Source organism: Balaenoptera borealis (assembly GCF_965194805.1).
Source record: "Balaenoptera borealis genome assembly, chromosome: 11".
NCBI classification, from domain to species: Eukaryota; Metazoa; Chordata; class Mammalia; order Artiodactyla; family Balaenopteridae; genus Balaenoptera; species Balaenoptera borealis.
The window spans coordinates 94,060,856-95,077,974 of record NC_138868.1 but is presented as its reverse complement, the minus strand read 5'-3'; the positions used below and the strand labels follow the sequence as shown (position 1 = coordinate 95,077,974).

The 1,017,119-nt window shown below is 43.8% G+C and overlaps 8 protein-coding genes, 2 long non-coding RNA genes and 5 pseudogenes across 19 annotated transcripts; 7 read left to right on the top strand and 8 right to left on the bottom strand.

The window, feature by feature from the left end:
- Nucleotides 1-409,995: 409,995 nt before the first annotated feature.
- On the bottom strand, nucleotides 409,996-426,694 carry LOC309604821. The gene is made up of 2 exons (XR_014231085.1): nucleotides 415,807-426,694; nucleotides 409,996-411,585 (listed from the first exon to the last, which is right to left on the bottom strand). It is a non-coding gene; the product is annotated as an uncharacterized lncRNA (long non-coding RNA).
- A 13,119-nt stretch (nucleotides 426,695-439,813) lies between these two features.
- NXPE2 (neurexophilin and PC-esterase domain family member 2) lies at nucleotides 439,814-534,513 on the bottom strand. The gene is given in 8 exon segments (XM_082339790.1): nucleotides 439,814-448,472; nucleotides 448,474-448,559; nucleotides 448,940-449,147; nucleotides 450,820-450,889; nucleotides 456,234-456,550; nucleotides 456,554-456,940; nucleotides 478,160-478,265; nucleotides 534,457-534,513. Coding segments are annotated over 8 exon segments (1,662 nt in total). The 5' UTR covers nucleotides 534,495-534,513; the 3' UTR covers nucleotides 439,814-448,022.
- Nucleotides 513,236-884,676, top strand: LOC309604812 (NXPE family member 4-like). Its single transcript, XM_082339791.1, is given in 11 exon segments — nucleotides 513,236-515,307; nucleotides 515,678-522,707; nucleotides 528,301-528,495; nucleotides 528,498-529,012; nucleotides 529,802-529,863; nucleotides 532,094-532,303; nucleotides 534,733-534,761; nucleotides 534,765-534,957; nucleotides 534,960-551,225; nucleotides 879,647-882,029; nucleotides 884,478-884,676. Coding segments are annotated over 8 exon segments (1,608 nt in total). The 5' UTR covers nucleotides 513,236-515,307; nucleotides 515,678-522,611; the 3' UTR covers nucleotides 535,268-551,225; nucleotides 879,647-882,029; nucleotides 884,478-884,676.
- Nucleotides 530,942-532,100, top strand: LOC309605866 (large ribosomal subunit protein P1 pseudogene; annotated as a pseudogene). Its single transcript has 2 exons — nucleotides 530,942-531,009; nucleotides 531,240-532,100. The product of its transcript is annotated as a large ribosomal subunit protein P1 pseudogene (transcript).
- On the top strand, nucleotides 554,602-559,616 carry LOC309604807 (NXPE family member 1-like). Its single transcript, XM_082339786.1, is given in 3 exon segments — nucleotides 554,602-555,139; nucleotides 555,142-555,175; nucleotides 555,177-559,616. Coding segments are annotated over 3 exon segments (597 nt in total). The 5' UTR covers nucleotides 554,602-554,676; the 3' UTR covers nucleotides 555,277-559,616.
- Nucleotides 555,347-564,733, top strand: LOC309606650 (NXPE family member 1 pseudogene; annotated as a pseudogene). The gene is made up of 2 exons: nucleotides 555,347-555,382; nucleotides 562,174-564,733. The product of its transcript is annotated as an NXPE family member 1 pseudogene (transcript).
- LOC309606649 (NXPE family member 2 pseudogene) lies at nucleotides 569,938-572,010 on the top strand (annotated as a pseudogene). The gene is made up of 2 exons: nucleotides 569,938-570,778; nucleotides 571,877-572,010. The product of its transcript is annotated as an NXPE family member 2 pseudogene (transcript).
- REXO2 (RNA exonuclease 2) lies at nucleotides 617,432-627,869 on the bottom strand. Its single transcript, XM_082339783.1, has 7 exons — nucleotides 627,659-627,869; nucleotides 626,612-626,695; nucleotides 623,155-623,232; nucleotides 622,525-622,636; nucleotides 621,081-621,189; nucleotides 619,799-619,852; nucleotides 617,432-617,872 (listed from the first exon to the last, which is right to left on the bottom strand). Exons 1-7 carry the CDS (start codon nucleotides 627,803-627,805, stop codon nucleotides 617,743-617,745), a joined length of 714 nt encoding a protein of 237 aa, XP_082195909.1. The 5' UTR covers nucleotides 627,806-627,869; the 3' UTR covers nucleotides 617,432-617,742.
- On the top strand, nucleotides 649,608-652,569 carry LOC309606063 (nucleus accumbens-associated protein 1 pseudogene; annotated as a pseudogene). The gene has a single exon. The product of its transcript is annotated as a nucleus accumbens-associated protein 1 pseudogene (transcript).
- Nucleotides 653,836-663,885, bottom strand: RBM7 (RNA binding motif protein 7). Of its 2 annotated transcripts, XM_082342584.1 has the most exons (6): nucleotides 663,740-663,885; nucleotides 663,022-663,145; nucleotides 662,679-662,841; nucleotides 661,955-662,042; nucleotides 659,103-659,193; nucleotides 653,836-656,959 (listed from the first exon to the last, which is right to left on the bottom strand). In XM_082342584.1, exons 3-6 carry the CDS (start codon nucleotides 662,737-662,739, stop codon nucleotides 656,597-656,599), a joined length of 603 nt encoding a protein of 200 aa, XP_082198710.1. In that variant the 5' UTR covers nucleotides 662,740-662,841; nucleotides 663,022-663,145; nucleotides 663,740-663,885; the 3' UTR covers nucleotides 653,836-656,596. The 2 variants fall into 2 exon arrangements, with proteins under 2 accessions (XP_082198710.1, XP_082198709.1); XM_082342583.1 differs by lacking the exon at nucleotides 663,022-663,145 and having other exon boundaries at nucleotides 663,740-663,873.
- LOC309606065 (uncharacterized protein C11orf71 homolog) lies at nucleotides 664,170-668,569 on the top strand (the record flags this gene model as incomplete). The annotated part of the gene is made up of 1 exon (XM_082342585.1): nucleotides 664,170-668,569. One exon carries the CDS (start codon nucleotides 664,170-664,172, stop codon nucleotides 664,563-664,565), a length of 396 nt encoding a protein of 131 aa, XP_082198711.1. The 3' UTR covers nucleotides 664,566-668,569.
- LOC309604802 (nicotinamide N-methyltransferase) lies at nucleotides 729,442-747,012 on the bottom strand. Its single transcript, XM_082339782.1, has 3 exons — nucleotides 746,729-747,012; nucleotides 745,526-745,733; nucleotides 729,442-731,736 (listed from the first exon to the last, which is right to left on the bottom strand). Exons 1-3 carry the CDS (start codon nucleotides 746,880-746,882, stop codon nucleotides 731,304-731,306), a joined length of 795 nt encoding a protein of 264 aa, XP_082195908.1. The 5' UTR covers nucleotides 746,883-747,012; the 3' UTR covers nucleotides 729,442-731,303.
- On the bottom strand, nucleotides 760,585-770,538 carry LOC309604813 (nicotinamide N-methyltransferase-like; annotated as a pseudogene). Its single transcript, XR_014249652.1, has 3 exons — nucleotides 770,058-770,538; nucleotides 768,205-768,665; nucleotides 760,585-760,720 (listed from the first exon to the last, which is right to left on the bottom strand). The product of XR_014249652.1 is annotated as a nicotinamide N-methyltransferase-like (transcript).
- Nucleotides 788,373-985,858, bottom strand: ZBTB16 (zinc finger and BTB domain containing 16). 4 transcript variants are annotated; one of them, XM_082339764.1, is made up of 7 exons: nucleotides 985,567-985,857; nucleotides 981,135-982,492; nucleotides 891,421-891,518; nucleotides 854,413-854,499; nucleotides 800,970-801,140; nucleotides 795,966-796,133; nucleotides 788,373-793,934 (listed from the first exon to the last, which is right to left on the bottom strand). In XM_082339764.1, the coding sequence occupies exons 2-7, from the start codon at nucleotides 982,400-982,402 to the stop codon at nucleotides 793,705-793,707; spliced, it is 2,022 nt and encodes a 673-aa protein (XP_082195890.1). In that variant the 5' UTR covers nucleotides 982,403-982,492; nucleotides 985,567-985,857; the 3' UTR covers nucleotides 788,373-793,704. The 4 variants fall into 4 exon arrangements, with proteins under 4 accessions (XP_082195890.1, XP_082195891.1, XP_082195892.1 ...); XM_082339765.1 differs by having other exon boundaries at nucleotides 985,622-985,857; XM_082339766.1 differs by lacking the exon at nucleotides 985,567-985,857 and adding an exon at nucleotides 985,202-985,316.
- On the bottom strand, nucleotides 900,692-913,248 carry LOC309605303. The gene is made up of 2 exons (XR_014231331.1): nucleotides 911,973-913,248; nucleotides 900,692-911,632 (listed from the first exon to the last, which is right to left on the bottom strand). It is a non-coding gene; the product is annotated as an uncharacterized lncRNA (long non-coding RNA).
- Nucleotides 985,859-1,017,119: the final 31,261 nt, after the last annotated feature.

Here is a 1,017,119-nt window from a genome sequence, read left to right as displayed (position 1 = left end):
GTTAAGGGGCCCAGAGAGTACCGTGGAAATTTCTTGGAGAACGGAAATCAGTGAAGCCTGGAGAGTCAAGACAGCTTCCTGGAGGAGCTGGGATTCCAGCTAGACCTTAAAGGATGGCTAGTGGAGAGCAAAGTGAGTCGGAGGTATAGACGGCAATAAGCCCAGCCAGCCCGCTGATTCGCATGGGAAGAAGAAAGCAAAATCAGGCGAGGTGTGGAGCGTGGGATCCGTCTTCTGGCTGTTCTCAAAGTCCAGACAGGAGTCAAGACTTCAGGGGCCTCTCCCAGCCTCTGCCCCAGGGCAGGGAGCAGTGGGGAGCCCTGGTTCATCATAGCTCTGTAAAAAGACCTATAGGTGATAGAGGCTAGAGATCAAGAGTACGTGATAAGAGACAGCCTGACTTCGGACCCCCACTCCACCACTTGTTAGCTGTGAAACCTCAGGCGAGTTCCCCAACCTGCCCGGCCTTAGTCTCCTGCTCTGTAAGGGAGGGATCACAGTGTTAGGAGAGAGAAGTGAGATTGGCAGTAAGTGCTGAGTGACTAATATGCCAGATGCAGAGTAAGCATGTTACATGTTAATCATAATACAGGATAGAGGCAAATGGTGGTTAAAGAGACAGAGGTTACCCAAGGCTACCAAGAAGCGGTCACGACTCAAGTGAAGGGAGCCATCTGGGTTCCTCTGGACACCTCATGCCCTTGTGAAGTTTGCCTTAGCATGTTTAAGGACCCCTTTGTCCTCACCACTCACTAGGGTAGTTATTCCAGGCCACGTGGCACGTGGTATGTTTAGTGTCACCAGCCCTCTCCCTTTGTCTGTAGCATGAGGCTCCAGATTCAGCTGCGACCTGCAGAGAAGGGGGACCCAGGATGTTCAGTGAACAGAGGCAGATGTGAGGTGGCGGCTTGCTGCACTTCTGCCGCTTGAGTCCCACAGGGTATGCAAGGAGAAGTTGCCAGAAGCAGTCCACATCAGCAGGAGCTTGATAAGTTGCCCGGTCCTCCCTTTGGTGTGGGAGTGAAAATGGTCCTCATTTCCTCCAGAGAGTTTTCACGAATGTTTTGGCCTGCTTGCCTTCTCCAAATACATCAACTGGAACCCCGAGGTGCTATGCGGATGTTAATTGGCGCGATCTTTCACTGTCCTCCGTCTACTGGCAATGTAATCCTTGTACTGCTGTGGACTTAGTCCACAGAGAAGTGTTCCTTTGACTCTGTCATCCAGAGCTTTAAAGCAATCGGGCAGTCACCATGCTACAGGTGGAAGGACCCTGCTTAAGTGAAGGCATTTTGTTTCATTATAAAATTACGCCCAAGACCCTTTTTATACTCACACCTTTTTGCCAGGATGCCGAGTACATGGCCCTTAGTCATGAAGAGCTGGCTGCCAAATTCCTTCAGAGTGAAATTTCTATCCACAGCCGCACATGTGTGGTTTGGAAATATTTCCAGAATGAGGTACTTGGATGTCCTGACACACTGTGCAGGAGAAGGGGAGGGGACTCTTGGCCGTCATCCAAAAGACTCTGGGCAATACACTGAAGTCAGTCGTAGGCACGTAGTAGGCACTTAGCAAGTAGTAGATCACTACAGGGAGACAGCCCAAGCATCTGGTTGCCCGAATCTCACTTTATACTTAGTCTGAACAGGTCACCAATTCTGTATTTCAACCTTGACATTTAGAAGTTCATCCTCAATATAGGTAGCTTTCGGGTTGGCCTTGAACAAGTTAGCCAGCCAGCCCTGAGTTTAATGCTATTAGTCCCATCGTTCTCAGGGACCCGCTGGGACAGAATATCTGTTCTTCCCTACAGAGAATGACATTTTTGCTAATGGCTAAGCGAAGCCTCACCATTGCCACATACATTGTGAGGGGCCTTCAGAATGAGGTATGGCATGTTGCAAAAATTCAAACCATATTCCTTGCCTTGTGTTCATCTCAAAATTGTGAAATGTGCCTCCATAAGAGCCACGTGTCATCCCCACACCACATCGTTACACGTGCCAGCAAGAGGGTATTAGGCACAAGGATAATGTCAGCACCCCAAAACTGAGACTTGAAAGCCAGAATCTTCTGTTTTCAAGTCTTCTAGTCCTCAGCTTCCAGGCTCTTTTGTACACAGGAGATGTTATCTGGTTTGTTTTTTGTGTTTTTATTTTTCCTCCCAAAGCAAACATGTCTACTGCCCCTGGTGGTCAGTGCAGGAAATGCAACTCGGACCTTCCATATTTAAATACAGAATTAATTACAGCAAGGAATGGGACTTAAAGTCTACTGCTTTTTGTCTTCACACACACGCATACCCACCCTCAACTCCCACTTTACTCCCTCCTAATCCTTGGAGGTGTTGAGCTGTGGGTGGTGATTCTGGGGAAAATGAAGACTACCACTGAGGGTCAAATCGACGCAGGACTCCAGCTGCCCTCCAAACGTGCACTGCTCACAATCATATTGCAGACATGATCGCCTTAAAACTTCCGTAAGTGCTATCTTCTCAGGTTAATTAATCACCAAGCTTAAACTTGCTGTTACCAGCAGGAAGTCCATCCTAAAGTCAGCAATGTTACGATTGCATCTTCTAATACTGTTTATCCTGCATTAGTGTTTACTTAGGGGGAAAATTGATCCGTAATTGATATTTCAGTCTTCCAGAGCTGGTGTTGGAAGAGTGTAATGCAAGCCTTTAATAGCAAGCAAATATTTAAATCCCTTAATGGTTACCGAATATTGAAATCTGTGACTTTATTACTCTTTTTGGTTTGTTTTCTCTGTGGTTGTGTATTTCATCATTTAAACTTGCAACGGATGCTGGCAGGCTCGAGTCTAGCTAATCCACAAAAGCTGTTTGCCCAGACACAGCAGCCCTGATTAAAAAGTATTGCTATGGAAGGGAGCCTTCTGTACTAATCAGTCTCTGTTAGCTAGTGACGAAATTACTATCCATCTCTCTCTCTCTCTCTCTCTCTCTCTCTCTCTTTCTCTCCCTCTCTCTAGGCCTGTTTTCTCTAACCTCCTCTCCCAGAATAAAGTGATGGGGAAAGCTATAGTGTTGCAATTAGGAGCATGAATCTTTTATCGTTTGGACAAGGAAGGGAAAATGCCATTACTGTCAACCGAAATGTCCTACTTGGGTTTTTTTGCTCCTACTTCCCTGCCAAAGCCCATTGCTGCTGCTGAAAGTGTATAACATTCACAGCTGTTCTTGATGGCTTGATTCTTAACACAGCCAGAAATGTAGCCCGGGAGATGCTTAAGACAGTTTATGGAAAATAATAGATTTCCTTGCAGAGACACCAACGCATCAAGAAGGGTTTTGAGTCACGCTAGACCCAGCCAAGATCACCAAGTTTCTCCCTCTCTGGCTTCAGTAACAGAGGCTATTGCTTAAAAAAAAAAAAATCAGGCCCTCTTGAATCCTCTGTGTTTTCCCGGTTGGTTTCTATCAGCACCCTCAAGTCTCTGGCTACGGCGGCCTTTGTCTCACCACTCATCTCCAGCAGCCGTGAGATCTGACCAGAAGCAGCGCCTACAGAAGTGGAAAGGAAGGGATGCTGCAGAGAGGAGAAGAAGAACTCCCGCGAGAGCCAGCCACTGAGAGCTGAGACTAGGTCCACCAGCCGGGCTCCAGAGACAGAGGTGGCCATGTTGAAGGTCACCGCTACCGTCCTAGCACAAAGGTGGGGTCCTTCCCTGTGTGGCATCCCCACGTGGCCATCAGGAATGCCAAGAAGTGGTGTAGGTAGTTCCGCTGAGTTTCAGCCAGCCAGCCCCATCACCATGCTGCCTCCCAGACCCAGCCCTTAGTTAGGAACCTCTGGGAAGGAAACACTCTCCCTTTGGCAGGTCAAGAGGGAGTAGCTTCTCAGACACAAGTGTTTGGAAGGCTGCAAGGAGGAAACAGCAAGCAGTGCATCACAAGGTTGCAGCTTTCAGACTGTTCCTGCAAATGCATGTCAAAAGCCATGTGTTTCTTCGCCCCAGAGTGCCTCCCCAGTCGTGCCAGAAGGAAAGGTAGAGGCCACCAGGGGCCAGATCTCCCTCGCCCTTCTGCCCAAGGTGCAACCACAAACACCCCCAGCCGAGTTGCCACCACTCCCCCACTGTTTTCATTCTCAGCTTCTCCTAAATGGAAACCATTAATCATACTAAACTGTGCAATGATTCCGTGATAAGGAGAACGCTGACGGCAAAAATCATTCTCCTTTGTTGTGCCAGGCAGGCAAAAGGCAGACGTATTAGCTTGTTGCCCTGCCTGGCTCCTTGCAAATGCTGACCGTGTGTTTGCCCACGCAGCTGCCTCTATGCACACAGCTTATTTTAGCACCAGTCTAAGGCATCCAACTGTTGACAGAATACGAGGCGCCCAGCCACCTCTTCCTTATTCCGAGGACCGCCAGTAAACTTGTAACTGTGGGCGCTCCCTGAAGTCTTTCCCATCTCAAGGGCCCCAGAGCTGGGGGAGAAATGCCATGGGACCCAGGGGAGAGATGCTGTGGGACTCGTGGAAGACCCAAGGTGGCCTCAGACAGGGTGAGCTGGTGGGGTAAGCTACGCCGCCAACCACACGTTTCTGCCAGCTGAATTTTGGGAAGAAGCCAGGTGTGGGTACCAAGGAGGATTTTGGCCTTTCAGAATTTGATGTCTGCTTTGCTTTCAACAAGGCTCTTTGTAAGCCACCCCTTCTGAATTAGAATCATTTTCCAAAAGCTCTTAAGCTATGATTAATGCCAGGGCTGTTTTTAACAATCATCTTGCCAGTCTTAAGCTGTAGTCATTTTCAATAATTTGGAGCACTCAAAGGCAAGCCAGGAGTTTGCTGACAACAAAACCCATAAGAGCACAGCCAGACAACCACAAAAGATGGAAAAGCCAAGGGACCCTTTGGGCTTAGCTGGCTTTCTGCTCCCAGAGTTTCACCACTAAAAGTTTGATTGAATGCTCACAATGCATTAAGGATCCAACTGTGAACATGGCTTGGCGAGAGGGCTGCCAGCCTAGCTTTTGTGTGAACAAATGAGCGTGTTTGGAGGGCTCCTGGTTTATCTATGGACGCGTGTGGTTCATTCACGCCGTCTCCAAACCAGAGAACCCTCATTTGTCTTCCCTTTGCCAACATCAAAAACCGGGAAAGAAAAGTAGTTGCTTTGCTCTGGGGCTGTTTTCTTCCTATGAAGGCTGAGCAAGTCCTGAGTCAGGATTTGGGAACCCAGCTCCATGGATGGCCCCGGCCATTTCCCCAGCCATGTGTATTAAACTAATGTTCTCTTTTTAATCTTGGCAATTTCATGCTAGAGTATCCATCTGTTTGAAAGCCCAAACTGAAGCTATGGCTTGAAATGTCCATGATCACAGATTTACTTAGACTCGGCTTCAGATGGCACTTATTTCTAGCTCATTACTTCCTCCAGTAGGAAAGGGTCAGCTCTGGGTGATGGAGTTTAACACAATGAATTTGGTATGATTGATAGATGTCTGTGTCTCAATCCAGCACTAGCTGTTACATAGGTTCTGTTGCTAGCCAGGAAGAATACAGATTTCTGTGTGTAGCTCGGAGCTTTCATGAGCTAACTTCCAATAAACTCCCTTCAACCATGAATCACAACTGGAGCCCCAGTCCAGCGTCCAACATGGCCCTAGAGGTGCCTGTCATGTTCCCTCTTGGTCCCTACTGATTTCAAGCCCCTTTCTTCTGCAGCCAAATGGACAGATTTCTAGGGTTTGGTCTCTGGGTCATGCTTCTGTTTTGGCCAAAGAGAAACACATAGTCTACCAGTGACTCTCCACATCCCTGCTCTCCCCACCTCTTAAAGAGTTTTGCTGGTTTTTCCTGGCCTTTTTTCAAGGGACCCATTGGGACATAGCACCTTCCTTAGGATCACAAGGCTTTGGGGAAATGAAAAGTGTCCCCCAAACCTGCTTCTTCTCTTATATCCCCTTTCTCAATGAATAACCATCATCATTCAGTTGAACCAGAAACCTGAGAGTCATTCTTGATTCCTCCGTTGCCCTCATCTCCCACTTCCAACTGGTTCCCGAACCCTGCCCGCTGCCCCCTAAACACTTCTCCAAGGTGACCCAGCCTCATCATTTCCATGTCATGCGCCTGGTCCAGGCCTTTTACCTTCAATGGCAGGAATGCAATGGCCTCTTCTCTGGTTCCCCAGTGCCTCGGCCCCTAGCTCCATCATCAGCCCTAACTGGAGTGAATGGGGTCCCTCCCCTGCTTGGAAACCATTCTTGGTTAATCTTAGACTGCAGAATATAATAAGTGCCCTACATATGAACCTTCAAGTTGCAAACTTTCAAAGATGTGAAAGTGCATTTGCGTGTCCAATCATGTAAGTTAGTTCACGTGTCTGGCATACATTGTCATGCGTGTGCATCCTCTACAAGTGGTTGTGCTTTTATGTACTTTACTGTACAGTACTGTATAGAGTACAGTAGTGCAGTATCTTTATTTCAAGCCCAAGATGTCCGGAAGCAAGTGTAAAAGCAGCGGTGACGTAGCTGGTACTACTGTACTGTAAGATGAAAAATGCCTTCTTTATTTTTTGTGTTTGTTTGTTTTTTATGTATTATTTGTGTGAAAAGTATTATAAACCTATTACAGTACAGTACTATATAGACGATTATGTTAGTTGGCTACCTAGGCTAACTTTGTTGGACTTACGAACAAATTGGACTTACAAATGCACTCTCAGAACGTAACTGGTTCGTATATAGGGGACTTACTGTAAATCCAAATGCTCACAATCTGCTATCAATTTAGTTTGGCCTTTCAGTCCCACCCTGTGACCCTCCACCTCCACTCACACCCCCTGCCCCCCAACCCCTACCTGACTTCCCCTCAAGTTTCATTTCATCACTGGTCACACCTCTGTGCCTTTGAACATTCCGGGAGCATCTCCTCCCTTAGGTTACTGCTCTGTGCTTTCCCAACCTCTCATGCTTACTGCAATTCATGTCCTTATCACATATCTGAACTGCTTGTTTACCTTTCTGTCTCCCTCAATAAAACAGTAAATTCCTTGGGAATAGAGACTGTGTCTCATCCAGCTCTGTATCTGGAGCTGGAAGCCAAGCACAATATCTGGCCCTGTGCTCAATAAATTATTGAATAATCAGAGAGAGTTTTTTTTCACCTGTGGTTGGATTGGTCTTTCATCTCTTCGTCTTTTTTTCCTGGAAATATCCTGGTAAGGGCTGCTTCCTTTCTTCTTTCTAACCAGCAATTCTATAGTTTCGAGAACTCCCTCTGTCTGCTTTGTAAATGTTTGCCTCAGTGTGGTTTTGATTTTGTTTCTTGCTGTCCTAGTCAGCATTCTTTCTTTCCCATCTCTCCCTTCTTCTAGCCCTCTGGGCTGTTTTAAGGTCAATATGTATAGTACCTATGTCTTATAAACATTTCAAGAGCCTGGAAAGAAAAAAATATGAGCTCCAAAAGACAGAGAAGGAAAGTGTAAAATCAAAATTATTAAATGTTTAAATATCTACAAAACCATAACATTGTCAACCAGCAAACTGCAACCAAACTGAACTGGTAAATAATCAGGTATAAACTCTCTTCAGTGTGGGATTGTAATGTATTTGATACACTGCGGGCACAGCTTCCTGACAAAGAGGTCCTGGGGCCTGCAAAGGTTTAAAACAAGCCCACCTCTCTCTGTTTTCCTTTTTCCTTTCTTTCCTTTTCCTCTCTCTTTTTTTCTTTTTTCTTTTCCTCTCTCTCTCTTTCACCCTTTCTCATTCTCTTTCTCCTCTCCTTCTCTGAATCTCTCACCCCAACCCTGGGTACATAGACCAGGTTCTGGAGAGAACCAACCAGAGAAAGGCCCAGACCTGCCAGGTGGGCTGAGCACAGCTGTGGTGCAAGCCATCAAGCCCTCCTGGAAGGCTGACACTTTGAAGAATCTGACGAGCATACTCAGAAGCTCAGGATGGAAAGCCAGGCTGACCCAAATAAGCATAGAACCCTATACGTTTTCACTAGCAACTACTTCTCCTGGTTTCAGCAACTGCAGTCTGTGAAGACCTCTGACCTGCACACCCAGCTTCCATTCTGTAGAGCAAATTGTCAGCGTGGACATGTTGGGCTTTGGAGGGCAGGTGACTTCTCTGCCCTGCTGCTATCTCCTGACTTTGGGGGTTTGTTTTCGTGTGTGTGGGAGGGGGTAGGCTGGTGGTGGTGAGCTCCAACTCTAGGAACCAGTATTCATGAGTACTGTTTCCAGCCGTGCCTCTGATTCAGCCCGTGACCTTGGGCAAATCGCTTCCACTGTGGGCCCTGCTCTCCAGCTATAAAGAGCCTCCACCCCAAAATGTTTCCAGTTACTTGTTTGTGAAGTACTTTGACATCTAAGGTCTGAAGCACGGTAAAGTACTGCTGTTGGTATAGTGCGTTTAAAACCCCAAATAAAATGTGTTGTCAGCTCTTGAGTTGAAAATTAAAAAGGTGTTGTAATTGACAATGAATTCCGCTGTTGCTTTATGGTATCCTTGCCATGCTGAAATCATCCCGTTTTTGCCATTTTTCTTGAAAAATAAATAAAGGCTCCTTTGTGAAGAATGGATGTCATGTAGTAAATAATTTTGACTTGTGTAATTACTTCTGTGACTTTTCTGAACAACTTGGCTTAGCCGAAGAAAGCCTCATCCCCGCCACCGTCTTCCGTCCCTGGCGCTCCATAAAGTAATTGTGTGATTAAGAAGAAGTGGCTGGAGCATCAGGTTTCTCTATATTTTAAGTTGGGAGTCTGACTTTGACTCTCCGCTTGCCGGAGTGGGTGAGCCAGCCGGTTATTAAAAAAACAATTATGCTGTTAAAAAATCAGGAGCTCCACAAGTAAAGAGCATCGATTGAAGAGAGCTGGTCAGTTATCACCTGTGTTGTCCTGACAACACACTAATAGGTTTTTCTGAAGATCCAATCAAATTTTCTAGGCAGAGGCTTGAGGTGTTCCACATGGGATAATGCTTGTCCTGGCCAGTATTGATTTCAGTGTGGCTCTCCCCTCTTTCCCCTCTTGCTGGCACGCACTCTTCAGCTGCTGCTACCTTTTTCTTTTCTTTTCTTTTTTCTAATAAAGACTTGAGCATTGCATCGCGTGTTAACAGTTTGATGGGGGGAGGGGGCTCCTCGAAAGCCTTGTCTGCCCTTGATGGTGCCTCTCCACCCTATCTCCTTTGTTACTCCAGCCTTAAAGTCAGATATAGCATCGCTGCTTTCTGCTCTGCTTCTCCCTGACCTTGTGGATTTTATTCTCAGGGCAGCTCCTAGCCCAGCCAACAGCCCCTCTTAGAAGAGATTCGGTTAGAAAGACCGCGGGAAAAGAGGGATGAAGCACTTCAAGTCACACAGGTTTCCAGTCTCCCCCCCGCCCCTGGGAAAGTGAATTCCCTGGGCAAGGAGAGGGTGTCGGGTCCACGTGTGAGTGTGTGTGTGTGTGCACGTGCGCATGTGTAGTGGGAGGGAAGCAAGTCTCCCAGATACAGTTGTATAGATCGTTCACTTGACCACAGTATCAGATCAGGCGGGTGTGGGGGTCAGAGATCCAGCCCAGCCTCTGCTAGCGAAACTTGGGAACTTGATGCCCAGTTGCATCTGCTTGGAGGAAGGCGCGCCTTTTTTCCAATCCTCACAAAGATGCTGTTTAAGAGAAGCGGCCTGGAGAGAAGCGGTGGAAACCCAGAGGCTCCAGGATCCTGAGTACCTCAGCTACTGCGTGCACTGCTCCGTCTGGGCCCCGGCCCCTCCCCATGGACATCCCTGGACAACAGAGTTAGCAACACAGAACACTTCTTGCAGCCATTCCACGATCCTGAGCTTCCCATCATACTCAGGGACCCCAGGGAGGCTTTGGGGGTCTACCAAGTCAGCGTACACCTCACCCACCCAGCCTACTCAGGACCCCCTCACTTGCACAATCGCTCTGGCTCCCCGGCCCAGTGTTTCAAAGAACGTGGGCTTTGTTATCAGTAGAGCCGGGTTCAACTACCAACTTCTTCGCTTCATAAAAGTTGACTATGGGCAAGACTCTGAGTCTCTTTCTTCATCCTTAAAATCCCCACCTACCTCCAGGCTGTGGGGACCACGGAGGTAAATGCCATGCTGCCTCACAAATGGTAGTTATAGGTTATCGTCAAAATTCTAGGCCCCTCCCTGGGGCTTCCCAAACCCTGCCTGGAGCCCCTCAACAGACTCGCGCCAATTAGCACCTGGTTATACGCTGACACATTTTCCTCCCCTGGCTTCAAGCATGTGTCTTGTCGCCACAGCAGGCTGTTGGTGCCTCGCACAGTGGGGTCACATCCCACACTCGTCCTGGATTCCCCAGAGCCCCAGGGTACGCCGAGCACACAGTGACTCCCCCAGAACTCCTTGACTTCCCTGGGCGTTTATTGTTACACAATTTTCCATCTGTAGCGCTGCCCACCTAGGAAGAGACTTAAATGGACTCTGCAGCTCTGGTTGAGTTCATCCAATCACGGAATGCAGAGTGTCAGATCTGCAGAACACCTCAGAGCTCGCGGCCCGACCCCCTGGTTTTATACGCGTGGATTGCAGGCAGCCTCACAGACAAGGACCAACTACCAGCCACCCAGGGCCTGTGTTGCCAGTCCCCACCTCCCCCAGCCAGGACCCCCTGAGCCAAGTTCATGAGGGAAGGGCGCCTGCCCCTCACCACCCCCAGCCAGGACTCCTGAGCCAAGTTCATGAGGGAAGGGCGCCTGCCCCTCACCACCAGGCAGCACACTGCAGGCCAGAGGGTCTCCAATGGTGGGAACAGACCCTACAGCAGGGTGTCACCTGGAGCTCATTAAAAATGCATATTCTCAGGCCCCGCCCATATCTATTGAATTGAAAACTGGGAATGGGGCCTAGTCCTCTGTATGTCAGGGAGTCCTCCAGGCAATTCTGATTCCTGCTCTAGTATGAGAGCCCCTGGCTGCTATAGGGGAAAGGGCGCTGGTCTTAAAGCCAGCAAACCCGCATTTAAATCCAGGTCCTACTCACTATGGAGCGTTAGTAGCTTCATTGGGAAAGTAGGAAGCAGGGCTCACCTCCCCAAGGCTTTCCTGCACACTAGCCGAGGTGACACGCCTGGTACATAGCAGGCACTTAGGAAACGTTCGCTGAATTTGAACTGCCACTTGTGTTGGGTGAGTGGCTGAATGGCTAATTGCAAAGCTGATTGGAGGACATGCAACTTTCATCACTTTCATCGGGAAAAACAAATCTATTAGGGCCTAAATGCATGATATTCTGTTCTCTATATTCTGAGAAAAGAAGCACGCCAAAAACCTGGGAAGACGCGGTACAGTGCACAGGCCAAAGGTTTTGAACCTGGGAGGATCATGGTCCAAAGCCAGCTCCTCCACAGTGCACTCACTGGGAGACTCTCGACCTAAACCCAATGACACGCTCATTCATTCAGCAGATATTTGGGTGGGGGGCTGCTACTATGTGCCAAGTAATGTGCTAGGCATGGAAAACACACAAGCGAACAAGCTGGACCAGGTCCCTGTGGCAGAGCAAATATTTCACTTGTTCCCCTATACATCCCAGCCTCCTAGCAGCTGGGCAGACAATGTGAAATGGAGCAGAAGGGATGCCCATCATCTGGGGCTGAGCTCACGATTTTCCTGCTCACACCTGATTCTCCAGTCTTTCTCTTCCCCTACTGCAGCCTCCAAGGAGCCTTGGTGTTCCAGATGGTGCAGCCACAAGGCGCTGAAGCCTCCAATGACCTGGATCCCTGAGTGACCAGGTGGAGTAGAGGATTTTGCTGTCCTACATGGGGCATGTAGCAGGAGAGACAAATGTGAGATTTGGAATTTATGTTTCCACTGCTTAGCCCAGTCTCTCCTGACTAACACAGACTCTGTCTATGAGTCTTGCACTCTAATAAGACAGAAAACACACACACAGTTGAGTGTTTAGTCACAGTTGTAAGAGATTTAATGAAGGAGACACAGGGGTTGTTATCAAAGCATACATTACTGGAGCCTTACCAAGTCTGGGGGACTCCAGGAAGGCTTCTCTTTAGAAGTGCAGGTTGAGACCTGAGCGATGAATAGAAACTATTTGGGCAAAAAGGGAAGGGGAGGTCAAGCCCAGGCAGAAGAAACAGCATGTGCAAAGGCCCTGAAGCAGGAGGATGCATGACATGGACAAAGAACAGGTTGGCGAGGTGATAGGACCAGGCGTGAGCAAAGGGTGAACGAGGAGGTGTGTGAACAAGACTGTGGAGGATTTTATAAGCCATTCAAGAATTTGGGGATTTATTATAAAACAAAAGGTTAACTGAAAGTTTTAAACAAGGCAGCAACAAGAAATCTGCTTTTTAAAATTCGTTGAGCCTCACCTCTTCATCTGTACAATGGGCATAATAATATACATGCTTCAAGATCTGTGAGGATAGAATGAAATAAGCTCTGTAAAACGTGCTGCCCAGTGCACTGTTAACCTAAAAGGATCCAGCCTTTTCTCTTTGTCTGGCTCCCTCCTGCCTGGAGTTTACTTCTAGCACAAGCACTCTGCATGTTCTTTGTGGGGGATGCTGAGATCTGAGGAAGAGACTCAAAATACCTTTGCAGTAACATAACAGCTAAAGTTTGTTGAGCACTTACTGTATGCCAGGTATTGTTCTAAATATTAACTCACCACCATCCTCTGAGATAGGTTATTATTATTATACCCATTTTACAGATGGAGAAACCTGGACACAGAGTGATTAAACTATGTACTCAGGATCACACCTGGTCAATAATGGAGCAGGATTTAAATCCAGACACTCCAATGCCAGATCCTCACTCTTAATTACAACATTTCACTGCCTCTTTGAAAGACATAGGATTTTAGGGACACAAAGTGATCACAAGGAACAGCTCTGGCCAGAAGCATAGGGGTGAGAGGAAGAGACAGACCCAGCCTTGATGCTGAACAGACAGCCTGTGAGAACCGTGGGTGCGTCGCTCCCTGTTACAGACCGTCTGCCCTGCAAGGCAGAGGCAGACCTTCAGATGACCAGGGCGTTGCCTGGACCCCACAGCACCCTGGGCTATTCTCTAAGTCAGCTCCATCAGCCTTGCCCACCCCTTCTAGAGATGATCCCCGCCAGCATAGCCCCAGTGCACACGGGTCCCTGCTGGGTGAGAACCTGGGAGCCACAGGAGGCATTGGTGGGGGTGTGTCCCCTTAGAAGAGGAGGCTGGCGGGCTTGGCACGGCCTGGGGGAAGGTGCCCGAGGCACATGGCGTGGGCAGAGTCCTCCATGGGCTTTGAGGCCGGCTGGCACGATGGCCGCCTCACTCCTGCCACTCTCTGCAGTCAACCAGAGAGTCAGAAAACGTGTTCGGCGACCAGCGAAGCAGATGGTTGAGAATATCATGTGTCTACAATATTTATGAAATGTGAGCCGAGCAGAGCTGTGGCTGAGACTCCCGTCCCAGGCAGAGTAATTCAGCCCTGTGTGATGAACAAGATTGTAATTGGGGTAGTTCCAATTTACTAACCATTTGCAAAAGATTACATACCTCTCACATATTATCCTCTCCTAATCTTACTTTAATGAACACTACTCTATCTGGATGTATAATTTCAGGCCGGGGGAGGCCGGAAAACAATTTCTAGCCTAGAAGGCAAAGCTGTAGCTAATACATTAACATCCAAATTAGAGAGAGGGAGAGTAATTGTGAGATCTATAGCTGAAGTCATTTAAAGTCTCTCTCCCCTTCCTCGCATTAATAGACAGATGTACAGTTCCTGTGACAACCAACCATGTGGATATGGGGCTTGAGGACCTTCCCTCCACGATGGCAGCCTCACCTGAAACCGTTCTCTTCACCTAAAGAGGGGCCCCCCATGAATGTGCTCCTCAGCTGGTCTTCACTGCTGGCAATGGGCCCTCCTTCAATTAGGAGGGAAGCAAGTCAGACTAGCAGAAGAACTTCCCAGGAGTACTGAGTTGGTAAGCACGCCTTCCCTAAAAGCCCAAGGCTAGGAGGGATCTTGAGTTAATTAACCCAACTCTACCTCAGTTTCATCATCTGTGAAATGGGAGTGGGGTGGAATGATAATGCTGCTAATTTATTCCTCCACCCAACAATTTTTATTGAGACCTACTATGTGCCCGGCACTCTTCTAGGTGTTGGGGAGACAGAAGTTAAGAAAAAAATGAAGTTCCTGCTCTCATGAAACTTACATTTTCTTGGGGAAAGATATACAAACATCCAATATATTAGATGATAGGACAAGGACAGGCCCCTGCCTCTAGAGGACCCGTGATGGGCTTGCACCCCTTCAAAACCGAGGGTGACACAGCTGACTTCACGGCCCTTGGACCTGGGAAAGGCCTTCGAGCCAGCATCCTGCCTGCGGCAGGAATGGGGGTGGTGCAGCCCTGAGGCGTCCCCACCCTTCCACCGGTTCCCTTTGTGAAGGGTGGTTTGCATTTGAAGTTTGAGTGACATCCCAGACTTTGGGGGAGGCAGCAGCCGCCCAGCTTCCGCTGCAGAGAGCAGAGGAGCCCGTGCCCAGCGCCCTCTCCTGCCCAGAGCTCTGTCCCTGGCCAATGGAGGTAAGAAGCCTCCTTCCACTGGCCCAGCCATTCACCGTGGCAGCTTGTACAAGGGGCCAAGGACCTAGGAGGAGGTCAGGGAATGCAGGCAGCAGAAGACAACACTTGAAATCCTGGAAACAACCCTCCAGAACACCTTCTCTGGCTGTCAATGGCAAGGCAGGGCAAGACCGCAGGGGAGAGGCGCTCAGCCTTACGTTGGTTCTCATCTGAGGCTGCACAGAAATGCCCTCAGAGCCTTCGCTACCCACCTTCTCTGCTGCTTCTTTCTAGCAAGAGAGGACGCGGGCCTTGGGGGGAGAGAGACCTTTGAAACCAGTCAGACTCGGGTTCAGATTCAACTCCCATGTCTGGCCAGCGGTGACCCTGGCAAGGCCACCAAACTTCTGAGTGCTTATTTTAGGATAAAGCACCCACCTGCTAGGTCTGAATGGAGGGATACTGAAACAGTATCCCAAGAGTGTCCGGAGGTGGGCCCAGCCCGTAGAGGAACTTCACAGATAGATTCATCGCCACCTCCGAAGAGGCACATTCAGAATCTAGCCCACTCTGCGATTCTAGAAAATTCTACAACAAAGGAAGTTTTGAAACTTCCTGTAGTATCCAGTTTCATGCTTGTTTGTTTGTTTTTTTAATTAATTAATTAATTAATTTTATTTTTGGCTGTGTTGGGTCTTCGTTTCTGTGCGAGGGCTTTCTCCAGTTGCAGCGAGTGGGGGCCACTCTTCATCGCGGTGCGCAGGCCTCTCATTATCGCGGCCTCTCTTGTTGCGGAGCACAGGCTCCAGACGCGCAGGCTCAGTAGCTGTGGCTCACGGGCCTAGTTGCTCCGCGGCATGTGGGATCTTCCCAGACCAGGGCTCGAACCCGTGTCCCCTGCATAGGCAGGCAGATTCTCAACCACTGCGCCACCAGGGAAGCCCCAGTTTCATGTTTTAACAACTCCCCTCTATTGGTAATTCTTTTTTCAGGTCTAGCCTGAGTCCCTCAAGCTGCAAGTCAAGTTAATTTTCTTAAGTCTCCTTTTCAGAAGAGATTGAGAACCACCCAGTCTCCTTCTGATATTTCTTCGGGAGTATAAAGACGTTTTCCCTCCAGCTGTGACGCATAGAACAGCGATGCTCACTTGATCCTCCACCTGCTTCTGAGGAGCAGGCCATGGGTCCAGAGGGGCACTTGCCCCAGATGCATGAAGGTGCACCTGTGGCAGGTGCAGGGACCAGAACCCAGGCCCTCTGACTCCCTGAATCTGGCTCCCATGATCCGGCCTGCTGTAATCCCAAGCGCTCTGCCTTCTCCGAATTCTCTGCATTATAGACCATGCTTTGCTCCATTTTTTGGATTAAAAGAAGGGTGGGTATGAACTGGAGGAAAAAAAGAACTTTCCAAGAAGCCTAAACGTGTCCCCATTCAAGGAAGAGACACGAGACCCCCCCCCGCTGCAGTTCAGTCAGGGCAGGAGCGCTGGGACCCGCGAGCTCGCCGAGATACACGATCGGGCCGCCCAGCATCCCCGCCCCGAGCATCCCCCGCCCTGCGCATCCTGGGCCGGCCCGCGCCGCTCCTCATCTGTAAGCGCCGGCTGCACTTCCAGCCACTTGCTGTCCCGTAATCAGCACCATTATCTCTGGATAATTTTCCCTTCTCTCGGCAATTCGGCCTGTGAAAAGAGCCCGAGGAAGGCCCGGTGTTTCTGAAACTACGAGAAGGGGGGACGTGGCCTTGATTGCAAATGAAAAATTAAGCCCGCGTGTCTGGCGTTCATGCCGGCGTGATTGCGCGCCCCCCGCCGGCCCACCCCGGCTGCCTGAAGGGTAGCAATGATCTGTCTACCTTTTCTTTCGCTCGCCTCGCGTTTAGCAAATCTATAATGCATTTAATCTCCGAAAGCCACAGCGCTTGGCTCTAAATGCCTGATTTGCTGTCGAGAGCTCCTGCAATTCTCTCTCAGCTGCCGTCCCTGTCGTCGAACCCCAGGCTTTTGTTTGTCCCATGGGCGGGGCGCCCCTCAGGGTGGAGCGCACTGAATTGTGCCTTTGATCCTCCTCTAGAGGGGGAGGAAGAAAACAACGCTGGCTCCTGGGCTGACTCCCCCAGCTCACCCCACAAGCAGGCTGCCCAGGGAGGCGGGGGGCATCCCCTCCCACACACAAAACCCGCCTGCCTACCCAGATGACAAGGAACCAGCTCCTTCCTTAAGGGACTCGCAGGCTGTTGCGGGGAGACAAACCGACACACGAGTAACTACCGCACAATGGAATCAATGTCTTAATAGAGGTGTGTGCCCGATGCCGGGAGAGCGCAGAGGAGGAAGTGACTCAGGTTCTCTCGGAAAGCTGATGAAAGCTTCTGCAGCCTGGCGGGGTGAGCAGAAGTTCATCGGGTGGGCAGGCTGAGACCGGGCGCTTCCAGCTGGGGACAGTTGTGCCACGAGGGTGACCCGTCTGGGAGATGGCCACGAGTGGGGTGACGGTGAAGCTGTGCAAGGAGAGTGCTGGAGTGGTGGAAACTGAGAAGGAAAGGAGAGCCCCCAATTCTGGGATTAAGATCCTGTGCTGTGACCATGGAGAAGCAATGGAGGTTTCATGCAAGAGTACACATACATATGCAGAGAGAGATAGAGTCCTAGATGTATGGATACAGATACACACATATACACATGTATACGCATCTATATTTAAAAGTATATATCTATTTTCCTATTTATATAGCTATTATGTGATTTACTTTATACATTGTATTAGTTTGCTAAGGCTGCTATAACAAAATATTATAGACTGGGGGTGGAGGGTTGCAGAGGAGGAGGGGGCTTGGCTGGAAGTCCAAGATCAAGGTGTCTGCAGGGTCTGTTTCTTCTGAGGCCTCTCTCCTTTGTTTGTAGATAGCTGCCTTCTTCTGTGTCCTAACATGGTTTTCCTGTGTGTGTATGTGTGTGTGTGTGTCCTAATCCCCTTTTCTCCTAAGGACATCAGTCATATTGGACTAGGGCCCACCCATATGACCTCATTTTACCATAAAAATCTCTTTAAAGGCCCTAAATCCAAATGCAGTCAGATTCTGAGGTATTGAGGGTTAGGACTTCAATAAATGGAATGGTGGGGTGGGAGGGGCACAATGAATTTACATTGATTTATACATTTATGAATTTTAATTTTCCTTCCAGAAGTGTTCCCCAGTCCTTAGACGTTCCCAGCAGTGGCTTGATGGGAGAGGAGGGCACTGCTGCAGACGCACTGCCACCCCCTTCCCCAGGGCAGCAATGACATGTCTCACCATCTGCTCTTACCACCAACTCTTGGGCTTTTGTACCATTTAGCCCAGTTGTTCCACTGGCCCCAGAAGCAGCCTTGATTATCAGGTAAAGCCCAGGCACCCCTCAGTTCAGAGGATCAGGGATCCCCAGAAATGCCAGGCAGATTGTGGTCTTTTCTAGAACGGAAGTGCCTCACCTCCAACCAGGATGGGGGCTGAAGCCAGATAATTGGGCTTCTTGACTCCTGTAACTGCTTTTTCTTGGTCAATTAGGACTCTTCAGGTTGTAAGTGATAGACCGCAAGACTCCAATAGGCTTAAAATCAAGAGAGGATTTTATTGGCATATGTAACTGCAAATTCCAGTGGATAGACCTAGATTTTCAGGAGAAGCTGGCTATGGGGGTGTATGACATTTCCATCCACTAGCTCTGCTCTCTTTTTTTATGTCAGCTTCTTTCTCAGGCAGGGCTGAGGTTGTAGCAATATGACTGGCCTCAATTCTAAGCCCACGTCCAGCCAGGCCAAGTCCAATGTCACACACGGAGAGAAAAGAGTTCTCAACAGGCTCATTAAAAAAAAATTACATTTGAATGTCTTGTGTCTCATTGGATCTGTCCAGGTCACAGGAACATCTCCAAAACCATCACTGTGGCCAGGGAAATGACTGACCATTCCAGGGTTACCTGACACACCCACCCCATTGAGCCAACTACATCCAAGGCAGGGGTAGGAGTGATTCCCCAGAGAGAAAGTGGATTTCTTTTCCCCCAAAGAAAGCCTTCTGAACGGCCGCTGGTTAGTAAAAGCAAAAAGCATCCACTATAGAATCTGAGAGAAGAGCTTTTGGAACAAAATCTTAGCAAACAATCATGTATGAGACGGTCCTGGTTGAATGGTAGCATTGAATGCAATTATATTACAAGTTTGCTGCTTCTTACCTAAACTAATTTCATTTCTGTGAAGTGGAATATTGTTTTGAAAAGAAAAAAATAATAAATACTTTTCGTAAGCTGTTTGAAAAAGTACAGTAGGCGGTTAAGCAAGACCTAAAACTCTCAAGCCCCACTCGGCCCTTTGACAGTCATTTGATGTTGTCAGTGACTTAACCTCTCTGTACCTGTTTTCTACTTACTCACTAGGGTTAATAAAAGCTGCTTCTCATTACGAGCCTTCAGTGAGAGGATGGGCACAAAGCACTTAGCACACAGAGCCGGTAAATGTGAGCTGTTATTTTTAAGAGATTTCAAGACACCACGGACTCACTGCATTGGACCTGAAAGGCTGTTTCATCTACATTTTCCAGTTGAGAACGCTGAGCAAAAAGTGGGTAAGCAGCTACTGCAAGGTCGCGCAGCTCACTAGGCACAGAGGTGGTTTGGAATCCAGGACCCCTAATTCCCGGGGGAGCCAGCTGCACCATGTTTTCGCCAATCTCCTGCAGCAAGTCCAGGACGATGACCCCATGCCTGGGACATGCAGTCCCCAACCCGAGTCTCTTTGAGCATCTGCCTGGGAGGTGAGCTGCATCTTTGCCTTTGTAGAGTCTCCTGCATGGTGAGGGGTGAGCTCTTGTCCCTGAGCTCTAGAGACCTGGTGTGTGTGTGTGTGTGTGTGTGTGTGCACGTGTGCGTACTTGCACGTGTGCTCTGGCCCCACCTGGCCATAATCATGGAGCAGGAGGCAACCTCCAACCTGACCCTGAACCTGTGTCATCTCCACTGCCTGAGAGACATCACTTTGCCAGAGTGGCCCTATGCACCCCATGGTTTCAGGCCCCAAAAACACAAGCAGAGAATCTTGTTAAAGGCTAAAGATCCTGACAAGAGCCCACTCTCCTCTGAACAAGGCAAGAGCTGAATGCTCCTGTGATTGGTGTCTTCTTGAGAGAAGATGTAAGATCTTACTCTGGTTATTTAGGGGTAGATGCCAACCTCCAACCCTGATAAACCCAGCGTCTTTGGCCGGCAGAGTGCTGGTGCCCTGAGCCCAGCTCACTGAATGCCTACAAATGTCTTTGGAGAGGACACAGCATTTAAAGTGAGGCCTCCTTCTGCCTCATCCATACCAGTCATGTGCCTGGGGCAAGTCCCTTGTCCTTTCTGAACCTGTTTCCTGCCCCATGAAATGGAGATAAGCCAGCTGCCTCAGAGTGGCTGTCTTAGACTGTTTGGGCTGATTTAACAAAATACCACAGACTGGGTAGTTTATAAACAACAGAAATGTATTTCTCCCAATTCTGGAGGCTGGAAGTCTTCCAGATCAAGGTGCCGGCAGATTCCTTGTGGTGAGGGCCCACTTCCAGATTCATAGATGGAGTCCTTTGGCTGTGTCCTCACATGGCAGGAGGGGTCTGGGAGCTCCTGAGGCCTCTTTTTATAAAAGGGCACTAATCCCGTTCCTGAGGGCTTGACCTTCATGACCTAATCACTTCCCAAATCCCCCACCTCTAATACCATCACATTTGGTGTTGGGACTTCAAAAGATGAATTTGGGGGTGGGGCACATTCAGTCTGTAGCAGATGCCATAAAGAGGAAATGAAATGATGCATGTGCAAACTACTTTGCAAACCATAAAGTGCTCTATGATGCTATGACTGGGATTAAGTTTTAAAAATTGGTAACAGGGAAGTGACTGGTCATGCTCCAGAGGGAGACAATCATCAAGTCTTGGGCAGGTGATCAAACTGGGGCTAAAAAGTGACAATGAATCATGTCAGGGAGGCCAGGGTGCCCCACAGCGATGGGAGACAACCTTGTGTCAGTTTCCTGCTCCATCCCTTGTGGTTGATATCCTCCCCCTGATATACACACTACACACACACACACACACACACACACACACACGCACACACCCCTTTCCCCAGCAATGGCAGCTTCAGTTAGAAGCCACTGTGGAAAAGATCTAGAAGGCTAATCAAGGTGTCATAGTACCTCCACCTTAACCAAGTGTTATCCCAGAGAAGGAGGCACTAAGGCAGCTGAGGCAGCACCCCTAAATGGGGGGCTCTTAGGGGAAGAAGGCCTCCAAATCCTGTCATATGGTCCACTGGTTCTCAAACCTGCCTGCACATCAGAGTCATTTTAGGAGTTTCGAAAAAAAGCACACACAGCTCCACAGGCCCTAACCAGGCTCCTCTGAATCCAGATATCTGAAACTGGGTGCTAGGAATCTATAATTCTATAGAGCATCCCAAATTATTCTGATGCACAGCAAGTTGGAAATCCCTAAGAGAGTGACTGCTGACTCGTAAAGCCAGTCCTCAGAAGCAGCCCCTCTTTCTCCTGAGTTTCCCAGCCCTTAGCTACAAACCGTCCCTCCTAGGCCCCTGTGTCAATTGCTTCTGAAAACAGAAATGAACCTTCTTTAAAGATTTATGTGGCTGCTGGCAGACGGGGCTGCCAAGTCCCTGGAAAGGCTGGTGTGGGAGCCGGCAGCTCCCACCCCTGCTGGACAGCTGGGTGGGCCGGGTTTCTGAAGCAGGCGTGCCTGCCGGGGCTGGGTCTCCTGCCTGCAGATGCCCGTGTTTACCCAGGGCGAGCTGGAGGGACCTGGATGCGGAGCCCAGTTCTTGGGAATTTGGACAGCTGTCCCTGGACAGCCACCAAGACTCTGCCTCCCAGACCAAGATGGAGAGCCGAGCATGTGGCAGCTACAGGTAAGTAGCTTGGTCTTCCTGGTGTTTTCTGCCAGACTGGCATCTGTCACCTTACATTATTGTCATCTTCCATTTAGGTCCCTGCGTTGTGATTCTTTTTTAAATAATATTAAAAAAAAAAAAAAAAAAGGCAAGGGAAGCGGTCTGTGGCAGGGCTCCAAGCTTCTCTTAATTGCAAATTCCGTTAAGTACCACTTCCCTGGAGCTACGGGCCCTGTCTGCTAGTCAGGACTGCTTGAGCCTGGCTGATTTTTAATAGGCATGCAGTAATTTTCAGCCTCTTCTAACTTTCCCTTTTGTTCATCTGCAAATCCTGGCATGTCCTCATCCTGTGCAAGGGATCTCAAATTATTGGAAGGAATCCTCCTATTTCTTTCGTCTTTATATTTATTTATTTTAAAATAAAATTTTTTAATTTATTTATCTATGGCTGCGTTGGGTCTTCGTTGCTGCGCACGGGCTTTCTCTAGTTGCGGCGAACAGGGGCTACTCTTCGTTGCGGTGCACGGGCTTCTCATTGCGGTGGCTTCTCTTGCTGCGGAGCATGGGCTCTAGGCACGCGGGTTCAGTAGTTGTGGCACGTGGGCTCAGTAGTTGTGGCTCGTGGGCTCTAGAGCGTAGGCTCAGTAGTTGTGGCGCATGGGCTTAGTTGCTCCACGGCATGTGGGATCTTCCCGGACCAGGGCTCGAACCCGTGTCCCCTGCATTGGCAGGCGGGTTCATAACCACTGCGCCACCAGGGAAGTCCCTTTTGTCTTTATATTTAAAGGAAAGAAAGAGAAAGGGTGGATGAAAGGAGGGGAGAGAGAAGGAGAGGGAGAGAGGGTGGGGAAGGCGTGTTTGAAATTGAATGCTGGAGTATTAGTGTTCACAGGTGGGGCTGATACTGCAGCAGTAGGACTGTGGGAGTTGATCAAATATTGAAATACGTACAGACTCACTGCCCTGAGGTCCTCGCCCACTTCTCTTGCTCTGGTCTCTGTCTTAAAACCTCATGGGGTTGGGCTTCCCTGGTGGCGCAGTGGTTGAGAATCTGCCTGCCAATGCAGGGGACACGGGTTCGAGCCCTGGTCTGGGAAGATCCCACATGCCGCAGAGCAACTGGGCCTGTGAGCCACAACTACTGAGCCTGCGTGTCTGGAGCCTGTGCTCCGCAATGAGAGAGGCCGCGACAGTGAGAGGCCCACGCACTGCGATGAAGAGTGGCCCCCGCTCGCTGCAACTGGAGAAGGCCCCCGCTCGCTGCAACTGGAGAGGGCCCTCACACAGAAACGAAGACCCAACACAGCTAAAAAAATAAATACACAAAAAAATAAATTAAAACAAACAAACAAACAAAAAACCCATGGGCCTTGAAAGGGTACACACTAAGGGTCTTTTTTTTTCCTTTTTAATTTTATCGTACTGAGGTATAGCCGATATACCATATGATATTAATTTCAGTTGTAGACACTAAAGGGTTAACCTGGCACAACAGGGGGCTTTCAAGACCATGCTGGGCCCTAAGGCATTTGTTCTTCGTGTTTGGTGCCCTAGCCTTAGAGGATGCTAAATATTTTGAATATCACCTTAGGCCAAAGCATGGAGAAAAATGGGGGTAGTTTTGCTTTTTCGCTTAGGGGAGATGGAAAGAAGAATGGGGGAATGAAAACCAAAAGCAGACGTGGAAATCAGTAGGCAGCATACCAATGGGGCCGGTCAAGTATGCTTTGTGCCACTCAGCTTCTGCCTTTGTAAAATGGGCCCAATCATATCTGCTGTCACAGTGCTTGGAAGTAATGCAAGTATATCATCAAAGGTCCCAGCCAGCCATAAGAGCCACGAGGCCTTGCTCTAAGAGAGTCCGGCTTGGAGTGGGTCTGTCTTCCAGGGAAGCAGGGCTGGCCCCAGCTGGCGCCCGCTGCTGACCCTTGCAGCCAAGAGAGGTGATGTCCATGCAGGAGAGGCAGCCCCGAGAAAGCCCTGGGAGAGTTAATATCAGAAATTGCTGGACTGATGCAAAATACACTTGCTAAATTGCCCTGGTGCCCGAGGAAACAGTTGCACAGTAACATGGAGGGCGTGAAGGCCAGGAAATGGGAATTGTTCTGGACACTTCATTCTTCCCTGACTCAATAGGCCTTCTCTCCTGTGATTGCCAGGCCAGTAACCTGGCCTGCCCGAGCCCTGCAGGGCCACCAGGGACCCAAGAGCGGGCTCTTGGCTCTCTGAAGGCAGCAGGCAGCCGTCCAACCCAGGGGCGACCGGTGGGGGTGGGGAGGCATGGCCTGTGTTGTGGGTGGAGCCAAGGAGCCAAAAAACTGGGCTTACAGTCCCGCAGCCCGGTGACTACTCAGGACAGCAAGGGCCCTGGAAGCTGGCTGGACTGTTGCCATTGCTTGAAAAAGAGGATGAGGGGAGCTGATTCCCCACTTTTGTCCCCCGCATACAAACCCATTTAAGGCTCAGTTTCTTTGTTTTTTTTTTTTAATATTTATTTATTTATTTTTGGCTGTGTCGGGTCTTAGTTGCGGCACACGGGCTTCTCTCTAGTTGCGGCGCGTGGGCTCTCTAGTTGTGGCGCGTGGGCTTAGTTGCCCTGCAGCATGTGAGATCTTAGTCCCCTGACCAGAGATCGAACCCGAGTCCCCTGTATTGAAAGGCAGATTCTTAACCACTGGACCACCAGGGAAGTCCCAAGGCTCAGTTTCTATAGCTCAAACCAAGTGGGAAACTCCACCTAAAACTCAGTGACACTTAATATATCTCCTCATTCCCTTAAGGCTGTCTACAAATCATCCCTGTTAGAAAGAGAATGGAATCTGGAGCCAGACACAGTTGGGACTTCTGCTTTGAAACTGCACACTCTAGACTTCACTGAGTCCCAGTTGCCTAATCTGTAAAAATGGGGTCAGTGGTCCCCACAGCCAGGTTGTCAGGAGTCACTGAACTAGATAAAGAATCCACGCAGTGAGAGCTCAGGCAGCGAGCTGCCCCCTTCTCTCTGCACCTCACCTCGTGGTCATCCATCCCCACAGCCTCGGCCCCCTTTCCGTAAGGTGTCGACGCAGATGCCCATCTCCCAGGGCTGTCAGGAGGAGGAAGTGGACATGGGTGTAAAGGGCCTGGCCCTGTAGGCGCCAGGCAGATTGAGGCTGCCTCTCTCCGCTTATTCCATCTCCCTGCTTGTTCCCTTCCAGCTTTGATCTAGAGAATCACAACCTTTGATTCTAGAGATGGAATTCTGGTAATTTGGGATTTCTGGATGTGCAATCACTCTGCACATGTTTCTGACCAGAAACCACATTCTGCCCCAGGCTCAAGGAACACTGGCTCCATCTGCTGTCATCTGGCTTCTCTCCTGGCTCCTCCTTCTGTCTCGGCAATGCTTGACCTTGCTCTTCCCCAGTACCTCTCCTCTCTGGGGCCTCAGAGCCCCATCCCCGCCAGTAATCCTGGCTCTTGGCTGCCCCATGCCCAAGGCAGATGGTGTTGAGTAATGGGGCTTCTCCCTTCGTTGGATGGGCCAGCGTCAGCAGAACTGACTTCAGCATCATGCTGGCAAGCAGCTTTTGGAGCTTAGCACTTTCTCTTCTTCACGATCTGGGTGAGGAAGGGGGAGGGAAGCGGGATGACTGTCTTGGAATCTTTCCTGCAGCTGGGGTATTTGTGGGCAGATTGCATTCTGAGCCTCCAACTTCCCTGCCACTGAACTTTCCTGAAGACATCTCTCTTTGTTTGCCTGTATTTCACTCTGTCGGTGTCTAAAAGGCTTCTTCCATGTGCTTTTATATATTCATTTGAAATGACTCCTCCAATATTTAATCTTTATCAGAACCTGGAAGCCTGGTATTTATTTTGCAGGTCAGTTGCTCATCCATTTTCCTTGAGGCCTCTGGCAGGAGGCTGGAGAGCCCGATGCCCCCAGGGGGTGCTGCCATCAACATTAGTCCTGGTGACAGGAGGACAAATCAAAGCACTGCAGGCTACCAGGAAGAAGATAAATCTGGCAAAAGGCTAATGAGTAAACTTGGCTGCGACAAGAGAGGGCCTTCAAGATTGCGGGGTGTGGGTCATCTTCCGGCGGGCTGGAGTGAGCAGGCATGTGGTTGACATGAGTTGGGCTTTTCTAGAACGAGGCGCTGGGTGCCAGAGTTTAAACTTCTGGGCAGTGGCAAAGGGCAGTGAGCAAGGATATCATCTGTCAAACCATCTGACTTTATCTCCCATGGGAGAGAAGCCCAGGAATATACTTATACGGCAGCATGAAGGATTTGGGTTAGACATACGAAAGAATTTTTAGAGGGTTAAGCCTTGACCAGATACTTACAGAAAGTTGTGGAATAGATTTCTTTTGTAGGTCCAGGGGTGGTTTAGAGTGCACACTCACGTCTAGGTAGGGGAACGGTCATCTATTTCATCTTCAAATATGTATGGAACACCTATTTTATATGGGACATACTACCAGGTTCTTAGCATATAAAGGTAGTGTCTGATTGCAAGGAACTTACAGGGGGAAACCAGAGAACCAGCATGGCAAATGTTTTTTGTTTTTTTTTTTTAACTCTCCTACTTAATTCCATTTGATTAGAAGTGGCTGCTTGGAGCCTCATGTTGAGAAAAATTGGAACTCTTCGTCTAGGTTTAGGAAGAAAGCACGTAGAAATCATTTAGCAATGCCTGCATTGGTACAGCACAGGTAGTGGTATCTGCTGGCCAACCCTGCCAAGGGAAAGGAGCATATCTAATTCAGCAAAGATGTTTCAAACAGCTACTGTGTGCCCATTCCTGTGCTAGGAACTTGGAGCGGGGGAGGGCAAGTGTAAGTCTTCATGCAGACTCCAGTCCAGTTGGGAAAATACAGGAAATAGTGATGAAACACTGTTATCAGGACTGTCTAAAGTCCTCAAAGATGGGAGCTGGAGGAACTCATGGAAAAGAGCATGGCCTGGAATTCTCGGGAAGGTTTCTTGGAGCAGTGAGGGAGAAGAGGAACCCAGCACAGGACCCAGCGAAGCCACCTGGAATATCAGTATTCCGCCATCAAAAGCTGTTCTTGGGCTTCCCTGGTGGTGCAGTGGTTGAGAATCTGCCTGCCAATGCAGGGGACAAGGGTTCGAGCCCTGGTCTGGGAAGATCCCACATGCCGCGGAGCAACTGGGCCCGTGAGCCACAGTTACTGAAGCCTGCGCGTCTGGAGCCTGTGCTCCGCAACAAAGAGGCCGCGATAGTGAGAGGCCCGCGCACCGCGATGAAGAGCGGCCCCCACTTGCCGAAACTAGAGAAAGCCCTCGCACAGAAATGAAGACCCAACACAGCCATAAATAAATAAATTTAAAAAAAAAAAAAAAAAAAAAAAAAGCTGTTCTTGAAGAGCAGGTGAGAAAGGAGGGACCAAGGAGGACAGGAAAACCCAAGTGAGCCAGTTTGTTCTTCCTTCCTTTTAACTTTCTCTGCCCCCTTCTCTCAGAAGCCTCTCTGGCCACCCCCAGCCTGCCTGGGCTGGTGCATTTCAAAGCGCTGCCTGGGTGGAGGGAGCTGTCCCTGGGGAAGGAGTGCTGACCCTGCTCTTGCAGGCGTGTGATGAATATTTCAGAGCCCAGATGTAATCCTGGCCACAATTGTCTCTCCTTCCCCTCGCCAGCACCCCTCTCCTCATGGCCCTTCACCCCCACCCCAGCCCCAGTCCCCAACCGCTCCTAAGTCAGGAAAATCAGTCCAAACATTTATCAGGAATCGGTATGAACCAGCCAAGCGCTGTGAAGAGCTAATCTGTACAGAGCTAATGAGAATGAACAAAGTCACCACAGACTTCACCATGGGCATTGCTGATAAGGATTTGTCAGAAGAATGGCAGGTAAGATCAGAACAGCCCCGGGGAAGTGGAATGCAAATGCCTCCCTTCCCATGGCTCTGCTGACGTCCCCTCTGCACAGACTGGAGGCTCCAGAACAGTCAGAGAGTGGGGCAGGCAGGGAAGAGGGCCAGACACGGGTCTTGCAGAAACGTGGAGCAAAATCAGCTGAGCCAGGCGGAGGGTGCACATGGACAAGGGGTGGGGACCACAGGGTGGGAAGTGGGAGGAGTGGGACCAGAAGAGCTCCCTTTCTCTACTCGTTAGCAGAGGGACATGGTATGCAGGCTAATGATGGGGGATTAGATACAGATACATTAGATACAGAAGATAACATCCCAAACAACTGGAAGGCGCTGAAGACCCGAAGAGGGTTTCAGAATTGCCCACCTGGAAACCAGATGCTCTAGAGTGGCGGCCAGAGCTAGGGCCGTGGAGTCACACAGACATGGCTGTGAATCCCAATTCTAACGGTTTCTAGCTGTTGAAACCTTGAGAAAGTTGCTTTACTTCCCTGAGCCTCAGCTTTCTCATCTATCCGAACAACTAGTATTACCTACTTCACAGGACCACTCGTGAGAATTTAAATAGGGTAACATTCCTATGGGCATGGCACCATGCACGGCACAGAATAAAGTTCAAAAAATATTAGCTGTTGTCCTGTAATTAGCTTTATGGGCAGTTTTGCCTAAAGACAACCTATAACCTAATGGTGTCATCCAGGCGTCAGCAAACTTTTTCTGTAAAGGCCAAAAAATACATATTTTAGACTTTCAGGCCATACGATCTCAGTTGCAATTACTGAACTCTCCTATTAGAGCACCAAAGTAGTCATAGGTGAAACCAGCGTGGCTGTGATCCAATAAAGCTTTATTATAAGAACAGGAAGCCAGCTAGACTGGGTCTGGGGGCTGTAGTTTCCCACCCCTAGTGTAATTGGTCTGCAAACTGTTTCAGCCTGAATATCTTATAGGGACCTCAAAGGGAGACCAAGGGCCAAGCTGCCTTTGAGCCAACAGGCTCCCTGCAGAGGCTGGAGGTTAGCTGGAAGGGTGAGACCCCATAGTTTTCAGAGGCTGTGCACAGGGCATGGGTGGGAGGCAAATTTCCCTATAAATGAGACATTACTGCACTGACTACACTATGTCTCCCCTCTATGCATCTTCACTGCAGAGTTCATTGTGGGGCTGACGCGTTTTTACTGCGTCTCCTAAAAGTAAACACATTTTCATCTTCTTCTTGAAATACATATCGTTAAATCTCTCTACCAATTCCTTCTGGCTTATTGGACTCGGGAGCAAGCTGTGAGGAATGCTTTGTTTTCAGGCCACAAGGCCACTCCCAAGACAGGCCTCTATCACATCCCTGGAGCCACAGGAGAGAGTCGAGGTAGGGAGAGTGGGAGGCTTTGGTGTGGGGTGTAAATGAGGTTTTGGAATAACATTGGTTTCCTATTCCCTCACAAGTTTTAAAATCTGATAGTTTCATCAGGTGCTGAACTTGCCACTCTCCCAGTGCAATAATATTGTCTTGCATTTGTGTGGAGCTTTACAGGTCAGAAAATGCTTTCAATATATATATATTACCTCTCAGTCCTCACCACCACTCTGTGAAGAAGCCAGCAGATCCACAAAATCGTTCCTGTACCCCAGAGGGATAAGCAAGACTCAGAGAGTCTGATCTAGGACATTTGGACACTCGTTCAAGATCAGAAGAGATGGTGGTGGGCGGTGCAGGAGGTGAATAGTGACCCCCAAAGATATCAGGTCCTAATCGTGGAAGACTGTGAATGGGTCCTTATTTGAAAAAAGGGTCTTTTTGCAGATGTGATTAAGATAAGGATTTTGAGATGGGGACATAATCCTGGATTTTCCCCCCGTGGAAAATGCCCTGGAGAAAGACCCCTGCCCCAGAAGGAGGGTCAGGTGGGTGGGGATGATGCTGAGCTCAGCCAATCAGCTGATATGAACTGAGCCCTCACCGTGATGCTTGGAACTTCGCAGAGAATTGGAAGCTGTGGTCCATACCCTCAAGATGTTCACAGGCTGGCTCGGGAAGCAGGAGGCACAGGCATGAAACAATTAGCAAGGCCAACGGCATAGTGCTTGATGAAGTGCCTGCCCATGAAATATGCACCTTAATTCCTGAGTTTGTCAAGCTTCTAGCACAGGCTGGAAAACGCCCTGGCTCCTCTGCGGAGGGTCCAGGAAGAGGATCGAGCACTGCCCAGATCGTGTGTTCCCCAAGAGATTCTGAGACCCTTTGCTTTAAGAATACTATTGGTGTAAAGTTAAACACACTCTACCAGGCAGGCGCTTTCCTTCTGTTGTGAGAATGGAGGTGACCATGTCCAGGCAGGACCAGTGACCAAGACCAAGTGACAGATGTCCAGGCTCTGCCCAGTGGAGGGGATGGTGAGGGTGACATTAGATGTGATCTCGAGGAGGCGGTGGGGACAATAAAGAGAAGAGTGAAAATAAATTAAAACAGAACTGATTTTTTTGTGTCTAAGAGGTTTTCTTTGTGTCTTTTAATTTTTTTTCTGAAACAGCATTTGGCATAGGTAATAAGACACTGTCTGAAGCCACTACAAGGAGTTGGAACCAAACTGAAAAAAATGTGATGGGGGGACTCAGCTTCATGTGAATTTCCCCCAGCCTTCCAGTGTCCCAGGAAGGGGCTCATTCTCAGCTATCCTAAGACCACCCTGCCGTCCAATCTCTTGACAGCTCAGTTAGGAGGGCTCTACCCTCCGGCCCACCTCTGGGAAAGTGGGCCTAACTTTAGGTTGAACCCAAAATGTAAATATCCTAATTGGCATCTTATTAGTACAAGAGGAAAAGCCCATTGTCATGGAAGAGAAATCTCCCAATCCCCCACCGATTAATCTTTGACTACAGGAGGCTTGTGCTCACGGTATCAGTGGGGGCCCGGGGCTCTGGAGTGAGCTGGGGAAGGGGGAACAGTGACAGCAGCAGATGTGCCTGCAGGATCTCTGAGCCGGAGAATCCCGTCCTCCAGGGGTCCAGGCTCTGGCCACCCTCCCCAGGGAGTGTCCCCACCTCGAGTGCAGGGAAGATGCCTGCCATTGGGCCGGCCCGTGGGCAGCGCAGAGGGAGACTGCTGTGGAGGAGAGGATGGGTGGTGCACGGTTGTGACGGACACCTGTCATTTCTTTTTCTTTTTTGCGGGGGAGGGATCAGAGGCATCTGAATACTTTGCTGGTAGGATGGGGAGTCCCCACCATCTGAGTCTTGGTGAGAGGCAGATCATGCTCTTCTAAAAAAAAAAAGGGACAATTCCAGCTACTTGCTTTCTGAGCAGGGCAGGCACATGTCCCCGGCTGGGCCAATCTGGTCCTCCAAACTTAGGCTGATCCACCCAGCGGCAAAGACACAGGACAAGGGAGATCCGGGCCATGGAGGCTGGTGGTGCTGGTGGTGATGCTGGCGCCATCCGAGGAGGGCCAGGCGTCTCCTCAGCTTCATTTTGCCGGTGCCCTTGGCCGCATACTCACCCGTTTCCAAGCCTGGTTTTCCTGATGACCTTCCTGATAACTGGGAACTATTGGACATCTTTTATTAAATAAATTCATTTTCTGCCAAATCTGCCAGAGTCCGTTCTATTGCTTGGAACTAACATATCTGACTACAACTATGCATTTCACCGGACAGAACAGGAGGCAAGGAGGGAAATTCAGATTTCTGGAGAGTCTGGCATAGGCTAGGCTCGAGAATTGTTCCATTTGATCCTCACAAAACCTTTTGAAGTACCTAATGAATTACTTCCTTCACTTTCCAGTTGAGGAAGCTGTGGGCTCGGCCCTAAGTGGTAGAGCCAAGTTGGAAGCCGGGTTGCTTCCTTGGGCATCCCGGTTTTTGCTCCATGCCACGCCCCTCCAGGTCCCACGCCCCTCCAGGTCCTCTGCCCCAAGGGGAGTAGGCGTCACGCTTTTGGACTGCCCCCCCTGTCTGGACCATCCCCACTCATCTCTTAAGGGTTGACGTACACTCTTCCTGGGAAGTTCCCCAAGATCCTGCACCCCAGGCCAGATTTTACACCCCTCTTCTCTGCTCCCACAGGGTCTGAGGCAGAGTCCTGTCCTAGCACCTACCCTGCTCCTCCATAATGCTGCCTGCTCACCTTTTCTAGAGACCGTAAGTTCCTTAAGCCCAAGAATGAGGCCTTTGACTCACCAGGTCTCCTAATGTTAGCATCTAGCACAATGCCTCACACTTCTTTTGAAGCTCAATAAATGCTTATCAAATGAAATTAATAATGATCCAAGTCTGGACAATACAGATAAAACCAAATATCTAAATTTTTTGCTACAAAAGGCACATCTGACCCAATAGAGGGAAATCTCCTTTGTGTTTTCATGGTAGAACCGAGAGGCGGGAATGGCCTGGGTTATGTAGAGGCCTTTGTCCTAATGAGGACGATTCAAGGATGAATTCAAGGCTGGGGGTCTAATATATACGCCCTTCATTTGGCCTCAGGGCTGGGCATTAGCGAAGACTTGTCATGGGACTGAGGGCTGCGACTGCCCCTGTCTGCGTGCTGCCCAATCATTGGCCTCGTGGGGGGTTCAAACGCTTCCTCTGCGCGATTGTAGATGCCCAGTAGTATACTTCACATCTCCAGTTTTCCGCTGGTACCTCCTGAGAATGGCCCAGCTCCAGGCACTTTTCTGGAAAATGAATTTTAAGCTACTAGGGCAAAGGAAAGCAGCCTGAGGGATGGCAAAGGTGATCGGGGTTGTTCTCACTCAGCCTGGCTCCTGACTCCCTTGCTGGGCTGTACTAAAACTCCGGCTGCAAGAGACATCTTGCCTGTAGGCGGTGCTGCCGCCGCCAGTCGGCTTCGAGAGGCCATGCTTGCTTTCAGAACAACTTTGATCAGGGCGGCGCTCTATAAACATGACTCAAAAGACCACCTCGGCCACCTGTTCTGCATCCAGAGGTGGCCTTGGGAGGCAGCTCTTGTCTGAGAGAACTTCCCTCCATTTCATTATAAAACTCCACTTTCCGTGGCCCAATGTCCCCACCTGCCTGGAACTCAGCTGAATGAGGGGAGAGAAGACTGTCCTTGGCTTGTTTGCACCACTAAATAATCTCCAGGCAGCTACGCGGGAGCCTCAGAACCATGCAAAGTGTTGTCTGGAGAAATCTTGCCCAGACAGAACATTGAGACAACATTTAAAACCTCATTTAAGTGAACACAAAGAGAGGGCTCCTGGGTAAAGAGACTTAATTAATCTCGTTTCTGTGTAGATACTTTTAATTAAATGTAAGTCCACGTTCTTTCCAAATAGATTGGAAGGGCCGGGCAGTCTTGCTACTGGGTGAGGCTGAGTTGGGGGAGGCTGGCAGGTGGGCACAGGTAATCAGAGGTGCTGGGAAGTGTGCTGCCAGCCCAGGGCTAGAAACCTGGGATGTGGCCCTGCTTCCTCCCTCTCTCCATCTCCGAAACCAGATGTGCCTCCAAGCATAGGATCAGCCTTCCCGGTCATCCCCTAAATGCCTCCTCTCTCTTCATCCCCCAAGCTCAGCTCCAGCGAAGGCCCTTGACATCCCTCTCCTAGATGATAGCAGTCATCTCCTAATTTCTTCCTCTCCCCAATCTCGATCCCTTTCAGTCCATTCTAATTCATCCAGCTAAATGACTCTTCTTTTTTAAAAAAATTTTATTGGAGTATAATTGATTTACAATGTTGTGTTAGTTTCAGGTGTACAGAAAAGTGATTCAGTTATACATATACATATATCCACTCTTTTTTTGATTCTTTTCCCATATAGGCCATTACAGAGTATTGAGTAGAGTTCCCTGTGCTATACAGTAGGTCTTTATTAGTTATCTATTTTTTTAAAATTAATTAATTTATTTATTTATTTTTGGCTGTGTTGGGTCTTCGTTTCTGTGCAAGCGCTTTCGCCATGCGGCGAGCAGGGGCCACTCTTCATCACGGTGCGTGGGCCTCTCACTGTCGCGGCCTCTCCCGTTGCAGAGCACAGGCTCCAGATGCGCAGGCTCAGTAGTTGTGGCTCATGGGCCTAGCTGCTCCGCGGCATGTGGGATCTTCCCAGACTGGGGCACGAACCCGTGTCCCCTGCATTGGCAGGCGGATTCCTAACCACTGTGCCACCAGGGAAGCCCCTAGTTATCTATTTTATTAATAGTAGTGTGTATATGTCAATCCCAATCTCCCAATTTATCCCTCCCTACCCCCTTACCCCCTGGAAACCATAAGTTTGTTTTCTGCATCTGTAACTCTATTTCTGTTTTGTAGATAAGTTCATTTGTACCCTTTTTTAGATTCCACATATAAGCGATACCATATGATATTTGTCTTTCTCTGTCTGACTTACTTCACTCAGGGTGACAATCTCTAGGTCCATCCCCGTCACTGCAAATGACATTATTTCCTTCTTTTTATGGCTGAGTAATATTCCATTGCACATAAATGACTCTTCTTAAAGTCTTACTCTCATTGTAATGTTACAGCCCTGGTCAATAACTCAAAATAGCTTCCAATTTTCGGGTTAAATGCAAGCTTTTCCTCTCGGCATGGCCAGAGTACCGTATCTCGGAAGACCGGTCAAGTTGAGGAGCGGTTGTAGTGCCTGGAGAAGGAAGTGAGATGGGGTGGATCCAAGAAGAAATCTCCTGGGAGAGACTAACCAGAGTCAGGCAGGCCGTACAGCAAGTCTAGGCGTGGCAGGGATTTGGACCTGAGGCAGCAGGAACAGGCATCTAGAAGAGAGGCAGAAATCCAATTGCAGGTGAAAGCTAGAGAAATTTTATGAGCCCGTGAGAAGTTAACCACAGGGAATTTTTACAGGGTAATCTCTGCCTTGGACGGGGAGGAGAAACCAATCTGATATGGACAGAGTTACACTATAGCTGTGGCAAAGATTGGTTGCTTACTAACACCCATGTTTCTCCTTTTAGTCCTGGAATGGTTCAACAACCTTTTCTACCCTCCCTCGACTCACCTGCAGATGAATGGGGCCAATGAAATGTGGGTGGAAGTGATGCATGCCACTTCCAGAGCCAGCCACTAAAATCTCCTCTGAGGTCTTCTACACTGTGTGCTTTGCTCAACATCTGGCTGGATGAAGTGGATCCAGGAGAGGACTCCAAGGCTCTAGAGAATGACAAAGACATTAGATAGATGGATCCTGAGTCTCTGAATGACTTTGTGAAGCGGAGCTTCTCCCAACGCTACCACCATATTGGATTGTGACATGATCGAGAAATAAACATGCACTGTGTCAAGCCACTGAGATTTGGGGATAGTTTGAGATAGCACTTAACTGTCCTGACTGATAAATTAGGTATCCTGCCATTAGGGAGACATAGGAGAAAAAGAAACAGATAGAACTGGACCACATTCAGCCTCTACAGTGAGGGCTTGGGAAGGTTGCTCTACAAGGGTAAGGCCACCTCTCAGCCTCATCAGTGTCTCTCGGCCCTTCTTCCCTGTTTTTAGACTAGGGTGGCAGCCCTGCTTCAGGCCGAGGTGCTCAGATTTGCTCCACCTGTCTCTAATTCTGGGACCGCAGCCTCATGGCAGATGGCGGAGGCCCACGCCACCAAGCTAAACCACTCAGGCACACTTCAGCTCCTTCTCATGGTGCATCCACTCATGTCCCATCCATCAAAGCAAGTCACGAGCCCAGAGTTGATAGGGTGGAGATGTTTACTCTGCAGACTGTGAGACACGGTGGAGTCTGAAAGGAGGAAGGATTGTGGACACATCGTATAATGTACCACGAGGACCATCTTTAATAAGGCATTAACCTGCCTAAAATCCAATGTTCCTGGGCCTGTAGGACTGTGTTTGAGTGAGTGATGTCAGAGGCTTCAGAGAGCTGCAAGGATTGGCCAGGCTGTTTTGGGTTATAGGGAAGGGAAATTGGAGTGAAAAGCCTTAGTTTCATAGAAAACAAACCTATCGTTACCAAAAGGGAAAGGGGGGGAAGGGCGAAATTAGGAGTTTGGGATTAGCAGATATACACTACTATATATAAAATAGATAAACAACAAGATCCTACTGTATAACACAGGGAACTATATTCAATACCTTGTAATAAACTATAATGAAAAAGCATCTGAAAAAGAATATATATCTATATCTATATATATATCTGAATCACTTTGCTGTACACCTGAAACTAACACAACATTGTCAATCAACTCTACTTCAATTAAAAAAACAGCCTTAATTTCTTGTCCTGCTGCCGAGTGACCATGGACCTTTGGCAAGTCATTTCTCTCTGGGCCTCAGTGTAACTATCTGGGACATGAGAGAGGTGGGCAGGGTGATTTCTAATGTGCTTTCAACCTCATATTGTTGAAGACTCTACGAAACCTAACTCTGTCATCCTAAGCCCTGACTTCTGAGATCCTATTGTCTTCAAGCCAGAGGTGTGTGCTCTGCCCCAGCAGAGAGTCTAGGAGGAGATGCTTTTTGCAGAGCCCTCCCCAGAGGGACAGTGGGGAGGAGAGAGGAGGTTGAAAGAGGACTCAAGTATATTTCCCTGTGCGCTTCTAAAAGCCCTTAGATCAGACTGCTCAGGGCCTGATAATTCTTCCATTAAGAGGAAATAATTTTCTAGGTCTGTTTCGGTTGTATTTATCCGCAGTTGACAGCATCAGCCGCTGCAGCTGTGACGCGCCCCCCGTCCCCACCCCAGATCGGGCATGTATTTGTTGGGGGGAAAGAAGGGGCCAGAGGTCTCCACATCTCCCAGCCCGGATGAAGGGACCAGACAGCTACCGCATGACCTTGGTATCTGTCTCATCTGACCCAGCTGTGACCTCAGGTACCTCCCACTCCATTTTCTAGCCTAAAAAAAGAAATGTAAACAATAGCCCAACCAAGAAACCCCCCCCCACGCTGTGCTGTCTCCGCCCCGGGCCCCCCCCCCCACCTCCTGCCTATTGCTTCTTCTAAGCTGGCTTGACAATAACCATTCATCATGAAAAAGAAAACAAAGTACGGAGAAACAAAAACCAATCTAAGGCCGCAAATTGACGTCAAACTTTGAAAAATGGACTGCGAAATGGTGGTGCGGTGAGCTCCTTCTGCCTTCCAGAACAGATGGGCCTGGGCAGCTCCTGTCACAAGCCGACATGGCCCCAAGTTCAGCTTGGAGGTGACTACAGTCCAGGGAGCAGATCTGACTTTCAGAGGTGACATTGGGCAGAGGAAGGGAAGAAGAGTCCTCCAGGCATTGTGGCAAAGGAAAGTCACCTCTGGTGCCGGGAGGAGGCTTGCCCTGGGCGAAGGTCTTGAATGGGCCTGGCCCGTAAGAGGGTGATTCTGGCTCCATGCCATCCTTCTGGATTCTGTTCCCTCTGGAGCTGCGGTATGAATGAGATCCTGGCAGATCTGGCTTTAGGAGAGGCTGGGAAGGGAAGAATTCACAGATTTTGATTCCTCACACATGTACGTGTAAAGGGCTTTACCAAGTTCAAAGCATTTTCATAGGCACCGTCTCACTCCGGGCGAGCCTGGGGACTCAGCAGAGTAGCTTGTCCTGTTCCACTGCTGAGAGTGAGGTGCGAAGGTATTATATGACTCATCCAGAGTCACTCAGCTTATAAGCAACAGGGTTGGACTTGAACCTAGGTCTTTCTGGCTCCAGAGCTGATGATCGATCTTCTTTCTCTACAGGATGTTTTGAACTGGTGGGAGTCTGAGGCATCATCACAGTATCACTAGATGCCTATGTTTTTCAGAAGGGGAATCTCAAGACCAAAGAGAGGAGAGCTGACTTAGCTGAGGTTCCAAATTCCTCAGGGTCCAGAGTGTGGGTCTCCTGAGCCCCAAACTAGTGGAAAGTGCCATGTCTGCAAAATCCCAGTGAAAGCTAGGAATCCTACAGTGAGATTCCCCTGGGAAGCACCTGGGACGGTGATTGGTGGGGGCCAGATGGAATGTTTTGCTCCTTGGCTTTGTCTAGGGATGTGGTAGCCTTTTGACTCTTAGACCAGACCCAAGGCAGCCAAAAGATGGCAGAAAGCTGGGAGGGATGGCCATATCACACAATGATATGTGAAGAAGTGTTGTTCTGTCTCCTCGGGAAACCATTTTCTTCCCTCACGTCTCCTCCTCTTGGAATCACATACCTACTCTCTAGCCTGGTCACCTGTGCCCTTGGCCTGTCCCCAGATGCTCAGGAATCCCTGAGGCCCTGGTCCAGATCTTATCTCCTCAAGGAGCACCAGAAACTGTGAGCGTCCCCCACCCCGCCTCTGCCCACGGACAGACTTCCCTCTCTCCTGATCCATTTCCTCGGGACCTGCACTTTAAGAGGATCCAGCTAATCTGACAGGCTTAGTGGAGGCGGACTCTCCAGGTTCAAATCCGGGTTCTACCACGTATTAGCCCTGTATCCCTGGGCAAGTTAATTAACCTCGTTTAGCTGCAGTTTCCTTATCTGAGAAATGAGGGTACCCATACTTACTTCATAGGGTTATTGGGAATTTAAATGAATTTATGTAAAGAACTTAGCACCATGCCTGAAGTATAATAAACATTCAATAAATGTTAGTTATTTTTAGCTTTTAAAACTGTTCATGCTCCTATCTGGGTGGAGGCTAATGATTTACTCCAAAGTTAAAATGGACATGTTTTTCCAGAGATGTAATTGAGGAGAGGCCTTACCAGAAAGGGATGGAGATTTTAGTCCCAAGTCATTCCTCTGGGACAGATCCCCTTTGAGTCGTTGGGGTCTTCCAGCTAACCTCAGAGCACATCACAGGTTCCAGATGTGAATCACCAGGTGAAGTTTGGACCTGCCTGCCAAGGTCCTGAGTTGAACTAGAACTCACATTCCTCAGCTGAAGCATGGAGCAAGAGGCTTTAGAACCACAGCTAGGTGACAAAGGGGGTGCAGGTGGAAAAGTGAAATGAGACAGGGCAACAGGTCCCCTATGGGCTGGGTACCATCTCAGCAGGGCAGGGTAGAACAAATATGGGATTTGCAACCAATGACCTAGATTCCAGGATTGCCTCGCACCCCCATCTATTAATGGTGTATTTTTGGACAAGGTATTTCATTTCTCTGAACTTCTATTTCCTCTTTGGGACAGGCTGAAATAGATAATATAGCACTTTGTAAAATGACATAAAAGCACTTTGATAAAAGCACTTTGTAAATGACATACTAAGATATTATCTTTTTCTTTGCCTAGCTTTCACTTGAAGTCAAGTAATTTTAGATTCGGTAAATACTCAAATATTCATGAACTCTGGTGGCCTTGTTGTTCGTGACAGATCTGTTGGTTATAAGGGGCAGAGATCCCTAAAAGGACTCAAGTGGTATGGAGGGGAGAGGAGAGGTGATTGAGGAAACAGGCATCTCATAGGTGTCTGAGGGCAGGGGCTGCAGTACTGCAAGGCTGCATGGGGGATGAAGGTGAAGATGAGTCTGGGTTCACAGTGGCCCTTGGGAACTGTTTCTCTGTCTCCCTTGGCAGCCTGGCTTTTCCTTCTCAGCATTTTGGCCTTTCTCTGTGCATCTGCTCTGTTCCTTCTCCATTCGGTCAGCTTACACAGCTCACTCATGATTTCTCCTCACTTATCATTTCAACTGATTTGTGCCCATGGCCTCCCCAGCCCTGTCTTTGCACAAACTTTCTGCTGTACCACCCACTACCACCAACAGCAGTTTTCCTCTGAGAGTCTTTGCTCAAACCCCAGAAAGAACCTGATCTTTCTTAGCCTCCTAGACCATAGATCACTAGCCACTGTAAACATCAGTTTTTCTTAGGTCCCGTGCTCACCTCTCATGGAGTTATATCAGGCTGGAAGAGTGTGGTCACGTGCTACTTAGGTGATGGGAGTTTAAGGTGGGGCAGTTTCCCTTAGGATGAGCTATAGATGGGTTAGGAAGTGATGAGCAACCCTTGGACATGTAGGCAAGTCACAATGTCTCAATATCAAACTCTCTAAATTCTCATCTATAGATGATGTCCATTATTATGTAGATTAAATGAGTCAGTTAGTGAAAGTACCCACCATAGATCAGGCCCCTCCTCCCCATCCCCACAGCCACTTTCTTTCCTTCTTTCTTTTTTTTTAAATTTTATTGGAGTATAGTTGATTTACAACATGGTGTTAGTTTCAGGTGTACAGCAAAGTGATTCAGTTATACGTATACATATATTCATTCTTTTTCAGATTCTTTTCTCATATAGGTTATCACAGAATATTGAGTAGAGTTCCCTGTGCTATACAGGAGGTCCTTGTTGGTTATCTATCTTATGTAGAGTAGTGTGTGTATATTAATCCCAAGCTCCTGATTTATCCCTCTCCCTCATGTTTCCTCTTTGGTAACCATAAGTTTGTTTTCGATATCTGTAAGTCTGTTTCTGTTTTGTAAATAAGTTCATTTGTGTCATTTTTTAAAAAGAATTAGATTTCATGTATGAGTGATATCATATGATATTTGTCTGTCTTTGACTTACTTCACTTAGTATGATAATCTCTAGGGCCATCCACGTTGCTGCAAATGGCATTATTTCATTCTTTTTTTATGGCTGAGTAGTATTCCATTGTATATATGTACCACATCTTCCTTATCCATTCCTCTGTCAATGGACATTTAGGTTGTTTCCATGTCTTGGCTATTGTAAATAGTGCCCATGGTGACTTTCTTAATTCAGGCCTTTACCATCTTTCACCTGGACTAATTCAATAGTCCTCCAACTGGACTCTTGGCCTGCAGTTTTGCCCCTCTCCCCATTGAATCAGATCTATTTTGAACAGAATTGCCATAGTGAGTTTTCTAAAATGTTCATCTGAAAAGCTATAAGATCAAGGGCTGATCAAGGATGTGATAAAACAGGGATCCTTAATTTTACTGATAGGACCGTATATTGCTACAATTTTAGGAAAAGTAAGCTAGCAATATCTATTAAAATTAAAAATACTGTAACCTTTGATTCTGCATTCCCACTTGACAATCTATCCTATGGGAGTAAAAGCACCCGTACGTACTACTACATAGGTAAGGCTATTTATTGTAGCGTTATTGTAGGTGTCAAAATAATTGTAAATGACCTGAATGTCCAACAGTAAATGGTTGAATAAATTTACTACATTCATGAACTGGAGAGTTAAACAGATATTTAAAAAAATGAGTTATTTCTCTATCTGTCGACTAGAAGGTGTGTTGCCATATGAGTTAGCAGATTTCTTAGTAAAGGGTATGATGCATTTTTGAAAAAAAATCAGTGCAAAAAATGGCATTATATTGTGTAAATGTTCATATTTGCTTGATGAACACAGAAACAGGTGTGGAAAATTGCTGGGTGTGGGGCAAGGGTTCTCAACCTTTGTAAGCATCAGAATCACCTGAAGGGCTGGTAGTTCTTGCATTTATTCTGTGGTTTCTTTGGTTTTTTTTTTCAATTTTTCTGAGGAATAATTGACATATAACATTATATTAGTTTCGAGTACAACATAATGATTCGATATTTGTATATATTGTGAAATGATCACCACAATAGGTCTAGTTAACACCTGCCACCACACAGTTACAATTTTTTTCTTGTGATGAGAGCTTTTATGATTTACTTTCTTAGCAACTTTCATGTGTATAAGACAGTATTATTAATTACAGTCAGATTGCATTTCTAACAAGCTCCTGGGTGGAATACTATTCTTTTGGGGAATACACAATCACTGGTGTAGAGGGGTAATAGAAGTGGAGTGAGAGAAACTGTGGACGTTTTCTTCACATAGCATTTCATTCTTTCACCAGTTTTAGTACACTTAGGTAACTGTTACCAATTTTCAAGAGGAATATAGTAAAAGAGAAAGAGAGGGGAAAGATACTTTAAAAAAAAAAAATCAGAAAGGAAATCTGCTTAGTCCTGTCACTTCCTTTCCTAACATCCTTTAGTGGTTCCCATTGCACACAGGATGGAATCTAAACTCATCAGTGTGGCACGAAGGGCTCTTGGGATGGGTCCCTGCCTCTGACCTCTTCATCCCCATTGGCTTGGCCCATCTACTCTGTCCAATCAGAGCAGCTGACCATTCCTGAATGTGTTCACTGTATCAGACAGCCTGGTCCTGCTTCTGTAATTGCCCTTGTGAGCTCCTCAAAGGCAGGGATGACTTGCTTGTCTTTGGATTCCCAGCAGGAAGTGCATGTCTCTTGGGATATAGTAGGTGCTTGGTAAATTTTGTTGAATGGAAGGATGAATGAATGAAGAGCAGACACCCAAAGAAAGCTGCTGAATCTGAGCCTCCCATCCAGAGTTAGCCATGCTCTGCCAAGCACTTTCTCCAACGGGGTAGGCTGTTTCTTTGGTTTCCACATGCCTCTTAGTCAAGGAAATGCAAACAAATCCAAACACTGGGGCAGAACGTGCAGGTGTGGGTTGAGCAGTCTGTGCTCCAGACCCACCTGCTTCTCCCTGAAGCTCTTCAGCCCCTCCTCAATCTTCCTGAACCCACTCAGTCTAAGTGCGTAATGGACCAGGGAGGACGGAGGGCACAGGGAGGTTCCAGCATGTGATTTCACAAGGGGCCACAGCATAATGTTAATTTCTGTTTGGAGCAAGAGTGTGTGCATTTGAGTGAACGGCTGCCTGTGGATGTGGGTGTGTGGGCATGTGTGTGCTCATCTATAATTAATGAAAAAGCCTCACATTTGCGTGGTATTTTACAGTTTATAAAGTGTTTGACATCCATTATGCCATTAAGTCCCCATGAAACCCTGTGACTTTTGCAGAGTGAGTCTTATCACTTCCATTTTTCTGATGAAGAAAATAAGACTTAGAGCATTTAAGTGACTTTTTAAGAATTACACGTTGAGGACGCCCAACCAATGTAGAGAACAAGGGCATCTCCTGGTTCTGTTTCCAGGGACCCTGCCTTCCTCCTGGCATTCTCAGCAGTGACTGAGATGAGGGGAGGGCTGAGCTCGACTCCCAGCATCTCCCGGATCCACAGGTCCTCCTTCCTGGGACCCAATCACCACTTCTTCTGATGGTGCTTCTCTAGCATCCTCATGCCCTATTAGCTCGTCACTCATCAGATGTTTGTTGAATATGGTGACATGATAAGAAATATATCTTTAGTCTTTGATCCTGGTTCCTGACACAGAGCTCCTAAATCCCTCAGACTTTCCTGGGTGATAAGAGGGTCTTTTGTATGCTAATGAATGACTGGTGACTGGGGACCCATGGAGAGCTTCAGGATGGGGACTGGTTGTCAGAAAGACCAAGGTGTGATTAGAAGGTTGGAACTTTCAGCCCCACCCCCTGACCTCTGGGGATGGGGGAGGAGTTGGAGATTGAGTGAACAATTGATCGTGCCGATATGATGAAGCCTCCATAAACATTCCTAGAGCGTGGGGTTTGGAGAACTTCTGGATTGGTGAACACATTCACATATGTTGGGAGGATGGAGTACCTTCGCTCCAAGGGAACAGAAGTTCCTGGGCTCAGAACTCTTCTGGACCTCTACTCTCTATACCTGTTCATCTGGCTGTTCATCTGTATTCTTTATCCTATCCTTTATAATAAAGGCAAATGTAAGTGTTTCTCCAAGTTTTGTGAGCCATTACAGCAAATTATTGAACCTGAGGAGAGAGTCATGGGAATGCCTGATTTCTAGCCTGTTGGTCAGGTGACAACCTGGACTTGCATTCTGACTTCCCAGCTGGAAGGAAGGGCTTGGGGCTGATCCCTTAACCTGTGGGGTCTGGACTGACTCAGATAGTTAGTGCCCTAACTGCATTGAGTGAACGGACACCCAGTTCCACTGAAGAGTTGAATTGGTTGGTGTGGGAAAAACCTCCACACATTGGTGTCGAAAGTATCCTGTGGGTAGAAAAGAACAGTGTGTTTCTTTTTGAAATACCTACTCTATGTCCAGTCACCGCGGGGGGCACAGAGCTGCTTGTAGGAGGAAGGGTGCTGTAACGGACAAGACTGAACTCTTTGGAGTCAGGCAGGCCTGGGTTCAGATGCTGTTTCTGACTCTCTTACTGGCGTGGGCTTTGGGGCAGATTATTTAACCTCTCTACCCCTCCATCGCTGTATCCTCACAGGGTTGCTGTGAGTATTAAAGGAGGAAGTGTATGTAAGATGCTCTGCCGAATGTCTGGTACAGAGTAAGCCTTAAACAACAGCACAGTAACAATAATAATTATTCCAGGTGATGCGGTCAAGGAAGGCTTCACCGAAGAGGTGCCTCTTTAACTGGGTCTCACTGGGTCCAACTGAGCCTCAGAGGCCCCAGGAGCTCCTTCAGATGTTAGGAGATGGGCACCAGGGTGTCTGGGTGGACCAGTCCAGTCTGTTTTTCTTTGTGAATTAGCTCCAGGTCTGTGGGCCTCCCTAGGACCGTGAGCACGTGGAGAGTAGGAGGAGACTCTGAGAAGAGGGCAGGCCTCCCAGGGGCACTGGGACAGCAAGTGGGAGGAGGCCGGGGGATGAGCTCAGAGCGGATACGGTGCAGAGTGACACACACAGGTAGACAGTGCAGGACTCAGCCTGCACCTGCTGTAAAAGGAGAGGGTGGGTGGGCGTCAGCTGCCCCCGTGAAGGCTGGAGGGTAGGACCCATCATACATGTACCGCCCTCACATCTACTCTACAATCTTTCTTACTCTGACACTTTCTTTTAGCATCTGTGTTACTATCTGCTATGATCTGAATGTCTGTGCCCCCCTCAAAGTTCATATGTTGCATCCTAACCCCCAGGGGGATGGTATTAGGAGGTGGGTCTTTGGGAGGTGATTAGCTCATGAATGGGATTAGTGCCCTTATAAAAGCAGCCCAAGAAAACTCCCCCACCCCTCCCATCCTCGTGTGAGAATGCAGCAAAAAGTCACCATCTATGAACCAGGAAGAGGATCCTCACTGATACTGAATCTGCCGGTGCCTTGATGCTGAATTTCCCAGCCTCCGAGCACTTTGAGAAATTAATGTCGGTTGTTAATATGCCAGCCAGTCTGTGGTATTTTATCAGAGCTGCCAAATGGACTAAAACACTATCATTTATCTTTTTCTCTTTCAGTCGCTGCCTCTTCAGAAGGGGCAATGGAAAAACAAGGGTTCTGGAGCCAGGTAATCTGGTTGGACCCTGCCTTCCCTACTTTCTAGCTGTGTGATCTTAGATTAGTCCCTTAGCTTCTCTGAGCCTCATTTTCCTCTTCCATGAAATGTGGTTGATGGTAATAGTACCAAACACACAAATTTATTGCGGGAATTAAGCGGAATACTTCCCGAGCCTGGCACATAGAGGCCATGTGATGAACTTGAGTCCCCTTCCCCTACTGATCACGGCTCTCCTTTCTCTCCCCTTCACCAGATAGCAGAACAGCCATCCACCATGGAAAGCTGAAGTGAATATGCATTTTTATTTTCTTTTAAAAATGTGTAGGGAACTAAATATTGATAGGAGCAGAACATTCCCAAGGGCAAGAATTTGGCCGTGGTGGCAGGACGAGGCAGCCTTCGGGATGTGAGGAGAACGGTTGGTGGAAGTCAGGACGGCAGAAGGGGAGGCTCCCCCAGCAGCCGTATCAGCTCCCTCCCATCTACCTTCAACACCCAGCCAAGAGATATGGAGAACAGTATGGAGGTTCCTTAAAAAACTAAAAATAGAACTACTATTCCACCCAGCAATCCCACTACTGGGCATATACCCTGAGAAAACCATAATTCAAAAAGAGTCATGTACCAAAATGTTCATTGCAGCTCTATTTACAATAGCCAGGACATGGAAGCAACCTAAGTGTCCATCACTGGATGAATGGATAAAGAAGATGTGGCACATATATACAATGGAATATTACTCAGCCATAAAAAGAAATGAAATGGAGGTATTTGTAATGAGGTGGATGGAGTTAGAGTCTGTCATACAGAGTGAAGTAAGTCAGAAAGAGAAAAACAAATACAGTATGCTAACACACATATATGGAATCTAAGGAAAAAAAAAAAAGTCATGAAGAACCTAGTGGTAAGACGGGAATAAAGACACAGACCTACTAGAGAATGGACTTGAGGACACGGGGAGGGGGAAGGGTAAGCTGGGACAAAGTGAGAGAGTGGCATGGACATATATACACTACCAAACGTAAAATAGATAGCTAGTGGGAAGCAACCGCACAGCACAGGGAGATCAGCTTGGTGCTTTGTGACCACCTAGAGGGGTGGGATAGGGAGGGTGGGAGGGAGGGAGATGCAAGAGGGAAGAGATATGGGAACATATGTATACGTATAACTGATTCACTTTGTTATAAAGCAGAAACTAACACACCATTGTAAAGCAATTATACTCCAATAAAGATGTTTAAAAAAAAAGAGAGATCCTTCTAGAACCTTCAGAATCATCTTTGACTCCTTTCTCCCCATTCATCCAGATTTAGTTTGTTATTCTTTCTACAAATATTTTTCAAGTGCCTACTGTTAGCTAAACACTCGTTTGCACCCTTCACTTTTATATCAAACACATCCTTCTTATGATTTTGCCTGAAGGTGAACCGTCATTTTTTGAACGCCTAACGTGAGCTAGAACCACCCTGTTGGGTGGCTGATAATATTCTCTCAGTGAATCCTCACCACAACCACAAAGGCGGTATTATCTATATCCCCATTTTACAGACAGGGCTCCTGGGGATCAGTGAGGCTCCCTCCCTGATGAGAGCTAGGGTGGGAGCCAGCATTAGCGTTTCTTGAGCTCAGTTAAAGTCACACTGTTAGAGTTATCTCCTTACACACTCCCTGCCTGGGTCTGCTTTCTGGGCACTGTTCTCTGTGAGACCCATGCCCACCTATGCCCCCTCCAAACCTCCCCTAGCTCTCTTTCCTTCAGGAGCTGTTGACCGAGAGTGTAGTCTTGACAGGACCATCACCTTACTCTGTGACGGTAGCGGGACTCTGGCCTGTCTGAGTCCCTGTGGCCCTGTCACCCCCATCCCTTCCAGCCCCTCATCATTCAGAGGAGGGCTTTGTGCCTCTGGGAGGGCTACGGGCCTCCCCTGGGACTCACTGGATCCTCCTGGACTGGGTGAGGATGGGGAGGTCACGTTCACTGAGAACTTCTCCTGGGCGTTATAAACACCATACAACTGACCCCACAAACCCCTAGGGGGTCCCACTATCACCCTCACCTCCCTGAGAAGGAAACTGAGCTGGGAGGGGGTGTCCCGGTCATCAGAGAGCAAAAGTCTAAAGAAATGCTACAAAGTAACTTATATACAAAACAGAAATAGACTCATAGACATAGAAAACAAATTTATGGTTACCAAAGGGGAAGGCGGGGGAGGGATAAATTAGAAATTTGGGATTAACAGTTACACACTATTATATATAAAATAGATAAACAGCAAAGACCTACGGTATAGCACAGGGAACTCTACTCAATATCTTGTAATAACCTATTATGGAAAAGAATCTGAAGAAGAATAGATGTACATATATATGTATAACTGAGTCACTTTGCTGTACACCTGAAACATTGTAAATCAACTATACTTCAAAAAATAATAACATCGAAAAAAAGAAAGAGAATATTAAACTTTTAATGAATACATTGGTGTTTTATGAAAAAGTCTTTAGGAAACATTGCAGGACAATAGGTTCTGGTGTCATCTGCATAAAAAATTCAAAATTGAGATATATATTATTATTAAAATTGTGTTAAGAAATAGAACCCTTCTACACATATTTAAATGGAATTGCAGTTTCCCAATTTTGATAAATATGTCAATAAAAATTAAAAAAGGAAGTGAGGGAATTCCCTGGCAGTCCAGTGGTTAGGACTCAGCGCTTTCACAGCCATGGGGTGGCGTTCAATCCCTGGTCGGGGAACTAAGATCCGCAAGCCATGTGACGTGGCCAAAAATATTGTTTTAAAAATAATAAATAAATAAAAGGAAGTGAAATTACTATTGTTGGAAATGAAAGAGATTCTAAAAAATAAAAAAGTTGAGGTAGGATTGGAATCCCTTTCTGAGGGAAGGCCGAGGGCATCACATCTCTTGGGTATCAGAAATGACTTGACTTATTATGATGGTGAAGGCTGCTAGGATTCCTGAGTCTGGCCTGCAGCCGGTGCAGGAGGAAGCTCCCCGAGTCTCACCCAGCCCTCTCGGGGCTGCCCTGTTCAGTCCGCTCTTCCTAGCTGGCTGCCCATTGAGTGGTTTTGCCTCCCCATCCCGTTTCTCCTCCTGCCCTCCCTCCCCCAATCCGTCCCCAGCTCCTTTCCAGTGGTGGGTGATGAAGGCTCTCCTGACCAAACTTGAGTCGGGCTTCTCTGATCCTGTTCCTCTTCTAGGTCTCACTCGGGCTTCCGAGTCCGTCCCTGGCAGAGTCCAGTTTGAGCAAGGATGCTACTAAACCAGCTTCCAGAGAATCCCCCGACTCTTTTTTTTTTTTTTTTTTTTTAATTTTATTTATTTATTATTTATGGCTGTGTTGGGTCTTCGGTTCTGTTTGAGGGCTTTCTCTAGTTGCGGCAAGAGGGGGCCACTCTTCATCGCGATGCGCGGGCCTCTCACTATCGCGGCCTCTCTTGTTGTGGAGCCCAGGCTCTAGAGTGGAGGCTCAGTAGTTGTGGCTCACGGGCCTAGTTGCTCCGCGGCATGTGGGATCTTCCCAGACCAGGGCTCGAACCCGTGTCCCCTGCATTGGCAGGCAGATTCTCAACCACTGCGCCACCAGGGAAGCCCCAATCCCCCGACTCTTGATCTCTGATCTCGCTGGCCTGCCTTCAGCAAGAATCCCCTGCCCTGGGGAATTCCCTGGCCGTCCAGCGGGTTAGGATTGGGTTCGATCCCTGGTAGGGGAGCTAAGATCCCGCAAGCCGCGCGTGGCGGCCCCTAGCCTGGATGTCTCCTCTCTCTCGGTGACTTTCCATGCACTCTGATCCTTGGCTCTAAAACCGCACTGGTTCTTGCTGTATTCCCGATTGAGCCCCATCTCTCTCGCCTATCGCAGCAGTCCTGAATAAAGTCTTCCTTGCTGTTTTAACGAATGTCAGATTAATTTTTTCCTGCCCCAACCTCCTGAGCACGGGCAAAGACAAGCAAAAGCAAGTGAGTCACTCTCACACCTTCCCACCGCTGTCTGTCTTTGGTCCTGCCTGGCACCGTGAGTGGGAGCTGCTGCAGGCATCCGGGTGGGGCTGGGAGCCTCAGGACTCCAGGAAGGAGCCGGGCAGGGCAAGAATGATTAGCCCGCTGAAGATCAGGCTGCCTGGGGGTGGTGTCTCCCTGGTTACCGGAGCTGCCTGCCTGTGTAGTGAGTCTGGATTTTACCACGCACTCCAGTGTACAAGGACTGTCGCGCTTCTGCTCTATTGACTTTTTAAATTAAATGAGATCTGACGCTGGGTCCCATCCACCAGGTTGGCAAAGACTCTCCCCGACCCTTTCCCTTGGGCCAGGGTTCAGGCACTGAGGAAGCTGTGGGAAGGTCCTTCCGCCCTTGGTCCCCACTGGTCCCCACTGATGTAGCCGTTTCCAGGTCTGCATGAACCTGGAGGGTAGGTGATTCTGTTGCTTTCATATCAGATCTGGGACGCATGCCGAGGCTCTCGGCGACACCAACGAGCCCTTCCCTCGAAGACCCTCTCCCCTGCCTGGCCTTGGAAATTCCTCGACTTCCCCTGTACACACCCAGCCCTCTTTCTTCCCTCTCTGGGAAGGCCTGGCAAAATCCATCCAAGAAACCAAGGGTGGAAGTTGTCTTCCTGTATCTTCTGCTTTAGGAAATGCCTGCTGCCTTCTGAAGAGGGAGAGGAATGACCTTCCGGGTAAAGCACATATGAATATCTCACTGAGTCATGCTGCCTGGGCCTCTTTTCACCAGGATGAGGTGAACGTGTGTGATCTCTTGCCAGGCTGGGTGGAGTGGCAAGGGGATGGCAAGGAGCAGGCCCTGGAGTAGAGTGGAGAGTTTTCAAAAAAGGAGAACCGCCAGTAGTTTCCCCTCCTAGTCCTGAACTACCAACTGTGAAGGCCTCCTGGAAGGGGGATGGGCTATTTTCCCCTGAGAGCTTGGCTGAGTTAAACGGGGCACTGTATTTATCAAATTTGAAACGGGGAAAGGGTTCAGAGGAAAGGGTGAAAAATAATAAAAGTACGACTGAAAACACCCACTGGGGCCAAGCCGAGGTCTGGGTCCATCTGCTTGCCTTGGGATCTAGGTGTGCACTGGGGGTCTCCCCGCAGGGGAGTGAGTCCTGCAATGACCTCTAGACCAAGTCCATTTCTCTCTCTCTCTGTGTGTGTGTGTGTGTGTGTGTGTGTGTGTGAGTTTGGGTGGTGCTGGGTGCTGAGAGACCAGAGGGAGTGGCTGTGTGCCCACCCACCTTGAACGCACGATGTTAATGAATGAGGCGTTACAATGCCAGTCCCCAGGGTCCCAGCTCCGCTCACATCTCCATTAATACGCTCCCGGTGTTCATTGTGATTGGCATCGCCACAGTAAACAGTAAATGAGTGAATAGTAATTGGCTATCTATTTGAAAGTGTTACTGAGGTTGCCATGGCAATCACACCTTTTATTAAGCTTTATTAAGCTGCAGCTGCAGGGAGTGAGGTGGTGGGAGACCAGGATCCCTGGGCCCCCAAAGAGGGGCTGACCTGCTGGGTGACCTTTCCCAGGAGCTCTGGAGACACAGGGGCCAGAAGGGGCACTGCTTTTTTTTTTTTTTTTAAACAATTCACCTGCTTTGGGGCCTTTAGGAGGAGTCATTGAATCCTCAACTAGAAAAAAAAAAAATTTCTTTCCTGCCTTTTTTCTTTCCTCAAATACTTGAAGGATGGGAATGGGGGACAATGTTGTTTTATTTTTGCCCTGAGCATGTTTCCCCCTGAACAATGGTAAACATGAAAATCAGAAACATTTTGGAAAATAAAATTCATTTCAGGGACAAAAATTATATTCATTTTATTTTAGAATGATGACTACAATCTTTCAGATAAGGTGCGATTATCCTGTCTTTATTATTCCTCTGCTTCCCTACCCTCCACCAATGAATTCTAAATCCCTCAATGCAAGGGAAAGATTTTAATGGGAAACTACCTAGAATATCAGATCATTGTAATTCTTGGCCACCAGGAACAAGCAGTGCAGTATCATTCTCACAGGCAAGAGTAAAAGACACATTTCTGCATCCAGGGGCGAGACCATTACACACACACACACACACACACACACACACACACACACACACACACACACAACAGGAGATTCAGGAAATTCTTTCTCTGTTTGTGGGTCTGCTCTTGCTGTATTTTGATCCCAATGTCAATGGATGTGTTCCTAGGCATCGAGGATTGAAAGGAAGGACCACGGAGAGAGTCAGGAAAATTCCTTCATTTCTGTGCATTTTAAAACAAGTAGCAAATTGTTACACCTGCTCAGAACTGTCTGCCTTCTGCAGCAGGAGAAGAGTCAGGCTTGGAAATGTTCACAATCAAATCAGGGAAACATTAACTTATAACATTTTTTTCCTACCAAAGGTATATGTTACACTGTCTGTAGTTCATTTCAAAACATTTTTGGCACTGTATCGAGTATGAGCAGAGTTGCCAAATTTAGCCAATAAAAATACAGAACGCAGAGTTCAATGTGAATTTCAGATAAATACCAAACAATTTCTTAGTGTAAGTATGTCCCAAATATTATATATATTTTATCTGGCAAACCCTGACTGTGAGATATCCTTTTGATCCACATTCTAGGGGGCAATTAGTTAACATGGGAAGAATCCTAATCAGGAATACAGACTTCAGGGCTGGTTAGTTAACATTTGAAAGACTCCAAGCAGAAACCACACTCTCTGGGCAGCTACTCCAAGACTTTCAGCTATTTTTATCTCCTGTCAACAATAGAGGCTTTGCTCATTAGCATAATGGATGTTAGAAATGGTTCTCTTCGGAGAAACAAGTAGGCTCTGACATGTGCAAACTGGCCAGAAGTATCATACAGGAGCTCTCCCCACCGTGCGTGGGAAAGGTCTATAAATTTACCAAGGCCAATGGTAACGTGTGCTCTTTGGAACGGCGCCCTAAGATTTAAAACCAGTTCTATTTATTTATTTATTTTATTTATTTATTTTCAGCTGCGTTGGGTCTTCGTTGCTGCGCGGGCGCTTTTTCCAGTTGCGGCGAGCGGGGGCTACTCTTCGTTGTGGTGCGCGGGCTTCTCATTGCAGTGGCTTCTCGTTGCGGAGCACGGGCTCTAAGCGCGCGGGCTTCAGTAGTTGTGGCACAGGGGCTTAGTTGCTCCGCGGCATGTGGGATCTTCCTGGAACAGGGCTCGAGCCCGTGTCCCCTGCATTGGCAGGCGGATTCTTAACCACTGCGCCACCAGGGAAGTCCCAAAACCAGTTCTACTTACAGCCACAAATCAGAGAATTTGAAAGCCTGCCTCCTAACCCATCCCTAGAATTTTGCCACACCTTTGTTCAGGATACTCTCACATGGCCTCAAAGGTCAGAAGGCTGGGGCTTCACTGAGTTTGTTGGATAGGCTGTTTGTTTGAGGCCAGCTTGCCAATAAATCTGTGTCTGCGTGGGAGAAGCCAGCCTGAAACTTGTTTTTATTGTAACATACCACCTGCAAATGAGAGCATGGCCCTCAACTATCTACAAAAAGGACCAAATTGGTTTAGGTTGGTTTGTAATGGAAGAGAATCTTACAGTAACCAAGGCAAAGCTTTCGTTCTCAAGAAGTGTGTAAATGGGAAGGAATGGGGGATTTGGAAGCAGCAGAAAGTGCTGAAAAGACTAGCTGAGCAAATAAAGTGGCTTCCTTGGGGGCAAAAATTATGTTCAGGACATATTCTTTTTTTTTTTTTTTAATTGGAGTAAAATTGTTTTACAATGCTGTGTTAGTTTCTGCTGTACAGTGAAGTGAATCAGCTACATGCATACCTATATCCCCTCCCTCTTAGACCTATACCTCCCCTCCAATCCTCCCATCTAGGTCATCACAGAGCACCGAGCTGAGCTCCCTGTGCTATACAGCAGGTTCCCTTAGCTAACTATTTTACACATGGTAGTGTATTTATGTCAAACCTAATCTTCCAATTCATCCCACCCTCCCCTTCCCCCACTGTGTCCACATGTCCGTTCTCTACGTCTACGTCTCTATTCCTGCCCTACAAATAGGTTCATCTGTACCATTTTTCTAGATTCCACATATATGTGTTAAAATTTGCAAATGAAGCAACGGTCAAAGGATTAATCTCCAAAATATACAAACAGCTCATGAAGCTCAATATCAAAAGAACAAACAACCCAATTAAAAAATGGGCAGAAGACCTAAATAGACATTTCACCAAAGAAGACATACAGATGGCCAAGAGGCACATGAAAAGATGCTCAACATCACTAATTATTAGAGGGCATATCCTTTTAAGTTACCATTTTAACCATTTCAAAATGTATAGTTCAGTGGCATTAAGCACATTTACAATGTGCCAACCATCTCCACTGTCCATCTGCAGAACATTTTTATCACCCCAAACTGAAACCCTGCACCCATTCAACAAAAACTCCCCACTCCTCCCTCCCCCCAGCACCCGGCAACCACCATTCTACTTTCAGTGTCTATGAATTTGCCTATTCTAGATAGCTGATGTAATTGGACACCTGCAATATTTGTCCTTTTCTGCTGGCTTATTTCACTGAGCATCGTGCGTTCAGGTTTCATCCATGTTATAGCAGGTATTAGAATTTTAAGGCTGTATGATATTTCATTGTATGTATATACCACGTTTTGTCAATCCAGTTGTCTGTTGAGGACATTTTATCCGGGAATCTTTTCTAACGGTGAGTGAGCCTGGGCTCTGGGGTCAGAAGACAAATCTAAGCTCTGCCATTCCTGTGTGACCTTGGGCAAGTCACTCAGCTTCTCTGAGTTCCATTTTCCTTATCTTAAAATACACAGCCCTTTCTTTTTCTGCTTAGACTCCTGTTGTGAAAATCAAATAAGGTAATGTATATAAAGGAGCCTTATAAAGTAAGGCACTGTGTCGTGTATTGTTTGGTTTCTTGTCCTTCTGGGCACTAGAAAATGCCAGAAAACAAACCCTTTTTCTCATTTTACTCTGATGCTAGTGATTTCTTCTCTTCTCCAGGTTTTGCCTATTTCTCAGACACCATTGAATACAAATACCTTGAGGCTTAGTATCTTGTAGCTCAATTTATTAAAAAACTTTGAAATATTTAAAGATAAATTCAATTAGTAAAAGTGTAATTACTGCCTGAATAAACTATACTTTAAATTTTAATATGCCAAAGAGGATCACTTTATGAGCAGAACCAGCTTTATGTTATACATTTTTAATGCTCCTAAACTAACAAGTGACATGCCATCTATAAAAGACACTAAAAAAATTATCTCATTCATTTTCACATTCCCCCCCAAATCTCCACCCTGCCCTCAGCCAGAACAAACAAACCCATTTTATTCAATAGCTTCAATGGTTCCAGACGTTTTGCATGTTTAATCACTCCCATTTTTTTCTGGGTTAACTAGTCCAACTTGGTTAACTACAATAAAGGAGCTACAAGGGATTAGGCCTCACACTTCAAAAGAGAAGAGAGAAAAAGACATTTGCAAAGAAGTTGCACATTTTTTTTTAACATCTTTATTGGAGTATAATTGGTTTATAATGGTGTGTTAGTTTCTGCTTTATAACAAAGTGAATCAGCTATACGTATACATATATCCCCATATCCCCTCCCTCTTGCGTCTCCCTCCCACCCTCCCTATCCCACCCCTCTAGGTGGTCACAAAGCACCGAGCTGGTCTCCCTGTGCTATGCGGCTGCTTCCCACTATCTATTTTACATTTGGCAGTGTATATATGTCCATGCCAGTCTCTTCGTCCCAGCTTACCCTTCCCCCTCCCCGTGTCCTCAAGTCCATTCTCTATGTCTGTGTCTTTATTCCTGTCCTGCCCCTAGGTTCTTCAGAACCATTTTCTTTTTTTTAGGTTCCATATATATGTGTTAGCATACAGTATTTGTTTTTCTCTTTCTGAGTTACTTCACTCTGTATGACAGACTCTAGGTCCGTCCACCTCACTACAAATAAGTCAGTTTCGTTCCTTTTTATGGCTGAGTAATATTCCATTGTATATATATGCCACATCTTCTTTATCCAGTCATCTGTCGGTGGATGAGAAGCTGCACTTTGACACCAAGTCGCTAGCCTGCAGCGACATGATTGCATCAGCCTCTGCGGGCAGGTGGGGCGCAGCTGGGCCTGTCCCAGTCTTGGTTCTGGGGTGGGAGTCCTGTAAGCAGTTGCCCCCATCAGAGAGTGCAGGAGCTCAGCTTTGTGGGACGGAGCAGGTTGAGTGGACGGAGCAGGTAGGCTGGGGCTGAGTCTGGTCTTCAAAGATGCCAGGAAAATCTGCAGCAGCCTCGATCTCCCAGCCAAAACCCAGGCCTCTGGCACTTGCTGACAGCCTTGAACCTGTGCCAGAAGGAGAGGGAAAGGAAAAAAGAGGCAAGAAAAGATGAAATGCGTGTTCACAAAGCAGCCTCACCCTCGCCCATCCACATTGTCTAATTTTCAGCTGGGCCTCCAGCTCACGAGAGACGCGTGAGGCCTCGAGTTGGCCAAGTTCTCTCACCTGCAGTTTCCCAGACACTTGGAGGGCCAGTAATTACCCAGTAATTACCCTGTTTATTGCCTCATTATGGGTGACCACCTCTTGGCAGGCACTTCCCTGGGAGGTCTCCTCCCGGCTCAGGCTTCTCAGCAGTGGGAAGGGAGCAGGCAGGCCTGCTGGGTTCTGGTGCTGCAGCCGAGCTGAACTGAGCTCCCCACGATCACCCGCAGGCCACCCGAGCTTGCCCCCCTCCTGACCCTGCACCAAGCCCTCCACCTCTGCTTTCACTAATGATTAGCTGCGTCGGGTACTACACACCAGGACCACTTCCTCCCCTTTGACAGCGGCCCATCTCCTGATTCCCGGCTCCATCACAATGGCAAAGACCCCACCAGGAGTCTCTTTAGCATCTGATCCACCCCCCCCCCCCAGACCTTCCCTGATTCAGGAGCTTAGTTCAAAGGGCTCCTCTCGGGTGCTGTAGATTCCAGACACCTTGACACCTGGTTCCGACAGCTTCTCACTCTCACCCTGGCTCTGGGGCAGCTACTCTGAATACATCTCTTACTCTGATTAGCAGCATTGGCTGGTGATGGTGCAGGTTGGGGAGGGGGCAGTGGCGATGGGGAGCTGGATATGCCAGTGCTTGTATCTTCCAAGCAAGTTACATGTAAATTCAAGTTGGAGCTGGAAAAAGGAACTTGGGATGCTTTAAAAAAAAAAAAAAAAAAAATACAAATGAGTAATCTTCAGTGGGGGGATCGTGGAGCGGGTACTGGCATGGATTCATGGCCAGTAGCTCTAGAGGGACCTAGATCTTGTCCATCCCCTTATTTTACAAAGGAAAGAACGCTTCCTGGATCAAAGTGGTGACACAGCCACAGCTGATCATCGCCAGAATCCCTGTCCCTTCACTCCCAGCCCAGAGCTATCCCTTCTGGGTGCGGGCATTTTATTTGGCACATTCCAGTCTGTTGATGCTGTTTCTGCGTTCCCTGCCATAACAAGCCTCAGGCACCTTCATCCTGAGATCATCTTGTCTGTTTAACTGTGGCTTGTGTAAGATCCTGGATCCTCCTCTGACCACCAGCCCGGACCTCACATCATGGCTGAAATAGGGTTTTGGGGGGGATGCTTCCATACTACCCCCGCCTTCAGCTTTTTCCCCCTGTTGAGTCCGGGGTACCAAAGGCCTCCCATCCTCTCACAGTTCCCCTGAGCTGGCGGGACATCCCATAGAGCATCCTGTCCCTTCACCTCCGCAAGCGTATCCCTGGGGCCAAGACGGCTCCTAGAAGCAGTGTCAAGGCTTGAAGGGACTCAGGGGCAGAGGTGCAGGCTCCTGTTTGCACATACCCTGTTCTCAAGTACGGGGTGGGATCAGGCGCCTGATCGTATCGTCTGCAGCTTTATCTCTACAGAAGCCCTCGTTGCTAAGTTACCGCAGCCCCTTCCATGCAGCCGTTAGAGCTGAGGAAGGGGAGATGCACAGATGGCATCGGGGACCTGTGTAAGCAGTACTCAAGGCCTCGGGCCAGAAGCCTTTGTTTAGGAGGAGGATTCTATCTCATCCATCCATCCGTCCATCCACCCACCCATCCACCCATCCATCCATCAAATAATTATTGAACACTTCCTACATGCCAGGCTCCGTGGCAGGTCGTGAGGATACAGGAGTGAGTCTGCCTCTCTAGTCTTACCTGGCAGCTCACTCTACTTTTTGTTAATTAAGCTGCAGTACTTCCATCAACATGGCACACTTCACAGTGATTGCTGTGAGCCAGGCACTCTTCTAAGAAGAACTTAACAGATATCTACTCCTTTGATCCTCACAACTATCCCGTGATGTGATGGTCCCATGATTATCCCCGTTTTACTGAGGAAACCGAGGCACAGAGATGGTGCCAACAATTTACTAGCCAACAACTAGAGAATGGCAGAGTCATGATTAAATCCAGTGCATCTGGTTCCTGAGTTTGTCCTTTTAACCAAAAGATTCTACTGTTGAGATTTGTCTTTATCCAGAGCAACGGGAATGCAATAGAGGATTTTAAGCGGGATGTTAACATGATCAGAAGGTTTTTAAAAAAATCAAGCTGACTATTGCCTGGAAAGGGAATTGGACCAGGGCAACAGTGGATGAAGATGGATCTGTAGGGAGGCTTTGGCAGGAATCCCCCCTGAGAGATGATGGGGATTAAATCACAGTGGGGGGAGTGGGGTCACAAAGAATCGGACCCATTTAAAAAATCATGTAAATGTTAATGGACTTGGTTTAAATTTCTTATTTTGCAGTGTCTGTTTCCAACTATGCTTCTTTCCTTCCCCTTGACACCTTGGAAAAAAGCCTTTAGTTTTATGGTGACCTTTGGCTTTGGAAAAAGACACACTCCAGTCAAGTTTAAAATTCAGATCCCAAATCAGACTCAAACTTCATCTGTTCCACTTCCCTCATTTCTAACCAGGCTTTGGATTTGGAGCAGAAATGATATATGGCCTTGTCTTTCTTACTCTTCCTGCTTCAGCACCTCTTTTGGAGCGGAGGTGGTGAGCTTGGTCTGGCGAGGGGGTAGGCACTTCCTCCTCTTCCCTCTTCTGCATCTATTTCATCAGTGTTAAGACCAGGGGAGGAGATAGAGCCACTGTGACACCAGAAGGTACCTTTCTGAGAATAGTCCTTTACCCAGAGGAAGCACTTGATAAATATGTGCAGAATGAATGAATGAAACATGAATAAAAAAATGAATGAATGAATTTATGATCCTGTTGGTAAGGCGGCGATGTCTGCTCTAAAATAGAAGCTCATGAAAGGCAGGTACTCTGTGTGTGTGTGTGTGTGTGTGTGTGTGTGTATTGAGAGAGAGAGTGGGAGAGAGAGAGAGAGAGCAGACAGACAGACACATACGTTTATCTGTGCTTTGTTCCATTTGGTATCCAACACAGTGGTGGACTTTGGTGGTGATTTTTGGCAGTGATGATTCTGGCATTCAGTGTTCCATGGTCCAACCCATCTCACCAAATTTAACTCCCCAGCACAGTTTTTCTGCCTCAGTAAAACTCATTGCTTCCTAATATGTTTGGTGTCTTTTTTTTGGATGTTGCCTGCATGTGGGGGCTGAAATGAGGTCTCCCCAAGAATCTGTAGATAAGGGAACTAGGATTATCTGCCAAGAATTAAACTTTAAGATCTGTACAGAGCAGAGATATGCAAAGTCACCTTCGGGAGACAGAATAGTTCCCTGGGAGGTAAGACTTGACAGTAACCTGATTGAATGTATTAACACACCTACAGGAAACATGTGTTAATCAGAAGTGACACTGCTCAGCCCTAATGCATAAAGAAAAGACAGTCACCAAGGCAATGACCATACAAAGAGGACAGAGTTTGGGCCAAGAGCCCCACCATGGTGATGGAGGCAGGCATCACCATTATATTTCAAGTATTTTTGTCTCACTGGCCAGGCCATCCACGTTGGGGAGATGGACACGTCAGTTCGTCTTAGTGTGATGCCATTGTATATTAAATTTATCTAACTCCCTTTTGTTTTGTTACTTACCTAATGCTTCAAGCATGCACTACAGGGCAAGAACTCAACAAATATGAGCTGTTATTATTATTCTGATTATGAGCTGGCTTTCTGCATATGGAGAGGATGTACTAGTCAAATAAACAGAACTACTGTGTTTCAAGGCAATATGATTCTAATATGCTAAGCGTTTGCATTAGATCACCTCTGAAATAGGACTCTTTTCTTGGTGAGCTGAGAAAATCCAGTACTACAGCCTGCAAGACTGACAATCAAACCCTGGATGGGGTAAATTCATGAAGAGCATGGATGCCACCTTGAGCAGCCTCTTGGAGACTGCCAATTCGGAGCAAGATCAGTCAGTGCCCTACCCCTGGCCTCCCCAACTTTTTTCTTCATCTAAAACCGGTCCTTCTGGAAGGCTCGGCTTAGCCATGTGCAACGGTGAAGCCAGCAATGTGTATTTCTTCATGTAAATTCCCTAGTACCTGCTCTCTGCACCTGGAGCGTGGTGAGGTGGGGCAAGTGAACTACGGAGTTATGCTTATGAGCTTATGAGTCATGGGCTCTTGTCTTGGACTAGCTGTGGAATGTTGGGCAAGCTACTTGAGCTCTCTGTGCTTCGGTTTTCTTCTCTGGGAAATGGCTATAATAATAGTGTTGACCTTATAGGGGCATTGCAAAGCTTCATGAACTAATGCACTCGAAGCCCTTGGTGCTGTGCCTATTACATAGTAAGTGCTCAATAAACGTTAGTCATTGTTGTGAGTGGCTACGTAGTAGGTGCTCAATAAATGTTAGGTATCAGTTGTGAGTGGCTGCTTATCTTTCTAAGCACGTCCTGCCTCTGCAACTCATCTCTAAATCTCTTACAGTGGAGACCGTGTCCATGAATTCCTCCATTTATAAAACAAGAATAATAATAACTGTGCTGTAGGTTTATTGGGGGAATAAGTTAGAGAATAAGCATAAAGAGACCAGGCGGTACCTATACATATTAGGTGTTCAATAACTCCTTTCGTTGTTATTATTGTTTAGTATTGTTATATGTATTTGTAGGTTCCATACTTGGCATGGGCCTTAAACATGGTTGGTTTTAGATGTATATGTGATTGTGTGGTGATGACAAGGGTCTTTCACACAGTGATAGAATGATGCGGTTACCCTTCTTGAGGTGATTAGAGCTCATGCACGTGGGATAATTACTTGATTCCCATGAACTTTGACATTGACTATTGGGAAATGGTTCATGCTATCCAGTGACATGGGTCAAGGACTTGTACATCTTTGTGCCTTTGCACAAGCTGCTCCTCCCTCTGAGATGCCCTCCCCTTCTCATCCTTTAAGGCCCAATCCAATGTTATTTTCTTGGCTCTTTCTGACTTTCTCCCTCCATTGCAAATCCCCTTACCTCTAACTGTTCCTTCCTCAAGCTATTTATGCATGTATCAAATGGCATGAATCATACTTTAGCATTCATTCATTCATTCATACTATACATATATATATATATACACATGGATACATATACTCTATATGATATATCTATATCTCTAGATCTGTAGTAATGAGCAAAGACTATGCCTTTTTCATAATTTAGTCGTCAGCATCTATTGATGCTCTATTGATGTTATACATGAGGATAAAATGGCTTAAATGCTTGGTGGCACATGTGCCTTAAGCTTCTTTTTCCAATGCCGGAAAACCACCTGTATTCTTGCTCTAGGTCCCTGCTGTGACCAGTTGACCCCCTGGGAATACGTGTGTAGCTTTGGAGCCAAGAAAGATCAAAATAACCTAGACCCTTCATACAGAGCCTGGCACAGACACGTGGCAGATCTTACTATTGTGCGCATGTGCAGAGTGGCGAGTGCCCACAGAGCCCAGGACAGCAGGAGCAGAGGTGGTCTGTGTCCAGTTGTCACTGCAGATTGCCTCTGGGAGATGAAGCTTCGTGTCCTTATTTTCTGGAAACCCTAGAGAAGACGTGGGGCTGTTTTTGTTTTTCCCTTTGGTGCCGGCTGGGAGGGAGGGGTGCATGGCCTTGATCTGCTGGACCCTCAGGACTGCAGACATTATGAGTGATCAGGGACGAGGTGGAGGTTTTAGGACTACAGGGACAAACATGCGTTCAAGAATCTTAAGAACAGGATCATTACCAATAAATAAACACAGGCACTGTTCTAAAGCAGAATTTGTGTTTTTCTCTCAAGGGCCCCAGGAAATCAGCAAGCAGCCCCCGCAGCTGGGAGCAGTCAGGCAACCCCTCCTGACCTCAGATTACTGCTAATGATAAAGAGCTGGAAGCCCAGTTCCATGCACGTGAGGGAGGGCCGCTCGACCCCCTGAGGCTAGAGATGCGCTCCATCTTTTGGGACTTTCCACAATAGATTTATTTTTAGCAAGAAAAGATTTAAAATCCCAGCAACTCAGTACAACCTGTTTGCTTAAAGCAAGTTTCTCTTCAGGAGAGAGTTGGCCATAGGAGGTAATATCACTTTTGTAGAAGTCACCCAAGAGTCCTGGTGCCCAGCAGGTAAGCCTCTGGGGACCCCTCTGAAAGATGAGAAATGTTCTGCTCCTATGAGCCCTTCAACCACTCATTATGTCTTTATTCCTTCCAGTTTTATTGAGATATAATTGACACACAGCACTGTATAAGTCTAAGGAGGAAAGTGTTATGACTTGGCATACATATATTGCAAAATAATTACAGTAAGTTTAGTTGACATCTATCAGCTCACAGAGTTACACATTTTTTTCCCTTGTGACGAGAACCTTTAGGACCTGTTCTCTTAGCAACTTTCAAATATACCATTAAACAGCATTAACTATAGTCATCATGTTATACATTATATCCCCAGTACTTACTTATCTTAAAACTGGAAGTTTATACTTTTTGAACACCTTCACCCAATTCCCCCTCCCCCTCTGGCAGCCACTAATCTGATCTCTTTTTCTATGAGTTTGGCTTTTTAGATTTCACATGTAAGTGAGTTCATACAGTATGTGTCTTTCTCTGACTTATTTCACTTAGCATAATGTCCTCAAGATCCAGCCATATCATTGCCCCTTTTCTAAACTGAGATAGTCTAGATCTTTGCTTCTCAAAGAGTTTCCATGGGTCAACAGTCCCAGAAGTTGTGGTTCCTGGAGAAAATACTATGTAGTCAGGGGGTCTGGCAAACACTGCCCACTCTACTCCCTTTGGTTCATTCTAGCCAAACTGGCTCCTTTGTTCTTTGTCAGATACGCCAGGCACACACTGTCTCAGGACTTTCGCACTTGCTGTTACTTCTGGTTGGTATGTTCTCCTTCCAGATATCTGCATGGCCAACTCCTTCTTCAAGTCTTTACTCAAAATTACCTTTGCAGTGGGGTCTTCACTAGACACTTTTATATCCCCCTTCTCTGCTTTTTTTCTTAGCACTCAGCGTGAACTTCAATAAATCAGGTCACTTTCTGCTCTATTTCAGTTAGGATTACTGAGTTCCATCTTGAGGGTCACCAAGGCTGGGGGAAATAGACATGCAAATTTTTCCTTGGCTTTTAAAGCTTCCACAGAAAGTAACATGCATCACTTGGGCTCATATTTCACGGGACCAAACAAGTTCATGTGGCTACATCTAACTTCAAAAGGAAGAGGAAAATACATTGCTAACTTGAGCCAAAAAGGAGAGCTGTCAATAGTTCCAATGATTACCATGCCTGTTTAATAGTCTCCAGTGGTTCTCCATGGCTCATGGGATTAAGTCCAAATTCCTTTACAGAACTAAAAATCTCTGCAGGATCTGGCTCCTCACAACTCAGCTTAGAGGTCATTTCTTCCAAGAAGCCCTCCCTGATCCTTCTGACTGGATGAGGGGCTTCTCATCCCATGTGCTTCCATAAACCTGGAACTTCTTAGCACGTTACTACTTACTTGGCTGTATCTCCTACGAGAAGTTTTTCTGGTGATCCATCAGTTAAAGTCAATCCAATTGTTCATGATTAGTATTTTAAACACTGAAACAGAATCTAATAGGACACAATATAGTATCATATGTAGTAAGGATTAGTAAAGGTCTGTGAAACTGGTTTTAGTATGTGTGTGTGGATTGGTCCTGAGTATTAGGTTGACTTGTGAAATGTACCTCTTAATCTGGCCTGTGGTCTTTTGAAGAGACAGCCCTACCAGGTCCGTAAAATCCATGTGGCCTGGGCCTAGGTCGGTCTCATTTATTCTGAGCCACCGGTACCTAACACAGTGCCTTGCACAAAGGGCCTTCAAAAAAATTAGTTCATGAATGAATTCTCAGTGATCTGAGCTACAAACGACTTTAAGTAGAAGCAGTGTAGATGGCTTGAGCTGCCTGTCAGTCACATCTCCCTTGATGAGTAGATGCCAGCTGAGATTTCCAACGCCAAGGCTGCCCTCACTTCCTGAGCCAGGTTGAATGGACCTGGACAGCACTGTACCATCTCAGCAGCCCTCTGGGCCTGGGCTTGGAAGCTGGAAGAGCCATTTCTTTTAATCAAGTCCCTCTTGGCCTCCTTAAACCCAGTATCATCCTTACGCATAGGGGCAGTAGGATACTATTATGCTACCAGAATTACTGTCAGGGTCAGAAAAAAAGCGAGTTCAAATCCCATTTTATTACTTACTGGTTGCATGACTCTTGGCAAGGTACCTCTCTGAACCTCAGTTTCTTCCTCTGTAAAATAGAGGTAATATTATCTTCCTTCCAGAGTTGATGTAAGGATTAGAGATAATGTTTTTTTATCCATGTCTGGCAATATAGGCATTCAATAAACCATGGCTATTTATTATCATTGTTATTATCCTGACTTTCTAAAGGTCTTGAAGTCCTGCTAGTAGTAACTCACTTCTTTGCGTTAAGGCACTGTTTACAACAAAAATGCTCTAGTTTCCCTGGAAGGGGTAAAGATGTGAAGTCATTATCAACATCTTTAGTGTCTTTTTGTATCTTTATAGTATGCCTAACTACATCTTTTTTTTCGGTGTAGGGTCAGCTAAGATCTGGCTTTGATAGAGGAGGAGAGGAGAAATAGAATTAGAGACAAGAAGCCTGGGGTGAAGGGGTGTGGCCAGAGTCCATGGGGGTGTGTAGAATAAAGTGGTTTATCCCTCACAATGTGCCACTTCTGCTGCAAGGGGCTAGTGGGACGGTGCTACATCTCTGTGTCTCAGTCTCCCCCTGAAACAAGGTCAGTGACATAATTTCCAGGGATGAGTGAGAAATGAAAATTGTGGGGCTTCTTGTTCAAAAGCTTTTTCCTTGCTCTGGGCGGCTGGCTCATGGTGTTTTTATTTGCTGTTGAGTACGTGCTCATTCGGGCAGGTGATACCTGTGGGCAAATACAGACCTTCATAGGCATCTGGGGCCCGGGCCTGTGACTTGGCATGTGGGGCAGGCTCTCTGGACAGTCCCACACCTGCATCCTCAGGGGACTTGGCTGCTGAGAACCAGTCCTGGGTAGGTGGGAGGTGGGAGAGTTGGGACCACACGCCAGCTGATGCTCCAAGCCCCAGCGCATGCTCCGTGGTCCAGTTGGACTTTCTCACAAAACCCAGATTCAAAGATAAAACTATTAAGCATTTCAAAATGACAGCTACAGAGCATGAAAGCCCAGGCATGGGGCTCCCTTCAGAGCACGGGTCCCTGGGAAGCCACTGTAGAGCCAGCCCTGTTTTTAGCTCTGCTGGGCGCTGCTTCCACAATCGCACTGTCCCTGGTCTGGCCTTCGTCTTCCTCCTCCAGCCACTTCTGGGTCTTGGGCAGAATCCCTGGGGGCTGACCTACTGCTGGCCCCTGCCTCTGCCCAATTCTGCCTAAGGGGTCGCTAATGCGGTGACTGTCTGTCTCTACCTGTGCAGTCTTATCATGGGTGCAGCTGGGAACCGGGGCCAAAAGAGAGCAGAATATTCTCCTGCCCAGTGTGTCTGCATCTCCCGTTCCCAGTGCTTGTCAAGAGGTCTCCCAGCGTGAGAAAGTATTTATGCACATTATCCATCACCCTACCCTTTCATAGGAAAATGACTGTAACCTTCCTATCCTGGCGGCAGCAGAACCCTGCCTTGGCTGGAAGCGACTTGGAGGTTTCAGATGCCAGCCAGGGCCCAGGAATGTCTGCAAACAGCGGGCCTGGCTGCCCCAGGTTCTCCTTGCTTTCTTTTTCCGCCTGGAAAAGCTCTTTGACAGGGAACAGAGCAGGTTGGGTAACAAGAGTCAGGGCATGGAGGTCTCAAACAGAGGCTCACCCACTGTCGGAAAAAAAGCATGGATCGAAGACACCAGAGGAAATAGGGTCAAAGCTTGGGATCTGGAATTCTCCAAGCTGGGTTCAAGTCTTGGCTCAGACATCTGCAAACTGTGTGACACTGAGACTTTGCTTTCTTATCTGCAGCATGTGTATCAAACTCACTCCTGCTTCATACCCTTGATGTGAGGAGCAAATGAGCTAATGTGCAAAGTGCTTCTCCAGAAGCTATAACATTTGCCAGCCTCACTGGAGGTAATACAGAAAAAGAACATAATTCATGACGGCAATCCTGGTTTGGGGTATTCCAGCATTATGGGTACTATACTATTTTTAAGTACAAAAGTACTGGTATTTTTGTTGGTGCAAAATACTGTTATTTTTATAATAGTAAAATCATAGGATTTAACTATTATAATTTATATAATCCTATACTATTATATACTAGTAAAATGTTTATATACTATAAATAAAATTTAAAGGCGATTATTATTGTATTCTAATAAATACTGAATACTGTTATATCAAAAGTTTGAAAAATATGAAATCGGAATTATTCACATCCTGAGACATCCTGGGAGGGATTTGCTGCATTAAAACTCCTAATCAAAGAAGTATTATTTAGAGAGCATTTTGACTATATCCTTCCTCCCTTTAAAACCTTCCAAAGCATCTTATTTTCATTTTTAGTCCCATTTCCTAGTATTACCAGTGGGCATTCCTGCTTATGGTTATTAATGATTTGTATTTTCTCCAGAGCCAGTTTGGATCTCCATCCGCTGCCAGAGGTTCCTGAAGGAGTTTTCTTAGAATCAGGGAGTGACAGAGGATTTTAGGAAAAGCTGGAGCAGGAAGAGAGGTATTAAGCAGGGTGGGGAAGAAGAGGGGGAGAGGGTCTCCTCCTTCCTTCTTAAACTTGACTGCCCTCCTGTCCTCCATACTCCTGAGCTGGATTTCCTCTGCTCCCCTTCCCTTTAATCCACCAGGTCTAAAGTATCCTCTTAGGGACTAGGACAAAGGACCGTCAGTCCTGGAAGTGGTTTTCTTTCAGCTGGAACAGCCTCTCAGAATAAACCTCGGAAGAACTGCAATTCAATCTCTCATCGTCATAAAATTCAAGTATTCAATATTAGGAGAATTAACTGTGCTATTTTGCTGTGATATTTCCATCATGTGGATAAAATATGGAAATTTGGTGTCTACCATATCTGTGACCTTAGCAAATCACGTCACCTTTCTGAGCCTCAATTTCTTTATCTTTAAAATGGGAATCATATTAAATTGACTTGTTGCCAGAAGTAAATGTGATCATCCCTGAAGGGCTTTGCATGGTACCTGGTACATGGTAGGAGCTCAGTGAAGATGGGTCTTCTTCTTAACTATTATTAGACTTCCCTATCTCACCCTAGTCCAAGAATCATCTAATTAAATGAATCCCATTACTCTCCCCCCTTTCAACCCCAGACAACGTTTAGTGGCTCAGTCTAACATCTCAATTACACAACGTTTGTGGCAACATCTGTGGCAGTGAATTCAATTCTCTGATTAACTGAGTGTTACTGAGAAAACCCCTTTTGTCTTCACCTGGGAAGCCACACATCTTTGTAAAACAGAGTATAATCAATTTCGCACCTTAGCAAGTAGGGCTGGAAACAAAATAGCCTATCTGTCTCTTTGATGACCTAGTGCCCCTCGCTAAACACTGCACAGTCCTGAAGAGAAAGAGTAGAAGATTCTGAGCTGAGCATATCCTGACCAGGAAGATGGATTCCAGAATAAAACCTACACCCACTTGTTAGCTTGCCAGCCTCTTCTGTCTTGAGAAAATTGAGAATCAAAGGTATATGAATGTATGTGGGGTGAATGGAAATAGCTGTGGTCAAGCTGAATTCATAAACGAATTAAGTGTTTCTGGTTCACAGTGGTTGGTTTTGGGTTTTGCAGAATATCTTTTAGTGTAGGGGACACTTTGAGAAGTCCTACAGCCAGGCCAACCTTTGGAAAGTGCATTTTGTTGGGGACAGAGGGGGCAGGAAAGGCTGGGAGCTTTTGGAAGTTCCCTTTGACGCACACATTCCAACAACTAGAGAGTCACTCGGTGCAGTGAACGAACATCTGTAGTTGTGCTGCCATTTCACATGCATGATTGTCCTATTTCTTCTCCCCAAACAACCTCTATTTTATAGGAGAAGAATTTGAGGTTCAGAGAAGTCAAATGACTTGTCCAAGGTGACCCAGCTGGAGTTGGGCTGATTTGGGGGTGTGTAAACTCCAAGGCATTTTGGTCTTCAAGGCTGTATCTCATTTACATAGTAAATGTATCATGCTTAAATGAGTTTTATCCTAACTTCTAGGTGATAGCCACTAAACAAACTGTGTGTCGATGGGAGTATGGGAGGAGATGCAGGGCAGTTCACAGAGAGGGGAGAACAGCAGAAGAGAGGGGAACCCCAGCACCACCACATGCCAGGTTATCCCGTTTGACCCCTGCAACCTGTTAACTTGGATAATATCATCCCCATTTTACAGATGACAAAACTGAGGCTCAGAGAGATGAAGCAGTTTTCCTGAGGTCATAGAGCTGGGAAACAGTAAGGACAGGCTAAACGTTTTGTCTCTCAAAGCTTAAACTTTTCCTCTCCACTTTGCTGCTTTCTAGGACATTGGACACCTGATGAATATATTAAAAGGATTATTTAGAATCCCAGAGTAATTTGGGGCAGGGGGTCATCTAGATTCAAGTCTTGTTTTAGTTGTCCAAGGCCTTGGTGGCCATGGGAAAACCCACAGTTCGCAAGGATATTACTGCAACCTGTGTGGATGAGGAAGCTTGTTATGGAAATTTTGGGTGTGACAGAAACAATGAAAACAGCAGCGGCAAAGCACAACAACCATGCCCAATCTTGAACCTTGGAAGAGGCCACCTGCAAGAAGCTCAGAGGCTGTGTTTGAAATCTGTAGCATTTCCTGAGCTGAGAGGCAGGGCTGGCACTTCCCAAGTGCAGGTGGCACCATTGTCCCAGCAGTGACGCAAAGGAACCCAGGCATGGGCTCCAAATCCCCTGCTGTTACTAATGTGCTCTGCACAGACAGTGAACAGGCTGTGGTTCTGGGTCAGGGCAGATGTCCTCCCAACACTCCTCATCCCGGAGCCTTTCAGTAGCAAACTTTGTGGGACACCTGAAGCACCAGGTACTGACTGTCCCCAGATGACTAATTTCAGTCCCACAAATGCCTGTGGGGTGTCTCGCCCCATGTCTTATTCTTACACGTGTTATTTCACTTTTACAACCCCAGAGGTATTAGGAAGAGGTCCGTTTTACAGATGGGGAAACTGAGGCCTAGGGAAGGTAACTTCCCAAAGGGCACATAGCTAATGAGTGGTAGGTGCAAAATTTGAACCCAGGTCTTTGAGACTCCTCAATCCATCCTCTTACAAGAAATCCAAAGTCCCCCACCTTCTGACTTACACAACGGTGTTCGTTGTTTACATCAGAATCACCTGGGATTCTGTTCCTATATACAGTTCCTATTGCTGGGCCCACCTTGGCGATTCAGGTTAAGCGGTTTTGGAACGGGGTCCCCAGCTGCGTTTTTAACAAGCTCCTCAACTCCAGCCCCCGGAAGAGCAAATAACCCTAAATACCCGCGTTCCTTCAGTTGTCTCCAGCTGCCCGTGGTGCCCTCTAGTTGGCAGCCCACCATCCCACACAGACCCCTGGCCAAATCCCAAGATAAAGATTAATTGTTAACTTTGGGATTTGTTCCTTACCTCCGTGCCTCGCTCTACCCGTTTCTCCTCTGGGAACAGCATCCATGATAGTTTTTTTGCGTCCACTTGGCGAGGCTACAGTACCCAGTGATTTAATCGAATGCTAATCTAGGTGTTGCTGTGAAGGTATTTTGTCGATGGGGGTCAACATCTGCAATCAGTTGGATTTAAGGAGAAGAGATGACCTTTGATAATGTGGGTGGGCCTTATCCAGTCAGTAGAAGGCATTACAAACAAAAACTGAGGTTTCTCCAAAAAGAGGAAATTCTGCATTAACTGCTGCCTGAGCTTCCAGTCTGCCAGCCTACCGTACGGATTTTGAAATTGCCAGCCCCTTCAATTGCTTAAACAAAAACTTAAAATAAATCCCTTACTATATGTATACATGTATGTATGATGCTATTGGCTTTGTTTCTCTGGAGAGCCCATCTTCCTATCCTTCCCTTCTTCCTTCCTCCCTCCCTCCCTCCCTCCCTCCCTCCCTTCCTTCCTTCCTCCCCTTCCCTTCTTTCTATGATTCAACAATGCCTGTTGCATGTCAGACACTCTGCTGAGCAAAGATCATACAATTAATGAATAAGATGTTTCTTGTGCCCTCAAGGAGCTCACAATCCACTAGTTATACATAAAATCAATAAGGGATTTACAAGTTATACATCACTTTTGCTTATACTCTCTCCTATAAATCTGGACACAACCCCTTGAATTTAAAAGTACAGCCATTATTCTCGTGCTAGACATGGGAAGGTGCAGAGACACCTTGTCATTTGTCCTGATGACAGACAGTGCAAGAGGAGACCTGGATCTCCTGGCTCCACCCACTGTGTCCCCACCTCCACTCTTTCCCTGTGCTATGCTCCACCCCCCAGTCTCCTGGTTGGATCTCACCACTCCGTTCTCAGCATGTCTATTCGCCCATTTGTACTTGTTTATATTTTTCTTCTGACACATATCATATCTGCATCTCCATTATTTGTTTACATAAATGTTTCCTTTCTGTATTGTAAGCTTCTCTGGGGCAAGATACAATGCTTTATTCAACAAACATTTATTTAGCACTTGCAATGATATGGGCACATGGTTCCTCTGTAGTGAGTCAGAGGGCTGACTCTGGACCCAGGCTGTCAGTGACATGATTTCCTCAATGTGTGACCTTGGGCAAGTGACTTAACCTTGTGGTACCCTCCCTCCGTCATCTGTAAAATGGAGAGCAGAGCAGTATTTACCCCTGAGGGTTACCGTCAGGGAGAAATGATTTCATGTACATTAAGTACTTAGAAAGGTTGTCAGGCACTCAAGAATATTAGCTATTGATAATGATAATTATTGTCCTCAGCATCTCAGCAAAGAGTAAATATTTGCTAACACAATGACTGAATGAATAAATGTAGGATTCATATAACCTCGGAATCATCCCATGTAATGTCTGCTAAAAAGTCAGAGTGCCCGAGATGACAGTTAAGCAAAAATACACTTTGAACCGACTTGGGTTCAAATCCCAGTTCTGCTTCTAACTGGACATACGCGTTTGGGCAAATCATTATTTACGCTTCCAGTTGCTAATTTGCAAAGAAAGTATATCGAAGTAGATGGTCTAAAAGTCTGACCTCAATCCTCACGCCGGCCTGCAGGTGTGGTCCAGAAGCTTGCAGGACAGAGCACCCGACCCAGATCTGAAGGGTGGATGTTCATAGCTCTGGACTTGCTGGCTTCGGTTATTAGCAGTGAGGATCCTGATATCAGATTTATAAAGTCAGCATTTGCTGAGTGGTCTATTGTGATCGGCTCAAAATAGCCTTCCGCCTCTGTGAGGGTATCAGGACTTCTAATACCCAGTAACTTCATACTCAAAACATCAGCCAGCTATTGTGTAACTCCAATGACAGCAGGTTCTTGCTACAAATCCTGAAAGCTGTCTCTTGGATACCCTTAACGTATTCATAACATTGGTATTTATGTATTTATCTCTGAAAACCATAACCTTGGAAAAAAGCATTTAGGGGAAAGAAGGCTGTAGTGATTAAAGAAAGCTCTGTTCATTTGAACAACATTAAATACAACTGGCATAATGACAACTGTGAGATCTGATAGAATATAGAGAAGGCTGCAAATAAAGGGCTTGTATTTTTCCCTGATGTAACATAATGGTCACATTTTTCTTTCACAATGGTTTTGCCGAGATAAAGAACAAATTATACTGATTTGATTGCTACTTAGAAATACTTAAAATTGAAAAAGACAGCAGGTGGGCCTGGTTAGAAAGGATGGTTATTTTAGCATAACAGATGCATGCATAAAACATCGCCTAGCCAATTTTTTAATCATAACACCCCCCAAACTTTTTCTCTACTACTTTTCCTTCGGATGTGAGCAAGTGGGGGAAATAAGGAGGTGCTGCTTGAAGGTACCCTCTGGGTCCAAAGAGCCAGCCAGCCCCAGAGCAGCCTCTGTGAGGAGGGCATTCTGGGGGGAAAGTAATCCCCAGGACTGGTAGATTACAGATGGGGAGGCGAGGCTGACCCCACGGCTAGCAGGAAGCCCCCCGAGTCAGGGGCTAAGCACACAGGCATCTAAGGTCACAGGAAACTAAGTTCTGCCCTTTTACAATTTCACTTTTTGATTTCTGAGCAAGGGATGTGTTCAGCTTCCCAGCGTTTCATTCATTACTGGATCCCCTTTTCCTCGAATCTCTCCCGGCCTCAGTGTCACCCGAGTTCCAGGATGGCAGAAGCCAGGGACTCCCATCCATCCTCTTTGGCTTCTGGTTTTTCTGCTTCCAGGAAACATGAGTTGGCGACTGAAACGCAGATATGCCCTGTGCCACTCCAAATGACGCCTTGTGGACCTTGCTCCCGCTCCTGGTCTATACCACCGTCTTCTCTGCTGGAAGGTGCCTGAGCCATCGACTTGCTCGCTATTTGTTAAAAATGAAAGAACGACTTCGTTCCACGTGAGTGAGTCCTGGAGTTCAGACTATGGAACATAACACAGGTTTTCAAATGGCTGGTGTGCGACAGAGTTTCAGAGTGTGGCTATGTCTTGCTTAACACAGAGCCTCTGATCTTCACGCCAGCTTTCCTCACAACCAGGCAGACGATCTCTTTCAGATCTGGAGGACAGAGTAAGCTGGAGCATTTCCGGCAGGGACCAGGCAAAACCCCAGGTTCAGGATGAAACTAGCTCTCCCCAAAGCGCCCCGCTTCTCCTTGCCTATTGCTTTGTTCTTCTTGGTCTGCCAATGTTAGAAATCCATCCAATTTGTTTTTCTCTGAGCATCTGGCCTCAGTCAATTTCCACAAAGTGCTCCCACAGGTCAAATCCTCTCCTGTTTCTTCTTTAGACTTCTTTTTTTAGATAGTTTTTATTGTAGAATAGTTTTAGGTTTCCAGAAAAATTGGAAGAGAATTCAGAGAGTTCCCATATACCCCATCCCAATTTCCCCTATTGTTAATATCTTACATTAGGGTGATACGTTTGTCATAAGTAACAAACCAGTGGAAGCCTTATGATGAACTGAAGTTGGTATTTTCTTCAGATTTCCTTATTTTTCACCCATGTCTTTTTTCTGTTCCAGGATCCCACCCAGGACACCGCATGACATTTAGTTGTCATGTCTCCTTAAGCTCCTCTTGGCTGTAACAGGTTTCTCAGACTTTCCTTAGTTTTGATGACTTGGATAGTTTCGAGGAGCACTGGCCAGGTCTTTTGTAGAATGTGTCTCAATTAGGAATTTTCGGATGTTTTCCTCATGGTTAGATTGCGATTATGGGGTTTAGGAGGAAGACTACAGAGGTAAAGGATGCTTCTCATCATGTTATATCAAGGGTACATACTATCACTGTGACTTATCACTGTTGATATTGACCTTAATCACCTGGCTGAGGTCTTGTTTGTCAGGTCTCTTCACTGTAAAGTTCTTTTTTTTCTCCCCACACTACACTCTTCGCAACACACACTTAAGGAGGGAGGAGTTCTGCTCACCCTCTCACTGAGGGCGAAGTATCTACATAAATTATTTGGAATTCTTTTGCCCAGGAGATTTGTCTCTCCTTCCCCATTTACTTATTTATTCAATCCTTTATTTATATCAGTATGGACTCATGGATATTCATTTTATATTTTGGATTATAATAACATGGTACATTATTTATTCGGTTGCTCAATTTTTTTTTCAGTTTTGGCCAATGGGAGTTCATTTGGGTTGGCTCCTGTATCCCTTTGATCTGCTTATCCTTTTATTTTTATTTATTTTTTAACATTTATTTATTTATTTATGGCTGTGTTGGGTCTTCGTTTCTGTGCGAGGGCTTTCTCTAGTTGCGGCGAGCGGGGGCCACTCTTCATCGCGGTGCGCGGGCCTCTCACTATCGCGGCCTCTCTTGTTGTGGAGCACAGGCTCCAGACACGCAGGCTCAGTAATTGTGGCTCACGGGCCCAGTTGCTCCGCGGCATGTGGGATCTTCCCAGACCAGGGCTCGAACCCGTGTCCCCTGCATTAGCAGGCAGATTCTCAACCACTGTGCCACCAGGGAAGCCCTATCCTTTTATTTTTTGAGCTTTTCCTTATTTTCTGGTACTATAAGATGCTCTGGGCTCATCTTGTGTATTTCCAGCTCCAGCCCTAGAATCAGCCATTTCTCCAAGGAGCCTTAATTCCTTTTACTTCAGAGTGGTATTAAAAATCAAGTCTTGGGTGCTAGGTGCTCCTTAGACCTTTTGAAAGCTCAGCTCTTCAGGATCCTCTTTGTCTCACACAAATCTCCTCTCTTTAGCATTTCCAAGGTAACTTTTCCATCCTTTCACAGTGGCCTGTCATCAACTGGAGGTTGCCTCATAACGCAGGATTTTCCAAAGTCCCCATATAAACTACACATACGCACAACAAGCCTGACGTACAGCTGGTGAAGGAGTGAGCTATACCACGGTGAAGCTATTTTTACAAAGGACAGTAGTCATCCCAGACTGCTCTGTCCTTCCAGCTCTGTATTACAAGTCTCTTCAATGAGGACCATAGCTCTCCATGCTGAAAAGGAGAATATAGGTTCCAAGTGGACAAGGATGGAAGGACTGTCTCATACAGACCAGGCCACTGAGGAAGAGAAAAGAATTTCTTTGGAAGGACCGAAGACTGACCCACATGGTCTGAGTGAGGGCCATCCACACTTTCATAAAATATGGTCCAGGGAAGGCTCTAAGCTGGACCCATCTGCTGTCACTTGGGAAACTTTATGGCTGATCAGACTTTCTACTTGACCTGCTCATGCCTTGATTCTCCATGCCTTCTCTGTTTAGTCTTCTTCAACACTGACCATGCTCAGATACATGGTTAGAATACAAAAGCTCTAACACAGTCTTATAATATCAGAGGAAGAAGGACCCTTGAGAATTATCTGGGTCAGTGCCACATTCAGTGCCCAAGTCTGCTTTTCGATGTCCCTTTCCAGTGGTTGCCCAGCCATGGTTTGAATTCCTTCTATATGGGGGAGATCATTACTTATCCAGGAAATCTTTTACAACTTTGGACAACTATAACCATTAGAAAAATTGTAGTTGCTCCCCAAAATGTTTCTAGGTAGCTTTCTCTTACTGGTGTTACTTCTGTCTCTCCCCAAAGAGCCACTGAGAATAAGCTAACTCCCTCTTCACTTATATATTTGAAAGTGGCTTTCTTTTCTTTCTTTTAAGAAAACCTAATTCTATATTGTGTACATTTTCCCGTGTCTTTACATATTCTTAGAAAACATGATCTTTAAATCTTCCTATTATTCCATTGTAGTTATGCACTGTAATTTATTTAACCATTTTTTTATTGCTGACATTGAGATGGTTCCCGGTTTTTGGTTGTTCTATAAAATGTGCAGTGAACATCACATAAATCTGTGTCTGTATTTCAATTATTTCCTCAGGGTAGATTATTAGAAGTGGTATTACTGAGTCAAAGGGTGACTTTTAGCTTGTTTTTTTTTTTTTAATATCTTTATTGGAGTACAATTGCTTTACAATGGTGTGTTAGTTTCTGCTGTATAACAAAGTGAATCAGCTATACATATACATATATCCCCATATCTCCTCCCTCTTGCGTCTTCCTCCCACCCTCCTTATCCCACCCCTCTCGGTGGTCACAAAGCACCGAGCTGATCTCCCTGTTTAGCTTGTATTTTGATAGAGAGTAGAGTCATTATTATATGAACCGATCTGGGTATCACTCAGTGCCGTGAATCTAGAATGCTGAGATGAAATTTTTGAGTGGTTTGGGGAAGATGAGGATCCTCACTGAAATAGAGTAGATTACTCTGTCTTTGAAGAAGTAGCTTAGGTGACCAGAAGTGTGTGTTGTCCTGTGTTGACATGAAAGTACATGGCTGATGTTTGAGCAAAAGTTTCAAGTCCCATTATGGATGAGGGCAAATAAATCTGCAGGTGAGACCCTTGGCAAGTTAAGAGTGGCATAGGCAGATGGAACCATGCCAGAGTCAGTTTGTGCGAAGGCACCCACATTTTGGAGACCAAAGTCAAGCTGTCTACAGTGATACATGGAGCAGCTGTCCGATGGCCCGATGGAAATATTGAAAAGGTCAGAGATTTCGCACATTCAGAAAGAAGGATGGCTGAAGAGTTAAAATTAGATAAAGGGACAGATTCTTTCTAGAAGGAAATCTGAACTGGAGCAAAGTTTTTATACTACTATGTAGTTGGAAGGATGAAAAGAAACAAAGTCTTGGCATTTATTTCTGCTTTTCTTTTTTTTTTTTTTTTTAAAGAAGACAGATGAAACAATACATGTTGAGATAAAATGTTCACTTGGGATGCTGTGTGCTATTGAAGAAGAGTATCAACATTAGCATCAGAGGGAGCTAGGATTAACTCTGGTTTCTTCCACAACCAATCAGGTAACCATGGATAAGTTAATTTCCCTCTTGAGCCTTGGTTTCCTCCTCTAGAAAACGGGGATTAGTATTCTAACTTCACAGGCCCGCTGGGAGGGTTACATAAGATTAGATGCAAATAATAGTTTAGTACCTGCCATAGAGTAGGTGCCTTGTTAGTGTTCGCTGTTGCTGCCATTTCTACTGTGAGCTGGAAGCTAAGAGCCCATGCACGCCATGGAGAATTTCAGGATCACTCAGACCATAGAAAGTGTGAGCCAAGACCAAAAGTAAAGATAATGTTGATTTATTTTATTGACATCAATAACATTATTCACACAGAATTAATTCCAGAAGGTCAAACACTCAACCAGACTTGTAATGTAGAAATTCTGAAGCATTCGAGAGAGCTTGTGCTACACAAAAGGAGTCAAATCTGACCCCTCGCTCGGGCCAGTCTTTTAGGAAGAGGAAGAAGAAGTACCAGTGTTTCTGTAGTGCCTTCAATGTGGCGATGTTGGACAAGACCTTTCCATGCGCCATCTTGTTACAGCCTTAGAACAATGCTGTGCGCTGGGTATTTGTATCATTATTTGATAGATATAGAAAATGACAGAACCGTTGTCTGAACTTGAAGGCTGGGCTTGTCACTCAACCACACCAACTCTAAGAGCAGACTTGTGTGATCTTGGACAAAAATTTACTCTTTCTGAACCTCAGAGTTTTTATTGTTGGAAATGGCAACTGTTACCCAAAAAAGTGGTTATTGACCAAAGTGTGATATTACCCACCATGGTCACCCACTTTATTCACTGTGATTGCCTCTAGCAGACCTTAGACTCTTTGCGAGTCTCAAAGAATGCTCAAAGAATGGAGATTGGACTCCACGGCAAGCATGCATGTACCCTTAAGTTCGCAGGGCACATCAGCACCGAGTGGAAGGGCATAGGTGGCCATAAAGGATTACTGATCTTTCCTCTCAGCTCTCACAGCTTCTCAGAACCTTCCCTTCTGTTCCCTACTGTTCCCTGCTGTATTGAGTTGTGGTCTTCTCCTGGGGACCATGTAAGTCTTCTTTTAAAGGTAAAGGGGCCAGTCTCCCTTCTCTCCAGCCTCTTGGCATCTGCAGTTGCCATCTCAACTGTGGCTTTTGATCAGATGGCCCTACTCCACCTTATTTTGGGGTCTGGTGCCTCTCCACAAGAGAATGTTATTTCTGTTTTCTCTTCTGTTTCCTGAACAGTCCTCAACTCCAACAGTAACGTATCACCCCCTTCCTCAGCTCCCTACCCCATCCCCAGGACTAATGGTTCAATGACAACTCTAATACTCCTTGTTCTAAAACTTTCAGAATCTGTGCATGGCTCCTTTAAGAATGAGAGGGGGGCTTCCTTGGTGGCGCAGTGGTTGAGAGTCTGCCTGCCAATGTGGGGGACACGAGTTCGAGCCCTGGTCTGGGAGGATCCCACGTGCCGCGGAGCAACTGGGCCCGTGAGCCACAATTGCTGAGCCTGCGCATCTGGAGCCTGTGCTCCGCAACAAGAGAGGCCGCGATAGTGAGAGGCCCGCGCACCGCGATGAAGAGTGGCCCCCACTTGCCGCAACTGGAGAAAGCCCTCCCTCGCACAGAAACGAAGACCCAACGCAGCCAAAAATAAATAAATAAATAAAATTAAAAAAAAAAAAAAAGAGTCAATTTGTATTTAAAAAAAAAAAAAAAAAGAATGAGAGGAAGAAAGCAAAGTGGCAATGTGGTCAAAGGGCCATCGTCTGGACCATCTCATTCCACTGCGTCTGGTCTGAGCTCCGCTCTTCCTGTGGGGCCTGCCTCTCTCTCTCTGAGGAGTTCCTGACCTCAGACCCACGTTTAGGTTCTAGGTTTTCCCTGAGCTCATCCTTGGTCTCTGCTCTGTTGCCTTGCCTCCCTCTGATCACAAACACACGCAGGCCTCTGTCCTGGTCCACCTTTTATCCAATCCTGATCTGGACAATTATTGCCCCAAGACCCTCTCCACCCCTCCTGCCCAAGCCTGGCTCCACTGTGTCCCCTGCTTCTCTCGGAGCCAGTGCTTGTTCATAGGTCTTTCATGTGGCTCCTTCTTTCATATTTTATGGCTCCCCTTTCCTGAACTTGGCACCAAGTCCCTCTGGAACCGTGCTGGGAGATAACACAAATGTCACTGCTAAGGGCAGTAATTGGCCCTCTTCTTCAACGATCTAGCATTGATCCCTGAACTGAACTCCATCTGTCCACTGGGAGAAGTCAATGGAGGTCACTGCCCAAGACATTAAGGTTCAGTCTTTGTCTGCCTTCTGGACGGCTCCAAAGTCTCATATTTCTCATGATATCTATTGAAGTCTTATGAGAAGAAAAACTCTAGTGGTTTAAACCAGCATGCCTGGATTCTTCTGGAACAGCAGAAAGCCCCTTTGGGGGCTGTTTGTTATTTATTAAGTTGATGACAGTGCATTCCAGGAGAGACATTCCCCCAAAATGCTGGAGCAATGGTAGCCCAGCAGGGAGAAGGGCGAGAACATAGAACATGGAACCAGCAGACCCAAGTTCGGACGGGCAGAGCCAGCTCTTCACTTGCCACCTGCACAACCTGGCAAGTCATCAAACCTCTCGAGCCTTCGCTGCTTCATCCGTAGAGTGAGGATGAAAGGAAGACCTAACTGATGGTGCTGGTTTGAAGATGAAATACAATAATAAATGTGAAAACGTATTGTGAAATGTCAGGTGCTTTTAAATGTTAGCTATTAATAGTAATATGTATTACTATTAGCCTGTGGTTCCACAGGACACTCTAGCAAACAAAGAACAGAAAAAAACGGACTCAGACTGGCTTAACAACAGGGAAATTTATTATCTCCTATAATAGGAGATTCAAAGGTAGATCAGGCTTCAGGGTAGGTGGGCTCAAGGTCTCAGTGGTGTCTTCAGCACCTGCCTTCTTTTTTTTTTTCTGCCATCCTGGGTATCAGCTTTATCTGCAGCATGGCCTAAAATGGCTTAACTGATGCAGGCATCACCTGCAGACACAGTGCTATTCTGAGAAAGGAGAGAGATTGTCTCTCCCTGTGACTCTCTCTTGGGAGAGAGAGAGGAAGCTTCTCCTGGGCCCCCTAGAACCTTCCTCTCACATTTCTATAGAAATTGGTTCATAGACCCATTCCTAGGACAATCAAAGGCAGGGGACCCTTGGGCCAATCAGGCTCATGGGTTTGCAGGAGGGATGGTTCAGGACCACATGGGGGCTCTAGCAGGAAGAAAGATGGGATGATGGATGCTGAGTAGAGACCGTAGCATCTGGTACTGACTGTAATATTGTCATTATTATCATTAGACTGTCTGCTCTGAAGGTAAGGACTATTTCTCTGTGGCTTCATATATCCCCAGTGCCTTCTACAGTACCTGGGACATTGCATATGCTCCAAACATATTTGTTGAATGAAATAACTGACAGGCAAAGTGAGATTTGACGGGCTACCACCACTTAGGTGAACATGCTTGGGTGTAACTCACCATGTAACAGACACCCCTGGCTGAGAATTGGGGCTGTGTTCTCACTTGCTCTCACGCTCCCAGCTCATGCTCCCATCTACATAATAAACGCTCCACAAAAATGTAAGTGAGTGGACTGCACTTATTTTATGGAAGACGTTATTATTTAATAATAATAGTGCTGCTTCTATTCCAAGTGTTGGGATAAGGAAGCACTTTATATGTATTAATTCCTACAATTCTCATGACAACCCTGTGAGTCAGGTACTATAATAATTCCCACTTTACAGCTGGGACAACTGAGGCACAGAGACCTTGGTCTGGATATGTAGGTGGTTCACATCTGGGACTGGGATTTGGACCAGCTTGGGGGGTCTCAGAGTATCTGTTCCTAACGTGGTGTGCAGCAAAGCTGCTCCTTCAGACAGGCCTTCTGGTAGACCCGGTCAGAACGGCGTCTCACTTGGTGGATGGAGGAGACCGTGGCGGGAGAGGGAAAGTATAGCGTGGGTCAGGAGCCTCCTGTGACAACTCTCCTTCTGATCACAGACTCGGGTCACTCCCACATCCTCCTCCCTCCCCCGGCAGCATTGTTTGGCTGGAGAAGCCTACATCACTGTTTATCAGCAAGCACCCCCATCGGGCCGTCCCTCCTGTTTGTCAGGAAGGGGGACTACTTATGAGGCTGCCACTCTGCAGAGCTAGGAGGGAGTCAGGCTGCGTTAGCCGTGGTATTGCTGCTGTCGCTGGCTGGGCCAGGTGGGGCGGACTTGTCCATTCATTGGCAGGGCCTTGTTCCTCAGGGAGGCAAGTGGTGAGGGGAACTGGCCTTGTGAGCTTTGGGTTCCACGTCCCTGACTTGGTCACAATGTTAAAAAGGGTGTCTATGCAGGAATAAAGATGCAGGCATAGAGAATGGACTTGAAGACAAGGGGAGGGGGAAGGGTAAGCCGGGACGAAGTGAGAGAGTGGCATGGACATATATACACTACCAAATGTAAAATAGGTAGCTAGTGGGAAGCAGCCACATAGCACAGGGAGATCAGCTCGGTGCTTTGTGACCACCTAGAGGGGTGGGATAGGGAGGGTGGGAGGGAGACTCAAGAGAGAGGGGATATGGGGATATATGTATATGTATAGCTGATTCACTTTGTTATACAGCAGAAACTAGCACCACGTTGTAAAGAAATTATACTCCAATAAGGATGTTAAAAAAAAGGGTGTCAATGAAATAATAATAGTAGTAATATTAATGACCACTTATTGAACATTTATTATGCACCAGACACTATTCTACTATTCTAAGTACTTTGCTTGTATTAAATTGTTTACTTCTCAGAACAATAACGTCCTTTGCTGTCCACCATGCAGATGAGGAAACTGAGGCCTGGAGTAGTTGGGATACTGGTAAGTGGCCAGGTTGGGCTTCAAACCCATTGTCAGTGCTTCCTGAGTCCTTGCTGCGTGCCAGGCCGCTCCTCAGGGCCTTACCTGCTCTCTCTTGTTGATTCTTCCCAGCAGCTCTCAAAGATAGGGACAATTATTATGCAAGGAAACCAAGGTTGAGGGGTTAGGTAACTTGCCCAAGGTCACAAAGCAGCAAGATGAGCAGGGATTCCAATCCAGGCAGCCCGCCTGGGTCCTTAACCAGCTGGCTCTAAGCTTCTGATACTCTTTTGCAAGAAATAAGGACGAGTTATACAGCAGAAACTAACACACCGTTGTAGAGCAATTATACTCCAATAAAGATGTTAAAAAAAAAAAAAAGAAAGAAAGAAGGATCGTTCATCAGCAGAAACGGTTCAGTCCAGCTTGTTTCTTATATTAACTCCCTGCCATCCTTCCAGTTCTTTCCTTTGGGAAGCTCTTCCTCAGGTCCAGGAATCCGGAATATGGCTTAAGGATAGAAGGGCCTTGGCCCTGGATCCTCTAAGCCCGTGTTTCATAAAACCTCAGGTCCCTGTGGCTAGAAGGGGCCCCCTGAGGTCACCGTGCTGTCTTCCGGCCCCAGGCAGAGCTGCTCCAACACAGCCCTTCTGTCCTGATGATGGTATTCTTCCTGACTGTTTCCAGGGAGGAATGAGTGTCCCCGACGTGAAGATACAAAGGTCCGGCCTGGACCTTCGCTCAGAGGGATCTTGCTCCAACAGTGACCTGAGTTCATGGAAGGGCAGGTGACAAAGAGGTGCTGTCTGGGGGGCGCCGGCCAAAATAACCTACAGAATACTGCCAGCCCTGCCCCTGCCCGCCTTTGTGACAGCCTGAAAACAATTTGTCCGGCCGGTGAGTAATGTCTAGTGACTAAATGCTAATTAATTTGCTGTTGCGTTTGAGTTAATTTATGGGTTGTTCGCTTCACCAAGTAAATTTTAATTAAGAAGAGGAAAACAAATGACAAAGTAATTTCCAAAAAAATTAATTTTCAAGTAAACACAAGCCATTGTTTTTCTTTGTATCAGTCATAAAAGTTAAAATGAAGCCTCCCCACGTCCGCTCCCCCATCTCTCCTGCTTCTAAAGATGATGTCTGAGCTTAAGCCAGGCTATAGGGGGAGGGCAAATTAGCAGTTAGGCAGGACCAAAGGAACTGGGCAAAGAGCCTGGGAGAGAGAGGGTAACAGGCCTCCAAGAAACACACCAATTGCTACTTCTCTGGTGTTGACTGTGTAGAATTTTCATCCAACGCTGCACCTTTTAGGCGCTCAGAAGGGAAAAGGGCACTGTATGTGCTTCTGGTAGAAAAACAAAATGAGGAAGCAAGAGGTGGAGGCGTTTTATTATTATTTTTTAATTCATCAAATTGCATAGCCAAATACGAAAAGGAGAAAGGAAGTTGGAAAGCCTCTACTTGCAGACTTGCCCAGACACTGCACCGGGAAACATTACAGAGCTTCTCTCAGCTCGTTTGTCTAACAGTTCTCAGAGGAGGGTCTCATATTAGAGGCGAGGAAACTGAGGCCTTTAAGGCCACATGAGCAGTGGGTCAGATCTGAAACCCACTTTGCAGCCTCCAAGCTTTCCACATCATCATGCTGTCTCTTTGATTACGTGTGTCACAAAATGATTTTTGAACTCAATTTGCAAGGCTGTGCTGGGTCTACCGCTCTGAGTTTGATGTTGCTGCCATTCTGAATTGGGGTGGTGATGGTGGACCTCTGTGGCTGGTGGGGTAGATCTGGGGAAGGCCATCCGAGACCCACCCCAGAGGGGCCTCGGGGGATCAGAGTGGCTCTGAGTGAAGTGCAGGGTCGAGGTGGGGACAGACTGAGCGGGAACTCAGAGGGGTGGGTTTCTCCCAAGCTGTCCTCTGCCCACCCCACCCCTCCAGCTCCCCTCCAGCCTCCCGGTGCTAAATCAATGCTGCATCGAGCAGGGTGAGCTGAGCCTCCTCGCCGGAGAGAGTGAAAGTGTCAAATCCAATCTCGGGGCAGCTGGGCAGAGGTGAGGGGTGCCAGCCTGGGGAGGAGAGTCCCTGCCGTGGTCACCCGAGGAAGAAGCTAACTTTAGGGTCTCTGGTTTTCGAGAATCCTGTTTGTCCTGCCACAGTCACTGGGGGCTCCTGTGAAAGTATGGATTTGTCTGGGTTTCTCTGTTTAATCCCAAATCTGTCAGGCCTTGTTAAATTTGATGGGGCCTGAAAGGTCTGGTGTTAAGCAAATACTCAGTGACCAGAGTCTTTGATGAGAATCAAACTGCAGCTTAATCCTGAGGTAATGGCTTTGCCCGTAATCCCAGGAGGCTGGGGATAAGTGAGGCAGATGCAGGATCCAAGAGGCTGCCTGAAGCAGAGCTCAGAGTGAGTGGGGAACAGGAGAAGGAAGGGAGGAGGGGTCGGCTGCTCCTTGCAGCTGGGAGTCCCCGATGGCCCCAGCGTCCTACCCCTCGGAGGTGGAGGCCATCCAAAGAGCGAGTCACCTGGGGCACGCGTCCTGCCAGAATGGGGGTGAGGTGGGGAGAGGTCCCTGTTTATGCAGATGGCTTTGGGCAAAAAGAAAGAAAGCTGAAGGGAGGCCGGGAAAAGGGGATTAATAAGCCACTTCAAGATCCTCGAGGGGGCAAGCCCAGGGTTTCCTTTGCCTGGTCTGGGCTCTGAGAGGCAGAATTGTCCAAGCAGGGGTTTTGCCTGGGGCTGCCTGGGGGACCCCCACCTCCTCCCTGCAGGAGGCTAAGCTCTGCAGGCAGCAGACTGGGGGAGAGTGTGAACCCCCATCGCCTCCAGACTGGGACGTAAGGTTCAACGTGGCCGCACCTCAGTCCTCCTGCCGGCTGGGGAGCTGGGCGCCCTGGGCTCGGCACGGTGAGGTGGGAGACCCGGAGGCATGGGCTGGGGACAGTGAGGCAGTGAGTGTGGGGCGATGGCCACCCTCCGCCACCGTCCATAAAAGCCAGGGCTGATCACGCCGCCTCCAGCTGCTCTCTGGAGAGGGCTGCTGTGCATCTCGTCAAGGTACTGATTAAACATTCATGGGGAAAAAAATAAAATAAACATTTTGCAAAGAGATGCTTAAGCAATCAGGCCTTCAGGGGGTGGGTTCCCACAGTGCTATAACCACAAGCCCTGGGGGTAATCGGCATTTAATATCTCCAGCAGCTCCTGGGTTCCACACTGAGGGGTTGATGCCACGGCTTCCCTCCCCAGAGGCCCTGGCCCACCTGGGGAGGCTGGGATCTCAGGGCCATTTACGCTCAGCTGTTTATTCATTTCTCTTTCTCCTTCTCACTTTGCTTTATTGCATCAAATAAACCTGTACGGGAGGGAAGAGACGGCTCTCCCAGGGAGGGGAGGTGGGGACGGAGAGTCACGCTGAGGGATAAGTCAGACTCTACTGCAAGCTGTGGGCTTCCAGAAGCCTGTCTGGTCTCTGATATGGAGGCACAGGCTACCCAGTCCTTCCTTTTGTCACTGAGCAGGTGTTTATGGAGCTATGAGAAAGGTGTGTGTGTGTGTCCTGCCTTCTCAGAACTGGCAAGTTCCCAGAGGGGTATTAATAAGGAAGCAGAAAATGAGGATGGTGGTGATGGTAGGCACTTACCATGTGACAGATGCTGTTCCAGATGCTTTAGTGCATTTTCTCATTTAACTTTCATAACAACTCGATGAGGAAGATGCTGCTAGCCCATTTGACAGATGGGAACAGTCAGGCACTGAGAAGTGACTTGCCTGAAGTTATACAGAGCAGGGATCTGAACCCAGATACTTAGACTCCAGGTTTGTGTTTCACCACTAGCTGCCTCTAGATAACTTACAATAGAAAATAATGTGTTGGGTTCCTTACAAAGCTTAGGCACTCAGGGGAGGACTTCCAGAAGAGGTGGCACCTTAGCTGAGTCCCCAGAAGCAAGGGATTTGTCCAGCTCCATAGCAAAGGGGGGTACGCTCACAGAGGAATGCACAGAATTTAAATTCCAGGCGTCTTCCTGTTCCCAGACTGTCCCAGGACTCACTTCCTCTCCTAACCCCACTGCCCACAGAAATAAACACACAGTGACTGCAGCCAGGGGCTCTTCCTTCTCTGGTGCTGCTTGGGCACCACAGGAAGAGGGACGCTGGCACCCAGGCAGCTGTGCGGATGTTAGACGAATACGGCCATTAAAGAAGTGAGTCAAATATCCTGAGCCTCCCTCCTGCACCGAGCTCCCCTGAATTGCAGGGGCTCATCTGCTCGAGGTTTCCATCTCTCTGGCAGCAAAAGCAAGCTCTACAGACCCAGAAGAGTTTTCTTGGCAAATTACAGTAATTCACTGTGAATCTTCAGTCAAATACACACCCACACCCTCTTATTAATATGGTCTCTGGGGCTTCCCTGGGTGGCGCAGTGGTTGAGAATCTGCCTGCCAATGCAGAGGACACGGGTTTGAGCCCTGGTCTGGGAGGATCCCACATGCCGCGGAGCAACTGGGCCCGTGAGCCACAGCTACTGAGCCTGCGCGTCTGGAGCTTGTGCTCCGCAACATGAGAGGCCGCGATAGTGAGAGGCCCGCGCACCGCGATGAAGAGTGGCCCCCGCTTGCCGCAACTGGAGAAAGCCCTCGCACAGAAACGAAGACCCCACACACCCAATAAATAAAGAAAGAAAGAAATTTGTAAAAAATAAAACCATGAAAGTGCTTTAAAAAAAAAAAAAAATATGGTCTCTGCTTTAATTGGCTTTCTCCATAGCTAATTACCTGTCAGATAAAGGGTTACTCATTGTACGGAGGGCATCTATCCATCAGGGCATGGGCAAAGCCAGGGTCACAACTCTGCAGGAAAACCATCATTCAAGTGTGGACCATAGGGCCAGGTGGGGTCCTGAAGTGGACCCTGGAGGGTGGTCCCCTTGGGGTAGACCAGGAAATAATGGAGGGAGCGGACCAAAAAGCCAAAGACGTGCATTCATTTCCTCATCCCTCCATCCAGCCAACCTTTCCGTAACACCCTTTCTGAGCCAGTCACTTTGCCAGGAGCTAGATTTATCACCGTTCAGGATGGTGGCTGTGTGACATGTCCCAAGATGGGACTGGTGGAATCTGAAGGCCTCAGATCTCCAGCTGTCAGGGAGAAGCTAGACTTTTCTAGTCATCCCTGACCGCCCCTTTGCATTCCATGCAGGACACCGGGAAATGAACTTCTCTGGTAGAGACTGTGGGTATAGACTCTTACAGTTCAGAGTCCAGCCCCTTGATTTTCCAGAGGAGGGAAGAGAAGGCCAGAGAGGGCAACTAGACTACTTGACAGCACACAGCAAAGTTGGGACTTGCACCCAGCTCTCTAGATTCTAAGTGCATGGCTTTTGTTCACACCACCTTGCCCGTTATGGGGCTGTGTGCACCCTTCATGACAGACAGGAGAAGGTTTTTCAGCAGCTGGCCTAGGAAGGGGTGCGTTTTCTTCTGGACAATGTTCTCGACCACCCTCTTTTTTGCATTAAGAAACGTTTTCTTTAGGAAGTGGGAATCTTGGGGCAGGGTAGGGCTTGCTGTGGACTTCACTTTCTCTATCCGTCCGGCAGAGTCCATCGAGAGAGACAGGCCTCTCGGAGGTGAGTGAAGAGTGTTGCCCTGCTGTCAGGGAGGATGAGGGCTGAGCTGCTGATTGATGGCTTCTGCAGGTGACATCCTGGTGAGGCGGCTAGCGGGTGCTGGGGCTTGAAGTCACGTGGGGTGGAGGTTCTCTGTCTGGCCCACACACGTGCACACGCATTAGAGGAAGGGACACTGCACTAGGGACAGTGGCCATGATCTGCAGCTTCTCTGCAAGGAGTGATACTTTATGTTTTGCTAAGGATTTCCCAGCCTCCTCTGGCATTTGGTACCAGCTCCTATCCTGAGAGTTTTGTCCCCAAGGAGAACCCCCTCTACCTCTTGGGGTGAGTTTAGTAAGAGCCCTCAGAGGTGCTTTCAGTGGTACATCTCAGGGTTTAGTGGAAAGTTTATGGATGGGTTCAAATCCCAGGTGTGCCTCTTACTAGTCATGTGACCTTAGTATCTCTGAGCCTCAGATTTCCCATCTGTATAACGGGATTGTTGTCGGTGATCCCATGACAGAGACCATAACAAGGTATTCACTAAATGGTGGGCCCCCTATTCCTAAGCTAGTTTCATATTAGCCTGGAGCCCTCCCAACAAAGGCCCCATATGAGCATTTTCAAAGAAAACAAGGTAATAGGCTAAAAAATATGTGTTAACTCTAAATCATCATTCATAAGTTTGTAGTAGTATTTACTAATGTGACAAAAAGGAGGATTGCCATAGACGATGGATGTTTGCTAAGCACAAACCCTTATCTATGCAACACAGCTTTAATGTTAGATCCTGAGCAAGGAGCTATTTCCACTTTGGGGTGAAGAATCGAAGTAACCAGAATCCTCGGCTTCTTCCCCAACCCGATCGGGCATTTTGGACATCAGAGATGCCCTTAATTCAAGTTGGACATAATGGATGCCGTGGTTTCACTAGCTGTGAAACCTTGTGAAAGTTACCTAAACGGTCTGTGCCTCAAGTTTTCTCATCTGTAAAATGAGATGAGACAATACAATCCCTATATCCTAGGCCAGAACTAACTGGGTTAATGCATGGGAGACATTGGAACCCACTCTGCACACGTTGGGCACTCACGAAATGTTAGCAGCTATTACTATTACTTGGCTTTGGTATTAGACACAACTAAGTTTATAAGTCCCAGCTGTGTCGCTAATTAGATGTGGTAAATTGGGTTGTGGCTCTGTCTCCCTAAGCCTCAGTTTCTCATCCGTTGAATGGGGGATACTCATGGGACTGTCTTACAGGGCTGGTAGGAGGATTAAATGAGATCATGGACTTGAAGTGTGTGGTACAGTGTCTGGAACATGGCATGCGTTCAACAAAATTTCTATGTTATGTTACATTATGTGGGCCCTGCACTGCCCGCTGTGGTCCTCTGCATGGCCCATGGCCTCCTGGTATCCACTCGCAGACCCAGTGGTACACGCCTGGGAGAGTGAGATCAGTGAAATCTCCAGAACCTGGGGATCTCCCATTCTGTTCTTTTAAATTTATTTTATTGAAGTATAGTTGGTTTCCAATTTCTGCTGTATAGCAAAGTGATTCAGTTATACATATACATAATTTTTCATATTCTCTTCCATTATGATTTATAACAGGATATTTCTCTTAAAGAAAGTCAAGGGCTTCCCTGGTGGCGCAGTGGTTGAGAATCTGCCTGCCAATGCAGGGGACACGGGTTCGAGCCCTGGTCTGGGAAGATCCCACATGCCACGGAGCAACTGGGCCCGTGAGCCACAATTACTGAGCCTGCGCGTCTGGAGCCTGTGCTCCGCAACAAGAGAGGCTGCGATGGTGAGAGGCCCGCGCACCGCGATGAAGAGTGGTCCCCACTTGCCGCAACTAGAGAAAGCCCTCACACAGAAACGAAGACTCAACACAGTCATAAATAAATAGATAAATAAATAAATAAATAAATAAATGAACGTGAATTTCTTAAAAAAAAAAAAAAAGTCAATTAATTTTTAAAGCATATTTTTTATTATTTAAAAAATTTTTTGGCCGCATGGCATATGGGATTAATTCCCTGACCAGGGACCGAACCCGCGCCCCCTGCATTGGAAGCGTGAAATCCTAACCCCTGGACCACCGGGGAAGTCCCTATCACAGGATATTGAATATAGATCCCTGTGCTATACAGTGGGACTTTGTTGTCTATCTATTCTATATATAATAGTCTGCATCTGCTAACCCCAAACTCCCAATTCATCCCTCCCCCACCCCTCTCCCCAGATCTCCCATTCTGATTTGCAATCCTGCTTTAAGTGACACCACTGCCTCACAGGTATGGAGCTCTTTCTATTTTTCACAGTGATTTCCTGTCTTGAACCTTGGTTGGTCCTCACAACAATTCTAGGAGATAGGGTGTATATTATGAATCTTGTTTTATAGATAAGGAAACAGAGGCTCAGAGAGGTTAAGTGATTTATACGAAGTCATTCAACAAGTTAACTACATGCTCCGGTCCAAAATTCATGGTTCTGCAAGAATAATAAACATTTATTGATTGTTTTACAGCTAAGAAAGACTTTCTCATACACTATCTCATCTGATTGTCACAGCAATGCTGTCGGGATAGGTATTCTTATCATACCCATTGCAGAGACCCAGAAAGGTTATATGACCTGCTCACAATCACCCAGCAAATAAATGATAAATGTGAGGTTTAAATTCATATTTTCTAACTTCATCTGTATGTTCTTTCTACATGTCATTTTTCAGTCCTCCCTTCAAAAGCCAGCTTTACCTGAAGCCAAAAAAGGGCAAAAACAAAAACAAACCAAAAAAAACCCAAATAATACACCAGCTAAAGAGAAGCAGCTCCCCCTACACAGACAGGTCACACAGAAACTTTCTGACAATAGCATGGAGCAAGGTACACGACAGAAAACGTGGAACTCTCCCAGCCAGCCTTCCACCAAAGGGTGTAATTAGGGAGCTGACAGGCTATACACGCGATGGATGTTGCTAATGGGTCCACCTGTGAGAGGGACCTGGCAAGCCCAGGTAATTTGGACAGAGTGGTGCACTCAAAGGAGACCTGGGCTTCAGGTGCCCATCTGACCACACACACCCCCCAAGCCAGAAGCCTCCCCAGGACACAGGAGGAAGGGCTCGGCCTGGACCCCGCCTGCGACACAGAGCTATTTGCTGTGGTGCTCGCTGAACATTATGCTGAACGTGTGACAGATTTTAGAGGCAGTCTGGGTGGCAACCATGGAAACAGGTTAGGGAAGAGAAGAAGCTGATTGCTGTTGTCGTGTTCGGGAGAGAAGGGTGAGCCGGAAGGATGTGCCCTCCCTCCTCCACCATCCTTGGCCGCAGCTCCCGGTCCCGACCCCACTCCCCGCCCTGGCCGTCTGTAAGGAGCGTCCCTCCCAAGCACACAGCCAAACTGGGGAAGGGAGGTGTGAGGTAGTGAAGGGCAAGGACAGATTGTGTTTCTCTGCAAGTCTGCTCCTCTGGGCTCTTACATAGGCCCCCGTCATAATAATAAGTTCCCACATGCTGAATACCCACCAGGTGCCAGGCATGGTGTGGGATGCTTCGCCTAGAGTATCTCCAACACTCTCAGCAACTCTACAAGTTGGCATCATTACCCTCATCCCGTGTAGGAGCAATCTGGGGGCCGAGAGACCAAGCATCTTGCCCTAAGTCACATGACTATGAACGGATGAAGAATTTGCATCTGGAATGATCCGACCCCAAAGGCTGTGCTCCATCCTTTATACCATGTCCGCCTCCAAGACAACAGCGTCCCTCTAGGAACATTTACAAGACAAGTGTTCAGACGAATCATTTAGGAAAGAAAAAGAGTCAGTGAACTCCCCTTTCAATTTGTATGAGGTCACTGGGATTTTCCACAGGATGGTTCTGTCTTCAGAAAAGGATCGAGATAGGATCGTTTCACTTTCTGCTGATGGGGCTTTTCGGTGCACCCAGACAGCAGGCATTGATGCACCATCCTGTAAGATTTCTTTCTCTGTGAGCCCTCACCAGCTGCCCTCTTTTCCTGTGCCTTAGCAATGGCCATCACCATGGTTCCCAGACTCTTGAGCAGAGAATCCATTTTCTCTTCTAGTCAAGAGGAGGAAAACGGCTCTGGATGAAAAGGCTCTTGAAGAGGAGCCCGGGTCAAACGGGGGTGTGGATGTGGGACAGAGAGGCTGACGGTTCAGCCTACACGGCAGAGCCTGAGAGGAGCCGCGGCTTCTGGCTATAGATCCAGCTCCCAATTCAGAGAGCTGTTTGTGAGACTGAAGGCGGAGGAGCCAGAACCCATCCCAGGAGGACAGCGCCCAGCTCTGAGATGTCACGACAGGTGTTTTCAGCACCCAGAAGCTTCTGGTCTCTGAGAGCCTTGAGCTTTGCTTTCAAGTGACTGAGATCAGAAACTCACACCAAGGGGAACTGGTTCCATGCAGAGAGTAGGGTGGGGGAGGTCATGGGGAGAATACCCCAGTGGGGAGAGAGGGACAGAGACCTTTGGACAGGTGTTTTCTGATTGGCTGGGGAGGATGTGCCCTGGGTTCCGTGCCACAGTGGATGGAGAACCAGGGCTGTCTAGGGGAGGGACACTTTTTACTCTTCTCTGCGAGCAAGGTTGAAAAAGTCCACAAATAACTCCTTATTTGTAAATTCAAGTTGAAAACAGTACCCCCATGACAGGGCAGATAAGATGCCAGCGTAGGTGTTGTGGACACCTAATTGTTGTGTGCAGTATCTGCTTCTCTCTGTTCTGGAAGAGACATGTTCTTCTGTTCTGGGCAAAACCTTTTGTCTGTTTTTATGATCTCATTCCTCTGGAAACCTGGCCCAGTGTTATCACCCCAACCTGCGTGACCTTGTAACTCCAGTCTCTACCTGCCACTGCTGCCTCCCCTAAGTCTTTAGAAAGTCTTTTCCTCTTAAGACCCTTCTAAATCCCGCATTCCTTTTCCCTTCTGTACTATCTCTTGCCTTTCATCATGCATTTTCTTGAAAGAGTGATCAACATTTGTTACCCCGGTTTTTTTCCATTTGGTCTCTGGTCCATGAAAATGAGTTTCTGCTCCCACTGTTCATGCCTGCTTCATTGATTGAGCATGTGCTACACACACACACACACACAGACACACACACACACCAGGTACTGGGGATACAGCCAAATAGTCCCTTCCTTTCAGGACCTTAGTCTCGCCTCTTAGGGCAGGCAGACATTAACATAGATGGCATAGACAAATACCAGATGACAATGGTAATAAGTGTTAAGAAGGCAGGAGATGTGGGGCTACAAGAGCAACTAATTGGTAGACATGACCTAGGTATAGGACCAGGGACAGGGTCCAGCGGCCACCTGATTGCCAAATCCAATAGACACTTTACAGTTGTGATATTACTATGAGCTTTCCCTTGAGAGAGACATCGAGGAGTGCTCAGAGGGCAGAGAAGAGCCGTAACAGAATGGTACACCTGAAGCCATGGGGGGAGAGAGTTTTAGGAGCAGCGTCCTTGGGTTCTATCTGCCCAGAGCCCCTTCTTTCCTTTCTGTGATTGGCCACCATCTATTATTTATTTGAGAAAATGCACTTGGACCTTTTTTTGGTGAAGCCTTCCCAAATCCCTCCGCCCCCATTCTACCTGATCTACTCTATACTCTGTGCTAAATAGCACTTTGTACCTACGCTAACTCTCAGCACATTGGGCTGGGGTATATTTTTCATGTCTATAGGCCTTCCCCTCTCAGGAGTGAGGGGCACAGGGAACTGGGCGGGACGTGGTTTGAGTCATCTTCTTACACTCCTGCCCCCCATTATCCATGCATACACGCAGCCTTGACTTGCAGAAGGGAGGGAGGAATGGGTAAATGGATGGGTGGGTGGATGGATGGATGAAGGGGTGCCTCTGAACATGGGCAGATGCATGAAGAGGCAACAAGGCGTCATGGAAAGAACAGTGAGATAAGGACTCAGAAGACCTGGGTTTGAGGCCTGGCTGAGTCACTAAGAGTTGTGTCATTGTTTGCAATTTTCTTTGTCCTCAGTTTTCCAATGAATGAAGTGAGAAAATTCAATGATTTGATTTCGAAGGCTCCTTTGCACTCTAAACTTCTATTTGTTCTCTATCTCATCAAGGGAGATAAGACCATCTCTTGGGCAGAAACGATGTTTTCTGTCAGATCAACAAGTCTTTAATGGCTGCCCAATGTGAGGCCAGCAACTGTTTGATGGTGTACAGTTTTATGAAGATAAGAGGATGTCCTCCTTGCCTTCAGTGAAATGACTGTGTAGTTGGAGAGATAAGTTTGGGCAACTGTCCAGGTCAGGAAAGATGAAAAGGAACCACTGCTTTCCCTGGTCTGTTTTGCTCTCAGAAGCCAAGATAAATGCCATCCTGAGCTATCCCATTTTCTTAGGAAAGGATTTGGCTTCTTCCATCTCAGTGCCTCTGTACAGAAGATTCTGCTCTGCAGGTCTAAGGACCTGCCCTGGTTGCATAGACTATAATCTAAACTGACAACAGACTTTCTGTTTTTTTAAGAACAAAAAGTCCTATCATTTTCTTCCTCTCTGTTCAGCTTCTTCCCTCCTCGCTCCCTCCCCCAGCTCCATCACCCCCCTTCCTAAGTTGATAGTGAGTCTTATTAAGTGGTGCTGTGTCATAAACCGTTGAGTTATGTCAGCTGGAAATGGAGCATCATTAAGTATATAAAGGAGCCCCAGCCTTACCTGCCATAACATTATACAACAGAAGCCTTGGCAATGTGTGAACATCTTTTCTTTCTCTCTTTCCTTCCTGGTGAGTGGTGAGACCCACCTCTCACCCTGGGGGTGCTGCTGCTAGGTCCTTGGCTCAAGTTGGCTAGGTGTGGAGGAAGAAGAGGGTGTGGGGAGGGTCACGGAGAGCGGTGGCAGGGGGTGATGCTTTGGGGGTAGAATAAAACCATGCTTGGTTAGTCATGCTGGTATCATAAAAGCTTTCTTACAGAGACTGACTATAGTTCAGATGGATCCATGCCTGCAGCGCTTCTTTCTTTGTCCTTTTTGCCCCCAAAACATGTCATCAAGCCTGGAAAAGTGGAAGGAATTTGGATAGTGTGCTCTTGAGAGGGGCCTGGGGTCAGGCAGAGATGCCAAAGGTGAGTGGGTGCCCAGCATCCTTGGTCAGCGTTCTCTTCTCCTCCCCTCCCGTGCGGACACCACAGAAGCACACGCTGCTTTCTTCCCTATTCCCTCTGAAAGTGCACCAACTCCCACAAAGCTTTCAGGGCCGATCATACCATGCCTACCTTGTCCCCGCCAGCTGTCCCTGTCAGTAGGAAGGTGCTAAAGAGTCAGAGGAAAGATATGACCAAGCCCTTATCTGGGACCCAGGCAGGATATCTGCTGGTGGCAGGTCTGAGCATCTTGAGTGTAAGGCAGGGCCCAGGAACTGAGACCTCTCTTTGGTCCAGCTGCCCTCGAGCTGGCAGAATGTGGCAGAAATTGCTGAGGAGTCAGTGCATGGTCCAGGTTAAGCACGAGGCTGGAGACTTTCTTGATAAACCTGTAGACAGACATAGGAGAGCCCAGGACATCTTGCAGCAGGAAGCTGAATATCCCATGATTCATCTGCCTGCCTATTTCTGATTTGGTACCTTTCTGTCTGATTGCCTTGAACACATCTGACAGAACAGATGTCCATGTTGTGGGGAATCCGGGGCCCTCTAACCACATCACCCCAATTCTGGTGTTCCTCCTGGCCCCAGACACTCCACTCTGCATCTAGACTTTTAAGGGGCCTTACTTCTGAGTTCGATATACCTCAATATACCTCCTCTGTGTCTTATAACTTTATAGACGAAGCTGAGGCCCTGACAAGGCAGTTGACACAATGACCTATGTGTTTCCCAACTTCTTTTTCTCTTTCATTTCACAGCAATCTCTGCTTTGTTTTGGAGCTACGAGTTTTGACCCACAGCAAAGGATCACTGGAGCCCATGAATCTGGGAACCATGGCTGTCCTCCAGGACATAGGATAGTCCTGCCCCTCTGTGACCTTGAGCAGAGGTTGTGGCACCCGTGAGGCCCCAAACTCCCCCTGAGTCCTAGACCCTTATTTCCAAAATGCCTGCTGGATATCTCTGCTTCAGATTCATTCTCGAAGTCTCCCTTTCCTTTATTGCTCACATTCAATCAACACCTAGTGTTATAGATATTGTCTAAATACCTCTTAAATCAATCACCATCTGATCACCTCTCCAGCCACAGCCTTTGCTCAGACCCTCGTGGTTTCTTTCCAGGATTATTGCCTCTTCTCCTCCTACCTTTTCTCTCTGCCTTCATCCCACCCCCTTCAATCTACCGCATCGCCGCCAGAGCTCTCTTTCTCAGACACACACCTCATTATGTCACTGCCCTGCTGAAAAACTCTCAGTGATTCTCCATCATCCTTTGCGTGGTGTCTGTCTGAGGGCCTTCACAATTTGGCTTCAGTCTGTCTTTCTCATCTTCTGCCCCTCTCACTTTCCCGTCCTGCACTCTGGCCTTGCTGATCTATTAACCATCCCCTGACATGCCGTTTCTATTCACATCGTAGTGCCTTTTGTATACCCTCTGTCCATGTGGGAGGCCCACCCCTGCCTCCCTCTGTCCATCTCCCCTACGCCACTGACACTTATCCCACCCTCGAGACGAGGTTGCCCAAACCTTCTCCCTGAAGCCTCTGCTGACCGCCCTGGGGAGTTAGGGCATCTTCCTCTGTGCTCTTATAGCATCTTGTTCACATGGATTAATAATTATTTGTACATGTATATAATTTCCCTCACTAAATAAAAGGCTTCTTGGGTGCAGGAACTCAACTCCTAGCATGATGCTTCGCATAGACTGTAGGTGCTCAGCAAACAGTACTGAATAACTGCAGAAAGTTTGCAAGATTCCAGTGGAGGGTGTATGGGGGAGGGTCCACGGGGAGCTGAGAGGAGGCTGGGAGAGGCAGCCTTTGTCTCCTTGCAACGTCCCCGATGGTCACCTGTCATTGATTTTTAGGGACTCCCTTAAGGTATTTAGTCCTAAGGTATTTAGTCCTCTCCTAAGGTATTTAGGCCTGTTTTCTTCTTACGTACATGCATTCACAAGTCAGATCAAGTCCTTTGCCTGTGTGCGTTTCTATTTCTGCTTTAGATAACATCATCATTGTAACCAATAGGTGACTTGAGCCTGTGCAAAGTGGCCCCATTCCTCCTCCCTGGTGCCTTCTTGCTCACAAATTTCTGACACTCCTCGCCTCTGTTTCATTTCATAGAGGTCTGTGCGTGTCCAGTGTGTTGGGACTTCGGGTATGAGTGAGTCTAGGCTTGAAAATATGATGAGAGAGGGCAGAACCTGTCGGTTTCCTCGCTGGCCCATCAGTTGTGAGAGGCTGCTGTGTTTTGGTTGCTGGAGCAGCAGAGAGAAAAATCCATGTGTGGTTCATGAACGCAGGAGGTCGCTTCAGCCGCCCTTGGGAATGTGGCATTTAGCTAGCTTTTATTTGCCTTGCAATGTTTTGTCCAATTCTAATACACGGCTTTATGTGTTTAGCTTGTGTACAAAGTTTACTCTCATAAATGGCTTATATTCTGTCCAGAGGGACCGTGAGTCCTGGGCTAGAGTCTGCAAGCAGAGTGTAATATAATTCTTGTGTTTTATTAGCCATAATAACCAGAAGTCTCCAGCCGCTAATCTATCTGCATAAAGGGTTTTTTTCAGAATTTCCAATTATTTTAGCCTTCAATATAAACTGGACAGAAAATTCATTTCACTGCAGTTGGGCTTTTGATTCTTTCTAAGCTGCGAGTAAGTCATCTGCAATGTGAACCGTAAGTCCAAGGACAGCATGAGGCTGTCATCATGGACTCTTCCCTTCACCAGGAGTGCTCTTGGGAGGAAAAGATTTGGAGGAGTTACTCTCCCATTTACCTGCCACTTCCCTGTGAAACTAACACCCTCAGCACCCCACTTTGGCCCTATGAAAACTGCCAGAAAATATCTGAGAGATTTACACTCCCCCACCTCTTCCTGCCCCCCAACCAAAATATATATCTGTTAGGCCAAGTGGTTGCTGGTTCTTTAAATTTTTTTTTTTTTTTTTAATTTTCTGTCTGTCCCTTTAATGGGTGATACAATTGATTGAATCTCTGGCTGTAGATGACTTCAGAATATTAGTCGGGGTGGTATTGATTTTTTTTTTTTCTCTTTATAAAGCTTTTCTATAAAGTAAGCACCTGATGACTTTAAGTTCCAAACTTTGAGTTAAATTATGAACCTTTTAGCTTTGCATTAGAAGTGGTATCTGGAACCTGATTTGCTAGATCAAACCACATTAGTTGTGTTATGTTATTTTCTAAAAACACATTTCAGAGAAATAACTCCAATCTGTGTTGCATTTTACAGAGCAAAATAATTGAATGGCGGCTGTTTGTAATTTTAGCAATCTCTTAACCTTAATCATATTTAATGGCTTTTCTCTTCAGGCTAACAGGAGAGAGGAAAAAAAAGGTTCCAGCTCCGTTATATAACGGCACTACAGTAATGCACCCCGGTCCTTGGCAGCCCTGGAAATTCTTCCTCTCTGAATTGTTGGTTCGGGACAATCATTCAGCAGGGAATTACTTTCTCATCTATGAAATAAATGAGATGTTAAACTAGTTTTCTGCTTCCTGTGGTACAAATGTATCAGTGTGCAACCTCGCGCAGTGAGAAAACAAATGCCCAGGGCCTCTGACGAGGGCAGCCAGAAGCTCAAGAGGGCTCAGGGCTCTGGGATCCGTGAGTGAGAGTGCGGCCTGGGGAAGGCAGATGTAATGAAATGAGATGTAAAGGAGCAAGAGGGACAGCGCTCTGAATGTGCTGGAGATGCAAAGCCCTGGATGCAGCAGAGTGAGGGAAGCATCTCACCGCTGCAGGTGAGGGGTGGTGGTGGGGGGGGGGGGTTGCCTCCATTCCTGAGGGTCTCAGTGCTGCCATCTGTTTCCACGGAGAAAAAAAGACTTATGGGTTGCAGGTGACACTCCTTGGGATTTCTTCTTTAGAGCGTAAAACACATTTCTACCCAGGATCTCATTGGCTTTTACAATCTGCATAGGACGTTGGACAAAACTGGGGAGGATTCTTTCCATTTTAGAGATGGGGAAGCTGAGAACCTGGGAAGGGGGTGGAGGTAAAGGCCACTGAGTTAGGGGTGAAGTTGGGATTAAAACTCATGTCTCCCAAGGGAATGCGGTCAGAGGATCCAAGACCCCCAGTTATAGGTGGTGGCCGTCCGCTGCTCCTGCAAAGCCAGGGGCGCCCAGCCCTGCAGCCTGAGTATAGGAAGCACTGTCCTCTCTCCTGGCCTGGGTCTTCCTTCTCACAATGCTCACCTCCGTTCCAGGCTTGGAAGGCCTGGTGGGATTTGATTCATTTACAAGGTGGGCTCCTTAATGACGTGCCCGCCCCACCCCCTGCACCTGTTTGCTCATCCTGTCAGGTCCTGCAGATTCTCTTTAGAAACAGGGCCCAGCTCTCTTGGCCGGGTCCCTGAGACCCTGCTTAGATAACTTGTCCAGCCCCCTTTGGGAGGAGGGATAGAAGATTGAGCTGTGCTCCCTGTACATCCCATCAGCCACGGGTTGGGAAGCCTCCTGAAACCACAACAAGAGGTATTTTTATTGAGCACCTATTAAGTGCCTTAAATGGTGCCAGGCACCCTAAGTACATTATCTTAATAGATCCTTATAGTAAACCTGTGAGTGGTTATTATGGACCCATTTTATAGGTGAAGATACTGAGACCCAGAGAGTAAGACTAACTTGCCAAAAGGTATACCTAAAATAAATGATATGGTTGGAATTCAGATCCACCTCAGTATACTTAAGCATCGCTTCCTTTGAGAAAATTTTCTCTACCTTTCAGATTGGCTAGGATCCTTGTCATAGCCCTTTTTGCTACTCCTTAGTTACTCAATTATTTGAGTGATAATGTCTGAATTTTCCAGTAAACCATAAGCTCCCAGAAGGCAAGAATTACGTCTTTCCGGTCCATACCCTTGGCAAGTCTTCAATAAATGTTGAATGGATGAATATATTATACTGCCTACTAAGCCCCTGTGGCTCCCAGCCCTGGCTGTAAGAGAAAGGGTCTTGGTGGAGGGGAAGATTCACTTCTTTGTCTGCTGCTACTCCATTCCAAACCAAGGCCCGAGGGTTTGCAGAAGCCTGTCTTGGTCCAGGGAGGCATCTGGTACCTCATTCTCGGGCTTAGATTAGCTCAAGACCAGTGCTGCTGAGAACTGCTTTCAGATTGCCAAGGCTTTGCGTGTCGTTACTAATTAGAAAATTGCCTTTGGAATTGAAATATGTTTCACAGATGAATTTACTGAACTCCTTGCCGAGGTGTGATTCTCTCATGCTTGTTGTGAGACAATCCCACTCTGAGGCGGCATATGGAGATATCAACATTTCTGCAAATTACAAGATCATCAGCGTTCAAAATACTCCCAGCATCTTGGGGGCCCACAGTAGTGGGGCTGACCACTGGGGAGATCTGGGGTCTGGATCTGTCCCTGGGAGGGCTCCCATTGGTTAGTTTAGTACCCTCTGCTGTGAGTTCTCTGCTCCTGGCCCAGGGCTCCGAGAGAGGCCTTCTAGAAATAAATCTAGAAGCATGGTCTGTGGCTCACTCATATGCCAAGTGAGACCTGAGTTAAAAATGCATTGGTGTTTATTTAAAATTGTACCATTCTTCCCTTTAGCTGGGATAATATTTCTGGCATTATCAGAGAATAATCCATTAATGTGCATCATGTACCTGGTATCTTTGGGTACCTTTTAAAAAAAAATTCCCAGTAAATGGCAAATGTAGGTAGATGGGCCAAGAGGTCTCACTAAGTTGTGATCAGAAAGACTTTGAGAACCATGGTGTGTGGCACAGACCCTGGGGAAGGTATAAGTTCAGAAGATCTTTGTAGCCGATGAGTTCCCATCTGTGAAGAAAGCATAGGTACAGCAGAGATCCTACGGTGTAGCATTATTACTATCACAATGGCTACATTTTATGTATCATTTTACTTACTCTTCTCAACAGCCCCCCATCTAGAGGCAAGAAAACAATCTCCAACAGACCAAGTAATTACCCAAGATTACACAGCTTGTATGTAGTTGAACCGGGTTCTTTCCATGGGGTGGTAGACCCCAGGGAACAGCCTGCAGTCACAAAGCATGAGGAGGAGGCCGGGGGGAAGTGTGGTGCATTGAAGCAGTGGCATTTCACAGCTTTCGTGTCTGCTGACCCCGGTTACTCAATTCTTTCTGGGCTTTTCCGTCCACTCCTAGCTCACTTCCTGGCACGCTCCCCTCAATAAATGTCTGAGTGAATGAATACGTGTAGGAACAAAGTGGGTTAACATGAATACTGTCTTCAGAGGCCTCCCCATGGGCAGGTAAGAATAAGCATAGGTGCTGGGCAGGATAGACAAAGCTCGCTGCTCCCTGGAAACTCGGGGGGGGGGGGCGGGGGCAGGGGGAGACATTCAATGGGGGTTCAGACGCCTGTTACAAGAGAGGAGCTCCATGCTGAGACTGGCAAGAGGTCCTTCTCACTTCCCTCCCTCCAGCCACCATAGCTCAGAACCCCCCGGGGTTTTGGCTCACACCTGGCATTAACCAAGGACATAGGCAGGGACCTGTCACCAGTGTCACCTGGCTCCTTTAGAGGCAGCCCCCCAAGGCATTCTCTTGGTTTCAGGGGCCACTTCGGGAAGGCAGGTGCCATGCTTCTCCGCGTGGGCCCCGCACAGGGAGGGCTTTCTCAGTGCCGTGGGCTCATCCAAACCCCAAACCCAGTTCTTACTGGTTCTGATCCTCCCTCTTTGCGCCCCCTCAGCCTGCTGGGCATGGCAGGGTGTCAGAGGCTTTGCCAAAGAGATATCTGCTGTTTCTCCAGCTCTCTTCATTGGCAGTGCCTCCTAAAGCATTAAAATTGCATTTGTCTCGTCATCCGGGAATGCTGCTTGTGTGTGTGTATATGTGCGTGTGTGCGTGCACGCACGCGTGTCCAGAGCTCCCATCTGATATTGAAGGGGAAATATTAAAGAAACCAATCATCTCCCTCTTCCCCATCAAAAGTACAAATAACTTAGTTATCTGGTGAGCATAATGGCCTCCCTTCCCCATCCCCCTACCTAACGAGCTCTTTCGGAGCTGCCCCACCACGATCCTAATTGGTTTTAAATGTCTGTGCTAACCACTTCATACCGAGACCATCAATCTGCATGTGGGTAACTGAGAACCACGCTGCCACTTCGCATGACACATTTCTGCAGTAATTAAAAACATGCTTAAGGAGGTACAACCCCTCTGCTTCTCAGACGTGACCAGCAAGGGTGAGGGCAGAGCTTCTGGCCTCTGCTTTGGCCGCTGAGCGCAAGCCCTCCCCAGGCGGGGGGAGGAGTCTGCCCGCCTAAATAGGCGGTGCTCAGGGCTGCTGCCCACAGGGTCTTGCTTCTGAAAACAGTGTGTTAGCCCCTCCAGGGCAGGAACACTTCTGTCCACTTGGTACTACTCCCCCACTCCTCGATGCCTGGTGTGAGAGCTTTGGGGGCAGCACTCAATCCTCATGGCCTGCCTGACAGCCCCAGGTCAAACCGCTTACTAGCTGCCATTCATGGGCTGGCCATGGACAGCCTGTGCATTTGAAACTGGGCAAGAGGCAGAAGGAAGAGCTGGGATGAATGAATAATTTTAGTGTCTCCTTTTGCTTCTCTGAGTTCCTGGAATCTTGGGCAGGGGAAGACGTGGTTCTCGATACGTTTTCTGTAAGCAGATATTTATGTTGCTGTATCATCAGGGAGCCGGCATCTGTAGGACGGAAGGATGGGGAAAGCATGGAGTTGGGTCGGGATGGAGTGGGAAGCACAGTGAGCCAGTACCCACGGTCCAGCTTCAGAGTACTTTTTGCATCTGTGTAAGTTTTAATAACTGTTTGCCAGGATGGCTGGGAGAAAAATAAAAGCTCTCCTGGGAAAGACAGGAGCGGGACGACAGAAACGTTATAAAGTTCTTGAAGGCTTATTAGGTAGATGATGGTGTAACAACACTAGGACTGGCAGAAACGGGCTGAGGGTGAAGTGGGGTGAGATTTAGGATGATGGAAGTGATTATAAATCCTGAAATCAACACCCATCTTCATCCATACACATTCTAAGCCCACAGGGCTGGGCTGAGGCTGGGGCCGGCTGAGGGCTGGGAGTGAAAAACTTCAGTCAGAGGATCTCATGCTTCTGGCTAGAAGGAGCTAGAACAGCCTCCGGAGTGACAGTGTCTGCTGGAGGAGAAGTTGGTGCGGGTATATCCTGTTGCTCCCACCAGGAGCAAGGCCCCTGACACGCTGCAGGGCCTGCGCGCTGACCCCAACGTCAGCTCCCACCCCACCAGCTGTTCCAGCTGCTGCAACATCTGCTGCGGCCAGGCAAACAGAAAGCCGGACCTGCTTGGAGGAGTTCCCTCCTCTCTGGACTCCAAGCTCAGAAAATTCCTTTCAGCCACACTGCACACCCTCCCCGCTTCCCTGCCAGATATGAAGGGGTTGTGTGTGTGTGTGTGTGTTGTATGCACAAGAGTACAGAAAAACATAGATAAGGTCTTACAAATACATTTAGCCCACCAAACCCTAACTCGCCACGGAATTCATTTATGCACCAGCTTCCAACCAAACTTGAACCTTGGTACTCGTTTAAACTTAAGCTGCATGAAAACAGTGCATTCCTCCCAGGTCTCAGGCAAAAAAACCAACCAACCAACCAGTAAATAAATAAATAAGAAATGAAATTCACAAAGAGTAGAGCTCTGAGGTTGATCCGCTGCTGGCAGGAATTCTACTCCGATGCCCCCTCTGTCTGCACAGGGAGGTGACGCTCATGCAGAGAGATGCAAATCCAGCTCAACACCCAAGCTGTTTTCCTTTAACCAGCTCATTATGCATTAACCTGTAAGACAATATGTTTTAAAGAGAACCACATTCATCACCTCAGAAAAGTCATATTAACATAATTTCTGGGAAAGAACAATCGGGGGAGAAATGTTAGTCATTGTTGATGGAACAGGTAAGTTTCAGTAGCATGATCTGTTGAATATTCATACGATATTGTTTTTGACATTTAAGAACTCAATTATCCGATGACTAATCAGTCTTTTACAGCATGTTATTTTTGTGACTAGAGCTGAAATACTGATAAGCCCCAAGAGAGTACAGTGCTCAGATGGATTTATTAGTGTTTTTCAACCCTGGCTTTCTCGGGCATGCATGTCCAGGGGAATTTAGTACCTGTGACAGTGAGGTGGCCCAGGGCCTGGCTGGACTCATCCGGTGTATGGAGACCAGATGCTGTGCGGATTGATTTTGCTCCGGTGATATTTGCCATTAGTGAGGGGCAGCCAGGATTGTGACGTGCCCTAAAGCTCTGGGCTCAGAATCAGCGCAGCTCCTCCAGCGATCACATGCCCTGTAGGTCAGGGGTGAGGCTGCCTGGCCAGGCTTCACCCAAATCCTTACCCGTGAACATCGAACTATCTGTATAGCGAGGCAGTTTGACGCTGTGACAGTTGAAGGAAACCTATTTTTGGAAAATGTCATTGATAACTTTCTCTAGAACCCAGGTCCCTGTGTGGATTAAAGATTACTGCAAATTCTCTTCTACCTTCCCTTTGAGAGGTGTGGTCTAATTTTCCTCCTCTTGAATCTGGGTTGGCCTTTGTGACTTCCTCAGTCAAGAGAAGACAGAGGAAATTACTTTCCGGAACTTCCAAGACTAGGTCAGAAGAAACCAAGTGGGACTTTTAGACATTTGTTCTTGGAACCTGGCCACCATGTTGAGAGGAAGCCCAAGTCATTCCAATGGAGAAGTCCACGTGAACAGGAATCCTGACCCCTGGATGACAGCCCTAGCTCAGCTCCCAGGTGACAGCATCTTAGAAGTGAATTCTCTCACCCCAATCAAACTATTCCTGCTGAAGCCACATAGATCAGAGACCAGCCATTCCCACCAAGCCCTGCCCAAACTACAGGCTTTGGCACAAAATCAATCCTCGTTTTTGTTTTAACACACTGTGTTTTTGGGGTGGCTTGTTATGTACCAGTAGATGACCAGGACTGTCCCCAACCAGTCAGTAACAACTGTTCATTGGACTTGGAAACAGAAAACCAGGTTCCAATGCTAGCTGTGTTGCATAGTTCTTTTCTTGAGGCAGCCTGGTACGATGGAAAGAACCTATGCTTCAGGGCCAAAGAAATCCAAGTTCAAATCCTTGTTCTGGCACTTACTCATACGACTTAGGACAGTCCATTTAGCCTTTTCCAGGCTCTGTTTTCTTGTGTGTTAGGTGGGGACAGTAATTCTCACTTGCAGTGTTATTCTAAGAATTGGCTCATGGTAAGTGTGTGGTAGCCCCTGTGTCCTCATCAGTAAAGTGAAGATGCTGGAGTTTGGGGGGACAGCAGGGAATTGTGGGAAGTACTCAGACTCTGGAGATGGACTAAGCAGGCTCCCAACTCAGGCTGCTACCACCCCACAGGGCACCTTTGTCTGACAGGGAGAAGGCAGATGCAGCCTGATGGATGATGGCATGGCAAGCAGACGGTGCCCTTGTGAAACTGGGAACAGGTGTCCCTTCCTTCAGGTGGCTGCAGCCCCGGGCCAGGTGCTTATCTGGGTGAGCAGACCACAGGTTGGATTCTGGCCCCTCAGCTGTATGCCTTTGGCCACTGGTTGTCCTGCACAACTGTGTGAGCTGGGTCTGCCCAGAGCAGGCTTTCTATGTAACTTAGTAACTAACTTCAAACGAGTATTTTATACCCTAAGGGTCCATATCTGTGGGATGGGTAAAGCAACGCTTGTCTGTCCTAGAGAGCCGCTGTGAGAATGAAGCCAGCAAGTGTGAAATGCCCCCGGGATGCCTGGCACAAAGTAGGCACACAGTAAGTGGTAGTTTCCGTCTTCTTCCCACACAAAATAATATTGGAGACTTTTTTTTTCTTTAAACATCTTGCCTACCCCAGGAGGGGGTAAAGGAAGAGAGAGGAGTCGGCAGCAGCACCTTGTGCTACAGAAGGGCAAGGGAAGAGTGGAAAGAAGGGGTAAACAACTGTCTGGAATGGTCTGCTCTGTAGGTTTTGGCAAACTGTATTTGAATGTCTACAGTTCTAGAACCTGTTAGTTAATCTTGGACCTCAACGGAGCCAATGATTTCCACAGTCAGGCCTGGGTGCTGGCTACCTGAACCAGATCAAGGATTCATGCACAGGTAGAGTCAGATGGTCAGAGGTGGGTACCCGTTTCAGGACCTTCACATCCACTTTGCATTTCCTATTGTCCTGACCTAGATTTATGCAATTATCTGCTGAATTGGCCCCTCCCCCGACCCCAGACCAGGAATTCTTGGAGCGCCGTGCTTATGTCTTTTCATCTTCATAATCCCCAGCACCCAGCACAATGGCTGGCACACCGTTGGGCCCAGTGAATGCTTTCTTTCATGACTGAATGAACATAGGGACAAAGGAGCTAGCATTTATTCGGCAACATAAATACGAAAGGAATGTTATCTAAGTTATCCATTGACTCTTGACGGACATCTCTGTGTGTGGGAAAGTGGAGAAAGGAATAATAATTGCTGAACCTGACCTTTGCTCCAGGAATTCTACTAGGGACTTTACGTACATAATTTAATCTTTTTTTTTAATATATAAATTTATTTACTTATTTTTGGCTGCGTTGGATCTTCGTTGCACGCGGGCTTTCCCTAGTTGTGGTGAGCGGGGGCTACTCTTTGTTGCGGTGCACGAGCTTCTCATTGTGGAGGCTTCTCTTGTTGTGGAGCACGGGCTTTAGGTGCGTGGGCTTCAGTAGTTGTGGCATGCAGGCTCAGTAGTTGTGGCTTGCAGTCTCTAGAGCGCAGTCTCAGTAGCTGTGGTACACAGGCTTCGTTGCCCCGGGGCATGTGGGATCTTCCCAGACCAGGGCTCGAACCTGTGTGCCCTGCATTGGCAGGTGGATTCTATAACTTAATCTTTGAAACAAGTTAAGCTCAGGTAAAAAATTAATCAACTTAGCCAGATCTACATAACTTAGAGGTGGTAGAGTTGAGACTTAAATCTAGATCTGTCTGCCTGTAAAGTCCTGAACTTTCCACTGTGCATAACACTTTCTTTCAGGGGAAAGCCAGAGACTGGGTGTTCCAGATATGGGAACACAAGAACCTGTGTTCAAAGGCTGGGAGAAACCAGGAGATTAGAGAAAGAGACAGGCAGTACATTCAGCCAGTAAATATTTGTTGAGACCTCCTTTGTGCAAGGCAATATTCTTGTATCCTAGTCATGTGGTATATAAGAATAAATGCATTGAACAAAAATTTGCCTTTGTTGAGTTTATCATCTATGGAGTGGTACCAGCCAAGAGCAAAGCTGAATGTTAGATCCAGGGTGTCTATTTAAACTCCTGGCTGACAATCTGCAGAGGTTCCCATGGCAGAACTGGAGGTGGCAGGCTACAGGCATGCAGAAGATTGCTGTTGGGGCCCTGGCTCAGATAGGAGAACATCACTGCAGTTGGATTATCAGGTAGGAAACTGGCCTCAGGAACTGCTCCACATGGGTGAGACAATAACCCATGACATCTAGAGACAAAGAGCTGATACAAGATAGGGAGAGACCAACTCATTACTGAGATATAAGTAGGCCAGTCTTCCCTTGTTTACAGTTACGATTGATCTTCTGAGATTGGGGCAGAATGGAGCCTGCAGATGGACTTATGCAAATTTAAAGGAGTTTGGTAAATTACTTCATTCAGAGGCTTCCAAAACATGAGACCTCTCCCCTGCTTAAAGGGAGCCCTTAGTAGCTGCAATTGTCACACCCACTTACCATCCCTATCTTGAGTGACCATAAGCCTTTTGGGAGATGAGCAGTAGATTCTCTTTGGGATCAGGTTGAGGATCTTTGCTTTAGAATCTAGAACAAGCAAGCCATCTCGAAGTATAATCAGTTCTTGACTATCTGCATGAATTTAGGTTATCTTTCCCATCTGTCCTGGGCATAGGTAGCCTAAAATAATGGAAAATCTAAAAACCATTTACATTTGGCCTTGGGATGCATTATATGACTTTTTCCCCAGCAGGTTTACTTTCATAATGATGTTTGACTTAGGATGACATTAAAATTTGTTAGCTTTCCCTGAGCATACATCTGCTGGGGAGTGGGCGGAAGGAAATAGAGAGCGGTGGCTCAGAGATGCTGGGAGGAAGTGGTACGCGACCCTAGATTTGTAGCAGATAATACCAGTTGCTGGCTGTGCCCCATTCAGAGGTATGGGGTCATTTCTCTGTGGGGCTTGGTGAGGTCAATGCTTGATCCCTCAGATTCAGATTCAACAAGATTTATTGATGTGTCAGGCACGGTGATAAGCACTTTAACGTCTCTATTTCGTTTAATCTGCCCAATGGCCTCGTAATGGAGGTATTATTATCCCCAAATTACCAAAGAGGAAATTGGACCTATGCTTCAAAGTTACATAGCTCGCAAATCACAGAGCCAAGATTTGACCCCAGGTTTTCTTGTTAAAAGCCCACAGTTCTTTCCACATCTGGCTCAAATGTGCAACACCATCCATCCAAGCAGTGTTCAGTGAACGCCTGGATGTGTCACCTGAGATATGGAGATGAATAAGGCTTTGCTTCAGGATGCCGGGTGAGGCACCAAAGCTTGCCTCCCTTCTAAAAATCAGATGAAAGCAAGATAAATGCCATGAATTAATCAGAGAATTTTAAACAAGTCCCTCGGCGGCTTATATCCGGAGGTTGTACCTGCTTCAGGGAAGGGAGGTGGGAGGTGGTGTACGTGGCTGACAAATTCAGGTGTGTCGTTGTGTGTTGTCACCATTGTTCAGGCAAGTGTGGATCCTGTGGCCTCCCTACCCCAGATAGTTCAAACTGGTCCTGTGTCCATTTTTTATTTATAGATCCCAGAATAGGCAGTTTCTCTGCTTCCATCAAAGTAGCTGAGAAGACAGATAGGAGAGGCTGGACCACGCTCTCTGGCCTCCTCATAATGGACAGACTGCTTTTCATTTTGCTCTGGAATCTCTCCCACCGGCCCTGCTGACTTCATTATCGTCCTTCCAGCCCACAGAGTGGGGGAAGCGGGCCGATGTTCCCCAGCCCAAGGATGGCTCATCTCTCTCTCTAGGGCACCTTCTACTTTCTGAAGAGAAACAAGTGGTGGTTTGGGTCTCTCTGTTGAAGCCACTCTGTCTTGGATAAAATTTCCTGGGGCTCTGGAAGTCAACGGCGACAGTAGCATTCATAGTAACTGCCAAGCTTAATAGCATCTTGTGATGAAGTTTTACTGTAAACAGCAGAGAGGGTGGAGGGCAGCGAGTGGGGCCTCCCTCATCCTGGCAGCGTGGAGTGCTTTGTCCCCACTCAGAAATAACACTTCTCGTGCGCTTCTTTACCAGCTCTTTACATTGTTCCATGTGCCAGAGTCCTGGGATTGATAGCAATGTCACCTGCTGATTTGATTGTGCTTCTTACCATTTTTCTTTTTCTTTTTCTTTTTTTTTTTTTTGAGAGGAGTTGGGGAAGAGGAGGAGGGACTTGTGAAGGCCTTTTATGGTAAGCTGGCCCTGGCCACGGAGAATGCATTCCAGAATGTTCTCATTCTCGTTCCAAGCAGGCCCTGCCTTCCTCTGCCCTGGGCCTCCCAGTTTCTGGTAGACGGGAGGGAATGCCAATGGCCATTGGAGACAAAGCCAGTCCAGATCTCAATCCTGAGATTCCAGGGCCACCTGGGACACCCCCGCCCCCATCCCAAAGGCCTCACCTTCTGGACCATTCCACTAGCCAGTGAGTCATCTGGGAATGTCTGGACTTGGGACTGGCATGGTGCCTCAGCTGCTGGGATGTGCAGAAGGATTACCAGGAAAGGAGGAAAGGGCTGGGCTGCAAACAGCTGGCCACCCAGGATGGCTCTCAGGGCCACCGGCGGCTGGGCAGTGTCCTTTCTCAGAGCCCTGCTGAGGTGGGGGGATGGAAAAGGCAGGCCTGTCACTCAATTCCCAACACCGTGGCTTGCGTTTGGATCGTGGCTGTGTCCTGTGGGTTCCCTGTGTGCGCTCCACCACCCCCTGCCCCCACCCTCATTTATCTCACATCATTGGAGGGAGAGAAGCAAGGGCATGCCCTCCCTGCTGGCATGGGACCAAGGCCCGGCAGGGATGGGGGTGGGAAGGTGCAAGAGTGACTCACTCTGCTTTCTTGCTGGCTCTCCCACTGACTACTGTTTGTGTTGCTGGAAGCTGGGTGGTGCAGGAAAACTGGGGAAGGCGGGGGTTCTGTGTGTGCAGATGGCTGTAGAAGCAAGCAGCAGGCCATCAGACCTCCACTGGGACATACCTGTGGGTCTGCTGCAGGAGCAATAGCCAGAATACAGGGTGGAGTCTCAGGGTGAGACCGCTGTGCATCACTTGTGTAGCATCAGAGCCGGAAGATGACGATGACGATGAGGATACCGACGACAGAAGCCATCTTGAATTGCTGAGGCATTTTTCCTCCCTGGCTCTTCCTTATCTTTGCTTCTTTTCAAACTCTCACCATACCTGGAAGATGGGAAGCATCTCTCATCATTATTTACGAGTGGAAAACCCAGGACCAAGGTCATACTGTATATCAGCAGTAGCAAGATATCAATAAGCATGACAGATATTTTATTGAATGCCTACTCTGTGCTGTTACTTAATTGTATTTTTTACTACAAGTCTATGATAAGGGAACAATTATCATCCCGTTTGACAGATGAGGATCCTTGGGCATAGAAAGGAAAATTAACCTCCCATGGGCCCAGCTCATTAATTCAAAGCTCATATCCTTAACCGTTAGGCAACACCATCCTTGAATCCAGTGTGTAGCATTTGTCCTCCACACCAATTTGTGGTGGTTAACTGGAGTCAGAATGACTTCTCCTCCTCTCCAGGAAGACACCGAGGTGCCCAGAGGCAGAGAGACAAGGCAGGTGTATTAGTCAGCTAGGGCTGCCATACAGAATCTCACAGACTGGGGGGCCTCAACAACAGATATTTATTTCTCACAGTTCTGTAGGCTGGAAGCCCAAGATCAAGGTGCCTGCAGGGCTGGTGTCCTGTGAGGACTCTCTCCTTGGCTTGCAGTCAGCTACCTTACCACCGTGTTCTCACCTGGCCTTCCCTCCGCGCACATGCACTCCTGGTATCTCTTCTTCTTATAAAGAAACCAGTTATTTTGGAGTAGAGCCCTGTCTTTATGACCCGTCTTAACCTTAATTACCTCCCTAAAGGCCCTATCTCTATAAGGTCATATTGGAGTTAGGGCTCCATTTGATAGTTGGGGTGGGGAGATGACAAAATTCAGCCCACAACAGTAGAGAGTGAAGAGCTGGACTGACAGGAGTAGTTGAAAATGCAAAGGGGAAAGAAGGAAGGACCCCCAAAACAAAGGTACCACCAACCTCCCTCTCCAAAGGGAGCCCCGGACCTTGCTGTATCATAGGGCAGGGCCTCTTCAGAGAACCCGGCTCTTCCAGGGGGCTGGAGCCTAGGGACTGTGGGGCAGGTTCCATCCAAAGAGGACAGTGTGAGCCCCACGTTTCCTCCTGTTTCTCTTGCTCTACCGGGCATCTGAGATTTACCCCAAGGCTTGCCTGGGGCCCTTGTCAGATGAGCCCTGGGAGGACAGACACCCTACAGAGAGCTTGTGAGGGTGGCACAGGTCCCTAAAGCCCCTCTCAGGCCTTCATGGCCTTCCACTAGCGTCCAGAGCTTTCTGTTTGAGAAGAGGAGTGAGTGACATAGACCTGGCAGGTGAGGCGGGACGAAGCTATGTGCCATCTCTCCTGGGATGCCTGGTAACCCTCCGGTCAAGGGCACAACAGTGAGGGGACCTTGTGCTCCTACCTGCTGCCTTTGCCCTCGGAAGTTCTCCCAGGTGAGGAGGGGGCTGATATGTCTTATTGAAGGAAAAGCCTCCAGCAGGGCTCTACCCCCTTGACATGTTTGCTACTGGAGCCCTTTCTTGAGGGTTCTGGGGCACCTTTGTGAAAGGCAATAGAGAGGACCACGCTCCAGCCACTGTCTGAGGGCCCAGAGCGGAAAGGAGTGTCACCAGCTTGGGCAGAACTTGTCCCCGAGGAGCCCCCCTGCCTGAGCCCCAGCTCCAGAGTCCAGTTTTCTGCAGAACATCCAGACCTTACGTTCTCTTCCCTTCTCCCTTCAGCTCCTGCCATGTTCGGATCCTTCCCAGGAGTCGGAGACATGAAGCCCAGACAAAGGTGGCTTTTCTTTGGAGTGAGTCTGGGCCAGGAAAGAGGTCAAGGCTGCCCATGGAAGCCAGGTTTGGGGATGACGTGTGCATTTCAAATACCCATGCTTTTGCCTGAGGCGAAGGGAGGCAAGTTTGTTCCTGCTTTTGCATTTACCAGGGTGACAATCCTTCCCCGGGACAATTACTTACCCCCGCCTGCGTGGCTGCAGGAAAAGATGTCTGAAGAGAGAGCTGTGACGGCCAGACTCGGGAAAGTCCCTGTTGGTTGGTTTTAATCCATAGTAGAAGACCTCCACATTCTTCTGCCATCCGGGGATGTGACGGGTATTAATAACCCTATTAGCTGCAAGCCCGTCCGGTGCTATTTACAGAGGCCGTGTCGACGTCGCAGCAGCCGCTGTTGCTAGGTCCTGCGCACGTTCAAAGCTAACGAGGCTCTGGCTCCTGTTTTTCTCCTCTGAACCGAGGGTGTTGACAAATTAGGTTTTTGCAAGGAGATTCCCCATCCCCACATGCCAACGCTGCCTATGGCCCAGTGCCAAAGAGCTTTCAGCAGCGCTAAGGTGGTTCTGGAACTTTGAGGAAGGCGTACGCGCCTGTTCTCCCGTCGCTTCCCCTGCCTGAAGGGCTTCACCTTCCCCAGCCTCCCTTTCTCTGCATCTGCAAAGCCTTTCCATCCTTCAAGATCGAGTTCAAAGTCACCTCTTCCTTGAAAGCTCCCCTGAGAGCCTCAGCTAAAAGTAACCTTCTCTCCTGAACGCTGATGGCCCTTCATCTGGAGCTCATTGGAGAGGCTGACATTTCTGCTGGGCTGTCTTGCCTCTCCTCCCAGGCGATGAGAGGAGCTGGGCAGTCATTTTGCCTACTGGGCATCTGCACCCTGTTTGGCTCATAGAACGTGGCTGACCTTGGCTTCTGGGGCTCAGAAGCGGGCTAATGCAGCAGGGAGTCAACACAGGGCAGCCCACGGTCTGCTCAGCACGGGGACAGTGTTACTGGATGAATCGGGCCCTGCTGCTCGCCGCTTACAAAACTAAACTCATAAACGTTGGTAGAGGGGAAAGTTGTCCTTAATCAGAAAGCCGGCAACGTGGGGAGATGGTGGACTCAGTGTCCCAAAAGAACCACCTCCGAAGATTCTGTTTGGCCAGGAAAGTTTGAAAGGAAAGGAGGGAAGTCATCTCAGTTAATCATTGAGACAGGTCACCATCCCCCACTGAGTGCAGGCTCGTGGACTCCTTGTGACCTTCCTCTAGATGTTATCTTGTTCACGCAGTTTGGTCACACTGTTTGTTCGTGAAATTCCTGAAACGGAAGCTGGGGGAGAGATCTGGTCATCTGTTAATTACTTATTCTTCATTCCTACTTCTTTGATCTACGGAAAGAACCAAGTTAGGCAAGGTATTGTGAGATTAAAAGATTTTTTTTTTTTTTTTTAGCATATAGTTGAGTTTTTTCTTTTTTTTTTTTTTTTATTTTTGGCTGTGTTGGGTCTTCGTTTCTGTGCGAGGGCTTTCTCTAGTTGCGGCGAGCGGGGGGGCCACTCTTCATCACGGTGCGCGGGCCTCTCACTGTCGTGGCCTCTCCCGTTGTGGAGCACAGGCTCCAGATGCGCAGGCTCAGTAGTTGTGGCTCACGGGCCTAGTTGCTCCGTGGCATGTGGGATCTTCCCAGACCAGGGCTCGAACCCGTGTCCCCTGCACTGGCAGGCGGATTCTCAACCACTGCACCACCAGAGAAGCCCAGATTAAAAGATTTGCTGGAGGGAAATGAGTAGAGCAGGGGGATGCCTAGTTACAAGTTAGTTACAATATAGCTTTGCTAAAGTGACAAGGAAAGGGGCTTCCTGCTGACAGCGGTTTCCTGCAAAGAGCTGCTTACAACAGCCCTGCCACGCTGCGGGACCGTGGCTGCTGGAGACTCACCAGCCAGACCCTTCATCCAACTGTGCAGAGGAAGAAAGAGAAAGCAAAGCCTGGGGCTGGCCAGGGCAGGGGATGGTCACAGGAATATTACCAAACCCAACTTGAGTCCGCTCACCCATGCACAGCAAAGCCAATCTACTGACACCGGCTTGTGGTGAAGGAAAGTGCCGAGTTTACTGCAGGGCAGCTAGTGCTCAAAACACCTGGGGATGCATTTTTAACGGCCAGGTGAGGGAGGGGAGTTGGGGTGGGGTGGGGGAATCAGCTCATGCACAGTTCTCTGATTGGTTGATGGTGAGGTAACAGGGTGCTGTCACAGGGGTTAATCAATCCTTAGGCTCCAGTAGGTCTGGAGGCTAAGTGCTCATGATCATCAAGTAGTTAATTTCTTCCATCTGCTGGTGGTTTTAGCATCTGTAAAACAACTCAGGAAGTGTGCATCAGAGAGTGTTATCTAGGTACTTCAGAGAGGAGCTACGGCAGAGGATATGGGGGAGGGGTCTGTCCCAGGAAGGCCCCAGAGGGTCCTGCTCAGTTACAGAAAGAGCTTTAGAAGGACAGGTGGTAGGAGAGTCTAGAGTGTCAGCAAGAATGAGGCTGAGAAGGCTGGATTTCAGGCTGATATGAGGAGGCCAAGGAAAGCTAAGAGGAGGCTTTTAGACTGGGAGGACTGGGAGAATGGAGAAGAGAGGTGGGGAATGGACAGCCCGGATTTTTACAGGAACTGCCACTAACCCACACGGAGCCTTTGAGTGAGTCAGAAAAGAGAGTCTTTTACTCAGGGGGCACGGCTTCAGGGGCAGGCTGCACAGTAGGGCGCAGGCTGGATTTTCACCCCTCAGCTGGACACATCTGTATCGGTTAGTTATTGCCACCAAATGCCATATAACGGGCCACACCAAAACTCTGTGGCGGAAAGTGGCAGTCTTACATTCTCGTGAATCTGGTGGTTAATCAGGGGTTGGCTGAGCTCCTGAGAGGCTCATTTGCATGGTTGGAGTGGTCACGGGTTGGGTGATTAGGCAAGGCTCAGCTGGGCAGTTCACCCTGTTCCGTAGGTACCTCATCCCCCTCCTGGGACTAACAGGCTAGTCCGTGCCTAGTATTCCCCTGACAATGTCCAAGTGCTGAAAGCAGGCCCAAGTGCTTTGAAGCCCTTGACCCTTATGTTGGCTAACATTCCACTGGCCAGAATGAGTCACATGGCCAAATCCAAAGTCAAGGAGTAGGGAACTATAATTGGACTGTTTGGTGAGAGGAACTATAGAGTCACAAGGTACAGAGTGAAGAAGTGGTACCATTAATGCAAGAAGGCACCACGTACAGGACACAACATGTCTGGCCAGATGCTGCAGCCCTGCCTGGCTCAGAGGTTTTTCTGAGCGCTGATCTCTTGGCCCAACCTGAATTTGTGTCTCATTCTGTGTCTGCCTCAAACTCGCTGCATTTACCACTTAGGATGTGATACAAACTCCTGTCTTACTGCTGGTGATTTTTGTCTTTTCAGACCAATATCCTGTCTTTCTCTCATGGCAAATCATCCTCTGACCACTTCTTTTTTAAATTAAGTTTTATTGGAGTGTAGTTGATTTACAGTGTTGTATTAGTTTCTGCTGTACAGCAAAGTGAATCAGTTATACATGTACCTATATCCACTCTTTTTTAGATTCTTTTCCCATGTATGTCATTACAGAATATTGAGTAGAGTTTCCTGTGCTATACAGTAGGTGCTTATTAGTTATCTGTTTTACATATAGTAGTGTGTATATGTCAGTCCCAATCTCCCAATCTATCCCCCTGCTTTTCCCCGTTGGTAACCATAATTTTGTTTTCCTCATCTGTGACTCTATTTCTGTTTTGTAAATAGGTTCATTTGTACCTTTTTTTTTTTTTTAAGATTCCACATATAAGCAATATCGTATGATATTTGTCTGTCTTTGTCTGACTTACTTCACTCAGTATGACAAACTCTAGGTCCATCCATGTCGCTGCAAAAGGCATTATTTCATTCTTTTTTACGGCAGTGTAATATTCCATTGTATGTATGGAATCTTTATGCATTCCTCTGTTGATGGACTCCTCTGACCACTTTAGGAGGCATCCCCATCACTCAACCCCTACAAGCATTCTTCCCACCTGGCAAGGTGATGCCAGGACATGACGTGATCCAAAGGTATGTTGAGGAGTCAGGAACTAGAAAAAGGGGAAATCATAAGGAACTGAGAGAAGAAAGTCTTTTCCAGAATCCATGGAGTTGATGATCTAGCTAGTCCATTCCACCAGTCTGACGCTGGCAGATATTTGAACTGACTTACAAAGGTCACCTTGGATCCATCTTCAAAATACCTGTTGGCTGTATGTCTCAGGGGTTCAGACACAGGATGTCTGGAGGTTCTCCCCAGTATCTAACTCCAACGCCCACTGCCTTTGAAGTCTATTCTGATTTTGCTCAGCATTATTGCTTGTTTTTTGGCCAGGTGCTTTTTTATGTTTAAACCAGCCATTTTTCTTTTTATACTGAAAAAGACACACACTTGCTGTGTGTGTGTGTGTGTGTGTGTGTGTATTATCCCAATTAAGGAAAGAAACAGCACCCCATTCTTCCTGCAAATGCTTCTATTGTGAAGCAAAGTATCCAAACATTTAATCTTTGACATCTGGACCCCACTTGAAGCAGACCCTTATTTTGTGCACTTACCTTCTCTCAATACACACAATTCCTTCTTGATGGAAACACTTGTCTGTTTTCTCAGTGGACACTTTGGGGAATCACGCCCTTCACGCTGCTTTTTGGGTTATTACACTGTCACATTTTACCACTTTGCAGAGAGAAAGTATTAAGCAAAATAGAGTTCTCAGGAGCAGGGATTGCTATTGTTAGAGAAACAATACTTGGGAAATAATTCCCCCCCAATTTCATCTTCATCTTTTCTCTGCTGTGCAAAGAGAGGAACAATTTATTAACAGAAGGCAGAAAATGTTACTACTGCTTATGGGCAATGGAGGTTTATGGGGTCTGCAATATATGTAGTTTCAGTGGTTTAGAAGGCAAGATACTTTAGGAGCTGGAAAAAAAGAATGAATTCCCACTGGGAGAGGGTTGCTAAGGAAAAGAGCCTCATTTGAATTTCACAAAGGTTTTGGAAATCGTGGCGGTGGTGCCCTACTGTCTGTATCGCAGACCCTCATTGTTTCAAGGGCTGTCTGCGTGGGGGAAGGGAATCTGGGGAAGAGAAGGGGCAGCCTCGTGACTCTGTGCGGGTAAGCCAGGATCCCGCCCTGTGCCCGCAAGCCAGGACAAGAAGCCATGTTTATAGCATAGAGCTTAGAATCCATTGCCTTTACGGCTGCCCTTGATCTTGGATAGTTTGGCTCCTGGCTTTGGTTTTGCCTTATTTCCAAGTTCGAGCTTGTCCTTAGACCTAGTGCTGGATTGTGGTTTCCTGTTTTGACAGTGACCACTGTCCCCTGAGTACGGACGGCGCTCACATCCGTGGTTCACCATGCTTTCGGCTGCTGCGGCTCGCCCTCAGCCTAACAAACTCTGGTCCTAGGATCCCCTTCTTAGCTGTGGCTCATGTGGTCGTTGTTGGCATGATTCACCCCTGCCTCATCCTGGCGGGTGATTACTGTCTGGTTAACATGTGTAGGGGAGGTTACTTCCCAGGGTCCCAGTGGGTCAGTGACATGCCTCGTAGACTGTAAATAACCATCAGGCTGAAAGTGAACTAGGCCACAGGTATGAGTTTTAGGAGGTAATACAGATTCCTAAAACTGCATAGGGTTTCCTAAGATCTGCACTGCCTTGAATCGGCACTGGAATCATCTTGTTAAAGCTAAACCAGCCCTATGGAAAGCATTTTCATGTTACCTTGGGTCAAACTGGAGATCCTGGGCTAGCAGAGTTCAGGAAAATGTGCACCTGGGGTCTGCCTGTAGCTTGAGGCTCAAAATACAGCCCTGCACAAACGCAGGCACAAGCAGGCATGTAGGCAGGAGCCTTACTCAGCTCGATAGGCGGGGCCTGTGTGACTCTATTAATGAAGCAAAAGATATTGGAATCCAATTGTTGCTGGATCATCACATGCCGAGAAAACTCTCAGCTGCATTGACTGGGCAAGCAGCGGGTGTCGTTTTGAACTTCTGGAGTTAATGAACTATGACCTGAAATTTACAACCGGGTCGTGTTATGGATTTAACTCCAGAGCAGAACACTGGGGAGCTGGCACTCTCCTCTGGTCTCTGTGCAGCCCAGAGGCCCTCCAGGATTTGGCTTCTGTAGTCTCCCGTTTCTCTGCAGCCCATTACAGGGACCCCCAAGAAGCCTGCTGCTGCCCATGGGCCCCCTTGCTGTTTGCTGGTTGCAACTATTGTAGCACAGGACAGACAACAAAAAAGATGGACTGGAGCTGCCGTTCTAGTTGTTTCTGTTGCCTTGAAAGAATTTAGAAAATCAGTTAGTACCTGTGTAGGGTAGGTGAAGATTGGGTACTCTTTCAAGCCACTACTTTTTAGAACACAGCATTTTTTTTTCCATCTGGACATATCATTTACTTATGGATTCAGTCCACAAAGAGATTTTGAGTCCTAAGAGGGAAAAGAAAATGAGAGTTTATAAAGGTTACCCACCAATCTTGTTGGGAAGCCAGTTATATACACATATACCCAAACTACGCATATTCTTAAAAAAACAAAACAAAACAAAACTCTTCTAATATAAAACGAGAAAGAGAGGGAGAGGGAGAGAGTTTCTACATGTAAAAACAGTACATAAGTAGTGATCAGTAAATGTATTAAATATATGATTAGTAAATTATAGCAGTGCTTCCCTTGAAAACAATGTGAAAAGTCATAGTGAAGACTGGCTTTGTGTGAAGTGAGAAGAGTTCTATTTTGACAGCTTTCCTCTTTCATTTGTTTCCATTTGCTTTCACTGCTTAATGTCAAACATAGTCAATAGTTGCTGCTTCCTCTTCCTAATTTGCCATTTCTCCTTGGCTTAGTTTGGTCTTGGCTTCCTGCCTACCTTGTTATGAAATTTGCTTTTTTGAGAGTAACGGGTGCTCTTTTGCTTGCCAGATCCAGGGGTCACACCTGGACCCCAATCTGGTCCCTCTCTTGTTAATGTTCAGTGCTGTTTCTCACCCCCACTTCTTAAAGTTTTTTTCCCCCTGGTTTTTATGACTTTTTTTTTTTTTTTTTTACTATCTCAAGTCTCATCTAGCCTTGGTGGCCTCATTTGTTGATTCTTATTCTACTTCTACTTCTATTTGTTGATTCTTCTACTTCTACTTCTTCTTATAGATGTCAAGAAAAAATAAAAATTCAGACCTTAATTTCTTTTTACATTCTAGTTTCTTTCTCTCTATTCTGTTTCTCACTTTTAAAACTTTGTGTCATTTCTTAAAAAATAACTGCTAAGTCTGTGCATGATGTCTCTCCCAGGGTCTAGCTTCATTCATCTGACAGACATTTACTGAGCACCTAAGAAATGCCAGGCACTTTCCCTGGTACTGGTAACAGAGCAATGAACAAAACACACAACACTGAAGACAGTATGGAGGTTTCTCAAAAAACTAAAGATAGAACTACCATATGACTCAGCAATTCTGCTCCTGAGTATATACCCGAAAAAACCAAAAACACTAATTTGAAAAGATACCTCAGTGTTCATAGCATTATTTACAATTGCCAAGACATGGAAACAACCTAAGTGTCCATCAACAGATGAATGGATAAAGAAGGTATGGTACATCTATAATGGAGTACTACTCAGCCATAAAAAAGCATGAAATTTTGCTATTTGCAGCAACATGGATGGACTTGGAGGGCATTATGCTAAGTGAAATAAGTCAGAGAGAGAAAGATAAATACGATATGATACCACTTATATGTGGAATCTAAAGAATATGACAAACTAGTGAATAAAACACAAAAGAAGCAGACTCACAGATATAGAGAACAAACTAGTGGTTACCAGTGGGGAGAGGGAAGGTAGGAGGGGCATGATAGGGGTAGGGGAAAAAAAGAGTTATTGTGGGATTATATGAAATCATGTATGTGAAACTTTTGAAAATTGTAGAGCACTATAGAATTTAAAGAATCTTTCATTCAGTTAAAATACCACACACGACACTGCCTTTTATATGGAAATTTGCATTCTAGTGGAAAAGACACATAATAAGCCAAATTAATAGTAGCTAATGCTTATAGAGTGCTTACTTTATGCCAGGCATTGCTCTAGATGCTTTATATATGTTACCTCATTTAATCATCCCAACAACCTCATTTTAAAGATGAAGAAGTGGAGGCACAGAAAGGCTAAGTAACTTGCCAAAGATCACACAGCTCTTAAGGGGTGGAGCTGTGACTCAGCCTAGGTAATTTGGCTCTAGATTTCATGAACTTGATCAGTAAGCTCTATCTTGTCTCCCTATAGAATGTTGCATGGTGTTAAGTGCTACTCAGAGAAAATAAAGCAGAGCAGAAGGGTAGGGTGTCTGTGTGTGTGTTGGGGGGCTTGTGATTTTAGACAGAGTGGTCAGGGACGAGCCTATGAGGTGATATTTAAGATCTAAAGGCGGTAAGAGAGAGCCTTCAGGAATCTAGGGAAGAGGGAAGAGAAAACAGTTTGACGTGAGGGCATGCCTACCTGTCTCAAGGAAGGGCAGGAGGTGAATGGCCGGGAAGGGCTGAGGGTCAGAGGGGACCTATAACCTATAGGGCAGGTCATCTGGAGCTTGGTAGGTCACGGTAAAGGCTTTGGCTTCTGCTATGAGTGAAATGAGAAGATGAGTCATATTTTGGCAGGATCACTCTGGGTGCTGCTTTGGAAACAGATGGATGGGGCTGGGGACTGGGAAAGATAAAACCTGTTAGGAAGCTACTGCAAGAATCCAGGTGTCCTTGAGTTGGGTGACAGGAATAAAGTGGTGACAAGTGGTCAACTTCTGGGTCTATTTTGAAGGTAGAGCCAAAGGATTTCCTGATGGATCGGATGTGGGGTGTGAGAGAAGCAGATTTAAAGGAGATTTAAAGTTTTTGGCCTAAGTGGAAGAGTGGGGTTTCCATTTGTCTGAAATGAGGAAGAAGACTGTAGGAAGGAAATATTTGGATGGTAATATAAGGAGTTCAGTTCGGGACATGTTTGAGGTGTCTATTAGATATAGAAGTGAAAGTAACACATAGGTGGTTAGATATACAAGGCTGGAGTTCAGGAAAGAGTCCTGGCTTAGAGATAGAAATTATTTTCAACACACATGCACATAAATGTTCTATGGACACCTAGAAGAATATTCTGATTCTCCCTCCTCCCTCTCCTCATCTTCCTTAACATTTGAGTGTTTATAATATGCCAGGCTCTTTCTCATGTGTTTCAAGTTTCAATTCATATGATCCTCACAACGACCTTGTGATGTAGGGACTATTGTATTCCCCATTTTACAGATGAGGAAACTGAGGTCCACCTACTCCAGACTACTATCAGACATCCAAAAAGAAAGTGAGGTGGCTTATAATAAAATACATGGATAAAAAGTTCATAAAGCTATTAATATAAGAGCACAAGGATAACATATATTTAAGGTCAAATAATAAAGGGGGTATAATTGTACCAGAATATTTAGACTGAATATAACAAGTCTTCTAAAGAAAAAAAACATAGCCTTGAGTTTCTTGGCAGCAGAAATAAAAAGGGAAACAGCATGAACATCAGTTCATCAGGAGGGATGAATTTTTCTTAAGTACGTGGTTATTTAGTTTTTAAAATAACTTCTCCTGGGGGAGTAAAGTATATTCTTGGAGAGATTCTCAGGAGGCAAAATAACTTATAGAAAAGACTGAAATTGGTTAGATTAATTTCTTTTTTTCTCTTCACCATGTTAATCAGTAATCATTTATTAAGCAATTAGAGATGTAAGACACTGTGAAAAATAATAATAAATAATAAGAATGCTGTGAGAAATACAAAGATGCATCAAACACGGTCTTGGCCTTCAAATATCTTATGATTTAATTAAAGATGAAACACAGACACCAAAAATGACCAACAATGAATAATCAGCAACACATAATAAATGGATGAGGGCTTGTTGTCATAGAAAGAATTTTATTCTGATACTTCTGGGACCTGAATTGTAAAGCCAGACTTCCACGCTTCAATCAGGCATCACTACTTGCTAGTACACAAAGTTACTTTACCTCTCTGCCAGTTTCTACATCTAAACTATACAGATGATAGTAAGAGAACTTGCTTCAAAGGGCTGTTGTGGGGATCGAGTGGGTTAATAATACCTGTTAAGTGTATAGTGCAATGCAAGGCACATAGTAAGCACTACAGAAGTACTTGCATCATTAAGAGAGTACTTACATCATTCAGAGGAGAGATCCAGGCTTTATGACTGGTTGATATCACCAAGGTCTCCACCTCTATCACCAAAATGACTATCATCCAACTTTTCCAGCCGTGTCTTCTGGTAGCAGCTTCTGGAAGGTGATGGGGTGCAGAAGTGACCTTGTTAAACGCAGCTTAGTTAAGGAAGGCATCATATTAGGTCTGAATCATTTTTCGAGGACTTGGGAACATCTGAAGTTAACCAGATGACAACAGAAAGAAGAGTTAGCTGCTCTTTCCAAACCAGCTACAAACCGATCCTTTTCATGTCTAGACTATGGTCAATGGGGAGACTCACAGCCAGAGTAATTATGTGCACACAATAGCTGTCCAGAGCTCCAGAGTGCCATTGCTTCCAGGGCCTGGGTTCTCAGGCCTTAAGAGGATTGTTGTCATTCTATCATGAAGGGCTTTAGCCTCTGACCTCAGTGAGACCAAGAGCCATGTACACATCTTCTGAAAAGCAGAGCCACAGTCAAGTCGAACCAGTTATTTTGTTCAGACTCAGGGTGAACCTTCAAGAGGCAAAGATGAGGAGAGGGGATGCTGTCACGTGAGGTGAGAATAAAGCAGAGGGCCGGAGAGTAAAGCCACGTAAGGGGGTGGGGAAGTAAGGGGGGTGTGAGGGCAAGTGGGTCTGTAATAGCATTTTCTGGAGTCCCTGAACATTACTGAGAGAGTCAGTTTTGTCCTTTGTCATTAAATAAACATGAAAACTGTATTAAGAGTGTCTGGAAATGGTGCCTTTGTCATTTTGGAGGTTAGCTGGTAAGGTCCCTCCAGCATGGGGCAGGGCCCCTGCCAAGTGGCCCCTTGCTTTCTCCCAGGCCCCCAGGGCTCACAGCACCCAGGCCCCGTCCTGGTGCTGGATGTTGCTCTTAGGAATGCCCTGCTCAGCTTGGATTCTCTGGAGCAGAAATCTTGTCTGCGGCTCATTGGAGACAGCTGCTCAGGCGGGTCTAGGAAATGGGAAACATACGGGCGGCAGCGACAGACGGAGGTGTTTTTCTGAACAGGGGACCACCTTCTGGAGTCAAGAGCTGCAGCTGCAAATACAATTAGGGACTAACATGGCCTTGCAAATAAGCACTGAGGACATATCAGACCTCCAAAGAACCGGGTCACCCTAACCCTGTAGGAACCACGAAAGGGAGCCAAGAATAGGCAAGTGAAATTTTTCAACTCTTTTTTTCCTGGAAAGAAATCTCCCTTTTCCTTCCTGACCCCTTGTAGGTGGGCATGACACCCTTGGGGATGACCAGCCTGATGGGTTTTGCAAGGGACAGTTTGAGGAAGATGGCCCTACCCTATTGCCCACTTGTACAAAAAGTTTCAACTTAAGGACAAAGCAGACTGGGCTTGAGCTGGGGTTGGAGCTCAGGAAGACCAGGCCTCGGTGTTTTGTGGTCTCAAGTAGAATGGGCTGGCAGGATGGGGAGGGGAACACATAGAAACCAAAGGCCTTAAGAAGAGACAAGTATCGGAATTAGTGAGAACAAATACCAAGAGGGACCTCAAAGGGCAGGGTAAGAATCATAACACAGAATGGAGCCGAGTCAGGAGCTGGTTGGAAGCAGCACCTGGACAGGGTCCACCTGGGATGATGCCGGGACGAACAAAGGAGGTACCTGAGGCTGACTTCACTCCCGGAAATCAGAAGGTGGATGCGGCTGGCTGAAAGGCATGGTGATGGGCAGCTGTTGACAACCGTAAAGCGCCCCATTGAAATGTACATGCCGTGCCTTGAATGGGTCACATCTGGCCACTAAGAATCAAGGCTGTGGAAGCCCAGCCAGCTCCCGGCAGCCCCCTCCCACCCTCCTTCTGTGCCGAGAGTCAATACCAGTTTTAATTTTATTCATGGGGCTGCACTTGTTCCACGCTGCATCTCCTCCATGAATACTAATGGAACTCCAGATTGTTTTAAGTGAAGATCTGAGCAAGACACTTCCTTTCATCTTGTCAAGAGCTGTCATTTCTGACAGAGGTTTTTTTTGAGTTTCCTTTCTACCGGATTCAATGCAAACTCCTCTCTACACAGAGCTGCATATGTATTGCTGGCACTGGGCAATTGCAAAGTAGTCCTCACGGAAACGAAATCCTCCTTGGCCTCCTGCCCCCTCCGTGGTCACTGTCAATGGACAATCCTCCTGCAGGAGGACAGAAGGAGTGAAGAAGGAAACCGGCAAGGAGGCAGTTCAGAGGGCATCTTTTAGACGGTGGTGGAAGCCGGGGTTCTCTTTCCTTTGCAAGGCTGTTTTGATCATTTTAAATGTCATTTCCATGATTTTCATAGACATGAGGTTTTTAAGGTTTAGAAGAATGGCTTCATGACCATTTGAACTGCTTCCTTAATTCCCATCTTTTCTTGCTCCTGTTCATTCTGCATACAAATGTTATACATACACAGTCGTTAGACAAAAACTATTTTAAATCATGACTCTGCCCTACTCAAAAGTCTTCAGTGGCTCTGATAGCATCTCAGGTAACCTTCACTGACTAACCCTCTAAGACTTCCTTCTCCCTCCCCGACCATTTCAATGCCTCCCATCCATTGCTTCTGCCTGCCTGCCCTTACCTTGCCCAGCTGCAGGGGCTGAAGGCCAACTTCTTGCATGCTCAGTCTGGCATGTTTCCTAAGTCAATGAGACTCAGGCATGCAGTTAATGGATTTGCTATTCCATGAGTGAGGACAGTCTGGACTCATCCTTTACCCTAAGTCCACCTGGGCTATCACCAAACCAGTGCCTTTCTACCCTAACCCCAACCATGTATACTTAACTTCATTGTCCTCAACCCCAAATGGTTTGGAAAGACCACAGCCCAAAGTAAACATAAGCTTTTTGATTGACCTAGAGTGTCTAGCTCAAAACCTAGCCTCTAATTGTTTGGAAGGTAGTAGAGTGTAATATCCAAGAACCAGGGACAAATGGGTCAATCCTGGCACTCAGGCTTTATCATCTTGGGCCAGTTATTTAACCCAAGTCTCACTGCCTCATCTATAAAATTAGGGTGATCACAGCACTTACTTCATAAGTTTGTGATGATTAGCTGAGATGATAGATACGAAGAATCAGCATGGAGCATGGTATACAATTCAGTATCCAACAAATCTTAGCTATTATGACTATTTCTCAACTAGTGTTGATTGAGTCTATACATGAAATTAGCAAGGCTTAATGTGTGCCTAGATGGATAATAATTTGTTGTGATTTGACAGTCCCTTTTCTTCCTCAGTCACCCCACCCCAAACAAAAATCAAGCAAACCCCACAAACCATCATGTTTTCTTTTCTGACCTACCATTATGCAAGAAGTGTTCATTTAGGTAAAGGCACTGCCTCTCAGGCATCCTGCTGGCCTGCCGGATGGTCCTGATCTATCCAGTAAGAGACACCCTCCCCTTGCCCATTGGTGATGGTGGGGAGGGAGGTGTAACATCTGCTGAAGCCCAGCTCTCCAGGGGCGAGCCAGCTGCCCCTGCAGCAGAGGCAATGTTCTGCTGTAATGGCCCACGACATGACAGCTCCCAGGGGCCTCTGGCAGGGGAGCAGGCCAGGGCTGAGTGGGCTGAGAACACTCCAGGGCAGTACTGGGTGGCTGTTGGCCAGAGTGGTCCATCTGTGAGGCTGGCCAGAGGGCAGGAGGCAGACATCATGCAGCTTATTCCTAGGAAGGTACTTTCCTTCCTTTAGAAAAAACCCAACCCACAGAGTGATGCAAACCTAAATTCTGGGGATGGGATGGGTGGGGGGGCTTTGCTGTTACATTCAGCCAGGAGGGGATGATTTGGGGTTCCATCAAAGATGCAGTGTGTGGACCAGTCTCTCTGCAGAAGTACCGTGCCTCTATAGAGCCCTGAAGTTTCATGTTTGCATTCAGGATTGAAAGTCCTCTCCCAGGACTCTGGAGGACTCCAATCTTCATTTTCCAATCTCCACTGAACCCTCTTGCTTTTTCCCCTTCTCTGTCTCCTATTCCAATTTACAGTTAGATAAGGGGCTGCCTCAGATTAGCTATTAATTTGATACTTCTTCCAAATGTCATTCTTTTGCCCATATGTATCTTTTTGTCTAATTTCTCAAATTATACATGAGTGCATTTTCTTTGAGACCAAAAACAATACTGAAGTAAATGGAGCAAAACATGAGTCATCCACCTCCTCCTCACCCCCCCTCCTGCCCACGCCCACATCTCACTCCCTTCACTAAGAGGAAAGGAACCGCTCTCTGTGGTTGGCACACACACCTCTTGATCTATGTACATCTATATGTCTATATATGCATATGTGATTTGTGGTGGGCTTTGCTTATGTTTAATCTAGTTTTTATTTTTATCACAGTCTTACATGCATATAGTTTAGAGAATCAGTTATTTCTCCAGGCTTATTATGAAAAACTAAAATCCTCCCCCATGCCCACCCCTCCATTTCCCTCTTTCCAGAAACAATCAATCTGTCGCCTCTTAGCCGATTCTTCGGGTATTTATCTCCATATCGCCAAATACATTTCTTATATTACTGCTTCCTGAGTTTCTTGTTTCAGGCATAATCCCTTGACTCCCCATATGGAAAATAAGGGTTTGGTTGTCGTCTTCCCTGGTCCCTGATGACACGCTCACATTGATGTTCTGTGCTTATGTTATTATGACTGTTATAGGCCACGGGGTACACTGTGTGCCAACTTTTCCTCTTCTGTCAAACATGTTGTTCCCTGGAGTTAATAATTGTCTTGCTTGTTTGTTTTTCCCTGTTACTGTCAATAATTCAACATCAAATACTTCCTCGGTTGCATAAATTTCCTTTTGATATATTCCACCATCTTAGTTATTGAGTCAGTTTCATCTTCTTGAAATCTCTCGGGAGCCTTGTAAGTTGCTCCAGTCTGGACCTGTCAGCCTCCCGCCTGTTGCACAGCTGTTGGGCTTTTCTTTCCTCATCATCCTGGATAGGCCCTTTGAGTCTCTCTTATACATGATCCATGGATTTTGAACTCCATGTCTTCCTATCATTTGATTTAGCCCTTGTTTGGGGGTGCCCATGCTTCAGTTGCTTCTTAGAAGAAAACACATAGAATTAAGCCATACATTAGTTCATTCAACTTCATTGAGCTCTTATGAAGAATTCTAGGAAGGAATTGTGTTTTAAGTCTTGGGCACTGTTCTAGGTATTTGAGACTCCTCAGTGAATAATATTCCAAGATTCCTGCCTTTGACGATCTTACATTCTAGCAGAGAAAGTCTAATGACAAAAATAAACATAATGAATATGTCAATTATATAGTATTTTAGAAAGTGGTAAGTGCCAAGGAGAAAGAAAAAATAGAGAAGGACAAGGGGATCAGCCCTGCCCCTAACATCTGTGGAGCCTGAAGCAAGAGATCAGGTAAGGACCCATTTAATTAGCATCACACTTGACTTGTGTTTTATCTAGACCTAGATATATACAACTTTAAGAGCAACGTGGATCATTTCATATTGCAAAATATTCTTCAGCTGCCATGTGCAACTGCTGTGGGTATCTCTTGATTTTGTGAGTACCTGAGAACCACAAACTGGAATTCAAAGAAAAGTAATAAAATGATGTGCTAGAAAATGTACTTTCTAGCACTTTCTTACTTTCTTATGTAAGAATCTACTGCATTCACGCTATCTGAGAGAACAGATTTGACAAGTTAATTAGTCTCTTGTTTAAGTGTTTCTGCAGCTCAAATTCTACCTGAACTCCAAAGCAGTGCCCCTCTTTGATGTTGGCAATGACCCAATCCACAAAACTTTATGTTTTCAGATATAGTTTCCTTTTATTTCAAGGACAGAAAGAAAGAGATGGAGAGATACATTTTCCTGGGGCCTGAATGGCATTAGTATTGAGAGTGGACATTCACAGTTAGAGAGAGTGCTGGGCCAGCTTGGAGGACCAGATTCCAATTGACAGAGGTATGCATATATTTTTTAATAATGTGTGTGTGTGTGTGTGTGTGTGTGTGTGTGTGTGTGTGATGCAATGGGCCCTACAAAACCTAGACCCAGGTCAGCGGCCCTCTTGTCTGGATCTTAGGGGAGTATTGGGGTCAGGGACACTAGGACAGAGTTAGAGGAACTCTTGTTGAGAAGCTGACATGTGAGAAAAGACTTAAAGGAGGTGTAGCAGTTAACTGTAATGTTATTTGGAGGAAGAATATTTCATGAAGAGGGATTAACTGGTACAAAGGCCTTAAGGCATGTTTGTAAGTGTCTTTAGTGTACATTTACATTTAATTGACATTTTGGGTATAGATTTCTAGAAAGGATTTTTTTTTTAAAGGAATTTTGAAGAAATTACTCCATTGCAGTTACCTTCTGTTATTACTGTTGAAAGATTGATGCCATTCTGATTCTCCATCCTTTATCAATGACCTATTTTTTGCAAGTTGTAGGGTCTTTTTTTCCCCTTCCTCCTTACCATATTCTTGGTATAGATCTATTTCCATCCATTGTGCTGTGCACTCAGTGAGCAGTCATTTATTCAATCATTCATTCCCCAAATATTTATCGAGTGCTCCCTAAGCTCCATGCATTGTTCTCTATGCTGGTGACACAACAGGGAATAAAACAGTGAAAACTCCCAGCCCTCAGGGAGCTTCCATTCTGCTAAAAGGGAAAGATCATAAACAAACACAGTAAAACAGCTGGTGTGTTACATGATGCCAAAGACTACGGAGAAAAATAAAATGGGGAGGAGGGAAAAGGAATTCTGGGGGGTAGAGAGTTGGGATAGTTGCAGTTTTAAGTAAGGTGATCAAGGAGAGCCCCACCAAGGTGACATTTGAGTTAAGTCCTGAAAGAGCTAAGGGGACAAGCTGTACTGATATCTGGAAGAAGAACATATTGACATGACACAAGGGTGAAGGCTGTCAGGATAGAGCATGTCTGGTGGACCCAAGGGACCACAGAAGACTAGTGTCACTGGAGCAGAGTTAGCAGAGGGGCTAGCAGAGGAGATAAGAGGAGAAAGGTAAGAGGAGTCAGATCACCTAGGGCCTTATGCGCCATTAAACATGCTTTGGTTTTCACTCAGAATGAAATGGGAAACATTTGGCCAAACTCTGGTTCTCTTTGAAGTTGGGACCAGCAAGATTTTGGGGTGGTATGGATGTGGGCTTATGTGAGAGAGAAAAGAATCAGAATTGATGACAGTTTCTTTTTCTGAGCAACAGGAAAGAGGAAGGTGTCATCAGAAGAGTCGGGCAAGATCTGAGGAGTCGCAGATGTGGAGGGGTGGTAAAGGATAGTTGGCCATGGACTTCTTAAATTATTATTGTTATTATCTTAATGATTTCCTCCCCTTCGTTGTCTTTGCTTTTTCTTTGAAACTGCATTTTCTGAATGCTGGATTAGTTCTCAAATTTTCTTATATTTTTCTTCTCCTATTTTCTATTTGTGTTTTTGTTCTAATTACTGGGCCTTTTTCCTCAATTGTATCTTTTACTTCTATTGAGTTTTAAAATGGTCTGTATGTTCCATTCTTACAGCATTCTATTCTTGTTTCATTGATACAATATGGTCGCTGTTTCTGAGGATTTTAAGGATAGTTTTTTAATTAAGGTTTGTTGTCTTGAATTGTTTCTGTTTCCTTAGTTATCCCCTCCACCATCCCCTTGTTCTTTTGATCTCCTTTTTTCACATTAAATATTTTCTCAAATGTTCATGATCCTTGCTTGTTTATATCTACGCCTGGGGCACTTTGGTTATGTGGTGGAACTTGTCAACTGTGGCTCTCCTGTTAGTGTGATCTGTCTGGGCTGTAGAATGGGGGAACCCCCTGTGTCACTATCTTTAAGTCTGTTTGGGGGCTGGTCACTTTAGCCTGGACTTCGAATTTCCTGTTTGGTTGTTAGATGCCTGGCTCCCAGCTTACCGGAAGACAAGTGGAAAAAGAAGTTTGGAGGCCAGTTCTCAGTAGTCTGATGTAAACTTTTATTTAATCTCTCTATTTTCATTATGGTACTCTTACCCTCAATATGCCTGTTTTATGCTTTCCAGAGAATAAACCTCCAGTTTATGGGGAAGGGACAGGCTTATGGCTACTAAGAGTGCAAAAGAGATACAGCTTTTTAAAATAAACGTGTAGCCAGTCCTTCTCTTTTTAAGCCACCTTCACCCCCCACTTCCCAAAATACCTTGTGTTGCCTACTTCTGAACCTCTTTTATGGCTTCTGCAATGTAAATTGAGTTGCTTTGTGGTTTTCCCCATCACAAATGTTTAGGACGCAGTGACTTCTCAACTGCTGAGTTAGGCACTACCTGCCCATCCATTTTTTAGCTTTCAGAATTTTGTTACTGTAGTTTCCTCTCCAGTCTAAGTCCTCATGCGCTCATTTGAAAAGCTAAAATAAAATAAATCTGGAATCCGGAGGAGAGCAGAGCTAAATGCATATGTTAAATCCTCTGTCTTGAACTAAAAGCGCAAAATGATAGTGTTTACATTTTTCAATGTTTTATTAGTGAAGACGTGAGAAGATTGAATTTTCTTTATTAAAATTATACACTTTTTCTTAATACCCCAAATCACATAACATTTTATTATTTTTTCTTTTTACATTTTATAGTTTTATCATCCTTCTTAGCTGTAACTTGGCTACTCAGTTATTTACAAGAGAAGTAATTTATTTACATGGTTATAGTTACAAATCATGCTACAATATATTTCAATTTCCCATTTTCACTCATTTACAAGTCTACAAACTATTTCTAACTTTTGTATATTTTTTCAAGTTTTTATTTTGAAAAATTTCAAATCTAGAGAAAAATTGCAATAAACATCAATATATACTCACATTTAATTTATCAATTGCTGATATTTTGCCATATTTGTACTTGCTTTCTCTCTCTCTCTCACTCTTGCTTTAGCTCTCTCTGTGTCTTTCACTGTATGCACATATATTTTTATTTCTCAATCACTGGCAGGTAAGTTGCAGACATCCTGACATTTCATCCCTAAACTACCAGCATGATTCTTCTAAGAATAAGACTATTTTCCTACATGACCACAACACCATTATTATACCCCAAAGATTTAATGTTAATACAATAATACTATTTAATGTATAGCCCATTTTCAATTTACCCTAATTGATCCAAACATTTCCATTAAAGTTGTTTGCCCCTCCCCGAGTCCCAAATCCTATCAAGGATCAAGTATTGAATGAGGTTATCATTTATCCTTAGTCTTTTTTCATCTAGAACACTCCCTCACCTTAGTGAGGGAGACCCTCATCTCTTCATTTTAAAGAATTTAAGCTAGCTTTTTGGTAGAGTGCCTCAATCTGGATTTTGTATGATTTCTTCTTCATGCTTAGACTTGGGGTCAGTATATATATATATAGTACTGAATATAGATATTTAGCAAGAATATATGTATATATATGCATATATATATTCAATATATATTTAGCAAGAATACTACATCGTTGATGTTGTATACTTGTCATGCATTGAGTAAGGAGGCATATAACATCAGGTAGTTTTATTGTTGATGTTGTTAAATTTGATCACTTGGGTAAGGTGGTGTATTCCAGATCTTTCTATTTTAAAGGTAGCTCATTATCTTTATATGTAAGAAGTAAACTGGGGTGTGAGGGTGGGGGATAAGGGTGGGTGAGACTTTGAAATCTTAGGTACTGTGCCCCAACAATCTTTAATCCAATCCAATTTAGCATCCATTGAGGATCCTTGCTGGAAGCAACGATTATATTGATGACTGCAAAATCATGATTTTTCTTATTCTCATCCTTTCTGTCTTTCTTAGATGGCAAGCTCCCATAAAGAACTTTATTCTTCATCCCCCCTCAACTTTTCTATCTCTCTTTGAGTATGACTATGAATTTATGGATTTTTAAATTCAATATATTATGGCCTATTACCTTCACTAGTAATTTTGATGTTCAAATTATCCAACATTTTTCTAATCAGAGCCCTTTCAAGCTAGCTCCTATGTCCTTTGTTTATATCCTCTTCAGTCTTTGAGTCTCCCTTGCTTTCTAGCACAAAACATGTTCTAAGCTTACTTTGTAATTTCTACACCTCAGATATGGAATCAGTCATTTTTTAAGGAGACTTCTTTTAGTGAGGACTGGTATTTAGAAATCAAGTGCTGGGCATGAAGTTTCATTATATGCCACCTTCTGTGTAAGAAAGGAGAAATGAGAATGTTTTGTATACTTATGTGTGTTTTTGCTTATTTTGCAAAAAGAAACTAAATAAGGATAAATCAGAAACAAAAGGAAATTGTCACCTACGGGAAGTGGCTGGGAATGGAGTGGAGAACTAGGCATGGAAATGAAGCTTCTCTGAGGATATCATTTAATATGCTGGGGGTCATTTCCTTTAGGCCCTTTCAGTGGACAGAACTAGGGAACATTACAAAATTGTGAGTTTGTAATTGATATCTGCAGATGAAATCGAACACCACCCACCTTCACCCATTCCATATTTGATTCTCCCCTGTCCACGGTGAGAACCCCATTCCCCAAAACATAGCTATATTTATTCATTTATACATTTACTATGTACAATAAAGAGTTTCAGATTTACCAATACCACCTTTAATAGCAAACTTATGAAGTAATGTTCAGATAGTTTTGCTTCTTTAAAAATCTTAGAATATATGCCACGAGTGTATACAACCAGAGTGCTATATTCCAGAGCTACTTTGAAAGTTCTTTTTCTGTGTGTGATTGTGTTACTGCTAAATAGTACCGTATAGTACTATACTGTGAGACAATAAATCACACAATCTTTTATGGACAGGCATTTAGGTTGCTTCCAATATTTTGTTAGGTTCATTTATTTCTGTTTGCATTCACTTTTTGGATCTGCTTTTTTCATCCTTTTTTGATGTAATTTTACTTTTGAATATGCAAAAGGGTTACATGGCTCAATAGTCAAAATCATGCAAAAGTTGCATTTAGGGAAGTCTCACTTCCATCCCCATCTTTTCCTCCCCATTTTCACTCACCCACTAAGATAACAATTTTTATTGACTTCTAATTCATCTTTCTTGTGTTTCTTTTTGCAAAAATAAGCCCATCTTTCTCACCAAAAAAAAAAACATAGTATTCTAATATCTATATCTATTTATATATCTATACATCTATGAATAATATATCATGTAATATGTAAAGATACAAATAATATGTTTATGTTTTGTACTTTTAAAGAAAATCTAAATGATGTTTTAATTAAAATATAACAATATATCCCAGAAATCTCTCCATGTCAGCTAATGGAGATTTTCTCCATTCTTTCTTACTGCTATATAGTACTGTGCTGTCAGGGGATAAATCATAGTTTATTTATTCAGTCTTTCATAGATAGACATTTTGATTGTTTCCAATATTTTGCTGCTACAAATAGTGCTTCACTGAGTGGCCGTGTGCATATGTTGTTTTGTGTTTGTGGAGGTGTATGTCTTCTGTTCCTTTCTCTGTTTCTTCTCCTTCTGTCATTCTCATCATGCATATGCTATATCTTTTATAATTGTCTCCCCATAGTTCTTGGCTATTCTGTTTTTTTTTTTTTCTCTTTAATTCTTTGTCTTTCAGTTAGGGAAGTTTCTAGTGAGATATATTCAAGCTCACTGATTCTTTCCTCAGCTGTGTCCACTCTACTGAGGAGTCCATCAAAGGCATTCTTCATTTCTGTTACTGTGATTTTTATTTCTAGCATATCCTTTTGATTCTTTATTAGAGTTTCCATCTCTCTGCTTACACAGCCCATCTATTCTTTTTTTTTTTTTTTAATTATTTATTTATTTATTTATTTTTGGCTGTGTTGGGTCTTCGTTTCTGTGCAAGGGCTTTCCTTAGTTGCGGCAAGCGGGGGCCACTCTTCATCGCGGTGCACGGGCCTCTCACCATCGCGGCCTCTCTTGTTGCGGAGCACAGGCTCCAGACGCACAAGCTCAGCAATTGTGGCTCACAGGCCTAGTCGCTCCGCGGCATGTGGGATCCTCCCAGACCAGGGCTCAAACCCGTGTTCCCTGCATTGGCAGGCAGATTCTCAACCACTGCGCCACCAGGGAAGCCCAGCCCATATGTTCTTGCATGTGGTCCACTTTTTCCTTTAGAGCTCTTAGCACATTAATCATAGTTATTTTAAATTCCTGGTCTGATAATTCCAAAATCTACCATATCTAAGTCTGGTTCTGATGCTTCCTCTGTCTTTTCAGACTCTATGTTTTGCCTTCTAGCATTTTTTTTTTTTTTTGGATGAAAATTGGGCGTACTCTGCCAAATAAAAGAAACTGAGATAAACAGGCCATTAGTATGAGGTTTTATGTTTATCTGGCTAGGAGTTAGGCTGTGTTTACTGTTTGCTGTGACTGCAGGTGTCAGAAGCTAAAATTTTCCCCCGGTATCCTTCTATTTTTGTCTCCTCTGCTGTCTTTGGGTTTCCCTAGAGACTTCTTCTTAAACAATATCTGAGACTTGCAGTTCTTCCAGTTATATTACCCTGATATTATATGGGAGCCCTATTTTTGGAGTGGCGAGGGGGTGGGAGGGAGAGAGGGGAAATATTCTATAATCCTATGATCAGGTCTCAGTCTTTTAGAGAGTCTTTGCCCAAGGCTGTGACCTTCACAAGTGCTTCTCAGTTTGTTCCCCACCTCCTACCTTTAGGAGAGGTAGGCCAGGAAGGTGGGACAGGAAGGCCAGAGGAGGCTGAATTTGGGCACTTCCCTTCCCTCATGTCAATTAGGCCCTGACAAAATGTTTTTCCTGAGGGCAGACCTTTGCTAACGAAAAAGGAAAACTTTGGGTGTATTTTAAATAGTTAATCTCCCCCTCCCCCTCCCCCTCCAGCTCCTGGAAATACAAGGGGATTATTCTCAGTTCTTTAGAACCAAAGAACTCAGAACCAATAAGCCTCCTGGAGATAAAACTCAGGAAACTGTAGGCCCCCTTATGGATGGTCTCCAAGACTTTTTCTCAAACTAGTGCACATTCAGTCCCCAGCAATTAGTCAATTACCTTTGTTTTCCTACTGATTTCCTACCAGTTGCTGGCTCCAACACTGGTTTCTGCTCCCTGAGGCTGTGGTTCTCTATGTTTTCCTGTTCAATTTTCAGGCCAGTGGTTTCCCCTTTGACCTCAGTTCTCTGATGGACCTAAGAAGAGTTGTTGATTTTCAGTTTGTTCAGCATTTTTTTCTCATCATGGGGGTGAAAGTGATCATTTCCAAGCTTTTTACATGTCAAAGTGGGAACCAGAAGTTCATATAAATCCTGGAGGTGTATGTTTTCCAGTTTTATTGAGATCTAATTGACATATGGTATCACATTAAGGTATACAGCATAATGATTTGATAGATGAATATTTTTTGAAATGATTACCACAGTAAGTTTAGCTAACATCCATCACCTCACATAGTGATTCTTAAGGTGTATCTTAAGAGTAAAACACTGGAAGTGGTATTACAAAGTCAAAGGGTTAAGATGTATGCAATTTTGTTTGATATTGTGAGTTCCTCCTCCACTGGGTTGTACTGTTTTGCACTTCCACCAGCTACGTGTGAGATTGTTGGTTTCCCAACAGCTTTGCTAACAGAATGTTGTCAAGCTTTTGACTTCTTGGCAATCTGATGGTGAGAAAGGATGTCTTGATATAGTTTTATTTTGCATTTCTCTTATTATGAGTGAAGCTGAGCATTTTTTTCATATTTAAAGGACATTTGTATATCTTTTCTGGTGAACTATCTGCTCATGCTTTTTGCTCCATCTCCTACATTTTAAAAAATAGAGTTTTTACATGTTAGGAAGATTAGTCCTTTATACATGATATATTTTGCAGTTGTTTTTAATAGTTGATAATTTGTTTGTATTGATTTTTCTTTTTCATCTTGGTCATGCAAAATTTTTTTATGTAGCAGTTGAATTTATCCTTATTTTATATGGATTCTGAGTTTTAGTTTAGAAAGTCTTTCTCCACTTTTAGATTATAAAGGAATTCACCCATATTTTCTTTTAGCTCTTCAATAGTTTAATTTTAGATCTTTGATCCATTTAGAGTTTATTTTGGTATATGATTTCAGGAATGAATGCTAGTTGTCCCATTACCATCTATTAAAAAATCATTTTTATCCCAGTCGTATGAGATGCAATCTTTTTTATACAGTTAGTTTCCAGATGGACTTGGGTCTGTTTCTTGATTTGCTATTTATTTCCACTGGTCTGTCTACTACGTGATCATTTCCATAATGTTTTCATTACCATGGCTTTGTAGTATGTTCTAGTTTCTGGTATGGCTGGCCTCTTCTCAGTTCTCTTGTTTTCAGAGTTTTTCACATATATATGAAGTGAACAAGTTGGATGCAAGTTCTCTAATTCCAGAAAATAAAAATTTAATGATATTTTTATTGGGATCATCTTAAATATATGCTAATGTGGGAGAACTGGTATTTCTAATGCTGTTGAGTCATTAAATCTTTATTAGTTTTCTTATGACTGCTGTAACAGATTATCACAAATTAAGTGACTTAAAACAATACAAATTTATCATCCTACAATTCTGCATGTCAGAAGTTCAAGGTCAGTCTCACTGGGCTAAAATCAAGATGTCAGTAGTGTTGTGTTAGTTCTGGAGACTTAGGGGAGAATCTGTTTCTTTGCTTTTCTATCTTCTTTGGCTTGTGGCCTTCCTCCATCCTCAAAGCCAGCAGTATGGTAGCTTTAAATCCCACCCCCCTCTACCTTTATGTTCAAATTGTCTTCTCTGACTCTGATCCCCCTACTTCCCTCTTAGAAGGACGCTTGTGATTATGTTGGACCCACCCAGATAATCCAGGATAATCTCCCCATCTCTATATCTTTAATGTAATTGTACCTGCAAAGTCCCTTTTGCCATATAAGGTAACATATCATGAGCTCTGGGAATTAGGACATGGACATCTTTGGGGGACAATTATTCTATCTACCACACTATCCAAGGAAAAGTGATGTCTCCATTGTTCAAGTCTATTTTTGTGATTTCAGGACTCTTTTCAAGTTTTCTTTATACAGGTTTTGCACACTTTGTGTTAAGCCTAGTTCCTGATTTTTTCCATTGCTTGTGTAAACTGAGTATTCTCCTTCATTATATATTTGAATTAATTATTGATTGGAAACATGAACGCTATTGATTTGTTTGTTAATTCAATATCCTGGTATCTTACTGAAGTATTTTATTTTTTTGTATTGATTGTCCTTTGACATACACTTTCAGGTAATTATCAAATGAATATAGATAGATACACTTCTTTTCTAATTCACAGATGTCAAAAGATTTTCTCTTATCTGATTGCATTGCCTAATGCCTCCAATACATAGTGGGCTACATTGCCTTCATCCTGACTTTTGAAGGAATACCTCTGATGTTTCCACACTGAGTAAAAATCTAGTTTCAGGACTGAGATACGCATTTTTTATTTTGCTAAGAAAGTATTCATCAATCCTTACCAGGATTATGTTTGGGATTTTTATCTAAGGCATTTGCAGGTTCTTTAGAGAAAATAATATTCATTTTCTATTTGCCTCTATTAATATGTTAAATTATATAGATTTCTTAATATTGATCTATCCTTGCCTTACTGGAATAAATTCTCTTTAGTCATAATATATTCTCTCTATTTTTAATGTGAACTTTAATTCTGTTTGCTTTTATTTAAGCTTTGTTACATCAATATTTATAAGCGACATTGGTTTGTAATTTTGTGGGGGCACCATTTTTACCAGGTTTTGGTAGAAATGTTATATTTGCTTTATAAAAAGAATTTGGGTGTTGCCTTAGTTCATTCAGGCTGATATAACAAGATACCATAGACTGAATGGACGGCTTATAAAAAACAGAAATTTTTTCTCACAGTTCTGGAGGCTTGGAAGATCAAGATGAGGTGTTGGCAGATTCGTTGTCTGGTGAAGGCCTGCTTCCTCGTTCACAGATGGCCATCTTCTTACTACATCCTCACATGGCAGAAAAGGGGAAAAGGGAGCTCTCTGCAGTCTCTTTTATAAGGGCACTAATCCCATTTGTGAGGGTTCCACCCTCATGACTTAATCACCTCCCAGTAGCCCCACCTCCTAATACCATCACTTACAGGTTAGGATTTCAACATATGAATTTTGGGAAGACACAAACATTCAGTTTATGCAGATGTTCTTTCTTTTTCTGTGCTCTGAAACAGTTTAGGTAGCATTCAGGTTTTCTGATCTTTGGAGGCTTGGTAGAGTTCACCTGTAAAATCATCTGGGCCTGACCTTTCTTTTGTAGTATAGTTCTAGGACAGCTTTCTTTGTTTCTTTATAGAAAGTGGTTTATGTAAGCTTTCTATTTTCACTGAGGTCAAATTTTGTACATTGCATTGTCCTGCAAATTTATCCATTTCACTTTTTAGTTTATTTGTAATTATGCTAAGTAGTGTCTCATTTTTACTTCCTCTATTTCAATGGTTATTTCCACATTTTAATCATTAATTTTTATACTTATGCTTTATTCCTTTTTATTGATTAGATTAGGTAGTAGCTTGTGCATTACATTGCTTTTTTTTTTCAAGCAAGAAACATTTTCATTTATTTATTACTTTCTCTGTTTTCTGTTTTCTACCTCAATAATTTCTGGTTTTATTATTACCATTTCCATCCTTCTGCATTATTTTTGTTTAATTTTCTGTTCTTTTTCTTGCCATTTGAGTTGGAAATTTCATTCATTTATTTTCAGTCTTGATTTTTTTAAAAATTAATTGAATTAGGACACATATAAAGTAGACAACTTTTACATGACTGAATTTTAAAAGTGGAAAAACCCTGGTAACCACTACCTAGATCAAGATCTAGGTTATTACTAGCACTCCAGAAGCATCCAGCATATTGTTTGGTAGCCAATATCTCTCCAATTCTGCTTCTATCTCTATACATTAGTTTTGTTTACTTTTGAACTTCACATAAATGGACTGATATAGTTTGTACTCTTTTATGTCTGGCATTTTTGCTCAAAATTTATGTCTCAGAGATGACTGCTTTTAGCTATGCATTGTGACTGTAATATATTACCTTTCATGAATACACTACCCTTTATTTGGGTATTCTACAGTTGATAGATATTTATATTGCTTCCAGTTTCAGTCTATTGTAAGTAAAGCTACTATAAATATGCTTGTTCATGTCAATGTGTGTACATATGCATACATTTCTGTTGGGTACATACATATCAGGAGCCTAATTTCTAGGTCAGGTTTAGTAGATACTGATTACAGTACATAATTTTTCAAAGTAGTTGTACAATTTACACACCCATCTTCAGTGTACACAATTTTAATTTACTGCCCAGTCTCTCCAACATTTCATACTGTTAGTTTTTAAATTTTAGTCATTCTGAAGCATTTATATAGGTAGTTTATTGCTGTTGTGCCTCTCTTCATATGCATATTGGTCATTTGGATATTTTATTGTTTTTTTTGCAAATGTTTGTTAAGACTTTTGTCCATTAAAAAAAATAGATTGTTATGTAATTTTCTCATTGATTTAACATTTTTCTCTATGTGATATTTTTTCTTTCTTTTTTTTTTTTTTGTAACTCTTTTGGTATTTAAGAAGTCTCATTTTATTTGTTCTAGAACTTACCTTTATACCGATAACTTTTAATGCCTGAAGTTCCCTTTTTTCTTACACAGGCTACTACTGCTGAGTTTATAAGACTTAAATAATATCCTCTGTCTCCTACTTACTGTCTGTATGTCAATCAATGAGTTTATTCTGTTTCCCTCATTTTCTTTTCCCTCTCTCCCCATTTTAGTTGTTTGGTTTCTTCTTTTTCAGAATCTATAACATTTACATACTGTTCTTCCACTCTTGTCTTCATCATCATTTTAGCCTTAGTTCTATGCTTAAATATATTCAATGTTCATCATCAGTCATTTTGCTCAAGATTCTCCAGTCATCTATTTGTTGGATGAAGATTGTCCTGAGTAGACTTCTCACAAGGCTTATGAGTATAATATTCTTTGTTCCTTGTAGGCTTAAGATAGTTTTTCCAATGCTATTAATAGCATATATCTCAGAGTTGATTGTTATAGGTCAGTATTCCCAGGTACATGTTCTTAGATATTATTTCTTCAAATATTTCTTTTTCTCTCTTTTACCCTTCCTTTCCTTCTGATAGTCCATTTACACATGTTAGACTACTGACATTGCTCCACTGATCTCAAATGCCTTTTTGTTTTTCTCCCCTCCACTCTTTTTTCTTTTTTCTTTTTGTCTTTATATTTCAATTTGGATAGTTTCTTTTAACTTGTCTTCTAGTTCACCAATCCTTTCCTTGTTTGTGTTCATTCTTCTGTTAAGCCCATTTAATCAACTCATTTTTTTATATTGTTTTTCATTTCTAGCATTTTAATTTCATTCTATTTTATAGTTTCCATGCTTCTACTGAAATGTTCCATCTTTTCATCCACCTTCTCCATCTTTTACACTAGATTTGTTAGCATTTTTAACAGAGTTATTTTAAAGTCCCTCTCTGTCCTCTGGGTCATCTCTGTGTCTGCTTCCATGACTACTATTTACTCTCTTAACCATGGGTATCCTTTTCATTTTTTCTTTTTGTGAGTTTTTAAATTTTTTCTGGACATTTTGCATGAAAGCAAAGTAGAGACTGACAAATAATGTTTGACTTCAGGGAGTGGCATGCCCTGTTTTATGTCAGGCCACCAGATCTGTAGTTGAACTGGGTCTGGTCTTTGTTGTGGTTTTAGTTTGATTCAATTTATCACTGACTGCAAATATTTTGAGGATGAAATTAGGACATATTCTTCAGTAGTCCCTGAGCCCTGAGAACTAATAAAAGCTTTCTGAACTATGCAAGATCTCTCCTTGGTTTACAGCCCAGTGATCTGTCTTTTGGGTCTCTGAGGTGTTCTCTTTCCTCCTGAGTCTAGCCCTCCTTTTTCTGAGCCTGGGGATATCAGTCCTGTTGTTCTACCCCTGGGTCTTCTTAGGGCAGCATCACAGCCCTCTGCAAAGACCTGGAATGAATGAAGGGATTTCTTTCAGAAATTCTGCCTCTCGCCTAGTCTTTGGCAGTTGAAAACCTTAAGTGCCTTGGGCTTTTTTTTTTTTTTTTGGTCTTTTCTCCTCTGTTCCAATCTCCCTTAGGTTAAAGTCTGGAGTACCTAAGATGCTGATGGTTTCAGCTCTTCTCTTTGCTGTCAGCCTGAGAGCCTAGAATGTTTTTGTTGCATTTCTCTCAGCTCTTTTATTCTATCCCTCCCTCTGATTTCAAATGGCATATGCCTTGCATTTGGTGATGGTCTCATCTGTCTTATGGTGGATCGCACTCAGCTCTCCTTTGCCCCCTTCTTTTTGGCATACTATCCACAAATGCTTTGCAAAAACCCATAAAAATTGGAGTTGGGGTGGGGGGGTGCTCTGTGGCTACGGTTCTTCAGGACTCCACTCTATCATGCCTGTCCACACATGGCCTTAACAAGTTCTTTAGACTTTCCTTCTAAGTTCTCCTTACCCCACCACTGTGGATTTCTCTGTCTCCTGAAGTTTCACCAGGGATGAGAGTAACAGCAAGTCTCTTCTTTTCTATAAAGGATTCCTAATATTCTGGAGTTTATTTCATTTGGGTTTCTCTGTGTTCTCCTCTGATGGACTTTTTAAATCTATGGTTTCGTATATTACCTGGGTTGTTTTGGTGGTTAGGCTGAAAGGGAGGCTCCTGCAAAATTGTATATCCAAACCAGAAGTGGAATTAAATTTTTAAAAATTTTTTTTGGTTTCTAGTTTAAGAAAATTATTTTCAAATATTCAAGCCAGAAAACTTCTTGGGAGACATATTAAAGTGATTTAAATTTAAATAAAATATAGATTCTAGGATGTAGAGTGAACACATCTATTCTAATCTTCTAATCTAAATTTTAAATGATCTAAAACCAAATTTAAAATGATTCTGAGGGAATAAAACAATGCATAATCACCCCCCCACACACAACTAGCAGCATCACACACATGAAAGAATAAAACAGAGAGCTGGAGATGAGCCATTAACCAGAGAAAGAGCTCAACAAACTTCTGGAAGATGGAAAGCCGCCCCCCCCAACCCTGCCCCCAACAAGTCATGACTGAGAAGCAGTGGAGGGGAGATGAGCTGAGAAAAATCTACCCAAGTGACTGCTTTTGAGAAGGGAGTGTGTCTGCCATTCAGTGCCCCAGAGTCTTAGGACTGAGCCTAGGCAAGCAGCAGGAGAGTTGAGGTGTGTATATGGAATAGTTTACGCATCTTGTCCCATCCTTCCTTCGCCTTCACCTGCCCAAAGAGAAGACTGCAGCAGGCCAAGAAAAAAAATCATACGGTTCTTTTCTAACGAACACTCCATAAAGAACTAAGGAAACTTGTGTAGGTTTTGGTGCTCTAGAGCTAAGCTCTCCGCCTTGCAGTATTGAAGGTCTCAAAGATAAGTTTCCATCAATATCTTTAGGTTGAAGGCCACCAGCCCAATAAGCCCAGCCCAGATGCTTCCAGTCTTCCTCTTGCCACAGTTTAAATATGAATGAGAAACCAATTGTCCTGGCGATCTATTGCTGCCTGAAGAACCACTCCAGAATTCAATGGCTTAAAATAACAATTTATTATTATCTCTCATGGTTCTCTAGGTTGTCTGAGCTCACCTAGGTGGTTCTCCCTTGGAATCTCTCATACAGTTAGAATCAGGTGGCCGTTGGGCAGCGAGTCATCTAATGCTCCATTAAGCTGAGTGTCTGAGATGGCTTCCTACTTACATGCCTGGTGCTTTACTTCTCCTTGGCCTTTCTGTGTGTGTGTGTGTGTGTGTGTGTGTGTGGCTTGGCCTTCTCACAGCATGGCAGTCTCAGGGTATCACACTTTTTACCTGGAGGCTGGTTTCCAAGAGAAAGAAAGCAGAAGGTACTGAGCCAGTTAAGGGCATACTCAGAACTGTCACAGAGCACTTCAGCCTTACTCTATTGGTCAAAGCAATCACAGAGTCTTCCCAGATCCAGATTGATGGGGGAGTGGATTATGTTGTAGAAAAGCATGTGGGGTGTAATATATTATTGCATCCATCTTTTGAAAATACAATCTACCACATTAATTATTATAAGCCCTTGAGAAAAACCTGCAACTTATGGAAGATGAAGAAAAATAAGTAGAAAATTAAAGATCTTGGAGAACATAAAGATTCTTCAAAAGGTGGGAAAGTCTCTATGAAACAAAACAAAATGATCAGAGCTTCAAAACTTATTAGTGCCGCTCAGAGAAAGTCAAGACAATATTACATCCATAGAAAAAGGAATTGGGTGTTATGAGACAGGATGATCAGAAAATAGGAAAGAGCTCTTGAAATGCAAAAAGTGAGTGCTGAAATTAAAAGAAAAATTAAAAGAAATTAAAAGAAAAAGAATGGTTGACCTGGGCTGCATTTGACTGTATGCATTGAAAAACAGACAGATAAACAAACAACCATATCTCAAGAGAGGTGTGTAGAAACAGAGCTTTCTTTATTTCTTCTTGATGAGTTTGTCTACACTTGTGAGAGAGGAGCGAGGAACAAAGGTACATTTTGGTGTGTATGTCAGGATTTTGGTATAAAAAACCTGAGTTAAATGACCCTGTATTTCCAGCCAGTTCACGTTACGTTTTAAGGGCCCTTCTTGACTGGAGTTCTGGGCAGCTGGTGGCTTGGTTGGCCCAGGCCTTATTTGATGCCACTCCCATTCCTTCCATCCCCAGAGCCTGTTGAATTAGGGAAACCCTCCTCAATGGTCTCCTCCATCCCCTCCCAAAATCTGTATGCATATGAAACCAGACCAACATAAACGGCAACAGCTAACCGCCCTGAACAGGGTTAAGTCATAAGATAGCCGTGCATAGCCTTTGAGGTTTCAATAAAGGGTGAAGGGCAGTCTAACACCTGGACCTTGCTGGCAACAAGGAGGGCAGCTTTAGGCTGAGTATAAAATGGACACTCTGATGGAGGCATCACCGCATTCTCCCTTCTGACATTTTCCCAGGTATTACTCAGGCACCTACGGAGAATGTTATTAGTTTCCTGAAGCTTTTGTCACAAATTAGCACACATTTGGTGGTTTAAAACAACAGAAATTATTCTCTCACAGTTCTGGAGGCCAGAAGACAGAAAACAAGTGTTGACAGGGCCTCATTTCCTCTGGGGGCTCGAGGGGAGAATCCTTCCTTGGCTCTAACAGTTTCTCGTAGCAGTCGGCATTCCTTAGCTTGTGGCTGCATCTCCCCAATCTCTGCCTTCATCTTCCCATCACCTTCTCCTCTGTGTCTTCTCTTCTCTTGTCTGCATCCTGTCTCCTTCTGCCTTTCTCTTCTAAGGACACTTGTCATTGGATTTAGGACCCATTTGGATCATCCTGGATGGTTTCCTCATCTCAAGATCTTTAGCTTAAATTACATCTGCAAAGACCCCTTTCCAAATAAGGTAACATTCAACCTTTTAACCTGTAAGATAATATCCACAGGTTCCAGTGATTAGGACATGGACATATCTTTTTCAAGTTACTATTTAACTCATTACGGAGAAGTTCCTTGAAGCATGGGGACTGAAATATTCACACCAATTCCTTACACAATTCCTGCTGATCGTGTCCTGCTGGGCTTATTTGATTGTAACTGCCTGGGCTTCCCATATGCAATCTTGTGCCTCCATCTTGTGAGCTCTTCTTAGAATTTAGAGTACCAAGGAGGGAGAGCTAGTGAGGGGTTTAAATGCCCCAGATCAGGCCAGAGGGCAAAATTTTGACATCACAAAATGAGCAGTCCTCTCCAAAGGACTGTGTCCCCTCATTATGCCAGTACAAAATCGCTAAAGTTTGGCTCCCAAGGCACTCCTTAGCAGGCTGAATCTCAGATGAGAACTACTCCACTTAGCAAAGAGGATTAATGCTTCCTAACAGAAGGTAATTTATTCAATTGTATGCAAAAGAGGTGGTAGGAATGGCATGTATAAAGCATGCTTATTTTTGTCTATTGTATCATATGTTTAATTCCTATAAAAACACCAGTAACTCTGTTGAGTACCTTTCGGAGAACTTGACCACTTCCAGAATGAATTGGATTGTGTTAATTAAATACACTTGACTTTGATGAAACCGAAACCTGATAGGCTTTCAAGGAAATGAGGCTTAGCAAGCTTTAGTGAATTTTAATAGATAGTGGATAGGATTAAATACAAGATCAGGCAGCTCTGGTTTTCATCAATTGGAATGGCAAGAAGACACCAGTCACTCCTGCCCATCTGGAATTTACCTTTTAAGGGCTTATATGGCTAGGCAGAGAGTATGTCTACGGCACCCTAAAAGTTCTGTCCATCATCCTAGCCAAGAAAATTTGATTCTTCCATATTTAGAACTGATAACTAATATTAAAGATCAAAGAATCAGATTTTTATATCTTAACACGATGGGCCATGAGGGTAACAAAGTGAGATGAAACTGAACAGGAAAAACTATAAAGTCTTTAATTCAAAAAGTGTATTGCACAATTGTGGGGTTGGGGATACCTGGCTCTGCAGAATTCATGTGAAAACTGGAGATTCAGAATAAATACAATCTCAATTTAGCCAAGAATAATGGAGTTGCCTAAAATATTGACTTTGCCTTAGGTTGTATTAACAGAAGAATTTGCACCCAGAGTGTGGGCCAGTCACTAATAAGACCAAGTTGGAGGCACCTTACTTATTAGGTCTACATATTTCAGGATGATCACAGGCAACTGGAAAATACCCCAAGTAGAGTAACCAGCATAGGGAGGGGCCTGGAAACCATGGAATATTAGGACTAGTTGAAAGAACTGGAATATTTTTCTTGGAAAAAATTATATACTTTAGGAATGATGTAATACTAATTTTCAAATATCTAAAGAAGTGTCATGGGGAACAAGGACTAAATGTATTCTCTCTTACTTCAGAAATTAGATATAAGAAATCACAGTGTATTCCTTATATCTTCTTTTGATGCAGATAAAAGAAAGCCAGTTTGAATTAGTTTAGGCAAAATGGGGAATTTGTTGTCTCACATAATGACGGCATCAGGAATGCCCAAACCTAATAACTTAAATCCCTAAAGATCTTTCTCACTCCATTTATCATTTCTACTTCTTCTGTGTCATCTTTTCTTTCTAATCACTAACAGCATTTTCCTTGAGGATGTGGCCACCTGCAATTTCTAAGATCCCATCATCCTAGATTTACCACCGTAGAGGAAGGAAGTTCTTCTCCCAGTTCTTGTGTGAAAAACAATTCCAAGGAAGAGCTCTGATTGGCCTGTCTTAGACCACGTGTCCACCTCCTGAGGAGTCACTCTGGTCTGGGGCTGACACAGGGGCTTAGCTAGACCCAGAATCCACTCTCTGTGGGCTCATTTCAAGAGATGCCCCCCCCCCCATTCAGGCCCCAGGTCATAGGAGGAGGGGGATGCAACTGACCAGAAGAAAAAAGGGAGGGGTGCTGGGAGAGTAATAGTTCTCCACTACTTAGAAAATTGGTCTGTGTAAGATATGGGGAAGACTATTTTAAGAGTTAGAAGTTTCCAGATATTTAGCCCAGGGCAGTCCTTAAAGTAGCCACTCATGATTCTACAAAAGAGCCAGTAACAGAGCACCAGGGACCCTGAAGGAAGACGCCCAACACCATCCATTTATCTGCCCCTTTGTCTCACCATCTCAATCATCCTCTTGAATCTCAACAGTTACAACCCAGTGCCTCTAGACCGTGACTCTGCCTCAAGGTTCTGGTAACATTCACAGATTACCTTGTTGAATAGCCTTTCAGGTGAGACCAAGTCACCAGCCCTTGTCCTCATCCCTCCTTAAACTCCTCACCACCCCTGCAAGTCTTCAGCTTAGTGGAAGGGCATTGGGTTGTTTCTCCACATGCATGTTCTGGTCAGTGCTCAGTGGTAGACTGGAAGGGGACCCCTACAGATGTCTGGGGGGCTCTCTGTGCCACTGTCTCCTCTCTGCTACTCTGCCTTTGAACTCTAGCTGCCTTGGCCTCCCCAGACTCTAAGCTCTACCTCCTCAACTCAGGAGGGCCTCTGGGATCCCCTTGGGATGTCTCTCATCCCCCCCCCCCGCGCCCCCCCCCCCCCGCCCACCATGCTATGGGCTACATCTCAGGCAGGAAGCTGGGGCAACCCTAAGACTCACCTGATTTGTTTCCCAACTCTAAGGGATCACTGTCCTTCCTTGTCTGATGTCTATTTTCTGGAAAACTGTTGTTTCATATATTTCGTTGTTTTAAATATTTGTTTCAGGTGGGAGGGTAAATCCAATCCTGTTACATCATCTTAGCCAGAGTGAAATTCCATAACCAAAGGTTTACTATGTTTAAAAATATTGTTGAAATGGGTTAGGTCTTCCCACAGTCTCCTGCAGCTCTTGAGCTCTCTGTTAAAAGTCAGAAGAAATTAGGATTTGTTTTGCCCTTCAGTACAAGTTAGTAGAAGCCATGGGATTGTATTTTCTCCAAATAAATGAAAGTTTCCATTCAACTGACCACTTTATCTTTTCCTTACTCCTGCTTCTCTCATTCCAAATCAGTGCTTTTAAATGAGCAGTGTTTACATATATTCATTACCTACTTTATTCATTAAACTCTAGCTCAAAGGGTGAGCAATAAATTGTTTCTCAAAAAAGCCTAGAGTTATAAGAAAATGTCAGTTTTTATCAGAATAAAAATAAAATGTGTTTAGAGCCTCAAACGGTGGAGAAATGGTCGTTATTTACTAAGAAAATTGTAATTGTGAGGACCAGAGTTCCTTTACCGGCAAAGAAAAAATGACATCAGCAGTGGGAGGGACCCTGGAGGGAAGAACTGTGTCCTTTATTGCATTCTTTGCTTCCTCCTTTATTCCACATGTACTTGAACAGGGCTTGGCTAAAACTTTCACTTGAATATGGCCAATACTTGAATATACAAGATAACTATGTTAAAAATTGGTAATACATTGCTATCACCTTATAATCATATCAATTTCTTAATATCATCTAATAAACTAAGTTTTTAAACAACTTTTATACTTTCAATAATTTGAACTATACTTTGAATCAGGGGCCTGCTTTCCTCCTGTGTAGATAAGAAACTTTTGTAATTAGCACATCCATTATTTGTATGTAAATGACTAGTTCTAAAGTAACAGTAAATGGTTCATTAACTTAAATAGTCCCCTCATAAATTTGTTTGAACCTCCCTGTTACTTTTTATAAAGATAGCCCTTATAAAAGTAAATTTCAGCTTAGGCCACTGATGAATTATCATAAATTCTAAGTGAGTAAGGTGCAAGTTAATGAGGCTTTACTATAAATTCATACAGGGCCATAGTAGCTGACTGTCCCGAGAGAGAGCAGATGTGTGGTTGACAGGCGGACCCCTGAGAAATTGTACTTATTGAGGGCTTATATGTGCCAGGCACTTAGCTAAGTGCTTTACATGCATGATCTCATTTAATGCTCCCAACAACACAGTGATTTAGGTGATGCTACCCATTTCAGATGATAACACAAAGACTCAAAACAATTTGATAATCCAACCAAGCCACGCTTGTAAGAGGTAGCCACACAGAGTGCAGCTCAGATCTGCCTGGGGGCGAAGTTCCTGCTCTTCACCACAGGGCATGGGCCATGTCTGGGGGTACCCAGGGCTGCCCTCCATGCTTCTCCACATGCGCTGGCGATGCTTTCTGTTCTCTCTGCCTTCCCCCACTTCTTGGCAGCCCTCCCACACTCCCCATCCATCCCTCAGCCTTTTGAGTCTTAGTCTCTTGGGGCTTATTCAAGCCCATTGCCAAAATGGAGAGTCTAAATCAGCCGAGGTTATTGGCTGTCGAAGGCCATGGAAAGTGTTATGTCTTTTGTGAAAATGGCAGTTAAGTTTCTAACTAACAGCAATGGAGGATATTGGAGATGGTTTAAAAAGGGGTTTTGTTGGCTGATTTATAACCAACTTTTGAAATGAAATTTAATAAACCTAGGAAGATGTATGAGCCTTCCAGGGCTTGTTATATGAATTGTTTGTAACCATTTTTCCCCACAGAGCCTCATATCAATTTCTTTTATATATTTCATGTATTCTTAGAAAATGAGCTCTAGGAATCAGAGTTCCTGTCTAACCTCTTTTGTCTCTTGTTTTTGGACAAATGCTGATCATGTCATGTTAAGGAGGATTCCTTCCTGTAGAAGGAGAGGAACGTGATGGCGCTCAGGAGACTTGGATTCTGGCCCACCTGCCTTTCCTGCCTTGATGAGTGGCTATGAACATAACACATCCTTCTTTGAAATGTAACCATAATCTGCGACCCTCTCCCCCATCCCACTCACCTCCCACCCTTATCAACACACTTCAGAGAGGGTGACATTTATGATAAAAACTCTCCAGAAAGTGGGCATAGAGGGAAACTACCTCAACATAATAAAGGCCATATATGACAAACCCACAGCAAACATCAATCTCAATGGTGAAAAACTGAAAGCATTTCCTCTAAGATCAGGAACAAGACATGGATGTCCACTCTGGCCACTGTTATTCAACATAGTTTTGGAAGTCCTAGCCATGGCAATCAGAGAAGAAAAAGAAATAAAAGGAATACAAATTGGAGAAGAATAAGTAAAAGTGTCACTGTTTGCAAATGACATGATACTATACATAGAAAATCCTAAAGATGCCACCAGAAAACTACTAGAGCTAAGCAATGAATCTGGTAAAGCTGCAGGGTACAAAATTAATGCACAGATATCACTTGCATTCCTATACACTAACAACAAAAGATCAGAAAGAGAAATTAAGGAAACAATCCCATTCACCACAGCAACAAAAAGAATAAAATACCTAGGAATAAATCTACCTAAGGAGGTAAAAGACCTGTACTCAGAAAACTATAAGACACTGATGAAAGAAATCAAAGATGACACAAAGAGATGGAGAGATATACCATACCATGTTCTTGGATTGGAAGAATCAATACCGTGAAAATGACAATACTACCCAAAGCAACCTACAGATTCAATGCAATCTCTATCAAATTACCAATGGCATTTTTTTACAGACTAGAACAAAAAATCTTAAAATTTGTATGGAGACACAAAAGACCCCAAATAGCCAAAGCGATCTTGAGGGAAAAAAACGGAGCTGGAGGAATCAGGCTCCCTGACTTCAGACTATACTACAAAGCTACAGTAATCAAGACAGTATGGTACTGGCACAAAAGCAGAAATATAGATCAATGGAACAGGATAGAAAGCCCAGAGATAAACCCACGTACCTATGGTCAACTAATTTTTGACAAAGGAGGCAAGGATATACAATGGAGAAAAGACAGTCTCTTCAATAAGTGGTGCTGGGAAAACTGGACAGCTACATGTAAAAGAATGTAATTAGAACACTCTCTAACACCATACACAAAAGTAAACTCAAAATGGATTAAAGACCTAAATGTAAGACCGGACACTATAAAACTCTTAGAGGAAAACATAGGAGGAATACTCTTTGACATAAATCACAGCAAGATCTTTTTTGACCCACCTCGTAGAGTAATGAAAATAAAACAAAAATAAACAAATGGGACCTAATGAAACTTAAAACCTTTTGCACAGCAAAGGAAACCATAAACAGGACTGAAAGACAACACTCAGAATGCAAGAAAATGTTTGCAAATGAAGCAATGGACAAAGGATTAATCTCCAAAATATACAAACAGCTCATGGAGCTCAATATCAAAAAGAACAAACAAGCCAATTAAAAAATGGGCAGGAGACCTAAATAGACATTTCAACAAAGAAGACATACAGATGGCCAAGAGGCACATGAAAAGCTGCTCAACATCACTAATTATTAGAGAAATGCAAATCAAAACTACAATGAGGTATCGTCTCACACCGGTTAGAATGGGCATCATCAGAAAATCTACAAACAACAAATGCTGGAGAGGGTGTGGAGAAAAGGGAACCCTCTTGCACTGTTGGTGGGAATGTAAATTGATACAGCCACTATGGAGAACAGGATGGAGGTTCCTTAAAAAAGTAAAACTAGAACTACCATATGACCCAGCAATCCCACTACTGGGCATATACCCAGAGAAAACCATAATTCAAAAAGAGTCATGTACCACAATGTTCATTGCAGCACTATTTACAATAGCCAGGTCATGGAAGCAACCTAAATGCCCATTGACAGACGAATGGATAAAGAAGATATGGCACATATATACAATGGAATATTACTCAGCCATAAAGAGGAATGAAATTGGGTCATTTGTAGAGACGTGGATGGACCTAGAGACTGTCATACAGAGTGAAGTAAGTCAGAAAGAGAAAAACAAATATCGTATATCAACGCATATATGTGGAATCTAGATTCGCATATATGTGAATCTTTGACTCCACACAGCCAATAACCTCTCACAGAATCTGTCCTGCGTCAGTTACTCTTTCACTCTGCAGAGGTTTATTGAGCGACTGCTAAGTGTCAGGCACTGTCATAGCAGTGAACAAGGCAAAATAAAGGTCCTGCCCTAAAGAAGCTTTTACTACACTGGGGAAAAAAATTTCAATAAAGGAGAGATACCATAAAGAAAACAAGAAGAGTATACAGTGATGGGGTAATTGGGAGGGTATGATTTTATATGGAATGGTCAGGAAAAGTCTAACTTTCTGTGGGGAGGACCCATGTGATACGGAGGATAACTAGTGCAAAGGTCCTGAGGTAGAAATCAAGTTGGCACCAAAAGAAGGCCATTGTAGCTATAATATAGTGAAAAGCTGTCCTTTTTAGGTAGGGTTTGTATGCTATCATTAAGATATCAAATTTTATTCTAAATGCAGTGGATATTTTAGATACTATTTTAAAAGAGTACTCTCACTGTCTGGTGAATAATAGACAGTCAAAATGACAGTGCTCTTGCTTTAGGTGAGAAATGACAGTGGCTGGGATTAGAGGAAAACAGATCCATGGTAAGAATTGGTCAGATTCAGGAAATATTTTCGAGTTATTGTTGATAGTTCTTACTGGTGGATGAGGTGGGAGGGGTAAGGAAAAGAGAAGAATCACCTGTGATTCTCCATGAAGATACCTAGGCACACAAACAGACAAACCCCCCCAAAATGCTGCAGAAAACTAAGACCTAGACCAAATCTCAACAAACTCTAGGTCAGTCTCTCCTTTCCCTTCCTACCCATACTCAGATTTTTCTTTAATCCATCAATCCCTTCCCCAGGGGACCACATCTTCACCGCTAGGGATCCGGGGACCATCCCCATTTCACAGTGATTGTTTTAAGAGGCCTAAGCCAGTCCGTGCATGCATTTCCTCAGACACAGTGGTTAACCAATCAGAGTGGTTAACCAAAGGCGGCCAATCAGAGTGAAGCTTAGGACTTCCCCCCCCCCCCCCCGATAATTGTAAGAGGTGGTGCTCTTTTTTTTTTTTTTTTAATAAATGTATTTATTTATTTTTGGCTATATTGGGTCTTCGTTTCTGTGCGAGGGCTTTCTCTAGTTGCGGCGAGCGGGGGCCACTCTTCATCGCGGTGCGCGGGCCTCTCACTATCGCGGCCTCTCTTGCTGTGGAGCACAGGCTCCAGACGCGCTAGTTCAGTAGTTGTGGCTCACGGGCCCAGTTGCTCCGCGGCATGTGGGATCTTCCCAGACCAGGGCTCGAACCCGTGTCCCCTGCATTGGCAGGCAGATTCTCAACCACTGCGCCACCAGGGAAGCCCCTGTACTCTTTTTTTATGTGGATGGATTGTGCCTGCTTCGCATCTCGGAAAGCCAGCCCGGTGAAGAAATTGACATGTGGAGGAGGGCAGAACAAGAAAAGCACTGAGGCCTGGAGCTGAGCTCTGTCCAAAATGTCCCTGAAATGCTTTGCTGCAGTGTAAATTGGTTTTGTATTATTTGCAACCTAAAGCATCCCAAGCGCTACAAGCTACTTACTTGCTGTTTTCATTGGGATGTAAGGACACGGTCTCCTTGAAATAGGACCTGAAAGCCACTGGAAAAGAGCGAGTTTGGGTGAGAGGATTAAATAAGGTTATGGACCAAGAAGAAAACAGGCTGAGTTAGGGGTGGATTCCAAGGATACTAGAATTGCAATAGAAGAATTAAAATCCCATTGGAAGCAATGAAGAGCAGATCTGACTTTGTGGAAAATTAAAACAGCGATGCTTACTACACACACACAAAAACTCTTGTCTATTGCAGAGAAAGCTTGAAGAGAATAGAATAGATGTGGAAGAGAGAGAACAGAACTCTGCCGGTGTCTTCAAGGTACAGTCAACGTCAAGTGTAGCAAACTCAACAAACAAGGCAGAATGGAAGAAACCTTTCCAGAAATGAAGAACACTCTGCATATGCAGATCACAAGGGCTCACTTTGTTCCAGGAGGCCATCATGGAAAGTGCACCATGCTGCCACCATAAGCGGCATTGCAGGAAAACAGAACAAAACAGGCCACCACCACTGAGGACAACAACAAGACAGCCGGCTGCCAAGGGACAAAAATCCTGCTGACCTTTGACTTCCTCTCAGCAACACTAAATATGAAAATCAATAGAGAAATTTGTATTTGGATTGCCTGTGTCGAGAATGTGGCTGACTCAAGAATTATACACCCTGGTCTGTTGTTGTTTATGTTCTCAGATGTTCAAGGTCTTGTAAATTGCACAAAGTGGGGACGATAGTACTATTAAGTGCCTTATATAGAACTGCAATATCATGTAGAGTTATTTTGAATCTTCAAAGATATAATCCACATAAAGCATTTAGAAGACTGTCTTGCACACCTATCAGCTCTAAAAATGTTAGCTCTTATTGTTGGTAATAATAATAATAATATTCTTCATTGGGAAAACTACTTGAGGATGTACTTCATCTGATTAAGATGGAATAAAAGTGTGAATTCAGGAATAAAGAATTCATTATGCAAAAGAACCTTATGAGTATCAAAACTACTTAGACATATAATTAAAAGCTATAGGCTAAATAACTCAAATTCATGAAGAAAATTAAAACTATCAATTTTTATAATTATGTCAGAATAACATATATAAACATTTCAAGTTTTCAAGAAGTCTTGGCCAATGGATTGTTTTCTCAGAAATAAAGATTCTCAATCCAGGGACTTTGACCAGTGGATAGTTTCAGCTTTCAAGAAACATATAACCTTTGTGTTATATGAACTGTCCCAGAACATCAAAATAGATCGATCTCTCTACCTAATTCAGTTTATGAGGCTATTGAGGGACAGCTGTCACAATGTGTGTGGCAGTGTCTTTAGGCTTCACGGGTAGAAATTGAATTGCAGGACCAAATTTTCGTCCTCTCAAGTTTTCTGCCAACCCGCAATTTCATCTGCTCAAAACAAAATAACTGTGAATAACCACATATTTAATCATTTTTCTTTTCTTTTCTTTTTTGTGTTCCTAGCTAATTTCTTTAGAATACTTGTAACTTTTCAAATCCTTCCCATAGAAAACTCAGATCCAGGTTTATATAAACTTTAAATAAGTTGGGGTCTTCAGAGGGCATAAACAAGCTCTACACATCAAAGAATGGATCCTATACATGAGACAGGAGGGCATGTTTCATATCTGGTGGGAGGGAGCGCACGGTGTTGGAAAGACACTAAGAAGCTACCGGAATAGTCATGCTTAAAAATCATTGCTAGTTTGATCTTTCTGGGTCCAACCTGGGCTCAGTTTGCTACCCAACCAAACTTGGGTCCACTCGCACCCGTGCAGCAAAGCCAATCTACTGACACCGGCTTGTGGTGAAGGGAAGTGCAGAGTTTACTGCAGGGCAGCTAGTGCTCAAAACACTGGAATTCTCTGATGGATTTTGGGGAAGTATTTTGAAAGGTGAGTCGCAGGGTATGTGATCAGCTCCTGCACAATTCTCTGATTGGTTGATGGTAGAATAACAGGGCATGTCACAGGGGTTAACATTATCAATCCTTAGGCACCAGTAGGTCTGGGGGCCATGTGCTCACGGTCATCAAGTAGTTAACGTCTTCCATTTGGTGGAGGTTTTTGCATCTGTAAAACAACTAGGGAAATGTGCATCAGATAGTGTTATCTAGGTACTTCAGAGAGGAGCTAAAGTAGAGGATGTGCAGGGTCCTACTGGGTTACAGAAAGAGCTTTAGAAGGACAGATTGTAGGAGAGACTAGAGTGTTAGCAAGAATGAAGCTGAAAAGGCTGAGTGTGGATTTCAGGCTGATATGAGGAGGCCAAGGAAAGCTAGGGTCTGTCCCGGGAAGGCCCCATAGGATCCTGCCCAGTTACAAGTTGGTACTCAATTTTCATGGCATGGTGAATGTCTCATGATCAATTAAATTTTCTAAGACTCATACAGCTAGTTCTCACTATTGTTATGTTTTTGTTTGTTTGTTTTTTAACATTTATTTATTTATGGCTGTGTTGGGTCTTCGTTTCTGTGCGCGGGCCTTCTCCAGTTGCGGCAAGCGGGGGCCACTCTTCATCGCGGTGCACGGGCCTCTCACTATCGCGGCCTCTCTTGTTGCGGAGCACAGGCTCCAGACGCGCAGGCTCAGCAATTGTGGCTCACGGGCCCAGTTGCTCCGCGGCATGTGGGATCTTCCCAGACCAGGGCTCGAACCCGTGTCCCCTGCACGGGCAGGCGGACTCTCAACCACTGCGCCACCAGGGAAGCCCCCTATTGTTCTGTTTTAGTGCAACATCTCAAGGGCTAACGCTACTGGAGGAATGGATCCTCACTGTCGTAACAGCCCAACTAACATGGTGAAGGCAGCAGAGGAGGAAGTAAAACATGCTGGTTTCTAGATGACAACAGGGAACTACAGCTGTATTGTTCCAGACATACAAGTGACTTATTACTAATTCCTTTCTTTCTCCAGCACAATAAACTACAGTTATCAAAATAGCCTGAATATTGTTTTTAAACTCTGACAGAGACTAACAAATGCCAAAGATTACTTTCTGCCAGTGTAATACCTTGCCCTAGAGAAACGTTTCATCAATAGCAATAGAATTGCTATTGGAAAAGATGTTCTTGCGGTTTCTTCAACAAAGGTACTGACATTTTCAGTGTTATGCCATTTTTAATGGACTAAACTTGGTTATTTTGTTTTTGCTTACATGTTTTTTTCTTTCAAAATGTCCAAAAAATTTTAATGTTCAGAAAATAAAACTAACATCAGTGTACCCACTATCCAGAATTTTAAAATGCTAATACTTTGTATATTTTGCTTCACATTTTTAAATAAAATAAATAGAACAGTACAGATAAAACTAAAGTTTCCTTTTTTCTCATCTCCCTTCCATTCCTCACCCTCCCTTTCAGAGAAAACACCCATCATGAATTTTCTCTGTATCCTTCTGGTCCATGTTTTTATGCTTTTTCTACTTAAAAGTAAATCTATAAAAAGTAAATGTAGTATTGTTTTGGGTTTTTAACATCTGTATACATCTTTTATATTGTGTGTATCTATTTTATGCTTTTTAGATATTTTCACGTCGATACACAGATCCAGCTCATTCTTTTTAGCTATTGTACTGTATTCCACTGTGTGTGACTATATCACAATTTATCCATTCCTCTATTGATGAACACTTTGTTTTTAAAAAAATTTTTCACTATTACAAGCACTGGTGCGATGACATCCTTGTATGTGTGTGCGACAGTGTCTTTAGGGTTTATGGGCAGAAAATCAATTGCTGGATGATAGAGTGTGTGTTTTCTGCTTTACTAGATATTGTCAAATTGTTTTCCAAAGTGGTTGTATCAATAAACGCTATCAGCAGCAGTAATCTCAAGACTTCTCCCTGCCTTTGTCTCCTCTGCTCCTCTGTCCCCAATGGCTTCTGTTGGCTTGGGGCTTCTACTCTCATGGGCTCTGACTAAACTGCTTTCTCTACTGCTTCATCTTACCTTAAATGACGCTCTTTTGGAAAAACCAGCCCGACTGGGTCCACTTGTGTTCTAAAAATGCTTACCACATTTGTAACTCATAAATCATTGTGTGTTTATTTAGTGTTTGCCTTCCCATTAGGCCCAAAGCTATATGAGAGCAAGAGCCTTTCTGCCTTATTTATTTCTCTACTCCCAACATCTACCATGGTACTTGCTAAATAGTTATTAAAGAAATGAATGCATTCAATGCCCCCTCTCCCAAGAAAGACTCCGACTGTCTTGTCCAGGCGTCACTCAATACGAGGTGCCTCTGTTTAGAGTACAGTGTTGGATTAAGCACAGGAGTTTGAGAGCCAAGGAGACTTGGGTTTGAGTCATGGCTCAGCAGCTAATTAAATGCATATGACATTGGGAGAGTTATTAAAGCTTTCTAACTCACAGTTTCGGTCTTGATAAAAGGGAGTTAATAATATTACTTGCTTCACAGGGTTGTTATGAGAATTAAATGATATAGAAAATATAAAGCACTTAAATGGTACCAAACATATATTACCCACCAAAAAAATGTCAGCTGTAAAGATACAAATAGGCAATATAGAGAGAAAAACCCTAAAGAGGAATAAGCATATGGAGAGATGCTGAAATTAATTAGTGATCAAAGAAAGAGAAATTATAACCTAGTAGAATGGCAAAATGAGGATAATGCCAAGTTTTGGTGGGAAGGGGTGCAGAGCCTTTGTGCCTGGCTAGAGGACTATTGAGTGGTGCAACGGTGTTGACACACTTAAGCAAATTACAATCTAGCAAACTCTGTGTCCAGCACTTGTGGAATATAACTGAGACAGATTCTTACACAGATCCATAAGAATGAGTCAGGTTGGGACCTGGCACCTGGGACCCTTTGCTGCAGTGCTTGCACCTAGACAAACGTCTCCTCAAGCAACAGAATACAAAGAAACTATAGGGACTAAAATAACTGGGTACATGCACAGTTGGGGCAAATTATGAACAAGATACAAAAAGACCAAAACCCAACTGCCCTTCCAAGGTGCCGAGGTGCCGGGAGCAAAAGCTGGGTACTGTGCATGATCTCTGCACACAGCACCACCAAGGGGGTGGGCAGACCACCTCAGCCACCCCTCCAACCCAACCCACCCATCTGCCCCTACGCTCACCGCATTTCAGGAAATAGCCCACAGTCCTCGGAAAGTGGGCAAGGGCACCTCTTTCTTGTTCTCGCTCCCTCGTGCTGCAGCACGAGTCCCAGTAAAGCCTTGCCTGAATTTCTCATCTGACCTCTTATCAATTTCTCCTGATTAAAGCGTCCAAGGGCTCAGGTCGGTAATCCGTTGCAACGTTATTCGTGGCGAGGGAGCTGAAGGCAATCTAGTGTCCGTTGCTGGGAGTGTGGGCAGATGCGATGGGGTGGGAGCACATACTAGAGTACCAGCAGCACCAAAGAGCGGCAAACTGGATATATTCATGGTTAGATCCTAAAAACTGTGCTAAGGGGAAAAAAAAGAAAGAAGAAAAAGAAGTTGATATATAATGCAATACACATTTTACATGACAAAAAGGACAAAAAGTACTTAGTAAACACAGTAGTCTGGCTGCCTGTGAGGTTGGAACAAGAATGGGAGTGAGGAATTGGAATTAAAAGAGATAAAAATTTAAAAATATATCACAATAGAGGGGCCCTGCACATAGTATGGTGGTTCACTGAGGACTATGAAGAGCTCAACTCTCTATACCTGAAGCATAAAAAAAATTAGCAAAGGGAATAGCCTGGCGCATCCTGTGATAAAAGCAGGGTGATCTATGTGGATTATCAGTTTCACTTCTGGCATGACACTGCGAGGAGATCCAAGGAGCTGTCCCCTTGCAAAACTGGTGAAAATCATTTAAAAAAAAAAAAAGTTAAGTTCTCTGGAAATGGTCCTGAGAGCATACAGAAAATAAAGAAACATTTATTTAAGAAGATTTACTAAACTCTAAGAAAAGCAAAAGTCTTGGGGTTTAAACCAAAACCTGCTCCCTCCTCCCAGCCCAGGGAGACAGAAACTCCACTCCAGGCTGGGGCAGTCAGCTCCCAGAGGGCTAGCTTCTCATGAGGGGCTGGTCACCAGCATTTCTCATCCTGCCCCCAGCCAGCTGTGGCTGAGGCTAACTTCTGTCCACATGGTTCTTAGTTTAAAGAATAAAAGGAATAAGGAATATCTTTTTTTATTGAAGTATAATTGATTTAGAATGTTGTGTCAACTACTGCTGTACAGCAAAGTGATTCAGTTGTAAATATATTCAGTTATACATAAATATATATATATACATATATATATTCTTTTTTTATATTCTTTTCCATTATGGTTTATCATAGGATAACGAATATAGTTCTCTGTGCTATACAGTGGGACCTTGCCGTTTATCCATTCTCTCTCTCTCTCTCTCTCTCTCTATATATATATATATACATAATAGCTTACATCTGCTTACCCCAACTCCCACCTCCTCTCCCACAACCCCCTCCCCCTTGGCAACCATCAATCTGTTCTCTATGTCTGTGATTCTGTTTCTGTTTCATAGATAGGTTCATTTGTGTCGTATTTTAGATTCCACGTATAAGTGATATCATATGATATTTGCCTTTCTCTGTCTGACTTACTGCACTTAGTGTGATAATCTCTAGGTCCATCCAGGTTGCTGCAAATGCATTATTCCATTCCTTTTTATGGCTGAGTAGTATTCCATTGTATATCTATGGACTACATCTTCTTTAGGAATAAGGAATATTCTTTTTTTTTTTTAACATCTTTATTGGAGTATAATTGCTTTACAATGGTGTGTTAGTTTCTGCTGTATAACAAAGTGAAACAGCTATACATATACATGCAACCCCATATCCCCTCCCTCTTGCATCTCCCTCCCACCCTCCCTATCCCACCCCTCTAGGTGGTCACAAAGCACCGAGCTGATCTCCCAGTGCTATGCAGCTGCTTCCCACTAGCTATCTATTTTACATTTGGTATTGTATATATTCCATGTCACTCTCTCACTTTGTCCCAGCTTACCCTTCCCCCTTCCCCTTGTCCTCAAGTCCATTCTCTACATCTGCATCTTTAGGAATAAGGAATATTCTTGATGCCTCTGTTATTCAAGCACTATTCTAGGTGCTGGAGATTAGCAGGAGGAGAAAGGGGCAAAGTGCCTATTTTTGTACAGCTTACATTTTTGTGAGGAGAGACATACAGTAAACAGAGAAATAAATACATAGATAATATAATATCAGGCAGTGATAAATTCTATAAAGACAGGAAAGCAATCTAAGGGACAGAGATTGATGGAGGGGGTGGGTGCTATTTTGGATAGGATGGTCAGGGAAAGCCTCTCTGACAAGGGGCATTTTGAGCAGACACCTAAGTGAAGGGAGGGAGGGAAATGTGAGTATCTGGGGGAAGAACATTGCAGGCATCAGGAGCCTCATGGTCAAGGGCTCTAAGGCAGGAGTGTGCTTGGCAGGTTGCAGGACCAGCAAGGAGGCAGTGTGACTGGAGCAAAGTGGGAGATGGGCAAAGAGGTCACAGGTGAAACAACAGAGGTAGCCAGGGAACAGATTCTAGTATATGGTGTCCTTGCAGTTGTCCCAGGAAGGGATAACTGGCTTGGACAAAGGTAGGAGCAAAAGAAAGTGGGAAAGTAATTAATTTCTGGCCTCATTCTTAAAGCAGAGTTGACAGGCTTTGCTAACAGATTAGATGGGGAGTCAACAAGAGAGAGTCAAGAATGGAAAAGAGAGAGGGAGGGAAAAAAAGAGGATTGAAGAATGACTCCAAGGGTTTTGGGCCTGAGCAACTAGGCGAATGGAGGAACCACTTGTTAGGATGGTCCTGCCTCGGGGAAGAGTACTCAGTGTTTATGTGGTCACGTCCACCTAAGGGCAGCCTAGTTTCCCCTCTTACCACAAGTCTAGCATTGTCAGAAATTTGATTTTGGTTGTGTTAACTTTAAAATGCTTATTAGTCATCCAACTGGAGATGTGGAATAGGCAGTTGGAAATATGAAAATATAAGTCTGGAGTTCAGGAAAGAGGTCAGACCTACCAAAATGAAATGAGAAGTGATCAGTTTATGGATGGTAACTAAAGCCATTGGACTGGATGAGATTAGAAGGGGTCTGTGGCCTGAGGCCAAGGGCACATGATCACTTAGAGGTCAAAGAAATGAGGAAGAACCAGCCAAGAGACTGAAAAGGAGCAGCCTGTGCAGCAGGAAGAAATTAAAAGAGAGGAGTGTCCCCCAAACCAAGTGAAGACAATGTCTGCAGTTGGAGGTGTTAATCCACCGTGCTGACTTACTGCTGAGATTTCAGGTGACAGGAGGAGTGAGAATTGACTCTTGGATTTGGAAAAGTGGAGGTTGTTGCCACCTTGCAAAGAGGATTTTCATGATATCATGGAAATGAAAGCCTAGTGGAATGATGCTCAAGAAAGAATGGGAAGAGAGGAGACTTGGAGAATAGACACCCAGCAAGTAAGGGGTTTTGTTATAAAGCAACAGAGGAAAATGGCTGGAGAATGCTATGAAGTCAGTGTACTTTTGCGTTTTGTTGTTTTTTTGAAGTATGAGAGAAAGTGAAGCTTTTTTTAAAAAAATATTTATTTATTTATTTATGGCTGTGCTGGGTCTTCGTTTCTGTGAGAGGGCTTTCTCTAGTTGCGGCAAGTGGGGGCCACTCTTCATCGCGGTGCGTGGGCCTATCACTATCGCGACCTCTCCTGTTGCGGAGCACAGGCTCCAGACGCGCAGGCTCAGTAATTGTGGCTCACGGGCCTAGTCGCTCCGCGGCATGTGGGATCCTCCCAGACCAGGGCTCGAACCTGTGTCCCCTGCGTTGGCAGGCACATTCTCAACCACTGCGCCACCAGGGAAGCCCCAAAAGTGAAGCTTTTTAAATGTTATTTGGAGTGATCCTTTATAATGGGAAATGCTGATAATGCGAGAGAGGAAAAACTGAAGGAACGAAATCCTTGAGTAGATGAGAGGGAGGCTCCATTGCACCAGTGGAGGAACAGGAACAGTTGGGCTGGTCCAGTATCAAGAAAGGATGGCACCCAGAGAAAACCGTAATTCAAAAAGACACATGCACCCGAATGTTCATTGCAGCACTATTTACAATAGCCAGGTCATGAAAGCAACCTAAATGCCCACCAACAGACGAATGGATAAAGAAGTTGTGGTACATATATACAATGGAATATTACTCAGCCATAAAAAGGAACGAAATTGAGTCATTTGTTGAGACGTGGATGGATCTAGAGACTGTCATACAGAGTGAAGTAAGTCAGAAAGAGAAAAACAAATATCGTATATTAATGCATGTATGTGGAACCTAGAAAAATGGTACAGATGAGCCAGTTTGCAGGGCAGAAGTTGAGACACAGATGTAGAGAATGGACATATGGACACCAAGGGGGGAAAACTGCGGTGAGGTGGGGATGGTGGTGTGCTGAATTGGGCGATTGGGATTGACATGTATACACTGATGTGTATAAAATTGATGCAAAAAAAAAAAAAAAAAAAAAGAAAGGATGGCAGAGGATGTACATACAGATGCAGGTAGGTTGATAGGTTTCGTGGTGGGCAGATGTGGAAATTCCTTTATGATTGCATCTATTTTTTTGGCAAAATAAGAAGCAAGATTATCAACTGAGAGTAAGAGTAAGAAGGGGGTGTTAGACGTTAAGGAGAGAGTATGTATGGGTTAAGGCAGCGGTCCCCGATCTTTTTGGCACCAGGGACCGGTTTCGTGGAAGACAGTTTTTCCACGGAGCCGGGGGAGTGGGGGGGGGCGTTGGGGATGGTTCAGGCAGTATTGTGAGTGACCAGGAGGGACGGTTCAGGTGATAATGCAAGCGATGGAGAGCAGCAGATGAAGCTTTGCTCGCTCGCCCGCCACTCACCTCCTGGTGCGTGGCCCAGTTCCTCACAGGCCACGGACTGCTATCGGTCCGCGGCCTGGGGGTTGGGGACCCCTGGGTTAAGGTATTATTCTTCTATGAGTAGCAGAAGCTCAAAATAACAGTGGCTTACATAAGTTAGAAATTTGTAAGTAGGCTACCCAGTGCTGATGTGGGAGACCTCCTCCGTGGGGTCTAGGGGTCTTCCAGCTTTCTATTCCACCATTCTTGGGACATGACCCTCATCCTCATAGTCTGAAATGAAGGTCCAGCTGTCAAATACATGTTTCAAGTGCAAAATAAAGAAGAGAGAAGAGGTAAACTGATTGGGCATCTGCAGTCTTTTAAAGGAAGTTTTCGAAAGTTGCCACATGAAGATTCCACTGGGCACAATTGGGCTACAGTCCCACACATGGAAGATGGGGAAATGTAGTCTTCTGGGCAACCATATATCCAACTCAAGATTTGATTACTAAGGATATTACAGATATTGTGGGATGACTACCTGTTGGTACCACAATATGAAATAGTTATTTTGGAGAATGGGATAAGGAATGAAGGAAACGTAGTAAAATTTTTGAGTAGCTATATCCTACTTCTTCAGTGTGAGTGAGTAGGGAGAGCTGGGGTTTTGCCAGATGCACTTAACAGAGGAAAAGAGCAAGGGAGTTGAGGATATACTCAAGGGAAAGATTATAGTGATGTGATTTGGAATCCAAGCTGAGTAACAAGGAGGAGAGGGCAAGAGACAATGGAGAGAAGTTTCAGAGAGCAAAAAAAACGAAGAGAAGTCAATGCGTAGAAGTTAGTGATGGGATTCAAATAATTTTGGAGGAGAGGTGCTGACATGAGCGAGAGAAGGAGATTAGCTGGGAGTCAGAGTGGGAAGGCAGAGCGGTTACTGGGAGTGACAAAGTCTAGGGCATGAGTGAAGTTGGAGGACAACGCCTCACTTCGTTGGAATTGAAGGCTTCAAAGACGTGAAAAGGTCAGGTGTTGTGTGAATCATCCATGTAGATGATGAAGTGGCTAAGGCCGATGACAGGAAGAGATGAAGGGAATCATTCCAGCGAGGATGGCTAACAGGTAACTGCAACGGGGGCTAACGGGTAACAGGTGCTTCAACGGAGCTGGTGATTTAGAGGAAGGGTGGAAGACAGATGGCCTGGAAGCAGCAAGGAAGGAAAGGGGAACCCTTGGCGCACTCCAGACCGCAGTAGGTGGGTTGTGGCTGCACCAGCATCCACCATTTGGAGGGGTTCCTGGGAAGCGATGCTTCGGGGCACAGTCAGGATTGACTGAGCAAGAAGGTGATGAGCCAGGATTCACTGAGCAAGTCGAGTAGAGCTCGAGCATCCCCTAAGGGGATGTTGCCAGTGATAGATACCGTGGGTTCCAGAGGTACAGGGAAAGGTCTTGTGGGTCTGAAGAGGTGGGAAACTGAGTAGCATTTGTATTGGAACATTTTTGTGTGGGGATATGAGTAGAGTGGGAAAGGAGGTAAACAGTGTTGTAGGGCCTGATGAGATTAGCCCTGAAAGTCTTTAGGGGAAGATGTATCATCGGTTCTACATGTAACCTCCTTTGGGGATTGGTGTGCCAGGAAATGTCTTCACAACAGGGGTGGGGTGTCTTACCAGGGACAGATGGAGCCCTAGGGGCTTCCCTTAAATCTTCTGAGGACCATGTCACAGCCACAGGTGGGCTGTTCATCTGTGAGCAGGCTGAGCTTTGATAGCCTGGAATTCTGGAGGCACTCTTGATAGAGTTCAGGGCGTGGGTTTGCAGCAGGGGGTCAGTCAAACCAGGATAATCCTCCTTGGGATTATCTCAAAAGATGCTGAATGAAAACGCATTTGACAAAATGCAATTCCTGTTCCTGATTTAAATTCAGAAGAGAGGGATGTTTTCTTCATGTAGAATTAAAGCCAACATCATGCTTAAAAGTTAAAACAGCATTTCTGTTAACGTCAGGAATAAGAAAAGGATGCCCACTGTCATCACAATTATTCAACATTATTTTGGAGACAATGGTGTACATACTGGAAAAAGTAATACATTTTGAAAAGGAAGTTGAAAAATAACCATTTTAAGATATGAGTGTAAGTCTGGAAAAACTAAGAGCTGCACTTTAAAAAGTATTAACAGCTAAGAAAGAATTTAGCAAAATGGCTGGTTAAAAAATTCAGAATGTGAAAATAAATGGCTGTCTTTTATTTTATTTTATTAACATTAACTAGCTAGAAAATATTACCTCGTTTAGCCTCACAATGATATACTCACGAAAAGAGTGTTACTCCATTTTTTTAAATAGATAAAGAAATTGGAGCTCAGAGTAGTTAATTTACTTGTCCAAAATCACACAGCTGGTAAGTGGACGAATTGAAATTTGATCTCAGGTTTTAAGCTGGATATCTTCTGTTTGCTCACCTGGATCCTCTCTTCACCTTCCTCACCCTGATTTGTTCCCTGGAGAATCAGACTCAGGAATTTTGTCAATGTTCTCCCTTCCCTTCGGCTTCCTATTGTGTTTTGCCAATGGGAGGCTCTGGCAGTTTACTGACTGGGGGGGAGTGAGGTCAGGATATTTATCTCCCACCTCCCTCCCCACTGGTGCCTCTTCGGAAAGCCACAGTGCAGGTCTGCTGATTTCCTTTTCACATCTTCTGCAGGCTTCCCTTCTTTATCCCTTCTGACCTAGGGGTGGTAAGGCTCCCTGCTGCTGCTGGCCCGTCTCTTCATCACCCCTTGTTGGTTTCCCTAAGGCTGCCCACACTTATGTAGACAGTGCCTATATTGAGTTCCCCATCAATTACCTTGTTTTCAGTGCACCCTGCTCCCTGCTGGGGCCCCACTGATACAAATCTGATTCTAAAACCTAGGCTCTTTCTTAGCAGGGATCACATGTAAGCACGGGGTGGGAATGAGTCAGAGGCTGGTGTGTGGTCTGATGGAGGGGGGCTTGGATAGGCAAATGGCAGGAGAAAGATATTCTGGAATCAGACAAGGAGAGTGTTAACTGCACCGTTGAGAACTTTCAAGACTTTCCAAGTTTTCAAGCAACCAAAACCAGCGATTCATTGGCAAGGCTGGCAGATTCCCGAGGACCACACCGGCCTGGGGGGGATGAATCAAACACATGTGTGAGTGTGTTTTGGGGTGGGGTGGGTGGGAGTTAGAAGGCATGGCTGGGATGGGAGAGGATGGGTATAGGAAATGCATCTAACAACTCTGGTTTGATGGTGCTTCCTTTCTCTTCTCCTGCATTTCCTGGGCAAGGTCTTTTGGCCCCCGCCCCCCAGGCTTCTGCTACCTTTTCTCTCTGGCTGTAGCATTCCAGAAAAATCTCAGCTCAAGATTGATGGCTTCATAACCTGCCTGGAGTCCTTGTGCTACTGCGGCTAAGTCATGAATCATCAATGCCTGATCACCACACTCCCACCAAAGAAGACCCGAAGGACACTCCTGAGCGTGGGCAGGCGCTGGAACTGCTCCTCCTTGCCGGACACTGGAGCCGTGGCTGTGAGGAGGGGGTGCGGTGAGGCGCTGCAGGCAGGTGAAACTGCTTTCTGGGTGCCAGGACCCAGCAGCTTTGAATCCGAGAGCTACAGCAAGATCTCTCTGAAGTGCTCACATCTGCCTATCTTTTCGGCATCTTTCTTTGGTATTCATTTAATAGTTATTACAATCACAACAACAGGAATTAGCAGTCTCGATTGAATCGGGTGCTTATGTCAAATTGGACTTTTACATACATTTTCTAGTCTGATTTTCTTGGCAGAAATGCGAGCTCAGTCTTCTATCCCATTTTACAGAGGGAGAAACTGAAGCACGGTGAGTGGGAAAACAGAGTCAAACATGGCTCTGATCCAAAGCCTGAGCTCTTTTGACTACGGCTTTGGGGCCACAAAACAGATTGGAGAGACATCTCTTCTGCATCCTTTCTGTGATGGCTTCCATTGTCCCCTCTGTCTCAGGAATGACCTGGTTAGGCTCTCTACTGTTTTCTAGGGTGGCTGTAACAAAGTACCCCAAACTGCATGGCTTAAACAACAGAAATTCCTTGTCTCACAGTTTTGGAGGCTAGAAGTCCAAGATCAAGGTGTCAGCCGGGCCCTGCTCCTCTGAAGGCGCTAGAGGATGATCTGTTCTGGGCCTCTCTCTTACCTTCTGGCAGTTTCTTGGCTGTGGCAGCGTAGCTCCAATCTTCCTATGGTGTTCTCTTTGTGTGCAGGTCTCTGTCGAAATTTCCTATGAGGACATTTTTTTCGTCAAGGACCCCAGTCCTATTGGATTCAGGCTCACCCAAATGATCTCATGTTAACTTGATAATCAGAAAAGGCCTTATTTCTGAAGGTCATATTGACAGGTACTAGGGGTTAGGACTGCAACATCCTTCTGGGGGGGCACAACTGAACCCATAATATGTTCCCTTCCATACATCCTGCCTGCCCTGCTTGCTGTGCTCCGCGGCCTTCTTGACAAGATATCCAGGCATCCTGTTAAGTCTCCAGCCTCAAGAACATCAAGAGGAGGCTAGGAACATGGGCCTCCTTTTGGAAGGTGGGGGTAGGGAATGAAGCCAAGGGAGGGAAAGCAGCAAATCCATCTGCCCTTTGCTGCCCTTGAGGAGAGTTAGTACTGTAAGAGGATTTGTGGCCTTGCTAACTCCCCAGCATCTCCATTTTGTGAAATGAGGGTTTGAGGCCGACGCTCATCCAAGCGCACAGATTACTATTAGCGATAGCACGTCACAAGCACTGTACCTATTGTCCCGGCTGGCTCTCCAAATGCCAGACAGCCCTCCCGCGGGGGAATCTCTCAGCTAAGAGGGCCCGGCTGCACCAGCAGGCTCAGTATCTCTCCCTGCCTGACAGCCCTGCCACTCAATATCCTGGAAGATAGAGAATCAATCCCAGCGCACCAGAGAGGAAACCGATCAGTCCAGGAAGAGAGGGCCTCGCGCAGAGATTAGCAGATCTTGGGGGAAAAAAAAGAGTAACAGCAGCTAATTCAGTCACACTTAATTTAAAGTCTTCCCAATAAGAGGTTTAATCTAGATTGAATAAAGTAGGATCTGTGCATTTGCCAGTAACTGGAAAACTCTTGATGAAATTTTGCAGGAGTTGTTGATCACCCAGTTTTCTTATTTCCTGCATATCTCCAGTCCTGTGGATGATTATTGCTGAAGTGCCAGACTCTGTAAAAGGTTTTGCACTTGATAACAACATCGAATAAGATGGGAGGCATCATATTTGAATACAAATGACAGATTGAAGTACACATACCACTTATTTATTCTTCATTCACTGTTCATTCAGCAAACGTTTAATAAGCATCTGTTATGTGCTGGGTGTTGTGGTGGGCAGGTGTGGAGGTCACAGTTATGAATACAGTATGTTTTCTTTCCTTCAAGTGGTCTTGGTCTAGAAAACAGAATTGTAAATGATGAAACCATCACTCAGAGTGATAAGTACTCTGGCAGATATTTGAGCAATGTGATTTGGGAAATGAAGAAGAGGGACAATTAATTCAGGGAGGGGGACAAGATGCTGGTTGGGAAAGGAGTCACAGAGGGAGTGATATTTGAGCTACGTTTTGAAGGATGAGTAGAATTTTCCAGGAAGACACAACTTATTTTCAATCTCCTTTTTGCAACAGAGGGGCAACAGTGTCAAGTAACGTTTCCAAAGGTCCAGGCTGAGAATGGCAGAGCCACCCTTGAACCCTAGGTGTCTGACCTCAGAGGCAACATTCTTTCTGTGGCTCCATTCTTGCCATTTTTCCCCCCTTTGAGCCTGGGATTTGGGGGAGCTGGAGGCAGAAGCACCCAGAGAAGGCCCCGTGATGCCAAGAGAGGCTTGAAGCTCAGGATGGTTGGGGGCAGTGGTGCCACCTCGGCAGCCCTTCTGGCATGTGGTGGTGATGAACGCCATCCTCCCAGCACAAACCCGGCTGCATTTCTTCCTTCAACAACTGAACTGATTAGAAGGAAACTTCGACTTGATTAGCGATTATTGTCTCCGTGCAGCCGTGGCTGTAAGCCTGCTCATTTTGGGGAGGGGAGGGATGTTGTGCAAAAACACGAGCAAGCATCTTGTCTGTTGCCTGAGTGACAGGCAGGCTTCTTTCAGCCCCTCCCCACATCTGGTCTTTCTCTGCTTTGCTTCCAAACTGGTGTCAGCCTTTCCTGGGAGAGGGCTGGGCGGGCAGGGCAGAGCGGAATCCTTCCCTGAACCACCGCTCCGTGCAGAGAGGCTCTGGAGTCACGTGCATCTGGGATTGTGTGCCCATCTCTGAATCCAGAGTCACAGAAGCTACACTTGAGCTGTGTGAAGTCTTCAGGCATCAGACATCTGCTCAGTCTGTAGTCAGACCCGCCTGGGTTCAACCACATGGGACCTGGGGAAAGTTGCTTGACTTCTCTGTGCCTCAGTTTCCTCATCTGTAAAATGAGGATAATAATAGTATCTGTCTCATAAGTTTGTTGAGAGACCCAAATGAGATAATGTCAATAGTGCTATATGTTCACCATTATTATTAGTGTTGTTGTTGTTAAATATGGAAATCCCGGCTTGGCTTCTTAGGATCTGTGTGGCTTTGGGCAAACTCCTCCCATCTCTGGACCTCAGTTCTCTCATTGATAAGAGAGAGATTACCTCTTGGGATTTGGGGGAAGATTAAACGGGACAATAAGTGTGACATGTCCTACACAGGCAGGATGTGGAACAGGACAGGGACTCCATATACATTAGATGGATCCGACATCAAGTTGTGTTGGACACAGTCATTCAGCCCAAACGCCCCCAGGACCAGGGTCCTGGAGGGGGATGTACTGTGGAGGTTTAAAGGGAATGGGAGGTGCCGTCTCTATGCTGGGGAAGTTCAACCAAAGGGACAGAAATACAACACAAAGACTTGAGGATCTCTAAACCCCTGCACATGGGCAAGGCTGAGCCTCGTGCTTAAGGCTGAAGCATCGTAGAGGGAAGGCATGATCAGCGTGGGAAGGGGCTGAGGACAGGGGTGGGGGGAGGATTAAAGACACAGGAAAGGGCACTCCTCAAGTAGATGTGGGAGGAGGGAGCGGGCATTTACTGGATGCCACGAGTCAGATGTCTGCTCCGGGTCTCTCATCTATCACCTCACAAGTCTTTGAAGGGACAGCATCAGCCCAATGTGACAACTGAAGAACCTCAGAGAGGTTCCGGAATGGCTCAAGTTCACACCATCAGCAGCGCGGCTCTGGGCTTCACTCTGCCTCCCAAACTCACGTTCTTGCCACTGCATTTGCTATTTGGAGTCCGGTCCTAACTGAGCTCCCTTTTTCAGGCTGTGAAGCTGTGGCCCTGAGCTAATCCGAAGACTCCAGGCCCATCGTGGTACCTCACCATGCTTGTCTGTATCAGCGTCCCGTTCCCGCACTCAGCAGTTCTAGGCGCCGAGTAGGTGCTTACTCAATATGTCTGTGCTGCACAGGGACAAACATCCGATGCCCTTTGTTGGGCCCCTCCGAGAAGAGGGCACTTGTGGCATTTTAAGAGCACGTAGAGGCAGTGTCCCTGGTGTCCCACTCCATCGTACACGTTCCAAGCATGGGCGGCCCCTGGCCCAGTGCTGCAGAGTCACTCCTCCGGCCGTGTCGGGCCCCAGCTTCCCACCTCCTGGGCCTCCTGGGCACCCTCCCCCGCTCTCTTTTCCTCATCTCTCATTCTCCTGCCCACGGCTCTTGCCCTTTGATGTTCCCTTTCTCTTCTTCCAACTCTTCCCGCTTCCTTTAGTCTCCTTACCTTTTTCCTCGCCGTCTTTCCGTTTTGGGGGCCTGTCCCCTGCAGGCCTGAGCCTGATCCAGGGTCTGAGGGAGCTCACTCTTGCTTTGGGGGCCGTAGGTGGTGCGTCAGCCTGGCTTGCAGCCCAGGTAGAAGAAGTACCGGATGGGGCGTTCCTCAGCCCAGCTGCGCACCAGCCTTCAGACCCCAGGCAGGCACTTCAGCTCTGAGTCACATTTTCCTTTTTGTTCCATCTTTTCAGGGAACTGTGGTGGGAGTCAAACATGGTCAATGCAGACCCTGTGACGTGAGTGACAGAGCACTGGAGTCGTGACATCTTGATTCAAGCTCTGCCTCTGCCGTGTGGCTTCGGCCAAGGCACCATCCTTGAACCTCAGTTTCCCTATCTGCAAAACTAAATACCTTGCCAGGTCGCGGTGAGGATTCTGGGTGGCGACTATAGGAAAGTGCCTTGTAGATGCTAAAGCTTGGGTCTCAGCTGCAGTTTTGTGGACAGAGGCCCAAGCCATCCTCCATCCACAGCTTCCCCCTGGGAAAGGGCTGGCCATTCTCTCACGGCTGCCTCTGAAGATGCCCTTCCCCCGCCCTCCCAATGGGACTCTGTTCTGCCTCTCCCCACCGCCAGCCGCCTTCTCTGCCAGCTTGGCCACGTCACCCGAGGGGTGCCCCTCCCAGCAGGCCCCGTGTCCGAGAGTCGAGAGTCTGGCCATGTTGGGTTTGTCCGCAAACTCCTGGCAGCCAGGCCGCTGATTTATCTCCCAATGCACTCTTTGCCATCTGTTTTTATATTGCTTTCAGCACAAGATAAGTGGCTCCCATACAGCGCTGAGCTTCAGAGATTGCAAAGTTCATGAGTTTGCAGAATTTATGATAAGGCAGAGAATTGTCTTAGCGCATCATTCATGTGCGCAAGGTCCAGAACCGAATGCTGCTGCTTCCAGAGGTTTCTTTCTTCCCTCCAGTCTCCTCCTCAGGAGCATCCCCACCACTCGTGCCTGGACCTCGTGGGTGCTCAGTGCCTTACTAGCTTCTGCAGTGACACAGTAGGGAGCACCTCTCCACAGGAAGGGGGAGGAGGGGGAAGAAAACAGGCAGGAGGTGGCTGGTCACCATACCCTGTGTCCCCCAAGGGTGGTCGCTGACAGCCGAGGTGCTAGGCAGGTGTTCCGTGAGCAGAGCGACAGTGAAAACCACTGTTCAGTGTTTTATTTCTCTTTGAGTTTTGGTTCTGTAAAATATTTCACCAGCAAGAGTGATGATATATATCATAAATTATCAATAGGCAATAAAAAGACCACAAATGATTGTTCAAAGAGTCTACTTCTCTACATCACTGCTCTACCCTTTGAACCTGATCGTGTCATTCATTCATTCCTTCATTGGTCCTTGCATGGCAGGGTTACGTGCCCAGGCTTCGGGGTGAGATGACTCCAGGTTGGAATCTCCACCCCCTCACACAGTTGGTTTTACCAGGACAAGTTATTTAATGCCTAGACGCCTCAAGTGCTGAAAAACAGAGCTAATGACAGTGTCCACTTCATAGGTGATGGAGGATTAGGCGATCCTCCTTGGAAACAGGGCAAGCACTCACTACATATTTGCTCTTCTTAACTATTTTTTCTGTGGCAGGCACATAAGTGGCCCTGCTCTCAGAGTTTTGGGTTAGAGGTTTCAGCACAAAGAGCAGAGATACGGCCAAGGGGCTGACGAGGGGCCTTAGACTCTGCAGAGGGGGAAGCCCCGCGTTTCAGGTGGAGGGTTAGGGAAGGCTCTGGAGGACATGGCTTGGGGGCTGATTGGTGGGTGTCGGAGCCCGTCAGGTGAAGACGGTGGGAGAGAGCATCCTAAGAAAGAGAGGTGGTTTGTGCAAAGTCTCGGTGGCAGCAGGGCACGTGGCTGGCTCTGGAACTATGTGTGGTTGAGTATGGATGGAGGGAAGAGGATCTGTGGAGAGTGTGAAAGATGAGATGGAGGGGATGCAGGATCAGCTTGCTCAGGGCCTTGTGGGCCAGGCTAGGGATTTTGCACTCCATCCGTCATCAGCCACTGGAGGTGTTCACGTGTTGTTTAAATTAAGCTACCATGGATGGAGTGCTTGCTACATGCTAGGTACTGAATGCACTTTACATACTCTCCTTTATATTTCCTGGCAACTCTGTAAGATAGATCTTATTACACCCATTTCACAGAGGAGAAAATTAAGATGAAAGCACTTGATTAACATTGTACAAGTGGTAGAGCTGGGATTTCTATTTGGGTCTTTCTGACACTAAAGCCTTTCATTGGTAGTCTATGCTACCTCCTAGCTGGATCAGTCTAACCCTTCCAAACGGTAAGCATCCGAATATCATGACTCAGGATTAGGTGGGCATGGCCTGTGAATTAGAGCAAGGCTGGCGAAGCCATGAGCTGGAAGGATTGGGAGGCATAGGCACTGGCTTCAGGATGGCCACCTATGATGATTTAGCCGCCACGGCCCCCCGAGTGGCTGGCAGTGATGGGGACAAGTCCAAGTTGAAATGGCAGGTGTTTTCAGTACATGGGCAGGAGTGTTTGCAAGGCATTTGAGGTGTTTGCAAACGCTGGCAAACAAACAAGGAGGCTTTGGGCACTCCCACCCCCAAGATCCTACGTGGGCCTCGATGGAAAGGATTGTTCTGAAACCAACACCTCATTTGCGCACTTAGCTTCCGGGACTGCCTGACCCATTCATGGGTCATTCCCTTGTTTCTCTTGACAGCCCCAGACTTCTGCTCACACCTCTCCTTATGTCATTAGGCCTTTCACTGGTCTTCGTGACTCAAAGCAGTATGCTCTTTTTTATGGACTTTTCCTCTTGACTATGGCTTTTTCCATTCACCCCAGAAATCCACCCCTGGCCCTTGGGTAACACCCAACATGTAGACCTCGGCCCCCAGGGCTCTTCTACTTGTGCTTACCTCCACACATGGCCTCTCACACAACTTGCCTTTGCCTCATTGGTGGGACAAGACAAAGTCAAGTGACAGACTGTATGTGACATAGTAACAGAAACAAGTCCTAGGCCCTGGAGAGGCAGCTTGTAGAAGGCAAATAATTAGAAGAGGCATTAGTGGATGGACCAGCGGGAGAGTCCACTTCTCGGACTGGGTCTGATGGGAGCCAGCACACCGAGGGCCAGCCTGCTGTACCCCACAGCCCAGGAGCAGGGGCCCAGGCAGGGGTAGAAGAGGGGTACAGAGGCTGAGACCAAGTTCCAAGGGAGAGGCAGAGTCATAATGGACCTCAAAATCATCGGACCAGTACTGTCACTGAAACAACCTTTATAACCATGATGCAATTTTTGGGGACCCCCTTCATGCCTCATGTTCTAGGAACATTGACTCTCAACAAATCCTTGTGAGAGTCAATCAAGCAGGGCCCCAATAATGGTGACTCATCTGGGCAAAAACCTTAAAGGGGTTTCTATGCAATAGAGGAGGGGTAGGGAGAGGGACACACAGTGACACAGAGGTCGATGGAAAAGGAGGTGAGCTGACACTTTTTGAGCCCCTGTCCTGGCACTGTAAGCCTTCTCTCGCTCGATCCTAATGTCTCCTTATCTCGCAGATAAGGAAACTGGGCTCAGCCATGTTAAAGGACTCAGCCCAGGTCACAGGAATTGTAAGAGGCAGAGTCATGATTGGAACTCAGGTCTGTCCAGCTCCGGGATTCACATCTTTAACCACCGAAGGTATTTCTGAGTGTCGCCGCTAGCCTAAGATGCAACATTGGCCCAGCTTCAGCATCAGTTGATATTTCCCAGAAGTATTTACATTTTAATGACGAGCTGTTGAAAAGAGAAAATTCATCGTAACTCAAATAGCGGAAGTTTGACTTCATAATAGGATTTTCAGAGAGGGTTTTTTTTCTTAGATCTGCTAGATCTGTGTTGCCTGATATGGTAGCCATTGGCCACACATGGCTTTTGAATATTTGCAATGTGCAGTCCAAAATGAGAGTGCTCTAATCCCACTACTGGGCATATACCCTGAGAAAACCATAATTCAAAAAGAGTCATGTACCACAATGTTCATTGCAGCTCTATTTACAATAGCCAGGACATGGAAGCAACCTAAGTGTCCATCAACAGATGAATGGATAAAGAAGATGTGGCACATGTATACAATGGACTATTACTCAGCCATAAAAAGGAACGAAACTGAGTTATTTGTATTGAGGTGGATGGACCTAGAGTCTGTCATACAGAGTGAAGCAAGTCAGAAAGAGAAAAACAAATACCGTATGCTAACACGTATATATGGAATCTAAAAAAAAAAAAAAAGTGGTTCTGAAGAACCTAGAGGCAGGGCAGGAATAAAGACGCAGACATAGAGAATGGACTTGAGGACATGGGGAGGGGGAAGGGTAAGCTGGGACGAAGTGAGAGAGTGGCATGGACATATATATATATTACCAAATGTAAAATAGATAGCTAGTGGGAAGCAGCTGCATGGCACAGGGAGAGCAGCTCTGTGCTTTGTGACCACCTAGAGGGGTGGGATAGGGAAGGTGGGAGGGACACACAAGAGGGAGGGGATATAGGGATATATGTATATGTATAGCTGATTCACTTTGTTATACAGCAGAAACTAACACACCATTGTAAAGCAATTATACTCCAATAAAGATGTTAAAAAACAAAACAAAGTGAGAGTGCTCTAAGTATAAAATACAAGCCAGATTTTGAAGACTTACTATAAAGAAATAAAGTAAAATATCTTATTGAGATTTTTATATTGATTCCGTGTTGAGATAACAAAATTTTGGATATATTGGGTTAAATAAAGTATCTTATTAAAGTTAATTTTATTTTGTTTTGCCTTTATTAGAAAAATTTAAATAACATGTATGGCTTGCATTGTATTTCCATTGGATATACTACTCTGGATGACAAATTCTTTACTTCTTTCATTCAAAACATTTATGAATTGTGACCACTTTTTATTGGAGCTATATTACGTTCCAGGAATCTACATAATTAATATATAATTATTATATATACATATATAATTTTTGAGTATTATTATCCCCATTTTACAGATGAAGAAGGTGAGAATCAGGTTAATTAAACCCAAGGTCCATCAACCAGTAATGCACAGCCCAGCACCTGGTTACAGGTGTGGACTCAGGACCAGCTGGCTTGGGTTCAAATCTCACTTCTGTCCCTTACAGCACTCACCCTCTCTGTGTCTCTGTTTCCTGTTCTGCACTTGGAGACAGAACTTACCTAGACTAGTCAGGGAAATTCAGTAACTTCGTACATGTTAAGCACTTTTAACAGTGCCTGACACACATAAAAATAAATGATGATTAGCTATTATTGTCTTCAAGTGACAAGAGCTGGAATCTAAACCTGCTTTGCCCAATATTCTTTCCACAAGACAGCCTAGGAAACATCTTGCATGTGCCAAGTACACCACTTTGATGCTATGGGGTATGTGATATTAACAAGAAACAGGTCTTGCCCTTAGGGGGCTCACTGTCTAGTAGAAAAGATAAGACATGTAAAAACTACCACACAGGGTAGAAAAAGGTAAATGGTGACCCCAAAATGATGACATGAGGATATAGAGATAAAGTCCTGCAAGAGCTTAAGTTACGACAAGATCACTTTGACTTGGAGGCAATCAGAGGAGGCTTCTTGGAGGAGGTGGTATTAGAGCAGGACCTTAAAAATGCATATGGTAATGTTAGGCAAAGATATGGTTAGGGCATTACAGCTAAAAAGAACAGTAGCAGCAAAAGTATAAATAAACGTGAGGATGTGAATGCAGGCTTGGAGAATGGTTAGGACTTGCCTTCTGCTGGAGGGTGGGTTTGTGGCTAGAGGTATGAGAGATTGAGATGGACAGTCAGAGTGGGGCTGGCTCATAGAGGGCCAGGAATGCCAGGCTAAGGAGTTTGTTTATCAAAGGCTGGTTTTCATGGCTGCTGCATATGGCTGGGCAGATGGTACTCTGAACAAGTGTGCCCAGCCAGGGGGTCAAGTGGAGGCCGACTGCATCCCTCCTCCCCCTTTCCATCAAGCCATGCATCCTTCACTAGTAGGACAATGCCTTTTTCTAATTCAAAGGCGCCTGAGCCCTGCCAGCTTTGTCACCAGTTTGCCCCTTTACCAGACTTGCTGACCACTGGCACACCTCGGTGTCACCTTCCCCATCCTTAGCAGCTGCAGCAGTTAAAAGGCTCCCCCCCGCCCCATCCAGGTACAGAGTCTCCTCAGGAATAGGCGCTGTCCCTCCCCGCTGTAACCATAAATGACAGCTCTGTCCCCTGCTGCTCAGGATCATTTCCATACAGGTTGGCATTGCTGACGAGCCCTAGGATGTCTCAGGGTCATGGCAGGAGGAGCTGCAGGGTTACTTCCCAGAGGCCCTCGTTCGTGTTTATTCAGGTAAAAGTGCCCAATACCAGTCTCTGCTGTGACCCCAACAGCAACCCGGTCCCCATGGGGCCAAACAGAAAAATGGTACTTCTGCTGTCGTTTCCCCGGGAGCTTGGCTCTCTCAAATTGAGTTACTCACTGCTCCTAACTTTGCCGTCATCATTTCTTTCTGCAGCCCTATTAAAACTCCATCCCTGACTAATGTAGCTGAACACATTCTCCCACTCTGTTCTGCTGCCAGCAGCATCTGTACAAAAAAAAAAAAACAAACTCAGCTTTGTCAGGCGGACTCTTCTTTCCCTCTCACTTCCTCTCCTCTCCAAGAGTCCACCCAGCAATTTGTCCTCCCCAAATATTCCAGAAAGCTCCCCATGTCCTTGAGCCGTCCTCAGCCTGGATTCCGCAACTCTGGGGCAGGCTTCTCGTCTCTCGGCCTGGCAGGCGGCAAGGTCCTCACCCAGCTGTCACCTCCACCAGCCCATATGGGCTCACAATATACTTTCTATAGAAGCCCTCATAGCTCCACCCAGCGCAGGGCACCCGATTTCCAGCCCTGCCTGACAGGGTTTACGCGGAAGACAGGAACAAATGAGACAGTTTGTTGACACGTTCGGCACATGTGGGTTGGCACTGGTTCAGGGTGAATATGTTTGGATGTGTGTTAAGTATGTTTGCAATTTGCAGCTTTGGTTTCATGCCTGTACGTGTCTCACACACACACATTGATATTACAAAGCCATATAAACACAAAGCCACAACATTTCAAAGTCAGCAGGCAGCAGGCTTCTTTGTAGATGCTGCCTCTTCCAATGATTGCCTGTTTTCTTTGATTTTCATGGAATTCTGTGCTAGTGAATTCTGGGGATATTGGCCACAGACCCTGAGAAAAAGATAAGAGGCATGTCAGTCTTGACCCAGGTTGGATGGGATGCAGGCATTTTGCACATGTCAGAGAGTAGAAGGCGTGAAAATATTTCTTCCATCTGAAGAGCATTTTTCTCTCTCTCTTTTTTTAAATATGCCTCATCTAAAGATAGAGGCTGACTAATGTCCACAGCAGGAAATAAGAACAAGCAAATCTGTCTATTAGAATCTTGTTTGCACTGCTGTTGCCCATGTCAATCATTTCACTAATTAGTTAATTCATTCATTCATTGATTTATTCACTTATTCATTCATTCCACATCAATTTATTTTTTAAAAATAACATTTTTTTCTGATTATAATAGCAATACATATTCATCGCAGAAATTTGGGAAATCCATTAAAGTACCAAGAGGAAATGAAAATCACCTTTTTCTCTCTTAACCCAAAGCTAATGTTTGCTTACTATTTTGGTGCATTTTCTTTCATAAAGATCTCTTAGGCACGCCGGGCCCTCTGGTACCCTTGTGTCTTGCCCCTGAGCAAGAGTCACGCGGTGGACATCTCCTTTCAAAGTAAATCTACCTTCACATAGTAGAAGAGAAAAACGGAGATTTTGCCAAAGTTTTCAGGGAAAGGCAAAGGAGAAGGACGCAATACATACTGTACAGCAACATGGAATAAGAAGTCTCCACCCTACATCTGAGTTCTCTGTCATCAACTGCCAACTGCCTCAGTTCCTTGCTTGTCCTAAGTCTTGCCACAGAGAGCCTGCCTGGTCCCCAGCCCCAGACTCACCTCTCTCCACATCTTCACATGTATCTCTCCTCTCTGTAGACGAAGTATCCCCCATCTTTATAAGCCAGAAGGGGCTTGAAAGAAACATGTGATTTTTTCCCTTGTAACAGATCATTTTTTTTTTCTGTTTTGTTCAGATACATATGCATGCATGTAGGTATGTGTGTGTGTGAATATATATGTGTACATTTATATCTGAATTTTATTAAAATGAGATTTTATTGTACCTACTAGTTTTTTAACTGCTTTTTCTCCCACATAGTATATTTCATTTTCCCTTACAATCAAATGTTCTTTGAACACATGGTTTTTCATAATTGCATAACATTTCATTATATGATATGCTATTATGTATTTGACTAGTACTCTGTTGTCGGATATTTTAGTTGTTAATATTTTTGCTATTACATATAGGACTGAGGTAAACATCATATATATCTCCAATTATTATCTTTGTGAACATCTCCAATTATTTTCTTAGGATGGATTTCTAAAATGGGAATTTCAGGGTCAAGTTGATGAGCATTTTGAAATTTGATATAACATGTTAGCATGAAACATTTATTGAGAACTTACTGGGTACTTAGCTAGCTGCTGGAGATCCAAAAATATTAAAGATGTGTTCTCTGTTATTAAGGAGCTTGTGGTTGAGTATTTGCTTTAACTTAACGGTAGACCCCTGCTCCCCTTCTAAAATATCTGTTTGAAGTTGCACTTAATGATGTGATTGAGAAGGTGCTGGATATGACCTTAAATTATTTTTAATATGTCTATGACATACAGAGAAAACCTAATTCTTAAAGCCAACCAAAATCTTCTGTATACAGTATTTGCCAGTTTATAGAATACATTGGCATACAAAATGCTTCTAATTTTACAAAAAAAAAAATCACGTGCTTTGAAGAAAAGGTAAATATTCCTTATTTATGGATTGAAATTTATTTCATTTGGTCATAAAGAGGAAACCATTGTGTTCTGCATATAGCTATTATATACTGAAATATTGCAGGAGATCTGACATTCTGGCTCTGCAGGATTAGTAGGATTTGAAATTTGTGTCTTTGCGAGGATATTTCCTGCCACATGACTCCATCACAAGCATCATCTGTTGTCTCTAAGTGCACTTCCTATGTAGATCATATATAAGTATTTCTTAGCATTCTTACAGTAATGGAAATAATGTCAGCAATGAACTTGACTTATACATGTCATGGTAGGTTGCATTTTTACCACCAGATATTTGCAGGGATTTCACAACCTTGACTCAGTGATGCCCATCTTGGCCATGTGATCAACTTTGGCCAATGAACTGTGACATTAGCTACTTTCAAACATAAGCTTTAAGAGCCATGACTCGGTTCTGCCATCTCTTACTTCCCTCTGCCTCCAGACCAACATGATAGGAGCTGCTGCTTCAGCCTGGCCCAGGGAATAGAGGTGAACCAAACACCCACATAACATGAGTGAGAAATGAATCCCTGGTGTGGAAACCACTAAGATTTGGGGATCATTTACTACCACAGCATGATGTAGCCTAAGATGATTGTCATATATGCTGAGAAGAAGATGTAGTGAATAAGACAGGATCCTTGTTCCGTTCTTAACTCAATTCATTCATTTATACCTGCAGCATGCAGTTTTCCATTCATAATGTTGGTACATTGGACTGAGTAGAATTTTTGGACTATCTTTTTGAAGGGTGAAGGAGGGGAAATGCATTTTAGATACCAGCCGATTAATTATCTCGTTAGAAGTACTGAGACTATATTTTACACTGATACTCAAAATTTCCAGCTCTTATCTCCAGCATCAGGTGATTACCTGAGTTGACTTCAAGCTAAAATGCAAGGATAAATTTCAATTTTGATTCAATCAACTGCACATAAAAAATTAAAATCTACCAAATCCCTATCATGTGTAGTAAGTACCCATGCCATCTATTTATCAGCTTTATGTGACGTCTTCTACAAATTCCCCAGGCAGGGCTGATTGTGCTTACCTCTGCATTTCCATACCATTTGGACTATGCTTCTCACAGAAGAAATAACTGTGTTACAATTATGAGTTTATATTCTACTGAGTGGTTCATCCCTGGAGAGCAAGGACTGTGTCTTATCCAACTTTTTGTGCATATTAAAGTTGCATTCATTTTCCAAACATTCACTCATTCCACAAATATTTATTGAGCAATTACTATGTACCAATGTTCTCCGTGTTGGGAATCCAGTGGCTAAAAAAACTGATATGGTCTCTACCCTCATTGAGAAGACAGGCAATAAACAAACAAGGAATGAATCCAGAAAGCAGTTAAATACCATGAGGGAAAGGTAATAAAATGGTGGGTAAGCAAGTACAAACCTACCTAAGAATGTCAGGAAGCCTTCTAAGAGGAGGTCAAATTTATGTTGAGACATGAAGGTCAAAGAAGAACAATCTTGGGAACCTCCCTGGTGGCGCAGTGGTTAAGAATCTGCCTGCCAATGCAGGGGGCACGGGTTCAAGCCCTGGTCCAGGAAGATCCCACATGCCGCAGAGCAGCTAAGTCCGTGCACCACAACTACTGAGCCTGAGCTCTAGAGCCCGTGCTCCACAACAAGAGAAGCCACAACAATGAGATGCATGTGCACCACAACGAAGAGTAGCCCCTGCTCGAAGCAACTAGAGAAAGCCCGCGTGCAGCAACGAAGACCCAACGCAGCCAAAAATAAATAAATAAATTTATTTTTAAAAAAAAGGAACAATCTTGGGAAAAGTATCACGGTCAGAGGAAAAAGGAAGCATAAAGTCTCCAGGATGAGAAAGAGCTTGGCTTGTTCCTTACGTGAAGAACTTGAAGAAGTCCGATGATTACAGATAGACCTGAGGGCATGAGGGCACTTCGGAGAGACAACGTGCTTATAGGACATGAGAAGGAATTTGGAGTTTATTCTCAGAGAAATGGGAGGCCACTGATAGGTTTGAAATAGGAGAATGACATGATCCTGTTTACGGTTTTAAAATTGTTTTCTTGTCCAGGGTACAGATGAGTTTGGAGGGAAGTGAGTATAGAGCAAAAGACCCCAACGAGGCCATTGGAATCGTCCATGGAAAGGGTGATTATAGCCTAGACCATGGGAGTGGCAGTGAAAGTGGGGAGAAAACATGGATTCTGGATATATTTTAGAACAAGAAATCATGAGATTTGCTACTAAGCTGAATTATGTGGATGAGGAAGAGGAAGGAATTAAGGGGATGTTCATGTTTTAGGCTTAAGTAAATGCATGGTTGGAGGTGCCATTTACTAATATGGGTTCAAATGGAAAAGGGACAGTCATGGTGGAGAGAGGTAAGAATTCTGTTTTGGATACATTAAGTTTGAGGTGCCTGTGAGGTAAGTCACAGGAGGAGAGGTTGAGTAGGCAGTAGGGCATCTGAGTCTGTAGCTGAGAGGAGAGATATAAATTTTGGAGTCATCAGCATATAGATGTTATTTAGAGCCAAGGGAATGAATGAGATTACATGGGGGAAAGACCCCATCAATGTTTACTGAGCAACTCAATGGATGCTGGGAGAGGGCTGGAGGCTGGTGATTCCCTAACTGAATGAAGAGTCGGCTGGGCAGTGGGGATGGAGGGGACAATGACCATGGTTTGGACTGGTGAGTTGGAGGTGCCGGGTCCTCACTCAGTCAGAGATTTCCAGCAGGTGTTCACACATGCGTGCGTGTGCTTTGGGGAGAATCACAGCTAAAGAGAAACACGTAGGATTCATGGGCGCCTTGGGAAGTTGTGCTGTTGGAGTGAATAGGATGGCTGGGAAGGTCGTATAGAGCAGGAAGAGAGGAGCATTTATTCCCTTTATTCCCTGGCCCAGGGAATTGGATGGGATGCAGGCCACCAGTGGCCACAGCGTTCAAGGTGGGAAGAGGAGAAGGGAGCCTTTGAGGAGGAATGGCCAGAGATGGGGGGGTGGAGCAGCTGTGACAGCATTGGGTAGACCCAGGTCAGAAAGAGTTCACTGTCAACAGCACCAATGGCTACAGAGTGGGGCTAAGGTCACTGGATTGGGCAAATTCAAGTTGACCTTTCAGAGAGCAGTCTCAGAAGAATGGAGGCAGCATCTTCCTGAACAGTGAATGAGAGATGGGCTGGAGGAAAAGGTGGCTTATTCCTAGAGACAGGTAAAGATCATTTGAGGGAAAGGTGGTCTCAGAAAAGATCTTCTTTAGTATGAAGGAGTAAAGAGCTACTAACCTCTATTGACTGAGGATCCGTGTAAGGAAGAACGTAATTGTTGCACTAACAGCTGGCACCAGACTTCCTCACAGGGAAAGGACTGACTTTATTCAGGAAAGTTCTTTGACAGGGTGTTTTGGATGAGAAAGATAAAGTTCCAAGCACTGGTATGGAAAGATAAAGCAAAATAAGGACATAAGCAAACTGCTCTGTGTAAGGAAATGAACACAAATTTGGTGTCTGGGATGGGCAGAAACAGGGAAGAAGGAGGGTGATGAAAGGGAAAAGGAGGGAGGGGAGAGCCGAGATGGCAGAGGCTGAAGTGTGCAGAGAGCTGGCCAGTGAGGAAACTTTGGAGCAACACTTGGGGAGGGTTGAAGGACATTTAAAAATAGGAGTGGTATCATAATCACTTAAAATTGTTTGGGGTACCACCATGCAAACGCTCTCTGCTCCTTCACATTTCAGTCAAAACCCACTGCACCCACAGACTCAGAGTAAGAGAATTTGGGGGAATGAAGGAATCAGGGTGGTGTCCAATATGAGTTTGCTTGGAGTGGAAGGGGATACTTATCTTTAGATGATAAAATGAGTCCCAAACTGAACAATCTCAGAGGTGACCGGGAGAAGCGTAAATGCCTCCTCCAAGCATCTTTGGAAAGACTGGGATTTCTCCTACAAGTGGGACTGGGGGTGCAGGCCAATTTCATTTGAATCTCGGAGGACAGGGCTGACTCCCATTGACATCAGTGTATGCATACTCTGGGCAAGACACGGTCTGCTAAAGACTTTCATAGTTATTTATTTTTCAGACCGACCCTGAAAGGTAAATATTAGAGTATTAGCTCCTATTTTCACATGAGCAAAGTGTGACTCAAAGAGGTTAAGTAAAAAAAAAAAAAAAAAAAAAGAGGTTAAGTAAATTGTCCAAGGTCACACAGACTTTATTAGTGAAGGGATGATTCCAATTCAGATCTGACTCTGATGCTCTTTTTATGTCACCAAATGGACTGTACCTGTGCCCTGGGCTGATGGGAGGCAGGTAGAAAGACTGAAAACATTAATAGGTTGAACAGGGCTTCCCTGGTGGCGCAGTGGTTGAGAATCTGCCTGCTAATGCGGGGGACACGAGTTCGAGCCCTGGTCTGGGAAGATCCCACATGCCGCGGAGCAACTACGCCCGTGAGCCACAACTACTGAGCTTGCGCATCTGGAGCTTGTGCTCCGCAACAAGAGAGGCCGCGACAGTGAGAGGCCCGCGCACCGCGATGAAGAGTGGCCCCCGCTCGCCACAACTAGAGAAAGCCCTCGCACAGAAACGAAGACCCAACACAGCCAAAAATAAATAAATTAATAAATAATAATTTAAAAAAAAATAGGTTGAACAAAAGGAGAAAGAGAGAAAGAGGGGGGAGCTCTATGAGGGTGGGAGGAGTTGGCTGATGAAGTGAAGTGATTCCCCTATCCCCCTGTACCCCTACCTTCCTTCCATCTGCTCAGGAGATTCTGAGACTGGCACCACGCTGCTGGGCAAAAAATGAGAGCAATTAGAGGCCTTCCTCCCCTGTTTAATTTTGGATGCTTAGCCCCTTTATAGAGTAGTTACTTTCTATTTGGCTGAGGAGATATGAGCAATGTTAATTCTCTAATTGGGCCGACCACCCTGGGTGCCTGATAAGCATTTGGTGCCAAACAGCGTTGTTCCAACTGAAATAGCCTCTCCTTAAAGCTATCCGTGCCCATGCGTAGGCCCTTAGGCCTTTACACGCTTCAAATAAGCTTAAACTGCGCACTTAATATTTCTCAGCAGGAACCCAGGCTCCCTTAGCACTTTGTTTTTGCCGAGGATTACTCTAGGTTATGCTCTGGCTTACTTATGTTAAATGATAATTCCCCCGTGCCCGGACGTGAAAACATGGCCTCGATTCATCAATCTGCTGCTTCTTGGTCTCCGCTACCGTCCATAGGCCCTTAGTAATCATCGATGTGATGTTTGCTTTGCTTGTGAGTGTTTGGGAAATGGCAACGCATGTGTGTGCTGGAGAGAACTCTGGGTTGTGAGTTGGAAAACCTGGCTGGTAGTCCAGATTTCCACTAAAGAGCCAGTCAAGGCATCTGCTTTCTTAGTCCTCAGTTTTCTCATATTCAGTGAGGGGTTTGGGCTAGATGGGGAGAGCAAACATGTCACCTCCTCGTCCTAAGCCCATGGCAGACAAGACTAATTGATCTCCTGCCTCAGGAGCCAAGCTCATCACAGGGCTCTAGACAGCCATTATTAGTAGATTAGATGTAACACCATGGGTCATCATCATTTTTTCCATTCAAAGAAGAAACGGCCCACTCTGAGGATTGGGAGTTGTTCCCAGGCTCAAGGAAGGGCTGCATCTAACCTGTCCCAGACATAAAGGACTCTGTCAGGATCTTAATTTCATCCAGGATCCTATCATTTTCTTTAATAACCTTTATGGCCTGTTAGTAGCCCTTCCTGTTGGATATTTCTTTGGCTTCAGTCTTTACACTCTCCTGTTAAAATGTTAGCCTGTGTCTCCATTTTTTGTTCTTTAGTAGGATAGAAGAATACTAGGTTTTATCATTTCAAATCACCAACTGATGGCTGTTAAGAAGAGCCAACATTTATTGAGGGCTATGTACCTGTCACTGTGTCGGGTGCCTTATATACCTTAGCTCCTTTATATGCACGTGGTCACGGCTGGGCCACCAGTGACCTTGGGGTTGATGGTCTCTATACCAATATGACCCCAATAGGGTCATATACCCTATTCGGCTGGCAAACTCCCTTGCCTCAATAATTGAATTGCTGAGAATTCCAAGGGGAAATCCCATACCAGTGTCAATCTTAGCTCTGTACTGCAGCTACATTTTGGCCAATTATTTTGTCATTGGGCAGCTTTCATTCTTACCCCTCCCCACTCTCATCCTCTTCTCTCTTCTCAAGAATCCTTCAAGTCTTCTTCCTTCACACTCTAAGCAGATGTTTTCATCATGATTTCATTTTAAAAGTTAGAAAATTGAAGTGATAGAGCATTATCTCTCAGATGTCCTCACTTCAGCTTTATGCTCTAGGATCTTTCTTCTTGTACAAGGCTAACTCCCTACCATCTCTTGAACCCATTCTCCTCCATCAACCTGGGACCTCATTCCCTTGTTCTTTCTCTCTCCACCAACTTCCTTCTCCTTGCCCTTCTCTTCATCCTTTAAAGAGACTCAGATTTCTCAAGTCCTAAACAACTCTCCCTTGATCCCGGGTCCTTTGTATTTTTTTTTTCCTATCTAGACAACTTGCTTGCAAGAACAACCTACTACACCTGTTTTCATACCTTGTATTCACTCCATTCATTGGGACCTGACTTAACTTCTCTCCCTCTCCCTATCCCGTGACCTCACTGGTCTGTCAAAGGTCAGTGAGGGACTACATATTACTAAACCAGACGACGTTTTCAGTCCTTTTGCTGGACTTTTCTGTATCGTTAAATGTAATAACCACTCTCTCCTTCCTGAAACTCTCTGCTCCCTTATTTTTCTTTTTTTAAAAACATCTTTATTGGAGTATAATTGCTTTACAATGGTGTATTAGTTTCTGCTTTATAACAAAGTGAATCAGTTATACATATACATATGTCCCCATATCTCTTCCCTCTTGCGTCTCCCTCCCTCCCACCCTCCCTATCCCACCCTCTAGGTGGTCACAAAGCACCGAGCTAATCTCCCTGTGCTATGTGGCTGCTTCCCACTAACTATCTATTTTATGTTTGGTAGTGTATATATGTCCATGCCACTCTCTCACTTCGTCCCAGCTTACCCTTCCCCATCCCTGTATCCTCAAGTCCATTCTCTAGTTGGTCTGCCTCTTTATTCCCATCTTGCCCCTAGGTTCTTCATGACCATTTTTTTTTTTTTTTTTTTAGATTCCATATATATGTGTTAGCATACGGTATTTGTTTTTCTCTTTCTGACTTACTTCACTCTGTATGACAGACTATGTCCATCCACCTCACTACAAATAACGCAATTTCATTTCTTTTTATGGCTGAGTAATATTCCATTGTATATATGTGCCACATCTTCTTTATCCATTCATCTGTTGATGGACACGTAGGTTGCTTCCATGTCCTGGTTATTGTAAATAGAGCTGAACTGAACATTTTGGGACATGACTGTTTTTGAATTATGGTTTTCTCAGGGTATATGCCCAGTAGTGGGATTGCTGGGTCATATGGTAGTTCTATTTTTAGTTTTTTAAGGAAGCACCATACTGTTCTCCATAGTGGCTGTATCAGTTTACATTCCCACCAAAAGTGCAAGAGGGTTCCCTTTTCTCCACACGCTCTCCAGCATTTATTGTTTGTAGATTTTTTGATGATGGCCATTCTGACCAGTGTGAGATGACATCTCATTGTAGTTTTGATTTGAATTTCTTTAATGATTAAGGATGTTGAGCATTCTTTCATGTGCTTGTTGGCAATCTGTATATCTTCTTTGGAGAAATGTCTATTGAGGTCTTCTGCCCGTTTTTGGATTGGGTTGTTTGTTTTTTTGATATTGAGCTGCATAAGCTGCTTGTAAATTTTGGAGATTAATCCTTTGTCAGTTTCCTCATTTGCAAATACTTTCTCCCATTCCAAGGGTTGTCTTTTCATCTTGTTTATGGTTTCCTTTGCTGTGCAAAAGCTTTTAAGTTTCATTAGGTCCCATTTGTTTATTTTTGTTTTTATTTCCATTTCTCTAGGAGGTGGGTCAAAAAGGATCTTGCTGTGATTTATGTCATAGAGTGTTCTGCCTATGTTTTCCTCTAAGAGTTTGATAGTCTCTGGCCTTACATTTAGGTCTCTAATCCATTTTGAGTTTATTTTTGTGTATGGTGTTAGGGAGTGTTCTTTTACATGTAGCTGTCCAGTTTTCCCAGCACCACTTATTGAAGAAGCTCTCTTTTCTCCACTGTATATTCTTGCCTCCTTTATTGAAAATAAGGTGACCATATGTGCATGGGTTTATCTCTGGGCTTTCTATCCTGTTCCATTGATCTATATTTCTGTTTTTGTGCCAGTACCATACTGTCTTGATTACTGTAGCTTTGTTGTATAGTCTGAAGTCAGGGAGCCTGATTCCTCCAGCTCTCTTTTTCTTTCTCAAGATTGCTTTGGCTATTCGGGGTCTTTTGTGTTTCCACACAAATTGTGAAATTTTTTGTTCTTGCTCTGTGAAAAATGCCAGTGGTAGTTTGATAGGGATTGCTTTGAATCTTTAGATTGCTTTGGGTAGTATACTCATTTTCACAATGTTGATTCTTCCAATCCAAGAACATGGTATATCTCTCCATCTATTTGTATCATCTTTAATTTATTTCATCGGTGTGTTATAATTTTCTGCATACAGGTCTTTTGTCTCCTTAGGTAGGTTTATTCCTACATATTTTATTATTTCTGTTGCAATGGTAAATGGGAGTGTTTTCTTAATTTCACTTTCAGATGTTTCATCGTTAGTGCATAGGAATGCAAGAGATTTCTGTGCATTAATTTTGTATCCTGCTACTTTACCAAATTCATTGATTAGCACTAGTAGTTTTCTGGTAACATCTTTAGGATTCTCTATGTATAGTATCATGTCATCTGCAAAAATGACAGCTTTACTTCTTCTTTTCCGATTTGGATTCTTTTTATTTCTTTTTCTTCTCTAATTGCTGTGGCTAAAACTTCCAAAACTATGTTGAATAATAGTGGTGAGGGTGGGCAACCTTGTCTTGTTCCTGATCTTAGTAGAAATGGTTTCAGTTTTTCACCATTGAGGATGATGTTGGCTGTGGGTTTGTCATATATGGCCTTTATTATGTTGAGGGAAGTTCCCTCTATGCCTACTTTCTGGAGGGTTTTTATCATAAATGGGTGTTGAATTTTGTCTAGAGCTTTCTCTGCATCTATTGAGATGATCGTATGGTTTTTCTCCTTCAGTTTGTTAATATGGTGTATCACATTGATTGTTTTGCGTATCTTGAAGAATCCTTGCATTCCTGGGGTAAACCCCACTTGATCATGGTGTATGATACTTATAATGTGCTGTTGGATTCTGTTTGCTAGTATTTTGTTGAGGATTTTTGCATCTATGTTCATCAGTGATATTGGCCTGTAGTTTTCTCTCTTGTGACATCTTTGTCTTGTTTTGGTATCAGGGTGAAGGTGGCCTCGTAGAATGAGTTTGGGAGTGTCCCTCCCTCTGCTATATTTTGGCAGAGTTTGAGAAGGTTAGGTGTAAGCTCTTCTCTAAATGTCTGATAGAATTCACCTGTGAAGCCATCTGGTCCTGGGCTTCTGTTTGTTGGAAGATTTTAAATCACAATTTCAATTTCAGTGCTTGTGATTGGTCTGTTCATATTTTCTGTTTCTTCCTGGTTCAGTCTCGGAAGGTTGTGCATTTCTAAGAATTTGTCCATTTCTTCCAGGTTGTCCATTTTATTGGCATATAGTTGCTTATAGTAATCTCTCATGATCCTTTGTATTTCTGCAGTGTCAGTTGTTATTCTCCTTTTTCATTTCTAATTCTACTGATTTGAGTCTTCTCCCTTTTTTTCTTGATAAGTCTGGCTAATGGTTTATTAATTTTGTTTATCTTCTCAAAGAACCAGCTTTTAGTTTTATTGATCTTTGCTATGGTTTCCTTCATTTCTTTTTCATTTATTTCTAATCTGATCTTTATGATTTCTTTCCTTCTGCTAACTTTGGGGTTTTTTGCTCTTCACTCTCTAATTGCTTTAGGTGTAAGGTTAGGTTGTTTATTTTAGATGTTTCTTGTTTCTTAAGGTAGGATTGTATTGCTATAAAATTCCCTCTTAGAACTGCTTTTTCTGCATCCCATAGGTTTTGGGTCGTCGTGTTTTCATTGTCATTTGTTTCAAGGTATTTTTAGATTTCCTCTTTGATTTCTTCAGTGATCTCTTGGTTATTAAGTAGTGGATTGTTTAGTCTCCGTGTGTTTGTATTTTTTACAGATTTTTTCCTGTGACTGATATCTAGTGTCATAGCGTTGTGGGTGGAAAAGATGCTGATACAATTTCAATTTTCTTAAATTTACAAAGGCTTGATTTGGGACCCAAGATTTGATCTATCCTGGAGAATGTTCCATGAGCACTTGAGAAGAATGTGTATTCTGTTGTTTTTGGATGGAATGTCCTGTAAATATCAATTAAGTCCGTCTTTTTTAATGTATCATTTAAAATTTGTGTTTCCTTATTTATTTTCATTTTGGATGATCTGTCCATTGGTGAGAGTGGGGTGTTAAAGTCCCCTACTATGATTATGTTACTGTCAATTTCCCCTTTTATGGCTGTTAGTATTTGCCTTATGTATTGAGGTGCTCCTATGTTGGGTGCATAAATATTTACAATTGTTATATCTTCTTGGATTGATCCCTTGATCATTATGTAATGTCCTTCTTTGTCTCTTGTAACAGTCTTTGTTTTAAAGTCTATTTTGTCTGATATGAGACTTGCTACTCCAGCTTTGTTTTGATTTCCATTTGCATGGAATATCTTTTTCCATCCCCTCACTTTCAGTTTGTATGTGTCCCTAGGTCTGAAGTGGGTCTCTTGTAGACAGCATATATACGGGTCTTGTTTTTGTATCCATTCAGCCAGTCTATGTCTTTTGGTTGGAGCATTTAATCCATTTACATTTAAGGTAATTATCGAGATGTATGTTCCTGTTACCATTTTCTTAATTGTTTTGGGTTTGTTATTGTAGGTCTCTTCCTTCTCTTGTGTTTCTTGCCTAGAGAAGTTCCTTTAGCATTTGTTGTAAAGCTGGTTTGGTGGTGCTGAATTATCTTAGCTTTTGCTTGTCTGTAAAGGTTTTAATTTCTCCGTCAAATCCGAATGAGATCCTTGCTGGGTAGAGTAGTCTTGGTTGTAGGTTTTTCTCCTTCATCACTTTAAATATGTCCTGCCACTCCCTTCTGGCTTGCAGAGTTTCTGCTGAAAGATCAGCCGTTAACCTTATGGGGATTCCCTTTTGTGTTATTTGTTGTTTTTCCCTTGCTGCTTTTAATATGTTTTCTTTGTATTTAATTTTTGATAGTTTGAGTAACATGTGTCTTGGCGTGTTTCTCCTTCGATTTATCCTGTATGGGACTCTCTGTGCTTCCTGGACTTGATTGACTATTTCTTTTCCCATATTAGGGAAGTTTTCAACTATAATCTCTTCAAATATTTTCTCAGTTCCTTTCTTTTTCTCTTTTTCTTCTGGGACCCCTATAATTCGAATGTTGATGCATTTAATGTTGTCCAACAGTTCTCTGAGACTGTCCTCAATTCTTTTCATTCTTTTTTCTTTCTTCTGCTCTGCAGTAGTTATTTACACTATTTTATCTTCCAGGTCACTTATCCGTTCTTCTGCCTCAGTTATTCTGCTATTGATCCCTTGTAGAGAATTTTTAATTTCATTTATTGTGTTGTTCATCACTGTTTGTTTGCTCTTTAGTTCTTCTAGGTCCTTGTTAAACGCTTCTTGTATTTTCTTCATTCTATTTCCAAGATTTTGGATCATCTTTACTATCTTTATTCTGAATTCTTTTTCAGGTAAACTGCCTATTTCTTCTTCATTTGTTAGATCTGGTGGGGTTTTGCCTTGCTCCTTCATCTGCTGTGTGTTTCTCTGTCTTCTCATTTTGCTTAACTTACTGTGTTTGTGGTCTCCTTTTCGCAGGCGGCACGTTAGTAGTTCCTGTTGCTTTTGGTGTCTGTCCCTAGTGGCTAAGGTTGGTTCAGTGGGTTGTGTAGGCTTCCTGGTGGAGGGGACTAGTGCCCGTGTTCTGGTGGATGAGGCTGGATCTTGTCTTTCTGGTGGGCAGGTTCACGTCTGGTGGTGTGTTTTGGGGTGTCTGTGGCCTTATTATGATTTTAGGCAGCCTCTCTGCTAATGGATGGGGTTGTGTTCCTGACTTGCTAGTTGTTTGGCATAGGGTGTCCAGCACTGTAGCTTGCTGGTCATTGAGTGGAGCTGGGTCTTGGCGTTGAGATGGAGATCTCTGGGAGATTTTCGCCATTTGATATTACGTGGAGCTGGGAGGGCTCTTGTGGACCAGTGTCCTGAACTTGGCTCTCCCACCTCAGAGGCACAGCCCTGACACCTGGCTGGAGCACCAAGAGCGTGTCATCCACATAGCTCAGAATAAAAGGGACGAAAGAAAGAAAGAAAGAAAGAAGAAGATAAAATAAAATAAAGTAAAATAAAATAAAATAAAGTTATTAAAATAAATAATAATTACTAAAAAAATATTTTTAAAGTAATTAAAAAAAAGAAAGAAAGAAAGAAGAGAGCCACCAAGCCAAAAAACAAATCCACCAATGATAACAAGTGCTAAAAACTATACTATAAAAGAAAAAAAAAAAAGGACAGACAGAACCCCAAGACAAATGGTAAAAGCAGAGCTATACAGAGAAAATCACACACAGAAGCATACACATACACACTCACATAAAGAGAAAAAGGGAAAAAAATATATATATCCTTCTTCCCAAAGTCCACCTCCTGAATTCAGGATGATTTGTTGTCTATTCAGGTATTCCACAGATGCAGGTACATCAAGTTGATTGTGGAGCTTTAATCCGCTGCTTCTGAGGCTGCTGGGAGAAATTTCCATTTCTCTTCTTTGTTGGCACAACTCCTTGGTTTCAGCTTTGGATTTGGCCCCGCCTCTGCGTGTAGGTCGCCTGAGGGCGTCTGTTCCCCGCCCAGACAGGACGGGGTTAAAGGAGCAGCTGCTTCGGGGGCTCTGGCTCACTCAGGCCGGGGGGAGGGAGGGGTACGGATGCGGGGCGAGCCTGCAGCGGCAGAGGCCGGCGTGACGTTGCACCAGCCTGAGGTGCGCAGTGCGTTCTCCCGGGGAAGTTGTCCCCAGATCACGGGAGCCTGGCCGTGGTGGGCTGCACCAGCTCCCGGGAGGGGCGGTGTGGATAGTGACCTGTGCTCGCACACAGGCTTCTTGGTGACGGCAGCAGCAGCCTTAGCGTCTCACGCCCATCTCTGGGGTCCGCGTTCATAGCCGCGGCTCGCGCCCGTCTCTGGAGCTCGTTTAGGCGGCGCTCTGAATCCCCTCTCCTCGCGCACCAGGAAACAAAGAGGTAAGAAAAAGTCTCTTGCCTCTTCGGCAGCTGCAGACTGTTTCCTGGACACCCTTCCGGCTAGCTGTGGTGCACTAGCCCCTTCAGGCTGTGTTCACGCCGCCAACCCCAGTGCTCTCCCTGCATCCGACCGAAGCCTGAGCCTCAGCTCCCAGGCCCCGCCCGCCCCGGTGGCTGAGCAGACAAGCCTCTCGGGCTGGTGAGTGCTGGTCGGTGCCAGCCTCCATGCGGGAATCTCTCCGCTTTGCCCTCCGCACCCCTGTGGCTGCGCTCTCCTCCATGGCTCCGAAGCTTCCCCCCTCCGCCACCTGCAGTCTCCACCCACAAAGGGGCTCCTAGTGTGTGGACACCTTTCCTCCTTCATGGCTCCCTCCCACTCGTGCAGGTCCCGTCCCTATTCTTTTGTCTCTGTTTTTTCTTTTTTCTTTTGCCCTACCCAGGTACGTGGGGAGTTTCTTGCCTTTTGGGAGGTCTGAGGTCTTCTGCCAGCGTTCAGTAGGTGTTCTGTAGGAGTTGTTCCACGTGTAGATGTATTTCTGATGTATTTGTGGGGAGGAAGGTGATCTCCACATCTTACTCTTCCGCCATCTTGAAGCTCCTCCCCCCTTTATTTTTTTATGGTTCCATTTTTTTCTGGATTCTTCTCCTACCTCTTAGATACTTTTTATGGGCAACTTTCCAGCTTCTCCTTCCTGTTTGCCCTTCAAATATAGGTGTTCTCTCCATCTGCCCTTTCTGGGGAGCCTCATCACCTCCCATGGTTTTAATTACTAACTTTGTGTGGATGATACTCCAGCTCTAACATCTTAGCTCAGCTTCTGGGTCTTCTACCCACGTGACTTCCTCTCATCTCCACTTGGATGCCCCACAGCCCTTTACATCAGCAGGCAGGTCTAAAGCTTGAGGAGCGCCTCTCTCTCCACATCTCCCTTCACCTTCTGATGCCTACGCCTACCCTGCCTCCAGTATTTTCTAGATGGTTAATGGCGCTTCCACCCACACTGGCCATAAATCTAGGAATCATCTTAGATGCCTTCTTATGCACCCTTCACTTTCAGTCGCTAATACAGGTCCAGTTTTTATCTCAAACATTTCTCAAGTTTGACCCTTCCTTCTCATCCCCAGCCCCCCCTTTAGGCCCTTATATTCTCTCACCTGGAACTTGTAACCCTCCTAATTTATCACCTCACCCCCAGCATTACCACCCTCCAATCCTTTCCCACCTAGCATTGATTGGCCATTAAAACACAAATCTGACTATGTCCCTTTCCTGCTTAAAATCCTTCAGTGCCTATAATTGTTTATAGGATAAAGAACTGTGGCTGGCTGGAGATCAGAGGCTAAGAGCGTGAAGCTGGAGCTCGACTCTCTTCCTCGGTTTAAATTCCAACTTCATCACCTGTGACTTTGGGAAAGTTCCTTAATCTGAGTGTGACTTGGTTCTAATTCATAAAATGGGGAGAAGTTAGATTTCTCATTAAGATTAAATGCAATAATCCATACAAAGCACTTTATACTTGGCCAGATATGCATGGTAGTAGAGCCATTACCACTGCTTCTACTACTGTGATTACTATGTCTTTGTTCGTGCAATTACTTCTCTAGAATACCATCCCCCACCACTAGCCCCCCAACACATCCTCCACCCCGATTTTCACTCTCTCTCCCCCCCTCACACACAATCAACTAACTCAGAGCTTAGAGAGCCTCATCAACCTCCAGAAACCTGCTTCAAACCTTGAAACTGGCCAAGAAGCCCTTTCTCTCCATTCTCATCACACCCTGTGCTTCAGTCTATTGTGGCATTATCATTCAGTAATCAACTCACCAGTTTATTTATGCCACCCATTGAACTGTGAGTAACCAGAGGAAAGAAACTAGCACGGATCCTGGTATAGGGATGTTGTCCAATAGATGTTAAATAAATAAATAGGTGAATGCATTGCAAACTGTGTCTATACTTCCTCAATATTGGGAGAGCTCTTTCTTTTCTCTGCACTTACTCTTGATGTAGAGCCCTATCTCCATCACGGTCCCCTAGGCCTCAGCTCTAGATCACCAAATGCCTGTGGCATCTCTTTTGGCAGCTGGAGGATGAAGAGTGGAAACCGAGATACTTTGCTTTCTCTAAATCCCTGAGGTCCCCTATAGCCTCTTGGATGTGAATGTGAACAAACCCCAAAGTTTTCCCATGACTGAGGGGTCCCGTTAACTCTGAGTACAAGTTGGATACTGTCGGGTTAACTACTATTCCAAAGAAGAACAGGCTCAGTGATAAAGAAAAAAATGTAAAGGGCCCTTCAAAGTGTTTTTGTATTTGCTACTAATCATTCAAAAATATTAACCTATCCCTGCCACCCCAACCAATCCTCTTCTTTCTTCATTAAACGTACAAGGCCAGCATCCACGTAAGAATCGGTCTTTGGTTTTAGAAGAAAAGGGTAGATTCAGAGGCTGAGAGGAGCTAATTGTTTTTGATTAGTTAGTTTCAGACTTCATTGAGTTTTGTTTGGTAGGTTATCTGAATCTTTATTAAGGGAGCTGGAATTGGCAGCAACAACTCCAGGAGCAGTAACGTTTGCGTGAGGGTGCGTTTGTGCAGTGGTCGCCCCATGTGCATGTAGATGGTTCATGGCTGCCTGTGCACATCTGCGGTCCATCGGGCGTCTGGGCGGGAGATACGGCGTGGGCCTGTGACGTGTGCCTGTGTGGGAAAGAGAAATGAAATTTTCCAAGGTACAGGCTCTCCCGGAAGACCAGGGGCATCTTCTCTGTCTCTTTTCTTCTAGCCCAGCTCCTGTGAGGCTTGCCTGCCTGGAGGTAATTTTATTTTATCTCTGCAGTCTTCTGGGATAGACCTAAGTAAACAAGGATCAAGCCACTCACAACCTTAATTAGGCTACACATAAAGAATGGATTTCCTGATTAGCTGAGAACATACAGGAGGGTTGTGAAAGCAATAAAACCAACTTTCCTTAAGTGGTCCCTTCCTTCAAGGAGCTGCTATTTCTTCACACAGATGTCTGTATCAGGTGCCATGGAGACATTCTGGCAGTTCATTTCTCATTCATTTATTCATTTGTTTGTTTATTCATTCATCACACAAATTTTTACCGAAACTTCTGAAAGCAAGATGTGAGGTTAGATGGTGTGGGGAAGATACAGTTGAATCCAACAAGAGCTCTTTCTCAGTTGCTCACAGTTACAAGATGAGCTGATCATTGTAAGTGAAGATTGACAAAAGGATTTCCTGGTAGGACATTATGGCAGATTGTCTTTCCCAAGAATGATCACAACAAAATTTCCCATTCCACATTCTTTTCTTACAATATGACCTTGACACTTCTCCCATCCAGTGGTGAAGTCTATGAACCTGACAGTCTATTGACCTTGAGCAGACCTTTGTGGCTGTCTTAACCAACAAAGTGCAGTGGAAGAGATAGTATGTGACTTCCAAGGCTAGGTAGAAAGGCCATGCACCTCTCTCTTGGAACCCAACCACCATGTTGTGAGGAAGCCCAAACCAGCCCAGACCACAAGGCCTGGTCCACAGTTCAGCTGAGGTCTAGATTGATAGCCAGCAGTAACCACCAGAGGAAGGAATGAAGGTACCTCCAGATGATTTCTGCCCCAGCTGTCAAGTCATTCCAGCCTCCAAGTCTTCCTAGCTGAGGCCCTAGACGTTGTGAAGTGCCAAGCCATCCCTGCTTTACCCCTCTCCACTCCTAATTACAGAATCTGTGAGCTTAATAAAATAGTCGTTTGGAGTTGCTAAGTTAGGAGATCATTTGTTACCTAGCAACAATGACTGCAACATGCACTTGGAGAAAACTTGGAGTCTGGGACTCTTCTTTCTCCCACTCAATGACCCATAGTTAGCGAGTCTAGTCAATTCCATATAGAAAACTTCCCTTGTATCTGTTCTCTCCTCTTCATTTCTATAACTGTTGCTCTTCTTAGCCAATGCCACTTCTTATCTGGTCTTCCTCCCTCTGGCCTCATCCACCTCCCATCCACCTCCTTAACTTGGTGTGGGAGTACACCATGAGGAACTTGCTAAGAGAAAGCACAAGATGAACAGGCAAGTCCTTGTTTTACTCACTGGAAAGTGATTGCAAATATTATTTTTATATTAAAAGAGACATAGATAAGTTATAGCATAAAACCAAAATTGGCAACAATTTAAAAAATATATATATTTATTTTTGGCTGCGTTGGGTCTTCATTGTTGTGCGCGGGCTTTCTCTAGTCGTGGCGAGCGGGGGCTTCTCTGCGTTGCGGTGTGTGGGCTTCTCATTGCAGTGGCTTCTCTTGTTGTGGAGCACAGGCTCTAGGTGCATGGGCTTCAGTAGTTGTGGCATGCGGACTCAGGAGTTGTGGCTCGCGGGCTTATTTGCTCCACGGCATGTGGGATCTTCCCGGACCAGGGCGCGAACCCGTGTCCCCTGCATTGGCAGGTGGATTCTTAACTACCGTGCCACCAGGGAAGTCCCAAAATTGGCAAGAATTTTATAAAGATGAAACCAAGACTTCAAGGGCACTTCTTTTGCAGCAAGGACTTCCTAAAACTGCTAGTCGTATGGTTTCACCCACTCCCCTCTGATCTTTGCAACATGCCTGTGGGAGAAGTTCGAGAGGAGTTGCTTTTAACTGTGTCTTAGCAGTGGCTTGAGATGAAGCTCCCAGACTTCACACAGTATTCTAGGCCTGCCACAGTCTACCTCTAGCCCACAGTTTCAGGCCGGCTTCTTACTAGTAAGCTTCCTACTCAGAGCAGCTGGTGGATGTCCTTGGTACATGCACAGACATCTACCTGGAGAAAGGAGAGACTCTTGGAAGATATCTTAAGGAAGATATTGCTCATCAGTCAAATTATTATTATTATTATTACTATTATCTTTGTAGTTCCCAGCCTACCATACCCTTTAAGCCTCTATGTTTTCGTACTTACTCCTTTCTATCTCTGGAAAGACTTTGCTCATTTCCTTCCTCTCGTTCATCCTTCAGTATAAAGTTCCAATGTGTCTTTGAAGCTTCTCCTGGCATCCCTGTGGAATGAGGTGCCCCCTTTCTGGGCTCCCATGGCACTCTGTTCATGTCATATATAACGTGGGGTGTTATGGTGTGCTGTAGATGTGGTCATCTTGGCCGCTAGACTTTGAGTTCCTTAAGGACAGTAGTACAATTTTACTTTTTTTTTCAAAACTGCCCTCGCCACTCTTTGCTCCTCACCTGACTTTCCACTCAGTGCCTCTTAAAAAGTTGGATCTCAATCATTATTTGAGGAAGTAAGTTACTCTGTTTACTTTTATTTGGAGTTATATGAATAAATATCTCCAAAGAAGTTGGTCCTTGGGCCAGGTTTGCCCCGCCACCACCCCGGCCCCTCATCTAGATGGGCTTACACATTCTCAAGGGAGGTGGTCCGTCACTGGCTCCAGAACTCACTTTTTTCCTCATTAGGACATGTTTCAGGTCTAACCCAGGTCCTTCTCATTGTAACGGAAGGGAACGGTAGAATGGGGCACGGATAGTCACTTTCTTTAGTGAGTGAGAAGCAGTTCAAGTTTCTCCAAAGTTCCACAGGTGGGCCACATGTCGGTGTGAGGAGTGGATTGAGAAGATAATGTCCCGGTGTGTCTCCCCTAGCCACAAAAGAGCTCTCCCATCATCTATCCTAATTTTTGAAATTCTACCATTAGAGATTCATTCCTTGACATCGAAGGTTTTAAACGTGAAGATTTCCCTGTCAAAACGCAGATGCTCCTGGGAAGGGGAAGAACTTGAGTCTTTTTTAAACTACCACCTCTGTGAAGATTCAATGATAGCTGGGCTGAGAGCAGCAGCCCTTAAAGAATTGGGACAAAAGGTAGGAACGATTCCATTGAAGAGAAAGTAAGAAAGAAGTTATGTTCCCCAAATTGTGTCAGTGCATCAAAAAGCCCTCTGGTTGCATTGTGTGTGTTTGAGGCTGGCTGCTATGCAACATAATGGGGGTTAATTTCAGGGCTTAGAGCACCGCCTGGGAATTGGAAGCTTCTATTAGGAAAGAGAAACAGGGTGATGGTGGGTTTGATTCTCTTGTGTAATGTCCTTTTTTCCCTGGAAGACGGAGACTTCCCTCTCTCAGGATTCCAGACCCAAGAAAACATGAAAAGGGGGTTAAAAGATGTCTTTTGTCTTTGTAGAAAATAAGATCTTTTGTAAAATTTCAAAAATTGTCAAATACCGTATCTCAGCATCAGAGGGCAGAGAAACACACTTGCGGAAGGGAGTAGAGGGTTGCATTAATATGAGGATGATTTTCCACTCCAGCTGCTCACTTTATCAGTTTAAAAAATTGCTTTAATATCTATATGTTTAGTTAAGAGAAGCCCAACTCATAATTGGAACTCTTAAAACCAGATGGCTCCTTGGAGATGAACTGATTTAACCCTCACTCAGAGAGGTGAAGAGAGGTGTCCCAGATCACACAGCAAGGTTGTGGTCCAGACTGACACAAGCACCCCCTCCCTCCATCTCCCAGCTCCCTCTCCTGGGTTCCACTGAGGAGGTGCTGGGCTTACTCTGGTCTCCCTCTGTTGGAGTGGAGATACAGGTAGCTTCCTTTTCTCTTAGCGGCTTGAATGCTATGGCGATGGTGGTCCTTCAACCAGGAATCTGGATTTGCTGACCCATGATATGGTCAGGCAGAACCCAAGGGAGCTTGAAAAAGGCTGAAGCTCTGTGCTCTTTATTGGCTGTTTTTATGTTACAGACCCAAGAATTAAGGTCCTGCGTACCCTAGACCTCTGTTTCTGGGGATTGGCCAAGAACCAACTACAGACACTTTCTGGGCAGGCAGAGCACGGTCTGGAGGCAGCAAGCCTTGTGGTCTTTGGGGAGAGTCCCCATCCCCAGTTCACCATTGCCCAGGATCCAGTCTGCTGCTCTGCCCTCAAGGGGCTCAGTGAGACCCCCCACCCAGTCTCTGTGTGATCCCAGGGCTGGGCTGAGTCACATATAATTCTTTCAGTGGTGGCAGTTTGCCCTGGTTCAGCAGCCCGTGTGGTCACGATCGATCGGCAAGTGTCCCTCTCCTAATGATGCGAGAGCTGTGAGAAGTTGAGCTCTTTACACAAGGTCACTTTATTAACAGGGAAATCGCTCTTATGATGAATGAACGTTCTCATGCAGCTGTCCTCTCTCTCCCTCTCTCTCCCTGTCTGTCTCTCTCTCACACACACACATTCTCTCTCCTTTCTGCTCCAAGCTGTGGACCCACAGCTTCTCTCTCCTCAGCTGATCCACCCCTTAGGTGTCAGGAGACTCAGCCCTCCCTTGGAGCCCAATCACATGAGGCCCATGTCCCAGCAAAGGGGAGGGTAATTATGAGCCTTTTCACGCAGCTTCCTCCAGAGAGTTTGGCAGCAGCTCCCAGAGAACCACATCCTTGTTATGGACCAATAGGCAGAATTCCAGAGCAATGATGGTCATTTCTTGAATTTGCATAGCACTTTACAGTTTATAAATTGTTTTCCCGTTCTTTACAGTAAACCATTTTGTTGAAACTCTCTGAGTAAGGGTTCAGAGAGAGGTATTATTGTTTATATCCCCATTTTAAGGATGAGAAAAGAAGAATTCAGATACAGAGTTTAAATTAAAGGCTTGTTGAGTCTTTTGACCTAAAATCTAGGGGCATTGGAATTTAAAACCAGAAAAAGTCTAGGTTTAAATCTTGGCTGCCCACTTTCTGAAAGTTATTTTTTGTTTGTTTGTTTTGAATAATAGACTTTATTTTTTAGAGCAGTTTTAAGTTTACAGAAATACTGAGCAGAAAGTAGAGTGTTCCCATATACCCTTGTCCCCTGCCTCACACACACACCTTTCCTATTAATAACATCTAACAGTGTTAGTGTGGTACACCTATTAAAATTGATAAACCAATATTGATACATTAATACTAACTAAATTCCAGAGTTTACATTATAGGTTCACTCCTTGTGTTGTACATTCTATGGGTTTTGACAAACGTATAATGCCATGTATCCACCATTACAGTATCTTAGATTAGTTTCGCTGCCCTCCAAATCCCCTGTGCTCCTCCTCTTCATCCCTCCCTCCTTCCTTCCTTCCTTCCCTCCTTCCTTCCTTCCTTCCTTCTTCAGCTCCCAGCAAACACTGACCATTTTACTGTATCCATAGTTTTGCCTTTTCCAGAATGTCATGTAGTTGGAATCATATAGTAGCCTTTTCAGATGGGCTTCTTTCACTTAGTCATATGCATTTACGATTCCTCCATGTCTTTTCATGGCTCGAGAGCTCATTTCTTTCTATTTTAATTTGAAAGATTACAAAGTTTTTATTTAACTTTAAAATTTTTTCATTTTTCTTCTCTTTTGTTAGGGATTTTTAAAATAGGCTTTCTTTTTTAGAGCAGTTTTAGATTCACAGGAAATTGAGCTGAAAGTCCAGAGAGCTCCCACGTATCCCTGCTCCCACACACAGCCTCCCCCATTATCAACCTCCCGCACCAGAGTGGTACGTTGCTTACAACTGATGAACCTACACTGAGGCGTCTTTATCACTGAAAGCCCATAGTTTACATTGGGGTTTACTCTTGGTGTTGTACAGCCTAAGGATTTTGACAAATGTGTAATGACATGTAGCCAACATTACAGTATCATACAGAGTAGTTTCACTGCCCTAAAGGTCCTCTGGGCTCCACCTATTCCTCCCTTCCTTCCTCCCTCCCTCCCTCCCTTCCTTCCTTCTCCAGCCCCTGGCAACCACTGGTCATTTCCTGTCTCCATGGTTTTGCTTTTTCCAGTATGTAATATAGTTGGAATCCTACAGTATGTAGTCCTTTTAGATTGGCTTCTTTCACTTAGCAATATGCATTTAAAGTTCTTCCATGTCTTTTCATGGCTCGTTTCTTTTTAGTGCTAAATAATATTCCATTGTCTGGATGTACTGCAGGAGAATTAATTTTTTGTCTTCATTTTTTTCAACTGTAAAAGGGGAATAATAGGGTTGTTATTCCCTCAGGTTTGTTGTAGGGATTAAATGAACAAATACATAGAGAGTATCAAACATAGTGCCTGACACAGAGCACGTGCCTCGTATTATTATTGTTGTTGTTACTTCTGTTACTAACATTATTACTAAACATTGACTCCCAGGACTGCTTGTTCAGGGCTTGGATGGGGAGGGTTCACAGTATATTGGAGAGAATGAGACCAGTGTCCCAGGCTCAGGCCTTGGGACTAATTCCATCTGGTGTAAGTTCAAGCCACTTTAACTCTGTGGGTCTCCACCAAATGATCTGGAAAAGGAAGGGTAAACCTAGGTGATGTACAAGCGCATCTCAAAAGACCTTTGTCAGGATGGCGTGTCTGCCTAATGCCTCTACTACTGGTGAGCCCCGTAACCTGGAGTGTTCTTGGGGTCCTCTTCTGATTTCTCCAGGCAGAGAAGGGCTAGCTTTGTCTATGGGGGATCAGCTGGGACAGAGGATCAGTCTCAATATGGTTCTTCAGGACAAATGGAGTAACCAGAGATCAGCTGAGCGGAAGGGTGATTGATATACTTTACCTGCTTGACCTGAAGGAGTCCAGAGATCCCAAGGACTCACTAAATGTCTGAACCAAAGGGCTATTGTGAAGTGGTGAGAAAAACCACAAGACCTAGGCAATATGGCGGTACAGGCAGGTGGACATATTTTCTCATAGTAAATGTCCTGACTTGCTTTCCTCCTAGCACTATCACAGGATCAGATGAGATGTTTTTAAAAATGCCTTGTAAACAGATACCAAGTGAAAGTATTATTTTCTAAATACCTATAATGCAATACTTAGCCATCTTAGACAAATTGTTTAACTTCTTAAGCCTCAGTTTCCTTATCTTCAGAATGACAAGCACAACAGTACCAAGTTCATGGGGTTGCAATGAGAGTTGGTGAGATAATCCACCTAAAGTGCAAACCCAGTGTCTGGTGTCTGGTGTGTGTGAGTGTGTGTGTACATAGTAAACACACAATCGGTTCCCACTGTGATTTGATTACTACCTTCACCTCATTTAAAATTCTCTAAACTCTGTTTGGCTAGCTATTATTATTATCTCCCCATTTTATGGATGAGAAGAGTGTGGTTTCAAGAGATTAAACAACTTGCTCAAGAATCCCCAGCTAGTAAGAGGAAGAGTTGGGATTTGAACACATGCATTTTTGTACCCCATCCCAAAACTGATCCCTGCCAAACCCCCAGCTTTAAAGGGCTACACATGTGTAAGATTGTATTTCTATTGAAAAAATACCATACAGCCTGTTTCCAACTGAGGCTGATTTAGTTTTCTCATCCTCAGAGGTGAAGAATAGTGAAGTTTTGGTAATAATGGTAAGAGAAATGGCTCCAGCAAGGCTGATTCCAGTTGGAGCTCTGCTTTTGTGCCTGGGAGAATGTGTGTGTGTGTGTGTGTGTGTGTGTGTGTGTGTGTGTGTGTGTGCAGCCAAGGGGCACCATCTATATTGAAGAGGGAAAGTCACATTGGTTAGGAAAGAGAATGACTTCGGAGGAGCTGCCAAGACACTGGAACTCAACCTAGTGCTGATGTATGATAACCAGGGCACGTTACTGAAAGGCATAAAATAATACAGAAAGTTATTTTTCAGCCAATATGCTGACACAGCACCATTTTGGGTCCCTAACTGAAAATGATATATGAATTATCTCAACCTAAATTCGGAAGTATAAATTATAGAATATATCTTTCACTGTTTTATTTGGGCTGTAAAGCAACACCTTATTATTTCTCCCTCCTGGGATTCCTTTAATGAATCGGAATTTGAAAGTGAAATATGTATTATATTGCAGGGGAGAGATTACATCGTGCTTCAGAAAGGAGGGAGGAAGGGGTCTGGAAATCAGGTGGCATCTTGGAAACTGGTCTCTTTCTTGTTGATGAGAAATGGCCGATGCAGGTGTTTTCCCTGAGTTGTGAGAAGCTTACTGAAGAGGACCCCTCTGGTGCGCAAACACAGGGACAGGGGCTGCCGAGTCAGGGATCCAAGGCCCCAGCCTGCTTGCATCCATAAACCCTCCTCATCCGATTGGGAACGTCCAGTGGATGTTTTCATGAGGGGAGATGGAGTATCATGAGCCCTCTTGTTAAAGCTGGCTGGGGTGGAGGGAAAAGAGGGAGGAAGGGGGGAGGAAATGTCTTCATCTCCATTGGTTGTTGGATGTTGGTAATGGCGATTGATTATTCAAACCACAGTAAGAGGGCAGTTACTGTGACTCAGCACTGGCTTAATGGATATATTTCCTCTACTAGCTCCCAAATCAGTCCTGATGGATGATGATGGGAGTTTAGGATGTCATATAACTGCTCAGGGCCAGGCAACCAGATTGTCTCACTGTTCAGGGTGAGAGCAATTGTTTCTAGGATGCTAGAGGATTCCTGGTGTCCCCACTACAGATAATGGGAGAACAAATGGGTTAAAAGTTTGGACCCATATCGTAAGGCAAGGTTACCAAGCAGCGACACTACATTTCTTGTGACTGTGACCATAGCTCAGGGATGAGAATCTGTGCACAGCTTCAGTGTTTACTCCTCATTCATTCATTCATCCATTTATTCATTTATTCCATAAATAGTCATGAGCACTTCTGTGTGCCATGCACTGTGTTAAGCGCCGTGGAAAAGTAAGAAGTAATATCCAGCCCCCGTGCTCAGTGACCTATGGGCTACCGGGAAAGACAAACCATAAACGGGAATCAAACAGGTGTGTCAAGTTACGCCATCAGGGTATGTAAGGATACAGTGCTGGCACAAAAAAGGAGATGATTGACTTTGCTCGAAGGGAGAGGATGGGTGGAAGGCTTCAAGTCCTCCACAAGGTGATTTATAGACAAATCCACATCGAATGGATCCCTTCATCATTAATGAGGAGATAATATTTTAAAGCAACAGAAGGGCATTCTAGAGAAAGTGCAAAGGCACTTTACATCCTGTAAACAGGATGGCTGGAACAGAGTGTTGGAGACAGGATGGCCAAGCTCTCAGGGTGGAACGTTTGTTATGGAACTCCGTTTTGTGGGTACAAACCCTCTATTCCCACGATGAATTCTCTTTTCACGATGATCACCTCATCGTGATTATGATCACCTCATCGTGATTATTTTGATCTTTATGTTGTCTCACCTTACTCCAAAACTGAAATTTGCTCCTTGATCCCCTAGCTTATACACGCCATAATCAAGGCTGGCAAACAGGGAGGTGAACACTTTCCTGTCCAGCTCAAGAAATACGGTGGGAAGGACAGTGTCCACTGTCCCCAACCCACACCTTTCTTGCCTCTAACACTCAGACCCAAGCCTTTCAGTGCCCGTTCTCTGGTTGGTGGCATTCACGGATGGGTCACTACATAAGCTGTTCACGGGATGGGGTGGGCATCTGTCTCCAGAAACCAAGAGCCCTGAGCATTTTAGCCCAAGTAGCTGGAGACTGCTTTGCAAGCAGGAGGTATGTGAAATAGATTTGACTGGCACTCTGAGCCTGAGGGGCTGGAGGGGCTGAACTCCATTTGTCAGGGCAGTGTTTTTGTGTTGAATACGGCTAGCGCCGCGCCGGGAAGCAGCACGTGGTTTGGGAGACTGGTGCACCAGTGGAATGGCAGCAGCCCCTGTGGGGTCGGGCGTAGGGGGCCTCGCACAGGGATCTGCATCTTTCTTGTATTAGCAATTCAGATGGCACTGGCAGCAACGTGAAACTCTCCCTTGACAGCCAGCTCCTGGGAGCTACGAGTTAAGCTAAGGACCTGCCAATTGTAAAATTCCCCGTGTTCTCTGAACAACGGAGGCGGTGGCGGCAGCCCAGGTGAGGAGGCCATGGCACTTCTTCCTGACAGCAATGGCATAACCCAGTGATTGCAATGTATCTCATCTCCTTGTCATGGTAGTGCATACATATTGTTCATAGAAACACAGCTGGATGAGACTTAGACAAAACCCAGTCCCACCTCTTCGTCCTTTGCCTGCAGATATTGCGACAAGATGAAGGTTACAGGGTGGTCAAGTTCAGACTTGAACCCAGGTTTCCTGACCTTCCCTCCTCTGTCCTTTTCCTGCATCTTCAAATGTTCGTGGCTGGGGGTGGGGCAGGATCATAGGGGAAAAGCAATGGAAACAAACAAAATAGTGACAGATTCAAGGTGCATCTAATATCTGGTGGTCAATTTTTAAATTGTTTCCAAACAAGTTTGCCCTCTAACTTTTGCTAAGTTTTAAAAAGAAGATTCCTAGTCAATGACTGTATTTATCACTACGTTTTACTGGTAGCGAAATGCATGTTTCTCCCTTGCCTCAGCACATATGAATTTATATAGCAGTTGGTGAAATTCAAGAAAATAACATTCAGGTGCTGAAACTCACCACCAAGAGTAGCAGAGGCTGGATCAACGTTGGCTGGGGCTGAGTTTGGTGGAGGCCGTCTACCAACAAGGGGAGGGGTATGGTCTTTCCTTCCTGGGATGAGATCATTTCAAGCATCTGCTGACACCCATGCAGAGCTTGTTTAGGTGGACACATTCAGGAGCTGTGGGCTACCAGAATTGATTGGTCTTGGGGAAACCAGAGTATGAAGAAGGTCCTCAATATTTAAGTACATGCCATGAATGGAAAAGGAAAGGAGTGTCTTCAGATGTGGGTAGGTGGTGTGTGTGTGTGTCCGTGTGTGTGTGTGTGTGTGTGTGTGTGTGTGTGTGTGTTGGGAGGGACTGCAAAGTGGCATGGCAATGTAGTAAGGAAGGTAGTCTTTCCTTCACACTGTCTCCTCCAGAACCCCACCAATCTCCCTTCAATTTCAATCCCTTCTAGAAAAAAATCAGGGACTCCCTTTCCTATCATGAGCTTAGGTTTATGGCTCTGTGATAATGAAACCAAATTTTTAAAAACAAACACTCCAGAACTTTTACATACAAAAGGATGCATTTCTGCTTCCCTTAATTATCTTGAGAGACTTTGTCCACCCTCTATCCATAAGGAGGGCTGCCCTTGCTCGTACCATCCTTGGAACTCTCCTGGGGATCTTCAGCATGGTCATGAAAAATCTTTTCATTAGCTATACATCTTCATTTGTAACTTTGGGATTCAGTCAAGGTCATGCAGAGCCATGTCTGAATTCAAGGAGGGAGATTTGCCAGGGATAGGGTTGGTTTGGATCACAAACCAAGTACGGCTGTATGGTGGCTCATTAGACTGTCTCTCTTCTCATCTTTGTCTGTCAACTTGTTATTGTTTTCTGTAATGGGAACATGCCTCCCCCCCGAGTTGTGTAATTGTTTAACTCCATTGTTTAACTCTGAATAATCACCATCACCACCACAACACAACCCTTGTGATATTAACTATCAGTATGAGTAGACTGACATTCCCTCCTCTCCATCATCTTCATCCTGTTAGCCTGGAAAGAGCCCTAAGTGGTCTTCAGAAGCCTGGGCTTGAATTCTGGTTCTGTTATCCACCAGCTGTGGAAACTCGAGCATGTCCCTAGCCCTCTGTGAATTTCAGTTCTCTGAACTACGGAAAGTAAATAGAAATGTTTACCTTGAAAACTTATGAAGATTAAATGAACAAATGTGAGAAAGTTTCCAGTGCCCAAGAAATGTTTAATAAATGTTTATGTCTCATTTTCAATAAGGTAACAGCTTAGGATGCTTTCTCTTTCTATTCTCTTTTTACTCTCTATTCTACTTCTCTGTTTAGCCCTGCCTTCTTACTTGATACTCATCATCATGCCTTGTGATATCTCTGGCTTCTCCCTGTTTTACCAAGAAGTTATTGGGAGATAGAGAAGGTGCAGTGTAGGGTAATGAAAGGGAATAAATAGAGAGAGTTGGTCATGACTCCACACCCAGCTCAGGGATGACACTAGACCTCAGACCATGGATCTCACTGAGCTGGAAAATGCCCTCACAAGCCACTAGGCTCATGAGGCTGGGTCTTAGCTGGACAGGAGGGCTGAGGTCCTCTCCTCTGGGTTCCACGTTAAGAAATGGGGATGCACTGGTGAAGAAGACACAATTCTGCCCTGAGAGGACTTACTGTGACCTATTCTCTGAAAATTGTTGTTGAAGGAGGAGAAGGTATATAGTAGGAACCTCTAAAGTGGCCCCAAATAATCCCTGAGCCCAGAAATTCATATGCTTTTGTAAGCTCCTCCCCTTGACTGTGGGTTGGACCTAGTGACTTCTTTCCAACAATTAAAATATAGCAAAAGTGGTGGGATGTCCCAAACTCCAGATAATACTACAAAGCTACAATAATCAAAACAGTGTGGTTTTGGTACAAAAACAGACATATGGATCAATGGAACAGAATAGAGAGTCCAGAAATAAACCCACACACCTACTGTCAATTAATCTTCAACAAAAGAGGCAAGAATATACATATAATGGAGAAAAGACAGTCTCTTCAGCAAGTGGTGTTGGGAAAGCTGGACAGTTACATGTAAATCAATGAAATTAGAACACTCCCTCATACCACACACAAAAAATAAATTCAAAATGGTTTAAAGACTTAAATATAAGACATGACACCATAAAACTCCTAGAAGAGAACATAAGCAAAATATTCTCTGCCATAAATTGTAGCAATGTTTTCTTAGGTCAGTCTCCCAAGGCAAAAGAAATAAAAGCAAAATAAACAAATGAGACCTAATCAAATTTATAAGCTTTTGAAGAGCAAAGGAAACCATAAACCAAAAGGAAAGACAACCTATGATCTGCGAGAAAATATTTGCAAATAATGCAACTGACAGGGCCTAATTTCCAAAATATACAAGCAGCTCATTAGCTCAATATGAGCTAAAAAACAAACAACCAAATCAAAAAATGGGCAGAAGACCTAAATAGACATTTCTCCAAAGAAGATATACAAATGGTTAACAGCAAATGAAAAGATGCTCAATATCACTAATTATTAGAGAAATGTAAATCAAAACTACAATGAGGTATCACCTCACACCAGTCAGAATGGCCATCATAAAACCATCTACAAATAATAAATGCTGAGGAGGGTGTGGAGAAAAGGGAACACTCCTATGCTATTGGTGGGAATGTAAATTGATGTAGTCACTATGGAAAACAGTATGGAGGTTCCTTAACAAACTAAAAATAGAGTTAATATATTATCCAGCAATCCCACTCCTAGGCATATATTTGGAAAAGACGAAAGCTCTAATTTGAAAAGATACATGCAACCCCATGTTCATAGCAGCACTATTTACAATAGCCAAGACATGAAAACAACCTAAGTGTCCATCAACAGATGAATGGATAAAGAAGATGTGGTATATATATATATATATTTATATATAAATAAAATGGAATGCTACTCAGCCATAAAAAAGAATGAAATAATGCCATTTGCAACAACAAGGATGGGCCTAGAGATTATCATACTAAGTGAAGTAAGTCAGACAGAGAAAGACAAATACCATATGATATCACTTATATGTGGAATCTAAAAAAAATGATACAAATGAACTTATTTACAAAACAGAAATAGACTCACAGACATAGAAAACAAACTAATGGTTACCAAAGGGGAAAGGGGTGAGGGAGGGATAAATTAGGAGCTTGGGATTAACAGATACACACTACTATACATAAAATAGATAAACAACAAGGTCCTACTGTGTAGCACAGGGAACTATATTCAATATCTTGTAATAACCTATAATGGAAAAGAATCTGAAAAAGAATACATATATATATCTGAATCACTTTGCTGTACACCTGAAATTAATACGACATTGTAAATCAACTATACTTCAATAACAAAGAAAGTGGTGAGATGTCACTTCTGAGATTAGGTTACCAATAGACTCACCCTGAAGGGAGTCATCTGGCATATTCTGAGCTGCTTTACAGAGAGGCCAATGTAGTAAGGAGCCCAGGGAGGCCCCCAGACAATGCCAGCCAGGAGGTGAGGCCCTCAGTCAAAAAGCCTGCAATGAACTGAGTCTTCCCAGTGAGAAGATGTGGAAAGAGATCCTTACCCAGTTGAGCCTTGATACGAGACAGCAACCCAACCAACACCACAACTGCAGCCTTTTGAGAGAACTTGAGGTGGAGGCATCCCACTAAGGTGTGCCTGGATGCCTGATCCCCAGAAAATGTGAGCAAATAAAAGTGTGTTATTTTAAGTCACCAAGTCTTGGGGTCTCTGTTATACAACAATAGATAACTAATAAGAGGGGTTGGAGAAAGGGTGATTTTTCCTTACTGTATTTAAAAATTTTTTTTCCAGCTTTATGGAGAGATCATTGACATATAACATTGTGTGAGTTTAAGGTATACAACATAATAATTTGAAATGAAATTCAAATATATTGTGAAATGAGAATGACTGCCAGAGCCTGGTACACAGGAGGTGCTCAGTAAGTGTCCGATGAAGGAGCCATCCCCAGAACATGAGATAGTCTCCGAGGCTTCACTCAGTGATGTGTCACACTGTGGACCCCCAAATAAATCATAGGACTCGCAGTCAGATTTTGAGTTTTAGGTCAAAGAGGAATCATCTGTGGGATAAGTATGTCCCATCCAGTGCCTCGGAGATACTTATACTAAAAAAAAATATTTGTTTGCTGTTGTTGCTAAATCTGGTGACCCTAAGCCCAGGAAGGGGCAGGAGCAGAGTGGACCTGGGAGAGACAGGACAGCAAGTGTACACAGTAAGGTTAGCTAACACATCCATCACCCGACATAGTTACCATTTTTGTGTGTGTGGTGAAAACGTTTAATCTACTCTCTTTGCAACTTTCAAATATACAGCACAGTATTGTTAACTATAGTCAACATGCTGTACGTGACATCCCCAGAAAACTCATGTATTCTTTTAAAAGCAGAATGTCTAGCCTCCTAAAAAGGAAGAAGAAGGGCAGTCTCCTTCTGGAGAAGCTACCTATTAGAGCTGTTGTTTTTAACTCTGAGTCTCACGCACACAGGTGATGGAGCTGCTGGCCTGCTGATTCTTCATTCTCCTGGCCAGATTCTCCAGGAGAGGTACCTCCTTCTCTCTCATTAGCCTTTTTTCTCAAGTCCTTTTCTACACCTCCCACTTTCCACTTCTGATGTCCCCTTGCCCCATACCAGTCTGCTGCTATAGCTCCAGCTTGCAACTGAGGAAGAGGCAATTTTATCAGGATCCCCAGGGGCGATCGGGGGCTCTGAGTCCAAGATGTCCTGGCCCTGGTTACCTCCTCAACATCTCCAAACACAATATTAAGTCTCAAGGAGCAGAGGGGCCCCACTGAGCCTGATGTATTACTTTGCACCTGTTGCCTGGCAATGAGATGTAAGGCTGCCAGAACACAGGGGAGGAGCCTGGGAGAGCTCTCATTTTTCCTGCCATTCTTCACTTGGGGAACGGGAATTCAAAGTTCCAGAATCTTCCACCTGTGGAGATAGCAGAGCCTGGTCTATCTCTATTCAAGGGTATATTTCTTTATCCACTACTGTCTCCATAGCTGGTCAAGATGGCTTCCTGCCCATCCCTCAGAGGCTACTCTCCCAAACCTCCAAAAGCACAATTATTCTCCTCATCTTAACCTGCCCCTGTCAGCACAGTCCAACCCATGCTGGATTATGCCTGCCCCCTGAGTGCACGCACGCACACACTCCACCCCCCTTCTTCTCAATATCAAGACTCTAAATCTTTTTTGAAAATGAAATCTATTATTCACTCAAATAATCATCTCACCACCCCCTTCCCCCAAGATGATTAGCATCTGTGAGCATTATTTAAAGTGCTGCTTGGTTCCCATTTTGAAAAGCTGTTTTCTCCCCTCCCTCTCTTGCTGAATCCTCAGCGTAGGCTCAATGCAGACAGAAGCCCGGCACGGCAAGAGAGGTCGGCTCTCATTAATACAGATCCCATTTATTTAAAAATAGCAATATTATGCCACTTTCAAATAGCCGGAGTGAGCTAAACCATTAAAGGATTGTGCATCGCTGACTTCGGACCTATTGTGAAGGCTTAATATTTCACAGCACAGTGACATACAGCACATAACACACGGAGCAGCGCTATTGGTTTGGCTGTTCGGAAATGATGAGTAGGGAAATAATTGAAGAGAATGCTTTATGGCCTAACACAGAGGAAGGAAGAGAGCTGGGGCTTGGAGAAGGCTGTGAAGGCCTCCTGAAGCTAAGGGTGGGGACTGAGGCACAGATGGAGTGGGTACATCAGTGATGCACTGATAGGTAATCAGGGGTTAAAAGCGTGGATGGATGGATACTCCACCTCCTGGGTCCTCTTCACAACGTTGTCATTTTCCAGAATCAATGTTCCTAACACAGCTAGCGGACTGGACTTCTACGCATTTCCACTCAGATCCCAGAAAACGGCCAGATTACGTGATGCTTGGAATAAAGTCACATACGGAGGTTGGCGGCGGGGGGGATGAATTTGGGTGTGATGGGGCAATGGCTAAGGAACCATGAGCATTAGCTTTGGAATTAAGGCATATTTCAGTTCCAATCTGGATTCCACCTTTCACTAGGTGACCTAGAGTAAATGCTTAGCTTCTGGAATCTCAGTTTTCTAATCTCTACAATGGGAATGATAAAAGCTATGTTCTGAGGTTGTCATGAGGGCTGAGCATATGACAACCCTCAGTTAATGGTGGTTTCTTCCCTTTTTGTATCTCTAGTGCACTTTCCTTCTAGTCCTCTGTCCTTCTCCCCTTTCCCTCCCTCCTCCTGACACACAGCGCTCTCTTCCCCATCACTGCGTTCTCCCCGAAGCCTTGGGCCCAGCCTGGGCTGTGGTCTTGCTGCACGTGCACCTTGCTCCCTGGAAATGATTCCCTCTAGCCCTCAGCCTCATTCTCTGTCTGCAGTTGTGGGCCTCCCAAGATTGCTTTATTATTATTATTATTATTTTTTATATTTATTTATTTTTGGCTGTGTTGGGTCTTCGTTTCTGTGCGAGGGCTTTCTCTAGTTGTGGCGAGCGGGGGCCACTCTTCATCGCGGTGCGCGGGCCTCTCACTGTCGCAGCCTCTCTTGTTGCAGAGCACAGGCTCCAGACGCGCAGGCTCTGTAGTTGTGGCTCACGGGCCCAGCTGCTCCGCGGCATGTGGGATCTTCCCAGACCAGGGCTCGAACCCATGTCCCCTGCATTGGCAGGCAGACTCTCAACCACTGCGCCACCAGGGAAGCCTCCCAAGATTGCTTTGTTTACACGTGTTCTACCCAAAGAGGCCAGGCTGGTGACTCTCAGAAGAGTTGGGGCTTCAAAGACCCAGTTGTCTGAAGTATAGATTCTGAGATTCTGGAAAAGCCTGAGTAGATGCAAGCTCTAATGCCCCCCCAGTCTTCCATGGCCTCTGCTCAAGGCTCTGGGTCCTACTGGGTGTGGCTCAGGCCTGGGCATCTTCCTCCCAGCAGGCTGGTTGAACTCTCCTGAATGAGGGAGTGAGAACAGCATGTGCGCGGATGGACCTCTGCGGCCCCTTCACTGAGCGCGGTCCGCCCCGCTGCATCAGCTCAGATTTATTTGCAAGAGGCGAGGAGACGAGTCTCTCTGTTCAGCCCCATCACCCATGGAGTCTGCCTGCTCTAGCCGGAGGAGTGGACGTTTTCACAAGCAGTAGAGACAAAATAGGGACGAAACCTCCCGCCCACCCATTTCCCTCGTCTCTTGCAGCCTGCTGCCTGCTTGCCTTTTTATTTTCAGATTCTCCTTCCTCCACTGACCCGGTCCTCCGCCCGTGGGTAATCACCCTCCTCTTCCTTAGTCTGTAGTTGTTTCTTAAAACAAAAATTTTTTAAATGGTTTTTCAAATCAAAAGTAGCACAAACGGCACCTTCTGTTTTGTTAGTCTCTTGAAAAAAAAAAATCCTTTGATAGCCTCCTCCTTTAACCGACGGGGGCCTCTTGCCCTTTGCCGTAGGTTCTGAGCATGAAGAGCTCAGTTGCAGCTCCACAGACATTTAATTAGACTGTGTGTGGGGAGCGGTGCGGGGTGGGAGAGCGAGTGTGCTCGTCCTGTAGCCACGGAGCCAAAGCTGCCTGTTGAGCTGAGGGTGCAGAACGTGTGGGACTGCGGAGGAGCGCCAGGTTTTCTGCCTATGGGGGAGGGGTGAAGAGCGTGAAGGTGGGGAGGAGGCCCAGCTATGCTGCGTTCCCCTTCCTCAAATCCTGCTGAGTGGAAGACTGTCTCCCTCAGGAAGATCGTTTCAAATCTGATGGGGTCTTCCAGAAATGAAATCATGCTCCATGGCATTGCAATGACCTTGAGAGGTCATCCAACGTAGCCCCCGCATGGCAGGGGATGGGGGTCTGGTGCTGGTCCTGACATCAAGGCCTGAAGCTGGAAGGCAGCAGAACCCTAGTTCTTGTAGTAGTAGATTTAATTTAGGTATTTTCTTTGTTACCGGGTATACATGATTCAAGATTCCCTTAACCTCTTTTCCTCCACCTTTCCCTTCCTCCCTCCCTCCCTCCCTCCCTTCCTTCCTTTCCTTTCTTTTCTTTCTTTCCTTCTTCTTCTCTTTGAATTCCCCTTCAAAAATCTAAACCAGCCACCTTAAGATGGAGGATGCAAAGTAGGGGAGTATATTCAAAGGTATTGTGAGGTTACCATTTCTGTTCTTTTTTCTCCTGCCTTAAGCCCTGCTTCACAGAACAAGCAGACCTGTAAATGAGATGTAGCTCATTCATGAATTGCTTGTGTATTATTTGGAAATACATTTTCCCATCAAAAATGATTGATGATTAGGTTCCCTTACTGGCCCACAGATGACCATTTAACCAAATGGTGGCCTTGAAATTTGAGTCTCCTCAAATTTCCTGAGCATTCTATGAGCAAAGAGTCCTCAGCAGCCTAAACGTGGTCCCCAGACTGAATTTTTGAGCCTCTAGGAGCGCTTAGCGCCTGACTCAGCCTCGCTCCCTCTGAGGTGGAGCTGGGGGTGGAGGGGCAATTGCTAAGGAACCATTCACATTAGCTTTGAAATTAGGACAGACTTTGGTTCTGATCTTGATTCCAGAAACTCCAGAGGAGAAGTGGGTAGTGGTGGACAACAGGGTTCTAATCCTTGGCTTCACGACTTTTTACTTCTGCTTTATTGAGTGAGTCATTTAGTGTCTCTGGCCCTCCTTTTCCTTAAAGGGAATACAGACAAACATGAAGAAACACACATAAAGAGACCTAAAGCCTATCCAGAAATAAACACTAATCTATAAAAATATTCAGATGAGAGCAGGCATGTTGGTAGAATGTGATTAGAACTCATTGGTGGTGGCCTGGAAAGACTACAAAGAGGGGAAGAGGAAATAATATGGACCAAACACTTACTAGGAATCAGGTACCATCTTGAGTGGTTTGCATAGAAAGAACAAGTTGGAAAATATATGATATAAATATATCATACCAGCATTCGTCTGAGGGAAGAAATTGTTTTTCTTTAGAAAATACCTTCGATAAGCTACTTTGTGTGTGGATGGTGAGGGTGTCTTTTGGGAAGAGGCACAGATACCAAGAGAATGCCAAACTGTTCTACACAAGAAATGAATAGAATTTCTGGTTCAAATGACCTCCCCATTAAGATGATGCTAAAGGAATGCAAAAATGAATAAACCCATAATAATATCAAAGGAATAAAGAGCGAGGTCAAAATCACCAGCAGATGAGAGATTTCAACAAACCCTTGGAAAATTAAAACTAGATGAAAGTGGGTTGATAAATGAAATGGACATGGAGCCAAAGCCCAGAATACATTCAGGTGGTGACTGCAGAGGAGATGGAAGCCACTCTTCTTGGCAAAAATAGGAGGCTCTGGGCTAAGAGTCAACAGGTGTGGAAAAGGAGAAGGAGGAGTGATATCCTTTCACTGCCTTCTACCCTTGGCACAGGGCTCCTATCTTAACGAAAGGGAGGCAATCTAGGGCTTCTAGTGTGGGTACCAGAACCCCACGGGCCTCCTCATTCTGGCCCCAGCCTTACAGATGATTTTTATTTTTTATTTTTTATTGAAGTATAGTTGATTTCTAATGTTGTGTTAATTTCCGGTGTACAGCAAAGTGATTCAGTTATACATATATATATTTTCTTTTCATATTCTTTTCCATTATGGTTTATCACAGGATATTGAATATAGTACCCTGTGTCATACAGTAGAACCTTGTTTATCCATCCTATATATAACAGTTTGCATCTGCTAATCCCAAGCTCCCAATCCATCCTCTCCCACTCCCCCCTCCCCCTTGGCAACCACAAGTCTGTTCTCTATGTCTGTGAGTCTGTTTCTGTTTCATAGATATGTTCATTTGTGTCATATTTTAGATTCTACATATAAGTGATATTATATGGTACTCGTCTTTCTCTTTCTAACTTTCTTCACTTAGTTTGATCACCCCTAGGTTCATCCATGGTGCTGCAAATGACATTATTTCATTCTTTTTTTATGGCTGAGTAGTATTGCATTGTATATATGTACCACATCTTCTTTATCCACTCATCTTTGGATGGAATTTTAGGTTGTTTCTGTGTCTTGGCTATTGTAAATAGTGCTGCTATGAACATAAGGGTGTATGTATCTTTTTGAATTATAGTTTTGTCTGGATACATGACCAGGAGTGGGATAGCTGGATCATATGGCAACTCTATTTTTAGTTTTTTTAGGAACCTCTGTACTGTTTTCTATTGTGGTTACACCAATTTGCATTCCCACCAACAGTGTCAGAGGGTTCCCTTTACAGATGACTTTCCAACCTGAATCCTAAAGCAAAGCCTGATACTCAAAAGCTCTGACCTATAGCCTTGTTCTCATTTGAAGAAGCCCACCAGGGAAAGAGACTTACATATACAATATCCAGTTGGATAGTCAACCAGATCCATATTTTTAAATCCTAGTGTCCAACCAGATTGCCAAGTATACCAGGAAAATCATCAGCGAAATATAAGGACGAAGGTAAACAAACAGAACAACAGAGCTAACTCAAGAAGTAGGAGAAAACTTTCTAAACATGAACTAATAACCCCAGAGAACTTCAAAATAATATATATATCCATCATCATCACCACCACTATCATCATCACCCCTGTCATCACCATAACTGACACTTCCTTAGCACTTCTCTGGGACAGGCCCTCTTTTAAACATGTGTTTACTCATTTAATCCTCATAATACCATAGGAGGTACCCATTAAAATCATTCTTCATGTTGGAGATGAGGAAACTGGTCATAGGTGTGTTAAGTGACTTGCCCAAGTTCACACAACCAGTAGGTGGCAGGGTTGAGATCTGAACTCAGCCGGTTTGATTTCTGAGTTTGTGCTTTTTCTTTTTTCCCCCGAATTTTATTTATTTATTTATTTATTTATTTAGAATTTTATTTAATTTATTTTTTTATACAGCAGGTTCTTATTAGTTATCTATTTTATACATATTAGTGTATACATGTCAATCCCAATCTCCCAATTCATCACACCACCACCCCCCCACTGCCACTTTCCCCCCTTGGTGTCCATATGTTTGTTCTCTACATCTGTGTCTCTATGAATTTGTGCTTTTAACCATTACATTAAACTTTCTCTCATTAAAACTAAAATTAAAAAAAAATTAAAATACAAAAAAAACTCAAACCAAACAACTGGACTATGAAGTAAAAATAACCAGAGAACAGGAAAAATCGTTGTGGTAATTCAAAATATATGACTGCCAAAATAAAAAATTTACTGGAAGAGCTGGACGATAAGGTCAAACATATCTCCCAGAGTATAGAGGCGAGAGGGGAGAGGGAGAGCAAGAGAGAGAGGAAGAGAAAGAGAGAGAGAGATGGGGGAAGAAAATTATCAAAGAAATTATCCAAGCATATTTCCCAGAACCAAAGAATATCATGAGTCCTTAGGCTAAAAGGGCATACTAAGTGTCTAACACAATGAATGAAAATGGTCCACACCAAGACTCACACTGATGACATTTGAGAACAATAAAGATAGAGAAAAAGCATGCAACCCTACTGACTGGCCTCACTCTAAAATGATCATCACCAGCCTCAAGTGGTCTCATAGACCATGTCTGTTGGCAATGAATTCTTTTAGTTTTCCTTCATCTGAAAAACTATTTTACTTTAATTCCTGAAGGATATTTTCACTGGAAATAGAATTCTGGGTTGACAGTTCTTCTCTTTCAGCATTTAAAAAATATTATTCCACTTCCTTCAGGCTTTCATGGTTTCTGATGAAAAATCTGTGGTAATTGGAATCATTGTCTGATAAGTAGTGCATCTTTTAGTTCTGGCTGCTTTTAAGTCTTTTTGTTTGTTTGTTGGGTTTTGTCTTTCATTTTCAGCAGTTTGATTACAATGTCTGTGGGAGTGGATTTTCTTGGGTGTATCTTCTTCGGGGTTTGCTGACCTTCTTTAATATATAGGTTTATGTCTTTCACCAATTATTTCTTCAAATAATTTTCCAGCGCTGTATGCTTTTTCTCTTCTTCTGGGACTCTGATGGTATGTACGGTTGCATTTTTTTATTGTCTCACAGGTACCTTAGGCTCCATTCATTTTTTCCCACAGTCTTTTCTCCGCATAATTTCTAACGATCAATTTTGAAGTTCACTGAGTCTTTCCTCTGTCATTTCATTCCACTATTGAGCCCACCCAGTGATTTTTTTTAAATTAATTAATTTATTTATGGCTGTGCTGGGTCTTCGTTTCTGTGCAAGTGCTTTCTCTAGTTGTGGCAAGCGGGGGCCACTCTTCATCGCGGTGCGTGGGCCTCTCACTATCGCAGCCTCTCTTGTTGCAGAGCACAGGCTCCAGATGCACAGGCTCAGTAATTGTGGCTCATGGGCCCAGTTGTTCCGTGGCACGTGGGATCTTCCCAGACCAGGACTCGAACCCGTGTCCCCTGCATTGGCAGGCAGATTCTCAACCACTGTGCCATCAGGGAAGCCCCCAGTGATTTTTAAATGTTTGTTCTTGTACATTTTAATTCTAGAAGTTCCACTTGATTCTTTATATCTTATATTTCTTTGTTAATACCATCTATCTTTCAAAAGTGTTTTCTTTTTTTATTGGAATGTTTTTATAATAGATGCTTCAATGCCTTTTCAAGATAATTCCAACATTTGTGTTTCCTTGGGGCTGGTGGCTATTAATTGTCTTTTCCCGTGGAAGCATGGAAGTTGAGATTTTCTTCATCAACATATGCTAAGTAATTTAGACTGTGTCCTGGGCATTTTGAATATTATGTTTGGAGCTTCTGGCTCTTGTTTAAGTCCTATGGAAAATCTTAATATTTTTGTTTTAACAAGCAGTTAACTTGGTTGGGTTCAGGCTGTAAATTCCAACTGGTGTTTGGTGAGTTGTGGTTTCAATGCCAGGTTTATTTCAGAGTCTTTGTAGAGCCATTTGGATCTGCTCTGTGTGCACTACCCAGTGGCCAGCATGGGGACCTTGGTGTGGTGAAGTGCTCTGTAGTTCAGTTCTCAAAGTTTTGGGTATGCTGTTTAGGATCAGATCCACACATGCACAGCTAAGGGAGATCCCAGCAGTCGGTATACAATGTTTTGGAGTTGCTTTCTTGAGATCCTTCTTTCTTACAGTCTCTGGTACTTTCCAGGTCCCTGGGCCTTCTCTCTTTGTTCTTCTGGCCAGGAAGATGGGCACTAGTTTCTCCACTCTGTCTTACACTTTTTGCAACTGTGACCACTTCTGGGGTCAAGCAGCAGGAGGACAGAGAGGAAAAGGAACCCATGGGGGTTTGCCACACTCTCTTCTCTGACTGGAAAGGAAGGTTCTGCTCCCTCAGAGTTTTAAGCACCTTTGACTCCTGCTGCCACTGCTGATGCCACAGGATGGAATCTGAGACACTCAGAAGAGAAAAAGAAAAAGAAAAAAATGAGAATTCACTCTCTCTGAATGTTAAGAATTCCCTTTCCCACTCTTGATCCAGAACTACATGGCATCTCCTGGAGCTCTCTGCCCAGGCCTGTGGATATCAGAGGAAAAGTGGGAACCATATTGCTGACTTGGTGGTACATCTAATTCTGGTCTGCTTTCCCAATCTGCCCACTACTGTTTACTTTTCAGAGTCCTCAAGTATCTGCACCATTCATTCTCTATGGGTTTCGTAACTATAGTCAGTGTGAGAGGCAGAGCAGTGATAATTACTCCATCAACCCTTATAAAATATGCTTTCAAAGCTTGAAGAAAAGTAAATTTGAACCTGGAGCCATTATTAATTAAGTATGATGGGTAAATAACATCATTTTCAGAAATCCAAAGACTTAGAATGTTTGCCGCCTAAACATTCTTCCTAAGAAAGTTACTTGAGGATGTACACTTATAAAAGAAAGATGAAATAAGAAAGAGTAGTATATCACACATTAGAAATTGTAGAACTAATCTAGGAGAGGAGTGAATATCCAAGATAATAGCTATGTGATACACCTAAAAGGCAACTGGTCCAAATTAGAGCAGATGGTCCAATACATCTGGAATTTCTGTGAAGAAAATGCATTCCATGTAATAAGCAACTGAGGGGCTAATGGTTTCAGGTTATATTGAAGACACATTATTCTTTTCTCTAAAAAGAAAGAAAGAAAAATACAAAAATTTACACCAGAAATTAATGGTCTATATTTGAAGCAAAATGAAGTTTGTCATGTTTTTAAATATAGTATTGAGTGTGGAAAAAAAATACATTTGACCTAGGTCATGGCAAGAATATCTTTCAAGTAGCAAAGGAATTATGACATTGGATCCATTGAGAAAGAAGCATAATTCTAACTCACTTCTTGATTATGCAGTGAATAATTTTTCTATAGAAATATTTATTTAACTACCAGATGAGTAATGATGGATTAAGTTATGCTGAGGTAGCAACTCTAAATGTCATTGATTTAACACATAAAAGTTTATTTCTTGGTCATCCTACATGACCCAAGCAAGTCAGCATGGGACTCTGTTCCCCCTAGTCACTCAGGAACCCGGGTGGGGGAGGCTCTGCCACCTTGGAGCTGCACTGTATAGAATATTTAGCTTCAGCTACAGCAGCAGGAAAAGAGAGAGCAGCAAATCTCATTGGGGTTTTCACTAGCTCAACCGGAAAGCCACTCAGAAGATTTCTCACATTTTACTGGCTAAACCAGTCATAGTTCTCTCTCCACTGGACAGGGAGACAGATGGAAGGTGTAAGAGAGGAGATAGAGTATTTGGTGGCATCCTGCTTACCATCACTCTTCACTGACACTCAACTTTTAGAATAACTTACACAAGAGGTTATAAACTGGTCACCTAGAGTAAACACCCACTGCAGATGAGCCTGGTTTGAGTATACAGATTTTTCTTTTTAAACTTGAAGGTCTTTTGAGTTGGACATTTTGTTTCTAGTTCACTATGGTCTTCAATGATCCCTCTGCTATGACTTAAGGCCTGGTTGACTCATAGATATGGGCAGCCTATTCCCTGAAGGCCCTTGTGATGCTCAAAACATAATGCAGGGTAGACCTAGGGATGCACAGAACAATGCAAAATGTATCAGTCTGGATAATGAAAAAGTAAAGGTGCAGCTGTGGAAGTGTGGAGCATGGTGGAGAGTGGAAAAGGTGACAGAGGAGTTGAAGGAAAAATAGATGCCCATGTATTCCTTTTGTAGAGTAGGAAGGCAAGAAATACTATCTGATGTAGAGGAAACAAGACACATATATTTACATGTATTATTTAAAATGATGAATGTAATTTTAGAACTTAAGTATCAATATAATAAGTATAAAAGTTGAGGGGTGAAAAGGAAAGGACACTGAATGTGGTGTGAATACAAATCTTTATATTTTGTAGTGGGTAATCAATAGACGATATCTGTGGTCAATAAATCAAGAAATGGAGGCACAAACATACCATTTAGTGTAGGGAGGAAACCAGCAGGAGCCCTCAAAACAGAAATGGTTTGAAGTGGTTTCCTCTGGGGAGTGGGATTCGAGGTGGGCAGGGGTAGGAGAGGAGACCCTTGATTTCATTGTAATAATATCTGTACTATTTGATTTTAAAAAATATTAATGCCTTCCTCTGATTAAAATATTTTAAAATTATTTTTAAAAAGACGTGAACAGGAGTTTGAGTATGGGGTCGGGGGGAAGCAGGAGAGATTTGAGAGGAGAGGAGGAGGGAAAGGGTACAGGTAACTTGGTGGCAAGTTGGAGCCCACGGAGGAATCCGAAGGTGAGAAGTGCTCCACTGAGCGGCTCAAGGCCTTTCAAGTATACAAAACCTAATACTCAATTTTAGGTTGTTGGGATATAAACCTTTATCATTGCCACAAATTTTCTAAGCATCTGTTGTAAACAAAGCTGGCTTATATGTTTAACTGGGAGGGAAACAAGAGAAAGAGACTGGGTACTGAATACAGTGCACTGATAAGTGAAAAGAATGACAGTGAGATAGGAATGAGACAGAGTAGAAGCAAGCATCCAGAGACTGAAGGGCTCACGAGGATCTAAGCACTCTGATGTTCACGGAATCCTGGGAAGACATTCATTTCCTGTGGAATGTGAGATAGGAAGCTTGTCAATTCTATTTAAACTCAGAGGACAGAGTGACCTTATCTGACATCTGGAGTATTTAAGTTATCTTACTTAATCCTCAAAGCAACCTTATGAGTTATTATTCATTAATTCAACAAACATTTATTAAATATTTACCTATAGTACTGTTCATTATGTCTTTATCACTATTCTCAAGGCCCTTATGGTCTAATGAGGGAGATATTACAGCATCAGGTGATAAATACAGGTATGTGTCCCCTGAAAACATGGAGAAGAAGCAGTCAAACTACCCTGGGGCTGGGAGAGGGTAAGAAGCTCCATGAGAAGGTAACTCAGGCTGAATTTTGAAAAATAAAAAGGAGTTGACTTGGCAGGAAAAAGGGGTAGGGGTAAGGGTGTTCCAGGAAGGGGGAACTGTGTACGTACGGTAAAGCACTGAAGCAAGAAAGCCTGTGACTCATTAGTTACCTCTCGATGCTGTGTGTCAAGCAGGGTGGGAGACAGACCAAGGGGGATTATGTGCTAGGCAGGGCTTCCCATGGGGCAAATGGGGGCCCCGTCTATGTCAACAGTTTTGGTCAACCCAAGTCAGCCTGTCAACACCCAATCTCCTGCCATTCCACAAAAGAAACACTGTGCTGCTCAGCGGGAAAGATCTGTGAACCAGGCCACCTTCCTGGAACCAGCCCCAGGCCATGGCACCCCAAGACAACCCCTACTGGTGGTCCTGAGCTTCTGTGGGCATCTGATTTAATGCATGTTTGGGGGAGAGTGTCAGGAAGAAAATGGAACCAGGACCCATGTGAGTCCTTGTTTAGATCCCAAGCACCAAGAAATACCTCAGTGACTCATTGGAGCTCCAGATGTATTCTTTTCTGTTCCTATTGTATAGCAGCAACTCTGGCTCCTTGTAATAATCAAGATCAGGGTTACTTGCCCATGATCTACCAGCAAGAACTGTATAAAATGACCGGGCAATATTCAGGACTTTGGATTTGGTGGAACCCTCACTGTTCCTTGGCTGGAAACCAGGAACTCCAGTGCCATAGAACCTGGATTTGTAGGGACTCAAAGTACACATTGCAAGTAGGTCACTAGGAGTGATGATGAGAGGACCACAGCAACTTCTACTCCTGAGGTCCTGAACCCGTATATTCCAGCTATTGAAGACACAGAGCTACATATCAGCTATTGGCTTAGAGTATATACTGTACCCTGTAGAATAGCACTCCAACCCCATAGGGTGCTGCCTCTCAGCTGGGGCTTTAGATGGTCCAGTAATGGCTGCTGCATTGTTCTGACTTGCTGCTTCAATGTGATGTGGTATACGGTTGCATCAGGGGGTCCCATAGTCATGAGCCCGTTCTCACACTTTCTTTGCTGTAAAATGGCTTCCTTGCTCTGAGACAATTGTTACATGGCGTCCTGTGTCAGAAAATCTGTATTTCCTCAACCTTCAGAGAGTGGTGCTGACAGAGGTACCTTAGGTGATGAAGACAAACCCATATCCAGAGTAGGTGTCAGTTCCAGAAAGGACAAATCACTTCCCCTTCCAGGGTAGAAGAGATCTAACATAATCCACCTGCCGCAAGTGGTCGATTTGTCTCCTGAATATATGGGACCAAGCTGAGATTGCAGCAACAGTTTCTGCTCCTGATGTTCAGTGATAGCAACAGCTGGATCAGCCCTGGGGATTAGGAACCCATGTAGTTGGGCCCATGCAAAGTCTCCATCCCTGGGGCACTGGAGAAGCCCCAGGACAGAAGCAAAAGATGTGCAGAGAATGATGTCAGCATGAGGTGAGCCAAAGGCTACAGAGAGCTGCCTACTGCAGCCAGGGTTGAAATTACAAGTGAGGTAAGAGGATACAACACAGAAGCATCGGATCCCATGGACTTCTTTATGATAAGGAAAAAAATATCCTACTTTTGAAAATTAGAAAAAAAAAATGGCCACGTGAACATGTTGCCAGACACTGGAAAGGCCTTTGGGAGTGAGAGGTGCTGGTGAGGAGGCTGGGATGAGCACAGGGGGCAGTTGGTGGAGGGTTTCGGATCCTGATTTGGGTGCTTATCAGTCATCAGGGAATCCCATCCGGAAAAGCCTTCAGAAGAAGCTGTGGGAACTTGGCGAGAAACCAGCGTTGCTTGTTGATTTGGGGTTTGCTAATGCTTTCCAGGCTTAGCAGCGAGGCTGTCAGAGGTGGGCAGGACTATAGCGATGTCCTGGTCTCATCTCCATCGTACAGATGAAGAACTTAAGACCTGTCATTTGAGAGGGAAACCTAAGGTCACTCAGGCAATTATTGGCCAAGATGGACGAGAACACCCTGGCTTAAGGTTAAAGTTGGGGATCTTAAGCAAACGTTTCTTGGTAGATCCCCTTATGTCTTTTAATTAGAATATAAGCAGTTTCTCAGGAAAAGCCTGAGCCCGTCTTTTCTCAGCATAAAGAAGGGGTGTACAGGAACGCTTAGCCAGACTTCATGCTAGCAGTCGCGTGCCCCTCTTCATCATCTCTCTAACCCAGTGCCCTAGGGAAATCTTCTAACTGGATTGTGCCTTTGCCGTGCATCTATTGCTTCAACTCGTCTTATAAAAATTGCTTATGGTGATTTTTGTTTTTGCTTAGGATGATTTTTTGATTCTTTGCATGCTGTGGAATTACAAAATCATCTTTTCTTTTCTCCTACCTTCTGCCTTCGCTTTTAAAATCCTAGATGTTAACCTACCATCCATCTATCTAAGATAGATTGATCTATCTAGCCAGCTGTCCATCTGCCATCCACCCATCCACTCACTCATCTAGCTATCTATCATCTATCTATCTCTGTCACCTCTGTGAAACATTTGTAAAAGAGTGTGGCTGAAGGGGAGGGACCCTTCAATTACCTGGAACAGGCAAATGTTCTCTAATAAGGATGTGCTCAGAGATGTATTCTGTTCCCTGGCAAGGTGTAAGGAATGAGACCGTTCTTCGACCTTCACTTATCTTGCTAGACTGAGCGACTCCCTTCATCCCTCTGGGACACTCCTTTCTCCCAGCCCCTAATCATGTGTGCTGACTATAACGTGGCAGAGTCCAACACACTGTTGTTCTAATTTTGGCTAGTCCAAGCTGGTGGAGCAGGAGCCAAGTGACTCTAGAGATAAAGGACACCAGGATAGAAGAACCAGGGATTATTTGGGTGGTATTTTGTTTTGTTTTTGTTTTTAACACGAAGCAAAAACCATGAGTAATATAGTAAAAAAAAAAAAAAAACAGCCTGCAATTTTCTGCTCCTTCTACAGACAAATCTGACTTCATCTCAAGTCTGGGTACCCTGTAGAGGGTCTCATTGCATCCTGTACTTCTCCTTTGTAATTATGATGCTAGTAATTATCTGTTTAAGGTCAGTGTGGTTTTAGCCTCACACAGTACGTGTGTATTATGTTGACTGCCCGATTAATTGAATGAATGAATAAGCTCCATTCAAGGGCCAGATCTTAGCCCAAGACCCTCCCTCTCTTCCTTCCGCCCCATCTTCACTCTCTTAGAAGTTGTGAAGACGCCATCTTTGGGAAGGAAGCTTCAGGAAGATATAATTCAGCCAGCATCGGCAGCCTGTCGTCTTCCCCGTTCCCCTCCTCTCCAGGATTCACTCTCACTCCTGCTCCTCCTCCCTTCCCCTTCAGCTGCCTGTTTCCCTACCTCTCTCCCTCCAGAGGCCCCAGATTCAAACTGCTGGGAAGTCTCTTCAAACAGGATTGAAATTGCTTTAAATATTAGAGGATTAGGGGAAGACAAACAGACCTGGGGAAGGTCTGCGTTTGGGGGATTGGGATTAGATCTCCTCTGCTGTCCAAGCACTAGCAGAAGCTGTGCTGCCTGCCTTCATCTCTGTCTCTGGGTTAGGCTTCCAGGGCAACCCATATCCTTGGGCTGATCTCTCTGCAGTGTTCTATATTGGGAACTTTTAGATTATGCCCCAGACGTGCAGCCTCTGCTATTTTCACCCTTAGTCCTGCCCTCCAGGCAACCACCACCCATTGAATTAGCCTGAAATAAACCCTATTTTCCACCACTGCCTATAAACTTAGCCAATGGCACCAACTGACCATGCACAGACTGGGTACTCTGCCGTAAACTAGGTGTAGGTAATGAAGCCCAGGCAATAAAAGGGAAGATACAATATAAGACAGGAGTGTGGGGTACATGCATTCATGTCTGTTTATCTGAATTAGCACTCAAGTGTATCATGACTTAACTTATGGCATGGCTGAAGCCCTCTACTGGTTATAACTGAACATTTATCAAAGTAGATTTTATTACTAATTAGAGTCTTAGAATCATAGAGTTTGAATAGACCATAAAGGCAGACCTCCCCTGTAGCACCCCTAGTGTGTTCTCACCCACTCTCTTCCGGAACCTCCTAGGTGACAGGAAGGAAGATGGCCCATTTCATGGCTGTCCAGTCTGAAATGTTAGAAAATCTTCTGCACATCGAAAATGTGCTTCCTCATAGCAGCAGATACATTGGTCTCAATTCTACTCCTAGAGCTAAATATATATAAATATATAAATCTGAACTTGGAATTTGAAGTGTGTACAAAAGAATTTCTTAAACAAGACACAAAAAAGGATTAATCACAATAAAAAGATTTATACATTTGACAATATTAAAATTATGAATCTGTTCATCCAAAGACTCCATTAAGATGTAGAATGCAAGCCACATACTAGGGTAAGAGAATGGATGCATAAACATCTGACAAAGGACTGCAATTCATGATATGTCAGGAATTCCTCCAAACAATGAGAATCAAAAAAGACAACCCAATGAAAAAATGGGCAAAATATTGGACCAGTCCTACCAATGGCCAATGAACATGTGAAAAGGTGCTCAACCTCATTAATAATCAGGTCTATGCAAATTAAAACCACATTGGAATGTCACTACACACTTACCACACTGACAGGAAATATGAAGATAAGACAGTAGCAAGTAGGCAAAATGATGAGATGCAAAGTTTATCATTGCTAGTGGGATAGAAAGGAACCATCAGTTTGAAAACCAGTATTTAGTGTCATCTGATGGAGTCAAAGTGTTGCAAACTCTATGACCCAGAAATTCCCCTCCTGGGTGTATACCCCATGGATGCACCTGAGGGCGAGGAAACACAGATAAAGCTGTTTGTAGCAGCAGCATCAACTTAACTGCCCCAGAATGGAAAGAGCCCAAATATTCACTAACATTAGGTTGCATTAACAAGTTATGATATATTAATACAAGGGAATACGATACACTCACAAAGTGGACAAATCACAATTACAAGCAACAATATGGATGAATCTTAAAAAAACAACAACAACAGGGGCTTCCCTGGTGGCGCAGTGGTTGAGAATCTGCCTGCCAATGCAGGGGACACGGGTTCGAGCCCTGGTCTGGGAAGATCCCACATGCCACGGAGCAACTGGGCCCGTGAGCCACAGCTACTGAGCCTGCACGTCTGGAGCTTGTGCTCCACAACAAGAGAGGCCACGATAGTGAGAGGCCTGCGCACCGCGATGAAGAGTGGCCCCTGCTCGCCGCAACTAGAGAAAGCCCTCGCACAGAAAAGAAGACCCAACACAGCCATAAATAAATAAATAAATAAATAAACCCAAAAGTTAAAAAAAAAAACAAACAACACAATGTTAAGCAAACGAAGTTAGTACCCTGTACATCTCCATTTGTATAAGGTTCAAAAAACAGGCAAAAATGTGTTCTGTTGTTTGGGCTGCATATTTAGGTGATAAGCTATAAACAAAGTTTTTAAAAAACAAATTGCCATAGGAGGCAAATGTGAGGATTGTGGTGACCTTTGAGGGCAGGGGGCAGGGAATGACTGGGAAGAGGCCAGTGGCAGAAGGGGGCTGGCATGTTACAGATCTCAACCAGGATGTGGTTATAAGATTTTTTTAAAATGATGAGCTATATATTTATTTTTTATATTATTCTGCATGAGTATTTGCATCATAATTTTTAAAAATAGTTTTAAAAAGATAATTCTAATCTTGACAGCTATCATGTTCCACTTAAACTTTCTCTTTTCCAAGCCAGTCATCATTAGTTCCTTCAATAAATGTGATTTCCAAAGCTTTTGCTACCCTGGAGACCCTTTTCTTCCTTCCTCCCTCCCTCCCTCCCTCCCTCCCTCCCTCCCTCCCTCCCTTCCTTCCTTCCTTCCTTCCATCTATCTATTATCTCTCTACCTAGGTGTAAAATATTATCCATGTATTTAAACAATGACTGCTACTTTCATTAGGGGCAATAGAAAATGAAAGACAGCAGAGATGGAGAAAACCCAAATAAGAGTAAGTACGAGTCCAATTTGTGCTTTGTAAGGTTCAAATGAGGACAGATGTCATCAGTAAAATAAACAAACCATTTAATAATAAACAAACCATTAAATACACAAACCATTAGTATGAGAACAGAAGTGTCTACACATTCATAATTTCTTAACTCCTTATCCTTGAGGATAATTAGTCCATTGACAGACATCAGTTGGCGTAAGCTACAAACAGGTGCCAACATATGCAAAATCAACTGCAGAGATTCAGTCTGCTGACAGAGGCTGCCCAGGGCTGGAGGAAGAGTGCCATCTCATCATCTCAGCAGATGTGGCCGCTGTCTTCCTCAGAGGCTTCTGCTCTGCAGACTGGGGGGCTGAGGTCTAGCCCCGACCTCTCCTTGCTGAGGTGTCTGGCTGGGCCAGGATGGGGCAGACCTCCGGTCTCAACACAAGAGGCAGCTCCAGAGACTTCCCAGCCAGGATTTATTTAGGGGCAACCAATCATATGTTCTCCTCCCTTCCATCCAGATACCCCAGGGAAGGGACGAAGCTTGGGGAAATTGAGGTCTTGCTTGGTCACTTGCAAATGTTAATTAGCATGTTCTCCCTGGCAGCCCAAAGTCCTTCAGATCGCCCTGGTAGTGAGAGGAATACAAACTGCACAGATGAGGCCCCGCAGCTGACAGCCCCTGGGAGTGGAGCTGAAATGCAATTCTTGCATCACCCACCATCTCTCAGGCACTGGAGACAGAGGTACCTGTGTCTAGTCAATCAAAACATCTGTCTACCTGAAGCTTCGCTTCAGGTCTTTATTTACCATTATTATGAGATCAGACTATCCCGCTTTCACTACGCAGCGTAGCCCGCCTGGGCCAGGGTTTACACCGTGAGTGTACCTGCAGTCTGATCAAGGAAAAAATCTATTTGTCCGCTCTCCTGGGGGTGGGGGAGGGGCGGTGCTAAACCCCTTGACATTGGCTGCGGGCCTGCTGAGGCTCTGCTTTCTGAATCACACTGACCGAAGTGTAAATGGATCTAGGCAGGTTGGGAAATTTAATTCTGCTTTTCAATGAAACATACAGAGCTTGTTGATGCATATTTTCAATTGAGAAGATGCATCTCAAGTGGGAAAAAGAAGGTGTCTCCTGGGATTACTGCATCATCTTAAAACATCTTATAAAGCAGATTAATCAGTATGGGCACAGAGATGCAAATAGAGACCCACCAAAACTTGTCTGGCAACCTCCTTTCTCCAGACTGTGCCCCATCCCCACCCTGCCCTTCCTCCTCCTCCCTCTGCCCTCCCTCACAGAAGTGCTCTTGGAGACAGGTGTTATGGCAACATGAGAGGTCTTGGGAGATAGGTGGGTTGTTTCGAGAGTGGTGTGGGGTAGGGTAGATGTCTGCCTACTCCACTGGGGGCTGGGAGTCTGTGCTGTATGATGGGGCTGAGCTCAACAAGCCAGAGACTCAGGAATCACCATTAGAGGCTGTATTTGTTTGTTCAACCAAAGTAGATTGAGTACTTACTATGGGTCAGAAGTTGCATCTGAATTCCTCAGACTTTATGCATTTTGTTGCCTTCTGATAACTTCCAGGTTTCCCTCTCATGGAACTGTGGGATTTCTAGAGTGGGAAAGGGCCTGATAAACTCACCATCATCTCTTCACTGAGAGTCATCAGGGAATGGTGTTTTGCTTTAGATGACTCAACTGGTCCTTAGCAAATGAGGACTTGAACCCTGATTTCTTGACTCCAGATTTGGTATTCTTTCCATCATACCCGGGCTGAGCAGACATCTTTGTGTATCCTTGGGAATACACAATTACAAAATCTCAAGCATTTGGCAGAAATGGACACCGAAACAGGTAAAATGACTTGCTCAATCAAGGTCACTCTGCAACGTAGGGCAAAGAAGATTAGAGCCTTAATCTAGGGGTTCCCAGGTCAACCCCATTTCCATTCAGCCTGTGGTTTTCCTGGGCTGGAATTTTCCTTTTGTTCCCTTTGTCACTGTCTCCTTTTTGGATTTTGCCTTAACCTTCTCTTCTCACACAGGAGGTTCCAAGTCACATAATGGAAATAACCACCCATCCAAGAGAAGGGCACTCTCGTCCCCCATCCACCCACCCGGGGCTGCTGGCATCATGGCCAGGAAAAACGTCTGCTTTGGAGATGGGATCTGGAGATGAGGAATAATAATCAACTGAGAGTTGAACAGGATTGAGCATTGCACACACCTCCCCATCTGCTCTGGTACAGGCAAGGATTTGCCTGAGATTAGGTCTCTGTTTCTGATCTGACAACAGATGCCCAAGCCATAAATAACTGTGTTTTTCCCTTGAACTTTCGCTGCCATCTCCCGATGTCTTGTGTCACATTGCATTCTGGGGAGAGGTGCGGTGGAGCACGCCACTCCCTCCTCGTCCTCGCTCTGTCCCTCTTCTCTGAGCACCGCCACCCCAGTGGGTCCTACAGTGGGCGCTGCAGATTGAAGGGCTACAGGCACTGGGGGGTGGTGGTGTTCCTGTGGAAGCCGGCGATTAGGGACCCAGGAGTCCCGCCCGCCTCCCCGCACTCAGCTCAACCTGGCTTCTCTCAGGGAGACTGAAAGTTGTTGTTTTGTTTGCATGGGCAGGGATCATCTGTGTGAGGTCCTGGTAAAGCCAGGTCTCCGACTCTGCATTTGGCAGAAACAAAGGAGGTAGAGGAGAAATTTGCAGGCAGCCAGGCCAGCCCCGGAACCCCCAGGGCAACAGATGCCCTAATGTGGCACGGAGCTTCCTGTCCCCGAGAAGTGACGCTAGTGACGCTAATATGTAAGGAAGTGCCTCCTTCAGCCCAGCGGGGCATTACTAAATGACTCTATTTTCCACCCTTAGTGGTGCGGTAAGCATCTTCCCTGCCCCCAACCCCCTTCCCTCACTCTCTTTCTCTAACTGCATGGGGTTCATTTAGAAATCCAGAGGAGTTACCCTTGGTACAGATCAGAATGGAACATTCCATCATCAACAAAACCTGAAGCTTAGCTCTTTCAGCTTGTCTTAGTGACAGATGAAAAACTGATAGCAGAATAGCAAGTTTAGATGTTGGCAAAGGTTCAAAATTAGGACCCATTCCATTTTCTCCTGCTCCAATTCCATGCTGTCTATCTCCTTGCCCTGGCTCTTTTCTCGTTCCTCTCCCTCAACCTCCTTTTCTCGCACTATCCTCTCAATTGCACAACATCTCTCTCAGTTTCTCTCCCAATCTCCCAATCAGTATTGTCGCTTTCCCTTCCTTATCAGCCTCTCTGCCATCTCCCTCTGTTCTGCTCTTTTCTGTCTTGGCTTGGTACTATTTCTTTCTCTCTCTCTCTCTCTTTCTCTCTCTCAGCACTTGCCTTTGTTTCTCTCTCTCTGTTCCCTTTCACTGCATCCTCATTTCCTCCATCTCATGGGGTTTCTTACAGGAGATGCTCATGAAACCTCCAAGCCCTAGTCACACCATGTCAGCACCTGGCTACCTCCCCATCCCAGGTAACGAGGGAGTTCCAGGCAGAGGACACGGTGCATTGCTCTTCCAGCTGCTTGGCTGCAGGTGGTTCCCCTGGCAATGGTCTCAACAGAGGATCATCATGTGTCTCTGGGCAGACCAGGCTAAACCATCCTCCCCTCACTCATCCCAGACATTGATTTGTGCACCTTTTTGAACGTTTACACTTCTTGTCCTTCTCCTCCTAGTTTTCTCTCTAGCCCCCCATCTCTCTCTCCCTCTCTGGCTCTTGACCTTGCTCTGGCTTCTCCTTGGCACCTCTCCTTCTCCCAAGTGCTTTTTCCTCTCCTTCTCTTTGTCCTGTCTCATGACCCAGCTCCCTCCCTCTGTTCTCTCACTTTCCTTTTTCTTTCTCATTATTTTTTTCTCATACTCTCCCTATTGTGCCCTTATCCACTCCCACAGCCCGGCTTCCTCTTTCCCCCAGAGGAACCCCAGACCCTCTCCCTGCTGAGTAACCGTACTTTCCAACCGTGGGCACTCAGGCTCCTTCTGGGTCTTCCTGCGGCATCAAGTGTCTGCTTGGGTGTGGCGTCTGCATTCTCTTAGGCAGAGCATCTAGGAGTCTCCACCGTCTCTACAGACCTGGGCAGACAGAGTAGAACATGTTATACCACTTAATAACAAGATGTGAAAAGTCAAAAACGACCATCTAGAGGACAGCAATGAGAGACACTGTCGTGGAAGATGTGGGGATTAATTAGAGTCTAGGAGAGGAGATAAGGTGAGACAGAGTAGCGTCTGTAAGTAGTTGAAGGGATGGGGTGTGGGGTGAGGCAGCACAGATGTTTCTCATCTCTGCTATGTACAGAAAAACAAAGAATGAAGGATTAGTTGAAGCCATGGGGCTCTGACTAGGACATCCATGAGCTGCTGGAGTACATCAGCCCAGGAGGTTGAGGGGCTTCTTTGAGATAGTTTGGGAGAAGGGTCAACATATCCTGATGGAGTGGTTTGGGTGCTTTCTGGCCCCATGGCAGATGATGGAAAAGGTGACCTCCAGTTCCCTTTGTGTTTTTAGCTCAGGCTCCTTGCTTCCTCCTCCGCCACAACATTCAGACTCTGAACGTGTGACTGCAGATGCCTCATTAGCTCCTGTAAATAGCGATGTAGACTTGCTATATGAACCATCCCAGGCATGATTCATCATCCCAGTGCACTGAATTGACACAGCCCACTCCTGTCTTGATGCCATTCCCTCCTGAGATGCCTCCCTCCCTCCCTCCCTCCACCTACCCCAGGGTACCAGCTCCATCCTAGTTCCCATATTCCTTCCCTGAGACCTGGCTGGATGACTTGGAAGTCCTCAGGCACTTGGGGGTTTCAGGCCTAGGTCCCACTTCCTCAAGTCAGTCAAGTGGTTCCAATTCCACCTCCTCCTTGGACAGTTCCCACCTTCCTGCTCTGTGCTGCTTCAGCATAATCTGGGCAGTGAGCGTGTTACAAAGCAAGGCAGTGCAGCTGGCCGGCCAAGACCATTCTGTGTTCCCAAGCTTTGAGACAGAGTCGTCAAGGTCTGAAGACTGCCAAAGGGCATCTTATTGAGTGATACATGCATTTTTAATAAACCATATTTGACTTCCATAATGGGCAAGTTATTAAGTCGTTTGACAGCCAATGGCATGAGGAAATGAAAGAATACCTTGAAAGTAGACATTTCTTGGCAGATAAGGGAGAAATTCAGTGAGCTGGAGGCAATAGAAAAAGAAATGCAAATAAAGATATGATGATTTTACCTATCTGCATATAGTGGAGAAGCCATTAATATAACAGTGAATAGTGGGATTTTTATCACTCCTTGACTTGAATGTCTTGAAAAACTGGCTCAGCCTTGAAAGGATCAGTCTTTGTAGCTCTGGACCAAGCCCCTGTCCTTTGTCTCTGTGCCGAGAAGATGAATTTGTTTTCTGATGTGTTTTCCTTCTGCCTCCCCCTTTCCAAATCCTTCTGCAATGAGCTTTGACTTGATTTTCCATCACCCCCTGATTTAGAATTATTAAATAGTGATAAGGAGCAAATGGTTCTTTCTCAGCCAGAGGCACACTACTGAACTGATAGATGCAAATCCACCCAGGAGACCTCCCTGTCCATTGCCCAAGGTGATCGAGTAAATGCTTCTCATTCTCGGGGACCCCCTTGAGGCCCACCTTCTCCATGAGACTTTCCTGGCCACCCTGGATGTCCAGTGCACTTCCTGTTTCTCTAAACCCCTACAGACTGACTGTCAATTTGACCCATGTGTTGGGCTCCATCTTTCAGTGCCCAGAATTGGTAGCTTTCTCTGCAAGTGCCTGTGGCTTGTAATTCTTTTGTAAGCTCTTCTAGATTTGTGGCTTTCTTTTTCAACCTTTGTCCTCAAGACCTGGGGTAGAACTTGAGATGACCACACTCCCTTCCCTAACCTGGGAATGAGAGACCACCCACCTTGGGGCATTCAGGAAAACAGATTAGTGAGAACAGCATATACCCCTTAATAGCAGAATTTTTCGTATCAAGTCAGTGCTGGCATGACCTTGAGAAGCCCAGGCTTTGTGTCCTGGAAGAAGTGGATACTTGAGATTGTTTGGAGTCCTCATTCAGGGGCTTTTTCCTTATGTTGTTCCGCCATCACTGTCCCAGGGATTGTAAAGAAACCAACTGCCTTAAAGCATCTTCCTTATCCATGATCCTGTGGGGCTCACAGATTTCCTCTCACCGCATCACTTACATTGATGCCCAAACTCCAAAGCCTTCCATGGAGCACTATGGAAATGTGCCCCATCTTTGATAAAATCCCCTGAATCTTCAATCTCATGTCTGAGCAGCTCCATCACCTTCTTGCTCTAACTGAAACTAACTCTTCCCTGAGGGTTTTGTCTCCCCGTGAAATCCACTCAGTGGTGGCTCTTTTTGTTCCCATTCGTCCCTACCCTCTTGGGGCTGGGGTATGTGTTCTCCTTGGTACTCAGTGCTGTATCCAGAGTTGTTCTTCCTCCTCCCTAAAATCACCCAAATTTTTGAAGTCATTAGACCACAACCCCTTGACCCACTCAATATTACCTCTTGAATGCCTAATAGGAATTTCCCAAATCAAACTCTGCTTTTACCAACTCCACCCCAAAAGCTGTTTCTCCCCACAGTCCTCGGATCTCAGTAAGTGTCCCCACCATTCACTCAGTTGCTTTGGCTAAAAACCATGTCGTTTTCTTTGATTTTTATCTTTCTCCCATTCTTTTTTATAAATTTATTTATTTATTTATTTATTTATTTATTTATTTATTTATTTATTTATTTATTAATTTATAGCTGTGTTGGGTCTTCGTTTCTGTGCGAGGGCTTTCTCTAGTTGAGGCGAGTGGGGGCCACTCTTCATTGTGGTGTGCGGGCCTCTCACTATCGCCGCCTCTCTTGTTGCGGAGCACAGGCTCCAGACGCGCAGGCTCAGTAGTTGTGGCTCACAGGCCTAGTTGCTCCGTGGCATGTGGGATCTTCCCAGACCAGGGCTCGAACCCTTGTCCCCTGCATTGGCAGGCAGATTCTCAACCACTGTGCCACCAGGGAAGCCCCTCTCCCATTCTTTACATGCAATCCTTTAAATAAGTCTCATTGACTCTTCCACCAAACCATGTTCTGTGTCCACTCGTCACCACCTTCCATACTAACTCTCAAGTCCAAGTCACCACCATCTCGTGCTCGGTCTACTACACCAGCCTCCTAACCAATCTCCTCTTTTGCTTCTCTTCCATCTATTCTGAAAAAAGCAGCTAGCATGACAGTATGAAGACATCCATTACGGCATGTTCCTCCACTGCTCAAAGCCCTCCAAAACATCTCCCCTCAATTAGCACAAAATCCAAAGTCCTTACACAGTCTAAAAGACCTAAATGACCTTGTCCCAGTGACCTCACTACTGACCACTCTTTCCCTTCCTTACTCCACTGCAGCCACACTCTCTTCCTTTCTGTTCATCAGGGATCCCGAGGATAGTCCCACTTTCCATCTTGGTGGCTTGGGATACCTTTCACCAGACATTCACATTCCCTGCCCCATTGTTCCATTCTCTTCTCTGCTCTCATATCAGCTCCTCAGAGAGGCATCCCTGACCTCACAACCCCCTGCCCAGCATTCTGAATACCCTCCTACTATACTGTTTTCTTCCTAAGAACCTACGACTGCCTGACAATATATTAATATCTTTATTGGCTTAATTATTTACTGTCTAACTCTCCCACTGGACTGTAAAGTCCATAAGGGCAAGGCCTTATTTTGTTTTTTTCACTGTTGTCTTCCTAGCTCCCAGACCAGGCATATGGTTGGTGTTCAATAAATATGTGTTGAGTGAACAAAAGAATGGTGGAGAAGCATTAGCTCTAGGCCACAAAGGAGGTTGGAGAAGTTTTGTCCATGGTTCCTGATGCTAAGACCACAGAGAGAGAAAGGGAAAGAAAAGCATCAATTTGGGGGCTTCCAGAGAGGGATCAATTCAAACTTGCAAACATGCATGCATGCGCACAACAACTTCCTTCCAAGCATAGAAGAGACATAGGATAATATGGAACTCTGAGAAAAATGAGTGAGAACTCCCCCTGTCACTCAGGAAGCCACACTTCATCAGAAACAGTAAGACATGGTTCTTTCCCTCCAGAAACTTCGGTCACTGTCCAGGTCATTTGCCTTACAGATACATGGCAGGAGAGGCTCAAATCCTCAAAAGAGAAAGCGCTGCATTTTTATCCCAAATATGACTTCCCCAACAAGAGAACTGTGAACACATGCATATGTTGATGGAAAGGAGACACAGTGGGTCCACAGACCCTTCCCCATTTTACAAATGCCTATTAATTACTAATTCTTCAAGAACTAACCTAAATACCATTTCCTTTTCCTAGTTGTCTCAGGCAGAATTATGTGTCCTTTGTACATACCTTTGAAATAGGACTCTTCCCAATGGGTGATTGGTTGTTGTACACACATCCACTTCCCCTGCTGGATTGTGTAGGTAATGCCATGTCTTATTTGTCTTTGCACACTGCACATGGTGTATTCAATAAACATTGACTGAATTAGGAGCCAGCTCTATCTAACCCACGGAGTTAAAAGAAGGGGCTCTTATCAACGTTTCTTTCTCTCTGAGGAGGACTTAAAAGTCTGGCTTATAATGCAGAACTGCTTCTTTGTTACTCACCTAAAGCCTGCATTTGTTGCTGCCTGTCTGCATAGAGCCCATTTATACCTGTGACCCTTAGTTCTGGCTCAAAAAACCTTTTGCTGCAAAGAAGAACCCCTGTCCCCCTGACATATACCTCCACCACTTCCACCTTCTGCATGCCATTCTGTAAACTGGCTCTCAGTTTATTTAACTTTGTCCAAGCTACTCAGCCAACATTCAGGACCCTCTATGATCCGTCCTGGACTACTCCAGATGGCCAGCGTGGGGAGCTAGAGAAAAAGGGGGTTGAGACAATAGTTCCTTACTTACTCGGAAGTAGATGTTCATCACTAAGCTCTGCAAATAAACTTACTTAATAAGGTGCATTGGTCAAAAGAGGACACTGGGGTAGAGCTGCCCATCTCCCCTCATCTCCTATTCTTGGTCTCAAGGCAAGATACTCTAGCTGGGTGCCCTTTCCTGGCACAGATGTGGCTGCAACACATATGACTGTCAAGGGAGAAGTGGAGAAGAGATGGTGGCGCTTAGGCATCATGTGAACATGTGGGATGGGTTTTGGAGCAGCCCCAGACTGTGACCAGATTCAGTCTTCTCATGTTTTCCATTTCTCCCTATGTCAACTTGAGACCTGATTCTCAGAGTTCATTTCCTCTAAGACGACTAGTTCAAAATTGGAGCTTACTTCTCAATGACTTGTTTGCACACACTTTAGGTTCAGGGGCCTAAGTGGTTAGTGAAAATCAATTTTAATAATATAAGAAATTAAATAATTTCTGGTCTGAGGACTATAGTTATCAAAGTGCTTACTCCAATTAAAATTTGACTCTTGTCTACCTTTCCTCACCTTCCGATAATCACAAACAGAACTTTGAGAAATCTCCTGTCCACAAGTCTACTTTTCCAACTTCACTTCCTGCTCTACATAACACAAGCTCTGCCCCCTGCAGAGGACCAGGCAAAAAGACCATGCTCCTTCCCACAGACATGTCTTTGCCTGTGCAGTTCACCCCACCTAGGTGTCCTTCCTTCTTCCTCTACCCTTATGCAGCCTCTCCAGTTGAACTGATCTGTGAAAGGAGACACAACGTCACCCCTCTCTCCACTTACAGGAACTAGTGTTGTATATTTGCAGAGTTGATGATTGTGGCTCAAAGTAGATTCCTCCTCACCTCCTGGGTAAATCCAGTAAAAGTATAAGAGCATCTTCTCCACTGACATAAAATCATGTGTATTGCTTCTTTCTCCCACCAATATTCTTTAGTTAAAGACCACTGAACACAGCTATAGCTGCATCCTTTTCAGATCTCCCATAGCACAGCTTATCCATAGCTTTGGTAGAACGCCTCCTCCATAATACCCATTGCAATTAGTAACAAGAATAATGAGAGTTTACTCTGTGTAGGCATTGTTCCAAGGGCTTTACAGTCCTTATCTCATTTCATCCTCACAACAACACTGAAAGCATTACCACTATCCCCACTTCATAGAGGAGAAGGCTGAGGCTTAAGGAAGTTAGAGGCTTTGGCCTGCTCATGAGACCATAAGATTTCCAGGACAGAGACCAGAATACAATTTTGCATCTTCCCTGGTACATAGGGACACTCTGTAAATTATGACAAGGAGATTTTTAAAGGAACCATCAAACCAATCAGTGCTTGACCATAATAGGAAAAGGCAGCAGGGTCTAAAGAAAATTAATTTAAGTCCAACCTTCTGAGCCCTGGGGAAAGAGGAGGCATGGGGTGATAGGCAGGGTGTGTGTGTGTATGTGTGTGTGTGCGCGTGCATGCATGTTTGCAAGTGTGTGTATGTGCATGTTCACCCTTGGACCCAGATTTGAAGAGCTGGGGAAAGAACTGCAGGAAATACGATCAGGCCAAGGATGTTATTTTGAATTTATCCATGAGGCAGTGGTAAATTCTGTGAGGTTGTAAAGGCTGTCACTTAGCAGAGAGGCTATGAGGGTCTGAATAACAACCAGTGGTCAGAGCAGCCTGGTATATGTCAGGGCTTAGACTCCCATTTCACAGATGAGGATATTGATGCTCAGAGAGACTGCAGACTGGCTACAGTGCTGGGAGTGGCAGACCAGGGCTGAGATACCTATTTTCTGAAAGGTGGTTCCTATATGCTTTCCCATGACCATGATCGCTTCCTTGGCTGATGAATTAAGCTGGTAAACTGACTTGAGGATGACAAGCTGCAGAGGGGGCTGAGCTCACCTCATTCTTTCTTGTTCAGTGGGGCTGCTATACTTCAATCAAGCAAGGAGAGTTCTAATCCTGAGCAGTTAAAAGTCTCTGACAGGGTTATTTACAGCCAATTGAACACATTAGGATTTACTGAGTTTGCAGGAGCCTTGGATCTTGTGCTCTCTGTGTGTTGACATCTATTTGTGTGGGTTTCTTTTTGAAAGCATCTTCTACAAGGAATATTAACATCCCAAGTATATATTTGTGTGTGTATATATATATATAGTTGAAAGGTCTGTTCCTTGGTTTCCTAATCTGTAAATTGGGGATAATAACACCTGTCCTGATTGTTTCATGGGATAGTAATGAGAATCTGATGTAGTAATGCGTACATGGGAAAGACTGTGTAAACATAAAGTGCTATACAAACCATAGCTGGTATGAATTAATTGAACTTAGAATAGTGATTTTATAGCTAGGGCTCAAAATAGTCTTTCTATATGACAAAAATAAAAATGAAATTAAAACATGATCTCTGCAAGGTTTTACAAACCTTGTCGCCTGCTTTTTCAGGACAGTGGGATAAAGGGAACTCTGATGCTGGATCAGCTACTGACTAGTTGGGGACAAGAGTATATGTAGGGCACGTGGGTATGTCTTGAGTGGATGAGCAGAGCAGAGAGGGAGATTAGTTGGTACCACTGGTCAATAGATTCAAAACTTGGATATCACGTTGCCTCCCCTTCTCTCAACAACTCTTGTCCAGTTACTACTGGTAGAAAAGTAAGTAGAATAATGTGTTCCTCATTCCTAGCATAGCTTGTGTCTCACTACCGATGAAGAGCAGGTGATTCTTTCAGAGACTGATCTAAGATTGAGGTCTGAGCTCCTTAGCCTACCATCTCCCTACCCAGACTGTGAGCCTCTGGGTTTGGGCACGCTGGACCCAGTTCTGGAGCCTGACCCACTCTCTGATGTTCTCATGCTCTCCGTCCACTGCACTCATTGTCCTGAGCACATGGGGAAAGTGTAGGTTCCCTCTTAGCCATCTCCTCCTTCTCCAAAGAAGCCCTCCTCTCTCCCCTCCCTCCAGCCAGAGATTACTGCATTTATCTCAATGTCATTTCTTCGAGATGTGAGCTGGAACAAATCTGGAGCAGCTGCTTCATTTCTAAGTGTCCTTTAGGGACCCTCTCAGCAGACATTTTGTGGAGTATAATGATGACATTCTAACGAGCATTAATGTACATGTTGCCATTTTTCTATATTTACTCTTCCCACAGGAGGCATAGCTCTGAGAAGGGATCACAAAAAGCAGGGAGACAAGGAGAAAGTTTTGTGGTCAGACCTCACTGCCAATCCATTGGCTGAGAAGAGAAAAGCTTGGAGAGTGAGGGTGGGGGAGATGGAACATTTTGGAAGTCAAGAGGATGGGAAAAGGGAGCTGGAGCGGGGATATGCTTGGAAGAAGTAGGAGGCAGATTTGGGAGGAGATAAAGTTTCTAAAATTGATTTAGGACTCAAGACTATCTTTCTAGGTCAAGAATATTATGTACATTTTCTTCTGTTCACGACCCTGACCACTGTGTATTGCATTCATCCATTCATTCATTTATCCATCCATCCATTTGACAAGAACTGATTCAGTTCTTCCAACATGGCAGACATTGTCTTAAGCACCAAGAGTGCGAGGGTATATTAGAAGGATGAGGACCTCTCTTAGAATTTAATTCACTGATGGTGGATTGCTGAAGCCTGTAAAGGGTTACATCACATATACCACTGACCTCTCACAACAACCCCATGAGGTTCGTGCTAGTTTCCTCATTTTATAGATGAGGAATTAAGGTTAGGGTTAGGGTTAAGGTTAAAGCTCAGAAAAGTTGAGTAAATTCACGTAGATTTCAGCGTGTGCACAGCCAAGATTTCAACCCAATTCTGTCCAGTGTTCAAAGATCCTTCACCTTTATCATTTTAGGAAACATGAGCAGGGTGAGGTGGAGACTAAATCCCAGTTCTGTAGATCCTGGGAGCTCTAGAGATCTCTGGGAATATCTGTTAGGGACTGTAAGCCAACATGCGCTGAGCAACAGAGTGCAGGGGTATCCTTTTGACTAAAGCTAGTCTGGGGTATCTATCACCTGTGGTTGGAGACAGACATACAGGAAGCCCCATTGGCTACTCCCAGCCTGACCTCTCTCTAGGTTTTCCTTCTGAGTGGGTTCTGCAAATATCTCATGACGTGTTTTCACTAATTAATGAATTGATTCATGATAATTATACACTTACATGTCTTTGCTGTTTGCAAATCTTTCATATTCATTATCATCGTAACGGCTCTATGAGCTGTTACCCCAGTGGACAAATCAAGAAATAGGGGTTCAGCGATGTCAACTTGCCAAAGATCATCCAGCCAGGAAGCAGCAAAGCCAGAACTCCTGCTCCAGGCCTTCCGACCCAAGTCCTCTATTCTTCCCAAAGCCTCACAGCTTTCATGGACCATGAAAGCTTGACAGGGTTATAGAGATACCCCTCCTCATTTTACAGATGAGGACCCAAGGTCACCAGCCCAAGGCCACCAGCTGGCCTATACCAATAGTCTTTCCCCAACATGGAGCCACCCCAAGTTGAGCTTGGATAGGCCTATGCTAAATGCCACTCTGGTCTCTGTCCCCAAGAAGCAGATCAGAACAAGCATGAAAGCCTTGAAAATCATCTCAAGGTCGAACACAAGCAAATGTGTGAGTGGGTAGTGTGGACCTCAGGGGAAGAAAGCAAAGTCAAAGCAGGGTCTCTGAGGGGTGATAGTTTCAGAGCTCTAAGGGAAGCTGAACTTTCCCAAGGGCATAGAGAGACGAGGGTTCCTGGAACAAGCAAAAGGGAATACCCCTTACTTTCCCTTAGACAGAGGATAAGGTCAGACTTTGTCCTCTCCTGCCCATAGATCTTATCTGGTGGGATTGTATCAAATAAATAATGTATCAGAAGATTCCTTCCCTGTTACATTAGCCCCATCAGGAACGCAAGCACAGCTTGGGTGTGTGATAAGTGGTAATAAATGGCAGTGCTCGTTGGTAGAAATTTTTCTGGCATATTTCCGAACCAGATTAAAAAGTAAATTAGATTTCTTCTGAAGAGTTATTTTCAAGGGTTTTTATCCACTGACATGTGTATGCAAGATTGCAGCTTTGCCAAGGGGGAGAGAAAAAAGCTGGAAAAATAAAATAAAATAAAATAAAAATCAGCACACAATTATCTGTCTGAACAAGGCTATCATTGGGATGGCACCTAATCAGAGACATCTCAAATTTGCTTAAAATACAATGTGCAATATAAAATGTATTTATAATGTGCCTCCTATGCTCCAATAAAACTGTTACCAGGACCAGACAATTGCAGAAAACAGGGGTTGTCAATTGGAATGGATAACGTCAAATCAGTTATTAATAATAGCTGAATAAAATACAGCTTTGGGGGCAGGGTAGTATATTGTTTTGTTGGTTTTTTGTTTGCTTGACCAAGTCTCTTAAGTCATGTGTGTGTCAAATGCCCATGACTTGCTCCCTCCCTCTGTTCCCCTCTGCCCTCGGCAGGCTCTCCTCCTCTCTACTTGCACTATTCCAACCTCCTCTTGACTGGTGTTCCTGCTTTCTGTCTTGCCAACCCCTTCCAGGCCACCTTCCATACTGAGCTCAGAGTGATCTCCTGTTAAGCAAACTGATTGTGCCATCCCTGTGCTTCAAAATCTTCTGAAACACCTCATTGTCCATAAAACAAGAGTCTAAACTCCTTAGCCAGCCCTGTAAGAGCCTCCGTTATTTGAGTCCACTGGCTTCTCAGCCTCATTTTGTGCCCCTCACCTCCCTGTACTCCATGCTTTCAGAAAGACAGGAACACTACGGCCCTTTTCTAGGTCTTCTGTTGCTCCCAACTACTCAGCAAATAATCAATAAATGAATGAATGGGCAGAGGGGTGTAGTATCTGGGGACTGTCTCCAAGAAAGAGTTAAGAGTGAGGGCAGATTCAAGGAGAATCTTGGCATCTCGAGACTAGGGAATTACGATGACCATCCTCCGTCACTGGGCAAGCCAACACTCTAATTTACAAGGTTATTCTCTAAGAAAGAGAATAAAGGGAAAGGGCCAATCAACTAGGTTCACGCTACAAGCCTACTGAAAAAAAAAAGAAAAACAGTATATTGGTTAACTCCCAATTTTCATTAGGAATCATGATTCTCTTTGGATTAGGGGTTATTCGAGACTTGTTTTTGTTTTTTCTCCTCTGTTCACACTCACCTATTGGCCATTTCAGTGCTTAGAAGCAGAAGCAAGAAAGTTGAAACATTATACTTCTGATGAAGGAAAGGTGAGGGTAGATGGTGAAGGTTTTGGCTCTAGGCTAAAAGGAGCCTTGTGGATTTAAATTCTCCATACCCCCCACCAACAGATCCCATTGCCCCTGCTAGAAAGGAAAAAAAAAGTTGCCTCTATTTGTCTTCCAGAAAGACAGGGAGCTCTGTAGAACTCTACGTTTCCCTGCCTTCTCTGCACACACGTTATTCACCCCTCCCTCCCGCTGGACACTTCTGGACTGTGCGTGGTTAAGGAAAATACCTTAAAAGCAATGCCTCACACCCCTCTCCAAATAAGTGTATACTGCTCCTCCATCGTAAAAGACTAGAAAAGAACAAGGAACACTGGAGTCTGGTGGTTTTACATGTGAAGGTGAAGGCTGGCAAGGGAGAGGGCATCAGGGGGAAGATGCAAGGGACTGGGGCTGAATCATGCAAATTAAGTGGGTCTTGGAATTAACTGAAGAGCCACTTATTTTAGTCTAGCCCCCAACAGCCTCCCTTGGGAAGCTGAGCGATAAAGGTGCAGGGAGACCTCCAGGCTCTTCCTTCCCTAATGATATTTACTTTGACCACAAGTGATGTTGATTCATGTAATACCTGCACTCAGAGAAGCCAGCCTCTGATTGCTCAGCACAGGGCGAGTATGGTGTGGGGAAGATGTCTCAGTCTTCATCAGGGAACAGCTCCAGAGAACTTGCTGGATAATTCCCATTGCAATGTACCCATGACCCTACCTGGAGGCTTTTGTGCCTGGACTGACCGTCAGTACAGCTGACTGTCTGCTTGAAATTGTGTGAGAGGAGGTACTTTGGGAGTCGGTAGAATTCAACCCAGGGAAGAGAGAAAGACCAGCTGAGTCCGGTTAAATCTAGGTGGGGTTGAGTTGCCCCACAAAGTCTCCAGCCAATAGTTGTCCAGTGGGGTCTATCCAAAGACAGCTAGCTGCAGCAGGTGATGACAGGGAGGAAGGAGCAGGACCGTCCTTTATGTTATAAGTGACAAGTGTCTACACAAATCAACCCACAACAGGACCCACCTGTTTTTGAGTGGTAAAGAAGCCACACTTCCTCTGAACAGTCATCCCAGGTCAAAGATGCTCCCGATATGGCTGGGCTCAGCGAGGACCTAACCCCGATGCCTTGTGAGGATGCAGGAATGGGAAAAAGCGGGCCCCAGGGACCAGGTACTGGTTGCTGAGAAATTCTCAGAGATTCTCTGGAATGCATTTCCCTCTGTCCCCTTTCAACCACCAGCCCTGTTTCTTTATCTACTCTTCTTCCCCTTTATCCTCTTCACTTTCTTTTCTACTTCACCTTTGTGGTTTCCTCCCTTCCTTCCTTCCTTCCTTCCTTCCTTCCTTCCTTCCTTCCTTCCTTCCTTCCTTCCCCTTCCCCCTCTGCTCTCCAATGGCAGGCCCTTCTTCCCTCACCTCTCTTTTCTCTTTCCCTCTTCCTGTTCCTCTCCTTGAGCTCCTTTTCCCTCTTGTCTTCACCCTTTCTCCTCACCTTCTTTCCCTTCCACCTCCTGTCATTCCATGAACATTCCATGAATGTGTTCCAGGCCCACAACTCAAGCACCAACATACAAAGATGAACAGGAAATACATCCCACCTTCAAGGAGCTCCCTATAGAATGGAAGGCAGGAAAGGAAACAAATAGTCCTGAAAGAGTGCCATTGAGGGAGGGAGGTACAGCTGTCCAGCGGAGGGAAAGACTAACTCTGCCTCAGGGACTCAGGAAAAGCTTCCCAGAGGAGGTGATACTTGAAGGATGCCTGGTGGTTTTCTAAAACAAGAAAGAGCTGAAAGGCCTTCCACTCAGAGGAAACCCCAGAGGCAAAGATGTGGAGATGCAACACCTGGTGACTTGTTGGTGGCCGGCCAGCGTGGCTGGAGCACAGATGTGTGGAGACAGGGCAAGAGCTGGTCCCACCTACTCTCCAGGGCTGATGCCTGGGCTGAGGGGCTAGGACTTGCCCATACAGGCCAGGGGTTCTTGGAAGGTTGGGGTTAGGGTTAGGCTTAGGGTTTTAAGAAGGGAAGGACAAGATGGTCTTCCTCCTTCTTCTTTACTTCAACGTCTGCTATGTCTTCCTTCCCTTTCTCCTCTGCCTTTTCTCTCACTGAGCTTGCCCTCGCCTCCACCACTGCTCACCCCAGCTGTGCTCTGGCCCCTCTGACTTCACCCTCGACTTGGGGTTATCCATGTGCACAGATCCATTTTTGGAGGCAACAGCTTCCTTAGCACCTGCAGAACAGACCTGCCTCTCTCTGCCCCCTAAACCGAGTCATCCTGTCCTTGATGCATTATTCTTGCCTCTTTTCCCTGTTTTTCCCAGTGTCCCTGTCAGCCGCTTTGTCAGTCACTTTCTGCCTTGGGCAGAACAGAGATCCACAGTCTCCTGCACAGTGTTGGAGACACAGAGCAGAGCTGGGGATACAGAGCCCCCCACCTTTCAGACTGTTAGGCCAGATGATTATTAAGAACCAATCTTTCCATCTGGAGATCTTCGTCTTTAAAGGTTGAAAGATACCTAAGAGATAACACTCCCAATACCAGCACGAATACTGACATGACCCTTAGACTAGCACCAGATGCGAAGAGTCAACTCTGCATGGTGTCTTTCAGTTGAATGGCAATGCCTCATTGAAACTCACCACCAAATCGATAAATGCTGGCAGAATGTCTATCCTCGACCAGATATTGCGTTAAGCACTTCATATACATGTGCCTCATTTTATGCTCACAAGAATCCCGTGAGAAATGCATTTATTATTTCTCTTCATACATGAGTAAATGGAGGCTCAGAGAGGCCAAGTAACTAAAGCTTGGTTTTCACCCAAGTCTTCTGACTTCAAGGCTGGGACTGTCTCCGCCATGCCTAAAATTATAGGTATTTTCACTGTCCACAGTTTATGGATGATGGAAACTACATTCCTGAATGTCAAAGTCTAACTCTCTCATGATACAGATAAATGAAGTGGGTCCAAGGGGCTTGTCGATGTGAGTTATAAAGTTAACACTCAAATAACGTCCCTCAAGAACATTATGGTTTATCCCTTTTTTCAGTGGTTTCATGGTCTCCTGCTCCTCTCTCTGACTACCCAGCCATCCCCAATCAGCATCAAGGGACAGACAGACCTGGGGGTGAGAGTAGAGGTCATTGGGACAGTGTAGTAGGGAAGGGGCTTTGCGGTCCATCTGTCACTGTGACAACCCCATATGTCTTCCAATCAGAAAATTCTTGCCTTCCCCAAAGCAACTCATTATTCCTCTCAATGTTGTTGCCTGAGGAGCTGGAGCCTGGCCTCTCTCAGGCTGGTGACTGACGACATGGAGGAACAGAGGTGTCCAAGGGCAGCCCCCAGCTCCCCAAGGCACCTCGGCGCTGGGGAGAGGAAGGGGTGGGACTGGCTTGGCATTGATCCATCCCTGTGCAGATGCAGCTGGAGGGGCAGGCTTCCTGCCTGACCAGCTTGTTAGTAGGACTCACTCAAAAAACTCAGCTTGCGAGCATTTCCACATGTGTGAGTAAAGATGGCACCACACCTGGGGAGAACCAGCCCCGATTGGGTACAATTCTGGGCTGCGTCTACACAGCTAGGTACTGGAGAGGATGGAGGGTGGTCTAAGACACAGACCCTGCCATCCAGGAGCTTATAGCTGATGTGGGAGATGAGGAGGGAGATGTGGGGGGACTCACCCTATCAATCATGCAAAGCTTTGTTTACAGGGCAATTAGGAAGGATAAGGGAATGTTAATTTAAGAGAATCCAACATTTCCATGACCATATGGTATACATATTAGAAGAACATGGGAAGCAGTGTGTTAGGTTAAAAACACACCTTCTGATGTTAGACCTGACTCTGTGGCCTTGAACAAGCCAGGTGACTTTGCTGAACTTCATTTTCCTCATCTGTAGAGTGGAGAAGATAATAGCCCTACCTCAAAGGGTTGTTGAGAGGATGAAACAAGATAAAGCAAACCAAGGACTTAACCCCGTGCCTGGCACATTGCAAGATTCAGGGAGGGATGGTGAGCTACCATGGATGTTAGAATCAGAGGAATTGCTTCACACTCCAGCTCTGCCCTCATCCAGGTGTCACCTTGGACATGTGGCATACTTTCTTTTAGTCTCATCCGTAAGATGGTGTAATTGCATCTCCCTAAGGAGGTCATCCTAAGCACCATGCAAGATAAACTGTGTAAATTGCCAGGGACATAGTGGGAGCTCAATAAATGGTCACTCCCATTAGATGTCAGCAGAGGCAAGAGTTGGATTAACCTCAGTCCCGACAGGAAATGAAACCCTTTAGATTTGAATGTCCTTCTGGAAATTAATTTCTTTTTACTTATTCATGGTTATTACTTTAATCAAAATGAAATGTCTTACTTAAAGGCAAATGATTAGTTCGGCTAATAGAAAGGTAAAAAAAAAAACTTCATCTTTGAACTTTCTATTCTTCTTCCTGCATAAGATATGGGCGGGAGTTACACATTGCTAGGAGGCTGGGTACTCCCTCCTCCTATGGCTCAGAGTCAGGGGGAGAATCTCTGTCCTGCATCCTGCCCTTAAAATGTAAGTAGCTGACAACCCTCTAATCTTGCCAGAGGTATTTGCAAATTTAAAATAGGACTTTATTATTCCTGCTTCCTCTTCATCTCCCTTAATCCATTCTCCATACCGCAGTCCAAGCGATCTTTCAGAAGCACAATGCTCATCATTCCTCTCCCCAGCTTAAAACTCTTTAATGACTTCCCATTGCTCTTAGGATAATGTCCAAATTCCTTATCAAGGTTCACAAGGCCCTCAATTGTGATGCCTGCCCAGCCCTGCAGCACCACCTCCCCACTCCTCCCTCAGCCCAACCTCTCTCCCACCTGACTCATTATTTCTCTTCCAGGAATATCCCAGGATCCTTCCAATGTCCAGAGTTTACACAGACAGTTCTCTCTGACCGGAATGCTCTCCACTTAGCTAACCCCTCTTTATCCTTCAAATCTCAACTTTGAAAATGTCCTTCCTTAGGGTGTCCTTCCCTGATTCCCAAGACTGGCTTTTTACTCCTATAGCATCAGTAAGGGCAAGCTATCCCCTTAGGGGTACTGACTTCAGTACCCCTTCCTGTATCCATCCCCTTGCAATGTGTCTTTGCCGCTATTCCCATTTAAAGGTAGAGTCTATTTTGTTGCCCTTTAATTTTGGACTGACCCTGTGACTTGCTTTGGCTAATAGAATGCAGCAAAAGTGACAATGTGCCTATTCGGAGCCCAGGCCTCAGGAAAATTTGCACATTTCCACTAGTTCTCGGGGAAATCTGCCAAGTTGTGCTGTGAATAATCCCAGGCCTACCGGCCAAAAGGTTAAAGACCATGTTGCCAAGATACCTCTCATGTCCTGGTCAACACCCATCTAACCTCTAGAAACAGAACTGCCTAGCAGAGCAGCATCTGACAGTAGATACTTGAATGAATGCATCCAAGACTAGAAGAGTCACCCAGCTGAGCCCAATCCAAAGAGCCCACCCATAGAATCACGGAATAAATAAATGGTTGCTATTTGAAGCCAGAGAGTTTTGCAGTAGTTTGTTAAACAGCACAAATTAACTGATACAGGCCTTGGGTAGAATAAAATAAATATATGCATAAGCAGATAAACAACAGTACAAGGTAGTGTGTGCTAAGTCTTCCATGAGTGAACAGACACGAGAGTACAGACAAACGAAAAATCACTGAGGACTGGAGTTATTCAGTGCAGGTAATTAACTCAGCTACATTTCTATTATTTCCTCAGCAGACAGTAAGCTTCCTGAGACTACAGAATATGTCTTAAAATTATCTTGTATTTTCTGCATTACCCAGCACAGTGTAAGCTACAGCATTCAGCCCAAAAAGTACCTGATGGGTGATTAAAACAAGAGTAGAAACCACCCTTGCTCCTTTTTATATTTCCAGTTTCTGCACAGTACCTGGAACATAGGAGGCCCTTAGTAAATACTTGTGAATGAATGAATGAGTGACCGAGTTCATGAATTTTAAAAAGGCTGTGTATTTGTGAGTGTCTTTCCAGGTGATCTCAGGCAGTGTTTCTAGGTATGAAAGGTGAGGAGAAAATGGCAGAAACCCAGATGATGGTAGTACCAACCACCCCACCTAAATCCACTCCATCATTTGTAACTTCTCCAAAGTGCAGTAGATGGCACATTTGTCCGTGGTTCTTTTCTTACTTCTCTTCTTTTGGCTTCTCACCATCTTTCTCTCTTTCCCTCCTTTTCTTCTTTCCTCCCTTTCAGTTCTCTGTTCTTCCTGTCCTCTTGATCCTTTCTGAATCAGCATCTTTAATGTACAGTGATCAAGTTCAAGGTTATGCCTTTGTATTGGAAGGGGCTGGGGAGATGGGGGTGGCAGGTGCAGGGTATCTGTGGCAGGTGCAGTGTCAAGATAGTTTCTGCACTTTCAATTCCCTTTCCCCTTCCTCTCCCTAAAAAACAAATAAGGGAAAGCGTGGGGACAAAAGGAAAAGGAAAAAGTATATGTGTGCTGTCTATGGGCTTCTCTTCCAGATCTGAAATTGCCACTGAGAGCAGTCTTCTTGATATATTGTGTGCACCTGCACCCTTCCATAGTCTTGATAACTGCATCCTTTTCTGGTGGCATGGAGCCAACCTCTGGGTCAGAATGCAGTGACTTCTGAAGGTAACTGTATGAGTCTACCCTCTAGTCATACATTCTTTACATGGATGCATAATTTGCGTAAGTCCTCTTCACCTTGACTCTGATTCAGCTTTTCTTTTTCAAGACCACTCCCTCTTGTTCAGAAGTGTCTGTCCCTGCTCTGGAAACCTTCCTTGATCTGTCTCCATCCAAAGGTTCTAGTGTTCACTGTATGTTATTCATTTGATATTTGCCATATAATAATCTCTTGACTTTTCTTGTTTTAGAAGAAAAAGAATAGTCTTTCTTTGCACTGCTCACGGAAACAAGAACCACCCCAGACACATTGTAGGAACTCAGAATTCATCTGCTGAGTGAGTGTATGAATGCATGTCCCCCTGGGAATGATTGGTTTGCTTTGAAAGCCCCTATACCATTAAAAACAGTTACTTTTAATAAGCACTTACTATGTGCCAGGTACTGAACTAAGCACTTTACATGGGCTGTGTCATCTCATCGTCATGTGAGGTAGGGACTATTATTATCTTCATAGCTAGTAAGTGAGGGCACAGACATTCAACTTCAGCCAGTTGGGTTCCAAAGTAGATACTTGCAGTCCCCCAACCAAAGATTCCTCCCTAGAGGAATCACATGAAAGTTGTAGCAACAAGCCAGTCATCCCAACTGGAGAAACAGCAAAAGATGTAGTGTGCCTTCTTCATGAGAATAAATGAGGCATATTTCCAGGGAAAAGGTTTTCCTTCATGATGGCTCTGGGCACATCAGGTCACCTGGTTATTAGCTGTCTGCAATTATTTCATGTGCATTCATTTCGTTTACCCGAAAAAAACTACAGTAATTGTTATATAATAATTGTTTCCACATATTACCATGTATCAGGCTCTATGCTAAACACTTTACATTCAATATTTCCTTGAATCTGTGCAACGGCCCTGAACATTGATGTTACTATTATTCTTATTTTATAGGTGGGAAACTGAGGACCGGGAGGTTAAGTAAATTCCCAAAGTCATGCAGTCAATGGGTGTAAAGCTTCAGTCTCTCCTACCCCAAAATGTGTTCTCCTAAGTACTAAACCATTGAATTTCAAATTTCAGTGTGCATAAGCATCTCCTGGGGAGCTAGTTAAATGCAGGTTTCCAGACCCCAACCTCAGAGATTCTCTGGTAGCTGTGAGGTGGCGTCTAGAATCTACCTTTCCAACAACTACTTATGTGAATCTAATGCAGTGCGTCCGTGGCACACTCCACTACCATCTTCCCTCCCTGATGCAAGTAGCTGGAAGTAAAGTCTTCTGTAGGCTCTTCCCAGATGTTGGGTTTCAGCATGCTGGCCACGAGAGATGCAGGCAGTGCCTCAGATGTAGCATTCATGAACTTGCCCTGCAGTCTCCGTCATGATCAACATTGCAAAAGCCTCTGGCTCTTTCTTAGGTATGGATTTTGCCCTTAACGCTCCTTTGCTCTCCTGTTTTGGGAGGCCTGGCTGGAAACATTAAAAACCACTTTATCCTTATTATTTAAGGTATAGCCTCATCTAAATATCCAGCTCCATGTTTCTCTCTCCCTGGATCCCACACTGCCTCCTTCCCCACCTCACTGAACCTGCCACCCAGACAAAATGCATTTCCAGCACTAAGAGCCATAAAGCAAGCACGTAGAGCTTCACAACATCTTAACTTCGTCCCTGAAACAATTACTCCTTGGTTCTAAGAAGGGTAGTAGTGGGGAATTTACACAGTAGCCCTACAATTTCCTTTTGTTCTTCACCAGAAATTAGAAAGATTATTTGCAAGAGTTCTATATTGTGTCTATCTTTTTGTTAATTCAATGAATTCAAGCCAGAACGTTGCTGCCTTTTTTGCCCCAAGGGACACCATCGCAGAATTTTGCGAAGGCCTTGGCTGCTGCATCACAGGGCTGCTTTTTCCATCCTTGCCTGTGTATCCTCTGGGGACCCGTGAGATGGGTGGTTCCTTCCCTAAGGGAGCTTTATCAATGTCTCTTTCAATACTAATGTGACACCTGCAGATGTGATGTTGAACAGCACCGGTTTGTTACACGGTGTAGAGGGTGGCATGACTTCCTGTGAATAACAGGTCCAAGTACGAGGTGCCGTGTGAAGTTAACCTGGCCCCAAAGGAAGAGCATGTGTTTACTGGGATGTGTGCGACCCCTGCCCCTCCAGGGAGAGCAGTCTTAATAGCAAGTGTTTCTAGTCAAACAGTGAGCAATGCAATGGCTTTGGACACTTGTATAAAGATGGCGAGACATGTTTGTACTAGAGTGGTGACTGCAAAATAGATTTTTGCTGACTGCTTTAGTGCTCTTTTGAATAATTTAATTTCTTAAAATATGTCTAGGCCATTCCCAGGCCCCTATATTGAAACACAAAAAAGTGGAGAAATACTAGACCAGATTCATAGTTCTGTGATCATTCATTTATCCATTCATTCACAAATATTTATCTGACATCTATGATGTAATAGGCACCATACTAGAAACTAAAGCAAAGTATGGAGTAAAACAGAGTTCCTTCCCTTGAGGAACTTGCAGTCTGGAGGAGGAGGAGAGAGGTTATAACGCAATGTGCTAAGTGCTGTTTTCAAAATCACTGCACACTGTGCTGTGATAGCCCAGAGGAGAGGTTCTCAACCCAAACAGAAGGTGGGGGGAGGAGGAAAGAGATCAGGGAAAGTTTTCTAGAAGGACATTGGAAATGAGTATTTGGAGGCTAAAGGTATTTGGCAAGAAGGAGGGGGAAAGATCAAATAGGAGGCAGAAGAGAAAGGATGAACGGCTTCATCTTCTCCAGTTGTCAGGCAATCCTGGCCAGTTGTCCAGGTTTTACCACTGTCAACTAAAACTTACTTGAGAGAAATCTCTCATCAAGAGGTTAATTGTGACACAGATTCCCATATCCGTGGGAAAAATCCAACACCTGTGCAGACTGCTTCTTTTTGGCATCTGGAACAGTCCTGTCTGTTAGCAAAATGTGGATATTTGCAATAGAGTTATTTCCAGTATTCAGGTTCTTTCTGAGTTTCTTATCTTTCCTTGAATATCATCACTCTATATTTAAAACCTCTTGGAATTCTGTTCCAAACGGACTAAGGTCTTCTCCCTCTCCCTTGGACCCCTATCTTCCTGGCACCCCAATCCTGAATTGAAGGTGTTCTCAGGGACACAGTCTTCATTCTTTCTTGCGAGCAGAATAGAATTCTCAGCCTGGGAAACCAAACACTCACCAGGCAAAATTCATGACCTCACACCCTCTGCAGTTGCAGCCCCTGGTTCTTTTTTTTTTTTTTTTTTTTCCTAGCCCCTGGTTCTTTGTGTATTTCTCCAGTGCCAGAAGGACCCCAAGGAGACTTCCTCTCATTCCCACCACTTTGACCCTTGTTCTAGCCTCTACCTTGGGATTCCTTCAATCTGTAGCTCCACCCAGGATCTCCTTCCTCTCCTCTCTTCTGCCCAGCCTCTCTCCTCCTCCCCTCCCTAACCCTGTTCCTTTTTGCTCTATCTCTATTCTCAGTTTGTGTGTGTGTGTGTGTGTGTGTGTGTGCGTGTCTGCTGAATTTTGAGATTCCAAAGGGAAGGGATAAGGCTGCCTGGTGCCTGAAGAAAATGTGAGCAGAGATAATTTCCGGATGACTTCAAACTTAACATGAGTCTTAATTTTATATATATTTTAAAGATGAAATCATAAATACATTAATGAAGTGGTCAGCAGGAAGTAGATAAATCAAGTATCAGGGAATTTGATGGGAAGATACGAAAAACAGATCCAAGCCTAGGATCTTCTAGAATAACAGAGGTAAGATCTTCTCTTTGATCTCTGGAGATAATGGCAGGGAATTTTTGTCCTGGGTGCTTATTGCAGGCAGCTCTCTTCTTTGTGGATCATTATTGTGTTTAAGCCACGAGAGTTCAGGAGGAGCCAAGGGCCAAAATCTAAGAGAAGGTCCATGTGGAATCCTGCAGAGCAGCTGCGGGCAGTTTGAGCCGTGATGCTCAGGCTCATCTGATGGGGGTGCCTTTAAAACAGCAGGGACCATATGCAGAGGCAGATGTCCCTGGGAAACGAAGTTGTTAAGTCCAGTCTAGGCGGTATGTGACGTTATGGCATCACAGAAAATGAGTGAGTGAGGCTGAGGCCACAAATCGTGTTGACAGTCTCAAACTGTAGGTGCTGTGAGCTGGGCCATCAAAGTCAGGGTGTGGTCTATGGAGGTGCACAGGCTGTGGAGTCAGTTAGACCAGTGCTCCAATCTAGCTTCTGTACTGACCAGCTGTGACACCTTAGACCAGTCACTTCACTCCTCTGAACCTCGGTTTCTTCAAATGAAGATGAGATCATAAAGCCTGCCCCTCAGGGTTGTGATGTTGTATGTGAAGCCCTAGGCACAATATCTGGACAGACCTGGCTTTCCAGTAGCACCTACTCTAGCCTCACAGGGCAGAGCCAGGTGAAGCATCAGAACAAGGGTAAGACTCTAGACACTGGGAATTGACTTGCATTTGACTTTGACGTCAACACATGTATGAGGTAACTACTGTGCATTGGACCTGTGCTAATGCCAGAGACATGAAGACCAGGATGGCCTGGGCTCTTTCTCAAGAAAGCTTTCAGGCTGGTGGGGGAGAAAACACAGGAACGGAGTGGCAGTGCCACGTGGTGAGTGCTGTGAGGGAGGTGTGCACATGTTGGGATCATGGGGACTGGAGAGGGGGTCAGGGAAGGCATCCTGGAGCACGTAGCCACTGAGCCTGGCTGGAACCCCCAGGGAATGGCTATGAGTGAGTTGTCACCCAGTTGTCTGCCATGGGAATGCAGAATAGCAAGGGGACTGAGCCAAGGGTGTCAGGATGGAGATGACCCAGTCTTACAGCTCCAGGACAGAATGACATGTCCCTAAGGCAACTCACACAATTAAGACCCCAACCACTTGCCGCTACTTCACACTCACCTTGTCTGTCATTGACAGACCATTGGCAGCCCTTTCCATTGAGATAAATACAGTATGAGAGGGTAATTAGACTGATTAATTTCTCAGCCAAGGGAGCTCTCCCAAGCTCCAATTTCCCTACGGTCTTTGAATTCAAATGGCTTTAGAAGTGAGAGTTAGAGGGGACCTGGAATCAAGCGAAGGGAGTGGAAAGGAGGATGGACACAAGTCAGGGAGGGGACCCAAATAACATATACTGAACTTTCCCAGGATTGCAGCGTGCTTCATTTGATATTCAGCCTGGGTGTGAGGGTTATTGATCCTTCTTACTCATATCTGTGTCCCCAGCATCTGGCACCATGCTTGACACATAGTCTTTACTCAATAAAAGTTTATTCTTCCAGCTGAACCGAATACCCAGATCTCTCCGGGAGCCAGGGAGAGAGACACTGAATGGGGACAGAGGACAATCCAATCTTGCCTTCTGGATTTCTCTACAGATAACTAATCTTATCTATTGTGATTGATTCTTATTAGTTTTCCTCTCAGAAGTTTCACTTATTTCCAGTCCTGCAGACACCTCCCTTTCCTGCTATATCCTGAGCACCTTCCCTCTTGGCTTGAGGTGGAGGTCTTCTCCCTCCTCACACTACCGTCTGCCTTCTTTGTGGCTATGGAAAAGTAGAGGAGAAGATTCACAGTGTGAGTCAACTTGTTAGTATTTATCTTCAGCTATTTTCATGCCTCCTAAGTTCAGGCAGGCCAGGCTCCAGAGGTTCAAAAACTGTTGCGTGGTTGACAAATCCATTTAGAACTGAGATGCAAAAGTCAACATGGGTCAGTCTCTACAAGGAGAGTGGTCTTGACCATCTGCTTGTGGGAAGGAGATCTTTCTTTCCTGAGCAGGGAAATGGAAGGATAAAAATCCTCCTCCCCCAAGGAGAGAAAACATGTGGCTGAAGTTCTTTATTGAAGTGCTCGAATTCAGAAAACCTTAATGGCATCCCAGATAGCAACCCTGTACTGAGAGCAACGATGACCAGGGGACCCTCTCATTTGGAAAGTCCCTAACCTCTATTACACTGAGGTAACTTTTGGTAAATTTCACATAAAATATACATCAGACCATATTCTTGAAAGGCAGCCAGGTGTAGTAAGAAGAGCATGGAATTTGAAGACATAAATTTAGCTTCCGGCTCTGTTACTTCTTAACTCTGAATCTCTTTCCTTCTCTGTCAAATGGAAATAACTGTATCTATTTTAAAGTTATTGTGAGGATTAAAGGAGAATATTTGTTTATTAATTCAACAAATATTTATTAAGCACTTCACTTATTAATCAGGATAAATAATTTTTATGCCTCAATAGATAAGCCCCTAAATCTCAGTGGTGCAACACAACAGAAATCTGAAGAGTCTGATGTACAGTGGTCAGGGTCCTTCCCCTTCCAGTGACTCAGGGATCCAGGCTCCCTCCATTTTTTGATGCCTCCTTTCATCACTTACTGGCCAAGTTTGCTCAGGCAGGGGAAGAGAGAAATGGTGAGGTAAATTGTCTCTTCCATGTCTTGGACCAGAAGTGACACATCATTCCTACTCCTGTGTTTCCATTTGCCAAAATTTAATCATATGCTTCCATTTCACTCCAAGGGAGGATAAGAAATGTTTCTCTATTTTAGCCCAGGAAGAGGAAGCTGTGTGGAGAACAAATAGCGTTGTCTCTGTCACAGCATCTAGTGTGTGTCAAGAACTCTACTCAGTGACAGAGACACAAAGATAAGCAAACACAGTTCCTGTACTCAAAGACAACATAGTCCAGAGAAGAAAGTGCCAGCACTGTTAGCTCTTAGGATAATGAAATTCCCCTTTTATTTCTGTAATTCTACGTTAATTCAATTCAATCCTGTATTCAATTAATTCTGTAATTTCACCACAATTATTATTATTCACCAATGTGAGTCATTCCCATCTCCCTCCATTGATGGTAAATCCCTAGGGCTGGATCTACGTGACTATATCTAGTCACCTGTCAGTCCCCCATGTAACCTAATGGAGTACCAGGTAAGTGGCAGAGCTGCCTTCCTCCTATATTTGTTGAATGTGAGTGTTACATTTGTATCTTTTTGTTTCTTTCCTTCGATTATACTTCTCTTCTCCCTCTGCTCCAGAGCTTTGCCCAGGCTCCATCTTCCCCAGACCGACTGCCACAGGCTAAAAGAGGAGACACCTTGATCCTCAGCCCAGCTTCTCCTATGACATCTCAGGCGGTGCCCTTATCCTGGGTCCGAGAGAGATGAATCACCCCCCCCTCTCTTCTCTGTCCTCTCTCCCTGCTGGACTCTTTCCCCGTGACTAAGCATGAGATCAACCATGGGAGAACTACAGGGGCTCTCGGGAAAGGAACTGTCCACAGTGCTGACCGGCAAAGGCAGGATGAGAGATGCCAACGGAGGCTGTGGTCGCTCCAGGGAATCGCCCGAGGCGACCTCACTGGGGTCCTTCCTTTGAGGTCGCCGCTAACACCCCTCCCCCCAGCCCCCACCCTGCGAGGCGGGGTGGGCAGCGCCCCAGACGCTGGCCCTTCTCCTCTTCCTGGACGTCGTCTACGGTCCCGGCCTCGGCTCACAGCTCTTACCCTCCCAGCAGCCAGGTCCTGCCATGTTGGTGAACAATAAGGAACTCAGCCTCCCGTGTTCATCCTTACCCTGCACCTTTAATCAGGAGTGTTATCCGCGGCTCCTGCCCAGGCCTCATTTAGATTTCTTGTTTGTAGCAATAATACCCTTTTAATATGCTAAATGAGCGAGCAAATGAGCCTTCCTCCCCTCGCGAGGTTTTTAAAAACATCCCTTCTTTAGTGGATGAAGGTCATTCTTTTGGTAGATTAATACTTAACTAGGAGGCCCTGTTTATTGTCTGGGGTCACTTCAGCGGCTGTCACAGCATATTAAAGAGCGCAGGATTGCCGGCGCTGGAACAATGCCGCTGGGTGGGGACGCGGCAGGGAGGGGCGGCCCGTGCCCGATTCCCTTCCCTGGCTCTCATTCCAACTCCGCAGCCGTTATTAACACTTTAACTTGTAGTGCATTAATGAATTCTAATCCCCATTATGTGTGGAGCGAGTGGGCCTTCGGCAGGCCCTGTGCGACCCGAGTGCGTCCTGGATGCGGAAAGGCAGACTCACCCATGGATGGCACTGACCGGGGCAGGGGCGCCGCCTCTTGCCAAGGGGCGGGCGGTGGCGGGGTGGGAGATGCTGGATCTGGGAAACTCAGCAGCAGAGGGGAAAGTGGACAGGGGCAGAGACATCTGGATGGTACTGTTTGAAATTTCAGCCCCACAGTGCCAGCTCTAACTTTGAGCTTCCCAGTTGCCAATTTTCCCCAGTCCTGCTTCAAAAATTTCCTCCTCTGTATATAAGAAGAGTACCTGCCTTATAGGGCAGGCATGCATACTACATGGGGTAATATATGTAGACTGCTTAGGGCACATAGCAAACACTTCATAAAGGTTTGTTACCATTGCTATTCCCTCACCAAACCTACCGCTGCTTGAATCCCCACCCGGGTAAGCTACAGAGTGGTTCCTTCCCTTTTCTGTCACACTTACACTTGCTTCCCTGAGCCCTTCTCTACTTCTGAAAGCACCTGTTTATGAGTCTGACTTTTCTAGGAAAGCGAATCCCCTTGAGGACAGGAACTTTGTCATTCTTATTTTTATACCCCGCCTCCCCAGCATTTAATAGCAGTGCTTGTCAGAAAGTAAGTGCTTCATAAAGGCTGGTTGTGTAAGTAATTCAATAAATGAAGAATATAGATTGGCCTCTCTCCCTGTTTCAGGACCTCAGTCTTTCCACGGGCCCTGGGAGGACAGTTTGCTGAGGCCCCAAAGCTCTTTTCTTGGTGTGTCTGGTTGTCACTGACCCAAACTTGGGTTGCCTGTGTTGCCTGTGTGCAGCAAAGCCAATCCGTCGACACTGGGTTATGGTGAAGGAGAGGACGGTGTTTATTTCAGGGCACCAAGCAAGGAATCCAGGGCAGCTAGTGCTCAAAACACTTGAACTCCCTGATGGGTTTCAGGAAAGCGTTTTTAAAGGCAAGATGAGGGAGGGGCCTCCCAGGGTACGTGATCAGCTCGTGCACAATTCTCTGATTGGTTGATAGTGAGGTAACAGGGTGGTGTCACGTGGGTTAACATGATCAATACTTAGGAGCCAGGAGGCCTGGGGACTACGTGCTCATGGTCATCAAGTAGTTAATGTCTTCCACCTGGTGGAGGTTTTCGCATCTGTAAAACAACTCAGGAAATGTGCATCAGATACTATTATCTGGGTATTCCAGAGAGGAGCTAAAGCAGAGGATATGGCAGAAGGGTCTGTTCTGGGAAGGCCCCGTAGGATCCTGCTTGTTACATAGTTTTTACCCATCCAGAATGCCTGGTTCAGTCCTCCTGCCCAGGGAGAGTTGCTGGGTTACTCCAGTCTGCCCGCCCTCCTCTGAACTCTGAGCCTGTTTCCTGAGCCACCCAGTGGTATCAGTTTGGAACTGTTCTTGGGCCACACAGTAGCTTGGAGGCAGGCCTTGGGTCTCATCGTTTACCCATGTGCCTCTACCTGGTGACCTGGGCTCAGTTTAGACCGTAAGCAACATGAGGGCAGGGACTATACGTCATGCTTTTTACATATCTCTCATCCTAACCCCTACCAGTGCTTCATTCAATTCAGAAAACATAATAAGAGCCACTATTTTTTTTTAATGAATTTATTTATTTATTTATTTATTTATGGCCGTGTTGGGTCTTCGTTTCTGTGCGAGGGCTTTCTCTAGTTGCGGGGAGCGGGGGCCACTCTTCATCGCGGTGCACGGGCCTCTCACTATCGCGGCCTCTCTTGCTGCGGAGCACAGGCTCCAGATGTGCAGGCTCAGTAGTTGTGGCTCACGGGCCTAGTTGCTCCGTGGCATGTGGGATCTTCCCAGACCAGGGCTCGAACCCATGTCCCCTGCATTGGCAGGCAGATTCTCAACCACTGCGCCACCAGGGAAGCCCAAGAGCCACTATTTATGAGGCTTTACACTGGGTCAGGCCCCGTGCTGGGCACTTCACTGCCTCACTCAGTCATAAGTATCCCAAAATCCTAGAGCCAGAAGAAACCTTAAAGGTCACTTGGAACAAATACTTAGGTTTCTATTGAGATGCCTGAGGCTCAGAGAGGTTGGGGATTGTCCAGAGTTACTCAGCTCACCTGTAACTCAGCCAAGTGCTCAAAGCCAAACTCTTTCCCCATCCCGCTGCCCCCTGAAGGGGCCCCTGGTTTGACGAGTCAGGCCGTGCTGCTACAGGAACGGAACCACATGGAACTAGAGGCTGACGCGGGGCCCCCGGCTGGATGGGCCAGGACTCCCAGGGCCAACCCCGCCTGCCTCAGGGCCATGAGGATTTGAGTCAGAATCGCTCTGTGCTCTGGACTCCCTGGAAGAGGGACTAATTATACGGCCTCCCAGGGCCTCAGCTCAATTTGGCAAGTATTACTACTCACTGAGTATCTGCTCTGAGGTGAAGAAGCCCCCAGATGAAAGCCAGAGACCCTGATTCCAGCCCCATCTCAGAGACCTGCCATCGAGGCTTTCTCACATGTGAGTTGTGAGCTGCTCACTTGCACCACAAGGGGTTGGCCCATTAGGGGTTGATACTTAAATTGGAGGCCGCCTGTGACTTTCTGACCATACTGCCCAGCTTAGCTGTGACCACAGGCTCCCTGAACCCCCTACCAGGCCCACTCAGAGAGCCCCGCCCCCCATAGATTCCAGCACACACTTCTCTCCCCGCTCCTCTTTGTGTCGTCTCAGGACCCAAGGTCCAGTTATTTTGGAAGGGAAGCAAACACTCCTTGCGTGTTACACACTCCTGATGCCTTACACACCTGCCCAAACCTCCAACTTGTGGAGACAATGAGCCATGGCCTTTCATTCGTGTGAGAATTTTGTCAGACTCAGGCTTCATTTTCAATGGTACCAGACCAACAACTTCCTTGGTCTTCTCTGCCAGACTGCGTCACAGCCCAGCGTGCCTCATCTCTCCCATTGGCAGAGAGGTAATGGACCTGAAGTTCAGTGAATCAGAAATCAAAAGGCAAAAGAGGAGATGCTAATGGATTGCGCTCTGCAGAGGCGATAGGCTCTCTGGCCAAGTTGCTATCTTGCTCTTTCCTGACGTATCAGTGTGAGGTCACCCAGCCAGCCCTGGCCTCCGCCTCGGCTCTTAAAGTGCTCTCAGAGCCAACAGCAGTCTTGCCTTGGAGGATATGCCAGGTTTCAATCTGTGTGTTTGTGTGGGGATGTTGGGGGAGCAGGAGGGTGTAAGAATATGAAGAATGTGTGAGTGGTGTGTGTAGGTGACATGTGGGGATCTGTATGCACGAGTCCATATGAATAATATATGTGGTAGGTTGGCAAATGTGCATATCGTGAATGGAAGTTAGTTATGTGTTCATTATTGGGAGTGCAGGAAAACTGTGGGTATGTGAATATGTGTGTAATGAATGCACCTTTAGCGTTAAGTGAGTGCTTGAGTGTATTTAATGATATGGATGTGTACATTGACCTGTTTGAGAATTTTTGGAATGTTTGTGAATGGGAGGTGGGTGTGTGTTTTGATAAGTTGGGATTTAGGATCTATGGGAGTGGTGTGTGTATGAATAAGTATGTTATAAGTAGGGATTAGCTGTGTTTGTATGAATGCGTGTGTCATAACTTGGGCATTAGTTGGGGTTGGTTTATGAGTTTGAGGACCTCTATGAATTGTGAGTTTGTGAATGTGTGTAAATAGCAACGTGTGTTATGTATATCAAGGGTATATATGAACAACTTGTTAAGATGGACAGATACAAGTGTTGTGAATACGTGTACTGGTGAAAACACGTGAAGGTGTTAGTGGAGTGTATGTTCATGAGTGAGGGTGCAGGGGCATAAATGAATAAGTGGATGATTGGATCTGTGTGTAGAAAATATCTTGAGGGTTTAGTATATATATGAATATGAGGGCACAAGCGGTGTGTGCTGGAGCTGGTTTATACTGGCCTGTGAGAGCTATTGTTAAACTTAAGCATTATGTAAGCTGGTTGTTAAAATTGGCCATTATTAAAAATAAAGTTGTATGTACTTACAATGACATAAATTATATAAGAATGAAAATAATAATTAAAACTCATCCCTTTGTAATTATTTTACATTTTACTCTTGTCTGCATCTTGAGGTTATTTACACCTACTCTATATGGTGGAACGGGGTGTTGCCTGTCCTCTCTGCCCAACTTCAAGTTCAGTGACGTCTATTGGTAACTTGAAATTGGCCACAGTGGGAGTATTTACACCATAGAAGTTGCAAATGCTGCAAATGAGGACTTTTTTTACCTGGAGAGCTAGTTGGTAAACATTTACCATCATACAACTATATATGAGTGAGAGTGATGGTTGGGGATTATTAAGACAGGATATAGAAGTGTGTGTGTGTGTGTGTGTGTGTGTGTGTGTGTGTGTGTGTGTGTGTGAAATGGTGGATGAGTGTTTGTAAGTATGATGAATGAATGTATTTATTGTTATATAATTGTAAGTATGTATGATAGATAAGTCCAGGTAACTTTTAACCTGGGATCCATGGATCTTTAAGGGGTCCCTGGAAAGAATTCAGAGGGTCCATGAACTTGAAGGGGAAAAAGAAAATTAAATCTTTATTTAATTCCAACTAAACTAACTTCTAGCTGAAATGTGGCATTTCCTCCAAAATCAATGTAGGCAACAATCCACAGTAGTACTAACAGTGTCTATGATTTTATTACCAATAGAAATCAGATATTTCATATTATTTTACAGTTCTTACAGATATATAAAAATATCATTTATAGCCTCTACATCGTTAGTTATAAAATCCATCATTAGATATTATTTAAAGCTTTAATAAGAGAGCACAAATATTACCAAACCACAGATTCATTTCTAAAATATTTTGAAAACGGAACTTCAATATAATTATTCTCCTTTGTAATTCTATGTATTTGATTTTACGCAGTTAAAAACAGTTTTCTGAGGGGGTTCATGGGTTCTATCAGACTGCCAAAGGGATCCATGGCATAAAAACTCATTACATGGATGCTATGTGTGGATGTGGTTAGCAGATCAATGAGCAGGGTGCTTGTGTGTGTGTATGTAATTGCGTATGTGGTTAAGAGTTGGGATGTGGGAATTTACATGACTTGTAGGCGTTGCGAGTGTGGGTGAGTGGGAATGGAGGTAGTTTATGATCCGATCCCTAGAAAGAGATTCCTCCTTTTTTCCAGGGAAGACCTAGGGAGCCTGTGGTGGTGGGTGAAGGGATGGAGAATATTTTATCAACAGTGCACACAAGCTGAATTCTAAACCTTTTCATTCTAAGATAGAATTACACCTAGGTCCCTTTATGCAATTATTGTTAGCAGAAAAGAGATTTATTTCCTGAATGCTCGTTGCCTTACTGAGTATAGATGGGCTGACAATCCTTACCTGACTCATGGAAATTCTTGTCCTTGCAGACAGCTTCAGATTCCAGTAGACACAGCAGTCTGACCTCACCACTGAGCTGTTATTTTATTTGTTTATCTCCAGACACACTAGCACCCACTCTGGCGTACCATAGTTAGCCCTCTTCGGCATAGCTAAATGCACTACAGTCTTGCACACGCTCCTGGGCCTTCCTTCACATGATGTCACCTCTATTTGATGAACTCCACAGCTCTGCTTCCTGGCTGAGGTGTCTGGGTTCTGCCAGGGAACAGCCTTGCCAGCGAAGGGGAGGAAGAGGCGAAGGTAGAAAAAGAAAGGGAGGGCAGGGCAGGGGCTGGGATTGCATCAGGGCCTCCTGCTCAAAGAGCCCAGGCCTCAGAGTAAAGGCTCTGAGTCGGAGCCCCTGGCAGACTGCCCCTTTCTTGACATTCAAAAAAGTTAATTTCGGGGCTTCCCTGGTGGCGCAGTGGCTGAGAATCTGCCTGCCAATGTAGGGGACACGGGTTCGAGCCCTGGTCTGGGAAGATCCCACGTGCCACGGAGCAGCTAAGCCCGTGAGCCACAACTACTGAGCCTGCGCGTCTGGAGCCTGTGCTCCGCAACAAGAGAGGCTGTGATAGTGAGAGGCCCGCGCACCGCGATAAAGAGTGGCCCCCGCTTGCCGCAACTGGAGAAAGCCCTCGCACAGAAACGAAGACCCAACACAGCCAAAATTAAATAAATTAATTAATTTTTTTAAAAAGTGAATTTCGTTCTGGTATTTATTTGCCACTGGCCTCCCTACCTGAAGGGAGGGACAGAGCTCTTCTTCTCTGGACTCCCAACCCACACCCATCCTCCAGGTAAGATGCTCTCAAACTCCCCCAAAAGATAGCCAGTGGACCTTCCCATAAGCCCCTGGAGAAGATGAAGCTCCTCAGCCTTTTTAAATCAGGTCTCACAAGGCATCCTCAAAAGCTGCTCGAACCCCAAATCCCTCCTGCTTCAGCTTAAGCCTCTTGATCAGCCCTTGGAGGAGAGAAAGCAAAGCTGTGTGATCTTTGAGTCTTGGGAGACAGCAGGCAGACTCTTCTGAAGCAAGCCTGAGAGCGGCACTGGAGCCTGACCTTGAGAGGTCTCTGCAGCCTAAAATGGTCTGTGCTCACCTGTGTAGGGTGAAGGATGTGATCTCTGATTAGACACACAGTTTGGCTGCCCCCGTGTTTGTGGCCTTTGTGGGAATGGATATCTGATGTCCCCAGAACCGTGAGCCAAACTTGGGTCAGGATCGTACAGGTTGCTAAGTACACAGCAATGCTTCAGGCCTCTGGACATAATCTTACAGAGGAGCAATGACCGGAAACAAAACCGAAAGAGACCTCATACACTGATTATGAGACTCCATGGAGTCACACTGTCCATTATTACGTACAAAATTGCTCTCAGATTGAGATGGTTTCGGAATCTACAAAAGGGACCTTGCTTGGGGACAAAAATTGCCACCTGCCTTGTCCTCCAAAACTGTTCAGGTAGATTGCGATGCACTGGTCTGATTCACACAGCTTTCAGTCTGTGCCCCGCACACAGTGAGGCTGATAAACTATGAGTGAGTCACTTGAAGCCAGGACTATGTTTTCAGTTTGTGTCTGCAACACAGGACTGAGCTGGAGAAGGCCTGACTTCTTCTAACAGTGCCTTCAGACTCACCAGATGCTGCTGGTTAGAAAGGATTCTCTGTGCCCTTGTTCTGAAATTTTCCATTGAGAAATCCTGGTGAATTCTCTGAGTGTTCCATCTCAGGGTTGAGAGGACAAGTTTTGCTGAGTGGTCCTCATTCAAAGTCTGACATTCAGTGAGATGGAGATGAGGTTCCTCAGTTTCTGATAGTTCCGCTTTGGGCAGATGGAAGTGGTGGGAAGATTGTTAGAGAAGCCAGAGTGCCAAAGGATGGGAGCTCAGATGCCTGGGGCGATGGGAGGGGCACCTGGTGGCTGTGGGTACTTTCTCATTAGAGGCATGTTTGTATTTGTGTTCTCACTTCCTGAGAGAAAGCACAACCTTGCATTTTGAATGTGAGATTCCCCAAACATTCGCCTGTCTCCATCCTCTTTGGAATAGCTAGCCCCCCAAACCTCTTAAAAACGAGCTACAGCTACAGACTGCTTGTTACTTGCTTCATTCCAGAGAAGGCAAAAGCGAGGCAGGGTGTGAAAGTCTGCGTGAAATTTCTCCATGTCCTCATTGCCACGGCTGGGCTGCAATTAAGTCATCTCCTAGATCAAGGCAAGAGGCATTTACCTACCCACCACCACTGTGTTGTCCCTTTCTTGCTCACAAAGTAGCCATGTCACAGTTAAAAACATAGGCTTATGGGCTTCTAATACCAGGATCATCACTTATTATTTGTATCACTTTGGCAAAGTACCCGACCTTTCCAAGGTTTGGCTTCATCTTTTCTACCATGGGGATAATGACAACACCTTTGTCACATGATTGTTTCCAAAATTGAGGCAAGCCACGTTAAGACAATCAGCCCAGAGCCTACACACATTAGTCTATAAACATTGTTGGTGGTGGTGCTATTGTTGGTCCTCCACTCTTCTTGGACCTCAATCCTTTGTCCCGCTGACTTTGTGGGTTTCCTCCAGGCTTCTGCTCCATTCTTTCTTTGCGGGGAAAAGTGTAGAGACAGGAGCAGTGTGGGATAGCATCCCAGCAGGTAGTCTGTGGAAAAGGGCTATGGTTTGCCTTGAGGTATCTGTCTCATCAGCCCTTGCGGTGGTCAAGGAGGCTTGAGAAGTGGCCTCTGCCTTGAGCAGCTACTTCTGGCCTCCTCAGGATGCTGCCAGAGCAATGGCGCCTGGTACGAAAATGGCTGGGAAACACCCAAGTTAGGGAATGTTGCCTCTACAACCACAAAATGTTCATACCAGGCAAAAATTAGGGCCCATGAAGCCTAAGCAGAGATCAGTGTCTCAGGAGAGGGGCCTTTTAGAGTCTCCTGGAGTGAGAGGCTCATGAGTATGTTTATGTTAGGGGAGGGGTCAGAGCCCCTGGGGAGAACACTCCCACTTGAACTTGGATGTTGCCATTTTCCACTGGCCAGAGTGCTGCCCTGATGTCAGGTTTTCTTTGCCTACATTCTTGCACGGTCTCCCCTCCATTCTTTCACATTCTTCTAGTTCCACCAAAGCTTCCTTGTAGATAAACCACCCTTTCTTGGTTGTTAAAAACGGGGAATCCTGGTAATACTATGTGGCTTATTTTCTCTCAGATTACTGACCAGCCTTTGCAGGTGGCCCTAGGTTCCTGAGAAACACCTCTCACTGCAAGGTTCTTCGGGAGTCTGTGAGAACATCCTTAACACCTGCAACCCCTGCAGAGTGTTCTTGACCACGTCTGCAGAATGATGTCAAACAAATCTCCTTCTAGTCACGCGTGATTAATGGGGGTGAAGAAACCACAAAGGAATCCCCCTCACTGATGCAGTGGACGGCTCTCTCTTGGTGCAACAAAGCAGGTCTTCGTGGGGTGTGGTCCGGGACCCCTGTGTGTCACAGCTCTCTCCTCTTACACATCTAAGAAATGTGTTCCAGGTGAAGCATCACTCAAAGTAAAACAGGATCCCCAAATCTCCATCTCATAGCCATTGGGAAAACAGGACTTTGCAGATTTAAAAAAAAAAAAAAAAAAGACCGAACCTAAAAACAAAGAGAAGCCATCCAAAACGTAAGAACTAATCACTAAATTGGAGTGAAGGAGAAGAAATCATTTTTACTTGCAAAGAAAGAAGCAGGACTTTCCATAGCTGGTGAGAACCTTCTAGATCTCCTTATCCCAGGGGTTGGCTTGCATTGAAAATTTAAAGATGTTGCAGAAGAAAAGTCAGTGAATTTTACAAGGTCATTAAGCAGAGCTGTTTTTCAGCCAGCATTTATTTAACATCTAATACGTGTCAGGCAGTTTACTAGGCACTTAATAGTCTTGGTCTGATTTATTTTTCACAACAACTCTGTAAGTTAGGAACTATTCTATTCCCATTTTATAGATAAGACTCATACAGGTTAAGGAACACGTCTAATTGAGATGCACCTTGGGTATCAAACTTATATCTGTCCAATTCCAAAGCCTGTGATACTTAGGCTATTCTATATCATTTTTCTAAGACAGACGAAAATAATATGGAGCAATGGCTTATCTTTGTAGGCTGATATCAGACAGAAGGTCAAGATTGTAATTCACTTATTCATGCTTTCATGCATTCCTGTGTTCATTCCTGTAACAAGTATTTAGGGAGTGACTGCTCTGTTCCAGGCACTGTGTGCTTGGTCAGAACATGTCCCTTGGGTCTATAGTTTAAAATAAGCCACTAGGTTAATACCTACTATAAGGAAATATTTTGCTTCCATGTGTCTCCTGTCAAGGTAATAGAAAGCAATAGATAAAAACAGCCAGAAGGGCTTGTGTACTAACCTTATTTCTATCTGCCAGATTATTTCAAATTACAGCAGCAGTATATCTTCTAATCGGTGGTGCCACCTCCCCTCCCCCAGGGGATTCTGTTATCTGTCCCATCGTTTTCTGTTATCTGTCCCAGGAGCTGATCCTACTTTTCCAAGCCCACATGTGGGTACCAAATCATTTGCATATAAATTGTCTTCCCCCTGTATAGTAAGGAGCGTGAACTATCCGTGACCCAATCAAAGCCAATAGATCGTCCATGTACTGGAACCCATCTCCTTATTCCTATTCAAGAACATTTGTGCAATAACCATCCTCTCTTCTTCTTGAAACATCATCTTTCTCTTCTCTTCTGGATCATTTTTATCAGCTTTCATCCATGCTGTGAATTCTCCCATATTAAAAACAAACAAACAAACAAAACAAAACAAAAACTCCCTTGACCCTACTCTTACAGTCACCTCCATTTCTTCCTTTGTCTTTACAGCAAAATTCATCTGAAAAGTTGCCGACATTCACTTTCTCTAATTTTTCCTCCTCCCATCTCTGTTTAGCACACTCCAATCAGGATTTTTTCTCCTGCCACTTTATCAAAACCTCTTATCAAGATCACCCTAAACATAATGCCCATACTTCTCATACTATTTGACCTACCAACAGTAATATTTGACCCAGTCAATCTCTCCCACTTGAAATACTTCCTTCACTTGGCTTCCAAAATACCATATTCACTAGTTTTCCTTTAAATTTTCTGGCTGCTTTGTCTAAAGTTACTTTCATTGATTCCTCTTCATCTACTCAACCTCTAAATTCTGGAGCTTCTCAAGGCTCAGTCCTTGGCACTCTTCTCTTTTCTAGCCATACACACATTGCCTTGGGAAGCTCATCCAGTCTTGTGTCTTTAAATATAATCCCCAATGCATTCTTTCCCCTCTGCTCCAGATCCAAATATCCATTGCCTATTTGACCTACTGGAACGAACTATCATAGGCATCACAAAGCCAACATGTCCAAACATGAGCTCCTGACTTCATTCCCAAACCATCCTCTCCTGTACCTCCTGCATCTCCATTTATGTCAATTCCATTCTTCCCATTGTTTTGGCTCAAAGTCTTGGTGACTCTCCCCTTTCTCTCACTCACCACATCTGATCTGCCAAAAAAATCCTCTCATTCTCAAAATATACTCAGAAATTAATTACTTCTCAGCCCCTCCACCATCACTACTACCTTGGTCCAAGCCACCATCATCTCTTGCCTTAATTATTGTATTAGCTTCTTAATTATTTTTCCTGATTCTGTTCTTGGTCGTTCATGAATTATTTTCAACACAGCAGTCAGAATGATCTGCTCAGAACCCTCTGATGCATCTAAGGCTTCAGGGTAAAAGCCCAAGTCCTTCCACTGACCCAGAGAGAGAGCCCAGCACAATCTGACTCCCATTTCCTCTGTGACCTCGTCCCCTACTCTCTGCTTGTTAACTCTGCTCCAGCCACACTGATCTCCCCGCTCTTTGTTAGATCTGCCAAGCCAACTCGTGCTTCAGGGCCTTTGCACTAGCTTTTCTCTCTATGTAGAATGTTCTTCCCCCAGGTATCCCCATGGCCAGCCCCCTCACTTCCTTTTTGGTTTTTACTCAAATGTCACTTTTTCAGTAAGGTTTTTTTTAGACTATCTCACATGTTATCCTCCACTGGCCAATTTTTTTATCCCCATTTCCTCCTTTATTTTTTTCTCCAAATAACAGCTACTATATATTTTACTTACTTGTCTTGTTTAGTGTTGGTCTATCCCAATAGAATGTAAACCCGATTAAAACCACAGAATGTGTGTTGAGACTTAGTAGAGTGTACGTTCTTCTGTCTTGGTGCAGAAAGAATTCAGCGAGAGGCAGACTGGCAGGTAAGGAAAGAGTTTATTACTATAGGGCACTTGTGAGTGATACAAGCGGTCGGGCAAGGGAGTGTGGGCCCGGAGAACTTAGTGGGCTACAGTTTTATAATCAAAGGAAAAGTGGGAAGGGGGAGAAGACCACCTTCTTCCTCATTCTTGAGTAGATGTCACACTTCCATCATTAGCTCCTCCTCCACGTCAGGTGGCAGAGTTTCCCTGTCCTTACATGGTCAAATTGGGACTATCATGGCACAATGGAAATGAGCAAAAAAGTGGTAACGTATACTAAAATATAAATCATCTCAGGTTCCAGTATAATGTCACCTTTTTCCTTTTTTTTTAAATTTATTTTTTATTTTTTAAAACATCTTTATTGGAGTATAATTGCTTCACAATGGTGAGCTAGTTTCTGCTGTATAACAAAGTGAATCAGCTATACATACACATATATCCCCATGTCTCCTCCCTCTTGCGTCTCCCTCCCACCATCCCTATCCCACCCCTCTTGGTGGACACAAAGCACCGAGCTTATCTCCCTGTGCTATGTGACTGCTTCCTACTAGCTATCTATTTTACATCTGGTAGTGTACATACCTTTTTCTTATATTTTTAGAGGCCTCAGAGGAGCATGTGCTAGGAATCATTAACTTGCTGAGCTCACTGGGCAGGATGTTGGTCTCAGTCCACCATTTTTTATTGTTTTGGGGCATGTCTCATGCTTCTGTTACATGGTTTTGTTGCTAAGCAAGCCTGCTTGGTTTTGTGGTTAAGCAAACCTGCTTTCTTGAGTGATCATTAACTTACGGGGGTCTCCCATACTTTTTCCTTTATTTATGATCCCTTAGTGGGATTAACTATTTAATCACCTACTTTGTCCCTTACTCTGTCCCTATCACAATGAGGATGGGGAATTTTGATGATTCTATTTATTACTGTAGTTCAGCACTTAGAAGAGTACCTAGTATGTAGTGTATTCTCAAAAGTAGTGAGTGAATACATTGAATATTGAGAAAAGGAAGAAAACCTAGACCGGAGAAACTGCTTAGCCTGCAAGAGAAACCTGAAAAACACCAAAATATAGAAAATCCATTTCCAAAACCCTAACACTGAGAAGTTACTAGACACTAGGACTTAAACCTCTGAATCTTGTCCATAAAGTGCTTAATAAAGTAAAATATTTGCTATTCTCTTCTGGGGACTAGGAGGGGAAAAATTGCAAATATTGCAGAAGTATAAGGTGAAGGCCAATGATAAATTAACTAGGATATTGCTTATCATGCTCTGAAATCAGCAATAATAAAACACAATACAAGCCTTGAGTCAAGTGTCATCAGGGCCTCTCATCCACCCAAGCTTTTCCTAGAGGCAATTTAGTGCTGCTTCTTCTCCCATGAAAACATGGCAAGTGTTTCCGTGATACACGCTTCTTAGCAACTTACCTAGGAAGCTTGTCTGTGGGATCGCATGTTGGAAGAGGTGATAAAGCATGAGGCTTCACCCAGTATGGGAACTGATTTCTCTTCTTAAGGGTGACTTTCACATCAAACAACAGACCCATCTGCCAAGCAGATCTGAGAAATGGATGCTGACTGTGAAGACTTTTCAGCAGCAAGGCGGGTCTTGTGTGGGGAGCTGGGAGTATGGATGGTGAGAAAATGAAAGTTAAAAGTGTGTGTAAGTGGTTTCAAGGGTGCAGACGGTCTCTGACCCCTAGGCTTTGCCTTTAAGCCACCCCTACCCGACCCCACATCTTGGAGCTGACAGTCAACAAAGGGAAGACTTGTATTACAGGTCCCTTACCAGCCATCGTCTACACACCATCTACACATGTCTACGCCTCCCCACACTGGCTCTGGTCATCTCCTAATTCTCAGCTCCAACTCACCATGTTAGCCCTGGTCCTACACTTTGTATTTGCTGGCTGCCCTTGATTTCCGGTTTCCACCCAAGTGCTGTGTAAGGACTTTAGTTCAACCCTCCCAGCTGGATCTTTCCATGCTTGCCCCCTGAACCTAAGACACCCCACTCCCTCCCCAGCCCCAGAACCCGTATTCCCACAAGCCAGAGGAGAAGGAGGCCAGGCCAGGTGATTTTCTAGCAGGGTTTTGTGTGTGTACCTTTGGCAGGGAGAATATGTAACTCAGGCAGCCACACCAGCATCTCCTTGTTCTGTGTCTAATTCCGCAAACTCCATGGCAACGCGGGACCTGCCTAGCTTACCTGACCTTCCCCAACCTCACTGCTGACAACTCTCTCACTTAGCTGAGTGTGGTGGGAGCCAATAGCCTCTTTTGCTTCCTGCATCGCGCTGCAGTGAGTGAGGGGAGCCTCACTGGACAAGCGAATTGGGAGGGAAACAGAGAGGGGAGATCCAAGCCTGAAGGTAGAGCAGTGGGGACGGAGTCTCGGCTCTTACAGGAGCCCTGTTTTATAAAGCTGTGGCTCAAGTGGAAAAAGTGACTGCTTTTTGACTCTTGCATTCTGTGAGAATCTGACACAAAGCTTATTTTTAGTTTTGGAGCAACTAGCACAGTGGGTTGACGTTTGGGTCACTCACTCAGGATACCTCCCAACAGCTCAGTGTAAGAATACATCCTCTATCTTTCCTTACCGTAACTCAGATGGACACTTATATGTGGTTTTGGGACTTTCCTCCCTAAACTAAGCCTTCTCTGGCCATGACAAATACCTATAATGTGCTAACCGGGAGATAGCAATCAGCTATTTCATAGGCTCACTGATTTATGCGGAGTTTTTATCATTATTCTTTTTCATAATAAACATTTTTTATTGTTTTACTATCCTTTTTATTCTTATTTCATATGTGATGTGTAGAGTGTTGGATAACTTTCAAAGCACTTTCTCATAGGCCATCCCATTTGGCTCTCACAGAGGTCCTGAAAGGAAGACAGTGAAAGCATTGGTGGTGGTACGTGTTCTCCTGAAGGGGAGTGAGTCAGACCAAAGTGCTGAGAGGCTAAAGGATCTGGGTGGTGTCAGGATGTGAGCACAGGTCCCACGGCTCCAAGTCCAAGGCTTTCCCTCTTGTCCAGCTGATTCATTCTGGTTTTGTGCCCTCCTTGTGTTTCTGGAGGAGGTTTGACCTGCAGGGCCTGTGAACGTATACAGTAATGAGACGAGTGGTAACAGGGCTCTGACTACCATGCACGCTGTTCAATTGAAGTCAAGGAGCATTGGTGTCACCCCATCCCTACTCCTTTCTCTTGAATAACCTCCCCCAGGCAGAATCAGTCTCTCCTGCCTCTATTCTCCCATAGCATGTAATTTAAAAGTGCTAAGAAAACACTTATAAGATTGTAGTACAGATTGGTGTAAAAGGGTGGCTTGGCTGAGACTAGAATATGACAACTTTGAGGTTAAACAACGCTACCCTGGAGGTTTTCTCTGTGCTCTGGGTAGAGAAAATCACTCTAACTGTCATGAAATGTTCAGGGACTTGGTTACAGGTGTCAAGCACCATCCCTTGATTTCCCTGGGGCCTGGGAGCTCTGCAGGAAATAATCTGAAGCTTTACTTCATTTGGAATCCAGAGCTTCATCGAGGTATCTGATGGACTGAATGGGGAGGGATCCCCACAGAAAGGAGAGAGAATGGGAACCTGTAGAAAGAAATCTCTTTAGGTGAATAATGAGTCTGGCAGGTGAGGCAGGCTCAGGCCCAGGGTCTAAGGATGGGAGGGGAACAGGCGACCCTGGCGCAGAGCAAGGCTGCCCTGGGTGCCATCTCTACCTCCTCTAGTGAACCTATGGTCCCTGCCAGGGAAGGGAGCAAGTCAGAGGTCTGCGTGATTATGTCCTGTCCCTCTGCTGGGGGTCCCTTCTGAAGGGTCTGGGCCCTAGGAGAGTGTCTGTTTTCCCCACCAGCTACAGAAAAAACTCTTCCTAACTGCACTGCTAAAGAAGGTACAGCTGCCCTGGGACCATCCAAAGCTGAGTGCAAGCTGGCAACTCACTCTGTTGGCGTCCCAATCAAGCATCGTTAGAGGTATCCAAGTTCCAGAGATCCACAAAGAAAGGGCAAGACTGCACCAAACAACAGTCATCAGCGTGGCTTATTTGTGAAAGGCCCCAGCTCTTTTGGGGGTACTCCTATAGAGATGCCAGAAATTAGGAAAGCTGAGGCTTGGTGGATACAAGGCAAACTCTTACACTGGTGGGATAGAAGACCACCAAGGACAAGAGACATCGAGGAACTCCAACAAAGCAGTTACGTTGGGTCCCGTGCTTTCTCCCTCATTAACTCTGAGGCTTCCAAGGCAGGAAACAGGTCTTATTCGTCTTTACATGTGGAAGATGCTTAATGATGATTATAGATACTTGTGTACAGAGGCAAAAACCTCTGTGTTTCTTATTTTTAATGAATTTATTTTTTCATTGCAGTAAAATATTTTAAATTAAATGTACCCTTTTAACCATTTTTAAGTGTATTAAGTGGCATTAAGTACATTCACACTGCTGGGCAACCATCATCACCGTCCATCCACAGAACACTTTTTATTTTGCAAAACTGAAATTCTGAGCCCATTGAACAATAACTCCCCATCTCTCCTTCCCCCAGCTCCTGTCAACCACTATTCTGCTTTTTCTCTGTGTCAGTATGACTAGTCTAGGTACCTCATATGAGCGGAATTGTGCAATATTTGTTCTTTTGGTGACTGGCTTATTTCACTTAACATAGTGTCCTCAAGTTTTATTCATGTTGTAGCATGTGAAAGAATTTCCTTCTTTTTAAAGGCTGAATAATATTCCATTGTATGTATATACACATTTTGTTCATCCAATCATATATTGATGGATACTTGGGTTGCTTCCGCCTTTTGGCTATTGTGAATAATGCTACCATGAACATGCGCGTACAAATATCTCCCTCTGTGTTGTTTTACACATTGTTTTTTATGCCCCCACCCCATCACACTCTCAGCTCTCTCCACCTGAGTAACTCTTACCCATCCTCCCGATCTCACCTTCAATGTCACTTCCTCCAGGAAGACTAATTAGTTGCCTTTGCCAGGCTCCCATAGCTCCCCAAGCACAAAGTTCACTGTTATTGCCTGTTTGTCTCTCCCACTAGCCTGCAAACTTCCTCTAAAAGGAACCCTACCCGTCCAGTTCACCCTTATATTTCTAAACCTTGCACAGTGCCTGGACCATAGAAGCCCTAAGAAAGTCCTTGAATGTAAGAACACATTCAGCAGGCCAGGCGGGGATGAAATGTACAATGCTCACACCCACTGGCAGCCTTGGGGCTCCCATTTTTCTATGGTGCTTCTCCCCATTTGACTGTGGTTCCCTCTCCAAGCACTTACAGAGTGTGCATTATGTGCTAAGCCCTATGTTAAACCCCGAGGACAAGCACAAGCTATGTAAGTATGTCCCCTGAATTTCTGGGGGGATTCAGGCTAGTTAAGGAGACAAGAACTAGATCTGGGGAACAATGAGAGGCAAATGTGATGAAATAGCAAAATGAGTGGCAGAGGCATATTCGGAAAAGGGAGAGTGCACTAGTTTCTTATTGCTGCTGTAACAAATTGCTACAAACTTAGTGGCTTAAAGCAATGCAAATGTATTCTTTTACATTTCCGGAAGTCAGAAGTCTGAAATCAAGGTGTTGGTACAACTGCATTCCTTCTGGAGGCTTCAGGGGCACATTCATGTCCTTGCCTCACCCAGCATCTAGAGGCTGCCTGCATCCCTTAGCTCGTGGTCCCTCCCTCTATCCTCAAAGCATGTCACTCCAACCTCTGGTTCTGTTGTCACATCTCATTTTTCCAAATCTAATCCTCCCACATCCCTCTTATAAGGACAGGTGTGATTATGTTGGACCCACCCAAACAATCAAGATCATTTCCCCATCCCAAAGTCCTTAACTTAATCACATCTGCAAAGTCCCTTTTGCCATGTAAAGTAACACTGTCATAGACTGGTGGGAATAGAACATGGATGTCTTTGGGGTCCATTACAGGAAGTTTCACATGAGCTAAACCAGGGAGGGCAGACTGCTAACGGTGGGATTAAGTGTGTGCCTTCAAGGATGGGGAATATTTAGGAAGATTAAGGGGATACTCCACGAGAGGGAGGCGGTGCAGGAAATGAGTGTGTCTTTGTGGGTAGAACGCTGAGGCTATGGCTGACGGGAAGGAAAAGGCTTTGCGAAGCAGGCGTGTGAGCTAATGCTGGGAAGGCGCTGGGAGCATTTGTCCGGGTTTCCTTCGGCCCTGGCTGCTCGTCAGAGCCATCTGGCCTCACTCTGATGGTCACAAATCCCCTTCGGCAGTTTCCGTGCAGGAGTTCTGCACTCTCTCAGCTAGGTCTGCTCTGGATCACCTTCCAGCATCCTTTTTTACATGCTTTTTAACGAGCAGTAAGATGAAAGTGGAATAAATCTCCTCAGACCCTGACGTGAGCACTTTCTTGGCCGTTCCCCAGCAGCTCTCAGCAGCAGCGAGTAAATATAAGTGACACTCAGGGGCTGGAGGGCCTCAATTCAGGGAGCAGTGCTCAGCCCTAAGGTTGGGTGCCCAGAATGGGGCCGGCTTCCACAAGAGAACTGTGTAGCCAGCTGTTTCTAGAGAGCCCAGGAGACGACAGAAGGTGTCCTGTTTCCCCAAGAGGAAGCTCTGCGTTCCTATCCCCATCAGCACTAGACAACAAGGCCTGGCTTGGGGAGGGGAGTGCTATTTCTGCTATAATTTCCTTTTCCCCTGTCCTCTGCCTGGGGATGGGGTCAGCAGGGATGCAGCAGCTGCTGGTGCTGAGGTGAAGATCTCAGCACTTTTTGTTGCCAGAATCCCAGCCCCTGCACCACCTGGTGGGGCTTTCGGGAAAATGTGAGGAGGGGGCAGCATGGGTCCTGGCTAAGCTGTCACGGTGCCCTCCAGCCCCCAGCCTCCCCAGCCTCCCCATCCACCTTCAAGGAGGGGCCAGACACCCAGGCTGGTACGTCTGCTCTGATCCTCGAATGCTGTTTATTTCTTGCCTTGCCCAGATTTCCGTCATAATGCTGGACACCGTTGGGTCCAGCCCTAAACTCTTTTCTAGTTAAGAGCTTTCTTTCTTCCTGCAGCCTAAACACAGGCAAATATATCCTGCATCTGACCACACTGCATATCTGCATGTTCCAGGGCGTGACCATCCAAGTCGTATCCCTCAACATCTCTTTGGTCTAATAATCACCTCCTAACTGCTCTCAGTGCCTGTACCCTTGAACTTCTCCCATTAACTCTCACGCAGCAATTTGAAACACTCATCAGATCACATCATTCCCCTGCTCGAAAATCTCCAGTGGGTCGTCCTCTCACTCAGGGTAGAATCCAGCCTCCTCTCCATGACCCTGCATCATCAGGCTCCCATGGGTCCCCTGAATCCTGCCCCCTCCACTCTCCCATTCCCTGCCCACCCTCCTTGCTGGCCCCTGGAGACGTCAGGGTTACTGCCTGACACCTTCCCTCTTGCTGCTTCCTCTACTCAGGACACACTTCCTCCAGATTCTGTAGTGGCACTCTGTCACTTCACTCAGCATCTGCTCAAATGTGACCACCTCACAGAGGCCTCTCCTGGCCACTCAGTCTGAAGGAGTGCTCCCTTCCACCTGGCATCATTTATCTTCAGGGCACCCACTGACATTTGACAGTAATTAATGACAATGTATTTGCGGTCCCCTGTCTCCCCCCACAAGAAAGTAAGCTCCGTGGAGGCTGGTCTTTGTTTCATTCATCACTGTGTCCTCATCGCCTTGTACAGTGTCTGGCCCCGAACAGATACGTAACACGTATTTGTTGAATGAATAGATGAAGAAATCATTTACTTCATAGACAGTGACTGAGGCTATTACATGCCGGGCACTGTGATAGGTGGACAGTTTTTATTCCCTGTTCCCTAGGAGCTCACAGTCTTCTGAGCAAAGAGAAATATATATATACTTTCACAGAGTGTGATAAATGCTACAAATGAGCTATGCACAAAGCAGCAAGTAAGGTGACAGCGAATTTGCCCCCGAGGTCTAGGGAGCTATTAGACAAAGGAGAAGGACTTGAACTTGAGCTGAGCTGCCCGGTCCTCAGTTGAAGGTGTCTGAATCATCCTTAGAAGTAGCTGGTTGTCTCTAAGTCCCTAACATGAACCATCATGGATAAAGTGGCTCGGAGTTCTCAGGGGTACTCACAACCCAAAAGGTTGGTGGAAAGATATCAGGGTCTGACAGTGGCCCCCAGAGGCTTGCTCCTGTGAAGGCAATGGCCTCCCAGGTCATCATCAGGAACCCCAACGTAGGGGCCACTATTCCTAGGACCTCACCAGGGAAAAGTGCCCAGAGGACCACCCTCTCTCTGCGTGTTGCAAAGCCTTGAAGACTTCAGGCCATTTGTGGTGACCAATGCTGACTTGGCCTGGCCTTGTCATACAAAGAATGTCCCAGCTGTGCCATCCTGGGTGCCGGATGCCAGAGAAGCTTCTCTTGGCTGTGAGTGGCTGTGGGAGGCTTCTCCAAGCTGCCATGTGTCTCTTTCAAGAGTAGGTTGGAGCACTCTGGTGTACATCCTGCAGGGAGCAGTGGTTACTCAGGTAGGAGAAGCCCCTACCTGTTTGCACTATGACAGCACCTCTGGAAGCAACGATGTTGCTGAGGAGGCAACAGCACTTGGAAGGAGAATGGATGAGGCATCAAAGCCGCCTCTACCCCGTCAGTAAGGCTGTTGCCACGCAGCCTCGCCCATCCAGGATAGGTTCTGTAAACAGCACCATCTCTGAACACAGAAGAATGGTCAACAATCACCGCTTAAACTATCAGAGGCTTTTACCCATTATGTAATTTGGTCCTCACAGCAGTCATGTGAGCTAAAAGGATATGTATTTACTCATACTTTAAATAGTATTTCCCCATTATAGTTTATTGTTGAAATTTTGGAATTTATGAAAAGGTAGGCTAAATAAAATAAAAATCACACATAATCCCGCCATGCAAAGTATCTACCATTAACATGTTGGTGCGTCTTCCACCAGGCTTTTCTCCTAAGGCATAAATGTACCAGGAGATATCAACTTATGGATCATTCTGTCCTTAGAAAGTCCAACTAAGATTATTTCAAATTCCTATTCCATGGCCCACTGGAAGTATGTCTGAAAATTCCTAGAGAAGCTTATAGTCTCATTGTTCACTCTGATTCTCAGCTACCCGTCATCTTTGAATTTCTTACTCAGTTCTACACAGTTGTCATTGTTTTACCCCAGGGCATGGCAAATGTGGAACTCCATCCCTTTCTGCATTTGCATTGTCCCACTCGCTCCATATACACAAAAATCGATTCGTAATCAACATTTTCAAGTGTAGAAAAATACTTTGGAAAGAAATGTTTAAGAAGACAGGAGATCTTCCTTTCACCATGTTATTCGACTGAATTTTCCCCTCTTCTCTTCTGTTCTCTCCTAACTTTCCAATGCTGTATTGATTTTAAATGTAGAACAGTTTAGGGCTAGCTTTTGTTTATTAGTCTCCAGCTTCCCTTGCCCTTGAACTCTTACTTTTCACTTCAATCTTCTATCAAAAACTTTTCCTTAGCAAAAAAAAAAAAAATGTTTCCTTCCTTATCCCATAAAGTGTCTTAGTTGCAAGCCACCAGAGATCAACTTAGGCAAAAAATAAAATAAAATTTATCAGTGAACATGGGGTGTCTCACAGAATTGAGAGGGGGGGAAGAAAAAATCCTCAGAAAGGACAGAAACCAAAGTATCTTAAAATAATGGATAGCTGAGAGCCCTCCACCACTATGATAACTTGAGCCTTTTCCAGTCTTTTTCTTCAACACACTTAAGATTCAAATTCCAGGGAGAGTATCTGATTGGCCCAGATTGTTTCATCTGCTCACAACTCGGCCATGAAAGGGCAGGACACCTGGTTTGACAATCCCACCAAGACTGCATTCAACAGCAGACAAGTAGTTCTCCAAGGTAAATGGGATTGCTGTGTATTACCTGTAAGTGGAAGAACAGAAACTTGACCCTCCATTCACTTGTCTGAACTATCTATCTTTTAACCACTAATTTATTGTGGGGGGAGTTATCCTCATGCATATTTCTTTCTTTCCAGAGGATATACTTTTGATGCCCTAAGCCCATGTCACTTGGCTAACTCCCATTCATCCTTTTCCATTCAGTTTTCAGCTTATACTTTTATTTTCGGAAACATCTTCCATGATCCCCAACGGAAATATGGCTTAGGTCCATCTATTTTGTGTTCCCAGGGCACCATGCAGGTTTTCCTAGATGTACCTTAAGTACCTTGATCTACAGGACCTAGCATAGGAACCAGTATGTAGATGGCGCACCTAAGGTGTTGTGGATTGACTTGTCTGACATGAAAGAAATGTCCTCAGAGGACTTGCCCCGGGAAGAGTAAAAGGAGAGAACTGGAATTGATCCCAGAGAGGAGATGACACCTGATTGAAGAGAGGGGAGTAGATGGCCACACAAAAGAAACACACACACAAAAAGAAACACACACACCTACATTCCCTGCCCCAAAGCCACAAAGAACAAAATGACTGGAGAGGATTCTAGAGATAATTGCAGTTTGAAGCAATCAGCCAAACTGCATGTCCTGTGGATTCCAGGAGGGTGAGCTGTGGGGAAGCCCCCAGCAGGAACACTGCAACATTTGGGCAGAAGACTGGAAGGAAGGTTTTGCCTTCATTTTCAGCCATCTGAAGAGAGCCAAGAATGTGGGGCATGAGGAGGGGTGTACAGTCTCTGCCACTGTCCAGTACCAAAATTAACACTAAATAAATTTTTATGGGATTAGTTAATTAAACTTGCTACTCAATGCCTGTAGTGCTCACAAAATATGTATGAAGGGTCATCACACAAGCCAATGTGACAGATCTCCTTAGGTAAAATAATAACAACAGCTAACATTGGATGAGTGCCCCTCATGTGCGAGCACTCTACTGAAGCTCTTTTATAAACAATCTTACTGAAATCCTATGGTGGAGACTATAGCCTGACTTGCTCAATGTCCACTGAACCCACTTCTAGGATTACTTTCTGTATCGCAGTGGCTGAGAAGCTGAAAATACATTTCCCAGAATGCTTTGTAGCTACAGTCTAGATGTAATACTGGTTTACCCAAACAGATTTCTTGAAACTTGAACTCCTTGATGAGTTAGGTAGGGAGATAAGGAGAGGTAAATGAGTCATTTATTCCCTACTACAGATCCAGTTTGTATACTAGTTTGACACTGAAATTAGCAGTTGTAATGATAGCTTTCAGATTACTCCATCTCAGGTGATCTTGGGGCCAAGAATTCTGGTGGCTTCCTGATTCTTGGATTACATCTAAGATGATCTGATCTTGAATCCAGCAGTTAAGACAGTGACCTCCTGCTTCCCCTGCTTTCTGACGGCAGATATGTAGTTCTCTGAGTGGGTCAGTACAGTGGTGGTATTTTGGAACTTATTTGTAGAAGCTGAGCCTAGAGCCTGTTCCTCTCATCATTCAACAATTTTGTAAGCACCTAATAATTCCCTGTATTCAATTCTTTTTTTTGCTTAAAATACTTGGAGTGTCTTATGTTATCTGCAGCTAAACCCTGACTATGCCAAGTGGTAAAGTCCCATTTCACAGATAAGAAAACTGAGTCAGAAAGAAGTTACATAGTAAGTGTGGAACTGTGGTTTGAACTCAGGAGGTTTGCCTGGATCCAGTATTTATTCACCACCATGCTATTTATTCATGTTTTCACCTGCAATTATTTACTGCAGACTTTCTATATGGCATACAATTTGTTAATCTCTGGGGATACTACAGTAAAAAAACAAAGTGGAAAAATTCTTCGTTCTAGCTCTCCTGACTTGTAATAGAAGGTAAGATAGTTATAAGTACATTTAAATAGTGATATATTTTGCTACAGGCTTTCATTGGAAAGAGACATGTAGCTTTTAAAGTCAGGCACTCTGTATCAAAAGCAGGTTGTAAAAGAGCTGGTTGCTAAAGGGATTCAATTCATATTTTGGTTTACACATAATTCAGTCAAAATGTTGATAAGAATGAAAGAAGGAAGCTAGGAAGAAAGGAAAGAAAAAGTGAGTTAGTAAATAGATTGGCAACCTCCTATTTCATGAAGCCCTTTGATCTTCCCCCTGGATCACCACCACCCCAGACCAGCAGCATTAAGTGACTTTATTCCCACTTGGGATTCTGCCCTATGCATAAAGAAGAAGTAAGTTATGAGTAGCCAACTTGAAAGGAGATAGCTTTCCCCTGCTGGAAATTTCTTTCTAGTGCTAAGATGGAAGAACTTGGTAGTTAGGTCATGTGAGACGTCTGATCACTGCCGACTGAGGAAGAAAACTCTTGAAAAGCAAAAGACTCTCCCAACAGAGGCTTAATCTGCTGTTGGCAGAAGAAAGACTCCAGGGACAATCATATCTGTCGAAGCCACAGAAGCACTGGAGCCATAAATATGCCCCAGGAAGGAATTTTGACTCTAAGTTTCGAGATTGAAAGTGACTTGAAAGAAATGTTCTCACGGTTAGGGATAAAACCAAGGCAAGATAATCGATAATAATGAATAATTAGTTACAGAGCTACCCAAAATTCCCTGGGGGATTTTATTTTCTTTAAAGACTTGTGCTTTTGGACTGTCCACGTCTCTCTTTGACATTTATTTATTTAAATAGAGAATCATTTTTATAAGAGCAGGAAGCTATATCTACTGGGTGCCCAGATGTCCTGGCCACATGTTTATCCCCAAGGTAACTTAAAGACATTGGGTGCTAATTGCTGGGTAGAACCCAGGAAGAAATAAAGAATTTTGTGGGTCCTACACTTGTGGATCTAAATGTAAAAATAACAACAACATCATAGATTTTGCAGAAAACTAAGTAAAAACTTATTCTAAGAAGAAATCTTGAGTGAAATGGTGGACTTGGACAACACTCAAGTTAAGCATATGTGCCAGGTGGATGGTTTCATTTGTTTTTAAGGAAATAGGGATCTCTCTGATCCTTTGCTGTCAATTCATCAGATGACATTTTCAGACAGTTGCTATATATCACCGAGGAATTTCTCCTTCAATCACTCAATTCAATTCAAAATGTAGAGACAGGATGAACACCTACTATCCATCAATAAAATATATACTTGCCTCCTACTATGTGCTAAATTCTAAGGGACACAAAAGATATGTCAGTCAAATGCCTGATGATGGAAAACTAAAATACATGAAAGACTTAAAAGATAACTGTTTCTTCCTCTTCCCTTCCTGACGGGAAATTATTCTTTTTTGCCCCGTTGAAGTCAGACCCTGCCTTGTGACTTTGGCCAATGAAATTTACAGGAAAGCGATGTGTGTCACTTTCAGGCAGAAGTTTTAAGATCCAGTTCTTGCTTTACCATAGTCTCCTTTCCTTTTGCTGTGATGACTGGTGATGTTCCAATAACAGCTCCTTTGTCAGCCTGGTTCCCCAAGTATAGCAATATGGAGTTGATTCCTAACTGGGCTACAAGAGACATGTAGCGTGGGTGAGAAATAACCTTTTGTTTTTATAAGAAGAAATGTTTTGAGGTTACTTGTTTCCATAGCATAATTTAGCCTAATCTGATTTATACAAGACATCACTCTAAAACTAACATTTATTGAGTGTTTACTATATCCTGAGCATATGCTCGGGCTTTATATGCATTATCTCATTGAATTCTCATAAAAACACCATGAAGTAGATATTATATTACTTCTATTTTATAGATGTTGAACTGAGTTCCAGAGCTAAGTTCAGGCCATGTTGTTATGTAGTGTTAGGGTTGAGTTTTAGAACCTGGTTCACTTGGATCCAGAGCCCACGAACTTAACTATTATGCCATACTGCCATATGCAGTAGACTGAATATAATCGCAGGTTAAGAAGGAGTTTTTGGAGTAGACCGGAAGTGCTCTGGGCAGTTCAGAAAGGGAGAGATCAATGTACATAGAACTTCTCAGGAGGAACTTCATGGAAGAAGTGAGAATTTAAAAATGATAGGAGAAAAGGAAGATAGGAGAAAAGGAAGCTGTAATGTTCTCTGACCTTTCTGGGATGGGGAGGGAGAAGGAAGAGACCTCATCTGTCTGGGTGAAATAAGGCAATACAATGGACATGACAAACCTGGAAATTGGTTTAGTCTACCCTTAAGAACTTCACAGTCAGAGAGAGACAATAAGGCATTTACCCAAATTGCTATCATAATTCAGACAAGCTCCATTAGGAGACTTGCTGGAATTTTCTATATGGTGTGTTAAGATGTATTAAGCCAAGACTAAGAAGAAACCTCTTCACCAGTGCAGGATAGGGGTTTGGAAAGAACAAGCCATCTGCAGAGAAGGCAGCTGGGGACCCAGATACAATACTTTCAAGCACATAGCATTTTTTGCCCCAAATCCAGAAGATGCTGGTGTAGAAATAATCCAATTAAACTGGTGGAAGATGGCAGGAGAAGTAATTCTCTTATTGTCCATGACAATTCCTGGCCACAGAAAAGAAGGGCTAGGGGTGGGGTGGTACCAAGGCTGTTCCTGTACATCCTGCATCTGTGGTGCTAGCTCAGGCATGGGATGAGATCAACACTTCATGGGCATTTCAATGGGGCAGCATAGAGGAAAGTGTTTCTGGGTCCCTTGCCCACTTGCCCATGACATCCTGATTTAGGAGATCTGGAGTTGCACCAAGGAATCTCTTATGATTCTAATGTTGATGATCTTTGAACCTCATTAAAAAGCACACACAAGGAGGAGCTTCAAGATGGTGGAAGAGTAAGACGTGGAGATCACCCTCCTCCCCACAAATACAACAGAAATACATCTACATGTGGAACAACTCCTACAGAACACCTACTGAACGTTAGCAGAAGACCTCAGACCTCCCAAAAGGCAAGAAACTCCCCACGTACCTGGATAGGGCAAAAGAAAAAAGAAAAAACAGAGACAAAAGAATAGGGACAGGACCTGCACCAGTGGGAGGGAGCTGTGCAGGAGGAGAGGTGTCCACACATTAGGAAGCCCCTTCACGGGCGGAGACTGCAGGTGGCAGAGGGGGGAAGCTTCCGAGCCACAGAGGAGAGCGCAGCCACAGGGGTGCGGAGGGCAAAGCGGAGAGATTCCCGCACAGAGGCTCGGCACTGAGCAGCACTCACCAGCCCAAGAGGCTTGTCTGCTCACCCGCCGGGGCGGGCGGGGCTGGGAGCTGAGGCTCGGGCTTCGGTCGGATCGCAGGGAGAGGACTGGGGTTGGCAGCGTGAACACAGCCTGAAGGGGGCTAGTGCGCCATGGCTAGCCGGGAGGGAGTCTGAGAAAATGTCTCGAGCTGCCAAAGAGGCAAGAGACTTTTTCTTACCTCTTTGTTTCCTGGTGCGGGAGGAGAGGGGATTCAGAGCACCACCTAAACGAACTCCAGAGATGGGCGCGAGCCATGGCGATCAGCGCGGACCCCAGAGACGGGCATGAGACGCTAAGGCTGCTGCTGCCGCCACCAAGAAGCCTGTGTGCAAGCACAGGTCACTATCCACACTGCCCCTCCCGGGAGCCTGTGCAGCCCGCCACTGCCAGAGTCCCGTGATCCAGGGACAACTTCCCCGGGAGAACGCACTGCGCGCCTCAGGCTGGTGCAACGTCACGCTGGCCTCTGCCGCCGCAGGCTCGCCCCGCATCCGTACCCCTCCCTCCCCATGGCCTGAGTGAGCCAGAGCCCCCGAAGCAGCTGCTCCTTTAACCCCCTCCTGTCTGAGCAAAGAACAGACGCCCTCAGGTGACCTACACACAGAGGCGGGGCCAAATCCAAAGCTGAACCCCAGGAGCTGTGCGAACAAAGAAGAGAAAGGGAAATTTCTCCCAGCAGCCTCAGGAGCAGCGGATTAAAGCTCCACAGTCAACATGATGTACCTGCATCTGTGGAATACCTGAATAGACAACGAATCATCCCAAATTGAGGAGGTGGACTTTGGAAGCAACGATATATGTATATATTTTTCCCTTTTTCTCTTTATGTGAGTGTGTATGTGTATGCTTCTGTGTGAGATTTTGTCTGTATAACTTTGCTTTTACCATTTGTCCTAGGATTCTGTCTGCCCATTTTTTGTTGTTGTTGTTGTTGTTGTTTTTCTTTTTTGTTTTTTTTTAGTATAGTTTTTAGCACGTGTTATCATTGCTGGATTTGTTTTTGGTTTGGTTGCTCTCTTCTTTCTTTCTTTTTTTATTACTTAAAAAAATTTTTTTAATACTTACTTTTTTTAATAACTTTTTTATTTTATTTTACTTTATTTTATTTTATTTTATTTTATCTTCTTCTTTCTCTCTTTTGTTTTTTTCTCCCTTTTATTTTGAGCCGTGTGGATGACAGGCTCTTGGAGCTCCAGCCAGGCATCAGGGCTGTGCCTCTCAGGTGGGAGAGCCAAGTTCAGGACACTGGTCCACAAGAGACTTTCCAGCTCCACGTAATATCAAATGGCAAAAATCTCCCAGAGATCTCCATCTCAACGCCAAGACCCAGCTCCACTCAATGACCAGCAAGCTACAGTGCTGGACACCTTATGCCAAACAACCAGCAAGACAGGAACACAACCCCGTCCATTAGCAGAGAGGCTGCCTAAAATCAAAATAAGGCCACAGACACCCCAAAACACACCACCAGACGTGGACCTGCCCACCAGAAAGACAAGATCCAGCCTCATTCACCAGAACACAAGCACTAGTCCCCTCCACCAGGAAGCCTACACAACCCACTGAACCAACCTTACCCACTGGGGGCAGACATCAAACACAATGGGAACTAAGAACCTGCAGCCTGAGAAAATGAGACCCCAAACATAGTAAGTTATGCAAAATGAGAAGAAAGAGAAACACATAGCAGGTGCAGGAGCAAGGCAAAAATCCACCAGACCTAACAAATGAAGAGGAAATAGGCAGTCTACCTGAAAAAGAATTCAGAATAAAGATAGTAAAGATGATCCAAAATCTTGGAAATAGAATGGAGAAAATACAAGAAACGTTTAACAAGGACCTAGAAGAACTAAAGAGCAAACAAACAGTGATAAACAACACAATAAATGAAATTAAAAATTCTCTAGAAGGGATCAATAGCAAAATAACTGAGACAGAAGAACAGATAAGTGACCTGGAAGATAAAATAGTGGAAATAACTACTGCAGAGCAGAATAAAGAAAAAAGAATGAAAAGAATTGAGGACAGTCTCAGAAACCTCTGGGACAACATTAAACATACCAACATTTGAATTATACGGGTCCAAGAAGAAGAAGAGAAAAAGAAAGAGACTGAGAAAATATTTGAAGAGACTATAGTTGAAAACTTCCCTAATATGGGAAAAGAAATAGTCAATGAAGTCCAGGAAGCACAGAGAGTCCCATACAGGATAAATCGAAGGAGAAACACACCAAGACACATATTACTCAAACTATCAAAAATTAAATACAAATAAAAAATATTGAAAGCAACAAGGGAAAAACAACAAATAACACACAAGGGAATCCCGATAAGGTTAACAGCTGATCTTTCAGCAGAAACTCTGCAAGCCAGAAGAGAGTGGCAGGACATATTTAAAGTGATGAAGGAGAAAAACCTACCACCAAGACTACTCTACCCAGCAAGGATCTCATTCAGATTTTAGGGAGAAATTAAAATCTTTACAGACAAGCAAAAGCTAAGAGAATTCAGCACCACCAAACCAGCTTTACAATAAATGCTAAAGGAACTTCTCTAGGGAAGAAACACAAGAGAAGGAAAAGACCTACAATAACAAACCCAAAACAATTAAGAAAATGGTAACAGGAACATACATATCAATAATTACCTTAAATGTAAATGGATTAAATGCTCCAACCTAAAGACATAGACTGGCTGAGTGGATACAAAAACAAGACCCGTATATATGCTGTCTACAAGAGACTCACTTCAGACCTAGGGACCCATACAGACTGAAAGTGTGAGGATGGAAAAAGATACTCCACACAAATGGAAATCAAAAAAAGCGGGAGTAGCAATCCTCATATCAGACAAAATAGACTTTAAAACAAAGACTACTATAAGAGACAAAGAAGGACACTACATAATGATCAAGGGATCAATCCAAGAAGAAGATATAACAATTGTAAATATTTATGCACCCAACATAGGAGCACCTCAACACATAAGGCAAATACTAACAGCCATAAAAGGGGAAATCGACAGAAACACAATCATAGTAGGGGACTTTAACACCCCACTTTCACCAATGGGCAGATAATCCAAAATGAAAATAAATAAGGAAACACAAGCTTTAAATGACACATTAAACAAGATGGACTTAATTGATATTTGTAGGATATTCCATCCAAAAACAACAGAATACACATTCTTCTCAAGTGCTCATGGAACATTCTCCAGGATAGATCAAATCTTGGGTCACAAATCAAGCCTTTGTAAATTTAAGAAAATTTAAATCGTATCAAGTATCTTTTCCGACCACAACGCTATGAGACTAGATATCAATTACAGGAAAAAATCTGTAAAAAATACAAACACGTGGAGGCTAAACAATACACTACTTAATAACCAAGAGATCACTGAAGAAATCAAAGAAGAAATCAAAAAATATCTAGAAACAAATGACAATGAAAACACGATGACCCAAAACCTATGGGATGCAGCAAAAGCAGTTCTAAGAGAGAAGTTTACAGCAATACAATCCTACCTTAAGAAACAAGAAACATCTAAAATAAACAACCTAACCTTACACTTAAAGCAATTAGGGAAAGAAGAACAAAAAAACCCCAAAGTTAGCAGAAGGAAAGAAATCATAAAGATCAGATCAGAAATAAATGAAAAAGAAATGAAGGAAACGATAGCAAAGATCAATAAAACTAAAAGCTGGTTCGTTCAGAAGATAAAAAATATTGATAAACCTTTAGTCAGACTCATCAAGAAAAAAAGAGAGAAGACTCAAATCAATAGAATTAGAAATGAAAAGGGAGAAGTAACAACTGACACTGCAGAAATACAAAGGATCATGAGAGTTTACTGCAAGCAACTGTATGCCAATAAAATGGACAACCTGGAAGAAATGGACAAGTTCTTAGAAATGCACAACCTTCCGAGACTGAACCAGGAAGAAATAGAAAATAGGAACAGACCAATCACAAGCACTGAAATTGAAATTGTGATTTAAAATCTTCCAACAAACAGAAGCCCAGGACCAGACGGCTTCACAGGCGAATTCTATCAGACATTTAGAGAAGAGCTAACACCTATCCTTCTCAAACTCTGCCAAAATATACCAGAGGGAGAAACACTCCCAAACTCATTCTACTAGGCCACCATCATCCTGATACCAAAACAAGACAAAGATGTCACAAAGAGAGAAAACTACAGGCCAATATCACTGATGAACATAGATGCAAAAATCCTCAACAAAATACTAGCAAACAGAATCCAACAGCACATTAAAAGTATCATACACCACGATCAAGTGGGGTTTATCCCAGGAATGCAAGGATTCTTCAAGATACGCAAATCAATCAATGTGATACACCATATTAACAAATTGAAGGAGAAAAAACATATGATCATCTCAATAGATGCAGAAAAAGCTTTCAACAAAATCCAACAGCTATTTATGATAAAAACCCTCCATAGAGTAGGCGTAGAGGGAACTTTCCTCAACAAAATAAAGGCCATATATGACAAACCCACAGCCAACATCGTCCTCAATGGTGAAAACCTGAAACCATTTCCACTAAGATCAGGAACAAGACAAGGTTGCCCACTCTCACCACTATTATTCAACATAGTTTTGGAAGTTTTAGCCATAGCAATCAGAGACGGAAAAGAAATAAAAGGAATCCAATTCAGAAAAGAAGAAGTAAAGCTATCACTGTTTCCAGATGACATGATACTACACATAGAGAATCCTAAAGATACTAGCAGAAAACTACTAGGGCTAATGAATGAATTCGGTAAAGTAGCAGCATACAAAATTAATGCACAGAAATCTCTTGCATTCCTATACACTAATGATGAAAAATCTAAAAGTGAAATTAAGAAACACTCCCATTTACCATTGCAACAGAAAGAATAAAATATCTAGGAATAAACCTACCTAAGGAGACAAAAGACCTGTATGCAGAAAATTATAAGACACTGATGAAGGAAATTAAAGATGATACAAATAGATGATATATGTTCTTGGATTGGAAGAATCAACATTGTGAAAATGACTATACTACCCAAAGCAATCTACAGGTTCAATGCAATCCCTATGAAACTACCAATGGCATTTTTCACAGAAGTAGAACAAAAATTTCACAATTTGTATGGAAACACAAAAGACCCCGAATAGCCAAAGCAATCTTCAGAAAGAAAAACGGAGCTGGTGGCATCAAGCTCCCTGGCTTCAGACTATACTACAAAGCTATAGTAATCAAGACAGTATGGTACTGGCACAAAACAGAAATATAGATCAATGGAACAGGATAGAAAGCCCAGAGATAAACCCACACACATATGGTCACCTTATCTTTGATAAAGGAGGCAAGCATATACAGTGGAGAAAAGAGAGCCTCTTCAATAAGTGGTGCTGGGAAAACTGGACAGCTACATGTAAAAGAATGAAATTAGAACACTCCCTAACACCATACACAAAAATAAACTCAAAATGGTTTGAAGATCTAAATGCAAGGCCACACACTATCAAACTGTTAGAGGAAAACATAGGCAGAACACTCTATGACATAAATCACAGCAAGATCCTTTTTGACCCTCCTCCTAGAGAAATGGAAATAAAAACAAAAGTAAACAAATGGGACCTAATGAAACTTAGAAGCTTTTGCACAGCAAAGGAAACCATAAACAAGATGAAAAGACAACCCTCAGAATGGGAGAAAATATTTGCAAATGAAGCAACTGACAAAGGATTAAATTCCAAAATTTACAAGCAGCTCATGCAGCTCAATATCAAGAAAAGAAACAACCCAATCCAAAAATGGGCAGAAGACCTAAACAGACATTTCTCCAAAGAAGATATACAGATTGCCAACAAACACATGAAAGAATGCTCAACATCATTAATCATTAGAGAAATGCAAATCAAAACTACAACGAGATATCATCTCACATGGGTCAGAATGGCCATCATCAAAAAATCTACAAACAATAAATGCTGGAGAGGGTGTGGAGAAAAGGGAACCCTTTTGCACTGTTGGTGGGAATGTAAATTGATACAGCCACTATGGAGAACAGTATGGTGCTTCCTTAAAAAACTAAAAATAGAACTACCATAAGACCCAGCAATCCCACTACTGGGCATATACCCTAAGAAAACCATAATTCAAAACGAGTCATGTACCAAAATGTTCATTGCAGCTCTATTTACAATAACCAGGACATGGTAGCAACCTAAGTGTCCATCAACAGATGAATGGATAAAGAAGATGTGGCACATACATACAATGGAATGTTACTCAGCCATAAAAAGAAACGAAATTGAGTTATTTGTAGTGAGGTGGCTGGACCTAGAATCTGTGATACAGAATGAAGTAAGTCAGAAAGAGAAAAACGAATACCTTATGCTAACACATATATATGGAATCTAAAAAAAAATAAAATAAAAAAAGGGGTCATGAAGAAACTAGGGGCAAGACGGGAATAAAGATGCAGACCTACTAGAGAATGGACTTGAGGATACGGGGAGGGGGAAGGGTAAGCTGGGACAAAGTGAGAGAGTAGCATGGACATATATACACTACCAAACATAAAAAAACCGATAACTAGTGGGAAGCAGCAGCATAGCACAGAGAGATCCGCTCAGTGCTTTGTGACCACCTAGAGGGGTGGGATAGGGAGTGTGAGAGGTAGGGAGACGCAAGAGGGAAGAGATATGGGGACACATGTATATATATAACTGATTCACTTTGTTGTAAAGCAGAAACTAACACACCATTGTAAAGCAATTATACTCCAATAAAGATGTTAAGAAAAAAACACACATACACACATAATAATAACAACAATAAAGAAAGCATTTTTCTAGAAGTTATGGAAGACCAGTGTTGAAACTAACTGAAATACAGGGTACCATGTGCTGAGTTCTATGAAAGAGATACATAACGCTTTAAGAATTTAGTAGTCAAAAAATACAATATAATTTTAAAATAAAAAATAATTCAATGATCAGCAAAAGGGAATGGGGGAGACGGTCCATGAACCTCTGAAATTATATGCTGATGTCCTTTTGGCTCATTTGCATCTTTCCTGAAGAAAGTCTATATATTCATCAGATTTTTAAGGAAGTCATAACTCAAAATGTTTAAGAATCACTAAGTCAGAGCTAATGCCATTTCACTTGGACTTCAAAGGGAGGCTGGAGTTTTTGCAACCAGAGACGGCAGTATTGGCAATAGGAATCAGATAACTAAAGGAACAGGGTCAGAAAAGCAAGATAACTGTTTGTGAGGCAGTAAGTTTGGGTAGAATGTGAGATATTTATAGGACAATTGTGGGAAACAATGCTGGGAATTCAGGTAAGGACAAGATCATGAAGACCCTTAAATGCCAATTATTTCTAATGTGATAAGGAGTCATTGAAGGTTTGGGGCAGAAAAATGATACATTGAATCTGTACTTCAAAAAGAAGGGATGGAGTAGAAGTGATGGAGAGAAAACGGTGAAGGTACTGGACAGCAGGCTGTAGTTGGTCCTAACAAGACAGCTGATCATGTGAAAAACAGGAAATAGAAACAAGACATGTTATTAATGAAGAATTGACAATACTTGACAATTGATTGGGTGTAGGGTGGTGTCAAGGATGACCAACTGAGGTTGACTGACAAAAAGAAGGGTAAGTCAGGTGTAGTAACAGCACTCATATTTATTCAACCATAACTATGTTCCAGGCACTAAGCATGACAATTTGGCTGCATTCTCTCTTTTAGTTTTCTCAAGAACTCTGTGAAGTAGGTACTTCTATTTTCCCATCTCATAAATGAGGAAATAGAGACACAAAAATGAATTTCTTAGGGTCATACAGCTAAAGCAGAGAGCAGCTGACACTGGAACTCAAGCCTATAAAACTTGAAAGGCCATATTCTTAATCATTACACTGTACTGTTTTGATGGAAGTGACCATTAGTTCAGATTTGGACCTGTCTGTTTCAATATGTCATTTGAACATCCATGTGGAGATGTCCACAATGCATTTGGAAAACTGGAAATGGAACTTGGAACAGTGGTCAGAAGTGGAGTGAGTAGTATGGACGATGGTGAGGTTATGGGGATAGATGAGATCTCTCAAGGAGAAAGGATGGTGGGAGGAGAGGAGTACTAAATGTAGGACCTGGTGACCAGCCATAGTTGGAGACAGGGAAAAGAGGGAAAGCCAAGGACAAAAGGCAGAGAAGAAGAGGTTACAAATATAGGAGAGTAATCAGGATAGGGGACAGTCACGCAAACTAAGGGAGGGGATATCTACAAGAAGGAGGGGCCAGTTATACACAGCAGAGAGGTCAGAGAAAATGAGGAACTGAGAGGGGCTTTGAAGTTGTCAATTAAGAAAAGTTCCGTTGTGTAGAGTATAATTTGAGTTAATTGTTTGGAATGGGAACCAGAAAGAGAGATGTTCAAGAGTGCATGGATGGTGACACGAGGAAGCTGTGAGAGTAGACAGCATTTGGAGTAGTTGGACAGTAAAGGGAAGGAAGAAATAGAGCAGTCAGTAGTTCAAAGAGGTAGCAGTATTCCAAAAACCTTTTTGTTTGTTTTCACTTTTTAGTGTATGGAGAACCTGAGCATGTTAGTAATGAAAATGGAAATATAGAGGTGATGAATGTTTGATGATGCAAGGGAAAATGGGGAGAATTGATGGAGTAAAACATCTGGAACACAAGAGAAGGACTGACCTTGTACAAGTAGCAGAAAGATATCATTCATACAAAACTGCCATCATTATTACTTTTTGTTAATATCACAAAAATGACCATACTAGAAGCCTGGGTTGTGCCAATAGGGCCTTTGTGATTAATCTAAGAGGACAGCTCAAAAAAGCAAAACCAAAACAGTACAAATATCCAACCCATCCTTCTGAAAATAATCACCTAGCTGTTGGGTCTTGGACCTGGTAGCATTGTTTGATTGGAGTAATTGCACCTTCTCCTTTGCAGAAAGAAGTCTCAAATTTGCATGGCAGCTCAGCAGCTCTGCACCTTCAGTACCTCAGCTGTCTGTATGACAAAGTTGCCTCTTGGGTTTCTTACTGGACAGCTTTATTGCAAGCTTATAGTAAATGCCTTACTATGTCCAAACTAACACACCATTGTAAAGCAATTATACTCCAATAAAGATGTTTAAAAAAAAATGTCTTACTAAGTCCAGATGAACAGAGGCTACATTTGCCTCATTGGGGCCAATTAAGTGGGGCAGGGCAGACATCCTACAACCTTTGTAACAGTAAGGCTCTACTGCCAAAGAGATTAAGTGACTTGTCCAAGGTCACATAGCAAGTGACAGAGCTGTATCTTAAACCCACATCTCCAGGACCAATCACTTTCTAATGCACCTTGAAGAATGGCTTATGTACAGAATGTCACTAGGAAATTTCTTCCTATAAACAAATACACGCTTCTATAGTTTTTTCTCACCACCTACTGTGGATTTCCATCCTCACCGGAAAATAAATGCTCAAAGCTGTGCTTAGGGACCTGCCGGGGCATCCACACACAGGCACAAAAATGCTTCTTGATGCTTTTAATCATTTAATATTTTCCTGTCACAGAGGGTATTAGTTTCCTATTGCTCCTGTAACAAATTACCACAAACTTAATGGCTTTGAACAACACAAACTTATTCTCTTACAGTTCTGGAGGCCGAAACTCTGAAGTAAGTTTCACAGGGATGAAGTCAAGTTATCAATAAGCCTGGTTCTTATGAAGTCTGCAGGAGAGAAATTGTTCTCTTGCCCTTTCCCACTTCCAGAAGCAGCCTATAGAAGCTCTTCTCTCATGGCCCACTTCCTCCATCTTCAAAGCCAGTACTAGAGCATCTTCAAATCACTTTCTGTCTCTCAGCTTCTGTCGTCTCTCTGACTCGCCCTGCTTCACTTTGTTTCTTTTTGAATTTTATTTTATTTATTTTTATACAGCAGGTTCTTATTAGTTATCTATTTTATACATATTTAGTGTATATATGTCAATCCCAATCTCCCAGTTCATCCCACCACCACCGCCCCCGCCCCCCGCCCCTTTCCCCTCTTGGTGTCCATATGTTTGTTCTCTACATCTGTGTCTCAATTTCTGCCTTGCAAACTGGTTCATCTGCAGCAGTTTTCTAGATTCCATATATGTGCATTAATATACGACATTTGTTTTTCTCTTTCTGACATACTTCACTCTGTATGACAGTCTCTAGGACCATCGACGTCTATACAAATGATCCAATTTCGTTCCTTTTTATGGCTGAGTAATATTCCATTGTATATATGTACCACATCTTCTTTACCCATTCATCTGTCGATGGGCATTTAGGTTGCTTCCATGACCTGGCTATTGTAAATAGTGCTACAATGAACATTGGGATGCATGTGTCTTTTTGAATTATGATTTTCTCAGGGTATATGCCCAGTAGTGGGATTGCTGGGTCATATGGTAATTCTATTTTTAGTTTTTTAAGGAACCTCCATACTGTTCTCCATAGTGGCTGTACCAATTTACATTCCCACCAACAGTGCAAAAGGGTTCCCTTTTCTCCACACGCTCTCCAGCATTTGTTGTTTGTAGATTTTCTGATGATGCCCATTCTAACTGGTGTGAGGTGGTACCTCACTGTAGTTTTGATTTGCATTTCTCTAATAATTAGTGATGTTGAGCAGCTTTTCATGTGCCTCTTGGCCATCTGTATGTCTTCATTGGAGAAATGTCTGTTTAGGTCTTCTGCCCATTTTTGATTGGGTTGTTTGTTTTTTTAATATTGAGCTGCATGAGCTGCTTATATATTTTGGAGATTAATTCCTTGTCCGTTGATTCACCTGCAAATATTTTCTCCCATTCTGAGGGTTGTCTTTTTGTCTTGTTTATAGTTTCCTTTGCTGTACAAAAGCTTTTAATTTTCATTAGGTCCCGTTTGTTTATTTTTGTTTTTATTTCCATTACTCTATAAGGTGGGTCAAAAAAGATCTTGCTGTGATTTATGTCAAAGAGTGTTCTTCCTATGTTTTCCTCTAAGAGTTTTATAGTGTCCAGTGTTATATTTAGGTATTTACTCCATTTTGAGTTTATTTCTGTGTATGGTGTTAGGGAGTGTTCTAATTTCATTCTTTTACATGTAGCTGTCCAGTTTTCCCAGCACCACTTATTAAAGGGACTGTCTTTTCTCCAATGTATATCCTTGCCTCCTTTGTCATAGATTAGTTGACATAGGTGTGTGGGTTTATCTCTGGGCTTTTCATCCTGTTCCATTGATCTATATTTCTGTTTTTGTGCCAGGACCATATTGTCTTGATTACTGCAGCTTTGTAGTATACTCTGAAGTCAGGGAGCCTAATTCCTCCAGCCCGTTTTTTTCCCTCAGGATTGCTTTGGTTATTTGGGGTCTTTTGTGTCTCCATACAAATTTTAAGATTTTTTTTGTTCTAGTTCTGTAAGAAATGCCATTGGTAGTTTGATAGGGATTGCATTGAATCTGTAGATAGCTTTGGGTAGCATAGTCATTTCACAATATTGATTCTTCCAATCCAAGAACATGGTATATCTCTCCATCTGTTTGTGCATCTTTGATTTCTTTCATCAGTGTCTTATAGTTTTCTGAGTGCAGCTATTTTACCACCTTAGGTAGGTTTATTCCTAGGTATTTTATTCTTTTCGTGTCAATGGTGAATGGGATTGTTTCCTTAATTTCTCTTTCTGATCTTTAGTTGTTAGTGCATAGGAATGCAAATGATTTCTGTGCATTAATTTTGTATCCTGCAACTTTACCAAATTCATTGTTAGCTCTAGTAATTTTCTGTTGGCATCTTTAGGATTCTCTATGTATAGTATAATGTCATCTGAAAATAGTGACAGTTTTACTTCTTCTTTTCTATTTTAGATTCCTTTTATTTCTTTTTCTTCTCTGATTGCTGTAGCTAGGACTTCCAAAACTCTGTTGAATAGTGGAGAGAGTGGACATCCTTGTCTTGTTCTTGATCTTAGAGGAAATGCTTTCAGTTTTTCACCATTGAGAATGATGTTGGCTGTGGGTTTGTCACATATGGCCTTTATTATGTTGAGGTAGGGTCCCTCTATGCCCACTTTCTGGAGAGTTTTTATCATAAATGGGTGTTGAATTTTGTCAAGAGCTTTTTCTGCATCTATTGAGATGATCATATGGTTTTTATTCTTCAAGTTTTTTAATATGATGTATCACATTGATTGATTTGCATATATTGAAGAATGCGTGCATCCCTGGGATAAATCCCACTTGATCATGGTGTACGATCCTTTTAATGTGTTGTTGGATTCTGCTTACTAGTATTTTGTTGAGGATTTTTGCATCATATTCATAAGTGATATTAGTCTGTAGTTTTCTTTTTTTTGTAGTATCTCTGTCTGGTTTTGGTATCAGGGTGATGGTGGCCTCATAGAATGAGTTTGGGAGTGTTTCTTCCTCTGCAAAATTTTTGGAAAGTTTGAGAAGGATGGGTGTTAGCTCTTCTCTAAATGTTTGATAGAATTCACTTGTGAAGCCATCTGGTCCTGGACTTCTGTTTCTTGGAAGATTTTTAATCAGTTTCAATTCCATTACTTGTGATTGGTCTGTTTGTATTTTCTGTTTCTTCCTGGTTCAGTCTTGGAAGGTTATACCTTTCTAAGAATTTGTCCATTTCTTCCAGGTTGTCCATTTTATTGGCATAGAGTTTCTTGTAGTAGTCTTTTATGATGCTTTGTATTTCTGCGGTGTCCTTGGTAACTTCTCCTTTTTCATTTCTAATTTTATTGATTTGAGTCCTCTCCCTCTTTTTCTTGATGAGTCTGGCTAAAGGTTTATCAATTTTGTTTATCTTCTCAAAGAACCAGCTTTTAGTTTTATTTATCTTTGCTATTGTTTTCTTTGTTTCTATTTCATTTATTTCCACTCTGATCTTTATGATTTCTTTCCTTCTACTACCTTTGGGTTTTGTTTGTTCTTCTTTCTCTAGTTCCTTTAGGTGTAACGTTAGATTATTTATTTGAGATTTTTCTTGAAGTAGGATTGTATTGCTATAAACTTCCCTCTTAGAACTGCTTTTGCTGCATCCCATAGGTTTTGGATTGTTGTGTTTTCATTGTCCTTTGTCTCTAGGTATTTTTTTATTTTCTCTTGGATTTCTTCAGTGATCTCTTGGTTATTTAGTAGTGTATTGTTTAGTCCCCATGTGTTTGTGGTTTTTACCTTTTTTTCCCTGTAATTGATTTCTAATCTCATAGTGTTGTGGTCGGAAAAGGTGCTTGATATGATTTCAATTTTCTTAAATTTACTGAGGCTTGATTTGTGACCCAAGATGTGATCTATCCTGGAGAATGTTCCATGTGCACTTGAGAAGAAAGTGTAATCTGCTGTTTTTGGATGGAATGTCCTATAAATATCAATTAAATCTATCTGGTCTATTGTGTCATCTAAAGCTTGTGTTTCCTTATTAATTTTCTGTCTGGATGATCTGTCCATTGGTGTAAGTGAGGTGTTAAAGTCCCCCACTTTATTGAGTTACTGTCGATTTCCTCTTTTATAGCTTTTAGCATTTGTATTATGTATTGAGGTACTCCTATGTTGGGTGCATATATATTTATAATTGTTATATCTTCTTCTTGGATTGATCCCTTGATCATTATGTAGTGTCCTTCCTTGTCTCTTGTAACATTCTTTATTTTAAAGTCTATTTTATCTGAGTATTGCTACTCCAGCTTTCTTTTGATTTCCATTTGCATGGAATATCTTTTTCCATCCCCTCACTTTCAGTCTGTATGTGGCCTTAGGTCTGAAGTGGGTCTCTTATAGACAGCACATGTATGAGTCTTCTTTTTTTTTTGTATCCATTCAGCAAGCCTGTGTCTTTTGGTTGGAGCATTTAATCCATTCACATTTAAGGTAATTATCAATAGGTATGTTCCTATTACCATTTTCTTAATTGTTTTGGGTTTGTTTTTGTAGGTCCTCTTCTTTTCTTGTGTTTTCCACTTAGAGAAGTTCCTTTAACATTTGTTGTAAAGCTGGTTTGGTGGTGCTGAATTCTCTTAGCTTTTGCTTGTCTGTAAAGCTTTTGATTTCTGCAGTGAATCTGAATGAGATCCTTGCTGGGTAGAGTAATCTTGGTTGTAGGTTCTTCCCTTTCATCACTTTAAATATATCATGCCACTCCCTTCTGCCTTGTAGAGTTTCTGCTGAGAAATCAGCTGTTTACCTTATGGGAGTTCCCTTGTATGTTATTTGTCATTTTTCCCTTGTTGCTTTTAATAATTTTTCTTTGTCTTTAATTTTTGTCAATTTGATTACTATGTGTCTTGGTGTGTTTCTCCTTGGGTTTATCCTGCCTGGGACTCTCTGTGCTCCCTTGACTTGGGTGGCTATTTTCTTTCCCATGTTAGGGAAGTTTTTGACTATAATCTCTTCAAATATTTTCTCAGGTCCTTTCTCTCTCTCTCCTCCTTCTGGGACCCCTTTAATGTGAATGTTGGTGTGTTTAATGTTTTCCTGGAGGTCTCTTAGGCTGTTTTCATTTCTTTTCATTCTTTTTTCTTTATTCTGTTCTGCAGCAGTGAATTCCACCATTCTGTCTTCCAGGTCACTTATCCGTTTTTCTGCCTCAGTTATTCTGCTACTGATTCCTTCTATTGTATTTTTCATTTCAGTTATTGTATTGTTCATCTCTGTTTATTTGTTCTTTAATTCTTCTAGGTCTTTGTTGAACATCTCTTGCATCTTCTCTATCTTTGCCTCCATTCTTTTACCAAGGTCCTGGATCATCTTCACTATCATTTTTCTGAATTCTTTTTCTGGAAGGTTGCCTATCTACATTTAGTTGTTTTTCTGGGGTTTTATCTTGTTCCTTCATCTGGTATATCCTCCTCTGCATTTTCATTTTGTCTCTCTTTCTGTGAACATGGTTTTTGTTCCACCGGCTGCAGAACTGTAGTTCTTCTAGCTTCTGCTTTCTCCTCCTGCTTCACTTTTATAAGTACCCTTGTGATTACATGGGACCTGCCTAGATAATCCAACGTAATCTCCCCATCTCAAGATTCTTAACTTAGTCACATGGTAAAGTCTCTATCATGATGTAGGGTAACATCCACATGTTCCAAGGATTGGGACAGGGACATCTTGGGGGGCCATTATGCAGCCTACCACACAGAGTAAGGAATACACTCTTGTAGACATATGTCAATAAATCAACTAGCAAATATTTATTAAACACCTACTATGTACCAAGCTATAACAGGGAAGGTATAGGAAACACATATTAATATAAGACTTGTTTTCTTCCCTCAAGGACCTACAATATTCTTTGGAAGAGAAAATTAATATTCATGAAACAACTATATTCTAAACTCTGGGGTACTAACTATAAATGCCCCAGGGCTACAGAAAACTCACTTGAATTGTATAAGTTGGAGAAATTGATGAAGTTTTCATGGGAAAAATAGAGAGACTCAAAATAGAAATGTAGCAGGAAAGGAGGCAGAGAGGGAAAGCAGTGATTCCCAAATGAGTTGGGCTGCAGGAGCCAAAGTGTGGCCACAGAAATGGAATAAGGCTGAGAAACGTAGATTCCCCTAGATCAGTGGTCAACAAAGTATGGGCTTCAGGCCCAAATCAGTACTCCACCTGTTTTTGTTGGTTTGCTTATATTTGTTGTTGTTTGGGGTTTTTTTTTTCCAGTTTTACTGAGATATAACTGACACACAGCATTGTATAAATTTAAGGTGTACTGAATAATGATTTGACATACATCATATGTAATGATACATCATGAAATGATTATCACACTAAGTTTAGTTAACATCCATCATCTCATATAGATACAAAATTAAAGATGTAAAGAAAAAAATTTTCCTTGTGATGAGAACCCTTAGGATTTACCCTCTTAACAACTTTCATATATAATGTTCGGCAGTGTTAATTATATCTATCATGTTGTACATTACATTGTTAGTACTTATTTATCTTATAACTGGGAGTTTATACCTTTTGACTGCTTTCATACAATTTCCCCTCCCCCCACTCCCCACCTCTGGTAACCACAAATCTGATCTCTTTTTCTATGAGTTTGTTTGTTTTTTAAGTATTATTAACCTACAACACTATGTTAGTTCCTGTTGTACAACATAGTGATTCGATATTTTTATACATTTCAAAATGATCACCATAAGTCTAGTTACAATATTCACCATACAAAGATATTACATAATTATTGACTATATTCCCCACATTGTACATTTCATGTCCATGACTCATTTATTTTGCAACTACAAGTTTGTATCTCTTAATCTCCCTCACCTATTTCTTTCCTCTCCCCACCCACGTCCCCTCTAGTAACCACCTGTTTGTTCTCTGTGTCTATAGTTCTGTTTCTGTTTTGTTATGTTTGTTCATTTGTTTTGTTTTTTAGATTCCACTTATAAGTGATAACATACAGTATTTGTCTTGCTCTAAGATATTTCACTTAAGGTAATACCTTCTAGGTTCATTCATGTTGTTGCAAATGGCAAGATTTCATTCTTTTATTTTTTATATGGCTAATACTCATATATATATATAACTTCTTTATTAATTCATCTATTGTTGGGCACTTAGGTTGCTTACATTTCTTGGCTACTGTAAATAATGCTGCAATGAACATAGGGGTGCATATATCTTTCAAATTCGTGTTTTCATTTTCTTTAGATAAGTATCCAGGAATGGAATTGCTGGATCATATGGTAGTTCTATTTTTAATTTTTTGAGCTATCTCCAAACTGTTTCCCTTAGCAAATGAACTACTTTACATTTCTACCAACAGTGCATGGGGGTTCCCTTTTCTCCACATCCTCATCAATCCTTGTTATCTCTTGTCTTTTTGATGTTAGCCACTCTGACAGGTGTGAGGTGATATCTCATTATGGTTTTGATCTGCATATCTCTGATGATTAGTGATGTTGAGCATCTTTTCATGTGCCTGCTAGCCATCTGTATGTCTTCTTTGTACAAATGTCTATTCATGTCTTCTGCTCATTTTTTAATTGAGTTTTTGTTTTTTGACATTGAGTTGTATAAGCTGTTTGTATATTTTGGATATTAAACCCTTATCAGTCATATCATTGGCAAATATTTTCTCCCATTCGGTAGGCTGTCTTGCTGTTTTGTCAATGGTTCCATTGCTGTGAAAAATCTTTTAAGTTTAATTGTCTCATTTTTAAATTTTTGCTTTTGTTTCCTTTGCCTTAGGAGACTGATTCAAAAAAAAATTCTATGATTTATGTCAAAGAGTGTTCCGCCTATGCTTTCTTCTAGTTTTATGGTTTCCAGTCTTACATTTAGGCCTTTAATCCATTTTGAGATTATTTTTATATATGATGTGAGAAAATGTTCTAATTTCATTCTTTTACATGTAGCTGTCCAGTTTCCCCAACACCACTTATTGAAGAGACTGCCTTTTCTCCATTGTATATTCCTGCCTCTTTTATAATAGATTAATTAACAATAGGTGCATGAGTTTATTTCTGGATTCTCTATTCTTTCGATTGATCTATATGTCTGTTTATGTGCCAGAACCATACTGCTCAGATTGCTGTAGCTTTCTAGTATAGTCTGAAGTCATAGAGCATGATACCTCTCCCTTTGTTCTTTTCTCCCAAGATTGCTTTGGCTATTCAGGGTCTTTTGTGGTTCCGTATAAATTTTAGGATTATTTGTTCTAGTTCTGTGAAAAATGACATGGGTAGTTTGATAGGGATTGATTAAATCAGTAGGTTGCTTTGGGTGGTATGGACATTCTGACAATATTAATTCTTCCAATCCATAAATATGGGATATCATCTCATTTATTTGTAGCCTCTTCAATTATCTTCATCAATATCTTATAGTTTTCAGAGTACAGGCTTTCACCTCTTTTGTTACGTTTATTCCTAGGTATTTTGTTCTCTTTGATGCAATCGTAAATCAAATTGTTTTCTTGAATTTTCTTTCTGTTAGTTCATTATTCCAGTATAGAAAAGCAACAGATTTCTGTATAATAATCTTGTATCCTGCAACTTTACTGATTCATTTATTAGTTCTAATAGCTTTTTGGTGAAGACTTTAGGGTATACTATATATCGTATCATGTCATCTGCAAACAGTGACAGTTTTATTTCTTCCCTTTCAATTTGGATGTCTTTTGTTTCCTTTCTTGTTTGATTGCTGTGACTAAGATTCCAGTACTATGTTAAATACAGGTGGTCAGAGTAAGCATTTTTGTCTTGTTCCTGATTTTAGAGGAAAAGCACTAGCTTTTCATCACTGAATATGATGTTAGCTGTAGGTTTGTCATAAATGGCCTTTATTATGCTGAGATATGCTCTCTCTATAACCACTTTGATGAGAGTTTTTATCATGAATGGATGTTGAAATTTGTCAAATGATTTTTCTGCATCTATTGAGATGATCATGTGATTTTTATCCTTCCTTTTGTTAATTAGGTGTACCACATGGATTGATTTGTGGATATTGAACCATTCTTGCATCCTCAGCATAAATCCCACTTGATCATGGTATATGTTCCTTTTTACATATTGTGGAATTCTGTGTGCTAATATTTTGTTGAGGATTTTTACATCTATATTTATCAGAGATATTGGCCTATAAGTTTCTTTTTTTGTAATGTCTTTGTCTGGTTTTGGTATTAGGGTAATAGAGGCCTCATAGAATCAATTTGGGAGGGCTTCTTCCCCTTCAATTTTTTGGAATAGTTTGAGAAGTATAGGTATTATCTCTTCTTTATATGTTTGGTAGAATTCTCCTGTGAAGCTATCTAGTCCTGGACTTCTGTTTCCTGGGAGTTTTTTTTTTTTTTTTTTTTTACAAATTAATTTCATTAATAGTGATTGGTCTATTCAGATTGTCTGTTTGTTCCTGATTAAGTCTTGGAAGGTTGTATGTTTCTAGAAACTTGTCCATTTCTTCTAGGTTGTTAAATTTGTTGGCATATAACTGTTCATAGCATTTTCTTATGATTTTTTTTTTGTATCTCTGTGGTATCAGTTGTTATTTCTCCTCTTTCATTTCTTATTTTGTTCATTTGGGTTGCATCTCTTTTTTCTGGATGAGCCTGGCTAAAGGCTTATCAATTTTGTTTATCTTTTCAAGAAACCAGCTCTTGGTTTCATTAATCTTTTCTATTGTTTTTTATCTCTATTTTATTTATTTCCTCTCTGATTTTATTATTTCTCTCCTTCTGCTGACTTTGGGGTTTTTTCATCTTGTTCTAATTCCTTTAGATGGTAGGTAAGGTTGTTTATTTGAGACATTTCTTGTTCCATGAGGTAGGCTTCTATGGATATAAACTTCTCTCTTAGAATTGATTTTACTGTATCCTATAGATTTTGGAATGTTGTGTGTTTATTTTCATTTGTCTCAAGGTATTTTCTAATTTCCTCTTTGACTTCTTCATTGACTCATTGGTTTTTTAGTAGCATGTTGTTTAGTAGCATGTTTGTAATTGATTTCTAGCTTCATACCATTGTGGTTGGAAAAAAACGCCTTGATATAATTTCCATCCTCTTAAATTTGTTGAGGCTTGTTTTGTGGCCTAGCATGTGATATATCCTGGAGAATGTTCCATGTGCACTTGAAAAGAATCTGTAGTCTGTTGTTTTTGGATGGAATGTCCTGTAGATATCTCTTAAGTCTAATTGGTTTATTTTGTCATTTAAGACCATTGTTGACTTATTGATTTTCTGTCTGCATGATTTGTCCATTGATGTAAATGGGCTGTTAAAGTCCCCTACAATTGTATTATTGTCAATTTCTCCCTTTATATCTGTTAATATTCACTTTATATACTTAAGCTTTCCAATATAAATTGCATATATATTAATGAGTGTTATATAATCTTCTTGTATTGATCCCTTTATCATTATATAATGCCTTTCTTCCTCTTTTGTTATAGACTTTATATTTTATTTTTAATAAATTTATTTATTTATTTATTTTTGGCTGCATTGGGTCTTCGCTGCTGAGCGGGGGCTACTCTTTGTTGGGGTGTGCAGGCTTCTCATTACAGTGGCTTCTCTTGTTGTGGAGCATGGGCTCTAGGCACACAGGCTTCAGTAGTCATGGCACGCAGGTTCAGTAGCTGTGGCTCGTGGACTCTAGAGCACAGGATCAGTAGTTGTGGCACACAGGCTTAGTTGCTCCATGGCATGTGAGATCTTCCCGAACCAGGGCTCGAACCCATGTCCCCTGCATTGGCAGGCAGATTCCCAACCACTGTGCCACCAGGGAAGTCCCTATATATTTCATTTTAAAATCCATTTTGTCTGATATGAGTATTGCTACACACTCCTTCTTGTTGCTTCCTTTTGCATAAAGTCTTTTTCCAACCCCTCACTTTCAGTCTGTGTGTGTCTTTAGCTCTGAAGTGAGTCTCTTATAAGCAGCATATAAATGGGTCTTTTTTTTTTTTTTTTTATCCAATCAGCCACGCTATGTCATTTGATTAGAACATCTAGTCCATTGACATTTAAAGTGATTACTGATAGGAATATACTTATTGTCATTTTGTTAATTGTTTTCTGGTTGTTTTTGTAGTTCTTCTCTGTTCTTTACTTCTTCTTTTAGTTTCTTCTCTTGTGGTTTGATGATTTCCTTTAGTGGTATGCATGTGTTACTTTCTCTCTAGTGTTTGTGTATCTATTGCAAGTTTTTGATTTGTGGTTAGCATGGGATTCATATACACTGACCTATAGCTACATCTACTCGTTTTAAACTGGTAGTCATTTAAGTTCAAACATATTCTAAAAGATCTACATTTTTTACTTTGCTCCCCCATGTTTTGTGCTTTTGAGGTCATAGTTTACATCTTCATGTTTATTGTACTTACAGTTGATTTTACAATTTTTGTCTTTTATTTTTTTGTACTAGCTTATTTAAGTGCTTGACCCACAGCCTTTACTATATATTGTCCTTTACTAATGGGATTTTTCCTTTCCTACAGATTCTTACTTCTTGTTGTAGCCTTTTCTTTTCCACTTAGAGAAGACCTTTTAACATTTCTTTTAGGGTAGGTTTAGTATTGATGAACTCTTTTAGTTTTTGCTTGTCTGAGAAGTTATTTATCTCTCCTTCAATTCTAAATAATAATCTTCCTGGGTAGAGTGTCCTAGGTTGCAAGATCTTCCCTTTCAGCACTTTGCATATATCATGCCACTCCCTTCTTGCCTGCAAAGTTTCTGCAGAGAAGTCAGTTAATAGCTGTATGGGGGTTCTCTTGTATATGACTCTTTTCTTTTTTCTCTTGCTGCCTTTAGAATTCTGTCTTTAAAATTTGTCATTGTACTTGTAATATGTCTTCGTGTGGGTCTGTTTGGATTCATCTTGTTTGGGTTCCTCAATGCTTCCTAAACCTGGATTTCTCTTTCCTACCCAGGTTAGGGAAGTTTTCAGCTATTATTTCATCAAATATGTTCTCTTCCCTTTTCTCTCTTTCTTCTCCTTCTGGTACCCCTATAATGTGAAATTAGTGCACTTGATGTGGTCTCAGAGATCTCTTAAACTGTCCTCATTTCTTTTTTTTTTTTTCTTTTTTCTGTTTGGCTTCAGTGATTTCCACTACTCTGTCTCACTTATCCTTTCCTCTGCATCATCTAATCTACTGTTGATTCCTTCTAGTGTATTTTTTATTTCAGTTATTGTATTCTTCAGCTCTGTTTTGTTCTTCTTTATATTCTCTAACTCTGTTAAAATTCTCACTCTGTCCATCCATTCTTCTCCCTAGTTCTTTGGGCATCTTTATGATGATTACCTTGAACTCTTTATTGAGTAGATTGCTTATCGCTATGTCACTGAGTTCATCTTCTGGAGTTTCACCTTGTTATTTCATTAAGAACATACTCCCCTGTCACCTGATTTTGCTGCTTTTATTTCTATGTATTTGGTAGGTTGATTACATTTCCCAGTCTTGGAAAAGTAGCCTTTTGTAGGAGATGGCCTATGTGTCCCAGCAGCACACTCCCCTCTGGTCACCAGAGCTGTATGCCTTAAGGGTTCCCTCTATGTGGGGTGTGTGGGCAATTGTAATTATCCTACTCTTTTTGGGTTGTCCACCCTGGGGTATGGGTCTCTGTTATACTGTGTCTACACTCCTCCTACCTGTTTCATTGTGGTTCCTTCTTTATATCTTTAGTTATAGAAAATCTTTTCTGCTAGTACTTAGGTCTTTCTCATTAATAGTTGCTCTGCAAATAGTTATAGTTTTGGTATGCCTGTAAGGAAGTGAGCTAAGTGTCTTCCTGCTCTACCGTCTTGGTGACTCCTCTCCAACTTTTTTTATAAATAAAGTTTTATTGAAACTCATCCACACTCATTTGATCTATGGCTTCTTTCATGCTACAATGGCAGACATGAATGGTTGTGACAGAGATTATATAGCCCACAAAGCCTAGATTTTTTACGTTATGGCCCTTTACAAAAAGAGGAAAAATCTTCCAACTCCTTCCCTGGATAGAAGAATACTCAATAAGATGCTTGAGCAGGAAGGACATTAGAAAGGACTCTAAGCATAGACATAGCAATGTTGAGACTGATCTAGCCAAGGCCTCTCTCTAGTTCAGCTCAACACATGTTCTCTGTTCTTAAAACTTCCACCTGGCAATAGAGTTTCCAAGACTTCTCCTGAAGTTTGCACTGGGTCTCCTGGCATAGGGCCATTGGCTAGTGGAGGTGTACTCCGGAGAAAGGCAGGGAGAAACAGGGACAAGTGCAAGGCAATGACTTGGGAGGCTGGTCCTTGGGCTCCTGAGAAATTCATTCTTGGGTTTTGTACCTCTGTGTTTCCTTATGGAATATAAAATGGATCATCCCAGCCTTTTCACAAAAGTCTCTTATAAGTCAGAAGAGGGGACTGGGCAAGAGAAAGAGCATGGATCAATCAGCAAAAGCCTCCTCACTCCTAACAACTGAGCTTATTTGTATTTTTAACAAATACTTATTTTGTACATAGGTTGTGTAGGAAATAAAAAAAATTTGGTTTCTGACCCCTCAGGAGCTCTGAGCCTAATAGAAGAATCAACACAAACTCACACAGAAGAGTTAAGAAGAGAAGGAAGAATGTGATAAAAATGTCAAAGTGAGGAAGACAGATGATAAGTGTGATGGGAAGAATTTACAGAAGAAGGAGATGGATGTGAGTTAGGTGTTCATAGGGCTGTTTGGGGAAGGCCTTGGGGAAAATACCATTGCATCTTATCTTGAGGTATGAGTCACATTTAGATTGGGAAAGTGGAAATGGAATACATTCATGATGGAAAGAAAAGAATGGTCAAAGCATGGAATTGCAATTATGAATAATAGCCCAGAAAATAAACAACTAATACCATTGGGAAGTTAGGATACTAAATTGTGTATCTAAAGTACACAAAACTGCAGAGAGACCATCATACCTACAACAGAGTCTTCCTATGGATGTAAGAGAAATTCATCACTAGGCAAATACACATGAGGTGAAAACCAATGATAGACAACAAAATGTATGGTAATTGTCAAATGCGTAGTTTGGGCAGTAACTACCATGATCAGGTCATTCCTGATTGAGATGGTCAAGGCTCTCTGATGGAACATCATTAAAGAAAAGTCAAATAGCCTTTGATAGGACAGTCCCTTATTTTTGCTGATTATTTCTTCTTGCTACCACCTAGATGTGAAAAGGGAGATTAGTATTTTTGCTGTTTACAGCCTTGGGACCATAAACTTTGCTTTTTAATTCTTGCCAGAGTCCTTCCTCATTAGAGCTATTTTGGTTAGACCACAGACCCTACTCCAAATTCAAGAATGGGCTAGAATGATGCTTTGTATTCAGTTCAAGGTTGTTTTTACGTGGATTATTCCCAAAGCAGCAAAGTTGTGCAAAGGATGAAAACAAGCTTTGCACAAAGATAAATGAACATGGCTCTCAATTATCACCCTTGATTGTGAATATATGTACCCAAAGTGCAGTTGACCTAACTATACAACTGAGTGAGATGTGCTCCAGGTTGAAGAAAAATAGAGCTATGAACTCATTACCTTCTTTAGGCACAGCCATAGTATCACACCAAAATATGAATACTAATTATTTTACTAAGAGAACTGTGTCTCACAGACCTAATGACTAGAATCTGGAACCTGATACTCATGCTAAACCAACACAGGAACCATTTCCCTTTATCCTTGCACTTCAAGGTGTAAGAATTTTTCATTTATGACCACTTTGGTCCTTCAGTGGAGATGCCTAAGCATGGTCTAGCATATAAACTATCATCACATTCATTATACTTTTTAGAATTTAAGGGGCCACGCCATTGTGAAAATTCTTGATAGAAACCACATATGGAGGACAGGGTTGAGAATATTACAGGTAGAGAGTTACAGCTTTGTCCTACTTGGAAGATGTCCTCCATAGGGAGTTCTTCAGTTCTAGGTTAAATAATCTCTTTTGGACACTGAGATTGGACACCGTTGATTTTTACTTTTCCAGACAATGACAGATTATAATTTCCAAAGATGCTGCCGCAATATTCTCCCATCTCATATCCTTTTTTTCAAGGTGAATTGCAATTCCCCCCATCAAGAGGTAACCAAGAACCTGCAGTGGAAATTATGTTTCGTGACTGCTGAAACTAGATCAGAAAAGGCCATGCAGTGTCCTGGTTCTCGTGGAAAGTTCACTTTGGGGACACTTCTCTTGATACTCAGCTGCCATGCTGTGAGAAACCCAAGCTACATGGAAAGGCCATGTGCTGGCATTCCAGTCGACAGTTCCAGCATTCAAGCCAGCTACCAGGCATGTGAGTGATGATGTCCACAGGTGTTTCAGTCATCCCAGCATTGGGGTCTTCCCAGCTGAGGACCCAGACATGGAGGAGCAGAAACAAGGCATCCCCACTAGTCCTATTCAAATTTCTGACTCACAGAATCTGTTATAATAAAATGTTTCTGTTTTAAACTACTAAGTTTGGGGTGGTTGTTACACAGCAAGAATAGCTGGAACATAGGTCCAACCACAGGTGTGAGCTAAAATTATAATTCCTTCACTGCCTCTTTTTTCACATTTGTCCAAAGTCTAGTTTATTCTCAATTAATCTTTTCTGACTTTCCTTGGGTATCTTAATGAATTCTTTTCTAGCTCCTTCACTTCTCCAACAGTAGAATTTTGTGTTGTTAAGTTCTTGTTCACTGATGAAGAAACTACTAGAAAACTCAGCTTTTAAAAAATTGTTTGATATAATCCAGCTCACTCTGTTCCTACTAGAATTGGCAGGGATGCTTTATATGCTTCTGGGGCATACCATAAGAATATATGTACCTTGGAATGTGTTCAACAGAGAGTGACAAAAATGTTTAGGAGCTTTAAATTTTGTCATGGAATGACTCAAAGAGTAAGGGTAGTTCAGGGTGAAGTAAACATAACAAACTATTCAGGAGGTGAGGATGGGATGGTGAATTTGAAACTCACTATTATTGGATGTGAGCGCCTAAGAAGAGCAATGAATATCACTTATTGGGCTCTGAGGGCAAAATCATGACCAGTGGTTACAATGACAGACACATTGTATGTGACTCAGTGGAAAGACCTTCCTAACACTAAAAACATCTAATGATAAAATAGACAGTTGTAAGAAGCAGTGAATTTCCCATCACTGGGTTTTAAAGCAGTGACTAGATGTCTACTTGTAAGAATAATGTAGAGAAAATTCATGCATTGAAGTGGGGAAGCAGAGGGTGGGGAACACTGGAAGAGATGAACTTTATGGTCCCTCCTAAACCCAGAATTCTATAATTATTTTTTATTTTAGGTTCAGTGGGAAAATGGCAACATCTACTTATAGAGCTATTGACATCAACAGCCATTTCAGCCAGAAGCATGAGCCTTTGTAAAGTGGTCAGTTCGGTGGAGAGGACCCGTTATCAGGATGAAGATAAGAAGAAGGTAATTGAGACATGAATTAGTCGAAAGATTGCCAAGTGTAGCCAAGTCAGACTTTGATTTCAATTGGAAGGTGAGAAGAATGTGATCCTTTGGGGCAGTTTGAAATAAGAAAATATGGTGAAATGGGGAGGGACATGTGAGGGACAAAGCAGCTCTGCCCAGGAAGAGATACCAGGTCTTGTTTGGAGTGACTGTAGGCTTAAGCTCATTAAAAGCTCTAAAAAGTTAAGAGTGATGCTGGCTCTGATGGAAAAAATACAGTTAGTAAAAACACTCATAAGGAAACACACTTTTACATAAGTCAATAAACTGCACTATCCACCCATGCAGAGTGTAAGAGACAGAGCAAGTTGGTGTATTAGTCCCCAGGGCTGCCATAACAAAGAACAACAAACAGCATGACTTTAAATAAGAGAAATTTATTACCTTACAGTTCTGGAGGCTAGAAGTCTAAAATCAAGGTGTTGGCAGAGCCAGGCTCCCTCTGAGGGCTCTAGGGAAGAATCCTTCCTTTACCTATTCTAGCTTCTGGTAATTGCTGACAGTCCTTGGTGTTCCTTGATTTGTAGCTGCCTCACTCAAATTTCTGCCTCAACTTCACATGGCGGTCTTCCCTCAGTTCACATGGCCTTCTTATAAGGACACCTGAATCCAGTATAATCACATCCTAACTAATTACATCTGCAAGAAAACCCTGTTTCCAAATAAGGTCACATTCTGGGGTTCTGGGTGGAGACAAATTTGGTGAGAGTGTATTCAACCGAATACAACTGGGAACATCAAATTCTGTTTAATAGTGCTTGAAACTAGTTGAAAATAGAGAAGGACACCGATCTATGCCTACATGTTAATCTTATTTAATTCTTTGACTTACCTTTTTTCTCTTTTCAGCAACTGTGATAGCTACCATTTGTTGAATTCTTCCTTTGTGCTTCTATTGCACTAATTTTTTCACATGCATTCTCTTACTTAATTTTCACAAGATGGGTGCAATTATTAGCCCCATTTTATGGAAGACGTAACTGAGGCTTAGAGAGGATAAATAACCTGCTGAAAGTCACTCAGTATTAAAAGCCAGAGTGAGCCTTCCAGCCAAGGTCTGTGTGACTGAAAGACAGATAGAGATATGTAAGTGATTACTGATTAATACATATTTATATTGTTATCTTTCTGAAGTCGTGTTTATATTAACATCATAAATGGATGAAATATATGCATTAATCTCAAGATTTTCAGTTATCTCTGCTTGGGAAGAAACGTATTCTTTTGAACATTTGTTATCCATCCACCTCATAGCAAGTATGTTGAACTAGAGGCAAATTGCCTGGGAGGAACCAGCCAGACTGTCCTGGAGGAAGTCGTCTCAGATTCTGCAGAATGAAAGTATTTTTGAAGCATCTACAGTTACATGCAACCCATGGAAGATGCCCTCATGCCCAGTCAAAACGGAAATTGCAAATGATGAGCAGGCAGTTCCTCACACGTGACTATTACTATCACTGATTTTTAAAAATCATTATTGTTTAAGATAGTAGTTCTCAACCAGGGTGATTTTGCTTCCCAAGGGACACTTGGCAAAGTCTGGAGACATTGGCTGTCACAACTGGGGGGAAAGTTCTATTGCATGTAGTGGATAAAGGCCAGGGTTGCTGCTAAACTTCCTGCACTGCACCGAAGAGTCCCCCCAAGCAAAGAACGATCAGGCCCTAAATATCAATACTGCTGACGTTGAGAAACCCTCGTTTAAGTGATAGTGGTAAAAAGGGTGTCCCTTAGGGGTCTTATTCCTGAGTTATAGGGTCTCACTTCTCCCCTCCAACCTCTGACACAATAGAATTTTTCATGATCCCTAAACTAGTGACTTTTCTCTTGGTAGTGATAACAATTGATAATGATAGTTAATACTTATTGAGCTCTTACTATGTGCCAAGCACTGTTCTAAGTGCTTTTCATGTATTGACTTAGTCAGTCCTCACGATGACTCTTTTACTAAAGTGCCATTATTCTATTGTACAAATGAGGAAATTAAGGCACAAAAGTTTGAGAAACTTGCCTTAGGTTACAAAGCCAGTGTGGAGTATAGACAGGATGCTGCTACTGTAACTTTCATTCTCCCCTTTCTGTCTTCTCCCTCCAGCAGGAGATCAGGCTGATTACCCAGGCGTACATCGTAAAGAGCAATACAGTGGCTGGGAGTGGGACTCCCATTTAACAGATAGGGAACTAGAGGCATTAACAAGAGAAGGAAACTGGTGCACTGCCCATGGGCATTAACCAAAACCATTCTTACAGAAAGCTCAGCCTTTGTCCTCTTCCAATTCATATGCCACACATAGATTCTCCCCCCCCACCCCCAAGAAGTCTGAATCTGAGAATAAGATGTTCCTAGTAGAGTTTGAGCAATGCTGGTAGTGCCAAATGAATACTGCTGGCTGGCTGGCTGAGTAGATGGATGGAAGCATGGGCGGATGGCCAGATGGCCAAATACTGAGCTACCAGGAGGGCTCAAGGAACAGTAGGGTAAGGGAGAGGAACTTCACTCCTAAGATTGCAACTATGATCAAGAATCCCATGTTTGGGGCTTCCCTGGTGGCGCAGTGGTTGAGAGTCTGCCTGCCAATGCAGGGGACGCAGGTTCGAGTCCTGGTCTGGGAGGATCCCACATGCCGCGGAGCAACTGGGCCCGTGAGCCACAACTACTGAGCCTGCGCATCTGGAGCCTGTAAAAAAAAAAAGAATCCCATGTTCTCAGGCTTCACTGGTGGTGCAGTGGTTAAGAATCCACCTGCCAGTGAAGGGGACACGGGTTCGATCCCTGGTCTGGGAAGATCCTACATGACGTGGAGCAACTAAGCCCATGCACCACAGCTATTGAGCCTGTGCTCTAGACGCTCTAGAGCCCGCGAGCCACACTACTGAGCCTGTGCACCACAACTACTGAAGCCCGTGCGCCTAGAGCCTGTGCTCCATAACAAGAGAAGCCACCACAATGAGAAGCCCGCTCACCGCAATGAAGAGTAGCCCCTGCTCGCCGCAACTAGAGAAAGCCCTCGCACAGCAACGAAGACCCCAGCACAGCCAATAAATAAATAAATAAATAAATTTATAAGAATCCCATGTTCTCAAAGGTGGCAGCAAAGCTGGGAGCCTGCAGAGCTGGAAAGACCCAGAGACCAGAGAGAAAAGCCAGAACAGCAATTTACCAAGCCCAAGTACATAGTACGTATTGGGTCCTTTCTCCACATAGCCCGGAAGTGAGTCACCTTTTAATGTGTTTGTATTTTGTTTCTCCTTCTAGACCAGGGTCTTTCAGCCTCAGCACTATTGACATTTAGGGCAGGATAATTCTGTTTGGGGATCTTCCCTCTGTATTGTAGGATGTTTAGCAGTATCCCTGGCCACTACCCACTAATTCCAGTGGCACCCACCCCAAACCATGACCATCAAAAATGTCTCCAGACATTGTCAAATGTATCTTGGAGGGGTGAAATTACCCCCAGTTGAGAAAACCTGTTCTAGATTGTGAGTTCCTGTGGGACAGGGCTTGGGTTTATTGAACTTACTGGCAATTGTAAGCTTGGCACAGTGATGAAACATTCATAAATGTCTATGGAAAGATTGCTTACCTCCTTTGGCAGGAAAAAAAGTCAAATTTCAGGGGGAAAAACTGCAAGAGATATAGGGGAGAGAGGGAGGAAAAGATGAAGGGAGAGAGGAAGGAGGGAGGAAGGGAGGTAGAGAAAACAGAAGAGGAAAGGTAGGAGGAAGGAAGAAAAGGAGGCTGCTCACGGAGGCCAGTAAAACCCGCCCATGGTCCCTTCCTGTGCTGGTGGTTCAGCAACAGGTACGAAGTGAACCCAGACTCAGCAAGAAGCCTCGAGTGATTTCACCTCTGTTTGAGCCAGAACACTCACACAGGTTTTGCATTCGTGTTGTTTAGAGGGGACCAGGTTTATCCTTTTGTGTATTTGGCTATGTGTGTGTGTGTGTGTGTGTGTGAAAGTATAATTACCAATCACTGATTAATCTTCAGACTGAGTCAAGCATTCATTGCAAATCCTTGAAACAAACAAGTCTATTTATATTTTAATTATTTTTTCTGGATTTCAGGTTGATTTGTCTTTCTTCTGCATATTTATGAAGCTGTTGATCCTATGGTAACCTTATCCTTACGTCTTGTGGAGCAAGAGGAAAAGAGAGTACGAAAAACAGAGAAACACAGAGAAGCTGGCTTTACCCCTTCCCTTCCCCAGGATGCCATGGCATTCCCCATAGTTCTAGAGGACAGTGAGGGTGACACAAGAACAGAGACAGTTTTTTAAATTAAGGTGTAATTAATTAATTGGGACCCCCTGCCCATGGCTGCCACTCTTTTTTTTTTTTTAAATTATTAGCACCTTTAATTATTATTTATTTATTTATTTATTTAGGCTGTGTTGGGTCTTTGTTTCCGTGCGAGGGCTTCCTCTAGTTGCGGCAAGTGGGGGCCACTCTTCATCGCGGTGCACGGGCCTCTCACTATCGCGGCCTCTCTTGTTGCGGAGCACAGGCTCCAGACGCGCAGGCTCAGTAGTTGTGGCTCACGGGCTTAGTTGCTCCGCGGCATGTGGGATCTTCCCAGACCAGGGCTCGAACCCGTGTCCCCTGCATTGGCAGGCAGATTCTCAACCACTGCGCCACCGGGGAAGCCCATGGCTGCCACTCTTATTTAAAGTGACCTCAGCTCTCTCTTGCTGGAGTCTGATATTAATCCTGGTTTCTTTTGCTTTCTGTTACCATTATACTCAGTCCTCCTGCATCTTTATTATGTCTACATTTTCCAAATGACCCAAATTTGTTCTTAAAGAGTACAGATTTTTCTATAAAATTTGGTCAATGAATTTCAGTTATTGGAGAAATTGTGCAGTTTTCTTTACTTGACAGTCCACTGTATCTGGACATGAAAAATAGGAATGTGAGGTCAAGAGTAAACTCTTCAGATTAGCAAGAGAATTTCTTTCCAGCGATGGTCCACCAACGTCAAAATGGCAGCACACTTAGACAACTGGGTCCAGTAGCTTCGGGTACACTAGACCAGCTTAGCTAATGCTTTGCCTTCTGTAGCAGATTATTTGTCAACAAATATCCACTCCCTGCAACAGACCTCCATGGAGAATTATGCTCCCCCACTGCAGTGATGTTGGGCATGGGGCTTGATTTGCCTTGGCCTCATGCTGAGAAGAGTGTGCTTTCCTGTTTCTTGCTGTAGCCAATGGGATATTAAACAGACGTGATGCAAGCAGAGGCCTGGGCTCATGTACTCCTGACTATCACTGTGAAAAGAACATGCCTTGGGAAGCCACTGGTTCAGAAAGAATGAGAGAACATTGACCTTGAATCAGACCTACAAATCGGAGCCAAGCACTGATGAGCCTATTCTAGATTAACTGAGCTCCAGATGACCAGCAGATGTGTAAGCAAGAAATGAATGCTTGCTTTATGCCCCTGGGTTTTGGAGTGAGTGTTACAAAGTTTCAAAGTTTGATTGCCTGGACAGTCCAGCTTTACCAAAAGTGCCTTTTAAGACATGTGATTTCCTGTTAGAGCCAGACCTCAGGGGACTAACACCAGCACTTCCACCACACAGAAACACTGGCTTATCCAGGTCCTTCATACTATTGGATCATATCATATCTATAATAACTGTTATATAATAATTGTGTAAGAACTACATGGTTTTCAAAGGTCTTTGACACACTTTGCTCATCGAATACATCAAGACCATGAGGTTATATTATGTTCATCTCCATTTTACAAGTGAGAAGACGAGCTCAGGAAAGTTAAGTGATTTGACTACAATGACACAATCAGTAAATGGAAAATCTTGGATCTAAGTCTTCTCCTTCCAAATCTCACCCTTGCATCACACTGGCTTGTCTGATGTATATAAACATTAAATTAGGTGGTGACAATTACTTCAGAGACAGAGTGGGTCTTCAGTTCCTACCTTTGCCCCTGCTGCAGCTGCTTTTAGCCCCGTGGACATGAGGCAGACACACGGCATCTCATTCTCTCAGAACCTATTCTCAGACTGAGAAAGCAGAAATTTAGACGCTCACCTTCCTTCATCCCTCCCCCCTCCCCCCACTGCATCACCTACCCCACTAAGAGGTACTTGTCTTGGCTTAAGGATCTCTGAACATCATGCAGGTGGGAAGTTCTATTCTGGAAAAGGCAGTCCCACTCTGCATGTCTTAACATCAAATCAAGCAGTACGCCTGCTCTCAAGAGGTGATAGCACAGGTTGGCAAACTTTTTCTGTAAGGGACATATAGTCAATATTTAGGATTTGGGGGCCATATAATCTCTGTTGTAGCTACTCAAACCTGCAGGTGTAGTATGCAAGCAGCTATAGACAATATGTAAACATACAGGCCCCCAAAACTTTATTTACAAAAATGAGTGGTGGGCAGAACTAAGCCCCTACAGTGGCTGTAGTTTGCTTACTCCTGGTTTATAGACTAATAGAGAAGAAACCTGAACACAAATTATTGCATCAACCCTCCCCGTCTTTGAAGTTACATCTTATAGTAAGACAATGTGGGTGCTTTCCTCCTTCCCTTTCTTTATCTCTCTCTCTTTTCTTTCTTTTTTGCTTCTAGTCTTTTCTTTCTTCTACCCTTTGTTCTTTTCTTTCTTCCTTTGTCTCTCTCTTCTTTCTCTTTGTTGTCTATTTCTCTCTCTCTCTTGCTTTATTTTTTATTTCTACTCTTTCTTCCTTTTCCCCTTCCTTCTTTTCCACCATCCTGACAGCAAATACTTATCAAGCTCTTCTGTGCCAGACATGGGGCATTCAGGTCAGGAGTTTCAGCCTCTGCTCCTGAGCTCTGCTTGTTGCTCCCACCTCTGCAAGCTCTAGGAACTTGGTTCCTAGCAGTTCCCTGGGGAGCAAGGAGGGAGGGGGCATGGAGGGGAGAGGGGGAGGGCGGACAGTCCAGCAGGAAAAGGAGGATGGCTACAGTGTCATCACTCTGGGCACGTGGCAGAAAGGGACAGAGCTTCTGCTCCCGAGTCTCTGTTTCAGCACTCCTTTCATCTGGAGTAAGACTCTTTAATTTGTAAACATTAATAACCATTATTATTATTAAAAAGGAAAGAAAGTGAGTAGCTCTGTAACTAATTACTTTAAGTGTTCTCAACAAGGCACAGTTCAACTCCTTTATAAAACCTCCTGCTGTGAAGACCAGATTGTCATTATGATCAGATCCTTCCTTAGACCTATTAATTTTACCCGGAATAACAGCAGAACAGATGCAAGAAGAAGGCTAGTCTGATTAACATAATTCTTTTCAAAGACCATTTCCTCCCTAAGGGCCACCGTACTGAGTCTTCTATCTTGTCTCAGATCTAATTACATTCAGGAGAATTCAGACACTGAGGGGTGATCTCAGCAGATGTCACTTAGATTTGAAGCACACTTCAGGATATGAAACCTTATCAGAAAATCAATTGAAATTAATAATTCCCTCTCTCTTTCTCACCATTTCTTCCCTCTGCCAATACTCCCTCTCCCTGTGTCTTTTCCTCCCTCTTTCCCTATTCTTTGGCCAGATTAAAGTTGTTTCCAAACACTAACCTTTCTCAGGAGAAGAGACAGCATTTCCGGGAATTCAATAAACCTGAAACTCAAGCCTATGCTTACGTTTTGAAATGTTTCTCTGCTTCTCCCTTTCTCAGCATAATGAGTGTTTGTGTGTGTGTGTGTCTGTGTGTGTGTGGTGTGTGTGTGTCTGTGTGTGTGTGTTCTAGAGGGTCTCTACAGGATATAAAAATAAGGTAAAAACAGGAGAAACAGAGGGGGCTTTCTGCAGCACATTGAAAAGATACACACCACAAGCTACCTCTTAAGTATCTGATCTCTCATTGAAACCAGAACCGATTTGGATCCCAGTGTCTGATCTTTGATAGACAAGAACTGTGGGTTTACAATGGAGTCTCTTGCTGCTTTTAATGAAGTATTTGACTTTTCGCCTGCTGCTTTCAATTGAGCTCCGGGAGCTTTGGATAGAAGCTCTTGAGAGAGCAGCAAATGAGTGGGGGCTGGGGTTTTGGTGCCTGGTGCCTAGGTCAAGATGTGGCAGACCTGGCATTCCAGCAGCACCAGAATCTTGTCTCTTTAATCACCCTTAGCTCCAGTGCCTTTTGTTCTGGGATCTCAAAATGTAGAAACTGAGGCCAGAACAGCCAATTACCTGGAAACCAACCACACTTTTTTCCCCCACCACCATGCTTAAGCTCCGCTGAGGTCTGCATTGCCCTGCCTCTCCGAAGTTGCCTGGGTAGGGGAAAATAATGCCACAGACAGGAGTATTTGAGGACATGACTGTAGGCAGAAAACATGGACAAGCCATCTATTTCACATATCCTGGGAGAACAATGAAGAAGGAGGTAGAAAGCGGGAACACGCAGTTCTGTATTATGCATTAGCTTTTTGCGATTTGCAGATGCTGTTCGGTGCCTTGCTGACATGGAGCACAAGCCGGCCTCCGGTCCCCAAAGTCCCATTGTAGCAGCTGCTCTTGCCTGGCTGGGCCTGGCTCTGCATCCCTGTGGTGATGTTCCTCAGGGTGGCCAGCTGGGTGTTCCCCCCAGATAGCCTGCGATCTTGGCACTGGCCCTCTGGGAAGCTGCCAAAGCAAGAGCATTGGAGCAGGATGGGCACGGAGCATCTCTTTGTAGGGACGCTGAAAAATCTCCTGATCTTTACACTGATGGGTTTAGAGCTTGAGGGGAAAGCACTCAGGGTGGGAGAAGAAGTGGAGAGAATCCTGGAAAGCAGGGCATCTTTGTCATTTTCTGGTTTGCGTTGTACATCTTGCTTACTATCCCATAGAGAGTCTGAGAGAATTTGACTTTTAAATACCTGTCCATGCTATATGGCCTTCTTATGATCCGGCCCTGAGAATGATACCAGCATGTACATAATTGACGAGTGAAGGGCTTATTGGTTCCTGAGAGATTGCTCTGTCTTAGGCTTTACACTCTGGGGATTCCCAAGAAAGTTTAGACTTATGCACTAGTTGAGACAATAAAACAAGAGGAAACCAACCCCTATTCTCTTGTAGCATTCACTGAGTGTAATGTCATCATTACACAGTCTGCTCTGGTGGGAGAGAAGGGAAGCTCATTATGGTGGAAGGCAGGCCCATGGCATTTTTGGGGGGTCCTTAGCAATGGGCGGTTTCTCACACCATCTGTGTTGTCACAAATCCTGTAGGCTGGTGATGCATTAAGTTCGGTGCCTGGGCCGTTAGGTGTTTTCTCAGTGCTCAGCTTGCTGCTACCTTTGGTGAAAGGGAGCCTATCTAGGGCTCAAACGGAAGGGATGGAAGTGAGTCTCAGAAGTCCAGCATCCACTTAGTCTTCTCTGAGTTAACACGAAGAAGGTAAGCTCTGTCTGATATAGGTGGTCTGAATGGAAAAAACACGATGGTTTGTGATTGCAACAGACTTACAGACAGTCTATTCAAAGATTCAGTGTAAAAGTAATTATTGAGTGTCTTCAATGTGTAAATGCTTTCATTTACTCAGCACTTATTAAGCATCTACTATGTCCACAGCAATATGAGAGGGAGAGGTGATGAGAAATAAATAAGAAGCCTCTGACACTAAAATATTTACAATACAGTGGACATATATACATACAACATAGAGAAGTAAAAACAGAGAGGGATACTAATTAATATGGAGGTAACCAGTTTCAAGGTTTCAAAAGGAATTATAGTTTTTGTGATATACAGGGACTGCTTTTATTTTAAAATAGCATTTTCCTTAAAAACAAATACAATACTTGCTTAATAGTGAAAATGTGGGAAAAAAGAAAAATTCCTCCCAATTCCACCACCCAGAAATAATCATTATTAATGATGATACTTAGATGTCTCATATAAATCTCAAACATTACAAGCTTATAACTGAACTCATAATTACACACACACACACAATCACGACCCCTGAACCAAACTTGCACTGCTCTTCTGTCATAGCACCCACCCCTTCAGTGCCCCCACCATCCACATGGTTGTTTAAGGCAGAAACTGGGAGTCATGTTGGATGATTCCTTCTCCTCCTCCCCCAATAACTAATTATCCCCAAGTCCTTTCTGTTCTAACCTACAAAATATACTTCAATCTCTCTATTTCTCTCCCTCTCTACTGTCACAATTTAGCCCAAAACACATTCTTGTGTAGATTACTCAATAATCTTTTATCAACTCTACTGATTTCACTCCTGCCTCTTCTACTCCATTATCCATATTGTACCGTTATTTTTCTAAGTGTAAATTGGATCAAGTTATTCTTATGCACAATAGCTTCAGTGGTTTCCAAATGCACTTAGAATAGACTTCTGTTTCTGAGAATAAGGAGGCTAGGTTGTTTGGACAACTCTAATATTGAAAACAAGTAAAAATGATGAATAATGTTTTTTAAAAGATTCTTAAAAGCATCGAAAGACTGACCCTATGGTAAGAAATTACTACATTAAAATCAACGTGAAATTAGGAACCCAGAGAGTCAAGAAGGACATTCTTGCCCTGATACCATTTTCTGAACTGGATAAATTGATTACAGCCTCATGGGTCAATGGAGACGAGTCAAATTCCCAAGCCCTCATAAAGTGGGCATGTAATAGGCTACCTCCCACCATAAAGCTGGGACACCAAAGATTTCCTTAACCTTGAGCATACTGGAGAGGAAATAACCTATCCTCTAGAAGTCTCAAGCACAAAATTGTCTTCTAGTGAATGTGTGAACTAAATTCACATGAACTGAAAGACAGATACACAGCTGTGAATTTGGTTTGCTGTGGTCAAGCTCTAGGAATAGGCATAGGCAAAACCAAGATAAAACAAAACAAAAATATAAATTGTCTTTGTAGAAAATTATCCTAGGCTTAAATAAAGTCCCAGAAATAATTTTCCAAAGGCAATGAATAGCACACAGTAGAAAATACCAAGACAGACCGAAAAAAGCATCATGTGGGAGAATCAGCATAAAAAACAGTGAGCAAAAACAGACCCACGAAAATTTTAGACTGAATTAAGAGAAACATCTTATAATTTACTATGTTCATTTATTCAGGAAAAGAGATAAACTTTAAAATATCCTCACTGAACAAAAAACTATAAACAAATAGAACTTCTAGAAATGAAAAATACAATAATAGAGACTTGATTGGTTTAATGGCAGACGTGCTAATTAAAAAGAATTTGTGAGCTAGAAGATAACTCAGACAGATATTACCAAGAGAGAAGCACCCAGAGAACAAGAAATGAAAATATAAAAGAGATTAAGAGGATTGAATGAGATCTGAGATTCGTTTAATTCAAGTTCTAGATGGAGAGGAGGGACAAAATTAGGCAAAGATAATGTTTGAAGAGATAATGGCTGAGAATTTTCCAGAACTGTTTAGAGACAGATTCAAGAGTTCCTATGAATCCAAACAATGTAAACAAAGAGAAATCTACTCTTAGATACATCGTACTGAATTTTAGAACACCAAAGATGGTAAGAAGATCTTAAAAGCAGTCAGAGGAAAATTAACTTCAAAAAGGAGGCAGTTATAATGACAGATGAACTCTCAAAAACATTGCATTTACAATAAAGTTTTAATCCTTTAATATAGCTGGAAGACTCCATGTGATCTGTGGCACCCTCCTTTCCTATCTCCTCTTGTGCTGTTCTCTCCCTCTCTCCCTTGCTCTGATTCACTGGTCTTCTCTCATTTCCATAGACACATCATAGTTTTTCCTCATCTTTGCACATTCTGCTCCATCTGCCTGGAATGTGTACCAATCTCTTTCCACCTGATTGGATCCTTATCATCATTCAGATCTCAGACTGTCACTTCTTCAATGAAGCTTTCCCTGAACACCCAATCTAGAGTAATTCTTATTACTAGAGTAAGTCTTATTACTCTTTCTCATATAAATGTATTTTTTTTCTTCACTTTGCATGTCCCCCACTAGACTATGCTCCATGCATGCCAGAACAACCACAATTTTTGTTCACCCCTCTATACCTAATATCCTGAAGAATTTCTCATTTTCAGTAAGAATTCAGTAAATAATTGTGAAAAGAATATTTTAGTATTGATTCTTCTGATATTTTCCTTCCTAAGTACCTTTGCTTGTAGGTTATATATCATTTTTGCTTTTTAATTTTTACAAATATGGCAAGATTCTATTTTCTAGTATCAGTGTAACATTACCATTTTCCATGCTGATAAACATTCTTCTACCGCTTGATTTCTGATAGTTGCATAATAATCCATCATAGAGTTATCATCATTTACTTAACTAATAACTATTGTTGGGTGTTTAGATCGTTCATCTAAATCATGATGAGAATAAATTACCTTTTAATATTTATGCAACAATGGCACTTGGGTTAAAATGCAAAGGAGGCAAAAAAAAAAGTATGTGCTGAAAAGTATCTCTCATATCTCTGTATCCCAGTCACCCAATTCCCCACCCAGGGATAATCACTGTTACCTATAAAAATGGCAATTTTTCAAATTTTCCTTTCCCTTCCCCAAAATTGTACCTTAATAAGCCCAATTTACTGCATCTTGGTTTTTTTTTTACTTAACAGTATACATAGGGTATTGTTTTATATCAGTACATAAAGATTTATCATATTCTTCTTAACTATTGTATAATATTCTACAGTATGTTATATATATATTATATCATAATGCATTTAATCAGTGTCCTATTATTTGTACTAGAATAAATTCCAAGATGGGGAATTGCATATTTAAGTTAATTTTTATTGATCTTGTTAAATAGTTCTCTTTAGAAATTATTCTAAAACATGTGCCTACTAGCAACATATAAGAGAATATGTTTCCTTATACTCTCAACATCAATGTCTTATCAAACTTTCATATGTTTACATAGGTTACATGAAAAATTGTATCTTATTTATTTTGCATTTCTCTTATTAAGAATGAGGTTGATAACCTTTTCATTCATCTAAGATCCATTTGTATTTCCTTTCCTATAAACTTTTTGTTTATTTCTAATGGGTTTTTGTTTTTCTTTATTGATTTGTAAACACTCTTTATATACTGGCCCTCAATGTCTTATCCACAACACTCTGAAAACAAGAAGAGTTTTTATAAATTCAATGCAAAAGTTCATTTGGTGGTAAAACTTGACCTGGACTAATGTGAGGTTTTATCTATCTCACTTAGTATGAATATTCATCTGTTTGCTGCAGAAATAATAATGTATTTGATTCTAGAATGCTGACCCATACTCTACTGGTGGTGTTTAATAGTATTCAATATATTCACAACATTAGCCTTCCAAAAAAATGTAAAATCCAATGGTCTCAGATAAGAAGCTGTGGAAAATATTGAGAAAACAAAAATTTTAATGCTTCCCCTTCCCCAAAATATTCAGAGCCAGAAAATCTAGGAAAGGGGCAAAGTAAAAGCTTTTTTGCATTTAGTGTCTCATCTAGATTTTGTACCACTAGATCATAATCTGCCCATGTTTTGGCCAGGCTTCTATGTGGGCAGCATTTCAAAACACACCATGGAATCCAAGTAGCTCGCTGAAACTTCTTTATTTCAAATCAAAGTTAGCATATGAATCTGCTTACAGAAATATTAGTCACAGTTGTCACAAATATGGGTTGTATTTCAGAATATTTTTCTTATCTTCTATGATGTAATAAATCCTATCTTTATGGAAACAAAATTTGAGACAACTTAGTAGAACGGCATTAGTCACTCTGAGGTTATAAATGATTGCTCTCATGTTTTCTCAAAGTACTTTTATGGATTCCTTTTTCGTATTTTGTCTTTGATCCACCTGGAATTTATTTTGGCATAAGAGGTGAGGTAGGATTCTATCTTAATATTTTATCAGATGGCTACCCAGTTGTCCCAACCAGACTCATTTATAATCCATCTTTACTCCATTAATTTGAAATGTCATCTTCATAATACACTAAATTCTTATGTGTATTTGAGTCTATTTCTGGGTTTTTCTGTCTGCTCCTTTAATAAGTCTATTTAGTACAAAGAGTGGACTATTGTTTTATATTGTTATGTTGTTCTCAGAAAGTTTCTATCGGTTTATTCTCCCATCCACAGCATATGAGTATCTTGACCCTCCACATCCTTGACAATACTCATGTCATCATATTTTAAATTCTTTTCATTTTGGAAGATAAAGAGTATAATTTAATTGTTTTTATTTGCATTTTTATTACTCTCAAGGCTGAAGTGGGTTTTCTGTTTTATTTATTGAACACGTTTCTTCTTTTGTAAATTAGCTGTTTGTGACTTTTGCCCACATTTCTAAGGGGATGTTTAACTTTTTCTTGATGCTAAAGGCATCTTTTAAAAAGATTTGTGAGAGGTGCAGCTGATATCAAGAACTGAGATAAGAAGAGCAGTCTGGATGGAGGAGACCATTCTAAAGTATATTTTCAACAGTATGTCCAAAGGCAGAGGGTTTTCATTGGGTAGGGAGAGGAGATAGCTAATAACAGTACCTGCTATAGGCTGAATGTCTGTGTCTCCCTAAAATCCTTACGTTGAAACCCAACCTCAATGTGATCCTATTTGGAAGTAGGGCCTTTGGGAGTAAATTAAGTCATGAATGTGGAACCCTCATGAATGGAATTAGTGTCCTTAAAAGAAGACACACGAGAGAGCTTGCTTCCTCCCTCTCTGGTCCCTTGCTGTGAGGACAGAGCAAGAAGACGGCCATCTGCAAACCAGGAAGAGGGTCCTCTCCAGAACCTCACCATTGCTGGCACCCTGATTTCGAACTTACTGGCCTCCAGAATTGTAAGAAATAAATTATTGTTTTAAGCCACCTCGTCTATGGTATTCCATTATAATAGCCTGAAATGACTAAGACAGTACCAAACATTTGCTAACCACTAATGTACCAGTACTTTTCAAGTTTCTCTTCATTGTATCATCAGAATCATCATACCGGGTAGGTATTATCATTACCTCCATTTCTCAGATTAAGTAACTATGGCTTGGTGATTGAATAGTAAACTCAAAGTCACTTAAGCTAGAACATTACAGAATCACAACTAAAATCCAGCTCTCTGACACCGAAGTGGGTTCTGTTAATGTCTGTCTATACTGAATTCCAACAGCTCCAGGCTAGTAGAAAAGTCAGATCTACCTAAACATAAAATCAAGACAAAATTGACCTTCACCTGACTGCTTTCTGTGCCTCTCACAAGATGGAAAGGTGTCTTACGCACTGGGCCTTGCTGTCCCATCTGTACCCTCTGTCCTGCTGCCCCAGGTAATCAGAGTTCTTGACCACAGCACGCATGGGGCCTGAGCCCCACATGTCCCTGAACCCTTCCATTTTTGTCTTATCAAAATGTCCCTGGCCTCTGAACTAAAAGCCACAGTTTCTGCTAATTTGCTCGACTAAATTGGGCAGAGTTTTAATGAATGCTAATGAATTAATATATTATTCACAGAGAAGGCGGGAAGGAGAGAGATAAAGAGAAAAGGAGAAGAAGAAACTGAGCAAAGTGTACCAAGTGAGAAATGTGAACTTGGCTTACTAGTACATAGTTTGGGATCTCTTTCTCTGGGAATTCTTCTGAGGAGAAAGGAAGCACTGAGCAAGGAGGAAGACCATGGAGGGACCAGGTGGGTCTCAGCTGCTGGGCACACTGTGTGTCCCTAGCCTGGCTCCTTGGCCCATCTCGTCACGGCAGCTCTTCCACTCCAAGAGTCCAGCTGCTGGTAGAGTGCGGCCTGAAGGCGGTGTGAGGGAGGCTGGCCTGGAGAGCTGGGGACAATGTTCCCATAGGCGTATCAGAGACCATTCAGTTCAGACCTAGGAAAGACTTCTCCAGCCCCTCAAACTTTCCCCTAATTGACCCAGAGGGTAAGAAAAGACATGGACAACCGTGCATTCATATCCAACTCCTCAAATCTTTTAAACTTGAAGGCACGTCCCATTTGCAAAAGATCTACCTTATTTGCCTCCCTGAGGACTGTCGCTGCAGCTTTGACATGAAAGACGGAGGCAAGGAGGCCAGACACAGCATGCCGAAGCACCTTTGTATTTCCCACCTTGGATGATACAAAGACCTCTGCTTTTGGAGGAGGACAAGGGGTGGGCAACTGGAAGGCAATCTATACAACCTGCAATTAACAAGGATCATGAAATCTTTTCAGAATTATTTGCTTGAGGCTCCAGGTTTTCTCTCTAGACTTTTTTCCCTTTGGTGATGAGAGATGCTTGCGTGGGATGCATGAGCTGGAGACCCGAGTCCATCACGGTGTTGCCCAGTCTGAGAGGGAGGAGCTGAATGAGATGAATGCTCACGTGCTCTCCAGCCAGATGCTGCTGTGATCGTGTCTGGCTTTACCTGAAGTGATGAACTGCCTTCAGAATAGGGAACGAGAAAGGATTAATTATACTCAATTGAATAAAAACATTATTAAGAATAACCCCTCACATTTTTCTTATTACTGTGCTTTTTTACTCTCTTGAGGCACTGTGATATTTCAAGGCTATCATGAGTTTAAAATAACCTCACCGTTAGCCCTCTGAAATTGATAAGATGTGCATTACCCTTCCCTTTTCATGGAAGAGGAAACTGAGGCCTGGTGGAGGTCCAGGGTCTACCCAGCATTCCGATGGGACCCCAGGTTCTCCTCTGCTGGAGCTGTTTCCACTGGATGTGCTGCCTCCCCCTGCAAAATGTGCTCTGATGATTAGAGTGGTTTCTTTCTCCCAAGCCCCATTGCATTGGACAGACGTATTAAAAGCCTCCCGGGTAGACAAATCCTGGGGCCGACAGGTAGCTTTCCATTAATAAAGCAAAAATACAAATCAAGCAGTCCTCTTGGTGATGCTAGAACAGGACTGGCCCCCTCCTCCCCAACCCCCCAGGAATTCACTAACACATTTTTGAATAACAAAAGAAAATTGAGTACCTGATGCAGTTAGCAGTGGCCCCATGGGGGCTGGGGAGACCAGAAAAGAATCTATTATTTTGCACCTGTCCTGCCCAATAGCTCGTTGTGCAGCAATATTTACTTAAAAAGCGGAGGAGGAAATCATTATTTGTTCTTAGTCCTGCGATTCCCATGGCTACACTCTTTGGAGGAAGTGCTTTATTTTATTTCTTTTTTTCCCCTTCTCCCATGCCTGAGATGCAAGAGGTAAAAGTGACAGTGCCTGGCGCATACGATATGGAGAATCGACACAGAGGCCAGGATGGGAGCTTAGCGTTTGCCTGCCCTGCTTCCTTTCATGTCTGGACAGCGATGAAGAAGAATGAGCTCAAAGGGAGCTCTCTCTCTTCCTCTCTCTCTCTCTCTCTCTTCCTCTCTCTCTCTATCTCTCTTCCTCTCTCTCTCTCTCTCTCTTCCTCTTTCTCTCTCTTCCTCCCTCTCCTATTCTTTCATTCTGTCTCCCTATTTACAAAAGCTTCACATACATTATAAATGCATCCTATATATGTATGCATACATTAAGTACATAAACATATACACCTTGTGTAGTACACATGTTATATACACGTGTGCCTTATACATATATTATCTAAACATTTTAAATATATTTATCTAAATACTTATAATACATTATATATATGTGTGTATTAAATACACACACACACTCACATACAAACACATTGCGCATCCCTCCTCCCCAACAGAAATGCTAGCAGAACTCTCAAAAAATTAAAAAATATACCACCTGGAGCAGGAAAAAAAGGAAAAGCAAAGCCCCCGTTTTAAATGTTCTAAGTATTTTCTAGTTACTAATGACTCCCCCTCTTAATGGCTGTTTCTCCAGCTGGAAATTGGCAGCAATCAGCTTTACAAGTGTTGGGGAAAGATGTACTTGGGCAGATGAAAGAAAATGGTTTCCTCCTATATGCCGGCACCCACCACAGACAATGTGGCACTCCCCTGCTTGTCAGAGAGCAGCACATTTTGAAGGAGCTTGTTTTCTTGGAAAATACAGTCATTGGGCCGGGAAGACGAAAATATGACTGGGCTGGTAAAAATGCTATTGTTAGAGTAATAAAATGTTAAGGGCAGTGCTTTACAAGTGGAAAGCATTTTCTAAAGCTTTGAGAGCAGGGTGGGCAGAGGGATAAATGGCACCAGGGAGAGAGCGAGGCCCAGCAGAACTGGCTGACCTGTGTTGAGCAGTTTCTATGCCCTCTGCATTCCCGGGCAATATTAGTGCAGAAAGGGGCTGGGGCCATTACCTTGTCCCACCGCCCCGCATCTCTTCTGCCCAGAAAGGAGAGAAAGCAACTTGTCCACGTCACCAAGTAGACTGAGACGGAGCTGGAACTGGCAATCCCAAGACTTCCAAATGCATATGCAGTTTGTGTGCCAGGAACTGCATGAAGTCCAATGTTTTCACACCACACAAGCAGTTTTCCATCTTTCTGTGTAATGGGGGCATTTAGAGGAGGGGAGGAAAGCCAGCAGCCAGCTCTTTGGTTCCAGCCCAAAACAACTTCCATCAGAGCAGCTCGACCTGTATCTGTTTTCACGATTAGTCTTCCATGAGATGAAATTGTAAGAAGAGTTTCCATGACTGAAGAGTATGAAAATCAATGTTTCTTCATGGATCCACCCCGGGGCTGCTCTCTTAGGCCACCATATCCTTTCTAGGGCTTCACCCGATATGCTGCTCTTGACCCTAAACTTGAACCACTCTCCTTGACTCAGTTTTTGCACCAGATTGCTAACTTATTTGGATTTGGACCTTTCTGCTAGTTTTGCTTTCCTGCCGTAACCCTCCATCTTCCTTTTGCCCTTTGGGCATCACATTCAACACTGTTCCCCCAAGATGATGTCAATCCCTCTAAACTATTATTCCAATCTCTTCCCCACGCACCATGTAAGCTGTCATAGGATGCTTTGTGTGACTATCTCCGCACCTGACTCACATGGGCACCTCTATAATCTTTCTGCTACTGAATCCCAAATCTATTTCTCTAGCCAAGATTGCCAGTCTAGCTATATATGTTCCAACACGTCCTGGATGTCTTCACGTGACTCTTCCATGTCATAACCTTTCTGCACAAACCCATTCCTACATCTGTGTTTATAATCTCACTCAGCAGGACCAGTACGTAAACCAGCATCTAAACCAGAGGGGAGGGTCAGAGAGGCAAACTTCTCCCAAGCAAGTCAATTGCCAAATCTTGCCAATATTACTTTTATCTCAATAGTTTGGTCTCCTCCCCAACTGCACCACACCCACCCTGCTGTGGGCCCTAGTCATCTCACGCCTGACCCACCATAGTAACCTCCTTAACTACTGTTCTTGGCTCTCCTCTGTTTCCCCACATTTGTTCTCTGCACAGTCACAAGAATGACCTACTGGGAAAGCAGATCTTGCCAAGCCTGGGCCAAGCCTGGGACTCTTTATTACTCAGATCCTGCCAAGCCAAGCCCCTTACCTGGCCTGCTGGGCTAAAGCTATCTGTGATCTCTCCCCTGCCTACCTCTCCAGCCTCATCTCTCATCCTCCAGCCTTGCAATCTTTCACTCCAGCAAACCTAACCGCATGCAGTTTCATGCATCTTGGTGTTTTTTTTCCTAAAAGTCTTTGCATTCACTGCTCCCTCTGCGTGTCTTGCCCTCCCTCCCACCTACTCTTCTCCTAGCCAATCTGAACTCTTCTTTTAAGTCTCAGTTGGGTGTCTCCTCTGCTCATGAGCCTTCCCTATGTCCCCTCCCCAACCCCAGCATGGTCAGGCCACCCAAGATGGGTGCACGTCCCTCCTCCCCAACAGAAATGCTCTCTGTACATGCCCTGCTCAACCAGTGCCTGCGTCACCTACACCTACTCACACGACTGACCTTCCTACATACTTGCCCCGGCCCCAGCTAGTGACTGTTCTAATCTTTAGATTGGGACCTCTCCACCGTCATAGCTCATCAAAGGGGCCGTGAGGGGCATGCCCCTCTGCTAGTTTCCCTGGTAACCAATGATACAACCTGATATCAATTCCCGCTATAACTGGCAAACATCCCCCTCCCCCAGGAGCGAATACTGCCTTCACATCCTACCTGCCGCCAGCCACACACGGTGGGTTGTCCATCCAGGACCTTGATTCAGACATGTAAGATCCCCCATCCACTAAACCACTGATGTCCCTGTTGCTGACTCCCAGCTCTTTCTTTGTTCTCAAGGATAAGCAAGTACAGGGCTTGCGGGCCTGCAGAATGCAGCCCAACACCCCCTCACCACCACCGTGCACAAGTTGGTGCCCTTCCTTATGGCTCTCTTGGTACCTTGTGCTTGCCTATCTCCATCTGTTCATTCCGCCAATATTTTTTGATTGCCTGCTTTGTACCAGACATAGCGCTGGGAACATAGTAGTGATGACAACAAAGAAAAACCATGTCTCTTGGATATTAAATTCTACTAGATGAGAAAGAAAGAAACAAGGTGCATTAAGCAACATGTTTAATATGTTAGAGAGTGGTAAGTACAAGTACGAAGAAAAATAAAAGAGAGACGGGGAAAAAAGAGTGCAGTGAGTGGAGTTGCAATTTAGATAAGGCGACCGAGGAAAGCCTTATGAAGGAGGTGACTTTTGAGAACGATCTGAGGCCTGTGGGGGGGGAAGCCATGCAGATATTTGAAATAAGAGCATCTTAGGCAGCGGCAATAGCAAGTGCTAAGGCCCTGAGGTAGGAGTGTGCCTGGCATATTTAAAAAATAGCAAAAAGCCAGTCTGATCAGGGAGAGTAAAAAAGTGGGAGATGACATCAGAGAGGTAATGGGACAAGGAGGGCCGATCAAGCCCAGTTCTGTGGGCCATTGTGGGTTATTATGAAAACAATGGCTTTTACTTTCAGGAAGATAGGAGCCATTGAGAATTTAAGCAGAGGAGTAATGTCTGCTTTACCTTTTAGCCAGTTCTCTCTGGCTGTTGTGTTGAAAATAGACCACAGGGAAGCAAGCACAGAGAAGGGAGACAAATCTGGAGGGTATAGCAATAATCTAGGCAAGACGTAACATTGGCTTGGCTCAGGAATTTGGCAGGGAAAGTGGTGAAAGTGGTCACAAAGGTATATTTTGATCTAGACATGTGAGGATTTATTGAGTTCATAAAGTAATTGATTACTGAATTAATCATCAATTATCTAAAAGGTAAAGCATTGTGCCTGGGGAGGGGAGAGACAGAAGGCTAAGCCAAACACAGTCTATAGGTCCTTGTCTTCTAAAACCCTGCAGTTTAAGTGAGGAGATATGGAGTTATGGCAAGATATGCACATAAATGTCAAATAACCATCAACAAATAGTAGGGTAAGATTGGAGAAATAGCCTCCTCTCAATCAGGACTGACTAGCTACTGTAACGACTAACTCCCATCTCTCAAGGTTCACTTACTCAGGTGTATTTCTCCCTCATGTCACTGTCGGTGTGGGTGGGCAGGTGGTGGGAAGGTTTGGGTTCTCTTCATCATGGTCCATCAGCGTCCTGACATCAGGTGGACCTACCATCTTCAAATGTCCCTGACTCCTTTTCTGCATCCTCGTCTTAATTTACCACTGATTTTAAAAGTTTAAAAATCCTTATTTATTTTTCTCCAGTTCCTTGACTACTCATCAATTCCAGTGGAATATGAGTGGATGAGAGTCCATGAGGTCTGGACCAAAGCTGTTAAGAATGCTTATGGCTTTCCCTAATTCTCTTTCCTCACCTCCTGACCGGAAGCCGAAAATGCAAGGGAGGCTGAGAAATGTAGCCGATCAGTGTGCCAGTTCAGAGTGTTGGTAAGCACCCACAGTTTCTATCACAGCCTCCCAACGGGCCCCTGGAGTTCTTCTTACATTACACCTAGCCCATTCTCCATCCAGTAGCCAAGGTCATCTTCCTAAATCACAGTGTGGATTCCCCTGGATAAACATCTCCTCTGCTCCTTTTTTCTTTCGTGTTTCATTGGAGGATACATGAAGCCTCCTTTCCAAGCTCACTTTTAGTATTCCTTATCATGCCCTCTACTCTATACCATCTTATGCTTCTAGGGACACACCATACTCTTTCTCCTATACACTTTTCTGGAGGTTTTTCCTATTGTCTGGAAAGCACTTCTTCCTTTCTCCACCAGATGAGCCCCATTTATTCATCAAGACCCCGTGAAGATGTCATGACCCCTTAGGCCAACTGGTTTACTTCCTTCCCTGTGGTCTCTTCACAGTTATATATGCTTTGCCTACCTCTGTGCCATCTAATACGGTAGCCACTAGCCACACATGGCTCTTATGTACTAGAAATGTGCCTAGTGCCACAAGTTGAAATGATATTTTAGATTTATTGAGGTAAATAAAATTTGTTATTAAAATTAATTTTACCAGCTTCTTTTTACCTTTTTAAAATGTGGCTACTAGAAAATTTTAAATTACCTTTGTAGCTCACGTTATATTTCCAGACAGCACTGGCTATAGCATTTTTCATACCGTAATGTCACTATTTGAATGCATGTCTGTCCCCAGCACTAGAGTATGTGCTCCTCCACTGCGGGGAAAATTCTCACTCATCTTTGTGTCCTGAGGCCCTTGAATGAAACCTTGTCCATAATAGAATCTGCCCCTGCCCCACAAATTGTGCTGAATAAATGAGTGAGCTCTATAAGAAATACGTAAAGAGGGCAGTAGATAGGGAAGATTTTGATTGATGGAAAAGAGGAAGGTAAAAGGAAGTAGTTTCCCAGGAAAAGCCAGTGTGAATAATGCAGAGATTCTGAAGGCACGGGAAGGATACAGAGAACGTGAAGGAAATGATTTGTCTAGAATGTAGGGTCGTGGAAAATAAGGATGCAGAGATCTGTGATGGCACATTGAGAAGGGCCTTCCCATGCCAGAATGAAGGGTCTGGACTTCCTTCTAAAAGCCATGGGAGTCACTGAGGATTTGTGAACAGGGAGTGGCTGCCACCATCATATATAATACAGTGGTCACAAGTAGCTGTAGCTTGGAGTGTCACAGGCTGTCGTGCTATTTGTCGGTATGAATTATTTGCATTTATGCACTTGGTTTGTTTTTTTCATCTGACTGCTTAGGGCTTAAAGCCCCAATTTCAGAATCCCCAGGGCAAACCCCTGCTTGAATTTCCATTCTCCATCTCAAATCCTCTAGACCCAAACATTTATCAGGGAAGGGAGAAAACCCAGTTCCCATGAGGATCTTCCCTGAAGTTTACTTTGTGTTCCCTGAGAGGTGACTGGGGGAGCCCTAGGGAATCAGGCTGGAAGATTCCAAAGTTTTTTCAGGCTGTGGACTCACAGCTTTTGAACACAAATGCTTGGAAACAAGTGAGGGGTTGGCCACAGCGCCCAGCTCCAGGCTTTGATCTAGGGTTGCTGGGCCCTTTGATGAGTGTGTACTAGAGTCAGCCTTGGGGATAATTAAGGCTCTTTTTTCCCATAACGAGGACCAATTGGCTCCTTAATTATGTCTTTCCCCATCCTATATTTAAAAAAATAAAAAGTGAAGCACCTAGCTTCGTTGATCAAAACTTGTATAATATGTGGTGAGAAGAAGGAAAAGATCAGATATAAATCTGAGACCTCGATCTTTATTAGCAGATGAAAGCAGAAGCCTGGGTAGGGAGACTGAATCCAGAGATAGGGTCAGAACAGCAGCTTGACAGCAGACTGAGACAGCTAATAAGCAAGTCTCCTTGGGGACACATGAAGCCTTGGATCAGAACATCAAATCCCAAGACGTAAGCACAGGAAGAGATTGGAGATGTTTTGGTCCCCTGCTGTCATTCTGGAGATGGGAAGTCTCAGGTCCAGAGAGGAAGAGTGACTTGTCTAGGATCACACTTTCCATTGTACCAAGCAATGAGATTCCTGAATCTAGCCAACTTTGTGATGTAATATGATTCTCCTTTGCACATTTATTTGTGCTTTATAACAGCTCTTTTCTAGCCATTCTCTCGCTTGATCCCTCATGACAATCTTGTGAGCTAAGTCAAGCAATATTAAGTGTTGCCTTTTTTCAAGAATCTGAATTTCAGAGTCGCTCAGCGTTTGCCTTAAGCCACACAGTAAATGCTGGATCTGGGCAACTAAACAAGTCCATGTTCTTTCCATTTTTCTGTGCAGCCCTTCCATACTCTCATCACTGATATATTTGTTCATCAAACACTCGTTGAGAGCCCAGAGCCAGGCCCTGTGCTAGGCAAGGTTTTTTGTGGCATCCCCCAGCCTCTTTCTTCCAAGCCCTATCTGCCTTTGTGGAGTAATTTGGTTTTTAGCTATAGGAAGAACCCGATCTGGTTTGAGTTGTAGGAAAATCTGTTCCATAAAGTGTGTAAGATGGCTTGGTGAGGATAGAGTTGGGAGGCAGAGAGACTAGAAACTAACAGACCAGCAGATGGGTGAGGAAGTCTGGAACACAGCAGGGTGATGAGAACCCACCATGGAAGGGTGGCTCTGAGAGAGATTTCAAAGTAGAATGTAGAAACTGAGGAAAAGAGAGCAATGAAAAGTCTGAGATGGTATTGTTTTGTTATTTGGTGGGCCCAAATAGCATTCACCAGGTCTGGGCAGTAAAATAAGAACTCTGGTGTCTGAAGGTCATTTGGATAGAAATGTCTTGAAATTAATTACAGTCACCTATGAGTCTGGAATTAGGAGAGAAAGGAGGCCTGGAGTCCCGAGTGTTGGTGACAGTGGCCCACAGCAGTGGGTGTGACCATTGCAGGAAAGTGTGAAAAACAAGAAGAGGGCTTGGGGTGGGTTCTGATCTGGGTTCTGCTTCCAACGGACTCATTTGAGCTGAGTCATTAACCTTAGTTCTCATCTGGAAAAGCTGGAGTGGATAACCCACTCGCTGCTTCCAACGTGGACAGCCATTGTGGCTGTGATGGGCTTTACACAAGGATGCAAAAATATCGCAGGAATGCAGAGTCTGGCCCTGCCTCCCAGCCAACTGGACCTCCTGGCTGGGGTTAGGGAAGCCCTGCTGGCCCCGTAAAGCCACAAGACCAAGTGCCTCTCCAGCCTCTACTTCTCTGCTTCGTTCTGTCCTACGCCTCGGGTTTTATTACTCAGTAACTGATGTTTGCCTGGAAACACTTTCTTTATGACTTATTAATAAAAAGCAAGAAGGGAGGAAAGGAAGAAACACAGGGTAAGAGCACAGGATCATATCTAGTAAAACATTTTTCAAAGTGTCAAAAGGTCTTCGGGGAAATAGGAAAAATAAATGAGTCAAAGTGTGAAGTGAGTGAGAGGTAGAAGACTTCGGCTCCAGGAAATAAGTCCTCAACCACAGCAATGTGAACAAAAAACAGAAAACAAAATAAAACCCAATGAAATGGAAACTAATAATAATCTTTGCCATATTCCTCATCATGGTCGCCCTCACCACAAATGCCCGTGTTGACATATTATTTTGAGACTGGATTGATCTGAAAAAGGACCAAGTCATTAGAGAATAAAATATAAAGTTGAGTGTGGTGGCAGGTGGATCCAGGAAGATCAGACCGATGGCGCTGGTCCTACCCCTCCCTGGGACCCAGCACACAGTGGCCCTGACTCCCACGGGGCTGGGGAACATCTCCAGGGGTGGGGCAATGCCTTGGATCCGGCTTTGTTTCAGAACCCAGGGTCTCCAGGGTTTCCAAACTTCCCTTAGAAGTATCTGCTCATTGAAAAGGAGGAGGTAGCCACCAAGACTGCAAATCTGTGACTTGCAAGTGAAATGGAGGAAGGTGGGGTGAAGGAAGCTGCACGCTTTGTAAATCTTTGAGAGGTAAGGTACAGCCTGCCAGAGGCCTTCCAAAATTCATCTCATTTCGGTGGTGGCTTCTAGGCTGAACCTTCAGAAAAAGTTTTCATGAGAAGAAAATAAGGCTGCTCACTTATTCTTTACTGACCCATTTCTGAAAGTTCCCAATTTCAGGAGGTTTGCCAGTGTTTCCAACTGCCCTACTGCCTTAGTGTCCAGGACACTGGCCAACCTAAAGTGTATTTCTTCCAGTTACTTTGCTTTGCCAACGTCCACTTCCATGGTTTTGTCCGTGTTGATTCTTCTACCTAGTGCCCCTCCCCACTTTCCATCCTAACTCCCCCTTTTGAAATCCTACCCATCTCCACAAACCACAACTTGATGCCTCCAAACGGAAGTGATTTCTCTTCCTTTGCTCAACTTTTTGGGTGCATATCACATTTGTGCATATTTTATGAAGATCTGTACACATCCAGTACTTATCTTTCCTACTAGACTACAAACTCCCTCCGAGATGGGACCTTGTGTTATCTATCTGAATAATGCTTAGAACAGAGAGCCTAGGAAATTTTCCAGCTGCAGGGGCAGAGACTGAAAATGAAGGAAGTTAGATGCTTTCCCAACATGTAGTGTCAAAGCCCAGCAAACTGAACCGAGTGGCCTAAACCAAATCATCCTTCAAGGCCCAAGTCAAATGCCACCTTGTCCTTAAACTCTTACTAGATATTTCCATTTGGAAGTGGACTTTCTCTTCTTGGATTTCCTATAAAGGTCATTAAGGCTGTTCACCAAATATTTCTAGTTCCCCTCCTGGAAATATGGTAAGACTGTATTTCCCTGGCCCCTTTGAAGTTCAGTACAGTTGTTGTGACTTGCTTTGGCCGCCACCAAATAAGGGCAGAAATTATTTGTGTCACTTTTTTTTTTTTTTTGGTAACCGTAAATTTGTTTTCTATGTCTGCAGGTCAATTTCTGTTTTGTAAATAAGTTCATTTGTATCATTTTTTTAGATTCCGCATATAAGTGATATCATATGATATCTGTCTTTCTCTATCTGACTTACTTCACTTAATATGATAATCTCTAAGCCCATCCATGTTGCTGCAATGGCATTCTTTTTTATGGCTGAGTAATATTCCATTGTGTGTATGTATGTGTGTGTATGTATGTGTATATATACACACACACACACACACACACACCCCAAATCTTCTTTATTCACTCATCTGTCGATAGATATTTAGGTTGCTTCCATGTCTTGGCTGTTATAATATTTGTGTCACTTCAGAGTGGAAACTTTCAGAGCCAGTGAAAGGTTTATTATGTCCTCTTTCTCGTGTCAGCAATGGTAGAGGCACAGAGATGGGGCTTCCCTTTGACTGGAGTTCTTAAGTGAGGACATCATAGAGCAGAATATCTCTGCTGACCCATGATAGAAATACAGTGGGAGCAAGAAATAATCCTTTCATTTTTATAAACTACTGAGAGTTGGGTGCGTTTATTATTGCAGCATGACATAACCTATCCTGTCTGATACACACCATAATCCTCTCCAATAGCACGTTATTTGTGGAAATGTCATCTCTTTAATAAGTTGAGCATTGATTTATCTGTTGACGCATTTACTCATTTTTCGACTCAATCCACACTTACTTATAGAGCTCCCCATGTGTTAGGCACTGGGCTAGTTGCCTGAGATAGTACAATAAGCAAAGCATGGTATCTGCCCTCAACAGGCTTTTGGTCTAGGCAGGAGGGTAGAGAAGGAATCAGACAGTGTCAGGGAAGTCTGATGCGTACCATGGGGGAAATTCAAAATGCCATGAGAGCACAGAGGTAGAGCACCTAAACTCTTAGAAGTTTGGGAGGATCAGGAAAGGATTGCTGGAGAAATTACAATGTAGGCTGGGACCTGAGAAACAAGTAGGAGTTATTCGGGTGAAGGGGTGAAGGGAAGAGGAAGGAAGAGTAATCCAGGCAAAGGGGACGACACATGTGAGGCAAGATGGAAAGGAAGGAACAGAGGAGGTTCAGAGAACTGGAGTGTGGAGTCTTCAGTGGATGGGATGGAGGCTGAGAGATGAGGCCAGCCAGGTAAGCTGGGGTCCGATCTAGAAGAGCCCTGGGGCTTCCCTGGTGGCGCAGTGGTTGAGAATCTGCCTGCCAATTCAGGGGACACGGGTTCGAGCCCTGGTCTGGGAAGATCCCACGTGCCACGCAGTGACTAGGCCCGTGAGCCACAATTACTGAGCCTGCGCGTCTGGAGCCTGTGCTCCGCAACAAGAGAGGCCGCGATGGTGAAGAGGCCCGTGCACCGCGATGAAGAGTGGCCCCCGCTCACCGCAACTAGAGAAAGCCCTCGCACAGAAACGAAGACCCAACGCAGCCAAAAATAAATATAAAAATAAATAAATAAATAAATAAATAAATAAATAAATAAATAAATAAATAAAAGATTACTATAGAAGAGCCCCGGACACCAAGTTAATGACTTGAATTTGGACTTTACCATAAAGGCAACAGGGAGCCATTGAAGGGGTTAAAAGTAAGTGACACAAATGAACTTATTTACAAAACAGAAGTAGAGTCACAGCCGTAGAAAGCAAACTTATGATTACCAGGGGATGTGGGGGGCGGATAAATTGGGAGATTGGGATTGACATATACACACTACTGTATATAAAATAGATAACTAATAAGGACCTACTGTATAGCACAGGGAACTCTACTCAATACTCTGTAATAGCCTATATGGGAAAAGAATCTTCAAAAAAAAAAAAGAGTGGATAGATGTATATGTATAACTGATTCACTTTGCTGTACACCTGAAACTAACGCAACAATGTAAATCAACTATACTCCAATGAAAATTTTTAAAATATATTTATTATAAGAAGAGAAAAATAACCACTGAAAAAGAAAAAAAAGTAAGTGAGTGACATCATCATTCTGTGTTTTAGATTTTAAGGTCATCCCGGTTACTGCAAGGAGAAGGGACTGGAGTGGGACAGCATCTTGAGGCCCCTGAGAGCAGAGTCTGCCTGATTCACCTTTGGTGGCCCCTCCTCTCACACCAAGCCCCCAGTACTGCATACACATTCCAGAAACGCTAATTGTAGGAAGAGATGACAAGAGGACACATGTCCTCAGCCCTGCTGAGTCTCTGTCACTCCCAGGCTCTGAGAGATCGGTCACTCTCCAACGGCAACCACTTGGAGTCTGGAGGGTTTTTGATGCCAGGGTTCTCTCCTGTGCAAACCCTAGCAAGCTCCCACCTCTCAATACCAGCAAGCCTGTGCTGGGCAGTGCGGGCCTGCCCTCCTCCCTGGGAGACAGAAGCATCTGGGCACTTGCAGAGGGAAACCAGCCAAGTCACTGATGGTTGCAGAGGGTGTGGGGTGTTACAAGTGCCTCGCGCTGGACTTGGCCTCATCACACCCCAAGCTGGCTGCAGGCTCTGCAGGGTCTGTTCTCCTCTCGGACCTCCCAACCTTGGAGGTAGGTGGGCCACATGGAGGCTCCAAAGGGTCACCACAGAGAGGGAGGTGCTGTAACTCTCTGTAAGCCAGGGGTGGGGTGGGGAGGTGCCGCAGCCCCGCTTTTTCAGGCAGGAGAGCTGTACTCTTCCCTGGGAGCTGGGCTGTGGGCCCAGCCAGGTGCTGCCAAGCAGGAGGGCTGCTCACACTCCAAGAGCCAGGCCGGCAATTCCAGAAGGCACAACTTCAGTGTATTCCAATTTTCCAAAATAGAAAGAATAAAACAAATCAGAGCAGATGTTCCAACATGCAATTATCAACTAATCAGTTTGGACTTTTTTTAAAAAAGGGAAATTTCAAAATAGCTCCCAGATTTCATCAACTGCAGCCCTGGTGGAGGGCTGGCTGGGTTGGAAAGGAGTTACTGCGGAAGGGCTGCAGGTGCCCAGGTTGGGGAGGGGACGGGGAGCGATGCGGAGGCAGGTGCTGCTGCTGTGTTGCTTCTGACGCTGAGACTGCCACTGCTTCTGGGCGCAGCCAGGGGAGAGCAGCGCCAGGCTGCAGGTGCCAGGTTGCGGCAGCTGGGCCTCAAGACAAGCACTTAACCTCATAGGAACGTCGCAAGCTGGGATGAGTGAGCTCCGTGCCTCATCTTGCCCTAGATCTCGTCTCGGGCAGACTCATGAAATGGCTGGCCTGGGAGAACATAAGTTGACCACTTTACCCTCCAGCTTAAGGCCTTGGCCACCCCCTAACACCTAGTCTTCCCTTTTAAGCCAATAAGATGCAGGAAAGAAACAGGACATGTTCTTGAATGATCAGCAATCCTTAAGCTGTGGGAGCCCTGGGCCCCTGAGTTGGAGTTGGGTCTGAAATCTGCAAAGCTGAAGTTTCCCTTTAAATGCTGTCACGACCTTTGAGTGATTTCCCCAGCAGCAGATAATAAGTGGGAGGCAGCAGAGGAAAGGAAGGAAGGGAGAAAGGGGAAGGAAGAAAAGATTGTAGAGAGGGGAGGGAGGACAGAGACAGGGAAGGGCTGGGACCCCATGGTGGAATCTATAATTTTATTAGGTATTTACAAGAGAGTCTAAGATGTTGTTAGACATCGTTTAGAAAGGGACAGAGTCTTTTTGCTGATCAATGCATATATATATGTGTAACTAGAGCTCTACAGATTATCTGCACCTTAAGCATGTTTGGTTTGCTGGAATGAGCACACTGCCTCTCTAGAAACCTTTAGGAACAAAGTGCTATTAACACACAAACACACTTCTCAGCTTCCTGCCGTAAGTGCTGAATCCCAGGTTTCCTAACCCAGTGGGCAGCCCACAGCCCTCCCCACCGCCCCCCCGCATTGCTAAAATTTACCTTCAACCTGGTTCCCAGGTGACAACTGGGCTGAGTCTCCCTCCTGAGTATCTGCTCTCCGGAAACCAGTTTCCAAAGACCACACAGGTGGCACGAGGGCACAGCAGTCTCGAGAGCGGCCCGTCCGGCTGGCTGCAGGGCCGAGTCCCAGCCTCACCCCTCGCTAGCTGCGTCTCGTTGCTAAGCAGCTTAACCCTCCTGGTTTCCAGCCCCTCACCTATAAAGTGAAGATAATGATAGTACCTATTGCACAGGGTAGCTGTGAAGTTTACAGGAGGGAAGGCATGTGAAGCGTTGGCACACACTCTGTTAAATGCTGGCCCCTCTGAGCAGGATGCCTCCCGATTGCCTGTTCGCACAGGCCCTGGACCTGAAAAGGTCATCTGACTGCGAAGAAATGGAAAATGTTCTGTGGGGCTGGCTACTCCCTTCCAGGGGAAGTTCCCCACCCCTGCAATTTCCTTGAGATTCTACTTCTTTGGATTCTGAGCCTTTGCACGAGCATTCCTTCTACTGGGAATGCCATTTGATCTCCTTCCCATCCTCGCATAGTCAAATGGAGTTGACCCCGTGAGGCCCAGCTCAATGCTCACCTCCTCCAGGAAGACTTCCCAGGTGCTGTATCCCGAAGCCATCTCTTGCTCCCCTAAATTTTCTTAGCCCTGTTAGTGTACCTCGTGGTATTACGTATGGCTCTCTAGCTTGTGGTGCAGTTATATGCGTACACATTTTAGCTCTCCTAAGAGCCTAAGAGATCCTTGAGGAAAGAGTCTCGCTGGGTCCATCTTGATGAGGACCCAGTCCCCCGTGGAGACCACAGTGCCTTGAAAAGAGATACCCTATGTAAAGTACTTAGGCAGTACTTGGTGCATGGTAAACACTGAGTGATAGTTATTACAGATCCACCAGTCAAACCACAGAAACTATCGGGCTAGGCTCTGAGGGCATAGATAAGACAGTCAAGAGATCTAAGTTCAAATCCTAACCAGCCTACAAATAAGTTCTAGACGTACTTACCTTCCTTGAGTATTGGACTCAGTTTCATCTGTCAAATGAGAGTCAAATTTGTTCATTTCTAAAAGCTTCTTTGGAACTGTTTGAATGTGTGTATGAACATTTAGGAAGAGACAAGGCACAGGAAACAAAGGTCACCTATACTCAAACGTTAACCTTTGCTCGCGCTCTTTATCTTATTTCTTATCATCTCCTTTTTCCCTGCTCTTTTCCACCATTCCTTACATAACCTCTAATCTGTAATAGCTCTGTCTCTGTCCCTGTCTGTGTCTCTGTCTCTCTCACGCACCTACGCACACTCATGCATGTTGCTACCTTTTCTTATTACCGCATTTAATCTTGTTCCGTTTGGAACAGGGTTAAAGGGCCTGGGCAGGGTAGAGGCAGGTGGGTCTGGGCCCTCTGCTACATGGGTTCCTTTCAAGCTGAGGAGCCTGCAGGGGGATTAGGCTTTATTAGACATCAATGCCCTGGCTTGCCAAGGGCTGAGCGTTCCATGGTGCATCAAGAACTGTGGGCTTGACAAGCAGTCAGGGTACTTGAGAAAAATGAAAAAGGATTTTTTTAAACTTTTTAATAAATATTAAAGAAAGAAGAGAGATGAATAAACTGCAGGCGCCTCGCCTGGCTCTTGTCTTGCCCTGGTGCAGAGGTGGGGTGGGGTGGGTGTGCACCCACGCAAAGGGGCCGCCCCATCCTGAGTGGTGGTCTCTGGGCCCCTCACCCAGCCGGCAGCCTGCCCTGGTCACAGACGCTTGGGGGCACTGATTGGGCCTGCCTGTGGGGTTTTCCTTCTGCAGAAGGTCTCTTCCCGTCTCTTCCCCTCCCTTGGCTGTGTCTCTCTCCATCTCTTTCTCAGTTGCTGACTCTTTTCTCTCTCCTCTCCCTCTTTCCACCGCCCCCCTCTCCCATCCCTCCCGAACCTTCACGGAGAGGCTCCAATTAAAGCAGAAATGGCAGTTTGGCTCCTGAGCTGACATCCTCGTTCCCGCAGAAGCTCTCACAATTGACAGAAACCCTTGGCTTCCTTACCTCCTTATGTGCTACGTGAAAAAGAACAAAAATTATGCAGCCCCACTAAACCCATCTTGTCCTCCTGCCGCCCTCCCTCCCTCTCCTCCCCAGCCTAGGCGCTCCCCCCATCCCTTCCCCTCCAAGCTCTTCCCCAAACCCGAGCAGAATGGCATTCGGACAGGAGGGCGTTTATCAGCTGTTCTGAACTCTGTGCTCAGCAAATCGCCCCATCCCGGCTCCTCCACGGGGTGGAAGTGCCTTCCATGTCGCATTTCAACTAGGGTTTGAAAGAAGCAACAGAGGCACCCAGCCTGATCTTGGGAACCCCCTCGCCTGCCTGCCTGCTACTCAGAAATGTCAGTTTTGTAGTTCGGTGTTTCCCAACACTGTTCACTAACGATTCCGTTTGGTGAACATCACCTTGAAAGGCTGGGCTGAGAGCCTTCGGTGTGTAGAGCCCTGCAGCCCCTTCTAGCCCAGCATCCCCCACTGCATCCCTTCCCAGGGATGTAAGCACCAGGCTCGGGGGCCATACTTCACTGCTCTCTGCAGCTTCACCAACCCCGTACCTCCCTCCCTCCCGAGCCTGGTTTCCGGCTGCGTGTCACATGGTATCCCCAGAGCTGCTCATCCCCCTACAACGCGGCCAAGGGAGAGCTCATAACCTGCTCCCCAACAGCACATCCTAACTCCCTCCACCACCTCCTCTTCCTCCTGCTAAGTGACAATCTCACCATGCTCTCAATCCCCAAGCCATCTTCACACTTGCCATTCTTACTTGCCTCCCCGAGCCCAGCAGTCCTACAACCCTGAGGCTACAGCCTCTGGAGCACCTTCAAGTTCATTGGTCCCCCACCCCTGCTTTCACATTGTCTGTCTGTTACTGCTGTCATGGCCTCTGCCAGTCTGCCTGCCACAAATCCCATGCCACTTCAAGCCACTCTTCTCTCTACTTCTAGGGTTTCCATTCCTAAACCCAGGCTGTTTCTTGTCTAGCCCATGTTCAAGAACTTGCAGTGGCTCCCTATTGCTTGTGGATTGGAGTCCAAATCCCTTTTCAATCTCCCATTTCATTCCATCCACCCTAACTACCTTCCCACCATCACCGGAACTCTTCACGCTCTTGTCTAGCTCCCCATCTGTCTCCAGGCTGTTTTCTCAGCCTGAAATTTCCTTTCCCCCCCCAGCCTGTCATTGTGTCTTGTCTGGCAATTCATGCTAATAGGATATCTTGCCTGGAAAAGGCACATAATAAATATTTGTAGATTGATAGATTCAAATTTTAAAATTGAAAAGTCATTTATTTATTTCATAAATACTCCTTGAGTGGCTACTGTGGGTCTGGCTGGGCTAGATGCTGAGGGTACAAAAGTGAGGAAGAAATAGCCCCGGTTCCTACCTTTGATGTGCTCACAAAGGAAGGGCAGAAACGGAAATGAAGGAATTACAGTGCAACATTAATTTGATAAATACATCATCATTTACTAAATGTCTATTCTGTCAGGAACTGCGATAGATACTGAAAATAGGCAAATGAACAAAGCACAAACTTTACTGTTGAGGAGTATTAATTCTAGTGGAAGAGATTGACAAGGAAGAGGGAAATGGGGATAAGTGGCGGTTTATCCGTACCTGCTCCAGAATGTGTAGCGGGAAGCTTGATGTTGCCTTGGGCATTCAGGAGGTGATGTCTCAGCTCAGGTACAGAGATGAGCAGGGATGGCCAGATGCAGGAACAGGGGAGGGATGAGGGAGCGGGGAAGGGGAGCCATACGTGAGCGAAGACCCAAGAGGAAGAAAGCAGTTCTGAGAAGAATGACCAGAGGGGGCAAGGCCGGAGGTGGGGAGCTGGGGCATGAAGACAGAGAGATTAGTAGTGAGAGGAGGAGCTTAAGACCCGAGCAGAGGAAGAATCAAGAAGGCTTCCGTGAAGGAGTGTGGGTTTTATCCCAAGCATCGAGGGGCTTAAGTAGCACAGAGTGAGGCAGTCAGATTTGTGCTTTAGAACCATCACTCTACTGTGCTCCTTCACTCATCGTTCATTCAGTCACTGCCTCGTTGAACACGTATGGAGCGCCTACTGCATGCCCAGAGGGATGATGGGCCTTGTGGGGAAGATAAGATTAGAGCCTGGGGTTCAGTTCAGAAGCTGCAGCAGAAGTCAGGAGAGAGGAGACAGTGGCCTGAAATAAAATGATGGGAGTGGGCACGGAGCAGTTTCAGAGGTAGGAACTTTAGGGCTTGATGATAGTTTAAATGGACTATGTGGGGTGAGAGTTGGTAACAAGAATTACAAACATTTATTGAGCTTTTCCTATGTGATAGGCACGATTCTAAGTACTTTATATGTATTAATTTCTTTGCTTCTCAACAACCCTATGAGGTAGGTTCTATTATTATCCTCATTTTCTGAATAAGGGAACTGTGGCACAGAGAGGTTGAGTGACCTTCCCAAAGTCAAACAGCTAGAAAACTGCAGAGGTAAGACTTAAATATGGACAGAAGAAAAAAAGAGGCACATTCCTAAGATGGAAACAGCCTGAGTAGCAGGGCAGGTGTAGAGGTGGACATGTCAGGTGGAAAAGAGCAGAAGCATACATGTATTTCATCAATCTTGACAATTGAGAGAAATTAAATGCAAAGTGAGGTATTGAAGAACCTTTGAGATTTGTAATGAAGCCATGGAGGCCGCTTCCCCAAGGCAAGATTTCCAACAGTTTCAGGAGGGTAAACTTGACCTGTGAAAATAGAGAGGCCCAGCCTGCTCAGAAGGCCCAATATTTCCCTTGATCCAGGACCACCTAAAGCAGAAAGGCCCTTTTCTTTGTTAGGTTGGAACAGTCATCAGTCATCAGAAATGTTGTTTTGGATAATCTATGTTTTTTTTTTTTTCTGGATTGATTATTTTTGAATCCTTTCATTCTTTACCTCCTGTTCTACTCAACAACTCCGGGAAAATTCTTTAAGCATTGTATTCCATTGCATTTCAGTGTGTCCCTGGGTCATGCCGACAAGGCAACTGCATGTATGTTCTTTTTTTTTTTTTAACATCTTTATTGGTGTATGATTGCTTTACAATGGTGTGTTAGTTTCTGCTGTATAACAAAGTGAATCAGTTATACATATACATATGTTCCCATATCTCTCCCTCTTGTGTCTCCCTCCCTCCCACCCTCCCTATCCCACCCCTCTAGGTGGTCACAAAGCACCGAACTGATCTCCCTGTGCTATGCGGCTGCTTCCTACTAGCTATCTATTTTACGTTTGGTAGTGTATATATGTCCATGCCACTCTCTCTCTTTTCTTGAAGTGTGTTTGTTATGTATCCATATATCCAAGACGAGCTACATAAGTTGTGGGTCTCAGTCAAGATTAAAATGAAGGGCCCCTTGCTCAGAAGTTATTAAGAATTTCAAGACAGCAACAGCAGAGCCTTAAACCACACACGGGGCTCTTCTGAACACAAGGCCCTGTGCGACTACCCAAGCTGCTAAAGCATGAAGCTGGCCCTGCATAGACCACTCACCAGATTGCATTATAAATTTTTTTTTCGGGAAAGGACTATGATTTCTGTCCAAAAAATACTTTGGAGTACAAAAAAGATTCATCAAGTGAAGGGAAAACAGAATAGGAGAAGGAATCCTCATGTTACTATGCCCTGTAGTGGGTGTGTTTTTTAGGTGAGTAAACAAAGGTTCAGTGATTTGCCTAAGGTTAACTGCTGTTGATGGTGGACGATGTCTAGATAAGTGTGCACATTTTTCTGCTCCAAAGCCCATACATTTCACAGTATACCCCCCAGGAGAGGAATGAGTCGTAGGAAGGGGATCAAAGCCAGATCCCTTGAAACTTCTGTCTCCCTCATCAAACCATTAAGACCATTGAAATGCTCAGAAGGAGGGGAAGCTTGAGACAAGATTTGATTCTTGCTGAAGCCCCACTTGGATCTTACCTGGGTGACTTTCAGTGTTTACCAGAATCAGAAAAACTCGTTAGAGATGGCACGGGGACCTGGGGGGGACTGAGTCAGCAAGCATTGACTGGATACCTACTATGTGCCCGGTCCTGAGCTGTGGGGTAGGGACAGAGAACACATAGAGGATAGAGCAAGATGCAGGAACGAGGTAAGGATATCTCTGCACATTTTGTTTGTTAATTTTGCAAGCTGCAAGTTTCATTTTTCGATTCAGTTTCTAAAAGTTTCACAGCATAAAAATAGCCCCAATTATAAGGGCTTTGTGTGGACTTTTGTTCAGTAAAGCAGTGGTTCCTAGCGGTTCCTTCGAAATCTCATTGAAGCAGTTTTTCTTTGAGTTATCTGTTCATCAAGAAACTGTGTGATGACAAAAAGCCATACTTGAAAATGCATTTTATTCGTCACAACATTGATAGCATTTGACAAATAACTGCACATCTTGTATGTGGGAGCTACATTGTGAGTGGAGCCAGAAACTGAGCTAGGTGCACGTAAGGATTCACTCACCCAAACATACCCTGACCCACACACGTGCAGGTACCTACACGCACATGTGCAGGAGAGAAACCCATGGTGCCGATGCAAAGAGGTCCAGAGCTTGGAGCCTTGGCTTGAGCTGCAGCTCGCAGATGTCACCAGATGATGTCTGTTCCAAGGGGTGTGTATTTGGAAATTCTTGAGTGTCTGTTTGCAAACCCAGTCTGGCCTGGTCCCTCCTCGGGCCTCCTGGGGGGATGGCAGAGAGATGAGCTCTCTGGGTTGCTGGGAGGAAGCTGGGAACAACTACCTGGAGAGCGACCCAGGCAAACAGCTGGAGAAGGAGGAGATGCCAGAGGGCAGGTGCCCCGGGGGGCAGGTCCTGGGCGGAACCTGTGATTACACCTTTTTGATTCTAACGGCTGGGTAGATACTTCAGCTTTGTCTAGTGTGGTTTTTCTTCCTGCAGCAGGCTTTCCTGTGATGTGTGCAGCAATTAGAGTTGGGGGGAGGATGGGTATAAATAGCTATCCAGATGCTCTGTAGTCCCGAGAGCTGGCATTAATAGGATGAGTTGAGGGAGGGTGGCCCCAGCCTGCAGGCCCCCAACAGGAGACCTCCCTGCTGGCCCCTCTCCCCAGGGTGCAGCCATAGGCCCGGAGCTTGGCTATTTATAGTCAGACTCTGGTATCTCAGATGATTACCTTTCAGATCTCAAGTGTGAGGTCTACTTTATGGAAATAGCATGGTACAAACTAATTGCGGGTTTCATGGTGCATCGATTTTTTTCCCTTTTTTCTCTTCCCTTGCCACCTCTCCCTTCCCCCCAGTTCCCAGCACCACCACTACCCCATGTTTTTTGCAAAAGTCAGAAGCAGCTTAGTGTTATTGGGAAGACAACAGCCCTGCAGAAGTGCCACCATTTCCATGAACGCCTGGAAAGGGCGATTCTCTCAAGTGTGCCAAAATCTACCAGACTAGATTTAATTCCTTAAACTTTTCTGGCAATTTCTTAGCTTCTTGTTCAAAAGCCAGCATAGGGCTTCCCTGGTGGCACAGTGGTTGAGAGTCTGCCTGCCAGTGCAGGGGACGCGGGTTTGGGCCCTGTTCCGGGGGGATCCCACGTGCTGTGGAGCGGCTGGGCCCGTGCACCACAACTACTGAGCCTGCATGCCACAACTACTGAAGCCCACGCACCTAGAGCCCGTGCTCAGCAACAGGAGAAGCCACCGCAGTGAGAAGCCTGTGCACCACGGCAAGGAGTGGCCCCCAGTCGCCATGACTAGAGAAAAGCCCACGCGCAGCAACGAAGACCCAACGCAGCCAAAAAAAAAAAAAAAAAGCCAGCATAATTTCAACAGAGCATGGTCCCTTAGCAACTCCACCTTTGACAACACTTTGGAGGTCAGCTAATTCAACCTTCTAACCTGGGTTTCTCCTGTTAGAATATCTCTCTGTCCATCTTCTGTTTGATGAAAAGATGAGCTCATGCCTTTCCAATGCCACCTCCCCATATTTAAAATAATTCTAATTGTTAGAAAGTTCTTATTTTGAACTATAGTTTGTCTCTTTAGATATGCTCTTGGAGAAAAAGTGAGAATAGGTTTTCTCCCTTTTCCACGTGATATCCTGTTACCTACACAAAGACAGCTAAGCTACCGTCAGATTTGGCCTGGCTCCCAGCCTCTGCCATCCTCCTTCATCCCCAGCTGGGGCCACTTGACCCTCACCTGTGGACTCAGTTCTACCCTGGAGTGCTAGGACTAATCTTGGCCTTGGACAAGAGGGATTTAAAGGGCTCAAACCAAACTGTGTGGGATTAAAAATCAATTTTCTTTCAATGTTAATCTGGATAATGTGGTCCTTGTATTGTGTTCTTTCTCCGATTAAACTGGCTTCTACTTATTTTTGTGATAATAATGGCTATCATTTTTTGAGTGTTTCCTATGTGCCCAGTACTGTGCTAAGTGTGCTATACTTTATTTAATACTACCAGCAATTCTCTAAGGTTATTATTGTTACCAAACTCAGATTTGGCTGCTTGCCACTAGAAAACCAATACAGGAGAAGCAAGTGCTTCTTTCCGTAGGAACAGAAAGCTTGCTTTATTCAGGAGGCCAGCAACCTGGGGAGAAGGTGGACTCATGTCCAAAAACCAACTCTGAAGATTCTGCTCAACCATAAAAGTTTTTTGTTTTTTTTAACATCTTTATTGGAGTATAATTGCTTTACAATGGTGTGTTAGTTTCTGCTTTATAACAAAGTGAATCAGCTATACATATACATTTATCCCCATATCTCCTCCCTCTTGCGTCTCCCTCCCACCCTCCCTATCCCACCCCTCTAGGTGGTCACAAAGCACCGAGCTGATCTCCCTGTGCTATGTGGCTGCTTCCCACTAGCTATCTATTTTACATTTGGTAGTATATATAAGTCCATGCCACTCTCTCACTTCGTCCCAGCTTACCCTTCCCCCTCCCCGTGTCCTCAAGTCCATTCTCTACGTCTGCGTCTTTATTCCTGTCCTGCCCCTAGGTTCTTCAGAACCATTATTTTTTTCAGATTTCATGTATATATGTTAGCATACTGTATTTATTTTTCTCTTTCTGACTTACTTCACGCTCTATGACAGTCTCTAGGTCTGTCCACCTCACGACAAATAACTCAATTTCGTTCCATTTTATGGCTGAGTAATATTCCATTGTATATATGTGCCACATCTTCTTTATCCATTCATCTGTCGATGGACACTTAGGTTGCTTCCATGTGCTGACTATTGTAAATAGAGCTGCAATGAACATTGTGGTACATGACTCTTTTTGAATTATGGTTTTCTCAGGGTATATGCCCAGTAGTGGGATTGCTAGGTCGTATGGGAGCTCTATTTTTAGTTTTTTAAGGAACCTCCATACTGTTCCCCATAGTGGCTGTATCAATTTACATTCCCACCAATAGTGCAAGATGGTTCCCTTTTCTCCATACCCTCTCCAGCATTTATTGTTTGTAGATTTTTTGATGATGGCCATTCTGACTGGTGTGAGGTGATACCTCATTGTAGTTTTGATTTGCATTTCTCTAATGATTAGTGATGTTGAACATCCTTAACCATGAAAGTTTTTAAAGGGAGAATCATTTGGAGGAGGTCAGAGTCTTCCACTGTGTGCAGACTTTCTTCTGATTGGTTGGTGGTGAGGTAACAGGGCAGTGTTCCAGGAATCTTGTGCTCAGTCTGAAGTTACCATCCTCTACCTGGGTGGGGGCCTTAGTTCCTATGGAACAACTCAAAGAAATTGTTATGTATGTTCCTTGAGGAGGAATCAGGACCCTGTCCCATGGCTGCACTATTGTTTCTTGACTGCTCCTCCTTTGTTTCTGCATCTTCTCACTTCCCTGATAAGCACTTGTTTGAAGCTGCCTTGTGGAACTCAGGGAAGGTCAAGAAGGCTGAATGAAGCTTATTTCCTACAAACAAGAAATGGGGGACATGGAAAGAATTTGTACCTAAGAGGCCCCCACAGGGTCTTAATTTCATTTCAATATTATTACCCTCAGTGTACAGATGAGGAAACTGAAGGCTAGGGAAGTATAGTGGCTTTCCCAAGGTCACAGAGGTGATGAGTGAAAGAGCTAAGGATACAACCCAGGCAGGCTTCACTCTGCAGCCTTGTGGTTAAGCCACTCTAATGCAACTCCTTCTAGCCTGGCCTTTCTTCATGCCTGTTGATGGCCTGTGTCCCTCTTGGCACCTCTAGGCAGAGGGCATATGCTTCTGAGTCCCCAATGCCCAGACTGAAGTTCTATCTGAATCCCGGTCAGGGTAGGACCCAGCTATTTGCTAGAAACTTCCCTGCCACTGCCTGTTTGCTCCCTTAATCCCATCCACCTTTCATGCTTGGAACGTTTCTCACCATTCTCTCTCCCCGTCCTGGTTGCACTATTTGGTGTCTACATATTTTCTCCTCTTCATGACCACAATATTAAGGCTTTTGGAGAACAGGTCTCTCTTCCTCTTTTTTTAAACTTCTGGTGGTCCCAAAAAGCAACCCAAGGATTCTTATTTGGCCCATGGGAGAGACCCCTGGGGATCACATTGAGAGAGGCTCATCTCATCTCATACCTAAGGAGAGGGCTCTGATTATACCTAATCCCACTACTTCTTCAGTAGCCAGGAGAGACATGTGTTACTTGGCCTCTCATTCCAAAGGGGAAGGAGGTAGAGATTTATTCTAGAGAGAAAACACCCCTTGAGAGTTTCTTAAGAGAAGTCATATTTTCAAATTCCTTTGGCATCCATGGTTCTAATCCATCAGGTCTGGAGACTGTGCTCTAAAGGATGAGGCATTGCCAAGGTCTGTGCTTCTCTCCAGGTGAAGTCTTTGTTCTGGAAGCCACGTCCCAGGGTCCAGAGCATTGTCCTACAAGGACACAACAATATCAAGCTCTTTGTTACAGAAGGAGGAAGAACCACATAGGAACTCACTCAGTAATTGCCTTGCTGACCCCAATCTGAGCTGGTTCCTATTCTTCATCTTGATTTTACTGTGTAGACAAAAATGAAGACTTCTTTCCAAGGGCACATGTTTTAAGAAGTAAATTGAAAGTGACAACCTAAATATTCTAACTAAAAACAAAAGAAAAGAAAGAACACCAAAAACCAAAACAAACAATAAAACCAAAAAACTGGCCTCCAGGCTCATCCTAAACATGATTGTGTTATAATGAACATCCAGCCACAGGGAATGGCAAGTTAACTGTCCCTATTATTGTTGTTCTCTTCAGCCTCTTATGATGGAAAGGCTTTGTCTTGTGTTAAGACAGGGCTCTGAACCCTAGGATCCTGGCTGGAGCTGATAACATGGCTGAATGAAGGTTATAAAGGGTCAAAACCACAGACCTAGGCAAATCCCAGAGCAAATCTTTTAACCTTGAAGCCGGACTCTCCAGACCAGGTCATGTGGTGATGGCATAGAGGAAATGAGAGTGGTAAGAAATCTTCCCTGAAACTTAATGTTTCCTTTGGTTAGATACAAGAGGTCACTTAGGAGGTCCTTCTTAACAAGCTGACTGAGGACTCTTAGGGGTCGGAGACTGCAATCAGGTGCATTTTATGGATAGCCTTTCGGATGTCCCTGAAATTGCCCTCTCTTATAGTAGCTATAAAGAGGGACTGAAATGTGCATCTTAAGTAAGCCAATGAAGTGATGGTTCTGGGATGTGCTATTCACATCATCATTATTTGGTTAGCAAATTTGGGTTGTCACTTTTTCTTTGTCCCCTGAAGTGTGTGGGCTTAGAAATAAATTCTTCCGCTTTTTTCCTGCACAGTGATTCAAAACAAAATTGGGAACAGGCCCAGACTAGAGTCAGAAAAATAATTACTGAGTGTGTTGCAAGGTAGCCAATCCAGAATAACTGGTGTGAGCCAGCTGGCCCTTGCCTCTGGCTATAGCTCAGCCTATTACAGGAGGGAGAACCCTGAGTAGGCAGGGTGGTATAGAAGTGGTCATCTGATCTACCATGTGAGATGCTGGTCTACCATGTGAGATGCCCCTTTTGGACCAGAAGGCTCAGCTTCACCAGGACCTCTCTGTGAATACACCACACTTTGAATCAGACAGTTCAGTGTCTGGAGAAGTTTCCTGATCCTCTGGTTTTCTTTCCTTTTCTTTTTTTTCATGACCCACTTTACTTTCCAGGACAAATCTTGAGTACATCAATCTCAACTTTAGATAAGAGCAAATTTATTTATTTAAACTTGATTAGAGATATCAAACAAGAAGAAGAATTAAAACCCAGGCCATCATGTCATACTATATTTGGAGATATAGACAGATGCATCAAGTTTACAATTAGGAAACAGATCCAAATTGAAAAGTCTGCCTAGCTCAGTGATTTCATTAGTAACCACAAATGTGTTACTATTTTCTAAGAAAAAAGTCCATACTTTTTTTTGAGGACTCCTGGAAGCACAGAACCAGGCTGGACCTGGTTGAGTTGAGTTACCCTGCTCTCCTGACCTGGGATTGGTGCAACACGTGGTGCAACCATGTGACCCATGCCAGGCCAATCAGTGACCTTCCTTAGGATATTTCAAATGAGGTTGGGAGGAAGATTTATCTTTTTCTCTTGCATTGTGAAGATGGAATTCAGATCTGTCTGTGGCTAGGTTTCCTTCATATAGAAAAAGTCTGTAATGAGGATTACAGATGGAGTTGAAAGATTGAAGGAGGGAGCAAGAGAGGGAGAGAGAACCCAGAGTGGTGAAGAAAGACAGAACCCTAATGGCATTAGGCCAGTCCCATTCTTTGCAAACTGGCTTGATTATCAAGCTAATAAATTCCTGGATCTTCCTCTTCTAATTGACTTGTAAATCTTGGCATCCCCAAGGTTCAGACTCAAACCATCTTCTCATCTTCAACTACATTCACTCCCTTGGTGATCTCATCTGGCTCCACGGCTTTGAGTACCATTTATGCTGACATTGTCATTTATAACTCTAGCCCTGATCTCTACATTCATAGCTAAGCTGCCTATTCAACGATGCCTATTGGTTTTCTGTAGTCCTTTTGATCAGACACGTCCAAAACAACACCCACCCCCTCCTCCACCCATCCCATTAGCAGCACCACCAATTGCATTTTTCAATCGCTCAGATCAGAAACCTTAGCATCACCCTTAACTCCTTCCATCTGTCTACTTCTTTCTATCTCCTTTTACCCACCCTGGTCCACCACAAAAGCCTCCTAAGTGGCTTCCTTGCTTTTACTCTTGAGCACCTATAATATATTCTCCATCTCCACACAGCACATTGAGTACTCTTTTTAGAATTTGAATGATAAATCACTCCTGTGCTTAATTTCCTTAAGTTACTTCCACAATAACTAATAAAACCCAAACTTTTTATCATGGTCCACAAAACTCTATGATCTGGCCCCTTTCCATCTCTCCAACTCATCTTCTTAATTAAGTCTTCTTTCCTTGAAACTGTCAAATTTGTTCTCTGCCTCAGGGTCCTTGCATTTGCTCCTCTCTACGGAGAATGTCTGCATGACTGGTTTCTTTCCATCATTTGAATGCCTCAGAGAAGCCTTCTCTGTCCCCCTTCTCTGTCCCCCTAAGTTATCTCTCCTCAGTAACACTTTATATGCTGTTATTTAAGTATTTTATCACAATCTGGTATTCATTCTTTCTATTTTGTCTCTCTCTACTAGAATGTAAGCATCATAAAACCTGGGAATTTGCCTTTTCACTACTACAACCTGAGTATCTAAAACAGTTCCTGGCAAAGAGAAGTGCTCAATAAGTGTTTGTTGAATATATGAATAAAGGCTATTTAGCTGGGTTTCTCTCAATTGCAAGTAAAGGAGATTTCAAGAGATACAAAGGATTTCCCCATAATTCCATCCAAAAATCAATGATAATAAGTTTGATAGTTATGGAACTTGATATGTTATAAAGCTGTATTGAACGTTATAACCACAACTGCAGCAATAATGACACTATTTATTGAGCACTTACTATATCCCAGACATAGAATTTTACATTAGTCTAAATTAATCCTCACAGAAACCCTGTAAGATAGGTATCTTGATCCTCTTTTCACAGTGTTAGAACTGAGACCCAGAGAGATTATATGACTTGTCCAAGATTACATAGGAAGTAAAACTTGTAGGTCTTGAACTTGAGCTTGGAATTTCTGACTCCAAAGTCAGTATTTACACACGACATCACACTCTCTAAAGTAAATATAATAAAAGAGTACAAAAGATAAATATTTAACAAAGTCAGCTCCTCACTTCTTACTAGGTGTGAGCTTTTTAGATACCTTGCTAAATTTCACTGCTGAAAATGATAGAATAAAATATGAGACCAAAGCACTTCATGGGGGAACCTAAGAAAATTAGTTTAACAAACACATTGAACAATCAAAGACTGTCAAAAATCTAAAGTTCATTATCTGTCTCCCATCTTAACATAGTGTAACTTTAGAATAGATAAAATAATATCTACACAAGCATCTCATAGTGATGTTGAGATACTGTGAAAGTATTTTGAGTGAGAATTGTGACAAGCACATGTGAAGTTTAACTACTTTTAAGTTGACTAACACCTTAATCCCAGGGACAAATGTCTGCCCATCTGAGGAGCTTGCGGTTTAGGGGGTAAAGATGCTACTTACCAAGGGAACCTGTCATTTTTCTTTAGAAGCACTATTGAGAGAGATGGAGATACAGAGAGAGAGGAAGACAGACAGACAGAGAGAAGAAAAGTGAAGGAAATAAAGAAAAAGAAGGAAGGAAAGAATGGGGAGGAGAAGAAAGAGAGAAAAAAAAGAAGAAAGAGAGAGAGAAAGAAAAAAGGAAGGATGGAAGAATGGAATGGAGGGAGGGAGAGAGGGAGGAAGAAAGAAAAAAAGGGAAGGAGGGAGGGAGGAGGGAGAAACAAGGAAAAAAAAAGAGCTATTGACCTTGTCTGCTATGAGATAAACTTTCTGGGCTTATCACTGCAGATCCCTCTGTCCTCTCAGTGTTTATAGATGCTCCCTCTGGTTGCTGATGCCTTTGCTCCAGCTCTGGGACTCGCAGGCTTGCCTCACATCTTCTTGTTGCTGTTCATTTGGGTGCAGCCTCTCTGATCCCTCTTCTGCCTCAGAGGTCTGGGAGAATGATTGTAAACAGTGTACAGAATACACTGGCTAATATCCTTCCCACCCAGGGAGAGCCATCATTGGACTGCTGTTCCGTCCTGATTTGGAATCTCACCGTTTTCTCCTTGGCTCTCTCTCCCCTCAAGGTGTCCATTAGTTTATAACGGTCACACTTCATCACCGTCTCATTTATTCATGGCCTGCCTCCTCAGGACCACTCTATCCTCTGATATATTTGATGAAACTCTTATTTTCCTTAACTCTTCTCCAAACTGTTAACTCAGCCAGGATTTTTGCCAACCTTATCTTCTCCCAGCAGTCTTAACTGATGCAGCCAATTTTTTGCCCTCTTCCCTCTCATCTTCTCCATTTCTAGGACAGATGTTTCCTTCTCTTCTTATTAATTATCACAAATTCCCAAATAAAACCTAAATATAAACTAACTTATTTTTTCTTCTCTATCAAGAGGCATTAGTGTACTGCTATCCGTTTCTTCCTGTTACTAAGAAAATCCCTGGGTAGAAAAATAAAAATAAAAACACTGAAATTACCCATTTATTTAATTACAAGGCACTTGCTTTCACAAGCCACATTTTCACTGCTGAGAAGATTCTGATTTGGCAACAAAAGGCAAAAGCTATTTCTAGTGAGAGCGGCAAGGAGTCGACGTTAGCGGTGCGACAGTATGAAGCAAGCATGGGGAGCTGCTTTAATGGCTTTCTACCTTTAAGGGAGGGACAGCCAGGATGTGAGGGACAGGCATGGGAAGGCACAGACACGGAGAGGCGGATAAAGTAACGGCAGAAGATCAAGGGATGGAACAAAGTGTCAGAAAGGGATAGAGCAACACAAAGAAACTTAGAGACAAAATGGAGAGGCAAAGAAGAGATGTGGGAAGTAAACAATGCAAAGTAGTAAAGTGCAGAAAAAGTAAGAGAACTAGAAAGAGAAAGAGATGAAGGTTCCAAGGCAAGTTCATCAAAAATTGGTCACATTTAACAAGGACCTACTGTATAGCACAAGGAACTCTGTTCAATATCATGTAACAACCTAAATGGGAAAAGAATTTGAAAAAGAATAGATACATGTATATGTATAACTGAATCACTTTGCTGTACACCTGAAACCAACACATTGTTCATCACTTATACTCCAATATAAAATAGAAAGTTTTTAAAAATTGGTGACATTTTCCTGAGGACAGTGGATGCAATCCAGGTCATTGTCACCTGATGGTAAAGGCAATTTTAGGGTTTATCTGTTGCCATCTATCATTAAGAATCTCAGAGATAAATACACAAAATTCAAGTACTTGCTTGATATTTTTCTAATGCGATAGCTTTTTGTCAAAATAGTAATGTGTATGAGACCAGTGTTCTCTTTTAGAGATAAATGAATAAGAATAATATAAACAGAAGCAAGACTTAAAGAATTTGAATAACCTAGGCACAATTGAGAGGTTATAGCCAATCTAACTTTAGATTTGATTCATCTTCAGTTTTACTATGGTTTCTGAATAGATAGTTAGACCCCAAACTGACTTTTTCAGACAGCAAAGAGCAGATTTAGAACTTAGCCTGGAAGCAGTTACTTACTTACTTACTTACTTTATTTATTTATTTATTTATTTTACCTTGACATATAATCTCTTTTTTTTAATAATTTTTATTGGAGTATAGTTGCTTTACAATGTTGTGTTAGTTTCTGCTGTATAGCAAAGTGAATCAGCCACATGTATACATATGTCCCCTTTTTTTTGGATTTCCTTCCCATTTAGGTCACCACAGAGCATTGAGTAGAGTTCCCTGTGCTGTACAGTAGGTTCTTATTAGTTATCTATTTTATACATAGTAGTGTATATATGTCAATCCCAATCTTACAATTCATCCCACCCCCCCATCCCCCCAGCATCCATATGTCTGTTCTCTATGTCTGTGTCTCTATTTCTGCTTTGCAAATATAAGTTCATCTGTATCATTATTCTAGATTCCACATATAAACGATATTATATGATATTTAAACAGTTACTCTAAATGAACTGTCTACTTCTGAGGGCCTAAGAACTTCACATGAAACTTGATTATTTTAGTATTAAAATCTTTCATCACAGTGCTATAATATGAACATTTTCGATACCAAAAGTTCATGGATGTTATCTAATAAAGTGACCGGAATAAATATCTTCTCTGCCTATGGCTCACTTGAAAGGTTCATATAATTCATTTATCTCTGGAATGGTAAATAGATTTCATCTCAAGAGTAAACTCTGATGAAGGTGCCAAGGAAGCTTTGCTGAGAAGGGATGTGTTGCGAATGCACGTGTGCTTGGATGGAAACGGTGCTGAGCCCGACTAGCTCTGTGTGCCATCCACATGGGAGGGGGTGATGGTGAGATGCTTGCTGTGAACTAACTGAGGGCCTTGTGACTTGACAGGAGCTTCCTTACTAACCCTCGTTTAAGTATCAGCTTGAGAGGTCTGAGGCTGTACTCACCCTCTGTAAGCCTAGGAGGAGGGAAAATAGAAGAATGTGTGGAACTAGCCAGAAGTAACAGGGTAAGCCACCTCCTAGTTTCCACTGCACTCTTATTTCTTCTTTCTAATTTCATACCAGTTTATTTCTAGTAGCAGTTACAGAAGGAAAAGAGGAAGGAACAATAAGTTTCATTCATTTCTATTATCATTAATGTAGTGACTACTATATGCCAAGCACTTGGGATACAGTGATCAGTATGACATTATCCAATTCCCATAGAACTCACAGCTTAGTTGCGGGGGGCAGGGAGATCAGTCAAATTAAGAATTATTTTAATACACTATGAGTCACGCAATAGTGAATGCCAGTCTCCTACAGAAAACCTTTCTGTGACCTCTTTCTTCCTGCCTAAAGGGGAAATTTCTTACTCTGGCACACAGATCCCTGTTCGCACGGATTCCATTGACCTCTCCACCTTTCTCTCCCTGAACTCTGTGCTTCATCTGCACTGAACTACTTTCAATTTCTCAAACAAATCATATTTCAATCACCTCCAGACTCTCGCCACACCTTCCACTCCATCTCGAAAACTCTCACCTGCTTTCCTAGCCCATGCTCTGCCTGCTCTGTCCACAAACTCTTAGGCAGCCTTCCTCCAACAAATCTTCTTAGACTTCACTTTTCTGAGTGATGCACTCTGTTATACATCTGCATATCACAGTCAGCACTTAACCGCACTGTAATGTAACTGGTTTGTTACCTGTCTGTTTCTGCCTACGGACTGTTTGCTCTGTGAGGGCAAGAACCAGGAATACTTGTCCATCCTTGCCTTCCCAGCAAGTAGCACAAAGCCTGGCATAAATTAGGCTCTTAGGGGATATTTGTTAGAAAAATAAATAGACAGGAATTTTATACAAGTCAGTGGTTCACTATGTCTTCAGGTTACTAGTGTTGGATATTGGACACAGAAAAGGGACACAGAGATTTATTTGAATCTCAGAGGAAAGGGTCGACCACTTCTTCATTCCAGTAGCTTCTAAATCTTTCTAAGAATTTCCCTCTAAGTCATTCCCTGATACTTATTTTCAGTTTCTAGGCTGTAAGGTAATAACTAATATACATAAAATGTTACCCCTCCCCTGGATATTTGAAATTAAAACTTGGTTCTGAAAGGTAAAAAGTCTTCCAGGGCTGAATTAATGAAGAACAATAATAATTAATATGTGCACAGAGCTTTAGGATTTTCAAAAAGAGTCCAAATTATTTTTATTTGCTTCCTACAATAAAATGAGGCCCAGAAAGCTTAATGAGCTACCCGAGGTCACAAAGACAGAAAGAACAGAGCCAGGGATCAAAGATGGGTGGATCTTTTCAATCTAAATTCTACACCCTTTCTTCCACAGTCACAACTCCCTCTAGACACTGAACAGAAGTGTGAGAGAGCTATTTGGAGATAGGATAGGTCTGCATGGTACCATCCAAATCACACCATGTAAGTGACTTCCTCCTCTGCCTACTGTGAAACTGTCCCTGGGGAGAAGATACGGCAATGACCCTTCTTGAAAACTCACTAGTGAATTCCAACCTGGGTTCACTGCTAAGCTGGTTGAGTGGGTGCAGGACACTACACTGAAGTTTTTTTGTTTTTTTTTTTTATGAGAGATGTGATTTATATATATATATATATTTTAATTATTATTTATTTATTTTTATTTATTTATTTATTTATGGCTGTGTTGGGTCTTTCGTTTCTGTGCGAGGGCTTTCTCCAGTTAGCAGCAAGCGGGGGCCACTCTTCAGCACGGTGCGCGGGCCTCTCACTATCGCAGCCTCTGTTGTTGCGGAGCACAGGCTCCAGACGCACAGGCTCAGTAGTTGTGGCTCATGGGCCTAGTTGCTCCGTGGCATGTGGGATCTTCCCAAACCAGGGCTCGAACCCATGTCCCCTGCATCGGCAGGCAGATTCTCAACCACTGCGCCACCAGGGAAGCCCTACACTGAAGTTTTATGCCCTAAGATGGGTACAAGACATGCACAGGTACATGGTTGCCAGAGATACAACAGTTTACATGCCAGGGCATGAACCTAACTAGAAAAGAGTGGTCTCACTCAAGGGCTGCCTTGGATGCCAATTGATGGCAGATGTGAACTCATGTCCTGGCAGGATGAGGTCCCTTCAGGGTATTTATGCTGTCATGGGAGTGCCAAAACTAAGTTGGGCACTGGGGCCTGAAGAGGTGGGGAGAGATGGATCAAGAGTTAATACAAAGTTGGAAACCAGGTATTATTTAAATGTAAGAGACATACTAAATCTAAGAGACTGGGACCAGTGAATGAAGGGGAACTACGAAGTAGGCAGGCAAGGGCCAAATGAAGGGGTATAGGCAGGATTCTGTTGTGCTGGGATTCTTTGGGAAAGTTTAAACCTTATAAACCTGAAAGGCATCTGTTCTGATCAGAGCCTCAGACAGCTGACTGGGAAACCAGATGAGGGATTAGGAAGCTGAATACAGAAGGAAGGTAGCCTTCTCCACTACTAATGACTCCAAACTCTAAAAAAATTCCTGGAGTCTTTTCCTGGGCCCCCTGCACAGACTAGACCCAGCCTTCCTCCACTTCCCATTTCATACATTTGCAACCTGGAAGGCTCTCTCCCCCTTCCTTCAGCTCCTGGGATTGGCAACACATGAGAACTTGCTCTTCTCTCTGTCACTCACCCTTCCCCTACTTCGGGGAGAAAACTGCCATTGATTACAACCTTCCAAATTGAAGCTTCAGGAGACTTAAGTGAGCAATTATTATCAGCTACAAAATGCTGGGAATTTGTTATTAGGCAGCATGTTGTTGTTTACTGTGACAGCTTCTCAACTACTCTGTGAACCCGGAGGATGGTGCCAAAGCAGTCTGATGGGTTTCCTGAGTTTGCAGAGTTCACAGCTGAGATGGAGTTACTCCTTAGAATTCAGGAGAGTCAATTATTTCATCCTCCTGCCTCAAAGCAGGCTCTAAATTAAGAAAGTAGGAGTCTGGAAAATAAAAGAATATAGGAATCCCCTAATTTAAAGTTGCCTATGCGGAATAGAAAGGCAGATGTAGAGAATGGACGTGTGGACACAGTGGGGGAAGGGGAGCGTGGGATGAATTGGGAGATTAGGTTTGACATAAATACACTACCATTTGTAAAACAGATGGCTAGTGGGAACGTGCTGTAAACTCGGTGTTCTGTGATGACCTAGATGGGTGGGATGGGGGGAAGAGAGAGGGGGTCCAAGAGGGAGGGGATATATGTATACATATAGCTGATTCATTTCACTGTACAGCAGAAACTAACACAACATTGTAAAGCAATTATACTCCAATAAAAAAAAATAAAATAAAAGAGCATCATAAGAAAAATAAATAAAGTTGCCCATGAACGGGAATTCCTAAATATCCCTGTGTCATGGCGGGAACACTTGGAGGTCAAGTGCATCCCTGTGGCTGCACACAGGACAGATTGTGTCTATAGCATGACCTTTCCTGTGGTCCTGCAGTCAAACTCCTGAGTTTCACTGGATTCCTGCTTATTTTTCCAGCCTTGTTCCCCAGGTTGATGCAGTGAGTCTCTGTCAGCTTTTCAATAAAGATGAGACAACCTAACTGGCTTCCATCGCCTCTTGCCCAGTGTGGTCAGGGCACATTCATGCCCAGTGTCCTGAGTGCTCATGAAATGCCCAAGATGCTCATTCAGCTCGAGTGGGCCAAGGAGGTGTCTCCAGAGGTCACACAAAGCTGGATCTTGAAGGATACTATTGCAAGGAGAATAAGGGGGGGAAAGGTGTCCTATGGAGAATGAGCAACGAGTGCAAAGCCAGGAAAATGAGAGGGAATTCGGTATGATGAAGCAATTAAAATGTTTGAGGCACTCCTGAGCGTAGGGTTAATAGACGGAGTAGTTGGAAATGAGACTGTAAAAGTGGGCAGGAGGCGTGAATCCATTGAGAGCCAATAGGAGGGACTAAGCAGGAAGTGCTAGGTTAGGTGCTCAGAAGTAGAGGCAGGAGGCGGGCAGGTATCTGAGAGCAGTCATCCTGGCAGGAGGACAGGAGTCTGACTGCAGGCAGACAGCACTTTGCAGGTGAAGTGGCGAAGGTAAAGAACAAGGAACAGGCTCTAACTGAAATCGACAGGGACAGAGAAGCCAGCTGGGGGTAGATTGGAATGGTGATAGAAATTAGAATAGGTGCCCTGCAGAGAAATCCTGAGCCTGCAGAAGTGAGATATATGAAAGGCTGGACTGAATGAAATGCCCTTACAATAACCTCCTTCTCTCACCCTGATTCCACATTCACATACGTATAAATCCTGGAGCTTAATCGTCAAGATTTCTCCATCTTCATCCTCATTTCCATCTAAACTTTCAATCTTCCCCATCCTCATTTCCCAGATTCTCTCTGCAGAGCCATCCTTCCTCTTTCCTCCAACACACAACCTGCGATTTCTCCATGCCATTTACCACCCGGAATCCCCTCTATTCTGCTGTCCCTTTAGCTCCCACTGACGCCCAGGTGAAGCCACAAATGTTCCAGAAAGACTTCCCCGATGGCTCCTGCCTTCTCCTGTCCCTCTTACTGGATGTTTCATCTGTCTATAGTCAGATGCACACAATAAACAGTTTACTAAATATACTGCCTTATAGTTTCTCATCCAAGAAAACAATAACATTTTAGCTTGAGGGCAAGGACTTTGTCTTCTACATCTTTTGCTGAGCCTGTAAATTTAGCACAGGAGAGAAAAAAATAGCGGTAACCCAGAAAATACAGTAGATAGACTCTATCATTAGTATCTAATGATACTAGTATCATTGTATTAGTATCCTAATACAATTATTAGGGCCCTACCCTGGGTACCACAGCTGAAGGCAAATTGGAGCAAATGGACACCATCAAAAAGTCATATGAGAAAAAGTTGAATCTGGAAATGTTTTGCACATTTCAAGAGAAACATGTGGGATGTGGTATTTGGAGAGCTGTCATGTGGTGGAGGCATTTAGACTTGTTCTGTCTTACTAAGGTGTAAAACTAGGGCATGGTTGAAAATGATAGGAAGAGGGTTTTTAGCTCAACATAAGGAGGTGCTTTCTCAAGGTCAGAGCTGTCAAAGAGGGAGCTAGATGCCCCAAGAAGTTGTGAGTTCCTCTCTACTGGAGACATCTAAGCAGAAGCTTCAGGACCAATAGGAAGGGGTGTCAATGTGGGATAGTGGTTCAGAGCATGGGCTTTGTTTCCTGAACTATACAATGAGGATGACAGTTTTTCTCCTCACAGAATTGATGTCAGGATTAAGTGAGATAATATATATAATGTGTTTAGCAGAGTCCATTAATGGTAGCTCTTATTATTTTGAAACAACTAATATAATAAGGAAATTTGCACAACAAATAGGGAGACATCAGATTAGATACCTTTGGAGTCTCTCCCAAACCTAAATGTCTATGACTGTAACATAAGGAGTACTTACTGGTGAATTTGGATTCACAGAGATGATACATCTTCAGTGGGGGCTGGTATCACACAGCTTCCACTTCCCCAGTGACTTACAATGATCATTTTGGGCCCCAAGTACTAGCAAGGCAAGAATTACCAGAAATACACTGGATCTAGAAGAGCTGATCTGTAGCTTGGAGCAGGGTTATTATAATATACATACAGGTAAGAAACCAGAAATCAAAGTTACCAAGTCAAAAGCCTAATGTCAGGAATAGATTTGGGGTCAGAATCCAGATTGGTAAGACACAGATTTAAGAGCATCTAGAAATAAGAGTTTCTAGGAGATCAAATGTAAAAAGCAGGCAGATAGGGCTTGTGGAGTCAGCAATGATCATTATGATACAAATAAAAACTTCATTATGAGCAAGAGTTGCTCCACCCAGGACCCAGTGACATATTCCCGGATGGAACAGGGTTCTGGGTACCCCTGTTTAATTTGCTGATGTGCTTACTCTCCCTAGTCTGACCTTGACTCAGTCCCTGATTTTTGTTTCTCCACTCCAATAGAAGCACTGACATCTTGAAAGGGCATGACACCTGCCACTCTGCTTGAGTTACACCTACCAATCCGGGGGCACAGAAAGCTCTTCTGACAGTAGTGCTTGGGTGGCCCAGTCACCCAAGGCAGCTCCCCAGAGCAGTCTCATTTCAGCCAGAAGAGTGGCTTGGATACATGTACATCCTGGACCTTTCCGTCCCACAGCTGCAAACAGCAGAGGATTTGGAAGAGTTCATGAGAAGACATGGGAACCTGTATCAGCTCAGTGAAATGGGAACCCTGTTAATAGCCCAAGGTTTCTTCCCACCTTCTCTCACTTATTTTTTTGAAGTGAAATCATCCTGTTGTCAACGTTGGTGAGGGTTAGCCTGTTTGACTGAAGTGGTAATTTGACAAGATGTGTCTTCACTGTCATTCAAATTGTGGAATAGAGCTCTTAGCATATGCTGGGTTCATTCTCTCTGCCACCTCCATCTCCTCTTTGTGAAACTTTGCCTACCCCTTGGATATACGCCTCCTTAAAGATTAAGAAGAAAAAGAAAAAAACACATAATCCGGAGGGTCAAGAGGGCATGTGCTTAAATCTACAATGAATTGGTGAGTTCCTAGGAGTCAAGACGATCTTCAATGTCAGCAGGAGCTCTCTGGGGACGGGAAGGGGCAAGAAATCAAGACAGCGTAGCACAGATTCTGCTGGCAGAGGCCCCTGCCTATTTCTATAAATCAGTTCCAAAGAGTTAATGCCTCATTGAGAATGATGACTAAAAGGTTCATAGACCTGGCACCAGGCTGGCTGGTGAGGGACCAGGTCTGCTAAAATGTCTATCTGATTTGTCCCAAAGGTTGAAAGCTGGGAATCAAAAACAGGGAAGACTCCTTTGTGCACTTCTGGCCGTGGGTGCTGCCCTGGCCACCCAAGACCCCAGACAAGCATGTTGAACTCCAGACATTCTGGGAAATTGAGGCCAGCCAAAATCTGGATTTTGTACTAATAAAACTTAGTGATTAAGAGTATGAATTTTAAGATGATGCGGTGTGCATATATATATATATATATATATATATATATATATATATATATATATATATATATATACACACACACACCAGAATATTGCTCAGCCATTAAAAAGAATGAAATAATGCCATTTGCAACAACATGGATGGACCTGGAAGTTATCATACAAAGTGAAGTAAGCCAGACAAAGACAAATATCATATGATATGACTTATAGGTGGAATCTAAAAAAAATGATACAAATGAACTTATTTGCAAAACAGATATAGACTCACAGACATAAAAAACAAACTAATGGAGCATGAGGTGTGGAGCCTTGGGTGCTCCAGGATTGTGATGAGTTGCGGCAATGATAGGGGGGGATGGAGGTGTTGGCTGCTTCTTCTAGATGCTAGGGAATGAAGCTGGAGCTGGATCCAAAGCATTCTCTCCATATCAACCAGGCCCAGAGGACAACACCTGACTGGAGGACCGAGCGGAGTGCAGAAGGCCAGCCACCCTGTGCCTTTGGATTGGGGAAATTAACCCATTTACATGTAAGCCGTGTAGCTGACAGGGTCTTAGTGCTCCTGTCAGGTGTCAGGTCTAAGCCTCTGTGGTCGGAGAGCTGAGTTCAGGATACAAGACCACCGGAGACCTCCTAGCCCCATGTAATATCAATCAGTAAGGGCTCTCCCAGAGATCGCTGTCTCAAGGCTAAGACCCAGCTCCACTCAATGACCAGCAAGCTCCAGTGCTGGACACCCCATACCAAACAACTAGCAAGAAAGGAACACAACCCCACCCATTAGCAGAGAGGCTGCCTAAAATCATAATAAGTTCAGAGACACCCCAAAACACACCACTGGACACGATCCTGCCCACTAGAAAGACAAGATCCAGCCTCATCCACTAGAACACAGGCAACAGTCCCCTCCACCAGGAAGCCTACACAACCCACTGAACCAACCTTATCCACTGGGGGCAGACATCAAAAACAACGGGAACTATGAACATGCAGCCTGTGAAAAGAGACCCCAAACACAGTAAGTTAAGCAAAATGAGAAGACAGAGATATACACAGCAGATTAAGGAGCAAAGTAAAAACGCACCAGACCACACAAAGGATGAGGAAATAGGCAGTCTACCTGAAAAAGAATTCAGAGTAATGATAGTAAAGATGATCCAAAATCTTGGAAATAGAATGGAGAAAATACAAGAAATGTTTAACAAGGACCTAGAAGAACTAAAGAGCAAACAAACAATGATGAACAACACAATAAATGAAATTAAAAATTCTCTGGAAGGAATCAATAGCAGAATAAATGAGGCAGAAGAACGGATAAGTGACCTGGAAGATAAAATAGTGGAAATAACTACTGCAGAGCAGAATAAAGAAAAAAGAATGAAAAGAATTGAGGACCGTCTCAGAGACCTCTGGGACAACATTAAATGCAACAACATTTGAATTATAGGGGTCCCAGAAGAAGAAGAGAAAAAGAAAGGAACTGAGAAAATACTTGGAGAGATTTTAGTTGAAAACTTCCTTAATACAGGAAAGGAAATAGTCAATCAAGTCCAGGAAGTGCAGAGAATCCCATACAGGAAAAATCCAAGGAGAAACACACCAAGACACATATTAATCAAACTATAAAAAGTTAAATACAAAGAAAAAATATTGAAAGCAGCAAGCGAAAGGCAACAAACAACATACAAGGGAATCCCCATAAGGTTATCAGCTGATATTTCAGCAGAAACTCCGCAAGCCAGAAGAGAGTGACAGGACATATTTAAAGTGACGAAAGGGAAAACCTATGACCGAGATTACTCTACCCAGGAAGGACCTCATTCAGATTCAATGGAGAAATTAAAGCCTTTACAGACAAGCAAAAGCTAAGAGAATTCAGCACCACCAAACCAGCTTTACAACAAATGCCAAAGGAACTTCTCTAGACAGGAAACACAAGAGAAGGAACAGACCTACAATAACAAACCTAAAACAGTTAAGAAAATGGTAATAGGAACATACATATCAATAATTACCTTAAATGTAAGTGGATTAAATGCTCCAACCAAAAGACATAAACTGGCTGAATGGGTACAAAAACAAGACCCGTATATATGCTGTATACAAGAGACCCGCTTCAGACCTAGCGACACACACAGACTGAAAGTGAGGGGATGGAAAAGGATATTCCATGCAAATGAAAATCAAAAGAAAGCTGGAGTAGCAATATACATATCAGATAAAATAGACTTTAAAATAAAGACTATCACAAGAGACAAAAAGGACACTACATAATGATCAAGGGATCAATCCAAGAAGAAGATATAACAATTGTAAATATTTATGCACCCAACATGGAGCACCTCAATACATAAGGCAAATGTTAGCAACCATAAAAGGGGAAATCGACAGTAACACAATAATAGTAGGTGACTTAACACCCCACTTTCACCAATGGGCAGATAATCCAAAGTGAAAATAAATAAGGAAGCACAAGGTTTAAATAACACATTAAACAAGATGGACTTAATTGATATTTATAGGACATTCCATCCAAAAACAACAGAATACACTTTCTTCTCAAGTGCTCATGGAACATTCTCCAGGATAGATCATATCTCAGGTCACAAATCAAGCCTTGGTAAATTTAAGAAAATTGAAATCATTCAAGTATCTTTCCCGACCACAACGCTATGAGACTGGATGTCAATTACAGGAAAAAAACTGTAAAAAATACAAACACATGGAGGCTAAACAATGTACTACTGAATAACCAAGAGATCAGTGAAGAAATCAATGAGGAAATCAAAAAATACATAGAAACAAATGACAATGAAAACACGATGCCCCAAAACCTATGGGATGCAGCAAGAGCAGTTCGAAGAGGGAAGTTTATAGCATTACAATCTTACCTCAGAAAACAAGAAAAATCTCAAGTAAACAACCTAACCTTACACCTAAAACTATTAGAGAAAGAAGAAGAAAAATACGCCCCAAAGTTAGCAGGAGGGAAAAAAACATAAAAATCAGATCAGAAATAAATGAAATAGAAATGAAGGAAACAATAGCAAAGATCAATAAAACTAAAAGCTGGTTCTTTGGGAAGATAAACAAAATTGATAAACCATTAGCCAGACTCATCAAGAAAAAAATGGAGAAGACTCAAATCAACAGAATTAGACATGAAAAAGGAGAAGTAACAACTGACACTGCAGAAATACAAAGGATCATGAGAGATTACTACCAGCAACTATATGCCGATAAAATGGACAACCTGGAAGAAATGGACAAATCTTAGAAAAGCACAACCTTCCGAGACTGAACCAGGAAGAAATAGAAAATACAAACAGACCAATCACAAGCACTGAAATTGAGACTGTGCTTAAAAATCTTCCAACAAACAAAAGCCCAGGACCAGATGGCTTCACAGACGAATTCTATCAAACATTTAGAGAAGAGCTAACACCTATCCTTCTCAAACTCTTCCAAAATATAGCAGAGGGAGGACCACTCCCAAACTCATTCTACGAGGCCACCATCACCCTGATAGCAAAACCAGACAAAGATGTCACAAAGAAAGAAAACTACAGGCCAATATCACTGATGAACATAGATGCAAAAATCCTCAACAAAATATTAGCAGACAGAATCCAACAGCACAATAAAAGGATCATAGACCATGATCAAATGGGGTTTATCCCAGGAATGAAAGGATTCTTCAATATAAGCAAATCAATCAATGTGATACACCATATTAACAAACTGAAGGATAAAAACCATATGATCATCTCAATAGATGCAGAAAAAGCTTTCGACAAAATTCTACACCCATTTATGAAAAAAACCCTCCAGAAAGCAGGCATAGCAGGAACTTACCTCAACATAATAAAGGCCATATATGACAAACCCACAGCCAACATCGTTCTCAGTGGTGAAAAACCGCAACCATTTCCTCTAAGATCAGGAACAAGACAAGGTTGTCCACTCTCACCACTATTATTCAACATACTTTTGGAAGTTTTAGCCACAGAAATTAGAGAAGAAAAAGAAATAAAAGGAATCCAAATCAGAAAAGAAGAAGTAAAACTGTCACTGTTTACATATGACATGATGCTATACATAGAGAAACCTAAAGATGCTACAGAAAACTACTAGAGCTAATCAATGAATATGGTAAAGTAGCAAGATATAAAATTAATGCACAGAAATCTCTTGTATTCCTATATACTAATGATGAAAAATGTGAAAGAGAAATTAAGGAAACACTCCCGTTTACCATTGCAACAAAAATAATAAAATACTTAGGAATAAACCTACCTAAGGAGGTAAGAGACCTGTACTCAGAAAACTATAAGACACTGATGAAAAAAATTAAAGATGATGCCAACAGATGGAGTGATAGATATACCATGTTCTTGGATTAGAAGAATCAACATTGTGCAAATGACTATACTACCCAAAGAAATCTACAGATTCAATGCAACCCCTATCAAACTACCAATAGCATTTTTCACAGAACTAGGACAAAAAATTTCACAGTTTGTATGGAAGCACAAAAGACCCCGAATAGCCAAAGAAATCTTGAGAAAGAAAAACGGAGCTGGAGGAATCAGGTGTCCCTGACTTCAGACTATACTACAAAGCTACAGTAATCAAGACAGTATTGTACTGGCACAAAAACAGAAATATACATCAATGGAAAACGATAGAAAGCCCAGAGGTAAACCCTCGTACATATGGTCATGTTATCTTTGATAAAGAAGGCAAGAATATACAATGGAGAATAGATAGCCTCTTCAATAAGTGGTGTTGGGAAAACTGGAACGAAATTAGAACACTCCCTAACACCATACACAAAAATAAACTCAAAATGGATTAAAGACCGAAATGTAAGGCCAGACACTATAAAACTCTTAGAGAAAAACATAGGCAGAACACTCTATGACATAAATCACAGCAAGATCCTTTCTGACCCACTTCCTAGAGGAATGGGAATAAAAACAGAAATAAACAAATGGGACCTAATGAAACTTAAAAGCTTTTGCACAGCAAAGGAAACCATAAACAAGATGAAAAGACAACCCTCAGAATAGGAGAAAATATTTGCAAATAAAGCAACTGACAAAGGATTAATCTCCAAAATACACAAGCAGCTCATGCAGCTCAATATCAAAGAAACAAACAACCCAATCCAAAAATGGGCAGAAGACCTAAATAGACATTTCTCCAAAGAAGATATATAGATTGCCAACAAACACATGAAAGGATGCTCAACATCACTAATCATTAGAGAAATGCAAATCAAAACTACAGTGAGGTATCACCTCACACCAGTAAGAATAGCCACCATCAAAATTCTACGAACAATAATGTTGGAGAGGATGTGGAGAAAAGGGAACCCTCTTGCACTGTTGGTGGGAATGTAAATTGATACAGTCACTATGGAGAAAAGTATGGAGGTTCCTTAAAAAACTAAAAATAGAACTAGCATACGACCCAGCAATCCCACTACTGAGCATATACCCTGAGAAAACCATAATTCAAAAAGAGTCATGTACCACAATGTTCATTGCAGCACTATTTACAATAACCAGGACATGGAAGCAACCTAAGTGTCCATCAACAGATGAATGGATAAAGAAGATGTGGCACATATATACAATGGAATATTACTCAGCCATAAAAAGAAACGAAATTGAGTTATTTGTGGTGAGGTGGATGGACCTAGAGTCTGTCATACAGAGTGAAGTAAGTCAGAAAGAGAAAAACAAATACTGTACGCTAACACATACATATGGAATAAAAAAAAACAAAACAAAAAGGTTCTGAATAGAGATGCAGATGTAGCGAATGGACTTGAGGACACAGGGAGGGGAAAGGGTAAGCTGGGATGAAGTGAGAGAGTGGCATGGACATATATACACTACCAAATATAAAATAGATTAAAAAAAAAAGATAAAAAATAAAATAAAATAAAATCGATAGCTATTGGGAAGCAGCCGCATAGCACAGGGAGATCAGCTCCATGCTTTGTGACCACCTAAAGGGGTGAGATAAGGAGGGCAGGTGGGAGTCACAAGAGTGAAGAGATATGGAGATATATGTATATGTATAGCTGATTCACTTTGTTATACAGCAGCAACTAACACAACAATGTAAAGCAATTATACTCCAATAAAGATGTTAAGAAAAAAACAACTTATGGTTACTAAAGGGGAATGGGGGAGGGATAAATTAGGAGTTTGGGATTAACATATACACATTAGTGTATATAAAATAGATAACCAGCAAGGTCCTACTGTATAGCCCTGGGAACTATACTCAATATCTTGTAATAACCTATAAGTGAAAAGAATCTGAAAAAGAATATATATATATATAAAACTGAAATACTTTGCCGTACACCTGAAACTAATACAACATTGTAAATCAACTCTACTTCATTTAAAAAAAAAAAAAAAAAGTATGGGTTTTAAAACCAGAACCACCAGGAATTTTAGCTTGTAACTTTGGGCCAGGTATATACCTTCTCCATCTATAAAATGGGGATGATAGTACCTATCTTGGAGTGCTCAGTGATTGGTAGCTGTTATTATGAGTATATCAGGCATCTTCCCAGTCCCTATGGGAGACAATTGTATGATCTGGAATTGAGGGTTTATGTAAGAATCGTGTTGACCAGCCAGGGAAACAGGAAACGAGAAAAAGGATTCGTCTATTAATGCTTATTTGAAATTGTGATCCTCTCCTGGCACTCGTCCTCCTTAACGCTTGGCTCAGCCCTGTTGGACCCCATCCTCTAGAGCCCTTGTCAGCACACAGGTCCCCTGGTGGGGAGGCTGGGGCGAAGGTGTATATCTGCCTCTGAGAAATCTTTGAATCTGTTGTTGGAATTCACTGCATCATCTTCTCTGTATACATTCCCAACAAACATTTGAGTAAGCAGTGTGCCAGGCATCTCTCTGCACAGAAGGATACAAAGATGAAGGCAATGTGACCCCTGCCCTGAGGACCTGCCCAGGATGTAGGATGGATACAGACAGGGAAATGAATAGCAGGGAAGCCAGGTGAGGAGTGCTGTGATGGAGGCAAGCAGAGTGTGTGCTCCATGGGACAAAGGAGGGTGCACCTCATGTGACGTAGGCTGACTCCAGAAGCCTGCCCTTCAGGGCTGGCTGAAACCCACCTTCATTATGAAGCCTTCACCAGTCAAATAAGACTTTTTTCCCATCCCACTGTCCCCACAGTACCATCCACCTTAGCATCTAAATATTTTGTTTCCTTTATGTTTATTTTTTTCTTCTGAACCAGAATCATATGAGGAGTAAACTAAATGAGATGATACTCATAAAGTACCTGACACCCAGTTGATGTGCAACAAAAGCTAGTTTCCTTTTATTCCTTCCCTCCTAGAAGGTGATGTCTATGTCATAGATTTGGTTGAACCATATGAAATTACCATTTTTGTAGGTCTAAGGTAGTTGAATGTTGGTAGTTTCATATGGTTCAAGTTCATATTTTATTCATTGACCCAAAGCTGCTTGATGGATTAATGGATTTAGCTTAGAAGAAAAAGTTTCTTCCTGGCAATGACTGAGGGAAGATGAGCGGCCTTGTTCTGTATATCCAGCATGATATGAACATCAAATACATGTGAGGCACCATACAAGGACCTGGGGGTGTAGAGATAGAAGGTCCCTGCTCTGCAGAAGCTGACCATCCAAAGAAGAGATAGACAAGGAAGGTTGCAGTTCAACATGGTGACTAATGTATCAAAACTCCAAATAACGTGCTACGGAAATGCAAGAAGGGGAGCTTGATCTTGGGAAAATCTTACAGAAGGGCAGGCAAGGGGGCATGGGACCCGAGCCTAAGAGCTGCAGAGACATCCTTCTTAACAAAGCTCGGCATCTGGGCACAGGGAGTAACGGAGATGGGAGAGCCACAGGCAGCAGTTTTAAGGAACAAAAGTGGACCAATGTCTCCAAAACAAATATGAAATCACAAATCCAAGTATGCTTTTATAGATCTTTAAAAAGAAACCAGGGCTTCTAACTGGAGAAACTCAGGATCCGGCTTGCTAGGAAGATGAACAAGATCCCTCTCCCACTTGCAAAGGAGTTGATGTGCCCTCCCCCCAGGCAGAGTATCTTCGAGGAGGTCCAGGCTGTCGGTGACTGGAATGTCCACAGGGCCACCCTTCCTCTCCCCCGTCCCATTAACTGCAAGCAATAAGCTCTGCTCCTACAGGAAAGAGGTAGTTTCTTTGTCCTTCTTCCCATGGCCACACTGCAAGCCCAGGCTCGGGAGAGCAACTCTATGTCTTATTGATGTTTCCCTGGGTGGGGGAGGCAGGGGACTGGTGGAGTTAACCATAAATTGCTCAGGGTCATTTATACTGGCTTCTGCCCTCCCTGCATCTCACCTCCCATCTCCAAGGGCTTGGTTAACGCAGGCAGCCTACCCCTCATCCTGACTGTCCTGGGGCCAGGCCACATTCCTCCAACCGGGCTGAGGTTGCAGAACCTCCAGGGCGGTGACTGGAAAGGCACAGATATGGGGAGAAATGTAGAAACTGGGAGGGAGCCAAGTCCCAGGGAAGAGGGGTCCCAGGCAACCCCTAGAGCATATGCATTTCCTGAGTGAGGGACAGAGTTGGGGAAGAGGCCTGAGAAAGGAGGCAGGTCTCTTTATAAGTTCCTCCTGTGTGTCTGACTCTTGGAATTTTTGTATAGAATAAATACATATATACAAAATAGCATCTGTATTTTCCTAATGAAACATTTTGTCGAAGGACTTTTAGCCAGAGCTGAGCAGTCCGATGCTTCTCAGCCCCTCCTCTTCCCCACCACCCTCATCCCAGATGAATATTGCAGCAGGGTGCCCGTGCTCTCAGTAAATATACCAGGATCAATTGTTTGCTATAGCCCCTGCTCAAATCCACCTTAGATGGTGATATTTTAAAGTTGATTGGATCTTAAAATTGTAAGAGGTCCCTGGTGTCATGACTTTGCTGGCATTATCAGCTCAGCCATTGTCTTACCAAGCAATCTCTTACTGAAGCACAGGGCTCCCGGACCCCACCCCAAGCAAAGGCTGCCCAGAGGGGGCTGCACCAGGCACCCACTGGGCGAGGCTCACTTAAGAATCAAGAAATGGTAAAGAATGAAGCTGCCTCTTCTAGCCCACCCGCATGACCTTGGGAGCGCAGAACTCTCCTTGCAGCATCAAGGGATGCTCCAGGCGTTTTTCCCCCTCTCCCTTCTTTTTCCTTTCTTTTTTTTTTTTTTGGATATGCCCGTTGACAGTGTCATCTCTCAACTAGATAAACTTGTCAGAAGGAGCTCCGGGAAAGTGTGACGCGGAGGTTGGAGTGATTGCTGAGTACGCAGGGAGAAGGGGCTGGGGAGATGTGGGAGGCGCCGGGACATTAGCCCGGGGACAGGCAGCTGTTCTGGGGTGTTCCTGGGCTGGAGGGCAATGCACATCACCCCCATGGTGCACTCTTAGCAGGCCAGGACGAGGGAGGAGGGAAAGAGAGCTTCAGGGACCAAAATGTGATGGGAACGAAGGGAGGTGTGGGTGGACAGTGCCCGCCAAAAAGCATGTGAGCCTGCATGTGCAAGCTCCGGTGTGTGACACTGTGTGCTGCGTGTGTGGGGCATGCAGAAGACAGGCCATGTGAGGCTGTGGGGAGGTAGCTGGGCATAAAGGCAGGCTGGAAGGTGAAAGGCAAAGGGCAGTAGAACTCTCTTGATAAAGCAAACTGGAAACTATGACTTGGGTGTCTTTTTGGAACCCTTCTACTAATTTCTCCCTGAAAGATCTTTTCAGATACCCACCTGGAATCCATAATCATCCATAATCCTGGAAGTTTACACTAAAAATTCTCCTTTGAGTATAGAGTGTAAGGAAGCTAGTGATCGCTGTACTTCTGAGCCTTACACGTTGTTTTATGTCATGGCATTTTGTTGACATTAACCAAAGAACAAAGGTTGATTCAATGAATGAAACTAAGAACCTCACTTTTGCCCGACCTAATGTGCCAGGACGTGGGGGAAATCCACACTAAATGAGTAATATGGAGGAGGGGGTAGAAAGATCTGAATTTGAATACCAGCTTTGTCCAAATTACCTCTCCTCTTCAGTCCTCAGTTTTCTGATCTGTACAATGGGAGATCTGAAAGTTCATCACAGAGGACATTATCCAATATTCTAACTTGTAGATAAAAATCCCAAATGCTGTCTGGGGATCACTGCAACAATGCAAATGAAAGACGCTTGTAAATTGCAAGCACCGTACAAATTCAGGAAGACAGTCCGATCTCCTCCACTGGGATGGATTCCCCTTATTATGGGCTCCTACAGCACCCTGTACTAACTCCCTCATTGCACTGACAATCCACCCCACCTTCACTTTTTCCTCTCTGGAGGGAAGGACCTGGAGATCTGTCAAAAGAACGGGTGCCCTCTTTTTTCCTGTACAATTTAGTAGTATTAAACTTCTGCCCCATTGCCTCCGAGTGATTAGAACACATCTCAGAGGTTGCCTTGAAGAGTCGAGGTCAAGTAATTCACCTCACCTGGGAAGTGCAATCATTGCTCTATAGTGCCCTGCCTAGAGTGTGATATTTATTTTATAAGATAGGATTTAGGTCTAAAAATAAGGGAAGTTGTCAGAGTTCAGGATTATTGATACAAGTGTGAGTGACAACACTGACAGCTAATGTGAAGAGTTTTAGTTGTGTCCAGGTTTCTAAACTGGGAGGGAGGTAAAATTAATAAATTAGGTCACTGACAAAACCCCGGGAGGGAAGAAATCCTCATCCCATCTCACTGACTCACCTTTTTGGCCTTCACATAAAGAGAACTGCATTTTGGAAGTACTGTGGAACTAAATACACACACCTAACACACAGGGAAAAAATGGCTGCTGTCACTAATATATTAAAAGTCATTGATGAGTTCTACTTAATCCATATGGTTCAACCAATAATATGGTTTAAAAAAAGTGACCCCATTATTCTCTGGAGATAACCCATGTGCAAATTATTATAACACCACAGAGTTTGGGTTGTCAGTGTGTTGTAACAGCAAACAGCAGTCAGAAGGCAGAGATTTGGGACCATGTTCCCACTTTTGATCAACCAGTCTCATGACCTCTGTGCCTCAGTTTCCTCAACTGCAAAATGAGGGGGTTGGACCAGAGGACCTCTAAGGTCCCATCCAGTTTTGAGATTCTGAGGTTCAATTTTGAGTATGATTTCATTGGTCTTTTTGATGCAGACGGTATTTCAGGATCCTGCGGTGCATGTGGTCGCCATTTTGAACATCCGTGGCCTTTGTCTGGGAGACTGTCAGCTGATGGAGAGGCCTGATTAATAGGATGGGAGATCACAGGGCTGACTGTTGTCACTTTCTTCTTTTCTGCAGCACTTCTCTCCTTGGGGAGCTAAATAAGACTGGTCAGTTTTGCTTTCTTTCTTTTTTTTTTTTTCTTCTTATTTTCTAGTTTTTATCGACACCTCCAGCAGAGATTTTGGTTTTTCATTTCCTTTCACTGCAGGTTTCAATCTTCCCCACTCCCAAAACAATATTTCCTATCCTACTGCATTTAAAAAAAAAAAAAGAAAGAAAAAGCTTCAAATTGGCTCTGCCTCCTTAAGCTTTTGGAAACTTTTACTGTGCATGTCTACAAAACCTAAATTTGGAGACTGCACTATTTGGTGGTATCTCTTTGCCTCAGAGAAATCTTCTAGCTTTTTTCCATTTCAAAGCCCTTGGGTCCATACAAATTCTCTTGGAGAGAGAGCTTTTTTTCCCCCCTTAGCAAAAATTCAGGTTTGTCACCAGGAGAGAAGAGGGTTTTCTGTGGAAAATCTTCCTCATGCTGGTTATAAAGTCACTCACATCTCAGTGTGAGCTCTGCTAACTCGCCCCCGTTGTCTTTGTGAGTGAGAAGTGAAATCCACACAAAGGTATAAAGAGCTGATCCATATAAAGATTGTTCTCTGGATTTCCATTGGGCAGCAGCTTTCTGATGACTGCATCTTTGCTGCAGACAGCTGTGTAATTTAGACAACAGCAGGGATCCAGATGTGCTGGGACTTGCTAGGCAACAGACTTAGAAGTTTGGCCAAATCAGCCCCAGATCATCACCAGAGAAGGGGAAAATAATGCAGGGCTGGTTCAGAGTTTTTGTGGCACTCAGGGGCTGGAGGATTAACCCAGTGGACAGAAAGGCAACGAATCGGGATAGAAAGTCTATTTTTCATCTAATGTGAGAAGTCTTTTCTTTGCCTGTAAGAAACTCTCATTGGAGAATAGAGCTGAGAGGGCCCACCTAGAGAGATAGAATAGCACAGTGGTTAGAAATCTGGGCTCATGAGTCCAGCAGACCTCAATTTGAATCTTGGCCCTGCCTCTGACTAGCTGTGTGACCTTGGGCTACTTTATAGAGTTGATGCTTACAAGGCAATTAGATCACACTTAACACATTTAATCATAGTAACCCCTTCTTTTTTTTTTTAATTTTTATTTATTTATTTATTTTTGGCTGTGTTGGGTCTTCATTTCTGTGAGAGGGCTCTCTCTAATTGCGGCGAGCGGGGGCCACTCTTCATCGCGGCGTGCGGGCCTCTCACTATCGCGGCCTCTCTTGTTGCGGAGCACAAGCTCCAGACGCGCAGGCTCAGTAATTGTGGCTCACGGGCCTAGTTGCTCCGCAGCATGTGGGATCTTCCCAGACCAGGGCTCGAATCCGTGTCCCCTGCATTGGCAGGCAGATTCTCAACCACTGCGCCACCAGGGAAGCCCAGCCCCTTCTTTTACAGGAGGAATTTAACAACCAGCAAGACATTGTGTCTAGATGAAGATGAGCTAGTAGGAAGTAAAGATTGGTCTAAAATCCAGTTCTCCTAACTCCCCATTCCGTGTTCTTCCACTATACCAGTCTCCAAAATGGTTGAGTAACTCTCCCGAGGTGTCTGGAATTGGTCCCAGGTGAGTCTTAAGATGGAAAAGACAAATTCGAGAAAGACCCTCACTGCACTACAGTACCCAGGATGGAATTTCTCCGAGTAAGGCTCCTGTTCCTTCTGTATCTCTTCTATCCATACAGAGGATGGGAAAAAATGAACCACTAATCTTGAGAGGTAACAAGGATCCCAGGAAGAGTCATCTAAACAGTTCTGGATGGTGTTTTTGCATAAACAAAGTAACTATTCACAGAAGTTCAGGAGAGAAAATCTGTGTGCCCTTCTTACATGAGATCTCTAACAGGGATGGTTGAGAAGATGTGTAATGGTTCTCTCTTGGGCATATTTTAGCGAGATCAGTCTGCTTCAGGGTGACCTGGCTTTTCCTTGGACTTTGCTAGAAATCAGGGAGCTATTTGGGGCTTGTACAATTCCAGCATTCAAAGGGGAACACAGGAAAAGAGCCCCTCAGGTGGGAACAGTAGAGGAGCAGATGGTAAAAAGTGTTCTTGGTGTCTCTTGAACATTAACGCCCTGGAAACTTTGTTTTAACTTGGGTTTTTATGGTTACTTTGGGCAACCACAAAGGATAACAGAACGGTGGCAGCAGCAATGCTCGGAGAGAAGAAGCACGTGTCCTAAAGCACTTTGGGTACAAAGGCAGGTGGCTTCAGATCGACTGCAGGTTACGAAATGGAAAAGCCCATTGTCGTTTTGGACTTTGCGGGGAACCAGGAGTAAATAATACTTCTCATATAGCTTTAGCCCCATGCTATCTTAATTGCAATCTCTGGTGGGATTTGGAGTTATGTGTTTTTAACAAGCAAACCATAAAATGAGGTTTAATCTCCCCAGAGCCCTGGAGTTAATTTATCTGCCCACAGGCTAAGATATTTTTAAAGGTTAAGAATGCTTGGGTTTTCTTTCTAGGTCTCTGGGTTGGCTGGAACGCCTGCAGGTTTCTCCTACGGCTGGCAGCTGGAATCTGGCTTTTGTCAGCGCTGAAGACCCAGCCCTTAGGAAGCCCTGCAATAAGAATCAGGTGTTGGATCCTAGTATCCACAAACTGGCCTGCCTCCGGATGAGGAGGGATTGGTATTCATCAGAAATATGTCTGTGGCAGAAAATACATTTGATTTAGCCTCAGAAGGCCAGGGATTATCTTTGCTCTGCAATTAGGAGCTGTGGGATTTAGGGGAAATTATTTAACCTCTCTGAGCTTTAGTTTCCTCATCTGTAAAATGGGTATAATGATATCTACCCTAAAATCTTCAAGGAATTCTGTGAACGTTAAATGGAATGTGAGTGGCTTTTTCTTTAATAGTAAAGCACAAAATAGTTGTTAAGCTAACTTTCCTATGTAGCTATTCAAGCAAGTGTAATTTGCTGCTTTCATCAGAGGAATTATTTTCCACGGAGTCATGCTGCAGAAAGAAGTTCCAGAGTATTCAGAGGACATCTAAAACACAATCCTGACTCCCAGCTGGCCAGCATAGGTTCACTGCCAAAATATAAAGAGCACAGGTTATCACACAGCTCTAGGGTCTAACTGCAGAATTAATATACATATATCATCTCCATCACTCAGCTCGGCAGGGCCACCTGCCCTGGTCAGAACACCTTTCCTGCCCTTGCCAACCTCAGGGGGATGCAATGACTAATCCGGCTCCATCAGTTGGGGGTGTACTCTCATCCCTCTGCAAGGCTGTGTCTCAAAGGAACAAAATCAAGGGAGGCTGCCTGCACTCTGGGTGGAGGTGGAGGTGGAGGAGCTCTGGAGGATGGGTGGATGTGGCCCATTATTGACAAACCACTCTGGGGTACCCCATCACCCAGAATTCATACCCCGTGGAATATGGCATCTCCAACTTCAAGTCCTGTTACAAACTACCCACCTCTCCTTCCTCTCAACACGTCAAGTTCTCCCCCCAGTCAAACCTGCTGTCCTCAGCTCTGATGAGTCTTCTTTCTGGACTGCCTCTCTCTTTTACTTCCTGCCAAATCATTCACTTACGATATCTCGATCACAAGGCCACAGTTTCGGGAAACCTTCCCAATTAACCAGAGCCCTCTCTTGTCCTCATCACCCTTTACGTTCAGGCTCCCTTGGCATTTGTATATTTAGTTGGGTTATTATGATACCCACGTACCGAGAGTCAGCATGGCCGGGGACGGGGAAGGCATGGTGCTTGATCAAGGGTCCTCAGGAGAAGCCATTCTGTAGTCCATGCCGTGCTTGTTGGAGCTTTGCTGAAATTGTCCACAGGGCCAGGTGCGGGAGGTAAAGAAGTTCATGCCATGGCTCTGGATTTCTCCTAAGTCACACACTGTAGTTTGTTTAAGTGTTCCTAGCTTTTTTGATGGCAAGCCGTGTGACGAGGATAAAGGATTAGGGAGCATGTGCCAAAAGGGAGCTGAGCTGTTCCTGTAAAATATCAGTCTAATCCCATCACTCCACATCTCGTAAGTCTTCCATGATGCCCCATGACACACAAAAGAAAGGCCGGCTCTTCAGCCTGGTAGACCAGGTCTTGCTCTGCCGTGGCAGCCTCTCTGCAGGGCCTCTCCGTCCCTCCCCGCAGCTCCCCTTGGGCCCCAGCAATACCTTCAGGGTTCAAGTACCCCCAACTTGCTGCTACACGAGGCATAGCCCCCATCAGCACCTTCCACCTGTTGCCTCTCTGTCTGGAACATTCCTCTTGCCATCTTTCCAGCCTCCCAAATGTCATGCAGAAATGGCACATCCCCGAGGCTTTTATCAGGACTCCCCAAGCTGGAATCAAATCTGCCTTCCGGATGCTCCTGGAGCGTGTGGTTTTTTTCTCGTACATTTGGGCACCACCACCGGCGAGGCTGGGAACCTCTGGCATTCAGGGACTCCCTCCCACCTCCCAGCCTGACGCGCGGCACCCAGGAGTCATCACCACATCCCATGTATGGAGCTGAGTTGAAGTTACTGAATTAAGCGGCAGGACATCAGGATAAACCCCGCTACCTGCCCAGCTCTGCTAGCCACCCTGCCTTTCCCTGTTTCAGGGCCTATTTCTTCAGGGATTTGCAGGCCAGGTGGGAAGCTAAGTCCTCCTGTTGGGGACCTGCTCCTGCCTCCTTGGCCTGAGACAGGAGGGGGCAGCTGCTGAAGGAGGGACCAGGAGAAGGGAACCTGCATCCTTCTCTACTTCCTTCTATGCCTCTTCCATTTGCCTTTGTCTGTGGCTTCGGAGCTATTTGAGAGACACCTTGAGACAGCTGGAGAAACAGCAATAATCCAATTAGAGCGTCTGACACTCTGGGCTGGTGGCAGTTTGGTGGGGAGGAGGTGGACATACCAGGGCTGTTTCTGGTTCGGTCTGTGATATGTTTTCCTGGCTGTCGATACCTACAGGGAAAACACCAGCAATCAGATTCGCAGATAAAAACCAGTGGCCTCTGCTTCCTCCCCGGGGTGTTCTCATGAGAAATTGGTTTCTGGGCAAGGAGGGGACAAGATGCCTTCCTTTTCTTTCCTCACCTCCATGGCATTCAGAGGGGCTTGAAAGAGAAACTCTTGGAGGGAGGGAAAGAGTAAATCAGAGGAACCAGCAGGTTTGAAAGTCAAAACTCTCTCCCCGGCTGAGGGAGCTTTTTCAGGGTGAGGGACTGATTCCTCCCTCCTTTCCAGATTATCCCTCTCCACTGCTGCTACACGTGCTGTACTTTCCCACTTTCTTCTCTTCCTTTCTCCTTACATCTTTGGTCACTGTTCCCTCTCTGAGAATTTCAGGGGGTCCTCTGGGCCCAAACGAAGCACAGGAACTGTCCCCTGGAAATCAGAACAGAAGAACCCACGATCCAACCGCTACACTTTTCATTAAGGATATCAAAGCTCATGGCGAAAAGTCGTTGATGGATTTGTTATCTCCCGGGAGCAGGGTGCTGCCACTCTCCCAACAATCCCAAGAGAAATGGCTCCCAGAACCCCTCCCGCTCCAACTTATGTCTCCCTCACCCAGCTTTCAGCCCCGTCACCCCATCAACCCCTTCCCAGATGCACCTGAGCTGTCGCCTCCAGCCCCCCCACGGCTCCTCCACATCCCACGCCAGGCCGGCTTGACTGTGTGGTAGCTGGGAAAAGTGAAATGTTCTTCCCTTCATTATCAGAAAGAGTTTTATTCTGACTGAAGTGAACAATATGAAGAGACAGTACAGAGCCCTGGCGGAGGATGAAAAGTTTCTTATATCCACAGAGCCGCACTTCAAAGTGTCCTGTGAGAAGGTTCCACTTTAATTAGGGGGAGGAAATTGCCATGTAACTTAATTAATATCAAAAACATTTTTTCCCTTAAATACAAGAAAGAAAGATGGCTCCGTAGAGAGGGAGAAAGGAACTGACAGCAAATCTGGACAGGCCTGTGCGTGGACAGCATAACAATAAACTTTGTGTTGAATGACTCCACATACATCTTAGGTTGATTAAGAACTTGAAAACCGCAGTGGGTTCTTTGTGGAATGGAGGTTTTCATTTTCTATGCCAGGACTGGCCTTTGTACAAAATAAAGTGAAGACCTGGGATAGTTATCTGGACATCTCAGAAGAGAAACGCAGAGATCCTCTTTTATTTCAATGATCTAAGAAGTACTTGCAGAGAGTGGTTTGGAGAGCTGCGTCATCTGGCTCCTTCATACCCTCCCAGGAGTCTTTTATGGGCACTGTCCCTCCTGCAGGGCTCCCCAACCCTGTCATCACATCCCACCTTCCTTCCTCCCAACCTTTCTGGGAAGACTTCTGGGCATTTGCCTGGTTTTTCCTCTCTTTCCACAGTCAACCCATCATATCCATTCAGGCTCCTAATTACCTCTCAAATCTGTCCGCTGCTCTGTTGCCACCATAGGCAGGGCCACCTGCTATTTCTCCCAAAGGATTTCCAAGTAGGCTCCTAGCTGGTCTTTCCGTTTTCCCTCTTGTCCACTGGAGTCTATTCTCCACCCAGCAGCCAGAGTGATCTTTTATAAGACAAAGTCATGCCATTCCTCTGCTCAAATCACTTCAATGGCTTCCCATCACTCTTCAGATTCCTTACCAAGGACCACAAGGCGTCATATGGTTTGGCTTCTGCCTAAGGCTTTCACCCTTGTTTTCACTGTAGCAGGAGTCTTAGTGTCTTGGTCACAGTGTTCCTTCTGTTTGGAACATTCTCCACACCTCCTCCACCCACGGGACCTTGGCCTAACTTGCTTCTATACATCTTTTGAGTCACAACTTAAGTGTCATTTACTCTGGGAGGAATTTGAGATACTCACCACCCGCCCCCCCCCCAAACACACACACACACACACACACACACACACCAAAGTGAAATCCCCATGTGGCAATGCTCACATGGGCTACTACATTTCTTCTTAACACACATCGGAACTGTAATCAACTAATTGTTTGTGCAAACAGGATTTGATATTTATCTTTTGCCCTGGACTGTAAGCCAGGGAGAAGCAGAGATAAAGTCTATCTTGTCACACGTGTTTGGTGAGCTGCCTGCACGTCATCATAGCAGACACTGATCTAATCTCTGTCAGGGCATTTCAATCTCATAACAAACTGATAAAGTACGTCATTCTATTAAACCCATTTTACAGAAGTAGAATATTAAGCACAGAGTTTAGATGTTAGCCAAAGTCACACATGGTAGCAGATGGTGGGTAGTCTGGCTCCTGGGTCCTGCTTTTTATCACTGGGGTATGCTCACATGGAGGAGAATATTCATTTGTGGAAAGCAAGGAAGGAGGGAGGGAGGGAGGCTGTTAGAGGGGGAGGGTAGAAGTAAGGAAGGAATAACTGGCCTAGCAATAGTTGCAGAAGTAACCAGTGGTACCAGGCATAATCCTATGGACCCAGTCCTCAGGGAGGTACCCATTCCTACCCAGTCCTCAGGGAGGTACCCATTCCTACCCAGAACTCATGGAGGTAACCATTCCTACTTAGCACAATATGTCTTTAACATTCCCAGGAAAGATCCCAGCCTCATGAGTTTCCCTAGATATGCCTCTTTATAGAATGAGTATAATCTGAGGATGTGTCTTGAGAAAGTTAAGACAATTTTTCTCCGCAATTTTTCTCTCCCCATTCTTTGCCTTCATCCCAACTTCTAGCCCACACACTTCCTCCAACATGAGGAGAGGCAATAAATGTATACAGTTTGGGGCTTCCCTGGTGGTGCAGTGTTTGAGAGTCAGCCTGCCAGTGCAGGGGACACGGGTTCGAGCCCTGGTCTGGGGGGATCCCACGTGCCGCGGAGCGGCTGGGCCCGTGAGCCACAATTACTGAGCCTGCGCGTCCGGAGCCTGTACTCCGCAACAAGAGAGGCCGCGATAGTGAGAGGCCCACGCACTGTGATGAAGAGTGGCCCCCGCTTGCCACAACTAGAGAAAGCCCTCGTGCAGAAACAAAGACCCAACACAGCCATAAATAAATAAATAAACAAATACTTTTAAAAAACACATTTATACAGTTGGACCAACAGTTTCCAAACTGTGCACCAAGGTGTCCTGGGTCACAAAGTGAACAGTGAACTCACACAGGATGTCTTAATTTTTGGAGGGTAACACAGAGACACTCAGCACCTGCCAGATGCTGAGCAAATTGCTAACTCAAGGAAGTTTATAGTTTTGGCATTAGATCTCACAATTTCCTTTCAATTGGGTCACATCTTTAGGAAGGTGGGTTTTCTGTGGTTGCTGTGATAAAAAGCAAGTACTACACAAAAATCAATGTACAACAACAAGTAAAGGCAGCAGTGTCCAAGGTTCAAAAAGTTGTGCAGTTCTCAACAAGTACACATATCCAATTAGTAAATAATTATAATTATTTAAGAACGAAATAACCAACAAACAGAAGTCCAGGACCAGATGGCTTCACAGGTGAATTCTATCAAACATTTAGAGAAGAGCTAAGTGAATTCTATCAAACATTTAGAGAAGAGCTAACACCCATCCTTCTCAAACTCTTCCAAAAAGTTACAGAGGAAGGAACACTCCCAAACTCATTCAACGAGGCCACCATCACCCTGATACCAAAATCAGACAAAGATACTACAAAAAAAAAAAGAAAATTACAGACCATATCACTGATGAATATAGATGCAAAAATCCTTAACAAAATACTAGCAAACACAATCCAACAACACATTAAAAGGATCATACACCACGATCAAGTGGGATTTATCCCAGGGATGCAAGCATTCTTCAATATATGCAAATCAATCAATGTGATACACCATATTAATAAACTGAAGGATAAAAACCATATGATCATCTCAATAGATGCAGAAAAAGCTCTTGACAAAATTCAACACCTATTTATGATAAAAAACTCTCCAGAAAGTGGGCATAGAGGGAACCTACCTCAACATAATAAAGGCCATATATGACAAAACCACAGCCAATGTCATTCTCAATGGTGAAAAACTGAAAGCATTTCCTCTAAGATCAGGAACAAGAAAAGGATGTCCACACTTTCCACTATTATTCAACATAGTTTTGGAAGTCCCAGCCATGGCAATCAGAGAAGAAAAAAATAAAAGGAATCCAAATTGGAAAAGAAGAAGTAAAACTGTCACTGTTTGCAGATGACACGATACTAATGAAAGATCAGAAAGAAATATAAAAGAAATAATCTCATTCACCATTGCAACAAAAAGAATAAAACACCTAGGAATAAACCTACCTAAGGAGGTAAAACACCTGTACTCAGAAAACTATAAGACACTGATGAAAGAAATCAAAGATGACACAAACAGATGGAGAGATGATATACCATGTTCTTGGAATGGAAGAATCAACATTGTGAAAATGACTATACTACCCAAAGCAATCTACAGGTTCAGTGCAATCCCTATCAAATTACCAATAGCATTTTTTACAGAACTAGAACAAAAAATCTTAAAATTTGTATGGAGACATGAAAGACCCTGCATAACCAAAGCAATCTTGAGGGAAATAAATGCAGCTGAAGGAATCAGACTCCCTGACTTCAGACTATACTACAAAGCTAAAGTAATCAAGACAGTATGGTACTGGCACAAAAAGAGAAATATAGATCAATGGAACAGGATAGAAAGCCTAGAGATAAATACATGCACATATGGTCACCTTATCTTTGATAAAGGAGGCAAGAATATACAGTGGAGTAAAGACAGCCTCTTCAATAAGTGGTGCTGGGAAAACTAGACAGGTACATGTAAAAGAATGAATTTAGAACACTCCCTAACACCATACACAAAAATAAACTCAAAATGGATTAAAGACCGAAATGTAAGGCCAGACACTATCAAACTCTTAGAGGAAAACGTAGGCAGAGCACCCTATGACATAAATCACAGCAAGGTCCTTCTTGATCCACCTCCTAGAGAAATGGAAATAAAAACAAAAATAAACAAATGGGACCTAATGAAACTTAAAAGCTTTTGCACAGAAAAGGAAACCATAAACAAGACCAAAAGACAACCCTCAGAATGGGAGAAAATATTTGCAAATGAAGCAACTGACAAAGGATTAATCTCCAAAATATACAAGCAACTCATGCAGCTCAATATCAAAGAAACAAACAACCCAATCCAATAATGGGCAGAAAACCTAAATAGACATTTCTCCAAAGACATACAGATTGCCAACAAACACATGAAAGGATGCTCAACATCACTAATCATTAGAGAAATGCAAATCAAAAGTACAATGCAGTATAACCTCATACCGGTCAGAATGGTTGTCATCAAAAAAATCTACAAACAATAAATGCTGGAGAGGGTGTGGAGAAAAGGGAACCCTCTTGCACTGTTGGTGGGAATGTAAATTGAAACAGCCACTATTGAGAACAGTATAGAGGTTCCTTAAAAAACTAAAAATAGAGCTCCCATACGACCCAGCAATCCCACTACTGGGCATATACCCAGAGAAAACCATAATTCAAAAAGACACATGCACCCCAGTGTTCATTGCAGCACTATTTACAATAGCCAGGTCATGGAAGCAACCTAAATGCCCATCAACAGACAAATAGATAAAGAAGTTGTGGTACATATATACTACAGTATACTACTCAACCATAAAAGGGAACGATTGGGGTCATTTGGAGAGACATGGATGGACCTAGAGACTGTCATACAGAGTGAAGTAAGTCAGAAAGAGAAAAAAATATATCGTATATTAACGTATATATGTAGAATCTAGAAAAGTGGTACAGATGAACAGGGTTGCAAGGCAGAAATAGAGACACAGAGGTACAGAACAAAGGTATGGACCCCAAGGGGGGAAAGTGGGGGGGGGATGAATTGTGAGATTGGGATTGACATATATACACTAATATGCATAAAATAGATAACTAATAAGAACCTGCTGTAGGGGAGACCTCCAAGATGGTGGAGGAGTAAGACATGGAGATCACCTTCCTCCCCACAGATACATCAGAAATACATCTACATGTGGAACAACTCCTACAGAACACCTACTGAACGCTGTCAGAAGAACGCAGACTTCCCAAAAGGCAAGAAACTCCCCACGTACCTGGGTAGAGCAAAAGAAAAAATAAAAAACAGAGACAAAAGAATAAGGACGGGACCTGCAACAGTGGGAGGGAGCTGTGAAGGAGGAAAGGTTTCCACACACTAGGAAGCCACTTCACAGGCAGAGACTGCAGGTGACGGAGGGGAGAAGCTTCGAAGCCATGGAGGAGAGTGCAGCAACAGGGGTGCAGAGGGCAAAGCGGAGAGATTCCCGCACAGAGGATCGGTGCCGACCAGCACTCACCAGCCTGAGAGGCTTGTCTGCTCACCCGCCAGGGCAGATGGGGGCTTGGAGCGGAGGCCCGGGCTTCGGAGGTCAGACCCCAGGAAGAGGACTGGGGTTGGCTGCGTGAACACAGCCTGAAGGGGGCAACTGTGCCACAGCTACCGGGAGGGAGTCCAGGAAAAAGTCTGGACCTGCCTAAGAGGCAAGAGACCATTGTTTCAGGGTGCACAAGGAGAGGGGATTCAGAGCACTGCCTAAACAAGCTCCAGAGATGGGTGCGAGCCACAGAGATCAGCACGAACACCAGAAACGGGCATGAGATGCTAAGGCTGCTGCTGCCGCCACCAAGAAGCTGTGTGACTTGTGCAAGCACAAGTCACTCTCCACACCTCCTCTCCCAGGAGCCTGTGCAGCCCTCCACTGCCAGGGTCCCGTGATCCAGGGACAACTTCCCCGGGAGAACACATGGTGTGCCTCAGGCTAGTGCAACGTCACGTCAGCCTCTGCGGACACAGGCTCGCCCCGCATTCCATACTCCTCCCCCCCACCCCCCCGCCTGAGGGAGCCAGAGCCCCCTAATCAGCTGCTCCTTTAACCCCGTCCTGTCCGAGCAAAGAACAGACGCCCTCAGGGGACCTACAAGCAGAGGCGGGGCCAAATCCGAAGCTAAACCCCAGGAGCTGAGCGAACAAAGAAGAGAAAGGGAAATTTCTCCCAGCAGCCTCAGGATCAACGGGTTAAATCTCCACAATCAACTTGATGTACCCTGCATCTGTGGAACACCTGAATAGACAACAAATCATCCCAAATTGAGGAGGTGGACTTGGGGAGCAACGATATATATATTTTTTTCCTATTTCTCTTTTTGTGAGGGTGTATGTGTATGCTTCTTTGTGTGATTTTATCTGTATAGCTTTGCTTTTACCATTTGTCCTAGGGTTCTGTCTGTCTTTTTTTCTTTTTTCTTTTTTTAGTATAGTTTTTAGCACTTGTTATCATTGGTGGATTTGTTTTTTAGTTTGGTTGCTCTCTTTTATCTTTCTTTCTTTTTTTTCTTTTTTTTATTACTTTTTCATTTTTTTTAATAATTATCTTTTATTTTAATAACTTTATTTTATTTTATTTTTTCTTTCATTCTTTCTTTTTTTCCCCCTTTTCTTCTGAGACCTGTGGCTGACAGGATATTGGTGCTCTGGCTGGGTATCAGGCCTGTGCCTCTGAGGTGGGAGAGCCAAGTTCAAGACATTGGTCCACCAGAGACCTCCTGGCTCCACATAATATCAAATGGCGAAAGCTCTCCCAGAGATCTCCATCTCAATGATAAGACCCAGCTCCACTCAACGACCAGCAAGCTACAGTGCTGGACACCCTAGGCCAAACAACTAGCAAGACAGGAACAAAACCCCACCCATTAGCAGAGAGGCTGCCTAAAATCATAATAATTTATGTTTGCGGTCACAGACACCCCAAAACACACCACCGGATGCGGTCCTGCCCACCAGAAAGACAAGATCCAGCCTCATCCACCAGAACACAGGCACTAGTCCCCTGCTCCAGGAAGCTTACACTACCCACTGAACCAACCTTACCCACTGGGGGCAGACACCAAAAACAACAAGAACTATGAACATGCAGCCTGTGAGAAAGAGACCCCAAACGCAGTAACTTAAGCAAAATGAGAAGACAGACAAACAAACAGCAGATGAAGGAGCAAGGTAAAAACCCACCAGACCAAACAAATGAAGAGGAAATAGCAGTCTACCTGAAAAAGAATTCAGAGTAATGATAGTAAAGATGATCCAAAATCTTGGAAATAGAATGGAGAAAATACAAGAAACGTTTAATAAGGACCTAGAAGAACTAAAGAGCAAACAAACAGTGATGAACAACACAATAAATGAAATTAAAAATTCTCTAGAAGGAATCAATAGCAGAATAACTGAGGCAGAAGAACAGATAAGTGACCTGGAAGATAAAATAGTGGAAATAACTACCACACAGCAGAATAAAGAAAAAAGAATGAAAAGAATTGAGGACAGTCTCAGAGACCTCTGGGACCACATTAAAAGCACCAACATTAGAATTATAGGGGTCCCAGAAGAAGAAGAGAAAAAGAAAGAGACTGAGAAAATATTTGAAGAGATTATAGTTGGGAACTTCCCTATATAGGAAAGGAAATAGTTAATCAAGTCCAGGAAGCACAGAGAGTCCCATACAGGATAAATCCAAGGAGTAACACTCCAAGACACATATTAATCGAACTATAAAAAATTAAAGACAAAGAAAAAATTAAAAGCAGCAAGGGAAAAGCAACAAACAACATACAAGGGAATCCCCATAAGGTTATCAGCTGATCGTTCAGCAGAAACTCCGCAAGCCAGAAGGGAGTGGCAGGACATATTTAAAGTGATGAAAGGTAAAAACCTACAACTGAGATTACTCTACCTAGCAAGGATCTCATTCAGATTTGAGGGAGAAATTAAAACATTGCAGACAAGCAAAAGCTAAGAGAATTCAGCACCACAAAACCAGCTTTACAACAAATGCTAAAGGAACTTCTCTAGGCAGGAAACACAAGAGAAGGAAAAGACCTACAATAACAAACCCAAAATAATTAAGAAAATGGTAATAGGAACATGCATATCTATAACCATCTTAAATGTAAATTGATTAAATGTTCCAACCAAAAGAAATAGACTGGCTGAATGCATAACAAAAACAAAACCCATATATGTGCTGTCTACAGGAGATCTACTTCAGACCCAGGGACACATACAGACTGAAAGTGAGAGGATCAAAAAAGATATTCCATGCAAATGGAAATCAAAAGAAAGCTGGAGTAGCAATTCTCATATCAGAAAAAATAGACTTTAAAATAAAGACTATTGCAAGAGACAAAGAAGGACACTATAATGATCAAGGAATCAATCCAAGAAGAGGATATAACAATTGTAAATATTTATGCACCCGACTTAGGAGCACCTTAATACATAAGGCAAATGCTAACAGCCATAAAAGGGGAAATCGACAGTAACACAACCATAGTAGGGGAGTTTAATACCACACTTTCACCAATGGACAGATCATCCAAAATGAAAATAAATAAGGAACACAAGCTTTAAATGATACATTAAACAAAATGGACTTAATTGATATTTATAGGACATTACACCCAAAAACAACAGAATACACTTTCTTCTCAAGTGCTCATGGAACATTCTCCAGGATAGATCATATCTTGAGTGACAAATCAAGCCTTGGTAAATTTAAGAAAATTGAAATCGTATCAAGTGTCTTTTCTGTCCACAACGTTATGAGACTAGATATCAATTACAGGAAAAAGTCTGTAAAAAATACAAACACATGGAGGCTAAACAATACACTACTTAATAACCAAGTGATCACTGAAGAAATCAAAGAAGAAATCAAAAAATACCTAGAAAAAAATGGCAAAGAAAACACAATGACCCAAAACCTATGGAATGCAGCAAAAACAGTTCAAAGAAGGAAGTTTATAGCAATATAATCCTACCTCAAGAAACAAGAAACATCTCAAATAAACAACCCAGCCTCACACCTAAAGCAATCAGAGAGAGAAGAACAAAAAAACCCCACAAAGTTAGCAGAAGAAAAGAAATCATAAAGATCAGATCAGAAATAAATGAAAAAGCAATGAGGGGAAACAAGAGCAAAGAAAAATAAAACTAAAAGCTGTTTTTTTTAAGAAGATGAACAAAATTGATAAACCATTAGCCAGACTCACCAAGAAAAAAAAGGGAGAAGACTCAAATCAACAGAATTAGAAATGAAAAAGGAGAAGTAAAAATTGACACTGCAGAAATACAAAGAATCATGAGCGATTACTACAAGCAACTATATACCAATAAAATGGACACTCTGGAAGAAATGGACAAATTCTTAGAAAAGCAAAACCTTCCAAGACTGAACCAGGAAGAGATAGAAAATATAAACAGACCAATCACAAGCACTGAAATTGAGACTGTGATTAAAAATCTTCCAACAAACAAAAACCCAGGACTAGATGGCTTCACAGGTGAATTCCATCAAACATTTAGAGAAGAGCTATCACCTATCCTTCTCAAACTCTTCCAAAATATAGCAGAGGAAGGAGCACTCCCAAAATCATTCTATGAAGCCACCATCACCCTGATATCAAAAACAGAAAAAGATGTCACAAAGAAAGAAAACTACAGACCAATATCACTGATCAAGATACATGCAAAAATCCTCAACAAAATACTAGCAAACAGAATCCAACAGCACAATAAAAGGATCATAGACCATGATCAAGTGGGGTTCATCACAGGAATGCAAGGATTCTTCAATATATGCAAATCAATCAATGTGATACACCATACTGAAGGATAAAACGGAAGGATAAAAGCCATATGATCATCTCAATAGATGCAGAAAAAGCTTTCGACAAAATTCAACACCCAATTGTGAAAAAAATCCTCCAGAAAGTAGGCATACAGGGAACTTACCTCAACATAATAAAGGCCATATATGACAAAGCCACAGCCAACATCGTTCTCAATGGTGAAAAACTGAAACCATTTCCACTAAGATCCAGAACAAGACAAGGTTGCCCACTGTCTCCACTATTATTCAACATAGTTTTGGAAGTTTTAGCCATAGCAATCAGAGAAGAAAAAGAAAGAAAGAGAATCCAAATCGGAAAAGAAGAAGTGAAACTGTCACTGTTTGCAGATGACATGTTACTATACATAGAGAATCCTAAAGGTGCTAGCAGAAAACTACTAGGGCTAATCAGTGAACTTGGAAAAGTAGCAGGATACAAAATTAATGCACAGAAATCTCTTACATTCCTATACACTAATGATGAAAAATCTGAAAGAGAAATTAAGGAAACACTCCCATTTACCATTGCAACAAAAAGAATAATATACCTAGGAATAAACCTACTAAGGAGACAAAAGACTGGTATGCAGAAAACTATAAGACACTGATGAAAGACGTTAAAGATGATACAAACAGATGGAGAGATATACCATGTTCTTGGATTGGAAGAATCAACATTGTGAAAATGACTATACTACCCAAAGCAATCTACAAGTTCAATGCAATCCCTATCAAACTACCAATGGCATTTTTCACAGAACTAGGACAAAAAATTTCACAATTTGTATGGAAACACAAAAGACCCCGAATAGCCAAAGCAATCTTGAGAAAGAAAAACGGAGCTGGAGGAATCAGGCTCCCTGACTTCAGACTATACTACAAAGCTACAGTAATCAAGACAGTATGGTACTGGCACAAAAACAGAAATATAGATCAATGGAACAGGATAGAAAGCCCAGAGATAAACCCATGCACATATGGTCACCTTATTTTTGATAAAGGAGGCAAGAATATACAGTGGAGAAAAGACAGCCTCTTCAATAAGTGGTGCTGGGAAAACTGGACAGCTACATGTAAAAGAATGAAATTAGAGCACTTCCTAACACCATACACAAAAATAAACTCAAAATGAATTAGAGACCTAAATGTAAGGCCAGACACTATAAAACTCTTAGAGGAAAACATAGACAGAACACTCTATGACATAAATCACAGCAAGATCCTTTTTGACCCACTTCCTAAAGAAATGGAAATAAAAAAAAAAAATAAACAAATGGGACCTAATGAAACTTAAAAGCTTTTGCACAGCAAAGGAAACCATAAACAAGATGAAAAGACAACCCTCAGAATGGGAGAAAATATTTGCAAATGAAGCAACTGACAAAGGATTAACCTCCAAATTTGCAAGCAGCTCATGCAGCTCAATATCAAAAAAACAAAAAACTCAGTCCAAAAATGGACAGAAGACCTAAACAGACATTTCTCCAAAGACGATATATAGATTGCCAACAAACACATGAAAGAATGCTCAACATCACTAATCATTAGAGAAATGCAAATGAAAAGTACAATGAGGTATAACTTCACACCATTCAGAATGGCCATCATCAAAAAATCTACAAACAATAAATGCTGAAGAGGGTGTGGAGAAAACGGAATCCTCTTGCACTGTTGATGGGAATGTAAATTGATATAGCCACTATGGAGAACAGTATGGAGGTTCCTTAAAAAACTAAAAATAGAACTACCATGCGACCCAGCAATCCCACTACTGGACATATACCCTGAGAAAACCATAATTCAAAAATAGTCATGTACCACAATGTTCATTGCAGCACTATTTACAATAGCCAGGACATGGAAGCAACCTAAGTGTCCATCAACAGATGAATGGATAAAGAAGATGTGGCACATATATACAATGGAATATTACTCAGCCATAAAAAGAAACGAAATTGAGTTATTTGTGGTGAGGTGGATGGACCTAGAGTCTGTCATACAGAGTGAAGTAAGTCAGAAAGAGAAAATCAAATACCGTATGCTAACACATATATATGGAATCTAAAAAAATAAAAATGGTCATGAAGAACCTAGGGGCAGGACAGGAATAAAGAAGCAGACCTACTAGAGAATGGACTTGAGGACACGGGGAGGAGGAAGTGTAAGCTGGGACAAAGTGAGAGAGTGGTATGGACATATATACACTACCAAATGTAAAACTGATAGCCAGTGGGAAGCAGCCGCATAGCACAGGGAGATCAGCTCGGTGCTTTGTGACCACCTAGAGGGGTGGGATAGGGAGGGAGGGAGGGAGACACAAGAGGGAGGAGATATGGGGATATATGTATATGTATAGCCGATTCACTTTGTTATAAATCAGAAACTAACACACCATTGTAAAGTAATTGTACTCCAATAAAGATGTTAAAAATCAATCAATCAATCAATCAATCTAAGGACATGAATTTGAAAAGAAAAAAAAAGACAAACAACGAACTTGCTGTGTAAAAAATAAAATAAAATAAAATTCTCAAAATTTTTTCAAAAAACAAAAAGAACAAAATAAAAATGTTTTCCCCTTTCTTTTGTATTTTTTCAAATCGTTATTAAGTTCTTAGGACCTTAATATTTATTACGTTGTTTGACCCTAGCTACTTAAAAAATGGAACTGTTAGTTCTTTTGGCCTCCAGGTACCATAAAAACTCCTGAGACCAAAGATGCTGTGAATCAAGAAAGGATTGGGATCCATGCTGTAGAGGGTCCAAGGGATTGGTGTTGAGATTGACATACTAATATGGCAGGGGGGGGGGGAAGGCCACTCCCCTTATATAGGACCACCTGGAAGAGGACACAATTGTCCTCGAGGGTGACGTCATCGTGACAGATTACAGTACTTTACAGTGAGTTAAGGGGGAAGGGAAGACGCAGGCCGACTGGGAGCCTCGCCCACCTGCTCTGTGCACCAGGCTCCTCTCAGGACACGTGCACACCCATCCGCAGGCAGACCCCACGGCCACCCGGCTCGAGGCTTGAAGGACCGTTTTGTAACTGACACTATCTCCAGTGCCCTCGGAGAGCACTGCCTCGAGCCAGAGGTCTCTCCACAACAGCAAAGAAAAGCCTCTTAACTTCCTGCGCTTCACGCAAGGCCGTCTGTTACCGGCTCCGATGGGAGGTCGGCCACCTCCCACTCCAGAGTGCTCATTGGAAACAGGCTTAGCAGGTGGACAAAACCGACAAGATGACAAGCGCTGTTAAACCGCAGCACGCAGGTTGTTGCAACACATGCTTAGGACCTTCCTTCTCCTGGGTTCCCCGAGCCGCTAGCGTGGCCACCAGAGGAGCAACCTTGCACCTCCCGATTCCAGAAGCTGCTGTGTGGTCCCCGGTGCTCCGAGGCCTCGGCCAGAACGGAGACAAGGGATGGCGAGTACTTCCGGTTCTCCAAGGCTCTCTCCTAGTGGGGTTTCTCCTTCAAAGCCTGGGTCCTCCCAGATAGGGAGACAAAGACCCACAAGAGGGAAAGCTTTGGGTTGATTTCAGCTGCCTAGCCACTCAGGCGTTCCCACGTGCCAGGCACTGTTCACCTTTCTCAGCTCCTCTTCCCCAGGAGCTCAGTGACACCCTACCCCAGATGCTTGGTTTAAAGCAGCTGTAGTCTCTCAGTAGTTTCTCATGGTGCCCTGCACACCTGAAAGGTAATAAATGGAGAGAAGTGAGTGGTCGGAGCCCGTGGAGGTGTCCGCTTAGCCTCCTATAACAACTTTCTCCCTTCTCCAGGCCAGGAGGGCTTAGAATGAGCCCTTCACATCCTCATTCTCTCTTCCCCCACCTTGAAGGACCTGAGTCAAGCCGAGGGAGGCAAGCCCAGGCCAGCCTCTCACCCTGCACTGCCCCAAAGCCGAAAGTCTGGTTCTGTTTCCTGCCCGTGAGGCACAGACCTAGAGGGAAGTGGAGAGGAAGGGTGAGACAGATGGGGCAACAGCTGCCGGTGCCCCAGAGGCCTGCGTTCAGGAGACCCATAGTTCGGCATCCCACCAGAGTGGACCTACTACCAGGAGAATCTACCTCATTTCATCCGAGCCAGAGATGTCTGTCTCCACCTGCCATATCGCCATCCTCCCAGCTGTAGGACTTACTATAATTTCACACAGTTCTGTAGACAGATATTGAAAATGCATCTGGAAAAATTGATAGCATATCAAGGCAAAGATTTCATAAAAGTTATTTTTTAAATATCCAGCCATAGGTACCAGCGTGCAGTCCTCGCAGACACATGTTCAAGGTCCCCAAAGGCCTTTTTCCTGATCTCAGAGCGCCCCCTTTGGAAATGAGGCTCCTACTACAACTGGCCTGACAACCTTCTCTGCACAAGTTTGAGCTTGGGGAAGGCAAGGAGAAAGGCCAGGGAGGGGGAAGGAAGAAGGGAGCAGGGAGAAGGGGGGTAGGGGCAGGGGGAAAGGGACCTGACCTCCAGGGGGCCCCGCGGGGACACATTCTGCTGTGCTGAGAACACTCAGCATACGTAGTCTCATTGAAAGCTCACACACAAAATAAGCCCCTAGCCCCCGTTTAGTAACGAAGACTAAGGGACACAGGGGAATCCAAAGGACACAGGAAGAGTGGCTGTCAGCGCCAACGGTCCCGGGAAAACCAAATCCATGCTCTTTGGTTCAAGAAAAGTGTAACTAGCTCTAGTCTCATCTCCACAAATGCTTTTCAAATTCTCCACTAAAATCACAATGAGAAGAAACAACTGCGTTCAAGGGACTAACACAAGAAGTTTCCGGGGGCTTTGGCTGGAAGTGGAGAGTGCACTTGAAGTAACAACAGTCAAGGCCAGGTTTCACAAGTGTCCCCTCTCCCCTGTAGTTTCATCTTGTTTTGCTTCCTCCTGGTCTCAGTGATCGAGAACAGGTGGCAGCCGCTGGGGCATGAAAAGAGCCCCGGACTTGGTATCAGAAGGCTGCAATGGCACATCGGGCTTGGCCTCAGCAGGGTTTGGTTAGTAAGGAGAGAAACCGCTAGGCTTCAGGTTTGGATGGGCAGCCAGGAGGCAGTTTCAAGGGCTGTAGAGCAGTATCTGGTGATCACACAAAGAGGAACAGGGAGCTAGTCCAAAGTGCAGGGAGAAATCCAGGATCCTAGGATAAGAGACCAAGTCAGGAGCCAGGGGGTGACCAATACTGGAGCTAGAAACAGGAGAAGAGAAAAAAGGGCAGTTCTCCAGAAGGGAGTCCTTTGTTGAGTCAAGGGCAAAGGGGGACCTCTTATCTGGAAACATCTTAAAGATATGTTCCTTTGAGTGGGTCTGGGGATGCAGAGAGCCAGAGGAAGATCTGTGAGTGCTCAGGATGCAGTGGGGTACACAGGGTGTGAGCTTGACCTTGAACCCAAAGCTCTCTTTTGGAGTCTCTTTTGAAGGAGTCTGGGATGAGAACAGAGGAAGTTGTGCGCTAAGGTATCTCTTTGGCAGAAATGTGCTCCCCCGTGGACCTGTGCTTGAGTGGAAGCCCAGCTCCCCTATATTTTCATGGCAGGGAGTGAATCTCAGGGTTAGTGAGCCTGAGATCACTTTATTCATTCCTCTGCCTCCATGCCCCACTGCCTTCCAATCCTTTCAACCACACCAAAGTCAATTCTACTTTGAATACGAGACAGGGCTCGAAAGCGATTTCCATGCATGTCCTCCCCAAATAGCACTCTGAAAGGTCAGGAGAAGAAGGAGAGAAGCCCGCTCTGGCTCAATAATGCTGTGGTGAAGGGAGACAGAAGATTACACTGGTCTACAAGGGGTGAGACCCCTCAACCTCTGCTCTTCAAAGTGCTGAACCCCTGTTTCTGTCTGATGACTATCTTAATGAGCAAACACGTCAGTGGGGTTGGGCAGAGAAGGCAGGTCTGTTTTATAGGGGCAAAGAGTTGGGGTACTTTTTCAGAAGGACCTTGTTGGGGAGTCAGACATGATAGGAATCAGTGGCCTTCCCTCCCTCCCCTGCTTAAACCCGTGAGTTGACATGATCTCTTCTAATAGAATACTGTACTAAATAATAAAGCTAAGGTCACTATTGGAGCCCTATGTGGGCAACTTAACCCTTCAAAGAAGAAAACACTATTCCAAAGCCCTGGATGCTCAGAACTTTGCCTGTTAAATGTGAGACAATGTTCAAAACATTATCTATCATTCAGTGTCTCCTAAAAGAAGCCCCACATTCTTTCAGAATTTAGAACCAGGACATTTTTCTTATGGCCTAAGAATAGGGGATAGTGGGGAAGTGCACTTCCCTGTTTTAAATGATGAGAGCTATGGTAATTTGCCATGTTTCCTTTTTTGCCTTAGCTACCAGGAAGCTCCAATTAGATTTTCTGTTAACTGCAATAAATATGCAATTAATCCTTTGGATTAATATGTTTGATAACGCCCTTCTTCAATCTTGGTTTCCCTCTTTGATTTCTATTATTGTAGGTGTCCTTTGTTTAAGCTGTTCAAACCATCTTTGGAAAGAGGTAGATATTTCTATAAAGGACAACAGACTCCTTAGTGCACATTCATGGCCACAGCTGGGTAAGCCATGCAAAGAGTACATTTTTTTGGCAGGAACCCACATTATATCAGCACCATCTTCAGAGATAAAGGACAGTCTTCTGTGTTCCTTCCCTGCCTCTTCCCCTGCCACCACCCTCACAAGGACAAAGTGTCGAGGGAATTCTTTAATCTCTTCTCTTTTAATTGGTGAGAGAAAGTAGTGTCACTCATCAGTGCTCTAAGTTGGAGGGATTTAATTAGATCTAATGACCAGATAAGTGGAGAATTCTGAGTAAGGATCTTTGGGGACTGAATGGTATGAAAAGGATTATGTTGTTATATTTCCCTGTACTCGTTGCCATGGCTGAGGCCACAATGGAAAGAGAAGCAGGGCACTAACAAGAGTCAGATGTGGATGTTGTTGGTGGGGAAGAAGGTCATCTTTGCGCCATGGTGGAGAAGGCACTCAGAGCAAAGTGTAAGGTGGGAGTGAGCCCTCAAGAGGATGAAATATTTGATTATACTGCCTGAGTCATTCTTACTTTCAGGCGATCCTGCCTTCTATTTGATCTGTTTCCCGGACTTTCTATCTCCCTGTGGCCCTGGCACCTTTCTCACCCTTGAGAAGAGCCACCACTTGGCCCTAGAATGGGTGGAAGTGTTCCCTTGTCAGACTTCCCATGAGCTGCTACTAAAGCGACCTGGCCCCTTTTGACAAGTCGCCTTTATCTAGTCTGAGCAGAATCATTTTGAATATCCGTGTGCTGTCACTTAGGGCCTGGAGTGTCAGTTTTCTCTCCCCTCCAAGATCATCTGTCACAGTGAGTGGGGTATTCTAGTCCCAAGAGCCCCGAGGGAAAGTTCTGGGGGCTGAAGGGAAACATGGGGGAGACAGGGATTGAAGTCAGTCTGCAAATACTCCAGGTCTGACTCATTCTCAAATGGGGGGAGGGGGATGAATTCTTCCCTAGAGAAAGGTCAGTTGAAGCCGTGAGGCTTGAGAGGAGGAGAAAGAACTTTTATTGAGTTTTCACCATAAGTTCAGCATTTGGTCAGAAACTCACACCTGTAATATCATTTCACTCTTATAATATCAGAGCCTGGTGCATAATATGTCTTTAATAAGCATAAGTAAAGTGGATGAATAATTGAATTATCCTGAGAGGTATCACCATCCTTATCAAATAGAAGAGAAAACCAAGGTTTAGGAAAAATGAACAATTTGCTGAAGTGTACTCACCAGTGGAGCTAGGATTTGAACCTAGGTGTTTCTTTCTGATGCCAAAGATCACTCTCTTTCCAGTTCAACATGAGTGCAAGACATTGGCCACAGCCCTCTCTGGGCCCTCTCCAAACCAGAGCCCATTCAAACGAGGTTTGTGTGTGGTTTGATCTCATTCGACCTCAGTTTGCTCACCGATAAAATGGACTGGCTAGGGTAGTGCTTTTTGTTGAAGGAAATGGCCACCATTTTTTTTCTTCCCAGAGATATAGTAAAGCTGAGATAATTTATATGGAGGCCACCTTTCCTCTAAATTCAAACCCCCATGCTTGGTGATAAACAGCATTAATGTGATAACTCTATGTATATGGTTCTCTGTGCCAGGAGATGGATTTACATCTGTGCTAAATATATTTCACCAGTACCTAAAAGTGATGCTTTATATCACTGCCTCTGGACACCTGGTAGCAGCAGCTCATGTCATTAAGGAAACAAAACAGACACACACACACACACACACACACACACACACACACACACACACAATGCAACCACTCTGGGAACACAGTAATGATAGGAGATAGATGGGGAGGACCCTGGCAGGAAGGTCCCACTTACAAATATAAATGGCAAATAACCTCTTGTTCCAACTCTCTGTAAGGTTCTCAGAGATGCTGAAAAGGACCTGTCAGGGTTATCTTATCCCTTTACTTCTCAGAATTATTCAAATGGAAGTAGAGTTTAGGGCCAAATTATTTGAGTTGGCTACATCCTCTGGTTCCATTTGGCCAAGAAAAGTCCTCTGTGGTTTTGAAGCTAAAAGATGCCAGTTGGTGAGCCCTATGTTATAGCCTAGGGGGTTCCTGAAATACACTGATCACCCTTCCCCAGAATAATTGTTAACTTTCATCAAGCAAGTTATTATGTTCCAGGACTTATACCGAGGGCTTCAAATAAACGATCCCACTGACTTCTCACACCAACTCTATGAATTTTATTATGCCCATTTTACAGATGAGAACATTGAAACTTAAGAGATTAATAACTTGTCCACAGATGCTCAACTAGCTAATAATCAACAGAAGAAAGGTGTGAACCCAAGACTACCTGAGTCTTAAATACGCAAGACCACAGACTTCAGTGAGATGTATGTTTTTGAGGATACTGGTCTGCTGGGATGAAGGGGATAGGTAAGGAGATTTAAGAGAAAGAAATTTCACAAATTTTTTTACAGTCATGTACAATGTACCACGGAGAGTACACAGTCATGTGGCATCTTGGACTAAGTTCTCTAAAAAGCAGACAGAAACAGAACAAGCCACAATTCTCTCTCGTTCATGCATTCATTCATTCACGCCTTAATTCAGACATTGAACTAACATGTCCTGTGCTATTCACTGGAATAAGAAATTAAATAACACCTGGTCTCTACAGTCAAGAAGCTCACAGTCTAATTTGGGGAGACCAACTTGTAAATTAATGATGACACTGCCATTACATGCTTTGGTGGATGGAAACTATGCAAGCCCAGAGGAGGGACACCCAGACCAGAAAGAAATTAAAGTGATGGAAGGAGTAAAAGCCTTTGAATTTAAGGGAAAAAAACTGGATTTGAGTTCTGTTAGTGTGATTCTGAGCCAGTTCAAACTCTTTTTTTTTTCTTGCTGGATTACAAAAATACAAGTCTAATGATATTACCAATCATAAAAGAGCTAGGTAGAGGATACAATGAGTTAATGTAAATGAAAACACTATTATTCATCACCATAATGGCAAAGGTAGAAAATATGGGAAAGGTAAGTGTGAAAAGGCATAAAAACAATGCAAATGTTTCTATAATACAGGATTAAGTAGCAGTATAATAAAACAGGTATGGATGCTCCAAGGAAATGAGAAATCCCTGGATCTTTAAAATCACCAGCCACCTTTTTAGGGGCCAGATTTGTCCATTTGTGATTGAGGAGAAAAAGTATTTTCAGAAATTGGCACGTGTAATTCTCCCGAGAGTAGGAGGATTAAAAAACATAATTATATCTCAGAGAAATCAATCAATCAAATCCTAAGTATCCACTGACCACAGCCATGTGCCCAGCACTGTGGTGATTTCTATGTAGAATTTCAAAGAGCTAATGAGTTAGTTGGAAGGAGAAGAATAACAAATATTAAATAATTAACTATTATACCAAACTGCAACTAACTCTGGTCACTGTGGGAGTAGGAAAAATCTAGTGTAAACTCAAGCAGTGAGAGATGCTTTCATGGAAGAGATGAGAACTGAATTACATCTTAAAGAAAAGCTAGGGACTTCCCTGGTGGCGCAGTGGTTAAGAATCCGCCTGCCAATGCAAGGGACATGGGTTCGATCACTGGTCCAGGAAGATCCCACATGCAGCGGAGCAATTAAGCCCGTGTGCCACAACTACTGAGCCTGCGCTCTAGAGCCCGTGAGCCACAACTACTGAGCCCACGTGTCACAACTACTGAAGCCTGCACGCCTAGAGCCAGTGCTCCACAACAAGGGAAGCCACTGCAGTGAGAAGCCTGTGCACCGCAACGAAGAGTAACCCCCGCTCTCCACAACTAAAGAAAGCCTGCCCACAGCAATGAAGACCCAATGCAGCCAAAAATAAATAAATAAAATAAATAAATTTATTTTTTAAAAAGAAAAGCTGGGCTTCCCTCGTGGCGCAGTGGTTGAGAATCTGCCTGCCAATGCAGGGGACACGGGTTCAAGCCCTGGTGTGGGAAGATGCCACATGCCGCGGAGCAGCTGGGCCCGTGAGCCACAATTACTGAGCTTGCGCGTCTGGAGCCTGTGCTCCGCAACAAGAGAGGCCACGATAGTGAAAGGCCCGCGCACCGGGTTGAGGAGTGGCCCCCACTTTCCACAACCAGAGAAAGCCCTCGCACAGAAAGGAAGACCCAACACAGCCATAAATGAATTAATCAATCAATTAATTAATTAATTAAAAAAACAACTCAATTAGATACCACGTCATGGTTGTAATTTTTAAAAAAAAGAAAAAGAAAAGCTAAGATTTGGAAAAGCAGACAGGAAAGTAAAAGAGGATGAGGAAAAGAATGAAGGGGAAAGAAGGAAGGGGGAAAGGGTAGAAAAATTGGAGAAAAATCATGAAAAGTGGAAACAAAGGGAAGAGAGGAGTGAAGAGAGGGAAGAGCTCAAATAGAAGATTTAGAGCATTTGCAGAAGGAGAGGCTGGAATGGATCTGGAAGGGCTTGGCTAGAAGATTGTTGAAGCAGAGTCAGTGACAGCAGAATAGGTCGGATGAAACCAAATTATATTCTGAGCTGAGGCATCTGGATTTGATGCTTCTGGTCAGTTCATACCAGGGACTGTCGTGATAGAAGAAGTTTTGCTTGGTAACAGAATGAGGGGTAGCTTGGGGGGAAGCAAGAACGAGAAGTAGAAACCCCGAATCAGAGACTCAGTGATTTCTGCTCCATTAATGAGGCTACATCTGCAAGAACAAAGAGGAAAGGGCAGATCTGAGGGGAAATGATAGGGCTGGGAGTATTAGAAATAAAAATGAGAAATGGAGAAGAAGAAAAAGTCAAAGAATCCTGCCAAGAGTCTACGAGGCTGGGAAACCGGAAGAAAAATGGTACCTCTGGGGGGAAAATTAAGCCTTTGGAAAGAAGAAATGTGGTGACTTTAAGTTAGAATGTGTCAGTTTGAGGTGATGGGAAAGTCACTCCAATGGAAAAAATCGTATCATATAAGCAGTTGGGATAATGAGATTGAAATGGCAGTGGTGAGATCAGGGCTGGACATGTACACAAGAGAGATGTACTGAAGGTGATAGTCAACAAGTTCTTGGAGAAAGGGGTTAGAGGGACAAAGGAGAAGGGCTAAAAAGGTCCCCAGAGAATCCTCACATTTAGGAAGGCACGATAAAAAGGAAATATTAAAGAAGACAGATAAGGAGCAATTCCAGAGGATGGGAGCAGTACCCCCAAAATCTGATATACAAAGATCAAAGTAGGGGAGAATATCACAAATGAGGGAATTGTCCATAGTGCCACACAGCAGAGATCAAGAATGATGGAGCAGAGGGTGAAAAAGGCTATTTGTTCTGCACGAAGGCATTTCAGTCTAATTTGAGCGCAAACACCATCTTGTATGAAAACCAAGATTAGGATGTCAGGAAGTGACAACATCTGCAAAGAACAAAAGCTTGAAAATTTACCAGGAAAAAGGAAGAGGGGAAATTAGAAGATATGACGGGATCAAACACAGGACTTTCTGAGGTATGGAGACTATAGCACATGGAGAGAAAGAGACTGAAGCTGTCAGAGATGGAGGGACCAGCGAGATCTCATGGAAGCAAAATTCCGCAGGAGACATGGGTCCAGAGTTCACAGGAAGCAGTTATCTTTAAATAAGAGGAAAGAAGCCTTTTCCTTTGAGGATAAAGGGGAAAAGTCCACTTCAGAAACAGAGCTTTTATGTTGTGAGAATGAGTACATGAGATGTTCCCAAAGATGGCTTTAATCTCCACTGATCTGAAATGGCCATGTAGCACAAGTGAGGAAGAAAGCTTTGATGGGTTAAGTTACCGAGATCTTCAGATTGTTATTGCAGCATAACCCAGCCCATCCTGGCTGAATACAAGGAGAAAGTTGCCTCCTGAGATTAGAACAGCAGGAGTAATTGGGGTTTTAAGGGGGAAAAGGGTATGAAATTACAACTGCAGTAGTATCCAAGTGATTCCAAAAGATTCTTTTTCCCAACATGTGTTTCCAAAATTTCAAACCTATAGAAAAGTTAGGAAACTGGTATAATGACCACCCATAGACCCTTCACCCAGATTCACCAACTGCTAACGTTTTGCCACATTTTCTTTCTCTCTCTGTGTATAATGTATGTAGACACACACACACACACACACACACACACACGCACCTTTTTTCCTGTTCTTTCTGTCCTTTTTCTTTTTTTTTCTTTAAAAAGAACATTTGAAAGTAAGTAGCAGACATCACACCAGTTCACTCTGAGTATTTCAGCACACGTTTTTTAAGAATAAGGATGTTCTCCTATAGAACTACCATACCATTATTATACCAAAAAAATTTAATATTAATACAATAATTTTATCTAGTATACATCCATATTCAAACTTTCCAACTGTTCTTAAATTTACTTTATAGCTGTCCCCCCACCCCATTTATGATCCCATTAGGGATCACACATTATATTTGGGACATATATATGTATCCAAAAGCAGTAAGTTTGCCTAGGCAGAAGTTGGATAGTCTGACCCTTTAATGAGCCAGATTTGGGGAAATAGGAGCTATAGTGTGTACAGAGATCTGCTTGGCTGGAGAACACAGGCCTTTGCCTGAGGTTGTCTGTAAATGTATCATTGTAGTGGTGGTAGTGATGAGAAGATGATGATAAGGATGAAAAGGAAGATGAACGGGGCATAGCATCAAAGGAAAATGATAATTTTTAGATATTAAAGGACCAAAAAAGAAAAAATTAGAAATAGGATTTGGTGATATAAAAATTAATATTAATTAGACTTCATTAATATTAATTAGACTTAATTAATTAGACTCTTCATATGCTACCAAAAACTTAATTAATTACACTCTTCATATGCTACCAAAAACGTTTAATTACCATGCATTAAATAAGAAATCATTAAATGTATGTGAAATTAATTTGTTCTAAGTTCTCTCCACATATATGCTCAATTTGCAAGTAGCAACACCTCCCAACTTTAATTAGAGTTGACACTGGTGATGGAATATTTATTTATGGACCAGGTGCCATTAAAGAAGAATGGGCTATGTTCACTGTAGGGAATGCTAAGGGGGATTTAAGATATAAGAGATTGAGAAACCTAGACTCTCAGAGCTAGTGTGACCTTTGTGGTTATTTCTTTCAATAGATCCCTTTATATCATAGGGATCTATAATGGCTATAATACAAGGCTGTGTGCTACTCTCAGTATTTCAAGAAGACTAACAGAAATGCTATATATACTCATGATAAGGGTGCACAGTCTAGATGAAATATCAGCGTTTTTTAATTTTTTTGTTTTATCTTTGCCTGGAATTAGATTAGCTCTTTACAGGAACATCGGTGATCTCCTGCTTACCAAATGTCTAATAGCAGTTAAATATGTCTTTGATGGATGGAAAAAAAGATGGATAACAAATAAACTTTTCTTTAATCAAAGAGTTTATTTTGGTAGAAGAGATTTTTTGAGACAAGAGAAAAGGGCAGAGTGCTGAGGCAACTAATAGTATAAGTCCTCAGAGTGAAAAGATAGAAAACCCCTCTTCCTGCTCCCAAACCCTCATTTTATAAGATGACAAGATTGCCCAAGTGACATACCTAAGTTCATGCAGTTATTTACCAGAAGCAATTAATAGCAATCCTTCTAGCATATCAAAGGTTAGTTGAGGAATAAATTTAGTGAGCTAAAATGGGATGTCCCTGGTGACAGAAAGTCTCGAGCATGGAAGCCAGACAGGAGATCATTGCTTACAAACCAAGCAGGGTGACGGTGTCCTGATTTCAAGCAGCCGATGGATTGGAGCGTTTATGGAGGTGATACGATCAGTAGGTCTCAGTGACTGAGTAGCTCTTGGCTTGGGGACTTGAGAATGGTGGGGAAGAAAGGAAGCATCAAAAATGACATTCAGATTCTAAATGGCAGCTTTTGTCGAGGGAGGGGGCACAAGAGGAGAAAGAGAATTGAAGACAAATACTAGAAAATGACCTCAGAAGACCTAGGAAGGCTGAGATTCCAAGATTCACTTCTGGTCCTAAAGGATTCCTGGGTCTTTCTGAAGCCAGGGACAGAAATATTAAGAAGCCTAATATCCAGTTCTGGGCAGTTAGAGGCCTCTGCTCAAGGCAGACGCCAGGGGTCAGTGCAACCCCAGAGTCTCTACAAGGAGACATTAGTCCCTTTCCTTGAGTGTCTGTTCATTACCAAGAGAATTTAAGAGAACACTAAAAGGCAAATTCGTTTATGATAACAGCATTTACAAGCAGTTGTAATTATGGTGTAGAGAAAACAATTATTCCCTCCTAAAATTGCTCTTTTAATTTTCTCTTATTTTTCCCATAGTGAATGTTAAATAAGCCTCATTGCCTCACATACTGCCTTGCATAGGTGCACTGAGGCTCCTAAACATCAGATTAGGAAATACACATCACACTCACACCCACATTACACAGACTGGCTCTGGGACAGCATGATAGGTGCCCCTGATGGAACCCCCAACCCAGCCCCCCATCCCGGGCACAGCTCCCAGAGATGCATAACTTAACCCCTGCCTAGCCACCTGGAGAACACCACTCCTCTCCCAAAATCCACCTCAAGAGTCACCTCTGCCATGAAACCTTCCCTTCCCGAACCCGCAAAGAGACCTGGCCACCCCATTCTTTTTGCTGCCTTGTTCCCAGAGCAGACATTTTTCCACTGCGAAACTTTCATCAGCTTCTTTGTTTACACGTCAGTCTTTACCTACAAGATCTTACATATAATACCTTGAAGGTGAAGGCCTTACCTTCTGTGTTACCAGTCCCCAGTGCCTGGCACCCAGAAAAGCTTAATAAATCAGTCTGGGGTTAATAAATGAATGATTAATTCTGAAAAGGACTGGATAGTGTATATGGAGAGACAAGGAAGAAGGCAAGGATATAGCACCAATGAAGACCTTTGGTGCAAAGGAAGAATCACGAGGTGCCTGTCTTGGTCTGAGGTCCTTCTAGAGATGTAATAGACATGATGCACGAGACTGCAGCGTGGGACGCTCTGGATGTCAGGCAGAGAAATTTAGACTTGATGAGACAAGTGATAGAAGATCATGGTGGATTTGGGTTCTGGTAATTGTGAAAAATAGCTGACTTGTGATTTCTCTCTCAGGCCATAGCTGACACAATCCTCTCCTAACTCATCCAGTTTTGGCCACAAAACTGGATGCTTTCCCAAAATGTCGGCTTGCAAATAGCTCAGTTTCCATATTTCCAACCTCTGCCAAGGAATGTGGGAGAAGCAACAGGAGTCAGGAGCTGAGTGTACCTGCTTCCGGAGGACTTCAGGGACAATTTGGTGCTTTTGCAGAAATGCATCCCATTTCAAAATGAGAGATCTTGATGGGGATGCAGAGAAACAGTGCACAACAGGGTCTCTAATTCTACCTTTCAAGAGAATAGGTATCCAGAGGGGATGGGCAGGGATGAGAAACAAAACAAGTCTTCTCAATCAGGAGCAATGACATTTAATAAAGTGATTAGTCAGTGACATTAAGTAAGTTCTCAGGCCATGTTGGAGTGATTAATGTGGGTGGATGGAGGCCAGGATCTGTTAGGGGAGGGATGTGGAGGGCTGTTCTTTTGATTAAAAAGTGTGTGTTTGGAGGAGGGGTTGAAATTTCAGGGAACTGTTATTAATTGGTTGTCCTTGGCCTTAAGATGGTCTTGACTGTTAAATAGCTCTCTCTTTTCACAGTGAGAGGGAGGAGTTCCATGTGAGGGACAGAAGGAAGTTGCTGGCACCAAGAGTCCTTTGCTGGAATCAGATACTTTGTGGTTTGCAGACACTTTGGACTCTTCTCTATCCACTGACAATTTCCTTGTCTTGGCTCAAATGGTAAAGGAGCTTCTTCTGTATTGCTTTATTTTCTCTTTTGCTACCAGTGGATGGACAGTCCTGAGAATCACTGTAGCTTCATATTTGAGTGCCTATCTATAACCCCCTGCTGGTGAGAATGGAGAAAAGAGGCCCAAGTTTTCATTCTCTATCTGGTTTAGGAGCTCCATGAAAAGATCAAGGGAGATAAAGGAAGATGGGTGGAAGTTTTGTTAAGTAAAGCCTCCAGTACCTTGTTGAAAGCAGGGACCCTTAGAAAAGTGCTTATGTCTACAGACTTTCAGTATTAATGGGAAACCAATGATTCCCAGGATTTGGGATTTCATGAACCAGTGAAAGTTTCTGGATTTCATGGGTGAATAAAATTTTTTTTAAGAAATGAATGTCAATTCTTTATATCACCGAATAAAGCAATAACAAATAAATTACCATTCACCACTAACAAAATTACATAAGATATAAAAGGTAGGAAAAACATAAAATGATTAAAGGAAATTAAATATAATACAATTTGCTTTATGAAAAACTTACTCTATCCTATTTTTTCTCATTTTGTAGCTTACTTTTTTTAATTTATTTTTTATTGAAGTATAGTTGAATTACAACGTTGTGTTAATTACTGCTGTACAGCAAAGTGACTCAGTTATACACATATATACATGCTTTCTCATATTCTTTTCCATTATGGTTTATCACAGGATATTGAATATAGTTCCCTGTGCTATACAGTAGGACCTTGTTGTTTATCCATTCTATATATACCAGTTTTCATCTGCCAATCCCAAACTCCCAATCCAACCCTCTCCTACCCTCTTCCCCCTTGGCAACCACTAGTCTATTCTCTATGTCCCTGATTCTGTTTCTGGTTCATAGATAGGTTCATTTGTGTCATATTTTAGATTCCACATATTGGTGATATCATATGGTATTTGTCTTTCTGACTTACTTCACTTAGTATGATAATCTCTAGTTGCATCCATGTTACTGCAAATGGCATAATTTCATTCTTTTTTACGGCTGAGTAGTATTCCATTGTGTATGTGTACCACATCTTTATTCATTCATCTGTCAATGAACATTTGAGTTGTTTCCATGTTTTGGCTATTGTAAATAGTGCTGCTATGAACATAGGGGTGCATGTATCTTTCTGAATTATAGTTTTGTCTGGATATATGCCCAGGAGTGGGATTGATGAATCATATGGTAGTTCTATTTTTAGTTGTAGCTTACTTTTTGACCAACAAAATACTCATCCACATAACTGGGAGAAGGCTTAGCATAAATGCAAGCTCTGACACACCAGCAGAAACTGACTTGATATGCAGAACAGCAATAGCTGACACTCCATGAGCACTCACTAGGTGTTGGTAAAATGCAAGTAGTAAAACTTACAATGATTTATTTTATATGGATTTTTTTAAAATTTTTATTTATTTATTTACTTATATTTATTTTTGGCTGTGTTGGGTCTTTGTTTCTATGCGAGGGCTTTCTCTAGTTGTGGCAAGCGGGGGCCACTCTTCATCGCGGTGCGCGGGTCTCTCACTATCGCGGCCTCTCTTGTTGCGGAGCACAAGCTCCAGACGCACAGGCTCAGTAGTTGTGGCTCACGGGCCTAGTTGCTCCGCGGCATGTGGAATCCTTCCAGACCAGGGCTCGAACCCGTGTCCCCTGCATTGGCAGGCAGATTCGCAACCACTGCACCACCAGGGAAGCCCAATATATGGATTTTTACATGTATTAATTCATTTCATCTTCACAATACCCGTAGAAGTGACTACTATTATTACCCTTATTTTACAGAGACGAAACTGACATATAGACACATTAAGTAACTTGCCCAAGTCTTACAACAGGGCCTGGTGGAGCCAGAATTCAAACACAGGCCATCTGGAGGAGGCATAGAGCACCGCTGTGGGACTGAAACGGAAACAACCTGCATGGGAAGAGCCAACTAATCACTGTGAATTCTAGATTGGAATTAGAAAGAGAAGTGTGTGTGTGTGTGTGTGTGTGTGTGTGTGTGTGTGTGTGTGTGTGTACAGGAGATAGGATGTGGACCTGTGTACATGCCCTTCTTCCGGGGATTAAAAGACATCTTCATAGCCATGTAAATGTTATCATCTCATTTGATTCTTCAAAAACCCTTGTGAGTATGAGAGAATATATTTATGACATCCATTTTAAGATGGGGAAATCTGTAGGAAAATCAGATATTATTATTAATAACTATAATAGCTAATACTTACTATCACTTTCACATGCATCAACATTAGTCCTGACAATAACCTAAGTAGTTTCATAAGAATATTACACAGATTAGTGCTGCTTTATTATTTAACAGATTGGTGCTGTTTTACAGATTGAACTGGGACGCAGATGGGTAAAGTGAGTTGCCCAAGATCACAGAGTTAGTGAATGGTGCTAGGATTCCAATCAGAGATGGATATGAGTTCCTTGGGGCCTGGATCTTCTGGGGTTTTCTGGAAGAAAAAGAATACATAATTAAAAAGACAAAATTAGGTGTCAAAGTAAAGACTTATTTAGAACAAGAAAGGAAATCATAACAAATTTACACATTTTTAAAAGCTGATACATACCAAACATGACAAAATCCAGAAAAAATAACTGATTTTTATTAATTAACTCCCTGACACATCTCTATCTCCTCCCTCATTTTTTTTTGGTTATCCACTCTTTGGTTTTGGGGTTTTGCTTTGTGTGTGCGTGTGTGTGTGTGTGTTTAATTATACCAGAGAGACTTTTTTTTTTCTTAAGCTTTTTTTTGATGTAGACCATTTTTAAAGTCTTTATTGAATTTGTTACAATATTGTTTCTGTTTTATGTTTTGGGTTTTTTTGGCCATGAGGCATGTGGGATCTTAGCTCCCCAACCGGGGATCGAACCCACACCCCCTGCATTGGAAGGCGAAGTCTTAACCACTGGACTGCCAGGGAAGTTCCCAGGGACACTTTATTCAATGAAGAACAACATATATATGGATTTGTAACAGGAATTTGATCTTACACATTTGTGGAAGCTGACTAAGCATTTTGTAAGGTTCATTCTTCACATCTCGGGCTGGAGATTACAGGCCACTGGAGAGACACTTGGGAAGGGACAATGGATGTAAAGAGGGAGATCCAGGACAAATTGGGGTCAACAAAAGGAGTTGAAAACTCATGAGATGGACAGAAAATCATGTTTGTTCTTGTCACCTCTGACATAGTGGTATGGATATCTGGCAGACCTGAGGTCTTTCATCTTGGAGTTTATCACGCATACGTGCCCCTGGTTGTAGAAGCTGGCAGCATGTCCAGGACACGGCGGAGCCATTGCAGTCCACCTGCTGCATTAATGCCAAGTTGACCCAGCAGGTCACCAACAGCATGCTGCTTCTTCACTTGCACCTTCCAAATCTTCCACAAGAATCTCCCTGTGGCCCATCACAATCACAAATATGTAAGAGTGAATATTCTGGGGAATGTCTTTCAGCCTATTCAAGTTGGCACACAACAAAGTGGTGTCATGTTTTCTGCTGATGTTGGTTAGTGGTTTAATAAATGGCAAATGTGTCTAGTTGGTTGATAGTGTTAAGTACTTTATATCAACACTGATTATCTGTCTACATATGATGTCAATTTTTGAGAGAGCGGTGTTGAGTTCTCTAACTATATTTGTATTTTTTTTCTACTTCCCCTTCTCTGTACATTTCAAAATATTTCCAATAAAAATACAAAATAGTGACCTCACTTATATGCGGAGTCTAAACAGCAAAACAAACAAAACAGAACAGAAACAGACTTATAGATCCAGAGAGAAAACTGATGGCTGCCAGAGGGGAGGAGAGCGGGGGATTCAGTGAAATAGATGAAGGGGATCAAGAGATACAAATTTCCAGTTATAAAATAAATAAGTCACAGGGATGTAATACATATTGTAAGGAATAGAGTCAATTATACTGTAATTATACTGTAATAATTTTGTATGGTGATAGATGGTTACTGGACTTGTGGTGATCATTTTGTAATGTATTTGATTGTCAGGTCACTATGTTGTACACCTGAAACTAACTTAATATTGTACATTAATTATATTTCAATAAAAAATATATTTGTATATACATATATATATAGCCACTTAATGTCTGTTGTTTTAGCAGTTATTTACTCTTTGATTGCCTCTTCACATAAAATCTGGGTGGAAAGAGCCCTTAGTCTTAACTGATTGCAGTTTTATTTATATATATATAAATAATAAATATAACTAAATATATATTTGTAAAATATAAGTTTTTATATTTTGTATGTTTTGTATATATTTATCTCTCTATATAAATACATATATAATATATACAGATATTTTTTACTAAAATATATAGCCATGTGACTGTATTGCTAGCGCCTCTCCCAGGGCCTTGGAAGGAACCCATGCAAGTGAAGGACCCTGGCTTACATTTTCTCCTGATTCTAGCCCAGGTTTGTCTCCAAAGCCCAAACTCTTGACCACCCTACTGCCTCTTCAGTGAGAGAGTCAGGACCAGAATTCCGGTATGACACAAATACACGTGATCTCTGCTCTGTTTAAAGAATACCTTCTCAGACTTCCATTGTGATCCAGCTAATGTATCAACGTATCTGAGTAAGTTCACTCATACTTGTCCAAGAACATGTCCTGCTTATTGCTCAAGAAAAATGTAAGCATTCAACCAAACCTCTCAATCCCATGTTAAAGGAGAAGCAGATGAACATTTGAAAGAAAGCTGTGATTGTGATTCCTGCTTTAAGTAGGAAGTTGGACCAGATAATCCCATATTGCCTTCCAACAGAGTAATTCCACTTTCCTCTACCTTCCCCAGCAGCAAGAATTCTGCCTGAGTGGAATTTGTCCATCTAATTTTCATTCACCTGTGAAGTCTGCACACCTCAGGTTCATTCAACAAGTATCTATTATATACTTGATACAATAGTGAATAAGACAAGTATGGTTGATGGTAAACTCTAGTGTGCTTCTTATACTTTACCACTGGGTTAGAACATAGAGACAGAGCCCCATGTGTATAAGCTGTTGGTTAAAGATTCTACAGGACTGCTTCCATCAGAGCTGGTGTTAAAGATAGAACATAATAATGATAACAGCAATAGTATCTTTTTTGAGCAGTGGCCATATACCTTCTTCTCTGCCAAGCACATTACACAATGTAACTCATCAAATCTCCTCAGTAACCCTAGATGTAGGTACTTAACCACTATGCAATCATGGAAGCAATGCCCTTCTAAGCAAATGGCAATAATATTCTTGGATCAGTGAAATTCACCTAAGAAATGGGAGAGGTTAATGGATGGAGATGAACCAAAAGTGTCTGTGAACAATTCCAACACCAACCCAGAACCTGCTCACAAATATTTCCATTCCTCCAGAGGCTTTATCCTCTCCACCCTGTAGCAGGGAGAGGGAGAAGTCTTTTTAATAATCAATGTCATTTAATGCCAAGGACAATCAAACAAAACTTCCCATGAAATTTTTACCACTGTTGCTTGCAATTTTTAGTCAAGAAAAACATCCTTATATTCCTTCCCCAATGAATCCTGGCCTCTGTCCACCCACATTAATCACTTCAAAATGTCCTGAGAACTTATTTAATGTCAATGCTTAATCACTTTATTAAATGCCACTGCTCCTGAGTGTGAATATTTGTTTTTGTGTTATCTCTGACATCTTCCATAGATCCCTAATCTAAGAACCCCAACTCTTTTCCAAAAGAACATGAGTTTCCCACCGTGCACCCCATTTGTCACTTTTTGCTGTTAAGACCAAATAGTACAATCTGAGGTACATTAGAAAAACAGCTCTTTCTGACATATCTCCCATTTGGTCTTATTGTCTGAAATCTATCACAGAAAATTCTTGCTACAGATTAAGCACAGCCCTTTCTAAATCCCTCCCTTATAGGGGTAACAATATTTTTTTTCATTTTTAATTAGTATTCTTTGATCTGAGGAGAGAAATTCCCATTTTTAACTAGTATTCTCTGGTCTGAGAAGAAAAAGGGGCATGAAAGTTCTGGAAACTTCAGGAATGAATGGTTACTGAGAGAAAAAGAGTGAAAAACAGAGAAAAAGCTTCTGTCACCAATAGAAATGTTGCCAAAATAGAGCTTTTGCTCCATTGACTAAAACCAAAATGTTGTCCCATGACTGGCATAAGGCATGTCCTGCCCACCCTCGGGAGGAAGGTAGAAACGTGGAAAGACAGCGGGTTACACAGTTGGTACAGAAAGGATCTGCTCTGGAGGGGGAGGATGGTTTCACCATAGTCAATTTTTTTTTTTTTTTCATAGTCGATATTATCTTGGAGAGAAAAAGGAAACTACACTCTACTAAGTGTTTCCTATATGTTGTGAAGACAGATCCTCTGGAACATGCATTTTTGCTCCAGGGATGAAACATTGGTTCCCATGTGCAGGCCAATGCCAAGTGATTGGCAATGGCTTGTTGCAGAATTGTGTTGAGAAGGATTCTGAGACCTCATCAAGCAGAGCTGGAAAAAGCTGTGATGCCTTAACAAGGTTTATTGTGGAGAGAAGAAAGAATGTCATGACTTCCAAGTACCTGCTAACCCTGTACTGGCACACCAGTTAATTCACTCCATGCTGCCTTGAGGAGAAGAGAAACGCAAGTAGTAGACACTCACCAAGGCCTCACCTTATAGTTCATTCAGTGCTTAAATCTCCTTCTTCACAGAAACTCGAAACTGGTACTGTTGGTTGCATATATTTAAAAGGGATCTTAGAAATCCTCTGCATTTCACTCCTCACTTTATGAATAAGGAAACTAGAAGTAGAAGAAGTGGTTTACTTATTATATCTTTAGGTTCCAGGTTTTTTTTAATGTACCTTTCTGCAAGTAGGGTCATTTTATTGTATAAAATAAAACAGATTTCTGAGAGGGTCACTACAAAATAAAGATTTCAGAATGTTAAGTTTTTCTGTTGACATCCATTATAGCAATACATATGGCTTTCTTGATGGAGAAAAATTATTGGCTGTTGAGAGAATTATACTTATTGTTAAGGATTTAGAAATCTGGGAAGAAATCACATTTTAGAAACTCAAAACTAGGTATGAGACTCATAACGAAGCAGAAATCTTTTACTACAGAATGTAAACAAGGACTTGTTTTAATGCTAAGAACTTTACTTTTTTTCCCTCATTTGGTCCACAACCCTAATAAAGCGTTATGATTTCATCCCCATTTAACAGGTAACATGCTGCCCAGAGCTAGTCAGTACAGGGCTGAGACTTATATGCAGGCTTGTCTTATTCAATAGTTTGGGCTCTTAACTCCTCTGTCATTGCCTCCTTCTGTGACCTTTGGAAAAGAAGCAGCATCTCATCCTCTATGGAATAATAAAGAGAATTCACAAGTATTACAGAGTCTGAGAAATCCACTCACTGGGCCCAGGAAAAAAAGAAACCATCGACTGGAGAGCATGGAGGAAACACTAAATGGTGGATGTGAGAAGTCAAGAGGGGGCCGGCTGTCTCTGGTGCAGACGAATCCACGATGTGATGGACAATAAACAGAATTTATCATTCTTTCATCCCCAACCACTTTAACTCATTCCTGGAAGGATGGAGGTGTGGGGCATGGGGAAATACTCTAGAGAAAGGATGTCCTATCATAAAAGTATAAAACTTGGGGTTCAGGTAGGTAAGATTTTTCATTTCAACTAAGATTGGGATTTGAGGAAAGAAATTAGTTCGACAAACAGCCAAGTAGTTTAATTTCTTCCTAGAACTAGATGATAGAGGAGAGATAGATAGATACATGCAGACAGACAGACATAATACATAGAGAGAGAGAGAAAGATAAGGAAGGTAGCTGTCTGCAAAACTAGTATTACAGGATGACATTTGGTTTTGGCTTTCCAGGTTGTGGTTTAAGATGCTGAAATGTTGGTCTCTTGGCAGAGAAAAGAGCACACATCCAGTATATGCAGGCTACCTAGGCGCTTATTGATTTATCAAGCAGACTTTACACTAAAAATAGAGGCAGAGAAAGAAAAATTCCCAGAAATGAATCAGGGCAGCATCTATAACAAGAAAAGAAAAAATAATAGTGAGAGGGAGGCCTGGTACTTCATAATGGAAATAATGGGAAGAAAAGCTGAACAAAATACTGAAAAAAAAATATGTGTAGCCTTAGTACATCCCACACACAGCTCCTGGGTAATAAACAAAGACAGACATCATCTCTCTGCAAAAGCTTTCTCATCAACAGCAAACATACTATTAATTCTCCTATTTTAAGAAAACCCTCTTTTGATCCCCTCATCCCCAACTCCATTTCTCTACTCCTCTTTGTAGCAAAATTCCTTGAGTCACCAATTTTCCTTGCATTTTCCCCTGTACCTACTCAGTCAAACTCATACCCTTATTGGCTCACCAAAACGTCAACGATCTCCACATTACAAAATCTAATAGTCAGTTTTCAGCTTACTTGAACTAAAAGCAGAGCAAATATCCAACTATATGCATAGCTATAGCCATACTAGTTGTTAAAATGCTAAAATGTTCCCACACCATTGATAAATAGTCACATTTCTGAGCTCTCTCAATGCTCCTGCCAACCATTGCTACTCCCTGGAACCCATTCATTACCTTCTCAAAATCCAGAAATTAAAGACTTAATCCTAGGCACTGGAGGGAGCTTTAGGTCCCTGCTCCAGCACTAAGGCCAGATTCTTTTCTCATTGATTGATAGTGTAAGTGCCACTTATATTCCCCAAGATTCCCTGGCATTGCCATCCTTCCATCCCCAAGCAGAGTAGACCATGCCCTGCTCACACTGTGCACAGGCCTGAGGATCTCTGAGTGATAATGTTTGGGAGGCTCCTGGAATGCCAGCCCACCCACCATGGTTCCCGTGAGCCAACCTTAGATTCCGGCTCTAGTTGGCCCAGAGATTTGTAGGAAGTGTCCCTGGTGGCACTGGTATTCACGTAAGAAAATGCCTAAGTTCCATCTGGCCCCCAAAGCTCTGGCCTAGTGCTGCAGGTGCTTATCCTGGTGTCACTTTCACATGGCTACTAGGAATGTAGCCTCCATGGGACTTTGCCTCAGAAAGGGTCTGGAATGCAAACTATTATATATAGGATGGATAAACAAGGTCCTACAGTATACCACAGGGAACTATATTCAAAATCCTGTGACAAACCATAATGGAAAATATGAAAAAGAATATATAGATGTATAACTGAAAAAAATAATAATAAAACTGAAACTCTCTTAAGAAAAGAAAGAAAGGATCTGGGAGATGCTGGGACAACAGGTAAGCAGGAAGGAATGGATGGGACACTTGGGGACAGTTTGAGGTCTAGGGTACCCAGAGTATAGATCACTGTTGAATTTCACCTCCATCTAATTGGATCAGCTCATTAAAATCCATCAAACACTCACCCATCACAAGAATTAGCAGCAATAATTTTATTCATAAAAATGAGAGCAATCACTTACAGTATTTGCTTTGTCTGGTAAATATCAACTCATTTAGGTACTTAATGCTCATTATCATCTCCATTTTTACAGATAAGATAACTGAGACACAGAGAGGTTATTTAAAACTTAAATGGCAGAACTAAGATTCAAACTTAGTCAGTCTGGCACATAGCCAATGCTTTTAACTGCTATAGTGCTTTGCCTCTTGTTTGGCCCGAAGGACTGTGTTCCACCCAATTAAATATGACATTCCAAAATGCTTTTCTTGATTTAGTTGATAATATAGATTTTTAATACACAAAATCTCAGTAATATAAGGACTAAAACATTGAGAAGGGTAGAACATTTTTAATATAATTGCATTTCAATAGAAGCTGAGAGGATTTGGTATCATAATCTATATTATTGATGTTAATTTGACACTCTAAGTCACCAATGACTTAATTTAGCGGGGAAGTTTTTGTGTGTTGGATGTAGTCTCTTTTATTAAAGCATAGCTCACAGACGGGCATCATTTAGCTAGTGACAACCTCTTCAAATGAAAGATCACACCAACAATTTCTAAACATTAACAAATGATTTGGAATTTATTGTGACGATTTAATGAACAATTTACACCATGACTATGGCACATGATGGAATTATAATATATTTAGCTTAGCTTTTTTAAGGATAAAGGGGGTTTCCTTTTTGGTTGTTATATATGCACTTTTACATTAATTTATTTTACCAAGCTGATCACCTCACCTTCCACATCTCCAAACCTTAGACGGCACTTGCATTCCTTGGGTCCTGCTCCCTTCAAAGTCAGCCACGTAGCATCTTCATATCTCCCTTCCTCTGACTTCTGCTTCCACTGTCATTGTCTTTTCTGACTCTGACCCTCCTACCACCCTCTTATAAAGACCCTTGTCACTTGATCCAACCAACTTAATCCAGGATAATCTTTCCTTTTCATGATCCTTAATCACCTCTGCAAAGTCTCTTTTGCTATAAAAGGTAACATATTCACAGGTTCTGGGAATGAAGTCGTGGACATCTTTGGGTGCCATTATTCAGCCAACTACGGTGACTTTCTTAGTAGACCTTCTCCAACGGAAATATTCAAGCTTACAGATCTCATTCCCCCACCAGAAAGCCCTAGCCTCCTTTTCTGCTTGATTTTTCTCCACAGCATTTATCACCACCTGACACACTGTATATTTAAAATTTGTCTGTCTAGAATGAGGGTAAGTGGGCTTTGTCTCTTCTGTTCACTGCTATATGACCCGTGCCTAGAAGAGTACCTAGAAAATAATAGGCACTCAATAAATATCTGCTGAATGAGTGTGAAGGACACTTCATAAATAATAACCATGTTGGAATGAGACACAACTGAAATCTGCTAGTGAAATGTACATGCAGAAGATATTAGTGTTTGCCAATATCTAGTTCTGCCCCTGTTGGCACATGAAAGGCCACTTTCAGCTTCTTCATGGTTGATTGGGATCCTATGACTAATTCTGGCCATTGAAATGTGGCCATAAGTGATGTATGTCATATCTGGTGTGAGGCGATGGAAAGTCCATGCATTCTTCACCAGTCCCTATTACCCTGCTGAGGCAACTAGGGAGCTAGTTGTTTCAGATGGTGTAGATACAGATGGCAGAACATCTGACAAACTGGGTTTCTGAGTGGCTATGCCAAACAAAGCCTTCCCTTTATCCCCACCAACCAGAACAGGACATACGATGTGATCAAGAAATCAACTTCTGTTGTATTAAGACACTGAAACTTTGGATTGTTTGTTATCAGAACATAACCTCATCCACTCCTATTAATGCAGAATTTCCTGCCAGAAATTGGGTGCCTTTGTAAAAAAATAATAATAATAACTCAAAATATGTGCTGGCACAGGTTTCACAGTTAGATGGTCATTGGCAAGGACACTGAAAACAGAGGCTAGAAAGGCTGTGAACCATGTTTTATAGTGACCAAATATTTCGTAGAACTGTCATTCATGTAACTTGAGAAATAGATCATGATTTGAGTGAATCTACAACTCTAGGGGAAAATACGTTAGAATGTTTGTTTAGTGATATTTGTCGTGTTTGGCTAGGTATTATAAGAAAGACATAAGCCCAGGAGAAAATTGCTTAATTTGAAAGCACAAATGAAAGGAAATTGAGAGATTTAGGAATTGGGGCTTTGCAAGGTCAAAAAAACCCAACTGCTTCTAGGTTCCAAATAGTGAAAGATAAGAGTCAGAAAGCAATTTTAAGGAAGATGATAAAAAAAATCTTTCAACAGGTTATATTACCTAAGGGCAAGGATCAGATTACAGATATATTGCTCAGTAAATCTTTTTCAACTTTATAAAATTACTCATGTCAAATATTAAGGGTAAAACTTGCCCCCAGACGTGGAATAGAGAAAGAGAGCTTTGGGAAGGAAAATGCAAAGAAACATACCAGATATGAGAAATTTGTCCCGAAAGGAACAATAGGATCTTTCTCTTCTCTTCCCTTTCCTTCTTGAAGAATTTGGCCCTAAAGCCAAATTGGGCAAAGGAAGGTGGACCACCCATACCTGGTGCGGGGTTGGGGGCAGCCAGAGTGGCCCAGAGGAGGGTACTGGAGTCTGAGCTGAATAAGGAGGGCATCCGCATAGGACAGCTGCCCAGGTCTGAGCCTGACTGGGGCGAGGAGGTTGCCCACCTAGAGGAGGGCGTGTAGGCGTCAGAGCCTCAGAAGGGTGAGGAGGGTATCCCTGTGGAGGGAAGTGTCCCGGCAAGTGGTGTCAGAGCCTGAGGAGGCTGAAGAGTCTTGCTGGAGGAGTGGGCTGGCATGGGGTATCAGAGGACATCCCTGTGGGGAGCACACACTAGCAAAGAGAGTCAGAGACCCATGGGAACTGAGGAGACCATCCGTGGTGATGGGGGTGGGGGAGTTGGCACATCAGACCCAAGGTGGCAAACCCTGAGCTGGGTGCAGAAGACTCCACGTGGGGGGTGGCTTGTCATGGGCTTTTGGAGCCCAGAGTGAAAAGGGCATTCCAAGTATGGGAGTTAGAGACCAAGCAGGGTTAAGAAGGGGTCTTTGTGGAGTGACAGCCTAGCATGGGTATCAGATCTTGAGCTGGTTGAGGGTGGCATCCACACTAGAAGTGCAGATCGAGTCAGGCTGTCAGAGCCTAAGTGCAGTGAGGAGGGCATTCGTGCAGGGAAGGGGCAGTAGAAATGGATGTTTGCCAAGGGATTGATGAAATAAGGATAATGGGAGATGGGTTTCTCATTGTCAGAGACGGGCACTTTAAATATGAAAAGGGAGAAAATTAGAATCAGCCCTGTGATGCATCATAGGAGCTTGTGGAGATTTTATATATATGTTATATGTAATATTAGATAGATGATAGATTGATAGATAGAGAGATAGAAGTAAATGTGTATGTTTATGTGTGTGGGTGTGTGTATACATACATACACTGATTCCCTAACTCTATCCTCTGAGAGAGCTTAGGAAGAGTGACACTGCAATGAACATACCAGTGCCTAGATCATGGTTTCTACATACCCATTCTCTACCAAAAGGAACCAGGGCTCCTTGGAGAAATGTCTGATTCCAGAGCTGGGGCAAGAAAAGTATAAAATAAGCTTGAGTACCTTCTTGTCCTAGAAAACAAGGAGTAGCTCAAAGAATGATAAAGACATGTCAAAAGAACACAGATGCCTGCTTGAAGGGGCACTTGCTGATCAAATCTAGGACAATTTAATTATCAAAATAATAATGATGGTAATGGATTATAATTCATTAAATAAAATGGAAAACATATGTATTCTAAATATAAATTAATAAATGAATAAACTGAAAGTTTGATGACAAATGGGATATACACATAGTTCCAAAGTACCTTCCCATAATAGTTATTAGTTACAAATGGAAAAAGAATAACTTTACAGTGAAGAAGCATGGTAGACCTCATCTCATTCAAGTGATCGAAGTGAAAAAATCAAACTCTGTCACCCAGTGGCACGAACACTATCTCTGTGATAGTCTTGACAAAACGTACAACTTGAATCTGATAATGGGGAAACATGAAACAAATGCAAATCAGGGGACACAGAACAAAGTAATCGGTCTATAATCTTCCAAAGTGTCAACGTAATGATAATGAAGGGAAGACTGTAGAGCTGGGCCACAGTGAGGGACACTCAGAAGATACGAGAATGAAAAACAACTCATGATTCTGAACTGAATTCTTTTGCTATAAAGGACATTTTTGAAATATCAGGCAAAATGTGAATGTGTCTGAGGTTTGTTTTTTTTTTTTAATTGGAGTATAGTCTCTTTACAATGTGTTCATTTCTGCTGTGGAACAAAGTGAATCAGCTATATGTATATATATATCCCCTCCCTCTTGTAGTGACATATCAACGTTGACTTCCTGATTTTGATGATTATATTTTGGTTACGTAGGAGAACATCCTTGTTAGTAGGAAATGCACACACAAGGGGACAAGGTGGCATAGGATCAGCAACTTGATGTCAAATGGCTCAGAGAAAAGAAAGTTCTTTGTGCCATACTTGCAGCTTTTCTATGCGCTTGAGATTGTTTTAAAATAAAATAATAATAAGCAAAAAAAGAATTGTGAATATGAGTGTGGTTTCTGGCACATGAAGATGACTGGAATCAAATGGCAAGAAGCTCTACATGTTTTTGAAAGATTGTGAGAAATTGTTTGCTCCTGACCTTTTCTAGCCAGAACATGGGCTGTGACATCTGCATAGCCCTCATAGAGGGCCTATTTCCCAAAGTTATCATCGGTTGTGGCTGAAGAAGAAAACAGTGAAAGGAAAATCTCCCAAAGACTGGGGCCAAGAAAACAAAGGACTAGGAAGATACCAGGGTAGAGGACCCTCACAACGCTGGCCACTGAGACTGAAGAATTCCCGTAGACCGGTGATTTCTTCCCCTTCCTGGATTTTGGGTCCATGGCAGGCAGATAACTTGCCTTTCTCATTCATTATTTCCAGATAAAGAGGAGACAGGCCTGGATCTGAAGTAGAGACTATGATCCTCCCTGAAGAGGCCCTGGGCTTTGAGCTCAAAACCATAACCGGCTGACATTTCAGGTTGTCTCCCTTGGGGAGGGTTGTTGGAGAAGAGTGAACTGAATATTTGGTGACTAGAAGAGAGACTGTGGTAGCCATTATTCGTATCCACCAAAATCTGACTTTCCTCCCCTTCTGTGTGTACAAAACATTTCAATTATTAGCCCATGTGACTTGTGACTATTTCAGGCCAACGAAAGGTGAGCAGAAATAACACATACACTTCTATACAGATGCGGTGAAGGGTCCAGATGCTATGCCCCATCTCTCTTTCCCTGCTGCAGTGATTGAAGAAGGCATGTGCTCAGATGCTGCAGCTACAAGATGACAGATTCTCTACCAGCCTGAATCCGAGTGTCACCATGGAGTCAGACACGTAATGGAACCTAGAAATAAAGGAGGCAAGTAAGGCAAGTAGAAGACTTTTGGGGGGGATTAAACCACTAAGTTTAGAGGTTGTTCATTACTATAGTGTAATCTAGCCTACACAGATACTTCATTCCTAGAAAGAACCTGGGTAGAGGGAAGGGAAAAGACATGAGCATCACTTTGAAGATAAGAGGGTTAAGAGTGATATCTTTGTGGAATATGACCATGAATCAACCAAAGAGATAGGGAATCTGGCTTTTCTGATGGACATAACAATGCTAACATAGGAACAAGACATAAAATTTTTTTATCTTTAGACGTAGGGTGATAAAAGAGGAAAATGCACTCTTTTGATTCCTGGCCTGTTAAATGCTTGGATTCTTGGCACCTGAAGTGGATCTCCTACTAGTTCTTGGTCTTAGGATTTCTGTCCCCTCACCTATCTCTGGTCTTGGTAACAATCCTCAAATGGTTTATATCTCTGGATTTGGCATACTGAATTTCTTACAATACTTGACTCCTACTAGGAGGTTTGTTTTTTGTTTTGTTTTGTTTTTAGTTTATTTGATATTCTTGACAAAAAATCCTGGCTCAGTTAACAGAAATAAAGATACTATAATAATACCCATCATCATAACTAGTTACCCCACATAGTAGGAATACTCACTTAATGAGGGTCAGCACCCCACTGCTAAGGGTACCACATGGTTGCCAAAACTATACAAGATAGTTTGTAGTAGAAGTTCACCAAATATAGATTTTAGCCAAATGCTCAAAGGTCAAGTGTGAAAACCACTATTCAGCTAAAGCCAAGCCAAATAGCCATTATAGAAGGCAGTTATGGGATGTAAAATATACTACTTTATTTATGTCTACACAAAATTTATATTTATACAAAATCTATTACTTATATTTTTATAATATAGAAAAATTATTATTATCGCAATTTTATCGCTAAACTTAGAAGTGAAATTTGACATTTTAAGCTTATCATGTGACCACAGAAGCAATATTTGCTTAGCGTGGTCAGCTCCTATATAGCACATTTGTGAGATAAAGTAACTCATTAAAATTGGTAAAAGAACAAGAAATTGGGAGGCACCTAATTTTTCCCAAGTGTTTTCTTCTTGCATTCTACTCTATTATTCTTTATTATAACTAGTTTTTCTAGGTGATTTTGGAGTTTTCTCTTCTCATGAAATTTGAAGGTCACAAAGTTGACATTCATACTTCATTCTCACAAGACATAAAGAATTCCCAAAAGAAACTTTCCTTGAGATAATCATGGCCTAAATGAAATTACAAAACTAAGATTTAAATATGGCTCTTAAAGCCTATTTTAATATCTAGTCATGTTATAAGTATTAGAACTATGGCATAATCATATTTTTATTATTCTGCTTTGTATTATTTAAATTCTTATAAATATTTATTTGCTGACCAAGGATAACTTCCTGAAGTTACCCAGCTTCCCTTAATTTTTGTATTAACTACTAACTTATATCCTTATATTTAAATATTCTTAATTATTTTTGTACAAAAAGTGAACAGCCTTCATAATTGTTCCATTTTATAATTGCAATAATAAATATGCCTTCATAACTTTAATGGGCTGAGAATGTTTGTATATAAAATACACAAAGAGATTTTCATTCTACGTAACATCTAGAATGCTCACTTACATTTAAAGGTGTCAGCGAAAAATCTGAATAACATATCATATTTGTATTACTCACATTGCTAAACCATTTAGACATAATAATAAACCACAGGACGAAGCTGTTATTGATCATGGACAAGTTAAAAGTGGCAAAAGTTACGTTTAAACATAAATCTAGGCTACTCTAACATCCAAAGACTAATGATGAAGCCAAGGCTGAATACCAGGTTTTTTGGCCAGATTCCTAGGGTAAAGTCAAACTTTGGTGTATAGCTAGTGTGTACAAATGATACTTTGAAGACAAAGTCTCTATCTAGAATTTACAGGAAGGTGAATGCCAAAGACCACATTCACACCAGGCGCAATTTAATAGGGGAAGCACTCCTGCTCTCTCAGCAAATCAGCTCATGTACATGGGATTGAGCTGCGTTAGCAAAGGGCTCCAGGGGCAGCTAAGAAAGCAAAATCCACAGAAACAAAGAAAGGATGGAGAAACACACTCTTTCCTAGCTTTGGTAAAGAAAAATATTTACACTAACTAAATAGAAAGCTTCTCTAAAATGCCCAGCCAAAAAGAAAAATAAAAAGGAATAGGAACATTGTAAAGCAATTATACGCCAATAAACATGTTAAAAAAAAAAAAAAAGAATAGGAAATAGATGATGAGGCAAAGGTCTGGACTATCTTTCCGCCTCTGCTATGTATTGACTGTTCCACTTTAGCCCACCTAATCCACCTGAGCCTGAGTTTCCCATCTATAAAATGTAGGTAACAGTATCTACATTACCAAATCGGTAAAGTATTAGAAAGATGAAAGTTTGGTCAATTCTAAATTTCTGCATAAAATAAATGGATTTTAAACATCTAAGTAAGCCCCTCACCAAAACATCTTATTCTCTTCTGCTTACTCCCTCACCTTTCCAGTTTGATTGGTACTATTTCAATCATGCTTACATGTTACACTATAAAAACAATATTAGAAAATATGACCATAATTCCCATTTTACAGATAAGGAAACTGAGGCACAGAGCTAAGATTACATAGCTAGGAAGCATCATAACACATAATTTACTGACAAGGTCAAATTTTCTTTAGTAATAAAAATAGTATACAAGAAATTACTCTCTATTTTTCCCATCTCCAACCTACAGTGATATAAGGCAGCAGGCTGGTCAGGTGTGTCTGCCCTGCATAATCAAACTTTCCCATGATCTTACTTGAGGGACACTGAGAAGTGGGAAGCCAATTTTTGCTGCATAAGCCATGCCCTCCAGTCCAACTTATATCAGTAAAAGAACCAATCTTTGATTTCCATCTTTCTGACTATTTTGTTCCTCTCGGTTTAGAATTCAAGAGGGAAGCATAGGGGAGCAACTTATTAGAGCCCCTCAAAACCTAGACTTGTGTCCAGGATTCACTGCTCAAAAGATGTGTGTGATCATGAGTTAGTGATTTAATCCATCCACAGCTCTGTTTCTTCATCCGTAAAATGGAGAAAATAAGAGAAACTACTTCAAGGATTGTTTGGCAGGATGACAAGGTATAAGCCAAGAAAAGGGTTCAGCTGAGTGACTGGCACATTTTAAGCACTCAAGAAATGTTACTATTATATTGATAATTAATATTTTAATTCATTTCATACTTTATTATTATAATTTTTATCTTTGCTGCAGAAATGTATTGCTCTGTTTCTTTTTAAAAACATTCTTCCAGCATTGATATCAGCTAATGCCCCAAACCCACCTCCACCCAATCCGTGTGGAAAGGGACTTGAAGCATTAGCTGACATTGGTGAAGATGGGTTTGAGCATTAACTGATGTTGGTGGAGATAGGATCGGGATATTACTGATACCAGCAGAGATAAGTTTGGGGCCTTGGCCGATATCAGTGCTGAAAGAACTGGTTTAAAAGGAAAACACAGCACTAAAATTCTGGGGCAAAGATCGAAATCGGACTATTGTCAGAACACAGAAAATAAGAGAAATCCAATTGTGTAAAGGAAGAAACAAGTTTTACCATGTGTATGTGTGTTCTAGGAGGGAGTGCAGGAGTCAGGGAAATCAATACCTTGCAAATTGCTAGCACTCAGAGGTTGGCAGTTTATCACTTCCAGAGAGAGAAGGGAAGAAGCAGGTTTTAGAAGCACACTTTCCAGGAACACCACAAACAGACACAGATGGTGCCCACATAGGACCACTTAGATAAAGCTCAAATTCAGAGAGACAGATACTTGTAACAAAGGCCTGTAAGACAGTGTGCCATGGTTACCTTCCTGTTGCAGGTGATCACTCCAGATACCTCTTGCAAGTTTAAGCTGGAGTTTCTGCTTGATATCAGAGGAAAGCAACTGACATATAAATGGCAACAACGATGATGATTATGACTGACAGTACCACCTAATGTTTATTGATTCCTGTGTGCCACGCTAAGCAATGTGCGTTCATTATCTCATTTCGTCTTCACAACAATCCTACGAGATGGAAATAATTTTAACTCCTCCATGTTTCTAACGAGGAAACTGTGGTCAGAGAAGTTAAGTGGGTTTGCCTACATTCACAAAGCTAGAAACTCATAGATTTGGGCTACAAACCTGGCTTATCAGTGAGGAAGAAAAATTCTCACGTAAGATATAACAAATCCTTTTGTAAAAATACAGTGGTAGAAGGAAACGACTCATAAGAAGTGGATTTGGAAAGATCCCAAACAGCAGAGGTAAAAAAAGAGAAACCTTTATATTCTTATAAATATAGAGTTGAGGCTCTTTTGTAGAAGATTATTCTGAATATGCTAAAAAAAAGAAAAACTATACCATGCTTTTAGAAATTCCAAGAAAAGAAAAAACTTCCCAAACACCACAGGAGGATGAGACATGCAAAACTCTCTGCTATACTTCAGAGAAGCGACCATTGAATCACACAGGGACATGTGCTTATTTTTCCTGGAGCGTGTATCCAAGAGAAGCTGAAGAGTCTTAGCAACCCTATGAATGTACAAATAACATATTCGAGAGATGATGTAATTGTGAAATGAAGCAAATTGAAGATCATGCTAACTTTCATTACTTCCTACAGACAGCCATAGCTTTAAAGATGAGCAGTGTATAGGAAAGTGAATTATTGGCCACACACCTGGCATTGACCAAAGTCTTGGTCCCGTGAACCATGACCAATGCCAGTAAAATGAGCATTTTGAAAGGGATTAAAAAGAAAACTAAACAGATATATAAAGCCCTGTGCTCACACACTGTGGAGGAAACAAGATGAATTAGCTTTGCCCTAAAAGTTGCTCATTACATAAGTAAGCAGTATTTGGAAGACATATCTGTAGATACATAGGGGAGTTTTAAAGTTATAATAAGAATTTACTATGTCAAATTTGTATCAGATTAAAAGATCTATGTGAAAAGATGGGTTTTTAAAAAAAATACAAATGATCAGAATTGACCAAGATAAGAATTATCATAGGTAGTCAAAACTCTGCCACTAATTCAGGTCCAGGGGGTTTCTTTAAGATACATTCTATCAAGACTTAAAATAACAAATAATTCTGGTGCTACTTAAACTATTCCAGAGCATACTAAAAGATAAAAAATTGGAGAATGGATTGACCACAAACTCCTGGCTCCACTTCCTGACCTAAATCCTTAAAAATGGCATAAAAGATATTGTTTAAAGGAATAAGTTCATAAACACACTATAAAACAAAAATGTATACCAGTGATCGTGAGGAATCCATGAAAAATAGAATATACACATGGGGTTGGATCAACAGAAGAAATCATTGTCCATAACATATAAGAGGACTCTTAGGAAAGGTGGCAATGACTTTGGAAGTATCAATACTTCAAGTTGAAGGTGTAGACGCGGGGGTCAGGAAGGATCCCTGGCGAAACACCTAGGTGATTAAAGAAATATATTTTGAATTCCCAGATGAGTTGACCCCATAGGACAACGACATCCCATGTCCATTTATACCAAGGAACAGCCAACAGAACATTAGCCTCTGGGCTAAAACTATGAATATTGGTACCTGGGCAAGAGAGGAAGGACAACATATTAGGCTACTTGCAGCACCCAGGAAGAAGCAGGAAACACATGCCCCCCAAATAAATATTTTTACCTCCTTGAAATATAGCCTACTGTTTCAGTACCACAATCACTTAAGGCAGCATTGTTCACCCACAAAATCAGCATCCACTGAAATTAGAATAGGGAAGCTCTCATACAAGATGAGTATGCAGCAAGAAGCACCTAACATTCTGGAAATTCACTGCATAGAACAGCACCAAACTCAACAAACAGGACACTCTAGAAGATAATTAAAGGAACAGGACATTTTTTAAAATCAAGGTAATATTTTCAGAGGAACAGGACAGAATATTATATCAATTAAATAAGAACAGGCTAAAAAATGAGGAATGAAGAAATAATATTACAGAATTGCTGTAAAGACCTAATTGATGGGTGGCTTAAACAGTAGAAATTTATTTCTCAAAATTCTGGAGGCTAGATGTCCAAGGTCAAAATGTTGGCAAAGTTGGTTTCCTCTAAGGCCTCTCTGCTTGGCTTGTAGATGGTCGTCTTCTCTATGACTCTTCAAATGGTTTTACCTCTGTACCAACCTGAGTCCTAGTCTCCTCTTACAAAGACATCATTCTTTATTACTGGAAATAGAATCATCAGTGTCTTTAAATCTAATCAGATCAGAGAACCAATTCCAGATACCCCAGAACCAATTCAGAAAACTCATCCTTAAGATTCTGTTCCTCTAGAACCACTGTCAATACAAAAATCTGTATTAGTCAGGATTCTCCATAGAAACAGAACCAAGAGGATGTGTATATAGCCAGAGAGAGAGATTTATTGGCTCACAAGATTGTGCAGGCTTGGAACGTCCAAAATCTGCAGGGTAGGCTGTCAGGCTGGAGACCCAGGGAAGAGTTGCAGTTTGAGGCCAAAGGCAGTCTGCTGGGAAAATTCCCACTTCTTGAGGAAAGGTCAGTCTTTTTCTATTAAGGCCTTCAAATAATTGGATGAGGCCCACCCATATTATGAAGGGTAATCTGCTTTAATCAGAGTCTACTGACTTAATGTTAATTTCATGTTAAAAATATTACAAAAACATCTAGAATAATGTTGGACCAAATACCTGGGTACTGTGGCCTAGTCAAGCTGACACAAAATTAACCATCACAGGAACTAGTAGTTTACCCAAAGTGTTTGACATATTAAAGAGAGTTTTATTATTCTAACATAGAGTATAGGGAAAAATGTGTAAGTACACAGAAAATTAAGCAAACAACAGAAGATAATTATCAACATCAAAATAAATTATATAAGTAATGAAAATTTAATCATAGTATACCATGTGATTCATTTATGGAAAGATTTATATAATCCTAGTATGGTAGGCAAAATTATGCCAAGCCCCTGCCCCAGATGGCCACATCTTAATCCCTGGAACCTGTGAATATATTAACTTACACTGTAAAGGGACTTATAGATGTGGTTAAGTTAAGGATCTTAAAAAGGGAGATTTTCCAAGTGAGCCCAAAGTAATCAAAAGGATCCTTATAAGAGGGAGGCAGGAGGGTTGGCATGAGAGAAAATGATGGGCAACTAAAGCAAAGGTCAAAGAGTCAGAGAGATTTAAAGATGTTACACTGCTGGTCTGGAAAATGAAGGAAGGGACCATGAGCTAAGGAATGCAGGTGGTCTCTAGAAGCTGGAAAACACAAGGAGCTTCCAGAAGGAACCAGCCCTGATAACATCTTCACTTTACTCCAGTGAGACTGATATTTTACTTCTGACCTACAGGATGTAAGGTAATAAATTTATGTTCATTTACGCCACTAGTTTGTGGTAATCTGTTACAGCAGTAATAGGAAACTAGTACACCCAGTAATATGAAATCCTGAGTAATTAATCAAAATCATAATCTTCTGAGAGGAAGAGAAGGGGAAAGATGTGTGTGTGTGTGTGTGTGTGTGTATGGGAGGGCAGTAGGGTAAGCGAAATGAACACTTATCTCCCTATATAATAAGCTAATGAATATATCAAAAATAGATAATAAGTCTAGAAAGCAGAACTTAAGGAGTAAGGATGTAGGGGATTGCTCTTATGCATTACAAGCTTTGTCAGACAAATGCCATTAATCTATGTACCTATATAATTTTAATTAAAAAATTAAAATAAAACTAAATCAAAAAGGTTACCAACATCATACTCTGAAAGAATTATTAGAGGATATACTCCAAAAGGAGAAATAAATAAATTCAGAGAAGACACAGGTCATAAGAAGCAAGGGCAAGCAAAGAAACTAAAGAAGCCTAAATGTAAAAGGTTAATAATCTATATTGAGAATCCCAGATGATCTCAATATAAATGATGGTGAAGAAAGAAGATGGGAACAAGCCCTGCTAAGGTTCTTGGTGTTTGTTTACTCTGGTTTTGGCAAGCCATAGATACTGATTAACTCTAGATATTAACGCCTAAATAAAAATTAAAGGTATATTAATATTTTTAGTGTTAATATTAAAATGAGAAATAGAATGCATACCTTTCAAATCACTAGAGGAGGTTCTAGTTGTAGTATGGCTAAGTAAGCTTATAATGAGCAGATTTTCACACAAATAACTATTATAAAGTCTAGCGTGGAAGGAAGAGAAACTAAAAGTAGGCAGATTCTGGAAAGGGGTTGATATTTGAAAAACAAGAAGAGTACTGGTGTGTTTCTTGTCTTCACAGCTTTGAGCCTAAGGAAAATTTTAGACTGTACTATACAGGGCATCTAAAACTCCTAAAGCAAATCTTCCACTTTTCTGACTTGAAGAGCCAGAAAAGATAGCCAATAGTAAGAAACTGGAAAGTGAGAGGAGAATCCTAGAAATGAGAGAGATAGAGGGAGATATCCCCAAATGCTGTGTGCAGTCTTTAAACAAATCTCTGGCTGTCCCCAGACCATGCATGTGCAGGGCAGATTCCAAGCTGCTTAGCAAAGGATAAAGAACTGAACTGAGATTTGAACTGCTTCCCAAGGAACAGGTTTGCACTGTGAGTCCAACCAAGTCAACTGAGTGCTAAAACAATAAGAATAAATAAACAATACTTATCAGAGGAATATAACAGAATCCATAGTCTTTACAACATAATATTGACAATATCTAGAATTCAATCCCAGACATTTCTATTCATGAAAGAACAGGAAAATGTGACCCATTTTCAAGAGGAAAAAAAACATTCAGTGGAGACTAACCCTAAGATGACCCAGATGTTGGAATTAGCAGATTTTAAACTATTCTCAATGACATGAAGAAAAATATTCTTGCAATACATAAAAACATAGAAAATACTAGCAGAGAAATAGACACTAATTTTTTAATGTAAATTTTAGAACTAAGATTTGTTTAAAAAGTCACTGATGTACTCAAAAGCAGGATGACGATTATAGAGGAAAGTCAGTGAACTTAAAGATAAATCAATAGTTATCCAGTACATTAAAAAAATTTTTTAGATGAACGAAGACTCAGGGACAACATCATAAAGTTTAACATAGATGCAGTTGGAATCTGTCAAAAGTTCAGAAACAGCCAAGGTAAAACCAATGAATCACCAAAGTAGTAATTAGTAAACGTTTATTATGTACACAGCAAAAAGGCAGTTTGTGAACCTGGAGCACTCAACTCAAACATGGAAAGAGGCTCCAGGGTAAGGAGACAGTGACTGTTTATTCTTCACAGTGATTAATTATAACATTAGAATTTTCTTAAATGATAGGGAATTGGTCAGTGGTTACCTCATATCAACAGTTTAAGTTTTGCTTATGATTTCCAGAGTCATAAACAAGAAATGACCTAGGTCAAGTTATTCTTGTAAAGTAAGCTAAATTAAACTTTGCTTGTATGACTAAAGTAGTTTTGTCTGCTCAGGGAATTTTCAAGGCTGGTCTCCATTTGTTTTTTATTGTAACAAGTCCCATAAGGAAAGGAGAGAGTGAATAAAGAAAATAAGGGTGGGGGGGGGGGGGGGGGGAGAAATCACAACCCAAAATGCCCTAAGCTTAGAAAAAGAAATAAACTTACAGATTCAAGTACTTCATAGAGCCCCAGGCGGGATAGATTTGAAGAAAACCACTCCTAAGCACATTAGAGATAAACTGCTGAAAACTAAAGATAAAGAGAACATCTTGAAAGTAGACAGAGGAAACTGACACAATACATAAAAAGTGAATAATGACTCAAATGATAGCTGCCTTCTTTTTGTATATAACAGAGGTCAGTAAACAGAGGAACAACATCTTTAAAATGCTTATGAATAACAACTGTCAACACAGAATTCTATACCAAGCAAAAGATATCCTTCAGGAATGAAGGTGAAATAAAGCATATTCAGGTAAAATAAGCTAAGAAAATTTGTTGTCGGTACACACTGCAAGAAACACTTGTGACTTAACAAGCTTTCCAGATGATTCTGATACACATTAAAGTTTGAAAACCACTGGTTTAAATGGGAATTTGGCACCACGTCGAGGTTAACACAGAAACTCTTCACCATCCCCTTTAACTCTGAGTCCTATGATTGAATGATTTAATAACATGCAGTAAGGAATTTTGGCTGGCTGAGCTAGACCTCAGATGTTGTTAGTGTGGACAATATACTTTTGTGAGCTATGGCACAAACAATGCTGTTACAGGACCCCAGTGCAAAAGTGTAGCATAGAGTTTTAGGGTATTCTCCTGACCTGTAACCTGAAATCTAGCACAACTGGGGCAAGCCAAGGATCACTAGCTTTATTAGCACTAGGAGGAGACAGTTTCTGAAGGCAACATTACCCAGAGTGTAAAATAAAGCCATGGAAGTCCCAATGATGCTCCTTCAAGTAGCTCTGCAAGCATTGCTTGTCAGCAGGCATGAACCAAAACAGAGAGGAGTGGAAGAGGCAAACACAGAAAAGACCAGCAGATGGTTCATAGGCACACACGAGGCACCCATCTGGGGATGTTCAGAAACAGATGGGAAGACTTTTTGTTCAGAGGTAGTGCAATGGAGGATTATGAAGTTCCTGCTTGGGCTAGTAGAAAGTTCAGAGGTACTTAAATATGGTAACAGGGTATGCAAGTCTCTTCATTTGGTGTAGCCAGGTAACATTTGGACTTCAAAGGCCTTTGTATGGCAAAAGACTGGTAGAGTGGTAGGAAAAAGATGGTGGAAAAAGAATGCAAAGATAGACCCTAGCTGTTGGCTATAACATTACAAGCAGAAGTGAATGGAATATTTTCAGTGTCAACATGTTGAAGCTGTATGGTGTCATGCACTCTGGTGGGATAAGGTGAAAGAGACTTCAGCTCTGCAGTTGACTCAAGGTTGAGAGTCAAACTGGGAGGTGGGCTGTCATAATGGCATGAGAAGCAGTACGGTGTTATGGTTAGGATCTGAGTTAGGAATTGTACAGATCTGGGATTAAATCTCAGGTTACTGGTTTGCCCTTCATGTGACCTTGACTATTTTATTCATCCTCTTTGAATTTTAGGTTCCTCATCTTTCAAATGGAGATAATAATAATGGTCTCTCATCCTTAGGATTGTGTATGTTGTCTCCAACCAGTTTGACAGTTTATTTTTCTAGAGGAAATTTAGGAAGTGTCTTCGTTTCTGATTTTCCCCTTCTATAGGAAGCATTGTTGATAAATTCTGAGCTACAAAGAGAGGACAACTGGGAAGAACTGGGAAGAACTTGGAACCAGTCAGGAGAGGGTTCTGAGCACAAGAGATCTAGTGGAGAGGGGCAGTGTCAGCACCAAGGGGTGTCATGTGGCTTGTGATTGTGCATGAAATTTCTTTCATATTTACCTATAATAAGATTCATACCATGTATTGTACACTGGAAGGAAACATACATTATTTTCCATACTGATGTTTGTACTAGTTGCCTGGATCATTTTTGTGACCCCTTCCTTGCCCCCCAAAGACTTTGTAAAGCTAGGAAATGTTTGCTCACTCACTACATTAGATGTGTCAATCCAGTTTCATGGCAATCTCTCTGGGCAGGCCAAAGTAAATCATCTCCTTATGAAGATAACTCAGAATTGGGGATACAGCTGGTACATGCCCAGGGGAATTAATAACTGCGTACGAAATCCATTGTGAGATTCTTTCCTTCTGAAGCCCTCAGGAAATCTTACCATATGATGTAACCTTGAATTGTTCTCCCTCTTCCTGCCCAAATGGATCATTTATTACTGTGTTTTTGATAACACTTTTCCAACTCTATCCTTTCCACACTTTGGGATTTCAAAAATTAGTAATCCTTCCCTCCCTCTCCCCTTCCTTCCATGCTTTCCTTCCTTTTTTTCTCTCCCTCCCTTCCCTTCTTTTCTCACTTCCTTCTTTCCTTCCTTTCCTCATCACAATTCTTAAATAAATTGCAAATTTTCTGTAAAGGTTAGGGAATGATGTGTTGTCTCATAAACAGAACTCCTTAAACTATATAGGAAAATTAAGCTTAAATAGAAGTTTTGCTGATAAATGCAAGAACAGGGATCTTCCAGGTACAATATATAAACAAGGGTTGAAACTGCAGACTTTCTTTCCACTTCCTTCCTATCTCCTCCTCTTTTTATTTTTTTTGTTTTGTTTTGTTTTTTTTAATACTTTATTTATTTATTTTATTTATTTATTTATGACTGTGTTGGGTCTCTTAGTTTTTGTGTGAGGGCTTTCTCTAGTTGCGGCAAGCAGGGGCCACTCTTCATCGCGGTGCGCGGGCCTCTCACTATCGCGGCCCCTCCCCTTGCGGGGCACAGGCTCCAGACGCGCAGGCTCAGTAGTTGTGGCCCACGGGCCCAGTTGCTCCGCGGCATGTGGGATCCTCCCAGACCAGGGCCCGAACCCGTGTTCCCTGCATTAGCAGGCAGATTCTCAACCACTGCGCCACCAGGGAAGCCCTCCTCCTCTTTTTAATACTATCTCCTTCTAGCCAAACTTTTCCTCTTCTTTCTTCCTCTATGCTGCTCACACTTCTGGGATACCATCATTTTGTACCCTCTATTTCCTTTTTCTTTTGGCATGACTTTCTCTTTTCTACTTAATCCTCTATCCTAATTCTATTCATGGGCAGGAAATACAGTCGTTAAAGGAAAACACTCTAAAGTCAGACCTCTCAAATCTGGTCCAAGCTACTGATCATTGATGTGATTTGGGGCAGATTATTTAACCTCCTTCTGTGTCAGTTTTCTCATCAGTAAAATGGGATGATCTTACTACCTCCCTCAGGGGTGATTATGGGAAGAGAAATAATATCAATACTAAAAATCTTTCATAAGTGGTAGGTACGCAGTCAACTCCCCAGGGCCCCCATGGCCTAACCTCACCCTGGGCATCCTGGGTAGCCACTTGACCTTGCAGCCTTCCTCCTTTGTCAGGAACAGTGCAAAGGCAAGGGGGGTCAGACACGGGGCACAGGCTCACTCATAGCTGTCACAGCCAGGCTGTCTCCAGTGAGTCACCTTCATTAGGGGAGAGCCACTCGGGTACCAATGAGAAGTATAGGGCTTCCAGAAGGACCTGGGGCGGGGGATGGCATCAGAGAGGGCCGGGGCCACAGCCTACTTGTCTTGAGAGGTTCTCAGCCAAGGAACGAAGCCAGGAAACTGCTTGAGAGGAGACACGTGACACGCACGCTGTGGCCCAAGACCCCCAGCAACCACAGCCACCAGAAGCAGGCTGAGCCCTGGGTCAGGTGGTCACATGAGGCTGGATGCAGTCACTCTGCAGGCCCTCCACCAGGCCTGGGGAGGCAGAAACTGTGTGTAACTCTTCTGAACACTTTCCCTGACCAAGTGGATCCAATGGTTCTGATGGGCGCTGCCACGTCTGACTCATACCAGGGACCGATAGTGACGACAGAATGGGCAAAAGTCCACCCAAAGCAATGTGGAGAAGAACAAAGGCACAACCAGACAGCTCCCACGTGCCCCCGGGTCCATGGCACCCAACCTTCTCCTGCACTACGCTGCTGCTTCCCATACCCCTGAGGAGTGACATTGTTTTCTGACTTTCAGAAAATGCTCAAAATTTTTCCATCTGCTATTGATTCTCTTCCTTGTTTCCTAAAATTGTTATTAATTTATTCATTAAAAATATTATTTCTGCCATTTCTTTGGTTGGGTTGGGAGAGAGGTGACAGGAAGGAAGAAGTAGTGGCGTATTATTATTTATCATAGCTGCGGGCAGTGAAGACATACTGACTACAGGTGATCTAACATGAAATAGAGGTTTGACTGTATTATCTAACGTAATAAAAAAAAAACAAGCCACAGAAGCACTAAAAGTAGTAATATAAGGAAGAAATCTTACAGTGGAAGAAAGAAGCTGGAAGTGACCTAGATTCCTCATCTTTCCCAATGACGACTCAATGAATTCCATCTAATGTCAGTATAATCAATAAGAAGTATGAACTTAAATTTATGGTATAACATCTGCCAACCTAACACAGAAATAATTAACTCTTTGGAGGGAGCGGTATTCCATGTGATACCATTCTATTGTACTTAGCCTTGCTTTTAACGTATATGTGTGTTATATATTTATGTATATCTTTATTTCAAATTTTTTAAAAATAGGATTTGTGACATGTAATTTTTGTCACAGATAAATGAAGCCTGAACATCTCAGTTACACTAATGACTATACGTACCTATAATCACAGCAGTTTCATTGGAAATTCTGCCAGATTTACTACCCTTATTGTGGATTTCAACTCACCATGAGAAAAGCAATGATGGATGTGGCTTCATCCATTTCCTTGTAACAAAGGGATTATGGACCCTCATCTTCTTTCTCACTTTTTATTGAACATTTTCAAACATTTATATACATAGGTAGAATGGACTAATATAATTAATACTCAGATACCTATCATCTGGTTTTAACAATGATTAGAATTTTACTATCATTACTATTTTCATCATCATTGTATCTTTTTCCATTTATTTAGTTTTGTCCCATTTATTTTCCACTTGTTTTGTTTTGGCAAAAGTATTTTAAAGTAAATGTCAGACAAATGAAACTTAATTTCCAAGTGTGTATGTACACCTCTCCTTTTTAAAACATGGCGTTTCTTACTTAAGGTCAATGCCATTATCATTCCCAACAAGATTTACAGTATTATCTTAGTTCTATCAAGTATCCTGTTCATATTCAAAATTCTCCAATTGTCCCCAAAACATCTTTTACAAGTTCAAACCAGGGTTCAATAAATAATCATACATTTTAATAATTGGATCTTACATCTCTTAAGTCTTTCTTTCTTTAAACAGTTTTATTGATGTATAATTGATATATAAAATCTGTACATATTTAATATGCACAATTTTAGCTTGGGCATATTGTGGCCGAATTCTGGCCTCTGTAAACCAGCACCAAATTGAAAATCTCGGAGACAAAGTTTTGGGTGAAGCAGAAAGGAATAGCTTTATTGCTTTGCCAGGCAAAGGGGGGCCACAGCAAGATAATGCACTCAAAACTGTGTGTCCCAGCCCGGGGAAGGGGGGTGTTTTGAGGAGTCTTATAGTAATCGTTCAGGGAGCAGGGTTGTTGATTAGGATCAGGGTACGTGCAGGGCCTGCATTCCTTCCATCCAGAGATCATCTGGAGACCATCAGGACTGGTCTTGTGATGGGCTTCTGTGGTTCTCAAGGTTATCGAACTGTGACCTTCTCTCTGGAATGAAGAATGCTTACAAAGAAGGGAGTGTAAAGGGGAGTGTTCTTAAAAGAGAAAAATACCAGGTGTGGATATGCAACTAAGCAGAAAAACAAGTCATCTGTAAAAAACAAGTCAGAGTGAATTAGATCAGAGTATGATGGGGGTTGTTTCAACTAGACTTTATAAATTTATCTGGAACAAAATGTGTAACACTCATGAAGCCATCACCACAATCAATGCAATAAACATATCCATCACATCTAAAAGTTTCCTTGAGCAAATTGGTTATTTTTGTTTAGTTTGTGTGTGTGTGTGTGTGTGTGTTAACATGAGATCTACTCTCCTAATATTTTAACTGCACGTTGCAGGATTAACTATAGGCATGATATTGTACAGAAGTTCTCTGGAATTTATCCATCTGGTGCAACTGAAACTTTATACCCACTGGACAACTTCACGTTGCTCCACCCCCCACCCCTGGCAACCACCATTCTACTTCTTAAATCTCTTTTAGTCTAGAACAGTTATCTCACAACTTCCTTTGTTTTTTTGACATTGACTTGTTGAAAAATGAGGCAGTTGTTCTGCAGAATAACCCATCTTCTGAATTTTCTTATTGCTTCCCCAAGGTGTTAGTTAATTTGTTCCATTACCCTTCTAGGTTTCCTATAAACTAGAAATAGATCTGAAGTCTCAATTAGATTCTGGTTCAACATTTTGGACAAAAACACTTTATGTTGCATGAAGTGTTCAGAAGGCATGTAGTTGCCTACTGTCCCACTTGTAGTGATGCTGAGTGGGCTTGGGTAGTGGCAGGCTGACTTCCCCATTGTGTAGATGCACTTTCCTCTTGCAGCCAGTAAGTAATTTGTAGGGCAATGTTTGGGTGCTTTGTGAATATCTGTAATTACTTTAGCATCTATTAATAATTATTATCTAAATAGACAAATTCATTAAGAGCTTAAAAGCTGGTGATTTTCTAATTCTTTCCACATTTATTCCCCGGAAAAATTCTGTTAAGTAGAACTTTCCTTCATCAGTTCAAGCTCTTTGATTTCCCTGAATATAATTCACACAGGAAAAGCAAGATGAATGCGAATTCTTTAACTTTAATTATCAACATTTAGAGTAAGGTATTTCTGTACTTCCTACCTCCAATGATGATAAATGAGATTTCTTCTCTCTCTCACTCCCTCTCCCTCTCTCTCATAAACTCGGAGACTTTGATATATTCAATGTGCTTCAAACAATTGCAGTCATTCTTTTCGGAGTTCACATTGCCCCATATTTGACCAGTGAGAACCCCTTGAATTCCTTTTCGGACCCCTACATGGAAGGGGACCTCAGTTTTTATTCTACAATTTCTGTTTATAAAAAGAGTTAAGTATTACATGTGAAACTTTATTCATGGCTGCTAGAAGCCTGAAAAAAAAATCAGGAGAGAGGTGAACTCAGAATTACCTTCCAATGTAAAAAGAATAGTGTGTGATATTGAGTGTAGGGGACTAGGAAAAAAACTGTTAAGAAATGTCAGTTAGACATTGCAGGGATGGAAAAGTTTTGGATATAAGTAAATCAAAAAGCAAACACAAATAACCTCAGGACCGTTTTTAGAATGTAGATGAAATTTTTAAAAGTTGTTTTTAGGCTACATTTTGACATTTACATATCCCTGTCCACCAAAAGGGAGGAGAGAGAGAGTCAGAGAGACAGAGACGAAAAGAGAGAAACGGAGAAAGAGAGGGGAGAGGGAGGGAGGAAAGGGGTGAGGGAGAGGGAGAGAGAAAGAAAGAAACAGAGGCAGACTAGCTTGGTTCTTTCAAAAGCTTTTATGTATTAGTAAAATTGCTACCAAATTCATCCATCACCTGTAACCCATCTGCAAGTCCCAACTCTGAGAATTACCTTGCCCTTACTTTATTCCATGTCTGACTCTTGATTCATTTCTTAGTTTTGAAATGGCCTTTGATTTCTGTTATATTTTTTCCACTAGTGACATCAATAAGGATTATTTCTTCTATTTTTATGGATGAAAATTTGAAGAATTATGCCACATTTCCCAGAATATTGTCTACTGTTTTGCTAAGGGAGCAAGGCAATTGTCCTAAGCCAAAGTGGTTCAAGACATTGGGTATTTTATAGTGCCAGTTGTTACACAAGGTACAGCCCAACTCAAAAGCAAGAAAGCCACAAATTTAAGCCAAAATCTAAATCCAGTCACTTAATTATAAAGCCAAAGATTAATTGCAGGATTTAACAGCAAGTTGCCTACAATAATGTTGGCACTAGTAAAATATTTGGACTACGGGTCAGGAATGAGACTATGTCCAGGGGTGGGGTGAAGGCTGGCCATCCTGGGAGAAGATTCATTTCTCACATTAGTTACTGGGAGAAATAAAGGCTAAAAGTCGAATGCTACCCCATACTACCACTTCCACAAAGCATCAAAATGACCATATCATAATATTTACAGAAAAACATTCTGTTTCTTAACCATTATCTCTCCTATATCTTACCCAAGGTATAAAGTCTAAGAATTAAGAACAGTGACATAGATGAGACAGGAGCAGACATGTCTGTGAGGCAGAGAACATTTCAGAGGCAAGAGTGGGTATCAGGATTTAACATCTTTTGCTGCTATTATTCAGACTTGTTTTGATTTCATCACAGCCTTTGCTTCTTCAATCGGATGAGCATGAGAGACCAAAAGAATAGAAATATTTGGCTATGATGAATCTCTTCTATTAAAATTAGGCATCTTGACGTATTAGAGTGGTACTATTATATTGTGGCTTCCTTTCCTTGAAATGATGAACCGACAAATAGATTAAAAGAAGAGCATGAGGCATAGTGGGTGTCAATGAGTGTTAGTTGTTAACATTGACTTTGATGAGAAAGATAATAATAGCTTACATTGTTGAGTACTTATATTGTTCCAGACTTATTTTAGTAAATACTTTAAATCAATTCTTGAAAGTAGATACTATTATCTGTTTTATAGATGATGAAACTGAAGTCCAGAGAGGTTAAGTAAGTTGTCCAAAGATACAGAGCTAGTAAGGGACAAAGCTGGGATTCGAATTCAGGCTGTTCACAGCCTAGTCTCTTAATCAGTATTTGATCAGGATTGCATTCATTTATTGGCAGATATAATCAGCATTCATTCACTCATCCAGCAATTATATATTGAATGGCTCCTATTTCCATGCAATTGTGCCAGCCATGGTAGATACAGAGCAAAATAAGACTGGAACTTAGCCCTTAAAGTGGAATCCAGTGACTATTTTCTCTTTTGAAGGACATCCTCAGGACAACCCACCCAAAGTTTTGTGCTTGTCCTGATCATAAGGCCCCAGCCAACTCTCTCAGACCTCAGGGCCCAAACACCTCCACAACAGACCCAGAAGGAGGATCCACTGGACTCCCACCCAGTCCTGGCCTAAGCAGAGTGAGCTGTAGAGAAGATGGAGGAGGGACGAGAAAGCCTCCACCCTACTATGGGGCCAGTGGAGGAAAAGTGGGGAAGGTGTGTCCCAAACACTGTGTGGTATGTTTGCTTGTACCTATTCTCACTCTTCCCAAATCCTTCTCTCTGAGATAATAATGTAGCATTATTTCAAATTTGCACATGAAAAAACAAGCTCGTTGACGTTAAGTGAATTTTTGAAGGTCATCCAACTAGTTAAGTAGTGATGACTGGATTTGAATTTAAGAATATTTAACCAGGGAATGATTCTCTTTCCAGTACGCCAGATGCCTCACACCTCTCAGGATTGGGCAGTGGTTGCTGGAGTCAGCTCCTACCATCTAGTGAGATCTGATGTGTGCCTTTCTTCCCAATTCTGTATTCAGTAACATCATGCTGGTAGCTTGAAACCAGCCGTGGAGGGGAATATTTACACCACAGAAACCAGCAGATGCTACAAATCAGGGCTTTCTTGTTCCGATTGCTGGTTGTTGAACATTTACTTGCACACCAGTGGGATTTGGTAGATGGAGGACAGGTATGTGAACTAGGTCAGAAATGACTCTCCGTTGGTCTTCATGGTGGATCCAGGAAGAGTCCAATTAAGAGGAGGGCCAGCCAGGAAGTTACCAGGTACACCAGTCTAAAAGGACTCTAAGCCAAAGGTCAGCAAATTTTTCTATAAAGGGCCAGATGGTAACTATCTTAGGTTTTGTGGGTCACATATTCTTTGTTCTATTTTTACAAACCTAAAAAGGCAAAAACCCTACTTAGCCCCTGTCCCCCAGGCTGTATAAATACAGGCTGCAGGCTGGGTTTGGCTGGCAACCATCAATTTGCTGATTCCTAAACTAGCAGCAGATATGCAAAAAGGCAGAACCTATTTATTTATTTCCATTCTCCTTATAGAAAGTGCTCTTTGCAGGTGGAAGGAATACTTTCACCAACTGCTTAAAGTATGGAACGCCACCTACCTCCTCCCTAAGTGTATAACCTAGTGACAATGGTCTGATACCAAACGGCCTTCTGAGTAGGGCAGATCCTTTCAATCACAGAGCTCTCATTTGGCTTAGTGAGATTTGCAGCTTGGGGGTCAGAGCTGAATTGCTCAAGACTATAGAAGCAGCACTGACCATTCCCTGCTTGGCCACCAGGAAGCCGTCAGCTTGCATCTCAATACATGCTGGCCAAATCCTTGAAAAGTGCCACTCACTTATTTCTCTGCCCAGGTTGTACTTTGCAGGAAGGACATATTGTGTAATATATCCGAGACCCAGATAATGAAGACAGAGATGAATAGAAGAGACAAGAAACATATACCCACCTATATTTCAGAACATTTTTATTTCATCCCTCATCACCCCTCCCCTATTCCTAGGGTAACTTATATGTAGGAAATGGAGTGACCTTCGTTGAGCACCAGAATTCCTTTTTTCATGAAGTGCAGTAGAAGAGGAGGCATAGACAACTAGTTTTATTGGATCCAGAGCAGGTGAGGGTAGAGACAAACTGCCTGGTGATCAGGCCCCACTAAGGCTGCTTTTCCTTGTCCTACCTGCTGATGAAACTTCCACAAGGATTATGAGTTACCTCTTTTGGGGGCTGCTTCCCACAGTATCCTGTGGTGAGGACTCAGCCATGTGATAGGTTTAGATGAGAACCGAGGAGGGATATAGACAGGGCAAATGGAGAAGTGTAAGTTGCTTGACCTCAGGGAATAGAGTGGAGAGGGTGTGATTCTTAATCCCATTGCCAGATGCCAAGATGGGTACGTTAGAGTTATTATTTAAAAATAGAGACTTCTAAGCATCACTCAGGAAAAGCCTTATTTGGTTAGTCAGAATGAAGTCTGTCAATCAATGTCTTTTATAAGCTTCACAGATAGTTGTGGTACCCAAGCTCTTGGAGGAGCTGACTTTGAAAATACCCTTGTAGGAGAAAGCACTAATTCTCAGAGTGCGGCCTGTGGTAGTTTAGCAAGGGGTCAGGAGGTGTTTGAGTAGTTCTCAAAGAAAAACACTTAAATATTTTGTTTACTTATATTTCATAGATTTGAAGTGAAATGCATTTTATCCTACCCCTCCTTGGGCTAGTTTGAGGTTGATTTCTATCACCCGTTAAAAAAAAGTCTTGTCTAATAAAGAGGAGTAAAGCCATGAAAGACTTGATATAATTATCAGGCAAAATTACGATTTTCCCCAAATTTCTCAATATTCTTAATAAAAATCGCTTACTCAAAGGTGGTGCATGAGTCGTAAGGTCTGTTTGGTCACTTAATTTTGACTAGTATTCAGTTAACATGGAGCAGTTTGGGATTCGTAAACATATTTTTATATCATTTCAGAGTATTTTTTGTTTATGTTAAATTTATATTTTATTGGTTTCTATTATATAATTTTAGATTCTCACTACACAAATAAATAACTCAAAGGCTTAAGAGTGGATTATTGAAATTAAATGTAGTGGAAAAATTAGTGACAAATACTTCAACTCAAAATAATTTTAGACATAAAGTGAAGAGCTTCTTTCCAAATATCTGTGAATGTGGTGATTTTATGCAATTAAGTAAAAAAGAAAGTAGAAAAAAATACAACCACAAATCTCTGATAATTAAATTTTACAGAATCAGTAATCTATTTGCCCCTTGGGTATTATTTTTTACTTTTATTATTTTTTATGAGACTTCATCAAATACATCTGCAGTGGATAGGAATAAAGACGCAGACGTAGAGAATGGACTTGAGGATACGGGGAGGGGGAAGGGTAAGCTGGGACAAAGTGAGAGAGTGGCATGGACATATATACACTACCAAACGTAAAATAGATAGCTAGTGGGAAGCAGCCGCATAGCACAGGGAGATCAGCTCAGTGCTTTGTGACCATCTAGAGGGGTGGGATAGGGAGGGTGGGAGGGAGGGAGATGCAAGAGGGAAGAGATATGGGGACATATGTATATGTATAACTGATTCACTTTGTTATAAAGCAGAAACTGACACACCATTGTAAAGCAATTATACTCTAATAAAGATGTTTAAAAAAAAAAAGAGTCCATTGTTTAATTTCCATGTATTTGTGAGTTTTCCTGTTTTCCTTTTGTTATTGATTTCTAGTTTCATTCCTTGTACATACATGGGCTTCTGAAAGAGGCTTGATAATACCAGTAAAGAACATCTTTACATTTCAAATGGCTTGCTCAAGTCTTATAAATACACAAGCAACATGGTCAATATCTGCAATAATCTGAGGCTATCACTTCAAGGCCAAAGCGTTATGAACTATATAGATACCAGGATTTCTTTAAAAGACTGAACCAGAAGAAAATGGCTTAAAAGTCAAGAGTTTGACACTTAGCAACATTTGATAATTTTTTTACTCACCGTAAAAAACTACAATATATCATTGGCCTTATTATTAAAAACACATTCAAGTACTACAACAGAACATTGAAAAATAGTCTCTAGAAACAAATGAAAGTAAATATTGTGCTGTCAGTACAGCGCCACTAGCCACATGTGGCTACTGAACATGAAATGTGATTAGCGCAACCAAGGAAATGATTTTTAATTTAATTTCATTTTAATTTAAACAGCCACATGTGACTAATGGCTATAATATTGTACAGTTCAGCTTTAGAACAAGTGAAGTAATAGACCCTCATTTTTCGATGCTGATTGATCACATTTAAATTAGAGCATGCAATTTGTTGAGGAGAGAGATGGGGTAGAAGGCATGCTGCGGAATGACACAGACACACTTCAGTGCGATCAGGGAAGAGTAATGGTAACAAAACTGGAAACTCTATCAACTCAGAACTAGGTTAAACGAACTTAAGGTAACCTTGGTGGGACAATGGTAAGTCATATGAGCATTTAAGAGTGCAATGATTGGAAGAACGATTAGATTTATTTTGAAAGTTTCCTATGCGAAGAATTAGAACCAAAAGAAAAGATTTCTAATGTGTGTTCCCTTATTTAGAGGAGCCTGGTCCTAAGTTGTATGGATTGACCTTTATTCTGATGTTACAGTACTATAATTTCACTTCCTCTCCCTAAGAAACACAGTCCAAACAAAGAAATCACCCTGGAGTAACAATATTTCCACTCTTGGGACCTCAAGTATATTAATGGAAATGGAGGATACTTTTATTCTGAGAGGACAGTTTAGAGACAAAGCTTATAAAGTCATTTGAGGTCCTCTGGAGGGGATCTCATCTCATACTTGTAAGGTCAGCAAGAACCAGGGTTGTAGGGTCTGTACATTGACATAATACTAGCTGGTTTGTCTCAATGAGTTTGTGGGTTTAGACTGTGATCCTTGATTCTTACTGAAATCTAGAGAACAACTGTTTACCAAATTTCAAATAATTATCGTAAGCACAAAGACTGCTATTATTTCACTAAGTTTTCTCCTACATTTCACATTTTCTCTAAACTTGAATCATTTAGACTGCTCCTTTCCAGGCCTTACATTTCTTAAAATCAAACTATGAATGATGATGTTTTGCTGTTCTGTCATCATACTCAGGACTGGAAACAATCCTTCAAATCTGGTTTCCTCTTCATAGCAGCATTATTCACAATATCCAAAAGATGGAAACAACCCAAGTGTCCATCAACAGATGAATGGATAAACAAAATGTGATATATATATAATGCAATGGAATATTATTCAGCTTTAAAAAAGGAAGAGAATTCTGACATATGCTACAACATGGACGAACCTTAAAGACATTATACTAAGTGGAATAAGCCAGTACAAAGGACAAATACTATACAATTCCACTTATATGAGCTACCTAGAATGGTTTAATTCATAAAGACAGAAAGTAGAATGGTGGTTGCCTGGGGGGAGGGGAATTATTGTTCAATGGATGCAAAGTTTCTGTTTGGGATGATGAAAAATTCTGGGGATAGATCGAGATGGTGGTTGCACAATATTGTGAATGTCATTAATGCCACTGAATTGTACACTTAAAATGGTTTAAATGGTAATTTTTATGTTACGTATATTTTAACAGTAATTATTTTTATTTTGTTTCCTCCTACCTTGGATTTCATTAAACTATCCTTGCAGTATAAGTGAGGTCATCTATAGAGAATGGCTGGTACTGGCTTTTTTTTTGTATTTTTCCTCTAGCAAATGTAGTTTAAGAACATGTTAATCTGATTTCCAATCACATAATCAGGTGGATGAGCATTATCAGTGTTATATGCAGTAGTCATGTCCCAGGCATCAATAATACCCACGTTGAGATCCAGAAAAATATCCCTCATGGTAAGATTCTGAATATAACCATGAAAGTCACTAAACATCTCTGCATTTTGAGACACCCCCCTGGTGTTTTCAGTTTTCAGGATCACCTTGGTCTCTGGACTTCGCAAGAATAGACGTTCAATGGCCTTTTGAACATTGATGGCCCTACGGATAAAGATTTTGATGGGGAAGGGTCTGAAGTGCTGACCGAGAGTGATGACAATGGCTGTGTCATTGTCTCCTGCTACCTGGTCAATTTCCCATGGGATATAATTTTCATCCTTCACTGAGAACAGATTTTTGGTAATAAATGGATGACCATGCTTTTTTCCACTGAATCAAAATATGTCTTTCAGCATCCAGAAGCACATGTGTTTTAAAGATCGCAGCTCCATGATGATCAAAACATTTTAAGGCTGACGGGGAAAAAAATCAATAAATCTTTTTACAAAAGGAAAATAATGATATAATTTTTAAATGCACGTATTTGTAAAATTCTAGCCAAGATCACTTCTAACTCTAAGAGCATTGCTGCCTGTGGGAGGAAGGGAACTTTAACAGATGCATTAAAATCTTAACAAAATTTTGAACTTATTATCAGCATAGAGAAAGAGGAAGAAAATGTTCATACTTGTGAATGAAAAAAATAAAATTTAACTTTTTATTAAAAGCCCAAATCCAAATATTTGGCAAATTTTTAAAAATAATAAACGTCAGAAAAGGGAAGCAAAGAATTCTACTATAAAAATAACCTCTGAAGGCAACTATAGTTTCAAAATAAAAATAAAATACATACTTTTTACCACTTTTTGTAAGTAGTGAATCCACTGACGCAGTGTTGAATCTCCCATGAGGTAAATTAGTTTTCTCTTCAAGCAGTCATTTATATTTTTTGTTTCATTTAACTCGATCTGTTTGCAAAATGCTGCAATCCACCTTCTTTTCACAGTATAACCACTGGGAAAAGGAGTCTTCCTGCCAAGCTGACATTTTGTTTCTATGTTCTCACTCTCTGGCAATAAAAATTCCCACAGTCAGCAACTTTTATTATCACAAATTATTTCAGAAACACTTTCCTCATGTTCTTCCTCTTTTTCCCCCTTTCCCTCCACCCTTCTCTATCTCTGCCATCCTCTCTTCCCAAATATTTATTTAATAAGATCATGTTAAGGGATGAGTTAAAAGTTCTCACTTCTGAATAATCCCCATAATGAATGGTATTTCCTAGATTGGGGTTAAATTTTTTTCTTTGTGCATTTGCAATGTTTCCCAGGGCTTCATCTTGTCCCTAAGGCCACTCAGTTGTGAGACAGCTAGCCAAAATCAGGGGGAAATGTGTGGTGGCAAAAGAGCAGGACTCGGTAGCCCAGCTGAATATCATACCCATGACACTGGCCAGGGGGACTGGACATCTTCTCCCCTTCAAACTCCTTATCCATGGAGAAAGCTTGAACACCTTTACAAGATGACTATTACACATCGTTTATTTTGTATGTATCAGAACCATGTTTTCTAGTTAATAGGAAAACTCCTTCAATGTTTCTTTCTTGTGCCCAGAACTGAACTTAATATTCTGTGTGGTCTGATTAGTGCAGAAAAAGAGAGGAACATTATTTGTTTATTCTGAATATTCCACTTTGAAGTGGCCTAAGCTGAATTCACTGACTCATATCAAGCTTTCCATCCATGTGTGACTCAGGCCATTTTTTATTTTGCCACTTTAAAAACACATCTTTTTGTCATCTACCTACATTGTTCAGATTTGGGGTATCTGTTTAGGGACTTAAGTTTGTCCATACTGAATTATATCAGGTTTATAAATGGCTCCTAAAATAAGTGTGGCACTGTCATATAAGAAACTGCCTGACTTTACTAGAAATTACTGTCCAGGCAAGAGAGAAACCACAGGGGTGTTAAGAGGACTCAACTGGCTTCAAGGGTCAAAGAATTTTGTTTGGTGTAAACGTTGGGTATGGACAATGGTTGCCATGGCAGAGAAGGGATCTGTCTTTCCCATAGACTGTGAGCTTTAGGTCTGGGTTCCTGATTCATTTATATCTCCACAGGATTTAGCAAAGTTCTTTGCCTACAGTAGGTCCTCAATAAACATGTGCTAAATATATGAGAAAAGGGCAATGGATAAATGCATACCCCACTGACTGTTAAAACAGGAGTAATTTGTTTTTCTGAAGTTGACTTTACTTTCAGGATAGCAGAAACATCACTTTGATAAGTGAGATGGCTTTGTATTGACCACTGAAGTTTATGTGATAAAATTTAAAAGATCCACAGGAATTGCTAGTTCATAGAACTTTAACTGAGATGGTTTGGCTGAAAGAGAGATTTCCTAGCTCTGTAGTTCATTTGAGACATTTTCACCAGTATCCAATTATTGGCTTTTCAGGAACAAATCCCAAGTTGAAATACAAATACAAATAACCTGTACATTTTGAGAGAAGGCAGCTGAAATGAAGGGTTACCTAGCCTTTTATATCTGACTCAAGACGAAAATTGGTTTAAATTGATATGAAAATAATTTCCAAGAATAAAACCCCTTCTGCAAAACCCAAGATGATTAATACTATTTATCTCAGGAAATGAAAGATTGAAATGGTTAATGTTCAAGAAATATCTCTTAAAGTAAGAACGTCCTTTAAATGGATAAATTGTGAACACAATAGACTTGTTACATGGCAAGACCTCGATGGAGGTAAAGTCCTTCATTATTTCAAGCCCCATGTTGGACCTTCAAGAAATGGGAAAGTAAAATAGCCTGATAGCTGTCCAGACATTAAAGTAAGAATGAATCATGGGGGACTTAGAGGGATCAAACCACTCTCAACTCTCTGCAAATACTTTTTCCTTCATTTTGATATATTTTAGATATTTTGCAGGGAATAGACGGACCAGGATTCTATAAAACTGTTCTCCTACTGATGACAAGAATACAGAGATCCAGAAAGTCACTCACCTTCTTTGTGCAATTAATCAAATATATATCTCTTTGATTTTACCTTCCAAATGATTTTCTACTACAAGCCACCCTTTCCACACTTAGCACTCATAGTAATTCAGTCCTTCATGGACATTTTCCTAGGCAGGTACTTCTCTAACTCGAGCGTGCATCAAAATCATCTAGAGTGCTTGTTACAACTCAGATTGCTGGGTTTCATCTTCAGAGCTTCTGATTCGATAGTTCTGGGCACTTGAAGAGATATCTGTACTTCCATGGTCATAGCAGCATTATTCACAATAGCCATGATATGGGAACAACCTAAGTGTCTCTCAATGGATAAATGGGTAGAGAAAAATATGGCTTATATGTACAATAGCCTTAAGAAAGAGAGTCCTGCCATTTGCAACAATATGGATGACCTTGGAGGACATTTTGCTAAATGAAATAAGCCAGATACAGAAAGACAAATACTGCATGATCTCACTTTTATGTGGAATCTAAAAAAATCTGAACTCAGAGAGAAGAAACAGAGAGTAGAATGGTGGTTGCCAAGAGTTGAGGGTTGGGGAACTGGGGAGATGTTGGTTAAAGGGTACAAACTTTCAGTTAGAAGATGACTAAGTTCTGGGGATCTAACGTACAGCATGGTGAGTATAGTTAATAATAATGTATTGTATACTTGAAATCTGCTAAGGAAGTAGATATTAAGAGTTCTCACCACACACACAAAAATGCAAATTATGTGAGGTGATGATGGATATGTTAATCAGCTTGATTTTAGTCATTGTTCTACAAAGTATGCGTGTATCAAAACAGCATGTTGGGCTTCCCTGGTGGCGCAGTGGTTGAGAATCTGCCTGCTAATGCAGGGGACACGGGTTCGAGCCCTGGTCTGGGAAGATCCCACATGCCACGGAGCAGCTGGGCCCGTGAGCCACAATTACTGAGCCTGCACGTCTGGAGCCTGTGCTCCGCAACAAGAGAGGCCGCGATAGTGAGAGGCCCGCGCACCGCGATGAAGAGTGGCCCCCACTTGCCGCAACTAGAGAAAGCCCTCGCACGAACCGAAGACCCAACACAGCCAAAAATAAATAAAGAAAGAAAGAAAGAAAAAAGAAAAAGAAAAGTGACAAGTGTTGGCAAAGATTTGGAAATATTAGAACGCTTTAAAACAAACAAACAAACAAAAAAAAACAGCATGTTGTACACCTTCAATATATACAACTTTGATTTGCCAATCATACCTCAATAAAGCTAGAAAAAATTAGTTCTGGGGCGGGGTCCACAAATTGGGTTTCCAACAAACTCTCAAGTGATACTGAGGCTGCTAATACAAGGACATTACCTTGAGAACTATGTCCTCGATTGTTATAATATTGTCTTTCTGCCCCTTCGGGTTATCCCACTTAAATACATCCTCTGTGCTGCCTGTTTTATTCCCCTACACCAAATCTTTCCATGACTTTCCATCATCAACCTGCAGGATAAGGACCAAGGTCCTCAACTGGCATAACACTGCCTACGAGTATCTACTTCTCCAGCCTCTCCTCCCTGCACTCTCCTCCTTAAATACAAATCCCCCCAGGAGTCTATTTTCTGTTCTCTGTCATCTCCTTGAGAGCTCACTGTGCCAGAGCCTTGAAATATTATAGTGAATAAGTAGGTCAAATCTTACTCACTATAATATTTCAAGGCCCTGGCACAGTGAGTTTCACCTCAAGGTATAGGTCTTACCAATTAAGATGGTCACTTTACTGATCAATCAAATTCATTTCATCAGAATGAAATCCATCTGGGGGAAGGAAGGACTTCCAGGCCCAGAGCCACAGAGATCTCCAGGAGGGACAAAGGACACATTTTCCGAAATTGAGAGGGATTGCTGGAATCCCAGGAAAGGATTTTTTTAGGTCAAGTGAAAAATATTTTCTTTGTCAAGGGTATCTGAGGGCTGGAGAGCAGAGTCGCTCCAGAGTATCTTACTGAGGCGCCTATCAGACCTCTCTTTGGCACAAATTAAAATTTGTCTCAGTGGGAAACTTGAACTTTAAAACTTGAAACATTGATTCTTCTACATCCATTCCAGGTAAGGTTGAAGTTGACAAAAGAGACCAATAGCCGGCTACCTCGTAAATTTGGTTACCAAAGCCAAACTTTAATGGGACCTTAAAATTAGGATTAAAAATATGTACTCATGGTATAGAGGCATTCATTTCAATGTGTCATCTTAATATTGAGTGTACCTGTGTATCACATTTCAGAAGGGGGTCCATAGTATTAGAAACTAACAGAAATGGAAAGAATTGTCAACAACTTGTTGCCTGTGTGATGTGTTCTCATGTGATACCCTTTGTTTATTTTCCCATCATGATTTTCAATAAAACTCTTAAATTAAGAAGAAAAAAGACTTTTTAACTTTGAAGAAGTGAATATCTGAGGAGGTAGCATCTGATTCTGCAGCTAGGGTTGGGAGAGAGAACCCTGGTAGGAAAATGTATTTACTTTGTGACAAATGAAAAAGAAACAGGCTTAGTCCCTGGACTTGTGGGAAAGAAAGATGCCACAGAACCTGGCGTGGGCCTAAGAAGGGGCCCTAGAGCTTAGTGATAGAATGATCCGTGAGAGTTCTTGGATCCAGAATCACCAATGAAGCCAACTGTTCCTTGTGTGGGCACTAAATCACCTTTGAGAAGATTGAGATATCTACTTCCATGCATTGGGGTGGGGTGGGGGGGCTGGGGGGCGGCGTAGGCAGGGGAGAATAGATGGTTTGAATAGAGCAGGGGATCCAGGAAGTAAATGTGTCTTTTGGGAAGTAAAATGGGGTCAGGCAGATTATTGTCATGAGCATAGTTCACTTGAGAAGCATGATTAGACCCAAAATACAGATCTGCAGATCTGCCAGACCAGGGACTTAGCATTTCCTGAGAGCAGCCAGGAGAGTGTTCAAGTGTCCAACCCAAGCTGCAAGGAGGACCATCTCAAGAGGGAGCAGATGTGGCCAACAAGGAATATGGAATCAGCACAGGTAGTCTCTGCCCATAGAGTTAAGACATGGTTCTGAGACCTTCAAGACAGGAAGGTCTCTGTGTCTTTGCAGTTATTTAGGCCTTTATGTCTCCATGATTATGTCTCCTTTAGTTTTCAGTAAAATATTTATTTGAAAAAATCCAGCCTCTTTTGGCTGAGCCATAGGATAAATGGATTTTTTCACACCTTGACCAGGAAAACAAAAAGAAGTAAAGGTGACCTAGGAGTGGAAAGGAAATCCTGTAGCCAGGTAAGGTCTGTTGTATCCTGCCCCCTCCCCTCGTGTCATCATAATGTTTGAATTGGATTTGAACTTGAATTTCCAGGATATTATGATATCCAACTTGCTTTTCTGAAAACCAAGGCCTTTCTACAGCAGCATTTACCAAACTATGGAACCACAATCCCTGAAAATGATCCATTAAATAGGTGGTCCAGGACTTCCATGGCAGTCCAGTGGTTAGGACTCTGTGCTCCCAATGCAGGAAGCACAGGTTTGATCCCTGGTTGGGGAACTAAGATCCCGCATGCCGCGCGGTGTAGCCAATAAATAAATAAATAAATAAATAAATAAGTGGTCCACAGTCAAGTAATTTTGGGAAATGTTTTGTGTTCCATCCCACTTGAAGGAACAGAGACTAAAGTTAATAGATACTCTAAGGTTCTGCCTACTCGCCTGACCTCCTTTCTCCCTCTCTCATTGCATTCCAGCCTCCCTGGTCCCCCCTCATGGTTCCTGGAACATTCCAGCATGCCATTGCTTCAGGTTCTATTCCTCTTCCTGAAATAGCGTTCTCCCCATAATTCACATGGCTCACTTCCTCACTTCATTCGGGTTACTGAGTGACCCATCCTCAGATTCGTGCTCAAGACAGGTCCTACCTGACCATGCTTTTAAAATAGCATTCACCATCACATTCAGATCTCTTATTCTGATGGCCTTATGTTACAAATCTATTTGTTTATTGGTTTGTTGTCTTTCTACCCCACTACAATGTTAAATTCTCAACACCTAGAGCTGTGTCTGGAATATAGAATGTGCTATTTATAAATTGAATGAATGAATGGTGAAAAAAATAGTTACAGTTATTGCCTCACAGAGCTTACAATTTAACAGAGGGTATAAAATATATATCTGAAATTTAATATTGTAATGAGTATTATGATTGGGGAAGAATAGAATGCAATGGAAGAGTATGGGACTAGCATTTTACCCAAACATAGAGGAAATGACGTTTAGATGAAGGCTTGTGAAATGCCAGAGCTGAGAGACACCACAGTCCATTTGTGAAGTTAAAGGAGTTCAATTTGACTGACAGAGAGCAAGGCAGCAGAAAGGTGAGGTAAGGGGCTTCAGAGCTAGGTAAGTCCTTGTAAACATATTAAAGACTTTGGATTTCATCCTTACAGCAATGGGATCATATTAAGTGTTTTGAGCAAGGAAAAATAAAACATTGGTCTGGGTGCAGAGTGAATAGGAAGGAAACAAGGCTGTGAGCAAGGAAACATCTCTGGAGATTGTTGTAATAATCTAATTGAGGCAGGATGATAGTTTATACAAGTATAGAGGCAACAGCAATAGAGTGAAGTGGCTTGGTTCAGGAGATACTTGGGAGGTACAATTCACAGGATTTGGTGACTCATTTGATGTAAAGGGTGAGGTAGACTAAGTAATGATAGCATTCCTTCCCCTTGGGTTTTTTGTTTGTTTGGGGGTTTTTGTTGTTGTTGTTGTTCTTTATTTTTGTTTTTGCATAGCATCCATTAACACTCTATAGGATTGGTATTCCATGGAATACATTATAGAAAATATAGGTCTCCAGAAAATTCCTGAATCTGGAAGTTTTACAAACTCTGGAGAACTATAGACCTACATGAATTGCTTCATTGTTTGTACTCCTTTTAGCAAATAGTTCAGGATGAATAAAACCACAGTTGTAGAGGTGACCTGTATGGGACCCTGTGAATATATTACCATCTGCACTGAATCTCTGATTATAACCTAGTCAACGTAAGGGAGCTTGATTAAGAAAAGTTATTAGGCAGTGTTGGTCTGAACCTAAGTCTCCCTCTTTGTATCGATGATTGTGTTTGAAGGCCCGTTTACCTGTGGCAAAGGATCCATTCTTTCTCTCTAAGATAGGAGATGTTTGCATTCCTGGTGGTCACGCGGGTCAGCGCCTCACAGGGAACGTGTGCAGGTTTCACACAGTAGAAGGCTTCCTGGTCGCGATAGTGCGGCCACTCGCACAGCTCAGCACTCGAGTGGAGGGTCAGGCCACATTTAGAGAGGCCCCGGGAGGTGCCATTGACAAACTGGCCTGTGAAGATCACCCTGTCATAGCCTTGCTTCCTTGTCCTCCAGAGAGCCGACACGCCTTCTCTGGGGTGGATGAGCTGGAGAGACAGAGACACCCGGCCCTCCTAGAACAGGGTGAGGCTGACAAGATACGTGCCATTGTTGAAGTCTGTCACCTTTCCCGAAGCGCCTGCCTTCAGGGCTGGGGAGGACATCCTGGCCCTCAGGAAATGCCCGTCATATTCCTTCCTGCATCCCAAGTGGTCCCTCACCTCCAGCAGGACATCTAGCTGATCCCCCCTGCAGTATGTGTCTTGAGGGCTGAGGAGGGTGGCTTTGCTGTGTGTGCTGCTGGTGGTGGAGCTCAGCTGGTCTAGTTTCTCCATGACCCCCTTTATTCTCAGCTCAGTCTCTGTTGGTGAAAATTCTGGATCGGGTGGTGCTTCTGGGTAGAAGGACTTTCTGAAGGTGTTCCAATGATTCAGAGAGATAGGGTTTCTCAAGCTGAACAAGAACTGAAGTATTGAGAGAAAAGGGATATATTATCAGCAAATAATATGGCTTGTTTTTCAACATAAATTATTATGGTTTAGTTTACATACATTTCAGTAGATGCACTCACGTATCAAAAATGGGTTCTAACTAGTTTTCAGTTTTGGAATCACAGGATTAATTTCCATGAAATGTGACTTCCTGTGCTGCCAGCTGATGATTTCTTCTAGAAACCATTGGATTAAAAATTAAATATATAGAATAATTATATACTATTTAATGATTGGATTTTTGTGTTTCCCTTCACCATCTCCTTATTTGGCCTATTTTTCTTTATGAAAATCATATAGCCATATTATAGGCAATATGGAAAACAGCATATTTTTAAAAATATGATCCTACCTAAGCTTTGCTATGTTTATAGTATTTTTTAATTATTATGTCCTTTCTTTTTCCTTCTATACATATATTTTATCTAGTTGTAATCATACTAAAAATATAGTTCTAATACTTTTTTGCAGATAATACCATAGATTATAAACGTTTTAATATTGTTACATAATTTTCACCATCATTTTTAATGGTTACATGATACTCCATCAAGAGGATGTAAAATGGGTTGTGTGGCCAATGATATTGGACAATTGGATTCTAGCTATTCATTTCCATTTTACATCACATTTGGATATTTTCCAACTTTTCATATACAGGATTACTTCCTTATGATGGATTCCTAGGGATGGAAGTACCAGATCATATATTATTGAATTAAGTTATCAATCAACCAAAGTATAAATATAAACATTTTCATTCTTCTTGACTGTCAAATATATTCTCAAGAGTTTATATTGCCACCAGCAATATGTAAGACTAGCTGTCATGCCACACCAGTGTCTCTTTTATCATTGCAGCAAAGTGTAAGAGTTATGTATAATGCTCCTTAACAAGAGTACTGAGAGACATATTTAGTCATATCAAAAGTGTGTTTAGCTGACAATGAATGCCATGAATTCACCTGGACAATGAGGTAATTGGAGGAAATATTACCACCAATTTAAAGTCTGTTCAGGTCCCAGGAATCTCTCAAGCCCCATGGGGGTACATTTAGCCATGGTCTAAAATGACATAGGTGAAGCTGGGGTTGGAAACCACCCCTGTTTGTTTCTTAATTGGCTTGTTTGTGTTTTGCTTTGTTTTGCTTTTTAAGTGGACTGCTGTTTAATATTTACACAGAAAGGCTTGAAGCCCAGGTGTCTTATTTCCCCTGTCATAACTATAGTCAAAGATTTTTCTGGAACAAGATATTTAGTTATGCCAAAACAATTATATAACATCACATATATCATATTTTAATAATTGGATCATTGCCTGAATAAAAGAGTCATACAAAATCCATTTTCTGACTGAGGAGTTTGGATAGCTGTCTGCTCACCAAGAGAAAGGAGTTGGATATCTCAATTAAGTCTCCCTTACAAAATTCATCACTTTAAATACTGTTGGTTAAATTGTAAAACATTGTCATTAAAACTATTTGCAAGGGCAGGACAGGAATAAAGACGCAGTCATAGAGAATGGACTTGAGGACACGGTGACAGGGAAGGGTAAGCTGGGACGAAGTGAGAGAGTGTCATGGACATATATACACTACCAAATGTAAAATAGATAGCTAGTGGGAAGCAGCCACATAGCACAGGGAGATCAGCTCGGTGCTTTGTGACCACCTAGAGGGGTGGGATAGGGAGGGTGGGAGGGAGACGCAAGAGGGAGGAGATATGGGGATATATGTATATGTATAGCTGATTCACTTTGTTATAAAGCAGAAACTAACAAACCATTGTAAAGCAATTACACACCAATAAAGATGTTAAAAAATAAAATAAATTATTTGCAAATGTGATAGGTGAAAATGGAGACTTACTATTGTTTTAAATTACATTTATTTTAATACTAGTGTGTTTCAACTTTATTTTCCCTCAAACACTGGTTTTACTAATATATTTCTTCTCTTCCATATGGTCTATTTCCTTTGTTGAATTTTTTATTTTGATTTCAATGTTTTTTAATTTCTCGGTTGACATCAGTTCTTTATATAACAAACATCTTAACATTTAGTCTCTCAATTTTGCAGAAAATATTTTATCAGTTCATATCTTGACATTTTTAGAAGTATTTAAATTTATAGTTAAACCACTGAAAAATTCCTTTGTGACATAATTCTATTGCTTCTAATCTTAGACTGTTCTCCATACTTTCATTATCTAAGTATTCAATCCTATTTTTTTAAACAAGAAAATGTTTATTTAGTGGATAAAAATACACTATCAGTAGAGCACAAAATTTTGAGAAAATATTTGAGAAATATTTTGAGAAAATATTTGTTCTATAAGAATTAGCACTACTGGAAAATCATGAAAATACGTCACCTCAAATTATAAACAAGTACATTTGTACTAAGTTTATCAGGTACAAAGTGAAGAGAAAAATTGACTATTTTATTAAGGAAAAATCTAGTCAGCCAAACTAGATCACTTAGACTACCCAAATTCATTCTAATTAGATTTAGTTAAATTACCAGGATAATTACATGTTTTGAATTTATTTTTACATTTTATTACATTATTGTCATCCTTTTTTATTATCATGTATGATCATAATTTCACTATCTGGTAAATAATCGCTTCCAAAAAATTTTTTTCTCTTAAATAGAATAACAATTTTGTTACTTCTTGTTAAGATCATAGTACATTTAAATTAACAAGTGAAACACCTAATGGTTTGGTCAATATCTACCCATGTAATTTTTTTTTTTAAATAACTGGGTTGCCCGTGCACTTGATGAACTGGTTGACTTCAGGGCTGATGAAGCAGATGTGGTCAGAGCAGTCATGAAACTGACTGTTGGCAACGTACTCAAAGGCAAACCCAATAATATGGTCACTGAGCCAGGTTGGAGGATCCAATAGTGAGACGTCTGTTTGCCGCAGCAGACTGTCCAAGTAACTCAAGACTACTGGAGCCATCTTGTACTGACTAGAGCTGCTCAGAAATTCCAGAAGCTGCCTCAGGCCTCACCACTCCAACCAGCCTTCAGGCACCTCTGTATTGGTCGGAAAGCCGGAAATGGGTTTTAGGGTAAACAAGCCTAAAAGCTTAACTTTGAATTAGCCTGTGTACATGAATTTATGCTTCATTCTGTGTTTTTCCTCCTACCTTTCAATGTGCGTGTATAAACTAAATGAACTAAATGCTTTAAAATATTTGGAAAGTTAACCAGAAAGCACACTTGCAATGTATTCAAACAGTTGTGATTGTACATATATATCAAAAGTATTAAATAAGTAGATTTACATAAAGAACAATCAAGTTATCTGTGAAATTATTAAGAGAGTTCTACTCCCAAACATGAAATCATGCCATATTACTATTGGTTTTCTACTCCTGACTATACATTTTCAGTTTTACTCCTTTATTTTCTCTCCTCTCCTTTCTTCTCCTTTCCCCTCCCTTCCCCTCCTCTTTTTCCCTCCTTTGCTCCCTCCCTCCTTCATTTCTCTTTTTTCCTTCCCTCCCTTCCTTCTTCCATAAAATACATAGTGAATCCATGCTATGCACCCTGTATTGTGTTAGCTGTGGAGACATGTGGAGACAAAAGCAAGACACACCCAATCTCCCCTTAACAACAATTTTATATTTTAAGTTGGAAGACTTAGATGGAAATTGGGAAACAAAATGAAAAATTACAGTATCATTAACAATAATGATTAGCAAATGTTTTCTTTGCGTCGATGCTGTTCTAACCATTTTAATTGTATTTTCTAATTTATCCTCACAACAACCCTATGAAACTAGTAGAACTGCTTCCCCTCTTCTACAGAAAGTGAAACTGAGGCCCTGAGAAAGTTAAATAACTTGGCCAGGGATGCAGAGCTAGTAAGTGGTGGGAAGTGTGATTCAACAGCAGGGAGGCGGGCTCCAGAACCTGTAGTCTTAACCACTAAATTGTACCACACACTAGAGAAGTTCTTTGGTTGACAAGAAGGGAATAAATTAAACAGCTTAGCTGGTTTATTTTGACCATAAATTTTTAATATATATGTATTTCGTGCCTTTTCTGTAAGTATAATTTTGACGTAGCTTAGCAGTGAACCTTTCCTCTTGATGTGGTTACTATGGGTTCTTTTACTAAGTTTTAGTTCACATTTATCTTTTAATGTATGGAATCCAGTTCTGCTTGAAAATATGCTCCAAATTTTGACTGCAGAACTAGAAGGTGTTCTGGCTACCAAGTAGATTGATCAAATAAACCTTCCAAATAAATGGCTTTTCAAATGGGTTTGGCAAAGGATATGTGTGTAGTAGAGATACATTTCATGTTTAAGCAATGATAGACTGTTCCCTTAGGAGAAGATGGTTAGAATTGCACAGCTAGCATTTCCCACGGCAATTTCGAGATAAATAAGGGAATCTTTCAGTTTAGGAACTGATGTGCTCTCTACAGCTACAGCCTTATCTAAAAGCTCATATTTCAGACTCTACAGAGAAATGCTTCAGTTTCTGTGTGTGTGTATTATATATGTATCCAGTGGTTTTTAATTTTTTTTCCCATGAAAATGTGCCAAATAATCCTAGAGGGGGAAAAAAAGGGTTCTTTGTATATTTTGGATAATAGTTCTTTGTCAGATGTATCTTTTGCAAATACTTTCTCTGTCTGCAGCTTTTCTTCTCATTCTCTTGCCTTTCATAGAGCACAAGTTTTTAATTATAAAGATGTCCAGATTATGAATTATTTCCTTCATGGATTGTGCCTTTGGTATGATATCTAAAAAGTCATCTCCATACCCAAGGTCATTTAGGTTTTCTCCTTTGTTATCTCCTAGAAGTTTTATAGTTTTATAGTTTTGCATTTTACATTTAGGTCTATGATTCATTTTTAGTTAATTTTTGGAAAGAGTGTAAGCTCTGTGTCTCGATTTTTTTTTTTTTTTTTGGCATGGATGGATGACCAGTTGTTCCAGTACCAGTTATTGAAAAGACTGTCTTTGCTCCATTGTCAAGCATCAGTTGACTTTATTTATGTGGTTCTGTTTCTGGAGTCTCTTTTCTGTTCCCTTGACTAGTTCATCATTCTTTCATCAATAATATCATACTGCCTTGATTACTGTAGCTTTATAGTAATTCTTGAAGTCAGGTAGCGTCAGTCCTCTGACTCTGTTCTTTAATATTGATTTGCCTACCCTGGGGGTCTTTCCTCTCCATATAAACTTTAGAATCAGTTTTTCATATTTTGTATGACTGGATTTTGTCATTCTTTTGTCTATCTAGATTCAATCAAGTGGGTAGAAAGAAAGATCTACTCTACTGGTTCTTATGGTAAAGATACTCTTTGCCCTTTTTACTGATCTTAATAATAATTTTAATTTAACTAATTATTTCTGATTAATTATGAAAGGAAGTACACAATTATTATTTGCAGCTGATATGATTATATACCCAGAAAAACCAATCTAGTGAAAGGAACAAATGTGTAAACTTATTATTACAAAAAGTGAATAATTTGAAAGATATATAAGGAGAACTCCATGGGCATCTAAAAGAGATTGCTGCAAACTTGGCCTCAGACTGTTAAAAATGGCTTCGTGAGGGGAAAATGGGAATTATTGTTTAATGGTCACAGAGTTTCTATCTGGAGCAATGAAACTGTTTCGGAAATAGATACTGGTGACTATAAATGTTAGTAATGCCATTGTATTATACACTTTAAAATGGTGAAAATGTTAAAGTTTAATGTCATATTTAACCACAATTTTTACAATTAATAATGTAATGTACCCCAAATCATTGAATTATATACTTTAAATAGGTGAATAGTATGTTATGTACGTTATATCTCAATAAAGCTTTTTTTTTCCTTAAAGAATTGCTTCACGGGGACTTCCCTGGTGGCGCAGTGGTTAACAATCTGCCTGCCAGTGCAGGGGACACGGGTTCGAGCCCTGGTCTGGGAAGATCCCACATACCTCAGAGCAACTAAGCCCATGCACCACAACTACTGAGCCTGCACTCTAGAGCCCGCGAGCCACAACTACAGAGCCCACATGCTACAACTACTGAAGCCCGTGCACCTAGAGCCAGTGCTCTGCAACAAGAGAAGCCACCACAATGAGAAGCCCACGCACCACAATGAAGAGTAGCCCCCGCTCGCCACAACTAGAGAAAGCCCATGCACAGCAATGAAGACCCAACACAGCCTAAATAAATAAATAAATAAATAAATAAATAATTTTTTAAAAAAGAATTGCTTCACGGAGCTGATGACATTTGATTCTCAAAAGATGAGAGGAAGATTACCAGATAGAGAGGAGGAGAGAGGATTTTTAGGCAGAGCTATTCTTGGCACTGAGATTTTTTTCCTTTCAGAAAAAAAAACTTTATCTTTACTACATATCTGTAAACTGTGGCCATAAGTCCAGAACCATTAACCTTCCATCAAGAACAATTCTTTGAGTCAAGAAGGCAATTAATGTCAAAAAGAAAAGAAAAAAGAGCAAAAAGTCTAACCTAAGTATTTAAAGGGCTTGGAGAAGCTCTGAGGAACAAACTAATAAGCAGAATCAGCCATCCTGGTTTCCTTCTTTCTGACAATGGTTTTCATTAATTATAGCTACGCAATTCTGCTTCCTGATTTCTTTATAAAAACAAATATCCTAAAGTTCTTATGTTATAAAGATCCCAATAACAACCAAATTAAAGAAGAGTCTAGGTTAATAGATGATAAAGACATTGTGGAGGATTTTGAAGAACTGTAACTTATTCTTCTTGACATGGGACTTCCAGAGCGGAGTTTTCATCTGATTACTCAGGGCTAAGGTGTGTTTATTCTTGGTTTTATTAGGATTCTTGTTTTCAGGATTCATTCCCCAACACTGGATGCTTAATGATTGAGGAGACAAACTCTGAAGTTAAAGAGCTGGGGATCTTCTCTGAGAGTGAGGTTGCTGAAGACTCAAAATAGATAGCTTAATAAGACATGAGATATTCCTAGAAAATAAAAATGTCTCCTTCAACCCTGATACAGTGATTACATACTACCGTAAAAAGAGCAGTAAGTTTTGATTCCTGGTATCACCATTTACTACTTTTGTGATTATGCATTCGATGAAGGCTCACTTCCTCACTCTTAAAGTAGGGTTCTTTACACATGGGACATTTGTGTTGAGAGATAATAATAGAATAAACTTATTTAATTTCAGATGTGCCTTTTAAGAATAGCAAATCACTGGCTCTTTAAATTTTTTTTACTCCAGAATGAGAACCTTACCTACCCCTAGCTATCATCTCTTTGGAAATTGGGATACAATTTCTCTTTTTAGTTCAAGCATACCTTGGTATTTTGCATAAGGCATTGGGGTAACAAAGGAAGTGTTAGAGGCAAGAGTCATGGAAAGGCATGATGTTGAGAGACAAGGGCAGATTCTACATCTTTGTCTTGTTTCCAATCTCCTCATTTTCAAGTACATCCGGATTCTAACTAGATTCACCAAATTTAGGTAACACAGGAACTGGTGTGAGCAGACCTCAGGTATATATGCTGTTTTTTGTTTTGTTTCATTTAACTAAAATACAGTAAAATTGACTTTGTTTAATGTACAATTCTATGAGTTTCGACACGTGTCTAGATTTGTATAAGCACCATCACAATCAGAAAAGAGACCAGTTTCATCATCCCCAAACACTGGCCCTTTGTAATAACATGCTCCCTCCTCCCCTAACCTTTGGCAACCACTGATCTATTCTCCATAGCTATAGTTTCACCTTTTTTCCATAAATGTCACATAAATGGAATCATGTATGTGATCTTTTTTTTTCGGCTGCAGTTGGGTCTTCATCGCTGTGCGCGGGTTTTCTCTAGTTGCAGTGAGCGGGGGCTACTCTTCGTTGTGGTGCGTGGGCTTCTCATTGCAGTGGTTTCTCTTGTTGTGGAGCATGGGCTCTAGGCACGAGGGCTTCAGTAGTTGCGGCGCGCAGGCTCAGTAGTTGCGGCATGTGGGCTTTAGGGAGTGCAGGCTTCAGTAGTTGTGGTGCATGGCCTCAGTAGCTGTGGCTTGCGGGTTCTAGAGCACAGGCTCAGCAGTTGTGGCGCACGGGCTTAGCTGCTCCGCGGCATGTGGGATCTTCCCGGACCGGGGATCGAACCCAAGTCCCCTGCATTCCCAGGCGGATTCTCAACCACTGCGCCACCAGGGAAGTTCCTATGTGACCTTTTGAGACCAGCTTCTTTCCATCAGCATATTGCCCTTGAGATTTGTCCATATTGTTGTCAGTAGTTTGTTCATTTGCATTGCTGAGCATATTCCATTGTATGGATGTACGAGTTTGTTTATCAATTGACTTACTAAAGAACATTTGGGCTGTATCCATGTATGTATGAACATTCGTGTACAGGTTTAGTGTGAATATGAGTTCTCATTGCTCTATGATTTTGCCCTGAAGGGAAGCTTTGGCAATGCCTGCCAGACATTTTTGGGTTTGGGGGGTTTTCTTGGGGGAGTTATTTTTTTTTCTTCATTTTATTTTTTTTAAATTTTATTGGAGTGTAGTTGATTTACAATGTTGTGTTAGTTTCAGGCATACAGCATAGTGATTCAGTCATACGTATACATATGTTCATTCTTTTTCAGATTCTTTTCCCATATAGGTTATTACAGAATATCCCTGTGCTATACAGTAGGTCCTTGTTGGTTATCTATTTTATATATGGTAGTGTGTGTATGTTAATCCCTAGCTCCTAATTTATCCCTCCCCCCGCCACATTTCCCCTTTGGTCACCATAAGTTTGTTTTTGAAATCTGTGAGTCTATTTCTGTCTTGTAAACAAGTTCATTTATATCATTTTTTTAAAAAATTGGATTCCACATATGAGTGATATCATATAATATTTGTCTTTTTCCGTCTGACTTACTTCACTTAGTATGATAATTTCTAGGTCCATCCTTGTTGCTGCAAGTAGCATTATTTTGTTCTTTTTTATGGCTGAGTAATATTCCACTGTATATATGTACCACATCTTCTTTATCCATTCATCCGTTGATGGACATTTAGGTTGGTTATCTGTCCTGGCTATGGTAAATACTGCTGCAATGAACATTGGGGTGCACATATCTTTTCGAATTATGGTTTTCTCTGGATATATGCCTAGGAGTGGGATTGCTGGACCATATGGTAGCTCTATGTTTAGTTTTTTAATGAACCTCCATACTGTTCTCCATAATGGCTGTTACCAATTTACATTCCCACCAACAGTGTAAGAGGGTTCCCTTTTCTCTACAGCCTCTCCAGCATTTATTGTTTGTAGACCTTTTGATGATGGCCATTCTGACCAGTATGAGGTAATACCTCATTGTAGTTTTGATTTGCATTTCTCTGATAATTAATGATGTTGAGCATCTTTTCATATGATTTTTGGCTATCTCTGAGAGACATTTTTGATTGTCACAACTAAAGTAGAGTGGGGGTTTGTTGGGGGGTGGGGAGGCTGAAGAGTTGCTGCTATTATCTAGTGGATAGAAGTCAAGGTGCATTATCTGACAATGCACAGGACAGCCCCCAAAAACAAAAACTGATTGGACCAAAATATCAATAGTTCTACAGTTGAGAGACCTGCTCTACAGGAAATACCTGAGTGGGAATTACAAAGGTATATGGTAAGTAAATGTATCTTTAACTTTACAAGAAACAGCCAAACTGTTTTCCAGAGTGGGTATATTTTTTGGCATTCTCACCAGCAATGAGAGTTCCAGGAGTTCCACATTCTTACCAGCAGTTGATATTGCAGGGTTTTCTTTAGTTGTATTTTTTACCATTCTACTAGGTACATAGGGACAGCTCATCAGAGTTTTAATTTGGATTTCCTTAATGGCAAACCATATTGATTATATATGTTTTAATTTGCTTATTTGCTAGCCATATATCCTCTTTGGTAAAGGATCTATTCAAGTTTTTGGGCCCAATTGTTAATTGAATTTTTTGCTTTCTTACTGTTGAATTTTGAGAGTTTCTTATACAGTTGACCCTTGAACAATGCGGGGGCTGGGGTACCAACCCTCCACACAATCCAAAATCCAAGTATAACTTACAGTCAGCCCTTGGTATATGCAGTTCCTCCACATCCTTGGTTCCACATCCATGGATTCAACCAACTGCAGATCGTGTAGTACTGTCATGTTTACTATTGAAAATATCCTCATGTAAGTGGACCTGTGCTGTTCAAACCCATGTTATTCAAGGGTTCGCTGTATATTATGGATACAAGTGCTTTGCTGAATGTGTGATTTGCAAATATTTTCTCCCAGTCTGTAGCTTGTCTTTTCATTCTCTTAACAGTGTCTTTCACAAAGGAAAATGTTTTAGTTTTGATAAAGTCCCATTTATCACTTTTTAATTTTATGGGTTACGTTTTTAGTTTTATACTTAAGAAATCTGACTAACCACAGGTGGTTAAGATATTGTTTTCCTTAAAACTTTTGTGGGTTTAGACTTTATATTTATCTCTGATCCACTTGAGTTAATTTTTGTATAAGGTGTGAGGTTTAGGTTGATATTCATTTATTACCATACGGATGGCTGATTGTTCTAACCATATTGTAAAATTTTCATTTTTCCATTGAATTGCCTTTCTACATTCATCAAAAATCAAGTAGCCATATTTGTATGGCTACATTCCTGGAATTTCTATTCTGTTTTACTTGTCTTTGTATCCATCCCTTCATTAATTCTGTACTGTGTCAACTATTGTAGCTTTATAGTAAGTCTTGAAATTTTTTAGTGTGGCCTCCAACTTTATTCTTCTTTTTAAAACTTGCTTTGTCTGTGCTAGTTCCCTTGCTTTTCCGTATAAATTTTAGAATCATCTTGTCTAGATCAACAAAAATTCCTGTGAAGATTTTGTTTCAAATTGTGTAAAATCTGTAGTTTGGAGACAGTTAACATATTAAATATTGAGTCTTCCAATCCGTGAACACAATATATCTCTCCATTTATATGTCTATAATTTTTTTTCATCAGCGTTTTATAGTTTTCAGACTACAGATTCAGATTCTGCCCCATTTTGTTAGAATTTTATCTCAGGATTTCACTTTTTAATTTCTTGTAAATGGCATTGTGTGGGGTACTTTATACTGTTTATTTCTAATTTTTCATTGCTAAAAATACAATATATAGAAATACAATTGAATTTTATGTTGACCTTATATCCTATGACCTTGATAAACTTGCATAGTACTTGTAGAAATGTTTTTGTAGGTTCTTTGGGATTTTCTATGTAGACAATCATGTCATCTGCAAATAGGGACAGTTTTATCTCTTCATTTCCAACCTACATGTGCTTTACTTTCTTTTCCTCCTCTTACTGCAATGGCTAGCCCTTCCAGTACGATGTTAAACAGAAGTGGTGAAAAGGGACATCGTTGCCTTCTTTATGATCTCAAGGATAAAGTATTCAATCTTTCACCATTAAGAATGACATTAGCTGTATATTTGCTATGGATGTCCTTTAATGAATTAAGGAAGCTCTTTTTCATTCCAAGCTTCCTAAAGGTTTTGTCATAAATGACTGTGAATTTTGTCAAATATTTTTTTCTGTATAAATTGATATGACCAGGTATTTCTTTTTCTGTAGCCTGTTGACATGGTTGATTATACTGATTGACTTTTTAAAACATTGAACCAGCAATTGTATTCCTGGGATAAAACCAAGTTGGTCATGGTATATTATTCTCTTTATATATTGCTATATTTGATTTGCTAATATTTTGTTGAGAATTTTTGCACTTATGTTCATAAGGAATATTGGTCTGTTATTTTATTTCCTTGTACTGTCTTTGGTTTTGGCATCAGGGTAATGCTGGCCTAATAAAATAATTTGGGAGCTTTCCTTTCTCTTCTATCCTTTGGAAAAAGATATTGTGTAAAACTGGTGTTATTTATTTTTTAAGTATTTGATAGAATTTTCCCATGTAACTATCTGAGCCTAGATACTTCTTTTTCAGAAGAGTTTTAACTATGAATTCTATTTATTTAATTGATTTAGGACTATTCAGAACATCTATTTGTTCTTGGGTGACTTTTGGTAGTTTGTGGTCTTTAAGGTATTCATCCATTTTATCTAAGTTTTCAAATTTATATTCATAAAGTTTTTTGTGGTTTTCCGTATCATCATTTAATGTCTGTGACTTCCATTTGTCAATTCTGATATTGGTTATTTATGCCTTCTCTTTCTTTTTTTTTCTTTATAAGTTTGGCTAAAGTTTTATCAATTCTAATAATCATTTTAAAGAACCAACTTTTGTTCTATTGATTTTCTCTATTGTATTATCTATTGTATTCTGTTTTCAATTTTAATGATTTCTACTATAATATCAATATTTATTATTTCCTTCTTTCTGCTTGCTTTTTATAGTTTTTCAAGGTGGAAAATTAGATTATTGATTTGGTACCTTTCTTCTTTTTTAGAACAACCACTTAATGCTATAAATTTCACTCTAAGTACTGCTTTAGCTGTGTACAACAAATATTAATGTTATATTGCCATTTTTGTTTAGTTCAAAATATTCTCTAGTGTCCCTTGAAACTTACTCTTTGATTCATCGATTATATAGAAGTGTGTCATTTAATTTCCAAATGTTGAGAGATTTACCAATTTTTGTTCTGTTGCTGGTTTCCAGGGTAATTTCATTATGTCAGAAAACACACTTTGTGTAATTTCAATTATTTTAAAATCTGTTAAGGTTTGTCTTATGACTCTGGATATGTTCTGTCTTGATGAATGTTTCATGTGCACTGAAAAAATCATGTATTCTGCTGTTGTTGGGTGAAATGTTATATAAATGTCAAGCAGATCCAGTTATTGTATTCCTTAGTTCTTCTATATTTTTGCTGACTGTATTAGATTCCTAGGGCAGCCATAACAAATTGTCACAAACTTGGTGGCTTAAAACAACATAAATTTATTCTCTCACAGTTATGGAGGCCAGAATTCTGAAATCAAGATGTCAACAGAGATGATTCCTTCTGGAGGCTCTGAGGGAGAGTATATTCCATGCCTCTCTCCTGGCTTCTGGTGGATGCTAGCAATCCTTGCTATTCTTGACCTGTAGATGCATCACTGCAATCTCTGCCATCATCTTCACATCACCTTCCCTTTGTGTGTCTTCTCCCTTCTCCTCTTTTAAAAAGATACTTGTCATTAGCTTTAGGGTCCACCCTAATCCAGGATGATCTCATCTCAAGATCTTTAACTTAATTACACCTGCAAAGATTATTTTTCTAAATAGGTTAGATTCAGAGGTTTCAGGCAGACATATCTTTTGGAAGGGAGGGCCACCCTTCAACCCACTACACTGACTTTCTGTCTACTTGTTCTATCAATTACTGAGAGCAATGTAGGAGTCAACAATTTAACTTTGGATTTGTCCTTTTTTTCTTTCATTTTTATGTGCTTTTCTTGAAATATTTTGAAGCTGTCAGTTGTATACAAATGTATGGTGGTTATAAATTTAGGATGAATTTATTCTTTTATCATTATATAATGATCCTATTTACTTCTGGTAGTTTTTCTTTTTCTGAAATCTACTTTGTTATTAGTAAATCCATACAAGCATTATTTTGGTTGATATTTGCATGTCATATCTATTTCCATCATTTTACTTTTAGCCTACTTATATTTAAAATGGGTGTATTATAAATAATTTATGGTTGGTTCACTGTTTTTTTAATCCATTCTGAGTCATTGTCTTTAAATTGGTATGTTTGGACTGCTTATATTTAATGTATTTATTGATATGTTTTGACTTAGGGCTGCCATTTTACTTGTTTTCTCTCTTTTTAATTCTTCTATAATGATCTTGAAATACACCCAGAGTGCTCTCTTCTCCTTAACAAGCTTTGCCCTCAAGGGAAACTATTTCACCAGAACTTAAATTACTTGGGTTTACCAAAGCCTAACCAACCTGAGGGAAGGAAAATACCCAAATCCAGCTACCCTATAGATCATGTCCAGCTTTCAATAAAATATTACAAGGGATGCACAAAACAAAAAAAATACACAGTCTGAAGCAACAATATGGGCATCAGAGCCAGACTCAGCTATAGTAGAGACTTTGGAATGATCAGACCAGGAATTAAAAATAACTATAATTAATGTGCTAAGGTTCTAATGGGAAAAGTGGGCAACATACAGGAACAAATAGGTAATGTAAGCAGAGATATGGAAACTCTAAGAAAGAATCAAAAAGAAATGCTAGAAATAAAAAACACTGTAAGAGAAGCAAAGAATGACTTTGATGAACTTGTTAGTAGACTAAACACAGCCAAGAAAAGAACCAGTGAGCTTGAAGGTATGTCAGTAGAAACTTCCCAAACTGAAAAGCAAAGGCAAAAAGGAACAGAACACCTAAGAACTATGGGACAAATATAAAAAGTATAGCATACACATACTGGAAACATCAGAAGAAAAAGAAAGAGAAAAGAACAGAAGAAATATTTGAAATAATAATGGCTGAGAATTATCCAAAATTAATAACAAACACCAAACCATAGACCCAGGAAACTCAGAAAACACCACAGAAGATAAATAATTTTAAAAATCTACACCTAAGCATATCATCTCAAACTACAGAAAATCAAAGACAAAGAGAAAAATCATGATAGAAGCCTGAGAGAGAAAAAACGTCCTACCTATTGAGGAAAAAGAATAAGGTATCTGTGTTTCTATTGCACAAAACTTATGCATATGTTAGGTTACATGGCAAAAGGAAATTAAAATCAAAGGTGCAGTTAAGGTTGCTAATCAGCTGACCTTAAAATAGGGAATACTGAATTATCCTGAATTATCCAGGTGGGTCAAAAGTAACCACAAGAGTCCTCAAAAGTAAAAAAGAGAGGCAGAAGAGGGAGAACCAAAGAGATGGTGGTGTGAGAAGAACTTGGCCCAAAGTTGCTGGCTTTGAAGATGGAGGAGCCAGAGAAAACAGACGAGCTCTAGAAGCTAGAAAAGGCAAGGAGATGAACTCTCCCATAGAGTGTCCAGAAGGGTGCGCACACTGCCAGCACCTTGATTTTAACCCAGTGAGGTTCATTCTGGAATTTTGACCTCAAGAAACATAAGATAATACATTTGTATCATGTAAGCCACCAAGTGTGTGATAATTTGTCACAGCAGCAGTAGAAAACTAATACAATTATAACTACTGTTTTAAAGTTTTTGATAATTTCAACATCTACATTATCTCAGGGTTGGTGACTTTGCTTATTCTCCTGCAAGTTGTAATTTTCCTGGTTCCTCATATGCTGAATAGTTTTGGCTTATATTTGGATATTTTAACTACTGTGCTGTGAGATTCTGGATCTTGTTTAAACCCTAAAGATAATGTTGATTTTTTTAAATCAGGCAATTGATCTAGTTAGGTTAAAGCCATTAGTTCCAACCCACCTTTTGTGGGCTCTAGTTTCAAGGTCTGTTCAGTTCTCAAAACCTTTGGCTGTACTGTTTGAATCTGTCCCATGCATGTAACATCCAGTGGTCAGTCTGGGACCTGGGCAATGGTCCAGGCTGTAACTGAATTCCCTAAGCCTTTAGTGTGCTATTTAGGGTAAGAGTGACACATGCTAAACTCAGAGTTGAGCCCAGGAGTTCATCCACCTCTTTACGGGATAACTCTTTTGAGCTTTGTCTTTGCAATCTCCCCAAACCTTTCCCATTCTATGAGATCCCTACTTTTGGTCCTTCAGCCAGACAAACGGGGCAAGAAGAAGGTTTCTCAGCCTGAGTGGGAAACCTAATGTGTTTCCCTAGAATTCCTGTAGCACCTGAGATCAGGCAGGAACATTTGGACAAGGTCTGATAAAGGCAAGCTGACCACCACATGAGGTTCTAAACTCTTAAGGGAAATATGGTTTGTGTAAGATTCAGTGTGTAATGAGATTTTTAACTTGAACAGTAGTATAGCAATGAGGGAAACCTTAAACTTTTTATTTTTAGACAATTGTAAATTCACATGCAGTTGTCAGAAATAATAGAGAGACCTCATATACCCTTTACCCAGTTTCCACAATGATAACATCTTGTAAAACTGTAGTAAAATATCACAACCAGCATATTGACACTGAATATAGTCAAGATACAGAACATTTCCATCACCACCAGAACTGTCACTGAGTTCCAGGAACTCCTTGTATCTGTAACTCCTTCATGTAGCCCTTTTTAGTCACACTTACTTCCCTTCCAGGCCCACCCCTCCTTAATCCCTTAACCCCTGAAAACCATTTATCTGTTTGCCATTCCTCCATTATTTCAAGAATATTATACAATGGAATTACACAATATATGAACCATAAATATGAGTGAGGAAAAACAAATAATTTTGTGCCTGACCCTTAAAATGAGTCATATAAAGGGGAAAGTCTCTTTAAAATAGTAGTAGCAGGATTCAATAATAATTCAATAATAGTAGATCAGGATTCAATGCTCAATTTCTCTTAGCCCAGTTGCCTCATTCTTTTAACAACCTGTTTCAAATATATTTTTTTCAAATATAAATATTAGGGGTATATATATTTCAAATATATATTAAAGATATATATAGTAAATACATATAAATATAAATATATAATTCAAATACATATATATTTCATATATATAGACACTGATACATACAGTATTTTTCAGAAGACTCTAAGATCTTTTGTTCTCCATGATACATCTGACCAACTATCACTAATTACTACATAATCTTATCCATCATTTTCTAGTCATTGGTACCTTCTACTCATTGCCTGAAAATTTTGAAGAAACTGACTTATAGTCTTCATCATTAAAAATCCTGATATCGGGCTTCCCTGGTGGCGCAGTGGTTAAGAATCTGCCTGCCAATGCAGGGGACACGGGTTCGAGCCCTGGTCTGGGAAGATCCCACATGCCGCGGAGCAACTAAGCCCGTGAGCCACAACTACTGAGCCTGTGCGTCTGGAGCCTGTGCTCCGCAACAAGAGAGGCTGCGATAGTGAGAGGCCCGCGCACCGCGATGAAGAGTGGCCCCCACTCACCACAGCTGGTGAAACCCCTCGCACAGAAACTAAGACCCAACACAGCCAAAAATAAATAAATAAATAAATAAATTTATTTAAAAAAAAAAATCCTGATATCCTCCAAGTAGACCTCAATGTCCAGGAGGCAACTCCTCCAATACCTAAATTTTTTTGTTCCTTAACCTCAGCTTTAGAAATCTAAAAAAGTAGTCATATGGCAATTCAACTTTCTGTCACCTTGCCCTATTTAATTGTACCATACCATTTTTTTCTGCTTCCAATTTTTTTCTGTTAACTTCTTTCCATAAGAATTTAAATTCATTCATGTATCTCTCATATTAAAAAAAGAACTGCTATACTAACTTTTGCTTATTCCCTATCCCTACCCAGTTAAACTTCTCAGGAGTTCTCATCAGTCACTTTCTTTCCTACCACTCACTTCTCAGACCAGTGCTTTTTTTGTTCTTCGGGGCAATAGCACTAGCAACTTTTTTTTCTTTTTTAAAATTTTTATTGGGGTATAGTTGATTTACAGTGTTGTGTTAGTTTCAGGTGTACAGCAAAGTGAATCTGTTATACATATACATATATCCACTCTTTCTTAGATGCTTTTCCCATATAGGCCATTACGGAGTATTGAGTAGAGTTCCCTGTGCTATACAGTAGGTCCTTTTCTTTTCATTCTGTAGCTCACTCAAGGAATTGTCACAGACACCAATGAGTTAAGCTGCCATTTATATTCTGATGATTCCTAAATCCATTTTCCTAAACCACGTCTTTCTTAGCTTCAAATGTCTATATTCAAGTCTACTGAAGAAACATTTCCATTTAGATGACATAAAAGCACCTCAAACATAAACTGTTCGTATCTAAACTTACCTTTTTTTCCAAAACTACTTCCCCTACTCTGTTCTATACTTCAGTGAATGGCATCACCAGTCATGTACTTGTACATATCTAGAATAATTACTGCTTAATTCCACCTCCTCACCCCCTCACCACAGTCAATCTATTTCCGTCAATTCTGTCTCAAATTCATTGACTTTTCTCCAACCTCATTGTTAGTGCCTTATTTCAGGTCACCATTACCTCTCACCTAGATCACTGAACAGTCCTTATTTTGTAATTTAACAGTTATTTATTAAGCACCTACTACGTGCCAGCCATTGTTCTAGGCACTTGGGATATACCAACAAATAAATATAGATTAAAATCCTTCTCTTATGGAGATCACCTTATAGCAGGTCAAGATAGACAATAATCAATGAACATAATAAATAAGTAAATTATATAGTATTTTAGAAAGTTAAAAGTCAAACAGAGTAAGGGAAACACTAAGAGGTAGGGTGGGGGCTGTTTCTAGTGCTAAATAAAGAGGATGACATTTGAGCAAAAACCTGAAGGAAGAGTGTTAGCCATGTGAAAACCTGGAGGAAGAACAGGCAGAGGAAACAGCCAGTGCAAGAATGCCTTGGGCCAGGCTTTCTGTACCCTTTAATAAAAAAGCCTGACCGAGACACTGTGCCAGGAAGTCTGGGCCCTGCCATGTTCCCACTGAAGTTGGGAGCACGGCATTTTTATTTTAGAAATATAATCTCAGACTCCTGAACATAAAGATGATGTCCTATATTTCTGTATCCCTAATACCTAGTTCAGCCCCGGCACACAATCTATACTCAACAAACGTTTGCTGAATGAATGATTAGAGCAGGCCGAGACTGGGAGCCAGGGAAATTAATTAGAGGACTATTTCCACACCATAGATGAGGAATGACAAAGGACTGGACTAAAGCAAGACTCTGGGGATGGAGATAAAAGGATAGATTTGAGAGAGATTTAGGAGGTAGAATTTGTGAGATTAGCGGCTGATTGCTTGTGGAGAGAGTTTTGGCTTGGTTGACTAATGGGCTGTGGCAACAGAGGAGAGAGCGGAGAAAGAGCAGAGAATTTGTTTCTGGGTGATCCTGTTTTGCCAAGGAGGGTGGTGAAGAGGAGCGTAAACTCAGTGTGCTTTTCTTTGTGTTGGTAACACTAGTGGAATTGAGGTGGAGATAACCGATGAATGTATTGAATAGTGGGGCACAGAAGAGATCTCAGCTCTGGAAGTACGTAGGCAGCGATTCTCAAACTTCAGTGGACATGTGAATCAGCTGGGGGACTTGTTAAAACTTTATCATTTTATTTTTTTATTGAAGTATAGTTGATTTACAATGTTGTGTTTCTGGCGTACAGCAAAGTGATTCAGTTACATATATATTCTTTTTCAGATTCTCTTCCATTATAGATTATTACAAGATATCAATATAGTTCCCTGTGCTATACAGTAGGTCCTGCTGTTTATCTATTTTTTTTTTTTGGCTGCGCCGCACGGCATGCTGGATCTTTAGTTCCCCGACCAGGGATCAAACCTGTGCCCCCTGCAGTGGAAGAGCAGAGTCTTAACCACTGGACTCTCTATTGTATATATAGTAGTGTGTATCTGTTGATCCCAAACTCCTAATTTACCCCACCCCTGACCCCACTTTCCTCTTTGGTAACCATAAGATTGTTTTCTATGCCTGTGAGCCTATTTCTGTTTTGTAAATAACTTCATTTGTATCATTTTTTTAGATTCCACAAATAAGTGATATCATATAATATTTGTCTTTCTCTGTCTGACTTGCTGAAATGAACTTAGTATGATAAACTCTAGGTCCGTCCAGGTTGCTGCAAATGGCATTATTTCATTCTTTTTTATGGCTGAGTAATATTCCATTATATAAATGTACCACATCTTCTTTATCCATTCATCTGTGGATGGACACTTAGGTTGCTTCCATGTCTTGGCTATTGTAAATAGCGTTGCTATGAACATCGGGGTGCATGTATCTTTTCTGATTAGAGTTTTCAAAACTTCATTATTTTAGTCTCAAGTCCAAAGATTTCTTTTTAGTAGCTCTGGAGTAGGGCTCAGGAATCTGCATTTTACACACACATGCACAAACACAGGTGTTCCAGTGCAGAGAGTGTCCAGACCTCACTTTTTTTTTTTTAATTAATTTATTTATTTATTTTTGGCGTGTTGGGTCTTCGTTTCTGTGCGAGGGCTTTCTCTAGTTGCGGCAAGCGGGGGCCACTCTTCATCACGGTGCACGGGCCTCTCACTATCGCGGCCTCTCTTGTTGCAGAGCACAGGCTCCAGACACGCAGGCTCAGTAGCTGTGGCTCACGGGCCTAGTTGCTCCATGGCATGTGGGATCTTCCCAGACCAGGGCTCGAACCCGTGTCCCCTGCATTGGCAGGCAGATTCTCAACCACTGCACCACCAGGGAAGCCCCAGACCTCACTTTAAGAAACACTAATATTGGTGGTGGGTGGGACCTGAGCCTATGAATTAAAGGGTACAAGCATGAACAAGAAGAGGATTGATGGAAGAAATCTAGAAAACACATATTTACAGAGAGGACTCACAGAGAGAAAGCTTCTGAGCTGTGATTTGAGAGCTCTACTATTTACCAGTTCACATCATCGTCTGAACATCCTACATTTGTGGTCCTTCTTGTTTGGAGCTGAGGGTTTGTATTAGACAAAGGTGAAATAGATACTTTGAAAAGAAGTTGGGTTCAAATTTAGAAGAAGGTTGAATAGCTAACTAAGGAGTTGATCTCCTCAGTGCTACCACCTGTGAAAGCCATTGGTGAAAGTTTTTGATCAGGTCAAGAAGATGATGAAAGCAGAATTTTCGAAAGATCGGATTTGTACTAAATGGTTGAGAAGAGGAGAAAGTAAAGCAAAATCAGTTTTTAAAAAAGACTGCAGAAAGGGAAAATCAAAAAATGTGAACTGAACTATGTAAAGAATTTTTAAAAACCCTGTGAAAAAAGCAGGGGCTGACACAGAGATTTAATTGGATTGGAGGCTCAGAGGTCAAGGTCGGAGAGAATGTTTAGAAGGGATGGTTAGCAGGGCCAGACACTACAGAGACGGCAGTAAATCCACCTGCCACTGAAAAAAATAATAATAATAGAATACATGGTGTCAAAGGAATAACTGCTGAACAAAGGGCCCTCTCATCCACATCTGTTGCTAAGATAACATGCTTTTAACTTTTAATTCTTTCATTGATCACACTGAGCATTCAAAGTCACCCTTTCTGAAATTCTGAAAAAGGAAACAATTCCTACCTTTTCAAGGTCTTTGGAAGAGAAGTAAATGACCCAGAAAACTAAGATAAACATCAACGTCAGCAGTAATTTATGAGCTACAGCATTTGGAAACAAAGCAAGAATCCTGTAAGAGAGGACAGGAGAAATAATCACACGTTAAATCAAATAAATATAACATTGCTGTGTATACCTAGGTTCCTCTTCAGTACTTTTCCAGAATAGGGTTGTGTGCTGTACAACTGCTCTCTTCTGAGTTTCCAGGAAATTCCATCATATGTTCTATTAGAAATCAGAAACAATTGTCCTCCACAAAGCAGAGAGCTGAACTGGGTGAGGCAGGAAAGAACTCCTGGTTTCTGACGCTCAGATGAACTCTTTCGTTTGGAATCACATCAGGGCTCTGAGCCTTTTCTCTCATGACTGTTTACCCCAAGAAACACTTTTTTTCTGATGCCCTCTGATGAACTCTGGTCTCTAAATCTCTCTCAGATACACACACATGCACACACGCATGCATGCATGCACGCACATATGCATTATCTAGTATCCACTCTCCCTTGTCTTACATGCTTCTGGGGGCTTCCTTCTAAATCTCCCCTTTGTTTTCTTAGGCAGCTTGTTTCCACCTCAGGTTTTTAATCACCTCATGCTAAAGTAGTTGAGAAACATTGCCATAAAGGGCAAGAGTGTATTCTTTAGAGAAGGTCATTGTTGAGTGGCCAGAATTTTAGTTTTTGTTTTGCAAACCCAGAATACCAAAAGTATGTGCCAAAGAGTTAAATTACAGCAGCGTTTCCCAAACTTCTTTTGCCTGGGGCCCACAGTAAGAACATCATATCAAATCTCATTTCAGGGCACACACACACATACACACACACACACCCCAAAGTTTCATAAAACAATCCTTATCCTTACTGCATGCAATGTACTGTGATATTTTCTAGTTATTCTATTTTACTCTATACTACTCTATTCCATTTTTAAAGTATTTTTCATGCCCAAATAAGATAATTTTACTATCCCCTAAAGGGTTGCAATGTACCATTTGAAAAGCACCGACTGGTCTATGGTTCTCCCTCCTGTCTCTGCAGTACGGTACCTATGGATGAATATCTCCTCCATCATATTCACATATTTTCTCACAGGAATTACAGCCGTCCTGAGTTTCTTCGGATAAAGCAGTCTTTGCATTTACTTCGGGACTGGAGTCTCGAAGCCTATAAGCTTCACTGATCAAAAGCTGAAATGCCGGGCTTCCCTGGTGGCACAGTGGTTGAGAATCTGCCTGCCAATGCAGGGGACACGGGTTCGAGCCCTGGTCTGGGAAGATCCCACATGCCGCAGAGCAACTGGGCCCGTGAGCCACAATTGCTGAGCCTGCGCGTCTGGAGCCTGTGCTCCGCAACAAGAGAGGCCGCGACAGTGAGAGGCCCACGCACCGCGATGAAGAGTGGCCCCCGCTTGCCACAACTAGAGAAAGCCCTCGCACAGAAACGAAGACCCAACACATCCATAAATAAATAAATTAATAAAAAAAAAAAAAAAAAAAAAAGCTGAAATGCCATTTGTGGCCAGAATGTGCCAGGTAGAATCACAGCCCTCCCCAGCGATGAAATGCCCTTGCTCACTCCACAGAGCCAGAGAAAGAAGCCAGGAGGGAGTTCGTTTCAGAGAACGGACATATCTAATCCCAGCCCAGGGTCACCTTTGGTTGAGGTCTTACGTAGTTATTTATTTACTTATTTACTTGGTGGATTTCCTTTGCTTATGCCCTCGTTTCGCTGTCATGTGGAAATTAGTCACTTCCACAGTAGCAGAAGTATCGGAAAAACTGGAAAGAAGGAAAACAGAAGCCCTCGTCCACGGTTCTTGAATGACTGAGATTTGATTTGGCTGGTTCTTCTCAATCTTTGGAGTGTGTTCTTTGGAAACACTTTCCCTTGGTCTAAACAACTGCATCCATTAAGCACTCCAACAATGATGATTTAAATTAAATCTCAGGGGACTTCCCTGACGGTCCAGTGGTTACGACTACTTCGCGCTTCCACTGCAGGGGGCGCGTGTTCGATCCCTGGTCGGGGGACTAAGATCCCTCATATGGCGGGGCGGGGCGCAGTCGTGGCATGAATGAATGAATGAATGAATGAATAAAATCAATCTCAGGCCATAAGAGGAGGAGCCATAGGTCTAAATCTCACTGCACTCTGCATCTGTAACAGGATAGGAGAGAATCCAAAAGAGCAAATTCTATGGGCATGGGGAATCATTGTCACTAACAGTGGTAAAGTAGTCACAATGCAGCCACCTACCAGGTGACCTGTTACCACCATATTATACCAGCCATGCTCAATTTGCATTGCTCTGCATGGAGATAGCTATAGAGACAGAGATACCTAGGGAGAGATATGTATATAGATATACATATGTATATTTCACATATATGATATATGTATGTACATATAACATTTGTTTGTTTGCATCTGTACCAATCCGTCCAGGCACATATCCATATAACTATGGATATCAAGGCTGTGATCACAGCATGCAGAAGATTGGCACAGAGATTCAGTAGATAATTTCTAAAGGAATGTATTGAAAGAAAAGAGATACAGATCCCGCCGGTCCCTCCCCACACCTTATAAGGCATGTTTCTCTCTACTGCCATGTACTACTGTATTGTGACAATGATAACAGTGGGCCCAGTATTCTTAAACTAAACCCTAAAAGCCTTCTCTCTTGTGTAGAACTAAGTGATAACACTTGGCTCCCTAAATCTTTGATGATAAATGTGTGCTCTGAGCCACAGCATAATTACCACAGCCCCATAGATAATAGCATAGTAAACAGACACATGCTTTGTACCCCTAAAATATATAATTAACTCATTTTGTTTGCATAAGACTTGCTGAGCTAGTCAGGATACATACTACCACCCCAGTGTAACAAAGAGCCTGGGACACGGAGAAGGGCTACAAAAGTGGCCTGAGGTCATCGTGCCAGCAGTTGAGCTGAGGCTAGAGCTTCCTTGACTTGTGCGGGCATGCAGCCCACAGGAATGGGCATGGTGGTTTCAGGGTATGGCTGAGTCCTGGAGACTCATTTGAGAAGAAATAAATGTAGTGAAGGAAAGCTGATTTTTGGTTGACATATCAGTCTTGGCTTTTGCTTCTCAAATTAAAAATTTTTGCCCAAAGGCGTGGGTAGTATGAGGACACATTTGCGGGGAAGAGGGTACTTAGGTACTCCAAGAGTACATTTTCCCATAGTGTTAATTTTACTCAATGATTTGGTGCGGGAGGGGGTGATTAAAGCCATTTAATTGGTAAATAACTTAGACAATTTTGTCAATTTAAACTTCAGCATACCCCTTGGGAAATGCAACATTGGCATAAAGTTTTTTTTAAGATAAAAGAAAAGATGGCCAAGCAATGTTAATCCCTTAGCAGGGTCTTTTTTTCGCCACGTCCATAGGCCCTGGGAGGTTAAAATCCATTCTAGTCTGCTTTTGGAACACATTCACAGAGAAGTTTGAGCTAAACTCAGAGAACCTCCCCTGGCACACACTCAGGAAACTATGAGAAAGTGTGAATGTGCTGCCAACACCCTTGTGGGAGAGGTTGCCTTGACCTCATGAACATAAACCTCCAGTCTGGGAACAGTGGGGGAAGGCAACGAACATTTGCTCTAGGCAGAACATTAAGAACCCACTCCTGATATTTCCATCCATTTGGACGGACCTTAATGATTTTTTGTAAGAAGGTAGCCAGTCTCCTCTACCTGTTTGAGAAAGCCTGACTTGGTCTAGTGCCGCCTGGATGGTGTAGGTAAGCTTCTCTGATTCTGGAGTTCAGTATTAGAAAGGCCGCTTGCCTACAGATATAAGACACCGTCTCCAATTACAGCTTTCTTATACATAACAGTGAATTTTGGGGTAAGGCATTGCTCTCCATTTGCTTTTTTCTAATTCCTCAACTCATTCAGAACTCAGCCTACAAAAAAGATTTTATTAGTACCCCTTTTAAAAAACATGGATTTCCTGAGTACTGCATGCTATCGATTACATGAGGCTGGTGGTACATCGTCTCATTTAATTCTCATAAACTTGGAGAGTTAGAAAGCATCATCCCCAATACACAGATAGAGAAAGGGAGACTCAGAAAAGTAAAATTATTTGCTTATTCTTTCTTTTTTTTTTTTTTGCTTATTCTTGTGTAAGCCCATGTCTAGGCTTGAGTCTAAACTCAGCGGAGAGGAATATAAACCATGGCCATGGACCAAATCTGATCTGTGGCCTGTTTTTGTAAATAAAGTGTTTCTTGGAAGACAGCCATTCCCATTTGCTTACATATTGTCTAGGGCTGCTTTTTCCCTGAAACAACAGATTTGAGTAACTGTGACAGAGCTCATATGACCCAAAAGGCTGAAATTTTTACGATCTGACCCTTGACAGAAAAATTTGCCTATGACCCCCAGTCTAAGCAATCTAATAACTTATTAGAATAGTAAAAGTGAAAAAGTGTGGAGGCTACAGGAAGAAAAGGAGGATGTACTCACTAAGGGGAGTCGTGAAGTGGCACGGGAATTACGGCTAATGACGAGCTGGTATTACAGTGGTATGAAGAGGAAGATCACTGGATTGAAAAGACAAGAAACTATGAGGATTTAGATGTCAGATGTGTCATCCATGTGACTATTAAAAACACACAGAGTGAGAGCAGGATTTGGGGTGGGAAAGAGGGTCATGAACTCAATACTAAAGTCTTTTACAATGTAAGGGAAAGATTGATAGATGGCAAATAAAAAAGAGTGGTGATGGGTATTAGCAGAAGAGAATGATCCTCAAAAAGAGGAGGAACTCCACAGAAGAAGGTGGAGATTTAATTATTTGAAAGCAGCTCTGTTGATGGCAACCCTAATTGTCCACTGGCTCCTTGCCACCTATATTGAAATACCTGATACCCAGTGCCCATGTGAGGCCATCAGAGGTCATAGTGACCTACCAGCTGACATGTCCTTTTGTATCACTAACAAATTTCTAGGCATTTTTATTTAAACGGTTGTTAAAAGTTGCTTCCATGTCTTGGCTATTCTAAACAGTGCTGCAATGAACAATGAACATTGAAGCATTATTTACAATAGCCAAGACATGGAAACAACCTAAATGTCCATTGACAGAGGAATGGATAGAGAAGATGTGGTACATATATACAGTGTAATATCACTCAGCCATAAAAATGAATGAAATAATGCCATTTGCAACTATATGGATGGACTTAGAGATTATCATACTAAGTGAAGTAAGTCAGACAAAGAAAGACAAATATCATATGATGTTACACATATGTGGAATATAATTTTTAAAATGATACAAATGAACTTATTCACAAAACAGAAACAGACTTACAGATATCAAAAACAAACTTCTGGTTACCAAAGGGGAAACGTGGTGGGGAGGGATAAATCAGGAGCAAGGGATAAACATGCACACACTGCTGTGTACAAGAGAGATAACTAACAAGGACATACTGTATAGCACAGGGAACTCTACTCAATATTCTGGGATAACCTATAAGAGAAAAGAATCTTAAAACATGAATAAATGTATATTTATAACTGAATCACTTTATTGTACACCTGAAACTAACACAACATTGTAAATCAATTATACTCTCAAAAAATTAAAATTTTAACAATAACAACAAAAAGGCATTTACCAAGCATCACAGCATCTGCTGTTCCACCCGCACAAACTTCAATGAGAATCTGCAAGCAAATAAAAAAGTATGTGTCCAACCAAAAAAGAAATTGTTGTTAAAGGGAATGTATAGGAAGGAGACCTTTGAGATGACATTTGAGAAGCTCCCCATTTCCAAATGCTACTGTCTCATATAGCTTTCTACATAAAATATTCACAGAACACTAGGAGAAAATAACAAAGCAGTGCCAAAATGTGGGTTCTGCGCCCTTGGCTCCTACCATCAGCATTTATGTGAACCCCTTCTCTGCACCAACCTCATGGTGGACTGGCTTCAACTCTAACTTTAGAAAGACTACAAGTAATTGTATTTAATGGATTTTGGGGTTGTTCAGGTATAGACAAAACCAAGAATGGTTTTCATTCCATGTTTGTCTCATGTTTAGTACCCTTCAACCCCAAACAGAGTGAACTGATTTTCCCTCAGTATGTTTCTAGTATGTGATGCATTCCAGTATTTGAACATATATCCCACATAACTGTATTTATTTTTGTTTTAACAGCTTTATTAAGCTATAATATCCATACGATAAAACCCATTCACTGACTTTTAATAAATTTACCTAATTATGAAACCACTACCTAAAATCAATTTCAGAACATTTTTATCATCCCCAAAAGATCCCTTGTCTCCATATTCAGTCCCTTCTTTTTCCCACTTCCAGCTTCAGCAACTGAAGCTAATAGTTCTAATAGTTTTTAGTGAATTGCTTAGGATTTTCTATATAGAGTGTCATATCACCTGCAAATAGAGATAGTTTTACTTCTTCCTTTCCAATCTGAATGTCTCTTATTTTTTCTTGCCTAATTGCCCTGCCTAGAACCTCCAGTACAATACTGAATAACAGTGTTGAAAGCATGCATCTTTTCCTTTTTCTTTACCTTAGGGGAAGCTTTCAATCTTAAACCACTAAGTACAGTTGTCTCTCAGTATCAGTATTGGTTTCAACACCCCCTCATCCCCCACTTCCCGAGAACACCAAAATCCACAGATGCTCAAGTCTCGTACAGTCAGCCTTCCATATCTGTGAATGCAAACCCATGACCACCTGTATGATGTTAGATAGATGATAAATGATAGATAGATAGATAGATAGATAGATGATAGATAGATAGATAGATATGCTTGTTTTATGGCACAGTACATGTTCTTTCCTGGAAAATATTCCCCATGCACTTGATAAGTATGTGTAATCTGCTTTTGTTGGATGAAACATTCTATAGATATCTGTGAGGTCTAGTTGGTTTATAACATTGAAGTCTTCTATTTCCTTGTCAATATTTTGCCTAGTTGTTCTAACCATTGGTAAAGTGGGATATTGAAGTCTCCATTATTGTTGAATTGTCTGTTTCTCCCTTTAATTCTGTCAGTTATTGCTCCATGTATTTTGGAGCTCTATTATTAGATACATATATTTTTCTAATTGCTATATATGCATGATGGATTGACCCTTTTATCATTAGAAAATGTTCCTATTTATCTCCATTAACATTATTTGTTTTAAAGTCTATTTTGTCTGGTATTGGTATAGCAACTCTAGTTTTCTTATGACTGCTATATGAATGATATGTCTTTTGCCTTCATTTTACTTTCATTCTGTTAGTATCATTAAATGTAGTGTAGCTACTTTGTCAGCACACATTTGGATGTTGTCTTATTAACCAATCTGGCAGTCTCTGTCTTTTGATTGGACTGATTGATCCACTCACATTTAATGTTATCATTGAGATAGTTGCTTTTTTGTTTTGTTTTGTTTTCAGTGTGTCCCATGTCTTTTTGTTCCTCTGTTCCTTGTTTACTGCTTTGTTTGTATTAAATGAATATTTTCTAGTGTAACTCTTAATTCTCTTAATGATATCTTGACTATTTAAAAAAATTTTAATTGTTGTTCTAGCAATTACCATATACAGTAGATTCTCAATATTCATGGTAGTTAAGTTCTGTAGTCACCTTTTACATGTGTGTGTCAATTCAAATTATTCTCTGGGTCACCTACTTTTAGCCTGAAGAATTTCCCTTACTATTTCTTGTAATGCAGGTCTATTAGCAATGAATTCTCTCCATTTTTGTTCATCTGGGAATGTCTTTTTTTCTCAACCTTCATTTGTGAAAAATAGTTTTGCTGGATAAAAGTCTGGTTGATGAGTTTTGGGGTTTTTTTTTTCTCTTCCTCTTAGCACTTTAAATATTTATCCTACTGTCTTCAGGATCCATTGTTTCTAATGAGAAGTCGACTATTAATCTTACTGAGGTTTCCTTGCACATGACTAGTCATTTTTCTTTTTCTTTTTTTCCTTCCAGTTTTATTGATATAATTGACGTACAGCATTGTTTAAGTTTAAGGTGAACAGCATAATGACTTGACTTACATACATCATGAAATGATGACCACAAAAAGTTTAGTGAACATCCATCATCTCGTATAGATACAAAATTAAAGAAATGTAAAAAATAAAATATTTTTCCTTGTGATGAGAACTCTTAGGATTTACTCTCTTAACAACTTTCATATATAATGAAGAGCAGTGTTAATTATATTTAGCATGTTGTACATTACATCCCTAGCACTAATTTATTTCTTGACTGCGAGTTTGTACCTTTTGACTGCCTTCATCCAATTCACTCTCCACCCCCCCACCCCCGATTCTGGTAAGCACAAATCTGATCTCTTCTGCTATGACTTTGTTACTTTTTGAAGTATAATTGACCTACAACACTATGTTAGTTACTATTGCACAACACAGTGATTCTATATTTCTATACATATCAAAATGTTCACCATGATAGGTCTAGTTACAATTTGTCACCATAAAAATATACTACATAGCTATTGACTATATTCCCCACACTGTACATTTCATACCCATGACTCATTTATTTTGCAACTGGAAGTTTGTACCTCTTAATCTCCTTCACCTATTTCTTTTTTTTTTTTTAACATCTTTATTGGAGTATAATTGCTTTACAATGGTGTCTCAGCCTCTGCTTTATAACAAAGTGAATCAGTCACACATATACATATGTCCCCATATCTCTTCCCTCTTGCATCTCCCTCCCTCCCACCCTCCCTATCCCACCCCTCTAGGTGGTCACAAAGCACCGAGCTGATCCCCCTGTGCTATGTGGCTGCCTCCCACTAGCTATCTATTTTACGTTTGGTATTGTATATATGTCCATGACACTCTCTCACTTTGTCCCAGCTTACCCTTCCCCCTCCCCGTGTCCTCAAGTCCATTCTCTAGTAGGTCTGCATCTTTATTCCCGTCTTGCCCCTAGGTTCTTCTGACCACTTTTTTCTCTTTTTTTCTTTTTTTTTTTAGATTCCATATATATGTGTTAGCATATGGTATTTGTTCTTCTCTTTCTGACTTACTTCACTCTGTATGACAGTCTCTAGGTCCATCCACCTCACTACAAATAACTCAGTTTCGTTCCTTTTAATGGCTGAGTAATATTCCATTGTATATATGTGCCACATCTTCTTTATCCATTCATCTGTTGATGGACACTTAGGTTGCTTCCATGTCCTGGTTGTTGTAAATAGAGCTGCAATGAACATTTTGGTACATGACTCTTTTTGAATTATGGTTTTCTCAGGGTATATGCCCAGTGGTGGGATTGCTGGGTCATATGGTAGTTCTATTTTTAGTATTTTAAGGAACTTCCATACTGTTCTCCATAGTGGCTGTATCAATTTACATTCCCATCAACAGTGCAAGAGGGTTCCCTTTTCTCCACACCCTCTCCAGCATTTATTGTTTGTAGATTTTTTGATGATGGCCATTCTGACTGGTGTGAGATGATATCTCACTGTAGTTTTGATTTGCATTTCTCTAATGATTAATGATGTTGAGCATTCTTTCATATGTTTGTTGGCAATCTGTATATCTTCTTTGGAGAAATGTCTATTTAGGTCTTCTGCCCATTTTTGGATTGGGTTGTTTTTTTGATATTGAGCTGCATGAGCTGCTTGTATATTTTGGAGATTAATCCTTTGTCAGTTGCTTCATTTGCAAATATTTTCTCCCATTCTGAGGGTTGTCTTTTCATCTTGTTTATGGTTTCCTTTGCTGTGCAAAAGCTTTTAAGTTTCATTAGGTCCCATTTGTTTATTTTTGTTTTTATTTCCATTTCTCTAGGAGCTGGGTCAAAAAGGATCTTGCTGTGATATATGTCATAGAGTGTTCTGCCTATGTTTTCCTCTAAGAGTTTGATGGTGTCTGGTCTTACATTTAGGTCTTTAATCCATTTTGAATTTATTTTTGCGTATGGTGTTAGGGAGTGTTCTGATTTCATTCTTTAAATGATACATTAAACAAGATGGACTTAATTGATACTTATAGGACATTCCATCCAAAAACAACAGAATACGCATTCTTCTCAAGTGCTCATGGAACATTCTCCAGGATAGATCATATCTTGGGTCACAAATCAAGCCTTGGTAAATTTAAGAAAATTGAAATTGTATCAAGTATCTTTTCCAACCACAATGCTATGAGACTTGATATCAATTACAGGAAAAATCTGTAAGAAATACAAACACATGGAGGGTAAACAACACACTACTTAATAACCAAGAGATCACTGAAGAAATCAAAGAGGAAATCAAAAAATACCTAGAAACAAATGACAATGAAAACACAACGACCCAAAACCTATGGGATGCAGCAAAAGCAGTTCTAAGAGGGAAGTTTATAACAATACAAGCCTACATCAAGAAAAAAGAAACTTCTCAAATAAACAACCTAACCTTAAACCTAAAGCAATTAGAGAAAGAAGAACCAAAAAAACCCAAAGTTAGCAGAAGGAAAGAAATCATAAAGATCAGATCAGAAATAAATGAAAAAGAAATGAAGGAAACGATAGCAAAGATCAATAAAACTAAAAGCTGGTTCTTTGAGAAGATAAACAAAATTGATCAACCATTAGCCAGACTTATCAAGATAAAAAAAGAGAAGACTCAAATCAGTAGAATTAGAAATGAAAAAGGAGAAGTAACTACTGACACTGCAGAAATACAAAGGATCATGAGAGATTACTACAAGCAACTATATGCCAATAAAATGGACAACCTGGAAGAAATGGACAAATTCTTAGAAATACACAACCTTCTGAGACTGAACCAGGAAGAAATAGAAAATATGAACAGACCAATCACAAGCACTGAAATTGAAACTGTGATTTAAAATCTTTCACCTATTTCTTTTCATTTTTATCTTTCTGATTTACAGATTTACACTTCGTTTTTCAACACTTTCATTGATGTGTCTGGATGTGGATCTCTATACTATCCGAGTTGGAGTTGGTTGAGCTTCTTGGATGTGTAGATTAGTGTTTTTCATTAAATTTGAGAAATTTTCAATGATTATTTCTTCAAATACTTTTTCTACTCTTTTCTCTCTATCCCCTCTCCTGTTGCTCTCCCAGGATGTATTTGTCAGTGTGCTTAAATTGTGCCACATGTCTATGAGGATCTATCTATTTTTCTCATGATATTTCTCTCTATTCCTCTATAATCTCTATCAATTTATCTTCAAATATAGTACTTTGCCAATTCAAATATACTGTTGAGCTTTTCTTTTCAAGTCTACTATTGTATTTTTCAACTCTAAAATTTCTATTTTGCTATTTGTTTCTTTATTTTTTTAATAATTTCTCTTTACTGATGATCTCTTTGATGAGATATTGTCATAATACCTTTCTTTAACATCTTTAAGCAGAATTTCCTTCAGTTCTTTGAATATACAGGCATACTCCATTTATTGCACTTCACTTTTTGCATTTTGTAGATATTGTGCTTTTTACAAATTGAAGGTTTGTGGCAACTCTGCATCAAGCAAGTTTATCAGCACAATTTTCCAATAGCATTTACTCACTTCATGTCTCTGTGTCACATTTTGGTAATTCCTGCAATATTTCAAACTTTTTCAATATTGTTATATTTGTTATGGTGATTTGTGATCAGTGATCTTTGATGTTACTATTTTAATTATTTTGGGGCACCAAGAACCATACTCATTTAACACAGTGAACTCCATTGATAAATGCATGTGTTTTGACTGCTCCACCATACTGCTCTCTTTTTCTCCTCAAGCCTCCCTATTCCCTGAGACACAACTATATTGAAATTAGGTCAGTCAATAACCTACAGTGGCTTCTAAGTGAAAGGAAAATTTGCATGTCTCTCACTTTAAATCAAAAACTGGAAATGATTAAGCTTAGTGAGGAAGGCATGTCAAAAGCTGAGACAGGCCTCTTGCACCAAACAGTTATCCAAGCTGTGAATACAAAGGAAAAGTTCTTGAAGGAAATAAAAAGTGCTCCTCCAGTGAACACACAGACGATAAGAAAACAAAACAGCCTTATTGCTAATATGGCATAAGTTTTAGTAGTCTGGATAGAAGATCAAACCAGCCACAGCATTCCCTTAAGCCAAAACCTGATCCAGAGAAAGGCCCTAACTCTCTTCAATTCTATGAAGGCTAAGAGAGGTGAGACAGCTACAGAAAAAAAAGTTTGAAGCTAGCAGAGGTTGGTTCATAAGATTTAAAGGAAGAAGCCATCTCCGTAACATAAAAGTGCAACATGAAGCAGTAAGTGCTAATGTAGAAGCTGCAGCAAGTTATCCAGAAGATCTAGCTTAATCAATGAAGGTTGCTATACTGAACAAAAGATTTTCAGTGTAGACATAACAGCTTTATAGTGGAAGAAAATGACATCTAGGATTTCCGTAGCTGGAGAGGAGAAGTCAGTGTCTAGCTTCAAAGAACAGGCTGACTCTCTTGTTAGGGGCTAATGCAGCTGGTGGCATTAAGTTGAAGCCAATGCTCATTTACCATTCCCAAAATCCTAAGGCCCTTAAGAATTATGTTAAGTCTACTCTGCCTGTGCTTTGTAAATGAAACAACAAAGCCTGAATGATAGCTCATCTAGTTACAACATGGTTTACTAAATATTTTAAGCACACTGTTGAGAACTACTGTCCAGGAAAAGGAAAAGTTTCCTTTCAAAATATTACTGCTCACTGACAATGCACCTGGTCACCCAAGGGCTCTGATGCAGCTGAACAAAATTATTAATGTTTTCATGCCTGCTAACACAGCATCAATTCTGCAGCCCATGGATCAAGGAGTAATTTTGACTTTCAGGTCTCATTATTTAAGAAATACATTTTGTAGGGCAATAGCTGCCATAGATAATGATTCCTCTGACAGATCTAGGCGAAGTAAATTTAAAATCTCTGGAAAATGTTCACCATTCTAGATGCCATTAAGAACATTGGTGATTCATGGGAAAAGGTCAAAATATCAACAGTAACAGGAGTTTGGAAGAAGTTGATTCCAACCCAAATGAATGACTTTGAGGGGTTCAAGACTTCAGTGGAGGAAGCAACTGCAGATGTGGTGGAAATAGCAAGAGAACTAGATTAAGAAGTGGAGCCTGAAGATGTGAATAAATTGTTATAATCTCATGATAATACTTCCACAGATGAAGAGTTGCTTCCTATGGATGAGCAAAGAAAGTGGTTACTTGAGATGGAATCCACTTCTGGTGAAGATGCTTGAAGATTGTTGAAATAACAGCAAAAGATTTAGAATATTACATAAACTTAGTTGATAAAGCAACAGCAAACTTTGAGAGGAGTGACTCCAATTTTGAAAGAAGTTCCGCTGTTGGTAAAATTCTACCAAACAGCATCGCATGGTACAGAGAAATCGTACATGAAAGGAAGAGTCAATTAATGTGACAAACTTTATTGTTGTCTTATTTTAAGTTGCAACAGCCATTTCAAGCTTCAGCAACCCTGAGCGGTCAATATCTAGGCAATATCAATATCAATATCGAGGCAAGACCCCTCACCAGCAGAAAGTTTATGACTCGCTGAAGACTTAGATGATGGTTAGCATTTTTTTAACAATAAAGTACTTTTAAACTAAGGTATGTACATTTTTTAGACATAATGCTATTGCACCCCTAATAGATTTTGGCATTGTGTAAACATAATCTTTATATGCCCTGGGAAACCAAAAAAAATCATTTGACTCACTTTATTGTGATATGCACTTTATTGCAGTGGTCTGGAACTAAACCCACAATATCTCCAAGGTATGCCTGTATTTATAATTGTTGTTTTGAAGTTTTTGCCTACTAGGTCTGACACCTTGGTCCTCTCTAGGGCAATTTCTGTTGTTTGCTTTTATTTATTTTTTTCCTGTTTTGGGGTCATAATTTCCTGTTTCTTTTCATGTCTCTTTTCTGCTGGTGTTGTTGAAAACTGAACAATTCAGATAGTATATTGTAGTAACTGTATACACTGATCTTCCTGTCTGGAGCTGGATGTTGTTGTTGTTTGCTTGTTTATTCGTTTAGTTTTTTGCTTGACTATTTTAGTAAAGTCTATTTCTCCTGGAGTATGCAGCCTTTAGTGTTACTCCTTAGAAGGTGTAACCCTGGGCGTGCACACAATCACCCTGAGTTGACAGTGGTTTTATCAAGGTTCTCTTTGACCATCTTTTACCCTGATCTCTCTGTTAAGCTCTCTGCATCTATTGGTATAACATCCAGCTGTTAGGTCCCAGTAATTGCTGATTGATTGCTCCATTATTTTTCACCAATCCAATTAAATGTGGGCCGCTTCGCATGGGCAATGTTTGAGATGAGTCATTGAGGTTTGTTCCAACTCCAGAGGGCTCTTAGCTTTCTCTTTCTATGGGTTCTCTCTGGCAAACTAGTCAGTCTGTGGTTTAGCTTGTTGCTCTCAAGTAACTACCAGCCTCCTCTTAATTGCCTACCTCCAATATCTCCACTGGTTTTTGAGAGTGGCCTTAGGTTTGAACTTCCCAAATAAAGTCAGTTTTCTCAGGGAGAACTTTGAAGCATTCTGTTCTATGTCCTGCCTTTCCAAAACCTCTGCAATTGCTCCAGAACTGAGGCAGGGACAGTGGCCCACTTTTCTCAGAGTGACATGCTAGCTCTGCACACAGATCCTCTCAGCTTGTCTCTCCCAGCAAGTAAGCTGGATGGGGGTGACTTGGGCCCAGGATTATTACTCTACCACACCTGGAATAGAATTTGTGCCCTACAAGTAGAGGCTAGGAGGAGGAAGAGAGTCCTCAATTTGTCAGTCATTCTTGCCTGGAATAGAACTTCTACAACATGGAGGTGGAGGGGGTGAGAAATGCTGGTGGCTTGACCCTTCTGGGGAATATACCCTCTACTGGAAGCTGGGGAAAGGGGAAGCCCTGTGTTCTTGCTTGAATCCACCAGAATGGAATTTCTGTCATCCTGAACTGGGTGGGGGGGAAATGGGTGGAGGAAGGGAGCATTTCATTTCTCAAATGCCATAAACTGTTGCTGTTCTAACCAAGATTTAGTAGATTTTCTTTTTAAATTGTTTATTCATTTGCTGTACTCCCTTAGGATAACTTTCAGAGACTTTAAATCTTTGTTTTATAATTTTCACCAGTTATGGTTGTTTCACTGGGAAGAGGGTCCATGTTGCTCCTCAAATGACTATTTCAGAAGTTGTCTCTGGATTGTTACTATTTCCAAAATCATCCCTGAGGGTAGGGCTTTTCTGTGGATCTCTAAATCAGCTCAGTCCCCTCCAGCTGCCATTCCTCATGGCTACTGCTCTGTGGAGCTGGGAGCGGGATGAGAGCATCCCTAAGTTAAAATGTCAGAGATTCCACTCTTCTTATCAAGATTCAGTAGTTTTTTTCTCAAATAAATGCTTCTCTATTTGTTGCATGCATTTGGTTAACTTCTGAGTTCTGAAATAGTTGTTTTTGATAATTTTGTCCAGTTGGTTTTGGGGGGAAGGATTTTCCAAGGTTCTAATTCTACTAATCCAAAAGTCATGTCCTGCTAGTCTGATTCTATATTTACAGTGTCCATTAAAAGATTAACAAACATGGATATTTTGTAAAGAAAAATATAAGGACAAGTCTCAGTCCCTATCCACTGCCATTATCTTCCTATCCTGTTCCTTTCCTCACTTGCCCTACATGTCTGACCAGGTTCTAAATTACCTTGTGCTCATTCTTGCCTTCATGGCTTTGTTCTTTCTCTTCCTTCTGTCTGGGGTATCCTTCACTCTCTTTCACCTGGTTAATCCCTACCTGTATCAATCAGGCCCCATTCAAGAACACAGAAACCATACACTAGATATTTCAACAGAGAGAAGTTATTAGAGAATGAGTTAAACAGATATTGATGGATTCAAAAAGCCAGAGGGGAGGAACAGTGAGGTACATGAGAGAGTAACTGCAGGAAACAGCCACCACTCCAGGGCTGGGGGAGCATAGGAAAGAGGTGGGGTTATCAAAACCCATAAGCTACAAAGAGGGTCCCAGTCAAGTAGGGCTCAAGAAACTAAGAAGGGGGCATTCCCTTATAGATGTTGAAAGTCAGAGGAGAGAGCAATGAGAATAGTTCCTGAAGAGCCCAAAGAAATTAGATGCCATTGCCAGGATGAAAGGCTACTTATTGGTCTTCACAGGCAGGAACAGAGAGCAGACAGGAAAGAACAGTCCCTTGTCTTCTTTCAGTCTTGAAGCCTTTCTCTAGTGCCCCTTAATGGCACACCCTAGTAGGAACCCAGCTGAGGTTTGCAAAATCCCAGCCCCAGCATCACAAGGCAGAATATAGAAAGGTGGTTTGAAGCTGAGGAGCAATATTTTAACAATAGGCACACTATCCATCTGCCTAAATTTAGCTCAAATGTCATTTCTAAGAACACTTCCTCGACATCCTTCTCCCTAGTCAAGGCTGGGGCCTGTTCTTTGGGTACCCATAGAACACCAACCTCACTTTCATCATAGCACTTATCACAATGTTTGTGTTTGCCTCTTTGTGTATGACCTAAATCAAGAACTGTGTCTTTCATTCCCATGTCCTCTGTATATTAGTTATCCACTGCTGTGTAACTTAGTGGCTTCAAAGGATAAACATGTATTATCTCGGTTTGTGTGGTCAAGATTTCAGGAGTGACTTAGTGGAGGGGTTCTAGCTCGGGGTCTCTCATGAGGTTGCTGTCAAGATGGCAGCTGGAGACGCAATCATCATCTGAAGACTTTGGGGGGCAGAAGATCTACTTAAGATGACTTACTCACATGGCTGCTGTCAGGAGGCCTTGGTTCCTCACTGTCTGTTAGCAAGAGGGCTCGGTTCCTCACCATGTGAATGTCTCCAGAGACTGGGTGAGTGTCCTCATGACATGGCAGCTGGCTCCCCACAAAGCAAGAAAGCAAGGCAGAAATCACAATGCCTTTTAGGATCTAATCACACTATCACTTCCACCAAATTATATTTCTTACAAAGCAAGTCAACTCCATCCTCATTCAAGAGGTGCAGAATAAGGAAGGCTCTCCTTTTTTTTTTTTAATTTTTTTTCATTGGAGTATAGTTGCTTTACACTGCTGTGTCAGTTTCTGCTGTACTGCAAAGTGAATCAGCCATACATATACATATATCCCCTCTTTTTTGGATTTCCTTCCCATTGAGGTCACCACAGAGCACCAAGTAGAGTTCCCTGTGCTATACAGTAGGTTCTCATTAGTTATCTATTTTATACACTACCATGTATAAAAAAAGGCTCCCCTGCTTGGAGGGAGGAGTATCAAAGAATTTGTAGACATACTTAAGTCCAACTTCCGCCTAGTACAGGGACTGACAGATATTAATAGTTTGTTTTAATTGACGAATAAATGACCTCCCACTGAATAAACACTTAGAAGTCTATTACTTCAGAGTGATGCTTCAAATCAAAGTTTTAAGAGAAACGTGTCTAGGGACTTGCCTGGCGGGCCAGTGGTTGGGACTCCATGCTTCCACCGCAGGGTGCATGTTTTCGATCCCTGGTCGGGGAACTAAGATTCTGCATGCCGCGTGGCGTGGCCAAAAAAAAAAAAAAGGAGAGAGAAACTTGTCTAGTTGTTAATTATAATTAGGTTAATAAAGAAACACTTTCTCTTTTTACCTTCACTCTGCTACTCTGTTTCTCAGTCTCCTGACTTATAAAGTGAAAAGAATGAATTAGAAAAATCCAGAAAGATTCCTTCTAATTCTAGAAGAGCAAAACTAACTCCATTACTCTCTGTCACTCAGAATCTGGATCTTCATGGAAATACCTGTGGATACTTAGATAACTCACTGGACCATATGGCTCTCATTACACAAGTGGAACAGCAGCCAGCATATAGTAGATGCTCAATAAAATCTTGTTGAATGAATGAAAGAATGAATAGTGTTATGGACTGAATGTGTGTGTCCCCTCCCCCCAAATTCACACGTTGAAATTCTAACCCCCAATGTGAAGGTATTAGGAGATGGGGTCTTTGAGAGGTGATTAGGTCATGAAAGTAGAATCCTCATGATGGGATGAGTGCCCTCATGAAAAGGACCCCAGAGAACTCCCTTGCCTTCTTTCTACCACATGAGGACTTAGCAAGAAACCAGCAGTCTGCAGGCCAGCAGAGGGCTCTCACCAGAACCCAACCATGCTGGCACTCTGATAGCGGACTTCCAGCCTCCAGAACTGCAAAAATAAATTTATGTTGTTTAAAAGCTGCCCAATCTATGGTAATTTGTTATAGCAGCTCAAATGAACTAAGGAAATAGGTACATACTTTAGAGGTGGGGAGCTTAGGTGTTCTTTAATGTTTGTCAATTGAAAAAAATGCACAACATGAGAGTTGTGAGTTAAATTTTATTTGGGGCAAAATGAGGACTACAACTTGGGAGACAGACTCTCAGGTAGCCCTGAGGAGCTGCTCCGAAGAGGTGCGGGAGGGAGTGTCAGTATATATATGATCTTGGTGAAGGGGTACGTGCGGTCAAGAACACACCTCGGTAGAACGTTGCTTCTAGTCACGAGAAGCAGATGTCTCTATTAATGACTCTAGTGCTCTTCTAGTTATGAGAAGATGCAAAAAATTGGGCTCATAAAGTCTTCTCCCGAGAAATAACTATCTGAAAGCCTGTTCTGCCAGTTTTTCCCAGAGCACAGAGTGCCTCATTCTTGATCTCCGCCCTGAACTCCTTTTAGGGTGTGTTAAAGGTCAGCAACTGCAGTGGCTAGTGACTTCATCCTTGTAGATGCAGATGGTGAGTGACAATTTTTAGTTGCCATGTTCAATGCTGTGTTTGTGTGTCTGAGGCGTGTACGTATGGGTGTGTTCTGTGCCCATCTCAGCCCATCAATAACCAGTGTTGTACACCAGCCCGGTGGTTCTTATTGTGAATGCAAGACACCCTTCAGCAATAACCATCAGAAAACTTTGAAAAACTTAAGACTTATTACTTACAGGACCTGGAAATTACATAGCACACCTGGGCCACGAGGTCATAGACCGAGGGAGTGGTGCTGGGGTTCCGCTTTTACTGAGGTCAAGGGTGGGGGCCTAGTGTTTTGCTGGCTCACCCTCTGTTGGTAAATTTCAAACTTAAAAGCAGGAATTTAAAGCATGGGAAGACAAAAAAGCACAAATGGCCCAAACAGTCAGTTATCAGAATCAACCAAACATCTCTAAAACAAAGGTGCCTCAGTTGGGGGAAATGGCCTGGTTCTTTGTCTAGCCTTGTGCTGGCAATGTGTTTATTCAAGATGCCGTTTTGGAAGAGGATACCTCGGCAATCAAAACTAAAGTCAGACACTTACATTACCAGAAAAAAAAACCCAAAAAACTGTCAGGGTGTGTGTGATATGTGTGTGGATGCGTGTAGGCACGTGTTTTATGTGTGTTTTATATAGAGGTGTGTATATTATAAAAGAGGGCTGGGGTTTGTTTTTCCTTTGGTCATTTTGTCCATCATGACTGAACAAGAAATCAGTTCAAACAAAGGCTGTAAATACAAAGAAAACACCAATACATTAAGAGAGCATTCCAAGATGAGCTGGCATTCTAGCTAGTAAAAGTTTATCACATGCATATTTGCACAATCTAGAGTGAGACTTGGGTCTTTAAGACCTATTTGGAAACTATTTGGCAAAACTATGCCTGATTTTTCAGATGAAGAAGCCAAAGTTCAAAGCAATTATCTGATTTACTAAAGGCCATATAGCTGTTTCAACAATGGACTTCCTAGAGAACCGGTCTCTTAAATTACCAGTCCATTGGATATCAGTTATACTGTTACCATTTCTGAAAAAAAAAAACCTATCTTTTGTTTGCGAGTCCATAAAAAACATTTAAAAACAAATCAGAACTGATCTGGGGATACACCTTTTAAACCTTGATAATAATAATCTAATTGAGTTATTTTTAGGGGAAAATTTTCCCCATTCCCTGATTAAGGATAATTATGGTGCTATGGGGCTTTCACTGTAAAGAAGACCCTGACATTGGCTCTAGGCCAGCGAGAAATGTTATAAAGCTGAAAATGGTGATGCGTATCAGAAAGATGGTCTTGTAAAAAGGAATGAACCTGCTACAGGAGAGAAAATGTGTGTACCTTAGAAAAAAGCAAAGAGTAGGAACCTGTCAGGCAGGGCCTTGGTGCAGGGTTGGGGCTGGTCCTCTCTGATGTCTAGAACATGCCACAGATCATAAAGAAAGGAGATAGGGTCAGTGGAAAGAGTGGTATGATTGTTCAAAGATGTGGAAAGAGTCTTCAGAAATCTGGAAAATGTGCAGTAGGGCCAAAAAGACTGAATACTGGGCAGTTCCTCCTAAGATGCAGGATAGTGTGGAACAGAGTAGCGACGCTGGAATCAGAAAGGTGTAAGTCCAATTCCTGACTGTGCCACTAGCTCCGTCTCTTTTCCTATAAAATGAGAATAATAATAACTGCACACAGGTTTGTCATGAAGATTAATGTTTCAGTGCAAGTAAAGGTCCTAGTGCATTGTCCACGTGCAAAAATGGTAGCTTTAGTTAGAGTGAGGCAGTGTAGGAGGGGAGAGTTCCAAGGAGGAGCTTCTGACTTTGATGGTCAGCCCTCCTCTGAATCTCTAGATCCCGACCTTGACTTTGCCACCTACACACTCAGCCTTTCTGACTCCAAATTATAAATTCTTTCTAACACGCCAAACAATTTCCCACCTACACTGACTCACAGCAATGGGTTCTGGCTGTCCATGTCCTGTCCTACTAATTCTCATTGTTAACTATGTGGGCTTCAGAGAAGTTGTTGAAATATTTTAAAAGGTACGTGTCTCTTTGCATACTCTGAGATCTTCAGACTTTACAAAACCTTTTATTTTTAGAATTGATATATTAAGTACTAATATAACTCCCCATAAAGTATGACTACCAAAGGGACCAAAATCATGTACTATGCTCATAAAATTTTTAAACTTTGAACAAGTTCAGGTCATACACTTTTTGTTAACAGATCATCAAGATGTGATGAGCTTACAACATTCTAATTGGAGAGATTGTTGGAGGAAAAAAAATCAGCATTTTAAATTAGTTATCATATAATAGATGAGAAAACATTTTTGAACTAATCTTAAACAGATATTCTATGTTTTACCTAGATAATAGCATTATCATAAAGAAAGTGGGAATGGTATGGCAAAGCTATGTTATGTATCTATAATGAAACTATGTTTTCATTGGAAAATGAAATATAATAAATAAGATAAAATAAGATAATATATGATGTCACATATTTAAGTGTATACAAAATTATATGCATGTCCCTTTAAGGACTCCGTACCTTCAAGGAGCCCCTTTCTTCATGGTGTGCAGAACAGTCTGACAGGAGCAAATGTGGAAAATGACACTGTCCAGATTTTTTAAATTCAATTTATTGAGTACAATTCATATACAATAAAATTCACCGTATTTAGTATGCAGTTCAGTGAGTTTTGACAGTAATATGACCATTACTACAATCAAGATACGGAACAATTCCATCACCCAGAACACCATCTCATGTCCCTTTGTGGCCAATCCTTGTCCCAACCCCCAACTCCAGCAACTCTTAATCTGTTTTCTGTTCCTAAGGTTTTGCCTTTTCCAGAATGTCCTATAAGCCTTTTTAGTCTAGGTTCTTTTTCTTAGCATAATATTGGGTGGCCCAAAAAGTGCCTTTGGTTTTTTAAGTAGAAATAAAAGACACGTTTTTCATTTTCACCAAGAACTTTATTGAACAACGTATTCACCCTTTTGTTCCACTACCTTCTGCCATTTTTAGGTAACTTCATAATTCCATCTTCCCAAAACTTTTTATCTTTTTGAGCAAAGAACTGTTCCAGGTGGTGCCTTTTACAGTATTCTGGGGAACTGAAATTTTTTCCAATAAGATAATTTTGTAAAGATTGAAGTAAATGGAAATCTGAAGGTGCTGCAATGTCTGGTGAATACGGCAGATGAATCAAAACTTCCCAGCCAAGCTGTAATAGTTTTTGCCTGGTCATCAAGGAAACATGCAGTCTTGCGTTATCCTGATGGAAGATTATGCGTTTTCTGTTGACTAATTCTGGATGCTTTTCAGCGAGTGCTGCTTTCAGTTGGTCTAATTGGGAGCAGTACTTGTTGGAATTAATCATTTGGTTTTCTGAAGGAGCTCATAATAGAGGACTCCCTTCCAATCCCACCGTATATACAACATCACCTTCTTTGGATGAAGACCAGCCTTTGGTGTGGTTGGTGGTGGTTCATTTCGCTTGCGCCACGATCTCTTCCATTCCACACTGTTGTACAGTATCCACTTTTCATCGCCCGTCACAATTTGTTTTAAAAATGGAACCTTTTCATTACATTTCAGTAGAGAATCGCATGCGGAAGTATGGTCAGGAAGGTTTTTTTCGCTTAACTTACATGGAATCCAAACATCAAAGTGATGAATACAACCAAGCTGGTGCAAATGATTTTCAACACTTGATCTGGATATTTTGAGTATGTCAGCTATCTCCCGCGTCGTATAACGTTGATTGTTCTCAATTATTGTTTCAGTTTGATTACTATCAACTTCACTGGTCTACCCAACCATGGAGCACTGTCCAGCAAGAAATCTCCAGGAGGAAACTTCGCAAACCACTTTTGACACGTTCGATCAGTCACAGCACCTTCTCCATACACTGCACAAATCTTTTTTTGCATTTCAGTTGCATTTTTACCTTTCTTGAAATAATAAAACATAATATGCCGAAATGTTGCTTTTTTCTTCCATCTTCAACATTAAAATGGCTACCCCAAAATTCACCAATTTTGATAAGTCTTTTTTTAAATACACGTTGATATAACAGTTGTCATATACAATCTAACAAAATTGCTTCGAATGAAGTTAAAGACAACTAAGTGCTACTAGAGCCATCTTACAGAAAATACCGAACGAACATTTTGGCCCACCCAATACATTTTAGATTCATATATTGTGTATCACTCAGAAGTTTTTTCCTTTCTACTGCTGAGTAGTATTCCATTATATGGATGTATCCCAGCTTGCTTACACAATTGAAGGACATTTGAGTTATTTCCAGTTGTTTGGCAGTTGTGAATAAACCTATATACATTCACATACAAGTTTTTGTGTGAACGTCAGTTTTCATTTCTCTTGGGTGGTGATCATGCTGGGTAATAAGTCTATTTTAACATTATAAAAAATTTCCAAACTGTTTTTCACAGTGTCTTCACCATTTTCGCATACTCCATCAGCAATGTATGAAAGTTTCAGTTGCTCCACATTCTTGTTAGCACTTGGTACTGTCAGGGTTTTTTTTTTTTTTTTAGGCATTCTAATAGATGTATAGTATTATCTCATTAAAAATTTAACTTTCATTTCCTAATGTCTGAAGATGTTGAGCATCTTTTTATATGTTCATTTGTCATCTGTATATCTTCTTTGGTGAAATGTTTAACATTTGCCCATTTTTATTTGGGTTGTTTATTATCTTATTATTGAGTTTTGGGAGACATATATATGTAAGTCCTGGTCCAGGTCCAAAGGCCAGAGAACCAGAAGCACTGATATCTAGGGGGAGGAAAATATAGGTGTCCTGGCTTAAGCAGAGACCAAATTCACCCTCCCTCCATTTTCTTGTTCTCTTCCAATTGTCAGTGGATTAGATGATGCCCACTCACATTGGTTAGGGGTGGGGGCAATCTTCCTCACTCCATCTACCTTGAGTCAGTAATCTCTTCTGGAAAGACCCTCACAGATACACCCAGAAATAATGTTCTACCAGCTATCTGGGCATCCTTTAGCCCAGTTAAATTAACACATAAAATTAACCATTATAGCCATCAAAGTTATAATTCATGTCTGTAACTGCCCCTGTCTGAATTCCAGTATCTGGGTTACACTATTGTATATTAGTCTGATACTATTGATTGTTTTGCTCTTTACCATGGATTATTTTTTCTCGCTCTTCCTGTGTTCATCTCATATTTTATTCATTGTCATAAACAAAGTTTAGAAGAGTATAGACTGAAACAAACAGTATTTGTGCATAGAAATGATACACCTCTTCCAGGCCATCAGAGTGTGTTGGAGGCCAGGGTTGGGGATGGGGGTGGTTCACTCAGTCTAGTCAGTTGTTGAGCTGGGTTTGGGCTTTTTGTTGCTATGTTGACCTTGGGTTCAACATCAGCTTCAAATTTCTCTGGAGTTATTTTGTGCTTAGGGTGGGTATTGTTTAGACAGAGGGTTTTTCTCAGTGCTCCTATTTCACCCTTCCCTGTCTATGTCTCCGAGTCTCTCTCCATGCCTTGACCCTTCTCCTGTGGTCAACTGCAGTTGTCTCTCGCTTGGCACTGCCCAGCCTGGTGGGGAGAAGAAATGGCACTCTCTGTGGCTCTGGCTCAGCCTCCATCTTAGGCAGGCCCTATGCCCCTGGATTGGGCAAGAGTTGGGGGGCGGCTTTCTCAGTGGTCCTGTCCCCCTCCCCACAGCATTAGGAAATCTCTAATGGCCTGGGTCCAGGAGTTTCCCCCCCTCCCACAGGAGTCTACAGTTTTCTTTCTTCTCCACTTCCCCAGGCAGAGTCAGTCTTCACGTGTGCTCTGGGAAGTGTTCACTGTCTCTCCCGCAGTGGCACAAGCTTTTGTTCTTAGGGAAGAAGGATGCAGGGGAGACTTGGTGCCTTTCCCATCAAGGAGTTGCCTTCTCTTCCAGGCCTGTGCCAGTGAGGGAGACTTCATCCAGCCTCCCGCCCTGATCCAAGTCTTCCTCGTGAGTGCTTGGTGGAGGCCCAAGGAGACGAGGTGGCAGGTAGGTGCAAAGTTTCTTCAAGTCTTCACTCCTAGAAGCTCTCTACCCTTACACTAGCCCACACTCAGCTTTTAGCAAATTATTTAAAAAAAAAAAATTAACTGAATTCTTCTTACCCATCTCCCCCGGCAAAAGTGAGTCAGTGTTTGTGTCCCTTCTGTTCTTGGAAGTACTTTGCTTTTGTCAGATTTTTAAGTTAGATGGTTGGCCTGTGACCCCAGTTTCTGGTAGTTAAACAAAAGTCATCTTTTTGTAGATTATCTGGATTTTTCCTGTGACTGTGGGAATGATGATATTCCTGACGGCTAACTCCATCCTGGGCTGAAGTTGGAAGTCCTCCAGCGTTTATTTCAAAGGGAAAAAAAACAGTTCAGGGAGACAAAGATCCTCGGACCAAAGAAGAAAACTTTTTTTTTTTTTAATTTTTATTTATTTTTGGCTGCGTTGGGTCTTCATTGCTGCCATAGAACCCTTTCACAATCTATGAAACTTTTCTCAAAACAATATTAAGTGCATGAATTAAAATATGTAGAATTTAAAAGGAAATTAATTATATTGAATTATAGTTTTCAAAGTATTTTAAAATATGATACAGAAATATGTGCCCTTCCAATTTACCACATTAAATAACAACGGTTTACAACAATTTCAAAGTAGTGGTGAGAGTAAATGCTATTTTGCGAAATCTGCAACAACTGTGACATGATACAAAATATTTGTGATTTTTAATGGCTTAAATATTAGATATTACTAATACTATTGAACTTTATTATCTACATACAAAATTTTTAAAATGCAGACTCTCAGTGAGATGTTAGTGAAAATAAAGATGCAACCTTTTTCCCATCTAAATTCACAGACTCCTCTGATTTCCATCTACGGATCTCCCAAGGGGACCATTGGATTAAGAAACCTCTGTGCTAGAAACAGAGAGCTATCAAAGCAATCAGAGGGGGCTTCCCTGGTGGCGCAGTGGTTGGGAGTCGGCCTGCTAATGCAGGGAACACGGGTTCGAGCCCTGGTCTGGGAAGATCCCACATGCCGCGGAGCAACTGGGCCCGTGAGCCACAACTACTGAGCCTGCGTGTCTGGAGCCTGTGCTCCGCAACAAGAGAGGCCGCGATAGTGAGAGGCCCGCGCACCGCGATGAAGAGTGGCCCCCGCTTGCCGCAACTAGAGAAAGCCCTCGCACAGAAACGAAGACCCAACACAGCCCAAAAAAATTAATTAATTAATTAAAAAAAAAAAAAAAAGCAATCAGAGGTAGAGAGAGGAAAGTCAGAGAAGGCTTTAGGAAAACTCCAGGTGGAGATCACAGCGTCTGCAAAAATATGCAGATGAGGATGAGTGTAGTACATTCAGAGAACTGAAAGTAATTCAGCATTTTAGGACACAACCCTATCACTACTACTAGTTACCATTTACTGAGGACTTTTTAGACGCCAAGTGCTGTATTAAGTATGTTATAAATACTTTTCATGTAATTAAGTCCTCACAATGTCTCTTTGAGGTAAACATATTTAATTCCCCTTTTAGAGATGAGGAAATTGGGATCCAGAGATTTTAAACAACTTTCCTAAGATCAAGCAGCTTGTATGTCGCAAAGCATGTATATAAACCTAGATCTATTTCATTCAAAGCTCATGAGGGGCTTTGGGTGTGTCTTCATCTGTGTAGGAGGGAAGCATTTCAGTCTGGAAATTCTCAGGGATGAAGAGTCTTGAATGCCATACTAAGGAGACAGATTGTACCCTGAAAGCCCATGGGGGGGTGGTCCTTTCTTTCCAGCTTCATCTCCTACCTCTTCACATACACCTCAGCCACCTTGTACCACCACCATTCCCAAACATAACTTGATTTTCCCATTTAATGCTTTGCCCATGATTTCCCCTCTGCCTGGTATGCCCTCCTTCCAGGTATGCCTTTGTCTCCTGGCTAACTAGGACTCACCCTTCAAGACTTCATGGGGAGTTCCTCTCTAGTTCACAAATGTAGATACCATCCTTGTTTAGGAAAGCTGAATCCTAAGCTTTCTAGAGGCAGGTGGAAAGGAAACCAGGATAAGGGCCATCTTAGCAGGAAAAGAGAATGCAATATGGAATAAGAGCAGCAAAGGGTAAAATAGGTTTAAAGCTACTTTCTTGGTGAGGAAAAAAATGTGACAGCAAAAGAGGAGTCAAGAGGAAAATTAGATGGTTTATTGTCTGTATAATAAGATTGTTGAGCTTACAGAGAAAATAGAAGTAGCATATGCTGACCGAAAAGGCTACCCTTTCCTTGAACAAACCTGGAGTCAGCCCTACATAGTAAGTTTATAATGTTTGCTTAAGATTCCTTTTGCATCTCTAATCTCCAGCTGTTAAATCTTGAACAACAATGTTATGTTTTAACATCCCTCTCTCTCAACTCTTTTATAAATTCAAAACTTATAAAACCAGCAAGTATATGTGCTTCCTAGAAAATCCTTTTATCAAAAATCCATTCATTCAACCAGTATTTAATGAGAACCTAAAAATATGCAAGGCACTCATGGGACATGTAATGATGAGTTCTGCAGCAGAGGAACCTCTAAGATCCTACACAGAGGTTGAAAATTTGCACCTTACAGTCATGGTTTATTTGCTCCAGATTTTTAAGAATATAAAAATTCAGGAGCTTTCACATAATCATCTGGATTTCTGGCTTCAATTGAAAGATTGATGAACTGGCACCACTGGACTTGCAATCCTAAATAAAACAGGCTGGAGCTGAACGAGCCATCTTTTACAGACCAGGTACATGCTTTGCAGTGTACGATCAGCACCACCGTACTGCCAACCTTGGAAGCCTCAAGATGGAGAGACATTCTTGACCCTGCCCTCTCTCTCATCCTTCATATTCAATCAGGCAACAAGTCAGTTCAGTCTCTGCAATATCCTTTGCTTCCACCCCCTCCTTTTCACTCTAACTTCCAGGACTTTATTACCCCCTGATGAGAATTATAATAATAATAGCTAACATACATTGAGCACCACTCATTGTGTTAAGCATTGTATATGGGCCATCTCATTTAATCCTCACATCAGCCCTATAAGATGAATTCCATCACAATCCTGATTTTACAGTAGAGAAAAGTGAGACACTAAAAGCTTAATGTCCCTGTCCAAGGTTCCACATCCTGTAAGGGCTAGAGTCTGACTCTCAAGACTATACTTTTAACCCTACAAATATTGTAAATCATGAAGATAGCTTCAAGCTTGCGTACAAGTAGCCCTGGTACCTTGAAGCCTTTCCAAGGTGTAGAAAGAAACAGAATGCTTTAAGGGGATCATTTCCCACTCCAGATCCTCAACTCCTATAAATATTCTTTCATAAAATGCACCTGCCTGCTAACTCAAGTGAGGTCTCAAAGTGCCCTTTCACCAAGACCTTTCTCTCACTGACTATCCCGCACCCATCTTCAATCTTACCAGGGTGCCTTGCTCCAGAGTGTGAAACACTCTAGGAAGTAAACAAAAGGACAATTTGAAATATTGGTGTAGGTGTTGGGAAGAGTCAGTAGCTTTTTCAGTGGTATAACAAACCTTTTGAGGTCCAACCCAGTTCCAGTTCCATTCCAACCTACAGAAAGATGGAGGTTGTTGCTGTCCTAACAACACCCCCAATAACTTTTCCTTATTGTTGTTGTAATTAACCTTCAGTGCACCACAGGCTTCAAATTCTTTGTTGCCCTGTGCTTATGTTGGGGGTTGAGATGCAGGAGGGTCTTTCCTCAGTGTTCCTGCTTCCCCCTCCACTCTCAGCCATCTCTGAGGCCAATGTCACGGTGCTGTCCCTCCACAGGTTGCAGACTGCTGCTGTGCCATTGTTCCTGGGTACTAGGCGTGGGGTGGGGGCAGGAGAGTGTGTTTTCCTGGTCCAGCCTGTCTTAGGCAGGTCCTCTGTGCCTGGGTCTTTAAGAAAGCTTTTTCAGAGCTCCCGCTCCTCCTTCCCATAGCAACCACAGTCTGCCTTGTATCCAAGGTTGGTCCCGGTGGGAGTTTCCTGCCCTGTTCATGGTGGTAGCAGACCTCTACCTACTGTCAGTATAAATCCTGGGTCCATGATGGCTTCCTGATCCTTTCTTAGAAGGAGGGGTCTTATTCTCCTACCTCCTGTCTTTGCAGGATTGGATCTTTGCTTGTGTCCTGGGAATGAGAAAGTTACATGTCCTACTCTCAAGGCAGGACATGTTGAATTTCTATCTTCCTTCCTTAGCAATGGAGTTTTGCCTGGGCCCTGAGACCAGTTTGCAGCTTCTCCTCAAGTGATTGAAGGCTTTTGCTGAAGAGCCTTGGAAAGTCTGCAGGGCTTTATGCCTATCCCTTAGCAGCTGTCAATCCCTTCCTTCATGCCTGCACCAGGTAGGGGTACTCTCTCAATCTCCTGCCCTGCCCCCAGTCTTCCTCCTGAGCACCAGTGAAGAGCCATGAGGAAGAGCTTACGGGTGACTGTTCCTACCCTTTTCTGGAACGCCCCACCAGCACATAAACCCACACTTGGCCTTTAACAATTCATTTACATTTTTGCTGGTTTCTTCTTTTCTTTTTCTGCTGCTCTCTTTTTCCCACGCTCTGCCAAAGATGAAAGCGTTTGTGTATCTCATCTCTTCTTGAAGGAGATTGTCCCTCCTTGGAATTTGGGTCATTTGGTTTCTTGCTCCTTGAGTTCTCTGAGGTACTCAAGAAAGTTACACTTTTGTAGAATATCTGGCTTTTTCCCATTGTGAGGGTAAGAGTGTATTGTTTGCAGCTTATTACATTTTCTATAGTCACAGAAGTCTTAGTTGACTTTTACAAATATTACTTTATTGAGGTATAAAAATATCACACATCATATAATTCACTCATTTCAAGTGTACAGTTGAACCTTCTTTCCAAATGCACACACCCACCCACCACCCCGCCTCAACTGCTGTGACTGAGAGGAGTGTGGTAACCCTCAGGAGTGTGTTAGAACAAGGACAGTGGTTGGTAAACATTAGCCCAGAGGCAAAAGAATATTCCAGGTGTTTTGTGCACCTGGATTTGTCCCTCCCTTGGGAACCTATAATCGTTTCCTCCTAGCTGCTTCCCTGCCTCCAGACCTCCTCCATTTCATCCTATTTTGTGTTTCATGACTGTGTGTAACCATCACCATAAATCAGTTTTGGAACGTGTTCACCACCCCAAGATGATCCTTCATGCCGATTTACTCTTAATCCCTATTCTTGTGTCATCTTCATCCCAACCCCAAGCAACCACGGATCTAGTTTCTGTCTCTACAATCTTGCCTTTTCTGGACATTTCAAATTTCGTATTGCAAATGGAATCATGAAATATGTGGTCTCTTGTATCCGAGTCTTTCATTGAGCATAATAGTTTTGAGGTTCATCCAAATCCTGGCATGTATTAGCAGTTCATTCCTTTTTAGTGGTGAATTCTATTTCAGTGTATACCTATACCTAATTTTGTCTGTACCATATTCACCAGTTAAAAGACACGTAGGTTGTCTCCAATTTGGAAGCCATTATGAATAATGCTGCTATGAATATTTATGTGCAAATCTCTGTGTAGTTCATTGAATTTGTAGCTATACCTCTTTGTTTTATCATCAGTGGTGCTCAACTCTAGCAAGCTATGGTCTATAGTCCCAAAATGGTCCACAGCTTGTTTTTCTAAATAAGATTTTATTGGAACACAGCCCTTCATAGGCTTACATATGGTCTGTGGTCGTTTTCACATTGCACTACAACAGCAGAGTTGAGTACTTGTGACAGAGACACTCTGGCCTACGAAGCCTTAAATACCCCCCCAAAATCTTTTTCTGCATCTATTAAACGATCATATGGTTTTTACTCCTTAATTTGTTAACATGGTGTATTACATTGATTGAACTGCGTATATTGAAGAATCCTTGCATTCCTGGGATAAATCCCACTTGATCATGGTGTATGATCCTTTTAATGTGTTGTTGGATTCTGTTTGCTAGTATTGTATTCAAGATTTTTGCATCTATGTTCATCAGTGATATTGGTCTATAATTTTCTTTTTTGTGTGGTATCTTTGTCTGGTTTTGGTGTCAGGGTGATGGTGGCTTCATAGAACAAATTTGGGAGTGTTCCTACCTCTGTAATTTTTTGGAAGAGTTTGAGAAGGATGGGTGTTAGCTCTTCTCTAAATGATTGATAGAATTCACCTGTGAAGCCATCTGGTCCTGGACTTTTGTTTGTTGGAAGATTTTAAATTACTGTTTCTTATTCATTACTTGTGATAGGTCTGTTTATATTTTCTAATTCTTCCTGGTTCAGTCTTGGAAAATTGTACCTTTCCAAGAATTTGTCCATTTCTTCGTGGTTGTCCATTTTATTGGCATATAGTTGTTTGTAGTAGTCTCTCATAATCCTTTGTATTTCTGCGGTGTGAGCTGTGATTTCTCCTTTTTCATTTCTAATTTTATTGATTTGCATCCTCTCCCTATTTTTCTTGATTAGTCTGGCTAAAGGTTTATCAATTTTGTTTATCTTCTCAAAGAACCAACTTTTAGTTTTATTGATCTTTGCTATTGTTTTCTTTTTTCTATTTCATTTATTTCTGCTCTGATCTTTATGATTTCTTTCCTTCTACTGACTTTGGCTTTTCTTTGTTCTTCTTTCTCTAGTTGTTTTAGGTGTAAGGTTAGATTGTTTATCTGAGGTTTTTCTTGTGTCTTGAGGTGAGATTGGATTGCTGTAAACTTCCCTCTTAGAACTGCTTTTGTTGCATCGCATAGGTTTTGGGTCATTGTGTTTTCATTTTCATTTGTTTCTATGTATTTTTTTATTTCTTCTTTGATTTCTTCAGTGATCTCTTGGTTATTTAGTAGCACACTGTTTAGCCTCCATGTATTTGTGGTTTTTACAGTTTTTTTCCTGTAATTGATTTCCAGTCTCATAGTGTTGTGGTCAGAAAAGATGCTTGATATGATTTCAATTTTCTTAAATTTTCTGAGGCTTGATTTTTGACCCAAGATGTGATCGATCCTGGAGAATGTTCCATGTGCACTTGAGAAGAAAGTGTAATCTGCTGTTTTCGGATGGAATGTCCTATAAATATCAATTAAATCTATCTGGTCTATTGTATCATCTAAAGCTTGTGTTTCCTTATTAATTTTCTGTCTGAATGATCTGTCCATTGGTGTAAGTGAGGTGTTAAAGTCCCCCACTAATATTGTGTTACTGTCGATTTCCTCTTCTATAGCCTGTTAGCATTTACCTTATGTATTGAGGTACTCCTATGTTGAGTGGATATATATTTATAATTGTTATATCTTCTTCTTGGATTGATCCCTTGATCATTATGTAGTGTCCTTTCTTGTCTTTTGTAACATTCTTTATTTTAAAGTCTATTTTATCTGATGTGAGTATTGCTACTCCAGCTTTCTTTTGATTTCCATTTGCATGGAATATCTTTTTCCATCCCCTCACTTTCAGTCTGTATGTGTCCCTAGGTCTGAAATGGGTCTCTTGTAGACTTCATATATATGGGTCTTGTTTTTGTATCCATTCAGCTAGCCTGTATCTTTTGTTTGGAGCATTTAATCCATTTACATTTAAGGTAATTATCGATATGTATCTTCCTATTACCATTTTCTTGATTGTTTTGGGTTTGTTATTGTAGGTTTTTTCCTTCTCTTGTGTTTCCTGCCTAGAGAAGTTCCTTTAGCATTTGTTGTAAAGCTGGTTTGGTGGTGCTGAATTCTCTTAGCTTTTGCTTGTCTGTAAAGGTTTTAATTTCTCTCCATCAAATCTGAATGAGATCCTTGCTGGGTAGAGTAATCTTGGTTGTAGGTTTTTCTCTTTCATCACTTTAAGTATATCCTGCCACTCCTTTCTGGCTTGCAGAGTTTCTGCTGAAAAATCAGCTGATAACCTTATGGAGATTCCTTTATATGTTATTTTTTGCTTTTCCCTTGCTGCTTTTAATATTTTTTCTTTGAATTTAATTTTTGATAGTTTGATTAATATGTGTCTTGGTGTGTTTATCCTGTATGGGACTCTGTGAGCTTCCTGGACTTGGTTGACTATTTCCTTTCCCAAGTTAAGGAAGTTTTCCACTATAATCTCTTCAAATATTTTCTTAGACCCTTTCTTTTTCTCTTCTTCTTCTGGGACCCCTATAATTCAAATGTTGGTGCATTTAGTGTTGTCCCAGAAGTCTCTGAGATTGTCTTCAATTCTTTTCATTCTTTTTTCTTTATTCTGCTCCTCGGCAGTTATTTCCACCATTCTGTCTTCCAGCTCACTTATTCATTCTTCTGCCTCAGTTATTCTGTTATTGATTCCTTCTAGTGTATTTTTCATTTCAGTTATTGTGTTGTTCATCTCTGTTTGTTTGTTCTTAAATTCTTCTAGATCTTTGTTAAACATTTCTTGTATTTTCTCAATCCGGGCCTCCATTCTATTTCCGAGATCCTGGATCATCTTTACTATCATTACTCTGAATTCTTTTTCAGGTAGGTTGCCTATTTCCTCTTCATTTATTTGGTCTTGTAGGTTTTAACCTTGCTCCTTCATCTGTGACATATTTTTTGTCATCTCATTTTTTTTGATGAGTGGGATTGTGTTCTTGTCTTACTGGTTGTTTGGCCTGAGGCTTCCAGCACTGGAGTTTGTAGGTTATTGGGTAGAGCTGGGTCTTGGTGCCAAGATGAGGATCTCTGGGAGACCTCACTCCATGGAATATTCCCTGGGGTCTGAGGTTCTCTGTTAGTCCAGTGGTTTGGACTCTGAGCTCCCACCGCAGGAGCTCTGGCCTGACCCCCAGCTCGTGAACCAAGACCCCACAAGCCTCACAGTGCAGTGAAAAAAAAAAAAAGAAGAGAAAGAAAAAGAAAGAAAGGAGCAGAACAATAACGAAGAGTAAACTATAAAATAAGGGTAGAAAACTAACAGATAAGTTAGAAAGAATTAAAAAATTAAAATATAGATGAAACAACAACCAGAAGGTAAAACAGAACCACAATAGTAAAAAAGAGGAGAAAAAAAAAAAAATAATGCCAGAAAAGGCCTTGGCTGTGGGGGGTGTGGCTTAGGCAGGGGCGGGGTTTAGGTGGTTGGTGGGGCCTATGCTTAGGACCCACTGGGCCAGAAGAGGCCCTGGGGGAGGGTGGGTGCTTAGGCTTAATGCAGCAGGAGGGGCCCAGGAGTGCCTCTGGACTTAGAGGTCGGAGAACCAGGTCCAGGACCGCAGCAGGTTCACTGGGCCTGAGTAGGCGGGGGAAATGCTAGGTGCATTCCCCCTGTTGCTCCAATCCTGGAGGGCCCCTCCCCATTGGCCTCTCTTCTTCTTTCCCCCTCCCTCCCTCCTATTCCTCTAGGAGCCATGCTGCCAGAGGTGGCCCCAGAAGGTAGGGGACCAGACCTGGAAGCCCAACAGGCTTCCCTGGAAGGAGTGGGTGGGGGAAATACCCTCTGCATCTCCCCTGATCTTCCAATCCCAGAGGGCCCCTCCCTGTCTGCCTCTACTCCTCTTCCCCCCTCCTCCCTCCCTCCCTCTTATGCCCCTAGGACCCCCAGAGCTGGAGGGGGCCTCAGAGAACAGAGAACCAGGCTCAGGAGCCCAGCAGGCTTCCCAGGGCCCTAGTGGGGGGGGCGGGAAATGCCCACTGCACCTTCCCTGATCTTCTGGTCCTGGAGGGTTACCCCCCACCATCTGCCTCTCTTCCTCTTCCCCCCTCCTCCCTCCCTCCCATGCCCCGACCCACGAGGCCGGAGGGGGCCCCGGAGAATGAAGGACCAGGCCGGGACCCAGTAGGCCCCCAGGCCGAGTGGGCAGGGGAAACACCTGCCACACCTACCCTGATCCTCTGATCCTGAAGGGGCCCGCCTGGTCCACCTCTCCTCTTCTCCCCCCACCTCCCTCCTACACCCCTAGGACCAACATGGCCCAGAGGGGGCCATGGAGGGCAGGGGATCCAGCCCAGGAGCCCAACAGGTTTCCCGGGCCGAGTGAGTGGGAGAAACACCTGCCCTGCCTCCCCTGATCCTCTGAGCCCCTAAGGGTCCCTCCAGGAGTGGGAACCCCTCCCCGCTCCCAGCCACCCCTCAGGGACACCAGTCCTGTCCGGCCTCCACTTCTCCTCCCCCCTCACCCCCCCCAACATCCTACCCAGTTGCTCGGGGGTTCCTCCCATCTCCTTGGGCACCAAGGTCCCCTACCAGTGTCCAGCAGGCACCCTAGTTGTAGGGAGACTCAAACTCCGTGTCTTCCCACACTGCCATCTTGACTCCACCCCCCAATACCAGACTATCTTAATTGCAATTGTTTTTTAATAAATTGTTATCTGGTAGGATAGGCCCTTTATTTTAAGCTTCTTCTACAGGTTTGGTTTCCTACTTTTGGATTGTTGCTCTTCCATATAATAATTAGTCATCGTATAGAGGTCTGATGGAATTTGGAGGAGAATTGCAATCCACATGATATTAAACTTTCTTATTCATAAACATGACATACCATTTCATTTGTTCAGGTCTTCTTTTATGTCCTTCAGTGTTTTACAATGTTGCCCATAAAAATGTTTTATATCCTGTTTTAATTTTAGATGTTACTGCAAATAGAATTTTTTACTATTATATTTTTAATTGGTCATTATTACTGCTTAGAATACAATTGATTTTATATGTTGATTAGTTTCCTAGGGCTGCCATAACAAAGTACAATAAACTGTGTGGCTGAAACCACATAAATTTATTCTTTCACACTTTGGGAGGCTAGAATCTGAAATCAAGGTGTCAGTAAGATGACACTCCTTCTGAAGGCTCTAGGGAAGAATCCTTGCTCACCTGCCTCAGCTTCTAGTACCCCAGGCATTTCTTGGCTTCTGGCAACAGACTCCAATCTCTGCCTCCATCTCCACATGGCCTCTTTCGCTCTGTGTCCTCTTTTCTTTTTACAAGGACAGCAGTCATTGAACTTCGGGCCTAACCTAAATTGAGAATGATTCCATCTTGAGATCCTTAACTAATTACATCTGCAAAGACCCTATTTCTAAATAAGGTCACAATCTGAGATTCCAGGTGGACATGAATTTTGGGTGGACACTATTCAACTCACTTACAATCTTATATCAAACAACTTGACCAAATTTTCTTATTATTTCTAATAGTTTGTGGATTATCATAACTTTTATGTCATCGTCAAACGACAGTTTTCTCATTTTCTGTCTCTTCTGTCATTTTTTTTTGTTCCCCCTTAGGTCTTCTTACTTTTGCTACAACTCCAGGAAAATATTGAACAAAAGTTGTAATGACAAGCAACTTTAATTTGTTCCTAACTTGAGTATGAATTCTTCTAAAATTTCACAGGTAAGTGTAATGTAATATTTGATGTAGGGCTTTAATAAATATCCTATATTATACTAATCAAGTTTCCTTCAATTCCTAGTTTGCTAAGAGGTTGTTTTTACATTGTTGTGTTTTCAAATTATGAATGAGTGTTGCATTTTATTGTCTTTTTTTTCAGCATCAATTGAAATTATCACATTTCTTTTATCTAAGTGTTAATGTAGTTGTCAGGGAGGAAAAATTGTTCCTCTATCCTCCTACGTTCAGCAGCTGGAGTCCTATATATTTTGTCTTTTTCCTCTCTTGATCAGATTTACTAGAAAGTTGCTCATTTTTAGTTTTGTTCTAAGAATTGGCTTTTTATTCTGTTGATCATTTCTATTGTTTCTTTGTTTTATCTCTTATTAGTATCTGCTCCTACATTTGTGATTTCCTTACTTTAACTTTCTTCAGGTTTACTATGCTGTTCTTTTTCTATTCTTGACTTGGACATCTAGCTCATTTAGTGTTAATTCTTACTGCTATTTAATAGCTGCATTTACAGTTATATATTTCCCCCTCAGTACGACTTGGTGGCTTTCCACAACATTTGACATAAAGTACTTTCATTGCTATTCACTGTCAAATATTTTATGATTTCATTGTGCTTTACATATAAATGATGAATTTAAAAGTTGTTGAGATTTCCCTTGTGACTCAATATTTTTGATTTTCACACGTACTTGAAAATAATGTAGTGTCTCTGTTTGTTTCCTTGGTTTTTACCCTACCTTTCTGGGATTCTTATTAAATATGGATATTGACATTTTTATTTCTTTGCTCCATATCTTTTAACTTGTCTTTCACATTCTTTCAACTCCTTCTTGATGATTTCTGGAGAGTTCTTCAACCTGATCTTCCAGGTTACTAATTTTATTTTTGTATACATTGTCCTCTTGCACTCTACTATTATTTTTTTTTTTTTCCTTAAAGCTGCTAGTTGAGCAGGGCTTTTTTTTTTTTAATATTTCATGAACATCATTTATTCATTGATTGATTGATTGATGGCTGTGTTGGGTCTTCGTTTCTGTGCGAGGGCTTTCTCTAGTTGCGGCGAGCGGGGGCCACTCTTCTTTGCGGTGCGCGGGCCTCTCACTATCGCGGCCTCTCTTGTTGCGGAGCACAGGCTCCAGACGTGCAGGCTCAGTAATTGTGGCTCACGGGCCCAGTTGCTCCGCGGCATGTGGGATCTTCCCAGATCAGGGCTCGAACCCATGTCCCCTGCATTGGCAGGCAGATTCTCAACCACTGCGCCACCAGGGAAGCCCGCACTCTACTGTTATTTATTTTCGTTATTATATATTGTAGACCGAGACTCTTCCACTAGTTCTTCTTTATGACTGCTCATTTGTGCTTTACAGTCAGGCAATTGGTACCTCTTCTCTCTCTCGAATGATATTTATTATGCTTAATTCTAATTCTTGCTCTATGTGGCCCATTACTGTTCTCCTTTTTTATATAGTGACTGTGCTCTTCAGATGTCTCATTATTTTTTCCTGTGAGGTCACATTTCCCTGGAATTATTGGCTATCAATGGTAATGTCTTCCTAGGAAAACAGGCCAAATTCCAAGCCTTAGCTTGTGCCATTGGTAGTGAATTTGCAGGGGTTCTTAAAAGGATTCTTTAGTACTAAGAGCCTGTTTTGATCTGTCCTCAACAATTTTCCATTCTGTTACTCACACACCCAACCCTAAGTGACTTTTCTGTACCTCCACCCAAGTACGGTTTTCCTAAGAGCTGTCATCCTCTTATGATCTTAGTCATCTAAACCAGAGGTTCTCAACCAAAGGAAGTATTTGGAAATGTGTGAGGGAAATTTGGGGGTTGCTCTATTGACACTGGGTTACTACAGGCATTTAGGGCAAGGGGCTGGGGTACTAAACATGCATTATTATAACGCATAGAAAAATCCCACACAATGAAGGACTGTCCCAAACAGAATGACAGTAGTGCCCCCAGTAGTGATGGGGCGGAAGTTAAAGTTTAGGACTAGCTCATTCGTTTGCACAGGAAGGTTTCTCCTCTGTACTCTCAGGGTCCCGTAGTGGTGCCTGATGCTACTACACTGCCCCCAGTCAGGTGCTCGGAGAGATGCTATTTCTCTGCCCTACAGTAGCAAGGTGGCAATCATTGTTCTAACCAGGGTATTATAAGGAGATTAAAAGGACTCAGAATGCTCGCCTCAATCTTTATCCTGCCCATGGCTTCCAGCTGTTTCCTGCCCTGGGTTGGCTTCCTCTCCCCAAACCCTCACCTCCATCAGGCACAACAGAACCCAGTTATCTTGGACTTCCTAGGGATATCTCACAGTTTTTATTAATATCTCAAATACATCACCTCCTCTCACTTCCATGGCATCTCCAGGGCTGGATCAAGTGAGGGAATCAACACCCTCTATTAGTATCCCATCCTGCTACCTCACAGGAACACTGATTATTAACGATATATGAAGAAAAAGTACATGGAAAACTAATTTTGAAAAACGAGAGCAACAAAAGGAGATTCACCCCAGCAGATAATAAGATATTGTATCTCTATATTTGTATAAAGCCATGTTTTTTAAAAAAGCAAAATGAAACCCAAAAGAATAACATTTACAGAAAAATAGACCAAACAGGATTATAAAGCCCAGAAACATACCAGGTATAGATGGCAACATGAAATGATAGAAGTGGCAGCACCAATCTGTGTGAACATGATAGACTATTTGGTAAGGCATTTAGTAGATGATTTGGGGGAAAATGAACCATTTCATAGAGAAATATATTATTTTCTCCACTTGAGAAAGCTTTTAAACTCTTTCTCTTGAAATAATTTTATAATTACAGAAAAGTTTCAAAAATAGTACAGAGAGCTCTCATATACCCTTCAGCCAGCTTCTCTCAATGATAACATCTTGTGTAACCATTGTGCAATGTTCAAACTCAAGAAATTAACATTGGTAGATTAGTAGCTAAACTACAGACTTTGTATGAATTTCACCAGTGTTTCCACGAATGTCCTTTCTCTGTTCTAGAACCCAATCTAAGGCAGCCACATTGCATTCAGTCATCGTGTCTCCTAAGTGTCTTCCAATCTCTGAAAGCTGCTTAATTTGGCATTATTTTTCGTGATCACTACACTTTTGAATAGTATTGTCAGTTTGTCAATTGTCCCTCAATTTTGTCCTATCTAATATTTTCTCATAATTAGATTGGGGTCATGCATTTTTCTCAAGAATATCACAGAAGTGGTGTGCCCTTCTCGGTACAACATCATGAAAGGAGATACATCTTATTACTGCTGATATTAACCTTGACCATTTGTGTAAGCCGGTGTCTGCTGATTTTCTCCCTAAAGTTACTATTTTTCACTTTGAAATTAATAAATGTATTGGTGGAAAGATATTCTTGTTTCTCCTCAAACTTTCACCCAGTGGTTTTAGGATTCATCAGCAGATCTTGACTATTCCAACTATTCCTGCAGTGTTCTAATGCAGAGAAATGATGTACCTTGACAATGTATCTGTTTATATTAGGAAATGGAATACTTTTCATTCTGAACTGTCTGTATTTAAGTTGCTCCACTTCATTCATGTTTTTCATAATAAAAAAGGGGCATACACTTGCTTTACAATCATTTAACTAAAAGCGTCTTGAGTAGTATAAGCGTTCCAGTCAACCCTGAAGGCCAAGACTTCTTGCAGAATTTTAAAATAAGTTCCTCTTCATTCCACCTTGGAGGTAAAGTCCCAGTCGGGCAAACCTGTTACTCAATGTTTGGTCGGAAACTGACTAGGTGGCCAGATGTCCATATTCTCTTGTTCAAGCTGTGCAAATCCATCCAAGTTGTTCAGGAAACCAGTCACATCACTGCCTGAACAAGCACATTCATTTACTTATCCACAAAAATCCCTGGACACGTGCTGCTAGGATCACTAAAATATCAAAGTCAAGGGCATTTGAAAAAGATGCTCACAGTTTTCTTGTGTGTCACTTTTTCATCTTCCTGGAAAACATGTTGTTTCCTGCTGCCAGTGAATAAAAATCTAATAACTTGTTTTTGCAATATGTGTACTAGCTGGTTTCATGTAATTTGGACAGTGTCTCACATTTTAGAATTGAATACTGTCTGAGAATTTGGAGGGTGAGATAAAAGTCTTCCTCCCAGCCCCCCAACATACGCCAGTGCCTCACAGAGATGGAAAGCACTGCTGAGGACCTAACTGAAAGAGCCTTCAGGACATGATTCAGCCCTGGTAGTGAGCTGGGAACAACCCCAGCAGCTGGCACAGGTTTTCGTTGTGCCCCACCAGTAGTGCCTTTCTGCCTCTGCTTCTCCTACTTGTGCTGTGAACATCTAACTAAGTTCTACTCTCTGTCTTCTCTGCTTTGTGGGTCCTGCTGCCTTGTGTCTTCTGCTATCTCATGCCTGCTGGCAGTACCTTGGAGTGGATAAAAATGCAGCTCTGGAGATCTGGCTTCATGGCCTGCCTCTTCCAGGTGCTGATTCTGTGAACTTAGTTAATGTTTAAACATCCTGTACCGCACTGTCCTCATCTGAAAATGGTGATGACCTCATAGTGTAGTTCTGAGGGTTAAGTGGGTTAGTGCATGAAAAGCACTAGAACAGTGCCTGGTAAGTCCTCGAATAAATGTTAGCTGTTGCTATTTGATCCGTGAGTCTCTCCCGTCTACACCCACCGACCTCTTCCTTCTCCACATGTATGTGTCTCTTTCAAACTCCAGCAAATAGGAGATCTGAATGTACGCAGTCACCATTGAAAGGGAGCATCCATATTTGGCAGGCATCTCATCCCAAGTTTGAAACAGGTGCTCATCTCTGTTATAGGTGGCCAGGTAACAATGACTTAGGCATAATGAAGCAGATTTAAATCACTGTTTCACCACCTTTTTCAAAGAGAGCTCTGGGCACGGCAGTCCCTCTGAACTTCATACACTTTCGCACAATACCTGAAAACGGCACAGAGGCCATGGTGATCTGTTACTAGTAAACCTGGGGCCATGGTGAGTTATCTACTCATGTGTCTGCCTCAGCATTGACCTTTCCCCCCACCCCCACCCCCATCAACATGGCTGAGCTGCACAGCCTATGCCCTTCTTCATTACATTAGTGACATAGAGTCCTATGCCAAGTTCTCACTGCTGGAACCTTGAGACTTCTTGCTATTGCATCTTCTTTCATCCTTCCTCTCCTTGTACTCAGATCCCATGGACACAAGACTTCCCACCATTCAGTGCAGCCTCCTTGGCAATGGGGTGCATCTTGTTTGATTCCTGAGGTCACGGCAGCCACTTCCCTAACTTGTGGTTGAGTCCCCACTGTGTGTTTCCTGGTTATCTACTCTTCACTGTGCCCGTTTTGCTTGGGCTCCTTTAGACCCCTGCCAAGGTAAGACTACCCTTACCCTATTCACATCCCCAAAGAATTGATGCTCTCCTGGGTTATATTTTATTGTGTGAACTCATGGCTCTATGTTCCTACTTCTGACTGAGCTCTCATGTTCAGACTACTCATTTAGATCCATAAATGTAAGGGAAAGGAAACTGCTCAAAGATGATGAGGAAACCACATACTAACTGCAAAGAGCCCGTATATCGTGCTCACACCAGGCTTTTGAGCAAACTGAAAGAAAACGTGGTTAAAAAAAAAGAAAGAAAAAGAAAAAAAGAGCCTTTTCTTTTAAGTATATTGAACAATAAATATATGAACCACAGGATCTACCTGAACTTGGTTCTACCATATGTATTGGAGTCACGCTGAGTAGTGAAAAGTGCTCTGAATCAGAGGTCAAAGTGGCAGGAATCCTGGTCTCAGCTCTGTTTCAAAGCTCACTGGATGACCTGGACAAATCATTTAAACTCTCCTCTGTGCTCCCAGTTCCTCAAGTCAAGCATTTCTATTAAACCAACCTCAGGTTAACATTAAATATCAAGATTGATATGACTAAAGCAGAATTAAAATCCATAAATCCATGTGTCTCAGAGTAGGCTGTGAACTTGGGTGGTTGCTGGCACCGGTCTCCTACGGAGCAGCCAAACCAGACCTACTGCAAATATTTATCTCTTGTTAGAGACTCCCTAGAGAGGAAGTGAGCAACTTGGACCAGTCATATAAGGTTAAAACAGCTTTTTCAACAGTCATTATGTAAAGACATAAGAAAGTATTGTTAAGGCCAGTTCCATAGAGCATGATCAAGGATGTTGGGACCATTATCAAAATCCTAAAGATCCTTGTGAAATAGGTCTTGATTTCTTGCTTATGCATATGACTGAAAGGATTGGTGTAGATGTTTAAAGATGTTTAACTTCCTGTGTGAGGCAGCACTAATGAAACTGTGGAAGGATCCACAGTGTAATCAGCTACTGCTTCCTCTGGGCGCTGGTGCATTTGTCCTGGGCACATGCTCTTTCTGGCACCATTTCTACCGGTTCAAGAATACAAATCCCAGATGGATTCAAACCCATGACTGTAAGCGGTCACTCTCTTGGTCTCAGAGTGAATCAATATCATTGTCTTGCCTACATTGTATTTGAGGTTCTTTTTTTTTTTCTTTTTTTTTTTAATTTTACTTATTTATTTATGGCTGTGTTGGGTCTTTGTTTCTGTGCGAGGGCTTTCTCCGGTTGCGGCAAGTGGGGGCCACTCTTCATCACGGTGCACGGGCCTCTCACTATCGCGGCCTCTCTTGTTGCGGAGCACAGGCTCCAGACGCGCAGGCTCAGCAATTGTGGCTCACGGGCCCAGTTGCTCCGCAGCACGTGGGATCCTTCCAGACCAGGGCTCGAACCCGTGTCCCCTGCATTGGCAGGCAGATTCTCAACCACTGCGCCACCAGGGAAGCCCGGTTCTTTCTTAATTCAGCAAATTTTACTGAGTACCTACTCTGTACTAGATAATACGCACTTGAATCTGGCAACTGGGTCTTGATGAGGCTCAGACAGAGATTAAGTGGTTCAGCTTCCCACGGATGACTATTCATTCAAACTTCCAGATTCATTCACACTTTTTCTTGTCAGGTATTTATTGTACACTTACTGAAATTAACTAATAAAGTCTAAGAACATTAAAATTATCTCATCTAACCATACTGAGAATTTCATTTCTCCTCCCCACCTCTGCATGAACTGAGAACTGCAGCTGTGATCCAGGTGCCTCCTTAAGGTGGAGCTGGCAAGCCTGACACTCACCTTACCTGAAACAAGCAGAGGGTTCTGGATCTAAGCTCAAAGCATGCAGACTGCAATTTACACCTGTGATATGTCTTGGCACAGAGGAGAGGTACCCCCGTAATACACCGGTGGCTTCAGAACAAAGCCTTACCACCCAGCTCACCATTGTTCCTGTGTATGGAATTAAGCAAAGTCTTTAAACTAAAGGTATGAAAATATTTGCAAAATTGGGGAGGTCAGGGAAAGGAGTAACATTTATTCTTGGGTGCAGAAACTTTTAATGTCTATGTATAAACTGGGGATCTAGGGTAGGAGGTGCTTCTAGTGGAGAGAAAATTTTGAGATGAGAAAATTTTAGAAGGGCAGTGTTTAAGCCATCTGATTTTAAAAGACAACTTGAAATTCCAGGGCAAAGACAGCAATGAAGATGTAACCATAGAAAACGTTGATAAAGCCTAAAACATTTTTTAAAGAAAGAGAGAAATCTGAATTTTAAAACAAATCTTTTCAAGCTTGAGGGGTGCTAGAAAGGCTGGTAAGACAAGAAAGGGGAACCTATTAACAGATTAGTAAAAAGGAAGCTGGAAAAATCAAGTTACATTAAAAGGGCCCCAGAATAATGTGATAATCAGAGTCAGTATTTATTGGGATGCTTTGTGTCTGCTCTTCGTGTTTAAGGGAAGAGAATAGGAAAGCTGTTAGATGACACATAGCCTGGAAACTTCCCCTAAGCATGAGCAACCCTGCATCCATCAGGCCCTTAGTTGCTCAATTTCTTAGAGTCCATGGTGGGCTCCGTTCTCAGAAGAGCGCTCTCTTGAAGGTACAAGCTAATAAAGGCAGCTGGGAGACAGCAAGAGCAGCGTGAAGACCAAGTTTCAATTCTGGGAGTAACTCATAGAGATTCTGCTGATTCTCCTGGAGAATCAGGAGGCATAAACTTTTCAAGTATTTCTGCATTTCTTTTCTGGTTTTGTGTGTTTGTGCCTGTTTTTGTATTGTCTCTTTTAGGATCCCAATCATGACAATGAGAATAGCAAATCATAAGTCACGGTTGGTATTGTTGTTTATATTAGCCTCCTGGATCACTTTTACAGTTTTCCAGAATTCCACAAAGGTAGGAACTGCTTTCTTTATGTGTTTTACAAAAGTACATTCTTACTTGACACTTCATCTGTTCTAGGAAAGTCCAAACAAACAGACCTACAGATTGTAGTAGGGGAGTTTCAACAGCTTACACACCTCTAAGAGCCAAGGTACTTGATAATAATCATGCGATATGGGAGAGGATAATATTGTGTGTGTGTGTGTGTGTGTGTGTACACACATTCTTCTTTTGTCACTTATATCTGCATTGCAACAGTCTTCTCCAATGTTTAGCTTGTCTTTACACCTTCTCTAAGGAACCTCTGAACAACAAAATATTTTCATGTTTATGTAGTAAAATTTATGTTAATACTGTTACTGTTAATACTATTAATACTTTTTACTGTTAATACTTTTTACTGTTAATACTTCTTGAGTACTAATAAACCCTTCCCTATGCCAACATCAAATTATTTACCTAAATATTCTACTTAAAGTTTTAAAGGTTGCTTTAGACATTTAGCCCTGTAATGTACTTGGATTTTTTTTTGCTGATTTTTCTTTTATTTCCATATGGATAACCACTTTTTCAGCTCTTCTTATTTTGTAATCCTTCCTTTCCAAGCTGATCTATCATGTCATTTTTGTTGTATATCAAAACCTCTAATAAATACAGGTCCCTCTGTGGGCTCTTCGTTCTACTCCATTGATCAATTTGTCTTCCCTGTATCAATACCACATGGCTATAATTAACAGAGCTTCATAATTAGTTTTGAAAACTTTTTTAGTTTTCAGCCAGTCTTAGCTCTTCACTCTCTCTTATATATTTTAGAATCAGACTGTCAAATTTAGTGAAAAATTCTACTTAAATTATAAGTGCATGACATTAGCCATATAGATCAAACTGAGAAAACTGATATGTTTATAATATTATTTTGCTGTTTATCAACATGTAATCTCTCTCCGTCTATACAGGTCTTCTTCAAGATCTTTCAATAAATTTTATAATTTTTGCATTCAGGTCTTATACATCTTTTGTTAGATTGATACCATGGTACTTCATAATTTTTTTGTTGCTATTGTGAATAGTGTTCTTTTAAATACATTTTCTAATTGCTCACTGCTGGTGTAAAGGAATCCAACTGACTTTTGCATAAGGAACAGTAGGATTTTACTTTCCAAGATCTTGAAAGAATCATTAGTTCACAGATCCAATATTGTCTAGATCTCTCTGAGGACAGAAAGTATACTTGTTCTCAACTTTTGTTTTGATTTTTCTATTAATTCTGTTCCCTTGGGTGTCTCCTCTTTGTTGAACTTGATACCTCTCTCTCATGAGTTACCTTTTTTTTTTTTTGGCCACACCACGTGGCTTGCAGGATTTTAGTTCCCCAACCAGGGATCCAACCCGTGCCCCCTGCAGTGGAAGCATGACGTATTAACCACTGGACCACCAGGGAAGTCCCTCTCATGAGTTACCTTTCATGAACATTTTTTGCTAATTCTTGGTTGTGTACATTCTTACACCTGAGATTCTGTGGTGGCCAGTCTGGAGTGCTGTTACCTGTTTGCTCCAGCATGTTTGTGGCAGAGATGCAAAAAGTGTTGCAGGGCAACAAATGCTCCCCATTTTTCTAAAGTGTTGCCAGGTACACTGGGTTCTACCCACCTCTCCAGCTTAAATATCTGTAGTTTTTACTCTCACCAGAGTACAGAAGTCCCTGTTTCTAGCTGCCTGGCCCAGGCACGGGTGGGAACTAAGGCGTCAACCTGCTTGGTTTGTCCTCCTGTGAGCCTCCCCTTCACCCCCTGTTACTCCATTTATCACCCTCCTCCATGTTGGTAATGTCCCTGCAGTGACTTCCTTCTTTTGCCAAAGCCTCATCTACATGCGTTGGAGCCATGGTTTCCTTCTTTGATCTAATCTCATCTGCATTTCATTCTTCAGGAGACTGCTTATAACTTCTGGTCCATATAAGGTATCTCTTCCTATTTCCCAGAATAATTAGAAAATTTTAAGTTCTTTTCTGCCGTTTATACAATTTTATGGTGGGAAATCGAGGCTATAACATGTGCTTACTCCTCCACCTTGAATCAGAATTTTCCTGTTATTTTTCTACTAAAAAAAAATTGTGCAGAGAATATTATTCTACCATACTGAAAATCACTTATAATTTTCATGTGAAGTTGTAGCAGTTTAAAAACATCTGATAATGTACTGTATGGTTAAAAGATGTTACTATGATAATGTTCAGATCCTCTAGGTACTTACTCTTTTTTTTTTTTAACATCTTTATTGGAGTATAATTGCTTTACGATGTTGTGTTAGTTTCTGCTGTATAACACAGTGAATCAGCTATATGTATACATATATCCCCATATCCCTTCCTTCTTTCGCCTCCCTCCCCCCCTCTCTATCTCACCCTGCTGATCTCCCAGTGCTATGCAGCTGCTTCCCACTAGCTAACTATTTTACATTTGGTACTTACTCATTTTTTAACTTAGTTCCTGCAGCAACTACTGAGAGAGATTTTTTAATTTCTGATTGTGGATTTTTCTATTTCTCCCTTTAGTTCTGTCCGTTTTTGTTTCACATATAAATACATGGATATGTAGGCACGTACACATTTACGGTTGCTATGTTTTCAGACCAATTGACCCTGTTATCACTAAGAAATGTCCATCTTTATGTCTGGTGATACTCTTTGTCTTAAAATCTACTTTAACATTAATGTTAGCTTTTTTATGCTTGCATGGTATATTGTTTTCCATCCATTCACTTTCAACCTATAGGTATCTTTATACTTAAACTACATTCCTTGTAGATAGCAAATAGTCGGGTCTTGCTGTTTTATCTCTGCCTTTTAAAAAAAATTTAACACTTCATTTATTAGATATCATTCTAGTAAAACTTTTTTTCTAGAATGTATTACTAATCACATAGGTGAAAATATAACAGCTTCACCTTTTTATAAATGAATTATCTCAAATATTGAAACATTGATCACAAATTCATTTAATAAAAATTCTTCCAAAATTTGGTAAAACCATAAATTTTAATGCCAAACTATAACTTTTAATATCAAAATATTTTAAATATTTCAAAATATTAAAATATACATAAATGAATGCATTGACTATAGAACATTATTTTATTTATACATACTGTCTTTTAAAAATCTTCACACCCTAACTATTCCAAAACAGTATTTTTTTTCTTTTGAGTTTGATTACAGTACTTTAATCCCAGGAAGAGTATTATCTCTGCCTTTTAATGAAGTGTTTAGTCTACTTACTTTTAATGGAATTATTAATATGGGTGGATTTAGGTCCACCATTTTGCTATTTGTTTTCTGTTCACCCATTCTGGTTTTTATTCCTCTGTTCCCCATTTCCTGCCTTATTTTGGGTTAAGTTTTCTTTAGTATTTCCTTTCAGTTTCTCTATTATTTTTATAGCTCTAAGTTGTCTTTCTAAAGTGGTTTCTCTAGAGATTACAATACACATTCTTAACTTTTAGAGTTAATATTGTGCTACTTCATGTAATCTGTAATAACCTTTCAACCATTTATTTCCATTTATTCCCCCCCATTCTTTATGCTATAGTTGTCATATTATTACAAAATTGTAGTTCTTAAATAATTATATGCACTTTAAAGAAACTAGGAGATAAACACACAGTATTTTATATTAATACACATATTTATCATTTCTGGTGCTTTTCATTCCTTCCTGAAGATCTATGTGTCTTTTTGGTGTAATTTCACTTCAGCTTGAAGAACTTTAGTTAGCAGTTGTGTTTTTTTTTTCTTTTTGATCCCGCCACTGGCATGTGGGATCTTAGTTCCCCTACCAGGGATCGAACCTGTGCCCCCTGCAGTGGAAGTGTGGAGTCTTAACCACTAGACTGCTGGAGAAGTCCCAGCACTTTTTAAAATGCAAGTCCAGTGTTGTCCCTTCTTCCAAGTTTCAACTCTCCTCCAGTGTCTGTCTGTTTGCGGTCACTCTCCAGTGCTTTTAAAAGAGAAGATTTGGGGGTAGGGGTGTACAGTTTATCACTGTTCTCTACAGGAGAATTAGTCCAATTTGGAGATATTACTGTGATTCACTGAGTTCTCAGAAATAGAGTTATTGGTAAATGCAGTGAACATTGTTAAAGGTCTTAGTACATGCTATAGAACTGTTTTCCAGACATCTGGTGCCATTCACACCTAAACCAACAGTGAAAGAGAATTTTAGTCTTACTGCATGTTTGCAACACTGGGTAGCTCATTTTTAAAGATACTTGCCTGGGATTAAAACCTGACTCTGTTGCTGACTAGCTATACAAGCTTGGCTAAGTCCCTTAACTTCGCTGTGAACCAGTTTCATCATCTGAAAATTGGGTCATAAAAATAAATACCCCATATATTACTGTGAAGATTAATGGGCTAACATATGAAAAACATTGAGCATTGTACCTGGCACATACTAAATGTTTGCTATTACTGTCTATTATTTGATAAATTAAAATGTTTTTATTTTTTAAAATCTTCACATGTCAAATAATAAAACAGTAACAATGTTAATCATAGTAACTTAGTCCAGTACAAGCTACTCTGCCTTTATTGGAAATTTGGAGATATTACTATGAAAGATTTATACCAAAAAGTGTTCTTTACAGAATCATAAGTAATAGAGAAAAGCTGAATGCAATAAATATCTAAAAAGATAGGAATAGGTGAAATATTCCATAGGCTGGAATATTATGTGGGCCTTTGACATAAGGTGGAAAGTTTTTAATTACACTTTTTTTTTAAATCAAAATTCATTGGTAAATATTCAGTTTGTTCACAATCATGTGAAATTGTTATACAGCGTATGAGATAAAATCACCCAAATGGTAACAGTAGTTATCAATGGTTGGTGTGATTGTGACTGACTTTTATTTCCTATAGAGTTGTGGCATTCTCTCGTTTTTAAAAATAAATCAGCGTTATTTTATGATTAGAAAATAAATATTTTATAAGCCTATGCTTCTTATGTGCTGTTAGTTAAAGCAATCTGAAAATTACTAATAGATATCACAGACTCTTTAATCAAAGTGTAAAAAGTGAAATAGAAAAAAATAGATAATTGTATATTACATAAAATTTCCATGCTTCTTAAACATTTTCTTAAGGATTTATTTAAATGACTGAATTCTAGTTTTAAGATAAAAAATAATAGAACAATAAACATTTGTTCTCTGCTATGCAGTTAAAAAGCATTTTCTCATTTGGTCTCCACAACTGCCCAGTGAAAGTACATTTTATGATCACCACTTTAAGGAAGAAGATCCCAGGGTGGAGTGGCTCATTCAAAATAGATTAGCCAGTGATGGGAATTCCCTGGCAGTCCAGTGCTTAGGACTCTGCACTTTCACTCCCAAGGACCCTGGAGTTCAATCCCTGGTCAGGGAACTAAAATCCTGCAAGCCATGCGGCGCAGCCAAAAAAAAAAAACAGAGATAGTGAAATTTCAATGTATTTTTAATTTTTGTACCTCCCATCATTTTATAAAAGAGAAGTTGGCTAAGCTACCAAAATTATTACATTAAAAAGGCACATTTTCTTTGTTCTTTATTGTATTCCTTGTCATTTCAGTTATGGACTGTACTCAAGGTGCCCATCTCCCTCCATCACTGGAATTTCATCATGAAATCATGTCCTGAAGTACCACTGCATCCAGCGGTTTCACCAACAGAGACTGAGCTGAGAATAAAGGGGATCATGGAGAAACTAGACCAGCTGAGCTCCACCACCAGCAGCACACACAGCAAAGCCACCCTCCTCCGCCCTCAAGCCCTCAAGACACATACTGCAGGGGGGATCAGCTAGACGTCCTACTGGAGGTGAGGGACCACTTGGGACGCAGGAAGGAATACGGCGGGGATTTCCTGAGGGCCAGGATGTCCTCCCCAGCCCTAAAGGCAGGCGCTTCGGGAAAGGTGACAGACTTCAACAATGGCACCTACCTTGTCAGCTTCACCCTGTTCTGGGGGGGCCGGGTGTCTCTGTCTCTCCTGCTCATCTACCCCAGTGAAGGCGTGTCGGCTCTCTGGAGGGCAAGGAACCAAGGCTATGACAGGGTGATCTTCACAGGCCAGTTTGCCAGGGGCACCTCCCATGTCAATACTGATTGCGCCCTGGTTTTAAATTCAAGTGCTGAGCTGTGTGAGAACCTGGATAGTCGAGACCAAGAAGCCTTCTACTGCGTGAAGCCTCTACATATACCCTGTGCTGCACTCACCCACATGCATTCCAAAAACAAGGAAGTGTCTTATCTTAGCAAACAAGAAAGAAGCCTCTTTGAAAGGTAAATAATTATTTCTGGAAACTACCTGGACAAATATAGTAATGATTTGGCCTATCTGTTGATCTAAAGGAAACTGCTATGAGTACATCAACCTTGGGACTCTGTGAAGAGCCATTTTAGAAAAGGTCTGTGAATTCATTTGGGGACAGTGCCCACTCTCCAGTAGTCCCTAAAGGTTTTGGATATTTAACCCTTATCATTGAAACAAAAAATATAAATAAAATAAAAATGAAAAGAGGAGGAGAAATATACATGTGTGAATATGCATGGGCTCTAATATATTCTTTCTGCTGCTCAAAAAATTACCTTGGGGCTTCCCTGGTGGCGCAGTGGTTGAGACTCTGCCTGCCAATGCAGGGGATAGGGGTTCGAGCCCTGGCCTGGGAAGATCCCACATGCCGCAGAGCAACGTGAGCCACAACTACTGAGCCTGCGCATCTGGAGCCTGTGCTCTGCAATAAAAGAGGCCGCGATAGTGAGAGGCCCGCGCACGGCGATGAAGGGTGGACCCCGCTTGCCACAACTAGAGAAAGCCCTTACACAGAAACAAAGACCCAACACAGTCAAAAGTAAATAAATTAATTAATTAAAAAAAAAAATTACCTTGTACACTTTCTGGGGATCTGTACTCCCTGGACTAATAGGCCAAGAAATGGACATTTAATAAATGGTTTGGAACTGTGGGCAAAGTAGTCAGTCATTATCACAAGAAATAACTGAAGCAATGGGTAATGTGGCTTCTTGTGTTTCCTGATCTTGGGGCCACCTGCAGATTAATTTCTCATTAAGGTCAAATGTGGGTATAGAGATGATGGAAAAGTTTGACACCATTACTGTCTCCAAATGCAACAGTAAGTTCTCCCTGTGTTTGACGGGTGGTACTTAGTACTAGTCCCATTTAAAGCATTTCTTCTTTTTGCAGACTTATTCACTATTACCAGTCCTATTGTTACTCTGCTCATCAGGCTGGTCTACGGTAGGCCAAGACACCAGTTACCTAAGTGAATAAATGACTGGAATCATAAACCTGTTTTATAACTCTCATTATGCAGTGGTTAAGAATCCGCCTGCCAATGCAGGAGACACAGGTTTGAGCCCTGGTCCAGGAAGATCCCACATGCCACGGAGCAACTAAGCCCGTGAGCCACAACTACTGAGCCTGCGCTCTAGAGCCCACGAGCCACAACTACTGAGCCCGCATGCCACAACTACTGAAGCCCGCGTGCCTAGAGCCCGTGCTCTGCAACAAGAGAAGCCACTGCAATGAGAGGCCCGTGCACTGCAACAAAGAGTAGCCCCCGCTCGCCACAACTAGAGAAAGCCTGCGCGCAGTAACAAAGACCCAACACAGCCAAAAATAATAAAAATAATAAAAATAAATAAATAAATATAACTCTCATCATCAATCTTATCATTATCTATCAGGCAACAGATTACCTGCCCATCAGACACAACAGTCTTCAAATGTCAAAACTCTCTCCCAGTTTGCACCTAGGTCTTATTCCCAAACCACCACCGTCAGCACTTCCCACATTGCTACAAGCACAAGAATCACCATCTAGAGGTTTCTAACCTGCCCTCTATAAGTCAATTCATTACAATTTCCCCCTCTTTGTCTTTGCCACCTTTCAAACATTTTAGCATATAAAATAGCACTTCCACACTTGTATTTATTAATTGCTCTTCAATTTCTTTGGCTCAAAACATCCTAGGAAATCACTATCTAAAATGATTTAAGGCAAGAACTTTTGTGTCCCTTTAAGTTCGACATTAACAGCTTGCTAATTGTTACCGAACTCATTTACACTGAAGTGTATATACGTACCTACAGGTAGAAATGGCATTTTTCACCCAGGATACACAAGGATACTCATACCGGTTATTAAAATATTAAACCACTTCCTTTGGTTGGTGAATAATCACTGCCCCATGACCACCAAGGCTAGATACATCAGTCCATCAGATTCCCAGACTCTTCACAAACCAGTGACTAACGGGTTAATATCTGGCCTGTTCTGGACCTCCAGGACTCTGGTCCAGCCTACAGCCGTATCCATGTAGACTGTCCAGGTCCCAAACCAAATTAGTTGTTAATGTTTTTGATATCTCCATGCACTTAACTCAAAGTATTTACAGTTTGATTGTGGCATTAAGACACTATGACAGTCCTCTGCTGCCGCAAAGGTGCTCAATCCTTCCGAGGAAGCTAAGGTCGCGTTGGGGAGAGGCCCTCACTTCATCTGGCGACTAGCACCGCACCCGGCAGCCCCCATGTAGCACTCGCCCGCACCATCGCCTCTGTCTCGGAGCTCACCTGCATCTATTTGGCCCTCATCCTGCACGACGCTGAGGTGACGGTCACAGAGGATGAGATCAATGCCCTCATTAAAGCAGCCGGTGTAAATGTTGAACCTTTCTGGCCAGGCTTGTTTGCAAAGGCTTTGGTCAATGTCAACATCGGGAGCCTCATCTGCAACGTGGGGACCGGTGGACCTGCCCCAGCAGCTGATGCTGCCCCACCAGGAGGTCCCGCCCGCCCCACCACTGCTGCCCCAGCTGAGGAGAAGAAAGTGGAAGCAAAGAAAGAAGAATCTGAAGAGTCTGATGATGTCATGGGCTTTGGTCTTTTTGACTAAACCTCTTTAGTAACACGTTCAATAAAAAGCTGAGCTCTTTAAAACAAAAACAAAAACAAAAATAACACTAGGACAGTGTGTGATAAACTTGAGGGTAAAGTGGGATAAAATGACAAGATAATTGAGTTTTCATGACTAAGCAAGAATTGATGTCTTTCCTTTCATAAAAAGGCAAACAAATACTTGAATTTTACCTAGAAGGCCTTTTTTCTGGGAGAAAACGTGTTCTCTATAATGAACATTAATGGGTATCATTTAGAAAATTCGTATCAGAGAAAATTTTTTCTGAAAAATAAGTATTCCATTAAGATAATGATGCTTCAATGAGGCTTCTTCTCCACCCTCACACCCTATTAAAAGGATACTTAGAAAAGACAGTTGGTTCTTAACAAATACTGATGGGTAAAGTGATATTTTAGAAGATCCTATCTTGTTGATTCTTTAGCAGAAAAGACAGCTCCAATGAAAAAGAAATGCAAGTTTGGAATGGCATCCACAATCCCCAGTGGACACGTCTGGAAAGACACATGGAATCCTGTCTCCTGTAGTTTGGCTCCAATCGAAATGAAAGAATGCCTGAGAGGAAAATTCATACATCTAATGGGAGATTCCACGATCCGCCAGTGGATGGAATACTTCAAAAGCAGTATCAACAGTATGCCTGTCTAAGCTATTACTCATATCCCTTTCAGAAACATCTTTTTCATTTCAAGGGGAGAAATGAATATGGGCAATGCCTCTTCTTTTTCATATTTGTTCATCACAACACACCAACACTTTTCACAAGACATCATTGTCTTTTCTTTAAAAGAACACATTTATTGACTAGAAGGGAGCCAGTGTAGAAAAAGGTTTACTCCATGCCTATCCCTGCAAAATTCACACTTCAATATTTACCCAGCATGCTCAGAAAATCACGGACAGAGCAGACGATAATAAGATATTATGTTGTCCACCTTCTACAGATGGCATGATGATTAAGGGTGTGGATTCTAAATCCAGATGTTTTGGGATCAAAATATGGCCTCTACATGTCCTAGCTGGATGGGCTTGGGCAAGTTACATAACTACATAGTGATTTTGTCCTTAGTTTCCTCATCTGTAAAACGGAGATAAAAATAGTACCCACCTGGTAAAATGAGGTAATATACACAATGCATTTAGAATACTGTTTGCTACATACTAAGTTCTCTTTGGTGTAAGCTGTCATCACTATTATTATTTCATGGAAGGACAGATGCTAGGAGTGAGGTAATGGCTTCACATCAGGTAGGCACAGTGGTTAAAAGTAGGGGCTTTGGAGCCTAACAGCCCTAGATTGTGCCACTTAGAAGCCATGACCTTGGGCATAGTACTTATTTTCCTCATCAATGAACTAAAAATAACAACAGCATCTGGCGGTGGTTATAAAGAGTAAATGAGGTAATGGTTATAAAATATTTAACACATTGCAAGACACATGAGCACTCAGAAAGTGCCCAGTAAACAACAGCTATTGCAATTATTATCATTAGTTCATATCAGAGTTGGGGCTAGAATCCATTTGCTAGAATCCTAGTCTAGTTGCTCCTTTTACTAAACCAAGAATGCATCAATAATAATTCAGAATCCACTAGTAGATCTTAGCACTCTTACCTGGAAAACTGTCACTGCCTGTCCTGGACCCTGGCTTTTACCACTGGGGACAGTGCAGCTGGTGTGGCCCCCTGCTGGCCTTCCTGACAGGATGCCACTCTTGTGATCTCCAACTTAGGGTGTAAGCTGATTCTCCCAGTAAAAAGGGAAAATCAATAGGGCCTTGGATCCCCTACAACAGAAGGGGAGAGTTTTAAATTGTGACCTCTGGTAAATGACTAAACTCCTCCAGACCTCAGTTTCCTCATCTGTAAAATTAAGGGTCTGGTGATAACCTCTAGCATCACATCCTATAACTGTGGGTCTCTTAGTTTATAGAAAGTACTAAATTATTGAGTTACCTACCCTCTTGGCTGACCTTTCAAGTTGTGGTAGCAAAACATCTGTTGCACATATTGTTAAAAGTTAAATTGTATGGCTATAGTGTGCTTTGGAAAAGGAAATTGAAATATGTTAGAAACGGAATGAAGAAAAAATTCTGCCCTTTTCCTCCACCCAACCCTCCAGCATCACTATTTTCAAACCATACTGGTTAAGACTTTAAGTGCAGCCCTTTACTTCTAAGATGATACATGTTACAAAGCATTAATAATCCTTTACTACACATTTTCCTCAGAAGTTCTAGCTACAAAGCAGCTGGCCTTGATAGTTTGACAAGGGTCTAATTAATACGATGAAAAATGTAGGGACTTCATTTTCTTCTGTCCATACTATACTTTTCAAAAGTTTTAAGATTGGGTAGACTACTTTCACAAGAATTGGGAGAAACTTCAAGTTTAGGTACAGATTCTGTCACTTACTAGTTGTGTAATCTTGAACAGGTCATTTCATCTCTTGGTTTTCTTTTCTATAATATGGCAATCAAATATATATATGCATATATATTGAGCTTTGAAGTAAATGAATATATCAGTCTTAATAAATGCTTTGTAAAGTCATTCACAAATGAATAGTAATATTATTATTATAGATGATGTATTCAGTACCATTTCATGCATATGTAAAAGAAACACAGAAGTATAAAATATAATTCCAGTCTTAAGGGAACTTACAGAGGACTTGGGGAAATAGGGCTACTTGTTTTTTGAAATATAAAGACATCAATTGGTATCTTTCTCTATCTTCAAATGAACTTAGTCGCTAGTTAGCAAAATGTACAAAACTAATACCCACAAAAGTGACTCCAGCATCCTCCAGTGAAGTGATCTCATTGCTCTCCCTCACCAGTCGATTTGGTTCTACATGGTTCTACAGAGGGGCAGATATAATTTCTTATTTGTATTAACACTTTTGGTTGCTCAATAATTCTCAAACTATTCTCTCATTTAAACCTATAATAAATTAGTCAGGATTAACTTATTTAATCATAAACACCAAATCTTTTCTTCTATGTTTATGACCTTTGGAACTTTTTTTCCTTTCATTTTGGGATTGACTATTTGTCATCAGCACTGAAGTCAGTGGATCTGCATGAATTTTGAAAATTTCAAAACCAATTTGCTGTGGACTTGGACAAGAATATCAACATCCAGTGGCAAAAGCATGGTTACCCTTTGATTGGATCACTGACCTATTCAGTCAAAGAGATTGAGTACATCGCTCGGGTTATTGACAGAACTGGAGGAGAAAAAAATACGATCATTGTTATTTCTCTGGACCAGCACTTCAGACCCTTTCGATTGATGTGTTTATCCGAAGGTCCCTCAGTGTCCATGACGCAGTTCAGCACCTTCTTCTGAGAAGCCCAGACACTATGGTCATCATCAAGGCAGAAAACAGCAGGGAGATGCACAATGATGTGGAGAGATTTAGTGACTTTCACGGTTACATCCAATATCTTGCCATAAAGGACATTTTTCAGGATCTCAATGTGGGCATTATTGATGCCTGGGATATAACAATTGCATATGGCACAGATAACATCCACCCGCCCCAATCTGTAGTCAGAAATCAGATTAATATATTGTTAAACTTTATTTGCTAGATAAAACATATCGCTTTAATTTATTCACTTAATTAAAGACATCTATTAAGTGTTTGCTATCATGCCAGATGCTGTTGGCTCTGAACTCTCAATTAGCAAGAGAAAATCTGCACTATGGCTGATTTATTAACCAGCAACTCAACCAAATCAGTTATTTCTAATTTGGGCTTCCACTTACAAATAAACACAAAAATACTTATGAAAAGGAGCTACCCTTCTTGATCAGAGTCATGCCACTTTTCACAAGCAGGAAGTCAAGACACCTAATGGTTAAAAGTTCTCTGTGATGCATGGAAATTCAGAGCAATGAAGTCATTACAAAATAAATATTTGGAGAAAGTAGTCCCATTTCCTTATTTATGAGACAAGTTCAAGATGATTTCCAAGTGGGAAGAGAAGTCTTTTGAGGCAATGCTCCATGTACACGGTCCTGAAGGAGTAGCAGAATTTGAAGCAAGACCCTCTGGATACTGAAAGCCTCTGACATTTCTCTCCCTAGAGGGACTCCCATGGCTAGGAGCTAATCTATTCTATAGAACTTATCCTTCAGGAATACCAGATAAAACAGTTGAAAGCACAGTGCTCTACGATTCAGAAAGCTGGGCTTCAGTCCTTTGGTTGACAGTAATTACATAACTTTGGATAAGTCACTTCAGCTCTGTGGGCCTCAGTTTCTGAAACGAAGGAGTTAGTCTGAGATTTGTGATTTTCAAACCTTGCTCTGTGCAGCTCTGGGGGGTGCTGCAGGTACTGGCTGGAGGGACGGGAGTTAGGAGAAGTGCTTGGTGCTCAGGGTACCAGTTCTTCCACACCACTTCAGCCAGAATATCAGCCATTTTTACCCATGTTTATTGGGCTTCTGGGTAGGCTTTTGATTTGAAAAAAAGGTTCTACCGCTTAAAATGTTTGAAAACCACAATGTAGATAATCAACAACATTGGTTTCTATAATCTACACATACGGGTTACTATTTTAATCACGCTCACTTGCATTGTAATAGGCCTTCCCAAAATTTGACCGAAAAAGAATGATATGAGAATTTCAGTTGAATAGGGTGATATAATTATTATAAAGTATTTTGGTATAATATTCTTCCTTAATTTTTCCCTCTAAACCATGCCCCAGGTATCACTGGGCCCCTGACCTACTCTTGCTCCATCTAGGAAAAGACAATGACAATAGGAATATCTTAAATCCATTTATCCAGTTTCCTCCAGGAAAGGGATAATAATTTTTCTACTTATTTGCCCATGAACCACAATTCACAGTTCAGTGCCCAGTAAACAGATGGTCAAAAATATTAAGTCCCTTATCATGTGTCAGGAACTATTCGAGGCTTTAGGGATACAGTGGTCCAAAAGGCACATGAATTCTTTGCCATCAAAGAATTTATATTGTAATAAAGGAAAAAGATAAACAAAAAAGATATAAAATAATCCCACACTACTAAAGTAGTATGAACAAAGTATATAATAGGGTAATGTGAGGCAGAGTGACAGCATGGTGGTGATGGAGGTGACTAGTTAGAGCAGTTCAAAAAGGCATTTCAGAGGAGAAGGCATTACAAGGGAGATCAAAATAATGGAAAGGAGGCATCCATGAGACAAAGTGAAGACAGCGATCCTTAAGAAAGAATGGCAAGTGCCAAACCCCTGAGACATGATGGAGCTTGGTTTATTTAAAGAACAGGAGACCATTATGCCTGGAGTATTGTCAGTGTCAGAAATATGGAGGAAGAAGAAGTTAGAGAGGAAGATAGGGGCCAGATAACATGTGGCCTTTGTAGTCTATGGCAAGGAGTTTGAATTCTATCCCAATTATAATGGGAAGGCAACTGAGGGAGGGAGAAAAGGAAGGAAAATAAGAGAGAGGGTAGGAAAGAGAGAAGGAGAGAAGGAAGAAAAGAAGGAGAAAAAGAAAGAGAAGGAAGACAATAAAGAAAGGGAGGGAGGGAAAGAATAGGGAGGGAGGAAGGGGAGAGGGAGGGAGAGAGAGAAAGAGAAAGGGAGAGAGAGAGAAAAGAAGGAAAGAAAGAAGGGAGGGAGGGAGAGAGGGACTGGTAACATAACTCAGGCATCATCACAGACTGCTATAGTTGCTAACGTCAGAATGAACAAGAGTTGTGAAACCATGGAACTTTGGAACAGCATCTGTTTTCTTTTATTAATAAAGTGACTTTCCATTACACTCTCCAATTGGGTAAGGTTGGCAAGGGTCACTGAAGGTCTTGCTAAAGGGGCAGATTTTTTTTAAAGAACACAGAGGACTATAATTTTATAAGAGCGACTAAAATTAGAATGTGACCCAGAGATTTTTTTTTTTTGAAAGAAAAGAAAAGAGGAGAAGTATTTGTTTGTAATGTGTGAACCCTAAGAGGAAGTGCAAGATCAGGGTAATGCATTCAGAATGATAGACCTCAGAAGTTAGCACTTTCTAGGGGAAATCCAAAATGATTTCAGTTCTTCCCAAAAATGAATCCGTTTTTCTCAAAATGAATCATTATAAACACAGAGTAACTGTTGCCATGTCTGCTTGATGTTTGGTGGGTCATTTCCTGTCTGAGATGCTTGCGCAGTATGTCTGTAGCAACTGCAAACTGGTCTTCCAATGAGAGAAACAAGTAAAAATGACTGGTACACAGCCTTTTGGACAGAATGGATTCTTAGACAAGATGGATAAATATTTCTAAAGGAAACAAAGAGGTAAATATTTCCAAGGGAAATGATTATTATCAAGAGGTAAGGATGTTAAAGAGTATACTGAGAAGATTAAAAATTACATGTATGAGGATCTTTCCAAGGAGGAGGCTTCAAAAAGTGGTATATTCAAAGAACTAGCTGGTGCTGAATTCCTGCAGTTATAATCTCTCTTGCCATTGTATTGTATAGATCCAATTAGGAGGTAGAAACCACACAGTAGGCTAAACAGAGGATGTCTGATATAAAAAATTATTACACTCTGATAAACGAGTGACTGTAAGATAGAAGGAAACTCTATATTGTACCCTTAGGGAAGAGAGAGGGTATCCAAGGAAGGAGCAACTTGGAAGGGGCCCTCCCCAAGGCTGGAATTCAGACCCTGCTGAGGAAGATGTAGTTCAGCCCACTGGGCAGCAGAGAAGATCACTGGTTTGTCCAGGTCACAGATGGTCTGCAATTGCTGGGCAAGCAGAAAGCGACCCTCTGTAGTGCAGATGGAATACGGGTGATCAGCAAGCAGGGGCATGGGCACGTAAAGCGGGTGGGGGCCGGGACAGCTGACCTGCCCAGGGACCTGCAGAGGGAATCAGGGCCTGTGCAAGCAGGAGGCCTTCACTGGCAGGAAGCCACAGATTGTTGTTTTCTGTGTACGAAAGCCAGGGTAAGTTATTGTTGGGAAAGGACAAGCCTACAAGGTCACTGAGAAATTGCCTGGTTCTAGGAACAAGACAGGAAGAGCTCCACTGGAAGTCTCCATACTCACAATCCCCACCCACTGTTGTAGGCAGTGACAGGGGATAGCGCCTTCCTCCTTTACTGTCCCTCCAATGCCCTCTAATGACAAAGCTCGACAACATGCTCACCTTAAGAAGAGGTACTTAAAATAATTCTGTCACTGCAGAGAATATATTGACGGGTGAATTTGGAGCTGAGAGGTAATGCATTGATAACTGTCCCAGTCATCAACCCACTCCTTTTTACTGGGCCATTTCCTTAGGAAACAACAAGACCATGTTCTAATAATAGTTATGATAGTTTGCATCTTTAAAAAAAAAGTAAACAGAGGCTAAACAATATGTTACTAAATAACCAATGGAACACTGAAAAAAATCAGAGAGGAAATCAAAAATACCTAGAGAAAAAGACAACAAAAACACGATGATCCAAAACCTATGGGATGCAGCAAAAGCAGTTCTAAGAGGGAAGTTTATAGCAATACAATCTTACCTCAAGAAACAAGAAAATCTCAAATAAACAACCAAACCTTACAACTAAAGCAACTAGAGACAGGAGAACAAACAAAACCCAAAGTAGGTAGAAGGAAAGGAATCATAAAGATCAGAGCAGTTATTAATGAAATAGATACGAAGAAAAGAATAGCAAAGATCAATGAAACTAAAAGCTGGATCTTTGAGAACAAAAACAAAACTGATAAACATTGAGCCAGACTCATCAAGAAGAATAGGGAGAGGACTCAACTCAATAAAATCAGAAATGAAAAAGGAGAAGTTACAACAGACACCACAGAAATACAAAGGATCATAAGATACTACCACAAGCAAATATATGCCAATAAAATGGACAACATGGAAGAAATGGACAAATTCTTAGAAAGGTACAACCTTCCAAGACTGAACCAGGGAGAAACAGGCAATATGAACAGAACAATCATAAGTACTGAAATTGAAACAGTGATTAAAAATTTTCCAACAAACAAAAGCCCAGGACCAGATGGCTTCACAGGTGAATTCTATCAAATATTTAGAGAAGAGTTAACACCTATCCTTCTCAAACTATTCCAAAAAATTACAGAGGAAGGAGTACTCCCAAGTTCATTCTATAAGGCTACAATCATCCTGATACCAAAATCAGACAAAGATATCACACAAAAAAAGAAAATTACAGGCCAATATCAATGATGAACATAGACACAAAAATCTTTAACAAAATACTGGCAAACTGAATCCAACAACACATTAAAAGGATCATCCACCATGATCAAGTGGGATTTCTCCCAGGAAAGCAAGGATTCTTCAGTATATGCAAATCAATCAATGTGATACACCACATTAACAAATTGAGGAATAAAAACCATATTATCATCTCAATAGATGCAAAAAAAGCTTTTGACAGTATTCAACACGCATTTATGATAAAAACTCTCCAGAAACTGACCACAGAGGGAACCTACCTCAGCATAATAAAGACCATATATGACAAACCCACAGCAAACATCATTCTCAGTGGTGAAAAATTGAAAGCATTTCCTCTAATATCAAGAACAAGACAAAAATGTCCACTCTCACAACTATTATTCAACATAGTTTTAGAAGTCCTAGCCACAGCAATCAGAGAAGAAAAAGAATTAGAAGGAATCCAAATTGGCAAAGAAGAAGTAAAACTGTCACTGTTTGCAGATGACATGATACTATACACAGAAAATCCTAAAGATACTACCAGAAAACTACTAGCGCACATCAATGAATTTGGTAAAGTTGCAGGATACAAAATTAATGCACAGAAATCTCTTGCATTCCTATACACTAACAATGAAAGATCAGAAAGAGAAATTAAGGAAACAATCCCAATTACCACTGCATCAAAAAAAATAAAATACCTAGGAATAAACCTACCTAAGGAGGCAAAAGACCTGTACTCAGAAAACTGTAAGATACTGATGACAAAAACGGATGAAGAGATATACCACGTTCTTGGATTGGAAGAACCAACATTGTGAAAATGACTCTACTACCCAAAGCAATCTACAGATTCAATGCAATCCCTATCAAACTACCAGTGGCATTTTTCACAGAACTAGAACAAAAATTTTCACAATTTGTATGGAAACACAAAGGACCCAGAATAGCCAAAGCAATCTTGAGAACAAAAAATGGAGCTGGGGGAATCAGGCTCCCTGACTTCAGACTATATTACAAAGCTACAGTAATCAAGACAGTTTGGTACTGGCACAAAAACAGAAACATAGATCAATGGAACAGGATAGAAAGCCCAGAGATAAACCCACACACATATGGTCACCTTATCTTTGATAAAGGAGGCAAGCATATACAGTGGAGAAAAGACAGCCTCTTCAATGAGTGGTGCTGGGAAAACTGGACAGGTACATGTAAAAGTATGAAATTAGAACACTCCCTAACACCATACACAAAAATAAACTCAAAATGGATTAAAGACCTAAATGTAAGGCCAGACACTATCAAACTCTTAGAGGAAAACATAGGCAGAACACTCTATGACATAAATCACAGCAAGATCCTTTTTGACCCAGCTCCTAGAGAAATGGAAATAAAAACACAAATAAACAAATGGGACCTAATGAAACTTAAAAGCTTTTGCACAGCAAAGGAAACCATAAACAAGACCAAAAGACAACCCTCAGAATGGAGAAAATATTTGCAAATGAAGCAACTGACAAAGGATTAATCTCCAAGATTTACAAGCAGCTCAATAACAAAAAAACAAACAACACAATCCAAAAATGGACAGAAGACTAAACAGACATTTCTCTAAAGAAGATATACAGATTGCCAACAAACACATGAAAGAATGCTCAACATCATTAATTATTAGAGAAATGCAAATCAAAACTACAATGAGATATCATCTCACACTGGTCAGAACGGCCATCATCAAAAAATCTAGAAACAATAAATGCTGGAGAGGGTGTGAAGAAAAGGGAACCCTCTTGCACTGTTGGTGGGAATGTAAATTGATACAGCCACTATGGAGAACAGTATGGAGGTTCCTTAAAAAACTAAAAATAGAACTAGCATACGACCCAGCAATCCCACTACTGGGCATATACCCTGAGAAAACCATAATTCAAAAAGAGTCATGTACCAAAATGTTCATTGCAGCTCTATTTACAATAGCCAGGACAAGGAAACAACTTAAGTGTCCATCATCGGATGAATGGATAAAGAAGATGTGGCACATATATACAATGGAATATTACTCAGCCATAAAAAGAAACGAAATTGAGTTATTTGTAGTGAGGTGGATGGACCTAGAATCTGTCATACAGAGTGAAGTAAGGAGAAAAAAAATTTCTCTCTCAGAGAAGAAAGAAAAAAAAATTTTTTCTCTCAGAAAGAGAAAAACAAATACTGTATGCTAACACATATATATGGAATCTAAAAAAAAATGGTTCTGAATAACCTAGGGGCAGGAGAGGAATAAAGACGCAGACATAGAGAATGGACTCGAGGACACAGGGCAGGGGAAGGGTAAGCTGCGATGAAGTGGGAGAGTGGCATGGACTTATATATACTAACAAATGTAAAGTAGATAGCTAGTGGGAAGCAGCCACATAGCACAGAGAGATCAGCTTAGTGCTCTGTGACCACCTAGAGGAATGAGATAGGGTGGGTGGGAGGGAGACGCAAGAGGGAGGAGATATGGGGATATATGTATATGTATAGCTGATTCATTTTGTTATAAAGCAGAAACTAACAAACCATTGTAAACCAATTATACTCCAATAAAGATGTTTTAAAAAAAAAAAAAGAACAAAAGAGATACATGCACCCTGTGTTCATAGCAGCACTATTTATAATAGCCAAGACATGGAAAGAACCTAATCTTCCATCAACAGATGAATGGATAAAGAAGTGGTACATATATATCAATACAATGGAATACTACTCAGCCATAAAAAATAATGAAATAATGCCATTTGCAGCAACATGGATGCAACTAGAGATTATTACACTAAGTGAAGTAAGTCAGAAAGAGAAAGACATATGACATATGGTATCACTTATATGTGGAATCTAAAATATGACACAGATGAACCTATCTATGAAACAGAAACAGAATCACAGACATAGAGAACAGACTGGTGGTTACCAAGGGAGAGGGATGGAATGGGAGGTGGGGTTAGCAGATGTAAGCTTTTTTACATAGAATGGATAAACAACAAGGTCCTACTCTATAGCACAGAGAACTATATTCAATATCCTATGATAAACCATAATGGAAAAGAATATTAAAAAAAGAATGTATATAATACATAGGCATAACTAAATCACTTTACAGCAGTAATTAACACACATTGTAAATCAACTATACTTCAATAAAACTTTTTTAAAAAAATGCCCAGATAGAATTGTGGCTTACACCCCACTGACTAGACATGGCTGGACAGAAATGTGGGTTTGCACTCCATTTACAGCTAGGGTACAACCAACTGCTGCCAGGTCTCAGGGCAATTGTCTAAGTCTTTCTTTCTCTTGGTTATCTTTGAATTTTGGGAAAGTAGTATCTTTTGCACCCTCTTTGGGAACACTTCTTACGTCCATGGAGTTGTTCAGTACTGTCAGGTGTACATACTATTTGTCCTGGCTAAAACCTAACAAGATATTTGAAAGGATTTTTTAAAGTAGCTTTATGGTGAGAAGTTGGCCAATTTTTATTTTATTTTATTTTAAAATAAAGCCACCACGTGGCTTGCAGGATCTTAGTTCCCTGACCAGGGACTGAATCCAGGCCCACGGCAGTGAAAGCACGGAGTCCTAACCACTGGGGAATTCCCAGAAGTTGGCCAAATTAAAAGCTGATTTTCAGAGCCTAATAGGAACTTTCCTTTTCGGCCACGCCCCTAATCTAAAATGAAACTACATGCCCAGAGGGAAAGAAAAACATTCTGAACCCTTTGTGGGAGGATTTACTGAAACATTCCAAAGAGAACCTAGGAAACTTTTCACTTCTATCTTAGTAAAGATCTTCTCCTAGATATAAAGAAGCAAATTGAAGATAATGTACTTAGATGGTGGATTAGCTCCTTGATATCTCTAAGTTTTCAACACAATCTTTTTTTTTTTTTTAAGATTTTTTGATGTGGACTATTTTTAAAGTCTTTATTGAAGCAATTACAATATTGTTTCTGTTTCATGTTTTGGTTTTTGTCCTCGAGGCATGTGGGATCTTAGCTCCCCAACCAGGGATTGAACCCACACCCCCTGCATTGGAAGGCAAAGTCTTAACCACTGGACCGCCAGGGAAGTCCCTCAACCCAATTTTTGAGGAATTAAAGACTGTCTGACAAACTGAAGACAACTTGTACAACTTGTCTTACAAACTGAGTCTTTACAAGAACAAAAAATCTCAGCTATCCTTTTTTACCAATCCCCAAACATCCCGTCTTCATCTCAAAAGGCTTGTAGGTATTGAAAAAACTCAGGCTTTAGGAAACAAAAGCCCTTCTAGGAGAAACTTGTATTCGTTCTCTGTGCCTTTGAGATATATTTAAATGTTCTACCCTGTCTTCTCTAGGAACTGAGGGCCATCTCTTTAAAATGCAAACTTCAGGGAGGTCATTCTTATCAGAAGGGGAAAAAAATGAGAGGAAACAAAGAAAGGCTATTTGGAAACTAGGTGAATAAAAAAATCTTAAAAACCTTCACTACAAATATTAGTGAAAAGTTTAAGCCACCTGAGCAAGTAACCTGAACTTATTCTATCTGCCAGATACACAATTTGGATCCAACTGTTCTTTTATAAACTAGTGAGTTTTGCATTATCATATATGTGTCATGGCTAAAATTTTTAAATGAAAGCTGTAAGATCTCTGTTTGCATCTGTCTGTATGTTTATGTATGTCTATGTATGCATGTTATAGATATGTGATATTTTTCTACCTCTGGGTGGTATTGCCAAAATTAATTTGTAAAGAGCTCTGTTTGATTGACTTAAATTAAATATACTCTCAGGAATATAGAAATTACTGAAATGTTTTTCAGGTTCATGTGATCTAGGATAATATTTAGTAAATAAAAGCTAGTTTAAGTTTGTTGGTTTAATTAAAACAGAATGTCTTCAGTGTTCAGTGTTCAAATATAATATACAACTTTTATTCTACCTCGGTTTACTAAAAGTTAAATAAGCTCACATTATCTCTGTTACATAATTTGTCAGCAAGAAAGATAAGATGATGGTTAGCATTTAATGCCACGTGAGGCTTTCATAAGTAATCTAAACATGATTGCCAAGAATAAGTAAATTAAATAGATATAAGAGAAAAGTTTATTAATGAATTTTTCAACAGTAATTATGCTTTATGATAAGTCTACATAAAAATTGTTTCTAAATCTTTTTAAAAACTTGAAATCTTAAAGTTATATTGAGATAAGTTAAATGATGGCTATTCATTGAATAGCTAGATCATTTTCAACTAAGATAAAATACTGAAACATTAATTACTGAACATAGGTTTAACCACTTTTGGCTTCCTTTTACAGAGGAACTAAAGATATTTGGGTTTATTAGTAAACATGTTTTTTGAGGCATTGAAAAATTTACTATAAGAAAGAATATACATCCAGAAATTTTTAAATGTATCTATAAATTTGGCAATCAACAGAATGCTAGCATAACCAACAGTCCACAATTGCTAACTTCTTAGTTTCCACTTGGACTTAAGGACTCTAAGGGTTAAGAATTCCAATCAGGGGGAGATCAAGATGGCAGAGTAGGAGGATGTGGAGCTCACCTCCCCCCACCAACACATCAAAAATACATCTACATGTGGAAAAATTCTCACTGAAAACAAACTGGAGACTGGCAGAAAGACTCTTGTACACCCAAGGCTGTAAGAAAGATCCACACAGAGTTGGGTAGGAAGGGAAGAGAAGCAATCAGGTCAGGACCGGCACCCCTGGTAGGGGACAAAGATGAGGAGGGGGATTACACAAGCTCAGAGATCCTCCCTGAGGATCTAAGGTAGAGCCACATATTGGGTAACCCAAACCTGGGGGTCTGACACCAGGAAGATGAGTCCCCTTAGCTGGTGTGAAAATCAGTGGGACAAACAAGAGGGCTGTAAGAAACCTAGACTCTGCTCGTGAAGAGCACACACACACTTGCTTACTCCCAAAACAAGGTGCAGGAAGCTGACTGAAACTGCCCAAGACTCTGGCCAGTTTCCCACAACCACCCCAACACAAGCCCCAGCCTGAGTCTTGCGCCCGCTCTAGCCACTCTTGCCCCATGGCAAAGCTCCACACTAGAGCAGCGGCGGTAGTGGCTGAGGGGAGTGTGCAGTTGTGAGGGACAGAGCTGGCTCAGACCCAGAATGGCATCTGAATGGGGCAAGAGTGGCCATTGCTGACACTTGGGGAGGCAGCACAGAGGAAGTGGTCTGGAACTCTGAGTGAGGCCAGGACTACCACAGCTCATACCTCTACCCACACCAAGTGCCCACAATAGCCCCTCTTGCTCCAGCATAGCTCACCTCTAGGGCAAGAATGCTGCTGCTGAGAGTGGGGAGAGCACACACTTAGAGGGAATGGAGCCACCTCAGACCCACACCTAAAGGCATCTGCTCTAGTAACTAGGGAACAGACCACCCCACCCCCAATAGGGAGATGGTGGCAACTGAGAAGAGGAGAAACCCAGGCTCACACCTAGCTCTAGCTTTAGTCCTTGAATCTCCAGCCCCACCTCCTACAAAGGCGAGATCCGCCAGCATGCCCTGGGGGAAGACATGATTCATGCTTATGTCAGATCCAGCTCTCCAAACAAAGCCACTGGGGACACACAGACTGTGTAAGGATGCTTCCGCATAAGGATACTGGTTCAAGATCAAAATAGGTAATATTTCACCTAATTTCATAGAGAAGTTAAGCAAAATAAGAAGACAGAGGAATTTGTTTCAAATGAAAGAACAAGAGAAAACCCCTTTAAAAAAAGAAACCCACTAATGAAACAGAAATAATTTACCAGATAAGGAGTTCAAAGAATTAGTAATAAGAACACTAACAGAATTAGGGAAAAGAATAGATGAACACAGTGAGAATTTTAACAAGGAATTGGAAAATATAAAAAAAGAACCAGTCAGACCTGAAGAGTACAATAACGGAAATGAAAAACACATTGGAAAGAATTAACAGCTGAATAGCTCATACAGAAGATGCATAAGTGATCTGGAAGACAGAATTATGGAAATCACCTAATCAGAACAACAAAGAGAAGAACAAATTAAGAAAATGAGGACAGTTTAAGGGACCTGTGCCACATCAAGAATACCAACACTGGTACTGTAAGGGGCCCAGAAGGAGAAGAGAGAGAGAAAAGGATCAAAAATGCATTTGATGAAATTATGGCTGAAAAGTTCCCAAACACGAAGAAGGAAACAGATATCCAGGTACAGGAAGCACAGAGGGTCTCAAACAAGATGAACCCAAACAAACCCAGAACACAACATATAATTAAAATGGCAAAAGTAAGAAATAGAGAATTCTAAAAGTAACAAGAGAGAAACAAAGTCACATACAAAATCAGCTGATTTTTCTGCAGAAACATTGCATGCCAAAAGAGAGTGCCATGATATATTCAAAGTACTGAGATGGAAAAATCTGCAATCTAGGATACTTTACCCAGGAATATTATTATTTAGAATTGAAGGAGAGATAAAGAACTTCTCAGACAAGCAAAAACTAAAGGAGTTCATCGATACTAAATCTACCTTAAGAGAAATGTTAAAGGGTCGTCTCTAAGTGGAAAAGAAAAGGCTACAACTAGAAGTAAGAATCTATAGCACCGAGGACATTTAAGTCAAGGGTAGAAGAAGAAGAGCCCATCAGAAAAGATGCTATTTTCTCCCCAGGAGAAAAATAATGGGGGAAAAAATTCTTTTGTAAAACATTATCTCTGCTACCTTCAAGCTCCCTCACAAAAAATTTCAAAATGCTTTAAGTAAAATGTCACTAATACAGTCAAAAAAATAATCTATAGGAAAAGAAAATTCCCACTAGGAAAGGCAGATATATAGTAGTCTGTGGATCAACTACTTAAGTTAGTACAAAGATTAAAAGATAAAAATTTGTAAAATCAACTATAACTAAAATAAAGAGTTAAGGGATAAATACGAAGATATAAAATATGGCATCAAAAACACAAAACATGGGTGGGGGAGTAAAAATTGTAGATCTTTTAGAATATGTTTGAACTTAAATGACTACCAGTTTAAAAGATATAGTTATAGGTTAACATATATTAAACCCCATGGTAACCACAAACCAAAAACCTAAAATAGATACATAAAAGCTAGACAGAAAGGAACACAAGAATACCACTAAAGAAAATCATCAAACCACAGGGGAAGAAACTAAAACACGAAGAAAAGAACAGAAAGGAACTACAAGAACAACCAGAAAACAAGTAACAATATAGCACTAAGTACAGACCTAACAATAGTCACTTTAAATGTCAATGGAGGGACTTCCCTGATGGTGCAGTGGTTAAGAATCTGCCTGCCAATGCAGGGGACACGGGTTTGAGCCCTGGTCCGGGAAGATCCCACATGCCGTGGAGCAACTAAGCCCGTGCACCCCAACTACTGAGCCTGTGCTCTAGAGCCCATGAGCCACAACTACTGAGCCTGCACACCACAACTACTGAAGCCCGCACGCCTAGAGCCCATGCTCTGCAACAAGAGAAGCCACCGCAATGAGAACTCTGTGCACCGCAACGAAGAGTATCCCCCACTTGCCACAACTAGAGAAAGCCCGCGTGCAGCAATGAAGACCTAATGCAGCCAAAAATAAATAAAATTAAATCTTAAAAAAAAAACCACTCAATGGACTAAATGTTCCAATCAACAGACATAGGGTGGCTGATTAAAAAAAAAAAAAAAAAAAACAACCAAGACCCACCCATATGCTGCTTGCAAGAGACTCACTTCAGAGCTAAAGACACACACAGCCTAAAAGCAAGAGGATGGGGAAACATATTTCATGCAAATGGAAACGAAAAGAAAGCAGGTATAGCAATACTCATATCACAAAAAATACTTTAAAAACAAAGACTATAAAAAAAGACAAAGAAGGGAATTATATAATGATAAAGGGATGAATACAAGAAGAAGATGTAACACTTATTAACATATATGCACCTAACATAGGACCACCTAAATATATAAAGCAAATATTAACAGACATAATGGAGAAATTGACAATAATAGCATAATAGCAGGGGACTTTAACACCCCCAATTACATCAATGGATAGACCATCCAAACAGAAAACAGTAAGGTAACAGCAGTCTTAAATGACACATTAGACCGTTGGAGTCAACACACATCTACAAGGCTTTCCATCGAAAAATAGCAGAATACACATTCTTTTCAAGACCACATGGAACATTCTCCATGACAGATCGCATAGTAGGCCACAAAACAAGTCTCAACGAACTCTGGAGGACAGAAATTATACCAAGAATTTTTTGCAATCACAGTAGCATGAAACTAGAAACTAACTACAGGAAGAAAAATAGAGAAAACACAACATGGGGTGACTAAACAAAATGCTACTAAAAAACCCATGGGTCAGTGAAGGAATCAAAATGGGAATCAGAAAATACCTCGAGACAAATGAAAATAAAAACACAACTTTCCAAAATCTATGGATGCAGCAAAAGTACTTCTAAGAGGGAAGTTTACAGCAATACAGGTCTAAGGTCTACATAGAGAATCCTAAAGATGCCACCAGAAAACTACTAGAGCTAATCAATGAATTTGGTAAAGCTGCACGATACAAAATTAATGTACAGAAATCTCTTGCATTCCTACACACTAATGATGAAAAATCTGAAAGTGAAATTAAGGAAACACTCCCATTTACCATTGCAACAAAAAGAATAAAATACCTAGGAATAAACCCTACCTAGGGAGACAAAAGACCTTTATGCAGAAAACTATAAGACACTGTTGAAAGAAATTAAAGATGATACCAACAGATGGAGAGATATACCATGTTCTTGGATTGGAAGAATCAATATTGTGAAAATGACTATACTACCCAAAGCAATCTACAGATTCAATGCAATCCCTATCAAATTACCAATGGCATTTTTTAAAGAACTAGAACAAAAATTTTTTAAATTTGCATGGAGACACAAAAGACCCTGAATAGCCAAAGCAGTCTTGAGGGAGAAAAACGGAGCTAGAGGAATCAGGCTCCCCAACTTCAGACTATACTACAAAGCTACAGTAATCAAGACAATATGGTACTGGCACAAAAACAGGATAGAAAGCCCAGAGATAAACCCACACACATATGGTCAACTAATCTATGACAAAGGAGGCAAGGATATACAATGGAGAAAAGACAGTCTCTTCAATAAGTGGTCCTGGGAAAACTGGACAGCAAATGTAAAAGAATGAAATTAGAACACTCCCTAACACTATACACAAAAATAAACTCAGAATTGATTAGAGACCTAAATGTAACACTAGACACCATAAAACTCTTAGAGGAAAACATAGGAAGAACACTCTTTGACATGAATCACAGGAAGATCTTTTTTGATCCACCTCCTAGAGAAATGGAAATAAAAACAAAAATAAACAAATGGGACCTAATGAAACTTATAAGCTTTTGCAAAGGAAAGTAAACTACAAACAAGACGAAAAGACAACCATCAGAATGGGAAAAATATTTGCAAATGAAGCAACTGACAAAGGTTTAGTCTCCAAAATTTACAAGAAGCTCATGCAGCTCAATATCAAAAAAACAAACAACCCAATCCAAAAATGGGCAGAAGACCTAAATAGACATTTCTCCAAAGAGGACATACAGATGGCCAAGAAGCACATGAAAAGCTGCTCAACATCACTAATTATTGGAGAAATGCAAATCAAAACTACAATGAGGTATCACCTCACACCACTTAGAATGGGCATCATCAGAAAATCTACAAACAACAAATGCTGGAGAGGGTGTGGAGAAAAGGGAACCCTCTTACACTGTTGGTGGGAATGTAAATTGATACAGCCCCTATGGAGAACAGTATGGAGGTTCCTTAAAGAACTAAAAACAGAATTACCATATGACCCAGCAATCCCACTACTGGGCATATACCCTGAGAAAACCATAATTCAAAAAGACACATGCACCCCAATGTTCACTGCAGCACTATTTACAATAGCCAGGTCATGGAAGCAACCTAAATGCCCATCAACAGACGAATGGATAAAGAAGATGTGGTACATATATACAATGGAATATTACTCAGCCATAAAAAGGAACAAAATAGGGTCATTTGTAGAGACGTGGATGGATCTAGAGACTGTCATACAGAGTGAAGTAAGTCAGAAAGAGAAAAACAAATATTGTATATTAACGCATATATGTGGAACCTAGAAAATGGTACAGATGAACTGGTTTGCAGAGCAGAAATTGAGACACAGAAGTAGAGAACAAACGTATGGACACCAAGGGGGGAAAGTGGCGGGGGTGGGGGTGGTGGTGGTGTGCTGAATTGGGCGATTGGGATTGACATGTATACACTGATGTGTATAAAATGGATGACTAATAGGAAAAAAAATTAATAAATACATTTTGTGAGGATGGCCAAAAAAAAAAAGAAACAATGTGGTATTAGTACAAAAACGTCATATAGATCAATGGAACAGAATAGAGAGCCCAGAAATAAACCTACACACCTGTGGTCAATTAATCTTCGACAAAGAGGCTAGAATATACAATGGAGAAAAGACAGTCTCTTCAACAACTAGTGTTGGGAAAGCTGGACAGCCACATGTAAATCAACGAAGTTAGAATACTTCCTCACACCATAAACAAAAATAAACTCAAAATGGCTTAAATACTTAAATATAAGACATGATGCCATAAAACTCCTAGATGAGAACATAGGCAAAACATTCTTTGACATAAACCATAGCAATGTTTTCTTAGGTCAGTCTCCCAAGGCAATAGAAATAAAAGCAAAAATAAACAAATGGGACCTAATCAAACATATAAGGTTTTGCACAGCAAAGAAAACCATCAGCAAAATGAAAAGACAATCTACAGAATGGGAGAAAATATTTGCAAACGATGCAAGTGACCAGGGCTTAATTTCTAAAATACACAAACGCTCATACATCTCAATAACAAAAAAACAAATGACATAATCAGAAAATGGGTAGAACACCTAAATAGACATTTCTCCAAAGAAGACATACAGATGGCCAACAGGCACATGAAAAGATGCTCAACGTCACTAATTATTAGAGAAATGCAAATCAAAACCACAATTAGATATCACCTCACACCTATCAGAATGGCTATCATCAAAAAATCTACAAATAACAAATGCTGGAGAGGGTGTAGAGAAAACGGAACCCTCCTACACTGTTGGTGGGAATGTAAATTGGTACAGCCACTATGGAGAACAGTATGGAGGTTCCTTAAAAAACTAAAAATAGAGCTACCATATGATCCAGCAACTCCACTCCTGGGAATATATCTGGAGAAAACTATAATTAGAAAAGACACATGTGCTTCAATGTTCACAGCAGCACTATTTACAATAGCCAAGACATGGAAACAACCCAAGTACCCATCAACAGATGACTGGATTAAGAAGAGGTGGTATATGTATATACAATGGAATATTACTCAGCCATAAAAAAAGAATGAAATATTGCCATTTGCAGCAACATGGATGGACCTAGAGAATATTATACTTAGTGAAGTCAGAAAAAGACAAATTTATATGATCTCACTTGTATGTGGAATCTAAAAAATAATACAAATGAATCTATACACAGAACAGAAACAGACTCACAGACATAGAAAACAAACTTATGGTTACCAAAAGGGAAAAAGAGGCAGGGGGAGGTATAAATTAGGAGTATGGGATTAACAGATACAGACTACTGTACATCAAACAGATAAGCAACAAAGACTTACTGTATACCACAGGAAACAATATTTGATACATTGTAATAACCTATAATGGAAAATAATCGGAACTATGTAGGTAGATAGATAGATATAACCTAATCACTTTGCTGTATACCTGAAACTAGCACAATATTGTAAATCAACTATACTTCAATTAAAAAAATAAATACATAGTATTTTTAAATTATTTGAGGGAAAATTAACAAATTTATAATATTAGGCTCTACTACTTTTTAAAATGTTAAAGCTTTTCATTCAAGGTCTTTTAAAAATATTCTTCAAAAGAGTTTTCAAAATGCCTCCAACAAGGTCAGAGATTATCTTCTGTGGTATTTTCTGGTGATTATCACTGGTATAGATAAATGCTATTTTTACAAGTTTATTTTATATCCAGCTCCTTGCTGACTCTGTTAATGCTAACAATTTGCTAACTCTGGTGGGGGATTTCTGGTGGACAATAAAAACATCTGCAAAAAATAAAATTAAAAAATTAAAGAAAAATGAAAAATAAGACAGTTTGCTTCTTCCCTTACAATTCTCATACACTTGTTTGTTTGTTTGTTTTCTTTTCTTTTGTTTTATTGTTCAGGACTTCTAAAGTGGATAACATTTTTGTCTTATTCCTGACCTTGAAAGGAACTTGGGTTCTGTTAATCTTTATTTTTAACTATATCTCATTTTCTTGTTTCTTGTCCCTTTTGATTTACTCTATTGCTTTGTACCAACCACGTGGGTCTTACTGATTTTATTGCTGGGGTACAGTGGACCTATTTTTTTGTTTAAGCTTTATGTGTGTTCTAAAGTACAAAAGGGTTGACAACCACCAGTCTATAACGATTGTTCTCACAATTACCTGACTTGGTTGTATGTGAGGCTTTTGAAAAACATAAACTCTCGGGCAAGGCATTTAGTGATTATGATTCAGCTGATCTGGGCTGCAGCTTGAGAATCCATATTTTTAGAAAAGTTTGCAGGCACCTCTGACTATCAATAAGATTTGGAAATTACTGAATTTGAGAACCTATAAAAACATGATCTAGTGCTAAAAGGATAAAAAGGAACCTCTAAGGTTCTAACAATTTTTCAGTAAGAAGTTAACAGATGTTTAGGTGGTTTGGGGGAAAATGTGGAGGTGGCCAGCCATCCTGGAAGAGGAAATTGTATTAATAAAGAGTGAGAGCTGAAGGAAAGGAAGGTCAGCTCCAGAAAATAATAACAGTTACTCATTAAAATGTATCAATAGAATGCAAAAAAGGAGTGGCAGGAACCAGAGAGTTAAAAAAGAGGCCATAGCATAAAGCCATATTAAAATTAGACTTTACCCTCAGGGTAATGAGAAGCCATTGAAGGGGTTTAAGCAGGGAGGGACGTGAAGAGAGTTCTGCTTGAGAAGGACTGATTTAGCAACAATGGAGAAAATTAATTGGAGAGAAAGCGGGACTGAAGCTTTGACCCTTGGGATGACTTCTACAATTCAGGAAATAAACAATGGTGACTTGAACTATAATACAGTTGGGGAAGAAAAGACTATTAGACGAGGGTAAAAGATATACATAAGTAGAACTAACAGAAGGTAACAATGACTGGTGATAAGATGTATAGGAAAAGGAAGAGTAAATGCACTGGAATCAATTTATTACTCATAAGTATTCTCTGAGCTCTATATTTTGGATTTAATATATTTATCTACAATTGTTCAGGCATTCTCAAAAACACTGAGGTTAAAGATAAGTGTGTAATATACATTTTATTCAAAATTGTCAGAGTTTAAATAAAATTGATGATAATATGTAAATAAATATTCAAACACAGAATAAGTAAAAATTATTTGGACAGGTTCATTTCATAGTATGTCACATTCCTTGCCCTTTCAGTTTTGGTTCACTCTAACTTACCCATTTCCCTCCGCCACTGGAACAGCTCCACAAAGTCCCCATACCCTAAAACATCACCGAGCCTGTTAAAGTCACCAACAGAGACTGAGCTGAGAATAAAGGGGATCATGGAGAAATTAGACCAGCTGATCCCACCCAGACCCTTCACCCACGTGAGCTCCACCACCAGCACCACACACAGCAAAGCCACCCTCCTCCGCCCTCAAGACACATACTGCAGGGGGGATCAGCTAGACGTCCTGCTGGAGGTGGGGGACCACTTGGGACGCAGGAAGGAATATGGCGGGGATTCCCTGAGGGCCAGGATGTCCTCCCCCGCCCTGAAGGCAGGCGCTTCGGGAAAGGTGACAGACTTCAACAATGGCACCTACCTTGTCAGCTTCACCCTGTCCTGGGAGGGCCAGGTGTCTCTGTCTCTCCTGCTCATCCACCCCAGTGAAGGGGTGTCGGCTCTCTGGAGGGCAAGGAACCAAGGCTATGACAGGGTGATCTCCACAGGCCAGTTTGCCAGGGGCACCTCCCATGTCAATACTGATTGCGCCCTGGTTTTAAATTCAAGTGCTGAACTGTGTACCTGGATACTCGTGACCAAGAATTCTACTTTCTGACCTCAACACATACTCTGTGAGGCCCTGACTGACATGACCACCAGGAATGGAGAAATTTCTTATCTTACTGTCAAGGAAGAAGCCTTTTTTCACAGCTAAGTATACTTTTAGATACACTGAGAGGTGCCCACAGGCAGAGCTACATTGCCTACCTCAATTAATAATGAGCATGACCCTCTCAGAGGCCTCTTTAAGGTCTGATCAGGTATGCGGCATCTTCCTGAGCCCCCTGTTCATGACTCCCACCACGAAGGTTGGCATTCTCACTCAGATGTTCAATAAAAGAGGGCTGCCCAAGGTGAACTATATTATATATGCCTGTCCTTCTCCATGATGACCGGTATTCTCAGATTCAGTCATATCTTTTACTGTAGACCTAGGTTTTACAAAATATGTTCAATGGAGAAGTATTCTGCTGTGTTAGTTAATAGATGTTACACCAGAAAAGGATTCCTTGATAAGTGTATGATAACATCCATGCTTCTTCATCCCCCATATCATATTCTGTAGATTCTACCTCTTAAGTATCTTCTGCATTTATCCATTTCTCTCCATGCCTAGTGCTCTTACCTGAGTTCAGATCATCATCATCTCATCCAGCTTACTTGTCCCAGATTCCTTTCTGCCTCTCTAATCCATTGCCCACACTGCAGCCTGAGGCATCTTTCCAAAAATCCAACTCCTTCCTACTGGTCATCTCCAACTGATCTCAAGATCAGGTATTCTCAGATATTCTCAGATATCAGGTTGGAGGAGTCCTTCATACTCCCTGAGTTGTGATCTAGTGATTCTCGGAAGCCTCCAGTTGAACACGCCTCCATAAACTGGGGTGTAAGCATGTTTCTCATATCAATCATGGCAGTGTCAATGCCAAGATTTTCTCCCATTCCTCACAAACATGCTCACTTACTGGTCTGCCAGCTCCACCATAAGCTGCAAAACACTTGATGAGTCACTTTGGGAATTTACAAAGGATAACTTATATGCCACCACAAATCCCAGAACCTGTGGGCCAATCCCTGAGACAACCTATCAGTTCCAGAGTCTTTGGCTACTTTGCTAACTTTCTGTAAGTCTCAGGGGCTCAGTCCATTTCCTCTTCCCTTTCCATTCTTTTTTTTTTCCCCCTAGGGATCCATTTTTTTTCCTGGGAATTCATTTTCCCTAAGCTTGGCCATAGAGTGGAATGCTAGGTTCTCAGCAACCCCTTTCTTAGCAGTTTTCTAAGTCAAGCTTACAGTCTTTTCCCCTTAAGCTTCCAAAAGATACGCTAAGAGGAAGTAAAGTATGGATAGCAAACATGGAAAAGTAGCATGCATTTCAGATCTTATGTAGTTATCCAAGTGTTGGCTCCTGATCAATAGTCTTTGATTCCCTTCTGAAACAAGTAAAAGCACAGTTGGGTTTCTGTTCTTTCCCTTTGATCTCTGATGGTACCACTCACCAAATTTCCTCCTACCCACTAAGTGTCCTTATGCCTAAGTCCCAGTAAGGATGAAAATGTGGCGATCCCTTCCTTTCTCTGGATTGAACCTGAAGAGACATCCATAGCAGCGAATCAGGTACCACTTATATCTGTTGCACTACCTGGCACCTGGGTCCCCATTCCCCCGTGTCCCCTTTCTGCCTGCTACCGCTTACCTACACATGTACACAGGATTAGAACAAAGAGTGAATCAAAGGGAGGGTAAGAGCTTTGAAGTAGGAGAGTCAGATAGTCAGTCTTTCATCAGTTGGAGGAAAGAAACGCAGTGCATATTTATTCATGCATCAGACTAAACATGACTTTCTGCCAGCCACTTTGTGAGGTATTAGGGACACAGCAGTGGACCAGGCAAATGCATTACCTTCCTTCATAAAGCTTACAACGCTCAGAAAGCAAGTTTCTAGGAAAAATGGAAGGTAAACATAGCAGAAAACATATATAAAGAGGGAAGCAGGAACCCTGTGAGAAGAGGTCTTCATGCCAGGCTAAGAAGCCTGAACTCCTTAGGTAAGTGACGGGGATTTTAAATAAACAACTTTAAAATAAAGGATTTTAAGCAGTAATGCAGTTGCATTTGCAATTAGAAAGGATGCTCTGGCAGTTGTGTTGAAGAATTTAGATGGGATAAAATTGAGACGGCCTGGCTAGAGGCTGACAGTAATCTAAGAAAAATATTGTATGAACTTGAATAAGTGATGTGTAAATAGAGAGAGAGGAGGACTTTCAGATTAGATAAATACTTTGAAACTAAAATTCCAGGACACACTGATTGCATGTGACAGAAAAGCAGAGCTGCCCTGGACTTCAAGGTGCTCCCAGAAAGGTAAATAGTTTTCCTAATGCATATACAATGGATATACAATAAAAAATCCTAATTCATATACAATGCCCAATAGATACAATATTTACAACAACCATAATAGCTTGCAGTTGTAGCAAATTTTAAATTATCCTTCACTCACAAGCTTCTATTACTTGTATTGTGTCAACAGACAGCAGGGTAATTTGTTGTCTTATTTTTTTGAAGGTCCAGTGTAGGAGTTGAAATGATGAAACATCTTAACCACGTTGATGTCTCCTGATATAACAGTAAGTTTGCTTTGTCCTGTGGTAGGTGGTGCTTGTCATGGATCTTCTAAGAGACATTCTGACACAGAGGAAACTTTATCAGAATCAACCCTAGCAATCACGATTTTCCGGGAACACCATTCCTAGCAGGGGTCTGTGGTGTCAATTACCTTGGATTTTAAAGAGAGAAATCAATTCAAGGAAATTATTTCAAACTCTTTTTTATAACAGATTTCATCTCAATTTATCCCAAAGGGGAAAGTATTCATATCCTACATCCATATTTAAACCCAGGAATGCATCTCCTAGAGTCAGTGATTCTGTCTGGGGGACATTCTGTACAAATCTCTGATGGATACCCACAGCTTCAGAGTAGGAACATTTTGGTTTGGTTAGCCGAATTCTCTGTGGGCATACCTTCCTAACCTTTAGTGGATGCACTTAGCAGTTTTATATGGAGTTTTCCATTTCATTAAATGTGTTTTAGTGTTAAACACAAAGCCGTATTACTTATGAAAGAACAATGTTTATACTTAGCTTTAAAATAACTTTCTTTAAAGCCTAAGAGTTTACCAATAACAATCATTTTGAGATGTACCTCAACTGATTTATTGCCTAATATTTATTCATTTATTCAGCAAATGTTTATTGAGATTCTAACAGATATGAGGCATTATGGGCAAATGGAGAAAAATAAATGTTCAGCAAGGCTGCAATCTGAAAGACATTTAACCTACCAATTCTATGAAGGAAGTAAAAAGGCAGAAGGGCTTATGATAAGGTGGTATTTGACTTAGCCCCAAAGGATATCTGTAGACAGGGAATGAAGTGAAAGAGAAAACTCATAAAGATCATGAGTTAGGTTGCCAGGTTTAGCAAATAATAATACAAAGTATCAGTTCAATTTCAGTAATTCCTAATTTCTTATGCATATGACATGAGATAAAGGGAAAATATTGCACGAGAAATACTGACACCAAAAAATTATTGCTTGTTAAAAATAATTCAAATTCAATTTAGTATTCTGTATTTTTTTAATCTGATAACTCTACTCAGGAGCAAAATTATCATGAACTTTGTTCAACAGCCCAAAGGAGTGAGAGCATTTGGTGGAACGTAGTGAAGCATGAGGCTAAAAAAAGGAAGAAACTAAATCATGGAAGGCTCTCAAGTACAAAGCTGAGGATTTTAGTGTTTATTCAGTAAGTTTTTGAAAGCTACAAAAAAACAATTAAGGAAGAGAGTGATGCAATCTGCTTTGTGCTTTAAAGAGCTAATTCACAATTTAACGAAATGTGCATGACCTTCCGAAAGACAAGTTAAATAGCTACTAAGTGATATAAAATAAAATTTATATAAATAGATTAAAAAATACTGTTTGTTTCTGGGTGGGATGACTTGATACTGAAAAAAATGTCAATCATCTCTGCATTATTTTCTTACTGTTGCTGTAACAAAGTATCTTGAACAACAAAAATGTATCATCTTGCAGTTCTGTAGTTCAGTAGTTCAACATCAGTCTCACTGGGCTAAAATTAAGGTGTAGCAGGGCCGCATTCCTTTCTGGAGGCTCTAGGGCAGAATCAGTTTCCTTGTCATTTCAGGCTTCTGGAGGCTGCCCACATTCCTCGCAGCCCCCTTCCTCCTTTTTTCAAAGCTACAATGGTGGGCCAAGTCCTCCCACCACATCTTTCTGACCCATTTTTCTGCCTCCCTCTTCCACTTTTGAGAACTAAGGCGATTCAGATTGGTCCCACCCAGATAATCCAGGATAATCTCCCAACTCAAAACCCATACCCTTAATCATATCTGGAAAGTCCCACTTGCCATGGAAGGTAACATATTCACAGGTCTCAGGGATTATAAAGTAGATATTTTTGGAGGGCCATTAGTCTGCCTGCCACACTCTCTAAACTAATCCATAAATACAATGGAATCTTAAAACTATTACTAACATACTCTTAAAAATATTCAAGCCTATTCTAAAATTATCGAGTAAAATAAACATGTAAGACTGATCATAAGAGAATTTGCTATATATTTGAAATAGTCCTGCAGAGCGCTTAGTTTGACACTTGGCAAAAATGAATACCCTGACAAATTAATATTATACAAGATATGGTTTATAATAATAAACTCAAAGGCTAACTTTCTCACCAAAGTATGCCAGTGCATTATTAGGATAGGTATAGCAATGTTAAGTTTCCAGGGTTATGATATTCAGCCATCCAGGATGTGATGCTGTCAAACATCATAGAAGGTCAAATATGTCACATGGAAATTCCAACACGGGAATTTCATAGGATTATGAAAACTCTCTTTAGCAGGCCAAAATCACCAGGACTTCACAACTCCTCCAGGTCATCATGGAATAGCTAATCCAGAATTCTTCCAGTTCTGCAATCAGCACCATTTTGCCATTTGTCCAAAGGTTACACACACAGAACAACCACGTTGATGACTATTATGTGGACATTGACAACCAGAGACCACAAGGCCTACATGGGGCTAAGCACGGAGAGTGAAGCAGGTGGTCTCCCAATATCCATTCCCCTCTCCCGCTTTAGTAATTGAACACCATAATTTTAGCTGGGTCCATTGTCACGAACTAAAGGCCACAGCCTTCTTTCAGCTAGTTAAGGCCATGACTAGATTTTTGCCAGGATCATGAGTGGAAGTGATAAGGGAAACTTCTAGGTCATGCCTTTAAAAGTAAAACAACTAGCCCTCCCCTTCCTACTGGCTGAACTGTAGATATAATGGTAAGAGATGAAAAAGCCATGTTAGACCGTGGGATTGAAGTCATAGGTTAAGAATAGCACCTTAATTGTGGTGATGGCCTCATGGGTTTATGCATCTGTTCAAACTCATCAAACTGTACACATTAAGTATATGTGTTCTTTTGTACACCAATTAAATCTCAGTAAAGCTGTAAAAGGAATAATAAAATTAAGAGTATCACACCAGCCCCCCTGAAAAAAGAACAGCAGAACAAGCAGACAGAAGAAATTGGAATCCCTGACACCACGCAACATCATATTAGCCCTGGCTTGCTCACTCTATGACTGTTATGTGAGGGATAAATACGTTTGTATTTTTAATTCATTATTATTTTCTTCCTATCTAATACAGAATATGATATTAGTACAGAAGTCCTGATGCAAACAAACCAAAATACGATGCATTGGTCTAGTGGCAGGAGAGTGACACAGCAAGTGACGAGGAAGCATGACAGGTGAGGAATCTGATGATCTCTGTTACCCCACAGCAAAACTCTTGGTGCACTGCTACCTGAGATACATTGGAAGACAGACCATGTGCCAAGAGAGCTTGTAATTCTAATGGAACTCGCTGGAAAAATCTCAGAATATTGGTTTGTGTTGGCTGTTGCATGTCACTTTTAGCAAAATCCTATTTAAAAATATGAATTCAAGTTAGATATTTTAAAGCTTTTTTGAAGTTTTTAAAATGTGGATATGTTATTTTTAAGCTATTTTTAAATTTTTTAAAAATATACCTATGAAAAAAATGTTCATAGAAAAAATAAGATTATTGCTTCATTAATTGAACAAGGGTAAGTGATTTTATACAAGGACACCAACTGTCAGACCAGTGAGATTCAGGTTAGAGACCAAGGCCTAAGTCAGCACAGCGTCAGCAAAGATGGCAAAGGAATGATAGAACTTCAAGATTCAGTTAATACAATTAAGATAAATGGATGTTTAAAAGGAAAACTCATTTACATCCTGGGAGACTCTACCCTGCGGTAGTGGATGCACTACCTACTCAAAGTTGTAAAAAGTATGTAACTATTTTATATTCTTTTAGAAATTCAGGCTGGTTTAAAAATACTTTTAATAAGGTCTCTATTTTCTCATTTTGGCTGTTTTATTTTCAACTTCACTTAGCTTTCTAGATTTGAGCCTTTTAATTTAGAATATATCGTATTCCCTCTTTCAGAAGAAATATTCCTGTTTATAAATTCCAATGAAAACTTTACATTTTGATTGACACTTCACACATATGAACATGTACTCTACCCTAGAGAGTAGGGAAGATCCAGTCAGAAATAATCTTGATGGGTGAGCATTTTAAATGATAGGATATTCTTTTTAAAAATATTAATCATGGGCTTCCCTGGTGGCGCAGTGGTTGAGAATCTGCCTGCCAATGCAGGGGACACGGGTTCGAGCCCTGGTCTGGGAAGATCCCACATGCCGCGGAGCAACTGGGCCCGTGAGCCACAACTGCTGAGCCTGCGCGTCTGGAGCCTGTGCTCCGCAACAAGAGAGGCCGCGATAGTGAGAGGTCCGTTCACCGCGATGAAGAGTGGCCCCCGCTCGCCGCAACTGGAGAAAGCCCTCGCACAGAAACGAAGACCCAACGCAGCCAAAAATAAATACATAAATTTTAAAAAATATATATTAATCATGTCCTTCTAGTTAAAAGGTTTATTTATTTTTTTTATCAGCACTAAAATTTTTTATCTTCATGGAACTAGAATTTTTAAGAAACAATCCCCTCTGGATACAGAAAGACACATTCAGAGTCAGTGGGAAAAACATAGCTACCCTTTTATCACTTTCCTATTCTGTGATAGATGAGGATTATATCCCTCAGGAAACTGACCAGATGTCAGCCATCATCATCAAAGAAACACAGCCATCACTACACTTGGCTAGCACTTCAGACCCTTCCACGTTGACATTTTCATTCTCAGGGCCATCAGTGTCGGAAAGGCTATTGAATGACTACTCCTAAGAAGCCCGGCCACTAAAATGATCCTTAAAACAGAAAACATCAGGGAGATACACATAGACACAGAGAGGTTTGGAGACATCCATGGTTAACATTCAATACCTTACCAGGAAGGACATTTTCAAAAATTTCCATGTAGGTGTCATTGATACCTAGGATATCACCATTGCATATGGCACCAATAGTATCCACACACCTGATCATATGATTGGAAATCAGATTAACATGTACTTAACTACATTTGTTAAAACAATATACAAAATCCCTAGGGACCAGTCGGCAAATAATCCTATTTGTACTGTCAGAGAAGTTTTACTTATTTTAGGGACAAAGAAAATCAAATTTAAAAGATTCCATCTGGGCAGGGAGGACACTTAAGAAGAAAGACAACCAATATAGGCTGCAAAGCCAAAAAAATAGACACGAAGAACGATTATGCCATGCCCAGAACTTGTCTACATGTGAAAGTTTTTATTCTTTAAGTAAATTTGGGTCATGATATCTATTACTTGTGGCTGAAAGCATCCTATTTGATACTTTAGTAGGGTAAAAGAGAATAAAAGTGATCATAATGATGGTCTAAAACAGGGGTCATCTAACTTTTTCTGTAAAGGGCTAGACAGTAAGTGTTTTAGGCTTTGCAGGCCATTACCTCTGTCACAATTGCTCAACTCTGCCATTGTAGCGTGAAAGCAGGAATATAGCCAAGACAACATGTAAACGAATGAGTATGGCTGTCTTCCAATAAAACGTCATTTATGGATATTGAATTTTGAATTTCATATAGTTTTATTCTTCTTTTGATTTTTGCCCAACTTTTTAAAAGTGCAAAAACCATTTTTAGATGATGGGTCCCCCCCAGGAAAGTGGTAAAACATATTTGACCTCTAGGCCATAGTTTCCCAGCACCTAGTTTAAAACAAAAATCTTGGTAGACTTGAACACAAATTCTTTGGAGGTTGAGGGGAAAACTAGTAACAAACTAGGAAGAGAAGAAAGCTCCCAGAACTTAAAATTTATCTACCAGAAAACTACAAAAAACATCACTTAGTGAATGAAACATAACAAACGTTTCTTACTAACGTCAGGAAGAAAACATGAATGCCTGCCACTATTTCTATTCAACAGTGTCCTGGCTGTATGTGTCAGAAAGAACGGAAGTAACTGTTCTGGTTATTTGATCACTCACTTTAAGAAACATTCTCTTCAAAAAAAGAGCTAAATATAAAAATTTAGAAGGTGACCTAATACAAGCTCAACATACAAAAATTAATAATTTCCCTCATAGTAGCAACAGATGATTAGACAATATAATTAAAATCCCATGGTATCTTATGTTGTATTATATTTAATTTTAGAAATTTGGGACTTTTGACCTATTGTAAATGCATGTTTTAAAATCGTCACTATTGTAAAACATAACAATATATTTAGGAGTGTACACAAAACTTAAAAGTACAACTCAGTGAACTATCAAAAACACTGAGTAACCCAAAAGATAGGAATAAATACAACAATGTGTGAGATACACACACACACACACACACACCCCACTCTCCAGCCAAAATTGAAGGACTAAACAGACCTATAGATGCAACACAATTCCAATCAAAATCTGAACAGGTTGTGTGTGTGTGTGTGTGTGTGTGTGTGTGTGTGCATCTATGTGCACATGCATAATTTGACAATACGATTCTAAAATTTCTAAGGAAGTTCAAAGGGCCAAAAATATCAAGATACTTCTAAAAAAAGAAGGTTACAGAACTTACTTTTCCAGATATCAATACTTATTTTAAAGCTATTTATAGAATTATGACAGTGTGGTACTGGTGCAAAGAGAAACAAGACAAATGAAACAGAATACAGAGAACTGAACTCTTGGCTCCTGACAAATAGACCATTGCAGAGCAGTGAGGGAAGCAGTGAGTGACCCTTTTCAATAAATAGTTCTGGGAAAACAGGGTACCCATATGGGAAAAATAAAATTGGACCCCTACAGTCCTTGGGAGATCGTAGACATAAATGCAAAAAGCAAAGCAATAAAGCTTCTCGAAGAATACATCTCACACTCTCTATAGTAAAGAGCCATGTTTTTGGACTTCCCTGGTGGCGCAGTGGTTAAGAATCCGCCTGCGAATGCAGGGGACACAGGTTTGAGCCCTGGTCCGGGAAGATCCCACATGCCGCGGAGCAACTAAGCCCATGAGCCACAACAGCCTGCACGCTGGAGCCCATGAGCCACAACTACTGAAGCCCGCACGCCTAGAGCCTGTGCTCTGCAACAAGAGAAGCCACCACAATGAGAAGCCCGCGCACCGCAATGAAGAGTAGCCCCCACTCGACGCAAATAGAGAAAGCCCGTGCACAGCAACAAAGACCCAATGCAGCCACAAATAAATTAATTAATTAAAAAAAATTTTTTAAAAAGAAGATATTGAAGCAACTGTAGGAAGAACGAGGTTCTGCTCCGAGAATCATTCATTAAATGAACACTTGTTTACTCAACAACTCTTATATGGCGGCCTCGGGGTGTGGACACAATGTTAAGCAAGAGAGAATACCGGTCAGCTTCAAACTATTGCAATACTGTGTGATACCTGCTACGAAAGGATGCTAGGGGAAACAGAGTCACGCCCCAGCATTGGGTCCAGAGAATGCTTCCGGAGGAAGTAATATCTGAAATAATACCAGGAAAATGAGTAGAATTCAGGGACGCAAAAGAAGGGGTACAAAGGGAGCAACCTAGAGGGAAAGCGTTCTGGAAGGAACAGCATGTACAAAAGGGCTCATCTTCCTTGTGCCTTAGTATGCAGGCCCTCCCTCGTCTGCTTTGTTTTCAAATAAGATGATTCATAAAACACCGCTAGCACCTATATTAGGGCTAAATGTATGGATCATTTTTACAACTGAAGGATTCCACAAAGATTTTTTTTTTAAAGGTTCAGTTTCTCCACTTACTCAATAAAACCTCTCTCAGAATTCAGCCTATCCCAGGTCAGACCAAGAACATGGCATTAAATTGCCTGGTGATATATTGAGGGTGGGAAAGTTTTTTTAATTGGGAAAGATTTAATATTCCCTCAGTTAACGCATAATTTTGTAACTTGAGAGACTAAAGTAAATGAGATGGATAGAGTTAAACTTACTTTGCCTTAACTTGTGTCCCCAACTAAATTTTATATTACTCTTGAGTAGAGATCTTGCTTTGAATGCCCCTTACTATGCCTAGTAAAGACAGATTCTAAAATGTCTGTTGAACAAATGGATCAATTGTCCAGTACATTTTAAAGAAATATCACAGTTTCTGAAATGCCTAAGAGTTTTTAAAATTTTTCAGTCTCCTCCCCTTGTGACCCAGCTCAGTCTTAGGGGATGAGGGTAACTATGGAATGGAACAGTCTCCTTCTAAACTATACACGCAAAACAGGACTCCAGGGCTCCCTGAGCTGCCCTAGAGGACAGGCTCTGGTCGATGTGACCACATCTAGGAGTACCACGCTGCTCAGCCTCTGCATCATCCCCTAGGGTCGCAGTCACATAAACGAACAACACCTGCCCCACCACCATCACCACCACCACCACTACACACACACACACACACACACACACACACACACACATACACACACACGCACTTGGAGGTGGGGCTGCAGAATGGTCAGATCACTAAACCTGAGAGTCAGATTGCCTGGACTTGTATCTTGACTCTGGCAGTTATTCCTCTTATGGCCATAGGCAAATTACTTAACATCTTCCTGCTTCATTTCCTAATCTATGAAATAAATATAAGCTAGGACCTACCTCATAGAGTTGATTGTTTCCTCATATTCACAAAATAATTATGTAGCTGGTTAATTCTTCATCGCCTCCCAAAAAATTCTTCCATTGCCCAGAAAGAATTTAGATCCCACATCCAAATCAATTCAAACCTCAAACCTTCTGGTGATTTTTTTATTTCTACGTAGCAGGGAACTTCACATCTGATGTATCTTGACAACACACTTTACAGGCCACACCTTCAACCTTGTTATCGCCCAACTGATATCTCACACTTTTTAACCACAGACACTTAATCTTCTACATTTCTTATACATGCATATCTTGTTTTATTGAACTTTGCTTTATTGCACTTTGCAGAGATTGCATTTTTTTTAAGTTTTGTTTTTTAATGTGGACCAATTTTAAAGTCTTTATTGAATTTGTTACAGTATTGTTTCTGTTTTATGTTTTGGTTTTTTGGCCCAGAGCCATGTGGGATCTTAATTCGCTGACCAGGGATTGAACCCGCACCCCCTGCATTTGAAGGTGAAGTCTCAACCACTGGGCCACCAGGGAAGTCCAGATATTGCATTTTTTACAAATTGAAGGTTTGTGGCAACTCTGAGTTGAGCAAGTCTATTGGTGCCATTTTTCCAACAGCATTTGCTCACTTTGTATCTCTGTGTCACATCTTGGTCATTCTTGCAATATTTAAAACTTTTTCATTATCATTTTATTGGTTATGGCAATATATGACCAGTGATCTTTATGTTACTCTTATAATTGTTTGGGGGCACCACAAACTGCCCCCATGTAAGACAATGAACTTAATTGATAAGTGTTGTGTGTGTTCCAACTGGTCCACCCACCAGCTATTCCCCTCTCTTCCTCTCCTCAGGCCTCTCTATTCTGAGATACAACAATATTGAAATTAGGCCAATTAATAACGCCACCCTGATCAGTCAGCAGCCATCAACATCAGGGCAAGACCCCCTACCAGCCAAAAGATGGCAACTCGCTGAAGGCAAGATGATGGTTAGCATTTTTTAGCAATAAAGTATCTTTTAATTAAGGTATGGACATTGTTTTTTTAGACATAATGCTATGGCACACTTAAGAGATTACAGTATAGTGTAAACATAACTTTCATATGGAGTGGAAAAACAAAAAATCCACGTGACTCACTTTAAGGTGGATATTCGCTTTGTTGCAATCTGGAATTAAATCCGTAATATCTCCAAGGTATGCCTGTACTCTCACTCTCATTACACCTCCCAGAAACCTTGAATTCACTCACTAATCCGGTAAACAAAAATGTTTTGAAGCCTTTTATGTTCCAGGCACTGTTTCCTTGATTCTTTCATTTTCTTTCAACTCATAAGACCCCGCCTGGCCCCAATTTCCTTTTCTTCGCAACATAGGTTCTGTAGCTAATTACTTGAACTGTTTTCTCCCCTAAATCCTCAAATTCATTGAACATATGTTTTTCTGTTTGAAGTCTCAGTTTCCTAGAAGGAAAGCATATTTTAATTCTTAATTTGTCCCTTGTACAGTTGCATTTTTCTGAAGGTTAAAGAAATAATAAGCAAAATTGTTTCTCTAGATAGCATACACTGCTGGAGATTACAAGTTAATTTGTATTCTCACCTTATACCACGTATCAAATGAATCTCAGGTTATTTATAGATTCAAACTTTTTAAAAAAAAATCCAACTATTACAACAAACACAGGGGATATAGTCCTTATGAACTCTTCTTTTTAAAATGTAGAAGACCAGCTTCAGTTAAACAAGGGATAAATGATGAAAAACTCTTACAAATAGAATGACAACAATTACTGAATCCACTAAACTATAGTACTAGCCAAAACCAAAACAAAACTAGGGAGATTATGGTTGGAAAACCATAAATGTTGTGTGTGTTCTGACACACAAATATTATAAACTCTGATAACACAGAAATGTTATAAATAACAAAAGATGAAGGAGGGCAGGTAGAGAGATTTCCTTATCATTTTTACTCTGGTATTTAAAGATACTTTTTAAAGCTAATAAGTACACACACATATATATACATAAATATTAAAAATATATGTTTTAATAAACGTTATACATAATACAATTATATATTATATATTTATTACATCTAGTACTTATATATACTATATTATACTATAGTATAATATGCTATACATTATAGATAATATATAATATATAATATTATATATAGTATATAGTACTATATATATCACAGTATATATAGAATATTCTGTATATAGTTATACATATAATACATATAACTTTATTAAAACACACACTTTTGGGCTTCCCTGGTGGCGCAGTGGTTGAGAATCTGCCTGCCAATGCAGGGGACACGGGTTCGAGCCCTGGTCTGGGAAGATCCCACATGCCGCGGAGCAGCTGGGCCCGTGAGCCACAATTACTGAGCCTGCGCGTCTGGAGCCTGTGCTCCGCAACGGGAGAGGCCGCGACAGTGAGAGGCCTGCGCACCACGGTGAAGAATGGCCCCCGCTTGCCACAACTAGAGAAAGCCCTCGCAGAGAAACGAAGACCCAACACAGTCATAAATAAAATAAATTAATTAATTAAAAAATAAATAAACTCACTTAAAAAAATTTTTTTTAAATTTTTAAAAAATACACACTTTTAAGGAAATAGGGTGAACACAAAGATAAATAATTTAAAGAACAAAAATACAGTAGTGGAGAGGAGAAAATTGGGGCAAGACAGTGTAAATAATTTTGGTCACTGCTTAGGTAGGGAGTCAACAGATATTGCTGAAAAAAGAATATTAAATGTGTTATGTAAATCTATTGCATATATCTGTTATATTATATAAAGAAAATTACGAGAACGAAAACACAAACCTGGACTTCCTGGTGGTCCAGTGGTTAACACTCTGTGCTTCCACTTCAGGGGGCATGGGTTCCATCCCTGGTCGGGGAACTAAGATCCCACATGCCACGTGGTGTGGTCAAAAGAAAAAACCCACAAACCTTTCCATATTTTAGAACATACACATTAAAAAATGCCCTTAAATTTCAACCCAGTAATTCCATTTCCAGAATAAATGTACAAGATTATTAATTTCTGTATTAGCAGAAAATGGGGAAAATCTATACGTCCACCAACAGGCGACTGTTAAAGAATGATACATCCATTCAATGAAATACTTTGCGTCCATCTTAATGGATGACTGAAGCAGCTCAGTATGTGCTAAAATGAAGAGATACTCAGAATACATCCTTACATTAAAAAGCAAGGCACAGAACAATGCATATAATGTTACCATTTATGTGAAAAGAAAAGAGAATATATGTAGTGTGTGTGTATATGTGCGTGCACATGTGTATATATACATAGGCTCTGGAAAGATATTAATAAAAGAGATAAGAGTGATTAATCCTGGGAGGAAAACTGTGTGGCAGGAGGCAGGAATGAAAGAGGGAGGCTCCTTTCATACTTCTTTCCATTTTGTATCTTTTTAATTTTGTACCTTGTTTATGCGGTACCTACCCAAAAACACTTGACATTTCACTGTTAAAAATGTTTATTTTTTTATTATGATTTTTCCTTTCATTTTATTAGGATGCAGACATAGCGAAATATTTCTTAATATTTACTTCTTTCAATGTACTGTTGTAACCACTTCTTAATCAAAAGAATTCTTTTAATATTTTTTAATATTTTTTAATGGACTTTAATAGCCTATGGAATAGTAGTGGAATAGTAATGGAACAATTGACACATAGGTTTTACCAAAAGCTTTCTGCACTTTAATTATGGAAATTCCTGGACTGGACTCTTTGGTGGTAATATATTAATAAAGATATAAATCCAACCTTAAGGTTAACAGAGACAGGTTCAGCTGTGTACATAGAATATGTCTCAGTCTTTGTCATTTCAAGTGTGGTGTGAATAAGAGATGTCTCCCTTTATGCATCACAGAAGTACCTTCAAAATGGTCTTACACCATGAAGTACCACTGGATCCGGCAGTTTCACCAACAGAGACTGAGCTGAGAATAAAGGGGGTCATGGAGAAACTAGACCAGCTGAGCTCCACCACCAGCAGCACACACAGCAAAGCCACCCTCCTCCACCCTCAAGACACATACTGCAGGGGGGATCAGCTCGACGTCCTGCTGGAGGTGAGGGACCACTTGGGACGCAGGAAGGAATATGGCGGGCATTTCCTGAGGGCCAGGATGTCCTCCCCAGCCCTGAAGGCAGGCGCTTCGGGAAAGGTGACAGACTTCAACAATGGCACCTACCTTGTCAGCTTCACCCTGTTCTGGGGGGGCCGGGTGTCTCTGTCTCTCCTGCTCATCCACCCCAGTGAAGGCGTGTCGGCTCTCCGGAGGGCAAGGAACCAAGGCTATGACAGGGTGATCTTCACAGGCCAGTTTGCCAGGGGCACCTCCCATGTCAATACCGATTGTGCCCTCATTTTAAATTCAAGTGCTGAACTAAGTACCTGGATACTGGTGACCAAGAAGCCTTTTACTAAAGTCTACAAATAATAAATGTTGGGGCTTCCCTGGTGGCGCAGTGGTTGAGAATCTGCCTGCCAATGCAGGGGACACGAGTTCGAGCCCTGGTCTGGGAAGATCCCACATGCTGCGGAGCAACTAGGCCCGTGAGCCACAATTACTGAGCCTGCACGTCTGGAGCCTGTGCTCCGCAACAAGAGAGGCCGCGATAGTGAGAGGCCCGCGCACCGCGATGAAGAGTGGCCCCCACTCGCCGCAACTGGAGAAAGCCCTCGCACAGAAACGAAGACCCAACACAGCCATAAATAAATAAATAAATAAATAAATAAAAATTAAAAAAAATAAAAATGCTGGTGAGGGTGTGGAGAAAAGGGAACCCTCCTGCACTGTTGGTGGGAAGGTAAATTGGTGCAGCCACTATGGAGAACAGTATGGAGGTTCCTCAGAGTTGCCATATGATCCAGCAACCCCCCTCCTGGGCACACACCCAGACAAAACTATCATTCAAAAAGATACATGCACCCCAATGTTCATAGCAGCACTATTCACAATCGCCAAGACATGGGAACAATCTAAATGTCCATCGACAGATGAATGGATAAAGAAGATGTGGTATACACACACACACACACACACACACACACACACACAATGGAATATTAGCCACAAAAAAGAACAAAATAATTCCATTTGCAGCAACATGGATGGAACTAGAGATTATCATACTCAGTGAAGTAAGTCAGAAAGAGAAAGACAAACACCATATGACGTCACTTATATGTGGGATCTAAAATATGACACAAATGAACTTTTATGAAACAGAAACAGACTCACAGACATAGACAATAGACTTGTGGTTGTCAAGGGGAGTGGGTGGGGAAGGGATGGAGTGGGAGTCTGGGATTAGCAGATGCAAACAATTATATATAGGATGGATAAACAACAAGGTCCTACTGTATAGCACAGGGAACTATATCCAATATCCTGTGATAAACCATAATGGAAAAGAATATGAAAAAGAATATATATGTATATGTATAACTGAATCACCTTGCTGTATAGCAGCAATTAACACAACATTGTAAATCAACTATACTTCAACAAAACTTTGTTAAAAAAGAAGCCTTTTATTATGTGAGGCCTCAACACATGCTCTGTGAGGCCCTGATCATGTGACCACCAGAGACTCCGTGAAGAAGGGTAGAGACTTTTACACAGCGCAAGCAAGCTTTCAAACTAATGTGCACTGAGACATTTTCCTATAGCAACCACTCCAATCATTTTAATTAACAGTGAGCACTGCACTCTCAATGTCCAAATACCTATGGTTATCAGCTTTATTCTCCTAAAGGCCACAGTTCTATCAGGTGATTTTCTCCATACAGGTGGTTCAGGCCTCGGGACGGATGGTTCCCTGCCCTTGTAGGCCCCAAAGAACTGCATCATCCCTTGTTGGTTTCCTTAAATCTCGCCTTTATTAAACTCTCCTGGGTCACCAAGTTTGCGCCTGTCATGTTTCCTCCTGGGCTCCTGACTGAGCCAGAGGAAACTTCATGTGCAAATCTACCAAAAGGGCGTTTACAAAATTGAAAGAAGGTAATGCGGCTGGGGGTTAGACAAGGAGGAAGATGATGAAAGATGAGGAGGGAAGGCGGCCAGGGCCAGCCATATCATGAAGAATCTGTTAAAGGAGTTTGGATTTTATTTCAAGTAAAATAGGAATATCAAAGTGTTCCATGCAGGAAGATAGTCTTCTTTCTTATTAATCTGTATTGTATTAAACTAATACATATGCATTGTCCAAAACATCAAATTGAGCTCACTACAGCATCAATTGTATCAAAATCCAGCAATTTCTACCACACTCTCCCCATCCCCCATACCATCACTTTGAATTATTTTAACTGTTTTAAATACTATTTACCACCATATTTTTTAACTATTATGCTTCTGTAGCTTGATCAACTCAATTTTCTAAACAAATCTCAATTTTATGAACAGTTGACTCAATTTTCTGAATAAATCTCAATTTTCTGAACAAATAAGGGATTTATTTTTCTCAGGTAAAAGAAGCCCAGAGGCAAAGCAGGGATGGCACACGACCCAATACGCCATCAAGACCCATCTGACACCTTTCTGCTCTAACTCCCCTCATTAGCACATGACTTTCTCTCTCATCCTTGTCACCTCAGTGTCTCAAGATGGATGCTGCACCTCCAGCAACTCAACTGTATTCCAGGCAAGAAGAGGAAGGGCAAAGGGCACATTTCAGCTGCATCTGCCACCCAATGACTTCTGATCATGTGTCACACGTATCACTGGCCAGATTGATATAAAATTACCACTCTTACTGACAAGAAAGGCAAGGAAATAAAATTTTTTTGCTACGCATGTTGCTACCGTATGTTCTGTTAGGAAGCAAAAGAGAAGGATGGACCCCAGGTAGATCTCTAGCAGTGTTTGCAACACTGCTATGTCTTCCTTTTTCCATTTTGGCATTTTATATCAATTCCCTAGGGTGGTTGTAAAAGATTTCTTTCTCTTACATCACACTTGCACCACATTTTCCTTTACTACTTTCTCTAACTATACACAAGGGCTTTACTAAGTTAACTTGGTAGCGTTTTGCATTGCTAATTAAATTTTGCTATCTGTTGAGCCAAGTAGTACACCTTCCTTCCCCCCTCCAAAAACATACAAATTTTTGGTTTTACTGGAATGTCATTTGCTTAGTTTTCTATGTATTTATCTTTAATTTGTCCACATCCTCCATTGTAACTGTCAAAATTCTTCCATTCTTATTTTCCAAAACATTGACGGCATCAGATAAGGTTTCAAGTCTATCTTTATCCCTGCAGAATTCTTGCCCAGAGCCCTTTGCCAACTATTCTGGTTGGGAATGACTGCTTTCCACCTGCTATACAGGGAAGAAAATGACCTAGGAACTCCTCACCACTTCCCTGTACAGCACCTCCGGTCTCCTGAGTTTACTGCTCATTTGGCCTAAGCATATCTTTCAAAAACTTTCTTAGAAAAGAAAAATTTAATTTTTACTTCTTGCTTATCTAAAAATATCTTTACTCTACCTTGGCACTTTTGGGAAAGTTTGGTTGGGTTTAGAATTCTGAGTTGATTAATGATTCTCCTTCAGAATTTTAAAAAGTCCGTTATATCTCAGTTTCCTCTAACTACAGAGTTTGGTGCCATTATGATTCCTAATACTTGCTATGTCATCTGTTTCTCTCCTCATCTCTTTTCTTCAAATCATCTCTATACCCTGGTGTTGTGATTATTCAATTTTAGGTGGGTAGGGGTAGGGATTTTTTTCATTTATTGTGCCGGACACACCCTGGATCTTTTCAAACTGGAGGCTAGTGCTCTTAATTTCAGAAATATTGTGTTTTCCTGGTACTTTCTCTATTTTCTCCTTCTGGAATTCCTAATAGTCTATTATATCGCCTGGATTTACCTTGTAAACTTATGTTTTCTACTGTATACCACTGTATCTTTTGCTATATGTTCTGCCAGATTTTCTTGATCTTACCTTTTGGAACTTCTGTTGATTTTTTTTTCAGTCACTATATTTTTTTTCATTTTATAGCTCCTAATTGTTCTCTGGTTATTCTTTTTCACAGCATCCCATTATTTCCTGGATACAATATTTTCTCTTTCACGATGAAAACACTCAGATTATTATTATGATGTGATAAATTTTTTGAAATTTTATTTTATTCTTTACATTGTCCCTGTTGCTTCTGGGTTTCTTTTATCTGTGTGATTATTTAGTCTCTCTTTCAAGTAGGAGGTATTCATCAAATACCTGAAATCCTTAGATGTCTGCTCATATCTTTTCATTGGGCACTTGAAAATCAACATGGATACTCTATGTACACGGATGGGGCTGGTCAAGAGGAACATCTCACTGCGCAGTGATAAGGTGGCAAAAGGCCTATTCAGTGGACTACACACACACACACACACACACACACACACACACACACACACACACACACGAAAACACCAGTACCTGGAAGCTTTTCTCTTGGCCCATCCAATTTCTCAAGAGAAAAACATCCCCTAATCTGTGAGGAGTCCAGCTCCTGTCCAAAAATCCTATGTATGATCTTTCAGGCCTGACCATAGGTAACCGCAAAGGCTTTATCTGACAGGTCTCATGGGGAAAGCTGTCCCACTTCCCACACCAGACCTAGTGCACAGCCAGTGTTTGGCAGTCTCTGGAGGTAGTTACAGTCAAGGACTCAGACTTCCAGCCATGCTCTTTTGCATATCTTCACTTAGAAAGGTGCCTGACAAATAGTGAGCACCCAATAATATTAGCTGAACAAATGAAATGTCTGCAAAGTGGCAGGCACCCTGCTAGGCACTGGGGATACAGTGATTGTGCCAGCACCTGGCCTCATGGAGCCTATATTCTAGAGGAGGAATCTGAGGCTAACAGAGGGACCCTAAGCTCACCTGGGTATGTGGTAGGCGGAAGGGCAGTCATGGAAGCCTTCCTTGAGAAAGCAGTATTTGAGCTGAGATATAAAAGTTGGGAAGGTGAGAGAGATGGTGCTGGGGCAGAGAAAAAGAAAAGCATGTGAAAATCCATGAGGAAGGGAAAAGCATGGTGTGGCCATATCATAGTGCCTTATCATGGGAGAGAGTGATGTGAAATGGAGCTGGAGAGATTGGGGCAGGCGGAGGGGGAGGGCAGCGGCAGTGTGGAATGAAAGCCACACCAAAGATTTTGGTCTATTGTAAGGAGATAGTAGACCATTGAAGGGTTTTTGTGTAGGGAAATGGGGGAGGGGAACATAATCAGATTAGCTTTTAAAAAAAAAAAGATCAATCTAGCTGCTAATTGGATAACAGGTTAGAGTGGGTCAAGAGTATTTGTGATTTGGGATAAAAGAAAAATGTTCTACAATTACGTTTTAGAGATGGCTGCATATACTAAAAACTACTGAATTGTACACTTTAAATGGGTAAATTTATGTTATGTGAATTATATCACAATAAAGCTGGTTTGTTGGGGTATTTTTTTTTTAAGTAAATGTGAGGAAACAAGTTTTCAGGCTATTCCTGTAACCTGGATGATAGGATGATAATATAAGCCGGGGTGACACTGGTAGAAATAAAGAGAAGTAGAGAGATTCAGAAGATATTTAGTAGGCAAAATCAAAATGGACTTGTTTAATGGAGATGTTGACTGAAAAAAAATGCACAACCTAAAAGCTGAGAATTATGTTTTAGTTGATGGACAAAACTGAGGACTGAAGCTTGGAAGACAGTCTCTCAGATAGCTCTGAGGGGCAGCTCCAAAGAGGTAAGGGAGGAACGAGGATATATAGGGGGTTTTGCAACAAAAACCAGGTAGTTGGAACATCAAAAGATTACTGTTAATTAAAGAAAACCAGATATCTCAAGTTAATGAATTTAGTGAGCTTTTTTGTGTATGGGAAGATGCAAGAGTCTGGGCTATTGAAATCATTCCTTTTACATGCACCTTAACCATCTAGGTAGGGCCAGTGTCCTGCTTTCCGTCCTGACTGCCCTCAGGACGCACAGTAGGGGGAGGCTGCAGTGGCCTAGGGCTTGATGGCTGCAACATCCTTTGTTTACTGATATGGCAGGCAGCATTTTTCATCCACAGAGAGGAGAGGACAAGAATATATTTCTAACCCTCACATATATGGTCAAATGATTTTTGACAAGGGTGCCAAGACAATTTAATGGATAAAGGACAGTCTTTTCAACAAAAAGTATTGAAAAAACTGGATTCCATATGCAAAAAGAATGAAGTTTGATCCTTACCTTAGACCATGGGAAAAAATTAACTCAAAATGGATCAAAGGCCTAAATATAAGACCTAAAACTATAAAACTCTTAGAAGAAAACAAGGAAAGCTTTATGACATTGGATTTGGCAATGATGTCTTGGATATAACACCCAAAGCACAGGCAACAAGAGCAAAAATAGGTAAATTTGACTACATCAGAATTTAAAACTTCTGTGCATCAAAACACACAATCAACAGAGTGAAAAAGCAACCTATGGAATGGAAGAAAATAATTGCAAATTAAATACCTGATAAGGAGCTAATATCCAGAATGTATTAAAGAACTTCTACAACTCAACAACACAAATCCAAATAATCTGATTTTTTAAATGGGCAAAGGACTTGAAAAGACATCTCTCCGAAAAAGATATACAAATGGCCAACAAGCATAGAAAAGATGCTCAGTATCACTAATCATTAAAGAAATGTAAATCAAAACCACAATGAGATATCATCTCACACCCATTAGGGTGGCTGCTATAGAAAAATTTTAAAAACAGAAAATAACAAATGTTCACAAGGAGGTGGAAAAATTGGAACCCTTGTGCACTATTGGTGGGAATGTAAAATGGTGTGGCCACCATAGAAAACAGTATGGCAGTTCCTCAAAAAATTAAAAATAGAATCACCAAATGACCTAGCAATACCACTTCTAAGTATATATCCCCAAAAGAATTGAAAGCAGAGTGTCGAAGAGAATTTGCACACCCATGGTCATAATAGCTTTACTCATACCAGCCAAGAGTTGAAAGCAAACCAAATGTCAATCAACAGATGAATGGATAAACAAAATGTGACTGATACACACACACACACACAGGAATATTATTCAGTCTTGAAAAGGAAGGAAATTCTGACACATGCTATAACATGGATGAACCTTGAAGACATTACGCTAAGTAAAATAAGCCAGTCACAAAAAGACAAATGCTGTATGATTTCACTTATACGAAGTATCCAGAGTAATCAAACTCATATAAACAGAAAGTGGAATGGTAGTGGCCAGGGGCTGGGAGGAACAGACGAATGGGGAGTAGTTATTAATGCACATAGAGTTTCAGTTTTGCAAGATGAAAAAGTTCTGAAGGTCGGTTGCACAACAATGTGAATATACTTAATGTTATTAAACTGTACACTTAAAAACAGTTAAGATGATAAATTTTATGTTTATATGTACTTTACTGCATTTTAAAATATATATATACTTTTATTTCTTCTAACACAGTAGAGACAATGTAATCTAAAAATACATCTGCTAGGACTTCCCTGGTGGCGCAGTGGTTAAGAATCCGCCTGCCAATGCAAGGGACATAGGTTCGAGCCCTGGTTCAGGAAGATTCCCATGTGCCGCGGAGCACATGTGTGCCACAACTACTGAGCCTGCGCTCTAGAGCCCGCAAGCCACAACTACTGAAGCCAGCGCAGCTAGAGCCGGTGCTCTGCCACAAGAGAAGCCACTTCAATGAGAAGCCCGCGCACCGCAACAAAGAGTAGCCCCCGCTCGCCACAACTAGAGAAAGCCTGCGTGCAGCAATGAAGACCCAAGTCAGCCAAATTAATTAATTGATTGATTAATTAATTAATTAAAAATACATCTGCTACAAAATACCTATAAATTCTAGGTGATTTATAAGATCTTTTTTAAATGAATAATCTTATAAAATCCCATAGAATTTCATATCATATATAACCTGGCAATTACCAAATTTATATATATAATGTGGACATTTCCTCTCATGTCTCCCAGCATCATATATTCAACTGTCAATCTACATCTCCATTTGTATGGCTTAACAGACATCTCAAGCTTATGATCTAAGTGTCCAAAACCAAATTCTTGATTTTCCTCCACCAAACTGTTCTATCCAGTCTTCCTCATCTCAGCAAATAGCAATACATTTCTTGCCAGTTGTCTAAGCCTAAAAACCTTGAAGTCTCTCCCATATATTCAATATTCAGTTTATTATCAAATCCTATTTTCTCCACCTTCAAACCATACCCAGAATTTTACCACTTCTCACCACCTCTACCATAACCACCCAAGTGTACACCATCATCACCTCTCACCCACAATACTGCACGAGCCTTCAACTTTGTCTCCCTACTTCCATCCTTGGGCCCCATAGTCTATTTTCTAACTGCAACCAGACAAATCCATTTAAAATACAAATCAGATCACATTCTTGCATGTCATCTCTTTGCTCAAAACCCTCCAATGATTTTTCATCTCACTGAGAGTATAAGCAAAAAATCTTGTCCTGACTCACAAGGCCTTACATGTTCTTGCCTCTCATTACCTCTCTGGCTTCATATCCTGCCATCATTGCCCCTCATTCATTACCCTCCAGCCTCACTGGCTTTCTTATTTTCACTCAGACAGGAGGCAAGGGGCCTGAAATCCCTGCATAAGCCTAAATCTTCAAAGGGCTACTCTCAGAGAAAGGGAGAACTGGAAAAAAATATACCCATGAAAGATGACAAAGAAGTTTGTCGGTCTTGTCCTAGACTCTGATAGAAAAGGGGAAGTCTCCCTTTATGAGTTAGTAAGCACATACCTGCCTTGATAAAGGTCTGAAATTCTAATCCATACTACCTGTTCAATTCAGGAAACCTCAATCCAATAACTAAGTAAATAAATAAGCAAGTAAGCTGGGGCTAATTCCCTAGGGGAACTTGACAGAAACAAATACAAACTCTTTCTGAATTCACACACTCAAACCAAACCACACAGAATTCCCATGGTAAATCCCGCCAACCATAATATGATTCACAATCCAGATTTACAACAACATGAGAAAACCATCTAGGGGACATCCCTGGGGGCACAGTGGTTAAGACTCTGCACTCCCGATGCAGGGGGCCCAGGTTCGATCCCTGGTCAGGGAACTAGATCCCACACGCATGCTGCAACTAAGAGTTCACATGCCACAGCTAAGGAGCACGCAAGCTGGGCTCCTTTTTTAATATTCTCACCAATATCATGAGATCGTAAGTCTCTCCAAAAGCCTTCCCTCTGGTCCTGAAGTGTAATGCACTTTATTTGACAGCTCTCTTGGTTTTCTTGGAGCTTCCCTGATCCATTAGCCCTGGAACAGATAAGGCACCTGCCTCCATGCTCCAAAGAGTTCTCCCTAAAACTTTAAGTCACCATACTTGAACAGCAAAACAGTCATCCAGAATCCAATAGTTTTCTACATAAAAAATCTCTTAGCTACACCACAACAATAATAGCTATTACGTCCTCCCAAATTAAAAAGAAGGTCATTCAAAGATGATGTGAGGTTCATGTTCATTTCAATGCCCGAAGAAGTAACAGGCTAATTTTCTGTTTCCCTTTTTTGAAGGTCTAGTCTATACACTGAAATAATGGAACAGATTGAACCCACTGAGGTCTCAGCGTGTAACTGTAAGTCTGCTCTTTGCTGTAAGAGGTAATGCTTAGGGAAATGGTTCTCAAATTGACTGGACGTCTTAGAATCACCGGGAGGGCTTTTTAAAAACAGAAATTCCCCAGTTTTTACACTGAAAATTAGGTCTGGAATAGGGTCCCAAAATCTATTCTTGTTTGTTAACTCCCTGTGTAACGCTGCTAAATTTTAGAACTACTGCTTTAGAGGATGACATTCTTACTCAGCCTCAGTCCTGATCTGGCTCCAACATAATGGTCTTCAGGGTCAGAAGTTAGAGTTGTTGTTAAATATGGCAGCATATTCCTAAGCAATTCATGGGTCAAAGAGAATACCAAACCTGCAAGTACAGAAACAGTCTAGAAAGTCTAGAAATAGACCTACAAGATACATTCAACTGATTTTCTTTCTTTTTTTTTTTTATTTATTTTATTTATTTTTGGCTGCATTGGGTCTTCGTTGCTGCTCGCAGGCTTTCTCTAGTTGCAGCGAGTGGGGGCTTCTCTTTGTTGCGGTGCACGGGCTTCTCACTGAGGTGGCTTCGCTTGTTGCGGAGCTCAGGCTCTAGGTGCGCGGGCTTCATTATTTGTGGCTCACGGGTTTAGTAGTTATGGCTCACGGGCTCTAGAGCGCAGGCTCAGTAGTTGTGGCACACAGGCTTAGTTGCTCCGCAGCATGTGGGATCTTCCCGGACCAGGGCTCGAACCCATGTCCCCTGCATTGGCAGGCGGATTCTTAACCACTGTGCCACCAGGGAAGCCCTCAACTGATTTACAACAAAGGCACCAAGATAATTCAATAGGAAGTGGACAGTTTTTTCTACAAATGGTGTTGGAACAACCAAAGAGCTACTGGGTAAAAAATAATGAATCCTGACCTCTACACTTCATCCCAAAAGTTAATTGGGAATGAATGATAGGATCAAAAAAAGCTAAAACTGTAAAGCTTCTACATGAAAATATAGAATATATTTGCAATATTCAGGTAGGTAAAATTTTCTTAAATGAAACACAAAAAACAATAACCATAAAAGAAAAAAATTACAAGAATGGAATTCATTAAAATTAAAACCTCCTATTCTTCAGAAGACACTGCAAAGAAAAGATAAACCACAGACTAGAAGAAAATATTTAGAATCATAAATCTGACAAAGAACTCATATCCAGAACATATTAATATAAAGAATTCCTACAACTCAAATAACAAAAAGACAACCCAATTTAAAAATAGGCAAAAGGCTTGAACACTTAACAAAAAAAGCTATATAAATGGCCAAGAAGAAGCACACAAAAAGATGCCTAATATCATTAGACAACAGAGAAATACAAATTAAAACCACAATGAGATTCTATTTTATACCCCCAAAAATGACTAAAATGAAAGACTGACAATACCAATCGTTAGTAATGATGTGAACAACTAGAGTCTCATGCATTTCCGGATGGAGTCTGTAATGGTACAACTACTGGAAAAAGATTGGCACTTTCTTTAAAATTAAGCATACTTCTACCCCTTGGCCCAGCAATGCCATTAAGTATTTACGCAAAAGAAATGAAAACATATCCACAAGAAGACTTTTACAGGAATGTCCAGGCAGCTTTATTCATAATAGCCCAACACTGGAAACACCCCAAAAGTCCATCCCGAGGACATAGGATAAACTGTGGTACAGTCATACGATACAATTTTTAAAACTCAGTAATTTTAAAACTCAGCAGTTTAAAAAAAAAATGTGCCGCTGATACAAGCAACAATATGGATTAACCTAAAAATCATTATGCTGAGGGAAAGAACTCAGACACAGAGAGCACTACTGTATGATTTCATTCATGTGAAGTTCAAGAATCAACAAAATGACTCTGGTGATAGAAATCCAAACAGTGGTTGCCCGGTGGGTGACTGATTGGAAGGGGGCAGAAGGAAAGCTCAAGGGAGGGGTTCTGCATATTGCTTGGTGTGTTGGTTACACAGACTTGTCAAAACTCAACAAACTGTACAATTAAGAAATGTATTTCACTGTACATAAATTTTACTTCAATAAAAAACTTATCAAACTGTACTATTCAAATATGTGCATTTTAATGTTTGTAAATTATACTCAATTTTTACAAAAGTTTAAAAAAAGTGCAGCTATAAAACATTACACCTATAAAAGCAACAAAATCTACAAATCAAAATTGATATGATGAGGACAACTACATTCAGAAGAAATCTCACAGCCTTAAATATATTTATTTTTAAAAACAAAAAATGGAAATAAATTTGAAAAAATGTCAAAAAAGAAGAGAAACCTGAGAGATAAGGAGAAATGAATTAATAATGATGTAAAAGTAGAAATTATCAGAAAACAAAAATATGAAAAATAAATCCTAGAAATAATTTCTTTGAAAATATCAATAAAATAGACAAAGCTTACAGATTTAGACAACAGAAAATACATTCAAATCATTATAAATGAGAACCAGGCTTTATTCACAGATATACAAGTACCCTGTAATGCTATAAGAAATTTAAATGCGCCACTCTAAGCTAAAAATTCCAAAAATAAGGATGAAACACACGATTTTCTAAAAAACACATAACCTTCCAGAAATGATTTGAGAAAGTAGTCCATCTGGATACCAACAACCATAGAAGAAATGGAAATTTTTGCCTAGGGAATAACTCCAAACGCTGTACCATTTCTAGACAATTTTACTAGTGAGTTCTAGCAGAGCTTCAAGGAAAGATAATTCACATATCACTTAAAGTGTTCCAGAGTACAGAAAAAGATGGCACACTGCCCAATTCATTTTCCCAAACCAGCAATACTCTAATCCCCAAGTCCAACAAATAGAACACAAAAAAGTAAATCACAAACTAATCTCCCTATATAACATGTTAATCCAGTAGCATGTAAAATATAGCAGTCAGTTAATTAGTCACTTCAGTACCTCAGAAGATTAAAAAATAGTTCTTTTAATAAATGCAAAGATTAAAAAATTAATGAAATATTAAAATAAATACAAAAGCTTCCTGACAATAGAAGAAAACCTCCTTAATCAATTAGAGAATAGTTATTGTATAGAGATAGCCAATATTAGAGTTAATGATGAAATACTAGAGCCCATTCCCATTAAATTTAGCAACAAGAGCAGTGTGCTGGTTATTATTTAGCACTTTCCTGGAAGTTCTAGCCAATGCAATAAAGGACAGAAGAATCTTTTAATTGGTAAATTTTAGAAACATGGGGACAAATTAATCTCTATTTTCAGATCATGCTTCTTTAAATGGTAAACCTAAGTAAATCAAATGAAAATTCACTAGTAGAAGTCATTAAGGTAATTAGTTTTAAAATATAAAAAAGTCGAGAGACCTTCAAGATAGCGGAGGAGTAAGATGTGGAGATCACCTTCCTCCTCACAAATACATCAGAAATACATCTACATGTGGAACAACTCCTACAGAACACCTACTGAATGCTGGCAGAAAACCTCAGACTTCCCAAAAGGCAAGAAACTCTCCACGTACCTGGCCGAGTGGCTGACAGGTCTTGGTGCTCCGGCCAGGTGTCAGGCCTGAGCCTCCAAGGTGGGAGAGCCGAGTACAGGACACTGGTCCACAAGAGACCTCCCAGCACCATGTAATATCAAACAGCAAAAGCTCTCCCAGAGATCTCCATCTCAACGCTAAGACCCAGCTCTACTCAACAACCGGCAAGCTACAGTGCTGGACACCCTATGCCAAACAACTAGCAAGACAGGAACACAACCCCACCCATTAGCATAGAGGCTACCAAAAATCATAATAAGGTCACAAACACCCCAAAACACATCACTGGACAGGGTCCTGCCCACCAGAAAGACAAGATCCAGCCTCATCCACCAGAACACAGGCACTACTCCTCTCCATCAGGGAGCCGACACACCCCACTGAATCAACCTTAGCCACTAGGGGCAGACACCAGAAACAATGGGAACTAAGAACCTGCAGCCTGCCAAAAGGAGACCCCAAACACAGTAAGTTAAGCAAAATGAGAAGACAGAGAAACACACAGCAGATGAAGGAGCAAGGTAAAAACCCATCAGACCAAACAAATGAAGAGGCAATAGGCAGTCTACCTGAAAAAGAATTCAGAGTAATGATAGTAAAGATGATCCAAAATCTTGGAAATAGAATGGAGAAAATAAAAGAAAGGTTTAACAAGGACCTAGAAGAACTAAAGAGCAAACAAACAATGATGAACAGCACAATAAATGAAATTAAAAATTCTCCAGAAGGAATCAATAGCAGAATAACTGAGGCAGAAGAACGGATAAGTGACCTGGAAGATAAAATAGTGGAAATAACTACCACAGAGCAGAATAAAGAAAAAAGAATGAAAAGAATTGAGGACAGTCTCAGAGACCTCTGGGACAACATTAAATGCAACAACATTTGAATTATAGGGGTCCCAGAAGAAGAAGAGAAAAAGAAAGACTGAGAAAATATTTGATGAGATTATAGTTGAAAACATCCCTAATATGGGAAAGGAAGTATTCACTCAAGCCCAGGAAGCACAAAGAGTCCCATACAGGATAAATCCAAGGAGAAACACACCAAGACACATATTAATCAAACTACCAAAAATTAAATTCAAAGAAAAAATATTAAAAGCAGGAAGGGAAAAGCAACAAATAACATACAAGGGAATCCCCATAAGATTATCAGCTGATCTTTCAGCAGAAACTCTGCAAGCCAGAAGGGAGTGGCAGGACATATTTAAAGTGATGAAAGGGAAACACCTACAAGCAAGATTACTCTACCCAGCAAGGATCTCATTCAGATTCGACGGAGAAATTAAAACGTTTACAGACAAGCAAAAGCTAAGAGAATTCAGCACCACCAAACCAGCTTTACAACAAATGCTAAAGGAACTTCTCTAGGCAGGAAACACAAGACAAGGAAAAGACCTGCAATAACAAAGCCAAAACAATTAAGAAAATGGTAATAGGAACATACATATCGATAATTACCTTAAATGTAAATGGATTAAATGCTCCCACCAAACGACACATAGACTGGCTGAATGTATACAAAAACAAGACCCGTATATATGCTGTCTACAAGAGACCCACTTCAGACCTAGAGACACATACAGACTGAAAGTGAGGGGATGGAAAAAGATATTCCATGCAAATGGAAATCAAAAGAAAGCTGGAGTAGCAATTCTCATATCAGACAAAATAGACTTTAAAATAAAGACTATTATAAGAGACAAAGAAGGACACTACATACTGATCAAGGGATCAATCCAAGAAGAAGATATAACAATTGTAAATATTTATGCACCAACATAGGAGAACCTCAATACATAAGGCAAATGCTAACAGCCATAAAAGGGGAAATCGACAGTAACCCAATCATACTAGGGGACTTTAACACCCCACTTTCACCAATGGACAGATCATCCAAAATGAAACTAAATAAGGAAACACAAGCTTTAAATGATACATTAAACAAGATGGACTTAATTGATACTTATAGGACATTCCATCCAAAAACAACAGAACACACTTTCTTCTCAAGTGCTCATGCAACATTCTCCAGGATAGATCATATCTTGGGTCACAAATCAAGCCTCGGTAAATTTAAGAAAATTGAAATCATATCAAGTATCTTTTCCGACCACAACGCTATGAGACTAGATATCGATTACAGGAAAAAATCTGTAAAAAATACAAACACATGGAGGCTAAACAATACACTACTAAATAACCAAGAGATCACTGAAGAAATCAAAGAGGAAATCAAAAAATACCTAGAAACAAATAACAATGAAAACACAACAACCCAAAACCTTTAGGATGCAGCAAAAGCAGCTCTAAGAGGGAAGTTTATAGCAATACAATCCTACCTCAAGAAAAAAGAAACATCTCAAATAAACAACCTAACCTTACACCTAAAGCAGTCAGAGAAAGAAGAACAAAAAAACCCCAAATTTAGCAGAAGGAAAGAAATCATAAAGATCAGATCAGAAATAAATGAAAAAGAAATGAAGGGAACGATAGCAAAGATCAGTAAAACTAAAACCTGGTTTTTGAGAAGATAAACAAAATTGATAAACCATTAGCCAGACTCATCAAGAAAAAAAGGGAGAGGACTCAAATCAATAGAATTAGAAATGAAAAAAGAGACGTAAGAATTGACATGGCAGAAATACAAAGGATCATGAGAGGTTACTAAAAGCAACTATATGCCAATAAAATGAAAAACCTGGAAGAAATGGACAAATTCTTAGAAAAGCACAACCTCCCAAGACCTAACCAGGAAGAAATAGAAAATATAAACAGACCTATCACAAGCACTGGAATTGAAACCGTGATTAAAAATCTTCCAGCAAACAAAAGCCCAGGACCAGATGGATTCACAGGTGAATTCTACCAAACATTTAGAGAAGAGCTAACAACTATCCTTCTCAAACTCTTCCAAAATATTGCAGAGGGAGGAACACTCCCCAACTCATTCTACGAGGCACCATCACCCTGATACCAAAACCAGACAAAGATGTCACAGAAAAAGAAAGCTACAGGCCAATATCACTGATGAATATAGATGCAAAAATCCTCAACAAAATACTAGCAAACAGAATCCAACAGCACATTAAAGGGATCATACATCATGATCAAGTGGGGTTTATCCCAGGAATGCAAGGATTATTCAATACATGCAAATCCATCAATGTGATACACCATATTAACAAACTGAAGGATAAAAACCATATGATCATCTCAATAGATGCAGAAAAAGCTTTTGACAAAATTCAACACCCTCCAGAAAGTAGGCATAGAGGGAACTTACCTCAACATAATAAAGGCCATATATGACAAACCCACAGCCAACATCGTTCTCAATGGTGAAAAAATGAAACCATTTCCACTAAGATCAGGAACAAGACAAGGTTGCCCACTCTCACCACTATTACTCAACATAGTTTTGGAAGTTTTAGCCACAGCAATCAGAGAAGAAAAAGAAATAAAAGGAGTCCAAATCAGAAAAGAAGAAGTAAAACTGTCACTGTTTGCAGATGACATGATACTATACATAGAGAATCCAAAGATGCTACCAGAAAACTACTACAGCTAATCAATGAATTTGGTAAAGTAGCAGGATACAAAATTAATGCACAGAAATCTCTTGCATTCCTATACACTAATGATGAAAAATCTGAAAGAGAAATTAAGGAAACACTCCCATTTACCACTGCAACAAAAAGAATAAAATACCTAGGAATAAACCTACCTAAGGAGACAAAAGACCTGTATGCAGAAAAGTATAACACACTGATGAAAGAAATTAAAGATGATACAAATAGATGGAGAGGTATACCATGTTCTTGGATTGGAAGAATCAACATTCTGAAAACGACTATACTACCCAAAGCAATCTACAGATTCAATGCAATCCCTATCAAACTACCAGTGGCATTTTTCACAGAACTAGAACAAAAAATTTCACAATTTGTATGTAAACACAAAAGACCCCGAATAGCCAAAGCAATCTTGAGAAAGAAAAATGGAGCTGGAGGAATCAGGCTCCCTGACTTCAGACTATAATACAAAGCTACAGTAATCAAGACAGTATGATACTGGCACACAAACAGAAATATAGATCAATGGAACAGGATAGAAAGCCCAGAGATAAACCCACACACATATGGTCACCTTATCTTTGATAAAGGAGGCAAGAGTATACAATGGAGAAAAGACAGACTCTTCAATAAGTGGTGCTGGGAGAACTGGACAGCTACATGTAAAAGAATGAAATTAGAACACTCCCTAACACCATACACAAAAATAAACTCAAAATGGATTAAAGACCTAAATGTAAGGCCAGACACTATAAAACTCTTAGAGAAAAACATGGGCAGAACACTCTATGACATAAACCACAGCAAGATCCTTTTTGATCCACCTCCTAGAGTAATGGAAATAAAATCAAGAGTAAACAAATGGGACCTAATGAAACTTAAAAGCTTTTGCACAGCAAAGGAAACCATAAACAAGACAAGAAGACAACCCTCAGAATGGGAGAAAATATTTGCAAATGAAGCAACTGACAAAGGATTAATCTCCAAAATATACAAGCAGCTCATGCAGCTCAATATCAAAAAAACAACCCAATCCAAAAATGGGCAGAAGACCTAAATAGACATTTCTCCAAAGAAGATATACAGATTGCCAACAAACACATGAAAGGATGCTCAACATCACTAATCATTAGAGAAATGCAAATCAAAACTACAATGAGATATCACCTCACACCAGTCAGAATGGCCATCATCAAAAAATCTACAAACAATAAATGCTGGAGAAGGTGTGGAGAAAAGGGAACCCTCTTGCACTGTTGGTGGGAATGTAAATTGATACAGCCACTATGGAGAACAGTATGGAGGTTCCTTAAAAAAGTAAAAATAGAACTACCATATGACCCAGCAATCCCACTACTTGGCATGTACCCTGAGAAAATCATAATTCAAAGCGTCATGTACCACAATGTTCATTGCAGCACTATTTACAATAGCCAGGACACGGAAGCAACCAAAGTGTCCATCGACAGATGAATGGATAAAGAAGATGTGGCACATATATACATGGAATATTACTCAGCCAAAGAAAGAAACGAAATTGAGTTATTTGTAGTGAGGTGGATGGACCTAGAGACAGTCATACAGAGTGAAGTAAGTCAGAAAGAGAAAAACAAATACCGTATGCTAACACATATATATGGAATCTTAAAAAAAAAAAATGGTTCTGGTGAACCTAGGTGCAGGACAGGAATAAAGACACAAATGTAGAGAATGGACTTGAGGACATGGGGAGGGGGAAGGGTAAGCTGAGACGACGTGAGAGAGTGGCATGGACATATATACACTACCAAATGTAAAATAGATAGCTAGTGGGAAGCAGCCGCATAGCACAGGGAGATCAGCTCAGTGCTTTGTGACCACCTAGAGGGGTGGGATAGGGAGGGTAGGAGGGAGACGCAAGAGTGAGGAGAAATGGGGATATATGTATACGTATAGCTGATTCACTTTCCTTATACAGCAGAAACTAACACACTATTGTAAAGCAATTATACTCCAATAAAGATGTTAAAAATATATACATATATACAAAAGTCAACAATATTTTTTTCTATATACCACCAGTAATCAGTTAAGACATTTAACAGGAAAAACGTCCCATTTTAAACAACAATCAGAAATATAAAAGGCCTAGGAAACTTCTTAATAAGAAATGTGAAACACCTTATATGAAGAAAACTACCAAACTTTACCAAGGTCCAGAAAAGAAAATCTGTTTATTTGAATGTTTAATATCATAAACATTAAGGTAATCTTAATGAAAATACCAATAAAGTGTTTAAGAAGTTAACACAATAATTCCAATGTTCATTTAAAAGAATAAACAAGTTATAATTGGCAGAAATTATTTTAAAAGATGTGTCATAAGATAATAATAAAAGATGTATAATATTTGTTTTGCCAAGTATTAAAATGTACCATAAAGATACATAAATTACAATAATAGAGTATTACAACAGGAACAGAAAGAAAGAATCAGAACCAATTGTATATAATAATTTCCCTCTGTGAGAAAAATGCCATCTTGAATCAAAACAACCCTCTGTGGGAGGAAGAAAAGGAGTTGTTCCCATTTAGCCAAGAAGGAAGTTGAGCATCAGATAGTAAAGTAACTTGCTCTAAGTCACTCAGTTAGCACCCAGCTAGAAAACATTATTAACTGTGATTATTTCCTGTAGATGGGATTACAAATGAATTTTTTCTACTTTGTGATGATCCCTTTCTATAACAAACAGAAATAATAAGGATGATATTTTTGAAATATTAAACTGATGTAAGTTTCATTTCCCATATGTTGTGTTATCCTGCCTAATCAACAGCATTCATTCAACATTTTGGGGAGACAGAGAAGTATTGCTCAGGTTTGATCTTCAAACCAGAATTCTAGCACATAGGAACAAGAAAAGATCTGAAAGCTAGGTCTGGTTGTTTGTTTTTTGAGGGGACAATACCTCAAAAGTGTATTTAATATCTTTCATATATCAAGAGAGTCAAATCTGGCCAACTTGATCAGAGCTTTACAAAATCCATAGAACAGGCAAGAAAGAAGATATGTATGGCATTCCCATCACATAGAGAGGAAAAGTAGAAAGCCCTTTGGCCACTGGGAAAAGAAGCTGGGAGAAGAGAGAGAGAGAAGTTATCAAGGAGAGTCCTCAATTCTGTCCCCCTGCCTCCCATATCTCCCACTGTCAAACTTTGGGTAAGGTTTGCAATAAAAATACTCCAGATGGTTTGAGGTCATGCCAAAAGCAAAGGGGAGACTTGAATTTCCTTTTCCATTTGGAACTTTGATAAAAGAATGCCTTGCAGGTACCTTGTGCCAACATATGGTAGAGTGAAACTGAAAGGGGAGGGGAGAGGGGAGCAATGTTGCTGGGTCACATAAGGGCATCAGCATCAGTAGGAGTCAAGTGGGAGCTTAGGAATCAGTGCGTCATCTTGCATTTCCCTTGACTAGAAAACACAAGCTACATCGGCCACAAAGGCATCAACAACAGCTGCAGAAAAGACAGAAGCAGACTCTCAGAGATGAAGTGGCACAAGTTACACATGGATCAGAGTTCAGTGGGAACCAGCAGAGAAAGCCCTTTCTTAGGATAGAAATCTTTCCTTCTACCAGGAGGTCATGTAAGTGTCTCTGTGCCCAGATAGAGGTAAAGGATGAGGAAGACAGGGCAATCAAGAGGAATATGGCAGGGAGAGGAATCCTCCAAGATTGTCCATTTACCAACAAAATGGGGAAATAATCTGAAAGATACCAGTTATCTGAAAGATACTAGAAGAGACATTGACCTGTGATGAGAAATTTGACTTTTGTCCCCTCAACAGCAGAAACAATATTCAGCCAGTCACAGAAAAGTTAGAAAGCTATACTATTTTACATACATATCTTGAGTTTTAGTTTATCAGCTTTGGCCCTGCTGGGTGTTTTTCCTAAGAATATCTAACATGTTTTTCTGCACTTAAAGTGTGCCAGGCACTGTGCTAAATGCTTTACATGCGTATCATATTCCATACAATAATCCCAAGAGGCAGGTGCTATCATTATCCTTGAACAGGAGAAAAGCACATTGTGACTTAGAAAGGTTAAGTAAATTTGACCAACATTAGACAACAAATAAGTGACAGTGAAGATTTGAACCCAATGCCAGAACCCTCTCAATACAACCTGTGTATCACTATTACACTCACTCTTTGGATGTTTAAAGAAACAGAATAAATGACTAACCCAACCAGCAAGAGGCAGAACTGGGGTTTGAACCAAGGCAGTCTGCCTCAAGATACGCCAGTTTCTATTTCTTGAATAATTTTCAAACCATTTTAACAAATCTACTTATTGAAAATGTAAACCTTACTCTTGCTTGTATTACTATGGAAAACAGGGAATATACCAATTAGGGAATACATAGATTAGGGTAGTGGGAAATGAAATAAAAAGGTAACAGAATATATAGTAAGTTCAGCAAGGTTTTATGAATAGAAACTTGGTGAAAGAAAGACAAACTATAGGAAGGAGTAAAATTACTGGTAGCTGGACATTGGGAACAGTGAGAGGAACCTAACTATTATAATCTAGCAATGCAAGATTACCACTAACAACTGGCTCAGTGAATGGGTAGGAGCCCAAGAAAGAATGCTGAAAAATCCTTGTGGATTGTACATGCTCAGTTCTCATAAGACAACCACACTTCCTACTGGAAAGAAGCTTCTTATTTATTTTTTTTATTGAAATATAGTTGATTTACAATGTTGTGTTAACTTCTGCTGTACAGCAAAGTGATTTGGTTATACATATATATACATTTTTTATATTCTTTTCCATTATGGTTTATCACAGGATATTGAATATATTAATAGTTCCTTGGGCAATACAGTAGGACCTTGTTGTTTATCCATTCTATATATAATAGTTTGCATCTGCTAATCCCAAACTCCCACTCCATCCCTTCCCCAACCCCTCCCCTCGGCAACAACAAGTCTATTGTCTATGTCTGTGAGTCTGTTTCTATTTCATAAAAGTTCATTTGTGTCATATTTTAGATTCCACATATAAGTGATATCATATGGTATTTGTCTTCTCTTTCTGACTTACTTTACTTAGTATAATAATCTCTAGTTCCATCCATGTTGCCGCAAACGGCGTTATTTCATTCATTTTTATGGCTGAGTAGTATTCCATTGTATATATGTACCACGTCTGAAAGAAGCTTCTTAAAAAATGACACACATGCAGAGGAGTGCTGGACAGCCCATGTCTAAGTGTACAAGGATTCAACGTACAAGGGTGGAAGGTATGGGAATGACAGACTGGACAACGTGAGAGTATTTGGTGTGCATTACGGGGGGAAGATAGTTGTGCAAGACCTTTGTAGTTGTAGACTATTAGCTAAGGCACCTTGCACCTGCTTTCAACAGGGATGAATAACTAAAGAAATGTAATTTGCTGTTATGTAGGGAGGACGGAAGGGAGAAAGAAGATTTGTAAATGTTCGAAGTACAGTTAAAACTAATGGAAAATGCTCCAACATCCCAAATAATCAGCATGTGTTGATTCCTCTGTTTGTAAGGAGGAGATTTCCTGGGAGTTACTGTCTGAAATCTTTTCATTAGAACTTAGGTAATGTCTATACTTCAGAGGCAACTCTAGTTGCTTAACTCAGTTCATTAAATCACAATATTGACAAGGCAAGTGTCTTGAGTGTCCAGGTCAGTTAACTGCCTTGTTTCAGAGCTAAAGGCTGCTCTCCTAACCTCAGAGTCAATGGTGAAGAGTCTGTATAGCATTGCCTTTCATATTTGGATTCACACTAGGCTGTAGGCTGCTTAAGCGCAGGGGATATTTTTTTCATCTCTGTGTCTCCTGAGCCTTGCAGAGCTATGGTGCAGGCACTTGATAAATGGGTGAGTAAAGAGCAGGCATGCAACCACCACTTGCCAATGAGCACAAACTGAGAGATTTTTTAATGTCTGTCAGCTGAAACCTGCACATAGCCATCCTTAACATAGTAGCTGCGCTACGTTCCTCCATGTGCCGAGGTAGGAGAAATATACGGCTGACGTTTCTGATCCTTGCAAGTGTACAGGAAGGTCTGTAACAAAAACAGCAGGGCTGAATACTGCTTATGAGGGGTATTTGTTTTACCAGAGAGTGAAAAGATGGGGGGAAACAAAAGACTGAGATAAGTTCTCACCTCCCAGTGGTTGCCCTTTGGAAGGAGGACGGATTTCAGAAATTTGCAAACAGAAAATTAAATGTCATCAACGACTCTTTGAAAGGAAAATTGACTTATACCTCTACACCACAGGATTGACTACTTTCCAACAGTTTCTGAAAGTACGTTTCTTCTATCTTAATTTTAAAATTCAAGCATCATTTTTTTGAATCTCTTTAAATGTGATCTTCCTATGCTAATGGTCTTATTTGGGCTCATCCGCCTTTTCGACTTGTGAGTTACTTTGAAAATTTCACTTCTCCTGTCACAAGGAATATTAAAAATATTCTTCCTCTTCACAAAAATTCTGTCATTGCAGTTTTAATTCATCCGAGCTAGAGTTCTGCCCTTTTTAGGCAACATGCTCAAAATTTGATTATCTTATCATGTGTTTTAAAACCTTACCAAAATGTGGGATGAGTTCCTTTTCTGTGCTGGGCTAACTTTGAAATTTGTTAAGCAATGAGATGGAAATTTCAGGACACCAATCAAAGGTCTCTGTTCACTCATTTCCAAGGCAGGACTAAGCAACATTAAATATTACTTTGCAATTTTCAGCCATCTGCCACAGTGTGACACCATCATCCCACCCCCACTGTAAGCTGGGAACTCACTTAGTACCAAGGGTTAGACATCCAAGTTCTGTGCACACAATAGGGCGAAGTTTCTGACTATTTTTGCTTAGGCCCTGGGGTAGAAATAAGTGGTCCTTGGTGAACCCAATCATAACTCCAGAACCTCGCTTGAGGCAAGTTCAGTGGGCAGAGTCCCTCTCTGATCCTCTACTTAAACATTAAAACAGCAAGCAAGCATCATTTCTAGAGAGAGATTTCTCAAAAAAATTAGCAACTACTGTATATTCTCTTCTCTTGTTGTAATAAATATCATTTATTTCCCTGAAAGGGAGAATACTGTTCTTAACTGACTTAAAATTAACAAGTCACAATTTGATGACCCCTTTTTTGTTGTTGTTATGGTAAGGATAGAGGAAGAGCGTAGTGGGCTTCAGGCCCATAAAGGATGTTTAATAAATATCTCCGAAAACATTAGAGTGAATACTTTAACCACTGGGTCACTGGATTAATTACAACTCTCTCAGTTGTTAATGACAACAGTCTACCGCCAATCAGTTTAAGTAAGAAAGGGTATTATCACCTTAAGTGGGATACAAGGATGCAAAGTGAGAGCTGGATCCACCAATCACACTGTGTCACCGGAGCTCATCTCTCAACTTTGCTTCTGGTTATGGGCTGGTTTCCTTCTTCAGAGAAGCCCTTCACCATGCAGAAAGAAAGGCGGCTGCCCAAAGACGCAGAGGCACATCCTTCTAGCTCAGCAACTGCAACAGGAACAAAGGATTTTCCTCCCCTAACATCCAGGTACCTATTCCGGGCAGAAATCTGTATGGGCCATGTGCCTATCCCTAAACCAATCACTTGGCCCAGGGGACCCCTAGCCATGTGTCCACAACCCATGTGGTGGAAAGACAGGGCACCAGGCCTGACAGGTTGACAGAATGATAGCTCACCTGGTGGGATGAGGGGGGGGACTAGTTGCTTGAGAAAGTTAGACTTGGCAGATATATGGCTACTACAGTCAAACGTTTTAAAGTGACAAATTCTATTCTTTTCTTTAAAATCAAAAAAAAACAACTATGGTTTATTTACCATCAGTAACAGGTGTGTGTGTGTGTGTTTCTACTGTCATGGAAGTGGATTACTTAAGAAACGTGTAGGGACTTCCCTGGTGGTGCAGTGGTTAAGAATCCTCCTGCCAATGCAGGGGACATGGGTTTGAGCCCTGGTCCGGGAAGATTTCACATGCCACAGAGCAACTAAACCTGTGCACCACAACTACTGAGCCTGCGCTCTGGAGCCCGCAAGCCACAACTAGTGAAGCCCATGTGCCACAACTACTGAAGCCCACGCGCCTAGAGCCCGTGCTCCACAACAAGAGAAGCCACCGCAATGAGAAGCCCACGCACCGCAACGAAGAGTGGCCCCCACTCACCGCAACTAGAGAAAGCCCGTGTGCAGCAATGAAGACCCAACGCAGCCAAAAATAAATAAATAAATTTATTAAAAAAAAGAAGCGTGTACTTCTGATAAGGGGCTAATACCAAAATACATAAAGAACTCATACAACTCAACAGCAAAAAGAAAAAAAGAAAAAAGAAAAGAAAAAGAAAAAAAAGAAACAACCTGGTTAGAAAATGGGCAGAGAATCTGAATAGACATTTCCCCAAAGACAATTCAGAGATGGCCTACAGGTGCTGAACAGCACTAATGATCAGGAAAATGCAAATGAAAACCACCATAAGATACCACCTCACACCTATTAGAATAGCTATTATCAAGAAGACAAGAAATAACAAGCATTGGCAAGGATGTGGAGAAAAGGGAACACTTGTGCACTGTTGGTGGGAATGTAACTGGAGGTTCCTCAAAAAATTAAAAATGGGGAATTCCCTGGCAGTCCAGTGGTTAGGACTCTGCTCTTTCACTGTCGAGGCCATGGGCTCAATCCCTGGTAGGGGAACTAAGATCCCACAAGCCGTGCAACGTGGCCAAAAAAAAAAAAATTAAAAATAGAACTACAGGGACTTCCCTGGTGGTCCAGCTGTTAAGACTCTGTACTTCCACTGCAGGGGGCCTGGGTTCGATCCCTGTTCAATCCCTGGTCAGGGAACTAAGATCCCACATGCCGCATGGTGTGGCCAAAAAAAAAAAAACCAGTAGAACTACCATATCATCCAGCAATTCCACTTCTGGGTATTTATCCAAAGAAAACAAAAACACTAATTCGAGGAGATGTATGGACCTCTATGTTCACTGCAGCATTATTTACAATAGCCAAGACATGGAAACAACCTAAGTGTCCACCAACAAATGAATGGATAAAGAAGATGTGGTATATATATATAATGGAATATTTTTCAGCCATAAAAAAGAATGAAATCTTGCCATTTGTGACAATATAGATGGACTTTGAGGGTATTATGCTAAGTGAAATAAGTGAGACAGAGAAAGACAAATACTGTATGATCTCACTTATATGTATAATCCAAAAGCAAAACAAGAAAAAAAAAAACAAACCTGAGCTCATTTATAGATACAGAGAGCAGATTGGTAGTTGCCAGAAGTGGGGGGAGGGGGGAGGGGTTGGGAAAAATGGGTGAAGGGGGTCAAAAGGTGCAAACTTCCAGTTATACAGTAAATAAGTCATGGGGGTATAATGCATACCACGGTGACTATAGTTAATAGTAATACTATTGATATATTTCATATTTGAAAGTTGCTAAGAGAATAGATCTTAAAATTTCTCATCATAATAAAAAAAATTTTGTAACTGTGTATCGGCACAGATGTTAACTAGACTTATTGCAGTGATCATTTTGCCATATATACAAATATCAAATCATTATACTGCACACCTAAAACTAATATAATGTTATATGTCAAATATAACACAATTTAAAAATCAATTTAAAAAAGAAAGAAAGAAATGCCATTTCTCTGGTCCCACTCCAGACACTGGGGATGGAGCCCAGCAATCTGTACTGGAACAAGCCTTCCAGGTGATTCTGACCTATGCTAACGTTTGAGAACCACTGGCCTAGTTGCCTTCCCCATTTGAGTGAAAAGATTTTTTTTCAGTCTTTGGTAGTTAAGATCAGGGATTGCAAAATGTTTCCATAAAAGGCTAAATAGTTAACATTTTAGGTTTTGTGGGCCAAGAGGCAAAATCAAGGTTATGTAGGTATTTATGTAATCCCCTAAAACAAAACAATTCAAAAATATAAAAAACATTCCTGGCTGGTGGGCTGTACCAGAGCAAGTGGTGGGCCTGGTTGAGAGCTTTGGGTCAGGCAGACTTATAAAAAATATTTTTTTAAAAAAAGAAGAGAAACATGTACTTCTAGATGCAGAAAAAACATTCACATTCAGTGGAAAAAATAAGGACTTTATCACCCTGAATTTTTTCTCAGTGAAAGATAAACACATCACCCAGAAACTGACCTGAGGGCAGCAAACAATGCAGTCATCCTCACCCTCCTTGGCCGGAACTTCAGATCATTTCCTATCAGTGTTTTCATTCACAGGGTCAAAAAGCCATTGAGGGCTTCCCTGGTGGCACAGTGGTTAAGAATCCGCCTGCCAATGCAGGGGACACGGGTTCGAGCCCTGGTCTGGGAAGATCCCATGTGTCACGGAGCAACTAAGCCCGTGTGCCACAACTATTGAGCCTGCGTTCTAGAGCCCGCGAGCCACAACTACTGAGCCCGTGTGCTGCAACTACTGAAGCCCGGGTGCCTAGAGCCCGTGCTCCGCAACAAGAGAGGCCACCGCAATGAGAAGCCCGTGCACCACAACGAAGAGTAGTCCCCACTTGCCGCAACTAGAGAAAGCCCGCACACAGCAACGAAGACTCAACACAGCCAAAAATAAATAAATTAAAAAAAAAAAAAATGAACTTCTCATCCCTACCCCTCAGTCCCAATGCTCTTCCTCCAATGTTCATTATCTCAGGAAATGATATCACCATCCTGCCCATTTCTCGACTATGAAATCTGGGAGTCATCCTTGATACCTCCCTCTCCTTCAGAATCTCCTTTCACATTTAAACAATCACAAAATCCTATTCTACCTCCTAAATGTCTCAAAACTGTCCACTTCTCTAAATGTCCACTAATCCAAGCCACCATCATTCTTTCCTTGACTACTGCAGTAGGCACCTAACTATCCTACCATTCTTGTTCCCTCCCTCCACCAATCCATTCAAATCCAATTATATCAATCTCTGCCTTTTAAAATTTTCAAAGGCAATGAAGTCCAGAGACTCTCAAAGGGATATGTTGGGACTAACTGCCCCAGAGTCCTACAGAAGAGCTCCTTAAAACCATTGGCTCTTGAGTTGCACCAAACCCAAAGAATCAAAATCTCTAGGGATAGGCCCAAGACACTGAATTCTTAATCCCAAATCCTCACTAAAGTTTACAGGACCTCCATAATCTGACTTCTTGAGATCCCGGGCTAAGGCAGGCACTTTATTCACTATCCACCCTGTACTTCCCCCGGAGTTGTACTCACTCAGGGCATTGATTCCTACGTGTTAAACTGATTCCCTGCCAGAGAGTAAGATCCAGGAGGGAAAGAACCGCAGCCGCCGTGTTTACCGTTTATCCCTAGTGCGCAGACAGCGGGGCACACACCTGCTGTTTAATATTCATTGCCACTCAAAATCAAAGAGAATTTAATGTAAAGGACTTTCTCTTTAGCATGGTTAGTTGAACATGCCTGAAAACATCTTCATTTGTTGATATAGTTCACAGGCCAAGAAAAGAAAGGGCTCAGATAACAATGACTGGAGTAATTAATTAGTGGCCTAAAGGAGAGAGTATAATCTTCAAAATCAAAGTAATTATTTGGAGGCTGACAACAAGCTCTTCTTCTGTCTCCAATGAGATCAAACGAACAGACATAAGCTTTGGACTATGTTCAAAGACTTTCTGATCCTAAGTACTGTAATGGCACATAGGGAAAGACACCTCCCCCCTCCATTTCCCTTTAGAAAACTTGTAATTATAAATTCTTTCTCTGTCCTTTTGAGAGGTATGTCAATCTTTTTAAAAGCTAAATAAGCTTCTTGCCAGTTTTACAACTCCGGAAGGTCTTTCTCAAGGACCCAGGAGCCACCTCTTTGAAATGTAAACATCAAGGGAAAGAACAGCCCAGTCTCCCAGTCTCCATGAGAGTTTAACTTAGTCCTCTGGCTCCAAATTCTAACTACCTACTGTCAGAGAGAGAAGAGAAGCTTCATTATTCTTCCAGATGAAGACAGTTAACAAACACAGATGGTCACCCCAATTACCAAGTGAATCTATGAGGGACTATTCGTGACGAATGGTGCTGTCACGTCCTCTTACCTGAGGACTGGTTACCATTTATCTTGAGAACATGGTGTAGAGGTACGTTTTATCTGCCTGGCTATATGAGAGGGTGAGATTTCCTTCTGCCTTTACATTCTCTTTAGCTGACTGCCTGTGATGTGCATCTGTTCTGCTCAAACCCTCATTCAATAATAAAACTGTTTCGTCTTCAACCTTCATGGAGCAGTTTCCTGCGGTGGCAAGAGATGCTGTTTTCAATTCTATTTCCCCAACAGCACCGATCACCAGCAAGACTGACCAAGTGAAAGGTGGGGAATTTGTGTCCAAGAAGTTGTTTACCAGCAGAGAAAGCAAGCCAAAGCTGCTTGAACATTTCATCAGATCCTATGCACCTGGAGGGCCCTGCACAGCTGAGTTTGGGTGAGATATCCTGCCCTTAAAAACCAGTCTTTTCGGGCTTCCCTGGTGGCGCAGTGGGTGAGAATCCGCCTGCCAATGCAGGAGACACGGGTTCGAGCCCTGGGCCGGGAAGATCCCACATGCCACGGAGCAACTAAGCCCGTGCACCACAACTACTGAGCCTGCGCTCTAGAGCCTACAAGCCACAGCGACTGAGCCCACATGCCACAACTACTGAAGCCCGCGTGCCTAGAGCCCATGCTCCGCAACAAGAAAAGCCAACGCGATGAGAAGCCTGCGCACCGCAACGAAGAGCAGCCCCCGCTCGCCGCAGCTAGAGAAAGCCTGCACGCAGCAACGAAGACCCAACGCAGCCAAAAATAAATAAATAAATAAATAAATAAAATTTAAAAAAACAAAAACAGTCTTTTCCACTTGTACGATACTTGCCCACTGTACTCCTGTCTCCACTGACTTCTCCCTCCTGGTCTCAGTATACTTTTTTTTTTTTTTTAACTTGGGCATATTGGCAATAGAAAGCTCAGGCAGGGCACACTCAGACCCAGACCCACAGAGGGGCAGATATGCAGCCTGAGGGACTTAGCGAAGAAGGATTTATAAACATAAATGAGGAAGTGGTTATGATGAAAAGGATGAGACATTCCAGAGGGAGTAATACCCGCAAAAACTTCACATTAAATGGACTCTCGGAAATATTTCACGACACTGAAAGAGGAAAAGCTAAAATGTTGGAGGCTGATTTACAAACACAGATGAGAAGGCAAGCACTGCTCAAACTAATCTTGGTATGTTACAGTGAAACAAACACTTTCATCTTTAATGTTTTTAATGTTTTAAATTACAATGTACTATAAATATTAGTTTTACTAATTTTTTTCATTTCCCAATACATTAATAAACAACAGTTAGAGCTAGTTAAAATACAGAATGTTTTGACGAAAACGTTAAAGGTCACATCTTAATCTTTCTCACTGATTTTCAAGATTGTTTTGCATGGTTTTAGTGCATGGGGTCTTACACTATCATGCAAACCAAGGACCAGCTGTATTTCTTATTCCTCATTAAACAAATTAATACAAGTGCCTAAAACAGTGTCTGTCACACAGTAAGTGCTCAATAAACGTCACCTATTACTTCAAAGACGTTACATACTGTTCATCACTTTTAATGTAAAACTTTATTTTTTTAATGTCTATACTTCTTGCTCCTATTTCTCTCCTTCCATTCTCTCTTGAAACCATTCCAATCAAGCTTTTGTCCACACTCCTCCACCAAAACTGCTCTCCTCAAAGTCACCAATCACTGCTGAAGGGCTAAATCCAACAGTAGCTGTAAATCTTACTTAATATACTAGACAGCAGAATTTAATTCAGTTAATCACAAACTAGTTTGGTTTCTAAAGACACTTTCCTGGTTTCCTCCTACCATGTAGGCTGACCCTTTTCAATTTCCTTTGCTAGTGTTTTCTCTCCCTCTCTCTCTCTCTCTCTCTCTCTCTCTCTCTCTCACACACACACACACACACACACACACACACACACACACACACTCCTTAACAAAGTCATCAGCATATTCTGTCAGCCTGGTACCTTCTAGTCATTAGAATTATCCCTATTTTATAGATGAAGAAACTGAGCCACAGAAAATTATGCACTTGTCCAAAGTCATGCAATTAATTAGCTGCAGAAATGGGATTTGTACCCAGGTAGACCAGCTTTAAGAGTTTTTAAATGGGAAATTTCCTCAATTCTAGACATCAAGGTTTCCCAAAAAACTGAGGTCTAATTTCAAGAGTGCTTTCGATAAAGACGAAAATAATCATTTTCTAACAGTTTCATCCAACTAGACAATTCAGAAAGGAAATGTACACCTAACACAAAACAAAGCTTTGTAAACCAAAACATAGCTCTAACAGTCTGTAACGAAATTTCCCTTTCAGTTTTCTAACCTTTGTGTTTGTATATACAATTTTTAAAAATTGGAATACTTTTTTGTTTTTTAAATTTGTTTTTTTTTAATTCAAATGTATCATAATGTCTTACCCACTGTAATAGAGTGCCCTCAATAAAATTAAACTTCAATTTTTTAGGGAACCTTAAGGACTAAGAATAAGAAAATCTGCCATTTTAAAACTGTAAGAACTTTTTCCATTTCTCCAGAAATAGAGGATTACTTCTCTTTTAACACACTGACTGTTTTGACAAAAACACTCTTTGGTTTTGCAAAGATGGGGCAAAGACCCTATTCTGGAAAAGGAAATATTGAGAAAATGAAAAGCTAAGATTGCTCAGTAAGGAGGCAAGAAAACTAGAAACACTTGATCTAATCTAATCTGATTTAATCACTGTCCCATTATTTCTGGGTGTCCCTAGATGAGATTAGCATTGGAATTGGCAGCCTGAGTAAAGCAAGCTGCCCTCTCCAATGTGGGCAGGCATCATCCAATCCATTGAGAACCTGAATAAAATGAAAAGTCATAGGAAGATACACTTGGCTCTCTGCCTGACTGTTGAGCTGGGACATTGGTCTTCTCTGCACTCAGAACTTACTGGGACTTACATCATCTCTTCCCTACAAGTGGTTCTTGGGCCTACAAACTGACTGGGACTTAACAACACTGGCTCCCTGGTTCTCAAGCCTGTGGGTCTGGACTGGATCTACACCACAGGCTTTCCTGGGTCTCCAGCTTTCACTCACAGGATTTCTCATTCTCCATAATTGCTTGAGCCAGTTCCTTATATCAATCTCAATCTCTCATATATATCATCAATAAAAGATTTGAACAGACATTTCATAAAAGAAGATACATGGATCATAAATAAGCACAGGGAAAGATATTCAATATCATTAATTACTTACATTAGAGAATACAAGATACCACTACTGCTATGCTCTGAATGTTTGTGTCTCCTCAATATTCATATATTGAAATCCTAACCCCCAGGTGATGGTATTAGAAGGTAGGGCCTTTGGGAGATGCTCAGGTCATGAGGGTAAAGTTTTCATGAATGGGAATAGGGCTCTGAGACCCCAGAGAACTCCCTCGTCCCTTCCACCAGGTGAAATTACAGTGAAAATACCGTCATCTATGAACCAGGAAGCAAGTCCTCACTGGAACCCAACCTTGCTGGAGACTTGATCTTAGACTTTCCAGCCTCCAGAACTGTGAGAAGTAAGTTTCTTTTGTTTATAGGCTACCCCGTCTATGGTATTTTGTATAGCAGCCCAAACACACCTATTAGAATGTCTAAAATTATAAAGACTCACCATAACAAATACTGGAGAGGATGTGGAGCAACTGGAACTCTCTTACACAGCTGGTGCGAATGTGATATGGAACAATAACTTTGAAAAACAGCTTGGCAGTTTCTTGAAATATTAAACATATCCTTACCATATGATCCAGCCATTTCACTCCCAGATATTTACCCAAGAGAAACAAAAGCATCTGTCCATACAAAGACTTGTTCATGAATGTTTATAGCAACTTTATTTGTAATAGCCAAAAACTGGAAACAACCAAATGTCCATCAAAAGGTGAATGGGATAAACAAATTGTATTATATCCACACAATGGAATACCATCTATCAGTAAAAAGAATGAACTGTTGATACATGCAATGACATGAATAAGTCATGAAATAAACATCCTGAGTGAAAGAAAACATAACCCCAAAAAAAGTATATATTGTATGAGTTCATTTACATAAAACTCCAGAATATGCAAACTAATCTATAGTGACAGAAAGCAGATCAAAGGGAGACAAGGATTGGAGGAAGGACCAGAAAGTGAGTGGAAGGAAGGATTACACATTATAAAGGAAGGAGAAAACTTGGAGTGATAGACATGTTCATTATCTTGATTGTGATAAAGATTTCACAGGTATAGAAATATATCAAAATTTATGAAATTATATGCTTTAAATTTGTGCAGTTTACTGTATGTCAATTATACTTCAATAAGGCTGTTTACAAAAAAAAAAAAAACCCTACTACTATATTTCAATTACTTCCTACATGTCCAGCAGTTTTTGCTTTATATATTTCAGGGTCATATTATTTAGTGTTCAGAGTTTCATGACTAAAATATTTTCACTGGGAATTATACCTTTCCTTTAAAAAAAAATTATCCTCTCTATAAATCATCTTTCTTTAAATTTTATTTAGGCTAGTACTAATATAATTGCTCCTCTCTTTAATGCTTGCATTTATCTCCCTTTGGCCTGGTCTCTCCATTAGATAGATGACATTGGGCAAGTTACTTATCTGCCTTAACGGTTGCCATGAGGGTTAAATGAGTTAACATTTGTTAAATTATTTAAAATTTTCCAGCATTTTTCAATCTTGGCACTATCGACATTTTGGTCCTGATAATTTTCTGCTGTGAGGGCTTGTCCTGTGCATTTTAGCATGTTGGGCAGAATCCTTGGTGTCTACCACTAGGTGCTAGTAGCAGCCTCTTCCCAGCTGTGACAACCAAAAATATCTCAGGAGATTTCCAAATGTCCCCTGGGGGACAAAATCACCCCCAGCTGAGAACCACTAATTTAAAACAATGCCTGGAATATAATAAAGGCTATGTAAGTATTTGTTACATAATTGTCCTGTGGCTTTGGCTGTGGCCTTCCTCCTTTCTAAGGCCACGGGCCACTACACTATGGAAAAGCCCAGCTGTATCAATAAGCAGCCCATTGCCCACATACTGCTATGTTGATGTTGCCACGTTTATCCTGGGGCCCCTTGGTTTAACTGCTTTACATGCTGTTGATTCACATCACAGTGTTTACTTTTTGTCCCACAGCCCTCACCTCTAGCTCTCACCCCTCTAAATGAGGGCTCTCAGTAGGGTTCTCCCATAATCTCCCTTCATTTCATGTGATACTGATGATTTTTTAAAAAGCAATATTGCAGGCCAGTTCTAATGTTTTCTTTCAACATAGTTCCTCCTGTATTACAGTAGATGGTCTCTAGTATCAGGGCATGTGGCTTTCTTCCCTACTTCCAGGGCTCTCTCGGATTTCTCCTCTTTTGGGGTCATCTTAAGTCAGTTTTGGGAATGTGGGGAAGCCTGTGGCAGAGTTTACATATTTCCTAGACCTCTATCCTACATAGATCTCCCAAAAAAAAAAAAAAAAAAAAAAAGCCTCTTTTTTATTTTCCAAAGAGAAAAGATTTAGCTTTTCTCAGTCAAAAATGTGGAACAGATTGGATTTTAGTAGAAAAACAATGTGCTTAGAAACTCTTGGTAGGAATTAAACATGTTTAAAAAAAATCCTGCAGTTTTCTTTTATAACAATATAAAAATACTAGCAGTTCACAGATTTATTAATAAGTTAAATTTCTGAAGCTCTGACCTTTGCCAAATGTCAATGTTATTCTTTCACTATAGATAGCAGAGATGTTTTCCCTGGGATTGTTTGATAAAGTGTGCACAGTGTATTTATGAAGTCACCTGAGATAAAATTTTGTCAAGGAGTCAGAAGGTCATATTTTCTTGACATGCTTAAATTTGAGGTCACTACTGTATCATAAGGAAGATTATATTTCAGTTATCTATTATCTGGAAGCTGTCTGAATAGATGTCATATTCATTGACTTACAGAATTGGAGAGGATCAGTGCTCACATTCTTTAACCTTCAACTCAATTCTGCAATCTGGGCTACATTATCTCTGCCAAATGATCATCTTCTCCCTGCAATAAAAGACTAAACTGCTCTACATGAAATAAGATGAAAAATGTGGGGATATTTTTTCCTGAAGAAGAGGAAGAAAAGAAAGGTAAAAAGAATAAGTTGAAATTAAAAAGCAAATAGCAAATGGGTGGGGGGGATTGCAACAAGGGATGATATCATCCTAAATACATAAATAGGTTTCTAAAATTAATTAAAAGAAAAACATTGCTTCTACAATACAAAATTACATGAACAATTCACACAGAATGACAACTGGACAATGTAGGGATAAAAAAGTTAAACCTTAATTATAAAGAATAAAATATAAGTGAAAAATATATAAAGAATAAAATATAAGTGAAAGATATATATAATTCAAATTGCCAAAAATTATTTTTGAAAGATATTATTCAATACCACTCACCAAGGGACAAGGAAATGGGCACTCCCATATATTGCTGAAGGTAGTCTAAATTGACACTAAACAATACGTTAAAACACAAAATACCATAGTCTATTCTGTAATATCATTATGGTTACGGTACTAAGAAACCTCAGCTTAACAAAAATAGAGATATTAAAATCAAGGCTATAATGGGGAAAGAGGGGAATGGACTAGAGAGTTTCAGAACTGCAATACCAAAATTATTTTCACTGCATGAAACTTCAAAAGATATTTTTATTCACCCAAGTACAATTTGTTATTTCAAGCTACAAATAAATTTATTCAATAAATGTCAAAAAATAAAATAAAAACTACCTTCATAGACTGTTTTCTATAATGCAGCACTGAGAGACTGAACAATCCAATGTACCCAAAAACTATAGTCTACTAAATAATATTTGTTTTAAAGAGAACATTATGAGCGAATTTTAAAAAGACTTTAAGCTAGATAAAAGCACTACATGAAAAATTTGTGAGATGCAGCTACAGCTATATTTAGAAGGAAACATTTTGATATTAATAACTAATAAAGCAATAATAAATAAAAAATGTAGAGTACTTTCTATATGTGATGCATTTGTTAAAGTTTTCCTATTTAACTTTCTAATTGTATTTTTATTGTAAAATATATACTGGTGAAAATAAAACATACATATTTTAGAAAGCAAACACCTAGGCAAAAAACACATCTTATAGAAAGAAAATATTGCCAAAACCTTAGAAGCTTCCTGTGTGCCCCTCTTCCAATCACATCCTCTCCCTCCCCTGTGAAAGTAGCCCACTGTCTTGATACCGACTTCATAGTTGTTCCACATATGAATATATTACACTGCTTAATTTTGGCTGTTCCTTTAACTTTACCTAAATGGAATCATATTGTATGTATTCTTTTGTAGCCTGATTATTTTGCTCATCACTGTCTTTCAGCCCATCCATATTGCTGCATGTAGCTATAGATCTTATATTCACTGCAGTATCATATAAACACACCGCAATTAATTATACAGTCTACTGATGATAAATATTTGGATCGTTTCCACTTTAGGGCTTTTATGAACACCACTTATACTTGTCTTCTGGTGCATACGTGCAAGATTTTCTCTAGGTTAAAAATCTAGAAGTAGAACCACTGGATTTTAGGATTTGCACATATTTAAATTTACTAAGTAATGCCAAATTAGTCTCCAAAGTAGTTGAACCAATTTACATTCTCATCAGTAGTGCTTGAGAGTTCCTATTGCACCATATTCTTTTTTTCCCAGTTTTATTTATTTAAAATGCATTTTTGGGACTTCCCTGGTGGTCCAGTGGTTAAGATTCCATGCTTCCACTGCAGGTGGCACGGGTTCAATCCCTGGTCCAGGAAGTTCCGAATGCCATGTGGTGCAGCCAAAAAATAAAATTAAATTTTAAAAAATAATAAAATGCATTTTTATTGGGGTAACATTGGTTTATAACATTATATGTTTCATGTATACATCCTTACAGCTGCACCACATTCTTAATCCCAGGTATTATCAGACTTTATAATACTACCAGCTGCACCACATTCTTAATCCCAGGTATTATCAGACTTTATAATACTACCAATCTCATAGGAATGTTTTTTATTGTACTTTAAATTTGAATTTCCTAATTAATAAGGAAGTTGAACATATTATCATGTTTATTGACATTCAGATTTCCTCTTTTGTGAAGTACCTTTTCTCATGTTTTTCTCATTTTTCTATTAGATTCTTTCATTTTTGTTTATTTGGTAGGAATTCTCTATATATACTGGATATCAGTTTTTGTCAATTATATGATTCGTAATTATCTTCACCCAGTTTGCGACTTGTGTCTTTACTGTCTTTATGGTAGCTTTCACGAAAAGAAATTCATTTTAACAATCTTTTCTTTTATGCTATGTGTATGTGTGTTTCTGCACACAAACACACATGACTGCACTTTATTTTATTTTGCTTTTAGCATGCATGCGTGAGGGTAGTCTTATTTAAGAAATTCTTCCTTATGTGGAAAATACAAAGATATTTTTTCTGGAATTCATTTGTGTATGGTATAAAGTAGGGGTTCTGTTCCATTTATTAGAATATAGGCACCCAATTGTCCCGTTAATATTTATTGAAGGAAAAAAACTATCCTTTCAAACTGATTTGAAAAGCATCTTGTTATATACCAAGGGTCTTTTAAAGTGTGGTTCTGCTCCTGGATTCTCTATTCTGCTCTTTTGGTCTATTTGTCTATCCCTGCAACAATACCACACTCAACTAAATTCAGTAGCTTTATCAGTCATTATATCTAAGAGGGCTAACTCCCCCACTTTATCATTCTTCTTCAAGAGTGGGCCAGTACTTAGGCCTTTGAACCTCAGCATAAATTTGAGAATCATTTTATCAAAGGTCTACAAAATAATAAGGTTGGGAGGCTTCCCTGGTGGCGCAGTGGTTAAGAATCCTCCTGCCAATGCAGGAGACACGGGTTCGAGCCCTGGTCCGGGAAGATCTCACATGCCGCGGAGCAACTAAGCCCACGCGCCACAACTACTGAGCCTGCACTCTAGAGCCTGCGAGCCACCACTGAGCCCACGTGCCACAACTACTGAAGCCCGCGCGCCTAGAGCCCATGCTCCACAACAAGAGAAGCCACCGCAATGAGAAGCCGACGCACCACAACGAAGAGCAGCCCCCCCTTACCGTCAACTAGAGAAAGCCCATGCGCAGCAACAAAGACCCAACACAGCCAAAAATAAATAAATAAATAAAAATTAAATTAAATTAAAATTTAAGAAAATAAATAAAATAAAATTCTATTATTATTGGCCTTGAACTAGCAATTTTGGTAGTAGTTCACTGCCACTAAGAATAAGCAAAAGAAGAATAAAAAATTAAATTTAATTTATAAAAACCTAAGTGGCCAGCCATTCAAATAAACAGTAATGTGTTCCTATGAGTTACTCAACAGCTATTTTCCTATTAGGCTCTATGTTATATACAAAACGCTATCACTTTGTAACAAAGAGAGGTCCATGTAATAAGACTTTCACACTGTAATCCCTAATCAATTCATCATGTTATATCCATTTCGCTTTATGAAAACATATATGTATCATGAGTAACCTTCTAGCCTTCTGGGGTCATATTTTCCTTAAGATCTAATGAAAGGAAATCAAGGCCCTTCTTTTATGATAGGAAATTCAAGTCCCTCCTGTATGTTTGAGGATTCCCGTGAGGGACTTCTATGTTTTGGTTGTCACGTGTCACCTTTCACTGGTGACTGCTGTTCTACAGCTGCTCTCTGAGAACCACCGACCAGCTTATTGCTACAGCTTTACCTGCTCACTTCTCTCAATTTTCCTTTGCTAACTAATGTTCATGCCAGACAGTAGGCATTTAACAAATTTCACGGAAAGTATAAATTACAACACACAAAAAGAAAACCTAAAATTATAGATTCATCATCAGAGCTCCTTCAGTTCATCAGCCAAGGGAGCTCCCTTTGGCCATTTTTTTTTCCTTTACATTCTCCTGGAATATCTACTCAGCTGAGTCCTTTCTTTTGTCTTCTACTCTTTACCAGACCCAAGGAGACTACCAGGAAAAAAAAAATTATTTGACTTCAAAATAATTCTCTGAATTCCACCCCCTTCTCCAGAAGGTACAGCTTCATCCTCTCCCTCCTGGAATGTGGGCTGCACTCAGCAACTATCTTCAAAGAATTTTGAGTATGGAAAGGGCAAGAGTAAAAAATCAAACCTAAGTCTCATGCACCCACTAGATACAAATGCAAAATTAAATGGGAAATACAGATGGGGAAGCATACACTTGCTATATGATATTAAGAAATCACTGTTGAAATTTTTAGGTAATCATATCATGGTTATTGTTTTAATTTTTTTAATAGATACAAATGCAAATTAAATGGGAAATACAGATGGGGAAGCATACACTTGCTATATGATATTAAGAAATCACTGTTGAAATTTTTAGGTATAGTAATCATATCATGGTTATTGTTTTAATTTTTTTAATAGATACAAATGCAAATTAAATGGGAAATACAGATGGGGAAGCATATACTTGCTATATGATATTAAGAAATCACTGTTGAAATTTTTAGATATAGTAATCTTATCATAGTTATTGTTTTAATTTTTTTAAGAGTCCTTACAGAGCTACATACTGAAATATTTACAAAAGAAATGACATGCTGTTTGGGGACTACTACAGAATAATCTGTGAGGGAAGAGAACAGATGGGGGTACAGATGACATTAAGAGTAGAGCAAACTGTTCAAGCTGGATGAAAGTCTATGGGGGTTCATTATACTACTCTTTTAACTTGTACTATGTCTTAAATTTTCTTTAAAAAATTTAAATAAATTTCTGCTGAGATGTACCCTCCCTCAATGAGAATCATTTACATGATTAAACAGATTACTTTGTATCTCCATTTGACTTATTTGCATTCTGATTGCTTTTCTCACATTATTAAAAAATACAAGAATATTATAATTGTAAAACCAAGAGGCATTTTGATGATCTTACTAAAGCCGAAGTCTGTTCAAAGATGATTTGCTGTCACCTTTGACACAATCTGCTACCAACTTTAAATATTTATGGCAGGAGAAGTACATTTCAAAGTCTGCCTCACTGAGCAGCCTGCTACATATATAAACACAAAGGAAAAAAGGGCAGGCATCAATATACCAGTGGCGGTCTTCTCTTTACAGTGTGGTTATTTTCTACAATATTCACTTGTTATTTTATAATCAGAAAAAAAACTGACATACAAAACAAACAAACAAAAAATACATACAAAACGAAAAAGCAAGATTGCGCAAAACAAGATGAGAAAGGAAGCCTAGAGGAAGCAAATCAGTGACCCAAAAATTACACAGAAATCCAGTGCAATTCTAGAAAGATCTAAAAAGTGTTCTTCGTTGTGAAGCAAAGATATTTCATGATCAAGCCTCAACTGAACCCCTACAGAATATTCCTCGAGACTTTCTTGAGCCTATTCTAAATTTACTGAGTAGGCTTCTGATTACAGACTCATTTTCCCAGTGCCCTGATGCTGGAGAAAGGGCTGCCCCATACAGCACCCGTTAACATGGTATTTTAGTCATTAGAAAAGGAAACCCCCATGAAAACTGACCAGCATTCAGAATTACACATCAGTTCCTAGTGCGTTTGTTGGGAATAAGTTCCTCCTTAAGGGACTGGTATAATGCTGATGTACTGATGAAATCGAATTTCTGGGCCCGGAACACGGAACCTAAAGCTTGGGCACCCTACTGAGATCCTGCTCCAGAGTCTCTGAGTTGATCAGTTGACCATCATCCCCAGTGATATCCACCTTTCACTCATGATCACTCCTTTAGTCTGCAATAAGGATTTGCTGTAAAAATCTTACACTCATTCACTCATTCACTCAGCACTTACTAGGGCCCTATTAAGAAGAGCCTAGAATGTCCCTTCTCCCTTAGCTCACTAAGCTCCATCGAAGTTGACTTTCAAAGACAGTTCCAAGAATACAACAAGTTCTTTGCTACCTCAAAGCCATAGTCTTGTATGCCTCCTACGGCCTCCTTCTTGTCTTTCTGGACTAGACTAAAATGTTACCTGATAAAGGCGAACTGCACCAGCCATTCTAATTAAAGTAGCCCTTGCTCCTCCTCAGCCCCTACCACCATCTGTCTTTACCACAGCACCTTTTTAATACCACAATTAATTTCTTTCTACTTATGTATTTTCTGTCTTGTTCACTAGAACATAAACTCTATGAGGAGAGGGATATGTCTAAGTCCTGGCTGGACCCTCGATTTTTAAAACAATACACAGCACAAATCAGAATCTCCAATAAATATGTATTGAAATGACAAGTGAAAATGTGAATTCTTATTCATAAAATTGTTATTTTCTCATTAGCAACTAAATAATACCTGATTTCTCCAGATATTTGGACATGTGCCATTACATTTAAGTAGTTTGTTTTCAGAGAAGAAATTCCCAAAGCAATGACCATCCTCCCATATAATTTTAGAACTGTTTTTATCAAGGGGCTGTAACACTCCATTCCCAAAGATCTTTTAGTGTTTAAACTCAGTGTCTCAAATTATGTGTCATGTTTTTCTCAAGAAAGTGTTAACCCCAGGAAACACTTAACTGTATTCTTCAAACCTAAACTAGATTTAGGATTTAATTCAAATGAAATTACCTGAAAATTTTTCAGGCTGTATCTGAAACTCTAAAATAATTTAAAAACTCATTATCTGTCCCCCTCCCACTCTCCACCCATCTCCAGGAAGCCAATGTTTGAATATTGAAGACTTTATAGCTAAAGGTCACATAAAAACAATTTCAAAATGTCAAATCTGGGAAAACAAAGTTTCAAATAACAAGGAATTTGCAGCATTCCTAGAATCACTTGGAAAAGCTGTGCAAGGCCAACAGTAGCATAAAACACACGAACAAAGCGTTTTCCTTTGATGCGCCGATCATGAGCACATCACACAATTTCATCTCAACTAGACCACCGTGGGCTTTTTGGATATCTTCGAAGTCTTTTCGTTTAATGACTTGCAAAAAGAATAATTTGGGTAGTATAGAATGTAACTTCTCTCTCTTCTACTCCTCCAGGAGAGTGTTTTGGCCAAAAGTCCCAGGCATACATACGCCAGTGATTCTCAAACTCCAATATGAGGACTGATACGGGCCCAGGATGAAGTATGTTTTTTAATCAATCTAAAGCACAATAAATAATAATAAGAAGAAGGACATGATTGGATTTTACATAAAGCTAAATGTATTCCATTTAAAGTAACTGTCCTCCATGTAGCACGGGGAGATCAGCTCGGTGCTTTGTGACCACCTAGAGGGGTGGGATAGGGAGGGTGGGAGGGAGATGCAAGAGGGAGGGGACATGGGGATGTATGTATATGTATAGCTGATTCGCTTTGTTATACAGCAGAAACTAACACACCACTGTAAAGCAATTATACTCCAATAAAGATGTGAAAAAAATAAATAAATAAAAAAGAAAGTAACTGTCCTTTATTCTAAAATTATGTCCTTTTATAGGTTTGAAAATGTCTTTTATGAAATGATGGTGCTAAGAGATGGTATTTTCAACATCCTTAATCGGCAAAATAAAAGTTGACAATCTCTACAGAGTATCCAGATAATGTAAAATGTTTACTATTTATAAAACCCAAAGCTGTGTAGAACGAGCACTGACCGCCTGAGGAGGGAACAAGGTTTGGCCCTGGAGCATGTGAAGTCAACCGCCACCATTTCCGGAAGCTTGTCTTTATCGTAACTCGTTCCAGCAGGAGCAATGTTTGCTCCTCTTCCACTCGAGGAAGGGCTAGGAATTTTCCTTACAGCGTTCCGAACATCTGTCCTATTTCTTAATTCTTCTGAAATTACTTTCAGAAAAAAAATAATAATAAAATAAAATAAAATAAAATGAAATAGTTTTCTGCTAGTTGTTAAATGTGAACAAAAAATGACCGGGCTATCGTGTCAACCTATTTCACAGAAGACTGTAAAAGAATAAGAAGGCAGAAGGATATAACAAGGTACTTCAGAACTCCTAGAATAGTAGGGATGAGTGTATACGAAAAATAAATGAATGATTTGAACAGAGAGAACACAACCAAGATGAGTGAAAATAGAAAACTATACACAGTCTCCAGCAATGAATTCCACTGCTCAGTATGAATTGTGAGCTGGTGAGATGGAATGCAAAGTGGAAAAATTTCTTCCACAAAAACAAAATAGGACTGGGTTCCAGGACAGCCTAGGTTGGCCATTAACCTAGATTAACCAAGAAGTACACTTAGCTCAGAATTCAGAAACATCTCTCCCCCAATCCACATGGCTAAATTTGGAGAGAAGCAGCAGGCGGCTAGACGCTCCTCAGGGATATTAATTTGTTAAATTTCCTTTGTCTGTAAACAAAACCAGCAATTCCTCATACCACTCTGACACCGACATAACAGAAAACACCACCCTAAATTACCCGCTTCCTGCTATTCCAAATCAGGGAAACAAAGGGAACTCACTCTTCCCATGGGCACAAGCAAGGGTCCCAGATTCAGCTCCTCCAAGCTGGCTCCCGTTACTCCTTCGTCCTAAGACAGAATCATTCTGAAAATGAGTCATGGTCAATTACGCGTCCTTTTTTGTGGTAAAATATACATTACATAAAACGTACCATTTTTGCCATTTTTACGTGTACAGTTCTGTGGCATTAAGTACATTCACATCATTGTGCAACCCAAATTCTGCAACTTATCCAGGGTCCCCAAGGATTCTGCAGGCTGTATGTTTTCATTTGCAGAAGAATATATTTTTGCTCCACACTCCACAACCTTCCCATTTTCTAGGGCTCATTCCTAATGAGAGACTCTTATTTTCCAAACAATAGAATACCAGTGAATTCCATTATAACCCAGGTGCAAAACTTAACCGATTAAATTATCCTTGAAGACCAAGTTAAGTCTCAGGCTCTATGCATTCAACTTGGCAAGCTGAAAGCAACTATTGCATCTTGCCTGCCTTCTAGTGGAATGAAGACTTATAATCCCTTCTTTTCTGCAGACTTCTTAACGTATATATTAACAACTTTATTGAGATACTGCTGACATACAGAAATGATATATTTAAGGTGTACAACTTAATGATTATACATATATATATAGTGGAAAAATCACCATCAAACTAAGTAACTTATCATAGCTATATACCTCTACATAGTTACCCTTGTGTGTATGTATGTTGATTTAAGACCTATTCTCTTAGAAAATTTCAAGTATTCCTCTACTCAATAGAAAATACTCAACTAGGGAGGAACTCTTCATTTATATCACCACCATCGCTATGGTTCTATCAGGAGCCATATAAGGCAGGGGGAGGGGGGGGTCAAAAGGTAAAAAAAAAAAAAGAAGCCACATAAAATTACAGACTTCGCTCAAATAACTAAAACTCAATTAATTTTCACAGTAGATATACAGCATCTATCAATAGATATATAACATAATAGCTTTTGCTTCATCAATAGATACAGAACGTAACAGCTTTTGCATCAACCGGCTACATACGGCTTATCCTTGCAACCACCAACTTTCCACTATCCTTGCCACTTACTAATTTTTCAAGATAGGCATTCGAGTGTACCTAGGACTTTTCATAGACTATCACAAGGCAATCACTATGTCAAAATTTATTTAATGACAAAACTGCACTTGACCACTATAACTAGCTATTCCTTATTTTTTCATTAAGGCCTACACATGTTAAGAACACCAGTTGTGCCAAAGGAAACTATCAATTTCCCCATGAACTTGTCAGCTGGTTTATTAATAAAGGGATATATTGTTTTGTAAATGAGGAAACACAGGTTTCTCTAGTTCCATTCTTAATCTCCTATGGCTAAGCTGCCAGAAGAAAAGAGGGTCTCTCTTGTCCACAGGCTCAGTACAATGGCTAGATTACCATGAACACTCAAGGAATACTGACTGGAGATTATCATCACAGTACTGGTTCATTCACCTCCTGAGTTTAATGCAGGGGAAGTAAATCTGGATGATCCTAAGAATACAGCTTGCAGGATAATTACAGCACAGACAGAACCACAGAACCACAGAACCACCAAATGAAGAGCCCCAGCAGCACGGGAGTGGCAAGCTCTGCTAAACAAACATACTGATCATTTTTAAGGCTGTAGTTATATTTAAACCTATTTGCATTACAGTTCATTTCACAGAAATTACTTCCTAGACTCAGGACTCCCTTGTGAAATAGTTACCAGCACTATAAATTTAAATTTCTTATTTTGGAGCAGACCAATAAATAATGAACTAATCACTGAACCATCACGTCTTCATACAGACCTACATCAAACCAGACTGGCTTATCTCACAGGTTGCCAATTATTTTACTAAAAATTAACACATGCCCCATTAGGGGATAACAGAGAATTCTGCTACATAATGAAGCTACAGAACAAAGGATTAAAACAGCAAGCTGGCCATTCCTGTGACACAAGATTTAAAATGAACACCAGGAGTTAAGATTCTCGAGAAAACTAAACGGTAGGGCTCAGTGAACCTGGTGAATAAACAGGCCAGCTGGGTGGGAGAAATCCCATGACATTAATAGTAGTATCTGCTTCCTCTGAACTGCTTTTTCAAGCCTAGAGTTTTCATATCTCTTCTTGCATTAGAATTGATAACATTCCTCAGAGCCAAGTAAGGACAGAGACCATCTTGTCAAATTCTAGTTAGAAGCACTAAGCCAGGTCAAAGTCACGCTGTTAGTGAGGTTTGTAACAGTCCTCAGCATCACAGTCATGGGCATTAAGTGAACACTGATTGAAGATAAAGGCCCAGGCACCATAGCTATGGACCAGAGCAGCCCTTCCCAGAGATCCTGGCCTGAGTCAATCTATCACCATCACGCATCAGCCATCCTGACAAGGTACCCACTGTGTACCAAGCACTGAGCTCAGAACTATGTGTAGTAGGTAATTTAATCCTGACAATCCTTTGAGTTAGGTAGTGCCATTCTCACTTTATAGATGAGGAAAGCAAGGCTTCGAAAAGTGAACTTGCCAAAGTCACTCAGTATGTCACGGAGCTCAGATATGGACCCAGAGTTTGACTTAAGAGCCCTGTTCTTAACTACTATAAAATCCTGTCTTCCAACACGCTGCAGTTGGTACATGAGCTAAAACCCATGCCATTCTGAGAAGTGGAAACAGCACTGATCAGAAAAGTCAACAGACTTAACCTTTTCATCAACTCACGCTTCCTACACTTGTGAATTTGAGCCTTCACTTACTCATTTAGAGAAGTACCACTAAAGCCTCTCTCCACTCATAGGTTGTTGTATAAGGTTAAACAACTTAGTCAACGAAATTATGAGGTAATTCTAATCTATAGTCCAGTGACTTCTGTCTGTAACTCTCACATTAGGATCACACTGCTATGTTGATATAACGGCCATATAATCGAGTTAGGATGGAATCTGAGATCAGCATAGAAGGCTTTTAGTCCAGTGGTTCTCTAGGAGATGTGGGTCACCTGCGGGCCCTTCCTCATTCTGATTCCTTGTTTTAGGGGGCATCTCTGAAGGAGATTTGTTGTAAAGACAGATGATCCTAATGCACCCTCTGGCTGAGGACGAAACTATCTACTGTGCTCTAAAGTACATAAACTTAGGAGTCAAGATATTCAAACCAAAATTCTTTCTCAAATACTTGCTGACCATTAGACCTAGGGCAGCCAACTATTTACATTCTACACACCTAGCACCGTGGCTGCCTTGTGCATAATATCTATTCAATAAGCCTTAGTTATTACCTACAGAATCACTGTCTGGTGGCTTACTTGAATTTCTTGAATGTAGCAAAGAGTAGCTATTCCAGAGCTCTGACAGTTCAGTAACTATAACTATGAGCCCAATTTGCTTCTCTGAGCCTATCTCCAGTTATTCTATTCTTGACTTGCAAAGCAAAACAGAATAAGTTCACTTCCTATTTAACATAAGAAACTTAACCCACTCCTAATGGCATTATGAGCATTTAAACATTAGGCATACCACCTAAAAAAGAAAAAAAACCCATCATTTTCCAGTCATTAAACTACTAAAGAATAGATGGTACAAAAAGGGTTGCATTTCAATAGAACTAGCTTTATTATTTTTTTTTTTAAACAAAAGAAATGGTCTAAAAGCAAATACAGATATGTGCCAAGGGATGGATGTGACCTGGTACTTACAAAGGAACTGCTGTGTCATAAATGAAAACAGTATGTTAGGAGAAAAATAATTTCCAGGTGCTGTGTCCTTGAATAATCAGGAGACGCAAGTGCACTGAAGGAAGGTGCTCTGCCAAAGCAGTCAGCGTGAGCCCAGTGGGAGAAAAAGAAAAACCACCAGAGGTCCTTCCAGAGAACTACGTGGTGGCAGCATGAGAACTGGCATCAACTCACAGTCTTCTCATTTTCCCCATTTTCTATAATTTTCCTCTTCTTCTCATCTGTTTTTTTCTTGAAGATGTTATTTCGGTAAAACTGAAGTTCTTTGATGCTTTCACTAATGTCATCAAGTGCCCTACAAGCAAACATACCACGCTGAGTTGAAATGTCCAAAACCCAGAGGAGATGATCACCATTTTGCAAAGCGTAACTTTTTATAAATAACTTAAGAACAACAAGGACTACTGTAAATGCAACTATCTGACATCATCAAGAAGTGGAATATTTCAGCATAGCAAATTTAAGTGCTTTGTTTTTTAAAAAATGTTTGAATAAAAAAAAAAAAAAAAGATTTCTAAACTATAACAGATTAAAGTTTACCAAACTGTTCCATAAGATAGTGAGGTGTTCCACAGGGGAAAAAAAAAGGAATTCCGGGGTCAAATAAATTTAGGAAAACCTAGATTAAACATTTCTTCTTTTGAAGTTTTTTGCCAAGCATTTAATGTACTGATGTGTTGTGAATTCCCCAAAGGAGGTTGTACTATATACACAGTATTTCTAAAACTTAATCGACCACCTGTGTGGAATGCATATTAACAGCTCATAGCATGTAGTTTGGGAAACACTGCACAATATTTAATGACGTCCTGCACAAAATACAATCACGTACTCGAACGTAACTCGTGACTCCATCATCATAATGAACATCAATTATCAGACAGTACCTAACCACAAAAGAGGATCTACCTCCCCTCTCGTGGTGATTTGTGCTATAATCAGTGGCAGCCTGCCTCCATCTAACAGCCTTTCTTCTCCTCCAACACGCTATTTCTCATCTGTCGTAGTCTGAGAAATCAGGTAACCAAGATTACTAGAACAGTGTGCAAGTAAATCAATCTGCTCTGATTGTCAAGGGCCTCTTCTAGAGAACAAACTGCACAAACTTTAGTGCAAGAGCTTTCAGACAGTTATTTCTGTGGTTAAGGCAACAATTTTGCTTTCTTCCCAGGTCTCGGATAACCAGTGGAGAGCTGAAGCTGTCAAAAATACAGCCTCTGGCTAAATCAAGGTACACCACAGCTTAGCCACAATACTGAAACCCAAAACAAGATCTGAAAACCCAAAGTTCTTCTACAGCCCACTATGTGGCAAAACCTGACCAATCTTGATGCGAGGCTATTTATAGTCATTAGTTATGCCATTTGGTGAGAATATCTGTACATTTCACTGTAGAAACAGCAATGTGCTTGATTATGAGGTGCTTCCTCAGGCCTTGTTAGGGGTATTACTACCTTTCTAAAACCTGGAAACTCCTGAAATCCAAAACACATCAAGCCCCAACTGTTTCACATGAGGTATCCCAGACCTGTGTTATTGTGCTGTAGTCCATGAAAGCCCAATAAAAAAATATTAATGCCAGGCTCCTTAGAGCAGGGACTTGGTCTTCCTGTTTGGCTAGAAGTGTACACGGTACACAGTACACAGTAGGGGCTCGGTACATGGATGAAACAAATCCATGTTTGTTACATCTACATCTCCCACCAAGTTTTATGTCCTTCCTCAGAGACTACAACACCAAAAAGTAAAAGAGGACTCTAGATACACAAGTTCTTTAAATTCCTTGTGTACTTCAGCCTAAGGTTGAAGACATAAAAAGAAACAATCTGAAAAACTACAAAGTGTCTAAGTTAGGCTAACTGTGTTGCACAACTGTACACAAAGTGTTCCAATTTTAAATGACTACAAATCCATATGCTTGATGGGAAGAATATTATACTGCTCATTACTAGAAAAAAAATTAGACCGCTTCACATACCTACAAACTAAGTTATCTGCAAGTTTCAAAACAGCAATAAAGACATTAAGACCATACATATCTCACAATGGAATGTTAGAACACTGATCAGAATTCCTGATAATCTTAGCAAAAGAAGGTTATTTTTATGTAGTTGTCCTTTACTTTTCCCCCAAGGGAGTAGAGACATTATTTCAAACAGTCAGGAATTCGGGAGTTATGTGCGTGTCAGACGGCCAAGCACTTGGAAGGACCCAAACTTACCTGTGAGAAGCAGCCTTCTTTGGTGCAAATTCATATTCTTCTGGATACCAGCGTCTACATACAGCAAAAATGGAACTCTCAAAGGAAACCGTCTCAAATACACTGAATAATTACGTCCTTCAAGTAGTTTAATAACTTTGTAAAAGGCATTTGGGTTGTGACTATCGAGCTGCCTCCCTTGTCTGGGACTCCACCTTCGTCCCTTTCCTCTCTTCATACTATAGATTCTCTTTGGGCAAGATCAACAATGTATAAGATTGCTAAATCTGCGCACTCCAGCCCAGCCCTCTCCTGCGCTTCTGTCATGGATATCCAACTGCCCAATGGACATCTCCACCTAAAATCCACCAGACACTTCCAACTCCACACACACATATGGTCATACTCATCATCCTCAACATCTCCCTTCCCCCATGGGCCAAATCTACTCTTCCTCTTATTTTCCCCTTTATCTTTGATCAGTTCCATCATCCACCTAACCACCCAAACTAGAAACGCGGGGAATCACTTTATACGTCCTCCTTTTCCTCACGCCCCCATTCAAGCACTCAGTGCCGTGCTACTGACCTTCTCAAATGTTCTACCTCCTGCTCTCTACCGCCCACTGCCATTTCCCTAGCTCCTCCTTCTCTCTCCAAGATGGTGAGAGAGTCTTTCTCATCTCCCTACCTCTTTTCTTACCACCTTCTAATCAGAATGATCTAATCGCATCACCTTTATCTTCCTGCTCCCGCCGCCTATCTTCATACCTCTGCCCATTCTCGGGAAAGCTCACTCCTCACCTTAAATACCTGGAACACGGCCACTCTTCCTTAAATCTCAACTTGAAAGCTATTTTCTCCGTGAAGTTTTTGCTACCTCCCCATTCCCCTCACTCCAGCTGCCGGGTGCACCTTCTCTCGTGCCCGCAATATTCTACCCGCACTTTCCCCTAACAGACGTCATCACACAGTACACTTCTCAGGTGTGTTTTTTACACATCTGTCAATGCACTAGACTCTAAGCCCTTAAGGGCGTCTCATCTGTATGTTCCCAGCACATAGGCCAACACGTGGCACAGAAAATGGGTGCTCAATAAATTTTCCAGATTAATGAAATTTATACGGAAGATTTTTGATGTTCTTTCTCCCAATTCTCACCAGTTCAAGCGAGAATGGGACGAGGAAGTTATACACCCACTTGGCCCCCTCAGTTCTACACCTTTATTCAATTACTCTGTACAAATTCTCAAGGAAAACATGCTAAATGAGGCAGTTGAATGGATCCTAAATATAGCCCTTACCTGCACAGCTCTTTAACAGTGCTCACATCAATTATTCTATAATGAAGATGTTTCATGAACTGGGGCATGTATTTGTCAAGAAACTTCTTATCTGCATGAACTGAATTTCCTAGAAAGACACGAAGCATACCGCATCTGTGTATTTCTAGTAGTATACAAGAGGATATACAAATTCACAAACTGTATTTAATTGGAGGTGTTTTTTTAAAGAATTCAAACAATTCCTCAAAGCATCTCAAAACTTCGAAATTAGGTTTGAGTGTATCTGATTAGATTACAAGTGCAGATTTCGGAGTATTTAGACAGTTTAGCTCATAATAAATTTGTAAATGGCCTCTTTATGGACAAAAGGATGAATCTATCATTCCACATACTAAAAATAACGCTCAAATCTGTAACTTCTTTAGATAATACCACATGCACAAATTTTCTCCCAGTATCACAAAATCTACACCACTAACACTAAAAGTTTAACTGTAGATAAACTCATAAGTAGATAAGCATTTATTTACATTTCAATTTTAATCAATCATATCCACATTCATGTTTCCACACAGTAATTTATATTAAAAACACTAAATTTTAAATAAGAACTTTAAAACAGACACCAGCTGCATTGGCTAGGGGGAAAATTGATACAATACATGCTATATAGTACTTAAAGTCAAAACTTTTTTATGAGTATTTAAGGGAAGTGTTAGTTACTATACCAGCTTACATATACAAATACAAACACACCACCACAGGACATTACCCTCCCTTTGACAATGGCAGTCCCTTCAAAATCCTAGCAGAACTGGCCTAGTTTCTTTAAAAAGGCAATGTCACAATGGGAAAAAAAAAAGACAGGTGCACACTTTGGATTAAGAGACTAAAGCGACATAATAACCAAATGAAATGCGTGAGTCTTGACTGAATCCTGGTTAAAAAACAAACAGACATTTCGGATGTGGACTAGTGATCAGATGATGTAACTGAATTGTTTTTAATCGTCTTAAATGTGACAATGATATTGTGGTTACTTAAGAAAATGTCCTTATGCTTAGGAAATTCTGGGTGAACTATTTAGGGATGAAGTGTCATGATGCCTGCAATTTACTTTCAAATGTCCAAAAAAATAGACAGATAAACATGGCACAAGGTGAACAACTACTAGATCCAACTTTTCTGTATATTTGAAATTTTTCCATAATAAAAATAGGTGGAAAACTTTTATTGAGTTAATCTGGGTATCCCAGATCTCATGTCAGTTTTCGGGGCATTTTCCCCGATATTCATGTATAAATTACAAAAGGAAATTTGAGCAACAAAAAGTAAGATGGATAATCCAAATCAGGATTAAGTGGAAGGCACGATGATCCTGGCTGATCGTTCTGGAACCGCAGTCTCTTGAACCGCTACGATGGAAGACTATCTACAAGGCAGACATAGGACTGGATTTTACCTGCAAGTGGACAGAGCCCCGGAGGAGTCAGCTGTCGTACAAAGGACAGAAATTCATACTCTGCCTGCTGCAGTGTCATTGTACTCTCCTTCACTGCTTTGGTTAGACCAGACTGCAAGAGAGAATCCCCAGCCCCACCAAGACACATGAAGTCAGCGTTCAAAGGCATCCAGATATGAAACTTCACTTCTAAAATGGGCAAATATAACCACAGATGGACCATTTACAGAGCTCAAGTTCACACTGAAACTGCCATCTTGGCACCGATTTTTTTCTTAAAGAATCCAAGTCAGATAAGCTAGGTTCCTGATTGTTAATAGCATTTCCACACAGTCAGAAAAGATGGCGCTCAAAGTCCAAGGATATAACCTCTGGGAAGAACCAACTTAACAGGAGAGCGGCATTCTCCCTTCTCTGAAAGTTGATCGTCTAAACCTTATCCAAAAGACTGACTTGAGCAATACTTGATAATCCGCAATGTGCTCGCGACAGACTGAATGCAGGAGAGGAAAAAAGAGGACATTCAGGAGAAGATGGTCTCGAGAGGTCCCAAAGATGAAAAGTGAACAAGCAAGCAGTTTCCCAGGCTCGCCAAGCAATCTTCCTCTACCCCTTTTATGGTAATGTTACCTTCCCATGATGCTCCTTACACCAATCTGACATGCTGTCCAGTAACTCATCTGGCTGTTTTATAATCAGGTTAGGACCCTGTGGATAGGAAAAACTGTTATTCATCCAGAATCAATGGGGATAAGCTTGGTTTCTCAGTTTAACTGCTTTAGGAATTACATATATATACTAGAGAAGGGAAGAAAGATGAGGGACTTTGTTAACTCTAAAAGTGGTCCTCGTTCATTCCAGCACTATTTATGACGACAAAAAATAATGAACGAACACACACATAACACAACCGAAAACTGAAATGCCTATCAACAGAGGACACAGGTATCCACCAAAGGTCAGCAAACTATAGCCCCAGCCTGTGGCTTTTTTTTCTTTTAATTGCCAGCAAGCTACGAATGACTTTTACATTTGCAAATGGTTGTAAAACAAACAAATATGGGACAGAGAGGTACGTGGCACTCTAAGCCTAAAATACTTAATATCTGGTGTTTTTTAGAAAAGGCTTGCCAGCCCCTGACTATGAAAAGTGTCTATACTGCCAAGTGAAAAAAGCAAATTGCAGAACAGTGTACGCATGCTTATGAGTTCACTTATACTTGATTTAAAAAAACACACATTTGTATATGCATGGAAAATACTACGAAAATACATAAAAGTTGGGGAGTGGGATGAGACAGGAGAAGACCAGCACAAAAAAACAACTTACTATACATAATATTTTGCATAAAGCTATACTGTTTACTTTTAACAGTATTTTCACATTAAAAAGTTCAAAAAGTAATTGGTGACATGTGAAAGATTGAAAAAAAAAAAAAGTGATGCTGGAATTCTCAGCTCCACTTAATAGAACATTCAACTGTGAGTCAGATAGAATCCCAGCAGTAGCAGAAGCTCAACTTGTGGCTGTAAAGCAAGTCACCTTCGGCTTAGTTTTACCTTCTGTACCATGGAGATAACAGCACCCCCCCAAACCCCTTCCCTCACAGGGATGTTAACAGGATAAAAGAAATTATAGATATGAAAGTTCTTTGAACTCTCTGGGAAAGAAAGATTCTCTAAATCCAAGGTATGATTACTACTAAAGTGGTAAAAGTACTTTGCAATTAGTGAGAGGAATGGCAAGAATTTGACTAAAATATGCCTGACAGCTACAACTAACAAGGAGTTTTAGCCAAACAAGAAAACTGGTGACGGCAATCTCCATGAAGAAGCAAAAAATTTGCTCTGATAACTTTTTTTTTTTAACTGAAGTATAGTTGATTTCCAATGTTGTGTTAATTTCTGCTATACAGCAGAGTGATTCAGTTTTACATACATATACATTCTTTTTTATATTCTTTCCCATTCTGGTTGATCTCAGGATATTGAATATAGTTACCTGTGCAATACAGTAGGACCTTGCTGTTTTGATAACATATTTTTTAAGAAACCAAAAACCTCATATTGCAAAACACAATTCTAACAAACCATGATGGAAAAAGCCAACGACTATCAACTTAAGGCTATTTAACTTACTCTAGATCCCAGTGTGGCCCACTAAGCTACTTACGGAAAAATTTCCAGGTGGGATGTCTGTTCTTCTAGCGTAAAACATTTTCCTCAGACTCATATACAAGAATAAAACATATATTCCACAGAACTGACACTTCAGTGTTAACAGCCCCTAAGCAATTTTTTTTTTTTTACATCCTTATCCTCACAGGAATAAAGATGCAGATGTAGAGAATGGACTTGAGGACATGGGGAAGGGGAAGGGGAAGCTGGGATGAAGTGAGAGAGGGGCATGGACATATATACACTACCAAATGTAAAATAGATAGCTAGTGGGAAGCAGCCGCATAGCACAGGGAGATCAGCTGGGTGCTTTGTGACCACCTAGAGGGGTGGGATAGGGAGGGTGGGAGGGAGACGCAAGAGGAAGGAGATATGGGGATATATGTATATGTATAGCTGATTCACTTTGTTATAAAGCAGAAACTAACACACCATTGTAAAGCAATTATACTCCAATAAAGATGTTAAAAAAAAAAATCCTTATCCTCATCAGACTGGGTCTATTTACAAATGCCACCCTCATGTGCAGCTGTGTGACTACAGACCCAAATTTCCTCCAGGGTACATATCAACTAACTGGTCCATTAAACTGTCAGTATTTCACATTATATCAACAGTCTAAGGGAAAAACTCTTCTTCAGACAAGGGTAAGTAGGGCTGGTGAATAAACACACTTCTCTTCACTATTCATATCTAGGAAATTCCAAGTGACAGGAAAAAACAACCAAACCTAAAACTCAAGGTTCATATAAAAGATTTTTTGTTTCTTTTGTTTTGGAAAAAAAAGAGGTAGCTGCTACAGTGAGATACAAAGTCTCATGATTCCCCTCCAGCTGATGTATCAGGAGGTACTCCAAGAAAGTAGCAATTCATCTAAAATGGTTCCTCCCCTCTCTTACCTACCCAGGAAAATAAGTAGAACTCTTAACTGTAGACTTGTGAAATTTATCCAGTGCCAGTAGCACATCAATCCGACCCTCTGGAAACTTATTTTAACAAAACTGTCTTTCCCCAAAACATCCCTACTGTGTTCCTATTCTAGAGTTTCTCACCACCTCCGAATACTGCTGACAATATGACACAGAGTTATTCAGGGCCCAGGATTTCACCCTCTACCAATCACACATTCTCATACGCTTATTAAATGCTTTGTGAGTGGCCAAAAGGCAACAGGTGTGTTTTATTTGTTTTGCTTAATGTTTCAGTTAAAAGCAGCATGTTAAAACCTTAATCATGCCCAATATGTCAACAGGAGGATATTTTATGATTCTGTATCAACAGGAATTCTAAAATCTTAATATAGATCTAGACGAATCACATGTCCTAGCTGAAAAGGTAGAAACTGAATATATGGAGTTATAAGCTAAGCTATATATAAGCTAAGATTATAATATAAAGAAGTTAACTTTGGCATGAGTCACCAATCCTGGTGGGACCACAGTCAAGTGTCTTATTGGTTGGGAGCACTTTACTCAGACTGCTTGGGTTAAACTCCTGGCACTCCCAATAACTAGCCAGGTGGCCTTAGGCAAATTACCCAACAACTGTCTGCCAAAGCGTCTCTCTCTATATAGTGAGTATAACAGTACCTACCTTATAGTTGCTGTGAGGATTAACAGTGAATACATGTAAAGCACTTAGAACTGTGCCTGGCACACAGTAAGCTCTTAGCAAATGATAGCATTTATAGTTCCTAATTTTTGGCAGTACTATAGAAAATCCCTAGGCTCTGAGATGGATTACTTTGGTTCTCGTACCAAGCCCACCATGACCTAGAACATTATTTTGGACCTTAATCTACAGGGACCTCAGTTTTCTTATCTTTTAAATAAAGAGATGGGGGGGGCACCAATCTTTAGATTTCCAAAACACTCTAAACAGTATGGTTGTATTACAAGGCATAACCTACTTCAGCCAAAATGTTGAGATCAGAGTCAGTTATCAGACAGGCCATCTCAATAATCTGGTCCTTCTCAATGTCCAATCCTGTCATCTGCAATAAAAAATACATCACACACACGAAACCGTCTTTCTGGCCTACTGTATCCAAGTTTATTTAACAGGACATCCCTCAAGCATATTCAATTTATATCCCACAGCCAGGATAAAAGAGACAAGAATGCTCCTTGAGCAAGTCCTCAAGGCACTCATTATGAGTTATTTACTCAATAAACATTTACCAAGGGCCTGCTACATGCCAGGCATCACAGTCCTACTCTGGGGCCGATGCAAAGTAAGCAAAATTGAGTGCTGACAGCATTCAATTTTGGAAGAGTTAGATAACTAACATTACTACATCTCTGCAGAGTGTACAAAGTTTTTATGTTAATTACACCACTTGATCTTCATCACAATCTAGTGTTATGATCCCCATTTCATATATGAGAAAACTGAGGCTCAAGGGAGAGGGGAGTGCTTGGCTGAGTATGGAAAACCTAAAGGGATCAGAACCGGGTTGTAGTGCTAACCTCAACCTTCACTAAATGCGCGACCTTGAATGAGCTGAGTCCTCTCTCTGGGCCTCAGTTTTCTCCTTTAGGGAACGTGGGGTAAGGCTGAGTCATCCCCGGAGTCCCGTCTAGCTCTAACAACCTAAGGTCCTGGGAGACTGGGGAACTGGGGTCTAGCACAGCCGCTGTGCGCACCCCTACCCCCGTGACCCTGAGCCCATCAGAGGGTTAGGGAGGTCCACATCTGGGCGGAATTGGGGGCTAGGGCAAGCCATATGGATGACTCCACCCTCTGGAAAATAAACTCCACAGTCCGGTACAATCCCCAACACCCGCAGGACTCCTGCCCCCACCCCCGACCTGCCCCGCGCCGTCCACAGCCGGGAGGCGCTCACCTGCCACACCTGAGACCCAGACACTGCCACTCTCCCCGGACAGGCTCGGCTACTCTGTCCCACGCGCGAAACCTCACTCGTCTCCCCGCACGCCCCACCGCCCTGACTCACCTCCAGGTCTACCCAGACCATCCGCTGAGCCATGCTCTCCCCAGCCGCCATGGCTGCGCCAGCTTCACGGACACCCCACGCCCCGAACGACCCTCGAGTCCCACCCACACCTCGCAACAGCCTGGAAGCCAGGGAGCCGCCTAGCATCACCCGGCACAAGCCACCCTGGCCCCAGCCTCTCAGCCGGCGCTGGCGCAGGCGCGATGGTCGCTAAACGTCGCAAACCCGCGGGGAGGAGCAGGAGCAAAAACCGCAAGTCCCAGCATCCAGTGCGCCGGCTGGCCCTGAACAGTCCGGCTTAGCTGCCGAATGGGATGATGGGCCTTAGAGTCTTGTCTGGTGTTGCGCCCGATATCCCCGCCCCCGCCACGTGTTTTCGGATGTTAGTGGACGCGCATGTTTTTCAGAACTAAGTTTATCCGTTTCCAGGAGTTATTTCCTGAATTTGGATTAGTTGTAAATCGCCTAGTTGAGGAGGAACGCTGTTACTTTGTTAAGTCGAAAAAGACCTGGTTACCGGTTTGTTTTTTTTTTAATGTATCTTTTTTGCTTTTTTTCCCCCTTCTTTTTACTTACTTGCCACTCCACTTCACACACTGGGGATTTTTCTCATTTACATGAAACAGCAGGGCGGTGTGCTTTTTTTCAGGCCAGAAGACCATTTCCGCTATCAACAAGTCCTTTAGAAATCCTTAAATGAGATCTTATCCGAGAGATCACTTAGCACGCTTTAGGTGCTGACTAAAAGTCCCTTTCCTTCATAGGCAAAGGGTAACCTCTTATTCCTTACTGAGGGGCTTGCCGTGGTCTGTGTTTCAGTTCAGCTGTTAGGTGTCGGTGGTAATGACTTCCTAGTCCACCCTTACAAGTTCTCAAGGTTAAATCTCGTCCTTGTATAACGAATCTATGCAGTAAATTAAATGAACTAAAAACAGCTTTGCCCGCTCTGCAATCTGCTTTGGTTTTGATCAAAGTATTTTTAATCTCCTCCACTAACAGCTATAGTTTCCATTATTTCCAAGAATAGAGATGGCCACCAACAAGATCTTTCGACCCTGGAGTATCAAATTGCATTGAGTCTCTTAAACCTTTGGCTATTCAGTGGCAAGTCAGGGTGCTGAGTGCGACATTGTTACAAACATTTGGTCTCAGCCTGGAATTATATCCTCTGTGTATTTTTCTGAAAGCCGTATTGCCACTAATTACAGAGCTGGTGGTCCATCGTGTAGTAATTCATACCTGGTGAGCTGGTTTTGTGAGAGGAAAACTTTGTTGCCTAGTAAGAGCTGTAAGAATAATGCAGTGTCCTGGATTTCACCTTCAACTTCTCTGGTATACCCAACCCACCACCTGCCAGGTCACAGAGAAAATCTCTTCTAAGTGTCATCAAATCGTGTGCAGTTTTATGTATACACACACACACACACACACACACACAAAATGGTATATATTCTAACTGCACTGCCTGATGAGTCACATTGTTTTGCTTTAGCTTTTTACTCACTTGTAGCCTACTTGATAAGAAATAGTCTACAAAAATAAAAAATTTTTTAAATAAAAAAAGAAGTAGTCTACATTTCTTCTGTAGTTTTTTCTTTGTTTTAAACTTGATTCATAGAAAGTAGAATCAGTTGAAGTATATAAACTTTTATCAATTGTGCTTTTTATCCTCCGGAAGCACTGATATTATTTCTTTAAATTTTCAAAGAACACCTTTTGTTTTCAAAGTTACTACTGGAACATTGATCAGTTTTATTACAAATTACAACTTAGGAAATGCTATTTACATTAAAGAACTTGTATCCTGAAAACTTATGATCGTAATTTTTAAATATTGGGTAGTTAAAATTATGTGTGGACTTCTTTGAAACCAGTTTTCATAGTAATGTACTTTCATTTTAACATAAAGACACATTTTAGATGAATGGTATTATAATGTAAGGAGATTTATAGTTTATTGGATTTTGTGTATAATAACATTCGATTGGTAATCTTAAAGGTTATCAGAACAATGTACGCATCAAATTCACAAATCGAAACCATGTAAATAAGAGGGAGGGCAGGGAGTTCCCTAGTTAGGATCCTGGGTTCTCACTGCCGTGGCCCTGTTTCAATCTCTGGTCAGGGAACTGAGATCCTGCAAGCCGCGTGGCCAAAAGGAAAAGAGGGAGGGCAGACAGAAGAACATGGGGCTCTAGAATCTGAAAGCAGCATTGTCCCACGGTGGACTCATTTCGTTCCCTTTTCCTTTCACAACAGAGTTTATCTTAAAGCCACACCACTCTGCTCAGAGACTTTGCTTTTTCAATTCTGTCATGAACCTGTAAGAACTGCTTTTGTTAATTAACAAGGGTAAAATGCCGATAAATCTTGTTCTCTAAAATCATAGACTATGAGAAACTTTGCTGTTTGAAGTCATTTCAGAGAGAACAACTTCTCTTAAAGAATCTGGGCCATGTGTGTCACTTTGACACAGAGAAGCTGCCTCAATTTCCAACCCAGGGGCAGAGATTCAGATAAGAGGTTTCCAGACACAGCATTCCACATTTATCTTAAATTTATAGTTTCTAAGGAAACAGGACCTGAGTCAGCTTTTCAACACTGCTGGTAGTCAGGCTGTGATGTTTCTGGTCCCTCTGGGCTTAAGGTCACAAGGGTGGAGGTGAGCACAGCAGCTCCGCTAGACCCCCACTTGCCCAGCCTCAAGGGCCCCAGGTTGTTAGAGCTAGACAGGATTCTGGGGATGATTCAGCCTTACCCCACATTCTATAAAGGAGAAAACTGAGGCCCAGGGAGAGAGAGGATTCAGCTCATTCAAGGTCATGCTGTTAGTAAGGATCTGAGCTGGGGCTACAACTCAGTTCTGATCTGTTTCTAACAAGACATGGCCGAGGCTACACAAACCCTCCCCTTATTTAAAGATCACTACTTTTTTAAGCGTTTTTTTTTTACTTTTTGTGTGTGTGTGGTAAAATATACATACATAAAATTTCCCATTTTAACCATTTTTAAGTCTGCAGTTCAGTGGCATTAAATGCATTCATATTGTTGTGCAACCATCACCACCATCCTTCTGCAGAACTTTTTCATCTTCCCAAACTGAAAATTCCATACCATTAAATACTAACTCCCTGTTTCCACCCGTGCCCCTCTCAGCCACAGGCCACCACCATTTCACTTTCTGCCTCTGTTAATTTGACTATTCTAGGTACCTCATATAAGTGGAATCATACAATATTTGTCCTTTTGTGTCTGGCTTATTTCACTTATCATAATGTCCTGAAAATTCATCCAAGTTGTAGCATGTGTCAGAATGTCCTTCCTCTTTAAGGTCAAATAATATTCCACTGTATATATTTACCACATCTTGTTTATCCACTCATCACTCAGTGGACACTTGGGTTGCTTCCACCCTTTGACTACTGTGAATATTTACATGGATTTTAATTTTATTTTTTTATTGCTGCTTTCTTACCAGGACTTCCCCAGCCCTGCTTTGATTCTCTCACCTCCTGAGCAGAGATTACTGTGATAATCAAACCAGAGGTAACCCCTACTTCCCCTGGTTCTTCTTTAGAATCATCCAAGCCCTATTTTCATTTATTTATTTATTTATTTATTAATGTTTTATTTATTTTATTTTATTTTATTTATTTTTGGCTGCGTTGGGTCTTCGTTGCTGTGCGCGGGCTTTCTTCTAGTTGCGGCGAGCGGGGGCTGCTCTTCATTGCGGTGCGCGGGCTTCTCATTGCGGTGGCTTCTCTCGTTGTGGAGTACGGGCTCTAGGCGCATGGGCTTCGGTAGTTGTGCCAGTGGGCTCAGTAGTTGTGGCGCGTGGGCTCTAGAGCACAGGCTCAGTAGTTGTGGCACACGGGCTTAGTTGCTCCGTGGCATGTGGGATCTTCCCAGACCAGGGCTCAAACCTGTGTCCCCTGCATTGGCAGGCGGATTCTTAACCACTGCGCCACCAGGGAAGCCCCAAGCCCTATTTTTAAAAGTCCTTCCCTACTCCCTCTTAGGAGAGACCCCTGGTTCCTCATGTTAATTGTTACAGCAAGTTCATAAACCTAACGTCACAACTATGTCCCCAGTGAGCTTTATCTGATATGCTTTATCACCATCCTATTAAACTTGACTTTAATTTCCAGAATACAATAATTTTTATACTTGTATAGGACTAGCACAGAGCCATGTAGTAATGGTAGCAATACTAGTTAGTAGTCATTCTGCCTGTTTCTCTTTGCATCCGAGCAAAGGTTAAACAAAACCCACCATCACCGCCATTATTTCTTTTTGCCTTTCTCCCTTCCTATTTCATGTTATCAGTTTCTCCGGGTTTGGGGTTGGTTTTCTCCATGAGCTTTGTAGGCAGTGGGTCCTGGAGGCTACTGGACAACAGAGACTCTTTGGTGAGGGAAGGTCTGGTATCCTTAGGGGCAGCCCTGGCTTGTCGCCCAGCAGCAGTGCAACTGGGGACCGAAGAGGGGGCTCTGTGGTCCCCCCACCAAGGCCAGTCTCCTTAGCCTGCTCCTGAGCCAGCCCTTCCTGATTAGCATGAGTAATCTGATCCTTGCTGGTTATCTAGGGTTTCCTCACACTCCCTGAAAAGTACCTTCTGAGGTGTTTTGGCCTCATCCTCCCAAGGGCCATAAAAGTTAATAGATTTTTCTTAGATATCTTGAACTCTAAGAAAAAAAAAAGAACAAACCTGTAAACTGTCCTACAGTTTTTAAATGTCCTATAAAGCATTTTTAAATAGGCAGTAAATACCTCATGAATACCTGTTTGGTGATAGTATCTCTTCTTTTCCTGCTTTGTGATACTTTGTCTTGAGAAATGTTGACATCAGGTTTACTGCTGATAACTGATAACTGTTGTTTACTTCCTTCTAGTGATCTTGGGGAGGAATAAAGGATGATAAATCTTTTGCCTTTTTCACTCTATCACTGTAAAAAATTCAAGCCAAATATAATCTTCAAAATATGCCTTGTAGGTCTTCCCTGGTGGCACAGTGGTTAAGAATCCGCCTGCCAGTGCAGGGGACACAGGTTCGAGCCCTGGTCCGGGAAGATCCCACATGCCGCGGAGCAACTAAGCCCGCGCGTCACAACTACTGAGCCTGTGCTCTAGAGCCCGCGAGCCACAACTACTGAAGCCTGCGTGCCTAGAGCCCATGCTCCGCAACAAGAGAAGCCACCGCAATGAGAAGCCCAAGCACCGCAACAAAGAGTAGCCCCCGCTCGCCGCAACTAGAGAAAGCCGACGCACAGCAACAAAGACCCAACACAGCCAAAAATAAATTAATTAGTAAAAAAAAATACGCCTTGTACAAAATGGACACTATATAGGTTTTCATGAAATTTGATGTTCATCTTATCTCAGTGTAGTCCAATAAACATTTTGTGTGATACTTGATATTTAATACTGAATACTTAGTATGTATCAAACACTGTGCTAGAATGCCAAAGGAAAAATACATTTATTAAGCCGATATTATACCAGACACTAGAAGTATTTAAAATATTAATGGTTCATTTTAGGTTTAGAGTTGTATTTTTGTTGTTGTTGTTGTTTTAATAAATTTATTTATTTATTTATTTTTGACTGCATTGGGTCTTTGTTCCTGTGCACGGGCTTTCTCTAGTTGCAGCGACCGGGGGCTACTCTTCGTTGTGGTGTGCGGGCTTCTCATTGCAGTGGCTTCTCTTGTTGCGGAGCATGGGCTCTAGGTGAGCGGGCTTCAGTAGTTGTGGCACGCGGGCTCAGTAGTTGTGGCTTGCGGGCTCTAGAGCACAGGCTCAGTAGTTGTGGTTCACGGGCTTAGTTGCTCTGCGGCATGTGGGATCTTCCTGGACCAGGGATCGAACCCGTGTCCCCTGCATTGGCAGGTGGATTCTTAACCACTGCACCACCAGGGAAGTCCCTGTTTTTTAGTTTTTGTTGTTGCTGTTTTTGCAGATAAGGAAACAGCTTTAATTTTTCCATCCGTAAAATGGATGGTATGAAGACTGAATAAACACATAGAGAATATCTAATACATTATATAGTAGGTGCTCATTTAATGTATTTTTGTACAAAAATCAGGAGATACAAAATTTAATACAAGGGAGATCATGAAAATGCTTTAAAGAATTAGAGAGTCATACTGGAATATAGCGGAAAAGGATTCATTTTGACCAAAGAGGTGCAGGATGGAAATTGGATTAGATCCTGAAAGAAGAGAACTTTGACAACACATATTATGGGTAAGAAAATCCCAGAGAGATAAAACATCTTGGATCTAAGCAACTAGAATGGTTAGCCTTTATAGTGAGAGAGAACCAGTTGAAGAGAACAAATTACAGAAAGAACAAGTAAGAGTTGATGAGTTCCGTTTTGGAAAGGTTGAAGTTTCGCTTTGGACAGGTTCAAGTTGCGATTCAAGGGGGACAACTAAGTAGAGATATCTGGCAGGCTGCTGGGACAAGGGCAGGGATAGAGACATGCACTTGGAGGTCATCTACATAGAGGGCGTAGCTGAAGGCTAGGGGAGAGGAGATTGCAAGTTGTCTGCAAAATACCTTAGGCCCATGCCAACCTTGAGGATTTTAAGTTTTTGCAAATTTAAAAATCTAATTAGCATGTAAAGAGGATCCTCAGCCTGATTTGTATATGTTGGCACCTATTGAATAAACTGGTGAAGAACCTACCAGAAATTTGTTTCTTGGAAGGGTAAGGAGTATCCTGGGAGAGAAATCAGCTAACAGAAAAAGCAACCAGAAACAAAGAGCACAGTGCAGCACAAAAGCTGACAAAGTAAGAGGAAGAAAAAGGAGAATTCTGACAGAACAGCAACTATCAGTAGTAGATTTGTCTCCTGGCTTATTCCCTACTTGACTCATGTGTAAAGAACAGAGAGGTATTCTAAAATAGCTTTTTCAATGAAAAGCACATTTAATAATGGTATCACACAACCCTACTTGAGTTCTCTGCTAGCACACACACACACAAAAAGCAAAACTGAAGCAAGACAGTTATAGAGATGGGGAGCAGAGAGGAATGTTTCTTCTCACTCCTGATATTTCCTTCCACGTGGAGGAAGTACCACTGGCATAACAGTCCTGGCCTCTTGTACCCGGCCTCTCTTATTTCTCCATAAAAAGTGGGGTAAAATTTCAAGATTTAGGACAGATATTAGACATGCACAACCCAGCACAACAGAGGCAGTATTTTGGGAGTGGGTGGACCTGTTTAGGAAGCCTTGAAATACCTGGGTAGGAGATTTTGCAGAGAGCTGAGGTCCTGTGTTTTTCAGGCAGAGAGCAACAGAAAGTTTTTTCCTTCCGTCAGTGTGACCTCATTTGCACCCATACAACTGTTGAGATTTAACCACCTCCCTGTGGTACCAGTTTACCTGGTGATCTCTGTCTTGATAAAAAGCTTAAATCAAGTAGTAATTGTCATTGCAGCCAAACAAACAATTCTATAATTTTGAATAGTCCAATGTCAATGCCACATTATTGGACAAAAGACTATGAATATGAATATTCAGTGTGGGCCATGTATAATGAAAAAGACAATAGGCTTTGGAACCATACTAGCTGAATTCAAACCCAACCTCAGCTCATTTCTATCCATACATCCTTAAACAAGTTGACTCTAATCTCTCTGAGATTCATTTTCCTCCTTAAAATAGTAATAGCAGGACTTCATTTGAAGAATTACTACAAAAGTTTGAGGTAATATGCATAAAGGCAGCACAATGCCTTGCCCATTGTGGGTGCTTAATAAATAGTATAAATAAATCATTGTTATTATTACTTAATAAGCCCACTCCACTCACCATTTATAAACACAGATCATTTCTGATCATGTAGGCAGTGTTGGAGAAAACAGATTGTGGCAGAGGCTGATCGTTATCTAGCAAATATGCATCTATTTTTAGAAGCATCTTCATTAATAACATGTTTCTGGGTTTTAACAGGGCACTTTGCCATCCCTGTGGCTGGGTATAGACATGTGACTAAGTTCTGGCAAACGATATTATGGAATTTCCAAAAGATTTCTTAAGGGAATTGATATAAGTTGGAGGTGTTATTTTACCCTTCCTGGTTACCTGGAATTTTGAGGTGGTGGTGAAGCCCCAGGTTCTCTCTTGGAACATGATGTGATCTTGAGCATGGAACTAGTGGTGAGGATGGTGAAATAGAAAGATGGGAGCCACCTTGGTCTCTCCATGCATGGTGACTTAAGGGAACTTCCATACTAACTAGAAACTTGGTATAGGTGAAAGAAAAACCCCTATTATGTTAAGCCACTATTTTTGAACCTTTGTTTTTTTATAACCTAATGTAATCCCCAACCCTTACAGAAGAAGTGGTGGGTAAAGAAAGGAATTTAGAAAGACAGATAACTGTTGGTCAAAATGATAGGAAGAGGTTCAAGAAAATGCAGCATTACAGATGATGAAATAAAATTATTTTAAGGCAGGACCCAAAAAAAAATTAATGTAAAATTTTCTCTGCCATTTGAGCCATTACTCCTGCCCCTTTAGTGTGCATTATGCATCTGCATTTTACATTAACCAGATCTCCTTAGAAGACACAGGAATGCCTACTAGCCAAAAAAAAAGAAAGAAAGAAGCAATTTTCTCCTAGTGAAACCATGCACCTCAGACTGGGACTTGAACCGATGCGGCCAGGACTTGAACCTGGCCAAAACCCCATGGTCTTCCAACTGAGATCATACACTTGGTTTCAGGACTTAATGAAGCTCAGGTTCTTGATGTCTCATCGCAGAAGGAATTCAGTGAGAGACAAAGTGATAGGTAAGAAGTGGATTTATTTAGAGAGAAACACTCCACAGACAAAGTGTAGGCCATCTCAGAAGGCAAGAGTGGCACCAGGGTATGGGGTTGTCAGTTTTCATAGGGGTGGGTAATTTCATAGGCTAATGAGTGAGAGGTGTATTCCAGCTATTTCGGGAAGGGGCGGGGAATTCCAGGAATTGAGCCACCGCCCACTTTTTGATCCTTATGGTCAGCCTTAGAACTGTCATGGGACCTGTGGGTGTGTCATTTAGCTTGCTGATGTGTTACAATGAGCAAGTACTGAGGCTCAAGGTCTAGTGGAAGTTGACTTGTCTGCCATCTTGGACCCATTTGGTTCTAAGCAGTTTATGTCATGTCCTCAGACTATGTCATTCTTTCAAAGGTTGTGCCCTGCCCCCTTCCCTCCTGTTTCATTAGTGCCAGCAAGGTAATGTTACCGAATCAAAGCTTGGTCTGCTCACTGCATGACAGGCCAGTAATCAGGAGACGAGGTGTTGAGGCAAGGAATAGCGACTTTATTCAGAAAGTTGGGCATCCAAGAAGATGGTGGACTAGTGTCCTAGAGTACCATCCTATCAGGGTCTGGATGTTAGCTTCTTTTATAGAACAGAGATGGGGAGGAGGTGAGGAAGTAAAGTAAAAAGGCCATAAGTCTTGCAAAATATCTCCTGGTTTTAGCCAGCCTCAGGGAGAGGATGTGTTATTTCTTCTTTTCTGCAGCAATTTAGAGGTGAGCAGGGTCAGGGTGTTTCTCTGTGAGCTGAACAAAGGCACTTTAGTTTAACATTCAGACAGAGGGGCAGGGTTCCCTGAGGAAGGCCATTATGTATGCCTATAGATATAGACAGAATAAAAGCAATGGAAAGCAAAGGTCAAAGTAAAAGAAACAGATCCAACATGGAGTCAGATTTTGTTCTTCCCTGTTACAGTAACTCCTTAGGTGATAACATTCCTTCCTTAATCCTGTAAGGGATCACAATGATCACTACTCATCTTTTTGGACTATGTAAACTGTCAATATATTACTTTGATGTATAGCCCTTTGATGTATATCCGTTTGTCTCAAAAACTTATATGACTTTGCTTTGACCTCTAACAGGTGGAACAGTCCTCAGAGCTTTCTGAAAGACTGTCTCCTGGGTTATAATCCTCATGTTGGCTCAAATGAAACTATTTCTTTCTTAGAATGACTATTGATTAATTTTTTTTCATTGACACAGAAAATAAAGGAAGAAAAAGTTTGAATGAAGGTGTGAAGTCGTTGGTATCAATCTCGGGATGAGGTCTGCAAGATGTCATTGTATTTGGTCATTAGAGCACAAAATTCTGCTGCAAACTTGAGAAACAAATAAGAGAATCTGCAAGTTGAAAAAGTAGGTAATAAAGGCCCTTTCTTGATATCTTGCATAGAATGGAAGAGAAGTAGTAAATGGGTTTGTTTAAAGAGTACAAGCTGATAGGAAAAAGCTCAAGAAGTTAAAGGGAAAGAGGTGGAGAAAGGCGTGAAGCTGAGAAAAGGATACAGGCAAAAGATTCTGGGAGAACAAAACATAAAAGCACAGCTGCTGAGATGAGCCTTAGAATGATCATTTTAACAAATGAAATCCTCTCCTTTGAATGAACACTGTTTTTCAAAATAATTCAATTGTCCTGACGAGATTTTTCAAACATAAGTTCTGACAACAGTAATTTTATTTCTACATGGTAAATTAAGTACCATCTTCAAACCCTTGCATTGAATTTTAAATAGCCATAACAACACAGTATTTAATTTTGAAAGGGGAGAAATCTTGCAACAACAATAGCAACAACAACAAAACTTCATGTGGAAACATAATTGTTGGGAATACTGTATCATTAGCTTAAATCAAATGGCCCTTCCATTTTTAAAAATTGTCATTAACAACAAATAATATATCAGAAGTATGTTCATGAAATCAGACCCTCTTCAGAGCTTATCATTTACCTTTGAATTTTAGTCATCTTGTGCCACAACTAAAAATTTTAATGACCTATTTGTTTCATCTAATTGCACACATTTGATTTTCTTTTACAAAAATAATCAAAGTGATACTGCTAAATTTAAGCATTGCTTTTGTTAGGGGAACCACTGACCGCAACCGCCCGCCCTGGCCAGGCACCACAGTAACTACTTGCATGAGTTATCTTACAACAGGAGGTCCTGGTAAGGAATGAGGAACTAACAAGCTACCACCAACCAGAAGAATACAGGAAAGGTCAAAAGGAGAGAGGAGACTCCAGTCCGTATGTCCTACCAACCTCCCAGAATCCTTCTCACTGGAATCCATCTTGGTTGAGCCATGTGCACACCACCAGGAAGGACCCTGAGGCGGAATGATTGGCCAGAGACAACCTGGAAACTAATCCCATTACCATAAAACCCGAGACTGTAAGAAATGTGGCAGAGCAGTTCTCCTGGGTTCCCTTACCGTGCTGCTCTCCGCCTGGGCGCCCCTTTCCAATAAAGCCTCTTGCTTTGTCAGCACATGTGTCTCCTTGGACAATTCATTTCTGAGTGTTAGACAAAAGCCCACTCTTGGGCTGTGGAAGGGATCCCTCTTTCTGAAACACTTTAACTGCAAACTCTACAAATTCCTCAGTACTATCTTGTTTTTGGCATTTATTGTATCTATTTTGCTTCCTATAAAAACAATAAGACATATGTACTGTATGTACTTCACATTAGAGAACACTTTGATTACTAATCCCAAATATCCTAAACAGAAAGACATCTTCCATTTCCTAGCATCTAATTTTGCACTGACCTTAAACTAGCCTTTGCATTCCATTCTAAAGGGAAAAGAAATAGACTAAAAAATTAATATATTATTTTCACTTGTATTGGCCACATCTAACCTGTTGTTTCTGTAACAGGGAAGAGCTAAATCGGACTCCATGTTTGATCTGTTTCTTTGACTTTAAACTTTGCTTTTCATTGAGAATCTGCCTGCCAATGCAGGGGACACAGGTTCGAGCCCTGGTCTGGGAAGATCCCACATGCTGCGGAGCAACTAAGCCCGTGCGCCACAGTTACTGAGCCTGTGCTCTAGAGCCCGCGAGCCACAACTCCTGAGCCCATGTGCTGGAACTACTGAAGCCCACGCACCTAGAGCCCATGCTGCACAACAAGAGAAGCCACCACAATGAAGAATAGCCCCCTCTCACTGCAATTAGAGAAAGCCCATGTGCAGCAACGAAGACTCAACACAGCCAAAAATAAATAAATAAAATAAATAAATTTATTTAAAAAAAAAGAAGTAACTCCTTAGAAAGAGAAGGGATAATACTTTAAAATATTAATGGCAATCTGAAACTAAAATCCAAGTGATTGTGATAAAGCATTGGAGTTGGTCTGTATGCTGGTGGTGAGAGAGAAGCACCAAGGAAAGTGACAGTATATTAAAGGTGTTTTCTTGGTGGGGTGCAGGGGAGTCAGAGATAATATGTTGTGGTGGTGTTGCACTGTGTCATCTAAGCTGGAACGGTGGTCCCCAGAATTCCGGTCCATGTCTAGTTTTCATTTAGCTTTTGAACTGTATAGTCAAGAATTTGACTGGCCTTTGGCCCTGGTTTCTGGGAGGGAATCTCTAGATTCTCGGAATTTCCCAAGTGATAGGGGTGTCTTTGTTATTCATGGATGTCGAGCCCCTGGATAGTTCCCGGATGGGGCTGGCCATACCGGAAAGATCAACCATGCGGTTAGAGGGTTAGGGCTCTGAGCCAAGTGATACCAATTCAACCTCCACGGGGTGGGGGGCGAAGATTGGGGGCTGGAGATTGACTTCAATCACATGGCCAAGAATTCAAGCAATCATGCTCGGGTAATATAATCCCAATAAAACTCTGGACTCGAAGCTTGGATAAGCCTCCTGGCTGGTGATACACATTGATATGCCAGGAGTGTGATTCTTCCTGACTGCCTGGGGAGAGGACACAGAAACTTCCCATTTGAGACCCTCCCAAGGCCCACACTATGTGTCTCTCCGTTTTTTGTCTGGTTTTGATTTGTATCCTTTTGCTATAATAAGACTGTGACCATAAGTATAGCTCTTTCTTGAGTTCTGTGAGTCATTCTAGTGAATTATCAAACCTGAGGGGGTAGTGGGAACCCTCAAATTTGTAGCCAGTTGTTCAGAAGTGCGGGTGGCCTGGGAATCCGGGAGCTGCAGTTCGTGTCTGAAGTGAGGGCAGTCTCACAGAGGACTAAGCCCTTAACCTGTGAAGGTTAGCCTAACTCTAAGAAGTTAGTCTCAGAATTACAATGCAGTTCACAACAAGAGAAATTTGCTTGAGATCCAGAAGTCATAAGGGAAGCAGCAGCCATATATTCCACACGGTGGAAGCTTGGTGGAGGGTGCCAGGCACTGTGGTACCTCATGCATGTTGTTGCTGATCTCCTGGCTCACCTTGTTGGTGTGGGGCAGCACCCAGCCTGCAGGCTTCAGGTCATACAAGTCATCTAAGGTAGAGAATGACAGACAGATACAGGCTCCATTATTTTTCCCCCCTGCAGTTTCCAGTTTGTCCCTGCTCCTGTTCTTGTTCAGTTTTCCTTCCCAACTGCTGGGCTGGCTAACTTATAATGACTTCAGGCCAATACCAGAGGCAGGCAACAAATTGTTCCACCAGCAATCACAATTGCATCAACTTGAATCCCTATAATAAGTTCCTTATTCATTAATGCTCTTACTTCTGCCTCTCTGATTTTACCTTGACTGCCACAGCTGTTTCAGTCTATCCACTGATAGAAAATTATAAATTTAAATGTGATTGTTGAGAACTTAAGAAGAAGCACTACAGGAATAGAAACACTAGGGTTGTCAATCCTGACTTCATGCTACAAGCTTTAAAAACAATGCTGATACCACTCTCCTCCCCGGAGATTCTGGGGTAAAGTTTAGATGTTAAATTGTTTTTTGAAAGGTTCCTAGGTGATCCTAGTATGCATCCAGGGTTATGAAATGCTGCACTAGAAGGAAGAAAAAAAGCAAAGAAAAGGTAATCAATCTTACACACACACAAGGAAGTATTACAGAAATAAATCAAAACATATCTTAATACGAGAGTCACTCCTAAAATCAAGAAGTATTAAAAATTAATAGACAGACATAGCAGGCAAATATTAATAAAAATAAAGATGTGATATAGTAATATAAAAAATAGAATTCATAGTTAATAGCATGAAAATGGATCAAGGATATTTACATTGATAAAATTTATAGTACGTGTGAAGAAATGTCATGTTTCTCTTTCTATCTGGCATAGCTTCAGGATACATAAAACAAATACTGGGAGACATACTCAGAGAAAATAACAAATTAAAATCATCTCTTTTAGAATTTAAAGATCAAGAAGAAAAAACACATACAAGGTTTGAAAAACATAATTAACAGGACTTACCTACCATATTAGAAGCATGTTTAACTTTAAATCCACACAACTGATGTTCTCTATTCCTCCCGTAATAAACATCAAAGTCCCTGACATGCTGAAGGCTGGAGTCTAGTAAGCTACTCCTGTATGTCCACCCATGCTTGTTCTTTTATTTTATCAGATCGTGTTACCTCCCTGCTCTCTGGTACTTCATCACCGTCTGGTATTCTTTTTTTTTTTTTGAATTTTTGAATTTTACTTTATTTTTTTATACAGCAGGTTCTTATCATTCATCAATTTTATACACATCAGTGTATACATGTCAATCCCAATCGCCCAATTCATCACACCACCACCACCACCACCACCACCACCCCCGCCGCTTTCCCCCCTTGGTGTACATACTTTTGTTCTCTACATCTGTGTGTCAATTTCTGCCCTGCAAACCAGTTCATCTGTAGCATTTTTCTAGATTCCATATATATGTGTTAATATACGGTATTTGTTTTCCTCTTTCTGACTTACTTCACTCTGTATGACAGTCTCTAGATCCATCCACGTCTCAACAAATGACCCAATTTCATTCCTTTTTATGGCTGAGTAATATTCCATTGTATATATGTACCATATCTTCTTTATCCATTCGCCTGTCGATGGGCATTTAGGTTGCTTCCATGATCTGGCTATTGTAAATAGTGCTGCAATGAACATTGGGGTGCATGTGTCTTTTTGAATTATAGTTTTCTCTGGGTATATGCCCAGTAGTGGGATTGCTGGATCATATGGTAATTCTATTTTTAGTTTTCTAAGGACCCTCCATACTGTTCTCCATAGTGGCTGTATCAATTTACATTCCCACCAACAGTGCAAGAGGCTTCCCTTTTCTCCACACCCTCTCCAGCATTGAGTTGTTCCAATCTGTTGAGTTGTTCCAATCCTGCTTATGCTAGTTTTTTTTTTTTTTTTTTTTTTTTTTTGGCTGCGTTGGGTCTTCATTGCTGTGCATGGGCTTTTCTCTGGTTGCGGCGAGCGCAGGCTATTCTTCGTTGCAGTGGCGGGCTCCTCATTGCAGTAGCTTCTCTTGTTGCGGAGCACGGGCTCTAGACATGTAGGCTTCAGTAGTTGTGGCTCGCGGGCTCAGTAGTTGTGGCTCACAGGCTCTAGAGCTCAGGCTCAGTAGTTGTGGCACACGGGCTTAGTTGCTCCGTGGCATGTGGGATCTTCCCAGGCGAGGGCTCGAACCCACGTCGCCTGCATTGGCAGGCAGATTCTTAACCACTGTGCCACCAGGGAAGTCCTATGCTAGCTCTTATTAATATATGTTCTTAATTTAAATATTATATAAACCAATAAAATATGAACGTGAAAAATAGTAGTTGTTTCTAGAAAACTAAGTTGAATACTTTGAAAAGATCCAGTAAGGATATATCATTATAAAAATTTGCTGTCAGATTAAGTGTGTGCAAGACAACTGTAAAAAAAAAAAAAAAGGATGTGAATTCTAGAAAACTTGAATACTTCACATTCACAAGTGTTTTTCAAACATCTATGGAACCATTATGAGAGTTGGGAAAAGAAACATCACGCAGGCATCACTTTGAGCAGGATGAAACTCGCAGGCAGGAGGGTCAGCCAAGAATGATGGATGTGGTTTCAGATTCCCTCAGCAGCCCCTGGAGAGCTGTGCCTGGGCTGTGGGTTCAGTCCTGCTAGCTCACTGCCAGGCAACCTAGAAAAATCCTGTGATCATCCAGCGAGTGAACTGGTTTGTCTCTCTACAAGTTTTTACCACACAGGCCACATTTTCTGTTCACAAGGCTATAAAATTAGAGGTCACAATAGAAGCATGGAGAAAAAAGTCATTTAGAAATAACTAAATAGAATCTAAGTAATTCAAGTTAGAGGGGGAAAAAAAATCAAACCTAAAAATACAGACCATTTAAAATGAAGAATGGTCAGTGCACTATATATCAAATCCCATGGATTAACTTACACTTCCAGTCAAGAGGGAGTAACAAAGGTTAGAATTACATTTCTGCCTGAAACAATCAATACACAAAGACAATGGACATCAGGTACAAAGGACAGTGATCCCTGAGAAACAGGAGACGAGTGGGCTGAGCTCTGTGATGGCTGCAGCTTGCTGCCTTGAGAAAATTTTCAGGCTGCAGTGTGGTCCGGGGGCAGACAGGCAGAGCTTGGCAAACTCCGAGTTGAGGAGGTAAAGTTGAGTGTTCAGGGAAACTAAGGTCACTAGAATGTCCATTACACAGTACTGAAGAGGATTAAGTTGTACTGAGAGAAAACTAGAGATCTGCAGAAAGTTTCCTCCAGTATTCATGAGAGTACTGATCAGCATACAGGTTTAAAGAAAGTACCCAAGCCTGGGGAAAGAATTGTCCCACAGAATTATAAGTAATACTACCCAACACTCACATAAGACCAGGAACGGTATCTGCTATCACTGGCCAGACCGAAAAACTTCATAATTCATGAGGTACCTAGTAGAGAATTAAAAAGTGTCTTGCCGGGCTTCCCTGGTGGCGCAGTGGTTGAGAATCTGCCTGCCAATGCAGGGGACACGGGTTCGAGCCCTGGTCTGGGAAGATCCCACATGCCGCGGAGCAGCTGGGCCCGTGAGCCACAATTACTGAGCCTGCGCGTCTGGAGCCTGTGCTCCGCAACAAGAGAGGCCGCGATAGTGAGAGGCCCGCGCACCGCGATGAAGAGTGGCCCCCGCTTGCCACAACTAGAGAAAGCCCTCGCACAGAAACGAAGACCGAACACAGCCATAAATAAATAAATAAATAAAAATTAAAAAAAAAAAAAAAAGCGTCTTGCCTCAGTAATGGGGTGAATTAACCCTAGACATGATATTTCTCAAATCCTGCCTAACAAATCTTAAAAGCAAATCCTGAAGTGATGCAACTGTTAACAAGTAACTGTGTCCCAGAATAAAACTCAAGAATATTTATAGAAATACGACATATCAAGCATGCAATATGGTAAATTTCACCAACGCCTAGCATTCAATCAAAATTACAAGGCAAGCAAAGATGCAGGAAAATACATCCAATAAGGAGAGAGTGAATCAAAAGGTATTAGAATTAGCAGACAAGAATATTAAAAATTGCTATAACTTTATTCCATATGTTGAAAATTTTAAGTAAAGGCAGTGAAGATATTAAAAAAAAAAGATCCAAATCATGTGTTAACTAACTCCATGGGGGGAATCCTTTCACAATGTGTGTGTGTGTGTGTGTGTGTGTGTGTGTATAATCATGTTGTACATTTTAAATATCTTATAGTTTTATCAATTGTACCTCAATAAAGCTCACAAAAAAAAATGAGAAAAATAGAGATCCAAATCAAACTTCTAGAGAGAAAAACTACAATGTCTAAGATGAAGATTATATTGGAACTAATTGCTGATTAGACACTGCAGAAAAAAAAGATTAGTGGACTTGAAGACATAGCAATAGAAACTATCCAAAATGAAACACACAGAGAAAAAATAATCTAAAAAAGAAGCAGCGTATCAGTGAGCTATGGGACTATATCAAGCAGACTAATTAGAGTTTCCAAAGAAGAAAAAAATGGGGACAAAAATTTTTTTAAATAATGGCCAAAATTTTTCCAAATTTAATGAAAACTGTAAGCCCACAGATCTATGCAGCTCAATGAACCCCAAAGCAAAAGAAACATGAAAAAAAACTACGTTAAGGCACATTATAATCAAATGGCTCAAAACCGGCTAGAGAAAATTTCTCACATTATATATCCATTATGTATATATAATGTGTGCATGTTCACAAATGACTCCAAAAGCACCACCAGCCTTTTGATTTTGGGGTTACAAATAAAATTCAGTGAGTAGGGGAATTCACAAATAAGAAAGCCGCAAGTAATGAAAATCTAGTGTATATCAATACAATGGAATATCATTTGGCCATAAAAAGGATTGAAATGCTGTCACATGCTACAACATGGATTAATCTTGAAAACATGATAAATGTGAGAAGCCAGACACAAAAGGACAAATATGAATCTGCTTAGATGTCCAGAATAGGCAAGTCCTTTTTTGAGTGTTTTATAGATGACGTTTATCAGTTTGAGAAAGTTCCTTTTCATTATTACCTTAACTGTTTTATCATGAAGTGTGCTGAATTTCGTTAAATGCTTTGTCTATTGAGATGATTCTGAGGTTTTTATTTATCTTTTATTCTGTTGATAGGGTGTGGTATATTAATTGATTTTAGGATGCTAATCAAATCTTACATTGCTAAGATAAGTCCTTCTAGGCCATGTTATATAATCCATTTATATACCTCTGGTTGTTTTGTTTACTATTTTATTAAGGATTTTTGTGTCTATATTTATTAGATATATTGCTCTGTGGTTTGATTTTCTTATTATACATTTTTCTGGGTCTTGTGATGAGAGTAATACTGGCCTCATAGAATGAGTTGTGAAGTGTTTCCTACTCTTCTATTTTTTGGAAGAGTTTGAGAAAAATTGGTATTCTTTATTAAATATTTGGTAGAATTTATCAGTGAAGCCAGCTGGGTCTGGGTTTTCTTTTTTGGGTAGTTTTTGAGTACTAATTCAATTTCTTTGTTATGTCTATTCAGATTTTCTATTTCCTCTTGAGTCAGTTTCAGTAGTTTGCAACTTTCTAAAAACTTGTCCCATCATCTAAGTTATCTAATTTGTTGGCATGCAGTTGTTCATAGTAGTCCCTTATGAAAGAGTCCCTCTTTCATACATGATAGCAGATTTCTTATAGGAAAAAATGCAAGAGGACATTTTAAAAATATAGGCATACTTCATTCTATTGCACTTCACTTTATTGCCCTTTACAGATATTGCTTTTTTTTTTTTTTTTTTTTTACAAACAGAAGGTTTCTGGCAACCCTGTGTCAAGCAAGTCTATTGGCACCTTTTTTCCAACAGTTGCTCACTTCATATGACTCTGTGTCAATTTTTGGTAATTCTTGCAATATTTCAAACTTTTAAATTATTATTATATTTGTTATCATGATCTGTAATTAGTGATCTTTGATGTTACTATTGTCATTGTTTTGGGGTGCCACAATTGTGCCTATATAAAATGGCAAACTTAACCGATAAGTGTGTGTATCTCAAATGTCCCCTAACCTCTCTCTCTCCCCACTCAGGCTTCCCTATTTCCCAAGACATAACAATATTGAAATTAGGTCCATTTATAACCCTACGATGGCCTCTAAGTGTTCAAGAGAAAGGAAGAGTCAAACATCTCTCACTTTAAATCAAAAGCTAGAAATGATTAAGCTTAGTGAGGAAGGCATGTCTAAAGCTGAGATAGGCTGAAAGCAAGGCCTCTTGCGCCAAACAGTTAAACAAGTTGTGAATACAAAGGAAAAGTTCTTGAAGGAAATTAAAAGTGCTCCTCCACTGAAAACATGAATGACAAGAAAGCAAAACAGCCTTATTGCTGATATGGAGAAAGTTTTAGTGGTCTGGATAGAAGATTCAAACCAGTCACAACATTCCCTTAAGTCAAAGCCTAATCCAGAGCAAGGTCCTAACTCTCTTCAAGTCTATGAAGGCTGAGAGAGGTGAGGAAGCTACAGAAGAAAAGTCTGAAGCCAGTAGAGGTTGGTTCATGAGGTTTAAGGAAAGAAGCCGTCTCCATAATATAAATTTACAAGGTGAAGTAGCAAGTGCTGATGTGGAAGCTACAGCAAGTTATCCAGAGGATCTAGCTAAGTTAATTAATAAAGGTGTGTGCATGAAACAACAGATTTTCAATGTAGACGAAACAGCCTTATATTGGAAGAAGACGCCATCTAGGACTTTCATAACTAGAGAGATATCAATGCCTGGCTTTGAAACTTCAAAACACAGGCTGACTCTCTTGTTAGGGAATAATGCAGTTGGTGACCTGAAATTGAAGCCAATGCTTATTCACCATTCTGAAAATCCTAAGCGCCTTAAGAACTATGCTAAATCTACTCTGCCTGTGCTCTATAAGTGGAACAACAAAGCCTGGATGACAGCTCACCTATTTACAACACGGCTTACTGAATATTTTAAGCCCACTGTTGAGACCTACTGTTCAGGAAAAAAAGATTTCTTTCAAAATGTTACTGCTCATTGACAACGCAACTGGTCACCCAAGAGCTCTGATGGAGATGGACAAGATTAATGTTGTTTTCATGCCTGCTAATACAACATCCATTTAACACAATATCCATTCTGCAGCCCATGGATCAAGGAGTAATTATGACTTTCAAGTCTTAGTATTTAAGAAATACATTTCAGGACTTCCCTGGCGGTCCAGTGGTTAAGACTCCACGCTTCCACTGCAGGGGGCACCAGTTTGATCCCTGGTGGGGGAACTAAGATCCCGCATGCCGTGGGGCGTGGCCAAAAAAACAAAAACAAAAACAAACAAAAAAGAAATACATTTCATAAGGTTATAGCTGCCATAGACACCGTGATTCCTCAGATGGATCTGGGCAAAGTAAACTGAAAACCTGGAAAAGCTTCATCATTCTAGATGCCATTAAGAACATTCATGATTCAGAGGAAGAGGTCAAAATATCAACATTAAGAGGAGTTTGGAAGAAGCTGATTCCAACTTGAATGAATGAGGGGTTCAAGACTTCAGTGGAGGAAGTAACTGCAGATGTGGTGGAAATAGGAAGAGAACTAGAATTAGAAGTGGAGCCTGAAGATGTGACGAAATTGCTGTAATCTCATGATAAAACTTCCACAGATCAGGAGTTGCTTCTTATGGATGAGCAAAGAAAGTGGTTTCTTGAGATGGAATTTACTCCAGGTGAAGATGCTGTGAAGATTGCTGAAATGACAACAAAGGATTTAGAATATTACATAAAATTATTTGATAAAGCAGGAGCAGGGTTTCAAAGGATTGGCTCCAATTCTGAAAGAAATTCCACCGTGGGTAAAAATGCTATCAAACAGCATTGCATGCTGCAGAAAAATCATTCGTGAAAGGAAGAGTCAATCAGTGCAGCAAAACTTCATTGTTGTCTTATTTTTAGAAACTGTCACCGCCATTCCAACCTTCAGCAACCACCACCCTGATCAGTCAGCAGCCATCAGCATCGAAGCAAGACCCTCCACCTGCAAAAAGATTATAAATCGCTGAAGGCTCAGATGATTAGCATTTTTTAGCAATAAAGGATTTTTAAATTAAGGTATGCACACTGGGGTTTTTTAGACATAATGTTATTGTACACAATGGAATACAGTATAATATAAACATAACTTTTGTATGCACTGGGAAACCAAAAAATTTGTCACTCACTTACTGTGATATTCAGTTTCTAGTGGTGGCCTGGAACCGAACCCACAATATCTCCAAGGTATGCCTGTATAGAAAGGAGAAAAGAAAAAACTGTCAACTTAGAACTCTATACCCAGACAAATTGTATTTCAGAAACAAATGTGAAAGAGGCTTTTTCAGACATAGACAAACTAAAAGAGTTCATCACCAGCAAGACTGCGCTATAAGAACTATCAAAACAGGTTCTTCAAGCAGGCGAATACCAAACGGATAAATGGAGCTACACAAAAGGATGAAGAGCTCCAGAAATGGTAATTTTGGAAAAATATGTTAAGATTTTTTTCTTATTTAAATCTTCTTAAAAGAAAATCTATGTTTTAATACCAACAGTAACAACAAAAAAAACCCCAAAGAACAAACAAAAACAATTCTGTGTGGGGTATGTGCATACACACACACACACATAAATGTAAAGTGTATAACAGCACAGTCTCTAGCAAGCTTGAACAGGGTGTGGGAGGGAAGATAAAATATATCGGGAACTAAAACTGGACTATATATAACTCGAGAGAGAGGTTTACAAAAATTATGAGAAATACTAGGTACAACTCTATATCCATTAATTTGGAAAGACAGAGGAAATGTTGATTTTTGATAAAGATATAAATTCAGCTGGCCCACAATGAATGGCCAACGCGGCTGCCGCTGCTGCTGAAGCAGAGGCCGCGGGGGCCGTAGCTTCGGCGCAGGGGGGCGCGCCCCGGGCCCAGACCCTGCAGATGCATATCCTGAACTTCGGCCACAGCATTCTGGAGTGCCTCAAGGAGCAGCGGCTGCAGGGCCCGTACTGTGATGTCTCGGTGGTGGTCAAGGGCCCTGCCAGCCGCCAGCAGCTCCTACTTCCGGGGCCTGTCCAACAGCAGCCGGAGCGCGGCGGTGGAGCTGCCGGCGGCTGCGCAACCCCAGTCCTTCCAGCAGAGCCTCAGCTTCTGCTACACCGGCCGGCTGAGCATGAACATGGGCGGTCAGTTCCTGCTCGTGTACACAGCGGGCTTCCTGCAGATCCAGGAGATCATGGAGCAGGGCACAGAGTTCTTCCTCAAGGTGAGCACCCCCCGCTGTGACTCCCAGGGCCTGCACGCCGAGGAGGCCCCCTCGTCCGAGCCCCCGAGCCCTGTGGTGCAGACGCCGAGCTGGCCGGCCTGCGGGACCCCACTGCACCCCACTGGCCCTGGCGTCTCGCGTCAAGACGGAGCAGCAGGAGTCGGACTCTGTGCAATGCACGCCCGTGGCCAAGCGGCTGTGCGACAGCAGCCAGAAGGAGGCCGGCCGTGGCAGCAGTGGCAACGGCAGCCGCAAGATGGCCAAGTTCTCCGCGCCGGAACTGACCGCCAACCGGCCGCCCCAGCGGGCCCAGGTGGTGGCGGCGGCACAGCGCGCCGGAGTGGCGGGGGGGGGGGGGCGGCAGCCGGCGGGCGGCGTGGCGGCAGCGGCAGGCGGAGCGGTGAGTGGGTCCAGCACGTCGGAGCGGACCAGCCTGGGCATCTCAAGCGCTTACACCAGCGACAGCCGCGGCTCTTACCACGAGGAGGAGGAGGAGGACGCAGGCGAGGAGGGCACAGACGAGCAGTACCGGCAGATGTGCAATATGTCCGCCATGTACCGCATGATGAATGTCGTCCAGACCGCCGAGAAGGTGGAGGCCTTACCTGAGCAGGTGGCCCCCGAGTCCCGGAATCGCATCCGAGTGCGGCAAGCTGGACCCCCAAGGTCAAGCCGCTTATGGCCGAGGGTGACGCCTACACCACCTTCGTCAGCTACACGAGCAAGATAGAGCCGGACATGATGGGTGTGGAGCACGGCTTCGAGACGGCCAGCCATGACGGCGAGGCCGACCCCTCGGCCGAGGAGGCCCTCCGGTACCCCCCATCGGACCCTCCCGCGGGGCCGTCACACTCCCCCTCCTGTCACACCCGCCCACCACCTGCCCTTCCCCAGGACCCGCGAGGGGCACTGCATGCTCCCGGCCCCTCTGCCTCCCCGTCCCACCCCCTGACCCCGATCCGATCGGGGGTCCGGGCTGGGAGAGGACGGCAGGTGGTGCGAGGTCTGCGTTGCCTTATCTAGCACACACTCGTGCACAGTCGTGGGGCTCTTGCTCCCCCTCTCCTAACCCCTAGCAACTGTCTCCCCACTCACCAGGCCAGGCACAGGGAGGGGCTGGCCTGGGGGGCTTGGAAGACCCCCCTTCCCAGGCCCTGGGCCACCTAGCCGGAGCATTCCTCAGCCTCCGCCCCCGACTGCAGCCTCTTGGGACTCACAGGGGCCCCGGGTTCTCAGGACCCCTCCGGCCACCACCTCCCAGTGCTTCCACATTTCCAAAAGCGCCTTCCTGTCTCCCTCGTCTGTCCCTGCGCCTGGGGGCTGGGGTAGGCGAGGCCGTGAGGATTGCCCGTTTTACAGCTGAGGAAACTGAGGCTCAGGGAAACTCCATGACCGACCTAAGGTGGCGGGCGGTGGCAGGCCCAGCGCCCTTCTCTTCCCCCACCTGTGCTCAGCCTCTCTTGCCACCACCAGCCCCCTGGGGCCTGAGAGGGTCAGGTCCTGAGAGGGGGGCCCTTGGGGACAGACCGAGGGTCTCTGAGGATAGAAGGAGAGGTTTCCAGGGCTCGCAGAAGCGTGTGGGTGTGCATGTGTGTATGTGCGCGCGTGCGTGTGTAGAAGTTTTGCTTTTAAACAGATGAAGACGTGAGAGGCAGTAGGACCAGGGCTGGAGCCCAGGGGAGCAGGCTGGGGGGTGCTGCTGCCTTTCCCTCCCTTCCCCCCACACCCCCCACGGCAGGGCTCCCAGCCCCCAGCCCCTGTACATACTTTTTAAAACATGTTTTTAGCTAATGAGATATTGAAGTATAAGATTCCTTTTGTTTTTCAAACCAGTGGGACCGTGTCTGATGCCCCCTTCGGTCCTCGGGGCTGTGGAAGGCAGGACGGAGCGGGGAGCGGGGGGCAGGCTGAATGTGCGCGTGTGTGTGGAGTGGGAGCGCGCGTTGCCGGGGGCGGGGGGGGGGCGCCCAGGCCCCGCTCTGCCTGGGCTCCCGTGGGTGTGGCCAGCTCCCACTCAACTCCAGGGCCTCCCCGCAAGGGCTACATTGCAAGCGTGTCCCTGGTTTGTCCAGTTGGCTGAGTCCAGCTCCTGGCAGGGCCGGGTCCGCTTCATGGTTAAAGATTGTTTGCCGAATCTTCTTTTACCATTCGTCGCTTTCTATCCTTGCCTAGCTCCGCGAGTGGTTTTGTGGACTTTTTGAGTTCTACGTGTAAACTTGGAGGGTTCTTTTTATTTTTTTAACTCCCCCCCCCCGCACCCCTCCCCACACACGCTGGGTGTCCATTTCTTTGCAATTTCACATTTTTGTCTCTAGCCCTGGTTCTCGGCCTCTGTCTCCGCGCAGTCTGACTAGCCCATTGCTCCTCGCAGCCTCTCTCTCCAAAGGCAAGGGGATTACAGGAGGTGGGGTGGGCGCCAGCTGGACCACTGGGATCTGATCTGGAGGCCTGCCCCCGCCCCAGGAGCCCCTGCCAGCCTGCGGGGAGCGGGTCCTTCCTGATATCTGCTTGCTGCGAGGGGGTGGGTCAGTCCAGCGGGGCCCTGGCGCTCTGCTTTCCTGGCCCAGCCCTAGTACCTTAGCCCTCAGCCGGCCCGAGTGCTTGGGGGGGTCGACAGCCCCAGCTAAAGCACGAGCACCTTAGTCGCACCTCCCCTGCCCCCTCATCCTGGCCTTGACACCCCAACCCAGCGTAGATCCCAAAGCACAATACGCTGGTCACTTGGCAAGCTGCCGGGCCAACTAAGGCCAAGGGGTGGGCTGGGGCTCCAGCCAGACCCACAAAGGAAGCAGGAGTCCCCAGGCGCTCCCCTCCTTCCAGGCCTTAGCAGGGGCCAGCTCTCTGGGACTGGGGTCTTCTCCCTCCCCACCCCCTTGTCCTGGGCAGGCCCCTGTCCAGCCCCTCCTCGCCTTGCCCTCGGGTGGGGCTTGCCCCATCCCTCCTCCGAGCCCCTGCAGCACGGGGTTGGGTGGCAGAGCCCTCTTGTTTCAGGGACTCCAGGAGGTGCCCCTGGCTCCCTGGACCGTGTGTAGAGGTCTGGGGAGGGGGCGGGGGAGAGGGGCTGGGCAGGGGCGCAGGGGAGGAAACTCCTCACCAGGAGAGCCAAAGACAGGGTTGTGCCTTACCCCAGGAGCCACCCCTGCGCCCTCCCGGCCTGCCCTCCCCGCTCTTGGGCGGCCTGCTGCTTTTCCTGCTTTCCCTTCCCCCAGCCCTGCCCTGCCCTGAGCTGCATGGACCATCCCCCCCCCGCCCCCCCACCCCCAACCGGGGCAGCCAGGAAGGAACATGAATGGAGAATCACCGACCAATGCAAAAAAGACTCTGGGGGCCCCCCTCCACCTCCCCCGGCCGCCCATTCACCCACATCTTTCACGCAGCACAGACCACCCGCCCTGTCTGCCTGGAGTGCCAACACCCTCCCTGCCCTGGGCCGAGCCCCTCCTCCCCGGGCCCATAAGTGAGATTGCACATTAACTACTACTGTAAGAGGAGCCGCACTGGGAAATGTGAACCATGAGAATATCAGTGATACTGATGAGGAGAATAAACTAAACGCCATTGTAACAAAAACAAACAAACAAAAAAAGATATAAATTCATTCTACAAAACTAACAGAACCACAATTCCAAAACTCAACTAAGGTAAACAATTATTTTAAGAAAACCTCATGCATACAGATCCAATAACTTCTTAAAAATTTGAAAAACAAATAGAATTCTAGAGTGTATTAAAGGCACAGTATGTTGTGATACAATTTTTACAATAGGATGCAATGATGGTTCAGGGCTCGGAAATCCATACCAAAGAAGTTTTCAGTGTTGAAGCCTCCTTTCTTCATTCAATTATTTGACAAATGTTCCTTCATTTATTCATCAAAAATTTAACATGTATTATATATATGCCAGGCACTGAATACTAGGAATTCAGTGGTGAAAAAGATGAGGTCCTGGACTTCATGGAGACATCTAGAGAGATACAAGTAAAAATAAAATTTTAATGCAATAAAAAGGCTGTAAGAGAAATACAGGGAATACTATAGGAATACATAAATTGGTACGTAAACATTAGGGTGCTGTTGGAATAACCCTGTTGCGATGATGATTGCCCATTCTAGGATGGTGGCAGTGGATACAGATAAGATGGGCCTACACAACGTAATCAGAAAGTGGTATAAAATTTTCTGATGACTGATTGGATGGAGAAGGGTGGAGTCAGAGATTCTTTGGGGAGATCTTAATGTATTATGTATAAAAGGGTAAAACAAGGGTCAAGTAAGTTCAAAAAGTACTGTTAGGTATAAACATTACTGCAGCACTTGTCAGCTTTATGGCACTTTCTCATTAAGAGAAAGTCACAGTGTTAGATAGTACATGTTTACCACACATTTGACTACAGAACCCTGTTATTTTTGCAGAACACCTTGTGAGAGTACTGTTTCATGGAACACACTCTGGGAGAAGCTGCTTTCCATAAAAACACTCTTCCTTTCCACTCCTGCAGCTCTCAATACCTCGGTGAATTGTCTCACCAGCTATACTCAATTCTTTGTGGCTGTCTTGTTCTATCTCTTTACACAGTACATATATTTAGTTTGGTTACTTTCAACTGGATGAGAATGAAGCGAAAAAGACTCACTGGAACCTCACAAGGGGTGTCCCAAAAACCATTAAAAAAGAAAAAAATTATTCTGGACCAGGGTCACCTGTGAATCAATACGAACAGATCTGAGCCACAGATAAGTTGCAATAAAGCAGTATTAATCTTGTTAATATCTACAAATGCTACTGAGTAAATTTTCATAAAGGTAAGACACCTGAAAGTAACAGGCTCATTGGAAACAAATCCTTCTACTATGAAACTGCTTAAGCAAAGAGAAACTTGATTTTAAGGTTCTGTGCTGAGTAATTGGATAGCTAGCTCCATTTAGGTGGACTCAGAAAAGCTACATGCATTTAGAAACAGAGAAAACCAAATGTACAAACTCCTAGAGACTAGGGAGAGTAACTAAATTAGTTTACAGTGCTCAGAAACATAAACCATGTGTTACTGAAAATCTGATTCTAAAATATGTTTGATATGTTCAAAAGGTATATTTCAGGATACTCTAATTAACACCATGCAATCACTGAATAAAAGTATGCTGCTAGCTTTTTGTGTACAATGTTAGTGATGTCAAAAAAAAAGACACACCCCTCCTTTTTGTTTTCAATATATTAAAAAGCAACATAGTACAAATGTTGTGGTTAATATTAAAAAGGATCCAAATTTTTCAAGGAATGAATTTTTACAAACAAGTTCTACAATGAAAGGGAAACGGCATATTGATACATAAAAGTTTTGTTAAACAAGATTTTAAAAATTTTAAATCAAAGTGTTTTAGACTAAATTCTTTCAAATGTTCAAACAAAAACAAAAAAACCCTGTACAATCTCCATAATAAAATGTGCCCTTGCACTTTGAACATGTTAAAATTTTAGAAATTTGAGTGATAGAGGCAGCACTTAAAGGTTTCGTGAACCTTTTTTTCCCAAAAAAGAATACTTTCAGTAAAACATTTTACTATTTTATCTGACTATGCATTTACACTTTTGTTCTTCCAGAAAAAGATTTACATTAACACTGTATTTTTACTGTAAAAAAAATACATTTAGAGATATTTAACTTCCTGAGTGACTTCAGTCATACATCAAACATGATTTAATGAGCAAATTCTAAAATTTTATAATGAACCAGCATGTGTAGATGTATACTTGTACGCTCACTTACAGTAAAACTCAAGATCATGTCACAGAACTTACACTTAAGTTCTCTAAGTTAAATAATATGATTTATCCCCAAACTTGACCAAAAGGTTTTCTCAAATGTTAGTAAAATGAATCACTGAATTTACATTTTCTCATTTAGTAACAAAATACTGAGTCATTTCAGACAATCAACTTGAATGTTTTCCATTATATACACCAAAATCTGATTCCCTAACAAGAAATTTCTTGCAATACAAAAAGATAACAGATAATTAAAATATTTGCTTCATAATACAACTAATCCATATAATACATCCCTTCCTCAACTGTCTAAAATGATTAGGAATTGTGGCACTTTCTTTAGCATAAAACCCTTTCCTCTTCTTAAAACCCTGAGGTGAAAGGTTATTAATGCAATAAAACTAGAACCACAATTCTCATTTCTGTATTGGACTGCAATTAGGTTTTAAAAATTTCATAAAGAAATGTGGCAACTTGTAAAGCTGCTCTATAGAGTTTAAGAAAACATTCCCAGAAACAACTTAACAAAAAGGGCCTAGAATGACCCTATGAAAACATCCCTTTAACACTTGTTAGTGTCGAGACGAGCGCCATTTTCCATCTCTACCACTGTCTCTTCTGTTATCATAGTCATGGCTCCAGCCATCGTGATTTCTCTCTTCATAGAAGAAATCATCTCTGCTTCCTCTGTAATGATGGTCGGACCCATGATCAGTGTAACGCTGGTCACGGCTATAATGTCTATCCACTACATAGGGATGACAATTATGTCTGACTTTTCGCTGTGATAATGGTGTATCTTGGCGCCACTGGGAGGTTGAAGACTGGTTAAAAGTGTGATTATGTGACTGAACTGATGGTGAAAATCCTGACTGATCCAGATGTGGAGAACCGAATTGCCCTCCATATGACATCTGTCTCAAAACATTGTTCATCTGAGTGAAGAGAAAAAGAAGGAAATGTGTTAACCACAAATATTTCTAGATAGCAAAGGCAACAGATATCAAGCCATGGTTAAACGAACACAATAATGGAAAAGCAAAATCATTCTTGCCAGCTGAATCTTAAGGTAAACACAACTAAAGTAGTACAATAGCTTCGTTAATTCCAATGTATACCTACAAGATATCTGTACATAATTACTACTCTTCGTCCTCCAGAATACAATTTAGAAGGGAAGAAGTAATACAAAATGACCATAATGTAAATCACTGTATGATGAACACATTAAAAGCAAAAGCTCAGTATCTTTAGGAAGGATTTAATGAAGGCGACATATGATCTGAGTATTAGAAGTATAGATGGAATTTTTTTTTTTGGCCATGCCGCACGGCTTGCAGGATCTTCGTTCCCCAACCAGGGATCGAACTCACACCCTCGGCAATGAAAGCGTGGAGTCCTAACTACTGGATCACCAGGGAATTCCCTGGATGGAGTTTTTTAAAGAAAATATTTTAAGGTGGAGGTATGTCAAGGAAAGAAAATTGCACAAACAAAAATAACAGGGAAACACAGAATAGGTTCATAGAATAGCAAGTAATTCTGGCTAAGACAGGTTATAGATCTCATGATCCATGACTAATGGACGGTAGGCTAGAAAGGTTTATTGGAATCAGATAGTGGGAGCAAAAACACAAGGCTAGGGGCTTCCCTGGTGGTACAGTGGTTGAGAGTCTGCCTGCTAACGCAGGGGACACGGGTTCGAGCCCTGGTCTGGGAAGATCCCACATGCCGCGGAGCAACTGGGCCCGTGAGCCACAGCTACTGAGCCTGCGCGTCTGGAGCCTGTGCTCCGCAACAAGAGAGGCCACGATAGTGAGAGGCCTGCGCACCACGATGAAGAGTGGCCCCCGCTTGCCGCAACTAGAGGAAGCCCTCGCACAGAAACGAAGACCCAACACAGCCAAAATAAATAAATAAATAAATAAATAAATAATAATTAAAGGTGCTAATAATTAAAAAAAAAAACACAAGGCTAGGGCTTCCCTGGTGGCACAGTGGTTAAGAATCCGCCTGCCAATGCAGGGGACACGGGTTCGAGCCCTGGTCCGGGAAGATCCCACATGCCACAGAGCAACTGAGCCCATGCGCTGCCATAACTACTGAGCCTTCACTCTAGAGCCCGTGCTCCGCAACAAGAGAAGCCACCGCAATGAGAAGCCCACTAGCCGCAACTAGAGAAAGCCCGCACGCAGCAACGAAGACCCAATGCGGCCAAAAATAAATAAATAAAATAATAAATTTATATTAAAAAAATCACCAGGAAGATAAGCAAAACAGAGTTATAATAGTAATTTTGAAATGGTGTGTGAGATGGACTAGTGAGAAGAAAATAGACATAAGTACTAAGTGACTAGACAAGTGGTTCCCAAATTCTGCCTGTGGACAGACATTAGCCAATGATGGTTATTTTTTTAATGGTCTACAGCAAAATAAGGAAAATATATAACATGTTTATAAGAGTTGATATCTCTTTATATTGGTCTCTCAATTTTATTTTATTTCACTTATATTTTTACTCTGCAGACCTGTGCAATACAAAAGCCTAGGGACCACAATTCAAGATTGTGATTTGGGCAAAGAAAATAAAAAGGAAGAAACAAATGTAAGAAAAAGAAAAAAATGAAGGATCTGGAGACTGATCAAAGACAAAGATGCAACAGCAAAAGATACCTAAGATTTTATCACTGGTGATATTATTACAGAAAAAAATGGCATGTTCACAAGGGAGGTGGTCTAGAAGACTGTAGTATATTAACGTATTAAGTATTAAAGACAGTACATGACAAGAAGTTACTCGGCACAGGTTGCAAGAACATCAGAGAATGAGTATCCGATATTTGCAACACACACACACATCACACCAACAATGGTTAAAGAAAAATACAAATGTGACAAGCAGTTCTTTTTATCTTCAATCTTTTAAATATATATTTCAGCCCAGTGAAAACTAAAATGAGTGATCTACAAAGATCATGCTAGTCTAACTAAAATTTAAGAAATGAACTTAAGAATTAAGAATGAAGGTTTGAACTAAGTACGAGTTTTTTAGCAACTCGGGTTGAAAAATCAGTTTACCACTGCTTGTCTCTGAAGATTTTCTGAAGAAGAGAAAGATCTTTGAATTATCGGTGCTGATGGAGTCATGTTATCCACTGTCCTTTCGTACCTGTGAAAAGTTAAGAAAACCAACATAGAATCATTCATTCAGTAAATGTTTACTACATACCCATCCTGGGCAAGACACAGTCTTCAAAGATAGGAATGAACAAGACCAACAAGGTGTCTGCTCTCATGGAGCTGGGGTAAGGATTCAGACAAGACAATTTCACATGGTTACAAAGGTATAGTAATAAATGACTAAAGAGCAACTTGAGGTGACAGAGATAGGGGGTTCTACTTCAGCTTGACTGGTCAGGAATGGCCTTTCGAAAAAGGAGACATTTGAAGTTTGAGCTGAACAAGATTACCTGGAGGCAACGCACTCCAGCTGAGGGAAGGACTAGTGCAGGGGTAAGCAAACTACAGCCTGTGCGCCAAACTCAGTTTGTGTAAACAAAGTTTTACAAGAACTTAGCCAGGATCTTTTGTTTTGGTATTATCTGTGCGGTGCTACAATGGCAGAAGAAACGAGTTCTTTATAGAAAAAAAAACTTTTGTCAATTTATAGAAAAAAAATCGTCAATACCTGTGCCAGTAATGCAAAGGCCTAGACTGAGAACTAAAATGAAAAGGATTTGATCAATTAGACATAACAGGTGAGGGAAACAGAAGAAATAAAGGATAAAAATCTAGATTTTTGGCTTGAGCAATTAGGTAGACCTTTACTGAGATAAGAAAAAATAATAATAGGTTTTGGGGAGTAAGGAGTTCTGTAACATAAACAGAATATTAATCTTAAGGACTTAAACCTTATTCCTCACTTCCTATAGAGATAACTTGCTCTACAGAAAAACTCAGAAAGGTTTTAATTTTATTTTAAAATATGCCTTTGGAATCAAATCACCAACTGATTTATCTTACAGTTTAGATCTTTTTATTTTGGGTTTTCTTTTTTTCTTCTTTTTTTTAAGCAGAACTGATTTTATTTGTACGCTGTAAAGAAAGCTACTTTTTTTAAAAAAGACCTTTTATTTCTTTATATATATATATATATAAAAATATATATATAAAAATAAACCCGTGCCCCCTGCAGTAGAAGTGCGGAGTCTTAACCACTGGACCGCCAGGGAAGTGCCATATTTTGGGTTTTCTGAAATCGGATTACGTACCTGTATGCTAAGGGGGTAAAAAGTATAATTTTACTCACAGAGAGTATAAAAATCAGGTACACTCTAGTGTTTGATTAAAACTACAGTATTTACTTGTATATTTTTTTCCCCAAGAATTTCTAAGAAGGGTTAAAAACTCTTTTTTTCCCCTCCACCTAAGATAACCTTTCAAGAGTCCATAAAAGTGGTTAGAGATGCTTCGAATTCCAACCATACTGAAAAGCATTTAAACACAATTAACTTCAGCTGACAAGAAAAGACTCTAAGAGGGTACCCTTTTCATATTATTGCTCTCTTACAATTTCACCTTCCAAACTCTTTTCATATCCACCCACTTCTCTCCAGCTCTTGGCACCACCTTAATCCAAAGCAGCAACCTCACTCCCATAGCTTCCTTGCTACTAACACCAATACCTTGCTACCAACAGCTTCTTAGTGACCCTTGTCCCCTTTAATCATTCTCTACCAGTACAACCAACTAACTCATTAAAATACAAACCCCCGTTCCTCTTACTACCCTACTGAAAACGTTTCAATGTCTTCCTACTGTTCTTAGGGTGAAATTCCAAAATCCTAATTAGGGCCTATAAGAAAGACCCTGTATCATCTGCCTCTATCTACTTCAACAGTATCATCTACTACTCTCCATTTTTTATTCATTATGATCTAGGTACACTGCCCTCTTTCAAGTCCTCATTCACTTATCTCTCCTTGTTAAAACTTGCTAGACACTTTCTACTCATATCATGGTGCGTGTGCTCAATCACACTGCCTGGGTTTGAAAACAAGCCCACTGCTTATGAGCAGTTCACGCTTGAGCAAGTTAACCTCCAACCTTCATTTTCTTCATACATAAGGTAGAGATAATAATAATCCTTGCCTCATAAAACTACTGTGAGGAATAAATGAGATCATAGGTGCAAAGGACTTGGTGAAGAACCTGACAGGTGACAGGTATTTGTTAACTCTTTCTTGAATGTAGCCATAAATTGATAAATAGCTCTATGGACATACCGGGAAGAAACTGGCCCTGGTAAAATATCAGCCTCCCCAAAGAAAATTATTAGTAAATATAAATATGGTACCTCTTCTAATCCTCAGTAGCTAAGAGGGATTTTAGAGATCATTCAAATCAACTTCTTTTCCTTACAAATGGAAAGACAGGGACACAGACTAGCTCAAGATTACACAATTGGTAGAGACAGATCTAGAATCCAATTCTATAAACTCTTAGTCCAGTGGTCTGTTTACTAACAGGTATTTTTAAACTGCAAGCAACAACCATTTAGTGGTCATAAAACTAATGTGACTTTTTAAAAAATAAAATAAAATAGAAAATAGAGGGTACTACAAGTAGTAAGGTTAAGTAATGTTTTGAGAAATTTTGTCTCGGTTATATACATGTATGTGGGTGTGGGTATGTCTTTACAAATGAACATAAATACAGTTATGTACGTATCTATTTTAAGGGAACTATATATAATGGGCTTATAGTCCCCTTAAAATAGATACATATATAACTATAATCCAACATAGCAAATATAGCAGAAGAATTAAGAGGTAGGAGCATAAAGAAACCAATCATTCATTATGCATTTTGAGGTCACTGCCTAAAAAAATTCCTGATAAATGATTTTAAAAATAGGTGAGAAATATTACCTGCTAGGAGATGTGGAAGTAGGGCTTGAACTTCCAACATGATGCTGGGGATATGACAAACTGACCTCCTGTGAGGCATGGCTACTTCCTAAAATGAAACAATTTGAGAAATTCTTATTGATAAAAAACTTAATTTGAAATTTTGTATCCCTCAGCCCAATCACTCCAAAAAAGGTAGACATAGGCTAAAAGTGAAAACCTCAAATTTCAGTAGATCGCTTTATAGTTCATCAGAGTGAAAATTGTTAAGTGTTTAATACCAAATATACCCAAAACAAAGGGTTCCAAATAAGGTACTTTCCAATGTATAAATACCCAATCTGGCCATAATATTTTGATCCCCACACTAAATTGTAAGACTCACTACAAGGAAAGTTTCCTCACATGATCACGCATCAAAATTTGTAAAAGTAAATTACAAAGCAGGAAAAGTATTTTCAGGAAATAATCCTTGTGCTTTTAGAGCGTGAACCCAAACTCAGTCATTTTAATAATAAAGTTTATGTCCTTTTCACAAACCCAAACTGAAATTTTAACCCTCATTTTAAAATTACAGCTTTCAAAATCCATACTGTCAATGTTACCCATTTTCAGGGATATATAAAGTTTACTATTCATAAAGCTTAAAGCATTTTCATCCAAAAATAGGTTCTTTAAATAACAAAATTAAAAACAACAAACAAAGCGGCAACCTCTCTCCTAAACATCATCAGTGAATAGTTACCTGATCTAAACTGAATTTTGATGGGCCTTCCAAAAAGTTTGATTCCGTTAAGCAGATTCATGGCATAAGGAACAGATACTTCATGTTTGAAATTCACAAACGCAAACTGCTTTGGTTTACCATCCTTATCTTTTGGAATTTTCACTTTTATTACTGGCCCAGCCTACAGACAAAAAAAGTTTTCAGAATTTCAGTAAGGCAGTTTCAGGAAAATACTCAACTTTTACAAAGTTTAAAAAATTCAAAAATGTAACCAGGGACTCTAATTTTAAAAATGGATACACTCGGATTTCCATCTGGGTTAAAGATCCTATAGATATGACTGAAAATTAGATTAACTTACTTGGAGGGAGGGAGCCCATAAGGAACCGGAAACCCAATCACCGACTGAATTTACATTTCACAGCACTTTATGACTTTAACAAGGCGACCAACATCCATCATTATCCCACTGCGTGGAAATTAACCTTTATCAAGAGTAAGAGAAAGTAGTTTTCTTGGACTAAAAATTCACTTTTGTATCGACTAATCAAACATTACCAGTTGTTGAAAGACAGAACTGGAGGGAACAGGTTTAACGCGTCTTGATACAGATTTTAATACATAAACACTACAGTGCCGCTCTCCTACAGAGTATTTGAGTCTGTCTTTGTTGCAACTTCGTAAGAAGCTTAAGTGGAAAACGGATACTAAGAAAGAAATTGAAATAAAATTTACAAGCGGAAGATGAGAAAAGCAGGAAGAGGAAAAGCACAGCTCAACTAAGGACCCACGCGTACGAGGTCGCTTAAGAGCACTGACTCTTTACCACGTGAGTGCCCGATAGAGGACCCTCCACCACCTTTAGTCGTTACTTCGTCCTGAACTAACCAGGATCCTTCTAATAAAGCGACAAGTAGCGAGCGCCTCCCTTTCTAAGCGCGACTCCCACCTCCAGCCCGCCCACCTGTCGGGTGCCGGGACGAACCGTCCCGCTCGAGCCAGGAAAGCGGGGATGGCCATTGGGCCGGGCCCTAGCCGGGCCGGAAAACGAAAGGGAAAGGCTGATCCCAGCCGCTTACCTGGTGGAAAAGCTCGAAAAGGAGCTCCTCTGTCACTTTCGTTTCAAGGTTGCCCACAAAGAGAGTACGATCCGCTTCGGCTGCCGCTGCCCCCATCTCAGCATCGCCCCCTCCCGAAAAAGACCGAAGGGTCGCCGCCGACGCATCCACTGCGCACTCTCAGAAACCCCACGTCCTCGCGCTCCCAGGCGTCACAGACGTAAACGTCAATCACGTCGTTTCTCAGCGGCGTCGTCGTGCGCTGACGGACTGCGCATGCGCGTGAGGAGAGCGCTGGGTTAAGGTGGCTTGTTGATCCGCAGCCGCTCAGGTGATGGCTTCCGATGAAGTCGGTCTCAGTGTTCGAGACCGGCTGGACTGATCAGTGGAGCCGCGAAGAGCCTGCCTTGACCGTGGGACGTAACACAGATACTGCGGGCAGTGTTTGAAGATGGCCCTGAACTATGTGTCCCTGTCTGCCGGCGATCGAAGAGGCCTGGTGGCCTACCGCTCTTCCCACGGCGACCTCAGCTCATCGGCCTTAGCGTTGGCGATGGTCTCTGGAGACAGCGTCCTCGTTACCAGTCCCGAGGAGATTCTTCCAGAACCTATTCTTCGGTCCACTGTGCGGCTGAACTTCCGGACCGAGAGCCGTCGGGCGCCTGGTGGCGGCCGGAGCCCGACCCGCTTTATAGAGGGAAGGGAACAGGAGGCGCGGAGCCAAAGCCGCCGAGCCAGATTCTCACCTTACCCGGGCCCTGCGGTTAAACTCGACCTCCTAAGAAGTGTCCTGCAACAGCGTCTGGTGGCATTTGGAGGTGTTAGCGCAGCCCGTCTTTCAGCTTAAAATGAATACCTCGCTCCGCCCCTCAGTTAGCTTGTGAACAAGGCTTCTCTAAAATACTTTCTTGGTGCAACCGAAGTCTTACTTTTCGAGGGACGTCTTTTCAGTTTAATGTAAAAATGCGTGGGAGTCCTGTTAACTCTAGCCTAGCGCAAAGTAAAATGTTTACAGTTACTTGATTCAGATGGTTTTAAACAGCCATGATGATTAGATCGGAAGGGAGGAGCTGCAGAGATATTTTTGAGGTAGTCACAAAGGATGGGATCATCCTTCCCAGAGGTCAATAATGCTTTTATCCTCCCAACAATGGATCCAAATTTGTCTTGCTTTCCACCAAGTCTTACACCTCCTCCCTGGCAGATTCTCCTACTTTGAGACTTACAATTCCGAGTTTCCTTACATGCCTACCTTTCTACCTCAGACTATTCCCTTTACCTTTACTTCTGTTGGTTTATTACTGTGGCGTATCCTCCCCCCTGTGGCCCAACAGTTCTATCATCTTGTCCTTAAGATTTCTTCCATTCCCCTCCTGCACTTTTTCTTAAGGAATATCTACAAACTTCAGTCTCAACTATACTAAAACAGCAAAAGCAAAACCTAAACCTTGCTACTCTTTCAAATTATTAAACCAATTTACATTTCTTCGTTTGCCAAAAGTTCCAAATGAACTTTTACACTTATATTTGTCACTTCATTGCTCGCATTCAGTCCCAGCTTCCTTAATCTGAATCTTGTCCCAAACTACACAAAAATTGGAAACCTTCATCTTACAGTCTCCTCTTAGGCAGCTGCTCATCTGTTCACTCTAGCATCTTCCTTAAGCTTTCTCGTTTGTCTTTTCCCATTCCACTATTAAACAGTATTTGAAGATCTTCCCAGTGCTAAGCACTGTGGATGAACTTTACATAGCCCTGCTATCAAGGAGATCAAGGAGTGTACTCAAGATGGAGAGGATAATAAATCACCACACTGGACTGTTCATTAGGTGCAGTGATGAAAATACACCTTGGTCGCCATGGCTTTCCATAATACTGCACTATCCTGGTTCTTCCCTGATCTGGCTGATCGCTCCTTATCTGCTAATAATTTTGTCTTAACCATACATACCTCAAGGTTTAAAGGGTGGTATTGGGAGAAAATTAGTGGGTTTTGAAAGTGGCAACTCTTATGTAAGCAGGCAGTGTAGCTTTTTCCCAGCGGCCTCTGGTCTGTAATTACGTTCAGATAAAGCAAAATTACCACACACCAAACAATTGAATTGTGAGAACTACATTTTAAGAAGAATATTGACAAACCAGAGAGCTTCTGTAAGAGTGACCAGTACAGTGAGAGGTCTGGAAACCAGGTCATAGAAAATCGTTTGAAAGGATAGTAGCTATGTGTAATATGTGCAAGGCAATGTGCTAGAGGCGATTATTCATTGTTTATTCAGATATTTATTGAGCACTTATTCTGTGCCTGCTAGTAACTATGTTAGGCACTTAGAATAAACTGGTGAATAAAATAGATAAGGTCTTTGCTCTTATGGAGCTTTATGTATGTCATTTAATTCTCACAACAGCCCATAACAAAAGTATTATACTTTCATTTTTTTGCCAAGAAACCAAGGCACAAAGAGATGAAGTAAACTTTTCAAGGTCATACAGCTAGATAGAGCCTTGTAGCCATTCAACCCAGGTTCCTCATTTGAATCACCAAAAATGACTTGAGTGACTATTTTCTCAATTCTCGCAAAGATAGTAGCTAACTAATGCTATTCTATCAATAGATATCTGAAAAGAAGTTAATTCATAATATATGGATTCCTTAGGCTGGGTGTGGTTGAGAAAGAATCCCAAACCTACATGCTAAGAGTTTTAGATTGGGAAAGAATAATAAAATTAAGGCTGAAGGTAAGAAGGATTTTCATAAAACTTAGAGATGCCTGATGGTGGAAAATACCACGTCACAGGGTAATAAATTAACTCTCCAAAGTTCACATAGAGGCTAAATTCTGTCAAGTATGAAATAAGACTTCTTATTTTATAAGATGAAAAGTCATAGATGACTTCTTCAGTTCTTTTCCATTTAACCTTTAATTCTATTCTTTAAATCATAAACTTGATTAAAATTGAAAATGGAGAATTGGGGGGGTGAGAAGTGAAAAATGAGGTATACATTTTTGTATAGGATGTATACATCCAATACGTAGTATGACCATATTTACTGTGCAAACCAGGGCACTTGAGAGGGGAAGGGGGGCTATCAATTAGTTATGCTTAGGCAATAGGCATAAATAGGGGCTACCCTAGGCAGCCACGTTGGATCATATCACCCTAGGAGATGGTACAACATTAAATATACCTTTGAGGCATATTCCTTAGCTTCAGGGAAAGAAGGCTGAGATCTGTAAACAAAGGAGGAAAAGTTTGGCATAAACGTGCACAAAAGCACACAAGAGGAAGAGGACCCAGTGGGAGTGACTTGATTTCTGTTTGTACTCACATAGGGTCATCAGGAGTAGGGCTTTGATTGCATAATAAATAGTGTATATGTGCCAGAAAGAAAATGATATGAAAAAAAATTGATAAGAGGAGAACCTTGTTCACATTAATGCTCCATCATTTTATTTTTTTTGGCTGCACCACGCGGCATGTGGGATCTTAGTGCCTCGGACTGGGATCGAGCCCTCGCCCCCTACGGTGAGAGTACAGAATCTTAACTACTGGGCCGCCAGGGAAGTCCCGGTGCTCCATAATTTTAAATCTGAGCCAAAGGATGTCTAAATTCTCCTTCTTCTTAACATCTGCACTGGTGTCCAAGTTACAGCATCTGCCTAGAGTCACAAAGGCTGTATTGTGGAAGCAAGGACCAACATAAACCTCTTTAAATGAAACAATGAAGTTTTCCCAAGAGTAGTCCATGTTATTAAAAATCCATATGTTAATGTACAAAATTACTTTTAATTTAATATCACTGCTTAAGTATAGCATGTTGTCATTCTAAAATAGATGAATTTTCTAAGACAAAAAATAGTCCCCCAAATTAATACTTCCATAAGTTTTTTAAAAGCCATGGTAACTTCCTTTTTGTTCTTATTGGCCATTGTTTTTTATATCATACTAAGCAACTGACTAGTATGTGTCGAAGGGAAGTCCTGTTAGTATATTTACTTCCTCTATTCATCAGTTCTAAAACTCTTAAAAAGAATGCCCATTTGGGGTATAGAAAAAAAGGAGGCCAAGGTGATTTTCCCTTAATACCCAGATTTGGTGCTAAGCCTAATTCTAAGAGGGGTAACTCAGCAGGAAGAAAAGAAAGAAAAGGAGGAAAGTCCTATGGGAGGGAAGAGTAGGTAGACTTAATGGTGAGGCTCAACTGTATTTCGAACAAAATTGTGTCTTTTATTCCTTAGATGAACCTATCTAGATCCCACTTAGGTGCAGCTTCTGTCTTCCCAATTTCCATGAAAAGTACTCTCATTTTCCTAGCCAACCAAATGTGTAAGTTTAAGTATCTACGACTTCATACCACCTATTTCCTATCTTTATCGCCTATGTCCATTCAATTGCAAAGTCCTGCTCATTTTATCTTCACAATGTATTTATGTTATGTTTCCATATATACTTTCATCACCTGGACTGTATTTACCTGGACGTCTATCCCGTTTTGTTTGCTTCTGTCTCTCTGCATCCTAAATATATATAGCTCCAGATCAATAAGCCCAAAGCATATCTCTCTGATCGCATAGTTAAACTATAACTTTACAGTACCATAAATTCTTCCAGTGTTTCCCATAGTATATTCCATAGAACTTCTACTAGAAATACAAGATACTCTTTGGAAAAAAGACAAGAGGTCAATAAAATTGACAAATGCATGTTTTATCACCTTCTTAGGGTGTCATAATGTGTAATAACATGTTAAAGGGTCTGATAATTCCTTTAGAAAAGGAAACCTGTGTAACTTCATTTTACCCAGTGTTTCACAAATGTATTTGTCCATAAATTAAAAATTTTTACATACTACCTATCTTCCTGAGGAGCCTCAGTTCTACAGAAACAATTAGAAATGCTGCCTTCCTAAGAAGCTCCATCGGCTCCCCACGTCAGGTATTAGAAATGGATCTTTATATGGTGTGGCAGAATTTAATAAGTTTCCAGAATGTTATGAGTTATGCAAGTGGGTCGGTTTCCTCACTCATGATTTGACAAAGTTCAACCCCATCTTTATTCCACATGGTTTCTGGTACCTGTCTACGTCTTTGGTGAGTGGGTGGGAGGATGGAGGCAAGCATGCGCCTAGTGGCTAGATTCCCAGCCTCTGCGGATCAAGACTGGCTTTGTTACTAAGGAAAGGCGTTAGGAACTTCCCCTGATGAATACAGGTAGGTACAGTTATTAAGTATGCCAATAGTGTAATGTTAAAAAAATAATTGTTTAGTTGGCTTTTATTTCACTGGAATATCTGAAGGCAGCCCTCCTTCAAAATACACTTCTTCTGAATCAGAGGAGAAAAATAATTGTCTTCATCTTCCCAGAGACCTGAAAGTAACTGAAGCAGTGCAGCTTTAAAAACTGTACACTCTATAAACAGACTTTTAAGACTTTCCATAATCTGACCAAGCTATATTGCCAGCCTTCTTTCTTGTTCTTAATTCCCCCGGGGGGGGGGTTGCTGCTCTTTTCTGCCTCTGTGTCTCTGCCTATCCTAGACCTTTTAACTAAATTGCTTGTCCTTCTCATTTTCTGCCAGTTAAATTTTTATCCATCCAGATTGGTTAAAGTTTTTACTGTTGCAAAGGACACACCCTTTTTAACCAGGTTAAGCAAAAAATGGAATGTATTGACTCACAGAACTGGAAAAGTGTGGTGACTTCTGATATTCTGTCTACCTAACAACTAGTTATCCTTCATCTATAGGAGCACCTTGGTTTTTCCTTTCCTTGGAACCTTCTCCCTCAACCTCTGTTCATGTATTTGGGGTGAGACTTCACACCTAGCTCCAGGGATAGAGGTATAATCTATTTCTTATCTCCCCTACTACATTGTCTGAGGGCAGACAACTTGTCTAAATTTATCTTTGTATTTATTTGTACCTATTAAGTGCCCAAAGAGTAGATATTTCATAAATGCCTGTTAAATGAATGAATGAACTTCACAGATAGGCTATTTCTCCTTGGAATCAAAATCGCAAAATGGAACATTCCAGGAAGGCAAGTGCAGGAATAAAGGTAATTATGGTAAGGCAAAATAAGTTTTCTTCAATTAAAAAAAAAAAAAAAAAACCATGCCTTTGTAGCTTATCTGGTTCTTGTTAGAGTGAGAACTACACTCTTTTCGCTTTCTGTATTTTAATTGGAGGCCAAATGTGAATATTATTCTGACCTATAACTATACCATTTATTTAACCATCCTCCAACAGCTGAGTATTTAGGATTTGAAATCAACCTGCTTCTAAGAACATAATCTAATCCAAGATGTGGACAAATATTTATGCACATAAATATTTAATGTATTAAAATTTGTCCCTACCTATAATTTTTTAAATTAATTCATTAATTTTTAAATTTATTTATTTTTGGCTGCGTTGGGTCTTCGTTGCTGCGTGTGGGCTTTCTCTAGTTGCTACCAGCGGGGGACTACTCTTCGTTGCCATGCGGGCTTCTCATTGCAGTGGCTTCTATTGTTGTGGAGCACAGGCTCTAAGCGCACGGGCTTCAGTAGTTGTGGCTCGCGGGCTCTAGAGTACAGGCTCAGTAGTTGTAGCGCACGGGCTTAGTTGCTCCATGGCATGTGGGATCTTCCTGGACCAGGGCTCAAACCCATGTCCCCCTGCATTGACAGGCAGATTCTTAACCAGTGCACCACCAGGGAAGCCCCCCTACCTATAATTTTAAAAACAGGGAAACTAGGTGTCCAAAATAGATGACAGGTAAAGGAAAAAAGAGTGCTTACTACATGCCAGGTCGCTACTAATTATTTCCACAAGGATTATTTTATTTAATCCTCACAATCATTCTATGACAGGGATTGGCAAACTTTCTATAAAAAGCCAGGTAGTAAATATTTTAGACTTTGTAATCCAAGAGGCAAAATTGAGGCTATTATGTAGGTATTTATGTAACAAGAAAAATTTCTGCAAAATTTGTATTGATGAATTTCAAAATATAATAATTGATACAATTTTTTGTAATGTTAATGTAACCGGGCAGGACCCTATGGGGCCTTCCATGGACAGACCCCTCCCCCATATCCTCTGCTTTAGATCCTCTCTGAAGTACCTAGATAATAGTATCTGATGCACACTTCCTGAGTTGTTTTACAGATGCTAAAACCACCAACAAATGGAAGAAATTAACTACTTGATGATCATGAGCCCCACCCAGACCTACTGGCACCTAAGGATTGATAACATTAACCCCCGTGACACAGCCCTGTTACCTCATCATAAACCAATCAGAGCATTGTGCATGAGCTGACCACATATCCTGTGACCCCCACCTCTCTCACCTGGCCTTTAAAAATGCTTTGCTGAAACCCTTTGGGGAGTTTGGGGTTTTAGAGCACAAGCCACTGTCCTCCTTGTATTAGCGTATTTAGGATAAACGCTGCACTTTCCTTCACCACAATCCAGTGTCAGTAGATTGGCTTTACTGCGCGCAGGCGAGTGGACCCAAGTTTGGTTCAGTAACACTAGTACTATTAAGGAGAAGATGGAATTCTTTTTGCTTAACTGAAATTCAAAGTTGGTATTCCCTATCATCAAAATCAATAGCAAATGCTCATCTGAAAATGCTGATTTTTAATGAATTTTATGTATTTTATCTTTGAAAATATCTTTGAAATTTTCTTTTCATGGGTACTGCCAAAAACTGATATCAGTCCAGGAACATATGGTTTTAATTGAGCATATTCATTGCTTGGAAGGCATTTATACAATTCTATTAAATTCTTCTTCTGATATTTGCCTTTTAGCATGTCATTACATTGTAGATTAATTGCTTTCAATTGAAGTTTAGGTGGAAGCTCCTCAATTGCACAGTTAAATGGATTTTGAAATATGGGAATTTTCTTTGCACTTAGATCTAGGTCCAAAAGACTGTTGAACAGTAGTTTGAACTCAGAAAATATATCTACTGCAAATTTGTTTGGATATGGAGATCTTACTTCTTAACTTATGAACAGCATAGTAAAGTATATAAACCAGATTGAGGTTGCTTGTGATTCAAACAAGGTTAGTTGTTGAAATGACTCTACCACAGTATAGGTATGGTGTAGAAGTGCTGCTTTGCTTTACAGCTTTAGGTTTAATTCATTGAGAAACATTATCAAGCCTGCAGCAAAAGCTAATTTCCAAAGCCATTTACAGTTCGATAACAGTGGTCTAGGGCAGTTCTTCTAACCACTTAAAAATGTACAAACCATTCTTAGCTGGAAGGTTCTGTAAAAATTGGCAAAGGGCTGGGTTTGATCTTTGAGCCTTAGTTTGCAGAGAATTTTAGTAACCGCCCAAGGGCACAAAACTATTTAGTGGTAGAGTGGAGATTCAAGTTTGACCAGGTAGCCTGGCCTCAGAGCCCATACTCTTGGTGACTGTGCTATACTACTTGTGCTAAGGTAGCCAGCTAGCAGCTAGCTGGTGGCGAAATCCAGAGGGAAGTTTTCTTTAGCTAGCAGTTTGGGCGTTTTTTCCCCTTTAAAATATACAATAATATGTACAAGACAGTGTAAGTAAAATGCAACAAATACCCATGTGAATGAAAAATGTTGCCTATCATATCAGTAAACAAAGGATGCTGCGGCCGTCAGGTCACTGCAGCCGCACTGAACAGTGAGCCCTGAGGGAACTCAGGATGGGGACAACCCAGCTGCCTACTGCCAAGACTTTAGCCATTGCAGCCCCCTAGCGGTGCACCCATCAGAGCTACCTGAGAGGCTGCCTCTGGGGCTTGAAGTCCTCAGAAAGTCTGCCAAATGAAACAATTCTCAACTTTTAGGATGTGCATTTTTTTCAGTCAACACCTGGGTGCTTACTACCCAACTTTAAATATTCCCCCGCTCTTAAAAATCTCTTCTGTTTATCTCACTTTGATAATCTTGTGCTCACATCACTTCCTCCCACCTGACATAATCACTGTCCTGAATTTGGCATTTTGCATTTGCTGCTTTACTTTTTAAAACTACTTTCATTACATGTGCATGCCTAGTGTATCTCTAAGTGTAACACAGAATTGTTTTACCTGTTTTAAAACAATATAAGTGGTATTATACTGTACTTATTCTTCTGTGGCTTGCTTATTTTCTCCACTTGATTTTGCCATCATATATTTAAAAATAAAACTAAATTTGAATGCCTTTGGTGGGATATATGTTTTCAGTTACCCCCTATGTCTTATACCCTTACATTTCACATATTTTAGTTACCTACCTGGCCCCTTCTGCCGTTTGAGCTTGCAACCTCTGATTTAAGATGACATTCCATTTAGCCGTTCAAATATGAAGTTTTAGATAACATAGGAATTTATTTGTGTAATGACATTTATGTTATATTATATATGACAAAAGCTGGATATAAAATTGTATATATGATATGCTCTAACCTATATAAACAAAATATATAGAGAAAAGACTAGGAATAATTTTGCCAAAATGTGATTTTTGGGTGATGGCATTTTGTATAATATATGCTGATTATGTTTTTCTGAATTTACAAAATAATTGTTAATTTTTATCAAAAAACTGTTTAAATTTAAATAATCTGTAAAGTAGTTTAATAAAGACATTATTAGTCTCTTTATTCTTTAATCATGTTAACTTCAATTAGGTTATGTTCATGTTTTTAACTACAAGACATCAATCAATCAATTCCTGCATTGTTCTCCTGGTAGATCATTTCAAAATAATCATGGATGGTAACCAGGTACAAGGGATAGTCTAGGGTAATGAACAACTGTATTAGCTCTGCTGAATCATTTGTCTTAAACCATATCAAACAAAGATTGCATTAACAGAAAGGATAGCCTACATGGTATTTCTAAAAAAGCAGTTCAATAGGTAAGAACTTGCCTCGCTTTCTCCTGTGAAAGGAAGAGTGTCCCCCAATGTAAGAACATGAATATCTGATCTGTAGAGAAGAATACGGAGCCAGATAAAACTGACAAGTGAGATCCATTAGCTCTTCTTGCTCTGGCTCCAAGCTGACCAAGCAAACATCTATGTAGCATGTCTTTAGGAAGAGAATGTATTCATCAGCTCACCTGAGCGTTACAAGGTCCTGTGATTATTGGCACTCTGCTTTACGCGTTTACTTTTTGCGGGTTTGGTTAGCACGAAACAGCCCAGAGAATCTGATTACATTTGGAGAGCCCTTACACAGATTTCCTTGATTATGAACCTGAAGATTAGATCCTAGAACGTGAGGCCCATATCAATGTACTGCTGTTTCTAGGAAGTCTTATCTAGACAGTCCTCTGGGTCAGTGTCTCTTAGACCACAGTCCCTTCACACTCCCTTCTGGGCTTCACAGGTTCAATTTGACGATAATACTCAATTCTATCTCCATTTTTCAAACTATTAACAAGGCTATATGGCCAAAGTGAAGACTTGGCAATCACAGGTGCCAATTTAAGTATATTCCAATAAAATCCTACCATTTACCTCTTATTAACTGAGTAAATGAACACAACGAGGTATTTTTTTGCCTGGATTATCTGGTTATATCTGACCTCTGACAGTATTTCACACATAAATTATTATTCATAGCCTACTTCCTTTCGGGCAAAGCAAAAGATCTTGCCATAGCACAAATAATTTTCAGATTGTTGTGGGGGAATTCTGTAAAACTTGCCAAATTAGGGCATACCAGCAATTTTGAAAATAATCCAATATGTTGATGTGGGAAGACTGTGCATATAAATTCTTTAATTATCTCTCCTTTTGGCTTAATTTTAGCTTCGTTGTGTGAGAGTGGCTCTGCATTTTGCACTGCTGCCATAATATTGGATGGCAGTTCCACCTGGCTCCTTTCTCGGCCTGAGTTCAGAGCAATACAGCAGTTATGTGATGTGGACACAGTTTCTATGCTAACGCCATCCATTTTAATAAAGTAAAGGTCTAGCCCATTGAGCCTAGTTGAATACAGCTGTTGCATTGATCTCTTCGGATTCTACAGCCGTTGAGTTCATTTCCTTAATCACATTTTCCATACGGGTAAAAGCATGAAACTGCTTGGTATCTTCCAGAATGCATGCATTCTAATTTCAGAATTTAATCAAATGTAACTGGCTTCCTGACAGAGTAAACAGAGCAAAATACTGTATCCAGACCAGCTGCCAAGCTAGCAGCCTGAATTTATTTTTCCTTGCTTTGCTAAATGCATCTTGAATTTTAGAAAACATAGTCCAGGTTCAGGAAATTTAGCGTTTTTGAAGCAAGACCAGTCACCTCTAATATTCTTCCATAAATACATCCATTAAATTTCAAAAGTCAGGTAGCTGAGTTAATCCTTTCTCACATGTTTATGGCCAGAGAAGAAAACATGTCCCTCTTTTCTACTGAACACAGGGATTGTGTACATAGACCCTTGTCATTGGGGCTAATCTAATAGTATAGAGTACCTGTAAATATCTATACATTTTTTTCTGATTATTACTTCTGTACTTCTTACTTGAGTCTTATAATCTAACCCATATCTAAAATCTTTCTAGATATTTTCTATGCCACTTTTTATATATCATTCCATATATAAATGTCAAAACTTTATTTTAATATAGACTCAGTGTAGCAACCAGGACACATAGAAATGAACGAGTTGGCTGGGTAGACTACCTATTTCTCAAACCACTCGGCTTGTGAAAAAGGGCTTGAGGAGGTACAGAATACATTACCAATTCCTTTGTTATTGATAATTCTAATTTTTCCCTCTGCAAAGCAGACTCCTTTGTTGCATGTGTGTCTTTTATTAACCGCACATATTTTATTTATATTTATGTTTCAATTTCATTTATCCTTTAATACTATACCAGGAATGGCCTTTGGAGGGGGTGCCCGTATGGACTGAGAACTTTATCATTCACTCAGGAGATACTTAGAAATACACATGGCCTCAATTCAAACAGATACCAGTTTCCACAAGTAGTTTATTTACACCCTAAATTCCTGAAGTCCCTGGAATTCCTCCCTCCTCCCCCTGCCCAGTTCAGTTCACATCCTCAGCTCCTTTTCCAGACTAACTCCTAGTCCCATAGCAACATTTAGTTCAGCTATCACTTCCTCCCAGAAGCCTTTCTTGTTCTCTTGTCTTCTTCACACTCTTTCTTGGTTTCAAATACCATCCCTATGCTAAGGACTCCCAAATTTAAATCTCCAGCCCAGCTCTCTTCTGAGTTTCAGACATTTACGTATAATTGTTCACTCAATATCTCCACTTAGATGGCATCTTAAACAAAACATGCCCAAACCAAACTTACCACCCTTCCTTCAAAAAACCCCAACTGGGCACTAATGTTGAATTAGTTATCTACTGCTGTGAAAAAGATTACCGCAAAATCTAATGGCTTAAAACAGCAATAAACACTGATGATCTCACAGTTGCAATGGGTCAAGGATTTGGGGTTAGCTTAGCTGGGTGATTCTGGCTCAAAGTCTCTCATGAATTTGCAGTCAAGATGTTGGCCAGGGAAGCAGTCATCTGAGGGCTTGAATGGGGATGGAAGATCCCCTTCCAAGATGGCTCACTCATATGACTGGCAAGTTGATGCTGTCTGTTGGTGGGAGACATCAGTTCCTCACCACACAGGCCTTTCTCTGGGCTCCATGGAGAGGCTGGCTTCCTCCAGAGCAAGGTGATCCAAAAGAGAGCAAGGAGAAAGCTGTTATATCCATCATGACTTAGCCTCATAAGGCAAACACCATCAGGTTCTCAGTACTCTATTGGTCACCCATGCTAGCCAAGATTGTGTGGAAGGGTGCTACACAAGGGTGTGAATACCAGGAGACAAGGATCAATAGGATCATCTTCGAGGTAGGTTACCACCACAGTCTAATCCACTGCTCATATCAGAAACCTGAGAGTCATCTTTGACACCTTCTCTCTCTACCACCTTCGGTCAATACCAAGTCTACCTCATCTATGCTTTGAATCTATTCTCCTTTTATCACTATGTTGTTTTCATGTGATCAGATCCCACTGAGACTACAACATCTCACTGCATGAAGCCAAGTGCTGAAGGGGAAAGTGCGAGAGAGTGTGATCTCTTCTGTAATGCCACCTTTTTTTTTTTTTCCACGCCACACTGCTTGTGGGATCTTAGTTCCCCAACAGGGATCAAACGCAGGCCCTCAGCAGTGAAAGCGTGGAGTCCTAACCACTGGACCGCCGGGGAATTGCCTGTAATGCCGCTTTATATTTTATAATGGAAGCAGTCCTGGACCATAATTCAAGAAACCACAGTGTTGTTTGTCTGAATGGTACTACTCCCTCCAAATCCTTTACCTACAGGATGTTGGAAAATGAGGGAAATTAATAATTATTGAGTGCTGGACGCTTAACATGTGTTATATCTTTTAATTATGACACCAAGCCCCTGAGAAAAGGGGTTTTATCTCCATTTTACAGAGCAGGAAACTGAATCATGAAGTAATTAGCCCATGCTGTCACAGCTAGTGAGTAGCCAAGCTGGGCTCCGGATCCAGGTCTATCTACTATGGATCTTGTTTCAGGTTCTTCTTTCCCAGAATTTCTCCTTCAAGGCACCCACCTAAAGTCAAGACAGGAGCCTGTCTGATTAGTGTGGTCTTTTGCTAAGGATGTTTCTATCTTGATACAGAATAAGGTGAAAGTATGAGTTAGAAATAGGCTTTTAGATCTTCCTTTCCCCTCTAAAGAAGTAAATAACATTTGCCTCAAAGAAAGGTCGAGTGATCATAGGCTAGGAGGAGAAACTGGTCTTTAGGAGAATCAAGGCCTACAGCAGGGGGAGAATTTAAAGAAAGATCAGAAACCAACATGAGTGTGTCAAATTGAAAGTTGGAGGGAAAGAAAAAGATTTCTGCTTCCAAAACCAGTCTAAAGCATTCAGACTGTGCCTTGTTTGGTATAAATTCATCAGTAGGTAGATGGCATGTGAATCAAAGGTGAAGTTTTTTAGAGGGAGCAACAAAGGTGCAGTGCCCAGATCAGAAGCATGCTGGTCTTTTACTGCATTCAGAGGTCTGCATTCTTTTTTCTCTTTAGCTCTTTCACATTGCTGGGGCTACTGGAAAAGAGTCTGTCATTTGTACAGCTCAGTGACAAACAGGAAGACCTGACGAAGAGACAATGAAACAGGGAAAATAAGACAGAGAAGCCCCTGAAGCAAAACTCTTGTTTCTCGGGAGGTTAAGTTGCAGTTAACAAAGGGGGTTTCAGAAATTGGACCCAATTAATGTTCTTGACTTGTGTCCTCCTCAGCTCTGGGGACCAAGTGTGGTAAGATGGCAAGAGCCTGCCTGGGCTTTAGGGTGGGAGAGAAGTGGGTTCCACTCCCATTTCGGTCATTTGTAGCTGGGAGTTCTGTGTGCCCCTCCCCCAAGGGCTCAAAGCCTCCATTGTGATTCATCAGCTCAGGTGATAATGAAACACTTGGGGCCCCTCCCCCAGGGCTTGTTGCATATTCCAAAAAGAGAATTCCTAGGAAATACAAAGAAATGAGTCTTTAATCTCTGACAGTTGAAATGCCAAGTACCTTGGCCCAAGACGGGGCAGAAAAGTCACTCTTTTTAGGTAGACAGTGAGCCCAGCAGCCTTGGTCAGATGCAGTTGCCCGGGGCAGCTGTGCAAGTTCTGTTTTGTTCCCGTAGGTCCCCCTGTGGGTTGGCTCATTCCGTCCTCAAACATCTGCTTGCTGTCATGTTAGGAAAGCTGCACCTGCTTTCCACTTTCTCAGGGATGCTGGGAGGGTTCGTGAAGGGCTGTAATGAAGGGAACTGGTAGAGTCTCAAGATAGATATTGTTTAATTGCTTAAATTGTGTCTGTGACTAAGCTCAGGTGTGGAGAGCTGACAACTGCCCGGGGCATCAGCCCAGGTTCTTGGCAGTAAAGGGCAGGCCCAGGTAAGGTCTGGTTTGCTGCGGCCACTTTGCAGAGTGATGGACGTGAACTCCGGCCATCCTCATACGAGGTTGGGTATGCGCAGGAGCAGAAAGAGGGGATGTGGCCCCTCAGGCTTTGTGGCCACTACCTCCAAGACTCCCCAAAGAGAGATATGGTGTTAACAGGAAGACAGGATCGATATGCAGCACCCCGGCAGCAACATTGTGTCTGTTACACTTGTTTAATTTGCTCCGTGTAGGAAGATTAGACTGGATAATCCAGTTTGGCAGTTTTTCTGAGTTTGGAGTACTTGCAGTTTTTCTGAGTTTGGAATACTTTCAGTTTTTCAGAATTCTTGCTTCCGTTGATGGCTAATTCAATTATGTGGCCACCGTAATCTGTTTGTTAATCACTTGAGTTCACAAGGGGATGTCACATCCTCTATTTTCTTTGGCTTTTGACAGTTCTGTGAGATCTACACAACTTGGATAAGGTTAAACTTTAGGGATCCCCAAAATGCAATAGCTCAAGCAAGACACCTGTTTCTTCCTCACATAAACAGACTAGCTCAGCAGGTTGCTTGCCTCCCTGCAATTATTCTGGGCCCTGGGTCCTCTCCATCTTGTTTCTTTGTCCAGTTTTGAGTGGGCGCCTTACCTGGGGTGCAGCCAATGGAAAGGGGAAAGCATACGACCTCGCCTGGTCTGGTCTCAAGGTACCATGGTGGCTGAGAATGGGACACATCGCTCCTGTCACACGTTACTGGAGAGAACGTAGTCACATCTGCACAGAAGGTGGTGAAAGGTCAACTATCCGCTCAACCTTGTGCCTTGCTACACTTCCATTACTCTGAAAAAAAGGGAGAAATGAAAGACAGAAGGCTGTGTCATCCTTCCATAAGATCGGTATTAGTTCCTTTTTCTACAGACGAGGAAACAGATTGAGAGAGATAAACTTCCTCAAAGGCACACAACTGGTTAAGGGCAGCACTGGAGCAATAGCATTGGTAGTTTTGGGCTCCTCAGTTCTTTTCTTTATCCCTACAGTCCTCCCAGGACAGTGGGACAGATCATTTGAAATTAGTGCTGCCCCAAAAAGCTACATAAATCTCGTAATTCTTGGCTTTGATGACTCATAAAAGTAATTCTGGTGGGTTTTTTTATAAATTTATTTATTTATTTGTTTTTGGCTGTGTTGGGTCTTTGTTGCTGCGCGCAGGCTTTCTCTAGTTGTGGCAAGCGGGGGCTACTCTTCATTGCGATGCGCGGGCTTCTCATTGTGGTGGCTTCTCTTGTTGTGGAGCACAGGCTCTAGGAGCGCGGGTGTCAGTAGTGGCACACGGGCTCAGTAGTTGTAGCTCGTGGGCTCTAGAGCACAGGCTCAGTAGTTGTAGCGCATGGGCTTAGTTGCTCCGCAGCATGTGGGATCTTCCCGGACCAGGGGTCGAACCTGTGTCCCCTGCACTGGCAGGCAGATTCTTAACCACTGCGCCACCAGGGAAGCCCTGTAATTCTGGTTCTTTGTCAGATCCCAGCCCCAAAGCCCTCCTGAAAGACTTGGGGTTGGCGGGGGTGGGGGTGTATTACATGTGTTCATGTTTTAGGGCCAGCCTCTCTAGCTTCTCTTGCTCTGGCATGCACCCTCTGTGGGCCTCCGCCCTGTTTAGGTAAAGATGCTCAGCCCCCATTGCTCCCAGTCCTCTGAGCCTCAAGCCCCCTGATCTGCCAAGAGCTGGGCTGGAGAAACATCCCCTCCATCTGTTTCACCACAGCAGAGTTGCTTGGGCCCCAAGGTGTCGCTGAGTCCAGTAAGATGGCTTGTAGTTACAAGCACTTCCAAGAGTGTACGAGCACCCCTAGGATGACAGGGCCTGGGTAAGTCCAAGAACCAAGGGCTACGTATGTGTGCAAGCCTCCACAATGAATTCTGTGCCCTACCTTTATCTGGAAGTTGGATCCCTTAGAGAGTCCTTCCATCCCTAGTTTGTCAGACAGTTCAGTGTGTATCTGATTCCCAGACATTGACATGACTTAAGCATTTTTTTTTTCCAGGAGGAACCTTGGCTACTAGAGCCTAGGGAATGAGGCAAGGAAACCTCAATCATAAATTTAAAAATATAAATAAATAAACAAATTAAACCTCACCCAAAAATGTAATGCAAATCTCAGCTCCAGGTCATCACATCTTCAGTGCCACCAGGAAGCAAAAGTACCACCCCCACCAGTCTCTGGCCACCGCTGAGATGAATGCTTTCCTGCAATCCAATGCTTTATTAGTGTTTTAGATGCATGGCATTTTAGTCACGGCTATTGCTTTATTTCTAGGCCTCATCCTCAGACACACTGAGATAAAGGAAGTATTTATACACAAATTTGTGTGGCTACAGAAATTACCAGGTAGCCCAGACACCTGTCTTTATGGAAAATTATTAAATTTTTCTGTCAATCCCCCAAAAAATGACTGGAAAAAACTTCCGATCAAGCAAAGCTAAGTTTATTGAACTCACTGCAATAAAGGAGAGTACCACCTTGAGTGTCTTAGTCGTATCTCAGAGGGGGGAAATTGGGGAAGGATATTTTTAGTGTTTCAGGGCCAGGGCTGGATGATTTAAGGCAGGTCTTGCAAGGCAGAGAATTAGTTTGGATTGAGCAGAGTTAATGACATGAGAGCTTTGGACTGATGACCCCACAAGTCAAGGGTCTTAGAGTATCAACAGGCAAGCTGTTAATCTTGACAAGTGAGCTATTTTATTTATTTAGTTAGTTAATTTATTTTTAAACATCTTTATTGGAGTATAATTGCTTTGCAGTGGTATGTTAGTTCTGCTGTATAACAAAGTGAATCAGCTATACATATACATATATCCCCATATCCCCTCCCTCTTGCGTCTCCCTCCCACCCTCCCTATCCCACCCCTCTAGGTGGACACAGAGCACCGAGCTGATCTCCTTGTGCTATGTGGCTGCTTCCCACTAGCTATCTATTTTACATTTGGTAGTGTATATATGCCCATGCCACTCTCTCACTTCATCCCAGCTTATCCTTCCCCCTCCCCATGTCCTCAAGTCCATTCTCTATGTCTGCGTTTTTATTCCTGTCCTGCCCCTAGGTTCTTCAGAACCACTTTTATTTTTTTAGATTCCATATATATGTGTCAGCATACAGTATTCGTTTTTCTCTTTCTGACTTACTTCACTCTGTATGACAGTCTCTAAGTCCATCCACCAAGTGAGCTATTTTAGTTGTTCAGTACTAACTTCCAGAAACAAGTCTCTCCTGGAACAAGTAGCTAAGTTTCTTTTGTCTAGTCCCAGGCCTATGTAGCACAGAAACAGGAAAATAAATTTCAGTTCCAAAAATGTCAATGCATTTGTATCGCACATGTAACTATAGGTTGTCTTGTCTTTTTTATTTCATGCATGTTTATCTTATCTCCTTGGCTAGATTCAGAACGTTTTCAGGACAGCAGCCATAGCTTACATTAGGTAACTTGACTGTATATAGCACAGTGTCGAGCACAAGTATTCCACTCAACAAGCATCACCTCTTCCATGAAGTCTCCCATGATGCCACCTCCAGGTTCTCAGTCATTTCACAGGACTGTGTTCATACCATGATTTTGGTGCCTGTTATCTGGGGCAAGATGGGACTTTCTTCCCACATCTTTTTCTCCTTCACACTTTCTTGGGAGAGGGTCTTTGGTAAAATAGAGTGAAGAGACAAGGATGTGAGTCATAATAGTTCATTGAAATTAATCCATAAGAAGCAATCATATTAGCAAGAGAGGAAAGGTGTATTTATTTAAGAATGTGAAGGAAGGAATGAATAAAAGCCTCTTCAGCAATTCCAAGACATGCGGGATTTGGTGCTGCCTCTCCAGGTGGAGCTGGGTATTGAGGGAAATTGGAGAAATCGAACAAAATCGAGGCTGCTGTAGGGAAGAACAGTGAGGGAGACTGGAGGAAGAACGGTCATCCTGATCCTGGCAGGTGACTCAGTGGGAAAAGCAGAGGAATGTTCTGCTTCAGCCTTTGGAGCTACATCCAGCTAGCCCGTGCATCTGCCTATTCCTTTGCTAGATTATGAGATCCAAGAAGGAGGGCCAGGACTATGGCCTCTTCATTCTCATGTCTACTGCCTCCCAAGGTGACATCTCTTCACAGGGGGGTTTTGAACAGAATTGATCATGAGGCTGACTTCCTCCAGTTACGGAGGGAGAATCAGCCTACCTGTCAACTGCATCACAATTTGATATATTTGTTGTTTCGATGTCCAGATGTTTGTAAAAAATGATTGTACCCCACTGTATCTATCTTCATGGTCTAAATTTGGCAGTCATATATGTTAGCCAGCCTATAATCCCCTCTGTTATGTCCTTCATTAAGTGTCTCTTCAAAATGTCTTTTGAAGTGCAGCATCACTATATCATTTTTACAGATACCAGTCTCAGGATCAGTTTTCCCTCCGGCAGTTTCCTTAATTGGTGATTTGGCAACATTGGAGTTTTTCTTCCAACCTGCCAGTTTCCTTCATTTAAAGCAAAGTCTGTCAAACGAGTAAGTGCCCATAGCACAATTACCAAGCACAAAACGAAACTGCAAATATGCATTAGCTTACCAGGGTAGTGCCAAGTATATTAAAAAGAAAGAGACAAACATATGAGGTTGACAAGAGAATGGAGCATTTCATTTTTTCATTCTGTTTTATTGTTGCAATATCCCATTTGATGGCCTCCAGCTTTCAGGGCATCAACTTCCTGCAATGACACTAATGAAGAAATGTTGCTTTTTGTTCATTCTTTAACCAACTGTGTGGCTGTTTAATGGGAATATAGCACTTTCCCCCCTGTTCATGCAGAGTTATGAACAGCTGAGTCTCTAGGGTACCTCTGATGTGTAGAGCACTCTTTTCCCTTTAGGATTTCTCTGATTAGATGGTAAGTACACTTTCCATCAATAAATTCAATGTTCTAGATATTTCAAAATATGGGCAGAAACAGGAATATTTTTCCAGCTTGGAAAAAAATTAAAAAGCCCAAGGGGGAAGAGTGATCACTTTATTTTTCATCACATTTCTCTGCTTTGTAGAATATATTGTTTTCCTTTTAATTATTTCCTAATCATTTTCTTCCATGCTCATTAAGTGTTCTTAAGTCCTTATTAAATTTTCGTCAGTTCCTTATCAAAGCACCTCCATTTATAACCACTTTGGTTCATCATTCGCACGTGACTGACTTCTAAATAGTTTTGCAGTTAAGCAGAAAGTTATTCTGCCACTTGGACTGAATGTCCACCCTGGCTTGATTTCCCATGGAGCTCAGTTAGTTTCTTCTCTGTTTTCTTCTCTGGGGTTCCTTCTGCTTGCCCAGAAGTGTGGAATTTGATCTTATGCCAGTTCTCTGAGACTCCAAAATAAATGAGGGCTGGGTTTAAGCTTCATAAATGGTGAGGGCAGTGAGACGCACATACTGATTCACTATCATGAAATGTAATTGAGTCCTAGGTTAGCTCTGAACTGGCCGGGACACAACCTAAAATCACTAACAAAGCAGACCTGCTTCAAGATCAAGGAGCAAAGAGAATATCTTCTGGACAGTAGAAAACAAAGTGGTCGCCCTCCGACCCCACCCCTGGCCTCCTTTGGAAACATTTTATTTCTAAAGGATAATGGACAGATTTTGATGTTACCACATAATAAACGAGTCTATCACATGAAACATCAAATTGAATAGAAATAGGTATTTCAAAGGAAGTTCTCATGTTATTTCAAAATAGGTCAATAGATTAAGAAATTTCAGTTGTGGAAAAGAAAAATTGATACGATGTTTTTAAATATGACTTTAGTTTTCAAATAGTACTGAAACTGTTGAGTGTTAATGATAGCAAAGGTTTGCTAACATTCCTACCATGATTACTATTGCTACTATTAGCAATTCAAATCACTGAAGCACTGTTAGAAAAGATGGGAGGAAAATAAAGGAAAAATTAGATGGCACGGCCGGCCCTTGAATTAGGAGGCCAGCATGACCATGTGGAAATAAACATATAAATGGCTAGCAAGAAATCAGGGTGGAATGGCCTAAGTTCTAAGTAGGCCACATAGAGGAAGGAACAGGTCATTCCGACTTGGGGTACTGGTGAAAGAGACCATACTTAAGCTTGGCACTGAGGTATGTGAAAGGTTTTTTTTTAAATTTATATTTTATTTATTTTTATTTTTGGCTGTGTTGGGTCTTCGTTGCTACGCGCAGGCTTTCTCTAGTTGGGGCGAGCGGGGGCTACTCTTCGTTGCAGTGCATGGGCTTCTCATTGTGGTGGCTTCTCTTGCTGTGGAGCACAGGCTCTAGGCGCACGGGCATCAGTAGTTGTGGCGCACGGGCTCAGTAGTTGTGGCTCCCGAGCTCTAGAGTGCAGGCTCAGTAGTTGTGGCTCACGGGCTTAGTTGCTCCGTGGCATGTGGGATCTTCCCAGACTGGGGCTCGAACCCATGTTCCCTTCATTGGCAAGCAGATTCTTAACCACTGCACCACGAGGACAGTCCGATGTGAAAGGTTTTTGGGGGTGAAAATTTGTTGGATTTTTAGATTGAGGGAACTGCATGACCAAAGCCATAAGGGCAGGAAAGTAAAGCCAGGGAATGATGAGTAGCCTGGAGCAGAGGGTTGTAGAGGAATGCATAGGGAAACAAGCCTAGAGACATAGCTTTGGGGCCTGAGTGCCATTCCAGTACTTTCTATTTTAAGGAAGTGCCATGATGGGCTACAAGGAGACTAGCAGAGTGGGTAAGACTTCAAACCCCAACTCTGATATTTGATAGCTTCGTGCACTTGAGCAACAGTTTTTTGATCCATAAAATGAAGAAAATAACAGTAGTTACCAGCTAAAGTTGTGAAGGTCAATGCATGTGAAAGAACTTAGTACATTTCTAGACGTAATATAAGCTCTCAATAAAGGGTAGCTATTATTATTATAAGTACTTTAATATGATAGATCATTATAGCAGATATTAATTGGAAATACAAGAAAGGTAAAGGAAACAAAAAGAATTTTTTTGGAAGTTGTTGCAATGGCCAAGATGTTAAAGGAAAGGTCAGATAAGGGATAGAGTTAACAAAACATGGTGGCTTATAGGATGTTAAGGGTGAAGAAGAGTATAAAATGAATCCAACTTTCTCATTTGGATGAGCAAGACTGTAGACTGTAATGCTATTATTTGAAAAAAGAAGTTAGGAGAAGAAGCAAGTTTGGGTTACTGGGGAGGAAAGGGGGCATTCAGTTCAGTTTTGGACATGATGAGTGTATCCATTTCCTAGGGCTGCTGAAACATAGTACCACAAATTAGGTGGCTTAAAAACAACAGAAATTTATTATCTCATAGTTCTGGAGACTAAAAGTCTGAAGTCAAATGTCAGCAGATCTGTGCTCCCTCTGACACCTGTTGGGGATAACCCTTCCTTGATTCTTCTAGCTTTTGGCATTTGCTGGCAATCCTTGGCATACCTGGTCTTGTAACCTCATCACTCCAATATTCACTTCCATTATCACAAAGTTGTCTTCTTCCTGTGTGTCTATGTCTCTTCTCCTCTTATAAGGACACCAGACAATTGGATTGAGGGCCCAACCTACTCCAATATGACCTCATCTGAACTAATTATATCTATAATGACCCTATTTCCAAATAAGGTCACGTTTATACATACTGGAGGTTAGGACTTCAACATATCGTTTTAGGGAACTCAGTTCAACTTATAACAGTGAGTTTCAGATACCTATGTCCCATCAAGGTAGAGATGTCCAATGGGCAGTCGAGGTGTGGTGGTCTGCAGCTCAGGAGAGAGGTCAGAGCTATAGACATATTGTTGAAAAATCATCATCTTAAGGTGACAATTGAAACATGGGAGTGACCATATGAAATTGGTCAGAGAAAGAACATAGAGTAAAAAGAAGGAAAAGGATACAACCTTGTATAATTCTTCTCATAATTAATGCCAGCCTCTGTTCCAGGACAGGCCAAGAATTATTGAGGGTGGGTTTGGTGGTACGTAGTTGTTGAGTAAGGACTGAAGCAGAACTGGCGTGGGATAAAAGCTAACAGCAGGGATAAGCCCTAAGTGGTCTAGCTAGGGATATGGGGTTGGATTGCAGCATCAAGATTTCTGGGTAATAGCAAAGTCACATGGCATAGGAAACCACATGCACAACAGAAAGCCAATATCTGCTTCCTGGAAAGAGCAAGACCAATAGTTATCCAGAGCAGTCATTTCCTGGACCAGCAACAGCTGGCCCCAGGTATTAGAAATGCAAATTCTCGGGCCCCACCCCAGACCAACTGAATGAGAAATTTGAGGCCAAAGCCCAGCAATCTGTGTTATAATAAGCCCTCCAGGTGATCCTGATGTGCATGAAAATTTGGGAACCACTGATGTAGAGAGAGCTAAGCATCAGTTCACAAACTGAGAAATTAAAGGCAAGAGGAATATTGCTGAGTGGGGCATTTCACAACAAAATTTGACCAGAAGTGAAGTTCAGAGCTTTGAAGATTATTTTCTCTTTAAGTCAGAACAAAGAAGCAGAGTTTTAAGTTAACAGAATGATTAATAACAGCTGAAGATTAGTGCAATGGCATCTAACTGTATCTTTGTATATCGAATTATTGTAATATAATGGCAATCATAGTTATTATAGATTAGCCTTATCATGTTTATTAGTATAAACTAGGTCAATATTTTATTAGGGACATAGTATAATGTAATTAGGACATAAAGTCATTCTTTTAGACAAGCAGAGGTGGCATATTCCTGGAGGTGTGCAAGATCTTCTATTCGGGGACTGAAAGAATATGTTAGGACTTACCTATCTTAAAAAAAAAAAAAAGAATTTATTCTTAATATGCAAATGGACCCTGGCATCTTTGGTTAGTCCATCTGTCAATGGACACGTTTCTCTGGTTTCCTAGAAGGAAAGTGGGAATTCCATAAGGTGAGGGGTTTAACAGTGGAGCCCTCATTCACTCTGTCCCATTCATTAGATGGCAATATACTCTAGTATATTGCATGTGTCTGGTTAAGTGGATTTTTGGACCATATTACTTAGTTTTACCTAAGGTCACCATACCCTAAATAGACAAGTATCTTTCAAATATTCCTAAAAAGAAAGTGTGGACTGAAGTTTAATTATAATAGTGAAAATTTAAGGGAACAGCAAAAAAGTGGGAGAGGCAGCCTAGTTCAGTGGATAAGAACAAGGATTCTGGAGCCAGCCGCTTAGCAAAGGTGTGACTTTAGGCAATTTACCTAAACTCTCTGTGTGAAAATGCGTAATGATAGTACTCACCCCATAGGGCTTTCATGAGAATTAAATAACATTTTTGGAACACTTAGGAGAGTGCTTAGCAGAGTGCAAACAATATGAGCTTGTTAAAGTGAAAAATAGTTTGAATTCTTTGCCAGTAACATTACAAGACATAAATAAAGATCTACTTGGGTCTAATAAAAAGTTAGCCAAACAATCTTGAAATTACCAGGAAGACCATTTAAATTATGGATTTAAATCCACTGTCATTAACCGTGAACCTAGCCCTCAGTATATAGTGTACTTTTAGATCTTAGCTAATGATAGTATGAAGTCATCACAATTAAAATTGTACTTGAAATCACTATTGTATCTATATCTCATTTTTTAAAGTTCTATTTTTGTATATGTTTTATTTTATTTTTATTTATTTTTAAAAAATATTTATTTATTTACTTATTATTTATTTATTTATTTATTTTGGCCGTGCCAGATCTTAGTTGCGGTACATGGGATCATCGTGCTGGCGTGCAGGCTCTTTAGCTGCAGCATGCGGACTCTCAGTTGCGGCATGCATGCGGGATCTAGTTCCCCATCCAGGGATTGAACACGGGCCCCCTACATTGGGAGCACAGAGTCTTACCCACTAGACCACTAGGGAAGTCCCTGTGTATGTTTTTGTTTGTTTTGTTTTATCAATTTATTTATTTTATTTATTTGTTTTTGGCTGCGTTGGGTCTTCGTTGCTGCGTGCAGGCTTTCTCTAGTTGTGGCGAGAGGGGTCTACTCTTTGTTGCGGTGCGAGGGCTTCTCATTGTGGTGGCTTCTCTGGTTGTGGAGCCCGGGCTCTAGGCACACGGGCTTCAGTAGTTGTGGCTCGTGACCTCTAGAGTACAGGCTCAGTAGTTGTGGCACACGGGCTTAGTTGCTCCGTGGCATGTGGGATCTTCACAGAACAGGGCTCGAACCCATGTCCCCTGCATTGGCAGGCGGATTCTTAACCACTGCGCCACCAGGGAAACCCCCTGTATAAGTTTTATAATATACAAAATATATTAGCACATTTGTCCTTGTATATAATTTATACATAAATAAACATTTACCGTGAGTATATATTTTAAAGTGTTTCAGGTTTTAATGTGTGTTTTGCTTTGTTTGAACTGATAGCGTACATAATCAAGAACATTAGAGATAACTCCTATAGAGCAGGGGTTGGCAAACCATCTCCCATGGGCCCAATCCAGCCCACTGCCTATTTTTGCAAATAAAATTAATTGCAACACAGCTACACTCATTCGATGTGTGTTTCTACTTACACACGACAACGGCAGAACTGAATAGTTGTGACAGAAGCTAAATGCTCCACAAAACTGAAAATATTTACTATTAGGTCCTTTACAGAAAAAGTTTGCTAACTCCTGGTCTAGACCACTCCTTGCCTGCCAATAACTTGGCTGAATTGTAGACATCAAATCTAGGATGAATCAGGTAACCTCAGAAAATTAAGCCTTGCGAGGACAAACCTGCAAACTTGAGGCAGACAGCACACCACCACAGGTTAAGGCTTTGACACTGTGGCAGGGAACACAAACATCGGTTGTCCCCAGCCACTGGCTTCTCCTTGGGAGGAGAGCTACTCCAGCAACTGGTAAATTGCAGAGAGAGTTCTGCACCAACCCAGGTTTTTCCCTGAGTCTGGGAAGGTTCTCCCTAAGGACCTCTTTCATATTCAGTCTGCAGGCTATCAGTCACAGGACAGTGATCTTCTGCTTGGACCACATGTAAGGAAGAGTTGGAGCAGAAATGGACTTTTGGCAGAAGGAAGGTTTGCTCCTGTCATTATTATGGTACCTGAGGTATCAGACTAGAAAAAACATGCCTCAGCCTTTCTCTGGGTCATTTATTAATAGGACACTTCAGATCACAGATAAAGTGTTCCACCACTGTTTACAGATGATCAAAGATAAACTGGAAAGAGAGGAAGTGAGGCTTTTGGCCACACCTGTGCGTGTTTCAGGGAATCTACTGTTTTAGAGTCTTTTTTTTTTCTCAATGGCCTTGGCCTAAGAAATCAATCAAACAGAAAGCAAATATGAGTTCATTGCCAAAAAGGATTGATGATTCAGTAACTGATGGATTGCCAGGCGGTGTGACCTTTGGGTGATTGGGAAAGTGAACCAGCTGAAGGACTTAATTCAGTGGTGCCATATCCATAGTCTGGGACTCCTGAGAAGTTGGTCCTTCAGCACTCAGGTAAATAAAACCACAGGAAATTCACTTGAAAAGTAACCACCATTGGAATTGTTCTTAATCACATCTCTCAAACGTTAGTAATAGAGTGGTTTCATTTTTATTGTAACAAATCCATCATTTATTAGATCACAGATCTACAACAAGAGATCAGTTTTTTTAATGTATGTTCTTTATTTTAAATTTAGCTGTATAAATTGAAATACTGAGAACCAAGACTTCACTTAGTCTCAGGATGCCACAGAAAAGATTGTCCATGACATAATGACAACCCAATTCAGCTAAAAAGCATGAAAAGTAAAAACTCTGGGACTTCCTGGGTACTGGCCATGACAAGGATACTGTTTGTGAATCTTACAAAAAAATCAACAACTCTTTTTGCACTGGTCTAGGGGACTCGTTGTGTAAACTCAGGAGAATACACCAGAGTTAGTGTAAGAGAAAACTTACATATCAGGCATAAACAGTATTCTAGAAGGGCACTGTTTCTTAGGCTCTAAGTGTCAGTGCAGGGAATGGGCTTTGCTCCTGAGAGAAACTGTTTGCTGTTTGTTCCTAATGATGGTTAATGTATGAACAAACCAAACTCCCAGAGCTATAACTGATATCATCAAGGATGCTGGGACACAAAGGTGCTAATGAAGCGGAGGCATGTGGCTCGTGCTTTGAAAATGCCTGTGGTGGAGGGGGGAGAGGGAGAGTTTGGCTAAATGAAGTCATTTCTAAGAGCAGTAGATAAGAGGGCAGGGCTAGAACAAAGCAGCTGAAAACAATTACATATTTAAATTCCCTTCACCCTGTGTGGCAGGAAAATTTTATTTTATCGCTTTCTCCTCTGACATGTCAAAATACATAAGCTTTTGCGTCCTTAGGGCCTCTGTTCTCCAGTGGAAAAAAATAAGAAGCTGGATAGCCAAGAGGGCATTTTGGTACCAAGTGATGGAGAGGTAGGACATTCAGGAAACAGCTCTGTCGTTCATCTTTCCTCCTTCCGTGGAGCTGACTGCATATGTCATCTGTGCCTGTCTCTCTGCTTAGCTACCCGCATGTTCCATGTTGATACTGCTGCCTCAGTGACTTATTCTGCCCAAAGACCATTACAGTTCTGCGGGCTCCAGAAATGGAGCTGTTCTATGGGGCCGGGGGCTGGGGGTTAGGGAGAAAAAAAAGGAAAACCTGAATCTCTGCATGTTTTGCCACTCTCAGAAAAGAGACTGTCCCTAATTACACAAAATGATAGAGAGCGCAGTTGACAAAAACCACTGCAAATGACCGTTATTTCTCTGAATAACCTAAAAGGATAGGTCACCCTAGCTAATACACTAAGAGCGTACTTTTCTGTATATGCAATTTCCATCCCGTTCTCTGAATGCTCGGGTGCTGTGCTGGCTGACACCTGCGCTGAGCAGGGAAAGAGCCTTTTTTGTCTTCCTGTGCAAACTTCTAGCAAGGCATTTGTATATGGGCTCCACGATTTGTTCTAGCAAGTAAGTCATGCATCTGTGGTTGGAAGAAGAAAGATAGTTTTGAGTTAGAAAATGAGGGCTATACAGGCATAAACAGAGCCGTATCCACGTAACAAAATCTAACGAGTTAAGAAGGGGGAGGCATGCACCTCCTTGTACGTGGTTTGCACTCCACGTACAAGATGATCTAGAATTGTCAAGTGTTGGTGTTTCAGCCCTCTTCATTCTAATCTACTGGACAAGCAAGTAAGGATTGCGCTGAAAAGCGGGTCACTGATTGATTTCATTATCATCCTCAGTACAGATGCTTCGCCTGGGCCAAGTTTCTGGATGTGCTACTGGATCAGAACTTGGCTAGAATCAAACAAAAATCCAGTCCTGTTTGTCACAGAAAATGCAGTGGTGGTGAGGGGCTTAAACACCTCACTCTTGTCCTCTTTAGGTCAATGGCTCCGTTTCCAGCAACAGCGGCGGTGGTCAGTGTGGGCTGGCTGCCTCGGGCGAGCCCCCTTTGTCCCTGGGGACACAGGGCCCTGGTGAGGGAGCAACCTCCTCTGTCCCTAGAGAAGGTGCCACAGGAACCACTCTAGGGGTGCAGCTGCTGCTCTCCAGGGTTGCACAGCGGGATCTTTGGGGTGATGTTTGTTACCGGCCAACTCTGTTCAACACACGTATTGAGCATCTGTTATGGGCTAGGAATGGGGAGAGATTAGAACAATAAACATGTTTTTAAGATAGTGTTTCTCAAGTGTCACTCAATATTCTCCCCTGTTAAGCAAGTGACACCTGTTAGTGCCTCCAGGGGAGGTGTCCCACTGAGTGGAGGCTAGTAAAAAGCATAATGATCCCTGCCACTAGGAGCGTTAAGTCCCGGATGCCAACCCACTGCATGGTTTGCAGGTGTCAGGGTCGCCAAGAAAGACACGACTCACACAGGCACTGGATGGAATGATGCTTTATTCACCTAGAGAACAGACAGAGCAAGATCAGGTTCAAGAGTGTGGGTCAGTCTCCCATGGCTGGCAGGTCTCATCCCATAGCAGGGAGATGGTCTGCGTGCACCCCTCTTGTCTGCAGGCAAAGGACCCCGTTGCCTCCCACTAGCAAAAGATATAGCAGTGGGATTAGCCCGGTGCCATATAACACACGTGCGTAGGCAGAACAAAGGAGTACACATCAAGCCCCAGAACAGGGAAAGATTCTCCCAAGCGAGGCCATGAGGACTCCTTATCTCCACATAAGGAAATGTTCCAGGCCCAAGGCACACTCTTATGCAGCCATGCGAGGGTGTAGCAAATTACACATGACTGCCTTTCCCATCATTCCCCCACACCAATGAGTGGTAAGTTGGTGGGCAGGATACATTTGAAAAAGATATTAATTTTTTTCGTAATATAAACAACAGAAAGTGAAGTTCAATGTAGGCTTCCTAGCTGGTGAGGACAGAGGCAGTGATACTCGCGGGGAGTGTTTTATCCAAAGCTGGAAGAGATACTATCTAGTGGAGGAATCTAATAAATAAACCAGTGGAAGACAGACTGAAATCAGGGCAGGAAAGTTCTGCCTCAGGAAAAATATACAATTAATTATCAAGAATGCCTTTTACAATGATTTTTAATAGTAAATTTTCCAACAGTAATACCCATCAGGGAAAAGAAAAGAGAGAAAAATCTGTGCACTATAATACAAATATACGTAATTCTGATGAGTTTAAAAGAGTAACCATGAATCCTCTCTCATTTTTTGTATTTATTTATTTTTTCAGATTCCAGACATTCTCTTTATTATGTGTTTGATCCAGAGGAGAAACTATGTGCAGGAAGCGGGGCTGAGTGGGGAGGGGCCCCCTTGTCTGGGAGCCCCCTGATCACCACCCTCTTTGGGAGCCAAGTCTTGCCCTCCCAGCCCCTCAGAGCACCCTGGCTGTAATCCTCTCTAATTTAGTTTTAAAACACATCTGCAGGGCTTCCCTGGTGGCGCAGTGGTTGAGAATCTGCCTGCCAATGCAGGGGACACGGGTTCGAGCCCTGGTCTGGGAAGATCCCACATGCCGCGGAGCAACTGGGCCTGTGAGCCACAACTACTGAGCCTGCGCGTCTGGAGCCTGTGCTCCGCAACAAGAGAGGCCACGATAGTGAGAGGCCCGCGCACCGCGATGAAGAGTGGCCCCCGCTTGCCACAACTAGAGAAAGCCCTCGCACAGAAACGAAGACCCAACACAGCCAAAAAAAAATAATAATAATAATAAGTAAATAAATAAATAAAATTAAAAAACAAAAAAACAAAAAAAACACATCTGCAATCTCAAAGACTTTATCATTAGTGTCAAATTTCTGGGGAACCCTCACTGAAAGAAAAGAACAAAAATGAGAGGAAAGACATAGCCTATCGACAGTATTTGAGTCCACATTTCTAGTTCCCGTGGTGTCTAGCGCATCCTTGAATCCAGAGATTGTTCCTTGATTCTGTGAACTACCTCAGTATCCTTCCAATATATTCCATTTTGGGCTTAAGCTACTTTTCATTGGGTTTCTTTTCTTTCTTTCAAATAAAAAATCCTGAATAACAACACATCTTTATAGATAAGCCTCTTAATTCTGGGCTGGGAGATAAGACACTCTAATTCTAGTTCTCCTTCCAGTTGTAGATCATTACAAGTCACCCAACCTCTCTGTCAAAGTCTACTGGCTGAGGAGAAGTCCACTTGGTTTCTTACAGATCTATAATCCTGTCATCTGGGAAGCTGTATCTACATACTCAGTTAAGAAATTCTGACATTCTAGGATGGACAATTTAGAGGCCTGTTTGCATAAGGACCTAATGTAGGAGCTTATAAATCTACATTATACTGGGAGAAATTATCAAGAGGACTTTGAGACAGATGGTTAGGCCTTAGAGCACCTGGATTAAGACTTTAAACTATTGAGTTTCTGCTCCATGAATATGCTATATGTCTCCATTTGTTTGGGTCTTCTTTAATTTCTCATTCATGTTTTATAGTTTTCAACAGAGATATTTTGCATGCCTTTTACTACATTTATCCCTGAATATTTTATTTCTTTTTGACACTATTGTAAATGAATTAAAATTTTTCTCAATTATTCGCTGCTAGTACATAGAAATATAATTGATTTTATGTGTTGACCTTGTTATCTTGAGACCTTGTTCAACTTAATGTTTTAGGTCTAGCAATTTTTAAATTTTGAATCCTTAGGACTTCCTACATAAACAATCACGTTGTCTGCAAATAGAGAATGCTTCACTTCTTCTTTTCCAATGTTTGTGTCATTTCTTTCTTCTTCTTGATTTTTTGCACTGGTTAGAACCTCTGGTACAACGTCGAATGGAAGTGGTGAGAGCAGCCATCCTTGCCTTGTTCCCAGTCTTAGTGGGAAAGCTCAGAATTCAGCTAATTTGATGTTAGCTGTAAGTTTTTCATAGATGCCTTTCATCAGATTGATGAATTTTCTTTCATTCCCAGTTTTCTAGGAATTTTTTTTATCATAAATGAATGTTGAATTTTGCTAATTGCTTTTTCCTCCATCTACTGAGATGATCATAGTGTGTGTCTACTTTATTCTGTTATCATATTAACAGATTACACTGGATTACACTGATTGATTTCAAATGTTAAACTAACATCAGTATTCCTAGACTGAACCCCACTTTGTCATTATGTATTATCTTTTACATTTATTGCCAGATCTGATTTGTTAATATTTTTGAGGATTTTTGTAAGAGGAATTTTAGTCTTTAGTTTTCTTTTCTTGTAATAAGGGCTACATTTTTGTGAATAAGTAATACAGAAGTGCCTGGGCCTGTGGGGAGGTATATTGAGGTTGGTGTACTTTTTGGTGATTCTCAAATTATACCAGTAGACAATTAATCAGCCCCTCTACTCTGAGACACATTTTATTTGCTTAAACATTGCTATAAAAATACAGCTGGTGGGGGCTTCCCTGGTGGCACAGTGGTTGAGAATCTGCCTGCCAATGCAGGGGACACGGGTTCGAGCCCTGGTCTGGGAAGATCCCACATGCCTCGGAGCGATTAGGCCCGTGAGCCACAATTACTGAGCCTGCGCGTCTGGAGCCTGTGCTCCACAACAAGAGAGGCCGCGATAGTGAGAGGCCCGCGCATCGCGATGAAGAGTGGCCCTCACTCGCCGCAACTAGAGAAAGCCCTCGCACAGAAACGAAGACCCAACACAGCCATAAATAAAATTAATTAATTAATTAATAAAAAAAAAAAAACAGGGAAATTTTTAAAAAGTAAAAAAAATATATATATATATATAGCTGGTGAAGTGTCTTAGGTGATTTCAATGACTCAACCCAACTGACTGCACAGCAGTTTGATAAATCAGGCATACAAATGTCACTAAATTGGCAAAACAAAAGATTCAGCCAGATGGATAGATGGATGGATAGATAGATAAATAGATAGATAAATGACCCCCCCCATTTTATTATCATTTTCTTGCATTTAGATTTCTAAATGTCAAAATGAGGAAATTCAACTTATTGGGATGGGAAGAGAAAGTTTTGGGTCATCTCAGTAATCCTTATGCAGAGAAGTATCTAAACCATTGGCAAATTCTGGCTGGCAGATCCTTATTAGTGACAATTCTCGATGGGTTTTTTTTGACAGTTCTTGGTTTAGTTTTCATTTGAGGACCTCCTTTTAAAGGCCACTATCCCACATCACTGTCTTAACTGGGAGGAAAAAAGATACTTACATCTGGCTAAGAACTATCAGAAGGATAAAAACAAATTGATGGAAAAGAGACAAGATAAGTGTCTCACATTGTTTTCAGATGTGAAGACAGTGGGCAGAATATGGCACTAATGTTTAAAAACACATATATTGACAAAACTGACACAAAATCTTTGAAGAGGTCTGCCTCCTAAGACAAAAAGCGACCTCGTCCTTACTTAAGAAGAACAATTTTGAAATCAGAAATATGGACAGAGATATATGTACAAGGCTGGGCTTTGAGAATACAGTTATGATAGCAAATTTTCTAACAGTAGCAGAATTGTTAAATAAATAATTGTAGAGCCATATGATAGGATATAATGCAACCACTGAAAGTCATATCCCTGAAGTATATGCAATGTTATAGGAAGCACACATAAGAAAATGTAACCAAATAATCCAGATACACATACATTCAAATATGGTGGCTCAATGAAAAATAATTAATTAAAAGTAGTCGAATGAACAACCCTCAGATACCAGATATATGCATAGAATAAATGCTGGAAGGGAATTACTAAACTGGTAAGGGAGGCTATCTCCGTGTAGTAAGAAGAATATATGTGATTTGTTTTTCTTCTTAGAGTTTTCTGTACTTTTAAATTCCTTTTTAAAACCTATATTATTTTTCTAATAAGAGAAAATATTTTAAAATAGATTTTTTTAGACTTGGTTTGAGACACGTGTCACATGTCATATATACTACAAGAGAATAATTTTCCACTCGGCTTTCGAGATATACTTGTGAAACAGCCAGGGATGTAAGATCAAGGGATAGCTGTGTTTCAGTACAGACAACTTACTTGGTCTCTTAGTATTTCGGTGATAGTTCCCATGAACTAAGTTTGGTTTTTGAAGGAAGGTTCAAGTAGCCACATCCTAACAGCTTGACCACTCTCATTGCTGGCATGTAGGGCTGCCAACTTCCCCACTCCCAGGCCTCTGAACACTACACGTTCCCCAGTAGCTCTGCACTGTTGGTAGCTTTGTAAGCAGGAAGCTGTGCATGAGACCTGTGCCCCTGATAAATACTGGATACTGTTTTGCACACAGGCCAGGCGTACTCTAGACAATCAGCTCATTTTGAAGCCAGTACATACACATGTTTGATCCTGCTATCTAGACAGTATCTATAAACAGTATCTATACAGGGGTGAGAAAAACACTGGGGGCTCCGCAGTGGAAGACCTGGATGTGAGCATCTGCATGACAATGGGCAAATTCCTAACTGCCCAGGGCCTCACCCAGCTCATCTAGGAGTGAGTAAATTAAATGATCTTTTCCATACCTCAGTGGCAGAATTGTTGTGAATTTCAAGTCTCTGTGTGATATTGACAAACAGATTCTAAATTTTATATGGAAAAACAAAAAACCCAGAATAGCCAACACAACACTGAAGAAGAGCACAGTCAGAGGACTGACACTATGTAATTTCACAACTTACTATAAACGTCAGTAATTAACACAGCGTGTATTGGAGAAAGAATAGACAAGTAGGTCAATGAAACAGAATAGACAGCCCAGAAATAGACTCGCACAAATAAAGGCAACTGATCTTTGACAAAGGAACAAAGTAAATGCCATGGAGAATGGATATCTTTTCAACAAACGGCCCTGGGACAAAATGGGTGTCCACATGCAAAAAAAAAAAAAAATAGAATCCTAACACAGACCTCACACCCTACACAAAAATTAACTCAAAATGGATCATAGACCTAAATGTAAGATGAAAAGTTATGAAACTACTAGAAAACAACATAGGAGATGGATTTCCCTGGTTGTCCAGTGGTTAAGGCTCCACGCTTCCACTGCAGGGGGCATGGGTTCGATCCCTGGTCAGGGAACTAAGATCCCATATGCTGTGTGGCCTAGCCAAAAAGAAAAAAATAAAGAAAACAACATAGGAGAAAACTTTAGTGACCTTGAGTTTGGCAACAACTTTTCAGGTACAACAACAGAAGCAGGATCCATGAAACAAAAAAAATGGATAATTTGGACTTCATTAAAACTAAAACTTCTGCTCTGTGAAAGACACTGTTAAGAAAATGAAAGCCTCCAACTAGGATAAAGTATTTGCAAAATGCATATCTGATAAAAGACTGTTATCCAAATTATACAAATAATTCTTAAAATACAACAATAAGAAAACAACTCAATTAAAAATGTGCAAAAGGGGGCTTCCCTGGTGGCGCAGTGGTTGAGAATCTGCCTGCCAATGCAGGGTACACGGGTTCGAGCCCTGGTCTGGGAAGATCCCACATGCCGCGGAGCAACTGGGCCCGTGAGCCACAACTACTGAGCCTGCGCGTCTGGAGCCTGTGCTCCGCAACGAGAGAGGCCGCGATAGTGAGAGGCCCGCGCACCGCGATGAAGAGTGGCCCCCGCTCGCCGCAACTAGAGAAAGCCCTCGCACAGAAACGAAGACCCAACACAGCCAAAAATAAATAAATAAATAAAATAAATTAAAAAAAAAAAAAAAAAAAAAAAAAAATGTGCAAAAGATCTGAATAGACATATCACCAAAGAATACATACAAGTGGCAAATGGCATATGAAAAGATGCTCAACATCATATGTTATTAGGAAATGGCAAATTAAAAAGAACAATGAGATATCACTACACACTTATTAAAATGGCAGAAATCCAAAACACTGACAACAAATGCTGGAGCGTAAGTGGAGCAACAGGAACTTTCACTCATTGCTGGTGGGAGTACAACATGGTACAGCCACTTTGGAAGACAGTTTGGCAGTTTTCTACAAAACTAAACATACTTTTACCATATTATCCCACAGTCATGCTTCCTGGTATTTACCGAAAGGAGTTGAAAACATACGTCCACATAAAAACCTGCACACAAATGTTTACAGCAACTTTATTCGTAATTGCCAAAACTTAGAGGCAACCAAGATGTCTTCCAACAGGTGTATAGATAAACAAATTTGTACATTAATAGACAATAGAATATTAGATAATAGAATATTATTATTAATATTATTAGACAATAGAATATTATTATATATAGACAATAGAATATTATTCAGCGATGAAAAGAAATGAGATATCAAGCCACAAAAAGACAGGGAGAGACTTAAATGCGTATTGCTAAGTGAAAGAAGACAATCTGAAAAGGCTACATACTTTGAGATTCCAACTGCATGATATCCTGGTTCAGGCAAAACTACGGAGACAGTACAAAGATCAGTGGTTGCCAGTGATTAAGAGGGAGGGATGAGTAGGTAGAACACAGGAGAATTTTAGGGCAGTGAAACTATTCTGTATGATACCATAATGAACACATGCCATACATTGGTCAATATCCATAGACTGTACAACACAAAAAGTGATCCTTAATGTAAACTTTGGACTTTAGTTAACAATAGTGTATCAATATTGGCTCATCACTTGTAACAAATATATCACAGTAATGCAAGATGTAATAATAAGGAAAACTGTGTGGGATGGGGGACATAGGGTGCTGTATGGGAACTCTCTGTACTTTCTGCTCAATCTTTTGTAATTGTAGAACTGCTCTCAAAAGTAAAGTCTATTAATTTTTAAAAAGTGTATGTGAAAGCCATTTCGAAGTAAAGCACTATATGAGGATATTTTGGCTGCAAGTAACAGAAGACGTAATTAAAAGTAGCTTAAATCAGTGGTGGTTTATATATCTTTTGATTGTCCATTCCTAACGGTAAAAAAAGTATGAGAATGTACTCAGTTTATACAATGAATATGTATTTATTTGTATATGAAGTATATACATTACCCATACCAATGTATTCTGCACATTTTATAAATGTATGCAAAGGTGGAAATTTTAACAATATAAGTAAAAGATATAATAAATAATTTTTTAAAATAATTATATTTTATTACTAGTATTTTTAGCAGGAACACTGTGCTTTATTATTTTTGAAACTTGAAAATATTATTTTGAAATTTGTGAAAACTCAATTTGGATGTCTCATTTTAAGTTGTTTTTTTATAATTTTTTAAAAATTTATTTATTTAATTTATTTATTTTTGGCTGCGTTGGGTCTTCATTGCTTCGGGCAGGCTTTCTCTAGTTGCAGTGAGTGGGGGCTACTCTTCTTTGTGGCGTGCGGGTTTCTCATTGCGGTGGATTCTCTTGTTGTGGACCATGGGCTCTAGGCACGTGGACTTCAGTAGTTGTGGCTCGTGGGCTCTAGAGCACTGGTTCAGTAGCTGTGGCACACGAGCTTAGTTGCTCCACGGCATGTGGGATCTTCCCGGACCAGGGCTCAAACCCGTGTCCCCTGCATTGGCAGGTGGATTCTTAACCACTGAGCCACCAGGGAAGCCCAAGTTGTTTGTTTTTATACTAGATTTTGGTGGCTATCAGTATAGAAAAAGATCCCTCACAGATGATCATAGACGTTCATAACTGGCTGTGCTTTCTAAAGCATGATACCCTATGCCAGTCCGAGACCCAAACTGTGGAACTGGGCAATACATTACCAACTTCCCTAATGAAAGCTATTGTTCTTCTAAACCAACTGGAATTTTAGTTTTAATTTTTAAGAAATGGGTTCAAAACCTATTGAAATGCTCCATTAAAGAAGTTTTTTTTTTTTTTAAGATGGTTAACTATGTTCTTATTGGTGATAACACACTGACATAATTTTTATCAACAAAATACATAATAATTTAAACACTTCCAAACATCAATTTTAGAAAATTCTCTCCCAAGGTTTTGTAAAAGTTCTATTATTTAGGGTAATACAATCCTTGAATCCACTTAACAGGGTATGTATAAATTATAGTATGTCACAATATGCTGGAAATAAACAAGCAAACAAAGAAAAAATCGTTCTGTTTTGTCTAACTCCCACTCCTGTCTCCAGGGTCGGTCTGCAGACACAGCATCTGACAAATGATGGACTGAATATGGACTGAATAAAGCGACTGATTTCAAACTGTCTATTTTAAATAAGTTTTTTAAAATGTGTGTGCCAAAATGTAAATAGAAATAGATGTCCTATTATTTTCTTCCTTCCATTTTGGAGATGACTAGCTCAAATTATAGGGGATTTATTAACTCCAGTAAGGTTAGAGAGATTCCAAGACGGTTAATTCAATGGCCAAAGGATATCACAAAGACTCAAGTTCTTTTCATTTTAAGGCTCTGCCATTCTCTGTATGGTTTTATTTTTTGTCCTTAATCTGTCCTCTCACGTCTGCAGTATAGAAACTCGAAGCATCCCATCCTCATCCCATAATATTCAAAGGCAGGAAGAAAACGGGTTTCTCCTTGTCTGCCTCATTTATGAATGAGAACCCTACCCAGAAGCCCCTACCCAGATTTCTCCTCATCTCTCATTGGCCAGATTACATCAAATATTCACGCCTAAACCAATCTCCGGCAAGGAGGATGAGATCATAGACTAATCACGATTCACCTTCTGGGTTCAGAAGAAACCACCCAAAGGAAATAACGATTCTGGTATCAAGAAAGAAAGGGATGCTGTTGAGTAGGGAACCAACAATGGCTGCCACAATGATGCAAATATGATATTATTACAAAGGGAATGCACGTGTTAACAAAGGTGAATAGCACTCAGGTATTGAAGGGAGACTCTTGCTGTATCTTCCATGAAATCATGGAATCATTCTTTTCTTTATTTTTTCTTTCCTTCCTTCCTTCCTTCCTTTCTTCCTTTCTTTCTGTGTGTTCATAAAATACATATACCATGTGAGATGTATGGCTATTTCAAGATAAGCATTTTCAAGGAAGACTCTCCAAACCCTGTCAAATTGCATTTAAAAACTCAAAATATTCTCTTGAAATTAAGTACTATGCTTCCTACATGTCACCAAAAAAACAAAACAAAACCCTAGCCTACTCATGAATTCTGCCATATTTGTTTATGTGTTGTTGATAATCTCATTTATTGATTGCTATTTGCTGCCAAAGAAAAAAATGTTTAACTAGAAAATACTCGTCAGATATTACCAAAGGAAACTGCATTTCTTTTCAACAAATGTGGTCCATGTATAGGTGACCTCAAACTGGGGAAAGTCACCCTCAAAAAGTGATCTCTAACATCATTCTGAGATGTCCTGACAAAAACCCACATCCAAGGAGAGCCAACAGTATGTTTCCTGAATAATATAGAACACAAAATATAAGCTCCTTGAGTACAGGAATCTTTCTTATCTTTTCCAAAACCATATCAGCAGTGCCTAGAATAGTATCTGATACAAAGAAGCGGCTCAATAAATACTTGCTAAATGAATGGATGCATGAATATAAATGGAATGCAATTGTTAATAATATAAGCACGATTAATCCAATCAATTAATATTTCATAATTATTGGAATTGTTCTATCATTATCAGAAAAATGTAGTTAGTTTTTATAAGAAAGGCAGTTGAGTAGTAAGAATGTGTTAGTGTTCATGTAGTATATTTCAAAGGAGAATGACCATACCTGGTGGGCACAAATTTTCCTACCACTCTTCTTCCTGCAGAGTGGGAATGGCTTCAGTGGGCCTTCGTGGCCTGAATGAAATCCCTCAAGACCATGCAAGCTGTAAACTCTGATTAATTTGCCCACGGAGCAGTCTTTTGACCATTGATATGGGTGTCCAGGTATTCAGTACTGTGAATGGGTTCCTTGGAATTTAGTCATTTTCAGTCACTAGAAAAGTATAGCCACCACTGTAAGTTAATAAATCAGTATTCTGTGGTAGATAAGAAAGATTGTATGAATGCCTAAATCTCTCATTTTCAGGGGAGGGCCAGAAAAGTCCTTCCTGAGGTGCCAGTTAAGAAGGGGAAGGGAGCTATCATGCTCAGGGTTCTGGACTTGTTCACCTCTCAGAATCCTCTTGTGTCTGTCTCAGAACTATACTGTGCAGGTGAGATTTCCAGGACAGCTTCTAAGGCAGCATCCTCAAATTGGTGGCTCCAGTTACCTGGTCCCATCCCTGAGTGAGCTTCTGGGTGACAGTTCTCCTATGTGGGGCCCTCAGGCCAGATGAAGTCCAGAAGTCCTAAGTAACCCATAGACAGGGCATTGCTATATCTCAAGCATGAAATAACCCATTTCTTCACTTCCCTCCAAAATCATAGACCCTGGCTACAAATATTATGATCTGTAGCTGTATGAGGAAGATAGGGAATTGTTCTAAACTATCTTAAAGTGGTTTGGGAGTAACGATTACCCTGAAGTTTCCACAAATGATGTGAGGAGCAGAACCTGTGAGTGCAGAGGCCAGGTCCTCACTTCCACTAATTATCTAGTTATGGTGGCACCTGCCCACAGAGCTGGCTTTCTCTGCTGCACCCTGTTTATCAGGTACTGGGACTGCAGCACACCTAAATCTTTTACTGCTTCCATGTAGGAGTGGCTCTGGAATGGATATGTGTGATAAATATCTACAACCTCCCAGAACTCTCCTGGGAAGACACCCAAGGCTTCTTCCTGTGTGCACTGCATCCCGAGGGACCATATGAGTGTGAAATTCTGCCTGCGAAGGTGTAGAATGGGAAAGTCTGGGGTAGAGTCTGAGCCATTGTCTTTGAGGGGATTACAATAGCAGCAAGTTGGGAAAAGTGATGAGAAGCCTGGACCATTGCTTTGAAAAGCACTGAGATGTTCACAACTTAACTTCATCAGTTGCCTGAGGCATGGAATATGGATGTGCTTGTCCCACTTATGGATCCAAGTCTGGTTAAACATTCTCAAACACCCTCTGCCTGGCAAGGTTTTGAAACAACCCCAGGCTCTCCCAGTCAATGTTTGTGATGCACTGTGAGGTATCCTGAAGGCAGTTGCTGGTTCCCAGGATCACTCTTTGGATAAAGCCCTCTCCACTGCATGAGGTGATGGGGCTGGTGCTGGCTCTGGTAGGAATACAGTTCCTATTCCACTGAATCCATCTCAGACTGGAGGTCAGTTGAGTTATGAAGAGTGGCATCTGCTTAGGCCAAGTATAGCAGGAATGGTTGACTAATTAAGGCAAGTCTTCATAGATGGGGATAATTAGCAATGAAATACATCAGGAAAAGGAGGGTCCTAGAGAACGTCTCAAATAGTGTTGGTTGTTGGACACTCACTCTTATTGGCCAGCTTCTTGGGAGCCTGATCAACTCCAGATAAATTGATTGAATGTATTTTGTGAATATCTAGAACTAGGACCATACCTGAATTACTTCTTATGACACCATCAACATCCTGTCCTTTGAAAGTCCGCCTGTGCACCTAATGGCATTCCTGGTTAACAACATTGATATTTCCTATTTTCTTCCTGAAAAATTCTGAAATTTCCTTTGACATCTTAGAACAATATTTTAAGAATGTTATCTTTTGCCAATCTTACATTTATTATTGAAGGGTGCTTGAAAACTGACCTTGGGAGAAGGAAGAAGATCAGCAGTAAAGCCACTAGGCATAGACCCAGCAGAGCAGGAAATAATCAGAAAGCACAGCTGAGAAATTCTCCATGAGCAAAGATAAAAATGCACATAGTATCTCAAAGCTAATAACCCAGGAGGGTAGCTGAGAGAACAGCTTCATGCAACCTTAAAAAGTATAAAGTAGTGATGGGGGTGTTGAGTGGAGGAGAGTTACAAGCAAAACCACAAAGTGAAGGTTTGGGCATATAATTGGCTGTACTAATAAAGGGGGGAAGGTGGAGGGGACATTGTAGTTAGACATTTTGATAACCTGGAGAAATGCTCTGCGGGCTTCAAGAGAATTGACTAGCAAAGGCAGATGGTTTCTACTATCAATTCATTAAAAGTTAGAAGTGAGTGTAGCTGGCTGCGCTGAGTTTGTACCCGACTTTTGTACCTAATGTAAAAATGCGTTAGGATTGAATTAGAATAGAGAGTAAGCAACACGTGGAGGACTTATGAAAACACAGATTAGGGGCTTCCCTGGTGACGCAGTGGTTGAGAATCTGCCTGCCAATGCAGGGGACACGGGTTCGAGCCCTGGTCTGGGAGGATCCCACATGCCGCGGAGCAACCAAGCCCGTGCGCCACAACTACTGAGCCTGCGCGTCTGGAGCCTGTGCTCCGCAGCAAGAGAGGCCGCGATAGTGAGAGGCCTGCGCACCGCGATGAAGAGTGGCCCCCGCTCGCCACAACTAGAGAAAGCCCTCGCACAGAAACAAAGACCCAACACAGCCAAAAATAAATAAATAAATAAATAAATAAATAAATAAATAAATAAGTGAAATTCTTTAAAAAAAAAAAAAAAAAACACACAGATTACCACCAGAGTTTCTATTCAGTAGGTCGAGTTGGGGCCTGAGAATTTACATTTCTAACAAGTTCCTAGGTGATGTGATGCTGCTGGTCTGGGACCACTCGTTGAGAATGACTGATTTAGAAGAACAGCAAAAAGACTTACTATAACAACTCTGTTCTTGACTTACACCCTCACATTCCACAAAAGTGAGGGATTTTTCATTTTGCACATGTACAACAGAATTAAAAATCATATTACAAGAAAATGAAAACAGAATGCTTTTTCTAACTATTAGATTATTTCTTTTTATGATTTAAAACATGGAAGAAATTCAAAGTAAAAAATAATGATGGATAGAATTATGTATCTAAAAATGTAGAACTGCGAAGTAAGGGATTTTTTCAAAATTAAAGCAAAAAGAGGTGTAACAGAATAAGAAAAATGTTTGCTGTCAATGTTTCCCATAAATATGGCAGCATATGTAAAGTTTAAAATGTATCGAGTCATTCAAACGAGGTTCCCAGTGGAGACAAAGTCTGGGACACACACAGGCAGTACATACATCAGGAACACCAACATAAACCAGCACTGAAACACTAAACCTCAAAAGTAATTAAGGAAATCCAAATGAAAACAATTATAAGGGACAGTTTAACACATATTAGATAACAGTATAAGGAAGAATGATAACATTTAGTACCTGGGAGACTAGTGGGAGATGGTTGTTGGCAGAAGTGTAAATTGGTTGTTTTTTTTTTTTTTTTTCATTAAGAGCCATAAAAATGATCATACCAGAAAATGTATCCCATATAAGTAATTCATAAGAAGAACAAACCTATAATTATAAAAATATTTATAGCAGAATTATTTATGATAGCTAACAAATGAAATTACCAAAATACTCAATAGTAGGGAAGTAGTAAAACAAAGTTATATTAACCTAATATTCAGTCATTAGAAATGAAAATGCATGAAGATTCTGTAGACCAAGGGAGCTGTATGCTGCATTGAAATGTAAGGGGGAAAAAGTACTGGATTTGGAGTCAGGAGGCCTGAAACTAAGTGACCTTCCGCTAAGGATTCAGACTTTCTAAACTTTGTTAGTTTTTTATCAGCGCAGTTTTCAAACGTTTTGACCACTATCAAAATTAAGAAATTTTACATTCTGATTTACTGTACTCCCCTCCCGACCCCCCCACTGTGATTAAAACACGGTGGTCTATTCTATTCCATGCTATTCTATACTTCATTCCTTTCCACCCCATTTTAAAATGCTGGTCACCGAATTGTTTGAAAACCTACTAATCTATCACAACCAGCAGTTCATAAAACACCAGGCTGATTTATAGGTGTGCTCAAAGTTTACCCCCTCCCTTTCTCCCACCCTTCCCTCCAACATCCCCAGTCTCCCCCAAGCACACACACACACAATATACCCACAGGAAGCTCCAGTAAAGGTCATGGCCAGAATGCAACCATGCATGGCAGTAATTGTAGTAGGCGTGCAACTCTTATACCCCATTAGGTATTGGACATACATGTCAGGAAGCAGAGTGATTTTTAATGCAACGGTACTGGGTAAATTGCTTCTCAGATGGTGTTAACAGCTATCTTGAACCGCTCTTAGGCCATTTCTTCCTTCCCTCTTCTCCCTTCTATAGCTCAAAACCCAGGAACCATATGACATACTTATACAAAGTCACATGGAACAAATGCATCTGTTTCTGCTGGGTTGGTTGCAGTTGGACAGGCCTGACGGGTACTGATCAGACAAGGACCTGGCTGCTCATTCAGCCTCAAGTTGGGGCAAAATCTGTGCTTGTCTAGCCCAGCTCAGAAGCTCCAGTTGGGAGTGCTGAAATTTGTCTATGGGTCTTCTATGACTTAAGCTTTCCAAAACAGTGGTTCTCAAATTTTAATATACTTAAGAATCACCTAGGTATTTGCTATAGTTGCAAATGCTGTGTCCCATTGATGTAGAGTCTGATTCTGAGATGTGGTAGGGGGACTTCCCCAGTGGTCCAGTGGTTAAGACTTTGCGCTTCCACTGCAGGGGGCACAAGTTAGATCCCTGCTCGGGGAACTAAAATCCTGCAGGCCACGCAGCCAAAAAAAAAAAAAAAAAACAATGTGGTAGGGTCCTGGAAATTACATTTTTTTTAAATAAATATATTTATTTTATTTATTTATTTTTGGCTGCGTTGGGTCTTCGTTGCTGCGCACGGGCTTTCTCTAGTTGTGGCGAGCAGGGGCTACTCTTCTTTGCGGTGCGTGGGCTTCTCATTGTGGTGGCTTCTCTTGTTGCGGAGCACAGGCTCTAGGCACGCAGGCTTCAGTAGTTGTGGCACGTGGGCTCAGTAGTTGTGGCTCGCGGGCTCCAGGGCGCAGGCTTAGTAGTTGTGGCGCAAGGGCTTGGTTGCTCTGCGGCACGTGGGATCTTCCCGGACCAGGGCTCGAACCCGTGTTCCCTGCATTGGCAGGCGGATTCTTAACCACTGCGCCACCAGGGAAGTCCCGGAAATTACATTTTTAACAAACACCCCCAGGTGCTTTCTCCATATTTAGAGAAGCCCTTCTGTGGGCCCTATTGCCAAGGTGGAGGGCTGACTGGGATCTGGGTACGGGTGCTCCTGGCCACAGCTTTCCATCAGGCATGCCCAACGAACCTTAGTTTTCTCATCTGTAAAACATAGGGAATATGCCCTATCTGTAGGCTTTTTCCAGCTTTACTCTTGTATGATATGTCTATAAATAATATTAAATGAAAGAACAAATAATTCTTTGTATATTGTTTCCAACTTTGTTTAGCAAACTATAAATATGGTTAAAGACTAGAAGAGATAAAAAATATATAAGTAGTTGCATTATGGTAAAATTGGGGCTATGCTTTTAAAAATAAGTTATTGGAATATTAAATAATTTTGAAAGAAATGGTGAACAACAATGAAGGGATGTCAAGGAGGGTGAGAGCTAAGAAAAAACTTATGAATTAAAAAAATTTTTTATTTTATATTGAAGCATAGTTGATTAACAATGTCATGTTAGTTTCAGGTGTACAGCAAAGTGATTCAGTTATACATATACATGTATCTATTTTTTTCAAATTCTTTTCCCATTTAGGTTATTACAGAATCTTGAGCAGTGTTCCCTGTGCTATACAGTATAGACTTTTGAATTTGAATGTGGTGATTGTGACATCGTTGGTGACTTTAGACAGAGCAACTTAGCATAGCCATGGGCATGAAAATCATCCTGGGATGAAGGAATATGTGGGTGGGTAGTAAAGGGAAGTGAAAAGAAAAAGGGTGAGCAGTAACTCAAGGGAAAGACAGAGTGAAGACAAGATATCTTTCAAGATGGAAGAGTTCTTTGTAGAGAAACCAAAGTCCCAGGAGACTCTAAAATTCAAAGCACATTGTAAGGAAATAGACTTAGCAAGAAGATGTGTTTTCTCATAGAGGAGGAAGAAGAAAAGATCTACTACGCATTGTTCATCCAAGTGGGGGACATCAGTCAACTTCCGAGCAGTGCCTATATCTTATGCCACAACAGTATATGCCCCCTTTGTATTTCCGTGGTTTCAATTACCCGTGTTCAACCGTGGTCCGAAAATATTACATGGACAGTTCCAGAAATAAACAACTCATAAGTTTTAAATTGAGTGCTGTTTTGAGTTGCATGATAATATCTCTCACTGTCCAGCTCTGTCCCACCCAGGAGGTGAATCCTCCCTTTGTCCAGCGAATTCCACCCATTAGTCACTTAGTAGCTGTCTATTTGTCAGATCCACTGTTATGGTATTGCAGTGCTTGTGTTTAGGTACCTTTATTTTACTTAATAATGGCCCCAAAGTATAAGAGTAGTGATGCTGGTAATTCCAGTATTCTCTCTGTGCCTAATTTATACATAAACTTTATCATAAGTATGTATGTAGAGGAAAAACATAGTATATCTAGGATTTGGTACTATCCACAGTTTCAGGCAGCCACTGGGGGTCTTCGAACATATCCCTTGCAGATAAGAGGGGAGTACTATAATATATTTTTATTCAAGCACATCTGGAGGGGAAAAATCTCCCAGCTAACAATCAAGGTTCCGGTGCTTGGAGTAGAAATGTTTCTTACAGAACTGACATCTGTATAAGGCCAATTCCCAGGAGAGAGTATCACTCCTGACATTATCAACTGGGGCCTAGTGCTACCTTACATTTGTGCTTGGTTTAACTTCTCAGATACTTTCAAATATAGAATTTCATGTCATTGGTACGACTTCCCTAATAGGGCATTAGAGGAATAGGCTAGGCCTTGATACCTACTTCTATCTTCTCTCCTCCCTTGCCCATTATCCTCAAGCCTTAACCTGGGTTCCTGCCAAAGGCACCCATGCACAAAGGTCAATAGCCAACTGGGAAAGAGCACTAGTTTTTACAGTTGGCAGGACAAGAAGCTAATATTCTAATGCAAAGGTCTGGTAAATGCTGAATGGGGGGCCATGAGCTCACGTCAAAGTGGGGTCTCCTCTCTCCAAACTCATATCCAAATGCAAGAGCTGCACCCTCAGGGCACCTGAGGCTAGAGAGCTGACTGGATTCCCCCAAGGGCTCTGCTTACCAATTTCACTACAAGAAGTGATGGGGAAGGATGTCTGGGTGTGCCAGGACAGGTCCTGACTGGTCCACTCACCCACAGCAAGGGGCTGCACCAAGTATGCGAGCGGACCTTCACCACCTTCATACATAACCCCGCCCTCCAGTGTAACTTATGAGTGATAGATGGCTGACCAATCAAATGTGTGACTCCGCCTTCCCTTGGGAAGGGCTAGCACGGAGGAAGAAAGAGAAGCCAGAGGAGGTGGGTGTGGGGTGGAAGTTCCCACCGTTATGGGCCAAGACTAAAACATGGGACAAAGAGCAGAAACGTTCCCTCTTGAAATCCTCAACATAAAATACACAAGGCGGTTACCAGGATCCCATTATCCTCATTTTACAGATGAAGAAATGAAGGAACAGGGAAGTTCACTGATTGGGTTATTATCATAAAACTGGTGAATATTCGTATTGATCTGCTGATGCTTCTTTCACGGTTAGTGGTGATAAATGCGAGAAGGTGGCCGACATCCTGAATCTCCCCACCCCCTGCCTACCAGCTGCCTACTGGGCTAATCCACGTGACGCCCCATGGACGAGGAATCCTGGCCAATGCACACTGTTACTAGGGAGGGTCTTAACCAGGTGAGCTGGGAGGACACAGGTGAGCCTTTTTGTCTCTCCAACCCCGGGGCTAGACTAGAGGCTGGCCTACTCCGGGCTTCCTTTCCTGGGGCCTCATTCGTGTCCTGACTGAGTCCCCAGTTCTTTACCCTCCGAGCCCAGAGAAGGGAACGTGAAGACACTTCTCTCCTGAAGAAATATGCTGTTTGGGAGCACCTGCCATCCGGTCCCTCTGACTCAGTGTCTTGATTTCCATTTGGATGTCCATCCCTCCCTCACGCAGCTCATGTGCTTGAGGGAAAGCTGACCACACACTGATTCAAGGGATGGACCCTGACTGACTTAAAGCAATCCGTAGGTTCCACCCCTCCCCCACCACCGTGACTGGTTCAGGGATGAACATCTGACCTAATTAGGGTCAATCAAAACAAAGACACATTTTCTGAAGGATTCCGGGGGAAAATGGCTTCACTCTTCCTTTGAAACGTCCCGAAGATCCTTCTTTTTCTTTTGGATTTGAACAAGTCCTTAGTGCTCAAAGCTACTTACAGCCATCTTGTGGCCATTTAGGGAAGTACAAGTTGAGGAAGGCAAAGAGGAGGAAAAAAAAACAACTGGATCCTCCGTGTTAACCTGAGTTGCTGGGTAAAGCCTTGACTGAAGCCTGGTGTTTCCAGTCCTTTCAGCATGTGAACCAGTACCTTCCCTTTCATGTTTAAGCCAATTTGAGTTGCATTTTCAGCAATTGCCGATTTATAATTAATATGAACCGCAACACACAAGTCTATAAAGGGATCCTATTCCACTGTTTCCCCTAATCCTGCTAAAGTTTTCCAAGGGCAAGGTGATCGCCAGAGTAGAAAGTCAGATTTTCCTACATCAGTCAGGTGGGAGGGAAGAGAGAACCAAGCTTAAGAAAACAGAAAGATCTTTAATAACATTCTTCCAACACACACATGTCCAAATGAAATAGGATAAGTAAAGGGCCTGGTATATAAACTCATGATCAAAGCTAAATACTATTATTATTGTTAGTAGTAGTATGCTTGTAACACCCCTCACTGAGTGTTCCATCCCCTAATATGGTGGCTCCATTGTGTGTCTTTGCAAATTCCATTTTAAATTAGTTATGGTGCCTGGGGGGAAAGGACAAACCTTCAACTACCTTCATAAGTTAGAAAACATGATCAGTAGACCCCCACTGATACTTTAGTTTCTTCATGAACAGGGACAGTCACAAAAGATACAGAGCTTTGCCACCTAGGATCTTGTGTCATCCAAGAAACTGTTCATTTTCTGAATCTTTGAAAATGAAGCCAATGTGGAAAGCCTTATACTAGGAACCTCCAAATTCCAAAACCAATGAGGATGTCTCTTCAACTTGCTTGGAAACAGAAGTAGCCACCCCAAGCCTGCTGGACAACGGAAGGAGGTGATAGGAATAGATAAACATCCCGGTGATCCTTTGAAACATAGGTCTGGGGCCTCTCCCCTTGTAATCAGTGATTTTTCTTACTCTAATGAAACCCAGATGCTTCCAATAAAGAGAATGGCTGGTGTTGAAGCCATTTGCTAATTCTGCCTAGAGGTAGAGAGAGAGAGAAAAAAAAGCTGTGCTCCACATCATTAATTTTAAATATCCTATTTTGTTTTATTTTTCAGAATGAAATGGTATGGAACAGTGTAATGAGCAATAGAAATATGGAACCAAGAAGCAATTATATCTTCAAAGGAGCAAAATGAGAGCAAATAAAAAGCCTTGCCCAAGTTAGCACACCAACAGGCAGATCAGAACATCATTTTCAGAGTCCAGATGCATGCCTTTTGGTTATGTCTGTAAATTGTCTTCCACAAACGTCGTGTTATATCATTGGAGACTCATTTCTGGGTTACAGTAAAAAATTGGGTTTCTTAAGAGGCCCTAAAACCCCTCAAATTCAGTTTCACTAATCTACAGCTGTTGTGCTAGGCACTGGGGCAGCAAGACAAATAGGGCATAATCTCTACCTTCAATGTGCCTACAGTCTAGTTAAGATGACAGGGCTATACATAAATAATCATAATATAATGTGTGCTGCGTAACACAGAAGAGGGCACATTTATTTCTGTTTGAGAAGATAGAGAAAGCCTTTATTAAAAAGTAAGCAGGAGCTGAAGCCATGCAGTACAAGCAAAACTGGGCCAGCTAGAAGGTGTGGAGGCCAGGGCTTCAGTCGTTCAGTGAGAAAGGTGCCAAGAGCATCCTGGGAGTGGAAGGGAGTCAGAATCCAGCTCCTGCCTGAATCCTGGGGCCAAGCCAAAGGTATCCACCAGTGAAATGGGACTAAGATAGTATAACTAAATTTTTAGAACTTTTCTGTTTGGAGTGACAGGAATGGGGCCTATGTATGGCATCCAAAAATGGTGCTATATATAATGGATCAAATATTGGATCAAGCTGATATACTATACATAATGGGTCAAAATGCTTAAATCTTTATACAAAAACTCAGGTCAGAGCTGTGCATCTCAGAGGATCAGGCTGAGGCTACAATGGAATCATTCAATAGGGAAGAGCAAGCGTGGGAAAAAATTCCCATGCACGATCAGCTTTCATACAAAAATTACAAAGCACATAATGACATCAACCGTAATAAGAGCTGGTTGGCAGATCCAACAAGTAGGACAAATCACACCTAAGGAAATTAAAAAAAAAAAAAAGGAGTGACTAGCCCAGGTATTTAAAACAAGTTTGTTTAGAATCCTCAAAGAAATAAGTGAAGAAATAGCATACTTAAAATGACAACAGGTTATTAAATTGGAAAAGTTATATATAAAAATGAACCAAAAACTATTGAAAATTTAAAAATTGAGTCAAAAAATAGTAGTGTGATAATAATAGACTAGATAAGGTAAAAGAGAATCAGTATATTGGAAAGAGAACTAAATGAATGTGGCAGAGACTGACTACATGCTCACCCATTCCATTTCCTCTTCCTGAGCACATAGGAAAACCATATTTCCTGGATGCCCTTGCAGTGAGATCAGGGCCATGTGGTTGGAATGTGAATGAAAGTAAAGTGTGTCATTTTTTGGCCTGGCCACAAAACAACCTGGGTGACCATCTCCTCCCTTGGAGATCATAAGACCACATGTTGATGACAGCATCACAAGAAGAAAGTCATATCTTGGAGGATACCTGTCAAAAGAGACCACCAGCCTGCTTCAGATTGTGACATATGCAAGAAATAAACTTTTGTTCTGCCTTCTGAGTCTATTTGGTGTGCAGCATAGCGCAGCCTATCCCGAAAAGACAATAAATCACCCTGAATGCAATGAAACAAGATAAATACATAGAAAAATGAAAATGAAGTTATAGAGGATAGACTGAGAAGGTGCAACATATGTATAATTGGTGCCCCAACTGGTGAGAATAGTTAAAATGGGGGAGAGAAAATACTATAAGATTATAAACTGACAATTTTCCAAAATTAAAGAATGACATTAATCCTTAGACTTGAAAAAGTCATTCATTGTACTGGTTTACTTGCAGTCATAATTTTCACTATAATGATTTTTAAAAAAATTTTGACCAAAGCTTAGAAATACACTGTTATGTATAGCACAGGGAACTCTACTCAGTATTCTTTGATAACTTATATGAGAAAAGAATCGAAAAAAGAATGAATATATGTATAACTGAATCACTTTGCTGTACACCTGAAACTAACACACTATAAATCAAATGTACTCCAATAAAATTAAAATATTAAAAAAAGAAATATACTGTAGTCTTTTTATAACTCTTCATTCATTAATTCTTTCATTCATCCATACAAGAAATATCTTTAAGAACCCATTATCTGTCAGTTTCCTTAGGAACTGGGAGTTAACAATCTAGTGGGAAATCAGAGAAGTGACTGACAATTACTGTAGAGAGCATAGGATAGAGAAGGGAGGGATTGAGGGCATTCTGACATAAAATGACATGATGCATTAAGACAGTTGCTAGTAATCAAACAAGGTTAGAGTGAAGGAAACGTGGGCAAGTAGATAGAGGTAATACTAGAACAGAAGTCAGGAGCCAGATTCTGAACTGATCCATTTGCAAGATAGCTTGAAACCTTAGAAGATGCATGCTCGCTGGATGGTTTTAAGAATGGTAGAAGATTTTCCTAAAATGAAGCCCCTGCTCTGTTCACCGATCTGAAATACTAGCACAGCTCAAAGGAGCCAAGGATTTTGAATGGGACAAAACACTTTGCATACCTCCCCCCAACACATGCATTAGAGAAGAAGCATCTTAGCCAGATAACGCCATGGCTGTGACCCATTCCTCTTATCGCCTTCCTTACTACCTCAAAACATCTCTTTCTGTTGCTCTATTCCCAGGCTTTTATTGTGACAAGTGGGAAAAAGGATGAAAATGCAAAACTGAAGAAGCCCAGAAGATGCAGCAGTTTACGGGGCTACAGAGGGAAGAATATCCAGGAGGCAGGAAAAGGTATCCCCACAGTGGGGTGGCTGGACCATGAGGCATAAGTGACAGCCAGGTGCTTGGGGCAGAAAAGTTCTGGGGAGAGGAGAGAAAATCTGCTGTTGTGAGGAATGGGACTAAAGAAAGAGATTCAAAAGGAGAATTTTTTGGCAGTCTTTCTCTATGTGGTACAATATAACACACAGCTGCTTCAGGACACCTCTGAACACGCCTGTGTTACTTTTCAATGCTTTTGGAGTCAGATTGGTTTTTTTCATGTTAAGGTAATATTGGTGGAGGTTGGTCACTCATTTTATTTGGGTTATGTATTCATACACTGTTTCCTAATCGTGAAAGCCCCGAGGGTCCAGCACCCAAAACAGTCAAAGGAACCTGCGTGGGAGAAAAATGAAGGCACAGGGAACAGCAGATTGGGAGTGGGAAGTGTCTGGAGAAGTAAGAGAACTGTATGGTCCAGGTTAATGGAGATAGATTTCACCCACTTCTTCATTTGGACCAGATCCACTCTCGTTGTACAAATGATCACAAGTCCATAGGCTAAGACCCTGGAGAAATTAGATTAGACCTAGCTAATATAAATTATGATCAAGGGAAAATTCATTAAAGGTGGAAACGTCCCCTGCTGGGGGCAGTACCCACCCTGACCCTATCCTCACATGCCCCCCTTGAAGGAGGGAGAGAGAGGAGTGATGGTCCTTGAGAGGGTCAGTTCCTTGAGAAATGCTGGGGGTGGGGAGGAGGTTGGTTTTTCGCCAAGATGAAGTCATCAGAACGATGGCAGGTGGCAGGGGGCCATGAGGGAAAGGCTGGGCAGAGTTGGCGCTTTATGCATCTTGTGGGGGGGATTGAGACAAAGGCCAGGGCTCCCTTGGGCAGAAGGAGAATCTGCACAGGCAGTGGCCGTCCCTTCGTCCCTTCTCTAGAGATCTTGGCCTTTCTGTTCCTGGAAACATCTGACAACTTGCTCTGAAGTACGTAAATTGCTCTCACTGGAGACATTCCAGAGTCTTCTTCCAACCACACACAGTCTAAGCCGGCTCCCTGGCTCCCGTGACCATTGGAAGGACTCACAGGAAGACTGTGAGCAGCTCAGCGTGTGAGTGGTACAAATGTGTGTTGAGAGCAGAGCGCAGTTATACCAGAATCAGAACATCCAGGCCACAAACAGGACTTTGGACGTTAGTTCCCTCCGAGAGGGAAGGAGTTATGGATGGCCCTGTACCCAACATGATATTTCTTTTTATACTCATTTATTCCCTAAGCCATTTCCTCAAGACCCAGCAGCCTGGTCACACTGTCAGCCAGATAATGGCCAATGACCCAACAACTAGGGCTCTGGCCTGGTCCGAGTACCCCACTCTGATCCTAGAGAGCATGGGAGATGATCGCTGAGGTGTCTGCCCTACAGAGGCTTCTCTCAGGCTAAACATGGCCTCCTAGACCTTGCGTAGTGGAAGCACCATCTTACCACTTCTGACATAACCAGGTACCAGGCTGCTACCTGAAAGACCTTCATACTCCAAAGTCATGCTCCCTCTGGGCCCCAAACTTTGCTGTCTGGGTACCAGCTTTATCATGCTAGTGCTGCCTTGTCCCCAGCAAGGCCCGTGCACTGCCTATGCCACTGCCTTGAGGCAAATAGGTCCAATCTGGACAATTCACTGTCACAGGTAAGTACAGACTTTTCACCCATAAGCAGAAACCGTTCTTTCCAGACAACAGCCTTGGCCACTTGTCTCCTCAAACTGAAACCGAGCAGGACCCTGTAGGGCTCCTGGGCACAGAAGCCTTTCTGTGTCCCCCATTTCTTGATTACAGGAAATAGGCTTCATTCAGCCTCCATGACCTTCCCTGAGTTCCAACAGGCAGGTTCAAACAGTTGTTAATAAGGGAAGGGAGGGGACACGGAGACATGGGAGGAACAGTCAAGAAACAATAGTGCAGCCTTGGGGCAGGGTCCTGGTTCCCCCTCAAGGAATATACATAACAATATCTTTGAGCTATTTTGCAGTTATTCCCCCACCAGGTGGGAGAAATTAACAGCATGCTGCCCACAAGCAGGTAGACTCCAGACCAGTTGGAACCAGAAGGCTTCGATGCCGACTCCCATTTACCTCCCCACCAACCAATCAGAAGAATGTCCACGAGCTGATCATGCCCTCCTCTTTGAACCATTACTGTAAAACTCCTCACCACCCCCTCCAGGTTGGGACACACAGTTTTGAGGGCATTAGCCCCCTGTGGCCTCCTTTGCCTAGCAAAACAATAAAGCTATTCTTTTCTACTTCACCCAAAACTCTGTCTCTGAGATTTAATTCGGTGTCAGCGTACAGAGGCCGGATTCCACATCAAAATCAATGAGTGAATTCAGTCATCTGGGGGACCACCCATGAGTGCTCCTGCCATCGTCTCTGCTTCCTCCTAAAAGCCACTCCTTCCTCTCCTGATGGGTTGACTGCCACTCTCAGGGGCTGACCAGAAGATTATGCTGAAGGTTTCGTGTTTCCTTTTCAGGCAGTTCTCCACAAGGACTTAAATTCACAGGCAGGATAGCCCAGCAATTAAGCACGTGGGCTCCCAAGTCAGATAGCCTGTGCACAAATCCAGCCTTTACTACTTACTATGTTACCATAGGCAAATGTTACTATCACCACTAAGCCTTAGTTTCCCCATGTGTAAAGTGAGAATAATAATAGTACATAATTCAGAGAATTCTTGTGAGAACTGAATGAGAAAATGCACACCTCATATTAAATTCTCCATGTTCGTTGTTGTCATTATTTCCTATTATATGCTAAATCCTCAAAAAGCTCACAGTGTAGTCACTACACACTTCTGGAAGAAAAGAGGTGAATATCAATTACTAACTTCAATTCAGAATAATAAAGATACAGTCAATTCTCAATATTCACAGATTCCACATTTGTGGATTCGCCTATTCCCTAAAATTTATTTGTGACCCTAAAATCAGGACTTGCAGTGCTTTTGTGATCACTCCTAGACATGCACAGAGTAGTGAAAAATGTGAGTTGTCAACACACACATTCTTAGCTGGGGTTGAGCAAGGCAAACTCTCTCTACCTTCTTGCTTCAGCAATCCTACTGTATGCAGTGTGCTTTTCATGATCTATTAAGTGTTACATTTTTCACGTTTTTGTGCTTTTTGTTGGTGATTTTGAGGCAGGAGCTAGATGGGCTCCAGGCTAGACATTTACAACTGACTTCCTGTTCACACTTCCTGGGGTGAGAAGAAGATGGGCTCCAGGCCGGACATTCATTACCAGCCTCCTGTTTACATTTCCTGAAGCAAGAGACAAACGGGCTTCAGGACTACATATTTATGACCGGACTCCTGTCTATATTTCAAGATCTGCACCTCGATATAAATACCAGCGACAGAAATAGGGTAAATAACCAGACATTGGACATTTTTATGGCAGGGACAGAGTGGGACTAAACCCTGTTAAAAGATCAAGAGGTCATACATTTCCCACCCTTGGGGCAAGGGAAACATTGCAGCTTGGGGATCAAAAAGGAGGGGGCACCACCCCATAATATGTGATGCTAAGGCCGTGTGATGCAAAGGCCTCTGGGCTGTAATCCATCTTGGGGAAAAGTTGCGCAGGCATGTTGAGGAGGGTCCTAGGGCAGGGCAGGTGTGGAAAAAGAAACCAGATAATTGGCCAAAAGTAAACAAAGACCCGGAAGAACCGCCCTGTATAAATGACTTAACCCCCTCTTTACTGCACTCCTCCTCATTAGGGGGGACGCCCACACCCTTCCTCTCCAGGTGTGCATCTCTGCCTTGCTTCTATCTTCAGTAAACAAACTGTTTCTCTGTGTGCTCTCCCACTTGTTGTGTGCTGTGGCTCTAATAATAAACTTTGTACCTGTTTTTACAGTTCTGCCTGCGTGAGAAAGGCATTTTTCACTGGGGGCAAGAGCCAGGGGGTGTAGTGGCTAGGATTCCTGGTTTTCATCCAGGCTACCCAGGTTCAATTCCTGGGCAGGGAATTAAGATCTCGCTTCACACCACCACTCACTGCTGCCTCTCTGAGATCAATTTCGCTGTTTAAAATGGTCCCCAAACGTGGTGTTGAAGCGCTACTGTTCTTTAAGCGTAAGAAGGCTATGATATGCCTTAAGTGGAAAATACGTATGTTACACAAGCTTCATTCAAGCACGAGTTGTAGTGCTATTGGCTGTGAGTTCAGTGTTAATGAATCAACAATATTGATTAAATAAGTTATCTTTAAATAGCAACACGTAAAACAAAGTTATGCATTGATGGGTTGATGAAGATGTTGTGACCAGAGGCTCACAGAAAACTAACCCCGTATTTCCCCTGGAAGCCATGGTTGGGTGATCACTAATCCAGTGTTCGAGAAGACTTTATACAATCTACCTACTGCGAGCAACAAGAATCAACTGTGTGTAGAAAGAGCCCAGAGAACCCAGAGGAGGATCTATCAGCTCTGCCAGAGGAAACGGCTTCTTAGAGGAGAGATTTCTGAGCCCACTTGGCAAAAGAACAGTGAGAGCTTCTGTGGGTCCAAGGGCTGGTGTGAAGAGAGAGGGGGCTCAACACACGCAGAGCTCGGAGGCCTGGAGGCACGTTTGTGAGCGGCTGAGATAGAAGCCCAGAGGCAATCCATCCTCCTTTCATTTGAAAATATTTATTGAGCACCTCCTGAGTGTCAGGCATGCAGGACTGAGGGCTGAGACTTGCGGTGTGGGAGTGGGTAGAGGTGTGGGAGGCAGAGGTAGAGAAAAGCCCTGGGTGCCACACTAAGGGCTGGAATTAATCCCAGGCCTTTAAGGCAGGAGTGTGTATTGACCCAAGGTGGCCAAGAGCAAAAGTCTTGGGTAAAGCTAAATGCTTCCTTTTAGTTACACAGTAGACTAAACAACCCAAGGAAGCTACATTTCCTTCCCTGGAAATACTAGAGGACAGTAGAAGTCTCTACGTTTCTCAAAGCGAGGTTTTGTTATTTGCTTAGGTAACACCATCCAGGATCTGTCATTGTGCTGAGATTTCAGTACAAATGCCATCAGCCTCTCTGACTCAGCCTCTGTTTCCCTCCTTAGTCCACCTCTGGCCACTTCCTTCTCACACCTTCCACACCAGCCACACAGAACTCCTCTTATCCTTCCATGAGCCGTGCTCTCTCTTGTCTCCAGGTTTTGCTGTGTTTTGCCTGGATTATAGTTTCCCTTCCCCTCAGCCCTCTGCCTGTAACACGCTTTGTTTACTCTCTTCACCCTCTAGGTCTCAGATTAAAAGTCACTTTCTCCAGGAAATCATAGCCACGCACATTCCCTATATGACACTTTCCACACTGACTTGTTTTGCTTGATTTATTGTCCATCCTTGCCAAATAGACCATAAGCTCTGAGAAGGCAGGAACCGTGTATGTCTGATTTACTGTCTGTAGCCCTCCTACCTAGTGCCTGGCACTTAGAAGGTGCCTGTGAGACCAAAGGCAAGGAAAGAACAGGTTTACCCCAGGGGACTTTGACATCCAGCTCACTATGAAGTCCCGGGGTTTTCCACTACGCTGAAGGTTGAATGTTCCATTCTCCACTGTGGGGAACGCATGGTCTCCCGAGATCCAGATTTCCTGAAGCCCCATGCACTTCTAATGATTATCAAGTTACTGGAGGCGCTGAGTTTACCCTCCAGCCAGCAGGACCCTCTGTGGACTGTGAAACCATTGATCCTCCTCCAATGCATTACAGGCACTTAAATGTCTATAAGTACAGTCGCATTTTCTAGAAGGACACTAACTAACTTTAATTCATGGTTTATGCTTATTGCCTGGGAGCAAGAAGCTAAAAAGTATACTGTATTGGTGGGGAGATATTCTGCTTCTTTGCTTTGAAGTGGGTCTTGTTGGAGTTCTTTCCACTCACCCTTCAAGATCCAGCCCCCATCCTGTTCTACTATGGCAGGTCATTTGCCCTGATCTCTAGGGGATGAAGGGAGAGAGGAAAACAGGAGACTATTCCAGGTTAGTCTCTGAGAGTGTCAGTGTCTTGATTTAGCGTCTGGTCTTGTAGGTTCAGAAACTTCACTTGTCACTGCATCCATGGCTGGTCTCTTCACTGATTCACAATGATCAGACTCATCAGAGACTGAGCCATAACCAGAAAGCAGACTCTTCTCACTTGGTGGGAGGAGGGTGCATTGTCAGAATTGGGGATATTGGTGGTTGTCATCTAGGCATTCCTGTCCTCATATCCCAGAAGGTCAAAGGACGTGAGATATTCTTGAGGTGTGTGTTATTCCAGCTGTACCCCGATCAAGCAGAGAGAGCGTGGATTATTATTCCCACTTTTCAAAGAGACTGAGGCTCAGAGGGATTTTACCCAAATGTCATGATTTGCTGAGTCTTTGGTCTTCTTAATTACAAGTTCAGAAAGTTGGATGAAGTCAGGGTCGAGTTTTATGAACTGTGACCCTAGTCATCAGAAATCTAAATGGATAGAACTCATGAGAATTTTTATTGAAAACAGCAGTAACTAAGTCAGGAGAGCCCTAACTTGCTAATGGGATGGGGCTCACATTTGGACCAAATGCATCTGGAGATTTCAGTCTCAACCATTTCCCTTTGCCTCTGTCTTAGCTCAAGCACACAGCCACAATCCCCACCCCTCCCCACCCCCGACCCCCAGGCAGGAGGACCAGCCTTTGGAATCCCTGTATTAGTCATTCATTGGCTGTGGGCTGACCTGGGGTGCGGAAGGGGGCAGTGGCCTGTAACTTCCCAGATGAGGTGCCTCCTGTCAGCTAAGAGCAACTCCCCTGGGAAGGGGGCAGCTGGGCCCTTAGCAGCCAACACCACAGCAGCAGCAGCGGGGCCTGGATGTGCTGTCCTGGAGAAGGGGATCTGGGTGCCTCACGACGGCATCTGCTACAGTCCCTAATCCTAGGTATCGTCCCTCTCACCTCTAGGCATCTTGCCCAGGCTCTTCTCTCTGCCTGGAACTCATTTCCCCTCTTTTTGCTCAGATAAATCTTACTTCCCCTTTAAGCCTCATCTTAAGTATCACTTCCTCCAGGAAGCCTTTGCCAACCCTTCAAGACTAGTCAAGGCTCTCCTGTGTTTTCCCATTTACACCACATTATGCATCAAAGCTGACCTCCTGCTTACCCCTGCCCACCTCGACTGTAAGCTTAGGAGGCCAGGGACCATCTCTGTCTTGTGTTCTTCTCTATCCAGCATTTTGAACCATTATTCCTGGCACTGAGTAAAGGCTTTTAGTGTCGATAATGCTCTTCCAGAGGATTTAAACTTGAAAAAAAGTCACTAATTGAGCTAGGTATACCACAGTAGAGGCAGGTAGGGGGTAGTGATAGCTACACTATCCCCCCCATTATCATGAACTGCAGGAGAGTTTTCAGAGCCAGAAAACGTTGTGCTTATGTTGAACAACTGCTGGTCTATTTTGAATTCATAAGCACAGTGAACCTTGTAATGGATATTCCCCCTCTTTGCTTTGGGTTCTAGGAAGCTCAGAGCCCAAGTCCCCAATTAAGTAAAAAGAGTGAATTTTCTAATTCTAAGTACAAGCAGCAAAGTTCCTTTTAAGGAACCTTGAAGGCTTGAGGGAAGTGAAGCCCCAGGGTGGGATCTGCACTTGAAGCAAGTGAAATGAAGAGATGGGTACGGGTGTCTGGGAAGGGAGGCAAGAAGCCAATGAGGAGGGGGCTGAAGACCAGAGATGGGAGGGGAGACAGCAGAACAGCATGGTGAGGGACAATTAGAGAAAGTGAGTCGCTGAGAAATCCCCCATAAGGTTAAAAGCAAGGGTTTCGAATATCTTAGGTTGCTGTAGTCCTAGGGCGTGAACCACTTCCATTGTCTTGAACCTTCAGCTACTCATACATTTTAGGGTCAGTGGAATTTCAGAGAATGAAAGGATCAGGAAGAGTCTGGTCAGGGGTCATGTGATAAGAAAAGAATCAGCATATGCTTGAAGTGAGATGATTCACAAACTGAAACTCAGTGCCAGCAGGAGCTCAGATCCAGGGGGAATATAAGTCACTGCCCCTCCAAATTCCCTGACACATTAGAGGAAGCACGGGTTCACTTGAATCTTAAAGTGATTACCACATTAGAGGTAATCACTTGATTACCTCAGATGGCACCTATATTAAAATTCTATTTTAACAACTATTGTTCTCTAATTCAGAAATCATAAACTGTTGGCCCTCGTAGCCACCTGATTCAACCCCGCACGTCACACCAGAGACCGAGGCGTGGAAAGATGAAGTTCCTTATCCCGGATCACCATCTCAGTTTCTTCACCTATAAAATAGGAGGTTTGGACTTCAGATTTTGTAAATCTTAACTCACAAGTAAGATCATAAATTCCACTAGGGCAAGGGTCACATCAAATAAATGGGATTTCCGTAACATTTAATGAATAGTGGAAGGTGGTGGAAAGGTGACAGAAATTGACCCTTGAGAAGAAAGGGAGGGATAAACTAACAGCTTACCCTCCTCCTTCTAGAAATATCTTCCTCCTCTTGCTGCACATGGAGTGCTTAACTCTCCGCTCTTAAGGAGACTACCAGTCAACAGGGTGGTAAGCTGAAGATAAGTGAGTTGTTCCTACTATTACTGATGTTTCTGAAGAGCAACCTAACTAGTGTTTACGATTCTTTAACTCCGGGGTTTCCCTGGTGGCGCAGTGGTTGGGAGTCTGCCTGTCAATGCAGGGGACACGGGTTTGAGCCCTGGTCTGGGAGGATCCCACATGCCACGGAGCAACTAAGCCTGTGGGCCACAACTACCAAGCCTGTGCTCTAGAGCCTGTGAGACACAACTACTGAGCCCATGTGCTGCAACTACTGAAGCCCGTGCTCCTAGAGCCCGTGCTCTGCAACGGGAGAGGCCACCGCCATGAGAAGCCTGTGCACCGCAATGAAGAGTAGCCCTCGCTTACCACAACTAGAGAGAAAGCTCGCGCGCAGCAGCAAAAACCCAACGCAGCCAAAAATAAGTAAATAAATAAATAAATTTATTTATTTAAAAAAAAAACTTACTTGAAACTCAACAATAAAAAATAATTAAAAAAAAAAACAAAAAATAACAACTCTTTAAGTCCTCTTCTGTTTAAATGTTCAAGAGCTTTTCTCTGAGATGAGAGAGACAATAATCTACCAGGGAAGAAAATACTTCCTGGTCCTCAACATTGAAGTTGGAACAAAGGCAATATTAACTCATAACTATTTGTGGAGGGTTTGAAACTCAACCCCAAAAGTCTTCCTGTGAATTCATCAGACACTATTAAATAAACATTAAAGTTTTAAGTATCATGATTTGGCCAGCAACCATAGGAAGACTTCTCCATTTTTTAAAAAACTGGGTTTTGAAAAAGCACAAAAACTTCTTTTTCCTACTTTGAATAAACAGGAAATAGAGGGTAATGGTGAGTTAACCGCATAATCTAATAGTTAACATTTCTTATGCTAATCTGGCCAAGAGCCTCTGTGTGGTTTATTAAAATTTGCATTTTGTGTATAGACCTAAGAGGGAAAAATTTTAATGTAAGTATCTATAAAAATAATTATACGTACTTTTTGTTAAAGAAAAGTAGGCTGAATTCTCCTTCCTTTTTCTCTAGCAACCTGAGAAGTGGAGTGTACAAAAGGCAATGCTGGGGAGAAGCTTCTTGTTTTGGAGAATTTAACTCAATTTAAATTCCTTGCTGTATAAATGGGTAATTTCAGGAATGAAGGTCTCCAACAAGAGCTGTGTGTGCCCTCTGCTGGCGATCAGAGGGCTAAGGAAAGCATTTCCAATTCAGTGATTCTGGGCAGAAGTGCTGCCAGCAAGGAAGAGAGAAAGGGAGACTCCAAAAGGTTAAATCACTGCTTCCGCTGGAAAATAGGAACACAGCACAGTGGGGTTTTTCTTTGTGATAATCTTCCTTAAACACCTTATCTGTAGCTCAAAAAGTTTTTTTTGAGCAAAGCTGATCTATAAATGGACAGGTACGGCTTTAAGAAAGGCTTGGTTTGTCTCATTTTGGTGAGCTCTGTCAGAAAGGGCAAAGGTTCCTGACAGGCTTGACCTGAGAATCAAACAATCTAGTATTTATTCTAAGGTTCTGTACAAATGCATTACTTTCTGGTCTCCTTCTCAGGGAAATAAGTCCCATGAGGCCAGAGGCTGTATCACCCTCAGTATAGCATCTTCAGCCCCTGTAACAGGGGTGTAATAAATATCTGCCAAATGAATGACTAGCTGTGAGGAAGACTCTGGATTCAAGGTGCCTGTGCTGCTGACTTAGATACTGAGCACAGGCAGGACAGGTTTCCCTAGTCATGGCTGGAACCTGTCCATGGCAAGGCTGAGAGCTCTTTAAAGAGCTTATGAAGGCCATCCTTACTCTGTTTGTGAAGGGAACCTTCATGAATGTAGCACCACATGGCTCAGCGGCTGCCCTAGAAGGGGTTAATAATATCCAAGTCATCTAAGAGCTATGAATCACTTCACAGGTTACACGGTGCCTTCACAGGAATCTCAGTTGATCTCAATAGTCCTTCGAAATGATCCTTCCTCCTCTTTTACAGAGGTAGCCCTGAGCCTGACAAAGGTGGACTGCTGCTTTCATGGCAATCAAGTCATAAGACAAAAATCCACACATGGCTTCTGTCCCCCAGTCCAGAGCTTTTCCCCCCCTCCTCCTAGTCTCCGTGAGATTTAATGGTCCCCTCCCATTCTCCGAGTGGGCTGAGGCTAAAATTAGACGGGGCAGTCACAGCTTTTAAAGACCAGCCTAGTAAGTCATATCACGGACATCTTCTCTTATTACTGGTGACAGCCAGGTGATGGGAATTACAAAGGCTGGGCTGGCCGGGCCGCCTGCACCAACTGGGTGAACAACCCTGTAAATGGCTTTCTCTTCCCTGGTGGTTGTCCAGGACATTACACACCGACTTGCGTCGTCATGCAAGTTTGCTCAGGGCGAGACTGTGGAACACTTCCCCAGAAAGCAGACTGAAAAACACCTGCGCTGGGTCAGCGGTCAAAGAGATTTATACGTTAGGACCGGAGTGACCCCTAGTCAGTGTTTGCTAGTGACTTGGTTGGTCTGTTTGATTTCGGGGAAAGCAAACGAAAGCCCAGCAGCCAAATGTTTGCTTAGGTCCTGGCTTCACTGAGAGAACAAACCCGTGAGGAGGGTGACGGTAAGAGGAGTTGCTTCGTGCCTTTGTACGGGACGTTCCTCATGTTGCCCTTTTATTCCTCAACTGCCAGACAACACCTCTAGGCAGCCAGCAAGACCCAGAGCCAATGCCAGCTTTCCTGACGTCCGCCTTCCAAAGCACCCCGGGCTTACTCATCTCAGAGCCCTTATCACCCTGAATTTTAACTGTTTACATGTCAATGTAGGAAGCCCCTACATGTAGTTTTTAATAAAACTAAAACAAAACTTCACAAAATAAGACTATACGGAGTGCTAATATCTGGGATTTTTTTTCTAGTTCATTCTGTATTATTTTTCCAAATGTTTATTGTGATGCACTAATTTGATTTTAATGAATGAATGTCAACTTGCAGTTTGAGAACTATTAGTGTAGTTGATTTCACCTGCCCCCCCATCCCCACCCCCACCTCCATCTTCTGTCATTATTTATTGAATGCTTCACCCTGGGGGAGGAGTAAGGAGTTCTGACTGCGGGATGCAGCAGGAAAGAGAGGGATGGAGCACAGATGGAGCACGGAGGAAACAGTGTTCTCTGTATTCCCCTTTCAGCCCCTCGGATTTGGGTTTGAGCTCCTATAAGTAAAACGGAGTATTTGAAATTAACTAGAGAAACCTTATAAAACTTCAGGCACAAGTAAGGCTGCTTCAGGGTCTAGATCAGGAATCTGTACACTACAAACTTTGGGCCAAATCAACCTGTTCACCTGTTTTTGTAAATAAAGTTTTATTGGAACAGAGCCACACACATTAATTTGCATATTGTCTAGGGCTGCTTTCCCTATAACTGCAGACTTGAATAGATCAAGATCCTATGACCAGGACTTCCCTGGTGGTCCAGTGGTAAAGAATCTGCCTTCCAATGCAGGGGACTTGGGTTCGATCCCTGGTCAGGGAACTCAGATCCCACATGCCGCGTGGCAACTAAGCCCGTGCGCCACAACTATTGAGCTCTGCGCCTCAATGAGAGAGCCCACGTGTCGCAAACTACAGAGCCCACACGCTCTGGAACCCACGTGCCACAACTAGAAAAGAGGCAACCCGCATGCCACAACTAGAGAGAAGCCCGTGCGCCGCCACAAAAGATCCTGCATGCCACATCTAAGACCCGATGCAGCCAAAAAAATAAAGACAATAAATTTTAAAAATAAATAAATATATTTTTTAAAAAGATCCTATGACCTACAACGTCAAAAATATTTACCATCTGGTCCTTTTGCAGGAAACGTTTGCTGACGCCGGGTGTAGATGGAAAGTGTTTTCTACTTCTCCTGGAGGAAACTGGCATGGCTCTGAGGCATCCAAGGCAGAACCCTGGGCATACCCTGGAGTACCTTTCTCAAGACAGGCCACGTCATTCTTCCCCCAGCATTTGCCGGCTGTGGACGTGGACCACCAGCAGCACAGCCTGAGCAGGAGAAGCTGAACAGCGTGGATTCTGGGTGGGGACCACTGCTGCAGGCTGCAGTACTGCCTTTGGAAGCACCGGGAAGCACTAGGTGTATCACTGTGACTGCAGAGATGAGGACCTGCGAGCCAGCTGACACAGGGCTTCATTTGCATTCTCAGTGCCTGGAGTAGGAAAGGTACTTGGAGGGTGCTAAACAAACGTTTGCTGAATATTTCTTAAATGAGAAAGGAATTGGTGGCATGCAGTGTAGAAACTGAGTTTTATCACAGCCCCTCTGGAAGGCAATGCCAGTAGTAAAGAGCCTGGTTGCCTGCAGCCCAGAACTGCAATCCTCTCTCTTACTTAGAGCTCAAGATATCTTTTCTCAGCTGCTTTGGCAACTAATATCAAAGATAATAATATTATAGCTAACAATAAATAAATATTGCGTGCTTATCAAGTGCCAAGCATTTATTCTAGGTCCTTTATATGTAGCGATTCATTTGTATTCTTTTGATAGGAAATTCTATTTTAATCTCATTTGACAAATAAGGAGGCAGACACAGAGAGGTTATGTAACTTGCCCAAGGAGAAACAGCTAGTAAGCAGCAGAGCCAGATGTTGGAAATGGGATGATCTTTGTAGAAAAAAAAATTGGATGCTGAGATTGTCAGAGCTGCTGGCTTGTTCACTGAATCCAGTGAGTTTTCTTTTTTCTTTTTGCTGTCACCTAAGAATTTATTCATTCATTTAACAAATCTTTAGAAGTGTGCCCTGTGTCTTTTCTGTTTTGTCTGCAATTGGTCTAGAGGTGGGCATGTTAGTCTGGTCAGTAAGAGGTAGGAAGCCTGCTGGGGCTTCTGAAACAGATTTCCTCCCATGAAAACTCCACTCGCAGGCACAGGCAGAGTAGAAAGATGGATATGACCGGGATGTCTGATCATGCTGTAGACCCCCCACTTTCTCCTGCAAGTGCCTACCTCTGAGTTTCTTCCTTGTGAGATTAATAAACCCCTATTTTTTAAACCATTTTTTAGTCAGATGTTCTGTCAATCAGACAGTCTCCAGCCCATTATCCTGTTATAGTGCCTTCATAGCTCTGATCGCTATCAGAAAGTATCTCATTCATTGATCGATTAGTTTCCTTATCTTCCTGTCCCCCCACTTCCTCTTCTAGAACATAAACTCCCAGAACAGGGTTCTAACCTCCGCTATTCACTGCTCTGTGCCCAGAGCCTAGACCATGTCTGGCCAAAGGGTTGGGGAATCCAAATATAAACCCAAGAGGCTCACAGTTCAGTGGGGAAACAAAAAGTGTTACCATAAATGTCATCTTAGAGGTGAAATCACAGAAGACTAATCTGCTCAGGGACTGTGCCTTACAAAGCTGTTGTGGGCAATCTGGTCTCAGCTTCTTCCGCTGGCATCCACCCCGCTCCTCCCCCCCACCCAGCCAAAATTGCATAGGTCAAAGTAGAAAACCTATCATCAGTTGAAAGCTTGTTTTAAAAAGAAATTGCTGTTTTTAAAAGAGGTTGAAACCAGGAAATCCTGTTTTAAAAGTAGGCTTATGTTTTTCTTTGCTGTTATGCAAATGTAAGCAAGGGCCATTGCCTTGGGTGGGCTAGGGGGGTAACCAAATGCAGACGTTTTCAGACGCTGTGACCTTCATTCTGGGTGGAGGCAGATGGCACAGTTTTGGGAGAGCCCAGTCTCCACAGACTTTGTAGCTTCCTTCGGGCCTGGGTGACTGGTGCTGGCTCCTGGGGAGCTAAGTGTGCTGCCTTCTGGGAACAGTTATTTGGAGAAAGGATGCACATGTCTGACCCTCCCCACCTGCTTACAGGAACAGAGCTGGACTTGGCCTTCTTGATGCAGCCTGGACTGGCCTGTTAGTGGCCTTCAGGACAGAATCTCTAGAACTCGTAAGCAGGTTAGAATGTTGTGATGTGAGTGTCCTAGGATAACTGAACAATTGGAAATGTCTCGGAAATGGACCAATACTGTGTTATTTACAACCAAGTAAACAAAAATGTACTGGTGTTGGACTCTCGTGCCCTAATGTGACTGTCATTGCATGTCTGGGGAGTGGGGAGGAAGGACTCTCCCTTGTGAGAAGCAGAAATGTCCACTGTCAGTAATCCTAGGAAGAGAGAAATCTTGGGATGAGAAATGAAGACTAGAGAAAGGGGCCTCAGACCGGGGTGAGGAGGAAACTCCTTCTCTCTCTCGGGTAGGGGGAGGCAAACTTTTTTTTACAAAGATCCAATAATAGATATTTTAGGCTTTTCAGGCTATACATACAGTTGCTCTCGTAATTACTCAGTTCTGCCATCACAGCAGGAAAACAACCATAGACAGTACGCAAATGAATGGCCATGACTATGTTCCAATAAAACTTTACAAAATGGGCAGCAGGCTGGATTTGGCTCCTGGGTCGTAGTTTGTCAACTTCTGTTTTAGAGCCTCGGGGTGATGGGCATAGGACCCAGAAAGGGTGGCCGTGCCATATGGAGGTATGCTAACTCCAAGTAGATAAGTAGATGCTTGGCCAAAAGCTATGCCAACAGGCTACCTTCCAGGACCCTCTACGGATGTGGGCTCTGAGATACTTGTTGCTTTCTTTTTTTTTTTTTTTCTTTTTTGGCCACACAGCGTGCCTTTCAGGATCTTAGTTCCCTGACCATGGACTGAATCCAGGCCCTCAGCAGTGAAAGCGTGGAGTCCTCACCACTGGACCACCAGGGAATTCCCAAAGATACTCGTTTCTAATAGCACCTGTAAGACAGGGTCTCTTTTCTCTCTTACTAACTCCTAAATTTCTATTCAGGTATAAAAGTCACAGCCTTGGCTCAGGTGTGTTGAGGGAAGTAAAAGAAAGGCCTACCCCATTCTTGAGACCAAGAGGCAAAAGTGACAGCTGTTCTCTGACCCTGGGTGGTGGTAGCACCAGTAGACCCCAGAGGAGGACATGGTCCCCAGAGAAGACAAGAAGTGAAGAACAGGAGAAGTCTGTTCCTGGGAGAGAAGAAGGCATCAGGGCCCCCCAGGAAATGAGGAGTGAATAACTGCAGACACTTCTCTGTAGGCATGTGTGGGCTTAAGCCATCATAACTGGGATATTCAAGGAAAATGAGGTATTCTTTTGTAATCATAGGCAGTGAAGACTAGACATGCCCATTTGTCATGTTGGAGTCCTTATAACACCAGCACACATGGGGAGCACAGAGTAGGTGGTCAACTAATGGTTCCTAGGCAGACTGACCACTCCAACCCTGCCCTAGATGAACCACTGGGCCCCAGCCATTAGCCTCTACTCAGAACAATGACCATGGCAGTTGGAACCAAGGATTGAAGTCAACTGGGCAAGCCAGAGGAATTGCTTTAATTGGCGACCCCAAGGTATCATACAGATGTGCTCAGCTTCCGCCCCACCAGGGAGAAAAGCCCTTCGTTGTTGGCCATGTCAGAAGAATAACTTTGGGAGATCACTTCAAACTGTTCAATGGTGTAGCCGGCCTCCCTCACGGCAGCCTCCACTGCCTCCCGGCCCAGGCAGAGGCTGGAGAACCTCTGCTCGCCGATCATGTAGTAGCTGCTCTTCAGAGCATCCACGAGCACCAGGAAGCCCCCCGGCTTCAGCAGGCTGCCGAGGTTCCTGAGGGCCGTGCGGTAGGCAGAGAGGTCCGGACAGGCGGCGTCCAGGCACAATGTGCTGAGCAGGCAGTCGGCCAGGGGCAGTGGGACAGCCCCCAGCGGCCAGCTCTGAGTCACGTCACACTTCAGGACCTGCTTGAGCGCCCGCCTCAACTTCTCCTCCTTCTCTGGCCCCTTGACTCTGAAACACACAAACCGACAAAGATCGCTGGCTACCCCACTCATGGGAACCCCAGATCTCTTAGGTCAGGAATGAAAATGGCAGTGTTGTCCCAAACGTTATAACCTTAGGGCCATCCCTGTTGTAAAAACAGAGAAAGAAGAAATGAGGGACCATTCTGGTATCTGAATGTGACCATATTACCTTGCGCTGGGTTAAATCTTTTTTACAAAGTAAATAATAATATGGAAATGATAATAAAAATACCTAGTTGCCTGCTTCTACAGTGGACTGCCCCCATGAAATTATTCTTCTTCTACTGCTTAGAATAGTGCCTAGATCATTTATTATTGTTATTATTATTATTATTACCCTTGTTCCCTGTGCCAAACTGTAAGGTAGTGACTGTTTGGCCACATATATCAAGCAATAATGGGTTTAAATGCAGAAATGGTATCTTTGTAGTAGTTGCTGATCAATAGGAGGTCATCCATAGACATTCGTAGAAACTGTTGATCATGTCACACAACTGTGACCAGGGCCGTTCTAGAAAGATGAAAACTCCTTGTTTCCATTCTCAGGCTCCAAAAGATATTGCAGGTAGGGAGTATGTTTCCTGATGGAGATAGTTTTCTTGGTAGCCTTGCTAGGAATCCTAACATTTTCTGCCAAATCAATGGGGTTTCTTGAGAGAAAATTCGTTAATGACAGAAGGAGAAAAGGCAAGGGCAGGAGATGGAATCCAGTGCCTCAGATCCTTTTGGAATTTATTAGTGGAGGAATAAAGGAACAAACTAACCAATGAACGAAATTAAATAAACACATAGAGTGAACAAGAGAAACTGCAGAAAGGGAACAGACAAAGGAAAAGAAGTAGCAGAAAATCAGAGAGGTAAGACAAAGAGAGGAATTGCTGAGTGTATAAAGTGCCCAGAAGGCCACTGAGCCCAAATTGTATGAGTGATGATTGAGTATCCAACACTTTGAGGAAGTTAATCAACAAAGCACCAGGGGTGCAAATCCAGGCTTATGTGCAAGGAACACACAGTCACTGGCTCCAGAAGAAAACAGCCACTCAGGCAACAATGCTTGATAGAGAGAACAGAGGATGGCCCAACATCAGAGCAAGTGAGAGAGATTTATACTGGGACCATTTCCGTTCATGAGGAAAAGTTGATGGTTTAAAGAAAACTTGGAGATTTACCTCCAGGTAGAATGATTTGAGATAATAGCAATTAGCTGTGGACATCCTATTTAAATATTTAGTTAAAATCTTAAGCCTAGTGTGTATAATCAGTTATTTACAAACATCCTTTAATTGTGTTATAATTTTCCATTTAAGAAGCTTAATAAGCATATGAAAAGATGCTCAATATCGCTGACATCAGAGAAATGAAAATCAAACCATGAGATACCACTTCGAACCAACTAGGATGATTATAATAAAAATGACAGATAATAACTAAGTGTTGGCAAGGACGTGGAGAAACTGGAACCTACATACACTGCTGGTGAGATGGTAAAATGGTCCAGCTACTTTGGAAAACAGTCTGGAAGTTCCCAAAAAAAAAAAAAAAAAAGGTTTAACATAGAGATTTAACATGACCCAGGAATTCTGTTTTTTTTTTTAACATCTTTATTGGTGTATAATTGCTTTACACTGGTGTGTTAGTTTCTGCTTTATAACAAAGTGAATCAGCTATACATACACATATATCCCCATATCTCCTCCCTCTTGCGTCTCCCTCCCACCCTCCTTATCCCACCCCTCTAGGTGGTCACAAAGCACTGAGCTGATCTCCCTGTGCTGTGTGGCTGCTTCCCACTAGCTATCTATTTTACATTTGGTAGTGTATATATGTCCATGCCACTCTCTCACTTCATCCCAGCTTACCCTTCCCCCTCCCCGTGTCCTCAAGACTATTCTCTACATCTGTGTCTTTATTCCTGTCCTGCCCCTAGGTTCTTCATAACCATTTTTTTTCTTAGATTCCATATATATGTGTTAGCATACGGTATTTGTTTTTCTCTTTCTGACTTACTTCACTCTGTATGGCAGACTCTATGACTCAGGAATTCTAATCATAGGATTATACCCAAGAGAAATGAAAACATGTGTCCACACAAAAACTTGTCCATGAGTATTTATAGCAGCATTATTCATAATAGCCAAAAGATGGGAACAACCCAAATGTCCATGAAATTATGAATAGATAAATAAAATGTGGTCTATCCATACAATGGAATATTGTTCAGTAATAAAAAGGAACGAACAACTGACACAGGCTACAACATGGAAGAACCTTGAAAACATGATGCTCAGTGACAGAAGCCAGGCACAAAAGGCCGCATATTGTATGATTCCATTTATATGAAATATCTAGAAAAGACAAATCTGTAGAGACCGAAAGCAGACCAGTGGTTGCTAGGGGCTGAGAGGACTGGGGGAAAGGAGAATGACCGCTGGTGGGTATAGGGTTTCTTTGGGGAGTTATGAAATGTTCTAAAATCGTGCTGAGGATCACGCAATTCTGTGAACATACTAAGAGCTACTGAATGGCACACTTTACATGCGTGAATCGTATGTTATGTGAACTTTATCTCAATAAAGGTGTTCTATTAAAAGAGAGAGATGGAGGGAGGGAGGGAGGGAGAGAGGGAGAGAGAGAGAGAGAGGAGAGAGAGAGCGAGAGAGGGAGAGAGGGGGGGAGAGAGAGAGAGAGAGAGAGAGGGAGAGAGAGAGAGAGAGAGAGAGAGAGAGAGAGAGAGGGAGAGGGAGAGAGAGAGAGAGAGAGAGGAGGTTCCTGGTGGCGCAGTGGTTAAGAATCCGCCTGCCAATGCAGGGAACACGGGTTCGAGCCCTGGTCTAGGAAGATCCCACATGCCGCGAAGAAACTAAGCCTGTGCGCCACAACTACTGAGCCTGCGCTCTAGAGTCCGTGAGCCACAACTACTGAAGTCCGCGCGCCTAGAGCCTGTGCTCGGCAACAATAGAAGCCACTGCAATGAGAAGCCCATGCACCACAACAAAGAGTAGCCCCTGCTCGCCGCAATTAGAGAAAGCCCACACACAGCAACAAAGACCCAGTGCAACCAATAAATAAATAAAATTTTTTTTTAAAAAAAGAGAGAGAGAGAGAAAAAAAAAGAAGCTTTGCAAGATATTACTTTCAGGGATAAACTGGGAGATACAGGAATGATAATTGCCTTTGACTGGGTCTACCTGTTCCTCTTATTGGGGTAGAAATGGTAGTAGGGTGACAAATTTGCCCCAGTGGTCTGGACTTTTCTGGTTTTTGCACTGAAAATCCCATGTCCTGGGAACCCGTCTCAGTCCTGGACAAACCGGGAGGGTTAGTCGTTCTAAAAATAGGGAAATCAGTTACAAAGCTTCCACCCCGCCTGACAGAACGTGCATAATTTGACAGATCATTTTAAGAATAAAAAATAATAACTCAACATTATGAAAGTCTGTGTGAAACATGGCTTTGAAGAGGTAAATTAATCTAGAATAGAAAAAATTCAAATAACCTATCTTCACCTATGGATAACTTAAGTGTATACAAAAAGCTAAACAAGTGACAACGTAGTGTTCTTTTGAACGTGTCCAAAGACGATGCTGTCTCTTGGGAACATTACGGTAATGTGTATTTAAGTGATTACGTCAGAGGCAGGTTGGACCTCTGGACCCTACTGTGTATGAAGCTATTTTAAAAACACAAGTTGCCACAGAACTAGTACTTGCCAGTCAGATGATGATGGAAATTGTTCCCAAACTGTGAGACACACTGTGAAGTCTGGAAAGCTGGCAGAGAAGGTGCCAATTTGAGAGGGAAATTTGTTAGAAACACCCACTGTCGGGATACCTGCTTGTCCTCGGGTGCACTACAAGCATTGGTGAACTCAGTTGCCAAGGCAGCTATGTAAAGATTACACCTCAGGGCTCCTCGGGGCCTGTGATACACCTGCAATGAAATGGCCTCGCCTGGAGACACAGGCAGTTACCACTCAGCCTCATGTTTAGCTCAAGGGGTAGGGAATAAATACACACCAGAAAAACGTTATGCAGTTTTACAGAAAGCTAACCACCGTGTGGCCGTTTCTCTAGCTCTAAAGATCTAGCCTTTCAAAGGAATCAATATGTAAAAAAAAAAAAAAAAAAAAAAAAAGAGCCACATCCCCTGTAAATATGCTGTCTATAAAAGCCTGAAGGAACTGGGGAGGGAGAGGGGGAGGAAAGGATAGAGTGAGACTCCTGGGAAGAACACTTTGTAAGATTGTCTTTCCAGACCCCAGGTAGTTATCCTGAGATTTAAAGCAGGATCTTCCTGCCCTGACGCTGCAAGGCGGGTGGTGAATCAGAACCCCCTGGACAAGCTTTTTTCCATTACACTTACCTCCCCAAGCCCCATCCCCAGAGGTTCCAGCAGGCCCTCCTGAGGGAAAACCATCAAGACGTGTAAAGGAAGTGAAAAGCTGAATAAGCTTGGATGTCAACGTGAGAATTGTAAGAGCGAAAGGACTCATCACTGGTGAACCTTCGATACAGGCCACAGCTGAGTGACACTAGGAGGCAGCGTCTGGAAAGCAAAATGCATGCAGTCACTTCTTTTATAAATATTTTTTGACCTTCTATTGTGTGCCAGGAAGAGCACCGGGCAGTGGAGACCTAAGGTGGGACGGATGAGAAACAAATCCTATCCTCATGGAGATTACAGTCCGGTGGGGGAGGAAGACGTAATCCAATGATCATCCACAAAACTGAAACATTAAAGCTGTGATGATTGCCAGGCAGGAGGGGCACACGGCACTAAGAGAAGAATACTGGGAGCTTGACTCAGTGTAGAAGCATGAGGGAAAGCTCCTCCGGAAAGGAGTCAGGTGAGCAGAGAAACAGACGATAAATAAGTAGGAGTGAACTGGACCAAAGAGAGGAGGGAGGGAGGAGGATACTCCAGTAAGAGGAAATAGCAAGAGCAAAGGCCCTTTGGTGGGAAGAAACATGGAGAGGAGAAAGCCAGTGTGGCTGAACCTCAGGAAACGAAGCAGCGCATGGCTGAACGGGAGGCAAAAAGGTAAGCGCCCACCAGTTGACATGGAAGCTGCTAGTCTGGGGACCACAAGGCAGGTGCCAGACTAGACAGGGCTTTGTGGACCATGTTAAGAATTTTGCTTTTTATCCTAAAGGCCGTGGGGAGATATTAAGGGGGTGCTAAGGAAAGGAGTGATATGATCAGATTTATACTTTGAGGCAATCAATTTGGGACAAGAATGGAGGTGGGAGGCCAGTTAGGAAGGAGAGGATGGTAGCTTGGACCAAGAAAACAGCTTGCATGGAAAATACTGGAAGAAATATACTGGTTTAAGAGGAACTCAGGAAGTGAAGTGGACAGAACTTGTTGCTGGTCATGAAACATGACTGACAGGGAGATGACAGGACTGACTTCCAGGTTTCTGGCTTCTCCAATTAATTATATGATGGTGCCATTCAAGGAGATAAGAATACCGGAAATAAAGCAGATTTGGGGAAGATCATAGCTCTATTTTGGGCACGTTAAGTTTGAGATGCTTTGACACACAGGAATAGAAATGTTTACCATTTGAAGAAATGGACAGTTGAAGGTTTTTCAACCTGTCCTGTTAATTTCCCCCAAGAGATAATGCAGTGAGAGCCCGTGTTCAAGAGAAAGACATCCTTGTAAAAGGCAGAAGTTTTTCCTAGGCATCCCTGAGGCAATCATCATGACCACCAAGATCGCAGGTTTGAGAAGGAATATCAATCTTTTACAAGACTTGGGAATACAGAGATGCTTTGGGATAGAAGCAGTTCACTAGTTCACAGAACAAATTTGGCACAGGTATGTCTATTTGGGGCCCTAGACAAACATCTTTTTCAATAGATACGAACATCTTTGTATGGAAAGCATTTATTTCAGAGAACCGCCACCTCTACAGGTGCTCAAGCTTTCTCCTGTCAGGTACACGGAGGTAAGTGGAGGAGCTGCCGTCTGTAGAGGCAACCAGGAGGGGCTCCAACCTCCCCAGACCCCTCCCTGCTGGCCCAAGGGCCGAGGGCTGAGGAGAACCTGCAGAGCACACCTCTAACTCATCCCCACTAGCATGTCCTGACATACCTGTTGGGGAGCTCCGTTCCAGACACCAGTGCTTCTCAAACTGTAAAATGCATACAGTCCCCTGCAGATCTTGTTAAAATGCAGATTCTGAAGGTAGGCCTGAGAATCTGCATTCCTAATAAGTTCCCAGATGATATGGAAGCTGCTCGTCTGTGGACCACAAGGCAATGTGTTCCAGGTTCCAGGTGCCAGAGGTAAATTAATGCTGCTTCTAGGATTTCTTAAGGTAATGCTCATTTTCCTTGGTTTGTGCTTGAGTAGTTAGTTATATCTTAGTATTTGACTTGCTGACTTGATGAATATGTATAGTGTGAGACAAGAATTTGGTACCAGTGTCTTACAACTTTTCAGATAATTGTAAAAATGAATGGTATCTAAATGTCTGAGTCACACTCCAGAGGAACAGGAGGAAAAGGAGACAGCTCAAATTGTCTCTTGCAGCAGTCAACATAAGAAATAGCTTCAGATAAAGAAGAAATAATCTCAGGGGAAATAGGTTGTGGGTTGATAGAGGAACTTGAAGATGCAAGAAAGACATTAGTTGAATGGGATCACAATCATTCTCAAAACAGTTGAAGCCACAAGATCTAGCAGAAGGATAAGGGTGAGAATGCAGAATTTTACTGCCCAAAATACAGTTCCTTAGTCTGACAGAGTGATTGGGAAGGGACAGTGTCTCAGGAACAATTGCTACGAGCTGATGATTCTGGCTTGAGATAAGTAATGCTTTCAGTATCCTGCTAGATGTTAAGGGTTCATTTCTTTTTTTTTTTTTTAATTTATTTATTTTTGGCTGTGTTGGGTCTTCGTTTCTGTGCGAGGGCTTTCTTTAGTTGTGGCAAGCGGGGGCCACTCTTCATCGCGGTGCGCGGGGCTCTCACTATCGCGGCCTCTCTTGTTGGGAGCACAGGCTCCAGACGCACAGGCTCAGTAGTTGTGGCTCACGGGCCTAGAGGCTCCGTGGCATGTGGGATTTTCCCAGACCAGGGCTCGAACCCGTGTGCCCTGCATTGGCAGGCAGATTCTCAGCCACTGCGCCACAGGGGAAGCCCAAGGGTTCATTTCTGAATAAGATGCAAAGGCTTGTGATAGCTAGAGAAATTGAGAACAAAGTTCTAAAAGCCTCTTGAAGCATGATTTGGACCTTGGAAAGATGTGCTGTCTGACAACGACTAAGAACTTTTTGATAAACTTTCCCTGATATTCTATAAGTCCTGGGAAATTCCTTATTTAATAATTTTGAATATTGTCTAAATCCTCATCACTGCAGTTTTCTTCTAGTTAATGTCAATTTCATTCTGTGAAATCACATAGTCCATTTAAAAAGTTTGAAATTACTGTTATCTTGAAGAACATATCTGAAGTTTGAAGGCTCTAGCCAGCATAAAATTCTAAGTAAGGGGTTTACAGGTTAAAATGGCATGTGAAAATAGCCTCTCTTGATTTCTTACTTAATGCGGGGGAAAAACATGGAGCAATGTTTAAGCAATACTAAACAATTTTACAAAGTGGCTCATGAGTAAGGGCACCAAAAATACCTTCCCAATATTCATGGGCGTAGAAAATATGTCATCTTTGTGTTCTTCTTGAAAAAGGTCCAAAGACCTATTCAGTTGACTATGACATGAATCGGAATTTAAAACTCAACAACTAAAAAAATCATATAAAATGAGCATAAAATACATCCACATAATTGCAAATATGATTACAAACTGAGAGCATATGATGTTGAAAGAAAATATAAAAATAATACTTTAAATTACAATATTTGGATTTAAAATCTCAAAGTTTAACAATAAACACTGGGAAGGAAGATGCCAGAAGGACTTTGGGTGTCAAAAATTGTTAAATCCCTCATATTACGAGGAAGAAAAGAATTATTGATTCTTACCTGATATTGATAAGCTGAGAGAATTTGTCTCCAGCAGAAATGCATTATACAAAAACACTAAAAGAAGTCCTCCAGGTGAAGGGAAATGATGTCAGATAGAAGCCTAGATCTGCAGAAAGGAGTGAAGAATACTAGACAGGACAGATTTGTGGATAAACACAGGAGACTTTATATATATTTATTGAAAATACTACTGACTGATGTGAATATACTTAAAACTACAAAACTGTACACTTAAAGAATTAAGGTGATAAATTTTATGATGTGTGTTTTCTTAACCAAAATTAAAAATAAAACAATAAAGAAAATAAAAGCACTGACTGCTTAAAGCAAAAATTATAACAGTGTATTATAGTGTTATAGTTTATACAGAATAAATATATGACAACAAGTGTATAAGGGGCAGGAGAGTGGGTTAAAGGAATTACACTGTTGTAATATCTTACATTGTTCATGAGACGTTGCAAATATATTATGTAATTTCTAGAAAAGTCATGCGCACGCGTGCACATACACACACACAAAACACAAAAGAGGTCAATAGAGGAGAAAAAAGTCAATAGAGGAGATAAAGGCATACTAAAAATGTGTATAATTATACTATATAAATGGAAAAACAAAAATTATTTCATTCACCAACAAGAAGCAGGACAAAGGTACAAATGAACACCAGACAGATGGGACAAATAGAAAATATATACCAAGATGGTAGATTTAGACTCAGCCATACAATATCACTAATTACATTAAATGTAAATTGAGTAAACAATCCAGTTAAAATGTAGAAATTGTCAGGTTGGATTGAAAAGCAAGACCTACTACATGTTATTTGAAAAAAAGTCATTTTAAATATAAAAACACGGACAGGTTGAAAACAAAAGGGTAGAAAAAGCTATACCATGTATGTTATTTATCTATTGTTACATAATAAATTACCCCCAAACTTAGCAATTTAAAATGACAAACATTCATCTCACAGTTTCTGCAGGTCAGATACTTGGGTACAGATTAGCTGAGTGTCTCTGGTGCAAGGTCCCTCATGAGACTGTAGTGTTGGCCACTCTCAGAATTGTCCAGTGTCATCTGAAGGCCCACCTGGGGGTAAATTTGCTTCCAAACTCACTCCTTAGGACAAGTGAGTGACTGTAAGAGAGAGCACCCAATAGGGAAGCTGTAGTCTCTTTGTATCCTAATCTCAGAATTGATGTCCCATCACTCTACAGCACCATATTTGTTAGAATCCAGTCATTAAATCCAATGGACACTCATGGGGAGAGAATTAAGCAAGAGCGTGAATACCTGAAGTGAAGATTAGTGGGGACCATCTTAGAGGTCCCTACCACCTTATGCCATCACCAAGAATAAGAAGGCTGGTGTGGCTATATTAATATCAAAGTCGACCTCAAAACAAAGTGTATTACTGGATGTAAAGGGAGATATAATGATAAAATAGTCAATTCATCAAGAAGACATAACAACCCTAAAAGTATATGCCGCTAATAACAAAGCTTCAAAATGCATGAAGAAAATGTTGGCAGAACTATGAGGAGTTAGGGATGAATCCACAATCATAATTTGAGATTTTTAACATCTCTCTCTCCCAGTAATTGATAGAATAAGTAAACAAAAAATCATGTAGAGAATTTGAACAATATTATCAATCTACCTGACTGAATTAATATTTATAGAAACGACACCAACAACTGGACAATATACATTCTTTTCAATGTAGAACACATAGAATGTTCACCAAATAGATCATATGCTGGGTCACAAAATAAACCTCTGACTACAATGAAATTTAATTAGAAACCAGTAACAATATCTAGAAAAAAAAATCCCAACAATTTTGGAAATTAAGCAACACAATTACAAATAATTTATGGTCAAAGAAGAAATCACAAAGAAAATTAGAATATATGCTGAATTGGATAATAACAAAAATATGACACATCAAAAGTCATGGGATGCAGCTAAAAGAGTGCTGAAGGAAAGTGTGAGAATAAATGACCTAAGCTTCCATCTCAAGAAGCTAGAAAAAGAAGAGCATATTAAAACTAAAGTAAGTGGAAGACAGAAAATAAGAAAAGTAAGAGCAGAAATCAAAGGAATACACAATGGACAACTGAGAAAATCAACAAAGCCAAAAGCTGGTTCTTTGAAAAGATTAATAAAATGTATCAATCTCTAACAAGATCAATCAAGATTAAAAGAAAAAGACAAATTGCCAATTTTAAGAATGAAAGAGGGACAATCACCAAAGATCCTACAGACATTAAAAGAGTAATAAAGGGATATTGTAAAAAAAAACTTTATGACAATAAAGTTGACAACCAAGATGTAAAGGACAAATTCCTTGAAAAATAGTACTTATCAAAACAGACAAAAGAAGAAATAGACAATCCAAACAGTCATTAAAGGAATAATTCTTCTTAATAAAAAACCTCCTCACCCAGGAAGAAACCTTCAGGTTCAGATAGCTTCACTGGTGAATTCTATCAATCATGTAAGGAAGAAATAATACAAACGCCTTCAAAAAATAGGGGAGGAAGAAACACTTCCAAATTATTATATGAATTAGCATCATGCTGATATCAAAATCTGCCAAGCATATAACAAGAAAATAAATTTATAGCTCAATATCCCTCATAAATATAGATGCAAAAATCCTTAGCAAAATATTGGCAAATCACATCCAGAGATACATAAAAAGATTACTACTTCATGACCAAGGGGTTTATGCCAGTTTGGTTTAAATACCAAAAATCATCCAACATAATTCATGTTCTCAGAATATGCAGAAACATCACATGACCATCTCAGTAAATGCAAAAAAAATTTTTGACGAATTTTAACATTTGATTAAAACCCCCCAAGAAACTAGAAATACAAGGGAACTTAGTCTGATAAAGAATTTCTATGAAAAACCTATAAATAATGTCATTCTTAATGATGAATCATTGAACATTTTTTCCTAAGATATGGAAAAAGGTACAAATGTCTGTTCTTATCATTTTTGTTCAACATTGTTTTGGTGGTCTTAGTCAATGTAATAGGGCATAAAAAATAAATAAAGGCATAAAGTTGAAATAGAAGAAGTAAAAGTATTTTTATTTGTAGATGATATAAGAATGTACATAGAAAATACTATGGAATCTACCAAAAATGATTAAAATTAATTAGTGCAATATTTTGTAATAAACTATAATGGAAAAGAATAGAAAAAAGAATATAGATATATACATATATATGTTAAATGAATCACTTTGCTGTACACCTGAAACCAACAGAAGTATTGTAAATCAACTATATTTCAATATAAAAAATAAAATAAAAAATGAAATTAGTGAAGTCAGCAAGATCTAATATACAAAAAATAAATTGTACATCTATATACTAGCAAATGAAACTAATAAAATGAAATAGAAATGAAATTTAAAAGATACAATCAACAGTAGCATTAAAAAACATGAAACACAGGGACATTTTAACAAAATATATGCAAAATATGAGAACTGAGAGAAACTGAAGTCCTAACTAAATGTAGAGATAAACCATGTTCATGGACTAGAGATGCAATATATCCATTCTCCTAAATTGATTTGTAAATTCAAAGAAATTACAATAAAATCTCAGTAAACTTTTTTTGAAGAAATTTACAAGTTTATTCTAAAAGTAATGGCACTAAATTTACCAAAATAATCTTGCAAAGAACAAAGTTGAAGGACTCAAACTATCTGATTTCAATACTTACTATCCCTGGTAAAGGGAATAAAAGACCAACAAAACCCAGTGGAAGTTTAGTGACTCCACATGATACCAAAAAGTTTAATTGGGAACACAAGATAAAACTTCTAGTTTATTCATACTTCTGTACCATAAGGAATTGTACCACCAATGAGTCATATTGATAACTTACATTTGACAATCCACATTTACTACCATTAAGACAATGTAGCAACAGTACGTAAGAAAATGAATATACAGTTTAGAATACTCCTAATAAGCTAAAGTCAGCAGACCTTTAAAAGAAAATGGGAGGGTTAAAGAAATAGAAGCAGACTTAAGAGAAATTTTCAGAAGAGAACTTGACTCAGGAATAAACAAAAGTTGGTAAATAGATGGGAATCAAATATAAGTGCAAGTATAGAAAAATGAATTGACCATCAATCACTCCAGAAGAACATGGAGGTAGGCATACTCCTGAGGGATGTGTTGAGACCACATGATTTTATATTTATACTTGGGATTCAGGAATGTTACCTCAATTCCCCTGTTTTGAGTTCAGAAACATGGGAGTCATCCTTGATACCTCCCTTTCCTCATTCCCACTAACCAATCGCTACCAACTCTCAATCATTCTCTCTCAAAAATTCACCTTAAAATCTTCTATCTCTCTCCATCACCTAGTCCAAGCCACCAACATCTCTTCCTTCTGCATCTCTTGTTCTCTAAACCTCCAATCCATTCTCTACACAATAGCAGAGAGATCTTTGTAAATGTAAATTGGGTCACATCACACTCCTAGTTATACCTCTGATGTCTTCTTGTTACACTTGAAGTCCACAAGCATTAACTTGGCCTTGAAGGCCCTAAATGATTTGGCATGTGCCTGCCTTCCCTGATGTGAGCTCTAGGAGACAAGGGATCTCCTCTGATAAACTCTAGAACACCAAAGTGGTCTTTTTGTGCCATTTACAAAGGAGTCTGTGGGGTCTTGGCAATATTCATAGCAGCAAAGCCATGATGCTCCAGGCACTGATGGTCGGCTGGGCTGTAGAATGGGAGGCACATCAGGACAAGGGAATAACAAAGTGAAGTGCTCGACTCTTCACCTCTGGCTGGTAGTCTATTGCCAATTTCTTGCGTGGGGAGAAATTAGTAATTTAAACAAACTTTGTTTGCATAAATTTACTTATAGATAGGGTACTATAAGATTTTGATCGTTAGTTGTTGATATGTAAAGCCCTAATTTTATGAATGGTGAGTAACAAATTCTTTTCGAATAATTCCTTTATGCTGCTAATCTCAGTTTAAAAACCTAGTCAGCGGGACTTCCCTGGCGGTCCAGTGGTTGGGACTTTGCCTTCCAATGCAGGGGGTGCGGGTTCGATCCCTGGATGGGGAGCTAGGATCCCGCATGCCTCGCGGCCAAGAAACCAAAACATAAAAAACAGAGGCAATGTTGTAACGGATTTGGTGAAGACTTTGAAAATGGTCCACATCAAGAATTAAAAAAACAAAACAAAACAAAACAAAAAACCTAGTCAGCTTTTTGTTGTATCTGGTGGTGTCAGCATTAGCCACTTTCACAGCAGAGATCTATGCATTTGGATGGCTAGCAACGAGTGTCACTAGGGCAGCAAGCCCCGACCTGAAACCTTCTAGCGAGGAGCTGGTTTGGCCTCTTACTTGACGTTTTCCTAAAACAAGGTCCTACAGTATCTGGCCTGCACAATGCATCCATACACAGGCCTGGAAAGGTTTTGTGACCACTCATCTTGGCTCAGTAACCAACTCTTCAGTTTTTTCAGCTATGTCTTCTGCTGTTCTGGTGCACATATACACACACAGGTGCACACGCGCGCACAACACGCGTGTGCTTCACTCTCATTCTCTCTCTCTAGCTCTCTCTTCCTCCATTTGGATTTCTCTTTGGTCCCTCCCTCTCTCTCTGTTTCCTTTGCCTTTCAACTTGGACTCTAAGGATAATTTTTGGTTCTGAAAAATGAACTGGCACCCAGGTACCCTAAGAAAGCCAGGAAGCGGACCCGAGTTTCTCTACCTGTTCCCTTCAAGCTCACACACATAGGTCACCACTGGGGACCAGTCGAAGGCCCCGGGCTCCTTCTTCAGCCACTTCTCCAGCTCCTGCAGGTTCCGATCAGTATAGTCAGTGGCGATGATCTCCTTGAAGGATTCACAAGCAGAGAGGAGCTGATAGATGGTGGGGCCAGAGCCAATGTCGATCAGGAGGTCTCCCTTCACACCATCTGGTTTAGAGGAGAGAATGAGGAAGGGGGTCAGGCAACATAGGGTGGCAGATAGAGCTGATTTGCACTCTGTTTGCCAGGACTATCCTGGGGAGCCCCAAGGAGAGCCCCAAAGACAGACCATCTCTCTAGTCAGGCCTCTTCCCTCAATGTCTCTTTTTAAAATATTTTTTACTTTCCATTCCCCATTTAAGGGTGGAGCATGTGGCTGGTATATTTTTAGGTCTAGGAGGAAGGAAAAAAAGATCTGCATCTGGTGTACAGACCCCTGATCCAGAAAGACTGCTACACAGATAATGTAAAAACTATTAAGGAATGCTTTGAGAGAAAGTTAAAATTTTTTAAAAATTGAGTTTTTATAATGTCTTTCTCCAAAAAGCATCCAGTTCTTCAAAAAGCATCCTCCCTTCATGGGAGGTCTTTATCTCATGCACATTCACAACATTCCTTTGAGTTAGGAATAGAATAATTACTAGAATCTCCATTTCTTTTTTTTTTTTTAAGATTTTCTTTTTGATGTGGACCAGTTTTAAAGTCTTTATTGAATTCGTTACAATATTTTGCTTCTGTTTTATGTTTTGGTTTTTTGGCCATGAGCATGTGGGATCCTATCTCCCCAATCAGGGATTGAACCCACACCCCCTGCTTTGGAAGGCAAAGTCTTAAACCACTGGACCACCAGGAAAGTCCCTAGAATCTCCATTTCTTAAGTGAAATGTCTGGCTAGTGACCTAGCAAACCAATGTAGAATCAAGGACAGAACTCCAGTTTTTGGATTACCCTCTTGCAGGGCCAAAGGAGATAATGGATATAAAAGCACTCTGTAAACTGTAAAATATCCACCCCAATGTTAGTTTTTATCCTAGTTAAATGAATGGGTGATGCCAAAAGGGCTGTCAAATAACTATGATTAGACACAAAAGAGTCATGCCCTGAGACTCTCTCTATATGACTCACATTTGGAGGGGAGACACACAGACAACAGGTAAACTTACCTAGGCAAAATATCTTGAAAAGATTTTTCAGAAGATGCCTAAGAATCTGTTTTTCTGCAGAGTGTCTGGACCCAAAGTTATAATATTTTTCTAGATAAGCCTGAGGGTTAAAATGGCTCAGATAAGTGTCCTTGGAGGTGAAGCCAGATTCCATTGTGTCTCACTCCTGTGCCAGCGGTCCACTGCCCTCCTTCTCTCCCCTCCAGAAGCCAGGGAGGCACCCTGCAGAAACTGTCTTCCTGAGTCTCTGGCTATCAATATTTCTTCCACCAGTTCAGCCCATCCCTTAGAGGTAGATGTTTAGTTAAACACTAACTGAGAGAAATATACCAAAAATGTTTTGGCAGTTCTAGGAAGTGATGAAATTCCTGGGGAAGGGAACCTAAAAGAAGGGGGAAGGGGAAGGGGGAGGGCTGTGAGCTGTATGCAACGCTGGGCCAAGGGGTGAAGTTCAGCTGCAAGGGATTAGAGACAAGATGACTCGCCTGGGCTCACCAGGGAAGTTATTTAACTCATAGAAGAACCTCTAGGTTCAGACAGACGGGTCACCTTCCCGTGGCACCATCATTCTTCTTGCAGTGATTCTCCCAGGAAAGAGAGTCACAAATAATGGTTTAAATTTAAACAACTTAAGAAGAAAAAAGAAAAGAAAAAGAAAAAAGGGAAAGATGAAGAGAGGAAATGTGCTCAGGGTTAAAGTATGTTGGCTAAAGAAGGAATCTCAGATGAAGTCTGGAAAGAGAGTAAAAGAGCAGTTTTTTAAAACTAGATCAATTAACTCTCTCCTTGTACTCCACACACCCCTTCATCCCCTCTCTGTTGTCTGCAGCTTCACCATCCCCCCCAGTGCCATTTCTCAGCAACTGGCAAGCACCTCCTCCCCAACCCCCCACTCTTTCATGTCAATCCATATCCTGACAGTCCTTTCAAAGTGAACTTTAAGCCCCGTACTTCCTTTAAGAATTCCTTAAATTCCCGATTCTGAACTCATACTGCCCTTAGAATTAGTTCAACTAGCCAAGCACTTGATTTTGTGGTGTCATGTATTTGTTCCTGGTTTTGTCTGTGTCAATTTTACTTCCCAAACTAAATTTTACATGTATGATGCACTAAAAAAAACACCTCCTTTAGATCAAGGACCATGGCTCAGTTCTCTTTATAACCCCTACTGCAAATCACTGGGGGGGGGGGGGGGGTCTACCTAATAGGTGTTCAAAACATTGAGCAATTAGTTGACTGTTGTCATATTGTACCAAATGCAATTGCAGCGAATGCACGGTATTCCATGGGTGATGACTTAGTAAGAGCCCATTTGGTTACAAGGCAAAGAGACTCACACAAAGAAGCTCAGGGAATTAAAAGGGAATTATTAATAGGAGACTATAATGGAAATAAATTGCAGGGTATCTAACTGGGTCTCATGGACCAAAAAAATCATTAGGCAGCTAATCTCTCTCTCTTTCTTCCCCTTCATTTTCTTCATCATCTTCTTCTTCTTCCTCCTCCTCTTCTTTCCTTCTTCTTCTGCTTCTTCCCCTTCTTCTCCTTCTTCTTCTTCTTCTTCCTCTTCCTCTTCTTCTTCTTCTTCTTCTTCCTCTTCTTCTTCTTCCTCTTCTTCTTCCTCTTCTTCTTCTTCTTCTTCTTCTTCTTCTTCTTCTTCTTCTTCTTCTCCTTCTTCTCCTTCTTCTCCTTCTTCTCCTCCTTCTTCTTCTTCTCCTTCTTCTTCTTCTTCTTCTTCTTCTTCCTCCTCCTCTTCTCTCTCTCTCCCCCACTCCCTTCTGTGGAAACTGGCTTCTTCTTTTGATCATCCACTATACACATGGCTCCATTCTGGCCATTCCATATGGTGGCCCTGCCCCTGAGCTTAGAGAACCTTCTGACTCATCTCCTCACAGCTGGCTGACGATGTCTGCATTGTGGTGGGGGGAGTAAAGGATCTTTTCGCCGCCCATTTCAGCAACTGAGATGGGACAGACAAATTGTCTCAGGTTATTGCAACTGCTGGATCTTCAAAAGTCAAATCACAGACTTGAAGGATGTAGAATCAAAACAAGGTGTCTTTGGGAGTGGTTCTGAGGGGCTGTTGCACCACTGGTACTTCCTGCTTCTCCTGACTGCCCTGGGGATGGAATACAGCAGGAAGCATCCAGAACTCAGCCAAAAGACAGAAATTGCCATCCTGATTTGCTACCAACAACTTGTATGAAAATGGCAGTTAGAAAAACTAACTTTTGAGATTCTTAAACCTCAGTTTGGGTGTGTAAAGTGGGGATAATAAGGGAGGAAAAAATTCTCCTCTACCCCCTTAGGGTCTCTTTCTGGACCTAAGAATTAAATGGACATAAGACAGGTTAACAGGAGAAAAGAATATACATTTAATTAATTTTTTTACATGTACAAGGGTGTCTTCACAAGAGAATGAAGACCTGAAGACGTGACCAGAGCAGGGAGCTTTTAGAACTTTTAGACAAAGAAATAATAAATTTGTGAAAAATTGACAAGACAAAGCCGTTTGGGGTGGGATACTAAATGGTAAAGAAGTAACTAAGAAGGTAAATGTTGGTTCAACAAACTTTGTTTGTACAGATTTCTCAGCCCCAAATTCCCTGTCTCTGGTGATTGAAATGTCTTCTTTCCTCCTGGTATAGGGAGGGTATCTTTCATATGGGAGTTTTATCTCCTGCTTTCAGGAAGAAAAAGAAGGGTCAGAGTATCCTTGTACCTGCTGTTTCTTTTTTTAAAAAATAAATTTATTTATTTTATTTATGGCTGTGTTGGGTTTTTGTTGCTGTGTGCGGGCTTTCTCTAGTTGTGGCGAGCTGGGGCTACTCTTCGTTGCGGTGCGTGGGCTTCTCATTGCGGTGGCTTCTCTTGTTGTGGAGCATGGGCTCTAGGCGTGCGGGCTTCAGTAGTTGTGGCACAAGGGCTCAGTAGTTGTGGCTAACGGCTCTCGAGCGCAGGCTCAGTATTTGTGGAGCACGGCTTAGTTGCTTCGTGGCATGTGGGATCTTCCCAGACCAGGGCTTAAACCTGTGTCCCCTGCATTGGCAGGCAGATTCTTAACCACTGCGCCACCAGGGAAGTCCTGTACCTGCTGTTTCTTAAGTGCCTTTAATTCAAAATAATGAATATGCCAAAGTGGTATATTTTAGGGTGATATATTTTGGTTTCCTTCAATAGTATCTGTCCTATTCACAGTTCCCTGTTCAAGGTATTGAGAAATTTAAATCATAGCTTCCCTTACATTGAATCCTTACATTGGGAAATGTACCCTATGCCCACTGATGGATCAATTTACCAGGGAGCTTTAAAAATAATGGTTCTATAGGGGCTTCCCTGGTGGCGCAGTGGTTGAGAATCTGCCTGCCAGTGCAGGGGACACGGGTTCGAGCCCTGGTCTGGGAAGATCCCACATGCCATGGAGCAACTGGGCCCGTGAGCCACAATTACTGAGCCTGCGCGTCTGGAGCTTGTGCTCCGCAACAGGAGAGGCCGCGATAATGAGAGGCCCGCGCGCCGCGATGAAGAGTGGCCCCCGCTCGCCGCAGCTAGAGGAAGCCCTCGCACAGAAACAAAGATCCAACACAGCCAAAAATAAATAAATAAATAAATAAATAAACCCAAAGTTAAAAAATAAATAAATAATAATGGTTCTATAGCTTATATGTGGCCTTGATACTGTTGTACCCCTTTCCTCTTCACCTCATAATTCATTTTTCCCATCCTTTTCAGAAGCCACCAAGGTTGATAGTCAGAATCAGATTTCACTATAGACTGAAATCTGTTTCCTCATAATGGCTCTCTACCCACTCTTACATGAATGTTTGTTATAATTATGAATGTTTGAATGCACGTATACAGGAAGAAACAACGATCAAGAAGGAAAGAGGAAGAGAAGAAAGAAGGGAGAGTGAAAGGGTGGGAAGGAAGGAGAAATGACAGAAAGAAAGAAAATATGCCATTCCTATCTAATCTGGGAGCTTGGTCCACTGGTAGCTTCTCTTCGCATGTGGTCAGCTGATAAAGTATTTGGTTCATTATCTCAGGTCATGACCTCATGAGAAAATAGTTCTATAATATTTCGTGCACAAAAAAATCAAAGTAGTGGGGCACTCTTTCCCAAAATACCATACCCTAGACTCCAGAGGCTAGATCAACTCTCTTCCTAGAATATACTATACAAACCCAAAACATAAACATTGTTTACATTTTTTTTTAGAAAAAAGATTCTACATATTGACATATCAGTTTCCAGTAATAGGTCTGACTATCTCTCAAGACATACCCTCTTTCTGAAAACCACTAAAAGTATTATTGTAGATACAGATATATCATATTTTTATACATTTTATTATATATATGTGTGTGTGTGTGTGTATATATATATATATAACAGTAGAGAAGTTTAACCAACTACAAGATATAATTTTTTAAATTAATTAATTAATTAATTAATTTTTGGCTGTGTTGGGTCTTTGTTGCTATGTGAGGGCTTTCTTTAGTTTCAGCAAGTGGGCGGCTACTCTTCGTTGCAGTGTGCAGTCTTCTCATTGCGGTGGCTTCTCTTGTTGCAGAGCACGGGCTCTAGGCACACGGGCTTCCGTAGTTGTGGCTCGCAGGCTCTAGAGCGCAGGCTCAGTAGTTGTGGCGCATGGGCTTAGTTGCTCTGCGGCATGTGGGATCTTCCCGGACCAGGGCTCGAACCCGTGTCCCCTGCATTGGCAGGTGGATTCTTAATCACAGTGCCACCAGGGAAACCCCCAAGATATAACTGAAGAGAGAATTTGTAAATTGAAAGATAGGCTAAAAGATATTATCCAAAATGTATACAAGAGAGAGAAAGAGAAATGGAAAATATGAAAAAGAAAGAGTATGAAGTGAAAAGGTCTAACACATTAAATTAGAGTCCCTGATGGAAAAGAGATATACAATGAATCAGAGTAACATTTGAAGAGGTAAAAACAGAGAATTTTCCAGAACTGATGAAAGCACTATATCAGAGTTTAGTCAAGAGACAGAAATTTGAACTGGAAAAATTTAATATAAGTTTAATATAAAGAATTATTAACTAAGTTTAAAAATGGTTAACTACTAAGAGGGTAAAAAAGAACTCTAATGTATACCTTAGAGTTACAGAGGTGGCAAATGTAAAAAGCCACTGGGGATGAAGGGAACCAGGGACAAAGTTGGAAATTTAGAGTACAGGCCATAGAACTGAGAGTCACAGCTCTGATGAGAAAGCACAGCTGCTGCACGGATGGTGTCCAGCTCAGGAATCCAAGAAATGCCACTATACGGATCAGACAGGAACTGGGCCTCTAGCTCAGTGAAGACAGTCATTGCTAGAGACTGTTCTCTGGATCACAAGCCCACAACCAGACCTCAGGAAATAAACCCCAGGAAATAGCAAGTCTCTTCCTCCTTCTCAAGCCTTGTGTGTCTCTCCAGCATCCCCCGCTGGCAGAACATAACAAAGAGGCAGTTGGCAAAGGACAACTGTGTTTGCAGAATCTAGCTCTCACATCACAAAATACAGAAGGGTGGGATGGAGCTGTGAAGCAATGAATTTATAACAGGCACAGCTATCAATACACAGAAACAATCATAGGTAACATTTATGGAGCAACTTATTTTGTGCAGCTACTGTTCTACGTACTTTACAAATATTAACTCATTTAATCCTTGTAACAGTTCTATGAAAAACTGCATTTAGAAGTCCAGTAACTCCCAAGCAAGATATGTAAAAGTAACCTGCTGCTAGACATTTTATTGCTGTAACTGCAGAACACCAAAGACTATAAGAAGATGTTGAAAACATCCAGAGAAAAAAACACAGATTATCTTCAAAGAGTGACAGTTACACTAAGAACTGATGTTGCAGGGCAAAAAAGGGAAGCCAGAAGACAGGAGAACAATCTTGTCGATAGGCTGAAAAGAGTCCCTGTCAGATTAGAATTCTATAACAAAAAAAAATCTTTCAAGAATTTGAAAAAAATAAAGACATTTTGAGACAAAAAAGAAAGTTTGATTCCATATACACATATATATGGAATCTAAAAAAAAAAAGAAAAAAATGGTGAGAAGAACCTAGGGGCAAGACGGGAATAAAGATGCAGACCTACTAGAGAATGGACTTGAGGATATGGGGAGGAGGAAGGGTAAGCTGGGACAAAGTGAGAGAGTGGCATGGACATATATACACTACAAAATGTAAAATAGATAACTAGTGGGAAGCAGTCTCATAGCACAGGGAGATCAGCTCGGTGCTTTGTGACCACCTAGAGCGGTGGGATAGGGAGGGGGGGAGGGAGGGAGATGCAAGAGGGAAGAGATATGGGGACATATGTATATGTATAACTGATTCACTTTGTTATAAAGCAGAAACTAACACACCATTGTAAAGCTATTATACTCCAATAAAGATGTTAAAAAAAAGAAATCTCAAAAAAAAAAAGTTTGCCACAAGTAGGTCCTCTCTAATGGAAATCCTAATAATATCTTTCAGACAGAAGGAATGTGAACCCAGATGGAAGGTCTGAGACGCAAGTAAGAATGAACTGGTGGGTAATTGGTGGGTAAATCTAACAAACATATTAAAAATAATGTCATATGTGGTTATAAATAAGAAATGAAAAAGAGAACCTCATGGCAGATGCTACAGACTTTAAAAGATAACAACAAGATACTATGAATAACTTTATGCCAATATTTTAAAAATTTAGATTTACAAATTCCTAAGTAAATGTAAAGCACATACAAAACCTGAACGGACCTATAACCAACATAGACTTAAATTGAAAAATTTTCCCACACAAAACCTTTAGAGTAGATGGCTTCACAGGTGAGTTCTACCATATATTCAAGGAATCAATCATTGTAATATTACACAAACTCAGAGGAAAGAAAAAGAGAAAAACACTCCTCAACTCATTTGATAAGTTTAGCCAAACCATAATACCAAGGTTATTTATGAGAAAGAAAGATTACAAGCTAAACTCACTCATGAACACAAGTACAAAAATCCTAAACAAATTATTGTCTAGTCAATAAAATAGCAAACGCTTTTAGGATGCTTACTATGTTCTAGGCATTGGTTTAAGCATTCTGGACATATTACTAAACTTTACAATAGTTCTGTGATTTAGGTACTTTTTAAAAAAATATTTATTTGTTTTTATTTTTGGCGTGTGGACTCTCTAGTTGCGGCGTGAGGGCTTAGTTACCCCGTGGCATGTGGAATCTTAGTTCCCTGACCAGGGATCAGACCTGCGTCCTCTGCATTGGAAGGCAGATTCTTAACCACTGGAACACCAGGGAAGTTCCTAAGTACTATTATTATTCTCATTTCAGCATATGAGAAAATGGAGACACAGAGAGGTTAAGTAACTTGCCCAGGTCACTCCCATATTGTGGTATGGCTGGGTTTCAGACCTAAGCAGTCTAACTCATACATCCATTCTTTTAGTAGTTACACTGTAACTGAGGTGGGCTTATCACCCAAACACAAGGCGATTTAACATTCAAACATTAATTAGTGTAAATCATTACATTTACACATTAAAGGAAAAATAGATCTGGTCAATAGACATAGAGAGGAAAAAAAGCTCAAATTCAACATCCATTCACAATAAAAACAGCTCTTGGCAAACTGGGAATAAAACGCAACTTCCTTAATGTGATAAGGATTATCTACAAAAACTTCAGGAAACAACATACTTAATAATGACACATTTAAAATCTTTCCCTTTGACTTGAGAACCGAGAAAAGAATGCTACCAATTACTAATTTTATTCAGCATTCTACTAGATCTTGGACAGCACAGTAGATAAGAAAAATAAATAAAATGTACAAGGATTGGAAAGGAAAAAGATAAAACTATTATTATGAACATATAATGATGATATATATAGAAAATGAAAAATACTCTACAAATGAATTACTAGAATTAATACAAGAGCTTAGCAAAGTTTCTGGATACAAAATCAATATAAAAAAAGTTAGGTTTGTTTCTCACCAGCAGCAGTTATAAAATGAAATTTAAAACAGTCTTCATTCACAAAAGCATTAAAAAATGCAAACTACCTGGGAATAAATCCTACAAAGTATGTACAAGACATTAATGGAAAAAATTATAAAATTTTATTAAGAGACAATAAAGAAGACCTAAATAAATGGAGAAATATACCAGTTCATGTACTGGAGGACTCAACATTGTAAAGGTGTCATTTCTCTCCAAATTGATTTACAGACTCAGTAAATCCCAATTAAAATCCCAATAGGTTTTTGTTCGAACTTGACAAGCCAGCTCTAAAATTTATATGACAGCGCCAAGGGCCAAGAGTAGCTACTCCTGAAGAAGAAAAATAAAGTAGGAGGACTTGCTCTATCAGATATAATACTTACTATAAAGCGATAGTAATTAAGACCGTGTGGTATTGGGACAAGGATTGACAAATAGACCAGTGAAACAGAGTAGAGAACCCATAAAGAGACCTACACCTCTATGAACATTTGCTATACAACAGAGGTGACATCCCAGGTCAATGGCAAAAAAGATAGTCTTTTCAATAAATAGTGCTGGCATAATTGAGTATCCATAGGGGAGAAAATGGAATTAGAAAATTGCCTCTCTTGGCAATATAGTACAGAGAAATTAATTCAGGTGGATTCAAAAACTATATATGAAGAATATGTATATATTCTATATTAGAAGATAATATAGAAGAATATCTTCATGACCTTGGGGGTAGAGAAGGATTTCTTAAACTGGGTAAAAAACCATTCACAGTAAGTGAAAGATTTGTAAATTTGAGTATGTTACAATTAAGAATGTCTGTCCAACCAAGGCACATTAAGAGAGTAAAGGGACAAGTCAGAGAGGGAAATGATACTAACTACAATATATAAAAGTGACAAAGGACTAGGATCCGGAATTTATAAAGAACTTCTGTGAATCAAAATATAAAATAAAGAACAACACAGAAGATTTGAACAGATCTTTTATAAGAAAGGAAATCCAAATGGCCAATAAACCTATGAAAAGATGTTTAATCTCATCAGTAAAATGTAAATTAAACCACAGTAAGATACTATTACACAGCCATCAAATGGCAAAAATAACACCTGACCAGCACCAAAGACCCTGACCAACAGATATTCTCTAGTGAGCATATAAATTGGCATACCATTCTGGAAAATAGTAGAATAGTATTAACAAGTAAAGTTGAGTTTGTGCATACTCCATGCCCAGCAATTGCATGCCCAGGGACTTACATAGAGAAAAATCTGCAGATACACAGAATGTTCTTAGCAGCATTATCTGAAATAGCCCCCAACTAGAAACAACCTAAATGTCCAGCAGCATAGAATAAATAAATTGAAGTGTACAGCAATGAAAATGGACCAATTACAGCTATAAGCATCAATAAGGATGTGTTTCCAAATGATACAGAGTGAAAGAAGCAAGTCATAAAGAAGACCTATGTTTTTACTCCATTATATAAAGTTCAAAACATGCAACAGTAAACAATATCATTTAGTGATGCCTAAACGTGTGGTGAACTGTAAAGAAAAACAGTGAAATGATTACTTTAGATGTCAAGATAATGGTTGTCTCTGGAGGGAAAGAAAGGGGCTGTGCTCAGGTGGAAGAAGATTCTGTAGTGTTCTGTTTCTTGACTTGGGGGTGGTCACCTGGTGTTCATTTTATACTAATCGTTACACCGTATGTAAATATTTTATGAACATTTTTCTATGTATGCTGTATCTCACGATTTTAAAACACATCCTACACATCTAGATGCAGAGTCACTTTCAAAACAAGCACAGATTTAGAGATCAAGAGTACTTGATCATATAGGTTTTCCCAAGTTTCCTCTGTGAGGCAGGCCTCAGCGAGTCTCTTTTTACTCAATTTAATCCAATGGGGTTAAATCACTCAAGGGCACTAAAGGATAAACGACTATCGCAACAAAATAGGGCAAGAATGGCGGGGAACATTGCAGAAACTGCCACTCAAGTTTCCCCCCAAGCTTGTCTTTCCAATTCTGGAAGAAGTCCTTCTGTGCTTCAGACATCAAGGCTTACTTTAGATCAGAGGCCCAGGATGCTCCAGAGATGGTTCAGACCCCAGTCAGCAGTGATCTCTCCGTTTACACTTCATGGCTTCTGCTTATATCCAAGAAAGCGGTGGAAGCCCAGGTATGCCGCAGCAATTAGGAGCCTGCTCCCATCACCTCCGCCTGCTGCCGTGGGGGACAGGTCTCGCTTATGTGGCAGAGAAGCACGTCTACTGAGTCTCTTCCTGGTTCTTTGCTAAACCAGACCTGAGGCCGGGTGTGAGCTCCCAGGTCAGAATCCCAGGCAGAGCCGAATGAAGCAACTCCTGCCGTCAGAGGAACCGGCAACTTGGGAGCCTTTCATGCGCTTGGTAATTAATAAGAAATAAACAAAATTACAAGCAGAATGATAATTCATCAAATTTAATTTGGTCACACAGGGCCTGCTTGAGATTCTAATGAATACATACGGTGAGGCCAGGGATGGTTAATGGGAGCCTCAATTACAGGGACAAGGGGAGGTTATTCTTTTTCTATTTATTTACTTATTTATTTATTTAGTTTGGCTGCACCAGGTCTTAGTTGCGGCACACAGGATCATCGTTGTGGTCTGTGGGATCTTTAATTGTGGCATGTGGGACCTTTAGCTGAGGCATGCGGGATCTTCAGTTGTGGCATGCAAACTCTTTAGTTGCAGCATGCATGCGGGATCTTAGTTCCCGGACCAGGGATCGAACCTGGGCCCCCTGCATTGGGAGCGTGGAGTCTTACCCACTGGACCACCAGGGAAGCCCCGGGAGGTTTTTCTTTTTTAAAATAATTTATTTATTAATTTATTTAGTTTTGGCTGCGTTGGGTCTTTACTGCTGTGTGCAAGCTTTCTCTAGTTGCAGTGAGTGGGGGCTGCTCTTCGTTGCAGTGTGCGAGCTTCTCACTGCGGTGGCCTCTCTTGTTGTGGAGCACAGGCTCTAGGCATGCAGGCTTCAGTAGTTGTGGCATGTGGGCTCAGTAATTGTGGCTCGTAGGCTCTAGAGCGCAGGCTCAGTAGCTGTGGCGCATGGGCTTAGTTGCTCCGCGGCATGTGGGATCTTCCCGGACCAGGGCTCGAACCCGTGTCCCCTGCATTGGCAGGCAGAGTCTCAACCACTGCGCCACTAGGGAAGCCCCCGGGAGGTTTTTCTTAAAGCCCACCACCTCTCGACTTCCCTCTTTTGTTGAGAGTCCTCCTACCTGTGGGGAAGAAAGGAGGCTGTTCCGTCAGACCACGAGAGGGACAGTGTGAGTGTAGAGAGCTGCATTTTGTTTCCTGTGGCTCTAACAGCGCATCCTCTCACAGAGCTTTGAGTTGAAAACCCACAGCCACAGACACTGATTCGGTTAGAAACTCTGGTTACCCGGTTATCTCCCTGGTTATCTATACTCATGAGTGTCCAAATTTTAAACTGGCCACTGAATCCATTGCCCAGCTTGCAGAAGGCTTTGCGAAGGATGTCAAGGAGGGGAAGGAGAGGAAGATGTGAGTGGCGAGCTGCTTGGCTACAGGAAGGAGAGTGAGGGGAGACAAAAGACATTGGAGACGGGGCAGGGAGGGCTGCTCAGAAAAGAACAAGATTCCTGAGCCTCAGCCTCAGCCAACTTCATCATCCAGCCAAGAGGCATCCAGCCCCTACCCATCCCCATTACACGGCTTGTGAACTGCAGGGAGATGGCATTTGGGGCTTCTGGCAGAGCCCAGGACCAGTGGCTTTGCTGTATCAGGGGGCCAGCTTGCTGGAGATCAGCGTGCACCCAGCAGATGTCATGCCGATCGAAGTGCAGTGAGGCTGGAAATCAGGGTGGAGCTCCCACGACACCCACCTGGCAAAAGCTGACAACTTTAGTGGCTTCTGCGCTCTTTGGATTCTTTTGCTTTGTTTCCTTTCCTCTTCGGCGTGATGCTCCTTTGACACATGCTTCCTTAAGATACTTACTAAGACCTGATTAGGGCTATCTTCTCTGTTCCACTGATCTTTTTCTTGTTTCCTACTAATTATTGTAATGTTATAATATATATATATTTAGGATACCCGTCCTGTCACTAATAATGCTATACAAATATGAGCACAATGTATTTCATTCTTTTCTCCCTCTGTTTATTACATATGTAAAAAGCAAATCGTTTCATGTTCTGAGTAAGAGCTCTTTGGACTAAGACTGGATCTTATAATTCTGTTCCTCTTTATTGTTTAGTTTTTTAAAAAGCAAGAGGTCGGGAGATTAAAAGAGAATGCTTGTGAAATTGGAAAAAAGCACAGTGAAAGCTGAACGTGGGCTTTTTAAAAACTTGAAGAGACATGTAATAACCTCATGGAAATCAGATTTCGTAAAGGAAACCAAGCCTCAGAAGTCAAAAGCCGTGACTGTCAGTCTTCAATCTCTTGTCAGAAAGCTTTTGAAAGGAAGAATCTGTGTAGTGCAAATGAATTCACACATTCAATTCTATTTTCTTTTTTCCCTCCCATTTTCCACTCTCATTCTCCCCATAGGCAACCATTCCCAGGTGTTTAATGTATATTCTTTATGTGTATTTTTGTAAAATATGTACTGTTGTTCCATATGCATTTTTTTGATTTTTATTTTATATTGGAGCATAGCTGATTAACAATGTTGTGTTAGTTTCAGGTGTACAGCAAAGTGATTCAGTTATACATACACATGTATACACATGTCTTTGTTGGTTATCTATTTTAAATGTAGCATTGTGTACATGTCAATCCCAAATCCCAATCTATCCCTCCCCCTTCCCCTGCCCCACTGGTAACCATCAGTTCGTTCTCTAAGTCTGTGAGTCTGTTTCTGTTTTGTAAATAAGTTCATTCGTATCTTTTTTTTTTAGATTCCACGTGCAAGTTTTATCATATGATATTTGTCTTTCTCTGCCTGACTTACTTCACTTAGCATGATAATCTCTAGGTCCATCCATGTTGCTGCAAATGGCTTTATTTCATTCTTTTTAATGGCTGAGTAATATTCTGTTGTTTATATGTACCACATCTTCTTTATCCATTCATCTGTCGATGGACATTTAGGTTGTTTCCATGTCTTGGCTATTGTAAACAGTGCCATATGCATCTACTTTTATTTACACCATTTCCACTATGTTTTGAAGGCCCATTCTCATTGCTATGTGCCCATGGGGTCCATTACTTCTGACCACTGCACTCTCCATGACTTGCATCCCCTTCGCTTATTATCTATTCCCCCAGTGATGGACACCCAAATTGCCCCCAACTCCCCAGCACAACATTCTGTAGATATCTATGTCTCCTCTATATAGACCCGTGTGAGCCTTTTCACAGGATATATCCCCAGGAGTAGGAATGCTGAGCCACAAGATAGCCACATATTTAATTTTACTAAGAACCACCCGATTGCCCCCAGCAAGGCTTCACCAGTCTACCTCCCTACCAGCAGTGCGTGGGAGTTCCTGGGTTACCATATGCACACGCACACCTTCAAGCCCTAGCACACTTTTTGGAATGATCTACTTTACCAATTTTTGCCAGTCTCATGAGAACAAGTGAAGTGGTACATACACCTTTTTTAACTTTGCCTTTCTCTGGTGAGCTTGAGCACATCTAAATATGCGTATCAGTGAGTAAGCTAAGTGATATAACAAACCCCAAATCTCAGTGGCTTAACAAAACAAATGTTTATTTTTGGTTCACATCACATTTCAGTGTAGTGGGGGTCAAGGGCGGAGTACTACTCCAGATGGGCAGGCTTCTACTGTGTAGCTCCGTCATTTCCTAGGGCCTCAGGGTCCTCTGCTGGATTCTCTGCCTCCAGCCAGCAGGGGAGGGAAGAGAGAGCCCTCGGAGAATGGCACGGGAGGTTTGTAGTGCCACGCACAGATGCAGTCACATTCCTTGGCCAGAGAAATGCCTGGTGCCCCTGTGTGCCAAAGAAAAGAGGATATGGCAATTGGTGAAGAAGTAGACAATCTCTGCCCCAAGCTGTTTGTGACTTTTGCGGTTTCCCTTTCTATAAATTTCCTCATCATATCCTTGTTCCTTTTTTTTTTTTTCAGACTTCCTCCTGTCATTGTTATTCATTTGTGTATTCATTGTGTATTCTAGAAGGTATTGATTCCCTATTGGGATTTTTAAAAAAATATTTATTTATTTTCTTTCTTTCTTTTTTTGGCTGCGTTGGGTCTTCATTGCAGCACACGGATTTCTCTCTAGTTGCAGCACGCAGGCTTCTCTCTAGTTATGGTGTGCAGGTTTTCTCTCTCTAGTTGTGGAGCGAGGGCTCCAGGGTGCATGGTTTGTGGTACACGGGCTCTCTCGTTGAGGCGCACAAGCTCAGTAGTTGTGGCGTGCAGGCTTAGTTGCCCCACGGCATGTGGGATCTTAGTTCCCTGACCAGGGATCGAACCCAGGACCTCTGCATTGGAAGGTGGATTCTTTACCACTGGACCACCAGGGAAGTCCCTCCCCATTGATGTTTGTTTGTTTGTTTTAAAGGAGTTTTTAATTTTTAAAATAAATTTATTTATTTATTTATTTTTGGCTGCATTGGGTCTTCGTTGCTTTGTGTGGGCTTTCTCTAGTTGTGGTGAGAGGGGGCTACTCTTGGTTGCAGTGCTCGGGCTTCTCACTGCAGTGGCTTCTCTTGCTGCGGAGCATGGGCTCTAGGTGCATGGGTTTCAGTAGTTGTGGCACGTGGGCTCAGTAGTTGTGGCTCACAGGCTTAGTTGCTCTGTGACATGTGGGATCTTCCCGGACCAGGGCTCGAACCCATGTCTCCTGCATTGGCAGGAGGATTCTTAACCACTGTGCCACCAGGGAAGCCCCCCCCCGCATTGGTTTTATCATTGCAAGTAATTCTACCAATCTGTCTGCCTGATCACTTTGGCTATGGGGGTCTTTCACCAATCAGGAAACTAATTTTTATGTGAACTAGTCAATCAATTTTTAGTCTTACATTTTTTATTTTTAAGATTGTGTTTGTTGTTTGTTTACAGTCTTAACCTCTGGATTCCTCTTGAAAGCACTCTGTCACTACTTCCTTTGTCAGTTTCCCCATCAGTCCCCAATTTGCAAGGAGGTCACTTGTTAAGGACAGGGATGTGGAAGGTCCCCAGAGGGAAAGGCTCACCCAGAGGCTAATTACCCAGCCCCCAAGTCTCCCTTCCAGCATCCATTTCCCCCTAATCCTGTAGGCTCTGGCCTAGAAAAACTCAGTCCTCCAAAGCTCCTATGCAAATGTACAGAACTGCTCAGGAAACCATTTCAACTGGCAGGAGAGGTGGGCAAGAGCCAGATCACAGAGCCTGAGCCTGATAAGATGGTTGCAGCATTAAAGGGTATTAGGGTGGAACTTTCTCAGACACATTAGAGTTTCTTTGAACCTCTCTCCCATGTTGTTTCTTCAATCTCTTGCTTACACTTTTCCCTTGCCTGAAAAGCCCTCTCTACCTTTGCTTGGTTAAACCTTCTTATCCTTAAGTCTTAACCTGGGCATTACTTCCAGGAAGCCTTCTCTGACCTCGCTCCACCCCACGCCCACATCTAGGTGAATGCACTTCTGAGCCTTGCACAACTCTCACTGAACTTACCACACTACATTGCAATGGCCATTTGCCTACCTGATAGTGAACTTTTGGGAAGAATCTGAATCCAATTCCCCTTTGTACTCCTAGCACTAGCTCGGGACCTTAACACATGCATAACAGCTGTTGGATGGATCTGATGGGCTTACTATGCCCTGTCCACGGTACTTGGCCTTCCTGCCCCAGCTTCATGGGCTTTGGGGAGGTTTTCATTACAGCAGAGAGGCCCCAGAAGGACACCCTTCCAGAGGTCAGGTGGGGTGTCTCTCCGTTGGTCTGCGTGTCCAGGCTGCTTATGGGCCAGTCTCTAGCCGGGCCCTGGAGAGGGCAGATCTGAGTTAGCTTTCCTGGGCCTTAGCCTGTATTGTGGATGGGGCAGGGCCTGTGCAAATTATATGTGGTTAAGCGAAGGTCAGTGGAGATCAGGACTCTTTGTCCTGGCAGTGGCCCTCCTCTTCCTGATTCCTGCATTCAGAGGTCAGGTTGGACGGGAGAGCAGGCCTCAGACGATGAGCAGTCCGTGGACAAGCAAGATGGAGGCAAGAGGGGATTCCCTGGTGGTCCAGTGGTTAGGACTCCACACTTTCACTGCCGAGGGCGTGGGTTTGATCCCTGGTCGGGGAACTAAGATCCCAGAAGCCATGCAGCGCAGCCAAAAATAAAGACTGAAAAAAAAAAATTGAGGGAAGAGAGTCCTCCCGCCCCATTGGCCCTGCAGCCTGCCAAGCTCAAGGCTCGGCTGCCCCCTTGTGTCCACAGAGTGAAGGACAAGGGAAACTTAATCCTAAACTGGGCTAGGACTGGTCCCCTAGGAGCCACCCAGCAGTCTTGCCTCCTTCTCCCCAAGGGCACCCACACACGGGGACTCACATTCAGCAGGGCCACCTACGCTGTCCCCCAGCAGTGCACTGCCCACCCCACTCACTGCTGGTTTTTGTCCTGGAGGCCTGAGGGCCTGGGATCCTCCTCTGGAAGGGAAGGCCTTGAACATTTTAAAGGGGGCTTTTCGGGACTTCCCTGGTGGGCGAGTGGTTTAAAATCCACCTTCCAATGCAGGGCACGCGGGTTCGATCCCTGGTCGGGGAACTAAGATCCCACGTGCCGCAGGGCAACTAAGCCCGTGCACCGCACCTACCAAGCCCACATGCTCTGTAACCCGCACGCCACAACTAGATAGGAGCCTGCACACCGCAACGAAGAGCCCGTGTGCCGCAGCTAGGACCCAATGCAGCCATAAATAAATAAATCAATTAATTAATAAAGCGGGCTTCTCCACCACAATAAGCCCACGCACTGCAACGAAGAGTAGCCCCCGCTCGCCACAACTAGAGAAAGCCCGCGTACAGCAACGAAGTCCCAACGCAGCCAAAAATAAATAAATTTTTTTTAAAAAGAAATGGAAAATTTTATTTGAGCCAAATTTGAGGATTATAACCCCGGAAGAGCATCTCAGGACGCTCTGAGAACTGTCCGGCCCGTTAGAACTCAAGGCACAGTTATATAAATTTTTGAGACAGAGGGCTGTCCAACAAATGAAGTATTATTGAGTTTACATAATCCAGATCTAAGGGTCACCGTGGTAGGTCGTGTGACCCCTTACGATATCCAGAAGGAATGTTATCATCTGAGTTGTCTTGTTGGTGCTAGGAGAACGTTGCTCTCTATGGCTGGGGAAGGTATTCCTGCTGATGGGGGAGGGTTGGTCAATGGGTAATGCAGATACACCATGCACAGTGGGGGGAGAGGGGAGGCCAAAGTGCAGAGGAGAATTTTTTGCATTTAAACTTTTCTTGTTTTGCCATAAAATATGAACTTTATTTCACTATCATAAACATCATTTCATGATGTTTAGAAACTCTCTGAAAATGTGCCAAAGAGCTCCTATAGGTCCTCAATCCCTGGAAATAAAACAAAGACTGTCCTACAACATCCTTTGTAATGGCATCCCTCTGCTTGATACCAATGGCACGGAAATCGATGTCCTTAAATGTAACAAATCATTGCCTTGGGCAATACTATGCAAGGAACAGATTGTACAAAGTTTTATTTCTATACAATGAATTTAGCGGTGGAGCAACAAATTGCTTTCAATTTTATGGGTAGTGGGAATTCCCTGGTGGTCCAGTGGTTAGGACTCTGTGCTTCCACTGCAGGGGGCATGGGTTCGATCCTTGGTCGGGGGAGCTAAGATCTTGCATAACACGTGGCCAAAAAAAAAAAAAAATTATGGGTAGTATGGAAACATAGATTAATTTTTAAATTGTCTCTTGACTCAAAAGCCATTTTTTAGAAATCTACCTTGTAATATTAAAGCATTTATATGCGGGGAAATAGAATGGAAAATAATTCCTTGAAACATTGTTTGTACCAGGGGAAAAAAAATAAAACCGGGCTTCCCTGGCGGCGCAGTGGTTGAAAATCTGCCTGCCAATGCAGGGGACACGGGTTCGAGCCCTGGTCTGGGAAGATCCCACATGCCGCGGAGCAACTAGGCCCGTGAGCCACAACTACTGAGCCTGCGCGTCTGGAGCCTGTGCTCCGCAACAAGAGAGGCCGCGATAGTGAGAGGGCCGCGCACCGCGATGAAGAGTGGGCCCCGCTTGCCACAACTAGAGAAAACCCTCGCACAGAAACGAAGACCCAACACAACCAAAAATAAATTAAACAAAAAAAAGACCTTTTAAAAAATAAATAAATAAATAAATAAATAAATAAAATAAAAACAACTGAATGCCTAAAACACTAAATAAAGATGTTTGATTTATCTTTTAAAAATAAATAAATACATACATACATACATACATACATAAATAAAGGGGGCTTCTCTGTGGGAGGGCTGCAGACAAGATACCCAACAGGCAGGCTGGCAGTTTCTGTCTGCCTGTTGGTTTTGCTTCCGGAGACCTTCTCCGCACTAGTTTTGGGGAGCTCCGTCATAAAGAAGGGGGGCTGCTGGGCTTGGCGCCCTTCCCCCAGGAGCTCCTGCTCTCACACCACCGGCTGTGCGGGGCCCCAGGTAGGTCTGCTCATCCCAGGCATCTCCTCCCACCCCCTCTGCCCATTACAGCATCGCCCTGGTTGTTTCCTTCTTGGGGCTTCTCACACTCTTGTTTTGGTCTACTCTACTATTGCCTGCCTGCCCTGCCCCTCCCAAGTAGAATGAGGGCAGGGCCTTGTTGGACTCACTCACTGCATCCCCAGAATACAGAACAGGCCCCGCAGGGAGCAGCCACTGAGCACGTGTTTCCCGATCGAAGTTCCCCACACATGCCCGATGTCCACCCATGGTTCCCGTCTGGGCCAAGCTGCTTCCTCCTCCTGAAACGCCTTCATCACCCCATCCCACCCCCACCCCCACCTCACTCTCTGCCCGGCAACCTGATATTTACAGTTAGTTCAAGGCTCACTTTAAACATTACCTCTTTGTGATGCCTCCCTGACCTCTCCCAAATTAGGCCGTTTCCTTCTGTGTTCCCTCACTTCCTATAACGGCTGTCATAACTGTCTGTGAGCCCGGCAAGAATTGTATCATATTTGTTCTTGCGTTCTCAGTGCCTGGCAGATGGCAGATGCTAAACAAATATTTATTGATGAACTCTGATGCCCACTGCAGAGGCTCACAGAGCCCAATGCCCCGAGCTGCCCTCCTGGCCTCACCTCCCTCTGCTCTCGCATAGGGAGCCCACACTCTAGGCAATGGAAACATCACATCATTCACTCAGCATCTTCCCGAGGCCATGTTTTGTAACAGTACTGTTTCCTCCAGTGGGAATGCTTTTCCAACCATCATCCTCCTTTAAAACGCATCTTGGGGCTTCCCTGGTGGCGCAGTGGTTGAGAATCTGCCTGCCAATGCAGGGGACACGGGTTCGAGCCCTGGTCTGGGAGGATCCCACATGCCGCGGAGCAACTAGGTCCGTGAGCCACAACTACTGAGCCTGCGCGTCTGGAGTCTGTGCTCCGCAACAAGAGAGCCCGCGATAGTGAGAGGCCCGCGCACCGCGATGAAGAGTGGCCCCCACTTGCCGCAACTAGAGAAAGCCCTCGCACAGAAACGAAGACCCAACACAGCCATAAATTAATTAATTAATTAATTTAAAAAAAACATATACGTCACATTAAAAGATACTCACTTTGTCTTTAAAAAAAAAAAAAAAAACGCATCTTGGCTGCCACTTCCTCCATGAAACCTTCCTCAGTTCCTGAGCAGGAACTAATCCCTCTCTCTTCTGTGCTTCCCATCGTCGTCCCCCTCCCGAGCTAATTCTGCCTCATTGTAGAACTTAATAGAAATGTGCTGCCCGTTATCTCAGCAAATTGTAAACCTTCTCCAGTCACCAGCCACAGCTCACACACATTGGTATCTCTCATCTGCCATGAAGCTAGACACTCAAATGCCCATTCACAGGCAGCCCATAAAGCATACACGGTAACTTGAGTGTCATGTCAAGAAGCCAATAGCTCCCAATGTGAAAACTCGTGTAACTAACACTAGGACCCCGGAAGAAACTTCCCCAGGTGCACGTCCACACTTCCTGCAGGAAGGCAGAGACTGGGCACCTCAATCCCGCCAAGAGCTCCCGCCCTGGGCACCCTCCATATATGCCCTCCCACCTTGCTCTTTGCCTTATGCTTTCCCAGCCCAGCCCAGCTTTGTGGCCGCACATGCCAGTGTATCCTTGGAGCTCTCTTGGGATGGAGCGTTAGCACTCAGCCTCAGGGTCCATCTACTGCAAGCAAGTCCTGGTAGCTAATCTTGATCTGACCTCAGCCTTTGGGAGTCAGCCTCACCTATAACTCATGTGGTGGCACCAGGGATAGAACTGACCCATCTCTACTACCATCCTCAGCATAAACACACACACACACACATACACACACACGTGTGCACATGCCCACATACACACACGAGAATATTCCCAGATACACACACGGTGTAGAATGTGCTCAAGGGCTTAGATGTTGCAATCATGTTTAGTGTGAAGACCAACCCTGGGCAAAGGTTCTGACACTCCTCACAGTGTCCAGCTTGACGCAGGCATTCAACAAATATTTGTTGAATGACTAAATTGCTTGCGTGCCCACCTCTAACGCCACCCACGGTCGCTGATTTGACACTCCTCTGTCCCCTTGAAGCGCTGGCCTGTTCTACCATGCCAGGTGCCTGATGTATTAGCAGTGCCCTAGAGGGATAGGGCCGCAATCTTGGTACCCAAATGTCTTCAGTTTTTCTTGAAGTTCACCAAACACAGTATGTTATCTCCCCTCTGGGTCTCAGTACCTGTACTAGAAGTTCCTGCCTTCCACCCCCGATTCCTTCACCTGGCTTACTCTTGGTCACCCTTTAGATCTCACTGATTTGCTTGCTACTTCTTTCAAAAAGTCTTTTCCAAGTGTCCCATCCCTGCCCCCAACTGGGTTAGGTGGGTTTCACTGGACAAAGAAGGAAAACAACTTCTCTTGCTCTTTTTAGAACTGCTTATGATATGCATCTATAAGGTCAGCCAAACTTAAAAAACACACGAAGTTGCTCACGTGGTTATTTACCAAGTGTATTCATGTTATATCTTTGGGGTGTCTCAATAACCCTGGGGAAGGGTGTGATGATTTCCATTGCAGAGATAGGAAAACTGAGGTTCTGAATTGCCTAAAATAGGGGAGCGGGAAGGGACTCTTCCCCTTCATTCCACGCAACCCTGGAGAGCCCTCAACACGAAGGAGGCACAGCTTTATTTCTCTGGTCCAATTCTTTTTCCCAACCCTGGGCCGTTAGTGAAGCATATTATAAACCTCTCTGTTTGAGATAAGCATCCCTATTTACCTGGCAATCATTTGCTGGTAAGGGTTCTACGTAAAGCTGACTACATGGAGAGGAACGCGAATGAGGTGGCAGAGCGATGATGGAGCCCTGCCCTGCTTGCTGCCCATTCCTCCAGGTCGCTGCCTCGGTCCCTTCTCCGGGCCACCAGGAAGAAGAACCTTGTGTAGTCGGAGCAGTTATCCAAGCGGGTCTCAGTGGCCTGCGGAAACTCCTCCAGCTTCTCAGTGATGAAGCAGGTCTCCTGCAGGGCCTCCCGCAGGAATTTCTCGTCCAGGGGCAGTGCGGAGAACCTCTTGACCCCCACCATGAAGAAGCTGGCCTCAAAGTCCCCGCTCAGCACCAGATGGCCCCTGGGCCGGGGCAGGACCGCAGGTTCCAGGGGCCGTTCTTTCAGGATGTCACACTTGAGCACCTGGCGGATGGCTCTCCTTAAGCGCTCCTCCTTCTCGGCCCCCCTGTCTCTGGAGTGGAGGGAAAAGGAAAGAGGGACCAGCTGGGTCATACTCATCGCGTAGACCACGCACATCACTCCTGGCCATTCTCTGCTTGGCGCACAGGCTCCCAGAACAGCAGGTCGCCGGTTTTACGGATGAAGAAACTGAGTCCCAGAGAGAGACCTGGTCCTGAACCAGCTGTGGACAAAGTCAAGCCCAGGACCTGCTGACCCTGAGATCAGCGCTCTGTCTACCTGCAGGCCCTCTGTCGGCAATGCACCCCTGGCAGTTAGTCCATTCTCTTTCTGCTAGTCTGTGTTTAACACGACCCAGACAAGTGCCTCCAGAAACGGAAAGTCGGCCTGGAATCAGCTGAGCAAAACTATTAAGTGAGCTTGGGGCACTTTGTTGGGGCCCCCAGTCTCTCCATTACCTTTCCCTCCCTTTGTCCCCTGGCCACTCCACTCAACCTCCTCATCACCTCATGCATTTCCTTCTTACCTATACCTGTTCTTAGGATGCGGGCTGCATTCGTATTATTGTATGAATAAGGACTAGTACTTAAAGGCTTACTCTTTCCTGCTCTGTATTTTTTTAAAAGTCATAGTCTTAACATATACACACTACTATATATAAAATAGATAAACAACAAGGACCTACTTACAGCACAGGGAACTATACTCAATATCTTGTAATAACCTGTAATGGAAAAGATCTGAAAGAGAATATATATATGTATAACTGAATCACTTTGCTCTACACTTGAAACTAACACAACATTGTAAATTAACTATACCTCAATTTTAAAAAAGCAAAAAAAAAAAAAAAAAAAGCTATAGTCTTAAGCAAAAGGAATAAGAATCTAACGTACAACCTCAACTATCTTACCTAACTAGGGAGGGTGCTATTTGGGGAGTGGAAGGGCTATGGTGGACCTTCCTGATGCCCCGAAATTGAATGAAAATACACAAGGTAAGTAAATTCTGTTCCATTTGCAGTGCAAGATTGTCTTAATCCTAACCCCTATCTCCTGGGATCCATGAAAAGATTCCACAAGTTTAGAGCCCCCTGGAGCTTGTAACTGGAACAACAGAGGCACCAGCCAATCAGAATGGAGGCAGTCCAGCGGGTTCTCCATTTGCTTGGGCTCAGACCTTGGCATTCCACGTGGACCTTGGTGATGTTTCTTCCAGCTCCAGGTTTGTCTCTAGCCAGCTCTTTCTGTTCCCTCTTTTGGTCTTTATAGGATTCATATCTCACTCTTCCTCCTTTCTTCTTGGGGCCCCACTGACTTCCTTCCTTCTTTGTCTCCATCTGCCTTGTCATTTCTAGATGAGCCCCATGGAAAATTCTTGATTCGGGAGCTAAGTGAAGCTCCTGGTATCACGAAGACTCAAAAACAAACAATAACCCCCTTACCTGTTCCCCTCAAGTTCACACACATATTTCACCACCGAGACCAGTCAAACGCCCCTGGCATCTTCTTTAGCCACTTCTCCAGCTCCTGGCAGTTTTTGTCTGGGTAGTTGATGGCAATGATCTCTTTGAAAGACTCACAGGCAGAGAGGAGCTGGTAGATGGTGGGCCCAGAGCTGAGGTCAATCAGGAGTTTTCCTTCCAGCCCACCTGTTTTAGAACAGGAATGTTCTGAATCATCAGTACCAAGGCAGGGCTCTGAAGTCCACATTTCCCAAAAGGCTCCACTTTCCTTGTCCCAGTGGGAGAGGCTACAGGGAGTCGACCATCTGGGAATGTAAACTCCAGGACTGGGAACTTTGCCTGTAGTAACCGCCCCTGCTCACTGAGCATGGAGAGTTTTGGAAGGAGGTAAGTGTTAGGAGCAGGGGAGTTTGTTTGGTGGCTGGGTGTTAGAGAACCAGCTTTGACATTTCACCTGCCAATTTACCACTGTAAAGAAGTGTCCAGAGGGCTTCCCTGGTGGTGCAGTGGTTGAGAGTCTGCCTGCTAATGCAGGGGACACAGGTTCGAGCCCTGGTCTGGGAAGATCCCACATGCCGCGGAGCAACTGGGTCCGTGAGCCACAACTACTGAGCCTGCGCGTCTGGAGCCTGTGCCCCGCAACGGGAGGGGCCGCGATAGTGAGAGGCCCGCGCACCGCGATGAAGAGTGGCCCCCGCACCACGATGAAGAGTGGCCCCGCTTGCTGCAACTAGAGAAGGCCCTCGCACGAAACGAAGACCCAACACAGCTAAAAATAAATAAATAAATAAATAAATAAATAAATAGAGTAGCTATTAATTTAAAAAAAAAAACAAAAACAACCCCAAGATTATTGGGCTTCACCCTCAGAGTCTCTGACTCTGTAGATCTGGGGTGGGGACAATACTTTAAAAAAAAAAAAAAGAAGTGTCCAGAGAAGAAATCTAATCACATTCCTGAGTACAATGGTTTCCCTATTCCAAGCACTCTTTGTTGACGTGCCCTATGGCCCCACTGAGACCATTTGTAACATTCCAAAGGTCAATCAGCAAACATTTATTGAGTACCAACTGTATTCCAGAAACTCGCTTGGCAGTATGGGGACTAAAAGGAGAATTCAGGGCCTGCTTACAGAGCCCTTGGTCTTCCCTTCCTGTCTTGCTTCTCTTCAGCCACAAGAGATTGTGTTGACACAAAATATCAATAGCATTTGGACCCTGGCAAGGGGCTTCCAAGATAAACAACAAGGCTGAGAGGAGAGAAAACGAGCTGGACCCAGGGGTCCTAGCTGACTGCTAAACTTAGCCTGCTCGCTTGCTCCTGGGTTCTGCTGCTACATTTTGTTTGTCTGTTTGTTGTTGTATTCGTAGGGTACAGTAGCAAATAAATTGAAGCAGGCATCAAAGGCTTAAGAAAATTTGATGGCAGAAAATTTTAATTGGGAAAATTCTGGCTATCAGGTTATGTTTTATTCTCATGTGAATAATGAAAAGATACCCATTATTTGATTTTAGTGGTCCAGCTGGCCTAGCACCTGTTTTCATGGGCTACCGTGGTAAGCAGGCAGAAGAGTGGTAATGCTGAATTTGGAGCAAGGCTTTTTACGCTTTCTGATGCCCTTGTAGTTTCTTTAGCCAGTGAGAGGGAGAAGACAGGCCCACTCAGGACCACCAGAGACCACAGCTCTTAGATTTTATGGGAGGAGAAAGTCTGACCTCACAAACTTTGAGGGCATCCCACCATGTACCATACATACATCAAGTGTATCTAAAGTCTTCCCGTAGGGGGAGTTCCACATACTCTGAAGATCCAAAGTTGCTGCTCATGGTCTGGCCACCCCTCCCCAGACCCACCCTAAGCCTGCCCTACGATTAAAGAAGACCAGCATCTGATTTAAAAGTTGCATGGCCACCCCTCCTCCCACACTCCCCCATCTCTCCCCTCAGAGGTGAAGGAGACCTGCACCTGGTTTAAAAGTGACATTGTAGTGTTTTAGCAGGAGGTGGAGGACTTCATCACCCAAGGGATCCTGGTTCATCTTGAAGTAGTCCTGGTAGGACGTGGGTTCAAATTTCTCCTGATGGACATCAGGCTCCTTGGATTCCTGAAGGGCCATGGAGAGCAGTAAGCTTTGTCCAGGAGGGAGCAGCAGGCAATCTGATTCCCTGGGCCCTTCTTTTTTTTTTGTTTTTTCCCCATAAATTTATTTATTTATTTATTTATTTATTTATTTACATCTGTGTTGGGTCTTCATTGCTGCGCACAGGCTTTCTCTAGTTGCAGCGAGCGGGGGCTACTCTTCGTTGTGGTGCGCAGGCTTCTCATCGCGGTGGCTTCTCTTGTTGTGGAGCACGGGCTCTAGGTGCGCGGGCTTCAGTAGTTGTGGCTCGCGGGCTCAGTAGTTGTGGCTCGTGGGCTCTAGAGCGCAAGCTCAGTAGTTGTGGTGCACGGGCTTAGTTGCTCCACGGCATGTGGGGTCTTCCCGGACCAGGGCTCGAACCTGTGTCTCCTGCATTGGCAGGCGGATTCTTATCTACTGCACCACCAGGGAAGTCCCCTTGGGCCCTTCTTGATGGGGCTCAAGCTTCGTCCTTCCCCATCCCCCCAGAACACACACTGGGATGAAGACCAAAACAGCCAATGAAGGTCGTTTCCTGAACCTGCCTCCCTTTGGCCACTCACCTCTGTCACACTCATCTCTCCAATTCCCTACCCCAGCCCCCAGGCTTTTCAGTGGCTTTGGCTTGTACGGAAGGGTTTCTAGTCTCTTTTGCTCCATTTACTGCATCCTCTTCTACAGTGATTTTTCAAACCATTTAAAGAGCGTGCCTAATTTTTAAACTAAATCGCCAGTGAAGCCCCAGTATAGATGAGTGATAATAGGATGGAGATGCCTTAGTTGGCTTTTAAGTTTTAGCATTTTCTGAACTACACCCCCCCACACAACACCCTGGTTTCTGTCCTAGACAACTGAACGAATGTTGATAATATTTAGTAAAACAGGGAAGACAAGAAGAAGAATGGGTTTTAGTTGAGGATTGAGGAGGGTAAGAAGACGCTAGGAGATGGGTTTCATTTTGAGCATGCTCAACTTGAAACAGAAAAATCTAATATAACCTGGATAGAAGTCTGGAACTCATAGAGAGATCTCAGCTGGAGCTACAGATGTTGTGGGATGAGTGTGCAAAATTGTCCTATGACTGAACTGAATTTCTTCTTCAAGTCCCATGGAAATGGGTGGTAGACATTATATCTCAGTCACCTAGAGCCTTCCTTCACCAGGGGTGGGAGTGGGGAACTTACTTGGTGCCAGGCACAGGGGCTGGCACTTATTTTTGTCCATGCTCCTGGCACCCACTGAGATTACGCTGTATAATCTGGTCCCAGATCACTGATTAACAAAGGTTGCAACATCCTCTTTTCTCAACCTCCATGCCTGTATCTCTCTCTCTGCCCCATTTCCATTCCCCACTCAGGAGCAAGGGAAATCACTCTTCTGTTCCTTGGGATGTTCTGGGCTGTGAAACCATCACATCTCTCCTTCTCCTGCACCGTGTTGAGAATAGGGACAAGTCTCAACACTTTCTAGCCCATACTCACAGAACAGGCATAGTTTCCTATGTTCATGGTTTCCTAAATAAATAAGGATAGAGGAGAAATAAAAATATAATTAATAATACAAATTTGTTTTTTTTTAATATGTTGAACTCTGTAATCTGAAACAGAAAGTAAATCTTTTTTTTTAAGTTTTCCATGGAATATTCAAAAATTGACTGTATATAAAACCACAGAGAAATTTCCCCAAAGTAGAAATAATATAAAATAATATACTGTTTAAAATGCCATAAAATAGATACTAATTACAAAACTAGAAAACAAGAGACTCTACCATACAGAAAATTTTTAAATTTTCTGATAAACACTTTTGGAATAATGAGAAAACAAAAACAAAAATTTTAAACTCTATAGAAAAAAAGAAAAAAGAAAAAAGAAACTATATAGAAAGGAATTCTGCAGATAAGAATCTATAAGACACAGATAAAGCAGGGGAAGTGTGCAAAAGGGGATCTTAAATATTTATATTGATAGATAGAACAAATAATGAATTAAGCATTTAAACTAAGGAATTAAAAAAGAATCAATATGGGGCTTCCCTGGTGGCACAGTGGTTAAGAATCCACCTGCCAATGCAGGGGATACGGGTTCAAGCCCTGGTCCGGGAAGATCCCACATGCCACAGAGCGAATAAGCCCGTGCGCCACAACTACTGAGTCTGCGCTCTAGAGGCCACCAGCCACAACTACTGAAGCCCGCGTGTGCCTAGAGCCCGTGCTCCGCAACAAGAGAAGCCACTGCAATGAGAAGCCCGCGCGCCACAACGAAGACCCAACACAGCCAAAAGTAAATAAATAAAAATAAAATAAATTAATTAAAAAAAAATCAATACATTTAAAGAAAGCAAAAGGATGAAATTGATAAAAATAAAAGCTAACGTTAATAAATGAACGAAGTAATAAGTACAGAAGCCAGATTGAGCTCGGTGAAAGGGAGATGAAGAAATGCAGACAGGATTTAAACAACACTTCAAAAGCTTGGCTGTGAAAGGGAAGAAAGACAGTGGGCAGCAGCTAAAAGTGGATGAGCCTTAGATAGAAATAGAAATGTTAAATATTTTGACAGTAGAGGAAAGGCAAGGATGGGTGCCAATACAAGTCAGACTGATAGGAATGAGCAAGAAACTAAGAGTTCACGGCTGGAAATTGTATTTTTTTCTGAAAATAACAAGTATGGAGGTACAGATATTTGAAATTTGAGGTGAGAACCAACAGCAAATGGAGAGCAAAGACTAGAGACATACAGAATTATTAGGTATTTTCAAAAACCTGGAAAACCGGGTAGGAGTTCATTCTTCCCAGAAGGTGGTTTTCTCCAGAGTGCTTAAAAGTCTGGGTGCAGGAAAAGTGAAGATAGTGGGTTGATTTAATGTTGGAATTTTCCTAAGCAGGTGGAGCAGAAGGCTAAATGGTAAAAGTTAGAAGAAACAGTCATATATTCACTTATTGAAAATGCATTCATTGAACACCTATTATGTCAGATAATAGGTTAATGTTTAAGAGCATAGACTCTGCAGCTAAACTGTCTAGATTCAAAATCTAGCTCCACCATTTATAAGATGTATCCTTGGACACGTTATTTCATCTTTTTTTTCTTTTTTGCCTCTGTTTTTTTAATCTGGAACTCATGAAGACAGTAACTTACCTCATGGAGTTGTTGAGAAGATTAAATGAGTTGATTCGAAGAACTTAGAACAGAAATTTCACTTCTGGGGACTTCCCTGGTGCTGCAGTGGATAAGACTCCATGCTCCCAATGCAGGGGGGCCCAGGTTCAATCCCTGGTCAGGGAACTAGATCCCACATGCATGCCTCAACCAAGAGTTCTCATGCCACAACTAAGGAGCCCCTGTGCCGCAACTAAGGAGCCAGCGAGCCGCAACTAAAGGAGCCCTGGAACTGCAACTAAGGAGCCCGCCTGCCACAACTAAGACCTGGTGCAACCAAATAAATAAATAAATATTAAAAAAAAAGAAAAGAAATTTCACTTCTGGCCAGTAACAAATACTGGAGTTGCCTTTCACCATAAACAGCTACAAAACTAGACAAAATGACACAACTGTTTTAAGGCTTTGGACAATAGATAGTACACAGCTGCAAGCCCTCAGAGAAGGAAAACACATAAAGTGAGCACAAGAAGCTGGAAACCAGGAAGAGTCCAACAGTCCTGCTGAGCTGAGAAAGCGAAGATCGGAGTTTAGAGCTGCTATTAGAGCAAATGGAACTCGTGGGGCTGGCTGTCAGGGAGGAGGAAGTTATATAGAGGGGGCTCCAGAAGTCTATGTGGGCATCTATTCATTTGCCAGGGCTGTCATAACAAAGTACCACTAACTGGGTGGCTTAAACAACAGAAATTTATTCTCTCATAATCCTGGAGGCTGGAAGTCTGAAATCAAGGTGTCAGTGGGGTTGGTGTCTTCTGAGAGCTGTGAGGGAGAATGTGTTCCATGCCTCCCCACTGGTGTCCGGTGGTTTACTGTCAATCCTTGACATTCATTGGCTTGAAGATGTATCACCTTGATCTCTCCCTTCATCTTCACATGGCTTTCTCTTTGTGCATATGTCTCTGTGTTCAATGTCTTTTTTTTATAAAGGACACCACTTCTATTGGATTTGATAGATGACCTCACTCTGATGACCTCATTTTAACTTAATTACCTTTATGAAGACCCTATTTCCAAATAAAGGTCACATTATGAAGTGTTAGGGGTTCAGACGTCAACGTATCTTTTGGGGGAACACAATTTAACCCATAACAAGGGTTCCCTGTCAGTTTTTGGTCAACAAACAGGCTGCACATGCACAGGGTGAGACTTTGTAAGAAACTGGCTGCTATAGAGTTGAGAGCAGAATGGAAATATTAGAGATCACATGATGCTGCAAGTCAGTGTTCAAGCCAGAGTGGAGAGATCTTCTTGTTACAGGATGTACTGTCTCAGTATTCGGCTGAGACACTAGAAAGTTCTGCTTTGGGAAGAAGGATTATGCCCTAAAATAAAGGCTACTTTAGACTCACCCTAACAAAGCCTAAAACCAAGCCTTGACGGGGCAAGGAAAGTCTCTGATAAGTTAATTACCCACCAAAACAAAACACAACACTCTTTAAAGGAGAACAGCATAATCCAGACTCCTTCAGATAGATCACCCACAATATCTAGCCTACAACAAAAAAATCACTACATAGGCCAAAAAGCAGGAAAATATTACCCATGAAAATAAAAGCTGTCAATGGATACAGACTCTAAGATGATCTGGCTGTTGAAATTAGCATCATGATCATCCAGAAAGTGGTTTGAAAATACATATTCCCAGGTACCACACCTACAGCTTCTCATTCGGAAGGTCTGGGATAGGTAATCAGATATTTGAGTGTATTTTTAAATAAGCAGAAAAAACTCCATGAGTTTTGGTGCACAGCTGGTGTGGGAACCACAGCAAGTACAGTGACTGACAAGCTTCAGAAGCTGCAAGATAAAGAGGGAATTTTGTGAAGAAGTGGGAGAATTGTACAGATGTTCTGTTCAGGTGGGAGAGGCTGGGCAAGGGACTAAAACACGAGATACAGTTAGCTGATCTGAGGGTTCCTTTCAGCCGTCACACCAGGGACCCTGTAAGAGGGAGCAAGGCGATTGTTACTCTCATAGCTCCTGAGTGCTTCTGAGTGGGCAGTGGTATCACCACTCTATGGACCTAAAGTAGGGTCGACCAGATGACCCTACTCCACAAAGTCTCTTCAGAACATTTCCTCCTTTTCATCCCTATCATCCAGCCCCATTTTGGGCCCTCATCATCTCATAACTGAAAAGTTAATAATAATCACCCCTTTCTTCAACAGATCAGCAGCAGGACAGGTGGGAAGGAGAGTTAAGAGAAATAATGAACTGATGCAATGTTTGAACCTGGTTTGGCGCTTAATTCAAACAGATCAACATTTAAAAGTTATTTTTGAGGCAATCAGGGAAATACGAATATGGACTGAGTGATGATACCAAGAAATCATTTCTAATTTTTTAAGGCATACAAATGGCATTGAAGTTACATAAGAAAAATTCTTTTTTAAAAAACTGAAGTATAGTTGATTCACAATGTTTGCTGTCTGGTATACAGCAAAGTGATTCAGTCATACATATATATATACATATTCTTTTTCATGTTGTCTTCCATTATGGTTTATTACAGGATATTGAATATAGTTCTCTGTGCCATACAGTAGGACCTTGTTATTTATCAAGAAAATTCATTTTTAAAAAAAGTAGACACTGAAGGATGTAGTGGGGCAGAGAAGGGAAATGACATGATGCCTGAGATTTTCTGTAGAATATTTCAACAGAAACAAAGAAAAGGAAAGAGAAGTGAAAGAAGGAGAAAGAAGGAAAGAAAGAAGAAGCGAGTGTGGCCAAATCTTGATAATGTTGAATCTGGGTGACGGGCTTTATGAGGTTCATCATATTATTCTACTTTTGTGTATCTTTGAAATTTTTCATTAAGAAGTTTTCAACAAAGAGATAAAACAGTGTCTGGCACACAGTAATATATTAATATTGGCATTTGTTGTCATAACAGTTGTGTGGCAAGCACAGTTCTTAACACTAACGATGCAGTGGCAAACACGGCCAACAGGATCCTGGTTCTCACATAGCCCACGTGCAAGGGGAGTGGGGCCTGGACCATGATAAGTAAACAGGTAAAGAAGATAATATCAGATGGTGGTAAATGCTATGAAGAAACAAACTTAAATGGGACAGTCTGGGAAGACCCCACTAAGTGGCAATATTTGAACCAGGACCTGAATTATAGGTGAAGGAGGCAGCCAAGCAAAGATTTAGGCAGAGAGAACAGCATAGGCAAAAACCTGTTCTGTCTGGGAAGAGATAGAAGGCAGTGAGGCTGGATACACTAGTAAAGGAAAGTGGGAGAAGATGGGTCAGGGAAGTAGACAGTGGCCAGCAAGGAGAGAGGTATGGATGGCTAGAAAGATGTAGTCCCATGGTAGGCAGGAATAATACAATTAGGAAAAGTCTTGCTTGTGATAACTTGAAAGACAGACCAAATATATACTGAGCCTATAGCTCTAAGAGAAACTTTGGGGAAAGGACCAGAATGGTAGTGTATGTAGGTTATACTCCAGCATTTGTAGCAAGATATTATTGAGATGAGTTCAGGAAAAAAATGACAAGTTTCCAAGAGGAAATAAAAGAAAATACAGTGTATCCAGACATTTGTGTGTTTGTTTGTTTTGTTCTTTTTTGGATGTACGTAAGTTGACTGTTGCTATGCCCTATGTATTGAATAATTACAGGAAATAAGACTGGAAAAGGCTTCAAAAAATAAAGGCTCATTATTAAAAATTCTCTTACAAAGGGATTCATTTCCGCGGCAAACATCAAATTAAGAGTGTTATGATTCCACCCAAGCCAGCTCTTTCAGATGGCCCCAAGGTAGCCACTAGGAAGTTGACAAGGAGGCTTGGATTTGAGGAAGAAGAAAAATTACTACTAATAATACCAATGATAAAAGCAGTTTTGACAACTATGTGTAGGAAAGAATTTTGAGTGTGGTTACCAGCATGAGGAATGGATTGGAAGCAAATAGATCTAAAGGTTGTTTTTTAAGAAATTGAATTGCCAAAAAAAACCTATGAACCTGTTCCAGTAAAGGCCTTGGAAGGTTGGAGCTTAAAATTACACTCAGCCCCTGAACTTGTACAAGTAGGAATCAGGCTGGTGGTGAAAGCTGTGCTGTCCTGAGGGAGGCCCACCTCCCAGAACCCACTTCAGATGGGCCAGGACACATAACAGTCAAGAAATGATTTCCAAGAGGCTGGAGCCAGGGGTTTCAGAGAACAACGGACAAGGGGGTTCCTCCCAGACCGGAGATTCAGAACTTTCCCCATTGCCAGGGCAGGGGGTCTTCATGAGAATCTGTGTACAAGGGCTCCACCGTCCCTGTGGACTATGGACTTGGATGTGTCCCATTCTTCCCATGGTAAAAGGTGATTTTTATTGTAAAGAAGGCTGTAGTGGATTGGATGGTGTCTTCCCCAAATTCATGTCCACTGTAACCTCAGCATATGACCTTACTTGGAAATGGGGTCTTTGCAGATGTGGTTAAGGTAAGGATTGAGATGAACTCATAGTGGATTAGGGAGGACCCGATATCCAATGAGAATGTCCTTAAAAGAGACAGAAACAACACACAGAGACACACAGGGAAGAAGGCCAGGTAAAGACAGAGGCAGGGATGCTGCCACAAGCCAGGGAATGCCAGGAGCCCCAGGGGCTAAAAGAGACAAGAAAAAAATCCTCCCCTAGAGTCTTCAGAGGGAATGTGGCCCTACTGACACCTTGGTTTTGGATTTCTGGCTTCTACACCTGTGACAAAACAAGTTTCTGTTGGTTGAAGCCCTCAAGTTGTGGCGACTTGTCATGATAGCCTTAGGAAAGTGATGCAGGGGATACTGCCTTTTACAAACCTCTTCCCAACAATAATACAAATGACCCCTGCTCACACGATTGTTAGAAATGAGTCACCCGGCCACACCTAACTGCAAGAGAAATATAACCTTAATTTATACCAAGAAAGGGCAGAAAACTGATTACTGCAGAAAGTGGTTTTACTAAATGTTTCCACGCTGCCCAGCATGGGACTGCTGTCATTTAATTTAGCTGTATACCCGTGGATGGGGGTGGGATACAGGTAACTTGCTTTTCGTTCAAAGAACTGATGGTGAGGACTGCGTGTCACCCAGAGACCCACAAATTTTGAAACAGATACAATGACAGGATGGAATTTGAAGTTATTTCTCTTTGGGAGTGAGAATGTTCCAAGTGTGGGAAGAAGAGTGTAAACAGATATTTGTTGACCAGAAGGACGGACTGTGGCAGAAATCGCTAGTTCTTCACCAACACTCAATCTCTCCTTCCTCTGAACATAGCTGGAAGACATTTTCCTGTCCCCCTTGCAGTTAGATGTGGCCATGTGATGGAGTACAATCCAAGGGAACGAAAGCAGGAAAGATACATATCATTAGTGGGCCAAGGTTTTTAAAAAGCCGGCACGTCCCCTTCAAACTCTGTCTCCCCTTCTTCTGGAAGATGAAGAGGATGACAGGACCTCCAGGGATGGCAGAACCACAGGATGTAGAGAAGAGCCACCTGTCAACCAAAAACATCTACCTTGGATAGCTGAAGGAGTGAGAAATAAACTTCTATTATATTCGAGGCATTGTGTACTTTGGATCTGTTTGTTATAGCAGCTAGCGTTATCCTACATCCCCAATGGAAGAGACAGGCATGGCTATGTGTGGACAGGTCTTCTGAAAATGGCATGGTACGTTTGAGACGCCTGCTTGACATTAAAATGTATGTGTCAGCTAAGCAGCTGCGTCTGGAACTCAGCGGAAAACTCAAGACGAGAGAGAAAAATTCAGGAGTCATTAGCACGTATAAAAGTGACAGAAGTAGACACCACAGGGAGAAGTATATAGTTAAGGTCAGAGGATCAGGGAAGCATTCGGAGATAGTCTAATATAATACCCAAAGTTCAGTAGAAGAAGATGAAGGAGCCAGCCAATGAGACTGAGAAGTAGCAGCCCTTAGGGTAGGGGGTAAAACCAGGAGAGTAAGTGTTTCCAAAAGGAGGCAGGGATCTAGAAAGCTGCTGAGAGAGATCAAGCAAAGTGAAGACAGCAAAGTAGCCATGGTATCAATATTTTGGAAGATGGAGCCACTGATGACCTTGATAAGACAATTTCAATGGAGTAAAAGAGATAAAACCCAGATCAGAAAATGTTGTAAGAAAAATGAAAGAAGACAGTGTGTATAGACAGCTCTCTCTAGAATTTTGCTGTTCAAAGGAGGATTTCAGTGTTAACTAAAGAGGGACGTTGGGTCAGGGAAAGTTTGTTAAAATGGCAGGTATTTGTAAAGCTGATGGGAATAATTTGGTTGAAAGGGAGAAATGGATGCCGAAGAGAGAAAAGCATGGAAGCAAAGAGTTTGGAAAGATAGGGAGGATGAGACCCAGAGGCCAGGAGGAGCAGTTGACCTTTGATAGGAGGATGGACAGAGAATCCATTAGACGCGTCACTCTGGGTCTCACTTTATTGGGCTTCTTGGTCGTAGGGATTAAAGATGGCCTGGTCTCATGAAGGCAGGCAGGCAGGCAGGCAGAGATCTGGGCTAATGTTATGTTGTTCTTGGTGCTTATTTTCTTTCGTTGTCCTTGAGACTTCCGAGAAATCTAATTTAAATGTTCCAGGCTGGTCTCAGCTGTGCTCCGGGGAATTAAGGGAAAGGTCAAGTGCCAGGGCTTGGGATAACCAGTGTTAAGGAAGAAGGCTAAATGGCAAGAGATTTCTGAGAATTAGGTGGATATCAATCAAATTAAACTTGCATGGTCCAATCCCCACCCCTACCCCTACTCCCACCACTTTGTGGCTCCCTCCCTTCCCAGATGGGGATTTATTAGGAAAAGCCTTTTCCTTTCTCTGCCCATCAGACCAACCATCATGCATGCATTTCCCCCTTCTCACCACCTAGTGTCACTAGAAAATCACTCTAAGCTGGCCCTCACACTGATCCAGGTGGAGGGAGAAACTCAAGTGAAATGCTGCTTCTTAAACAAGTGCTAACAGTGATGTGGAGCCAGAGGTATCCTTTGCTCTGAGGATCTTTCCAGTTGGCAAGAGTCATAGAATCTTAGAAGTTTAGCGTTGGGAAGGGTCTTCCAAACCCTTCAGTTGAATCCATTTGAGATGGCCAGAGGTGCCAAGAGGCGTGGAGAGAGACAAAATGACCCGGCCTAAGACCACTTCCAATCAAATCATTTGTAGACCCAAATGTCCAAGGCATGGGAGAGTCCACTGCCTCCTGGAGAATTCTGTGGAGGGTTTGGGGACAGGCATGGGCTCACCTGCTGTATTAAAAGGGAAGTTCTAATTAGAGACAGGAGCTGACTTTAGCAGCCTTCCATTATGGCTTTCCTAGGCTCTCTGAAGGTTCTCAGGAAGTAAGAGTTGGTCCCATTGCCCCCACCTCCTGCTGTCACCTCTCAGGCCCTCAGTGATGGAACTTGGGCCCCCTGAGCTCCTGTGCACCCCTCCCTTGGCCTGCCTGCCTCTCTCCCAGTAGCAAAGCTTTTGAGGAGCTGGATTTCCCCGAGGCTGATCTTCCCTCAGTGTAAGATGAGGCCCCATGGATCCCTGGGGTTTGGGCTGGCTGACAGCATCTTCCCATCCAGCCTTTTGGGATGGGAGGAGCAGGATTTGACAAGGCCAGTTGGTCAGTAGGGGCACAGCTGGGAGAAAAAGGGTCAGGATAGAAACATTGACTCAGGAGAACTTCTGGAAAGTGCAAGTGAACTTTCTCCCGAATAGTTTAAGGTGGTTCTTTTCTGGCGTAAATCTGGACCACATTTTCCCCTTACACAGCCCGACCTGGTATAGCAGGGACCCCCAAAGGAACCAAAGTCCCTTACAAGGGGATGTGCTTTCCCAGCGCCTTTCCAGACCTGCCAGAGCAGTAGAGGCACCTGCAGCTAGTGTCCACTAGGTGGTGACAGAGTCCCAGTGATGCCAGCAGAGGCTCCTGGATCCTGGTTATGAGGGCTCCCTCCAGCCCTGGAAATGAATGTCTAGGCCACCGGCCCCCCATTTCAGGCCAGCCCTGAGCCTGTCCGCCTACCCCGCCAATTTATTGCTTTCATTTTTATAGCACTGTGGCGTGTAGAAAGCTGATTCACATGCCTGCTTCAGCTGACAATGTCCTGAAGGTAGACAGGGCAGGCATTACTGTACCCCATTTTACAATTGAGGAAAAAGGACCTCAGAGCAGTTTTGAGTTACAAAGGTCACACGGTGAATGGCAGACTGGCCTCAGACTCAGGTTCCCTTGACTCTCGACATCAGGTTCCTTCAGCCAGAACTCAGCTGCCCCTGTTCCTTAGGGGGTGCCCAGCACAGCAGCCATCACGCCGTCAATCAGAGCAGAGCTGGATCCTTGATTCCACGCGTCCATAGGCCGCACCCTGATGGGGCCCATCTGGGCTTCAACATGCTGCCAGGCCCCAAGGCCAGGGCCCAGCTCTGCCTCATGGGACTTGAGGGCACTCAGAGAAGCACACGGTGCCAGGCAGCATGGTGACACTACCTTGCAGAAGCCTGCAGCTGGCCCCGCTCTCCAGACCTGCCCAGGTGTGAGTGGTGGAGGGGGTGGGCCTGTGGCCGAGGGTGGACTTAGGTCTGCCCTGGGAAAGGCTACTGAGAGTGAAGGAAAGGCTCTCGTGCCCAAGTTTCCAGCAAATTCTGGGCAGGAATGTGAACGAGGCAGAAGAAGCCGGGAGATGGAGGCTTTGATTCAACACAAGACTTCCCGCCTCATTACAAGGAGTGGAAGCTGTGAGAACATACACCTGAAAGGAAATTGTCAAACCTGGGTGGGTTGGGACACCCAGGGGAGGATATCTCCTGGACAGGCGGCCTGGCGGGGAGAAAAGCACAGAGCTGATGGAATGAGAAGTCTTGGCTTCAAGCCCCACGTTCACCACCGACCGCTTAGAGTCACAGGCTCAGTTTACCCATCTGTAAAATGTGGCCAGTGCTCAGCACCTCACAGGAGCTGTGAAGACAGAAGGGAGGCTTCCAAGAGTCCCCCAGATAGCAGATCCCTCTGGGGGTGCACGGAGGGGTGTCGAGTGCTCCTGCCCTACTGAAGAATCAGAACCAAAGAAGGAGCCTCTCCCTTGGGTCAGGGAGTACGTAGGGCGAAGGCCATGACTTTCTCATTGTTGTCCAGCCCCGGGGGCTCCATGAGGGGACAGACTTGGGGGCTGGGTGCCAGGCTGCATCTCTGCACCCGCCCCCTGGGGAGAGGCAGAAGAACGTCGGGTGCAGCCAGCCGGTACAGTCGTGAGCAGCAGAAAGCAGCAGCTTTGCTATTAATGTAGTCAGTAAATAAGTAAAGGAGGGCTCAAGCTTAGTGTACAGCAATCAGTTTAGAACTACAGGGTAATTAGCGCTGCAGGGGGCTGCGGGGTTGCAGAGTCAGGTTTAAATGAGTGAGTTCACTTGCACTGAGACGCCCCCGGGGGAGCAGAAAACATAGCCCAGAGAGGAGCCCCCACTCCTGCCAGCCCACGAGGGGCGAGGGCTGGGGGTGGGGATGGCGGGGTCCAGAGCCACAGAGAGAGTTGGGGGCTGGCCCCGCCCCCCCCATCATGGCCCGGGACCAGGTGTCTACACACGCATGTACACGTGCACACACACACACACACCCCCATGCACACAGAGCGATGCCCAGGCGGCTGCCTGCCTGAGATGCTCTGCAATCCTGGGCTGGCTCCTCCCTTTGCACATGACAATCACACTTCAGGCGTCTCTATGAACTGACATGGGCACGTGTGAGGGGAGGCAGGGCCGCCTCTGCTGAGGTCTGTACGCAGCCAGGGACACGCACGCGTAGAGGTGCCCGGATGGCAGGTGATGTGCATTTACTTACCCAGTTCCACCGTCCCTGGCAACTCCGACCTCAGCCCCTGATACTAACTGCCTCTCCTTCCCTCTTTCTCCCCGTCTTTCTCCCATCTGTTTATTCAACAAAGATTTATTGGGTGCCGACTGTGTGCCAGACAGCGCTAGGCTCTGGGAATATGAAGATACACAACACACAATTCCTGGTCTCAGGGAACTTAACGTTGGGTTAATGGTGACAGTTAAGAAAGTGGGTGATCACAGCGCACTAGGACAATGGGACCAGAGGGGCACCGAATTCAGCCTCTGGGCGACCAGGGGACGCTTTCCTGAGAGACTAGGGTTTGCTCTGAGACCTGAACAATGAGAAGCTGAGACCAAAGGGAGGTGAGTGTGTAGCGGTGATGCAGTTCCTAGAAGAGGAAACAGCACATGCAAAGGCCCACAGGGGACGAGCTCGGTGTCTTCCGGAAACCATCTGCGGCCAGGAGCACAGGGTGGGGGGTGGCTGGGGACACTTGCAGAGGGTGGTGATCCTGAGATGAGGCTGGGGTGGTGGGCAGGGGTTTTTATCATGGAGGGTCCTGTAAGCCTTGTTCAGGAGTCTGAATTCTATCTGAAGAGTAATGAGGGACTTTAATTAAAGGAGTGACATGATGCTATTTGCATTTCTGGGAAATCCCTCTGGCTGCTGCAAAGCAGAGGGTGGACACAGGGAGGGAGAGGACCTGGGGTCAGTACCTCTCTGTTCTCTCCCCTTCCTGGTGGGGGGAGGCGGTGTGAGGGGCTCCGGGCCAGCCAGGTGGGGAGCCCTGGCAGTGTTGAGCTGGATGGAGAAGGCTGTGGCCTTGGACTCAGCTGGACATCTGTCTGCCCACCTGCCGCAACTTGCTGGAGTCTTTAGCAAGTCTCCGCTGGCTCTGCCCCTGGGCTCTCCCACCTCTGGTGGGAGGGGGGCCCCTCAGAGCGGCTGGAAGGAGAGCTGTTAAGGCTGATACGTGTGACCCCAGTGCCCGCCAGAACCCCAGGAGCCTCGGCCAGGCAGGGACGTCGTGCCTCGGTGTGGGGCTGGGTGGGATCCCACCTAAGTCCCTGGAGACGCATCCAAGAGGGATGCAGCCCCTCCCTCGGCGGCCCGGCCCCTCCTCGGACCCCAGCAGAGCGCCCTCTTGGCAAGTCCGGTCCTGGAGGAGGCTGCCCATCTCGGAGGACTGGGGCAGAGGGCAGCTGCTCCTGGGCTGGCGGGGGGTGGGCAGGGGGCGGGCTGGGGGATTGAGTCAGGCCAGGGAGCGTTCTCAGGCTGGCCTGGCCAGGGCCCCTTTCTCTCCATGAGATCATATCTGGGTCAAAGAGCATGTAAAGCAGGCGGACCCCAGCGGCCACACAAAGCCCATTCAGCCCGGCCCCTATTCACTCACCTCCTCTCCCTCAGAGACCGCGCACTGCGACCCCAGCGCAGCGCCTAAGCTCCAGCTTTGATGTCCAAGAACAGAAAACGGCGATTAAATGTTGTTTTAAAGAGGGAGTGCTCACTGCCCTCCCATCTGTCAGGAGAAAGCTGAGGCCTGAGGGGGAGGAGGGGATGTAGGGAACCGGGAAGAGGCGTGGGGAACAAGCGGGGACCCGGAGAAGAAAGGGCTGGATGGATGGCTTGGAGGAATGGGGCAGAGGCTCAAAATCAAACCAAATATATTTTGGGCAAAGGATTGCTTTCCCAAGATGAGAAATGTGGGGAGAGGAAAAGAATACTGGAGAGACGCAAAGGCCAAAAGAAAACCCCAGGAGAAATGAGAGAGAGAGAGAAGGGGAGAGGAGTGGAGAGAAGGCAGAAAGATTGGGTGAGAGGAACAGAGAGAGGTGAGGTGAAGGAAAAATGACAGAGCAGAGCACAGAGACCAGGAGAAGAGAGGAGACAAGAAAGTACAGCGGGACAGAGCAGCCACCGGCAGCGGGACTGTCGCCCATCCAGGGAGGCAAGTGTAGCTCCAGGTGGTTTGCAGCTCACAACCCTAGGGTCACACAGACCCCAGCCCAGGGTCCCAGAGCACAGGGGCTGAAAGGCCCCTCTTCCAGTCAGCACCCAGAGCGGGCAGGTTAGGCAGGGAATCGGGCCTCCCTGCAGGCTGGCGCCCGGAGGGTATCACGTGGAGGATGGTTCCCAGTGACTCCTGGATGATGCTGGAGGCCAGGCTGGCCCCTGAGGCCTGGCACTGGTTTCACACCCTGGAGGGGCCGTTGCCACACTCCCTGCTGTGTTCCTAAGTCTTGGTGACAAGACGGATTATTTTGATTATTCTGGTCAGCGCTGGGCAGGTCGGACGGCCTCGGGCAGAGGTGTTGAGCCAGCGTGTCCGAGATTGGGTGGAATTGGCTTTCCGGCTACATTTACCAGCAAGGGCAATGCTCCCATCCCCAGGGAGAGGAGAGGAGACACACCCAGAGAAGCAGGCTGGGCCCTGAGATGGCGGGGGCGGGAGGAGTCGAGCCCATCACATTTTGTGCAAATGCTTTATTCTGCGAGTGGTGATGCTGGGCTTGCTCCCCCAGCTCCACCTCCTTTCTCCACTCGGGCCAGCTGCCAGACCCGAGGACCTTTAACTGGGTGGCAGCTTCTTGGTGAGAAATTGATGAAACTCACTTGGCTGCGAGGAAGAAGAAGAAAATATCTGTATAATAAAGACCAGACAGGAGCCCCCTGCCTCTGGAGTCAGGAAAGAATGAACCTGATTTGGAATCAAGAGATCTAGATGCAGGTTCTGAGTCTGCCACTCACCAGCTGTGTGATCGGAACGTGTTATAACCTAAGCAAACATTCCAACCCAGTGGCTTAGAATGTCAGCTCCTGAGGGCAGGGAGTTGTCTGCTCTATTCCCGTTGTATTCCCAAGGCTTAAGACAACGGTAACTGTGCAAGTTAATGGATGAATGCCCATGTTGAAGGGATAAATGGATAAGTGCCTGCTTCATACATTCATTGTACCAAGGATCAAATGCTATTTGTGTATTTAATGCTATTTTTTAAACTAAAACTTATTCGATAAATATGTCATGAAAGTGGGTATGCACCTCACAAATGTGGCATAAAAGTGCCACATAAGTGAGGCTAGGGTGTAATGTATTCTCTTTCCCATCCCCAGACAGAAATCTCGGATCCTCCCCACCCAAGAAAAGGCAGAAGGGGCAAAGCACTTTTTAAAAAGGGGGGACACTTCAAGCCAGAGACAACTGAATTAACTTTATTCTCTTCTAACTGCAGATTCAAGGTATACAACTGAACATTGCTATTTTTCTTATGAGACTTATAAATAAAAATACAAAAAATGTTCACTACAAAAAAATCTACTGTTAGTAGGATGTAAAAAATATTCTCTTTGCTATAGAAGGCACAAACTTCACTTAGTGACACATGGAGAGAGAAAAAAACCTGCAGCAGTAAATTCTTTTTTTTTTTTTTCTTTTTCTTTTTAAACCTTGTCAGAAACACTGAAATTACAAAGAAACGCGTCAATCTACACGAAACGAAGGCAGATGCGGAAAGCTGCAACCAGGACCGCACAAGTTCGGGTGAACTGCTTCGGGGCTAGGACAGATAGGGCTGGCAAGCATAATGCAGGGTCGCAGGGCTGGGCTGGGGCCAGAGGGGGCAAGAAGAAGGGGAGAGTGAAAGAGAGAATGAAACAAACAGAAGTGAGAGGGGAGGGAAGGGAGGAGGGAGGGAGGGAGGGCGAGAGAAGAGGGGAGAGAAAGAGAAGAGAGAGAGAGAGAGATTTGTACAAAAAGTAACCAGTAAAATTGAAGAAACAAAATTGGGCAACCTCCTAAAATTAGGCTAAGAGGAGGTGCTGAGGTAGACATGAACTAGAACATCAATTAATTAAAAACACTATTCTGTAATACAGAGCAATTGGACTGGCACTTGTGCTGTCACGACAGAAGACAAGCCATGAAAACAAACAGATAACAAAACAAAACATAATACCCAAACCAAAAGGCTTAGTTTTGCTTGGTCCAGCAGGGCGGCAGGGCCCTCAGTGCTATAATTTACATACATATATATATATATTTATCTTTATATATATGGGTCGGATGTCATGGTGCACCACCACGGCCTCTTAACCTTACAAAGATCATGCATAACACTATGAACAACTCCTATGACACACACCAGGAGGCTGGTACCCTGTCTGCAAAGTGGGATGCCAAGGACTCAGGGAGGCGGGGCTTCAGGCTAACAGGCCTGAACCCCCTCTCCCCAGCCCTCTTCCCCTGACCCAACTCCCCTGGTCTGTCTTGCACTCCTCCTGGTCGGCTGTGCCTTTCTCCTCCACCCATCAGTCCCACTGCATAGGGATAGTCTGGCCTTCTTCCCTCCTACTGAAATATCCAGGTAAGTGCCGCCACGAAGCTCCAGGAAGGAGGAAACAAGATGGGAGGGGAAAAAAGATTTAACGTAGCCCTGGGAAGAACGAACACAGTCCGATCTTTCCCCCCTTTTCTGTCCGATGTCCCGTGCCCCCAGCTTTCACCCTCGTTGGGCTTGCAGGGAATTGGCCACAAATCTCCCCCAGTCCCCCCAGAGTCAGAAGGCTGCCCCCGCCACTGGTCACTCCCCTGTAAGCAGATGAGCCAAAGGGCCCCGTCCCTCCAAGGCCTCAACACCCCAGCAGCCAGTTGTACCAATAGCATCCGGAAGGGTACCAGACACTTGTGAAAAATTGCAGCAGGTTTTCTTTTTTTTCTTTTTTTCTTTTCTAAACATGGAAAAACTGTTCAGGCACAAAGATTAAACAAGCCCGCGTTGCATCCCTGGATTGTACAGAATCACTGGGTCCCCCAGCCTCCCTTCCCACCCCTATACCCCAGATCTCCCTTCCCCGTATTCGTGGCCTCCTCCAAAGCAGCCCAAAGCAGCAATGATATGTACTATTTTATATCTCTCTCTTGCTATATATATATTTCTCTATATATTTGTCTATCCTATATACACATAGGATTTTAATGCTTTGAATGAGTGAAGGAGTGAATAGGGAAAGAGCACATGAGTGAGGGGGAAATGTCACCAAAAGCATTAAGGGACACGCTTATAGGAGCTGAACATAGGAAAGGAACTATTAATCCACTTGGACTTTCCAGGCTGGAGAAAGCTCACTGTGCTGGATAAGGCAGTAGCAAGTACAGTTGTCAGCAGTACCACAGCCAAAGGCAGCAGGGTGACCAAGGGGCCAGATGGCAAAGAAGAGGGATCTCACCTGGGGAGAGGGCAGTCTCCACCCTCCTCGTCTCCTTAGCCCTCTTTGTGCAGACACATCTAAAGCCTCCAGATAATTTCTGACCCTCACCTTAGCCATTAGGCCTGGCCACCTTGGCAAGGTCAGAATTCTTTTGTCTTTGTGAGCAGGAAGTTGGGAAAGAGACATGTTGGGAGTCTCTTCAGGGTGTCCGGGGCTTCATGGGAGAGGAGGGGAGAGCCCGGTACAGAGGTCTCCCCACTCAGCATCCTTCAGAGACCCCATGCCCCGACCCTCTCTCCCTACCTCTCGACCAGGATCCATCCCTCCGGGATGGTGGGGGCAGGCAGGGGCTGATTAGGTACCATCCAACGCTGCAACACCAGATTACAACAATACTGCATGATTTAACACACAACCGCACACAGCAAGCACACGCACACACACGCACGTACAAAGGGATATTCTGTTGGTGGTGGTGGTGAATTTTTTTTTGTCTTTTTTTTTTTTCCTATTCACATTACGAAAGGAAAGGGCAAGGTCCGGTAGAACTGATGAAGGAACTAACAAATATTACAAAAATATTACAATTTGTAAATATTAGCTCAACCCTCTCAGCTTTTACGAACAGCGGAGGAGACCCGGCTGTGTGGGAAGGGTAGGGGAGACGGAGAGGGGTCAGCTAGGTCTATGGAATAGTTTGATTTTTTTTTTTTCCTTCCCCACCAAAGTTGAATGACATCTTGCTGTTCCAATACTGTTTTCTGGGATTTACAGATCCCCTGAGGGCCAGCCTGCCCCCTCTTCTTCCCAGATTGGGGGAGGCGGCAATAGTGCACAAAGATTTCTTCCAGACGGCCCCTCCCCCAACGATTCCACTCTTTTCACATTATAAACATGACAACTGCTCTAGTTACATATTTCAAGTTTAACTTTTTTTTTTTTCCTTTCCAAAGCACTAAGTCATTATTATAGTTGCAAAGTAGCATCCTTCCTACATTACCATCCCCAATCAACGGTCTAGTGACACAGCCCCCCCCAGTCTATATCCCCCCAACACACAACTTTTAAGGCCTTCAGATTTGGTGGGCGAGATTACAGGGGAGGGCAGGAGGGATGGGGCCGAGGGACAGGGGGGTGGTCACAGCAGCACCCATCCCTCCGACTTCCCTGTATGCCTCACAACCCTTCTCCCCAAAACCGCTTCCCTAAACCACTTTTTAAAACCTAAGATAAAAACGCAGCCACAACTTTCTCAGAGAGAGAAAGGAAAGAGAAAAAAAAAAAAAAAAAAAAAACACAACCCACAACTCTTACAAATAAAGCATGAGGTGAAACGGGAAGACCCGTCCCAAAGCGAACACAAATATTGCAAATGTGCTTTCCAAAAATTCAGGGAGGGGAGGCTGGGAGAAGTGGGGGGGAAGCAGAGCAGCAGGATGGGAGGCATGAAGGGAACGAAAGAACTGGACAAACATAAGAGGTAGCTTTTAGAAAAACAACACCCCCGCCCCATCGCAACAACACACAGGCTGGCTTGTCCCCAGCCAGCCCTGAAAAGAGACCAGTTTTGGCAATGATAATGCACACAGAGGTGGGGTCGCGCCTTTGCAGGGATCTGAAGAACACAGGCGCCCAGACCCGGATGACCCAGCAAACTGTAAGAAAGGTGGGATTCTCTCCAGAGGGTTTCAGGCAGGATGACATCACGCCTGGGCCGAGCCGGCTGTGATTCTGCCGTGCCCCCGGCACCCCGTCCCCGGCAGGCACCCACCTTCTGCCCGGGGCCTCCCACTCGGATCCTGAGTACTCAGCTCCTTCCGCACAGCTCCCTCCAGCTGCGAGGCTCGTCGCTAGGGGACACGGGGAGGGCCTTGGCCAGCCGAAGCCTATTAAACTAGCCATTAACTTACACAAGAAACAGAAAAGAACGCTCTCCCCATCCTTCCAACCCCCAACCAAAAAAGAGATACAGGCAGGGGTCAAAAAAGCTCATGAGGTCACAAAAAACTGAGGTAATTCAAGTACAATGTGCTAACAGGTGAACAGAGGACACAGAAAAGAAGCAAAACGTAACACAAGGCAAAGCGCTCTCAACTCTTCCTCCTCCACCTCCTCCCTGTGGACTGGGGGGGCCCTGGGAGCCAGGAGTTCTGTACTGCCCTTTGGACCTGGGTTCTCCCACAGAGCTCACCAGGTCTGGGGTCCCGTGTGTTCAAAGGGTCCCCAGCATGACTCACCAACACCCTCCCGGGGCAGGGGTCCCCCCTCCAGGTGTAGGGCACGTCCCTCCATGGGCAATGAGCCCTTTGATGGATTCCTCCTCATAGGGGCTGAAGGAGGGCCATAGGGGGTTTGTGTTTGTGTGTGTTCGTTTGGTGGGATAGTGTGTATTTAGTTGTTTCCTTTTTCCATTTTGGAAGCAAAAGCAGCTGAGCAGGAATCTGGCTTAGGACAGGGCTAGACTGGGATGGGCCATTCCATTTACTTCGTCTGCATTCTCAGAAAGCTAAGGGTGCAAGTAGGGGCTCTGGAGTCAGACGCAGCTTCCCCAACAGGGAGCTGGAGGAGGAGGGAGACACCCGGATCCATGGGGGACTGAGAGGACAGAAGTCAAGGGGAGCCGGGCAGCCGGGAGCTGGGGAAGGGGCTAAGAGCCCTGAGGCTCCTGAAGACCATGAGGGGGCACCCAGGTATGGCGGAGCAGAAGAAAGCAACAGATGAACTGAGCGATGGGAAGGGCAGGAGAACCCCTCCCTGCCCCAGTCTGCCCCCAGCAAGCTAGAGCTGCCGTCGTCTGTGTCAGCCAGTGACCCTGCCCAGCCCCAGCATCTGCAGGCCCCCCTTCTGCACCCCCAGCCCACCCATCCGTCAGCCCCCACCTCCCGAGGGATCAGTGAGAGCACGGCAGGCAGAGGTGGTTTGGCTCTGACTGGAGGAGCCCTCCCCCCTTCCTCGTCTCCATTTCCGGACACAAAAGGAGGATCTGGGCGGAGGGAAGAGAAGAACATCCCACCATCCGAGCTGAACAAAAGGCCCCTCCACCCCATCCAAGAAGAGCAGGCCGAGCTCCAGCCAGGAAAGGAGGGGTGGAGGGCCCGAGGGGAGGGGCTCAGACAGGCATCCGGGTCACCTGGAGCCCCAGAGACAACCCAGAGCCCGACAGCCCCCAGGTTTCCTTTTCCCTTCTCTCTCTCTTTTTTCTTTGTTTTTGTTTGTTTGTTTGTTTTTTGTTGTGGTTTTTTTTGCACAGTCCTCCTGGACTTCATCCCGCTCCCTCTCTTCTCCTCTTGCTCCCCGCTCCCCCGCCGCAGCCGCCTCACACGTAGCACAGGTAGAGGTAAGTCTTCTCTATCCTCCAGTCGGGCGGGATCTCCTCGGGCTTGTGGCCCTTCATGTGCTTCTGCATGGAGGACAGGCTGGGGCAGTACTCCGTGCAGATCGTGCACTGGTAAGGCGAGGCGCCGTTGTGCGTTCGCAGGTGCTTGATCATGGCCGAGTAGTCCCGGGAACGCTGGTGGCACAGCTTACACTCAAAGGGCTTCTCACCTGTGGGGGGAGGGTGGGAGAAGGCCAGGACAGAGGGAGGGCGCTGTGAGAGCCGCCCCAGGGATGTTCTGCACCCTCAGCGCCCCCTCGGGCTTGCTGGAGGCTCCCATCCCTCTAGGTCAGCTCTCTCCACGGCAATGGATGCACCATCCAGCGTGGCAGCCGCGAGTCACATCTGGCTCCTGAGTGCGACTGGGAACTACATTCTTTTTTTTTTTTTTTTTTTTTAATTGAAGTATAGTTGATTTACAATAGTGTGTTGGTTTCCAACGGATTACACCCTTAATCTTGTTCACTGTAACTAACATAAATAGCCACACGTAGCTAGTGGCCATGATGTGGGGCAGCTCCAGCCCCTGGACTTATTCTTAACTCTCTCAGGGGCACGGACTCTCCCCTTCCTAAGGAAGGAAAGGGAGGTCTAGAAAAGGGTCCGCGAGGCCCCTCAAATGCTAAGGGTGGCTCTTCAGCGCACAGTTCCTTCCAGGGGAGCAAGGGGATGGGGTCCTTACAGGGCTACAGACGGTGGGGAACAGAGGTGGGGTAAAACTGAGGGGACCCCATCCTGCAAACATGCTACACCTGGGAATGGCTACTCCCCTAAGGCTCTAGAGCCTGCCCTGGACCCTGCCTTCCCCTCTGGGGCCAGAATGGGGGAGGGACAGAAAACCTGGTAGGGCACGGCCACGCCCAAGCTGCGACCCGCCCACCCTCTGTTACAGCCCCCTGGAGCTGAGCAGAGGATGTGAGGGAACCTTGCTCTGATACAGTAATTAACTGGCCAGCCATCTCGCTATCGATACTCCTCCGTGCAGAGGCCCCTGCAAATAATGAAGTAATGAACAGCCAAAGTGATCTAACTATCGACCAGCTATTTACGATAGTCAGCGCCAGCGCGCTTAATGATACACCCGGCAGGTCACATCTCCGACAAGGGGCTCTGGGAAATCCTGGGGGTCACTCTAGTTGTCAGCAACAAGCACCCCGTCCTCTCCTTGTGGCCCAAAGCAGAGCCATGACAACATGTATCCTCTACTTACTGCTCCCTCTGCCCACCTCCCCTCCCGGGAAAACACACTCTCTCCCCTGGGCCAGCAGGACCTGTCTGATCACCTCTCCCCATTCCTCTGCTCAGGCAGCTGTTTCCCCTGATCAAGGGAGCCTTCCTACTTTGCCACATTCCACTACCTTCCACTATGTCTCATCCTCACAGGAAGTCCTTCTGAATATCTACCCCCCAACTGGCAGTGTGCTGTAAATGTTTAACAACTGGCTCTCCAAAAAGCCCTGATTTTGTAGCATTTGCTGATGGCCATGTTGTGAACCCTCCCACTGTAGCCAATTTTAAGCAACCAAGGTGATGACACAGAACATGGGGCTGCAAAGAGATGTGCACAATGGCTTTCCCAGGCAGGCTCGGGCTGGCTCCAGCATCCACTGCCCCCAACTCTGGCAACTCTGGATATCGGGACCACTTCCACCTGTTCTGTCCTCAGGCCCCAAGAAAACAGTTGCTCACATTACTTTTATGTAAAAAGGAACATGAAGGCCCTTTGAAATGGTAAAATATTATACATGTAGAGGGGTTAGTAAATCCAACTGCTTCTCTAATCGTTGAACCGGACTCAATCTAACGTACAATTTTTCCCAACCCTCATCATAACCTAACTTAATGTCACCTAGTTCTTACTGTAACCCTCAAGTCATGTGAAATCACCTTAGCCTTCACTTTCAGCTAATCAGGCCAACTGACCCCCCATTCAGGATTCAGGAACGGATATCCTCTGTGAGCTCTTGGTATGGCCGCCTGGAAGGCTAGTCTGGGCTCCCGGAAAGAGTGCTGTGATTGACTAGCAAAGTCCGCCTCGCCCTTGCAGGGAGGAAGTGGCACGCAGGTCACCGTACTAACCCTTAACAGAAGCGGTTCCACTCTTCGGTTCAGCCTGGGACCGTGGGCACCCGGGCTTCTCTGCGGACCCACCTGCCCCTGCCCACCCCCCCGCCCCGGAGCCAGCTGTGTGTCCTCAGTACCTGTATGCACTCGATAGTGTGTCTCCAGCTGGTGCTTGAGGCTGAACTTCTTGCCGCAGCCATTGCACTCATAGGGCTTCTCGCCCGTGTGGATGCGCTTGTGGCTCTTGAGCGTGCTCTCATCCCGGAAGCAGCTGCCACAGAACTCACACTCGTACGGGTGGTCACCTGTGGGGACAAGGGGCTGGATCAGGCCCCCACCTCCCCCGGCCCCCTCTCCAGGGGACAGTAGGGCAGGTTCAGTGCACCGGGAGGAAGAGGCTGCCTATTGTCACCACCTCCAGAGATGACTGAGCCAGCCCCTGCCAGCCCCTTAGCATCGACAGGGAGCACACCTGTCCACACGTGTCCATACTTTACCGTGGCCCAGCGGCCATCCACGCCTCAAGGGCCAGTCTCGGGAAAAGAGAGCCCGTTTGGTTCAGGGATGAACAGAGCCACCAGAAAGCAGGTCCCCCTGAGGGCAGAGCAGACGCAGGGGCTTCGAGACCCTTCCCCCAGCTTCCTTTCCTCTAGGTCAGGGGCAAAAGCCATTCCAGCCTGACTCCCCTACCCTCAAAACAATCCCTCCAATGTTCTCACTGTCCCCCAAATTCCTCCTGCTCTTCCCCTCCTCCACAGGCTTATGCAACCGTTTTTTCTGCGTGATTTCCTCTTCTCTCCTTGGCGAACTCCTAGTCACCCATCAAAGTCCAGCTCACATGTCACCACGGTTTGGAAGTTTCCCTTTAGCGCTACCTGCCCCCCGCCCCCTGCTCAGGCAAATTGAGTCACTTTCTCCTCTGTCCCCAGAGAGAAGAAATGTCCAGCATTTTGTCCTTTTAGTAGTAGTAGTAGTACACTTTTTATGGCGCTTTTTAATTAAAATGGCCCACATTTGTTGAGTGCTCACTACTGTGTTAAGAACTCCACGTGGATCAATCGTATCACGTAATCGTCACAACAACCTTACGAGAAAGACAGTATCGTTCTCATTTTACAGAAGAGAAAAATGAGATGTTTAGAGATGCTTAAACATGGTCCCTAAGGTCAAAGAGCTAATAAGGAGCTGAGTTGGGATGCAGATCTGGTGCCAGAATCTGGACACTGGATACTTACCAGACTTCTGACATGCTGTGTTGCATCGGCTGTGACACCCACCGTGCCCACAGACTAGAAGCACCGTGAGGCCAAGAAGGGAACCTTGTTCATCCCTGCAGCCTCAGCACGCAACACAGAGTAAACCCTAAGCAGACGCTCGGGAAATGTCAGTATATGAAACTTGGGGAGAACTGACTTTCCCCGGCCTGGAATCCAGGCCCAGCAGCTTCCTTTCTGAGGCTGGGGTGCGGGGATTAACCATCTTTCCCTTTGTAGCCAAAGTGGGGGCTTTGTGGGGATGAAAGGTGAGGACTTCAGCTACTTATTTATTACAGGAGTGAAGGCACAGACAATAAAGATAGATTGATCACCCCAGACTTCGTTCATGAATATTTAAATATCGCTGATTCGTCTTGTCACTGTAATTACAATTTCTCTGGGCTGCATCTCCAACAGCCATAGTTTATGGTAAAGAATGGCCCACTGTATTTCACTTGTCCCTCTGCAGATGTGCGGGGCTGCCAACCGTGTAATGTCCTCTGCATTTCATACATTTTCTTCAGCTGCTGAAGGTTTAAGTCATCCACAATGACCTACGTTTTTTCATTATCCCCATGTCAAACTGCGCTCGTGCCTGGGCATAAATTGTCCTTCTCGTTATAGACTTGCATGCCTGCGCCTTCACTTCCTCTTTAAAATGATATTTTACTCTCTTCTCTCTCTCCCCTCCTCAGGCCGCTAACCAAACCTCCCCCTTCTCGAACGCAAGCCCCTGCACCCACATGCATTCTCATCTCTTCTGATGGCTCTGAAGGGTTTTTAAGGCTCCGTGGGGAAAGGATGTTGCGGTCTGTTCCCTGGCGGGCTCTCTCACGGGTGGAAGGTTTGCAAGATGCTCCGAGGGTGTAGACGGGCGGGTGGGAGCGCTTCCATCGGAGGGGTAGGATGGAAGAAGCTCCAAGAGCAGAGCCACTCTAGGGGGCCCTGCCCTGGGCTCAGAGGAGAGCCTCCACGTGCAGATCTGGGGATGAGCAGATTCCTGAGTTCCTGGCACCTGCCCGCGCCCTCGCTGCCGGGGGCTGTGCAGACCGGCCGGTCCCCAGCCGCCAGCCCCATCCAACCCCAGGGAAGGAGAGGCCCATGCAGACCCTGCTCCTAATTAGCTGTGTGTCTAACAGAGTGAGGGTTGGTCTGTGCACGCCTGGGCCCGCGTGCCACCCTCTCTGCGTGTAGACATCTGCACACACAGCCCCGTCTGACATCCGACTCCCCCTCCTTACTGGATCGGCAACGATTACAACTTTAATCGAGAATTCAGTATCCTCGTTAAGATATAAATAAATAAATAAAGCAAGGGCCACGTGAGACTTCAGCGGAGCCGGTAATGAAAACGTATATCGGCAGCCACACGGTGGGTTGGGGGGTGGGCACCGCTGTCTGTCTGTGCCTTTCCCCTCCAGAGGGGGGCCCTAAGAGTTTAAAAAACAAAAGGTTAAGGCAGAGAGGTTGGTTTGATCCGATTTTTATGAATTTAATTATGGCAGTGGGTCACATGTTACATGACTTTAAATATGAAATCTCTCGAGTCAGCCCAGGGAAAGGAATAAAAAGTTAGGGGGGGGGAAAAAAAAGACACCAACACACACACACACACACGGATTTTGAAACATGGCAAGCACCTGGCCTAAAATCCTCACCCTGAGAGTTAATCGTGTCAGTGTTGCTATAATGTACACAAAACTGGCTGCAGAACTCAAAATCCAATTTGTGGTATGTTGATTAACTCTGTAGCCTCTTTAATGAGCTTGACATTAAGTACAGGACAAACGAGACTAATGAGAGCCCCCCCTCCGGCTTGCCCAGCGCACCTGTGACCCCAGCGGTCTGTCCTCACCTGGTGGCTTCCCTGGCACTGGCCAAGGCCAGTGTCATCGTCCCCACCCCAGCCCCATCCTGTGGGCTCCTCAGCTCCCCCACTCAACACAGCGGAGAGTTTATTATACGATGAGCCGTGTGAATCAGGGATCCATCAATGCCAAGAGCGCGGCTGGACTAACCTACCCAACACAGCTGCTGACGCTGAACACCCGGCCGCAGCAGCAAATGGGCCGAGGACAAGGGAATATTAATGAGGCACTGTGCGGGGTGTGCTCAGCCTGTGCAGGGCTGTGCGCACAGGGCCTCGCTGGTGTGAGATCGATGGGCGTTGGTGTAGGCAGCACACATGCTCCACGTTGCCTAGGTTAAAAGCAAGCACTTCTCCTAAACGATGTCTGGAAATAGTCCCTCCCCAAGGGTCTGAGCCATGACTGACACAGGGGCCGGGGGCATTTTGATATCTGAGCTCTTAGGAGCTAGTGTGGGCAGGGCAGGGCGTACCCTGGGTGGACTTAACAGGACCGGGATGGTTCCAGTCCCATGAATCCAACTGATGGGACCCAGCAGCAGAATGCTCAGAAGTGGCTGAAAGGTAACTGGCCACCTTTGATAAGGCTGAACTTGGGGGCCCAGTGGGGGAGGTGTTGACAGGAAGGTGCATGTATTGGGTTGGCCAAAAAGTTCGTTCGGGTTTGTCTGTAACATCTTGCCAAAAACCCGAGTGAACTTTTTGGCCACCCCAATGCCTGCAGGGGATGCTTATGCGGTCACTACAGAGAAAGCCCTTGTCAGCATCCCTTCCTCCTCTGCCCTTCTTGTCGGGCCTTCCCCTCTGAGACCTCCCCTTGTCCGAAGCCAGCAAATCTAAAAAGTTCTAAGCAAATCTGGTGATGCTAAGGCAATACGCTCCCCTGAACGGAACAGCATCCAGAAGCAAGAGTCCAGGCAGGGTCCTTGGCGAGGATGCCCACCGCTGGCAGGCCAGGCCAGCTCGGTCCGTGATAAACAAAGCCCCTCCCGTATTCAGCAGAGCCTGCCATTTAATCCCAGAGCACGATAAGACCCAAGAATGAGGAAAGGGTCCTGCCAATTCTGTCATGAGGCACACAGAGTTTTTTATACCCTCTCCAGCAGACATGAGAACATACCCTGTTACATACTCAGAACGAGAGTCTGCCTCTCTGTCTCCCTGGTTCCATCACCCACCTCTCACCCCAAAAGCAGGACAGAACACACACAAGCAAAGACGCATGCAGACTCAGAAACAGGCAATCCTTTTATCCATGTACAGCCAGAGAAAGGAAGGCTTTCAAGTCACCCATGACCTTGCTAAAGGGTCAGGGGCTGCTTCAAGGAAGCAAATGCCTCTTGGCTCTCAGGACCAAGTATCCCATCCCAGACCCCTTGACTCACAACTACTCTCCTCCCCCAGCATCTGCAACTGGCTAAGCAGGGATGTTTCAAGGCTCACTGTTTATACGACCTCACTGTCTCCCCTAAACAGGGCTAAGGCCCAAGTATAGAACACGTGCTTCTGTTATTGTGGAATAAGCAGGACCACTTCTGCCACGTTCCCTTGAGAGCCCAAGGCCGACCTCAGGAGTGTGTGTGCACAGTGTGTGTGTGTGTGTGTGTAGTGGGCCAGCAGTGGGAGGGGGAAAGGCAGAGACAGAGACCAAGAAGGCAGGTTTTTCTCAAAATTCGTCTTGGGTCCACCTGCATCAGAATCCCTGGGGAATATTTACTAACAATGTTGAGTCTCGGATCCCACCTGCACCCACTGAATGGAAGTTTCTGAAGATGGGACCCAGGAGCCTGCATTTCTAATGAGTACCCTCTCTGTTGGGCACAGAGAGATTGAGAACCACAGGTGCCCAGGGTGGGACAGGATAAGAACCGTCCACGTTGACCTGCACCTCGGAGGCCACTGCATGCCCGACGCTTGAGCAGAGGAGGGCTGAGGGCACCTCCGCCTGATGTGTTTGGAGGGAAATGCAGACAGCGGTTCCCAGAGACCCTGCCCTGCCCGTCCCCGGCCTGGCCTACCTGTGTGTGAGCGCAGGTGGCGTTTGAGGGCTGTGTGGCTGGGGAAGGTACGGTTGCACTCGCTGCAGATGTAGCTGCGCACGCCCGCGTGGACCTCCATGTGCTGCTGGAGCGCACTCTGGGCCTGGAAACGCTTCCCGCACAGCAGACAGAAGACAGCCATGTCCGTGCCTGCAGGACACAGCGGGGGAAAGCCTCAGGGCTGGACACAGGCCTTCTTCACCCAGCTAGGCTGGAGCCAGAGCCAGCGTCAGGCCAGCACCCCCGGGCCCCACCCTCGGTGGCAAACCCAGAGGTGGTGCAGGCCACGCGATGCTGCTGGAGCCCCCGGTGTGCGGCTCCAACGGTGGACAGAATCCACTTACTTCCTGCCCTCGTGGAACCTGAAGTCTAGTGGGAGAAAGACATTAATCAAACACATCAGAGCAGCAAATGAGTCTGCAATCGTATGGAGGTCTGTGTCAAAGGCAGGGTACCGAGAAGGCATCTATCAAAGGGACTTTCAGAGCCTGGCACAGGAGGTGGGGCATCAGGCCGGCCTCTGTGAGGAATCACAGTAACGGAGATGATACATGCCAGCCGTCATGCAAGCGTAACTAACTTAAAAATCCCACCTCCAAAAGGCGGGCTCTGCATCCTCACCCTTCAGATAAGGAGAAGGAGGCACAGAGAGATTGAGTCACTTGTCCGAAGTAGCACAGAGTTAGTTCACAAGCAAACAGGGCTGGGATTCAAACCCAGGCAACCTGGATTTGACCTGCTCCTAATGCGAGCTACAGACCTGATTCTCTTAACCACGTCTCCATTCATTAATGCGTAAATCTTAAGGGTCCATTCATTCAGCAAATATTATTTTAGTATCTTCTATAAGGAGGACTCTCTTTTTTGGCCCTGGGGATGTAGCCACGGAAAACCGTACAAAGTGCCTGCCCTCATCATAGATGTTACCCAGCACACTGGGACATGAGGAGAGCATTCCAAGAAGATGGAATAGTATCTGTGAACTGGAGAGAAATGTGATGGGTCAGAGGATAAGACAGAACAGGTCACCTGGGAAGGCAGAAAGAAAGTAGAGCGGAGGTCAAAGAAGTAGGCAGGGCCAGCTCGTACGGGGTCTTGGAAACCATGTTAAGATCTTTAGGCTTCATCCCAAGACCAACGGGCAACTGTCAAGGGATTTTAAACTAATGAGGGACATGAGATTCTCATTTAACTCTGTCTGGTCGTTCCCTGCGCCGATCAGAAGCACGGGTGGGTACCCCATGGTACCCTACAAAGACAGGCTGCCATTTTCTGTCTGTTATCAACCCCCTTCCTGATGCTGCTCTGGGACCACGGCCTTGCGGGGTTCAGCACCACAGGAGGAAGCATCTAAACCTTCCAAGTCCTCACCAGTAGCTCCTTGCCCACCGTATTGGATTCCATTTTCCTAAGCATGTCAGCTCCCTGCCCCGGGAAGCTCCCCATCTGCTCGCCTCTCTCTGCCGGCATCTGGGCATTATCACCTGTGGTCAGCCCAGCGCTGCCTCCCCCGTGTCAAGGACACAAGCAGGAAAGGGGGTCAGGCCCAGCGCCTGGCAGCCCAGAGTGGAAGGTGCAGCAGAGCTTTGGCTGTGGCAAGTCGTGGGGCTGCTCGGTGTGGCATCAGGGAGCTCCCGGTGGCAAGAGGGTGACAAGAAGGACAGCAGGAGAGCCTGTGGCCTCCGGGGTCCATCAACAGAGATAGCAAATGGAAGGCCCGTTCTGGACAACTCAGTCCCATTCATGGCTGGGTTTGCAATGGACTGGCGGAAGGCAAAGACGGCCTCTCATTGCCCCCAGCCCCCCACCCCTCACAGCACCTTCAGCCACGCTCATCCCACCTGCAGACAGACGTCGCCTGCATCCAGGTCCAGGGAAGGCTGAGCAGGGGAGGTGGAATACCAGCAAGGGCACAGATTTGCTCCTGGGCTCAAAGAGCAGAGGGGAAGGGGAACTACTACAGGCCGTGTGCTAGGTGCTTTATCTATGCTGTCATCTCATTTAAGACGTGCAAGGCAGGATTCTCGTGCCCCTTTTTACAAATGGGAAAACAGAGTGATTAAGTAACTTGCCTAAGGTCACACAGTTAGAAAGAAGCAGAGCTGGGATTGTTAAATGCTTCAGTACGTCTGATTTCAGAAACCACAGAGCTGGGCTCACGTCTACCTCTGGATCTGCCACCTGTCTGCATGGGCTTCTCTGGGAAGAGGCACAGTAATGACACCAGCGAGGCAGCTCCAACCCAGCTGGTTCAGGAGCCCCAGGTGCATGCAGGGCCCACCCTAGCAACAGCTGGAGAACCTGGGCCAGGAGGCGTGTGGTGGAAGCCGAGTCACAAGGTAAAGCTCTCTGAAGCCTTCCTACTCCACTGGGAGCCAGCAAGACCTCTGCAAGGTACTGGGGTGCTGGCTCCATTTGACTGAGGGGGCACACTGATGGGAGTGATCTGCCCAACAGAAGCAGATGACGGCTGACAGTGAGTCCTCAAGCCCAGTCTGGCCTGGCCAGCATGCCCCAGAATGGAGTCCGTCTGCAACATGTCCTGTGACACGGCATGTCGTGGCTGCTTCATCCTGAGGGCCCCCAGCACCAGCCCCCTCTCTGGCCCTAACCTCACCCCACAGAGAGCCCCGATGAAGCCAGACATCAAACATCTGCCTTTTATCAGTAAGACGGAGCAGGTTTCCTGGGCAAACCATGCCCTTTAAGAGCCCAGGTTTCCCCTTATGCATCCCCCGAAATCCTAAGTGTGGAAGGAGTCTGCGTCAGAGGGAACATGAATGACATTCCCAGTAGGACACCCGAGCCTAAAAAGCCAGGCCCAGGGACTTCCCTGGTGGTCCAGTGGTTAGGACTCCATGCTTCCAATGCAGGGGATGCGGGTTCAATCCCTGGTTGGGGAACTAAGATTCCCACATACCTTGTGGGAAGGATGGAAGGGAGGGAGGGAGGGAAGGAGGGAGGGAGGAGAGAAAGAAAGAAGGAAGGAAATGAAGAAGAAAGAAAGAAAGAAAGAAAGAAAGGAAGGAAGGAAGGAAGGAAGAAGGAAGGAAGGAAGGAGGAAGGAAGGAAGGAAGAAGGAAGGAAGGAGGAAGGAAGGAAGAAGGAAGGAAGGAAGAAAGAAGGAAAGAAGGAAGGAAAGGAGGGAAGGAGGAAAGAAAGAAGGAGGGAAGGGAAGGGAAGGGGAGAAAGAGAGAGAGAGAAAGAAAGAAAGGAAGGAAGAAGGAAGGAAGGAAGAAAGAAAGGAAGAAGGAAGGAAGGAAGGGAAGAAGAAAGAAAGAAAGAAAGGAAGGAAAGAAGAAGGAAGGAAGGAAGAAAGAAAGGAAGAAGGAAGGAAGGAAGGAATGAAGGAAGGAAGGGAAGAAGAAAGAAAGAAAGAAAGAAAAGAAGGAAGGAAGGAAGGAGGAAAGGAGGAAAGGGAACGGAAGGGAAGGAAGAAAGAAAGAAAGAAGGAAAGGAGGGAAGAAGGAAGGAAAGGAGGGAAGGAGGAAGGAAAGGAGGGAAGGAGGGAAGGAAGGAAAGAAAGAAAGAAGGAAGGAAGGATGGAAGGAAGGGAAGAAAGGAAGGAGGGAGGGAGGAAGGAAGGAAGGAAGGAAGGAAGGAAGAAAGGAAGAAAGAAAGAAAGAAAGAAAGAAAGAAAGAAAGAAAGAAAGAAAGAAAGAAAGGAAATTGCATATACGTTCTTTTAAAAAAACCAGGCCCGGAGGAGCTCTGAGGGTCAGTACCACTGCAGGGCGGACTGAGAACCCTGCAACCTCACCCCTCCCCATCTTCCTAGGGCCCCAAAGCTGCCCCACTATGTGGTCCCTTCTTCTCAGGAATGCCTGAACCCATTTCGTGTCCATTCAGCTGACTTGGTGAATATCACCTAGTGTAGGCACTGTGATAGGTGACAAGAGGGAATGCTGAGATCAGCCAGAGAAATAGGGTCCCAGATTAATCGGGGACACAGACAAGCCAACGACCAGCCAGAGGATATGACAGGCTGATGCCAAGAGTGCTTCGGAGATTCTGAGTTAGGTTTTAAGAAATGAAGTGGCCTGAGAAGCCGAGGACCAGAGGGGGGCACGGGCGCCAGGCTAGAAACACCGCAAGCAAATTTCAGAGCAGGCAGGGGCAGAGGACAGACCCTGAGGATGAAGATGAGCAGGGAAGGTTATGGGGGTTTGGATGGCAGAGGGCCGTATCACCTGGTGGGACAGATTAGATTTCATTCCACAGGCAATGCGGTGCCACGAAAAGAAGGGGGCGGGTACTAGCATGATCCAAGCAGTATGTGAGGGCAATGCCCCTGGGGGCTGCAAGGGCACCAACAGCAGTGGCAAGTGGCTGAAAGCAGGGAGAGAGATGACGGCTTCTGTGCTACCACTGGAGGAGAGTGGGGACCAGTCTAGGGTAGGGGCTGGGAGGACCGGAGGAGGACTGGAGAAGTGGAATCCAGGGCAGTGGCAGGACAGGACCCTCAGCCTGGGCTCGAGTCAGGAAGCGTGAGGCATTTGTAGTCCTGGACGCCAGCTCTGTACCTTGGTGACAAGTTTAACGTTATGCAGTGACCACCTGGAAAGGAAATGCTACAGTGTCTCTACAGTGGTCTCTCTCCCCTTCCTGGGACATCCCACAGGGCACAGGGGCTCTCCCTGGCCATCGAGACACTGCCCCAGGCTCAGAGATGAAGAGACGGGGTCTCTGAGACCCCACATCCACTCTCCATTCTTCTGTTTGGAGACCAGCAGCTGAGAAGATGGAAAAATATTTTTAAAGGAAAAAGGCAAGAGCGGGGGTGGGGGACGGCACAAGAAAAGCTATTGGTGCATGCAAGTTAAAAATCTAGAGACGAGATCTGAGTTATTAAACAATTTGCCGCAGTTTCTGCCTAGCTGATTGTTCGCATGTATGATGAGTCAGGGCAGATTCTATTACACTGGGAGATTAAGCAAATAAATGCTAGCTTTTGGAAACACATTAAAATGTGGGACTATGGAAATAAAATTATCTAGAAAATTGTATTAGCAATTCATTAGCTGCAGTGAGACGTTCGGCGAGGCAAGGGGGTCCGGCAGCGCCAGCACTTTGCTCCCTGCGACGCCTGAGCCCCTGAGAGGCTCACTGCTCCCACCTCTGCTGTGGGGAGACCTCATGCCTGACACCACTGGGGAGAGGGAAGGAGCCTCCACTGGTTGCAAAAGACATTCAGAAATCAGATGGTCAGCATGCCACAAGGGAGACCAAAGAAGCACATGGGTCCTGGCTCTGCCACTTACTTGTCTTGTGACCCGGAGCAAGTTGCTGAACTTCTCTGGACCAGAGTTTGCCCGTCGTTTGCCACATGGCTTGTGGTTGTTGAGCGCATCCAATGAGATACCCAAGCGAAAAAGCTTTTTAGCCATGAAGCGGTAGCAAAGCCAATACCAGCCCAGACGATGCCTTTGTCTGAATTAGAAAATCATGCCTCTTCCTCTGGGCAGACACAGATCCTCGCCTGGGCACACAGCTCTGCAAGCAAAGACGGCTGGACTCCAGCCTCCGTTTCTCCCTCGGCTGGGCATCCTCCTGCAGTGAACACCCTGGATACAGATCATGGCCGCCCTGCACAATACACAAGCCTAAGTTGTTTTCTCGACTCTGGGCTGCTTCTTCCAGGGAACTGACCCTGGAGAAGGCATCTTGGATGAGTGACACCATTTAGGACTCAGTGCCAAGAACACCTTCTTCCTCTGAGCGCTCATGCTTCCAGCACAATTATTAAACCCTTTGTTGTACTCATTTTTGACATTCAGCTCTGTCTAGTAGATGGTAAGCCCGCCCAAACAGGGACTATCTTCTTCATTGTTATATCCCCCCAAGATCAAGCACAGGGCCTGGCATATAGCAGGTGCTCAATAACTGCATGTTGCATTCAAGAATAAATAAGGAGCTGAGGGACAATCACAAAGGACTAAGGGGGCAAACAGGGCAGGGAAAGTCATGGTACAGAGCGATGGATGGCTAGAGCTGGGGGAAGCCCAGACCAAATGCAGCCATTACCGGGAGCTTCCAACAAGGCTCTCCTTGGAAATTAGTAATGGCCAGTAACCCCCAGACAGCTGATCTCTTTGGGGCCTCTCTTGTCTGTCTGGTGGGCTGAACAGGACCCCCCAGTTCTGGCTCCACGTCTGAGCTCTGTTGCTCAGAAGCGGAGACCCAGCCCATAGAAGAAGGACCAGTTTTACCACACCATGCAGTGAAACAGAAGACCCTGGTTCTAGCCCACAGGTGCAGCCCTTCCCGGCTCTGTGACTCTGAGCCAGATAGCTGCTGCCCTTGGCCTCATTTCTTCATCTAGGAAATGGTATTCATGACTAAGCTGCCCTTTCCAATAACAACTTCATAGTGCTGTTAGGAGGCAACTGGCAAACGTTATTGAGTATGTAAACCCTACAAGTGTATTGTTTTCAATCAATCTGTAAATTTCAATGTAAATCAGATACATCAGTGTCAGGCTGGACCCCAAGGGTGTCTGCCTGAAGGGAATTTGCACTAGAAAGAGGGAGTGGGTGTGGCAGGGTTGATGGAGAGAGGGCCTAGGTAACGTGCGGAAGGGCCATGCAAATAACTGTACCCTCACTTCCATCAGTTCTATCTGGAGATGGTGACCCCACCACACCCACCTTCCACCCCCAAGGGCAGCACAGCCAATCTTGGCTGCAGGGCACGTACGACTCACAGATTCCCAATTTAAAACAAGTTTAATTTTAGCCCAAAAATGGGAGAAAGCCAAGGCTAGGGTGGAACAGGAGGCAGGAGGGGTGACACAAACCCAGGGTATTTATTTCACCCAGGTGATGACTGGGTCTGAAATTACGAGACACAAAAACCCTCATGTTTACACCTGTGCCATTTCCATACCAATGAGCTCTTTAATAGAAAGGAAGGAACAGGATCAGAGGGGTACACAGCCGGAGAAGATGTTCAGGTGCTACACCTTCTTGGAGCAAGGTTCTTATTATCCCTAGATATAAGCAGTTTCTTAATCAAAAGAGCAGAGTGATCTAAATATACTCGGGCTTTTTTTTTTTGGTAAGCCGGCTGTGACTGTTACATGTGTATGCGTGTGTGTAAGTGTGTCCTTGCACATGGACCAAGGATGGGCTTCGCATGTCCAATTCCATCCAACCTCACCCAAGAAAGGAAGAGCTGCTTCCCCGCCCCCCTGCAACTTCTCTCCAGAGGAAGAAAATAGCAAATTTAGGAGGTGTGAAAACCTTGACTTACACTGGAACCACCTCCCCGCTCCAAATCCTCAGACATGCCTTTCTACTTCCTCCGACCCTCAGGATTCCTCTTTCCTAAGACACCATTTCCAGTCCTGTGAAGCCTTGTAACCACACACCAAAACTGTCACAGAAACTGCCACCTCTTCCTCTTCCCCGTCTTTCTCTTCCTTCCCCCCAGGTCATTGCTAAAAAAGTGGCAGAGCTGCATCATCCACTGTGCAGGAGGAAAAGACAGACAGAGACAAAGCAGCCCAGGGCTGACTCACACTGAAGGCAGGAAGGCTCTGTCTGCATCTCAAGAGGCTGGAGGTGGTGGGGAAGGGGGGGACAGGACAGGGAGCAGAAGAAAGGAAGCAAAAGCTCAGCTCATAACACTGGCAGGGGTGCCTCCCTTTTGATGCCTCCTGTGCTATCACTTAGGGCTTGGCTCCTTTTCAAGGGATCTACTGAAGAAAGCGTCAAACGATCCCTCTCTAGCTCTCCTTCTGGGCATAAGTTGCAGCATCATTCGGGCTGAGTCCTGAACTCCCAGCCTTCCTCAGAAGGCTAGCTACATGCACAAAGAGGGCCCAGTCTACCCAGCCCAGGAAAATGTCAGCCCACTGACTCCGCACCCCACCCCGGGAATGACAGCTGCTGGAGAGTGGTAGACAAGTCCCACTGTTTACTGCCTACAGCCTTTCTCCCAGGAAGGGTAGAGAAGGCTGAGAAAACATCTTTGCAAGGCTTGCCTCAAACCAAATTAGCCACAAGTCTGTGCTCCAGTGCTTGTCTCCAACATATAGTCACCTACTGCTGGAGCACTTTTAATCATCTGCTCAGTTATGTCTTCCCAAACCAAGCCAGGAGCTAAAAACCTTAGCATCTAGCCTTCTTGTCAATTTCAGTCTTGTCAATTCCAGTCTCCTTATCCAGGCCTCCCTACCCCTTTTTCCTTTCTTTCTCATCTGCTTAGAATCTCGGAAGGCACCCATATATCAATATAACCTTCCACTTCCACAAGGGAAAGAGGGAATGTTAGGGTTTTATATCAGTAGTCCAGGGAGCAGAGAGTTCTCAATGAATAACCAAATGGGGAGGAGCTGGAACAGCTGATTCAAATTTGTTTTAAAACTAAGCCATGGATGGGTGAGTGATTACATGTCTCAGAGCACACACCTGTGCATGTATACGCGTGTGTGCACGTGCGTATACGCGTGTGTGCACGTGCGCATGCGCGTGCGCGCGCGCGCGCGCGCGCACACACACACACACACACACACACACTTGCTCACCCACCCCTCTCAGTCTCCTGGGGAATGTGGCCACAGCCTCAGGCAGCAGCAGCTAGCAATGCTGGCTCCCAGAAACTGTGTATTTGTTTAGCAGTGAGCTGCAGACACAAGTGCATTTCATTACTCGGCACCTCCAGCTACAGTAAACAAATTTGTCAGCTCACTAGCTCATTAAGGTGCACCCCGGACACGGGGGATTTATTGAGACCTGCACAATAAAAGTAACCTGAATGGATGTACTAATTTTGTCAATCACTCCAACAAACGAGCCAAAGAGGGGGAGAAACTGGGGGAAGGGGACAAGAGCAGGGGTGGAAAAGAAAGGAAAAGAGGTAAAAAGGAAGAAGAAAGTTGAGTTTGGTTTGCAAGAGAGGGTTAACGGGTTAAGATGGGGCCGGATCTGTGCTTTGCTGCCTGGTTACACGACGGCCTCCCCGTTCCATCTACCTCACGCTGGGCCATCCTGTCTGGGGTGCACGGGTCCCGTGGTGGGACAGTGTCAAGGGCAAACTCAATGGCAAGATGTCCAACCAAGTCCCGTATCCCTGGCATCAGAGAGGGAACTAAGGAATCGAGGATGCAGAGCCCCCCTGGAGGAAGTAGCAGTAGCCTCCACGTCAGAAGAGACTCGTTGCCTCCCCTGGAGTCTCCCACCCACACCACAGCCCCTTTCCAGCCCAGCTCCCGGACCCTTCCAGCCATTCCAGAATGAATCCAAACGTCCACCACAAGAGCAGAGGGAGGAAAAAGGGAAGGGAGACGGTGTGTGCGTGTAGTGGGGGGTTTGGGGTGGAGAGTAAATCCGGAGAGGTATGCAGCCCTCTGGTCTGTAACTTTCAAAATGACAGCAGGACTGGGGCAAAGGTCACGGGGTCCAAGGCCTTAAGCACCTCCGCCAGCTGTGGCAGTGCGGCCCAGAGCCCGCAGGACGCCTGCCCGTATAAATCAGCCATAAGCAGCACCCGCTGGGGGCGAGGACAATGGGCCCACACGGGGGTGGGAGGCAGGACAATGGGGTCCGGCCAGTGCGCAGGCCCGGAACAAATGTGCCCTGGCACCACGGGGGCCCCCATTTGTGAAACTAATTGGCCCACGATTGAAAAATTGGACCAACTTCAACAGCCCTGAGTGGAGAGGGGTGGCCCGCAGTCCCTTAACCTAGCCTGGCTCTGTAGAGCCTGCCCGGCCCAGCCCTGGGGGTCTGAAATGGGAAGGGCTCTCAGGTACTGCCCACTCTGGCAGTGGGAGATGGGACCTTTGAGATGGGGCCGCCTGGGAGAGGAGCGGGTGGTGGTGGGCCAGTGGGCCTCTTGCTGCCTTGAAGGACCGGTACCCAGTTTCTCCTCCCAAGACGCAGAGAAGGACTGAGTTCCTCAGTTTCTCTACACTGCTTGTTCTGTAGGACTAAAGCTCAAAAGAGAGAGGCAGGCACCTGTCTACCCCGAGGGTTCCTGAAACCAAAGGGCTCCCAGATTTCTTCCTTTGGGGGTAGGTGGGTGCAAATCAACACAGAACTACAATGGGTTCCTTCCTCAATCCAGCCTCCCTGGCATGTGTTCAGCTCTGTGCCCTTGGCCTATAACCACTGCGGTAAGCCTGCAGGTCTCTGCAAGGCTGCATGAGAGCTGGCCTGTAAGAAGCTGGTCCTGAGACTTCCGGGAAAGAAGCCCTGAAATGTGTGATGGGAAGTCAGTATGGTGTGTGAAAGGACAGGCCAGGGTAATCGTCCCGCCATTGTCCTCTTGCCCTACCCTTTCCTGTGACTTCTCACTATTGGCTCCCAGTTGAAGAGGACTGGAAGAGTAGAAAGCACTGGAGTCTTCAGCCGGAAGGCCTGTCCTCAAGTCCTGGCTCAGTGGCTAACTTGCTGTGCACTCTCAGGTAGGTTACTGGACTTCTCTGGGCCTCAGTATCCTCATCAGAAAAATGAAGGTGGAAGTAAATGATCTTAAAAGGTTCCCCCCATTCTAACAGTCAATAATTCTAGGCCTACTTGAAGAGGATGCTGGAAGACTGGAAGGTCTTTCTCCCACTGATATGCACTTCAGGCATTTCTCCTTCAAAATCTCACTTGATAGCCTTCTTTTAGTTAAAGAGAATCTCAGGGCTCCACTGGGAACCACTGTCTTTGGCTCACAGAGGGACAGTCCCAGGAGAGACACAGAAGAGATCTAAGCCTGACTGATCATTTGCTTTGGGCTATCCAGGTCTCTTCCTCTGAACCCTCAAGCAGCCCTGAGAGATGGGGTGTTTAGAAAGATAAGGAAAGCAAGACTCAAGAGAACCTGCTAGGTCCTTTCTCTCAAGGGGCCACCAGTTACCGGCTAGTACCTCCTAGAACTGGCCATACACCCAGAAGGGCAATTCTTTTTTTCTTTTAATTTAATTTTATTTACTTATTTTTGGCTGCATTGGGTCTTCATTGTTGCGCGCGGGCTTTCTCTAGTTGCGGCGAGTGGGGGCTACTCTTCGTTGCGGTGTGCGGGCTTCTCATCACACTGGCTTCTCTTGTTGCGGAGCACGGGCTCTAGGTGCACGGGCTTCAGTAGTTGTGGCACATGGGCTCAGTAGTTGTGGCTCGCGGACTCTAGAGCGCAGGCTCAGTAGTTGTGGCGCATGGGCTTAGCTGCTCCCAGTTGAAGTGGATCTGGTGGGGATCTTCCCGGACCAGGGCTCGAACCTGTGTCCCCTGCATCGGCAGGCGGATTCTTAACCACTGCACCACCAGAGAAGTCCCAGAAGGGCAATTCTTGAGTCACTGGGTCTGAGGGTACCTGCCTGCCTCTCTGTGCTGGGCAAGGGCCAGGTGATGGGGTGGGGAGAGGGGAGCAGGGGTTCTCTCTCCCCTGCCCCCAGCACCAGGATGACAGAAAAAAAACAACCAAGATGATGGGTCAGAGAACCAGACCCCCTGAATCCAGTGGCCTCATTTCCTTAGCACGTTGCCCAACACACAGTAGGCACTTCAATTTTAAGCAGTGTGTCCAAAGCATCACAAGAGGGCACTGAGGTTCCGCCTGAAGATGAGACCCAATTTCCTTATTGTACAATAACTTATTACCAGGCCTCTCCCTCTCTCGTCTTCTTTAAGTGTACAAGACATTGTCAATAGAGAGTTCATTTCCCTAGATCCAGGCATCCTCAAAGGCATCCTGAGGTGCCTGGGCAGGAACTGGAGCCCAGGAGAGGGATCTCTGGAAAAAAGATAGCAACTCAGCTGGGGTCCTATCTAAAATGTCCTGTAAACCCCAATGTATTTCAGAGATGAGGAGGAGGAGGCAGGAGGAGGCCCACCTAGAAGAGAAGGGACAGACAAGGAGACAGGCAGACCTTTGCAAGACAAAGACCCAGAGATAGGATGGGGTGGGGAGGGGAGCAGGGGCTGGGGGAGACAGAAATTCAAAATAAAATGAAATACCTATTGTCTCAGAGCCATTTAAATATCAGACAAACACTGGGCACTGAAAAGAAAAACTACCCCATATAAATAAACAAAAACAAGCCAAAAAAAGAGAGAGAAGGATATATTCATTTTACTGACATTTTAACGGTTCCTCTCCTTCCCCCCCCCGCCCCCCCACCCCCACCCCCCCGCCGGAAGATGATTACAAATTAAGCAGCATTTAAATGCTTTTTACTGTCAACAATTAAAAGGAGGGCTGTGAGCCTGAGAGTGTGGTGGCCATTCATTCCCACGGTAACCAGGCTATGTGAGGCACCTCCAGGCCTACCCGTACTGTACCGCACACAATGGCCAAAGAAGGAAAAGTCCGCACACCATGAATTCTGCAGGACGTTCAGAAGCAAATTAAAATATAAAAAGCTCCTGGCACAAAGATGGACACCAAGAGTGAGGGCTGGGCAGGCAGGTCAAGCTCGTGGAGTTAGTCTTAGCAACAGCAGAGTGTAAGCACAGCCTGATTACACCTTATTCAGGGGCTGCCTTGCATTTGGTTTATGTACTGTGTGTGTGCGTGTGTGTGTGTGTGTGTGTGTGTGTGTGTGTGTGTGTGTGTGTTTAGTACAGGAAGGATGAAGGGTGGAGGTGGCTTTTCTGGGGACAGAGGAATAAACAATTAAGAGAGCCCAGGAGTTCTAGGCAAGACCCCAGACTCCAGACCCCAGGGAATGGGTAGAGGACACACCAGATGCCCCAACCTGGGCTTCACAGTGGGCACTGGTCCACCCCTCCAGTGCCTGAGCCATGGCCTTCTCTGCTGGACCACAGGTAGGAACCAGGTGATCTGAATTTCACTCTGGTGAGAGGAAAGGATTTCATTCCAGGGTGGACCAAAGAACAAATTTTAAGTCTCCAGAAACTGACTCTTTCATTGCCCACCCTAACCCACCCAGCCAATACCGCCAATATTCATGTCTTTCTGAAAGGCTAAACCCCACTCCATGTTGGGTCTCAGCAAATTTTATTGCTAGAACTCTGTGTTAGCCAACTTAAAATGGATTCTAAGAACCCATATCATCACAGGGACCTTCTAGAATAATGAAAACTCACACCCAGGATAAAGGGGAGAAAAGCAAGGATTAAAAAAGAAAAGGAGTGTGGCGTGGGGAATACGGGCTGTAGCCACCAATTTCCTTTTCAGTCCTTCAGAGAGGAAGATGGAAAGCAACAGAAGCGAGCTGGCAACCAGGTGGAGGGAGAGAGGAGGCTGGATTTAGAAGGAGCCGGGTACATTTCTGTGCCCTAAGTTTAATATGCAGGAGGAGCGACACAGAAATAAAAGAGACACGTCCCCTTTAAAAGGAAATATAATTTACAGTGTGCAGCCAGGCGGCCCATAGTTTCAATCTCGTTTACTATAGAGAAAACTCTGCTAGCTGTTCTCTATCCCACAAATCCGATTTAATCAGACAAGCCAGCCAGCGTGGCTTGGAGTAAAAACGGATAATTAGTAAACAGAGAGCTACTCCAGTGCTTCATTGGCATTCGAGTTGGGCTACTGTGTCGCATTTAAAATGCAGTCTGATGAAGTTTACAAAATCAAACCATTTGTTACTCCTATTGAAGAGGCTTCAGGCCACTTGCAATTAAATTGGAATTAGTGCTCAGAATGAGACACAGCAAATTCATACTAAAAAGGGATCTGACTTTGAGACATTTGACTTCACTTCAACAGTTTCTGTGTGAGTGTGTGTGGGTGGGTGTTACTAAAAGACTCCTCACTCGCCCCCGACTCTGCAGGGCTCCCCAACTCGGCGAGCTTGCCCCTGACAGCCTGCTCTGCTCTGGGCTGGCTTCGGGGAATGGGCAGCGGGGGAGGGGACAGACAGCTGACACTGGGGAACCAGGCCCCGCATTCACACCGGGAAGATACTGTACTAGGGAAAATGTGTCCACAAAGGACCATATGGCTCCCTTCTGCATTGAACCTTCGGACAAGGGGTGGAAGGGGGGCGGGGAAGCTGCCAGAAGGCACACTTCCAGGGGGCACCAGCCCCGCCCACCTCAGACAGCAGGCTGGCAGCTTGGGGAGAATGGGGGCACCTTCCCCACCCCCACCCCCCCACATTGGCTGGGTTCCCGTGATGTTCCTGCCTTCCCTCCCGCAAAGCCCCGTGCACAGGGAGGGTTTCTGTCACCATGTCCTACTCGTGAGCACGCTTCTGGTCCCGGGCACCGCCCTTCTAGGCAGAAAAGGTAGGGCAAACTGTCTTGGCAGGGCCTCTTAACCCTGAGGCCATGAAACCCCCAAGCAATCCAGGGATAGAATTCAGGAGGCCGGTAAACTTGGAGGGTAAAAATATTACATCTTTATTTCTACCAGCCTCTAACTGAAATTTAGCAGTTCCTTCAATGGGGAATGAAAGCAACAAAGCGGTCACATGAGCTGCACCTGTGACTTGGTCATCCACGGGCAGCTAGACGTTTTCATACCACGTTGGAAGAAATGCTGCAGTCACCTCGAAATATTTATGCAAACTGTAGGTAGCTGACCACTGCTTGAGCCTGTCAACAGGGTAACAAAGAATCACACGTATACTGTATTACAAATGGTTTAAAAATATTTTGCTATCTGTATTTAAAATTTCCATTTGTAATCTTATATACTTCACCTTATGCCTCTAAAGACATTATTCTGAGGAGGGGTTCATAGGTTTCACCAGATTTCCCAAGGGGCCCATGGCACAAAATGTTAAGAATTCCTGGTCTAGGGGCTCAGGGGAGGGAGGCGGAGTTATTGTTCAATGCGGACAGAGTTTCAGTTTGGGAAGATGAAAAAGTTCTGTGGGAGGATGGTGGTGACAGTTGCACAACAATGTGATCGTACTTAATGCCACTGAACTGTACTCTTAAAAATGGTTAAAATGGTAAATTCTATGTTACATATATATTTTACCCAAGTAACAAAAAGAATCCTTAGTCTCAGCTGGTCTTAAGTTACTCGTACTTCTACAATCCCTCTGCTGCCCAGAAGTACAGAGGCTAAAATCCAGTTTCATTCCTTCTAAATGTTTCTCTCTGCTGTTTGAAGGAGAACTGAAGCTCAGGCTCCGAGGAAGCAGGGAGTCACCCTGCACGGGTCCTGGAAAGGGCACTGCAGGAGGTCCAGGCTCACTGCTCAGCTCTGTGGCCGCCAACTAGCCTTGGCGGAGTTGCTTCAAGTTCAAGGTTTACCATCTCCCTCTCCCCATCAGAACAAAAGCTGCTCGAGAGCAGGGACCTCATTTCTCTTATACACTGCTGTGTCTCTTGGACCTGACAGGTGTGTGATGAATCTTTACTGGATGGAGGGAAGGATGCTTGGGCAGACGAAGGATTAAACAAATGAATTTTCTCTCTCTGGCCCTCAATCTCATCTGTGACGTAAAGAGGATAGGCTCTGTGATCCTCTAAAGCTCCTGCAGGCCCCATGGGGCTCCATCTGCTTACCACCTCCCCTACCTATTGCCCACACTTTGCCCTCCAGAGCGCAGCCCTCGGAAGTAGATAGCAGGTGGTGCGTGTGCACAGGTGGGGGACGGGCTGCGGCAGGGGCACGCCTGATGTGGATACTGAGGGTGATGGGCCACTGCCCTCGGGCCCCACGACTTTCCTCTGGACCTCAGGCACTGCCACACAGAGAAGAAACGGGCTGGTGATGACACTGGGAGAGGGAGGATGGTGAATGTATAGACTTGCTGAACAGACAGGCAACAAGAGGGAGGCACGGAGGCCAGAGGAAGAGTCTTTGATAGAGTATCAGGCAGCATGGAATGGCTTTTAAAGCCTTTTTGCTATTCAGGGAGGGTGGGAGAGAAATTAGCGGTCAAGCACAAAAACCAAAACACATTGTCCACTAGCCTTTCCCACTTCCCCCAAACCTGGAACTCCCCTCCTTCCAAGCAGGCTGTGTACCTGACTCACTAAATCTTTCCCCGGGAAAGGAGATGGGGTAGCCATCCAGCAAACACAAGCATGGGCCTCAAGCCCGGCTTAGGTAGCGTGCATGCTCTTCAGACAACTGATGGGCAATTTGGTCCTCCCCCGCCCATCCCCGCACGCGCGCACGCGCGCACACACACACACACACACACACGTCCCTTGACACCCTGAAGGAAGGTCTGGAGAGAAACCGCAGCCTCACATTCTAAAAAGTGAAATTTTCACAAAGTGAAATGTCACAGAGTGGTTGGGGGTTCTCCTTTCTCCTGTGTGGGTTGTTTCCTAGGTGCCTCCCCTTTCAGTTCCTCCTCTGGAGTTTCTGGGCCAAGACTGGAGCGTGAGCTTGGCCCCAGAGCAGACGGGAAAGCCGATGGCCGACTCTCTCAGGCCACAGTCAGGTGTCCAGCACCTTGGTCACAAAGAGCCCGAGAAGACACCTCTGTTCTATTTATCCAACACTAGTGCCACTTGATTGCCAAATCTTCCCATCCGTTCTCTTTCCAATTATCTTCGTTTCTCTCTTTGGGTGGCGGCACTTCTATTCCCCTTGGGAGACAGCACTGGAGTGTCACTTTTAGCACCATTCACTCGTTTTCTCGTGCACTCAGGCACCCAGTGTTTGCGCTCCATTCGGCATAGGCATCAAATACCAAGGCTTCAATGTGAAGAAGACACTTCTTGCCCCTATGAAGCTTACAGACTAAGAAGTGGAGAGCAAGAAGCCTGGACTCTGAAGTCAGACAGAACCTGGCTCTGCCATTTACTTCCTAGCTAGAGAATCATATGCAAATTTCCTAATATCTCTGGGCCTTGGCTTCTTTATCTTTATTAGAGTCATAACACCCACCACGCAAGGTCGCTGGGAGGATTTGAGATAATATATGAAAGTGTCTACCACAGTGCCAGATGGTACGGAGTGGAGAAATGGTAGCTGATTAGAACAGGGATCCAGGGGCCTGGTTGAGGGCCATAGAGAGACAGGTATGTAAATAAGTGGGTCGTGGTGTTTGAACTTAGATACCCTGAAATGAGCAGGCCCACTCCAGGAGATGCTGATAGAGAACACTCCAGGCCCTTCATCACCAGTAAGAGCTATTCCTCTAAAGTATTCAATTGAAATCTCCTTCCCACCCTCCCAGTTCTCCCATCCAGTTACTCTCACCAGAACCATTCTCTGATCCCTAACCGCTCCCAGCATGTCCTTCCTTTCCTTGCTTCTTTCTCCATCAGCCCATACTTCAAGGCCCATGGTTCAACTCCCAGCTGCCTCCTGGCCAATTCCTGAACTCCCTTGCCCATTATCCTTCCATTGTACCACCCCTGCCAAGTGCTAAACTTGGGTCAGTCTGACTCCTGGCCTCCTCCACCCCTAGAGCTGCCTACACACACTGCCTCTGCTTCCCACGTGCTCATTCACTCCTCAACCCACCATGTCTCATCCCTGCTTCCATCATTCCATGAGCACCAAAACTGTTCGCCTCTGATAACCGATGACCCCCAGGTCACTAAATCCAACAGACGTTTCTAGTCTTCCTCTTAGGGGACTTAACAGCAGCATTAAGATTGATGACTACTTTTTCCTTTTTGAAACCTCTTCCTTTAGCTCCATGACACCACACTTCTCCTGGTCTCCATCCTATTTCTTCCAGCAACTCCTTCTGAATCTCCGTGATGCATTGGGATTGTCCTGGAGGGCACACAGTGTGTTGGAGTTCCTCTGGATTCTGTTCCAAGCTCTCCTCTCTTGCTCTCCACTCCTGTTTTGTAAACTCACCCACTTTCAGGGCTTCAAGGATCATTTAGATGCTGATGACTCCAACATTTACATGGCCAGCAAGTCTCTCTCTTTCCCGAATTCCAGACATAGCTGTGTATCCAAATGCCTCTTGGATAGGTCCCCACTGGATGTCACACAAGCCTCACTACTGTGATACCAAAACTGTTCATCCTCTTAACAACAGCAACAATAAAGCTCTGCTTCTCCTCCTGTGGTCCCCATTTCAGTAAAGAGATCCACTGTCACCCACTGGGCCCCAAACAAGAAAAGGGGCCATCATCCTTGATTTTCTTTCTCTCTCACCTCCCACAACAGATCAATTATCAAAGTTCTCCAGGGTTTCCCTGGTGGCGCAGTGGTTGAGAATCTGCCTGCCTATGCAGGGGACACGGGTTCGAGCCCTGGTCTGGGAAGATCCCCCATGCCACGGAGCAACTAGGCCCATGCACCACAACTACTGAGCCTGCGCGTCTGGAGCCTGTGCTCCGCAACAAGAGAGGCCGCGATAGTGAGAGGCCCGCGCACCGTGATGAAGAGTGGCCCCCGCTCGCCACAAGACCCAACGCAGCCAAAAATAAATAAATAAAAAAAAAAAAAAAAAAAAAAAGTTCTCCAGCCTCCTAAATATCTTAAATTTTTTCCATTTCTTATCCAGCCCCACTGCAACTACACTGGTTCAAGCTACCATAATTTCTTTCCTAGATTATGGCAATACTGTCCTAACTAATCTCCCTGCCTTCAATTTAAACCCCTCCAATCTATTCACAACTGTGTAGTCCAGGTCATTTTTCTAAAACATAATTTGATGTCACTCTCCTGACTGAGACCTTTTAATGGCTCCCCGTCACTCTCAGGAAAAAGGCAGAGCTACTTAAAGTGGCTGTTAGGGGTCTTTCACACGTAATGCCCATCCATCTCTCCAGTCTCAGGTCTCAGCCTTCTTTCCCTCTCCCATTTTCAGTTCCATGAATCTGCCTTATTCTCTCCCAGCATGGGCACTGACCCACATTGACCTCAGCCTGGCATTCTTCCTTTCCTCCCCCAGTACCCCATTTTCTTTACTTAATAACGTCTTGGGCTTCCCTGGTGGCGCAGTGGTTGAGAATCTGCCTGCCAATGCAGGCGACACGGGTTCGAGCCCTGGTCTGGGAAGATCCCACATGCCGCGGAGCAACTAGGCCCGTGAGCCACAACTACTGAGCCTGCGCGTCTGGAGCCTGTGCTCCGCGACAAGAGAGGCCGCGACAGTGAGAGGTCCGCGCACCGCGATGAAGAGTGGCCCCCGCTTGCCGCAACTAGAGAAAGCCCTCGCACAGAAACGAAGACCCAACACAGCCATAAATAAATAAATAAATAAATAAATAAACAAACCCAAAAAGCTAAAAAAAACAAAAAACAAAAAAACAAATGCTATGAGGAAAATGAGGAGGAATGTTGAAGAAAGTCCAATGTAAAAAAAATAATAATAATAACGTCTCATATTTTAGATGACACCACCTCCAAGAAGCCTCCCCAATTCCCCATCCAAGTTAGAGGCCTACATGTGTGTTCTTATAACATCTTATGCCTCCACTATAACAATATTTATCCTGTATATGACTTGCTTACTTATCTCTCTCCCTTTAAGACATGAGCCCCATGAGGACAGGAATTCTGTTTTGCTTACCACTATATTCCCAGAGCCTAATATACTACTAGGTACACAATGGGTGTTCAATAAATATTTACTAAATGGATAAACAAATGAGTACATAAAAACTTAACCTATTAATATCTCTGTGAGTTTGGACCACAGTCTTTGGCAAGTTATGATTTCTAAAGCCCAAACCATTAATATTTGACTCATCAACTTCAAGTAAACATGTCTCCTTACCCTCTCCAGCCACCCCGCAACCAGCCCAGATTCCCTGTGAGTTGCAGGCTTCTGGGCCTGTATGTTCCTATACCTTTAACTTGTCTGACTGTGAGGTATGCATTCATATCCATGTGCTTTAGAACCGGGCATGGGCTCTCCTGGGCTTGGTTTCTCCTCCCAACCTGGAAGTACTCATCCACGTGGTACCCAGTGCAGACATCTCTTCAAGATGGAGAGTCATTCACATCAATGGAGGATCTAGATCTTTGAATAAAAGGGCTGCAGAATGGAGTTCCCAGATATTACCCCCTGGCCAAAGCTGTGAGCTGGCAGCCAACAAGCAACCACCGTTTGGAACCTGAAGTTAAAACTGGCAACTCCTCCTGGTCGCTGGCAGAACATGGACCCAAGGCTACAGATGCCCCTGGTATCCGCTTCCTACATCTATCTCCTCTGAGACCAGAGCAGGCCCTCAGCTCTTCCTGCAGGACCTGCTCTGAGCTGCCCACAGGATAGAGCCCTCTACACCCGGGCAATGAGCTGTCCCAAATCACACTCTTAGTGGGCTTTCATCCCTCTTCAGATGGTGATGATGTATATTATACTATTCTGAGATTCGATCTCTACAGCAGATGGAAAATCCTTAAAGCAGAGCTGCTAATGGAAATGCCAAAAGTCGTGTCACTACCACACACATAAATTGTGACCTTCAGTACCATCCTGCTAGGAAAATCAAGATGGATTTTTCTTAAAGAGTTCAACAGGCTTTTGTCAGATTTGAGTCCGGCTTTGCTCTCTGACCTGACCAAAGACCCAGGCTCTTGTGGCTCTAGGGATGACCTACCAGTAGTAAGTACGTAGTACCAGGTGTCCTTGTAAGCAAATGTGACAACACAGGTAGCCCCCCGGATATACCAGGTCCCAGGCTAAGAGGCCCTGGCCCTGGCCACATCCATTCAGATCCCTTCGTTTTTCCGGACACCTTGCCCACACCTGCCTTCCCACCGCACCCCTCAGCACCTTTGGCAGTGAGAAAGCAGTGTTTACTCCATCATCGTTATGCGCCTTTCCGAACTTTTTTTGGGGGGGGGGGTGGTGGGAAGCTATGATTTTTTAGGCTAGTGCTAGGGGCCTTTGAGAATTAGCAAATACTGATGCTTTCTGTTCGTTCAGGTTAGAGTAGTTGTGGGTGTGCAGGATTCTGGCAAAGGTCATTGAAAGGAGTGAGGAATTGTCAAAATGTTCCCATTTGAGCCCAGATGGAAGCACCGTGGAGTTTTTGAAGCCTCTGGGATCAGTGGCAAGGACCAGCAAGAAAGCCCTTATCTTTCCAAAGATGCTGACATCAAGAAGCGTTCCCTACCACTGCTCACGCAGGACTGTCTGGTTCCATGAGTGTTCTCCACGCAGGGAACATCAACTACAACCCCGGATGGACATCTTTCTTCACACCCACTCCTTTGCATAGCATGAGTCTCCTCGGGGCACTTACCAATTTCTTATTCCTCCCTGGCCCCTCCATTCTCCAAACGCTCCCTGGGCCATACATCCCACCCCCTCTCCCTCCTCCTTCCTTCCTCCTCCTCCTCATGTCAGTTGTTTTTTGGAAACAATGCCCTATTGAGATAAGACCGTAGTTTGTTAGTAATACTAGCACAGAGAAAGCTAATGGCCACCTCTTGATCTGAGGGGCCTGGAGAACGATGCACTCAGGAGATGGCCATGAGGACTGTACAAACCTCAGATATGGACGGGACAGAAACAGCCCCCAAATCTTCCAACTCTGACACCTGGGCAGCTTATGAGCTTTGGGTCTTCTGAAACGCAGTGAGGGTGGTGGACAACCAGGACGGCCTGAGAGGAGGATGGGGGACACATGTGGACTCCTTGCAACATTTTCTAACTCAACTGCATCCGGGGCCAACGTGTCTTTTTCTATTTCTACTGTGATTTTTTTATGATGGGCTTAACTTCAGACAAAGCAACTTCTTTCATCTCTGAACGGGCAGAATTTGGCATGATTCCCCCCAAAAAGTTCATTCTCCAAAAGATGAAGACCCCAACGAGACAACGTACTCGGGGCTAGATGGGCAGTCATGTACCATCTGCACAGAAGGGCTGCCTCTGAATGCGAGAACAGAGTGTTCATATTAATTAACATCTTCATAGAAAGAAAACTCTCCAGGGAGTATCTGTTGGATTATTCCTATTTACTGAGTGATTTTGCTGCGTGTTTGTTCTCTCCCCTAAATCCTAAGGAGCCTAAATGGATTCTGTGAAGGGAGAGGAAGCAGTACAGCCTTTGGATGGAGATTCTAGGGCAAGAAGGAGAGCGGGTTGATTCTTCTGTTGCATGTGGGCCTCCAGGCTGGAAAAGCTGCCACCAAGGATCGTGATGCTTACGTATATTCTATGTCCACGTATGCCTGCGAATTGTCAATGTGGGAAACTCGGGAGACATCTACCTGGAAAATGTTTATGACAGAAAGTCCTGCGCCACCCCAAACCTTCTAAGTGACAGCTCTCTCTGGTGGGTGTCCCTGAGACACCATCGCATTCAGTCCTCATAACTGTCCCCAGATGGGAACCATGTGAGGACCACCAGGATTACTGATGGGCTGATTGACTCATGTACTAATTATTAGTTTAATTAATTAATGGGTGGCTACCACGAGGCAATAGAGAAAAATAAGAATGCTGCTAGAACTTTCCTCATGTTTATATTTATTAGGCACCTTGTAGGAACCAGCTGCTGTGCTATGTGGGTCTTGGGGAGATGCTGAAGAATCAGACAGATACGGTCCCTGCCCTCGGAGAGCCTCCTGTCTACAGAAGGAGACAAACTAGCGTTACAACTGATAAAACTCTCAAGATTGGAATGTAAGGTCGAGAAGAAATCAGGCTCCACGTGAAGTCTCCCAACGTCTGCCCCTCACAACACGGACTCATACACTCTTCTTTAAGAGGCTATAAAATGACATATTTTCATATACACACACACGCCCCCTATTCCCACACCCACAGCAGAGATATGAATGTCTGCTATTCCGGGCCGGGGCCTGGGTTATGTCGCTGTAGAACTGCAGGCAAGCAGTTGCTCCAACGTCTTGTCCTGGAAGTCTGCTTCTGCCTGAGCTGATTTATTCCAAGGACCATCTGGGCTCGGAGAACAATGTGCTCTCCTATCTGAATGACCAGCCGTATTAGTCATACCCTCTTAACTCGACCCCTCCATCCCCTAATCTTCACACTTTCCTTCATTCCCTTTGACGGAGGCCAAGGACTGGCTCTCTTTTCTCACCTCTCCCTAGGCTGGAGAAGTTTGTCCAGGACAAAGAGCTCCGCCTTCGTGCCTGTGGGTCCAGCAGTCAAACTGGGACAGGCTGGATGAAAAGCTCCCCCCCACAACTCTCCTGGCCCCCAGTGCCCTGTTTGGACATGGGGATAAACTCCCCCAACAATGCTCACCCCAGGCTGCCCAGGGCTCCCAGGCCCCAAGCCAGATGGACTTGAGAATTAGCTCTCATGTCCATTAGCAACTCATGTCCTAAAAGCTCTCCTGGAACTGGCCCCACTCTGTTCTGAGAACCCACATGCTCCCCAGCGCTTGGACGTGTGGCTTGTCCAACACCGTCACATCCTTACCCACATCTGCCTTAAATTGTCCTCTAGCTGTTTAACATAGGAAGCATCGTATCTATTTTTTCTTTTCTTTTTCTTTTTTAAATTTTATTGAAGTACAGTTGATTCACAACGTGTTAATTTCTGCTGTACAGCAAAGTGACTCAGTTATACATGTATTTTTTTCCATTATGGTGTTAAGCTACATTTACTCCAGAGCAGGGAAGAAAAACAATCTTCTATTTTGATCTCCCTTATGGCCTAGCAATAGCAAGGTCCAGTGTCACAGCTCGATTCTGCAGTAAGAATGAATGACCCCCAACACAGAAACCCTGAATCTTCGGGCTGAATTTTAAAGAGTTTCAAATGCAGCCTCATCCCACCTCCCGGCACTCTACCCAAGGGAGGGCCTGGGTTTCTCTGGGATGGGAAGGAGCCAGCACCTGTTCAGACCCCTAATCCAACATCATATACCTGCTCAGGAAATAACTTCCTTTTTATCAATAGAATTTCACTTGGATGCTACAAGATGCTGTTGATGTTTGTGACCTGTGGGTTCTGTCATGGTGGTTTTGTTGTTTTGTTTCTAGTGCTTAACTAGAGAGAGTGAATTAAAAAGAGAATTCTGGTCCATGGGGACATGCAAATCTCCAATTCTCATTCCCCACTCCAGTTCCCACTACACACAACCCCCATTCTTGTCTCTGCCATTCAGATGAGGCAGGTCTCAGTGCATTCTGTCACTTTGCCCCAACGCTACCACTCCATACACACACACACACACACACACACACGGCTTTCAGTTTATGTCTCGCCTTGTGCCAAGGCAGAATTGATGGTGATGAGCAAAGGAGACAGGAAAAAACTCAAGCAGACAATTAGCTGGGTTAGGTTTATGGCAACAGGCAGCAAACTCATTCATTTCATGTTTTGCAGAATATAAAAGCACTGAAACATTTTAATTTTAAATTCTTATCATTGGATTTACTGCTTTTCTCTTGCAATGATTTGTGTTGCTTTTTAATTTTTACAGTCTCTACAGAAGCCAGATGCTACTGCCTAAGGACAAAATAATAAAAACCTACTGCAGTCATGAGTTACAGAACAAAAAAGAAGCAAGCAGTTGACAGAAGTTAATATCTCAATTTAACAGTGCTGCTTTGCTAATGATCCTTTGATATGTGTTTATTTAGAAAGGTCTGATCTTGACCTTGAAGGCAAACTCAACCTCAAAGTCTTTATGAGAAAAGAAAAAGTCTTTATTTATAGATTGGCTTTATGTCAATCACTCTGGCAGCTGGTCCCAAAATGCCAAGCCACCAGAGGAGGGCGTCGAGGGAAAGTGGGACCCACATCCCCAGTGAAATGTTCATTCAGGGATCGGTGTGGGAGAGGGAAAGTGGAGGTCGGGGTTTTTGGGAAGGTCAAACCCAAATGGGGCCATGTTCTTGGCTTCCTCTGGAAGGAAGTCAGGGTGCTTATATTCCCTCTAGAAAATGAGACACAACCAAGCATCATAAACCTCAGAAAAGAGACACACGTGCAAAGGGATGGGGCGTGGGGCAGCGGGACCAGCTGTAAGGGTTCAGCCGGACGAGACTTCCAGGAAGGGCTGTGCAGCAGGGCAAGGCCTGGTCTGAGAACCTTCCAGAACTGCACGGAGGACTGAACGTCCCACCCCCGGGAGCAGGAGGGGAGACCTGTCACCCCTTAAGGCCCCAGCAGTTCCGAGATTATTCCTTCAGCCTGACAGCCTCTTCTCTCCCGCCCCAGGTCAAGGCACTGGTCAAGGGAGCTCCCTGGGGTTCAAGAATGCCAGGTGCGGGGCCCCTGGAGCTCCTCCTCACCTCTCGTCTGTGGGAATCCCTGCAGAGGCCACGCCTGGAGGGCCCTCCAGAGACGGCCCTCTACAGCCCAGGCCCGTACTTCTTCCTGCGAAGCCTGAGGCTGTCGGGGGCTGAGGCCCTCCTCAGCTAAACGGGGCCTTTTGCCCTCACGGTGTTCAGCTCATGATGCCCCCTCCCCCCAGTCTGTCCCTGGGAACTCTCCTCTCCTAGTCTCAGTGACCCTCAGAAGCTACTAACCACGCCTCCAGACAGACTTCTGTTCTGAGCGCAAAATCCATAAATCCAAGTGCCCCCAGGACATTCCACAGGCACTTCTACTCAACGTGTCCAAGCCCGAAACCCATACCCTCTGCTCCCAATCCCGCCCCCCTTCCTGGATCTCTGTCTCAGTTGTCAGCACCATCACCCACTCCGTCACCCAGCCTAGATGCCTGGGTGTCATCCCAGAGGCTTCTTGTCTGCCGCTCCTGCATCCCAATTGGGCGAATGTTGAGTACCTAAGACCTTCCCATACGTGTCCCCTCCTTGTCCTCCCAGAAAGGCACTGCCTCGTCCCAGACACCAGCATCCCCACCAGGATTCCCGCGAGAGCCTCCTGAACACAGCCCGTCTCCCCGAGACCTTCCCCCACACAACTGCCAGAGTGGCCTACTGCAAACTGATCTGATCTTGTAACTTCCATTTAAAGGCTTCCCAGGACCCTCCATCACCTACAGATAAAATCGAGGCTCCTTAAGACAGCCTAGCAAGACCTCTGTGGTCTGGGCCTGCCTTCCCCTCCAACCTCACCTGCCCCATCTGTCTCAGATGTGATGCTTAGGCCGTACCACCACCGTTTCCGAGCACGCATGGCTCTGTTTCTTCTGTCCAGCTCTCCCTTCATCTTGGCTAATTTCTACTTCTTCTTTAAACCTTATGACTTCTTCTTCTCCAGGAAGTCTTATCTGTCCCCTCGGTATCTACGGCGCACCCTTCCTCCGGGTGCCCACAGTACCCTCTGTACAAACATCTCCATCACTGCACCCAGCATTGTCTGTTATAATTACCTGCTTACGTGTCTGTCTTCCCACCTCTGAGTTCCCTGAATCAAGACACCAGGAGTTACCGATCCTTGTATCCCCAGCATTTAGCACATGGTAGGCACGCAATGAATGCTGAATGAATGAATGACCAGCTGTTTTGCTTCTGAAAATTCTAGGAGCGGGGCGGGCTCGGGGTCGGGGGTGGGCGGTCCTTTAGTGACATGCCAGCTCAGTGAGAATCTGGATTTGGTACAGGGAAGGGGCAGTGATGCTTCACACATCCTTCATCTCCGGCTCTTAAGCGGAGGGAACGTGTGTGCTCTAGGCTGCCTTCAGTGTACATGTTTTTAGGCTGATAGCACCCAGTTTTCTCAGGTTTCTCTGGGGCCCAAACAGATTCTTCCAGACCAGCTGGGTGGGCATTCCCCTGCCAAAGTTCATCAGTCTCCAAATGTAGGGCTGGAGCAATAGTTCTCCCTATCCTTTCGCCCAGACTCCTTCAGACCGAAGGTAACAGCCAAGTCAGAGCCACTACTGACTCCAAGAGCAATTCATCAGCCTGGTGAGGGTGGGGCAAGGGAGGGAAGGCGGGGACAAGAGGAAGGAAGGCCCACCAGACAGCCCGGGCACAAGGACAGCTGAGGTAAGACTCAAATCATGGCAACAAGTGTCCCCACTCCATCCCTCACTCTGCTAGGAAGTCATCAGCGCCCAGATCAGGGACTTCTTTTGCATTTTTCCCCACACCCATCATACTAAAGCTGCAGCCTTTACAGGCGCAGTGTGTACAAGGGAGAGGGGTGTGGGGAGACAGGGAGGAGTGTCCTCTTCCCAGCTCAGCAGCCGCATGGAAAGGTTCACTCAGGGCTGCAGGGCCTGTTCTTACCTTGTTCTTACTTGAGATAAAGTGGGAAAGGTGATAAGCAATGGAAACCACACCCTTATCTTGGCCTTCCTTCATGACGTACCCACACCCCCGCCCTGGCTGCTCTGTTCAAGGACTTCACTCCCAAAGCCCTTCCTGTTCTGGGTTAGCACCATGGGCAGGGCACTGGCCGCTGAGTCCAGCCCCCTGCCTCTGACTTACCAGATGGGAGTAGCCAACCTTTCTTCAATTCTATTCGTGGAGGATGCTTGAATTTTGTGGCCAACATCTATTACTCTTAAGGTGTGTAATCACAAAATCATTTAAATGCAACTTCTAAAAAATAAAAAATGTTGAAAAACTATAAAAAACGAACAGCACATGTATGTGTGCACACTCTAGAGATGGAGATGCCGCAGTCGCTTTTGAGAACGTCTTTTCAGTTCAGGAAGTTCTCACCAGCGTCTAACTGAAGTTTCTTCTCCTTATTTTTTTTTCCAGGCTCATTGTCTTTGTTGTAGGGTGAAGATAAAAGAAATTCCTTTTTACAGCCCGTGTACCTCTTTCTCTATGTTTCTATTCTCTTCCTTAGCACAGCTGGCAACAACTAAGTGGACTCAGTATCTGCCAGTAGAGAGAGATTGGGACGGGCCGTCATGTTGTTCCCTTTCCCTTCTTGGTAGGAACCAACTCGGAGAGGTGAGAGTTCTCGGTCATCTCGGGCTGGCAGGCCAGGTAACCCTTCTCCACAATCCCCCAGAATGAGGAGCCTGAGCCCCATCCTCTACCGGAGGAGATAGTGGACGAGGGAACGGCTGAATTCCAAGGCCACTCAAGAGGAACAAGATGGCAACTTTAAAACAAGTTCTCTTACTGCAGGCAGCCATCTTAGGCCCGGACTGAGTTATGAGTCCTTTGTGTTGAACAACTACTAGTTATCAGGTAAGTCATAAAGGATCATTCATAAAATTAGACGCACCACTTGTTTTTATAGCACTCATTAAGGAACATAAAAGACAATTCTTTTCAGCATTTGGGTGCTGAATTATAAATTCAATTAACCGGACACAGTTAAACTTCATAGATCTAGATATGCTTGTATCAAAGAGGCAACTCCCAACCATGAGCAGAAAAAAAAAGAGGACATGCTCTCCCCCGCTGGCGTTCCAGGTCCCCAGTGCCAACTGAGCAGTCTCTCTGCAGTCTTCCTCACTCACTTCTGCTTTTTTCCCCTTTGCTTGTAACTTTTTCTTGGCCTTGGGAAAGGAAATGGATTTTGAAATCCTGGGGAGAAAAGGCTTTGAATTCTCGGTCAAGATACAGAGCCTCTCTGTTCAGCCTCAGTTCACTCTGGGGATAATAATAGCCAGAGAGCTGTTGTAAGGGTTAAAGCGCAGCATAAATAATATACCTAGGGGGCTTCCCTGGTGGTGCAGTGGTTGGGAATCTGCCTGCCAATGCAGGGGACACGGGTTCAAGCCCTGGTCTGGGAAGATCCCACATGCTGCGGAGCGACTAGGCCCGTGAGCCACAATTACTGAGCCGGCGCATCTGGAGCCTGTGCTCCGCAACAGGAGAGGCCGCGATAGCGAGAGGCCCGCGCACCGCGATGAAGAGTGGCCCCCGCTCGCCGCAACTGGAGAAAGCCCTCGCACAGAAACGAAGACCCAACACAGCCAAAAATTAAAAATATGTAAATAAATAAATTAATTTAAAAAAAAATAATAATATACCTAGCAGAGTCGCTGGTACCTGGTCAGCACGCAATGAAAGCGAGATAGTTATCAGCATAATTTCCTAAAACAAATTCATTTCAACCCCACCTCCCCTACTCAGTCTTTCCTAGTAATTTAATCGGCATTTACAGAAGAGCTAACGTGTACCAGCCCTGGGTTAGGTCTGGCAATGGAGCGATGAATAAGGCACAGCGCCCTTACTATGGGAGCCCAGAGAGGAGACTCGGTGTATCCTCGTTAACATAATCTTCCTCTAAATTCCTCTCCATGCACCACCCAGGCTGGCATCTGATTACACAGTGACCTTCTGCTGGTCTCTGGTTGATTTATATATGTCTATATATAGTGTCACCCAGCAAATTTATGTTAGGATAGTGGGAAAAAAACAACAACATGAGCGCTGGCATCTGAAACCCTGCGTTCCAGCCCAGCTCTGAGACCTAAAGAATCAGAGTGGTTAACGCGGTTTAAGGATGAACTCTGTAGCCAATCGCTGGGGCTCAAATCCAGCTTGGCCACTTAACTACTGCTGTGTAACCTTGGGCAAGTTACCTAACTCCTCGGTTCCTGTTTCAGACTCTGTAAAACCAGGATGGTAACAGTACCTACTTCACAGCGGTTTTACATAGATCGAAGAAGATCATGTGTTTAAAGTATTTAGAACTACGCGGCATAAAGCAAATGTTCAATCAGTTTTAGCTATAATGGTTATCAGATATATAGCCCAGGGAAAGTTGTTCATGTCTTCCTCATCTGGAAACAAGAACGTTCACCTTGAAAAGTTGATACAAGGACTAAACAAAATGATCGAAGTTAAGCATTAGCACAGTGCCTGGCACTCAGCAAATTCTATCAGAATTCAGTAAATGCTGGTTTCTCCTCTCACGAACAAGAACCAGGTCTCACACCATTTTAGCGTCTTTCTCACAGTGGTGCCCCACCAGCCCAAATTAGCATTCACTAATTTAACTGGAATAGGAAAGAAGGGAATAGAAAGGAATTGGGATTTCTAAAGCAACTCCTGAGAAGACAATTCTTTGCATTGTATTTTTTAAAGTGGGCGCGAGAAGGACAAAATCAGGAATATGGCGACAGGAGTTTCATGTGACTCCCGCAAATAACTACTCTAGGCAAATAATTTCTCTGCCTGGCTTTCCAGCGTTGTTCGATGAGCTGAGAGGCACACGCAGGGTGCCCCAGTAACGTCTCTCTTCGCTGTCCTGGGGCATCACCAGGTAAGTCGCCTAGGTAAGACTTCGAGGGTTAAACGCGCCCCTGCAGCAGGGAGGCCACAGCAGAGCAGCACGGTACATACAACGAGGTGTCCTGGCCTGTCCCAGCTCTGGGTGGCCCCTCTCCCCACGGGTGGACGGAGAGAGACACTCCACTCAGGCCACTCCTGAGCTCAGCTCGGGGGAAAACTAACTGTTCAGAAGGACCTCCAGACCATCAGAGAGACAAGGACTCGGGGGAGGGATGCTGCTATTTTCTACCAAGCAGAGGACACAGAGCCCTTCTCTCTGTAGATTTGCAGGAAGGGGGCCACGGAGTCACTCTTTTGTGCCATGTGAGCACACACTGTCTATTCAGAGGCCGGGGCGTCCCTCCAGCCCAAGGAACCTAGGAGTGGCCCTCAAGTCTCAAATATCTAGGATTTAAAAGCAACAACAGAGAATTCCCTGGCGGTCCAGTGGTTAGGACTCCACGCTTAACACTTCCGGGGGCCTGGGGTTCGATCCCTGGTCGGGGAACTAAGATCCCGCAAGCCGCGTGGTGTGGCCAAACAAACAGATAAATAATAAAAGCAACAAGAGTAACATCACGTTATCTTTACTTGGCATCCGAAACTTCGAGAAGCAACTCCACGTGCTACAAGGAGTAGCAGAAGGAGGGCCAGGAGAACGGAGCCCAATACCAGACCCTACAACCAACCAGCTACGTGACTCTGAGTAAGTCTTTCCACCTGCTGAGGCTCCGTTTCCTCACCTGAAACCGGGGAACATGGCAGCAGAGGGACTGAAGTCCCTTTCTAGGTTTTTACAGCTATGCTACAGTTGAAGGACCACCTCTTTCCTTCCTGCTTGCCCAAGCTGGGGCCACACTTAGGCAGGGAGTGCAAGGAAACTCCAGTGATCCTCGAACGTGTCTGGGGAGGGGGAGAGACACAACAAAACCCTTTCCTTTCTTTCTTTCTTTCTTTCTTTTTTTTTTTTTCAAAGTCACTCCCAGCTTCTCGGGACACAAAAGTGTCTGTTAAGGTAAGTTAAACCTTCTCAAGATGAATTTTCCTGCTACTTTTAATTAAAAGTTCTTTAGAATTAAAAAGACACTATTCAGAAAAGGTTGAAAAAAAATTTCATTGACACTCCCCCCCACCCCCTCCCCCTTTTCCCAAGGCAAAGAAAAAGCTGTTTTGTGCACGGCTCCCCCAGTCCGCACTGTACAAAAGGAGGTGGATTGGCGGCAAGACACATGAGATGACCCTTTGACCCCAAACCGCTGACAAGTCCTCAATGGCATAAATACCAGATAATCAATCACATGCCAGGAGGGCGAGTCCCCCTGCCCTCGCCCCAGCGCTGGGGTTTATGAGAGATACACTGTAAATAGACACTGGCTTCTTACGAGAGGCCCCCTCGGCATTCCAGGGGCCGGCCATAATCCTGAACCGGGCCCGGCCAGATCCTTGACCATCTCGTTTTACAGCTTTCATCGCAAGCTTATAAAGCGCTTTTCCCTCCCAATCCCCCACTGAAAGTTGGACTTCTGGTATGAAATGAAGCCGGTCCTCACCCACCCCCACCCCCCATCTGAGAGGGGACTCTGAAAATAACCGCAAAGGAAGCTAGGTTAGAGGACCCACAAATGGGGCAGGTCACCCATCAAACCCCAGTGTGCTGGGGACTGGGAGGGATGGGTGTGTGTGACAGGAGCCATGCAGGGCCTGGGGAAGTGATGAAGAATCAGTAATAATACTGATGACAACAGGAATAGCAGTAGCTAATGTCTGTAAACACTTGGTGGGTGCACTGAGGTGCCATACACCATTCTAGGCTCTTCACATGTATCCTATTATCTATCCTCAAAAATAACTCTAGGAGGTAGGCACTGTCATGAATGTGCCCATTTTATAGATGAGGAAGTGGAGCTCAGAGTTCAAATAAATTGCCCATTTAGTGACTAAATGACTGGGAGGGATTTACACCCAGAGAAATGACTCAGGTCAAGATACCCACTCTGCTCCAACCTCCAAGTCCATGGATTTCTGCCTGGAAGGGGGAAATGTTGGAAATCAAGCCTTTAGATCAACCAGTACTTCAAGATCATACAGCAGCTGGATGGAAAGAGGCATTAAAAAAGTTCTGACGAATGTGGGTCTAAAAATCAATAGATCATCTGAATGGTGTTCAATTTCCAAGATAGCCGAGAACTGGTTCCAGAGGAGAAAGAGTTTTTCAATCCAGCTCATAAATTCTGACCCCCACGGTAGTGCAAGACTCTCAGCTCTGCCCTTTAGCTCACCTTGGACCCCACGAGCTTGGACAGCCAGCGCCAGGCCCGGATGTCTCTAAGGCAACAACGGTCTTCTGAACCTTTGCTTTTGCTCAGAGGGGTTTACCAAGGTCCTAAACCAGCCCCAGCAAACAGGGAGGTGGGGGGCAGGGAAAGGAAGACAGAGCCTCTTGGTGACTAATTTTGATAATGCTTCTGTGTCAGGGTCAAAGGTTAAATATGGCCACACTAATCCGCTTCTTCCAGAATTAAAGCACAGGGGAGATTTTTCTGTAGCTTAGCAAGAGGGCTTTTCTCATGGTTGGAGAAATGCTCCTGAGCAAGCCCACCAAATGGGGGCGCCTGGCTGTTGGAGACATTCTTGCATTTATTTGGACAGAACATCCCAGGTTCTGGTCGCTCGGTCAGAGTTATTTATTATTAAGACGAGGTGAAAGGAATGCAAAGTGGCACTTAAAAATGTAACCGTCCCTCTGTCCAGCTCCACCCTCTTCTGAATAATGCTTCCTGAGATACCCAAGAAAGAAGAGGGGGAGAAAAATTGTGAGAATCACACATGCAAACTGCCAGCAAACTCTGCTTCTGAGAGAAACCGTAACAAGACACCAGACATTTGCTTCACAGGGAACCGAGCACTCCATTCATATTATTTCACTGAGGTTCACAGCAGCCCCGTTGGTAAGTGGGTTTTTAGGACCCCTTCCTACCAATGCAGAAGCTGACCGTCTAAAAGGGCAAGCGACTTGCCCAGAGTCTTGCTTCTAATAAGCAGCAACACCAGGGCTAGAAATAGTCTTTGTTGTTGTGACCGCAAGGAGACATACAGACAGGCACCCTTCCATGAAGAAATACGGGGCTCCCCAACAAACCAGAGACCCACAACAAAAGGCCAGAAGGAATTCGGGCCAGAAACATGTCTCCTGGATGCATTTCCTCAAAGCTGCCCCCCACCCCCAGGGAGGGGGTACCACTGAACTGGCAGGTGAGAGAGGAACGTACGTGGACGCAACCTGGGGGGCTGCCTGGAAGTGGCGGCTGCCGTGGAGGTGTCCCCTCTGTTCCTCCCACTCTGACCGGGAGCTCATTTCCCTCCTCCTTCACTGCCCCCTTCCCGGCTGGGGGAGCAGTCACCACCCTAAGGCAGAGAGGGGAGCTCCCAAGGGAAGCAATGGCCCTGCAAGAAATGACCGTGCAAGTGTCAACAACCTGCTGCTTCCCAGAGCCTCGGGGTCAGAGGCCAGGACGGAGCACAATGGTTTTCTCGAGCTGAAGGGTCCAGGGAGAGGGGCCTCTGCGGGGTCCCGGAAGGCGGCAGCTCTGAATCCAGCCACCGGGGTCTGCTGTCTTGCCCTTTTATATCCTTCTTCCCTCCACAAATGCCAGACACCACCAACCTCAGAGACAGGAGACCAAGAAAGGAAGGGGATTAGTAAAGCCTGCGTCTGCAAGCCTACACACGAAGGTTTATGCTATGAGACGTGGCGAGCAACTCAGGTGCCAACCCCACAAGGTAAATTTACCCTAAAGCAGGATGAGAAGAAAACTCAGGCTGAGCACCTCCTCCTGCCTCCAAGCCTTCCCTGCCCTCTGCCCTCATCAGAGCTGGACACCTGCCCTCCTGCGCTCCCGGGAACGCCTGTCACAGCCCTCCTCTTGCCTGCAAGCTCCTGGGGGGTAGGCGAGGCGGCCTATCCTCGGATGCTGGCACCCATGCCCGTGCTTGGTGCTCCAATCACAGGGCATGAATGAGGAAGAAATGACAGAGTTAAGGTTCCTTCTGGAACTTTCTCCACACTAGAGATTATGGATCTGGGATGGCTTGCACGTGCAATCTGTCTCATTGACCCATTCAGATCATATTTAGTCAAAAATCCTAGGATACCTCTCCCTCTAACTGCTGCCCATCGTGTTACACTGAATACTTAATCACTGGATGGACCAGCCTTCTTCCCTCATTATTTTCTCTGTAATTCAAAATATATGATAATAGTATTTGACGTGCTTTCATACAGTATTCACGCACATGCAAGGCAGAGCACGGCAGGTGCAAAAGAGGAAGCCAGGGAAGGAAAAGGTCAGGAAGAGCTGGCGGGGGGGAGGATTTGCTGCAGCGGGCACAGACTGGGTATCCAAAGGGCAGAAACCATAGCCCCCAAGGGTCTCAAGAGATGTCACAATTATAACAGTACCTTAAATGTGAATTGTGCCTTTCACCTTACAAGGACGTCACTTCTTCCTAAGATCATTCTGGGCCTCACACCCCTCTTTGAGGTAAATGGGGCAAGTATGGAGTTCTCATTCTTCAGGTAAGGAATCTGAGACCTGCAGAGGTTGAGTGACTTGTCCAAGGCCATACAGTTGGCAAGCAAAGAGCAGAAACATGAATTCAGACAAGAACAGATTCCCCTTTCCTGCTTCTAACCAGGAAGCTCCTTTCACTGCTTTTGGTTAACCGTACAACGAATATTTATTGAGTCAAAGCGTCCAGGGACCCAAAGATGGTTCAGACGCCCTGCCCCTAACACGTGGAGGCACAAGATGGCCAAATGCTACAAGTGGGGTAGCTCCGTGGTGCAGGAGACGAAAAGAAGGAGACACTTTCCACTGCTTGTCTGGGGGAAAGGTGTGACAGAGAAGGACACTGTCTCAGTCTGCTCGGGCTGCTATAGCAAAATGCTATGACTGAGCGGCTTAACCAACAGACATTTATTTCTCATAGTTCTGGAAGCTGGAAGTCCGAGATCAGCATGCTGGCATGGCTGGATTTCTGGTGAGGGCTCTTCCTGGCTTGCAGGTGGTCGCCTTCTATCTGTGTCCTCACAGAGCAGGAGAGAGAGAGCTCTAGTCTCTTCCTCCTCTTATAAGGATGCCAATCCCATTATGGGGGCTCCATCCTCATGACCTCATTTAAACCTGCCCAAGGCTCCGCCTCCAAATACCATCACATTGAAGGTTAGGCCTTCAACATAAGAATCGGGGTGGGGAGCGGGGAGGGGGGGGCAGACAGAAACATTTACATAACATAAACAATGGAGCTGAGACGAAATGGTCTAGGCAGACAAGACACAAAGTCTGGGATTTAGGGGAAGATACATGGAGAAGAAAACCAGCAAGGAGAGAATAGGAAATTATAAGTGACTCAGGATGAACACACTGCAGGTGGTGGCATGAGATGGCCTGATACTGATTGGAGGCACTTTCTGGGCCAAGCAGTGGAGTCTGATCTTATCACATCCAGAAGTTCTCAACCTTGGTTTTACATGTGAATCTTCTGGGGAGCTTTAGAAAGCATCCATGCCTGGGCCCCATGCCGGAGATTCTGATTCAGCTGGTTTGGGATGGGAGCCCTTTCTTGCTATTTTTTTAAAAAGCTCCTCCAAATGATTTTCATGTGTAGCTGGTGTAAGACAATGAGGATCTTCTGAGGGATAAGCATGGGAGAGGCAATACTGGGTGTGCATTTCAGATGCCAGAGCCATCCTTCCCTGAGCTATAGTGCATGAGGCCAAGCCCTAAACCCAGGCTGGAGCCACCAACTTCTCACCTATCCTCCACTGCCACCTCTATCTGACAGAACTGGGTCAGGGATCTGGAGACAATGGGGCTCTGCATGTCACCATCCGGGTCTTAAATGATAAACCTATCACCTGGGGTCCTTTCCCAGAGTCAGCTGCCTTCAGACCAGCGAGCTGCAGTCTAATCACGTGCTCCTGGGCGATCAGGCAGAGAAGGGATGTAACATGGGGGATACTGTGTGCAGGAACTACGGGTTTCTGGCTGCAGCAGACAGGATTTCAGGTAGACGCTGGGATGAGAGATACTCCCATCGCCACCCCTGGATCCCCACAGTAGGTATCTTATTCAAGTACCTTGTATCATCCATTAGCTTTTAAGATACACCTATGCTTTCCTCCCTAGCAATGGTCAGCTTTCTGAAGGTAGGATTCGGGTCTGATTCTTCTATTTTGCAAAAAGCTCTTAGAACACTAGCGCTGGCAGGCGAGTGAGGTCTGAGGAAGTCCAGGGCATCTGCACTGTGCTTGCTCTTCTCAGACCTTCAGACGCCCTGGCAGCTCTCAGTGCAGACCCTGACAAACGGATAACCAACGAAGGCCACGTGGACAGAATCTCCTACTCTGGAGACTTCCAGGAAAAGGGAAGAGGATTATTTTCTGGAGATGGCAGAGTTGTAGATATCCTGGGGGACAGGAGGAGTGGTCCAAGACCAGAATTCCTGGGGTTCTAGCCCACAGTATGTCTAACTTGCTGTGTGATCCTGAGCAAATCACTGAACCTCTCTGAGGCTCAGGATCTCCCTCCTTAATGCCTCTTGCTCCAGTTCTGAAGACTACAAATGTTAGAATCGAGACCTTGAATTAGCCTCTTCCAATTTGAATACCCCCAAACTGGGCCTAATATATGTCAATGGTGATTCCAAGGTTCTATTTTGGAAGGTGGGGCTGTAACACTATGACTCACGGTTGGATGAGGCCAAGTCCTCTTTCTGAGCAGCAGCCAGGCCCCCTTCCAACATCCGGGAGCTCAAGATGGGGAGCCCAGAAAGCATCCCAGGACAAGGAGCCTGGTGAGGGCAGTGGCCAAGACCCCGCCTTTCAGACAACCTCTCTGGAGACAAGGGATCCCAAGTCATTTCAAAACAGAGAAACACTTGGTGCTCCTTCATTTGTCAAAAACCTCAAGTGTGTTTCCCAGAGGAGAGAAGTCAGAACGACTCCAGGGCCCAAGGGGCAGCTTTCAGATGCAAAGTCTCCCCCTTTTCAATTCCTGTAACTAAAATGAATATGGAAAAGATAATTACCTTTAAAACATACTTAATACTTCAACACATTATCTCCACCGGCAGAAAAAGAATGTTATCTGATGGGATCTTCCCCATAAGCTTAATCAAATTGCTATCTTAAAACTCTCTGGAGTCCTGTGAAACAGTAATAGAAAATCCGAGGCTGAGGCTGGAAGCATTTTATATTTGTTTGGTTGAGGGGAATGTGCATCCCATCTGACAATGGGCACTTAGAGACAAAGTCATTTCCAATCTGTAATGGATCTTCTCCTAGTGGGGGCAGGGAACATTTCATCTGACCCAAACCTGCAATCCCTCCGTCAGGTAACTTTTCCTAATGCTCAGAGAAGGAAATGCCAAAAGAAAAGCCTTTTTCCTAACACCTGTTTGGGGCTCTTCTTTGATAGGAAATCTTCTCTAGTTAGGCCTGGGACACTTAACGTATGGAGGTGCTTAATTACCTTGCTACTTCACTCTGGGCTTTAACTTGGCAAATAAATCGATGCCTAGATTTTCTTTGGTCTGCCCAGCCCCCAGGCAGTGCCATCCGTTAAGTTAGTAGAGAAGGTAAATTACCTGCCCAGATCCTGCCCAGGGCGACTGGCCATTTGCAAGGCTGGAGAAAACCAAAGGCAAACAGCTTCTAAGAAGATCAAATGTGAGGACTGGCTATGTTCCCAGCATCTCAAGCTTGCCTGGAATGGCCAAGTAAACAGCTGCTGCAGAAGTGCCTGGCCAGCCCAGTTCATCTTGTTGACAGAAGACGCGATAGGTAAGAGGTGATAACGTGCTGCATCTTTGTTAGACACTTCTCCCGCCAGCAGCCCCCGGAAGCTCCTTCACGTATGGGGGCTGGCTCCCCACCCCCCCTGCCAAAGCATGGAGGGCAAAGGGGGCATCCCAGTGCACAAAGTAAGGCACATCAGGGCTTACAGAAAAACATGGGGTAGGGGAGAATACTAGAGAAGCATTACAATAATCATCAAGATGCAGGTTTGTTGGCATGCAAGCAACAGATTACAAAATGGCATGCATTGCATATTATTGCCCCAATGTTGCTTAAAACAAAACAGAAAAAGACGGTGGGACTACAGGAGACACATTTCTTTTGTGTACATGTATCTTCTAATTTCCCCATACGGAGCACATATATTACTTGTGTGATTCTTTTCTTAAAACAGGCTGCCTGGGTCCATGCTATCCATGTCCTGTCTTTGGTGAGAGTGACTCCTCCCAGGCATGAGAAGGTCTGGCTGTTGTTCTGGAGATCTGCAACACACACGGCAACTCCCAGTCTCCTCCTGACTACGGATGTCAGATTCACATCCTTCACCTGTCGAGGGTCCTGACCTGATTCTTTCTTTCTTCCTTCCTTCCCGGTTCTGAAAATGGAGGCATGAGGGGAGGGGATCTCTGAGCAATACTACTCCTTGCTGCCTTCTGTGAACACAATGATTCCAAAGGCACCACAGCCTCTTGCATTGTCTGAATGGTCACTATTCTGCAAACTGCTACTTATCTAGAAAATCCTGGGATGCAGCAGGTAAAGGGGATTGGGCTGAGTCTGTAAAACACAACAACAGACCTGGAAGTTGCTTTTCATTTTAGTGGAGATATAATTCATAAAGTATGAAACACACCCTTATAAAATACACAATCCAATGGTTTTTAATGTACTCAGAAAGTTGTACAACCATCATGAACACTAACTCCAGAACATTTTCATCACCCCAAAAAAGAAACTCCATACCCATTACTTGTCACTCTCTATTTTCCCCTCCGCTCAGCCTCTAGCAACTACTAATCTGCTGTTTCTGTAGATCTGCCTATTCTGAACATTTTGCATAAATGGAATCATACAATATATAGCCTTTTGTGCCTGGCTTCTTTCATGTCGGTTTCAATATTCATCCATGGTGTAGCATGTAAGTGCACTTCATTCCTTTTTATGGCTGGGTAATATTCTATCATGCAAATATACCACATTTTGCCTACCCATTCATCAGCTGATGGACAGGTGGGTTCCAGTTTCTATTTTTTGGCTGTTTTAAATAATGCTGCTATGAACATTGTACACGTTTTTGTGTGGATGGGTGTTTTCAATTCTCCTGGGCTGGAAGCTGCTTTTTAAAAGTATTGATAAATTCTCATTATTAGCTTGTCATTTGTCTCCCTCACATATCAAAAAAGAAAAAAAGTACAGGATATTTAAAAGATGGTTTGAAAAGTCTGAGACTTTCAACTACTTGGGTTCCAAGAAACTGACAGCTGTGGGTCCGTGTTGATCCGCAATCCCACACACGTACTTTTATTGCAACTCCTCTGCCCCTGCACCCCGGGGGCCATGGCGCTGCCATCTTTACCCCATGGGCTCCACCAGCCCTGTTCATCCTCTAAGCAAAAATCTGCGCTGTAGCATATGAAATATTTAAGCTGTTTTTCTAAATATATACATTATTTAGCCTACAGTCAATAAAATATTTACATTGTTTGTCCCTCCCACCCCCAAATATCTGCATTATTTACAGTACAATCAGGGAAACATTAACCCTTGTTTATTGATTGACTGATTGATTGATTGCTGTGTTGGGTCTTCGTTGCCACACGTGGGCTTTCTCTAGTTGCGGCGAGCAGGGGCTACTCTTTGTTGCAGTGCGCGTAACCCTTGTTTTTTTTTTGTTTTTAATTAATTTATTTATTTTTAGCTGTGCTGGGTCTTCGTTTCTGTGCGAGGGCTTTCCCCAGTTGCGGCGAGCGGGGGCCACTCTTCATCGCGGTACGCGGGCCTCTCACTATCGCGGCCTCTCTTGTTGCGGAGCACAGGCTCCAGACGCGCAGGCTCAGTAGTTGTGGCTCACGGGCCCTGTTGCTCCGCGGCATGTGGGATCCTCCCAGACCAGGGCTCGAACCCGTGTCCCCTGCATTGGCAGGCAGACTCTCAACCACTGCGCCACCAGGGAAGCCCCTAACCCTTGTTTTTTGACTTGTGCATTTTCCCCTATTTCCAGAGTCACTGGGTGTGCACAGCCATGAGAAGAGGCAATAGTGGGTTCTCTTGCCCAAGTCACAGAGCACACCCTGCGGATGCAGGAGCTAACATGGTGTCCAAAGCCAGATGGATAGAACTGGTCACACCTGTCACCCCCATGGGACCAGAGGGCATATACCATAGAATTTCCGGGGGGCAGTTCTGGATGCCAAGCTCAGTGGCCCACTAGTGTTGACATTTAGCTGCTCCCAGAATCTCCCCTCTGAGGAATGGGAGTTCATTCCTACTGATCCCTGGCCTGGGTCACCCCTCCAGGTGTGACCTCAGTCCTCACTTAGGTGTGATGAAAATCTCTCCTGCTACCCACTTCCTGTGCCAGGCCCTTGTAAACAGAGACAGTGGTTGTGACCCGTGAGCGCTGGCACAAGCCTCCCAGGGTACCGAGCTCTCCATCTGGCAGTTACCTGTCTTAACAGTGGGAGACTGAGGCGCCTACCAGCGTAGCTGAGATATTAACGTCCTATATCTTCCTCAAAACCCATTTACTTGCACTTGTAGCCTTTTATTTTTAGAAATCCTCCTCCATGGAAAGAATGAGGCTCAAAGGTAATATTTTTATTATTTATAATGTGACCTTAATTTTAAAAATTATATAAGTAATACATGCCAATACATAATATAATAATTATTATATAACAATAAAGAAAATAAATACTAATTATTATTATTCAGAAATAGATAAAGCAGAAAGTAAAACCTGCTTTGCTCTGTAATCCCATTCTCTAAAGACAATCACTGTTAATAGGTATAGAGCCTTATAGAATCTTACAGGATGGCTTCCGTATTTTATATTAAAGAAGATCACACTATACAGCCTTTTTCCCTAACCACCTTTTATCACACAAAACATCGTGGACCTCTTTCCATGCAGGTACCATAATTAACAGAGTCTTTACCTTTGGACATGTAGGTTGTTCTCAATGCTTTGTAATTACATATAATGTTGCAATCAGCATCTCTAAGGGAAGCTAAAAAAATTGATCTTTGGTGCATGAAGGCCAAAGCTGGGCATGAAACACCGAGGGTCTCTGAGCATCTGTGGCGCTGTCACAGGGGTGGCCTGCCCTGGGTTGCCGGCCCAGCTCTACAGCACACCCCTCCTTACTCAGACACCTCCGATGAAATGTCAAGGGTGTGAAATCAACTCTCTCATCTCTTGGTTGTTTAACTCAGGAGAGATTTTCTCTTCCTCCTCCTCCTTCCCTCCTACCCCCCTTAGTACCTCTACTTACCCTGCTTCTGTTTTGAATCTCTAAAATAATGTGACAAGTTAATGATGGTACAATTATCTAAATGTTTAACAGACATGTTATCTAAGTGAGTCGGATTGAGATTCCATCCCGCTGACAATAAACATCAATGGTGGAGCAGAAAGCGATAGGCAAATTATAGCAAACCCTGCAATTTCAATGCTATTAAATTTGGAGGAATAACAGCCTTGAGGCCTGTAAACTCTGAATAAAATAGGCCCTTGTGTTTGTCCAACTATTAAATCAAAATGCTACCAACATCCTAGAAAAAACAAGGCGATTTATGGCTTTTCAAGTTTCAGTTACACATTGGTTTTTATTAACTCCTTTCTGTCATTGGGCAGCCATGGTGTCATGAGGGAGAAGGGAGCACAGCCAGAGAGGAAGGGGTAGGAGTTGAAAAGATAAAGGAGACACAGACGGGGGGTGGGGATGGGAGGTAGGAGAGGTGAGTGGGAACCCAGGGTTGGGGGCTGAAGCTGATCATGGGGGATCTGGCATGAGGACCACGTGAAAGGGAAGGGGTAACTCTGAACAGGAGGACGACAGGTGACCCCAAAGTCCCATCAGACTCACCACCGGGAGCCCTGAACTTGAATCCCAGTCCTTCCACTGAACGAGTCATGTTACTTAAACCTCTCTGAGCCGGCGACTCCTCAGCAGTGATACAGGCAGTGAACCTGCCTCTTAGCGGGGTGATGCTGGCTCTATCAGATAATATATAAAAGCACCAGTGCCGGCACAGTCCAAGTTCTGAACAATAGTCCTCAAAGATCAAAACACTATAACATTTGGTCTGAAAATTTTAAATAATTTATCACCATTGTTCAAAAAATTAGATGTACATGATAGAAAGATAGACAGACGATAGAGATATTGCTTTATGTTTCTCTTTAGGGTGTGTGTGTGTGGGTGTGTGTGTGTGTGTGTGAAAAAGAGAAAAATAAAAAATATGGAAAAATGTTAATTGGCAAATCTAGGTGAAGGATATATATGGGAATTTCTTTTAGTAATCTGTAATTTTTCTGTATATTTGAAATTTTCAATTAAAAATATCATCATGATTTAAAAAAAGATCCAAACACTATCATTCCCCTCAAACTTCTGGAATAGTTTTTAAAAGGCAAAAGATCTTCACCTTTAATCTCTTCTTCACACACAGTTTGCATTTAACTTTTTATTGAATAAGCATCTAAATAAAATGAAAGAAATGCTTGCTAACTGGTGAGAGACAGAAACTGTAAACATCCAAAGATCATATTAATCATAGTTTACAAATATGTTAAAGTTGAGAAAAATGTAGACCATCCATACAAGATTGGAATCTCAGGCTGCGCTTGGAACCGTGGAACCCCTCAAACAGCAATTTTTCTTACCTAATTCCCACTCCCCACATTTGAGAGAGGCAGAGAAACAAAGCAATTTGTCCCATGTCATAAAGCAAGCCTGTGACAGAGCCAGGATAAGAACTCAGTTCTCCTTTCTCCTAATTCATTATTGTTTTTCCAAATACCATGCGGCTGTCACACAATAACGTTCATCATTTCCACTACGATGGGAGGTTGGTGAAGGCGGGGACCAGTCCTGTTCGCTGCTGTATCCCTATTCCAGGACCCAGCATCAATGTCCAGCACAAAGCAGATGCTCAAGATGTCTATTGAGTGAATGAGCTTCAACCTTTTCTAACCCCAAATCAACCTCGGGTCAATTTTCCTCTCCAATCCCAAGAGAGCCAAACCTCTCAAAGCAGCAATGCTTCACATAAAAAGCACTGGGGTGATGGATGGGCAGAGCACAGAGGATCTGTAGCGCAGTGAAACTCTTCTGTATGATACAATGGTGGATGCACCTCACTATACATTTATCAAAGCCCAGAGAATTTACAACAAGAATGACCCGTTAACATAAACTTTGCGTGATAATGATGTGTCAATGTAGTTTCATCAGTTGTAACAAATACACCACTCTGATGGGGGATGTTCACAGTGGGGGAGTTGGGGTGGGGTGGGGAGCAGAGGGTACATGGGAGTCTCTCTACTTTCCACTCAATTTTGCTGTAAATCTAAAATCACTCAAAAAAAAAAAAAAAACCCAACAAAATTTATTAATTAAAAAGAAGCACTGGGGGTCCATCCAGAAGGAGCCCAGAGGGACCCTGGGTGCCACTAGGGTGAACGGTGCAGAAGGATGGCTTGTCTGGGCCAGCAGGTGACAGCTGGGTTGTCCTTCCCTACGCCACAGCAAGCAGCTCCAACAGAGCCGAGAGCCCTGGGCTTGGAAAATAAAACTCTATATTAGGCATCAAACATGCCATTATAGTAACAGCATGAAATGAGGTCAAGAGTAAGTCTATGCTGGTGAATTGACTGTACAAACAGCAGCACATGACTCTCCCTCCCGAAGTGCCCATGACGTTCGGCAGCCGTTCCGAGCTCGGGCTTTCTCAGGTTCAATTCCCTGGCACGCCACGTGAAATGCTATACAAATCACCCCTGATATTTATAAAAGTCGAAAGCTATTATGTTTTCAATGGGGAGGTCATGCCAACCTAAGTGGAGTCCACGTGTCCGTCCGATGACCCCCTGCCCTGTCCTGCGCGTGCCCTCCAGCGTGGGCAGGGGTGTGAGGCTCGCTCTGCCTTTTTTCCACGTCAAGTTTTGGGTAGATGAAGTTCTTTCTTGTCCGCTGGCCCTTCTCCCTTTCCCTCCCCCATCCTCTGCGGCTGGGCACCCAGAGGCTGCCCTTGGGAGGAGGAGCCAGAACAGTTGCTGGTTTTCCTACTGCTGGAGGACAGGGGCCAGCCACCCTGACGCGGCTCCTCCGTGCCCAGTGCCGCCCCTCGTGCCAGGCCCGGGACAGGAGGGGGGCAAGGCCGGCACCACCCCGAGGGAAGGAATGCTACTCACCCTTTCAAGTCTCTGAACTGCCTGCCCATCTACCACCGAAAGTCCTGCAGACAAGGACTTCATTTTCTCCTCTGAAGTTCAGGGCCGGAGACTGCCCCCAAAGCTTTTTCCAAGCATCGTTAATGTACCAGGAGGGAGAGAGGGGCCAGTGCAAGCAGGTAGCCAGCCGACGCCATCAAGGCGGGGGTATAGCGCTGTGCGTTCAAAGGGGGGGTGGTTACTGAGCTGCAGTGTGTGTGTGTGTGTGTGTGTGTGTGTGTGTGTGTGTGTGTGTGTGAGAGAGAGAGTGTTTTCTCATTGCCTTCTCCTTCCAAAGCCACAACAGTGTGCCTCCTAGCCTCCTTCACACTGAAAAGGAGAGGGCCCTGGGGCAGGGTGCCCTCCAGCACCTGCTCCCTGCTATCAGGGGAGGGCAGGTCCCGCAGCACGGATGCCCTTGACCACCAGGCATGTTAGCTGTTCCTGGACCGCAGGACCCTCCTGCAGCGGACACGGAGAGGATGAGAACCAGCATTTGCATCTGCTTGAGTGGCTTCCTCTGTGACGCAGGAAGGTGGAAATGAAGCAATTTTTTCTAGGCCAGTGAAAGAAAGTCCTTATTTTGCAGTCAGAGTGGAGAGAACTTTGGACTGGAAGTAAGAACTCGTGGGTCCTAATTCTAGTTTGGCTTGTTTGTTCTTAACTGACCCCCTTTTTCAAATATGGGCTTCTGAGCCCTAGTTTCCTAGGCTGTTGAACGGGCAGAGCTGAGCCCCCAGGCTGCACATTAGGTACAATGCCCAGGCCCACATGGGGAGGGAAGGCAGCAGTAAAACATGGGCTCTGGGGTGCAGGAGCCCGAGGCACACATTCTACCCACCCTGGACAGGCCGTCCTTAACCTGTCTCCGTTTTCTCTAGCAAAGAATAGGGAGGAAAAATGTCTATGTTTTAGGACTGTAATGAGGACTTAAAATTATATCTCCAAAGTATCCAATTGAGTAGAGCTATTATATTATCTGTACCCAAGGCAAATTTGCCCTACGTGTTCAGTTCTTCCACAACACTGTAGTCTTTAGGAAGGCAGGCACCAAGTTTTCTTCACCATTAGGCACTGGGTCCACAAAGCCTGTTGCACATAGAAGGTACTTTAAAACTTAGGGAATAAATGAATGAAGGAATGATGGGACAAACCAGCTGCATAGGCTATTCTGATCTGTAGCAAACCCAAGTCACTAACCTGGCTGACCTGGTGGGGCAGGGTGGGGGCTGGAGGAGAGAACGGAATTGCTTTGGGGCAAGTCTGGTGATCTAGTTCAACCTAGTGTCCTGGCCTCTAAGGCTTCTCTGAAGCTTCCTAGCCCCAGAACTCCTAAACCTAGGAATGACTTTAGCCTCTTTTCCTTACCAGGGCACTAAGAGGGGATAAGGAGGCATCACATAGAAGGTCTTATTTATATTTCCAGAATACCCAGGTTCCTAATGGTAACAGACATGGGCCAGGACACCAGAAGGGGACTCAAGATTCCTCAGCCTTCAAGGGCACCAACCAACGAGGTATCCTCTAAGATGTGGCAGGGCATGTCCCTGCTGCTCCTGGAAGGGGGAGCACCTGCTTCATGCTTTTCCCAGCTCTGTAGCTTGTCTGGCCTAGCTGTATACATCATTTGCTTAATTATTGGTAGAGGGTGGTCCCCCTGGGCAGCTTTGAGCATTCTAGCTAGGGCCTTAAATAAGATCTACCAAATCTGCTCTGTGAGATTATTCAACATGCAGAACTTCATTCTGCCCTCACCTCTCCCTACTGCACTTAGAGGGCTCCAGGGGCTGTTAGCTCTCTGGGCATGCTGGAAACGTCCTCTTGGCCGGAGGCCAAGTCAGGGATCCTCAAAGATCCCATCACCTTGGAAAAGCAGCTGTACACCATTCCCATTCCTCCACCACCATTACCATCAACCTGGCCCTTCCCCTCTCACCTACTTAGTCAGGGGAATAGGTACCCTCCAAGACCTCTGGTGAAGACCATGACGGTTCAGTGTTAGTAACCACCACCACCATTTACTGAGAGTTTACTCCACGTAAGGCCTGTGCTCAGTGCTTTCCATGGATCATCAAATTAAATCCTCACAATGTCCCTTGTACGATAGCATCATGGCCATCATGTTACCAAGGAGGAAGTGGAGGCTTAGGGAAGTGAAGCAACCTGCCCAAGCTCATAAAACGTGGAAGTGATGGGACTAGGATTTGAATCTAGACAGTCTGACACCAGATCCCAAGTTCTGGGTGTCACTATGCTCCGAATACCCTGAATGTCACACTCAGACATCAGGCTCCAATGGTCCCTCTTCCCTGAAGCCTGCAAGACAAACCTGACCCATGCTATCAGGGCCCCAACTTGCCTAGTGAATAAAGCCCTCGGGAGGTCCTCCTCCCCACTCCCCTGCCTTTAGGCAGGTCCATCCTCCCCAAGTAGCCAACAGCACATCTGCCTTTCCTGCTTTTGGGGTTCTCATAGTGTCTCAGGCCTGGCCCCCAAACACTAGCATTGGCCTCATCTCCCCCATGCTCAGATCACACAGAGGCAGGCGCTCTGAGTGCCTTACATATGGATTAAAAGAGCTGTAGGTTCCTACAGCTCAACCCCAAGGCTGCGCCATTGAGCTCTCCTCACTCCCTCCCCCACAGGGCACACTGCAGACTGTCCCAACCCCCTCACCTTCAGCTCAGCAGCTGTGGTATCTCCCCTGCCTTCTAATTAATGCCACCTGATCCCAGCCGTTGCCCCCCAGGCCTGTTCAAATCCCAAACGGGGACGTACAGTGGCTTGGACAACATTATGATTTGTAAAACCCACCCCTAATTAGTTTGACTTTGAATGAAGAGGGTAATTATTTTTAAATTTATTAACTGCTGCCTGGCCGGAGAAGTTTCCAGATCAAATGACACAGAGAAGCTATTTCTGTTCAGTGATGCAGCAATTTATATTACTGATCGGTCATTAAAACCTCTGGCACAAAACCACTTGCGTTTCCTGAGCCAAGATAGTGTCCATGTGTCAGATTTCAAACCCGGAGTATAAATTAAGCCATTAATGGTATTTATCAGTTTATCTGGACTTTAAAGAACTACTTACTAATTTAAGACATTCCTGATATAGAACCCAAGTGGTGCAGTGGAAGTGTGTGTGTACACGTGCGTGGATGTGTGTTTTCTCACTTTTTATTTTACTGAACAGTGTAAAAAAATTCTGATGTGTAAATGAAGTACAAGCATCTTGGGGAGCTGCAGAGCTGTTAATTCCTCACTGCTCTGCAACCCAAACATTTTGGAAGCAGCAGTGTTTTGCAATATGTATTTGTCATAATATAAAAGGTGTAAAGCGACTCTGTTTATCTCCTCAAAGTCTTCGCTGTAGCAAAACAGAAAACTGAAGTGTGACAACGAAGCCTAAGCCCAACCCAACCATAAGTGTGTCCTCCCTGAGCACCAGCCGGAGCCCACCAAGATCCTGGAGGGAGGGCTTCCCTGGTGGCGCAGTGGTTAAGAATCCGCCTGCCAATGCAGGGAACATGGGTTCGAGCCCTGGTCCGGGAAGATCCCACATGCCGTGGAGCAACTAAGCACTTGCGCCACAACTACTGAGCCTGCGCTCTAGAGCCCGCGAGCCACAACTACTGAAGCCCGCACGCCTAGAGCCCGTGCTCCGCAACAAGAGAAGCCACCGCGATGAGAAGCCCGTGCACCACAACGAAGAGTAGCCCCGCTCGCCGCAACTAGAGAAAAGCCCGCGCTCAGCAGCAAAGACCCAATGCAGCCAAAAATAAATAAATAAATTTATATATTAAAAAAAAAGATCCTGGAGGGAGGGCACAGGGAAGGGTCACACACACCAGGACAGAAATCCAGGGTAAGTGGGGTCGAAAGGATGCGACGTGAAGATGACGTTTGTTTGACGAAAACAGAATTGGAAATACTTTCTACTAAATTCATTTTTCAGTGTCAAGAATACCTGTGAGGCACCCTGATCACTCATCTGATGCCATTCCACACATCAGCTCTGTGAATTCCGACATGGCGGGCGGCGTTGGGCATGGAACTCCCAGACCTGATCTGTTTCAGGGAAATTGTATCCTATCTCCCAAGGGGGACATGGGCATCAGGGTGTTGAGGACTCTTAGTTAAATGGGTCACAGGGATCCAAAAGAGCCCTGCCCAGGACAGGGTCATGACCTACACGATCTCTCCCTAAACCGTTCAGTCACACAACCCACGGACAACAGTAAGTCAATGTGCAGGCAGCTGGGGGCTGGTGGAAAGGGCACTGAAGTTAGAGTTGGATCAAGTTCCAGCTCTTCACTTCCTAGGGGGGGCTTCTAGGCCTCCATGTCCTCATCTGTTAAATGGGTATAACAGAGGAAAGTGTTTGATAAACAAAGGTATCAGAAATATAAGGTGGGGACTTCCCTGACGGTTCAGCGGTTAAGACTCCACGCTTCCGCTGCAGGGGGGCACAGGTTTGATCCCTGGTCGGGGAACTAAGATCCTACATGCCACGTGGCGTGGCCAAAAATATATATATATATATATAAAGGTGGCATTACCATGACTTTACTCTCCCAGGGTCTCGATTGCTTTTCCTTTACAGAGTTCTCTCTCTGCCCTCCTGCTGGCTCTCCAACGATACCTGGTACCCCACCGGCTTTTCCCAGTCCAATAACATTAGCATCACTTTCAGCATTCCTCATAACCAGGCCTCTCTCTTCCTCAGAGGCCCCCTGTCTTAGAATAGAGATGGCAACTAGATTTCAAGTTGTGTGCTTTCATTGATTATTAAAAGAGTCTAAGGATCTACCTGGGTTTTGCAGGAAACAGCACTATAGATGATAAACGGGCGTCAGAAGAGCTGCCTCGTTGCCAACCCAATGCTGAGGATAAGGCTGTTCCACCCTGCCCCACACCAGGGCGTGGCCGAAGTCCCTCACTCAGAGGGAGCTTGCCTTGAGCTCACAGCCAGGTGGGGAGGGGGCCTTTCTCAAAGCATCCACCTTGGTCTCTCCTCCACAATCCGGATTCAACTTGGAGATAAAGCAAAAGTAAGTCTGAATGGGCTGGGACCCACCTCTGTTACAGGAAGGATGGGCACTACAGTCCTTGGCAGGGGAGGAGACTTGAAGGTCAGAAAGGATGAGAAACAAGGTTATTTACCTGCTAGACAGTGGAGTCAGATGCCCCCTCCTCAGCTTCTGACTCAAACTCCAGGTTCTTTCCAATCCTACCTGAAACTAATATCCTTTTTTGCAAAGTGTTGATCACTTTCAAGTCCTCACTGACTTAATAAATCCTGGAAGGGCACTGGTCCTAAGATGCCTCCTGACTTTCAAAGCTGAATCAATACCAAACTCTAAAAACAGGTTGGACTATCATTAATTCCTCTGAATTGTACACTTTAAAATAGTTAAAATGGCAGATTTTATGTATATATCTTTTACAACCGTTTTAAAAATACACTAATATATCAAAAGCCATTGAACTGGATACTTTAAACAGGTGAACAGGATGTAAATTATATCTCAATAAAGTTGTTTGATAAAGAAATACAGGGAGCACATCTGGGTTGCTCACCGCCATATCCCCAGTGGGTGCCAGGCACACAGAAGGTGCTCAATAAGTGTGTGGAGTCTGCTTGTGAACAATATCCCTATCTGCTCACCCAGCGGGGGACTCAGCCTCTCGCCCTGGCCCTGGCTGTGAGGGCAGCTTGCTCCCTTCTGCTGCAAATTTAATCTGGAGGGACAGAATTAAGCTGCTTGGCGAAGCTGGCTCAGATCTCAGTCTCCTCAGCCCCCTAGCTGGAATTCTCAGACTAGGATTGTTGGTTACGTATGTGGTCCAGCAATAAGAAACTGGCTGGGAGCCTGGGAGACCTACGTCCTCCCCTGGCTTTGAAGATGACCAGCTCTGGAACTCTGGGCAAAATCTTGCAAAGTTCCCTTCTCTAACAAAGCCAGGGGGTCACTGGCTGGAATGACAGCTCACCTAGAAAGTTCTCCTCCTAGTGCCACAGGCCAGGGCAGCACCAGCCCAAAGCCCTTGATACCAGGGCTAGGACGTATGTCTGCCACTCAGAGAGGCTGATTTTGTGAGGCAGAAGGACAAGAAGATATTGACGATAACTGTAACAGCAGCAGCAGTTGACTGACCTTCCTTCTTCCCCTGCGGTCCCTGTGGTCGCTTAGTGGCTTCTCTCCACAGATGGCTGTCCCAGTTCCTCTTCCCCTAAGTGTCTGTCATTCCCCCCCGAGAAGGGGGGTCTACTCTTCCATCCTTTGAATCTGGGGCTGCCCTGTGCCTGCTGAGAGCAATGAAATACGGCGGAAGTGATGCTATGTGTTTCCAGCCTAGCTTTTAAGAGGGCTGGCAGCTTCTGCTTCCTGACTCTTGGGAGTCCTGAGCAGGCAGGTGAGAAGTCCAGGCTGCTCTGTTGTAGAGAGAGGCCATGGGGTGGACAGGGAGGCAGATATATGAACGAGGAAGCCATCGTGGACACCCAGCCCTATCGAGCCTGCAGACGCCTCCCGTCCCAGACACCATCTGACTGCAAACACGTGAGAGACCCCCAAGTGAAAACTGCCCAGCTGAGCACAGTCAACTGCAGAACTGTCTGAGATAATAACACGTCGTGGCTTTAATCTACTGTTGGAGTGGTTTCTTCTACAGCAATTGATAACTGAAACATTCCTATGGTCAGTTCTCAACACAGGAACCAGGGTGATATTTTAAACCCATAAATCAAGTCATGCCATCCTCCCATTCAACACCCTCCAATGGACTATATTCCCCCTTTTCTATAAATGTTTGTGTGTGCAGGTATATGCAGCTTTACTGAGACATAATTCATATACCATATAATACACAGTTCATGATTTTAAAGTATAAAGTCAGTAGTTTTTAATATATTCAGAGATGCATAATCATTACCACAGTCGATTTTAGAACATTTTCATCACCCCAAAAAGAAACCCCATACCTTGCAGTCACTCCCTATTTCCTCCCAAATCTCCCAGCCCCTGGCATTTACTAATTTACTTTCTATCTCTATAATTTGTCTATTCTGGATGTTTCATATAAGCAGAATCATACAATATGTGGCCTTTTGTGACTGGCTTCTTCCACTGAGCATGATGTTTTAAAGATTCATCCCTGTTACAGAATGTGTCAATACTTCATTCCTTTTTATAGATGAATAATACGCCATTGTATGGATAAATTACATTTTGTTTATCCATTCATCAGTAGGTGGATGTTGAGTTATCTCTACCTTTTTGGCCATTATAAATAATATGCTGTTATGAACACTTACGTGAAAGTTTTTGTGTAGATACATGTTTTCACACACGTAGGAGTGGAATTGCTGGGTCACATGGTAACTGTTTAACTTTCTGAGGAACTGCTCGACTGTTTTCCAAAGTGGCTGCAGCATTTTACGCTCCCACCAGCCGTGTGTGAGGGTTCTGACTGTCCCACATTCTCAACATCACTTCCTACTGCCTGTATTTTATTAGAGCTACATCTTGATGGGTGTCAAGTAGTATCTCACTGTGATTTTGATTTGTATTTCCCTGATGGCTAATGATGTCAAACATCTTTTCGTGTGCTCAGTGACCATATGTCTATTTTTGGAGAAATGTCTATTCAGATCCTTAGCACATTTTTTATTTAGGTTATCTGTATTTTTATTATTGAGTCCTAAGGGTTCTTTACATTTTCAAACCAAAAGTTTCTTATCAGATGTATGATTTGCAAATATTTTTATCCCCCTCCCGAGGACTCTTGGCACATGCAGAATAAAATCCAAATTCCTTGCCAGGGTTGAGAGACCCACCTGATTTCCAATCTCACCTCCCACCACTCTCTGTACCTCACTCCCCACCCCCACCCCCCACCACACTGCTCTTCATGTTCTTCCTTGAACTTGTGAAGTTCAGCACAGCCTCAGGGCTTTTGCAAGTGCTTGTTCCCTTTGCTCAGACCTTCCTCCCTGAAACCTTTGAATGACTCACTTCCCAAATTTAAGACTCTACTCAGATGTCTCCTTCTCAGAGAAGCCTGACCATATGATCTAAAACACCACTTTTCTCTCTATCCTGCTATATTTTTTCTCACTAGCACTTATTATGACCTGGCATTATATTGCACAATTATTTGCGTATCCTGTCTCCCTTGTAGAATCTCAGTTCCATGAAGAATGCTATCTAAAGACCCCAACAGCGCAGAGCACATTATAGGAACTGAATAAATATTTATTAAATTAAATGCACCTACTACTATTTATTGAATGTTTATTATGAGCCAGGCATTCTCCAAAGCACTTCAAATAAAGTATCTTATTTAATCTTATTTAATTAAATATCTTATTTAAGCTCCCCCAAAAATCTATGCTATGAGGTAGGTGCCATTATTACTCCACTTTTCTAACAGACGAGCAAACCCAAATTAAGAGAGCTTAAGTAACTGATCCATGGTCCCACAAATAGTAAGTGGCAGAGTCAGGATTAAACCAGGCAGTCTAAGCCATACCACTCCTGTCCCCAGTGTTCACTTCAGCAAGTCACTTTCCTTCCTTTGAACCTCGGTTTCCTCATCTATGACATGAGAGTAGCCTCCTACCTTACAAAGTTATGGAAAGACTGGACAAATGAGATCAGGTAAAGCACCGAGAACAGTACCTGGCACACTGTGAACGTTCAGTTAAGTGTGAGCCACATTGATGATGATGATGATGACGGCGCCAGTTACCACGATGAGATGACACTGATGCTGTGAAATCACAGCAATATCATTGTTCGTTAATATTGTTCAAACGCATCCCTGTGGACAGACTGCTTTCTTTCAGACAATGACTAGACTGTTGCAGAGAGAGGACCAGCCCACTACATGACAGTTTCAGAGTTAGTCAGATGGGGTGCAGGAGGTTTCCTGACCCTTCACCAAGGGAAGGGGATGCTTGGATAACATCACGGACTTCCTAAGGCCTCCACAAGAATGTACTAGAGTCTCCATGAAGACAGGATCTAAGTGGCCTATTAGAGACAGAGGTCTTGGCCTAATCCAGGGCAGCTGTTCTTCTGGGGCAAAGTCACACACAAAAATTCCTGCCCAGCCAGCCCCACAAGCAAGGGTAGCTGAGCATGGCACAAGCCATCCCCACTCACAGCTCCCCTGGGGAAACAAGATACTCACGTCCATGCGCCGTCGCACTGCGGAGGACCTGGGGGGTGGGGATCAGTCACTCACCAGTATGGGTCTGCCTGTGTGTCTCCAGGGCGTCCTCCTTCGAAAACTGGGCACCACACTGATCACAGACAAAGGCTTTGGCACCCGCTGAAAGAAAGGGGAGGCAGTTACCTTATTATCAAGAGTGATATTGCATTAGGAAAGGGGGTCGTGGGCCAAAATCTTGCAGGTGGACCCTGTGGGAGGGGGCTTAACACCTATGAAGATCCCAAGTCAGGAATAACTCATGGTCCCAGCAGCCAGCCCAGACCCTCCTCCAAGATGTGATCACCCACCCAACTGAGCTCCGAATGCCCCCACCGAGGGCTCTCCCAGACAGAAGAGGGAACAGAACCAGCAAAACCAAGGCAAACAGAGATGGGGTCCAGGAGAGATGCCCAAGAAGAAGGGGGATTCTGGGGGGCTGGCTCCACATGAGATATGGAAAGGAGTATATGATCCAATGAGGAGTAACGTGCCCTGTTGCCCAGATTATACTTTACAGGAAGATAGGAATTGCTGACATATCACTACCTGGATAAACCCCTAACTCAGTGCATCTAAAACTAAACTGTCTACCCGGCCACCTCCTGTACCTGACCATTTAAAACCTCTGAATGACTTCCCAGTGCCTTCAGGATAAAGTCCAAACTCTACACGGTGACTCACAAAGCCCTTCTTGCACTTCTCTTTCCTGCTTCTTCTCTCTCCTCATCCTTGTTCCCTGGTCTCCAGCCCTTTGCTTCCTCACTGCAAGGTCTCCAAGCATCCTTCTGTACCTCCTCTGGCTCTGACACTCCTGCCCCTCTCCCCAGCCCCACAGTACGGCTAGCCCCGCTTCATCATTCATGCCTCAGCTCCCAAACCCTTGCCCCGTGTCTGGGTGAGGTAGCCCTTCTCTGTGCTCCCACAGCACCCTGTACATTCTGGGTCACGGCCTCACCAGGGTGTCTACTAAATGCCTGTGGCTCCATTTCCAGCTCCCCGAGGGAGGGAATATGTCATCTTATGCACAGCTGCATTTGCCTGACACCCAGTGGGAACGTATTACTATACATATCTGTGGAATAAACAAAGTCAATTCAATGCAATTCAATTTGATCGACTTTTCTGGAACCATATTTACAAGCCTCAAAGCGACAGTGTCACAATGTGAAGATGACGTTCTACCACTTGCTAACAGCCTTCAAGGCTCTGTTATCTCGTCCAGGGGGCGCCTGTCACAAGCCTTGGCAGTTTTCCCTCAAAATGTCTTCTAGATGCATCTCTTTCACTGAATGTCGATAACCACTGCCCCTACCGAGGCCCTTGTTGGGTCATGTCCAGAATGACCCAATGACTCAGGAGGGCTGCCACACCATCAGCCACCCTCTGATCCACCCAACAGAGGCAGGTTCCTTGAAGGCCACTTGATTCCTCACGTTTCCTTGCTCAAAAAGATACCATGGCTCAAGACATGGAAGCAACCTAAACGTCCATCAACAGAGGAATGGGTAAAGAAGATGTGGTACATATATACAATGGAATATTACTCAGCCATAAAAAAGAATGAAATCATGCCATTTGCAGCAACACGGATGGACCTAGAGATTGTCATATCGAGTGAAGTCGGACAGAGAAAGAGAAATATCGTATGATACCGCTTATATGCAGAATCTAAAAAGAAATGATACAAATAAATGTATTTACAAAACAGAAACAGACTTAGAGAATGAACTTATGGTTACGGCGGGGAGGGGGGGAAGGAAGGGAGAGTTAGGGAGTTTGGGATTGACATGTACACACTGCTATATTTAAAAAGGATAACCAATGAGGACCTACTGTATAGCACAGGGAACTCTGCTCAATGTTACGTGGCAGCCTGGATGGGAGGGGAGTTTGCAGGAGAATGGATACATGTATATGTATGGCTGAGTCACTTTGCTGTGCACCTGAAACTATTACAACATTGTTAATCGGCTATACGCCAATATAAAATTAAAAGTTAAAAAAAAAGTACAGCGGCTCACAATTTGCACTGATTCTAAATTCCTCTTCTTGGCTTCAAGGCCTTCCATAACCTGACCCAGTTGTCTGTCCAGCTCCACTGGGAGCTGTCCTCACTGGCCCCCTGTGGGCGCCGCTCGACCCTCGGTGGGTCTCTGTGCCCGAGCAACGCCCCGCCTCATTCCTGTCCGCTCCGGTCCTAGTCGATTTCCAAGACCGGAGTACGCATGCGCCAAGCACGCCGGCCCCCACACTGCTCTACCCTTTCCAATCTGCAGCTGCACTGCGTACCTTTCAACACGTCTGAGCATTTCTTTAAGTGTACCTGTGTTTTAGTTTCATATCGGAGTCTTGTAAGAGACAGAACTACTTCTTCCACATATTTGTAGTAGAAAGCAGTCTAGTGCTGTTTTCAAACCATCTCAGATTTCCTGAGGCTGTGGCGTATACCAGGAAGGAGGCTAAGTATTTAGGATGTATCATTTCATTTAATCCTAACTACCTTTTAAAGGACATAGTATGAACATACCCATTTAGCAGATGAGACAACTCAAGATCAGAGAGGTTAAATAGCTTTCCCAATGTCACACAGTGGGTAACCACAGAGGTGGATTCAAACCCAGGGAGCCTGACTTCAGAGCCTTTGCTCTTAATCCCTATACCCTTCAGCCTCCCTAGGGGTCCATCTGCAAAGATGCTTCATGAATATGAAGTTGGGCTCTGAACTCCCTTTCCCCAAATAAAAAAAATTAAAATCCAATTTATGCTTTTATACATCAAGGTTTTGTAAAATTCTATTTGGAAAAAAGGGTTCCACTACTTTTTAAATAGTTTTAAAATCTTGGCCTTGGAGTATTTAGCACATTAAGGGCGAGAACTCAGAATACAAGTTGTACTAAGTATAGACTTAAACACTAATAAACATTTAGGGCATTGATCTTGTCTACATTCCTAATGAGGAGCAGGATATACCCTCTATTAGATGCTCAATAAATATCAGTTGACTAAATAAATAAATGAGTGATAAAGTACCCCAGTAAAGATATGAAATCACTTTTCCTTAAGCACTTTAAAAATAAATATTGTCATTTGTCTTAGGCGGCTGGAGTTGAATTTCGCCTCAAGGCAGGGAGAATACCATGATCCCCTCCAGGTGTCCCTACAAGTTGCAGGGCTTCCTAGGGCTAAGGACCTGTCAGCAGCTTCTAGAGCTTCAGAGAAAGAGCCAGGGAACTCGAAGGCAAAGCAGTCACAACTTGTGTTCACACTAGAGACAGCCAAGCCACTTTCCATCCATTTATAATGGAAATGCAGCAAGTACCTCAAAGGGCAGAGGTGGGAAGACTGGGGGTGGATGAACTCGAAGCCCCGTCATAGTGAGAAACTTTCCCCAGTTCCAAATCATTAGCCAGCAATGATTTTCTGCCGATCTGTAAGGGATCGGATTTTAACTGTATTTATTTCTTTATTTCTATATCCCACCGGTTCTCATGGCTCCCTAAAGAAGAAAGGGGGAGGAGGGGCCTGAGGAGGGAAGCAGGAACTGCAAAGGGGAGGGTGCCCCGTGGACTCGCCATCACCATCGCCATCGCCATGGTGCTGGAGCCCTGCCTCTGGGTGAGGAACCTACTCGTGCCACAGCTTCAAAGGGCTGGGGGGGGGGTAGGTTTCTTAGAAAACAGCCATGCATGTGGCTGCAGGAGCATCTGCTTTAATGACTGAGAAGCAGGGAGAAAGGAAGGAGTGCAGGTAGGCAGTCAAGGGCCGGATGTATGCCATCATACAAGCTCAGATGAAGATAAAGCAAATTAGCACACAGGATCTCGGCAAGGCTGCCGGCTTGGCCCTGGCCTGACCACATCTGGATGCCCTCAAAGTCCTCCCCGCTCCACCCCTGCCTTGCTGAAGTCACAAAACTGAGCTGAGTGTGTGAAAGTCCCCTGTCTTCAGGGACTGTGGGTGACAACCCCCCTCCCACGCCAGCCCCCATTCATGAAGCCTCCGCACTCCCCACCCCCACCCAGACTCCCCCCAAACCCCCAGCCCAACAGCAAGGACGGGCAGTTCCAGGACACAAGAGCCAAGCAGAGAGAGGCAGAGATCCCCCTCTCGCAAGGAGGCATGTGCCTTTAAATTGTCTCTGTAATGGCTGGCTCAGAGGCAGAAATATTTGGCAGCCCTGAAATTAAAAGTGATAAATTTCCTCACCGAGCTTTGATCAATAATAGAGGCCTCATCTGTTAATCAATAAGACAGTCTTGGCCTGTTTACTGTGCATATGTTGTTCGCTGCTGCCTTCAGTATGATGTCAGGTTTGCATTCAGAGTCACTCAAGTGTGCATAAACCACACCGCCGTTCCCAAAATGCATTACGGTGACATCATTCAGCCACTAATATATTTATAAAGCATCAGTGCAAGGGGGTCGGGGGGGAAGGAAGGAGGTCATGCCAGTTGAACACAATGGGCACGTACGGACATATCAGCTGCATTTACCACCCCACCCCCAATATTTCCTGGGGCTCATCCTGGAGTGGGGAGAAGTCCAGGGCACGGCTCAGGGACAGACATTCCTCCCCATCTCGTTCCTACACAAAGACGATGTTTTTGGAATGTCTGTTAAGTAGATACCAAGGGGGGGCTTACAGCAAATGGACTAAAGAGACAAATCCCTGCCCTCAAAGAGCTTATATTCTAGAGGGGAAGGCACATTTTTAAACGTCAAGTAAGGGACTTCCCTGGTGGTCCAGTGGTTAAGACTCTGCACTCCCACTGCAGGGGGCACGGTGTTCGATCCCTGGTCCGAGTAAGATCCCGCATGCTGCACAGTGCGGCCAAAAAAAATTGTTTAATTTAAAAAATAAAAGTCAGGTAAATACAAAATAGGTGGCAATAAGCGATAAAGAGAGAAATAAGTGAAGACAGACAGAGAGGGCGGGGGCTGCTATTTTATATGGGATGATCTGACATCTGAAGGGAGAATGAGAAGGTAAGCCCACTCTCTAAGAAAGCCCGTTCCAGGCAAAGGAAGAGCGAGGAGGCTGGCCGGTTGGTATAGCATAAGAGAGGGGAGAGGGAGAGATGGGGTATGGATTGCAGGGAGAGAAATTAAATAGCAAAGAGGCAGAACTATACCATGATAAAGTGGGCTAGACCCACGCATCCTCCCCAGCAATTACAGATCTGAGTGAACTAGAGGAGGTCATGGTAAGATCCAACGTGGGGAGAACTGGGTCCCGGGCCTGGCTCAGCCGCTCCCTGCTGTGGACCTCACACACTTCACCACACCTCAACGTGCCTGTGTCCCCGTCTGTGAAATGGGAATGATTGGATCCGTGTGCCTCACTGGAGGCTGTCAGGATTGAAGGAGACAGTGGATATTAACAACCACAAAACTTGTCAATTGCCAGGCACTCTGTGGCTATGAGATTACTAATGTTCTTGATACTTCCGGGGGCAGCGGCGGTGAGCAGAGGAATGTGGTTAAGAGCTCAGGATTCGGGTAAGACAGATCCCAGTTCAAATCCCAGCCAAGCTAATCACCAGCTGTGCCCCTCAGCGAGTTGCCTCACCTCAGTGAGGCTGTCGCTCCATCTGTAAAATGGGAATAGCGAGAGACAGTCCCAAAGGGGTCGTGACAAGGTGGGGAAAGCGCTGGGGCCATGCATGGGGGCAGAGCCACAGAACCGGTCAGTGGCGTTGACCATCAAACCAGGCAGGCTCGGAGCCAGGACTCCTTTCAAGAACTCCTTTGTGCAAAGTATGATTGATTTTTACTGAAATTCAGTGTACAGCTATTTGGAGGCCATTTATCTTGTGTAAAGTGAGTCTCACATTTGTAAAGACATATTTCACTATAATCGCACGCACGCGCACACACACACCCACCCCTTGTCCTGCTAATTTAAACGTGAGTGATTGTCTTGTCGAAGGAGCAGGAAGATGGGTCATACGACCAGCATGTCAGTATTGGCAGCTCTTCCTCCCTCCCACGGCACCCCCTCCCCCAGCTTTTACATCCGAACCTGACAAGCCCCAGGAGCCCCATTCACAGGTCCTGTGCTGCCTTCTGGGCTCCTTTCCTCTCTTCTGTCTCCCCAGCAGACTGTAAGCTCCGTGAGAGCAGGGCTGGCATCAGTCTTGTCCTCTTCTCCATTCCCAGTTCTCCACTCTGTGCCTGACACACAGTTGGTGGTCACTGATTGCCCGATAAACAAAGAAACCCTTGGGTAGGTTCCCCGGGCACAGAACTGGCCTGGGAAGGGGGCACTGACAGGCTGTCCCCTAGGGGGTGGCAGAGTCCTTCTACACACCCTGGGTTCTCTGCTGTCCCTTTTTCAAAACTCAAGGAAATGGTCTCTGGCTGGAACTCAGGCAGTTTGGGGGAGAAGGAAAGGAAAGCTTAGAAAGTGGAGCTGTCTGCTTCCTGCGGAGCAGGATGTCCCTTTCGTCGGCCCTCCGCTCCTCGCCCAGCCGCCCAGGACTCACAGCCCCGCAGCAAACAAGCAAGCCCTCCTCCAGGACATTCAGGGGGCTCCGGTCAGCCCGAGTGGACCCTTCACCGGCTGGCAGAGGTCTGCTGGTGATCCCACTCCCGGCCCAGGCACTGGGTTCATCTGAGAGTCAGTGTGAAGGGAAAGACAGACAGACAGACATTCTCGCCCCTGCCAGTCTCCCAGGGCTGCTGCACCGGGGGAAGCAGGAGCTGCCTGACCATTCTGAATTCTCCCCTTTCCCCCTGACTTCCTGATGCCTCCAGAAAGTTAACCGGGGGCCAGAGGAAGGAGGAGGGTTCACAGCAGGTTAAGGCTGGGTGAAAAGAAAGGAGGCAGTCGCCACAGCCCACATGGAGGCTGGAGCCGGTGTAAGGCCTCCGTGTGTGGGAGCCACTTCACTCTGGGCTAAGGATCGCAGGAATCAAAGGAGAGACATGCCAGAAAAGCACTTTCAAAACCATAAAGCTTTCTATCAAATGCCCAGCATTCCAGCAGCAACAGAGCTGAAATCCAGTGGAAGCATGTCAGGCAGTCTCCCCGCAGCTGTGTTCCTCCTCAGCCACTACCTCTGGCTTCTCCCCCTTGGCAGAGTATAGAACCTTCCTCCCTACTGGCCTTACTGCCCAGAAATGGGGTGGGGGGGTCCCGAGCATCTAGGAAGGGGATGAGAAGATACTGAACACAATCAGATGTGGGCCGGAGTCTCTCTGAAGTAAATAAGGCAGAAGCCAATGAGAGAAGAAAACAATAGCAAAATCCCTCCCCCTCCAAAACTTCTCCCACCCCCGTGCTAACAAGAAGGGGGTGGGGGGAAGGAACCACTGAAAAAACACCTAACGTTTGCCAGCATCTGATGTTGAGTACTGTGTCCTTTTTCTTTTAATTCCTTGAGATTTTAAAATAAACATCTTGACTGTTCTGATGAGATATGCATGCCTGCTTACATAAGGAAGTACAGAGTGTACCAAAACAGCAGACCCAAAAAAAGCATAAGCTGTCAGAACAATGAGTACAGACGCCGGGCATTTTACAACGGGCCATGGTGTACAGTTTTATTTACAGTACCTCTTATCTGACAGAGAACAGTACACTGGCTGCCAATTCCAAAGGCCAGCACTGCGTGTTCTTTCACTCAAGGAGATGTGTACTCCCTCAGAGGAGCTGGAAGGCCTGCTCTCTCTCTAACACGCTCTTTCTCTCTTTCACCTTTATCAACAAAACAGAAACTGATACAAAACCAGCACCTCCGTAAGATACACAGATTCAGGGGAGAGGGAAGAGGGAAAGCAGGTGGGCAGATGTGGGTTGCCTGGAAAACAACCAGCCCTACTGATCGGCTCAGAATATGGTTCAAGGGTAGTTCTCCGTGACAACGAAGGAGGAGAAAGGTCCTCAGGGCCTGGCCTCACTACAGGATGGGGGTGGGGGGATGAACTAATGACACAGGACCTCAATCAAAGGTAGGACTGAGAAAGCCACCAGGACAGTCTCCCTGGCCGGGCGACAGAGATCATTGAATGACTGGGGATTTCAGGCAGCAGGCTTTCCGATCTCTGGAGGTCAATCTCCCATCAATGACCTGGTAAGTGCCAGACACCTCACATCTGGCTAAAAGTCCATTCTGTAGAAGATGAGATCTCGGAATGGGTCAAAAGGAAGGGCTGAGGCATCTCTAGTCTGGGAGACCATTTCTTAGCCTACCTAATAAACATCATACTACCAGGAGGTTCTAGGGTACCCTGGCACCCTTGGCTTTCACTGTTCCTGCTCTCATATCTCACAGAGAAAACAGAGGTCCACCTTGTCCCTTATCCCTGCCACTCAGTTCGCAGCCCAGAGGGGCTTAGAAAACTCCTTTGTTGCCACTTTTAGCACCAGCAGGTAACCCAATAGGCTTAGAAACACAGTCTATGGCCAGCAGAAACACACACACTCAATATACAGCTGCCTAGTAGAGAAGAACCCTCGTTCTGGAAACAAACAAACACAGGTTCAAGTCCTGGGTTCTACCATTTCTAGCTACCACCCTGGGTAAACTAATTATCTTCTCTGGACCTGTTTCTTCACCTGTAAAAACTGGGGACAGAATATCTACTTCACAGGGTTGAGTGGTGATTCATTTAAATAGTGTATGTAAAGTCTTTCCCACCACGTCCGGCATCCAGCAACTGCTCAGTAAAAGCTACTTGTCCCTAACATCATCTTTATTACCATTGCTTCCTCCCCCAGTGTCAATGTCTGGAACCCACAGAGACGTCAAATGCATGCAATAAACATATCATAACATTTAAAATATTCTTACCACCCCAGACCAAACACAAAGAGAAAAAAGGAAGGAGGAGAGACTCCCACTCTGGGTAAGTCTTCAGCAGACTTTCTCTGGGGAGTGGAAGATAAAGAAAGGCAAATGACTATGATGGTTGTGCACCCCCAAGACACCCCCGTACAAACCAACAACGTACAAGTAAAGAAATGGCCCATCTCCCCTCAGCTCCCAACACTCACGGCCAAGTTTTGACGGGCATTACCATCCTCCTACTGAGATGAGTGCAAACCTATTTAAGGTGAATTATTTTAAATAAAATACAAGTTGGATGGTAAATCTGTTGCAATGAAAACAACATACAAATCTTCCTGAAATCTAAGAGCGCTGATTTAGGGGTTCACCTTACCACTGCCTTTAATCCCTTTCTTGCCCAGGCAACTTTCATGATTGGCTAATCAAAGTATGGTGGGAATCAGTGCCATGGCACAAAAACCTCTCTTACCGTGGGAATGTCAGCCCTTGCTGTGATGCAGTAGACTTTCTTCCAGACACACCGTGCCAACTCAGAGATCTCCCCGAGGTAAAGCCCTACAGTGGCTAGTAGCTAGATACGGCTTTGGGGTTCTGCCATTCACTGGTGGTATGGGCCTGGCATCAACTTTGTGGCCTTACTTCCCTCCTTAAAATGGGGTTATCTGTCCTCCTAAGACAGTGTGAACAAGAACCGGTATGAAGTACCTGGCACCCAGTAAGTGCCAAGATACTTATTATGATTATGGAATAATTTCACTTCATCAAGTTGATGAGCTCCAAGAGACCAGCCTTTGGCCTGAGCCTTTAGCCTTTATTACTCCCGTAATACTCCAGCCCCACAGCTCCTGGGAGAAGGCCCACCTGCAATGAGTATATGGCCCAGAAAGGTGAGACACTGCATTCTCTGGGGCTCTTGAATGCATGGGCTTCAGCTGTTTGGGACGAGAGAAGAACCACCCCCCCCCCAAGATGAGGCAGGTGGACAGCTGGCTCGAGGAGGGGTCTGCTGGCCAGGGGCACCCAGGGGTACCCAGCTTTCCTGCAGCAGCACAGAGAGAAATGGACCCAGAGCCCTGACTGTCCGTGCCTGAGCTGTGTGGCCTTGGGTGAGTCACTTCATTTCCCCATCTATAAATGACAAGTTTTTAGTTGAGACCTAAGGGAGAAGAAAAGATGACAGGGTGTTGTTGGAGAAGCAGCTGGAAGCACATGGCAAAGAAGGCTAAGCACGGCTGAAAAAGGGGCTCAAATGCTTACAACCCTTGGTTATGGGACGATGGTGGCTGGATCAAGCTGGGGCTGGATCCAGTCAGGGGGTTCCCTCCCCAGGGGAAGACCTTTCTCTATCAGGCGGGCAAAGTGGGACGGACAGTCCAGACACTGAGACTATCATTAGCCAGAGAGAGCTGGCCTGAGCCAGCGAGGCAGAGGCTGACCCCTGAGTTCCAGGGAAAACCCAAGCTTTCAGGTGTTCATGGCTTCGTCCTGTAGCACTGCAGTCTTGGCTTTTGTTAAGAAACTAAGTAAAAAGGCCAGAAAAACCCCAGTGGGGATTTTCGCCATGATTTTACTGGATATCCCCTCAACCCTTGGTCACCAACAATCGTCTTCCTCCCTGGTCCCCACTTGGGGATTCTCAGGTGATAGGATCATAATGGAAAGAGGGCTTGCTGCTGGCATCTAGCAGCCTCAAAGCACTTTTTGGGACCTAAGCCTTTGGCCTCCTGCTCTCAACCTCAATTACCTTCCTCCTTCTACTGAAGCACCTCCGGAGTTCCCTGTCACGGGCCTTCACCCGAAATCTGGCATGGAGGGGACGCACCCCTGCCTCCCAGGGTTAAGGGTCATGAGTACTGCCTGGATGATGGGGAAAAGTAAAACCAGGCCACTGCAGGGGTGATGGCCAGAATCAAAACCCTGCCTACCCACAAATCACAAGCTGATGTCTACCACCACTCCAGTCCCCTAACATGCCCTGATACTCCCTCCAATTAAATTTTCCCTTGAGGTGCTTTCAGAGAAAAGGGAGGGCAGCCTTGATCAGCCCTAACTGCATTCTGGCCCTCCCTCCCTTTCTCCTCGCAGGATCCTTCCTCCCTCATTTCTCACTGACTGAAAAGCATGCCAAGGCCTCTCACAGCCCTGGGATCTCTTCGGGATCTGTATAGAGGGAATTCCTTTATCCCCACTCCTTTCAGAATCCCCTGCTCTCTCTCAACGCCTGGCACCTTTCTCCAATTCCACTTGCAACCGTGTGTGTGTGTGTGTGTGTGTGTGTGTGTGTGTGTGTGTGTGTGTGTATTTTGTTTTTAAGTTAAAATACCCTTAGGCAATCATATTTCAACAGGTGACAAGGAACAAAGCATTTCAGAGGGCTTCAAATGCTGTCACAGTGTGACAACCAGCGGGCAGGGATCTGCATACAAGTGTCTGTTGACTATTCCCTTGGCTGTGACCTGTAAGAGCCCTGCAGACAGGAACTTCTCTTCTCCTGAGAGCCCCACCAGGAAGCCATGCCACAGCCCTCACAGACATCCGGCCAGGCTGCTGGGAAGAGGCAGGATTCAGTCATTGTCAAGTCTATCCCTGGCTTTGATGTCGACAGATTCCAGCTCAGGTGCCCACCAGCTGCATCAAGAGCAGAAGCAGTCTAACCTCTCTGGGCCTCGGTTTCCTCACCTGCTAAAGAGGTAATGGTACATCCCTTGTATCCTACAAGGGGGACTGTGAAATCGCACAACTCCAGGGGGCACCACTCAGCCAGAAATGAGGCCACAAGCTTGTTAGGAAGTTCACATGAGATGATGCACGTGAAGGTGCCCAGCAACGGGAACTGGTGTTTGGCAACTGCACCCTAACTCTTCCCTCCCCAGGATGCTAGGGGTCCCGCAAGGGCTGCCCTGCGATGAGGAACAACGACGCTACTGCTGCTGCAGCACTGACGGTAATAAGAAGAGCACTGATAAATAACACTTAGTGAACATTTATTACAAAATAAATAAGCGCCATACTAACTACTTTATGTGCCACATACCACTTAACTCTGCCATCAATTCTAAGATTATCCCCATTTTATAGAGGTGAAAATTGAGGTTTGAAAAGCTTAGTTCACTGGTCCAAGGTCTCATAGCCAGTAAGTGTAAAGAAAGAGAAACAAACTCAATCAGGGTCACAGCATGGGAAGCCCACCTAACCATCAGGGCCTCTGATTATATAAAAGGTTAAAGAGTAAGAAGTTCACATTAAGGGGAGTAGAAAAAGGTCCCAGAGGCAATGTGCTCGAGGCCTCTGCTGTTCTCCATACTCTGGCTCATCCCTGGAGGTAGGAGATCTTTCCCACAATCTCTGAGGCCACCTCCTCAGTTCATCCCTCTTCTTTAAAGAACAACCCTCCCCTCTTGGTCCAGGAATGCGCCACCGCTGTCCATCAGACAGGGCCTGGACTGATCTGGCTGTGCTGTGGACGCTGATGTACTACTCGGCCTCTGTTTCTCCATCTGTAAAATGGACATCGTGTTCCCGCCGCCCCGCCCCCCCCCGCACCGCCACCTAAAGCTGTTAGGGGGAGGAATGAGTTCAAGATATGAAAATGTGCAGGGCTTGACAGAAGAAAAAGGTACCACCGATCTTCAAGGCTGACTTCCAATAAAACCACAGTTGGGAATATCCTTCCATGATTGGCTCCCTTCCTGGACATTCTCCTTTTGGCTTCTAAGCCAGCAAGATATTTTATCATAAAAAACAATCAACTGTATTCACTTAAGGTAGAAAAATGGCCTCTCACATTGATGAATGACAGCAAACTACAAAGAATGAAATAGACAAGGTTTTCTAGGTTGACCTTCGGTTAACCAAAAAGTCCCTTTCTTCCATCTTCCCTGAGCATCCTAGCTAATCCAGGCCCGACAGAGCAGATGCTCAACCTTGGCTCTGAGGTCTCTCCCCTTCCCCAGCTCTGTCTGCATGTGCCCCTATAATTTGCCCTTTACTCACTGCCCGAATTAGATCCCCCCCCACCAAGAGTAGCAGGTAAACCCAATTAGTTTAGGGCTGAATGTGTAAATTTTAGGGTAAGGTGTCCATCCTAGACTCCAGCATTGTCAGTTACTTTAAATTCATTAATACACACACACACACACACACACACACACACACACACACACACACACATACATCTTGGGGGCGGAGGGGTGTTCTTCAAAACCAAGGCAGAAGCAACCAATCCACAGCTTCCACTGTCACTCTATTCTTGATGAACAGCTGGGAAAGAGGCCCATCACCTGGCTTGCCCGTCATGACACCCACCACACCCCATCTCAGACCACCGGGGGCCCCGGGGACTGCCACCCTCCCTCCCCTTCCTCAGGCCCCTCAGTGGCACCTCGAGGCTGCCAGTCTCTTCAGGCCTGCTGTGGCTTTCAGAAAACAGAGCATGTCTATTTTTAGCACTTCTCAGCCTAATAATACTCCCCAACACCCATTCAGCTTAATCACTTTATTGAGGGCAAGAAGCAGGCTCTCCAGCCCGGGTGCTTCTGATGTTAGGAAGTAGTAAAATGTTCAAACTGGTTAAAAATGACACTCACTGGTTTGCCTTTGGTGTTTCTGAAACCTTAATTGTGGCTCAGGCTGTGGATCTAAAGAAGCTTGCAGGTTTCAGAGTCTTTCTTCCTTACCCCCTGCACCATAATTGAGGTGTTACGTTACAGCCACGGCATTGACAGTTCCAGGCTTAAAATTCAGGAGCCTTAAGACTCCACACTTTTCCAAACAGCAACACTGCCTGTCGCACTTCATGCCCATTCTTAACATGAGCCATCAACCCCACCGCCCCCAAGAAAAAAACCCCTCGCCTTTTCTGGCTGACCTCATGCAAAAAGTCCAGGCAGGGTAAATATTTCCCATGTTAAGCCTTATTAAAGTGCATCTGACAACTAAAATGGCATCGAATTGCTGCTTGAAAACTGCAAGGTTTGTTTGGTGTCATTGGAGGACCTGAGAATTTGGTGAGTGCAGAATATAGGCTGTTGGCAGCTCTTCCAAAACTTCAGGGTGAGCTTTTGCAAGCATGCAGTCTGTGCCGCATGAGCTAGGGGCTGGGAGAAGTGGGCAGCCAGGAAAGGACTGGAAACAGGAAAGAACTGGAAGCTGGAATTTTACCTCCGAGGTTAAGACCAGGGGCTTTGGAGGCAGGCAGACCTGCGTTTACAGCCCCACTCTGCCTCCTCCTTGCTGGGCAATCCTGGGCAAGTAAACTCAGTTTCTTCATCCATAAAGTGGACATAACAATAGGGGTCGTCATAGGGGTCTGGTGGGGATCACGTGAGATCATGGAATAAAGTGTCTGGCACAGTCCCGGGCAACTGTCAGCCCTCAGTAAATGTCGGCCACCCTTATAACTGTTGCCTTTGGCCTTCTCCCTTCTGCCGTGGGCACCCTCTAAGACGAAGCGTTTGGTCTTTGTCTCTTCAGCCTTGCACAACCACAAAAAAGGAATCTGGCACTAAAACAGCTAACCATAGCCAGCTGTGCAGCCTCAAGGTCCTTGGACACGAGGGAGGGAGCCCCTGTGGGTTCACGGTGGCTGACAGAGGCTGCCCCAAAGCTGAGGCTTTGAGGGATGACTTCTCAGGCCCCTCCCAGCTAAACAGGCCACAGTCGGGTCCTAGGCCTGCAAACTCACCTGGCCAAGGCTCTTCCACATTCCTGGGCCGCTCCCTCCCTTTCTTTCCTTCCTTCCTAGGCAAGGGGCTCGAGGCACCTTCATAAACTTCCTGTTCTTCAGAAGGCAGAGGCGGAATGCCTCATTAAGTTTCCCAGCTAATTTTACAATTTAACCAAACAACACATTCCTGCCTCGATGCAGCCAGCCTCTGACTGGGACAAATTTATAACTGTGCGATGGAGAAAGAAGAAGGGCCAGGCCAGAGACTGAAGGCAGAGTCCTGAAAACTGAAGCAGGAGATGGAGAAGAGAAAAAACGGGCCACATACTTTTTAAACAAAATAGCTCTACATTTGCTCACAGAGCAGAATCCTAGGCTGTGCCAGGCTGAGAAGTTAGGGAAGAAAGCCACGCAGGGCATGCGGTGTCAGAAAGACATAGAGCTCTGTGACAATGACCCTCCCTGCCCCCCCGGGGGGCCGGGGGCTATATCTGGAAGCACAGTTACATGCTGTCCTCTGAGGGGCATGATTCAATGCAGGTGGGCGGCCGGCCAGAGGCCCGGCAGGGCCACCCAGAGGACAAGGTCGGCTTGGCAAGGCCCCAGGGCCTTGCCAAGGGCGCTGAAAAGTCCTTCCCAGGCCCGCTTAGCCCAGACCTGCGGGTGGCAGGCTCAGGCCCCGACCTCCTGATTACGACTCTGGCTGGCGGTGTGGTACCAGGGAGGGTAGCGTGTCTAAGAAAGTTGCACCATAAAGAATCCTCTGGGACAGAAAAGACTGTATTTACGCAGGCCCACACCTCACCCACCCAGGATGGACAGACCCCAGTTGAGACAGAGGGTGCGATTCCAGCCTCGTTACCTGCGGTCAGGCCTGCTCTCAGCGCACACGTCAGCCATGAAGATGCTGGCCTGTGAGTCTCCCTGCCTCCTGGTCAGCTGTCCCCAGGCTTCCGATGCCTGTACCCATCTCTCTCCATCCTATAGTCCAGAGCGTCTGACTCTGGACCCCAAATCTCAATCCATGTAAACCTGGCCCATCAGGGCTCTCCCAGGTGAGCCGGGTTGTTCTCATCAGGCCCCAACAAAGGGACCAGGCAATCGGGGCTGTTCAGGCAGAAATCCCCGACTGAGAGCAGCCTCCCAGAAGAGCTGCTCTCGAGGCCTTTGTCTCTCCTGGGCTCCTCTTAATGAAGAAATAAAACGAAGAGGATTCCAGCAAATCAAAAGTTTCAGGGAGTTCTCTCCTTACCTGGAGTTACCTTGTTACTGAAAACCACCATGGCCTTGTATAATTACTCCAGCAAAATGCTCATTGCAGCCGCCAATGAGCTCCCAGTACTCCATTAGCTTGTAATAGTCAGCGAGAGCCACCGAGCTTTAATCCGACTACCCCAGAAGACTTCTTATCCCAACGACCTAATGAAAAGTTTAGAACTTCCTTTTTTTTTTTCCTTTTTTCAGGCAAGCAAAAGAATTCCAATCAAAATAAGATGGTTGGTCGGGAGGAGGAGGGAGCGTGTTAACTACCGGGGAAAAGTCTAGAAGAGATGCCTTCGTGAGGTTGAATCCTGGAGAGGACCCAAGGGAAGCAGCGCCAACCTCCGCCTTCACGCCGCACACACAGGGGTTTCACCACGTGGTCTGAGAAGGCGGGCGGGGCCCTGGCGGCCTCAGCCTAAGAAATTCCTCCCCCTTCCTCCATACCCTCCAGGGCGGCCAAGTCTCTGTCCTCAACCTCAGAGGCGCAGCCCTCTAAGCTATGTGTTCTCAACCTGGGCTTCGCGGAGCCTGGGCACTCGCGACATATTCTGGAGTTCACCTAGTCTTGCATGAGAAACATAGTATATTCTGGATCTGCATCCAGCTTGAAACCCCACTTTCACATTTGTGTTTGTTTTGTGGACACCTCAAAATGGAGGGACCATCTGAAGTGCCAGCTTTTCATTTTTTAAAAAATTTTATTTATTTATTTATGGCTGTGTTGGGTCTTCGTTTCTGTGCGAGGGCTTTCTCTAGTTGTGGCGAGCGGGGGCCACTCTTCATCGCGGTGCACGGGCCTCTCACTATCGCAGCCTCTCTTGTTGTGGAGCACAGGCTCCAGACGCGCAGGCTCAGTAGTTGTGGCTCACGGGCCCAGTTGCTCCGCGGCATGTGGGATATTCCCAGACCAGGGCTCGAACCCGTATCCCCTGCATTGGCAGGCAGATTCTCAACCACTGTGCCACCAGGGAAGCCCCCAGCTTTTCATTTTTAATGCAGTGTTTCTCAACCTGCAGCCCAAGGAGGGTCATAACATCCTTAGAACTCTGAGGATTCTCCAGTATGAGAAAGTGGGCTTTAAGCCTCTTCAAGACAGCTACGGGCAGAGGAGGAGGAGGAAGGGGAGGGAAGAGACACCTGCCCGACTGGCTCTTGCTCACAGAAGTTCTTGCTTCCTCTTGCCCAGAGAAGCAGATCCACTGCCCACCACCAAAGCTCCATGTGGACATTACAGCAAACAGCCCATGAAAATCCCAGGAACCTCCTTCCTGAAGCCATTCCTCATCACCCTAGTCCTTGGGAGTTTCTCCCTCCTGTAAACTGCTGCACTCACTCTTTCCCCTTGTGGTGATGGGGGCACACCCAGCCTTGCTGGGGGCTCACATCATCCTCTCAGCCAGACCGACAGCCCCTGGAAGGTAAGGACCCTGGCTGCAGCCCCTCTGTCTGTCCTGCCAGGCTTTGCATCAACTGGCCCTCACTGGCCATCAGCTAACTGCTGAACTCATTCATGAACAATTTTACCCCCAAAGATAGTCCCATCTAGTGACCCAGGATAGTCACTGAGGTTTCTCTGCTGCCCCAGGCCTTCACCATCTGGTTCCCATTTGGTTGATGTTTATGGTCCGGCTGTGAAGATGGGGTTGCTGCAGAACAGACAGAATGAGTCTCATGCCAAGTGGTCCAGCTCCACTGGACAGAATCCGAAAGATCAGGGAGGCCGTGATCTTCCTGCCGCGTCTCACTCCAAAACTGAAGTCTGAGGAGCGAGTGACACCCCGAATCATCACAGGTCCCACATTGCGGGGATGCAGTATTGGTCAGCTGCCCCTTTCACTCCTGATTCGGCATCACTGAGCAGAGAGCCTCCCCCCAGGAGCAGAGCACCCAGCTGGGTCTCCATGCAGATGAGAGCACCAGTGCCGGCTCCCTGGTCCTGCCCCTCCTGTGTGGCGCGGCAGTGGGGTGTAGGAACGGGCAAATGACAGAGCCAAGCTCTCACCTGGGTAGGGGGGCCAAATACCCACAGACCCTCCAGCAGTGCTCCCAGAACCACCCTACCCACTACCCTGCAAGGTGATGGGGAGGGCTAACAGCCACCACAGCAGCTACAACTGAACACACGTGACTCGGGCAGAGCAGGAAGAGGCTCATAAGCCTCACACCTGCTCCTGGTGGCCCAGATGCAAGGCCCTGAGCAGTACCCAATGACCCCATCCCACCCGCAGGACCCCTGGGGACAGAAACTTACTGGCTCTCCCTGTCTCAGCCCCCCAGTCACTGAGACACTGGTTATCTTTACACACAGGAAAGCAAGCCTTTGGGCCAGCACCGCAGTGTGGTATCCTGGAAAAGTAAGGGGCAGCGAGCCCTGGCTAGGAATCCAGCTTCGGCACTCCTGGCTGTGCGACCTTCCCCAAGTTACTTCAATTCTTTAAGCCTTAGGGTCCTCACCAGTAAAATGGGATCAGCACAACTACCTTCCGAGGTCAGCGCACGATAAGTGAGTTCAGACATGGAGAGGGCCAAGCACCATTCCCGGAACACAGGAGGCATCCGGTGCACACACTGTAGTGACTTTTCTTTCCTCCCCCTGGCCCAGCCATGCCTCCAGAGCCACTCATTTCTTCAACAGTATTTACTGAGAGCCTGCTGTGTGTCAGGCTGTGGGGGTGCCACCGAGAACGCCACCGATGAGGTCCTGCCCCCTCTCCTGTCTCCTCGTCCAGACGGCTGACCCCCCAGGGCTGGAAGGATACAGGGCAGCGCTTTGGGGCTGTTCCCCACCAGGCGCCTCACCACACACTCGTCCACTCACCCATTAGTTTATTCAAACAACTGAGTTATAACCACCTTGCAGGTCACTCTGCTAGGTAGTATGGGAGACATAAATAAATCACATGTTCTGAAGAAGCTTAGAGTCTAGTAGGCGAAAAAGGACAAGCAAATAAGTAGCGATGACACAAAGAAGGTGACAGGTGCCATAAGGGGGGATAGATAAATGGCTGTGGGCAATCAGATGTGGGGGGGGGGGTGGCCTCTTGTCCTGCCCAGACAGATGCAGCCCATGGCTGAGCCGGCTGACTTTAGAAAGAGAAGAGAGAAAGGATCACTCGCCCGGCTGGCACCGTTCCTAGCACGGGAAACAGGCAAGATCTATTTAAAATGGCTAGAGGCAGGTTAGAGCCTTTTCTGGCAATTCCCAAAACTCGTGCTTCCTCGAGCTGACTGGATAGCGGGACAGACCCAATCCTGTCAAAATCCTACAGATCTTTAAAAAAAATCATTTAGCTGTTGCCGGGATGATAAAAGAACCCTGCCATTCAAAGGGAGGGTCCGCATGGGGGGGAAGGTGGAGCTGGTGGGGGAGAGGAGGAGGGGATTGAGAAAAAAGGGAAACGCCCCCCAAATATGGATCAGGGCAACCGGCAAGGGAAATTTATGCACCGTAGTGGCTTTACTACCTAATTAATTCGGTAATTTCAAAAACAATTTTATTTATGTTCCATTTACCACATCAAAAGTTAAAGAAAAAATTGTACTGATGCTAAAATAATACCTCAAGGCGTCTATTTTTAATCAGTTAAAAAAATGGGGGGGGGGTGGAAAATAAAGCAGCCCTGGGTTTCTATACAATCTCTTCCGGGCAGACCACCAACCCTGAGAGAGAGAGAGATGGAGAGAACACAGCCAAGCCCTCTCTGAGAGCCTTCCTGGCTGCCGAACACCGAGCTTGTCAAAAAAAACAAATCCATAATGGCCCGAGGCTCCTCTCCAATCTATTTTCTGCTCAGCTGGTTTTAAATGAAGTTATTATGAGTCATTAAAACACCCGCAAGCCAGTGGAAGTCAGCCAATTACAATTTTAAATTTAGCCTGTTCTCTGCCCCATTCTCTTGTTTTCTTCCTTTGCCCACAGAATACTGCTGCTGTTATTTCTTCCCTCCCTTCCTCTGCCCAAAGTGGAAGAGACAGTTATGAAAATGCAGAGTATTGCACGGAACGCAGAACCATTCATAGGAAACCCAAATTATTACATTAAAAAATGCAAGACTTCTGCCCCCTCCAAAGTCAACCCCATGTCCCACCTCAGCCCACTGGATTCCTCGGAAACTCTAGACTCGATCCTAGAGCTCATGGGGCTATTTTTTAAAATAAAGAGGTTCTTGAGTGGGGTCCTGTTGAGAAACATTTCCATCCATCACACCAAATCAACATGTTCATGGTTGAATCCAAGAGAGGGAAACATACCACCCATAGCTGAGAATTAATAACAAACAATGAAGCTGAAATTCAAAGGTAACGCAGGCTTTGCAATCAGGCATGAATGTCGGGGGAAGTCACTAGATATGATGAGCTCATTTAGTTTTTAAATCTGCAAGGTAATGGTCTGTGCGGAGCCATCACAGCAAAGGAACAATTTCGAGTATTTCATGTAAACGTTTCTTCTCAATCTCTTTTTCTTCACGTGTGCACCCACAAACACGTGCGCGCACACATACACACACAGCTGCCCCTCATTACTGGGACCATAACTGTAGCTTTCCCACATCTTCCAAGGAGTAAGTAGTGTCCTTGCCAAAAAACTGTCCAATCCTACTTCCTCCCCCCCGACCCTAATTAATGGATGAGTCTGGAAGCTCAGCAGAACAGACCCCTAGACCTCTAGGGTACACTTCCCATCACCTCCAGGACCCCTCACCTTCCTGGTTCCTCTCCAAGACACACGCGCGCGCACGTGCACACACACACGCACGCGTACAGACAGTGAGAGGACCAGTGCTTTGCCCCAGTCAGACACAACTCTACGGCCCAGGCAGACGGAGCACCTAGGAAAGGAGTGGCTACCATGTTGTCTCACGGAGAGTCCCTGAAGGCCAGGGTGCAGGCAGGATGCCGCCGTGTGTACTGATCTACCTGGCGTCTCTGGGTGAGATGGGACTTAGGGTTGGTCTGTGGCTCCCAGCCAGCCTCATTGAGAAGAGGGAATGAAATACAGAGGCGTCCACCAGGTCCGATGGGACCAATGGCAATTTACCAAAGGCGGGAGGATTTGTCCTGACCCCTGTACAATGCAAACCTGAGGCCTGCAAACACAGCTGCCCCGTGCTCTGAGGGTCCCCAGAGCAGGGCCGATGTCACCATCCTATCCTTAGCCTTGAATTTCTCCACTCAGTGGCTCCAACTCTGGGGGCCTCAACTGGCAGCTCTTCATGGTGTTTATGGAGGACCCTTCTCCCTGAAGCTCATAAAACAGAAGCTTCAGCACCCACCCCACCCCGATACTGCATGGGCCTATTCCCTGGGAGGGGCTCTCACATTTGATATTCATAACCTTTTTATTTTTTTCTTTTTTGTTTTTGAATTTTATTTATTTTTTTATACCACAGGTTCTTAGTACTTACCTATCTTATGCATATTAGTGTATATATGTCAATCCCAATTTCCCAGTTCATCCACCACCACCCCCCACTCCCCCAGCTTTCCCTCCTTAGTGTCCATATATTTGTTCTCTACATCTGTGTCTCTATTTCTGCCCTACAAACCAGTTCATCTGTACCATTTTTCTAGGTTCCATATATATGCATTAATATACGATATTTGTTTTTCTCTTTCTGACTTACTTCACTCTGTATGACAGTCTCTAGATCCATCCACTTCTCTACAAATGACCCAATTTTGTTCCTTTCTATGGCTGAGTAATATTCCATTGTATATATGTACCACATCTTCTTTATCCATTCATCTGTCGATGGGCATTTAGGTTGCTTCCATGACCTGGCTATTGTAAATAGCGCTGCAGTGAACATTGGGGTGCATGTGTCTTTTTGAATCATGGTTTTCTCTGGGTATATGCCCCGTAGTGGGATTGCTAGGTATTATGGTAATTCTATTTTTAGTTTTTTAAGGAACCTCCATACTGTTCTCTATAGTGGCTGTATCAATTTACATTCCCACCAACAGTGTTAAGAGGGTTCCCTTTTCTCCACACCCTCTCCAGCATTTGTTGTTTGTAGATTTTCTGATGATGCCCATTCTAACCAGTGTGAGGTGATACCTCATTGCAGTTTTGATTTGCATTTCTTTAATAATTAGTGATGTTGAGCAGCTTTTCATATGCCTCTTGGCCATCTGTATGTCTTCTTTGGAGAGATGTCTATTAAGGTCTTCTGCCCATTTTTTGATTAGGTTGTTTGTTTTTTTAATATTGAGCTACACGAGCTGTTTATATATTTTGGAGATTAATCCTTTGTTGAATCATTTGCAAATATTTTCTCCCATTCTGAGGGTTGTCTTTTCATCTTGTTTACAGTTTCCTTTGCTGTGAAAAAGCTTTTAAGTTTCATTAGGTCCCATTTGTTTATTTTTGTTTTTATTTCCATTACTCTAGGAGGTGAGTCAAAAAAGATCTTGCTGTGATTTATGTCAAAGAGTGTTCTGCCTGTGTTTTCCCCTAAGAGTTTTATAGTGTCTGGCCTTACATTTAGATTTTTAATCCATTTGGAGTTTATTTTTGTGTATAGTGTTACGGAGTGTTCTAATTTCATTCTTTTACATGTAGCTGTCCAGTTTTTCCAGCGCCGCTTATTGAAGAGACTGTCTTTTCTCCATTGTATATCCTTGCCTCTTTTGTCATAGATTAGTTGACCATAGGTGCTTGGGTTTATCTCTGGGCTTTCTATCCTGTTTCATTGGTCTATATTTCTGTTTTTGTGCCAGTACCATATTGTCTTGATTACTGTAGCTTTGTAGCATAGTCTGAAGTCAGGGAGTCTGATTCCTCCAGCTCCGTTTTTTTCCCTCAAGTTTGCTTTGGCTATTCAGGGTCTTTTGGGTCTCCATACAAATTTTAAGATTTTTTTGTTCTAGTTCTGTAAAAACTGCCATTGGTAATTTGACAGGGATTGCATTGAATCTGTAAATTGCTTTGGGTAGTATAGGCATTTTCACAATATTGAGTCTTCCAATCCAAGACCACGGTATACCTCTCCATCTGTTTGTGTCATCTTTGATTTCTTTCATCAGTGTCTTATAGTTTTCTGAGTACAGGTCTTTTACCTCCTTAGGTAGGTGTATTCCTAGGTATTTTATTCTTTTTGTTGCAGTGGTGTATGGGATTGTTTCCTTAATTCCTCTTTCTGATCTTTTGTTGTTAGTGTATAGGAATGCAAGAGCCTTCTGTACATTAATTTTGTATCCTGCAACTTTACCAAATTCATTGATTAGCTCTAGTAGTTTTCTGGTGGCATCTTTAGGATTATCTGTGTCTAGTAACATATCATCTGCAAACAGTAACAGTTTTACTTCTTCTTTTCCAATTTGGATTCCTTTTATTTCTTGTTCTTCTCTGATTGCCGTGGCTAGGACTTCCAAAACTATGTTGAATAATAGTGGTGATAGTGGACATCCTTGTCTTAGAGGAAATGCTTTCAGTTTTTCACCATTGACAATGATGTTTGCTGTGGGTTTGTCGTATATGGGCTTTATTATGTTGAGGTAGGTTCCCTCTATGCCCACTTTCTGGAGAGTTTTTATCATAAATGGGTGCGGAATTTTGTCAAAAGCTTTTTCTGCATCTATTGAGATGATCACATGATTTATATTGTTCAGTCTATTAATATGGTGTATCACATTGATTGATTTGCGTATATTGAAGAAGCCTTGCATCCCTGGGATACATCCCACTTGATCGTGGTGTATGATCCTTTTAATGTGTTGTTGGATTCTGTTGCTAGTATTTTGTTGAGGACTTTTGCATCTATGTTCATCAGTGATATTGGTCCGTAATTTTCTTTTTTTGAAGTATCTCTGTCTGGTTTTGGTATCAGGGTGATGGTGGCCTCGTAGAATGAGTTCGGGAGTGTTCCTTCCTCTGCAATTTTTTGGAAGAGTTTGAGAAGGATGGGTGTTAGCTCTTCTCTAAATGTTTGACAGAATTCACCTGTGAGGCCATCTGGTTCTGGGCTTTGGTTTGTTGGAAGACTTTTAATCACAGTTTCAATGTCATTACTTGTGATTGGTCTGTTCATATTTTCTATTTCTTCCTGGTTCAGGCTTGGAAGGTTATACCTTTCCAAGAATTTGTTCATTTCTTCCAGGTTGTCCATTTTATTGATATAGAGTTGCTTGTAGTAGTCTCTTATGATGCTTTGTATTTCTGCAGTGTCCGCTGTAACTTCTCCTTTTTCATTTCTAATTGTATTGATTTGAGTCCTCTCCCTCTTTTTCTTGATGAGTTTGGCTAAAGGTTTAACAATTTTGTTTATCTTCTCAAAGAACCAGCTTTTAGTTTTATTGATCTTTGCTATCGTTTTGTTTCTATTTCATTTATTTTTGCTCTGATCTTTATGATTTCTTTCCTTCTACTAATTCTGGGTTTTGTTTGTTCTTCTTTCTCTGTTCCTTTATGTGTAAGGTTAGATTGTTTATTTGAGATTTTTCTTGTTTATTGAGGTAGGATTGTATTGCTGTAAACTTCCCTCTTGGAACTGCTTTTGCTGCATCCCATAGGTTTTGGATTATCGTGTCTTCATTGTCATTTGTCTCTAGGTGTTTTCCTCCTTGATTTCTTCAGTAATCTTTTGGTTATTTAGTAACGTATTGTTTATCCTGCATGTGTTTGTGTTTTTTACAGTTTTTTTCCCTGTAATTTATTTCTAATCTCATAGTATTGTGGTCGGAAAAGATGCTTGATATGATTTCAATTTTCTTAAATTTACCGAGGCTTGATTTGTGACCCAAGATGTGATCTATCCTGGAGAATGTTTTGTGTGCACTTGAGAAGAAAGTGTAATATGTTGTTTTTGGATGGAATGCCCTATAACAACCCAAACCAAAAATGGGCAGAAGACCTAAATAGACATTTCTCCAAAGAAGATATACAGGTCACCAACAAACACGTGAAAGAATGCTCAACATCCTTAATCATTACAGAAATGCAAATGAAAACAACAATGAGGTGTCACCGCACACCTGTCAGAATGGCCATCATCAAAAAATCTACAAACAATAAATGCTGGAGAGGGTGTGGAGAAAAGGGAACCCTCTTAAACTGTTGGTGGGAATGTAAATTGATGCAGCCACTATGGAGAACAGTATGGAGGTTCCTTAAAAAACTAAAAATAGAATTACCGTAATACCCAGCAATCCCACTACTGGGCATATACCCAGAGAAAACCATGATTCAAAAAGACACATGCACCCCAATGTTCACTGCAGTGCTATTTACAATAGCCAGGTCATGGAAGCAACCTAAATGCCCATCAACAGACGAATGGATAAAGAAGATGTGGTACATATATATAATGGAATATTACTCAGCCATAAAACGGAACGAAATTGGGTCATTCGTTGAGACGTGGATGGATCTAGAGACTGTCATACAGAGTGAAGTAAGTCAGAAAGAGAAAAACAAATATCGTATATTAATGCATATATATGGAACCTCGAAAAATGGTACAGACAAATGAGTTTGCAAGAAGCAATAGAGACACAGATGTAGAGAACAAACGTATGAACACCAAGTGGGGAAAGTGGTGGTGGGGAGGTGGTGGTGTGATGAATTGGGAGATTGGGATTGACATATATACACTAATATGTATAAAATGGATAACTAATAAGAACCTGCTGTATAAAAAAATGAATAAAATTACATTTAAAATAAATAAATAAACAAATATCAATTAAATCTATCTGGTCTATTGTGTCATTTAAAGCTTGTGTTTCCTTATTAATTTTCTGTTTGGATGATCTGTCTTTTGGTGTAAGTGAGGTGTTAAAGTCGCCCACTATTATTGTGTTAATGTCGATTTCCTCTTTCATAGCTGTTAGTATTTGCCTTATGTATTGAGGTGCTCCTATGTTGGGTGCATATATATTTATAATTGTTATATCTTCTTCTTGGATTGATCCCTTGATCATTATGTAGTGTCCTTCCTTGTCTCTTGTAACATTCTTTATTTTAAAGTCTATTTTATGTGATATGAGTATTGCTACTCCAGCTTTCTTTTGATTTCCATTTGCATGGAATATCCTTTTCCATACCCTCACTTTCAGTCTGTATGTGTCCCTCGGTCTGAAGTCGGTCTCTTGTAGACAGCACATACATGGATCTTGTTTTTGTATCCATTCAGCAAGCCTATGCCTTTTGGTTGGAGCATTTAATCCATTCACATTTAAGGTAATTATCGATACGTGTGTTCCTATTACCATTTTCTTAATTGTTTGGCCTTTGTTTTTGTAGGTCTTTTCCTTCTCTTGTGTTTCCTGCCTAGAGAAGTTCCTTTAGCATTTGTTGTAGAGCTGGTTTGATGGTGCTGAATTCTCTTAGCTTTTGCTTGTCTGTAAAGGTTTGATTTCTCCATCAAGTCTGAATGAGATCTTTGCCAGCTAGAGTAATCTTGGTTGTAGGTTCTTCCCTTTCATCACTTTAAATATATCGTGCCACTCCCTTCTGGCTTGTAGAGTTTCTGCTGAGAAATCAGCTGTTAACCTTATGGGAGTTCCCTGGTATGTTATTCATCATTTTTCCCTTGCTGCTTTTAATAATTTTTCTTTGTCTTTAATTTTTGTCAATTTGATTACTATGTGTCTCGGTATGTTTTTCCTTGGGTTTATCCTGCCTGGGACTCTCTGTGATTCCTGGACTTGGTTGGCTATTTCCTTTGCCATGTTAGGGATGTTTTCGACTATAATCTCTTCAAATATTTTCTCAGGTCCTTTCTCTCTCTCCTCCTTCTGGGACCCCTATAATGCAAATGTTGGTGCGTTTAATGTTGTCCCAGAGGTCTCTTGGGCTGTCTTCATTTCTTTTCATTCTTTTTTCTTTATTCTGTTTGGCAGCAGTGAATTCCACCATTCTGTCTTCCAGGTCTCTTATCCGTTCTTCTGCCTCAGTTATTCTGCAATTGATTCCTTCTAGTGTATTTTTCATTTCAGTTATTGTATTGTTCATCTCTGTTCATTTGTTCTTTTTTTTTTAAATTAATTTATTTATTTGTTTTTATTTTTGGCTGTGCTGGGTCTTCATTCTGTGTGAGGGCTTTCTCTAGTTGCAGCGAGCGGTGCACGGGCTTCTCATTGTCGTGGCTTCTCTTGTTGCAGAGCACGGGCTCTAGGAGTGCAGGTTTCAGGTGTTGTGGAACACGGGCTCTAGAACACAGGCTTAGTAGTTGTGGCTCATAACTTAGTTGTGAGGGCTTAGTTGCTCCGCGGCATGTGGGATCTTCCCAGGCCAGGGATCGAACCCATGTCCCCTGCATTGGCAGGTGGATTCCCAACCACTGCTCCACCAGGGAAGCACTGTTTGTTTGTTCTTTAATTCTTCTGGGTCTTTGTTAAACATTTCTTGCATCTTCTCGATCTTTGCCTCCATTCTTTTTCCAAGGTCCTGGATCATCTTCACTATCATTATTCTGAATTCTTTTTCTGGAAGGTTGCCTATTTCCAATTCATTTAGTTGTTTTTGTGGGGTTTTATCTTGTTCCTTATCTGGTACATAGTCGTCTGACTTTTCATTTTGTCTATCTTTCTGTGAATGTGGTTTTCATTCCACAAGCTCCAGGATTGTAGTTCTTCTTGCTTCTGCTGTCTGCCTCTGGTGGATGAGGCTATCTAAGAGGCTTGTGCAAGCTTCCTGATGGGAGGGACTGGTGGTGGGTAGAGCTGGGTGTTGCTCTGGTGGGCAGAGCTCAGTAAAACTTTAATCCACTTGTCTGCTGATGGGTGGGGCTGAGTTCCCTCCCTGTTGGCTGTTTGGCCTGAGGCAACCCAGCACTGGAGCCTAGAGGCTCTTTGGTGGGGCTAATGGTAGACTCTGGGAGGGCTCAGGCCAAGGAGTACTTCCCAGAACTTCTGCTTCCCGTGTCCTTGTCCCTGTGGTGAGCCACAGCCACCCCCCGCCTCTGCAGGAGACCCTCCAACACTAGCAGGTAGGTCTGGCTCAGTCTCCTACGGGGTCACTGCTCCTTCCCCCTGGGTCATGATGTGCACACTACTTTGTGTGTGGCCTCCAAGAGTGGAGTCTCTGTTTCCCCCAGTCCTGTCAAAGTCCTGCAATCAAATCCCGCTCGCCTTCAAAGTCTGATTCTCTGGGAATTCCCCCTCCCGTTGCCGGAACCCCAGGTTGGGAAGCCTGACGTAAGGCTCAGAACCTTCAGTCCAGTGGGTGGACTTCTGTGGTATAATTGTTCTCCAGTTTGTGAGTCACCCATCCAGCAGTTATGGGATTTGATTTTACTGTGATTGCGGCCCTCCTACCATCTCACTGCGGCTTCTCCTTTGTCTTTGGATGTGGGGTATCTTTTTTGGTGAGTTCCAGTGTCTTCCTGTCGATGATTGTTCAGCAGTTAGTTGTAATTCTGGTGCTCTCGCACGAGGGAGTGAATGCATGTCCTTCTACCGCACCATCTTGAACCAGTCTCCCATAATCTTTTTCTGAGAGTGGGCACCACAAATTGTGGAAGCCTCAGGCCCCACCAAACCCAGATGTTCCCCAGAAGTACAAAGAATTTAGCAACAGCGTATTCCCTTGTTCAACAAGTACTCATCAAAAGCCTTCTATGTGCTGGGCACCATGCCAGGCCATTGGGGTGTGGGGGTGAACACTCTCCCAGGTGCCTGGTGGGCTCTGTACTCAGGTGCATGATACAGACCTCTGAACGCACCATGCCAGCAAGGTGTACTTTTTAGTGGCAAAGTCCGATAAGAATCTTGCAAAACCTAACCCTGCTCATCCACTTGCCCATGCACAGCTCAACTTAAGAAAACATCCAGGGACCTAGGAAAAGCAGGAACCAAGCCAGAGAAGCCCCACTCTGGCCCCTGAGAGGAAAGGGACAGGAGTGCTGGGAGCACTCTGGAGTCTTCCCCAGGCCTTCTGGGACAGAGTAACAATTTGTTCCCCACCTCAACCACCGCCCAACTTCCAAGCTAAGAAACTCTGAGCTGTGAGAGACAAGGTCAACCAAGATGGAGGGAGACAAAGTCTAATGAAGACACAAGAAGGAAGACACAAAATGCACAGGAGCATTGAGAAAAGGCCCAGGCCAACACAGATGCAAAGACAAGGATGAAGAGATGGAGTGAGATGAAAGGAGACTGGGGAAAAAATGGAAGCGAGGAAAAAAGCAGAGCGGAAAAATAAACACCTGCCACCAGAGAGAGCTCAGAAGACAGCGCCGAGAAGAACAGCCAGCAGAGAGAGCCGTCACTACATGGTCTGGAGGCAGCTGGTCTCTCGGGCACAGCCCTGGACACTGGGACCCAGGCACAGCCTGGGTAGAGAGCAAGGGCACGAGGGCTGAGGAGAGAAGAGGGCAAGGGAGGACCACCTAGGAATCCTGGCAGTGTGCACATCCGGGAAGGTGAAAAGATCCCGGAAATAAGAAAATGCCATCACCTTCGGGTGGATCCCACACCAACATCCTACCCTGCAACCTCGTTAGCCGTCCATCCTCAGACAAAAATAGGGCCAGCAAAGCAGCCCAGAATGTAGAAGGACAGTGGGAGCGAGGGAGAGGGAAAGAGAGAACAGGAGAACAGATAGACAGACGGGATGTCCCAGCATCCATCTCTCGAGGGCCATTCATTTCCTGACAGGAACGTCATTATCTTGCTTGACAGAATCATATGGTACGAAAGGGAGTGTGGGGGGGAGAAACCACCCTATTTTGGGATAGAAAAATCAGAGAGAGAGAAACAGAGGGAGAAAGAAGGTTATTACATAATTTCCACTTTCTTCCCTCCACCCTTAATGTTCTGACAGGCCCCTCTCTTAGGGGGGAAAAATGACAAATCCAATCCAAAATTCAACAGCCTGTGTTCTGTTCGGAGAGCACACAGTGTACTGTACAGCCCATAAAACTCCAAACAGCCTCCAGACACTGCCGCAATCGTCCTCCATCAAAACACTTTGTCTTGCATACAAAAATAAGATACAGCGCTGAACAGAATACAAAATCAGCCCATTACAGTACAGGGAGACTGCTACTTAGCAACGAGGGGGCTCTAAAGCCTCGATGCTCTACAGGAAGCAAAATCTGTCGAGCCTGTTGGGCAAATGATAAACATTAGCGGTATTAAAAAACACAAAAGCCATGTAAATGGATAGACATAATGTGGAAACGAATTTATAGAATAAACTGGGAGGGGGGACTCAAGCCTAGGGGGAGAGGCTGGGCTCCAGAGGGTTAGATGCACGAGCTTCCCAAACCCCTGCTAAGGCACCATATGGAGGGAGAGACATGTGTATTTGGGGCGAGGGCTATGTGAACCCCCTTTTCACACAGGGGCTGTAGGTGAAGGGGTGGGAGAGAAGTGGTGAAAACACTGTTTAATACAATGACCTGCGATGAACTTTCCAAACTTTCTCTGTACAGCTGGCCCGACGTGACATCTTCAGGGCCGGGGGACCCAGGCACACGCCTCCAGCAGCATTGCGGTGGGGAGATGGGTGGGCTTTATCTGCCCCGGGGCCAGCATCGCACCCAATGCCATCACAGGACCTGTAACTTGCTGTAAACAACATCCCTGGCCAAAAAAAAAAAAAAACCAACCCAGAAAACAAAACCAAAAACACCCCATCTGGGCTGGAAACACCAGTATATTTCATCAGGTAAAGGGGAAAAATACCCTGGCTGTGAATCAGCAGCGGGGTTTCGGTTCTCCGCCAAAACGGGAGCTAAAAGGCAAAGCCATATTCTGGTCTCCGTTTAGGCTCTTGAGGCAGAAAGGGAGAAGGGGCGGGGGTGGGGGACGGCGTGGAACAGGGAGGAGAGGGGGAAGAAATGTATTTTTCATCAGCCAGTATATAATTTATAAACAGCACTAAACAGTTTTTGTTTTCTTTCTCGTCTCTCCCGTGTACGGGCTTGGACAGCAGTCAAGGCTGCGTTAATTTCTGCTTTGGGTACAGTGTGTTCTTGGAGGCACATCTGCAAGCGATCATAAACTCTCTGGAATGCTGGCAGAACATCCAGACCTGCCGGCAGGCCGGTGACGACACCACTCTGGGAAAAAGTTCGGGAAGCAGGCCAGGTTCAGAGCAGGGAGGGAGAGAGGGGAGCGTGCTGGAGAGAGAGCCAGGGAACGTGGCTTCTCTTCCCTCTTCCTGTGCCCCCATCACCCAAGGGGACCAAGGGGAAGGCAGGCTCTGAGCCACTCACAACCTATCTCAACCCAAACCCTCCATCGTGCCCAGCTCTGCAGGCATGCTGAGTGAGGTTGAGGTCCTGAGAAGTTTCTTCTTGGTTATCTCCTGGTTTTACCCTGATGGCAGAAGGCCAACCAGAAGGAGGGAGCGAGCAGAGAGGGAGCAAATGGACCCTGGGTTCCAAGCTGCCTGGATAACCCCAGTCTCTTGCTTTTAGCAGATGCCTGATCTGGGAAGAGAGAGGGGAGTGAGACGAAGAAGCTGCAAGGTCAGGAGAAGCCATCTTTGCATCCTGAGATTCCTCTCCATCATCGTCACGGGGACCAGCTCATATCCCCGCCTCGCAGTCACAGGGCATAATCCAGTTACCCCGTTCCCCCACACGTTCTCTGTCTTTGGGAAGAAGGACCCTGAACCCCAAAGCTTAGTGTTCCCAAAAGAAAAAAAAAGGAGGACAAGTACAACCCACAGATCTTTGACATCTCGTGAAATTTTGTTTCTTCCATCTGATCAGGGGAAAGCATGAGAGAACCAATCTGGTTTCTGACCCCAACCTCTCCTGCCCTTTTCCCCGCCACACGGTGACCTGACCCCCGATGATATGCCCTGGCCACACCATGCTGCTGCTGGAATCAGAAGATCTGTCAGCCAAAGACCATGTTCCTTCCTGGTGGCTCTGACTGTGGGGAGGAGTCTGGTATCGGGGTGTTTCTCAATAGCCATGGCTCACAGTGCCTGGAGAAGGGTGAGGAGGAGTGAGCATGCAGGATGGGACCCCCCCCAAAGAAAGGCTGTGTGCCCCTAACCACTGCAAGAGGCACAGGCCACGCCCCCCTCCAGCCACGCCCCGGGACTGACTGCCAGTCACGCCATTTCCCCAAGAGTCTTATGCACCCTATACTCCAGCCTAGTGTGCATCAAAAAGCCCAACAGTCCTTTCTATTCCAGAGGAATGAAAGTGTCCCTTCCTCATCCAATCTTTCAGCGGCTTTTGAGTGCCCTAGGTAAAATGCAAATCATTTTGCTACTGGAGGACCTTGCAATCTTGCCCGGCTCCTCCCTTCTAAACCCTGCCCCCTCCCCCCACGCCCAGCCTACAGGCCCAGCTATACTGCACATCACCCCAGGCGGCGTGGGCTGCCCCGACCAGGTGCTCTCAGAAATCCATTCTACCACCTTCTCCCAGGAGCCCCCTTCCTCCTTGAATTCCTCCTAGAACTCTTTCTTGGCGCTCAGCACACACCACCTTCTTTTATCATAACTTTACAGTCAAACATCTCTCCTACTAGACATAAGCGCCCGGAGGGTAGGGGTGCTGCCTGTTCTGCAGTGTTAAGTACACAGAGCCTGATGCATCTGCTGGCTCGAAAAATGAATGACACTCCCAGAACAGAAGCAGGCCACAGAAATATGCAAGCCTCTGAACACTATGCGGCCAAGGCAAAAATAGGGGCAAGCGGTTCTGGGTGTGCTCAGTCATAATCCAACAGCACATGAGGCCAAGCTGCGGGAAATACTACCTAATGGGAAACCTTACCCGAGCAAATCGCAGGACCAACTCGAGTCATCGCCCGAGTCTGTGGTTTCTGCGTGGACATCCAGAGCTAGGATGTTCTCTTAAGTAAGAACAAGGAGTGGCAAAGAGACAGAGGGTCACAGATGCTCCCACAAGGGATGGGGCAGCAAAGGATGGGCAGGAGACTTCAGAGTGATCCGGGGATGCAGAGGGGCTGGGATTCTTCCCCGGCTCCCTGCACTATCTTCCACCCAAGACTCATGCTCCAGAAGAAGGGGCAGCTTTGCAAAGTGTTCCAGGGGTCACTTTTCTCACCCCAAATCTCTTTCTCAACGCTCAGACCCTCCTGATCCCCAAACCACCTCTGAGAATGCAGGGTCTGGCCAGATCAATCTCATTAGCGAGTGAGTTAGGTTATTGTTGTAGTTAGTTAATTTAAACGTATTGTTATCATCAGGTATATCTCATAAACATTTGGTTAGTTAACGCATTCAAATCGAAATCAAAACTTCACTTAAGCTGAACATTCGCTACTACCATTTAGGGTCTTAAAAAAGAAAAAAGAAAGAGAGAGAGAGAGAGAGAGAAAGAGAAAGAATTGTCTCTAAGAAGGGCCTCCTACAGGGCAAACTTCTAATTAAACAAATTGTCAATTTCAACACAATGAAAACTGATTTAAGAGTATAAATTTGGTATTCCAGTCACTGAAAATAAGGCCTCACAGTGTCGATCTTCAGGCTGATTTCCTTGGATAGGGAAACATGGAGGAGAGGAGGAAGACAGTTCAAGAAAGAGGAAAGCTGGGGGGGAAGAGTGAGCCAGAGCGTTTTATCCTTTGAGAAATAATATCTCCGCAGAATCCAATGAGGCCTGTACTCAAGCATCAGAGAAACTCCTTCTTGCCTCCTCCTTCACCCCACCCCTACCAGATGAGAAAAAAAAATTAATCGTGTATGATGACAAACTTGGCTCAGCACTCACTGTACACACTGTACCCACAAGGCTGGCACCCAGCCAGGCCTGGCCCAGCGCCAGAACTACAATAACAAACACAGGCCACGCTCGCCAAGAGGGGGTAGGGCAGCAGGCACGCAGAGCCCGTGCAGCTCTGCGAAGAAGGAGACACGGCAGGAATGAGCCTCTCCTGGGCTCACTGACAACATTGACAAATGTGACAACATTTAGGGGAAGCCAGGAGCTCCCTGACCCCGACCCAGAGCCCAGACTCCCTTCACCACGGCCCGACCCCTTCTTAAAACAGTCCCCAGGGCTGTGGAGCGACTCTTGTTCCGTGATGCTCTGCACCGCTGCTCCAACCCCTGGTGATCTTGTGTAAGGTGGGTCTGCACTACAGACCCTCGGGGGCCATCCTGGCTGTCGGCTCCCTGCATGCAGCCTTCAAAACGGAGCAGCAAGAAAATCTCATGTCATCTAATCAAACGGCTCCTCTAAGACCTCACATAGGTCTGTTACTGTGCAACTGGGGGAGGAACTGGAACAGGTAAAACCCAACTTCTGCTACTGGAATCCTGGAGAAGACCTGGCACCGCCAGCCCAGCCCTCTGACCCCACCTCCCTGACATGGTCAGGTCTCTACAGAGGCCTCAGGGCCTTCACTGTTTAACAGGGGGGCAAACAGTTCGGGATCTAGCCTCACGAAGCCCTTGCTGCTGCTTTATTTTCAAGCCATCCTGGCACAGGGGTGAGAGATATATGGGACCAGAGAAAGAAAAAACAGAGCACAGAAATATCAGAGTTGAAGCAGGCTATGAGCTATCTGCAAGGGTGAATTAAGGCCCTGCTGTGACCCATCATACCTCCCCCATCACCGAATCCTCTTTTACAAGGGCAGTGGCAAGTGAATTTCAGAGGGACAAATCATTTGCACGGACTTCAGGGACAGACAGGAAAAGTTAAGAAAATAGGCCCCAGCTCCCAAAGCTGCCAGGGTATCCATACAAGACTGTGGGACCTTGAACTAGCATCTCGGTCACGGGGTGGCGCGAAGTCACTCATCTTGTCGGAAGCGGGGGCCCTGCACCCCCTGAATGTGCGTAAGCAGCTCTTCCTCTCTCTGCCACCCCACCGGCCCTACCAACACTGCTGAAGTGTTGGGCTTCACGACGGAGACCTCGGCTAACTCACACTTAGCCAGCGGGCTCCTGGCTGCCCTCCAGTGAACCCCTGGGACACAGTCTAAACACTTCCTATTGCAGGAGAGACCCGGTGGGAGACTGGAGTTTCCTTGAGTTGCCCGGCCTCCCAGGCTGCAGTCATCCGTTCAACCAATATCTATAGACTCCAATAATGTGCCAGGTAATGTGCTGCACATAATGGGGACAGACCCTGTCCCCAAGTAGCTTATTCCAGTCTATTAGGGGAACAGAGGGAAAGGGAAGTTACATTTACTGAGAGCCCATCGTGTGTCGGGCAGAGTGCAAAGTGTCTAACGGGAGTCTTCCGTTTGGAGGCTCAGAGGGTTTACATTTCTTGCCCAAGGTCACAGGGTCAGGAGGTAGATGCCCAAATTCCTAACCCTGATTCCCAAGCAAGAGGAGATCAGGCAATTCCATTAATAACGATAATACAGAGAAGAAAGATTGGGTCCAAAGACAGCTTCGGATAAAGAAATATGGACCCCAGGAGAAGGCTCAATTGCTTCTGGCCGGAGGTGAGGAACAGTTGAGGATGGCATCATGGAAGGGACCTTGGAAGATCTGGGAAGACTGGGGATGGGTTATTCCTCGCAGAGGGAAGGGGGTGAACAAAGCCGCAGAGCCTGGAAAGAGAGCTGTGCTGGTCCACACACAGAGCACACCGACAAGTACACGAGTCTGGCTAGTGCACGAGACTCAAGGAGACAGTAAGGAGAAAGGGTGCTTACCAGGCTGAGTTACTGAGAGGTGAGGAAGCGTTAACCGCAGTCTGTACTCCCCGCGTGGAAGTGTCCAACGGCACACGCGGTCAGAGACCACACAGGGGGCTGGAGCAGGGAGCAAATGAAATGCAAGACCCACACTCCGCTCTGGGGGAGGGTGACTGAGCTGTGGGCAGACAGCTCACGAAACTCCCCCCACTAAACCCTGAACGACCTGCAAAGGTGAAGGGGGAGCAAGAAGACTGGAGGTGCAAGTCATAGAAATAGAAAGAGTGCATGGGTACCAAGCAGATGCCAAGCGCAGGAACGCCTGGACCCAGGACTCCGGGCCAACGTGGGGCAGGTGGGGGATGAGGATGGCTCTGAGGGGCCAGGTGTCGGGGAGGGGAGGCCCCACGGGGAGGAGAAATGGAACACGAAGACGCGGGGTACAGCGAGACAGACAGTGGCCCGGTGCGGCCCAATCTTTGGATCTGGAAGAGGGAAGACTGGGAAGTGAGAAGGAGTTAGGACACTTGACGAAGGGCCATGAAGACCAGGGAGAGCGACGGCACCCCACGCAGCGCAGAGGCACAGGGGCTCTGCAGTGAGGTGGCGGCGAGCGGAAGCGTACAGAGCTACCAAATGGCATTTCCGTGACCAAGGCGACGGAGGCAGCGAGGACAGACTATACGCAGCCAGACTGTCCTCAACGGGAGTACGGTGATGGGAACGCTCCCGAACGACAACTTCAGAACTGGGGGAAGGGAGGGCGGTGGCAGCAGAAGCAGCCACTGTACGGTAAGGAGTGTACTACAGACGCCTTCGTCATATATTCTGTTACCTAACTGATGTTGAGTTTGCAACACCTGCCCTTTGCAGATACAGAAACTGGGGGTTCAGAAGACAAACCTGCCCGAGGTCACACCGATGGAGATCTGCCCAACCCCAAAGCAGGCTCATTTCACAAACACCTGAACCACCAACCGCCTGGAGGGCCACCTGTTGGAGGCAAAATGGGAAAGAAGAGCAGACACTGACCATGGACTAGACAGGAGACAGCAAGACCGAATAAGAAGACAGCCCTCTCTTGTCCCCCAAAACGTGACTCCAAGGTGGAAAGGCAAGGGAACTGGAAAAGAGCGCTGGCCCCGGCAAGGAAGTGCGGTGGCCTCTCCGACTGAGCCCAGGCGACGGCTTGGCCTCGAAGCAGCAGCACTGGGCCTGCTGTACCCTCCCCTCCACCGAGAACGCCTGGGCACGCTGCATGTCAGTGCTTTCCCCCTCTCCACGCCTCATGGGGCAGAGAAGCTTTGCTCACACACGAGCAAAAATACCAGCAGCCGCCGAGTCGACCCCACTAGAGTTGGATAAAATTAACTTGCAAAAGACAGCACGCTGTAACTAGCTTTGTGTTCCAACCTTTCTATATCTATTTAATTAAAGGCTCCTGTATAATTAGTGAACCCAAGAGTCAGATTCATTAGACAGCGAGAACCTAATTCCGCAACTGTTCTGCTAATGAAACTGCATCTACTTTGGAAGGTGGATCACACAGGGCACTGGGTACCAACAAAGCCCCAGGAAGCCCAGGAGAGCGGGAGGATGGGTTCATCCAGACGGTCACATGGTCAGGATGGACTTTTTGCTCCAGGAGCCTGGAGGGAGCAACCACGGGACGAGGTGGACCGAGGCCCGGCTGGAAGTGGGGATATATCCATGCTCTGAGTGGGGGTGAAAGTGGGCAGGAGGTGGGTGCCCGTGCTCCAACGGGCCAGTCAGGGCATCCTCGCCTACCTGAATGAGCCAGTAAGTGCATTCTCAGTCGCAAACTATCCAGGAACCGCTTTCCGCAGAGCTCACACCCGTACGTCTTCATCCCACTGTGCAGCTTCCTGTAGGGGAAAGGAAAAGACAGGTTGCTGCTGCTCTGGCTGGACAGGAAGCATGCCCACCCCTACCTGGGGGCTTTGCAGCCATCCCTGTGGCAGGTGAGCAGGAGGAAGGGAGATGGAGGGCAGGGGAGCTGGAGGTGGGCACTGACGGAGACATATCCCTCGATCCATGACAGCCGGAAGCCCCCTTTCCCATGGAAGGCTGCCAAGGAAGCATCTATTCCCGGTCTTGTCCAAGGGGGCTAGAAGAATAGGGCACTTCCTACTTCTTCATCCACTGGCACACAGACCAAGAAGAAAAATCAGATTCAATTGTGGAGAGAGGAAAGAGGAAGCACCAGGCCAGTTAGACAGACATAATCCTCACAAACTAGCACACACCATACGTGGAGGCAGAGGTGCCTCTGCTTACTTCACTCATAGCCCGGCCCTCACTGTGCTGCGTTGTGCATATACCTGGCTCCCCCAAGAGACCACTGACCCGGGAGGGCTGCCCCGTACCTGCTCTCTCTCATACCCCAGCACCCACACGGTGCAGCTTATTAGTGAACTGATGCCTTCATGGACAAAAGATGCTCCCCTCTCGGGGCATCCAGAGGTTCTCAAAACTGCAGTCACTCTCCAACCCACAAAACCTTCCCCAAAGGCCCAGCTCTTAAAGTGTTTTCCCTCTACGTCTGGCCAGAGGATGAGCCCTGGCAGAAAGAAAGGTTTGAAGAAACCAGATAACATCACTCTATAAACAGAAGGTGGTAGTCGTCGGTTTCGGCTTTCCAAAGAACTTCCATGTACGTTATCTCATTTATTCTGTGAGGTGAACCTGGCACCCATGACCACCCCAGGAAGACACAGGCCCTGGTCACCCCTGGTCACAGGCCCAGCCTGCAACCCTCTTCCGACCACAACTCCCAACCTGGGGCCTCTCCCACCAGACCCCGCCACTCGGTCAGGAGCCAGCAACAGAGCTGGTCAGAGGCAGGGAAGCAGGCGGCTAGTGGGGGAGTTCTGGGAGAGTCTGGGCCGCGGGCTGGCCAGGGGGCCATCTGGCCCAGAACTCTGCTTTTCCTCCCACCCACACTCCTGTTCTCAGGCCTTTACATGCCTCTGCCAGATACAGGATCCACCCCACCCTGTCTCTGCGCCTTGCCTGCCGCCTCCCCAGGGGCCTCAGCCCTGAGGAAGGAGCTGAGGGCAATAGGGCCGGCAGGTGGGCACCCTTAGAGCCAACAGCCCATTGCGGTCAGGATGTTGATGTGTTAGGACCACAGTCAAAGGCTGGAGGGCTGCCGGTACTGATATTAGATGAATGCAGGTGGGGAAGGGGAGTATTATACACTCAAGCCAGTGGTGCCCGGATCAGCTGTCCAGATCACAGAACTAAACCAAGCCACCCACTGCCAGCACCTTCCAAATCCCACAAGAACCCACAGGTGCGTCAATACCCTGTGGGCCCCGGGATGAGTATGGGCGCCAGTCTAGCGGCTTGAAGACAGCATACGGGGTCCACTGTGTGCAGCTTCTGACGATGATCAGGCCCAGCCCCCTGCACAGAACTCTTTCTCAATCACAGTCGTGTTTGCTTGCTTTCCCTTTACCCCTCTGCCAAAGACAACAAATGATTTCTCAATCACAAGAGCACACACACCCTCATCCATGACACTGTCGTGCGCCCCACCCCCATGTTATCTGAACCCCGGCCGAGGCTGATCCATCCCAATTGAGAAATAGTAACGGTACAGAACATTTTCACTGAACATTCTCAACTCTAAACATATTTCACAATGCTGGGCAATGGGACATGTCCTAATAGCATTCTGGGCAAAGCATGGTTTAAAATATGTACCCAGGCATGTTCATGTGTGCGTGCACGCATGCATGTGCACACAACTGTAGCTGAGTATGCCTGTCACTTGCCTGGGCGTGACAAAGGTTTGCTCTCCTAAGAGCTGTTCCATGGAGCAGCAAAAGCTCTATTCACAAGTGGTTCCACAGGTGACCCTCGTACACAAGTTCATGGTCAGGTCAGGTGGATGGCAGCGTGTGGGTTCCAGTCTTATTTATCTCCATCTTTTTCTTCACTAATGCTTTTTTTTTTTTTAATATTTATTTATTTATTTGGCTGCACTGGGTCTTAGCTGCAGCACGTGGGATCTTTGTTGCAGCATGCAGGATCTTTTAGTTGCGGCACGCAGGATCTAGTTCCCTGACCAGGGATCAAACCTGGGCCCCCTGCATTGGGAGCGTGGAGTCTTAACCACTGGACCACCAGGGAAGTCCCTTCACTAATGCTTTCTTAGCTTCCAGGGGTGCCCACCTCTGGGGTGGCTGTCAGGAGGAAGAGGAGGACAAACACCCACTCAGATTTGTTTTCCCAAAGGACACTGGAGTGGCCGGGCTTCAGGTTTCAGCAGTCAGCACCAGGATAAGCATCCTCACCCCGGCTCTTGGACTCCCATCTCTTCCCCCTGCCGGTTTCAGATCAAGTCTCTCACCGTGATGAACACTCTCTGGGTAACCCTACTGTTTTGTTTTGTTTTGTTTGGTGCAAATGGATTTGCCTGGCAACTGGTGTCAGTGGCTTTCTTGACCAACTGGATTGGCGTGGTGTGTAAGGTGATGCACTCTTGCCCTCTACTACAGAGGGAACAGGATCCGGGGAAGGATGCCAGCTGAGCAGCCAGAAGACCTGGATTTTTGTCCTAACTTGGCCATTAACTTGCTTTGTGACCTTAGATAAATCACGTTATCACGATCTGTCTGCATTTTTTCACCTGTAAAGTGATGGGTGATATCTAAGGTTCTGGTTTCTCATGGTGCCAAAACTTTATTATTCCAAAGTCTTACCCATGTCCTTTTGCCCAGCCTCCAAGGAATTCCTCTGAGGGGCACTATTATCTCTCTGAGTCACGTTCCACTGTGTGATGTCTAATGACACCAGGGAAGTCAGGCTAGGACAGCCCAAGCAAAACACTGACACCCATTCTCAGATATCTACTCATTTTGAAACCTTCTAATCCAGATGACCTGAGTTCCCTCCTTTACTCACCTGTGATCTTTCAGTGAAAGAAACTTCCAGAACTCATGACCAGTCTTTCTTTGGAACCATTCTGCTGCCGTGCATCTTCCAGCCTTCAGAGACATGGGTGGTCCTCTCCTGCCCAATCCTTGGGGTAAGGAGACTGCCTTGCACCTGACCCACTAACTCAGTGCCCTGCACGGGTTCCCAGAGGCGAGCATGGCATCCAAGTGATCCCACATGTAGTTCGAGGACAAAGGTCCTGCCTCACTGGCGGAGGGACCAGGGCAAAGCACACAAAGTTCAGGAGAGAAAAAGGGAACACCTCACAGGCCTGGAGCTCAGCTGAGACCAGTGCCGGTTCGCCCATCCCTGTCATTATTGTTCAGACACCAAGGGATGGATGTGAAGAGGTAGAGACTTCTAATTCAAAGCAAAGGGAAATGGCAGAGAAGAATCTGAGTGCCTTCGAGGACCCCCAACAGACTTTCTATGGCACGGGCTGAGGAATGGCCAATGTGGAAACAGAATCGCAACTGGTTTCCAGAGGGAAAGTACAAACTGCAGGAACTCAGGGTCTGTCACCCTAGACCCCAACCCTTACCACCTCTGCCGCCACACTATGCCGCTGCAACGCGTTCTGATGAAAATGGAAATTCCGTCCGCCTCCTTCTTCCTTACCACACACACTCATACTTTCCCAGGACGGCCCCGCCTTTTCACAAGGTCAAACTACTCATGGTCATCTGAGGTCATCAGCCTCCACGATAACACAGGAAAGGAGGACAGCTGGGGACATCTTTGCACCTTTCTACATATGCTGCCTTGGTTTTCACACTCTCTTCTCTGAGAGGCAATAGTGTTGAACACTGTTTTGAAAGTAACCCAGTTCTAGATGGCCCAAGCAACTCCATGCTGGACTCAGAGGAACGTCCATTCCCCATAGGCTTCAGGGCCCCACCACCCGCTCTTGGGGAGCAGGCTCAGGTGCTCCCCAACTACGACCACACCTGGCCCACTGGGTAAACTCATCCTGAAGGTAACACGTTTTCAATTTTGTCCAAAAAGACAAAGAAAAAATTAACCTCTAATGGGTTTCTAGCTATTTTCTCAAGAGAACTGAATCATTATGGGAAATCAGAGGTAAGCAAATACGAACCTTTTAACAAGTAACTGGAGGGAAGGACACATTCCTTCTCACTGATTCTCAACCACACAACTCTCACTCGTAAGACCAAGCTAGCAAGCTACACACTCGTTCAAACCACTGCTGTGAGTCTGAAAGTTCATAAAAACTCATCTGCTTCAGACTGTAACTATATAATAGCAGAAGCCGTGTTTACCTTTCCTTTTATTTATAGGGCCTAGTTTAGAAGTGACTACTCAATGCTGCTAAAGAAATTCCTCGATCTGAGGTGGGGTCCAGGCACCCTCCTCTCATCTGAACACTAGTCCAAGCACAAGAGCTTCATGGGCAGCCTCCAACCCCATCCTGTGCCCCTGAAGTCCACACAAGGAAGGCCAATGGCAACCTCATAGCCGCATAAAGCCTGAGCTTCAGACCAACCTCACCCTCGGGATGAGTCTTCGTCTCCCCAGCCCGCTAGAAGACAACAGCAGAAAAAGTGGCAGCAGGGAGAGACTCACGCCAGACTCCATCCTCCCCACCCTCAGCCTCCAGGGACAGCTGACTACAACAGCTGTTCCCTAAGGAGTGCCCTCTGTACTACACCTTGCAGGAGAAGCTAGGCCTTCCTGTATCCCACACAGCCAAGGACTAAGGGGAGAATTCTAGAAGGGCCAGCAGCGCTGTTTGTCTGAGAGAGAGGGGTTCAAGGCCCAGCACCACCAGTGTTCCATTTCTTCCCAAGTTCTCTGCCTGGAGACAAATGGCAGTGAGAACAGACCAATAGGTAAGAAAGTCTAGAGAGGAAATTCTGTTCCAATAACCCAAGGGCTGCCCTTCTTCGCTGTGCCCCTGGGGAGATGGAAGTGCCTGCCCTATGAGTTTTGCTGAGCACACCACACCAGCACTGAAAACTAGGATCTGTTATGAGGGAAAGTGAGTGGAGGGAACTACCCACTTTTGCATGAGGAAAGACGCAGTGGGGAAGCCATCCTATAAGGAAGGGCCTTTATAAGATAACGTGTTCTTTGTTCTCACCCTAAGTGACTCTATCCCTTGCTCCCACCAACACTCCAGCTCCAGCAGCTCTGAAGGTCTTTCCAACTCACCCCCTCTACTTGGTCTGAGCTGCCCCACATGCAGAAGTCACCCCAATGCTTGATCTTTTGCTTGCTTTCTGATCCCGTGACAGTCAACTTGACCTATACAGTGCTTCTAGGGGTACTCAGAACAGACAAGGACAAGACAGGAGAGTCTGTGAGTCAGCTCCCAACGATGGTCTAAATGATCCTACTTTCTCAAAAGCCTGCTGCCCCATGGGAATCAATACTCTCTAAGGCCCTCTACTTACCATGGGAATCCAGCCCCCTGCAAACCTCTTGCCCCACTCTTGATCAGGACCTGCCCGCTGGCCCTGACGTGCTACCTTGTCTCCCCATGTGGGCACTGTATGAGGCGGGTCCCTTCACAGGCTCTGACAATGCTCTGTCTTCAAAGCAGTAAATAACCCTTAAACCCAGTGGTAAGAGGACCTCACCTGGCCTCGCTCACCTCTCCGAGTCGAAACGGAACTGACAGAGGAAAAAGCTTATGTACTTCAGCAACGGGCTCACTCTTCTTCCCCAGACCATTAAGTTCACAATGTACCTTCAATGTCCACTTACCTTCAATTCGAATAACAAGAGGAAGGCCAAATAGTCAATGCCATTCTGGGCTTGAATTTTAAGAGGAAGAGATGAATGAAAAGCCATTAGGTTACCAGGGATTTATCACCAAAAGCAACTTCCAGGGAGACTGCAGGGTGTTTCCATACATGGTCCAGCCTCCTGTACTTTCTCCACGTGCCTTTTTGTGGCGAAGGAATCCTCTGAACCGAGTCTGTTCCACTAGAGGCCTCCACCCTAAGCCAGAGCAGGTCATCCACAGGACATCTGGGATGCTCAGGGAATGTCCCCTCCCTTCTAAGGGTGACACGGTATCTTCTCAAGGAGCATCTCTTAATGCCACCAACGGTGAGTGACATATATCAGTCCCCGTGGGTCAACAATCACACCCAGTACCATTCTCCTTATGTACTTCCTTGGAGTATCAAGTTCCTGATTCTGGACTAAGCCCTTTATAAGTTCTTCAAAACTATAAGTTCCCAGAGGACAGGAACCAAGTCTCCATTTCCACCTCCCAATCCCTCAGCACAGATGCAGGCAGCCAGAGCAGACCCACGAGAGGCTACCGCTAGCGAAGCAGCCACCAAACACCCCAAGACAAAGGGATACTTGACACTGAAATCCAGCCCTGAGACTGCCTGGACTCAGAGAGAAGGTCTGGTGCCCCCAGGGAGAAAAAGAAAATAATAGTTCTAATATTGGCTAGGAAATGGGTCATGTTCATTTTCTCAAGGCATAAATAAGGGAAATTATCCTTTTACCCACTTTTTTTAAATGTTGAGATTAGACAGTCATTTGACAAGCTGCGAATGCTTAGCTGATATTACCACAAATTATCCTTCTAGCAATAGAGTTCGCTGCTCTCTGACTAGTCAATATTAATAAACATTACCGAATGCTTTTACAACACTATTTATTTTTTAATACAGCTCTTTATGTATGTCATAAAGTAAATATACCAATAAAAGGCAAGGATTTCAAACAACAGATTAAAAAAGGCAACCAAGAACGAACAGAGTGCTAGTTAACACCTTCCGTGCTGCTGAATGGGGGGCAGGCCTGCACCGAGTGTCCCTTTGCTGGGAATCCAGGCCTGTGGGCCATGGAAGATGGTGGCCATTTGGTTGTTTCAGAGCCTTTTAAAGGGAGGAGAGAGAATACCAAAGGAGGCATGTTTTCTCAAGAATGTAGATGAGAAGTGTGGTATACTGACTGACCGAAACACTAGACTAGTGGTGGGGGGCTCAGTGTTCACCCCAGCTCTGCCAGGAACCATCCAGGTGACCTTGGTCAAACCACTTACCCTCTCTAGATTTCACCCTGCAGCTTTGCAACAATGCAAGAATTGAGTTAGATGATTTCCTAGGTCCTTTCCAATCATGTTTATGACACCGAAAGGCTGTGGGGTTGACAGGGGCCTGTGCTAGCCAGACTATACCCTCCTTCGTGAAGAATCCATGCCAGATCCATCCCCTCAGCCTCTGTTATTGAGCCCAGAACACAGGAGGGACTCAGTGCCTCTTTGTTGAATGAATGAACAAACAAACATGAAAGGGAATTCAAGGAGAGAAAATGTAGAGGCTGAAAACTCCCCCACTGCCTCTATACACCCACACACACACACACACACACCCCCCACACACACACCACACCCCCTCCCCCCCCACACACACAACCCAGTACAAGAACAGCTGTCCCTACAGATGGCCAACAGGGCACATGGAAAGATGCTCAGCATCGTTAATTATTAGAGAAATGCAAATCAAACCTACACTGAGGTACCACCTCACACTGGTTAGAATGACCATCATTAAAAAGTCTACAAATAACAGATGCTGGAGAGGGTGTGGAGAAAAGGGAACCCTCCTACACTGTTAGTGGGAATGTAAATTGGTGCAGCCATTATGAAACAATATGCAGGTTCCTCAGAAAACTAAGAATAGAATTACCATATGATCCAGCAATCCCACTCCTGGGCATATATCCAGAGAAAACCATAATTTGAAAAGATACATGCACCCCAATGTTTATAGTAGCACTATTTACAATAGCCAAGATATGAAAACAACCTAAATGTCCATCAACAGATGAATGGATAAAGAAGATGTGGGGTGTGTGTGTGTGTGTGTGTGTGTGTGTATATATGTATATGTATATATATATATATATATATATATATATATATATATACATATACATATACATATATACACACACACACAATGGTATACTACTCAGACATAAAAAAGAATGAAATAATGCCATTTGCAGCAACATGGACGGACTTAGAGATCATCATACTAAGTGAAGTAAGTCAGAAAGAGAAAAACAAATACCACATGATATCACTTATATGTGGAATCTAAAATATGACACAAATGAACTTATCTACAAAACAGAAACAGATTCACAGACACAGAAAACAGACTTGTGGTTGCCAAGGGCGAGGGGGGTTGGGGGGTAAGGATTGGGAGTTCGGGATTAGCGGATGCAAACTATTATATATAGCATGGATAAACAACAAGGTCCTACTGTATAGCACAGAGAACTATATTCAATAGTCTGTGATACATCATAATGGAAAAGAATATGAAAAAGAATGTATATATATGTATAACTGAGTCACTTTGCTGTACGGGAGAAATTAACACAACATTGTAAATCAACTATACTTCGATAAAATAAATTAAAAAAAAAAAAAAAAGAACAGTTGTCCCTATTGTCCAAAAGAGAAGACCTCCCTGGGGTTCTTAGAAAGAAAGCAGTGCATTCTGCCTTGGCCTGGGATGGAGGCCAACCTGGAGCTGACTGAAGGGTGGTAGGAGCCGTCCTGAGCCTTGAAAATATGAGGAAGGACAATGGCATTCCCCGCGCCCATAACCACACCAAGTACAGTGCTTTCAGATAAGGCTGCCCGAGAGTGTTAAAATACAACGTCAGAAATGATAAAGGGCCATGCTAATCTCCCCCAGCAACTGCTCAGAGAAGGATCTCCGTGGCTGCCCCGTACCAGGAGGCCTGGGCTTCGGGCTCTTATGTCACCGGCCCTTTGTTTTAAAATACCCAGTTCTCCTAAGTCATTTATTTGAAATATCTCTATCAACAAATTTCACCAAGAACAAAAGTTTTTCATTTGTGCACCAGGCTATAGGATGATCTTATCACACACAATCTCATACTGTCTCTTTCAACAAGGTCTTAGCGTGCTTATCTGCGAAGTTCCTGGTAGCCAAATATGATTGAAATGTTCTATTTATGCTCACTGGATTAAGGAGATGTTGCAAAACTGCACAAAAACCTGGCAGATGTAAGCAAGGTATTACAGCCTGGGCAGTTAAGATCTGAGGGAAAGGGATCAATACACACTTTTGTAGTTTCTTTCTTCTTTTTTTTTTTTTTTTTAAAGAAACCAGAAAAGTTGTGCTTTTAGAAAAGGGAAGAGGAAAAGGAGTAAAATGCCTTAAGATTTATAGCTTCTTAGAGCTTTTTCCAAACCCCAAACAGGGCACCATGATGCATGCTTGATGATGTCATCCCAAGGGAAACAAAAATAAATCCAAAATATTCTCTCCAGATCCTAAAAGGCCCTATAAGGGAATTGAACTATGGTTACGGAGGAACAGCATTTTTGCTTTCTCTCTCTCTCCCACATGAGGCTTTCAACCAGCACAGATAGCCAATTTCTGGGAAAACCCTTTCAAAAAGCTATAGATTCCTCCTTAATCTTCCTGTTTTGCCTGGGTGTGGGCAGGAAACATCGTCTCCTAGTTATCTAGGCTCATTTTGACATGTTCTCACTTTAGCCAGGCAGCCAAAACGCTACCTTCAAATCCCACAGACCAGCCTTGGATCCTCAGAGACTACTGAAAATAACTGAGGTTTATTAAGGACCTGAGAAGAAAGCTCCTGTGGAATTAAACCCCTCTGAAAATCTTCTTAATGTATATTGCCTCGTTCTTTCTGCTTTAGCACACTGAAAATTGAACTACTTTTCTATGAGGATTCTGAGCTTTAGAGCCACCATTCTGAACATCAGTTATGAACACAAGATAGGAGAATACACAGATGAACCTGTAAGGACATCCAATCACACTGTGAAAGTCATTGTCATTTTATTAAAGGAAAAAGGCAAAAACCCACCAGATAGCCACTTCTTTGCTGGTTCTTTTTTTCTTCTAGAAAAATGCAAAAAAAAAAAAATCTAGTCCACAAAGGTTTTATAATAACAAGGCTAATGCATTGATATATCACATCTGACTCTGAAAGGGTTTGCTGAGGATCATCTCAACCGTCTCATGTCTGGGGAAGGGAGTACAGTCCCCATTTTGTCGATGAGGCTGAGTGACTTGCCTTCCCGTGAAGAAGGCGGAAGTCTCCAGACTTCTCACCTCCAGATCCACATTCACACTTGCCCACCTGAAAGAACACCCACCCCACCCATAACATCCCCTCACTGCCTTCCCCTAAAGGCACCAGAAAACAACCAGCAAGAGGGGAGACACTGAGAGTACACCCAGGATTCGCAGGACCCGAATCAGAAAGGAGCAGGAACAGAACACAGGTGAGCCCAATGACGGCACCCAGAGTCCACGGCAGGCTGGGTCTCAAAGGATCTTCATCACCTCCTACTGGGATGACCGCAGGGAAGGCACACAGCCTCACCCACTACTGCTGTTTAGTATCTGTTAAGCACCTACTGTGTGCCCGGTTCTGGGGAAGTAAGACTACACGTGAGCAGCAGTCCATCTGGGTAGGTCCTACATCACATTATTCTCCATCATTATACTCTATCAATTTCCTTTATAGCACATTTCCTTAACACAATGGACAGGTATATATTGGGTTTTTGCGACTGTTCTTTATCTCCACTAGACTTTAAGCTACATGAAAGTAGAAGGCATCTGCTGTAGCCTGAGTCTGGTACAGTGCCTGGTACAGAGTAGGCATTCAAAAACATTTTCTAAAATAACAGCTTTATTGAGATTATCTACATACCGTAAAATTCACCCTTTTACAGTGTACCTTTTGATGGTTTTTTGTGTATTCACAGAGCTGTGCAACCATCACCATTATCTAATTCCAGAACATTTCCATCACCCCAGAAAGAAACCCCTTACCTATTAGCAGTCATTCCCCATTCTCCTAACCCCCAGTCTCTGGCAACCATTCATCTATCTTCTCAATGCATTTGCCTCTTCTGTACATTCATGAAATGGAATCATACAAGAAGACTTTTGTACCTGGCTTCTTTTACTTAGCATAATGTTTTCAAGGTTCATCCACTTTGCAGCATGTATCAGTACTTCATTCCTTTTTATTCCATTGTATGTATATATACCACATCTAATTTATCCATTCATCAGTCAATAGACTTTTGGTTGCTTCCACCTTTTGAAGTATTATTATGCTTTGGCTACGAACATGTATGTACAAGTTTTATCTGTGGACATCTGCTTTCAATTCTCCTGGGTATACACCTAGGAGTAGAATTGCTGGTACCTCTATGTGTAACCTTTTGAGGACCCGCCAGACTCTTTTCCAAGGCAGCTGTACCATTTTACATTCCCATCAACAATGTATGAGGTTTCCGATTTCTCAGTACATTTTTGGGCTAAATGAATAAATGAAGATTCCTTCTACTCTAAAAGCCTGCAGAGAAGGGGATACATTTCCAAGGCTCCTGTGGTAAGCTAGCCTCTTCATCTGCAGACATGACATGCCCCACTCGTGTTTAACAGAAACCCCAAAGAAGGCTATTTATATTTAGTTCATTCTAGAGAGAGAGAATCGAATAAAAATTGAAGACAAGGAAAATAAAACCTCAGACAGCTTAAAGTAGGTTCTACCTTCGCATATGATTTCAACCCCCGTGTCCAGACTCAATAATTTAATAACACACATGCCTTAAACAAATTTAGTTGAAAAAATATGAGCAGGATCCCAGCTCAACTGCAGCTGACTTTGATTTGTTCAGCAGTGAGAGCAGCTTTATTTGACAGCCCTGCTTGTCTATGACGGGAAGTTTGAAAATACACTTAATAATACTTAAACTCAACACACACAAACAAAACTATCCCAGGCAAACCCTAGGAGAGGGACCCACGGAGCTGAGAGCCCAGGCGAGCCAAGAGCAAGTCTGGCCTCTCTTCCTGCGCTTGTTCGAGGAGGCGGGGTGTCCCAAAGCTGGGGGAAGAAGCTTTGCGAAGAGCTCCTCAAACTTCCTTTTCTCCCCTTTTCTTTCTCTGTAAAAGAAGGCAGCGTATTCTTTCTGCACAGACTCCTTGCAAAGAACAAACAAACAAAGGCTGGGACAGAGCAAGGCCCCTTGCAAGCTGCAGGTAATTAAAACGGCCTGTAAATGCCCCAGCAGAAAGCACTTCAAAGAGACAGTAATTCCAGCAATGGCCAGTCAAGGCTGTGTGGTGTAAAAATTATGAGTTTTCCCAACGGGGAGCTTTGTGTGAAAAGGACAGGGGTTGGTGGCAAAGGGAGGGTGAACCACACAGAGGAGGCTTACAATGGTGTCCACGTCGGGTGTGCGCAGGACTGTGGGGGGGGGGGGGGAGTGTGCATGTGTGTGTCACACACGCGGGCAAGAGAAAGGGGGACGGTGTGCATGTGTGTGAGAGTACATTTATCAACGCCGAGATGCTCCAAGCGTGTGGGCATGGAGATAAAAGGAGAAATAAAATAAAAGCACCAAATATGCATCCTCTCCCCCTGCTGGGCCTTGTTTTCACAGGGAGAAGTACCAGGCGGCTTGCTCACTCCTCCAGCTCCTAACTTGTAAGCCTGCCGAGCCAGGCGTGCAGGAAATGCATAATACCTGGGACTCTGGACCCAACTAACAGCCACCGCACAGCCGGCCCTCTGGATACGCTCATACTTTCCATCTCCCAGAGACACACACTTAGGACCACAGACCACAAGCTACGTTATCCGAAAACAGAGGATGGAGAAAAAGAGAGAGATTCTTAACCTTGACTCTGACCACATTCGCTAAATCCTCCATGCTACCTGCCTGCACTCAGGAGATGCGGTGACCAGTCCACGGTGTGGAGCTGATGCACGTTACAATGGAGGTGGCAGCCTTGATGCACAGGGACCCTGGCCTCACTTTTATAACACACAGCACAGAAAACCCACACTGACACACGTTGGCGATCACCTGACCACAACACCGCACATCATTTTATTAAAAAGCCTATCACTAGGGTTTTGTTTTGTTTTGTTTTTCTGTCTTCTCCCTGTGGGATCTAACAGTCACAAAGGGACATCTCACCAGGCAGGAGAGCTAGCCTCCACCCCTAGGGAGCCTCCATGGTCCCTCCACCCCCAAAGCTGATCAGGCCTCCGTTTGACCCCATCCTTTGCGTGTGCGTCTACTGCTGCACCAGTAGCGCTGGGGGCTGCGTCTGCTTGCTTCCCTGGACTCTTTAACTACATGGAAAACTACCCGAAGACAGACTCAGCCTCACTTCTCTGTAGTCTCCAGCCTCGCAAAGGGCCTGGATCAATGGATGCTCAGGACATGTTCTGGGGAATGGGTGAGTGGGTGGAAGCGTCTTGGCCATCCTGTGGGTAATAAATAAGCAGGACCAGGATGGGGTGCATACAACATGTTGTGCAGAGCCTGGTACCCAACTCTTCTTAACCCTCATCAGGCAGTCGAGAGGTCACGTGGCCCACGGGAGCCTGAGAGTCCACAGAAGGAAGGTGGAAGCAAGCCTGTGCTCGCCGGGGTGGCAGAGAAACCGACGCCAACGCGAGCTGGTGGCCTTATTTCCCCATAAGCAAAATTGTACTCTCCTTCCTCCCAGTCCCATTCACTAACTCCTCCCTGACATTGCCGCCTTTAAGCCCACACATAAAAATGTCCTTTACTACTTTTATTTAATGAGTTTTCATTTTCCTCCCCTTCTCTGTAAATGAGAAAGTCCACCTCCTAATGGGGATGGGGGAGAGGAAGCAAAGTGGAATCTTTTAAAAATGGGCCATAACTTCATGAAAACCGTTCTCCTCGACAACACCCCGACCCACTCCCGCCCCTCTACAAGCCCCCGCAGCCCACCATCCTCCCTTCTCACCATTCAAAACAAGATGCATGGATTTTGGACATTTGATCGCTTTTAAGTATATATATTTTCCCTCAAATAGACTGAATACAATGGTTAGGAAATGTGACAGAGAACTATTCTGAGCCATTTATTGCCTTAATACCCACCTTTGTCCAACAGGCAGTTTTGACAACAGCGATAAATTCCAAATTTATGTCAACAGAGCATATGTTGAACACCTCATTTCTGAGCTAAAGCGGCATGCTGTCCTATAAATCACCGTTCTGTTTGAAATGAAAGTAGATTACAGGCCTGTGTTATTGAGCAGTTAGAGCTATAGTCATATAAATCAGAACTTTTAACTCTAGGCAATCCGTTGTGCAATTAACTAAAGGGTACTTTGTCATTTCAAGGCTCGTGCACAGACTTGGCAGGGCTCAGAGCTACTGGGGAAGGGGGTGGGAAGGAAAAAAAGGTTTTAGGCTACAGGAAGGTTCTCGACTGCAGTGTCCATCACACCCTACCATGCCTTACCCCTCCCCAACACCAACCCATCCCCCCCACCACAACAACCTGCCAAGGCTGCACGCTAGCAAAGACAGCCTCGTAATCAGTACCTGCCACACAGACAGCATCATACCGAGTACTTCCCACCAAGTCACCTCTGGAAACCCAAGTGCCTTCTCATTCATTAATCAAGCATTTTCTGAGCACAAGCCACGTGAATAACCTTATCTTAGGTGCTAAGATGATACCTGAGACCCGGGAGGTGATATTGAGGCACAAACAACAATATTAAGATGAGGCTGATAATGAAGACGAATCCGAAGAATGGTGTACAAGACATATTTGAACACTTACTATGTTCCCGGCACTATTCTGTGCATTTTCATGCACTGTCTCATCCAATTCTCAGAACAGCTCTACTGGGCAGGTATTATTTTTATTTCTGTTTTGCCAGGAGGAAACTGAGGAATAAGGAAGTAAACAACTTGTCTGAGGTCATCAAGTTGGTAAGTGGCAGAGCCTGATACATTCTAGTTGGCAGAGACAACAGTTTAAAAACTCAGAGACTTCCCGGGTGGCGCAGTGGTTAAGAATCCGCCTGCCAATCCAGGGAACACGGGTTCGAGCCCTGGTCCGGGAAGATCCCACATGTCGCGGAGCAACTAAGCTCGTGCGCCACAACTACTGAGCCTGCGCTCTAGAGCCCGCGAGCCACAACTGCTGAAGCCCGCGCGCCTAGAGCCCGTGCTCCGCAACAAGAGAAGCCACTGCAATGAGAAGCTCGCGCACAGCAACGAAGAGTCGCCCCCGCTCACCGCAACTAGAAAAAGCCCACACGCAGCAATGAAGACCCAACGCAACCAAAAATAACTAAATTAATTAATTAAATAAATTCAAAAGAAAAAAAAAACAAAAACAAAACTCAGACTCTGTCATCAGCCCTCATCGTAAATTCCAGGTCCACGACTTACTAGTTTTAAGATGCTGGGATTCTCTAAGCCTCGGTTATCTCATCTGTCAAGTGGGATAATGACATCATGACCCCAGAGGATAGAAAAATGAGATCGTGCATGTAAAAGACTCAGCACAGTGTTGAGAATATAATGTGTTAAATAAGTGTTAGCTCGTATAAGCCTGAAAAAGAAGAAAGATAGACCCTGGTCCTCTGGTTGGTTCATCACGTAGCTGGTGAGAAACAGACAGAGAAAAAATCCCAAAAGGAAGATGTGGTTACGTGCCAAAATGCCAACAAATAATCCATGTTGCAGGTGTGCAGAAGAGGAGCAGCTAAAAGGTTGGTGGTGTGGCTAGAGATGGCTTGAGGGCATGGTGAGATAGAGCTGGTCCTTTCAGGGCCTTTGTAAGCTCTGAAGCTCTATCTACCCATGTTAGGGAATATTAAGAATGGAAAGGCCTCAGATAAGGGAGAAAGTTCCATGTGATGGAGGCATCACATGAGCCAAAACTTGCCAAGTCAATGCTGGACCAGCCGCTGGGAGTCTGGCTGGCCTACCCAGAGGGGTCAGGTGAAGAAGTGGGTTGCAGAGGTCGTAGCGAGGGCTGGATTGTGCGGCGTCCTGTGACACAGGCTGACTTTGATCTCAGCACTGCAGCCATTGACCAGTCACCAAAACCCTCCCTGAAACAAACAACAGAGCTGGCTAGGAGTGGAAGGCTCGGTGTGGGCAGGGACCATGGAAGGAGAGGGACAGAAAGAAGTGCCCTAATTCTGTACTGAGAATGAGGACATTTCCAAAGACCATCCAATCAAACAGACCATCATCTACTGATGAGAATGCAGATGGCAACAAGAACATGCAATGGAGGAGCTACACTGTGCCACTTCTTCCTCTCAGTCATCTTGAGCTGGTTACCAACTCAGTACGGTGGGGGGCAAAAATATCCAAGTCCCCTTTCTCTCTCTCCAGCCCAGACAGGTTGAGAATCAATCAGGTATTGGCACAGTGAAAGATGCAACAAAAGCGCAGGACACCACCTGCCTCCCTAAAGCTTGCCGTCTAGTTGAAGAGAGAAGACAATACACAAAATCATATAAACCAGTTCTTACTCCCATGCTTAGATGTCAGGTCCTGACTGAAATCTCCACACCCAGAGTCAGTGGGAATCACAAACTCAGGGGCCCCCTGAGGAGTGGGCTCCAGGCTGAGCCCAGAAGGCAACAAGGGTGTAGCAGGCAGAGAAGAGGAGAGGCATTTCAGATGAGGGCAAAGCAGACACAAGAATCACATCATTCCTGAGCGAAGGGCAGCCAACTGGGAGACAGGCGAGCGGGGGCTGAGTGAGTGCTATGGTGGTGCACGGGAGAAGTTAGATAAGAAAGCTAATGGGGGACAAGGTGAGGTCGGAAAGCAGACACAGAGGGCGCCATTGTGGGCCCCTGACGGGGTAGCGGGGGGGACACAAGATGATGGTGGTTCAACAGCAGAGGTCTGATGTATCCTAGAAGCCCTCCTATCATGACACATGGCACTAAAGAACATCTGGCCTTGGAGACTGGCCAGACACTTGCTCTCCGACCTCCTGCACAGCCTCCCCTTCATGGACAAGTGGATCCTCACAGGAATATCAGGGCGACGGGACCTTCCTGCCACACACTCTGTTTTGGTCACTTGCCAGGGTGCTCTGTCTTGCTCCCTAGCTGGATGCCAGCAAGACAAGAAAACACTGGGCAGAAACCACACCCTGCCTAAGAATCCCCCACTACACACACGTGCACAAGCGGGCATGTCCCCACAACACGCCCCATCTCTCACCACGTGGCTGAGCAAGCTGCTGGTCTCTGAGAAAAAAGGTAAAAAAAGAAAAGAAAACCTCTTGGAGATATTTGTTTAATATCTGAAAAGTGGGGGAGCAGAGGAAGTATGCAAGTTTCATTTAGAAAATCATTAAGGAACTATTATAGTAAAATGAGGCTTCCAGTTTCCAAATAAAGCTGGAACAATCACACTGAACACGCTGGCAGAGCTGGCAAATGAAAGAGTTTGGCGAGGAGCAGGAAGGAAGGAAGGACGGTAAAAATAATAACTGGAGATTCCAGGGAATTACAGGCGGCCCCCCTTTCCCCTTCAGGACAGAGGATCAGCTTAACCAATGAGGTGGGAAATCCACGAATCAACAGTGACAGCCTGGAGAAGGGTCTCCATCAGGTTTCAGAAGTGTGGTTCCAGGGACCCCTCTGTTCTAAGGCTGCCATTTACGTCCCATGATTTTCATCTTATAAATCCTCACCAAAGCACCTCTGGAGGAGGAAGAGGCTAGCATCAGCTTCTTTTTGAGACAGAAAGCTGGCTGGGGGACAGGTGATGAGTAAGACCACAGGAATATGAGTAAGTAGCTCCCCTAAGAGGAAGGGAACAGGGAGCGGTAGTCCCATTCACTCAAAGTTGAGATAGTTATTGCCTACTAAATGCAAGGCATGGTGTTAGCCCCTGTGGAAAGGTTCAAAGAAATGTAATACATAGGCTGTACCTTCAAGGACCTTAAAACTTAGTAGGGAACACAAGACATAAGCATGTAAAAAGCTAACAACACAGGGGAGATGCAAGGCTGAAGGCCAGATGAAGGGTGCTACAAGTTTTGCATATAGGCTCCAAACAACAAAGCTGAAGAGAGCACCTTCTCTAAGGTTTATTGTTATCTGGAAATACCGCACCCATTTCTAAATCTCCAGGCATCCCTCCCTTGGCTCTTACATCCTCTCCTGGTTCCAAATTCTGTGGTTTGTCAAGCTGGGGATACTAACCCTACCCACTCTTCAGTCACATGGGCTGTCATGCTCTGAAAGGGCAGCTCCCAGGGTTAAACCCCATCCCGACCCTAAGAATTGCCTCCTCCTCTCCCTGCTACCTGCTTTTCTTTCCAGCTTGGGAACAGAGGACTCGTAGGTGGGCCTGTCAACTGCTCCTGGGCACCCTTTCATCCTGGTTCCTGACAGGCTCCTTCCAAGGGCCCCACAAGCCACTCCTCGCTTGCTGCCTTCTGTGTGAGCCAACCAGGAGAGCAGCGCTCACCTGAGCGGTCCCCTGTGCACCACTCATGTGCAAAGCACAGGGCTCGCCGCACTCATCACCAGAAGGGGGTGATGCGCTCCAAACAGCCAGGTAGGGTCTTCCCCCAGCTCTGCACCATTCACTGGGGGGAGGAGGGAGACTCCATCAGGGTCTCAGAAAGCCCCCTACCATCGATGGAGTCATTCTCCATTGCCATTGCTTCACTGTCTTCTCCATGGAACCCATCTTCATTTTCTCTGCCCAAAGAGAAGGACATGGTCAACCTTAATGAAATAAACCACAACAGAGTGGGCAAGGAACTTCAGCTCCCTTCCAGAAGACACAATCTAATTCACGCCCTAATTGTCTTGCTGGAAGCCTCCAGGCCTCTCACTGCAAGCAGGCTGGAAGGATTTGGAGGTGCCTGGAAATCCTCGGATCTGGTCAAATAAATACTTAATTGCCATCTGAACACCCACATCATGTCACTTTACTATACCCAGCCAAGTTCCTTCTCCAGTGAGGCTGAGAGATGGAAAGGACCACAGGTAGCCTTTTCATCTTTCTTGTTTACCCTCTACTCCCTTTCTTTCCCAAGACACTTGCATCTTAGAGAGGATGGGAGAGCTGGGGAGTGGGGGAGCAGTGTGAGTGGGGAGCATTGACTTCTTTAGATGGCTGTCGGCTATGACCTTAACCATGACAATGAGGTTTAGTTCCTCTTTTGGTAGAGAGATGAGAGTAGCAGACTTCAAATGGGAGATAATGGTTGATCTGAACAATGTAACCCCCAAAGGTCACCCCTGCATGCAGGAAATAAGAGAAGACACAGATGCAGTTTCCGTAATAGTTTAACCTTCTAAGAATCAGAGGACTTAGAGAGCCTGGGAGGTCCTTGGGCCTTCTCTGTATCCAGGAATAAATGTACTCAAGCATTACAGACAAAAAACCTAGAATATTTTTAAAGACTTCCAGAAAAGAAATGTCACAAAGAACGTGGCACAATTGTGGAGATCTGGGAGGCAGAAGAATAGGATAATAAGAGAAAGTACAGACACGTTACCCAGCGAAAAGAGCTAAGTCATAAACTCCAGAGACAGCATGATATGACCTTCAAAGAGGATGATGCCCTTCACTTAAACCTACACCTGAATCTTAAAAATAAAACTGAAACACCCAAGATAAAGTCATCCTCAATAGACATTATTCTCAGGTTCCATGATAGAGGGTAAAACCTCCCAAACCAAACCCTTGGCAGGCAATAGTCTATCTGATTAGTTTCATTCATCTCTTGGGGGCAACACTGGAAAACTGATCTCTGTCACCACCACAATTCACCCACAGCCCCCAAACTGGCAATACTAGCAGAGCTAGTAAGGGGAAAAGCTCTCAGACGGTCACAAACTTGCAAGCTCTTCCATGGACCATGTAAGCTCCCTAAGCCTCAGTTTCCCCATCTGTAAAATGAGGATGTTCCTCCTGACTCTGACAGCCTATGGACAGATCTGTGATCAATGGACTCACAGCCCTCTCCTTTATGGGGAAAAGACCTCATTTCCACAGCTACTCTTGGGTGGCCCTACACAGAGCACTTTACCCTCCAAACAGCGGTAAATAACCTTCATAAAATGCCAAGACTTGAAAACTAATGCTATTTTTAGTCCTTCTTGGGAGAACTTATTTTAAAAACTTCACCCAGGTTTTCACACAAGGAAGACAAGTTAAAAGAAGAACCTTGGGCTTCCCTGGTGGCGCAGTGGTTAAGAATCTGCCTGCCAATGCAGAGGACACGGGTTCGAGCCCTGGTCTGGGAAGATCCCACATGCCGCGGAGCAACTAAGCCCGTGAGCCACAACTACTGAGCTTGCGCGTCTGGAGCTTGTGCTCCGCAACGGGAGAGGCCACGACAGTGAGAGGCCCGCGCACCGCGATGAAGAGAGGCCCCCGCTCGCCGCAACTGGAGAAAGCCCTCGCACAGAAACGAAGACCCAACACAGCCCTAAATAAATAAATAAATAAATAAATAAATAAATAAATAAATTTATTAAAAAAAAAAAAAAAGAAGAAGAAGAACCTGAGCGAAGGAAGGTGGAGAATGACATCAGAACCCAGACACCACGCTGGCCAGGGTCCAAGCCTGTCTCTCAAGGCAGAAAGACTTCAACCGAATTCCATGCAACCCTCTTCCATCTTTAGCCGGAGTCCCTCTTTGAGAATCTGTACCCACAAAGTGAATTCACGGTGCTGCAGGGAAGAGAGGAGCCATCCCACAGAAGGAAGTGAGGTACAGGGAAGGGCAGGGTTGTTTTGCTTTGAGCCGCACAAGAAGCTGGGAGGGATAAGGGACAGTCCTGCCTGGCTTTCTGGGGAGGGATAAAAAGAATCACTTCGTGTTGCAGGACCTCCTGAGAACAGTAAAAGGAAGAGCACTGGTCCCCTTTCCCCTGAGGACCAGCCATTCCAATTTCTTCCACCTCGCTGTATTAGTTTCCTTTTGCTGCTATAACAAATTACCACCAAGTTAGCAGCTTAAGACAAAACAAATATATTATCTCACAGTTCTGTAGGCAGGAAGTTCAAAGTGGGTCTCATTGGGCTAAAATCAAGGTGTGGGCAGGCCCGTGTTCCTTCTGGAGGGTCTAGGGAAGAATCTGTGCCCTCACCTTTTTCAGCATCTAGAGGTTGCTCTCATTCCTTGGCCCGTGGTCCCTTCCTCCATCTTCAAAGCCAGCAACACCAGGCAGAGTTTCTCCCAGGCAGCTGTCTCTCTGGCTCTCTGCTTCCATCCTCACATCTCCTTTTCTGACTCTGACACTGACTCTTCTTACTCCCTTTTCCACATCTAAAGAACTTTGTGATTACACTGGACCCACCTGGATCATCCAAGATACTTCTCTGTCTCAAAGTCAGTTGATTAACAATCTTAATTCCCTCCTGCCAGTAACATCTTCACAGGTTCCAGGGATTAGGACATGGACATCTTGGAGGATGCGGAAGCACTATTCTGCCTACCACATTTATTAACCATACATCTTTATTTTTGATTTTTAAAGATTTTTTTTTTTAATTATTTATTTATTTTGGCTGTGCTGGGTCTTCGTTTCTGTGCGAGGGCTCCCTCCAGCTGCGGCGAGCGGGGGCCACTCCTCATCGCGGTGCGCGGGCCTCTCACCATCGCGGCCTCTCTTGTTGCGGAGCACAGGCTCCAGACGCGCAGGCTCAGTAATTGTGGCGCACGGGCCCAGCCGCTCCGCGGCACGTGGGATCCTCCCAGACCAGGGCTCGAACCCGTGGCCCCTGCACCGGCAGGCAGATTCCCAACCACTGCACCACCAGGGAAGCCCCTAAAGATTTTTTGATGTGGACCATTTTTAAAGTCTTTATTGAATTTCTTACAATATCGTTTCTGTTTTATGCTTTGGTTTTTTGGCCCCAAAGCATGTGGGACCTTAGCTCCCCGACTGGGAATCAAACCTGCACCCCCTGCATTGGAAGGCAAAGTCTTAACCACTGGACCGCCAGGGAAGTCCTAACCATACATTCTGAAGAGAGAGTTTTTCTGTCCTAACCTTCTGCTGGTGCCCACACTTTCCATCAAGGCAGCCCATAAGGCTTTGCTAAGGAGGAAGAGTGCCTCATGTCACCTTCTTGATACCCAGGACACAGTGCCCTGTGATTTTCTGGAGCACTGGAATGTAGAGCTGCTCTAACATGTGTCTACCTCTGTGCATGTACATGTGTGTGTACATACGTGTGTGTGTGGTGTGTGGCCTTAACCCCTGAGAGATGGGATTACAGCATGTACATCTTTGAATCTTCCATGGTACCTGGCACATCTCTAGACATGGAATGAGACGCTCAGTACTGGTGTGCTATCTGATCCCAGGACCAATGATCCCATCTATGGATTACCCAGATCCCAGAACCAGGGAACTGCTGAATTTTAGCTTTGGAATTAACCTGAAAGGTATTCATTTAAAAGCACAAGGCAATGTCTGTTATACAACAGATACTTAGTAAAAGTTTCCCCTCTTTATTCTCTCTCTGGTTACATTTCTTTTATCCAACTTCATCGTTTATTTCACAGGTGGGGAGGGCTACTTAAAATACGAGTAAAGACCAATAATGACGCCTTTAGAACATTTGAGGTTTCAGTTCTTCTAGCCTCGCCTATATCCATCCCTCCCATCAACCTGGTGAACCCTAAATGTTGACTTGTGTTAAATGCCCTCACTGTGTAGCTGATCCCAGGTGGAAAATGCTGTGCTCAGTTTCTCCAGAGAGTCATCTGCTGATCCCACTCCAAACTATTAAAAATAAGAAATAACCCATTTTTAAAATATTTATTTATTTATTATTTATTATGAATAAAGTTATTAATATATAAATATTATAATATTTATAATATAATATTATAATATATAATATAATATAATAGTATAATATATAATATAATATTATATTATATTATAATTATATTATATTAATATAATATAATATTATAACAATATAATAATATAATATTATAATATTATTATAATATAATATTAATTATATTTATTATATTATAAATATTAATAATATTTATTAATAATAAATATTATTAATATTATTAATAATATTTATATTTATTTTATTTAAATATTTATATTTATTATTATTTATTTTATTTATTTTTGGCTGTGTTAGGTCTTCGTTGCTGTGTGCGGGCTTTCTCCAGTTGCGGTGAGCGGGGGCTACTCTTCATTGCGGTGCGTAGACTTCTCATTGCGGTGGCTTCTCTTGTTGTGAAGCATGGGCTATAGGTGCACGGGCTTCAGTAGTTGTGGCATGTGGGCTCAGCAGTTGTGGCTCACAGGCTCTAGTCTGCAGGCTCAGTAGTTGTGGCACACAGGCTTAGTTGTTCCGCGGCATGTGGGATCTTCCCGGACCAGGGCTCGAACCCACGTCCCCTGCATTGGCAGGCAGATTCTTAACCACTGCGCCACCAGGGAAGCCCAAAATAACCCATTCTTCACCTTCACAACTGAAGACACAACTGAGCTTGTGAGCCTACAAGCCCAGAAGCCCTCTACTCCGTGCCCACCCTGTGCCACCAAGGTCTAAAGACCAAAAAAGAGGAAAGATGAAGGGGAAAAAGAGGACAGAGGAAAACCCAGTACAAAGCTGTAGTGAGGAAATACAGTTCTATTTGGCGGTAACACAATCAGAGTTGGGAGAACAAACCAAAGTCGCCGGAGGTTTGCAAATCACTCTCTCCCTGGACCTACTTTGGCGCCAAGACAAACACCAGGCACAGAGCAGAAGACAGATACGGTGAAATGCCGCATGTCCGGGGCCCCATTAAACGAAGTGTGGGGTCCCTATGCAGATCATGTGAAGCATTTTTCACAGACCCACCCTTGCTACGAAAAAACTGTCCTGAGCCAGTGGTGAGGCCCAGACAGCCCTGCTCCTGTGTCTCAGAAGCTGCACTTGACCCCGCCATGCTCTTCACGCTGGGGCCCCCTGGGCACTGGCAGAAGACCCAGGCTGCTTTGCCCACACCCATGGGAGACCTAAGTACTTTTCCAGCCTGTGAGGGCCTCTGGGAAGGGCCCCATGAGCTATCTACCTGAGGCACTGTCATCTGGCCATAAACCTGGTCTGCAGTGCCGCTGGAGTCATGACACGTGTCTGAGGACCATCAGGCCAATCCAGCTGATCACCCGGACCAGGATGCCCTCAGGCTGCCAGAGGAGCAATTTCCATGGACGCTGACCTGCCAGGAGACCCCTTTCCTCTACTGAAAGTCCTGGACCTAGCAAGTCAGGGCCAAGACCGCCCAGGCCCCATTTTCCAGCCTTACACGTGGGGTCACTGAAGGGACTGCAGTAAGAGGGCCTGAGAGGGAAATCTCATCAACCTGATGGCTGCCCACGGTAAAGCCTCCAGCCCCAAGCTCAGGCCTTGAAAGGGAAGAAGCTCTTGGGTTCTGCTGGACTTCAAACTCACCGATTACTTTTTGAATTCCAAGATCAGAGTAGACTTTGGAGAGGCTGGCCACATCCTCTGGTGGCTACCGGGCACTCGGCAAAGGCAGCATGGAAGGAAATGCAGACGGAGGCCTTCAAGTTGACAGCCCAGAGGGCAACCCGCCAGCACACCTCCCCCAGGGCCGACCAGAGCCACGAAGTGCCAGGAGGGGTGGGGCAGAGCTGGTGAGTGGCCAACTCCTCTGGTTTAGGGCATTAATTAGGATCGGAAAGTGTACCCCACACATTGCGTAAATCGACCCATTCACCAAGAGAACTCGGACACTTCAGCAAAGCAGAGCAGCGATGGATTTTGGGAAGAAAGGAGCAGAGAGATGGACAGGCAACGCTTTTGATTTTGGAGAGATCTGGAAGGTTACCAGCCCTGTGAGTAGCTGCACTATAAAAAGAGTCAGACACTAAGTATTTCCTTTCCCATAAAATATTCATTGCCACATGGAAGAGCCAAGAAGCCGAAACCTCAAGCATGTCTAACTTTGTGCTGCAGTAATAACAGTTTTATAGGAACCTTCTGATTGTATTTATACCAGGCTATAAATGCAATTCCATCTGAGAGAGAGGAAGGGAGACACATCTAGCCCCCCTCAGAGGCTACACTGGAACGAGAAAGACCCCAGGTACACCCATGACTCTATTTAGCATCTCAGCTAGAAAACAGCAGATGGAGAGATCCATGGTACCCGACCTCCTTAGGAGTGCGTGCAGAGAAGCCCGGACTCCTCTCACAAAAAATGCTCGAGATGTACTCGAAACCTGGTTTACAAATGGCATTGCTCTTGCTTAACGATGGAACAATGTCCCAAGTGCCTGATGTTTACTCAGCTATTTGCAATTTACAGAGTGCTTTCCCATCCCTTGATTCCCCAAATAAGTCTGCACAGGGCAGGATGGGTGCTGTTGTCCTTATGAGCCTCAGGAAGGTTAAGCAACTTGTCCAAGGTCACACAGCCAGAAGGCAGCATTACCAGGCCAAGACGCTTGGACACCTAACTCCATCTCCAGACCTCTTTCCCTGCAGCCGCCCCTTCTGATGAACACTGTAAGACAAATCTCTAAAATTCCACTTGAGAGATGACCCCATGCTTCAGCTGCACGACTCCGCCCCCTGTGTCTTGCAGGGACAGCTTTTTCCTTTTTAGTTTACATGAAATAATGAACCCCTGCCAGAGGTCACCATGGATTGGTAATTTGCACATTAAACCAAGCATTGAACATCTTTTCTTCAACCACTCACACGCATTCACCAGACACACAGACTTCATTTAACTAGACTCTTAGAGCGTTCTAGACAGAAAGGGTATGGGTTAATAAAATGACACGTAATAGTTCCAGAACATTTGACACCGAAGTTTCATTTGAGATTAAGTTCACAGTAAAAGCTTTTCCTTTACTCTAATAAGGGAGGCCCTAAAATTTTCCTAACTCCCCCAAACCAGTTAGATTTTGCTTAAGAGACTTTTTAGTATATGAATCCACGGACTTCCAATGATGTCTTCAAAGAGAGTCAAAGATGCAGAGTATGCAAAATCCCCACCCCATCTGCCCTCGGGTACACCCACCAAACCCAAACCAGACAGACACTGCAGAGGCTCACTCAGGGCCACTCAAAACCAACGAACATGTCTACGTACTCCGGAAGCACTTTTAAGTATGCCAATCCCAGATTGTCCCTGACCTGCAGTAAGTAGAATAAACTGTGTCTCATCAGAAAGTTCTGGTAAGTCTCTGGGAATTTAGTTTGGGTTGCAAAGACAAAGTGAAAAGGGTAAACTACAGCCCCTTCTGGGATTATTTATTCTGCTTAGTTCAATCTAAAGCTAGTGTGGCCCTAATGGTTTTTAATGGTCCTAAATGATTCAATGAATCTGGGCATTCACTGGCAGGCCATCTGGGGACAGGCCTGCCTATCTGCAAACTGGCAGGCTTCCCTATTTGTTCTGTGGAACAATAAATGTCAATGAATTAGAGGCTTCAATAATTCAGAACACTTCCAGCACCTGATTCTTTGGAAAAGCCAGACCCGTGAAAACAAAATATTTTGTGTGCAAGAATTAAGTAAAAATTTGGGGACAAAAATGTTTAAAATTATATCCTAAACTGGCGTTTCTCAATCTCAGCACTACTGACATTTTAGATCAAATAATTATTTGTAGCGGGGCGGGGTTGGGGAAAGGGATTGTCCTGATGGCTGTAGGGAGCTTAGAAGTGTCTGTGGCTTCTACCTATTACATACCAGTAACAGCTTCCCTTAGTGTAACAACAAAAAATGTCTCCATACATTGCTGGATGTGCCCTGGGAGACAAAATTGTCCCCGGGTGAGAACCACCTTCTTGGGGTACACATTAATTCAAACCAGTTCTACACCTTCCATACGACACGTACAATCTTAAGTGATAACCAAAGACTAGCTAGCCCTCATATGCTGCAAGATCATGAAATGTCGAAGGATTCAATTACTTTACTACCTGGTGCTTACAAAGGAAAATGTACTGCTCTGGTTTTGCAAAGCATTTCAGCAGAGCTTATAACCAAAAGGATTTTCTAGTTAAGCCTCAGTTAGCCAGAAAATGTAATGAATTACCATAGCTTTATCCCCAAATATTCCAGTTAACTGCGTTTTATTACATGAGCATACACATGCACACACAGTATCACCTTAAGCTATGCTTATTTAGCCTCATAAAAAGATTCAACTATCAGCTCACTTCTTGGATCGAATAGAGAGCTGAACACATCTATTTTATTTAGGAGCAGTTGGGAGAGGGAATTGGGAAGGCAATTGCAGAGGAGAGAAAATCAAGTTTTGATCACCTCGCTGGATACTGTCCTTTCTGTTGTCCAGAGCTCGCTAATAACAGCCACCGCAAGCCTGGAGACTGCTGTCTATCTGCATTCACACTCAGCCCAAACGCAAGGCTCACACAGCTCTTTATGTGCACGTACGTGCAAGCACACGCACTGATGCACGCCCACGCATTGATGCTGACACATGAATTACACCTGGTCAAGCACAACCCCATGGCTCCCTTGGGCCACAGCGTCAGCCCTGGATTCAAAAGTGCCACATCTCAACTAACCTGACACATGAAAGTGGAAAGTGGCCAGGGGGAGGGTATAAAGATCACATACAAATACATCTGCCCATCCACGACCCTCCACGCCGCTGGGACCCCAGTAGGGCTAGAGAGTTTCTCAGCTCTCTCCAATAACAAAGTAGCTGGGGTCATCCAGATGCACGCTCGCCCCAAAGACCCAGGCAGTCACCGGGATGGCACGGCCCTCCCTGGTGACAGGCCACGCCCTGGTGACATTTGCTTTTTCCTCCTACAAAGAGGATGAGCTTACAGAGCCAAGAGGCCTCTCTCCCAAGCTAACAAGCAGAAACTTTTCCTAAGTGAGAGAAAAACAAAGCCTGCCCTTCCTTCGGCATCCTGCCTCTCTCTAGGACTCTCACTAAGACACACGATTTCCACACACACCTTGCTCGTCCAAGGAAATCAATATGAAAAGCAATTCATCCACTGATATATTTTATCAAGATACATGTGGCGATGCCACATTTCATTTACAGTGCAGCCCTCGGGAAAGCCAAGGTCACTGGTTACAAAGCGGGCTGCAGGAGGCAGGGAGGGGGAGAAGCCCGTATGCTGCGCCAGCTGCAAACAGAAAAGTGAATGAAATCGGAACAGAGATAGAACAGGGAGCCTGGGGATGCAACAATTACGGTATGGAGGAGGCGCAGCGCCGGGCCGGCTTGTTTAAATTTGAAATAGTTGATAGATTTAGAATGCTAAGTATTTTTCTTCTGACGATGGCAAACGCAAATGGTTTCACTAGCGTGCCAGTCAGTAGAATATAAAATATTTGTGAGCAGGAAATGAAGAGGGAGGAAGAAAAAGCAGGTGGGGTGGGGTGGAGGGCAAGGGAGACCAGACAGAATCTGGCCAAGACAAAGAATGAAAGGGAACAGGCAGGAGGGCCACGGGACACGTGCTGGGCGCGAGCGGATGGCAGGAAGCAAACGGGAATTTCAATAAGCCTCAGGGAGGAAAATTATGATATCTGCACGGCTGCAGAGGGGCATATTTTTAGTAAATTTGAAAGTGATTTGCCACACATGGCACCATCCCACTCGGAGGGCTCTCCACCGGCTCCGGTAGCTGCGCCGTGGATCAAATGTACTCGGTAATTGCAGAGTCACTGCTACCCTCTTACCTCTAAACAGAGCAGATTAAAATAGCATGAACAGCTATAATAACAGGTTTGGGCTTCAGCTTTTTACAGCCAGAAAAATGCTTATGGAAACAAGGATTTTGCTGACTCTTTTCAAAGCGAAGTAAAGAAGAGAGAAGTAAGTGGTCCCAGAGCTGCAGAGTGAACCGTATGGGGCTCCAAACGGGTTTGGGGCTGCAGCGCCCCCCCACCTCCCATCCAGACCCCAGGCTAAAAGTCAAGGCTGCTGGACAGATTCTTGGCACCTGGATGCACCCTGGGTCCTGTCGCCACGTCCCTCCCTTTGCTGCTCCAGGGCCCCGGTGGAGGGAGCCTGGGTAGGACAAATGGCACATCAGGGGCAGATGACAGGTGGGTGCCCACTTCCGGGGAAGGCAAACTGCACCAACTCAGGCCCCTTCTAAGCCAGCCCAGGGTTCCAACAGCCAGACCCCAAGTCAGATGCTGGTTATCTCTGAGGACCTAAGCTTCAGGTTACAAGCTCACGAGTGTCTTGGGAACACACCCAGGCTCACAACTGCTGCTCACCCCCGTTTCGTGCTGACCACGGACCAGGTGCTAAGAAGGGTTTCATGGCTCCACCTCACCAAATCCTCGTAACATCACATACCCTAGCAGCTCGTTGCTGTATTCGCCTCCCGTTTTGTAGGCGAGAAAACTAAGGGTCAGGTGTTTAAGTAATCTGTCTAAGACTCTACAGCTAAAAAAGCGTGGGGAGTCGAGATTCAAACCCAGGACTGCCCGAGTCCGGGGGCTGAAATCTTCACCCTTTGCGCTGCACCCATGTGGATGGCATCCCCCTTCGCCAGAACCATGGCTCAACCACCGCTCACGTGGCCTCTGCAGAAGCAGCTGGGGGGCTGCCCACTGATAAAGCAAGAGCAGGCTAAGTTGCTGACTGCCCTGCCTCGGCCTGGGAGGAATCCCCCGAAGAGGTGCTTCTGGCTGTTCAGGCTGGCATGGGGCAGGCATGAGGGCAAGCTGACGCTGCAGCTCCCAGGAGCGTCGTGCCTCCGAATCACGAACAGCTCGGGATCCTCAGCCTCCCCAAGGAAGCCATGCAGCTCTAGAAATTTCTCACTCTTTGTTGTCGACGTGGACACTGAACTAAAAAAGCAAGGTGCCAGACGGGGCAGGATACAAGGGGCCAGGAGATTAAGCTCCCAAAAAGGGAAAGAAATTGTCCAAAGTCTTATCAAAACTAAGCAAGAAAGGCTTAGATCCAGGCAGGCCTGAGTCCCAGCCCTGCGTCCTTCCAGCCGGATCTTTATTAACTTGCCTCCCATCACTCGTGATACTGGCGGGAGGTAAGGAGAGGGAGGGAGGTCTTCCCATCCTCAGCACCCAGTCTTCAGCCGTCCGAGAGGAGACACCACCGGGATTCTGCAACTCCATTCTAAGACACGTGCTCAGCTGCATTCTCCAGGGCACAAGATTAATCACATAACCCTTCCCAAACCCTGCTTCAGGACTGCCGAGCGGGCACACGTGACACCTGATGAGCAAGTCAGAGATCCGTGTGGTCATGGGCTGGCCACGTGGGTGGCAGCGTCAGGCTTCCGCAGCGATGGAGCAGTCGCCCCCTTGAGCCCTTCTGGCTCCCCAGCAGCCCCAAAGAACCCCATTCTGAGATCCCCCTCATACCCCTTCCTTCCTCTAACCCCTGACGTGGGTCCTAATCAAGAACCCACCCGACTCCGTCCTGGGGCACTGCCGCCCACCCAGCCACATACCTGGAAGGCAGAGGTGTCTCAGCAGCAGAAGCAGCCACTTAACAGGGTGTGTAAGGGTCTGTCTGCCTGTCTGTCTGTGTCTGTGTTGTGTGTTTACAGGGGTGGGGCATGGGGGCTTCAGACCACTACAGTGGTTCTCTAACTTCAGTGCACATCCGAATGATTTGGGGAACTTATTTAATACAGATTTCTACTCCCACTCCAGGGTTCTGATTCCAGCCCATCCCTGTGGGCCAAGAGATTTTCACACGTGCCCCATGGGGTTCCAACACAGGTGGGTCAACGGGGCACTCCGAGAACCCCTTGATCTATGGGCTGCAGTGGAGAAGAACCACCCCGCGCAGGGAATCTCATGAGAGGAGCTGCACCAGGAGGGCACCTCAGCATCCCCCTTGTCCTGAGAAGGCCCTGACCCTGGGAAGACACTGCGGTCACCAGGGTGTGTGATTCCTAGGGGCAGGGGTGCAGGGAAGGGGGCAGGCAAGAAAACGTCGTGCAACCGGAGCCAGGAGGCGGGGAGTCAAAACCGCAGGGCCCAAGGTGGGGTCCGGGAGCCCACACCCCCTGCCTCTGCCCCAGGTGAAGAACAAAGGACAAGGTCTTGGCCTTCAGGAGGCTTATGACCCGCTGGGGGAGATGAAGCCCTCACACCCAGAATCATCGGGGAACACCATAGCTGGTCGCAAAGTAAATAAGTATAATTTTGTGAAGCAGGAACTCTGCTGTGGATTGGGAAGTGGAGAGACCAGGGTGGCCCTTCACAGGCACAGGAGGCTCATGGGGTCCTCAGGCCAGGAGTGGCCTCCCTCCCAGGTCATGTGACCTAGGCCTCTAGCTTCAGCCGAGTCTGTGAGGGTCTCCACGGAATAAGCTTTCAGACCCTCCCTCACGAGGCAAGAATGTCTGCCTGCCGCCGCCCCAGCTCTCATCCCCCTGCTGTACTGCAGCCCAGGGGCCCAACCCCACTCTTGACAAAGACAAAGCCAGGGCCACTCTCAGCAATAACACTCAGTTCCCCGAATCAGACGTGAAGGGCCTCACCACCTTGTCTGTCCAGCTCCTTCGTGGGCAGATTTCCTGGGACCAACCCCAAAGGACCCAACTGAGTCGGCTGGCCCACACCTACCCAGGGCCACCACCACCCCAATAACCTGACCTGTCCCCACAGGCAGGAACGAGGCCAGAGGGGGCAGCTGCCAGGAAAACTCTGCATGGGTAATGGACTAGGGAGACTAGGGTCACAAGGCTCCTGTTTTGCGACTCCCTTCTAGATATTTCAATGCAGAGCAGCGGATTCACCTTGTTTTAAGACCAACTGAGGCAGAGCTGGCATTAGATAAAAGCACCATCCATGCCCGGGCAGAAGGGAGGGATTCCAGTAAGAGCTCACAGAGCAAAAGGTTCAGAGCCAGAAAGATCCTTAAAATGGCAGAACCTCTGGGTTCAGCCTGTCCAAACTTTCCATCCAGGAGGACACATGGAGCAGGGACAGGAGGTGGGACACCAGCGCACTGCGGTCTTCTCCTTTTACACAGGAGGACACGGTCAGTCCCAAGAGTTTGCGTAAAGCCGGGTCCAGCCAAAAGGCAATGGCAAATTCGTCACTCCATGAAAAGGGATACTCTGTTCGTTTTGTTCTCTGTTGCCTCTTCATGGGAAAAAAATGCATTTGTGGAGTGAATTTCCTTGATGAGGGTCAGGTTTGGCCCTGAAAGACCTCACCTAGCTGTCCGAAGCCAAAGGGTCTGAAGCAAGGAGCCACTCCTGCAGCAAGCAGCACATGCCCTGGACCCCTCCCACCACCCAAACCCAGAATGGGGGAGGGGAGGTCACTGGTCTGGGGGAGGACAAAGGGACTCAGGCTTTACCTCCTATTTTCCTACCATCTCCTCCTTGTGAAGGAAATGGATGCACTTTCTGCAGCCTTGACTGAAAAAGAAGTCCTAGGAGGAACGACCAAAATTAAAACACGGGTGATGTCATGGGGGAACGGTGTGGGAATCCTGGCCACACCATCCGACAGCTGTGCGACCTTGGGGGCATTGCTCCACAACTTTGGGCCGTGGCTTCCTCATGTCTAAAGAGTAATCCCACCCACCTTCAACCACCAAAGGCTGCTGCATCGTTCCATGAGATCAGGGAAGAAACCCAGGGGCAAGAAGTTAAAAACTGGTAAACCCCAAATTGGTAAAGGTGATATGGGAGTTCTCTGTATTATTCTTGGAACTTGTCTGTAAGTTTGAAAGTATTTCTTCCCTCGTGGTTAGGATTCCACGCTTCCACTGCAAGGGGGCACAGGTTTGATCCCCAGGTCGGGGAACTAAGATCCCGCACACTGTGCGGTGCGGCCAAAAAAAAAAAAAATTATTTCATAAAAATAAAATACACATTAGTTGCCTTAGAGGAGGGTGGATAAACAATATTGTTAACTCTTAATATATCTCTGTATTGCTTCATTTTTTAAAATGAGTGTGTGTGTTCCCGTTTTTTTTTTTTTTAAACTCCAACAAAATTTTAAGGGGAAACAGGCAGACGGGGAGGGAGAGGGTCTAGGATATGTGCCTGGCACAGGGTAGAGTCAGTTAAGGGTGACTCCTGCCCCCCCCCCCCCCGCCTTGGCCGTTCCCTGAGCACTCGGTCAGCCTAAACATGCCCCCAGTCACATGCAAGCTCCCTGAGGACAAGAGCCGGCCTCGCTCTCGCTCACGACCCCCCTCCTCCACGGCCCCCTTGAGCCGTACTCTGCATTGGGTGGTCATTCAATACCTGGGTCCATCTGACAATGAGAGCGAGTGAGAGGCTGGAGCAGGTGTGCCCGGCAGAGTCACTAAGGACAGAGAGATTTTCATCAGCCTGGCTTGGCTTAACTGTCTCCTTCTGGTGCTTGACTCTCAGGTTTCAGGGATGTGGCCAAGAGACGCTGATTTGCCCATGGCTGAAACGGTGAGGCCTCTTCAGTGCTATGGGCTCAAGGGGTTAACGTTTGGGTATTTTTTCCTCTCCCACCGTCCCCCTTTCCAAAACGACCGGCCCTAATCCCAGAGCTTAGCCAGGGCGGCATTCCAGAACACCTCAGTTCCGGACCTTGTTTGGTAGGAGGTTGGGGAAGAGATGCCCGGAGAGAAGGGAGGGTGGGAGAAGCATCTGAGGCAAACCTGAGAACTCTGTGGCAGGCGGCGGCCTCTTCAATCATCATAGCTGTGAACACACGGCTACCAGAGCCCACCCACTCACAACTCTGCTGTAAGCACTGGTGACACTGATGTATTAAAAAATAAAGAAGGCTGTTTGCTTCCCTGCGTTACCCTGACCCCGTGGCGATGTACCTCGCGTAACACTCCCCATGACTGGTAAATTGAGCAGACATGACATGGATTCCTAAGAGTCGCAGACAGAATCAAGCTGGACCTTGCTCCCTATCACCCCCAACCATCTCCCCAAAGCTAAGTGACCTTAAAGGCAAAATACATCTGCTGAAACCCTGTTGAGATTATTCATATGTTTTGACTCCTAATTCAGAAATAATAAGTGATTCATAGGTTCCAAGTTTAAAAATATATTCATCATCTGGTCTCTGTAGAAGCATGTATCCCACTGGCTTGGGAGCCTAATGCTGCAAAAGGCGCCCTGCACCGGTCCGGCACCCATACATCTGTTTAGCCACAGGTGACGGGAGTGCGTGCTCCCACAGCACCTATTTTATTAAAAACTCTATGTTAAGGCCATTGTCAATAAGAGAGCCTTAATTCCTCTGGAACACAGAGCTAAGAGACTGGCAAATTGTAAATCCAGCTCTTTCTTGACAGCCCCTCTGAGGGACAGAGAACCCATGAGTGTGAGAAATGGGAATTTATACTTAATTTCAAACTCCATGTGTAAACCAATATGGAGAGCAGCTCATCACAGTGTGTTAACAGATGACAGGGACGCAAGGCCGTCCTCAAACATTCCTTCATTCCTTCTCCAAAGAGTCCTCTCTAGTTTTATATACAGATGTATATGTGTGTATATGTACATACACACACAAACATCCATGCATGCATATATATACACCACAGAGCCATCCACCCCAAATACAGTGTATTGACAAGAGGTTCAGATTCTAATCTGGCATGTGGGGTCGTCTTAGCATCGTGTTCAGCCTTCCCATCTATGGTGGTCTCTTTCTGAGGGGCCTGACAAAGCCCCCTTCTAATCCACAAGGCTCAAGGGTAGATTCTGAGAGCCATGTTATACTACATGACTGGATACTATACCCTCCACCCCCAAACTCATATTTGAAGCTCTGGCCCCCAGTTTGACTGTGTTTAGAGACAGGGCCTTAAGGAGGTAATTAATGTTAAATTAGGTCATACAGGTGGGGTCCTCATCCAATAGGATTAGTGCCCTTATAAGAAGAAGAAACAACAGAGAAAGCTCCCTTGCTCTCTCCTTCTTGATCTCCCTCCCTTCCTCTCTCCCTCCCTCTCTCTCTCTCTCCCCCTCTCTCTCCGCCACGTGAGGACACAGCAAGGAGGGGGCCATCTGAAAGCCAGGAAGAGGGCCTTCGCCAGAACCTGACCATGCTGGCTGGACCTTGATTTTGCACTTTCTAGCCTCCAGAACTGTGAGAAACTTAACTGTTGTCGAAGCCCCTCCCGCCCCACCCCAGTCTGTGGTAGTTTGTTACAGTGGCCCGAGCAGACTCAGACAGGACACTCACCACAAAGCCTTCAGTGAGTGAGTGGCCAAGGGCAGACGCCTATGCAAGACGCATCAACAGATTCCCTCTCTGGAATTTGGGACACAGACAGTAGAAGTTCAATTAAGTCTTGTTACATGTAAACCTGGGAGTCTTGGGGTGGTCATTTTTAGACTCACCCTGTGGTCTGCAGAGAGATGAAAATGAAATTAGATGCACAGGCTGAACTGAGGATGAGAAAGAGAAAGAGAACACTGCCTGGGTTTCTGACAGCTACTTTTCAGTTCTATTCACTTGCCTTTCAAAAGTAGACTGTATCCCTACACTTGGGCGCCATGATACACTCCCGTATTATGACAACAAATAGTCTTGTTTATTTTAAGCCAGCACAAATCTTTTTTTTTTTTTTTAACCTACAACCAAAAAAAGCCCTAAGTAATAAGCATGAACCTAGACATTGAGATCTTTAAGAGACAAGGCAATGTCTTCTACGTGTTTATTTAACTGCCCTACCCCCAAAGTAAATGTCCACATTCTACAGAAACCAAAGTGACAAACATCCATTGAACTGAAACCAACAGGTACATCTGCCCAAAAAATGCTCCTTAAAGAACCAGAAGCCAAATATGGCCCAACTCACACTCCAGACAAAAATCAGCCCTAAACAACAATTGCCTCTTTGCTCAGCCACAGATCTTATACAGACTCTAAGGATGCCATATTTTCCCCTCTTATGTGCCTCACATACAGGGTGTGCATTCAGCAAACGAAGAATAAAAGGCCGTTTCCATTTCTGATCCTACCCTCTGCCAACCATACCAGGCACACATCTGCTAGAATAAATGGTTGCTATAGAAATCACCATTTTTGGAACAGGCAAACCCAGTGTCTATGAAGAATGCAGCCATCTCAGTCCTCAGTGAAATCTGTGGTCTTGGTGCTCAGGAAGTGTCTTAGAGGACAGCCAGTAACTTGCAACCAAACTGACCAAAGACGGGGTCATGACACCTCACGTCTCTGAGAATCTATCTTGACAGTCCAAAGCAAAGAGTTGCCAACAGGAGCTAAGGTTGTGTTCGAGGACCCTCCCTTGGGAGTAAACCCAAATCCGGAGACATCTGTGAAATGCTATAAAACTGGAAATATAATATAGTGGGTGAAGGCTTGGAATCTGGGATCAGACAGTCTTGGTTTCAAATTCAGGCTCTACCACTTAGAGGTTATATAGCCTTGAGCAAGATACTTACCCATTCCATGTCTCAGTTTCCTCATCTGTAAAATGGAGATAATAATAGTCCCTATTTCATGGGATTATTGTAATGATTAAATGAGATAACGTACACAAGGATTCAACTCATAGCAGTAATGTACACAGTATGTTTGCTAAATATCCATGGTGCTGGACAGAATCAAGAACCAGACATGGGAACAGACAAGACAAAGAACAGAGCCATAAATTTCACGTTCTGATTTGGTGAGGAACTACCCTTCCCATCTTACTGGCAGCCAACCAAGGATTAGAGTTCATTCTGGAGGCTGACTAGGGGTACCAGTACATCAATGCATTCAGAAGCTGTGGTCTTCTGGGGCCAGCTCCCACCACTACGTCTCTCTTCCCAACTCTGCCTTCAGTGACTCCACACTGGCAGCCTGAAATCAGCCAGGGTGGGAGTATTCCTACCACAGAAATTAGCAAATGCTACAAATCAGGTGTTTTTCATCTTGCAGAATTAGTTGTTAAACATTTCCTGTGCATCAATGGAAAAGCCTCCTCACCAGAAAAGTGGGATCTGAAAAGCATTTAGTACCTAAGATTCTGTACAATCCTAAGGTTTCCCAGGCAGGATGTCACAGGACACAAGAACTGCAACTGGGCATCCCTGAGAGCCCATCTAGTTTTCCTCCAACCGTTAGACTGTGTAGATTGGCTCCCTGATGAGGCCCTGCAGAGGAGGCACCATCTTGGAGGGGCTGAGGTTACACGGGTTCCCAGGAGAAGGAAAGAAGAGACCTGAAGGACGGGCAAAAGATTTAGAGATGAAGGCTGACGAGGAGACAGGGACCCTAGGGCCCCTGCTGGCCCTTCCCTTTTTCCTCTTCCTTGTTCAATTCTCACACGTCACCCCAACTCCAGACCATTCACCATCACCATAATCTACAGACTCTGACAGAAGTTCTCAGGTCCCAGAGAAGGCTCTGACTTGGTTTCTATCATGACACTGCCACCCTTTAGAGCTTGTGATCAAGTTGAAGAAATAACTCATCCAAAGAGATGCAGGGACTTCCCTGGTGGCGCAGTGGTTAAGAATCTGCCTGCCAGTGGAGGCGACACGGGTTCGAGCCCTGGTCCGGGAAGATCCCACATGCCGAGGAGCAACTAAGCCCGTGCGCCACAACTACTGAGCCTGCGCTCTAGAGCCCGTGAGCCACAACTACTGAAGCCCGCGCACCTAGAGCCCGTCCTCCGCAACAAGAGAAGCCACTGCAATGAGAAGCCCGCGCACCGCAACGAAGACCCAACACAGCCAAGAATCAATCAATCAATCAATCAATCAATCAATCAAAGAGATGCAGAGGAAGCATGTAGAGGAATGCAAACTCAGTGGTTTCCAGGGGTGAATATGTGGTGGGTAGCAAAAGGGAGAGGAATTGAAGAAAATGGGACAAATTAGAAGGGAAAGTTTCTCCTGTTTCAGGGGATAGCAACTTACAGATACAAAGAGAATTCAGGTTTTTTATTATAAATATTTTTATTTATTTATTTATGGCTGTGTTGGGTCTTCGTTTCTGTGCGAGGGCTTTCTCTAGTTGTGGCAAGCGGGGGCCACTCTTCATCGTGGTGCGCGGGCCTCTCACTATCACGGCCTCTCTTGTTGCAGAGCACAGGCTCCAGACGCGCAGGCTCAGTAATTGTGGCTCACGGGCCCAGTTGCTCCGCGGCATGTGGGATCTTCCCAGACCAGGGCTCGAACCCGTGTTCCCTGCATTGGCAGGCAGATTCTCAACCACTGTGTCACCAGGGAAGCCCCGAGAATTCAGTTTTAAAGGATGAGATACAGAATGGATGGATGCAAAGGAGACAGTATGACACAGGGGACGAGGAGAAGGAGTTCAAGGTGAATGAAGCTGTAGGGACCCTAAAGAAGCTTGGTGGGAGGGGACAGCCTCTTCCCCACCTGCTCCCCACCTGCTCCCCACCTGCGGCCCTGTACCTTGTACCTGCTCATTAGCAAGTGCTGGCTCTGCCCCCAGAGTCCTGAGAGAACCTTGGAAACAGAGGGGCTTGGGGGTGGCTCCAACGGCCTCTCTGGTCCCTGGGAAAGTAGAGATGGACTCTGCTGGCCTCTCAGCGACTTCCCTCCTGCAAAGGCCCCAGGAAGCCACCCAGCTCATTCCACTGCCTCCAGACAAGACCCTCCAGCTCTGTCCACAGGACTCTGCCCTTTGTGTCATCGTGAGAGAAGACTCTGTAATCCTTCTTTGGAGAAATACCTCCTGTAAAGAGAGCTGCTTCTCAGCCCCGAGGGAGCAACCCCGGCGATGAGGGCTTTCCTCACTAGCAGCAGGTGTGGCATCGGGGAAGCTGGGCTGTCAGTCAAGGTCCCAGCCCCACCCCTGCTAGCTGTGTGTCACCAGGCCAGGCACGTAACCACTCTGAGCTTCACTTTACTTTATCATCTGTACTCCGATATAACGATACTTACTGCAAAACTGCTGTGAGGATTAAATAAAGTCTGGTTTTTGAAGCACCCACACAAGGAATGACACGACAGCGCACTCACGAGAGGAGAGCTGGTGCTCTGGCTGCTGTTGAAACCCACACTCCCCCATCACTGGAGACACCCAGGTGGGACCAGACAGAAGCCTTCCATCACACTGTCCAACGCAAAACCTCTGTGGCCCCATGCCCCCGTCCCCGCACACAGCACTGCTAAAGTTCTCGTTTTCTAGCTTCATGGGGAGAGGCACTTGTGCATCATTCAGAAACATGGCAGAGGCTGAATTAGCGGGTCTCTAGAGGAATCCTTCCTAGAAAGTCCTATAGGCAAGTCCAGGCTTCCCAGAGGGGAAGGCGGTGGAGAGTGAACCTGTGTGTACACACACACACACACACACACACTCTCTCTCTCTCTCTCTCTCTTACACACACTCTGTCACTCATTCACTCACATACATGACCCCCTGAATCCTTCATCACAAAGGTCAACATGAAAGGTCAACTGAACTCGGAGTCACTGTCTGAGTGATCTGTGCTCCCCTCTTTTTTGCTGCTCCAACCCGGAGTCCATTACTCCGAGACAAGTAAAACCACAGGAGCTGGAACACACACACAGCCACACGCCCCACGCTGCTTTTATTAGAAACACTCTTCTCTTCCTAACTCCTCACTCCAGACATTCTCTTTGACCGGTTCTCCTTGGGGTGAGACAGAAGAAATGAACTATGAAGCAGGAGGCCAAGGTTCCGGTCACTTCATCTCTCGGGGCCTAAGATTCCTCAGAGGAGTTGATGGTGTGGTCTCCAGGTTCTAAGATTCCATGATATACATTTGAGAACTATTCGAGACTACCAAAATAATCATAATAAAATCTTCCCAAAACTCTAGCCTGTTTTCTCCAGATCTTGTGGATTTTATAAAGTCATCAAATATGCAATAGATTCAATCCACTAATTTCAGACACACACCTGGGATCCTGTGATAAAGTTGGTTGTGTCTATACAGCCAAGGATTAACATTTCATAGAGCCATGATTTCATCAGTCACTAACTACAAAGGATTAATTAGGAGCGAGGGAAGAGCCCATGGCTCTGGAATCCAGACCTAAGGAAAATATCTATCTATCTCTGCTCTCCAGATGTCAGCACACACACCAATAAAGGTCTTTGATGAAAACGTTTCTCATTATTCAGGGGACTCCAAAAATACTATTTTCTGCCATGGAATTAAGATACTTCTGACTCTTATGCACTCTAAAGCATCATCACAAGTCAATAAACACAAATGAATTCATATACAGACAACTTCTGCTTGTCAAAATATCTTTCCTTCAAGACCCATTGCAAATACACAGACAACCTCTACATGGTTTTTCCAAGATCTCCTCCAACAGCATGTTCAAAACATAAACTTAATTATTTTACCACCCAGAACTTCTTTTATATTCCCACCATTCACCAGTTACCCAAGCCGAAACTCAGGGGTCTCTCTCAACTCCCTCCTCACAATCCTGCCCGATGAGCAAGACCTACCCATCTTAGCCCAGCCACGCACCCTTCCCTCTCCACCTGCCCCGCTGCCGCCACAGTTCAGCCTGCATTACCTCTCACCAAAGCCACTCACCAGGCTTCCAAGAGGTGCCCCTGACTCCAAGCTAACGCCCACATATTCATCCTCAATGCCACACTCGGAGGGCTCTTGCTAATATGTATTTCCTATTATTTCCCTCTCTTGATTAAAAGCTTTCAACACCTTGCCCCAAACTTACAGAGTAAAGTTCACTTCCTTTTGCTGAGCAAGCAAGGCCTTCCTGACAGACTCCGCATCACCTCTGACCACCACCTCTACCTACCTCATCACACATGTCAAGCTCCAGTGAGACCCAGTGGCCTGCCGTTCTCTGCTCCTTCCTCCCCTGGGCCTTTGCACGTGCTGTTTCTTCTCCCTGGAATGCCCTTCCCTCTTGCCTAACTAGCGATCTTCCTCTTGCCTTCCCAAACCCTGCTCAGACGTCACCTTCTCCGCCAAGTCTTATCTGCAGTCCCTCCCAAAACATAACCACTGTCAGCCTCCATTCCCTCTATACCTTGTTCTTCGTTTTATTACCACTTTTATTATGCTCTATGTATTGGTGTGTCTGTGCACTTACCTCCCCTACTAACCGATCAGATTCTCGGAGACGAGGACCATGTCTTTGGACTCCTGTATCCCCATCATCTGGTATGTAGCAGAACTCAATAAATACGTGTTGAAAGAATGAGTCAGGTGGGGCCGTGCCCATCTTGGAGCTTCCAATGCATTTCCTAATTGTCTTAGGGAACGTGTTTTACTCTATCTTCTATTACAGCCATTTGTGGACTCGTTGTAACCCCGAATTAACAGCTAGGAAAAGGCTTATGCCTTACCATTACCTCTCCAACAGAGCCAAACACATCTAGTAGGTATTCAGTAAATATTTGACGAATTGAATAAAGTGAGTTCAAAGCTACTCTCCAGTGGAGATCTGCTTTAAACACACACACACACACACACACACACACACACACACACACACACACACACACAATGCTGAATCACCTACTTAGGAGGCCCTGAGAGGTTTCCAAACATCCAAAAATCCATCTTCTGAGCTGTGGGTTACAGAGGGTCAGATTCCAACCTGAGAACGAGGAGAAGTTCAGCAAAGCTGACAAGGAAGACTGTACATTGCAGGTCAGTGGCTCCCAGGTATTAACGGCCCTCTCACCCCTCACTTCTCCTAGAATGTCCATTAAACACACTTAAACACACGCATGCAGACTCTTATTTCTTTCTTCTAGGTCTTTCTGCCCCCAGTTTCAGCACACACACACTCACATACACCGCCTGGGAGTTGGAAGTAAAAATGTTCCTGGCAAATAAAGAAAGAAGACCATGCAATCCAGAATATTCCCAGTAGCCGTGATCCTGTGTTGCGTGGGCAGGGCGGGGAGGGGATGCAGCCTGCGGCCCACCGCTCTGAACACACATGTGAAAGGCAGCATGTGACCGCACGTGTGCGCCCTGGGAGGCAGCGTGGCCATCCCCCCGCCTGCCTCCCTGTCCTTCTCCCTCCCTTCCTCCGGGAAAGATAAATTAGCGGCCTGTCAGCAGAGGACAGCCAAAGCAGTTGTGTTTCTGTAAAGGGGCAGTGGAAGTGTCTTTGATTAATGAAACCCTAATACGCGGCTGTTACACAACCTCTCTTAACCAGCTCTGAAGGAAGACAGATCCCTTCAGACAGGCTTTAAAAATAATGGGAGAAAGTCCTGGTGTGCACCCACCACCCCATCAGGAACGGGGACCCCTGCTCCCATCTCCACCTCCGATGAGTGTGGCCTGGGGCTGCCTCGGGGAAAGGGCATGGGAAGGAATGGGTGGGACCTGTGGGACCCAACCCCCTCCCTGAGAAGAATGTGGGACTCTCGCCTGCTCACTAAACCAACACCTGCCGATGTGCTAAGAGTCCTCTTGAAGTCCCAACAATAGACATCAAAGCTGATGTTTGGGAGTTGAGATAACAAGGAAAGGGAGTAAAAAAGAGGGGGAGGGAATAACACCAACAAAAAGTCTATCTCACCTTTGACCTCTGGAGAGGTGACAGACCCCAAACACTTTAAGCTGTGCTGGGGGACGCACACTCTCCGCACTCTGGTCACGTCCACATATAAATGCAACAGTTCCTTCTTCTGGAAGGTCTCTCCTAGAGACAGTAATACAGAGCTTCATCTCCTCAGGTGAAGGTACAGAAATTAAAGGGGTCTACAGGTTTCCAGCGATACTCCATCCTTACATAGCCTGGTCCTACCTCCCCCTTAACAAAAGAAGGAAAGGGAGGGAGGGGGGGAGGATAGAATGAATGAATGAATGAATGAATGGATCTGTGCTCCTGAGATCTTTATTTCTGTGCCCCTGTAGCCCATCAATGTGGAATCATCAGCAGGACTTCAATGAAACTCAGCTCAGGACCGGAATATTCTAGGGAATACCTTAATTTCCACCCTGAATTCCAGCCCATGTGTTGAAAAATAACGTATATTCTGTAAAATAACATACGTTCTGTTTCTGGAAAGAACTCTGATAAGAACTGAAGCAAACGTTTTTTTACAAACACTACAGTTTAAACCATCTCCCTGCTCCTAACATAGCATTAAGGCTGCAACTTAGCAGCAAAGACACAGATCAATCAGATGAGAGAATAGAAAGAATTTTTTTAATGTTCCAGACATTCCAAGGTCTAAAGAATGATATAACAAGCCACCCATATACAGTGAAGTCCCCTGTGTGTCCCTTCCCAATCAGATTTTCCCTCCTATCCCCATATCCCAAAGTAACTTCTTCTCTTCTCCAGACTTCACCCACTGATCTGTCCTCCAAGAAACATTTTTTGGTCCCCTACTTTGTGACAAACATTGTGCCAAGTATCAGGAACACATTCTCCAGAAATCATCTCCAATTAAAATATCAGGTTACTCTAGACTCTGAAGAGAAGAACCATAGTATTTCTACTTATTTCCTGAAAGTATGTCATGGAGCCAGAAATAGTACTATTTCTACTGAATCACCTGGAGGTCATAAGACAGCCACCAGGATGAGTTTTTCAGTAACAGTTTTATCCCTACCATCCACTACTTCCATTAATAAATCAGCTTTTTAATAGAAAGAGAGTGGGAGCTGAGTCGTTTCATGTACTTAAAACTAGACTAATCAGATATCGATTAAACAACTTTTTGTTGAACGACTAACCGAATGAATAAATGAATACACAAATAGAAGAATAAACGCCAGGTTTCAGGTGAAGACTATCTGGGCACTGGACAACTAACTATGGCCGCCCCAATAACCTCAATAGAGTCGGCTTTGAAAAGCCCCAACCAGCTTCATTTAGGAAGAGGAAATGAGAGGATGGGAAATAAAAACAGAATGAGGGATAACACAAAGGGTCATTTATATAATGTCTGCATTTTTGTAACCCCCTCTCCCAAACAAATCTCAAACTAGAGAATACTTCACAAGGGCAAAGATCATGACATTTCTATTTGTCCTCCATCATCTCACTCAAAGCAAAAACACTTGTCAGGTGCTCTGGGGGAATAAAAGGTCATGATTAGATGGGTTTTAGATTGGGAATATCCTGAGGACAATGTTAGCAGCTCTGGAATTCCTTCTTCTCTCCCCTTTTTTCTTCCCAAAACTCCAACCAGTTTCCAAGTCAATACCTCCACCTTATTTATGCAAAATACATGCAGTGTTAGACTTCCTCAAAAGAGGCTCCAGACGCCTCTTTTGAAGAATATACTGGTCTCAGGAGAGTGTGTAGGAAAAAGGAATGGATGAGAGTTGATCTGTTTGGTAAATTACTTACTCATAAATAATTACTGTACAGTGACTGCTGAAGACAGTGTAGAATTCAAAGATGAGTAAGACAGAACAAGAGGGTCTTTGCTCGCAAGCAAAGTCTAAAAAGGAAGGTTAGGTATGCCGAAGTATTTCTGCCGTAAGCCAGGAAGCAGCAGGTCCTTTGAGAGGTCAAAATGAAGTGTATGGAAACAGAGATGGCTTTATGGAATTTTCATTTCCACTAGGTCTTAAAAGACTAGGTAGGAGGGCTTCCCTGGTGGCGCAGTGGTTAAGAATCCTCCTGCCAATGCAAGGGACAAGGGTTCGAGCCCTGGTCCGGGAAGATCCCACATGCCGCGGAGCAACTAAGCCCGTGCTCCACAACTACTGAGCCTGCACTCTGGAGCCCGTGAGCCACAATTACTGAAGCAGGCGCACCTAGAGCCCGTGCTCCGCAACAAGAGAAGCCACCATAATGAGAAGCCCGTGCACCGCAACGAAGAGTAGCCCCCACTCGCCGCAACTAGAGAAAGCCCGCGTGCAGCAACGAAGACCCAACGCAGCCAAAAATAAATAAATAAAATAAATAAATTTATTTAAAAAAAGAAAAAAGACTAGGTAGGAAAGAAGACTAGGAGAAAGAATGGGGTGAAGCTGCCTTCTATGGATAGACAACTCTTAGGATGCGTCTCTTCAGAATAGGGAAACCTCTGGGAGGCAAGTGCACGCTGAGATCTGGAAACAGAACAATATTCCCCTTAGAGAGAAGGGGTCCTCAGATCACAATGGATTTCTTTATAGGAAAAAAAAAAAATCAACCTTTTAACTTTATCCTCTCTTTTCTTCTTCCCTCTTTCCCTCCCTCCCTCTCTCTCTCAGTATCTGAATACTCTACGAATCCAAATTTTAAACCTCAGCCATTAAAGGCTTTATACTCTCCATTCTATAGACATCATTGTGACATTTTACAATTCGATAAATTATAAAAATGGTATATGATAAAAGGAACCATGATCAGAATTACAGGATAAATGAATAACTGGAAAAAATATTTCCTTCGCATTCAACAAATAAAGGATGAGTATTTCTGATTTATATGGAAAGAGAACCAACAAATATCTAAGGAAAAGACAAAAACCCAACAGAAGAACACGCAAAATGTTTAAAATTTTTGATGTAGTCAAGTACATAAAGGTAAAACTCTATATATTTTGGGTTTTGTACATGATCTTTTAAATATATATGTATTATAATATTTTAAATATATATTTCCCCCTACACTGAAGAAAACATATCTGACAAGCACACACAAGACAGAAATTCTTTATGGAAGTGGGTCTAGAAGCCTCCAAAAAGAACAGAGAGTTAGGGTAAAGAGAAGAAGAAAAACTGTGTCTCAACAGTAGCCAACAAAAACACTAGAGATAAATAAATTCAGCATTCTGGCATCTGTGGACCCAGAAAAACTAGACTACAGATTAAATTAATTAGGGAAACCACCCACAACAAACCGACAGCACCAGGAGAGGGAGAGAAAAGGGGAATGAGAGGCTGAGCGCTGTCAAAACAGAGGTGTTAGAAGAGCTTGGGCACAGTGACGCCCCGGGAACTTCAGCCCATCAGAAGACACAGTGGTCTTGGTCTCATTCATAATGTTTGCCTTGGCGGAGGTTCTAAAGCACAGGCACATCTGTACAGAAGGAAGCAACTGATTTCAGTGAAATCATTCTGGAAACTTCACGTATTGAGAGTCATTTCAGGGAAGGACAATGCAGTTCGTGGTATGCACTGGACGAACGAATGATGTTGTGGACAGCAGCAACAGCCATTTTCTCTCTCTCCCTGTTGGTGTGAAAGTGAATGGGCGGGGGGGCTGGTTCAGAGATGGAGAGGGGAGGAGAGAAACAATTTCAGGAGCACAGGCAATTATATAGGTTGGTTTCAATTTTGAAACTAGTGCTTAAAGACCAACGGTATTGCCTTCAGCTCTCTGGAAACTACAGTGTAATTAGGTTCACTCAACTGAACTTCAAACATGTCCAGTCATTAAAATTTTTCTTGATCCAGCCAAGTTATTACACACACACACATACACACACACACACACACACACACACACACACACACACAGATCTTTAGGCCAAAAGTACATCAAGTCCCCAAGAAACAGCAAAAACATGTCATTGCTTTTCAGAAACCATGCTCGTGTTTCATGACCTCCCTTAAAGATAACATTCTCACGATTAATTAATTAATGAATAGCCTCTCCCCCAACACGCACAACGGGTTCTATGCAAATTCTTGCGCTTTTAAATTATACTGTTAATGAAAGCAAATAAAGGCAGTTAAAAGGCAATTGGCTCAATTGGTGTTAATATTTAAGCACAGCATGCGTAAAAACAAGATCACAGAATTCAGTTTTTACCAAGAAAACTTTAACCCAAGTTCATTTCCAAAAGATCAGACGCATTACCGAGAATCTTTTTCCCCTACCCTTCAGCATCAGGTAATGAGGCTTTTTATTAAGTAAATATTTCACGTTAACCCCATCAGTTTCCATCACTTAGAAATTCCAATCTATAAAATCAAATCAGCTCAATCATGTTTAGATTAGATCCTGCATCCCGAAGGCAAACTAACTTGTTTACATTTCCCCTCTCCTTGGCACCCTCAGGCACCAAGGTTCCAAGATGTCAGAAGGGAAAGGTTCCCACCGCCTCCCAGATCCTGAGGTCTCCCCGGTGGCCTGACTCTTACTCCTAAAATCCGAACCACTGAAACCAACACACAAGTCTTGGCATCTCTGCCAACTGTTTTAAATCAACCTCACGCAAAAGCCCTAAAAGTTTACTAGCCAGGCAAGAGCAGTTGCTGTGATGCTGCCTGGGGCGCGCCTAGCCGCCCCCACCAAAGAGAAAACCATCCAGGTCAGATTTCTAACGTGTAACGTCCCCTGATGACCCCAGATTATTGCTGTTGGGGGCTTTCTGCACACGGGTTGCTGCAGAGGACTGCTTTATGTCCAGTCTTCTGCTTTAAGGTCTGGGTGAGGTACCAGGATCTCCCAGAAAGCCTGAGCCCCAAGGGAGAGGAAAAGGGGGTGCGGGCACAGTAAAGAGGGTCAGCCCCTCTGGGACGCTGAGGCTACCTGCCACGAGCCCTAAGCACCATCCTCCTGCTCACACACGCACACATAACTCTGCCACAGTTTTCACACTCCTTCTCTGGGAGTCTAGTGCCCTCAAGACATAGCGTTTCAAAGAGTACAATTTTGAATATGATGTTGAAGGCTTTCAAAGGACTTGAATTAGCAGGCTCCCCAGAAGTCCTCGTGTGGCCCCCTCCAACTCCTGCCCCCAGTCCTGGCTCTTCTGGCGCACCTCTGTACCCCTCGCTGCTCTGCCCAGCTGAGCACCGCTGCCAGGCTTGCCCTCAGTATTTCCCACTGCCCAAGAGAACCGGCCAGGTCTGCACTGCACCAGCTCCAGGAAGGCTGGTCCTGCTCCGCATCAGCCTGGAACCCACTGGGAGAACAGCCCCCGACAGACAGCCTCGTCTCTGAATTCAGTCACTAAATCTCTCCCCTCCCCTCCTTCCCTTTCCTCCCTCCCCCAAGCCCGCTTATCCCCAAACCATTCTATTCGATTAAGGGGACTGGCCACAGCAAGGATGTTTACATTAGGCTCACTTCCAGGCCATAACCCGTCCTGAGGGAACACATTCCTGAGGGGGCAATGGAAAAAACTATGCAAAACATCTGGGCCTCTCTGTGCTCCCAACTCCAGCCTTGGGGCACTCCATCAACCTCCAGGTCTCCCCAAGAGTGAGTGGGGCCTGGCTTCAGGGTCTGGGATGTCAGGGAAGCTGCAGACATTTTTCGTCTAGCAAAGACCTGGCCCAGCCAAAGATGTCCCACCCCGATGCACAAAGAACCAATCGCAGTCACCACAACATTATTTCTGGGGAAACAGCATTTTCCAGAAGGCCAGTTCAGTACTGGGACAAAGTTCCTTAGAAAACTGCCACATTCAAATGGAGAGCTAATGAAAAGCCAAAGCCAACTCCACTAGAAGAAGAAACAGACATTGTTTCTCAAGGATGGGGACGTGCCCCATACTCTTTCCTTCCTCTGGCTGGCTCCCCCCCAAACCTCCCCTCCCACAGCGCCAGGTCGCAGCACAATTAAGCCTGTCATGGGATAGTGTGACACATGTGCCCCATCCTCAGACCCCAAATGGGACAGGCCCACCAGAGAAGCAAACACAGGAGGTGCATAAGCGCAGTTTGGTGAAGCCAGTTCTGGCCGGGTGCCCTCACCTAACCATCAACCCGGAAGCCAGCCTATCCCAATGTGCACTGAGAAAATACAAGAAGGCATTAAGAGCACAGGCTAAGCAATTAGACAGACCTGGGTTTGATTTTCAGCCACCCAACTTAAAAGCATGGACTAAATAGTCTAACCTCTCTTCGAACATCTCCTGTGTACAAATGAGGTTTCTCATCTGTAACACCAGGATGCCAAAGGTCTGTCGTGGGGACTGAATGAGGTAATGTGTACCCAACGCTGAGCTCAGAGCCCGCGGCACCCTAGGTGGTCAACCCAAGGGAGCCACCTCTCCCATGCCTAAGGAAATCGGTCACCACCACCAGCTACCCTCCTCAACCCCTACTGGCAATTTCCTAATCACTGAGGTGTCTTGTAGTGAGCTGAGTGGGTAAGGGGGTGGGTGGAGAGGGAAAGTGGGAGATGAGCTCAAAGTAAGTCAGAAAGAGAAAAACAAATACCGTATTCTAACGCATACATATGGAATCTAAAAAAAAAAAAATGGTACTGATGAACCTAGTTGCAGGGCAGGAATAAAGATGCAGACATAGAGAATGGACTTGAGGACACGGGGTGGGAGGGGGAAGCTGGTGCGAATTGAGAGTAGCATCGACATATATACACTACCAGATATAAGATACATAGCTAGTGGGAAGCAGCAGCGTAGCACAGGGGGATCAGCTCGGTGCTTTGCGATGACCTAGAGGGGTAGGATAGGGAAGATGGGAGGGAGGCTCAAGAGGGAGGGGATATGGGGACATATGTATGCATATGGCTGACTCACTCTGGTGTACAACAGAAACTAACAAAGTATTGTGAAGCAATTATACTCCAATAAAGATCTATTTAAAAAAAAAAAAGTTTCACCATGATGTTACAGCGAACTCCTTCCAGAACAGAAGGTAGGGAGCTATGACAGAGGAGATCTGTGAATAAACACACGGACATCAATTCCACTCTAAAAATCAGAGACAGACTGTGACCACTTCTGCAATAATAAAAGCTGGCTCATTGATTCACGCTGGGCTTTTTTAAAAAATGGAAAAAGTTAAGAAAAAAAGATTCCTAAGATGCTAGAGATGATAGGTGCTGTAGCTAGCTCCGGAACAGACTTTCTAATGGCTGCGAATATTTTGTACACTCAGCTGTTCTTTGTGCCCTCTTTTGTCAGGGCCTGGGGGCTCAGAGCTAAAGCTGGCACCCAAAGACCATCTGGGGCTGCTGTCTTACACACAGAGGTTTAAATAGCTCAATGAATGAACCCAAGAATTAATGAATGATAAAGCCGTATGGTCTCCGTCAACCTCTCCTCTCCCAAGCAGCATTCAAACCCTCCCTGCGTCTTCCGCAATGAATGCTCCCTAAGTACAAACCAATAATAATAATAATAAAGGTAGGAGGTAGAAAAGGGATCCCATTACAAGGAAGGCCAACTTAAAAAACAAAAAACAAAAAACTTAGCCCCAAATCTCCTGCTAAATTCTTCTATTCTCTCCAGGTTCATGAGAAAATCTCTCTTCCCAAGTAAGACAGGAAGAAAAAAAGTTGGACTGCACAGTGCCGCCAAGCTCTAGCCCTCTCTCAGTCCAGCATACTGTTCCTCTTTGAAAAACATCTACCTCCGAGGTCAGTTTGACCAACTTATTCTGGAATCAAGAGTATACAGTTCTCCCAAGAGGCGTATGTATATATCCACATCACACAGCTAAGAGTCAGGGCTACAAACCCAACCCCAGGGAAAGAGACAATCTTCCGGTCCCTTCTAAAAGCTATACAACTGTTCTTCCGGGGTGGAAGATCTAGCACTGCCCTCACTTTGGTAGGCTCAAATATCATGTTCTGGAGCAGAGACACCATGGGAGAGAGGATCTCTCTGCAAAGTGCTGCTATACTTGGCAACCGCTGGATTTATTTACCCTGAACGACCAAGCCTTTCATCACCAGGGAAGCCAGAGCTGAGAAAACAAGGCTAATCTGAGAAAGTTACATTAGATCTAAACACAAAGTGTTTTACATATGGTGCTGTTCCAAGGTCTAGAGAGCTCTTCTCTGGACATCATCAGAACCAAAATAGGAGGGAACCCAGGCAGGCTTCCAGGCAGGTGAGTGAGTCACATGATGCCAAAGGTCCCTTCCAGGACCTGGATCATAACGCAGCAGAGAAAATCCAAGAAGGCAGTAGGCACACAGGCTAAGCCATCAGCCAGGCAAGCAGATCTCATTCAGGCTATGACCCTCATTGACAGGGAGACCTTGGACAAGTCATTGAACCCTCCAGGGCTCCACTCCCTTATCTCACCGACAAAATCAAAGGGATCACCAGGATCCCTCCCACCTCGAGGCTGGGTTTGCTGTACCAGGTAAGACTGTCTTTCTCAGGGGCGTATGGATGTGCGTGAATCACTCTGTATACGCCTGTCCCTCCCCAAGCCCAGTTGGTGAAGATACAACTGTGCTTTCAAACAGCCATCGAGTGGGGACTGGGCTGTGAGGGCTGATATGAAGGGGAAAAGTCTGGGCTCTGAGAAACTGTGATCAGAAAGAAAGACAAAAGACGTGGGGAATTCGCATGGTAAGAGAGTAAGAAGGCATGAGAAAGAGCTAGATCTCTCTGAGAAATCAGAGGAGAGAAGACGGTGAAATCATTAACCCTCAGGCCAATTTACTCAGGCTTCTTCTACTGAAATGTCCAAAAGAAACCAAAGCGAAGCATTAGGATTTTATTTCCTTTTTCATTTTCCTATATAACCCACTATAATTTTTTTTTTTTAAGTCAGGAACAGAGGTAAGGGTCCTGTGACCTCAAAAGAGGGTAAACAGAGCCACGAAACGAGCCCAGGCGGAAGGCATGAGCTGCCTTCTCTTCATCGAAGAGACAGAACGCTTCAGAAAGGGGCGGCCGCCCTATCATTGCTGAGAGTACTTGCTCTGTGGGAAGTGGAAGCAGACACACGGCCAAGACTAGCATTTTCTTCCTAACAACCCTCGGCTATTAAAGGTTAATACGGACTGGAGGGGAGGTGGGGGGAAGGGAGGAAGAGGAGAGGAAAACATTATGCAGTATTAGAATGCTACTTTTACTTTAAAAGCCGTCATGTGTAAAGCATTAGTGTTTTTGAAATTGCATTCTTGAGTTAAGTAAATGGACAATCTTTTATACATAAAAGTGAAAGAAAGCAATTAAAAGCTAAATGAAGAAAAACCGCCTTCCCCTGGTGATCTGGGCTATCCCGATCCCTTTGTATTAACAGGAAGCAAAGACAAGGGTCTCCCCAGCACCACTGTCCAAATGTCTCTTTTATGGCCCCCTCGGTGACAGTTTGAGAAGTTTTTTGTCTTCCTTCTAAGTTTACCTATGAGACTGTTAGGGTAAGAGGAGAAGGAAAGAACAGTGAGAGGGGAAAAAAAACCTCATCTAAGCACAGCTAGTAAACAGGGGAACCCAGAGAGAGGCCAGATCTCTCTGCCTCCAAGGAAGCTTTAACAGATACCCCAACTCTCTTTGTCACCTCCACCAAAAAAGAGCCGCACCAAGTGTTTCAACCATGAGAATTAAGCCAGAGTTTGGAGCTGTCTGGCCAGCCTCAGCTCACAGGCGTGCTGCAAGAATCAGAGAAGTATATTCAGATCACAAGAGAAACTAAGATGAGTTATCAGGTGTACTGCTATGTCTATCTCTCAGGTGCCAAACACGAACTGGTCTAATTTTTTTTAAAATGTGTCTTGCCCAGGTGGGTGGATGGCTATGAGAAAAAACTGCTAATTTACCTGGCAAAACAGGTCAGGAAAAGGCAAGTACAGTTGCAGTGTGGGGACCAACCCAGGTCTCAGGGGAAGCAGGAATGGCAAACCCCCTTCTGGTGCTCAAACGAACTCAATTCTGCTACTCAGAGTGGTTGAGATGACTCTGGTGCCTCTAATAAGAATGCCCCAATAATAAAAGGCACTACCTTTCTCTTTTGTATCAGCAAGAAGAAAAGCATGAATGAGTCAATATGCATTCAACAGAATGGCTTTCCAGTGGAAACGTGCTGCAGAAGCTAAAAGGATGTTCTCTATTTTGGAGGCTGGGTAGGCTGAATCCCAGGATGGGCTGCTCCCAGATTCCAGGCCTCCTGATTCCCAGGCCACAAGATCGCCTCCTTCTTGGTTTCCAGGAGGTCCATCACCTTCACTGAATCTGACAACCATGCCCAGAAAGATTCTGGAAAATGCATGCAAACCACCGCAAAACAGCGCCAATTCACTCTCCCGTCCCCGCTCACTCTCCGCCCCGGTAATACGGAGCATGCTAGGGACAGTGCCGACAACTGGCTATTCTGGGGTACTTTCTTTTCCCTTCCTGCTATGGAAAAAAGGGGTAGGTGGGACGAAAAGGCAACGCAGAGATGGCCAGGCCCAGAAAGAGTGAGAAATGCTTCAATCTTAGGTGCTGGAGGTAAAGGTTGGTATCTTTCACCAGCTGTGTCCTTCACCAGCTAGCGGGCCATGTTTACAGGCTAGCACATGCTTGCAAGGTTGTTAAAGAGCCATGCTAAACCACTCCCTAGTCTGCTTCCATCCTTTCTGCCTTCAAAGTAGGAACTCTTGTGGGGCTGAAAACGAGAACATAGTTAGGTGCCAGTTTTCCATGCATGTTCAGCCTGAGATAAAAAAAAATCTCAACCTCTATATAATCCAAATGCATCCACGTAGAAAAGAGCCTCTCATGGTTGCAGAGGTGCCTGCTTTGGTTTCTGCTCCCTTCCCTGCTCCCCTTCAGCAAATGAGCTCAAACTGGGCACCTTGACCAAAATGCTGGTCTGAGTAGGAAGGAAGGAGGATGAGAAAGGAGAAGAAACTGGTGTGGATAACCCACAAATTCAATTATTCAGCCCACACACAAGAAAGAATAGTTTGTTAGATTTCTCTTTGATTCCTCGGGCTCCAACCCACACAGTGGTGTCAGGGAGGGGTGTTAAACAAGCCTCTGAAATGAAGCTCCTGTGTGCTTTAACACCACAGGCACCCACACCTCCCTTTGAGATAGAAAGCTCAGCATCATTCACTCCAGCCAAGTCCCCCTCTGTTCTGCGGCTGAGTTCATCTTGGGCCCCAACTTGTGAAAGGAATCCAAGATGGGTTAAACGTTACCTGTATCTCCACCCCACATCTCCTAACCATCTGATAAGCGCTAGAGAAAACATCCTGCGTACAGAGCTTGAGATGCTGACACAGGGTGGGGGAGCACCAACAACACATGGCCGACGAGGAGTTAATCCCCTAAGAGATAGGGGCCCACTCTTTGGAAAGTTCAGAGAAAGCAAAGAGAAGAAAGATTCCACCGGCTGTTACATGTGGTTACTAAAACACAAATGCAAGCAGAGACTTCTGTGTCCCCAAGTTCAAAAATACAACAACGAAAACCTCTTCAGTCCTAGCACACGGTACACACTAAAAAACAAATGAAAAAAAAAAAAGTGTATTTAAGCAGAATGTTCAGCTGTGTCGCAGTGCTGGTACAGCCCCTGCCCTCTGCGCTCATCTCTAGGTTAAACGGTCCTTTGGACCCAGGCTGAGGGGTGAAGAGGTCTGCCTCCCAAATTCCAGTTATTTTCTGATTCTTCTCCCTGCACGGTCCACACTTCTCCCTCTCTCCTTCAGCACAGGGCCCGGCCTAAAGGCAGGAGACCGCTTTCGATGACCTCAAGTCTCTCTCGGCCCCTACATTTTAACCTCAAAAATCAAAGCATTAGGGCATAAAGCAGGAATAATCATCAATGCAACGAAGTGCTATTTTACAGACCTCTAGTTCCAGCATCCTTGATATAGTCATGTTTGCCTTCAAATAAGGTCTTTTAATGTTCCCAGCAGCTGAGAGGGGCAAGATGTAACAGTTTGGAAGGGCACCTACATTTGATTAGATTCGGTTCATACGGACACACAAAAACAGTGAGCTTTGGCTGACTCTACTGTCCCCGCCTGACACTTGGTTGGCATTGGAGGCTGTGCTGAATGTCAGGGGGCATCAAAGGTTTCAAGCCCAAGAAGGGAGCTGCACAAAAAGCTCTGGGATTGGCCATTTTTTCTAGAATTGCCCTAGGTTCTCCTGCCTATAAAAGTTTGTAGGCACCCAATAAGTACTTAAGTGACTGTCTACCTCTTACTAAACCACACCTCAGGGATACAGGACCAACCCCAGGGCTATCTGCAAAAAGCATCCCTCTTCCTACATATGCCAGGATCATCCCAGAAATACTGGCCCAAGCGTTTCCCAACTGGTTCTCTTCCAGAAAGATGGGGTGGGGGAGGGACAGGGGATGGGGCCTGACTTACCAAGGAGAAGGAAAAATTTGAACAACTGATTCCACACTCTCCCTTGAACCACTCTTACTGCAGCTGCGATGGATAAGGAGCAAGATGACGAATGACCAACCTTTCTCCTGAAAGTCCCAGAGTGAAACATTCACCAAGGATCCCGAGGACAGTCCACGCATAAAAAGGCAACAGCATGTCAGCAACGGCCATTAAGCAGCCTCAAACGCCAGGGAGATCCAAAGCCAAACTTGTCTGCCAACAACACACCAGCCCCTTACAGCCATAATAAGAAAGCCTGCCCAAGGCATTTTTTAAGGATTTTTTTTTTTCCTGGAAAGGGAAATCGCAAGTCTGCAGCTGAGGCCCACGGCCCAGAGGTCTGTGAGTGAGGACACACAGCCGCCAGCAATGTGTTCAGTGCCAACCCCAACAAGCCAGACAAGACCCACAACAGAGCAGGACACAGACCACCAAACCAAAGAGGTCCCTGATGCTGAGGCCAAAGGCAAGGGAAAATGTGACTGTCCCAGGTCTTCTATTCCCTGAAGCAGGCCCCAATTTCCTAAGGAAATGAAAAGCCACTGGGAAAAGCTTGCCTGTTCCCCCCCCCCCATTTGGGATGCCACCAGTTCCTTTATCACCACCAGGATGGATACAAAACACAGCCACAGATACATGAATGCATCGCCACTGTGTGCCACGACACCAAAAAAAAAAAAACAAAAAACAAAGAAATACAAGCAGGTCCTCTGCTCTCAGGGAGAGAAAGGAGGACAAGGGAACTAACATTTATTGGGTACTACAATAATCGCAAGGAGAACTACATGTGTTTTTCCATTTGATCCTCACCATACCCTTACAAGCTAGGCGACGGAACGTGTAAGTGATGCGTCTAAGGGCACACAATTTAAAAAGCGGCCAACCTCTCTCTCAGTCTAGGTCTATCTTGACTCTAAAATTTGGGCTCTTTCTACCATATCACATGTCTCTCTTCAGTCACACAAGGTTCTGTAGAAGCCCTCAAATAGATCTGGTTAAGTAGACAAATGAAGTGATCCTAGGAAAACATGCCTGCATAGCCCCAAAGAACATCAGTGCTGAGCTGGAGGATACAGGGAGGGCTGGGTCATAACGGAGTGGATATTCTAAATCCCTTTCCAGGAGGTAACTGTCCAAAATAAACACTCACAAAACCCCCTACAACCCAGCTTGCAATGTTCCTGGCCTTAAGAGTCCCTCTGGATCCCCCGAGAAGCTAGACACATGACTATCTCCTCATTAAGAACTACTCTAGGGTCTCTCCCCATCCCGAGTGTCCTTCTGGATTCCCAAACCAGTACTGAGTTTCGTGAACGCAGTGAATACCCGATCTTTCCAAGTGAAAAATCCGACAGCCGTTGTCTGGCCTCACTCTACGTTTATAATTATCCCAGTCTTATAAAAGGTTAGTAATTTCATAAAGCTAGATGTGCCGTATCTCACAAAAGGGTCTGTCGGAAAGGTCAGAGTGGCTTCAGTTCTCAGCACTGCTCGGTGATTAAAAATCTCTGGAAAACTAAAATCACTAGAAGGGTCCTCATTGAGTTTCTTCCTTTTCCATCAGCGGCTGAGCAAATTCAAGAGAAGAGAAGAAATTCACCAACCACCCCCCCCCCCCCAAATCCGCACATGCTCTATGACTACAACCCATCACCAGCAGGATGAAATACTTGCTAGAATCAGTTTTGGTTTAAACACTTTTGTCATCCAGCCAGGACAGGATTACCAAAATTAAATAAATCTCAAATATGTATTAGCCTTCTCAGAATACATCAACTATCGTGCCAACTATATTATTAGGCAATAAGGGTATGGGGGTGGTGGGGAAAGAGTTTTTTGATGTGAATCCCTGGGTCACTGGTCTTTCAATCAGCTGCACAGGTCCAGCTTCGCTGACCCTAGGTTTGGGCTGGTACAGCTCAACTCACCAAGCCCTCCTCCACATCACCTCCGTCCAGTTTTAAGTGTCACCTTGGTCTGAACACGAGCAGAGAGAGATGACTGGATACGCCACTTACCATCACGTGGAAAACAGAAAGGAAAGCGACATTTTGCCACTGTTGATTAAGGAGGACCTGACAATCTGGGTTAAAAAACACACGAACAAACAAAAATCGGGTCTCAGAATACCTCTGTGTCATTAAGAGATCATCTCCCCAGTGCACAGGATCCTGGTGCAGGGCGGCAGCTCAGCGGCAGTGCCTCTGGGATGCTCAATAAGGAGCTGTGTTTCTTTTTAGACCTTTAACTCACTTTTTGGCAAAACAAAGCAGACTGACTGTTTACGTATAAGTGCATCTGAAGTCACAGAACATTACCTGGGCTGGAGACAGTGAAATACTTCTTAGGTGCAGGAACACTAAGAGGGCACGGGCCATTGGCGTCCCAACCGCACCAACACAATACACGTTTTACACCCTCACATCCGAGGGTGTGTGGGTTTTTTTAACATTTATTTATTTATTTTTGGCTGCACTGGGTCTTCGTTGCTGCGCGCGGTCTTTCTCTAGTTGCGGCGAGCGGGGGCTACTCTTCGTTGCTGCACGCGGGCTTCTCATTGCGGTGGCTTCTCTTGTTGCGGAGCCCGGGCTCCAGGGGCGCAGGCTTCAGCAGTTGTGGCTCGCGGGCTCTAAAGCGCAGGCTCAGTAGTTGTGGCGCACGGGCTTAGTTGCTCTGCGGCATGTGGGATCTTCCCGGACCAGGGATCGAATCCGGGTCCCCTGCATTGGCAGGTAGATTCTTAACCACTGCGCCACCGAATGTATTTGAAATATATTTTATAACTACTGAATCCCTAAGGCAAGGAGAGAAGCTGTATCATTGCGGCTCTTTTCCAAAATGGAAGACCAAGTGGAGGATCCAGGCTGCCTCCCTACTCTCTCCAAAGCTGTCCCCCCCAGACCCCTCACCCTACAGTACACACTCACACACACACACACACACACACTCTTTCACTCACTTGAGTTGACAACTCACAGCTCTAAGAACCATTAACTCACCAGCAGGCTGGGTCACAAAACAATAGTATTATCCATTAGTTAAAATACAATCCCACTGGAGACTTAGATTGAAATGCTTATTTACTGTCAGCTACAGATATGTTTCTTGTTGCATTTTGTTGTTGTCATTGGAAAAGCATTTATCGGGGACCATCAGGAGTTTGGAGAGAACGGAACTGGTGTGGGCCAGGTACCCGGAGAAGAGATAAATCTAAACAACACCTACACTTCCTTATTATAAGCTACATTCCTTCTTTTAACTGACCACATCATAAACATTCTAAAATAGATTTATGATCTACATGTTCAGAGGATCAGAGTATCTACCTCCCCTCTTCAAGGGGAAAAAAAAAAAATGAGGCTATGAGACCACTGTTTAGAAGGGCAATTCCATACTTACAAAAACTAAAATCAATATCTGTTGTAGCACTTCTCCCCCCCCCAACCCCAGTAAGATCGCGGTTGTTTTAGGAAGATACAAGCTTCTGAAATGCAGCCTTAACAAACAAAACATTGCTCAACTGTTCCAGAGGCAGGTGTCATAAACAAGCAGCCACATGGCAAACATATTGATTTCCCAGCCCTTATCTCACAGCAACCAGTGCTCAGTTACCAGGCTACTTTAATATGTAATTTACTGCAGGGGAAGGAGAGCAGGGCCCAGGGTGCCTGGAATATTTACTGGAGAATTCGGCGGTGGCATGGAGGCTTCCCACGAGGGGTGGCGATGTGCAAGCGAATATGAAGAATTCTGGCTTGGAAGCCACAATGATCATTAGCATTTCCAAACTGTTGAACGAAAAGGCTTGACCACACCCCTCTCGTCCTAGCCAACAACCCATTACTCTGGCACCACTGATCTTCATCAACTCTGTTTACGCTATGAAAATCTAGCTCACCACCGCTGTTATTTAAATACGGACATTTAATTTCTGGCAAAACAGTACAAGGAAATTACCTCCATCTATTACGTGGCTTATATTGGACCCTTCACTTGCTTCTCAGCCCACCTGACTCAAGATAAAAATAAAGAGGACCCGGGGCGTGAGGACTTCAAAAGCTCCCATGCCTTGTGAGAATGTCGGAGTTTGCTTTTTTTTTTTTTTTTGTAATTTAAGCCAGACTTTTTACATATCCCAAGCTGCAAAGCACCAAAAAAGATCCAATGCTAATTAAAAGCAATCAATGTATGGTTACATTAAGTGGGAAAGCAGCTCTGTGTCTGGCGTTAAAGGTTGTAGGTTTAAAATAAACCTAGAAATGCCAAAGTTAAGCTTTTTCAGATCAGCGCCAAGGCGCCCACACGCCTGGTACTATATATATGGCGAGCCCCGTACCTTCACATGCTGGCCATTAAACCGTCAGAAGCACAGAACGACGCTGCTGGCTGCAACGCCACCACAGGGTAGAGGAAACTTCCATTTCCAGAACTGATATTTTCATCTTGAGATGCTAACTTATTTGGGCATAGATTTTTCACTGTGAATTTCCTTAGGAGTTTTAAATTTTTTATTTAAATAAAAACCCAGCTAAGAGGAGCTGAAAAGTTTCTGTTCAGAAGCTCACAAAATCTCTGCAACCAGTGGCGGGGGGTCGAGGCACACCGCAGATGGGGAACAAAAAGCTTCTAAAAACCTGACCACATGGGTACAAAGTCGAAAAGCAAAAACACCTCTTCCACAATTTTCAGAAATTTTGCAAACCTGGAGTGAATTTCCTTCCGCACTGAAACCTCCCTGTGTTGTAAAACCACAGACATTTAAAAAAAATTATTGACGTATGCTAAAAAATCAGAGAGGAAGATTTTCCTCAGCTTTCTCTCTGGGAAGAGGTCAACCAGAGAAAGTCTCAAAACCAAAAAGGGGAGACTTTTCTAGAATCATATGAGTAAGAAAAGCACAGGGCCTCAACAAATAATCATACCACTTGAGACGCAGTATCTAATAAAAATATTTTATCCATCTAATAACAATACTGATGGTTAAAGGGTGCTAGATTGGTGGCTGATAACCAAGACTGTATCTCAGTAACTGTTTCTTTAACATTTAGCAAAGGGCTTTTAACAGTATGGTAACCTCAGTGTTTTCCAAGAAATTCTGTCTCAAATGCCAGGTATCGCAATTAATATAATTTTTTATAGTGGTAAAATAGACATAACATAAAAATGTACTATTTTAACCATTTTTAAGTGTACAGGTCAGTGGCATTAAGTGCATTCACACTGTTATGCAACCACCACCATCATCCATCCACAGAACTTTTTCATCATCCCAAACTGAAACTCTGTCCCCATTAAACGCTAACTCCCTACTCCGCCCCCTCTCCAGCCCCCGGTAACCTCTATTCTACTTGCTGTCTCTATGAATTTGCTTCTTATAAGCATAGGTACTTCATATAAATGGAACCATACAAGACTTACCTTTTATGTCTGGCTTATTTCACTTAGAATAACATCTTCAAAGGTCATCCATGCTGTAGCAAGTGTCTGTGTCAGAACTTCCTTTTTTAAGGCTGAATAATATTCCACTGTGTGCATTTACCACATGTTTATCTATCCCTTCATCTGTCAGTGGACACTCGGGCTGTTTCCACCTTTTTGTTATTGTCAATAATGCTGCTATGAACACAGGTGTACAAGTTATCTAAGTCCCTGCTTTCCATTCTTTTGGGTCCATACCCAGAAGTGGAATTGCTCACAAAATACATTTTTGTTCCCTTAAAAGGAATCCGTTGTTTGTGCTTCGGCATCCAACACCTTCGTCAGAAGCAAAAAAAAGGCAGAATCAACTTGGAAAACTGCAGTCAACAATCTTGCTGAAGCAGAAGGCCATGCAGAGAGTGCCTGTGAAGGATGTGCCTGTGAAGGATGTGCCTGTGAAGGATGACCCTGGCCACAAACCAGGGGCTGCAGCTGAAACCCTTCACTTCCTCGCTTGAGGGGTGAGAGTTTTGAGTTCAACACCAGATGTGCGCCTGAATAAAGGAAGGATTTGCAGGGTATAGGGAATGCAGCTGAATGGTTTAATGAACGATCTGAATATGCCATTACTGCCTGGCACCTTTATGAGCCAACAGTGTTAAAAACCCAGGCATATTTTTTTGATACGACCTTATTTAAACCTGCTAGGGACTTACTCTACTAGGCAACATGTGAAAACTAGCACGCTGACATTTAAGGTCATGCAAACATGCAGGAGACCTCAGAGATCTGTTTTCCCATCTCCCAAAAGCTTAATAACTTAAAATGCCAAGATAAAAAATTGCATATATATCTTTTAAGATAGACATATTTAGAGGTTTATGTCTTAACCACAAATCAGGAATCAGAGATAACCCAAACCCTCCAAATTTTAATGAAAACCCAGACGACATCAGCTCTCCACCATCCAAAGTCTGGCAACATATTTCAGCTCAATTGGAGATAAAACTGAGACAAGGGAAAAGGCAATTTTAGGTTCCTCCAAGGGAAGTTGCAGTTTTAATATTAAAGTGGCCCTGGGTGCTCAGACTATGAGGAATTTATTTTTTCATAGAATAAACTTTTCTTTTAAACTCCTTTTTTTTTTTTTTTTTAAATACAGTGTCTTAAAGTAGATCTTTTGGAATTTACAAGATAAATACTGGTAATTTGATTCTTATCTTCTCTAAATCCAATTCTAAGCCAATTTTGTGTAAAGGACACTAATTATAGCCTACAGGGAGAGAAAAGGTAACCTACCAGAGAGAATATACTTGAAACATTTAAAAGGCTATGGGACCCTGAAAAGTTAAATAGATTTCAAATCTACTGGACGAAGAATAATAATAAGTTAAATGGAAATTATTCTCAGACCCTGGTCTACTTACAGTGGGCCCTTCAGAGTCTTGTCAACACCGCACCCAAGGGTGCTCAGGCTAAAGGGACCTAGGGTTTACTCTCCTGCAGGTCTATGCCTAGCAGTGGCTTTTGAAAGATCCAGCCTTGGTGAGCAAAACTATGAGGAAAAGGGGTGAGGGAATCGGATCTTCTTGCAAAGGGCTGAATTCTGCCTTGTTCACGGGTCTCCCTCTCTCAGCTCCATATCTATGTCGAAGAAACTGGTTGCATAAGGTGCTGTGCTTTTCCAAGCTCAACCCTACACACTGCAGTGCCAGGGACTGCGGACCGCGTGCATGCGCGTCACCACTCCTACCCCTTCCTGTTGTTTTTCTTGGCCTCGGTCACAAAAGACAGTCATGCTATAAGGATGCCATAAACTCCACCTGATGTTTCTGGCAGCTTTAAGGATGCCAGAACAGGCAGAGAGGCCCCTGGCTCCTGTGGAGTTGAGCCGCAGTGGCCTGCAGCCTGGCGCAGTGGGTGTAGGGCCCTGGCCGGCTCTGGGCTGATGGAGCGCCCAGACTGGTTGAGGAATCAGTGAAACCCTCAGGAGGCCTTGGCCTTTGGAAACCTTTGTTCCCACCCACTGACACTCAATGGGCTGATGACTCAAAACATCTCGTTAGAATAGCTTTCATTTCAGGACCACTCCAAGCATGGAAGCCCCCTTGGGCCCGGGACCTTGTGTACCCGAATGAGGGGCAAGCAGGTGCAAAATCCCACCCCATTCCATCCATTAGAAAAGGGGCACCTTTTCTAACATAGAAGAGTACCATGTGGAGTACCAGCAGCCATGCTTGAGCCCACACAGAAACTTCCTGAGCAGCAATGGCTCTCTGGAGGCCCCTTCCCATTGTCTGCATGCCCAAGCTCCCCACCGACCCCCAGAAGCCGGGTGCCCAAACAGCCGCGGCACTGCAATCCATGGGGTGCCCTGTGCCCTCACCAACGAGGAGAGGAAACCTTTCCGAGTGGCTTGTGTGAATGAACAAGCATCTCATACTATCAGTGGACTAATTAGGTTTGTTTTACTGAAAAGTCCACAAGTATATTTTTAAGGGCCTCTATTGAAGAGTTTAACCAGAGAAGGGTTCAAAGTATAAACCAATGACATCATCACTATTCCATACACACAAAGACAGAAAGAAAAAGTGTCTCTTGACAACACAAGAACTATCCAGAACCATTCCTAGTGTGTGACGAACTGTCTCAAAGAGCCAGTGTGAGGCCTTTTCTATAAGCCATCTAGAAAATGGACATGGGTTAAGTGGTAGAAATAAGGTTCTCCATTTTTCTTACAGATTAGTCCCTCAGAGAAACTAGGCAGCAGAGAAATCAGTGCTGGCTAGATGGGAAAACTTCCTTCACTGTGTCTTTCCAATCTTTTTCTGCTTCCAGCTGGACAGGACACGGAAATGGCCTGAGGGGTGAGTACACAGTAAAGAGATTTTCTGAGGCGCTTTATAAGTCTATATTTCAGGCCAAGGCTCCACCACCCTTATCCGGGGCCTTTCGCTCACCTCCTTCTAGGTGTCTTCTTGCTTCTACTTGTGGCTGTTTATTAACTGCCTCTCAGGAAGATGGGCGTGAACACGAGGGCGCTGCCCCCTCAGGAGCGGCTGGGGTGGTAAGTTAGAGGAGGAAGGGGGTGCCTGAAAACAAAGGCTGAAAAGAAGACGGCCCCTCTGTAGCTGGGGGACAGCGACTTCCCCACCGCACGGACCACCCAGGGCTTCCAAATGGCCTGAGGAGCTCTAGAACAGGCTTGAATTTAACCATTCTGTGCCACTGCTAAGCTGTGGCCCTGATTTTTTGGTTCTGGAAATACAGTTTCAAAGATATACTTAAGGGGCAAAGGCAAAAATACTGGAGGCTTCCACACCCATCTGGAATCAGCCACTGGAGTCACAGCAGGTCAATGAAGAAAGCACCGTCAGGCTTCCAGAATTTACCAATGCAGGGAAGGCCCTAGTGGTTTTTTATCTCTTTTGAAAGGGTAATTTTGGGGTGTGGTGTGGTATATGTGTGTTTTCATCTGTTCTACAATCTCAAACCTTAATGCTTTGAATGTTCTTCTGGAAAACTTCTCTTCCCTTTATCACGTAACACAGACCAGAGGGGGGACAAGTATGAAGTACCCCAAGAGCCAAGGAGGATGGAAGGAATGTTGGGGGCATTACAAAAGTGGGGTCCCCAATTTGGCTCCTCAGACTCAGAAAGAGACTGTGGCTGGTTCGTTTGAAAGAACCCCGTGCGAGCCAATCCCACGTGTTATCGGACGCGGTCCATACAACAACCCTATGTATTAGGTGAATGCTAACATTGCCCCAATTTTAGACATGGGCGAACTAAGGCTCAGAGGGATAACATGGTGGGGGGGTGGGAGGAGGAATCAGGAAATGGCAGCTACAAGGATCCAAGAGCTCACGGAAGTTGATCGCTGCCCATGAAGCTGCTCTTCAGAGAGGAGAGGGAGGGGAGGAGAGTGGGATCCCCTCTACGCTTTACACCCTGAACCGTAGCTCATGTGAGACGAGTGGACCGTCAGGAGAAACATGAGGGAGAAAGGAATGCTTTGCTACAACAAATCGAGAGGATCAAGACACAGTGCCTCCCCGCCGCAACCCCAGACCACAGAATCAGCTCTAAGGAGCAGCTGAGAGCTGTCTACACGCGCACACGCTCACAATCCCAGCAGCGACCCCTGCACTCTCGCCCTCTGCCACCCCAGGCCAAACTGCCGGTGACAAAAAGCCCTTCAGTGCTCCGGGTGTCCCCACCTTTTGTAGCAAGCCCTGGAAGGCCTGAGTGCACAAACACAGTGCCCTTTCACTGCAGCCTCTCGGGGCTCCTGTTTCACTGGGGCCGTGAAAGAGAGTACTGTAAATAAAAGAGGCCTGTCTGACCCGCCCCGGGCCCCAGCCCTCCTGCTCCTCTGCTGTAACAGAGCTGCTGGTCAGCACAGCCTCAGAGGCCCCGCTCTGCCCCACCACCCCGCGCCCGCTGGGCACCATGGGGCAGGAAGACAGAAGGATGAGGCCCTGGCTGGTCTGGGGGTGTCAGGGAGGAGGGGTGCACGGGCCTGGCCAGTCGCAATGACTTTTAGGCATTTAAGCACGTGTTTAAATGGCTGCAGGAAGATCAGCTCAGAACACCACGGAGTGACTGGTTGAGGAGAGGGGGAGGGGAGGCCATTTGGTTTTGTTCTCTTTGTCCAGCCAAATGGACAAAAGCAAGGAGAAGGGGAGTTGGCAGAGAGACTGGAGTCCACCCTGATCGCAGGCACCGGGACACTGTCTCAGCAAGCTGGAGAAGCAGAAAGGAACCATATCACACTAGGTACAGCTACATACTTACAAAAGAACATAAAGCAAAGAAAGAAGGAAAGATAAGACTGGGGAAAAGGAAAAAGGCACAAAGAAGTACAGAAGTAGCAACCCAACTCACATACGTAAAGAAAACAGAGGCCAAACCCCCCTGGAGCTGCTCAGACCATAGCCAGTCAGCACTGCATTTATGGAAGTTGGCATGCACAGGCTAGGAGTTGAGAATTCACATCTATCCACTATTCGACCAAGCTTAGGGGTTGCCGGGGAAAGACATGAGAATATGGTGAAAGGTCCTTTATTAAATGTCTATTGCCTGTCCTCTCCGCAGCCAGATAGGAGGATATAAGGACCTTTAACCGCCCTGTAACACCCACTGTGATTTTCAGTAACTCCACCTTGGGGGCGGGGTGTGAAATCTGAAACTTAAGAGGACAAAACAAACAAGCAGAAACAACAAGGTCAGATACATTTTGCTTAAATTTCCCACAGAGATAAAACGCTGCAGAAGAAAGCAGAAACAATCTCAGAGTCTGGTAGGGATACAAGCTATCTCATGAGAAAGGGCAGGGCAGCCACAGGGCATACACCCCTATCTTGGATAGGAAGGCGGAGGAAGTCTCAGACCTCTGTCCATGACAGGCCAGGGCCACCCCACACAGCATCCAAGAAAATGAAGTCCTTTTTTTAAGTTTGAAAACGAGTTTCCCAGGATTGAGGGACAAGAAGGCTGGGTCTCTAAGTCACAGTCCTTACCCAGACCTCAGACAAGCCCCAGACGAGGCCTTAGGCACACAGGCTCTCCAAAACTACCTTCTCACCGCCGGAAAGTCCAGGCATTTCTGTGATGCGGGGCCGGTGCAGGGGAGGGCTAGGCCAGGCCTCCTACTTCGCTTCTCAAGCCACCAAGAGCCTCCCAGGGCCAGCCAGGCAAGGCCTCAACTCAGAGAAACCCCAAAGCTCAAGAGGCCACCCTGTCTTCCTGCCACCCTCTCTGCACCAGGCCCCTAGAAATAAAGCAAGGACATTCTTCCTGGCCCTCTCAGGCCCTGAGTGACAAGGATGGCCTCACCCCACAGAAAATGCACCTCACCAGGGAGGTGATACCTCTCCCCGCAACCGTCCACAACATGTCGTGGCAGGACCAGGAGAGACGATCAGAGGCAGCCATGTTTCATGACTTACAAGACCACTCCATCAACTCTGGGCCTTCAGGTACCTGCCCATGAAATGGGCATGAGACTATCAATACCACTTTTCTTGCCTGAAAGCCATGAGCTGAACTAGATCATCTCCTCATGTCCCTTCCAGATCTAAGATCTTGATTACAGGAACAAACTCAGCAGCAAACAAGAGCAGCCAAGTGACCCAGAATCAGCCATTTCCTGCCCTGAGCCTGGCTGGCTGCCCCAGGGAGGCCCCAAGTGGAGCTATAGACCCACACCTGCCAGCCGGGTGCCTATAAAACCCCTGGACCTTTACACTGCAAACACCTTGGGATTTACCTGCCGAGTCTAAAGGAGGGAAAAGGGGAGGAGCAACCCAGCCTCCCTGCCCCTCTGGTCTCCGGATCCAGCTCATACCTGTGCCACGTCCACGAATCCTGCAGAGAACACACAGCACTTTGACAAGCACAGATGCAAAATTTGGATGATTCCCCAGTGGGCACTTTAGGGCTGTAGCTAGATCGTCATCCCCTCTGCTTCCCCACCAGCTAACTCAGCAGCCTCTGCCTGTCCCCGTCCAAGCCTGGTCTGGAGAGGTGAAGACTTCTAAGAGCCACAGAGGCCTGATTCCCTCGCTGGGTCTTGGGGATCAGAGGTGCCCTCTACAACTCAACCCGCTGAACACATCGTGGGTCATCATCTCGTGCCAGGTTGGGGACTGGAGTAAAGAAAAGAACAAGCCACAGTCCCCGCCCTCAAAGAGCCCTCAGTCTTACTGAAGAGACGGCATGGAATTCAATGCAGTGGTACAACCGCGCTCACCAGGCGAGCAGGGGCAGATGAGAAGTCCTTCTCTGAGTCCTTCCCTTCAGGATCAGCCCCTCCGAGGTTCCCTTAACCCACAGGGAGACCCCGACTGCGGAACCAGCGAACGTTCGCCCCCTGAGCCCTGCCGCCCCTCCCAGCAAAGCTCTCCATGACGCCTTTTCCCCAAGGACTGCTTCTCATTGGAATGTGGGTCCCCTCTGGGAGTGCTGGAGGGCAAGGAAAGGGGAGGGAGTATCCAGTGGCAGGGGCTCGTGGTTCGTGGCCCAGGGAACCTGCTAGTTGTCACCCGGCAATACCTGCGCCTGCACAATAAGGCACTGTGTGTGCAGCCCCCAGCCACCTCCCTTCACACAGCGTGCACACTCCCCCAGCCCTTCGCTCCTGCCTGGCCTACTCCTGCCATAATAAAGATGCCAATTAGGACAAATTTGGCACTGATCAAAAAAGCGGGGCGGGGGGGGTGGTGCGGGCGGACAGAAAAAAGCAAAGAGAAAAGAAAAAGCTCCAAAGCAAAGATGGTTCTGCTTTGATAATACCCGGGCCTGAGCCTGCTTTCTGGATTCGCCTTCCTACCAGCTTTACCCCGGTGGTTAACCAACCCTTAGTACCGCATTGCAGATATTCAGAAAGCTCAGCCCACCTGTGCTTCATAATAATGCCACCATCCATCAGACAACCTCCAATTCACTAAGCGACAAGATTCGTGGAACACCTACAATGTCCAGGGCGTGGCGCAGGGCTCTGGGGGAGGAAGGAGTGGGGTAGGGACGGCTATGGAACTGAACAGCACTGAGGTCCTACCCCCAGAAACTTAAGGTGTCTGAGGGAAGAAATCGACAGAAGTGGCAATAATAAAGATCAAGTTTTATCTATACGCCTTTGGATGGGAGTTCAAAGGAGGGCATTTTATTTCCCATTGGAAGCCAAGGGGACGATGCACCAAGAAAGGTTGTGAGGAGGCAGCATTGGTGCTTGAGCTTGAAAGCTTTGGCCCTGTTGTGATGAGTGGAGAAGTCATGGCAAGTGAAGGAAAGAAAGAGTTTGACACAACAGCAGACTGTACTGAGCTGCCATATGCTGGATGACGGACTAAAAGACATGAAACAGACATGAAAAAGATGGTCCCTATTCCTGAGGGGTGTAAGGCACATGCTGAGAAAGGGAAGAGGCAGAGAAACGTAGGTGGAATCTAGGATCCTTGATGGCCCTGAACACCAAGCTAAGAATTCTCTAGTTGATTCTCCGGAATAGGCAATGGCCACTGTGGGTTTCTGAGCAGGGCAGCAACGCGATCAGAGCTCTGCTTCGGGAGGATGTGGTGATAAGCCACAGTCGGGGGCACTGCAGGAAGGCTGGTTAGGAGACTGGGATAACCATCTGGGTTAAGTGAGAGTGAGGAGACGGGCTGGAAGGGCAAAGGGCTATGGGGAAGGCAAAGGTAGGAGCCACAGACGATGCCACGGTCTGGAGAAGAGGGCAGAGCCTCTGGCAGAATCTGAGGACAGAGAGGAGAAGATCCGAGAGGGACTGCTGAACTCAGCCCAACGCACACCAAGTTCTAGTTTCTGGCAGGACTGGTTGGTGTACCCAGCAGGCAGCTAGAAAGGCATGTGGGCAACACAAGGAAGACAAAAATACTAGAGACGAGATCTGGAAGTCATCCACAGGGAGGAGATCACGGAAACCATGAGATGGCCAAGAAAGAGACTGGAGAGAGAGGAGAAACAGTAAGGACATCATCTTAGGAAACACCTCCATTGTGGGATGACAGGGTCACATTCAGCGACCACAGACACACACTGACAGCCCCCCACCTCTCCTGTGAAGAGGAGAAACTACCAGCACTTTGCAGATGAGGAAATAGACTATGGGAGCCAAAGTGTTTGCCCCTCAACAAGAGGCAAACATACGTAAACTAGAGAACCAACAAGGTCATACTTATAGCACAGGGAACTATATTCAACATCTTGTAATAACCTATAATGGAAAAGACTCTGAAAAAGAATATATATAAATATATATATATATATATATATATATATATATATATATATACACACACACACACACACACACACACAAAACTGAATCACTTTTCTGTACACCTGAAACTAACACAACACTGTAAATCAACTATAATTCAATTAAAAAAAATTTTTAATGAAAAAACTTTACCAATAAAGATTAAAAAAAAAAAAAAGGCAAGCACAGATCCTGCAGAACTCCATGCACTAGATCACACTGCCTCTAGGGAGGGAGTTTCAGGAAATATGGAGGGGGGTGGGCAGGGGGATCGATGTAAAGAGTCCAGGAAGGTACACTGCTTTCGAGAACTAGGAGGTCACAGGCGAGCTTTGAAAGAACAGCATCAACAGAGTCACCCTGATGAAAGCTGGGTTGAAATGGTCCGAGGAGCACCCTGGGGCAGACGAACTGAAGTCCAAAGCTAGGGAGAGTGAACCTCTAAGCACCCAAGTATTCTGGCAGTAGCACCCACCCCGTGGGTGGCTGTGAGGATGGAGCGTACTAATGCACAGGAAGGGCTTAGTCCAGAGCGGGTGCTCACTTAGCTACGATACCTGCCGTGTGTTCAGCAAGGCGTCAGGTAGTGCGGGGAGAGAGGATGGATAAACCACGATCGCCACCCTCACAGAGCCTGTGCCATAGTTGGGGAGACGAAACACAAGCCCAGACAGCCGCCTAAGAAGGCAGTGGAGCATATCATGAAATGGTGCCCACTTAGAAACGCTGCCAGAGACAAACGAGGGGCAAGCCGGAGGGCCGAACGGTGACACGAGGCTTCCCAAAGAGGCCCGACTTGGAGACCACGGAGAGAGAGAAGGACAACCCAGGTGGGGTGGGGGAGTAGAAAACGCCCAAAACAAAAGCACTTTCATTCCAAACCCTGCTCTCCTGGAAGCGGCCTGACTTCTGGGAGGCCCAGGGCTGAGACTGCGCTGCTGCGTCATGTTTGCCAAGGGTTGAGCCTGAATGTGAGAAAGGACAGGTGTGAGCCTGGTCCAGTGGGGCCCGTTCAATGTCGCTGGCCAGGGGGCTCCACGGGCAGCTCTCTCCTCCAAAGTGAGGCGTGGACCGTGGGCAGGAGTTAGCATGGGAAAGAATGTCAGAAAAAGAGTCAGCATCCCATCCAGGCTGCCTGCAAAGCTCTTCACCACTCCCACCTCCACCCCCAACTACTCAGAGAAGGCTGGATGGCAACGGAGGGGGCTTAGCGTGGCTATGTGGCCTCACCTCTCCCAGGTCTGTCTTCTACGGAAATCTCAGTTACCCAACCTCCAACCGACTGAGCCTTGAAAAGGTCCACAATTGCTAGCACGGCATTCAAAGAACTCTGTGACCTGGCCTCAATCCGTTTTTCCCGCCTGCTCTCCCATCCATCCCACACCCATCCCCCACTCCAGCACACTGAGCTGTCTGCGGGCCCTCCACCCCAACTCATACACTGTCACACCTTTTCTCACCTCCTAACTAGAAATGACAGAGCCTAGCTCTACTTCTCCAAAGCCTTGCCATCCTCCAAGGACTAGACAAATGCCACCACCTCCATGACGCCCTCCTGGAGCTTCAATCAGAGTCGTTCAATTCCTCTCCTGTGCTCCCCCAGTACCTCACTAATATAATAATTGAGCATATGTCTGATATACACACACACATAGCCATATATATATGTGTGTGTGTGTGGCTATCATTTGTTTCACTGTGAGCGCTTAAGGGGCTTTATTAATATCTGTGCACTACCCCCCAGCATTTAGCAACCACCTAGCATATGGTAGGTGCTCAGTAAATGTTTTTTGAATTGAATACCCATGGCTAAATCCTCACTATATTGGGGTGCTCTTTAAACTATGCGTGACAATCCATTAGTGGGTCTTGATTAACATTTTTAAATGAAATAGGAGAGACAAAACGGAAGAGAAAATATCAGAGTCCACAGCATATAGTACAGATAAATAGAGTTCCATTGAACCTCTGGTTTCAGGTATGTTTGTGCGCGCCCTGGGTCAGGATGAAAAATGTACTGTTCATTGTGGGCCACAGGCCCTCCGTTCTAGGATAAACTAGCAAATAAAAAAGCTAGTTATCACAGGTTTCATCGAAAACATAACCTCTGGAGAATTCCTGGGGGGGGTGAGGGGTACTACACGCTCCGTTCACTTGCCCATGCCTCTACAGCTTCAGAACAGAATCACCGTGGTAGGGTCCTCACTCACCAATCATTCTGGTAGGTCCTCTAGACTTGGCCTACCAAGGCAGGAAGGCAGGACTCCAGGGCAGATTTGTAACTGGCTTTACGACTAAAGGGGATGTAGGATTTAACCCTTGGTTAACCAGACCATGTGCCTGAGCAGCAGTTAATCTCAACAATGTATTTTAAACCTAGAAAGCAACATTCCTAGAAGATCCAGGGTAAGCCTGCTCCCAGGACTGCTAACTTGGGGCCCCCTTGGAGGAGGGCATCTGATCCGGAATTGGCTGCTCAGGGCTCTGGGTGCCTCGCCTTCCTGACCCTCCATCACTCCTTTCACCACTCATGTCTCATCAACTCTCCCCCACCCCGACCTGCTACCTGGGAATCACGCAGTCTGGCCACAGATCTCTAAATTGGTTCAGAAGCCTCCCTCTTCAGAAGCACTTATCCCTCTACATAATGAATTTCCCAGCCCTAATTAATGCAAAGGAAGGGATGATATACATTTCTCTGTTGCTTTAAGTCACAGCTAGTTAGACACTTTGAGGGAAGAGCAGCCTCTAGCTAAAGGGTCAGATAAGCTAAAAATCAATATAAGCCACCACCTCGAATCTTTTAAATCACCACCTTCCGTCCCCTGACCATCCCTGAGCCAGACCCCTGCAGTGGGCATGGAGCAACCACCAAGCCTGCAAATGACCATCCATTCAGGCTAATATTCAAAGCGAGATCATCTCCCATCCAACTCCTGATTCTTAATCACCCCCCACTTCCCTCCCCTGCAAAAAAAAAAAAAAAAAAAAAAAATCACTGCAATCTCTGGGAGCAATCAGACAGCCGAGAGCAAGGGAGATAACCTCAGGATATCCAACGGAAAGAACAGAAGGGAGACACCAGACGAGCTATTAGCAGAAGTATAACATCTTAAACAATGGAGGTGAGTGTCTGGTCCTTCCCCATACTGGTCAAACCCACCTGGTTATGTCACTGCATGTAATCCCGCTGATGTCTGGAGTGATGTAAAATTTACAAATCTGGAAGTACCTAAAAGAGGGTTATGAGAATGGTGAAAGGGAGTAAAATCATGGTATATGGGAAACCACTGCCTAAATAAGGAAGACACATAGCTACCCTACAAGTATCTCCAGGGCTGTGGCCCACAGTCTCTGTGACTCCAGAGAGCAGAAGTAGTGGTGGGGTGTTAAGAAACCTCTGGAAACAGAACTGGCTGCTCAGGGCACAGTAACATCCCTCTCCTGGGAAGAGGCTAGGCGACATGGAGCACATGAGAGCCTCAGAATGGGGGCTGGCCGCCAAAGTCCCTTCCAGCCCACTGCCCATCACAACAGGGCAATGCCAGAAACCAGGGTACTGGGTTCCATCGCCCCTTAAAGGGCGGGGGACACAGCACTATGGCTCACTTATCCATTCTGAAAGTGGCTGGGGAAGACAGAAGGAAGAAGGTAAGTAAAGCACAATGTACTTTCTACCACAGCTCCCCGGACCCAGCTACTGGGATATTAGAAAAGCTGGCCTGGTATTGAGGTTCCAGGACAGGGGCTTCTACTCAAGACCCAGAGTCTCCCAAACCAAATTCTTCAAGCTGGCCTCTGGGGACCAGGGGATGTCAGGCAGGGAAGGAGGATATCTTTCCCACCCGGTTTAGGAACTGCTTTGTTTTTCGCTGTTTCGGGTTACCGGGGGTAGGTGCCGAGCAAGACTGCCCCCCTTTCAGCTTCTCTTTTTTAAGAAAGACAAAGGAGAAAAACAAAACAACCAAACACCCGTAGCCCAAGCCCAAGTGTGCACTGTGGGCGGCCTACATGAGCTTCCTTTATCCAACCACAAAAAGGCATCAGTGGAACCAGCGAGGGGCCCTGGAACGGCCTTTCCCAGCAAGGGCCCTGCTCCTCCGTTGAGGTTAGCAGTTAACCAGGGGCCGGGAGCCGCGGGGCCAACAGACCGAGCCCCTCTTACACAACGCGGCCCTTATCTCCCCGAGCCGCTGTCGCTCTGCAGACACTGCCTCGGGCTCCAACCACAGCCCAGACTGGCCCACGGGAGATACCGGCCCTCGACTCGCTATCAGGGAGGCAAGCGGGGAGACGGACGGTTAGGCTGAGCTCAGACCTTCCTTCAGGTTTCTATTAAAAGAGAGTTAGAGAGTCAGTAACAACAGTCTGGCTGGCCAGCTTCGTGGTGTCATTTCCTTTGATCCCACGGCTGGAGTCCCCTCTCCCCAGTCCCCCTTCCTCTCCCAGGCCCTCTGCCCACCGAGAAGAGACGACAAGGGTCCATCTCCTGTCATTTCATCACATCTCGGTAGACGCTGGATACGAGATGCAGGAAGAGGGGCTGATGATCACCCGCTAAACAACCTCTTTTTTCAAACTGATTCTTGAAGGCAGAAACAGAGCCGGGGTAGCAGGATATAGGCTGTCAGGACGCAGGTGGACAAAACAATCAGCATGGAGAGCTCGGGCCGCGTCGCTCTCCTTCTCAAACGCCTTTGAAGGCTCCCAACTGCCCCAGGATAAAGTCTCCAAACTAACAACAGTTATACTTATTGAGCAACTACCTTGTTCCAGGCACCGTGCAGAATGTGTTAACTGCATTATCTGAAATCCTCAGGCTAGCCCCCGTGATATCCCACATGATAACCCCACCGTAGGGATGAGGAAACCACGGTTCACAGTGTTTCAGGCATGTGGCCAAGATCCGAGTTTGCAAGTGGCGGCATGAAAATCTGCCCTCAGGTCCGCCCACGTTCTCGTCACCCCTCCACCCTGCCTTGTCCCCTCCCCTGGTCTGGCATTTTTTGGCACTTCCATCTGACCCCAACCTACCATTCCAGCATTAATCACCCTCATTCCAGCCAAAGGAAGTTGTATTACCCAGGATCCTAGCATTTATCACAATTGCAACGATAGGAACGCTAGCTAAATCTCCCTCTCCCCCATCCAGAAAGCCCCACAAGGCCAGAGGCTCTGTTTCTCTTACTCCCCACTGAATTCCCAGGGCCTAACCTGATGGCCAGCACGCAGTAAGTGTTCAACAAATTCTTTCAAATTAAAAATGAGGGACCTCCCTGGTGGTCCAGTGGTTAAGAATCCGCCTTCCAATGCAGGGGACACGGGTTCGAGCCCTGGTCCGGGAACTAAGATCCCACATGCCGTGCAGCAACTAAGCCCGCGTGCCGCAACTACAGAGCCCGCGCGCTCTGTAGCCTACCCGCCACAACGAAAGATCCCACATGCCTCAGCGAAGATCCCGAGTGCCGCAGCTAAGACCCAATGCAGCCAAAAAAATAAAATTGATAGATAAAAAAATATTTTAAAAAATGAATCCCTCCAGGTGGAAGGCATTTCATCTCTGAATCGCCTTGTGTTTTTTCTGTATATCTAACATAATCTTTCCATTTTCTACTTTCTCTCATAGGTATCAACATACACATATACATTTTAAGTATTAGCTCCTCTCTGCTCAAATTATAAGCTCCTCAAGGGCAAGTCCCAGGTCTTACGAATACTTAAACCCCCAGCAGTGCACTGCCGGTAAAACTAAAGGACTCAATGCACATCAGTCCACTGAGGCTGAGCAGTACAGAGGTCAATGAGTACCCCACGAGGCCAGTCACCATGCCAAAATCCACCCAGCATATCCAAAGATTTGAGACTGCTCTCAAGTCAGACTCTATTCTTATCTCCTCCTTGGTGGAAGTGGGGAGCAGACCTGGGCAGTCACAGGGAGGTTTGTGAAGGAACGTAGGCAGGGAATGAGAGATAGGCGTTCTAGTCCTTACTAATTTGCTGTGTGACCTTGGGCGAATCACAGAGCCTCTCTGGACCTCCACTTATTCCACCCTAAATGAGCATGTGGAAATAAACAATTTTATGGGCTCTTCCAGCTCTAACAGTTTATGCTTCTTGGTCACCTTGAGAACCCACAGCTGCAAAGCAGATGCAGAGCTCTGAGTGCTTTCCCTCAACAGGTGATGAGAAGAGGGATGAAGTCGGGGGCACGCAGAATCCCCCCTTGCACTATTCCTCAACCTTCCCAAAACAAACAAACCCCAGGAAGTGAATAAGCCAGTCCATCTCATTAGGAAGGATGACAGCCAGGATTTGAATATGGATCGGAAGTAAATAGAAGGGAGAAAGCAGATACCGAAAATGGATTTTCAATAACTAACTTCCCTCTGGTTAGGCCTGAATTTTTTCCCACATGTGTATACTTTCACAGATCCAGTTTGGGAGCATTCAACTTAGCACAACCTGGCCTTGAATACTGGGCAAAACACATAGTAAGCATTTCGCTTTTAATTTATGTCATCAATGGTTTCAATGGAATGACTCATCCTTCCACTTTAACACTCGGTTCTAATATGGTTTACTATAAATAATGCAGAGAGAGAGGAGAGAGAGGGAGAGAGGGTCTAAACACCATGCCCCTGCTCAGCCAGGTCACCAAAGATCCAGACTGGACAATCCCAAGGTGAATCCGAGCTCAATTGACAGCCCAGTGGTGGTTCCCACGGAGAGGAAAGACAAATATTCCTGCCTCCACCCTCCAGGTGTTCAGGACAAGTAAGGTTGTTAGAAAAGGGGACTAATCACGCTGAGGATGTGCCGGGTACCAGGCTAGGATTTTAACACACAAGCTCCTTTCACCTGCCAGAGCCTCCCCAAGAGATAAAGTCAGGATTCACATTCAGGCCCCCAAGCCTCCTGTGCCTACCCCCTTGGAGGGTATGTGTCAGAACTCGATCCATCCTTCCTGACTGCAAGCAACACTGACTCGTGGAGGTCTAGATTTTTTAACACCAGAAGTGCCTCTTGGGAGCCCAAACTCACAGGAGGCCAAACCACAAGTGCAGAAACACACCAGCAATGAGAGGAGTCCGCCCCAGGCCCAGGGTTGGGGGATGGTGGGGGGATCAGCGACAGCGACTCCTCCTGGGACAGCGGTTGGAAATCACAAGCCCCTTGGCCTTGTTCACCTCCCACCCAAAGAAGTAAGGCCAACATGCACCTCCCGGGGGCTGAGCTGACAAGCCCTCTCTACACACTCTTTCCAAAAATCTACCTCCAGAGTCAGCCCACGGTCACCAATGTCATCGCACACTATATTCACCAGATTTGTCGCGGAATTATTTCGACCATTTCCAAAAGTCAAATCTACCCTCCCAAAGGACAAGTCAAAAGAATGTAGCACAGACTTTGGAAAGGATTCCGAAAGATTTCTAAAGTGCTTGGGGCCGTGGCTGCATCACAGGATTAAGTGATCACTCATTAGATACGAAGGCTTCTTTAGAAGGGCAGTAGCACTTCACAAATGGAGACCTTTGTATTCACAATGCACTCAACTTATTCACCTATTATTTCACCTGCTGGCTGCTAGCACAGGGTCAGTACCATCCTCAGTTTAGCAGTGCCCAAAACAAAAGATTTCACTGGTTCCTTTCACAGTTGCTCCCCTGGGCCAAAAGGGCAGGTTCTAAAGCTCAGTAGTGCCCGTTTACAAACTACCTTCACTGTGTTATGCACTTTATAATTTTTTTTTTTGGCCGCACCGCATGGCTTGTGGGATCTTAGTTCCCTGACCAGGGATCGAACCCGGGCCCACAGCAGTGAGAGCGTCCAGTGGCAACCACTGCACCACCAGGGAATTCCCTCTTTATACATATTTTATTCACATAACCACCTAAAAGGTATTAGCCACATATTTTTTTAACAGAACAAGGAAATGAGGGCTCAGAAAGGCCAAGTAACTTGTTCAAGGTATCCAGTTAGTAAATTCTGGAGCCTGGGTTTTCATCCAGGATGCCTCACTCTGAAGCCTGCACTCTTCCATCACTGCACACCGTCCCTAGAAAATCCCACCTCCGTAACGTCCCAGAGAGCCTCTTTCCTTGCGTGAGGAACCGTCATCCCCTCCCCAATTCCCGGGCTGTATTTTCACTATCTTTAGCATCTCCCGGACTTTGTGCTCGCTGTTTCAACTTCCCAGTAAGTCTGTCCTGGTAGATACCCCCTGCTCTAAATAGCACCCTCCGTGATCTGCAAACATTACAAGGACATCAAAACAAAGCTATCAGTTGGGTTCCTAGCTTTAGCAGCCAGTCCAAACTCTTTTGTTTGATTCTCAGACAGCTTATTGACTAGGTGATGGGGTCAGAAGTTTTCTTTTCACCTAGCTTCTTCCGGAACCCGGCGCTCTGCTTAAAGAAGCAAATTCAGGGCAGGTGGGAAAAGTCCACCCATTTAAGATTTCAGATTTACGTATTTTTAGTAAGCACACATTACTTATCGGCCAACAACCTGTGGGGGTGGGAGAGGATTAAGGGAGAAAACAGCAGGAACTGAAGAGGCAAAGATTGCCTACACCCTTCTCCCTCTTGTATGAACTCGGGCATTGACAGCCCACTCAGCGAAATGTTCGCAGAGGCTGCGTGTCCACAAGAACGGGCAGAAAAGTAGGGGAGGGCAGGAAGCTGATAAACTGTGTGATAAATGCAGCTGCTGTGTCTTACAAGATACCTGTTTTCTGCCATCAGGTGCCTTCACACATCTCCACCCCAATCTGAAAGAGGGTCCTAGCTCCCCACCTGATCTCTCCTTCCTAATACCACCCCTCACCCTGACCCCAACAGTTTATCTTTGCATATTGGAAAAACTGGCATTTATCAAGTCATCTACTCCTCATAGATTGTTAAACAGACCACAGGGGTTATCAGTGGAGTTGATATAGAAAGATAAACAGCAATCTCTTATGCAAATAGCACTAAGAATGTGGGACTGGCCACAGGACAAAATCGGAATTTAGGAGAACTCGGATCTTAACACTTTTCCTCGGTTCCAACCCTGGAAACCCACAGGAACCTGGAGAAGATCCCCTGGGTGGATTTGCCTCTCCCCTTCTGCAGGAAGGGGCAGGTGTGTGTGTTGGTCCAACCTGCTCTGCAAGAGTGGTGGCTTCGTATCTAATACAACTCTCTATGGCCACAAGCTTCTCCTCCTCGCAACAGCCGTTTCATTTTTCTGGGATTCAGACCCGCTGGAATGTGCTTTGTTCAGAAAGGGAGAAAAAGGTATTCTCCAAGGTGGGAGTAGGGGTCAGAGGGCAGCAGGGAAAAAAAATCCAAGGAAAACTGGGAGTTCTGGGTTCTGAGACACCATCCACGTGACCAGGAGATACTAGCTGCCCCTGGGCTCTGCAAATCTGCCTTTGCCCAGCAAGAAGTGGGTCCAGGTGGCATCTTTTCAAATCCTTCTCATTATTTTAAGGGCAAATTCACATCAAGCACCAAGAGGTTAGTGGCTCCAAGTGACAAAAGAATTGCACTCGGACGGGCGGACGGAGCAAGCTGCTTCTCACACCAGGCTGCGGGCTGGGGAGGGGGAAAATGGGAGAATGACAGAATCCAGGGCTGGCCAGAATGAAAGCCTGAATGGAATAGGCTAATTTACACAGGAAGTAAGCACTTACCAGACCCTTCATCTCAACACACAAAACCCTCCGCCATATCTGGAAGCAATTACATCCAGTTAACATGATCTGCTTGCCACTAAAATTAACTGCAAACAGAAATATTTTTCACTTTTGCAACAGGGGATGCCAAGGTTTGGCCTATCCCCCCCTCGAGCCATTGAATCTGGCTGCTGGGGAATATTTAGCAGCTACTCAGCTCAAAAAACAAAACCCACTCTGTAGCTGTCAGGACACAAAAAGTAAAATAGTGGATAATTATGAAGGGGGGAAGGAGGGGGAGCGGTGGCGATGAAAACCATTGTGCTAGGAATTGAGGAAGGGGCCAGCGCTGGGCCCTAAACGGGTCTGCAGTGCTTGCAAGTCCAGCCCTGGTTTTCCACGCTCAACTTCAAGGAAGAAAAATGTTTTTAGAGTCACTCGATTTAGCAGCGGCTTCACGTTGTTTTTAGGTACCGTCGTTATCCCTTCTGCCAAGGGGACGGGGGTGGGGTATATGGGGAGGTAGACTCAGAAATGTTAGCGGATCCTTAATTTAGCAGAGCATCGAGGGGACAACTGTCACGATTTCACTTTTGCAGCGAACGTTTCCAATCCCTACTCTGTGAACGCCCTCGAAGCAGCTTTCACCTGCTCGCAGAGGGGCAAGAGCTGCTGTTTATTTGAAAGGATGCGGAGAGGACTGAGGGGGTGAGAAATACCTCCTGAGGGTGTGTATGTGCCCAGCGATGAGCCAGGGTCCCATTCCCCAAGACTCCAGGTCCAGCTGCCGCCACCGCTGACCACGTCTCTCCTTTACTCTTTGCACCCATCCCCGTACTCGGTAGGAACTAATTTTTATTTCTCCTTGAACTACTGTCAACGATGCCATAAATGCCAGAGACAGAGCAACAGCTTTGTTTTGAAGTTCCTGAAGGAGGTGTCCTGTCCAAGCCCTCCCCGCACAGGCCCACCCTTTCTTGGCGACACTCGGTGTAGTTCACTCCTTTGTCACCAGGGGCCTTTAAAAAAGGCAGCGGCAGCAACAGCAGCAAAACTGACGCATCCGTTTGCCAGACAACACACAAACGTCTCTTCTCAAAAAGTCAGGCCAAAGTTCCCCTCAAGAATGAGGTCAAACGCTGCTATTTTCCATGAAAATCACATTTAGAAACATTACTCACGGGCTAAAAAATACAGAAGAAGAAGCCACCTAAGTAAGTAGTCTTTCCGTAAAGATTCTAGGCTGTGATGAGGGGGAAAAATGGTCTTGATGTGTGAAAAGGAAAAAAAGTGCTCTGCCATTCTTTTCCATTTAAAAAAACATTTTATGATGAGAATAAAGGAAACGCACATCCTTTCCAACACTGTGCCCTGAGACCATGCCACGTGCATGGCCCTGGGTGTCCCGTGTGCACCGTCCTATGAACAACATCATGGCAGCAAGTATGAAATTGACTTCCTCGCAATGAGGAAGCAGGTGGGTAGGTATCTATGGCGGAGCTCCAAACAGGCAGAGGATAAATTCAAACCCAGCTTCCACTGCAGATGCGACGCCACCCAGCTTCCCACCGTTCTGCAGGCAACAACCTCCCCCAGAACATCCTGACACTCCGGGAAGGCAAAAGCAAGCAAAGCATCCTCCCCTGAATCCCAGAGACAACCCCGGCCAGCATGAGGGGCTCCGTCCTCCGCCCCAGACACCTAGGCACACACCCTCAGCTCTGTCACCACACAGCCATCCAGGCATGGAAATGGTTAAGTCGCTCTCGCCGAATAAATCAAAAGTTCAAGGCTGCAACATACCACAGTGATTCCCTCTTTACATATGACAAGAACCAGAGAGGGGCTGAAATCCCAAGCATCCTGAGCGGGGTCTCCCCGGCCCGCACAGGTTATGCTGCCAGGGTCAGGGCCGCGGACCTTTAGCGGCAGCATTCATTTCCTGAACAGGACAAGTTCTCCTGACCATAAAGCTAATAGGGACTTCCTCGCATGGCGAGCTCCGGCTGACAGGGCTACTTGCCACTGGCCACGCAGGAGGAGAGCGCTGGTTCCCATTAGTGGGTTATGATGCCAGGTGCTACTAATAAGGTACATCGGCAAGAAACAAGAGCCTGCTAAGTTGTCTCTCCAACTCTGGAAGTAATCAGGCCTGGGCTTCAGGGCTGGGAAGGGGCCTTCTTTAAAGAGGAGGGCGCGGGGGGGGGAGGAGGGGACTTTAGCTACGGTAGACCCCCGGCAGCATCTAACCTGCTGAACGGCCTAAATAAATACATTTCAAACAATCCCTCCACTCTTCCCCCAGCTACCATAAAAGACTCCCCCGAATTAACACCCATGATGTTTCCCCCAGCGCTCCGGGCCTGATGGATCACCGAAGGCCATTACGGTCGGCCACATCTGCTTCTCACTATGGCAAGGAGAATTGTGCCAGCAGGCCTAATGGCATTAAGATCACAACACTCAGCTAATCCACTTAGAGACCAATGCCAGGCGAGGGTGGCTTGGGGCTGGGAGGGAGAGGTTCCCTCGTCAGGCCGGGTCACAGGAGAAGCGGGAAGCAAGGGAGGCGGCCTCACATGTAAGTCCCTGCTGTGTGCTTTATGTGACATGGTACCTCATTTAACATGGTCGAATCACATTGAGAGGTAAGGCGCTAACCTCACTTCACTGAAGAGGAGCCTGACGGTTCGGACAGGTGACGCCATCTGCCCAAATTCACAGTCAGGCGCTAGCATTCAAACCCAAGTCTACCTGAGATCGGTCTTTGTGCCCCTGCCCTACACACCTCGCCCCCTGCAAAGACAGGGGTGATGGTGTGAGTCTCATTCTTAGCATGCCTGGTGTATATGTCCTTACTTATCACCTGGGGGGATCTAGATGGCCCTGAAGAGGGGAGACCTCTAAACACCACTTCCAACTGGCACACAACTCCTCCTCCCACCAAAATTTCTGTGACTGCATCTTCTAATAATTTCGCCAGTAAGGCCCCACTGTTTCAGGAAGTTCCTTCTCTTATCTAACCTGGATTCTTCCTACTGCAAAGCTGAACACAATCTTTTCCTGCTCAAGAAAATCAGGTCTTGAGGACAAGAACCGAAAGTGAGCTAGGAATATGGAATTAAGCAGGTTTCTGCGAGTTCTTAGCCGAAGTTTCCGTGCTGACGATAAAGTACCGGATCCCCTCTTTGCAGCTGCAGAGATAAGCCTCATGTAGTCAAAACCCAACCAGAGTTTTTCCAGACTGAGCCAGCATAATAAGGACACGGGGGCTTTTAAGGGGAAACAGTAGAAAGGGGAATTTCTGATTATGCTGGCATGAAATTAACGGCATGGAATTTTTATTTTTGTAAATGGGTTTTTTTTTTTCTCTCCCTTTTTCTGTTTTTGGAGTCAGCATAAAAGGCCTCTATCACTGGAAGCTGGTCTCTCTGTATGTCTGTAAGAGATGATGGACCCATGTGGCCCCAGCCCCCAAAGACACACACCCTTCGAGGTAAGCTGCACTCTCCCTCCCTCCTTTCAAGCCACCGGAGGAAGCCAGGAGGCCAGAACCGGCCAAGCAATGAGCCTCCTGGGCAGCAGCTGCAGGGAACATGAGTTGGTCCTTCCTGTGTCCCTCCTTCCCTTTGACTCCATCAGGGGCTGAAAATCCAAGCAGGACATTATGGAAAGAACCATGAACATGAAGCCAGAAGACCTGGGCACAAACCCTGGTGCCACCCTTCACCGACTTACCAGGGACCAGTCCATTAACCTCTCGGGCTTCCCTCTGCCCATCAGGGAATGGGAAATGAATATCCACCCTACAGGGCAGCTGGAGGGTTTGAGAAGATTCTGATTATGAATGCACTTAGCACAGAACCTGACACGTATCAAGCACTCAAAGCGACGTTTGCTGAATCCTCCCTTGGAAGCATCCCGCACTGTGGGGTGGGAAAGGAAAGGGGCTCTGGAACACACCGCATCCACAAGCTCAGACTTCTCTGGGTGAGAAGGTGTTTGTACTCTCCGTCTCTGCCCCGACCACAGTGATTTGCTGGCCTGACCACGTGCACAGGCAATAGGACACTGCATCAGTGAGCCGCCTCGGCATTTGGAACTGATGACGGTGGAGTGCTGCCTAGATAAATTTAAATGAGGGCTGGAATGACTTATCAGGCTTCAGGTCAATGGGACAAAGAGTACCCTGGCCACTGTGCTACAAAAGATCAGCTTTTGGGGGAAAATGCAGGTGCTCACTGTGAATCAGCTCCAAACACACGGAGCCAGAGGCAGCGGTTCTTAGGTGCTGCATAAACGGACACCTCTGGGGGAAAGCAGGACCTGAACCAACACGAACACAAATTTTACCCTGCACTGCCAGCTTCACACCAACAGTGGCAGCGAAAATACAACAGCAAACATTTACTTTCTGCCACCCTTCCTTGCACGTGACAAATATTTACTGATTAATTCCTGTAACAACCCAGCGAGTAGGTACTGTTATTATTCCCATTTTACAGATGAGCAAACAGGCACAGAGAGATTAAGTCATGTAACCATAGTCACACCGCTGGTAAGTGGTGAAATCGGGATTCTGACCCACACAGTCTAATTTGCTCAAAACGCCCATTTACTATGCGAAAAGCATGGGGTTGGAGGTGGGGGAGAGGGGATGCCATGATAAATTTTCCTTTCTAACAAAATAACTACCACCGAGTCAGGGTTTTCACCTAAAACCACCAAAACAGAACTTGACTAAGAAAACCTTTACTTAACGTGGAAAATTCCAGAACCCTCCAATGGGCAAATTGAGGCACGCCCGTATTCATTTAGCAAGACTTGTATGTCTCACACGTGGGCTTTCAGTTGGACTTGGTTTAAAGTCATTAATTTTTAAAAATTAAAATAACGGGAAATGTTTTTCCCCTGAATTAGCAAGAAATCAGAGTTGTGAATGGAGTTTTGATTTTAACAGTTTAGGATAATCACTATTTTAAAGATTCATAAATAGTTTTCCTAGAACAAGCAGGAGGGGAAAAGTATTGCTGAACTAAAGCTTTCTTCCCCTCTCCTTCCAGCAATTAGCAGCTCTCACCAATAGTGACAGCAAATTAAAATGGGACTTCTCATCGAGATGAAAGAGCAGGCAACTTTCTTCCATGAGAAAGAAAATAAAAGAACTCATCTTCAAAATTTCCAAGAGTTCAGTCTAGATCCCAGATGACGCAGTAACCCTAAGCAGGTTAAAGTATTAAAAAACGAAGTCAGAGCAGACAAAATCAAATCAAACTGACCCCCTATTTTAGCTGGCTGACTGCCAAACCAGAGCAAAATCCAATTAACCAAAAGGGCTTCATGAAGATATAAGTGAGTGCAGAAGGGGCAAAAGGAGAACTTTTTTAAGAGTTCAACAATCCAGAAATAGCTCATCCAAGTGCCTGGTTTTACAAATGAAGAAGTTAAAGCTCAGGATGAGAAAGAGACCGACAATAGTGACAGAGTTTAAAAACAAAAAATACAGAGCTGAGTGTAGAGGCCCCACCTCCAAAATGGCAGGACACACCACCACAAAGCCATCTTCCTCTCTTCACAACCAATGACCTCTCCAACAGACTAGATTTCCAGAAGCCCACGAGCTTATAAACTTAAGTCATTCATCACGCCCCAAAAGGATACTTCCTGGAAATAGAAATGGTTTCAGAAAGGATTTGGGCAAATCTGTGAATGACAGAGCAGCCATAAATAGCTATTAAGAGAAGTTGGGCTCCACCTGACCTTTAGGATTGACGTCAAGGAACAGAGCTGTAGCCTCCAACGGTGGTATCTTAGGGATGGTGTTGGCACCCAAAGACTAGGTCAGATGGATCTGACCCAGAAGAGCAATGCCCATGTGCTTATATGGCCTGGCGCGGAGCACCCAGGACTGTGAATTAGAAGGCGAGCCGAGCTCCTGGCTCTAGCCATTTATAGCTATGTGACCTTGGGTACGTCATTCACTCAAAGCTCATTTTCCTCATCTGTAAGTTGGGGCTGATAACGGTGACAATCCCTTACCCAAAACCCTTGGCTGCTTCAGAAATCCAAACTGTTCAGATTTTAGAAAGGAACTATGGGGCCTATAATGTTCACCAGTCCCAGAGGAGTCTAGGGAAGCACTCTGTAATCAAACACATTAATATTTTTGCAGCAAAACATATGAATATTCAAAATAGGCAGGATAAATATAGCCTCACATCAGTTCAGATCAGGTTTTGCTACTAAATGAGTTTGCTGCAAACTTACACAGAGCCTTTTAGCTTTCAGAGCTTTTCAGACTTCATCATCACAGATATGGAATGAGGGACCTGCACCCCCGAGCGGAGGCTGTGAGGTTAAGAGAGATAAAGTCATTAGAGGCGCTTTGCAAAGGAAAAAGCCGAACAACCAATAAGAGGCATTATTAATATTCCTGCTGTTGCTATCATTATCTCACTGCATACTCTTTTCCAAATAGAATCTTGTTTGACCTCAGAGGTGCCTAAAGCTGGCAGAATGATGAGAGAGGACCAAGAGTTCAGGGCAGCTTCTAAATTCCCCAAGTGGCCTAGGCCAAGGTCAACGGCTACTGATCCTCTACATGGTCAACCACTGAACACCGAGCAGCTGGCCACCTGAAAGAGGCCAAGGCAAAGGGCCAGGCAGAACCCTGACATCTCAGCGATGTGGCTCATGTACCCTAGAGCTGGTCCTGGGAAGCCTCTGAGAAGGGCTGCACACCTGAGTGGGGGAAGCAGGCTGAGCCCACCCATGTGGTTCCTGAGCACCCCTGCAAGAACCAGGCAAGAGTTCCTACTGTGTGTGTGCAGGATACACACTGTAGCTGATCCAAGGGCTTGTCTGTAGAAGACCCAGAGGCTCCCGGGAAAGCAGATCCCACTCTGATTCTGCAGCACTAAATTCACAAACATATTAAGACCAGGCTATATGAGCCTGGGGAGACTGAGGACCACGAGAGCAGTGTTGACACTTAAGTCAACCACAGTTCCCCGTAATCTTATCCCATGTATATAACTCTTAAGAAGGAGAAGGTGCACCTGGCCTGGTAGAGCTGGTCCCTAGACCAGATCCAGACAAGGCTACATGCAGAACAGGCCCAGCCTTTCACGGAGAGGGAGACAGAACAGAGACTGAGTCTAGGGAAGGAGAGTCCAATCTTCCTGATGTGACCCTCCCTCCCTCAGACATTACCCTCTGTAACATGGGCCCCCTGGGAAGGTTTTAGGGTCCAGCACTTACTCCTAAATCTGCCTGGATAGATCTGCTCATCTAGCAGGTCTTCTGATTGTTCTGACTGCCTTCTGGATCCTTTAGGCAGGTAAGCCCTGTTTGATTTACCCAGATAGCATCTCTGTGGGCTTTCCATCAATCCATGGCTACAGCTGACATTGCTTTTACATCTCACCATGCACTGCAGGGACCACAGCTTTATGAAGTTTCATTCAAACTGTCTGTCGGGCCAGCAGGCTCCCCTCTCACCAGCTTGGGACCAAGTCGCGAGGAAAGCTCCCGATGGTTTGTTGTAGAATCAAACCCTCCTTCCTGCATCCCTTCCTAACACTCTCCCCTTCCTTCCTCTCCATGCCCTTCTACCCCTCACCAAGAAGAAAGACAACAATAACTACCAAGCACCTAACCTTTACCTACCAGCCTACTGGCTTAACAACAAAATAAAATAAATCGTGTAGCCTGTTATTTCATCATGTTCGTCACTGTCATATTCACAGCCAATTCCACAGCCTCCTGACATCAGATCTCCCACTCTGGCTGCTCTGCCTTGCCTTTTTTGTGTGTGCTACGCTGGGACTTGTGATGTGGGGGAAGGAACAGAGAGCAGTAGGAAATAGGGAAGTCTCTCCCTGTCTCTCAAACCTTAATCCTGGAGGTCTGAGAGACAGAGAGACAGGAGAAGTCTCCCCAAAGCACACCTGACCAGGAGCCAGGGGCTGCCCGTCAGAGCGAGGGCGGAGTGTACACGGGAACATTCTCTCCACCCTTGACTTCCTGAGAACTCACAGCTCTCCATCCAGGGCACAGCCCTAGGCTCCAGCTTCTTGGGCTGCAGCAGCCTACTTTCCACCCTCAGTCAAAAGCACAGTCTCCGTGTCAGCAGCCCACAGCGTGATGCCAAGGACGCCAGGACTGGCGGCTTGCCATCACAAGCTCACAAGGACGGGGATATCCTCGGCACTGCCTCACGGCCAACCCAACCCGTCGATGGCAGTGCTGTGGACACTACACGCTAGAACTCAGAGCCAGGTGGGGCGATGCAGAGATGAGACCCAGGTGAGATGGAAGTGTCTGAGGGTCCATTCCTCACGCTCCTGGTTACTAAGTGCCAGTCACAGCTCCAGAGGTTTCCGGATGTTACTTCGTTAATTCAGCATCCCACCCTACAGACCACCTCCATTTTAAAGAGAGTAAAACAAGGCTCAAGAAGGTTACATAACGTTGCCAAGCTCTCACTGGTATATATGGCTAGTTCTGCCACCCATGATCTGAGGGGGTAGACCACAGCCAGTCCTCCGCCTCTCCCCAGAGGAACAAGAGTCCCACAGAATGGGAACTTGGAACCCCTGGGAGAGTAATAGCTTTTGCAGCCCTCTCAGGTAAAAAGAAGCAAGCAAGACCCAACAAGAACCCAGAAAAACACCCTGCTTTCCAGGGAACAGGGGTTGGGAGAAATGGGTGAAGGTAGTCAAAAGGTACAAATTTCCAGTTATAATATAAATAAGCCCTGGGGATATAACACACAACATGATGACTACAGTTAACAATACTGTATTACATATATGAAAGTTGCTAAGAGAGTAGTAGATCTTTAAGAAGTGCTCAAGGAAAAAAAATTCCTATGTTCGTTGATGGATTTTAACTAAGTCGACTTATCATAGTGATCATTTCATAAAATATACAAAAATCAAATCATTACGTTGTATACCTGAAGCTGTTACATGTCAATTATACCTCAATTTAAAAAAGTACTTTCCTGGGACTTCCCTGGTGGTCCAGTGGCTAAGACTCCACGCTCCCAAAGCAGGGGGCCCGGGTTCAGTCCCTGGTCAGGGAACTAGATCCCACATACCGCAACTAAGAGTTCGCATGCTGCAACTAAAGATCCCGCATGCCGCAACTAAGACCCAGCACAGCCAAATAAGTAAATAAATAAATATATTTTTTAATTACTTTCCACTATACCCCATTTCTCATAGCACATAACTGAAATAATTCACGTCCGGAAAAGATGATCATCTATCTGGTCGAGTTTGGGGAGAGGGTTTCCTCTTTAGGAAAGTTTGAGCAAAAACAAACACAACCTCGGTCTATTTCTGAGCAGTACAAGCATCACGAAGACACACCTTAGTGGCGGTTATTTTTCGCACCCGACCGGAAAGGGATCGGCTATGTTTAGCTCAGCAGCACTTTCCACAAGGTAAGTCTCAGAGCCCCCCATTAAGCGGTGTTGGAGCAGGTTCCAGCTCAGCTTGGGCTAATCAGATGACCGCCGAATGCCTCCACCTCCATGCCCCCACCCCCTCTCCTTCCCACCCCCTCCTGAATGGTCAACAGAAGAATGGGGGGGAGGGTAGAAGAGGGCAAAAGTGAAGAATCCACCCAAGATCAGCAAAACAGCAGGCGAGAGGGTGTGCAGGGAAATGTTATCACAGATGGCAAGAGAAACTGGACTTCTTGACACCATTCACCCGACCCAGGAACCCAGGGTGATGTGATGGGCATATCCTTACGACAGATGCAGATGAACACCAAACTCACTAAAGGTTCCCTCTGTGTTTACTCCACTTCTGATAAGCAATTTTCAAAACCCTCTGTTCTGTAGATACGATCCTCTTCGGGACTGATGACTCCAAGAGGCAGCCAAGTGCAAGAGGGTTAAGACCTGAATCTGAATCCAGCTCTGCCTCAGTATCTACATGACCCTGGGAAAAGGTCTTAGCACCTTCCTATGTAAAAGAACGTCATCCACCTTGAAAAACTGCTGTAACAAAAACGTGACTCCATGAAAAGCACTTGAACCAGGCATGTCATAAAAGTTATTTCACAGAGAAAGAAACAGAAGCCAGAGGGAAGCCAGTGCTAGCCCAAAGTGGTATTTAATTCAATGTGAGTAGGGAGGGGTTAAAAGTAAGGCCGCACGCTGCAAAACCAATGTCTCTCCTACCCATCCTTCCCCCTTGAATTTAAATCAACTCCCTCGAAATGTGTTTACAGGGACAGAGAATGAGAAGAGAGAGGAAGCAATGTTCCTGGTGATGAACGTTCACCAGGAATGACGTTTGGAACCTGCAGCTGCTCTTGTGATCTAAGCAGCCTCCAGCCCCTCCCATCCTCCAGAGCTGCAGACAGGCTGCCTTGGCAGGAACCACCACATGGGAACTCAGGTACCTGAAACCTGGCTACGTGGCCAGATCCAGGCCATGGGCCCTTCCTCCGCACCCCACTTCTCCCTCCCTCCACTTGATGAGTCACTCCAGGCAAAGGAGAACAGACCCAACAGCAGGAAAAGCAAAATGGGAGCCCAAATGCAAAAAAGAGAGGAAAGAGCCTAGTAAGAAACTGAGCACAGGGACTTCCCTGGCGGTCCAGTGGTTAGGACTCTGCGCTTCCACTGCTGAGGGCGTGGGGTTCAATCCCTGGTCGGGGAACTAAGATCCCGCAAGCCGCACAGCGTGGCCAAAAAAACAAATAAATAAAATAAAATCGTATTTTTTAAAGAAGAAACTGGGCGCGTAAGTTCCCCAGTGTTTAGGAAAGACCCGAGGCCCCCTCACCACACCTGAAAAGTGTCCCCCCACAGGTGGTTTTTCACAAATAGCAAAGAGAACAGAGGAGCCAGGCCCCAGGACTCGGGCACAGCTGCGTATGAAGGCAGGGTCAAGGCCAGAAGTTGAGGGTCGGGGGGATGGGTACAGAGGGGCCTACCTGTGCTGCTCCACGGCCTCGTTGTCAGGAAGCTCCACCCCGCAGACGCTGCACTGCTCCCCGACAGCGCGGCTCTCTGCCTTCATGCCCACGGCCAGCTCACCCAGCTTGCTGAACAGCTCCCTCTGGATGAAGCCCTGGGGCAGCAGACCCCCATAGGTGCTGAAGTCCATGGAGACGGCCAGGGTGGGCTGCACGTGGAGGCCCGAGGTCACCGAAGACGGCATGCTCAACACGGCATCGGCCTTGTGGTTGGGCAGCACGGAGTAGATGCCCAGGTGTTTCTCAGCTGGGGGCGCGGGGGGCTCCGGTCGGCCTGGGGGGCCCTGGCCAACCTCGGTTAGAGGCGGCAGCTGCTCGGCGCTCTCCTCACGTCCGTAGTGCAGCTCTCTAGCGCTGGTGATGACGCTGCTCCGAGTTGGGGTCCCGGGTCCCTCCTTGCCCCTTTCCTCAACCTTGTCCCCCATCCCGGCTGAGACGCTAGACTCAGCTGCCCCAGGGCTGTCCTGGCCGGGCACCTCATCCACCTGCATCATCTCCGGCTTCACCTCGGCCACCGCAGGGTGCCGCCCAACCCCAGCCAGAGTCGGCTCCTCAGGCCCGGCAGGCAGCTGAAGGGCCCCCTGCAGGAGGGACTGTCCTATGGTCATCAAACTGTCCACCGCCGCCTTGGTGGGACTCATGGCTGAAAGGCCGAATGAGGTGGAGACGGAAGGGCTCTGGTCCACCATGGGCCCAGGGAGGCTCTGGGCAGCTACGCGGGCATACCCACTCTCCTCGCTGGAATGCTTCGAGATGAAAATGTTCTTGAGATACCGAGCCTTGCGGTCCTCTTCCTCCTCGGCCCCGCCATCCGCCATGGTTGCCTCCGTGTCATTGTCGTCTGAGGCCTGGATGGTCTCCAGGATCTTCAGGCACTGCTCCTCCAGGTACTCGATCTCCAGGATCTCAGCTGCGTACAGCAGGTCATCCAGGTCCTCCGCCTTGGCTTGCAGCGTGGCCGTGTACGCATACTCCAGAATCTGCTGGAAGGTCTTCGGAGAGAGGAAGTCCAGAGTATAGTGCTGGCTGTTGCGGTGGAAGAGGATCTCAAACATCTTGCTGGTGCAGGCCAGCACAGTCCGGTGGGCGTGGAACTCCTGGCTGTCCACCATGATGACCACATCGCACAGCGTCCCGGCCAGCCGCATCTGGTTGGCCTTGCAAAGGAGCCCCGTGGGGTGGCTGGGGTTCTGCAGCTGGATCATGCCCATCTTTGTCAGATCCATGGTGCTCCCCGAGGCTTAGGCATGAGGCTCTCTTTCCTTCCTGGCTCTGCGTGGCAGGGCAGGGTGGGTTTCCTGGGCCAATGTAGAGGGCTAAAGGGAGAAAGGGAGAAAGAGGCAAAAGAGATGCAAGAACAAAAGGAAGATTAGTTAGTGTCCCTAAAAGTAAGAATTCAAACAATAGCACCTCCCCCAAACCTGCAGCAAGACAGTCTTGGTGATTTTAATGGAGGGAAAGTGGCTTCCTAGAAATCTACATGTCTGCCTTTACAGGCCCAGGGATGATGAAGGTAAAGAGAGGGTTCTGCTACAGCACATGCCTAACTCACTGCTCTTTGACATCTGTTAGACGAAGTCAAATGAAAATTACAATAGAGTCTTGTGAGTCTTGGGCTTTCTTTTAAGTCTGAGGGTGGGGGGCTCCCATGCAAAGCCAACACTGATGATGAGAAGTTGCCCAGCACTTAATTTAAAAGAATAAGAATTTAACCCCTTCCTCTGGTCAGTGTAAGCACTCAGTTTCACTCTCAACACCCTGTGCAGCAAACTTCATCTTGGAAACAAAGTTTTTCTAAATCCTGCCTCACCTGGTAGCCCCAGGAGCAAAACCCAGCCTAGCTGGGGCTAGCAGCCTAGAGTCGCAGCCCACAGAAATCTAAGGGCAAAGTTCTTCTCCTCCAGCCCACCTCCTCACCCTCAGCCAATGCCTTCCTGGACCTCTGTCCTTCCACTCTTCTCAGAGCTGCAAAGGACTGATGAACCCATGCCCTAACCACCTCCTTTAGCACTAAGAGAAATACACACACGTAGCCCATGTACTAGCTTGTCTCACTTCTACCCACTGCCCATGGGTACCTCAGAGTGATTGTGTATGTAATCCAAAATCTCGACCGTGTGTGCATGCACCAGCCAGAGAGGGAGAGAGACTTAACACATGTGCACACTTATATAATATGGCACACTTATCCCCTGCCCACAAGTGCCCAGTAGTCAGGAGGATCTGTAATATGTAGGCTAGGTCATGAAGGACCTATAGAGAGGTCCTAGGAAACATGCACCCCTAAAGCCAGGAGTGCACATGCTGGGAACATGAACTCCAAGTGTACCTCACCGGCTCCCAGGAGTGGGCAAGTCCTGTAACCCGGAGCAGTAATTGATACTGTTAATGGCTTGGAGGTGCGAGAAGTGATATTGGCACCAGCATCTATGATGTGAGTTACATTGAATATGAAGGGAAAACAGTGCTGGAGACAAAGGACTCTCCCAAAGCGCTGTTTGGGATCGGTAACAGGGCTCTGAGACTCACAAACCTGTCTAAAGAGTGTCAGAAAGATCTCACAGGCCCAGGTGCCTCCCAGTCTCTGCCTAGCTGTGGCCAATATTGCGGTGAAATGAAGTGGGAGCAACGCAGAGCAAGGGCTCCTGCTCGCTCTTGGAACACTGCTGGCCTCCGCCCCCAAAAGGAACCCTATTGGCTCCAGAGCCACAAATCTTACTCGGAAAGGGTTAACAAGACGACTAATCAAGACACTTTTGCTCCCACCCTGGGGTGGGAACTGAGGCCATGGGGTGGGGGTGGGGCAGGGGCTGGGAGAGGTGACCATTCACCCGCGCCTTGCCACCATGCGCTTCCCCGCAGACTTCGGGGTTCCAGAGAACTAGGAGGGAGCAATCGGAAGAATGTAAGCTGGGCTACCCGAATTCCTCCCCAAAAACAAGCTCCGTGGGTCCTGAGGGAAATCAGGGTGCCCTGGTCAGCCGTCCCCGCCACCCGCGGCTCGGCGCCCGCGATCCGGCTGGCGCTGGCTGCAGCGCCCAGCCCCGCGGCGCGGGAGAAAGCCGGCGCTAACCCGCTCGAGCTCCGGGGATCGATCGCGCTCTCACACTGCCCGCCCCCCACCCCCGCGCCCAGTTCCCAGCCGTCCCCACGGAGACTTGGAGACGACTTCAGCAAACTTGGGGAAGCAACTTTTCCGGGAAAGCCAGACGGCAAAGAGAAAGGGAGCCGGGCTAGGGAAGAGGGAAAGCGAAAGAGACCCGGACGAAAGGCAAGAGTCCGGGCGGGCCGGACGCCTGGGCGACAGCGGCGAGAAGGCGGACCCGCCTTGCGGAGAAGTGGAAGCACAAAAGCCCGACAGCGAGTTGTGGAAGGAAAAGCGAGAAGGAATCTGCGGGCCCTCCCTCTCCGACCCTGGGCCATGACCCCCGAGAGCGACGGGCAAGGTCCCCGGCCTCAGGCTGGTGGCGCCAGCAGCCGGCGCGCCCGGCCCAGGCACGTTGCTAGCGTCCCGGGGAGCAGGCGAGCGAGTCGGTGCCGAGCGCGTCTGTGCGTTCCAGTGGGTCCGCGGGCCGGCGAGATAGTGCGCATTTCGAGCGCGTGTTCCAGGGGCTGTACGAGCGAGCTGCCGGCGCGCCGGGATGGGAAAGCCATCCCGAACGCATCAGGTGCAGAGCCGAGCACCCACCGAGCGCGGCCGGGAGCGCACAGCGAGCTCCGGCACCACGGCCGGTCCAGCCGAGAGCCGAGGAGGGCCCGGAGCGCTGGAGACACTCCAGCGCTCCGCTACGGAGCCCCTCCCTCCAAAACCGAGGGGATTAAGTCCAATCAAGAAAAAGAGCCCACCAGGTTTTTCAAAGAGAAACAAAACCCAAGTGACTCCCAGTCCTGCTCCCCTCGGCACCCAGATCCACTCCTCGTATCCTCCGATTCTAGCTTCCCAGCCGGTGGGCGAATAAACACACAAATAAACCACAGCCCTATCTCGCGCCCGCGCACCGGTCGGCATACATATGAGCACCCACCGGCTGCCGGCTCCTCCACCGGCCCCTGGTGGTACAAAGCCTCCTGATTCCCAACCCTCCGCTTGCGCCCTCAGCCCCCGCAGACCGCTCTGCCTCCCACCTCTCACCCCGACCGTGCCCTGGAGCGGAAGGGCTGGGGAGGCAGCTGCGCCCAAGCTGACAGCCGGGGCTCCCCCTTCTAGCAGACCCCAACCGCCGCTGGCGACGGCTGCGGCAGCAGGAAGGGAACAAGCCGAATAAAATAAGGCACAAGCCCAGCGGCCGAGTGGCCGAAGCGAGCGCGCCCCCCAGACCTCTCCAGCCCCGGGGCGCCCCGGCGCGCGGCTATCGCTGGGCGGTGCGCCCCTCCCCGGCCCCCCACTCACCACTGCCGAGCCGGGCGCCGTGGGGTGTGTGTGCGTGCCTCTTGGGGGTGTGTGCCTGTGTCGGGGAGGGGTGTTGCTGGGGAACTGTTGCTCTCGGTATCACGGCGGCAGCGGCGGCATCGCCCGGCAGTTCGCAGTACCCGCTCTCATCGCCCTCAACTCCTCTGTGCTGCGAGGTTAGCAAATCACCACCGGCTGCGGCGCCTCCGCCGCGTCCCACGTCAACGCCGAGCCCCCTCCCCTGCGAGGCCCCGGCGCCTCTCCATCTTTAGTGCTGGCGGCCGAGCCCGGCTCCCTGCCCACAGCTGCCCCCCTTCCCTCCTCCCTCCCCCCCCCTCCCGCCCTGTCCCCGGGCTCAGCCCGCCCACCACCCGCACTGGCCGAACCCGCGCGCGCTCCCCGCCCCACCCCTCCCCTCCCCTTCCCTCCGCTTCCCTTCCCTCCCCTCCCTTCCCCGCGCGCCGCGCTCCAGGCTTCGCCTGACATCTAGCTGCTGCTGGGGCGCTGGCGGCTGCCGCTCACCGGCCAAGCCGAGAGGAAAGAAGGAGCTCGTGGAGAGGAGTGCCAGGGCCTCGGAACCTTTAGTGGGGGCAGTGGAGGTGAGGGGCGAGGAGCAGCCCCCACCTGCAACCCCAGGTTTTTAATTTCCACTGGAAACGGGTTTTCTTTTCCCCTGCTGCTCCAGGCGCGGAGTTTGGTCTCCGGCTCCAATGTTTGCCCCATTCAGTGCGTGTCATCTCTCCTTTAACTTTTTCTCCGGGCTCCGGGCGGCATCCCCTGTACCCCGACATCGGTTTTAGAAGGTCGCTTTCCCGGGCCCCAAGCCCAGGCCTTTCGTGCCTCCGGGCCTTCTGACCATCCAGATTAGCCTCCAGGTGCAGAGTTCGCGGGCCCGGGTGAACCAGGTGCCAGCGGGTGTGCGGGGATCTATGGTCGAGGGGAGACTCCCCATTTTAGCTGTCACGACCCCTGGAGGCCAAGGTCGAGTCCCGAGGGAAACTTTTCTTCCTCTCAGTCTTGAGCATTTCCTGGGCTTCGCACCCCCCCCCACCGCCCCCCACCCCCACCCCGGAACCTGGCTGGAAACAGTTCCCGAGAACTGCGGTCAGTCAGTTCAGGGCAAAGTCTTCAGGGGGCGAATGAAAGCTTGAAAAAGCTTCAGGCCCCCAAAAGTGCCTCCTCTCAGCCGGCCGCTCCACTTAAGAGAGTGGAGTTGAGGTCAGTAATCCCAGGGTAGAGCAAGCAGAAGCAATGTGCCCTTCCGCGGGCTGCGGAGAGCCCCCTTCTCTGCCCTTACCCTGGAGCTTGGCAGAGGTAGGAGACAAGAGGTGGGAAACGCTATTCTGGGCACAAACTTTGACCGCCGGCTAATCGCCAGGGTCGTGGGGGTGCGGGGGGTGGTGGAAAGCGCCCTCCCTGGGTCTCCGGACAGTCAGCCCTGGAGGTCCTACAGTCTTAGCAACCCGGGTGGGTCTTCAGGCACTGAGTCCTGCGTCCCCTCCGTCAGTCCCTGACACGCGGCGTGGTTCAGAGGTTTCCCGCAAGACTCACGTATGAACGCATCCCGCTACGCGTCTCTGGCACTGCCCCAGACCAGGAGTCAGGTCCCAAGAACTGAAGGGTCATGGAAGGTGGCAGAAGCCAACTAGAGGCAAAAATCCACTTCCAGCCTCACAAGGCCACTTGGCTGGAGTTTACATCAGAACTGATACGGTTCACAAGAGCTGCTAATGGGGTGGTCCCAAAGACAGGCGATTCCATCCCAGCAAACATCGCCCCTGTCTCCTACTCGCAGGGAAAGTGCTCAGACCTGCAGGAGTCATGGGAGAGAGGAAGACCCGTGAGAAGCCACTTGAAAGTGAAAGAAGGGAGTTAGTTATCCTCTGATAGAAGAGAATACAGCAACGTCTAACAGGTGCCTGGGAACACCCAGTCCCTGGGTATTAGATTAACAATAAAGAACAAACTGTGAAAGGACTATTTTTCTAGCTAAGGTCTACAGTCTGTAAGAGGAAAGGAATTTAAAGAAAGTTAAGAAAGAACTGGTCTGGTAGTTGAGTGGTTAAGACTCCACGCTTCCAATGCAGGAGATGCAGGTTCGATCCCTGGTCAGAGAACTAAGATCCCACGGGCAGTGCGGCCTAGGCAAATTAAAAAAAATAATAATAATAAATAAAAAAGAAGAAAGCACTGATCTGATAAATAGCAAGGACTTACTGTGTAGCAGAGAGGACTATAGTCAATATCTTGTAATAACCTAGAATGGGAAAAATCTAAATACACATATATGGATAACTGAATCACTTCGCTGTACGCCTGAAACTAATACAATATTGTAAATCAACTATACTTCAATTTTAAAAAAAGAAAGAAAGAACTGGTCTGCAAAGAGAGCAAGAGGAGAGAGGTATAAGGAGAGAAGACAGTCCTAGAGCCTCACCAGGGAAATGGAAAGAAGAAAGAATCATTAAAGTGTTGCGCTTCTGCCTAGATGGTACCTGTTGAAGGTTGCTGCCTCGCTGCCCACATCCACCTACCGGCCCCTCCTGAGTGCAGTAGCAAAAGCACACAATTAACCCCTGATCTGATCTCCTATTAATCCTCAAATCAGAGAAAGGGAGACTCTCTGGAAACAACGGGAAAGAAAGAACCATCCCTCCATGGCCCTGGACCGCCCCCCCCCCGCCCCCGCCACCTCCATGCCATATTCACGCTATGTGAAAATCTCCCTTGCTTCATAAACTCAGCCCATTACAAAGCCCAGCCCTTGTTCGTAAGTGTTAAAGAGAGATTAATGCCCGAATTTAAGAGGTGGAGAAGGTAACAAAAAGGAGGAAGGCAGGCAAGGCTATGGGCTGAGTGCCAGCATGGGGCTCCAAGCGTTTCCACTTAGCGCTGAAGGCTGGTTGCACAGCAGTTTGATAAGGTGTATTGGGCCCAGATAAGGCGGCTGCAGCTCCCCCACCAAAAGCTATGTCCTTGGGCCCCCGGAAGGCTGATGAGAATCCACAGTTCAGAGATTTCATACGGCAGCACCTAAAAACCCGCAGGATGGAAAATTACAACAGAAATATGCTCTCTTTTGCGCTCTCTCTCTCTCATGTTTATATATTTGTAGTAGGTTTTTTGTTTCTGTTTTTTCCTTTTTTTCTTGAAGGGTGTGGTAAGAGAAGCTGGGACATTAGTTTTGACAGATCCTAAAAATAGGATTTCAGTCTTACAGAGAGGTCATCTTGGAGACAGAAGAGATGAGTTGACCTTTGGGTGGAATTCCATTGCTAAATCTTCTTATTCCCTCATCTCCTCCTTTACTCATATACCTCCAGCTGGAAGCAGCCCTTCAGTACTCAGGTTGTGGAAAAGGAGGGTATGTCAGGTCTAAAGCGATCTTACAGGAAAGAGACAGTGGGGATAATACCTCATTCTGAGCACTGACTGTGAATCTGAACACATTACCTATATTGTTTTATTTAATCCTCATAACGACTCTCATAATGCAGGTACATCTTTCCCCCATTTCTGTGGGTGGGAAACCTGGGGCTCAAAGAGGTTAAGACTGTAGAGCTATTAAATATCAGAGCTGAGACTTTAAATCAGACCATTCCAACTGCAAAACTCATGATCTTAACTTCTAGTTTATACAGCCTCCAGTGGGATAGAGAAAAGGAAACAAGGACTTTTAATTTCCCTTCTCCTCTTACTGTACAGAGGCCAAGGTCTCTGTAGCAGCCAGCCAAGCTGGGAACCAAACAGTTCTCCATTGAATCAGGCCACCAGGTAAGCAGACTTAGATGCCCGGATCTCTGCACTTTCTTTCCTCCTCAAAAAGCTCAGGCAAGGGAATCCCCTGGCGGCCCAGTGGTTAGGACTCCATACCTCCACTGCGGTGTTGGGGGGGCATGTTTGCTCCCTGGTCGGGGAACCTGCAAGCCGCGTGGTGTGGCCTAAAAAAAAAAAACCTCAGGCAAAAGTTGAGGAGGGAGTTTTGAATTACAGTAAAACTCCAATTAAGTAGGTGCCCAGGAAGAAGGTGATTGTGCTGTTTTGAGTATTCTGCTTGAAGGTTAGGAAAATGTTCCAAATCCTTTTGTTCCAGCTCCTTAGTTGGAAAATAGTTTTAAAAGTGAAAGGTAAACTTTCCTATCATGATAAATGAAATCAAGGACTCCTACCTTTGGGGGAGAAGAAGCTACTGTGCATTTCTCCAAAACCTTGTGATGGAGAATGAAACATTTTGAGGGAGGGATGCAGGCAGAGAAGCCCCTGAATGGAAAAAAGTAGTCTCCTCCACAATGGAGAACTCCAGGTTGCCACCAGAAGATGCACCAGGTTGTCACATGTCACAGATCTTTACCCCGCTGGTGACTTGGGGAGAAAACATAGCAAGCCTATTGTGTCCATTTTGGGAGTCAAAGTATCTTATAATGTTGCAAGGTCATCATTGAGATATCTTCTAGATAGATACAGATGATGTAAAAAACTAAGCAGAGTCGGGAATTCCCTGGCAGTCCAGTGGTTAGGACTCCAAGCTTCCACTGCAGGGGGCCTAAAATCGATCCCTGGATCCCTGGTGAGGGAACTAAGATCCTGCAAGCCACGAGGCTCGGCCAGAAAAAAAAGAAACCTAAGCAGAGTCAAATTTGCCCTCAGTACATATGTTGATAGTTTTCTTAGGTTTGTCTTTTTTTTTTTTTTTTTTTTTTAACTTAATTCTTCCGTGTCACTTCCTTTCATGCCGCCTCCAAAAAACAGAAGGGGAAATAAACAGGTGATGTGTGGGTTCTGGTTAGTTGAGCCCAGAAAACCAAATAAAAATATGGCTTCTTGGATTAGTAATTGCCATCCTTTTCCCCCGTGGACACCTGGTTAGTGATGTTTACACCTGGGCATCTCTTCCAGGTACTAAGTATGCCCTTCTCCTCTGTAAGGCAGAGAGTGACATTTCAAAGGGAGAAGATGAGGGGTTATTTCTTTTAGCCCCAGAGGCCTTGGGTCACTGTGACCCCAAGATCTTTGTGATTGAGGAAGAGAAAGCTTTTTCTTCTCTCTCTCTCTCCCCAACATATTGCAAATGGTGTTGGGACCTAATGTTGTCAACTCAAATAGCAAATCTGAGTTGTTATTAGTGCAAAGATCCCCTGAGGGGGTAGGCAGTGTGGATGAAATCTGCAATGGATGTTATGGGGAAGTGTGTTTATAATTATAATGGGATTTAATGTACACTGGGACCAGATGATGGTAGCCATTTAAAAAAGAGATGCTTAGTAAGAGAGGTCCCTTAATGACAGACAGCAGGGCTCAGGTTATTATGGAGAAGCACGGTGTTTCACGTGGTGTCACAAACCATGTGCCAGGCTTTATGGGGTTCCTAACAAAGCTTTGGGGTGAGACACAGCAACCATGACTATCAGCTGTTGGGCATAATGTTTTCATGCTGTTGTCTGTGGAAGGGGCATTTGCACTCAAGAGAAAGACATTTTCTCCCTTTCAGATATACACAAGCACAAACACACAGGCCCCAGACCAACACCGAGTAGTTTGGGCGTTTTCTTGCGATCTGATTTTTTCTGAGAAAGATGGCCTCAGTTTCAAAATTCAAATCTTGCGGCTGTCGAGGGGTGCATATAGTGTGCATGAAATGAAGCAGTGTGACTCCCATTGCAAGTAACGGGAGTCCCACAGTGAAATCCCCAGGCACCACGCTGAAAATTAACCCCCAAGTCCTCATCAGAAACAGGGTTTTTTTTTTTTGTTTTTCTGGTTTTTTTTTTTTTAACACTTTGGTATTTCTTTGTGGGGAGGCCAGAAAGAAGGGAAGTATGTAACATTTTCTTATGCCGTGTAAATAGCCAACTGTTTAACTTGTGAGGTGTTTAATGTTGCAGATTTGAATCCAGGGCGGCTGTTTTACAACAGGAAGCAGCCATGGTTATGTACACAACCTGGAAGGGGCTGCAGGGTGAGGGTCACGCTCCTTGAAGGTGTCCCCAGAAGCACCACCGTCCAGAAATACAACTCATGTCTGAGTTGCATCATTCTATATATATCTCACCTGACTCCAGAGAAGTATCTGAAAACTAGTGTGTTTATCTAATATAAGCTTCATCCATGGTTACTGTGTTGTATATTCACAAAGCATATGGCTAGTCTCAGAGTCCTTAAAGCAGAATCTTTCCTTTATCCTGACAAGGAGAAAAGAGAAGGGATAAAATAAGTGAAAACTGAACTTCCAGTCCCACGCTCTCGGAAGCGGAATTTCTGGAGAAGGTACTCTTCAAATAAAAGTGGTATGTCGGGGGTACACAAGCCACAAGATGAAATGATTTTACTCAGTGACAGGTAATCTAAGCCAATTATGTTAAAATTATTACAGCAAAACAAACGTTGGTATCCTATGGAGTGGAGTTCAAAATTTGTATGAATTTTTAAGATAAAATGAGAGACTGCCTTGGAGTTCTCCCTTGAGGAAAGCTCACTGCCTTTTTCCCATTAGGGCGGAGTGGGTGGGAGACTGGGGGTTGCCCTGTGGGTGAAGATGGCTATGGGCTCTGAGCCAGACACTTTGACTCAGGCTCCCTCACCAGGGCAGGTTCATTCATCTCTTTGGGAAGTTCATTGTTGGATCTTTGATGTAATCTTCTCCACCCCACCCTCCAGTCAGAATTAATGTCTCCCTCCTCCATAAGTCCGTTCACACTGTTTAAACATTTATCATAGTGTTGACCACCATCTGCCTTGGATCTGACTGAGTTATGTGCATTCTGACCACCCCCTCCATTGTGAGTTTCTGGAAGGCTTGATCTCAGTCGTGTTCAACTTGGTATCCCCACTCCCAGTCCTCAGAGCCAGCATACTTTCAAGCAGAGTAGGTCTCAATAAATGTTCATGAATGAACTAATTGAATGAATGCATACATGCATGAATAAATGAATGGACATAGACACCAAGGGTTTGAGGAATCTGGGAGAGGAGGGACCATTCTGTACCCTAACATTTAGGGCAGAATTCTTTGTCCCTGTGGGTTTTTCACCTGCCTTTGAAAAATCAAAGGGATATAGATAAGGGTTGAGGATAGCTCTTGCATTTAATTGTATACAGCTCCTTGAGGGTATAACTGGGTTCTAGTTCAGTTTATGTCTCCCTCAGCGGCCTAGAACCAAGCTTTTCTCAATATCCTAGGAGCACTAATAAATATTTATTAAATTGCATTGAATTGAAATGAATTCATATGAGTCCATACTACCTATTACTCTCACAATGGCCCTGTACTCCCAATCCCGAATGGCTGTTAGTTAACCGGTCCAGGGCTGAGAGGAAGCATCTGATCTCCTGCTGGGAACCTCAGTGAGTGGAAGACTGCTGACTGAGTCCAGAACTAGCACAGGAGATTAGGCACCAGTACAGGAAGTATTATCCAGTTTGGCAGAGACTCCAAGAGCTCTTCTCCAAATGTCTTCTGAGCACACACCAGATTACATTTTTCAGCTTACCCTGCTGCTAGGTACGGGCCATGTGATTGAGTTATGGCCAATGAATGCATTGAGATCAGAGGTCCATTGTGCCGCTACTGGGAATGCCCCATAAACATTCCCATGTGGAAATCTCCAAGCCCTTTCCCTTTCTGTGACATGACCCCACGAGCCTACAGAAACCTTGAAAACTGAGTGAGGAAGATGGTGGAGCCAAGATGGAAGGAGCCTGGATCCCTAAACCACAACTTGGAGGGCGGCTACCTGTCTACTGAGAACTCCCATTGTGGACTTTATATAAACAAGAAATAAACCTTTGATGTCTTGAGTAGGCTTGCCAAATAAAATGCAAGACACCCAGTTAAATTTGAATTTCAGATAAATAATGAATAATTTTCATGTAAGTATGTCCCAAATATTGCACAGAACGTAGTTATACTAAAATTATTTGAAATTCAAATTTAAATTGATGTCTTTGTTTTTACTCCATCTGGCAACCCCAGTCTTTAGCTATTATATATTTTAGAGTTTGTTGATTATAGTAGCTAGCATTACCTTAATTAGTACACTTAGTTTCATTTGTCAGAAGCAGCAGGGCCATGGCACCCGAACTGGGATTCTGGTCTGGGACAAGGGGCTGACCCCAGGTCCTCTTGACAATTACGTTACATGTAGGGCAGGTCCACTGAGAACGGAGCATCCTGTGTGGACAGGGCCAAGGGGAAAACTAGGAAAGATCCCAACAGCTTCTTGTTCACCCTTTTTCCTATGAACCTAGTTTTCTTTAGCTACCTTTCCCACTAGACTGTAAGTTTGGGGAGAAAGATGATTGTGGGCTTTACCTCTATATCTGCAGTACTTGGCAAGTGGTAGAGTTGAGTTCTTATTTGTGATGGAAAAGCTGCATGGCCGGTGGGGAAGGGCAGATGGGAAGGCATCATAATGTGGACCTATCCAAGCATTTGAGAAATAAAACTAGGACTAGCTGAGAACACTGTAAAGCCAATGATTGTGTCTTCCTCCACTTTCTCCTTTGTCCAATAAATACCCAGTGTAGCAAAAAGGCTGAGAACTTGGGCTCTGATTTACTTACATGGGTCTGTTTTCAAATACCACCTCCCATTTCCTAGGTCCTGGGTGATTTGGGGTTCGTTATTTAAACTCCCTGAGTTGCAATGTCCTCACCTGTAAACTGGGGACAATAATGGTACCCACCTCACTAAAGTTGCTAGGAAGATGCACAAGAGGTGCCTGGCCACAGTAAAAGTTCTGAAAATGTTAGCTATTATTAGCAATGATGTCAGGTTCTCTTTCTTTTCACTCTCCCCCTTACAAAATGCCTTATTATAAATATTTGGTATAAGGTCTGTGAGAAATAAACTTTAAATCTCTTGAAAAGAATGAAGGATGACCTGTGATTATTGACATACCGGTAGCTGCGGGCATCTGTTTGTAGCCCTGTTCTCCCAGTCTTGTCCCATCTATTCGGTTAGGATGAGGCAAGAAGGCAAAGGGAGAGCGAAGTGGGGAGTGCAGGGGGAGGTGTTAATTTTCACCTCGGAGCATGACGTGTTGATTAGTGTTTATTAGCGTGTACGTAAGCTAAGCACAGCAGCCCAGTTTCCTCGAGTTAAATAGCAGTCATGCCCAACTGGCTCTCCATGTACCATTACTCCAAGTGATTGAGCCAATTTCTCCCTCTGCCATAAGTTTAAGTTGTAAACCTCTGAGCCAGACAGGGAGGCAATGATGGGCTGCCTGTTGTGATTATTATTAAGCTTTAGGACTGCGCTCGCAAGACCAGGGGGTCTGCGGAGGAGCCCAGGATGAGGCAGGTGCCGACTGCAGACGCCCACCCACCTACCTCTGCCTAGTCCGGTTGCGTTGTTCTCTTTGGCCTTGCAAAGAGGCTCAGGTCCACCAGCCTGGGGTGAGTAATCTCTTGTGCTGCGGAAATGGTGAAATGGCAGGGTGTCGTCTGTTGCATTTGGCTGGGGATAGGAAGGGATGTGGGAAATCTGGAAAAGAGTTGTTCTAGAGGTGCCATGGTATTCAGATTTTTTTCTCTTGGCCATATATTTATTAGTCAGACGCTAAGTTATCCAGCTGTTACCTGCCGGGACAGTTGCATGTCTATTTAGCATAATTGTACTGGAGACCAAGCGTCACAGAGGGTGGCAGGGCTGGAGGAAAGTGATAAGCAAGCTCTCTCTCTTCCAGTTCATATTTCTTTTCTTTTTCTTAAAGGAACCTTCTTCCTTGTTGATTAATCAGGAATTGGCAGGGATGGCAGATCCCCGAACGTGGGCAGCTTGCTTTGCTTTTCTTAACAATTTAGTCTCTGCAAAATCTCTAAGAAGAAAGGAGGCCACCCCGGAGACTTGAGGTGTTTGCTTCGCTTCTTTGTTCAAAATCTAAGTGTATCTGTGATCCCTTACTGGGTGAAGTATGCAGTCAAAGAAAAAATATTTCTGCCCTCAGATGGTTACAGTGTAATAAGCAAGGCTGGAATCAAAAAGGAGAGGTGCAGGGGCTGGGGGCAGGTGGTCTTGTAGTAGTGCTTTTTTTTTTTTTTTTTTTTTTCCCAAAATAAAAGTGGGTGGTGTGAGGGAGGCATTTGAGTAGACAAGCACCGCACAAAACCTGCTTATGAGCAAAGATAACAGAGTAACCAATGAAGCCCAAATCTGATCTTCCCATTTCCTGTGATTTTGTTAAGCCCCTTCCCCCAGTCTCTTGGAGAGGGCCCTGCCAACAGGATGATAAACTCTGCAGTTTATGTAGAATGAATATTACAGTATTTGATAGGCTTAAACAAATTTAAGTCATGCCTTCAATTTATTTTTTTATCAAATACTGCTTGCAAGGTAATAACCACGGGGAAGAAGCAAGGGCGCTGACCCCTGACACAGGCCATCTCCTTTACTCCCTCAGATTATCCCCTGAGGTGGTACTGTTGTTATTCCCATTTTACAGCTAAAGAAACTAAGTTGGAGAGAGAAGGCAGCCTCCCTTTGGCCACACAGCTAACAAGAGGAGGCAGCCAGTTCCCAGCCTCCAGAAGCCACGTTTGGAACCACTGCCATGTACCGCTCCTCTCTGGGTTAATTTCCATTCCTGGTGGCAGAGTCATTTGGTCTTTCATCACCAGAAGGGAAGGAGGTGGACTGAGCAGATTTGTAAACCACAGAGCTTTTCCAATCTAACCACCAGGCCATTAGAAGTAGGGGGGGGGGGAGGGGCTTCCCTGGTGGCGCAGTGGTTGAGAATCCGCCTGCTAATGCAGGGGACACGGGTTCGAGCCCTGGTCTGGGAAGATCCCACATGCCGCGGAGCAACTGGGCCCGTGAGCCACAATTACTGAGCCTGCGCGTCTGGAGCCTGTGCTCCGCAACAAGAGAGGCCACGACAGTGAGAGCCCCGCGCACCGCGATGAAGAGTGGCCCCCGCCTGCCACAACTAGAGAAAGCCCTCGCACAGAAACGAAGACCCAACACAGCCAAAAATAAAAATAAATAATAATAATTAAAAAAAAAAAAAGAAGTAGGGGGGGAGTCAGTTTCTCAGGGACCCTCACCCACTTGCTGGGGAATAAGACTGCAGGTCTGTTAACAAGCTTTCCCCGCCATCTGACTTTCTTTACAATTCCCTACAAGCAATTAGGGAAGAGTAATCTTCCAGCATAAACCATTGGGGAAGCAGAAGAGGAAACGTTGGGGAAGAGCCTTACCAAGGAGCATCCTTAGCTGTGAGAGAGTTCAGGGAAAGATATTCACGCAGCTAGTGTAACACTGCAGGAAGCAAGAGATGGGAGCCCAGGTCCCTGAAGGAAGTAGTTAAAGGACTGTGAAGGTGCTGCTTGTAAGGAGATGGTACAGCCTGATCTTTTTCTTTCGCACTCTGTGTCCTCTAGGGTTAAGGGAAGAAATGAGGCAGTGGGCTCATAGGAAAAATGGGTAGTCTGGTGGACCTGTTGCATTGATTTCCGAATGAAGATCCACGAGGTCCTCCTGCCCATTCATATGCATTAGCCATGACTAGAAGGCAAGACAGTTAACTTTTGGATGAGCATTCTAGGGCTAAGACAACCAAATAATGGCAGCCCTCTGCAAAACGCCCGATAGACTGAAACCTGAAAGGGATTTAAAATATCATCTAGTCCAATCTCACCATTTTACAAGAGAGGACGCAGAGCAGAGAGGCAGAACAATGTTCCCAAAGCCATGCGGTCAGTTAGAGCCAGGACTTGGGACCAGAGCCCTTTCGGGGGCAATCATGAGAATGTCATTGGAGCCATTCAATCATTCTTGGAAATTCTGTGAAATTACCTTCAAAGTCTCTCAGTTTCTGAGCTGTAAAATGGGAATAACATTTATTCCCAGCTGTAAAATGGGAATAACAACAGTACCCACCTCATGGGGATTCATAGCAGTAATCTTCTGAGTCTTTGGTTATGGCATAACTTGCCCGTAAGAGTGAAGATTTGATTTTCCAAACCGCTCAAGAAGCTGATGAAGCTGGAGAAGAACATTTGAGGTCAGAACTCGTGAGATTGGAGGGCAGCGAGACTGAGATTCTCCTGTGGCTCATGACCCAGCAATAATAGCCATATAGTTGTAAGAAATACATCATCTTTCCCAATGTGACCAGTTAAAAGCACATAATATACATTTGGAGACACATTATCTATCTATATCTGTGTGTGTGTGTGTATATACATATACATACATATATATCCATTCTGACATAGTTTAAAACTGAATGTTATTTGACAGTCATGTTTCCTATATGCACAATCCATGACTGTGGTGCTTTGGAGAACAATCTTACGGAGAATGGTGACAATCTTACGGAGAATGGTGACAATCTTACGGAGAATGGTGACAATCTTACGGAGAATGGTGACAATCTTACGGAGAATGGTGACAATCTTACGGAGAATGGTGACAATCTTACGGAGAATGGTGACAATCTTACGGAGAATGGTGACAATCTTACGGAGAATGGTGACAATCTTACGGAGAATGGTGACAATCTTACGGAGAATGGTGACAATCTTATGGAGAATGGTGACAATCTTACGGAGAATGGTGACAATCTTACGGAGAATGGTGACAATCTTACGGAGAATGGTGACAATCTTACGGAGAATGGTGACAATCTTATGGAGAAGCAGCATGCCACGTCATCTGGGCTTTGGAATCAGACTATGTGGGTCTCAAACCCAGATCTGTCATTTCATAGTGATATAAAATTTGGCAGATTTCTTGACTCAAGTCTCGGTTTCCTCATCTATGTAATGAGGATACCTAAGGTCTCTGTAACCTCAAAGAAGTTAAGGAGTTTGGCCATGATCCCACAATTTGTAAGGGACAGAGCTGGGATGTAAACCTAGGTCTATTGGATTCCCCAAACTGCCTCTTTCCTGAACGCCGCTCTGCCTGCACCCCATGCTTAGGGAAGCAGAAGGCAATTCCCTACGAGTAAGATTGGAGGGGAGGTCTGTACCCTGCCCAGTCTTGTCTTTTCAAAGCCATCTCTTACACCTGTATGAAAGAAGCAAATAGGTTAAGATCACATATGATTCTACTGATGTATATGTTAGACTTCAGTTTTAAAAAAAAAGGCCTCTCCCAATCCCTCACCCATGTCTAAAATTAAAATGCCAAAAATATTACCAGGAAGAGAAATTTGGTGAAAAGCAGGAAAGACTATAAATTGACTGCAGAGTCTACTGCAAGACATGGATTTTTCTGATTTATTAAAGCCCCATCTGTAGGAGCTCCTCTCAAGGAGAAGCCCTCAAATAAACTGCACCAATATTTGACTGTGTGGAAGTTCTTTTCAAAGACTTAATATCCTATCTTCCCAGAAAGAGAATTTTCCTTCTTTTGAGTTTACTGCCGATTGAGTGCCCTCAGTAACAAAGAAAAAAGTAATCATGGAGGATGGTAAATTTTCTTCTCCCCTAATACTTCTTTGGAACATTCTGGAATGTTTACTTGTTGATTTTTTTGGTGAGGCAGATTGAAGAGAGCATGGTGAAATTATAAGAACAATGATTTCAAGTCAGAAGACCTGAATTCAACACCAGCTTTGCCAAACACTTCCTGTGTAACCCTAGGCAAGTCACTTACCCTCTCTGTGCTTCAATATTTCCCTCTGTAAGAATAGAGGTATTATATGGAAAATGTCTCTGACCATTTAAAGTGCTTGCCCAGTTCTTTGAGAAGAGCCCTAAGACCTGTCCCTAACTTATTGTCTGACTTTGAGCAAGTTACTTCCCCCTCCTTGGGGCCTCAGTTTCCTTGTGGAAAACATGAAAATTGCCAGCTCGAGCTATGAAATCCGGTAATACTCTGTGAACTCTATCAGATATCAGAAATTCAGTGCCAGCACCTTCTGATTGAGAGAAGGAATGATGTGGGTGTGTTTAAGGGAAGAGGTCTCTCTTAATCATAACTTCGATTCCCAGCATGAGGGGACCCAGGTGTTGGGGAGTTTTCTACCTCCACAAAGGAGCAGGCAAAATGGAGGAGGGTGAGCTGGGCTTCGGCTTGGGCAGGAAATGGTAAGGTGCTTCTGTCGGTGATGACTGTCTGTGGTTCTAGAAAGGGAAGGAAGCCATAGCCAGGTCATAGAGGAAGGAGTGGGGGAGGGGGACAGCTGTAGTTAAGGGAGGGTTCAACTGTGACCCAAATAAGGTGTCCTTGGTACAGAGAGGGGGATGGAGAATTAGATCTAGATACAGACACAGATATGCTACTTCGAATCAGGTCTAGAAACACATTTGTTCCTCTCTTGTTCAGAAATCTTGCCCAAACCATATACGCCTGACTCAAAGCAGATGACATAACTAAAGGTTGCTAGTTCCCACCTCAGGGCCTTTGCACTTGATGTCTCCCCTCCATCCACACCCCCCCCCCACCATCTTCCGCCCCCCCCTGCAAACCTTCCTCCCATCACACAATACACTTGTTTCCAAGGTAATTCAAACAGCTCTTCTGCAAAGAAATCCTCCCTACAACTGCCTTATCTGGAGCTGCCTCCTGCCCCTGGGCCCTCTGCCCTGCTTTATTGTTTCCACAGCACTTGTTACTACCAGAATCGTTTCCTTTGTTTATAGGACAGCTTGTTTATTTCCTGGCTCCCCTCCCAAGCCTCCCTAGAGCTCCCTTCTACTTACTGGAAGCTTCCTGAGGGCAGAGGGCTGGACTCTCTTTCAGGTTGCTATATCCAGACCACCAGGACAATGCTGGTATAGTAGGCTCCTAGTAAATATTTGTTTAAAGAGTGAAAGAACAAAACAAGAAACGTGCTTTTTTTTTTTTCCTCTCCCCAGGAAGACTTTTTTAAACAAACAGGCAACATGTTCTTGAGAGTGAGAGATTCAGGCCCAAATCATTAACAGCCAGGGAAGTAAGAGGACGCTGTCCTTCCACAGCCTCTGAGGTAGCAAGGCTGATGGGGCAGCAGTTATTTTTACTGATACTGCTTCTAAAAGAAAACTCCTCGTGCATCCTGATGTCCCCATTCTCTGAGGCTGTGCCAGCCAAGGAGAAGGCGGGATGAGTGGAATTCGTTCCAGGAACGCCTGGAATGTGTACAGCACTGTCCCCAGAACTTTCACACCATTTTGCCATTTCATAAATGGGGACACCCAAGCTCATACAAGACTCAACAACTTGACTGAGATCAAGTCTAGAGTCAGGACTTGGATCCAGGTCTGCAGCCGGTGCTCTTGCCTCTGCATTTCCATTTCTACAAATGAACACAGGCTGGCTGGATCCCCATACCCACCCCCCGATGGAGAGGTCATGAGCGCCCACCTACAGATGGGGCCGGTAATAATAAGCTCCTTAGCAGGGCCAGGACCAGAGGAGGCAGGTGAGGCACGGAGAACAGGTACAGAGTTTAAGGAGGCATCACTCACCAGGCTCTGACATGATTCTGAGATATGCCTGGTTAAATCTTGCACCCCATGTGTACCTCTTGCTTCATCTCGTCCTGGCCCTGCTCACTGGAGTTTTCTTTAAGTTTTCTGCCCTTTTCTCTCATGTCATATGATACTTCTTTGCCTAGAAATACCATCAGAATGACTAGAGGGTAGATTGCGCTTTGGGAAGGATTCGGCTCACTTTGCCAGCCCTTGGCAAGCTCCCCTCCAGTTGGCCACTGGAATGACTTTTCTAAGGCATCGATCTGTCACTCCCCCACCACAAACCCTCCGGTGCCTCTTCTCATGCCTACATTGTTTTATGGCCTGAACTACTTGGCATGGCCTTTAAGACCTTTATGTGCTGGCACCATTCTGCCTCCTGAATGTTATCATGCGTCCACAGCTTTGGACAGGCTGTGTCTTCTGCCCAGGGGACCCCTGCCCGGTCTGTCTGGGCCAACATCATTTACCCTGCAAAGTCTGACTCCAAGGTCACTTACATTCAAGATGGCTCAAGACTTGGAGCAGGGACTTCCCTGGCGGTCCAGTGGTTAAGACTCTGCACTTCCACTGCAGGGGATACGGGTTCGATCCCTGGTTGGGGAACTAGGATCCCGCAGGCCATGCGGTGCGGCCAAATAAATTAATTAAATTCAATAATTTAAAGAAAAATCTTAAGAAAAAAAGACTTGGAGCAAAGCTGATGTGAAGTCAGCTCACCACTAGTGGCCAGAGGGTACCTGATCTAGGAGGTGAGTGCGAAGCAGAGGGCTGAGAGCCATCAAGCCGGGTGGTCAGGGCCTCCCAGGACCCCTTCCCACAGTCTCTGCTCGAACAGGGGCTGTACCAGGAAGGCTGTCTCCAGCCCTCAGCCTGGGCAGTGCTAACTTCACAGCCGCGCTCAGTGTGACTCCAGCCTTTGAACTAACTTTATATTTTCCTGTGATAATGTGGATCCGAATTGTTGGCAATGAAATGAAGCCAGGCTCCCAAGTACCCCGGAACCTCCCCATTCACCCAGGGCCTATTTTTCGACTTTGCCCTTTGGCATCCAGCTTCCCAAGCTGCCAGGGTCAGGGATGTTTAACTAGTTTGCAGCTTTAATACGTGGGCACCGCAAAGCCTAGCCTGCCGCCTGGCTCCTCCCACCCCCACTTATTGTCTAAGTTTTCATCTATTTGTTTTCCTTCCTCCTCTGTGTCTAACTTTTCTGTCTTCTTTGCATGATCTTGAGAATCAATCCAAAGTCAGGCTGACATTTTGGCCCAGTCTGCCCAAGTAGCTCAGATCTGAGATCTTTTTTCCTGGAAAGAAAGTTAATGCATGTGTTGGTTTGGGAGAGGCTTGGAGAAGAAAGGATATCCATGCAGGCTGGATAATAACAAATATAGTAATAATAAATTACAGTGATACCTACATTTGCTGAGCACTAACTACATAATAACTGTGCTGAGTGATTTTTTTATGCTTTTTCTCATTTAACCTCCTAGGTATGATCGCTATATACCCATTTTAAAGATGGTTACTATTACACCCATTTCCAAATGAGAAGGTTGAAGCTCAGAGAGTTGCATAAGTAGCCTGAGGTCAAACAGCTAGTAAGGAGGGCTGGTGTCTAGGTTGGCCCTACAGCCTTTAGCTCTTACTATTTGGGAGACCCTGAACAGGTCACTTCACCGCTCTGCATCTCAGTTAAATTGCATCTGTGACAGAGAAATAAGGAGAGCTAGTCCTCCTTATTTTATAAGCTGGTTAGGATGGCTGAACGGGTTAAGGAATATGAGGTGCTAGGTAAGTGTTAGTAATTATTTTTATGAAATCTGAGACCCCCTAGATCTGGGATAGAACAGAATTACATAAGACACTGGGAATTGTTTTTCACATATGAAAATTATCTATATGTTCCTTGCTCTGATGAGAACCTGTATCTTCTATTTTGAGAGATAAATCATCCTTTACAAGCCAGGCTCTTTGGATAGACTAGGGGACGTCATGCTTTTCAAAAGATGGTTTTATTTGAGCCTGATGACTATTGGGGAGTTACACAGGACAAATATATATCCCTGTTCTGCAGGCAGGAAAACGGAAATCAGAGTGGTTGTCAGGAGATGGCTCAGAGCAGGATCTCCTGCCATCTACTCTGGTCCTCTCTGCGTTCCTTCCATTTCTATCCCAGGAGCCTGGGCAGGTGACAGTGTTGAGAGAGGGGTAGGGCCTGGCAGGTCGGGCAGAAGGTTTTGGCGGGTGTGGGAGACAGCCCCTGGGTTCTCCTCCTTTACGACATCAGAATGTGCATAGGCCCTCATAAACATCATTTGTGTAAAACTCTACCTGAAATGTGAGCTGTGGTTACCTACTGTTATTTTGTCGTCATTTAAATAAGTGTTTTTAAACATTTAAAGTTTGTCATTTTCCTTTTGCGTTTAGGCGTCAGTGCAGGGTTTTGGGTGTCACGCAGGTGCTGAACTTTGGCAGCCCTGGACACTTGGCCTGGAAGCCTCTGCACAAACAGCCTGGGCAGAGTAACCAGAGGCTCTACCTTGATTTTTTTTATTATTTATTTATTTATTTTTTTGAGGTGGAGCTTTGGAGCTCTGGCCCAGACACATCTGGGTTTAGATCCTGTCTCTGCCACTTACTAGGTGCGTCCTGGAAATTACTAAAACTCTCAGTGTCATCTGTAACATGGAGAGAGTGCTGCCTATGTGTGGCTACTCTCCAATGTTGTTATGAGTTTTACTGTAATGTATAGTAAGGTGCCTAGTCCAATGTAGTTAAGTGTCTAATATTGTAGCTGTTTTAATAGCTGTTTTTATTATAGTTTCTTTTTTTTCCCCTAACCTAATTGGACTCATGGTGATGGCTCCCTGCAGGGTGGTCCTTCTGGCAGTGTTTTTGTGAGAAGGGAGAATGGGCTGTAGAACTCATCCTGATCATGTCTCTTGAGTGGTCATGAAGAGGGTTTTGGTAGCGGTCCAGGCAGTGGCCAGGTAGGACCAGGTTAAACTCTAGGCCCTCAGACTCCTCTCTCCTCTGACTGCCCTAAATCTTTTCATTCCATTAAGGTCCAGGTTGAGACCCAGAACCACATCTACAGGGGCCCCAAGTTCAGGCCCCAAGTGCAGTTTTCCAGGACCCCCCCCCCCCACCATTACCCCATACTGGGATGGGGGCCTGGCATGTTTGTCCTTCCCCTGCTGCTGAGGTTAGTAAGGGAATCCAAGGAAGGGACCGTATAAAATAGGAGGAGAAAAGGAAGAAACTGCACTGTTGAGAGTGAACAGACAAGGTGGAAGAGAAAAAGAGTATCTGAGGTCCTCTCTGCTGATGAGGAGGGCACTCCACAGCTCCCCCTGCTGGCTGGATGGAAGACTGAAGTCCCTATGGGAGCATAAAACCCACCCTGGACCAGCCTGAAGTCAAGGTTGGGTAAAGAGCCCAGCCAGGAGCTGGGGGGATGGGAGGAGGGAAGGGCTCATCCGCCTGACAATTTCAAACCCTGAGGCTTTTGTCAAAAAAATACGTGTCCCTGAACTCCACCCCAAAACCTGCTCAGTCCTTGTTTCTTAGGGGCACGAGGCTCAGGAACCTGTACTCTTAACAGATTTCCCCCAAACATTTGAGGGTCTTTAGGGTTGAACAGAAAAGGATCTAGAACATTTTCCCTGTGGGTTGATTTTAAATACCATGCAAGTTAGACTGAAGACAAGTTTGGCAACAAACATTTGGCTTGACAAATGTTTATCGTACACCTACCATGTGCTAGGAACGTATTCTGCCGTCAGGCTGCCTCTCAGTTTCGAGGGCTGGGTGGACTTTGTAAAGAGCCATCACCCCACCGACTTGTGGGCAGCCTAGGAGCACGCATGTGCAGTGTGCCAAGGGGCGTCTGGGAGCTGGAACTGGGAACAGGAAGGGGGAGCTGGAAGCGGAGCAGGGGGGCGCCTCTGCATTTTTCATTTTTGAGATCCAGTGTTGTCGACAGAAGGTGGATTACCCTGGCTTTCTTTCCTCTTAAACTGAAATGTGGGGAAGCCTCCTTTCTGCCCAACCTTGACATTATCCTTCTTGGACATGATGAAAGGAGAGTGAACCACGGGTTTACGTCTATTTGCTTATCTGAAATTTGGGCTCTGTGCGGTTCTGCGTACTACATATTAGCCAAAGTAAAGGGACTTTCTGCTTTACTCTTCTCCAGCAAAAACAACAGTGAGTCAAAATAAACAACCTCTGGAATCCAAACGCTGGCTCCTCCTACCAAAAAGGCAAACTATTTCTCCTTTTATTGACGGAGGCCCTCGGTGTGCTGGGCACGGCTGTGCCCACCTTCAGCGCGCACCCACCTGCATCGGAGCGCGCTGGTGACCAGGTGGAGAAATCCTGGTGCCGAGACGCGCTCGCTGCGGGAGGCCTGGATTGAGAGCTTTTAATCAGGGATACTTTTTTAAAAATCTTCTAAGTTAAGTTGACTTTCCGTGGCTCACAGGCCCTGATCCAGCCAACAGTCCGCCTCCGCCCCCTCGCGGTGTCCGGTCTTAGCCGGGGACCGGACCTCCATCCGCTCTAGGCCGCGGGGGCGGGGGGCGAGAAGGCTGAACCTCCGCGCCGCAGTGAGCCCAGATCCCAGAGCCGGGCGGGGCCTGGCCGCCCATCCGCGGCCACTTCCTCCAAGCCCTGCTGACCTCTAGTGGTCACGCGATGGAACTGACAGGACGCTGGGCCAGAGTGGAAAGCCAGGGTTTGTCTGGAACCACCGCGTTCTCACCCTTGCTTTGCACAGTAGAATCACTTGGGACCTTTGAAAATACCCCTGGGGGTCCTGTGCGTGAGCGTGTGGCTGCATGGGGTGAGAGACCTGGCTGGAACTCAGACCCTAGGAAAAGACTCAAGAAGCAAAGGGGGGCTTCCCTGGTGGCGCAGTGGTTAAGAATCCGCCTGCCAATGCAGGGGACACGGGTTGGAGCCCTGGTCCGGGAAGATCCCACATGCCGCGGAGCAACTAAGCCCGTGCGCCACAACTACTGAGCCTGCGCTCTAGAGCCTGCGTGCCTCAACTACTGAGCCCGCGTGCCTAGAGCCCGTGCTCCGCAACAAGAGAAGCCACCGCAATGAGAAGTCCGCGCACCCCAACGAAGAGTAACCCCCGCTCGCTGCAACTAGAAAAAGCCTGCACGCAGCAACGAAGACCCAGCGCGGCCAAGAATAAATAAATAAATAAATTTATAAAAAAGAAGAAGCAAAAGGTCCTGTCAATTTGTCCTTGAGAGTCGGAGACGATCTCTTACAGCCTTTTCTGTGTTCACAGAGTTCACACTCTTTGCTCTTAGGAAGTTCTTCCTGTTGTCTCACCTCCGTTCCCTCTCAAGAAGAGATAAATCTCGAATGAAAAAATGCTAGTTTACCTATCAGCTCTGGTAGCACTGCAGGGTAGGTAAGTCGGCCTGGGGCTGCAGTACCCACAGCTGCCTGGACGCGCCGGGCCGATTTCTCCAGGCTCCGCGCTCCATCAGGCCCTCGATGAAATGGGTTGGAAGGGAGAAGAACCAGCACCAGCACAATTAAATTAATTTCCAGCAGCTGCATGGGATTAAAATTACCCACTTCTCGCCGGACTCTGTTTAATGTTCCTGAAAACAATCTCCTGATCCTCTACTTCTACTCTTTTCTCTTCCGCATAGTCTCAGCTTTTGGTATATTTACTCCTGTTGCTCTGCCCCTCCTCCCTGTAGGCGTGGCTGGAGGGCACAGCCCTGGTGAGACCCACCCTTCCCAGACTTGCCCAGGGAGCTGGGCAGGGGCAGCATCAGGGGCAGCATGACCCTCAGGAATGGGACAGGCTCTGCGGGTGGCTCAGCCCTCACGGAGTCCCAGGGGAGTGGAGCCTTGCACGCTCCATGCCCGTCCTTCCAGGCAGCAGAGGAAGGGCAATAGCCACGTTAGAACAAGCGCCAGAAGGGTGGAGGTTGTGAGCTCACGTGCTGTGCTCGCCGTCGCCAGCTCACCTCCCCTCTGAGCCTTAGTCACGTCCTCCGTAAAACAGAGAAGAGACTGAATTAGATAATACGTAGACAAGACGTATGTATGTAACATATAGATATATAATGGACAGAACCCTGCCCAGTAGATGATCATACATAGTGTTGATTATAGTAATAGCTATATAAGTACATAATAAATAGCACTGGTTGAGGGCACATTACAGGACCGTGTTTTAAGCTTTTTACGTGTATTGTTTAATCATCACAGCAATGTGCTGAGGCGAATCCTTTTATTATCCCCATTTACAAATGAGGAAAACAAGGTAAAGAGGTATTGGGAGACGTACCCAAAGGCACACAGTAAGTGGGGGACTTGGAACGTGAAAAATGAGCCCTAGAAATCTGACCACATGTCCTGGGAGAACGTATCACTGGGCGGTGCCCATACTGAGGCATAGTGCTTGCTTGTCTCTGTGCATGTGGGAGTGTGTGTGCACACACACACATATGCACACATACACATAAACACATATGCACACACATGCACATACACATACACATGCATGCACACACCCAACACACATACACATACACACACATATATACACATACACACATGCATGCACACACACAATACAACACACATATACGCACATACACACATACATACACATGCACACATAACGCATGCATACATACACATATACACACATACATATATACACACATGCTCACATGCAAACATATACATTCACACATCCACACACACATCCACACATACATGTGCACACATATACACGTACATACACCCATGCACACCTATACACACATGCACACATACAGACACGTCCTTGCACATTGTCACTGTGTAACCGAAGACCCTGCACCCTTCCTCCTAGAAGAGTTTCCCTAAGGAGGCCACCTCTTGGAGAAGTAAAGGGGAAACAAATTAGTCACTGCAACTACTAGGAGAAAACTAGCAGGAAGGGAAACCAAGTGCCTTTGGACAGAGGGAGGAATTCCCGAGGAACCAGCTGGGCCGACAGGGTGGGGCAGTCGGCCACCCACACCTCAAATTGTGAAGCAGACCCGTGAGAACAGGAGCAGGCTTCCCGTGACACTGTCCTTGCCTGGATTAGCCTGTTTCTTTCTAGGGGCCCCGGGACCCAGCTGTTTAGCCTGAGGGGCAGCGCTCCTGGCGCTGCCATGCTTCAGTCAGCTCATCCCAAAGCTTCATCCAGGGGTTCCAGCAAGGGGCCAGATCCTTTCTGTGCTTTTCGTGTAAGTGACACTTAATGGAATTTGTTCAATTTCGGGTTCTCCTCTGCTGCACCCTGTTCCCTTCCTCACTGATCTGCCGAATGGAGCTGGGGGTGGGGATTTAGACTAGGGACTTGCTTCCGCCCTTTTCTAGCTGACAGCCGTGGCCACCTCATTACCTTCTCTGGTCAGCTCTAAGGTCCCATCCGGCCTGACATTCTCAGTCTAAGATTCTAATCAGGTCTCATCAGCCACGGCCCACTGTGGCCGGTAGGTAACTTGGGTAGAGTGTGCAGGGGGGCGGTCATTGCATTTGTGAGTCTCAGATGACAGTGTGTCATCACAGCGGAGGAAATGGTGTGTGAACGGGGGCATATGTCATCCTGACACTGCCCCTGCCCACGTGGCTTGATCTCAGAGTCAGAATCAGGTGTGCAGATAATGCAATGTCGTCATGGAGTTACCTTCCCCCAGATACGTCAAAGGGATAAAAGGCAATATCAGAGCAAAGAAAAGGGATAACCCAAGAGAGTGGCTTTGAATCACAGCTGCCCCCTGCATAGCACTGCACAGTGCCAGCTGCCGTCCTGCACCCTTCAAGACACCAACTCATTTAGTTTTTGGAACAACACTGCGGGGGTGGGTACTAATATAACCCCCATTTTACAGATGAAGACACTGAGCCATAAAAGGTTACACAGCTGGTAGGTGGCAATGCTAGGATTCAAAATTATAAACCAGTGTTTATAGTTTTAACCATTAAATTATATTGCTTCCCAAGGAAAGTCTATGTCCAGGTGGAAGGAGCCACTTGGGAGGAGGTAAATTTCCAAGTTGTCTCTGGAAGCCGGCCGGATTGGATACTGCCCATTTCAGAGGAAGACCGTGACCTGGAAGAGGGGAGCCCCTCACAGCCAGAGCACTTGCTTTTTGCACACTAAAGAATCGACAGGGAGTTCCTCCTCTATTTAATTTTTGCTTGTAGCCCCGAGGCATATGCCTGGCGCTCCCTCATCCAGAGGATAAGAACAGCGGGATGCTTTGCCCTCTTGAGATGACATTCTCAGACTGGCCCTCTGAGGCACATCTCTCCCATCCTCCTGAGGTTTCACTTCCTGCTCTGGCCACCCCCATGCCCACCTTCCCTGTGGGAGGACTGGCAAGGCCCGGGCAGCAGAATGTCTTTGCATCGTGGGCCAACCCTGGCGCCTGCGTCACTTCCCGATTTCTGCTGAAAACACGCGCCGAAGATAGAACTAGGAGGCGAAGCCCCAAGACGGGTTCGAGCAGAGAAGGCAGCTGCACCCAGGTGGCTGAGCTGCGATAGAGCGTGAGAACCGGTGAATCATGGGAGAATCCCGAGTACAGCCCTCACTGCACGGGCAGCTCACCCCGTCTCCTTGGGTGGTGCCGGCTGGAGCTGGCCTCATGCCATGGAAGTAGAGAAGGAAGAGGGGGGATCACGGAAGTGAAAACAACACCAAAAGAGAGTGGAGAGGAAGATGAGTGAAAGTCCTAGCTGATGCAAATATTGACTTAACCATTACGGGAGTAAATAAAACTCCCATTTATGTTATGCAAGTGCTATATTCTTTGAATACTCTCCTGGAGGAATGTTTTATTTCACCATGGAAGAAAAATGTTTTCATATTCTCTCCCGCCGCTCAGACCCAGAACCCAGTGAGGCCTTGTGCCCCCGAGAGCCATAATATTATTTGTTAACATTTTTATGATGCCAAATGGTCTGTAGGAGAACGGGCGCAATTCTTTAGCTGGGAAACCATATGGCACGACGAGTAATAAATAAGGTATTGTGATAGTTAATGAACCTAATTGCCAGCAGAGGCTTTAATACAGAGACTGTGCTGCTGAGAATTTAGCACCACATTAAGTATGCTGCGGAGCTCCCCTGACTTCTGAGGCTTAATTTAAGTTCTATATTGCAAACTCCAGAAAATAATTCCAAACCCTCCTGCTGGAACAGCAACCTGCTGGTAGACTGTGATTATACCGAATTACTAAAATCACAATCAATTTTATACACACAGTTAACCCTTGCCAGGAAGGGCTCACAGGGAGGAGAGGGATCAAGATTGCAACCCATTCTACCTGTGGCTCTGGATGGAGGACAGTGAGAGGCAGGAAAGGGGTGGTACCCGAAGAAAGGGACCGGAGCCAGGGGTCCTGGTCTGCAAAGAGAGGAAGTGGGAGAGATGCTGATAGGAGACCTAGGCACAGGCACGCTGTGTTGGATTTCTCTAGTCCTGCAGGGTCCCTTTCCCTGTGGGACAGGATGACAGAGGGTCTTGGAGACAGGGGTCTGTGCTCAACCGTCACTCCCAGCAGCAGGAAACCTGGCAGAAAAAGGAACTTTGCCATTGCTGCTATTATTCCATAAGTCAAGGTTATTAACTAGAGAAGATCAAATCGTGGCAGTCAAATAACCTTGCACTGTGGAAAATGTAAATGCCGAACAGCTGCCGCTGAACTTTCGGTGGTGTCTGGTCCCTGGGCGAGAGAGGCACATGGCAACAAGGAGAGGAGCTGGAGGAGAGGATCCCACCCCCTTTTGGAGCTTGCAATAGCCTCGCCCACCCACCAGCTCTGGCCCGGATGGAGAAGGGTCAGCCGTAGAAAGAGAGTCTACCGTAGCAGGTGAAGCCAGGCGTGGAGGGAGAGAATGCTTTGGGGCTGCGGCACCCCGTCCACAGCCCAAGTTCCATGGCGATGCCCAGGCTGTGGTTTGGAGAGCAGCTCAGAAATGTCCTTTCCAGAAGAGCACTGTGAAAGAGAGGGGAAACCTAGCACAGCTCTATGTGCTAGGCCCTCCTGCATTCGGAGAGGGCAAGTGGGGCAGGTTGAGAGGTGAGAGTGGGTATTGGAAATAAGGAATCTTCCCATAAATCAAGAAGACAATGGAAAAAGCTCAGGTTGGAGAAGCTGGTAAAACCAAAAATGTACAGAAGAATCTGGAAGGTCATTAGAACCAGGTAGGAGGCAGAGGCAGGCCTGGCCTCAGGTATGAGACCCCGTGATGGGGTGACCACATATGGCCTTATGGCTCCTTCCCAGGGAGCTTAGGACAAAGCCCATTTCCTGCTGTGGACTAAGGTAGATTCAGCCTCATCTGGGATGTTGGGTGCACTCTGGAGTCCCAGCAGTAGGGTTTACGGCACAGGCCTTACGAGCTGTGGCATCAGGTGTGAGATGGGGGATAAGGCATTACCGTAGGTGGTAAGCTTCTTGAAGGCAAGAAAACTGACCTTGGCAGCCAGCCTGCGCACACTTAGGAAGTTGAACGAGTTGAATCTCAGAGGACTAAACTCCACGGGGGACCAGAAGAGGAAGCACGTGTATCGATCCAACCAGCCGGGCGGTCGCTGTGGTGGGTGACAGGTCCTCCAGGCAGCGCTGGCAGGGTCTAAGACCCTCACGGTCCGCTAGAGAGGGTAGGACCAGCCTCACGCTCAGCCCTTCTCTTGGTGCAGGACATCCCCTGCTGCCCTGGCTTGTCTCGGGTCTGTGGTGCTCAGCCGTGGGTGTGGCCCTGAAGTGGATGCTGTCAGCTGCCTTATCTATAAATCCTGCCTCCCGAGCTTGGTGATAGAAGCTGAGACCCTAAAGTCTTTCCCAGACCCTGCCTCTGGGGGTGGGGAGTTGAGAAAGGGTCGCAGGACTCCCACAGGCCCTCTCTAACCCTGATGGAACTTCAGAATCAACTGGGGAGCCCCACCCCCAAAGACTCTAATCCAGCAGATCTAAGAGTAGGTGTTTAAAGTTACACAGGTGATCTGGACACAGTACTGGATAGAAAACTATTTCTCTGCACGGTTCCTCATCCTCACTCTGACCTCCCCACTCAGCTCCAGACTGTGGAAGGAGAAATACATACGCTCTCCCTGGTAAGCGATTGACAGAACACAGAGATTCTGCTTAAACAGCGAGCAAGATGGAGAAGCAAAAGGAAGGCAATCTTAACTCCAGGGCGGCTAACCAACCCCTGGGTCAAGGGCACAGGTAAGGTTGTTGAATTTCCACATCTGGTGGCCTTTCCAGTTAGATAGATACACATCTGGAGGCAGAGTGATGACAATGGCCTTCAGATCTTTGGTGTTTGTAATTTGATGGTATTTCCGTATTTATAGATGAGGAGAATGAAGGCCAGAGAGGTTCTGTGATTCTTACTCAGAAGGACGGTATGCAAACTGACTAGAACCCAGGTGTCTTGACCCTAAGTGTGTGCTCTTTCTAGAACAGTTTGCTTTTTCTTCCTTCAAGCTGTGTACTCTGGGCACTGGGAAGATAAAACAAGAGCAAAAGAAGATCTAGGATTCGTGTTCATATATTGGATATGAAGGGGACAGAGGGTTCCCAGAGGAGGAAAATGTAAGATGCTGCAGGAGCTCACCATCTAGTTGGAGAGATTCTTACAAAATCGTAAAGCTGTTTATTAAAGTTAAGATAGTGTAGGGTTTATGGAAGGAAGGACCTTATCAGAGAATGCTTCCTAGAAAAGGACTCGGAAGTGGTAAGTGCTTACTATTAATTGTGAGTTGATCACCCAGCTCTGCGCTAGAGGCTTTGGGAAAAACAAGGATATTGTGTCTGCCCACAGGGAGCTTTCAGTCAAGTTAGAGAAGCAATGTGCACCTGAGAGACATGGAGAATGCCAAGGCAAGCAGGCCCCTGAGCCCTAGTGGTGGGACCCAGACTCTCAAGTGCTGTGGTCTCCCAGTGAACCTCACTTTCTCCAGATTCTGAGAAGTGGGGAAAGTTGGACCAAGTTGGACCAAGACTCCCAGTGGCAAAGGGGGGTCCCTGGGGATCCTGGGCAAAGAGTTCACAGGCCCTGAGGGGAGAACTGCTTCCTCAGGGTCAGGGGGTGCAAATGGAATAAGCGCTTGACTGGCTTCTCCATTCCCTCGAGGCCAGAGGGCAGAGCCCAGGGCCTCAATGACCCCAGCTCTCCCTCTCCCAAACAGAAGGTGGTAGGAACCCACCATGGGCCCTGAGCCCTGTCAGATCCAGCAAGTCCTGAGAGGAAGAGCTGCCAGGTATGGATTTAACACTGTACATAAATACACTTTACAATCACAGGGAAGGCTTCCTACTTTGAGGAGACCATCGAATATGTTATAGTGATGCAGATCCAGTGAAAAAAAGGAGAATAAATAAAAGGGAAGATAATTATTTGATGGAGTTCTCTTAGGATATGCCACAGCAGGGAATACCTGCAAAGAATACAGATTTCTAGAGAGACACAGCTACTCAAGCATCAAACTAACCTTTAAATTGTCAGAAGCGAGGATGGGAGGAAAGGAATGGGAGCGATCTGGGTACACATCATGCCATCAGTACCGGGTCCCTCACTCCACCTTGCTGGCAGCGGTCTCTGTGCGCCAGCCACAGCACAATCCCGCAGAAGGGAGATGTTGCTTAATAAATGTCTCTGGAAAATTATGACTGTACTGCTACAGTAAAAAGATGGCGCCGTTTATCTCAGCACCATCTGCACAGGCCCATTTGTTGCTCCCGAGGCAGTCCACACGCACCCAGCAAGTTTGCCACTCTCCACCACTTGAAGTGCTTTCCTCACGAGGATGTTCTGGGGCCTGGGGTGCTAATTCCTCTTCCGACTCTGGGCAGTCAGCAGGAGAGAAGCTGGAAGAGGCCTGCAAATGAATGCTGTAACATCAGACCTGGACCTTGGGGTGGAGACCAGGAGCCCGGCACCCTTCCCATGCAGGTGAAGAGGAACACAGAGCATCGTTCATTGTTCATTCATTCATTCATCTATTCAACCAACTATACGGAGGGTCTGCTACTTGCCATGCGCTGTGATGGACATTGGGGCCACCTGGGTAGTTCGCTTGCACTTCCTGAAGGATTGGATTCAAATGTGATCTTCTCCATGAGGTCTTCCCTGGGCCCCCCATCTAATATGGCAGCCCCCCCTTTTGTAGCAGACTCCCACCCCACTGGGAGTCGCCTTTAACCAATGATTGATGGACACAAACCTCTGAACACTCTGACTCCTTTGTCCCCAATGGCTACCACACTGTGATGTGTTTGGTGCTGTTGAAACATAAAATCTTGAGGAGGGAGTAGGTCGCTATAAAGCTAGGAATATGCACGTGCTGCGTTCACAGGATCTGTGGGCATTTAAAGCGTCTGTGTTGAACTGGTTCCATTGACAGGTTGGAGGTGGCATTGCTGAAAGCTGGTGAATGAAAGGGACAATATACCGGTGTGGAGGGATGGGGCCATGGTCTTTGCTTGGACCCCGGTCCATATTTTCATCCACCTGGAAGACACAGGCTGCTCTGGCACCTCTGGGAATCTCAGCACAGCAGCAGCCAAGCCCATCAAGACCACGATCCTGAGAAGGCTTGAGATGCCTCCCTTCTCTCCTTCAGGGTCCTCTGCCGATACTGAAATGGAAACCTCTCTCTTCTCCCCCTTCCCTCCCTTCCTCTCCCTGCACACAGTCCAAGAACCTCAACTTCACATGTAATAACACTCCTTCACTGTCTTCAGGAAAAAGAAACACTGTTCTTTCTGTCATGTGTAGAAGCACTTATTAGACTTTGCTTTGGGACTCAGTGAAATCACTGGTGGGGAGTTGAAGCTGGGAAAATAGGGACCAGAGTATGACGATGCTTGCTTGGGTTTTATTCAGTAGGCAATGCAGATACGGTGATGGTGTGAATCAGGGGCTAGAGTGAATCAGAGCTGCCCAGTGTGGACAATGAACTAGCTGGAGCCCATCCCCGAGGTGGTGAGTCCATGGAAGGGGGTCCCTGGAATAATCGGGGTGATTGTGTGGTGTGGGTGATGGTGGTACAACGCAGGAGCCTTGAAAGCAGCACCAGAGAGGAGGGAATTGCTGATGGATATTCAGGAAGTTTAATTAAGAGAATTCAGTGACTGATTAGGTGTTTACGTGTGGGGAGGAGAGCAGATTTTTGTGGGAAGGAGAAATGAAGGGCAGAGACAGAGATTGAGAAAGGGAAGTGGACAGAGAGGAAAGGCAAAGAGATATTAACAGGATTATAGAAAGAGGTAGAGAATGACAGAGGTCAAAAGAGAGATGGAAAAGAAGCAGTCAGGAAGAGTCAGTGAAACTCCTAGTGAGACTTCCTTATTTTTTTTAACTTCTTATTTCCAACTAATTTTAGACTTACAGAAAAGTTGAAAAAACAGTACAGAGACTTCCCACATACCGCTCACCCAGCTTCCCCTAATGTTAACCTTTTATACAACCATGGCACAGATATCAAGACCAGGACATTAACGTTGGTACAATACTGATCGCTAAGCTGTAGACTTTATTGGAATTTCACCAATTTCCTAGTGAGATCTGGAGAGGGAGAAGCATAAACACACAGAACCAGAGAGGGAGATGGGTTTAGACAAAAGAACTCAAGGTCCTCTTCCCGGAGAAAGTTTAGAAGGTGGCCCCTTCAGATCTCAAAGGCATGGACTATCTTAGGGATGTATATCTGGTACCTCATAAGTGGTTACTTAATAAATGAATAGATTCAAGTGCTCCAGTCACAGACCAGTCATTGCAACAAGTATCCACACAACCAACCACAGTCCTCAGTCTTTTTGAAACTTCCGCAGTGTCCAGGATCTGTGGCTTACACCGTAGGCATTTTTAAGGGGCCAAATGCCGAGGGCTTCTTCTAATATCAGGTTCCCAGCTTCATCCTCCGGAGAGAGGTTCCTCTACTAATGCCCTCTGCTGACCTCTCTCCTTAAGTGTCTCCATGGGGACACAGTCATGGCAACCAGGATCTCAATCCCACTCCCTTTGAACATATAATTTAGGGACTGAGGGAAGTTTATCACTGTCATGGAGCGAAGAAAGGAGCCTTTTACCCATTATTTGGGGTCCTCAGTAAACTCACCCTCTTCATTTAGGAGCCAGGCAGCCTAGGGATGGATGGCTGTCAATCACCAGGAGGTTCATTAGCTCTCCCCACCTGGTTTCCTCAGGCATGGAGGGAAGCCAGCCACAGCAGAGAGCAGCTGTGTGAAATGGCAACCCAAATGGGGCTCCCAGTGGCCCCTTCTCTGGCCAACTCCAAAAGCCTGTGAAATTGCCCATGGCCAAGCCAGCCTGCTTTCATAACAATGGCACATTTGAAGTCTTCTCTAAAAGACCCATTACTGTAGTTCTTTGTTGCATTATGGGGGAGAAATCTGCCATGTTGTCTCCTCTTGATTAAGTGTCAAGAGTCCCTTGAAGAGGTTGTCCACTCTCACCATTATTATTTAACATAGTTTTGGAAGTTTTAGCCACAGCAATCAGAGAAGAAAAAGAAATAAAAGGAATCCAAATAGGAAAAGAAGAAGTAAAGCTGTCACTGTTTGCAGATGACATGATACTATACATAGAGAATCCTAAAGATGTTACCAGAAAACTACTAGAGCTAATCAATGAATCTGGTAAAGTAGCAGGATACAAAATTAATGCACAGAATGTCTTGCATTCCTATACACGAATGATCAAAAATCTGGAAGAGAAATTAAGAAAACACTCCCATTTATCATTGCAACAAAAAGAATAAAATATCTAGGAATAAACCTACCTAAGGAGACAAAAGACCTGTATGCAGAAAATTATAAGACACTGATGAAAGAAATTAAAGATGATACAGATAGATGGAGAGATATACAATGTTCTTGGATTGGAAAAATCAACACTGTGAAAATGATTATACTACCCAAAGCAATCTACAGATTCAATGCAATCCCTATCAAATTACCAATGGCATTTTTCACAGAACTGGAGCAAAAAATTTCACAATTTGCATGGAAACATAGAAGACCCCGAATAGCCAAAGCAATCTTGAGAAAGAAGAATGGAGCTGGAGAAATCAGGCTCCCTGACTTCAGACT

What these genes read in the sequence shown, in the direction of transcription:
- REXO2 (XM_082339783.1), bottom strand. Translation starts at nt 627,805, where the DNA reads ATGCTAGGCGGCTCCCTGGCTTCCAGGCTGTTGCGAGGTGTGGGTGGG. An exon ending in GTAAGGAGCATCATGGGAAG is followed by an intron (nt 622,637 to 623,154) that starts GTAACATTACCA and finishes TCTCTCTTGCAG; the next exon opens with TCTGGTCTAACCAAAGCAGT. An exon ending in GGGGCTCTGTCCACTTGCAG is followed by an intron (nt 621,190 to 622,524) that starts GTAAAATCCAGT and finishes GTGTCTTTCTAG; the next exon opens with GAAATTCAGTTCATGCAGAT.
- RBM7 (XM_082342583.1), bottom strand. Translation starts at nt 663,835, where the DNA reads ATGGGGGCAGCGGCAGCCGAAGCGGATCGTACTCTCTTTGTGGGCAAC. An exon ending in TTTTCGAGCTTTTCCACCAG is followed by an intron (nt 662,842 to 663,739) that starts GTAAGCGGCTGG and finishes TTTTGTCTGTAG; the next exon opens with GCTGGGCCAGTAATAAAAGT. An exon ending in CAAAATTCAGTTTAGATCAG is followed by an intron (nt 662,043 to 662,678) that starts GTAACTATTCAC and finishes GTTTCATTTTAG; the next exon opens with GAAGTAGCCATGCCTCACAG.
- LOC309604802 (XM_082339782.1), bottom strand. Translation starts at nt 746,882, where the DNA reads ATGGAATCTGGCTTCACCTCCAAGGACACTTATCTGAGCCATTTTAAC. An exon ending in TTTCAAGATATTTTGCCTAG is followed by an intron (nt 745,734 to 746,728) that starts GTAAGTTTACCT and finishes CCTCTAAACCAG; the next exon opens with ATGGTGTGAAGGGAGACCTC. An exon ending in TGTGAGCTTGAAGGGAACAG is followed by an intron (nt 731,737 to 745,525) that starts GTAGAGAAACTC and finishes TGTGTGTTTCAG; the next exon opens with AGTCAAGGGGCCAGAGAAGG.
- ZBTB16 (XM_082339764.1), bottom strand. Translation starts at nt 982,402, where the DNA reads ATGGATCTGACAAAGATGGGCATGATCCAGCTGCAGAACCCCAGCCAC. An exon ending in ACACAGGCAGACCCATACTG is followed by an intron (nt 801,141 to 854,412) that starts GTGAGTGACTGA and finishes TGTGTCCTGCAG; the next exon opens with GCACGGACATGGCTGTCTTC. An exon ending in CCACCTGCGCTCACACACAG is followed by an intron (nt 796,134 to 800,969) that starts GTAGGCCAGGCC and finishes TTGTCCCCACAG; the next exon opens with GTGACCACCCGTACGAGTGT.